The sequence below is a fragment of the Dendrobates tinctorius genome, unplaced genomic scaffold, assembly GCF_039654945.1.
Source record: "Dendrobates tinctorius isolate UK_male_01 unplaced genomic scaffold, ASM3965494v1 ptg000003l, whole genome shotgun sequence".
Taxonomy (NCBI): Eukaryota; Metazoa; Chordata; class Amphibia; order Anura; family Dendrobatidae; genus Dendrobates; species Dendrobates tinctorius.
In genome coordinates, this window is record NW_027361671.1 from 65631230 (window position 1) to 66784662 (window position 1153433).

General features: G+C 43.5%; 1 protein-coding gene and 1 pseudogene across 2 annotated transcripts; both read left to right on the top strand.

Annotated features, from left to right (window-relative positions):
* The first annotated feature begins 145777 nt into the window (after window positions 1-145777).
* PRR16 (proline rich 16) lies at window positions 145778-722440 on the top strand. 2 transcript variants are annotated; one of them, XM_073555133.1, is made up of 4 exons: window positions 145778-146346; window positions 490030-490892; window positions 492870-492957; window positions 721032-722440. In XM_073555133.1, exons 1-2 carry the CDS (start codon window positions 146203-146205, stop codon window positions 490768-490770), a joined length of 885 nt encoding a protein of 294 aa, XP_073411234.1. In that variant the 5' UTR covers window positions 145778-146202; the 3' UTR covers window positions 490771-490892; window positions 492870-492957; window positions 721032-722440. The 2 variants fall into 2 exon arrangements, with proteins under 2 accessions (XP_073411234.1, XP_073411300.1); XM_073555199.1 differs by lacking the exon at window positions 492870-492957.
* Window positions 416024-440206, top strand: LOC141092915 (uncharacterized; annotated as a pseudogene).
* Window positions 722441-1153433: the final 430993 nt, after the last annotated feature.

The window sequence follows — 1153433 nt, forward strand, 5'->3', positions numbered from 1 at the left end:
GCACCTAATTCCACCGAAGCCCTCGTTCTCCTGTAATAAACCAAAAATTAAAAAAACAGCAATATCCTTCACCTATCAGTTGTTCTGTCCCATGCTGTAATCCATGTCTACGACCATCCTGGCTGAGAACCACTGGTGACTGAACTGCTGTGAGCACAGCCTTAGTGACTAGCGGTGATGTCATTAAAGTTACCTCTGGTCACTGAGACTGCGTTCCCTGCCAGGTTGCTGTTGTGACCTCGATGAGATCCCTGCTAGCTCCATGAGAGTTTTGTCGTGCACATGACAGTGTCGCAAACACTGAATGTTCGGGCCCCCCCATTCAAATGAATGGGGTCCAGGTTCAGTTTCGGGTCTGGGTACTGTTCTGGTACCCGAACCCAAACTTTTTGTAACTGTTCGGCCGAAGCTGCTGTAACCAAACATCCAGGTGTCCGCTCATCTCTACTCACAAGATCATGGCTGAACTTTTTGTCCATGATTCCAAAATGTATGTTTGCTGAAAAGCCACCACTGTTCATCACCAAAAGAGCACTGCACTTATACACAATTATAAAGAGTTTAAAATATTTGCCAATTTTCCAATAAAATCTTCAGGCCTCTGCTTAAATGCTATAGATAAAGAGCAATTTCACTTTTTAGCACTGCTATGACCCTAAGCATACCACCCAATCAACAATAGAATGGCTTAGCTAAAATAAGTTTAATGTTTTGGAATCACCAGCCAGATCAAAAAATCCAATCTCTAGGTTGACCTGAAAAGGGCTGTACACAAGAGATTCCTTCACAGTCTGAAATTTTTGGGCATTTTGCGAAGAAGAATGGGAAAAGATTGCCATATTCTAGATGAACAATTATGATAGACTCCTACATAAAAAGAATGATGTAATAAATTGAAAGGATACTTCAATAAAATATTAATTTAAGGGTATGCACACATCTGCAATTGCATTACTTTTTGTTTTTTACCTTTCTTTTTATACACACTCACAATTTTTATATTTATATCTTTAATATAATTAGAAAACCATGTATCATTTCACAGTACTTTGTTTTGGTATGGTATATATAAAAAAAATCCCAATAAAATACATTTCAATTTGTGGGTGTATTGTGAAATAATATAGAACCATAGAATCATAGATTTGGAAGGGACCTCCTGGGCCATCTGATCCAACCCCTTGCTCAAAGCAGGATTCGCTAAATCATCCCAGACAGATGTCTGTCCAGCCTCTGTTTGAAGACTTCTATGGAAGGAGAACTCATCACCTCTTGTGGCAGCCTGTTCCACTCATTGATCACTCTAAATGTCAAAAAGTTTTTTCTAATATCTAATCTGTGTCTCTTCCCATTCAGTTTCATCCCATTGCTTCTAGTCTTTCCTTGTGCAAATGAGAATAAAGATGATCCTTCTACAATGTGACAGCCCTTGAGATTTGTAGACAGCTATTAAGTCTCCTCTCAGTCTTCTCTTCTGCAAGCTAAACATTCCAAAATCCTGCAACCTTTCTTCATAAGACAGGGTTTGCAGACCAGTCACCATTCTGGTCGCTCTTTTCTGAACTTGCCCCAGTTTTTTTATGTCTTTTTTCAAATGTGGTGCCCAAAACTGGACACAGTATACCAGATGAGGTCTGACCAAAGAGGAGTAGAGGGCAATAATGACTTCACGTGATCTAGACTGTATGCTTCTGTTAATACATCCTAGAATTACAGTTGCCTTTTTTGCTGCTGTATCACACTGTTGACTCATATTCAGTCTGTGATCTATTAGTATACCCAAGTCTTTTTCACATGTGCTGTTGCTTAGCCCTATTCCTCCCATACTGTATATGCTTTTTTCATTTTTATTGCCCAGATGTAGTACTTTGCATTTTTCCCTGTTAAAAACCATTTTGTTAGTTGCTGCCCACTGCTCCAGTGGAAAAGTTCATGGTTTATGAATAATTTCTTCTAAGAACTGTATATATTAACAAGTGCCACAATATCTTGTCCCCAACACATTTGTTTATCTGAAGACAAAGTAGGTAACCACATAGAGTTACATAAATCCACATAAGGGTAAGATCACACTAGGTGTTTTTTCAGCATTTTTTTCAGCAAAAAAACATGATCTTTGTCATGCAAAGAACAAAATCCTGATGACAAAAAAAACAAGCCATGTACATGAGATTTCTGAGATCTCATATACTTAGCCGGTACTGTAAAACATAGCTGAAAATTTACATAAAAAAGCATAAAATAGCTGCAAAAACGCCCAGTGTGAACTTAGTCTTAGGCTGGAGTCACACTAACCTGCGCAAAATACGGTCAGTATTTTACATGCGTAATACGGATGACAGACCCCTAAATAGTGCTCCGTATGTCATCCGTAATCAAGGTGTGGTCGCGTATTTTGCGCATGTAAGCATCCGTATGTAATCCGTATGGCATCCGTATGGTGAGATTTTCTCGCAGGCTTGCAAAATGGACATATAATGGAGCCCTATGACAGTTTTAATAAAGAAATGAAAGAATAGATATAGACACATAGAATGCATATATATATATATGTATTCTATGTGTCTATATCTATTCTTTCTTTCTTTATTAAACCTGTCAGTGTGAGTTTACTGTATAGCGCACTGAATTGCCAGCTTTGCTAAAAGACACCGGGTGCGTATTTCTCGCAGGTCACACGTGTGTTCCGTGTGTAATCCGTATTTTTTGCGCACCCATAGACTTGCATTGGCGTACTACGGGCGTAGTACGCTGACAATCGCAGCATGCTGCGAGTGGCACGGAGCGTAGGATACGGAGGAGAAATATACGCCTGGTGCGAGTGACCCCATAGAGAATCATTTGCCCGTGTCCAATGTGTGCTTTTAGCGCCTCTCACTCTCCCATATTCCTCGCCAGTGTGACCCCGGCCTAACAATTTCTATTCTGAGTGTGTCAAAGGGTATTATACTCGCCTGTTCTTCCGCCTCCAGCCCTTAAATGCTTGAAATTTCTATAGTTAGGATACACGTCACTCTATATAAAAATACAGTGCCAGGATAGGATACCAGTCCATATACTCAGTGAACAAAGAAGCCGGCACTCATCAAGATCCAGGAAAATTATATCATATTTATTAACAAAGCAATCTAAAATCAGTAACGTTTTGGTCAAAAGGATCTTCTTCAGACAGATTGCATATGATACTCTGCATGTAACAGCACTGTCGGGAAAAGGAATAAAATGTCCATAGGATTATGTGGAGGAAAAGCTCACGGGGTATGAACACTTTTTCTAGGTACTGTATATTTTAGTGACTCAAAATCTTGTCCCTAACACATTTGTTTATCTTAAGACTAAGTAGATAACTACACAGTTACGCAAATCCACACAAAGATTCCTATTCTGAGTCTGTCAAAGGTTATGAGTTTATACTTGCCTGCTCTTCCATCTCCAGCACTTGAAATTTGCTTTTAAACTACAAAGAATTCTCAACATTTTTTCTGTTAAATAGAGCAAGTATATTTTCATCTTAAAAAATGTATTTTATGTGAGAATGATATGTCATGTTATGTCATATCACTTGGAACCTCTGAGACCCTCTTGATCTTTAAAACAAAAGAACAGCTTGAATGAGGATGTGATGAGGTTCCCTGCAGAACTTGAGCCAGGCCCGTCTGTGCAGTGTAATCAGTGAAAAGACTGCAGTGCTTTCTAAGAAGGATTGTTGGGATGTAACTTAGTGATACATCATTGACTCTTAGTTAGAAGACATCTTTGATAGCTATGAATGATATTATCCAATAAATTTGTAATTATTTGATAACTTAATTTAGGCTATGTGCACACAGTGCGGATTCACCCGCGGATTTTTCTGCGCGGATTTTGCACAATCCGCAGGTAGATCCGCAGGTCAAAAGACCTGCAGTTTACCTGCGGATTAGCCTGCAGTTTTTCCCTGCAGTTTATTACCTCCACAATGGAGGAGATGGCAAACTGCAGCGGAATCCACAGAAAAGAATGACATGTCAATTCTTTCTGCGGATTTGAAACCGCAGGCAAAATCGCGCGGAAAAATCCGTACCGTCTGCACAGCGGTTTCAATTTTCCATAGGCTAGAATGGTACTATACATCACCTGCAGTTCTGCTGCGGATCCGCAAGGCCAAATCCGCTGCGGATCCGCAGCAGAATCCGCACCGTGTGCACATAGCCTAATTGTTATTACATTTTATTTGAGAATCCAAGCTAAGGCTGGTTTCACATTCGCGCTTTTTAAGCGCACGCACGGCCGGGGGTAGCTCCGCCCCCGAGCAGGCTCTCTGCCCGGCGTGCCCGCCCCTTCCTTGTAGCGCTGCCTCCTAGCGCACAGCGGCGCCTGCGATCGGCGCACCCTATCTTTAGCATAGGGTGCGCAGATCGTGCGCAGGCCGTGCGCTAGTTGCGCTTTGACCTGCGCTGCGCACTTTTGACGGTGCGCCGTGCGCGCCAAAATCAAACTTTTCGGATTTTGGCGCGCACGGCGCACCGTCAAAAGTGCGCAGCGCAGGTCAAAGCGCAACTAGCGCACGGCCTGCGCACGATCTGCGCACCCTATGCTAAAGATAGGGTGCGCCGATCGCAGGCGCCACTGTGCGCTAGGAGGCGGCACTACAAGGAAGGGGCGGGCACGCCGGGCAGAGAGCCGGCTCGGGGGCGGAGCTACCCCCGGCCGTGCGTGCGCTTAAAAAGAGCGAATGTGAAACCAGCCTTAGATAGACAGTGGGTATGGAAAGTATTCAGACCCCTTTAACCCCTTCACTACCAAGGGTGGTTTACACGTTAAATCCCGGGCCAATTTTTACAATTCTGACCACTGCTCCTTTATGAGGTAATAACTCTGAAACGCTTCCATGGGTCTCGGTGATTCTGACCTTGTTTTCTCGTGACATATTTTACTTCATGTTAGTGGTAAAATTTCATTCAAATAACTTGTGTTTGTGAAAGAAACAGAAATTTGGCGAAAATTTTGAAAATGTTGCAATTTTCCAACTTTGAATTTTTATGCCCTTAAATCACAGAGACACGGCACACAAAAAACTTAATAAGTAACATTTCCCACATGTTTACTTTACATCAGCACAATTTTGGAACCAAAATTATTTTTTGTTAGGAAGTTATAAGGGTTAAAAGTTGACCAGCGATTTCTCATTTTTGCAACACCATTTTATTTTTACGGACCACATCACATTTGAAGCCACTTTGAGGGGTCTATATGATAGAAAATACCCAAAAGTTACACCATTCTAAAAACTGCACCCCTCAAGGTGCTCAAAACCACACTCAAGAAATTTATTAACCCTTCAGGTGCTTCACAGGAATTTTTTGAATATTTAAAAAAAATGATCATTTAACTTTTTTTCACAAAAAAAAAACTTCAGGTTCAATTTTTTTTTATAAGGGTAACAGGAGAAATTGGACAGCAAAAGTTATTGTGCAATTTGTCCTGAGTACGCTGATACCTGATATGTGGGGGGGGAACCACTGTTTTGGTGCATGACAGAGCTCAGAAGGGAAGGAGCGCCGTTTGACTATTTCAATGCAAAATTGGCTGGAATTCAGATCGGACGCCATGTCACTTTTGGAGAGCCCCTGATGTACCAAAACAGTGGAACCCCCCCACAAATGACACCATTTTGGAAACTAGACCCCCCAAGGAACTTATCTAGATGTGTGGTGAGAACTTTTAACCCCCAAGGGCTTCACAGAAGTTTATAACGTACAGCCATACAATTAAAAAATCATATGTTTTCCACAAAAATGATTTTTTTTCACCCTCAATTCTTATTTTTCCAAGGGTAACAGGACCCTAAAAGTTATTGTGCAATTTGTTCTGAGTAAGCTGATACCCCATATGTAAGTGTAAACGACTATTTGGGCGCATGGCAAAGCTCGGAAGGGAAGCAGCGCCATTTGACATTTTTTGCTGGAATTGAGATTGGACACCATGTCGCGTTTGGAAAGCCCCTGATGTACCAAAACATTGGAAACCCCCCACAAATGACACCAATTTGGAAACTAGACCCCCCAAGGAACATATCTAGATGTGTGGTGAGCATTTTGAACCCCCCAGTGCTTCACAGAAGTTTATAATGCCCGGGCGTGAAAATAAAAAAATCGTATTTTTTCCACAAGCATGATCATTTAGTCCCGAATTTTTTTATTTTCCCAAGGGTACCAGGAGAAATTGGAACCCAAAAGTTGTTGTCCAATTTGTCCTGAGTACACCGATACCCCATATGTTGGAAAAAACTACTGTATGGGCACACGTCAGGGCTCGGAAGGGAAGTAGTGACGTTTTGGAATGCAGACTTTGATGGAATGGTCTGCGGGTGTCATGTTGCCTTTGGAGAGCCCCTAATGTACCTAAACAGTAGAATCCCCACACAAATAACACCATTTTGGAAACTAGACCCCCTGAGGAACTTATCTAAATGGGTGGTGAGCACTTTGAACCCCCAAGTGCTTCACAGAAGTTTATAACGCCCAGGCGTGAAAATAAAAAAATCAAATTTTTTTTCCACAAAAATAATATTTTTGCCCCCAATTTTTTATTTTCCTAAGGGTAAAAGGAGAAATTGAACCCCAAAAGTTGTTTTGCAATTTGTCCTGAGTAGGCTGATACCCCATATGTGGGGGTAGAACACTGTTTGGGCGCATGGCAGAGCTTGGGAGGGAAGGAGCACCATTTGACTTTTTCAACGCAGAATTGGCTGGAATTGAGATCAGACGCCATGTTGCATTTGGAGAGCACCTGATGTGCCCAAACAGTGGAAACCCCCCAATTCTAACTCCAACCCAAACCCCAACACACCCCTAACCCTAATCTCAGCCCTTACCCTAGCCCTAGCGGGAAAAAGGAAATTAATACATTTTTTTAATTTTATTATTTTTCCCTAACTAAGGGGATGATAACGGGGGGTTTGATTTACTATTTATGACGGTTTTTATATTTGGCAGAAGTCACACGCTAAAAGACGCTTTTTATTGTAAAAAATAGTTTTTGCATCATCACATTTTGAGAGCTATAATTTTTCCATTTTTTGACCAACAGAGTGATGTGAGGTCTTATTTTTTGCGGGACAAGTTGATGTTTTCATTGGTATCATTTTCGGGCACGTGACATCTTTTGATTGCTTTTTATTCCGATTTTTGGATGCAGAATGAACGAAAACCAGCGTTTCATGAATTTCTTTTGGGGGGTGCGCTTACACCGTTCTGCGTGTGGTAAAATTGATAAAGCGGTTTTATTCTTTGGGTCAGTATGGTTACAGCGATACCTCATTTGTCATTTTTTTATGTTTTGGCGCTTTTATACAATAAAAACAATTTTATAAAAAAAATAATTTTTGCATCGCTTTATTCTGTGAGCTATAACTTTTTTATTTTTTCGCTGATGTTGCTGTGTCGTGGCTCGTTTTTTGCGGGACAAGATGACATTTTCAGCGGTACCATGGATATTTATATGCGTCTTTTTGATCGCGCGTTATTGCACTTTTTGTTCGGCAGTATGATAATAAAGCATTATTTTTTGCTTCGTTTTTTATTTTTATTTTTTAAGGGGTTCGCTAAAGGGGTTAACTAATGGGATAGTTTTATAGGGCGGGTCGTTACGGATGCGGCGATAGTAAATATGTGTACTTTTATTGTTTTTTTTTTATTTTCAAAAATGAATTAGGGAATATTTTTTTTATTTATTTAGCGATTTTTTTTAAAATTATTTTTACACTTTTTCTTTTTACTTTATTACATTGTTCCAGGTGGGACATCACTGTCCTGTGACAGATCGCTGATCTGTCACATCACAGATTGCTGTGACAGAACAGCAATCTGTCACAGGCACTACACAGGCTTCCTCCTTGCCTGCGCTTTGCAGGCATGAGGAAGCCAGCTCCCTGCAGGCCCCCGAAGGTCCCCGCTGCCATATTGGATCTGGGGACCTGCAGAGAAGGAGACACCCGCAGCAGCGCTGCACACTGCGCTGCTGTGGGGGGTTAAAGGGAAGCACGCAGGGAGCCCCCTCCCTGCCGATGCTTCCCTTTAACCCCCGGTACACTGCGATCGTGTTTGATGGCGGTGTTCCAGGGGTTAACGTGTCGGGGGCCCTGACACATTGTGCCGGGTGTCAGCTGTGATAATCAGCTGACACAAGGCCGCGATCAGCGGCGCTCACCACATGAGCGCAACTGATCGCACTAGATGTACTATTCCGTCCTTGGGACTTAGGTCCCAGGTCACATGGATGGAATAGTATGTCCATTGTAGGAAAGGGGTTAAATGTTTCACTATTTGTTTCATTACAGCCATTTGGTAAATTCAAAAAAGTTCATTTTTTTCTCATTAATGTACACTCTGCACCCCATCTTGACTGAAAAAAAAGAACTGTAGAATTTTTTGCAGGATTTTAAACCCCCTGCTCAAGAAGGCCCACTTTTCAGTTTTTGAATTTCCACAATAATTTAAAATAAGCACTAAATTTCATTCAACTTCACAATTGTGAGCCACTTGTTGTTGATTCTTCACCAAAAATTTTCATTTGGTATCTCCATGTTTGATGCATGATATGTGGGAAAAGGTTGAAAAGTTCCAGGGAGGTGAATACTTTCGCAAGGCACTATATATATATATATATATATATATATATATATATATATAGTAGGGATTTGCTCTGGTAGGTAGTGGCAGGGCTGCAGTAAGTAGGCAACACACAGGCTTAAAGTTCAATTTCAGTGGTTTAATGTCACGTTGCAAACAGCCGGTTAACAGAAAGTAAGGAAAACATAAATATACTCCAGCTTGGAGAACCACTGGTCCCTGACTCACCCCTTGCACGGGACGGACTTAACTAAGCGGCTGCCAGGTCCTCGGCATCTGCCAGGTGCCATTCCCAGGGTTGTTGAGAGTCTTGCTGCTACAGTCCTGCAGCATGGGGATCCTTTATACGAGTTCAGGCTAAGTCCAGCCAAGTTCCTGTAACTTACAGACACACACTCACCATGTGCTAAATACCAACCTCCATTACATAGCCCATAATCCCTCCCACAAGTGTGGTAGACATCATATGGGCTGACCACGTGACCATGACACCATCGCAGGTCTTGTCTTTAGGAAAAATCCAACCAAACTTTAATCTGCTGGGAGAAATTTATCTCCCATCCAGTAAAACACCCTTTACTGTACCACTATATATATATATATACACACAATATATAAATATATAATATATATAGTGTTGCAGCAATCACTAAGCGGGTTAGGGAACAGCGATTTTCAAGTGCACAGCAGCAGATTCTTCATTTAAACAAGTCCAGTCCTGGTTTATTGTACAATCATAAACCACTGTAGGCAATGTAATACATCACAGACCTAACATACGGTCCATTCTCAACTGCAGTTTTGTCCACACAGTTCATTAACTGACCCTCGTCCATGCACACAGTTCCCCATGCTCTGGGTTACCTGCTTAACGGACTGGCTTCATATTGGTCCTGTCACTAGTCTAGACCTTCTGTAACTTCCTTGACTTTCAGGAGTTCCAGCTAGCTCCAGTCTCACACATGGCCATCTTCCCCCTTATGTGGTGCAACTAGGAAACATAAAAGACCTTTCGGACATCACAGGAACACACCCCTGGGAGGTATGTGGTTTACCAGTCCCACCCATCACTCTCTGGTAAGCCCTTAAATATAGCCCTTTACTCCCCAGCAACCTATCCTGGATTCAGATTGCAGCAGATCTCTGACTGTGCGATACATACCTGTTTCTCAGTATACCACTACTTGGTACATCACTCTATATCTATATATACATACAATATATATATATATATATATACTGTGAGCAAAGTCACTGGTGAGTTGCTGAAGGGGAGAAATGTTTTGCTGCGATTATTGGCTTCAGTGTTATAAAAACCCAGAAGTTGGGTTTTTGTGGACAGCCATAGAATGGGTGGGAGATTGTCCACCTTATCTCTACCCCTGGGTATGGTCTCGGGCTTAAATAGCTGGCCTCCAGAGACAGTCTTGTTTTATGAATGGGTCACTAAGGAGGATGGCAGGAACAGACTAAGTCACCAGAAAACCAGAGAGGTTGGTAACTAAGTGGATTTCAGACCCCTGATCCCATCCACAAAATTAGCAGTAGCCATGGAGCGTACCCACGATGCCCTAGACGCCTCAGCACAGCCGGAGAGCTAACTAAGCCTAAAAGCAAGAAAGGTGAAATCTAAACCGCCCTGAAGCAGACCCCAAAAGGAATAGATAGCCCCAAACATACAGTGGGGAAAAAAAGTATTTAGTCAGTCAGCAATAGTGCAAGTTCCACCACTTAAAAAGATGAGAGGCGTCTGTAATTTACATCATAGGTAGACCTCAACTATGGGAGACAAACTGAGAAAAAAAAATCCAGAAAATCACATTGTCTGTTTTTTTTTTTCATTTTATTTGCATATTATGGTGGAAAATAAGTATTTGGTCAGAAACAAGCAATCAAGATTTCTGGCTCTCACAGACCTGTAACTTCTTCTTTAAGAGTCTCCTCTTTCCTCCACTCATTACCTGTAGTAATGGCACCTGTTTAAACTTGTTATCAGTATAAAAAGACACCTGTGCACACCCTCAAACAGTCTGACTCCAAACTCCACTATGGTGAAGACCAAAGAGCTGTCAAAGGACACCAGAAACAAAATTGTAGCCCTGCACCAGGCTGGGAAGACTGAATCTGCAATAGCCAACCAGCTTGGAGTGAAGAAATCAACTATGGGAGCAATAATTAGAAAATGGAAGACATACAAGACCACTGATAATCTCCCTCGATCTGGTGCTCCACGCAAAATCCCACCCCGTGGGGTCAGAATGATCACAAGAACGGTGAGAAAAAATCCCAGAACCACGCGGGGGGACCTAGTGAATGAACTGCAGAGAGCTGGGACCAATGTAACAAGGCCTACCATAAGTAACACACTACGCCACCATGGACTCAGATCCTGCAGTGCCAGACGTGTCCCACTGCTTAAGCCTGTACATGTCCGGGCCCGTCTGAAGTTTGCTAGAGAGCATTTGCATGATCCAGAGGAGTTTTGGGAGAATGTCCTATGGTCTGATGAAACCAAACTGGAACTGTTTGGTAGAAACACAACTTGTTATGTTTGGAGGAAAAAGAATACTGAGTTGCATCCATCAAACACCATACCTACTGTAAAGCATGGTGGTGGAAACATCATGCTTTGGGGCTGTTTCTCTGCAAAGGGGCCAGGACGACTGATCCGGGTACATGAAAGAATGAATGGGGCCATGTATCGTGAGATTTTGAGTGCAAACCTCCTTCCATCAGCAAGGGCATTGAAGATGAAACGTGGCTGGGTCTTTCAACATGACAATGATCCAAAGCACACCGCCAGGGCAACGAAGGAGTGGCTTCGTAAGAAGCATTTCAAGGTCCTGGAGTGGCCTAGCCAGTCTCCAGATCTCAACCCTATAGAAAACCTTTGGAGGGAGTTGAAAGTCCGTGTTGCCAAGCGAAAAGCCAAAAACATCACTGCTCTAGAGGAGATCTGCATGGAGGAATGGGCCAACATACCAACAACAGTGTGTGGCAACCTTGTGAAGACTTACAGAAAACGTTTGACCTCTGTCATTGCCAACAAAGGATATATCACAAAGTATTGAGATGAAATTTTGTTTCTGACCAAATACTTATTTTCCACCATAATATGCAAATAAAATGAAAAAAAAACAGACAATGTGATTTTCTGGATTTTTTTTTCTCAGTTTGTCTCCCATAGTTGAGGTCTACCTATGATGTAAATTACAGACACCTCTCATCTTTTTAAGTGGTGGAACTTGCACTATTGCTGACTGACTAAATACTTTTTTTCCCCACTGTATATTGTCGGTGAGACTGAACAGACTGACACAGGCTGTAACATAAGGAGTTGTGGTCCAGCACAGCCCCCAGAGGAGCAAGCTGAACCCGCACAACAAGCAGAGAGAGACAAAACCAGATCAGATGCAAAGGATTAGCAAATGAACCACTTAGCTGACCAATACAGGATCAGGGCAGGAGACATCAGACTTCTGAATGCACAGGAAAGAAATCACCAGCAGGGATTGCAGGAAGTCTGCAGACTGAAATACTCCAATCAATAACCCCAGATCTCCAATAGTCATCATCATCATCAGGTGGCAGATCTCTGTCAATCTGGCCAGCTCCACTACCTCCAGTAACCACCGGAGGGAGCAGGGGGAGCTTCTGTTCAGAAGTCTGAGTCAGAGAATTCACAACAGTACCCCCCTTGAGGAGAGGTCACCAAACCCTCATCCCTGCCACCAGGCCGATCAGGATGGGCCCGATGAAAGGCATGAATCAATCTCTTGGCATGGATGTCAGTAGCAGAGACCCAAGAATTATCCTCCTGGCCATAACCTTTCCACTTGACCAAGTAGTGAAGTCTCCATCTAGCCAGACGAGAATCCAATATCTTCTCTACCTCATACTCCAAATTACCCTCAACCAGTACAGGGTCAGGGGCACCGCCATGGGAACCACTGGCTCCACAAACCTTTTCAACAAAGATTTAGGAAAAACGTTATGAATCTTAAACGTAACTGGAAGAGCCAAATGGAAAGAAACGGGGTTAAGGATTTCCAAATTCTTATAAGGTCCAATAAACCTTGGCTTGAATTTTGGAGATGCAACCTTCATGGGAATATTTTTTGAGGACAACCAAACCATATCACCCACTTTAAACCAGGGATCAATGGTCCTATGCCAGTTGGAAAACCGTTGGGCCTTTTCCTGATAGTGGGACAACTTATCCACTCCTTGTCCCAAATCTGCTGCATTCTCTCTACCACAGAATCCACACCTGGGCAAGCAAAAGCTTCCACCTGCCCCGAAGAAAATCGAGGATGAAACTCAAAGTTACAAAAGAAAGGAGACATCAAAGTGGTAGAACTAGCCCTATTGTTTAGTGCGAATTCGGCCAATGGCAAAAATGAGACCCAATCATCCTGATCAGCAGATATGAAACATCTCAAATAGGACTCCAAAGTCTGGTTTGTTCTCTCAGTCTGCCCATTGGTCTGAGGATGAAATGCAGAGGAGAAAGACAACTGAATTCCCAGTTTGGAAGAAAAAGCTCTCCAAAATCTGGAAACAAATTGGACTTCTCTGTCCGACACAATGTTCTCAGGAATCCCATGCAGACGAACCACTTGTTGTAAAAACACGGGCACCAGCTCAGAAGAAGATGGCAACTTTGGGAGTGGTACAAGATGGACCATCTTAGAAAATCTATCACAGATCACCCAAATAACATTAATTCTCTGAGAGACAGGGAGATCAGAGATAAAATCCATTGAGATATGGGTCCACGGCCTCCTGGGCACTGGCAGGGGCATCAACAAACCACTAGCACAAGAACAGGGCTTGGACCAAGAACAAGTCCCACAGGACTGCACAAAATTCCTGACATCACGAGATAAGGCAGGCCACCAAAAAGACCAACTCACTAAATCTCTGGTACCAAAGATACCTGGATGATCAGCCAACGCGGAGCAATGAATTTCAGACATTACTCTTTTCCTCCACTGGTCAGGGACATACAATTTTCCCATAGGGCATTGTTCAGGTTTATCCTCCTGAAATTCCTCCGGGGCACATCTCAAATCAGGAGAGATGGCGGAAAGAGTTACATCCTCATTTAGAATGGTAGTAGTCTCGGTCACATCAAGAGAATCCACAAAGAAACTCCTGGAAAGGGCATCCGCCTTAACATTCTTAGTGCCCGGAGGAAAGGAGACCACAAAATTAAAATGCGTGAAAAACAAGGCCCACCTAGCCTGTCTAGGATTCAAGTGTTTGGCTGATTCAAGATAAATCAAATTCTTGTGGTCGATGAGGACCACAACTTGATGTCTAGCTCCCTCCAAACAATGTCTCCACTTTTCAAATGCCCATTTCATGGCCAACAACTCCCTATTCCCCACGTCATAGCTACATTCAGATGGGGAAAATTTTCAAGAAAAGAAGCCACAGGGATTCATCTTAGAAGTTACCGGATCTCTTTGGGACAAAACGGCTCCTGCATCAATCTCAGAAGCATCTATCTCCACCTGAAATGGGAGTGAGACATCAGGTTGCCGTAGAATCGGAGCAGAAGTGAATCTCCGCTTAAGCGCCTTAAATGCCGAGACTGCCTCTGGAGACCAATTCACCACATCGGCGCCCTTTTTGGTCAAATCAGTCTGTGGTTTAACAATACCATAAAAATTACTTATAAATTTACGGTAGAAATTAGCAAAACCCAAAAACTTCTGGAGAGCCTTCAAAGAAGTGGGCTGAACCCAATCATAAATGGCCTGTACCTTGGCCGGGTCCATTTCAATAGCAGACGGGGACAAAATGAATCCCAAAAACGAAATCCTCTGTACACCAAAGAGACACTTTGATCCCTTAACATACAGAGTATTTTCCCTCAAAATCCGGAACACAGTCCGGACATGTTCCACATGAGAATCCCAATCACTGGAAAAGATCAAAATGTCATCCAGATAAATGATCAAAAACTTATCCACAAAGTCCCGGAAAATATGTTCATAAAAGATTGGAAGACGGAAGGGGCATCAGTGAGCCCAAAAGGCATCACCAGGTACTCAGATTGCAGGAAGTTTGCAGACTTAAATACTCCAATCAGTAACCCCAGATCTTCAATCGTCATCATCATCATCAGGTGGCAGATCTCTGTCAATCTGGCCAGCTCCACTACCTCTAGTAACCACCGGAGGGAGCAGGGGGAGCTTCAGCTCAGAAGTCTGAGCCAGGGAATTCACAACAGTCTTGGTTCAGTAGGGCTGGAGAGAGGATCTCCAGTGATTTATCCTGAGCAGGAAAGACTGAACCTTTCCTATCCATGTGTTGCACCAGAGCGGGCAGCTTCCAGCAAATGTGTGGAATGTGTTACACCATTTTGTTTTTTGTTTCCCTGTTTTGTCCGAAGATCTGTGTTTATTCTTCCCTTCTTGCTGGTTTGTACTGTCTGTCTAATAAACCACCATAGGATTTAAAGAGATAGTGTTCCTGTTTTTTACCTCCACGTACTGCTGAGTGATCTGAACTTCCACAAGTGGTGTTTTAAATGCGAGAACACAAGTATCAGCTGTGGAGAAACTGCATTTCCTGGGTAAAGGCAGACACCAACCTGGAGAAAAAGTTAGACAGTATGAGTGACCTGATTAAACATCTGGTGAATGCACAGTAGGGGCAACAGCTGGCACATCAGGAGATGAGTGAGCTGCTTATCAAGCAGATGCAACAGCAGCAGTATCAACAGCACCTAAAGCAACAGCAGCAATACCAGCAGGACCAGTTCAGATAACATATTGAGTTGATGGCCGAGGTGGTTCATGGGAGACCAAAAGACCATTCCACAAATCCAAGTGACGACACATACGTGCGGAAGGCGGTAAGATGAGCAATGCAGAAAATGACACCGGGTGATGATGTAGAGGCATTTTGACTGTGTTCAAGCTGGTTGCAGAGAGGTAGAAGCTGCCCTCAGAGCAGTGGGTGGAGATGCTGGTCCCTATCTGACTGGTGTACCCCAGAAGGCTTATTATGACATGTTCAAGATGTCTGGGAATTTTCTAAATTAAAAACAAAGATATTGGCACGCTCAGGGAATAGTATGTCTGTTGGAGCCCAAAGGGTTCATCACTGGGTTCATTATGGTGACTAACCTCCTTTCTCTCAGACCTACTACATCTGGTAAAGAAATGGTTGCAACCAGAGTCCTCCATTACAGCCCAGATGCTCCAGAAAATCGTCATGGACCAATTTATTCCCTCCCTCCCTAGGCTGAGGCAGATCTGGCTTGCCCAGGGAGACCCCTAGAATGCAGCTGACCTGGTAGGCCTTGTAGATTGGTACTAGGAGGTCTAGAGGTCCTTTAGGATGCTGGGGGTGGTGCATCTCCATACTGGGGTCCCTAGTGGGACCCAAAGTCTCAAAACAGGGGTAGTAGAGCCACCACTATGGAGAGTCCTAGATCCCAAGTGTTCGCTGAAAGGTTGAAAAAGGCTGTTGGTAAATACTTGCTCAGCTGGAGATGTCACAGCCCCTCAATGTCCTTTGTCCTCTGAGGGTATGGATTGCAGCCTAGGAAGGTGCTGCTTGTACTATGCTTATCCTGTTTGAAGTGTGGACTATCAGCCCAGAGAGGGGCCGCAGTCATGTCCCATGGCCATAAATGGGGTGCTGGTGTCAGGACTATTGGACTCAGGGATTTTGGTGACCTTAATAAGGACCACACTCCCCACCAGTTAATCCCAAGGAAACATGTGGGCACCCACTGTATCCATGGGGATGCCAAGGACTACCCTGTTGCCAGAATGTCTATAAAAACAGTGTGGCTGAGACCCATGAGGTTGGGGTGGTTAAGGACTTGCTACACCCGGTGATAATAGGGTGAGACTTAAGCCTGTTCTGGGACTTATGGCAGACGGCAGGGATACCAAGTTTCTCAGACAGTAGCTAGCTCAACCCTGATGAAACCCCATCACAGTCGGAGGTGGATGAGTTCCCTTTTTGTCGCCTGGCTGGTGAAAAGGATGGTACATTGACCAGTGACACCGAGATTCCTGAACTGGGAGTTTCTGGGGGAAATTTCGGGACTGTTCAAATGTGGGATCTTACCCAAAAAGGGGCATTTGAAAATGTCACTGTGATAAATGGGGTTGCCCAAGAGCCGACACCAGATTCCCTTACTTTGCAGTAAATGAAGAATTGCTTTATCGAGTCACGAAACAGCGAGGGGAAGTATTAGAGCAGCTGTTAGTCCCAGGACTCTATAGAAGTAGGGCACTAGACCTAGCCAATTCACATGTCTTGGGGGTTATCTAGGCATAGATAAAACCCATGAGCGTGTCCTTCAAATGTTCTATTGGCCTGGGTGTCATCGTAAGATTGTTATTTATTGTCTGTCTTGTCCTACATGTCAGTTAACTGCTCCTTATTCCCACTTCCGCAGTCCTCTAGTTCTGTTACCCATTATAGAGGTCCCATTTCTCCAGATTGCTATAGACCTTGTAGGACCCTTACTTAAGTTCGCCCGAGGCCACCAATGCATCTTGGTTTTCATGGACTATGCAATACGGTACCCGGAGGCAGTACCACTGAGGAACTCCTCAGGCAGGAGTACAGCCCAAGAGCTAGTCCATATTTTCTCCCGGATGGGCCTGCCCAGGAAAATTCTGATGGATCAAGGAACACCGTTCATGACCGTTAATGTTAATGTCACCGTTAATGACAGAGTTATGCAAGGCACTTCAGATTACTCAACTCAAGACATCTGTGTACCATCCACAGATGGACAGACTCGTGGATAGGTTCAACAAGACTTTGAAATCTATGCTGAAGAAGGTCGTGGAGATGGATAGCTGGGACTGGGGCTGCCTGTTAATGTACTTTCTCTTCTCCATTAGAGAAGACCCACAGGCCTCTATGGGGTTCTTGCCATTCGAGCTGCTATACGGACTGCACCCTCTGGGACATCTGGACATTGCAAAGGAGATCTGGGAAACAAAGGAAACAAAGGTTGTGGGCAAAAGTGTTATTCGTACATGTGGTTCAGATGCAGGACAGGATCATGAGGATGATGCTGATTGCTAGGGAAAGCCACCTTCAAGCACAAGAGGCCCATGCAAGGGACTACAATCTGTCGAGGAGATTGAGACAGTTTAGCTCTGGAGACCAGGTGTTTGTGTTGCTCCCCATGTTGGAAAGTAAAGTCCTGGCCAAGTTCCAAGGGCCATATGAAGTGGTTGAATAACTCAGTGATGTCAACTATAAGGTCCATTAGCCAGGGAGAAGAAAACCGTATCAAGTGTACCACATTAACCTGTTTAATCCGTGGCAAGACAAGGAACCGGTGGAAGCTACATGCCTGGGGAGCAGTCTGAAAGCCAGGATTGAGGATGTCACAGTGGCAGGGACACTATCTCTGGCCCAGAAACAACAGTACTGTGAGTTGCTCCAGCAGAACTGGGACCTGTTTACGGAGTTACCAGGATGTGCGCAGGTTGTAGAGTACAAAATCCTGACTTACCCGCATGTGAGAGTGATCCAAAAGCCATATCGGATTCACAAGGTTATCTCCAAGGAGGTGAGAAGAATGTTGAGCTTGGGTGTCATCGAGGAGTCAAAGAGTGGCTGGTCTAGCCCTATTGTCCTTGTGCTGAAGCCAGATGGACAGTGGTGCTTCCGTCATGACTACAGGAAGCTAAATGAGATGTCCAAGTTCAACGCTTATCCAAAGCTCTAAAGCTCTGGGTTGATGAGCTCATTGAGAGGCTAGGGCAAGCAAGATAAATTACCACCCTGGGCCTGATGAAAGGGTACTGATGACAAATTCCCCTGTCCCCATGTGAGAAGAAGACAGACTTCTCTACATTTGATGGGTGTTTTCAGTATACTCGGATGCTGCTCGGACTACAAGGAGCCCTAGCTACTTTCCAGAGGTCCATGGACTGGATCCTAGCTACTCACAAAATGTACGCCGCCACTATCTGGATGACATTGTGATCTTCAGCCTGGATTGGGGAAGTCAGCTACAGAAGATCAAGGCGGTACTGGATGCACTGAGGAAGACAGGGTTTACCATAAACCCAAAATAGTGTACCCTAGGGAAAGAAAAAGCAAAATACTTAGGCTATATCATTGTGAGGGGCGAAATAAAGCTGCAAATAGACAAGGTGGAGGCAATCCAAAAGTTGCCACAACCGGTCTCCAAAATGCAAGCGAGTGTTTTTGGGAATTGTGGGATAGTATCGGCGATTTATCCCGAATTTCACAATGTTAGTTGCCCCCCGATGGATCTTCTTAGGGGCACAAAGGCCATGGCCAAATGGTCCTCTGAAGCAAAGATGGTATTACTGGAGTTGAAGTTCACCCTGTGAAGACAACTGGTCTTGGTCACACTGGATTTCACTAAGGTGTCTGTTTTCCAGACGGACATCTCCGACGTCGGTTTGGGAGCTGTGTTGTTTTAGAAGATAAATGGGTACAAACATCCAGTCCTATACCTAAGTCTGAAATTCGCCTCCTGTGAAAAGATTTATGCCAGTGTAGTGAAAGAGAGCTTGGCCATTAAATGGGCAATTGACATCCTGAGATACTATCTGTTAGGCCATAAGTTCAGATCATGTACCCTTGAGATGAATGAGGGAAAGAAAGAGTAAGAATGCCCAGGTGACTAGATGGTTTTTAGCGCTCCAGGACTTTAACCCCTTAGTGATCTGAGTCTGTCTTTCCAAGGATGTCTTTTTAAGGATAACATCAGAAATATGCCAGAGGAATAACTCCCTGCTATAGATGCTTCATTGTTATTATTGCTATGCTTGACTATTGCTATCAATCTGACAATCGATCTGCTTCATCCTCAGTTATGTCTCCTGGCTGCAATACCATCATCACCCATCTTTCCTGAACCTCAATCACCCCTGCATCTGTCTGCTATCAATGGTATGCCTCCTGGCTGCAATACCGTCATCACCCATCTTTCCTGAACCCCAATCACCCCTGTATCTGTCTGCTATCAATGGTATGCCTCCTGGCTGCAATACCATCATCACCCATCTTTCCTGAACCCCAATCACCCCTGTATCTGTCTGCTATCAATGGTATGTCTCCTGGCTGCAATACCATCATCACCCATCTTTCCTGAACCCCAATCACCCCTGTATCTGTCTGCTATCAATGGTATGTCTCCTGGCTGCCTTCTCACCTTATTTCCTTGATGCTAACACACAATTGGCCATATCTGTCCATTTGAATCTATCTCCTTTTGCATTTTCTCTTCTGAGTTCTAATTAATCATCTCCTGTGTCTGTGTCCAGACTCCCTGCTGCTCCTCCCCTATGATTACACCTGGGTCTTTTCATGTGCTGTTAAGTTGCTATAAATTCAGAGTTACAGGTCTGTCTGGACCTCTGTCTGTCTTTTCAAGGATGTCTTTTGAAGGATAACATCAGAAATATGCCAGAAATGAGCCAGAAGTGACCAGAAGGTACGACTAACCGCTGTGTTTACTTGTACTAAATTTATTTCGCCTTCACAATAACTCTCACCATGCTGACATACACTCTAACAGTTTTGGCTCCATTGCTCCTCACTCTCCTTTGCTATCCGCAAACCCCAGCACCCACTACCCAAATAATAATCTCTCCTTCCCTCTTGCCTTCCCACCTGACCTCCTCTGCTGACCTGCTCCTCGACCTCAGAGCTCTCCTAATAAAATATAAAACAAGCCACCCTCCCTCTTTCTCCAACATGCTCTCCCTCTCTCTGCTTCTCCTCACTGCTGGCGACATATCTCCCAACCCTGGACCCCCACAGCCCATACCTCCCATTATTACCCCCTTCTATCATTCCCAACCCAACACAAACACCAGAAATCTTTCCCATCTCAAATCCGTGCCCTTTACAACCACCACCCTGCTTCCACTCTCTGGATCACTCTAGAATGCCCGCTCCGTCTGCAATAAACTCTATGTGATTCATGACCTCTTTAACCTCTTGTAATTTTTCCTTCCTTGGCCTCACCGAAACATGGCTGACACCCTCCAACACCACGTTCCCTGCTGCGCTATGTTACGGAGGCCTCCACTACACCCACACTCCTCCCCTGGCAACAGACATGGTGGAGGAGTGGGCCTTCTCCTTTCTTCCAACTGCACCTTCAATCCAATCCCACCTCTACCCTCCCTTATCCTCCCCTCTTTTGAAGTCCACTCTGTCCGCATCTACTCTCCCTCCAACCTCCAAGTGGCCGTCATATACCGACCTCCGGGCCCGACCACTGCCTTTTTTGACCAATTCTCCACCCGGCTCCTTCACTTTCTCTCTGCTGACATTCCCACCATCATCACGGGTGACTTCAACATCCCCATTGACTCCCACCAGTCAGCAGCCTTCAAACTCCTATCCCTTACTTCATCTTTTGGACTTACTCAGTGGTCCTCCTCAGCCACCCACACAGACGGACACACATTAGACCTGGTCTTCACCCATCTCTGCTCCCTATCTAACTTCACAACCTCCCCTCTCCCTCTGACCACCATCTACTCACTTTCTCATCCCTGCCCTCCTCTCCTGGCACCCATGTCCAGCAACATGCGCTCTCCCGCAGAAACCTTGCCCACCTAGACACCCACATGCTCTGACTCTATTCTACCACTGTCCTCCATATCTTCACTCCACAACACTGACACTGCCACTAGTTTCTACAATGCCACTCTTGCATCAGCCATCGACTCGGTCGCCCCTGTTATGCACAGCAGAGTGCTATGAATCAGTAGACAACCCTGGCACAATAACATAGCTAAAAAGCTTCGGCAAGCATCTAGAATTGTAGAGCGGTGCTGGAAGAAAACACATTTGCAAGACAACTTCACTGCACTCAAACAAGCAACACTTGCATTCAAATCTGCCCTCACCTCTGCTAAACGGCCTACTTTACATTCCTTGTATCTTCCTTATCCCACAACAGTTGTTCAATACTTTTAACTCCCTTCCTCCGCCCACCAGTGCCCCCTCTGACTTCCCTAATCTCTGCCGAGGACTTTGCCGCACACTTCAAAAACAAGATAGACCAAACACGGCAAGTCTTTATTGCTCAACCACCACAACTCCTTTGCACACCAGACCAATGCCCGAACCCCATATCCTCCCTATCTAAAATCACTGAAGGGGAGCTTGCTCATCTTCTCTCTAAAGCACACCTCACCACTTGTGTTCTTGACCCTATCCCATCCCACCTCCTCCCCAACATCACCACCATTCTTATCCCATCTCTAACCCACCTCTTCAACCTATCACTAACTTCTGGTACCTTCCCTTCTGCTTTCAAACATGCCACAATCACGCCTATCCTTAAAAAGCCAACCCTCGACCCAACAGCCACGTCCAGCTATCGCCCAATATCGCTGCTCCTATTCGCTTCTAAACTCCAGGAGCAGCATGTCCATGCTGAACTTTCCTCCCACCTCTCATCTAACTTGCTCTTTCACAATCTACAATCTGGTTTCCGTCCCCATCATTCCACTGAGACAGCCCTGACCAAAATTACTAAAGACCTACATACAGCCAAAGCTAACGGACAATACTCTATACTCCTCCTTCTAGACCTGTCCTCTGCTTACGACACAGTTGACAACTGCCTCCTACTACAGATCTTCTCCTCCTTTGGCATCCAAGACCTCGTCCTATCCTGGATCTCCTCATACCTTTCCAACAGCACATTCAGCGTCTCCCACTCCCACACTACCTCCTCATCCCACCCTCTGTTGGAGTCCCCCAAGGCTCTGTTCTATGACCTCTACTCTTCTCAATCTATAAACTTGGCCTGGGGCAACTCATAAAGTCCCATGGATTCCAGTACCACCTTTATGCCGATGATACTCAGATCTACCTCTCTGGCCCAGACATCACCTCTCTGCTGTCAAGAAACCCGGAGTGTCTATCAGCCATATCCTCCTTCTCTTCTCGCTTCCTCAAACTCAATGTGGACAAATCTGAACTGATCATCTTTCCACCATCTCACAGATATTCCTTACCCGACCTATCTATAACATTTGACGACATCGCGCTTTACCCCGTACCAGAGGTCCACTGCCTTGGAGTTACCCTTGACTCTGCTCTGTCATTCAAACCACACATCCAAGCTCTCTCCACCTCCTGTCACCTCCAGCTCAAAAATATTTCCAGAATCCATCCCTCAATCTACTAAAATGCTTGTGCATGCCCTCATAATCTCCCGCCTTGACTATTGCAACATCCTTTTCTGTGGCCTCCCTGCTAACACCCTCGCACCTCTCCAATACATCCTTAACTCTGCCGCCCAACTAATTCCTCTCTGTTCCTGCTACTCCTCCGCTTCTCCCCTCTGCAAATCTCTTCACTGGCTCCCATTCCCTCAGTGTACCCAATTCAAATTACTAATACTGACGTACAAGGCCATTTATAACCTGTCTCCTCCATATATTTCTGAACTAATCTCCTGATATCTTCCCTCACGTAACCTCTGGTCCTCTCAAGACCTACTTCTCTCCTCCACACTTATTTGCTCCTCTCCAAACCACCTCCAAGACTTCTCATGAATATCCCCCATCCTATGGAATTCTTTGCCCCAACACATCTGACTATCAACTACATTCGGATCCATGAGACGGAACCTGAAAACCCTTCTCTTCAGGAAAGCTTACAGCCTGCAATGATCCCCGCTGCCTCCCCACCACTAATGGAGCTACCGCCTCACCATCACTGGAGCTGCTGCAACCCCCCAACCTACTTTCTCCTTCCCACCATCCTGTAGAATGTAAGCCTGAAAGGGCAGGGTCCTCTCTCCCCACTATATCAGTCTGTGATTGTTAGTTTGTTTACTGTAAGTGATATATGTAATTTGTATGTAACCCCTTCTCATGTACAGCACCATGGAATGAATGGTGCTATATAAATAATAATAATAATAATAATAATAAATAATAATAGTGACAGAGCCAATTTGGTACTTATTGACCATGCCAATTTTTATAATTCTGACCACTGTCACTTTATGTGGTTATAACTCTGGAACGCTTTAACGAACCCCGCTGACTCTGAGAATGTTTTTCATGACATATTGTACTTAAGCAATTTTCAAACTTTGAATTTCTATGCCCTTAAATCAGAAGGATATGTCACACAAAATACTTAATAAAAAACATTTCCCACATGTCCACTTTACATCAGCACAATTTTGCAAACATTTATTTTATTAGGAAGTTATAAGGGCTAAAAATTGACCAGCGATATCTCATTTTTACAACAAAATTTACAAAAACATTCTAAGGACCACATCAAATTTGAAGTCACTTTGAGGGGTCTATATGATAAAAAATACCCCAAAGTGACACCATTTAAAAAACTGCACCCATCAAGGTGCTCAAAACCACTTACAGGAAGTTTATTAACCCTTTACATGCTTCACAGGAACTGAAGCAATGTGGAAGGAAAAAATTATCATTTAACTTTTTTCACAGACATTTTAGTTCAGAACCATTTTTTTTTATTTTCACAAGTGTTTAAAAGAGAAAATGAACTACAAAATTTGTTGTGCAATTTCTCCTGAGTATGCTGATGCCCCACATGTGGGGATAAACCACTGATTGGGCACATGGCAGAGCTTGAAAGGGAAGGAGTGCCATTTAACTTTTCATTGCAGAATTGGCTGCAATTGAGATCGAATGCCATGTCATGTTTGGAGAGCCTCTGATGTGCCTAAATAGTGGAACCCCCCATAAGTGACCCAGTTTTGGAAACTAGACCCCCAACGAACTTTTCTAGATGTGCTGTGAGCACTTTGAACCCCTAAGTGTTTCACAGAGGTTTATAAGGTAGAGCCTCGAAAGTAAAAAATATTTTTTTCCACAAAAATATTTTCACCCCCAAATTTTATTTTCCCAAGGGTAACAGGAAAAATTACATCCCAAAAGTTGTTGTGCAATTTGTCCTGAGTATGCTGATACCCCATATGTGTGGGTAAACCACTGTTTGGGCACACAGTAGAGCTTGGAAGGAAAGTTGCACCGTTGGAATTGGCTGGAATTGAGATCGGACACCATGTCGCGTTTGGAGAGCCCCTGATGTGCTTAAACAGTGACAAACCCCCCACAAGTGACCCAATTTTGGAAACTAGTCCCCCCAAGGAACTTATCTAGTTGTGCAGTGAGCACTTTAACCCCCTTAGTGCTTCACAGAAGTTTAGAATGTAGAGCCGTGAAAATAAAAAAGTCATATTTTTTTCCACAAAAATGATATTTTTGCCCCAAATATTTTATTTTCAAAAGGGTAATAGGAGAAAATAGACTCCAACCATTGTTGTCTAATTTGTCCTGAGTGTGCTGATATCTGATATGTGGGGGTGACCCACTGTTTGGGTGAATGGCAGAACTCGGAAAGGAAAGGAGCACCGTTTGACTTTTTAATCTCAAAATTGTGAGAGTGGATGCCATGTCTGTTTTGGAGATGTGCATAAACAGCAGAACCCCCCTCCCCCACAGCTGACCCCCATTTTAGAAAAAACACCCCTCAGATATTTTATCCATGGGTATATTGATCAATTTGAACCAACAAGTACGGCACAGAATTTGATAACATTAGGTTATTATATTGAAAAAATTCATTTTTTTCACAAAAATCTTGTTTTAGACCTGAAGTTCTCACTTTTGTCATAGATTACACCAAAAAGTGGACCCCACAATTGGTTACCCACCTTCTTATGAGCACGGTGATATCCCTTAGGTAGTCAAAAAGTTCTGTTTGGACAAATAGCAGGACTCGGACAGGAAGGGGCACAATGTGACAAATTTGGCTTTAGTTGAAATAGATTGTCATATTTGCAGAGCCTGTGTGGTTCAAGAGCAACAGAAATCCCCCATAAATGTCTTTTGTTATAAATTGTACCCTGTAATATGTTTATCTAGGGAGGTAGTAAGTAGTTTGACACCACCATTTTTTATGCAGTTGATGTAAAACAAGTTTGAAAATGTACAATTTGCATTTTTTTCATTGTCTCTTTTATGATTCTTTTTGTTATGTTCTGAGCAACACACCTCAAATTTAATTGCACTAGTTTTTATGTGCTCAGAAATATATCCAATATGGCACCAATGTGAATACTGGACACATGGCTTCGCCTATAATAATTGATGGCATACCATTTGGTCTTTAGGGTAAAATTGAAGTTCCAGGACCCATTCAAAGCTTACACAGCCATTGAGCAAACAAGAAAGTCGTTCCAGGAATTATTACTCACTGAGGGAAGCATGCTCCTAAAAACACATTGGCGGATTATAAAATTTGTTCTTGCTAACAAAACAGTTGTCCCACATTTGTGTATTTTGAAACAGGAAGAATAAACTGTACTGGAATGAATGGCAAAATCTAGAGAAAAATGCAGCCAACAATGTGGCAAAGCTGAGCTTGTTCCAAAGATGAAAGAACACCAGCAGGGCTAGAATGGCAGACACTTTCAAAATGGCAGACACTTTCCCACCAAGGTACGAACTGCTACAGTTAGGTCCATATCTATTTGGACAGAGACAACATTTTTCTAATTTTGGTTCTAGACATTACCACAATGAATTTTAAACAAAACAATTCAGATGCAGTTGAAGTTCAGACTTTCAGCTTTTATTTGAGGGTATCCACATTAAAATTGGATGAAGGGTTTAGGAGTTTCAGTTCCTTAACATGTGCCACACTGTTTTTAAAGGGACCAAAAGTAATTGGACAATTGACTCCAAGGCTATTTCATGGACAGGTGTGGGCAATCCCTTCGTTATGTCTCTCAATTAAGCAGATAAAAGGCCTGGAGTTGATTTGAGGTGTGGTACTTGCATTTGGAAGGTTTTGCTGTGAAGGAAACATGTGGTCAAAGGAGCTCTCCATGCAGGTGAAACAAGTCATCCTTAAGCTGCAAAAACAGAAAAAACCCATCCGAGAAATTGCTACAACATTAGGAGTGGCAAAATCTACAGTTTGGTACGTCCTGAGAAAGAAAGAAAGCACTGGTGAACTCATCAATGCAAAAAGACCTGGGTGCCCACGGAAGACAACAGTGGTGGATGATCGCAGAATAGTCTCCATGGTGAAGAGAAACCCCTTCACAACAGCCAACCAAGTGAACAACTGTCTCCAGGAGGTAGGCGTATCAATATCCATATCTACCATAAAGAGAAGACTGTATGAAAGTAAATACAGAGGGTTCACTGCACGGTGCAAGCCACTCATAAGCTTCAAGAATCAATAGGCTAGACTGGACTTTGCTAAAAAACATCTAAAAAAGCCAGCACAGTTCTGGAAGAACATTCTTTGGACATATGAAACCAAGATCAACCTCTACCAGAATGATGGAAAACGAAAAGTATGGTGAACGCGTGGTGCAGCTCATGATCCAAAGCATACCACATCATCTGTAAAACACGGCAGAGGCAGTGTGATGGCTTGGGCATGCATGGCTACCAGTGGCACTGGGTCACTAGTATTTATTGATGATGTGACACAGGACAGAAGCAGCCGAAATAATTCTGAGGTATTCAGAGCCATACTGTGTGCTCAGATCCAGGCAAATGCAGCCAAACTGATTGGTCATCATTTCATACTACAGATGGACAATGACCCAAAACATAAAGCCAAAGCAACCCAGGAGTTTATTAAAGCAAAGAAGTGGAATATTCTTGAATGGCCAAGTCAGTCACCTGATCTCAACCCAATTGAGCATGCATTTCACTTGTTAAAGACTAAACATCAGACAGAAAGGCCCACAAACAAACAGCATCTGAAAACCACCACAGTGAAGGCCTGGCAGAGCATCAAAAAGGAGGAAACACAGCGTCTGGTGATGTCCATGAGTTCAAGACTTCAGGCAGTCATTGCCAACAAAGGGTTTTCAACCAAGTACAAGAAATGAACATTTTATTTACAATTATTTAAACTGTCCAATTACTTTTGGTCCCTTTAAAAACAGGGTGGCACATGTTAAGGAGCTGAAACTCCTAAACCCTTCATCCAATTTTAATGTGGATACCCTCAAATGAAAGCTGAAAGTCTGGACTTCAACTGCATCTGAATTGTTTTGTTTAAAATTCATTGTGGTAATGTCTAGAACCAAAATTAGAAAAATGTTGTCTCTGTCCAAATATACATGGACCTAACTGTATATGGAGGTCAGAAATGTGGTTATTATTACTATTTGGGGCCAGAATAGGGTAAATTGTTATAGTATTGGGGCCAGAATAGGGGACATAATTACTATATTGGGGCCAAAAAGGGGGACAATATTACTGTATAGTGCTACAAGGGGGACTTATATGGGCCCACAATCGGGAAATAAATAATGTCCCCCATTGTGATCCCATACATTAACAATGTCCTCTTGTCAACTCATATTTCATTAATTTATGGGGTCCTAATTAATACAGTTCAAGTGTATCAAGGCATAAATGGTCTTTCTTGGGGACAAAAAGGTGTATATTACTACTACTATATGTGTGCTACTAGGAATGGGGCATTACTGCTGTTTTTGGTGCAAAGACAGACATTTTTGCTGTATGGGGGCAAAAAGAGGAATTTTACTAAAAAAGTTCACAAAAGGACACATGTAATATAATACTTTATGGGACCACAGAAATGAACATTTCTACTGTGAGGTAGTCCAAAAAGGGAACATCACTATTCATTTTCAGGGATACTGATTCTGAAACAAAAATGATGTATTGTTACTGTGTAGGTCACCAGGGTGGTACTATGTTACTTGATCTGATGCAGTGGGGGAAAAGTGGGGAGTCTATACTAGAAGTGATCAGCCATAGATGTCTGTATTACATTCTAAAGAGACAAGTATTAGCAGAAAGAAATCATACTGTAGCTGTCTATGCTGAATGAAGAAGAGTGAAAATAAATTGCTTTAACCCTTTCTCCACCCTCGCCATACTAGTACTGCTCTGCGGGAACTGCATTTCTGCCCATAACAGTACTAGTACGGCGGCAGGATCATTGCGGCCTCATGCTGAGCGTCACGATGATCGGGTGCGGGTGTCAGCTGTATGTGACAGCTGACACCTGCAGCAATGCTCACGATTTGTGTTAGCACTGATCGTGGGCATTTAACCCCTCTGATGCCGCTGTCAGTACTGACAGCAGCATAGAGAAGCATCGCGCAGGGAGGGGATGATCGCGTTGTTCCGGTGGTCTCCATGGAGACCCCCGGCTCAAAGATGGCTGACGGGTCCTTCCGGGTTCTGCAGGGAGGTGGCTTCTCAGCACCACTCAGAGCAGGACCTGAGAAGCCTCCTTCCCTGCCTGTCAGATCACTGATCTGATACTCAGCAATGGTAAGTAATTATATAGTATATTATACAGTAATGTCCCATAGTGGGACAATGTAATAAAGTAAAAAAAAAATCCCTAAATAAAGAAAAATAAATAAATAAATATTATACCAATAAATACATTCATTTATGTAAATTAAAAAAAACAATAAAAGTACATATATTTGGTATCGCCGCGTCCGTAACGACCCGCTCTATAAAACTGTCCCATTAGTTAACCCCTTCAGTGAAGGTAACGAGGTAAAAAACAATGCTTTATTATGATACCACCGAACAAAAAGTGCAATAACACGTGATCAAAAAGACAGATGTAAATAAAAATGGTAGCACTGAAAATGTCATCTTGTCCTGCAAAAATCAAGCCCCCATACAGCTCCATCAGCAGAAAAATAAAAAAGGTTTAGCTCTCAAAATGAAGGGATGCAAAATTAAAAAAAAAATTCTATAAAATAGTTTTATTGTGTAAAAGTGTCAAAACATAAAAAAGTTATATAAATGAGGTATCACTGTACTCACACTGACCCGAAGAATAAAGCTGCCTTACCAATTTTGCCACAAAGGTGTAAAAAAAAAAAAAACAAATTCCTGAATTGCTGGTTTTTGTTCATTCTGTCTCCCAAAAATCGTAATAGAAAGCGATCAAAAAATATCATGTGCCAGAAAATGGTATCAGTCAAATTGTCAGCTCGTCCCGCAAAAAACAAGCCCTCAGGTGACTCTGTCGGCCAAAATTTGAAAAAATTATAGCTCTCAAAATATGGTGATGCAAAAACTAGTCTTTGCAATGAAAAGCCCTGCCGTTCGCCGAAACAGTGGTTTTCCCCCCACATATGGGGTATCAGCGTACTCAGGAAAAATCGCAGAACAAATTGTATGAAGCAATTTTTCCTGTTACCCTTATGAAAATGCAAAATATGGAGCTGAAAAAGATTTGGGAAAAATGTGATTTTTTTTATTTCCACGGTTCTCTGCTATAAACTTCAGTGAAGCACCTGTGGGTTCAAGGTGCTCAATACTCATCTAGATTAGTTCCATAAGGGGTCTAGTTTCCAAAATGGTGTCATTTGTGGGGGGTTTCCACTGTTTCGGTGCATCAGGGGCTCTTCAAAAGCGACATGGTGTCCGCTAATTATTCCATCATATTTTACATTCAAAAAGTCAAATGGTGCTTCTTCCCTTCCGAGCCCTGCTGTGTGCCCAAACAGTAGATTTCCGCCACATATGGGGTATCGGCATGCTCAGGAGAAATTGCACAACAAAATGTATGGTCCACTTTCTCCTGTTACCCTTGCAAAAGTAAAAAAAAATTAGGACTAAATGAAAATTTTTGTGAAAGAAAAGCAAATGTTTATTTTTTCCTTCCACATTCCAAATATTCCTGTGAAGCACCTGAAGGGTTAATAAACTTCTTGAATGTGATTTTGAGCATCATGAGGAGTGCCGTTTTTAGAATGGTGTCCCTTTTGGGTATTTTCTGGCATGTACACCCCTCAAAGTCACTTCAAATATGATGTGGTCTCTAAAAAAAAATGGTTTAGTAAAATTTGTTAAAAAAAATGAGAAATTGCTGGTCAACTTTTATCCCTTATAACTTCTTAACAAAAAAAAAAATTTGGTTCCAAAATTGTGCTGATGTAAACTAGACATGTGGGAAATGTTATTTATTAACTATTTTGTGCAATATGACTCTCTGATTTAAGGGCATAAAAAGGTTGGAAAATTGCAAAATTTTCAAAATTTTAGCCAAATTTCCACCTTTTTCACAAATAAACGCAAGTCATATTGAAGAAATTTTACAGCTATCATAAAGTACACTATGTCACGAGAAAACATTCTCAGAATCAGTGGGATCTGTTGAAGCGTTCCAGAGTTATTACCTCATAATGGGACAGTGGTCAGAATTGTAAAAATTGGCAGGGTCAGAAAGGGAAAACAGGCTGGGTCGCGAAGGGGTTAATTTATGATGTCACTGAGTGTCCTTGGACTTATCTGTACTATATACACTATTACTATCTACTGTGCTCCTGTATATAACTATCGCTGGTATATTACTGATAGTTAGACACAGTATTAGTTTTAGTAGTGTGTTTTTTGCTAATGATCAGAGTTTGGTATTGCTATTATTAGCTTATGATATGGTGGCTATTTATGGTCTGGTCATAGTTTGACATTTTTTATCCCTTGCATGTGGTGTTATTGGTACATTATATTGATTAGTGGATTAGTATAGTGCAGGCATGCAGAGCAGTTTTTGGTCCAAGGGCCACATTGCTATAATAAGCCTATTACAAGAGCTGCAAAAAAAAATTAAAGGGGTACTGACATGATTATATCACCAGAATTACCATAAATACATTAATACATCACCAGAACCAAGTTTTGAGAATTTTTGGAGGAATTTGAGTTTCTGTTCAGTTTGTGTTCCAAAAAAATTAGTGTGAACACAATCTAAATTTTTGAAGCAGAATTTTTCCAAATTCTCCTCAGAATTTCAAATCTCTAAATTTTGAGGATTTTTAAGTTACTTTTAACATAGTCATATGTTAATACCTGATACTGATTGCTACATGTGTACAAGATGAGAGCCACCTTCAGCACATGAGTGCGTCTCCAGAACCACCATCAGTACATGAATGCAGCACCATAACCACCATCAGTACATGAATGCAGCATGAGAACCACCATCTGTACATGAATGTAGCACCATAACCACCATCAGTACATGAATGCAGCACCAAAACCACCATCAGTTCATGAATGCAGCATCATAACCACCATCTGTACATGAGTGTAGCACGAGAACTACTTTCAGTACTTGAATGCATTACCAGAAATAGTGTCAGTACATGAATGCAATGCCACAACCATCATTATTACATACTCCAAGCTTAGAAAAGCAAGCAATTGTAATGTCAGGTCAGCCCCATGTATAATTGTATGACTTGAACCTATAATTTCCAGTTTGTCTTTATCAATGGTAAGGAGATACTGGGAGTTGTTTTTACTAGCCATCATCAGACTGCGGACCATATAGGAACAACAGTACTGATGAGACATAGCATCACAAATAACCTGTTACATCCATGTGCCTTATAGGTGACATCTTCTCTGATTGGAGTTGCTTCTATGATGAGATTTCACACTGAGAGCTCATCTCTTCAGATCTCCCTCTTCTCTGTCTTCAGCAGCACATGGTGCCCCTAAAAAAGTGTCATTATTCTGTGCCTAAACTAAAAATATCTCTTATGCTGTGTCCCTGAATAAATAATTGCCCCTCACTGTTCTTCCTGCACAAAATATCTCCCCACATTGCCTTTTTCCATAATATCTCCTCACACTGACCCTCTATGCAATATCCCTCCACACTCTCCCTCTCCATAATGTCCGCCCCACACTGAGCCTCTCCAAAATATTCCCACAATATTGCCTCTCTCCTTAGTGTCCCCCACACACTCCTCCTCTCCACAGTATTCTCCTCACACACTCTATGCATAAAATCCCCCCAGCCCCTCTGCCCCTCACTTTATTATGGCCCCTTTCACATTCCCCACAACTCCTAATTGCTCCATAATGTCTCCCATTGTCCAATAATGTGCCCTCGCAGTAATACAATTCCTCCCATCCCCAGCCCCCTGATCTAAAATGAGAGCACATTTAATCTTCAGCTCCTCCATGGAGCCCTCCGCATCCTTGCCAACTCTACAACACCAAACACAGTAGTAGTGAGATGAGGTCAGCAACGTGTTGACCGCATCACACTGCTGCATGTGGGGTCTGGGACTGATGAGCCCTCCTCTGCCCCAATCCCAATGCTCAAGTGTTCAAATGTATTCACAACTAAAAGACGCAAATAGATTTCTATATGGAAAGACGAAAATAAGGCACCCAATGTCTCCTGGACAGTTCTATGGGATACAATAAATCTTTAAGCCAGCTGCATGTAGCCCACGGGCTGCATGTTGTGCATGCCTTGTATAGTGGATTGAGTTGTGTATGGAGATCACATCTCTCTGCTAGAAATAAGGAGAGCATTCTTTATTTTCATTAGGGATTAAATATTTGAAAGTTTAATCACTTCCTTTCTGTGACATACTATTACAAAGTGGGAGAGATGCACTGAAATGGTTTTTCTGATGAAAACAAGTTATCACTTGTCCATTGGATAGGTGATAACTATTGATTGGATAGGGACCCACGCCGATTGGCAGAATGGGGAAATTATATCTCCTTTGCATGGAGTGGCATGTTGGACTGCCAAACCATTGATTTCTTTTAGGTCTGTGCAATAAAACTATATACACGCCTTAACACTGAAATTGCAACATCTAGATTAAAAAGTCATGGAGTAATGGAAATTACAGGATCTATTATGATATGCATACAATGCAAAAATTGGAAACCTATTATATCAATTTATTAAACTGCTGGACAACCCATTAAATACAAAAATGGATGATTAGATAAATTATGAGTTAATGAAGCAAAAAAAAATTCTATAAAACTAAATTGACAATAGGCTGTGTGCCCACGTTGCTTTGTTTAAGCGTTTTTGATGCGTTTTTCGGGGTCAAACCACATTAGAAATGCTTAAAAGAAGCATCCCATTCATTTTAATACATTTTGGCCTTTTTGTGCCAATGGATGCGTTTTTTACTGCTAAGGAAACACTTAGCGGTAAAAAACGCAGCATGTTCATTAATTTCCGCTTAGGTCCACGTTTTTGGCTATTTCCTATAGTCCAAAAGACGCGCGGAAAAAATGCATAAAAACACGCAAAAACGCGCGGAAAAAAACACGCGTTTTCTGGGAAGGAGACCCGTTTCCTGAGCGTTTAAAAACGCTAACGTGGGCACATAGCCTTACACTTTTGAATATTTCCATATATTTAGTACAGTTGTGAAGGAGGGTGCTTAGGTGGAGCTGAACCAACAAATTCACTGCAGGTGCTGGCTGTATTGTACAGCTCACACCTGCTTCAAAGAGCAATCATCGGAGCTAGCTTTGATTACTGCTGTTTAACCGCTTAATTGCCACTGTCAGTCTGTGACAGCCACATTATGCCCTCATTCAATTGTCAATTTTCCACATATGTGAACTACTGTCATTAAAGCATAAGATCACAGCTGATTCTTTTTGTGAAGCAAAATGTTTACCTCAAAATGTTTACCTCAAAGAATTAGTTGCCGTCTCATGCTCTAAAGTCTGTATACTCTTTTGCATACTTCCCTGCCGAGGAGCTGTGGTTTGATCAGATTGTGTCCCTGCATGGTAAGACACAGCTATTACACAGTACACAGCAGGGACACATTTATAAGATTATCTCAGCACAGGAACATTTTTTTAAAACACATCCAAGTAGAACTTTTACATCCAAGTAGAAGTATTATTACAGATCTATTGATTATAATGTTGATTAAAATTTGCTTTGTTCATGGGAAAACCTCTTTCACTTGTGCAGACTGGGTCAGGGTTTCATTACAATACCTCTCGGCATCACCGTAACTTGATCTCTTTTTGTCAATAGTTTGCCAATAGAAATGAGCAAATCAATTTACAGAGAAAGAAATTTGAGTATAAACTTTTGAAATTCACTGCTCTATGCAAATTTCAACACTTTTTAATTAACAAAAAAATTCACAGTCCCCCACATATGTTATGAAGGTCTGATATGTGAAAAAAAAACACCTGCCACCCTATCTGCAATAGAAAAATCATCAAAACATATGCACATCAAATTGCTATCAATAAAAGCAACAGCACCTTGCAAAAAACAACTCAATCAGCAGAAAAATAAAAAAAAGTCAGTGGTCTCAGAAAATGGCAATGAATACCAATTGCTTTTACAATATACTGATTTATTTCTTAAAGATAAATCTAAAAAAAAAATCTAAAAAATCTCTGAACCATGTTTGTTATACTTAAAGAATCATGTTGCCAGGTTATTTACAGTCATGGCTGAAAGTGTTGGCACCCTTGAAATTGTTCTTCAAAATGAAGTATATCTCACAGAAAATTATCGCAATTACATGTTTTGCTATACACATGTTTATTTCCTGTATGTGAATTGGAACAACACAAAAAAACAAAGGAAAAATGGCAAATTAGACATAATTTCACACTAAACCCCCAAAATTGGCAGGACAAAATTGTTAGCACCTTTCCAAAATTGTGGGTAAAACAACTTTGTTTCAACCATGTGATGCTCGTTCAAACTCACCTGTGGCAAGTAACAGGTAGAGGCAATATGAAAAACACACCTGAAACCAGATAAAAAGGGGAGATGTTGACTCAATCTTTGCATTATGTGTCTCTGTGCTCCACACTAAGCAAGGAGAACAGAAAGACGAGAAGAGAAGTGTCTGAGGACTAGAGAACCAAAATTGTTGAAAAGTTTCAACAATCTTAAGGCTGCGAGTCCATTTCCGGAGATCTTGACGTTCCTTTGTCCACGGTGCCCAACATAATCAAGAAGTTTACAACCCATGGCACTGTAGCTAATCTCCCTGGATGTGGACGGCAGAGAATAATTGATAGTCCGGATGGTGGATAAGTAGCCTAAATGAAGTTCCAAAGAAATTCAAGATGTTCTGAAGGATCAGTGTGAGCGCGAACTATGCATCGACATTTGAATGAAATGATACGCTATGGCAGGAGACCCAGGAAGACTCCACTGTTGACACAGATGCAGTTTGCCAAAATGTAAATGAATATACAAAAATATTTCTGAGATAGCACCTTGAGGTCAGAAGAGACCATGATAGAGCTTTTTGGTAAAGCACATCATTCTACTGTATGCAGAAAATGAAATGAGGCCTACAAAGAAAAGAACACAGTACCTACAGTCAAATATGGTGAAGATTCAAAGATGTTTTTGGATTGTTCTGCTGCATCTGGCACTGGGCGCTTTGACTGTGTGCAAGACATCATGAGATCTGAAGATTACAAACAGATTTTGGGTCACAATGAAGTGCCCAGTGTCAGAATGTTGGGTTTGCATACTAGGTCATGGGTCTTCCAGCAGGACAATGACTCCAAATTTACTTCTAGAAGCACTGAGAAATGTATGAAAACAAAGTGCTGGAGAGTTATGAATTGGCCAGCAATGAGGCTGGATCTAAATCCCATTGAACACCTGTGGAGAGACCTTAAAATTGCTATAGGTAGAAGGCGTCTTTCAAATATGCAAGACCTTGATCAGTTTTCAAAAGAATGGTCCAAAATTCCAGTTGAGAGGTTGAGAAGCTTGTTGATGGTAATAATAAGCGATTGATTGCAGTTACATAGTAACATAGTAATTAAGGTTGAAGGAAGACTTTAAGTCCATCTAGTTCAATCCATATCCTATCCTATCCTTCCCTAACATGTTGATCCAGAGGAAGGCAAAAAAAACCCATGTGGCAAATAGGAAGCTTCACATTGGGGAAAAAAATTTCTTCCCGACTCCACAAACGGCAATCAGACTACCTCCCTGGATCAACACAATATCAAGGAAACTAGTGTATATAACCTGTAATATTATACTTTTCAAGAAAAGCATCCTGTCCCTTCTTAAATTTTAGTAGGGAATCACTCATTACAACATGCTATGGCAGAGAGTTCCATAGTCTCACTGCTCTTACAGTACAGAATCTGCGTCTGTGATTCTGCTTAAACCTTCTTTCCTCCAGACGTAGAGGATGCCCCCTTGTCTCCGTCACAGGTCTAAGAGTAAAAAGATCATTAGAAAGGTCTTTGTACTGTCCCCGCATATATTTATACATTGTAATAAGATCACCCCTAAGCCTTCGTTTTTTCAAACTAAATAACCCCAAATGTAATAACCTGTCTTGGTATTGCAGCCCCCCCAGTTCTCTAATAACCTTGGTCGCTCTTCTCAGCACCCGCTTCAGTTCAGCTTTGTCTTTCTTATACACCAGAGACCAGAACTTTACACAGTATTCTAAGTGTGGTCGCACTAGTGACTTATATAGAGGTAAAATTATGTTCTCCTCATGAGCATCTATGCCTCTTTTAATGCATCCCATTATTTTATTTGCCTTTGCAGCAGCTGCCTATCACTGGCCACTAAATGTGAGTTTGTAGTCCAGCCATACACCCAGGTCTTTTTCAGTGACAGTTTTGCCCAGTGTTTTACAATTAAGTGCATAATTATACATCTTGTTCGTTCTACCCAAGTGCATGACCTTACATTTATCCCCATTAAAGCTCATTTGCCATTTATCAGCCCGAGCTTCTAGTTTACATAAATCCTCCTGTAATATAAAATTGTCCTCCTCTGTATTGATTACCCTGCAGAGTTTAGTGTCATCTGCAAATATTGAAATTCTACTGTCTATGCCCCCTACAAGGTCATTAATAAATATGTTAAAAAGAAGCGGGCCCAATACTGACCCCTGTGGTACCCCACTGCTAACCATGACCCATTCCAAGTGTGCTCCATTAATAACCACCCTTTGTTTTGTATCCCTGACCCAGCTCCTAAGGCCTCTTTCACACTTCAGTTTTTTGCATCAGTTCAAATCAGCCAAAAAGTCAGAGAAGCGGATCCGTTCTCAACTGATGTGAACGGATGGCACAGGATCCGTTTTCAGACGGATCCTGAAAATGAGGAAATAAAGGAACTGCTGGCCGGGAAGGAGAGAGAGAGAGAGAGAGAGAGAGATCCGCCAGAGAAAAAAACGTTGCAAGCTCCGTTTTGAATTCTTTGAGGATGGTGACGGACAGCAACTTTTGGCGGATCCTCAAAAAAAACGGATGCAATGGACAGCAATCCATCACAATCCGCCATTAATGCAAGTCAATGGGGAAAAAAACGGATCCTCAAAAGAAAATTGAGGATCCGTTTTTTTCAAAACCTGGCGGATTGTGACTGATTGTAAAAAACGGAAGTGTGAAAGAGGCCTAACCCACTTACACATATTTTCCCCTATCACCCTTGTTCTCATTTTATGTATCAACCTTTTGTGTGGCACCGCATCAAAAGCTTTTGAAACGTCTATATACACCACGTCCACTGCATTTCCTTGGTCCAGTCCGGAACTTAACTCCTCATAAAAGCTTATCAGATTAGTCTGACAGTAACTGTCCCTCGTAAACCCATGTTGATATTGGGTCATGATGAGGTTATTCTTCTCCAGATACTCCAGCATAGTATTTCTTAGAAAAACCTTCAGGATTTTACCCACAGTTGAGGTTAAGCTCACTGGTCTATAATTTCCAAGTTCATTTAAGTCCCCTTTTTGAATATTGGCACCACATTTGCTACACGCCAGTCCTGTGGTACAGACCCTGTTATTATGGAATCTTTAAAAACTAAAAATAATGGTCTATCTATGACTGTACTTAATTCCTGCAGTACTCGGGGGTGTATCCCATCCGGGCCCGGAGATTTGTCAATTTTAGTGATTTTTAGATGCCGCCGTACTTCCTGCTGGGTTAAGCAGGTGACATTTAATGGAGAATTTTTATCACTGATCATGTTATCCGTCATGGGATTTTCTTGTGTAAATACTGTTGAAAAAAGTCATTTAGCATATTGGATTTTTCCTCATCCTCATCCACCATTTTACCCAGACTATTTTTAAGGGGTCCTACACTATCATTTCTTAGTTTCTTACTATTTATGTAGTTAAAGAATATTTTGGGATTATTTTTAATTTCTCTGGCAATGAGTCTCTTTGTCTCAATCTTTGCTGCCTTGATTTGCATTTTACAGAATTTACTTAATTTTCTGTATTTATTTAATGCCTCATCACTACCTACTTGCTTTAATTCTCTAAATGCTTTCCTTTTATCACTTATTGCTCCCCTTACAGCTCTATTTAGCCATAGTGGTTTCCTCCTATTTCTCGCATGTTTATTCCCATACGGTATATATTGTGCACAGGTCCTATTCAGGATGCTAATAAACGTCTCCCATGTTCTTTGTGTATTTTTATGTTTCAGGATATTGTCCCAGTTAATTGCACCAAAATCATCTCTCATCCGTTGGAAATTTGCCTTCCTGAAGTTTAGTGTCCTTGTAACCCCTCTACTACACATCTTTTTAAATGACACATGAAAACTTATTTTGTGATCACTATTACCCAAGTGACCCCCAACCCTTATATATGATATGTGGTCTGGCCTGTTGGTTAATATTAGGTCTATCAGTGCCCCCCCTCTTGTTGGGTCCTGAACCAGTTGTGAAAGGTAATTGTCTCTCATAGTTGTCAAAAACCTATTACCTTTGCTGGAATTGCAGGTTTCGGTTCCCCAATGCATTTCAGGGTAGTTGAAGTCCCCCATAATAATGACTTCTCCTTGAGTCACTGCTTCATCTATTTGCTTTACAAGGATATATTCTGTTGCTTCCATTATTTTTGGAAACTTATAACAAACACCTATCAGTAATTTACCTTTTTCCCCCTCCCCTTATCTCCACCCACATGGACTCTACATTTTCATTAGATTCACATATATTATCACGCAGGATGGGTTTTAAGGATGATTTTACATATAAACACACACCTCCCCCTCGCTTATTTGTATGGCCATTTCTAAACAGACTATAGACCTGTAAATTAACCGCCCAGTCACGGCTTTTGTCCAGCCATGTCTCAGATATCCCCACCATGGCATAATTATGTTCCAACAAGATTAATTCTAATTCATCGATTTTGTTGGCGAGGCTTCTGGCATTAGTATACATGCACTTTAGAGTTCTCTGTACCTCTATTCTTTCTTAAATAATTAACTGTTGTAACCCCACCCCCAATTTCATTCTTTGTGCCCAGGTCTCTATCTGCACTGTCTTCCCCTCCTATAAAATTAATATCCTCCCCCCCAGTCCCTAGTTTAAACACTCCTCCAACCTTCTAGCCATTTTCTCCCCCAGCACAGCTGCACTCTCTCCATTGAGGTTCAGCCCATCCCTAGCGCACAACCTGTAGCCAACTGAGAAGTCGGCCCAGCTCTCCAGGAACACCAAACCTGTTATGAATGGGTCGCCGAGGAGGAAATAAAAAACAACACAAGCCAAGTCTCAGAAAACCAAAGAGGTTGGTAACTATGCAGACTGCAGATCCCTGATCCTAACCACGCAACTAGCAGCAGTCATGGAGCGTTCCTACGGTGGTCCTAGACACCTCGTCACAACCGGAGAGCTAAATAAGCCTAAAGCAGGAAAAGAGGAAAACTAACTGCCCCAGAGCAGACCCCAAAGGAAAGACAGCCCCCCCACATGTATTGACGGTGAAACAAGATGAAAACACAAACAAAGGCAGGAAAATAGGCTGAGCAAACGATGGGGCCAAACTAACTAGAAAGGACAGAAAAAGAAAGACACTGTTTGCAATCTGCCAAAAACCCTACCAAAATGTCCATCACCACTGAGAGCAAAATTAACCCTGAAGTCACTAGACTTCTCCCACTATATCAGCACTCTGAAATATTCTGAGACAGAGCAAAAAGAGGCCAATCTAATAAGGGACGAAAAAAAGCAAATTGGCAAATACAGATAAATAAGAGTGGAAATTCAGCACAGCCCAGCTGGGCTGGCTGACCACACAAAAAATTGAATTGACCAACAAGAGCAAGTGTGAACATTAGCAAAAACAAACTTAACTTGAGAAGACTGGAACAGAGCTGAGTCCAAGACTTGCGAAACAGACTGAATTACCAGCACCAGGATAGGGCATCGGCTGTCTTATATCCAGTCTGATACTCCAGAGATCCAATCGTTATCTTCCTCACCAGGTGACAGATCACTACCAATTAAACCAACCTCACTACCTCCTGTCACCACCAGAGGGAGAATGGAAGGAGAACTCTCAACTGGTGGAGCAGAAAATGAGCTCATAACAGTAGCCCCCCCTTGAGGAGGGGTCACCGAACCCTTATCCATGCCACCAGGCCGATGGGGATGGGCCCGGTGAAAAGCACGAACCAATTTATTGGCATGAATATCAGAGGCAGAGACCCAAGAATTATCCTCCTGGCCATAACCCTTCCATTTGACCAAATACTGGAGTCTCCGTCTAGCCAAACGAGAATCCAATATTTTCTCTACCTCATATTCCATATTGCCTTTAACCAACACAGGGTCAGGAGGTGCCGCCACATGAACTACTGGCTCAACAAACCTCTTCAACAGTGATTTGTGAAATACGTTATGGATTTTGAACGCAACTGGAAGAGCCAATCGAAAAGAAACAGGGTTAAGAATCTCCAAAATCCTATAAGATCCAATAAATCTTGGCTTAAATTTTGGAGATGCAACCTTCATAGGAATATTCCTAGACAACAACCAAACCATATCACGCACCTTAAACTAAGGACCAATGGTCCTATGCTGGTTGGAAAAACGCTGGGCCTTTTCCTGAGAGAGTGACAATTTATCCACCACTTGGTCCCATATCTGCTGCATTCTCTCAACCACAGTGTCCACACCTGGGCAGGACGAAGATTCCACTTGCCCTGAAGAGAATCGAGGATGAAACCCAAAATTACAGAAAAAGGGTGACATCAAAGTGGCAGAACTAGCTCTATTGTTCAGCACAAATTCGGCCAAGGGCAAAAATGAGACCCAATCATCTTGATCAGCAGATATAAAACATCTTAAATAAGACTCCAGGGTCTGGTTTGTTCTCTCAGTCTGCCCATTGGTCTGGGGATGAAACGCGGAGGAGAAGGATAACTGAATTCCCAGATTGGAACAAAAGGCTTTCCAAAATCTGGAAACAAACTGGACCCCTCTATCGGACACAATGTTCTCAGGAATCCTGTGTAACCGAACCACCTGTTGTAAAAACAAGGGTACCAACTCAAAGGAAGATGGCAACTTTGGGAGTGGTACAAGATGGACCATCTTCGAAAATCTATCACAAATTACCCAGATAACAGTCATTCTCTGAGAGACAGGAAGATCAGAAATAAAATCCATTGAGATATGGGTCCATGGCCTCTTGGGTACCGGCAGGGGCATCAGCAACCCACTAGAACGAGAACAGGGTTTAGACTGAGAACAAGTCCCATAGGACTGTACAAAATTCCTGAAATCACGAGATAAGGCAGGCCACCAAAACGACCGACTCACCAAATCTCTGGTACCAAAAATACCTGGATGACCAGCCAATGCGGAGCAATGGACTTCAGACATCACTCTCTTTCTCCACTGGTCAGGAACATACAATCTTCCCATAGGGCAACGCTCAGGTTTATCCTCCTGAAATTCCTCCAGGGCGCGTCTCAAATTGGGTGAAATGGCAGAAAGAACTACCCCCTCACCTAGGATAGTAGTAGGCTCCGTCACATTTAGAGAATCAGCAAAGAAACTCCTAGAAAGGGAAACTGCCTTAACATTCTTAGTGCCCGGAAGAAAAGAGACCACAAAATTAAAACGCGTGAAAAACAAGGCCCATCTAGCCTGTCTAGGATTCAAGCGTTTGGCCGACTCCAGATAAGTCAGATTCTTGTGATCGGTGAGGACCACAAATTGATGTCTAGCTCCCTCCAACCAATGTCTCCACTCCTCAAATGCCCATTTCATGGCCAACAATTCCCGATTTCCCACGTCATAGTTGCGTTCAGATGGGGAGAACTTTCGAGAAAAGAAGGCACAGGGATTCATCTTAGAAGTCACAGGGTCTTTTTGGGTCAAAACAGCTCCTGCACCAATCTCAGAAGCGTCTACCTCCACTTGAAATGGAAGTGAGACAAAAGGTTGCTGTAAAACTGGAGCTGAAGTAAATCTCCACTTAAGCTCCTGAAATGCTGAGACAGCCTCAGGAGACCAATTCAGCACATCAGCGCCCTTCTTGATCAGATCAGTCAGCGGTTTGACAATACTAGAAAAATTACCTATAAATTTACAATAGAAATTAGCAAAACCCAAAAACTTCTGAAGAGCCTTCAAAGAAGTAGGCTGAACCCAATCATAAATGGCCTGTACGTTGGCTGGGTCCATTTCAATAGTCGATGGAGATAAGATAAATCCCAAAAATGAAATCCTCTGTACACCAAAGAGACATTTCGATCCCTTCACAAACAGGGAATTCTCCCTCAAAATCCGGAACACAGTCCGGACATGTTCCACATGGGAATCCCAATCACTAGAAAAGATCAAAATATCATCCAGATAGATGATCTTAAACTTATCCACAAAGTCTCAGAAAATATCATTCATAAAGGACTGGAAGACAGAAGGGGCATTAGAGAGCCCAAAAGGCATCACCAGGTACTCAAAATGTCCCTCCGGAGTATTAAACGGCGTCTTCCATTCATCCCCGTGCTTGATGCGAATAAGATTATACGCCCCCCTGAGGTCAAGCTTAGTAAACCAGCAGGCACTCTTAACTCTGGAGAATAAATCAGACATCAGAGGTAGCGGGTACTGGTATTTAACCATCATCTTGTTAAGGGAATGATAATCAATACACGGTCTTAATGAACCATCTTTCTTGGCCACAAAAAAAAACCCAGCACCTAAAGGTGATGAGGATGGTCTAATATGACCCTTCTCCAACGACACCTTAATATAGGATCGCATAGCATCATGTTCGGGTACAGATAAGTTGAAAAGCCGACCCTTGGGAAATTTACACCCAGGCATCAACTCAATTGCACAGTCATAACTCCTATGAGGTGGCAAAGACGCAGACTTACTCTCACTAAATACATCAGAGAAATGAGCCAGATAATCAGGAATATCATGAGACTAAGGAGAGGTGGAGAAAACAGGAGCGTCCCTAAGAACACACTGACAACCCCAACTCACCATAGACACAGATCTCCAATCCAAAACTGGGTTATGAGTTTGCAACCAGGGGAAACCCAGAACAATAGTATCATGTAAATTATGCAGCACCAAAAATGTACAATTTTCTTGGTGGTCTGGGGCAACTCGCATTATCACCTGGGTCCAAAACTGAGGTTTATTCTCCGCCAAAGGAGTAGCATCAATACCCCTCAAAGAAATAGGCGTCTGCAGAGGTGTCATGGACAAACCACAACGTTTAGCAAAGTCCAAATCCATCAGATTCAGAGCTGCTCCTGAATCCACAAAAGCCTTAGTGGAAAACATGGACAAGGAGCAGATCAGAGTAATTGCCATAAGGAACTTAGGTTGTACACTGCCCGCAGCAAATGTGTGTGCAAAATGTTTCTCTCGTTTAGGGCAGACAGAAATAGTATGAGAGGCGTCTCCACAGAAAAAACACAGCTTATTACGCCTTCTAAACTCCTGACGTTGCGCCCTAGACAAAACCCCATCACATTGCATAGGTTCTTACATTTGTTCAAAAGGTGGCAGCGCCTCCCATGTAGTTTTACGTTCACGTAAACGCCTATCAACTTGAATGGCTAATGACATAGAGCCATCCAGACCAGAGGGAACAGGAAATCCCACCATAACATCTTTTACAGTCTCCATGTAGTAAGGACCGCCCACTTTCAGAATTTTTGACAGTATAACTCTGCAGGATCCTGACCCTGGTTTAATGCCAACAGGGTTCTCTCAGCTTGATCAACGGCATTAGGTTCATCATACAACAACCCCAAGGCCTGAAAAAATGCATCCACATTAGTCAGAATAGGATTTTCAGGTGTCAGAGAAAATGCCCAATCCTGGGGATCGCCGTGCTGCAAGGAGATGACAATTTTAACCTGCTGCACAGAGCTCCCCGATGAGTTAGGCTTCAAGGCAAGAAATAATTTACAATTATTCTTAAAATTCAGAAATTTAGACCGATCCCCAAAAAACACATCAGGAGTAGGGATCTTAGGCTCAGCAGCATGTGACTGAATGAGGTAGGTGGAAATTCCCTGTACTTCAGCAGCAAGTTGCTCCACACGATCAGACAATTGCTTAATCTCCATTAGGAGAAAAAAAATCCTCCTACGGCCCCAGAAAAAAAAAGAGGAAAAAATAAATAAAAAAAGAAAAAAAAAATTCTGACACTTTTTTTTCCCTTTTTTTTAACAACTTTTTCCTGCTTTTGAATACCCTAGAATCTGCGGTATGGCTGGTGATTCTGTTAAGAACGGGTCACCGAGGAGGAAATAAAAAACAACACAAGCTAAGTCTCAGAAAACCAAAGAGGTTGGTAACTATGCAGACTGCAGACCCCTGATCCTAACCACACAACTAGCAGCAGTCGTGGAGCGTTCCTACGGTGGTCCTAGATGCCTCGTCACAACCGGAGAGCTAAATAAGCCTAAAGCAGGAAAAGAGGAAAACTAACTGCCCCAGAGCAGACCCCAAAGGAAAGACAGCCCCCCACATGTATTGACGGTGAAACAAGATGAAAACACATACAAAGGCAGGAAAATAGGCTGAGCAAACGATGGGGCCAAACTAACTAGAAAGGACAGGAAAGGAAAGACACTGTCTGCAATCTGCCAAAAACCGTACCAAAATGTCCATCACCACTGAGAGCAAAATTAACTCTGAAGTCACTAGACTTCTCCCACTATATCAGCACTCTGAAATATTCTGAGACAGAGCAAAAAGAGGCCAATCTAATAAGGGACAAAAAAAGGCAAATTGGCAAATACAGATAAATAAGAGCGGAAATTCAGCACAGCCCAGCTGGGCTGGCTGACCACACAAAAAACTGAATTGTCCAACAAGAGCAAGTGTGAACATTAGCAAAAACAAACTTAACTTGAGAAGACTGGAACAGAGCTGAGTCCAAGACCTGAGAAGCAGACTGAATCACCATCACCAGGATAGGGCGTCGGCTGTCTTCTATCCAGTCTGATACTCCAGAGATCCAATCGTTATCTTCCTCACCAGGTGGCAGATCACTACCAATTAAACCAACCTCACTACCTCCTGTCACCAACAGAGGGAGAACGGAAGGAGAACTCTCAACTGGTGGAGCAGAAAATGAGCTCATAACACAATCCCCACCTTCCTACACCAATTCCTGAGCCACATATTAACCTCCCAAATCTCCCATTGCCTGTTTGGCGTGGCACGTGGTACAGGAAGTATTTCCAAAAATACCACCTTGGAGGTCCTTGCTTTAAGCTTGCAGCCTAATTCCTTGAAATCATTTTTAACGACCTTCCACCTACCTTTAACTTTGTCATTTGTGCCAATGTGCACAATGGGTCTGACTCAGGCAGCACACCGTTCAATGACCCCTGTCTTTGTGACAGATTGCCCTATCTGTTCTCCTAATAATTGAGTCCCCCACTACCAGAACTTGTCTGGCCTGCACTGCTATCCTATTTCCCCCTTTACTGGAGCAAACACTCCTCCGGCTTTCAAAGGACATGCCTTACTGCAGTAGTGCTACCCCTGTACTGACACTCCCCTCATCTGCCAACTTAGCAAACTTATTGGGGTGTGCCAGGTCAGGACTAGCCTCCCTGGCGCTCTTTCCTCTATGGCGCCTTCTGACTGTCAACCAGCTTGCTGCTTCACTGTCCTGCAGCTCCAACCTAGTATCCCCCCATCTATCCCAATGAGCGTCTGCTCAGTGAGCAGAAGACTCCTTTCCATATTGTCTATGGATCTCAGTGTTGCTCGCTGCACATTTAGATCCAGTATCTGGGCTTCCAAATGCTCAATGTGCTCACATCTCACACAGCAGTATGCACCCCCGACAGGCTGTTCAAGGACTGCATACATGTGGCAAGACATACACTAGATGGCATTGGCAATAGTGGAGCACATTCCTAATGGGGATTGCACGAGACAGAAAAGATAAGTAAAAATAAATAAAAATAATAAAATATAACAGCAATTCAGTAATACCTCCCTTGGAAACTCCCTGAATCCAAAGTCACTGAATCACAAGTCACACACCTACCACCGTTCGCACTTACACTCCAGTCACGCTCAGCTCACTCACACTTGCTCAGGCAGAAGATTTAAAGAGTTTTGCTTTTTCTTCCCTACACAAGCAAACCACCCTGCTGCTCAATGCAGTTCCAAAAGTTATTCATTCCAAAGGGTGCCAACAATTTTATCCGGTCTATTTTTGGGGTTTTGTGTGAAATTGTGTCCAATTTCCCTATTTTCTCCTTTTTTTGTGTTGCTCTTATATGCACAAAGTAAATAAACACGTGTATAGCTAAACATGTGTAATTGCAATAATTATTTTTCTGGACCAATTTCAAGCTTGCCAACACTTTCTGCCATGACTGTATACTACACACTGATTGCCATGAAAACAAAACCCCCAAAACAATGGCAGTATTACATTTTAGTCACAATTTCACCACTCCTGAAATTTTATTTCTTGCTTTTTAGTACTGCTTTGGCTGGTAGGCAGCACCACATCTTTGTTGCGGGTGAGGCTTGACAGCATCATTTCTACGTTACTACTGTGACTTGTTGCTCTGGCCAGTCCAGTAGCTATGGTGTTATCCTTGATCATTTTGGTTTATTTAGATTGGATTTATATATGCTGTCATCATTGGGTGGGGTTGTTCTATATAAACCCCTTAGAGAGAGTTCCCACTGCCAGTCAATAGTTCTGCTATTCTGGTATATATCGCTTTGCTCCTGTGTTTTGTCCTGATTATTCATGTTCTTTGACCTTGGCTTGATATTTGACTTCCTAATTGTTTTATGACTCTTTTCCTTACGTGACCTCCTGTTTCTGACATGGCTATCTGACTATCCTTCTTGCCAGCTTGCACCACTGAACAACAGCTGTCTCTGTGGCCTAGTCTGGGGACCCCAGTGTAAGTCCAGATTTAAGGGGTTAAGGCCAGGGAAACACCTGGGTTCTTGGAAATTGAGTAACTTGTGTCAAGCCTGTTCATGGTAGCCATTTTGGAGCTCAAGGTGATTGCAAGTAGTGTATGCTTGAAAGTTTGTATTTTGAATGGGAGGAGACACAGATTAGATATTAGAAAAAACTTTTTGACAGTTAGAGTGATCAATGAGTGGAACAGGCTGCCACGGGAGGTGGTGAGTTGTCCTTCAATGGAAGCCTTCAAACAGAGGCTGGACAGACATCTGTCTGGATTGATTTAGCGAATCCTGCTTTGAGAAGGGGGTTGGACCAGATGGCCCAGGAGGTCCCTTCCAACTCTACGATTCTATGATTCTATGAAGCTAATTATTACATTTATACGTGGGAGAGGTTAGGCTAAAATTGTACAGAATTTTATAATTGTTGGTTTATTGTCACTGCTATGTAAAATGAACAACTAACAAGGAGAACAATAAGAAAAAAATAAAAATGAATTTCTTGTAAAGTGCATTTATTAGTTCAAATTGTCTTTACAGCATATTTATTACATTTCATGTTGAATTATCATATTGACAAGAACAGAAAGAGCAAACATTAAAGACAAATTCTACATTGATTGGATACATGACTCATGCAGGCAGGAATGTATTTAATATCATCAGCTTTGAACTTTATATTTTCGTGGATGGTTAGCTTTCTGGAGAGAGTCTTTGGCAAAGGATCTCCAATACTTGCCTAAAAAAATGCATAAAGGAGTTTTGCAATAATCCTATTAAACTACCGTATCTTGCAGATTATAAGACCTAATTTTTTTTTAATTTGTGCTTTAAAAGCCTATTTTATACATTTTTTGTAATGTTTGCTCCAATGGCAGGCTTTTTCTTTTTCAGATGCCTTCAGCTGATTCATCAATTGTAAATTTTTTAAAGTGATTTTATTCCAAATTAATTTGGAGTGCTTTTTGAGCTATTTTATGAAACATACGTTGAAAGTCACAAAAATGGAAAAGACAAACGACAGATAATTTTTAACTTTGCACAAAATTGATGAGCTGAATGCACCATTTAAAAAAAAAAAATTGGCATTAAAACAAAAAGAAAAGTGACAAAAATCACAAATTATAAATCAGGTCCATAGAGTATAGATACATAATGTATATTATCTATTTTATGAAACTATACAAGTAATTGCAACTTAAAAAATATTTTATAAATGTTCTGAAACTGAAAGTCTCTTAAATACAGTATATGAATCTTTTTCCTAAGTATTGTAGCCAAAAGCATGTGGTTTAGATGACTTCATCATAATGGCTTCCAGTAATATGGGAAAATGTTCCAACTTCACCATTTACTAAAGATCTTTATTGCAAACATATGTGAAGGCAAGTGTGCTTTTAAATTAAATTTCCGAGGATGCAGTGAACACATTGGATAAGTTCAGTCAATACAAATAGGATTACAGAACATTTTCTAAAACTTCCACTTGAAACATCAAAACAAATATTGTATTTATTAGAAGCTCAGCACGAAGCTATATTTTGTAAAGGAATCATGGATTTTGAGCCACTGAAAATTAGGCTAATTAAATAAAGTTCTGTTCAATACAATCTTTAATGTGAAGTTTGAATAGCAATATTAGTTTTGTGCATGCAGTAAAGTAGTTTTTTCTAAAAGCAATTTAAAATACAGTATAATATTCACTAAAGCTAGAAGATAAATGTAATAGGAGCTGTGGAGACGTGAAGGTCAATGTCTGCTCTCTTCCGCTGCCATGGCTGACTATACAAAGGCCACATGGATCATGGCGCATCCTACTGAGCGCCCGTACTCCTTTCCTGTGGGCAGAATATTACTCAGACAACACAGGGTGAGGGTAAAAAAGCATGGCAATTCTATATTAAACCAATGTAAGGGGATGAAGGATTATGTTCCCTAGCCTTTACCTCCCTAACAAGTCCTGATACTGTATGTTCTATTATGCTATTATAGAGCGGTACTGCTACATGTTTATATGTATTATCACCTACCAATAATGGTACTGCTACACGCTTAGTGTATTATCGTTTCTTGTAAATATGTATTGTGCATGTTCTTGTAAACTACGTTTTATTTGTATTAATGTTAGGGAAAGTGTAGCTCTCCTATGGACCACTAGATGGGGGGACATCTTAGTGCATACAGTTCCTAGGTTGAATGTAAAGTAAGCACATGGTTAATTGTAGGAGGGGCTGCTGCATGATAAGGTTGTACATAGTTTTAGTATAGGGTTGAGGGCTAGGGACGCCCGAACCATCTACATGGGCTATAGGCCCAGGACACCGTAGCGGTCACGCAGCTAGAAGTGAAGTGAACCTCAGCCATCCACAGCTACGGCAAAGGAAAATCAGCAGGCTAGAACAGTTTGAGAACACTTAGGATGTGGCATCTCCTTGTTTGGGCAGAAACCCTGGGAGTCGGGGCAAAACGGTAGAGGGACCCCATGGAAGCAGTGAGAGCATATAGTAAAGATATGGTGCAAAGGCAGAAGGCAGCACAGGAGGGCAGATGTCTCTTTCAGTGGTTTAATACTCCAGATATTAATGATTTTGAGTCTGGGGTGAAACAGACTGAGGGAAGCATACCCATAGTATAGCTGCACAGAGAATACGTTGAGGAACTGTCAGGGATGGTCCAATCCAGGCCGGGCATTGTGGCCATTAGAGTAGCGCAGGGAAAGAAAAGGAACATTGTTTGGTGAAGCCTGTTATAAAGTATGTGAAGTCTTTGGATGCGCTGTGTAAAGAAACCAGTAAAGATGTTATTGTTGAAGTTGAATTGGACTGTGTCTCAGTTTCTTTTGACCAATCTGGAGAGAATCTCCCACATGAGAAAAAGGAATTCGAAGGAGCCGGTCCTGAATGCACAGGTATGCTGATAAGTGATGAATATGTTTCTGTGAGGGGAGGCCAGGATACTAAAGCCCAGGTATCCTGGGCTATGACTATGGTACTGGCCAAACCTAACACCGCCAACAGACAATAACATATAGAACATCTCCATGGGCTCATTGATGGGCAGTGGATCAAATCTGTATTCCTCCAATTGGAACCATGATGCCTGGATGCTTTTCAATAAAGTCTCTCTGGGAACAGAGGCAGATCCCCTTTTATGGTTCACAACTGTCCTACAGGCCATCATCCACAGATCAGGGGGAAGGTGGGATGAGGTCAACTCTCATGGTTTTCAATCAATCCACATAGTTTATTCTTCGTTTGCAGGTCAGCTAGATGTATGGACTGATACATAGGATAATCAACATATTAGCAAACATAGGTTGTTCAATTACTTGTTCAATTACCCTGGGTCCCTGTCTTCCAAGTACAGCAAAATAATAAGTTGCAGCAAACATCAATTCAATCTAAAAGAAGTGTCAATGTTCAATCTCATACGAACAATAGCTGATGTCCCTGGGTCTACTGAAAAAATGCATCTGGATAATTAAGATTAAACATAGTGTCATCACAGGAGTTAATAAATAAATTCTCCTGTATACTATCTCAATTCATAAAAAAGTGATATTATGGTGTTAAACTGAAGATAAGTCTTTAAAAGTGAATAAAATAAATACAATAGCGAGGTATTCTCAAGTAAATTTATCCCCCATCCCAATCTAAATAGCAGAGGCTGAATGGAGCAGAAGTTGATCATGTGCACTGCCGCTCCATTCATTCTTAATGGGAGCTCTGGAGATTGCCAAGCATTTTGCTCGACTGATCTTCAGCTCTCCCATTACAATGAATGGAGTGGCAATAGGTATTATTGACCTCTGTTTTGCTCCATTCATTCTGGGCTCCTCAGATCCCTAGTTCTTGGGATTGCTGGAGGTCCCAGTGGTCAGACACCAATGATCAGAAAGTTATCCCCAATCTTAGGGGATTAATTTTTAACTTGAGAATGCCTCTTCAAACCTTTTAAGACTTTTGAATTATAGATACGTCCAAGGTCATCTCCTTGCATTGGATGCGGGCTCTGGCATTGAGCCCGCATTTTTCCCTGCACATAACTGCTGACCTGATCAGCTGTCATATGCCTCTAACAGCTGCGGGTAGTTCCACGACCCACTCACGGCTGTCCCTGACAGCAGCATTCATCTTGAGTGAACAGGAATTTTGTTATAAGACACGCCTTTTGGCATCCCTGTCATGTGATTGTAGGGTGCCAATTATTTCTAGTGCACATAGCAGCGCAGAAGCACTGCTAGCTTTAGTCCAGGCGATCAAATGATTGCATCTTCAAGTTTCACAAGGTACTATTGAAACAGGTAAAAAGTAAAAAAAAGTGTTTTAACCCCTTTTTGACATTAGACTTAATAATCCATCTATCTGCCTTGGGCTATTTGACCAGGGATGGATTATTACGTCATCGTGTAACCCCCGGAACTTTAACCCCCGAAATGCTGTGATCGAATGAGATCAGCCACTGACAGCCACTCTGCCTTTGTATCGGAGACCCCGCGGTGTGATGCGGGGTCCCGATCGTTGCCATGGTGACCCGATATCGACATGACAACATCCGGGCCACTAGACCTAGAAAACTTGCTGATCATGCCCAGTGCATGATGAGCAAGTTTGTCTGTTAGTGCAGAGCTGACAGTTTATACAGCATGGGGATGCTGCTGCATCTTCATGCTGCAGAAGAGATCAGCCTGCAAAAAATGATTGTCCCATAATGGGACAAAGTAAAAAAAAACTAGAAAAAAGTAAAAAAAATTATAAAATATTTTTAAAAAAAAAATCAAAAATAATAATGAAAAAATCAAAAGATATTGTATCTCTAAATAATCATTGGAATGAACAAAAATCTAAACCTTAAAAGTACACATATTAGGTATCGCCATATCCACAAGGCCCCACCCTTTAAAACTTTCTCACTAGTTAACCTCTTTAGTGAACACTAGAGTTGAGCGACTTTTGGTTTTTTAGGGTTGCGTTTCGTTTCGTGAAACCCGACTTTTCCAAAAGTCGGGTCGAGCAAGATCGTCCGATTATAGGGAAAAGTCGGGGTCGTACCGAAACACGAAACCCAATGTAAGTCAATGGGGAATAAAAGTCGGCAGTGAGAGGAGGACAGGAAACACACCAACAGTGCCCATTTGAATGCCAAAAGCATCAATTCTTCTTACTTAAGCTTGTCAACCTTAATTAACTTCATAATACAAGTTACGCACTGAAAAATGGGGGTTATTTGGCTACAGTTGTGGGGGGGAGGACTGGCTCCAGGTTTTCATGTGCCCTGGGCGAAAGAGCGCCCCTTTAACACATACCACAACTCATCATGCTCCGATACGCAGAGAAATAGCGGTATAGTACAATGAAAAATACTTCACTTTTTACATCTCATGACGAGGCCCATCTATTTCTCCATACAGAATCATTGGTCCCATATAATGTTTGAAACAGTATATGATGAGCTCCACATAATGCTACAGTATATGTTGGTCCCCATGGATGAAGCTCCACTATCTTATGGGCCCAAATAATGCTCCAAACATAATGGGCCCCATTTCTAATGCTCTAGTGTATAATGGGCCCTGTAAATGCTGCTGCAGTGTCTGATGTCCACCTTTGGAATGTTCCAGTGTATGGTGGGCCCCATCTATCATTCTCCAGAGTATAGTGCTCCCCAAAAATTGCTGTCCCAACATTGAAAACAATCAAATAAGTCTCCTCGCTAGGGAATCCCTGTACTTGTCTGGACTCCTCGTCGTCCCCATCTTCCATCTCACTGCACAGTATTTCAACTTTGCAAGTGCTGTGATCCTGAGCAAGCAGGGGGGCCCACTCGTTGGCGACGGCACTGGCACAGGGCCCCTGATAGTACGGTGGTGTGTCTGATGGCGGGTGGGCCGAACCTGCACTTTCATCTGCAGCTTCCTCTTTGTCACCGTGTAAGATGGAACTGTATATGGGAAGGGTAACCTGAGTTTCATCAGGGTCAGATTCAGGCCGTGTAGCGTGCGAGGGGAATGTAGTGGTCTGGGTCAATGTACCAGCAGATTCATCGAGCAGTGGCTGGGCATCAGTGCACTTGTGTCGCCCCCAGGAGTACGGTCGCCAGAGTGGCATTACCTTCTTCCTAGGGAGTGTGATGTCATGCTTGGGAGCAACGAACGATCTCTCTAGCAAGTTAACTGATTGGGCGGCGTTATTCCCACGAGTCATGACCCTCCAAACAGCGTTCATGAAGGCAAAGTGTTTGTTTTACGTGGGCAGTATGGTTGCAAAGCTGAACCTTAAAGGAATGTCCAGAAGGGCACCACCAGGAGTGGAGCCTACGGTTAAATTCGACTCCACCTGGGAAACCTCAACCATGCCAGCTACAGAACAGATGCACACATTGCAAGCTTAATTCCGCTAACGAACGAGACTCCGTCATGACCCGCGGTCCGAGTCCAGCTTACTAGAGGGACACGTGAGGCTCTGGCACATGAGATTGGCCAATAACTGGTGTGTCATGCCCTTACATGTCCGTGGCTGCATGTGCGCTACACTGAAAAGGCCAGCGTTTGTCGCTTACAGGTGCAGATAACCCGCTGAACAACGTTAGTGATGGGGATCACTGATTACAATTATTACCCGCGAACAATGATTTCCCAGTAAGTGCAGGTCAACCGCAGTTCCGGAATTAGGCCTAACCGTCATTCCTGAAAAAATGAAAATCTTACGTATGCAAACCACAGGTGCTTTAGCTTGCTTAACAGCTCGCCAGCCGTTCTCATGCCCAGTATGGATTACACGTGATTGCACAAAGGTGAGAAAGGGTACCGTATCCCCAGATAACATGTATGGATAGCGTACACATTCAAAATATATGTCTATACATCAGGAGGCAGGCTCAGACGGTGTTAGGCCCAGTATGGATTGCACGTGATTGCACAAAGGTTAGAAAGGGTACCGTATCCCCAGATAACATGTATGGATAGCGTACACATTCAAAATATATGTCTATACATCAGGAGGCAGGCTCAGACGGTGTTAGGCCCAGTATGGATTGCACGTGATTGCACAAAGGTTAGAAAGGGTACCGTATCCCCAGATAACATGTATGGATAGCGTACACATTCAAAATATATGTCTATACATCAGGAGGCAGGCTCAGACGGTGTTAGGCCCAGTATGGATTGCACGTGATTGCACAAAGGTGAGAAAGGCTACCGTATCCCCAGATAACATGTATGGATAGCGTACACATTCAAAATATATGTCTATACATCAGGAGGCAGGCTCAAACGGTGTCAGGCACAGTATGGATTTGACGGCCCAGACTACACAGCGGAGGAGCAGGGAGATGTAAACATTGCAAATGCTGGGGCCCTGCCCAAGCAAGGGGGGCCCACTCGTGGGCGTCGGTACTGGCACTGGGCCCCTCATAGTACGGCGGTGTGTCTGACGGCGGGTGTGCACCACCACCGTCAGAGACACTTGATTGCACTATGAGGGACCCTGTGCCAGTGCCCGCACCCAAGAGTCGGCCTACCCACCTGTCCAGGGCAACGGCACTTGCACGGTGTCGTGCGCTAGGTGGTGACCCCGGCCATGGGGGGGGAGGCAGCACAGTTAGGGAGTTTTAGAAAGTGGCATATGTTGATGTTGGACATTCAGCTGATCCAAAAGGTGAAATAGGTCAAGTCCCAGGAAGAGGTGGACCAAAGCAAGCCATTTTTCTGTCACCCTATGTGTCATCAGGGGAAGGTGGGACAAAATCCTTGGAAACCCATGCGTGGTTCATTTTAATGAAGGTTAGATCATCCACATTTTGGGTTGACAGACGGGTCCTTTTTTCTGTCAGGATTGATCCAGCTGCACTGAAGACTCTTTCCGATAGCACACTTGCAGCTGGGCAAGCGAGCTCCTGTAAGGCATATTGTGCCAATTCAGGCCAGGTGTCCAGTTTAGCGGCCCAATAGTCAAAGGGGAATGACCTGTGTGGGAGAACATCGATATGGGAGGAAAAGTAGTTTGTAACCATAGTTGACAACTGCTGTCTCCTGTCACTTTCCATCGATGCAGTATTACCAATTGTGTGAGCGGTACTTGAAAAATCAGTCCACAACATTGTCATGAAACCCCTGTCTCCAACGCCACTTCTGCTGTGTGCACCACAAACACCTCTGCCAAGCTGACCCTGGCCCGTACGGCTCGTGTGAGAACCATCACCGCTGCTGTGTGCTGGGAATGCCTCAAGCAACCGATTTACCAGAGTTGCTTGTTTATTAGCCAATATTAGGTCAAAGTTCTCCTGTGGCATGATGTTTTGTAATTTGCCTTTTTTTGGCTGGATCCATGATGCTGGCCAACCAGTAGTCATCATCGTTCATCATTTTGGCAATGCGGGGGTCCCTTTTTAGGATCTGCAAGTCATAATCTTACATGTGGGCCAATGTTCCCGGTGTCAATGATGCACTGCGAGTGCTGGTTGGAGGAGCACTTTCTGGCAAATCCACATCCCTCCAGTCACGCACAAACCCTGTACCAGACCTTGCCACGCCAACATTTTCACTTGCCCCACGAGATGCATCCTCCTCCCCTAAGTAATCATCCCCATCATCCTCCTCCTCCTCCTCTTCTACCTCCACCTCGTCCAGGAGAGGTCCCTGAGCAGACAATGGCTGAATGTCATCAAGGATTCCCTCCTCCTCTTCCTCCTTATCAACATTGGCTGCAGAAGCCTGCTCCTTAAGGTGCGTCAAAGTTTGCATGAGCAGACGCATAAGTGGGATGCTCATGCTTAGGATGGCGTCGTCTGCGCTTACCAGCCGTGTGCATTCCTCAAAACACTGAAGGACTTTACAGAGGTCTTTCAGCTTCGACCACTGCACACCTGTCAACTCCATGTCTGCTCTCAAAGTGCCTGGCCGTGTATCCTCCCACAAATGCATTATGGCCTGCCTCTGCTCGCACAGCCGCTCCACCATGTGCAGGGTGGAGTTCCACCTTGTTGCAATGTTGATAATGAGGCGGTGGTTGGGAAGGTGGAGCAATCGCTGCAGCTTCTGCATACGAACGGAGAGTACAGGCGACCGGCGGATGTGCGCGCACAGTCTTCGCACCTTCTGGAGCAGGGCTGTTAACTCCAGATAATTTTTGAGGAAGCACTGCACCACCAGGTTCAAGGTGTGAGCCAAGCAAGGTATGTGGCTGAGTTTTGAAAGGGCTATGGCTGCCACAAAATTATGGCCGTTATCACTAACTACCTTGCCTGCCTCAAGATGTACACTGCCCAGCCATGACTCAGTTTGTCGCTTCAAGTACTCGGCCAGCACCTCGACGGTGTGTCTGTTGCCCAAACACATCATCTGCAACACAGCCTGCTGACGCTTTCCACTAGCTGCTCAATAGGGGGACACCTCGTGTGCAACAGTGGCAGCTGCAGATGGAGTGCTCGTACGACTGCGCTCTGTGAACGAGCTTTCGCTTCTGGAGGAGGAGGAGGATGAGGAGGAGGGTCGAATGCCTACAGCCAACTGTTTCCTATACCGTGGGCTAGGCAGCACTGTCCCACCACCGCTGTCCCCTGTGGACCCTGCATCCACCACATTAACCTAGTGCGCAGTGATGGACATGTAACAGCCCTGGCCATGCCGACTGGACCATGCATCAGTTGTGAGGTTCACCTTTCCGCTCACTGACTGCTTGAGTGCATGGACAATGCGGTCTTTCACATGATGGTGGAGGGCTGGGATGGCTTTGCAAGAGAAGAAGTGGAGACTGGGTAGGTCATAGCGTGGTACTGCATAGGCCATGAGTTCGCGGAAAGCTGCGCTTTCCACCAACCGAAAGGGCATCATCTCAAACGAGATTAGTTTGGCAATGTGGGCGTTCAAACCCAGTGTACGCGGATGAGAGACTGAGTACTTTCTTGACCTACTCATAGTGTCTGGGAGGGTGAGCTGGACTTGAGAGCTGCATATGGTGGAAGTAGCGGTGGACAGGGCGGACTGAGAGAGGGTTGATGATGGTGATGGAGTTGGTGTTCTTTCTGATGGCCTAGAATCAGTCATTCGTTGATATAACAGTGGGATTCCCTGACTGCTGTGGCCTTGCAACGACACCTCAACATTTGCTGCTGTGCTAACCGGTGGGCTTACAGTGGGGGAAACAATGTAGCGTTGCTGACTACCTTCGTTGTGATTAGTTGCACATGTGGCACTTGAGGTTTGGTGTTGTGTCCACGCTTGCAAGTGCATGGTGTTTAAATGTCTAAGCATGCAACAGATATTCAAATTTTTCAGATTTTTCCCTCGGCTAAAGGTCTTTGCACACTTCTTACAGATAACCTTGGCCTGATCATGAGGATTTTGTTCAAAAAAGTGCCACACTGCACTCTTCCTACTTTGGCAGACATTTTGCGGCCTAGCACGCTGTGATCTTTTGACCCTCTGGACAAGCTGTCCAGCAACTCTTTTGATTTTTGGAACCTGTCTTTGGAGTGCTCCGGGCCTGCCAGATAACAGCTGTTGCGATGTCAATGTCTGCTGTGGATGCTCCTCATCTGAGCTATTGGAAGCAGCACCCTCTTCCCCCAATGGATGCCAATCTGGGTCAACAACTGGGTCATCCATCACCTCCTCTTCAATGTCATGTGCACCTTCCTCTGTGTCACCGTGTATGGTGGTATAGTGTGCGGGAAGGGGCACCTGAGTCTCATCAGGGTCAGAATCTGGCTCTGTACACTGCGAGGACAATGTAGTGCTCTGAGTGAATGTACCAGCAGAATCATCCATCAACGGCTGTGCATCAGTGCACTCCATGTCAGATTTATCTTGGCCTGGGTAATTCACCATTTGACTTGATAATCCAGGCATGGTATGTGAAAACAGCTCCATGGAGTAATCAGTAGTATGGCCTGCGTCATCCTTCAATCTTGGTTGGGGTGAAGGACACAAGGAAAGGTGTGGTTCATGAACATGAGCCTCCAATGACGACTCAGTGCTTTTACTTTTTACAACTGAAGAAGAGGAGGCGATAGAGCTGGAGGCTGAGTCAGCAATGTAAGACAAAACTTTTTCCTGATGCTCTGGCTTTAAAAGTGGTTTGCCAACTCCTAGAAAACTAAGCCTTCGAAGCCTTATGGAGCCAGACGATGACGCAGGCTCAACACCTCCTGCATTCGGTCCTATTTTGCTCTTGCCACTACCATCAGATCCACCACCAACACCATCATTACCAGCTGCCAACCCCCGCCCAATTCCACGGCCTCTTCCACCAGCCTTCCTCATTTTTGGCAGAAATGTAGACAAAATCCAACAAACTGTATAGTAATGTAAAACAAGGTACAAGGTGTCTATAGGACAGGGGAGATTTTGAATTTCTGCTCACACTAATGGACACTGGACACTTTTGGATTGCGTTAGGCTCACTGAATATCTGAGCGCTATGTCACAGGCTCGATGGCACAGCTGTGACCAAAGTGACTAGAGGATAAGTGAGATTTTGAATTTCTGCTCACACTAGTGGACACTGGACACTTTTGGATTGTGTGAGGCCCACTGAATATCTGAGCACTATGTCACAGGCTCGATGGCACAGCTGTGACCAAAGTGACTAGAGGATAAGTGAGATTTTGAATTTCTGCAGACACTTGTGGACACTGGACACTTTTGGATTGTGTGAGGCCCACTGAATATCTGAGCGCTATGTCACAGGCTCGATGGCACAGCTGTGACCAAAGTGACTAGAGGATAAGTGAGATTTTGAATTTCTGCAGACACTTGTGGACACTGGACACTTTTGGATTGTGTGAAGCCCACTGAATATCTGAGCGCTATGTCACAGGCTCGATGGCACAGCTGTGACCAAAGTGACTAGAGGATAAGTGAGATTTTGAATTTCTGCAGACACTTGTGGACACTGGACACTTTTGGATTGTGTGAGGCCCACTGAATATCTGAGCGCTATGTCACAGGCTCGATGGCACAGCTGTGACCAAAGTGACTAGAGGATAAGTGAGATTTTGAATTTCTGCAGACACTTGTGGACACTGGACACTTTTGGATTGTGTGAGGCCCACTGAATATCTGAGCGCTATGTCACAGGCTCGATGGCACAGATGTGACCAAAGTGACTAGAGGATAAGTGAGATTTTGAATTTCTGCTCACACTAGTGGACACTGGACACTTTTGGATTGTGTGAGGCCCACTGAATATCTGAGTGCTATGTCACAGGCTCGATGGCACAGCTGTGACCAAAGTGACTAGAGGATAAGTGAGATTTTGAATTTCTGCAGACACTTGTGGACACTGGACACTTTTGGATTGTGTGAGGCCCACTGAATATCACAGCGCTATGTCACAGGCAGAAATTGGCTAGTGTATCACAAACTACAAGGTGTATGTAGAATTGGGCAGAGTAGGAATCTCCCTAGAGTGCAGGTCTGTAAGAACGGAACATGTCCTCGACTTATTCTCACAGAGTGACACAGATAGCTTCACTGTGGCTGTGATAACAGCCGTTACACGGTACTGTGTGAGGAGCGTACAATGCTGTATGGTGTGAAAACATGCACGCTCAGTACCTCAGCAGGACAAAAAAAAAAAAATTGGGATTGCTTTTAAAAAAAGCAGTTTGCAGCTCAGTACCTCAGCAGGACAAAAAAAAAATTGGGATTGCTTTTAAAAAAGCAGTTTGCAGAGCAGTGGGTAAACAGCAATGCAGCTGTCAGGAAGCCTTAGAAGGCAGCCCAACAACCAACACCACTGATACACCACAATATAGCCTCCCCTTGCACTGCACACACAGTGACTGGTGTGTTGTACAGGCACAATCGCTAGCAGCAGAAGCAGTTTTTTTTTCTTCTTCCCTGCCTAACAGTCTCCCTACAGAATCAGCAGCAACCTCTCCCTATGCTAAGATCGGCAGAAGTAAGATGGCGGTCGGCGTGCACGCCCTTTTATACCCCCTGTGACGCCCACCAAAGCAGGCCAATCACTTGCATGCCCTTCTGAAAGATGGTGGTGACCCGTGCCTATGTCATCACGTTGCCCACAGTGTCCGTGGATCCTGATTGGCTGAAAAAGAGCGCAAAACAAACTTTTGAAACGCGACTTTGGCGCGTAAGTCGCCGACCTCGTGGCCGACCTCATCCTAGGGTCGGGTTTCGTTTCATGAAACCCGACTTTGCCAAAAGTCGGCGACTTTTGAAATTTTTCGACCCGTTTCGCTCAACTCTAGTGAACACCATAAAAAATAAAAAAACAAGGCAAAAACCAATGCTTTATCATCATACTGCAGAACAAAAAGTGAAATAAAACGCGATAAAAAAGACGGATTTAAATAAACATGGTACCGCTGAAAATGTCATCTTGTCTCGCAAAAAACAAGTCATCATTCAGCTCCATCAGCAGAAAAAGCTAAAAGTTATAGCTTTCAGAATAAAGCGATGCAAAAATAATTATTTTTTCTATAAAATAGTTTTTATTGTTTACAAGTACCAAAACATAATAAAGATATAAATGAGGTATCGCTGTAATCATATTGACCCCAAAAAAACTGCCTTATCAATTTTACCACACACGGAATGGCATAAACCCCCACAAAATAAATTCCTGAATTGCTGGTTTTTGTTCATTCTGCCTTCCAAAAAATCGGAATAGAAAGCGATCAAAAAATGTCATGTGCCCGAAAATGGTGCCAATAAAAATGTCAACACATCCTGCAAAAAACAAGATCTCACATGACTATGTGGGTCAAAATATGGAAAAATTAAAGCTCTTAAAATGTGATGATGCAAAAACTTTTTTGCAATAAAAAGCGTCTTTCAATGTGTGACAGCTGCCAAACATAAAAACCCGATAAGAATCTGGTATCGCTGTAATTGCACCGACCAGAAAACTAAAGTCACCTTATCACATATACTGCACGAGCGATGGCGTAAAAAATAAATAAAATCGATTCTTCATATGCTATTGATTTTTTTTATTCTGCCTCCCAAAGATCGCAGTAAGGCTTGACGCACATTTATCCTGTGCTGAGCGCTTACACCGCGGTTTCCATGTAAATCTCTGAAATACGTATATCAGACGGAACTCCCGGCAGAAGATTCCATATAATGAAGCAGATGGAGGCACTGTGGACGCCGTCTGACCTGTGATCCTGCAGTGTATGTCTTTTTAGGATTGCATAAAAGTGCCATCAGCCACAGTTTTGTGTACTTCTGAATAGGAGGACACGGCAGAACAGCGGCCAGACGGAGTCCAGAGTAACTCTGCTGCCTTATTAAAGTGAATGGATCCCTCAGAGGTTTTATCTGAATCACGTCACTCAGAGATTTAGTTGGAAACCCCAAAGTAAGTGCTCAGCATAGAGCGATGGATAAATGTGATCCCAAACGTTATGTAAAATGTTCCCAATAAAAGCTTCCACTCTATCTACAAAAAAAATCAAGCCCTCACTCAGGTTCGTCATCTGATAATGGAAATATAGGGGGCTTCCATCTTACTTTTAGCACAAAGGCTCTGGAATAGCAAAATGGCTCCTCACCCTCCAAAAGAAATCCAGCAAATTCTTCGCTCCCAAATCCAAATGCCTCCCTCCCTTCTGAGGCTCACAGTGTACCTAAACCACATATCGTGTCCACATTTCGCATTTCTGAAGTGATGAGAGCCTGCCTAACTTACGGGTGCATGCTTGCGGGTTGAGAATAACATACTGGTGACTGCAACATACTGGTCACTACAGCATACTTTTCTCTACAGCATACTGGTCACTACAACGGCAGTTTGCAATTTTCACTCTGAAACATTCATTGCTGCTTATTCCTGGAAGATACCCATGGAGTCAAAATTGTCACTACACCTGTAGATAAATTCCCCAAGGGGTATAGCTTCCCAAACAGGGTCACTTGAGGGGGGATTCTTCTCTTCTAGCAATTAGGGGCTCTGCATATGGAGTCTTCAAACTGTTCTAGGAATATCTGCTTTCCAGGAGTCAAATAGTGCTCCATTCCTCCTTAGTCTCTCCATATGGCTAAGTAGTACTGTACAGCCCCATATGGGGTATTGCCACATTCAGTAGAAATTGTGGGACAAATTTAGTTGCGATTTTTAACCACTTCTTGTGTGAAAATGTAAAATCTGGGTCTAAAACAAAATTTTGGTGGTATAAATGTAGTTACTTTGTCTTCACTGCCCAATGCTATAAAATTCTGTGACATGCCCATGGCGTCAATATGATCACTGCATCCCTAGATGAATTCAATGAGTGGTGTAGTTTTCAAAATGGGGTCACCTATGGGGAGTTCTGCTTTTCTGGCACCTCATGGGCAATTGCAGTGGGTCATGGCACCTGAAAACCATAACAGTAAAATCTGGCACTCTTTGCCTTCTAAGCTTTGCATTGTGCCTGAAAATTATTTCCCGATTACATGTAGGGTATTGGCGCACTCAGGAAAAAAATTAACTTCAGTTTATTGTAAAAAAAAATTCCCTTAGAAAAATTAAAAACTTGGGGTTAAAACAACATTTTAGTAATAAATATGTAATTTATTCTTTCTTCACTGCTCAGTGGTATAAAACTCTCTGAGGCATATGTGGTGTCAATATGATCATTGCACCCCTAGATTAATTCATTGGAGAGTGTAGTTTGCAAAATGAGTTCACATATAGGGGGTTGCTGTTGTTCTGGCGCTTCAGGATCTCTGCCAATGTGAGATTGCCCCCTCAATCCATTCCAGCAAAATCTGAACTTCAATATGACACTTCTTCCCTTCTAAGCTTTGCACTGTGCCTCAAAAGTAGTATTCTCCCACATATAGGGTATCAGCATACTAAGGAGAATTTGGGCAACAACTTTTATGGTGCAATTTCTTCTGCCATCCTTATGAAAATGCAAAACTTGGGACTAAAATAAAATATTTATAAGGAAAATGTGATTTTGTTATTTTCAGGGCTCAACTTTATAAACTTCTGTGAAGCACCTGGGGGGTTCAAGGGGCTCACCATTAATCAAAATACATTCTTTGAGGTGTCTAGCTTCCAAAATGGGATCACTTGTGGGGGCTTTCCACTGTTTAGGCACATCGGGCTCTCAAAATGGGACTTGACATCAGCTAATGATTCCAGGAAATTTTACATTCAAAAAGTCAAATCACGCTAGTTCCCTTCCGAGCCCTGATGTGCACCCAAACAGTAGCTTTGTCCTTCATATTGATATCAAATTTTAGGGACCAATTTTTATGTTACCCTTGTCAAAATAAAAAAATTTGGATCTAAAATATATTTTTTGCGAAAAAAGTTAAATGTTCATTTTTTTTCCACATTCCAAAAATTCCTGTAAAGCACCTGAAGGGCTAATAAACTACTTGAATGTGGTTTTGAGCACCTTGAGGGGTGCAGTTTTTAGAATGGTGTATCTTCTATGATATAGACTTCAAATGTGATTTGGACCCTAAAAAAAAAAGTTGGTTCCAAAATTGTGCTCATGTAAAGTTGACATGTGGGAAATGTTGTGTGAACATATAATCCCTATAAAAAACTATTTTATTTAATAATATTAAAAAACACCATTTTCCCAGTGAAAAATAGCAGCAAATGCCACAATTTAGACCAAAGACCTAAACTGAGATGCTGCCCAGCCCTAGATTAGGCCTATCTGATACCTTCCTATCTGTGGAGGTTGGGACCCTAAAGATCACAATTTTTTGGCGCCCCCACTCACCGAGGACTGTCCCTCGCTCCCCTACTGGTCCCTGTTATCACAGGTGTGAAAACAATATCCGATAGTGCAGAAATGAATCGTAAGAATGCCCTGGGTATAATGCAAACAATCTCAGAAAAAATAAACGCCAATAAAAACAGATTACCACATCATGATAATCAAAGGTTCGCAATGTATCTGCATTAAATTAGAGTAAAGGGGTTAAACAACATAAAAATTAAAAAAAAAAAAAACAAATGTTAAAATCACCCCCTTTTGCTCTATTCAAAATTAAGCGATTAAAAATATGCATATTTGGTATCACAGAGTTCAGAAATGTCCAAACTATCAAAATATAAAGTACCATATATACTCGTGCATAAGCCGAGTTTTTCAGCACATTTTTTTGCGCTGAAAACGCCCCCCTTTGCTTATACATGAGTCAATTGGAACAGAGGCAGGATCTGGCGGCTGTGGCTACAGCCTGTGCCGATGCTAAAGAGAAATGAATATTCATTTCCCTTATAGCAAGCACAGTGACAGCTGCAGCCGCCGGCTTCCAAAAGACATCCTACTAACCCTCCAGCATGCCCTGCATCTCGTTGGTCCTGGCCCCCTCGCAGCACCTCATTGGTGCCAGCTTCCAGCAGTTCTTCCTGTGCTGAGCGATCATTAAAGTAATGAATATGCACGCGTCTCCACTCCCATAGGCGTGGAGGGAATATTCATTGCCTTAATGAGCGGTGCCATGTGATCTCTCAGCAGGAAGAGCTGCTGAAGTTGGATGTTTGTTTGTTTTTTTGTAATAGGAAACATGCATATGAAAGATGTGTGTGCAGGTGGCTGATTTCATTCCTGCACCTCAATGCATATCTGCTGGATCAAACCAGGTACGCTGTGGATGTTTTACTAATGTGCTTATGTGTCTATGTCATTTATAGTATACGTTTACATGTGATGAAATGTTTATATACCTGTATTGTGTTAGGGACTAAGGTAGGGACAGTTAACAACATATTTAGGCCTAATGTTTAGCATAGTCTGACATTATGTGAAGTATAGTGCAGTGGGGCACTATAGAGGCAGGGATGTAGATTTAGGTGTAAGATAAGATAGTTAACTGGTTTTAGCCAGAGTAGCAATAGTTAAATGTTTAACCCAATAGGAAGCTAACAAATGGGAGGAGCTAGTTCTGAGGTAACTGTATTGTTCTGGAAAGTGCTGTGGAGAGTTGTGAGGTAAAGAGTGAAGTGAACAGAAGCAGTGCCAGAGGGGGAGACACAGTGAAGTGAAGGCTCCGGTTACAGAAAAGATGGAAACTGTCGACAAGAAACAAGTGTGACTGGGCAGTCTAAGGGAACAAATGGCGAGGCTTTGGGGCAACTCCCGAGATGTTTCCGAATGGAAGAGGAATGGGGAGCCCCTGGAAGAAGCCTGACTGTCATCTCAGTTAGCTGTGGTACTGGGTACCTGGGAACCAGATCTTGTGCCAGAAGACAGTATTAGGGAGAGTCTAGAGAAGGAAGTTTCTGTGTCATGTGATACTGGACAGTAACTGCTGTAAGTTTGAATGAATTAAGTTAAGTTTTGCAAAAGATGAACTGAGACTCTGACAATATTTGTGTGTGCATGAGAAGAAAAGGAACTCTGTCTTCTGAGGAGAACACTGGTCCTCAGGTGGGTGAAGCACCGCATACACACAGCACATTACAAAATGGACATTCTGATTTTACAGTAGCGAAGTGTCAGGGTGCGGAAGAGTTAAAGCCCCTCACCACGACTGACACTCTAGCCCCCGTTACACATACAATACAAGGAAGGGAGGGGGAAGCCACACATACCAAACAGCTACGGGGAAGCCACCATACCAGGACAGTGACAAGGAAACCACCATACCAGAACAGTGACAGAGGCAGCCACGCATACCTGGACAGGGATGAGGGGACAATGCATACCCGGCTTATACTCAAGTCAATAAGCTTACGCAGTTTTCTGTGGCAAAATGAGGTGCCTCGGCTTATACTCCGGTCGGCATATACTCGAGTATTTACGGTAAATTATTCCAATCGATAAATTATGTAGTGAGAGAAAAAAAACACCATTATTACATTTTTTTGTTGCCAATAAAATGCAATAATAGTTGATCAAAATGTTGCATCAAGCACCAAAATGGTATCAATAAATCAGCCAGCTTGGTGGCAAGAAATAAGCACCCACCTAGCCCCAGATTGCAAAAAATGGAGATGCTACAGGTATAGGTGTAGGAAAATGGCATCATCTTTTTTCTTATGTTATTGTGAGATAAGAAGTTTACCAGCTGTAATCCAAAGTAAAAATATACAAATATTTATTCCAAAAGAATTAGAAGCAACATTCCCAGGTATATCCAAGAATATACGAAACTACCTAAATATGGAAGGACCCAATGGCACATGAAGAGGTAGGACATAAGTGGTGGGGAATATCCACATTTAGGTACACCTTGACATGGTTGGATAATTTTTGTGGTCTTTAATAAAAAATACTAACTAAGTACCTTGTATTTTTAATTTTACAGTAATATTGTAGTTCATGTATTCATTAATTGCAGTGTGCTGACTGACCATCTACTATATAATCATCTAATTCTGTCTGTCTGTCTGTAACGGAAATCCCACGTCACTGATTGGTCGCGCCCGGCCGGCCGCAAATTGGCACGGCATTCGAATGACGCACGCCACTGCTACCGTCGGCAGATCTGTGGAGCTAGCCGCTGATCTCTCAATAGTTGCCAAGGGTGATCTCCTGCCGCACGGTGGTCAGCAGCGAGGCAGCCGGGAGATGACCGATGCAGTGCTCAAAGTGCGGATGGTAATCAGGGTCAGGAGGAGAGGAGACTCTCCTCCAGGCCTTGGGTACCATAAACCTGTAAAAAATAGAATTAAAATAAAAAATAGTGATATACACACCTTCCGACGACCCCCGGACTCTTTCCCTACTCTCACCACGCGCCCGGCATCTTCCGGTCCCAGTAATGCTTTCCGCGAAAAACCGCTGATGATGTCGTGCCCTTGCGAGAGTGACGTCATCTCCAGTCCTTTGAGCTAAGCATTAATGGGACCGGAAGATGCCAGGAGCGTGGAGAGGAGATTGGGGCCGTCGGAAGGTGAGTATATCTCTCTGTTTGTAACAGAAATCACGTGTGCAGAGCACTGTGCCCTCCCGATGCAATAGTCTGGTTTGGCACATATGATTTGACCCATATTTAGGAACACCTTGACATGGTTGAATGGTTGAATGCCTTTTGAGCTCTGATCAAAAATGCTAACTAAGTACCTTACCTTATTTCTAACATTTACAGGAATAATGGAGTTCATGCGATCATTAATTGCAGTGTATTAATGCATAGTCTATGTAGATGGAAGAATCAGACCTTTACAATCAAATTGATGCAAAGAAGACTGTCTTGAGGACCATAAGCTAGAAAAGACTTGTTTGTGCCAAGCTATACAAGGACTGGACCTTAGATCAATGCAAATCTGTACTGTGGTTTGATGAGTCAAAATTTGAGATTTCTGGTGCCACGCCTTTGTGAGAAGCTGATGAGATGAGCAGATGGTATTTACATGTTGTGATCCCCACTGTGAAGCTTGGAGGAGCAAGTGTAATATGTGGGGGTACTATTCTGATGACACTGTAAATAATTACATCCAAATTAATGGCACCCTTACCCAGCAAACCTTGAAAAAAGACCTAGTAGGGCCAAAATGTTCTTTAATCTGATGTCACTTAGTCTCTTCATTTATGCACAGTGTTGCATACTCAATTGAATGCTGTTTGTTATAATAATACAAGTCTACACTGCATTGGAGAGTACAGTGAATTTACTTTGAGACTATGTGGCAGGGGATGAACACCTTGGTCTACTAGCATCTTCTCAGATTCTTCTACATACTGTCATGGGGCAGAAAAAAATGACCAAGTATGGTATTAACAAGGCTACAGTTAGTTGTGTTCATACAGTGACTGACTCAGTGATCGGTAATAAATGGTTGCTTATCCAATTGGAAGAGTGTTTCAAGTGGGGCACCACAAAGCTCTATCCTGGCCACAGTGTTGTTTAACATTTTTATAAATGATCTCAATAAGGGAAATGATGGTAAACTATTCAAATTTGCAACAGCAAGTGTGAAAAAGAGTTGTGTATATGAATAGTTCACAGACTGCATAAGAGTCAACATTGTGATGCAGCAGCAAAAAGGCAAATACAATTCTGGGATGTATTAACAGAAGCATAGAATCTAGATCACTGGAAGTAATTATCCCTCTCTACTCCTCCTTGGTCAAGCCTCACCTGCAATATTGTGCCCAGTTCTGGGCACCACATTTAAAAAAAGACATTGAAAAACTGGAGGAGGTTCAGAGAACAGCAACCAGGATGGAGAGCGGTCTGCAAACTATGTCCTATGAGGAACGGTTAACCCCTTAACTATCAGAGGTATTTCTGCTTTTACATTTTCATTTTTCGCTCCCCAGAGCTATAAATTTAGTATTTTTTTATCAAAGTGGACATGTGAGGGCAATTTTTTGTGGTCCGAGTTGTACTTTTGAACAACACTGTTGGTTTTAAAATGTGCACTGGAAAACAGGAAAAATTTCCAAGTGCAGTGAAATTGCAAAAAAAGTGCAATCCCACAGTTGTTTTTTTTGTTTGTTTTTTTTACCATGTTCACTAAATGCTAGAACTGACCTACCATTATGATTCTCCAGGTCATTATGAGTTCATAGACACCAAACATATATAAGTTCTTTATTATTTAAGCGGTGAAATAATTCCAAAGTTTGTTAAAAAAAAAATTGCGCCATTTTCCAATGCCCGTAGCGTCTCCATTTTTCGTAATCTCCGATTGGGTGAGAGCTTATTTTTTGCGTGCCGAGCTGACGCAATTCTGGCATATTGACTTTTTTCTTGTTACGTATGATCAGATCACCTGTATGTACAGTAGCAGAAATGCTCACTTGCTATGAGTGCCGACCACTGGGCGGTGCTCATATCAATCAGGCTATGACAACCATAGAGGTCTGCTTTAGACCTCTGCTTGTCATGCCAACCCATCGGTGACCCACGATCACATGATCGGGTCACCAATGGGTGGGATTTCCTGTGCGCTTGCTAGAATCGCTAGTTAAATACAGCTCTCAGAAACTGACAGTGGTATTTAACAGGTTAACATCTGGGGGTGGATCGCGATTTCACCTGTGGCTGTTGCGGGAACATGTCAGCTGTACAGGTCAGTTGTCATGTGCCCAGAAAGATATGGGCTCAGCGCCCGCACCAAACAGGGGGAGTCCGACATCGGCATACTATTGTCTGAAAGGGGTTAAAGGATCTGGGAATGCTTAGCTTGCAAAAAAGAAGGCTAATAGGAAACTTATTAGCTGTTTACAAATATCTGAAGGGATGTGAGAGTGTAGAAGGATCATCCTTATTCTCATTTCCACATGGAAAGACGAGAAGCAATGGAATGAAATTCAAAGGGAGAAGATACATATTCAATATTAGAAAAAACTTTTTGACAGTGAGGGTGTCAATGAGTGGAACAGGCTGCCATGAGAGGTGGTGAGTTCTCCTTCAATGGAAGTCTTCAAACAGAGGCTGGACACACATTTGTCTGAGATGGTTTAGTGAATCTTGCATTGACCAGGAGGTTGGACACGTTGACCCTGGAGGTCCTTGCAACTCTAAGAATTCTATGATTCTATAATATTGAGTATGTAAACTCTATAATCTTTACAAATCTGTATAATTGCTGGTGTTTTTACTTTTTCTGTTGTGTCTACTCTACCATTAAATCATTACTTACAATGGTAACATATATCAGCTAATATGGCATGGGGATCCAAGCACTAGCATATCCATGAACATTGTATTTTATGAGATCAGCAACAGACTTCACTTATAAGCTTGATATATGGTAAAAATGTAATCATTTTTTATAAAGCAAATACAGTCCACTTTGATAAAATCAGTAACTACCCTTTTGCCTCCATGTTCTGATCATTCCCTCTAAAAAAATTACCATGCCTCTAATCAGTGTGCAGTGAGGGATCAAATTACATTTGCGGCCATAAAAACCTATGGAGATGGGAGTGGGGAAATCCTGGAGGAAAAGAAAAGCAGCAAAGCAAACTCCTGAAGCTTCTAGACCAGAGGAAATAACAGCTAAAACACAGATTCCAAGCAATTTAAATGCCAGGGACAGTAGAATCCTTTTGTACAGATACTATAGTTCCTTCTAAAAAAAGTCATCTGAAAGCACAGTTAGAATAGTAGGTGAATTTTAATAGATGCCAATAAAGGGCAAATAAAGCACATTCTAAATGTCATTTCTATATTGCCTCCCATACTGTACTGTATGTCCCTGCATTTGATGCGTGCTCCGGCTGAGCAAATGCAAGAAAGTAAAATCTCAAGTTGTTGAAAGGGTTAATAAATTAATGTTCTCTTTGAACAAGATATAGTAATGAAAGTACTGATGTGTAACACTGGGGTCTAGAATAATATGCAGATTAATAAAATTCATTACCACAAACCACAAATTGACCAATGACAACCATATTACCAGACATGCAGGTAATTGGGTGCTATATACAGTATATATATATATATATATATATATATATATATATATATATATATGCTACCGTTCCAAAGTTTAGGGTCACCCAGACAATTTTGTGTTTTCAATGAAAACATACTTTTTGACAAGGTTCGAAAAAGAGATTTTTATTTGAAATAATAATTTTCTCCTTCAAACTTTTCTTTCGTCAAAGAATGCTCCCTTTGCAGCAGTTGCAGCATTGCAGACCTTTGGCATTCTAGCTGCTAATTTGCTGAGGTAATCTGGAGAAATTTCACCACATGTTTCCAGAAGCCCCTCCCACAAGTTGGTTTGGCTTGATGGGCACTTTTTGCGTGCCATACGGTCAAGCTGCTCCCACAACAGCTCAATGGGGTTGAGATCTGGTGACTGTGCTGGCCACTCCATTACAGATAGAATACCAGCTGCTTGCTTCTTCCCTAAATAGTTCTTCAATAATTTGGAGGTGTGTTTTGCGTCATTGTCCTGTTGTAGGATAAATTGGTTCCAATCAAGCGTTGTCCACAGGGTATGGCATGGCATTGCAAAATGGAGTAATAGTCTTTCTCATTCAAAATCCCTTTTACCTTGTACAAATCTCCCACTTTACCAGCACCAAAGCAACCCCAGACCATCACATTACGTCCACCATGCTTGACAGATGTACTTTTCTTGTTGCTCAGTTGTGCAGCGGGGCCTCCCACTTCTCTTTCTACTCTGGTTAGAGCCTGTTTGTGCTCTCCTCTGAAGGGAGTAGTACACACCGTTGTAGGAAATGTTCAGTTTCTTGCCAATATCTCGCATGGAATAGCCTTCATTTCTAAGAACAACAATAGATTGTAGAGTTTCACATGAAAGTTTTTTTTCTGGCAATTTTGAGAGTTTAATGGAACCAACAAATGAAATGCTCCCGATTCTCAACTAGCTCAAAGGAAGGTAACATTTATAGGTTCTCTAATCAGCCAAACTGTTTCCAGCTGTGCTAACATACTGTACTTGCACAAGGGATTTCAAGGGTATTCCAACCATCCATTAGCCTTCTTACACAGCAAACACAAAGTACCATAAGAACACTGGAGTGATGGTTGCTGGAAATGGACCTCTATACACCTATGAAGATATTGCATTACAAACCAGACGTTTGCAACTAGAAGACTCATTTGCCACATTAACAATGTATAGAGTGTTTTTCTGAATCATTTAATGTTAGCTTTCAAAAATAAGGAAATTTCTAAGTGACCCTAAACTTTGGAACGGTAGTGTATATCATGAAATAAATGTCATTATCATTTGCTAAACTGCAGGAAAAAATATTGTAGGGATTCTACTCGCTTAGGTGCGACGGGAGACAACCAGGAGGCATGTTCCTTTTAAAAGTTCACAGGGATTATTGCTTCATAACCCATAAACCAGCACATAACATAAGGAATAGCCTTTAGCTCAGGCGAAAGCAAGTATAAGTGTCCATGATTTCAGGCTCAATCCTGGAGCCTCAGCAAACACAGGAGGTTTATCCGTCCTCACACACAGCCAATATACATTTGCCTCCCCGGGTCAGCAGCCTCAGCACGTGGTCTTCAGGAAGGTAGCACACCTTCCTCCACATAGGCCTGCCGGGACCTTCCACATGGCTCAATCAGATCCATGTTCTCTCTCTCATGTGACCTACTCTGGTTACCTTATATGGTCCGTAGCCACACCCACACATGGCTATGACCTCATCACAGGTACTACAAGCATTCATACACTCTATTAAGGCGTTCTAGACACCGCCCCTAGATGGGTTTGTAGGTAGCTCTCGCTGACACAGTGTAACAACAGCTCAGCAGTGCCTCTGCTGATCAACACACATATTCAAGCTTCCATCCCAAGGCCACCTACCTTGGGATACATAACGGTCATTCAGCATCCTATACCCATCACCACAATGGATATGCCTCTAGGCCTGTCCTGGGACACCCACACAGCGCCCCTAGCAGACATAGTGGTCACTACACCACAATATTTACAACATACATTTAGTTTTTTAGTTTAGCAAAAGAAAATAACATTTGTTTAATTACCCAAATCTTGGATTTTCAGTGTTTTTTTGAGGGTTTGCATTAGTTCATGTAAAAAACATGCCTACAACTCAGAAAATTTGATTTAATTTTCATTGTGACGCAATCAACAAATTGGATAAAATAAGTGAAAACTCCAATGTGCATAACTATTCATCACCCTAAAATAAGTACTTTCTGGCAATTACAGCTGAAAGTCTCTTTGGATAAGTCTCTTTGAGCTTTCCACATCTTGCAATTGGGATTTTTGCCCATTCCTCAAGGCAAAACTATTACAGCTTCTTCAAGTTAGATGGATTCCTCTGGTGAACAGCAATCTTCAAGTCTGACCACAGATTCTCAATTGGATTAAGGTCTGGTGTTATGAACTGGTCACCGTGGAGGATGGCAGGAATAGGCTAGGCCACCAGGAAACCAGGAAGGTTGGTAACTTAGCAGATTGCAGACTCCTAATCCTAACAACACAACTAGCAGCAGTCATGGGGCGTACCTACGATGCCCTAGACGCCTCGGCACAGCCGGAGAGCTAACTAAGCCTAAAGCAAGAAAGATGAAATCTAAACTGCCCCGGAGTAGACCCCCAGAGGAATAGATAGCCTTCAAACATATATTGTCGGTGAGACCAGATGAGACACAAATGCAGGCAGAAAATAGGCTGAGCAAATGATGGGGCCCGAACTGACTAGATAGGATAGGAAAGGAAAGACACTGTCTGCAATCATGCAAAAACCCTAAAAATCCAACACATCTGATGTACAAAAAACACTGAGGTCTCACGACTTCTCCCCCACTATATCAGCATTCTGGTATGAACTGGCAGCAAAGCAAAAGAGACTAATATAGCAGGGGACTGAACAAACTGACATAAGCTGTAACATGGAGCGGGGTCCAGCACACCCCAGCAGGGAGCACGCTGAACCCTTGTGGCAAAGCAGAAAGGGCAAAACCAGATCAGATGCAAAGGATTAGCAAATGAACAACTTAACTGAAAAATGCAGGATCAGGCAGGAGACATCAGACCTCAGAATGCACAGGAAGAAAACTAATCACCAGCAGGGAACAGAAGGAAGCCTGCTCACTTAAATATTCTAATCAGTGACCCCTGATTTCCAATGGCTGATGTTTAGTCCTATCCTCACAACTCTCCACTGCCCTCTAATGGTCAAACTACAATATTACACTCTTCCTCTTTATCTCCAGCTGTTTCCCATCTTTCACTATAACAGTCCACCTACCATGCACTACACCTTTGCCTTCCTACTGCAGACAAGTCCGCATGTCAGTCCACCTTCCCTACACTGGCATAAGCCAGATGTGAACATTGTGGCTCAGTGGTTAGCACTGCAGCCTTCCAGCACTGGGGTCCTGGGTTAAAATCCCACCAAGGACAACATCTGCAAGGAGTTTGTTTAATCTCCCCGTGTTTGCGTGGGTTTCCTCCGGGTTCTCCAGTTTCCTCCCACACTCCAAAGACATACTGATAGGGTATTTTGTGAGCCCCATCAGGGACAGTGATGATAATGTACTGTATGTAAATCGCTGAGGAATAAGATAGTGCTATATAAGCAAAGCATAATAAAAAATAAATAACATTGAAAAGAGTCGATACAGCATAGCTCTGTTCACTGTGTACTGACTGCTGCCAAGGACTTTAACTCAACTATCATTCAATTGAGAGCTGGACAACCCTAAAAGTCTTCACTGAAAAGTTTTATGCATAAGACCTTCTGCATTTTGTAGCCCATCTTTAGACTTGTACTATCCTTTCAATATTTTTTAACGTATATACTCAATCACGGTGTTTTTAAATAACAGGAAAGAAGGAAATCTTACTACAATTGTAAGTCTTTTTCTTTTTTATGCAATGTCATTGAGAAGTAACAAATCAATATCAAAACAAATTTTGCGCTTCAGTGGGCACGGAACTGTGCTGAAATGTTCCCATTGCTGCATGAAATCGTCAGCATGGCATAAATATTAATTTGAAACGATAATTAGATATCTGTTGGGCAACTGATAATCCCCAAATACTTCTGCCTCTCTGAAATGTCCAATGCACACCATGTTCTGCACAGATCCATGAAAAATTGTGACAAAATAATGACAATATACTTGGGCAAGGATGGATTGGATACTATACACATGTACGTACATTATGCTATCTCAACGGCACTTTCATTACCATTTTTATTAATCTTGGGCAAATTCTTAACCTTACTGGTTTGCTAATAATGCAGTTCCTCTGGAGTCCTGTATACTTTTTTGACCACCAAATAGCAAAAGGGACACAATCAACCAGAGATGAGCCTCAACTTTCTCAAAGCACCACTCCATACATTTTTTTTTAGTTTATAGCTGGATTAGTGCAACTGATGTAAGTTTCCTGACCCTAGTTTTATACTTACCAATCTCCATTTTCAGGTCCCATGCTGTAATCTTGTGACCCCAACTTCTGACTGACAGAAAGTCAGGTAACGGTCAAATGCGCTCAACGTAAGTCTATGAGAGCCTCTATCTGGCTTCATTCTGTCTCTCGTAGACTTACATTGAGTTGTGACTTCCAGTTCACCCAGAAAACACTGGAGAGATCTGGCAGGTCACAACTTGGCTAAGACTGACTAGTATGGTGCAGATTATAGATGAAGATGGTGGATGGTAAATTTAAGACTAGGTAAAGGGTATTTAAACTAGGTGCAACACTCCAGCTCTGCAAAAAAAATATATTGGAGTGGTGCTTTTAGTCCTAAATAGTAGCTGCACAGGTATTGTTATGGCATGCACAGTTACACCCACGAATATACAGTACATATATAGTGCTACCATTTTAGTCCAAACATCATTAATTAGTATGCTTAGGCTTATTTCCATGTATTGGTATTATTTATTTGTCCATAGACTAGAAGAGCATTGTGGCACACAACATAATCTGACTGCAAAGTGTGAATACAACCATAGGGTGTGTTTTGTTGGCGGGATCCTTTTATTAGCCATTACTGAGATAGGGTTGTTGCTTTGGAATAATAACCCATTCTGAATGCCAATGATATGCCTGATATTTACTCCTTCTATTTATCTTTAGTTAGGTCTGTACATAATGCAAATGATGAGAGTTAAAAATTGTATTATTAAATATACGTCAGTAATGAGTAATGCTTGTCGACAAAAAGACTCTGCGTTAAACCTTATAATTAAAAGATTTTGTGGGGGGAGGCTGAGTGAAAATAAAATACAGCTTTACTCATTTTTTTCTGTTTGATGTTTGAGCTGCTTTTCTTGTAAAAGGACTCGGAAAACAAAGCATCTAATGGAGAAATACTTAGCCAGGGCTTTCCTTTGCTTCTAAGTACCGGTAGTCCTTTACAAGAGACAAGGTGCTTCAGAGACAAGGCTGTGACAAGTTTTCTAACTTGTCTAAAACAGAATGCATTACTTAGCTTTTTTTAATCATATGTCCAAGTGGTAAGGTATCTCAATTAAACATAGTATTAAGTGACTTAAAAAATACATTATTATTGCCAAGTGGTAACAATTCAGAACTAATAGTGTATAACATACTGTATTTACAGCCTAAAAAAATACCAACTTGCATGCAGTTTTTGATTAACTAAATGAATATTCAAGACTTTATAATTGATGACCTTTTCTTGGGAACGGTGCTGCAAGCTGTTTCCCTTTCACTTCTATGGAGAAAGAGCTAGTAGTGCTATTGAGGAACCACCACACAATGTACAAGTTATGCCACTTCAGATGTCTCCCAGGTCCTTCGATAAGTGGTGTGTTATCAGTAACACATCTGCCTATATGATAGTAATAACTACTGGAAAACCCCTTTCAACTACTTTTTAAATTGAGGTGCCCCCAGTAATCAGTTGAATCCCATGGGTCCTAAAAGCAGTAAATTAATGTAATAATACTAAATCTAATATATTACAATTGAATGGCTAAACATGTAATTCAAGGAAGGGTTGGATCCAGTAGGACAATAGTTTGTTAGTTGCTCTTTACTCTGGCTCATAAAAGGGTTTCCAGATTATAACATCAATTTGCCTGAAAGGGCTTGTAAAGGCTAAAACTACAAGTCTGCAGTCACTTTATGAGACTGTAGACTTGTGAATCCTCACTGCGTTCTGCAAGAATTCTCTGCTGCCAGTGCTGGGATCCCTGGTCATGTAACCGCAAGTATGAGCTATGCATAATCCCAGCCATATTCCAACTATACTGTTTCTGGCCACGCTCAATACACTTGCGTTGAGCGAGGCCATGCTCATGTAGTCGGAGTGTGTTTGGGAGTATGCATTTCATACAGTGCACACAATGTGAGGATTCATAAGTATGCAGGCACATAGTGTAACTGTTCACTTATAGTTTTAGACGAGACAACCCTTTTAATAAGTGAGGTTTGGAGAACCAAACCACTGAACATTGTTGATGGTTCCAGCAGGGATGTTTATTGGAATGGTTTAATGGTTATAACAGACATTTTGTTCACATTGTGCTTTAGGATGGTGGTAGAGATTACCGAAATGGCTGTTTATCACTCAGGAACTCTGGCTAGCAGGCAAATACTGTAAGTTCAGGGCAATTAAGATAAATTTGGATGTATTCAGCATAAAAGTAGTATTGAAATTTAAAAGTTCATGAACTTCTTTTTCAATTTCATTGCATAAAACAAAGAAAGTATTAGACGTTGTAAAAATTTGATATTTTCCTTTGCTAAAATCCAGGAAAAAAATGCTCACTTAGGTTGGTAAAAGGAACTTAAAGTATATATTTTACATATTGTCCACATATTATGTATATACTTGGACATCCATATACATAAACATGTCAGTTATAGATGAGTTATAAATAACTCTGAGAAATGTTGGATTTATTTCAATTTGCAAATATAAATAATTTTGAAGTAACATTTCCCAAATGACGTTCAGTTTGATTTGGTGTTTACATGGTATAGTCCACATATGGTCCTGTCAGTGGGGATGCAAGCCCTGTTCTATGTCATAATTAGTTCCTTAATCCATCATTACAGTACAAGCGTTCAGGTGGCTCCACTGGCAGTGATCCAAATTCTGCAGTTTAAATTGAAGCATGTAATATCTTAGACGGAACATTACAGAATCCAATGTGAATTTCCCAACATTTGAAGTAAAAGTCACCTTCACAGATTAGATTAGCAACTAGATTTTCTAAATGTAGACTGACGCTGGATGCTGTGGCCAACAAGGACACCTTCTTTTATTTTTTTCATAGACAATGATGATATAAGAGGTTCATGCCTTTACTAGTAATTTGTGAGAAATATCATCAACACTTTTCACTTAGAAGGTTTGTCTAGTTAAAAGGCCTTTGTGTGCAACTCATCATTACCTGGGGAAATATTCTTGCCTACCCCAATGATAGCATTTTGTGGTTTATCGCTACATTGATAGTCTTCTGGAGTTCTCTAACCATTGTGAAATTATAGCTTTCTGTGACCCGTTCAAGTGCTTGAACAGCGCGAAACGGCCGTTGTCATCCTTTTCTGCACTTGATATGTCACTCCCCCGGCCTGACATGTAATTTATATGTCAATAAACCTGTGAAAATCTTCTCATCTCGAAGAGTGCAGCCTTTCTTCTATGTGAATTATAGCTTTCTGCCTGCCCTGACAGTCACAGGTTGGAGAAAATTGCCCTTCATAGACATAAATGAGCTTGGGCTGGTTGGAGTTCATCTTGGTTTCATATACCATAGGAACCCAATGGGCAGTGCTATTTTTACAATCCAAACTACAGAAAGCTTGAAAGAACTCTAATGGGCACCATTAGAACACAATGGGGTCCATTGTTAAGCAATTCAGTCTGACCTTTGGTGGATCTATCAAACAATCATGTCAGTTATTATAAATTACTGTCATGATACAGGTGTGAACCCAGCTTTATCCCTAGTCTTCTAAAACCATATTTGTGCTATGTAGGCATTTTAACTTATTCAACTGTATTGTACTATACTGTTATCACCAATAAAAAAAATGTGGCTACCTTAAGTATATGTAAATATTACAAAAGGCAACTAGAAATGGGAGAATCGGTCGCAGGACTCTCGGCCATTGGCATGTCAACATTCGATGATTTGTATGTGAAGATGGCTTTAAGGTGCAATGATACACTGCGCTGCTGTAGGTATAATTCAAGGAAATTTATTGGTGCCTACGCGTTTCAAGAAACTTAGGAACTCGCTATCTAAAGAGATCAAGTTAGCCAAACACGAGTATGCAAAGATTCTGGAGGAAAGGTTCTCATCAAAAGATACTAGATCTGCATGGAGAGGATTAAGAGAGGTCACCAATTATAAAAGCCACCCCACTATAGTGAACCCCAGCAGAAGTCTGGCAGCAGAGTTAAATGAATTCTACTGCAGATTTGAGGCAAGCTCTACACACAGTGGCTATTCATCTCTAAGCTCCTCAGTCTGTTCATATAAAGATCATTCATTGTGCAACACCCAAGTAGTGATCTCCGAGGCAGAGGTGATACGCATCCTGAAGGGACTTAAGGTCAAAAAGGCACCTGGCCCTGATGGTGTATCTCCAATGTGTCTGAAAGTATGTGCTACCCAGCTTGCCCCTATACTGACAAATATATACAATGTGTCACTGAAAGAGTGCGTTGTACCTCAGTGTTGGAAAAATTCCACAATTATCCCTGTCCCCAAGAAAGTGGGATCCTCTTGAACGACTATAGACCAGTAGCACTCACATCTGTAGCTATGAAAGTCTTCGAAAGAATTATGATGTCCCACCTGATAAAATTCACGCAGAAGCTATGGGACCCGCTTCAGTTTGCCTATAAGGAGAATCGTTCGGCAAACAACACTGTCAATCTGGCACTGAAGTACATTTTGGATCATACAGATGAACTGCACTCATATGTCCGGATTTTTTTCATGGACTGTAGCTCAGTGTTCAATACCATTGATCCAAATTTACTTCATAAGAAAATGGAAGCTCTTGGAGTACCTCTCAACTTATGCTTGTGGATTTATAACTTCCTGACAGCCAGGATACAGAGTGTAAAAGTTGGACCATTCACTTCGGACACCTTGGTCACAAACATCGGGGCACCTCAGGGGTGTGTTTTGTCCCCGTTACTGTTTTCTCTCTATACGAATGATTGCATCTCTTCAGCAGACTCAGTAAAAATCTTGAAATTTGCCGATGATATGACACTGATTGGTCTCATCAGGGGAAATGCTGAAGACTTGTATCGGAGTGAGGTGGAAAGAATATGTGACTGGTGTAAAGCCAATAATCTTGTACTCAACACTAAAAAAACTGCTGAGATGGTTGTGGATTTTAGGAAAGATCAACATGAGATACTTCCAATCTACATCCATGACAAAGTGGTTCTTAGGGTCACAGAGACCAAATTCCTTGGTGTTATCATCTCTCATGATCTTAAATGGGGGAAAAACGTGGATGCTGTTATAAGAAAAGCACAACAGAGAATGTTCTTCCTGCGTCTGCTGAAAAGATATGGTTTGTCTAAGAATCTGCTGATCTTATTCTTTAATGCTGTCATCAGATCTGTGATTTGTTCCTCTCTGATAGTCTGGTATGGGGGAGCCACTGCGCATGACAAACTCCGCTTACAAAGGACTTTCAGAACAGCAGAGAGAATTATAGGTTCCCCCTGCCTAAAATCCAGGATCTTTATGATAAGAGTATTCGATCCCACGCATTGAAAATTTCATCCAATCCCTCTCACCCGGGACACTCCTCATTCCAACTACTCCCTTCAGGACGTCGCTTCAGAGTCCCCAAATGCAGCACCAACCGCCATATGAACAGCTTCTATCCACTCTCTGTTCAACAATTAAATCGTCATGTGTAGACTATATACTGTATCTGTCTTGTTAGATGTTACTTGTTGTATCTGTTGTTATATATTATGTTGCCTCTTTGCCACAAAGAATTCCTTGTATAAATGTAATATGTACTTGGCGATAAAAAATTTGATTTGATTTGACTTTCCTGAGCTGTCCCAGCTCACTTCATCAGGGCATGATCTTGCCCTGATGAAGTGAGCTGGGACAGCTCATGAAACACGTAGGCACCAATAAATTTCCTTGAATTATACCTACAGCAGCGCAGTGTATCATTGCACCTTAAAGCCATCTTCACTTACAAGTCCTTGGACCCTGTGCAGACTGCAGCAGCTGTTTCATGCATTTGTAGGTGTTGTGACCGAAGTTTCACAAACCTATTAGGTGAGTCTCTCCTTGCCTCACATTACAATTGTGTTTTAAACCCTTTCTGACATCAGACGTACTATCCCGTCCATGGGACCCGGGCCCCTATGCCCATGGACGGGAAAGTACGTCTACTGCGATCAGCGGCGCCCACGTGGTGAGCACCGCTGATCGCGGCCAGGTGTCAGCTGATTATCACAGCTGACACCCGGCACAATGTGTCAGGGGCGGTCACGGACCGCCCCCGACACGTTAACCCCTTGCACACCGCGATCAAACATGATCGCGGTGTACCGGGGGTTAAAGGGAAGCATCGGCAGGGAGGGGGCTCCCTCCGTGCTTCCCTGAGCCCCCCACGGCAGCGCAATGTGCAGCACTGCTGCGAGGGGCTCCTTTTCTGCAGGCCCCCAAATCCAAGATGGCGACGGGGGCCTTCAGGGGCCTGCAGGAAGCTGGCTTCCTCAGTGCCTGCAAAGCGCAGGCATGAGGAAGCCTTCTGCACTGCCTGTGACAGATTGCTGATCTGTCACAGTGATCTGTGATGTGACAGATCAGCGATCTGTCACAGAACAGTTATGTCCCACCTGGGACTATTTAATAAAGTTAAAAAAAAATATAAAAAAGTGTTAAAATAAATTAAAAAAAATCGCCAAATAAATTAGAAAAAAAAATATTCCCCCAATAAATCCATTTTTTGGAAATAAAAAAAAAAAAGCAATAAAAGTACACATATTAGGTATCGCCGCATCTGTAACGACCCGCCCTATAAAACTGTCCCATTAGTTAACCCCTTTAGCGAACCCCATAAAAAATAAAAATAAAAAACAAAGCAAAAAATAATGATTTATTATCATACCGCCAAACAAAAAATGTAATAACGCGCGATCAAAAAGACGCATATAAATATCCATGGTACCGCTGAAAATGTCATCTTGTCCCGCAAAAAACGAGCTGCAACACAGCATCATCAGCGAAAAAATAAAAAAGTTATAGCTCGCACAATAAAGCGATGCAAAAATAATTATTTTTTATATAAAATAGTTTTCATTGCATAACCGACAAAACATAAAAAAAGACGTAAATGAGGTATCGCTGTAACCGTACTGACCCGAAGAATAAAACCGCTTTATCAATTTTACCGCACGCGGAACGGTGTAAACGCACCCCCCCAAAAGAAATTCATGAAACGCTGGTTTTTGTTCATTCTGCGTCCCAAAAATCGGAATAAAAAGTGATCAAAAAATGTCACGTGACCGAAAATGGTGCCAATAAAAACGTCAACTCGTCCCACAAAAAATAAGACCTCACATGACTCGGTGGGTCAAAATACGGAAAAATTATAGCTCTCAATATGTGGTGATGCAAAAACTATTTTTACAATAAAAAGCGTCTTTTAGCATGCGACAGCTGCCAAATATAAAAACCGCCATAAATAGTAAATCAAACCCCCTGTTATCACCCCCTTAGTTAGGGAAAAATAATAAAATAAAAAAAATGTATTTATTTCCATTTTTCCATTAGGGTTAGGGTTAGGGTTAGGGTAGGGTTAGGGCTAGGGTTAGGGCTAGGGTTAGGGTTAGGGTTAGGGCTGAGATTAGGGTTAGGGGTGTGTTGGGGTTCGGGTTGGAGTTAGAATTGGGGGTTTCCACTGTTTGGGCACATCAGGGGCTCTCCAAATGCCACATGGCATCTGATCTCAATTCCAGCCAATTCTGAGTTGAAAAAGTCAAATCGTGCTCCTTCCCTTCCAAGCTCTGCCATGCACCCAAACAGTGTTTTACCCCCACATGTAGGGTATCAGCCTACTCAGGACAAATTGCAAAACAATTTTTGGGGTCCAATTTCTCCTGTTACCCTTAGGAAAATAAAAAATTGGGGGCAAAAATATCATTTTTGTGGAAAAAAATGATTTTTTTATTTTCACGTCCGAGCGTTATAAACTTCTGTGAAGCACTTGGGGGTTGAAAGTGCTCACCACACATCTAGATAAGTTCCGTGGGGGGTCTAGTGTCCAAAATGGGGTCATTTGTGAGGAGTTTCAATAGTTTAGGTACATCAGGTGCTCTCCAAACGCACATGACACCCGCAGACCATTCCATCAAAGTCTGCATTCCAAAACGTCACTGCTTCCCTTCCGAGCCCCGATGTGTGTCCATACAGTAGTTTTCTCCCACATATGGGGTGTCAGCGTACTCATGACAAATTGGACAACAACTTTTGGGGTCCAATTTCTCCTGTTACCCTTGGGAAAATGAAAAAAATTGGGGACTAATTGATCATGTTTGTGGAAAAAATACGATTTTTTTATTTTCATTCCCGGGCATTATAAACTTCTGTGAAGCCTTTGGGGGTTCAAAGTGCTCACCTCACATCTAGATAAGTTCCTTAGGGGGTCTAGTTTTCAAAATGGGGTCATTTGTGGGGGGTTTCCACTGTTTAGGTACATTAGGGGCTCTCCAAAGGCAACATGACACCCGCAGACCATTCCATCAAAGTCTGCATTCCAAAACGTCACTACTTCCCTTTCGAGCCCCGACGTGTGCCCATACAGTAGTTTTCTCCCACATATGGGGTATCAGCATACATTGGACAACAACTTTTGGGGTCCAATTTCTCCTGGTACCCTTGGGAAAATAAAAAAAATGGTGACTAAAAGATCATGTTTGTGGAAAAAATACAAATTTTTTATTTTCACGCCCGGGCGTTATAAACTTCTGTGAAGCACTGGGGGGTTCAAAGTGCTCACCACACATCTAGATAAGTTCCTTGGGGGGTCTAGTTTCCAAAATGGTGTCATTTGTGGGGGGTTTCCACTGTTTAGGTACATCAGGGGTTTTCCAATCGCGACATGGTGTCCGATCTCAATTCGAGCCAAAAACGTCAAATGGCGCTGCTTCCCTTCCGAGCTCTGTCATGCGCCCAAATAGTGGTTTACCCCCACATGTGGGGTATCAGCGTACTCAGCACAAATTGCACAATAACTTTTAGGGTCCTGTTACCCTTGGAAAAATAAGAATTGAGGGTGAAAAGATCATTTTTGTGGAAAAAATATGATTTTTTAATTGTACTGCTTTATGTTATAAACTTCTGTAAAGCCCTTGGGGGTTCAAAGTTCTCACCACACATCTAGATAAGTTTCTTAGGGGGTCTAGTTTCCAAAATGGTGTCATTTGTGGGGGGTTTCTACTGTTTTGGTACATCAGGGGTTTTCCAATCGCGACATGGTGTCCGATCTCAATTCCAGCCAAAAACGTCAAATGGCGCTGCTTCCCTTCCGAGCTCTGCCATGCGCCCAAATAGTGGTTTACCCCCACATGTGGGGTATCAGCGTACTCAGGACAAATTGCACAATAACTTTTAGGATCCTGTTACCCTTGGGAAAATAAAAATTGGGGTGAAAAGATCATTTTTGTGGAAAAAATATGATTTTTTAATTGTACCGCTGTACGTTATAAACTTCTGTAAAGCCCTTGTGGGTTCAAAGTTCTCACCACATATCTAGATAAGTTCCTTGGGGGGTCTAGTTTCCAAAATGGGGTCACTTGTAGGGGGTTTCCACTGTTTAGGTACATCAGGGACTCTCCAAACGTGACATGGCGTCCGATCTGAATTCCAGCCAATTTTGCATTGAAAAAGTCAAACGGCGCTCCTTCCATTCTGAGCTCTGCCATGCGCCGAAACAGTCGTTCCCCCCACATATCAGGTATCAGCGTACTCAGGACAAATTGCACAATAACTTTTGCAGTCCAATTTCTCCTGTTACCCTTGGTAAAATAAAAAAATTGAACCTGAAGTATTTTTTTTGTGAAAAAAAGTTAAATGTTCATTTTTTTTTTAAATATTCAAAAAAATTCCTGTGGCGCACCTAAAGGGTTAATAAACTTCTTGAATGTGGTTTTGAGCACCTTAAGGGGTGCAGTTTTTAGAATGGTGTCACTTTTGGGTATTTTCTATCATATAGACCCCTCAAAGTGGCTTCAAATGTGATGTGGTCCTAAAAATAAAATGGTGTTGTAAAAATGAGAAATCGCTGGTCAACTTTTAACCCTTATAACTTCCTAACAAAAAAAAATTTTGGTTCCAAAATTGTGCTGATGTAAAGTAAACATGTGGAAAATGTTAGTTATCAAGTTTTTTGTGTGCCGTATCTTTGTGATTTAAGGGCATAAAAATTCAAAGTTGGAAAATTGCGAAATTTTCAAAATTTTCGCCAAATTTCCGTTTTTCTCACAAATAAACGCAAGTTATTTGAATGAAATTTTACCACTAACATGAAGTACAATATGTCACGAGAAGACAATGTCAGAATCACCGGGATCCATGGAAGCGTTCCAGAGTTATGACCTCATAAAGGTACAGTGGTCAGAATTGTAAAAATTGGCCCGGTCATGAACATGCAAACCACCCTTGGGGGTGAAGGGGTTAAAGGTTTCACACAGTGGATGCGCCCTGTTTTATTTCTTTTATTAACATTCGATGATTGGCTGACACAGACCAGCTAATTAACATTAGAGCTGGGAGTGCCTGGAGGTAAGAATATTTGCAGGGCTCCTGTCCAGTGATCACAGATTACTGACTAAGGATATGTGCTCATATTCAAGATTTGCAGCACAAAATTCAGTTGCAAATCTTGATGTGTTGGAAAGAAAAACACTGCGTAAAATATTCACTTTTTATATTTTTGCTGCGTTTTTTACATGCTTTTTGATTGCAGATTCCCCCCCAATCATTAGTATAGGTGAAATCCGCAACAAAAATGCTGAAAGAATTGATATTTTGCAAATTAAAATCTGCTGCAAATCTGCAAAGAAAAAAAATGCAACATTTACAAGAGACTTCAGGAATCTCATTCACTTTGCTGGTACTAGGAAATGCTTCAGACTTAGTGACAAAATTGCGTAGATTAAAACATATTAAAAACACAACAAAAGTCAAATGTTAAGTATTTCCACATATTAAGCATTTGCTGCAGACTTTGAGCATTGTGCAGATATGAAACTGCATCAAAGCTGAGAGAAAAAAAATGAACAACATACAGTATGCTTGAGACTCTAGGAATCTCATTCCCTTGGCTGATACTAGGAAATCCTTTAGTTTTTGTGACAAAACTACATGGAAAAAAATGCAACAAAAAATCAGCAAATACTTAACATGTCCACATACCCTTATGCCACGCTCACAAACGGAGTATTAGGTGAGTTCTTTATCTTAGGATTTATAAGCCAAAACCAGGAGTCTGTGAAAAATACAGAAGTGGTGACGTGTTTCTATTATGCTTTTCCTCTGATTGTTCCACTCCTGGTTTTGGTTTATAAATACTGATGTAAAAAACTCACCAAATAATGAAAGTGCAAGCATGGCCTAAAAGCAGCCAATTGAAATCCCAAAACATATAAGAGCTGATTCATTAAGATTGGCATTTCATATGCAAGTCTTAGTGATCGGCTCACTAGAGTATAATGTGTCACATTAATAAAGAGGAACAAGTCACTAGGCTAATTCTGCTCATGTTCTCCATGGCATGTACTTCTGTTGTGCCTCACAAAAATATGTAACTCCAGTTTAGAGTAGATTTTCTGGTGTAAAAGTGCTGGCAACTTTGCAGAATTTTATGAGTGGGGGGCGCAGTCATGCCCCAACCCACCCAGATCCTATCCAGGGCTGCCCATTTTTGCAGAGCTGCTTCAAATTAGCAATGCCAAAAGCTGCAAAGTCTTGTGATTTTTCAAATCATTTTACATTATTTTTCTTACCCAAAAGCTTTGATGAATCGACCACCTAGTTCTTTTATATTTTTCACTCACCCAAGCTCTCTGCTTTGTTTCAAGTAATACACAAAAACATTTGTCCTCAATGACATAGCTGCCAAATGTATTGATTCTTAATTTATATAGCAAAAATTAATGAGTAAAACATTTTAGCAAGTCACTAAAATTAAAGACTCCAATGACTTTCATTATTTGGCACTAAATTAATTTGTGACATTATTCTTAGTACTTAGTATTGACCGCATTTAATTAAATATTTTTGGAGAAAGGTCAAAGATCTAGCAATTTATTGTACAAGTCACTTGTGCTGTTAAAGTATTTAAAGAACTACTCAGTAGCTAATCTTTTTGAATAGCAGTGACGTTGTCACTTTTAAAATCATGACACATTATTATTACTAACAACAATACCAACTTATTTATATACCCTTAACCCCTTGAAAGGCTTTGCAGCTTAATGATGGCTTGTTTCACCTGCATGGAGAGCTCCTTTGACCGCTTGTTTCCTTCACAGCAAAACCTTCCAAATGCAAGCACCACACCTCAAATCAACTCCAGGCCTTTTATCTGCTTAATTGAGAATTAGGTAATGAAGGGATTGCCCACACCTGTCCATGAAATAGCCTTGGAGTCAATTGTCCAATTACTTTTGGTCCCTTTAAAAACAGGGTGGCACATGTTAAGGAGCTGAAACTCCTAAACCCTTCATCCAATTTTAATATGGATACCCTCAAATGAAAGCTGAAAGTCTGAACTTCAACTGCATCTGAATTGTTTTGTTTAAAATTCATTGTGGTAACGTCTAGAACCAAAATTAGAAAAATGTTCTCTCAGTCCAAATAAATATGGACCTAACTGTAGATATATAGATGCATGCATATACATCTATATATCTATATTGCAGGGGTTGTACTCACTGAGGTGCGGCAAGAGGAAAACAGGAGGCGCGTGTTCTTTAAAAAAAGTCCGTCCGGGATTTATTTACTTCATAAACCCCTAAGTAACAACAAAAGGTAAATGACCTTCAGAGCAGGCAAAACAACAGCAAAATGTCCTTAGCCAGATTCTGTTCCCTCAGGCCTGTGGACACACCGGCTTGACAATGTCCAGCACGCAGGCTTGGTCTAGAGCCCCACACACAGGAAAGTTTCTCCCTCTATGCACACAAACAACAGCCTCCATTATGTAGGCTGTAACCACACACACAGGTGTGGTATGTGGGTAGCCAGATTTTCCCACCTCTCATAGCTACCCACAACGAGGACACAGGTGCAATAAACAACATCATCTTAGTGCTTATGTGCACTAAAGAAAAATACTCTGGGTTACATCACAGGGAGCAGCCATCCCTGTGACATATACCTCCCATTGATTATGTGGTCATTAGCCTCCTTACATGCCTCCCCCTGCTGCCTAAAGCTGTGGGGCTTAGCACCTTCCCTTACCCGACCAGAGACCCTTCTTGGTCGCTTTTGGAAGTAAACCCATCTGTCAAAACCGGGACCTATCACTAAACCCTTTTGAAACAGTAGGTTCTCCATCTCTGTCCCCTCCCCTGATACGGTTGTCCCTTTGTCAGACCACCCACATACCCGGTGGTCAGTATGTGTCACGCACGGTGAGGGAAATACAAGTGTACCGTAAAGGGAAATGGGGACGAGGGCCCAGACACTCAGGAAGGGATTTGGAGACCCCTAGGCAAGATCTAATCTCTCCCTAGAACTCCTACCGAGTCCCTATATTGGTTCCTCACCAATCGCCGAGCCGGAACCTGAGGCACTGAATCTCCCTGGAGCCTAGTCCTGAATAGGGAATGGGAGGGAGATGCACCCTAGGCAGTCTCCGCTAAACTATATGGTAAGGTGAGACAATCAGGGGAACACTTAGCTGAATCGCCAGATACGGATACCAGAAGAGGGATTCCAGACACCAAACTGGAGCACTCTGAGAAGGTCCAACACTTTAGCAAGCAGAAGTGGAAATGAAGCTATTACCTGCACTGGGTCACAGCTGAGCCACTAACTAAATAGATTCAAACTTCTCAGGGCAGGAGGAGGTCGACGCTGGGTCCTAGAGGCAGATGGTTCAGGGAGCAGTCTGTATGGACAGGTGCTCAGACCTTCTGAGGCCTGACACAGGATGATAGCCTGTCACCTCCAAAGCGCTCGTGACAGCATGGTGTTGTGATTCCCTTGGTCCCATATCTTTTCTCTTGTCTGATCCTCTGTTAGCACGTCTGCTACAGGGTCTCCCACCTAGGTTACTCAGCACTGAGCTAACAGAGGAGTCACTACTTCTAACTCTTACATTCTTTAGGGAACCCTTTCATTTCTCCAGACCTTGAGTTGAAAGTGGCCGTCATCTTCTTTGCATTTCCTGCAGCTGTTTATTGACCTGCAGCCTGTTAAGTCTTAGCTGCTCTACCTCTCTTAAGTATGCAACGCGAAATTCCAGGAGTATTTGGATATTCTTCAGGCTCTCCATTGATCCGACAATGAAGAATGGAGCCATCCAACCTTCACCAGCTACCTGGGCTTCGTCATCAGTTGGAATCCTCACTCATGCCACACCAGATTTATCTACGATCTACTGAATTACTTGCCAAGTTGCCCAATGATTTTTCTCACCAGATTCCTGGGCACTTGAACAATATCCTCCACCAATTCCAACCGACCTTGGGCTTTCTTTGCATGCTCCAGATGTCGAGCAGCTTCCTCATTCCTAAACAAGATCCTCTGTTTCGTGTGAAGACAGTGTAGGTGCATGTCACTCAGGATAACCGCCCGCTTCACCGTGACTTCCCTAGTCAACAGGAACACTAACTGCTTTGATTCTTTCATCTAGTTCACACTACATTCTTCCACCACCTTTCTAAAGGCCTCATGCACAGGCTCACTGGCACAAGCTTCCCACACATCCTTGGGTACCTCTGTTAAGGGGAAAATATATGGCATATGAATATATACAAGAATCAAAACTGTACCACTATATAGATGCTTTGCTGAGTATTGGGATCATGTTGCTTTAAGAAACTTCAGATTTTCTGAGAATTGTTTTCTGTATTGTATAACCCACCTAGGCTTCATGCAATACTGGGTGGACTGGGTGGACTAGGGTGGATCGGGCTAGAAGACAATAATTATGTACATAATGATTATGTAGCGATATGGGAACATATGAGATCCCACGAGATCAATACTAATTTACTATTTGGGGTAAACAGTAATTTGGAAATGCACCCATGATGTAACACAATGATTTCTGTTATAAAAACTGTACACCTTGGATTAAAGATAGAGAAGAATCATATTGACATGATACACCTTGTCTTGTGTATTCTTTTCTCCGTGCACGTAAAATCTCTGCCAGATATCCAATTCGGCCCCAGACAATTAAGACGGGCCACACCCTAGTGTGGCAGAATCCATAGAAATTAACAGTTGGCACCCAACATGGGGCTCAGGACGATACCAGACGATCACAGCCGCAACAAAATCTCCCCCAGGACGGACGTCTTTCCAGCAGGACGAGGCTGCAGCTCGAGACCAGGTGAGAAAATATATCATCTTACCTACCCTTCTGTATTCACGTCCGGCTGGGAGGAGATAGTTGGCTGTCTTCTCTGAACCCTTAAACTGACCACGTTTGAAAGTCCTGAGCCTATGGACCCGGTCAGATATATAATTCCTTAATTGTCTGTGTGTATTGTCCGGTCTAACCAATTCGGAGGGTGTGTCTAGAATCTGTCTAGTATCTGTTAAAAAACTATTTCATACTGCACTAGGGCTACTAGAAACATAACAGAGCAGAGTACAAAGGGGTGTTTCCACTGGGTTATCACCTTGGTTCCGACCTTAGACGGTCGAAGAAGTTATATATATACACATATAGGTGCTCACGTTCGGCCATACGCCCACGGTATAAACTGGGCCCGGTGACGTGAATGACACGGCATATATATATTTTTAAGGAAAGAGGTGATTACTATTTTTCCCCCTCTGCTGAAATATCAACCACCTATCTAGAGGTGATTACCACTATTTACTACAAGTCCTAGCACCAAAAACCCACCCTGGTCACGATTTCCTTAATTGTCTGCCTTATCTGCTTTGCCTCTCTGCTTTGCTGTTTTGGTTGTTTGCATACGTGATTGTTTCCTCAGCCAGCCTGAAAAGGAAAAAATATAGATAGGGAGACGTACTGAGCAAATTCACTGTCACTCTGGTTCCGGTCCTGCTCTCGGCTTGACCGATGATCGCAGAAGTCTGAACTGTGTCTCTCCCAGTGGGCAAGTGGGAGTAGGGGCCTGATTACTCTGAGTGATTTTCCAACCTCTAAGTGGTTGGTGACTTCTTGCAGGTTTCCCACCGGACATCATCTGGCTAAGATGATGGTGTTTTAGCTGCAGCATAGGTTTATAGGTTTTATTCTAAACGGGTGGAAGGGTAATTTCAATTACCGTGTTGATGTGACTGAGTGATTGCTCTCTCCCTGAAAAGTATGGTTTGCCCAGGTGTAGATTTTTCACCTCTACAAATCAGGCTGGCGTATGGATAGGTAAATTGTGAATTGTTTTGGTATAAAGGATTCGCAGTATTTGATGTCAGTACCAGTTTTAAATTCATTGTCTTTTGTAGTGTGTATGATTTGCCGGCAGGAGGCGTACTAGCATGTGGTTAAAATTTTTGACTGCATTCTATGTGTGTATACATATATATATGTTGTGAAATTAGAGAATTGGATAAACTGGTTTTGTTCTGCATACTATAATTATAAGGTTAGTTGTTAAAATTTGTTCAGGTAGAAAGAGTGTAACAACCCTGCTGGCATCACTACATGGCCTCCCATCCCCCGCACACCAACTTACTTTCTGCTTCAAGCCATGCTGTGAATACTGTCTGTTGCCAGCCCTGTGCTCCATGTGCTATGCCTCGTGTTTTCCTGCTTGCTCTCCATGTTTCCTGACTGTGTGTATAGGGGGGTGGCGCCTGAACTCTCTGGTTCTTATGCAGTCAGGGTGCACCTGGGTAATCTGTCCCTGACCAATCACCTGGAGCCCTTGACTACTTAGTGTCGCCACTCCCACTGACCTTTGCCTGTGCAATGTCTAATCTCAGTTAGTATCTGGCTGCTGAGGAAGCCAGGCCCTGTTCTGTGTATATCCTTCTCTGGAGGTTTACCCCTAGTCTTGCTTTGTACCTTGTCTGCCTGCCAGGAGGCTGATTATCCTGGTCCTTGTGTCTTTGTCCCTGTCTCTCTGTCTGAACTCAGTCTTACCTTTGTCTATCAGTCTCCCTTTCTCCTTGTCTGTGGCTCCCTTCCTTGCTGTGTCTTTCCTTGTGTCCTCCCTGTCTGTGCATCTGCACTCTCGCAGCTCTATCTGTGCATCTGCACTCTAGCCGCTCTGTCTGCACTGCTCTTGCTGCCACTGCAGAACCTCTTGCTGCAGCTTCTCTCCACAGACCTTTTGGTTCAGCTTTGCTCCATTCCTGCTGCTGCTGCAGAACCCCTTGCTGCAGCTTCTCTCCACAGACCTTGTGGTTCTGCTTTGCTCCAGTCCCGCGGCCGCTGCAGAACCTCTTGCTGCAGCGTCTCTCCACAGACCTTGTGGTTCAGCTTTGCTCCACTCCTGCTGCCGCTGCAGAACCTCTATCTGCAGCTTCTCTCTCCACTCCTGCCTTCACCTGCACCTCCTGTGTGAACAGGTCCAAACCTGTTCCTTCTTATTTCACTCTTGCCTGCCTGCATCCATACCTGCACCTCCTGTGTGAACAGGTCCAAACCTGTTCCTTCTTATTTCACTCTTGCCTGCCTGCATCCATACCTGCACCTCCTGTGTGAACAGGTCCAAACCTGTTCCTTCTTATTTCACTCTTGCTTGCCTGCATCCATACCTGCACCTCCTTTGTGAACAGGTCCAGACCTGTTCCTTCATATTCCACACCTGCCTGCATCCATACCTGCACCTGCTGTGTGAACAGGTCCCTACTTGTTCCTTCTCAAGCCGTGCCTGCCTGTCCAGTGTCTCAAGCCGTGCCCGCCTGTCCAGTGTCTCAAGCCGTGCCCGCCTGTCCAGTGTCTCAAGCCGTGCCCGCCTGTCCAGTGTCTCAAGCCGTGCCCGTCTGTCCAGTGTCTCAAGCCGTGCCCGCCTGTCCAGTGTCTCAAGCCGTGCCCGCCTGTCCAGTGTCTCAAGCCGTGCCCGCCTGTCCAGTGTCTCAAGCCGTGCCCGCCTGTCCAGTGTCTCAAGCCGTGCCCGCCTGTCCTGTGTCTCAAGCCGTGCCTGTTTGCCCAGTGTCTCCAAGCCACGCCTGCTTGCCCTGTATCTGTCGTACCTTCTTGCCCAGGGTCTCAGTCTGCCTGTCAGTCACATCTGTCCAAGTGACTTGTCTCCAAGTGGGATCAGCTGCCACAGCCAGACACCACCCTGGAGTGGCACCCGACAGCTATCTGCCGCACAAGCCTGACCTCACCATCAGAGGCTCCAGTGAAGACCAAGGTAGCTGTCGTAGTCACGCCCCTTCCAGGGTAGTCTGGTCTGTGGCACAGTGGGGCCACAACCCCCGGCTCGCGCCACTCAGCCAAGGCGCGAGCGTGACAGTTTGCACAGGCCATGGTCCCCGCTGAGTCCTATGTCCTTCCGCTCACAGAGCGTCATGAACTCTCTCCCTGCCAGTGTGAGCCACCGGAAGAGTTTGTTCCGCCTTGTGTGGTTCCAATTGTGGAGACTTCTGAACCACTCATAGTCTCCAAGGCCATCTATGAGCAGCTCCTGGCCTACGAAGAGCACGACCCAGCAGATCCGCCTAGGTTCTATGGGGACCCCAAAGAGTGCCAAGGGTTCCTGAAAAAGTGCCTACACTACATCCTGCAGAATGCAGTTTGTTTCCCCTCTGACCGGGACAAGGTGGCATATATCATGTCCTACCTAGCTGGTGATGCCTTGAATTGGATCTGTCCCTTTTGGGAAGCAGGGGACCCTGTCGTCATGAGCCTGGGGGCCTTCCTGGTGGCCTTCCGTAAGGTTTTCGACATGCCTCGTCCAGCTGCCCTTGAGATGTCTTCCCCTTCAAGCTTCCAGATACAGACCAGACAAGAGGTACCTATGGGTGAATCCTCTCATCCGTCTGTGACCGTCCCTGACACTCCCGTTCCTCAGCCTGCTAAGGCGGCCTCCCGTGTAAGGTCCAAGAGGTCTAAGAAAAAGCGGCTGACAAGCTTACAGCCGCAATCTGGTCTCTTGAAGGAACATCCCGACGGTCTCTGTCCTGTGAAGCCAATGACTGTTTCTCTGCCTTCTGGGAGCTTTGGTGTGTATAAACCGCCAGCCATACGGAGTCAGTGTGTCGTCTCTGTGATACAGCTCCCGAAGCCGACGTGGGCGTTGTCTCGAGGTGGCCGAGCCCTGTTGGAAAACAGTCTAGTCCTGCAAGGACAACTACAGCTCCAGGTCGGAGCTTTATACATGAAGAAGTTCATCTTCCATCTACTGACTGGTATGCCCATGGGTCATTCTGAACCAGAGATCCTGATGCCCATTTATGTTTGGAGACCCAGCAAGGCACCACACTTGAAACAACCAAGGGACAAGAGGTGTCTGGTTCCCTTGCGTCGCATTCAGTCAGCAAGCTCGTCTTCTTCGCCTGGTTTGCTAGTCGCCAAGTCAAGGTGTGAGGATGCCTCTGAAGAGGGGGAGGCGGTCTCAGTCTCCTCACACATCCCCAGCGACTATACCAGTGTTCTGCTCCCAAGAGCACCCCTGCCTCTTGATTGTCTTCCCCAGGATAAAGGGCTGAAGATGGATCCAGAGTGTATGCCTCCAGCTCCCCTGTGGCCTAGGGGTGAAGGTCCCAAGACAGAGCTTCACTCATCCTCTAACCAGGAGGATGTGGTCCAGTTTTTTCAGGGTAACAGGCTGAAATGGCTCCCTGTATGTATGCCTCCAGCTTCCATTTGGCAGGTGGGTGAAGAGGTTGGAACAGTGACCTACATATCTCCGTTTCTCACCAACCGGAAGGAGGAGGTCCAATTTTTCTGGCATATTGGGCTGAAGTTGGACTCAGTGAAGGTGTCTTCTGTTTCTAGCTGGCCGGCTGATGTATGGGTCAAGTCTGAAGCTTCCAGGTCCCTGCCTTTTGCCAATTTGGAGGAAGAAGTCTTTGTACCCTCTGTGTTGGAAACTGACTCCCTTGGGCACCAAGAAACCGGGCAATCTGGGATTCCTGATGGCACACATACTCCACCCTACCTTAAAGATGTCGTGTCAGCCTGGACTGTGTGTGGTTCCATACTCCTTCTTCAGGTCATTCTGGCAGGCTTGAGGAAGAGGGGCCGTAAAGGGGGGGGTACTGTAACAACCCTGCTGGCATCACTACATGGCCTCCCATCCCCCGCACACCAACTTACTTTCTGCTTCAAGCCATGCTGTGAATACTGTCTGTTGCCAGCCCTGTGCTCCATGTGCTATGCCTCGTGTTTTCCTGCTTGCTCTCCATGTTTCCTGACTGTGTGTATAGGGGGGCGGCGCCTGAACTCTCTGGTTCTTATGCAGTCAGGGTGCACCTGGGTAATCTGTCCCTGACCAATCACCTGGAGCCCTTGACTACTTAGTGTCGCCACTCCCACTGACCTTTGCCTGTGCAATGTCTAATCTCAGTTAGTATCTCGCTGCTGAGGAAGCCAGGCCCTGTTCTGTGTATCTCCTTCTCTGGAGGTTTACCCCTAGTCTTGCTTTGTACCTTGACTGCCTGCCAGGAGGCTGATTATCCTGGTCCTTGTGTCTTTGTCCCTGTCTCTCTGTCTGAACTCAGTCTTACCTTTGTCTATCAGTCTCCCTTTCTCCTTGTCTGTGGCTCCCTTCCTTGCTGTGTCTTTCCTTGTGTCCTCCCTGTCTGTGCATCTGCACTCTCGCAGCTCTATCTGTGCATCTGCACTCTAGCCGCTCTGTCTGCACTGCTCTTGCTGCCACTGCAGAACCTCTTGCTGCAGCTTCTCTCCACAGACCTTGTGGTTCAGCTTTGCTCCATTCCTGCTGCTGCTGCAGAACCCCTTGCTGCAGCTTCTCTCCACAGACCTTGTGGTTCTGCTTTGCTGCAGTCCCGCGGCCGCTGCAGAACCTCTTGCTGCAGTGTCTCTCCACAGACCTTGTGGTTCAGCTTTGCTCCACTCCTGCTGCCGCTGCAGAACCTCTATCTGCAGCTTCTCTCTCCACTCCTGCCTTCACCTGCACCTCCTGTGTGAACAGGTCCAAACCTGTTCCTTCTTATTTCACTCTTGCCTGCCTGCATCCATACCTGCACCTCCTGTGTGAACAGGTCCAAACCTGTTCCTTCTTATTTCACTCTTGCCTGCCTGCATCCATACCTGCACCTCCTGTGTGAACAGGTCCAAACCTGTTCCTTCTTATTTCACTCTTGCTTGCCTGCATCCATACCTGCACCTCCTGTGTGAACAGGTCCAGACCTGTTCCTTCATATTCCACGCCTGCCTGCATCCATACCTGCACCTGCTGTGTGAACAGGTCCCTACTTGTTCCTTCTCAAGCCGTGCCCGCCTGTCCAGTGTCTCAAGCCGTGCCCACCTGTCCAGTGTCTCAAGCCGTGCCCGCCTGTCCAGTGTCTCAAGCCGTGCCCGCCTGTCCAGTGTCTCAAGCCGTGCCCGCCTGTCCAGTGTCTCAAGCCGTGCCCGCCTGTCCAGTGTCTCAAGCCGTGCCCGCCTGTCCAGTGTCTCAAGCCGTGCCCGCCTGTCCAGTGTCTCAAGCCGTGCCCGCCTGTGCTGTGTCTCAAGCCGTGCCTGTTTGCCCAGTGTCTCCAAGCCACTCCTGCTTGCCCTGTATCTGTCGTACCTTCTTGCCCGGTGTCTCAGTCTGCCTGTCAGTCACATCTGTCCAAGTGACTTGTCTCCAAGTGGGATCAGCTGCCACAGCCAGACACCACCCTGGAGTGGCACCCGACAGTTATCTGCCGCACAAGCCTGACCTCACCATCAGAGGCTCCAGTGAAGACCAAGGTAGCTGTCGTAGTCACGCCCCTTCCAGGGTAGTCTGGTCTGTGGCACAGTGGGGCCACAACCCCCGGCTCGCGCCACTCAGCCAAGGCGCGAGCGTGACAGTTTGCACAGGCCATGGTCCCCGCTGAGTCCTATGTCCTTCCGCTCACAGAGCGTCATGAACTCTCTCCCTGCCAGTGTGAGCCATCGGAAGAGTTTGTTCCGCCTTGTGTGGTTCCAATTGTGGAGACTTCTGAACCACTCATAGTCTCCAAGGCCATCTATGAGCAGCTCCTGGCCTACGAAGAGCACGACCCAGCAGATCCGCCTAGGTTCTATGGGGACCCCAAAGAGTGCCAAGGGTTCCTGAAAAAGTGCCTACACTACATCCTGCAGAATGCAGTTTGTTTCCCCTCTGACCGGGACAAGGTGGCATATATCATGTCCTACCTAGCTGGTGATGCCTTGAATTGGATCTGTCCCTTTTGGGAAGCAGGGGACCCTGTCGTCATGAGCCTGGGGGCCTTCCTGGTGGCCTTCCGTAAGGTTTTCGACATGCCTCGTCCAGCTGCCCTTGAGATGTCTTCCCCTTCAAGCTTCCAGATACAGACCAGACAAGAGGTACCTATGGGTGAATCCTCTCATCCGTCTGTGACCGTCCCTGACACTCCCGTTCCTCAGCCTGCTAAGGCGGCCTCCCGTGTAAGGTCCAAGAGGTCTAAGAAAAAGCGGCTGGCAAGCTTACAGCCGCAATCTGGTCTCTTGAAGGAACATCCCGACGGTCTCTGTCCTGTGAAGCCAATGACTGTTTCTCTGCCTTCTGGGAGCTTTGGTGTGTATAAACCGCCAGCCATACGGAGTCAGTGTGTCGTCTCTGTGATACAGCTCCCGAAGCCGACGTGGGCGTTGTCTCGAGGTGGCCGAGCCCTGTTGGAAAACAGTCTAGTCCTGCAAGGACAACTACAGCTCCAGGTCGGAGCTTTATACATGAAGAAGTTCATCTTCCATCTACTGACTGGTATGCCCATGGGTCATTCTGAACCAGAGATCCTGATGCCCATTTATGTTTGGAGACCCAGCAAGGCACCACACTTGAAACAACCAAGGGACAAGAGGTGTCTGGTTCCCTTGCGTCGCATTCAGTCAGCAAGCTCGTCTTCTTCGCCTGGTTTGCTAGTCGCCAAGTCAAGGTGTGAGGATGCCTCTGAAGAGGGGGAGGCGGTCTCAGTCTCCTCACACATCCCCAGCGACTATACCAGTGTTCTGCTCCCAAGAGCACCCCTGCCTCTTGATTGTCTTCCCCAGGATAAAGGGGTGAAGATGGATCCAGAGTGTATGCCTCCAGCTCCCCTGTGGCCTAGGGGTGAAGGTCCCAAGACAGAGCTTCACTCATCCTCTAACCAGGAGGATGTGGTCCAGTTTTTTCAGGGTAACAGGCTGAAATGGCTCCCTGTATGTATGCCTCCAGCTTCCATTTGGCAGGTGGGTGAAGAGGTTGGAACAGTGACCTACATATCTCCGTTTCTCACCAACCGGAAGGAGGAGGTCCAATTTTTCTGGCATATTGGGCTGAAGTTGGACTCAGTGAAGGTGTCTTCTGTTTCTAGCTGGCCGGCTGATGTATGGGTCAAGTCTGAAGCTTCCAGGTCCCTGCCTTTTGCCAATTTGGAGGAAGAAGTCTTTGTACCCTCTGTGTTGGAAACTGACTCCCTTGGGCACCAAGAAACCGGGCAATCTGGGATTCCTGATGGCACACATACTCCACCCTACCTTAAAGATGTCGTGTCAGCCTGGACTGTGTGTGGTTCCATACTCCTTCTTCAGGTCATTCTGGCAGGCTTGAGGAAGAGGGGCCGTAAAGGGGGGGGTACTGTAACAACCCTGCTGGCATCACTACATGGCCTCCCATCCCCCGCACACCAACTTACTTTCTGCTTCAAGTCATGCTGTGAATACTGTCTGTTGCCAGCCCTGTGCTCCATGCGCTATGCCTCGTGTTTTCCTGCTTGCTCTCCATGTTTCCTGACTGTGTGTATAGGGGGGCGGCGCCTGAACTCTCTGCTTCTTATGCAGTCAGGGTGCACCTGGGTAATCTGTCCCTGACCAATCACCTGGAGCCCTTGACTACTTAGTGTCGCCACTCCCACTGACCTTTGCCTGTGCAATGTCTAATCTCAGTTAGTATCTCGCTGCTGAGGAAGCCAGGCCCTGTTCTGTGTATCTCCTTCTCTGGAGGTTTACCCCTAGTCTTGCTTTGTACCTTGACTGCCTGCCAGGAGGCTGATTATCCTGGTCCTTGTGTCTTTGTCCCTGTCTCTCTGTCTGAACTCAGTCTTACCTTTGTCTATCAGTCTCCCTTTCTCCTTGTCTGTGGCTCCCTTCCTTGCTGTGTCTTTCCTTGTGTCCTCCCTGTCTGTGCATCTGCACTCTCGCAGCTCTATCTGTGCATCTGCACTCTAGCCGCTCTGTCTGCACTGCTCTTGCTGCCACTGCAGAACCTCTTGCTGCAGCTTCTCTCCACAGACCTTGTGGTTCAGCTTTGCTCCATTCCTGCTGCTGCTGCAGAACCCCTTGCTGCAGCTTCTCTCCACAGACCTTGTGGTTCTGCTTTGCTGCAGTCCCGCGGCCGCTGCAGAACCTCTTGCTGCAGTGTCTCTCCACAGACCTTGTGGTTCAGCTTTGCTCCACTCCTGCTGCCGCTGCAGAACCTCTATCTGCAGCTTCTCTCTCCACTCCTGCCTTCACCTGCACCTCCTGTGTGAACAGGTCCAAACCTGTTCCTTCTTATTTCACTCTTGCCTGCCTGCATCCATACCTGCACCTCCTGTGTGAACAGGTCCAAACCTGTTCCTTCTTATTTCACTCTTGCTTGCCTGCATCCATACCTGCACCTCCTGTGTGAACAGGTCCAGACCTGTTCCTTCATATTCCACGCCTGCCTGCATCCATACCTGCACCTGCTGTGTGAACAGGTCCCTACTTGTTCCTTCTCAAGCCGTGCCCGCCTGTCCAGTGTCTCAAGCCGTGCCCACCTGTCCAGTGTCTCAAGCCGTGCCCGCCTGTCCAGTGTCTCAAGCCGTGCCCGCCTGTCCAGTGTCTCAAGCCGTGCCCGCCTGTCCAGTGTCTCAAGCCGTGCCCGCCTGTCCAGTGTCTCAAGCCGTGCCCGCCTGTCCAGTGTCTCAAGCCGTGCCCGCCTGTCCAGTGTCTCAAGCCGTGCCCGCCTGTCCAGTGTCTCAAGCCGTGCCCGCCTGTCCAGTGTCTCAAGCCGTGCCCACCTGTCCTGTGTCTCAAGCCGTGCCTGTTTGCCCAGTGTCTCCAAGCCACTCCTGCTTGCCCTGTATCTGTCGTACCTTCTTGCCCGGTGTCTCAGTCTGCCTGTCAGTCACATCTGTCCAAGTGACTTGTCTCCAAGTGGGATCAGCTGCCACAGCCAGACACCACCCTGGAGTGGCACCCGACAGCTATCTGCCGCACAAGCCTGACCTCACCATCAGAGGCTCCAGTGAAGACCAAGGTAGCTGTCGTAGTCACGCCCCTTCCAGGGTAGTCTGGTCTGTGGCACAGTGGGGCCACAACCCCCGGCTCGCGCCACTCAGCCAAGGCGCGAGCGTGACAGTTTGCACAGGCCATGGTCCCCGCTGAGTCCTATGTCCTTCCGCTCACAGAGCGTCATGAACTCTCTCCCTGCCAGTGTGAGCCATCGGAAGAGTTTGTTCCGCCTTGTGTGGTTCCAATTGTGGAGACTTCTGAACCACTCATAGTCTCCAAGGCCATCTATGAGCAGCTCCTGGCCTACGAAGAGCACGACCCAGCAGATCCGCCTAGGTTCTATGGGGACCCCAAAGAGTGCCAAGGGTTCCTGAAAAAGTGCCTACACTACATCCTGCAGAATGCAGTTTGTTTCCCCTCTGACCGGGTCAAGGTGGCATATATCATGTCCTACCTAGCTGGTGATGCCTTGAATTGGATCTGTCCCCTTTGGGAAGCAGGGGACCCTGTCTTCATGAGCCTGGGGGCCTTCCTGGTGGCCTTCCGTAAGGTTTTTGACATGCCTCGTCCAGCTGCCCTTGAGATGTCTTCCCCTTCAAGCTTCCAGATACAGACCAGACAAGAGGTACCTATGGGTGAATCCTCTCATCCGTCTGTGACCGTCCCTGACACTCCTGTTCCTCAGCCTGCTATGGCGGCCTCCCGTGTAAGGTCCAAGAGGTCTAAGAAAAAGCGGCTGGCAAGCTTACAGCCGCAATCTGGTCTCTTGAAGGAACATCCCGACGGTCTCTGTCCTGTGAAGCCAATGACTGTTTCTCTGCCTTCTAGGAGCTTTGGTGTGTATAAACCACCAGCCATACGGAGTCAGTGTGTCGTCTCTGTGATACAGCTCCCGAAGCCGACGTGGGCGTTGTCTCGAGGTGGCCGAGCCCTGTTGGAAAACAGTCTAGTCCTGCAAGGACAACTACAGCTCCAGGTCGGAGCTTTATACATGAAGAAGTTCATCTTCCATCTACTGACTGGTATGCCCATGGGTCATTCTGAACCAGAGATCCTGATGCCTATTTATGTTTGGAGACCCAGCAAGGCACCACACTTGAAACAACCAAGGGACAAGAGGTGTCTGGTTCCCTTGCGTCGCATTCAGTCAGCAGGCTCGTCTTCTTCGCCTGGTTTGCTAGTCGCCAAGTCAAGGTGTGAGGATGCCTCTGAAGAGGGGGAGGCGGTCTCAGTCTCCTCATACATCCCCAGCGACTATACCAGTGTTCTGCTCCCAAGAGCACCCCTGCCTCTTGATTGTCTTCCCCAGGATAAAGGGCTGAAGATGGATCCAGAGTGTATGCCTCCAGCTCCCCTGTGGCCTAGGGGTGAAGGTCCCAAGACAGAGCTTCACTCATCCTCTAACCAGGAGGATGTGGTCCAGTTTTTTCAGGGTAACAGGCTGAAATGGCTCCCTGTATGTATGCCTCCAGCTTCCATTTGGCAGGTGGGTGAAGAGGTTGGAACAGTGACCTACATATCTCCGTTTCTCACCAACCGGAAGGAGGAGGTCCAATTTTTCTGGCATATCGGGCTGAAGTTGGACTCAGTGAAGGTGTCTTCTGTTTCTAGCTGGCCGGCTGATGTACGGGTCAAGTCTGAAGCTTCCAGGTCCCTGCCTTTTGCCAATTTGGAGGAAGAAGTCTTTGTACCCTCTGTGTTGGAAACTGACTCCCTTGGGCACCAAGAAACCGGGCAATCTGGGATTCCTGATGGCACACATACTCCACCCTACCTTAAAGATGTCGTGTCAGCCTGGACTGTGTGTGGTTCCATACTCCTTCTTCAGGTCATTCTGGCAGGCTTGAGGAAGAGGGGCCATAAAGGGGGGGGTACTGTAACAACCCTGCTGGCATCACTACATGGCCTCCCATCCCCCGCACACCAACTTACTTTCTGCTTCAAGTCATGCTGTGAATACTGTCTGTTGCCAGCCCTGTGCTCCATGTGCTATGCCTCATGTTTTCCTGCTTGCTCTCCATGTTTCCTGACTGTGTGTATAGGGGGGCGGCGCCTGAACTCTCTGCTTCTTATGCAGTCAGGGTGCACCTGGGTAATCTGTCCCTGACCAATCACCTGGAGCCCTTGACTACTTAGTGTCGCCACTCCCACTGACCTTTGCCTGTGCAATGTCTAATCTCAGTTAGTATCTCGCTGCTGAGGAAGCCAGGCCCTGTTCTGTGTATCTCCTTCTCTGGAGGTTTACCCCTAGTCTTGCTTTGTACCTTGTCTGCCTGCCAGGAGGCTGATTATCCTGGTCTTTGTGTCTTTGTCCCTGTCTCTCTGTCTGAACTCAGTCTTACCTTTGTCTATCAGTCTCCCTTTCTCCTTGTCTGTGGCTCCCTTCCTTGCTGTGTCTTTCCTTGTGTCCTCCCTGTCTGTGCATCTGCACTCTCGCAGCTCTATCTGTGCATCTGCACTCTAGCCGCTCTGTCTGCACTGCTCTTGCTGCCACTGCAGAACCTCTTGCTGCAGCTCCTCTCCACAGACCTTGTGGTTCAGCTTTGCTCCATTCCTGCTGCTGCTGCAGAACCCCTTGCTGCAGCTTCTCTCCACAGACCTTGTGGTTCTGCTTTGCTCCAGTCCCGCGGCCGCTGCAGAACCTCTTGCTGCAGCGTCTCTCCACAGACCTTGTGGTTCAGCTTTGCTCCACTCCTGCTGCCGCTGCAGAACCTCTATCTGCAGCTTCTCTCTCCACTCCTGCCTTCACCTGCACCTCCTGTGTGAACAGGTCCAAACCTGTTCCTTCTTATTTCACTCTTGCCTGCCTGCATCCATACCTGCACCTCCTGTGTGAACAGGTCCAAACCTGTTCCTTCTTATTTCACTCTTGCCTGCCTGCATCCATACCTGCACCTCCTGTGTGAACAGGTCCAAACCTGTTCCTTCTTATTTCACTCTTGCTTGCCTGCATCCATACCTGCACCTCCTGTGTGAACAGGTCCAGACCTGTTCCTTCATATTCCACGCCTGCCTGCATCCATACCTGCACCTGCTGTGTGAACAGGTCCCTACTTGTTCCTTCTCAAGCCGTGCCCGCCTGTCCAGTGTCTCAAGCCGTGCCCGCCTGTCCAGTGTCTCAAGCCGTGCCCGCCTGCCCAGTGTCTCAAGCCGTGCCCGCCTGTCCAGTGTCTCAAGCCGTGCCCGCCTGTCCAGTGTCTCAAGCCGTGCCCGCCTGTCCAGTGTCTCAAGCCGTGCCCGCCTGTCCAGTGTCTCAAGCCGTGCCCGCCTGTCCAGTGTCTCAAGCCGTGCCCGCCTGTCCAGTGTCTCAAGCCGTGCCCGCCTGTCCAGTGTCTCAAGCCGTGCCCGCCTGTCCTGTGTCTCAAGCCGTGCCTGTTTGCCCAGTGTCTCCAAGCCACGCCTGCTTGCCCTGTATCTGTCGTACCTTCTTGCCCGGTGTCTCAGTCTGCCTGTCAGTCACATCTGTCCAAGTGACTTGTCTCCAAGTGGGATCAGCTGCCACAGCCAGACACCACCCTGGAGTGGCACCCGACAGCTATCTGTCGCACAAGCCTGACCTCACCATCAGAGGCTCCAGTGAAGACCAAGGTAGCTGTCGTAGTCACGCCCCTTCCAGGGTAGTCTGGTCTGTGGCACAGTGGGGCCACAACCCCCGGCTCGCGCCACTCAGCCAAGGCGCGAGCGTGACAAAGAGAATTGCTTGAATGGTAATTGCTTTGATTTGTACAGGTATCTCTGTGAGATCCGAGGTCTATTGTCACTTTTTAGTTATTGTTTTACTAATGTCACTACATTTCTCTATGAGATGGTTTTCTTTGAAATGTTTTAAAGCAAAAGTTTTGAGGAAACAGAAAATGTAACAATTTATTTGGTATTTTTATTCTACGCAGTTTCTGGATACACAAGATTTGTGAAATACTCTGGTGTTAGTTGTTGGTTAATTCCCTATTTTACTGTGTACAAGATAGCTAGACATCACTATGTTCACTGAAGACCCCTTTACTCAGACATAAGGAGCACATACAGCTTTTACAGTCACATATCCCACTGTTCATAACCCCGTGAGAATTTGTTTCAAGACGCACACATACACATGTTTTCCAGATATACTCAGAATTCAGATGATAGAATGGGTGGGAGCAGTCAGTCAATATCTATAAGACAGATATGACCCATGGTGGAGTGAGAAAGAAAATGTACCTTAAGAAACCCTCCGATCACGAGGGGAGGAGCATTAGATAAGAAGGGATGGAAGAATGTGTTAATGAGTAGAGAGCAGCGTTCCAGCCTCAGGTATTATGAGGTATTACAGGACCCTGAAGCATTTTATAAGATGGCAGAGGAAGTTAGGAAAAAAAAGGCATGAGGAGAGGAATATAACAAGATTGCTGAATTTTATGCAAAACAAATATTTACACAGGAAGATGTGTCAGTTGCAATATCTGCCTTACATTCATTTATACTTCTATATACATTCCCGATGACTGGACATGTGCCAGCTGTCAAACGCAGAATGCAGAATATCGTGAGACTTGTTCTGACTGTCAGATGACCAACCCAAAGAACCGTACCTTCTTTCCAACTATTTATATAGACGGCAAGTCTTATGCTACATCCTGTCCAGTATCCATTATAGTTTTATTAATTAATGTAGTTTATGAAAAGAATAATGAAGAAAAAGATTAATATAACATGGAGGTATATAATTAAATGGAACAGGAGGAGACAGGAAATAAATAGCTCAGACTGATAATCTACAGTATTTATCGTTATATGGTGGGGGGGGACATAATCATCATCATCATCATCTTTTAAGCCTTAAAGCTCATACTTTTGTACAAAATGTACTCCACACAAGGACTCCTGGAAATACCAGGAGACAGATACCCTAGTAAGCAGTTTGCCAGACCCCCATTCTCCAGGATGTCATGCAGGGAAAAGGAGAACCTGTGGATAATTTCTTCCACCAATGTAACAAAAAGTTTCTGGATCTCAGATTTAAAATGCAAATTAGTTCCCAGTTGGAAGAAGCTTGACACCCACCAACATCGAGCTCCAGATTATAATAGGGTATTGGCATACTGAGTCCACAACCCATGAAAGTACGTATACTCTTACAGCCCCCCCCCACAAAAATACAATAGAGAAACAACATCTCTCACCCAGACAGAGGTTGAGGATACTCCGCTCAAATTCCTGGTGGGTCCCGATGCAATCAGAAGAGTAATCAGGGATATTGATCTACTTGCTGAAGAAGTATGCAATCTTTTCTTTTTTACAGGACACATCTGTAGATCATGTGGGCATTGAACTAATGGCACTGATCCCAGACTCAATATTGGCAGGCTGAAAATCCAGTTTGTAAAGGTGGGGCCAAAGCCAGTAGCTTTGCTGCCAAGGAAATTGCAATATTCACCCTCCATTTCATAATTTGTAATTATTTTTATCAAGTTATACATGATACATGACTTGTGTGCTGTCAATGAAGTTATAGTAGTGAACACATCTATGGTGCGAAACCCACACACTATGTTTTGTTTTTATCAATTCTATTTATTTTTCTATGGTTCACAGTGATTGACCTGGCCAATGCTTTCTTCAGTTTATTTCTACATGCTGCAAGCCAGTACCTGTTTGTTTTTACATATGGTGCCAGCAATATATTTGGACTATAATGCCTCAAGGGGCACAGTATAGCCTCTCTATGTTCACCTGAGCCATGATCATGGTCCTGGAGCCCAGGAAGAAGACACATTCCATTTTTATTTTTTACAATATATATATATATATGGATGACCTCTTCCCCTGACTGAAGACAGCCAAGCCAATACTGCTCTTCTACACATGCAACCTTTTTATAACTATTTTAAGGTTAACCAAAGAAGGCATCAATGGGTTTTATATGCTAAATTGCAATCACATTTTCACAGCTCTAAGGCTATACTGAACTGTTTTGTCTGTATGTCATGAAGAAGCCTGACCATGTAAATGGAGTCCTAACACAGCTTCACGGAGGAAGACAATGCCCTCCTGGCTTCTGCTCTCCAAGACTTGACCAAGTGGCTCGTGGAGTCCCAACCTGCATGAGAACCGTGTTTGCAACCCACCTGTGCTGGATAAAGCTTCTGATATTTTTATGGGTCACCAGTTGATGATCCTGGCCCAAAGCACCTGTCTGCAATGCCCTACTGCCCTACTCTGCTCCCGGATAACGTCACCATCTCCAGATGTGCTGTCCAGCTACTCTTCTACCTCTGCCAAAGGGGGGAGGAAGATGGAGGATGAAAACCACATCTCTGACACATTAGTGGAAGAGGTAGTCGACTCTGAAATGGCTGAACGCGATTGTCTTGCTGTCATGAGGCAAGAGAACACCTGGAAGATCCTGACCTGACGCTCTTTCTGTATAGACCAAGGTATGCAGACCAAGAAGGCAGTTTGCACACTGGTATAGCAGTAGCTACAGAAGATACATGCTGCGAGCAAAACCACTGCCTATATCCAAAAGGCAGGACTGCGGGCCTTGACAGAAGCATACGAGAGGTCCACTCAACAAGAAGCTATCAAGATCAATCTGGAGGGAAAGAGACTTCATCACGGCTAACGGAACGCCGGTCACACACCACAAAGCCATACAAGATTTAATGGAGTCCTTGTTGATGCCAGGAAGAGTTGCGGTGGTAAAAGTAAAAGTTCACACACTGGAGTCACTTCAAGGGAAGCAGTGGGCAACAGACTAGCTGAAGTAACAGCAAAAGAAGCAGCAGAAATACCGGTTGACACGGAAACAGAGGAAAAGGGATAACCCTGGAAAAAGATGTTCTGACACCCCAGAAACAAGTATCCAAGGAAGAAAAGAAGAAATGGACCTAAGATGAAGTTATACAGGATGAAATACACCTAAGGATGAACAAGGAAATTTTAAGGCCTCGAACAAAACTCTACATACTTGATGCTATACAGGAAACAGGGGAGTCATAGCATAAGAGTTTAGTCTTTCCCTTGGGTCACACACACGCACAAATACACACACATAATAGCAGGTCCAACAAAACTCAGCCTTATAAGATCCTACTTGTAAATATTCACAGTTTAGGATTATATTTTGTTCTTTATAATTGCCTATATGTAGACTAAGTTTAAAAACGTGACTAAAATGCATTTTCGAGTCTTTTCATCCATCCCAGATCCTGAGGACATAGGAGCCCACCAGATCCTGCCCGGTGACTGAGTCCTCATCACCAAGAGGTTCAACAGACGTACCCTTGAACCTAGAGATGACAGCCTGTTCCAAGTCCTGTCAACTATCGCAGCAGTCCATGGGTCCTCGCTTCCCACTGCAAGGAGATGCCGGCTCCAGAGTCCAGTAGCGGCTGCCACTCTTCATCCATCTGGCACTTATCCTTTTCCTAGCTCAAGGGGTAGTCAGTCACCAAGGGGTAGTCACTCATGAGAAGGGCATACTGACTTTCTGGTATAATGTCTCCACCCCAAGAGTAACATATCAATTTGACTACTGTCTCACAATAAGAATGTCCAGGCCCCATGGCAGTTTCATATCGGGTTAAATACACAATTCATCTGTGTCACCACTGCTGAAATAGGGGAAGGTTCAAAATGGGAGGATTAGTCACTTGTTGGGTGGCACACTGGTGAAAGTGACTGGAGACATCAACCAGCCCAGGCCCTACAGCGAAGGGACAAATGGGGAATAAGCCTATTAAGTCGCATGACCCTGTCCAAAGCCCATTTTAAGGGTCAGAGTGGCCTTCCAGATTCAATACTCCCTGTCACTGCCGCTCACTGCCCCAAGGAGGGATGCATAGTTCTGTACCTTACTATTGACAACCCTTCAAAGAATGAGCAAGGGTTATATGTACTAGGCTCAAGTACTAAATTTGGGAGGGAAAATGGTGACAAAAAAGGTAAATTTTGGCTAAGAAGCATAGATACCAGTGGGGGAACACAGGGAGCACCTGACAAATTCAAAGTCGAGAGCGAGACAATAGTTGTGTTTAAACCTACCATCCCCGTAAATAAGAATGCAAAGCGGATAAACTATTTATACAATAATCAACAACGGTTTATAAAATACACTGGGGATGCCATAAAGGCAATTATTGACCCATTAAGTTTACAATAGTTATTTTATGTCCTTTGATCATATTTTCCTTAATTCTATGCTGCATAGCTCCATGCCTTAAGAAAATGATGAAAACTATGGAAACCACAGTGATGACCATGCATGCCGATTTTGAAGATCCCCTATATGAAAGATACTCCTATGAACTCATGAGAATAATGCCATATCCACCTCCGGAATATGCCTGCCTGAAGCAAACCAACGAGGGAAAGTCCAGGATCTGACTTTCTCCTGTGCAAAGTCCGTTAGGAGGGGGTCCATCTACTAGAGATGGGTCGTCTCGTATATACGGTGAAGATTAGTTAGTTAGGTTCCAGCATTGTTGAGATAGGTAGGCCGGGAGGACAGATCGATAGGTTCGACGAGATTAGGATTTTGATTTTGCATATTTCCAAAGGAGGGACTGTTAAGGGGAAAATATATGGCATATGAATATATACAAGAATCAAAACTGTACAACTATATAGACGCTTTGCTGAGTATTGGGATCATGTTGCCTTAAGATACTTCAGATTTTCTGAGAATTGTTTTCTGTATTGTATAACCCACCTAGGCTTCATGCAATACTGGGTGGACTGGGTGGACTAGGGTGGATCGGGCTAGAAGACAATAATTATGTACATAATGATTATGTAGTGATATGGGAACATATGAGATCCCACGAGATCAATACTAATTTACTATTTGTGGTAAACAGTAATTTGGAAATGCACCCATGATGTAACACAATGATTTCTGTTATAAAAACTGTACACCTTGGATTAAAGATAGAGAAGAATCATATTGACATGATACACCTTGTCTTGTGTATTCTTTTCTCCGTGCACGTAAAATCTCTGCCAGAGATCCAATTCGGCCACAGACAATTAAGACGGGCCACACCCTAGTTTGGCAGAATCCATAGAAATTAACACCTCTACCAAGCAGTGGAAGAGCGAAGTCTCACCTTCTTGGATATAGTATTTGATCTTCTCATCCTGAGAGTCAGAGCGGTTTTTTAAGACGTCGACCTCCCTTGTGAGGCCGTCTGCGTGGCACTTCCTCTGCTGGATTTCTTCCTCCCTGGAGGCCACTTCTTTGGTTAGTCTCTCCAGAACACTCTCCTGGTGAGAGCGCAACAATTTCTTCTGTAGACCGGAGAGCTTGGTTTTCCGGCCGACCATGTATTTCTGGAGCTGGACGTAAGTCTTCTGCTTAGCTTCCTGCTCTATGTTGAGCTCTCAGAGAACTTTATCCCGCTCTGCTGCTAGGCAGCGACACTCAACCTCTCTCTGGAGAAGATCCTGCTGATGCTTCTCATGGGCCTCTCTGGTGCATGCATTCTTCTCCTCCAAGTGGGCAGACAGTTTCAGGAGGGCTTGTTCACTTTGTGTTCGCGCTTTTCTTATTGTAGTTAATTTTGATACCAAAGCCACAATTTCCTCAGATTTTTGTTCTTTCAGATGCTTTAATTTGGCCTGTAAATCTGCCACTTTTTGCTTCTCATGAGAAAACTCTTTGGCACGGTCCTGGAACTCTTGCACTTTGTTGCAGCAGGTCATTTCCAGCTGAGAAACTTGTTCTCTGTCCTCCTGTCCAGCAGAGCGTAGCTTCTCCTCGGTAGAGCGGATGGTATGAAACAGCTTCTGCTCCTGCACTTTGTTCTCTCTGAGCTGTGCCTTGGCTGCCGAGAACTCGGACTCCAGATGATACACCTGATTCAGTTGCGCAGTTGGTGGCTTCCATACTCGACACCTCTGTGCTGGGGTTTGTAAAGTGACCTCATTAAGAACAATAACCTTGTTTGCACATGACCCTGTCTTTTCTTCATCCCTCTTCTCAGTGGGTGTAGCCTGTCCTGCCTTTCTGCAGCTGCAGTGTCCCTGACAACAAAAGGAAGACTTTCCATTTGTACCCATGTTCACCTTACCGCACTCTTTTCTGCTTGCTTCACAGTCTGAATGGGAGTCACCACTACTCACCCTGTCACCCTGGATCAAGTCCCCACTTAGACAGGGGCAGGACCCTTTTCCTGGAGCCACCCCATTTCCAATGGTCACACAGTTGGTCACCTCTGCTAATTCCCAGAGTTGGTCAGTGCCACACTTTTTCCCAGACACCCCTAACTCTGGGACACTGAACTTAGGGGGTGCTACCTCCTCTTCTTTATGCAACACACCATCAAGAACTCCTACCGCCTGCTGCAGTGGTGCTCCCATAGGGTCATTCTGGCTTTCCTTTGAGCAATCAGACACTTCCCTGTCCTCCTACAAGTCACAAAACAATTCAAAATCCTGGCCTATTACAACAGGGTATGGCAAGTCCAGGACTACAGGGATGTCATGGTTAATAAAAATAGTTGGCATCAATGATTACCCTGGACACCGTATAATCCCTAGCGACCCCATGGATGCAGTGGACTTCCATCTTCCTTACGTGAATCAGATAGACAGGGAGTGTGGCACTCCCCAGGTCACCGGGCTCCAGAGTCCAAAAGTTCAGATACGCCCTCCCCATTGACTTCCACAGAACAGCTTTGTGACGTCTTGTCAGATGGATAACTGATACAGGATACCAGACACGCACTGTTCGAACACTGTCCCTGGCAACAGTTCCTCAGCACATTTGCCATGTCCTCTTTATGGGCCTCCACCCCTATTTGGGTCACCGCCCCTTTTGGGACTCCACCCCTTTTGGGTCACCGCCCCTTTGGGTCACTGCCCATTTTTGGGACTCCATCCCTTTTTGGGCAACCACCCCTTTTTGGGTCACCACCCCCTTTTGGTACTCCACACCCTTTTGGGCAACCATCCATCCTTGGGCTGCACCCCACAGCCCTCTCAGGCTCCTCACCACCTGTGCATGGCAGTCTATCTGCCCCAACAGTTCCTCACAGCAAGGCTCCTCACTGTTCCGCAAGGCTCTGCCCAGCTCCTCAAGGTTCTGCATGGCTCCACACAGCAAGGCTCCACACTGCTCTGCAAGGCTCTGCACAGCTCCACACCTCTCTGCACAGCTCCACTCTGCAGACTTTGTGGCCTCACGGAAATGCAGCATGCCGCCCGGAGTTTGTGGACCCAGCGATCCACAGCAAGTCACCAGCTGCAATCCTCCCAGGTACCTCCTGGACCGATGCCCACAGTCTAGCACCAATTGCAGCGGTTGTACTCACTCAGGTGTGGCAGGAAGAAAACAGGACGTGCGTGTTCTTTAAAAAAGTCCATCTGGCATTATTTACTTCATTAACCCCTAAGCTACAACAAAGGTAAACGACCTTCAGAGCAGGCAAAACAACACCAAAATGTCCTTAGCAGGGTTCTGCTCCATCTGGCCTGTGGACACACAGGCTGGGCAATGTCCAGCATGCAGTCTCAGTCTGGAGCCCCCACACAGGAAGGCTTCTCCCTCTCTGCACACAGACCATGTGCCAAACAACAGCCTCCATTATGTAGGCTGTAACCACACCCACTTGTGAGGTTTGTGGGTAGCCAGACCCACCCATGTCTCATAGCTACCCGCAATCCGGATCCAGGTGCTTTAAACGACATCTTAGTGCGAATGTGCACCAAGGAAAAATACTCCGGGTTACATCACAAGGAGCAGCAATCCCTGTGACACATACCTCCCATTGATTATGAGGACATTAGCCTCCTTACAATTTATTTATATACATTTTATGTATACAGTTGAAACCAGAAGTTTACATACACTATATAAAAAGACACATATGCATGTTTTTCTCAATTTCTCTCATGAAATCAGAATAAACCTTTCCCATTTTAGGTTAATCAGGATTACCATGATAATTAGTATTAGCCAAATGTCAGACTAATTAGAGAATGCTTTAAGGCATTTTTATTACATACTGCAAGTGAAAAGTTTACATACATTTCATTAGAATTTTGTACCATTGCCCTTAAACTGAATGACTTTGGTCAAATGTATGGGGTATCCTTCCACAAGTTTCTCATAACAGTTGATCAGAATTTGGGCCCCTTCCTTTTGACAAAACTGGTGTAACTGATCCAGCTTTGTAGGTCACCTTGCTCGCACCTGCTTTTTCTGCTTTGCCCATAAATTTTCAATATGATTGAGATCAGGGCTTTGTGATGGCCACTTCAAAACATTGACTTTGTTATCCTTAAGCCACTTTGTTACCATTTTGACAGTATGCTTTGGGTCATTGTCCATTTGGAAGACCCATTTCCACCCTAGTTTTAACGTCCTGGCTGATGTCTTGAGATGTTGCTTCAGTATTGCCACATAATCTTCTTTTCTCATGATGCCATCTATTCTGTGAAGTTCATTCAGTGAAAATTCACCGCACACTCTGTATTTTTGTGGTGATGCCAAAAAATAATATTTATTTACAATTCATGGGAACAGAGAAAAAAGAAATAGGTAATAATGCAGGAGACCAGACAAGGCGTGGGAGCACTGCCAGTAATGCGATTTGAAGCATAGTGCCATATTTCTCTCATCTTGGGGACTATACAGCTCACTTTGCACACTACCCTGACCACGGAAATAGCCCCATACAAGCTGTATCTATCTCCATGACTAAGGAATTACCAACGACATATTGAATAAAACCTGAAACAGGTCGAAACGCCACTCAAATATAGTCGATTTAGAATTTTCTCCTGTGCTATTACCTATTTCTATTTTTTCTGTTCCCATAAACTGTAAATAAATATTATTTTTTGCATCACCACAAAAATACAGAGTGTGCGGTGAATTTTCAATGAATGAACTAAGGGTCATTTGACCAGTTACACCAGGACCTCGCCATACGACAGAGTGCAGGCCAATACCTTTACTACTCATCTATTTTGTGAAGTGCACCAGTCAATCCTGCAGCAAAAAAAACCCACAACATGATGCTGCCACCCCCCGTGTTTCACAGTTGGGATAGTGTTCTTAGGCTTCCAAGTTTCTCCATTTTTCCTCAAAAGGTAACAATGGTTATTAAGCCCAAAATGTTCAATTTTAGTTTCATCAGACCACAGGACGTGTCTCCAAAAATTAAGGTATTTTTTCCTGTGTGCATTTGAAAACATTAATCTGGCTTTTTTATGTTCCATTTGGAGTAATGGATTCTTCCTGGCAGATTAGCCTTTCAGCCCATGTTGATACAGTACTCGTTTTAAGGTACTGTCACACTTAGCGATGTACCAGCGATCCCGACCAGCGATATGACGCGGTCAGGATCGCTGGTACATCGCTAAGTGGTCGCTAGTGAGCTGCCACACAGGCAGATCTCACCAGCGACATCGCAGGGGACGGGAGTTGCTACTTACCTGTCACACTATGCGATCCTGCGTCCTCCCGCCTGGCTCCACGCTCGTCGCTCGTCTCTCCACAGGAAGCCAAGCAGGAAGCTGACGACGAGAAACAGTCCAGGACGTTCTCGCGCGATCAGCGATAACCAACGGGGGAGCGGGTTGTAGGTAAGTACCACACACAGCGATATCGCTAGCAATATCGCTATAACGTCACAAGTTATAGCGATATTGCTAGCAATATCACTTAGTGTGACAGGCCCTTTACTGTGGATATGGACACAATCTTACCAGCTTACGCCATCATCTTCACAAGGTCTTCTCCTTTTGTCCTTGGGTTGATATGCACATGTCAGACCAAAGCATGTTCATCTGTGGGACACAGAATCCGCCTCCTTCCTGAGCGGTATGATGGCCGGACATTCCCATCTTGTTTGTACTTGCGTATAATTGTTTGTACAGATCAACGAGGCACCTTCAGGTATCTTGAAATTGTACGCAAGGATGAGCCAGACTTGTGCAAGTCCACAATTCTCTTCCTGATATCTTGGCTTATTTCTTTAGACCTTCCCATGATGCTACACAAAAAAGCAGTGTGTTTCAGGTGTGCATTAAAATACATCCACAGGTGTGTCTCTAATTAACTCAGATGTTGCCAAAAAAATGATCAGAAACTTCCAAACGCAAGACATTAAAGGGGTTGTCCGGGCTTTTCACATAATCTCAGTACATATCTGGGCTGCAGAATTATGACAATAAGTAATTTACTTTCTGTCACTAGTTTGCACGGTTTTCTAGATATTCTGAACAGAACGTCCAAGGGGGGGTGTGTTATGGCATTGAAATGATAACTAGTCATAACCTCCTACTCTACTCCAAACATGCCCTCTATAGCATCAACCCCACCCTCCATAGCTACAGGCCCTCCCCATCCACATGAAGAAGCCCTCATCACACAGTAACAAATCCTCCCCCTCTAGCAGCCTCTACTGAGATTTTGTGAAAAGCCTGGACAACCCCTTTAATATATGGGCAATCCAGAATTGTTTAAAGGCATAGTAATCTTAGTGAATGTAAACTTTTGGCTTTGCAGTAAATAATAAAAATGCCTTAAAACATTCTGTCTCTCTCATTATTCTGGCATTTGGCAAATATTAACAATTATGGTAATATTAATTGACCTAAAACGGGAAATTTGTATTCTGATTTCATGTCAGATATTGAGAAAAACATGCATACTGTATGTGTCTTTTTTATAGTGTATGTAAACTTCTGGTTTCAACTGTATATTAAAGTTGACCAGCTTATTTAACATTCGAATTCACAGAATATTATCCAAAAATTTGATTTGTGGAGAATATATTTTTGCCCCTCTTAATACTGGAAAACTTGTAATTGATAGTAAAATACTCGTGGGGGAGAGGAGAGAAAGAGAACTCGGCTGACCATAAGAGTTTACACTTTTCAAGACAGTTAGAGGGGATCATAAGAGATGACACATTGCAGTGATAGACTTATGCAGTAACTCTAGAGATGGAAAATAACTCTGCAGTACAAAACTGTGCTGTACTAGGAACCGCTTATTGGTGTTGGTCCAGGTACTGACCACCACCGTAATGTCATGTCTATACAATATTTTGGAGAGGCCTGCACGCCAATGCAAAATGACATTAGTCCCCTGTCTGATGCTTCACCAGTACGAGAAATGGTGCTGAGCAAGGTTTTTTTGGAGATCCCTTCTCTGTTTATGCTTTAAAGTGATTGAAAGCCTTCCAGGTATTAGTGTGCTTACAGATTACTAGAAATCACTCATTAGAAATGCCCAATGAACTCCTAACCATAGGAAGGGCAAATAAATTAATGCACTTTCTGCCTCTTACAGAATGGACTTCATGTACAATAAGATGGGTTCCCTTTTAATAGGTAGTCTCATCTGGACAACCTTTTCCATAAGTTTATATATAACAATCTAATTCCTGCAACTAACCTCTAGGACCACGTTTCCCATGACTGCGGGTCAAGTTAAGGTACCCAGCTGGGCCGAGAAGCTTCCTGTCCTAAATTAGTCTACTGCCTGATTACATGAATAATCTCTTGCTGTACTTGGAACCATATGTTACAATGCAGCATTTATAGGTATAGTCAGGGAAGCCAGGCTCAGAGCAGATTACACCAACACAAGTCACAGGCAGTGAAACAGAAAAAGGAATTCACAGCGCAAAATAAGAGAAAAATCATTATAATAAGCAAGATGCTAATAAGAGCACCTTGAAATAAGGCCCCATTAAATTGGACTAGTCATATTTTATTAATTTTACCCACTTATATTGCAGCATTAATTTCACAGCTCTTTACATACTGTACATTATCATCACATTGGGGCTCACAATCTAAATTCCTTGTCACAATGTCTTTGCAGTTTGGGAAGAAGCTGGAGTATCTGGAGGAAACCCACACAAACTTCTTGCATATGTACCCTGGGTTTATTTGCACACAGAACCCCAGCGCTGCAAAGCAACAGTGCTAACCACTGAGCTGCCATGCTGCCCATGTCATGTGCCCATGTACGCTATGCAACTCCTTCCATGATTGCTGCCTAGCACTGTCATTTGTGCATGTGAATATATCTATAGATAAAGGTACACGTACACAAACTGTAGATGTCTAATGCAATACTAGAATATGTTGCATGTAATCTATACATACACACAGAGCACAATAGCTGTCACATAGCTGTCTCAAAATAAGAATTTTACCTTTAATAAGTACCCTATCAAAACAATCATCCTATCATCTGATGTGCCTCTATGTGAAAAATATTTCTGACATTCTCCTGGATACTTATGTGCAACTGGGCTTGAATTAGTGTTGGAGTCTGATGTAAAAGCTCAGATTGCAGCAGCAAAAACATTTTTGTGACTTATTTAGAGCATTCTGCCACAATAGTTTTTTAGCTCTTATTTTTCTGTGAAATCAGCTAAATTTCAAATGGTTGCAAGTTGCAGGAGACTTCCATTGAAGTCTATGAGATTAAATTCAGTACAACAGTGTTAAAGGGGTTGATCAGCCTTAGGGTACAAGTCTGCAGTCATTCTATGTGACTGTAGATTTGTGAATCTTCACAGCTCGTGCAGTTTGGGAGTGCTGGCTCCGAGAGCGGTTTGTCATGTGACTGTAAGTATGCAAGTTGTATACTTTCTGCCACATTCTGACTAGATGTATGCAACTGTAAGGAGGTGAAGTACAAGAGCAGCTGGGGGGGCTGCCTCCTCTGCTCCATGCACAGAACCATTAGATAGGGGAGGGGCTGAGCACAGGGGGCCAGGAGAGGAGAGCAGAGAGCGGGATATCTGCCCGGGCTTTCTCTCAGTGCAGCCTGGGGAGTTGAAGGGGAAAGACACTGATAGAGACTGCAGAAGAGACAGAGCTCCCGGTCACAGAGAAAGTCCGTTGTATCGTGCATAGGGACAGCAGAACGTTAGTACGTGAGACTGTGTACTGTGGAGACAGTGGAGCTGCGCCCTGACCCCGTGGACAGACTGAGACATGCAGAGAAGCAGAGACCGTAGCCCGTGACTACGAACAGTTGGAGTCTGCAGTGACAGATAAGTTGTGTCCTGATCCCCATGTGAAGTCTGTGTCCAGAGCAAGGGCTGTTTGCTGCGATTAGAGACTTCCCTTAGAGAAACTGTGATAGTGGCAAGATGCTTCCTTGCAGACAGGCTGAATTCAGTATCTGAGCTGAGACCTGTATAGAGAGACTAAGCCATGGACAAGGGGCTGTGGTTCATGTGTTAATATAGAGCCGCTGATGCTGGAGAGAAAAAACCTCTGCCAAAGCAGGGAGAAGGACTTGGAGAAAAAGGGGCATATCGTCAGCCTCAGACCCTTTTGGCTCCTGCGTTAACCCCTCATACTCCAGCTGGACTTCATTAAGGACCCCAGAGACAGAGGACATCAAGCACCACGTGTGCCTCGGTGCCAACATTGGACAAGAGTGATCCCCTCCAATCAAGACCCCCGGGACTGATAAGTTTGTCTCATAAGAGAATACCCTTTCTACTGATTGAACCCCATATATGTATCTCTGCTGTTGTTATAATCTGTTATATCTCATTCTTAGAGTTGAGTGAAATGGGTAGGCCAAATTCAGAATCCGCCGACTTTGTCTAAAGTCGGGTTTCGACGATCGAAACCCGACCATAGCGTGAGGTCGGCCATGAGGTCGCTGACTTGAGCACCAAAGTCGCGCTACCCACAATGCTTCCAGCGCCTTTTCTCATCCAATCCTCAAGGACGCACACTGTGGGCAACACGATTACATAGGCAACAGCCCCCACCATGCTAGAGAAGGGCATTCAAGTGATTGGCTGGCTTTGTGTGGCGTCACAGTGCCTATAAAAGGCCGTGACCACCGACCGCCATCTTACTTCTGCCGATCTTACAATTATAATGACTCAAGGAACAGTGCAAATAAAAGAACTGTTATTTCAATAAATGCACACATGGAATGATGAAAGGACACATCAGATATTAAAAATTAAAAAAAAAACGAAAAGACCGAAGAAATGTCCAATAATAATATGTTTATTAAGTAGTATAAAAATATATTAATGCAATATTAGAAAAATAGGAGAAGGCTAATGCCATGGATTGGGCACTACCGGGGACAAGAAAGTTCTATACCATGTATAAAATATCATGTATATATATCACATACAGCAAGTGGTACAAAAGAATAAATAAAGTGCTTTGTGCAAAATAGCAAAATATATATATACTAGCTGAAGAGCCCGGCGCTGCCCGGGCATAGTAACTAACTGTGGTGAGCTATAGCAAATTATAATTATCCTCCATCCCATAGACCCATGCCCATATACCCATCATACATATCCACCATCCCATAGGCCTGTGCCCATATACCCATCATACATATTCTCCATCCCATAGGCCCATGCCCATATACCCATCACACATCCTCCATCCCATAGTCCCATGCCCATATACCCATCACACATCCTTCATCTCATAGTCCCATGTCAATATACCCATCATACATATCCTCCATCCCATAGTCCTGTGCCCATATACCCATCATACATATCTGCCATCCCATAGTCCCGTGCCCATATACCCATCATACATATCCTCGATCCCATAGTCCAGTGCCCGTATGCCCATCACACATCCTCCATCCCATAGTCCCGTGCCCATATACCCATCACACATCCTCCATCCCATAGTCCCGTGCCCATATACTCGTCATACATTTCCTCCATCCCATAGTCCAGTGCCCATATACCCATCACACATCCTCCATCCCATAGTCAACCATTATGACATCATAATGAGCGGCGGGGCTTGCAACCTATGATGACATCAGCGTCGCCATGGCAACCATTATGACATCATAATGAGGGGCGGGGCTTGATACGCACACACTGTTTCCCAAGTATGTAGATAGGGACATTATGACATCATAATGAGGGGCGGGGCTTGACGCGCACACACTTTTTCCCCAGTATGTAGATAGGGGCAAAATTGTTTGGTGAATTGGAACGCGCGGGGTTAAAATTTCACCTCACAACATAGCTTAGGACGCTCTCGGGGTCCAGACGTGTGACTGTGCCAAATTTTGTGGCACACACACATACATACATACATACATACATACACACTTTGAGCTTTATATATTAGATGTGAATACACAGCAAAAATTAAGACTAAATGAAGGACAAATGCATTATACCCAATACAGTAAAATTATACAAATGGAGAGTTATGCACAGACTAAATTCTATCAAAGTGAGCAAAAACATAAAAAACTGTACTAATGACAAAATTGTGCTAAACCTCATATACTAGAAAAATATAAATAAATTGCAAATGCTTAGTAACTAGTGCAGCAATGAATTTACACAATATGAAACAAAGAGCTGTGCAACCACTCTACTAAAACAAGTAATCATACCAAAGACAAGCGTGATATAAAAATAATAATAATAATGGTGGAAAAATAAAAATAAAGAGCGCTGTGCTATACCTCCATATTTGATAACTAGTGCAGCAAATAAAATTACTCAGTGAGAAATAAAGAGCTATGCAGCCGCTCTACTATAACAAAATGACCATCCAAATATGCCTAAGGCAGAAAACGGTGTAAAAATGATAAACGCTGTGCTGTACCTTAAGTGCTAATGAAGTCCCCGGGATGTGCCAAGCCCCGACGCGTGTTTTGGCATACCTTCGTACCCTGATAGCTTCATTGCTGTTTGCACACTGCTGTGCAGAGTGCTTTTTTAAAAGCAAAAATATTTGTATTCCTTTTTTCTGCACAGTTACCAATCGTTCATTTTTTCACACTTTTTTGTGCAGCAGCTCTGTTGGTGATTAGGCTGCCTTATAAGGCTCCCTGATAGCTGCATTGCTGTTTGCACACTGCTGTGCAGACTGCTTTTTTAAAAGTAAAAATCCTTTTATTCCTTTTTTTCTGCACAGTAGACACTGAGCGTAAATTATTTCACACACCGTATAGAGGTGTACTCTCCTCACACACTACCGTGTACTGGCTGGTATCACGGACAAATACATGCTATATGTGTGTGACTCCGTAAAAAAATACACGGAGATTAACATTTTTCCATGCAAACACCGTATAGAGGTGTCCAATTCTCAAACAGTATCGGATATCTGGTGTTCTTATTACGGTCACATCTACACAAAGTCAGGGTGTGTGTGTGACACTCCATAAATACATATACAGGCATTTCCATTGCTCTATACACCGTATTGAGCTCTCCGATTATCAAACAGTATGTGATATCTGGTGTTCTTATTACGGTCACATCTACACAGAGTCAGCGTGTGTGTGTGACACTCCATAAATACATATACGGACATTTCCATTTCTCTATACACTGTATTGAGCTGTCCGATTATCAAACAGTATCTGATATCTGGTGTTCTTATTATGGTCACATCTACACAGAGTCAGCGTGTGTGTGTGACATTCCGTAAATACATATACAGAGATTGACAGTTTCACCAACAACGTATACAGCTATACACCTCTGATACAGTGCCATATATCTGCTTGTTGGATTATGGTGAAATACATACTGGGTGAGCATCTGTGACTCATAAAATATATATGGAGATTTCACTTCTGACCTACACCTTACACAGCTGTACGCTACTCATACAGTACCATTTCTCTGCTGGTATTTTTGGTACATTTTCCCAAACATGAAGAAGTCTGGTGGAAGAGGTCGCGGACGTGGGCAGGGGGTGCAGCTGGTACTGATGGTGGTGGTGCGGGTGCATCGGCTGGTTCTGGCAAAAGCACAATAGCAGCTAACGCAGGAGGTGTTGAGCCTGCGTCATCATCTGGCACAAGAAGGCCTTTAAGGTTCACTTTTTGGGGAGTAGGTAAACCGCTTTTAAATCCGGAGTGTCAGGAACAGGTTTTGGCTTACATTGCCGAAACAGCCTCCAGCTCTATTGCATCCTCTTCTGAAGTTACAAAACCTGCAAGCACAGAGTCGTCATTGCAGGCCTCTGGTGAGGAACAACACCTTTCCTTGTGTCCTTCACCCACACCAAAAGTGAAGGATGCTGCAGCACACACTTCAGATTACTCCATGGAGCTCTTTTCACATATCATTCCTGGGTTATCAAGTCAAATCCTGAATTCCCCAGTCCAAGATCACATGGAGTGCACTAATGCATAGCCACTGCTAGATGAATCTGCTGGTACATTCACCCACAGCACTACATTGCCCGATTCAGACCCTGATGAAACTCTGGTGCCCCTTCTCGCGTACTATACCACCTTACACGGTGACACTGAGGAAGGTACAGAGGAAGGTGCAGATGACAGTGAAGATGAGGTCATGGATGACCCAGTTGTTGACCCGGATTGGCATCCATTGGGGGAAGAGGGTGCTGGTGACAATAGGCCAGAACAGGAGAAGGATCCGCAGCAGGCATCGTCATCGCAGCAGCGGTTATCCGGCAGGCCCGTAGCTATCAAAAAACTTGGCAAGAAAACTAAAAGAGTTGCAGGACAGCTTGGCCAGGTGGTCAAATTAGCACAGCGTGCAAGCCCTGAAAATTTGTACCATAGAAGGAAGAGTCCAGTGTGGCAATTTTTTTGAACAAAATCCTACTGATGACGCAAAGGTTATCTGTAAGAAGTGCCGAAGGACCTTTAGCAGAGGGAAAAATCTAAGAAATTTGAATACCAGTTGCATGCTTAGACATTTAACCAACATGCACTTGCAAGCGTGGGACTACAAAACCTCAGGTAGCACATGTGCACCTGCTCCGACTGAAGTTAGCCGGCAACACTCCATCGCATCCCTCACTGTAAGGCCAACGCTAAGCACACCACCATCAAGAACTGTTGAAGTGTCATCGCTAGGCCAAAGCAGTCAGGCAATCCCAATATTTTCACGAGGAAACACTGAATCTAGGCCTTTAACACCCTCACCATCACCAACCCCTTCTCAGTCCGTCATGTCCAATGCTAGTTCCCCCATATGCAGCTCTCAAGTACAGCTCACCCTACCAGACACTCTGAGTAGGACAAGAAAGCACTCATCCTCTCATCCGCGTACACTGGCTTTGAACGCCTACATTGCCAAACTGATCTCATTAGAGATGATGTCCTTCCGTTTGGTAGAAAGCGAAGCTTTCCGAGAGCTCATGGCCTACGATATCCCACTGTTAGGCGTCAGGTTTCTGTGTCTGCTCTGCAGGAATCCAGAGTCTCACATTCTGCGGTCTCCTGCTGTCTTTCTACTGCAGAAGAGATTACTTTGCAGCAGACCGCTCCAGAGACTAAGTCCCTCTGTGCTCCTACTGGGCATGCTCATGAGACGATCTCCCATTGGAGATCGGGAGTCATGTGCCCAGGTCCTGTTCCAGATCTCACTGGTCCATCTCGGAGATCTGGAACAGGACCTGCATGGCTATAAAAAGCGCACATGGCCGTTCCGCCATGCGCTAGTATAGACTATACTTGCTATGTGTGAATGGTGACGGATGCATGATTCTGGTGACTGACTCATTTGAAACCCCCTCCCTCTGATAATACGCATGTGGATAGGGAAATAGTTTAGTAGTCAGCGCCAGTCAGTGGCAAGCCTTAAGCCACTGTGCCCTCCGCACCGCTACGCTAGCGTCCGACATCGCGCTTGCTTTCTGCTTTGTCATCGAGCGGCAGTGTCCTACGCCACGCTGCAGTTGCAGCCCTCCTTGGCATCCGCAGAAGCGATGCCACACACACGGTAGGTCTAGAGGGACGCAGCTCCTCTGTCTTGGGTCCTGCTGCTGTGACCAGATACCGTGTGTGGATCTACCTGAAGCCTGTGTCACTATCAGGTTCAGTGTTTTGTATGGTTTTTGCTGCGGCACCTCTGTGTGTGAACAGAGGTCGCTCTGCGCACTCCGGGTGAAGTTTAACCCGTGCGCATCATACCGCCATATTGCTTGTCTGCCACCACTTAGCAGCAGTTATACCACCTACTGCACGGTGGACCCCGAGCGGCGAACACACTTTATTATTATTTTATTTTAGTGCGTTCCGCCGTTCCTAACACCCACGCTATGACCCACCCAGTCGTCACTTCTTTTCTCGAAAAGCCATCCCTGCCCTCCACTGCCATGTGAAAGACCGCATTGTCCATGCACTAAAGCAGTCAGTGAGTGGAAAGGTGCACCTCACAACAAATGCATGGACCAGTAGGCATGGCCAGGGCCCTTACGTGTCCATCACTGTGCACTAGGTTAATGTGGTGGATGCAGGCTCCACAGGGGACAGCGGCAGTGGAACAGTGCTGCCTAGCCCACAGTATAGGAAACAGTTGGCTGTAGGCGTTCGACCCTCCTCCTCCTCCAGAAGTGAAAGTTTGTCGACAGAGCGCAGTCACACGAGCACTCCATCCACATCTGTCAGTGTTGCACACAAGGTGTCCCACTTTCGAACAGCTAGTGCTAAGCGGCAGCAGGCTGTTTTAAAAATGATGTCTTTAGGTGACAGTAGACACACCGCAGAGGTACTGGCCGACTACTTGCATCGACAAACTGAGTCATGGCTGGGTAGTCTACATCTTGAGCCAGGCAAGGTAGTCAGTGATAATGGGTGGAATTTTGTGGCAGCGACAGCCCTTTCAAAACTCACACACATACCTTGCCTGTCTCACACCTTGAATCTGGTGGTGCAGTGCTTCCTAAATAATTATCCGGAGTTAACAGCCCTGCTCCATAAGGTGCGAAGACTGTGCTCGCACATCCGTCACTCAAACGTCCACTCCAGTCGTATGCAGAAGCTGCAGCGATCACTCAACCTCTCCAAGCACTGCCTAATCATAGACGTTGCTACTAGATGGAACTCCACAACGCACATGGTTGAGAGGCTGTGCGAACAGAGGCAGGCTGTAATGCATTTGTGGGAGGATACACAGGCAGACAGATTGAGGGCAGACATGGAATTGTCGGGTGTGCAGTGGTCAAAGCTGAAAGACCTCTGTAAAGTCCTTCAGTGTTTTGAGGAATGCACACGGCTGGTAAGCGCAGACGACGCCATCATAAGCATGAGCATACCACTTATGCATCTGCTCATGCAAACTTTGATGTACATTAAGAATCAGGCGTCTGCAGCTGAGGAGCAACAGGAGGAGGAGGAGGAGGGAAGCCATTGTCTGGTCAGGGAACTGGCGTGGATGAGGTGGAGGAAGAAGAGGAAGAAGAGGAGGAGGATGAGGGGATGATTATTTTGGGGAGGAGGATGCTTCTCCGGAGGCAAGAGAACATGTGGGCATGCCAAGGTCAGGTACAGGGTTTGTGCATGACTGGAGGGATGTGGATTTGCCAGAAAGTGCTCCTCCACCCACCACTGGCAGTGCAGCATTGACACCTGGAACACTGTCCCACATGTGTGAATATGCCTTGCGGATCCTAAAAAGGGACCCCCGCATTGCCAAAATGATGAGGTATGACGACTACTGGTTGGCCAGCATCCTCGATCCACGCTATAAAGGCAAATTACACAACATCATGCCACAGGAGAACTTCGAGCTAATATTGGCTAACAAACAAGCGACTCTGGTAAACAGGTTGTTTGAGGCTTTCCCAGCACACAGCAGCGGAGCTGGTTCTCCCACAATTCATAGTGGGCAAAATGGAAGAGGTGTTCGTGGTGCACACAGCCAAACTGGCGTTGGAGACAGGGGTTTCCTGACCATGTTGTGGTCTGATTTCTCAAGTCCTGTGCACACGACAGCTAATACAGAATCGATTGCAAGTGACAGGAGACAGCAGTTGTCAAGTATGGTTACGAACTACTTCTCCTCCCATATCGAGGTTCTCCCTCAAAACTGGACACATGGCCTGAATTGGCACAATATGCCTTACAGGAGCTTGCTTGCCCTGTTGGTAGTGTGCTATCTGAAAGAGTCTTCAGTGCTGCTGGATCAATCCTGACAGAAAAAAGTACCCATCTGTCTACCCAAAATGTTGATGATCTAACCTTCATTAAAATGAACCATGCATGGGTTTCAAAAGATTTTGTCCCACCCTCCCCTGATAACACATAGGTTGACAGAAAAAAGGCTCGCTTTTGTCCTCCTCTTCCTTTGACTTCTCCAATTCATCCATTTGCAGCAGCTGAAAGACCAGCCTACACATCAACATATGCCATTTTTTAAACCACCCTAAATGGGCTGCCCCCCACCCCAGGCCTGGGGTCAACACCTGTCACCCCTGGGCAAGTGCTGTTGCCCTGAACAGATGTGTGTGCCCACCCTTGCGCAACGGCACTGGCACAGGGCCTCTCATAGTACAATAAAGTGTCTCTGACAGTGGGGGGGCCCACTCGCCATCAGACACACTGGCGTACTATGAGGGGCCCTGTGCCAGTATCGGCGCCCACGAGTGGGTCCCCCCTGCTTGCTCAGGGACACAGCACTTGCAATACTTGCCTCTCCCTGCTCCACCGCTGTGTAGTCTGGCCAGTTAAATCCGTCACAGGGATGGCCACTTCAAATTTGATGTACTGATTGATGATGGTTAAGATGTAGTTATGTCCTGTCCTGCAGGCCTCTACCTTCAGATTACCAATGGCTAGCATTTGCAATGGACGTCAACTCCCAATCGGATGCAGTGGTGCTTTATGATCACCTTTCACATTTTTCATAGTCACAGACGTGTGACATTCCTGCCACCATTTTTCAATGTCTCCTCTCATGGCAATCCAATAGAATCCCCTACGGCCTGTGGCTTGTGTGTTTTGCACACCAAAGTGACCAGACAGATCATGATAGGCAGTGAGGACCTTGTCTACAGCTCTCCCTGTGATCACAATTTGAAGGAGACGAGTTACGGTGATGGGATCGACACTACTGCGATACAGCAACCCTTTCTTCACTAATTTGCATTTTAGCTGTATCCACAGTTAAAGTTATTGAGGGTCAGCATCGCCTCTGCGAGTTCTCCCGGGAGGTTTTCCAATGATTACTAATTCCAAAACATCTAAAATCACTCGACTTTACGTCTGTACTTTTATCCATCTACCTTCCTCTAGCGGAGAGTCTGGACTGGCTGACTGACACTGAAATATAAATGAAGATTTCAAAGTACTGGAGTACTTGTATACTGGTGTACGTTTCGAATACATTTCCCTTTTTTCTCATTTATATATTCGGGTGTAATCCATACTGAGCCAGTGAGAGTCTGTTTCTGACTCTGGAAATATATACTGAGATTTACAATGCCCCTACACTGTAAACAGCTGTATGCTTCTGATCCATTACCCTTTTACTGCTTTTCATATTGTGTAATCCATACTGACCCTGAGAGCATCTGTGTCTGCCTCCTGAAATAAATAGGGAGATTTACAATGTTTAAACAATACTATATGTACCTTGTATATGGTGATACAGTAACCTTTGTATACTTTTTATATTCTTGGCTAATGCATACTGGGACTGAGAGCGTCTGTGTCTGGCTCATGAAATGTCTACGGAGATTTATAATGTTTAAACTATACTATATATACCTTGTATCTGGTCATACTGTACCCTTTTTCAGCTTGTTACATTATTGTCAAATCCATACTGAGCGTGTGAGCATATGTGTCTGCCTCCTGAAATACATATGGAGATTTTTGTGTATTTTAAGTATACTATATATACCTTGTATCTGTTGACCCAGTACCCTTTGTGCCCAAAATTTATCATCCACCCACCACTCAAAGTGCATCATTAACACCTGGAACATTGGCACACATGTGTGATTATTTCTTGCAGATCTTCTTTTTATATTATGGTATGATCCATACTGAGCCTGTGAGAGGCTGTGTGTTACTCTTGAAATATATATGTAGATCGCCAAATGACAACAACACTGTATACAGCAGTACACTTGGGATGCATTCCCCTTTTACTGCTTTTTATATTGGTGTGTAATCCATACTGGTCCTCAGAGCATCTGTGTCTGCATCCTGAAATAAATACGGAGATCTTGAATGTTGAAACTTTAGTATATATACCTTGTATATGGTGATACTGTACCCTTTTTCCACTTTTTAGATTATTGTCGAATCCATACTGGCCATGACAGCATCTGTGTCTGCCTCCTCAAATATATACTTTGATTTATAGTGTTGAAACTATACAATATATCCCTGCTATCTGGTGTTAAAATGAAACGCCACGCAGGGTCGGAGGTTACTCTGTACCGGGCCTTTCAGGCTCTTTTAAGGGGGAAGTATGTCATGGTGGTGATTGGGACCCGGTCCGTGGCCCTGGGTGTCCAATAAAGAAGATGACAGTTCAGATGAGGGGGAAGATGGTATGATAATTAATTTGGAATAGGGGGATCGTGACGCCACCCGTCGTACTCGGCTAGGGTAGACGACGCTGCAATGCAGATCCTCTGGGCCGGTGTTAAAGCAGCCAAGATGATGAAGCTCTCCACGGGCAGAGCTGTATCCCAGGGCAGTTGAGATGGTGTTTGTGAGCCGTTGACGGTGATGGTGAGTGTAGCGTCTGTAGCAGGCGAGTTGTAAAAGACACCATGGACACACTTGGGTGCATTTTCTGAGTTTTTCCTCAAAAGTTTTGTGCACCAGGTGACCTGATAGATAATGTGTCATCCGACGGAGGGGTCCGGCAAACTCCAAGGTAGATCAGGAACACCTGTTCAAGACTCCTCCTTGTGTATCCTTTCTAGGCCGTGTCTCTGCGCTGATCTCTCCCTTCCTTCCTGCTGTGTGCCTTCGCAAACAGTGTCCCAAGCCGGCAGCCACGGATCACACCGGGCGACATGGGTCAGGCTCTGGGGTCCTTTATTCCAACTGCTGCCTTTTTGAGTATTGAATGTGACTGTGACTGAGGCACTTAAAGTTACCTCAGCCTTCGTCTTTCTAGCTGAGCCCTGTATTTCTCCACTACCTTCAGGAATCACCTTCCCCAACGAGGCTTGGTCCTTCCTTCTCCAGAAACGTGCTTCACAGGTGGCTTATTGCACTTTCCGTGCCCCAAGGAGCACTTCCTTCCAGTCTAGGAGCTTGGACAAGATTTTTCTCTCTTCTCTGACCCTCAGCCCTCTCGCAGCAATCTTGCTCTTTCTCTGTCCTGTCACCGACTGACAACTCTCTAGAAAGATCCATTTACCTCAGACTAGCTCCACCCATCAACTGTCAGCTTGTTCTCTCGGATTGGATGCCCACAATCACTCCACTACCTTAGCTCCTCCCACTGTACCAACCTTCCACACTAACCCCCAACACCCTTTCCTAGTCAGTCTGGGATGAGGCCATCCTCCCGTCGGGTACACCCAGAAAGCACTGACCAACTAGTGTGTGTGCTGAGTGCAGGGTTAGGAGTCCTGAGTGGTGATCCCTCCTTACCTGAGGGTGGGATACCACACCTTTGGATGAGGTGCAGTACCTCTGTGGCGACCGTACCCTCAGGGGCGCCATAGTACCCTATCTCAACTTTCTGTATTGTTGTCGGATCCATACTGGGCCGGAGAGCGTCTGGGTTTGCCTCCTGAAATGTATATGGAGATTCAGTATGTTTAAATTATACTATATATACCTTGTATCTAGTGATACTGTACCCTTTTGCAAATTTTTAGATTATTGTCTATTCCATACTCAGCCTGTGACCATCTGTGTCTGACTCATGAAATATATACAGAGATTTACAATTATCCCTACACTGTATAGAGCTGTCCGCTTCTGAAACAGTACCATAACTCTGCTGGTATTTTGAGTCCATTTTCATAAAAACTATTACATATGGTGGAAGAGGCTGCGGACGTGGGTGTGGGGGGGCATCTGGTTCTGATGGTGGTGGTGGTGCATCTGCTGGTAGTGTCAAAAGCACAATAGCAGCTAAGGCTGGAGTTGTTGAGCCTGCGTCATCAGCTGGCACAAGAAGGCCTTCAAGTCTCCCTTTTCTGGGAGTAGGTAAACTGCTTTTAAGCCAGAGCATCAGGAACTGGTTTTGCCTTACATTGCCGAAAAAGCCTCCTGCTCTATCGCCTCCTCTTCTGAAGTTTAAAAAAATGCAAGCACTGAGTCGTCAGTGCAGGCTTCTGGTCAGGAACCACTCTTTTCCTTGTCTCCTTCACCCCCACTAAAAGTGAACGATGCGGCAGCTCACACTTCAGATTACTCCATGGAGCTCTTTTCACAGGCCATGCCTGTGTTGTCAAGTGGAATTCTGAATTCCCCAGTCCAACATGAATCGGAGTTGGAGTGCACTGATGCACAGCCACTGCGAGATGATTCTGCTGGTACATTGACCCACAGCACTACATTCCCCTTGCACTCTATAGAGCCAGAATGTGACATTGATGAAACTCAGGTGCCCCTTCCCGCATACTATACCACTTTACACGGTGACACAGAGGAAGGTGCAGATGAAAGTGCCGGTTCCCTGAGCAGGTGGGGGGGTCCTACTCGTGGGCAACAGCAGTGGCACAGGGCCCCTCATACTACGCAAAAGTGTATCTGCCGGTGGGAGGGCCAATCGCCGTCAGATATACCGTCGTACTATGAGGGGCCCTGTGCCAGTGCCATCGCCCACGAGTGGGCCCCCCATGCTTGCTCAAGGCCACAGCACTTGCAATACTTACCTCTTCCTGCTCCACCGTCGTGTCATCTTCCGCCTTTCCTGACAGTGACATTCAGGTTACAGAGCACGATGACATCACATCTGTATGCCCTCTACCAAAACAGTGCAGAGAGCTTTAAAATTGCAATGCTGAGGAGTCCAGAGTAGAGCAGTGCCCAGCGAGGAAAGGTATTTAATTTTTTAAAATGTTGGGAGCATTTTTAGGGAGCAATATACACTGGAGGATGATATATGGGGCCCATTATGCACTGGAACATCATCCATTTGGCCCATCATATACTGGAGCATTCTAAATGGGGGACATCAGACACTGGAGCAGCATTTATGGTGCTCAATATGCACTGGATCCTTAGAAATGGGGCCCCTTATATATGGAGCATAATTTGGGCCCATAACACACTGGAGCATTGTCCATGGGGACCAACATATACTGGAGAATTCCAAATAGGGGACATCAGACACTGGAGCAGCATTTATGGGGCCCATTATACACTGGATCATTAGAAATGGGACCCATTATATATGGAGCATAATTTGGGTCATAACACACTGGAGCATCGTCCATGGGGACCAAAATATACTGGAGCATTCCAAATGGGGGACATCAGACACTGGAGCAGAATTTACGGGGCCCATTATACACTGGATCATTAGAAATGGGGCCCATTATATATGGAGCATAATTTGGGTCATAACACACTGGAAAATCGTCCATGGGGACCAACATATACTGAAGCATTCCAAATGGGGGACATCAGACACTGGAGCAGCATTTACAAGGCTCATTATACACTGGAGCATTAGAAATGGGGCCCATTATATATGGAGCATAATTTGGGCCCATAACACCCTGGAGCATCGTCCATGGGGACCAACAAATACTGGAGCATTCTAAATGGGGGACATCAGACACTGGAGCAGCAATTATGGGGCCCATTATACACTGGATCATTAGAAATGGGGCCCATTATATATGGAGCATAATTTGGGCCCATAACACACTGGAGCATTGTCCATGGGCATTCCAAATGGGGGACATCAGACACTGGAGCAGCATTTACGGGGCCCATTATACACTGGAGCATTAGAAATGGGGCCCATTATATATGGAGCATAATTTGGGCACATAACACACTGGAGCATCATTCATGGGGACCAACATATACTGGAGTATTCCAAATGGGGATATCAGACACTGGAGCAGCATTTACGGGGCCCATTATACACTGGAGCATTAGAAATGGGGCCCATTATATATTGACTCTATGGAGCATTATTTGGGCCTATAAGACAGTGGAGCATCATCCATGGGGACCAACATATACTGTAGCATTATGTGGAGCTCATCATATACTGTATGGAACATTATATGGGACCAATTATTCTGTGTGGAGAAATATATGGGGCTCATTATTCTGTATGGTGCACTAGGTGGTGGCCATAATACTGTATGGAGTAATATACGGTCCGTTTTTTTAGCTATTGTAGAATTTAAAATAGATAGCAGTCATGTCATGTAAGCAGAGTAGTATTTTTCATTGTACTATACCTATATTTCTGTGCCGTATCGGAGCATTATGAAGTGTGGTATGTGTTAAAAGAGCGCACTGACACTCTTTGGCCCAGGGCACACGAAAACTTGCCACCAGCCCAACCCCCCCCACAACTTGAGCCAAATAACCCCCAGTTTTCAATGCATAACTATTCTTATAAAGTAAATTAAGGTTGCCAAGCTTGAGTAATAAGAATTGATGCTGTTGGCATTGAAATGGGCACTGTAGGTGTGTTTACTGTCCTCCACTCCCTGCCGACTTTGCTTCCCCATTGACTTGCATTGGGTTTCGTGTTTCAGTCGGACCCCGACTTTTCCCTATAGTCGGCCGATTTCGTTCGACCCGACTTTTAAGAAAGTCGGGTTTCATGAAACCCGACTCGACCCGAAAAAAGGAAAAGTCGCTCATCTCTACTCATTCTCTGTTATACTGTATGTTTTACCAGTATTATCCTTTGTAAATAAACCTCCCCTTTTACTGTTGGTCTGCCTGTTCCATGCTGACAAATATCTCTCCTGCACTTTATCACATTTGGCGTAGTCGGCAGGATGTCACACGCAGGCACGGGATTCTGTCATGCATAGGACCCCTGGGAAAGAGATACCCTGGACAAAGTATTGCGGATACTTGAGGAGACGCATGGGGACCCCACTGACATAGGGAAGCTGCGCATGCGACTGTTTTGCCGGGTACAAAGAGAGGGGGAGACCGTGACTCAGTTTATGAACACCCTACAAGAGTTTCACACTGCTATTAAACAGAAGGACGGTGTAGGCATAGGGTCAATTGATGTTGTGCTGCGAGACCAGCTCGTGACGGGCTTGGGAGACGTGTTGATGAAGCAGGCCTTGCGAGAGTGTGTGAGGGAGAAACCAGACATGACTTTCTCTCAGGTTGGGAGTGAGGCGTGCACACGTGAGCAGGAGCAGGGAGTGTTAGCACCAGTGGGGAAGGTATGGAGCAGGGAGGTAGTTGCCCCTCAATGGGTGGAAGCCATGAAAGAAAAGATTAAGCGGATCCATGAGGAAATGGCCGAATATAAGAGGGCCCCTACTATAGAAACTTCCCCCCAACATGAGACTAGTGCTGCTCAGCGAAGAAGACCGTCTACATGCTGCAACTGTGGAGTACTCAGCTCAAATGAAGAAGAGATGGCATGGACCCAGGATTCCCAGCTGAAGATAAGAAGAATCTGGAAGGAGATTGAAAGTCTGGAAGAAGCCCTTTCTGCTGTCTTGGGGACCAGCGGCATGTCCCGAGGTAACGTGTGGAAGCACACAGAAAAAGGTAGAGGAGAAGGGCGGAGCATGAAGAAGACTTCAGCAATGGCTCCAGAGCGTGATCATGTGTCCAGGAGTGAGGAGAAACCACCGATGAGCGGCACTTCCCACCGAGGTCGGCGATACAGACCAAAGCGCCCACCAGATAGATGCAGCCGTGAGTGTTGGGCGTGCGGAAAAGTGGGACACCTGTTCAGAAATTGCTCGACCCGAGAACGGTGGTGGCAGAGATCCGCTCACCCCTCTGAGGTTCCTGCTAATTGGAGGGAGCGTCGCCCCTGGAATGAAAGGTATAGCGGGAGAAGGAGAGCCCCACGCAGAGCAAGACAGTGTTCTGGTGTCAGACGCCAAGAAGAGGTGGAGAGGATGTCGACTGTCCATGAACATATGTCTGTACTGTCCCGGCATGTGGAGGCGGGGTTGGAAGAACCCCAACCTGGGTCTGGAGGCCACGACGGTAAAGTTCGACCCATAGAGGAGGAAGAGGCTATTGCCCGAGTGGTCCATCGAGATGAGTTACTATCGGACCCGCCACAAGCTACCGGCCAAGGAGAAAAGGAGAAAAGAGCTTCTGAAATACCCATCCCTGCGGTTCCGGTCATTGAGGAGAAAGAGCCACTGGTGTCGTCCCTTGAGGTGGGGCCTGTGCCGTCTGCTGGCTCACAAGATTCCAACTGGGCAAGCAAGATAGAACAGTGGTGTAAAACAGGGAGTGTGGCTGAAAAGTCCTGGAAAGTGACGCCCGACATGGATGTTGAAGATTCCTGCTTGAATGACCCTGATTCCTCCGGTTCTAGTTTTGATGAAAGTACTCCTGTCAAAGAGGGGGGAGCTGTGGAGAAGAATTGCCAGGACTAAGTCCCCAAACTGAGAAGCCCAGGCAAGAAGTCCCTACATTTCCCGCTGATGGTGAAGTAAAGGGTGAAACATCTGTTAGCGGCAAAGCCAAGAAGAAGAAGAAAAGAAAGAAGACAGTAGAAGCATCTGAGGAATTGTCTTCTACGGCTGACGATGAAGTAGAGGAAGAACATCCAAACCTAACCGATGAGCAACTCCTAAATCAGTTAGTTCGGGAGTATTTGGCAGAAGAAAGACTGGAGCAGATGCGAGGTTTACAGGTATCTGTCTACCCGCTACAGAGCAATGAGAAGCACGAAGACCCCTCGCTCGTGGAATGGCGAGCTAAAAAGTAGGGGGAATGTAAGGAGGTGAAGTACAAGAGCAGCTGGGGGGACTGCCTCCTCTACTCCATGCACAGAACCATTGGATATTGGAGGGGCTGAGCACAGGGGGCCAGGAGTTGAGAGCAGAGAGCGGGAAATCTGCCCAGGTTTTCTCTAAATGCAGCCTGGGGAGCTGAAGGGGAAGGATGTTGATAGAGACTGCAGTAGAGACAGAGCTCCGGTCATAGAGAAAGTCCGGGGTATCGTGCATAGGGACAGCAGAACGTTAGTACGTGAGACTCTGTACTGTGGAGACAGTGGAGCTGCGCCCTGACCCCGTGGACAGACTGAGACCTGCAGAGAAGCAGAGACCATAGCCCATGACTACGAACAGTTGGAGTCTGCAGTGACAGATAAGTTTTGTCCTTATCCCCATGTGAAGTCTCTGTCCAGAGCAAGGGCTGTATGCTGTGATTAGAGACTTCCCTGTGAACCTCCTAAGAGAGATTGTGATAGTGGCAAGACGCTTCCTTGCAGACAGGCTGCATTCAGTAGCTGAACTGAGACCTGTATAGAGAGACTGAGTCACGGACAAGGGGCTGTGATTCATGTGTTAATGTAGAGCCCCTGATGCTGGTGAGAGAACACCTCTGCCAAAGCAGGGAGAAGGACTTGGAGAAAAAGGGGCATATCGTCAGCCTCAGACCCTTTTGGCTCCTGCGTTAACCCCTCATACTCCAGCTTGACTTCATTAAGGACCCCAGAGACAGAGGACATTAAGCACCGCTTGTGCCTCGGTGCCAACGTTGGACAAGAGTGATCTCCTCCAATCAAGACCCCCGGGTCTGATAAGTTTGTCTCATAGGAGAATACCTTTTCTACTGATTGAACCCTATATATGTCTCTCTGCTGTTGTTATAATCTGTTATATCTCATTCTCTGTTATACTGTATGTTTTACCAGTATTATCCCTTGTAAATAAACCTCCCCTTTTACTGTTGGTCTGCCTGTTCCGTGGTGACATATATCTCTCCTGCACCTTATTACACAACCTTGCTTAATACACTTACATTGAGCGAGACACCCATGTCTAATCGGCACGTGACCGCATGTATGAAAATCACATAATTGTGGTCACGTACCCACTGCTACCTGCTCAAGTACAGGAGAATCCTTACACTGTGTGTTATGATGATTCACAAGTCTGCAGTCACATAGCGTGACTGCAGACTTGTAAACTAAGGCTAGATGTGAGAGGCAAAAGGCAGTATTCGGGGGCATGGGACAATTGTTCTCCCATGCCCTGGCACCCCACAAGTAAATAGTGTCCTATCTGTCTTGTGGTTTGGGTGAATTGTACAACACTCATTTTTGCTTTGGATGTATCTGCTGGTTCCATGATCCTGGATCCAGATGCCACCACATATTGAACAATAGACTCCGTGTCCATTTGTAACAATCAAACTTTACTCTACAAGTTCAAATGTTCCATGGCAGTTACAGTACAGAATGTGTCCACTTTGTCAGTTTTTCCAGCCTGAGCTCTCCCTTCGCTTCCTAGCATTCTTGCCCAAACCCACAGCTCCCATGCTGTCTGGGTCACTTCTCTGTCTTCATTTCCCATCCGGCTCTCTATTCTGGGAGATGAAAAAAGCACCGTCTTCCATACTTAGTTCGGGCCATTGGCCCCGGATATCCTGGGAGGGATTGCTGAAAGTAGTGGCAGCTGTCCGCATGCTGCTCCCTAAAAGTCCTGTGCTTTGCTCACTGGCCTATTCTGCTTTTCATTGGTCCCTTCAGTTATCTCAACCTCTATCTCTGACTGACTCCTTAAAACCAGGAAGTATTTTTATTATACCTACTCCTACCCTTCCCAACTGGGAAATTCCCTAAAGCCTTAACTACAGTACTTCTGTACTGATCCTACCTTACTTCCTGTACTATAGTGCCCTCCACTGCACTATACCCAATCCTACCCTAATCTATGAACCCTATGCTATATCTCTGCTTATTTCCCAATTTCTCATCCTAATACTTTCCCTAGCCTTATCAAATAACACATATGTATACTGAACCTGAGTCACCACATACAGTATAAAACCATTATCAAAACATTTTAAAGAGTCATCCGCATTATAACTAAAGTGTACCTGTTTTATCAGGAAGGGATGCAGGGCATGAATCGACCCTGACATACCCTTACACGGACAACCCGTTTGAATATTTTGTGATGGTTGCATCACGATTTTGCTTTATAAGCAAATAGAAATGGATATGATTTTCCAGATATCAGGAGCATCACAACTGATGCATTTTGGGCCTCAGTTGCCATAGAACTGATCCTGCCGGTATATGTCTGTAATTCATGTCATATTTTCATTTTTAAGAAATAAAAGTTGGAATAGTTTTAATTATAAGCTTTGGCGCTTCTCTTCCTTTCAAATAATTTTATGCTCACAATATTGCCATGGGGCCAGACCAACACCTGGTGTTCTGACTAATCTATGAATATCTCATTTCTATGAATATTATGGTGCATGGTAAAAATCTGTTACACTATGGTGGAAAACTGAACGTGTCCTAAAAAGAAATATGTTTGCACTTAGTATGTAAAAAGTGCTCACAGGAAGGAAATCTTGACTGCTTTTTATTAAATTCTTGTAAATTGTTCCGGCACTGCTGGAGACAAAATATTTGTATCTATCCGGCAGGAAAGGGTTATCTTTATGTATTGACGGCAGTGGAACAGTAATTCAACAAGTAGATTGAGCTGAATCGTACAAGTTTACGGGAAAATGCTGAGCATCAAGGATGGATATACGAGTACACAAAGTAGAAATATGTTTTCTATCTATTGGAACCATGTCAGTGCATAGAAAATTATCTTCTGTATCAGATTATACTATCAAGCCGGTCAGCAAGCCGCTTTAGTGCCGAACATTTATTGGATTCAATCATTTATGACATGCAGTAATATTTCAGCTTTCTGGAAGAAGTCGTACGTTTGGATACTGCTGCTATTCACTCATTATTAGAATATTGTTTTAGGTACAGAGAAAAGATGTGTCACATAGTTCAATGTTTACATCATCTCCTCACGAAAATGAAGCCAGAGATTATTGGCGCCCCTCCTCCAGAAATTCACAGTGACGCCATTCGTCTTGGAGCGATTGAACGGCTCTCTTTTTCCTCTATGTATAGTTTATGACATGCACCATTTGTTCCAGGCTCATTTCTTCTAGATTTAGTCTCTGAGGATGTGCTCATTGTTCTGTTGCTCTTCTTTCTATCTTCCTGGCCTATTGGGACATGTTGCTAAAAATTTTATTTCAAGAATGATTGAATTTTTGTAAATAATGCATTCTCTCATTTATCACATTGAAAATGTGCCTATATTAGATGTCCCTGCTTGGGACCCCTTCTACTAGTCATTAAGACAATATGACTGATTAATGAAATATGTGGATCCATAGTTCTGAATCTGCTGTAAAGCGGAGGACACCTTTTTCCCTTTGCTGTGTATGCAATCACTTATGAGAGTGACAGGAGCAAACTATGAATCTTCCGTACGCTTCTGTATACATCAATTGCTCCCATTGGCCCAATAATATTGTTATTTATTAATCTTGCTCATATAGTGCCATCATATTCTACAACGCTTTACAGACGTTATCATCACTGTCCCCATTTAGACTCACAATCTAAATTCCCTATCAGTATATCTTTGGAGTGTGGGAGGAAAGAGGAGTACTAGCCCTGAGGAACCCACTCAAACACAGGAGAACATACAAACTCCTTGTAGATGTTATCCTGGTTGGGATTGAACCCAGAAATAGAAAAGCCAGCATCCCATCTTTCTTGAGAAAACTCCATGTTTGTTGAAACTTAATTCCATATGTGATATATGTGACACCTGATGCGTTTTGTTTTTTATTCAGCTATGGATAAGGAAGTTTACTTCAAAAACGCATCAAATGATTGATGGCTAGGGTTGAGCGAGTATACTCGTTAGGATTCGGTACTCGGCGAGTAATGAGGTACTCGTGGTACTTGAATCCTAGCGAGTAAATTTCATTACTCACCCCGCAATATTAGGATCTCCCGCCGGCATGTGTTAGCCAATCACAGTAAAGCCGCCGCCTTCTTTATTGTGGCATTACTGTGATTGGCTGGCTGCACAGCATCACTGTATCCCTGGAGCCCCTGGAGAGTTGTCGCATCAGCTGATGTGGCTGCTCTCCACAGGAGATCGACGTGGGACCCTCGTTATTAATGGGATTACGGCAGAAAGGTGAGTATAGGTTGCTTTATTATTTTAATTTTTTTATTGGTGATCAATGGCTTCGGGGAATTAGGTGTTTGCGGTGAGTGTGCACTCTATGTTATGTGTTGTATGTTATGTGTATGTACTGTATGTTATATGTTGTATGTTCTGTATGTCTTTTTTTTTTCCATTCACCACATTAGCCGGATGATGGGAATACCATTTTCCCATCCTTCACTAATGCTGTCACTGTAGCGGGCATAGCCGGATGGGACAAGTAGTCCCATCGGACGATGCCCGCACAGCGCCAGCACAGCCCACACAGACCTCGCAATGCACCGTCACAGCCCGCAAAGGCTCCACACAGCAGTGGCAGAGCCCAGCACAGCCCCGCACACACACACAGCCCCACAGACCCCCGCACACATTCTCCACGCACACATAGTCTCCGACCACACACATTCTCTGCCCATTACTCGCATTTCCCTTAGACTTACATTGGACTCGCTACTTGTTACGAGTACCCGAGTATTAGGAGCTACTCGTAACAAGTACAGCGAGTCTGAGTATTTCACAACTCGCTCATCCCTATTGATGGCCTGTGTCCAGTGGTTTTATCATGTATGGAATAAAGCTAAAATAAACATGGAGTTTTCTCAAGAAGGATGGGGTGCTAGCTTTTCTTTTACTGGGTTACATTTAGAAGCCAGCTCAAGCTGTTGAGCACCCTGGATGAACCCATTACAACTGCAAGGAGTTGTTAAATTTCTTATGTTGGACTCAACCCAGGACCCCAGTGCTGCTGTAAGGCGGCCAGGGTGGTAGTCGTGGCAACTGGCTGTAGTGTTCCCACTCCCTGGCGCCCCACAGATAAAATACAATGTCCCTTCTGCTGCATGTGAAGAGTACGTAGCAGTGCACAAACAGTTACTGTCAGGATCCTCTCAGGTTCTGTTACTCCGGCTCCACGTTTCCTAGTTCCATAAAACATCTCAGAGCCACAGTTCTTTTCCAACAGTGTAACTTTACTATTCAGCAAGGCATTCATCACACTGGCACCACAGGTTAAACACAGAGACATCTTATCATTCACTGCCATCCGGGAAGCCACTATCCTTTCCAGCAACACTGACCCCCTTCTCCCGGAAATCCCTGCCGTATCTTTGGAGAGTCCATGTCCCATCCGTGCCATCAGCATCACCAGCTCCCTGTCAGGCTCTTTTCCGGTTCCAATTGGGAAAGGTTACAGGAATGCCATCTCAGCTGCTCACACCCCAGTCATAGACCCTTGATCTTTCTTAGGGATGGTCCTGTTGAGCTGGTGCATGACTACACTACTCTCTGCCTGGGGCCCCTTACTGCCATAGGAGCGTTATCCCCACGGCCGGCTGTCTGCTTCATCTACTGCTCACATATTGCCCTGGGCAATCCTGCCCGAGCTTCTGCTGCCTATACATGAAGTCCCTCTCCTATATCCTTATGACTCTGCCCTGCTCTGCTCTAATTCCTCCCCACTGAATAAATCCTTGCTGCCTATACCTAACTAATACTCTTATCTATCCTACTCTATTCTCTATGATGCCCCCCTCTACTCTAATTCCCCTATGGTCCTATACTATTTCCTAATCTATCCCAAAGCCTATGCACAATACATGACAAATACACTTACAAATACATTTACATTACAGTATGCACACAATAGTAAAACATTAATGAAGTACGATGTGCCACATGTAATATGTGAAGAGTGTCCAGAGGAGTAGAGGCAAGTGAGGGTCCCTCGCCACCTCCTTACACTGCAAAGCAATAGTGCTAACCACTGAGCCACTGGGCTGCCCTTAGTAGTTTCACCTACTATGACGGGAAAAAATTGGGGGAAAAATATGCCCTAGTCCCAGCAAACTAGCATATCAAAAGAGAATGAAAAGTTTCTTTGGTCCTCATAGTTCCAAAGTTTTCTCATACCAGACACTTAATTAAAATTCAAGGTTTAGGGCTCTATATGATGTTGGTGGCAGTTTGGACACCTTAGGGAACCTGAAAAGACCACAGAAGTAGTCAGAGGACTTATTTATCTGCTCACCTGGATAAGAAGGAATCCATGTAAAGCAAGGGTGTTGGCAGCGGATTATTCACTATACTCTACAAGCGTGTGACAACGGAGCTTCTTTATTCAGGAACAATCAGGAAAAGTATATGATAAGCTTAATAGATCAGGAATAAATCATTTGTATGTCTCTATCTGTGCATCATCTACAACAGACTGCTTCTCTCATACACAGACACAGGAAAACGGGAAATACAGTCACATGCTCTCCCTGTGTGAGCCTCTGGGAGGTTCTTCTTTTGTTTTAACTTTATGAACAGCATACAAATCTAGCAACTAAACACTCAGGAATGGATTTGTTGCATCAAACATATTCCAACAAAGGGGTATAGTTCTATACATACATGTGCCAGTTTTGTGGCAATTTAATGTGTTATTATCTTTCAGTTAAAGAGGGAATGTGCATTTTTAAGGTGACTTCAGATTGAATGTAACTTGCCACTTAGGTCTGAGTGTCTCAGACAATGACTCAATATCCTCCTTCTCCAGCCTCTGTCCTGGACTCCAAAGGATGAGCAGGCAGGCAATGTGTAGGGAAGGTGACCTGACAGACGGACGGACCTGTCAGTATAGGGAAGGAAAGGTTTGCAAAGTTCAGATAGTTGTCAGTTACTACAGTGGGGAAACAGCTAGGAAAGTGTAGTGGACGTGCAGTACCTGGGTTGACCATTAGAGGGCAGGGAGGAGTGTGAGCAAAGGACTTGACATCAGCTTAGGGCTTAGGAAATCGTTGGTCATGGGGGGCGGAGTTACAGGGAACCAGGAAAGGTATAAATACTGAGGGAGGGTTCCAGAAAGTTCCAGTCCCCAGGGGGAGCTCAGGTGACAGGAGGACTACGACAGTCTGTGTGCTCTGAGGAGAACCGAACCAGGGGGACTGAGGAAAGAGAACATCAGGGGGGTGGTCCTGATAGGAAGAACCGCAGTGGAGACGAGACACTGGGTGTGGGACACCGTATTTGACACGACGCCTGATCAGTAAAATTGCTGTTGGTTTACGGGCCTAAGGTGGCCACAGTGACGGACCTGTCAGGAGCGTTAAACAGTGAAGAAGGGACGGTACGTGTATGTACGTCCCTAGTGTAACGTACGGTGTGTGAAGCGGCCCTGGAACTGGTGGGCCGTGAGGTGAAGAGAAGTGCGGTGTACTGCAGAGGCCGTCAGGTGGACGGCGAGTGGAATAAACTTGGACCTGTTGCACCCAGAACCTGCCTCCATCTTGTCTCTGTTTTGTCTCTGCGCGGTCTATCGAGGGACCACCCCCCAGTCCGGCCCACGAGCCTACACTTGGCGTAGTCGGCAGGATCAATGCCGAAAATACGTCATCTTCTGTGGCAGACCTGCCTCAAAGAATGGAAAAAGACTTGGATTACTCTGCTTGGATTACAATCACCTGTGGATTACAAATTACCTACCTGTGGAATACAACTGGGGAGTGCTGTGGCGGATCTGTGTGGCCAGCAGAGGATCCGGGATGGTACCATGTACTGTGCATTATGGCGGTATTTCTTCAGCATAGAGGAGAGGTCCGGGTGTTCGCAGTTGTTCAGAATGGACTGTGACCCCCTCCAACGTACCCCAAAGGGAAGCGGTATGTGCCCAGAGACCGACGCTTCCATATATTGGACCCTGACAGGTGGGTGGAGAGGCCTGTCGACGCCCCACCCACAGAGGGAGTGACACCGAAGAAAAGCTTGGGTGCGTCTGCTTGGCGCCATTCGATTGCTGCCCACCGGACGGTATGAGATGCTGCAGGTGTCGGGGCATCGGCCGCCTGGTGTGGCAATGGCGGCGGGAGACTGAGCTGCGCCAGAAGACGTCATCTTCAGATCCACTGGCAGGAAGCGGAGCCTGTGCGGAGCCAGAAGGAGCGGCCGCCATTGATACCGGCAGAGAACTTCCACGCGGAGTCCCTGAGCCTGGAGGCTAGGCCCGCGGGACAATGAGTTAAGGAGCGGAGACTGCGGGAAGAGCCGTGTGGTGATGTGACGGAGGCCGCGGCGCCGGGGAAGGTGAGAGTTCCCCCGGCCCTGCCGGCGGCTTCACAAGTGGCCCCCATCATTCTGCCGCGGCACACAGCCTCCAGCGTATTGGAAGGCCTGGCCACGGAGGGCCCTATGGTGTATGCGGAGCTGAGCGAGGCCCCTGCCCTCGTCCCTGAGTCATCCCGCCCAGAGTCATCAGCACGGAGCTCGGTTACAGAAGACGCGGCTGTGCTCCCCCGACCGGTAACAGCTTCATTACCAGAACCGGCCGCCACCCCAGCTCTGCTGGAGGTTTTGGATGCGGCCTACCCTGCGGCCGCGGCTATGCTGGCGCTAGAACCGGCTGCGGCCTGCTTGACAGGCCCTGTGACTCAGTCCTCCGGAAACACGGCTGCTCCCGTCCGCCACCCGGCCCCAGCGGCTGCTGGGCCACAGACATCATCAGCCACCTCTGCCCCACACGCTTTTTCAGCAAAGTCCCACCCACCAGACTCTAGAGCCTGCGCTGTACCCTCCGTTTGGGTTGCGGAGGTTATTAAGGGGAAGAAGGCACGGGAGCAAGTGATTTGGAAACAGCTGCATGAAAAGGGAGAGGCAGGTATGGCGGCTTAGAGATCGAAGGGGCGGCTGGTGTACACCAACGTTGACAGGGGGTACGGTTTCATCCGTGATAAGACTGGCCAGAAGGTGTATGTGAATGTGGCCTCCATACGGCATGGTCAGGCTCTGAAGGAAGGGGACTTAGTTTCCTATTATAAAGAATACTGCCCCCGCGGATATTATGCGGTGGCAGCACTGGCGGAGCCCGAAGAAGGCGAACCCCTGTAAAGAGGACTGTTGTGGACACTCCCTGCATCCCAGGAGCTCCACGGCGGTGGGGCCCCTTGCTACCAGCCATCAGGAGATTGTCTGGACTGTCAGGATTTCGTTGCACCGTTGTGCAGACCACGAGGGCAGTATTCCGTCAAAGTTACAGAAAATGTTTTTTTTAAGTTGCAGTTAGTTTGCCTGACATGGCAGGGATGCAGAAAAAAAAAAGGGGAAGTGTCAATGTCAAAGGAAGGGGGGAAGGAGAACATGTAATGTTGTATTGTTATATGTTGGTTTTAGAAGCAAAAGAAAATAAAAAAATAAATAAAAATGGGTACTTGTGCTATTATAAAGTTGTTTAATGTATAATATGCCAAAGTAAAATGCAACAGGTCCGGGTAAGGGAAGGTCTGAGGGACCAACGGGAAGTGTGAGATCTGAAGAGGGGTCTATGTGTGAAGAGGGTCTGGGAGACCATGACGTGTAATTGAAGGAAAGGTACAAGAGGTGAAAGAGGTGAAAAGACAGCCGTCCTAGGTCAGGTCCCCGACACCACAGACACCCCTGAAGGAGAGAGATGAACGCCGGCAATGATCTGGTAGGTGTGAGACCTCGATCATGGCGTACCAGACAGTGGAAGGTAACAGAAGGGGAGAGTAGGGGAAGGTACATGCCATAGAGAGAATATGGGTGTACCTAGCCCAGTGTGAAAGACGTTGTCATGTGGCATGCGCGCTGGTGAGTAGCAGTAGGCTACTCCGAGCATGGTGCTCCCAGTATGGTTCGGCCCCCGCAGGTAGTGGGTTTGGCCCAACAGCTGGTCCGACAACAGAGTGTAGGTGAAGCTTCAGAACGACGAAGGCAGGGAAGATGATTGTCGAGGATGACAATGGACAAAGGAAGGGGGAGTGTTGGGAAGGTGACCTGACGGATGGACGGACCTGTCAGTATAGAGAAGGAAAGGTTTGCACAGTTCAGATAGCTGTCAGTTACTACAGTGGGGAAACAGCTAGGGAAGTGTATTGGACGTGCAGTACCTGGGTTGACTATTAGAGGGCAGGGAGGAGTGTGAGCAAAGGACTTGACATCAGCTTAGGGCTTAGGAAACCGTTGGTCATGGGGGGCGGAGTTACAGGGAACCAGGAAAGGTATAAATACTGAGGGAGGGTTCCAGAAAGTTCCAGTCCCCAGGGGGAGCTCAGGTGACAGGAGGACTACGACAGTTTGTGTGCTCTGAGGAGAACCGAACCAGGGGGACTGAGGAGAGAGAACATCAGGGGGGTAGTCCTGACAGGAGGAACCGCAGTGGAGACGAGACACCGGGTGTGGGACACCGTATTTGACACGATGCCTGATCAGTAAAATTGCTGTTGGTTTACGGGCCTAAGGCAGCCACAGTGACTAACCTGTCAGGAGTGTCAAGCAGTGAAGAAGGGACGGTACATGTATGCACGTCCCTAGTGTAACGTACGGTGTGTGAAGCGGCCCTGGAAACGGTGGGCCGTGAGGTGAAGAGAAGTGAGTTGCACTGCAGAGGCCGTCAGGTGGATAGCGAGTGGAATAAACTTGGACCTGTTGCACCCAGAACCTGCCTCCATCTTGTCTCTGTTTTGTCTCTGCGCGGTCTATCGAGGGACCACCCCCAGTCCGGCCCACGACCCTACAAATGTGCACATGTCCACTCCTTAATTTGTCTCTGCCTTGTCTGCTATAATATATCATCAATGCCAATCCTACATTTAATCTAGTCATGATGATGTTAATGTTCTTACTGATGGCTGCATAGCAAAAGAGATGAATTTAATTCAAATTTATAGTAACAGGACCATGCCTGCATTGTCTCCATATCCAAAATCACTGAATCTGGTCACTTGGGACCAGTCTACCGCTGATAATACCAGATGTGTAGGGGATTTTCTGGCCTGGAGATAACCCCAGATGTCACATAGGAATAAAATCCATTTGGGTTGCAGATCCTCATTTTTGCTGCTTCAAGACCTCCTGTATCAGTAACTTCCACCTCACTTTCTCACCACTTCCAACAGAAAGCCAGACTATTGCAGTGTTCCAGTATTGATTTAATTTGAACCTGATGAATGAGGAGTCATAAATTTAGAAAGCCCTTGAGCAATGGTTATAAAATAAGAAGTCAGAAACAAGACGCAGCCACTCTTCAATTTCATTTACTCATCTATCCTGTTTTCTAAGGAATTAAAGCAGAGAATCTTTCCGATTTTTCTGACCCTTCATTCTCCATCGTCCCAGGGGTAATCTTATAAATGACATATTCACATCCTACTCCTTGTATCCTTACAGAATAAAAGCATAGTAGATTCTCCTACCTTACCTAATGAATTATCCCAGTTATTGCTGGATTGGACTGGAGACAACAATTTGCAGAATGACTCAAGATGTATGGGCTTTATAGACCTGGTATAAAACATGCGAAAATTATGCTTCTTTTTTCATACATTTTCTATGTTTTAATGCGCGGCATATAAATTATAATCTAAGCTTCATGTGTGTGACAGAGTAAAATATGCCAGCTATCAGTGGTCCCTTTGGTAATGCATGGCAATCACAGTGCTGCATTATAGGGAGAAATACGGTAATGCAGGAGAGTAGAAGAGAACAGATAGACTGTGTGTAGCAAGCAGCAAGTAGCAGGCAGTAGGCTGCTATGTATAGAGGAGCGAGCAACACCAGGGAAGAATGTGACTGCCACCAATTAAAAGTAAATGGATGTTTAGGCACCTCTGAAGTAAAGGAGTATAATGTCATCCGTGAACTTTGGGATCTTGCACTTTTTTCTCCCTTGATTTAGCGAAGCGCTGTGACGCAGGCACTGATCGACAATCGCCACTAGTCTGCAGCCCATTCCCCAAGCAGTTCTGTGGAGTTCATGGCATCGTGTATACAGGGAGAGGAAAAAGAGGAGAATGAGGGAGATCTGAGCAAGAAAATGCGGGGGAACAGCTACTCAGAGAGGGCTGGAGCCAGTCACCCTCTTCTGAAGCTCCCTTGAGCTGGACTGCAGCATGTCAGCAAAGTCTAAGGGGACATCCTCACCGACAGAGGGGCAAGCCTCCAAAGCCAAGGTGAAAGAACAGATCAAGATTATCGTGGATGATTTGGAATTAGTCTTGGGAGACTTGAAGGATGTAGCTAAGGAACTTAAAGAGGTAAGGACTGGGCTGGAAGCAAGGGGTAGTCCACCGCCCAGATGTGCTCTACAGAGACTGCCACAAACTCTAAGTTATCCATAAGCAGTATTCTACTGTCCAGCAGAGCAGTGGGAAGGTGTGTGCTGGGATCTCCAGTAATCACAGCTTGTTTTATGAATGGGAGAGTGTGGATTTTACAAAACTGTGGATTCCTAATGTTTGTAAATGGTAATATAGCTTAGGACTTATTCACTTAGGGCTTGTCAGTATATGGTCAGTATTTTGCATCAGTGTTCGTATGCCAAAACCAGACGTGACACTTAGGGCTTATTCACACATCAGTATTTGGTCAGTATTTTGCATCAGTGTTTGTATGCCAAAATCAGGAGCACTTAGGTCTTATTCACATGTCTGTATTTGGTCAGTATTTTACATCAGTGTTTGTATGCCAAAACCAGAAGTGACACTTAGGGCTTATTCACACATCAGTATTTGGTCAGTATTTTGCATCAGTGTTTGTATGCCAAAACCAGACGTGACACTTAGGGCTTATTCACACATCAGTATTTGGTCAGTATTTTACATCAGTGTTTGTATGCCAAAACCAGAAGTGACACTTAGGGCTTATTCACACATCAGTATTTGGTCAGTATTTTGCATCAGTGTTTGTATGCCAAAATCAGGAGCACTTAGGTCTTATTCACATGTCTGTATTTGGTCAGTATTTTACATCAGAGTTGTATGCCAAAACCAGAAGAGGAGCTTACATAGAAAAATTATACTTGAAAGATTGACACCTGTTCTATGTTTTGGAGAAACTGCTTAGACAAATGCTGTTGAGATACTAATTAAAAATACTGATGTGTGAATAAAGCCTTACGGTGAAGCACACTCTGCACCCGCAAGACTGAATGAACACATTCCCATATAGACTGTGCTTGTGTCGGTGAGATGGAAGGAGCAGGAATGCAGATCTCAATGAGCATTTCTTAGTTACACATCTGATTCCTGCCTCTGTGATTTTATGCACTGTTAATGGGATCCCATTTCAAAGGCTGCTCTGCAAACCATTTAGGCATCAGTGCAAGGACCAGCCAGAATATAAACTTGTGCTTTATGTTGATATGTGTGTATGAATGTGTGTGTGCAAGATGCATGTCTTGCTTTTTTTATGAAATTGGAGCATCCCCCTTAAGTGCCTTTAAGACTTTCTATGTCATTAATGGATTTCCAAGTCCTTTGAGCCATCAAAGAAGATGTAACCAGCTACTAAAATAGCTGCAAGGCAATTTTGGGACAATTTATAAGTGATCTGGATTTTATAACTCTTATTTAAGTTCAGTAAAGATAAAATTCCTTGAAAATGAAAAAAACCCGACAGGATAAAACAAATATACCAAGTCTTTACTGGCAACACGAATGTCATTTCTGTGTGTGTGCTAGCTCTTTAATGCTATTTAACCCAAGATTTTTGATCTATAGACAGGCTGATGAATATTTGATATTAGATGTAATTACATATGGTGTCTGCCTTATTATGGGCAGTCTGGGCTATTGTACCGGAATATAAATGTGTATAATGATAAGATTGCAAACATATGATGGAATGAACGATTCTGACGCTTAAAACAAATCACTAGAGCATTTTGCAGAGACGTTTTCTTTTCTGCTAGAGAATGAGTCAGCTCCTGAAATAATGTATAATAATATGAAGCATGAGGCTGGTATATTTATGGGTTTGGAAAAGTAATTATGTAAGTGTTAAAATAAATAATAGATCTCTTGTTAATATTAACATGTGTAAAAGTAAATCGTCATACATTCATGGGAAACGTTGGATTTAGCAATGGCAAGTGTCACATTCCTTGAGGTTTAAAAGGAGACATAATGTAACTCGGAGGATGTCTGCAGCAGATAAATGGAGCTGTACAACGCAGCTAAGGACTTTTTTTTTTCAAACAAATTCCCTAAATCATAATTTAGCAACACAACTGGTCGACAGATGGCTGGATTATGCATAGAAATTCTAGTCGAAAGACGATGCACTTTGATAATCCTTGGTTTGCCATTTATATAAGGCAGGCATTCATTTTCACTGAGTGTGTGAGTAGTTTCCAATGTGAATTGACTGCAACAGGTCTAGCAATGGTTACAGTGTTAGTCGAAGTAAATGAAAACAGAAAAAGGGGTGGCGTATACCTTATCTGCGTAGGATAGTTTGTTTTTTTTTAATATGTGCTGTCTATGACCATAGTAAGAAATTGAGAGGAGGGTACGGCCATGGGATCAAGCAAAGACAGCTCAAAGAGAACACCACTATCCAATGAAGTATGTGATGTTGCAGAGATTATAAACAAATATTTGTTTGAGATTCTTACAAATAATAAGCCCATTATTATCAAGACTTTAGGAAAACCTGCAATCTGTCAAGACTGCAGCTGTCAAGACTAATTTAAGTTGCCTATGATGTATCTATCTATCTATTTATCTGTTAAGTCCTTGACATATTAGGATTTTTTACAGCATGTGGTCATGCATTTATACATTTTATTTGTTTCTTTTTTGGACAGAAGCAATTAACCTCGACCATTGACCATGTACATTGTAATACAAAGCCATTACAGATGTGTAAACCGATCCTTCACCGTCAGGCTATCTGTTCTCGTCCAGCAACATTGATGGCTTGGGAATGTAAAACTATGAATCAGACACATTTACTTGGAATGAAATAGAATTAAATCTCTGTAGTTTGGCTGATTCACTGTGTAATCAAGCTGAAAGCAATCGCTGATTAAGATTTTTGTCCCACGTTCAAATGCCAATGGCAAATAATTCAATTAGAATGGATTTTCTTTTCTGTTTTTTTTTTTCTCTGTTTTTTTCCCCTTCTGCAGGGATATTCCTGTTTTAGAGATTTCATAGATATGTTCCAGTAAAGTCCATTTGGCTGGTGATTGCTGCATCACTTTCAAAGCAGATTACAAGTTAAGGATGAGTTTAACTGGGATGGAGATTGCAATCACTAATCTTTCCTTCATTTTGTTAGTTCTCTCAATATGAAGAACTGGAAATCTAGTTAAACACAAAACACTGACAGCTTGAACATGCCTGCAGGAGATATTAAAATTGAAACTTTGTGCTTTTATCTCTCTCAGTGGACAAATCACATTGTGGCAAGTATATCTTACACAAATGACATTAGTCACATTATATCATGTAACTTATAGAGCACAATTAGCAAAAGTGCATATCTACGGTATAAGTTAAAGAGGACTTGACACCAGGTCAAAGGGGTTCAGATATGGGTCTTATTTTATTTCCACTGCTCCCCTGAGTATTCTTTTATTTTAAATTCCTTATGCAGCTCTAGAGTTATGGGAATTTTTATTTAGTGGTTATTTTTATGGTCTTTACCAAGGGCGCGTGGCTCACAGAATTCCTTGCGGGTGTGCCATTAGGCCGCTCTGCATGATTACCCCGTGAGCAATGCCCCCTTGGAAAATACCATGAAGTTAGCAGTAGATAAAAGGCCCATATCTCTGGAACAAAGATGGCGGATTTTCAAAAAAGTAAATAAAGGACTATTCAACGGAGCAGAAGGCATAAAATAAGTGTAAACACTGTCCATTTTTGACCTGGTAACGGGTCCTCTATAAAGAATATATCATTAGGAAATAATAACCACCATTATCATGATGTGTACAATGATGGTATTTTTTTCAACCATACAAATTTAGCCAGAATTAAAACAAAAATATTCAGCTCACCACCCTATCGACCAGCAATCACAGCTATCAGTAACACAGTGCACAGTAGCAATTGGGAGAGTCAATCCCACCCAGAAGGTTCCAAGGTAGTAGGGGATACAGCACACGTGAGTAGGTAAAATCAATGTTTACTCCAAAATTGTTAAAAACAGCTTCATTAGTGTACATTACATAAAAAGAGGAGGCAAAAGGTCTATAAGATGGGAGTTATTACATATTTCAAACTTTTAAGCTCTCTAGTTTGTCTAAAAACCAGGGAGTTTAGAGGTTCGAAACATGTAATAACTCTCATGTTTTATAGACCTTTTGCCTAATCTTTTTGTGTTATATAAACTGATGAAGATGTTTTTAATAATTTTCGTATAAGAATTCATTTTCTCTACTCAAATATTTAACCAGTATAGCATCTACAATTGTATTTCGCCAAAATTAGTTTTGCCTCTATAAACAGAAATTGTATGTAACTGACATCTCAATAGAACCTGATGGATCAGAAAAATTATTTCAGTTACATAAGGTCAACTTTTTCTGCCACTACGCATGGAGGTCAGAAAAGCAGTTGTGTGATTTTGGGTGTTTTCCAAGAGAAAAATAAATGAATGGATTTTAATGCTGAAAATCCAGTCTGTGATGTATTACATTCAAAGCCAAGTTTCAGAATATCTTATGGGAAGATCATTATGGAAAGTGAATGAGAATAATGGAAATATTAATGTACAGGTAGAAGCAGTGCAAAGACTTAGTAGTACAAAGCCAGATCATAAAATAAAGCAGAAGATGATATGAACAAAGACTAAAAGGATAATAGATCAATAGGACGAGTCAGATTCACAATATTACTGCTAATATTCTACACCAGGACAAAGAAGACTTGTGAGAAGTTTCTTATTAGCATCAAGAATGATCAATGTTACCAAGAGACTGAGAGCATCAACCATACTTTGTGGATTCCCACTGTTCTGGGTGAAAAGGCTACTTTTATAAATTATGCAACAAAACTTGTGATAACTTGAAACAAAATTAAATCTTGAAGAGAACCTGTAATTTGCCACAGATATGTAATTGGTTTAACTGGTATAAATGCTTCTGTTTCCAATAATCTGATGGGGTTTTTTGTTCCAAAGCCCTTCTGTTCCTGAGATATGGTCTGTCTTTGATTTATGTAAATCTAATCTTGTTATTCAATTGGGCATGATCCTGAATAAAAAGCCCATAGAGAAGAATTGGGGACCACACTCATATCACTAGCAACACTTGCTTCATAATCAGAGGTATATCTCAGGAATGGAGAGGCACAAAAATGAAAAAGGGGGAACATTGGAATTTAGACTTTCAGTTGAAAAAGTTACATATTTATGGCAAGTGACTTGTTCTCATATAAAGAAATCAATACAAGATGTTATTAGGTCACTCTATTCAATTTAATCTGATATACTAAAATATATGATAAATACAGATGTGACTCACAGAAATGAGTCCAGTTGCCAAGTCAGTAATGTCTGGCCTGCCTGGTACAACATAATTGTTGTGCTGTTACATCTAATCAAATGAAGAAGAGCCACAGACAGTGGTGTAGTAAGAGTCCGATAGGCCCCAATGCAAAATTTGATCCTGGGTCCCCCCCCGCATATTGGTTAAATGCATGGGCCCTTGTAGCATTCTAAACCCTATAGAGACATGTGTGTTGCCCCCATTATGTAGTAATGTCTACCATCCTGTACTAATAATAATAATAAATAATCTTTATTTTTATATAGCGCTAACATATTCCGCAGCGCTTTACAGTTTGCACATATTTTCATCACTGTCCCTGAGAGCATACAAACTCCTTGCAGATGTTGTCCTTGGTGGGATTCGAACCCAGGACTCCAGCGCTGCAAGGCTAACCACTGAGCCACCGTGCTGCCCACAAATGTTCGCTATCCTGGGCCCCTTCCAAGTATATATCCTTCTGATCCTGGGACCTTTCCTAGTATTTATTTCCCCATTCTGGTATATATGTCCCCTATCTTAGGTTTGTTTCTGGTATATAAGCCCTCATCCTGTGCCCCTGGTATATATGTCCTCCATCCTGGTATATATGCCCCATCAAGGGTCTCTTGCTGATATATTTGTCCCCAATCCTGGAATATGTGACCACATCCTTGGTTCCTTCCTGGTATGTATGTCCCCATCCTTGGGTCCTTACTGGTATATATGTCTCACATCCTGAGATATATGCCCCCCATACCAGGTTCCTTCCTGGTATATATGCCCCCTCATTCTGGAATCCTTCCTGGTATATATGCTCTCCATTCTGGCTTCCTTCTTGAATATTTGACTGCCATCCTGGGATCCTTCCTTGTATATATGTTACCCATCCTGGGTTCCTTCTGGGTATATTTGTCCTCCATCCTGGTACATATGCCCGCCATCCTGGGCCCCTTCCTGTTATACAGTCATGGCCAAAATTTTTGGTACTCTTGAAATTGTTCCAGAAAGTGAAGCATTTCTCCCAGAAAATCATTGCAATTGCACATTTGTTATACACATGATTATTTCCTTTGTGTGTATTGGAACAATACAAAAAACTTCAAATTGGACATAATTTCATACAAAACAACAAAAATGGGCTGGACAAAATTGTTGCCACCTTTCCAATATTGTGGGTGACAACTTTGCTTCAAGCATGTGATGCACGTTCAAATACACCTGTGGCAAGTGACACCTTAAACCGGATAAAAAGGGGAGAAGTTGACTCAGTCTTTGCATTGTGTGGCTGTATGTGCCCCACTAAGGATGGAGAACAGAAAGAGGAGATGAGAACTGTCTGAGAACAAAAATTGTTGAACAATATTAACAATCTCAAGGTTACAATCCATCTCCAGGGAATTTGATTTTTCTTTGTCCATGGTGCTCAACATTATCAAGAAATTTATAACCCATTGCTCTGTAAGTAATCCTGGAGGTGGATGGCAGAAAAAAATTGATGAAAACATGCCATGCAGGATAGTCTGAATGGTAGATATGCAGCCCCAATCAAGTTCCAGAGAAATTCAAGCTGTCCTGCAGGCTCAGGGTCCATCAGTTTCAGCTCGAACTATTTGTAGATATTTGAATGAAATAAAACGCTATGGCAGAAGACTCAGGAGGACTCCACTACTGGCACAGAGACATAAAAAAGCTAGACTGCAGTTTGTCAAAATGTACATGAGTAAGCCAAAATCCTTCTGGGAAAGCCTCTCGGGGACCGATGAGACCAAGATAGATCTTTTTGGTAAATCACAACATTCTACTGTTTATCGAAAATGACATGAGGCCTACAAAACAAAGAACACAGTACCTACTATCAAATATGATGGAGGTTTAAGGATGTGTTGTGGTTGTTTTAATGCCTCTGGCACTGGGTGCCTTAACTATGTGCATGGCATCATGAAATCTGATAATTACCAAAGGATTTTGGGGTGTAAAGTAGTCCCAGTTTCAGAAGGCTGGGTTTGCATTTTAAGTCACGGGTCTTCCAGCAGGACAATTACCCCAAACATACTTCAAGAGGCACCCAGAAATGGATGGAGACAAAGAGCTGCAGAGTTCTGAAGTGACCAGCAATGAGTCTGGCTCTAAATCCCATTGAACATCTGTGAAGAGATCTTAAAATTGCTGTTGGGAGAAGGCACCCTTCAAATATGAGAGGCATGGAGAAGTTTGCAAAAGAAGAGAGGTTTAAAATTGCCGATGAAAGGTATAAGAAGCTTGTAAGTTTGTTGATGGTTATAGGAAGCAGTTGATTGCAGGTTATTTATTCCAAAGGGTGTGAAACCAAATACTAAATTGAGGGTGCCAACACATTTTTGCCAACCATCCTGTAATGTATGTTCCCCATCCTGGGTTCCTTTCTGTTATATAGGTCCCTGTTTTGCCACTGTTCTATAGTGCAAAAAATTCTACTTACCTCCCCTGCTCCCACGTTACACGTTGTCCTCTAATGTAGCATGTGCAAAATCCGGCAGCTGACATCATCGTGCCTGCTATGTGTGATGTATAACATCACTGCCATACCCCACCTGCTAACGTCAGCTGCCGGCCTCTGATTGGCCTGCACCGTAGCAGGTCTCTGCACCGGAATACATTTCAGCTGAATGTGCATCCAAGGACTCTGCTGGTGTCGATGGGCCCCTCTCCAACATGGGCTTGGTCACGGTTGCATCCTCTGCGATGCGATCCTTATGCCTCTGGCCACAGATGCCGGAAGGTATGAGACTGTTCTCAGGTGATCACTCTAGTAATAATCGAACATGAGCTTTTAACACATAAATGCAATACACTTTTAAGAAAATATGCAAATTAGGAAATTAGCCTAATTAAAAAGAGAGTTAATTCAGTTGTAGCAGACTGTGTTAATATATTGTTTGTTTTATAAACTCATCTTATCCCAGATATTTCATTCTTTGCCCATTTAGGGTCCCGTTACATTTAGCAATGCACCAGCAATCCCGACAACGATACGACCTGGTCAGGATCACTGGTGCGTCGCTAAATGGTCGCTAGTGAGCTGCCAAACAGGCAGATCTCTCCAGCGACGCAGCAGCGATATGACGATCCATCGAGGGTCACTGTTACCTGTCACACAGCAGCGATTCTGACAACTTCTGCCTGCATCCATGAGTTCTGCGTTGCCAATGACGTCGCTAGTCGGCGCCGAACACAGCGATGCATGCCGGTCAGCGGGACGCCAACGACGAAAAACAGCCCAGGACATTCTAGCACAATCAGCGATATCCAGCGGGGGAGCCGGTCGCAGATACGTGTCACACAAAGCAATATCGCCGGCGAGATCGCTGTTGCGTCACAAAATCGGTGACACTTTAGAAATCTCGCTAGTGATCTCGCTATGTGAGAAAGGCAATTTAGGCTTCTTAAATGTGCTTCACTTGGCTCAGATTCCCACAGAAGATTTTTAGGAAAGAGTGCATTGAGTGCAAAAAAAATGTGGTCATATTTCTTCTTATTGATGCTATGTGCATTGGTTTGAAGATTCACTACGTTGAATGAATTATCAGGTTTGGAGAATTAAAAGAAGATTTCAGATCTGAAGCTTCTAAGATAGTGAATTCATCTTTGGGCTGTAATCTAGCTTGTATTGCCAAATCAGTATAAGCAATGCAATGCATAGAAAAATTACTTTTTACAATAAAACAATACACAACTTTATAAAGGGTCATATACTTTTAACGTAAGACAAATAATTCACATTAATGTCTTCTTTACAAGCCATATGTCACATGCATTAAAAGAAAAAACTTCAAAAGAATTGTAGTGAAAGACATTTAGCCTGTCTGACAGGAGGCCTACTTAGAGAATCTGTTAGGTTATAATGGACAAGAAGATGCAGAGATTTGAGACCTATATTTCTTCTCTGAGAATTACTTCCAGCCATAATCTGCCATCCGTCTTTGTCACCTAAATATGCTAGTGCTAGACATACAGTAGGATGTACGCTGTTTTGTAAGGATTGTCCCTAGGAATGGACTATGTGAGAAAAGGAAATGCATGCTTTAGGCATCAATAAGTGTGAAATGCAGCACATATTCATTAAAAGAATTTCTAAAATAAATATTGTCTGTGAAAACCTGGCATCTTAAAGGCTTATTGTATACAGGGAGTTTGCATTTGATATCATTGCATAGTAAATAGGATAAATGAGTATATAAAAGGGTTGAAACTGGAGCATGCTACCTTTTAACAAAATTATTGACATAGGCCAAAGCAATCTATGTTAAAGCATTTCAATTTGTGTGTAATGCAACACATGAGAAAAATGTGCGAGAAATGTATGTGACATACTACAGCAGTGATGCTGCAGATAGTGAATGTGGCAGATATGCTCTGAGTCAAAAATGCCTGATGTAGGGTATAGTTCGATAGCATAATCAATAAAAAACAATCGGTGCTAAGCGTGGTACATATATAACAAAAGCAGCAAGTTCTAAGGACAAAACCACTCAATTTGTGCAGTGAAAAGTAAAATAAAGGAAAAAAAACTATAAAAACTTGCGCTAAAGTATGTACCTAAAAGTTAAACATTAACAAACCAAATTACATGGACCAGGGATAATGTCTGTGTGCAGGGCTTAAACAAAAGATAGATTACCTTTTTAGACAGGCATTAACTTAGAAGCACTGAAATTCCAGGGACGATGTTTTGCAGACAGATGATCCAGAAGTCCTTCTCATAAATGATCCAAAACAGGACGATTCCTTGTTGTCTTGAATCAAAGTGAACAGGATTCTTTTAGGAGACGTTGTCCCAGCCGGTGACTAACGTCTATCTGTAGCTCTACAACGGCCGCCTGTATGGAGTACAGACGCCGCGTTGGGGGAGCCTGCAAGGTGCAGAGATGCTGCAGGACCTTGTGTGATGTCACAGTCACGTGGTGGATCACGTGACAGGCTGTGGAGCGCTATGGAGCGCTCAGGAGGCCAAAATGATAATCCTACGCGTTTCAGAATCTCGGATTCCTTCCTCAGGAATAGCCCCATAGAGCACAGGTTCCTCTTATATATCCTGCAGCATTCTTGAAGAACTTTATACATTAAAAGCAAAAAGTTCAATTTCGCTATTCAGACCGTTCGGAATCAGAGTGTCCAGTTCAAATATCCATCGGCTCTCTTCTCTGGACATCTGATGTATAAAATTACCTTTCACCTTGTTTCTGGTATGGACAACCCTGATACTAATAACACACGCAGTATGGCTTCTAACGAAGAGAATGTTCAACCTTCAGATACAGCATTAGCTATATCCACACCAGCCCTCCCCACATCCACTCAGAACAGATTTTCACCATTGGATGATATGGAAAATCTTCCCTCTACTTGTAATAATAATCATGTTAATCAACCTTTAAGGGCAAGGACTTCTGGATCATCTGTCTGCAAAACATCGTCCCTGGGATTTCAGTGCTTCTATGTTAATGCCTGTCTGAAAAGGTAATCTATCTTTTGTTTAAGCCCTGCATAAAGACATTAACCCTGGTCCATGTAATTTGGTTTGTTAATGTTTAACTTTTAGGTACATACTTTAGCGCAAGTTTTTATAGTTGTTTTTTCCTATAGTTCGATAGCAGTTTATGTAAGTACTACTGATGGCAAAATCAAACATTCTTTTGTACTGTGTCCTTTAACCCCTTCACCCCCAAGGGTGGTTTGCACGTTCATGACCGGGCCAATTTTTACAATTCTGACCACTGTACCTTTATGAGGTCATAACTCTGGAACGCTTCTATGGATCCCGGTGATTCTGACATTGTTTTCTCGTGACATATTGTACTTCATGTTAGTGGTAAAACTTCATTCAAATAACTTGCTTTTATTTGTGAAAAAAACGGAAATTTGGCAAAAATTTTGAAAATTTCGCAATTTTCCAACTTTGAATTTTTATGCCCTTAAATCACAGAGATACGGCACACAAAAAACTTGATAACTAACATTTCCCACATGTTTACTTTACATAAGCACAATTTTGGAACCAAAATTTTTTTTTGTTAGGAAGTTATAAGGGTTAAAAGTTGACCAGCGATTTCTCATTTTTACAACACCATTTTATTTTTAGGACCACATCACATTTGAAGCCACTTTGAGGGGTCTATATGATAGAAAATACCCAAAAGTGACACCATTCTAAAAACTGCACCCCTTAAGGTGCTCAAAACCACATTCAAGAAGTTTATTAACCCTTTAGGTGCGTCACAGGAATTTTTTTGAATATTTAAAAAAAAATGAACATCTAACTTTTTTTCACAAAAAAAATACTTCAGGTTCAATTTTTTTTATTTTACCAAGGGTAACAGGAGAAATTGGACTGCAAAAGTTATTGTGCAATTTGTCCTGAGTACGCTGATACCTGATTTGTGGGGGGGAACGACTGTTTCGGCGCATGGCAGAGCTCAGAATGGAAGGAGCGCCGTTTGACTTTTTCAATGCAAAATTGGCTGGAATTCAGATCGGACACCATGTCACGTTTGGAGAGTCCCTGATATACCTAAACAGTGGAAACCCCCTACAAGTGACCCCATTTTGGAAACTAGACCCCCCAAGGAACTTATCTAGATATGTGGTGAGAACTTTGAACCCACAAGGGCTTTACAGAAGTTTATAACGTACAGCGGTACAATTAAAAAATCATATTTTTTCCACAAAAATGATCTTTTCACACCCAATTTTTATTTTCCCAAGGGTAACAGGACCCTAAAAGTTATTGTGCAATTTGTCCTGAGTATGCTGATACCCCACATGTGGGGGTAAACCACTATTTGGGCGCATGGCAGAGCTCGGAAGGGAAGCAGCGCCATTTGACGTTTTTGGCTGGAATTGAGATCAGACATCATGTCGCGATTGGAAAACCCCTGATGTACCAAAACAGTGGAAACCCCCCACAAATGACACCATTTTGGAATCTAGACCCCCTAAGGAACTTATCTAGATGTGTGGTGAGAACTTTGAACCCCCAAGGGCTTCACAGAAGTTTATAACATAAAGCCGTACAATTAAAAAATCATATTTTTTCCACAAAAATGATCTTTTCACCCTCAATTCTTATTTTTCCAAGGGTAACAGCACCGCAAAAGTTGTTGTCCAATTTGTCCTGAGTACGCTGACACCCCATATGTGGGAGAAAACTACTGTATGGACACACGTCGGGGCTCGGAAGGGAAGCAGTGCCATTTTGGAATGCAGACTTTGATGGAATGGTCTGTGGGTGTCATGTGCGTTTGGAGAGCCCCTGCTGTACCTAAACTATTAAAACTCCCAACAAGTGACCCCATTTTGGACACTAGACCCCCCACGGAACTTATCTAGATGTGTGGTGAGCACTTTGAACCCCCAAGTGCTTCACAGAAGTTTATAACGCTCGGACGTGAAAATAAAAAAATCATTTTTTTCCACAAAAATGATATTTTTGCCCCCAATTTTTTATTTTCCTAAGGGTAACAGGAGAAATTGGACCCCAAAAATTGTTTTGCAATTTGTCCTGAGTAGGCTGATACCCTACATGTGGGGGTAAAACACTGTTTGGGCGCATGGCAGAGCTTGGAAGGGAAGGAGCACCATATGACTTTTTCAACTCAGAATTGGCTGGAATTGAGATCAGACGCAATGTTGCATTTGGAGAGCCCCTGATGTGCCCAAACAGTGGAAACCCCCAATTCTAACTCCAACCCGAACCCCAACACACCCCTAACCCTAATCTCAGCCCTAACCCAAGCCCTAACCCTAGCCCTAACCCTAACCCTAACCCTAACCCTAACCCTAGCCCTAACCCTAGCCCTAACCCTAGCCCTAATGGAAAAATGGAAATAAATACATTTTTTTAATTTTATTATTTTTCCCTAACTAAGGGGGTGATAACGGGGGGTTTGATTTACTATTTATGGCGGTTTTTATTTTTGGCAGCTGTCGCACGCTAAAAGACGCTTTTTATTGTAAAAATAGTTTTTTGCATCACCACATATTGAGAGCTATAATTTTTCCGTATTTTGACCCACCGAGTCATGTGAGGTCTTATTTTTTGCGGGACGAGTTGACGTTTTTATTGGTACCATTTTCGGGCATGTGACATTTTTAATCGCTTTTTATTCTGATTTTTGGGACGCAGAATGAACAAAAACCAGCGTTTTATGAATTTCTTTTGGGGGAGTGCGTTTACACCGTTCCGCGTGCGGTAAAATTGATAAAGCGGTTTTATTCTTCGGGTTGGTACGGTTACAGCGATACCTCATTTAGGTCGTTTTTTATGTTTTGTCGGTTTTATGCAATGAAAACTATTTTATATAAAAAATAATTATTTTTGCATCGCTTTATTCTGCGAGCTATAACTTTTTTATTTTTTCACTGATGATGCTGTATTGCAGCTCGTTTTTTTGTGGGACAGGATGCCGTTTTCAGCGGTACCATGGATATTTATATGCGTCTTTTTGATCGCGCGTTATTACGCTTTTTGTTTGGCGGTATGATAATAAATCATTATTTTTTGCTTCGTTTTTTATTTTTATTTTTTAAGGGGTTCGCTAAAGGGGTTAACTAATGGGACAGTTTTATAGGGTGGGTCGTTACGGACGCGGTGATACCTAATATGTGTACTTTTATTGTTTTGGGGTTTTTTTATTTTCAAAAAATGAATTTATTGGGGTATTTTTTTTTTTTTTTTAACTAATTTATTTGGCGATTTTTTTAAAATTATTTTTACACTTTTTTTTATTTTTTTTTTACTTTATTACATAGTCCCAGGTGGGACATCACTGTCCTGTGACAGATCGCTGATCTGTCACATCACAGATCACTGTGACAGATCAGCAATCTGTCACAGGCAGTGCACAAGGCTTCCTCATGCCTGCGCTTTGCAGGCACTGAGGAAGCCAGCTTCCTCCAGGCCCCCGAAGGCCCCCGTCGCCATCTTGGATCCGGGGGCCTGGAGGAAAGGAGTCCCCCGCAGCAGCGCTGCACATTGCGCTGCTGTGGGGGGCTCAGGGAAGCACGGAGGGAGCCCCCTCCCTGCCGATGCTTCCCTTTAACTCCCGGTACACCGCGATCATGTTTGATCGCGGTGTGCAAGGGGTTAACGTGTCGGGGGCGGTCCGTGACCGCCCCTGACACATAGTGCCGGGTGTCAGCTGTGATAATCAGCTGACACCCGGCCGCGATCAGCGGCGCTCACCACGTGGGCGCCGCTGATCGCGCTAGACGTACTATCCCGTCCATGGGCATAGGGGCCCGGGTCCCATGGACGGGATAGTACGTCTGATGTCAGGAAGGGGTTAATTTAATGCGCTCTTTGCTGAAGCTGCAGATGACTTAGCTAGGTCAGAGGACAGTGTGGGCTAAACACCCTAAGTGCTTCCACATCCCCTGCATTCCTGAACATATAAGAAGAAATGCTTTCCCACTTGTAGAAGTCAGATTTGCAAAAATAATGTCAACAAGGAATTCGTTAATTAATTATACCAGTTTAGACAATCAGGTACCTTGTTGTAGCAGAGCTGAGTGTGCGGATAGGACTCAGAAAAAGAATAGTAAAATATCAGCCACCTGGGTGTAGAAGAGCCAAGTGGAAACTCCAGGAAAATACTAGCTACCAGAATACTCAGGTCATGCACAGCAGCATCAGCCAACCTTAAAGCGATCCTGTCAGCAGGATTTTTCTAAGTAAACTACATGCATTGTCATGTTGCTACTGTTACACTGATTAACACGATACCTGAGGTGAATAAATTAAATCCATCTTGTGTTTCTTGTGTAATCAGTATTAGAAGTGTTCAGTTAATGAAATGCTCTTGCTCTGAGGTGGGACTGTAAGCAGATTCTGTTCTTCCTGCAGTAGGCCAGAGAAACCAAGGAAAGACCTGCCAAGAGGATGTCCAGAAGCACAAACAATCTGTCTCTCTCTCTGTGTCTACGATAAGGAACATGTTTGTGCTCTGGGTCAGCCTATGGGTGTCTTTCCTTGGTTTATCTGCCCTAGAGCACCAGGATAACAGTCTGCCTATAGTCCCGCCACAAAGCACAAGCATCTCATTAACTAAAAAATTCTAACACTGATTACACAAGAACCACAAGACAGATTTCTTCACCCCATGTATCATGTTAATCAGTGTAAAAGTGGCAACATGACAATACATGTAGTTTACTTAGCAAAATCCTGTTGACATGTTTGCGTTAAGACTCTTGAAATTACTTGAAAGGCATGTGCTCAGTTATTATAGCAGCTTGATGCATACTAGCTTAGAAGAAGCCACCCATAAGGCAAAGAGGAAGCAAAGCCTGGTGCTGGTGCAAGGACACATGAATAATAGTAGAGGGGCTGGGAATTTTCATGCATTTTGTAAAGAAATACTTTGGGGTTTGTAAAAGTCAGACTCTTGCCAACAACATAGACAGACAGAGAAGGAGAAGTTTTGCAGCACAGAAAAAATTCCTGCACCACAGCTAGCTGGCAAATAGGGGTGAGTATTAATCCCTATTAAGGTTGCCACCTTAGTGCTTAGTGAGGGATCATATCAGAAGCTATTATTTATTGTATTTATGTAGTTATATGCAAAATGAGCTGTGGGTGGGGAAGAAGGACTCATGGTCTAGCTTTGAGTACTGGTGACATTTTTATCAGCTTTTTTTTACATGAATATAGTTAATAAAACCAACAGACATAATTTTTGCCCTATATTTTTTCACAAGGTTAACATAAGAGCTCTGAAGAAGATTTTTTTGGAAAATGTTAATTTTACATAATGGAACAGTCAAAATATTTTAACTAAAGAAGTGTGTGGTTTTCCAGATTCTTAAAATGTGATCCATTTACCATATTTCACTAATAAATGAAACCACTAGAGATGAGCGACTTTGCCTTTTTTAGGGTCGAGTCGGGTTTCATGAAACCTGACTTTCTCAAAAGTCGAGTCGAACGAAATCTGCCGACTATAGGGAAAAGTCGGGAAAAGTCGTGGAACATGAAACCCAATGCAAGTCAATGGGGAGAAAAGTCAGCAGTGAGTGCAGGACTGTAAACACACCTGGCATGAATTTTAACCCTAGAGGCAGCGAAATCTCTCTCTCTTCTCTCTCTCTCTTCTCTCTCTCTTCTCTCCCTCTCTCTCTCTCTCCCACTCCCACTCCAGCTACGCTACGCTTCTCTCATTGGCTGAAAAAAGTAACGTGCAAGCATTCGGCGAAACCTGACTTTGGCGCTTGGGTCGCCGACCGCATGGCCGACTTCACACTGTGGTCGGGTTTCGTTTCATGAAACCCGACTTTGGCGAAAGTCGGCAACTTTTGAATCTGACCGACCTGTTTCGCTCAACTCTAGAAACCACAATATGGTTAGAGGTCCCAGTGGAGGAATAAGAATATAATTATCTGTCTGTGAAATCATGTTGCATTCTACATTCCTCACAATGTCAGTTGTATTGTATAAATTATAAGCTGAAAATCTTAAAGAGCTTTGCTACTTTCATATTTTCAAAGCTGTTCAGTATCTGAGCCAAGGTGTCCTCAGAAGTCTTGCTGTCAATGAAGGAACACTATGAGAACTGGTTCTCAGCTCCAGACTGACACATCAACTGGCACTAAGCCAAAACAGGCATATTGGCTAAATATTTAGAGAAAAATACTTGTATGAATATGCATTAAACATTAAAGTGGACTAGCACGTTTTTAGGCAACCAGTAAAGAGCTAGAAAGTGTCTAGTCTATTACTGCATACCTATGAACTGGCCATCTGTGCATGTTTCACACCCCATTTTAAGCAAATAATTTTCTAATTGTCAATCATTCATATACCCCATTATAAATTTATGTAGTAGATAAATAACACATCATATCTCATTGGCTGAAAACAAAGTCATTATAGCATGAACACAAGAATCAGGCTGCCATAAAAATGTTGCCTTCGCTGTATAGAAATTAGTTGCTACGGTTTATTACGTTAATATGGTTTACTAAATATAGTATGGTTGAAAAATAGGCGTCCATCAAGTTTAACAGGAACATGGGGAATGATGTCAGGAAGTAAAAAAAATTGCAATGTCACAGCACAGCAAGATTATAGCGTGTCACAACCAGTGATGATCAGTGACGTAACTTGATGTTTGTGGGCCACAATGCAAAATCTCCAATAGGGCCCCCAACTATCACAGCTCTTCAATATTAATGGTCTTTTCATATGGGCCAAAGGGACCTTTTGGTCCTCTAGACTCTAGGCCCCCGAATGGAACCTCACACCTAATATAATTACTCTCCTGGTGCCGATTCTAACATTTCTGCTACTTGAGACTGAAATAAAAAAAAGGCATTCTGCTTGTCTGTTTCAATCATCCCCATAAACACACATTGGAGAGTCAGGGTGCAGGCTCTACCACTGCTTAATTGAAAATACTCTTCACTGGGATCTTGCTGTTTGGAGAGCGAGGGCTCAGGGACTCAATTCTAGAGACTGTTGGGTTCACTGGCAAACAGAAATTTATCACTTACCTTGCACATTGGTGATAGATTGTCACATCTCCAGCTAGACCTTGCTGTAGGTATGTCTGTTTCTGTCACCAGTGCAACAGCATTCACTCTGTAGACTGCAGTGGCATCATGAAGAGACGCTGTGGGTGGCACAGTCTCTGTCCAGCCAGAGATATTTGTATGGTTAGAACTTGTAGTGCATCCTAGTCTTGAGATATGAGGAGTTTCCTGGACCAAATTTTCAATGTTTTGTTCATCAAACTTTACTTTTGCACTGTAACACGGTGCTTCATCATGCTGGAAAAAGTATTGTTCGTTACCAAATTGCTCCTGGTTTGTTTAAAGGAAGATGTCTAAATACCAATCTATATTCATGCTAGTCTCCTTAGGCAAAATTGTAAGTGAGCCTACTCTCATGAATGAAAAGCAACCCCACACATAAATAGTCTCAGGATGCTTGATTGTTGGCATGACAAATTGTGACGCGAGTCACTATAGTAGATATTAGTCTCAGAAGTGAAGAGAGGGACTACAATACAGATAGTAAAAAAATATACTAGTTACAGATTAAGTAACGGGAGGTCAAACAATCCGAGGTCAGGTCCAGGAAATGGCGCAGTACAACAAGGGGAAGTCAGAGACGAAATCCAATACATGAGCCGAGGTCAGGAGAACCAGAAAGACAAGACAGTTTACAGGGAGCAAGTACAAGAGAAGTCAGGTCACAAGCAAATGGTCTAAGTCCAGGAAGAGAATTAAGTCAAGCTGGGTCCGGCAGAGAGCGCAGAAGGATCAATGTTACACAGACAACAGCAAGTGTACGATTGACACAGAGTGAAGGACCTGGAATACTTAAGTAGAAGACTAATCAAGGAAAGTGAACATAGATGATTGCAGCACAGACCCAGCACAACCAAAACAGACTGACAGCCCCTACGCAAAATAACATATCAGACAGTATATCAGAAAAAATAACTTTATCCCAGTCCATTGTCATCTAATCCCTGCACTGTCTGCAGGATGTCAGTCTGTAATTTATGCTTTTCTTGACTTTAGGCCAGCCTCCAAGATCTTTTGCCTTACTGTACATGCCGATGCACTGACACCTAGGTCTGCTCCCATTTCTGATTAAGCACTGTGCTGGTGTTTAACTGATCCAGTTTTCAGCAGGCCCCCAATTGTTATGTCAACCCATCGGTACCCCCGCCGATGGGATGTTAAAATAGCGCACCCTTGAGCTGCATGCTGTAAATGCAGCTAGTTGAGAATGACAGTAACATTCAACAGACTAATAGTTGTGGGCTGAGCGCTGCTTGATTTGCTGCTGTTAGGGCAGATGATGGCTAAATAACACAGCCATCAACTGTAGGGAAAGGAGTGGGCTTAGCTTCTGAACTTGCTCCACTCATCTGCTGCTGATAAATTCTGTATAAGCATGTCAATAAGGTATTTAAAGAATATTCCCATATCCTACATATATGACAAGTCTCTAGGATATGCAATAAATACATGATAGATGTGAATCCCACTGCTGAGACACAAAGATATCTCAAGTTTCTCAAGTACGGGACTCCGTTGCACTTTGCTGAAAGTGGAGAGATAGCGCCACTCAGCCACAGTTCACTCCATTGATGTTCCTAAAACTGACAAGCAAAAATGGTAATGGCATATAATGTATATAGGAGACTGAGGCAACAGATATAATTTGTATATCATTAGTATAATCTGATCTAGAATATACAGTTAATTAATTGGTGCCTGTTCACAAATAGATGTAAAAAAAAAGTACAGAAAACAGTCTAAACCAGTTGAAAATGTTGTGATTTGCTTGTCTCAGTTACAACACCTTATGGGTTGAAATTTTACTCCTTTCACTTGCATTAATATAGGATTTAACAACAGCATATAACGATCTTTTGCCACAAAAAATCGCAATGTAGCCACAATGTTCAATAAGTTTATTTCAATGGGCAGTAAATTTATTGCAAGGGATAAAAGTCACAATCACAGAGAATATGGTAACATTTTTAAAGGTTATTCCAATCTTCATAGATGAGTGTGTTGGACAGAGCTTCTAAACCCAAGCACTTTTTGCATTTTACTGTTTATTAAAATTTGTGGCCGATTTTTATGAAGATGGATATAACCCTTTAGGCAACAAAAAGAGGGGTTCTCCTTAAAATTATGTTTATTTAATGGTGCACTGCTACTGGAAGACTGACAGTTCTAAATGGCTTCCACAGGAACTCGTTGCTCGAAGGGGACCTCAAATTACAATAAAAGGTAACAAATAAGCAAGATAATTGAAGAATTTGAATCACCTCTCTTTCACCACATTTAAAGATCTTATGCAGCATATTTGGTATCGATCCATTTATTAAAGTCTTAGTTATCAAAATATAAAATTATTAACCCCATTGATAAAACTGCAACAAGAAGAAAATGAAAAGCCAGAATTGGGGGGGGGGGGTTTGCCACTATGATTCGGACAAAAATCGTAATGGAAAGCGGTATGGATGTGGTTTTATTTGTCAATGCATTTTGAGCAAATCATGCCTCTTCATCAGGACTACCCACAATAATCAAGTTTGACCTTTATCTGTTTGGTGGATCTGTGTTAGCCATCTTTAATTTACAAGCCAACAAAGGATTTTGACTTTCACAACCCCTCTGGTGAGTAAATCCCATTTTACACTATCTTGTGTAATCCGGATAAGACCCTACTGCGCTTATTGTCATTCCAGTTTTTATCTTCACACATTCTAATGAATAAGACAGGAATGCATTTTTCAGTCAACTATTGATGTAATATTATCTGCTCCACTCACCTCCCAATGTGAAAGTGAGAGGCACTCTTTAATCCTCATTATTTTGAATAGGAATGAGACACAATTCCAGACTTAGCTCATAGATAAGAGTGGCACTCTTTTTGGAAAGAAAACATGTTTTTTAATATTATGTGTCAGTTTTTTGAGTCTCTATTCTACTTAAAGGGAATCTGTCAGCAGGTTTTTGCTACTTAATCTGAGGACAGTGTGAAGTAGGGATTAAACAATGAATTCTACAATATGTCATTTATTCACTGTGCTACTGTTTACTTACACTGAAAGTTTTATCACAAAGATTTTCTCATTGCCAGTTCTGTTGTGCACACGACTGCTACTCTGACTCTGCCCCCTCCTGTGATTAGCAGCTAATTATCTATAGATAATATACATACAGAGCCTGGTGTGGTTGGAGTTAGCTTTTTCAACTCTGCTGCATTCTACATCTAAAAACTGATTGTGTCAGAACCGCTGCATCCTTTAATCTAAATGATGCATCATTGGATTCAGGGTCTCTTTGCCTACATCATGCTGCTCTCAGATGAGGTAGAAAAATCCCTTTATTTATTGTCACTATTCAATGTTGTTATTTAGTGTGTGATATATGTATACACTGCAATCTGTCTCCTTCCTTGGTGTTTCTTGCAGGTTAAGCCAAACCAAGTCTTAGAAGACATATAAGCTGTCAAATGTTAAGGGGATATGGAACTGAAGCGGAGGCACTGGTTGTGAAGTTCACTTTCGTTTTTTATTTTTAGAGTGGAACCTCGGGACCACGGTCCGGGGGGCTCCGAAGGGGGCATGATCAGTGAACCCCAGGTATCCATACTAAGTCCCTTGAACAGGACCAGAGTGGAATACCTGGGGGACACAGGTACTTCCTCCAGTTAGACCCCAGATACGTGGCAGCTGTCCCAGCGGGACAAACAGGTAACAGGTATAACAGATCTGATGGAGCTGACCAGCAGACACCGGGAATGAGTGGTGAAGCTGGCACTGGTGAGGAAGGTCAGGTTCTAGGTAGATGATAGGAAGCTAGCTCCAGTAACCTTGACATAGTCCTCGGGTTCGGATGGCAAGTGGTGGAATGGGATGGCGCTTGAATAGATGGATTCTGATGTCATCTGAGATAGTCACTAGTCACAGATACTCGGCGGAGACAAAGTGTCACGACATGACTGGCCCCATGTGGCGCGACCCGATGATCGGTCGGTCACAAAACCAACAAAGACAAACAAGGTGGCACCGGAGACACAATTACAACGGTGGGCCCTGCAAATAGGGAACGGGGAAAGGGACACCTCCTACACGCTCCTAAGGAAGTGTCCTGAACTCTCCTCACGTTCCCTATACAGGTTCTTTCAACCTGACACCGACCAGGATACCTCAGTCCCTCACTTGCCCTGCACCTATCCCTTACTAGAGAACAGGCGAGTGCGGACACTGGATCCCACCGCTGTACTAATACAACACAAGGGAAAATAACGAACAGGGAAAAACAAACAACTTAGCTTTCTCTGCTGCCAATGCTCTGAGGCAGCAGAGTAATGCACCCGAACTTAGCTTTCAGCAGAAACACCACTGCTCCAGATAGGCTGCAAAAAGCACTGCTCCAGATAGCTCCTCTCTTCTCAAAGGTTGGATTGCAAAGGACCTTCTATTACCAAAAGTCAGCTGGTGTACCAGGTGACCTTATATAGGAAGGCGGGAATGGTCTCCGCTAGCAGACTGAACATGTAATAACACCAGCGGCCACTGGGGGCAAAAACTGATATTAACCCCCGATGGCCTGAAAGGAAAAAAGTTTATATCAGAGAATCCAGAATCTGACAGATCCAAAAATGGATCGTGACTCAAACAGTGTGAGCAAGTGCAAAAGGATTGCTAACGCAGCACAGACAGATCAGGGACTGAACCGGATGTAGCAAGAGTAGATTCTCATTGCTCTGGCACTCTCCCAGAAATAGTAATCAGTGCGCTGCCATTTGATAATTGCTGTCCCTTTAAGAGATGAGAGGGAAGCGCGCTCGAGTCCTAAGCACTCTTCCTGAAGGCCTGCTGGCAGCATACCAGGAAGTGGGGAGGGAGAAGCCACAACTGGACGCATAGAGACAGACAGAGCACGAGGAACCAGACAGGGACCTTGCTGAGGTACAGGGGCAGCGTGGAGAGCAGGAGCAGGTGAGGGACCAGAACTGAGGGCAGCGCCAGAACCGGGTGCAGGGCCAGAACCGGGACCAGGTGTAACAGGATATCTAAGCAACCCTAGAAGATTCATTACCATTGATTTAGCATACTGTATTAGAAAAAAATGCAATATGACACAAACCTCAAGAATATGAACCCCAACTCTTTACATTTTTTAACAATTGCCAAAAGTCATACTTACCACTTTGTATGTTTACCTTCTTAGAAAAGTGTTACTTAACAATTTAAGTAACCTACATGTAGTTCTTACAGGGTCCATTACCCTACACTGTGTGCGGTTTTAGTTATGAGACTCCCAGACTGAAAGGAAGTTCTAAATTCTTCACAGACTTCACATAATCAATTCACACAATTCAAAATGCTCTCCTAATAGACGAGTTGGACAAAATTACGAGACTGTCATTGTTTGTTATCCTGTTAATGTATCAGAGATTTTAGAGATTGGTTCAAAAGGTCTGTGATTTAACGTTGTGTGGCCACTTCTGTATTTCATACTCAGCAGTACGCTGCTTGGAAATATTTATTGGTTATGCATCATTGTCTCGCTTATTTCCTCACGTCGCTGCTCCGGAGAATGCATTTGTTTGAAATGGAAATGAATGAGGTATGTGCACAGAAAATAAAATAAGAAGCTCAATGCTGATTTCATAGACCTTTTCTCAATTTAAAGGGGTGGTCAACTTCTACTTAACGGGAATCTGTCAGCAGGTTCTTGCTATATAACATGAGGTCAGCATGAGTTAGAGGTTCAAACACTGAAATAAAAGATGTGTCACTTATGAGGCTGTGTGCTGTTATTTACTTACAATAAAGCTTTTATTACTAGGAAATTATCATGGCCAGGTCTGATTCTTGCATGACTGCTAGTCCAACTTCGCCGCCTCCTCAGATAAGCAGCTCACTGTCAAGAGACTATGTAAATACATAGCACGGTGTGGATGGGATTAGTTTTCTCAACTCTGCTGCATCCTAAATCTAAAAACTCTGATTGTGTCAGAACTACTGCACCCAGTAAACTAAGTGACTCATTGTTGAAATCGGGGTCTCTTTGCCTACATCATGCTGCTCTCAGATGAGGTAGCAAAACCTAATGACATATTCCCTTTAATCAATTCATTGCTCCACATGGAATGAAAACAATGAGAATGTGTAATCCCAATGATTCTGGCTTCTAAAGGCATATGTTGAGTGTTATATCCAGGGTTTATTTTAGTGGGTGGCAAACTAAACAGCTGCTCAGTCTCCCATTTTACTTAGATCACCCAAATAAGCAAACCTTAGGAGGATATAGTCTCTAGCATCAACACTCGGCACTGCCGCCGGCACACGAGACTGGAGTGTGCGACTGCATGTATTTCTATGCAGCCGCACACTCCGGTCCCGAGTTCCGGCAGCAGTGTCGGGTATTGATGCAAGAGACTCGCGCTAGTTTCTCGCATTACACTTGCAAATGTGACCCCGGTCTAAAAATAAAAACCTGAAAATCACACAGTAGGATTATTAAATAATTAAATTGCAAACTCGGCAGTGTATCAAATACTTATTTGTCCCCAATCAGATATCAAAGAAATAATTTTCGGATTAACCGTGCGCTGCTAGACAAAACGACTCCTTTCCAGATAGTGTACTGTATACTTTTATTTTTCCAACGCGTTTCGAAGTTTCAAACTTCTTCCTCAGGGGATGATATATCTTCCCCTGAGGAAGAAGTTTGAAACTTTGAAACGCGTTGGGAAAGTAAAAGTATACAAGTACACTCTCTGGAAAGGAGTCGTTTTGTCTAGCAGCGCACGGTTAATCCGAAAATTATTTCTTTGATATCTGATGATTTATGGTCACGGCGTGGCCATTTGGATGTGCAGCAGCTTTGACCTCTATTCCTTTATGCCTCTAACTCTCCTGCCTTTGGTGAGTATAACAGCTTGAACTATATCTCTTTTACCTGGGTAAGACCCTATTGCGCTCTTTCTCTTTTAGTTTTAACCACCAATTTGTCCCCAATAACAGTAATTTTGACCAGGGGTGTAGAAACTTTTACATGCTGCTGTAACTATTAAAGGTGCAGGGTTTGCAACTGAATCCGGACCTTAGAGACTGGGAGGTCCAAAATGTTCCTCTGCCCTATAAGAAAAAAGACTACTACTATTAAAGACCGGTGATCGTTGGAGGTACTGTTGGAGATTTTGCATTGGGGCCCACAAGCATCACTAGATGTGTTGTTGCACTTTATAAACTAGCACAGCACAAAAAGTCATTTCTATACCAGCAAATATAACTTTCGTTATACTGATAAACTTTAAGACAGGACTATCAATAGTATAATGGATTCATTATTCCTGGAAATAATAAAATGCTCAGTATGAACCTTTACTGTAGCCCATACTAGAACGTCTTCTTTTATTTACTGCTTTTTCTTAATATTTTTTTTCTTTGTTTCACCAAAGTCAAAATCAGTCACTCAAGGGGCATCCTAAAGTATCTCAGAAGGCTTTTATCTACACGAAACCTCTGTGTTCTTCTGTTTGTAATTATTAAGGGCACTCACAAGGAAGATGAAATAGGACTAGCTTTCAACTGTAGTGCTTAGCAATAACATTTAACAGGATTTGCAACATCAGTTTCGAAGCCGTGAAATGTTTCTTATTGCTGCACCCACTGTAATAAGTAATGGTGTCGATTCCAAAGTGTAAGAGTTTGCCCTTTAGCTTAAACCATACATTTTATATGTAATGGGCATTTTTATATACTTCGTATCAAATTTATGTTCTATCCTTGCACATAGTAGATGTAGATGCTGGTAGAAAAAGCTTTTGGAATTAACCTCAGAGATACTTATCGCTAGGAAATACGGTAAAAGGATAAATGCATTTGGGGTTTAACATAACTTCGCATAAAGCTCAAGTCATTGCAAAGGAACATATATGTTAGGTTTGTAGCTTCCTCTGCAAAAACTGTAAATGCTGTGCTCTTTATTTGTGCCGCCTAATGATGACAATGGCACTTCTGTATTGCATGGTATGGTATTTTTCAGTCAACTATTAATTATAGCCCTGGTGTCAAGATAAACGGCATTGCTAGTATTGGATGTCAGCTTTTTTGTGTACTATAATATTAGAACGTTACATGAAGTCTATGGCAAGCATGATAGGTATTCATTCAGTATAATGAGTTGCACTGACTGATCCAGGGCTGCTATAAAGCTTGGCAAAATTTGAACAAAAAAAAATATTTGTTAGGTATAGCATAGATTGAGTATGTAATGATGGACTTATTTGTGCTCTGTGACAGACGACTGAGCTTAAAATTCATTAGTTAATAAGACCCCAGAGCATAATATACCGTAATATATACTGTAATAATGTGCATTAAAATAAAAAAAAATACTCACCTTACCGCTCATGTTTCAAACCCCTCCACTCCTCACTATCTCCCATCTGGTCTTTGTCACATCTTCCGATCCACGCTGCTCGCACTGAAATCCTCTAAAGTATTCCAAAGGTCACAACTTCATGACATCGCAACGTGTGCTATGATCTTGCTCGTGCATGCACAAAACTGCCGCAGGCCTCTTCGAAGCCTGAAGTTCCAGCTTACTGTTTTCAGCACATGCGGCGGGGATCAGATGACAAGGACCGGACAAGTAACACTGAAGAGCTGGAGAGGAGAGCAGTAAGGTGAGTATAAGAATTTTATTTTACCTTTTGATTGGCCCCCTTATTGGTGATTGTGGATTTTTGTAAAATTTGAGTAGAATTCAATTCTACTAAAATGTATGGGCTCATTTTAAGACCCGTAAAGAAGGTACAGACATGACTTTGATACAGAAATAATAACCCCTTCCCGACAATGGATATATCGGTACGTCCGATTTTGCATTGTGTTCCCGCAAATAAACGTACTGGTACATCTTGCCAATTGTGCAGGCACCATTCCTATTCCTTTGCCTGCTGGGGGCTTGTCTTAAGTGATAGCCGATCCCAGGGCTGTTTATCCCCCTTAATGTTGCGATTAATAGCGATCGCAGCATTTAGATGCTGAGGCTCCCTCTCCTGTCCTATCGGCACCCACGCATTGTCATCGCGAAGACCCAATCGTTATTATGACAAGCCGAGGGTAAAACATTCATGACCTTTGAGTTTGCCAGTTATGGAGGCCTGCAAAGACCATGTCAGGAGCATTGTCTAAAATGGTATCTGTCAGTGCAGCACTTACAGGCATAATGCATTGCAAAACTGATTCATTGAAATGAATTATACCAGTGGTCAGGGTAAAACAAGTTAAAGCCCCATAGAGGGACTAAATAAAAAAGTGAAATAAATGTTTATAAAAATATATATTTAAAAAAAAAATCACAAAATAACGAACAAAAAAAATGAAAAAATATTATACCAATAAATACGTATATTTATGTAAAAACAAATACTCTTCAAGGTCATATTCAAACATAGCATAAGTAATGCATTTTTTGTCAGCTATTTTTTTCTGTGGAAAATCTGCTGCGTTTACCTGTCCTAGCAAAGATATTGTTCATGGCAATTCGTGCCAGTTGAAATTTGCATATTTTGATGCATTTTGTCTCTATGGGGAACGTCAAGTAAAAAAAATAAAAAACACAGTAGAATTTTTAAGTGCAGTAGCTAAGTTTTTCTTTACAAAAAAATTAATCTGCCTCAAAGATACAACCATAGGAAATAAGACATCAAAATGATGCAACAAGACAACAATAATCACAGAAGCTTGTTATTGCGTATTTGGTGGATAAAAAGCAGCAGAAAAAATGCAGCATTTACCCTACACTTGAACATGGCCCAACTAACTGTCCCTCTAACACAAACTCCTTCCTGGTTAAAAACAAAAATTCAAAACTTCTGCATGAGATTCAACAGGTTTTGGATGCTTGAAACTTTGGAGACTTTGAAGCTTGATTTCAGATAGACTTTTACTGTCTCCACTTCTTCTACTCCTTGTTCTTCTGTATATCGTGTCTCACGATTAACAAAGCTGTCAGTTACCTGACCTAAACGTTCTTTGTGTTTTTCTTGTTTTCTAATGCTATAGATCTTAAAAAGAAGGCCAAGACCCCTCTTCAAGCATTGTATATGATATGTTGGGGTCTCCTTAAGACAGTATATCAATATGTGCTATATATTTCAGCTGCTTTGAAGTCATATTCTTTTCAACTACCAGAAAAAAATATTATTTACAGTAAGAGCTTTGCTAACATTTTTTATGTATAAGGCAACATTTGCCAGATTTATTTATAGGCACAGTTCCTGTGTTTATAGGCACCCATTCTGAAGGGTGTCTGCTAATAGGAGATTTATATGTACTGTACATACGTCTGTACTGAACTATGGGGATGATTCATCAAGACTGATTCTCTTGCTGGTCTTGATTAGATGGTGTTTTGGAGCAGATGCTACTGATTCATTAGGTCTCACAGCTCTTAAAGGTGTTGTCCCATGAACAAAGTACACTTTAATAAATGGATCTTGGAATAAAAATAACTTCTACAATTGAATGTGTTTAAAAATTGTTCCTGTGCTGAGATAATCTTATACATGTGCCCCTGCTGTGTACTGTGTAATGGCTGTGTCTGACCATGCAGGGACATGGTCTGATCATACCGCAGCTCCTGGGCAGGGGAGGAAGAAAAAGAGAGTATACAGACAAGATAGCAGGGGATTGCAGCTTCTGGTTTCCCTAAGGGAAAAAATTTCCCTGCCTGTTTAAAAATGTGCTTTACCTCACAGAAAGAATAAGTTGCGATCCCCCACTGTAAAGACTGTCTACTCTTTTGCTTCCTCCCTATCCAAGGGACTATGTTATATGGACCATGTTCCTGCACAATCAGACATATCCATTACACAGGGGAATATTTATGAGATTACCTCGGGACAAGAACATTTTGTTGAACACATCCAATTGTGGAACTTATTTTTATTCTAAGATATATTAATTAAAAAATTCCTCCTCCAAGATGGCGTAGCCGAGACTGCGCAGTAGCAGCTCTAGGCGCCATCTTGGAGGATGAAATTTTTGGGTTCTCTAGCAAGATGGTGCCGCTGGTGCATGCGCAGTAGCAGCTATCGGATCATCTCTATGTACTTTGATAGTTGCTACTGCGCAGGTGTGGCGGGTGCCATTTTCAAATGGATTTTTTTTTAAATATCAGGATAATCTCAATTATAATAATTATATGCACCTTACACATGCGATTATGCTGCAGCTCAGGTTCCACGGCTGGTGCCTGCCTGCACAAGGGTTTTTTTTTAGTATGCACAGTATATATTATATTCATTATGTTAACTAGGGGGCAGGTCAGTGAGGGATCAGTTACCTGTAAGCAGGATGCATTATGAATACCTTAGCAGAGCACCACATGAAGAACCCCTACATGCCGCCCAGGAATATGAGCATATCTTAACTCAAAACTGAAAATAAACAACTACAAGATGATACAATTTCATCAACCCAGGTATCATTTTAATCAGCATTATGGCATCAACCTGACACTGACTGTAGGTTACTGTGCACAATCCTGCTGACAGGTTCCCTTTAATGAATAAGGCGAGGTGCGAAATGGCTTGTGCTGCTATGTGCGCCTTGTCACAAATATTACTCCAGACCCATTTTGTCGGAGCTGGGGTGAGAATGGCATGAAGACACCAAAAGTTGCATGTTTTTGGCGCATGCTTGTAGTTGCACCAAATATTACGACTTTTCAAAGCTTTATTCAGCAGAAAGCTGTCAAACAGGCTTTGATGAATCGCACGCTTTGAGTCTTCATATTCCCTGTGCTGTGGCAGTGATAGGAGGTCCCCTTTTTATCCTCTCAGTAGCATTTGCCCTCACTTTGCACTCAACAGTTGGGTATGTAAACATAAATCCCAATATCTTCGTGCTAAAGCAAATCACTCATTCTAAAAATTAATCTGTGGAGAGATCATTTTAAATGTCTTAAGTAAGATATCATCAAAGCTGCCAAGTAATCCCAAATCATGTGAAAGATTTAGGTCAGACTGGTAGATTTCCAGAACTAAACTTGGAAACTTAAAATGAAATCCAGTTAAATATCATAGACAGCCTCCAGCTGAACATGAGTCTTAAGTTTGCCTGTTATTCTCTGACAATAAGGCCCATAAATGTATTTATCAGTGAGAAGAACATCAGTCAGTTGTAAATTCCCCGACATTGTCCAAACCGTCCAAACATTAAAATGCATAAATCCTAATTTTTTAATGTAGCTTCTTCTCAACTCCATTTACTGATCTCCTGGAAGAAACAAAAGGACAGTTAAGTAGAAATATTGCTTTTGTGTCTTGTTTTCTGTAAATGTAATGAGAGCGTTCGGATTTTTTGTGAGGAAATAACATGAATGCTGTAGTGTCAAAATTTACATGCACATCATTTCTTAAGAAAATTGGCATGCATAAATCACCGACCTGCACATTACGGCTTCCTTCAATTCCCGGCTACTATATTTAGAAGTAAATAAAGAGGAACCACTTTGCTGCTCTCAGAATGTGACATGTCATTTTGCTCTAAGTATCACCTGCCATTAACTGATAAAACAGGACACTCTGCTTGGTTATCCAGCCTGGTGCATAGCCTTACAATAAAAACAGTTATCTCCCTCTTTGCAGAAAGAAATGGAAGGAAAAACACACAAATTCAGGGATCAAAGCATCTGCACATATACAGGATACCACATAATATATCATATCTGAAAAATAGAGCAACAGTGACACTAAATATGTCTTTATTCACTGACCCACACTGACACCAGGCTCAGTCCCATTGGATTTTTGTAGCTTTTTGGTGGGAAGAATAAGCATAGTCTGCTGCACCAGCTATGTAGACTAAACTGGTAGCCAGACAGACCCAATAAGAGTCATTAGTATATAACAGGATTTATTGCTTCTATTCTCACGAGAATACGAGCAAATAGTTATGTTTATAAATACCGTATATACTCGAGTATAAGCCGACCCGAGTATAAGCTGAGACCCCTAATTTTGCCGCAAAAAACTGGGAAAACTTATTGACTCGAGTATAAGCCGAGGGTGGTGCTTCACAAGGGTTAATGGTAATCCAAAAAGATGATCCGCAGATAAATACCCCCATAAAATGCTGCACAAGGGTTAATGGTGGTCCAAAAAGATGCTCCATAGATAAATACCCCCCCAAAAATGTGGCACAAGGGTTAATGGTGGCCCAAGAAGATGCTCCATAGATAAATACCCCTCATAAAATGTGGCACAAGGGTTAATGGAGGCCCAAGAAGATGCTCCATAGATAAATACGGACCATATATTGCTGCTGCCACTGCTACAGCAGTTAAAAAAAAAATTACATACTCACCTCTCGTTACTGGTCGCCAGGTGCCGGTGTCCTGATCAGGCGGGGACACTGGCGCACTATGGAGGATAGGTGCTGTTGTCACCGCTGGCTCAGGCCCCCAGCACTGGCGATAATCACCTGTCCGCGTTCCACTGCTGTGCGTCGCTCTGTCTCCCGGGTCTCTGCAGTGATGTTCAGCAGAGGGTGCGCACTGAATATGTCATCGCACCCTCTGACCTGAACATCACAGTCAGAGGACATGGAGGATAGAGCAGCGTGCGGCGGTGGAACGGGGACAGGTGAATATTGCGCCGCTCCCCTTCCTCCCCGTCATACTCACCCCCTCCTGGCACACGGTCTCTGCAGCCCCTGCTTCATCCATGGTCTCGACGCACCTGCTCTTCCTGCGTTCAGCGGTCACGTGGTACCGCTCATTAAAGTCATGAATATGCGCATATCTCTGACACCCCCGCTCCCCCTCCCCCTCCAACCCCCGGTATATGACTCAAGTATAAGCTGAGAAGGGTACTTTCAGCCCCAAAAAATGGGCTGAAAATCTCAGCTTATACTCGAGTATATACAATATTCTATTTAAAGGGCTAGTCCAGCTTGAAACTCTAAAATCCTATTTAGGAATTCTGAATTGATACAGCGTTTCGGATTCCATCTCTACTCAAGATCCTCGAATCTATTTAACATGAACGACAGAAGCTCTAACCCTGGAAATCTGTGAGGCATTAGGGTATGTTCACACATTGAGTTTTTGCTGCTTTTTTATGCATGGAGGCTCCGTCGAAACGCGCTGTGGTTAAATCCCATCCCTGTGTCTGAGTCTCCTTCCAGCGCTCCTGTGACCGTCTTTCCTTTTACCATTGACTACGGTCCTGGCCTTCCCTTACAACAGTGCCCTCAGGCAAACTTATGATTGAACCCTCACCCTTGACTGAGAAGAAAGACCACTCATGAATGGTCTCTGGGTGCTATTGCTTTGGCATGACACAAAACTCATGGTAATGCTCACATTTTCCTTGGGCAGCTTTTTTTCAGATGTCACAAACAGTCTGAAGGGGTTTCATCAAAGAAAATTACACCCATTCATTGTAATTCAATCCTGACACTGATATTTTTTGTGGATAGAAGTGGTTTTGTTATTGTGATTCTTTATACCAGGCCAATCAACAAAAGTTTTTGCCTCACTATGCATGCAAATGCCCTTTTACCTGCCTGCTGCTGTTCTTGAGCAAGCTCAGCACTGGTGTTGAATGACCTCATAGCTTTATCTTCTATGTAGAAGGCCTTGGCACTTGATGGACTTTCTTGGGTGCACTGAAGCCTTCTTCACGGCTATTTAACCATGCTCTTTAAAGTTCTTGATGATCTGATAAATGGTAATTTTACAAACAACAAGCTCCTTTCCTGTAAAGCCCTTTTGATGCAAAGCCATGATGACTGCTCATTTTTCCTTTGAGTTCACCATAGTTAACAGAAAAATACATTAGTCACAAGCACTAGCCTCTTTTTAAAGTAAACAGCCAGCTCTTATAATTCAATCGGCATGATGTCAGTTGCTTTTTCCGTGTTAACAGTTTCTTTTGACCTAACAAGATCACTGAAATGATAACTATAGATAATTTTGTGACAAAGCTAAAATTTAATGGAAATTTTTTTTGGCTAAGTTAGTTTTCATACCAAAGAATAACTGCAATTTTTCTTTAATTAATCTGATCCCTTTTCATAGCAATTTGGAGTTAATTCGAACTGCAACTATAAAAACTGAGCAGCAAACTGTGAAAAGCAAACTTTTGTGTTAGTCTCAAACTTGTGTTCACCACTGTACTGTAGGGTAAGTGTACAGATGCAGTGTACACTTAAACAAAATGTGCTTACATTTAGTGTTATTTTTCAGATAGATTTTTATGCTTTTGATATTGGTAAAAAATTTTCTTTACAAAATTAAACTTTATCTACCATGACTTGGTGACTTTTTTTTACATGGATTTCTACTATAAAATTACACCTTAGTAGATTGACTATCTAAATTGTTGTCGAGCTATACACTATAATTGTAGAAAAAGAAAAGGACAGCAAATCCAAAAATCATACATTGATCCACCATGGCTAAGCAAAAATTAACAAAAATTAACATTAAGTTCTTAGTTTAAAATTCTAATCAGACAGTATGAAGCCCACTACCATATCATGGTGAAACTCTTAGTGGGTGACTGACCTAAAAGGTGTGGTGCAATGTGCCGACCACCGCCGAAGCAACAGTGCACCAGAGGGGGGGAGTGACCTGGTTCTGTACAGCGCCCATGCTGAAAGACAAAGCCCCCACAAATCCAGACACAGTGCCACAGCATCACTAGTTGCCACACATCACCAATACCAAGTGAAAGGAGCTGAAAAAACTCAATTTCCAAATGTTCTCCGACTGTGAGCTGAGAGCAAAAATGGGTGGAAGCCCTCTTCCAGTCTCCTCCTAAGTAAAAACAGCTGGGTCAAATGAGACTAGTGCTGGTCCAATTAAAACAAAAAAGAGGGGACTGCATACAGTATGCTTTAACTCTAGAGAAAACATCTATTGTGGCCATGCAAAAATTAATAAAAAATGAACATGTGGTTCTAAGTTTAACATTCTGATCGGACTGGGCCTGTAAAATGTATTCAATATTTGAATAAGCAATTAAATTTTCAATGTTTGCATATATATGGAGTATTAAAGCCTTGATTTTGAGCGTATGATAGATATTCCCCAAGAAGATCCATTCCATGCCTCTAAGGTTTCATTAAGATGTCTTGTTTTTGACAGACACAACACATACCCATTATTGTCTATGAACATTTTCACATTTTCATTTTGCAAACTGAAAGCAGCTATTTACTTTTAAACATTGCATAGTATAAAGTACAATGTTAAGATTAGCAGTTTATGGCCTCTTATGTTCCAAATTATTTAAAGACAGTAATGTGCAAAAACTAATATTAAGGGGGCTTTCCGGTCCAAATCAATAAGTCTGCAGTCACTCTCTATGACTGCAGACTAATGAATCCCGCACTGTGCTCTGCGGGGATTCATCAGTTTCTGAGCCAGGACTTAAGTTATACATACTCCTGGCCAGAGCCCATCCAATGGTCGCAGCCTCGCTCCATATGCTTGTATGGAGCGAGGCTCAACCCCAACAAGAGATGCAGCCATCCAGTGGGCGTGGCCGGCTAGAGGGCGCAGCCTTGCTTCATACAAGTGTATGGAAGTGAGGCTGCACCCACTGGCTGGGAGTATGAGTTACAGCGCCTTGCGAAAGTATTTGGCTCCCTGGAACTTTTCAACCTTTTCCCACATATCATGCTTCAAACATAAAGATACCAAATGTAAATTTTTGGTGAAGCATCAACAACAAGTGGAACACAATTGTGAAGTTGAACGAAATTTATTGGTTATTTTAAATTTTTGTGGAAATTCAAAAACTGAAAAGTGGGGCGTGCAATATTATTCGGCCCCTTTACTTTCAGTGCAGCAAACTCACTCCAGAAGTTCATTGTGGAACTTTGAATGATCCAATGTTGTCCTAAATGACTAATGATGATAAATGTAATCCACCTGTGTGTAATCAAGTCTACGTATAAATGCACCTGCTCTATGATAGTCTCAGGGTTCTGTTTGAAGCACAGAGAGCATCATGAAGACCAAGGAACACAACAGGCAGGTCCGTGATACTGTTGTGGGGAAGTTTAAAGCCGAATTTGGCTACAAAATGATTTCCAAAACTTTAAACATCCCATGAAGCGCTGTGCAAGTGATCATATTGAAATGGAAGGCGTATCATACCACTGCGAATATTCCAAGACCCAGCCGTCCTTCTAAACTTTCATCTCAAACAAGGAGAAGACTGATCAGAGATGCAGCCAAGAGGCCCATGATCACTCTGGATGAACTGCAGAGATCTACAGCTGAGGTGGGACAGTCTGTCCAGAGGACAACAATCAGTCGTACACTGCACAAATCTGGCCTTTATGGAAGAGTGGCAAGAAGAAAGCCATTTCTCAAAGATAGCCATAAAAAGTGTCATTTAAAGTTTAAAACAAGCCACCTGGGAGACACATCAAACGTGGAAGAAGGTGCTCTGGTCAGATGAAACCAAAATCGAACTTTTTGGCAACAATGCCAAACGATATGTTTGGTGTTAAGGCAACACAGCTCATCACCCTGAACACACCATCCCCACTGTCAAACATGGTAGTGGCAGCATCATGGTTTGGGCCTGCTTTTCTTCAGCAGGGACAGGAAAGATGGTTAAAATTGATGAGAAGATGGATGGAGCCAAATACAGGACCATTCATGAAGAAAACCTGTTGGAGTCTGCAAAAGATCTAAGACTGGTGTGACGAGCAACAGCTTACGCTGAGTCGTTTTTCTTCTTAGAGTGGACCCTCTGGGCCATGGCACAAACCCACCTAGGGCGAGCTGACCTAGTGAGAACCCACCCCCTGTACAGGGAGTGTAAGGGGCAAGCCCAAGGGGGCGAGCCACCACGGCAGCTGGACCAGACGGCCGGCTCAGGGGGACACTATTGAGTGTCTGGCAACAGGACGAACAGGTTCCGAAACATAAGCGAGGTCACAGAGTTTTTCCAGCAAACGTACTTACACACTTTAATCAGATACAAGGCAAAACAGAGAATCAGATGCAGGGCACAAACGGTGAGGCAAAAACAGAGCATCAGATGCAGGGCACAAATGGTGAAACACAGCAAGGTGCGTGCAAGGGCACGCCAAAAGTTCCAGACATAACACGTGCAGAAAACATACCGGAGTCCAGGGCAGGGTACATGATAGGGGTCACACCAGGGTTCCTAGGAGGGATGCATGCCTGACACGCTAGAGTCCAAGACAAGGTGCGTGCTCGGAGACATGCCAGAGTCCAAGGCTGAGTGCATGCAAGAAGAAACGCCAGGGTCCAAGGCGGGTACGAAGGCATCGGACTCCGGACGACTGGCAAGGACTGACAGGATCAAGGCTTCAGGATGTAGGCATCTGGTTCCGGACCTCTGACAGCAGTTGGCAGGCTTCGGGAATCCGGCAGACAAACAAGGATACGAGGCAGGGTGCGTGCTAGAAGACATGCTAGGGTCAGGTAAAAGGATGGAGGCCTGCGTGTGCAGAGGGCACGCCAGGGACAGGTACAAGGACAGAGGCCTGTGCGTGCAGAGGGCACGCCAGGGACAGGTACAAGGACGAGGCCTGCACGTGCAGAGGGCACGCCAGGGAGAGGTACAAGGACAGAGGCCTGCGCATGCAGAGGGGCAAGACAGGGACAGGTACAAGGACGGAGGCCTGCACGTGTAGAGGGACACGCCTGGGACAGGGTTCGAGAACAGGGTTAGGGCCTGTGCGTGCAAGAGGGCACGACAGAGTACATGGCAAGACCTGCTCGTACTTTACAGAAGCACAGGGAGGTATGCCAAGAGGCAGGTGAGGACCTGCACGTGCTATAGAGAGCACGTAGAGCACAGTGCAGAAACAGCGTGAAGTGCAAGGAAGCACAGAGAGCACGGCTGGGGCACTGGCTAGCTGATCGGTCTGCAGCACTGACAGGCAGGCAAGACTCCAGCGAACCCGGCTGGGGCATAGCAGGCGACACAGCTGTCACTGACCGACGAGCACGGCTGAGGCACAAGCAGGCGGGCACGGCTAGGGCGGGCACGGCTGAGGCACAAGCAGGAGGCTAGGAAGGCCAGGCACATGCAAAGGGCACACGAAGCAACAAAGCAAATCAAGACAAGAAATAAGGCAGAGCTAGGCAGGTACGGAACACGGAAGGCAGAGCCTTGGGACTAGCCAGGAAGCGAGACATAGAACTAGCAGCGGAGAGTAGGCCGAAGCCCAGAGCCGGGCCAAGGCAGAGCCTTGGGACTAGACATAGAAATGTGCAAGAGAGCACAAAAGGTAAGAGAGGAGGAATGGTGCGTGTGCCAGGAGGCACTACAGAGCACCATAGGAAGAGAGCAAGGCAGAACAAGCAAAGACCGAGAACATAGGAAGGAACACAAGGCAGAGCATAGCGAAGGCAAGACATGGCAGAAACAGGCAAGGCAGAGAACAACGGAAGTACTACAAGGCAAAGCAAGGCAAGGACAAACATGACACGAGAGACAATACAAGACATCGCACGGGACAAGAGACGGAGTATGAGCACAGAGCGTGTGCAGAGACGCACGACAGGGCAGAGTGCAAGGGCACAGAATAGAGGGAGCGACCCAGCAGACCAAGCAGCCATGCAGGGAAGCAACACAATACTCAGGCCCTGACCACAGGGAGGGGCGGTCTGATATAGCACAATAGCACCAGTACTTCCGGGTCAAGACCATAGAGGGACTTTGGGTTCAGATGCTCCAGGATCATAGGAAAGGTCACATGATCAGGGGCTTGCAGGAATACAGCGGATGGCAGAACCAGAGCAGGGCTGGAACATAAGAAAGGACACATGATCAGCGGTTTCCAGGAATACAGCGGATTGCAGAGTCAGACAGAGACGGATGGTTACCCAGCAACAGCGTGCAGCCATGAGGTAAGGCGCACGTGCACACTGCTCCAGGCAACTTGCGGCATAACAAACATGGCGGACATGGCGGACATGACACAGACATGGCGGACATGACAACTGGGACAGAGATTTGTCTTCCAACGAGACAATGATCCCAAACATAAAGCAAAATCTACAATGGAATGGTTCACAAATAAACGTATCCAGGTGTTAGAATGGCCAAGTCAAAGTCCAGACCTGAATCCTATCAAGAATTTGTGGAAAGAGCTGAAAACTGCTGTTCACAAACAATCTCCATCAAACCTCTCTGAGTTTGAGCTGTTTGACAAGGAAGAATGGGCAAGAATTTGAGTATCTCGATGTACAAAACCGATAGAGACATACCCCAAGTGACTTGCAGCTGTAGTCGCAGCAAAAGGTGGCGCAACAAAGTATTAAGTTAAAAGGGCCGAATAATATTCAGAAGAAAAAGGAGCATTCCAGGTAATAAATTTCTTGCTTTATTGAAGAATTAAAGCATAATACAGCGGCTTTCTCCTCGTAAGTAGATGGATGTGCAGTGAGGCACTGAGTCACCAGCTACGTGTTTCGATCCTACATGGATCTTTATCACAGCTGTTATCTTCTGTCTACTATCAACTATCGTTGGGTCCAGACGAGGTTTCGTGCTTTGGCTGTGGTTGGTGAGCTGGCTAGGGCTTTTTAGCCCATTTTTTTTCTATTTGTGCCAAATAATATTGCTTGCCGCACTTTTCAGTTTTTGAATTTCCACAATAATTTAAAATAACCAATAAATTTCGTTCAACTTCACAATTGTGTTCCACTTGTTGTTGATTCTTCACCAAAAATTTACATTTGGTATCTTTATGTTTGAAGCATGATATGTGGGAAAAGGTTGAAAAGTTCCAGGGAGCCAAATACTTTCGCAAGGCACTGTAACTCATACATACCCTCTGGTCCCAGCTCAGAAACCAGTGAATCCCAGCAGCATGCAGTGCCTGCCACTGAGTGACTGCAGACTTATTGATTTGGACCAGACAACCCCTTTAAAGCCTATATGTGAATATCAGAGTGTTCACAAAACCACTCACACAGGTAAAAAGTACAAATCAATTTAATTAGACATGATAAAGTATTGATACATGTTAGGAAAGATGAAAACCTACCTAGGTGTCAGATTCATATAGATATAGAAATCCAAGAAAGGTAAATCCCATGTCTATCAACAATGCATATAATCAGGGATCAAATCCAAAATCTTAATCTCGAGTGTATTGCTGCTTACCCATGGAATAATGGGAAGACCAACACAGCCATCCTCAAAAACTAAAGTGTTAATACCTAAAATTATAGATAATAACTGATTCAGTCTAAAGTTCTTTTTAGAGATAGATGGCTTTTTCATTTATCAGATCCCCTTGACTACTTGTCTTCAGTTTGACTGCTGAGACATTGACATATTGGATGTATGCTGCTGCTAATGATTTCTCCTGTATTCTCATGTCAATCATGTGTTTCTAAACTTAGTGACATTTTGTTTCTGACATATAGGCTGAAAAGTCTGGCCTCATCAGACAAAAAAATCAGTACCTTTTAACCTTTGTTTTCTGAAACTACCCTCAGAAAAAAATCTTGATAATTACCTCTTATTTGATGTCTTCTTAGCTTGAAATAAATAACATCAACATCTTTAAAAAGTCAGGGAATCAAAACACTGGAGTTATGTCATCTATTTATGTCCATATCCTTGTGGCACTGTACAGAGGCTACCATTACAGAAGAGTCGATCTGCTGAAATTTAATTTTGTGAGATTTGCTCAAAATAGGCTTGAAAACTTGATTCGCCTGGAATATATTTTGTGCACACCAGTCGTCTAACAATAGTCAGATGGGCCTTGATGCAAAATTTGGACCTGAGACCCCCTTGCATGTTAGTTAGATGTATGGGCCCTTGTAATGTACTAAATCCTTTAAAGGTGTATGTGTTCACCCCCTTCTTTACCTAGTAATGGTCCCCTTCCAGGTAAAAATGCTCCCCATCCTTGGTCCCAGCCAGGTATAAATGTCCACCATCCTGGTATATATGTCCCCCATCCTGGTATATATGTACCCCATCCTGGACCCCTTTCTGGTGAATGTGTCCTCCATCCTGGACCCGTTCCTGGTATATATGTTTCCCATTCTGGTATATCTTTATCACTTCCTAGAATATATGTCCCCCATTCTAGTATATATGTTCCTTGCCCCCTTCCTGGTATGCATATTCCCCATTCTGGACCTCTTCCTGGTATGTATGTCTCCATGTTGGTATACATGTCCCCATTCCTAATATACGGATCCCACTTCCTGGCATATATCTTCCCCATTCTGAGCTCCTTCCTGGTAAATATGTCCCCATTTTTGTTATATATGTCCTCTATCTTGGGCCTTTTACTGGTATTTATGTTCCCCATTCTGCCTCTGCATAAAAAATCAAAACATTTTTCTCACCTTCCTCCAATCCCACAACATGCGGAGTTCTCTTCTGTAGCCGGCACAGATGCTGGCAGCTGACATTGGCTTGTCTGCTATGGCGATGCATGACAGCACTGCCATGCGACACCAATGCCTGGCACACCAACATCAGCTGCCTATTTATGATTGGCTGGCATCTTGTATAGCAGCTTAGGGTGACAGAAGGTCCTAGTGTTGTAATACACTTCAGCTGGATGTGTGTCTTAGGAACACATCTTTGCTCAGCCTTCCACATACCGCTACTGCTATCACCTGTCCTCCGACTGGTTCTTCTGTCTTCTATGTTTTATCTCATTCTGCTCCCTGGCTTCTGGCATCATTGTTCTTCGCTAAGCTTCTCACCATCACATGAGGCACAGCACACATCAATGACATTAATTACATATGCCGACTGTGTGCAAAGCACCACACATCATTGTCATGCATCGTGCCCAATGTGATGGCATGGGTCTAGTGCAAAAATAGCAATGCTGCAGGTCTGGAAAAAGAAGAAGGTAAAAGATGGAATACAGAAGAACTGATTGGAGGAACTGCAGCAGTAGAAGAGGTATGGGGAGAGCTGAAGTGAGGTAAGTATAAGATTTTTTAACTTCTTTCAAATCCAGCAAAATGGTGGCCCAATGGCTAGTATTTTGCTGAAGTTTGGGGAAGTCAAATTGCAAGAAATTTGAATACTGGAAAATCCAATTTTTCAAATAATTTGTGACAAATTTGATTTGTTTTGAATTGATTTCCTCATCTCTAGTTACTACCCTGTCCACATTATAGCTCACAATAAAATTTCACAATCCAAATAAACATATACAGGCTAATGCCAGTTTTGGATTAAGTCATTTAACCATGTCTCTGCAGTATGGGAAAAAAACACAACGTGAGCATGTATACTTCATGCAGATGCTATTCTTGGTCCCACTGAAACCCAGATGTTAAAGAGATGGAAGGTAACAGTGCCAATCAGTGAGCCACCATGTTGTCTGAATAAATCTCTGCTATTATATTATTCATATGTCAAAGGCTTGATGAAAGATCTGAGCACAAAATGAAACATATATCCCACTGTGTTGAAAAGCATTAGCAATGTAATAAAAAAGATGAATTTATTTCTTTATTAATAATGAAGACACTTGAAATTGTGTTAAAGTATCTTTGCCTAATTTGCTGGCTAGCTGTAAGTTTTATTGTCTTTCTCTCTTTTTCAATCTCATGTATAAGAAATAAAGAAGACAATGCAATGAAAAATGTAGACAAAAACTCATAAGAGTCAACCAGATGTTAGCCTAGAAGGGTTGTCCCCCCCAAAAAAAACACTTTATCCAGTGTTGATGATTAATGTATGACCATGTTGGTGATTAATGTATGATCAATACTGGGTCCATTAACTTGAATCCATAGCAATTATGAGAACAAGAGACTATTTACAATAAAACCTATACATAAAATCATATAATATTAGAGTTGGAAGGGACCTCAAGGGTCATCGTGTCCAACCCCCTGCTCAAAGCAGGATTCACTAAACCAGCCTGTTCCACTCATTGATCACCCTCACATGCTATATAATTCCTTAGCCCCCTTTTTTACATTATAGACAGACAGAGTGATCACATAAGGATCACACAGCAAGAGCATCGTGAATTAGCATTTCTAGGAACACTTTTTTTGTGATAATCTAGCTGTCTAGACCTACCACAGATCATTAGATAAACAAGGGTTTTTGTGTAAATCGTAGAAACATGCACTGAACAATACATTGCAGATCATTCAATGCACATCTGAAGTGTGGTCTGTCTATGTAATCAGGCAAGTAAAAGACTATCGATCGATAAATATTTACTGATTAACTGTCGCTTAACACAGCAAAATTGTGTGGTTTGGATGCACTCATAGTTTTGCCAATCAATAATATTAAGTAGCCAATATTATTGTCACGGGTTACCGCAACGGAGCAGAGCCTTAACACTGCAGCGTCTGGTTGCTCCTAGTCCGGCACCGAGCAGAAGCACTTCTCTGGCTTATTAAACATGTTTATTTCTTCTAGCAGAACAGGGGTTAATCGGCCTTGTTGGAAGTCCCTGTGCTCAGCTGTGCTCAGTTAGCCACTCCTTTTCATTATAAAATCTAGGCTCTATTACTAATCCTTGTCAGAGTTAGCTTTTGCTGCCTGACTAAAGGAGGGAGAGAAGTTGATAGGAGACGGAGTCCTGAAGGAGTTATATGCAACTGTTGTTTGGTTTGTATGCTGGGTAATTCCGTATTCTTTCCTATTTTGGTTTCTTCCCCTTTCTTCACACCCTGGTGGATTCCTCTGTAGTATGTGAGTGAATATTTTGTGTGTGTGTAGTTTTCAGTTACACCTTGTCTTTGTTGCCCTGTTTGTCGGGTTGGTGTACTGCGGTGCACAGTAGCACCCCTTTTACCTGGGTGGGGGGAAGAGAAAAGACAGAGGGCTAACTTAGGCGATAAGGAACGTGCGGAGGCCCCGGTGTCTTCAATATCTGAAGTATCCTGGGGAACAGTGTGAGCTAGGGCTCCCCCTAGTATTAAAGCCAGAGAAGGAGCCCTTTGTCCTGGGTCACCTGACAGCTGTGTCGTGACAATTATCTTTTCAAATCCTAAGTATAAATTTTGTGGCACTGTACAATTTAGCACCGAAGAAGGTAAATAAAATAAATACGGCAGGAGTAGCATGTACCATCACACAGTGATGACATTTTCTCTGGAATCACATATTGTACACGTTGCTATGGTACTAAAAGAAAAAGTAGATCAGGGCTGATAAGAATAGCATGGTGTTTTATGTCTACTCATAAATTATGTGATATATCATCTATGCATTCATAAACAAAAGTAACTTCTTTATGTCTCCCTGCTGACAAATACATTTTATACTGAACTTGAAAACAAGCTAATGTATAAATACAGTACCCAGTAGATAGACAAAGTGTCTGAAAAAGACACTGATAATTGAGTTTACTGGTAAATATGCACAACCGGCTCCCATATACAGTTTACTGCCAAATTAAGAAAAATTAAACTGAAGTCAAGAATAATTTGGTCTTTTGCACATTATGAACATGAATCTTTAAAGGTCAACAGATGCCAAACTATATAATCCTGATTTTTAAAAATGCCAGCATGTACAAAGCTCTCTAAAGATGTAGAGATTAGCTGTCCCTCGCAATTTCAGTAAGAGCTGTTGTGATCTCTATTGCACATTGTGGAGTTTAAATGGAACATGTCATTAGATTCATGCTGCCTGAACAACAGGTAGCAAAAATCAGAGCCAGTTAGCAATTACACAGTATGTTTTACACTGAAACGTTGTGGTAATTCAGAGAAATCAGAGTTTCAAAAGCCGGCAAGGAACTTTATGAAGAGACCAAATAAGTCTAATGATATCCCCGGCTGAATTATCCCTGTCCTTCTTCAGTTGTTTTACAGATTTCTACCTAATAGTTTCTATGAATTTCCACAGCTTTTCACAGTAGAACATACATGGCTGCAGTGGTGCAGCAGGGTCTGATTCATGTGGCATGTGGATCAGGTATATACATTTAACTCCTTTCTACCTAGCTCTGCTAATATATACATATATAAAACAACTTCCTTCTCAACCCCCAATGGGGGGTGGTCTTTTTTTCCTTACTCATTCTTGGGTCCTCTACCGGAGGCCTGTGAGTTTGAGGGTTCTGCGCAGGATCTTAGCTGTTCCCAGCATTGCTCTTTTCTGGACAGAGAGTTCAGATGTCGCTCCTGGGATCTGTTGAAGCCATTTTCCCAACTTGGGAGTCACTGCTCCAAGTGCTCTTATCACCACTGGAATCACTATTGCCTTCACCTTCCGCAGCTTCTCCAGTTCTTCTTTGAGGCCCTGTTATTTCTCTAGCTACAATACATTCACTGCCTTTTGGGAACATTTTTTTCAGCTGTGATGTTCATCTTCTTGGTGTGGATGTGTAAAATTTCTAAGGTGTCATCAATACCATCATTGTCCATATGTTGTAAAGAGGAAATCAGGTTTTTCAAAGGGTCGTGGTTATTTACGTTTTGTGGCATTCCTTTAACAGTGTTGGTTATACTCGGACAATTAATTTAAGACTGTGACATTTGTATATTTTTGTTAACATGTATGGGTGAAGATGAAGAATCTTATTGCATGAGTGTGTTTATAGTTACTGATGCTGCACTCCTCTTTAAACTTAATTTTTCACGAGAATACATCAGTTTGCTTCGTTTTCATCCAACACTGATCTGCTTTCTCTAATTCAGCATCTCACGAGCATGTTGCACTTTACCCTTTATACAGACACGTGCATCTCTGGCAACATATTTTGGACGGGCATTTTTTAGTCCGAGTCTCAGATGCGCATCTGGTACACTGTTCTTATGACAGGCATGAAACCGATTATGGTAATTTATACTGGATAAACGACAAATCATTGTTGGCTGTAACATGGATCTCATACCTCCCATAGCCACTGCTGTTAATCATCATGTACTTTCCCACTCCTGTCATCACCATGCCCCTTTTGCAGATCACTTCACCTAACCATTCGTCCGCCATATTTTTACTAAAAACCTGCACCTTCACAGCAGCAACTGTGTATGAAACCACATTACAGTTTTGCACGGTGTTTATGATGCCTCACATCTAAAAAAAGGAAACACTATGTTGATATCTACCCCCAGGGGCAAATGTTTGCCAGCCCATACACTTTATGGGTATTCCAAGTCTAGGAGACACGCTCCTTTACATTTGGCATAGTTTTTAATCAGGCTTTCCTCCACGTCTCATCATCTGCCACTACTAGATCACCAGCGTTAACGTGTTCCATGTTGCTACAGCCAGGGTCGACTTCAGAACAAGGGTGGGTGTTTTTGCTGTGCATAAACTACTTGTTGTGAAAACGGTTGAGGTGTACCCCACAGGCGAAAATGTTTGACAGCCAGCACACTTAGTGTATAGGCATTCCAACTCCTTCCAACCTGCTCCTTTTTAATGGGTCATTTTGGGTTAAGAGGCCCTCCTACATGTTTCTTCCAAGGGGGAATTGGGGTTATTGAGGTGCATATGACTTCGTAGCAGGACAGGCCTTGCAGTCCATGTATAACAAAATAGTTTGGGATTACAAAATGAATAATGTGAAGTGGATTTAACGGTGGACATCCAGTACTTGACTTGAAAAGCTTATTGGGGTGCATGTAACTTTGGGGAAGGCCAGGCCTTGCATTCAATGCAACAATTTTTCAGGAAGCACTCCTGTACCTCTCATGAAAGGGGTATTGTGGTGCGTCGTAATTCTTGACAGCCAATCCTCTCACTGCATAGGCAATAACAGTTTAGGAGACCCACTGATTAATAATGGCCCTTTAGATTAAGGCTGCCTGATGCCCCTGTAAAAATAGGCTCTGTGATTTTAAGAGTCCCTCCTTCCTAAATTAAAAAAGATGTGTCTGCTTATGTTTCACACACCACATGGCCAGCTAGGGTTGTTAAATGTTACAATAACATTTCTCAGTGAATGCATTTGTATTGGTTGAAAGCAATGTTAAATTTAAAAAAATGCTTCAAAAATGCTGTGTCTGAACATAGCCCAAGTGGGGGAGGAAAATTTTGGTCTGGGGTTAATTATTTTGTGTTATATGCAATTCATTAACCTGGAAAGGATGTACCTTAACATATTTACCAGCAAAATCCGTTTTGGTTTCGTTTTGGCATGTTTTTTGGTGCACGGATAAAAATGGCATGAAACTCTGAAAAAATTGTTTAAAGCTGAGAACTGGGAGTCAGGAATGCTTCCAGGGGCGATCCCCATGATGTCCCCATTTGAGCAGTGTTTCCATCATTTTCAGACTTTTTAGACCTCTAAGCGATCAGCGGTGCTCCCGGAGGGGGGGCGCTGCTGATTGCGGCTGGGTGTCAGCTGATTATCACAGCTTCACAGCTGACACCCAGCACTATGTGTCAGGGGCGGTCACGGACTGCTCCCAACATGTTAACCCCTGGCGCACTGCGATCTAACATGATCGCAGTGTACCGGGGGATTAGGGAAGAATCACGCAGGGAGGGGGCTCCCTGCGTGCTTCCCTGAGACCCCCAGACCAGCACTATGTACTGCGCTGCTCCGAGGGTCTCTTTCCCTGCAGGCCCCCGGATCCAATATGGCTGCGGGGGCGTTCAGGGGCCTGCAGGGAGGCGACTTCCTCAGTACCTGCAGAGAGCAGGGCTGAGAAAGCCTGCAGCAGCGCCTGTCAGGTCGCTGATCTGACAGAGTGCTGTGCAAACTGTCAGATCAGCGATCTGACACATTACAGTAATGTCCCCCCGGGGCAATAAAATAAAGTAAAAAAAAAATACTTGCAAAACTAATTTATAGAAAATCCCTAAAAAAATTTAAAAAAATATATATTCCCTAATAAATTCACTTTTTGGAAATAAAAACAATAAAAGTGCACATATTTAGTATCGCCGCGTCTGTAACGACCCGCCCTATAAAAGTGTCCCACTAGTTAACCCTCTTAGTGAACCCCGTAAAGAATAAAAATAAAAAACAAAGCAAAAAACAATGCTTAATAATCATACCGCCAAACAAAAAGTGCAATAACGCACGATAAAAAAAAGGATATAAATAACCATGGTACCACTGAAGACATCATCTTGTCCCCCAAAATTCGAGCCATACAGCATCATCAGCAAAAAAAATAAAAGAGTTATAGCTCGCAGAATAAAGCGATGCAAAAAGCTGTGACCTGGGAGTCAGGAATGTTTCCAAGGGCGATCCCCATGATGTCCCCATTTGAGCAGTGTTTCCATCATTTTCAGAATTTTTAGACCTTTGACCCCTTTCTGACATCAGACGTACTATCCCGTCCACGGTACTCTTGCCCGTATGACCGGGGACGGGATAGTATGCCTAAGCGATCAGCGGTGCTCCCGGAGGGAGCGACTTCCTCAGTACCTGCAGAGAGCAGTTTACGCTGAGTAAAAAAAAGCCCAGTGGGCATGAGATTTCTATAAATCCCAACCACTTTGTTGGAAATGTAAGACGCTGCGTTTGTAAAGCAGAAAAAATATGCAGCATCAAACTTACTAAAAACTCATCATGGGCACTTAGCCTTATGCCTCATTCACTCGTCAGTGTTTTGTCAATATTTTACATCAATGTTTCAATGCCAAAATCCATGGTGATCAACTGGTCATCGGAGGTCTTAATTTTGAAAAAGAGACCAACTCTTTTAAAAGAAACCACTTTTAAAGCTGCCATGAAATTTACATATAGTTTGATATTTAATACTCAAATATTCATTCCATACATCTGATTGTGGTTATAGTTGTCTGTGGATGGAAATAGGCAACGTGTGACTACTGTATATCAGAGTTGGCATTAAGATTCAGAGATTATTAGATTTTTTTTTCTTAGGTCAAAACACTGAAGTTTTCTATGCCAGGTGTCATCTCACATTATTTGCAATAGCTTATATACTTGTCATAATTGTAATTTATCAATGAGAGTCTGTCTTACAATAATTAAATGACTCATTAATACTCATCTGCAAGTTATCATGCACTAAAGGGGAGGGTAAGTCATTTTATGAGCATACAGTGCCTTGTGAAAGTATTTGGCCCCCTGGAACTTTTCATCCTTTTCCCACATATCATGCCGAATAATATTGCACGCCCACTTTTCAGTTTTTGACTTTCCACAAAATTTTAAAATAACCAATAAATTTCGTTCAACTTCACAATTGTGTCCCACTTGTTGTTGATTCTTCACCAAAAATGTACATGTTGTATCTTTATGTTTGAAGCATGATATGTGGGAAAAGGTTGAAAAGTTCCAGTGGGCGGAATACTTTTGCAAAGCACTGTAATTGCATTGGAAAATGTGTGCAATAGTTAAATTCCATGGTTTAGTATTTTTTAGCTTACTACAATTAAAATAATAAAATGATCCTTTGTTTCAAATAGATTCAAACAGTATAAATGTTTCCAACTTCACCTAAACAATCCAAATACGGCTTCCTGAGAAGTCTCTGGAATCTAGCATTAAATATGTATCTCATAGAAAAATATTAAAGGACTCATTACACCAACCCTGATTATCTTTTCTTTCAATGCCTGTGATTTTTTTTTTCTATTTTAGATCTGATGACATGAATAGAGAACATAAGATAATGAATTTTATCAATTTTATTATTTGCATAATTTTGCAAAAGATCAATGAACACAATTGTAGACTGGTGACATATACGAGTAAGACGAGCTGAGTGAACAAAGAAATTACCATTGTCTTTTGTATAATACGTAAAATTACTGCAGGAGCAATAAAACATAAAAAGAGAAATGTATCTCAATCCCTGAGTGCACAGTTGTGCTAACTGGAAATATCAGTTAAAGCGAATGATTAGGATAGTGATGAGCGAACATGCGCTGATAAGGTGTCATCCAAGCATGATCAGGTGGTAACCAAGTGTCATCGACTTCCTCGTATAATATGTTCGAGTCCCCGTGTCTGCATATCTAGGCTGTTCGACAGCCGCAACACATTCAGGAATTGCCTAACAAACAGGCAATCCATGCATGTGTTGCGGCTTTTGAACCAGTGGGGCCTTTATGGCAGAGTGGCCCGAAGGAAGCCTCTCCTCAGTGCTAGACATATGAAAGCCCGCACAGAGTTTGCTAAAAAAACACATGAAGGACTCCAAGACTATGATAAATCAGATTCTCTAGTCTGATGAGACAAAGATAGAACTCTTTGGTGATAATTCTGAGCAGTATGTGTGGAGAAAACCAGGCACTGCTGATCACCTGCCCAATACAATCCCAACAGTGAAACATGGTGGTGGCAGCATCATGCTATGGGGGTGTCTTTCAATTGCAGGGACAGGATGACTGGTTGCAATTGAAGGAAACATCAATATGGCCAAGTACAGAGATATTCTGGAAGAAAACCTCTTCCAGAGTGCTCTAGACCTCAGACTTGGCTGAAGGTTCACCTTCCAACAAGACAATGACCTAAAACACACAGCTAAAATAACAAAGGAGTGGCTTCAGAACAACTCTGTGACCATTCTTGACTGGCCCAGCCAGAGCCCTGACTTGAACCCAATTGAGCATCTCTGGAGAGACCTGAAAATGGCTGTCCACCAACGTTCACCATCCAACCTGATGGAACTGGAGAGGATCTGCAAGGAAGAATGGCAGAGGATCCCCAAATCCAGGTGTGAAAACTTGTTGCATCATTCCCAAGAAGACTCATGGCTGTACTAGTTCAAAAGGATGCCTCTACCCAATACTGAGCAAAGGGTCTGAATACTTATGACCGTGTGATATTTCGGTCTTTTTTTACACATTTTCAAAAATTTCTACATTTCTGTTTTTTTTCAGTAAAGATGGGGTGCAAAGTGTACACTAATGAGGAAAAAAATGAACTTTTTTGAATTTACTAAATGGCTGCAATAAAACAAAGAATGAAAAATTTAAAGGGGTCTGAATACTTTCCATACCCACAGTAAATTTAGAACAGTACCACATTTATTCATGTGAATAGTACATCTATGACCTAAGTTCATAAAATCCTTAACAAGTGTATAACTTTCTATGTTTCAAGCAAGGTTTCTTTCCAGAGTTAGTTTTCATCCAGACATCCATATTGCATGTACCTGTTCTATCCATGTTTTTCACAGATACAACATGTACACGTCCACAAATAGTTCAGTGATGGAAAACCTTTTAGAGACAGAGTACCCAAACGGCAACCCAAAACCCACTTATTTATCACAAAGTGCCAACGCAGTAATTTAACCTGAGGCAGACATCACAGAAGTTTTGTAAAATACATATACACGCACACACGCATGCATGCACATTCACACACGTTACCTGCCCTCTGCAAAATACACACACTGCCCCTCTGCAAAATACATACACACACTGCCCCTCAGTGGGGTGGTTGACCTGACAGAGACACTCAGATCAAGAAAGAGGGTGCCATATTGAGAGTGACCATTAGAGGGCAGTGGGGAGCTTGTAAAGGGTAGTTATATAACTGCCATGAGAGAGGTTATGTAACTGCCAGAGATCGAGGTCACTCTCATTGGTCAGAGGTGACTGTCAGGTGACAGTGGGCGGGGCTACCTAGGCTATGAGTATAAAGACTGAGGTAAGCTTCTAGAAGCTTTAGTCAGCCAGGGCAGCTCACAAGAAAGGAGGGTCTGCTGTTAAGAGAGAGGCAGCAGAGAGCCCTCAGAGAGAGCCTGACAGTGAAGACGGTCATGGGGGGTGACCCAATAGACGGTGGCAGCAGACAATGACACCCTGAGGGTGAGGACAACGGTGTACTCTGGGCGGCGAAGCGCTGTGGTGAAGGTGCCTAGGGCAGCCACAGCAAAGAGAACCACAGGGGACACCACGCCGGTGACACACAGAGCAAGTAGAGGTACCCGGGTCTGTGTGAGAAGCAATTCCCAAAAGTCCTGTCATGGTCTGTGGAGGTTGTTAAAGGAGTTGGTGAATAAAATACAGACCTGTTGAATACGCTTTCCTGTCTCAGTCTCCAGTCTGTCTGCGTCAAGAGGTGGGTCACCCCCCAGCATGTTGGATCAACACCACCTAAGCACAGCACACCTTCCCCGCCTATCAGTATCAGCAGCAGCACCACCACCTAATTTTCCTGGGCCCTGTCGCCCTCGCTCGCCACCTTTACAGCTCTGCAAAATACATACACACACTGCCCCCTGAAAAATACACACACACTTCCCTCTGAAAAATACACACACACACTGCCCCTCTGCAAAATACACACATGCACACACTGTCCCACTGCAAAATACACACACATACACACACACTGTCCCTCTGCAAAATACACACACATACACACACGGTCCCGCTGCAACATACACACACACTACCCCTCTGGAAAATATATATACACACTCACTGCCCCTCTGCAAAATACACACTCACTTCCTCTTTGCAGAATACACACACCACTCACACACAACACACACTGCCCCTCTGGAAAATACACACACACTACACACGCACACTGCTCCGTGTAGATTACACACACACACAAACACTGCCCCTTTGCAAAATACACTCAATGCCCTTCTGCAAATACACACACACACACACACTGCCTGTCTGCAGAATGCACACAAACACACACACACTGCCCTTCTGTAGATTACACACACTACCCCTCTGCTAAATACACACACACTGCCCTTCTGCAAAATACACACAAATACACATACACTGTGCTTCTGCAAAATACAGAAACACTGCACACAAGCACTCTGGAGAATACACACACCACACACGTGCATATACACACTACAACTCTGCAAAAATAAACACACTGCACCTCTGCAAAATACACACACACTTTCTCTCTGCAAAATACACGCACACTCACAAAAACTGCTCCTCTGCAAAATAAACACACACTGCCTCTTCACAATATATATACATACATACACCCTGTCCCACTGAATAAATCAGCCCCCCAACCCCACACACTGCCTCTGTCAAAACTGCCCCCTTTCACAATGATACATTTAATGTTCAGCTCCTTCTGGAGCTCTTACCAGTGACCATGCTGTCTCTGCTCCTCTGCGGCGCCGGTGCAGGCAACAGTATGATGAGGTCAGTAGCTTCATGATGTCATCACACTGCTGCACACCGGACCCGGGGATGACAGGCACTCCTCTGCCCCAATCTCAGCACAGCACTGTTCAAATTTCCTTGTGTCTTTGAACATTTGAGTAAGAGAATGGAGAGGTGTGTGTACGGTGCCGGGCCTAACATGCCTGCCCACAGAGAGGGCTCTGTGTGCCATCTCTGACACGCGTGCCATAGGTTCAACATCACTGTTATAGTCTTTGGAGCTTTTCACATGTCTGTGTTTTTGACTGACTCTATGACCATGCAAAACTCACGGAGACATGTCCATTTTTTTCTAGTATCACTAATAAAAAGTGCCTAATACAAGTCTAGGAGTTTGTGAAAAACACAGCACATGAATGCCATCCATGTCCCATCCATGCCAGGTGAAGCTGGAGGGGGAGAAATTTTAACATATTAAAATATTCTTTTAATGACTGATTTCAGTCTCCAGCCTCCAGAAGACAGCTTATTTGGTTTCCTAGGAGCAAACAGCTTCTGCTATCTCTCTTCACACAGCAATCAGATGATTCCTGGGTCTGGAGGAGGAAGTACTGTCAGTACTTATAATCCTTTATATACAGTGCTGGGCTTTAAACAATCTGGAAAGCAGAGATGAGCCATCTGTGCCTTAATTGTGGGGGTCTGGGTGTGTCTGAAAGCTGGATTTCTGCTCCTGCAGCAGTACTATTGCATACAAGAAGCTTACTCAGCATGGTTGTTTTGAAACTTCATTGTAGAGCTAACTTTAGACTGACCAGACATTTAAAGTCCATGGACGGATCGTAAGTAGTTAACAACTTTATTTGTTAGAGACTGAAGCCAAAAGTTTTAAATTAGTTGGTCATATTTTCTTCATTTTATTGGATGTGTTTGGATACATGATTTTATGGCACTTACTAATGTACCATATAAGTACTACAGGTTGTCCTCTTGTAGTCATTAGTGTAGCCTTCTGCAATGGCAGCACAGGTCTTTTGCCTCATAGATTGTAAGCTTGCGAGCAGGGCCCTCATTCCTCTTGGTATTTGTTATGATCTATGTGATTATTGTTATGCTGTAATGTCTATCGTCTGTACAAGTCCCCTCTGAAATGTAAAGTGCTGCGGAATATGTCGGCGCTATAGAAATAAAATGTATTATTTATTATTATTACTTGTTCTCAAAATGGCAGCTAATGGAGTAGCATGTGACTAAACGTGTCTATCAGTCTTCCCTAGCTGAAAAACATTCCACATGGGAAAGCTGTTTTTCAATTAGGGGAGGATGACGGCCAGCTCTTTAAGACTATATTCTGCTGATATCAACAAAATACCTACTCTGAGCTTTTATATTTACCACAAGGCATTTAATAAACTTAAGCATTAACACTTAATGTATTCTTTTAGAAAAAAGGGCATACTAGTTACAAGAAAACTGTTTTAGTGAGCGAGTTAGAACCTTGGTCAAACAATCAATAAAGACAGTTTATAGAATCAATAAAGACCGTAGTCTAGAGTGCTCTTGGTTTCCCATGTTAGGTTTGGTGGGTGCTGGTAATGAATGGGTGATATTCAATTTACTTGTGCTAACAGTAGAGATTAAAAATGCCTACATATTAAAAAGCCCAACTGATACCAGATTCTATTTAACATTCTAGATGTCTAAAAAATACATAGTCAACAAATCTTTCATGTCACTAATTAATAACCAGAGTGTTTCCACATTACGTGAACTTTTGGTCTGCCTCTAGATTGAAAAATTGCTCTATGTGAGAAGAATGAAGTGCTATACTGTATGAAAGATAGATACTTCTGTTTTACATTCAGCTCTTCCAGAGCTGGCATTTTTTGTCAGAGGAGAAACATCCTGAGATTAGTCGTGCCTATATTTTAAAATGTAAAAAGTCAGGTATTGATCAAAAATGGTTAGCTGTCATCCCCATGGCTTTTAAGATCTGCATGGTTTCACTAGCACTCCATCACTATAAAGGGGCAGGGTGGCAAGCGGGTTATAAGCTTTCTTTTAATGTGCCATGAAGCTGTCTGACTTTATTTGGGAAAGATTCATCTTCTTCATAAATAAAGGATAAGCTCGGTGGTAAGTTTCTAAGCATAAAATCATAGTTCATGCGGCTGAGTAAACTTGAGAAAATGCATATAATGTATACAAGATATTTATCGTATACAACATAATTCATGGTTCCCAAAATGTCATCAGTCAACATATTATTGTTTTTTTTTTGTTTAATTTCTTTTGATTTTCAAAAAAACCCAATATGTTGTATAATGAAAACATCAGTTCAAACTCAGAATAATCTCTAATCCTTGAATACAATTTATTAATCTAAATAGGTTTGGAATAGCAAATTGAGAAAAATAAAACATGACTTTTACTTTACAAATGTAAAAACTACTATAGTAGTATAAAACACCTTTGTCTCTCATGAATATAGATTTAAATGAATATACCGCCACAATGGTGGTCATTTAAAATAAAACGATGAAGGACCAGTTCCAAACGTGCGTCAGGGCATATGCAGCACTTAGAGACAGGAGTTTGGGGCATACAGGATTATGATACCTAACCTTAGGGCCTGTTAGGACTAATCACTCCCAACTCTATTCCCTTTGACCTGAGGAGGATCATGTCTGGGACTTGTTTGGGATGAGTAGGAATTTCCTATCTACCATGTGCATCTGATCTTTTGGTGAGATATTTCGAATTTTATTTCCTCAGTAGAAAACAGTTTGACATTTTACTAAATATCTTATATGCATTATATGTGACCACTGTCATCATTTTTTAGACATATGTATGTATTAAAAAAAATTCTTGCAGGTCTATATTGTGATTACAGATACATTGTCCACCAGTGGTTTGGGTTCCTGGAGAACTGGGCTGACTTCTCAGTTGGCTACAGGTTTTACGCTAGGGATGGGCTGCACCTCAATGAGGAGGGTGCAGCTGTGCTGGGGGATAAAATGGCTAGAAGGTTGGAGGAGTGATTAAACTAGGGACTGGGGGGAGGGTATTGCTTTTATAGGAGGGGAAGATAGAGACCTGGGCACAAATAATGAAATTGGGGGTGGGGGTGGCATGGGGGTGGGGTTAGAACAGATAATAATTTAAGAATGAATAGAGGTACAGAAAGATACATAAAGTGCATGTATACTAATTCCAGAAGCCTCACCAACAAAATGGGGGAATTAGAATTAATTTTGCTGGAACATAATGGGGATATCTGAGACATGGTTGGACGAGAGCCATGACTGGGTGGTTAATTTACAGGGCTATAGTCTGTTCAGAAATGACCGAATAAATAAGCGAGGGGGAGGTGTGTGTTTATATGTAAAATCGTCCTTAAAACCCATCCTGTGTGATAATATATTTGAATCTAATGAAAATGTAGAGTCCCTGTGGGTGGAGATAAGGGGAGGGGGAAAAAATAATAAATTACTGATAGGGGTTTGTTATAAGTCTCCAAAAATAATGGAAGCAACAGAGAATATCCTCATAAAGCAAATAGATGAAGCTGTGACTCAAGGAGAAATTATTATGGGGGACTTCAACTACCCTGAAATACATTGAGGAACCGAAACCTGCAGTTACGGCAAAGGTAATAGGTTTTTGAAAACTATGAGAGACAATTACCTTACACAACTGGTTCAGGACCCAAGAAGAGGGGGGGCACTGCTAGACCTAATATTAACCAACAGGCCAGACCGCATATCAAATGTAAGGGTTGAGGGTCACTTGGGTAATAGTGATCACAAAATAATAAGTTTTCATGTATCATTTAATAAGATGTATAGTAGAGGGGTTACAAGGACACTAAACTTCAGGAAAGCAAATTTCCAATGGATGAGAGGTGATTTGGTGCAATTAACTGGGACGATACCCTAAGACATAAAAATACACAAAGAAAATGGGAGACATTTATTAGCATCCTGAATAGGACCTGTGCACAATATATACCATATGGGAATAAACATGCTAGAAATAGGAGGAAACCACTATGGCTAAATAGAGCTGTAAGGGGCGCAATAAGTGACAAAAATAAAGCATTTAGAGAACTAAAGCAAGTAGGTAGTAATGAGGCATTAAATAAATACAGAAAATTAAATAAATTCTGTAAAAAGCAAATCAAGGCAGCAAAGACTGAGGCAGAAAGACTCATTACCAGAGAAAGTAAAAATAATCCCAAAATATTCTTTAACTATATAAATAGTAAGAAACTAAAAAATGATAGTGTTGGCCCCCTTAAAAATAGTCTGGGTGAAATGGTGGATGAGGATGAGGAAAAAGCCAATATGTGAAATGACTTTTTTCAACAGTATTTACACAAGAAAATCCCATGACGGATAACATGATCAGTGATAAAAATTCTCCCTCAATGCGCGTTTCGCCTTTCTTCATCAGGAGGCGCCTCCTGATGAAGAAAGGTGAAACGCGCGTTGAGGCGGCGGGTGAAGGTCAGAGTGTCTCCCACATGTAAGATCTTTATGTCTATTATTTTTACTATATTTGGTAGTATCTGCTAAGGAAAACAGACATGATCTTAGATTTATTAGCTCTCTGCATCTACCTGTTTACCCATGCACTGTCACTTTACTGGATGAAATACTTGGTCAAATAGGGTGTAGCTGGGTCCAATTATTATACATTAGGCATATTTACTAGTGCATTGATATAGCGGTTTTCTTGTACTGGCACCTAATAATTGTATAAATATATTGCATATTTATTTATTTATTATTGGTATTTTTGCAAATTTCTAGCAATTTACGATATAGTTTTTTTTCTGAGCACTGGCACCTTATATAAATATATTTATTTTTGTATTTTCATATTAATGATAATTTTGCTACTTCATTTGCACTTTATGTGATTTAATCCTGGACTTGAGCTTAATTATTTTTATACCCTGTTACATGTAGATTTTGGAGGCCTGTTATATTGTATTGTTGCTGCATTCTTTTCCTTCTTACCTGCTTGGTTAGCGTTACTCTGGCTATATATGTACAGTATATTTGAGTATTTAATAAAATGATTGACTAAAATAACTCTGGACCTTATCTTTCAATTTTATTGATTAAGGAGGTTTTTGTGTACTTTATGTTATTGGGACTCACGTAATTCTGAAGTTGCCCCTGAACTCAACAGTATAACTGTATGCGGTAAGCTCCAAAACTCCATCTAGTGGTGACAGCATTTTTTAATATGTTTATACAGGGGATTTTAAGCCCCATATCAGTAAAATGGAGCTATATCTCCTATAAAATCATAAGAAGAAAGTAATCAACACATAAATTTGGAAGTAAAAATGACATCGTATTGTTGTTGCTTTCCAAAACTTATTTTTTTATATATATATTATAAAAATATAATTATGAAAGTAACTGTACCTCCATTCACTTGTGATATTTTCTCTTTCATTTGAATAGACTTTTTGGTGTTATATAAATAAAACCATAATAAAAAAAAGTTCAGCAAATGTTTTCCTCTTCTTCGCAGTGTTGAAAAAAAACATTCTTTTTCATAACATATAGTATATGCAGGTCTAGGGCACGGCATGATTCCAGCTAGCTCGCAGAAAGAGATTTTTAAATTGGTGAATGTTAGAGGCCCAGAGAATATAAAAAATCTGTCTAACTTTTTATTAAAAAAATGATTTAGTGCTATTTATGTGAAAGTAGTAAACTCCTTTAATTCTGGCTTCTAAAGTTGGTATTATTGAAACTCCAATAGTTTCAGATATTAACAATGTCCTCGGAGACTTGTTGGTTTGCTGATTATTTATTGATTACTATCTACTATTAGGATAGTATTCATTTCAGTAAAAATGTGCATTTACTTCAGCTTGTGCTGCAAAAAGACAGACAAAAAAATGTGGTTTATGTTTTCACGTATTCTAGATTAGAAAATATGAAATAAACTGATTTATAAGTGTAAAGCATATTCCGAAAAAATGTGGCAAAATCACAATGTTTCTATTAACTTCCTAAATGGGTGTCTTTAGTTTAATGATTTCTGGATCTAATAAATACATACATGATAGAAAATTAAATAAGAAGAATTAATAAAATCGTGTCCTCTTTGTAGAATATTGTGGCAGTTAAGTTAAGTGTTTTAAGGGGGAAAACATAACAATGTAAATTTCAAGACCCATAAATAAGTAGCACTGGAAATAAAAGATTTACCCCAAATTCATAAATATCGGTTGGATAGGTGACAATTTACTAATCACTGTTGGTCTGACCGATCGATCCCCTCACTGATTATGAGAAAGTGGCTCTGCAGAACTCCTTCTGATTGCGATGCAGGTCAAGCTGCTTGCCAATACTTTAGTAATAGTCTACAGAACTGCTGGGTACAGAGGAACAGACCCGTTGAGTTGGCAACCCAGTTGATTTCTGTGATTTCTGCTGGTATGACTAACTATCAAATGTGTGTGCAGTGAGGTTCGAGAAGGTGAATTTCAATACATCTGATCCTATGTTTCCAATGAAATAGGAAGAGATGCTTGGCAGCAGCTTACTCCTTTCTCGCCATTCAAAACATGCCTGTTTAGCTGAATCAAATGTGCATGTCTACTGTGAGTTGGTTAGGGAATAGCTGGCCAGATTGCAAGAGTATAACTTTAACCATACACTAAGATACATAGCTATATTGTCTTGTTAGCACTTTTCATTTTTGTATATCGACCCTTGTTTTTTACCTTGTAACATCAAAGGGGTGGTCCGAAGTCAAAATAAATTTCATTGCAAAGCCCTATCAATTTAGTGCCATAAACAAAACTATTTTCTAGTATAATTGCATTAAATATTCCCTTCTCTATTCTAGCTAGACTAACGACTATTCTATTTTTTTCTTTACTTCCTGTGTGATAACACTTTGAGTATCCCAGTACATGCAGGGACTCTCAAACACAGTGTCTTCATGGGGCAGGAAGATGATGTGGAGGGCTGGGAGACAGTTCAGGAGGGCCCAGGGATGATGGGGGTATCGGGAGGAGGCGCTAGGGTGACCACATTTCTCTCTTCTCTGATATGTTAGATCATATCAGAGAAGCAAGAAATTAATTGTAAAATGGACTTTTTGTTTTTTTGTGATCACCATTATTCAGTGAATAACAGCAGTAATGTGACAGGGGACCGTAAAAACTGGCCCTTATCAAGTTGTCCGGTGTCTCAGCTACCTCCAGTAGCTCAGACACTGGAGATTTTCCGACACTGGAGGGCACTATACCCTTATTACTCAGCACCATTGAAAGGCATTGCTGAGGAATAAGTACCCTTAACTGCCATCATTAAAAGGTGTATCGATGGTTGTTAAGGGGTTAAACAAGAGTCACTCATGAAGCTTCATTGATGAAGCCTCTGCCCCTGATAACACTTTGGAAGAATAGGGAATTTTTATTGCAAGTATATTGGTAAATAGTTTAGATTATGGCACTAAATAGATAGGGATTATCAATGACATTTACTTTAACTTTGGACCACTCCTTTAATGTTGTGTAATACATACAACACCAGAAAATATGTAAATTATATTGTTAATGTTCTGTTGAGTATGAAAAAGTTGAGAAGCCATATGAAAAGGTGACTGAGTTTTTTGCAAAAGGAAAATTCCCATCTTAAACAATATTGAGTCTCTATAATAAAAATGTTATTCAAATCATTATCTATTCAGTCCAAAACAGACTTACTATTCTAAAAGCGGACATGTGATCTTGTGTTAAAAATGTCAGAAAAGAGGAATGCATTAAAGGGAATCTGTCACCTACTTTTAGCCCTTTCAGCTGCCGGCACCGCCATCAGGGGATTATCTACAGCATTCTGTAATGCTGTAGATAAGCCCCAGATGTAAACTGAAAGATTAGAAAAACAAGTTAGATTATACTCACCAGGGGGCGCGGTCAGGTGCGGTGGGTGTTGCGGTCCGGCGCCTCCTATCTTCTAACGATGACGTCCTCCTTCTTACTTCTGTTGTGGCTCCTGCGCAGGTGTCCTTTATCTGCACTGTTGAGAGCAGAGTAAAGTACTGCAGTGCGCAGGTGCCGAGAAAGGTCAGAGAGGTCCGGCGCCTGCGCATTGCAGTACTTTATTCTGCCTTCAACAGGGCAGATAAAGTACGCCTGTACCAGAGCTGCGGCAGAAGTAAGAAGGAGGACGGCATCGCTAGAAGATGGGAGGTGCCGGACCGGACCGCGACACACATCGGACCGGACCAGACGCCCGGGTGAGTATAATCTAACTTGTTTTTCTTATCTCTCAGGTTACATCGGGGACTTATCTACAGCATTACAGAATGCTGTAGATAATCCCAAGATGGCAGTGTCGGCAGCAGATAGGGCTAAAAATAGGTGACAGACTCGCTTTAAGACAAATACTTTGTTCTGTTGTATAATGATGCCCAATGTAAAATAACTATATAAATGTAATATTCTTTTATAACATAGCTCATAAGTAAAAAGAAAAATTTCCTCCAAATCTTGCTGCTTGTTAACAAATATTTGTCAAACAGAATTGTATCATAATTACCATATATAAAGTTTCATCCATATAAAGGAAATATTTTGACATCAGTTTAAACAATAGAATGAAGAAAGATCATATTTGCATACATCATGCATTATGTAATATGAGTAACTGATGCAATTAAAACACTTTAAATACATTACTGCTTTGCATTTGCTTGAAGCAGCTTGTGTATGACAGTAAATCTATTCTGTGGCTTGAGTTATCATTCAAATTCCTTGCATACACAGTAACCTAAAGTCTACAAATCTGAGTGAGATTTTGGCAGGCTTTACCATTGCTGGGGAGTCACATGAGTAGTAACTTCCACATGACAAATTTGAGCAATGAAATTGATTTGCACATGTGCCACCCTTGGCAAAGGATGACGCATGTGTGACATTTTAGCCAGAGGAGGCAGGTCACTAAAAACGCAGTACTCTGTAAGACAGGACTGAGGTGCCAGCGAATATCCAGACTGTCTGGAAAAGATTGCAGTGTCCAGCCCAGCTGCACTTGCGCCTCATTAGCATATAACTTCAATATGTGATAATAAAGAATGGGAATACAAATGTTTTTTTCAAAAACCAGTGTCAATTAAATTTGCATTAAAGTATCTTGATAGGCATGCTTTTACTGGTCCTCTGAACTGAGCTTACAGTATAAAAGTGCATGATTTAATTATATTTAGTGATTATATGTTACTTACCTGACTTGGCTCAGCCACCTGTTCTTGATTCCTTCCCATAGGGCAAGTTCACTTTGTGCAAGTCCATGCATAGTTACTGCTTTGACCCGGCAACTACCTGTGACATAATCATGATCAAGGAATTTTATGTGCTGTCTGAGTATTCAGTAAACTTTGCATTCAGTTCCATGTGTACTTCTGAAATTTATCTAACCATCCTTTTATCTCAGTTGTCTGATCATTTTTGCACCAAACCCATGTTTGGTTATTATGAGAGTTGAGCGAAACAGGTCGGCCAGATTCATAAGTCGCTGACTTATGCCAAAGTCGGGTTTCGCAGACCGAAACCTGACCATAGCGTGAAGTCGGCCATGCGGTCGGCAAAACGAGCGCCAAAGTCGGATTTCTTAGAATGCCAGGTGCCTTTTTTTCAGGAAATGAGCAAGGACGTACACTGTGGGCAACGAGATGACATGTGAAGCATCCACCACCATGGTAGAGAAGGACATTGCAGTGATTGGCTTGCTTTGGGGGCATCATAGTGTCTATAAAAGCCCTGACTGCTGACTTCCATTTTACTTCTGCCGATCTTAACAGTAAGGAGAGGTTGCTGTTTATCAGTAGGGAGAGAGTTAAGGGGGTTTTACACTAAGCGATATCGCTAGCAATATCGCTAAAACGTCACCGGTTTTGTGACGTTATAGCGATATTGCTAGCGATATCGCTATGTGTGATACTTACCTCCGACCGGCTCCCCCGCTGTCCATCGCTGATCGCGCGAGATTGGGCGGCTCCATTTCTCGTCGGGCGCTTCCTGCTGAGACTTCCTGCTGTGACGACGAGCGACGCGTGGAGGCGGGCGGGAGGACGCCAGGATCGCTGTGTGTGAAAGGTGAGTATCGTGTGCTGCGTCGCTGCTGCATCGCTGTGAGATCTGCCTGTGTGACAGCTCACTAGCGATCATTTAGCGATGCACCAGCGATCCTGACCGGGTCGGATCGCTGGTCGGATCGCTGGTGTATCGCTAAATGTAAAAGGGCCTTTAGGGCTGTAAAGATATAAGAAGTTCTTATGTGCTTGTGCTGATAGCAATTGTGTTGTACAGTTAGTGTGCAGTGACAGGGGAGGATTTTCTTGTGTGCAGCAGCGCTGGTTATTAGGCTGCCTGATAGCTGTATTGCTGTGTGTACACTGCTGTGCAGACTGCTTTTTACACAGCACTAATACTTTTACTCTTTTTTTCTGCACAGTTACCGACCGTTCATTTTTTCCCACATCGTATAGAGCTGTACGCTGCTCACACACTACCGTGTACAGGCTGGTATCATGGACAATTGCATGTTGACTATCTGTATGTGTCTCTGGAAATATATACGGAGATTTAAATTTTCCCCTACACCGTATACAGCTGTATGCTCCTCATACAGTACCGTATATCTACTGTTTGTATTACGGTCAAATACAGACTAAGTGAGCGTCTGTGTGTGACTCCGGAAATATATACGGAGATTTAAATTTTCACCTACTCTGTATACAGCTGTATGCTCCTCATACAGTACCGTATATCTGCTGGTATTTTTGGTACATTTTCCCAAACATGAGGAAGTATGGTGGAAGAGGCCGTGGATGTGGGTGGGGGGGCCAGCTGGTACTTACATTGGTGGTGGTGCATCTGCTGGTAGTGCCAAAAGCACAATAGCACCTAAGGCAGGAGGTGTTGAGCCTGCATCATCATCTAGCTCCAGAAGGCCTGTAAGGCTCCCTTTTCTGGGAGTAGGTAAACCGCTTTTAAAGCCGGAGCATCAGGAACAGGTTTTGACTTATGTTGCCGAAACAGCCTACAGCTCTATCGCCTCCTCTACTGAAGTTTCAAAAACTGCAAGCACTGAGTCGTCAGTGCAGGCTCCTGGTCAGGAACAACACCTTTCCTTGTGTCCTTCACCCCCATCAAAAGTCAAGGATGTGGCAGGCCACACTTCAGATTACTCCCTGGAGCTCTTTTCACATACCATGCCTAAGTTATCAAGTGAAATCCTGAATTCCCCAATACAAGATGAATATGACATGGAGTGCACTGATGCACAGCCAGTGCTATATGATTCTGCTGGTACATTCACCCAGAGCACTGCATTGCCATCGCAGTCTACTGAGCCAGATTCTGATCCTGAAGAAACTCAGGTGCCCCTTCCCGCATACTATACCATCTTACACAGTGACACAGAGGAAGGTGCAGATGAAATTGAAGAGGTGATGGATGACCCAGTTGTTGACCCGGATTGGCATCCTTTGGGGGAAGAGGGTGCCGCTGGCAATAGCTCAGAAAAGGAGGAGGATCCGCAGCAGGCATCGTCATTGCAGCTGCGGTTATCTGGCAGGCCCATAGCAGTCCAAAAACGTGTTAAAAAAACAAAGAGTTGCAGAACAGCTTGTCCAGATGGTCAAATTAGTACAGCGTGCAAGCCCTGAAAATTTATACCATAGTAGGAAGAGTGCAGTATGGCACTTTTTTGACCAAAATCCTATTGATGAGGCAAAGGTTATCTGTAAGAAGTGCAGAAGGACCTTTAGCCGAGGGAGAAATCTCTGAAATTTGAATACCAGTTGCATGCTTAGGCATGTAAACACCATGCACTTGCAAGCGTTGATGGACTACAAAACCTCAGGTAGCACATGTGCACCTGCTCCGACTGAGGGTAGCCAGCAACGCTACGTCGCTTCCCCCACTGTAAGCCCACCGGTTAGCACACCACCAGCAAGAAATGTTGCCAAAGCAGTCAGGGAATCACAATGTTTTCCCAACGAAAGACTGCCTCTAGGCCATCACCACCACACCGTCACCATCACCAACCCCTCTCAGTCCGCCATGTCCACCACTTGTTCCACCATATGCAGCTCTCAAGTCCAGCTCACCCTAGCAGAGACTCTGAGTAGGACAAGAAAGTACTCATCCTCTCATCCGTGTACACTGGCTTTGAACGCCTACATTGCCAAACTGATCTCATTAGAGATGATGCCCTTCCATTTGGTTGAAAGCGCAGTGTTCCAAGAGCTCATGGCCTATGCTGTCCTACGCTATGACCTACCCAGTCGGCACTTATTTTCTAGAAAAGCCATCCCTGCCCTCCACCTGCATGTGAAAGACCGCATTGTCCATGCACTCAAACAATCAGTGAGTGGAATGGTGCACCTCACAACAGATGCATGGGCCAGCAGGCATGGCCAGGGCTGTTCGTGTCCATCACTGTGCACTGGGTGAATGTGGTGGATGCAGGGTCCACAGGGGACAGCGGCAGTGGGACAGTGCTGCCTAGCCCACTTTATAGGCAACAGTTGGCTGTAGGCATTCGACCCTCTGCCTCCTCCTCCTCCAGAAGCAAAAGCTCATCGACAGAGCACAGTCGCACGAGAACTCCATCCGCAGCTGCCAGTGTTGCACACGAGGTGTCCCATTGTCGAACAGCTAGTGGTAAGCGTCAGCAGGCTGTTTTAAAGATTATGTCTTTGGGTGACAACAGACACATCGTGGAGGTACTGGCCGACTACTTGCAGCGAGAAACTGAGTCATGGCTGGGCAATCTACATCTTGAGCCAGGCAAGGTAGTCAGTGATAATGGACATAATTTTGTGGCGGCCATTGCCCTGGCAAAACTCAGACACATACCTTGCCTGGCTCACACGTTGAACCTGGTGGTGCAGTGCTTCATAAATAATTTTCCGGAGTTACCAGCCCTGCTCCATAAGGTGTGAAGACTGTGCTCGCACATCCGTCACTTGCCCGTAGACTCCAGTCGTATGCAGAGGCTGCAGCGATCGCTCCACCTCCCCAAGCACCGCCTAATCATAGACGTTGCAACAAGGTGGGACTCCACCCTGCATATGGTTGAGAGTCTGTGCGAACAGAGGCAGGCTGTAATGCATTTGTGGGAGGATACACGGGCAGGTAATTTGAGGGCAGACACCGAGTTGTCAGGTCTGCAATGGTCAAAGCTGAAAGACCTCTGTAAAGTCCTTCTGTGTTGAGGAATGCACATGGCTGGTAAGCGCAGACAATGCCATCATAAGCATGAGCATACCATTTATGCGTCTACTCATGCAAACTTTGATGCACATTAAGGATCAGGCATCTGAAGTGGAGGAGGAGGAGGGAAGCCTTTATGACAGTCAGGCATTGTCTGCTCAGGGAACTGTCCTGGATGAGGTGGAGGAAGAAGAGGAAGAGGAGGAGGAGGATGAAGAGGGGGATGATTTTGGGGAGGAAGATGCTTCTCAGGGGGCAAGAGAAAATGTTGGCTTGCCAAATTCAGGTACAGCGTTTGTGCGTGACTGGAGGGATGTGGATTTGGCAGAAAGTGCTCCTCCACCCACCACTGGCAGTGCATCATAGACACCTGGAACATTGGTCCACATGTGTGATTATCTCTTGCGGATCCTAAAATGGGACCCCCGTATTACCAAAATTATGAAGGATGACGACTACTGGTTGGCCAGCATCCTCGATCCACGCTATAAAGGCAGATTACAGAACATCATTCCACAGGAGAACCTAGAACTAATATTGTCAAACAAACAAGCAACTCTGGTCATTCGTTTGTTAGAGGCATTCGCAGCACACACAGCGGTGCAGGTTCTACCATGAGCCTTAATGGGCAACATGGAAGAGGTGTTCATGGTGCACACAGCCGAAGTGGCGTTGGAGACAGGGGTTTCATGACCATGTTGTGGACTGATTTCTCAAGTAGCGCTCACACGACTGGTAATACTGAATCGATTGCAACAGACAGGAGACAGCAGTTGTCAACTATGGTTCAAAATTACCTCTCCTCCCCTATCGATGTTCTCCCTCACAGTTCATTCCCTTTTGACTACTGGGCCTGTAAACTGGACACCTGGCAGAATTGGCACAATATGCCTTACACGAACTTGCTTGCCCTGTTGTTAGTGTGCTATCAGAAAGAGTCTTCAGTGCTGCTGGATCAATCCTGACAGAAAGAAGGACCCGGCTGTCGACCCAAAATGTAGGTGACTTCACTTTCACTAAAATGAACCATGCCTGGGTTTCAAAGGATTTTGTACCACCTTCCCCTGATGACACACAGGTTGCCAGAAAAATGGCTCGCTTTGTCCTCTTCTTCCTCCAACTTCACCAATTCCTCCATTTGCAGCTACTGAACGTCCAGCCTACACCTCAAGTCAATGTATGCCAGTTTTTCCACCTCCCTAACTGGGCTGTACCCCCCCCCACAACTTTAGCCAAATAACCCCCAGTTTTAAATGCATTACTATTATTATAAAGTAAATTAATGACAAGCTTAAGTAATAAGAATTGATGTCATTGCCATTGAAATGGGCACTTTAGGTGTGTTTACTGTCCTCCACTCACTGCCGACTTTTATTCCCCATTGACTTGCATTGGGGTCGGGTTTCGGTCGGAACTCCGACTTTTGCCGATAGTCAGCCGATTTCGTTTGACTCGACTTTTGGAAAAGTCGGGTGGTCTGAAACCCGACTCGACCTTCCCGGAGGCAAAGTCGCTCATCTCTAGTTATTATATATCTACATTTACTTCATGGCTTAGACCTGCACTTAACCATTCATCTGCTGTAAGCATAACAAACTTTTTTTCTACAATATTGTTGCTGTTAACACTATAACATTGCTGAAATACTGTCTACTCATCACTATAATCAAATATTAAATTTCTTATCATTACTGCCTACCTTTGGTTAATCATTTATCTGCTGTACACATAAAAACTCTTCTTTACTATACTGGTACTGTTTATACTACAACAGTGTGTGATATTTCTGCAAGCAAGTATCCAGTTCATCGATCACTTTTGACTAGGCTTAAACATTTGTTTGCTGATTGCCTGCAATTGACCATCTGTCTGCTGAAATATTCATCTCTGTCATTAACATTTGTTTGCTACAAGTCTTGGACTGAATATGTACAGTTCCTGTGTATATCTACACTTCTGTCTCTGTGTCTTCTGAAGTTTCATGCTCTGCTTGTGTGCTTGCCATCATGCATACCCAGATGTTCTGGTCCAAGCTGATCTAGTTGCTATCCAACAGGAGTTGCTTGCTGTGCCATCCTCTTTGGCATATGTTGTTCTCTCTGTCATTTGGCTTATGGGATCCATCCTGTGATCCCAGACCTAACCAAGCTATTAACGTAAATTCAAAGTAAAGGGGCTGAATGGATACACAGTATAATATTGATGTACTATTCATAGGGTGGGTAATTATTATCACATTGGTCGGGTCTGACAATTAACAACTCAACTGGTTAGCTGTTATTAGCTCCATAGAGGGGCCGATGTAAATCAACAGATCTGAAAAGCACAGCCCTGTTTAATGCGTAACAGCTGCTACTAGGTATTGTAGATAAGCTCCTGATTTGGGAGAATAGTTGGTGATAAGCACTTCTAGGCAACAGCTACTATATCTTAAAATGGTTTTGTACCTTTTAGCTCCAATCAATATTTACATCCTACCTACCCTGGAGTTAATAACTGATCACTGTCAGGATGCCATGTGTCAGATCTCCAACCTATCTGGTATTAATGACCTATTCTACAGATAGGTTTTTAATATAACCCCTTAAAGTAATAAATCAGCAGAATTTTACTTTATTTCGTAAATAATTTATATTTTAATACAATGTTCTTGTAAAACAACCAAATTATTTTTTTCTTTCACATGAGGAAATTATATAAACATAAATGGAGTTATGGAAACTATGAAAATTAAGTTAATTTAAAAAATTAGGTAAATTATGATAGTTATTTGCTTAGTATTAAAAAAAGGTCTCAGGCCTTGCCTTGATATGCTATCTGCTAACGTACCAGTCACACAATCCTAAGACTAGCCCTTCCTATACCATACTTTATATTATTAGAAACCAGATAATGACCATTTTTTTTGTTTATCTGTTATATATTCTCAGATTTTATGCAGGAGAAAAGGGAGAAAAGGGTGTTCATCCAGCAGCTGCTAAATCAGCTGTCATTATTAAGAGCGTTTTTGCTCAAAGCGCGTAGACCAGACGTCCGAATGCCTACTGTCATGATTTTAATTTTTCTCAATTTTTTATGTTTATGCTAATAAATGTGAAGTTTTAGATTTTTTGTTCTGATATAGCGGCTAGTGACTGAACACCCTTTTCTCCTACATAGTCAACCCAGGAACCGGCCTAGTGCTATCAATGCACCTCTCCATATCTGGCATTCCTCATTCACTGGTGAAATGATGATTTTTACTTTTTTCCCTTCCTTACATTATTTTGATTGTCTCAGATTTTATGTAGATTTTTTTGACATTTGATATTTAACGTGTCCCATATTTGAATGAACAAATTAATCTGGCTGTAACTCAGAGTTAATTTTAATCAAGTCTGTATTCAGATCTTCACCATTATATTAGAGCAGTTTAATTACATGCTGCGATATATTTTCATGCAATTTCAGTTATTGTTAGGGAACATACTTTGATGGTCACTTAAAAGAGATACGTAAGATGAAGCATAGAGTAGCGTCAACGTGCCGTGTCTTCACCACACTAAAGAGATAAAGACCAAGCAAATCCAGTTCACTTTTACAATTTTAAATTTTCCTATTTATAAAAAAAATACATTTTCTATCACACAAATTCTGGGCAGTAGCAAAGGAATCAGTGTATTCTACGGCACGCCGCAGCCTCATTGTGATGAAATTATTGTTGGCCAGAGGTCATGAATGCCTGCTGATATCAGCTTCTAACATGTCTATATGACTATTTTTTCAGTTCTCTGTTAAAGTCCAAAAATAAACACTTTGCAGTAAATTACTTTGCACGGACATTGTTGTGCAGTGAGATAAATGCTTTTCCGAGAATTCTTTTGTTATGGACCCTATATCCTTTCAAAAAAGATTTCAAACTGCAGATATATTTTCAAATTATTTAAAATCCAATGCACTAAAATATCAATTCTAAAACAAAAAAGTGGAAAGTCTCTTACATTTTTTTACTTTAAATTAAATTGAAGGTTGGAGCCCCATCATCTCATCTAAAAGCTATATAACCTGGCCTTAAGATTATCCAAAAAGTCCAGAACCATTAGTAGTTTACATATCTGGAGCTTGTTACTCATTTTCTTGACCATATATTTTTCCCTGTATTTCATACATTGTAAACTTGATTGTCCTAATTTTGTAGCATTAACTGTACAGTAAAATTGTTCTGGAATCCTGATTTTTGAGGTCAGAACGATTACAGTGATACCAAGCTTATATGTTTTTAAATATATTTTAGACGTTAAAACATTGAAATGATTTGTGGTTATTTAATGTTGTCAGTTGGCTAGGAAAACATAGTTTTACTTCTGTAATGCAGAATACCAAATCTGGAAAACAAAAGGTGGAAGATGAAAAAATGAAGGACAATCTACATGTTGTCCTATTGTGTGGTCACAGTGTTAACTCAACACCAATGCAAAGCAGAATGTGACGCCGATGTTAAACACAAAATATAGAGAAAAATAAGTTAGATTTATGCAGTTGAGTACATCTGATGAAATTCTTTGAAGAGTGTGCCTGTTTTATACTGAATGTCAGACTCTGACCTTGGTTATCTATTATAACACTGGTTACAAAGAGGGCCCAGGATTAGCATTCCAAGAGAAAATACATAATGTAACACTAGTAGATAAACAAGCCTTTAAAATATTGCTAATATCACTGTTTTCACTGTGACTTGTTTTTCTACTGTTGTTTTATCCTTCCTAAAAATTATGTTTCGAAGGTAAATCATGTCACAATAAGCAGTTCCATTGCAAGTTGTGACTGTTCTTACAATCATATCTCAAGGATCATTGGTTGTTTTCTGACTAACCATTAGATTGGAAGATTTTCTATACAAAGCTCTCTCCCTCAGCAGCCCAGCTCTCACCTGCATCCCGCTCCCTCTCTCAGCAGCCCAGCTCTCCACCCGCATCCCGCTCTCTCCCTTAACAGCCCTGCTCTCCACCTGCCATCATGTTCTCTCTTTCTGCAGCCCCACACTCCACCCATCGTCCCACTCACTTCCTCTGCAACCCCACTCTCCAGATGCCAGTGGGCAGGGCTATGTGAAGTGGGCATGGCATGATACATACACACACATACACACATACACTCAGCTTTATATATAGATGAAATACATTAAAACAAAAAGATGCCTCATATGAGGGGTACCATTATAGCCAAGAAATAATGTTCTTGCATGCCAACAATTGGGAATGGTCCAATAAAGGAAAAAAAGCATATGTCTGAAATGGGTATATATGTGTTTGCACCATAAGGGATGACCTACTCCATATAAAATCTGAAGTACAAGCAGTAAATAAAAAGTAATAAACTAGAAATACCTTTTTTGAAGGTAATGAAACTTTGCATATAAAGTATCTATCACTGTGTCCCTCTACCTCAATGAGCATGTCGTCCAGCTTCTTCCAGGGATGTCATGTGACATGTAAGTCATTACCCAGCATGCAGTTCCATTGCCAGTAGTGACTGTTGTTACTTTCATATCTCAAGAATCATTGTGACTAATCATTAGTTTGTGATATTTCTACCCTGGTCTTGTGGACATTTTTTTGATTAATCATTAGTTTGGCAGATTTACGCTCCAAAGCTTTTACATTTACTGTATGTAGCAAAAAGTGCTCATCTTAAGTTTTGAAATTCATGTGCTCAGAGGTTGTATGGCAGTGCTCAGAACCTCGTGGTCTTTAATAGCATGTCACAGAGACTTTATTATCATGAAAAAATGTCATTCTGTAATACTTGTCAGGCGGTGAATATAATATGTGTCTCTATGAGTCCAGCTAGTGGTTATAGGGTGAATTGCAACCTGTTAAAGGTGTAATAGCAAGTCACATTTCAGGGGTATTCCAGGATAAACTTTAATTTGAGCAAAAGCTTGCATAAGTTTAAGTTACCACTTTCAAAGACGCATGAGTGACAAAAGTTATTGCAAACAGATTTTTTTTTACTGAAGATGCTGAATGGGACAGGGTGTAGTTGATAGCAGTCACAGAGATTCACAATCACAACTTCTGTCGCAGCCAGAGGCAATAGCTTATTGGTCTCTTTTGGAAGCACAAGGCTTTATAATGTAACTTCTGTTACACAAAGTGTTACACTTGGTAGCACATCTTCCTCTAGCTTTAACCCTACGATGCATAACATGGGCCTTTTAGGCCCATTATCTTACTTTTTTGTTATTTTCTGCAGGATTGCTTAACTTAGAATTTTGAAACTCTAGGTATTCATCAGGTTTGTAGTTTTTGGTAATTTCCAGTTGTTTATATAGTTTTATAAGATTTTTTTTAATAAAAAATGCTTTTTTGTAAAACCACATATTTCCTTGAAATGGGCGTTTTAAGCCCCGTATTATGTTTATCATATACTCATCAGTTTTTGTGTCATTCTTTTGTCGGTAATTTTTTTTTAGATTGCAGTTGAGGTAGTTTTGTGTACAAACAAAACAAGGAAAAATATCTCACAAGATTAACTTTATGCTTATTCGACTAACACTTCTGGCAGGGTGTCAAAAATCTTATGATGTACCTATCAGAGAATTATTACTGGACCCCCATTGTGATCCATACTACAAAGCAATAATATCAGTGGATAGATATGAGGAAATTTAGAGAAGCCTTCGATTTGATGATAAGCGAACTCATCCTTCGAGGTTGGAAACAAATAAACTAGCACCTATTAGTTACATTTGGAAAATATTTGTCAGGAATTGTATCATACTCTACCGTCCCAGTGATAATGTAAGGGAGGACGAGCAAATTGTAGCCTTCAGAGGACATTGAAAGTTCACTCAATAAATGTATAGTAATCCAGCCAAGTATGGACTGAAAATTTTCAGGATGTGTGATTCTGCCAATTATTGGTTTCAGGAACAATTCAACAATGGTGTCTTTCAAAGACAAGAAGGGAAAATCAGTTAAATCAGTTGATTTGCACGTGGGGCCCAAGTTATGTGAAAGCATAGATTTCTACTATCATGCATCGTAGGGTACAGAAATGTAATGTGTGTTAGGAGTTGGGATCCTCCCACTGCACAGGATAGATCTCAAGCCTTATCTGCCTCTGTGGTGCCGCATTCAGCTCCGGACGCTCAGATTGCTGCTCAGCACAGACGTCAGTCCCAGCGTCTTGCTGAGGCTCGTAGTACACGCTTGGTTGCTGCTTGTTCTTCAGCTAACTCTATGGGAGCCAGTGATATGCAGGTGCAGTCCTGCACTCTGGAGTCTAAGTCCAGAGATCATGTTACTAAGCATGTCCATGATGCCTTCCTATTGGAGGTCGGACATCAGCTGTTCTGGTCATGTGGCAGCTCCGGATTGGTCCACGGACAAGGTCCTGTCTAACTGGACATGAGCCTAATGTATAAAAAGCTTTCAGAGGTGCATGCCGGTGCGCTAGTTTCATTTGTGTTGTGGTGTGTGTGTGGAGTCTATACCACTCTGTCTGCATGTGCTATTCGTCCGTTTAGTCTGGGACTGAACTGGTTAGGCAGGCAGCTAGTGTCAGTGGGAGCAATTAGGAGCTTGGCTTGCATCTCAAGTTTGCATAGCATGTCCAACCCATAGTTAGGGCTCCATACTCAGCGCCTTTTTCTTGACCTTGTGCTTCAGACACGGTCCTGTTTCAGAGTGGGGTCAGTCCGCATGCTTTGTCCTGTGACGGATAACAGGACTTAGTACTTGGTACTCATTTGTGCTGTTCCTCTCTGTGGAGTAACAGAGCTTGTAACTTTGTTTACACTGGCATTAACTCTGTGTGTACAAGCATTCGCTCGCTGTGTGCACTGCCATTGTTCACACTAGCAGCAGTTTAACATCTCAGTACGGTGGACCCCGGGTTGCGATTGCACATTATAATTTATTTATTTTTTTTATAATTCTTTGTTTAAAGACTCGAAATCCAGGCTAACATAATAATTGAAACCAGACATGTAGACGAATACAAGCAATACAACTTAACTCCCGACCAAGACAATCGTCCACGAGTCCTTAACATCCGGGGACCAGGTAATAGAGGTCAATTCGGGGGGTCTTTCATTTTTTAACTTTTAACAAACAGTATAGGAAAGAAAAGACAGAGCAGAGGAAGAAGAAGGAGAGCAGTTGAAGTAAAAAAAAGAGAGTGGGGGGAAAAGTAACGGAGCCAAGAGAGGCAAAAAAAAGAGGAGGGAAGGAAAAAACAAGGGGGTAAGGGAAGGAGTACCCACCCGACCAAGTCCACCACTCAGCCTGATATTTTCAGTTAACCTCAGGGGGTTTGCCTCGGGCGTTATATCACAATACTCATTAGAGCTTCGTAAATCCATCCATACAAGCCAAGTAGTCCAAAACTTTGGGTATGATTCATGTATGGATGAGGTGAGGTCCTCCATATACATAATTTCATTGACTTTTGCGATCCACTGAGTTACGGTTGGAGGAGTGGGACTCTTCCATTTCTGCAGGATGCAAGCCCTCGCAGCCATGATCAAAAATTTCAACAAAGAGGATTTATAGATCCGGAGAGGAATTTCATTATGTTGGAGTAGTATCAGAGCCGGAGTCAACTTTTCAGAACAGCCCGTAACCCAACAAATAATTTCCCACACCCCTGTCCAAAATGACTGCAAAATGTCACATTGCCAGAAAATATAAAAAATCGTGCCCTCTGCCCTTCCTCACCTCCAGCAGTTGGGGTCAATTTCCAGAAATATAGTGTGCAACCTTGAGGGCACTCTGTACTATCTGGACAAAATCTTATAGCCAGCCTCCTGGAACCTAGAGCTAATCGAGGCACATTGTACAAGGGTAAAAATTCGAGTTCCCTGATCTTCCGTAAAAGAAATATTTAAATATCTCTCCCACTTGGCAAGGAAAGAAGGGGGCGACCGGCTCCGGTGGTCCATCAACATAGAGTAGGTTTTAGCTAAGGTGTGTCTGATTGGGCCCGGGCTATTACATAAGAGCTCAAATTGGGTTTTGGATCATCTAAATGAACTTTTAGGGGGAAAGCTGCTGAAAAAGTGGGTAAGTTGCAATCACCTCCAACTGCCCAGGGGTATTGGATCTGTTTTGGCGGTAAGGTCACTCAGAGAAGGCCAGGAGGCTCTCTCTCCCCAGTTTTCTACTCTATCCATCCCCGAATCTATCCACAGGCAAAAAATGGAGTCCGAGTGGCTTGGGACAAATTTAGAATGACTCAACACCGGAGTGAGAGGAAAAGCCTCTGGGAGTAAATGTAAACAGAATAGTTCTGCATTGCAGTATTTTAAAGTGGATCCAATAGTCGGATGGAATTTGATTTGCTCTGGGGATGAAATGGGACCCATGGGAGGGTCTTCAATGGGGTCGGGCAAAAACTTTGCTCTATTTGAGCCCATGCCTTATGGTGACTGTGGAGGAAAAACCTGTTCCTCCCACGTCACCAATGTGATGTAACTACACAGGCACAGCTCTCCGGCACCCTCTTTGTCTCTCAGGTCAGTAAGGGAACTGCACCTAGAGCAAATGGCCGCCGGGGAGGAGGTCCTGTTACCCGCTGGGTATTCTAAGATTCGTAATCAGAGTAAAAGCATCAGCCCAAGATTAATTTTATGGTTTAATTGCCTTAAGGGCGCACTAGATAATTACAGAAATATACCGTAAGCTAGTAAGCTATACAATGGAATTACAGCAGATTTTCAGTCAGAGTAAAATATAACAATAAGGGTACAAGACTTAGAGATATTAAACTGGATGTCAATTTACCCGATTGTAGGTTGCATGTGGGTGCCAGGAGCTCTGCAGTCCACAGGTACAAGAATCTTATTTGCCAGACAGACCCCAAAGCGCAGGCTGCTGCTCCCCTTGGCAGATCTGTCCCCACTTCCTTCTTAGATCATCATCGTCTGGTTCTTCTGTGAGAGAGTGAGTGTCTCTGCCATGTGCTGCTAGTTCATAAGCATGCTGGGTTCCTCCCCCTGTGTCAGAGGGTGGGCTAATAATCTACACCATTTAGCTCCCTGCAGAACTTATTCCCAATATCTAAGAAAAGTGGTAACTTTCTACAGCATGATCGGATCAGGACACAAGAGGTACCAGTGAATGCGGTTTGTTTTGCCTGTCGTGTGGAGAGCCAACATGGCCCCATTGGATCGCTGTGGAGGGCCAATCTCTATATCTCAGGTCCCAGAGCCCTCACCAACTCAGGAGTCGCACTGCCAGATGTGTGATTTCCTCAGGGTCACGCGGATATTTTTTATGAGTCTATAACTCGAAAGGTGTGCTCATAATCCATGATCCTAGGATGGAGTCGAAGAGGCTGGGAGAGACAATGGATGTGTATTTCTGTGTCCAGCTGACAGGTATATTCTAATTGAAGCCCCCAGGCACCTTCCTGCCCCATGCTGGCGTGGCTCCTATTCAAGCTTTGAAGTTCTGCTTTGGCTTTATCTCATTATCATACTAAAAGACCTTGCTATTCAACATTGGAGCACTAAATCCTGTTTTCTTCAATATGCTTACAGGCCCTGGGGTGTAGGAGCAGTTAGCTGCCTGTAATTCTGTAATTCTTGTGAACTCAGACCAAAATGGACAGGCCAAGCTCAGACATAAGGTGAGCATTAGGCCCCATATCCAAGATGGCGAATGCTCCTTCTTCACAGTGACCATTTCTGCACCAGTCTATCATTCAAGCTAGGTGGCCTGCCAAGTGATACATTTTAAGGTTTGGAAACCCCACTCCTCCCAACCTCTTAGCTCTGCAGAGAACCTCCCTCTTTAGTCTAGCAGATTTTTTCCCCATATAAACGAGACTTGAATGGACCCTAATTTTCTAAAAAAGTTAGCAGTGATATTGACGGGGAGAGCCTGTAGAATATACAGGACCCTCGGTAATATGTTCATCTTAAAAATTTGGCATCTGCCAAACCAGGTGAAGGATTTCTTGGACCACCTATCACAGTCTGCTTGAATAGATGTTAAAAGGCTAGGGAAGTTCCATCGATATAGAGAATTGATGTCTGCAGATAGTCTTACTCTTAAATATTTCAGGTTTTGGGTAGCCCATTTGAAACTGAAGGACTTCTGTAAAGATCTTACAAGTTCCGGGGAAGAATTAATGTTAAGCGCTTTGGATTTTTAAAAATTAATCTTGAAATTAGACAATTGGGCATATGTTCTGAATTCATTCTTTAGATTAGACAGGGAGATCTTAGGTGAAGAAAAGAAGGTCATCAGCGTATGCTGCTACTTTATAAGTGTTTTGAAGTACATGAATACCCGAGATATTGGGGTTGGCTCTAACATGTCTAAGAAAGGGTTCAAGAGTGAGGATGAAAATGAGGGGGGACAGAGGGCATCCCTGTCGCGTGCCATTATAAATATAAAATGGATCTCAAAGTGCATCGTTCACCCGGACCCTGGCGGAAGGGACTGAATATAGAGACAGGATCCACTGGAGCATCCTTGTTCCCAGACCCAGGTGAATGAGGGTCTCTTCCATGAAAACCCAATTGACCCTATCAAATGCCTTCTCGGCATCAGTGCATAAGAGGATTGATGGCACATTCCGGGATTTAGCATGATGAATTAAGTTAATAGACTTAATAGTATTATCTCTGGCCTCTTGGCCTGGCATAAATCCAGCTTGGTCCAGGTGAACGATTCCCGAGAGAAGGGAAGCAAGTTTAGATACAAGGATCTTGGCAAAGAGTTTTACATGAACATTTAACAGGGAAATGGGGCGGAAGCTAGCACACTGGGTCGGGTCTTTCCTTTCTTTATGTATCACCGCAATATGGGCTCTCAGAGAATCTGGATACGGGGGGTTATTTTTAGACATTGAATTAAAGGAGGCTAACATTCCCGGGATTAGTAAATCTCTGAATTTTTTGTAGTAAAGGGCCGGAAAGCCGTCGGGACCTGGTGCCTTACCCATTTTAGAGGCAGAAATAGATGAGCGCACTTCTTGTTCTGTTATGGGTTCCTTCAGCATCAAGATGTCACTGGAGATCAGCCTTGGTAAATCTGCCTTGGTAATATATTCCTTTACACAGGAACAAAAACTGAGCGAGGCGGTGGCAGGATTTTTATTATCTGAGTTGTAAAGGGACGCATAAAATGTCTGAAAGGCTTTTGCAATGTCATGGGAGGATTGGACACGTTATAGCATGGGCAGTGGAGAATATTTCTGGAATGTAAGACCTAGCTCTCTGCTGTCTTAATGCTTTTGTGAGGGATTTGCTAAATTTGTTCCCATGTTCGTAGTAGTGTCGCCTACAATTGGCTAGAATTTCCCTTGGCTTTTTTATTAAGAAGATTACGCAAATCGTCTTGCACCTTAATGAGTGCAATTTTTGCAGCTTCTCTGGGGAAGTTTTATGGCTTGTTTCCAGTATTTTTAATTGGGTCAGAAGGGCATCAAGATCGGCCTCCCTCTCCCTCTTCCGCCTCACCCCATGTTTTATCAATACTCCTCTGATCATGCATTTATGAGCCTCCCAAACAGTGTTTGGAGAAGCATCAGCAGATTTGTTTAGTTCAAAAAATTCTCTCAAGGTCTGGAAAATCTCCTGAGTAACCACAGGATCATCCAGGAGAGAGGAGTTTAGTCTCCACTGCCATTGACGGGAGGCCGAGGAGGGCAGGGCAAGCACGATAGAACAGAGCACATGGTCCGAGAAGGTAATGGAGTCTATGTTAGTCTCCTGTATCTTAGAGATATCTTTGTGGTGTACAAAGAAATAGTCTAGTCCAGAATAAGAGTCATGGACTGATGAGTAAAAAGAGAAGTCCCTTTCCGATGGGTGTAGTAGTCTCCAAGTGTCGATAAGAAGGTGATCATGTAATGTCCTTCTAAGTCTACGTAGTGCTGCTATGGAATGAGAAGAAGCTCCAGAAGATGTGTCTACAGATGAGTCAAGTGCGATATTGAGGTCGCCCCCAGGACCAGAGTACCCTCCGAGAACTCAGCAATAGAATCCTGGAGACCCGCCAGTGCAGAGACCTGTCCAACATTAGCTAAATACACAGAGGCAAGAGTAAAGATGTTGGAAGCTATTTTCCCCTTTACCAACATCATTCTACCCATGTTATCCATGCGAGAATCTATAAACTCCCATGGATATGGGATTTTCTCAAAAAATTTGTCAGAATGGCTCTCTTGCCTAAATTATGCAATCCCTTTATATTAAGTGAGCCACACTTTACCTCCATTGGGATGGCATGAGGCATAGTGAAAGCAGGCTGTGTGTCCCTGTGTGTGTATGGGGGGAATGGACAGGTGGAAGAGGGATGAAGGTAAGAAGGGAATAGATAGGGGGAAAAGAAAAATATAAAAATAGGGAAAGAAAGTAGAAAGTAGTTAATGCGAAACGCTAAAAAGAAGAATGGAGGAAAATTCCTCCACCAGTAGTACTGGTGAGCTCTCCACACCCCGAGCAAGATGAGGCCAAAGAACCACCTAGCAAATCCAAATTGGACTTGCAAGTGCTTTGGGGAACACAGAAAACCGTGAGGCAGTGCCCCGACAGACAAAGGACATACAAGAACCCAACCCAATTCCAATTTGGGTAATATAACCTCAGGTTTCTTCCAAATCACAGAGTATACAATTCTATCAGTCAGAACAGGTGGGAGGAGGGAGGGGGGGACCAAGATAAGTTTACACATGGATATATTAAACTCAGGCATTTTAGATGAAAAAAAGCATATAAGCCACAGCTCCATGGGACAGGATCCCAATAATTCCGTCCAAGTCTACCTCATCAGACAGGAGGGAGGAAACCTCATAATAGCCATACATTTGCAGCAGAGTGTCAGATAGGAGCCTCAGAGGGAGTGGAGCTCGTCGTGAAATCAGCCTTCTCCTTTTCCTGCACATGGGAAGATTATCTGCCCCTATTCCTCCTCTCCCTCTGAGGTAGCGGCTGAGGACACTCAACTTGTAGCCAATTTGGTACAGGGAATGGTGATATGTCCAAACATTTGAACAAATCCTTGAGCTCGTCCGGGTGTTTAAGGGTGAGGACAGAGCCCTCTCTCCGTACGATTACATGGAATGGGTGGCCCCACCGGTAAGTGGCTCCAGACTCCTTGACCTTTTGCAGTAGTGGCCGAAGCAGACGTCTCATAAACAAGGTGCAAGCTGAAATATCTGGAAACAAACGGATCTCCACTCCCTCCAGGGAGACCTGCCCAGATGTCCAAGCTTTACGTATGATACTCTCCTTCTCTGAGAAGAAGTGCATTCTGCACAGAACATCTCTGGGGTTCGTGCTGGAAGGTGGTCTCTGACGTGTGACTCTATGGATTCTTTCAAACACAAAAGGAGTCTCTGGCGCTCTTTGCGTAATTTGGTTAAAGATGGCCGTGACTTTTTGAGATAAGGTATCCATGGTGACGCTATCAGGTATACCTTTGAGGTGCACGTTAATGCGTCGACCACGATTCTCCTGGTCATCCAGCAACAGCATCATGTCCTGCATATGAGCCTGTGATGATGAGAGGTCCTGCTCCAGAGAAAACAGCCTCTCAGATAGTGACATCGTAGGCTCCTCAACTGAGGCCATGCGAGCGGATACTGTGTCCATATAATTTCTAAGGGCTGAAACTGCCCTCTCCTGTGAAGCTTCTATCCTAGCTATGAGGGAGTCTATGTCTGCTTTAGTAGGAAGGGCTTTGATCAGCTCCTGCAGGCTGTGGAAGTCAGACTGGGAGATCGCATGGATGGGGCTGCAGTGCACTGTGGCATTGCCTTCTGCCTCGGTCTCTCCCTGCCAATCTCCACCAGCTTTATCTCCCTGGTCTGCTGCATTCTTGGTGTGCACTGAATCTGGGCTTCGGTGGGGGGTTGAGTCACCCTCCCCAGGTAAGACCCGAGCACTCCTTCACTGACTCCCCACAGACTTCTCCTCTGACATACCTCGTGGTCTCACAGTGCTGGACGCCATTGCTGAGGCTGTTGCTGGCTTCCCCTTCGGCATACTGCTCTATAACATGCGGGTCAGGGCTGTTTCTTTGTGGTGGGAAGCGACCAGAGTGTTGCTGGAACCAATTCCCCTTCTTCTGGAAGCACGCATGGACCCTGTGGGTGAGTTAAAGTGAAGTATATTCTCCCTGTCCGAGGAACACTAGGAAGCAGGTTTTTCACTCTATCACAGCTAAGCCACGCCCCCATTATAATTTATTTTAATTTAGTACAATCCGTCAGCCCTAACAATGTGTCCCTTTAAATTGGATGCAATTTTTTCCACATCCATCCAATTACGAAGTGAAATTGTATCATGCTGCATTTTTTTCACAGACAGATTCTGTCATTACAAAAACTAGGTAATCTGCACTGTCCGATTGAATAATATGGGTCCGAGTGCTAGCCGATAAAAAATCGGATAACACTCATCTGATTTATATGGTTGCATGAGCGAGCCCTAATAAGAATATATGCATGAGCAGTAAATTCTTTTGATGTGTTTGATCTCATTTATAGATTAAAGTAATAATAATTTATTTTCAACATTAACTGTAATTTGCTACAAATATAAAATTATGTGACAATGATTTGCTTACATTATTTTTTCATTTCATAGATCAACTACAGTAAAAAAAATTAGTGAAGAAAGGAGACATTCAGCTTAAAATGTACATAGTAAACACAGCATGTCACTAGAAATATTCATTTTATCAGTCACACAGGTAATACTTATGCGCAGAGAAGTCCCTTTGGGGCTGTGTTACCCTTTGTTCATCTGTCTTCTATGTTCTGTTCTGCTAAAAGTCTGTCAACAGTTTTCCTCTTCCGTGTTCAGATATGAGGTAGTACATTTTGACATTTGTAAATGAAGATAATTGATTTCCTCTGGCTGGAGGAAAATATAACAATGATTTGCTTATTTCCTTTTACAGTTTAAAAAGAATGTATTGTCAGGAAATGACCTATAGCTTTCATTTTAGTTGTGTTTTTGTTATAAACTCGTGTCAGCACTTGTATTTAAAAATCTGAAATCCTGCAGTTTTTACATTGACCACTGGGCCCTTAATAAAATTAAACAAGTGATGGTAGCTTACCGATCTGGATGACAGAGTCTGTGCCCAGCATGAAGTCCAGTATCCAGCAAGTCATTCAGAAAACACCCAGCTTTATTTAAATTGTACTAAAATATACATGGAGCCCATATATAGTACACATACTCTCACCAACATCAATAAAGATGATAGAATATTTTGGAATTTGATTTAATCAGTGTCGACAACTTCTTACAAAAAATGTGATTTGCGGAAAATCAATTTGCCATGAATCTCAAGTGTTGCTAAGTTTATACTTGCCCATAAAAGAAGTGTGATATTCCGAGTCCATGACTGTATTGAACCCCTATATAAATCTACTTTCACACTTGCGTTTTTTTGCGCTGCCCTGCGTGCGCAGAGCAAACGCGCATAAAAAACGCATCATGCGTTTTTTATGCGTTTTCTTTCGCATGGTTTTTGCCAAAAAAACACATGCGCTTTTTTTGCGCTGACGTGCGCATGACCATGCACACGTCAGCGCTCCCATAGACTTTAATGGGCTTTTGGGTGAATTTCGTGCGCATTGCGTGCGCATGCGTTTTTTTGAGACAAGCCAGACGTACAAAAAATGCAACAGGATGCATTTTGTGTGCCCGGGCGCACAATCCAAAAAACGCATGCGCATACAAATGCGTACAAAAGCATGACAATGCGCACCCATGTTAAGTATAGGAAAAAAAACCGCATGCGCATTTATGCGCAAAAACGCAGCACAAAAAAACACAAGTGTGATAGTAGCCTAACTCTTTAATTCATGCACAGGATTTGAAAGAGCAAAGTGCTTACAAACTATTTGGCTAGAGGAAAGTAGATGGTAGCTGGAGGTAACCAGCATCCCATTTATCACACTACACAGACTTTTTAGGTTACTTAAATTGTAAAAAGTGTCAAAAATGTATTCATTTTTTGGGGAAAATGCTTGCCTTGCTGGTTTATAGACATAAACGGTGCAAACAGAAGTAGCCAGGCGGCAAAAATGAAGCTGTTTGTGTAGTATGAAGCATCGTGATGACTATTGGTTAGCGACAATTTTAGACACTGGCTATGACATGAATTAATTTTGGGGGGAAAATTCAGAAAAGCTGACAAACTTGACTTTTCAAACCACCTGCTTACCTCTAATGAATACATTTAGAATCAGGAAATAAAAACTTAAAAAATATGTTCCGGTCTGGATTTGGTTTTAGCAAGAAAAATGTGATAAATTTCAAAGCATGAAATATAAAAAATCATTTCTGCAATATATTCACTGCTGTAATATCTTGATCACACTATTATAAAATTCTTTTACGGAGAATAGTATGGAGCATAGATCAATTGGAATATTAGTCTAAAGCACATTTTCAGAACTCCAATTCTTGATCCACCATTAAATAGATATTGGATTCTGACATATTTATGAGGATGGAGGCAGTGTAGCCTGATGGGTGAATAGTAAAAATGATAACTAGATGCACATTTTGTCACATTCACATAATATATATCTTGACATGAACAACATTTGCTGGTAATGCAGCTGTGAATGTTCAAAACAAAGATGCAAACTTTGATTTCACGTTCATCGTGGCCTTGACTGTCGTATGGATTTAATTATTATTACTGGAATGTTGGTAAGTGGTAGTATCTCTGTGCAGTAGACAGGCCAAAGACAAGAAATCAACTCATTCAGCTTTTAATTGCAGTCTATTAAAGCACAGTAAATTAAAGCTGAAGACAAATTGGGATCTTTAATGACTGGATGTAGACTTCTTGTGAAAGTTAAAAGCTGAATTCACTTTTCTTAAAATTAAAAACACTTTGGAAAACAACTTGATGTTGATATTTTTTATGCAAGTTTAATATATTGCCCTTGGAATCATCCATTAATGATCCAAGCCTTAGAGAAGACTCATCTATTTGTTTCTGTTCGTTTAGGTACAGTAGATTATACACCTAACAACATAAAGTCAAATTATGATAATATGGCTGTTAATAATCAGGATGTCTTAAAAGTGCGATCTTTAGGTAAACTCTAGAGTCTAAAGGCCCTGTTACATGCAATGATATTGTGAACGATATCGTTGCAGCGATGTCGAAACAACATCGTTGCGTGTGACACGTAGCAACGATCACCGATCAGTTGGCTGATCGTTAATCATTGCCTAATGGTCTGGGCCATAAGTCTATCATTGGTCCCCTGCTGGGCAGCGCACAACGCTGCGTGTGACAGCGAGAGACCAACGATCAGCAAGCTCCCAGCGCCATACAGCAGACGCTGGGAGCTGGTATCCACGGAAACAGCGGGTAACTAAGTGCCACGCAGCGCTTAGCTACCCGCTGTTTACCCTGGATACCAGTGTGCTCGCTGGTCCTGATCACTGGTGAGCCTGCATGTGTGACAGCTCGCCAGCGATCAGCTAACTATGTCCCAGCGATCCCATCCACGTCGGATCGTTGGTGGGATTGCTGGGACTTTGAAGCGTGTAAAGGGGCCTTTAAGAGAGTCTGAAACAGTTTTAATCTTTGAAAGCTATTGACAGAACAATGTAGACAGCTGAAAAATAAACATTAATTTACAATAATTAGGGTAATGTTTTTGTGCAGATATTATGACAGAGAAATCTAAGTTTTAATACCTACAGCTGTGCAATCATGAGTTCCCAGGATGGGCAGTAGTGTTTAATGAACACTTCTTAGCCCCTCAGATCCGAGTTTTAGTGCTCAATTAGGCATCTAGATCGAAATGCAACTACTGCCAGCCACCTTGCAAGGTAGAGAAGGGGCAGGTAATAATAATAATAATAATCTTTATTTTTATATAGCGCAGCGCTTTACAGTTTGCACACATCATCATCGCTGTCCCCAATGGGGCTCACAATCTATATTCCCTATCTGTATGTCTTTGGTACTCGCCATTGTCTTGCTAGCTGCGGTTTCCAAAGGTTGACCCATGCCTTTTAGACATTTATGGTATGTCCTGTGGGTAGAGCAAGAATATTTGTTAATCCTGAAGATGGAATGCTTTCATATTTTCCATTGATTATATAAATTATATGACTAGCGTAGCATCTATATGACTTCTATTATATTTCATAAGTGCAGCAGGGAATACCAGAGCTGTAGATAATCACATTGATATTTAAATGTCCTGACAAAATATTTAATGAGCTTCCCTTTTCTATGGCCTGACATATGGTTTAATAGTCTGTTTCATAAAAAAAGACATGCCCATTCAGTGAGCAATATGCACAGCATGGAAGCATGAAGAACGAGAGCTTATACATCAGAGTGCCAAGTGAACATTCTTTTTTGATTTCTGTAGAATACATTCTCTCGCATTGTGTATATAAACTCTGAATATATTTAAATTCATAGCAACAAATGGCGTATATAACAGAATGCATGAAACTGGAGACAAGCCTGGAAAACAAATCACAGGGTCACAATGACCTAAACTACACCAGCATGAAAGAAATAAAGCAAAGTTAGATATTCAGAAATCACAGGTTTACAATATTTACTTGACATTTACTTTGCATATTTTAGTTGTTGCTATGCTTTTCTTATTTAAGGAGGCTCTAACGCTGTTGGTAATGTGTTATGTTCCATGTAGCTAAGCAGGAAGGATTATCTCTCTACTATAATAAGTATTTATTGTCCCTGGGGGTTCTGTTTGTGGCATGAGTTTGTTTGGTTTCATGGAAAAAGCTTCTATGGGCAGAGACGTCATACTCTGAAGTAATTCAAAATATACCTTGAAGCTGTACGGATGAGCGCATCCTTCATGTGTATGTAATCAAATAATGCTGCAGGTAATGGTTCTTGAGACCTCCACCTGGGGTACCTTTACTGTATAGGAAGGAAAATAAAAGCTGAATGCTATATTTACAGCCAGAGCTGCCATCAAGAATTTCCGGGTGCCATACTGACAATATTTTCGGCCCCTCTTGAGACTCCGTCCAGGCTCCACCCCAGCTCCCCCTCCACCCCTTGAACCTTCCATAATCCTACCACCCACTCTTGGAAAAAAAACTCAATTTCTGCACCACGTCGTCACCAATCACACATTAACAGTTCCCATTGAACACCAGATCACATACAGTTGTGGCCAAAAGTATTGACACCCCTGCAATTTTGTCAGATAATACTCAGTTTCTTCCTGAAAATGATTGCAAACACAAATTCTTTGGTATTATTATCTTCAATTAATTTGTCTTAAATGAAAAAACACAAAAGAGAATGAAGCAAAAAGCAAAACATTGATCATTTCACACAAAACTCCAAAAATGGGCCAGACAAAAGTATTGGCACCCTCAGCCTAATACTTGGTTGCACAACCTTTAGCAAAAATAACTGCGACCAACCGCTTCCGGTAACCATCAATGAGTTTCTTAGAATGCTCTGATGGAATTTTAGAACATTCTTCTTTGGCAAACTGCTCCAGGTCCCTGATATTTGAAGGGTGCCTTCTCCAAACTGCCATTTTTAGATCTCTCCACAGGTGTTCTATGGGATTCAGGTCTGGACTCATTGCTGGCCTCCTTAGAAGTCTCCAGTGCTTTCTCTCAAACCATTTTCTAGTGCTTTTTGAAGTGTGTTTTGGGTCATTGTCCTGCTGGAAGACCCATGACCTCTGAGGGAGACCCAGCTTTCTCACACTGGGCCCTACATTATCCTGCAAAATTTGTTGGTAGTCTTCAGACTTCATAATGCCATGCACACGGTCAAGCAGTCCAGTGCCAGAGGCAGCAAAGCAACCCCAAAACATCAGGGAACCTCCGCCAAGTTTGACTGTAGGTACCGTGTTTTTTTCTTTGAATGCCTCTTTTTTCTCCTGTAAACTCTATGTTGATGCCTTTGCCCAAAAAGCTCTACTTTTGTCTCATCTGACCAGAGAACATTCTTCCAAAATGTTTTAGGCATTTTCAGGTAAGTTTTGGCAAACTCCAGCCTGGCTTTTTTATGTCTCAGGGTAAGAAGTGGGGTCTTCCTGGGTCTCCTACCATACAGTCCCTTTTCATTCAGACACCGACGGATAGTACGGGTTGACACTGTTGTACCCTTGGACTACAGGGCAGTTTAAACTTGTTTGGATGTTAGTCGAGGTTCTTTACCCAACATCCACTCAATCTTGAGTTGAAATCTCTTGTCAATTTTTCTTTTCCGTCCACATCTAGGGAGGTTAGCCACAGTGCCATGGCCTTTAAACTTCTTGATGACACTGCGCGCGGTAGACACAGGAACATTCAGGTCTTTGGAGATGGACTTGTAGCCTTGAGATTGCTCATGCTTCATCACAATTTGGTTTCTCAGATCCTCAGACAGTTCTTTGGTCTTCTTTCTTTTCTCCATGCTCAATGTGGTACACACAAGGACACAGGACAGAGGATGAGTCAACTTTAATCCATGTCAACTGGCTGCAAGTGTGAATTAGTTATTGCCAACACCTGTTAGGTGCCACAGGTAAGTTACAGGTGCTGTTAATTACACAGATTAGAGAAGCATCACGTGATTTTTCGAACAGTGCCAATACTTTTGTCCACCCTCTTTTTTATGTTTCATGTGGAATTATATCCAATTTGGCTTTAGGACAATTATTTTTGTGTTTTTTCTTTTAAGACAAATTAAATGAAAATAATAATACCAAAGAATTTGTGTTTGCAATCATTTTCAGGAAGAAACTGAGTATTATCTGACAGATTTGCAGGGGTGTCAATACTTTTGGCCACAACTGTATATAGCCAGTAGCTTTTGTTTTGGCCAAAACATTTTTTAAGCTGCTACTCGACAAGGTAAATCCTTTTGGCCAGGCCCTACTCTAACTTATTAAAAATTTGTTAAAAAATTTGTTAAAAAACCCAATACTTTTTTTTAGTTAGTTTTTATTTATTTTTCTTTAAGGTAATGTGCTGGATACATTTTTTAAAATGACCAATAATACCACATACAAGATACAAATACCGCCACATCATGATCGGACCACATATTATCATCACAGAGTGAATGAATAACGCCACATACAAGGGACAGCTACCATCATCCCATGACCAGACCACATATTGCCACCACATAGTGACCGAATAATATCACATACAAGGAACAAATACCACCACACCATGACCAGGCCACATATTACCACCACATAGAGACAGACTAATACCACATACAGGGGACAAATACTGCCACACCATAACCAGACCACATCTCACCACTATATAGCAACTGAATAATAATACCACATACAAGGAACAAATACCTCACCATGACCAGACTACATATTCCTACAACATGGCTTGAATACTACAATGCTAATCATTGATAAAAACACAATACTATTATTATCATAAGTGCCATAATACACAGGAGCTCTGTGCATAGTATAGAGTGTATACATTGTGTGTCATTGTACAGGTAATACAATTATTCACAGAAGCTCTGCATATAATGTCGCTGTATATGTAACACATTGACCTACCAGTGATGTCTCTAGTTGCTTTGCTTTGTCATGCAGCACAGACCTCCATCTCTTCTTCCAGCCAGGACTCATCTGCAGAAAATAGCAGTTATTTAGAAGCACATTACCCAATTTTTCCCCAACTTTTACACTATGCTAGATGAAGAAAAAAGTGATAGTGTTGCCCTGCACAGTAACAGGACCCCCTACTGAAAACAGTATCCTTAAAAATAAAATACATCACAGCAGTAATAATATCCCTTAATTAGCCCCTATAGTAATAATGCCCTACATCCTGGCACCTTTCTGTAACATCATCCCCCATGTGTCCCAGTCCTTGCCCAATGTGTCTCCATCCTGCTTCCATATGTCATCCCATCATGGTCCCATGTGCCTCCATCCTGGCTCCCCACATGTCTCCATCAAGCCCCCCACATATTTTTCTCATCCTTACAACCACATGTCTCCATGATGCCCCATATATGTCCCCCCATCCTGGCCCCATATGTCTCCATACTGCAGCAATAAATGTTCGCCCATCCTTGCCCCACATGTCTCCATCATGCCCCCATATTTATATCCTCTCATCCTGGCCCCCACATGTCTCCATCCTGCCCAACACATATGTCATCTCATCCTGGCACCAAATGTCTCCATCATACCACCCCCATATGTGCTCTGATCCTGGCCCTACATGTCTCCATCATCCTCGCATATGTCCTCTTATCCTGGCCCCACATGTCTCCTTCCTGTCCCCCATATATGTCCCCTCATCCTGGCCCCACATGTCTTCATCATGCCCCAATATATATCCTCTCATCCTGGCCCCACGTGTCTCCACCATGCCCCCATATATGTACTCTCATCCAGGCCCCAAATGTTTCCATCATGCAGCCATATAAGTCCTTTCATACTGTCCCCACATGTCTTCATCATGCCCCCCTAATGTCTTCTCATCCTGCACCCCTCCCCCATATTGGGAATTTCATTACCAAAAAAAAAGTTTCTCCTTACCCGGGTGTGACACTCTCTTCATAAACCATTTTAGGTGAGGTCTCACCGGTGCATGACAGTGAGGTCATATGCAGGCGACATGCACGCTGACATCAGCTGCTGTCCTCTAAATGGCTGGCCTCTCCTATTGCTCTGCAGAAAGCGAGGCTTGCATGGCAATAGAGGTCAAATGAATGTGTGTCCGAGGATGCATGTTAAGTTAGTGATCGAGTGCCCGACTCCTGCCCAAAATGAAAAAACAAATCCAGAATCTTGATTTGACAAGATTTATTTTGCAAATTATGGTGGAAAATAAGTTTTTGGTCACCTAAAAACATGCAAGATTTCTGGTTCTCACAGACCTGTAACTTCTTCTTTAAGAGGCTCCTCTGTCCTCCACTCCTTACCTGTAGTAATTGCACCTGTTTGAGCTGTATTTGAACTTTCATTTGGTGTCCACACCAGATTATTTTTTTTTAGGGCGGGGGGGAATTTTGTACATCTTATAAATTTAATTTCTGCTTTCTTCACATAGTTTTTTTCCTACCATGAAATGACCCCTCCCCCATACACACATGTTTTGTAATATATACACCTCCAAATATGTGATGTGGATTCTGCACATACATCCACAATCCATTACCTCTGAACTCCCCCTTCAAAGGGTATTCTGATCCTGTTCATTTATGCCATGCTCACAAATGGATAGTATATGCAGATCTTCCCAATGGAAATCACATAAGTCTGGAGATTGAGGCACTGTTGCTTCTCATGCAGAAATTATATACATTTCTATAGATATTAATATTATAGATATTAATGTGAATTCTGCCATCTCTTGGCTGATATTGGCACTTGCAATGGCCCTATTGGTGGGATCTGCATCTAGTATACATTTCTCTCAAATCTTATGGAAATGACACCAAGCTAACCACAGTATCCTCTTTATTAAAGAGAACCTCCCAGGTCCCTCGTGCCACCAGAATCACCAGCAGTTGTGTCTACCTATCTAAGTGCCCTGCCTAACAATCCCTTTATTACATTGGACACAAGAAAGATCTTTAGAAAAAGTCTTTCTTTTTTTTTCAGTCCAATATAACTAAAGTTAAAGACCTTATAGTAACCAATAAGCTTTTTACTGTGCAAGTTTAAATATGGAATCTATGATCTGATTGGCTGCTATGGGAAATTCTGCTTTCTGTCTGCAATGATAATTATTCGCATGTAACTTACACTTCCAAAATACTGCATTAGTTTCTGTTGCAGGAATATTTCAGCTTACAGATTACAATGGTCCTCATTTGTTCAATCTGCCATCTTGGTGTAGAGGTAATGTCTTTAAACCCTTGATTATATTATGGTTACAAGTAGGCTTACAGCACATCTCTTGGCTTGATTCCATTCTGGTTTCAACCTTTATTTCCACTGGCCTAAGAGAATATATTAATCAGACATCTTTCACTGATATGCTTTCTACCATTAGAAAAAAAACAACCAGAGAATGTATAAAGAGCTTGATCTTCAGTTTCTTATTGGAGCGATCCATCATATTGAGCCATACCACATAGTGAAGGGAATTTATTAAAAATAGATAGTATCTCACAGACCCTTGGCTCTTTACAGCCACAGTTCTTGTGTAATCATCATATGACCAGAAAATTAATCTTCAAGAAGGTTTCTATAATGTAACCACAGGAGAGATAATTCATGTCTTTTGTACTTTGCAGAATCTTCATAGACTTATGGTAGTAAACCCAGTGGTAGTTTTAACCTTTTTCCAACATCATTAGTTATGAACGAAATTGGCAAAATTGGGCAGTTTTCTCGAATTTCGACAGGAAATGTGATTTTCAATGAATGTATTCAGTGCAAATTGAATGTGTCACAATATGTTCCGATGTCTCTCCAGACCTTATAGCATAATGAACGTTGGGTTAAAAAATGAAAAATATAATGCTCATCTCTTCACTCACCTGTCCCGCATCTTGTCTTTCACACATGCTCCACACATTGTCACAAAGTACGTGATGTGGTGACTAGGACTCAGACAACACCATCATGATGGCACTAAGTGCATTCTGACATCAAAGGCATTACTGATCGCTAGAAGACTCTGTACTGAGTGAAGATGAATGAAGAAGACGGCATATGTGCTATTGAGGTGTGATGTGATGTCACTGTGCATTGTGACATCAGAGGCCTTACTTATCCCTGTAATCCTCTGTGCTGATTGAAGAAGAAAGAAGGGGATGACATTTGTCATTAAGGTATGATGTCACTACATGCATTATAGCATTAGAGCTCTTACTTATCGCTGGAAGCATTTGTGCCAAATGATAACCCCTTCACTCCAAAACCTGTTTTCACCCTTCTGACCAGGCCAATTTTTACAATTCTGACCACTGTCACTTTATGAGGTCATAACTCTGGAACGCTTCAGTGGATCCCACTGTTTCTGAGATTGTTTTCTCGTGACATATTATACTTCATAGTAGTGGTAAAATTTATTTGATGTGACTTGCATTTATTTGTGAAAAAAATTGGAATTTTGGAGAAAATGTTGAAAATGTTGCAATTTTCAAACTTTTCATTTTTATGCCCTTAAATCAGACTTTACTCTACATCTGCACAATTTTTAAAACATATTTTTTATTAGGAAGTTATAAGGGTTAAAAGTTGACCAGCGATTTCTCATTTTTACAACAAAATTTGCTAAAACATTTTTTTGTCAGACCCACATCACATTTGAAATGACTTTGAAGGTCCTATATAACAGAAAATACCCAAAAGTGACACCATTCTAAAAACTACACCTCTCAAGGTACTCAAAACCATATTCAAGAAGTGTACCCTTCAGGTGCTTCACAGGAATTAATGGAATGTGGAAACAATAAACATTTACTTTTCTTTCACAAAAATTTTCCCTTAGACCTATTTTTTTTGCTTTTTCAAGGGTAACAGAAGATTAAGGACCAAACAATTTGTTGTGCAATTTCTCCTGAGGAGAGGATTCTGATACCCCAAATGTGGGGGAAAACCATGGCAGAGTTCGGAAGGGGAGGAGCAACGTTTGACTTTTTGTATACAAAAACGGCTAGAATCCAGAGCAGATGCCATGTCATGTTTGGAGAGCCCCTGATATACCTAAACAGTGGAAAACCACAAGTCACTCCATTCTGGAAACTAGACCGATAAGGGAAGTTATCTAGATGTGTATTGAGCACTTTGAATCAACAGGCGCTTCACAAGAGCTTTTACCGTAGAGCCGTGGAATAATTAGCAGACACCATGTCGCGTTTGGAGAACCACTGATGTGCCTAAACAGTGGAAACCAACCACAAAATCAACAGGATGTGAAGAATTGGCTTTATTTATTTATACACCGTTCCTCGTGTGATTAGGCAATTTTATTCTTCGGGTCAGTGCATTTACCGTGATACCAGATGCTTTTTATTGTGAAAGCTAAACAGTGCCTAAACAGTGGAAACCCACCGAAAGTGACACAGTTTTGGAAGCTAGACCACTTTGGGAATTTATCTAGATGTGTATTGAGCACCTTGAAAAACCCAGGTGCTTCACAGAAATTTATAACTTTATGCCGTGAAAATGAAAAAATTCTAATTTATCCCTCAAAAATCTTTTTTAGCACCAAATTTTGTATTTTCACAAGGATAACAGGAGAAAATGGACCCTAAAATTTTTGTGCAATTTCTCCTGAGTTTAACGATACCCCATATGTGTTCGAAAACTACTTTTTAGGCACAATGCAAGTCTCAGAAGGGAAGAAATGCCATATTACAATGCAGATTTTGCTGCAATTGTTTGAGGGTGCAATTTTAAATTGGAAGAGCCCCTGAGGTGCCAGAACAGCAGAACCCTCCATCAGTGGCCCCATTTTACAAACTAAATCACTCAATGAATTCATCTAGGAGTGCAATGATTATATTGACACCACAGGTGTGTCACAAACTTTTATACCATTGGGCAGTGAAGAAAAAATAATTTACATTTTTACCACCAAGATTGTGTGTTAGCCTCAAGTTTTCCATTTTCATACTGGGAAATGGGTAAAAATTGCACCAAAATTTGTCCCACAATTTCTGCTGAATGTTGAAACACCCCATATGTGGATGTACGGTACTGCTTAGCCATACGGAGAGACTTTGGAGGGACGGAGCACAGATTTTCCTAGAACAGTTTGCAGATTCCATATAAAAAGCCCCTAAGTGCTAGAAAAGCAGAATCCTCCCTCAAGTGACCCTGTTTTGGAAATTATAATCCTTTGGGAATTTATCTACAGACGTAGAAATGATTTTGACTCCATGGGTGTTATCCAGAAACAAGCATCAGAGGATGTTGCTGTGAGAAAATTGCAAACTGCCATTGCAGTGGCACTACGCTATAGTGACCAGTTTATTATGCCCTGCTCATGCTTCTGGAAACATGCACAGATAAATTTGGCAGGCTCTCATTACTACAGACATGCCAAACATGTGGGCACAAAATGTGGTTTAGGCACACTGGGGCTCAGAAGGGAGGGGGGCATTTGGATTTGGGAGCAGAAAATTTGCTGAATTTCTTTTGGAGGGTGAGGAGCCATTTAGCTTTTCCAGAGCCTTTGTGCTATCAGTAACGTGGAAACCCCCTTTATTTCTGTTACCAGATGATGGTCCTGAGGGCTTGCTTTTTTGTGGATTGAATTGAAGCTTTTATTAGGAACATTTTACATAACATTTATGATCACATTTATCCAGCGCTCTACGCTGAGCACTTACATTGGAGTTTCCATCTAAATCTCCGAGTGACTTGACAGATGAAAACCCTGATGGAACCATTCACATTAATGAGGAAGCAGAGTTATTGTGGACTGCGTCTGGCCTCTGTTCAACGTTGTCTTTTACAAAAGTGCACAAAACTGTGACTGACGGCACTTTTATGCAATTCTAAGAAAACAGATACTGTCGGATCTCAGGTCCTTTGGCGTCCACTGTGCCTTGAGCTGCCTCATTATAGGGAATCTTCTGCCGGGGGTTCTGTCTGAATCACGCATTTTCAAAGATTTAAATGTCTGCCGAGCCTTGCTGCGATCTTTGGGAGGCAGAATGAAAAAATCAACAGGATGGGATGAATTGGTTTTATTTATTTTTTACACCGTTCCTCATGTGTCGTAAGTGATTAGGCAATTTTATTCTTCGGGTCAGTGCATTTACAGCGATACCAGATGCTTTTTATTGCAAAAACTAAACAGTGACATTATTTTGGAAACTAGACCACTTTGGGAATTTATCTAGATGTGTATTGAGCACCTTGAAAAACCCAGGTGCTTTACAGAAGTTTATAATTTTATTCCGTGAAAATAAAAAAAATCTAATTTATCCATCAAAAATCTTTTTTAGCACCAAATTTTGTATTTTCACAAAGGTAAAAGGAGAAAATGGAACCCAAAATTTGTTGAGCAATTTCTCCTGAGTTTACCAATACCCCATGTGTGTTCGAAAACTACTATCGACTCCGGGAAAATGCGCAGATGGAGATATTGGCAACCAAGATTTCGGAAGACGAGATCTGGGTGTGAGATCTCCATCTGCGCATGAGCAACCTCCGGTGGCCATTTTCCCGCAGTTCACAGCAATGTAAATCATGGAAGTGGGGGGGTTCTGAACTTTCACAAAATATCGGCAGTGTTGCAGCTTCAAACACCCCTTCATCCCTGCCTAGGGTCCACAGCATTGCCCCACTCCTGCCTCCGCCATCAGCGAACCTGGGATCCTGCTTCACCGCAGCCACAACCCCTGGTAAGCAATAAAATGCATGGATTATAAGAAGCACCACCATTCTATTAAAAAAAATTATTTTCTTATTTTTCTCCCTAAAATTTGTGTGCATCTTATAATTCCATGTGTCTTATAATCCTCAAAATATGGTTTTACATTTATTAAAATGCAATTTAATTATTGAAAAATCATACAATTTGATTTTCTGGTTTTATCATCACTGTCCCCGATAGGGCTCGCAATCTAAATTGTCTTTGGAATGTGGGAGGAAACCGGAGTACCCGGATGAAATCCACGCAAACACAGGGAGAACGTACAAACTCCTTGCAGATGTTGTCCTTGGTGGGATTTGAACCCAGGACCCCAGCGTATTACTGATATATTCACTGACAATTCATCTGTTCTATTCCTTCAGAATACAGATGCATCTGTAGTTGGATACTTATGATTTTAGACAATGGCAGAATTTTCCAAACCTTTGCTCTGTACACTAACAAAGTGGATTTGAAACCATGCCATCAAGATATGATTGAAGTGTGAAAACGTATTTTTACTTCAAGGGGATTACAAAAATATTGCATTCAGTGTTTAGGAATAAGGGTACATACCCATATGTGAGAAAAAAATGTTTCGATATCAGGACTGAAAAAACGGACAAGTGTTCTGCAAGTGTCATGCGTATTCAATGCGATTTTTCTCACATTGCATCTGTGTGACATCCGTATGACATTCGTATGCAGTACATTTTTTTTTCTGCAACTTTTTTCTCAGTCTGATTTGAGCTGAAAAAAAAATTGCAGATGAGATGTAACTCAATGAATAACATTGGTCAGAGTGCAATTCGATTTTTTATCAGATTGCTCTCATCCATTTTTCTCGCAAATGGGTATGAGCCCTAAGACTGTGGTCACACTATCAGTATTCAGTCAGTATTTTACATCAGTGTTTGTATGCCAAAACCAGGTGAGGAACAATCAGACGAAAAGTGTAATAGAAACACAATTCTGCATTTTTCTCCCATTGTTGGTTTTGGCTTAAAAATACTGCTGTGAAATACTGACCAAATACTGATTATATGACCATAGCCTTAGGTCTCCTTCACATGTGTTGGTGATTCCTGTACAAGAAAAAACAATACTGGTGAGATCCGTGGTCCTTGTCTGTGTGTGCGTATTTGACATCTGTGTGCAGTCCCTGTGCTGTCCATGTGCCCGTGTATACTTTCCATGTGTCTGTGTGTTACATCCATGTGCCATCCTTGTATCCATGTGACAGACACCGGAAGTAGGGAAGAAGTGGTGCAGTTCATGCTTATCCCCGGACACCAACTGGCTGCTAAAGGCAGCTCGCATCATTGTCTTCTGCTCGCACTGAACTCAGAGCGACCAGGAGACAATGATGGGCATTGTAATCAGTAGCTCATGTGTAAAATGAATGATTAAATTTAAAAAATGCTGTGGGCTCCCTCACAATTTTCATAACCAGCAGAGGGAAAGCCCACAGCTGGGGGCTGATGTTAGTAACCTGGAACAAGGGACAATACCCCATAAGGTTCCCAGGCTATTAATAATAGCTCACAGATGTTTGCTTAGCCTTTCCTGGTGATTTTAAGGGGCACCCCAGAAAAGAAATGATGCAGTTTATTCTGCCGCTCACAATGAAGTGTGGGAATGCAGCTACAATGACCAGCAGGGAATTCTATGATGTCACCACTTGTCACTGAAGCTGCGCTCTCAGAACCTCATTGTATTATGCTTTTGAGTTGGACTAATGCATTTTGGCACTGTCCAGGTTGTAAAGCAGTTATCACTGAGATGGTTTACTGTACTGCTTGTTCTCAGGCACTGATACTTTTCATGTCATGCTGATGATACACGGAAGTCATCTGTGTGTCAACAGTGTGCACATGTGCAGCATACATTTTGTCCATGCTGCACAAACAAAAGTGACATGTCTGCAGTTTTTTCACACGGACACATGGTTCATGTGAAAAAGCTGACATGTGCACAATACCATTGAATACAAAAAATGGGCCACATACAGACATACAAAACGGACTTGTGAAGGAGGCCTTAGAGACACTTTTATTAGTGACCACCTCAATTTTCTATTTTCACTGCTAAAAAGTGATTGACAACTGACTAATAAGACATTTTCTAGTCTGAAGGCTTTTCATAATTTCATGATAAATTATTGAGATAAAGTAGATGGTGTCGATTTTAACAGTAAATATGTAGTCCAAAGAGGTATAAATAAAAGTGATTTTATTAGGCGGAAACACAAAATAAGCATGATAGTAGAAACAATTTAGTAGGTTACTGAAATTAAGGAATGCAATGGGCGAGCGCAGTAACAGTAAAAAAAAAACTGTTACAATGCAAAAAGCAACTGTAGTGGATAATTGCAGATTTTTTTCCTTAGAAAAATCCCCTTCACAGCATTTAGTCAAATCAATAATACAATTGGGAGGATATTCTGATTCTTGAATACGTTTGCTTTGGCGAATTTTCCCAAACAATTTGATTTGCGGTGAACAAAACCACAGTGATTCACAATCTGAAAGCCTCTGATTGTCTGGAAGATACGTGTATAAAATGTTGAGTTCTCCTAGGACTGTACTAAGCCCATTTTGAGCTTTTGAACACAGCCATAGTAATGTCCAAGTGATCTCAACTTATGTGGCTAGTTGAAACCGGGTGGTAACCAACAGTATTCTGGTGGCAAGTAAGTGTCTAATATTGGACTATTTCAACAAGACCAAAGACCATATGCAAAAACACATATTTTTTGCACTTTGTGATGTAGAGTTGTGTTTAAGTTTCTTGATTATGAAAATTTTTATTATGTCTTAAAATAAATATGGCTTGCCTGTTTCACAATCCAGTGAGCAGACTTCGTGACACACAAGCCTTGGTTTTCATTTTCTAGCAATATTAGGGTACTAAATTGCCTTCTTGTTTGCAGTGTGTGAAGAATAAAAGAAATGCTGATACTGAGGTGATTTACAGCAATAATATCACAGACCAATCAATTCACTTTCACCCTAACTATGCAGGTACTGCGTAATTGTCAATGTGCTTCAGCCCTAAAGTAGAACACCAAAATCAGATTAGGTCTTTACCTATCACTCTGCAAAAGAAGACAGTAATTCCTTAAAAGGTCAATTAAATATTCCTTGTATTAAAGCTGTAAATCTTAAATGTAATCCTAGTAGTAGTGAACAGCAAGGCATTCAAAATTTCAGAAGATCCGTAGGAGGTGCACAAGTAGGGTGTCCAGTCCGTAATACAAATAACAATAATGAACTTGGCACTCAAATGCGTGAAAAAATTGATTTCAATACCGTAGTTCTGGACCCAACTGTCTATTTGGTGATGTGGTGTAAAAGGAGCCAAATATCTTTTACCCATATATCTTACCCTAGTAAAAATAATAGGATAGGGCACGATCAATGTATTAAATGTCATTAGCATTCATTCTATTAGTGCACTGATACTGAAGTAACCCAAAACAAAGAAAGTTCTTGATGGTTTCAAAGACTTGCACACTCATGTATATTAACGGTAATGAGTCCAGTAATCAGAACAAATCATTTCTACAAATAGTTCCTTAGCTAGTGGGAAGAGTTTTAAAGGCATTTTTAGAACTGATGTACAGGAATTTCTCCTGATGACAAAGAGAGTTTCTGTGCCCAAGTTTCTCCCAGGCACTATAGCACTTTCATGCATAAAACCCTGAGGGAAGCACAGCAGCTGCATGCTGCCAATTAAAATTCAGTAGCAAACCCTAATTGCAGCTGCTTCAGGCTACCAGTTTAGGTGGAAATACTTGGAAAATGCTATTTAAAAAATTTTAATTTTTATTTTTAGCTTATTTTTGCAAATGAACATTGCAAGCATACACTTGTTATAACAATCCTAAGCGCCTAGTACTAGAATTTGATCAGTAAATTATAACATTTCATTTTTTGGCGTACAATACTTAAATAGATAGGCCCTTCAATGATTAGACATAAGCACATTGAACAAATATGGTGTAAGCATGTTCTGAAATATTTCACAATGTAAGGGATTTATTCAACATCAGTTTTTGGTCGGTATTTTTAATTATGATATTGTGTATAAATTGTTAATACAATATAGTTAAAATACCTGAATTGTTGACAACCCTTCCCTTTTTTCCTTATTTATGGCTCAAGTTTCTATGAGAACTAATAATTATTTGACGTTTCTGGATGAGTAGAGAAATTACAGTCTCTTTATGGAAAAAAAATCACACTAATTGTTAATAATTAGTATAGAGTGCAGAAGAGTGAAATATATTAAAATATCGCATTATATTTAATATATTGTAATATTTTTCAACCTCCAGGCTAACACGGTACAAAAAAGAGTGAGATATAATTGCGAGGTGTTATCAAAGACAATGTCTAAATGCCCCGTCTCACATACCGATTTTGTGACGCAATAGCGACCTAGCCAGCGATCTTGCTACGCGTGACCAGGTCCCCGCTGCGATGTTGCTGATCGTGTTCGAATGTCCTGAGCCATTTTTTGATCACTGGTGTCCCGCTGGCCAGCGCGCATCGCTGTGTTTGACACCAACGAGTGACCTCGTTAGCGATGCAGAAATCATGGATGCAGGCGGAAGTCGTCAGAATCGCTGCTGTGTGACAAGGTCCCAACGACCGCCGAGGTCGTTATACAGATCGCTGAATTGTTGCTGCATCATTGGGTAAGTCTGCTTGTTTGATGGCCATGTAGCAATCATGTAGCGACGCACCAGCGATCCTTACCAGGTCGTATCGTTGTCGGAATCGCTGGTGCGTAGTTTAGTGTAACGGTACCATTACACATGTGGCAGCGATAACCCTAAGATCTGCCACGCTTCGTATCATTATCCATAGTGATATTATCAAATCGTATTACACATATTTTTTTAGTTCCTGCTACAGCTGTGGGCATTTGATTTTACCTTCAATAATAAGATTTACAACTGTAAAAGAGAAACATAAAATGGCCATCTTTAGCTTAAGTAATGGAGAAAACAATAGGTTGATTCTGGACTGCTGTAGGAAGAAGAATGATGATGACTGTCGTTGTCCTCATGAAGATGCTTATGCTTTGAAATGAGTTGAAGAATAAACCACCTACTATTTAGATTGGCATCCATCATTCTTCTTCCTACGGCGCAGAATCAACTAATTTTTTTCCATTACCTATGCTCTATCTCCTCGCGGTTCTGCAACAGCCTCATGCATTTTCAATGGTTGAGTGTACACAACTCAAACCAGGTGAGCGCAACTGTACCATCTCCTCCATATCTGTTTTCCCAGATAAGACCCTATTTGCGCTTTGTCTTCTTCCAGTCTCTCTCTCTCTTGGATTTTTATTTTTACAGTTTCCATGGGGGGGGGGCAGTCATGAAGAGGAAAAACATATCCCTTTTATATTGTCTGTAAGAGACAGTGCTGCATTATGTGTGTGAGCTTTTTTTCAGACAAAAGGATCTGAGTCAGTCCATGGAGAAATTCATAAATTATGAGAATCTACAGGGATGGGTGACATGCATCCTACTCCCCCAGACACCAGATAGTACTCAGTTAGTTGAAAAATAAGTAGTGACAAACAGAAAACGGGAAGTGTCTGTCTATTGTGCCTAAAAACAAGATTCTGTAGTGTGCTTTTTTTGGACGATACAATGTACTTAGCCGGCTTAGTATATTTACTTTGAAAAGCCACAGAGGAAAACATACATAGCTGAAATCATACAGTCATGTGTTAATTCATGCTGCTCGTAGTTAGAGCAGTATTAGGCCGGGGTCACACTAGAGAGGAATACGGATGAGTGAGAGGCGTTAAATGCACGCATTACACACGGACCAATGATTCTCTATGGGTTTGCTCCCAACAGCCGTATATTTCTCATCCGTATTCTACGGTCCATGCCAATCGCAGCATAATGCTATTGTCAGTGTACTACGCCTGTAGTATGCCAATGGAAGTCTATGGGTGCGCAAAAAATACGGATTACACACGGACCATATGTGTGACTTGCGAGAAATACGCAGGTCTTTTGGCAGGTGACAGGAAATGGGCCAATCTATCATCAGGAAGCTTAGACATGCAAATGAGCTCAAAAAGCGCTCCAGACATCCAGGAAGTACGCCTCCACGGAGTACAGCATCATGGCACCCTACCATAATCTCAATGTGGAGTTGCTAATTGTTCTTGTGCATGATCGCCCGGAATTATGGGACCAACGGGATGCACATTATGCCGACCGGGCAAGAAAGGAGTCTGCGTGGAGGCGCATATGTCGCAAAATGTTCCCTGATTTTGGTGATCGGCCACGTGAGGAGCAGCAGCACATAAGTATGTGCACATAAATTATGTATGTCAAATTACCTGCCATCCCAAAAAAATGTTATAAGTAGGCCCCCCCACATCCTGTGCTTCTGATATTGGGCTCTTGTGTCTCGTAAATTATTCTTGGACACACTGTTTGACCCTGAGAGAATGTTACCCTGTCCCCAAGCTCCTCAAAATGGCTAGCAAAAACAGTTTAAAGAGTTGCTAATTGCCACATGAGCTACTGTGACCCTGTGCATCTGGCCTGGTTGCAGCAATGCTATATGCCACCCTGGGTAGAACTCACAACCTAGTAGGCCACATGACTTTGATACTAGTTCAAAAACTTGTTTTAGGCAAGTTGTAAGTTTTGATTCTTTTATGTCACATTGCAGTTGAAGATGTGATGAGACGCTGGCGCAGCATCCGTGACCAGTATCACCATGAGCGCCAACAGCGGGCAAGAAGTGGCTCAGGGGCCCACACAAAGCGGAAATATGTTTATTTCGACCGCCTCTCGTTCCTCGCTCCAATTATGGATCTCAGACCATAAGTATAACAAAAACACCACATGACACAAATGCTTTATAGGGCCCGATCAAAAATGTCCTTTTTCTCCATTTTATATTTAATCACAGAACTCACTCTAATATCACTGAAAGGGAGACAGGGTCTGAATCAGAGGCCATCGATCCTGTAGGTGGAGGGGTACAGCTGTCTCGACCATCTTGTGAGCTTCCAAGGAGCCAGGCCCAAGTCACTTCTCCGGCTCGACCTGATCCTGCCCTAGAACCTGGGCCGCCACCACAAACACCACCACCAGGAACAGTGCCACAACAAGGACCGTCAGCTGCATCACCACCCAACATCCATGATGAACAGGGCAACAGCAGCAGCCCAACTGTTTGCCTAGATGGCTCCCCCCAGCCTGCTGTGCCATCCAGGCAACATAGATGAAGGCGCCATATCTCTGCCACTGATACCACGACCAATGTGGATACAGGGGCCCAAAATTCCTGTAACAGAGTTGCCACTGATGATGGGGAGGAGGAGTACTCACGCAGCCTTGCCCATTATCTACGTTCCCTTCCCCGTGAGGTGCGGCTACGTGTGTGAGGATCCATTCAGAAACTAATTGACGCAAGCACACCCCCCAATACCCCTTATGAGCTGTTTGAGTTTCTGGAGAGGTGGCAGCTGTCACCCAGGAATCTCATGCGTCTTAACCCACACCCCCAAGTGCTTGCTCAATCAGGGTCTGGGGATCCTCCTACACATGGGCCTACACCTCACCCCCTCCCCCCCTTCCCAACATTGGCAACATCATTTCCAAATGTCAGGGTATAACCCAGCACACCAATATGGCCACTTGTTCCCAGCCAATGTTGGACGCTGGTTCCAATCTGGTTGGGGACGACATGGCCATTTTGGTGGTTTAGACTCACAGCCCTACCAGCCTCAACAGGAGAGTCGCCACCAATATAGTACCCAGTATCCACCTCCAGCCCATGAGCCGGCCCACTACCTCCATCATGGGCAAGAGTATGCCCCCACACAGGCCGAGGGCCAAGGTGGCCACACTAGCCATCAGGCAACACAGGCTGGGCTGCCGCCTTCTCCACCCCCTACATACTACAATTTATTACTTTGTGTGTGTTTTTGTGGTTAAATGCTGTATTTTAACATTCGAAAAATTTGTGTTCTAAGGCCAATTCTGGCCATTTTGCTAAATAACATAAGGCTTCACAAGGCCTTTAAAAAAAGGATACATAAAAAGTTTGCACTTTCAATTGTTGTCTTTATCAATGATGCACTTACATCATGACATGCTGCCATATGCTTACACATTGATTTCTAAACAGAGAAAAGACATAAGAGGTTGTAATATATATATAGTTTCCCAAAGGCCAAAAAGAAACATTTACAACATAGACACAGCATGCTCTGGCCAAGAAGTTTCCCCCTCAGGTGACATAAAGTAATTTGTGAAAATATCAGGCACTTTGAGCCCAGAGAGCGTTCTACGTTGAGGGTTGATAGGTGGTCTCGCCCTACGTACATTGTCTGACCCACGCACAACACCAGCAGAGGAGGAACAATCATGTATCCTGGTGAAGTTATGGGCAACGCCAAATGCTTTAATTACTTCATTTACATTTTGTTCACTCAGCTGAATGGCAGACTGGAGGACTCACCATTTTGGACAATGAATGCCTAAGGAACACTCCACCAGTAGCCGAGCATGTGATAGGCGCAAGTTACAAATTCTGTGCCGTGGTCCAAGTTGCGCCGGGGATATGGCCTCATGACATTGCACGTTAACTGAAAAGCCTCATCTGCCACAAGGACATAAGGGACTGATTCTTGAGTGGATCCTGGTAGCTGGCGTGGTGGTGGTAGATCCAACTGGTTGTTGCTTCGCTGACCCATAATGGAAGTATTGAAGACTCTAGAGTCTCCCGTCCTTCCATAGGCCCCAATGTCAACAATTATAAAATTGTATTGAGAGTCGGCCAGAGCCAACAATACAACAGAAAAGTATTGTTTATAATTGAAGAATTGGGAGCCAGAGTTCGGCGGCTTACACACCCGGATATGTTTGCCATCAAGGGCCCCAATACAATTAGGAAACTGGCATTCCTCCTCAAAGTCCCTTGATATCCTCAACCAGTCTTCCATCCTGGGCTCGGGCATGACGAGTTGATGGAGTCTTGACCAGATTTCACTACATGTCGACCTGACTATGCCAGAAATGGTAGATCTTCCAATGAGGAACTCATGGTGGAGGGCGGCATAAGACAGGCCAGTGGACAGGAAGCTGAAGAACAACAGAAATGGAACATTTTAGAATGCACAAATTAAACGGTGACAGGACAATTGTGTACAAGATAATTGTGTACGGACTATTGTGTACAGACAATTGTGTACAGGCCAATTGTATACAATGACAATTGTGTACAAGGCAATTGTGTACAAGGCGATTGCCCTGTACACAATTGTCCTTGTACACAATTGTCCTTGGACACAATTGGCCTGTACACAATTTTCTGTACACAATTGTCCGTACACAATTATCTTGTACACAATTGTCATGGAACCAAATTAAACAAATGCCAGGTACATACATACCAAACTTGTTAGTAATTCAGATCTACTAACACACATATATTTTGTCGCACAATGACTAAGTGATATTCAGTACATATTACACATAACATTCTGGTGTGTAAGCGTAAACGTATCTGGAATAAGATGAGGGCATTAAACTTAGTCCAAGAAGCCAAAAATACATACTTTGGGCAACACATCATGAACATAGAGAATGTGGTTGTGTAGTACATACTGTAATGGTAGTAGAAGTCGCTCCTCAGCAGATATAGCTTTGCGCATCCTTGTGTCCTGAAAGGTTATCCCAGGGCGCACGGTCTCCAAGAGTAGATCAAATGTTGCAAGGCTCATGCGACAGTATTGGTAGAATTTTTCAGGATGCTCCCGCAGAGAAGAATAGAGGCAGTGAAAATGACCTCTTGTGAGTCGTTGCCTCAAAAGTGGATGGACCCACATGTGTCTCCTCCTCCGCGGATCCACTATCCGTGGGTATGGTTGTTCAAAGTGGCGTGACAAAAGCCAGTTGAAGAGAACCTGCTCAGTTGTGTCGAAAGTCAGACTGTCTGCCATGTTGCACATACAACAGCAACACACCTAGTCAAGGCAAGGTCACAAATGGACAGAATGGAGGCAGCCACCTGTTCCTGAGCCAATAAATAGGGTGCAGGCTGATTTAAATAGTTAGCAGGCCTCAAAACCGTTAAATGTCCATTTTGCAAGCCTGCGAGAAAATCTCGCCATACGGATGCGATACGGATTACATACGGATTACATACGGATGCTGAAATGCACAAAATACGCAACCACACCTTGCTTACGGATGACATACGGAGCACTATTTAGGGGTCATTCATCCATATTACGCATGAAAAAAACGGACCGTATTTTGTGTCGGTTAATGTGACCCCGGCCTTAGTCTAATATCAGGCTCCCTTTTAAGGAATTTTCCACTTTTAGGTTTCTACCCTTTCTTGGCCAGCACTTTTCTTAAGATAACAAAGTCAGATGGTACTCACTCTTCTCCATTTTAGTGCCAGCTCTCCGTCACATTTTCTGTGTATTTGCTACAGAGGTGACTTCATGACTAATGTTGTCAGCATGAACCCTTCAAGCTCAGTGATTGGCTGCAGTGATGTTTGTGTGCTTCGGTTGTGACATTCCAACTCCAATCAATACGCAGAGAGGAGAGAAGCAGTGAAAAATTGGCGCTGGCCCCAGGGAGCTTCAGTGGATTATGATTTTATTATTTTGAGACAGCGCTGACCATAGTTTCTGAACCATAACCCATCAATAGATTTCCGCTTCCAGTGTTTCACCCATTTATTTAATCTATGGCGTTTGTGGCCAATAAATACATGAGATCACTACTTTATGTAAGCAACTGAAGTCAATATGTGGTTAACCACATCCAATTACTAGAGGCATTGTATTATCTAAATGTGTATAAGAGAACATCTAGGCAAACGTGACTAATGCTGAAGAATCTGTAATGTTCTCGCATGACCAAAAAAAGTCCTGTGAAAACAGAATCCAAGATTGGTGTTGTTTTTTGTAATTATGACAGTAACTCTATATCATTAGAAAATCATCTTTGACACAAAACAATCACTTTCTTACAACATTGATGAAAAAGTACACGTCATCCTGCCTTAGGTGGCATTTTCTATACCATTGTCTTAATGAGTATTAGTCAAATGGTCTAAAGGTTCAGACCTTGCCACAAAGCCTCATATAGCAACTTGTGAAATATTGATAACACTGCTAGATTTTCTTTGAATCAAAGTGATATTTTCGACAGAGGCGATGATCTTTGATGTTGCCTACTGCTGTGTCAGTCACTGAGAAGTAGCCTCATCGACAAATGTGCCAATTAAAGGAGTCATATGATATTGATTACCTCTCCTTTATTGATGACCTACCAATTGGATAAATCATCAGTATCAGAGAGTTAGCGGGTCCATCATCTGGTACCCCTGCTGATCGTCTAATAGTAGCTGATGGCAGCAGGATGTGAACATTGAACAGAGTTGCACTGTGCAGCTCCATTCAATGTGTAGGGGTCAGGTGTCAGGTCATCAATATCAGATTGGTGGGGGGTTATCACAAAGATAGGTCATCAATATTATAGGACCAGGAAAACTTTTATTAACTAATAATGTAGAGCATGTGGTTTTAATAATCTTTCAAATATACGTTATAAATGAAATCCAGTAGAAACCCCAGACGAACGGCCGCTAGACATGCAGCCACAGGGACTTGAACATATTATTTGAGCACACCGAGGACTCTCGGTTAGCACCCGAGCATGCTCGGAGAACACCTTGTCCGAGCACATTCGCTCATCACTATCTGTTACTATGCATCCCGTTGGAATGGAGAATAATTAACCCATAAATGTTCTCTGGCTGATCTCCAACTGAACTTCTGACTATTCTGAAGCAGCCATTTTAATGCACCTAAAGATTTCACCCTCCTAGCTATTCTCACTGAGGAATTTAACTATCTGTTTACTGAGAACAATATAATAAGTGCTGACTCACATTGCCATAATACAGATTCCTAATAAAAATAGTGTAAAATGCAGGTATTATAAACAACAATATGCAAAATTATAATAAAACCCAACAATAGAACAGACACAAAGGACAATCATAGTCAGTGACATGGTATAGGGGGACATCTTCTAGAAGGTTTTTGAAAAGTTTTCTTTCAGATTTAGTTTATAAGATATATTTGAAAAAATGATTACAATCACTTGCTCTACATTATAGTTACATAAAAATTAAACCAACAATTGCATTTTACGTATTCGGCTGACATCTCTGACAACTGCCGCTCTTTCTTGACATAAGCAGTTGGTGACTTACCTGCATATCTGTGAACAGGGTGAGGCTGTGGTTACACTTTTTAGGACTAAGTTATTTTAGGTTCCCATCAAGTATGGTGAAAAAATGTGGAACAATTATGTGAAACACTGTAAATAACCAAGCATCAAAACCAAATGCGTTTTTGATACCTTTTTCTTGGATGGACAAATGTAACTATTGTTGGTACCCATTTGATGGAACGGGGAAGTAGTAAACGTTGATTTGGCTTTATTTTTTAAATAAATCTGTTGCCAGGTTTTTTGCCACCTAATCTGAGATCAGAATAATGTAGAGACAGAGACCCTGATTCCAGCGATTAATTACTATCTAGGACGCTTGCTGTAGCTTTGACGAAATCATTGTTTTATCTACAGGATATTATCGCTAGTTATTGATTAAACTTGCTCCCATGGTGACCTCCATATTCATAATCTCTGTAAAACCCTGCACTAACCACTTAATGGGAGGTTTCTGCCTAGGCACAGTGTACACAGAAAGCTGTCAATCAGTGATGTGTTCTGAGTTTTGCACAGCTCAGCATTCAGAGAAATGGTAGATTTGCAGCAGATAAAAGTGATGTTGTCAAAACTGCAGCAAGCAGTCCAGTAAGTGATACATCGCTGGAATCGGAGTGCCTGCCTTTACATCATTCTCCTTTCAGATGGGTTAGCAAAATCCTAGTGATAGATTCCGTTTAAGACTAATCCAAAAATAAGCAAACAGTATGTAGAGAAAGTCATATTGTGGATTTGTTCTTAGTCACAGTCGCACCACTATACCTTTGTTATAAGCATGGCATTAACTATTTAATGAGAGGAACAATGTTGTCCAATAAAGTGATTAAGTGAATGTTCTGCTTGGAAATACGTGATTTGATATTGTCAGGATTCTCTTTGAAGTGATTTATTTATCCTGTCTCAGTAAAGCTGGCATGGGCTCAACTTGTCCTCGGTGGAATCCGCATATGCATCCTACCAAGGGCACCAAGATAAATGTGCCTTGGATGTGTGCGACACATTGTTCTATGTGAAAACACGAATAAACATGATGTTTTCCAAAATGTATTAGATTAAGGAGCTTATCCGTTATCATCTTACTCTCAAAGCACTACACAGAAAATCACCGTATGTAACTTTCCTTTGTGCTAAACTGCAGTGTGGGATTTATGATGCGTCAAGGGAATGATCCACAGTTTCCAGTTACCCTTATTATTATGATACTGCTACATGCAAGGCTTTGGCAGTGACAAGATTTACCCTTTCACTATTATACTGTGCTTTATTTTATCATTCTACAGTTTCCAGGTCAGAATATGCGGGCTTTTTAAAGGGCACTTGCCACTAACCTGTCAATTAAAAGGGGCTGAATGAAGAATTCGACAATAAGAATATATGGAGGCTGGCCTCCCACAGCCAAGAATGCCCAGAAGGTTCACGTGACATTTCCTGCTTTTTATAGATTTTTGAGAGGTCTTTCACTGTGACACAGCCTCTTTAGATGTTTATCATACTAAAAGAGAAAATAGCCATAAAACATCACAAAAACATAAACTGTGTAATCATCGAATCTAAATATCTCTATATGCCGTAAGCAGCCAATGAATAAATAATATAAAAACTACTGATGAAAAACAGATAGAAATACAATGTTAGATCTGCTCCAATATTATTCAAAGAAAATACATTAGAATTGGAAAATCAAATATCTATCGGCAACGCTGAAGACTTTTCTTTACCCTGGGGCAAACATTAGGCCATTGCCCAAGCCATGTTTCTAAATGCCAGTGCCTAGCGAGAACAGACTGCTGGCTTATCTCAACACCCTCCAGTTATGCCTCTGATCAAGTGCATGGTAGTGTTTGGGACAATCAACTTTCTGCTTGTCTTATTAACGAGAGATTCCCTAGGGGTGAATGATAAAAAATTGTGTACAAGAAAAATATAATTACTTCCAATAGCAAACTGATGGATTTCCACTAGTACTGTACTGCTAACAGAAGCAGAACACATGACCTTTATGGGGCCTGTCACCATTGTTCCGAACAGCACCCTCCTCCAGAGTCTCAATTTCAACACCATCTGCATTCTCATGTTGAATACAGTGCAGGAATATAGAGCTGTGGGCTCCATGCTCCTTCATTAAGCTTGTGCATCTGAATCTCGATACAGCAGGTGCAATGACAACACTAGATCTTGTCTGCTGTGCAGAGCATCAGTCCATGGTACATCAGAGGAAATGAGCTAGGTGAGTAGTTTCTCTTATGTATTTTGTCAGTTAATACTTCTGGGGAGCTTCATAGTTTTCTGTGGGGGGAGTGATATAGGAGCATCATATTTTGAGGGGTGCTGTAGTGACATCATAATGGGTATTGAGTAACAATGGGCGAACCAAAACAGTAATGTTTGGCATCCGTACTGAACACCTATCATTCGGGCATGGACATCGAACACGGACTTCACCAGGAAGTCTGTGTTACTGTTCAGGTTCGGTTGCCCGAACACCGGGTGTTTGTCATGTGCATGACAGCGCGGCAAACACCGCTTCTGATTGGTGGGCAAATCATTGAGTAACAAGCTGCTGAGTCTTGGTGATTGTGGGGGGAGGTCATCCAGAATCTCAGGTACCATTTTCATCCATTCAAAAAGTTTTTTTAGAGGTGTAACTGTGTTATGGAAGTGGTTTCACATCCACTTCAGCATTTGTGGACTGTGGATCTTCCATGAGCTTCATTGACTCTATCTAGTCTGGTGTCCAAGATAAAGTTAGGGAAAGTTAGGCTAGAGACTCCCATAAATATCCTTGCCATTGATAAGACACCATTGGCTTAAAATGTTATTAAGTTTGTCTCTGAGGAGTTCCTCTTCAAGGTGTGTTCCTTGTACCAGGAACAAATTTCATGTTATGTTATGAATAATCTTCCTGCGGGACTGGTGTTGGGGTTCCTCTGGTTACAGAAGCATAATCCTGTTATAGATCCTGGGGATCTTGTGATATTGTTAACTGGGGTCCTAATTGTTCCATTGGTTGTCTTTCTTCTGTTTTTGTGTCTGCCATTAGTCCAGAGGGTATACCGGAATTCCTAAAGGATTTTGGGGACATGTTCTCTGAAAAAGAGGCTGAGGTCTTGCGACCACATCGTCCTTATGATTGTACCATTAATCTTATTCCCGGTTCTAAATTTCCCAAAGCCCATTTGTTCAATCTTTCTGGCATGGAACGTACCTCTATGAAAAACGATATCTCTGATAGTCTGCCCAAAGGTCACATCCGTCCTTCTGTCTCTTCTGTAGCCGCTAGATTCTTTTTCGTCAAGAAAAAAAATGGTGGTTTACGCCCGTGCCTCGATTTCCGGGAACTAAATAAAATTACGGTGAGAAATACCTACCCTCTCCCACTCATTCCTGATCTCTATAACCAATTGTCAGGGGCTAAGTGGTTTTCCAAACTTGATCTCAGAGGAGCATATAACCTTATCCGCATTCGGGAAGGGGATGAGTGGAAAATGGCATTTCTCACCTCCGAGGTCTCTTTGAAAAGTTGGTCATACCCTTCGGTCTCACAAACGTGCCCATGGTATTTCAGAACTTCATGAATGAAGTTTTTTCTGATTTTATCAGGCGCTTTATGGTTGATGATATCCTTGTTTTCTCGCCTGACAAGGAAGGGAAGGGAAATTCTCTGTTTGCTAAATCCAAGAAATGTTTGTTTTGTTTCCAGGAGCTTTCCTTTCTGGGGATCATCTTTTCTGCCAATGGGTTTCGGATGGATCCCAGAAAGATTCAGGCCATTGCTGATTGGATGCAACCCAGAGATCTCAAGGGCCTGCAGCATTTTCTGGGTTTTGCCAATTATTATTGAAAATTCATCAAGGGGGTTTCTCAGGTGGTCAAGCCACTCACTCGCAAGGGGGCTGATCTCAAAGTCTGGTCACCCTTGGCGGCTGAAGCATTTACTACATTAAAGGAGTGTTTAATATCTTCTCCTGCATTGATTTAACCTGATCCATCAGAACCGTTCATCATAGAGGTGGATGCATCGGAGGTGGGAGTGCGGGCAGTGTTGTCTCAGGGACCCATTACTTTGACCAATTTAAGACCATGTGACTTTTTCTCCAGGAAGTTTTCTGCTGCAGAGTGGAACTATGATGTTGGTAACCAGAAATTAGTTATTGGCCATAAAATTTTCTTTTGAAGAATGGAGGCATTTTTTTTCATCGGATCACGGTGATTGCGGACCACAAGAACTTGTCTTACATTGAATCTGCCAAGCAGTTAACTCCTAGACAGGCTAGGTGGTCTCTTTCTTTTTCAAGTTTTCATTTTTCTATCACTTTTCAGCCTGGTTCCAAGAATGTCAAGGCGGATGCCTTATCTCACAGTATTGATCCAATAGCAACCCAAGAACCTGCTTCCTCCATTCTTCAGCACGGGGTGGTTGTTGCTGGGGTATCCTCTGAATTAGAGCATGAAATTCGGAAGGCTCAGTCTCTTGCTCCACCATATTTGCCTGATAATGAGCTCTTTGTCCCGGTTCATTGAGGGTTCTCCGGGAGTTCTATGATTCTGCTCTCAGTGGGCACCTGGGGATCTCAGTCATCCAAAAAGTCATTGCTAGGCTGTTTTGGTGGTCCTCCATAACCTCTATTGTCTCTAGGTTTCTGTCTGTTTGTGATACCTGTGCCAGTGCTAAGAGCTCCCAGAACTGGCCGGCCGGGGAATTGGTGCCATTGCCAATTCTAGATAGACATTGGACTCAGTGTTGGGGCAGTGTGGGGACATCTTTCTGTGTTGGGGGCTCTGTGCAAGCGTCATACTTCGTGGAGTCATCATACTGTGCTTTAGTGCACATGGAAACAAGACATTTGTAAGAGATTATATTGCATGGGTGCCATGAAAAAGTATCTCAGAGGGTGAGAATAGTAAGAAGCTTCAGTAGGGGCACTATATCTGTGTTTGTGCTACAATACTTGTCCCTCCCTCTCCATGTCTTGAAAAGTTTGGAGGTTTGCTGTTTTGTAGCTACTACTATGCTTACTCCGACAATTGTTTTTTAGTGTAGCACAACTTGGACTGTTACTATGTGTCCTCATGATTTTTATCTACATCCTTGGTTCCTAGATTTATTTTTTTAACCTGAGTGAGAAAAGTAGAAGTTTGTTTTAGCTTTTTAGCTACAACAGAACTGTTTTCTTAATTTTATAAATCTTCCCATTTAAATCTTAGCAAAATATTTATATACTTACTAGACTATTATAGATTTTCCCTCATGAACAAAATAATCCTCTTATGAGTTGATTCAGTTAATGAAAATTTGCAAGTAAGAATGTTAGACTTTGCACTGAAATAAATAACTGTGTCTCGAGAAACTTACAATTTCATACTTCAAGAGATTAAAATACACTTTGAAGCCTGGATATCCACTGTAGTTCATTTCAAATGTAAAGCAAGTAGTAACCGATGAAGACTGAGCTGCGGGCAGAAGACTGCAGAGATGGGACAGGATCTAAGCGAAAGGTTATGTACAATTTCTCATCCATTTAGTTTCATTGTGACAATACATCAAAACTGTAAGTAAATACAAGTAAATGGAAGCCTTCATCAAGATGTTTCTATCATTAGATTAATACAGCTGCTATGCAAATCTATGTGTTTGTGTGCCCACAGACAACAAGAAAAACTAATGTTGTAGTCATTAGTAATGAGCATACATGCTTGGATAATGTCTTATTTGAGCATGCTCTTGTGTAATCCAAGCATCTGGGAGTGCTCGTATATTATGATTGAGTCCCCACAGTTGCATAATTTTGCAGTGGACCAATAATTTACTATGATAACTGGGGGCCAGAAGAAGACCTCTGTTACCATCATGTTGGTATCCCTCTGAAGCTCAGCTATAGGCTGAACTTCAAAGGAGACCATGATTTATACTATATGCAGTAAAACTGTGGCATCACAAACTAAAGTCCCCCAAGGTCAGTGGGCACGTCAAAATGATGCATCCGCATACATCCACATGTCCTGCATACCCAATGTTAAACATAGGTATGCAGGATGCATGCAGTAGTAGGTGGACCTAAGCGGATGAAGTGTGGAAGTGGGTGGAGCTTCAGGGAAGAAGTATGCAGCCATCCGCAGAGCCCGGGTACAGTAATGTGAACTTAGCCTAAGCACATTATATTTTTAAAACTTGTGACAGACATGTAGAGATCGCAAAGGAGGTGTTTGAGAGCTCTCATAGTGTGCACTGCCTTTTTTTATAACAGCTACAGTGATGGCAGGAGTAGAATTTGCACAGTGCTCTCACTATAACCGAGATGAACCAGTAGAAACCAATCGCTCATTTAATAACACAATGCACTGACAGACTTTTCTTCTTTTTTAAAAAATTATCCTACTGTCCAAAAATTATCCTTTATAGTCATTTGTGATCATGCAGTAAATTCTGTCCATAAAGCTGAGGCAAACTGATGGTGTCACTGTTATAGCTAAAATTATCCTGCTTTGACTAAGATGAGTGATGTGCCATATATTCCGTAATGCACTCTGCTTTCTTCCCACCAACACACTTGCCGGATACAAAGAATTCCAATTCTTACCTGCATTTGGAATTAATAGTGACCAGACAGCTGGTGCTAGTGGTGGAAATGCTTCTGCTACTACTTTTTCATCCATTGACATTCCAAAACTTTTTCTATTACTTTCACCATACATTTTGCACAACACTATAATTAACTTTTTACAATGTTTTCAATACCAATTATTTAACCCTTGCTAAAAAAGATATTATAAGAAATACTAGGTAGGTAGATAGATACATGTGCAAAAAGAAAAATATGCAGCAGGCTGCAGTTTAGATGTGATGTGTATGGTTCTCCAGTTAGACTAGTAAAACAGATGTGCAAAAACTAAAATGCACAGTTAGGCTGCTTTTACACTTGCCGCTTTTTTTGCGGCCCATTATTGCGGCCTGTTTTTGCGGGCCATATCGCCGCAATTTTTGTGGTCTGCCGCAATAATGGACCGCAAAAAAGTTTGCGGAGTGCCATTTTTCATTTTTCCAGTACTATGTAAACAGTATTGGAAAAAAAACGGCGCTACACAAAACCGGAATTGACGGTGCACCGCAAAAACAAGCTTCCGTTTGTTTTTGCGGCTCCATTGGTTACAATGGGGGCCGTGTCCATATGCCGTATAAAAGATTGAGCAAGCTCGATCTTTTATCATGGCCGCAAAAATGGTCCTCACGGCCATACGGCACACGGCGCACCGTGAAATTTTTGCTGGACGATTTTGCGGCCCCATAGAAATCTATTGGGGCTTTAAAATCGGCCCGCAAAAACACAGTAAGTGTAAAACCAGCCTTAAATGATAGCATTGATTTTTTTTCTCAAAAATAAGAAATGCTAGCGAGGTACACGACCAAAAGGCCATCACCTGCAACACAGCGTTGTATTATTTTGACGTCTACAGAAGTTTAATTTGACTAGTACAACCGATTTGCAAAAAAATTGTTTGCAACATGCACACTTTGTGAAGTAGACAGTTGCAGTTAGATGTGTGAATTTTGGGGAATGTTGAATTTTGTCTTTGAAAAAAAAAACAACTACCGTATATACTCGAGTATAAGCCGACCCGAGTATAAGCCGACCCCCCTAATTTTGCCACAAAAAACTGGGAAAACTTATTGACTCGAGTATAAGCCTAGGGTGGGAAATGCTCCATAGATTATTCCCCCATATACTGCCCCCATTAGAAGCTCCATATTGTTCCCCCATATACTGCCCCTATTAGAAGCTCCATATTGTTCCCCCATATGCTGCCCCCATTAGAAGCTCCATATTGTTCCCCCATATACTGCCCCCATTAGAAGCTCCATATTGTTCCCCCATATGCTGCCCCCATTAGAAGCTCCATATTGTTCCCCCCATATACTGCCCCCATTAGAAGCTCCATATTGTTCCCCCATATACTGCCCCCATTAGAAGCTCCATATTGTTCCCCCATATACTGCCCCCATTAGAAGCTCCATATTGTTCCCCCATATACTGCCCCCATTAGAAGCTCCTTAAGATTATTTCCCCATGTGCTGCCCCCATTAGAAGCTCCTTAAGATTATTTCCTCATGTGCTGCCGCTGCTGCAGCATGTAAAAATAAAAAAAATGACATACTCACCTCTCCGTCGCTGGGTGTCAGATACTCACCTGTCCAGCGTCCATGGCTGCTCACCGCTATCTGCTACGTCATCAGTCAGTGACGTTCAGACTGCAGGGGGCGCGGCGTGCACTAACCACGTCACCGCACCCTTTGCTGTCTGAAGTCACTGACCGATGACAGACACAGACAGCAGCAAGCAGCCATGGACGCAGGACAGGTGAGTATCGCTATACTTACCCGTCCTGACGCTGTGTCTTGAGCCCCCAGCTTCTCCCCGTGCTCTCTCTTCCTGCCTTCAGCAGTCACGTGGTGCCGCTCATTAAAACTCATGATATGCGCATATTCATGAGTTTTAATGAGCGGCACCACGTGACCGCTGAAGGCAGGAAGAGAGAGCACGGGGAGAAGCTGGGGGCTCAAGACACAGCGTCAGGACGGGTAAGTATGACCTAACACCCCCGCCCCCCCTCCCCCTCTGACCCCCGGTGTATATGACTCGAATATAAGCCGAGAGGGGGACTTTCAGCCCAAAAAAACGGGCTGAAAATCTCGGCTTATATTCGAGTATATACGGTATTTCACCTATTTACAAAAAACGATTGCAGATGAAATACAAAACCCAGTATAACAGCTTGTGAAGCAAGCACACCATCTCTGACTGACACTGATGTTGCATTTTCTTTCATTCGGCGAGCACATCAAAATGCCGCACGCGAACGCATCTGCATATAACGCATGTCCCTGCGTACCCAATGTTAAAGATAGGTATGCAGGAAGCATGTAAATGTAGGCAGAGCCATGCGGAAGTGGGTGGAACTTTAAGGAAAGAAGTCCACAGCACCAAGCTATGAACTCAAACGTTAATGTGAACTTAGCCTAAAATGGCTGCTTCATTCTTTGCTTAGACTTTTATACAGGCTAAGATAGTTCTTCCCGATTGGCTTTGTTACACCATGTGATGTGATAGCTCCAAAGCATTATAGGGAAGCCACACATTCATGGTCATTTCAGTCTTTTGTCACTGATGCAATTTCCAGCAAAGTGTAAAATGGTGGAGAAAGAGAAACCTATCACAAACTAAAATGTTTCTATACTAATGCACAAAGCATGGGCAACAAACAAGGAGAATTGGAACTACTAACACAGGAAAAGAAATATGATGTCATTGGAATCACTGAAACTTGGTGGGACAATACACATGATTGGAATACAAGACTAGAAGGATACAACTTATTTACAAGAAACAGACTTGATAAACGAGGAGGGGGTGTCGCATTGTATGTTAGAAACGCATATATCTGCATAGAGATTGAAGCTTCAGAGACTGGGAGTTCTGTGGAAACTGTTTGGGTAAGAATACAAGGACAGAACAATGGAAAGGACACCATTGTAGGCATTTACTACAAGCCGCCTGTGCAAGCTGAAGATATGGATGAACTCTTTATGCATCAAATGGCCAAGTTCTCCAAAAAATATGACATAGTTGTCATGGGAGATTTCAACTATCCAGACATTTGTTGGGAATCTCTCTCAGGCAAAACTAACAGGTCAAGGAAATTCTTATCCTCTCTTGCTGACAACTTTATCTTCCAAAAGGTAGGGGAGAAAACAAGGGGAACTGCTACCTTGGATCTAATCCTTATAAACAGGGAGGAAATGGTTGAGGAGGTAAAAGTGGCTGGGACCCTAGGAGGTAGCGACCATGCTATTTTAGAATTTTGGATAACTAGAGGCGGAAGACCTGTGAAGACTCAGACGTCAAGGTTAGATTTCAGAAAGGCAGATTTTAAGGGATTCAGAAAGAGAATTGGAGGGATCCAATGGCTGGATATCGTTAAAGACAAAAATGTCCAGGAAGGATGGGAAATCTTGAAAAATGAAATTCTCAAAGCACAGTTGTTAACAATTCCGAAAAGAGGGAAGAATAGGAAGCATTTAAGGAAACCAGGATGGATGAACACAGAACTTAAGCACATGCTAAAAAGGAAGAAAAAAATGTTTATAAAATGGAAAGAGGGAGGCATATCTAAAGAAGAATATAATGCTGTCTGCAGAACCTGCAGGGCACAAATCAGATTAGCTAAAGCTGAAAATGAATTGAGGCTTGCAAGAGATGTCAAAAGCAATAATAAAGGATTTTGGGGATATGTCAAAAGTAAAAGAAAAGTCAAAGATGCTATAGGATTTTTACAGGATGAAAATGATGAAATGGTAAGACAGGATGCTGAGAAGGCTAAACTTTTAAATTCCTATTTTGCATCTGTTTTCTCTCAGAAAGGAAATGTAACATCAACTGTTATTCACTGTCCTATTAAGGGAATAGAAGAATCCAGGATGTCTATAAACAGAAAGATAGTGAGGAAACACTTAGCTAACCTAAATTAATTCAAGTCTCCAGGTCCAGATGAATTACACTCCAGAGTACTGAAGGAGATAGCAGAAGAAATTGTTGAACCTCTCTCCATAATCTTTGAAAATTCTTGGAGAACAGGAGAAGTCCCAGAAGACTGGAGAAGAGCAAATGTTGTTCCTATCTTCAAAAAGGGGAAGAAGGTGGACCCAGGCAACTATAGGCCGGTGAGTCTGACTTCTATACCAGGAAAGATCTTTGAACAAATTATTAAACATGTATGTAAGTACCTAGATAAGAATGAAGTGATTAAACAGTCAGCATGGGTTTGTAACTAATAAGTCATGTCAGACTAACTTAATTTCCTTCTATGACGGTATCACTGATTGGGTGGATCAAGGAAATGCTGTGGATATAGTATATCTTGACTTCAGCAAAGCATTTGACAAAGTCTCTCATACAATCCTTATTGAAAAAATGACTAAGTATGGAATGGACAAGGCAACTGTTATGGATTCATAACTGGCTTAGTGATCGGACCCAAAGAGTGGTCGTAAATGGCTGCACATCCAGTTGGAAGAATGTCTCAAGTGGGGTACCACAGGGCTCTGTCCTGGGCCCTGTATTGTTCAACATCTTTATCAACGATTTAGATGAAGGAATTGAGGGTAAACTGATTAAATTTGCTGATGACACAAAGCTAGGAGGGATAGCTAATACTAGAGAAGAGAGAGGATTCAAAAAGATTTAAATAAACTGGAGAAGTGGGCAGCATCTAACAGAATGGTTTTTAACAGGGAGAAATGCAAAGTACTACATCTGGGCAATAAAAAAATGAAAAAAGCATAAACAGAATGGGAGGAATAGGGCTAAGTGACAGCACATGTGAAAAAGACTTGGGTATACTAATAGATCACAGACTGAATATGAGTCAACAGTGTGATGCAGCAGCAAAAAAGGCAAATGCAATTCTAGGATGTATTAACAGAAGCATACAGTCTAGATCACGTGAAGTCATTATTTCCCTCTACTCCTCTTTGGTCAGACCTCATTTGGAATATTGTGTCCAGTTTTGGGCACCACATTTTAAAAAAGACATCAACAAACTGGAGCAAGTTCAGAAAAGAGCGACCAGAATGGTGACCGGTCTGCAAACCCTGTCTTATGAGGAAAGGTTGCAGGATTTGGGAATGTTTAGTTTGCAAAAGAGAAGACTGAGAGGAGACTTAATAGCTGTCTAAAATATCTAAAGGGCTGTCACATTGTAGAAGGATCAACTTTATTCTCATTTGCACAAGGAAAGACTAGAAGCAATGGGATGAAACTGAATAGGAGGAGACACAGATTAGATATTAGAAAAAACTTTTTGACCGTTAGAGTGATCAATGAGTGGAACAAGCTGCCACGAGAAGTGGTGAGTTCTCCTTCAATGGAAGTCTTCAAACAGAGGCTGGACAGACATCTGACTGGGATGATTTAGCGAATCCTGCTTTGAGCAGGGGGTTGGACCAGATGGCCCAGGAGGTCCCTTCCAACTCTACGATTCTATGATTCTATGATTCTATGTGATAGCTCCAAAGCATTATAGGGAAGCCACACAGTCATGGTCATTTCAGTCTTTTGTCACTGATGCAATTTCCAGCAAAGTGTAAAATGGTGGCAGGCATTTTTATGGCGATTTGCACAAATCAAATAATCAAATAGCAAGTTCTAATTCAATGGGACCAGCAAATTTGATAAAATTTGATTCCAATTCAATTTGTTTCAAAGCAATTCTATAATCTCTACATAGCAGCGTTAGAGAAAATCCCCAAACTCCATTTGTATATAATACAGGTCTGAATTAGATTGGCATTGGCCAACGTATTAGTTTGTCTCCAGAGAGAATTATGAAGATGCCAGATTTATTGCATTATTTCTGTATGTTTGCACAGTTTATGATTTTTTTTACAACAATATTGCATTTCTAAAATAATTTTAAGCTCATAATAAAAATATCAACTCTTCTGTCCATCCAGGGAAAATATTAATAAAAATGAACATCAAAATAGAGAATTTACAAGTGAGGATAGAAGTGGTCTAAAGTGTGAGATCTGGATAGTATACTGCTAATGTAAACAATGGTATCTTGGAGCCAACAGCTGCGCCTCCATAGCAATGCCTATTGATGAAGTAATGATGATGCTACCAGGTGCCATAGCAACTCAATGCATAAGAAAATGTGTGCACATCAGAATACCAAGAACTGAATTTTAACAATCTTGTGTCTAGGAACACAGCAGAACAGCCTCCAGAAATTTCAAATCTCTGTCACCAGCATTCAGAATCAAAAAGTAATTACAGTTTTCCATACACTGCAGTAGCCCTTACCCTGAAATTCAGCCCTAATATCCATGCACATGTGCATTATTGAAATATTGTTTTATCTCTCTATATGGTTCTATATAATTTTTATATATATAAGGATGCTTTATTTTAAATAGCCCATGTTGTGGTAAACCTGTAGTGCAGTGGATGTTTTTAAAAACATTTAAATTGGCATCAAAACTCAATAGACGGCTACATGCAATAGGTAGAAGTACATTTATGGTTAAACAACAGTTAAATGAACAAACAAGGATTTTTTTTCTGGGTGTCTGTATTTTATTTCCAATTTGACTATAGGGTTAGTAATAAGGGCATCTTATTGACACCTCTCCATTACTAACCTCGAGGCTTGATGTCACAAAGGTGACATCAACCCCCCAACTATTACCCCACTTTCCACCACTACAAGGCAAGTGGGAAGAGCAAAGCTAAGTGCCAGAATTGGCGCATCTTAGAGATGCACCTTTTCTGGAGTGGCTAAGAGCTGATGTTTTTAGCCAGAGGAGGGCCAGTATCCATGGCCCCTTCCTACACTGTTAATATCAGCGCACAGCTGTCTGCATAGCCTTTGCCTTTTCCGGCTATTAATTATAGGGGACCTACGTCATTTTTTTAGGGTCCCACATTTTAATAGCCAGTAAAGGCTAAGTATACAGTTGTGAGCTGATATTAATAGTCTGGGAAGCTCCATGGGTATTAAGCCCCTTCCCAGGCTATAAACATTGGCCCCCAGCCATCAGCTTACCCTCTGCTGATATATATATATATATATATATATATATATATATATACTGTATATATACTAGCTGAAGAGTCTGGCGTTGCCTGGGCATAGTAACCAACTGTGGTTAGTTATAACAAATTATAATGATTAAATTGCACATAAAAACATTTCACATCATATATTCAACACTACAGATTTGCAACACAAATTAACTAAACGATTACTCAAGTATTGATAGTATTTTATTTTCAACTAATTCAAGAGCCTTTTGATAAACAACATGCGCATCTGTGTATCTAATCCTATCCTGTGTGATAATGTCTGCTGAGCTGTGTACCTAATCCTCTCCTGTGTGATACTTTCTGCTGAGCTGTGTATCTAATCCTATCGTGTGTTACTGACTGCTCAGCCGTGTATCTAATCCTATCCTGTGTGATACTGACTGCTGAGCACTGTATCCAATCCTATCCTGTGTGATACCGTCTGCTGAGCCGTGTATCTAACCCTATCGTGTGTGATACTGACTGCTGAGCCGTTTATCTAATCCTATCCTGTGTGATACTGACTGCTGAGCTGTGTATCTAATCCTATCCTGTGTGATACTGTCTGCAGAGCCGTGTATCTAATACTATTCTGTGTGATACTGTCTGCTGAGCCATGTGTCTAATCCTCTTCTGTGTGATGCTGACTGCTGAGCTGTGTATCTAATCCTATCCTGTTTGATACTGACTGCTGAGCTGTGTATCTAATCCTATCCTGTGTGATACTGACTGCTAAGCAGTGTATCTAATCCTATCCTGTGTGATACCGTCTGCTGAGCCATGTATCTAACCCTATCCTGTGTGATACTGACTGCTGAGCCATGTTCCTAATTCTATCATGTGTGTTACTGACTGCTCAGCCGTGTATCTAATCCTGTCCTGTGTGATACTGACTGCTGAGCCATGTATCTAATCCTATCCTGTGTGATACTGACTGCTGAGCCGTGTATCTAATCCTATTCTGTGTGATACTGTCTGCTGAGCTTTGTATCTAATACTATTCTGTGTGATACTGTGTGCTGAGCTGTGTATCTAATCCTATCCTGTGTGATACTGTCTGCTGAGCCGTGTATCTATTCCTATCCTGTGTCATACTGACTGCTGAGCTGTGTATCTAATCCTATCCTGTGTGATACTGACTGCTGAGCCATGTGTCTAATCCTCTCCTGTGTGATACTGACTGCTGAGCTGTGTATCTAATCCTATCCTGTGTGATACTGGGCTCCCCCTGCAGTCTGTGTCTGAGTGTGGTCTGTGTTGGCACGGTAATGAATTGTGTTATTTCCAGCTTTACAGAAGGACGATAACACCATAGAAATAATAGGCAAAATTGTTTGGTGAATTGAAACACGCGGGGTTAAAATTTCACCTCACAACATAGCCTATGACGCTCTCAGGGTCCAGACGTGTGACTGTGCAAAATTTTGTGGCAGTAGCTGCGACGGTGCAGATGCCAATACCGAACATACACACATACATACACACACACATTGAACTTTATATATTAGATATATATATAGATATATATACACTATATGTATATATATATATATATATATATATATATATGTGGGTGTGTCACTGACATCTATATAAATACAGGAGGAAAAAAAAGTATTAGGCAGCCACCAATTGTGCAAGTTCTCCCACTTAAAAAGAAGAAAGAGGCCTGTAATTGACATCATAAGTATACCACAACTATGAGAGTCAAAATGAGAAAGAAAATCCAGAAAATCACCTTGCCTGATTTGGCAATATTTATTTTTCAAATTATGGTGGAAAATAAGTTTTTGGTCATTAGCAAAAGTTCATCTCAAAATTTTGTTACATATCCTTTGTTGACAATGACAGAGGTCAAATCTTTTCTGTAAGTCTTCACAAGGTTGGCACACACTGTTGGTGATATGTGACCCATTCCTCCATGTAGATCTGCTCTAGAGCAGTGATATTTTGGGCCTGTCACTGAGCAACACGGACTTTCAAATCCCTCCAAAGGTTTTCTATGGGGTTAAGATCTGGAGACTGGCTAGGCCACTCCAGAACCTTCATATGCTTCTTACGAAGCCACTCCTTTGCTGCCCTGGCGGTGTGCTTGTGATCATTATCATGCTGAAAGACCCATCCACATTTCATCTTCAATGCCCTTGCTGATGGAAGGAGGTTTGCACTCAAAATATCACAATACATGGCCCCATTAATTCTTTCATGTACACGGATCAGTCGTCCTTGTTCCTTTGCAGAGAAGCAAACCCAAAGCATGATGTTGCCACCCCATGCTTCACAGTAGGTATGGTGTTCTTTGGATGCAACTCAGCATTCTGTCTCCTCCAAACACGCCGAGCTTTGTTTCTACCAAACAGTTCTACTTTGATTTCATCAGACCATATGACATTCTCCCAACACTCCTCTGGATAATCCAAATGCTCTCTAGAAAACTTCAGTCGGGTCCGGACATGTACTGGCTAGGGATGGGCGAATCTACTCGTTAGGACTCGTTACTCTGCGAGTAGTAGGGGACTCGCAGGAGTCGGTACTCTGCGAGTTTCCAAGCGATTACTCGCACAGTAACGAGTCCAATGCAAATGAATGGCAATCCTAGTTTTTGCAGAGTTTCTTAGCGATTTTGTGTCAGCAGCTGGACCCAAAATCGCTAAGAAACTAGGATTGCTTGTATTAAACTGTGAAAAACTAGCCAGGAGGGGATTTTTTTTTTTTCTCTCTCTCTCTCTCTCTCTCTCTCTCTCTCTCTCCCCAGCACAGGAATTGCTGCAAAACTCGCATCCCCATTCTCCTCCTCCCCAGCACAGGAATCGCTGCAAAACTCGCATCCCCATTCATTAACATTGGACTCGCTAGACTTGCAACGAATAGCGAGTTTCCAAGTCGGACTCGTTACAGCCTAGCGATTCCGAATATTTCAGGATTCGCCCATCCCTAGTACTGGCTTAAGCAGGGGGACACGTCTGGCACTGCAGGCTCTGAGTCTCTGGCGGCGTAGTGTGTTACTGATGGTAGCCTTTGTTACGGTGGTCCCAGCTCTATGCAGGTCATTCACTGGGTCAACTCGTGTGGTTCTGAGGTTTTTACTCACCGTTCTTGTGATCATTTTGACCCCGCGGGGTGAGATCTTGCGTGGAGCCCCAGATTGAGGGAGATTATCATTGGTCTTGTATGTCTTTCATTTTCTTATTGCTCCCACAGTTGATTTCATCACACCAACCTGCTTGCCTATTGCAGATTCAGTCTTCCCAGCCTGGTGCAGGGCTACAATTTTTTTTCTGGTGCCCTTTGACAGCTCTTTGGTCTTCACCATAGTGGAGTTTGGAGTGTGACTGTTTGAGGTTGTGGACAGGAGTCTTTTATACTGACAAGTTCAAACAGGTGCCATTACTACAGGTAATGAGTGGAGGGCAGAGGAGCCTCTTAAAGAAGAAGTTACAGGTCTGTGAGAGCCAGAAATCTTGCAAGTTTTTAGGTGACCAAATACTTATTTCCCAACATAATTTGCAAAATAATTCTTACCAAATCAGTAGTGTTGAGCATTCCGATACTGCAAATATCGGGTATCGGCCGATATTCGCTGTATCGGAATTCCGATACCGAGTACCGATATATTTTCAATATCGGAATCGGAAGTTCCCATAATGCAATGAGCCACTGTTGTGGCTCTGATTGGCTGCCGAAATGACGTCATCATGATGCGCGGTCTGTGCGCATCATGATGTGCCATCAGTTCGGGCCTTCCGGGGGGTCTGTGCCAACTGCCCGGGGGTCTGTACTGGCCTGCTGGGGGTCTGTGCCGGCCTGCCGGTGGTCTGTGCCGACTGTCCGGGGGTCTGTGCGGACTGCCGGGGGTCTGTACCGGCCTTCCGGGGGTCTGCGCCGGCCTGCCGGTGGTCTGTGCCGACTGTCCGGGGGTGTGTGCAGGCTGCGGGGGTCTGTGCAGGCATCGTCCGATGGGACTAGAAGTCCACAGACCACCTCCAAAGACCTGCAGCATCATTTTGCTGCAGATGGTGTCACTGTGCATCAGTCAACAATACAGCGCACTTTGCACAAGGAGAAGCTGTTTGGGAGAGTGATGCGAAAGAAGCACTTTCTGCAAGCACGCCACAAACAGAGTCGCCTGAGGTATGCAAAAGCACATTTGGACAAGCCAGTTACATTTTGGAAGAAGGTCCTGTGAACTGATGAAACAAAGATTGAGTTGTTTGGTCATACAAAAAGGCGTTATGCATGCGCTGTATTGTTGACCGATGCACAGTGACACCATCTGCAGCAAGATGATGCTGCAGGTCTATGGAGGTGGTCTGTGGATTGTCCTTGACTGTTCTCACCATTCTTCTTCTCTGCCTTTCTGATATTTTTCTTGGCCTGCCACTTCTGGGCTTAACAAGAACTGTACCTGTGTTCTTCCATTTCCTTACTATGCTCCTCACAGTGGAAACTGACAGGTTAAATCTCTGAGACAACTTTTTGTATCCTTCCCCTGAAAAGCTATGTTGAATAATCTTTGTTTTCAGATCATTTGAGAGTTGTTTTGAGGAGCCCATGATGCCACTCTTCATAGGAGAATCAAATAGGAGAACTACTTGCAAGTGGCCACTTTAAATACCTTTTCTCATGATTTGATACACCTGGCTATGAAGTTCAAAGCTCAATGAGGTTACAAAACCAATTTAGTGCTTCAGGAAGTCAGTAAAAAGTAGTTAGGAGTGTTGAAATCAAGAAAATGATAAGGGTGCCCATACTTTTGCACTGGTCAAATTTTGTTTAAATGCAGATTGCACATTTTCTGTTAGTACAATAAACCTCATTTGAATCCAGAAATATAACTGAGTCCATCAGTTATTAGATATATAAAACTGAAATAGCTGTTGCAAAAACCAAAATTGTTATAAAGAAAAAAGGTTAACATTAATAGGGGTGCCCAAACTTTTACATATGACTGTATATACTACATGCAATATACTACATATATACTACATGCATGCAACATACATACATACTACATATATACTGCATGCATACTACATATATACCACATGCATGCAACATACATATATACAACATATATACTACATGCATGCAACATGCATACTACATATATACTACATGCATGCAACATACATACATACTACATATATACTACATATATACTACATTCATACTACATATATACCACATGCATGCAACATACATATATACAACATACACTCACTGGCCACTTTATTAGGTACACCTGTCCAACTGTGTGTTAAGACTTAATTTCTAATCAGCCAATCACATGGCGGCAACTCAGTGCATTTAGGCATGTAGACATGGTCAAGACAATCTCCTGCAGTTCAAACCGAGCATCAGTATGGGGAAGAAAGGTGATTTGAGTGCCTTTGAACGTGGCATGATTGTTGGTGCCAGAAGGGCTGGTCTGAGTATTTCAGAAACTGCTGATCTACTGGGATTTTCACGCACAACCATCTCTAGGGTTTACAGAGAATGGTCCGAAAAAGAAAAAAAATCCAGTGAGCGGCAGTTCTGTGGCCGGAAATGCCTTGTTGATGCCAGAGGTCAGAGGAGAATGGGCAGACTGGTTCGAGCTGATAGAAAGGCAACAGTGACTCAAATTGAAACCCGTTACAACCAAGGTAGGCAGAAGAGCATCTCTGAACGCACAGTGCGTCGAACTTTGAGGCAGATGGGCTACAGCAGCAGAAGACCACACTGGGTACCACTCCTCTCAGCTAAGAACAGGAAACTGAGGCTACAATTTGCACAAGCTCATCGAAATTGGACAGTAGAAGATTGGAAAAACGTTGCCTGGTCTGATGAGTCTCGATTTCTGCTGCGACATTCGGATGGTAGGGTCAGAATTTGGCGTAAACAACATGAAAGCATGGATCCATCCTGCCTTGTATCAACGGTTCAGGCTGGTGGTGGTGGTGTCATGGTGTGGGGAATTTTTTCTTGGCACTCTTTGGGCCCCTTGGTACCAATTGAGCATCGTTGCAACGCCACAGCCTACCTGAGTATTGTTGCTGACCATGTCCATCCCTTTATGACCACAATGTACCCAACATCTGATGGCTACTTTCAGCAGGATAATGCGCCATGTCATAAAGCTCGAATCATCTCAGATTGGTTTCTTGAACATGACAATGAGTTCACTGTACTCAAATGGCCTCCTCAGTCACCAGATCTCAATCCAATAGAGCATCTTTGGGATGTGGTGGAACGGGAGATTCGCATCAGGGATGTGCAGCCGACAAATCTGCGCCAACTGTGTGATGCCATCATGTCAATATGGTCCAAAATCTCTGAGGAATGCTTCCAGCACCTTGTTGAATCTCTGCCACGAAGAATTGAGGCAGTTCTGAAGGCAAAAGGGGGTCCAACCCGTTACTAGCATGGTGTACCTAATAAAGTGGCCAGTGAGTGTATATACTACATACATGCATACTACACATATACCACATATATTCTACATGCATGCAACATACATATATACTACATGCAACATACATACTGCATACATACTACATATATACCACATGCATGCAACATACATACATACTACATATATACCACATGCATGCAACATGCATACTACATATATACTACATGCATGCAACATACATACATGCTACATATATACCACATGCATGCAACATGCATACTACATATATACTACATATATACTACATGCATGCAACATACATATATACTACATACAATACATTCATACAATACATACATATAGACATACAGTACATATAACATAGAGTACATACTCACCATCACTTGTCACTTTGTTCCCCGAAGCCATTGTCATCTGTGGAATATATATTAAAATAACAAGCCACCAATATACTTACCCCTGATCCGCAGAAGTCCACGAGTGTCCCACGACGATCTTGAGTGGAGAACAGCAGCATCAGCTGATGTTTCCGTTCTCTACGGGCTCCAGGAATCCAATGACGGGAGGTAGGTATCCTTCCGCACTGTATTCCTCCGCCACTGTGAAAAAAAAGTCCCTAGTCTCACTTTATGGCATTGCTGTGTGAAAAATTTCCCGGATGATGGGACTACTACTGTCCCATCATTGGCTAATGTGTCAATCACCATCATGGTAGCAGGCATCGCCCGATGGGACTTGTAGTCCCATCGGACGACACCTGCACAGACCCCCGCAGCCTGCACAGACCCCCGGACAGTCGGCACAGACCACCGGCAGGCCAGCACAGCCCCCCGGCAGGCCGGTACAAACCCCCGGCAGTCCGCACAGACCCCCGGACAGTCGGCACAGACCACTGGCAGGCCGGCACCGCCCCCCAGCAGGCCGGTACAGACCCCCGGCAGTCCGCACAGACCCCCGGACAGTCGGCACAGACCACCGGCAGGCTGGCACAGACCCCCGGAAGGCCCTACACACCCCCGAGAGGCTGTACAAGGACAGAAAAGGGTTTTTCTTATTCCGATACCGGAAGTCCCATAGACTTGAATGGGACATCCGGTATCGGAATCGGCGATACCCGATATTTTTTTCGTATCGGGCCGATACCATCCGATATTTTATGGTATCGGATGTTATCGCTCAACACTACAAATCAGACAAGGTGAATTTCTGAATTTGTTTTCTCATTTTGACTCTCATAGTTGTGGTCTACCTATGATCAATTACAGGCCTTTTTCATATTTTTAAGTGGTAGAACTTGCACAATTGGTAGCTGACTAAATACTTTTTTCCCACTGTATATACAGTATGTATTCTATGTGTATATATCTATTCTATCTACTCTATTCTAACCTGTCATTGTGATTTTACTGTATGCGCACATGAATTGCTGGCTTTTCTAAGGACACCGACACTTAAAAATCTGACAGCACTCCCATGTTCCGAGTGTTGTGTGATTTTTTTTTTCTTTCATCCATTGACTTGCATTGGCGAGTCTCATCCAAGATACGCTGCAAATCGCAGCAAGCTGCGATTTTTTTCTCAGTCCGATTTCAGCTGATAAAAAAATTGCAGATGAGATGAAACTCATTAAATAACAATGTCAAAGAGTCAATCTGATTTTTTATAGGATTGCACTCATCCGTTTATCTCGCAAATGAGTATGTACCCTTAGGAAGGAAGGTCAGGTTAGTGTCAGACCATGCCCTGCTGAAGTGGATAATAATATAATAATAATCTTTATATAGCACCAACATATTCCGCAGCGCTTTACTGTTTAACAGTTTCAAACACAGTCATAAGTAACAAAGTTAACAATACAATAATTAAAGCAAAAGACGACCACCCTGCTCATGAGAGCTTACAATCTACAAAGAGGTGGGGGAGATACAAATTACAGGTGTGTATTTACAATGATGGTCCAGCCATCCTGAAGGAGTGGGGGATAGATAGAGATAGTGAATTGGCTACGCGCAGACACTTACACATAAAATGATTTGATTAGGGAACGTGCTAGACCACTCTGAACAAATGTGTTTTGAGGGAACGCTTAAAACTGTGCAAGTTGTGGATGGTCCTAATTTCTTGGGGTAGAGCATTCCAGAGGATTGGTGCAGTGCGGGAGAAGTCTTGGAGTCGGGAGTGGGAGGTAAGGATTAATGCAAAGGTTAGATGAAAGTTGTTTGCAGAGTGCAGTGATCGGCTAGGCCAATAGACAGAAATGAGGGAGGAGATGTAATGGGGTGCCGCACTGTGGAAAGCTTTGTGAGTAAGAACAAGTATTTTGACTTGGACCCTGTAATGAATGGTCAACGACTGGCAAAGAGCGGACATATCTGATTAGCCAGATGGACAACTGTTGTGAACTCCCTTGCTTGGATTTCTGAACTGAAGCTCCCTCTGCTCCCTCTGGTGGTTACTGAGAGTAGTGGAGCTGGCCAGGTGGATGGAGGTTCTCCACCTGACAATGATAATTGGGAATCTTGGATTGCTGGCTGGGAGCATATAATGAAGCTGGCTGCTCTTGAAGGTTGCTGGTGATTTTTTCCTCTATGTGCATTTGGAGCTCTTTTGTCCCCTGCCTGATCTGCATGTTCAGCTAAGTGATTCTTTTACTAATCCTTTGCATCTAATCTGGTTGAGTCTTTTTTTTGCTTTGCTGCTAGGGTTCAGCGTGCTCCCTGCTGAGAGTAGCGCTGGGCCCTACTTCATATGTTGCAGCTTGTTCAGTCCCCTGTTATGTTAGTATCTTTTTGCTTGCTGCCAGTTTATACCAGAGTACTCATCTAGCGGGGGTGAGATCGTGTGATCTCAGGTTTTTTTGTATATCAGAAGTGTTGGACTTTTTCAGGGTTTTGTGCGTGATTGCAGACAGTATCTTTTTCTGTCCTGTCCTGTCTAGACAGCTTGGGCCCCACCGTTTGCTCAGTCTGTTCACTGCCTGTGTTTGTGTCTCATCTTGTCTCACTGACAATATATGTTTGGGGACTGTCTATTCCTTTGGGAATATGCTCCGGGGCAGTTTAGAATTCATCTTTCTGTCTTTAGGCTTAGTTAGTCCTCCGGCTGTGACGATGGCATCATTGGAGCGGTCCACGGCTACTGCTAGTTGTGCAGATAGGATCAGGGGTCTGCAATCCATTTAGTTACCAATCTCTCTGGTCTTCTGGTGGCTTAGCCTGTTCCTGCCATCCTCCTCAGTGACCAATTCATAACAGATGACCCTGGCTGCTGCATTAAGGATTGATTGGAGAGGGGAAAGTCGAGTAAGGGGGAGGCCAATTAATAGAGCATTGCAGTAGTCCAGTGAGGGTTTTTGTTGTTTCTGTGGTGAGAAAAAGGGCGGATTCTATAGATGTTCTTTAGGTGTCAGCGGCAAGAGCGGGCACTTGATTGCATATGGGAGGTGAAGGAGAGACAGCGCACCTGCTGCTGGAGTGTTATTATGGTGTCACCCACGGAAAGGGAAATGTCAGATTTAGGGTGGTTAGTAGACGGCAGGAGCACAAGTTCAGTTTTGGAGAGGTTGAGATTCAGATAGAGGGCGAACATGATGTTGGAGACAGCGAACAGAAAGTGACTGGCATTCTGTAGTACAGCGGGTGTAAGGTCAGGGGATGATGTGTATAGTTGTGTGTCATCAGCATAAAGATGGTACTGAAAGCCAAATCTGCTGATGGCCTGTCCAATTGGGGCCATGTAGAGAGAGAAGAGAAGGGGGCCAAGGACTGAGCCCTGAGGTACCCCAAAAGTAGAGGAAGAGGAGATGAAGTAGAGCCAACAAAACACTGAAGGAGTGGTCAGAAAGATAGGAAGAGATCCAGGAGAGGGCAGTGTTCTTAATGCCTAGTGACTGGAGCCTAGATAGTAGGAGACAGTGGTCAACAGTGTCGAAAGCTGCAGGAAGGTCGAGAAGAATGAGCAGAGATTGGTCACTGTTACATTTTGCTGTCACAAGGTCATTGGTCACTTTGAGGAGTGCAGGGTCTAGGAGTGAATGAGCGGAGAGATAACAGGTAGGGCGAGAGTAGACAAGGTGCTCCAAGAGTTTAGAGATGAAAGGGAGATTGGAGATTGGTCTGTAGTTATTTGAGCAGGATGGGTTGAGAGCAGGTTTCTTTAATAATGGAGTTATGATATAGTGTTTGAAGGAGGAGGGGAAAATGCTAGAGCAGAGGGAGAGATTAAAGATTGTAGTTAGGTGAGTAGTGACGACTGGAGAGAGAGACTGGAGGAGATGTGAGGGAATGGGGTCAGTAGTGCATGTAGTTGGATGAGAAGAGAGAGGAGCCTGGAGACTTCTTCTTCAATGATGGGATAAAATGTGGAGAGTGAGCCAGGGAAAATGCAGGGAGGGATGGCAATCACAGCACCTGGTGGCTGGGAGATGATTTCCTGATGGATATTATCTATTTTCTCTATAAAGTGGGGGCCAGATCATCAGCACAAATGTCTGTGATAGAGGCATGTGATTTCAGCCTAAGGAGGGAGTGAAAGGTGTTAAAAAGTTTCATGGGGTTGTTGGATAGTGAGGAGATCATGGTGGTTTAATAAGTCTGTTTGGCAAAGTGAAAGGCAGAGTTATAGGTTCTTAACATAAATATGAAGTGGATGAAGTCTTCTGGTGTGCGAGTTTTCCTCCATAAGGGTTCAGCACTCCTAGAGCATCACTGGAGAAATAGAGTTTGTGATGTGAGCCAGGGCTTTTTTAATCTATGCTTGGAGGTTCTGAAGGTGAGAGGCACTACTTGGTCAAGGGTGCTTCTGAGAGTATCATTGTAGTGGTTTACAGCCAGATCAGGACAGGAAAAAGAGGAGATTGGGGACAGTGATGAGTCTAAGGAGTCTGTAAGTGTATGAGGGTTAATAGTTTGGAGATTTCTGAATGTGTGGTAGGTAGGAGTGTGCTGGGGTGGGCAAGGATTTGTGAGCGCGAAGGCAAGAATGTTGTGGTCTGGGAGGGGAAGTGGTGAGTTCTCTATGTAGGAGATTGAACAGAGCCGGACAAAGACCAGGTCAAGGGTGTTACCGTTTTTGTTTGTCTCAGAGGTTGAGTGCTTATAGAAAGAACACCGTGAGCACAACACAAGATGGTGCTAAGGTTAGGTTCCCAAACCGTTAAAGCAACAAATATGAACCTAGCACTCAACTTAAAGGTATTTGTAAGGCGGTTTATTGTAGTACACGAGAAAAGACGTTTCGGTCAATGTGACCTTCTTCAGTTACGTGTGGTATATAGATTGTGTAGAGCTTATAGGCATCTATCAGAAAGGACGATGGTGCTTTAGGCATTGAGGAGAATGATCTCTCTAAGGAAATGAGCTTGTCAGTATATAGGAGAGGGGCAAACGTGCCTCCAGATGCGGTGTCTGCCGGCCATCCCTGTGGACACCGCATCTGGAGGCACGTTTGCCCCTCTCCTATATACTTACAAGCTCATTTCCTTAGAGAGATCATTGACCGAAACGTCTTTTTTCGTGTACTACAATAAACCGCCTTACAAATACCTTTAAGTTGAGTGCTAGGTTCATATTTGTTGCTTTAGAGGTTGAGTGCTGTGAGAGGCCTAGAGAAGTGGTTAGTGATAGAAGCTGGGATGCAGATATGAAAGTGGGGCTGTTAGTGGAGATGTTGAAGTCTCCCAGAATAAGGGTTGGTAGTTCTGAGGACATGAAGTGCAGCAGCCATGCTGAGAAATTGTCAACGAACTGGATGGGAGAGCCTGGGGGCCAACATATGGCCGCTACTCTGAGGGAGAGGAGGCATAAAAGCCTGATGGCGTGGACCTCAAAAGAAGGGAATGAGAGTGATGGAACTGGGGAGATGACTTGGAAAGTGCATTGTGGGGACAGGAGTATGCCGACTGCACCACCAAGTTTGTTTGTGGGTCTCGGGGAATGGGAGAATTGTAAGCCACCAAGGGAAACGGCAGCAGGGCAGACAGTGTCAGAATCCTGAATTCAGGTTTCAGTGAGAGAAAACAGATTAAGAGAGTTGTTCAGAAAGTAATTGTGCAGGAAAGGAAGTTTGTTGCATACAGACCATGGATTCCAGAGGGCAAAATTAAAAGAAAGAGGTGAGGGAGTGCAAATAATATTAATAAGGTTAGTAAGCTGTTGATGTGAGGTAGGGTAGGGGTTGAAGTTGGGGGTTGGTGGACTGGGGTTGGAGGAGATGTCCTCTGAGATCAGTAGAAGTAGGAAGATAAAGAGCAAGTAGTTATTGGAATTGTAAGAAGTTTTTTTGTGCAATGTGTTTGGGCAAGATGGTCTGAGGGTTTTCAGGAAGGTGATAACTGCATGGGAGCTGTACATGGGAGATGGAAGTATAGAGGGGCTGATGTGTATGAGTCGTGATGGAGGGGGGATAGGGTGGTGAATGTGGTTGGTAAGAGAATACAGGAGGATATAAATAAAGCACATGGCTAAAATACAGAGCAAAGTGGGGGTTACCTGTCTCCAGCCCTGACTAACTGCCATGGATTAACTGCTTTTTCTAGATGCTTTGCTGCAGGGATGCTATTCTGAGGGGATGCGTACATGCACCCACACTGCATGCACCGCTTAGAATGCTTCTAAATTTATAGGCCACACTACAGGGTCAGGAGAGAGGGATATTGGTAGCTGGTTTGGGATGAATTAGCAGCAGCTGCTCTACACATCCTGGTGTGGATAGATGATCAAAGACATTAGTCTTGGCTTCATTTCTATGCTACAACACCTTTCCCAAGATAATACTGAATCTACAGTGACTCCCCAACCATGGATATACAGCAGTGAATACTGAGTAAAATGCAACAGATGAATTATAGCAAATATTCAGTAAGCAGAGTAAGTGTATGCTGGAGAAGAAGGCGAACAGTACCCAAGTGACCAGGTGGTTCCAAGAACTTCAGGATTTTAACTTCCATGTTGAGCATAGCCCAGAGACTCTATATCACAGTTCTGACACTTTGTCGAGTGTCCATTGTTTGATGTCGGAACGTGTCAAGCCCCCTGGCTTTGCGCAGAGGGGGAGTATGTAAGTTGGCCATTGGACAGGTCTTAAAGGGTAGATATTTGTCATTGTGGTCAGTAGACTCAGTGATGAAAACCTGAAAATCAAGCTCCAGAACATGAGAGAGTTAATAGGGTGTGTCCAGAGCCAGCAGTCAAAGAGATGGGTTGGACTGGCAGTTCACAAATCCCCACCTGGGGCCTGATACAAAGTTCAGCTGTGTCATTAGTGTCAGTGTGTACAAGGTGAAAAGACTTTGCTTGTGTGGCTCAGTCTCTGCCATTTAAACGGTTGAGCCCATGCCATATATGGACTGTTTATTTTCCATTTTGGTTCTGTTATGCTTGTTGTTCCCGGGAGAGGCTGTTTTATTTTGTTCAGCTGGATGGTTTATGAACATGTATTAAACGGCACGTTTGCTTTGAACCAACTACCTGTATGCACCAGTGTCTGCCTGAGAGCTGATCCCTTATAAGCCTTACAGATGAGCTTTTTCTTACTTTTTCTTTACTCAGTATATCATTAGTTGTGCAAAAAGAGATTAAGAGCTTTACAAAATATGTATTTCCAAATACTCTGTCATAAAATGTCTGTTTTAAATTGTATATGTCTGTGTGTGAAGAAAGCATTGTTTGTCTGAGTATTAGAGATGAGAGAATTGATTCAACGTAAATTTTATTTGTGTTGAATTTACAGGAATTTGCTGAACCCTCCAAGTTCAAATAGTTTCTAGCTTGCTTCTCACACATTGTCTAAAATATCCACTGCAGATTTACACATTGCAGAAGATTGGATCAACCAGAGAAGGATCAATATGACCTAAGGCTTGACTGAACAAGCTTCCTTATATTGCCTTGAAGCTACTACATCACATTATATAGTGCAGCCTATCAGGGGCACGTATGATTGCCTGTACAAATGCGTAAGCAAAGAATGCAGCAGCAATTTTCCAGTGCACCTGGATTGCCATAGAAATCGGGGTAGAAAATAATGAAAAAAAAAATACTGGAGAAGCTTTACAGATAGTGAACAGATAGTGTTATTCACAGCACAACAGTAACAGAAAAGAATATTAGTGAGTGAAAACAGGTGGCAGGTTATCATTCATTTCCCCATAGCTATATAAACTAAGGTCTATTTTACATTATTAAAACTACAGTATAATTAAGTTAAAGAGCTTGAAAGACATTTGATATAGTCCTAGGAGACATCATAATTTCATAAAAGTCTTTTCACAGCAACTGGATATTTTGCAGTACTTTCAATTTGCTGTAAATCAATTGGCTACAAATCAAATTTCTGTCAATATCTGCTAAATTAAAATTTCTAAAGATTTGCTCATCTGTGCAGATTATTACATTAAAAACTCAAACTTGACTGGCTGTTCAGATGATGATGGTGTGTCATGGGTCATTGATCATTACATTTATTAAATGCTGCTCCTTGTACTTTACCAAAAATACACATAGGAATTATAGATATGTGACGTGTAGAATATGCTTTTTCAGTTTGTAAAAACTTGTAAAAGCATGTGAACTGTTAGTCCCAAATTTTTCTATTCCACCATTCTGCAGAATGAAGCATGATAAGTTGGGATTGTTCTGATAAATTATGAATCCTTGACAAAGCTGGTAGACCTCGTCTAATGTAATTATGTCAAAAAAATCAGCAGGTCTACAATCATGAATAATTTTGATATTGCTGTAGCCTGGGGGCCAACAGCTGAAGATGCCTTTTGTTTGTCTGTATTTAGAGGATAGCAAGGTTCTATTTTATGTTTTCACATTGAATTCAAGATTTCTTCATGAATTTTGGTGCTAGACAAATCCATGCTTTTATAAGCTCTTATGGTGAATCAACTTAATCTTAATCATTAATAGAATATGTTCATACGATTCAGATTTGTTGCAGAGATCAATACAGCTAAACTGTCTTATTCATCTGAATGATTTCAAGAAATCCATATGGATTCCACTAAACAACCCCATTTAATTTTTAGAAGATGTCCTTATGTATTATTTTTGCATAATATATCTTGAGATTTGATCTTCCATGAGTAAGGTACATGTGAAATGTATGTTGTGCTGCTTTTCTTGTTTTTTATTTTCTTTTGTCCATTGCTTTTTAAGCTTGCTGGCGATTTGCTGTGTACTTTGGGCATTGCTAAACTCCCTATTCCTTTCTGAGTTTTACTAAAAACATAGCCAGCAGTGTAACCAGAGACCGATGGGCCATGGTGCAAAATTTGGACTTGGACCCCCTCACGCATGTTGGTCAGTTGTACAGGCCCTTGTAGCGCTCTAAATTCTATAAGGGCATATGAGTTGCCTTCCCCATTATGTAGAAATGTCTCCCATCCTAGGCTCCTTCGTTGTATATAAGTTCTCCATCCTGGTACATATATTCCCCATCCTGGGCTCCATCCTTGTATATACAGCTCTGGCAAAAATTTAGAGACCACTGCACAGTTTTACAAAAATCAGCTTTTCTACATGTCTGACAGTCATTCCATTCCTATGTCAGTTGAATTCCAATTGAACCTCATTCTACTTAATGTGCTTCTGATTAGGTGATCACCTGAACCAAATCTTATTTAATGAAGGAAAGTATAGCAAACCCTGCTTCGGTACTCACAATGCTCTTGCAATAGGACAAGCTGGATGGCAAAACAAGTGCTAGTAATATCCCAAAAGTAATAGGAATGAAAAAATAACTTTTAACCATGCCAAAGGAGTTGAAAAGAAAGGTCTTGAGTGAGGAAAATAAGGGCTCAATTCTGGCTTTACTTGCAGAGGATACAGTGACCGTCAAGTTGCCTCCATCCTTAAAATTTCTACGATGGCAGTCCATTACAAAAAAGTCAAGCAGCAGACATTGGGGACAACAAAGCTACAGACCGGTAATGGGCAAACACGACTCTCAACTGACAAGGATGACTATAATCTTATTCGAATGTCACTCAGCAACTGCAGGATGACATCAAGTGACCTGCAAAATGAATGGTAAATGGCAGCTAGGGTGAAGTGCACGGCAAGAATAGTTCGTATCAGGCTCCAAGAGGCAGGGCTCAAGTCATGTAAAGCTAGAAAAAAGCCTTTCATCAATGAGAAGCAAAGGAATGCCAGGCTGAAGTTTGTGAAAGACCATAAGTATTGGACCAAAGAGAGTAAGGTAATCTTCTTTGATGAGTCTAATTTTCAGCTTTGCCCAACACCTGGTCATCTAATGATTAGACAGAGACCTGGAGAGGCATACAAGCCACAATGTCTTGCAACCACTGTGAAATTTGGTGGAGGATAAGTGATGATCTGGGGAAGCTTCAGAAAGACTGCAATTGGACAGGTTAATCTTTGCGAAGGACGTATGAATCAAGCCGCATACAAGGTTATCCTGGAAAAACAGTTAATTTCTTCAGCTCAGGCAATGTTCCCCAACTCTGAGGACTGGTTTTTCCAGCAGGACAATGCGCCATGCCACACAGCTAGGTCAATCAATGTGTGGATGAAGGACCACCACATCAAATCTCTGTCATGGCCAGCCCAATCTCCAGACCTGAACCCCATTGAAAACCTCTGGAATGTAATCAAGAGGAAGATGGATAGTCATAAGCCTTCAAACAAAGAAGAACTGCGTAAATTTTTATACCAGGAGTGGTATATGGTCACCAAAAAGCAGTGTGAAAGACTGGTGGAAAGCATGCTAAGACACATGAAAGCTGTGTTTAAAAATCATGGTTATTCCACAAAATATTGATTTCTGAACTCTTTCTGAGTCAAATCATTAGTATTGTTGCTTTTATATGGTTATGAACTTGTTTTCTTAGCATAATGTGAGGTCTGCAAACACTGCATTTTTTGCTATTTTGACCATTTCTCATTTTCTGAAAGTAAATACAAAATTTTGTGCTTGGAAATTCAAAAACATGTTGTCAGTAGTTTATAGAATAAAAGAGCAATTTACATTTTGCTCAAAAATACACTTATAAAGAGAAAAATCAGACAAAATGAAAATTTAGCAGTGGTCTCTTAATTTTTGCCAGAGCTGTATATAGAATCATAGAATCATAGAATCATAGAGTTGGAAAGGACCTCCTGGGCCATCTGGTCCAACCCCCTGCTCAAAGCAGGATTCGCTAAATCATCCCAGACAGATGTCTGTCTAGCCTCTTTTTGAAGTCTTCTATTGAAGGAGAACTCACCTCCTCTCGTGGCAGTCTGTTCCACTCATTGATCACTCTAACTGTCAAAATGTTTTTTATAATATCTAATCTGTGTCTCTTCCCATTTGTCACGGTCCTGTCAGCACCAGCGTGCAGCCACCGCTGAGCAGGGACTCACCCACACTGCAGGGGGGCCCGGGGTCAGATACGGCCAGGAAGCTCAGGCAAAGCAGTGAAGAACCAACCGTCATGTGACTGCAAGGGGCGGGGCTTAGTGTCCTGCTGCCAGAGATTGGCAGGACACAACTACAGGAATGCTCAGGTCAGACAAATGGGGGTCATACACAGAGATAGCAGTAAAGTACCAGGGATGAGACAGAACGCATAGTTGGGGCCAGGCAGCGGTCAAAGCCAAACAGACATAGAAGGTACAAAGCAGAATCCAACAAGCAGTATCCAGAGAACAGACCGAGTTGAAACCAAAGTATCAGGCAAACAAGAACACAGCACAAACACACTCAGGAGTCAACACACTCTGCCAAGGGTGAAAGTATAACTGACGGGGATTGGAGCTTCCTGAGGCTATAAAAAGCTTTCCCAGAACCAAGGAGAGGCCACAATAAACAATAATAAGCCCCAGGTGTGCAGGTAAGAGCCTGCACTGAGATCATAACTTTTAACCCCAGAAGTGCAGGTCCACCAGCACTGGTTCCAGACATTAACCCCAAGCGTTCGGGTCCAACCCGCACAGGAATCACGACAGAACCCCCTCTCAACGGGGGCCTCTGGACCCCCAGACTTGCCCAGGTACCTAGCATGGAAAGTCTGAACCAGGCAATCTGCATCCATCAACTGGGTCGGCACCCAGGACCTGTCCTCCGGCCCATACCCCTTCCCAATGAACCAGGTACTGTACTGACCACCGTGCCAACCTGGAATCTACGATATGATCAATCTCATATTCCACATGTCCCTCAACCAAAACTGGAGGAGCAGCGGACTCAGACTCTCCCCGGACTGCTTCAAAAGGTTTCAGTAGAGATCTATGGAAGATGTTAAGGATCTTGAAAGAGGGTGAAAGGCACAGCCTGTACGCCACTGGATTGAGTTTTCCCACAATCTTGTGCGGGCCAATGAATTTGGGGCCCAACTTGGCTGAAGGAATCTTCAACTTAATGTTTTGCGTGGAGAGTCAAACTTTCTCTCCAACCTGAAATGTGGGACCAGGTGTTCGCTTCCTGTCTGCAAAAAACTTATATCTGCCTTGAGACCTAGATATATTCCACTGGAAATCCACCCACATATTTTTTAATCGCTGAACAGAAACCTCAGGGCTGGGACACCCCGAATCCAGACAAGGAAACTCACCAAAATGAGGACTGAACCCATAGTTGATCAAGAAAGGAGACATACCTGTGGATTGACTCACCCGACTATTGAAGGCAAATTCAGCCAACGGCAGTACATCACACCAGTCATTCTGTCTAGCAGAAGTCAGACATCTGAGGATCTGTTCCAGATACTGATTAGTGCGTTCCTTCTGACCATTGCTCTCAGGATGGTATGCAGACGAAAAGGACAGAGACATCCCTAATTTTTTGCAGAAAGCACGCCAAAACTTAGCCACAATCTGCACACCACGATCAGACACCACATTCAGGGGTACCCCATGCAACCGGACCACATGCTGCACAAACAATCTGGATAAAGTCTCAACTGAAGGTAGTGCGGACAGGGGTACAAAATGAGCCTGCTTTGAAAATCTGTCCACCACTACCCATACCACCATATTACCCCTGGATGAAGGAAGATTGTTAACAAACTCCATGGACAGGTGGGTCCATGGTCTTTCGGGAACTGCCAAGGGCATCAGCTCCCCCGCCGACTGGCTATGAGAGATTTTAGAATGAGCGCAGACCCCACAACCAGAAATGAATTTTTTTATGTCAGAACCAAGGGTAGGCCACCAAAAGATCCTAGCCACCGCCAGACGCATGGCTGATATACCAGGGTAAGCACTCAGCTTGGATTCATGGAACTCCTGCAAGAGTTTAAGGCGAAGTTGCTCTGGGACAAAAAACTTGCCCCCTGGCTTGACCGCAGGAGCCAGCGACTGGGCCCCCTCAATCTCCCGTTCCAATTCAGACGAGATCCTTGCTAACACAACCCCAAGGTGAAGAATGGAGGACGGTTGCTCAGTGGATGTCACAGGATGAAAACTGCGAGATAAGGCATCAGCCTTGACATTCTTTGACCCTGGACGAAATGTAATAGTAAACTGGAAGCGGAAAAAAAAGCGACCAACGGGCCTGTCTGGGCGTTAGTCTTTTAGCAGACTCAATGTATGACAAATTTTTGTGATCGGTGATCACAGTAACCAGGTGACTGGCCCCCTCCAAAAAGTGCCTCCATTCTTCAAATGCCAATTTAACCACAAGAAGCTCTCTATTGCCTACATCATAATTTCTTTCAGCAGCAGAGAACTTCCTGGAAAAGAAAGCACATGGACTGAGGTTGGTTAGAGTGGCAGGACCTTGGGACAACACTGCCCCCACCCCCACCTCGGAGACGTCCACTTCCACAACAAATGGTTTGGACAGATCTGGCTGTACTAACACAGGAGAAGACATAAAGCATTTTTTCAGAGTCGCAAAGACCTCTTTTGCGAGAGAAGACCAATTTCTCACATCCGCACCTTTGCATGTTAGATCTGTGAGTGGTTTGACCACCTGCGAAAACCCCCGAATAAATTTGCGGTAATAATTGGCGAACCCCAAGAAGCGCTGAAGACCCTTAAGATCTCGGGGTTGCACCCAATCCGCAACGGCCTGCACCTTCTTGGGGTCCATGCGAAAACCCTCACAGGACCCAATTAATCCCAAAAAAGACAATTCCTGAACAAAAAACACACATTTCTCCAATTTGGCAAACAGATGATTTCCCCTCAGTCTTTGGAGAATGGTTCGTACATGTTTCAGATGAGAATGACTGGACGAGGAGTATATCAAAATATCATCTAAATAGATAACAACAAAATGACCAATGAGATCCGAGAATACTACATTGATGAGATTCTGAAATATGGCGGGGGCATTGGTAAGACCAAACGGCATGACTAAATTTTCAAACAGTCCCTCAGATGTGAGGAAAGCTGTTTTCCAATCATCCCCCTCACGGACCCTTATCAAATTATATACCCCCCGAAGATCCAGTTTAAAGAACCATTTTGCCCCGATAGTTGGTTACACAAATCGTGAATCAATGGAAGGAGGTATGTATTCCGTACAGTAATCTTATTAAGCTCGCGAAAATCGAGACAGGGACGTAAACCGCCATCTTTTTTCTTTACAAAAAAAAACCTGCCACCACAGGTGAGACTGAGGGACGTATGTGTCCCTTGCGAAGACTCTCAGCAATGTAATCCTTCATAGCTAAGCGCTCAGGGCCAGAGAAATTAAACAGACGGGCTTTAGGCAATTTAGCCCCCGGGACTAGCTCGATAGCGCAGTCAAAGGGTCTATGTGGTGGCAATGTCTCGGCCTCGCTTTCAGAGAATACATCTTCGAAGTCTTTCAGGTACTCCGGAAACCTTCCAGCTTGACAGATGACACAGACACAGATTTAACAGGTTCATCCAGCAGTGCAGATTTATCACATAACTTAAAATCATTGAACCCCCATTGAACAATCTCCCCCACTTTCCACTTAATAACTGGGTTATGGCGTAGTAACAAGGGCATGCCCAACACCATCCCTGCTGGTAGATTGTCTAGAACCAAACAACTTAAGTTTTACACATGAGTAGCGCCCACTCTGAGCAAAAATAAATCAGACATAAAGAGAATTCCCTCATTAGTGAGGGGGAGGAGTCAATGGCCACCACCTTGATCGGAACCTTGAGCCTAGCTGTCCCTATCTTGCAGCGTGTGACCAATTGGGAGTCAATAAGATTGATGGATGATCCGCAGTCCACGAAGGCTGTAGAGGAAAAAAACAACCATCCACTAACAGTTCCACATGAAGCAAAACCTTAAAAAACGAGGAAAAGGGTACCTGAGGGTCTGAGCAGTCTCCCCGCTGACTACCCAGACCTAGTCGTATCCCGCCGACCGGGTTGAGGATGGGCAATCAGGACACTCCCTTTTCCAATGTCCCATTTTACCGCAGAAGAAGCATAACTGCTTTTCCCTCTGATGTTTTCTCTCCTTATCCTTCAGGGAGAGAGCGCCTACGTCCATGAGCTCAGAGACAGTCTCATCCCAAGAGACCTCTGTGGCCCAGTGGTGGAATTCAGTACAAAACCACTCAGCTGAGTGTTTCCCATGACAGACACTCATCACCATATCCTCTGCCAATCGTACTCGGTCCGACTCATCATATATGTGCCCGAGAGCTTCAAAAAATGCATTCACTGACACTCTTTCAGGGGCAGTGGGAGGAAGGGAACAAGCCCAAGCTTGTGGGGACCCTCTTAATAAGGACATAATGACCCCTACCTTCTGGCTTTCGTCCCCAGAGGAAAGTGGTCTCAAACTAAAAAAAATTTGTAACCCTCCATGAAGATCCTGAAATCCTTTTTGTTCCCAGAAAAGAAGTCAGGCAGTTTAAAAGGTGATTCCGGGGACACCAGAAAAACCTCACTTGCCCCAGCCCCCAGAGACCCAGCAGCTAAAGCCCCCCGCACTGTCTCAGAAACCTGCTGCTGAGAGCGAGCAAGAGCTTGCTGCTCCAGAGATAAACCCTGAAACATCTCATTCAGATTTTTCATCTGTTCAGCCAGAGACTGTATGGGATCTATAATTTTCTGCACAAAAAAACCCCAAAAACATAATGGTCAGTTATAATGTCACGGTCCTGTCAGCGCTGGCGTGCAGCCACCGCTGAGCTGGGACTCACCCACACTGCAGGGGGGCCCAGGGTAAGCTACGGCCGGGAAGCTCAGGCAAACAGGACTTGGAGATGCTGATGTTAGCTAGCAGTGAATGACCTACGGTCATGTGACTGCAAGGGGCGGGGCTTAGCGTCCTGCTGCCAGAGATCGGCAGGATACAACTACAGGAATGCTCAGGTCAGACACAGAGATAGCAGTAAAGTACCAGGGATGAGACAGAATGGATAGTCGGGGCCAGGCAGCGGTCAAAGCCAAACAGACATAGAAGGTACCAAGCAGAATCCAACAAGCAGTATCCAGAGAACAGACTGAGTCGAAACCATCAGGCAAACAAGAACACAGCTCAAACACACTCAGGGGTCAACACACTCTGCCAAGGGTAAAAGCATAACTGAGGGGGATTGGAGCTTCCTGAGGCTATAAAAAGCTTTCCCAGAACCAAGGAGTGGCCACAATAATAAGCCCCAGATGTGCAGGTAAGAGCCTGCACTGAGATCATAACATTTAACCCCAGAAGTGCAGGTCCACCAGCACTGGTTCCAGACATTAACCCCAAGCTTGGGGGTCCAACCCGCACTGGGATCATGACACCATTCAATTTCATCCCATTGCTCCTAGTCTTTCCTTGTGCAAATGAGAATCGAGATGATCCTTCTACAATGTGACAGCCCTTGAGATATTTGTAGACAGCTATTAAGTCTCCTCAGTCTTCTCTTTTGCATGCTAAACATTCCCAAATCCTGCAACCTTAACCTCATAAGACAGGATTTGCAGACCGGTCACCATTCTGGTCGCTCTTTTCTGAACTTGGTCCAGTTTGTTGATGTCTTTTTTAAAATGTGATGCCCAAAACTGGACACAGTATTCCAGATGAGGTCTGACCAAAAAGGATTAGAGGGCAATAATGACTTCACGTGATCTTGACTGTATGCTTCTGTTAATACATCCTAGAATTGCATTTGCCTTTTTTGCTACTGCATCACACTGTTGACTCATATTCAGTCTGTGATCTATTAGTATACCCAAGTCTTTTTCACATAAGTTGTTGCTTAGCCCTATTCCTCCCATTCTGTATATGCTTTTTTCATTTTTATTGCCCAGATGTAATATTTTGCATTTCTCCCTGTTAAAAACCATTCTGTTAGCTGCCGCCCACTGCTCCAGTTTATTTATATCATTTTGAATTCTCTCTCTCTTCTCTACTATTAGCTATCCCTCCTAGCTTTGTGTCATTAGCAAATTTAATTAGTGTACCCTCAATTCTAAATCGTTGATAAAGATGTTGAACAATACAGAGCCCAGGACAGAGCCCTGTGGTACCCCACTTGAGACATTCTTCCAACTGGATAAGCAGCCATTTATGACCACTCTTTGGGTCCAATCACTAAGCCAGTTATGAATCCACCTAACAGTTGCCTTGTCCATTCCATACTTAGTCATTTTTTCAATAAGGATTGTGTGAGATACTTTGTCAAATGCTTTGCTGAAGTCAAGATATAGTATATCTACAGCATTTCCCTGATCCACCCAATCAGTGATTCTGTCATAGAAGGAAATTAAGTTAGTCTGACATGACTAATTAGTTACAAACCCATGCTGACTGTTTAATCACTTCATTCTTATCTAGGTACTTACATACATGTTGTTTAATAATTTGTTCAAAGATCTTTCCTGGTATAGAAGTCAGACTCGCCAGCCTATAGTTGCCTGGGTCCACCTTCTTCCCCTTTTTGAAGATAGGAACAACATTTGCTCTTCTCCAGTCTTCTGGGACTTCTCCTGTTCTCCAAGAATTTTCAAAGATTATGGAGAGGGGTTCAAAAATTTCTTCTGCTATCTCCTTCAGTACTCTGGGGTGTAATTCATCTGGACCTGGAGAATTGAATTCATTTAGGTTAGCTAAGTGTTTCCTCACTATCTTTCTGTTTATAGATATCCTGGATTCTTCTATTCCCTTAATAGGACAGTGAAGAACAGTTGATGTTACATTTCTTTTCTGAGAGAAAACAGATGCAAAATAGGAATTTAATAGTTTGGCCTTCTCAACATCCTGGCTTACTATTTCATCATTTTCATCCTGTAAAAATCCTATAGTATCTTTGACTTTTCTTTTACTTTTGACATATCACCAAAATCCTGTATTACTGCTTTTGACATCTCTTGCAAGCCTCAATTCATTGTTAGCTTTACTAATCTGATTTGTGCCCTGCAGGTTCTGCAGACAGCATTATATTCTTCTTTAGATATGCCTCCCTCTTTCCATTTTATAAACATTTCTTTCTTCCTTTTTAGCATATGCTTAAGTTCTGTGTTTATCCATCCTGGTTTCCTTAAAAGCTTCCTATTCTTCCCTCTTTTCGGAATTGTTAACGATTGTGCTTTGAGAATTTCATTTTTCAAGATTTCCCATCCTTCCTGTACATTTTTGCCTTTAAGGATATCCAGCCATTGGATCCCTCCAATTCTCTTTCTGAGTCCCTTAAAATCTGCCTTTCTGAAATCTAACCTTGACGTCTGAGTCTTCACAAGTCTTCCTCCTCTAGTTTGCAAAACACAAGCAGCGGAGACACCATCACGTGTTTCTCAACGCAAGCAATGACTAGCCAGGTCTTTCCCCGGGAAGGAACAACCACGGGAAGGGCAGTCTCCAATGAAGGAAACCACCTATGCCAAAACATGGTATCCATCCACAGACAGCTGTTTCGGGGTATTGCCCCTCATCAGTGTGGAGTAGGAAACTAGTAGGAGCAATGCCTAGTAAAAGACTGTGAAAAATGAGGATGATTGAACTCATGGAGATCAACATCCAACACTGCGGAGACACCATCACATGTTTCTCAACGCAGTGATTCTAGAGCAATGCCCCCATCCCTTATGGGAAATATGCAAAAACATGCAAAACACAAGCCACAGAGACACCATCACGTGTTTCTCAATGCAAGCAATGACTAGCCAGGTCTTTCCCCGGGAAGGAACAACCACGGGAAGGGCAGTCTCCAATGAAGGAAATCATACCCCGAAACAGCTGTCTGTGGATGGATACCATGTTTTGGCATAGGTGGTTTCCTTCATTGGAGATTAGTGTCCTTTTGATATACATGTCCCTTATCTTGGGCCTTATCCTCGTATATATACCCCCATCCTGGTGTACATATCCCTCATCCTGGGTCCCATCATGATATATATCCATATCCTGGTATATATGTCCCATATCCTTGACCTCATCCTAGTATATATATCCCCATTCCCGTATATATGTTCTCCATCCTGTTTATATATATATTCGAAGTCCTGGTATATATGTTCCTCATCCCAGTCCTAAACTGGTGTGTGTGTATTTATATATATATATATATATATATTGTGAGGTGCCAAGGGGAGAGGTACTAGAAAACAGGTATATTTCTCCCCGTTTCATTTCATATGTCTCCCTGTACTGATGATGAAGCCAGTTTATTTCACTGTAATCCAGTCCTGGTTTCCTTAGTGATCAGCATGGAAAGGACTGGTAGTTCCCCCTCCACTAATTCAATCCAGGTTTTGGTTTCCTGACTGGTCCAGCTGATATAATCAGGAGGAGCTGGGATCTCTCAGTCTAATCTCGCCTGCTGAGCTGGGAGCTAGCACAGTAAGATTACATGGATTTGTTTGCTGTTATATAGGTTTATTTTGTAGTTAGCCTGCTATTGTTAGTTAGTGGCCAGACGGCCTTAGATGTTTTATTTCATGTTTGGCATGTGTAACATTGAATAACAAGTGTGCACAATAAATATGCCGTGTCCATATTCATGTGGAACCTGTTAGTCTGCTGAAGTGACTTCATAGCCACACGCTTGTGCCAAAGCAAAGATCCCAGTTGAGCTATCTATTCCCACAAATGGTGTTTCGAAAATGGGCACTTGTGGCTGCTGGGCTGTGACTGCAGAGAAAACGCTGTGTATGTCCTGGCTGAAAGCTTCTGCGCTTTTGAAGAGCCAAGAGTCCAGTAATATGGAGGAACTAGTGAAGCAGTTATTGCAAGCAAATGTGCAACAACAGCAGACTAATGCTTGCTTCCAGAAGGCTCTGGAGCAGCAACACCAGATGCAACAAGAGCAGTTGGAGGCAATAAAACAGGCCTTGGTTCGGCAACCCCGAGATGAGGGAGACCGTGCACAAAGCGCTGCTAGCGTGCAGAAAGCCGTACAGAAGACTTTGCTTAAAATGACCGCAGATGATGATGTGGAAGCATACCTCACCGTGTTCGAACGTATTGCAGAACGTGAGCACTTACCGCTGGACAGATGGGCTGAGGTAGTTGCTCCATTTCTAAGCGGAGATCCACAAAAGGCCTATTACGATCTGAGTGGAGCGGATGCTATGGACTATATCAAACTCAAAGGCGAAATCCTGGCAAGGCTGGGAGTAAACACGTATGTACGTGCACAGAGGGTGCATTTATGGAATTTTGTGGAGCATCAGCCAGCCCGCTCACAAATGCATGATCTCATCCATCTAGTAAAAAAATGGCTGCAACCAGAGGCTTTGAGGTCCGCACAGATGGTGGAGCGTGTTGTTCTAGACAAGTACCTGCGGTCCTTACCCGCTAAGATCCAGAGGTGGGTTGGACAGGGTGACCCAATTACCGCTGACCAGTTGGTGAATATGGTCGAACGCTACAATGCTTCTGAAAGCCTACTCCAAGGGACGTTAGCACCCCACTGGCTCCCCAAGAAATCGCTGGAGAGTCCTGCGAAACCTACTTCATCTTCAAAGGAAGAGAACGTCACAATGAAGGGTAGCAGACCTACAAAGGACTATGGAGGTGGTACGGGCTCACATCAAGCCAGCAGACCTCGTCTGAGATCTCCATCGAGGAGACAAGGGCCTATACAATGTTGGCGATGTCGCGGGCTTGGCCATGTAGCAGCTAACTGCCCAATGACTACAGAGACAATGGACTGTAACGCTATGAGGCATCTTTCGTTATATGTGCAGTCAGTCTGTGTGGCGGAGACCCTCACGGGAAATGAACAACACGTATGCCACGTCGAGGTTGACGGTTATAGTGTGAATGCCGTCTTGGATTCCGGCAGTCAAGTAACTTTGGTACATGCCAGTTTGGTGGACTCTAGCGCCCTAACGAACTTAACCATGGGCATTAGTTGCATCCATGGGGATACTAAGAACTACCCCACTGCCTGGGTTACTCTTGCCACGCCAGTAGGGACCAAAAGACATCAGGCGGCAGTCATAAAGTCTATGGGACACAGTGTAAACCTGGGGAGAGACTTTCCCTTATTTTGGGACTTGTGGAACTTCAAAAGTGGCATGAACCCTCTAGTTGAAGCTGGTACTCCGGAGCTAGCCCCTGAACCATTGCAGCAAGACGACGGAGAACCCATCTCAGAGGAAGTACTAGAATCTGCGGACTCTCCTCTGGCTGTGTATGCAGGTGAGGCAGACCAACTAGAGGATGTTTTAGAAATGCCTGATCTTGATGTGGCCAGTGGTAAATTCGGGACCGCTCAGCACCAGGATCCTACTCTAGCAAGGGCGTGGGAAAATGTAAAGGTCTCCGAGGGAAGACCATTGTACCCAGGGGCTCAAAACGAGTTCCCACACATGGCGGTGCAGCAGGATATGCTGTATCACATAGACAAGGTGCGAGGAGTGGTGGTAGAACAACTAGTGGTACCTAAGTCCTTTCGCCAGGTAGATTTGGAGTTGGCACATAAACATCCCTTGGGAGGACACCTGGTGGTAGAAAAGACAAAACACCGTATTCTGCAACGTTTCTTTTGGCCGGGTCTAGTGGGAGACGTGACCCAGTACTGTCGGTCATGTCCTACGTGTCAATTGACCGTGCCTATGTCACATTTTAGAAGCCCCTTAGTGCCCTTACCAATAATAGAGGTGCCCTTCGAGAGGATAGCAATGGATATAGTCGGTCCGTTAGTTAAATCTGCCAGGGGTCATCAGTACATTTTGGTAGTATTGGATTATGCCACGCGTTATCCCGAAGCAGTGCCCTTGCGGAATGCCAATGCAAAATTAATTTCAAAGGAGCTGGTTAATATGTTTTCCCACACCGGCATTCCGAAAGAGATACTTACGGATCAAGGGACCCCATTTATGTCTCGTATACTTAAGGATTTATGTAAACTACTAAAAATCTCCCATTTGCGTACCTCAGTATATCACCCTCAGACTGACGGTTTGGTGGAGCGCTTTAACAAAACCCTAAAGGGAATGTTGAAAAGGGTGGTGGATAAGGACGGGAGAGATTGGGATGCCCTACTACCATACCTCCTGTTCGCTATACGTGAGGTACCCCAATCCTCCACAGGCTTTTCACCTTTTGAGTTGGTTTATGCGCGGTGTCCTAGAGGCCTGTTAGATATTGCCAAGGAGATTTGGGAACAAGAGGTGACTCCTTATCGCAGTGTAATTGAACACATAACACTTATGCAGGACCGAATTGCAGCAGTTATGCCAATAGTTAAAAAGTGTTTAGAGCGCGCACAACATGCCCAAAGCACGGCATACAACCGAGCGGCTAAAACACGAGTCTTTCAACCCGGAGACAGGGTGTTGGTATTGGTACCTACCGTAGAAAATAAATTTCTTGCGAAATGGCAGGGACCATACGAAGTGCTGGAACGAATAGGTGAAGTAAATTATAAGATACACCAACCAGACAAGAGAAAGCCCGAACAAATATTCCACATAAACTTGCTTAAGGCCTGGAGGGACAGGGAGAGTCTGGTGGCAGGAGCTGCCCTTGAGGATGGGCCTCGAGGGGCACCACCTTCTAAGGTAAAGGACCCCCAGGTAGCTCCGCCAGAAGTAGGTATTGCAGACACGCTATCTGAAAGCCAAAAGCGAGAGACCAGGGAATTCATACAGAGGAACGCAGATGTTTTCTCGGAACTTCCTGGTCAGACTCACCTAATTAAACATGACATTGTTATTGATCCACAGGCGCGGGTACGGCTAAAACCATATCGAATTCCGGAGGCTCGGAGACAAGCCATTGCCCAGGAAGTGAAGAAGATGTTAGAGCTCGGGGTCATTGAGGAGTCCCGGAGTGATTGGGCTAGCCCTATCGTACTGGTGCCCAAACCCGATGGGACTATCCGATTTTGTAACGATTTTCGGAAAGTAAATGAAGTATCGAAATTCGATGCCTACCCAATGCCATGAGTCGATGAACTGATAGAGAGACTGGGTTCGGCCAGGTACATATCCACTATTGACTTAACAAAAGGTTATTGGCAGATTCCCCTCACGGAATCAGCCAAAGAGAAAACTGCCTTTGTTACGCACCAGGGATTATTCCAGTACCGCGATATGCCATTTGGGTTGCATGGTGCCGCAGCCACCTTCCAACGTCTCATGGATATTGTCCTAAAACCCCATGGCCAGTATGCGTCCGCATACTTAGACGACATCATTATCTTTAGCGATGACTAGGACATGCATTTGTCAAACGTACAAGCCGTCTTAGACTCCCTAAAAACAGCTGGGTTGACTGCCAATCCCAAGAAATGTACGTTGGGATTGGAAGAGGCTCGCTATCTGTGATATAGCATAGGGAGAGGCGTCGTGAAGCCTCAAGCCAATAAAGTGGATGCTATTCAAAATTGGCCACGACCGGTAACCAAAAAACAGGTTGGAGCTCTTTTAGGGATCGTTGGTTATTATAGGCGGTTCATCAAACATTTTGCGACCATCGCAGCTCCTCTCACAGATCTTACTAAGGGGTCGAAATCTGTCACAATAAAGTGGAATGCAGAAGCAGAGGAGGCCTTTCAGCGATTGAAAACAGTCCTCTATGACCAACCAGTGTTGGTTGCACCAAACTTTAAACGGGAGTTTATTGTCCAAACGGACGCCTCTGGGGTGGGCCTCGGCGCGGTTTTGTCTCAAGAAGTAAATGGCGAGGAACACCCAGTGGCCTATCTAAGCAGAAAGCTTACGAGAGCAGAAAAGAACCACAGTGTAGTTGAGCGGGAAGCCCTGGCTGTGAAATGGGCCCTGTGCACCTTGCGCTATTATTTACTAGGTCGCCAGTTTAGGCTAGTGACGGACCATTCGCCCCTAACGTGGATGTCCCGGGCAAAAGAAGGCAATGCGCGGGTGACACGCTGGTTCTTAGCATTACAAGGCTTTAAATTTTCCGTTGAGCACAGGGCGGGCACAGGGCACAGAAATGCAGATGCATTGTCTAGAACGCACTGCTTGGTGACTCGTCGTGTCCGACCCCACGGGCTCGAACAGAGGAGGGGGGTGTGTGAGGTGCCAAGGGGAGAGGTACTAGAAAACAGGTATATTTCTCCCCGTTTCATTTCATATGTCTCCCTGTACTGATGATGAAGCCAGTTTATTTCACTGTAATCCAGTCCTGGTTTCCTTAGTGATCAGCATGGAAAGGACTGGTAGTTCCCCCTCCACTAATTCAATCCAGGTTTTGGTTTCCTGACTGGTCCAGCTGATATAATCAGGAGGAGCTGGGATCTCTCAGTCTAATCTCGCCTGCTGAGCTGGGAGCTGACACAGTAAGATTACATGGACTTTTTTGCTGTTATATAGGTTTATTTTGTAGTTAGCCTGCTATTGTTAGTTAGTGGCCAGACGGCCTTAGATGTTTTATTTCATGTTTGGCATGTGTAACATTGAATAACAAGTGTTCACAATAAATATGCCGTGTCCATATTCATGTGGAACCTGTTAGTCTGCTGAAGTGACTTCATAGCCACACGCTTGTGCCAAAGCAAAGATTCCAGCTGAGCTATCTATTCCCACAAAATATATATATATATATATATACTGTATATACACATATATATGTGTGCATGTGTGTATACCATCCTGGTATATGTGAATTTAAAATCTCTCTCTCTCATTATTCTGGCATTATTTTAATAATTATGGTAATCCTAACTGACCTAAAGCAGGAAAGGTTTATTCTGATTTCGAGTCAGAGATTGAGAAAAACATGCATATTTGTCTTTTTATATAGTGTATGTAAACTTCTAGTTTCAACTGTATTTCTAGACATGTCCTGTCTATGTTTACCATAGTGCACACATGGAGCGCAAAGGCACCCATTAAAGACAAGATGTAAATGACCATTTTCTACATGGCTAATGGTCTGCATGGAAAAACCCACAGCATATACAAATCTCGTCAGATTTGCAAACCAGACAAGTGAATGTAAATGTCAGGCTACTCCTGTACTCGCCTGATATGTAGGCAAGCACACAACGCGGCACATGAAGCCAGTCACATCGGCAATCTGGAAAAAGTGACCATCTCAATTTTTAGTACAGGCACCTGAACGCAGTCTTACTGTGCATAGAATGATCTGTCTAATCATCATCAGTAACTGTGATGACAGTTTCTTTTTCCCCTTTGAAGATGTGTGGTATAGTCCATGCAGGTTCATCATACAACAAGTTCTGTTAAACATTTGAGAAAATATAAGGGCATATAGTTCCTAGGAGGTCACTATAAGATCACATAACTCAACTGAAAAGAAGCTGAATTATTTATTTTGAGAGTATTGTAATGGAATGAATTAAAAAGAAAAACACATTGCTACATTAAGTTTAAACTGGTCTTTGTATTTAAAAGAGTTGCATATAGCAAGCACAAAAAGTGTAGCAACCAGGGTTCTGCACCGTTTATATGATAGAAATCTGTAAAAAATATTGTCTGGCCAGTCTTAAGTTCTGTAGGAATTACATCCAATCCATGAAATTATAGTTCAGAAGTGGCTATTAGATTTTTTTTTTCTATTTCTGACAACAGAATAAATTCAATTCAATTCCTTAGTGGTAAATGTTTCCTTGCATTTTCCACAGTTCAGATCTTCTATTTCACACTTCATTATTCATCATTATAATCATTTAGTGAAGCAAGTCACAATATTTTATATAAACCTAGAAGAGGTATTGTTTCTCATATAGCACTCTGTTTAAAGGACCAGTTGGGATAAAAAGTAATCTGAATCAACAATACATACGTATTGCTAGTTATGACTGAGCTTGGTAAGCTGTATACTGCACATATAAAGACACATTAGTAATTAAGTGAGCTGCTGCTTGCCATGTGATACCTCATTTATTCAGCAGAAAAAAACATTGTTATTGGTGTTATTTTTATTTTAACCCCTAGCGACCAAGCCAATTTTGACCCTAATGACCAAGCCAAATTTTACAATTCAGTGTCAATTTATGTATAACTCTGGAACTTTTCAATATATTCAACTGATTCTGAGAATGTTTTTTCATGACATATTGTACTTCTTAATAGTCATAACTTTTCTTCAAAATAAGTTGCGTTTATTTATGAAAAACACAAAAATTTGGTAATAATTTAGAAAATTTAGCAATTTTCAAAGTTTTAATTTTTCTGCCCTTAAATCAGAAAGTTATGTCACACAAAATAGTTCATAAATAACATTTCCTACATGTCTACTTTACATCAGCAATTTTGGAAACATGATTTTTTTGTTAGGAAATTAGAAAGGTTAAAAGTTGACCAGTAATTTCTCATTTTTCCAATAAAATTTACAAAACCATTTTTTTAAGGACCACATGACCTTTGAAGTGACTTTGAGGGACATATATGACAAAAAATATCCAAAAGTGACACCATTCTAAAATCTTCACCCCTCAAGGTGTTCAAAACCACATTCAAGAAGCTTATTAACTCGTCAGTTGCTTCATGAGAACTGAAACAATGCACAAGAAAAAAATGAACATTCAACTTTTTTCACAAAAAATGAACTTTAGATGCAAACTTTTTTATTTTCACAAGAGAAACATGAGAAAATGGACCACAAAATTTGTTGTGCAATTTTTCCTGAGTATGCTGATACCCCATATATAAGGGAAACCCACTGTTTAGGCGCACGACATGGCTCAGAAGGGAAGGAGCACCCTTTGACTTTTTGAATGCAAAATTGACTGGAATTTAGAGCGGACGCTATGTCATGTTTGCAGCGCTCCTAATGTGCCCAAAGAGTGGAAACTCCCCACAAGTAACCCCACTTTGGAAACCACACCCATCAAAGATTTTATCAAGGGGTGTAGTCAGCATTTTGAACTCACAAGTACGACAAAGAATTTGACAACATTAGGTTGTCATATTGAATATGTTGCCATTATTGTTGAATGCAAGTACTCGCTATTCGTGTTGCATCGGGTGCTAGGTATGGGCCAAATATCACTAGTGCTCAAGTGACATGCTAGAGTCTCTGCCTTGTGTGTTTCCCAACTGTTATACATAAAAAAAAAATGTGGGGATCCGCGATACTCTGTGCATACCTGAGCACCCGATGCAAACTCGAGCAGTGATCACTTGCGTTGAACACTAGCCATTATATCATCATCATTTTTTTACTATTGAAAAACCCCCAATTCAAACTCCAACCCCAACACAACCCTAACCCTGACACAATCCTTGCCCTAACTCCAACCCTAACAGTAACACAACCCTTACTCTAACTCCAACCCTATCCCTAACACAATCCTTACCACAACCTTAAGCTTTACCCCAACCCTAACCTCAACTACAACCCCAACCCTAACCCCATCTCTAACTCCAACCCTAACCCCAACACTAACTGCAAAGCATGGAAAAAAGTTAAAAACTTTTATTTTATAATTTTTTTCTAAATAAGTCGGTGACAAAGGGGAATTTGATTTAATATTTTCTTTATTTTAATCACTGTGATAGTCCATCACATTGATCAAAAGGAACCAATAGGAAAAATTCCCTATTGTTGCCAGGTACCCGCCAGCCGATCTCGGCGGGCGGTCTGTGCATGCGCCTGTCATTTTTTCCAGGAAGATGACTCGGAGGGCTAGGGACGGAGCAGGAAAATCCAGGGATGGTGTAGGTACTGGCAAGGCTCGTGGGACCCCATTTCTCTTTTCTTTTATATACTAGGTCATATCAGAGTGGAGAGAAATCAATTCTAAATCAAACTTTTTTGTGATTTCCTTATTTCTTAGCGCTGTTGATAAGTGGTGCTGAGGAATAAATACCCTTAACTGCCACTATTAAAAGGCATATCGGCAGTTGTTAAGGGGTTAAACTGACCATAGACATTAGATGAAATATTGTATATAAAACACTTAAAGGGATTGTCCACTACTAGAAGAGAGAGAGACCATTCTGTGTGCATGCTCAGGTGGGAGCTGTTTGCTCTAAAGAGGAAAGAAATATAAAAAAAGTATCACAACTTTAGTTTCTCTTTAAAATATTAATAAACCTCAGCAAGAACATGTCCAATTGATTAACTACATGACCCAATGTTAACTGAGATTTTCTGATGGCCTTTAAATGTTTGTAGTGCTTTTTCTAACACAGCTACTTATTTTACTTACCTAGCGCCAATAATTCCACAGCGCTTTACAGGCATTATCATGACTGTCTCCAATGGAGTTTACAATATATTTATAGCTATGTCTTTGGAGGGTGGGAGGAAACCTCCACAACCATAGGGAGAACATATAAACTACATGTAGATATTGTGCTTTGTGGGATTTGACCCCACTGATCCACCATCCTATGAAAAAAAGTTACAAAACACAAAATGTGTAGGCCAAAAACCACACAAACTGTAACTTAGACCCTTTTTTAAAGTGAAGATCGGTAATGAATAAATACAAATTGGAAGTTTTAAATTGATTGCTATATTTTTATTTTATATTAAATCATCTTTTTATTAGTTTTTAAAAAAGAGTAAGACAATACAAATAAATAAAATACAACACATATTTTGGCATAACGTGCCGTTAGATAAAACATTCATCTGATACTAAGTGTCCCCACCAAATATGGGAGTTTAGTACACCAATATGCTTTATAATAAAAAAAATGCCGGAGATCATTTACTTGATTCAGTCTTAATATCATGAGTGGTCAGTTCCGCCGACAGAAGTTTTCCGGTATCTCCGTCCGCGTTAGCATAAAATGCCAGATCTATTTCTGCCTCTAATGAAGCAGGATGTTTTCAATTCAAGTGTCCCATACATTTTCACATACATTGTATACACTGGTAGTGACTGACATGTATTGTTATTTTCCAAAAAGCATATTTAGCAAACAACCTAGAAGGAAGTAAAAGAGAGAAGATATAGAAACAATGAAAGGTATTTTAGATAACTATCTAGGAGAAGGATGGATGGAAAGGGGAGGGGGGTTGGTGGGTCTCACTAATAACCTGATTAATCTCCAAAGGCATAGTAAGAAGTTGTATTGATGGAATGGTATTTAGTTGTGATTATTTGTTTTAAGAGTAAACAATTGTCTACTGTCTACTTAAGGCCCCATCACACACAGCGATCTCGCTAGCGAGATCGCTGATTTTGTGACGCTACAGCGATCTCGCCGGCGAGATCGCTGTGTGTGACCGGGATTAGCGACCGGCCCCCCTGCCAGTTATCGCTGATCGTGCAGCATCGGCCTGGGCCATTTTTCGATCGCTGGTCTCCCGCTGGCCAGCGTGCATCATGCGTGTGGCAGTGAGAGACCAGCGATCAGCGATGCTGGTTTCTAATGTAAACATAGGGTATCCAGGAGCCGTGGCTCCTGGATACCCACTGTTTACCTTGGAAACCGGCGTACATGCTGGTTTCCAAGGTAAACAGCGGGTATCCAGGAGTCATGCAGCTCTTAGATAGCAGATGTTTACCTTGGAAACCAGCATGTACACCGGTTTCCAAGGTAATCAGCGGGTATCCAGGAGCCGCGGCTCCTGGATACCCTATGTTTACATTAGAAACCAGCATAGCTGATCGCTGGTCTCTCGCTGCCACACTCAGATTCTACTGAATTTGCCATGTGAGAGTGGGCGTAAGCAGCCACCTCTTCAGTGTAATAGAGCTGATCAACCTTATGTACTCACTCCGAAATGTGCGGGCAGCTCTGAGTGCGCCACTTTGGGGGTAGTAAGATTTTGGCTGCAGCCAATAGAAATAATAGCAAGGTTTTTTGCTTGATTTGTGGTGTGCTGCTAGACAAGATAAGTAAAATAAGGCCCAATTCTGGGGTTCAGAAAGTGAGCATATCTTAGTGGTGATTTTCAAAACACTCCTCCAGAATGACCTTATCTTCTCACACAATCACCATGTATGTAGGAAAGTCCCAGTGGCCAACCCACATCACCAGCATGATGGGGGAATGTTGGGAAACCAGATGTGCATTTTATCCGGTGTAGTGTACCACCTTGTGATAATTTTGTGAGTTTTCCTGAACTGTGAAGCATTTGGATGGGCCAAATGAACTTTTATAGATGTATTCCTTTTCAGAGTCCCTCAGTTTGAGTCCCAAGTCCTTCTCCCACAATGATATATAGGCCAGCCTTAAAGTTATCTAATTGGTTAAAATTGCTTAGTACATCTTAGTCAGAACGCATTTGGGTTGCTTGAATTGTGCCAGTAGTGTTTTGAAAACAGCTAGTTCCCTGGTTAGAATGCCAGCCTGCAAATAGGAGTCTATAGCATTTTTAAGTCTAGAAAAATGAACAAAAGTGATCGGATGGTCAGTTAGAGTGACCTGCATTTCCGAGAGTGAGGGCAGCGCACAATATGTAAATAGCATTTCAACTCTAGTTCTGATCACATGAAGAACGTTCGTTGACCATGTTCTGGTCTGGTCTAGGTAGAGCCTCTGCAGGTACATGACTCTAGCTAAAAGAGAAGAGAGGGGCATTAATAAATTAGAATGTTTAGTCCAAGCATGTAGAATGTGCTTGGTAATTGCATTCATTATTTTTAGTTTACGCATGAACTCCTTGGGTGCATGGAGTGCCACATTGATCAGTATGGGAATTGAGTCATCTGCTATTTTTGTCCATAGCTTATCTTTAGGGTCTCTTTCCCAATCAACAATCATAGACAGTATGGCAGTTGTGTGGTATTTTAGTGGGTCTGGTACTCCCATTCCTCCTTTTATTCTACGTAGTGAGAGAGTATTAAAGATAAGTCTGGGTTTCAATCCTTTCCAAATATATTTCCCAAATATAGAGTGTGTTTTGTGGAAGAATGCAGCAGGGAGTTTTATGGGGAGCATCTGTGAGATATAACTAAATCTGGGTAATATAAAGCTTTAAAGCAAATTTTTGCTCCCCATTCAAGAGACAAATGGTGCGCCCCATGACTTAATTGTTTCTATTGTGGAATTCAAGAGGGGAAGGAAATTGAGTGTGAACAGTGAGTGCCATTGATGACTTAGTTTTATTCCCAGATATGTGATATACCGTGAAGCCCACCTGATTGGGAATTTAGTTTTAATTTCCTGCAAAGTCGAGTTATGGATATTCAGACTCATTGCTTCTGATTTTGTCTAGATTAATCTTAAAATTTCACATTTCTTTAAATTTTTCAAACAATCCCAGTGCTGCTGGGAATTCTTTATTAGGGTTAGTTAGCAACAACAAAAGTCGTCTGCGAAGGCTGCCGCAACATGCGACTTCCCCACTATCTGAATACCTTGTATGTCTGGGTGTTGAATTATGTATGAATTAAGGTTTCCATAGGTAGAATAAATAGTGATGGGGACAGCGGGCAACCCTGCCGAGTACAATTCCTAATCTCGAAAGGTGTGTATAGGTCTCCATTTATTTTCACTCTCGCAGCTGGGCATTTGTACATTTGAAAAATAGCATCTATTATTACTGAGGGGAAGCCAAATTCCCTGAGAGCTTCTCGCATATAGGTCCAGTCTACCATGTTGAATGCTTTCTCTGCGTCTATTCCCAGTAAAATCAACGGTCTGTGATGAATTGCTGCATACCGCATCAGATGAAATGCTCTTATTGAATTGTCCCTACCCTCCCTGCCTTCAACAAAGTCCGTTTGTTCTGGCGAGATAAGCATATTCATGCGTGTACGCAATCTTTTGGCAATCATATTTTCAAAGAGCTTTAAATCATTGTTTAACAGCGAGATTGGCCTATAGCTGCTGCACAACTCTGGATCCTTGCCCTCTTTGTGGATTAGTGAAATGTGGGCTTTGAGAGCTTGCTTTGGGAATGTCGCTCCTGTCAGTACTTTATTAAAAAGTCTCAAAAGATGAGGACTTAGAATCCCTTGAAAAGCCTTATAGTAGGAGGCAGGAAGACCATCTGGTCCAGGGCTTTTACCTACTGGGCATCTTGACAGGGAAGGCTGGAGCTCCTGTACAGTGAAGGGGATGTTGAGACTGAGCTGTTGCTTCTCTGAGAGTTTTGGGAGATTGAGTGTGCGTAAAAATTTGAGTATATCTGTACATCTTTTTGCTAGCTGCTCCCCATTCTCGTGTGTGCATAAATTGTATAGGGAGGAGAAAAAGTTTTGAAAGGCTTCTGCGATACTATCTGGGTCCCTGAGTTTGGGAATGTATGGACCTTTTAAGGTATATATAAGCGATCGTGCCTTCCCTTTTGTAATTAGATAACCATGAATTTTGATACTTTGTCTCCATGCGCAAACAACCGGTGCTTCCAATTCATGAAAATTTTTGCTGAGCCCTTGTTCAGGATATCTCTCAAAGTTTGTCTCTTCTGCATCAGTAGAGACAGGGTGCTTTGTATGTGAGTTTGTTTATGAGTTTTTTCTAGAGCCTGGATCTCATCATATAGGGAGTCAATAGTGACTTGTTTTGATTTTTTAAGATATGAGGCGATTGAAATAATGTCTCCTCTTACTATGGCCTTGTACGCCTCCCAAACTATAGGAAATGCTATCTGGTCTTGAGTAGTGTTGAGCGACTTTTGGTTTTTTAGGGTCGAGTTTCGTTTCATGAAACCCGACTTTTCCAAAAGTCGGGTCGAGCAAAATCGGCCGACTATAGGGAAAATTCGGGGTCGTCCCGAAACACGAAACCCAATGTAAGTCAATGGAGAATTAAAGTCGGCAGTGAGAGGAGGACAGGAAACACACCAACAGTGCCCATTTGAATGCCAAAAGCATAAATTCTTGTTACTGAAGCTTGTCAACCTTAATTAACTTCATAATACTAGTTACGCACTGAAAAATGGGGGTTATTTGGCTACAGTTGTGGGGGGGGAGGGCTGGCTCCAGGTTTTCGTGGGCCCAGGGCCAAAGAGCGCCCCTTTAACACATACCACAACTCATGATGCTCCGATACGGCAGATAAATAGCAGTATAGTACAATGAAAAATACTTCACTTCTTACATCTCATGACTGATATCCATTTTAAATTCTCCAATACCTCCAAAAACGGACAGTATATAACTCCATACAGTATTATGGCCAGCGCTTAGTGCGCTATACAGAGTAATGAGGCCCATATATTTCTCCATACAGAATCATTATTCCCATATAATGTTTCAAACCGTATATGATGAGCTCCACATAATGCTACAGTATATGTTGGTCCCAATGGATGAAGCTCCACTATCTTATGGGCCCAAATAATGCTCCATATATAATGGGCCCCATTTCTACTGCTCTAGTGAATAATGGGCCCTGTAAATGCTGCTCCAGTGTCTGATGTCCACCTTTGGAATGCTCCAGTGTATGGTGGGCCCCATATATCATTCACCAGAGTATAGTGCTCCCCAAAAATTGCTGTCCCAACATTAAAAACAATTACATAAGTCTCCTTGCTAGGGAATCCCTGCACTACTCTGAACTCCTTGTCGTCCCCATCTTCCATCTCACTGCACTTGGCTGTTTAGGCCCTCCCACCGGCAGAGACACTTTTGCGTACTATGCAGTGCCCTGTGCCAGTGCCATCGCCCATGAGTATGCCCCCCACCTGCTCAAGGAACCTGAACTTTCATCTGCACCTTCCTCTTTGTCACCGTGTGAGGTGGTATAGTATGCGGGAAGGGGAACCTGAGTTTCCTCTGGGTCAGATTCTGGCTGTGTAGAGTGCGAGGGGAATGTAGTGGTCTGGGTCAATGTACCAGCAGCATCATCCAGCAGTGGTTGGGCCTCAGTGCACTTTTGGCGTCCCCAAGAGTACGGTCGCCACTGTGGCATTGCCTTCCTCCTAGGGAGTGTGTTGTCAAGCTTGGGAGCAACGAAGGATCTCTCTAGCAGTGAAACCAACACACAACACATTTCCCACTCCAGGCCAGCAGGGAGACCTCTGAACCTGACTGCTGAGGAGCTGCTCTCTGTGGTCGGGAGGAGGTAAGTTAGGGCACTCTGTGCAGGGAAGGGGAAGTGTGTGGACGTGAGAAGGGGAGCTGGAGGATGAGCAGAGTTAAGGCTCACTCCTAGCTGGAGCGCATGGTCCGGATTCCGGTCTCCAAGTTTGTAGGGACACTGACGTTCCTGCAGCAGAAACCGGGGGAAGTAGCAGCTATAAATGCTCTGTACCCAACTAAGGCTCGGAGGCCCCAGCATTGACATGTGCGAGGCAGAAGGAAAAGGCTACAGCTGTCTGCCATATAAGTAAAGTCTGAGGAGCATCTGTTAGACAGGAGGCGTTCCAGTGAACCACGGTCCTGTGAGTGCTTCCCCCACAAGCGCTAGAAAGGAGACATTCAGGAAGGTACATGTTGGTGGAGTGTTGGAAGGGAGCTTTACATTCTGATCCCGGAGGTTGGCAGAGGTCCTGACCCAGAGGACACAGCACGGAGGCAGGCATCTGTGTAACCTGCAGACTGTGAGTAAAGCTTTGGAACTGCACGCTCTGGTGTCATACAGTTATTCCAGCACCGCTACATCTGGGTACCAGCACCTACACCGCCTGTGCCTTTCCCGCATCACTACATCTACACTTCCCTGGGACTCCAGCTCCACCTGTGGGGAGCTTCACCATCTTTGCTGCACAACACCATCAGTCCCAGAGGATCTGCATGCAGTGTCGGCCTAACATCTATGTTGCCGAACACCACAGGTGGCGTCAAACTATCTATATAAACTCTTTACCATTATACCATTACATGGGCACCCAGGGCCACCGTCCAGGTCACCGCTGCTGTGACACATCCCACTGACACCGGCCCGGTACCGAGTACCCCACAGCCCTGGGAGGGCGACCCATATGCCGACTGCTGATCGGGCAGAGTTATTCCCACGAACCTCCAACAGCGTCCCTGAAGGCAAAGTTTTTGGTTTCTGGGGGCAGTATGATTGCAAAGCTGAACCTTAAAGGAATGTCCAAAAGGGCACCACCAGGAGTGGAGCCTGTGGCTTAATTGGACTGCACCCGGGAAACCTCTACCATACAAGCTACAGAAAAGATGGACAGATTGCAAGCTTTGTCGATTCTGTGTGTGGTGTGGTATGTCCGTTTGTAGTTGTGCTAGCGATTTCTCAGCTTTATTCTGTTAACGACCGAGACTCCGGCATGGCCCCGCGGTACACGTCAAGCTTACTAGAGGGATACGCGAGGCTGTGGCACGTGAGATCGAGCAATAACAGGTCTAGCATTCCAGTACATGTCCGGGGCTGCATGCACGCTACACTGAAAGGACCAGCTTTTGTCGCTTACAGGTGCAGATAACCTGCTGAACTCCGTTAGTGATGTGGATCTGGGATTCAGATTATTCCCCGCGAACGATGATTTCCCAGTAAGTTCAGGTCAACCGCAATTCCGGAGTTAGGCCTAACCGTCATTCCTGAAAAAATTACGTGTCCAAACCACAGGTGCTGTAGCTTGCTTAACAGCTCGGCAGCTGTTCTCAGGCCCAGTATGGATTCAACAACATTGTAGAAAGTTGATAAAGGGTACAGTTTCACCGGATAACACGTATATATGTAGCCTAGTTTACACACTAAAAATATATGTCTATAGATCAGGAGGCAGACTTAGATGTTCTCAGGCCCAGTATGGATTTGACCAGATTGTACAAAGTTGAGAAAGGGTACTTTATCACTGGATAGCAGGTATATATAGCATAGTTTAAACATGTAAAATCTCCGTGTTCTCAGTATGGATTACACAGCAATCTAAAAAGTGGAAAAAAGGAAATGCATTTGAGGCGTACACAACTATATACTATTGGTGTTATTTTTAAATCTTCATATATATTTCTGTCTCAGTAATACAGTCCAGCCTCTCCGCAATAGGAAATGAGATGCATACAATTAGTGACATAAAGGCTATTGATTGCAGAAATCTAGGAATTATTATTCATGTGAAAAACTTCCGTCACAATTCTCATAGGCGATGCTGACCCTCAATTAATTTGTGTGTTGAGACAGTGAAAACATTTTTTTGTGAATAAAGTCTTGCTGTATCGCACTTCCGTTGATTCCACCACTGTTACTCATCTCAATCCAATTTTTATCACAGGGAGCGATGTAAACATGGTGCTCACTGGCTATCATGATTTGTCACGTAACTTTGGAGTGCAATAGACAGAAGCCACAGTCCGTAGGCGATTCTATTTGATTGGCATGAGAGGGCACATTTTGAAATGTGCGCCGGAATGTCACACGTTTGTGAGTAGGAAAACTGTGAAAGCTGATGATAAACCACCACTGCATGTAATTGTGAGTCGACGTCCATAAGAAATGGAAGCCACTGATCATCTGGAGCTAGAGCCCGGCCAGCAGGACAGGGCATAGCTACATCTTAACCATCATCTTTCAGTTCAATCAATTTGTAGTGGCAGTCCCAGTGAAGGATTTGACAGCTCAGACTACACAGTGGAGGAGCAGGGAGAGGTAAACATTGCAAATGCTGGGGCCCTGCCCAAGCAAGGGGGGCACACTCATGGGCGTCGGTACTGGCACTGGGCCCCTCATAGTACGGCGGTGTGTCTGATGGCGGGTGTGCACCACCACTGTCAGAGACACTTGATTGCACTATGAGGGACCCTATGCCAGTGCCCGCACCCAAGAGTCGGCCTACCCACCTGTCCAGGGCAACGGCAATCGCACGGTTTTGTGCGCTAGGTGGTGACCCCGGCCATGGGGGGGGCCGCCCACTTAGGGAGGTTTACAAAGTGGCATATGTAGATGTGGGTCATTCAGCTGCTGCAAAAGGCGAAGTAGGTCAAGTTCGCTGAATAGGAGGAGGACCAAAGCAAGCCATTTTTCTGGCAACCTATGTGTCATCAAGGGAAGGTGGGACAAAATCCTTGGAAACCCATGCATGGTTCATTTTAATGAAGGTTAGATCATCCACATTTTGGGTTGACAGACGGGTCCTTTTTTCTGTCAGGATTGATCCAGCTGCACTGAAGACTCTTTCCGATAGCACACTTGCAGCTGGGCAAGCGAGCTCCTGTAAGGCATATTGTGCCAATTCAGGCCAGGTGTCCAGTTTAGCGGCCCAATAGTCAAAGGGGAATGACCTGTGTGGGAGAACATCGATATGGGAGGAAAAGTAGTTGTTAACCATAGTTGACAACTGCTGTCTCCTGTCACTTTCCATCGATGCAGTATTACCAGTTGTGTGAGCGATCCGTGAAAAATCAGTCCACAACATTGTCATGAAACCCCTGTCTCCAACACCACTTCTGCTGTGTGCACCACGAACACCTCTGCCAAGCTGCCCCCGGCCCGTACGGCTCGTGTGAGAACCATCACCGCTGCTGTGTGCTGGGAATGCTTCAACCAACCGGCTAACCAGAGTTGCTTGTTTAGTAGCCAATATAAGGTCAAGGTTCTCTCGTGGCATGATATTTTGTAATTTGCCTTTATAGCGTGGATCCAGGATGCTGGCCAACCAGTAGTCGTCATCGTTCATCATTTTGGCAATGCGTGGGTCCCTTTTTAGGATGTGCAAGGCATAATCTGACATGTGGGCCAATGTTCCCGGTGTCAATGATGCACTGCGAGTGCTGGGTGGAGGAGCACTTTCTGGCAAATCCACATCCCTCCAGTCACGCACAAACCCTGTACCAGACCTTGCCACGCCAACATTTTCACTTGCCCCACGAGATGCATCCTCCTCCCCTAAGTAATCATCCCCATCATCATCCTCCTCCTCCTCTCCTTCCTCCACCTTGTCCAGGAGAGGTCCCTGAGCAGACAATGGCTGAATGTCATCAAGGATTCCCTCCACCTCTTCCTCCTCGTCAACATTGGCTGCAGACGCCTGCTCCTTAAGGTGCGTCAAAGTTTGCATGAGCAGACGCATAAGTGTTATGCTCATGCTTAGGATGGCGTCGTCTGCGCTTACCAGCCGTGTGCATTCCTCAAAACACTGAAGGACTTTACAGAGGTCTTTCAGCTTCGACCACTGCACACCTGTCAACTCCATGTCTGCTCTCAAAGTGCCTGGCCGTGTATCTTCCCACAAATGCATTATGGCCTGCTTCTGCTCGCACAGCCGCTCAACCATGTGCAGGGTGGAGTTACATCTTGTTGCAATGTCGATAATGAGGTGGTGGTTGGGAAGGTGGAGCAATCGCTGCAGCTTCTGCATACGAATGTAGTGTACAGGCGACCGGCGGATGTGCGCGCACAGTCTTCGCACCTTCTGGAGCAGGGCTGTTAACTCCGGATAATTATTGAGGAAGCACTGCACCACCAGGTTCAAGGTGTGAGCCAAGCAAGGTATGTGGCTGAGTTTTGAAAGGGCTATGGCTGCCACAAAATTAATGCCGTTATCACTAACTACCTTGCCTGCCTCAAGATCTACACTGCCCAGCCATGACTCAGCTTGTCGCTGAAAGTACTCGGCCAGCACCTCGGCGGTGTGTCTGTCGCCCAAACACATCATCTGCAACACAGCCTGCTGACGCTTTCCACTAGCTGCTCGATAGGGGGACACCTCATGTGCAACAGTGGCAGCTGCAGATGGAGTGCTCGTACGACTGCGCTCTGTGGACGAGCTTTCGCTTCTGGAGGAGGAGGAGGAGGGTCGAATGGCTACAGCCAACTGTTTCATATACCGTGGGCTAGGCAGCACTGTCCCACCACCGCTGTCCCCTGTGGACCCTGCATCCATCACATTAACCCAGTGCGCAGTGATGGACACGTAACGGCCCTGGCCATGCCGACTGGACCATGCATCTTTTGTGAGGTGCACCTTTCCACTCACTGACTGCTTGAGTGCATGGACAATGCGGTCTTTCACATGATGGTGGAGGGCTGGGATGGCTTTGCGAGAGAAGAAGTGGCGACTGGATAGGTCATAGCATGGTACTGCATAGGCCATGAGTTCGCGGAAAGCTGCACTTTCCACCAACCGATAGGGCATCATCTCTAACGAGATTAGTTTGGCAATGTGGGCGTTCAAACCCAGTGTACGCGGATGAGAGACTGAGTACTTTCTTGACCTACTCATAGTGTCTGGGAGGGTGAGCTGGACTTGAGAGCTGCATATGGTGGAAGTAGCGGTGGACAGGGCGGACTGAGAGAGGGTTGATGATGGTGATGGAGTTGGTGTTCTTTCTGATGGCCTAGATTCAGTCTTTCATTGATATAACAGTGGGATTCCCTGACTGCTGTGGCCTTGCAACGACACCTCAACATTTGCTGCTGTGCTAACCGGTGGGCTTACAGTGGGGGAAACAATGTAGCGTTGCTGACTACCTTCTTTGTGATCAGATGCACATGTGGTACTTGAGGTTTGGTGTTGTGTCCACGCTTGCAAGTGCATGCTGGTTAAATGTCTAAGCATGCAACTGGTATTCAAATTTTTCAGATTTTTCCCTCGGCTAAAGGTCTTTGCGCACTTCTTACAGATAACCTTGGCCTGATCATGAGGATTTTGTTCAAAAAATTGCCACACTGCACTCTTCCTACTTTGGCAGACATTTTGCGGCCTAGCACGCTGTGATATTTTGACCCTCTGGACAAGCTGTCCAGCAAATCTTTTGATTTTTGGAACCTGTCTTTGGAGTGCTCTGGGCCTGCCAGATAACAGCTGTTGCGATGTCGATGTCTGCTGTGGATGCTCCTCCTCCTCATCTGAGCTATTGGAAACAGCACCCTCTTCCCCCAATGGATGCCAATCTGGGTCAACAACTGGGTCATCCATCACCTCCTCTTCAATGACATGTGCACCTTCCTCTGTGTCACCGTGTATGGTGGTATAGTGTGCGGGAAGGGGCACCTGAGTCTCATCAGGGTCATAATCTGGCTCTGTACACTGCGAGGACAATGTAGTGCTCTGAGTGAATGTACCAGCAGAATCATCTATGAGTGGCTGTGCATCAGTGCACTCCATGTCAGATTCATCTTGGCCTGGGTAATTCACCATTTCACTTGATAATCCAGGCATGGTATGTGAAAACAGCTCCATGGAGTAATCAGTAGTATGGCCTGCGTCATCCTTCAATCTTGGTTGGGGTGAAGGACACAAGGAAAGGTGTGGTTCATGAACATGAGCCTCCAATGACGACTCAGTGCTTTTATTTTTTACAACTTCAGAAGAGGAGGCGATAGAGCTGGAGGCTGAGTCAACAATGTAAGACAAAACTTTTTCCTGAAGCTCTGGCTTTAAAAGCGGTTTGCCAACTCCTAGAAAACTAAGCCTTCGAGGCCTTGTGGAGCCAGACGATGACGCAGGCTCAACACCTCCTGCATTCGGTCCTATTTTGCTTTTGCCACTACCATCAGATCCACCACCAACACCATCATTACCAGCTGCCAACCCCCGTCCAATTCCACGGCCTCTTCCACCAGCCTTCCTCATTTTTGGTAGAAATGTAGACAAAATCCAACAAACTATATAGTAATGTAAAACAAGGTACAAGGTGTCTATAGGACAGGGGAGATTTTGAATTTCTGCACACACTTGTGGACACTGGACACTTTTGGATTGTGTGAGGCCCACTGAATATCACAGCGCTATGTCACAGGCTCGATGTCGCAGGTGTGAAAAATGTCACTAGAGGATAACGGAGATTTTGAATTTCTGCACACACTTGTGGACACTGGACACTTTTGGATTGTGTGAGGCCCACTGAATATCACAGCGCTATGTCACAGGCTCGATGTCGCAGGTGTGAAAAATGTCACTAGAGGATAACGGAGATTTTGAATTTCTGCACACACTTGTGGACACTGGACACTTTTGGATTGTGTGAGGCCCACTGAATATCACAGCGCTATGTCACAGGCTCGATGTCGCAGGTGTGAAAAATGTCACTAGAGGATAACGGAGATTTTGAATTTCTGCACACACTTGTGGACACTGGACACTTTTGGATTGTGTGAGGCCCACTGAATATCACAGCGCTATGTCACAGGCTCGATGTCGCAGGTGTGAAAAATGTCACTAGAGGATAACGGAGATTTTGAATTTCTGCACACACTTGTGGACACTGGACACTTTTGGATTGTGTGAGGCCCACTGAATATCACAGCGCTATGTCACAGGCTTAATGTCGCAGGTGTGAAAAATGTGACTAGAGGATAATGGAGATTTTGAATTTCAGCACACACTTGTGGACACTGGACACTTTTGGATTGTGTGAGGTCCAGTGAATATCACAGCGCTATGTCACAGGCTCGATGTCGCAGGTGTGAAAAATGTCACTAGAGGATAACGGAGATTTTGAATTTCTGCACACATTTGTGGACACTGGACACTTTTGGATTGTGTGAGGCCCACTGAATATCACAGCGCTATGTCACAGGCTCGATGTCGCAGGTGTGAAAAATGTCACTAGAGGATAACGGAGATTTTGAATTTCTGCACACACTTGTGGACACTGGACACTTTTGGATTGTGTGAGGCCCACTGAATATCACAGCGCTATTTCACAGGCTCGATGTCGCAGGTGTGAAAAATGTCACTAGAGGATAACGGAGATTTTGAATTTCTGCACACACTTGTGGACACTGGACACTTTTGGATTGTGTGAGGCCCACTGAATATCACAGCGCTATGTCACAGGCTCGATGTCGCAGGTGTGAAAAATGTCACTAGAGGATAACGGAGATTTTGAATTTCTGCACACACTTGTGGACACTGGACACTTTTGGATTGTGTGAAGCCCACTGAATATCACAGCGCTATGTCACAGGCTTAATGTCGCAGGTGTGAAAAATGTGACTAGAGGATAACGGAGATTTTGAATTTCAGCACACACTTGTGGACACTGGACACTTTTGGATTGTGTGAGGCCCACTGAATATCACAGCGCTATGTCACAGGCAGAAATTGGCTAGTGTATGACAAACTACAAGGTGTATATAGAATTGGGCAGAATAGGAATCTCCCTAGAGTGTAGGTCTGTAAGAACGGAACAAGTCCTTGACTTATCCTTACAGAGCGACACACAGATAGCTTCACTGTGGCCATGATAACAGCCATTACACGGTACTGAGAGAGGAGCGTGCACGTACACGGCTGTCCGGTGTACGTAAAATTGTCAAGCTCCGTGTTTTTTAAGTATACGGACTGACACACACTGTCTCTCTATAGTTTTGAATGTGATCAAACAGCAAATATATTTATCTGTTTGAAAACTAGACAAAACTAGAAGGTGCAGGTCTGTAAGAACGGAACATGTCCTCGACTTATCCTTGCAGAGCGACACACAGATAGCTTCACTGTGGCCGTGATAACAGCCGTTACACGGTACTGAGAGAGGAGCGTGCACGTACACGGCTGTCCGGTGTACGTAAAATTGTCAAGCTCCGTGTTTTTTAAGTATACGGACTGACACACGCTGTCTCTCTATAGTTTTGAATGTGATCAAACAGCAAATATATTTAACTGTTTGAAAGCTAGACAAAACTCGAAGTTGCAGGTCTGTAAGAACGGAACATGTCCTCGACTTATCCTTACAGATTGACACACAGATAGCTTCACTGTGGCTGTGAAAACAGCCATTACACGGTACTGTGTGAGGAGTGTGCACCGCTGTATGGTGTGAAAAAATGCACGCTCAGTACCTCACCAGGACAAAAAAAAAAAATTGGGATTGCTTTTAAAAAAGCAGTTTGCAGAGCAGTGGGTAAACAGCAATGCAGCCGTCAGGAAGCCTTAGAAGGCAGCCTAACAACCAACACCGCTGATCCAGCAAAATATAGCCTCCACTTGCACTGCACACACGGTGACTGGTGTGTTGTACAGGCAAAATCGCTAGCAGCAGAAGCAGTTTTTGGTGTCTTCTTCCCTGCCTAACGCTCTCCCTACAAAATCATCAGCAGCAGCAGCTCTCCCTATTCTGAGATCAGCATGAGTAACATGGCGGTTGGCGTGCACACCCTTTTATACCCCCTGTGACGCCCACCAAAGCAAGCCAATCACTTGCATGCCCTTCTGAAAGATGGTGGTGACCCCTGCCTATGTCATCACGTTGCCCACAGTGTCCGTGGATCCTGATTGGCTGAAAAAGAGCGCAAAACAAACTTTTGAAACGCGACTTTGGCGCTTAAGTCGCCGAACTCATGGCCGACCTCATCCTAGGGTCGGGTTTCGTTTCATGAAACCCGACTTTGCCAAAAGTCTGCGACTTTTGAAATTTTTCAACCAGTTTTGCTCAACTCTAGTCTTGAGTGTTGAGTTCAAAATATGAGGTTAGTGTTTTGGCTATCCTGTCTCTAGCGGACTGATCAGACAGAAGGCATTTGTTTAGTCTCCACTCACTATTTTTGAGCCTATGTCCTATAACTGTTAATTGTATTATAAGTATGGAGTGATCTGAGTGGACACAAGGTGCTATTTGTGCATTTTTCAGTTCTGGGAGCATCAGAAAGGGGATGAAGAAATAATCTATGCTGCTGTACGATGAATGACATTGTGAATAATGGGTAAAATCTTTTGTGTCAGGGTACAGGTGTCTCTAAGTGTCTACTAATTGCATTGAGTGTAGATTTGAAGAAATGCGATTTAGCGATTTTTTTTGGATAGATTTGATTTCCTCGAGGAGATGTCTACAGCTGTTTAACTCTTCTCCCAGAACTAAAATCCCTTCTATAAATTGTTTAACTTCTTGCAATACTTTGGAGAACCAAATATCCTGTTTTGTATTGGGAGCATAGATATTTCCTATTGTAGTTAGTTTATCGGCGAGTTTCCCTTTGACAAAGATGTACCGATCTTCAATGTCCCTCAGTACAACTTAAAATTGAAAAGGAGTGTGCTTAGAAATTACTACGGCTGTTCCCGTGTTTGAGACTTTTAAATGAGGCTCCATGGACTTTATTTGCATATTCGTATTTCTCAGGGAGCATTGCACCTAGGATTTCACTGTGATTGAGCGCCTTTGCCGGCTGCTGCAGTGTTTTCTTTGACTGGTCTCCCTGAGGTCAGTGATTGTTTCGTGATGTTAGAAATTACTATCGCAACTCCTCTTGACTTCCTGGAAGATTAATAAGAGTGAAACCAGCTCTTATAAAAATGTTTCTCTAAATTCGGGGCTTTCTCGTGTATGAAATGTGTCTCCTGAAACAAAATAATGTTCATCCCTAACCTTTTAACATGTGCAAGGACTTGTGACCTTTTAGCCGGGGAGTTCAGTCCTCTCACGTTATAAGATGCTATAGATGTTGCTTGTACCTTACCAACCATAGTGAGTTACAATAGGTAAGGTAAGAAAGTCCTCTATGTAACTCAACATCCCCATCAAGAGGTCACTAGAAGAGGGAAGGGAAAGGATAAAGGTTAAAGGAAGAAAGAAGAACAAGAATATTCTACCCATAGTTTGGGCTTGGCGCCCTGTTCCAAATATTATATCCTTCTCTGATGAGGATTATTCTCAACTAAGAAAACTTATTTATCTTAATGATATGTTAACAAACTATTCAACCTGCAAGTCAACTTTCACAAAGCAATTCTTTGATAACTTTCTGTAATGAAAAAGGAGGCGAGAGAGAAAAAAACATTATACTCATCAAGTACTCTTGTCATTTCAGGCGTTTTCAGGCATATGAGGTCTTGACAACCCCTTCTTATTTCTCTAACTCTTGGGTGCATCAACTTTGTTCCACTAGTCTTGCGCTGTGAGTCGTGGTAATTGCAGATTGGTGAATGCTGACCTCAGATCTGGAACTGGATTCAGCTCAATCTCAAATTGCTCACAGATCTTGGTAATATCTGCTGAGGTCTGGGCTGTAAATCACTTGCTGTTTGCCGTAATGAGTATTCCAAATGGGAAGAGCCATCGGTGCAGGAATCTCCTCTCCCTAAAGATATCTCTAAACGGTTTCAGCATACGTCTCTTAGTTAAAGTTGATCGAGCCAGATCTTGAAAAATGTAGACTATGGAGCTCTTGTACTCCAATGTCTCTATTTTTCTAGCTTTCTTGTAATTTTTTTCTTTGATGCGAAAGTCAAGAATTCTACATATTATATCTCTTGGGAGTTCCGTTGGTTTTGGTTTCAGAGCTCAGTGAGCTCTGTCTAGAACTAACAGTGGTCTATCTTCAGGATCTAATAGCAAAAAGAACAGCTCCATTAGGATCACTGTAGTGTCCTCTAGGCCAGTGGTCTCGGGTATGCCTCTGATCATAAGGTTGTTCCGTCTGTTTCTGTTTTAAATATCTTCAAGCGCTGTCTATATTATATTGATTTGATCCTCATGGTGTTGCAGGCCTGCCGATAGTTCTTTTTTGGAAGCAGCTAGATTAGCCTGTGCCCCCTCCAGCTCCTCCACTCTATGGCCTATATGTTGTACATCCTGGTTGATTTTTATGTCTAAAGGTGGTCATACACATTAGATAAAAGTTTGTAATAGTCATTTCAGTTGGTTTTAACCATCAAAGTTCTTTATTGCAACCATAAATATTAGATTACAATGACTGACCAATAACCTTATAGAAAATGAAAAGATTTTTCATGGAACCATTGTTCACGTATAGCCAAAAATTTTGAAACATGTCCATCTTCCATTAAGATGATGACCATTGTTAAATTATCCTGAACAAACATTCTTTGAGATTGAAATGATCCACTTTTATCTACTTTAGTCTTATGTACAGTGACATGTAAAAGTTTGGGCAGTCACCCCTGGTCAAAATTACTGAACTGTGAACAGTTAAGCAAGTTGACGATTAAATGATCTCCAAAAGACCTAACGTTAAAGATGAAACATTTGCACTGTAGTTTATGCAAAAATAATATTTATTGTCATTTTTTCCATTTTAAAAAGTACAAAAAGGAAAATGGACTGATGCAAACATTTGGGCACACTTGGAGAGTTGTGTGTAACTTTGACCCAGGTTTCAGACCTTAATTAACCTTTTAGGGAACTTATGGCTTGTTCACTTTCATCGTTAGTAAGAGCAAGGTGGTGTAAATTTCCCAGTTTTATAAAAACTCAGCCTTCTCTAACCTTGAGCCAAAAAATAGCAGCAATGGGTTCTTCTAAGCAGCTACCTAGCACTCTTAAAATGAAAATGGTGGAGGTTCACTAAGCAGGAGAATGCTATAAGAAGATAGCCAAGCATTTTTTAAGTTGCCCATTCCTCAGTTTGAAATTTAATCAAGAAATGGCAGTAAACAGGAACAGTGGAGGTCAAGATAAGGCCTGGAAGACAAGACTAAATTTCAGTGACAGCTGCTCGTAGGATTGCTAAAGAGGCAGACCAGAACCCACGCTTGACTGCAAAAGGACTTAAGAAAGATTTAGCAGACACTGGAGTTGTGGTGCATTGTTCTCCAGTTCAGAGACACCTGGACAAATATGGGTTTCATGCTAGAGTCATCTGAAGAAAACCTCTCTTGCATCATCACCGTAAAATTCAGCAACAGAAGTATGCGAAAGAACATCTAAACAAGACTGATGCATTTTGAAAACAAGTCCTGTGGACCGATGAGATTAAAATGGTACTCTTTGGCCACAATGATCAAAGGTGTATGTGAAGAAAAAAAGGTATATAATTTCAGGAAAAGAACATCTCGCCAATCATCGTAGCTATATAAGCCTCAAAAAAACGTGTTCAATATTTTAGGTAATATATTGCTCACCTATAGACTATTACCTAGTCTGGAGTCCATTTCGTTGATATATAACACTCAAAAAACTTGTTCAAAATTCATCAGTATTATACTACTCATTTATAGACTATTCTGTGGTCTGGAGTACATTTTGTTGGTATTGAAGGGAATTGCTTGCACCAAAAATTTTGGGGCGCTTCATAGCAAAATTGGTCAATACATTTGCACATGCCAATTTTCAGTTATTTGATCCCATAAATTTATTATATGGCTATGTTTTTCTCACTTAATTTCACCAACTTAGACTATTTAGTAATTTTCTTTTCCTTATTTTGTGATTTCTTTCTTTAATATTTTAAAAACATTTTACACTTTTCTCTTTTTTTAGTTAGTCCCTCAATAGGCCTTTAACTTTTTCTATGATCACTGGTATAATGCATTGCAGTGCATTACAGCTTTCAGTGTTATTCTGACAAAATGCCTTTTAGACAGTTACAGCTGTCAGTGTTATTCTGACAAAATGTCTTTTAGACAGTGCTTCTGGCATGGTCTAACAGGTCACCGTAGCTCAAACACAGGACTAGCCAGATCTTCCTGCAGGGAAGGACCCAACCAAGGTGTGGCTCCTTTCGGAAACCACCATTACCACCATTTTAAGTGGCCCTTTAAGTCAATATCCAGCTCTTTACGAGTTTACAGATATGACAAGATAAATACCAAGGCCAGGTATCCATCCACAGACAGCTGTTTCTTTTTTTTTTTTCTTTTTTTTAAAGCATTCAGGTTAGTTATAAACAACTCAATAGAAGCTCATCAACTTAAACGTCGTTGTTTCAACTCTCATCGTCATGGTTCATATTTATTTTAGTATAACAAACCAAGGGTATACTCAAAAGACATCCTGAACATCAATAAACATCACTAAAATTCACTGATATTTGATCAGGTGCTGCCATTTTTTAAATTTCTAGACACCCTCTGCATCAGAACCACCACCGCCTTCGCTGTCTAATTTATAAATCAAGTATAATCTAGAAAGGATCAGCCCGACACACTTATTCACAGATACTTGCTTCTCTTTGAAAATTCCTAAATTCCTCACATCCCACAAACTCTGCATCACACAAGTCATAATTAACCATAGGATTCTATTTTTCACACGACCACATGCACTAATTTCAAACATCGCAACTCGCCAGTCAATAAAACTCGCACGCGCTAACTCCTTACACAACCCACCAACACACTTCCACACACTGCACGCGTAATCACAGTCCCACATAGTATGCCAGACAGTCTCACATCCACCACATCCTTCCGTTGGGCACACATCAGTTCTGGTCAGACCTCGTTTCTTCTGAACCTGTCACTCAGTTAAAATATTGTGCAAGGACATCCATACAATATCCTTTTGTCTATTAGACATCCCGTGCATTCCCAAACTCTTCCATGCAGCCAAAACATCATTCCCTCTCAACCCCACAATATTACATTCCACATCATTCTTATGTATTATTTTCATCACATTCTTAGCCATTCCAAAATCATTCATCGGTACACTCAGCAAATCATGCTTCCTCACAAACTTCTCAATCACCTCATACCAGACCGGACACTTGAAAGCAACAGGCACTCTAGCATCCCTCTTTCTCTAACATAAGCCATATAACATCCAACCAGCAGAATAACTTGCCATATATGCTGCCTTATTTCCTTTATTCAGCAAAATAACAACAGTTTTGATATACTGAAGCCCCAGAAAAATCTCAATGTTTGGAAAGGCCATGCCACCATGGTGACACGCCTTGAAAAGACTCTCTCTCTTAAGTTTCTCTATTTTACTGCGCCAGAAAAAAGTAAAAACTAACTTTTCCACTCTTTATTTTCCTACATGATGGTGGAAAAACTGTTGCAATAAAAAGCCAAATCGGAAGAATTACCGCTTTTATGACCAAAATCTTACTACTCAAGGTCAAGTCTCTCAGTCACCAAAAATTTAACTTACGCTCTATGCGCAATCCACACTCCTCCCAGCTCTCCTTACCTTCCAAGTTCTTATTAAATAATACTCCCAGCACTTTGATAGCACCCTCCTCACACTTTACCCCCTCCATTTTAACCCTGTCATCCCCAAAACATTTAAAACTACATTTATTCCAATTCACTCTAAAGCCAGATGCACCACAGAAAAACTCCAGAAGCAACTTAACCCTACTCATAGATGCAACACTTTCACTCACAGCCACAACATCATCCATATATCCAAAAACTTTCACATGCTTCCCACCTCTCCCAGGTACCAACAAACCTCGCATCATTTTATCACATCTCACCAAGCACAACAGAGGTTCAATCACACATACAAACAAGACAGGGGACATGGGACACCCCTGCCTTACACCAGACTTAATATTCACTTTCTCACTCAACCACCCATTAACAAGAAACTCACTTGACACACAATCATACAAAGTAATAATAATAATAATAATAATTTTTATTTTTATAGCACCGACATATTCCGCAGCACTTTACATTTCAGAGGGGATTTGTACAGACAATAGACATTACAGCATAACAATAATCACATACAGTAGATTATAACAAATACCAAGAGGAATGCGGGCCCTGCTCGCAAGCTTACAGTCTATGAGGAAAGAGGTAGACACGAAAGGTGGGTGGTAACAGTTGCCCTGATTGTATGGACCAGCCATAATGTTAGGTGTGTGACAGTACGGACACAGAGGGCTAATGGATGCATAAAGCATGTGGGAGAATGATGCGGGGAACCTGGTTATGGTAAAACTTTTGGCTCTGCCACACAGGGATAGATTAGGTTAATGTGTTGAGGCGGTAGGCCAGTCTGAATAAATGCGTTTTCAGGACACGCTTAAAATTGTGGGGACATTATCCCATTCACAAACTTTTGAGGAAATCCCATTCTCTCCAGAACTTTAAACAAAAACACTTGCGAGACCCTATCAAGCGCTTTCTCAAAATCAATTGACAGAACCATACACTTCCGTTTCCTTCCCATGCAGTCTCCAATCAAATCCCTTAATAACAATAAGTTATCACTCATACTTCTTCCAGGCACAGCACACACTTGATCCTCATCCACAATACTACCAATCACCTCACGCATACGATTCACCAACAATTTGCTATAGATTTTGTAATCAGCGTTCAGCAATGTTATAGGTCTCCAATTCTTTAAACACTTTCTCTCACCTTTCTTATGCAAAAGCACAACCACCCCCTCTTTCATTGACTCACACAACTTACCACTCTCCCACACATACTTACATATCTCAGTCAAATCAGCACCCAGAAAATCCCACGCCACACACACAAACCATTCCTATCCAGGATTTTATCCATATCAACCTTTCTCCCATTCATTTTCTTAAAAAATAACCTTGTGAACTTTTCATCTTTCTCAAGATGTTCTATTTTGGTGCAATAGATGATTTGTTTCCCTTTTTCATCCATAACACTCTTTATTTCACTCTTTGTCTCAGCCAGCAGATCAGACACATCCATGCCACTTTCTCCACACTTCCTTAACCACTCTAAGCGCCTGTTTAAATCATTACATCTACTCCGATAAATAGCAGCTTTTTTATAGCCCCACTTTTTGAAGAATTTTTTGCAACACACCTTAACCCAGTCCCACCATTCCAGTACACACACAAAATCCCTCTTACATACTCTCCACTCTTTATACTTTATTTTTAATTCATTCATCACATCCTCATCTTCTAACAATCTTACATTCAGCTTCCAAACCCCACCCCCATACTCACGGTCATCAATCGCACTAAACACACCTCTCAAACACTCATGATCAGAAAAAGGTACAGCATTTTGCTCAAAATTCATACACAACATATTTTAAGAAAACAACATTTTATCTATCCTGGATGCAATACCACCCCTATCAGCATGGTACGTTGGTGGTGGTGGGATGCCAAATTTCAGAGCAGCAGCATCTAGAAGGGAAAAATCAGAAATAAGATTGGATAACTTTTTACCAGTTATGTCACAATTCCCTTCTGTGGTGCAATTAAAGTCTCCAACTAAAACTGTAGGCATTTTGCCTGTTAGAAACAAACTTAATTTTTCCAAAAGAGCCAGACACTCCTTTTTCCTGTCGTGTCCTGATGGACAGTACACATTAATAATTCTAGCCCGCCACCCCCTATAGCTAACATGTGCAATTATACATCTACCCACCTCTACCACCGTGTAGCTATCTAAACTAATCTCCCTGTTACCCAATAATATCCCTACACCATCATTCCTATTAACACATGAGCCAGACCATACATGCTGTCCGTAAGGCCAGTCCTTATCGCTTGGAGCGTCCACAATCCCACATTCCTGAAGACAAAAGATGTGAGCATTCATCTGTTTAATATAATCTAGAACGATTGCCCTCCTGAATTTGGATCTAATTTGCCTGACATTCAGGGACGCAATGCCCCAACCAGCTTGGGGAGCCATAACATGACTGTGTTATTTACATGACGACAAACACGCCACTTCCTCTTCAGCCGTTTTCGTCTTCCATCTGGAACTGGAACTCCTCGAATTTGTTTACCTCTGTGGGAATGCCTAAAAAAGCATTGGTGTCAGGAGAGAAGTCATTCTGAGGGTAACTACGTTCACTCACCGGACTTAAACCAACTTCACTGGGGTCTGCCCAATCCGTTCTAGGCTTCTTACAGGAAAATCCGGGCTCCTCATCCTCAGAGGACCTCGCAAGAGTGAAGTCACCTTGATCTCCACAACTGGCCAACGCCTCCTCAGTAGCAAACCAAGCTAAACTGGGGGTATTGCCAAGAGTACCCTCTAACTTCCCCTCCCCACAGACATCAGACTGATGAGGGAGCTCACATTCAACATCAGTAACTTCCAAAACTGCCACCTCTGGGCTGGGAGACTCCATTTGGGGCAGGGCCTCCTCATTTGCATCCATGATTTCAGGTTCCTCAATAAGATCCGGGTCTGAAACCTGTGGAATGTCAACAACAGCATCAGGGGGTGCAGCTGCCCCACCTGAGACCTCAGCATAAGACCTAGGACTGATCCTGGCCTTACAGTCCCGATACTTATGGTCCTCCTCACCACAAGCATTACACATAACAGGATTTGTGCAGTCTTTTGCCATATGGCCAGAAGCATTGCAATTCCTGAAAGTTGTCATCTCGTTACAACTATCCTGGGTATGCCCGAAATTTTTATACCTCCTCCAATACATCGGGGCATCTCAAAATAACAAAAAAACACTATTTTTCCCAACTGAAAAATGCATGCCTCCCGGCCCTTGGGGATCCATCCCTAATCTCACAAAAAATTTGTTCCTCCCGGTCCAGAGCCCTTCTCCATTCAGGACCCTGTGGGAGTACTGAACATAAATGCAATGTCTTTTCAAAAATAAAGCAATGTCCTCCAGGGAAACAAAAGGGTTGTGCATGAAAACTGCAAGTGGGATATCTCCCTTAGAGTACAGCACAGTAAAGGTAAGACCTTCCAGCAAAGGATTTACCACTCCATTTTTCAGGGCAGTAAACAAATTCTGGCAAGCCGCCATAGAAGATAGCACCAGTACATACCTGCCTTCTCTCCTAAACTCCTGCAGGCATATTATATCGGACTTCCGAATCTTCAGGATGTCATAAGACACCATGTTGACAAAATATCCCAGGGAAAAATGCAACTTCTTATCTTCAGCGATGTCAATCCTGAATCCATTTTTGACCCGGCTTTCACCGGTTCCAGAGAATTGAAGTCGGACTCCCATCGTCCACAACTCTAAGGATCTCCTCCCTGAAATCTCCTGCCTATCTCCCAAAAGCAGCGACTGGCTTAAGCCACCGAAGTAGCGATGCCGGAAGGCCAAGAGACAACACTCAAGGTATTCAGGAAACTTTGCCCCTCATCAGTGCGGAGTAGGATTCTGGCTAGGTGGGAGCAATGCCTAGTATACCAACATCAAGAAACAATCACTGACCTCAGGGAGACCAGTCAAAGAAAACATTGCGGCAGCCGGCAAAGGTGCTCAATCACAGTGAAATCCTAGGTGCAATGCTCCCTGGGAAATACGAATATGCAAATAAAGTCAGTGGAGCCTCATTTAAGAGTCTCAAACACGGGACTAGCCAGATCTTCCTCCAGGGAAAGACCCAGGGAGCATTGCACCTAGGATTTCACTGATTGAGCGCCTTTGCTGGCTGCCGCAGTGTTTTCTTTGACTGATCTCCCTGAGGTCAGTGATTGTGTCGTGATGTAGGTCACCGTAGCTGGCAGAAAAGGAGGTCATTATTTGACCTCTAGCTACTATAAAAACCATTGGGCCCCCATGATCATGTAGAGAGTGTATTGATCAGGTAGGAGAGAGAGCCCCGTCCATCTCCTAACCTTCTAAACGTTACAATCACTATTTATTGCCGTATTTAGAGGGTTAAACAGCCGTTTGTAGTGCAGGAACCACCTATGGTGATGATAGTTGGCACTCAGCTATCAATTAAGCCGAACTCTTGGCAACGATTGGGCGGGCAAAGCTCCTGTACTCGAATGCAAATTCAGCAAGATGGCAGCCAGCTGTGGTCACCATCTTGAGTAGCAGTTGAAAGTTGGCAAAAGATTATAAGTTATAATGAAAAAAATGTATTCACCTCACTGCTCATATATCTGGCCACCCCAGCTCCTACATGCCCGCTGTCCAGTCTTCCACCCCTATGTTGCGTCATATCTCTGGCCCCGTATTCACTCCAGGGTGGGGCTTCTTGCTGTGAGCAGGCCCCGGAGTTGTTACTTTGGGGTCTACTTGCAGCCTGAAGTCCACATCTAGAGTAAACACTAGAGATGCAATGCAATGGAGTTGCAAAGGACTAGACAGCGAGCATGGAGCAGTGGGAGGAGCTGGAGATCATAGAATCATAGAATGGTAGAGTTGGAAGGGACCTCCTTGGTCATTTGGTCCAACCCCCTGCTCAAAGTAGGATTCACTAAATCATCCCAGAGAGATGTCTGTCCAACCTCTGTTTGAAGACTTCCATTGAAGGAGAAATCATCACCTCTCATGGCAGCCTGTTCCACTCATTGATCACCCTAACTGTGAAAAAGTGTTTTCTAATGTCTAATCTTTAGTTTCATCCTATTGATTCTAGTCTGTCCGTGTGCAAATGAGAATAAAGATGATCCTTCTACAATGTGACAGCCCTTTAGATATTTGTAGACAGCTATTAAGTCTCCTCTAAGTCTTCGTTTTTGCAAGCAAAACATTCCCAAATCCTGTAACCATTCCTCATAGAACATGCTTTGCAGACTGGTCACCATTCTGGTCGCTCTTCTCTGAACGTGCTCCAGTTTGTTGATGTCGTTTTTAAAATGTGGTGCCCAAAGCTGGACACAGTATTCCAGATGAATGCTGACCAAAGAGGAGTAGAGGGAGATAATGACTTCACATGATCTAGACTGTATGCTTCTATTAATACATCCCAGAATTGTATTTGCCTTTTTTGCTGCTGCATCACACTATTGACTCATGTTTAGTTTATGATCTATTAGTATACCCAAGTCTTTTTCATATGTGCTGTTGCTTAGCCATAGTCCTCCCATTCTCTATATGCTTTTTTTTCATTTTTATTGCCTAGATGTAGTACTTTGCATTTTTCCCTGTTAAAAACAATTAGTTGCTGCCCACTGCTCCAGTTTATTTATATCTTTTTGAATCCTCTCTCCTCTCTCTTCTTTAGTATTAGCTATCCCTCCTAACTTTGTGTCATCAGCAAATTTAATCAGTGTACCCTCAATTCCTTCATCATTTATCATTGATAAAGATGTTGAACAATACAGGGCCCAGAAGAGAGTCCTGTGGTACCCCACTTGAGAGATTCTTCCAACTGGATGTTCAGCAATTTACGACCACCCTTTGGGTCCAATCACTATGCCAGTTATGAATCCACCTAACAGTTGCCTTGTCCATTCCATACTTAGTCATTTTTTCAATAAGGATGGTGTGAGATATTTTTAAAATGCTTTGCTGAAATCAAGATATACTATATCTACAGCATTTCCCTGATCCACCCATGCTGACTCTGCTTAATCACTTCATTCTTATCTAGGTACTTACATACATGTTGTTTAATAATTTGCTCAAAGATCTTTCCTGGTATAGAAGTCAAACTCACCAGCCTAAAGTTGCCTGGGTCCACCTTCTTCCCTTTTTTGAAGATAGGAACAACATTTGGTCTTCTCCAGTCTTCTGGGACTTCTCCTGTTCTCCAAGAATTTTCAAAGATTATGGAGAGGGGTTCAAAAATTTCTTCTGCTATCTCCTTCAGTACTCTGGGGTGTAATTCATCTGGACCTGGAGACTTGAATTCATTTAGGTTAGCTAAGTGTTTCCTCACTATCTTTCTGTTTATAGATATCCTGGATTCTTCTATTCCCTTAATAGGACAGTGAAGAGCAGTTGATGTTACATTTCCTTTCTGAGAGAAAACAGATGCAAAATAGGAAATTAATAGTTTGGCCTTCTCAACATCCTGGCTTAATATTTCATCATTTTAATACTGTAAAAATCCTATAGTATCTTTGACTTTTCTTTTACTTTTGACACATCCCCAAAATCCTTTATTACTGCTTTTGATATCTATTGCAAGCCTCAATTCATTGTCAGCTTTAGTTAATCTGATTTGTGCCCTGCAGGTTCTGTAGACAGAGATATACTAAATCTACAGTATTTCTCTGATCCACCCAGTCAGTGATTCTGTCATAGAAGGAAATTAAGTTAGTCTGACATGACTTAGTTACAAACCAGCTAACTCTGGTTAATCACTTCATTCTTATCCAGGTACATACATACCTGTTGTTTAAGAATTTGTTCAAAGATCTTTCCTGGTATAGGTCAGACTCACCATCCTATAGTTCCCTGGGTCCACCTTCTTCTCTTTTTTGAAGATAAGAACAACATTTGCTCCTATCCAGTCTTCTGGGACTTCTGATCTCCAAGAATTTTCAAAGATTATGGAAAGTGGTTCAAAAATTTCTTCTGCTATCTTCTTCAGTACTCTGGGGTGTAATTCATCTGGACCAGGTGACTTGAATTAATTTATGTTAGTTAGGTATTCCCTCACTATCTTTCTGTTTATAGATAGCCTGGATCAGTTGATGTTACATTTCCTTTCTGAGAGAAAACAGACGCAAAATAGGCATTTAAATGTTCGGCCTTCTCAACATCCTTTCTAACCATTTCATCATTTTCATCTTGTAAAAATCATATAACATCTTTGACTTTTCTTTTACTTTTGACATATCACCAAAATCCTTTTTTATTGCTTTTGACATCTCTTGCAAGCCTCAATTCATTGTCAGCTTTTGATAACCTGATACTTCCCCTGCAGGTTCTGCAGACAGCATTGTATTCTTCTTTAGATCTTTAGATATGCCTCCCTCTTTTCATTTGATAAACATTTCTTTCTTCCTTTTTAGCACTTGTTTAAATTCTGTGTTCATCCATCCTGGTTTCCTTAAATGCTTCCTATTGTTCCTTCTTTTCGGAATTGTTATCAATTGTGCTTTGAGAATCTCATTTTTCAAAATTTCCCATTCTTCCTGGACATTTTTGTCCTTAAGAATATCCAGCCATTGGATCCCTCCAATTATCTTGGGTGTAGATGTGAGTATTGAAATGAGTATAAGAATTTTTTTTAATTTTTTTTACATCCTACCCCAGAGGGAGAGAGATCAGTTGAATAAAGAATTTTTTGCCTGACCCTTTCATCTCTAAAATACCATTGTTTATTCATGACAGTGTTCTTAGTCAAAATTGTGACTAAAACCACTCCTTTGAGTGAAGAACAGTCTCACACATGAATGGTCTGAGGATGATTTACAGAACTCATTTAAGCACTCATCTTTTCATTTCTAGACAATTATTTTCCCTGTCCTCTGCAGTCCAATCCTTAGCCCACGTTTACACATTTAGTAATTGGTCAGTACTTTACATCAGTATTTGTAAGCCAAAACCAGGAGTGGTTGAGAAATGCAGGAGTGGTGACGTGTTTCTATCATACTTTTTCTCAGATTTTTCCACCACTCCTGGTTTTGGCTTCCAAATACTGATGTAAAATACTGGCCAAATATTGAACATGTGAATGTGGCCTAATACTGACATTCTGCAGGAAATAAAGGGTTTGGACTGGAGATGACTAGGGTGCAGTTATTTTTTTCTGATGAAGCCTCCTTTAGACTGTATGAAACATCTGAAAGATTGATGGAATGGAAAAGAAAAGAAAATAAAAGGTGAGTTTTACCATGGTGCTGTCATACCAACAGTAAAGCATCTTGTGACCCTTCATGTTTAGGATTGTTTTTCATCCATGGAAATAGTCTTACTCAACATTTGGCATAAGAACACATAAAGAATTGTATCTAAGCATTCTCCAAGCAATTTGGTAATGAACCACGCTTTTTCCAATATGATGTAGCAGCAGGATATCACAAGGAAAGTGTGATAACTAAGTGGCCTCGTGAACAAAACATTAACATTTGGAGTCCAAGGAACTTCTCAGATCTCAGTCTTACTGAGTAAAGGGCCTGTCACACTAAGCGATATCACTAGCAATATCGCTATAACGTCACTGGTTTTGTGACGTAGCAGCGATATTACTAGCAATTTATGCCATGTCTGATACTTACGTCCGACCGGCTCCCCCGCTGATTATCGCTTATCGCGCAAGAATGTCCTGGACCGTTTCTCGTTGTCAGCTTCCTGCTGGGCTTCCTGTGGCACCGACGAGCGACGCGTGGACGCGAGCGGGAGGACGTCTTCATTGCCTTGTCAGACAGGTAAGTAACGACCCCCGACTGCTGCTATGTCACTGGTGAGATCTGCCTGTGTGGCAGCTCATTAGCCACCACTTAGCGATGCACCAGCGATCCTGACCGCGTCATGTCGCTGGTCAGGATCGCTGGTGCATCACTAAGTGTGACAGTACCTTAACTGTGGTCAAACCTCAAAAGCAGGTGGACAAATAAAAATAGAAAATGAGTGATTAAATCCAAGCACGCATTAAGCAAGTTGTCATCAGGTCCAGAAGATGATATGCTGCATGACAGGGTGGTTTGCAGAAGTTTTAAAAAATAAGCGTTAACATTCTTAATATTGAGTATTTGCTTTATCTTAATGTATTTTTCCATAGAAGTTTGGAAACTTATGAAATGCTTATAATTGTACTTTAGTAACCATATAAATAGCAGACTAAAATATCTAAAAACAATGAAGCCACAAATTATGTGAAAACCAAAATTTATGTAAACTCTCAAAACTTTTGGCCATCATAGCAGGTGTCTATATATTTTAGGCTGACCTGAGAAGGCAAGCTAATCATATGAGTGAGAGGTTTTTACAAAAATAACCTAGTTTCATTTACTATTCTTCAGTTATTTAGCTATAGGTATATATTGTATCAAGAAGTAATCATTTAGATTATTTGTAGGGACTATAAAGATAAAGGTCTTTTAAGTGGTAAATAATTCAGTTTCAACCTAACAATGTGCTTAAGTAGAGAATTAATACAGCTCACTTACTGTATCCTAAAGCTTCCCTGTGGCTCAGTGCACACAAATTTAAGAGATCATCTAGGAGTCAAATTAGCTTTACCAAACAATACATCTTATTATGTTGTTTTTTTTAAGTGGTCTTAATTATGCCTTCGAGGTCTAATCTCCTTAATGGAATAAGTGTAACATTTGCAATTTCTTGCGCTTAGTGATAAACACAGAAGTATTTGAATAGTTATTCCCACACATATTCTATGAAGAATACTATGAAATAGTCCATGTAATTTGTTTTCTCCTATATTCGAAATATGAACTTGCAATCAAATATAGCAGCTAATTATTTTATTTTCAGATATTGTTTGAAAATATATATATTGTAATAGTTTATCTTAAAATGCACCTATAGTGTGTAATTAGTCATTCTCTGACTTTGAGGAGCTCCCGCAATCAACAGAACAAAATGTCTGAAGCAGGGCTGCTTCTGCAATGAGTCAAGATGAGCATCTTGCCACAGACCATGGTCTGAGATATCTCTTAGGGTACCGTTACACCTAGCGATGCACCAGCGATCCCGACTAGCGATATGATGCGGTCAGGATCGCTGGTGCATCGCTAAGTGGTCGCTAGTGAGCTGCCACACAGGCAGATCTCACCAGCGACATCGCAGGGGACGGGGATCGCTACTTACCTGTCAGACGTGGCGATCCTGCTTCCTCCCGCCCGGCTCCATGCGTCGCTCGTCGGTGCCACAGGAAGCGCCGCAGGAAGTGGTCGACGAGGAACGGTCCAGGAGCTTCTCACGCAATCAGCGATAACCAGTGGGGGAGCTGGTCGGAGGTAAGTATCACATGCAGCGATATCGCTAGCAATATCGCTGCAACGTCACAAAATCGGTGACTTTACAGCGATATTGCTTGCGATATCGCAGTGTGTAACGGGGGCTTTAGGAGGTGAAATAGATCTCCAGAGATGACTACTGAAAAACTCAGTGTCTGTAATGATGCAAAGTGAGTCACAGATTATGTGGAGTGGGCACAGGAACAGAGCTTGCTCCACACAAGGTATATACTGGCTGTATTACACTCCCAAAATCTGTCTCTAATAGTATTGTCTAAAGCTAATTTCATATGTCGTAGTCACTGGTGCACACATACCGGCTCCTAACAACTGCTGCAATTTGATCCCATCACAGGGTTCCAATGGGCTGCCAAAACAGCCAGAAGCCTGATGAATGCCTCCATCACTGAAATTTTGGTTCTCCTGTGAGCTCCTTCATGGCTGACGTTCATAGGGGACAAGTGTGTGGTTGCATAGAAATATATGCAGCCTCACACTCTGGTCCGAGTGCCGGTGGCAGTGCTGGGTATTGATGCGAAAGACTCGCAGGATTTTCTAACATTGCACATGCAATTGTAACCCCGGTCTAAAGAGATAAAAAAAATTGCAGGTGCAAATCCTCTAAATGGACTGAAAAGGGCAAAAGAAATATAAAACATTTTTATAAATACACTGCTCAAAAAAATAAAGAGAACACTTAAACAACACAATATAACTCCAAGTGAATCAAACGTCTGTAAAATCAAACTGTCCACTTAGGAAGCAACACTGATTGGCAATCAATTTCACATGCTGTTGTGCAAATGGAATAGACAACAGATGGAAATTATTGGCAATTATCAATACAACTTCAATAAAGGAGTGGTTCTGCAGTTGAGGACCACAGGCCACATCTCAGTACCAATGCTTTCTGGTTGATGTTTCGGTCACATTTGAATGTTGGTTGTGCTTTCACACTCGTGGTAGCATGAGACAGACTCTACAACCCACACAAGTGGCTTAGGTAGTGCAGCTCATCCAGGATGGCATATCAATGCAAGCTGTGGCAAGAAGGTTTTCTGTGTCTGTCAGCATAGTGTCCAGAGGCTGGAGGCGCTAGCAGGAGACAGGCCAGTACACCAGGAGATGTGGAGGGGGCCATAGGAAGGCAACAACCTAGCAGCAGGACCGCTACTTCAGCCTTTGTGCATGGAAGAACAGGAGGAGCACTGCCTGAGCCCTGCAAAATGATCTCCCGCAGGCCACAAATGTGCATGTGTCTGCACAAACGGTTAGAAACCAACTCCATGAGGATGGTCTGAGGGCTTGACGTCCACAGATGGGGGTTGTGCGCACAGCCCAACAGCGTGCAGGATGCATGGCATTTGCCACAGAACACCAGGATTGGCAAATTCACCACTGGTGCCCTGTGGTCTTCACAGATGAAATCAGGTTCACACTGAGCACATGTGACAGACGTGACAGAGTCTGGAGATGATGTGGAGAGCGATCTGCTGCCTGCAACATCCTTCAGCATGACCAGTTTGGTAGTGGGTCATTAATGGTGTGGGGTGACATTTCTTTGGAGGGCCATACAGCCCTCCATGTGCTCGCCAGAGGTAGCCTGACTGCCATTAGGTACCGAGATGAGATCCTCAGACCACTTGTGAGACCATATGCTGGTGCAGTTGGCCCTGGGTTCCTCCTAATGCAGGACAATGACAGACCTCATGTGGCTAGAGAGTGTCAGCAGTTCCTGCAAGATGAAGGCATTGAAGCTATGGACTGGCCCACCGGTTCCCCAGACCTGAATCCGATTAAGCACATCTGGGACATCATGCCTCGCTCCTTCCAACAATGTCACATTGCACCACAGACTGTCCAGGAGTTGGCGGATGCTTTAGTCCAGGTCTGGGAGGAGATCCCTCAGGAGACCATCCGCCGCCTCATCAGGAGCATGCCCAGACATTGTACAGTAGGGAGGTCATACAGGCAGGTGGAGGCCACACACAATACTGAGCATCTTTTCCTTGTCATGAGGCATTTCCACTGAAGTTGGATCAGCCTGTAATTTGATTTTCCACTTTGATTTTGAGTATTGGGAATAGTCTCTAAGTAATGGATAGTGGTATGAACATCAGTAGAGAAGATTCTATACATAAAGCATGATGTCATTACATACAGTATGCGAAAATGCAAGTCACATTATGTCATATGGTAGACCCACAAAATTCATTCATTTTTTCCATGCTTTTAAAATTGTTAAAATTTGTGAAACAGAATGAAAAACAACTTAAATTAAATAGAGAAAACAGCAGACATGAAGTGTAATGAAGAATAAAGACATTGGTTTATCTTATATTTGACAAGATTACAGTATTTACTCCTAGAATTGCAAGACTGTACGCTCCCCTCTAATGCTCTGTACATCCATCATCATGAGCCTTACTGTTCTTATGGCAGCTGATTCTGCTCTGTGTATGATAGTGCAGGCACAAACTGTAAAATAGACTGTGTTTGTCTATAGAGAATCCAAAGCAAAATCATTCAACTTAACTGCTACAATGAAGTGTTTTTCCAGGCATTTCATGCAGGATTTTTAAATCTCAAGTTTTATAACTTGTTGAAGTACCAGTTTCAGCTGCGTAATTTTTGTGATTCAGGACACACAATTCTTGTATTGCCTGTGCAATGTGCGAACACCACTAAAAATATGTTTCCTAACCTATTCCAGGGATTTCTATTTCTGTTTATACAGATACAAAACTAGAAGTGGGAGTTGGTCAAGCAGAGCTTTTGTCCTGGGCGGAGTAAATAGGATCCTGCCATGATCTAATTAAGCAGTCTTATGTGTCTTCCAGGCAGCATTTTGCAACCCTTGTGGGAGTGGAGTTCGCAAAGCATGTAAAATGTCTACCCCCTACCAACCTCATTCAAGCAGTGGGGAGCTGGCTGTTAAACAACATGACATTTACAGTGAGAATCACGACCAGGAGAGATCTTTTCAGGGTAGAATAGGCAGGTGGGTAGCACCTACTTGGAGAGCAGTAATTAGCTCTAGAGTAAAAAAGAGTGGGTGAAAAGCAAAAGTTTCCACCACCAGATGCAGGAAACCGTATATGTGTATGTATATCCAGTTATATGTATAAATATATATATATACAGTGGGGCAAAAAAGTATTTAGTCAGTCAGCAATAGTGCAAGTTCCACCACTTAAAAAGATGAGAGGCGTCTGTAATTTACATCATAGGTAGACCTCAACTATGGGAGACAAACTGAGAAAAAAAAATCCAGAAAATCACATTGTCTGTTTTTTTTCATTTTATTTGCATATTATGGTGGAAAATAAGTATTTGGTCAGAAGCAAAATTTCATCTCAATACTTTGTGATATATCCTTTGTTGGCAATGACAGAGGTCAAACGTTTTCTGTAAGTCTTCACAAGGTTGCCACACACTGTTGTTGGTATGTTGGCCCATTCCTCCATGCAGATCTTCTCTAGAGCAGTGATGTTTTTGGCTTTTCGCTTGGCAACACGGACTTTCAACTCCCTCCAAAGGTTTTCTATAGGGTTGAGATCTGGAGACTGGCTAGGCCACTCCAGGACCTTGAAATGCTTCTTACGAAGCCACTCCTTCGTTGCCCTGGCGGTGTGCTTTGGATCATTGTCATGTTGAAAGACCCAGCCACGTTTCATCTTCAATGCCCTTGCTGATGGAAGGAGGTTTGCACTCAAAATCTCACGATACATGGCCCCATTCATTCTTTCATGTACCCGGATCATTCGTCCTGGCCCCTTTGCAGAGAAACAGCCCCAAAGCATGATGTTTCCACCACCATGCTTTACAGTAGGTATGGTGTTTGATGGATGCAACTCAGTATTCTTTTTCCTCCAAACACGACAAGTTGTGTTTCTACCAAACAGTTCCAGTTTGGTTTCATCAGACCATAGGACATTCTCCCAAAACTCCTCTGGATCATCCAAATGCTCTCTAGCAAACTTCAGACGGGCCCGGACATGTACAGGCTTAAGCAGTGGGACACGTCTGGCACTGCAGGATCTGAGTCCATGGTGGCGTAGTGTGTTACTTATGGTAGGCCTTGTTACATTGGTCCCAGCTCTCTGCAGTTCATTCACTAGGTCCCCCCGCGTGTTTCTGGGATTTTTGCTCACCGTTCTTGTGATCATTCTGACCCCACGGGGTGGGATTTTGCGTGGAGCACCAGATCGAGGGAGATTATCAGTGGTCTTGTATGTCTTCCATTTTCTAATTATTGCTCCCACAGTTGATTTATTCACTCCAAGCTGGTTGGCTATTGCAGATTCAGTCTTCCCAGCCTGGTGCAGGGCTACAATTTTGTTTCTGGTGTCCTTTGACAGCTCTTTGGTCTTCACCATAGTGGAGTTTGGAGTCAGACTGTTTGAGGGTGTCCACAGGTGTCTTTTTATACTGATAACAAGTTTAAACAGGTGCCATTACTACAGGTAATGAGTGGAGGAAAGAGGAGACTCTTAAAGAAGAAGTTACAGGTCTGTGAGAGCCAGAAATCTTGATTGCTTGTTTCTGACCAAATACTTATTTTCCACCATAATATGCAAATAAAATGAAAAAAAAAACAGACAATGTGATTTTCTGGATTTTTTTTTCTCAGTTTGTCTCCCATAGTTGAGGTCTACATATGATGTAAATTACAGACGCCTCTCATCTTTTTAAGTGGTGGAACTTGCACTATTGCTGACTGACTAAATACTTTTTTGCCCCACTGTGTATATATATATATATACACGTATTTATATACTACTCAAAAAAATGAAGGGAACACTTAAACAACAGAATATAACTCCAAGTAAATCAAACTTCTGTGAAGTCAAACTGTCCACTTAGGAAACAACACTGATTGACAATCAATTTCACATGCTGTTGTGCAAATGGAATAGACAACAGATGGAAATTATTGGCAATTATCAAGACACCCTCAAAAAGTAGTGGTTCTTCAGGTGGGGACCACAGACCACATATCAGTACCAATGCTTTCTGGCTTATGCTTTGGTCACTTTTGAATGTTGGTTGTGCTTTCACACTCGTGGTAGCATGAAATGGACTCTAAAACCCACACAAGTGGCTCAGGTAGTGCAGCTCATCCAGGATGGCACATCAATGCGAGCTGTAGCAAGAAAGATTGCTGTGTCTGTCAGCGTAGTGTCCAGAGGCTGGAGGTGCTACCAGGAAACAGGTCAGTACACCAGGAGATGTGGAGGGGGCCGTAGAAGGGTAACAAACCAGCAGCAGGACTGCTACCTCAGCCTTTGGGCAAGGAGGAACAGGAGGATCACTGCCAGAGCCCTGCAAAATGACCTCCAGCAGGCCACAAATGTGAATGTGTCTGTACAAACGGTTAGAAACTGACTCCATGAGAATAGTCTAAGTGCCCGATGTCCACAGATGGGCGTTATACTGACAGCCCAACACTGTGCGGCCCTCCAAAGAAATGCCACCAGACACCATTACTGACCCACTGCCAAACCGGTCATGCTGAAGGATGTTGAGTGAGCTGTGCGGCGTGCGGCATCCATGGGTAAGGCATTTAAAATACTGTGACCATCTGTGCTGTTAATATGGGGTCACTATGGCTACTATGCTATGAAGACTAATTTTTCGTGGGGCCTCATAGTTTCACTGCACTGGTGTCCAGTTTCTTTGGATATGTAGGTTGCATGATACAAAATTACTGCTAGCACTGTCACCTTAATATAAATTGTAATGTGATTAATAAGTTTCCCATTGGTTTGCTGTGGGCTGCTGCACTTTTTTTGCTGCACCTTAAAACCCTGTACAAATCACACTATAATGATATGATATTGTCTTTATGTTGTCTTGGTATCTCTTATATGAGATTAATAAAGCCTTTTCTGATTTTACAATTCAAAAGGATGTTGAAGGCAGCAGATCGCGGTGTCTCCAGACTCTGTCACATCTGTCACATGTGCTCAGTGTGATCCTGCTTTCATCTGTGAAAAGCACAGGGCACCAGTGGCAAATTTGCCAATTCTGGTGTTCTGTGCCAAATGCCAAGCGTTCTGCACCGCAAATTTTTCAGCTTGTCTGATTTTTCTCTTCATAGGTATATTTTTCAGTAAAATGTAAATTGCTCTTTTTTTCTATAAATTACTGACATGTCTTCGAATTTCCAAGCACTAAATTTTGTATTTATTTTCAGAAAATGAGAAATGTTCAAAATAACAATAAAATGCAGTGCTTGCAGACCTCAAATAATGCTAAGAAACAAGTTCATAATCATTTAGAAACAACTAATGGTTTAACTCAGGAAGAGTTCAGAAATCAATATTTTGTGGAATAACCATGATTTTTCATCACAGCTTTCATGCGTCTTGGCATGCTTTTCAATGGTCTTTCACACTGCTTTTGTGTAACCTTATGCCCCTCCTGGTACAAAAATGTAAACAGGTCTTCTTTGTTTGATGGCTTGTGACTATCCATCTTCCTCTTGTTTATATTCCAGAGGTTTTCAATGGGGCTCAGGTCTGGAGATTGGGCTGGCCATGGCAGGGATTTGATGTGGTGGTCCTTCATCCACACATTGATTGGCCTAGCTGTGTGTCATGGCATATTGTTCTGCTGGTAAAACCAGTCATCAGAGTTGGGGAACATTGCCTGAGCAGAAGGAAGCAACTGTTTTTCCAGGATAACCTTGTATGCGACTTGATTGATACGTCCTTCACAAAGATTAACTTGCCCAATTCCAGCCTTGCTGAAGCATCCCCAGATCATCACCGATCCTTCATCAAATTTCACAGTGGGTGCAAGACACTGTGGCTTGTATGCTTCTCCAGGTCTCCGTCTAACCATTAGATGACCAGGTGTTGGGCAAAGCTGAAAATTAGACTCATCAGAGAAGATTACCTTATTCCATTCCTCTATGGTCCAATCCTTATGGTCTTTGGCAAAATTCAGCCTGGCTCTCCTTTGCTTCTCATTGATGAAAGGCTTTTTTCTAGCTTTACATGACTAAAGCCTTGCCTCTAGGAGCCTGTTATGAACTGTTTTTGCCATGCACTTCACCCCAGCTGCCATTTGCCATTCCTTTTGTAGGTCACTTGATGTCATCCTGTGGTTGCTGTGTGACATTCGAATAAGATGACAGTCATTTTCGTCCACTGCCAGTCTTTAGCTTTGTTGTCCCCAATGTCTGCTGCTTGACCTTATTGTAATGGACTGTTGTTTTGGAAATTATAAGGATGGAGGCAACATGATGCTCACTGAATCCCTCTGTTAGTAAAGCCAGAATTGAGCCCTTCTTTTCCTCACTCAAGACTTTACTTTTCAATTCCTTTGGCATGGTTAAAAGTTATTTTTTCATTCCTATTATTTTTGGGAATATACTAGCACTTGATTTGCCATCCAGCTAGTCCTATTGCAAGAAGATTGTGAACACCACAGCAGGGTTTTTTTATACTTTCCTTCGTTAAATATGATTTGGTTCAGGTGATCACCTAATCAGAAGCACATTAAGTAGAATGATGTATCCTTTGGTTGGAATTCAACTGACACTGGAATGGAATGGCTGTCAGACATGTAGAGAAGCTGATTTTTATAAAAATGTGCAGTGGTCTCTTAATTTTTGACAGAGCTGTATATATACTAACAGAGCCAGGAATCACAACTGCTCCTGGCCACAGAACCCAACCCTTTAACCTCATGCTGTAAACTAACACTGGGTTAAAGCCCAGGACCAAGTGACATGAATTTAATATTTTGAAAAGGTTGTTTCCTTTTTTCATCATCTGTATATCATTAACATGTTTATAGATCCGATGATTTTCATAATTTCATAACTTTTCCTTGTTGTTGTTGCAGTTTCAATATGTTGAGGAGTGTAAATATACAGTTGTGGCCAAAAGTTTTAAGACTAACTCAAATATTCGTTTTCACAAGTTAGCTGTTTCTGTGTCTTTAGATCTTCCAGTCAGATGTTTCTTGGGTTACTGAAATATAATTATCAGCATTTCATAAGTTTTATTAACAAATACATCAAGTTTATACAAAGACTCAATATTCACATTGTTGACCCTTAATTTTCAAGACTTATTCCTATTTGCATTGACATGTTGGACATCAGCTTCAGGTTCCAAATCTTGACTGATGGCAACCCGTTCATGTCTAATAAGTACTTGGAGTTTTTCCCAATTTCTGCGGTTTTGGTTCTCCACCCACTTTTTGAGGATTTACCACATGTTCTCAGTAGGATTGCGATCTAGGAAATTTCCTGGCCATATGGACCCAAATTTTCAACGTTTTATTCACTGAGCAACTTAATTATCACTTTTTCTTTGTGACATGATGCTTCATCATGCTGGAAAAAGACTGGTTCATCACCACTTCATTCCCGAGTCGCTGCGAGAAGTTGCTCTTGGAGAAAGTTTAGATACCATAATCTATTTATCAAAACTGTGAGTGAGCCCACTTCCTTTGGATGAAAATCAACCCCACACATGAATGGTCTCAGAATTATTTACTGTTGGCATGACACAAGACTTATGGTAGCACTCACCTTTTCATTACTAGGCAATTATTCTTCCAGATGCCCCAAACGAATGGAGCTTTATCAGGGAAAATAACTGTACTAAACATATACATGTATACATATAAATTGTATATTCTTCATTTATTTTTGAGAAGACCATCCAGGATTTTGACCAGATGCCCATTGGCTCACCCCTTCACTCCTTTGACAGAACCATTCCTCTTGCCCATTAGTAACCAGACCTAAATGGTCCTTATTGCCTGGCCAATTTTGCTTTTTGTCTATTCCTCTTCTGTTTTCAGCAGCCATAATTATTTAATTTTTTTCATCAAGGTGGCTCTAAGAGGATGGGTTTAAATGCAGAACAAACTGTTTTTCTTTTAGCACTGTTATTGTGCTATATATAGTTTTTTTGCAACACAAATATAGAAAATAGCTTTTTTGGCTTAGTATTTTTTACTGTTAATGTTTCACACCAAATAACCAATTGTGTAAATACACAATCTACAGCAGTGAAAAATTATATAATATCTGCATAAAGCAAGGCCTCATACAGCCCCATCAGGGAAAAGATAAAAAAAAGTTATGGCAATTAAATGTGGAGAGGCAAAAATGAAACAACAAAGATGGGGCATTTTTCAGGTCTACATATTAGAGGGTTTGTATTGGGCAAGTACCATATTTTTCAGATTATAAGACACACTTTTGTTCCCCCAAATTTTTGGGGAAAGTGGGGGGTGCGTCTTATAATCCGAATCTGTGTGCTGTGCTATAGAGGAGAGGGGCAGCTCTGGCATGGTGTCAGGGGGCTGGGGTGTTCTGGCTGCGGGCTGCAGAGACAGCGGGTGGTCACGTGCTCATGCTCATTAGGCTCAATAAATATTCACTGCACCCGCTGTCCATCACCTCAGTGCTGAAGCTGCGCCGAGTTGGTAGACAGGGGAGCAGCGCATATTGCATGTGCCTTCACTCTCCCCCCCACCCCATCACTATATTCACCTTCCGATGATGGCTCCCTGCTCCCAGCTCCCCCGTGGCTCTTCCTGTGTCTGTGCCGACATCCTCAGCAGACCGCATTCATCCAACACTATTGCCATTTCCCCTCTGTGAGGGCACACGGCAGGAGCTGCTCATTCAGGCACTTCATCGTATCTTCAGGTCCTTCTGTCAGGTGACCACTAGGACCTGTGGTCACGTGACTCCCAGTGTGCACTGCAGTCACGTGAAGGAAGGTCCAGAAGCTATGATGAAGTGCCTGAATGAGCAGCTCCTGCCACGTGCCCTCACAGAGGGGAAATGGCAATAATGATGGATGAATGCGTTCTAGTGATGATGTCGGCACAGACACAGGAAGACCCATGGGGGAGCTGGGAGCACAGATCCATCATCGGAAGGTGAGTTAAGTGTTTGCTATTTTATCATGTGTTTGCCAGCAGGGGGGAATATAGTGACGGGGGCCCGTGTGAATGCCAGCAGGGGGGAATATAGGGACGGGGGCCATGTGCATGACAGCAGGGGGGAATATAGGGATGGCGGGTCCATGTGCATGCCAGCAGGGGGGCATATATAGAGAGGGGGGCCATGTGCGTGCCAGTAGGGGGGCATATATATAGAGAGAGGGGCCATGTGAGTGCCAGCAGAGGCCATATAGTGACCGAGGGGCCATATCCAGGATGGAATGGGGGACAATGTGCCAATGTACCAGCACAAGGGGGCCATGTGCCAGGATGGGGGTTATATAGATACAAGGATGAGTGACATATATATGATTTGAAAGACGGACACTGGCATTATAAGACACACCTCCATTTAACATAAAAAAAATTTCTCTTTTTCTTCACCAAATTTGGGGGTGTGTCTTATTATCAGGTGCGTCTTATAAAGCGAAAAATATGGTACTTTTTTATACAAGCTTAAATACCATGGATTTTTAAAGTAAGAAAACCAGTCCCTTTGTGAGGTTCTGAGCCATGTTTCTGTTCTGCCTGACTTTGCCCTTAATTTTGCCCTTATCAAAGATGGAGTGAGCAGCTTCACAAGGGGCCATCTTGTTCCTGTTTGACTTTTCCTGTTTCCTGCCTGCTGTGTACTTAAGGGACTCTGCACATTATACCTGTGCTTGTGTATCTGGATCTTCAACTGCTGCCAAGCTTGGAGAACTTGCATTGTGCCTGCTTCTTCTAAACCTCGGGATTCCCCGTTTGTTACTTACCTGCCATCCTGCCTGACCACCTCTCCTGTCCGGATCTGCTCTGCTTCTGTCATCTCTGTGGCCTGCTCTCCGCTTGGAGCCCGGTCCAGTCTCAGGACCTTAGGACTGTGTGCGCCTGGACCTCAGACTCTCGCCAGTTGGTTCGTACAGACTTTACCTGTTGCCAGAACTTATATCTACGTACCGTGCAATACTGAAGCTTGATTACTATAATACCCTGAACTACATCTGCATAGTACTGAGACCTGTTGCTACAATACAATACTGAACCTTTGAACATATACTGTGTTTGTCTTCTGTGACCCATGCCACTGAGTTCCATAGAACCTATAGTACTAATTTGACACCCTTAAGGTCTAAAAGATCTACTGTATTTTGTAACTTATGCAGTTTGTATTGTGAAATATGCTCTCATGCCACACTTTTAATAGGCAATATATTTTATGATCATATTGATAATGTTATATCAGTCCAGGTGTGCCTAGTAGCATTGGGACAACCTGTCCTAGAAAGCACTTTTCACTGCAAATGTCGGTAATTATCTCAAAAGATTTTCATCTGTGATACAGATTAGGATAGGTGTTAAACCAATACTAAATGTTCTATGTTTAAAATACTTGTTTTCAGAAGCAAAAATTCTGGGTTGGAAAGTCTAATATTTGCAAGAATGAGCACAAATTCTGCAGATCTGAGCCTTGAGCAGTTCTGTCCATATATTTGTTGCTGAGGCTTTTCCAGTCTATTTGTTATATTTAGAAATGACAATGTGATCAAACTCAGAATGAAATGACAATTGTCACATATAACGGCAGAAAAAAACGCCAAGCTTCCTGCCATTTTTTATTAATCTGGACATTTGACTTGCAGATTGATTCTGCCTGATTTCATTGGCTTTTTTGCATTGTAACATTCACAGTGCAGATATTTCTGACACATCACACATGAAAACGCGATACTTTTGAAAGGAGTAACACGCTCACAGGCACTCGTAGAAGAGCTCCACTGTGGCACTGAGCCAGGGATTGCTTCATGTCATTTCGCTCTAGGTGGTTTGCATGACTGCATTCTAGCATTAAACCTGTCCTGCAGAGATCAATTCATCTGAAAACTACAGGCTTGTGACAAACATACATTTATATCATTTACCCCAGATGCAGTTGCTATTAGGATTTTTTTTTGCCAGCCCCAACCACTTTGCACCATTCATATACATAGTGGATGTATTCGATAGAATGATTAACGGTAGCCGTCTTCGGTTAAGAATTATGTAAAAGTAAAACATTAATTTACCTATTGTCAGCACTGTCTTTTTACTGTACATTGCATGTTATGAATTTTTAATCAACAGAAATGAGAAATGTTTATATATATATATATATATATACATATATATATATATAATATATATTGTAGAGATCCACCACATGAGTGGACGGGGATTTACTCACTTGGCCGGTCTTTGAGGCACAGACTGGGAGACTCAGGGTTAAACAGTTCATTCGGTTTATTTAAACTGTAGCATAAACCACTTTTCATGAACTTAATAGCACATAGCTTTCCAGTACAATGTCCGTTAAACATTCAGTTTACAGCATACACAGTCTCTTTACTGACCCCGGTCAGCATTACTCACGGTTTACCCCTCACGAGTTATTAAGGAAGCGGTCACACTGAGATCACCTTTCCAGACAGTGCCTTGCTCACTAGGCCGTCTACGGTTCCAGACCCACAGACAGGCAAAAGCTCCCCTACGTAGAGCGTTCACAGACTCTACCAGGTCCGGGCCTTTCCATTTGCTCCCCAGGAAGTTCAGTCCCAGACACTTCCAACAGACACAGGCCTTCCAGGACCTTGCACTCTGACCACTCAGGATCAAAACACACAACCCATGTGATCAGACCTCAGTCACATTATATTTCCCAAGCCACCCACATATGTGGGCGGTGTATGTGTGGCTAGCCTATCCCACCCAACTCTCTGACTAGCCCTATAAGCCACTCTTATAGGTAAATAACTCGTGGACTACAAGTCCCAGCATAACAATGCTATGTTGGCTTATAGCACAGAGAACATCTGCTACACATGCTGGACATTTACAACCATGCCGGTCACTGTTTCACCATCAAGGAAATGCCTACATGCATATTCTGAGTCGCATATGCAGTGCCCCCTAGCTTTAGTAGAGGTTACTACACTACAATATATACTGTAAGTGGAGAAAATAATTCTGAAATTTGAAAAAAAAAGTTTTTGCTTTTGTCGCCATTTTTTTACGACACCCTCATTTTTCATGATTAGGGGCTAGGCGATGGCTTATTTTTTGCACGCTGAGCTGATGTTTTGTTGATAAAATTTTGGGGTAGGTATGATGTTGTAATCACCTGTTATTGCATTTTATGGCAATGTTGTGGCAACTAAAGAAAACTTATTGCTGGAGTTTTGTTTTGTTCTCCCGTTACACCGTTTATGGATTGGATTAATTTACTTAACATTTTGATAGATCAGATACTTCTGAATGCAGCAATACCAAATATATGTATTTTTCCATTGTTTTATTTTTAGTGGGGATTAAAGAAGGGTGATTTGAACATTTGTGTTTTTTTATATTTGTAATATTTTTTAAATCTTTTTTTTCACTGTATTCAATAGTCCTCTTAGGAGATTTCAATCAGCGATCGTCCGATCACTTGTAATATGCATAGCACAGATTCATCCCTACTATGAATGTCATAAAATCATGATCTCCTTCACAGTAGTATTGTAATGACAGGCATGGGGTGTTCTGCAGACCCCTGGCAGCCATGACAATGCATCGGCGCCCCATGATCATGTGACAGAGTCACCGATGGGAAGGACTTATGATGCACTTCCAGCTGGCTCATTAATATGTCACTGTCAGTGATTAACCATCTCATTTATCTTGTTAACAGTCATGGGTGGATCTCGGAACCACCAGTACCCATTAGAGGCATTTGGTGGCTGATTAAATCAACCATCAAGTGCAGGGAAAGATGTGGACTTAGAGCTGGAGCCCACATCAAAGGCAGGGACATGGACGATGATATAAATATACATACTCAGTCGAGAAGGGGTTAGTAAGTCATTTATTTTTTTTAAAGGGGTTGTCAACTACAAGGTCTGAAAGTTTGCCCCAAAACACCTATACTCAGCTCTGGTGTCTGTGCCGTTCCAGCGATGAGTCCTGCACCCAATCAATGCTGGCATCACTGTCTCTGCTTTCAGATATATAATCAACATGAAATGAGAGCTGCAGCTGGCTGCTAACTTCCACTTGAGACAATGGGCAAGACATAGAAATTAAGCTCTCTGTATTCTTTTCACTTATGATATGATTCTCGGATGCAAGAGAATCAGATCACACTAAGATCCAACAGAGTTTGAGCTGATTGTTAGTAGCATAATCGAACTGATTCTCTCACATGAGAGAATCTATTGCCATCTGACCGCAGCCAGACTGACCAAATTTCCTGAGGCCTTGTTAGCACCAGAGACACCGAAGAGTGAAGATGAAAATGGAAGAAAAGTCTGTGGCGGGAAGGCGGAGTTGAGGAAGCCAGGGGAAAGACTTTGAGGGTTGCACCATGACTGATTTCAGGATTGAGGGGAGCATAATGTTTTGTTCTGTTTGGTTAATTTTTAGCTCTTCTCAGTCCTGATAAAAATCAAGCAATATGGCAGTTGAATCAAAGAAAATTTGGGGTTTATGAGAATTGCTGAATTTTTGGGAAATTTCAAACTGAATCCAATTTACTTTAACACCTCCCGACCTTTGACGCCTACATAGGCATCATGAAAATTTGTGCCTTTCCAAACTATGACGCCTATGTAGGCGTCATGGCAGAAACCGCGTTCCTGAGGGTCGGGTGACCAGGGTCACTAAAAGGTCACCTGACCCACAGATAAAGAAGGACTTGTACGTCACCCTAGGGGGTGGCTTTGCCCCCCCGTGGCTATGATCACTCTGATTGGCTGTTTCACTTTCGACAGCCAATCAGATCAATTGTAAAATTTCACCAATAAAACTTGGTGAAATAATACAATCCAGCCATGGTCGATGCTGCAATATCATCGGCCATAGCTGGAGACTACGATCTGCCCCTGCCACCAACTGACAGGGGAGATCTGCCCCACCACGACTGACGATGGTGATCTGCCGCTGCCGTCAATATTTGCTCCCCTACCCTCTTCTGCCCTCTGCTCCCTCCGCTGTCCGATTCCACCCCCCAGTACCTCCCGAGTCCCAGTGTCCCTCCCGGTGTCCCTCCATCTTCGGGCCTTCTCCCATGGGTGCCGCCATCTTCCAAAATGGTGGGTGCATGCGCAGTGCGCACGTCGAGATCTGCTGGTTGGCACCCGGCAGATTTATTCATTTGGATCACTGTGATAGATCCTATCACAGTAATCAAAATAAAAAAAAAAATAATAAATAAACCCCCTTTATCACCCACATAGGTAGGGAAAGATTATGAAATAAAGAAAATATATTTATTTTTATTTTTCCATTAGGGTTAGAATTAGGGTTATGGATAGGTTTGGAATTAGGGTTGGGGTTGGAATTAGGGTTAGGGATGGAATTAGGGTTGGGATTAGGGTTAAGATTAGGGTTAGGGTGTGTTGGGGTTAGGGTTGGGATTAGGGTTAGGGGTGTGATGGTGTTAGGGGTGTGTTGGGGTTAGGGTTGTGGTTAGGGTTAGGGGTGTGTTGGGGTTAGGGTTGGAGTTAGAATTGAGGTGTTTCCACTGTTTAGGCACATGAGGGAGTCTCCAAATGCGACATGGTGCCACCATTGATTCCAGCCAATTTTGCATTCAAAAAGTCAAAAGGTGCCCCCACCCTTCCGAACCCCAACATGTGCCCAAACAGTGGTTCCTCCCACATATGGGGCATCAGCGTGCTCAGGAAAAATTGTACAACTTTGGGGGTCTAATTTCTCTTGTTACCCTTGTGAAAATAAAAGATTGCAGGCTAAAAAATCATTTTTTGAGGAAAAAAATTATTTTTTATTTTCACGACTCTGCATTATAAACTTCTGTGAAGCTCTTGGGGGTTCAAAGTGCTCACCACACATCTAGATAAGTTCCTTGGGGTGTCTGGTTTAAAAAATGGAGTCATTTGTGGGGGAGCTCCAAAGTTTAGGCACACAGGGGCTATCCAAACACGACATGGTGTCCACTTGTGGGGGGTTTTACTGTTTAGGCACATCAGGGGCTCTGCAAATGTAACATGATGCCCGCAGACCATTCCATCAAACTGGGCATTTAAAAACGTGACTACTTCCCTTCTGAGCCCCGACGTGTGCCCACACAGTGATTCCGCCCCACATATGGGGTACCAACGAACTCAGGACAAACTGAACAACAACTTTTGAGGTCCAATTTATCCTGTTACCCTTGTGAAAATAAAAGATTGTGGGCTAAAAAATAATTTTTCAGGAACAAAATGATTATTTATTTTCACGGCTCTGAGTTATAAATTTCTGTGAAGCACCTTGGGGTTCAAAGTGCTCACTGTGCATCTAGATAAGTTCCTTGGGGGTCTAGTTTCCAAAATGGGGTCAATGGTGGGGGAGCTCCAATGTTTAGGCACCAAGGGGCTCTCCAAACGTGACATGGTATCCGCTAACGATTGGAGCTAATTTTCCAAGCAAAAAGTCAAATGGCGCTCCTTCCCTTCCGAGCCCTGCCGTGTGCCCAAACAGTGGTTAATGGCCACCTATAAGGTATCGGTGTACTCAGGAGAAATTTCCAAACAAATTTCTTGATCCATTTTATACTGTTGCCCATGTGAAAATGAAAAAATTGAGGCTCAAAGAAAATTTTTGTGAAAAAAAAGTACTTTTTCATTTTTACGGATCAATTTGTGAAGCACCTGGGGGTTCAAAGTGCTCACTATGCATCTAGATAAGTTCCTTGGGGGTCTAGTTTCCAAAATGGGGTCACTTGTTGGGGAGCTCCAAAGTTTAACGATTGGAGCTAATTTTCCATTCAAAAAGTCAAATGGCCCACCTTCCCTTCCAAACCCTGCCGAGCGCCCAAACAGTGATTTCCTTCCCCCCACATATGGGGTTTCAGCGTACTCATGACAAATTGGACAACAACTTTTGGGGTCCACTTTCTCGTTTAACCCTTGGGAAAATAAAAAAAATTGTTGCTAAAAGTTCATTTTTGTGACTAAAAAGTTAAATGTTCAATTTTTCCTTCCATGTTGCTTCTGCTGCTGTGAAACACCTGAAGGGTTAATAAACTTCTTGAGTGTGGTATTGATCAGATTGACGGGTGCAGTCTTTAGAATGGTGTCACTTTTTTGTATTTTCAGCCATATAGACCCCACAAACTGACTTCAAATTTGAGGGGGTACCTAAAAAAATGGTTTTGTAAATATTGTTGTAAAAATGAGAAATCGCTGGTCAACTTTTAACCCTTATAACTTCCTACCAAAAAAAAATTTTGTTTCCAATATTGTGCTGATGTAAAGTAGGCATGTGGAAAATGTTATTTATTAACTATTTTGTGTCACATATCTCTCTGGTTTAACAGAATAAAAATTCAAAATTGGAAAATTGGAACATTTTTTAAAGTTTTCGACAAATTTCTGATTTTTTTCACAAATAAACGCATAAATTATTTACCTAAATTTACCACTAACATGAAGCCCAATATGTCACGAAAAAACATTCTCAGAAACGCTAGGATCCGTTGAAGCGTCCCTGAGTTATTACCTCATAAAGGGACACTGGTCAGAATTGCAAAAAATGGCCTGGTCATTAAGGTCAAAATATGCTGGGTCATGAAGGGGTTAAATCAATTTGAACCTCTCTAGTTCCTCATTTTGGACCACACGTTTAAGGTCAACCTTTAATTTTACACTTATTCAGCTTGTGATATTCTGAGGTGAGCTACAACTAAATACTCTTCCAAATGCTGCTACAGAAACCACTTGACTTTATTTGGAGGAAGGATCCAGTTCAATGGAAAGAATTTTAAGTCTCCATTTTTCTATGTGTATATTTAGTTTTATGTTGCTCACTTTATAATGATTACTGTACTGTATTTTTCTTCTATTACAATATCTGCATAAAATACATCTCTCAAGCTCTCAAGTGAATAGACTTGTCACACAACTTGTTTTTGTGCATTCTGCTATTTCACTTACAACAATATATTGTCAAAATTTAACACATTTTTAATTTTTTCAAATTTTAAGCGTGTTCCTTTTTGCATGCAAATGAGCTTAATGAAATGATAGTACAGTTTTTTCTCTATCTTTCACTGAGCAGATGTTTATAAAACCTCTTTAATAATGTATTCATGATGTTCATTATGAGTCCAGGATGATAAGGCTTTGGTAATGGTTTGTAAAATGGACATAATTAAAATTGTAGATAAGGCAATCAAGTCAGGGACCTTATCTGTTTCAAATGCAAATGACACCATGTGATTATCTACATGTTATTACAAGTGGACCTCAGTTTTATCTTAGCTGTGGATTATTCAATATAATCCAGTATGCTGTTTTGTGTATTTTTATCAGCAATATACTATAGCAATTTTCTATGCATACTGTACTGTGTGTGTGTGTATATACTTGTATATACCATATTTTTTGTATTATCAGACGCTCCGGAATATAAGACGCACCCCCAATTTTGAGGAGAAAAATAGGAAAACATTTTTTTAAATAAATTAGGGTTGCTTCTTATCATCCATGCTTCTTATTGCTTACTGGGGGTGGTGGCTGCGGTGAAGGGGAGTCCTAGGGTCACTGCTGGAGGAGGCAGGAGTAGGGTGACGCTGCAGGCCACAGGCTGGAATGAGGGGGTGTTCTGAGGTGCGGTGTGCCACTGCGGGTGTCTGGTGCTGCTGCAGGTGTCCGGCAATGCTACAGGGATGTCCAGCGGTGCTGTTCAGTGCTGCTGCGGGTGTCTCCAGTGCTGCTGCAAGTGCACGGTGGTGCTACAGGGGTGACCGCCACAGCAGGGGTGTTGGGCGGTGCTGCCCAGTGCCGAAATCTCATCTCCCGAGATCTTGGTGCCGAGATCTCAATCTGTGCATGCGTCGCCCCTGGCGGCCATTTTCCTAGAGTCCATCGCACAGGAAACCATGGAACTGGCCTTTCACAAAATGTCGGCAGAGCCCCGGCAGCACCGGAGACACCGCTGCAGCAATGGGCAGCACTGCCCGACTCCCCTGCAGCGCTGGCCACCCTCATTGCACCGCCGAGCACTCATAGCACCGCCGGACAACCTCTCATCCCAGCCTGCAGCCTGCAGCAACAGTGCCGGTAAAGTATATACGCATTATGAGACGCACCCCCATTTTCCCCCAATATTTGGGGGAAAGAAAGTGCATCTTATAATCCAAAAAATGCGTTACATATTCACAGTGATGTGCAAAAATGTTATTCAAGTGGGAAAAAATTCTTCAAATTAATAATGCTAATAGTGTTCATTAGAGATGAGGCAAATTTTCCCCAAATATTTGATTTGGGGAAAATGTGCAATTCTCAATAGTCGAAAGTTTGCAATTACACATTACCCATACACATGTGTGAGAGGAGAGAGAGAACCTTGCTGCTCACAAGAGCTTACACTTTATAGGAAAGAGAGAGAGAACCTCGATGGCCATGAAAGCTTACACTCTACAGGTAAAGAGGAAAAAGACGTTGCTGATTACACTGTTCTACATATTTTCAAAATCCATTTCTCAATTATTTTGACCTCCTGAAATCAAATCTGAAAATAACAATTTTTAGCTGGCTCTTCTTTTCCTTTTACTGCTACATATAGTTAATGCATAAACATTTCAGAACTTTAAAGCAATTATTATATTTGCAAATACAAGATGTGAAATATTTTGTTACTCAATTTTTCTGATATTTATTTAGCGAAAACTTAGCAACAATTCAAACAGCTAAAACATGATTAAACACAATTGCAAATTATAAACAAAGAAATTGCACTACAATTTTTTTTTTTGCTTGCCTCCTGCACTCCTGCATCAATTACCATATTTTTAGGACAATAAGACTCACCAGACTGTAAGATGCACCCAGGTTTTAGAGGTGGAAAATAGGGAAAAAAATATTTGAGGCAAAAAATGTGATAAAATATTTAATAACATAAATAACATATGTGGTGTTATTGTATATAATAGTTTGTCATTATGTTGGAAGCTATGGGTAGAAGATGATGCTGCGGCACCAGTGTGACATGTAGAGAGAGAAGAGAAGAGGGCTAAGGACTGAGCCCTGAGGTACCCCAACAGTGAGAGGAAGAGGAGATGAAGTGGAGCCAGCGAACAAAACACTGAAGCAGTGGTCAGCAAGATAGGAAGAGAACCAGGAGTGCAGTGTCCTTAATGCCTAGTGACTGGAGCCTAGAGAGTAGAAGATGGTTGTCAACAGTGTTGAAAGCTGCAGAAAGGTCAAGGAGAATGAGCAGAGAGTAGTCACCACTACATTTTGCTGTCAGAAGGTCATTGATCACTTTGAGTGCAGTTTCTGTCGAATGTAGGGGGCAGAAACTGTACTGTGATGTGTCTAGGAGGGAGTGAGTGGAAAGGTAACCGGTAAGGCGGGAGTAAACCAGTCGCTCCAAGAGTTTAGAGATGAAGGGGAGATTGGAGACTGGTCTGTAGTTGTTTGTGCAGGATGGGTCGAGAGCGAGTTTTTTTTAATAATGGAGTAATGATAGAGTGTTTGAAGGAGGAGGGTAAAATGCTCGAGGAGAGGGAGAGATTAAAGATTGTAGTTAGGTGAGTTGTGACGAGTGGGGAGAGAGACTGGAGGAGATGTGAGGGAATTGGGTCAGTAGTGCATGTAGTCGGATGAGAAGAAGAGAGGAGCCTGAAAACTTCTTCTTCTGTGATGGAATCAAATGTGGAGAGTGAGCCAGGGGAGATACAGGGAGGGATGGGAGTCATTGCACTTGGTGGCTGGGAGCGGATTTCCTGATGGATATTATCTATTTTCTCTATAAAGTGGGAGGCCAGGTCATCAGCACAAATGTCTGTGATAGGGGCCCGTCCTTTCGACCTGAGGAGTGAGTGAAAGGTATCAAAAAGTTTCTTGGGGTTGTTGGATAGTGAGGAGATCAGGGTGGGTGAAGTAGGTCTGCTTTGCAAGGTGAAGGGCAGAATTAAAGGTTCGTAACATGAATTTGAAGTGTATGAAGTCTTCTGATGTGCGAGTTTTCCTCCATAAGCGTTCAGCACTCCTAGAGCATTGCTGGAGAAGTCGAGTTTGTGATGTGAGCCCGGGCTGTTTTTCTCTGTGTTTGGAGGTTTTGCGGGTGAGGGATGCTACTTGGTCAAGGGTGCTTCAAAGAGTGCCGTTGTAGTGATGTACAGCCAGATCAGGACAGGAAAAAGAGGAGATTGGGGACAATGATGAGTGTAGGGAGTCTGCAAGTGTTTGAGGGTTAATGGCTTGTAGATTTCTGAATGTGTGGTTGGTAGAAGTGTGCTGGGGTGGGCGAGGATTTGTGATTGTGAAGGACAAAATGTTGTGGTCAGAGAGGGGAAGTGGTGAGTTATCTAGGTGGGAGATTAAACAGAGCCGGACAAAGATCAGGTCATGGGTGTTACCGTCTTTGTGTGTTTCAGAGGTTGAGAGCTGTGAGAGGCAGAGAGAAGTGGTTAGTAATAGAACTGGGATGCAGCTGTGAAAGTGGGGTTCATAATGGGGATGTTGAAGTCTCCCATAATAAGGGTTGGGAGTTCTGAGGACATGAAGTGCCGCAGCCAGGCTGAGAAGTGGTCAAGGAATTGGGTGGGAGAGCCTGGGGGCCGGTATATGACTGCTACTCTGAGAGAGAGGGGATGGAAGAGCCTGATGGTGTGGACCTCAAAAGAAGGGAATGAGAGTGATGGATCTGGGGGATGACCTGGAAAGTGCATTGTGGGGTCAGGAGTATGCCGACTCCACCACCAAGTCTGTTTGTGGGTCTCGGGGAATGGTAGAATTGTAAGCCACCATGGGAGATGGCAGCAGGGGAGACAGTGTCAGAATCCTGAATCCAGGTTTCAGTGAGGGCCAACAGATTAAGAGAGTTGTTCAGAAACTAGTAGTGCAGGAAAGGAAGCTTTTTACATACAGACCATGGATTCCAGAGGGCACAATTAAAAGAAGGAGATGAGGGAGTGCAAGTAATGTTAAAAAGATTAGTAAGGTTTTGATATGAGGTAGCGTATGGGTTGAAGGATGGAGGACCAGGGTTGGCGGAGATGTCCCCCAAAATCAGTAGGAGTAGGAAGATATAGAGTAAGTAGCTATTGGAATTGTAATTATTTTTCTTGTGCAATGTGTTTGGGCAAGATGGTCTGAGGGTTTTCAGGAAGGTGAGAAGTACATGGGAGCTGTACATGGGAGAGGAAAGTATAGAGGGGCAGATATGTATGAGTCGTGATGGAGGGGGGATGGGGTGGTGAATGTGGATGGCAGGGGACACAGGAGGATAGAAATAATGGACATAGATAATAAGGAGTACAAAGTGTGGGTTACCTGACTCCTGCCCTGACTAACTGCCATGGAATAACTGCTTGTTCTTGATGCTTAGCTAATGGGATGCTTTGCTGAGCGGATGCGCATGCAAGCAGCCCACACTGCGTGCACCCCTTAGAATCCAGCTAAACATATAGGCCAAGCTACAGGATCAGGACAAAGGGATTGTGGGAGCTAGTTTGGGATAATTTGGCAGCTGGAGCCAGCACACCAGGGGGTGGTTAGATGATCAAAGACATTGGGCTTGGCTACATCTACAGTGGGGAAAAAAAGTATTTAGTCAGTCAGCAATAGTGCAAGTTCCACCACTTAAAAAGATGAGAGGCGTCTGTAATTTACATCATAGGTAGACCTCAAATATGGGAGACAAACTGAGAAAAAAAAATCCAGAAAATCACATTGTCTGTTTTTTTTTCATTTTATTTGCATATTATGGTGGAAAATAAGTATTTGGTCAGAAACAAGCAATCAAGATTTCTGGCTCTCACAGACCTGTAACTTCTTCTTTAAGAGTCTCCTCTTTCCTCCACTCATTACCTGTAGTAATGGCACCTGTTTAAACTTGTTATCAGTATAAAAAGACACCTGTGCACACCCTCAAACAGTCTGACTCCAAACTCCACTATGGTGAAGACCAAAGAGCTGTCAAAGGACACCAGAAACAAAATTGTAGCCCTGCACCAGGCTGGGAAGACTGAATCTGCAATAGCCAACCAGCTTGGAGTGAAGAAATCAACTGTGGGAGCAATAATTAGAAAATGGAAGACATACAAGACCACTGATAATCTCCCTCGATCTGGTGCTCCACGCAAAATCCCACCCCGTGGGGTCAGAATGATCACAAGAACGGTGAGCAAAAATCCCAGAACCACGCGGGGGGACCTAGTGAATGAACTGCAGAGAGCTGGGACCAATGTTACAAGGCCTACCATAAGTAACACACTACGCCACCATGGACTCAGATCCTGCAGTGCCAGACGTGTCCCACTGCTTAAGCCTGTACATGTCCGGGCCCGTCTGAAGTTTGCTAGAGAGCATTTGGATGATCCAGAGGAGTTTGGGGAGAATGTCCTATGGTCTGATGAAACCAAACTGGAACTGTTTGGTAGAAACACAACTTGTCGTGTTTGGAGGAAAAAGAATACTGAGTTGCATCCATCAAACACCATACCTACTGTAAAGCATGGTGGTAGAAACATCATGCTTTGGGGCTGTTTCTCTGCAAAGGGGCCAGGACGACTGATCCGGGTACATGAAAGAATGAATGGGGCCATGTATCGTGAGATTTTGAGTGCAAACCTCCTTCCATCAGCAAGGGCATTGAAGATGAAACGTGGCTGGGTCTTTCAACATGACAATGATCCAAAGCACACCGCCAGGGCAACGAAGGAGTGGCTTCGTAAGAAGCATTTCAAGGTCCTGGAGTGGCCTAGCCAGTCTCCAGATCTCAACCCTATAGAAAACCTTTGGAGGGAGTTGAAAGTCCGTGTTGCCAAGCGAAAAGCCAAAAACATCACTGCTCTAGAGGAGATCTGCATGGAGGAATGGGCCAACATACCAACAACAGTGTGTGACAACCTTGTGAAGACTTACAGAAAACGTTTGACCTCTGTCATTGCCAACAAAGGATATATCACAAAGTATTGAGATGAAATTTTGTTTCTGACCAAATACTTATTTTCCACCATAATATGCAAATAAGATGAAAAAAAAAACAGACAATGTGATTTTCTGGATTTTTTTTTCTCAGTTTGTCTCCCATAGTTGAGGTCTACCTATGATGTAAATTACAGACGCCTCTCATCTTTTTAAGTGGTCGAACTTGCACTATTGCTGACTGACTAAATACTTTTTTTTTTCCCCACTGTATATGCTATAGCACCTTCCACCAGAAGTATTTGAAAAGATCTTTACCACACTTGTGGAATAAAGATATCTGAACATTGCAGGCTATAAGATTCCACTGCTGTAGCCTGGAACCATAGAGCTCAGCCTTATTCTTGGTCAGATCCAAATCTCTAACAAGATTGTTAAGATCACTTTGTGTTATAAGGTGTGTTTCAGTTGAGGTTGTTGACAGAAAGTCTGGATTGTGAGAGGAAGGTGCTTCATGACAACAAACGCCCTCTTTTTCCTCAATTGACTTGACGTAAAATGTTTCAGATGCTTTTGGAACAGGCAGTTCTTCGGTATGTGGTACTGGGCGTATTGCAGATGGAATATTTGGATACTGTAAGGCTATGTGCATGGGTGCGGAGTTGCCTCGGAAATTTCCATGGCAAATCCGCAACTCCCTGCTGCGGGAAATATGCTTGCGGAATTCCTGCAAAAAAATAGTGTTTTGCAAGCGTAATTAGAATGCTAGCATTTTCCAAGTGATCTGTAGCGTCGCTTGGAAAACTGATTGACAGGTTGGTCACACTCGTCAAACATAGTGTTTGACTAGTGTAACCAACTTTTTACTCTGAGGCTGCCTATGCGGTATCAATAGTAAAAAGATACAATGTTAAAAATAATAAAAAAATAAAAAATCATGATATTCTCACCTTCCGGTGACCCCAGATGATGTAGCATCTCGCGAGACTGCTATGTCGTCACTGGTCATTGTCGCAAGGCATCATGGGGAACGGGAGTTGCCGCGAACATCGCTGAGGCCTGGGAACGCTGCGGGGGACGCCGGAATGTGAGAATATCACGATTTTTTATTTTATTTCTTTTTTTTACAGGGATTTGGTACCCAGAGACTAGAGGAGAGTCTCCTCCAGAGCCTGGGTACCATCCACACATTTTCCTCTTACTTTGCACATGGTGGGCATAGCCATATGCAGAAAGTAAGTGAATCAATGCATTCCTATGTGTGCGAAATCGCGGGAATTCCGCACAAAGAATGAGCATGCTGCGTATTTTTCTGTGATGTGATTCCGCTGCGAAAAAATACGCAGCATTAGCACAGCATGTGACGAATGCCATTGACTTCAATGGGTTGCTTTTTGTATGCGTTTTTGTATGCGTTTTTGCAGCGTTTTCGCGGCGAAAAAACACGGCAAAAGCACATAAAATCTGCAACGTGTGCATATAGCCTAAAGTCTACTACAGTAATTCCTTGAAACACATTCCCTAATGGGAGTACCATGCAGAAATAGCTATTGGTAGTACAATTGCTGGTCTCTCTCCAGATCATTTGGATTGCAGAATGCATAGATTGCCTCTTCCCATACAACCACTGGGGAAGATGCTAAACGCATCTACTGCAGCATATGTGTGGAGGCTTTCCTTATCATGGTAAGGCAGTTTCAATGTTGTAACGGAAAAGTGATTTCTATGCATATGTAGTAAAAATTTTCCGCTTTGTTAATGCAAAATCATGGCATATTTGAAAAAAAAAATGTAGAAACCTTACACAGAGAGCATTTATAAAAGTGCCAGCTTGTGAAGAAACGTCAGACACCACAAGTATTATAACATAACGGTGCCCTTTATTTTTCTACGCATTTCAAAGTATAACCCGCTTCTTCTTCAGGAAATTAAAAACTATATGATATGTTTTTTTATTTCCTGAAGAAGTAGGTTACACTTTGAAACGTGTAAGAAACCATTATTTCTGGCTCCCTAAGTTTCTTCACAAGCTGGCAGCGCGGATATGGACTGCAAACTTTCCATATTTTATTAGTGCTGAATTGATTGGTTACCCTAAGATGACAGAATACTGAAGATTCAATATATTAAATAGATGATGTAATAGACTAGCTCCTAACAATGCAATAATGATAATGAAATGGTAAAGACACAATTTTTATTTATGCCGACATGAAAGATGTCTTAAGTAATTAGAACCTCCTCTAGATCTTGAAAATTAGAGCCAATCACCAAATTTAAGCATCATGTTCGTTTTCAACAAAACAAAATTAGTTAAGTTCAACTGTTTTTGTCTCTGAATCAGTTCGGCTGTAGAACAGTGTTATAACTAACACACTACTGATGGGACATAGAGGATCTTGTTTATTATAAGAGTTTATACTCTACAAGAGATAAGGAGAGAGTAACCTGCTGACCATAAGAGCTCATACGGTACAGCAGACATAGACTTACCCAGTAACTCTGGAGACAGCAAAATGACTCTGCTGTGCAAACCCTGCTTCCAGGGAGCCGCTGATCTGTGATGACCCAGGTAATGACCCCCCTATACAAGGTATGATAATCCATAAATGTCATAAGATGTGATAGTTGCAGGGCTTTATGGGGAGGGCCATGCAGCCACACAAGAATGTTGATGGATAAGTTTTTTTTTTTGTGAACCGCGAATTGAATCTGAAAATGTTCGAATCGAACCATGTACCGTATATACTCGAATATAAGTCGAGATTTTCAGCCCAAAAAATTGAGCTGAAAGTCCCCCTCTCATCTTATATTCGAGTCATATACAAAGGGGGTCGGAGGGGAAGGGGGGGCAGGGGTGTCAGGTCATACTTACCCGTCCTGACGCTGTGTCTTGAGCCCCCAGCTTCTCCCCGTGCTCTCTCTTCCTGCCTTCAGCGGTCACGTGGTGCCGCTCATTAAAACTCATGAATATGCGCAGGAAGAGAGAGTGTGGAGAAGCTGGGGGCTCAAGACACAGCGTCAGGACGGGTAAGTATAGCGATACTCACCTGTCCTGTGTCCATCGCTGCAGTCTGAACGTCACTGACTGATGACGTGGCAGATAGCGGTGAGCAGCCATGGATGCAGGACAGGTGAGAATCTGACACCCAGCGACGGAGAGGTGAGTATGTCATTTATTTTATTTTTACATGCAGCAGCAGCATGGGGGCAGCATATGGGGGAACAATCTATGGAGCTTCTTCTGAGGACACCATATGGGGGAATAATCTATGGAGCATTTCCCACCCTAGACTTATACTCGAGTCAATAAGTTTTCCCAGGTTTTTGAGGCAAAATTAGGGGGGTCGACTTATACTCGGATCGACTTATACTCGAGTATATACGGTATTTCAGGAAATCCTCTGTAGATCGATTCTCTCTTCTCTAGTGAAAATAGTTTATTATAATCAATTAACAAAATGCAAAATGAATGAACAAAAGAACAATTTAATTCAAATCAATATTTGATGTCACCACCAATTGCCTTCAAATCAGCAACAAAGCAACAATTCGTATAGGTAAATTTGCACACAGTTTTTGAAGGAACTCAGCTGGAAGCTTGTTTCAAACATCTTGGAGAATTAACCACTTATCTTTTGTGGATGTACTTTTGTGGATGTAGGCTTTCACAAATGTTTCCGTCTTCTTCATGTAATCCCGGAAAGACTCAATAATGTTAACAGTAAGGCTCTGTGAGGTCCATATCTTTTCTAGGACTCATTGGTCTTTACACTGAAGACAGTTCTTAATGACATTAACTGTATGTTTGTGGTCGTTGTACTGCTACAGAATAAATTTGAAGCCAATCAGACACATCCCTGCTGGTATTGCATGATGGATATATATCTGTCTCTGCTTCTGAATATTCGAGCCACCTAGAAATGGGCAATGTTGAGAATATCTGCTCATACCTGGCAGCAACAATTAGGACCCAGGAACATCCATTTACTGTCCAGAGAAGTCTGACTAGAACTGGTCTTCGTTGAAGAATTGTGGGTGAAACCATACCTCCAACATGGAATCAAGGCCAAGTGAGTCAATTATGTTTGAAAGCATAGGAACTGGGGTACAGAAAAATAGCAGGTGCTGCGGATTGATGAGTCACTAATTTAAATATTTGGCAGGAACAGATTGGCAGATTGTTTCCTGAAGATTCTGCACTTAACACTGAAGCATGATGGAGGTTCCTTGCAAAGTTTGGGCAGCATTTAAGCAAGTAAAGCTGGGAATTTGGTCAAGATTAACCCCTTTACTCCCAAAGGTCGTTTGCATGTTAAAATCCCTGGCCAATTTTTAGAATTCTGACCACTGTCTCTTTATGAGGTAATAACTCTGGAACACTTCCATGGATCCCAGTGATTCTGACACTGTTTTCTTGTGACATATTGTACTTCATGTTAGTGATAAAATTTCATTCATATATCTTGCGTTTATTTGTGAAAAAAACAGAAATTTGGCGAAAATTTTGCAACTTTGAATTTTTATGCTCTTAAATCACAGAGATACGGCACACAAAAAACTTAATAAGTAACATTTCCCACATGTTTTCTTTACATAAGCACAATTTGGGAACCAAAATTTTCTTTGTTAGGAAGTTATAAGGGTTAAAAGTTGACCAGCGATTTCTCATTTTTACAACAACATTTTATTTTTAGGGACCACATCACATTTGAAGTCACTTTGAGAGGTCTATATGATAGAAGATACCCAAAAGTGACACCATTCTAAAAACTGCACCCCTCAAGGTGCTCAAAACCAGATTCAAGAGGTTTATTAACCCTTCAGGTGCTTCACAGGAATTTTTTGAATGTTTAAAAAAAAAATGAACATTTAACTTTTTTTCACAAAAAAATTTTTTCCGGTTCAATTTTTTTATTTTACCAAGAGTAACAGGAGAAATTGGACTGGAAAAGTTATTGTGCAATTTATCCTGAGTACGCCAATACCTGAAACGTGGGGGGAACCACTGTTTGGGCGTATGGCAGAGCTCGGAAGGGAAGGAGCACCGTTTGACTTTTTCACTGCAAAATTGGCTGGAATTCAGATCGGATGCCATGTCAAATTTGGAGATCTCCTGATGTGCTTAAACAGTGGAAACCCCCCACAAGTGACCCTATTTTGGAAACTAGACCCCCCAAGGAACTTATCTAGATATGTGGTGAGCACTTTGAACCCCCAAGGGCTTCACAGAAGTTTATAATATACAGCCATACAATTAAAAAATCATATTTTTTCCACAAAAATGATCTTTTCACCTCCAATTTATTTTCCCAAGGGTAACAGGACCCCAAAAGTTATTGTGCAAATTGTCCTGAGTACGCTGATACCCCATATGTGGGGGTAAACCACTATTTGGGTGCATGGTAGAGCTCAGAAGGGAAGCAGCGCCATTTGACTTTTTTGGCTGGAATTGAGATCGGACACCATGTCGCGCTTGGAAAGCCCCTGATGTGCCAAAACAGTGGAAACCCCCCAATTCTAACTCCAACCCTAACCCCAACACGCCCCTAACCCTAACCCTAGCCCTAACCCTAATGGAAAAATGGAAATAAATACATTTTTTTTATTTTATTATTTTTCCCTAACTAAGGGGGTGATAACGGCGGGTTTGATTTACTATTTATAGCGAATTTTTATGTTTGGCAGCTGTCATACTCTAAAAGACTCTTTTTATTGTAAAAATAGTTTATGCATCACTACATTTTGAGAGCTATAATTTTTCCATATTTTAACCCCCCCCCGAATCATGTGAGGTCTTATTTTTTGCGGGACGAGTTGACATTTTTATTGGTACTATTTTCGGGCATGTGACTTTTTTGATCGCTTTTTATTCCAATTTTTGGGACGCAGAATGAACAAAAACCAGCGTTTCATGAATTTCTTTTGGGGGGTGCCTTTACACCGTTCAGCGTGCAGTAAAATTGATAAAGCAGTTTTATTCTTCGGGTCAGTACGGTTACAGCAATACCTCATTTATTTTTTTTTTATGTTTTGGCGCTTTTATGCAATGAAAACAATTTTATATAAAAAATAATTATTTTTGCATCGCTTTATTCTGCGAGCTATAACTTTTTAATTTTTTCGCTGATGATGCTGTGTGGCAGCTCGTTTTTTGCCGGACAAGATGACATTTTCAACGGTACCATGGATACTTACTGTATATCCATCTTTTTGATCACGCGTTATTGCACTTTTTGTTCGGCGGTATGATGATAAAGCATTATTTTTTGCTTTGTTTTTTATTGTTATTTTTTAAGGGATTCAATAAAGGGGTTAGTGGGACAGTTTTATAGGGCGGGCCGTTACAGACGTGGCGATACCAAATATGTGTACTTTTATTGTTTTTTTTTTCAAAATGAGTTTAATAGGGAATATTTTTTTTTATTTATTTAGCGATTTTTTTCTAAATTATTTTTACACTTTTTTTTTTAACTTTATTACATTGTCCCAGGGGGACATAACTCATGTGACAGATCGCTGTTCTGTCACATCACAGATCGCTGTGACAGATCAGCGATCTGACACAGGCGCTATACAGGCTTCCTCATGCCTGCGCTCTGCAGGCAGCAAGGAAGCCGACTCCCTGCAGGCCCCCCAAAGGTCCCCGCCGCCATATTGGATCTGGGGACCTGCAGAGAAGGAGGCCCCCGGAGCAGCGCAGCACATCGCGCTGCTCCGGGGGTCTCAGGGAAGCACGGAGGGAGCCCCCTCCCTGCGCACTTCTCTCCTATGCTGCCGGTACACTACGTTCATGTTTGATCGCAGTGTGCCGGGGGTTAATGTGGCGGGGCGGTCTGTGACACCCAGCTGACACCCGGCCGTTATCAGCGGTGCTCCCCCCATGAGCGCCGCTGATCGCGCTAGACGTATTATTCCGTCCTTGGGACTTAGGTCCCAGGTCACATGGACGGAATAGTACGTCTAATGTAGGTAAGGGGTAAATGGTGCCCTCAAGACTGAGAAATACAAGCAAACACTTATCCATCATACAATACCATCGGGCAGGTGTTTGATTGGCTTTAAATGTATTTATTTAAATTTATGTTGAAGCAGGGAAATGACCCCAAATATGCAGCCAATATTAATAAGAACTATCTTCAGTGTAAAGAAGTCCAAAGAGTCATGGAAGTGATGATTTGGCCCCGTACGAGCTTTGATCTCAGTATCATCAAGTCTGTCTGTGATTACATGAAGAGACAGAAGGACTTGCACAACCCTACTTCCACAAAAGATCTGTGATTGGTTCTCCATGATGTTTGGAACAGCCTTCCTGCTGAGTTCTTTCAAAAACTATGTGCCAGTGTACCTAGAAGAATTGAGGCTTTGATTCTGTTTTAATGGCAAAGGGCAGTCACACCAATTATTGATTGGAAATAGATTTCTGTTTAATGAACTATTCAAACTCATTCTATTTTTGAATGCATTCTTGCTCTTCAGCATTTTTCCACATCTGCCAAAGACTGTTGCATTGCACAGCACCAGGATATTATCTATAATATAACGCTGTAAGCGTCACTCTGTCCGAAACCTTTATAGACTGCACAAGCACAACGCGCCTGCACAGTCTGGCTCCAGACAGAATGAGGCAGCCAGCGGTGAGGAGTGTGTATGGTGCTGAGATGGCGGTACCATACACAATGCATACCGCCATCTCCGACGGCATACTTACATACTTACCTGACCGGGAGGAACGTTGCCGCAGCGTTTCTCTTCGGCCGGAGACCGGGGCGGGAGTGCGGCCAGAATCGCGCATGCGCATAGCGCAATCCGGCACCATTTTACTGAAGACACACTTGCAGTGTGTCTTCAGCAATATGGCGCTGGACAGCGCTATGGGCATGCGCGTACTCCGGCATGAGACTCCTCCCCCAGCCTCCAACAGAACGTGGTGACAGCGCTGGAGCACAGGAAAGAAGGGTAAGTATAAATGGTTTTTTTTTGTATGTGTGTAGTTTTAATAGGAGTGAGGGGACCATGCATACCAGGATAGGGGAGGTGAGAGGACCATGCATATCAGGATTGGGGGATGAGGGGTACTATGCATACCAGGATTGGGGGATGAGGGGTACCATGCATACCAGGATAGGGGGTCATACATACCAGGATAGGGATGAGGGAGTACCATGCATACCAGGATAGGGGAGGTGAAAGGACCATGCTTACCAGGATTGGGGGATGAGGGGTACCATGCATACCAGGATTGGGGGATGACAAGACCATGCATACCAGGATTGGGAGATGAGAGGACCATGCATACCAGGATTTGGGGATGAGGGAGTACCATGCATACCAGGATTGGGGGATGAAGGGTACCATGCATACCAGGATAGGGGGTTGAGGGGACCATACATACCAGGATTGGGGGTCATACATACCAGGATAGGGATGAGGGAGTACCCTGCATACCAGGATAGGGGGTCATACATACCAGGATAGGGATGAGGGAGTACCCTGCATACCAGGATTGGGGGATGAGGGGTACCATGCATACCAGGCTTAGGGGATGAGGGGTACCATGCATACCAGGATAGGGGGTGAGAGGACCATGCATACCAGGATTGGGGGATGAGGGGTATCATGCATATCAGGATTGGGCGATGAAGGGTACCATGCATACCAGGATAGGGGGTGAGGGGACCATACATACCAGGATAGGGATGTGGGAGTACCATGCATACCAGGATTGGGGGATAAGGTGTACCTTGCATACTAGGACAGGGGGTGAGGGAACCATGCATACCAGGATAGGGATGAGGGAGTACCATGCATACCAGGATTGGGGGGTGAGAGGACCATGTATACCAGGATAGGGGGGTGAGAGGACCATGCATACCAGGATAGGGAGGGGTGAGAGGACCATGCATACCAGGATAGGGGGGGTGAGAGGACAGAGGACCATGCATACCAGGATAGGGGGGTGAGAGGACCATGCATACCAGGATTGGGGGGTGAGGGGGCCATGCATACCAGGATAGGGGGGATGAGGGGACTATGCATACCATGAAAGGGGGGTGAGGGGACCATGCATACCACGAAAAGGGGGGTGAGGGGACCATGCATACCATGATGAAGAATGGGGTGCCATGCATGCCAGGATTAGGGGGTGAGGGGACCATGCATACCAGGATGAAGAATGGGGTGCCATGCATACCAGGATTGGGGGGTGTGAGTGGACCATGCATATCAGGATTGGGGGATGAGGGGTACCATGCATACCAGGATTGGGGGATGAGGGGTACCATGCATACCAGGATAGGGGGTGAGGGGACCATACATACCAGGATAGGGATGAGGGAGTACCATGCATACCAGGATTGAGGGATGAGGGGTACCATGCATACCAGGATAGGGGGTGAGGGGACCATGCATACCAGGATAGGGATGAGGGAGTACCATGCATACCAGTATTGGGGGGTGACAGGACCATGCATACCAGGATTGCGGGATGAGGGGTACCATGCATACCAGGATTGGGGGATGAGAGGACTATGCATACCAGGATAGGGGGTGAGGGAGCCATGCATACCAGGATAGGGGGTGAGGGGGCCATGCATACCAGGATTGGGGGAGAGGGGGCCATGCATACCAGGATTGGGGGTGAGGGGGCCATGCATACCAGGATGGGGAGGAGGGGACCATACATACCAGGGTAAGGATGAGGGAGTACCATGCACACCAGGATTGAGGGTTGAGGGGACCATGCATACCAGGATGAAGAATGGGGTGCCATGCATACCAGGATTGGGGGGGTGAGGGTACCATGCATACCAGGATAGGACTGAGGGGTGCCATGCGTACCAGGATAGGAGGGTGGCAGCACATACCAGGATGGGAGACCATATACCAATTAAAATGCTCGCCACCCGGGCGAAGAACGGGTTCATAGCTAGTAGTCTTATATTGTCAGGGAAAACCTTGCAGTCATTGAACTCAGCCTTGATGTGTAAACCATCCTAAGTCTGAGTATTTATTGTACCTTAGCCTTCAGATTTGCCCTAGTCTGAAAAATAAACCTTCTTGAAAATGTTTTGTAAAGGCTTTACATGGAAAAAAAATGTCATCAGTTTATTTTAACACTTGTTATTGTGCTATAAAGCTGAGATAAATATACAATAGATCCCACAGCAATACTTCTCATTGTCATTTACACATCACAATTTTTTTCTTAATTTACTTTCACATTAAGCTACTTGTATTGGTGGATAAATAATAATAATAGCTTTTTACGCTTTTATTCACCTTATCTTCCCTAGCCATCCACTGTCATAATATTGAATAGGCTAAATCAATGAGTCGAGGGGATTGAAATAAGAAGCTTGCCCTACTCCTAAAATAAGAAAATCCATGGGTATATAAAATGTTTTGTCAGGAATAGTGTTGAGCGATACCGTCCGATACTTAAAAGTATCGGATCGGATGGTATCGGCCGATCTAAAAAAAATATCGGGTATCGACGATTCCGATACCGGAAGTCCCATTCAAGTCTATGGGACTTTCGGTATCGGAATAAGAAAAACCCTATTTTTGCCTTGTACAGCCTCTCTGGGGTCTGTACGGGCCTTTCGGGGGGCTGTGCCAGCCTGCCGAGGGGTCTGTGCAGGCTCCGGTGGTCTGTGCCGGCCTGCCCGGGGGGCTGTGCCGGCCTGCCGGGGGGTCTGTGCAGGCTCCGGTGGTCTGTGCCGGCCTGCCGGGGGGCTGTGCCGGCCTGCCGGGGGGTCTGTGCAGGCTCCGGTGGTCTGTGCCGGCCTGCCGGGGGGCTGTGCCAGCCTGCCGGTGGTCTGTGCAGGCTCCGGTGGTCTGTGCCGGCCTGCCGGGGGCTGTGCCGGCCTGCCGATGGTCTGTGCAGGCTCCGGGGGGCTGTGCCGGCCTGCCGGGGGGCTGTGTCGGCCTGCCGGTGGTCTGTGCAGGCTCCGGTAGTCTGTGCAGGCATCGTCCGATGGGACTACAAGTCCCATCGGGCGATGCCTGCTACCATGACAGTGATTGACACATTAGCCAATGATGGGACAGTAGTAGTCCCATCATCCGGCTAATGTGTTGAATGTAAAAAAAAAAAAAAAAAAAATTTACATGCTACATACATGCTACATACATGCTACATACATACAACATGCATACTACATATATACTACATGTAACATACATACTACATGCATGCTACATACTACATACATGCTACATACATACTACATACATTAAACATATATACTACATGCATGCAACATGCATACTATATATACTATATATACTACATGTAACATACATACTACATATATACTACATGCATACTACTTACATACTACATACATGCTACATACATACTACATACATAATACATATATACTACATGCATGCAACATACATACTACATATATTCCACATGCATGCAACATGCATACTACATATATACTGCATATATACTACATGCATGCAACATACATATATGCTACATACAATACATACATATAGACATACAGTACATATAACATAGAGTACATACTCACCGTCACTTGTCACTTTGATCCCCGAAGCCATTGTCGCCTGAGGAATAAATATCAAAATAAAAAAACACCAATATACTTACCCCGATCTGCAGAAGTCCACGAGGGTCCCACGTCCATCTTGCGTGGAGAACAGCAGCATCAGCTGATGCTACCGTTCTCTACCAGCTCCAGGAATACAATGACGGAAGGTAGGTATCCTTCCGCACTGTATTCCTCCACCACTTAAAAAAAAAAAAGTCCCTAGTCTCACTTTATGCCATTGCTGCGTGGGAAATTCCCACGCAGCAATGGAATAAAGTGAGACTAGGGACTTTTTTTTTACAGTGGTGGAGGAATACAGTGCGGAAGGATACCTACCTTCCGTCATTGTATTCCTGGAGCTGGTAGAGAACGGTAGCATCAGCTGATGCTGCTGTTCTCCACGCAAGATGGACGTGGTACCCTCGTGGACTTCTGCGGATCGGGGTAAGTATATTGGTGTTTTTTTATTTTGATATTTATTCCTCAGGCGACAATGGCTTCGGGGATCAAAGTGACAAGTGATGGTGAGTATGTACTCTATGTTATATGTACTGTATGTCTATATGTATGTATTGTATGTAGTATATATGTATGTTGCATGCATGTAGTATATATGCAGTATATATGTAGTATGCATGTTGCATGCATGTGGTATATATGTAGTATGTATGTTGCATGCATGTAGTGTATGTATGTAGTATGTAAGTAGTATGTATGTAGCATGTATGTAGTATGTATGTAGTATGCATGTAGTATGTTGCATGTATGTAGCATGTAGTGTGTATGTTGCATGTATGTAGCATGTAGTATATATGTAGTATGTATGTTACATGTAGTATATATAGTATATATGTAGTATGCATGTTGCATGCATGTAGTATATATGTTGTATGTATGTTGCATGCATGTAGTATATATGTATTATGTATGTAGTATGTATGTAGCATGTATGTAGTATGTATGTTACATGTAGTATATATGTAGTATGCATGTTGTATGTATGTAGCATGTATGTAGCATGTAATTTTTTTTTTTTTTTTTTTTTACATTCAACACATTAGCCGGATGATGGGACTACTACTGTCCCATCATTGGCTAATGTGTCAATCACTGTCATGGTAGCAGGCATCGCCCGATGGGACTTGTAGTCCCATCGGACGATGCCTGCACAGACCCCTGGAGCCTGCACAGACCACCGGCAAGCCGGCACAGCCCCCTGGCAGGCCGGCACAGACCACCGGAGCCTGCACAGACCACCGGCAGGCCGGCACAGCCCCCCGGCAGGCCGGCACAGACCACCGGAGCCTGCACAGACCACCGGCAGGCCGGTACAGACCCCCGGACAGTCGGCACAGCCCCCCCGAAGGCCCGAACTGACGGCGCATCATGATGCGCACAGACAGCGTATCATGATGACGTCATTTCGGCAGCCAATCAGAGCCACTAAAGTGGCTCATTGCATTTTGGACTTCCGATTCCGGTATCCGATACGAAAAAAGTATCGGTACTCGGTATCGGAATTCCGATACGGCAAATATCGGCGAATACCCGATACTTGCGGTATCGGAAAGCTCAACACTAGTCAGGAACCCTTTTTCTCTAATCCCAGACAACCCCTGGACAATTGATTTTAGTGTCTTAATATTAAGGAATTCGATGAATGTAAGCTCTACAGAACATGTCATCTTTGCACATTAAAATACTGTATGTAGAAAATGTAGCTTATCTGATAACTTGAAAAGTGACAACTTCTTTAAAAGCGAGCAGTTTTCAGTAGACTTTGTAACTTCCCTTGGAAGGTCATACAAAGGACATCATAAAATATGAAAAAATCTGCGTAAAATGGCCAACATAAAAAGTATTTGGGATTTGTTGGCTGATTTTAAACATGAAGGTTTAAATTAGAATAAAGATGTAAATTGTTAAAGTGTACTGTCTTTTAATAAATATCACTAGAATTTTACCTTATTTTTGGATTATAAGATGCTTCGGATTATAAGAAGCACCCCAATTTTTAAGGCGAAAAATAGGTATTTTTTTTTCAAAATAAATGGTGGTGCTTTTATAATCCATGCATCTTATTGTTTACCAGGGGTGGTGGCTGTGGTGAAGCGTGGTCTCAGGGTCGTTGCTGGAGGAGTCAGGAGTGGGGTGATGCTACAGGCTGCAGGCTGGGATGAGGGGGTGTTTGATGAGCAGTTCGCCGCTGCAGGTGTCCAGTGCTGCGGATATCCCCAGTGCTGCTGCCCGGATCTCCGGCGGTGCTGCTGGGGCCCTCGGTGCTGCAGGAGGCCCTGCCAACATTTCGTGAAAGGCCATAGTCCCCCACAATTCGGTGGTTTCCTATACTGTGGACTCCGGGAAAATGGCCTCTAGGGGCGGCGCATGCACAGATAGAAATCTCAGCATCAAGATCTCGGAAGAAGAGATTTTTTGGTAAAATAAAAAAATTTGGCCTGAAGTAATTTTTTTAGTTAAAAAAAAGTTAAATGTTCATTTTTTTAAACATTCAAAATATTCCTGTGAAGAACCTGAAGGGTTAATTAACTTCTTGAATGTGGTTTTGAGTACCATCAGGGGTGCATTTTTTAGAATGGTGTAACTTTTGGGAATTTTCTATCATATAGACCCCTCAAAGTGACTTCAAACGTGATGTGGTCCCTAAAAAAAATGGTGTTGTAAAAATGAGAACTCGCTGGTCAACTTTTAAACCTTATAACTTCTTAACAAAAAAAATTTAGTTCCAAAATTGTGCTGATGTAAAGTAGACATGTGGGAAATGTTAGTTATTTAGTTTTTTGTGTGCCATATCTCTGTCATTTAAGGTCATAAGGTCATAAAAATTCATAGTTGGAAAATTGCGAAATTTTCAAAATTTTTGCCAAATTTCCATTTTTTTCACAAATAAACGCAAGTTATATGAACAAAATTTTACCACTAACATGAAGTACAATATGTCATGAGAAAACAGTGTCAGAATCACCAGGATCCATGGAAGCGTTCCAGAGTTATTACCTCATAAAGGGACAGTGGTCAGAATTCTAAAAATTGGCCTGGGCATTAACATGCAAACCACCCTTGGGAGTAAAGGGGTTAAAGTGACTTAAAATGTGATGCGGTCCTGAAAAAAATTGGTTTTGTAAATTTTGTTGGAAAAATGAAAAATTGCTGATTAACTTTTAACCCTTCTAACTTCCTGACAAAAAAAATATGTTTATAAAATGATATAAAGATATATGTGGTAAATGTTATTTATTATCTTCTTTGTATAGTATAATTATCTGGATTAAGGACATAAAATTTAGAGTTTGAAATTTTCACATTTTCTTGTATAATGTTCAATACTTTCATAAATAAACACAATTCATATTGACCTAAATTTACCACTAACATGAGGATCAATGTGTCGCTAAAAACCGATCTCAAAATCACTGGGATATGTTGAAACGTTCTAGAGTTATTATCTCATGAAGTAACACTGGTCAGAATTGTAAACTTTGGCCTCGTCAGGAAGGTAAAAATAGGCTTATGGGTGAAGGAGTTAAAGAAAATCTTCTTGTAGATTTTTAAATTTAACTAAGTATGTCCTTCAATGAACAAATCGAAGATAAGCAAATCAAGACAGCAAAGACTGAGACAGAGAGCCTCATTGCCAGAGAAAGTAAAAATAATCCCAAAATATTCTTTAACTACATAAATAGTAAGAAGCTAAAAAATGATAGTGTTGGCCCCCTTAAAAATAGTCTGGGTGAAATGGTGGATGAGGATGAGGAAAAAACCAATATGCTAAATGACTTTTTTCAACAGTATTTACATAAGAAAATTCCATGACGGATAGCATGATCAGGGATAAAAATTCTCCAATAAATGTCACCTGCTTAACCCAACAGGAAGTACGGCGGCGTCTAAAAATCACTAAAATTGACAAATCCCCGGGCCCGGATGGGATACACCCCCGAGTACTGCAGGAATTAAGCACAGTCATAGATAGACCATTATTTTTAATATTTAAAGATTCCATAATAACTGGGTCTGTACCACAGGACTGGCGTATAGCAAATGTGGTGCCAATATTCAAAAAGGGGACAAAAACTGAACTTGGAAATTATAGGCCAGTAAGTTTAACCTCAACTGTGGATAAAATCCTGGAGGGTTTTCTAAGAGATACTATACTGGAGTATCTGGAGAAGAATAACCTCATGACCCAATATCAACATGGGTTTACAAGGGACTCTTCCTGTCAGACTAATCTGATAAGCTTTTATGAAGAGGTAAGTTCAGGACTGGACCAGGGAATGCAGTGGACGTGGTGTACATGGACTTTTCAAAAGCTTTTGATACGGTGCCACACAAAAGGTTGATACATAAAATGAGAACAATGGGAATAGGGGAAAATATGTGTAGGTGGGTTAAGAGCTGGCTCAGGGATAGGAAGCAAAGGGTGGTTATTAATGGAGCACACTCAGACTGGGTCACGGTTAGAAGTGTGTTACCACAGGGGTCAGTTTTGGACTCGCTTCTTTTTAACATATTTATTAATGACTTTGTAGGGGGCATGGAGAGTAGAATTTCAATATTTGCAGATGACACTAATCTCTGCAGGGTAATCAATACAGAGGAGGACAATTTTATATTACAGGAGGATTTATGTAAACTAGAAGCTCGGGCTGATAAATGGCAAATGAGCTTTTATGGGGATAAATATAAGGTCATGCACTTGGGTAGAACGAACAAGATGTATATTTATGTGCTTAACTGTAAAACACTGGGCAAAACTGTCACTGAAAAAGACCTGAGTGTATGGGTGGACGACAAACTCACATTTAGTGGCCAGTGTCAGCTGCTGCAAAGGCAAATAAAATAATGGGATGCATTAAAAGAGGCATAGATGCTCATGAGGGGAACATAATTTTCCCTCTATATAAGTCACTAGTGCGACCACACTTACAATACTGTGTACATTTCTAGTCTCCGGTGAATAAGAAAGACATAGCTGAACTGGAGCGGGTGCAGAGAAGAGCAACCAAGGTTATTAGGGAACTAGGGGGTCTGCAATACCAAGACAGGTTATTACACTTGGGGTTATTTAGTTTGGAAAATCGAAGGCTTAGGGGTGATCTTATTATATGTTAGGCGTCGGATTTCTGTCGCTGCACAGCGAGAATCCCAAGCCTTACTTCCAGCGGCCTCCCATTCCTCTTCAGCCACAGAGGAGGATGCTCAGCAAACTCGTCGGTCCAGCGCTCTGCCCAGACCAGCTCCGTGGGTTTGCTTGCTGCTGCTACCTCTGGCGCAGCTATGACAATACATGCTGCTCAGCAGTGAGATTCTCCAGGGACTGAGTCCCCATGTTGGGCCACTGAGCATGCCCGTGGAGTGATCTCCCATTGGAGATCGAAGGTCACGTGCTCAGGTCCTGCTACTGTTCGGATTGGCCCATCCGAGAAGCCAGGAAGGTCCCGGACACTTGCGGCTATAAAAGGTTCGCATGGCCGCTCGGCCATTCGCTTGGATAAGACTGTATTTACAGACTATGTGGAGAGAGTGATGTATGCGCGCATGAATGTCTCTGGTGAATGACTCATTAAGAAACCCCTACCCTTGGTACGCATTTGTTGTGCAGCCTAGCCTGCTAGCACACAGGCTTAGGCGTAGGTAGGACAGAGGTTGAGTCAGGCATCAGTCCTCACCAGGGACTCAGCACGCCTCAGTGCACGTGCTACATAGCCAGCGTCTACAGCGGCGTTCACAGCAGCGATGCCGCGCATTCAGTGGGCCTAGAAGGACTCTAACCCCGTGTCCTTGGGGTAGAGTTCTGTGGCCGTACACTGTGCACTCTTTTGGCCAGGCTCTGTGAGCTTAACAGGCTCCGGCATCTACGTTCAGCAGTTGTGCGGCTCTGTGCATTACCAGAGTTCACCCCTGTTCACATTTGCTGACATAAACCACGTGTGACTGGTTTCACACAGCTTAATTCTTCCGCCATTACTTAGCAGCAGTGTACCACCTCTGCACGGTGGACCCCAGGTTGTGAACGCACCTACTATTATTTTATAATTTGGTGCGTTCCACCAGCCCTAACAGTATAAATACATGCGGGGACAATACAAAGACCTTTCTAACGATCTTTTTCTCTTAGACCTGTGACGGGGACAAGGGGGCATCCTCTACATCTGGAGGAAAGAAGGTTTAAGCATACGCACAGATGCGGATTCGTTACTGTAAGAGCAGTGAGACTATGGAACTCTCTGCCATATGATGCTGTAATGAGTGATTCCCTAATAACATTTAAGAAGGGACTGGATGCCTTTCTTAAAAAGTATAATATTACAGGGTATATACACTAGTTTCCTTAATATTGTGTTGATCCAGGGAGCTAGTCTGATTGCCGTATGTGGAGTCGGGAAGGAATATTTTTCCCCAATGTGAAGCTTACTGTTTGCCACATGGGTTTTTTTTGCCTTCCTCTGGATCAACATGTTAGGGCAAGTTAGGATAGAATATGGGTTGAACTAGATGGACTTAAAGTCTTCTTTCAACCTTAATAACTATGCTACTATGTAAAGCAGAGGACCAGATGGTGGGCAGCCCTCTTCACACCATGCCATCTGGTTTTCAGGGCCTATTCCTTATGCTGTTATATCTCCAGCCAGTTCACAATATGCAGATTCTGGCCACAATCAAGCATAATAGTTCACTGCATGTTGCATTTCTGTGATGTCACGAAGTGCAATGCAAAGTGACCTCCAAGACCTTGTCTAAGCTGGAATTGTGGGCTAGAGTGAACAGGCTGGAAGATGCGGCACATGACTTTGGAAATAAGAGGCAGAACTGAGGATCAAACAGCAGGCAATGAGCAGTGGAGGTTCCAGACAGGGAACAGTGAGATGAGTATAACATTTTTGTTATTTTTTATGCTTTAAGGTCTTGAGAAACCTTAAAGTATACTAAGTGACATTCAATTTGCAAAGAATAACTTTCCTAGGAAATTCTGAACAATTTGTTGAATTCGGACTTTGTCATTCTTTTATATTGATTCCCTCGCTCAAGATAGATCACTAATTTAAACACAAGCAAAATGACCCACTCTGTTGTGAACTCTCTTAATCTGACTTTTGAGGCAAGGCTACCTCTGGTGGATACTGCTGGTAGTGGAGCTGGTCAACATGATGTTAACCCAACAGCTGCAGAAGATAATTGGAAGAGTGGGGGTAGTGACTGGGACTACATAAGCGAGCAGACTTCTCTCAGTGGCTGCCGGTGATACTCCTTTCTTTGCTTATTCAGGATTTCTGTCTCTTGCCTGATCCTGCATTTTTCAGCTAAGTGTCATTTGCTAAACTCTTTGCATCTGATTTTGCCTTGCTGTCAGGGGTCAGCTTGCTCCCCCAGGGGCTGCTGGCTCCTGCCTTGTATTTTTGTATCTTGTGTTCGTTTGCTCAGTCCCCTGCTGTATTAGCCTGTTGCTAGCCGTCAGTTCACACCTGAGTGCTGATATAGTGGGGGTGAGGTTTGTGCAAACCTTAGTATTTTTGTACAACAGTCATGTTGGAATTGTTAGGGTTTTTGCGTGATTGCAGACAGTGCCTTTTCTGTCCTGTCCTATCTAGTTAGTGTGGGCCCCATCATTTGCTCAGTCTATTTTCTGTCTGTGTTTGTGCTTCATCTTGTCTCACCAATAATATATGTTTGGGGGCTGTCTATTTCTTTGGGGATCTGCTCCGGGGCAGTTTATATTTCATCTTTCTGTCTTTAGGCTTAGTTAGTCCTCCGGCTGTGATGAAGCATCTAGGGCAACGTAGGAACGCTCCACGGCTACTGCTAGTTGTGTTGTTAAGATCAGTGGTCTGCAATCCGCTGAGCGACCAACCTCTCTGGTGTTCTGGTGGCATAGTCTATTGCACTCTCCTCCTCAGTGACCCATTGATAACACCACTCATTACCATGCCTGTGACCCGATTTGCTTATTTATTTATATATATATATATATATATGCAATCTATTGATGGCTAAAACATGTACATAGGCTTAAGAAGTAATCTGAGTTTAGCCACCAAGATCTACACTTGGAGGAAGGTAAGTGGTCCTTCGTAGGGCTAGCCAGGGGCAGTGGTACGAACCTTGGCTCTGTATCTTTGGGAGACAGATTGAAAGCCTATTAGTGTGGAAAGTAGAATGATAGAAGGTAAGAAACACTTTTGAAGCGCAAATCAATTATTTTGATTTATTGACTCTATATATCAACTTTATGTGGGTATTTTAAATTTTTTAATAGGGTTTTAGTACTGTGTTAGTTAAAAGTAAATTTTAAGAATGCTAACACCTATTGAGTAGTTTGGCCAGTAGTGTCTGGACATTATACTTGTGACTCAATGAGTAGCTTCTCACAAAAGTATGCAATAAAGAAAGCGCTGTCTTCACAGCATACTTTTGTGAGCGCTGTCTTTACTTCATACTTTTGCGATTAACACCAAGTAAATTCCTCAGTCACCTACGGACTGTGTTGCAAGGGTGTTCTATAAGGAGACTGATGGTATTTATTGAATGAGGAGTTTCTGTCACCTTCATCTGTGAATACCAAAAGTCATAAGATTGTTTTATTTTGTCATCAAAGTAGATGTGTGAAGAATGAAGATTTCTGGTTAGCCTTTATATTGGCTAAAAGCTGACATAATAAAGGCTTGAGTAGGTTTCCTGGCCACCAGATGTATGGTTTTGGCAAAAAAAGAATATTATTTTGGATTATAGCAACATTTTGGTTCTGAAAAATCCATTAATCATCTTGACTTGTAAGGGAACATTCAAGCTGTGTAATTTAACATCTCAGTTGGACTATAGTTTGTTAAACTGAAGATATATATGAGGACAATTAATTAGAACCCTAGAAAAAGGACAGGCAGACAAATTAGTAGACTGATGACTCCACAGGTGTAGTTCAGTCATTCGCGCTAATTGGCATTCTCACTGTCATCACAAAGCTGTGAAAAATTTTCTGTCTTGCTGCCTATGACTCAGTGTCTGCACCCAATATGACTTTGCAAAGTCTATCTGTGCTATGAATTAACAATGATGTAATTGCGACTAAAGACGAAAAAGAGACCTTTCACTCCAAGCATTTGTGTCTTCAGACAGAATTGTCAAGAGTCTGTGGAGCATCTTGATGAATAACACTCTCCTTAGTAATTTAAATAATCTACTTAGTAATTGAAAGATTACTGTAATGAAAGAAAATCCAACAATCATCTGTATATAGTCCAGGAATGGACATTGGTGATATTTCAAGTGAGTGAAAGAAAGTCACCACATCAGAAGTTCTAAAATATAAGTCAGTTACGCATTTCAAGTATTTAAACATATGTCCATTTTTATCTCTGGACAATATATAAAAGTGAACTACAAGCAAAGTGTTTTCTAACTTCCAGATACGTTGACCAATCCAATTTAGTTCCCAAGATTTTTTTTGGCTGTTCAGGCCAGAGGATGGTAAGGTATGTGATAAGGATGCACATGCGTCACTAGAAGTGGTAGATTACACTATTCCGGTCTTGTGTCTTGTTTGTCAGTTCACATTTTCACCTATGTCCTACATCCTGGGTGCCTCTTCCACTTCCTAAGCCCTGTAATGTAGTGACTAGGCTCATACCATGATATTGCAGGAGCCTAGTAAGTGTCAGAAACTCTCAAGATGCCGGGCAGAGGATTGCTGGTGCCTTGCTCCAGCTGCCATGGAGGACCAAACAGGGCAGTGGAACAGGGTAGTTTGAAATCTTTTTGTTGATATTTAATGTAGTTACTGCTTATCGACTCATGACTCATTTATCCATGAGTGACTCATTTAATGCATTTGTACGTGCGTACTGTTTGTCCATGGATAAGAAGTAATGAAAAATTCACACTATGCAGCTATTCAGGAGAACTTTGCAACTATGTATTTGAATAATGGACAAATATAATTTAAAATCTTCATGGTCCATTATGCTCTTCCAAAAATCTTTGCTGTGATATTTTAATAAGTAGCATTGAAAGAAATATAAAATCAGTTTTGTAACCTCTGTCACAATAAATACTTTAGCTGAGTTTCTTGATACCGTAGAATTTTGTGAATGCCTTAAAAACAGCAACAGTGATGTTAGCAATCTTTACAGTAGGGATAAAGTATTTATAGGCTTTTCACTGGAAAGTCACATTTTTTTCAGATCTCCCCCCCCCTCAAAAAAAATATTAAAAAATAGCAAACCATCGACTTCAAGAAATTATAAATCACATTTAATGGTTTCATATAGTTTTCTCCATAGGTTACATCTCCAGGAAGATTATAAAGTGTCACATATACTTTTATGTATACAGTTTGAGGGTATATTTCTTTCTGTTTCTGTTTATTTCATCTGTACGTTGGTAATCCAGTAATTTCCATGTTTTCTTGTCATCTATTCTAGACACTGGATTTACACTGCACTAGTATAAGCTCTGGGATGATTAAAACAACAGCAGAAGAATACAACAGTACAATCCTGATTGACATTTTATAAGTGGGGTGTATTGAATCATTCCAATTTAGCTGGAGACTTAGATCGCAGCAAATCCATCATACTGAGTGAATAAGTACAGTAGTTCCTGGAGGTATTAGGGCTGCTGAATGTCATGTCTTTATGTTCACTACAAAGCAATTAAATCATAATAAATTGTAATTAAAACAGACAAAGCCTCTGGGAGCCACCACAGTTAGGAAAGGTAACAGTTTACTGCCTGCATTGCATCACTGCAGCAACATACTATTTATTACAATTATAGACACATTTCTTTATGCACATCACTGTGGAGAACACATTAACCACATCCATTCTCCTTCACACAGTGTCAGTGAGTTGAGCAATAAATGCAAACATTGAAACTACTGAAATTGCATTCTGATTGCTTTCATGAAATAGCTGTAAGTGATGCAGATTTGTATTACAAAGCATTACAAAAATGTAACACCAGAAAAAAAATGCAAAATTCAAAATGCTCATTCGGTGAATACTGAATTTGCTGCTAAATGCCAAATGTGTCCACTGACTCCTAATTAGCAGATGTCCTGCATGCTGCCATAGTGTTTTTGTTCTAAGTTCATCGTATCAATATACAGTACTAAGCAAGAACTTTAGGCAGGTGCAAAAATGCTGCAAGGTGTTAGTCATTTATTTTTATTGAAATGTGCAAAAAAAAAATCTAAGTCAAATCAATATTTGGCACGACCACCCTTTGCTTTCAAAATATCATTAATTCCTCTATGTACACTTGCAACAAGTTTTTTGTAGGAACTGAGCTTTGAAAGTTGTTCCAAATATCTTGGAGTACTTACCACAGATCTTATGTGAATGTTGGCTTGTTCAAATCCTTCTGTCTCCCCATATAATTCCACATAGACTCAATGTGGGTGCTATATCATCACTTCCAGGACTCCTTTTTTACACTGAAGATAGTTCTTAATAACATTGGCTGTATTCTTGTGGTTATTTTCCTGTTTCCTGTTTCATTTTTTCTTTGTTGTAATACTCAAATGTTAGGCTACTTTCACTCTTGTGTTTTTTGCGCTGCGTTTTTGCGCATACATGCGTATGCGTTTTTTTCCTATACTTAACATGAGTGCGCATTGTCATGCGTTTGTATGCTCATGCGTTTTTTTGTAGTGTGCGCCCGGGCGCACAAAATGCATCCTGTTGCATTTTTTGTGCGTCTGACCTGTCTCAAAAAAACGCATGTACACGCAATGCGCACGAAATTCACCCAAAACCCATTAAAGTCTATGGGAGTGCTGACGTGCGCATGGTCATGCGCACTTCAGCGCAAAAAAAGCATGTGTTTTTTTGCAAAAACCATGCGCAAAAAACAAGAAAGCGCATTAAAAAATCCATGATGCGTTTTTATGCGCGTTTGCACTGCACACACAGCACAAAAAACGCAAGTGTGAAAGTAGCCTTAGACCTGTACACACCACTCAAATACAGAGGCCTCTTACAGGTACTCGATTTGGGTTTGAAATTGCCAAGATTTTCTTGCCCCATTCAATTTACATGGGGTACAAATATTTTTTTTAACTATTACGTATTTTAATAGTTCAATTTATCAATCGTACACCCGAAAAGCAGCCACCCGCCTTTGATGTATTTTTATTTCCAGGCGTGAACCTACAATTACATACTTTGCAATGTATGTAGTATTTTGAGTTACATTACATTATTGATAAGGCCAGTATAATTAAAAACAACAAAACTTTTAGTTTTTATTAAAAATAATCTCTGGAGGCGGAGTCTCATGCAGATCAGTGTCCGGCCCATAGATCTTGAAAGCGTATTTACATTTAAGAAAAATGTGGATGTCTCTGGAACAAGATATCAGACAGCAAATATCAAGGTATCATTTTATTAGCTTCATATGACCTGCATACCCGTATAGAAGGCTTAAGAGGGTTAATCCTATTGACTGGTTACTTTTACTTTTTTTCACACTGCTTATGCAGTTTGGCCTAGTTTTTGTTAAATATATAATGACACAGTGTAATTTTTCATGCGCTGATCATCTGAGGTTATAATTACTTCATTTTATGACCTTCTATGGAACAGATATTTTTTTATTATGGTCCGATTCATAAAGCCATAAAATTTAAAGAGGGTGCTGCTTTTACTTTGTTATCATTTCTCTCATGGCTGTAAATTAATATATGATCCTGAAGGATTTGCTTGAGACTCCTCATCCAATTGAAATCTCTTTAAAACTGCAAAGTTCTTTTCTGTCAAAAAGATCAAGTAGGAAGTTGTTGCATGCACCATCTTTTTTCTTCACAGTTCAGCTCGGTTCTGACAGACTTGTGAAGTGACCATTTGGAGTTACTCAGATGAAGGACTTATGACATATAAATAATGTAATGCTTTGAACGATGAACTGTGAAACAACATAAAACAACTTGTTAGCATGTGTCGGCTTGTAGTGGGATTATTTCCGAAAATCCACAGAGCGTTATATATTGTTTAATAAAAAAATACGAAAAACTGGTAAAAAATCAGTAGCAACATTACTCACATACATTCTGTCAGCTGTTCTATATCTTGTTAACATGCTGCATATTTGGTAAGTTATCAAGATGTAGGGTACACTTATTATTTATTTATTATCTATTACCAATTCTTTTTATACAGTAGCACCAACATTTTCCATGGGGCATTACAGAAATCATCACATTCATATCTATCCCTGCCAAAGGTGGATCCTACAATCTGCTTTTCTCTACTTTAAATGCATAATGGGTTTACAAGAAATTAGAAATAAGCAGATCTTTAAAAAATTCAAATTTGCCAAATTGCGCAAAATTTTCTTGGGAAATTCAATTTGCAGTGCAGTTATTTTCCCGAAAGTTGCATGTCACATAGTATGCTCTCAGGTCTCTCCAGACCCCATTGCACAATAAAAGTAACATCAGAAAAGCAACACAAAAAAAGTATACTCACCTCACCGCTCACCTGTCCAGCCCCTCCACACCTCATCATCACCTGTCCAGTCTTCGTAACATCTTTTGATCCACATGTAGAGTCGTGGGCCGGGCTGGGGGGTGGTCCCTCTGTATACCGTGCAGTGACGTACAGACAAGATAGAGGTAAGTTTCGGGTGCAACAGGTCCAAGTTTATTATCCATCGTCCGACTGACGGCCCTCACAGCACACCGCAATATCTTTCTCATGGCCCTCCATGTCCAGGGCCACTTCACACACCGTACTTTACACCAGGGACGTATTTATACGTACCATCCCTTTTTCACTCTGTGACGATCCTGTCAGCTCAGTCACTGTGGCCGCCTAAGGCCCGTACACCATCAGCACTTTACTGGTCAGTTTCGTCGTTCCAAATACGGTATCCTACACCCAGAGCCTCGTCTATACTGTGGTTCTTCCTGTCAGGACCACCCCCCTGACTTCTTTTTACCTCAGTCCCCCTGGTTAGGTTTTCCTCCCAGTGCACAAACTATCACAGTCTTCCTGTCACTTGAGCTCCCCCTGGGGACTGGAACTTTCTGGAACCCTCCTGTCAAATTTATATCATTCCCGGTTCCCTGCAACTCCGCCCCCCATGACCAATGGTTTCCTAAGCCCTAAGCTGATGTCAAGTCCTTTGCTCACACTCCTCCCTGCCCTCTAATGGTCAACCCAAGGTACTGCACGTCCACTACACTTTCTCAGCTGTTTCCCCACTGTAGTAACTGACACCTGTCTAAACTGTGCAAACCTTCCTTTCTCTATTCTGACAAGTCTGTCCGTCCATCAGGTCACCTTCCCTACACACACATCTAAATACCCACTGTTCTGTCCTCTTCTTTCTGCTGTCATATCTTTGACCTTTTTACACAAGGCTTTGACTTTTGGTTGCACCAAACCTCAGTGGGCACTAAGCATCTCTCATCCATGACGTCATGTTGTGAAGTGCTTAGTGACTTCTAGCGCCTGGTTGCAGTCAGAAGCTCCAGCCTAGAGTGAACAGGCCAGGAGATGTGGCGCGCGACAGGGGGAAGAAGAGGCTACTATGATGACTGGATGGCAGGCAGCGAGCAGTAGAAGGCATTCTTAAAAATACAGATGTTTTTGTTTATTTGAGCAGAATTCAATTCCAATCATATAAATTTTTTTATATCTATTAGGAATCCATTTCACCTCTTAGTATATTCTTGAAGTGTAAAAGGATCCCGAAATATCCAGGAGAAAACATATTTTCTATGAATATGTTCTTTGGATTTAAATACAGGTTTGTACTACTGCAAGACAACATTGCTAAAGCTATTCCTTGAGCCTCTGTGAATGATTGCAGGAACAGACTATACTGTACATAGTTTGCTTGTAGTAATAATAATAATCTTTATTTATATAGCGCCAACATATTCTGCAGCGCTTTACAGTTTAACAGTTTCAAAACACAAGTGATAAGTAACAACGTTAACAATACAATAATTAAAGCAAAATAAGACGAAATAAGATGACCCTGCTTGTGAGAGCTTACAATCTACAATGAGGTGAGGGAGATACAAAGTACAGGTGTGTATTTACATTGATGTATTTACAATGAAGGTCCAGCCATCTTGAGGGAGTGAAGGATGGATGGAGATAGTGAATGGGCTACACACGCACACTTGTACATAGAATGACTTTGATTAGTGAACGTGATAAGAGACTCTGAACAAATGTGTTTTGAGGGAGCGCCTAAAACTATGAAAATTGCGGTTAGTCCTAATTTCTTGGGGTAGAGCATTCCAGAGGATAGGAGCAGCACGGGAAAAGTCTTGGAGTCGGGAGTGGGAGGTACGGATTAGTGCAGAGGTTAGTCGAAAGTCGTTTGCAGAGCGCAGCGATCGGCTAGGCCGATAGACAGAAATGAGGGAGGAGATGTATGGGGTGCAGCACCGTGGAGAGCTTTGTGGGTGAGAACAAGTACTTTGAATTTGATCCTATAATGAATAGGCAGCCAGTGTAATGACTGACGAAGAGCGGAAACGTCCGAGTACCGATTAGCCAGATGGACGACCCTGGCTGCTGCATTAAGTGTGGACTGGAGAGGGGATAGTCGAGTGACGGGGAGGCCAATTAATAGAGCGTTGCAGTAATTCAGGCGTTGCAGTAATCCAATGCTACAGTGAGGGTTTTTGTTGTTTCCATGTAGTATTTAACCATGGAGACACATGAGCCTGCGTAGGAGCTGTAGGCACAAAACAGTTAAATATATTACAAAAACTATTTTAAGATGAGAACTAATCTATAATTACTTCTATAAACAATATATTGAGGGTAAGGCATGCCAGATACTTTATATAAAAATGGTGATATTTAGCTACAAAATCTAGCTTAATCACCATTTAGCTACTAAAGAATATTAATTGTAGTAATTATACTTGTAAAAGTCTATATTTGTGATTGCTGGCTTGATCTGTAAATTAATAGGTTTAAATATCAAGAGTATTTAATGCATCCTTTTATCTCTATGAAAGCAATTTCAAAGTGACAGCGATGATCTTCCATGCATTCATTCTTTGGAAAAAGAAAGCTTTCTTTGTGTCAGCTAAAGTAATATTATAGTGAAATTCCTTAATATTTCTTCCTTTAGTCACCAAAAATGGATTTTTTATGTGCAGTCCCTCTTATACCTCTGGTTTTGTCTGAACTCATTTATATTATTATTATTATTATATTAGTTTTTCATCATAAATAGCAATGCATTATTTTTTGTTTCTCTTGAAACAGGCTAGTAGAAATGTTATTGCAGATTTCTTTATCCTTCCTTTTTTGGTTAGCAGATATACCATTTTTTCAGACCATAAAACACACCCCAAATTTTCAGAAGGAAAACAGGGAAAAAAATATAATGTGTCAAATGGGGGTCCATCATACAGTCCAAATTCAGATTACCGGGGGGGGAATAGCACAGGTGGAAGAAAGGTCTCAGGGGTTGTTCGGTGGTCAAGGCTGGTGCAGTGGCCTCTGGGAATCCCATCCCAGGCTGGTACAGCAGTTGTGCGTTGTGGTGCAGGGGGCTCCCCTGGCATTTTGCGACAGGTTCAGTGGTGGTTGTGCTCTGTGGTGCGGCAGAGTTCCGACTTCATTTTGCAACAGGTGCGGCAGTGGTGGTCCTCTGTGGGGCAGCGGAGGTGGTGGTGCTCTGTGGTGCTCCTCTGTGGGGCAGCAGCGGTGGTGCTCCTTTGTGGGGCGGTGGTGGTGTTGGTGCTCTGTGGGGCGGTGGGGCTCCGCTGGAATTTTATGAAAGCCCAGAGGCCCCCACAGATCCAGTGCTGCAATGCGGTAGCCTCTGGGAAAAGGCCACTGGGGGCGGCACATGCTCAGATTCAGATATTGACTGGATTTGTGGGGGCCTCGGGGCTTTCACGAAATGCCGACGGAGCTCTGCTGCCCCACAGAGCACCACCACTGCCACCCCCCACAGAGGAGCACCACCACCGCTGCCCCACAGAGGAGCAACACCACCGCACCAGCCTGGGAATGGAGGCTGCATCGCCCTGCAGCATCAGACCAGGGCCGCTGCCACAGTATTTGTAAGTATATTCCAACTATAAGATGCACCCCTATTTTCCCCAAAAATCTTTTGGGGAAAAGTGTGCCATATAGTCCAAAAAATACGGTAATAATAGCAACAAGGCAATGAGGAATAATGTTTATCAATTTATTACATCAACTAGAATGTAAAAAAACAACTCATTATTAAAATAGTTAAACACAGCACAGAGTGAAGAATCAAAAAGAGAGAATTAAGGGGAGACATATAGAAAAAGGACTTAGATGAACCTCATGGAGGCATAAATATGAATAACTCAGGTGTAAATATGGGTAAACAAGTAAAGCCAAAATAAATAGAGATGAAATAATAGGAAATATAAGTTAGAACAGATCTTTGTGAAAAAGTCGATCAAAGCACCAAATATGTTATCCACAAATTGCAGAGCTGTATGGTCTGGGCCACGAAGACAATATTAATGCTACAATATACCTCCAACAGGTGGCACTAGAGTTCAAGTCCACTTACTCTCTAAAGAGACTATTTGCATATATAATTTCCAAGAGGAGCATGAAAGGTGTTAAGTCTCTTCATAGTGGCATGTCAGACCTGGCATGTCACTTTTAAAATGAAGAAAACATACCCCTTAGGTCCAAGTCTTAGCCTCTCACACACCCAAATCAGATCTCATACTTTGCACTGATGTGGAGCAATACTCCAAAACACAGTGTTTGCAAATTGAGAGTCTGATTTGGCTTTCATCCTAAGTCATATTGCAAGGCTTGTAAAAGGGTCGATATTGACTGGTAGGATCACTGCTTCCAATAGGTCTCACTCAAGTTCAAGTTGTTTTAATAGATCGCGGCCAGGTGTCAGCTGATTATCACAACTGACACCTGGCACAATGTGTCAGGGGCGGTCATTGACCGCCCCGACACGTTAAGCCCTTGCACACCACGATCAAACACGATCGCGGTGTACCGGGGGTTAAAGGGAAGCATCAGCAGGGAGGGGGCTCCCTCCGTGCTTCCCTGAGCCCCCCACACCAGCGCAATGTGCAGCGCTGCTGCGGGGGTCTCCTTCCCTGCAGGTCCCCGAATCCAAGATGGCGACGGGGACCTTCGGGGGGCCTGCAGGGAGCTGGCTTCCTCAGTGCCTGCAAAGCACAGGCATGAGGAAGTCTTCTTCAATGCCTGTGACAGATCCCTGATCTGTCACAGTGATTTGTGATGTGACAGATCAGCGATGTCCCCCCTGGAACAACCTAATAAAGTTAAAAAAAGTGTAAAAATAATTTTTTTTAAAAAAAGTAATAAATAAAAGTACACATATTTGGTATCGCCACATCCGTAACGATCTGCCCTATAAAACTGTCCCATTAGTTAACCCCTTAAAAAATAAAAATAAAAAGCAAACAAAGAATAATGTTTTATTATCATACTGCTGAACAGAAAGTGCAATAACGCGCGATCAAAAAGATGCATGTACATATCGATGATAGCGCTGAAAACGTCATCTTGTCCCGCAAAAAATGGGCTGTCACACAGCATCATCAGAGAAAAAATAAAAAAGTTATAGCTCGCAGAATAAAGCAATGCAAAAATAATTATTTTTATATAAAATAGCTTTTATTGCATAAAAGCGCCAAAACATAAAAAAAGACATAAACGAGGTATTGCTGTAACCATACTAACCCGAAGAATAAAACCGCTTTATCAATTTTACCGCATGTGGAACGGTCTAAACGCACCATTTCAAAAGAAATTCATGAAACGCTGGTTTTTGTTCATTCTGTATCCCAAAAATTGGAATAAAAAGCGATCAAAATATGTCACGTGCCCGAACATGATACCAATAAAAGCGTCAACTCGTCCCGCAAAAAATAAGACCTCAAATAACTCAGTGGGTCAAAATATGGAAAAATAGCTCTCAATATGTGCTGATGCAAAAACTATTTTTACAATAAAAAGCGTCTTTTAGCATGTGGCAGGTGCCAAATATAAAAACTGCCATAAATAGTAAATCAAACCCCCCGTTATCACCTCCTTAGTTAGGGAAAAAAAAATAAAATTAAAGAAAGTATTTATTTCCATTTTCCCATTAGGGTTAGGGTTAGGGCTAGGGTTAAGGCTAGGGCTATGGTTAGGGCTAGGGCTAGGGTTAGGGCTAGGGTTAAGGCTAGGGGTGTGTTGGGGTTAGGGTTGGAGTTAGAATTGGGGGGTTTCCACTGTTTGGGCACATCAGGTGCTGTCCAAACGCAACATGGCGTCTGATCTCAATTCCAGCCAATTCTGCGTTGAATAAGTCAAATGGTGCTCCTTCCCTTCCAAGCTCTGCCATGCGCCCAAACAGTGTTTTACCCCCACATATGGGGTATCAACCTACTCAGGAAAAATTGCAAAACAACTTTTGGGGTCCTATTTCTCCTGTTGCCCTTAGGAAAATAAAACATTGGGGGCAAAAATATGATTTTTATGGAAAAAAAATATGATTTTTTATTTTCACGCCTGGGCGTTATAAACTTCTGTGAAGCACTTAGGGGTTCAAAGTGCTCACCGCTAGTGTTGAGCGATACCATCCAATATCGTGAAATATCGGATCGGATTGGATCGGACCGATTCCCAAAAAGTATCGGATATCGCCAATTCCGATACCGGAAACCAATGCAAGTCAATGGGACAGAAATATCGGAATTAAAATAAACCCTTTCTTTCCTTGTAGGTTAATTCTACATGAAGAAAAACACCTAATAATAATGTAGAATGTATTGGGGGAGGTGGAAGAGACATTAAAGGCATAGAGGTTTAGCCCAATCAAATGGAATAGCAGGAATAATTTTTTTTTTAAAGACGTTCGGAGTTACAAAGATATTGACTATGTTAACCTTTTTTATATTTTGTCAGATATGTATGTTTCACTACTTCCATGCTCTTCACCTTCTTTTTTACTTCTCCCACACTTTCTCCTTCATGATCCTCAGCAGTAGCATCTTTTTCATCAACTTCTTCTTCACCTTATTCATCTTCTTCTTCACCTTCTTCCTATTATTCTTTTTTTTTACATCCTTCATATTCTTCTTATTCAACTATTATTCTTCTTCATATTCTACTTCTTCATCTTCCTATTCTTCTTCTTCATCATATTCTTATTTGTGACAGGCATTCCTGTAGTTGTTATCTATAAAAGTTTGAAGATTACACCTTCCGTTCTGCCTGTCACAAAAGATTTACAATAGAATTTGTCCTCGTTCAGTTTGGCCTGCAGCAGCAGGCATTTTCCAGGGGCACCATGAGGAGGAACGGACTCACCCCCATACAATGCTTAGTCTTCTTCTGCTTATAATTTAGATAATATCTTTTGCTCTGATTTTTAGTCTTATGCTTAATGATCTTCTGCTTTTTGTTCTTCTGCTTTTTGTTCTTCTGCTTCTTGGTCTTCTGCTTCTTGGTCTTCTGTCTCTTGTTGTTCTGTATCTTGGTGGTTGTCTTCATGTTCTTTGTCCTCTTGGTCATCTTCTTCAAGGTCATCTTTTTGGTCTTCTTCGGGGAGGTCTTCCGGTTCGTCGTCTTCAGGGTCATTGTTTTCGTGTTCGTCGTCTTCTTCGGGGTGGTCTTCAGGGTCGTCGTCTACTGGGTCGTCGTCAGGGAGATCCGGAGTGATAACCAAAAACCATTTCCAAAAGCTTGAATTTGGAAATGTAGAAGAAGGTACAAGAAGGCTGAGGAACTGCCGAGAACCAGCTGACGGTACTGGAACCCGGATGGGTAGCAGAAGGAACAAGAGCCAATGGCATTACCGAAGACCAGCTGCTGGTACTGGAACCCGGTTACTAAGCAGGAGGTACCTGTGCTAGAAAGCACTACCATGGACCAGCAGAGGTTGCTGGAACTCGGATACCGAGAAGGAGGCACCTAAGCCAAAGGCACTGCCGAGAGCCAGCTGACGGTGCTGGAACCCGGATGGGAAGCTGCAAGAGCCAATGGAACTAGCGAGGACCAGCTGACGGTGCTGGAACCTGGGGGGCCAGCAGAAGGAACAAGAGGCACCTAAGCCAAAGGCACTGCCGAGAGCCAGCTGACGGTACTGGAACCCGGATGGGTAGCAGAAGCTGCAAGAGCCAATGGAACTAGCGAGGACCAGCTGATGGTGCTGGAACCTGGTTACTAAGCAGGAGGTACCTGTGCTAGAAAGCACTACCAAGGACCAGCAGACGTTGCTGGAACTCGGATACCGAGAAGGGGGCACCTAAGCCAAAGGCACTGCCGAGAACCAGCTGACGGTGCTGGAACCCGGATGGGTAGCAGAAGCTGCAAGAGCCAATGGAACTAGCGAGGACCAGCTGATGGTGCTGGAACCTGGTTACTAAGCAGGAGGTACCTGTGCTAGAAAGCACTACCAAGGACCAGCAGACGTTGCTGGAACTCGGATACCGAGAAGGGGGCACCTAAGCCAAAGGCACTGCCGAGAACCAGCTGACGGTGCTGGAACCCGGATGGGTACCAGAAGCTGCAAGAGCCAATGGAACTAGCGAGGACCAGCTGATGGTGCTGGAACCTGGAGGGGCAGCAGAAGGAACAAGAGCCAATGGCACTACCGAGGACCAGCTGACGGTGCTGGAACCTGGTTACTAAGCAGGAGGTACCTGTGCTAGAAAGCACTACCAAGGACCAGCAGACGTTGCTGGAACTCGGATACCGAGTAAGGAGGCACCTAAGCCAAAGGCACTGCCGAGAACCAGCTGACAGTACTGGAACCCGGATGGGTAGCAGAAAGTACCGATGAAAAATAAAGTTGCAAGGCCGCGAGCCCGCCGCAGTTACCGAAACCCACAGTCCTACAGGGGGTGCTTGTCCTATTGGCACTATGGAACCAGCCTTTGTTGCCAGATCCCGCAGCCCACATAGGAAGCCCATAAACTGCAGGCACCATGGACTTGACTAACCCGACCGCAACACGACAGGACAACATATTGGTGGCAAAGTGACGTTGACACTACCGGGAAACAGCAGGCGTGCTGGAACAAGGCTGGGCAGGAGGGAGTACCCGTGCCAAAGACACTGCCGAGAACCAGCTGACGGTGCTGGAACCCAGAGGGGCAGCAGAAGGAAGAAGAGCCAATGGCACTACCAAGGACCAGCAGATGTTGCTGGAGCTCAGATACCGAGAGGGAGGCACCTAAGCCAAAGGCACTGCCGAGAACCAGCTGATGGTGCTGGAACCCGGATGGGTAGCAGAAGCTGCAAGAGCCAATGGAACAAGCGAGGACCAGCTGACGATGCTGGAACCTGAAGGGGCAGCAGAAGGAACAAGAGCCAATGGCACTACCGAGGACCAGCTGACGGTGCTGGAATTCGGTTACTAAGCAGGAGGTACCTGTGCTAGAAAGCACTACCAAGGACCAGCAGACGTTGCTGGAACTCGGATACCGAGAAGAAGGCACCTAAGCCAAAGGCACTGCCGAGAACCAGCTGACGGTGCTGGAACCCGGATGGGTAGCAGAAGGTACCCATGAAAAACAAAGTTGCAAGGCCGCGAGCCGGCCGCTGTTACCGAAACCCACAGTCCTACAGGGGGTGCTTGTCCTATTGGCACTACGGAACCAGCCTTTGTTGCCAGATCCCGCAGCCCACATAGGAAGCCCATAAACTGCAGGCATCATAGACTCGGCTAACCCGACCGCAACACGACAGGACAACGTATTGGTGGCAAAGTGACATTGACACTACCCGGAAACAGTAGGCGTGCTGGAACCAGACTGGGCAGGAGGGAGTACCTGTGCCAAAGACAATGCCGGGAAACAGCTGGTGGTGCTGGAACCCAGGGAAAATACTACAGAGTGGAGACAGAGGCCTAATCGGAGCTAGTTTAAAATCTGTAATTGTGTGAGTGTGGATAGAGCAGGAGAAATTGCCGGTCACACAGCTGGGGATCAGATGACATTTCTGAACCCCAATAACACTGGAGCATATGTTGACTGTGCAGACTGCACTTCAGCGCAGCAACTGGTGATGTTGGAGCCCAGGGTTAATCAGGGTGTATGCTGAGGCCTAATTTCAACAAGTTTAATATCGGTTGTAGACTACTACTGATTTTAAACGTGCTCCAATTAGGCTTCTGGCTTCACTCTGTCTCTAGTATTTACCCTGGCCTCCAACACCGCCAGTTGCTGCTCAGAAGTGCCGTCTGCACAATCAACAGTTGTTCCTGTGCTACTGGGGTTCAGTAACGTCAGCTGATCCTCTGATGTGTGTCTGGCAATGTCTCCTGCTCTGTCCATATTCCCACTGGAATGGCACTTCTGAGCAGCAACTGGCAATGCTGGAGGCCAGGGTAAATACTATAGACAGAGTGGAGCCAGAGGCCTAATTGGAGGACGTTTGAAATCAGTAGTAGTGTGAATGTGGAGGCAGCAGTAGACATTGCCGGACACACAGCAGGGGAGCAGATGGCGTTACTGAACCCCACTAACCCTGGAGCATCTGTTTTTCTCTGTGCAGACGGCACTTCTGAGCAGCAACTGGCAATGTTGGAGCCCAGGGTCAATCATGGAGTAGGCTGAGACCTACTTGGAGCAAGTGTAAAATCTGATGTAGTTTGAATGTGGAGGGAGCAGGAGATATTGCCGGACACACAGCAGGGGAGCAGCTGGCATTACTGAACCCCACTAACACTGGAGCATGTGTTTTTCTCTGTGCAGATGGCACTTCTGGGCAGCAACTGGCAGTGTTGGAGCCCAGGGTCAATCATGGAGTAGGCTGAGGCCTACTTGGAGAAAGTGTAAAATCTCATGTAGTTTGAATGTGGAGGGAGCAGGAAACTTTGCTGGACACACAGCAGGGGAGCAGCTGGCGTTACTGAACCCCACTAACACAGGAGCTAGTGTTTTTCTCTGTGCAGACGGCACTTCTGAGCAGCAACTGGCAGTGTTGGAGCCCAGGGTCAATCATGGAGTAGGCTGAGGCCTACTTGGTGCAAGTGTAAAATCTGATGTAGTTTGAATGTGGAGGGAGCAGGAGATATTGCAAGACACACAGCAGGGGAGCAGCTGACGTTACTGAACCCCACTAACACTGGAGCATGTGTTTTTCTCTGTGCGGACGGCACTTCTGAGCAACAACTGGCGGTGTTGGAGCCCAGTTTCAATCAGGGTTTAGGCTTAGGCCTAATTGGTGCAAGTTTTATATCTGATGTAGTTTGAATGTGGAGGCAGCATGAGACTTTGCCAGACACACAGCAGGGGAGCAGCTGGCGTTACTGAACCCCACTAACACAGGAGCTAGTGTTTTTCTCTGTGCAGATGGCACTTCTGAGCAACAACTGGCGGTGTTGGAGCCCAGGGTCATTCATGGAGTAGGCTGAGGCCTACTTGGAGCAAGTGTAAAATCTGATGTAGTTTGAATGTGGAGGGAGCAGAGATATTGCCGGACACACAGCAGAGGAGCAGCTGACGTTACTGAACCCCACTAACACTGGAGCATGTGTTTTTCTCTGTGCAGACGGCACATCTGAGCAGCAACTGGCGGTGTTGGAGCCCAGGTTCAATCAGGGTTTAGGCTGAGGCCTAATTGGAGCAAGTTTTATATCTGATGTAGTTTGAATGTGGAGGCAGTAGGAGACTTTGCCGGACACACAGCAGGGGAGCAGCCGGCATTACTGAACCCCACTAACACAGGAGCTAGTGTTTTTCTCTGTGCAGACGGCACTTCTGAGCAACAACAGGTGGTGTTGGAGCCCAGGGATTACAGTTCAGGTGGTAGAAACATGAACACAACAGGAGACCTGGATACTGTTGCCAACCAATTATTTATTCTGGAAGAGGACTGGCAAATTCTGGCGAGATCCAGGCCTTGTTCATTTTCAGAAAAGTAAGCCGGTCAACGTTATCGGAGGATAGTCGCGTGCGACGGTCTGTTAGTACACCACCTGCGGCACTAAAGACGCGTTCCGATAATACACTAGCAGCAGGGCAAGCCAGCACCTCCAATGCATACTGGCTAAGCTCTGGCCATGTATCCAGCTTAGAGACCCAAAGCTTGAAGGGGAAGAGCCGTCTTGGAGTACACTGAGAAGGCAAGACATGTAGTCTGTCACCATCTGACGGAAACGTTGCCTCCTCCTGACTGGAGCCGTCTGTGATGGTGTAGACATTTGAGGCGGGCACACAAAACTTTGCCACATTTGGACCATACTGGTCTTGCCTTGTGCAGCACGTGTCTTTGTAACTCCACCACGTGCTTGGTCCACACGTTTCCACATATTTGTAGGATTCAGATTGCTGACACTTTTCCCTCTTTTGACTTTCTGATTACACAGCTTGCATTTGACAAAGCAAATGTCATCTGCAACTGTGTCAAAAAAGGACCATGCACTGCAAGTCCTGGGAGCGCCCATTTTGGGTTTTGGAAGAGGAATGCTCCTAACGGGTGCCGAAGTGGAGGCTACAGGCAACCAAGTCTGCCTCCTCCCTCTCCCTCCTGTTTTGGCCGTTCGGGGAATCTCTTCCTCAGAGCTGCTCCAACCACCTCCCTGTTCCTCACGCCATGATGGGTCAAGGACCTCATCATCTACACTCCCCTCTTCAAACACCTGCTTCTCCTGGGTAGTCTCGCCAGCACAGTACGCACCAGAAAGTGGCACCTGAGTCCACTGGCCCACCCGCCTCTTCAGATTCAGAGGGACAAAGCAGTTGCACATCACTGCATACTTCCTCTTCTTCACATTCTAGAATGCTGCTTGGCTGACCCCCTGTTTCCAAGCCAAGAGATTCAGAGAACAGAAGTAGAGATGGCTCCTGTCCAGGGCTCTCTGACTGCCCGGGCAATTTGGCAGGTGGTGAAGAGACAGATAGTTGCCCTTCAGTGCTCTGGCCCTGAGAGGATGTGGAAGTAATTGAAGTCGATGAGTTAGCTGCCATCCATCCGACAACGGCTTCAATTTGTTCGTCCCGCAGCAGTGGGGTACGGCGAGGTCCTACAAAGCTGTGCATAAAGGACTGTTGCCTGGTAAAACTGGGGGATGGGGGATGCTGAGTCACTGGTGCCCACAGCAGGCACAGAATCCCCACGTCCTCTCCCTGCTGAAACTCCACGCCCACGACCATGTCAATGTGCCTTACTCCCTGCCTTCTTCATCTTGGTAGACTGATAAAGATAGGCAGAAAAGTACAAAGAGGGGGCTTAGTGTGCTTATTCCTGAACAGCTGCTAACAGGTATAAGAAACACTAATTTTATAAAGTGTGTGGACTACACTTTAATATGAGCTAATGTGGCCTACACAACTGTCAAGTGGAGTATTTGGTGAACTTTATTTACGTGGTTTTTTTTCAAAAAAACAAAAAGGATGTGACCAAAGATGTGAAAGCGATAGTATCACAAACTTTTTGGAGCTATTACAATGCAGGAAGGTAACCTACAATGCAATAGACGAGGCTCCAAAAAATAGGCTAATACTAATCTGGCTGTGGCTGCAGGGCAAAAGCCAGAAAAAAGGCTCCTCTATCTACTCCTACATAGTGTTTGCAACCAACCAATGTAGAAGGATACGGATGGAAGCACACTAATAGGAGAAAAAAATCAGGAAAAATGAGCTGCAATAAAACAAAAAAAGGACTATGTATGAGGCAGTGATGCACGCTGAGTGGACTACAACCAGAGGTGGCTGCAGCACACACTACAATGTGAGCTGCACTCACACACAGAGACCTCACAGACAGCCGTGAACAGTGCAGAGAACTGGGCACTAGCACTGAAAGGGCCCGCTGTCTACTCCTATAGTGTTTGCAACCAATGTAGATTGATACAGATGGATGCACACTAATAGGTGCATTAATGAAAAATGAGCAGCAATAAAACAAAAATAAATATGTATGAGGCAGTGACGCACGCTGAGCGGCCTACAACCAGAGGTGGCTTCAGGACACACTACAGCGTGAGCTGCACTCACACAGACCTTGCAGACAGCTGTGAACAGCGCTGCAAGGCAAAAGAAAGCTACAGTGATTGATAATGTAGACTGGGTAAAGCACAATATTATATAGCAAATCGCTATCTCTAACTGTCCCTCAGAGCAGCCTGTCCCTAACTGAATTCACAGCAGAGTGACCCATAAATGGCGGCGGCTTTTATAGTGCATCATGACATCATTTCAGCAGCCAATCACAGCCATGCCATTAGTTAACATGCCTACATGCCTAACAGGATGTGCCCACACATCTTAGGATTCCTCTTTGGCTGAATCAAATCAAACTGGCTCATATCATTATGGGAACTTCCAATTCCGGTATTCGATATGCAAAAAGTATCGGAACTCAGTATCAGAATTCCGATACCGCGAATATCGGCCAATACCCAATATTTGCAGTATCGGAATGCTCAACACTACTCACCACACATCTAGATAAGTTCCGTGGGGGGTCTAGTTTCCAAAATGGGGTCACTTGTGGGGAGTTTCAATAGTTTAGGCACATCAGAGGCTCTCCAAAGGCAACATGACACCCGCAGACCATTCCATCAAAGTCTGCATTCCAAAACGTCATTACTTCCCTTCCGAGCCCCGACGTGTGCCCATACAGTAGTTTTCTCCCACATATGGGGTATCGGTGTACTCAGGACAAATTCAACAACAACTTTTGGGGTCCATTTTCTCCTGGTACCCTTGGGAAAATAAAAAAATTGGGGACTAAATGATCATGTTTGTGGAAAAAATACGATTTTTTTATTTTCACGCCCGGGCATGATAAACTTCTGTGAAGCCCTTGGGGGTTCAAAGTGCTCACCACACATCTAGATAAGTTCCTTAGGGGGTCTAGTTTCCAAAATGTTGTCATTTGTGGGGGGTTTCCACTGTATAGCTACATCAGGGGCTCTCCAAAGGCAACATGACACGCAGACCATTCCATCAACGTCTGCATTCCAAAACGTCACTACTTCCCTTCCGAGCCCCGACGTGTGCCCATACAGTAGTTTTCTCCCACATATGGGGTATCGGTGTACTCAGGACAAATTGGACAACACCTTTTGGGTAGGGATGGGCGAATCTACTCGTTAGGACTCGTTACTCTGCGAGTAGTAGTGGACTCGCAGGAGTCGGTACTCTGCGAGTTTCCAAGCGATTACTCGCACAGTAACGAGCCCAATGCAAATGAATGGCAATCCTAGTTTTTTAGAGTTTCTTAGCGATTTTGTGTCAGCAGCTGGACACAAAATCGCTAAGAAACTAGGATTGCTTGTATTAAACTGTGAAAAACACTAGCTAGGAGTTCGTTCTCTCTCTCTCTCTCTCTCTCTCTCTCTCCAGCACAGGACTCGCTGGCAAACTCGCATCCCCATTCTCCTCCTCCCCTGCACAGGAATCGCAAAACAGAGAGAACTCTAGCTAGTTTTCACAGTTTAATAACATGCAATCCTAGTTTCTTAGCGATTTTGTGTCCAGCTGCTGACACAAAATCGATAAGAACTCTGCATCCCCATTCTCCTCCTCCCCAGCACAGGAATCGCTGCAAAACTCGCATCCCCATTCATTAACATTGGACTCGCTAGACTCGCAACAAGTAGCGAATTTCCAAGTCGGACTCGTTACAGCCTAGCGATTCCGAATATTTCAGGATTCGCCCATCCCTACTTTTGGGGTCCAATTTCTCCTGGTACCCTTGGGAAAATAAAAAATTGGGGACTAAATGATCATGTTTGTGGAAAAAATACGATTTTTTTATTTTCACGCCCGGGCGTTATAAATTTCTGTGAAGCACTGGGGGATTCAAAGTGCTCACCACACATCTAGATAAGTTCCTTAGGGGGTCTAGTTTCAAAAATGGGGTCACTTGTGGGGGATTCCACTGTTTAGGTACATCAGGGGCTTTCCAAACGCGACATGGTGTCCGATCTCAATTCCAGCCAAAAACGTCAAATGGCGCTGCTTCCCTTCCGAGCTCTGCCATGCGCCCAAATAGTCGTTTACACCCACATATGGGGTATCAGCATACTCGGGACAAATTGCACAATAACTTTTAGGGTCCTGTTACCCTTGGAAAAGTAAGAATTGAGGGTGAAAAGATCATTTTTTGTGGAAAAAATATGATTTTTTAATTGTACGGCCGTACGTTATAAACTTCTGTGAAGCCCTTAGGGTTCAAAGTTCTCACCACACATCTAGATAAGTTCCTTGGGGGGTCTAGTTTCCAAATGGTGTCATTTGTGGGGGGTTTCCACTGTTTTGGTACATCAGGGGCTTTCCAAACGCGACATGGTGTTCGATCTGAAGTCCAGCCAAAAAAGTCAAATAGCGCTGCTTCCCTTCTGAGCTCTGCCATGTGCCCAAATAGTCATTTACATCCACATATGGGGTATCAGCGTACTCAAGACAAATTGCACAATAACTTTTAGGGTCCTGTTACCCTTGGGAAAATAAAAATTGGGGGTGAAAAGATCATTTTTGTGGAAAAGATATGATTTTTTAATTGTACTGCTGAACGTTATACACTTCTGTGAAGCCCTTGTGGGTTCAAAGTTCTCACCACATATCTAGATAACTTCCTTGGGGGGTCTAGTTTCCAAAATGGGGTCACTTGTGGGGGGTTTCCACTGTTTAGGTGCATCAGGGGCTTTCCAAACACGACATGGTGTCCGATCTCAATTCCAGCCAAAAAAGTCAAATGGCGCTGCTTCCCTTCCGAGCTCTGCCATGTGCCCAAATAGTCATTTACACCGACATATGGGGGTATCAGCGTACTCAAGAAAAATTGCACAATAACTTTTGGGGTCCTGTTACCCTTGGGAAATAAAAATTGGGGGTGAAAAGATCATTTTTGTGGAAAAATATGATTTTTTAATTGTACCGCTGTACATAGCAGGTATCAGCGTACTCAGGACAAATTGCAGAATAACTTTTCCAGTCCAATTTCTCCTGTTACACTTGGTAAAATAAAAAAAATTGAACCTGAATTATTTTTTTTAATATTCAAAAAATTCGTGTGAAGCACCTGAAGGGTTAATAAACTTCTTGAATGTGGTTTTGAGCACCTTAAGGGGTGCAGTTTTTAGAATGGTGTCGCTTTTGGGTATTTTCTATCATATAGACCCCTCAAAGTGACTTCAAATGTGATGTGGTCCGTAAAAATAAAATGGTATTGCAAAAATGAGAAATCGCTGTTCAACTTTTAACCCTTATAACTTCCTAACAAAAAAAAATTTTGTTTCCAAAATTGTGCTGATGTAAAGTAAACATGTGGGAAATGTTACTTATTAAGTTTTTTCTGTGCTGTATCTCTGTGATTTAAGGTCATAAAAATTCAAAGTTGAAAAATTGCGACATTTTTGCCAAATTTCTGTTTTTTTTCGCAAATAAACGCAAGTTATATGAATGAAATTTTACCACTGTCATGAAGTACAATATGTCATGAGAAAACAGGGTCAGAATCACCAGGATCCATGGAAGCGTTTCAGCGTTATTACCTCATAAAGGGACAGTGGTTAGAATTGTTAAAATTGGCCCGGGCATTAAAGTGCAAACCACCCTTGGGGGTTAAGGGGTTAAAATTACTTTATTATTTATTTTATTTATATGTTATATTTTATACTTTTTTTTCATTTTTACTTTATTTTTCAGAGATTAACAGCAGTTGCAGACCCATGTTGGCTATGTTACACATGTTATCTCCAGAGTATAAAGCAAGCTCAGCTGGCTGGCTTCATACATTCCTTAAAGAGAATCTAACAGCAAGTTTTTGACACATAATCTGAGAGCAGCAAAATGTAGAGACAGACACCCTAATTCCAACAATGTGTCATTTACTAGGCTGCTTGCTGTTGTCTTGAAAAAAAAAATTACTGTTTTAACAACAGGATATTATCCTTAGAGGACTAGTAAACGTGCTTCTATGTAGCCCTCAATATTCATGAACTCTGTATAAACTTGACCCGTTCACTGATTAGCAGCTTTCTGTCTACGAACAGTATACACAGAAATCTGCCAATCAGTGGTGTGGGCAGGGTTATACAGTGTTCAGCATCTAGAGAACTGGTAGATCTACAGCAGAAAAAAGTAGTTTTATAAAAATGACAAGCAAGTAGCTCTATAAGTGACACATCACTGCAATCAGGATCTTTTCCCTTGCGTTATGCTGCTCTCAGATGACTTAGCAGAAATCTGCTGACAGATTCCCTTTAACAACCAATGACAAAAATTTACATGAAAGTTCATTAAGGGGTTAAAAGAGAAATTTCTGGAATTTTGTCAATTTTTAGGCTAATTTCACACTTGCTTTTTTTTGCAGCGCGTTTTTAGTGAAAAAAAATGCATAGAAAAAACGCATTCAAATGCATACAAACTGCGTTTTTTTCAAGCATTTTTATGCTCATGCAGGAAAAAAACGCAGCGTTTTTATGCGTTTGTATGCGTTTTTAGTGAGTTTGCGTTTTTTTACAGATTTTTGGACAACCCCCAAAAAAGAAAAAAAAAAACATTCAACAACACACAAGACCAATGGGACGTCAATGTCGGTGTGGTATGTTAATATATAGACCCTGTCTACAGTATTCTTACGATTTGCTTGATTCTTCTCGTGTCACCATGGATCTGCGCTGGAAGAGTTTTCACTTCAACTTGGATTTGGACATCGCGATGGCTAGGGCATATGCAGTTGCTTGCCATGAACAAAGGAAGAGAGAGAGGCAGCGAAGACGGCAGCGGCGGCGTATGTGGATACATCCGATTGTTGAACTCCGGGAGAGCCGTGGGGCATACCACACCCTCTACAGTGAGCTACAGGCAAACCCAGAGAAATTTACAGATTATATCTGGATGTCCCAAGAAAGCTTTAGGGATTTGCTTGCTCGTGTCCAACAATCCATCCGGAGACAGGACACACAGCTCCGTCGTTCGATTCCTCCTGAGGAACGGCTACTGGTGACATTACGGTACGTAATATTTAAAAACCAAGGGGTGCGGTCTGATGGGGTTTTTTTGCATTTAGTATTCAAAACCTTGGGTAATTAGTTTTCGTGAATGTACTAATATTTTATTCTATAGTTTTTTACATAAATATTAATTTTACTTCTTTCTCTGTTCACAGATTCCTGGCGATTGGAGAAACCCTATCTTCACTACACTTCCAGTACCGTATTTGAATCTCTACCTTGTCTGGAATTGTTGCGGACACCTGCCGGGCTCTCTGGAATGTTCTTTGTCCAGAATTTATGCCCCTGCCCACCGCTGAAAAGTGGATGGAAATTGCTGACAAATTCTGGACAGTATGCAACTTCCCCAACTGTTTGGGAGCTGTTGATGGTAAACACATACGGATCATCAAACCCAAAAGAACAGGATCTGAGTACTATAATTACAAAAAGTACTTTTCAATAGTACTCATGGCCATTGCGGATGCCGTATGTATGTTTGTAGCAGTGGATATTGGAGCATTTGGCCGTGGTAATGACTCACAGGCTTTTAAAAACTCAGACATGGGCTGGAGGTTGTATGGCAACCAATTTAATTTCCCTATGCCACGGCCTCTTCCTCACACCGAAGCTCCGCCACTGCCCTTTGTAATGGTTGGGGATGAGGCTTTTCAAATGTGCGCAAACTTACTGAAACCCTACTCCAGCTGGGACTTGGACCACACCAAAAAAATATTTAATTACAGGCTGACCAGGGCCAGAAGAACTGTCGAGTGTGCTTTTTGGGATTCTTGTCTCCAGATGGCGAATTCTCGGCACGGCCATTAATCTTAAACTTGAAACAGTCGATGAGGTGGTGAAGGCCTGTGTGGTTCTACATAATTTTGGAATGGCTAAAGAGCACCCGACCTTTGAACTGGATGATGATGCTTCTAACCCATTGCCTGAATTCACTCAGCACACTCTCAGGTCATCCGTTGAAGTTGGCCAAATGAGGGACCAATTTGCAGCCTACTTTATTTCTGATGTAGGACGGGTGCACTGGCAAGATGAAATGTTGTAAGAATGTTTTCATTTGTTTATGGTAATGAAAAACCTTATTTGATACCATTACTGAGTGCACTATATTTTTTAAACTCCAATTAAATAAAAAACTTCCCATGTATACCTGTGAATTTTTTGATGTTCTCACACCTGGGCAGGTAAATACACATATGAGTTAAAATGCAGCATTGCTAGTCTGCGTGAAATATATTGGAACATAAGCAAAGCTGCATGTTAAATCTGATGTGTATTAACCAGGCCATGATTGATAACTATAACCAGGCCATGATTGATAAATAGTTATGATTATGACTTTTGAGCGACGTTGATAGGATCGGGTTTCAGGAAACCAAATTTTTTCAAAAGAAAATTGTCCAACTAGTGTAAAAAAAAGTATGTGATTCGTTCAAAACCCAACCCCAATGCAAGTCAATGGGGAATAAAAGTCAGCATTGAGTGGATGAATGTAATCAGCTCAATTCCAACTTTTATTTAACATTAACTAAAATTGTGGTAGTGTTTAGAAAGAAACTTATTTTTTTAGAAAGAAACTTATTTTTTTATACAAGTTTCACCAGTTTGTTTTTCAGGAAACCAGATCCTAGTCGGTAAAACTCGAGTTATTATACTAGGCCTTGGTATTTATTATACTAGGCCTTGTTATTTCACATATGACTATACTAGGCCTTGGTTTTTAACATATTACGTGTATTTACCCATCAGTGTGTGTGAGCGGCGCCAAAAACATTAATCAAACTTTGTAATGGTGAACCACAAATGTAAATTTATTTTTAACCACAAAAATGAAAAAAAAATTTATTTTTTTCGGCGTTTGGGGGCAGATGGTTGCAATTTGGGGGTGTGCAGGGAAGATGCAACACTTGCAGTTGAAGACGGTGTTTGAGGGGAAGGGGCGACAAAACTTGTGGGGGAAGGTAGTCCAGTTAAGGGAATTAAACTAGGAACACTTGGAGGAGAGGAAATAGGTTCAGGTACATTTGTTCTAAGTGCATGTCGCCGTAGACTTGTCTGCCTGGACCTACTTGGGCCCAATGCCCGCCTTGATTGATTTCGCCTTGAACTTGGGGCAAATATTGAATGGAGGTCCCCCGTCTGCTGCTGTGGCTGCTGCTGCTGCTGAGGTGGCTGCTGCTGCTGCTGCTGTGGCTGCTGCTGCGGTGGCTGTTGCTGCTGTGGCTGCTGCTGCTGCTGTGGCTGCTGCTGCGGTGGCTGTTGCTGCTGTGGCTGCTGCTGATGCTCTTGGTTGGCAGTGCTCGTCCTTGCAGGAGGACTGGTGGCAGCAGTGATGGTCCAGGTTTGCGGAGTGGTGGTGGCAGGGCTACTACATGTTGTTGTAGTGGCAGGGCTGTTCCACGTTTGCCTAGTGGTGGCTGAGCTCCACGCATGCATGGGGGTGGCGGTGGTGCTGCAGACAGGAGCAGCGCTTGCCATGGTGGTGTTGGTGAAGTGACCAGCTGCACTCAGACTTGTGCTGGTGTAACGGTGGGTGTCCTGGCTTTGAATAGAGGTGTCCGTGCAGTGGTATGCAGCACAAGTCGGTAGTGAGGTGAAGCGAGTCAATGGTGGCACTGGTGGAAATGATACCACTGACTGCTGACCATACCGATTATGCTGCATACCCTGCAAGAAAGCATTGTTGCAGGCCTGCAGCACATTCAGCTGTTGCTCAGGACTAAGGTGTTCCGCCATGCCCTTTTCAATCTTACTAAAAAAAATGGTGCGCTGGTCTGTTGAGGTCGGCCTCCAGACGGTCAAGGCGCTGTTCGACGGAATTGAAGCGGTGTTCAAAGTGGTTAAAACCACGTTCCATGAGTGCAAAACCGCTTTCAACTCTGTCGGACAGCGACTTGAGGCTGGCATTAAAAGCCTCGCTTAAGTGCATAAACTCAGGCAAGACATTCCTGTCCAAGGCCCTCTGCCGCTGGCGGGTAGTGCCCGCATAACCAGTGGCAGAGACCTGGGACAGGGGAACACCTGATGGCCCAGCTTCCTGGTCACCAGCTGTGTGTGTGGCTGACCTGCAAGGTGCTTCCTGGCTGTCGGATGGCTGGGACAGATCAGAGGACGTCCGAGGAAGGACCGCTCCAGGGCCAGGTTGCAGGGTGATGCTCCAGGTGCTGTGGAAGAAAGGAAAATCATTACTACCATGCCTTTACAAGAAGCATCAGCTGTGGATTAGAAAAACACAGATTAATAAAAATAAAAGCCCAAAATTTATAATACTTACGATCTTGTGGGAAGGACCGGTCTTAGGAACTGCAACGCATGATAGTGATGGTATCTAGTTCTGGTCCTTGACGCAGGTCCACTGCGAACCTGGCCCTCAGCACGAACATCACTGTTGAAGCAGTCCTTGATCGAACGCCAACGTGTTCGGACTTTGTCCACTGTTGGGAAAAAAAAAACAGTGCCATCAAGGACAACAGTAACTGCGGCACAATACAGCAATACAATGCTCAAAGCAGTCACTGTAGAGCCCGATGACACTGTTGGGTTTCCTGCTAGAATATATCTAGCAGGAAACCCAACAGTGACATCAAGGACAACAGTCACTGCGGCACAATACAGCAATACAATACTCAAAGCAGTCACTGTAGAGCCCGATGACACTGTTGGGTTTCCTGCTAGAATATATCTGGCACGAAACCCAACAGTGCCATAAAGGACAACAGTCTCTGCGGCACAATAAAGCAATACAATACTCAAAGCAATCACTGTAGAGCCCGATGACACTGTTGGGTTTCCTGCTAGAATATATCTAGCACCAAACCCAACAGTGCCATCAAGGACAACAGTCACTGCGGCACAATACAGCAATACAATACTCAAAGCAGTCACTGTAGAGCCCGATGACACTGTTGGGTTTCCTGCTAGAATATATCTAGCGCGAAACCCAACAGTGACATCAAGGACAACAGTCACTGCGGCACAATACAGAGCAGGGAAATACTTACTAAACGCCTTTTTGGAGGATGCAGTGGCGCTGTCCCAGCCATCCATCAACGCTGCGGCCACCTCATTCCATAGCCGCCGGGTCACCACATTGTCCTTGTACAGCCGGTCACGGCTGTCCCACAACGGGGCACGCTCCTGGACCAGGCTGATGAGCTGCTCATTATCCAGGTAGACGTCTTCATCACGTTGTGGAACCTAGACAAAACACATTCATTAGAATAATCAAATTTAAATTGAATAAAAAGTTACAAAAAAAAATACAGAAAAGATGAAAAATAGAAGCTAAAAAATAAAGAACATTACAAATCATTTCATACATACATTCCGTATCACCACCGGGACTTGGCTTCGCTGCTCCTGCTCTTCGCCCTCAGTAGTCCCGTCCGCAGAAGATGATGATGTCTTAAAAAAAATAAAAAAAACGTAAGAGATTTGGAGTAGCAGCAGATATACTTACCAGATGCACAAAAATAATCACCTCACGGTCTGCTTGCGCCAATTCCTGCCGCAATGGGGAATATTCTGATTCCGAAGACATACTGCATGTAAAAATAATAAAAATCATTAGTACATACACAATTTAAAAGGACAGGCATACGATCATAATACTCACATTCTTGATGCTGATAGAAGATGGGTTCGTTGCTGAATGTCTGCTCTCCAATCTGTCACTGTAGTAGTGGTACAGTGTTGGCAGACACCTCCTTTATATAGACTTTTTTTTTACTTTAGAATTTTATAACTTGTCTAAATAGTGGACACGAAAAAAAAAATGCAGCGCTAAAAAAACGCATACATGCGCATGCCAGTGCACACGTATGAACATCCATAGGCCATAATGGCCTTTTTTAGCGCAAAACGTGCGCATACGTGCGCATGTGCTTTTTTGAAGTGGTTGGGCGGACCAAAAAATGCAACATGTAGCGTCTGGAAAATAAAATCGCACACCACAAAAAACGCAGCGCACGAAAAACGCATACGTGCGCATGCTAATGCGCACGAATGCGCCCCCATGTTAAATATAGGGGAAAAAAGCGCATGCGCACGTATGCGTTTTTTTCCAGCGCAAAACACTCATTTTCTGATAATTGTCTACTGTAAATGGGCTGTCAATAATCCGCCAAAGAAACAAAATACTGGCTCAATGAAATGATTTTTACTTTTGCTTAAAAATCATTTTTCCTGGCAGCACATAGTCCTATGTACTGTAAACAGGACATGACTAGAAAAATGGCAGTCTGTTCTGTTTGCACAATCTATTACCAGTCATTCTGTGCACAGAGAAAGGGTGGTTGATCTCCCTAAATACGCTACTAAATTACTGTCATTCTTCTAAGGGGCCCGTCACACATAGCGATCTCGCTAGCGATCTCGCTGTGTGTGGCACGCATCAGCAACCCCTCACTGGGTATCGCTGATCGTGCAGGAATGTCCTGGGCCATTTTTTGATTGATGGTCTCCCGCTGGCCAGCACGCATCGCTGTGTGTGGCAGCGGAAGACCAACGATCAGCGAGCTCCCAGCACTGTAAGCAGATGCTGGGAGCTGGTATCCAAGGTAAATATTGGGTAACTAAGCGTGTGCGGTGCTTAGTTACCAGCTGTGTACCTTGGATACCAGCGTGCTCGCGCTGGGAGCTGGTATCCAAGGTAAACAGCGGGTAACTAAGTGCTGCACGCTTAGTGACCCGCTATTTACCTTGAATACCAGCATCCTCGCTGGTCCTGATCGCTGGTGTGTCTGCCTGTTTGGCAGCTCACCAGAGATCATGTAGTGATGCACCAGCGATCCTGACCAGGTCATATTGTTGTCGGGATCGCTGGTGCATCGTTTGGTGTGACGGAACCCTTACTTGCAACCAATTGGCGGTCATTCAGCGGCAAGTGAAAACCCATTACAAATCTAGCAATAATAATACATTTACACCATTTAACACAGTAGTAATGAATGATATGGCGAGAAGTTTCCAATCTGTGCCAGTTTACAACAAAGCTTGTCAAGTCTTTTCTAATGTTTTCAGATACCTTTCATAGATTGGAGGCGATAATGATAATAAACCCTATTTTAGAAAAAAAATGAATTCAGATTTATTTTCCTTGACTACCAGTAAAAGATAATTCTTCAAATGCCAGAAATTCCTACGGCGCCTATATTTTATTGATCACTGTTCCCTTAGCAGGTTGCATTCATCAAGAAATTGAAAATCAATTTTAACAAATGTTGAAGGATAACTTTAAAATGTGCTACATGGAGGAGCCTTTTTACTTTGGATTTTATTGGACTTGCTTCCATTACAAAGAAAAACAAAAGGCGGCAATTGTGCTGCCTACTAATATTTACGAACTGCGTTGTCAATCTTTTTTATACACCTCATCTATAAAGTAATGGAGTAAAGAAGACCTATCAGGAATAAGGAGGCACTAAGATGCAAGGGATGGAATATATTTCATTAAATGCTATGTTTGCAGTTGCCAAAGTATTTTGAGATTCATCAACCATGTAATCAAAGAGTAAAAAGCGTATTGAATAGAATAGCTTTCATCCCTCCTTTTTTAAATAATAATGTGATCTGCTATATCATTTTTCTCACTTAGGAGACCTATCTGAACAAGCTTTATTAAAGTCTTGTCATTTAGTGTTCATCAACAATGTGAAAATATTTTTTATTTGTCTTTTTCTTTGCTGATATGATCATTTGATATTTTTTGACCTGACAGCATCTCCCTTTTCAGATTTTTTGTCAGCTTCCATGGTGTCCTGGAAAACTAAATTTCTATTGCCACTTACATTTCCCAACATATGCACAAATATCTGCCCCTATTTAATCCAGATGTTATGTAGATGTTGTTCCACTTAGTGACTTAAAGGGAACCTGTTGTCACATTTTTCCATATGGAAGTATTGTTATGGCTATTAGGTACTTATCCCCCAATAAAAATTGAACTTTTTTTGTAGAGATCGGAGGTACCCTTCATAAGAAATCTAGCATTGAGGTCAGAGGCATATCTAAGCTTTCTGGCACCCGGGGCAAGAATTTGGTTCGGCGCCCCCCCCCCCAAATACATATGCGACTTGCACAGTTAGTCATGTACCCACGAGCTGCTCTCCCTAATGCTCTCAACGTTCAGTAAAAAACTGAAAGCAGGAAGAGAAGCTCATTGTCACAAGACCATAACTATGAAAATCGCATATGAGTGAAGTGTCCGTGTGATGACTACTGGAACCTGCAGAGCTGAGTCCTGACATTGCAGCTTCTGAATTCTCACAACTAATGCACTACACACTTTTAGGATTCTCCATTGCCAATGTAGTCATGTCAGCACAAGTATGTGATTAATATACTTCTGGCCACATTCCGACTAGACGTGCCCGGCCTCGCTCTGTTCATTTTCATTGAGTGAGGCCACACGTGTCTAGTCAGCATGTGACTGTATGTATGTAAATTACTGGCACGAGAGAATCCTGACAGCGTTCAGTGAGCACTGTGAGAATTCAGAAGTCTGCAGTCACATAGAATGACTGCAGACTCAACACAAACCTGGACAACCCCTATAATGCTCCTAACATAAATAAAAACATGAGAATTAGTCAGTGTCACAAATAACATTTACACCCAGGTACCTTATAGATGACGTCGTCTCTGCAGTCGTTCTCCTTTTCTTCTTCTTGTCCAGACCCCATGATGAGTTTTCTCATCCACAGCTGTCTCTGCAGACTTCCATCTTCTCCGGTCTTCTGCAGCAAATCTCCACACGATCCCTTTAAAGATAGAAGTGTCATTATAATGCTCCCAAATAAAAATATCTGCAATATACTGTGGCCTCACACTATTCCCCTCCTTCCTCATACTGTCTCCTCATATATTTACCCCCTCACTCTCTATACTGTCTGCTCACACATATCCCCGACTCCCCATACTGTGTCCACATACATTCACCCGTTCGCACCCCTTACTGTCTGCACCCATCCCCCATACTGTTTCCTCATACTCTTCATTTTGTGTCCTCAAATCTCCCCACACACATTAAATACCATCCCCACTCCAAATCCCCCATCCCTAATCCCCCACACACATTAAGTACCCCCCCATCCCCACTCAATAACCCCTCATCCCTACTCCCAAATCCCCCCACACATTATGTACCCCCACTCCAAATCTCCCCACACATTATGTACCCCCACTCCAAATCTCCCCACACATTATGTACCCCCACTCCAAATCCCCCCACACATTAACCCCCATCCCCACTCATTAACCCCATCCCCACTCATTAACCCCTCCACACATTAACCCCCATCTCCACTCATTAATCCCCCATCTCCACTCATTAACCCCCCCACTCATTAACCCCCATCCAACCCCCATCTCCACTCATTAACCCCCACACTCATTAACCCCATCTCCACTCATTAACCCCCAATCATTAACCCCCATCCCCACATTAACCCCCATCTCCACTCATTAACCCCCCCACATTAACCCCATCTCCACTCATTAACCCCCATCCCCACATTAATCCCATCTCCACTCATTAACCCCCCCACTCATTAACCCCCATACATTAAACTCCATCCCCATACATTAACCCCCATCCCCACATTAACCTCCATCTCCACCCATTAACCCCCCACTCATTAACCCCCATCCCCACATTAACCCCCTTCCCCACATTAAGCCCCATATCCACTCATTAACCCCCATCCCCACATTAACCCCCTTCCCCACATTAAGCCCCATATCCACTCATTAACCCCCATCCCCACATTAACCCCCATCTCCACTCATGAACACCCCCCCATCTCCCATCTTCGGTGGTTCTTCATCTTCAGAATGGAGCACACTTACCACCAGCGTTCGCTCTGGGTGCCGGGAGTGACGTCAGCAGCGTGATCACATGACATGATCACGCTGCTGACGTCGCTCTGACCCGGCGGTCAGAGCTTCAATTGTACTGGCGTCTGTATAGACGCAGTACAATTGCTGCCTGGGAGTCGGCGCGGCCTCCTTGTCTGCGTCGGCTGTCAGCTTGACAGCCGACACAGAGAACCGCCAACTTCCAGGACTGGTAGCGGCAGAACGCAGCCGCCAGGGGAGAGACACTGCCGACCGCTGCATTAGGCGGCCGGGCGGCCCGACTGTGCCCCCCTGCTGCCTGCGCCCGGGGCAACTGCCCCGGCTGCCCCCCCTGGATACGCCTCTGATTGAGGTCATAAGCAATAAAGCTTTGAGGTGCACTGCTAGTGTGTCAACAAAAAGCAGACCACGTGCATTGACACATCACCAATTGCATCTATGCTAGATTTCTTATGACTGGTACATCAGATCACTACATTTTTTTTGAGGGGGGAATGGGGATGCACCTCTATGGCCATTTCACTACTTCATTTGTAAAAACAGGTTCCCTTACAAATCATTCAGGTCAACCATGAAAACACTTCAGGGAGGTTATCATAATCACCATCATCAGGAGTGCAGTCTCAAGCTTTTGGCCTGAAACTTCAAGTGAAAAAACCTTCAGCATAGAAGTAAGATATTTCAATATTTTTTTATTGTTCATTAAATCACATTTTATAATTTTTTTCTGCTATTTTTCCTATAAAACAAATAGAAACTTTAACTTTACCTGGACTGCCAAGAGCATTTAATGTCTCAGCATAAGGGAATATCTATTAGACTTTGAACTTAACTTAAATAGTAAATTGCTTCTGTCACCTTAGTATATTCTGAAGGTCAAATTTTGGTGACAAATGATGGCAGGAGTTTGCATTTGCTTTCAGTTAAATACCAATTTGAATGCAGTTGGGAGGCAAAGTCATTTTCTTTTCTCATATACAGTCATATGTAAAAGTTTGGGCACCCCTATTAATGTTAACCTTTTTTCTTTATAACAATTTTGGTTTTTGCAACAGGTATTTCAGTTTCATATATCTAATAACTGATGGACTCAGTTATATTTCTGGATTCAAATGAGGTTTATTGTACTAACAGAAAATGTGCAATCTGCATTTAAACAAAATTTGACCGGTGCAAAAGTATGGGCACCCTTATCATTTTCTTGATTTGAACACTCCTAACTACTTTTTACTGACTTCCTGAAGCACTAAATTGGTTTTGTAACCTCAATGAGCTTTGAACTTCATAGCCAGGTGTATCAAATCATGAGAAAAGGTATTTAAAGTGGCCACTTGCAAGTAGTTCTCCCATTTGATTCTCCTATGAAGAGTGGCATCATGGGCTCCTCAAATCAACTCTCAAATGATCTGAAAACAAAGATTATTCAACATAGCTTTTCAGGGGAAGGATACAAAAAGTTGTCTCAGAGATTTAACCTGTCAGTTTCCACTGTGAGGAACATAGTAAGGAAATGGAAGAACACAGGTACAGTTCTTGTGAAGCCCAGAAGTGGCAGGCCAAGAAAAATATCAGAAAGGCAGAGAAGAAGAATGGTGAGAACAGTCAAGGACTATCCACAGACCACCTCCAAAGACCTGCAGCATCAGCTTGCCGCAGATGGTGTCACTGTGCATCGGTCAACAATACAGCGCACTTTGCACAAGGAGAAGCTGTATGGGAGAGTGATGAGAAAGAAGCCGTTTCTGCAAGCACGCCACAAACAGAGTCGCCTGAGGTATGAAAAAGCACATTGGGACAAGCCAGTTACATTTTGGAAGAAGGTCCTGTGGACTGATGAAACAAAAATTGAGTTGTTTGGTCATACAAAAAGGCGTTATGCATGCGCTGTATTGTTAACCGATGCACAGTGACACCATCTGCAGCAAGATGATGCTGCAGGTCTTTGGAGGTGGTCTGTGGATTGTCCTTGACTGTTCTCACCGTTCTTCTTCTCTGCCTTTCTGATATTTTTCTTGGCCTGCCACTTCTGGGCTTAACAAGAACTGTACCTGTGTTCTTCCATTTCCTTACTATGTTCCTCACAGTGGAAACTGACAGGTTAAATCTCTGAGAATACTTTTTGTATCCTTCCCCTGAAAAGCTATGTTGAATAATCTTTGTTTTCAGATCATTTGAGAGTTGTTTTGAGGAGCCCATGATGCCACTCTTCATAGGAGAATCAAATAGGAGAACTACTTGCAAGTGGCCACTTTAAATACCTTTTCTCATGATTTGATACACCTGGCTATGAAGTTCAAAGCTCAATGAGGTTACAAAACCAATTTAGTGCTTCAGGAAGTCAGTAAAAAGTAGTTAGGAGTGTTCAAATCAAGAAAATGATAAGGGTGCCCATACTTTTGCACCGGTCAAATTTTGTTTAAATGCAGATTGCACATTTTCTGTTAGTACAATAAACCTCATTTGAATCCAGAAATATAACTGAGTCCATCAGTTATTAGATATATAAAACTGAAATAGCTGTTGCAAAAACCAAAATTGTTATAAAGAAAAAAGGTTAACATTAATAGGGGTGCCCAAACTTTTACATATGACTGTAACACTCAAAAAACAGTAGCTGATAATTTGGCGCAATTAGGATGCGTGCAATTAAATAATTCAAAGCATATAGTCAATATTTCTAGAGAAAAATAAGAAACATTTTTAATAGCCCTATTTTGAAACCACGACCCTCTCTACTCCATTGATCAATCTTCTCTTCAACACCTCATTCCCTCTCCCATCTTTCCCATGTGTATGATTGTACTCTGGGATTCCATCGTTTGATGGATCATTCCAGAATTATTTACATGAAACCTTCTGAAAGTGTTTCTATTTGGAAGATTTATGAAGACTTTGATGGCATTAAGGAAATGTTCCAACTTTTCCAATAGTCTCATTTTTCTTTAAGCCTCCTGAACATTCCAGTAAAGATGGCAAATATGTCTAATAATAAAAGATTACAGAGATCACCATTAGCTGGCCTCAAACCTTAAGTTCCAGGATACAGTATATCTGAAGTAGTTCATATTAGAGCTCACCAGCTCTTTATACTTTTGCTTCACGACTTGTATCTTCACTTGGAATTCACTTGTAATTAGCCTGATGAAGGGGCCTTCTGAGCCCTGAAAGCTTGCTTGCAAATATAATTTCTCTGGTTAGCCAATAAAGGTATCACACCCTGAATACTTTTCTCATTTTTTGGGGGGGACATAAGTATTTACATCTATTTTTCTGGCTAACACCGTACAACAATATTATTTTGTACTGTACATTGTATCTTCACAAAAGAAGACTTTCAAATGATTATAGATTTCAGTTACTTTTACTATACTTGGTTAGCAGAAAAAGTACTGTATCTGGTGATTTTTTTTAAAATATGTCTCATGAAATGCAGCAGAACGTTACCACTCAAAGAATAACAGAGCATTTACATTAAAATTAAGAATTACAGCACATGTTAATGAAAAATATTTTTTCCTAAGAAAATCTTAGCTCTGCCAGCAATAAGCATGCCATTGTGCATATTTTGATGATAACAGTAATTCGATTTTGCCATTGGCTGGCATTTTCTGTTGCTTCTTTTTCTTGATTTTAGGTGATTGCGGTGGTTTCTTATTACACTTTAGTGGGTTCTTTCAAACTCATCATAAGTTCAAGCACCACTTTTATTCTTCATTGTGCTACGGTATAATGACCAGACCTATTTTATTGACATAACTACCTGCTTATAAATATTTTGCATTTACTGTAAATTTAAAAAAAACTAAATTTTGGTAATATTATGCTAGACAAAACAAAGGTCATATGAATAAAAATTGTCAATAAAAAGTCAATATGCAACCTAGCATTTCTTGTCGAAGATGATATTATGCTGTCTGATTTATCAGAATTACATGTCAGGCTGCCAAGAAAACTAAACACAACACCAAAAGCATTTTCACTGTAGATGAATTTTATCTCCTTGAAATATAATGCTTGTGCTGTCAAATCTGATAAAACCATATGAAATAGAAAAACAGCATTTATTTTCTAACTTTTTTTCTATCATAGTAACTGTTGTGTGTGTAGTTCTGTAAGTAAGATTATTCAGTTCAATGCAAAACTTTAAACAACTAACCGATAGGTCATCTAAATGTAGTAATACATATTTCAGAAGGGCAAGATTTCACAGATACAGTATATGCAAATAACCCTTAGGCTATGTGCCCACGATGCGATTTTTAAGCGTTTTTGCCGTGATAATCGGCGCGAAAACGTAGCGAAAATATTTAAAAATCGTGTACAGAACGCCCCCATGCATTCCTATGGCATTCCGCACATGCTGTGCTAATGCTGCGCTTTTTTCCGCGGTGGAAACGCATCGCGGAAAAAATTGCAGCATGCTCATTCTTTTGTGCGGAATCGCAAAGAATTGCCACAATTCCGCACCCATAGGAATGCATGAGAATCGCTTACTTCCCGCATGTGGTTATGCCCACCATGCGGGAAGTTAAGCGTCTCATGTGCGGTTGGTAACTATGGTGTGGAGGAGAGGAGACTGTCCTCCAGGCCCTGGGTACCATACCCCTGTAAAAAAAAGAATAAAAAATAAAAAATCGGGGTATATTTACCTTCCGACGTCCCGCGCTGCATTCCCGGCCTTAGCGTTCCCAGTAATGCCTTGCGGCAAGGTACTGTGATGACGTAGTGTCACGTGACTCTAGCGGCCTCGCGATATCGCTATAGTAACGCGAGACCAACGTCATCACAGGTCTCGCAAGGCATTACTGGGAACGCTGTGGCCCGGGATGGCAGCGCCGGACGTCGGAAGGTAAATATACCCCGATTTTTAATTTTTTTATCATTTTTAACATTTTATCTTTTACTATTGATGCCGCATAGGCGGCCTCAATAGTAAAATCTGCTCACACTTGTCAAACACTATGTTTGATGAGTGTGACCAACCTGTCAATCACTTTCCAAGCGATGCTTCAAATCGCTTGGAAAGTGCTTGAGAAAATCGCGGCAAAATCGCGAACAGAATCGCGGTAAAATCGCCGTGAAATCGCAAGAAAAAAATGCACGATTTCTGGGAAGGAGTCCGGTTTTTAGTGTGCGTTTTAAAACGCTACGTGGGCCCATAGCCTTAATTTAAAAAGACCTGGAAATGTACAGTTTATGATTGATTTATGACTTTGAGGGCACAAGCTGACCTTCTGGGAAAGTAGGAGAAAAAGGTAAACGCTAACCTCTAAAGACATTATATTCCAATTATTTCTTGGGTGTACTTTACTCTGAAAGTGATGTAGACTTATCAGATCCAAGCTTACATGCCACCAGTCAGCATCACAAGTACTTCCAGGACCACTACAGAAATAAGCACTGGATATGTATTTTGCATTATTTCTCAACCTGTCAACCTCACTTTAACTTACAGATATAGTGTTGGTGGTAAAACAATAAAATTGGCATGGAATGATCATATTACCATGCTGCTTGCTAAAAGTGCCCATTTTGAAAACTCGTTCTCAAAAATATTAGAATCCTTGCCATTTTGAAGAAATTAGACCTAGACCCCACAGTATACCTTCGTATTAAATCATAACTATAGACACAAATATAAGGATCACACATCTAAATATTATACATTGATTTCTTGAGACTAAGCAAACTAAATGAGGTTCTTAGGCTGGTTTCACACTTGCGTTTTTTGCGCTGTTATTTAGCGCTAAAAAACGCATGCGTTTTCCCCTATATTTTGCATGGGATGCGCTTATGTGCGCATACCCATGCATTTGTATGCGTTTTTTTGTGTGCATGCGTTTTTTGTAGTGTGCGCTTGGGCGCACAAAATGCAACTTGTTGCATTTTTTGTGCGTCCGACTTGCCCCAAAAAAACACATGTGCACGCAATGCGCACGAAATTCACCCAAAACCCATTAAAGTCTATGGGAGTGCTGACGTGCGCATGGTCATGCGCACGTCAGCGCAAAAAAGCATGTGTTTTTTTACAGCAAGACACCCATTGTAAGTCTATGGGTGCGCATACATGCGCATTGGCATGCGCATGTATGCGTTTTTTGTGCATGCGTTTTTTTGTTGTACATTGGTTAGACAATTGTTATGGTAAGGGTTAGGGTGAGTTAGGGTTAGTAGAGTCAGGGTTTAGGGTTAGGGTTAGGTTAAGGGTTAGGGGTTAGGGTTAGGGTTGGGGTTAGGGTTAGGGTTTGGGTTAGGGGTTAGGGGTTAGGGTTAAGGGTTAGGGTTAGGTTAAGGGTTAGGGTTAAGGGGTAGGGTTAGGGGTTAGTAGGGTTAGGGTTAGGGTTAGGTTAAGGGTTAGGGGTTAGGGTTATTTAGGGTTTAGGGTTAGGGTTAGGAGTTAGGGTTAGTAGAGTCAGGGTTTAGGGTTAGGGTTAGTACTACTAACCCTAACTAACCCTAACCCCTAACCCTAACCCTAATAATATCTTTTTGGTGAGGACAGTGTTGAAAAAAATGCAGACGCACTAAAAACGCAATAAAAACGCATGCAAACGCATAAAAATGCTGCGTTTTTTTCCTGCATGCGCATAAAAATGCTTGAAAAAAACCGCAGCGTTTGTATGTGTTTGTATGCGTTGACTCCATGCTTTTTTTTTGCGCAAAAAACACGCAGCAAAAAAACGCAAGTGTCAAAGTAGCCTTAGTTAATATTTCTGATCAGAATCTCTACACCCCCTGCCACTTACAGTGAACCGCTCAGTGGATCCCTAATCTGACCACTGCCACCATGATACCACACCAGTAGAGTGAATGGAACTCCATAGCACCTACTGTCATGATTCATTTTTGGTATTGTGGTACCTCTGGTTCTGCTATAATTTAAGTGGGGCTTTTTCCCTTTTTGAGCCATCAAGGGTTAATGGCAGTTTCCTCACTCACAGTTGTTTTGTTGCTGGTCAGCTGATTTGGGTAGTGACCACTCCCTCCTTCCTTTAAATACTTACATGACTCATCAGTTGACTCTTGGTAATAGAGTTATTTTATGAAGACCAGTCTAGGAGTTTGGAGCTCTCTTGTGACAGTGGTTTATGTGCTACTTCTCTGGTGTTTGGTTTCCTAATTCTGTGTCCTCTGCTGTATGGAGCTTGACAGCGGAGGCTGGAGCTAAGTTTCTTGTTAGCTTTTCTTTTTCTGTCTCATGTTTGTCACTACCCCCTGTGCTTACACTATCTGCAATGGGGAGGCTAGCATCCTTGCAGGCCAGTACACTAGCCAGGATATAGTGAGGTGACAGCTAAGGATTAGACACGTGACGGTGGTGGGGAAAGGACCCGCATAGGGCATTAAGGGAGCTTAGGGATAGGCACAGGTTGCGGTTGGGAGGTTCCTTATCCCTCGCTCCCTTCTGCTAGGGCCTTCCTCTCCCTTTTTCCATCCCGTTGTTGTTGTTGTTTTTTTTGTCGTTCACTGGACTTACCCGTGCCAGTTGTGACATTATTACCAATCCGCATTTATGGTCAAGCTGAGGCTTTTGCTTTCCTGATCCAAATCCTCATGGATGAGGTTGTCGAGTTGCGGTCTCAGGTGGTGCAGCAGCTTCAGCAGGTGTCGGGGGTCTTGGTCTCAGCTCATGTCCAGGCTAAACTAAAACCCAAAATATCTCTCCGTGCCAGGTTCTCTGGAGGTAGAAATACATTTTTAGTCTAAAAGGAAGCCTGTAAGTTGTATTTCAGGCTTCACCCTCGTTCTTCATGGAGTGAGGAACAGCGTGTGGGGATTGTAGTCTCCCTTCTTAAGGGTGAATCTTGGGCCTTCTTTCCGCTGACCGATTCACCATCTTTGCGATTGGTGGTCGAGTTTTTTGTGACATGTGCGCTGGTGTATGGGAATCCTGATGGCTTCTTCCTGCTGGAATCTCAACTCCATAAGATCAAGCAGGGGGGCCAGGGGGCTGAGAAGTACTGCTCAGAGTTTCAGAGATGGGCCACTGACACGAGTTGTAATTACTTTGCTGTTAGATGTCATTTCTGTCAGGGTCTGTCAGCTAGGCTACAGGATACTCTGGTGCAGTATGCTATTCCTGGGACATTGGAGGCAACCATAGCTCTTGCTATCCAGGAGGATAGATGCCTCAGGGAGAGACATACACTGAATCTACCCCCTGTTGTTCATTCTAGGGAGGAGGACACACTGGTGCATGCAAACGAACTCCGTAAGATTTAGCAGGGCAGCCAGCGGGTTGAGGAGTACTGCTCAGAGTTTCGGACATGGGCCACTGGCACGAGTTGTAATGACCTAGCTGTTAGTAGTCATTTCTGTCAGGGTCTGTCAGCTAGGCTACAGGATACTCTGTTGCAGTATGCTACTCCTGGGTCATTGGAGGCCACCATGACCCTTGCTATCCGGGAGGATAGACGCCTCAGGGAGAGACATACACTGAATCTACTCCCTGTTGTTCATTCTAGGGAGGAGGACCCACTGGTGCATACGAATGAACCCATGCAGGTGTGAGTAGCCTCCTCTCAAGGTAGGTTGCCTGTGGTTTGCTGTGGCACAAGGGAATGTTTTTTCTGTGATCTTACTGATCATTTCATCAATGTCTGCCCAGCTCGTGCCAAAGTTTATACTCCATCAGAAAAGCCACGTTCCCCTGGTCGTGTGGAGAGAGACAACCAGGGTGTGTACATTTCCTCCACCTTTATGTCTCAGTTTACAAATATGGCTGAAGCGGTGGTTTGTGGAGAGACTGAGATGGTACCGGTTCTTGTGTATAGTGGAGCTGGAGTCAATTTGGTGGAGTCTTGCTTTTGTTCAGACCCACAGTCAGATCGGTAGGATACTGGCGAGACCCATTTCCAATCATGCGATTGACTATGCCACTCTCAGCCAGATGAGTTTGACCCAAGTCATAGACAGTATGAATCTGCATATAGGGACTCTTCATGAAGAGTCCCTGACGTGCTACATCTTGGAGGGTATGCCAACTCACATCGTCTTAGGCCTTCCCTGGCTGAAGAGACACGATCCGGTCATAGATTGGTGGTCCGGGGGAAGTAGTAAGTTGGGACCAGTCTTATAAAGACTGTTGCCTGGAAGCTACGGCTTCTGCCATCTTTCTTGAATCTACACCTTCAAGAACTTTTTCCACAGGTTGTCGTTCTGGAGATTTGTTGTGCCTCTGGAGCCTACATTACTTCCATCACCATCAGGCTGCATTTGCTGTGAACCTGAGAATCAGGTGACTGCAGAGGTGAATCCTAGTGTGTTGAGCCGTCCTCACCATTCATCATTTCCCGTGAGGTCCAGTGTTAAGGGTCCCAAGGGACTATCTTGTCTATCTTGCTCTCATTTTTTGCTTGAGAACATGTGGAAGGTGAATGTTTTAGATCTATGCACTGGGTTGTAGTGCTGTGTGGAGGGCATTGTTGCTGTGATGCTGTGTCTGTGGGGTGATGTGACCTAGAGGGCTTTGCCTTGCAGCATGGGTGTAATTGGGCACCTAGGTTGCTCCATCAGGTAGTACAATATGGCTATGCTTCGCCTGACATGTTGGCGACCCGTTAAGAGGTTTGTCAAGATGTTGCAGTAGACTTCATACATTCAAATCATAATCTTAACTAAGAATCTTAGCCACAATAGATCAATGTATAAGATTTAGATTTGTGGTCCATGTCTTTTTTTATACAACTATAACATATTTTAGTAATGACTTTCCAAGGAATGGTCAGTGACTACATTTTCTTCATTTGCTGTCAACAGGAATCTTCCACGCTTACACCAAAAGTGTTTTACAATAGCTAGGGAGACAAATCTCCAAACTAAATGTTACTTTATTTCTTCTTTTCAAGATTAGGCTGTGCTGTATTTTTATGGGTTCATAAAGAAGCAGCTTTAATTGAAAGAAAAAACAGTAGATAAGGGTTAATTTTGTATGTTTGCTTGGGTTTCCTCCAAGTTCTCCAGCTTCCTCCCACACTCCAAAGATATCCTGATAGGGAACTTAGATTGTGAGTACCATTGTGGACAGTGATGATGATGTATGTAAAGCACTGCAGAATATGAGAGTACCATAGAAGTAAGCATAGTAAATAAATAATAATAAATAATCTTCCCTCTGACTTATGCCGTTCACATTTACCAAACCTTGCTGCTGTGTTTGATGATTTGTCCATTTGACATCATGGACAACATTAGTACAACTTTATAAATTGTTCCATGTAAATATAAATTAATTTTGTGTGTGACATTGGAGAGATAATGTAGAGGTATTACATAGTAGCAAATTATTTTCTTTGAAATACTTTCAGTACCTATGATTTATGCTGGAAACTGCAACACTATCTTTAATTGATTTTTTTTAGCATTTTTGTTCTAAATATTCTCAATGATTTTTTTTTACTTTGGCATAGTTGCTACGCAAATTTCTGCACAATATACATTTATGAAAATGGTTATTTTGGGCTAAATTGAGCAAACAATTAGAGAGAAAAAGTATACTGTTGGGTTGGGCAGATGTTATATAGTTATCAAATAGGAATCCAGCAGATGTAAGTGTACACAAGGGATCCTTTTTATAGCCATAGAAGAAAAAGACATATGCTTATACATTGTAGGATTCACACCATGGGATCTTCACACACAGATGAGCACAAAAATAGTGAAGAAAGAGCACATTAGTGGCTTTGACTCTGAGATAATATTCTACAGTAAATGATTACACCTTGTCCAACAGTATACCTACTGTAAATTTGGAATGGGGATTTCACTAAAAATTGTAATTAAAATTAAAATCAGTAATATTATAGTTATATAATAACAATTAAATAGAAAAGTAGGGTTGCTTTACACTCACTAATCCATGGCTGTAAAAGCCTGCAGATTAGCCTCATAGAAGATGATGAGTGGCTGCTTAATAGACAGCCAGGCTGCACTTCTGATCGCATCTCGGTTCTATTCTTCTTTTTGGCACTTCTGATCACCAATAGATAACATGTCTGGTTTAAAAATAATTTCAATTCCAAATAGAGACAAATTTGTGTTCCAAAATTGTGCCTCTTCCCATATGAGCCCTGTCATTTGTTCAAATAGAACTTTTTGACTAAATGTTGGATATCACCACTCTCCTAAAAAAGTGGGAAACAAATTGTGAGGTCCACTTTTGGGTGTTACCACCTGTAAAAGTGAGAAATTATGGGCTATGATGAAACATTTTTGTAAAAAAAATGAAGATTTTCAATATGACAACCTAATGTTATCAAATTCTGTGTTGTACCTGTAAATTCAAAATGCTCACATTACCCCTGGATGAAATCCTTTAGGGGTGTAGTTTCCAAAAGAGGGCCAATTGTAGGGGTTTCTACTGTTTAGGCACCTGCAAAAGTGACATGACGTGTGCTATCTCATACAGTCAAATTTGTTTTCAGAAATTCAAAGGATGCTCTTTCCCTACTGAGCTCTGCCGTCTGTCCAAATAGAGGTCTCTGACCACATGCCGGGTATCAGCATGCTCAATGAAACTGGTAACAAATTTGAGGTCCATTTTGTTGTGCTTTACAGTGTAAAAGGGAATAAATTGGGGCTAAAGGAACATTTTAGAAATAAAATTGAAATGTATTATTTTGCATTCCACTTTGCATTAATTCCTGTGTACTATCTGAAGGGTTAACAAAAGTTCCTGACAGCAATTTCGAAGTATCTAAGGGATGCAGTTTTTAAAACGGTATCTCTATTGGGGAGTTTCCAATATAGAGGCCCAATAAAGCCCATTTAAATCTGAATAGGTCCCAAAAGAAACAGGTTTTAAAAAATGGTTAAAAAATTTAGAAGTTGCTGCTAAACTTTAAACCCCTCTAACATCCTAACAAAATAAAATGACATTTAAAAAAAGATGCATATGTAAAGCAGACATACGGGCAATGATATTTATTAATTATTTTGTACAGAATGACTAATTGATCTAAGGCTGGCTTCACACTGGCATTGTGTAGCACTGCAGATGGCAGCCTACTTCCTTCTTTCTTACTCCGTTAAGCCCTGCCCAACAAGTTGCATTTTGTTGTGGTCGGCGGATGCAGGCAGATGCGTCAGCATACATCCCCATGGCCTGTGTACCCAATGTTAAAGATAGGTATGCAGAATGTGGGCAGACGCAGGCAGAGCTGAAGAAGAGGTGTGGCAGTGGGCGTGGCTTAACGGAAGCAGAAAGAAGGTAGTAGGATGCCATCCGCAGTCCTGCTGAATGCTAGTGTGAAGCCAGCCTAAGAATATAAAAATTAAATTAAAAAAATTGCGATATTTTTACAAATAAACACAAAACATATCAACCTACATTTTCACTAACATAAATTATAATGTGTCACGAAAAAAACAGTCTCAGAATCCAGAGTTATTATCACATAAAGTAACACTGGTCAGATTTCTAAAATTTTGCCTGATCATTAAGGTCAAAATTAGCTCAGTCATTAAGGGGTTAAAAAAATTATACAAAATCGTATTTGGAAGACTGCAGGTGGCTTTCTGTGGGCTTAGACTTTTGCATATCTATAGAACTGAACACATTTAGTGGGTGCGATGAGCCAGAAATAAAACACCATATCAAATACAATTCTATTAGTTGGCCTGTAAATTAGTAGTTTTCACATAATTACTGCTTATTGTGACACTGTGAGCATGCAGTAAAAAGGAAGACAAAAAAAGGTTCAACTGGATTGTAATTTGCATTCTGTTTTTCAGTTGAAGAATTGCAACCAATGCAAATGTTTACACTGATTCTCGGGGATTCAGTTATTTAAGCATTTGGGGGAATTGAAGTTCACAAAAGTAATTATTATAAAATATTCTTATTCATGCTTTGTTAGTTTGTACATTTGATTATCTTATGGATAAATTCTCCTTCCATTCAGACTAATGCTTTCATAGTTTTTCTTATGCTGCTCACATTTTCAAAAATACACCCAACACTGAATTGGAATATTACAGCTGCATTTATCATTGGCAAAAAAAAATAATTTTTTAAACATAAATGTATTTTAGAATCAAACTGAACAGCTTGATTTGGGGGAAAAAAATCTAATTTGTTAACCTGCATTGGGCTTTCAAATTAACACTGTTTCAGTAAGAGTTAAAATAGAATCTGCTAACATTCCTAAATTCTATTCCTCCTTCCTTTTTTCTGTTCCTTCCCTGCTTTTATGTTTTTTTTTAGCAATGGAATTAGGAATCTGAAATGAGAGGATAAAAATTGAAACAGACTTTTTTTATAGTATGAGTGAAGATGGTAGAGTCAAGTTGCTAAATCTGAGATTCATTGGTATTTAGAATGTTTAATATTTTTGCGAATTAATGGAGGAAACAGATTTTAAATGTTTACTCTTTATTAAGGATGAGAGAACCTATTACTTGTGGGACAATTGCTAATTTGAATAACAAAATTGTACTTGAGTCCCCATTAGAGTAAAGTCGAATAAAACTGATGTTTTCTGTGTCACCGACTGTGTATGCTAGCTTTATGACTCTTCCTTAGCAAACAACTTTGAAGGTAAAAAAGATCAGACATGCCAAATTTCAATGAATGAAGTTCCATCACCCATCTTCTGTTTAAAAACCGTTTTATCCTTCTTTACCTAATATTACATTCCAGTGTAATAAAAAGATAATCACAAACATTCCAAATTTTAATAGAAATAGCTAAATTAGACTGCCATTTTGAACCTTTCATTTTAAACATTTAAAATTGATCTGCAGAGGATTGAGTGTGAGTTGAAATTGTCATGATCCAGGCCGCAGTTTGTTTCTTATTATTCTCTCCCCGGTCTGGTCATACAGGGGTCAACCTTCTCTGCCTCGTTTTGGGTTCTGTGTGGCTATTTCAGTCTGCTGTGGTCTGCACACCAACATCAATGATAGTTCATGCTCACAGGCTAGAGCAGCTGACCCCTTGATACCATGTTTTGTCCTCTGCCCGTTTACTCTCTCCTGTGCTTCCCTTTCCTGCCACCCCGCTTGCTTTTGTGTTTTCTCCCTGTGCTTGGACCTCTAGGTATGTGATCTGGCTTGTCTTCTGACCTGTTTAACTGTCTCACGTCTCGGTTATCTCTGCTCCTGTCTGGCTCTGACTTCTGGCTTGTATTTTACCATGTGTATTGCTGTGACCACTGGTACTTCTTTTCCTAACTGTTTCTGACACGGCTCGTCTGACCACTCTTTCACTCAGTGCTGCTACGCTGTGTGTGCAACCTCTCTTCCCTCACCAGCAACCCCTGGTGTAGGTTGCGCTGTACTGCACTGCAGCAGCATTACAGAAATTCCTGAAATTTATGGTTTCACATAAATTAGAATTTTCAGATTTAGTTAAAAAAATACCAGGTACCATTTCCCACATTGCTAAAGCATCAGAAAGCGAGCTGTCATTTTGTATTGCTATGCAGGCCTACCCAAAATGTTGTTCATCTATGATATCTAGCTGATTATCATACCTTCTACAGTGGTGTTCTGTACCTGGGCCATCACAGATCAGCAATTCCCAGTGGAGCATAATTTATATGGCAGAATTGTTTTCCATGTCCAAAGTGACTGGGTAAGTCTTTCCATCATGTAGAGTGTAAGCTTTTATGGTCAGAAGGGTTCTCTCTCTCTTCTCTCCCTCATATGTATTTTCCAAACAATTACAAGCTTTTCATTTTGAGATTAACTCAAAGTTATTAGCCACAGATCAAATTTTTTGGGAAACTTTGGTGAAGTCGGCAAATTTGAAATCCAAAAGATTTGCTCATCCCTAGAACTTTTTTTACGCCCTAAGAACATTTTAAAATCCTATGTTTGAAACTGGTAAGATAATATAGCTAGATTTTTTGTGAATCAGGATGTTTGCAATTATTTTTTATTACACTGGATTATATTACTATGTAATAATGGTCAAACATTATCTTATACAAAAAATGAGATCTGGAACTTCACATTTTATTGTTTAAATTTGGTTTGCTGCACCTACCATCAGACTGGAAAATGGTCCCTTGCACCATCTCTAAAATTCAGCCTATAATGAACCATCTTAAAGATTCATATTCCTAATAAGGTGAGCAGAAAGAAACTCCTTTTTTCATTTTTTTGTGTGTTGAATTTCAATATCCTGTCCTTGATTCCCAGAATAATAAGCTCATTGAAGTTCTACATTATGATGGATTTACAGTACCTGGAATTTCTACACTGCAGTTCCCCATACAACACACCTCATATTTTGTATGCCACACTTTGTTCCTAATCTACAATGTACAAGACCTGGACCTTTTCTTCAGCTGTCATTCAGCTGACATCATAATGAATGATTTACCTTTGGGCTTCACTGCCAAAGACATTTATTTCATCTGATGGGATAGAATTTTCTGTGCTTGGCTTGGTCTCTTGTGTTCATGAGTTCAGCAAGAGTTATTTTTCCTTTGTACAACAGAATTTAATCTGTGTTGCATAGAAAGTAATGATATAATAAACTTTAATAATAATGATGGTAAAATACATAGTAAGGCTGGTTTCACATTAGTGTTTATTTTGCCAGCGCATGGTGCGCGTCCATGCACATGCGTCATGAGTACCTATGTTTAACATGAGGGCGCATGGTCTTGCGTTTGCACGCGTTCATATGCGTTTTCATGTGCTTGTGTTTTTTCAAGGTGTGCGCGTAGGCGGGCCAAACGCAACCTGTTGCATTTTTGGGTCTGCTGAAAGGCGTCAAAAAAACGCATGCACACACTTGTGCACAGAATGTGACAAAATAACGCATTACAGTCTACGGGAATGCAGGTGTGCGCATGGACATGCGTTCGTCTGCATTTTAGTGTGCATGCGTTTTGGGAGTAAAAATGGGTAGACACTGGTTTTAACCCCTAGAGAACGAATACGCAAAAAAAACGCAAACACATGCAAAAACGCATGATGCATTTTTTGCATGCGTTTCTATTGCGCAAGATGCACTGCGCCAAAAAACGCTAATGTGAAAGTAGCCTTAAACTTTCTAATGGCAGCTTTATGACTTCCGATATTTGCTTGGTTTTGTAATGATGAGACACAAGCTGAAAACCCCTTAAATTGTAACATTTATTTTAAATCAGTGACTCTGTACTAACAACTTGCTAGGAAGGCAGCACAAAGTGCACAGGATACAACAGATGTTATGCAGTGATCTACCATCCCTTGAAAATATGTGCATTCTGCGCAAGAATATTGAGGCAGCTGCAAGTGATTGATCTATTTCTATACCTCATGTAGACTATGATACTACATAATGAAGAGTATATGTGAATGCGGTGCCATTATGTGGGCATTATAACCTGCTTCCATAGGTTATCTTCGTAGAATAATATAGCAGCATAAAACGCCCCCTGACCTTTCTCTGTACCACTTGCAGACTATAAGAGAGATTGTCCATGCACATACACTACAATATGCAATACTGATTTGTAGGCTGCATCTTATTTGGCCCATGTTGTTCAGCATGGCTGGACTGCTCATCTCGCAAATCCCAGACAGGCTAGTGTGGCACTGGGCTACTTGGGTCTCATTATGTTCCTCCAGACATAGAAGCTCTTAAAAAACTGAGGCAATGTAGAGAGCACTCTGGAAGGCCACAGACGGCTGTGGACAGACAGAGGTTGTGGTCATGCAGGAAATTTCAGGCATGACGTGATGACATCACTTTTTAATGCTGTCTGCTCTGGGCTGTATAATGCCGAGGAGAAGGAAGGGGACAGCATTACTTGTCGCTGTAAAATTTGAGTTTTAGATTTTTTTTATTTTTCTTGCCAGGTCACTGAGGTGTCACCACTGCTACATAAAAGCACAGATAGTGGCACCATTACAATATGGAGCACAGAGGGTAGGCACTGTTTTGGGGGAATAAGGTTGCCACATTTACTGTATGAATGAAGACAGAAAATATCCAGCATTCGCAACATGGAAGCTTGAAAATTTCAATAGTGAAAACACGAAAACCGAAGACTTCTGTTTCCTGGGTTCCCTCCCCCCTTTTTACCCAATGTTTTTTCCAATGTTTATTTCTTTCCTGTTTTAATGTTACAATAAAAGTCATGTTTTAAATTTTCAACCTTCCATGTTGTGGATGCTGGATTTTTTTCTGTCTTCATTGTAATTGTTACCCAGAAGCTGGTCTAGAGTCTCTCTGTGTACAGCATTCCATTGAGGCAGTCTACATTTGGTGAGCTGATACACAATTGTTCTCCCCAACCCCTTTTTTGTAATTTTTTCTTTCTTCTACAATTACTGTATTTAATCATAGAGGGGACACTATTAATACAACCGCAATACAAAGAAAAATATTTGGTGATGTTGTGTCACATGTAAAGAAAACAAGAATGCAATGATCTCTTGTAGCCAAATTTTATTCACATCAATTTCTTTAAAGGGAATCTGTCAGTAGGCTATACCCTATTAAACTGTCTATATGGGAATGTAGGTGGTCAAAGGAAGCTGAATTAAATGATACCTTAATACCTGCAATTTGATGTCTTATCCTGTAAAGTTCACGCTTTTTTTTTTTGGGGAAATGACCTCTTCCAGGCTATGGGGAGGAGGTTTCCTGGAGGATAATTCTGCCTCCAGATACAGTTTTAAATAAAAGGGGGAGTTACCAGTGTGAGGCAAGTAACTAGAACAGGAGAAATGAACTTTGTCGTCTTGCAAACACATTTTTTGCAGCTACTGAGCTCTGCTGTATTGCAACAATATTGCAACCATGTCTTCCTGTGAGATGGAAGCTGAAGCTGCGAGAACCCTGCAGATGTGTTAGATATAATCACACACAGCTCTGCAGTGAGATCAGGAGAGCAGAGAGCGGCCATTCCACATCACACTGGATAAGCCCCTTTCTATTTAATGTACACTCTGGAGGCACATTTATCAGTCAGTGTCCTCCCCATAGCCTGGGTGGGGACAAAAGTCTCTGCCAGCTGATGACGTTCTGTTTGAGTATCGCAGCATGCACTGGGGATGCTCAAATGAAGAGCCATCAAATCGTAAATAGGTAGAAAAAAAATAAAGCAGTCAGAAACAAGAGGGAAGGATATGGACTTTTTAATTAAACCATATTAGAAAAACTATTGTATTATTAAAATAAACAGAGAGAAATTTAGGATGAAAGTTATAATTAGTTGAATTGCGCAAATTTAATTGTAGCATTTGTTTTAAGTATTAATTGCAGTATCCATTGCTACATAGTTACAGCACAAAGATTCTCTACCTGTTTCTTATGAGTACTGTGCTTATCAGCATCAAGTATACAGTTGTCAGTTGTTTCTTTGCTAGCAAGAGTCAGCTCAGCATGAGTTAGTATAAAAGGCACTCTGAGCTATCAAACAGAAACACTTCTAACAAGAGATCGCTGAATGTCTATTTTAGATTCGTTGAGTTTAGTCTTCAGATAGGAATGAGAGGTAAATGGACAGATGCTCAGAACTACAATACACTGTAAACTATACATGTAGAAAATATGACATGTAAAGGGGTGGAAGTTAAAAGTAGCTTTTAGATCTTTGATTATAAAAAAGCTTGTAAAAATAGACTTTCCAATTTACAGTACAGTATATGGGATTTTTGGTGCAGTTGCACTGTGATTTCGAAAAGCATTTGTACTTGTCTTAAAATTGATTCAAATTAAAAAGCTAAGCCATTAAATATTAATATATTAAAAATATTAATCAGTATGTATGTAAGTAATTGGATAAGAATATTGTAATTAACGAGAGCCAGCATGAATTTTTAGCAAACAAATCATACCAGACTAATGTAATTTTCTGCTATGATGGAATCACTGACTCGGTGGATCAGGGAAATGCTGTAGATATAGTACATCTTGATTTCAGCAAAACATTTGATAAAGTATCTTATACTATACTTATTAAAAAAGGATCAAGTATGGGATTGACAAGGCTACAGTTAGGTGGATTCATAACTGGCTCAGTGATCGTACTCAAAGAATGTAAATAAATGGTTGCACATCCATTTGGAATAATGCTTCAAGTGTGGTACCACAAGTCTATCAGCCATCTTAGAAGTTCATACATGCCTCCTGCAGTCGAATTTAAGCTTAGTTATGGAGTCAGAATAATACTAATGGATCAAAGACTGCACATGAGTCAACAGTGTGATGCAGCAGAAAAAAGGCAAACACAGTTCTGGGATTAATTAAGGGAAGCATAGAAACTAGATCATATGAAGGAATTATCCCCCTATACTCTCCCTTGGTCAGACTTCATCTGGAATACTGTGTCCAGTTCTGGGCACCAAATTTTAAAAATGACATAGAAAAATTGTTCAAGAAAAGCTACCGGGATAGTGAGCACATTGCAAACTATGTCCTATGAGGAATGGTTAAAACATCTGGAATTGTTCAGCTTGCAAAAAAAGACTAAGAGGAGACTTAACAGTTGTCTACAAATATCTGAAGGGATGTCACAGTGTAGAGGGATCATCCTAATTCTTATTTCCTCTTGGAAACATGAGAAGCAATAGAATAAAACTGAAAGGGAGAAGATATAGATTAGGTATTAGGAAAAACTTTGTCAGTAAGGGTGATCAATGAGTGAAACATGCCGCCATGAAAGGTGGTAATTGCTCCTTGAATGAAAGTCTTCAAGCAGAAGCTGGGCAGAGATGCTTTAGTGAATCCTGCATTAAACAGGGAGTTGGACATGGCCAGCTCTAACATTCTATGATTATATGATTCTCTGATAAAGCTCTGTATGTAAACCTAGCATAAAGTCTGTTTTATAAATTTCATTTCTGCTTTGTAGCTTACGCCAACGCACTGAAAGCAGATAGAAGTTCCAAGACTAGACATTTTTAATCTATTTGCCATTGCTCAATATATAAGTACTAACACGGTGATGGAATTATATATCTATTGATCTCTAATCTATTTCTGCTATATATTTGTCCTGTAGACATGGGAAAACTGTTTTCAATTTGCACATTTATAGCAGAAACAAATAGAATTGGTAAACAACAGAATTTACTCAAAATGCAGGTATAGCAAAGCAATTGGTCATTTTACAAAATACTATAAAATATGATAAACATATATGTAGCTTTCTATATAAAAAAAATCAGGCATCTATATTTCCAGGGTCATTCACACATCATTCAACTGTAATTTAGGACAGAGTATTCATCAGTTTCTGGTATTTCAGTTTTGTGCATGTAGCTGCAAACATATTTTGGGGAAAAGAATCTGTCAGGGGTCTTATATGATTTAAAAGTTAGAAGGTTAGTGTCTTTTAATTTTGCTTGTTGTGTCATTAAAGGTCATTTGTGTTTATTCCAAATGAAAAGAAGTCTTTCTAACTTAAAACATAGGAAATCTGTAAAGCCTTACCTTGTATTTAAAGGGAAGGTGCCGTGTTTTTTCATAATTTAATGTAAAAAAGAAAATAGTATAAAAAAATATTGTCCCCTAAGCTTGATTCAGTGGGGTGCATGTTTTTTTTTTTTTTCTGTAGTAATGCAGCCACTGGGGGCTGCCATCTTACCTTTCTGGCTGCTGAACGACACTTTCCATGCTCATTTACGGCAGTCCCTGGGCATACGACACAAGAGTCGGCTCCCGACCCCTATGTGTATCATTGCAGCAGCATCAGCTGTGAACTGGCACGCCTCTGTGGGCAGCTCAATTCACAGCTGTAGGTGTGGCCAGGCGCCATTTTATTAGAGCCCAGTGCTTTCCTTTTAGCTCCATTTACACTTTAGCCCTGGATGCTGTACTCTTCCAGCATAACAGGGCTTGGATGTTCACTCTGCACATACCAGCTGCAGGAGAGGATACAGGACGAGCTCCTGGAGACCGAGCTGCTCTTTCCAAAACACCCGAACAGCTGCAGCCTCTGCTCTTGCAAAACATAGGAGGAGCTGCTCCCTGCTCTTTCAAAACACTTGGCCAACTTCTGGACATCTAATCCTATCCTGTGTGATACTGACTGCTGAGCCCTGTATCTAATCCTCTCCTGTATGATACTGACTGCTGAACCATGTATCTAATCCAATCCTGTGTGATACTGACTGCTGAGCCGTGTATCTAATCCAATCCTATGTGATACTGTCTGCTGAGCTGTGTATCTAATCCTCTCCTGTGTGATACAGTCTGCTGAGCCATGTATCTAATCCTCTCCTGTGTGATACTGACTGCTGAGCCATGTATCTAATCCTATCATCTGTGATACAGTCTGCTGATCCGTGTATCTAATCCTATCCTGTTTGATACAGTCTGCTAATCTGTGTATCTAATCCTCTCCTGTGTGATACTGTCTGCTGAGCCATGTATCTAATCCTATCCTGTGTGATACTGACTGCGGAGCCGTGTATCTAATCCTATCCTGTGTGATACTGTGTGCTGAGCTGTGTATCTAATCCTCTCCTGTGTGATACTGTCTGCTGAGCCGTGTATCTAATCCTCTCCTGTGTGATATTGACTGCTGAGCCGTGTATCTAATCCTCTCCTGTGTGATACAGTCTGCTGATCCGTGTATCTATTCCTATCCTGTGTGATACTGACTGCGGAGCCGTGTATCTAATCCTATCCTGTGTGATACTGTGTGCTGAGCTGTGTATCTAATCCTATCCTGTGTGATACTGACTGCTGAGCCGTGTACCTAATCCAATCCTGTGTGATACTGACTGCTCAGCCATAAAACGAATATATTCAGCTCACCTTTTTTACTTGTCACGTTGGAGGCAGTTCTTTGATGAAGCTGCTAGGAAATGTCACAAGCTGACATAAATGCAAAGATCCAAATATTCCAGCACACCTTCTTACTTAAAAATAGAATCTTTATTGAGAAATCTTCATTAAAAATCCAAAAGCAGGATACAGGTTAAAAAACCATGGTAAAGACAGGCATTTACGCATTTCAACTCAACAGAGTCTTACTCTGCTGATCCGTGTATCTATTCCTATCCTGTGTGATACTGACTGCGGAGCTGTGTATCTAATCCTATCCTGTGTGATACTGACTGCTGAGCTGTGTATCTAATCCTATCCTGTGTGATACTGACTGCTCAGCCATGTATCTAATCCTATCCTGTGTGATACTGTGTGCTGAGCTGTGTATCTAATCCTATCCTGTGTGATACTGTCTGCTGAGCCGTGTATCTAATCCTCTCCTGTGTGATACTGTCTGCTGAGCTGTGTATCTAATCCTATCCTGTGTGATACTGTCTGGTGAGCCATGTATCTAATCCTATCCCGTGTGATATGGACTGCTGAGTCGTGTATCTAATCCTATCCCTTGTGATACTGCTCTAGTGAAATACTCTGTGCTGCTGTCACCCTGCTGGTTTTATGTGTGATCTACATGGTGTGTTTTTAATGGTGGTATTGTGTATGATCTATATGGCGGCATTGTGTGAAGTATATGGCGGTATTATGTGAGAACCCTATGGCAGTATTATCTGCTAAAAGGGGACCCTGTTATGATTGGGTCACCAAGGAGGAAAGCAAGGCCAAGCTAATCCACAGAAAACCAGAGAGGTTGGTTACTAAGCAGATTGCAGACCCCTGATCCTAACCACACAACTAGCAATAGCCATGGAGCATGCCTACGATGATCCTAGATGCCTCAACACAGCCGGAGAACTAAATAAGCCTAAAGCAAGAAAGGGGAAATCTAAACTGCCCCAGAGCAGGCCCCAAAGGAATAGATAGCCCCCAAACATATATTGTCTGTGAGACAAGATGAAAACACAAACGCAGGTAGGAAAATAGACTGAGCAAACGATGGGGCCCACACTAACTAGACAGGACAGGAAAGGAAAGACTCTGTCTGCAATCACGCAAAAAAACCTGCAAAAAATGCCCAACACGTCTGATAGAAAAATGCTGAATTCTGGTATATTCTGAAAGCAGAGCAATAAGAGGCCAATCTAATAAGGGACAAAAACAAACTGGCACAAGCAGTAGCATAAGGATGGAAATTCAGCACAGCCCCAGCCGGAGCTGGCTGACCACACAAAACTGAAATAGACAAAACCAGATCAAATGTGAACAAGAGCAAAAGAACACTTAGCTGAGCATGCAGAGACTGAGCTGGAAAGCAAGACCTCAGGAGGCAGGAAAAAAATCACCAGCAGGGATAGAGGGAGTCGGCTGTCTTAAATCCAGTCAGAAGCTCCAGATCTCCAGTCATCCTCATTATCAGGTGGTAGGTCTCTGTTAATTAGATCAGCTCCATTACCTCCAGTAACCACCAGAGGGAGCCCGGAAAGAGAACTCACGACCCCTCTGTCAATATAACCAGCTCCACTACCTTCACTAGTAACCAGAGGTAGGCCAGAAAGCGAATTCACAACAGGACCCGTTCTAGGGTGGTTCTGGCTGAGCACCTGCACATGGGTCAGGGGTAATAGTTAGGTGCAGTCAGTGGAGGGCTGGTGAGTCAGCTGAAGAGAGGGGTCTCATTTTTATCGTTACTATATGGCTACATTTCCCTCATCCTGCTTCCCAGCGTCACCCCGGACTGCGCCTGTCGCCTCGCTTTCACACATCGCCAGGACAGGATCTGAGGAGGGGAATGGGGTCTTTGCATGCAAAGTCTGGATCAGAACAGGCCATCAATCAGCAGAAATGATTCCTGGATTTCTGTGGTGCTGTCACCCTGCTCCTCCCCCATACGTCTCCCTCTGTGCCCCCCATAGACCAGCATACTGCTCTCCTGTAATACTCTGTGCTTCTGTCACCCTGCTCCTCCCCCATATATCTCCCTCTGTGACCCCCCATAGATCAGCACACTGCTCTCCTGAAATACTCTGTGCTGTTGTCACCCTGCTCCCAGAATCCTTGCTGCCTGCCATCCTTGGTGACCGAAGACCCCATTCCTCTCCTCAGATTCTGTCCTGGTGATGTGTGAAAGCGAGGCGACAGGGGCCTGATATATGGTGGAAGGAGCAGGGTGACAGCCGCACAGAGTATTTCAGGAGAGCAGTGTGCTGGTTTATGGGGAGCACCCTGTTCGGTGCCAGGGATTGTACATAGAGCACTGTGTTTTATACACATGGATGGACCGTCTTCTTGTCTGCTCCACAGAAATCCAGGAAACATTTCTGCTGATTGATGACCTGTTCTGATCCAAACTTTGCATGCAAAGACAGTCAGTAACTTTGCAGGCCCCATCAAAATGGCTGTTCATTGTGTTCCTAAATGTCATCCTCGCTTTTCCCTTAGAAAACACCCAGAAGGGGAGGAGAGGAGTGACATCACACCCATGTCAGCAGATTCCGCCCATAATTACTGCAGGGCAGTAATAAGAGCTAGTTGTACACTAGGTTTTTGCGTTAAATTTCAGTAGCTGCTCCCCCTAGTGTTAACAAGTGGAAATGCCAAACTTTTTAAAATTATTTTTCATATTTTACAAAATTAAAAACAAATGATAATATTTTTTAAGAAAATGTAAACATTAATTCTTTACATTTTTTTCAATTGCTGAAAAAAATTTTTTTGGATGGCATCTTCCCTTTAAGAGCAGTACCGTTTTTTTTCGGATTATAAGATGCACCGGACCATAAGCCGCACCTAGGTTTTAGAAAATAAAATAACCTATTGTCTAAATCATGTTTTTGTGTTACATTCATTATGTAAATATTTTTGGATTTTTTTATATATATCATAATCTTTATTAAAGAATAAAATTAGTAATCTTGCAATTTTCGCACTGGACACTAAAGCTATTTTAGCTATTTTAGACTCATACTTCTTGTCCTCTCAAGGAGAATTTACAGTATAATAATAATAAACTTTATTTTTTCGTTTCCTTATCATGAGAGGCAGGATTACAATGACTAATAACACTTCTACACTTAGCTGATAACACTAATCACAAGACTTGGTGGCCAGTGTGAAATTTACAAAATCTATTTTTTTATTGTTTAATAAAGATTGTGATATAGAAACAAAAATGTCAAAAAATTAAAAAAAACATTTAATACAAAAATCTAATTAAACAGTACAATATGTCATTTTCTGATCACACTTCCCCTTTAACCCTTTAACGACATTGAACGTATAGATACGTCCAAGGTTGCCACCCCCTGTGTGCTGCAGGTTCCGGCGACCCCCGTGGTTGTCATTTCCGGGTAGCTATAATCGTCGCCCAGTGGCCTGCGCTGATAGCAAGTGAGCATTTCTGCTACACAGAGCAGGGCTGAAGCCCTCCTGTGTGTTGCAAAAGAGATCAGAAGATCACAGCATCTAGTTTCCCATGGAGACTATTGAAACCAGTAAAAGTGAACATTTTTTGAAAAAAAATAGGAAAAAATAGAAAAGTTTAAATCACCCCCATGCGAAATTAAACAGTAAAAAAATTAAAAAATACACATATTTGGTATCACCACATTAAAAATCATCTGATCTATCAATATATAAAAATAATTAAACTGATCGGTAAATGGTGTAAAAAATCAAGCCGCCAGAATTGCGGTTTTTAGTATCGCAAAATTGCATTAAAATGCAATAATGGGCGATGAAAAGATCATATCTACATAAAAATTGTATCCATAAAAAACGTTAGCTCGGCACGCAAAAAATAAACCCTCACCCTTCCACAGATCATGAAAAATGGGTCTCGAAACATGGCAACTTTTTTTTTTTTTTGCAAATATTGGATTTTCTTTCACCACCTAAATAAAAAAGTACATATACCTGTTTGGTATCTGCAAACTCGTAATGACCTGGAAAACGATATTGGCAGGTAAGTTTTAGCATTTAATGAACATAGTAAAAAAGAAAAAACAATAGTGGGATTGCACTTTTTTTAAATGACACCGCACTTTATTTTTTTTTTCCTTTTTTCCAGTGCACTTCATCATAAAAGTAACAAAGTTTTTCAAAAGTACCACACGTCCCTCAAAATACAAGCCCTCACACTGGCATATTGATGGAAATATAACAAAGTTATGGCTCTGGGAAGAATCGTAGCAAAAAACGGAAACTCAAAAACGTAAAAACCCAAGGTTGTGAAGGGGTTAACCTTTTGCTAAACATGCCATCAGTTAATCCAGCTTTGTGTTCAGAAAGTAATCATAGTACATTTCCAGATCATATATTTGAAGGTAACTTAGCAATGAAGTCTCTAAGACTACTATCAGATTATTGGAATTCTTTCTTTTAAACCATGTGGCATATTATATTATATAGTAAACGGCATTATACTTATTCATATTTAGCAGATTCAAACCACCATGTTCATATAGCGCTCTTATCATATTTCTGGCCAATGTAGAGGCCTGAGTTTGTGCAGTAAAGTGCTAAAAGCTTGCCCAAAGTTTCAAATTGGATCTTGGTGCTGAAATGTATAATGTATTTTGCAAAAATGTCATATTTGGTGCAAGGGTAGTTTTCCCATGCTTATGTTTGATTTGATCCCAAAATCTATGCAAGGCTTTTCTTTTATGGTGTAAAATTTGTGGGTATGTTTGTCAGTTGTTCGCACTGCTGCTGTCTTCACCTTCTATTGCTGCCATTCCTATCTGTTTCCAGCTGTTTGTGACCTGCCAGATTGCTTCTGACTTTGAGCCAATCAGAAGTTGCAGTCACAATATGGTACTGTGGGACTGGAGTGTCCCCAAGAGAAGAAGATGGCAGTGGCTAAGTATAAGACTACCATCAGGGACCTTAAATTAGAAGCACCGCTTCAGCACTGAAAAAAAACCCGGAAACGCTGACGTGATAGTATATATCATTATTAATTAGGCTGTCTTACTTGGACATCCACCTACTACCGGCTAGTCATCACCTAATTGACTTTCAGCTTAACATGTAACACAAATTTATCTACCAAAGGCAAAAATATTTCAACACAAGGCTCCAGATCAGAATAAACAAAGAGCTGTCTTCTAATCAACTACCTTATACAGATTAAGCCATTTTGGGAAAAAAGTAAATGGTATGTTTGGGGAAACACTAATATTCTGATACTGATCTGTAAAAGCCACATTGAAAACTGGGGAAAGTCATAGTATTACAGTATAGCATAGCACTATTCCCCAAGCAGAGTTACTGTATATAACGTTGTCTCTGTTTCATTAATTTGGAGCCCAGATATTGTTCATCTCTATCTGACAAAATTGATTTTATTTAAATAGATTGGAGCAAGTCTTTAATTGGGAATAGAGTTAAGCCCCCGTTACACACAGCGATATTGCTAGCGATATCGCTAGATGTGATACTTACCTCCGACCGGCTCCCCCGCTGGTTATCGCTGGTCGCGCGAGAAGGTCCTGGACCATTTCTCGTCATCAGCTTCCTGCGGCGCTTCCTGCTGTGATGACGAGTGACGCGTGGACGCGGGCGGGAGGACATCAGGATCGCCACGTCTGACAAGTAAGAAGCGACCCCCGACCCCAGCGATGTCGCTGGTGAGATCTGCCTGTGTGGCAGCTCACTAGCGACCACTTAGCGATGCACCAGCGATCCATATCGTTGTCGGGATCGCTGGTGCATCGCTATGTGTAATGGTACCCTTACTCATGAAAGTTGACAAATCATTTGAGGGGACTATCACTGCTATCTGTATTGCTAGATTCCAGCGATGTGTGATATATTGAACTGCTTGGTGCAGTTTTGATAGAATCCCTGTGTTCCGTTCTCAGTTGTTAGGATGCTGAGTTTTGTATTACCCAGACCACTACACTGATCTGCAGCTTCATGTGTACACTGTACATTGTCAGCAAGCTGCCAATAGGTGGTGGGTCAGGGTTATACAGATTAGCTGAACTGTCTTCTTGTACACAACCAAGTGCAGCAGTGATAATCTCCTAATGATTAACCCCTTAGTGACTGAGCCAATTTTGACCTTCAATGACCAAGACAATTTTTACAATTCTGACCACTGTCACTTTATTAAGTTATGCTTCAACATATCCCACTGATTCTGAGATTGTTTTTTCATGACATATTGTACCTCATGTTAGTGTTAACATTTCTTCGACAACGTATGCGTTTATTTATGAGAAAAACAGAAATTTGGGAAAACTTTTGAAAATTTTGCAGTTATCAAATTTTAATTTTTGTGCCCTTAAATTAGAGAGTCATGTCACAAAATAATTGATACATAACATTTCTCACATGTCTACTTTAGATCTGCACAATTCTGAAAACATTATTTTTTTGTTAGAAAGTTATAAGAGTTAAAAGTTGACCAGCCATTTCTTACTTTTCCAACAAAATTTACAAAACCATTTTAATAAGTGCAGTTTGACACATCAGTGGCTCCGGTATGTGTAGTGACAGTTTTCTCACGTACTGGAGACACTGACACATGTAGACCCATTCTTATGAATGGGTCTAAGCACATATCAGCGTATTTTCACGGACTGTGTGTCCGTGTGCAAAATCCACTGACATTTCCATTTTTGTGCAACAGCACAGATCACAAGGACCCACACAAGCCAATGGGTCCATGTAAACACGTACCGCACATGGATGGCGTCCATTTGTCATCCGTGTGCGTTTTTAGAAGTCATAGGGTTAACATTGAAACAATTTTTTTCAATACACGGACACGGACACAAGGACAGCATACGGACAGCACACAGATCACACACAGATGGTACACACGGACATACGGATAGCACACGGATGCCACACGAATGTCACAAATTTACACATGGACACACTGACATGGATACCTCCGGTACCATTTTTTCCGGTACCGGAAATATCAGGACATGTGAAACCAGCCTAAGGACCACATCACATTTGAAGTGACTTTAAGGGGTTAATATGACAGAAAATACTCAAGGTGCTCAAAACCACATTCAAGAAGTTTATTAAACCTTTAGTTGCTTCAAGAAAACTAAAGCAATATGGAAGGAAAAAATTAACATTTACCTTTTTTCACAAAAAAAATTACTTTGGTCCCAAACCTTTTATATTTTCACAAGGGTATCAGGAGAAAATGGACCACAAAATTTGTTGCTGTTCTCCTGAGCACACCGATACCCCATATGTGGGTGAAATCCACTGTTTGGACGCATGGCAGGGCTCAGAAAGGAGGGAGCACCGTTTGACTTTCTGAATGCAAAATTGGCTGAAATTGATGGTGGGCAACATGTCAAGTTTGGAGAGTCCCTGATGTGCCTAAACAATTCTAACTCCAACCTTACACTGCCCTATAAGCAACCCTAAAACCCTAAACCACCCCTAACCCTAACACCAACACAACCCTAACCCCGGCTGCAACCTGAACCCCAACCCTAACCCTAACTGCAAAGAATGGAAAAGATTAAACATTTTTGATTATATTATTTTTATCTAACTGGGGGTGACAAAGGAGGATTTGATTTACTCATTTTTTTTTTAATTTTGATCACTTGATAAACGTTTTTCCAATAAATCTTTTGACATCATAGATGGTGTACTGTGGATTGGAGTCGGCGAGCTCCAGGCCTTCATACCCGACATACATGTCATCTTCAGTGAAGGACATGATGCTCGGTATACTCAGATGTCCGCTGCTATCAGCGATGACTTTCACTTCTCCTGTGCCAGGATGAAAGACGCCAACCGAGCAGTACGTCGTTCCAAGATCTATGCCAGAGATTCCAGCTCTGATCTGTCAGGGGTACAGCCAATCAGGTTCCATCTCTCAGCTGTACAGCCACATTCCAGCTGTCATCTCTCAGGTGTACAACCAATCAGATTTCAACTCTCATCTCTCAGCGCTGGAACGACATACTGCTCAGTTGACGTCTTTCATGCTGGCACAGGAGAAGTGAAAGTCATCGCTGATAGCATCGGACATCTGAGTATACTGAGCATCATGTCCTTCATTGAAGATGACATGTACGCCGGGTACGAAGGCCTGGAGCTCACTGATTCCAATCCACAGTACACCATCTACGATGCCAAAAGATTTATTGGAAAAACTTTTACCCATGAGGAGTTGGAAAGAGAAAGTGACAGGTATCCGTTCAAGGTTCTGTTAGGCGTCAGGTTTCTGCATCTGCTCTGCAGGAATCCAGAGCCTCACATGCTGTGGTCTCCTGCTGTCTATCTACCGCAGAGGAGATTACTTTGCAGCAGATAGCTCCAGAGACTAAGTCCCTCTGTTCTTCTACTAGGCATGCTCACAAGACGTTCTCCCATTGGAGATCGGGAGTCATGTGCCCAGGTCCTGCTCCAGATCTCATTGGTCCATCTCGGAGATCTGGAAGCTTTCGGAAGGTCCCGGCTATAAAAAGCGCGCATGACCGTTCAGCCATGCGCTAGTATAGACACTAGATGCTAACTGTGTGTATGATGATGGATGTATGGACTTGCAAATGACTCATTATGATTCCCCTCCCTCTGATATTACGTATGTGGACAGGGAATTAGTGTTAGAGTGAGCACCAGTCAGTGGCACGTTACAGGCCACGGTCTCCATCTTCACAGTGCTAGCGTCCGACGGTGCGCCTGTCCGGGCATTGTCATATTGCAGCTAGTTTAGTCGCCGCGCTGCAGTCAGCAGCAGTTGGAGCGTTCGCGGTAGCAATGCCGCACGCACGGTAGGTCTTGACATACTTTGACCCAGAGTCTAGGGCCTAGTCCTGTGACCGATTACCATGTGTGCACACCGCCGAGTCCTGTGAGGTCAACAGGCTCGGTAATCATGTCTATGTTTAAAGCATCTCTGTGATTCAACAGAGTACGCTCCGTGCACAACGGGTGACGTTCAACCCGCATGCGTTATACCGCCATAGAGCGCGGCTGCCATGAGCTAGCAGCGGTGTAACACCTACTGCACGTTGGACCCCGGGCGGTGAGCGCACTTATTATTTATTTATTTAGTGCGTTCCGCCGTCCCTAACAGGTTCTCTACAAGAATGGGGAAGCTGTATATTCAATTAAAATTAATGAGACTATTAAAATGACCCCGGAGTACATTGGCTCTCAACTGCTTCTAAAGCTAAAGAAGATGGCAGAGGAGTATCTTGGTCTTCCAGTCTCGAAAGCCGTCATCTCAGTGTTGGCAGAGTTCGATGAAAGACAGCGCAACTACACTGTTAAGGCGGCTAATCTCCCAGTTCTAGATATTTTGAGGATCATCAATGAGCCCACAGCAGCTGCCATGGCCTACAGACTACACCAGGCTGATGTGTTCAATGTCCTAGTGGTGGATTTGGGAGGCGGAACACTGGATGTTTCCCTGCTGAACAAGCAAGGAGGGATGTTCCTAATGAGATCCATGGTGGGTAACAATAAGCTCAGCGGACAGGACTTCAATCAGATGCTTCTAAAGTATTTATATGACAGTATTTATGCCACACATGGGTCACTGCCTCCACTGAAATAAGAAATCCACTGGCTCTGGCAGTCCGTGGAGGCCGTCAAGTTGAACCTCACCTTGTACAAATCCTCCTGGGTCCATATGCCATTGACATTGCCCACAAGGCAACTAAGTAAGACTAATAAGTGACCTGAAATCAAGTATTCCTGAAATCATGCTCTTTACCTCTACATTATGCTGTTCTCAAATTAAATAGCTAATACCTTTCAGTAATACTCATCTTTAGAAATTTTTTTTGTAATTGGCTATACCTCCAGTCAACCATGTGTCGCCCAAGATAAACTGATGCATGTTAAAAATATTGTAACCTGAATTAACCTTTGTTTGTAAAATGGTATAGAATTTCCAACATTTTTCTGGTCCATATTGAAGAGACCTGACAAAAGAACTATGTCATCTCTCCTTTTTCTTTCAGTCCCGTACTTGAGTAAAACTATTCTACTATTTGAACAGAAGTAAAGCGTTTGATTTTTGCGACATCTGGGCACTGCTATGACTCATGTACCTTTGAAGAGGAACACTGAATAGTACACTAAAGAATAATCATCCCAGACTTGGCATAAAATGAAAGAACACAATGTTTTGATATGTCACTCTAAAGTACAGTACTTTACAGACTCATCCCAGTATTGTGGCTTGAATAGATTGCTAATGTTTGTTTCCATCTCCAGGGTTAGAAGCTGTGAAAAGCTAAATTAATATCTGAAAGCTTGGAAGCTAGCTAAGAAATCCTTGAGACTAAATTGGGAATCAAGGTTGATAGAATATGTTACTATCAGAACATGTAGTATGCTGATCAAATGTAACGGACTGAAAATAAATTTCCATCATTAACGCTGTCGGCATAGTTGATAATTTTACACAGCTTTTTATTCCTCTAACTTAAATCTTAAGTAAAAAACATTAATTATAAAAAGTAGTTTTTTTTAATTTTTATGTATAAAAGAACTTCCTGATCACAGCACAGCTGCTGTCTATTAAATTGAAAAGTTAACTCTACAAAAACAAATGGTATTCTCTCAATGCTTTCTTAAACAGGACCTTTAACCAACTGTTTCATGCTGAACTGGACACACAATGTAATAGTGCTTGCAGAATGGAATAATATGTTTTTTTTATTTTGCCTCTCTGTTGCAGAGGTATTAGCAATCACAGTAATTGGTACCTGGTTAATTAACCGTTGTTAAGTCCAAATGGTTGTTATCAGCTATATTTCACTGTGGGCATGTACTTCTCTAAAATGCTCATTACTTGACCCTTAGTCTGTTTCAGTAGGCTTCACAATCATAAGGAAGATTGCTGATTTGACAGATGTCCAGAAGGCAGTCATTGACATTGTTATGTGTCGAGTTCCTGCCACTGCACAGGGGAATCTCAAGCCATGTCCTCTGTGGTCTCCCATTTTTCTTCAGCCACAGAGGTTCCTACTCAGCAGAGACATCAGTCCCAGCATTTTGCTCAGGCTAATGCTATGCATCTGGTTGCTGCTGCTGCTGCTGCCCCAGGTTCAGCTATAGCATCCAGCATTAGTCAGCGGCGAGCAGACACTCTTGGGACTAAGTCCTGCTTTTTCCCATCTGAGCATGCCCGTGAGACGACTGCTCATTGGTGGTTGGAGGTCACATGCTCAAGTACTCAAGCAGCTCGGATTGGGCTATCAGCAAGGTCCTGGAAGGCTGCGGCTATAAAAGGATCGCACAGCCATGTCCTTGGGGCAGAGTCTTGCGACCTTACGCTAGTGCTGATTCAGCTGGGCCTTGTGACAGTCAACAGGGTGCGGTATCTGTGTTCTGTGATTCCGTGGCTCTGTGAAGCAACAGAGCTTGTTGCTACTACACACTGGGTGGTGTTTAACCCATGTGTGTCCAGTGCAATACCGCCATTTTGTGTCCACCATTACCGAGCAGCAGTTAACATCTCTGCACGGTGGCCCTAGGGCTGCGAATGCACCTTGCTACCATCTTATTATTATTTAGTGCGTTCCGCCAGCCCTTAACAGATATACTCCACAAAGAGGGTAAGCCACAAAAGGGCATTGCTAAAGAAGCTGACTGTTCACAGAGCACTGTATCCAATCATATTAATTGAAGTTGACTGGAAGGAAAAAGTGTGGTAGAAAATGGTGCACATGCAACTGGGATAACCACAGCCTTTAACCCCTTAGCGACAGAGCCAGTTTGCAGCTTAATGACCAGGCCAATTTTTACAATTCTGACCACTGTCCCTTTATGAGGTTATAACTCTGGAACGCTTTAATGGATCCCACTGATTCTAAGACTGTTTTTTCGAGACATATTGTACTTCATGTTAGTGGTAAAATTTCTTCGATAAGTCTTGTGTTTATTTATGAAAAAAATGGAAATATGGCGAAAATTTTAAAAATTTTGCAATTTTAAAACTTTAAATTTTTATGCCCTCAAATCAGAGAGATGTGTCACACAAATTTCTTAATAAATAACATTTCCCACATGTCTACTTTACATCAGCACAATTTTGGAAGCAACATTTTTTTTGTTAGGAAGTTATAAGGGTTAAAATTTGACCAGCGATTTCTCATTTTTACAACAAAATTTACAAAACCATTTTTTTTAGGGACCACATCATATTTAAAGTCATTTTGAGGGGTGTACATGACAGAAAATACCCAAAAGTGGCACCATTCTAAACATTAGACCCCTCAAGGTGCTCAAAACCACATTCAAGAAGTTTATTAACCCTTTAAGTGCTTCACAGGAACTAAAGCAATGTGGAAGGAAAAAATTAACATTTAACTTTTTTTTGCAAAAAATTTACTTCAGAACCAATTTTTTTTATTTTCACAAGTGTTAAAAGAGAAAATCAACCACAAAATTTGTTGTACAATTTCTCCTGAATACGCCGATACCCTATATGTGGGGGTAAACCACTTTTTCAGCACACGGCAGAGCTCGCAAGGGATGGAGCGCCGTTTGACTTTTTCAACGCAGAATTGGCTGGAATTGAGATCGGATGCCATGTTGCGTTCGGAGAGCCCTTAATGCGCCTAAACAGTGGAAAACTACAACAAGTGACCCCATTTTGGAAACTAGACCCATTAAGGAACTTATCTAGATGTGTGGTGAGCACTTTGAACCCCAAAGGGCATCACAGAAGTTTATAACGTAGAGCTGTGAAAATAAGAAATCTATTTTTTTCCACAAAAATGATCTTTTTGCCCCCAAAATTTTATTTTTTACAAGGGTAACAGGAGAAATCATACCCACACAGTTATTATGCGATTCGTCCTGAGTACGCCGATACCCCATACGTGGGGGGGAATCACTGTTTGGGCGCATGGGAGAGCTCGGAAGGGAAGGAGTGCCATTTTGGAATGCAGACTTTGATGGAATGGTCTGCGGGCATCATGTTGCGCTTGCAGAGCCCCTGATGGGCCTAAACAGTGGAAACCCCCCACAAGTGACCCCATTTTGGAAATTAGACCCCCTAAGGAACTTATCTAGATGTGTGGTGAGCACTTTGAACCCCCAAGCGCTTCACAAAAGTTTATAAGCGCAGAGCCGTGAAAATAAAAAGTCTTTTTCTATTTCCACAAAAGTGATTTTTTAGACCCCAATTTTTAGACCCCCAAAGTTGGCAAATAGTGGAAACCCCTCAATTCTTGCTCCAACCCTAACCCCAACACACCCCTAACCCTAATCCCAACCCTAACCCTAATCCCAACCCTAATCCCTAATCCTAATTCTAACCCTAATTCTAGTTCGCCCTAACCCTAATTCTAACCCTAGTCGTGACCCGAGCCCTAACCCTAGCCCTAACCCTAGCCCAACCCTAGCCCTAGCACAACCCTAACCCTAACCCTAGCCCTAACCCTAGCCCAACCCTAACCTAACCCTAGCCCAACCCTAACCTAACCCTAGCCCAACCCTAACCCTAGCCTAACCCTAACCCTAGCCCTAGCCCTAACCCTAGCCCTAACCCTACCCTAACCCTAACCCTAACCCTAGCCCTAACCCTACCCTAACCCTAACCCTAACGGAAAACTGAAAAAAAAATATTTTCTTTATTTCATTATATTGGCCTATATAAGGGAGTGATAAACGGGGGGGTTATGTACTATTTTTTTTATTTTGATCACTATGACATAGTGATCAAAATAATGAATGGAATCTGCCAGCCGGAGCCGGAAGATTCCCGGCGGGCGCACTGTGCATGCGCCCGCCATTTTCAAGATGGCGGCACCCATCGGAGGATGCCGGCGGGACGTGGGACCACCAGGAGGGGACGGAGGGCCACGGAGAGGTACCGGGGGGGATCGGGGACCCTATTTCTCTCTCGTCTGATGTGCGATCACATCAGAGGAGAGAGAAATTAAATGTAAAATCGCGGCTTTTTTTTTTTGCGGTCGCCATTATAGGGTTAATAACGGCGATCACAAAAGCGGGGGTCGGTAAAAACCGACCGATTCATGTTCTCTGGGGTCTCGGCTACCCCTGGCAGCTGAGACCCCGGAGAAAATCCGACACTGGGGGGCGCTATTCACTTAAATCACAGCGCCGTGAATTAACGGCGCTGTGGTTTTAGTACCCTTAATTACTGCCGTTAAAAGGCGTATCAGCGGTCGTTAAGGGGTTTAAGGATTGTTAAGAAAAGGCCATTCCAAAATTTGGAGGAGATTCACAAGGAGTGGATTACTGCTGTAGTCATTGCTTCAAGAGCCACCACACACTTATATCCAGTATACATATAGTTATTTGATGTGGAAGACACAACACTAAAATGTGTATGAAAATGTGTATAAAAGTCAAAAAAATCAGTAAAGCAGTATATTTCAAATATATCTTATATCAAGTGCACATCAAGTGTATACAATAAGTGTATCCAAAGTGCATATAAGAAAATTATATACATGGAACAATCAATGAATATCTAACAAAGTAAAGTGCAAGAGCAAAAAGACACCAACAGGTGTCAGTGTGTCCACATTACAAACTGCAGGACCAAGGAGAAAGCGTATCTGTGAAGAATAATGAATGTATATCACCAATATTATATAGTAACTTACACAGTAATATGCTCCTGGTCTCCTGGATGGACGCCCTCTCCAACATGCGTTTCAGCATGCTGCCTTCATCAGGGGTGGCACCAATAGGAGAGTATAAATGAAAAAGAGCCAATCAAATAAAAGGTGTGATACAAACGTCCAATGAAAATAAAGGGGGTGTGTAACTAAGCATCATGACGTTATCCAGATAGATGTGAGCTAAGCACCCCACTGCGCATGCCCGGAAATGAGCTGTGCAAGAAAAAAGTCTAAGCATCTGCTTGTAACTAGGGTCAATTGCGCATGGACAGAAGGAGTTTCATTACACGAAAATCATGTGATGCAGCATCATGAGCCCGGTACAAAGCGTCCGTGACTACGGAGGCGGGGAGACTCACTTGCTGAGAGTGTTGTGTGACGGAAAGTGGAGGGGAAACCGCGTCAGACGCGTCAAGTATCCAGGAAACAGGCACAAGCTGTCACCAGGGTACATAAAGATGCGGCCATACATGGAGACCCCAGCACAGCACTGCCACACGCACGTGCCACACTCAGCAGGTGAAAGCATTACTGCATATAAGAATAAAATAATCATACTAAAAATCAAACAAATAATGACCTATATACAAAAATTACAAAATACGATATACAAAAAATATTATTATAATATCATATTACATGACCCATATTAGTGTACAAATCTAAGAAAATTATTATGTGCAAGAAAAACATGACAAATGAAAAATTAAGCAGACACATCTGTCAATTTCTTTCTTCATAGTGTCTTAAATTTTCCAGAATGTTAATGAAGAGAAGGCAGGTAAATAGTCCCACCAATATCCAAACGCTCCCATAAGGTGCAAAATGAAGACAAAATAAAAAGGTAAATATACCTGAAAAAATTGGCACATTACAAGTAAAATATATATGTATCTTTATTCATTTTTATTAAATACCAATATGTAAAATACAAATAATCTCTATATATAAATATCAATGTGTGTGAGTATCACCAACCAATCACGAAACATCTTTCATTTCACCAGAGCTGTTCAAAAGAAGCTAAGCTGTGATTGGTTGCTATGACCAACAATTTTCCTTGCAACCAATCACTAAGCATCTCTCATTTCACCAGAGCTGGTTAAAAATAGCTGAGCTGTGATTGGCTGTTATGCACAAGTTTTCCCACTTGACAACACCTCAGCAGACACTGACATGGTGGGAGAAATCTAGCATCCCCAGGAACATAAGCTCCCAGCCATCGTCTGTCCCCCAGAAAGGAGCAGTGAGTACAAGACAGAAATGAATCCCCCCCTCCCGTGTGGTATCATTAAGTGACACACATGAATGTAGGAAAGTGCACATATTAAATGTCATGTGGATTTAATATTTTCTCATAGACACTTTTATTATTGATGTGTTACTGTGCTCTGATACTGTGAGTTTTTTTAAAGTGCTACTTTCCCCATAATTCACCTGAATATACCCATATAACACATAATGTTTTTCCCATAGCAACCCATTAAATATGATACTATACTGCATACAGATGCTGTACATCCATGAGCAACTCAGCCGGACAAATTACAAGTTGACAGTGCATGAAAATGTGTGTGAAGGTTTCTCTACTGTACTAATGTATAAGGTTTGTGCCTGTCCATTGGTGAAAAGCATGACTGTGATATTTATGGTGGCAGATAAGTGAGAATATCAGCCTGATCAGTAGAAAACCTGGGATCTTAGTGAACCATGTTTCTGTGCAATTTCACTATTCTACTTTTATTGACTTTGACGGGATGATGTGGGATATTAGGGGTAGTAGTCCGGTATCTCTGGCTGATGGGATGATGTGGGATATTAGAGGTAGTAGTCTGGTATCTCTGGCTGACGGGATGATGTGGGATATTATAGTGAATGTGGCTATGCGGAGTGGGCGGGGCTATACACTCAGCTTTATATATAGATATAATCATTATAATTTGTTATAACTAACCGTAGTTAGTTACTATGCCCGGGCAGCGCCGGGCTCTTCAGCTACTAATAGATAAAAATAAATAAAAATTAATTAAAAATACCTCCTAAAGGCAGAAACATGATAAAATATAGCAGACAAGAAATCATGTTGTGGTCAGAGAAATTGGACAAAACTATTATTCTCATTGAGACCCAGTGGATGGACCATGTTCAAAGTCCAAATCCACTTTGTTTCACATTGCGCAAGTTTGCGACTAATTTTCACACCCCTAATATTAGTGGTTATCAAATCTATACCACATACTTTCAATTGGGTCCTATCACAATTGTGGTGGAGTTTAAAATGTTTTGGAACGATCTTCAAAGTATTAATGCTATTCTCACTTTCTGCTGCTCATATTCCCACAGCGTGCTCACATATCCATATTTTTAATTGTCTAGTAATTAGATCTATATATATTTTATTGCAAGGGCATGTCACAAAATACACAACTGCTTTAGAAGTGCAGGAAATGTGATGTCTAATCATATATGTGCGAGTGCCCTCATGATTGAAAAAAGTATTCACCCTTTCCACATTCCACACAAGGCCACAGGCAACACAATTGCCACATGGGAAACATCCTTTATCCGCAGCGGGAAATTTGTCCAAAAGGGTCGTTTTTGGAGCTGTCATATGGTGACTTTTTACCAGGTAATCCCGTAAATTGTTGGCACGGTGAAACGTTATTTGTAGTTTGTCAGGCAGCGTGGGGTCTGCACACAAAATAGGCCAAGCTTTACTGAGACATTTTCTGATCAATTCTGCCTGGGCATTATACAGTATTTAGTGAAAAACCGCACCTTGTTAGTCTCTTCAGATGTTCCACTGGAGTATAATAAGTTATTACGTGACGAATGTTTCGCTCTCTGGTACGCCGGTTTAACCATGCGACAGCTATACCCACAATCATAACATCTGGACTTAAAATCCAGTACTTGGTTTTCAAAGTCTTCATCTGAGGAACAAATTCTCCTGAGCCGGAGAAACTGGCCAATAGGAACTGGTTTGACAACAGAATGAGGGTGGGCAGACGTGGCATGTAGCAATGCATTAACGGAAGTTGGTTTGCGAAAAATATCAGTCTGTAACATGTCATTATTATCTTGTCTGATTTTGAAATCAAGGAAATCAATAACATTGGGATGAGTAGGATAGGTCAAATGGATATTCTTATTATTGTCATTAAGTCCACTAATGATCGAAACCAGTTCATCAGATGTCCCCTGCTAGATAAAAACATTAGCTCATCCCTACTGCCTACACAAGTTGCCCAAACATAACGAGGCAGGAACACAGCAGGACACACCCTACAACACATCAAGTTTCTTAGTGTGTGAGATGTAATGATACAGCTCTGATCTCCTGGTGTGACCTCCTACATGATTAGAAAATGCTGGGAGATGAGATCACAGATGATTCACACCTTTCAGATAAGGTCCCTGTGGTATAAGGGGCAGCACAGCTGAGTTTAGCTGTGTAACATTACAAACCCTCCTCTCAGCTTTGTTACTTTAATAGCAATGTCTGCTCTTTTCACCACAAGGAATTTTTCAGTTGAGACACGTTTCTTCAGCCTGTCCTGACACGTGATCAGGAAGGGCTGCAGTTTGAATTATACCAGGTACACCATTTTGTCTCATTCTCAGAGAACCCCTTTAAAGACAATATGTAACACTATTGCATTTTGATTTATGCTGCAAATAAAACTAAGAGTTGGTCCTGTTTTTCTGTTTTCCATTGACCCTCTTGAAATTCATATAAATTAACTATTTTCCGAATTACATTGGAGTTTGCCATTGAAATATTGATACTTGGTTATGTGGTCTAAACTAAGGATTTAGCCTCCTGCTTCAGTGGACTGACTCCAGGGAAATGGGTAATCACAATCATATGAATGATATCACTGTTTGTAGAGTTTCAGAAATGTAATCTCCAGTGATTGACTGATCATCAGCCCTGATCATCTGATTGTCGGACCCGATCAAATTTATTTTACTATAGAAATAGTAAGCATATAATTATATTCTACATATTTCAGTTTTGGTTAAGAGATTGTTTTGAAGTAATGGTATTTCTAAGAACTGATCTGATTTTTCCTTGACCCAGTAGCACATATATATGATCACAGGTCCAATTTCATTATTGGTGGAGAAAAGCATCATCATCTCTACCAAATAAAGAGTGTCCCAAAACCTGAATTATTGATACCTACCAGTGCTAAAAGTAGAGAATGTCTACAAATATTGTGAAAAGGCAGGTTTAACTCTTTAATTAATGACCCGATTACATAGAGAATCATTTCTAAAAGGCAAGTGCACAAATACCTTCTTTGATTTTACTTTATTGAATTGCTAGAGGTAATATAACATAGCCACATCCTTTTTACTTCCAAGTGTGTGAATGTGAAATTTTTACTTTGCTAAATTTAGAAATGAACAGATTTCTGGAGGTTCAGTTTACCATGTTATTCATTCTGCCCACTAACAAATTTGATATGCAGTCGAACATTTGTCTTAACAGATAAAGCATATTTCGTTATTTGGAAGCTGTGACAGTGACACACTGATTTGTTGTAATTCGCTACAGAAAACAGAAAAAAAAGGATGTTATAAAAATATATATCGTATATAAATTAATTTTTGATTATGTAGACAGAACCCCTATACCTAAAAACCTTTCTGCTATAAAAGGGATGTCACCTATTTTGGATTACTCTTAAGACTCGCTCACAATGGCGTATAACACAGCTGAGTGCTATCCAATTTTTTATTGGATAGCACTCAGCCCAATGGGGCAATTCTATTCTATGGGGCAATGCAGATTATTCTATGGGGCAATGCAGATTATTTTCTCATTATGATTCTCCATGAGTAAACAATCTCAGCATTCTGCAGGTGCCTCCAATAATTATAATCGAATCAGGCACACCAAAGCAAGAGTGGGTGTAAAACATCAGACTGCACTCGGATGGCATCTGAGTGCAGACCAACACTCGGGGACTCAGACAATGGAGAAGATGGAGAAATAAAATTCTCCATTTTCTCAGCACCTGTGATAGGATTATCTCATGTGAGAGAATCGCATCACAGTAAGATGACACTCAGCTCAAATTCTGATAGAGTTTGAGTCGAATGTCATTAGCATAATCAGCCCAGTTCTCTTGCATGAAAGAATCGACAGCCATGTAATCTTAGCCTTAATAAGGTTCTAGGTTAGGTACATTGTCACAAATGGTGCATCCTAATTCAATGATATACATTGGTAAGGACATGTGAGTTTTGCCTTTTACACTCACATCTCATTTGCTCAATTCATTTAAGGAGTATGATGGGGAAAGCTCCAAGATTCACAACTACAGTGTATATGTAAGTGATTTTGTCCAAATGTTAGATGGTCATCCATAACTTTGAAATAAATAAAAATGTGGTCAAAAACTGTGTGTGTTTATTTCAATAAAATAATTTTTAATTAATGACTGTGTGTTTTTTTAAACCCTTCACTATTCTAGGGTTAATAATGGATAGGTATCTTATTGACACCTCTCTATTATTAATCCGGCTTAATGTCACCTTTCAATAGCAAGGTGACATTAACCCATTCTTATTAACACATTAGCCACCACTACAGGGCAATGGGAATAGATGCGCCTTTTCTGGGATGTCTGGGGGCAGATTTTGTAGCTGGGGGGGCAAAAACAATGGTCCATCTCAAGGCTATTAATATCTGCCCTCACTCACTGGATTTCCCTCTCTGGTTGAGAAATTACCGCGGGAGCCCACGCATTTTTTTTTCAACGAAATAACCCCTTAATTTAACACCTAGATGTCCCAAATTTTACACACATACCCTAAATTAATTATTAGTCAAAGACATATAAAAAATAAATGAAATGAAATGGTTTACTGTACTGTATGTAAACCATTTGTCATTTCATGTCGGGTTTTGGAATGATTTTACAGAAGCCGGCAATTGATTTAGCGGCTATTTTGCTATGTAGAACGCTATAAAGGATCCAGACAGACTCTTGCATCTTTCATCCAGCCACTAACGTTTCTGGATTGTGAGTCATGGGGAAAGCAAAAGAATTGGCAACAAATGTACAGGAAAAGGTAGCTGAACTGTATAAAACAGGAAAGGGATACAAAAAGATATCCAAGGAATTGATAATGCCAGTTAGCAGCATTCAAACCGTAATTAACAAATGGAAAATCAGGGGCTCGATAAAACCAAGACCATGTTCTGGTAGACCAACAAAAATTTCATCCACAACTGCCAGGAAAATTGTTTGGGATGCAAAGGAATACCCACAAATAACATCAGCTGAAATACTGGACTCTCTGAAAACTAGCAATGTTGCTGTTTCAAGATGCACAATAAGGACATACTTGAAGAAAAATGGGCTGCATAGTCGAGTCACCAGAAGAAAGTCATTACTGTGCAAATGCTTCAAAGTATCCTGCCTACAATACACAAAACAGCACAGACAATCCTCAAAATTTCTGGAACAAGGTAATTTGGAGTGAAGAGACCAAAATTGAACTTTTTGGCCACAACCATAAATGTTACATTTGGAGAGAGGTCAAAAGGCCTATGATGAAAGGAACAACATTCCTAATGTAAAGCACAGAGGTGGATCGCTGATGTTTTGGGGATGTGTGAGCTGCAAAGGCACAGGAAACAGTCAAATCTGAAGGAAATGTGAATGCAGCACATTATCAGCAAATACTGAAGGCAAATTTGCAATCAGCTGGGAAGCTGCGCATGGGACATACTTGAACGTTCTAACATGACAACGATCCAAAACAGAAGGCCAAGTCGACCTGTCATTGGCTGCAGCAAAGCAAAGTGAAGGTTCTGGAGTGACCATCTCAGTCTCCGGACCTCAATATCATTGAGCCACTCTGGGGAAATTTCTAGCACATATTTAATGCTAGACAGCCCAGGAATTTACAGGTACTGGAGGCTTTTTGCCAAGAAGAGTGGGCAGCTTTACCATCTGATAAAATAAAGAACCTCATCCACAACTGCCACAAATGACTTCAAGCTGTCATTGATGCTAGAGAGGGCAATACATGGTATTAAGAAATGGGGTATGTGAACGTTTGATCAGGGTCATTTGGATGTTTTGTTTTGTCATTATGATTTAAAAAGAGAAAACACAATAGCTTGACAATAAATGGCTTCACCCAACCACTAACTGTCACGTGGACCCGTCCTGTGTGACACGACCTGCAGGCCGGTAACTGAAACAACAAAGTCACGGCACGTGAAACTGTCTTGTGTGACATGACCCGCAGGCCGGTAACTAAAACAACAAGACACGGGGAAGGGGAAACAGTTACAACGGTTACCTCCTGCACTCCCCTGAGTCAGTGTCCCTCACACTCCTAATGTTCCCTAGGCCGGTTCCCTAGCACACCCTACACCTATCCCTTGCTAGGGAGATGGGTGATGCAGACACTGGCCCCACCGCTGTACTAATACACACCAGGGAAAAATACAAACAGGGAAACACCACTTAGCTTTGCTCTGTTGCTCTTGCTCCCAGCAACAGAGTCCACCACCAGAATGCAGCTTTCCTCCTGAATAGCTGCCACCAAGCTCTGTCAGAGCTGCAAGGAAATCCCCTCAGTGATTCCTTCCACCCAGGACTCTGACTGTGCTGCAAGGAACTCTCTCTAGCTCCTTCCTCCACCAAGGATGGTTGAAATGAACACTATCACCAACAGTGATTGCAACACCTGACACTCTTTTATAGCAGAGCAAGAGCAATCACACCTGCTTTATAATCATGTGCAGTAATGCTCACCACCACCGGGGGCAAACTAGAACAAAAGACACCACTGTGTAATAATCCTAATGGCCACCGGGGGCAAACCAAACTTAAGCACAAAGTTTAAGGAAAAAAAAAGGTTACATGTGCTTTTATAAGTCATGATCCAGCATGGATCATGACACTAACCATGAGCAGAGTAGGAAAAAGTTGTGGTGTTATCTGAAATATTGTCTGAAAATGCTAAGAAAGCAAAAATTCTGCTGGGGCATGTAAACTTTTGAGTACAACTCTATGTGTGTGTCACTGACATCTACAGTTGTGGCCAAAAGTATTGACACCCCTGCAATTTTGTCAGATAATACTCAGTTTCTTCCTGAAAATGATTGCAATCACAAATTCTTTGGTATTATTATCTTCATTTAATTTGTCTTAAATGAAAAAACACAAAAGAGAATGAAGCAAAAAGCAAAACATTGATCATTTCACACAAAACTCCAAAAATGGGCCAGACAAAAGTATTGGCACCCTCAGACTAATACTTGGTTGCACAACCTTTAGCCAAAATAACTGCGACCAACCGCTTCCGGTAACCATCAGTGAGTTTCTTGCAATGCTCTGCTGGAATTTCAGACCATTCTTCTTTGGCAAACTGCTCCAGGTCCCTGATATTAGAAGGGTACCTTCTCCAAACTGCCATTTTTAGATCTCTCCACAGGTGTTCTATGGGATTCAGGTCTGGACTCATTGCTGGCCACCTTAGAAGTCTCCAGTGCATTCTCTCAAACCATTTTCTAGTGCTTTTTGAAGTGTGTTTTGGGTCATTGTCCTGCTGGAAGACCCATGACCTCTGAGGGAGACCCAGCTTTCTCACACTGGGCCCTACATTATGCTGCAAAATTTGTTGGTAGTCTTCAGACTTCATAATGCTAAGCACACGGTCAAGCAGTCCAGTGCCAGAGGCAGCAAAGCAACCCCAAAACATCAGGGAACCTCCGCCATGTTTGACTGTAGGGACCGTGTTTTTTTCTTTGAATGCCTCTTTTTTTTCTCCTGTAAACTCTATGTTGATGCCTTTGCCCAAAAAGCTCTACTTTTGTCTCATCTGACCAGAGAACATTCTTCCAAAATGTTTTAGGCTTTTTCAGGTAAGTTTTGGCAAACTCCAGCCTGGCTTTTTTATGTCTCGGGGTAAGAAGTGGGGTCTTCCTGGGTCTCCTACCATACAGTCCCTTTTCATTCAGACGCCGATGGATAGTACGGGTTGACACTGTTGTACCCTCGGACTGCAGGGCAGCTTGAACTTGTTTGGATGTTAGTCGAGGTTCTTTATCCAACATCCGCACAATCTTGCGTTGAAATCTCTTGTCAATTTTTCTTTTTCGTCCACATCTAGGGAGGTTAGCCACAGTGCCATGGGCTTTAAACTTCTTGATGACACTGCGCACAGTAGACACAGGAACATTCAGGTCTTTGGAGATGGACTTGTAGCCTTGAGATTGCTCATGCTTCCTCACAATTTGGTTTCTCAAGTCCTCAAACAGTTCTTTGGTCTTCTTTCTTTTCTCCGTGCTCAATGTGGTACACACAAGGACACAGGACAGAGGTTGAGTCAACTTTAATCCATGTCAACTGGCTGCAAGTGTGATTTAGTTATTGCCAACACCTGTTTGGTGCCACAGGTAAGTTACAGGTGCTGTTAATTACACAAATTAGAGAAGCATCACATGATTTTTCGAACAGTGCCAATACTTTTGTCCACCCTCTTTTTTATGTTTGGTGTGGAATTATATCCAATTTGGCTTTAGGACAATTCTTTTTGTGTTTTTTCATTTAGGACAAATTAAATGAAGATAATAATAACAAAGAATTTGTGCTTGCAATAATTTTCAGGAAGAAACTGAGTATTATCTGACAAAATTGCAGTGGTGTCAATACTTTTGGCCACAACTGTATACATCTATGTATTCTACAGTATGTGTATATATCTATTCTCCATTCTATTCTAAGCTGTCAGTGTGATTTTACTATTTGTGGCATATGAATTGCTGGCTTTTCAAAGGACATCGGTGCGCAAAAATCAGACAGTATTTGCATAGTCTGAGTGCTGTGTGATTTTTTTTCTTCTCACACCCATAGGTTTGCATTGGCGAGTCTCGGCTAAGTCTTGGTGACAATCACAGCATGCTACAATTTTACACGCACACTGAATACGGCTGAGAAAATAAATGCTCATGTGAGCTGCCCCATAGTGTCGGAGAAGGGATTTCTATGTCTCGTCGGGTATAGCTCAGGAGGAGCTTTTGCCTAGGTACCTAGGATTGGGAGAAATAAAACGAGAGACACAGGTTCTTGTCTATCAAATAAATCTCCTTTATTGGGAGGGTCAGGGTAGATCTTTTATAGCTCATCAGAAGAGGTAATGAACAAATATGGACAATTCCGTAACATTGTGTAACAATTGGCAAAATGAAGGAGAGTTTACACAATAATTGGCACAAAAGATAAGTTATATAACGATATGTCAACTATATCCTGGGATATGGGATAAGTTTAATTAGATGTGGCGGGAGCATGGAGGGGGTTTTGGCATTTCCTTTAGGTCAATTTAACAATTCGTGGAACCATATCCTGTTAGTGCTTTTTGGCCAAGAAGATACTTGGCCTCGGCATATTTAGACATTATTCAAATATAGATGAGGGGAATTTGGAGTTGACCACTGGCAGAAGCATCTAACCACGTAGACAGATGATAACAATTAAAATGGTGTCATGGGTTACGAAGTCTTGTTTTTCTGATATTTTTCTAGGCTTTAGAGAACTAAGATTAGCCATTTCTTTGACAATAGGCTAACACAGGGCTGAGTGCTATGCAATGTTTTCTCGCATAGCACTCGGCCGTATTCTACCATAGTGTTTCGCTGACCTTCATCAGCCGCTCCTGCGCTGTAAATAAATAAATTAAAAAACCTGCCTGGGTTCTTGTGTAATTTTGATAACTAGTCAGGCATAATAGCCCTCAGCTGTCAGCTTCAGAAAGGCTGGTTATCAAGAATAGAGGTTTCCCACTCACCACGTCGTATTTTCTAATTATTTAAATAAATAATTAAAAAAAGGGCATGAGTTTCCCCCCATTTTTGACAACCAACCTTGCTAAAGCAGACAGCTGAGGGCTAGCATTCTCAGGCTGGTAAGGGGCCATGGATATAGCCTGTGGCAATGGCAAGTGGGGTTCATAGTTGTGGGGTTGATGTCACCTTTGTATTGTCAGGTGACATCAAGCCCATGGATTACTAATGGAGAGGTGTCTTTAAGACACCTGTCCATTATTAATCCTATAGTTATATTGTAAATAAAGACAAAGCTAGAATAAAGTCTTTTATTAGAAAGGTCTAAACACAGATTTCCTTTTTTATTTAAAAATAACAAACACAGTTATACTCACCTATTTCCACCAAAGCCCTCATTCTGTAATAAAACTAAAATAAAAAAGCAACAATATCCCTCAACTATTGGTCATTCTGTCCCATGCTGTAATCCATGTCTGAGGGATTAAGGGTATGTTTCCATGGTCAGGATTCCTTCAGTATTTGCTGCGGATTGAATGCTGTGTACAGCTGCAGCATCCAATCCGCAGTGTCCAGATGTTACAACATAGTGGAGCGGATTTTATGAAATCCCGTATTCGCTATGCGTGCATGACCGCATCCGGCGGCCCTGTGTAACCGGACATGCGGCGCGTCTTTATAGACCATAGCATGTCTATTTATCTTGCAGAGACGCTCCATCTCCAAAAGATAAATTACCCAGTCTATGAATAGGATGCGGTATCACCTCACGTACAAAAGGGGCAGCACTTTGGGCGGAGCCAGGTTTATGCTGCGTCCAAAGGGTTGCATATCCGGACTGTGGACAAATACCCTAATAATTTTCAACCTGGACGGTGCCAAGATGCGACCATCCAGGCTGAGAACCACTGGTGACTCAGCTGCTGCGAGCGCAGCATCAGTGACTGGCATTGATGTCATCAATGTTATCTCCGGTCACTGAGGCTGCATTCCCAGCAGAGCTGAATAGCTGTGACCTTGGTGAGTTATTGATTTATCTCACTATTAGTGGCAACAGGTGTCAGCTGATGAGAGCTATAGTCCCATCAGCTGACACCAGTGACCAGAGGTAAACTTTTTACCTCCTATGACAGCGGAGCACTCAAGCTGTCTTTTGACAGCATGCAAACTACGGCTCTCTGATTGGCAGGGATGTGTTGTGAATTCACTTTCTGGCCTATCTCTGGTTACTGGTGAAGGTAGTGGAGATGGCTGTATTGACAGAGGGGTCGCGAGTTCTCTTTCCGGGCTCCCTCTGGTGGTTACAGGAGGTAATGGAGCTGATCTAATTAACAGAGGCCTGCCACCTGACAATGAGGAGGATGATTGGACATTGGGAGTTTCTGACTGGATTTAAGACAGCCGACTCCCTCTATCCCTGCTGGTGATTTTTTCCTGCCTCTTGAAATCTTAGTTTCCAGCTCAGTCCCTGCATGCTCAAGCTAAGTGTTCTTTTGCTATTCTCATTTGAGTTGGTTTTGTCTATTTCAGTTTTGTGTGGTCAGCCAGCCCCGGCTGGGGCTGTGCTGAATTTCCATCCTTATGTTACTGTTTGTGCCAGTTTGTTTTTGTCCCTTATTAGATTGGCCTCTCTTTGCTCTGCTTTCAGAATATACCAGAGTGCTGCTATAGTGGGCGAAGTATAGTGACTTCAGTATTTTTTCTATCCGACGTGTTGGGCATTTTTTGCAGGGTTTTTTGCGTGATTGCAGACAGTGTTTTTCCTTTCCTGTCCTGTCTAGTTAGTTTGGGTCCCATCGTTTGCTCAGCCTATTTTCCTACCTGCGTTTGTGTTTTCATCTTGTCTCACCGACAATATATGTTTGGGGGCTATCTATTCCTTTGGGGTCTGCTCTGGGGCAGTTTAGATTTCCCCTTTCTTGCTTTAGGCTTATTTAGTTCTCCGGCTGCGTCGAGGCGTCTAGAATCATCGCAGGTAAGCTGGTTCCCACCAGCTTTTTTTCTGTGTATGTTCAGATATATTTGGCGATTAAAGCGATTATTAAATCGGCAAATATTGCAAATTCAGCGATTTTGAGCTGAACTGAATATTGAAATATTCGCTCATCTGTAGTGACTAACAACTTTATCAGTTGTATCAGCTGTGTCGTATATTGTATTGAATATAACATCTGTAATACGAAATATTTTGGCTGTGTCATTAGGAAGTTGAAAAAAAGAATAGCAGACCATCTTAATAAAATCAACCAAAGAAATAGAACTTATTCAGGTAAGCACTTTATAGAAATTCATTAGAGCAATACAGACAGCTTGACATTTTTTGTATAAAAAGTCCAAACAGAACAGAGAAATGGCAAAAAAAAAGCAAAGCCTTTTGGATTCTAAACTTGAAAGCCAAGCACAATTCTTTTCTTCTCATTGGTTGTTGTGTTTTACATGATTGTGGGAACTTTTTTAAAATTATTTTTTCCCATAACACCCTGCAATTCTCTAATGATTGAAGACAATCACAATGGCAGCAACGGGTTATACATTTTTATTGACTTGAATTATGGGGCATTTTGAAAGTTTTCTAGATAAAGAATTTGCATTTCAGAAGATGGCTAGTGCAGGTATCCATTTATCTTTCCCTTCTTCTTTGGAGTTGCATGCCTAGCAATGTAAGTTGATCTGGACTTTATTCACTTGGTGACCTCCAGTTTTTGCATAAGCACACTCTTTGTAATCAATCTTCTTGAGTTCCCAAATGAATATTTCAATTAACAAAAAGGAGCGATTATTTTATTCTATTCAATAGAAAGCATAGTTGTATTTATTTAACATTATTGTATGCTTTGTGTTAAATAACTTCCTATGGTATCATACAATAGTTTATTTAAACTTAAAAGTAAAGCATATTTCACACAGCTTTATGATCTGCAATATTGCTTGGCCTGCCAAATTAAAATGAAATATTATGCAGTGCCTGTACTAGAACAGTGACACACAATAGCAAAATCACCATAAAAAATGGAGTAATGCTTGCATGCAATTATCAAGCAACAACTTTCAAATGATAAATCTATCAGCCATGTGAATAGTGCGCCATTCTTTTTTCTCCGAAAGAAGGGCCATTTCAGAAGACATTAGTTTTCAATATACCGTTTTCTTAAGCTAGAATGGACAAGATGTAAATATAATGAATATGAACATTATTTATGCAACATGCTTGTAACCAATACCATTAGTTGAACAACTGCATATGTGATTTACACAGTGGGATGTATCTACTGGTAAAACATAGCTAATAATCAAATGTAAATGTAGTTTTTGAAAGGAAAACATTTTAAATGCTGTTTTGCATGAACTGTGAAATTTCATTCATTTGCTACCAGTTTCTCATCTAAAAATTTGTCTTAAGTATAGGATTGCCTAGCTAGCTGTTTCAATATTCACTGAGTTCTTTAGAATTCACAGTATCTTATCTGGTTTTGCATTAAATGTATATTCTCTTGAGTGGCTCCCATCTCGCTAGTATCCTTACTTTCTTGTTGCTTTGGATAGGGTACTTTTCCTATAGGGATAGTTCTGGTCTGTTTTCTTCTGCTACTGAAGTGTGTAATAATATTTGCAGATACAGATAACCGTTACTTTTAACAAGTACATGGCTCAGGAAAGTGAGACCAGTGATTTTGAGAACTGCTCTGGAAATTGGCAATGCTGAAGATCAGGAATTGTGATTATGCAAAACTAATAAGTGCAGATTTGTCAGGAGCTGAGAGAGAGGGGGAGGAGATGATCATCAGTTACATGATTAGAAATCAATGGTCATTAGAGAGCTGATAGGCACCCTAGGAGGTAACTTGTCTTCTGGATTGTAACTACTGCATATTAAGGCCCCGTCACACATAGCGAGATCGCTAGTGAGATTGCTGATTTTGTGACGCAACAGCAATCTCACTAGAGATCTCGCTGTGTGTGACATGCATCAGCGACCAGCCCCCCGCCAGATATCGCTGATCGTGAACGAATGTCCTGGGCCGTTTTTTGATCGTTAGTCTCCCGCTGGCCAGCACGCATCGCTGCGTGCGGCAGTGGGAGAGCAACGATCAGCGAGCTCCCAGCGCTGTAAGCAGACGCTGAGAGCTGGTATCCAAGGTAAATATCGGATAACTATGTGCGTGCCGTCACTTAGTTACCCGCTGTGTACCTTAGATACCTGCGTGCTCGTGCAGGGAGCTGGTAGCCAAGGTACACAGCGGGTAACTAAGTGATGCGCACGCTTAGTTACCCGCTGTGTACCTTAGATACCAGCTCCCAGCGCCAGCACGCAGGTATCTAAGGTAAACAGTGGGTAACTAAGCGACGCACTCGTTTAGTTACCTGATATTTACCTTGGATACCAGCGTCCTCGCTGGTCTTGATCGCTGGTGTGTCTGCCTGTTTGGCAACTCACCAGTGATCAATTAGCGATGCACCAGCGATCCTGACAAGGTCGTATCGTTGTTGGGATCGCTGGTGCATCGTTTAGTGTGAAAGTCAAACAGTTTTTATCTAAATCTCTAGGTCTCACCCTGGGAATAATTCACTTTGGTGTGATTTTAACAAACAAAATTTCACAACATTGTTTACTGTTTGCTCAATCATCACAAAACTAACAATTATTTGTAATAAATGTCTTGCAGCAAAGAAAATGTATAATTTTACAGTAGTTTCACGGTTTAAGTTTTTTAATCGAAACACACCTAATATGGTTCAGAACAGTCATGACGATGCTTATTCACACACTGGAAAATAAACTGTTTATGGTCTTCTTGTGTGCTCAGTGACAAATTGAATATACTCATGAGTGCAATGGAGCATTTGGTGGTATCATTCACTGTTATGAATGAGTCACCGTAGGAGGCAAAAACAGAAATACTAGCTAAGTCCAGAAAACCAGAGAAGTTGGCAGCTATCGGATTACAGACCCCTGAGCCTATCAACAACAACTAGCAGTAGCCGTGGGGGGTTCCTACGGTGCCCTAGACCCCTCGATCACAGCCAGAGAACTACATAGCCTAAAGACAGAAAGGGAAATCTAAACTGCCCCAGAGCAGACCCCAAAGCAATAGGCAGCCCCCAACATATAATGACGGTGAAGCAAGATGAAAAAACGCTCACACAGATAGAGAGAGGCTGAGCAAACGATGGGACCCAAGCTAACTACATAGGACAGGATAGAAAAGCTGCTGTCTGTAATCCGCCAAAACCCTATCAAAACAAGAGCCAACAGCTGATAGGGAAAAAAGCCCTGAAGACGCTAGGCTTCAAAAAGACTATATCAGCACTCAGGTATCTTCTGAAGACAGAGCAAAAAGGAATTCAGCTCACTTCAGCAGGGAATGGCAGAAATCCAGAAAAACAAGGAAAAACAAAACCAAAACACAAATGCAAAAAACAGAGCAGAAAACTTAACTTTTGAGGAGCAGGAATCAGACTGGTCTCCTAGAATCCCTCAGAGAGGTCACCAGCAAGGCAGAAGGGCGTTGTCTGCCTTATATCTAGTCAGCAACTCCCGTCACCCAGTCATCATCATCCTGCCCAGATGCTTGGTAATCAGCCTCACTACCTTCCTTCACCAGAAGAGGGAGTTCATCAGACCTCAATGGTGAAGGGGAAAATGAACTCACAACAATTCACCATTTTCAATCTGGTGACTATTGGGAATAAATTGAAGTAACTTGCATTAGTGTGCCACAGACAAGGATTTTGATGAAGAAAATCTTGGTTTATTTCCAGTGTAATGAACAGTTTTTTTGTGTTAGATGACATGAAGTGATGAAGCTTCTTGTGTGACACAAGGTCTTCGGCAAGCTGCACGCGAGTTGAGCTGACATTGTTGTCTTCCTGCTGTAGAGCCAGTACCATCTCAACCATTTCTGCAGTTAGGACCTCACTGTCAAAAAAAGCCAGGCCCACCATAATTTCCCTGAGATAATAATAATCTTTATTTTTATATAGCGCTAACATATTCCGCAGCGCTTTACAGTTTGCACACATTATCACCTTAAACACACATAAAGATACTTTTTTTTGGGTGGGAGCAGAATAAAGGAACATTTATGCCTGGTGCAGGGCCTGAGAGCGCAGAGCAGGACACACTCGTTAGCCCTGTACCAGGCAGGGCTATCACAGAGATATCACAGGTGTCTGTTGAAATTTTTTATGACTGCCTCAGCAACAGGAGCATTGATTCCTTTGTATGCTATGAGTTCTTGCAGTAATGTCAAGTCATTTCAAGTAAATGTGGCTGATATTTGAAAGAGGTACCAAGCCTTCAAGTATAAGCCATCAGTAAAAGTGCAATCTTGACAGAGATTTTTTTAACTCCATCAAAGTTAAACAAAATTGATGAAACATGAAGCTCTTCATATTGTGTATCACTTGGGCAATTCATTAGGCCCGATAGTAGGCACCTAGAGTATTGATGTGTACATCTGGGTTTGCCGGTGAACCAAGGAACAGGAGTGCCAGTGTTAGCAATTACTTCTAATCATCTCTTGGATGGCATTGTGCAAGCTGGTTGGTGCAAAATTCAACTAGACACTACCTAAGTGGACCTAGCTTAGTTGAAACTATGTCATCTTCCATTCCATGGCATAAACTTCCCTTTATCCAAGAGCTGCCAATTCCTTCAGAGCCTTAAATGCAGCCTTAGGTTGTCCTGCTCCTGTGCTGTTAGGTACATCTGTGAGCAACTTCTCAGTTCCTCCTCCTGACACTAGTACTGCCAGCCACTGATCAGTTTCATTGCAGGTCTGGCTTGCAAACATTTTCCTGTCCCAGTGTACAGTCAGTGGACCACTGATATCAAAGGAAGCTTTGCTGTAATCTCTCAATTCTGGCGATGAGCCTGTCTAATAAATTCCTTATTCAACGTGAGACTGTCTGAAGCAGCAGCAAGCAGGTAGGTCACTTTTCTATCACTGGCATTAGATCTGTCCAAAGCTGCAGCAACTTCCGTATTCACAATGCTGACAGCGCTTACCAACTCTTCTTGGGACTAAAATACCCTTCACCCGCATCACTATCATTGTCGGAAGTGCCGTTTTCGCTGCAACTGCTACTAATACTGCAAAGTTCAACTGATGCTATTGACTGCATTTCCTTTTTTCTTCATTTAACAGCCGGTAATCTTCTCATACATCTTCTTTCTTTGACTTTGGCCAGCTTTCTGTCTAATGGTCCCATGCTTCCACAAAGACCTTTTTCTCTTTGAGCAAGCAAATAACAGTCTTCCTGAAGTTTTATAAGTCTCATGGCATCAGCATGAGCGACATCAAATAAATCATCAAATTTATTAACAAATTCCTTCTCCTTTCTCCATGGATTCCTATGTTTTGGTTTGCCGGTTGGTATTCTTCTTGAGACTCTTCCATTGACCAAGCAGACTCTTCACCTTACCGATCATGTGATATTATTGCCTTGTCAGGACTCTCGCTTTTTCCCAGAACCAAAGTACTTTAATTGCTGTGACAGTAGCAGTGGTACATGTTGTTATTCACTGTTCGATTCTGTACAGTGCAGAAAATATAATCTGGCCCACTCCTGCCTATTCTATGGCAGCTGTCCCTTCAATTAACCACATTACTCTAAAGGGGGTTTTACACATAGCGATATCGCTAGCAATATTGCTAAAACGTCACTGATTTTGTGACGTTATAGCGATATTGCTAGCGATATCGCTACATGTGATACTTACCTCCGACCGGCTCCCCCGCTGTCCATCGCTGATCGCGCGAGATCGGGCGGCTCCATTTCTCGTCTGCTTCCTGCTGGGCTTCCTGCTGTGTGAGATGAGCGACACTGGAGGCGGGCGGGAGGACGTCTGGATCGCTGTGTGTGAAAGGTGAGTATCATGTGCTGCGTCGCTGCTGCATCGCTGTGAGATCTTCCTGTGTGGCAGCTCACTATCGATCATTTAGCGATGCACCAGCGATGCTGACCGGGTCATATCACTGGTCGGATCGCTGGTGCATCGCTAAATGTAAAAGGCCCTTAACACTTCAATCTGAAGATGCCATTTTCACTGACAACAGTGATTAAACCTGTGGGAGGCCTAAATAGCAAACATAAAACCACATTTCATTACAATACGATAAGATGCTGCTAGGGATTAGCAATTTTTTTTGTATTAGGCTGTGCACCTTCTCCTGCGCCGTTAGAAACCTATGCTAATGACTGAGGAATGGACTATAGCCACAAAGGTTGTTGATTCACTGCCCTGCATTCAGCCTTTCCACAAACTTTATTGTCCAGAATGGAAGCCTGGACAGTGAATGTAGCGCAAATCTGCTGAATGCCGCCAAAGCCAAAAACACAGGAATTCTCTCATCTCTAGTTGCTGAAAACCACACCAATATCACTTATCAGCACTTGCAAATTGCTATTATAAGTTAAAGTAAGTGAATTTGAGGCAAAAATTGAATTAGATAGTAAAAGACACATAAGAGTGGTGCAGGCTGCTGTGCAAATATTTAGAGATTAGATTTACCTAAAACAATGAATAATACTGAATGTTGTCTGTAATCTGGCAAGTTTACTTTGAAACAGAAAATATGAACTAATGTTAATAATATTAAATATTATTTTCAAATTACAAATATATAAATATGTAAATTGGAGAGAGTTTTAAGGAGCAGTGGGGCCCATATTGTTGCTCTATATTACAACTATCCAAATCATATTTTAGCGGCTATTAAGTGTTCAAGGGCTGATATTGAGCCAACTTTTAAACACAATCAAAAGAAACAATTTTGGATATTACAGCTCCTGGGAAACAAGCTGTACAATATGTGAGATAAAAGCTTTCACAGCATGAGAATAAACGCAGATAGAAAAAGAAAATCCACCACCAACTTGATTATTGTCAACTGTCTAACTAGCTGAAGCAATTTAATAGATTGAACTGTTTAAGCTTTTGTCATGTTTTCATTTTGCACATTGTCATATATTAGTGAGTTTAGTGAGATCCATGGAGTCAGAAAAGTAACACACTTTGTCAATAACAGACAAAACTGTCAATGTGTATGAATCAGTATTGACATTCTTTCAGTTTTAGCATATTCTAATTTATCAGACTTAGGAACTGGAAAATACAATATTTTGTCATAAATTAATAAGAATGTTCTTTTTGTTGGCCAGTTTACTATGTGAAATATTAAAAAAAATTGTCTGTTCTGCTTACCTGACGCTACGTATCGCCAAACTCCATACCAAAACTGTTAAACCTTCATGGCAGGTGAGATATGACTTTTTTAGCCAAACATCTTTTTGGTACAAAAAGCAAAGATTTCAGAATGCCACATTCATTGGTTGGTGAACTTCTGTCTCTTGGTGGTTAGGTGACCCTTGAACCCAGTCCCACCACATGTGCAGTTTTTAAAGTAGGACTGGCCATTTATGTAGTAGTGGCTTTTGGCTTATACAGTTCATCATATCTCTTACTACAAGTCTTCCTCTATGAATTGATCACTTCCATCTGCTGGCATGTTTAGCCTGCTTGATTGATTTCTGCATTAGAAGAAATAATCACAAAATTGATGAAAAAATGGAAATTTATTGACCAACTGTAGCAGCTCAAAATTTCTTGCCAACGATGTACATTATAACTGTAGGAAACGATAATGATAAGTAGGCCCTACTTTTAGAACTCTGTGGCTGTGTCAGTGAAATTTCCCTCACCAAGTTATATATTATCAAGTTATAGACTTAGGTCAGTGAATAAAAAGAGTGTCTAGACTCCATAAATATTAGAAATATGGGAAGTCTGTTACAGTATTAAGCAAATAATAAGGAAAATGTCAGATGCTGATATATAAAGAAATGTTTAATTTTCTTCATCATTTAATATAAAACAAGAGATGTCAGAACTTTACACTAGGATCTTAGAAAATTGCATGTATTAGTAATATGGAGCCGGTCTTCATAGAACTGCAAGGCTACGTGTCGCACTCATATGTCAGCAAATAAAAAGGTCAGACATTTCCATTCACTGAAGCTCTAAAATCAAATTATTATGCAGATTTTACATTTTATCTCAGATAAACAGACCAATTTCTTGACAAAATCGTACAATCATTCAAAAAAAAGAGAAGAGAGAGCAGGAGAAAAAAGGAAGGAAGGAAGGAAGGAAAGAAGGAAGGAGAGAAAGGCATCATTATTATGAGCCATTAGTTAATGATGTATCCATATATATCTCTACAATGACATCTATAAACTACTTATTATCTAACAGAAACCTGATAATTTGCTAGCTCTGTTGTAGTAAATAGACATGAATGATTATACCATTTAAAGGCAATGATAATTTATGTTGGTCCTAAAAGTCATGTTTATTGCATCCATGACCTTGAGATGAAATCAGTGAACCTAACCCATATATTATGTCAGCGCTAAACACCATGATTATACCAGCAATGTGTATATACTGTTTAACCACATTGCTTTTGTGATGCTAATTCCTGTGATCCCAGACTGTTCCTCCTAAATTGTTCACTCTTGTTTTCTGATGACATACAATTTCTCGGTCACTGTCTCCACAGCTAAGCAATTATTATAATGTTCATGATAATTGTGCTACAATGACATTAACCCTGCTGTTATGTTCGGTCAAAGGTGACCGATTTTGAACTTTAATATTTTTTAAAATATTCAAGATGCGGTTCTGAAACTTGCGGTTGGTTGACTTTTCCTCATTTGAGGGGTTCTTACTATGGGTACTTTTTTTTCTTTGTTTACTTTTTGCTCCACAAATTTTTATACACTTGTACTGTTCAGTCAAAAATGACCGATAGCCTTGTATAGTGATCTCCAGCCATTTTATGAGTAAAATAAAGGAGCTATAATCTCACTTTGGACTAAATATTACATCTACTACTATTTATCAATTTATTTAGGTCCTTTTGGTCCATGCAGATTTACACATACATACGTTTTCTCCTTACAATACTGCTGATGGATTACCTTCCAGTATAGTTATGTGCCAAATATTTTTACCCTGCTGTTCATGTAAAATAGTTCAATTCAGTTCTCAACATTTCACATTGTAAATCATAGAATCATAGAATCGCAGAGTTGGAAGGGACCTCCTGGGCCATCTGGTCCAACCCCCTGATCAAAGCAGGATTCGCTAAATCATCCCAGACAGATATCTGTCCAGCCTCTGTTTGAAGACTTCTATTGAAGGAGAACTCATCACCTCCCGTGGCAGCCTGTTCCACTCATTGATCACTCTGTCAAAACGTTTTTTCTGATATCTAATCTGTGTCTCCTTCCATTCAGTTTCATCCCATTGCTTCTAGTCTTTCCTTGTGCAAATGAGAATAAAGATGATCCTTCTGTAATGTGACAGCCCTTGAGATATTTGTAGACAGCTATTAAGTCTCCTCTCAGTCTTCTCTTTTACAGGCTAAACATTCCCAAATCCTGCAACCTTTCCTCATAAGATAGGGTTTGCAGACCAGTCACCATTCTGGTCGCTCTTTTCTGAACTTGCTCCAGTTTGTTGATGTCTTTTTTAAAATGTGGCGCCCAAAACTGGACACTGTATTCCAGATGAGATCTGACCAAAGAGGAGTAGAGGGCAATAATGACTTCACGTGATCTAGACTGAATGCTTCTGTTAATGCATCCTAGAATTGCATTTGCCTTTTTTGCTGCATCACATTGTTGACTCATATTCAGTCTGTGATCTATTAGTATACCCAAGTCTTTTTCACATGTGCTGTTGCTTAGCCCTATTCCTCCCTTTCTGTATATGCTTTTTTCATTTTTATTGCCCAGATGTAGTACTTTGCATTTTTCCCTGTTAAAAACCATTCTGTTAGTTGCTGCCCACTGCTCCAGTTTATTTATATCTTTTTGAATCTTCTCTCTCTTCTCTAGTATAGCTATCCCTCCTAGCTTTGTGTCATCAGCTAATTTAATCAGTTTACCCTCAATTCCTTCATCTAAATCGTTGATAAAGATGTTGAACAATACAGGGCCCAGGACAGAGCCCTGTGGTACGCCACTTGAGACATTCTTCCAACTGGATGTGCAGCCATTTATGACCACTCTTTGGGTCCGATCACTAAGCCAGTTATGAATCCACCTAACAGTTGCCTTGTCCATTCTATACTTAGTCATTTTTTCAATAAGGATTGTGTGAGATACTTTGTCAAATGCTTTGCTGAAGTCAAGATATTCCTATATCTACAGCATTTCGCTGATCCACCCAATCAGTGATTCTATCATAGAAGGAAATTAAGTTAGTCTGACATGACTTATTAGTTACAAACCCATGCTGACTCTGTTTAATCACTTCATTCTTATCCATGTACTGACATACATGTTGTTTAATAATTTGTTCAAAGATCTTTCCTGGTATAGAAGTCAGACTCACCAGCCTATAGTTGCTTGGGTCCACCTTCTTCCCCTTTTTGAAGATAGGAACAACATTTGCTCTTCTCCAGTCTTCTGGGACTTCTCCTGTTCCCCATGATTTTCAAAGATTATGGAGAGGAGTTCAAAAATTTCTTCTGCTATCTCCTTCAGTACTCTGGGGTGTAATTCATCTGGACCTGGAGACTTGAATTCATTTAGGTTAGCTAAGTGTTTCCTCACTATATTTCTGTTTATAGTTATCCTGGATTCTTCTATTCCCTTAATAGGACAGTGAAGAATAGTTGTGTCATGATCCAAGGTGGATCTGACAAGTTGATGTTACATTTCCTTTCTGAGAGAAAACAGATGCAAAATAGGAATTTAAAAGTTCGGCCTTCGCAACATCCTGTCTTACCATTTCATCATTTTCATCCTGTAAAAATCCTATAGCATCTTTGACTTTTCTTTTACTTTTGACATATCCTCAAAATCCTTTACTATTGCTTTTGACATCTCTTGCAAGCCTCAATTCATTGTCAGTCTTAGATAATCTGATTCATGCCCTGCAGGTTCTTCAGACAGCATTATATTTTTCTTTAGATATGCCTCCCTCTTTCCATTTTATAAAGATTTCTTTCTTCCTTTTTAGCATGTGCTTAAGTTCTGTGTTCATCCATCCTGGTTTCCTTAAATGCTTCCTATTCTTCCCTCTTTTCGGAATTGTTAACGATTGTGCTTTGAGAACTTCATTTTTCAAGATTTCCCATCCTTCCTGGACATTTTTGTCCTTAAGGATATCCAGCCATTGGATCCCTCCAATTCTCTTACTGAATCCCTTAAAATCTGCCTTTCTGAAATCTAACTTTGACGTCTGAGTCTTCACAGGTCTTCCTCCTCTAGTTATCCAAAATTCTAAAATAGCATGGTTGCCACCTCCTAGGGTCCCAGCCACTTTTACCTCCTCAACCATTTCCTCCCTGTTTATAAGGATTAGATCCAAGGTAGCAGATCCCCTTGTTTTCCCCCCTACCTTTTGGAAGATAAATTTGTCAGCAAGTGAGGATAAGAATTTCCTTGACCTGTTAGTTAAGCCTGAGAGAGATTCCCAACAAATGTCTGGATAGTTGAAATCTCCCATGACAACTATGTCATATTTTTTGGAGAACTCGGCTGCTTCGAGTGGCGGAAGGCACTAAATAAAAAATAAACGAAGTGCCTTCGCCACTCAGGGTCCACCGTGTGGCAGGTGATATAACCGCTGCTAGAGAGGCAGAGCACTAAGGCGGTAATGTGCACGGGGTTAACTGCACCCTAAGTGCACTGAAGCGAGCTCTGTTATGCTCACAGAGCTGCAGACAAAAGAATAAACAAATACGCTAAGTCTGTTCGGGGACACAGACTAACAGCGAAACTGTCATGGTATTAAGAGTCACAGAAGTAGCCTTAGGCAGCAGGACTACTCCTTCTAGACCTACCGTAAAATAAGACAGGAGGCGTCACAACTGCAGACACGGGAGAACTGCAATCGCAGCGCGGTGTGAACAGAGCCACAGAGGAGACACCGCAATCTCGCTGGCGCGATGCAGGACGCTAGCTGCTGAGAACGTATAGCTGGAGCGCGCTGGCGCTAGCGCTGCTACTGGCGGCTGCCCAATCACTCACACAATCATAATATCAGAGGGAAGGGGTTTCATAAGAAGTCAGTCACCAGTCCAAGCATCCATCACCATACATACAGCAGCAGTATGAAAAATACTAGCGCATGGCATAGCGGCCATGCGCACTTTTTATAGCGTACGGGACCTGCCGGAAGTCTCCAGAGCCCTGAGCTAATCCTAATGGAATCAGGAGCAGGACCTGAGCACCTGACTCCTGAACTCCAATGGGAGCTCGTTCCAGGAGCATGCTCAGAAGCTGGCTGAAAGGACTTAGCCTCTGGAGACAAATGTGAGGATCTGGATCTCTGCATAAGTATGGCAGGACACAGATTCCTAACATTGGCCATTTGATGCATAAAGAGTTAATCCATATCTTCAGCTTGCACAGGCAGCCTGTAGTAAATACCTACAATGGTGTCCTTTCCATTGTTCTATCCTTGTATTCTTACCCAAACAGTTTCGACAGAACTCCCAGTCTCTGAAGCTTCAATCTCTGTGCAGATATACGCGTTTCTAACATACAGTGCAACACCTCCTCCTCGTTTATCAAGTCTGTTTCTTGCAAATAAGTTGTATCCTTCTAGCCTTGCATTCCAATCAAGTGTATTGTCCCACCAAGTTTCAGTGATTCCAATGACGTCATATTTCTTTTCCTGCTTTAGTAGTTCCAATTCTCCTTGTTTGTTGCCCATGCTTTGTGCATTAGTATAGAAATATTTTAGTTTGTGATTGGTTTCTCTTTCTCCGATATTTTTATTATTTAGATTCTTTTGTCTTTGTTCTTCCTTTCCACTTCTAATAGCAGAGCTCTCAATAGCATTTGTCAGGTGTATGGCTTTTTCTGGTCTTTTGCTTCCCTTCCCGCATTGTTTTAGTTTAAAGCTCTCCTGATGAGTGTAGCAAGGCGACTTCCAAATACATGTTTTCCAGTCTTTGTAAGGTGCACCCCATCTCTAGCAAGTAGTCCATTGTATAGGTAATCACTCCGTGATCCAGAAATCCAAATCCTTGCTGACGGCACCATCGATGTAGCCAGTTGTTCACCTGCAGAATCTTATTCCACCACCTTGTTCCATGGCCATCCACTGGGAGGATGGAAGAGAAGACCACCTGCGCTCCCAGTTCTTTCACTTTCATACCTAAAGGCCCTTTTACATTTAGCGATGCACCAGCGATCCGACCAGCGATCCAACCCGGTCAGGATCTCTGGTGCATCACTAAATGATCGCTAGTGAGCTTTCACACAGAAAGATCTCACAGCGATGCAGCAGCGACACAGCGCACGATACTCACCTTTCACACACAGCGATCCTGACGTCTTCCCGCAGGAAGCCCCAGCAGGAAGCTGACGACGAGAAATGGAGCCGCGCGATGAGCGATGGACAGCGGGGGAGCCGGTCGGAGGTAAGTATCACACATAGCTATAACGTCACAAAATCGGTGTAAAACCCCCTTAAGTTTTCAAAGTCTCTGCAGATGGTTTCCAGGTTGTTTCTTGCTGTGTCATTTGTCCCCACATGTATTAGCCTATTCTCTCTTATTGCTTGTGTTCCCTGATCTAATTTCTGTGAAATGCTGACCTGAAAGATTGCTAATAAATTCTGTCTGAAAAGTGTGTTTGCTTTACTCTGAGCTGTTATCCTAAAGGATGGGGGCTGATTTATTTTATCTTATCAGTAGACAATTGCCAAAGTAGTCTATCCAGTTTCATTTTCAGTCCAGATGGAGAAAGCAGAGAGGACATATACAGGCAACAGAGGATCATCGTTAAATATGCAATATACATAAATATTCCAATAAAGCCATATTAAATGTTTTGGCACAAAAAAATTAAAAAGTAAGCTTTTCTTTCCATTTTTCATTTGTTTATAAACAATCAGGTTCACATACAATATAATACTGCAAAAATTATTCAATTAAAACACTTAAATTAGCTAAAAATCAAGACTTTATTAGGTCCGGTCAAAAATGACCGGAACATAACAAGTGTATAGTGGTAACGAACAGAATAGCAGGGTTAGTGACCTACCTTTCAAATGGAAGTATTTTAACTTATATAGAATCTTTAGAATTTTGCTACAAGAATAAAATCACCGCTGACCGGGTCTCTAGTGCGTGGCCTGGGATATAACATCCAGCGTTTCAACTTCTTGGACTCCTGCATGTGCTAAATGGGAGAAAGTGGGTCACTTCTAGGGGCAGAATTTGTATTACTCATACACACTGATGTCCACAATGGGGACACAATGGAGCAGTAAGCTCCTTGATTAGAGTTACTTTGGTAATTTTTTTACACGCTCTAGATCTGCTAGATATACTTTTAGGTCAGCCGTGTCATGATTTAGAAGGCAATACTTTTTATTTTTAACAGTTTAGGGATTACATTTTCAATCTGTGGTGTGTGTACCCCAGATGGAACATGGCATGTCTCTAAGGCTATGTGCACACGTTGCAGATTCACCTGCGTTTTTTTCCACGTGGATCCGCAGGTAAAACCGCAGGTAAAGTGACCTGTGGTTTTCCTGCGGATTAGCCTGCGGTTTTGCCCTGCGGTTTCACACCTCTACTATGTTAAAGGTGTGAAACCGCTGCGGAATCCTCCCAAACAATTGACATGCTGTAGTTTGTAAACCGCAGCAAAACCGCGTGGAATAAACCCCATCATGAGCACAGCGGATTTGAAAGTCCATAGGGTAACATGGTACTGTACCATGTCTGCGGAACTGCTGCGTTTACGCAGGGCCAAAACCGCTGCAGAAACGCAGCAGAATCTGCAACGTGTGCACATAGCCTCAGGGGTACTCACATTGTGCTCATGCTAGACTTTTAATAGGAATTGTAAAGATACTAGATGGAGGCCCGAGAAGCATCGGGAGGGCGGTAATGTCACGATGGGAGCAGGCTTTGCAGCGTTGAGAATCTCTCCCCCTATGTGCTCACCCACCTATCCACTCTCTCTTTCCCCATGTGCTGACTTCTCCCATCTGTGCTCTCTTCTTTGACCTATCTACCCCATGCGCAGTAAATCAGACCGCCACCATCTTTGTGCAGACAGATAGCGGCGTTCACATTAAAACTGTGCATGCGCTCCTCCTGTACAAAGATAGCATCGGTCAGTGAATCATTCAGCTGATCCCAGCAGTGGCATGTTCACGATGGTGTTCCATTGGTGGTACCACACAAGAGACTGCGTATGGCGTATACAGTGTGTGTGTGTGTGGTGCGTATACATTGCATGTTTGTGTGTGTGGTGCATATGGCAAATACAGTGTGTGTGTGCGTGGTAGACAGTGTTCTGTTGGTGGTACTGCGCAAGAGGCTGGTACTATCAGCAGTTTCCATATGGAGACACCCATCACTTGGGTGTCCCAATATGGTGGTCAGTGAGCTTCCGCCGCTTGCAATTCTGGGATTCGGAGACATCTGGATGGAACAGAATGTGATGACATTACAAGGTAATTATGTAATACTAGATGGAGGCCCGATGCTATCGCATCGGGAAGGCGGTAATGTCATGACGGGGCAGGCTTTGCAGCATTGAGAATCTCTCCCCATGTGCTCACCCACCTATCCACGCTCTCTTTCCCTATGTGCTGACTTCTCCCATCTATGCTCTCTTCTTTGACCTGTCTACCCCATGTGCTATCCCCCTTGTCTGCTGTCTCTCTCCTTCCTGTACTGTGTTCTAAATGCTAAAGATAGGGTGCGCCGATCGCAGGCACCGCTGTCCGCTAGGAGGTGGCGCTACAAGCAAGGGGCGGGCACGCCGGGCAGAGAGCCGGCTCGGGGGCGGAGCTACCCCCAGCCGTGCGTGCACTTAAAAAGCGCTAATGTGAAACCAGCCTAAGTGTGTGAGAGTGTGAGTGTGTGAGAATGTGAGTGTGTGAGTGTGTGTGTGTTTGGTTTGTGTGTGTGTGGTGCGATGGTGTTCAGCTGGTGGTACCACGCGATAGGTTGGTACCATCAGCAGTTTCCATATTGAGACACCCATCACTTCGGTGTCCCAATATGGTGGTCAGTGAACTTCCTCTGCTTGGAATTCTGGGATACGGTGACATCTGGACAGAACAGGAAATGAAAACATTACAAGGCAATTATATAAATAGAAGATGGTAATTACCAGCAAAGGTCACATAAACTGGTAGGTTGTGAGTGGTAGTTTCATCAGTATTTTGCACCTATGTTACTTGCTGCGTCCTGTGGGGTCTGCTGTGTCCTTTGTGTGATTTAGTTTCTGTGACTTAGGCTGGTAAATACCATTACCTTTTTGCTATGTTTAGAATTGCATTTTTCAGGGAATTTTTTTAAAGTTACTTTATCTCTTTGGATATACATTTTATTTTAATAGCCATTTCAATGTAAGATCAGGTCAATGCCATGGGGATACTTGCATGTATTTTGTCTAGGGTGATTTAGGGGGCCTGACATTGAGAATACACAGGCATTGTGAAGTAAAAGGATTAAAAGGAATACGTCAGCAGGTTTATGTAATCTGAGGACAGCATGAGGGAGCAGCTGAAACACAGACTACATTAATGTGTCACTTATTAGGCTGTGTGTTGTTGCTTCCATAAATGAAGCCTATATCAGCAGGATATTATCACAGTCACAGTCCGGACTACATTAGATGAGCCCTAGTCCAACCACACCCCCTCCTCTGATTAGCAGCTTATTATTAACAGACAAGTTCACAGAAGGCTGTGGTGTGGCGGGGTGAGCTTTCTGATGCAAAACCTAAAAACTATGATTCTGTCACAATTGCTGTACCCAATAAACTAAATGTTAAATATTTGGAATCAGGGTCTTTTCTTACATTATACAACTTTTAGCATAACCCTGGCTTTAGATTCCCTTTAAGACGAGGTACAGTTCAAGGTGACTATGAGAATAATTAAGTGATATTTATTCTACTGTACTCCAGACTATACTGCATTGCAATAGGGGTTAACCAGTGTCATACCATGGGTTGCCAGTTCTCAGGCAAGGCATGTGATTTGTGCCACACAAACCGGTCGTATAATATAACTACATGCATCTCTTCCACCAGTCTCATTTTGAACCCTTCATCCCCAAGCACAAGTATTTTATTTTAAGAAAATTTTATTGTACTTCTAGTTTGCCATTTGACCCTCTATTTCTCCAGTTTTCTGCAGAAACCCAAGACAAAATAAAGAGAAAAATAAGTCATGCATTTTTCATCTATTTTATTTGCTTTCATTATACTAAGAGTTTTGTTATTCAAAATTGAGACAGCAACTGACATAACAAAGCATGCTGCTTTATTCATTTAGCAAATCAGGCAGGCTGTCACGAACCCATGTAATGTTCCAAAATGAAGTGGTGTTGCTGGCACCATGGAGCGTATTGGAGATTCCCTAGTGCTGGTCTTCCTGAATTATTGGGTAGTGGGGCAAAAGGGCCAAAATCTTGTGCCCCCATAGAAATTGGCACAACATTTTGGCAGGAAAGTGTATCTTTAATTTAATTTTATTGAGAGTGAGCTGAGTGCAAAGTGATTTATAGAACATGCACTGAGCTCAATAATAAATCTGCATGCATCCAAATCTAGCTATTGCAGAAGAAAGGATTTTATCATTTATTCAATAGCTACTGAATGCATCTGCAGAGTTTTCCAAGGACAAGGAAATACTCTATTTCTTAATAAAATTTCCTGTAGCAATATCTGAAATTTATGTTTTAGCTGGAATTATGATTTTACCTAATTAAAAATATTTTTTTTACTCACCAGTTCATGACAGGGATAGTTACCCTCTACCTGTATACGGACATTTTGGGGTTTTATCATACTTTTATTTTTAATAGCTCTATAATTTTTTTTTGTTCAGATATTCAAATAGTTTTTTCCGCTGTTATTCCTGATACATGGGGCTTAATTTTTTTACTATTTTTATACTATTTTTATATTCATGTCTTTCTGATTACGGATGAGAAATAGGAACTATGTTTTTTTTGCTTTTTTATTTTTTATTTATGACTGTAAAGGACTCCTAAAAACATCTTACATTGTGCTCCCCTTTCCATAGAAATTATTTTTATATATTAGACATATTTTTTCAATTTAAACAAAGTAAGTTTTACTTTTGCTATTTCTATTTATTTATTTAATATGCAATGTCCCCATAAGATCTTAAAAGACCTTTGAAGGGGGCAGCAAGTGGATTGGAAAATATGAATACTTTTTTTATGAATTCCCTTGTAACAAGAGACGGCATATTAGCTTCAGCTACATGGGAATTTTATCCATCTTTCAGAGCTGTCTGGATTTTATAGGACTTGGCCACTTCTGCTCTCTCTCTGTACCCAGTGATCACATATTCACAGAGTTTGGAAATGAAAGCAGGGTGAGTGCTTCCTATTATGTTTACACAGATTTAGTTCAGCCCTGTGTATACAGAGATGAAGAAAGGAAACTTGGTAATAAACCAAGTTTATATTCTTTGTAGTAATATTATGACTTCAAAACTAGGCTGCGAGAGGAGGGCTCTATTATTATTATTATTATTATTTATTGTTATAGCGCCATTTATTCCATGGCGCTTTACATGTAAGAAGGGGTATACATAAAATCAAGTACAATAATGTTAAACAATACAATTCATAACTGGTACAGGAGGACCCTGCCCGCGAAGGCTCACAATCTACAAGGGATGGGTGAAAATACAGTGGGCGAGGGTAGAGCTGGTCATGCATCAGTTTGGTCGATCGGTGGTTACTGCAAGTTATAGGCTTGTCGGAAGAGGTGGGTCTTCAGGCTCTTTTTGAAGGTTTCGCTGGTAGGTGAGAGTCTGATATGTTGTGGTAGAGAGTTCCAGAGTAGGGGTGATGCGCGAGAGAAATCTTGTATGCGATTGTGGGAAGAGGAGATAAGAGGGGAGTAGAGAAGGAGATCTTGTGAGGATCGAAGGTTGCGTGCAGGAAAGTATCGGGAGACAAGGTCACAGATGTATGGAGGAGACAGGTTGTGGATGGCTTTGTATGTCATGGTTAGGGTTTTGTACTGGAGTCTCTGGGCAATGGGGAGCCAGTGAAAGGATTGACAGAGGAGAGAAGCTGGGGAATAGCGGGGGGACAGGTGGATTAGTCGGGCAGTAGAGTTTAGAATAGATTGGAGGGGTGCGAGAGTGTTCGAGGGGAGGCCACAGAGCAGGAGGTTGCAGTAGTCAAGGCGAGAGATTATGAGGGCATGGACTAGGGTTTTTGCAGATTTTTGGTTGAGGAATGAACGGATTCATGAAATATTTTTGAGTTGAAGTCGGCAGGAAGTGGAAAGGGCTTGGATATTTGGTTTGAAGGAGAGATCAGCGTCAAGGATTACCCCGAGGCAGCGAGCTTGTGGGACTGTGGAGAGTGGGCAGCCATTTACTGTAATGGATAGGTTTGTTGGGGGGTCACGTGAGATGTGGGAAAGATGATGAATTCTGTTTTGTCCATGTTAAGTTTCAGAAATCTAGCAGAGAAGAATGAAATAGTGGACAGACATTGAGGGATTCTGGTTAGTAGGGAGGTGATATCTGGTCCAGAGATGTAGATCTGTGTGTCATCAGCATAGAGATGATACTGAAATCCATGAGATTCTATGAGCTGTCCCAGGCCAAAGGTGTAAATGGAGAAGAGCAGGGGTCCTAGGACTGAACCTTGTGGGACTCCGACAGATAGGGGGCGAGGTGAGGAGGTGGTGTGTGAGTGGGAGACACTGAATATCCGGTCTGTTAGGTATGATGAGATCCAGGATAGGGCCAAGTCTGTGCTGCCAAGGGATGAGAGGGTCTGTAATAATAGGGAATGGTCCACTGTTTCAAAGGCAGCCGACAGGTCCAGGAGGAGGAGGACAGAGTAGTGTCGCTTGCTCTTGGCGGTTAAGAGGTCATTGGTGGCCTTAGTAAGGGCAGTTTCAGTGGAGTGGTGTGACCAGAAGCCAGATTGTAAGCGGTCGAAGAGGGAGCAAGAAGAGAGATGGGAGGACAGTTCAAGGTAGACGTGTTGCTCCAGTAGCTTGGAGGCATAGGGGAGAAGTGATATAGGACGATAGCTAGATACAGAGGATGGGTCAAGAGAGGGCTTTTTGAGGATAGGTGTGATGGAGGCATGTTTAAAGCTTGAGGGGAAAACACCAGTTGTTAGGGATGGGTTAGAGTTGGGATGAAGACTGTGGTGAGGTTTGGGATGAAGTGGGAAGGGATCGGGTCAAGTACACAAGTGGTGAGATGTGATCTTGAGAGTAGAGTGGAGAGTCGATCTTCTGTAATGGTGGAGAAGTTGGTTTTGGAGGTGGAGGGCTGGGAAGTTGGGAGGAGGGGCTCTGGGGGTTGTTGACCAAAACTGTCTCTGATGTTATCAATCTTCTGCTTGAAAAATGAGGCAAAGTCTTCAGCTGAGATGAGTGGGGAGGGAGGAGGTGCTGGGGGACGGAGGAGAGAATTGAAGGTGTTGAATAACTGTTTAGGGTTGTGAGACAGGGAGGATATGAGAGATGAGAAGTAGGTTTGTTTAGCTGTGGCGAGTGTGGTCTTGAAAGTAGTGAGGGACTGTTTGAATGTGATGAAGTGCTCGTTGGAGTGGGATCTTTTCCATCTGCACTCAGCAGCCCTGGAAGCTCGCCTCAGTTCTTTGGTCAGGCTGGTGTGCCAGGGCTGTCTGTTGATTTTGCGAGCTTTGGTATGTGTAAGTGGGGCAGCAGATTCCAAAGCTACAGCTATTGTGGTGTTATATAGAGCAACAGCGTCATCCGCATTGTGTAAGGAACTTATATCTGTGAGTGGGAGGAGGGATTCAGAGAATGAGTGTAGGTCAAGGTGTTTAAGATTTCTGCGAGGGTGTGAAAGTTTGTGGGGTGGGGATTGTAGACATGGAGTGGAGAGGGAAGAGAGTGTGAGAAGGTTGTGGTCACAGAGGAAGAGGTGATTTAAAGAGGTTAGATAGGGAGCAGAGGCGGGTGAAGATGAGGTCCAGTGTGTGGCCATCTTTGTGGGTGGCTGTAGAAGACCATTGAGTGAGGCCGAAGGAGGAAGTGAGAGATAGAAGTTTAGTGGAAGCTGAGAGGGAAGTGTCAATGGGGATGATGAAGTCGCCCATGATGATAGTAGGGATGTCTGTGGAAAGGAAATAAAGTAGCCAGGTGGTGAAGTGGTCAAAGAAGGTGGTGGCTGGCCCTGGGGGGCGGTAGATCACAGCCAGTTGGAGGTTGGAGGAGGAGTAGATGCGCACAGAGTGCACCTCAAAGGAAGGGAGGGTAACAGAGGGTGGCAGTGGGATTGGGGTGAAGGAGCAGGTATCTGACAGGAGAAAACCAACTCCTCCTCCATGTTTGCTGCTGGGGCGGGGGGTGTGAGAAAGGTGGAAGCCACCATATGAAAGTGCAGCAGGAGAGGCTGTGTCAGAAGGGGTGAGCCAGGTTTCGGTGATGGCGAGGAAGGAAAGTGTGGTAGTAACAAAAAGATCATGGATGTAGGAAAACTTGTTGCAGACAGAGCGAGCGTTCCACAGAGCTCCTGTTAGTGGGACTGGGGAAGCGGGGGCTGCGTGAATGGGTATAAGGTTGGAGTGGTTACGGAAGGTTGTGATAGAGCGTGGATGGGAGGTAGAAATGACTGTGGGAATGTGGTGAGGAGGACCAGGATTTGGAGAGATATCACCAGCCGTGAGAAGGAGCAGAGAAAGTGTTAGCAGGTGGGAGCAGGAGAGGGCATGAGGGGGCTGTCTGTGCTTGGAGACAGAGGATTGTATGTTAAGGAACAGTTTTGAGGAGGAGGTGAGGTGGATGGGGAGGATTGAAGAAGAGATGAACAGTTCCTTACTAGGAGTAGGGATTAGGGGAATTAGCAGAAAGTGAAGGATTATTGGGGTGAAAGTGAAAACAAACAGAAACATTGTTTACAGTGACTGTGTACAGTTACCTTCAGTTCCCTTCTGGTTCACTTCTGGTTTTAATTCTAAAATTTATCTTCACACTTCTAGAACACACTTATAGGAATCACACTGCAGACTGAAGTCTATGCAGACTTGAGCTATGCAATATATGTACAACTAAGTGCAGTCAGGTGTGAAGCAGAGAGGAGTGGTCTCTGCTCATCTTGGTCACACAATTAAGAGTGGACCAGATGCATATGATCAAGCCAGAGTAAACAAGGTCATAAATAACTCTGGGGTAAGCTGGGGTTAGCTGAAAGGCATACCATGTGAATGCTAGGTGCAGAGGCAAGTCTATGTGCAAAGCTGGGTGATGGACTATGTGCACTTCATAGACAGACAGCAGGAGAGCAGGAGAGCTGGGTGGATGAACATACCATCTGAATGCTAGGTGCAGAGGCAAGTCTATGTGCAAAGCTGGGTGATGGACTATGTGCAATTCATAGACAGACAGCAGGAGAGCTGGGTGATGAACATACCATGTGAATGCTAGGTGCAGAGGCAAGTCTATGTGCAAAGCTGGGTGATGGACTATGTGCACTTCATAGACAGACAGCAGGAGAGCTGGGTGGATGAACATATCATGTGAATGCTAGGTGCAGAGGCAAGTCTATGTGCAAAGCTGGGTGATGGACTATGTGCACTTTATAGACAGACAGCAGGAGAGCAGGAGAGCTGGGTGGATGAACATACCATGTGAATGCTAGGTGCAGAGGCAAGTCTATGTGCAAAGCTGGGTGATGGACTATGTGCACTTCATAGACAGACAGCAGGAGAGCTGGGTGGATGAACATACCTGTCTAGAAACTATGTTTATATGGATGTATCTATGTACCAGTACTCACATGAAAATATTTCTTCAGATAGCCTAACTCTACTGCAGGAGGTACATTCCAGAAGGATTATTTTCAGTCTGAATTCTTATAGTTGGGCCCAATTACAGTTGGAAAATATGAATATACTGATATAGGGATACAAAATACTGTATGAGCTTGTTAAGATGGCTGATATACTCAGCATGAGGAAGAAGGGAGTGGTTACTGAGGAAGGCAGACAGGGAGAGTGGGATGAAAAATTCCCAAAAGGCAAACCTTATTACATAGCAACCCAACAGCAACAACACAATACAATGCTGTATGATTTCCAAGCTGTGAGACATTACAGGGAAGTCTGGCTGAGTCTGACAACAGATTCCCTCCAACACAGTGTCACGATCTTGTGCACTGATATTTTAGAAAATCAGTGCAGGATTAATAGATGATTTTCCAGATGTTTAACCCCTCTCTGCCATCTGACGTACTATCCCATCCATTTAACCTGTGCCTTACTTCCCATGGATGGTATAGTACATCACATCGATCGGTCACACACATGGGTGGTCTGCGGCCGATCATGGCCGGGTGTCAGCTGATTCTCACAGCTGACACCCGGCAGTAAGTGCCAAGAGCAGCCACAGACCGCTCCCGGCACTTTAAGCCCCTAAGTGCTGCAATCGATCAAGATCGCAGCATTCCGGAGCCGGCACAGGGGCTGACAGCCCCTCTGCCTTTGGATCGGAGACCCCGTGGCATGACGCGGGGTCCCGATCGCTGCCATGGAGACCCGATGTTGTCATGACAACATCCGGGTTTCCAGAGCTGAGAGACTTCCTGTCATGCACAGTGATGATCAGGAAGTCTCTCAGGACACTGTAAAATACATGCAGCGCTGAAAGCTTCTATAGCATGCAGATCTGCATGCTATAGAAGCGATTAGCCTGCACAAAATGATTGTCCCATAGTGAGACAAAGTGTAAAACATAGAATGAAATATAAAAAAGTAAAATAATTGTAAAAATATTTTTACAAAATAGTAAAAAAATAATTTAAAAATCAATATTTATTCTATCAATAAATAAATATTGTAATGAAAAACAATCTAAACAATAAAAGTACATATTTGGTATCCCTGCGTCCGTAGTGACCCGCCCTATAAATCTGTCCCACTAGTTAACCCCTTTAGTGAACACCATAAAAAACCAAGGCAAAAAACAATGCTTTATCATCATACCACAGAACAAAAAGTGTAATAACGCGATCAAAAAGACAGATATAAATAAACATGGTACCGCTGAAAACATCATGTTGTCCTGCAAAAAACAAGCTGCCATACAGCTCCAGCAATGGAAAAATAAAAAAGTTATAGCTCTCAGAATACAGGGATGCAAAAATAATTATTTTTTATATAAAATAGTTTTTATTGTATAAAAGCGCCAAAACATAAAAAATATAAATGAGGTATTGCTATAATCATACTAACCTGAAGAATCAAACCGATTTATCAATTTTACCACACGCCGAACGGTATAAATGCCCCCTAAAAGAAATTCATGAATTGCTGTTTTTTTGTTCATTCTGCCTCCCAAAAATCAGAATAGAAAGCGATCAAAAAATGTCATGTGCCCGAAAATGGTACCAATAAACACATCAAATCGTCCCTCAAAAAACAAGACCTCACGTGACTCTGTGGGCCAAAATATGGAAAAATTATAACTCTCCAAATATGGTGACACAAAAACTATTTTTTGCAATAAAAAGTGTCTTTTAGTATGTGACACATAAAAAACTGCTATAACGCCTCTTTCACATGTCGTGATATTTCCGATACTGGAGATTTCAGTGTCTGTGTGTAATACTTGCGGCACATGTGTGTCATGCATGTGCCACATCAGTACCATGAGAACGGGTGCCAGTTAAGAAGCCTTAGTGTAAGCGATGTTCCCTGGCGCTGGGTGTTGAATGTGGCTCTCATCATTCTCTCCTGCTCTGGCGGTGATCGGCACAAGCAGGGGAGAATCATTCTCCCCTGTATATGACGATCGCCGACAGAGCAGGGGAGGAGGATGAGAGTCGTTTTCAGCACTCGGGGCCGGGGAACAGCGCTTACTGTAACTCTTCTTCCCCATCGCCAATGTGTGTCACATGGATGACATCCATGTGTGCTGTGCGTATGCACGTGTGTTGGATGTTTTGTGACCCACGCTGACATTATTAAACGGACATGTCAGCATGTTTTGCTCATAGACACACGGTCCATGGAAACACACTGACATGTAGACAGACCAATTCACTTGAATAGACAAATAGTGCACTGTTCCTCACAAGTCTGCGCATGGCTGCCCAATGGTATAAAATTCTGCGACACACCCATGGTGTCAATATGATCACTGTACCCCTAGATGAATTCATTGTGCTGTAGATTGTAAGCTCTCACGAGCAGGGTTGTTTTATTTTATTTTATTTTATTTTGCTTTAGTCATTATATTATTGTTAATGTTGTTATTTATGACTGTTGTGCTTGAAACTGTTTAACTGTAAAGCGCTGCGGAATATGTTGGCGCTATATAAATAAAAAGATTATTATTATTATTGAGAGGTGTAATTTATTAAATGGGGTCACTTATGGGGAGTTCTGTTTTGGCATCTCATGGGCTCTCCCAGTTGGTCATGGAACCTGAAAACCATAACAGTAAAATCTGGCGCTCCTTCCTTTCTGAGCTCTGCCATGTGCCCAAACAGTGGTTTACCCCCACATATGGGGTATCAGTGTACTCAGAACAAATTGCACAATAACTGTTGGGTCCAATTTCTTCTGTTACCCTTGGAAAAATAAAAAATTGGGGACTTAAAGCTTATGTTTGTGGAAAAAAATCTGATTTATTTTATTTTCATGTCAGGGTGTTTTAAACTTTGGTGAAACACCTGGGGGTTCAAAGTTCTCACCACACATCTAGATAAGTTCCTTGGGGGGGTCTAGTTTCCAAAATGGGGTCACTTGTGGGGGTCTCCACTGTTTAGGCACATTAGGGGCTCTCCAAATGCGACATGGCATCCAATCTCAATTCCAGCAAATTTTGTGTTGAAAAGTCAAATGGCGCTCCATCCCTTCCACCCAAACAATGGTTTACCCCCCACATATTGGGTATCAGCATACTCAGGACAAATTGCACAAACACTTCTGGGGTCCTGTTACCCTTGGGAAAATAAAAATTGGGAGTGAAAAGATCAATTTGATGAAAAAATATTATTTTTTAATTTTACAGCTCTACGTTATAAACTTCTGTGAATCCCTTGGGGGGTTCAAAGTGCTCACCACACATCTAGATAAGTTCCTTTGGGGTCTAGTTTCCAAAATAGTGTCACTTGTGGGGGTTTCTACTGTTTAGGCACATCAGGGGCTCTCCAAACGCAACTTGACTTCTGATCTCAATTCCAGCCAATTTTGCATTGGCGCTCCTTCCCTTCCAAACTCTGCCATGCGCCCAAACAGTGGTTTACCCCCACATATGGGGTATTGGCGTACTCAGGACAAATTGCGCAATAACTTTTGGGGTCCTGCTACTCTTGGGAAAATAAAAAATTTGTATCTGAAGTAATTTTTTTGTGAAAAAAAGTTAAATGTTCATTTTTTTAAACATTCCAAAAGTTCCTGTGAAGCACCAGAAGGGTTAATAAACTTTTTGAATGTGGTTTTGAGCACCTTGAGGGGTGCAGTTTTTAGAATGGTATCACTCTTGGGTATTTTCTATTACATAGACCCCTCAAAGTGACTTCAAATGTGATGGGGTCCCTAAAAAAAATGGTGTTATAAAAATGAGAAATCGCTGTTTAACTTTTAACCCTTATAACTTCCTAACAAAAAAAATTTGGTTCCAAAATTGTGCTGATGTAAAGTAGACATGTGAGAAATATTACTTATTAAGTATTTTGTGTGACATATCTAGGTGATTTAAGGGCATGAAAATTCAAAGTTGTAAAATTGCGATATTTTCAAAATGTTCGCCAAATTTCCATTTTTTTCACAAGTGAACGCAAGTCAAAGAAATTTTACCACTATAATGAAGTACAATATGTCATGAGAAAATAGTGTCAGAATCACCAGGATCCATGGAAACGTTCCAGATTTATTACCTCATAAAGGGACAGTGGTCAGAATTGTAAAAATTGGCCAGGGCATTAACATGCAAACCACCCTTGGGGTAAAGGGGTTAAAGTCTATGGGTAATCCTGAAGTAGAAAACAATTTTTTTCAGATATAGGCAAAAAAATTGTTGACATGTGTCTTAAATTCTAAAACAAATACTAGTTGACTTTTTTGTCTATATAGGACCTTGGCAATTAAATGGATTTTCAAAGCATTTAGCACAGTACATGAATTAGCGATACATTTGTGCCAAAAAATACATGAATCTTTGCTTTATCTATGGACGTTCCTACCATCATACAGCAACAGTGTGGGATCTGTTTATAAATAGAAGGATTCTTCATCTTATTAATGATTCCTAATTACCATGACAGATAGAAGCTGTATTTGAATACTGACAGCATTTCATTTTCTCATGATTGTTTCTTAATTTTATAAGTGCAAACGAGCAGTCCCGTGTGCCTCATTACATTTTCTCTGCACAGTACATTCTCTTATTTTGAATACATTCAATCTTAACTAAGAGGCAAAATATAACTTTCAAATGTGCAGTATATCAGAGGAGTTATCTGCAGCAATTACCAGTGATTTTTTTTACTGCCTTACATTAACATATCCAGAGGAAGATAGATAGATAGATAGATAGATACTACACACATAATAGAAGTGAATTTTTAAATTTACTTAACATATTGATATTTTAAAAGTTTTGTCCCGGCTGTTGAGTAGTCATCAATCAATAATGTCTTAAGGTACTGTCACACTAAGCGATATCTCTAGCAATATCGCTATAACTTGTGACATCATAGCGATATTGCTAGCGATATCGCTGTGTCTGATACTTACCTCCGACCACTCCCCTTGCTAGTTATCGCTGATTGCGCGAGAATGTCCTGGACCGTTTCTCGTCGTCAGCTTCCTGCTGGGCTTCCTGTGGAGAGACGAGCGACGAGCGTGGAGTCGGGCGGGAGGAAGTCAGGATCGCCTAGTGTGACAGGTAAGTAGCGACCCCCGACCCCAGCGATGTCGCTGGTGAGATCTGCCTGTGTGGCAGCTCACTAGCGACCACTTAGCGATGTACCAGCGATCCTGACCGCGTCATATCGCTGGTCGGGATCGCTGGTACATCGCTAAGTGTGACAGTACCTTTAGATCTTCGTGCAATATTTTCAATGCCCTTAGATCTCCTAAATTCTTCCATATATCTCTTTTTATCTACCCTTGCTGACAACTTTAGCAGGCTATTTCTTCATCCTAAAAGGAAAGAGATTAAATGGTTGGGATATGCAAAATAAGAATAATTACAAAGAAATCAATATATTTTCAGACACTGTGATACAGCTTTATGCTTCTATTTTGTTATATAGGTCAGTATTGCTACGTATGGATTAATAGTTAACGATTGACAAAATGCATTATGACATCTAACATAAATACTAACATACATGGTGCTTCCATACACAATATGTATAAAAGTTATTTGTTAAAAAGGTAACAAAAATTAAGTTGACAGAGCAGTTATTTAAAAAGAGTTATCACATTGACTGCACATCTTGTAGACCCATAACAAATGCACAACTAGTTGATGCAAATTTACTAAGCAAAAGGTGCCAACTAAGAAATGGTATAAGGACGAAAAAACAGTCTAGCATGTATCACATAGTGGGGAACATATATCAATCCTGTCTAGTTTTTAGACAATCTAATAATCTGACAATTTAATCAAAGTAGCTCATCATATTTGATAAATTTGGTGAATCTTGCACTATTCAGTCTAAAGCTACATTAAAAATGAAAGATCATCAAGAACACGCATTCCTAGTAATGCTCATTCATGATAATCCTGTAGTGTAAACAGACTGCCAATCATCACGTAAAATGTGTGAAATAATCCTTTGTTCAGCACAAAAGATCATCATTTTTGGCAGTGCATCATCTGTTTAAACAGGACTCATGCTGCTAACAATAATGGCAACCTACGTGCACTGAGCAATTTATTAGAGACCCTTCCATGTGCATCGGGACTGCCCGTGTAAACAGGCAATTAAATAACTCCAGATCAGCAAACAACTTGTTGATCATATAGAAATCCGTGCATTCTAAGCAAAGTTCCAGTCTTCACAGGTGATTTGAAATACAAGGAAATTTATTTTGAATAAAATTTACAGTCAAAGATAATTAATGAGAGATAGATTAAAGAAAAGATAAAAAAGAAAATCATGAATGGAGACCATAGAGGAAGAAGTCTGACTTGCCACCCTAAGCCCAAAGTGTGCAGTATTTGACTGTAAATTCTGGCACACAGCCATGAGATTTTTGCAAATGCCCAAAGCAATGATGTATATTATGAAGAGTCAATTTCTGTGTAAACAATTTCCAGAATTTCAAGGATAATTTTATGACCAAAATTTCAGTGAAATGTTCTTATGATAAGCAGCATTTCTCCATCAGTGACATACTGGAAGTCTCTGTGTTAAGTCACAACATTCTGCATAGATGAACAGAGAGATATGTATTGCAGTATGATATATACTAATAAGAACATAATTGAATTAACATGAATTAAGCAAATTGATTTTGGAAACATATAGACTATGACAGCTATGTATTGATCTTTTTTTAATCACTGATCAACAGTGGTTTAGTGCTTATAGTCATTAAGCGTAAATGTACCTTAAGTTTGTACCAGTTATTCAATTTCTGATCAACTATTCCCTTTTCACCTATATCACACCTGCTGGGCGAGACAGAAAAAGTATCTAAATGACAAAATAAACATGAAGGAAGACATGTAAAGCCCCCGTCACACTAAGCGAGATCGCTAGCGAGATCGCTGCTGAGTCACAAGTTTTGTGACGCAACAGCGACCTCAGCAGCGATCTCGCTGTGTGTGACACCTGTCAGCGACAGGCCCCCCCGCCGGTAATAGCTGATCATGCAGGAATGTCCTGGGCCTTTTTTTGATCGTTGGTCTCCTGCTGGCCAGCACGTGTGGCAGCGGGAAACCATCGATCAGCGAGCTCCCAGCGCTGTAAGCAGATGCTGGGTGCTGGTATCCAAGGTAAACAGCGGGTAACTAAGTGTGCACATCGCTTAGCTACCAGCTGCGTACCCTGGATACCAGCGTGCTCGCGCTGGGAGCTGGTATCCAGGGTACACAGCGGGTAACTAAGAGACGTGCACGCTTAGTTACCCGCATCCTCACTGGTCCTGATCTCTGGTGAGTCTGCCTGTTTGACAGCTCACCAGCGATCATGTAGTGACACATCAGCGATCCTGACCAGGTCATATCGCTGTCAGGATCGCTGGTGCAACGCTATGTGTAACGGGACCTTAAGACAGAATTTCAATGTATTTAGGTTTGTAAAAGCACACAAAATTGCTCAGTACCGTTCAAAAAGAAGACAACTGAGGGAGTAGTTGTGCTCACCTGCTGGTGATACAACACTTGTTTAAGCATGAATATCCACTGCTTCTGCCCTGTGGATGGAGAAGATATCTTCCATATGTGTATTTACTGAAATGGAGAACATCACGTTAGGCGGACTTCACAATGAGAAAAGAGGAGCCTTGGAGCTCAAGAAAAGGTTTTTATTTGCACTAGCACATTTCAGTGCCTTCATCAAAGTAAAAAAAAGACAAAGGTTTGTTTTTTTGATTTTGCGAAGGGAATTGGTCCAGTGCCAAAATACATTGGTGCCTTATCTGAAGCTCCAATGCTCCTCATTTCTGGCAGTGCAGCCCACCTAATGTGATTCACTCAAATCTGGTAAATTGTGGCTACTTTGCAAAGAAATCATCATATTATATAGCATTTTGAATGTGCAATTGTTCATTTTACTCTTCTATCCAGCTAATTCTTTTTTTTCCATAAAGTCTATGACATCATATGATTAAAAACTATCTGAATACTTTTAAGCTCTATGTAGAATAAGGAGGTACATTTTCTCTGCATGACTCATAAGTCACTTCAAAAGTCCCTGGCAGGAGGGGGAGGAGTGTAACAGCTGGGTCAGGAGTTGAAGAGGTTGATAGGGCAGGGACAAAAGACTTCCTGTCTCTACATAGAGCAGAAAAAACAAAAGAATCACCTGGGTAGAAAGGCAAAATAAGCAATTGTAATTACACAGTGCAATATAATATGACAACCTCAATATATTAAGAGTATAAAAACATGATGGGAGGAGTACATATTTAGCATCTTTACCATTGTCAATTAGGCTTGTCTCCCATAGACTTACTAAAGTCTACTTTCCCATATTAAGGCATAAATTAAATATGTTACAATTACTGAACAATGTACAAAAATCCACTGATAGCCTGCGTTTTAGAGACATTGTGTAATATCTGTTGAATTATACCTGCCTTTACCATAATTCCTAGGCATTGTGACATATTGCTCACAAGATGAATGGCCACTTATATACCTTTAAAGTGAACTTGTCAGCAGGATTGTGCACAGTAACCTACAGACAGTGTCAGATTGGCACCATTATACTGATTAAAATGTTACCTGGGTTGATGAAATCCATCTTGCGGTTATTTAATCTTTATTTTCTGTTTTAAGTTAATGATATGTTCGTGCTCCAGGGCGGCCTGTGGGGGGTCTTCTTGTGGTGCTCTGCTTAGCTATTCATCTGTTTGACTTCCCCCTATTTTACATAATGAATAATATATATATTGATTAAAAAAATATTCTCAATCAAGATGGTGCCGCCGGTGCCTGTGCAGTAGCATCCATCGGATCGCAGAAAGCTGCCACTGCACAGTCTCGACCGACGCCATTTTGAGACCTTTTTTTTAAAGAATTTATTTATACAAGCAAATTAAAGAATTAACTGCACATTATACATGCGATCATGCTACAGTGTAGGTGATGGCGCCTGCCTGCTGAAGGTGATTTTTTTTATCTATATATATTATTCATTTAGGTAAAATAAGGGGAAGGACACTGAGGGATCAGTGACCTGTGGAAAGCCAAACAGATGAATATGTAAGCAGAGCACCACGTGAAGAAGCACGAGCATATCATTAACTCAAAACTGAAAATAAATATTAAACAACAACCACAAGATGGATTTTATCAACCAAGGTTTCATTTTAATCAGTATAACAGCACCGACCTGACTATCTGTAGGTTACTCAGCACAATATTGCTGACAGGTTCCCTTTAACATGAACTATACAATGTATAACCTATTCATTATGTACCACATTTTGAAAGGTTTGATGAACCTTGTGTTAACATTCAATCATCTGTGATTAATATTCTTTCAGAGCAAACATTGGCAAAATATGAAATATCAAAATGCAGTAGTTCAGCTATTCATGTAAATGCCCATTTACAAGCATGTTTCTACATTAATAAACAAAAATCTATATTTTTGAAACTGATATGAAATACCAATTGTTATTTATATCTATTTCAGGTGGTTGACCAAATTGACACTTTAACTTCAGACCTGCAACTGGAAGATGAGATGACAGACAGCTCAAAAACTGATACTTTGAACAGCAGTTCGAGCAGTACAACAGCTTCCAGTTTAGAAAAGGTTAAAGTTCGAGCCAATGCACCCTTAATAAGTCCACCTGCACATCCATCAGCCATCCTGACAGTACTCAGGAAGCCCAATCCACCACCACCTCCTCCGCGGTTAACACCCGTGAAGTTTGAAGAAACACAAAGGTTAATTAACTCAGCCAACAGTGGAAAAAATAATGGAGTGTTGCTTCGAAATGGTGGTTTGCCTGGGGAACCTGTCAAACTTCCTAATGGTGACAGATGTACAATTCATAACATCAAAATGGATAATACGACTGGACAGCTGATGACACACAAACCTGAAAAAGATCAGTCTTCAACAAGAGAGCGCGTACGCTTTAGTGAAAACGTCTTATATCATGGTTATTGTCCAGACTGTGATGTTCGATCAGAAATGAACAATAGAGATGTACATCACCATGGAGAGTCTATCCATTTGGCAGGGAAATTTCCTCATCACTGTCCTTTAGCACCTTCACAAATGTCAACTTTTCCTGTTGAAAATGGTGGCCTAGGAATTGTCAACAGTGGTTGTCACCCTCCTTTAAAACCTGGAAATCAGCCTCCTCCAACCACACCAAAACCTCAAAAAACTATATTGAGGAAATCAACCACTACAACTGTGTGATATGATTTTTACATTTAGATTTTTGTTATAATAAGTGATAAATATTTGATAATGAGCACTTTAAAGCAATAAATGACCAGATACAACCCTTCCGTCTCCAGAAGTATAAAATCAATCACTTGGTAAGTGTAATTTAATACATATTGATAATGAAATCTGTCTTGCAGGTTAAGATAAGAGATTTATGAATATTGTTCTGAGATTGCTACACAAATACAATTTTATATCATTGGTACTTTATATAAACAGATATAACCAAATGCTTCAGATAAATACAATTTTGCTCACCATATAGAATAAACGTATTCAGCATTAAGTTCGGTCTTTAAAATAGCCATGACAGCATATCCTTAACTAATCAGAATATTACATTTTCTTAATTTTAAACAACCACTAAGCATGAAAGATAATTTGTTTCACACAGATCAAAGAAAAAATAAGATTCACAAAGAAATAAGTAAAAGGTGTCATTTCTAGCTTAACATAGTATGTATCTTATGACATAAGGAAATAATGGAATAGCATACCATTTCTATTCATTAAAGGGACCATTCATGGTGATAAGCCTTTTCTAAGTACTTGTTTAGTACATACATACAGAGAGCTGCTTGAAAAACTAGCAAGAGAAGCTGAAAAAAATGTTTCTTGCTTTGGCATTAGTTGCTTATCCATCACTTTTCAAATAATCAGCTATTCATACCAAATGTATAGCAAGCCCCAACCCCTGATCAACTGATTCGTCCATCAGCTGAAGTTTAAGAAGTGGTTTTAAATTAAATCAGTCAGCAGGATTTTCACAGCTCAAACTATGTATATTCCCAAGTAGCTTTTTCAAAGCCAAGTCTACCAATAACTTTACATGGCCAGTCCATTCCTTCCTCCATTACTGAGAAATCAGTGCTTGAATTGATATGTAGATGGTTAGGATAATAATAATATAATAATAAATTTTATTTCTATAGCGCCGACATATTCCGCAGCACTTTACATTTCAGAGGGGACTTGTACAGACAATAGACATTACGGCATAACAATAATCACATAGATCATAACAGATACCAAGAGGAATGAGGGCCCTGCTCGCAAGCTTACAATCTATGACGAAAAAGGGGAGACACGAAAGGTGGGTGGTAGCAATTGCCCTGATTGTTTGGACCAGCCATAATGTTAAGTGTGTAACAGTACGGACACAGAGGGCTAATGGATGCATAAAGCATGTGGGAACATGATACGGGGAACCTGGTTACGGTAAAACTTTTGACTGTGCCACACAGGGATAGTTAGGTTAATGTGTTGAGGCGGCAGAACAGTCTGAATAAATGAGTTTTCAGGGTACACTTAAAATTGTAGGGATTGGAGACTACTCGTATTGACCTGGGAAGTGCATTCCAAAGAAATGGCGCAGCACGTGTATAGTCTTGGAGACAGGAGTAGGAGGTTCTGATTATCAAGGATGCTAACCTCAGGTCATCAGCAGAATGGAGGGCACGGGTAGGGTGGTAGACTGAAACAAGGGAGGAGATGTAGGGTGGTGCTGAGCCATGGAGTGCTTTGTGGGTGAGGGCAATAAGTTTGTACTGGATTCTGGAGTGAATGGGTAGCCAGTGTAAGGACTGGCACAAGGTAGAGGCATCGGTGGATAGATCTGAAGCCTCCGTCACTCCATTTCTATTCTCCACTATACTTGACTGACAGTCTCCAAGCTGTATAACCTCAATCAAATGAGTCATCAGTGAAGCGGGAAGAGGCAGCGCTGGGAGGGAAAAAGAGCTGGAGTGACAGAGGCTTCAGCTCTACCATAGCCACTTGTATATCAATTCAATTGCTGATTTATCAGTATTGGAGAAAAGGATGGGCCATATGAAGGGTTGTTGGACTTTGTGAGGTGAAATCCTGCTGACAGGCTCCTTTTAAAGACTGCTATCTAGATACATTCATATTACATTTTATCTCATAATTCTTCTGCCCTTACCATAGTGACTGGTGCTAATACTACAACACGTTTCCATTTATTGTTAGGTTTACTGGTTCTTTAAATATTACTGTTTATCTGTAATATACCCAAAGGACTTGCTTTTCATTTGCTTGTTACCTTTTAGAGAGCATATTGAACCGGAACCTACCTAAATGGATCCAGGAGAGTACAATATATGGCTACATGGACTTTATACTGAATACGACTGTATGGTGAGCAAAAATGTTACTTTCAATCCATTCTTATAATTCATTGAATTATTGGGTTATAGCTTCTCTTTTCATGTATTCATTTATGCAACTGTGTCTGCCAAGAGATTACTGGAATTTGGCAGGTATGCTATTCACTATACAGTACAAGATGGGAGAAACTACTTATTCGGTATAACAGACTGTAATGCCTTTTAGTAGAAGCTTTAACGCTTATAGCTCTACACAATTTAATTAAACCCGTTCCTAGACTAGAAAGGTCTTCTTTACCCCAGCTAAGAAATATCCCATATTTTGTTATAAATTACCAATATTCTATTAAAAGGGTTGTCAACTACTTGGACAATCCATTCTGAATACATTCATACTGTCCAATCAAGACACAGCCATGTATAGAGAGAAGTTCTTTGGTATATGGCAGAACGAAAGTTTACATCATTATTCCCATGAGGGAGACATAAGTTTTGAATGCAGGGGTGCAGAAAAAAAGAAAACATGTTTCAGAATCAGTGGAGCGGCAACATTTGGAGAAGGAACTCTCTTTAAATGGAAAAATCCAGTGTAAGGTATTTAAATAGCAGAGAGAATTACCAACTTGCATTTTCTGTCTGGGTGTTGCTTATCCCCCTTGTTTTTGCTGTTTACAGCCCCAATGAGAAGATATTATATTATAGTTAAGGTAAAAAATATTAGAAATTATGACTTTCATTTATATTCAAAGCATTAGATGTCGCCTAATAAGCTTGCAACACGAGATTGCCTTAAAGGGAACCTGTCACCCCCCCTGGGCATTTTTAAGTTAAATAGCCACCTTCAGCAGCACTAAGGCTGCATTCTTTGAAAGTGGCTCTTCTTTTTCTGACCCCTAGTAATGCTGAAATATCGAGTTTTATAAATAGCTCCTCATACCTGTAATGTGTCCCATAGGTATGGTGTGTCTCCCCTGTATCAGCAGCCTACCATCCGTACATCATGCCTGTCCTGTGTGTGGGCACCGCCCACCATCCGTCAATCATGCCCCTGTGCGTCGCTGCCTCCTCCTGTTTTGTATTCTGGCACCTGCGCTGTGACAAGAGTTCTCGGGCATGCGCAGTGCGTGCTGCCCGAGAGCCGACATCAGGCTATTGCACCTGCGTGTTGTGGAGGCCCCAGATCCCGCCTCGCAGTGGGTTATGATGTATTCACACTGCGGGGCTGGGGCCTCCACAACACGCAGGCGCAAGGCGCAGTAGTCTGATGTCGGTTCTCGGGCAGCGTGCACTGCGCATGCCTGAGAACTCTTGTCACTGTGCAGGCACCGAAATACAAAACAATAGGATGCAGCGACGCACAGGGTCATGATTGACGGATGGTGGGTGGCACCCAGACACAGGACAGGCATGATTGATGGATGGTGGGCGGTGCCCAGACACAAGACAAGGGGCATGATGGACGGCTGGTAGGCGGTTGATACAGGGCGACACACCATACCTATGGGACACATTACAGGTATGAGGACCTATTTATAAAAGTTAATATTTCAGCGTTACTAGGGGTCAGAAACAGGAGAGCCACTTTCACAGAATGCAGCCTTAGTACTGCTGAAGGTGGCTCTTTAACTGAAAAACGCCCTGGGGGGTGACAGGTTCCCTTTAAGCATCTCTTTATTTTATAAAAACTCCACAGCATGAATAAGTTGTGACTTCTCTCTCTTCATCCAATACTCATACATGGTGTAAATATTTTTATTTTATTTACATTTCTGTGATTCCTATATAGATATTATCATTTTAAGTCTTTGATCATTCGGGTCTATTGTGCAGAGAGACATGCAGAATGATTAGAAACTTTTTTAAACTCGGAGAAAGCATTTTCCTAGAATGGAGGGACAATTGCTGTCAGGCGCTATTTCAGACAGAAAACACCCCTTTTGTGTCTGCAGAGGAAATACTTCTATTGGCAACACAAGGAGAGACAATAAAGTGAGAATGTGGAATAGAGGAAGAAATGGGTTTTATAAAAGAGGTCAGGTAAAATACACAGCTATGTTTCATGATAGAAAATATAAGACGGAGAAGGCTGCACTTTACTTCTAGTTTTATTATGTATAGCTGAATATCTCTATGTAAGCAGCTCATACTGTGGGAAAAATTAAATCAGTGGAAAAATGTAGCAGCTGCCTACAGTAGCCAATCAGATTTGATCATTTATTCTTTTTAAGTCATTTCGAATCAAAGCATCATATTCAATAATTGCAGTAGGAAGGTGTTTTATTTTTTTCTTTCCAGCAGTTTTCATAAATTCCCACCTTCGCCCTTATCCCCAGTTTAGAAAATCAGATTGTGAGGTGATCGATTTTTCCCCTAGGCTCGTGAGTTTCAAACTCATACTTGTCTATCAGCATTGGGAAAAATAGCCTTTATACTTGAGTGTAAATGCTATTTTACCAAGTATGGCCGCTCCTATGGGGCCATGATGCCAAGAAGCTCCATTCTACTTACAGATGAGGTGCAATCCCTGCGGCTGATGAACTGTGAGAGAAAAAAAGTAAGAAAAAAAGGAATGCAGATTACTGGGAAACCAAAGTAAGGAAAATAAGATATTAACCCCTTCATGACATATGACGTATATTTACGTTATATGTCGTGTCTCTTTGACGTCGGGTCACACACTAAGCCCACATCTTTCACAGCACATGGTGACTGATTTAATACCAAAATGAGCAGTTGTAAGTACACAGCGCTATATAATGTGATGAGTGCAATATATTAAGAGGATAAAAACTTTGATTGGAGTGCTTCTTTCATTGTTGGGTTTTTAATAAAGCTTCCCCTCTGCCCTCCAACTTGATCAATTGAGTTTTCTCATGGCATATCCCATATCACTTTACTGTGGACAGAGCAATTCAGTTCAGGGACAGTATGAAATATTATAAGTTATAAAATACAACAAAAAATACAATACAAACTAAACACAGTGAAATTAAATAAATCTTTTATTCTTTCTGCACTTCTCACGGAAACAATAGCGTTAGAACAGAAAGTCCTTGGAAACAACAGATTATGTATTGATATTATTAACAACTTTTTTGATAACTTGATTGTCAAAGCTGATGTGTTATCCTGGACAACCTCGTCTAGAATTGTAGATGCTTGATGATGTGCCATCTAGATCCTTGTTTTTCAGATTTGTGGCATTATTGGGTTGTGTACTTTTACTAGGCACAGCACAGTGTATGATCACATCCTACTCCTTAATGCTACTTTAATGGAATGGTTGCTGTTAAAATATTTGATCCAGAATATTGCAGTAGAAGCTAAAATCACACTGTGAGGAATCGCTTTTTACAATTTTACAATTTATATCTTCTTATATCGCAATTCACAGCCATATAATATAACTTTAAGCAAAGGCATATATTGTGATATTAAAATTATATGGTCATTCAAAGTGCACAAGTTGGTTGCTGAGGTTTAACCACTTCATGACTTGTGACGTATAGGTACATCATAGGTTATGTCCCTCATTTTGTGCGGGCTCCAGCGCTGAACCCTCATCTTTTCCACTACTTAACAGCTGATTTGATCAACTGGTTCAATCAGATGTCATGACCTCCCCTTTAACCCTCTCGCACCCTTCCAATTTATTCTAAACTCTGCTGCCAACTGTATCCTCACCCATCCCTGGTAGATTGTGAGCCCAGGGTCCTCTCTCCTCCTGTACCAGTCGTGACTTGTATTGTTTAAGATTACTTTACTCGGTTTTATTATGTATATCCCTTTTCACATGTATAGCACCATGGAATAAATGGCACTATAATAATAATAATAATGTGCACCTAAAAGCCTCAAGTGGAATCGCAATCCACTTACAACTGTTGATATGTTAAATGCCGCTGTCAATCTCGTGCCAACTGGATACATGTCACAAACCTGCAAATCGGTGCCCCTGTCACATGATCCCAGGGCAACGATGGCTTGGCATGACAACCGGGGGTTTGCAGAAGACTCTTGTGCTTGTCATCCTATGAACTCTTGCTCGTGGCTGGCTTTCATAGGAGATGATTATTTTTGCTACACATAGCAAGGCTAAAGCATTCCTATATATATAGCACAGGTGATAGGATGATTGCAGCCTCAAGTCTCCTAAGGGGTCTATTGAAGCAAGTAAAGAGTTGAATTTAAAAAAATATTAAAAAAATAAAAAAAAATAAAAGTTCAAATCACTCATCTTTTCCCCCTTTCAAAATAAAACAATAAAAATACACGTATTTGGTACCGCTGCCTTCAGAAATGTCTGATTTATTAAAATGCAAAATGGACATCTGTGAGTACAACCTTTTCTTAGTTAATTTAAGACTAGTTCAAAATTCAACCTAATTTATAAATGATCTAATTTGATTCATAATTGAGCTTGAATAGTCATTCAAGAGAAGAAATATAAGAGTTGCAAGCCATGTCATTAGATGAAGTCAATGACAGATTTGATCTGCAGTGTGATATGTACTGTGGTACGTAAGGGCTGAAGAAGCCAAATTGGTCTTAAAGTTTTAATGAAATATTACAGTATTGCAGAAAAAATAACCCCAAAACAGCCATATCCTTTAAGTCCAAAGTTCTGTTCTCAGGTGTAAAATAAAGAAATGTGTATATAAGAATTAAGGAGCATAAAGGCCTCGTCACACTAAGCGACTCACCAGCGATCCCGACACCGATATGAAGGTGTCAGGATCGCTGGTAAGTCGCTATGTGATCGCTGGTGAGCTGTCACACAGACAGCTTCACCAGCGATCAGCACAGCGATGCCGAGCGCCCGGCATCGCTGGCCATCCCTGTAAAAAATAGAATCAAAATAAAAAATATAGTTATTCTCACCTTCCGACGTCCTGTTTAGCCATCCCGCCTCTCTCCACGCTCCGGTCCCAGTGATCCTTTGCACGAATGACAGCGAGATGTCACGTTCTCGCGGGATAACAAAGTCTCGCGGTCATTCATGCAAAGGATCACTGGGACCGGAGCGTGGAGAGAGGCCGGAAGACTGCGCGGGACATCGGAAGGTGAGAATAACTATATTTTTTATTTTTTTTTATTATTTTTTTACACCTGATCGCTGGTCTCCCACTGTCACACACAGCGATGCGTGCTGGCCAGCGGGAGACCAGCGACCAAAGAAATGTCCAGAGATTTCTTCCAGCGATCAGCGATACCGGCAGGGGGGCCGCTCGCTGATCGCTGTCACACATAGCGATCTCGCTGGTGAGATCGCTGTTACGTCACAAAAGTTGTGACTCAGCAGCGATCTCGCTACCGAGATTGCTTAGTGAGACGGGGCCTTAAGGCTAAACCAATTGTCATCAATATGCCTCTCTCTGCTGGAACCTGTGTTAAATCTGAGATTAGAAGATCGCAGTAACTAGTTGAGCACAGGTCATCTTTAAATCTACATGTCCATTCATTAATTAACAGGTTTCTTGTGACATGGAAAGGGTTTAGAGTTCCTTGTTGTCTGTTGGCTGTGCTGCTTACTGGAACCACACCCTTCCATTATATAAACCTGTGCCTGGCTTCCCTCTATGCGAGCAATAGAGACTTCATTCTGTTTCTGGCTTCATTCGAGAAAGTGGTCTGGAGGTCACTCTTAGTCAGTTTGAGATTATTGCATGTAGTTTGTGGTGAATATGTCTATTTACCATATGGCATTTTTTTAATTTGCTTTTCTGCTTCTTCACAGTGCACCCATTTCCCCTTCATATCTTATCAGGTGTGTTTGCCATTTGATTGTCTCTTGGTTTTCCCCTGTTTGTCCAGCCTGTGTTTACCCTATCACTCCTGCCCCTTTCCTGCCTAGGGGGATGGTAGGAGAAGCTTTGGATGTTGTAGGAGCACAGAGAGGTATGAGACACAGGCATCTCCACCTTCAGGGGTAGCCCTAGGGTGAGGAATAGTTAGGACTCCCCTAGATTAAGGGACAGTATAAGATCCCTCTTCCACGGTTTTCCTACTGTCACAGCATGACACCGATAATACAATAGAGAACTGTGTGTTATAAATGGAAGTTAAAGAATGGATCAGAAAAATATTCATCATGTGATGCTTCTACAGGGTAATGACAGCACCATTCTGGTCACATGCAGAGATGGGCAAAAAGATCTACATAGGACCGACTTTCAGTTTGATCCTCCATGGTACCTTGACTAGGGCAGTGTTCACTTTGTGTCAGCAATCCTCTGCTCAGCATCCTGGACTCCTCTGCTGCTTACTAGGCTCCCACAACATCATGATATTGCAGCCACTTAGTAAGCAGAAGAGGTTCCCAAGATGCCCTGATCTGGTGGCCAAGGAGAATGAAACAGGGTGTCAGACCAGGGTAGTTTGAAGCTCTCTGCACAGTTTTACTCTCCTGTCTTTTTTTTTTTTTTAAAGGATTAGATGGGAGTAAGTGTTCAATTTTTGGCATAATGCTATCAATATTCTATGTACACGGCTGATTATTTATGAGTTAAAAAATGCAGTAAGCCATAAGAGGTTAGTTATGAAGAGTAAAAGTCACAAGCCTTATGAACTAATCTGCACATTCAATTTAACATTGTATCCAAAGTCCTGGCCTGAATATTGTCATTAATATTTTATTCTACATGAAGAGGAAAGCAAAATTATCAGTAATGCAGGCTACAGCCACACAAGCAAGTTCCCTGTAGTTCTTAAGTAACTGAGTTATTGTGTTTTAACCAGATCTGCAAATCTTCTTGGACACTTGTTTTAATATAATGTACACTTGTGCAAGAATTAAGACGACATAAAATGCTTTCTTTCATGAGTTACAGAACACATAAATGCAAAGGAATAATTTATAAGGAGTAACATCTTTCAAAGACGCATGCATCAGCATGCAAAGTGATGTCTATTGTAAATTACAAGGCATGAAACACTTTGTACTTTATTTAATCTGAAAATAAGTATGCTGCAGAGGTAAAACTGCATCAAATTTTATGAAGCAATTCACATTATGCAGCAGCACACAAGGCCATTAAACTCCAGGATACATTACAATCTTATGTGTAAGTGCATATTTTTGTTTAGTTCTGCCTATATAATTATTCATAAGCTGAAGACTATTGTATAGATTGACTGCCACCATGTAACTGCTACTGCACTTTCTGTAGTAATGTTTTTTTATACAGGATAGTAGTGGCAGGCTGTATTTTATAGCTATTTATACTATATTTTGTTATTGAGTCATGACAAAGCTTTGTGCTATACAAGTACTCTCCAATGTAAACCACTGTAGCATCATAAGTCCTGCATAAAGTAAATCTAACCTACCATCATAAATGTATATCTCAAATTCATAGAATAAGTCATGAAATATAAGTTACAAACCAAGTTTAAATTGCTGGGTATGCTTAAAGCGAACCTGTCAGCGGTTTTGGCCGATATAAGATGCGACTACTGCCTTTCAGGTATTATCTACAGCATTGTATAATGCTGTAGATAAGCCCCAGATCCGACCTGAAAGATAAGAAAAATAAGTTTTTTTATACTCAGCCGGGGGGCAGTCCGGTCCTATGGGTGTCACAGGTCCTTGTCCGGTGCCTCCCATCTTCTAATGATCGTTGCCCTGCTGCTTGCTTCACAGGCTCCATGGCGTCACACTCCTGTGCAGATGTACTTATCTGCCCTGTTGAGGGCAGAGAAAAGTACTGCAGTACGCAGGCGCCTGTAAAGATCAGAGAAGTACAGCACCTGCTCACTGCAGTACTTTGCTCTGCCCTCAAAAAGGAAGATACGTACGCCTGCGCAGGAGCGCGATGCTGGGGAGCCATGAAGCAAGCAGGAGGGCGGCATCGCAAGAAGATGGAAGGTGGCGGACCTGGAACGGCGACACCCCTCGGAACAGACCACCCCCAGGTGAGTATTTTAAAACTTATTTTTCTTATCTTTCAGTTTGGATCGGGGTCTTATCTACAGCATTGTAGAATACTGTAGATAAGCCCTGAAAGGCAGTGACTCCATAAGAAGAAATCTTACCCCTTAGACTCCAGTCAATCATCTCACCCAGCCAAATCAGTTCTCATATTTTGTACTGATGAGGGGCAATAACCCAAAACACTGAATCTAAAAATTGAGGTCATTATTTGGATTTTATCCTAAGTTATATTTCAAGGCTCGTTAAAGGGTCAATAATTACTTGTAGGATTGCTACTTCCAATAAGTGGCACTAGAGTTCAAGTGCTCTTCCTCTCTGAAGAGACAATTTGTGTTGGAGCCAGCATGGTGTCCACTATTGGCAACAAAAAGTTGCAGCTGACCAATGTCAATAGAAACATTTCATTTTTTTTGTGCCTATACATATGAATTAACTGTCAGCTGAGCAGCTATCTCTGCCAATGGCTCCATATGGTACAGTTCATTATCAGGGTAAAGGAGAAAGCAAGTTCCAGACATTTCTGTTAGTTCCTTATCTTGCTGGAGAACAGAAGGATTTGACGTTTGAATTCAAACTATTGGATCCTTATCTTCTCTTGCATTGTATGTTTATGATAAATCCCTTCCTGCAATAATATCTCACATACTGGGCCCCTTCCAGGTACAATGTCCTGCATCCTTGGCATTTCCCTGGTATAATGTCCCCATCCTTGAACCCTTCCAGTAATAATGTCCTCCATCCTGATATATTTTCTCCATCCTGAGTCTCTTCCTGATATGTTTCCCTTTCCTACTATATTTTCCTGCATCCTGGGCCTCTTCCCGGTATATTGTCTCCCTTTCCTGGTATAATGACTTGATGCACCCTCTGTGATTGAGATCATTACGAACCTGTTGGCAAGAAATCCAGGGCATAAAGCAATTGACAAGTCACATGTCTCTGATGATAGAAACATCACTGTTTAGAACTAGAGTTGAGCGATACCAGCCGATACTTGAAAATATCGGATCGGAATGGATCGGCCGATCTTTTAAAAAAGTATCGGTATCGCCGATTCCGATACCGGGAACCAATGCAAGTCAATGGGGCCAAAATATCGGAATTAAAAAAAACCCTTTCTTTCCTTGTAGGTTAATTCTACATGAAGAAAAACAACTAAGAATAATGTAGAATGTATTGTGGGAGGTGGAGGAGACATTAAAGCCATAGAGGTTTAGCCCAATCAAATGGAATAGCAGGAATTAAACTTTTTTTTTAAAGATGTTAGGAGTTACAAAGATATTGACTATGTTAGCCTCATTTATATTTTGCCAGACATGTATGTCTTCTTCTTCTACTTCCTTTTTTTACATTCTTCTTCTTCTTCTTCTACTTCCTTTTTTTACATTCTTCTTCTTCTTCTTCTACTTCCTTTTTTTACATTCTTCTTCTTCTTCTTCTACTTCCTTTTTTTACATTCTTCTTCTTATTCCTTTTTTTACATTCTTCTTCTTCTTCTTCTACTTCCTTTTTTTACATTCTTCTTCTTCTTCTTCTACTTCCTTTTTTTACATTCTTCTTCTTGTTCTTCTACGTCCTTTTTTTACATTCTTCTTCTTCTTCTTCTACTTCCTTTTTTTACATTCTTCTTCTTCTTCTTCTACTTCCTTTTTTTACATTCTTCTTCTTATTCCTTTTTTTACATTCTTCTTCTTCTTCTTCTACTTCCTTTTTTTACATTCTTCTTCTTCTTCTTCTTCTTCCTTTTCTTACATTCTTCATATTCTTCTTATTCAACAATTATTATTCTACATATTCAGCTTCTTCATCTTCTTCCTATTCTTCTTCATCATATTCTTGTTTGTGTCAGGCATTCCTGTAGTTGTTATCTAGAAAAGTTAGAAGTTTACACCTTCCGTTCTGCCTGTCACAAAAGATTTACAACAGGATTTGTCCGCGTTCAGTTTGGCCTGCAGAAGCAGGCCTTTTCCAGGGGCACCACGAGGAGGAACGGACTCACCCCCATACACTGCTTAGTCTTCTTCTGCTTATAAATAAGATAATATCATTTGCTCAGAGTATTAGTCTTATGCTTAATGTTCTTCTGCTTTGTTTTTTTTATGCTTCTTTGTCTTCTCTCTCTTGTTGTTCTGCATCTTGGTGGTTGTCTTCCTGTTCTTTGTCCTCTTGAACCAGCTGACGGTACTGGCACCCGGAGGGGCAGCAGAAGGAACAAGAGCCAATGGCACTACCGAGGACCAGCTGACGGTGCTGGAACCCGGTTACTAAGCAGGAGGTACCTGTGCTACAAAGCACTACCAAGGACCAGCAGACGTTGCCAGAACTCGGATACCGAGATGGAGGCACCTAGGCCAAAGGCTCTGACGAGAACCAGCTGACGGTGCTGGAACCCGGAGGGGTAGCATAAGCTGCAAGAGCAAATGGAAATAGCGAGGACCAGCTGACAGTGCTGGCACCCGGAGGGGCAGCAGAAGGAATAAGAGCCAATGGCACAACCGAGGACCAGCTGACGGTGCTGGAACCCGGTTACTAAGCAGGAGGTACCTGTGCTACAAAGCACTACCAAGGACCAGCAGACGTTGCCGGAACTCGGATACCGAGATGGAGGCACCTAGGCCAAAGGCTCTGACGAGAACCAGCTGACGGTGCTGGAACCCGGAGGGGTAGCATAAGCTGCAAGAGCAAATGGAAATAGCGAGGACCAGCTGACAGTGCTGGCACCCGGAGGGGCAGCAGAAGGAATAAGAGCCAATGGCACAACCGAGGACCAGCTGACGGTGCTGGAACCCGGTTACTAAGCAGGAGGTACCTGTGCTACAAAGCACTACCAAGGACCAGCAGACGTTGCCGGAACTCGGATACCGAGATGGAGGCACCTAGGCCAAAGGCTCTGATGAGAACCAGCTGACAGTGCTGGAACCCGGAGGGGTATCAGAAGTTACCCCTGAAAAGCAAAGTTGGCATGCCGCAAGCTGGCCGCAGTTACCGAATCACACAGTCCTACAGGGGGTGCTTGTCCTACTGGCACTATGGAACAAACCTTTCTTACCAGAACCCGCAGTCCACATAGGAAGCACCTAAACTGCTGGCACCCTAGCCTCGGCTAACCCAACCGCAACACGACATGGCAACTTGGGGTGGCAAACTGACATTGACACTTCCCGGAAACAGCAGGCAGGGCTGGAACCAAGCTGGGCAGGAGGGAGTACCCGTGCCAAAGTCAGTTATGAGCAGCAACTGGCGATGTTGGAGCCCAGGACAAGCACTTAGCAGGCTGAGGCCTGATGTGCTGTCAATTGGGAGGCAGCAGGACAGATTGCCATCAAAACAGCAGGGGAACAGCTGACGTTACTGAACCCCACAAACACAGGAGCTAGTGTTTTACTCTGTGAAGACGGCACTTCCGAGCAACAACTGGCTGTGTTGAAGCCCAGGGACAAGCACGGAGCAGGCTTAGGCTGCATTGAAGAAATTTTAAGATCGGTTGTAGACTACTAATTTGAACCAAGCTCCACTTAGGCCTGTGGCTTCACTGATTTTCGTATTTCCCCTGTCCTCCAACCCCGCCAGTTACAGCTCCGAAGTGGCGTCTGCACAATCCACACTTGTTCCTGTGTTACAGGTGTTCAGTCCGGTCAGTTAATCCCCTGATGTGTGTTCGGCAATGTCGCCTGCTCTGTCCACATTCCGATAATGGGAATGTGGACAGAGCAGGCGACATTGCCGGACACACATCAGGGGATTAACTGACCGGACTGAACACCTGTAACACAGGAACAAGTGTGGATTGTGCAGACGCCACTTCGGAGCTGTAACTGGCGGGGTTGGAGGACAGGGGAAATACGAGAGACAGTGGAGCCACAGGCCTAATTGGAGCACGGTTAAAAATCAGTAGTGGTACGACTGTGTAGGCAGCAGGAGACTTTGCCATCCACACAGCAGGGGATCAGCTGACATTACTGAACCCCACTGAGACACGGGAGCAAGTGTCTCTTTCCGTGTGGACGGCACTTCCGAACTACAACTGGCTGTGTTGAAGCCCAGGAAATAGGAGGGTGTAGGCAGAGGCCTACTGTATTTTGAAAGAGGTGACAGCAGGAGAGACTGCCATCCACAAAGCAGGGGATCAGCTGACGTTACTGAACCCCACTGAGACACGGGAGCAAGTGTCTCTTTCCGTGTGGACGGCACTTCCGAACTACAACTGGCTGTGTTGAAGCCCAGGAAATAGGAGGGTGTAGGCAGAGGCCTACTGTATTTTGAATGAGGTGACAGCAGGAGAGACTGCCATCCACACAGCAGGGGATCAGCTGACGTTACTGAACCCCACTGAGACACGGGAGCAAGTATCTCTTTCCGTGTGGACGGCACTTCCGAACTACAACTGGCTGTGTTGAAGCCCAGGAAATAGGAGGGTGTAGGCAGAGGCCTACTGTATTTTGAATGAGGTGACAGCAGGAGAGACTGCCATCCACACAGCAGGGGATCAGCTGACGTTACTGAACCCCACTGAGACACGGGAGCAAGTATCTCTTTCCGTGTGGACGGCACTTCCAAACTACAACTGGCTGTGTTGAAGCCCAGGAAATAGGAGGGTGTAGGCAGAGGCCTACTGTATTTTGAATGAGGTGACAGCAGGAGAGACTGCCATCCACACAGCAGGGGATCAGCTGACATTACTGAACCCCACTGAGACACGGGAGCAAGTATCTCTTTCCGTGTGGATGGCACTTCCGAACTACAACTGGCTGTGTTGAAGCCCAGGAAATAGGAGGGTGTAGGCAGAGGCCTACTGTATTTTGAATGAGGTGACAGCAGGAGAGACTGCCATCCACACAGCAGGGGATCAGCTGACGTTACTGAACCCCACTGAGACACGGGAGCAAGTATCTCTTTCCGTGTGGACGGCACTTCCGAACTACAACTGGCTGTGTTGAAGCCCAGGAAATAGGAGGGTGTAGGCAGAGGCCTACTGAATTTTGAATGAGGTGACAGCAGGAGAGACTGCCATCCACACAGCAGGGGATCAGCTGACATTACTGAACCCCACTGAGACACGGGAGCAAGTATCTCTTTCCGTGTGGACGGCACTTCCGAACTACAACTGGCTGTGTTGAAGCCCAGGAAATAGGAGGGTGTAGGCAGAGGCCTACTGTATTTTGAATGAGTTTACAGCAGGAGAGACTGCCATCCACACAGCAGGGGATCAGCTGACGTTACTGAACCCCACTGAGACACGGGAGCAAGTGTCTCTTTCCGTGTGGACGGCACTTCCGAACTACAACTGGCTGTGTTGAAGCCCAGGAAATAGGAGGGTGTAGGCAGAGGCCTACTGTATTTTGAATGAGTTTACAGCAGGAGAGACTGCCATCCACACAGCAGGGGATCAGCTGACGTTACTGAACCCCACTGAGAAACGGGAGCAAGTATCTCTTTCCGTGTGGACGGCACTTCCGAACTACAACTGGCTGTGTTGAAGCCCAGGAAATAGGAGGGTGTAGGCAGAGGCCTACTGTCTTTGTAATGCGGAGACAGCAGGAGAGACTGCCATCTCCACAGCAGGGGAACAGCTGGCAGTGCTGAACCCCACTAACACTTGAACGAATGTGTTTGGCTCTGTGGAGACGACACTTCTGAACACCAACTGATGTTGTTGGAGCCCAGGATTAGGCGAGGAGCAGGCTGGGGCCTACTGGATTTTGGCAGGTGAATGCAGCAGGAGACTTGCCATCTCCACAGCAGGGGAACAGCTGACAGTGCTGAACCCCACTAACACTTGAACGAATGTGTTTGGCTCTGTGGAGACGACACTTCTGAACACCAACTGACGTTGTTGGAGCCCAGGATTAGGCGAGGAGCAGGCTGGGGCCTACTGGATTTTGGCAGGTGAATGCAGCAGGAGACTTGCCATCTCCACAGCAGGGGAACAGCTGGCAGTGCTGAACCCCACTAACACTTGAACGAATGTGTTTGGCTCTGTGGAGACGACACTTCTGAACACCAACTGACGTTGTTGGAGCCCAGGATTAGGCGAGGAGCAGGCTGGGGCCTACTGGATTTTGGCAGGTGAATGCAGCAGGAGACTTGCCATCTCCACAGCAGGGGAACAGCTGGCAGTGCTGAACCCCACTAACACTTGAACGAATGTGTTTGGCTCTGTGGAGACGACACTTCTGAACACCAACTGACGTTGTTGGAGCCCAGGATTAGGCGAGGAGCAGGCTGGGGCCTACTGGATTTTGGCAGGTGAATGCAGCAGGAGACTTGCCATCTCCACAGCAGGGGAACAGCTGGCAGTGCTGAACCCCACTAACACTTGAACGAATGTGTTTGGCTCTGTGGAGACGACACTTCTGAACACCAACTGACGTTGTTGGAGCCCAGGATTAGGCGAGGAGCAGGCTGGGGCCTACTGGATTTTGGCAGGTGAATGCAGCAGGAGACTTGCCATCTCCACAGCAGGGGAACAGCTGGCAGTGCTGAACCCCACTAACACTTGAACGAATGTGTTTGGCTCTGTGGAGACGACACTTCTGAACACCAACTGACGTTGTTGGAGCTCAGGATTAGGCGAGGAGCAGGCTGGGGCCTACTGGATTTTGGCAGGTGAATGCAGCAGGAGACTTGCCATCTCCACAGCAGGGGAACAGCTGACAGTGCTGAACCCCACTAACACTTGAACGAATGTGTTTGGCTCTGTGGAGACGACACTTCTGAACACCAACTGACACTGTTGGAGCCCAGGATTACGCATGCCGCATGCAGAGGCCAATGGGCATCGGTTTTTATGGAGGTTGTGGACTACTACTGATTCTAACCATGCTCCACTTAGGCCTCTGGCTCCACTGTCTCTACTATTTACCCTGGCCTCCAACCCCGCCAGCTACATCTCTGAAGTGGCGTCAGCACAATCTACACTTGTTCCTGTGTTACTGGTGCTCAGTCCCATCAGTTGATCCCCTGATGTTTGTCCGGCAAGTTCGCCAGCTCTGTCCTCATTCCCACTACTGGTTATGGGAATGTGGACAGAGCAGGAGACCTTGCCGGACACACATCAGGGGATAAACTGATGGGACTGAGCCACAGGAACACAGGAACAAGTGTAGATTGTGCTGACGCCACTTCAGAGATGTAGATGGCGGGGTTGGAGGTCAGGGGAAATAGTAGAGACAGTGGAGCCAGAGACCTAAGTTGGGCACGGTTAAAAATCAGTAGTGGTTTGAATGTTGATGGAGCTGGTGACTCTGCCGTCCACACAGCAGGGGATCAGCTGGCATTACTGAACCCCAGTAACACAGGAGCTAGTGTGTTTCTCTGTGCAGACGACACATCTGAGCGACAACTGGCTGTGTTGAAGCACAGGGATTATAGTTCAGGTGGTAGAAAAATGAACACACCAGCAGACCTGGATACAGTTGCCAACCACTAATTTAGTCTGTAAGAGGAATGGCAAAGTCTTTGGAGATCCAGGCCTTGTTCATTTTCAGAAAAGTCAGCCGGTCAACATTATCGGAAGATAGTCGCGTGCGACGGTCTGTTAGTACACCACCTGCGGCACTAAAGACACGTTCCGATAATACACTGGCAGCAGGGCAAGCCAGCACCTCCAATGCATACTGGCTAAGCTCTGGCCATGTATCCAGCTTAGAGACCCAAAACTTGAAGGGGGAAGAGCCATCTGGGAGTACAGCGACAGGGCAAGACATGTAGTCTGACACCATCTGACGGAAGCGTTGCCTCCTGCTGACTCGAGGCGTCGCTGATGGTGTAGACAATTGTGGTGGACACACAAAACTTTGCCACATTTGGGCCATAGTGGTCTTGCCTTGTGCTGCGGCACTGCCTCTGCTCCCTCTTTGTGCAGAGTTTCCTCCACTGCCTCGACGCACAGAGCTGCTTTGTAAAGCACTAGCAACAATGCTGTCGGGTGGAATGGAAAACATTATGGACTGCACCAGTGACTCTTCGTACTCCCGCATTTTACGCTCCCGGTTCAACGTTGGTATGAGCCTTTGTATGCTGTCCCGGTAGCGAGGATCTAGGAGGGTGTACACCCAATAATCAGCCGAGACGAGAATGTGGGCGATGCGGCGGTCGTTTCTCAGGCACTGCAGCATGAAATCAACCATGTGCTGCAGACTCCCAACTGCCAAAGAACCGCTGTCCCCTGTTTGAGGCGTGACCTCGACCTGCTCTGCATCACCCCACCCTCGCTGTACATACTGAGTAGAGGTTTGTGTACCTCCCTCCTCTGGAGAGATGTCTTCCTCCTCCATCGACTCCTCCTCATCCTCCTCACAAAGTGTCCCCTGCCTAGGCCTTTGTGAGGAAACACGTAGCGCAGACTGTCCAGAAGCAGATGGCATTTGGGACTCCTCATCCTCCACCTCTTCTGAAACCTCATCCCTTAGTGCTTGCAGTGTTTGTTGAAGCAGGCAGATAAGGGGGACAGTCATGCTGACTAGTGCATCGTCTGCACTCGCCATCCGCGTGGATTCATCGAAGGCACGCAAAACGAGGCAGATGTCCTTCATAGAGGCCCACTCAATGGTGCTGAAGTGTGAACGGCGCACAGTGCGACTTGTTTGCGCCTGATGCAGCTGGTACTCCATGACTGCTGCCTGCTGCTCACACAACCGCTCCAACATATGTAACGTTGAATTCCACCGGGTGGGTAGGTCACATATGATGCGATGTTCCGGAAGGCCAAATCGTCGCTGCAGAGCAGCGAGGCGCGATCTTGCCGTGCTGGAACGTCGCAAGTGAGCGCACTCTATGCGGACCTTGTGCAACAGTGCATCAAGATCCGGATAGTCCCTCAGAAAGCTCTGCACGACCAAGTTAAGAACATGTGCCAGACATGGGATGTGTGTGAGGTTGCCTAGGCCAAGAGCTGCCACCAGATTTCGGCCATTGTCACACACTACCAAGCCCGGCTGGAGATTCGCTGGCCCAAACCACACATCGCTCTCCAGCTTGATAGCATTCCAGAGCTCCTGCGCTGTGTGGCTTCGATTCCCCAAAGAAATTAATTTGAGTACAGCCTGTTGACGTTTGGCCACGGCTGTGCTCATATCGGTCGTAACAGGCTCCTGCTCTGCTGTTTCTGAGGAACTTGAGTAGGAGGAGGAGTCTATGTGTACAGACTGGAGTCCTGCAATCCGTGGCGTTGGAAGAACACGTACAGCGCCACTCTCCAGATCCGTACCCGGCTCCACAACATTGACCCAGTGGGCAGTGAGGGAAAGGTATCGTCCCTGTCCATGGTTACTGGTCCACGCATCGGTGGTCAGGTGGACCTTGCTACTAACGGCGTTTAGTAGCGCATGTTTTATTTTGCCCTCAACATGTTTCTGCAGGGCAGGGACGGCTCGCCTGCTGAAATAAAAGCGGCTGGGCACGTTGTATTGGGGGACTGCCAATGCCATTAAGTCCCGGAAGGTGTCAGTGTCCACCAGCCTGAATGACAGCATTTCAACTGCCAGAAGTTTGGCAATGCCAGCATTCAGAGACTGTGCTCGGGGATGGTTTGCCGAGTAAGGGCGCCTTTTATCCCATGCCTGTGCTACCGATGGCTGTGATGGATGGGAACGTGCTGTTATGGGTGGAATCTGACAGGGTCTCCGGACAACAGTGGCAGAGGTTCTTCCTTGGCGATCCTGTGAGGAAGCCGAACCAGCAGTGTGTGAGCTGGAGGAAGAGGGCCCAACACGAACTGAAGAGGTGGTAGGTGGTGCTGTACGTTGGCCTACGTCTTCAGGGTGTCTCTGCAACTCCAACTCGTGCTTGGTGCGCACATGTTTCCACATATTTGTGGTATTGAGGTTGCTGACATTTCTCCCTCTTTTGACTCTCTGATGACACAGCTTGCATTTGACAAAGCAAATGTCATCTGCAACTGTGTCAAAAAAGGACCACGCACTGCAACTCTTGTGAGCGCCCGGTTTGCCTTTGGAAGGAGGAATGCTCCTAACGGGTGCCGAAGTGGAGGGTACAGGCAACCAAGTCTTCCCCCTCCCTCTGCCTCCTGTTTTGGCCGGTAGGGGAATCTCTTCCTCCGAGCTGCTCCCACCACCTTCCTGTTGCTCACGCCATGATGGGTCAAGGACCTCATCATCTTCCCTCCCCTCTTCAAACAGCTGCTTCTCCGGGGTTGTCTCGCCAGCACCGTACGCACCAGAAAGTGGCAACTGAGTCTCGTCATCATCTGATGCGTACTGAGGTGTGCTGACCATAGGCACTGGCCCACTCGCCTCTTCAGATTCAGAGGGACAAAGAAGTTGCGCATCACTGCATACTCCCTCTTCTTCACATTCAGGAATGCTGCTTGGCTGGCCCCCTCTTTCCAAGCCAACAGATTCCGAGAACAGAAGTAGAGACTGTGATGGCTCCTGTCCATGTCTCTCTGACTGCCTGGGCACTTTGGCAGGTGGTGAAGAGACAGATGGTTGCTCTTCGGTGCTCTGACCCTGAGAGGATGCGGAAGTAATTGAAGTCGATGCGTTAGCTGCCATCCATCCGACAACGGCTTCAATTTGTTCCTCCCGCAGCAGTGGGGTACGTTGAGGTCCTACAAAGCTGCGCATAAAGGACTGTTGCCTGCTAAAACTGGGGGATGCTGATCCACTGGTGCCCGCAGCAGGCCCAGAATCCCCACGTCCTCTACCTGTAGAATCCCCACGTCCTCTCCCTGCAGAATCCCCACGTCCTCTCCCTGCTGAAACTCCACGCCCACGCCCACGCCCCCGCGCCTTACTCCCTGCCTTCTTCATCTTGCAAGACTGCTTAAGATAGGCAAAAAAGTACAAAGGGGGGCCTTAGTGTGCTTATTCCTGAACAGCTGGTTACAGGTACAAGAAACACTAATTTTATGAAGTGTGTGTGTGTGGACTAGACTTTAATAGGAGCTGATGTGGCCTACACAAGTTCAAAATGTAGTGTTTGGTGAACTTTTTATGTGGTTTCTTTGTTTGAAACAAACTCAAAGTATGAGAACAAAGAATTGAAACTGATAGTATCACCAACTTTTTGGAGCTATTACAATGCAGGCAGGTAACCTACAATGCAAAAGATGAGGCTCCAAAAAAATTGGGTAATACTAATCTGGCTGCGCCGGCAGGGCACAAGCCAGAAAAAAAGGCTCCTCTATCTACTCCTATATAGTGTTTGCAACCAACCAATGTTGATGGATACGGATGGATGCACACTAATAGGAGAAGAAAAAATGAGCTGCACTCAGAGACAAATATGTGTGAGGCAGTGACGCACGTTGAGCGTCCTACAACCAGACGTAGCTGCAGGACACTCTACTCAGCGTGAGCTGCACTCACACACAGTCAGAGACCTCTCAGACAGCCGTCAACAGTGCAGCTAAGTGGGCACTGGCACTGACAGGCTGCAGAAAGGCTCCGCTGTGTACTCCTATATAGTGTTTGCAACCACCGTAGATGGAGACGGATGGATGCACACTAATAGAAGAAAAAATGAGCTGCACTCAAATAAAAATATGTGTGAGGCAGTGACGCACGCTGAGCGTCCTACAGCCAGACGTAGCTGCAGGACACACTACTCAGCGTGAGCTGCACTCACACACAGTCAGAGACCTCTCAGACAGCCGTGAACAGTGCAGCAAAGTGGACACTAGCACTGAAAGGCTGCAGAAAGGCTCCGCTGTCTACTACTAGTGTTTGCAACCAACGTATATGGATACGGATGGAAGCACACTAGATTGAAATTATTTAAAAAATGCAGCTCAAAAAATAAAAGATGTATGAGGCAGCAGTGATCACACTGGGTGGCCTACAGCCTGACGTGGCTGCAGGACCCACTCCACAGCGTGAGCTGCACTCACACAGCCCTTGCAGACAGCTGTGAACACTGCTGCTAGGGCAAAGAAGGCTACAGTGGTGGTTTATGTAGCCTGGGTAAAGCACTAGATGTTTGGTGGAATCGCTATTTCTAACTGTCCCTCACAGTCTTCTACAGCAGCCTGTCCCTAACTGAATTCACAGCAGAGTGACCAGAAATGGCGGCTGCGGTGGCTTTTATAGTGCATCATGACATCATTTCGGCAGCCAATCACAGCCATGCCAATAGTTAACATGCCTACATGCCTAACAGGATGTGCCCACACTTCGGAGGATTCCCATTGGCTTAATCAAAGCAAGCAGGCTCATAGCATGATGGGAACTTCCTATTCCGATTCCGATCCCGGAATCCGATATGAAAAAAGTATCGGAATTAAGTATCGGAATTCCGATACCGCTAATATCGGCCGATACCCGATACTTGCGGTATCGGAATGCTCAACACTATTTAGAACCCATTCTGAAAGAAAGCATCTAACATTGAAATTGAACACTTATCCTATTCTTAATGTCTAGGACCCCAGAATTTTTCTGCACAAAGTTGATGTATATCCAGCTATCTGTTCTAACCTTTACGTTGTTCATCGGGTTGATTTTATGCTCTTGGTATCTGCTAAAAATATAGGTAAGAAGATCAGTCGGCAAATATGAACTGCTAGATCAAAACCACTTAAATTGATGTCCTACAGGATGCCATGACATGGGAATTAGATATCAGCCAGTCAGGAAATTAAATAAAAATACCTGGTAACATTTGTATTTTGTGCTTTTACCATTCTCTCAAGTCTACCCATTAGCTTTTCCAAAGGATTAACAGTCAATGAAGCCGAACTGGAAAGTTCAGGGTTCGAAATGAAAACCTAGCGTCCAGTACAGAACCGCGAACATGGACTTCATACTGTATGTCCGGTTTCATGTTCAGGGTCACCAGTCTAATAAAGATTGTTGAAAGGCTGAAGTGCAGCTAATAAACAAGCCTTTAAGGCCCCGTTAAACATAACGATGTCCCAGCGATCCCACCAACGATCCGACATGGACATCGTTAGGCTGGGACATCGTTAGGCTGATCGCTGGTGAGCTGTCACACAGACAGCCCCTCCAGTGATCAGGACCAGCTAGCAAGCTGGTTTCTAATGTAAACATCGGGTATCCAGGAGCTGCGGCTCTTGGAAACCTGCTGTTTACCTTGGAAACCGGCGTACACGCTGGTTTCCAAGGTAAACATCGGGTATCTAAGAGCCGTGCGGCTACTGGATACCCGCTGTTTACCTTGGAAACCAGTGTGTATGCCGGTTTCCAAGGTAAACAGCGGGTATCCAAGAGCCGCGGATCCTGGATACCCAATGCTTACATTAGAATCCAGCATTGAGCGTCACTGATCGCTGGTCTCTCGCTGCCACATGCAGCGATGCGTGCTGGCCAGCGGGAGACCAGAGATCAAAAAATGGCCCAGGCAAATCGAGTACGATCAGCGATACCCAGCAGGGGGGCCGGTCGCTGATCCCCGTCACACACAGCAATCTCGCTGGCGATATAGAATCATAGAATCATAGAATCGTAGAGTTGGAAGGGACCTCCTGGGCCATCTGGTCCAACCCCCTGCTCAAAGCAGGATTTGCTAAATCATCCCAGTCAGATGTCTGTCCTGCCTCTGTTTGAAGACTTCCATTGAAGGCGAACTCACCACTTCTCGTGGCAGCTTGTTCCACTCATTGATCACTCTAACTGTCAAAAAGTTTTTTCTAATATTTAATCTGTGTCTCCTCCCATTCAGTTTCATCCCATTGCTTCTAGTCTTTCCTTGTGCAAATGAGAATAAAGTTGATCCTTCTACAATGTGACAGCCCTTTAGATATTTGTAGACAGCTATTAAGTCTCCTCTCAGTCTTCTCTTTTGCAAACTAAAAATTCCCAAATCCTGCAACCTTTCCTCATAAGACAGGGTTTGCAGACCGGTCACCATTCTGGTCGCTCTTTTCTGAACTTGCTCCAGTTTGTTGATGTCTTTTTTAAAATGTGGTGCCCAAAACTGGACACAATATTCCAGATGAGGTCTGACCAAAGAGGAGTAGAGGGAAATAATGACTTCACGTGATCTAGACTGTATGCTTCTGTTAATACATCCTAGAATTGCATTTGCCTTTTTTGCTGCTGCATCACACTGTTGACTCATATTCAGTCTGTGATCTATTAGTATACCCAAGTCTTTTTCACATGTGCTGTCACTTAGCCCTATTCCTCCCATTCTATATATGCTTTTTTCATTTTTATTGCCCAGATGTAGTACTTTGCATTTCTCCCTCTTAAAAACCATTCTGTTAGTTGCTGCCCACTTCTCCAGTTTATTTAAATCTTTTTGAATCCTCTCTCTCTCTTCTCTAGTATTAGCTATCCCTCCTAGCTTTGTGTCATCAGCAAATTTAATCAGTTTACCCTCAATTCCTTCATCTAAATCGTTGATAAAGATGTTGAACAATACAGGGCCCAGGACAGAGCCCTGTGGTACCCCACTTGAGACATTCTTCCAACTGGATGTGCAGCCACATATCACTGTGGCGTCACAAAATCAGCGATATTGCTAGCGAGATCACTGTGTGTGATGGGGCCTTTAGACTGTGGCTACTTCCAGAGTCATCACAGCCATGCCAATTATAGGCATGGTTGTGATTGGCCGAAGCAGCACATGACCAGGCCTGTATAAAGGTTGGGTCACAAGTGCTGCAGCCATTATTCTCTAATTGGTTGTAGGGATAAGATGCAGCTAGCGTGAGGGACAGCCAGCGACTGCACACGCTGCAAAAAAACCACTGTGCGTACTCAGCAACTCATATCTCTTGTAGTACTGTATTGGTACTGTGCTAAAATCCGCTATGTGAACTTTTCACCCCCCTGCCTGTGGGAGTACTGTCCTTTAAGCTTCTGTGTGTACTCTGCACCCCCCCACTTGTGGGCGTAAGAGGGTGAACTGTGATATCATCAGGAATGGTTTATACTCAGTATGCCATCCCAGGGGGTCCCATAATATCACCTCATCCAATTTACACCTGTTTTCTTAGTACCTGATTTGACCTTTTGAACAGGTAAATTTATTGCGTATCCCAGTGTAACACATTCAAAAAGGGAACCTTGGGATTGGCATATTGAATTCAGATCTGGCTGAGTAAGTGTACTGAATAACGGGATTTCAGTCTGTTTCTTTCAAATACTAAATCTCATTCCTACTGTTATTTTAGTAAAGACAATATTGAGATTTCTGCTTCAGTCTTGGTTTTTGACCCACTGGATCTTATTCGGACCTTTGGTCTTTACATAGGAGTACTCTTCTTTATACTGCTGTGTGTACCCTGAACCCCCTGCCTATGGGAGTACTGTCCTTTAAACCATTGTCTGCACTCTGCACCCCCCTGCCTGTAGAAGTACTGTCTTTTAATCCTCTGCCCTTTAAGTCACTGTGAGTACTCTGCACCTCCCTGCATGTGGGAGTACTGTCCTTTATGACACTGTGTGTATAATGCAGCCCCTCACATGTGGGAGTACGCTAACTTTAAACTGCTGTGTGTTTTCAAGTAGTAAGGCTGGTTTCACACTAGCGTTTTTTAGCGCTGCGCTTTGTGCGCGTCCATGCGCATGCGTCCTGCACCCCTATCTTTAACATGGGGGTGCATGGTCTAGCGTATGCACGCGTTCGTGTGCGTTTTCATTGCCATTTGTTTTTTAGTAGTGTGCACCTAGGCGCGCTGGACGCAACCTGTTGCATTTTTGGTCAGTCCGACCTGTCTCAAAAAAACGCATGTGCACGCTTGCGCACAGAATGCGCAAAAAAATCACATTACAGTCTATGGGAACGCAGGCGTGTGCATGGACATGCGCACACCTGCGTTTAAAATCGCATGTGTTTTAAGAGTTAACATGGCTAGAAACTGGTTAAAACGCATGCGCCTAAAAAAAGCAAACGCACACAAAACGCATGATGCGTTTTTTGCATGCGATTCTATTATGCATGAAGCGCAGTGCTAAAAAACGCTAATGTGAAACTAGCCTTTGAGAAATAAAAAAATGTCATTAGCCACCATTAGTAGGCCAAATAAATAATTTTCAGGACTGCTGTGTGTTTTATAGCAGTTTGAACATAAATATATCGCATTAGCCAGCTTCTTGCCATTTCTAGGCCCAAAAATATTTTTTATTGATAGAGTGGGTTTTTTATTAGTCTGGGATATAAATAATTGGCGTTAGCCATTTAGTTGCCATTTCTAGGCCTTAAAAGTAATTTCGATGGACTCGTGTGCCTTTTCCAATAGTCTGAAAAATAAATAATCGGCATATATTAGGGTTGGCAGACCGCACTAAATAAAATGAATAATAAAGCGCAATCGCAACCCGGCGTCCACCATGCAGAGATGTAAAACTGCTGCTGGTGTGAGCAATGATGAACTAAAGTCAGCGAGCGAACTCCTTAATAGGACTGCGTCAAGTCCACGCAGTATGAAAAGAACACACAATACTCAGCTCTGTGCCAATCGCACACGTGGGCCAAAACAGATGCTGAGACACAAGAAAAATACAAAAACTGACGCTAGCTACAAACCCTGTTGACTTCACAGGGAAGCACAGCTGTATGGTTGGAACTTGCCCTGTACGTCCACTGTGCTAACCGCGCACATGTAGGAAACAGATGCTAAGCCAAGCGGGTACAAAAAGCCCTAACTGGCTATAACCCAGGAGGTGACTAAACACACACATGTGCATACAGCATGGTAGCGTATCCACTCACACACACCAACCATAAATGATACTATTGCACCAGTATGTGCCTCTGAGAGCCTTTTATACATAAGGCTCATGTCCAGTCAGATAGGACCTTGCCCATGGACCAATCCGGAGCTGCCATCACACCAGAGCAGCTGACATCCTACCACCAATAGGAAGACACCACATCATGGACATGCTCTGTACGGTGATCTCTGGACTTAGACTACAGGATGTAATGCAGTGCGTGCAATACACTAGTTACCATAGACTTGACTGGAGAGCCAGCAGTAATCAAACGTGTGGCACGGGCTTGAGCAAGATGCTGGGACTGATGTCCATGCTGTGCAGCAGTCCCAGTGGCCGAGGCTGAATGGGAAACCACAGCATCCGACAAAACCCGGGATCCATCCCGCGCCGCAGACAGATCCCGGTGCCTAACAGCATCAGCCATCTCATTGCAATTAGGAGGCCATATAAATAATTTTTTCAGGGCTGCTGTGCATTTTATAGCAGTTTGCAAATCAATATATCGCATCAGCCATCTCCATGCCATTTCTCGACCCCCAAAATATTTTTTCTGGACTAGTTTTTGTTTTTTATCATTCTGGGAAATAAATTATTGGCATCAGCCGTCTAGTTGCCATTTCTAGGCGCAAAAAATAATTTCTCTTGACTGTTGTGTCTTTTTATTAGACTGGAAAATAAATAATTGGCATAAGCCATCTAGCTGTCATTTCTAGGCAAAAGAGATCATTTTTTGGGACTGCTGTGCTTTTTCTAGTACTGTTGCAAATAAATAAATCTACTCTTCAGCCATCTCTTTGCAAGTAGTGTTTATAAAATCAACTTCCAAAAATGAAGAGAGCATAAAATAAGGGACGTGGATGTGGTCGTGGTGGTGGTGTTGTAGTTGGTGATGTTGGTGGTGGTGTAGCTGATGCAGAGAGAGGACATGTTAGTTCTATACCTGCTACGTGACTAAATACAACACCTTCCTCTGGTGTAAGCAGGCAACAGTATGTTATTCATCCTTTCATAGGCCCAAAATACCACTCCATGAATGGTGAGGCCACAAGATGTTGAAAAGATGTTTGATTGGATGGTTGAGAGTGGCTCCAGTTCATTCGCATTATCTTCCACCCAGTCCAATGCAGAAAGTGCACAGTTGGCACCTGAGGACAATGACCATCCAGCTTCCACCTCACCCCCTTGCAAATCAGCAAGGCAGTCTTAGCCCAAGTCACACAACATTCACTTCTGGATTTTGATGACTCCGCTGGCTTGGGTTTCATAGCCCATCCACCTGCCCTTGCTCCAGCAGTGGAAGAGACTGAGTGAACTGATGCCCAACAAATTGGTAGGTTACAGGATGAGTATGTGGGAGCGCTAGAGAACATGGTCAATAGACCGCCACAGCACATGTCCGATGATGACGAAACTCAGTTGCCAACTGCAGTGACTTTATGCAGTGTGCAGACAGGCAAGGAGGCAGGGTTGAGGAGTCGGTGGAAGATGATGAGAGGGGATGATGAAATACTAGACTCAACATGGAGAGAAGTCCATCCTAGTGACGTGTGCAAGTTGGAGGAAGAGGAGGTGGCCATGCTGCCACAGCAGCACCGCAAAAGAGGGAGCAGGGGGCAAAGATACAGTAGACAGCCCCTACAAAGCACCTTGACTGCTCTATTGCTGGACATTTATGTGTCCAGGTTGACTCCTCCTCTTACTTTTCTTCCTTCATTCCCCCTCGTTTGGTCACAGGATGACCTGCACCACAAGCTTGAGCCCAAACAGGGGGAAACAACAGCAGGCTGCCCTTAAAGTTCTCTGATTGGGGTACAGATCCCACAATGTGCAGGAGCTGTGTACTGGGATCAAAGCAGATGAGTGGTTGGTGCCGGTAGACCTCAAGCCCGACCCAGTTGGTGTACGATAACTGGTGAAATCTCATAGCAGCTCCGGACCTAGCTGGTTTGTCGCACATCCCTTGCCTATCTCATGTGCAATTCTTCGTGGTACAGAGCTTCATGAAAACTATCCACACGTCAGAGCTGCTGAAAGTGCAGTCAGTGTTTGCGCACTTTTGTCGTTCTTACGCTGTCTGCTCCGCAGTGTCCCAGTCACCGGCTGATAAGCGACGAACCAACAAGGTGGAACTCTACCTTGCATATGCTGGAGAAACTGTGTGAGCAGCAGGTAATAGTGGAGTTTCAACTGCAGCATGCATGGCTTAGTTGCCCTGCAGAACAATGCAACTTCATCATCAATGACTGGGCTTCCATAAGGGACACGTGTGTCTTGTGCTGCTTCGAATATTCCACCAATATAGCTAGTGCTGACAATACCATCATCATAATTACTATAACATGACATGCCTGCTGGAAAAAACAATTCAGGCCATGATGGATGAGGTGGTGGCACAAGATAAAAAGGAGCAGGAGGAGGAGCAGAGCCAGTTCATACCGTTATCAGGCCTGTCATCCACACATGACTCAAAGGGTGTGTTAATGTCTCAAAATCGGCCAGGCACCTAACTGTACAGCCAGGGGACAGTTTGGAAGGGTGATGATAATGAGGGGGGAGGAGGAATAACCATGTTCAGAGCAGGGTAACAGTCAAATCAGCTCGCAGGCATTACTGGAGCATGGTTGGGGGGATACTGAGTACCTCGGTAGGTTGGGTTAGCATGGCAAATTATTATGAGCATGCCACAACAACCAGCACCACCAGCACTTACAGATTGGTCTGCCCCATTTAGCTTCTGGGTCTCCAAATTGGACACATGACATTAGCTTGCCCTTCATGTCTTGATTATACTGGCCTGCTCTGCGGCAAGTGTACTGTTGGAACGTGTATTTAGTATGGCAAGGGTTGTCATCACAGATAGGCGAATCCACTTGCGCACATCCAACGTTGGAAGCTAATATTCTTTAAAATGAACCAGGTGTGGATCCCACAGGACATGTCCATACCTTTGCATGACTAGACAACTTTATCAGCCACAACCAGCCAGTCTTTAACTCTTTTTGCCATTCGTTTCATTTGAGGGCCTCCTCCCCAAATAAAAAAAAACAAAACTTTGTTGGCTGCTTCCTGCTCCGCCTCTTCCACCAACACTTCCACATCCATCTCCTCCTCCAGTTGGACCTCCGCCCCCCTGCCTGTAGCTTATTATTTTATTTTGGGTACATTCTATGTTCACTCCCCTCCCCAAAAGCTGTTGGATTACTTCTCCCTTGCCTCTAGATAGCAGTTCTATATAGCTATATTTAGCATTGTAAATTTAGGATGTTTTAAGTGACTTACATTTAAAAAATAAAAATAAATGAATTATCTGTGTAAACATATTTTGTTACTCTTAGGCAACCATGTCTATGATGGTACTGTGTCAAAAGCCGCTGTGTATTCTTTAACCCATATTTCTGAGATTACTTTCTCAAAAGCCACTGTGTGTATTCTTTAACCCATATCTGTGAGAGTAATGTGTCTTTAAGATGCTGTGTGTACTCTGCAACCCTGCCTGTGGAGGTAATGTGGGCCATAATCTAAGCATGAAATTTGTTATCAGCTTCTGTGGCATAAATGTGGAAACATGCTCGGTAAGTGAAATTTGTTATTAGCTTCTGGGGAATAAATGTGGAAATATGCTTTGTGTGTAAAATTTTTAAGTGGACTATATTATATCAAAGCACTTCAAAGATTCAGCAAAACTATGTCAGCAAATGCTTCAGGAAATAAAAACTCCTACAAAAACTTCCCAAAGAGGGAACATTTAATGAAGTGATTTCCACTTGGAAAACTTGTTATTTTTGAGAGACATAAAAAATCCATGTGCAAATGCTCTAATGCTGAAATTACCAAGCACCCCTCTTTAATGATAGTCGCACTTACAGTATTTTTTTACCAACTCATACTTCCACCATTATTATTCTGGGCCTATGAATAAATTACCGAGAACTAGAGTTGAGCGAAACGGGTCGAAAAAATTCAAAAGTCACCGACTTTTGGCAAAGTCGGGTTTCATGAAACGAAACCCGACCCTAGGATGAGGTCGGCCACGAGGTCGGCGACTTACGCGCCAAAGTCGCGTTTCAAAAGTTTGTTTTGCGCTCTTTTTCAGCCAATCAGGATCCACGGACACTGTGGGCAACGTGATGACATAGGCACGGGTCACCACCATCTTTCAGAAGGGCATGCAAGTGATTGGCTTGCTTTGGTGGGCGTCACAGGGGGTATAAAAGGGCGTGCACGCCGACCGCCATCTTACTTCTGCCGATCTTAGTATAGGGAGAGGTTGCTGCTGATTCTGTAGGGAGAGCGTTAGGCAGGGAAGAAGACAAAAAAACTGCTTCTGCTGCTAGCGATTTGGCCTGCACAACACACAAGTCACTGTGTGTGCAGTGCAAGGGGAGGCTATATTGTGGTGTATCAGTGGTGTTGGTTGTTGGGCTGCCTTTTAAGGCTTCCTGACACGCTGGCATTGCTGTTTACCCACTGCTCCGCAAACTGCTTTTTTAAAAGCAATCCAATCTCCCTTATCCTCTCGTGACTTTGGTCACAGGCAGCTGTGCCATCGAGCGTGTCACATAGCGCTCAGATATCAGTGGGCCTCACACCATCCACAAGTGTCCAGTGTCCAAAAGTGTACGCAGAGATTCAAAATCTCCATTATCCTCTCGTCACTTTGGTCACAGGCAGCTGTGCCATCGAGCGTGTCACATAGCGCTCAGATATCAGTGGGCCTCACACCATCCACAAGTGTCCAGTGTCCAAAAGTGTACGCAGAGATTCAAAATCTCCATTATCCTCTCGTCACTTTGGTCACAGGCAGCTGTGCCATCGAGCGTGTCACATAGCGCTCAGATATCAGTGGGCCTCACACCATCCACAAGTGTCCAGTGTCCAAAAGTGTACGCAGAGATTCAAAATCTCCATTATCCTCTCATCACTTTGGTCACAGGCAGCTGTGCCATCGAGCGTGTCACATAGCGCTCAGATATCAGTGGGCCTCACACCATCAACAAGTGTCCAGTGTCCAAAAGTGTACGCAGAGATTCAAAATCTCCATTATCCTCTCGTCACTTTGGTCACAGGCAGCTGTGCCATCGAGCGTGTCACATAGCGCTCAGATATCAGTGGGCCTCACACAATCCACAAGTGTCCAGTGTCCAAAAGTGTACGCAGAGATTCAAAATCTCCATTATCCTCTCGTCACTTTGCTCACAGGCAGCTGTGCCATCGAGCGTGTCACATAGCGCTCAGATATCAGTGGGCCTCACACAATCCACAAGTGTCCAGTGTCCAAAAGTGTACGCAGAGATTCAAAATCTCCATTATCCTCTCGTCACTTTGGTCACAGGCAGCTGTGCCATCGAGCGTGTCACATAGCGCTCAGATATCAGTGGGCCTCACACAATCCACAAGTGTCCACTGTCCACAAGTGTGTGCAGAAATTCTAAAACTCCCCTGTCCTATAGACACCTTGTACCTTGTTTTACATTACTATTTAGTTTGTTGGATTTTGTCTACATTTCTACCAAAAATGAGGAAGGCTGGTGGAAGAGGCCGTGGAATTGGGCGGGGGTTGGCAGCTGGTAATGATGGTGTTGGTGGTGGATCTGATGGTAGTGGCAAGAGCAAAATAGGACCGAATGCAGGAGGTGCTGACCCTGCGTCATCGTCTGGCTACATAAGGCCTCGAACGCTTAGTTTTCTAGGAGTTGGCAAACCGCTTTTAAAGGCAGAGCATCAGGAAAAAGTTTTGTTTTACATTGCTGACTCAGCCTCCAGCTCTATCGCCTCCTCTTCTTCAGTTGTAAAAATTAAAAGCACTGAGTCGTCATTGGAGGCTCATGTTCATGAACCACACCTTTCCTTGTGTCCTTCACCCCAACCAAGATTGAAGGATGACGCAGGCCATACTACTGATTACTCCATGGAGCTGTTTTCACATACCATGCCTGGATTATCAAGTGAAATGGTGAATTACCCAGGCCAAGATGAATCTGACATGGAGTGCACTGATGCACAGCCGCTGATGGATGATTCTGCTGGTACATTCACTCAGAGCACTACATTGTCCTCGCAGTGTACAGAGCCAGATTCTGACCCTGATGAGACTCAGGTGCCCCTTCCCGCACACTATACCACCATACACGGTGACACAGAGGAAGGTGCACATGACATAGAAGAGGAGGTGATGGATGACCCAGTTGTTGACCCAGATTGGCATCCATTGGGGGAAGAGGGTGCTGCTTCCAATTGCTCAGATGAGGAGCATCCACAGCAGACATCGACATCGCAACAGCTGTTATCTGGCAGGCCCGGAGCACTCCAAAGGCAGGTTCCAAACATCAAAAGAGTTGCTGGACAGCTTGTCCAGAGGGTCAAAAGATCACAGCGTGCTAGGCCGCAAAATGTCTGCCAAAGTAGGAAGAGTGCAGTGTGGTACTTTTTTGAACAAAATCCTCATGATCAGGCCAAGGTTATCTGTAAGAAGTGCGCAAAGACCTTTAGCCGAGGGAAAAATCTGAAAAATTTGAATACCAGTTGCATGCTTAGACATTTAACCAGCATGCACTTGCAAGCGTGGACACAACACCAAACCTCAAGTGCCACATGTGCAACTGATCACAACGAAGGTAGTCAGCAACGCTACATTGTTTCCCCCACTGTAAGCCCACCGGTTAGCACAGCAGCAAATGTTGAGGTGTCGTTGCAAGGCCACAGCAGTCAGGGAATCCCACTGTTATATCAACGAAAGACTGATTCTAGGCCATCAGAAAGAACACCAACTCCATCACCATCATCAACCCTCTCTCAGTCCGCCCTGTCCACCGCTACTTCCACCATATGCAGCTCTCAAGTCCAGCTCACCCTCCCAGACACTATGAGTAGGTCAAGAAAGTACTCAGTCTCTCATCCACGTACACTGGGTTTGAACGCCCACATTGCCAAACTAATCTCGTTTGAGATGATGTCCTTTCGGTTGGTGGAAAGCACAGCTTTCCGCGAACTCATGGCCTATGCAGTACCACGCTATGACCTACCCAGTCGCCACTTCTTCTCTCACAAAGCCATCCCAGCCCTCCACCATCATGTGAAAGACCGCATTGTCCATGCACTCAAGCAGTCAGTGAGCGGAAAGGTGCACCTCACAACTGATGCATGGTCCAGTCGGCATGGCCAGGGCCGTTACATGTCCATCACTGCGCACTGGGTTAATGTGGTGGATGCAGGGTCCACAGGGGACATCGGTGGTGGGACAGTGCTGCCTAGCCCACGGTATAGGAAACAGTTGGCTGTAGGCGTTCGACCCTCCTCCTCCTCCTCCTCCTCCAGAAGCGAAAGCTCGTCCACAGAGCGCAGTCGTACGAGCACTCCATCTGCAGCTGCCACTGTTGCACACGATGTGTCCCCCTATCGAGCAGCTAGTGGAAAGCGTCAGCAGGCTGTGTTGCAGATGATGTGTTTGGGCGACAGACACACCGCCGAGGTGCTGGCCGAGTACTTGAAGCGACAAACTGAGTCATGGCTGGGCAGTGTACATCTTGAGGCAGGCAAGGTAGTTAGTGATAACGGCCGTAATTTTGTGGCAGCCATAGCCCTTTCAAAACTCAGCCACATACCTTGCTTGGCTCACACCTTGAACCTGGTGGTGCAGTGCTTCCTCAAAAATTATCCGGAGTTAACAGCCCTGCTCCAGAAGGTGCGAAGACTGTGCGCGCACATCCGCCGGTCGCCTGTACACTCCGTTTGTATGCAGAAGCTGCAGCGATTGCTCCACCTTCCCAACCACTGCCTCATTATCGACATTGCAACAAGGTGGAACTCCACCCTGCACATGGTGGAGCGGCTGTGTGAGCAGAGGCAGGCCATAATGCATTTGTGGGAGGATACACGGCCAGGCACTTTGAGAGCAGACATGGAGTTGACAGGCGTGCAGTGGTCGAAGCTGAAAGACCTTTGTAAAGTCCTTCAGTGTTTTGAGGAATGCACACGGCTGGTAAGCGCAGACGATGCCATCCTAAGCATGAGCATCCCACTTATGCGTCTGCTCATGCAAACTTTGACGCACCTTAAGGAGCAGGCGTCTGCAGCCAATGTTGATGAGGAGGAAGAGGAGGAGGGAATCCTTGATGACATTCAGCCATTGTCTGCTCAGGGACCTCTCCTGGACGAGGTGGAGGAAGAAGAGGAGGAGGAGGAGGAGGATGATGGGGATGATTACTTTGGGGAGGAGGATGCATCTCGTGGGGCAAGTGAAAATGTTGGCGTGGCAAGGTCTGGTACAGGGTTTGTGCGTGACTTGAGGGATGTGGATTTGCCAGAAAGTGCTCCTCCACCCAGCACTCGCAGTGCATCATTGACACCGGGAACATTGGCCCACATGTCAGATTATGCCTTGCGGATCCTAAAAAGGGACCCCCGCATTGCCAAAATGATGAACGATGACGACTACTGGTTGGCCAGCATCCTGGATCCACGCTATAAAGGCAAATTACAAAACATCATGCCACAGGAGAACCTTGACCTAATATTGGCTAATAAACAAGCAACTCTGGTAAATCGGTTGCTTGAGGCATTCCCAGCACACAGCAGCGGTGATGGTTCTCACACGAGCCGTACGGGCCGGGGGCAGCTTGGCAGAGGTGTTCGTGGTGCACACAGCAGAAGTGGTGTTGGAGACAGGGGTTTCATGACAATGTTGTGGACTGATTTTTCAAATACCGCTCACACAACTGGTAATACTGCATCGATGGAAAGTGACAGGAGACAGCAGTTGTCAACTATGGTTACAAACTACTTTTCCTCCCATATCGATGTTCTCCCACACAGGTCATTCCCCTTTGACTATTGGGCCGCTAAACTGGACACCTGGCCTGAATTGGCCCAATATGCCTTACAGGAGCTCGCTTGCCCAGCTGCAAGTGTGCTATCGGAAAGAGTCTTCAGTGCAGCTGGATCAATCCTGACAGAAAAAAGGACCCGTCTGTCAACCCAAAATGTGGATGATCTAACCTTCATTAAAATGAACCACGCATGGGTTTCCAAGGATTTTGTCCCACCTTCCCCTGATGACACATAGGGTGACAGAAAAATGGCTTGCTTTGGTCCACCTCTTCCTGGTACTTCACCTATTTCGCCTTTTGCATCAGCTGAATGTCCAACATCAACATATGCCACTTTCTAAAACTCCATAACTGTGCTGCCTCCCCCCCCATGGCCGGGGTCACCACCTACCGCACGACACCGTGCGAGTGCCGTTGCCCTGGACAGGTGGGTAGGCTGACTCTTGGGCGCGGGCACTGGCACAGGGTCCCTCATAGTGCAATCAAGTGTCTCTGACGGTGGTGGTGCACACCCGCCGTCAGACATACCGCTGTACTATGAGGGGCCCAGTGCCAGTACCGACGCCCACGAGTGGGCCCCCCTTGCTTGGCCAGGGCCCCATTATTTGCAATCTTTACCTCTCCCTGCTCCTCCGCTGTGTAATCTGGGCCGTCAAATCCATACTGTGCTTGACACCGTCTGAGCCTGCCTCCTGAGACATATATTTTGAATGTGTATGCTATCCATACATGTTATCCAGGGATACAGTACCCTTTCTAACCTTTGTGCAATGACGTGCAATCCATACTGGGCCTAACACCGTCTGAGCCTGCCTCATGCTGTATAGACATATATTTTGAATGTGTACGCTATCCATACATGTTATCCGGGGATACGGTACCCCTTCTAACCTTTGTGCAATGACGTGCAATACATACTGGGCCTAACACCGTCTGAGCCTGCCTCATGCTGTATAGACATATATTTTGAATGTGTACGCTATCCATACATGTTATCCGGGGATACAGTACCCTTTCTAACCTTTGTGCAATGACGTGCAATCCATACTGGGCCTAACACCGTCTGAGCCTGCCTCATGCTGTATAGACATATATTTTGAATGTGTACGCTATCCATACATGTTATCCGGGGATACGGTACCCTTTCTAACCTTTGTGCAATGACATGCAATCCATACTGGGCCTAACACCGTCTGAGCCTGCCTCATGCTGTATAGACATATATTTTGAATGTGTACGCTATCCATACATGTTATCCAGGGATACGGTACCCCTTCTAACCTTTGTGCAATGACGTGCAATCCATACTGGGCCTAACACCGTCTGAGCCTGCCTCATGCTGTATAGACATATATTTTGAATGTGTACGCTATCCATACATGTTATCCGGGGATACGGTACCCTTTCTAACCTTTGTGCAATGACGTGCAATCCATACTGGGCCTAACACCGTCTGAGCCTGCCTCATGCTGTATAGACATATATTTTGAATGTGTACGCTATCCATACATGTTATCCGGGGATACGGTACCCTTTCTAACCTTTGTGCAATGACGTGCAATCCATACTGGGCCTAACACCGTCTGAGCCTGCCTCATGCTGTATATACATATATTTTGAATGTGTACGCTATCCACACATGTTATCCGGGGATACGGTACCCCTTCTAACCTTTGTGCAATGACGTGCAATCCATACTGGGCCTAACACCGTCTGAGCCTGCCTCATGCTGTATAGACATATATTTTGAATGTGTACGCTATCCATACATGTCATCCGGGGATACGGTACCCTTTCTAACCTTTGTGCAATGACGTGCAATCCATACTGGGCCTAACACCGTCTGAGCCTGCCTCATGCTGTATAGACATATATTTTGAATGTGTACGCTATCCATACATGTTATCCGGGGATACGGTACCCCTTCTAACCTTTGTGCAATGACGTGCAATCCATACTGGGCCTAACACCATCTGAGCCTGCCTCCTGATGTATAGACATATATTTTGAATGTGTACGCTATCCATACATGTTATCCGGGGATACGGTACCCTTTCTAACCTTTGTGCAATGACGTGCAATCCATACTGGGCCTAACACCGTCTGAGCCTGCCTCATGCTGTATAGACATATATTTTGAATGTGTACGCTATCCATACATGTTATCCGGGGATACGGTACCCTTTCTAACCTTTGTGCAATGACGTGCAATCCATACTGGGCCTAACACCGTCTGAGCCTGCCTCATGCTGTATAGACATATATTTTGAATGTTTACGCTATCCATACATGTTATCCGGGGATACGGTACCCCTTCTAACCTTTGTGCAATGGCGTGCAATCCATACTGGGCCTAACACCGTCTGAGCCTGCCTCATGCTGTATAGACATATATTTTGAATGTGTACGCTATCCATACATGTTATCCGGGGATACGGTACCCTTTCTAACCTTTGTGCAATGACGTGCAATCCATACTGGGCCTAACACCGTCTGAGCCTGCCTCATGCTGTATAGACATATATTTTGAATGTGTACGCTATCCATACATGTTATCCGGGGATACGGTACCCCTTCTAACCTTTGTGCAATGACGTGCAATCCATACTGGGCCTAACACCGTCTGAGCCTGCCTCATGCTGTATAGACATATATTTTGAATGTGTACGCTATCCATACATGTTATCCGGGGATACGGTACCCTTTCTAACCTTTGTGCAATGACGTGCAATCCATACTGGGCCTAACACCGTCTGAGCCTGCCTCATGCTGTATAGACATATATTTTGAATGTGTACGCTATCCATACATGTTATCCGGGGATACGGTACCCCTTCTAACCTTTGTGCAATGACGTGCAATCCATACTGGGCCTAACACCGTCTGAGCCTGCCTCATGCTGTATAGACATATATTTTGAATGTGTACGCTATCCATACATGTTTTCCGGGGATACGGTACCCCTTCTAACCTTTGTGCAATGACTCTGCAATCCATACTGGGCCTAACACCGTCTGAGCCTGCCTCCTGATGTATAGACATATATTTTGAATGTGTACGCTATCCATACATGTTATCCGGGGATACTGTACCCTTTCTAACCTTTGTGCAATGACGTGCAATCCATACTGGGCCTAACACCGTCTGAGCCTGCCTCATGCTGTATAGACATATATTTTGAATGTGTACGCTATCCATACATGTTATCCGGGGATACGGTACCCCTTCTAACCTTTGTGCAATGACGTGCAATCCATACTGGGCCTAACACCGTCTGAGCCTGCCTCATGCTGTATAGACATATATTTTGAATGTGTACGCTATCCATACATGTTATCCGGGGATACGGTACCCTTTCTAACCTTTGTGCAATGACGTGCAATCCATACTGGGCCTAACACCGTCTGAGCCTGCCTCCTGATGTATAGACATATATTTTGAATGTGTACGCTATCCATACATGTTATCCGGGGATACGGTACCCCTTCTAACCTTTGTGCAATGACGTGCAATCCATACTGGGCCTAACACCGTCTGAGCCTGCCTCCTGATGTATAGACATATATTTTGAATGTGTACGCTATCCATACATGTTATCCGGGGATACGGTACCCTTTCTAACCTTTGTGCAATGACGTGCAATCCATACTGGGCCTAACACCGTCTGAGCCTGCCTCATGCTGTATAGACATATATTTTGAATGTGTACGCTATCCATACATGTTATCCGGGGATACGGTACCCTTTCTAACCTTTGTGCAATGACGTGCAATCCATACTGGGCCTAACACCGTCTGAGCCTGCCTCATGCTGTATAGACATATATTTTGAATGTGTACGCTATCCATACATGTTATCCGGGGATACGGTACCCTTTCTAACCTTTGTGCAATGACGTGCAATCCATACTGGGCCTAACACCGTCTGAGCCTGCCTCATGCTGGATAGACATATATTTTGAATGTGTACGCTATCCATACATGTTTTCCGGGGATACGGTACCCCTTCTAACCTTTGTGCAATGACGTGCAATCCATACTGGGCCTAACACCGTCTGAGCCTGCCTCATGCTGTATAGACATATATTTTGAATGTGTACGCTATCCATACATGTTATCCAGGGATATGGTACCCTTTCTAACCTTTGTGCAATCACGTGCAATCCATACTGGGCGTGAGAACGGCTGGCGAGCTGTTAAGCAAGCTACAGCACCTGTCCAGACAAGTACAGGGATTCCCTAGCGAGGAGACTTATTTGATTGTTTTCAATGTTGGGACAGCAATTTTTGGGGAGCACTATACTCTGGAGAATGATAGATGGGGCCCACCATACACTGGAACATTCCAAAGGTGGACATCAGACACTGGAGCAGCATTTACAGGGCCCATTATACACTAGAGCATTAGAAATGGGGCCCATTATGTTTGGAGCATTATTTGGGCCCATAAGACAGTGGAGCTTCATCCATGGGGACCAACATATACTGTAGGATTATGTGGAGCTCATCATATACTGTTTCAAACATTATATGGGACCAATGATTTTGTATGGAGAAATAGATGGGCCTCGTCATGAGATGTAAAAAGTGAGGTATTTTTCATTGTACTATACCACTATTTCTCTGTCGTATCGGAGCATGATGAGTTGTGGTATGTGTTAAAGGGGCGCTCTTTCGCCCAGGGCACATGAAAACCTGCAGCCAGCCCTCCCCCCCCCACAAATTTAGCCAAATAACCCCCATTTTTCAGTGCGTAACTTGTATTATGAAGTTAATTAAGGTTGACAAGCTTAAGAAAGAAGAATTGATGCTTTTGGCATTCAAATGGGCACTGTAGGTGTGTTTCCTGTCCTCCTCTCACTGCCGACTTTTATTCCCCATTGACTTACATTGGGTTTCGTGTTTCGGTACGACCCCGACTTTTCCCTATAATCGGACGATCTTGCTCGACCCGACTTTTGGAAAAGTCGGGTTTCACGAAACGAAATGCGACCCTAAAAAACCAAAAGTCGCTCAACTCTACCGAGAACATTTCTCTCACTTTTGCTTTATCTTTAAAACCCTATTTCTTCATTACAGGCTTCTTAAAATTTTTACTAGGTATGTTCTCTGTAATGTAATGTACCATCACCGTTTCAGTAAATCAAGTACTGGTCGGAGCTGTCTTTGCATCTTCATATTCACAGTCAATGTACGTCATAAGTTCTTACGTATATCTGTATGCAGCTAAAAAGAACAGAAGTTATCTTTTTCCTTGCAGCGCTGGACTACAGAGAAAACATCTCAGCAGACTGACATAGCGCATTCAGCTGGGAACACAGCAAAGCCTTAAATATAGTATTTGGAAGGAAATGAAATTTGGGAACACTTTTTCTTTTTTTTGTGGGAATCATTCATACCTCTCCACATTATGCACCAGCCTTTTCTCATTCTACTGTCCTGATGTGATTGCAGATCTTGGAGATAATACCTCTCCACCTCAGGAAGTAGAGATGTAAAATTCTCCTTGTAGCATGGGTCTAGCAGAGTGAATAACCAATACACTTTTTTGGCCAAGATGAATATATCACGAGGGTCATAGGAATAGCAGCAGTAAAAAGTCGGCCAAACTGTATGTGCTTCCTACAGCCAACACTTCCCTGTCTCCACCATGATAACTACTCTCCATCTCCTTCATCTCTTCCTCCTCATTCCCTTCCTCCTGCCTTTACTATCTCCCTGTCTCATGTCTTTCTGTATCACTACCTGGTCTGCATGTAAAGCTTCAGTTTTAATCATGAGCAGCGACTGTTAAAGTAGACAGAAAAGTGGGATCGTTGGGCTGATTATGGCGTCATTGCCACTTACTATCTTTTTGGAGTCCTCAAAGTCTTGGAGAACCACACAAATGTCCGATATCCATACCCAATCTTCAGTTGTTATGTGCGGAGGCTGCCCTGAATATTGGGTGTGCTGTTGCTGGTATTTAACAACTACAATCTGCTGCTCACAAATCCTTGCCAGCATGTGCAGTGTGGAGTTCCAGCAGGTAGGGACGTTGCACACAAGTCAGTGAGCTGGCACTTTTCTGGTCTGTTATTCCTTTCAATAACTGCAAAGATGTGCAGTTGGTCTTCTAGACAGAACTCACGGTGCCCTCAGACAGGGAATAGCAATTCACAGGCAGGCACTGAGCACATGGTGCTCAGTGTGTGCTGGATGACAGGCTGTATGGATGCATCATATATCCATGCAGATTGCAATCTAGATGTAGCAGAGCTAAACCTATCATGGGACAAATGGATTTGCAGCATCTCTGCAGAAAGGTGAGGAATATTGTTATTTTTTTTACCTCTTTTGCAGATAACGAGGGCATCGGGGGAATAGGCAAGGTCATAAATATGGTTTAATTAAGATTATTAAAGGAGTCTGTGTCTTTCTTTCAATTAAATGACTTTTTTCTGGGTGTCTGTGTTTTCTTACAATGTGCCTATGGGGTTAGTAATGGGGGCATCTTATTGATGCCTCTCTATTTCTAACCTCCTGGCATGATGTCACCTGAGAAGACAAAGATGACATCAACCCACCCAACTATCACCCCACTTTCCACTGCTATAGGGCAAGTGGGAAGAGTGAGGCTAAGTGCCAGAATAGGCACATCTTAGGCTAATTTCACACTTGCTTTTTTTTGCAGTGCGTTTTTCCCGCAAAAAAACGCATTGAAAAAACGCATACAAACGCATACAAATGCTGCGTTTTTTTCAAGCATTTTTATGAGCATGCATGAAAAAAATGCAGCGTTTTTATGCGTTTGTATGCATTTTTAGTGCGTTTTTACCGCGTTTGCGTTTTTTTCCAACATTAGGTGGCCCCTCACACTAACCCAAACCATGACTTTACTAACCCTAACCCTAACCCTAACCCTGACCCTAACCCTAACCCTAACCTTGACCCTAACCCTAACCCTAACCCTGACCCTAACCCTAACCCTAACCCTAACCCTGACCCTAACCTAACCCTTAACCAAACCATACTAACCCTAACCCTAACCCTAACCCTTAACCAAACCATACTAACCCTAACCCTAACCCTGACTCTAAACCCTAGCTAACCCTAACCCTAGCCCTAAACCCCCTTAACTAACCCTAACTCTAACCCAAACCCCTAAATTCCATTGTCCAACTAATGGTAAAAAAAAAACGCATGCGCAAAAAAAGCATACATAAGCATGCCAATGCGCACATATGCGCACCCATAGACTTATAATGGGTGTCTTGCTGTAAAAAAACACATTGCGCACGCATGCGTTTTTTTGAGGCAAGTCGGACGCCCAAAAAATGCAACAGGATGCATTTTGTGCGCCCGAGCGCATACCGCAAAAAAACGCATGCGCGGAAAAACGCATACAAACGCATGTGTATGCACACATAAGCGCATCCCATGCAAAGTATAGGAAAAAAAAACGCATGCGTTTTTTAGCGCTAAAATCCCGCGAAAAAAACGCAAGTGTGAAACCAGCCCTAGAGATGCGCCTTTTCTGGGGTGGCTGAGATCTGATTTTTTTAGCCTGGGTGGGGTAGTTTCCATGGCCCCTTCCTAAGCTATTAATATCAGGCCATAGCTGCCTGCATAGCCTTTACCGGTTATTAATTATAGGGGGAACCCACATCATTTTTTGGGGGTACCCCATTTTAATAGCCAGTAAAGGCTAATTATACAGCTGTGAGCTGATATTAATAGCCTGGGAAACTATGAATATTACTCCCTTCCCAGGTTATAAACATCGGCCCCCAGCCGTCGGCGTTCCCTCTTCTGGTTATTAAAATTGCAAGGGAGCCCACGCTATTTTTTCCGAAAAATAATCTTTTCTTAATTAAATACATATACCTATTCTATTCGTATTTACTGTATGTAATTCATCTCTTCTATCCTGTCAGCTCCTGCAGTGATTTTACAGTAGACGGCAGATGAATTGCCGGCTTTTCTTCTATCTATCTATCTATCTATCTATCTATCTATCTATCTATCTAATGTAATACACACCTATATTTATTTGTGTGTGTGTGTCACTGACATCTATATATCTATTCTATGTGTATATATCTATTCTATCTATTCTATTCTAACCTGTCAGTGTGATTTTACTGTATGCGGCACATGAATTGCCTGCTTTTCAAAGGACAACAGTGGGCAAAAATTGGACAGCACTCGCATGGTCTGAGTGCTGTGCAATTTTTTTCTCGCACCCATAGGTTTGCATTGGCGAGTCTCGGTGACAATTGCAGCATGCTGCGATTTTACATACACGCTGAATACCTGTCACGCGGGGCTTAGGTCGGCTAAGGCTGAAATACCCGGGGCCCCTGTGGTGTCTCTTTAACTAGGGGAAACCCTGTCTGACCCTCAACCCAGGGTTTTTGCTGATGGTGCAAATGTCTGAGCCTCCAACCTTTCCTTATCTCCTGCTAAGCCCTAAGCTTAACCCTCCACCCTCCACCCAGTGAGGAGACAAACCACCAAAGCCCAACACAGTAATGACAGACGGGGAGAACTTAAACTGCACCGCGCCGCATACACACAGGACTATACAGTAATGTGAACAGGGCAAAGCAAAACACAAATATAGGAAGGTGAAAAGGTAACAATGGATCATAAGACACCAGATATGAATTTCTCTCTCTCCAACAACTCCACTCCAGACCGGAACCACTTGGTATGAAACACAAGCTATAATCGGCGACGCCCATAGGCCAGCATGACTATTTAAAGACCGTGGGCGTGACCAAACATCCAACCTGATCTCCAGCAAGATTAACCCCCAATAGCCTGAGACAATCAAGCCGGCGCCACTGAGGCTATAGTGGACGGAGGTGAAACTACCTCTGCCTGCCGGACGCTGTGGTGTGAATAGCGTCCGACATGACAATACCCCCGAGAAAATAAACTGTGATGTGAGTTGCCCTATAGATTAACACTGGGCCAAGTGCTATGCAATGTTTTCTCACATAGCACTTGCCTGTATTCTATGGTAGTGTGACGCCGGCCTTATACTCAGATTGGTATCCTTCATCTTTTCCACATGGCAAAGCAGATTTAACATATTGGTTTCTTTATTACCTGCACTTTCATCTTCTCATGGGTCTGCAGCAGCCTAAACGTTATCAGTGGTTGTGAGCACACAACCAGAGCAGGTGAGCACCATTAGACAATTCTTTTGACATTTTTACCCAGACAAGACCCTATTTGCACTTTGCATCTTTCCAGTCTTTCTTTTGTTTAGTTTAGTGTACACACAGGTCTGGATAACTGCTCTCTCCCTCCAATCACAACTTTCCCTGAGCTGTGCAATGGCATCAGTGTGCTGAGCATGGTGGAGCCTGTCCTATTTTAACCTTTGAAAAGCCATTCACAGTAATCATAGAATCATAGAGTGTTAGAGTTGGAGGGGACCTCAAGGGTCATCGTGTGCAACCACCTGCTCAATGCAGTGCAGGATTAACTATACTATCTCAGACAGATGTCTGTCCAGTCTCTATTTGAAGACTTCCACTGAAGAAGAACTCATAATCTCTCATGGCAAACTGTTCCACTCATTGATCTCCCTCACTGTTGAAAAGTTTCTCTAATATCTAATCTGTATATTCTTCCTTTCAGTTTAATTTCATTGCTTCTCGTGTTTCCATGTGCAAGTGAGAATAAAGATGATCCCTCCACACTGTGACATACCTTCAGATATTTGCAGACAGCTCTTACGTCTACTCTTACACTTTTTTTGCAAGCTAAACATTCCCAGGTCCTTTAACCGTTCCAAGCACATCCGAGCATCCAGATACTTATGATATCTCAGCATCACCGAGCATGTTCAATCATCCCTATTAAACACCTATTCTATAAAGTGCACTTTAAAATAAATATGCTACAGTTTTAATAGGTTTTAACATTGTAAAATAATAGATTAGCAGAGTCTTCCTTTTTCCTATGCTACAGAAGTAATGACACACACCATGCTGTACAAAGTAGTCCTATAACTGACTTTAAAGGCAAGTGCAGATTCTCAGTCCGATTGTGAACCGACAAAACATCAGTTCCCACTCGAACCATTGTTAGTCTAGGGGGGCCGTGCCGTCTTATTATTCCTTCAGACAGTCTGTCAAAGGAAAAAAACGCTACATGTCCGGGTTTGATCCAATATTTGGATTGTCTTCCACCATGCAAGTCAGTGAGTCAGTAGAAATCATTGGACATCTCTCAGTTAGCCATTCAAAGGTATCAACCACTGAGGACTCTCAATTCTATATATTCTTCTATCTACTGGCTAACACGGTACAAAGATATACATCTTTCCTGTATGGACATCTCTCAGAAGACATCTGAGTGTAGTCAGATTTACACTCAATGACACAATGTAAAAGATGGAGAGAAATGGATCATACTATGCTCACACTCTGATAAAACTCTGATCAGAGTTTGATCATTGTTATTTGTATAATAGGCCCGATTCTCTCGGATGAGAGAATCTATGGCCATCTGCACCTGCCCTAAAGCTCCAGAAAGTCACTGGTTTGCCCTGCACTATGGCACATTTAGAAACCACTTTTTCAGTGCGCTGTAGCACAACCTCTATTAAAGTGGTTTTCTGAAATTTTGTCTTCAGGAGTGCATCGCACCACTGCCTACCAACTTTCTACTTGCCAAGAAATGGTGCACTTCTGATGATTGACAGTTGTAAACAATGGTTACTAACTTGACTTTTTATTTTTCCTGGACAGCTTATCATAAAAACAAGGACAGACAGTATTTTTTAAGGACACATTGAAAAATGTAATAAATCATTGTGATTACAGGTGATAGATATCTACAGCCACAATTCTGGTATGAAGACATAGGCTGTATTCACTGTAAATTGAAAAAAAAATTATCATAATTACAGTCAAAATTATGTGTTAAAATGTCTTCAGGCTCAAAAAAATCATGAATGCCTTATTTTAAAAAAAAACTTTAAAGTGACTTATTTTAATGACTGTCCTGGAATTTCTGACAGTTGGCAACCCTGGCAGTCTCCAATGCTGCAATCAAAGGAACTGCCTTTGCCACATTGGAGGAGTGTAAAGGCACTGAAGATGATCAAACCAGCGGCACAGCCAGCTTCGGTACAGTGCTTGCAGGATGTATAGCTAAGAGCAGGCAAGTGCTGTACTATTGCTTAAGGGACCAGCCATCTTTGATAGACTGCAGATGAGGTTGGTAACCTAAGCAATTAGCAGTTAATGAGAATTAACCCCTTTCCTACAATGGACATACTATTCTGTCCATGTGACCTGGGACCTAAGTCCCAAGGACGGAATAGTACGTCTAGTGCGATCAGCTGCGCTCACGTGGTGAGCGCCGCTGATCGCGGCCGGGTGTCAGCTGATTATCACAGCTGACACCCGGCACAATGTGTCAGGGGTGGTCACGGACCACCCCCGACACGTTAACCCCTTGCACACCGCGATCAAGCACGATCGCGTTGTATCGGGGGTTAAAGGGAAGCATCGGCAGGGAGGGGGCTCCCTCCGTGCTTCCCTGAGCCCCCCACAGCAGCGCAATGTGCAGCGCTGCTGCGGGGGGCTCCATCCCTGCAGGTCCCCAAATCCAAGATGGCGACAGGGACCTTCGGGGGCCTGCAGGTAGCTGACATCCTCAGTACCTGCAAGTCGCAGGCATGAGGAAGTCTGCGTCTATGCCTGTGACAGATCGCTGATCTGTCACAGTGATCTGCGGTGTGACAGATCAGCGATCTGTCACAGGACAGTGATGTCCCCCCTGCGACAACCTAATAAAGTAAAAAAAAAGTGTAAAAATAATTTTAAAAAAATCGCGAAATAAATAAAAAAAAAATATTCCCTAATAAATTCATTTTTTGGAAGCAAACAAAAAAAAACAATAAAACTGCACATATTTGGTATCGCCGCATCCGTAACGACCTGCCCTATAAAACAGTCAAATTAGTTAACCCCTTTAGCAAACCCCTTAAAAAATAAAAATAAAAAGCGAAGCAAAAAATAATGATTTATTATCATACTGCCGAACAAAAAGTGCAACAACGCACGATCAAAAAGACGCATATAAATATCCATGGCACCACTGAAAATGTCATCTTGTCCAGCAAAAAACGAGCCACCACACAGCATCATCAGCGAAAAAATAAAAAAGTTATAGCTCGCCGAATAAAGCTATGCAAAAATAATTATTTTTTATATAAAATTGTTTTCATTGCATAAAAGCGTTAAATATAAAAAAACGGCATAAATGAGGTATCGCTGTAACCGTACTGACCCGAAGAATAAAACCACTTTATCAATTTTACCGCACACAGAACGGTGTAAGTGCACCCCACAAAAGAAATTCATGAAACGCTGGTTTTTGTTCATTCTGCATCCCAAAAATCGGAATAAAAAGCGATCAAAAGATGTCATGTGCCCGAAAATGACACCAATAAAAACATCAACTTGTCCCACAAAAAATAAGCCCTCACATGACTCGGTGGGTCAAAATATGGAAAAATTATAGCTCTCAATATGTGGTGATGCAAAAACTAATTTTACAATAAAAAGCGTCTTTTAGCGTGTGACAGCTGCCAAATATAAAAACCGCCATAAATAGTAAATCAAACCCCCCGTTATCACCCCCTTAGTTAGGGAAAAGTAATAAAATTAAAAAAATGTATTTATTTCCATTTTCCCATTAGGGTTAGGGTTAGGGCTAGGGTTAGGGCTAGGGTTAGGGTTAGGGTTAGGGCTAGGGCTAGGGTTAGGGCTAGGGTTAGGGCTGAGATTAGGGTTAGGGGTGTGTTGGGGTTAGGGTTGGAGTTAGAATTGGGGGTTTTCCACTGTTTGGGTACATCAGGTGCTCTCCAAATGCAACATGGCATCTGATCTCAATTCCAGCTAATTCTGCGTTGAAAAAGTCAAATGGTGCTCCTTCCCATCCAAGCTCTGCCATGCGCCCAAACAGTGTTTTATCCCCACATATGGGGTACCAGCCTACTCAGGACAAATTGCAAAACAACTTTTGGGGTCCAATTTCTCCTGTTGCCCTTAGGAAAATAAAAAATTGGGGGCAAAAATATCATTTTTGTGGAAAAAAATATGATTTTTTTAGTTTCACGCCCGGGCGTTATAAACTTCTGTGAAGCACTTGGGGGTTTAAAGTGCTCACCACACATCTAGATAAGTTCCATGGGGGGTCTAGTTTCCAAAATGGGGTCACTTGTGGGGAGTTCGAATAGTTTAGGCATATCAGAGGCTCTCCAAACGCACATGACACCCGCAGACCATTCCATCAAAGTCTGTATTCCAAAACGTCACTCCTTCCCTTCCGAGCCCCGACGTGTGCCCATACAGTAGTTTTCTCCCACATATGAGGTATCATCGTACTCAGGACAAATTGGACAACAACTTTTGGGGTCCCATTTCTCCTGGTACCCTTGGGAAAATAAAAAAATTGGGGACTAAATGATCATGTTTGTGGAAAAAATGCGATTTTTTTATTTTCACGCCAGGGCATTATAAACTTCTGTGAAGCACTGGGGGGGTTCAAAGTGCTCACCGCACATCTAGATAAGTTCCTTGGGGGGTCTAGAGTCCAAAATGGTGTCATTTGTGGGGGGTTTCCGCTGTTTTGGTACATCAGGGGATTTCCAAACGCGACATGGTGTACGATCTCAATTCCAGCCAAAAACATCAAATGGCGCTGCTTCCCTTCCGAGCTCTGCCTTGCGCCCAAATACTCGTTTACACCCACATATGAGGTATCAGCATACTCAGGACAAATTGCACAATAACTTTTAGGGTCCTCTCACCCTTGGAAAAATAAGAATTGAGGGTGAAAAGATAATTTTTGTGGAAAAAATATGATTTTTTAATTGTACGACTGTACGTTATAAACTTCTGTGAAGCCCTTGGGGGTTCAAAGTTCTCACCACACATCTAGATAAGTTCCTTGGGGGGTTTAGTTTCCAAATGGGGTCACATGTGGGGGGTTTCCACTGTTTAGGTACATCAGGGGCTCTCCAAATGTGATATGGCGTCCGATCTGAATTCCAGACAATTTTGCATTGAAAAAGTCAGATGGCGCTCCTTCCCTTCTGAGCTCTGCATTGCACCGAAACAGTGGTTCCCCCCCACATATCAAGTATCAGCGTACTCAGGACAAATTGCACAATAACTTTTGCAGTCCAATTTCTCCTGTTACCCTTGGTAAAATAAAAAAAATTGAACCTGAAGTATTTTTTTTATGAAAAAAAGTTAAATGTTCATTTTTTTTAAATATTCAAAATATTCATGTGAAGCACCTGAAGGGTTAATAAACTTCTTGAATGTGGTTTTGAGCACCTTAAGGGGTGCAGTTTTTAGAATGGTGTCACTTTTGGGTATTTTCTATCATATAAACCCCTCAAAGTGGCTTCAAATGTGATGTGGTCCATAAAAATAAAATGGTGTTGCAAAAATGAGAAATCGCTGGTCAACTTTTAACCCTTATAACTAACAAAAAAAAATTTTGCTTCCAAAATTGTGCTGATGTAAAGTAAGCATGTGGGAAATTTTACTTATTAAGTTTTTTGTGTGCCGTATTTCTGTGATTTAAAAGCATAAAAATTCAAAGTTGGAAAATTGCAACATTTTTGAAATTTTCGCCAAATTTCTGTTTTTTTCACAAATAAACACAAGTTATTTGAATGAAATTTTACCACTAACATGAAGTACAATATGTCACAAGAAAACAATGTCAGAATCACCGAGATCCATGGAATCGTTTCAGAGCTATTATCTCATAAAGGGGCAGTGGTCAGAATTGTAAAAATTGGCCCTGGAGTTAACGTGCAAACCACCCTTGGTAGTGAAGGGGTTACAAATCCCTCTGTTCTTGAAAACATAAAGTTTTTTAATCACAAATAATCTGCAATATTGCTTGTCTTTAAAAGCACTTTACAGTTGTACCCATTTAATATGAGATTATCCCTTTATTTAATTAGCCAATAAAGTTAAATAGATCCGTCACCAGATTTCATAATATAAACTGCATACATTATTCATAGGGTCAGATTCCAAGAGAGCACGTTGCAAAAAGGCGTAGTCAGATCACTGTCCAAAGTCTGAATACAAGGGCAAAAGGGCTAGGCAAACGGATGGTCTGTCATCCCCTCATGTCTACTACAAACCCATTCAACTCAGTCTAATGGTCTTAGTAGCCACTGTGTCTGGTACAGGATTGCCAACTGGACTTTTTACTTTTTTTGGACATCAAAAAATCACGGACAGACAATATTTTTTATGGACACATTTGAAAACCATAGTAAATCAATATGATTGTAAATGATACATCCGTATAAGATCCTTTAGCTTAAAAAAAATCACAGACACCTTGAATTTTTTTTAAAGACAGGGCAAAAATGGCCTTAACTTTTTAGAATGTTCTGTAATTTCTGGATGGCTAGCAACCCTGGGCTGGTAATGCTGTTTACTACCGCTTTTTCCTATTAAAGTAAATGGGACTGAGCTGCAATAACAGGTACTGCCTTTACAAAAAGTATGGCTTGAAAGCATGCAAGGGGATAAAGTTCTTGCAAGATTCCTATGACCATTTTAAACTTTTGAATTATTATACTTAGGCTATGTGCAGACATTGCAGATTTCCCTGCAGAATTTTCTGCACGGAATCTGCATCTCTTGGCAGAATCTGCAGGTCAAAATCTGCGCTTTTTTGCGGATTTTGTGCGGATTTACTGCGGATTCTTTGCGGATTGGCATACGTTTTTACCCTTGCAGATTTCTATAATGGAATGGGTGCATGAATGCATGCAGATCTGCGAAAAGAATTGACATGCTACTTAAAATAAACCACTGCGGGTTCCATACGGAATTTGTCTCAGCATGTGCACAGCATTTTTTTTCTGTTGATTTACATTGTACTATAAATCACTTGCGGATCTGCAGGAACTCCATGCGGAAAATCCGCTGCGGATCCGCAGCAAATCTACAACGTGAATTCAGCAGCAATAGAGGGCACCACTGCGCAGGATCACCTGTTACATTCTAAAAAGCCATTAAACTAGGCAAAGAGAAAGAGGCATGTACATATCAGGGATCACCAGAAAATTGTATACAATAGACCTTTATTATGGCACCAAAACACACAATGAAAGCATTAAAAACAATTAAAACTGCAAAGATGCAATCATGAGAACACACTGAGCAAAGCTCCAAAAAAGCGACTATAAGTCCAAAGTAAAATCAATGATTTTTATTAAGACAAATCCAGAAAGAAGTGGGGGGAAGTGGACAATAACATGCGGAAACCGCACACCGCAAGGATAACAGAGGGCTGCTGTACAATCAGAACCTATACAATATCAAAAAATACATGCATAAATTTGCTGAATTATCACAAAGTGCATATAGTGCATGGCAATGTATGGCAAATAAGAGTGCACCACCAAAAAAATTTCTTATTCAAGCTCCATCCATTAAGTAAGTAAATAAATACACAGGTCCTTGTCAGATACCAGGTAATGATACACCAACAGATATATAACGCCTAAAAGGCAAAATAGCAAGAGAAGCAAGAATTACCTGATGAAATGACGGGCAAAGGTTCCAGTAGTCAGCAACCCACTCCAACGACCGTTTCGGAGGGTTACTCCTTCATCAGGGGTCGCCAGAAGACTGACAAGCAAGATGGAAGAACTAGAAGCAGAAATATCTACTGGTAACTATGACATAGTGGGAAAAACCGAGACATGGTTAGATGAAAGCTATGACTGGGCATTTAACTTACAGGGTTACAGTCTGTTTAGAAAGGATCGTAAAAATCGGAGTGGAGGAGGGGGTTTGTCTTTATGTAAAGTCTTGTCTAAAGTCCACTTTAAGGGAAGATATTAGCGAAGGGAATGAGGATGTCGAGTCCATATAGGTCGAAATACATGGAGGGAAAAATAGTAACAAAATTCTCTTTGGGGTCTGTTACAAACCCCCAAATATAACAGAAATCATGGAAAGTTTACTACTAAGGCAGATAGATGAAGCTGCAACCCATAATAAGGTCCCTGTTATGGGGGACTTTAACTACACGGATATTAACTGGGAAACAGAGACCTGCAAAACCCATAAAGGCAACAGGTTTCTGCTAATAGCCAAGAATAATTATATTTCACAATTGGTGCAGAATCCAACCAGAGGAGCAGCACTTTTAGACCTAATACTATCTAACAGACCTGACAGAATAACAAATCTGCAGGTTTTTGGGCATCTAGGAAATAGCGACCACAATATTGTACAGTTTCATTTGTCTTTCATTAGGGGGACATGTCAGGGAGTCACAAAAACACTGAACTTAAGGAAGGCAAAGTTTGACCAGCTTAGAGATGCCCTTAATCTGAATACAGATTAAGAATACAGAAAATAAATGGGAAATGTTTAAGAACATCCTTAATAGGCACTGTAAGCGGTTTATACCTTGTGGGAATAAAAGGACAAGAAATAGTAAAAACCCAATGTGGCTAAACAAAAAAGTAAGAGGGGCAATTAACAGTAAAAAGAAAGCATTTACACTACTAAAGCAGGATGGCACCATTGAAGCTCTAAAAAACTATAAGGAGAAAAATTCTTTATCTAAAAAAATAATTAAAGCTGCCAAAAAGGAAACAGAGAAGCACATTGCTAAGGAGAGTAAAACTAATCCCAAGCTGTTCTTCAACTATATCAATAGTAAAAGAATCAAAAGTGAAAGTGTAGGCCCATTAAAAAATTGTGAGGAAAGTATGGTTGTAGATGATGAGGAAAAAGCTAATATATTAAACACCTTCTCCACGGTATTCACGGTGGAAAATGAAAGAGGTGCAAAACCGGCTAAATAAGATTAAAATAGATAAATCTCCAGGTCCGGATGGCATACACCCACGAGTACTAAGAGAACTAAGTAATGTAATAGACAAACCATTATTTCTTATATTTAGAGACTCTATAGCGACGGGGTCTGTTCCAAAACAGTTACATAGCAAATATGGTACCAATATTCAAAAGGGGCTCTAAAAGTGAACCTGGAAATTATAGGCCAGTAAGTCTAACCTCTATTGTTGGTAAAATATTTAAAGTGTTTCTGAGGGATGTTATTCTGGATTATCTCAATGAGAATAACTGTTTAATGCCATATCATCATGGGTTTATGAGGAATCGCTCCTGTCAAACCAATCTAATCAGTTTTTATGAAGAGGTAAGCTATAGACTGGACCAAGGTGAGTCATTGGATGTGGTATATCTTGATTTTTCCAAAGCGTTTGATACCGTGCCACACAAGAGGTTGGTACACAAAATGAGAATGCTGGGTCTGGGGGAAAATGTGTGTAAATGGGTAAGTAACTGGCTTAGTGATAGAAAGCAGAGGGTGGTTATAAATGGTATATTCTCTAACTGGGTCGCTGTGACCAGTGGGGTACCGCAGGGGTTGGTGTTGGGACCTATTCTCTTCAACATATTTATTAACGATCTGGTAGAAGGTTTGCACAGTAAAATATCGATATTTGCAGATGATACAAAACTATGTAAAGCAGTCAATACAAGAGAAGATAGTATTCTGCTACAGATGGATCTGGATAAGTTGGGAACTTGGGCCGAAAGGAGGCAGATGCTTTTTAACAATGATAAATGTAAGGTTACACACATGGGAAAAAGGAATCAATATCACCACTACACACTGAACGGTAAACCACTGGGTAAATCTGACATGGAGAAGGACTTGGGGATCCTAGTTAATGATAAACTTACCTGGAGCAGCCATTGCCAGGCAGAGGCTGCCAAGCCAAACAGGATCATGGGGTGCATTAAAAGAGGTCTGGATACACATGATGAGAGCATTATACTGCCTCTGTACAAATCTCTGGTTAGACCGCACATGGAGTACTGTGTACAGTTTTGGGCACCGGTGCTCAGGAAGGATATAATGGAACTAGAGCGGGTACGAAGGAGGGCAGCAAAATTAATAAAGGGGATGGGGGAACTACAATACCCAGAGAGATTAGTAAAATTAGGATTATTTAGTCTAGAAAAAAGACGACTGAGGGGCGATCTAATAACCATGTATAAGTATATAAGGGGACAATACAAATATCTCTCCAAGGATCTGTTTATACCAAGGAAGGTGACGGTCACAAGGGGGTATTCTCTGCATCTGGAGGAGAAAAGGTTTTTCCACCAACATAGAAGAGGATTCTTTACTGTTGGGGCAGTGAGAATCTGGAATTCCCTGCCTGAGGAGGTGGTGATGGCGAACTCAGTCGAAGGGTTCAAGGGAGGCCTGGATGTCTTCCTGGAGCGTAACAATATTGTATCTTACAGTTTTTGTTAGGTTCTTTAGAAGGACGTAGATCTGGGGATTTATTCTGACAGAATTTTATAGGCTGAACTGGATGGACTAATGTCTTTTTTCGACCTTACTAACTATGTTACTATATCTGTTGAACTATGGTTTATCATTACCTGTTATCTGACAAGGACCTGTGTATTTATTTACTTACTTAATGGATGGAGCTTGAATAAGAAATTTTTTTGGCGGTGCACTCTTATTTGCCATACATTGACATGCACTATATGCACTTTGTGATAATTCAGCAAATTTATGCATGTATTTTTTGATATTGTATAGGTTCTGATTGTACAGCAGCCCTCTGTTATCCATGCGGTGTGCGGTTTCCGCACGTTATTGTCCACTTCCCCCCACTTGTATCTGGATTTGTCTTAATAAAAATTATTGATTTAACTTTGGACTTATAGTCGCTTTTTTGGAGCTTTGCTCAGTGTGTTCTCTAGGCAGATTGCGATTGCCCTTATTGTCCATTTATTGGTCTCTGCTATTGAATTATTATGCTGATTTATTAAGGGCATTTTTATTCAAAGATGCAATCATATTGGAACCATAACCCATAAGGGTAGAACTCCTGCACAGACTCCACATAACAAATGCTTTGTACAAATATGCAATGACAAAATTGAGATGCTGCACAATAAACCACTATCTAAATGTGCTTAGATTGCATAGCCAAATTATATAAGTCCAAAACTGCAGAGACTGTGAAGAGGATGTAGCAATTATTTCTCTATTACTTGGATAGACAGAAAAAATCACCCCAAAATAGAGGGTAGAGAACCGCCACATACAACCTGTATCAAAAAGGCAAATGCCAGCATGGATGAGGATGGAGCAAAGCCGCTCATGCAGTGGGAATTAGAAGGCATGGGGTAAAGGCAGAGGCACAGAGGAGTCACCCGACGCATTACGCCAGTGATACTGGCTTCATCAAGAGCAGTGAACAAAGTGTGAGTGGGTGCGGTATAAATACCTTATTCAGATAATGGTAGATAGGGATCAGGTGGGAGCCAGGAGCGCATAGGGAAGTAGGCGTCTCCGTCGGTGCTCAAGCACCAGAACTAGGGAGGAATGTTTGCGCAGTCGCAGTGTGGCCAGGTGTAGTGCCAGAGACGGTGTACCAAGATGGCTGCCGAAATAGCTTACAGCGCATGCGCCAGTCAGTGCGCGCCCAGCGCAGTAACAGGGTCTGTTCTAATATGCTGGAAGCAATCCATCAGAGATGACTACAAGATGACACACTGCGCATGCGCCAATCAAAGTACACCCACCAAAGCAGCCATATGCACAAAGAGAATGAGCTGCCAAGTTTTTCATGAACATAGAGACCAATTCTAAAGACAAAGAAAACACACCATGACGGTGTAATTAAAAAAACATGTTTTTTTGTATACAGATAAAACCAAGTTCATCTGCATGTTTGAGGAGATAAATCTTTTTTATTTTATTTTTCATTTTTATTATTGTTTTACCCAGTCCTAATGCTTAATATGGAAGTAGTCTGAGGCTACAAAAAGAACTGATGTGTCTAACTAACTAAAGCCAATGGGTGAGACCCCGGGGAAGACCCCAAGAAAAATTATAAAAAAAAGGAAAAATAGAGAAAATGGAAAAAATAGCAAAATTAAAAAATATATAATAAACAAATATAAAATGAAAAATAAATGAAAAAAAAAAAAAAAGAAAAATGAGGAATAAGGGGGCCATAGGTGGAAAAAAAAAGTTTATTTAGTCTAAATACCTATAAGAAATAATAAAAAGTTAGTTTTGTAGCACAATGAGAATTACAAATTCACAATAGAGTAGGGAATGGGTAGTCCAAATAAGATAAACAATTGACTAAACATGCAAGTGGTCTATATGGTCCAGGCAGCCATAACAATAGTTGCAGCATATCAAATCTTTGAAGAAGAAACTCTCAGAAAAAAGGTAGTTAAGAAAGATTCAATACCTAGGATCCAAAAGACCCTGGCTCATTTAGCCGGATGTAAAAGCTTCCAAAATGACTTGGGAAAATATTGTCCAATAGATGACAATCAGCTAAAAGGTTGCCATATATAAAGAAAGTCCATCTGGTCAAAATATCAGATGAGTGGTTCCAATATGATGATCTTCCAGCCAAAATGGCTATGAGATGTTCCATGTCCAGATATATTTGTAGCTAGTTAGGCCTGGTATAAGACCTTCCAAAATTCCATGGGTATATGATGTCCGAACGGTTGAATCACATATCTTTGTATGCCGGGAACCAAAAGAGGGGTGGGAAAAGAGGGAGAGCGTAGTATCCTCTGTAACCATAAGTTGAGAGAAGATATATGGCTGTAAAAAGAACAATAAACAAGTACATATTAAGATATTTTAAATCCCCAAAAATGAGCAAGGAGAGAAGGATCAGAGTTGTTTATAGAAACCGGTGAAGAGTAGTTCTTCATTGAGCCCATTAGGGGTGAGACTGCCAAGGTTGTGGATCCACTTGGATTCACATCTAAGTAGTTTCAGGGCAATTTCACCCCCTCTGATGTTGGTTTGCACCTCTTCAAGGCCCATCACCTTCAGTCCTGTTATTCGTCCCTGATGAACGTCTAGAATGTGTGCTGCTACTGAAGAAATGCTTTTACCTTTTTCACTATCCCTCCTTGCTGTGGAGACATTGGAGAGATGTTGCTGTAGCCTCCTTCGAAATTCTGGAGTCGTCTGTTCTACATAAACTTTCGGACAGTTACAAATGAGAGCGTAGACCAAATTCTGTGTCTTACAATTAAAAAATGTCCTTCTATGTGTGATCTGAAAAGGGAAAATGGAAAGTAAAAGACCGTTCTGAGCGACCATGTGCTGGCAGACATTACAATCCCCACAGGGATAGGTGCCACGTAGCCATCCGCCGTTTAATCTGACCGTTGGACGTACATAGTGGCTATGAAATAGCCAATCTTTCAGATTACAAGCACGTCGTGCTATCAAGTTGGGGGAAGTAGAGATGTGCGGAGACAATTTAGGTTCGTTCAATAAAATTCCCCAGCTCTGGTCCAAAATTTTGCGAATGTCCTGCCACTGGTTATTAAAAGTGGTAACTATACCTATCGGTCTAGGAGACTCACATGGCTTTCTCTGCAACAAGTCTGAGCGTATACTTGTTCTTGCTCTTTGATATGAAGCGGAGATAACCTTTTTTGGATAAGCTCGACATCTGAAACGGTCCGTCAATGATCTTGCTTCTGACAAAAAGTCTGGTAGGTTACTACAGTTCCGTTTTAGTCGGAGAAATTGACCTGTAGGGATAATGTAAAAACTGTTGGTAGCTGTTGGCTTACGGTATAGGTTGGTGGAAATGTGTGAAGCTTCCAAGGTAAGCCTAAGATCCAGAAATTCAACCATAGTGCAGGAGATATTTGATGTTAGCCTGATGTTGAACGAGTTGCTGTTCAGCTCCATGATGAATTCCCTGCAGCTTTCTTCTGAGCCTGTCCAAAACAGTACAACATCATCAATATACCGTAGCCATTGAAAACAATGTAAGCTGAAATCCTTATGTTGATATACAACCAGCTCCTCCCACCACCCCAAAAAATAAGTTAGCATAAGAGGGAGCACATCGTGCTCCCATGGCGGTCCCCATGGTCTGTCTGTAAAATTTTTTGTCAAGAATGAAAAACAACAAGTCAAGAAGGAACCGGTCACGATCCCTATCACCCAAAGGCTTCTGTTCAAGATGGTATGCAACAGCCTCCAGACCAAGATCATGGCTAATACTTGTATACAGGGATTCAACGTCAAGTGTAACCAACAGAGTATGTGGTGGTACACAAAGATCACTAACTATTTGAATAAGATGCGTCGAGTCCCGTATATAAGATTTCAAAGTAGTAGCCAGAGGCTGTAAAAAGAAGTCAAGAAAGGTGCAAGGTTTTTCGAATAGCCCCCCTATACCGGAGACTATAGGCCCACCTGGTGGATTTACCAAGGATTTATGTACCTTTGGAAGAAGGTAGAAAATAGGTACTACCGGGTCATCAGTGGTCAAGAATTCAGCTTCCTTTTTGTTGATGGTACCATGTCGCATGGCTTGTCCAATTAGGCGATCTAGTCTCTCTTTAAATACCTCAGTGGGATCTGCTGGAAGATGAGTATAGCAAGAAGTAACTTGTAATTGACGCATTACTTCCTGCAGATAAAGGGAATTAGGCCACAGAACTATATTGCCCCCCTTGTCCGCTTCCCGTACCAAAAACTCTTTGTTGTTGTGTAAATCAAAGAGTGCTTTGTACTTAGCCTTACTCAGGTTCTGGTTTCTATTATCGTCCAGAGAGAGATTTTGAATGTCCCGGCATACATTTAGAAAGAAAATGTGAACCCCTGGAAAGAGGGAGAGTGAAGGTGTGGCTTGTGAAGGGAGGCAACCAGTGAATTTTCTTCTGGAGGAAGTAGTCTCGTTCTCATGAAGAAGGTCCATCAGATCCCTGAGTGCTTGCCTTTCGTCATTAGGAAGGTTATCAGCTGAGGAGGGATGATGATATAACAGTTTAAATGTAAGTTGGCGACAAAACAAATATACATCTTTCACAAGGGTAAATTTGTCCAAGGTATTCATGGGGGCAAAGGTTAACCCTCGTTCTAGAAAAACTTGGCAGCTCATTCTCTTTGTGCATATGGCTGCTTTGGTGGGTGCACTTTGATTGGCACATGCGCAGTGTGTCATCTTGTAGTCATCTCTGATGGATTGCTTCCAGCATATTAGAACAGACCCTGTTGCTGCGCTGGGCACGCGTTGACCGGCGCATGCGCTATAAGCTATTTTGGCAGCCATCTGGGTACACCATCTCTGGCACTACACCTGGCCACACTGCGACATTCCTCCCTACTTCCGGTGCTTGAGCACCGACGGAGACGCCTTCTTCCCTATGCGCTCCTGGCTCCCACCTGATCCCTATCTGCCGTTATCTGAATAAGGTATTTATACCGCACCCGCTCACACTTTGTTCACTGCTCCTGATGAAGCTAGTTTCACTGGTGTAAGGCTGGTTTCACATTTGCGTTTTTTTGCGCTGGAAAAAAACGCATACCTGCGCATGCGTTTTTCCCCTATATTTAACATGGGTGCGCATACCTGCGCGCTGGTAAGCGCACGTATGCGATTTTCATGCGCTGCGTTTTTTTTGGGGTGTGCGTTTGTATTTTCCAGACGCAGCATGTTGCATTTTTTGGCCCTGCAAAAAAGCGCATGCGCACGTATGCGCACGTTTTGCGCTAAAAATGGCCATTATAGCCTATGGATGTGCATACGTGCGCACTGGCATGCTCATGTATGCGTTTTTTTGCACATGCGTTTTTTTTTGTTAACCATGGAATTTAGGGGTTTGGGTTAGAGTTAGGGTTAGTTAAGGGGGTTTAGGGTTAGGGTCAGGGTCAGGGTTAGGGTTAGGGTTAGGGTCAGGGTTAGGGTTAAGTATGGTTTGGTTAAGGGTTAGGGTCAGGGTTAGGGTTAAGTATGGTTTGGTTAAGGGTTAGGGTCAGGGTTAGGGTTAGGGTCAGGGTTAGGGTTAGGGTTAAGGTCAGGGTTAGGGTTAGTTAGGGTTTGGGTTAGGGTTAAGTATGGTTTGGTTAAGGGTTAGGGTCAGGGTTAGGGTTAAGTATGGTTTGGTTAAGGGTTAGGGTCAGGGTTAGGGTTAGGGTCAGGGTTAGGGTTAGGGTTAGGGTCAGGGTTAGGGTTAGGGTTAAGGTCAGGGTTAGGGTTAGTTAGGGTTTGGGTTAGGGTTAAGTATGGTTTGGTTAAGGGTTAGGGTCAGGGTTAGGGTTAGGGTTAGGGTTAGGGTCAGGGTTAGGGTTAGGGTTAGGGTTAGTTAGGGTTTAGGGTTTGGGTTAGGGTTAAGTATGGTTTGGTTAAGGGTTAGGGTCAGGGTTAGGGTTAGGGTCAGGGTTAGGGTTAGGGTTAGGGTTAGGGTTAGGGTCAGGGTTAGGGTTAGTTAGGGTTTAGGGTTTGGGTTAGGGTTAAGTATGGTTTGGTTAAGGTTTAGGGTCAGGGTTAGGGTTAGGGTTAGGGTCAGGGTTAGGGTTAAGGGTTAGGGTCAGGGTTAGGGTTAGTAAAGTCATGGTTTGGGTTAGTGTGAGGGGCCACCTAATGTTGGAAAAAAACGCAAACGCGGTAAAAACGCACTAAAAACGCATACAAACGCATAAAAACGCTGCGTTTTTTTCATGCATGCTCATAAAAATGCTTGAAAAAAACGCAGCAGTTGTATGCTTTTGTATGCGTTTTTTCAATGCGTTTTTTTGCGGGAAAAACGCGCTGCAAAAAAAAGCAAGTGTGAAACTAGCCTTACGCGTCGGGTGACTCCTCTGTGCCTCTGCCTTTACCCCATGCCTTCTAATTCCCACTGCATGAGCGGCTTTGCTCCATCCTCATCCATGCTGGCATTTGCCTTTTTGATACAGGTTGTTTGTGGCGGTTCTCTAACCCCTATTTTGGGGTGATTTCTGTCTATCCAAGTAATAGAGAAATAATTGCTACATCCTCTTCACAGTCTCTGCAGTTTTGGGCTTATATAATTTGGCTATGCAATCTAAGTACATTTAGATAGTGGTTTATTGTGCACCATCTCAACTTTGTCACTGCATATTTGTACAAAGCATTTTTTATGTGGAGTCTGTGCAGGGGTTCTACCCTTATGGGTTATGGTTCAAATATGATTGCATCTTTGCAGTTTTAATTGTTTTTAATGCTTTCATTGTGTGTTTTGGTGCTATAAAAAAGGTCTATTGTATACAAATCTACAACGTGTGCACATAGCCTTGGGGTGCAAGGATTGAAGATCAGTGATCTATAGGTTATCTGTCGTTAGGGTGAAAGTCTGCGGTCACTCTGTGTGACTGCATACTTATGAATCTTCAAAGCGCTGACACTGTACACTGTGGGGACTCTCTGGTGCCGGTGCCAAAAATGGCGGGCATGTGAGCAGCAAGTATGCAGTTTGCATATATGCGGTCACATGCCGACTAGACATGTGCAGCCTCGCTCAGTGGAAGTGTATTCAGTGAGGCTGGAAACGTCTAGTCTTAATGTGGCCAGAAATATGCAAATCACGTACTTGCATTAACATGAGTGCCCACTCCTGGCACTGGTTCTGGAGAACCCTTACTGCATGCAGTGCAAGTGCTGTGATGATTCACAAGTCTGCAATCACATGACATGACAGTGACTGCAGACTTGTACCTCAAGGCAAGACAACCCCTTTAATGACTTGTCCTAAAGTTAGGCTATTCCTCCTAAAAAAGGATAGCATCTTTATATTGTTATATGCATTAAGCTTTGGTGCTCCATACAGCTTTTTAGGAAATATTTATTCTCAAATTCTTGCTGGCTGAAGCAAACTATCATAATTTGTGCTCCACAGTTATTTATCATCGCTCTCATTAACTGAAAGGTATGGTGAAATCTGAGCTATTATTTGAGAAGGGCTCCTTCCACAGGTTTAGCACTCTTGTTAATAATGAACCGTTCTGTATAACAGATTGCTGTAATTTATACAGATGGCAGCAGCAGTTGTTCTGTTTATTTGAGTTGCGGCATGTTTCTAAATTTCCATAAGTCTATAAATCAGATATTGTTGAACAACCTTGTCAAGGACATTCCCACTTATTGTTAATAGCATTCTGCTACATATGTCCTCAACAGTGGTTATTCTACCGTACTTTCAGCTTCTGCCACTTAAAAAGGTTAATTATATAACAACAGCGGAGAACATGGCAAACAGAGATTTACTTGTAGAGGAGATTCAGTTCTGCCTTCTTTCTAAAGCACAAACCAATGAAAGCTGAGCATTTGTAGGTGAAATATGACTAGTTATATCACATCCCCAAATTACACCCGGCCTATTGCAAAAAATGGAGACAAAATACTGTCCAATGCTGGGAAAAATGGTTAAAAAGTACCCTCTTTCTCACCCACATAGCAAAAAAATTCAAGTTGATTTATTTGCACATTGTGAATTTTTTATTTGTTTTGCTTTTTCATGGACTTATTGCAGGTTTTGAACACATTTCACCTTCTTTGTTGTTAAAGGTGAAATGCACTGCAAATCCCTGGTAAAATCCACATGTAAATCCGTGCTAATACATGCAGCAGATACACAGCAGATTTTTATAACAACGATCTGTTACTAGAGAGTTAAAGCAATATACAGTACTAATCAGGTCAGCAACTGTTTTTAATGGAACAGCAGCCTTGACATTCATAAGGTCGCAAAGATTTTTATGGCGATTTTGAAAACCATTTCAATAAGTGACATGTAATGTATTAACATTTTCCCCTCCTCTTGACTTTCTATTTTTTCTTACCAATATTCCCAAAGAATTGATGTTGAATGAGGCTAATCCTTATATGAGCTGGTAGCAGTTTTAACTGTAAATTTGTGTCAGAACCACATGCCATGGAATATGCTGCAAAAACACTTTGGATTTTTCCATAGTAAAGCTGCATGTTTTAAAGGGAATCTGTCACCATCTGAGAGCTATATAAACTATTAGGTCGGGATCACACATGCGAGAAACACGGCCGAGTCTCGCATGTTAATACCCGGCAATGCCGCCGGCACTTGGGAGCGGAGCGAGCGACTACATAGCAATACATGCAGCCACACGCTCCGCTCCCGAGTGCCGGCGGCATTGCCGGGTATTAACATGCGAGACTCGGCCGTGTTTCTCGCATGTGTGATCCCGACCTTACCATGGGTATACAGGTGATAGAATTGTAAAAATAGTCCTACCTGTGTGCCTCATAGCTGCTGTCTTGTTGCTTAAAAATAGACTTTTAATCGTTTATGTTAATTAGTTCTTCCAAGCTTCGGGGTATGCGGTATCTGGAAGAAAACTATGCCTCCAGAAAAGAAGATGGCTTCTACAAATGAATAATAATCCTAAACACTTGTCAAAATCCACAATAGATTATCTCAAGAGGTGCAAGCTGAAGGTTTTGTAATGGGAAGCTTTTGCAAACATCATTCAAAACTGTTTTTAATGTGAATTCTGCAGCAGAATCTGCTCCAAAATCTACATTAAAATATAGATACTGTGTGTAAAAGCATCCTACTTCATCAAGTGAGCAAATTTGGAACTTTTTGGGCAGAAACACTACAAGTAATGAGAAAAAAAAAAGGTTGAAGTCAGCTCACCTTTCTGCTATGTGCAACTTGTCTCACCATCAGCCAACGCCCTGCAGGGATCCAAGTGAGCTTAAGGAAACATGAGTACAAAAAATGGAAGGATCCAGTGATGTTGGGTGACAGTTAAGAACAAATGTTTATTGTCAAAATGACATTAAAATATTCTGAGGCACATAATGTCTGGCAACACTGCATGGAAACACAGGTCTACGCGTTTCGACGTAAGGTCTTTATCAAGATCTTGATATGTGTTTTTAACTGTCACCCGACATAGCTGGATCCTTCCATTTTTTGTACTTCAAGTAATGACACTGAAAAAATACTTGGGAAAATTATAGTTCTATGCATTCTATAGGAGTGTTTTTCACTTGAAAGCAATAGGAATTTTATTCAAAAGAATATGTTAGTCAGTTTTTGGTTCTCTTCCAAAATTCTCAAAAAAAATAATCTGTGCGTACATGCCACTAGAGTTGTTGATTTGTACTGTATTTGGGAGTGTATTCAGCTCTAATATTCACAGTAAATATTTCCAATAACTTTTAAATGAGACTCATTGGTTCCAAATAGAAACCTCATCAATAGTTCACATGGTGCTGTTTTTTTCATGTGGAAGTAGAAACAACATGTTAGTTGTTGAGGTGTGTTTGCTTGAAAATTTGCTGCATATTTGACAACTGAATACAATGATGCAGAAAAAAAATATTTCATACACAAAAACTGTGTGTCACGAGTGTGTCACGTCCTCCTGGGAGATCTGGGGTTAGGCTATCTTTACATACTGTGAATTGCAGGTCTTCCATTTATCCTGTGTGGATTTTTTCCTCATATTAAATGAACTTTATTTCCTTTGGCACTGAAGAGGTAAATGACTCTTTGTATGCTGGTTAGAGATGTGCAGCTGCTCCTGACCTGCTCCTCTTCTCTCTCTATAAAACCTGGCCAAACCTTCTCCTCACTACTTGTGACAGTTTTGTTTCCTACCTTGCTGGAGTTGGTGTACTGAAGTTGGAGTTTGCATTTGCTGCTGTAGATTGTCGTCTGCTGTTTTGGGGTGTATGCTTTCTCCATTATCCTATCCCCATTTGGTTTGTACCTTCCTATTCTGCCCTCTATTCCTCTCTACCCATTGTGAGTGATTTTGTATGTAACTTGCTTTTTTATTCCTGTTTGTCTTATGTGTTTATACACTATCCTGTCTGTCGTAGGTCTCCTTTGGGATGCTGAGGCGATAGGTTAGGACATTAACAGGATCACAGGATCACAGTAGAGTCGGAGACTCAGGCCTCTCTACCTTTTAGATTACCCCCGAAACAGGATAAGTTAGGGTCCCAGTTCCAGGGACTGTTTGATGCCCCTCCTTTCCTTACCAAAGACCATCACAGCCTGACACTGTGTGAAAAAAAGATGCCAAAAAATCCCCAAGAAAAAAAAATTCATACACAAAAACTGTGTATGTAAAAATAAGATGACAAAAAGTGCAGCGAAAAAATCTCTAAGACCTCTTTCATGCAGCAATTTTTTGTTCAGGATTTTCCAACAGTATATTTTTAAGCCAAATCCAGGAAAGGAATGAACCAAAGGAGAATATAGGACACACTTTTCCTAATATATTTTGACCTACTCCTGGTTTTGGCTTTAAAATACTGATCTAAAATATAATACTGCCTTCTGAACTTGGCCTTATTCCAACACAAAAGTATTCTGGAGACTAATCTGGGGTTTTCCAATTTCAAGAATAAGACATTTACCGTACTTTTCGGACAATAAGACGCACCGGACCATAAGATGCACCCCAAATTTTGGGGCAGAAAATAGCAAAAAAATATATTTTTATAAGATAGGGGTCCATCTTATCGTTTGAATTTAAAGTATTTTACCTGAGGGCCAGAGGTGGTAGAGCAGGGTCACAGGAGGCATGGTCACTTTCTCAGGAAGCCAGCGGTGGCAGAAATGGGGCAATGCTGTGGTCCGAGGGTATCCCAGCATTGCAACGCTGCTGGTCAGGTGTTGGCGTTGAGGCAGAGCAGAGTGCTTTGCATGGAGCAGGGTCCCTTCCTCAGGGTGAAGGCGGCAGAAATGTGCCGATGCTGTATCACGGTGTCCACAGTGAGTAGAGCCGAGTGCATCATTGGTTTCTCAGTGACCATTTTCCTGAAACCGAGGTCCCCCATGATCTCAATCTGAGCACGTGCGGCCTTCGGCATCCATTTTCCTGAAGCCGAGTGCCACCGAGTTCTCAATCTGCGCATGCATGGCCTCCAGTGGCCATTTTCCTGGATCCCACAGCCTCATGAAAATGAAGTACGAGAGGGCCAGCCGAGATCTCAATCGACGCACGTGCCACCTCCGGCTTCAGGAAGGTAGCTGCAGGGAAACCAATGATGCACTCCATACTGCTCACCACCGACACCGAGCTTCAACATCACCACACTTCTGCCACCGCCGCTTCCCTGAGGAAGGGACGCTACTACACCACTGCTGCAACTCCTCGGTAAGCCTGTGTCCAAACTATAAGATGCACCACCCATTTTCCTCCCAATTTTTTTTTGGGGGAAAAAGTGCATCTTATAGTCTCAAAAATATGGTAGTTCTTGGGCAAACATATTAAATTATTAACCCCTTAATCCCATATGATGTACTATCCCGTCCATGTGCCCTGGGACTTAATTCCCAGGGACGGGATAGTACGTCATAGCGATCAGCGGCGCCCACGTGGTGAGCGCCGCTGATCGTGGCCGGGTGTCAGCTGATTATCACAGCTGACACCTGGCACAATGTGTCAGGGGCAGTCACGGACCACCCCCGACATGTTAACCCCTTGCACCCTTGCACACCGAGATCAAACACGATCGCGGTGTACTGGGGGTTAAAGGGAAGCATCGGCAGGGAGTGGGCTCCCTCCTTCCTTCCCTGAGCCCCCCACGGCAGCGCAATGTGCAGCGCTGCTGCGGGGAGCTCCTTCCCTGCAGGCCCCCGAATCCAAGATGGCGACGGAGACCTTCGGGGGCCTGCAGGGAGCTAGCTTCCTCAGTGCCTGCAAAGCGCAGGTACGAGGAAGCCTGCTGCACTGCCTGTGATGTGACAGATCAGCGATCTGTCACAGGACAGTGATGTCCCACCTGGGACAATGTAATAAAGTTAAAAAAAAAAGTGTTAAAATAATTAAAAAAAAATTGCCAAATAAATTAGAAAAAAAAGAAATATTCCCACAATAAATTCATTTTTTGGAAATAAAAAAAACAAAACAATAAAAGTACAAATATTTGGTATGCTGCGTCCATAACGACCTGCTCTATAAAATTGTCCCATTAGTTAACCCCTTTAGCGGACCCCTTAAAAAATAAAAATAAAAAACGAAGCAAAAAATAATGATTTATTATCATACCGTCGAACAAAAAGTGCAATAATGCGCGATCAAAATGACGCATATAAATATCCATGGTACCGCTGAAAACGTCATCTTGTCCCACAAAAAAAAACCAGCTGCCATGCAGCATCATCAGCGAAAAAATAAAAAAGTTATAGCTTGCAGAATACAGCGATGCAAAAATAATTATTTTTTATATAAAATAGTTTTCATTGCATAAAACCGACAAAACATAAAAAACGACCTAAATGAGGTATCGCTGTAACTGTACTGACCCGAAGAATAAAAGGGGTTTATCAATTTTATCGCACACGGAATGGTGTAAACGCACCCCCCCAAAAGAAATTCATGAAACGCTGGTTTTTGTTCATTCTGCGTCCCAAAAATCGGAATAAAAAGCGATCAAAAAATGTCACGTGCCCAAAAATGGTAACAATAAAAGCATCAACTAGTCCTGCAAAAAATAAGACCTCACATGACTCGGTGGGTCAAAATACGGAAAAATTATAGCTCTCAATATGTGGTGATGCAAAAACTATTTTTACAATAAAAAGCGTCTTTTAGCGTGTGACAGCTGCCAAACATAAAAACCCGCCATAAATAGTAAATCAAACCCCCACGTTATCACCCCCTTAGTTAGGGAAAAATAATAAAATTAAAGGAAAATGTATTTATTTCTATTTTCCCATTAGGGTTAGGGTTAGGGCTAGGGCTGGGGTTAGGGCCAGGGCTAGGACTAGGGTTAGGGCTGAGATTAGGGTTAGGGGTGTGTTGGGGATTGGGTTGGAGTTAGAATTGGGGGTTTCCACTGTTTGGGCACATCAGGTGCTCTCCAAATGCAACATGACGTCTGATCTCAATTCCAGCCAATTCTGAGTTGAAAAAGTCAAATGGTGGTCCTTCCCTTCCAAGCTCTGCCATGCGCCCAAACAGTGTTTTACCCCCACATATGGGGTATCAGCCTGCTCAGGACATTGCAAAACAACTTTTGGGGTCCAATTTCTCCTGTTACCCTTAGGGAAAAAAAAAATTGAGGGCAAAAATATCATTTTTGTGGAAAAAAAAGGTTTTTTTATTTTCACGCCCGGGCGTTATAAACTTCTGTGAAGCACTTTGGGGTTCAAAGTGCTCACCACACATCTAGATAAGTTCCGTGGGGGGTCTAGTTTCCAAAATGGGGTCACTTGTGGGGAGTTTCAATAGTTTAGGTACATCAGGGGCTCTCCAAACACACATGACACCCGCAGACCATTCCATCAAAGTCTGCATGCCAAAACGTCACTACTTCCCTTCCGAGACCCGACGTGTGTCCATACAGTAGTTTTCTCCCACATATGGGGTATCAGCGTACTCAGGACAAATTGGACAACAACTTTTGTGGTCCAATTTCTCCTGTTACCCTTGGGAAAATAAAAAAATTGGGGACTAATTGATCATGTTTGTGGAAAAAATACGATTTTTTTATTTTCATGCCCGGGCATTATAAACTTCTGTGAAGCACGGGGGGTTCAAAGTGCTCAACACACACCTACATAAGATCCTTAGGGGGTCTAGTTTCCAAAATGGTGTCATGTGTGGGGGGTTTGCACTGTTTAGGTACATTGGGGGCTCTCCAAAGGCAACATGACTCCCACAGACCATTCCATCAAAGTCTGCACTCCAAAACATCACTACTTCCCTTCCGAGCCCCGACGTGTGCCTATACAGTAGTTATCTCCCACATATGGGGTCTCAGCGTACTCAGGACAAATTGGACAACAACTTTTGGGGTCCAATTTCTCCTGTTACCCTTGGGAACATAAAAAAATGGGGACTAAAAGATCATGTTTGTTGAAAAAATACGATTTTTTTATTTTCACGCCCGGTCATTATAAACTTCTGTGAAGCATTGGGGGGTTCAAAATGCTCACCACACAACTAGATAAGTTCCTTAGGGGGTCTAGTTTCCAAAATGGGGTCACTTGTGGGGGGGTTTCCACTGTTAAGGTACATCAGGGGCTCTACAAAAGCAACATGACACCCGCAGACCATTCCATCAAAGTCTGCATTCCAAAACGTCACTACTTCCCTTCCGAGACCCGACGTGTGCCCATACAGTAGTTTTCTCCCACATATGGGGTAACAGCGTACTCAGAACAAATTGGACAACAACTTTTGCGGTCCAATTTCTCCTGGTAACCTTGGGAAAATAAAAAAATTGGTGACTAAAAGATCATGTTTGTGGAAAAAATATGTTTTTTTTATTTTCACGCCCGGGCGTTATAAACTTCTTTGAAGCACTGGAGGGGTCAAAGTGCTCACCACACATCTAGATAAGTTCCATGGGGGGTCTAGTTTCCAAAATGGTGTCATTTGTTGGGGGTTTCCACTGTTTTGGTACATCAGGGGCTCTCCAAACGCGACATGGTGTCTGATCTCAATTCCAGCCAAAAACGTCAAATGGCGCTGCTTCCCTTCTGAGCTCTGCCATGCACCCAAATAGTGGTTTACCGCTACATGTGGGGCATCAGCGTACTCAGGACAAATTGCACAATAACTTTTAGGCTCCTGTTACCCTTGGAAAAATAAGAATTGAGGGTGAAAAGATCATTTTTGTGGAAAAAATATGATTTTTTTTAATTGTACGGCTGTATGTTATAAACTTCTGTGAAGCCCTTGGGGGTTTAAAGTTCTCACCACACATCTAGATAAGTTCCTTGGGGGGGTCTAGTTTCCAAAATGATGTCATTTGTGGGGGGTTTCCACTGTTTTGGTACATCAGGGGTTTTCCAATCGCGACATGGTGTCCGATCTCAATTCCAGCCAAAAACGTCAAATGGCGCTGCTTCCCTTCTGAGCTCTGCCATGCGCCCAAATAGTGGTTTACTCCTACATGTGGGGTATCAGTGTACTCAGGACAAATTGCACAATAACTTTTAGGGTCCTGTTACAATTGGAAAAATAAGAATTGAGGGTGAAAAGATCATTTTTGTGGAAAAAATATGATTTTTTTATTTGTACCGCTGTACGTTATAAACTTCTGTGAAGCCCTTGTGGGTTCAAAGTTCTCACCACATATCTAGATAAGTTCCTTGGGGGGTCTAGTTTCCAAAATGGGGTCACTTGTGGGGGTTATCCACTGTTTAGGTACATCAGGGGCTCTCCAAACTTGACATGGCGTCCGATCTAAATTCCAGCCAATTTTGCATTGAAAAAGTCAAACGGCGCTCCTTCCCTTCTGAGCTCAGCCATGCGCCGAAACAGTGGTTCCCCCCACATATCAGGTGTCAGCATACTCATGACAAATTGCAATAATAAATTTTGCAGTCCAATTTCTCCTGTTACCCTTGGTAAAATAAAAAAATTGAACCTAAAGTATTTTTTTGTGAAAAAAAGTTAAATGCTCATTTTATTTAAATATTCAAAAAATTCCTATGACGCACCTAAAGGGTTAATAAACTTCTTGAATGTGGTTTTGAGCACCTTAAGGGGTGCAGTTTTTAGAATGGTGTCACTTTTGGGTATTTTCTGTCATATAGACCCCTCAAAGTGGCTTCAAATGTGATGTGGTCCGTAAAAATAAAATGGTGTTGCAAAAATGAGAAATCGCTGGTCAATTTTTAACCCTTATAACTTCCTAACAAAAAAAAAAATTTGGTTCCAAAATTGTGCTGATGTAAAGTAAACATGTGGGAAATGTTACTTATCAAGTTTTTTTTGTGCTGTATCTCTGTAATTTAAGGGCATAAAAATTCAAAGTTGGAAAATTGCGAAATTTTCAAAATTTTTGCCAAATTTCCATTTTTTTCACAAATAAACGCTAGTTATTTAAATTAAATTTTACCACTAACATGAAGTACAATATGTCTCGAGAAAACTATGTCAAAATCACCAGGATCCATGGAAGCGTTTCAGAGTTATTACCTCATAAAGGGACAGTGGTCAGAATTGTAAAAATTGGTCCTGTCATGAACGTGCAAACCACCGTTGGGGCTTAAGGGGTTAATGCATATTCCAGTAAATAGCTCAGCCTAGCTCAAAACTGCTGGTACAATATGGACGCATTTGTTTAATTTTTACTTTGGCAGAAAAACTACCAATTAAATGAAATGTGCTAAAATAAATCACAGCTCACTTGTTTACTACAATATGTGATTCATTCAATATGTCAAATTTATTAGGACGTGAGATAAACATGCTGCCAAATTTGTTCCAGAAGTGATGCTTAATGTTTAGACCTGCTCTAGGGAAGTGAGAACAACCTGTCTAATGTAGACACTTGCTGAACTGCTATTGATACCAAGTAGCAACATTTCTTGATTTGACAAAGCCTTAGAATAAAATATAAAACAAAAAATGGCAACATCAAAATTTGAATTTTAATAACCTCTTTTTAAATGTACAGATGTGTTCTCTTATCTTTCTCATTCCAGTATTTGTCCACCCTTTAACCCCTTAACCCCCAAGGGTGGTTTGCACGTTCATGACCGGGCCAATTTTTACAATTCTGACCACTGTCCCTTTATGAGGTTATAACTCTGGAACGCTTCCATGGATCCTGGTGATTCTGACAATGTTTTCTCGTGACATATTGTACTTCATGCTACTGGTAAAATTTCATTCATATAACTTGCGTTTATTTGTGAAAAAAACAGAAATTTGGCGAAAATTTCGCAATTTCCCAACTTTTAATTTTTATGCCCTTAAATCACAGAGATACGGCACAAAAAAACTTATTAAGCAACATTTCCCACATGTTTACTTTACATCAGCACAATTTTGGAACCCAAATTTTTTTTTCTTAGGAAGTCATAAGGGTTAAAAGTTGACCAGCAATTTCTCATTTTTGCAACACCATTTTATTTTTACGGACCACATCACATTTGAAGCCACTTTGAGGGGTCTAGATGATAGAAAATATGCAAAATTGACACCATTCTAAAAACTGCACCCTTTAAAGTGCTCAAAACCACATTCAAGAAGTTTATTAACCCTTCAGGTGCCTCACAGGAATTTTTTGAATATATTTAAAAAAAATTAACATTTAACTTTTTTTCACAAAAAAAATACTTTAGGTTCAATTTTTTTTATTTTACCAAGGGTAACAGGAGAAGTTGGACTGCAAAAGTTATTGCGCAGTTTGTCCTGAGTACGCTGATACCTGATATGTGGGGGGACCACTGTTTCGGCGCATGGCAGAGCTCATAAGGGAAGGGGCGCCGTTTGACTTTTTCAATGCAAAATTGGCTAGAATTCAGATCGAACGTCATGTCACGTTTGGAGAGCCCCTGATGTACCTAAACAGTGGAAACCCCCACAAGTGACCCCATTTTGGAAACTAGACCCTGCAAGGAACTTATCTAGATATGTGGTGAGAACTTTGAACCAACAAGGGCTTCACAGAAGTTTATAACGTACAGCGGTACAATTAAAAAATCATATTTTTTCCACAAAAATGATCTTTTCACTCCCAATTTTTATTTTCCCAAGAGTAAAAGGACCCTAAAAGTTATTGTGCAATTTGTCCTGAGTGCGCTGATACCCCATATGTGGGTGTAAACGACTATTTGGGTGCATGGCAGAGCTCAGAAGGGAAGCAGCGCCATTTGACTTTTTTGGCTGGAATTGAGATCGGACACCATGTCGCGATTGGAAAACCCCTGATGTACCAAAACAGTGGAAACCCCCCACAAATGACACCATTTTGGAAACTAGACCCCCCATGGAACTTATCTAGATGTGTGGTGAGAACTTTGAACCCCCAAGGGCTTCACAGAAGTTTATAAGGTACAGCCGTACAATTAAAAAATCATATTTTTTCCACAAAAATGATCTTTTCACCCTCAATTCTTATTTTTCCAAGGGTAACAGGACCCTAAAAGTTATTGTGCAATTTGTCTTCAGTACACTGATACCCCATATGTGGGAGTAAACGACTATTTGGGCGCATGACAGAGCTCAGAAGGGAAGCAGCGCCATTTGACATTTTTGGCTTTAATTGAGATCGGACACCATGTTGTGTTTGGAAAGTCCCTGATGTACCAAAACAGTGAAAACCCCCCCACAAATTACACCATTTTGGAAACTAGACCCCCCATGGAACTTATCTAGATGTGTGGTGAGCACTTTGAACCCCCCAGTGCTTCACAGAAGTTTATAACGCCCGGGCTTGAAAATAAAAAAATCGTATTATTTCCACAAACATGATCTTTTAGTCACCAATTTTTTTATTTTCCCAAGGGTACCAGGAGAATTTGGACCGCAAAAGTTGTTGTCCAATTTGTCCTGAGTACGCTGATACCCCATATGAGGGAGAAAACTACTGTATGGGCACACGTCGGGTCTCGGAAGGGAAGTAGTGATGTTTTGGAATGCAGACTTTGATGGAATGGTCTGCGGGTGTCATGTTGCTTTTGGAGAGCCCTTGATGTACCTAAACAGTGGAGACTCCCCACAAGTCACCCCATTTTGGAAACTATACCCCCTAAGGAACTTATCTAGATGTGTGGTGAGCACTTTGAACCCTCAAGGGCTTCACAGAAGTTTATAATGCCCGAGCATGAAAATAAAAAAATCGTATTTTTTCCACAAACATGATCAATTAGTCCCCAATTTTTTTATTTTCCCAAGGGTAACAGGAGAAATTGGACCCCAAAAGTTGTTGTCCAATTTGTCCTGAGTACGCTGATACATCATATGTGGGAGAAAACTACTGTACGGGCACACGTCGGGGCTTGGAAGGGAAGTAGTGACTTTTTGGAATGCAGACTTTGATGGAATGGTCTGCGGGTTTCATGTGCGTTTGGAGAGCCCCTGATGTACCTAAACTATTGAAACTCCCCACAATTGACCCCATTTTGGAAACTAGACCCCCCGTGGAGCTTATCTAGATGTGTGTCGAGCACTTTCAACCCCCAAGTGCTTCACAGAAGTTTATAACGCTCGGGCGTGAAAATAAAAAAACATTTTTTCCACAAAAATGATATTTCTGCCCCCAATTTTTTATTTTCCTAAGAGTAACAGGAGAAATTGGACCCCAAAAGTTGTTTTGAAATTTGTCCTGAGTACGCTGATACCCTATATGTGCGGGTAAAACACTGTTTGGGCGCATGGCAGAGCTTGGAAGGGAAGGAGCACCATTTGACTTTTTCAACTCTGAATTGGCTGGAATTGAGATCAGACGCCATGTTGCATTTGGAGAGCACCTGATGTGTCCAAACAGTAGAAACCCCCCAATTCTAACTCCAACACAAACCCTAACACACCCCTAACCCTAATCTCAGCCCTAGCCCTAACCCTAGCCCTAGCCCTAACCCTATCCCTAGCCCTAACCCTAGCTCTAACCCTAGCCCTAGCCCTAACCCTAGCCCTAGCCCTAATCCTAACCCTAAACCTAATGGGAAAATGGAAATAAATACATTTTTTTATTTTATTTTATTATTTTTAGGGGGTGATAACGGGGGGTTTGATATACTATTTATGGCGGTTTTTATGTTTGGCAGCTGTCACACGCTAAAAGATGCTTTTTATTGTAAAAATAGTTTTTGCATCACCACATATTGAGAGCTATAATTTTTCCATATTTTGACCCACTGAGTCATGTGAGGTCTTATTTTTTGCAGGACGAGCTGACGCTTTTATTGGTATCATGTACGGGCATGTGATATCTTTTGATCGCTTTTTATTCCGATTTTTGTGACGCAGAATGAACAAAAACAAGCGTTTCATGAATTTCTTTTGGGGGTGCGTTTACACCGTTCCACGTGTGGTAAAATTGATAAAGCCCTTTTATTCTTTGGGTCATTACGGTTACAGCGATACCTCATTTAGGTCGCTTTTATGTTTTGTCGGTTTTATGCAATGAAAACTATTTTATATAAAAAATAATTATTTTTGCATCGCTTTATTCTGCGAGCTATAACTTTTTTATTTTTTCACTGATGATGCTGTATGGTGACTCGTTTTTTGCGGGACAAAATGACATTTTCAGCGATACCATGTATATTTATATGCGTCTTTTTGATTGCGCGTTATTGCACTTTTTGTTCAGCGGTATGATAATAAATCATTATTTTTTGCTTTGTTTTTTATTTTTATTTTTTAAGGGGTTAACTAATGGGACAGTTTTATAGGTCAGGTCGTTACGGATGCGGTGATACCAAATATGTGCACTTTTATAGTTTTTTTTTTCATTTCCAAAAAATGAATTTATTAGGGAATATTTTTTTTTAATTTATTTAGGGATTTTTTTAAAATTATTTTTACACTTTTTCTTTTTTTAACTTTATTACATTGTCCCAGGTGGGACATCACTGTCCTGTGACAGATCGCTGATCTGTCAGATCAGCGATCTGTCACAGGCACTGCACAATCCACATCTTAGATTCAGGGACCTGCAGAGATGGAGCCCCCCGCAGCAGCGCTGCACATTGCGCTGCTGTGGGGGGCTCAGGGAAGCACGGAGGGAGCTCCCTCCCTGCCGATGCTTCCCATTAACCCCTGGTACACCGCGATCGTGTTTGATCGCGGTGTGCAAGGGGTTATCGTGTCGGGGGCGATCTGTGACCGCTCCTGACACATTGTGCCGGGTTTCAGCTGTGATAATCAGCTGACACCCGGCCGCGATCAGCGGCGCTCACCACGTGGGCACCGCTGATTGCTGTGACGTACTATCCCGTCCTTGGGAATTAAGTCCCAGGGCACATGGACGGGTTTAGTACGTCACATGACAGAAAGGGGTTAATTTCCAATTTCTCACAATGTAAGTATGTCAATTTTTAATCGTACCGTGATAACAAAACTCGTCAAAGGATTTATTTCACAATTGTAATTTAGATCTTTGAGCAGTATCTGTACCAAAATCTGCTTAAAAAACTGTAAACAAATTCAAATTTGGAGCTTTTGGATGGGAAGTAACACTTCAACAAATGATATGTTGCTATTTTTCCATGCAAAAAAAGACTAGGAATAAAAAGCACATTGTATATATAGGGAAATTTGAACATGGTGTTTTTAAGAGGTGAAGAGCTGCTTTAGAAAAAAGTTGGCTATCTTTTCCTTAAACAGATATTGCTGATAGATTTTGCCATTGTTTTTAGGTTGGTTCTGTCACCAACATCTTAGGGCCCCATCACACATAGCGACTCACCAGAGATCCCAACAACGATATGAACTTGTCAGGATTGCTGGTGTGTCGCTACATGATCGCTGGTGAGCTGCCAAACTGGCAGCTTCACCAGCAATCAGGACAGCAACACGCGGGTAACAAGCGCTGCACGTCGCTTAGTTACCCACTGTGTACCTTAGTTACCAGCGCGCTGGTGCAGGGAGCTGGTAACCAAGGTACACATTGGGTTTCTAAGCGCCGCGTGGCGTTAGAAACCCGATGTTTACCTTGGTTACCAGCTCCAGCTCGCTGATCGCTGGTCTCCCGCCTGCCACACGCAGCGATGCGTGCTGGGCAGCGGGAGACCAGCAATCAAAAAAAAGCCCTGGCCATTCCAGGATGATCAGCGACACCCAGCAGGGGGGCCGCTCGCTGATATCTGTCACACACAGCGATCTCGCTGGTGAGATCGCTGTTGTGTCACAAACCTTGTGACTCAGCAGCGATCTAGCTAGCGAGATCGCTGTGTGTGATGGGGGCTTTAGTCTTTACTTTTAAGTACATAGAGTGTTTTATGGTAGTTCTATCACCAACATCTTATTCTTTATTTTTAAGTATATAGAGTGGATGGTTTCCAAAGGAAGCTGCACAAAGAATGAATATGTTCCTTCTGTTAACAGCTTCATGGTTTCTAAACCCGTTAAAAAAAAAGTTAATTTTTTTGCTGTGGGTTTACGTTGTTTTTTAGGCGACTTCCAGATAGAAATTGCTTGAAAAAGTCATTGTGCACTCATAACCCTAGGAGAGTTTTACATTTAATTTCAATACTAAGCTTAATCAAAGAGTATGTTAAGCATTTTTTGACAGATCCACTGAGTGGCCACGTGCGAACACTTCTAACAGAGGATTGCGAAATCATGTTTTTTTTTTTCCATAACTGAACATTTTCCACCACTTAATTTTGGATATGTCCAGAATGGTAAGGAGAAACATATCTGCAACTCAACATGTCCCAGTGTGGCCCAAAAGCCTATCTTTCAACAGTTTCACTTGCTTCTTAGCACTACCAAGTGTGTAGACAATATGAGCATCCCTTGAGCCAACGCAAGTTGATAAAGTCAAGTGTTTGAATCCAAGTATCTATCAAATTTTTTTTGAGAATTATTGGGGATGTTTTACATTGTCCATTTCATAACCTATATGGGAAAAAAATGAAAACTTTTAGTTTTCATTCTGGCCACATAGCCTTATATTAATCTGACATAAGCTTGATTTGTAGACATTGTTGTTTAATAGTTAGTTATCTCTTTATCATCATAGACATAATTACACTTATGGGTCACATGACCTCAGTCCCAATCACATGACTTTTCTTTCGACCACGACTCTGGTCATGCCCTCTAATGACACTTTGAACTTCAGGTGTTACTGGTATGCCCCAGTGTCTGTGCCCGAGCTGCTTCATGCACAACATGATGACCAGAGAGATTCACCAGGTACCAGCTAGTTCTTTAAGCTATTTGGCATTTAGACAGTTTAGAGAGCTAAATGTCACCACCAGAGAAGGCTAGTGCCAAAAAGCACTCTGGCAGGTACCACATTCACAAGAGGTAGGTATTTTACCTTTACCTTTGCTTTATTGACTGACATCCTATCCTTAACATATATACTCAGCCTTGTTTGCTGCTTTTACTCATATTCTAATCTAAGCAGTGTATTTAATTAGCACTTTTAGGCTGTATATCCTTTGGATTATGCATTGAGATGTACCACTGTTTTATAATTAACTTTCTAATCTCCCATGATGTGTGTCACCATTCCATTTAAGTGACTCACTTTTTTCTTTTCATAATTTCTATAGGTAATGTATTTTTTTTAATATTTATTTATAACTGTCTGCAAACAAGATAAGAATCAGTAACATAGCATATAAAGACAAAGAAGGACATAACAATATCCAGAAAGTGTAGCTTGAAAGACTCAAAGGAAGATGGGGTTATTCAGTTTAACAGTCAGTCCCAACCCCAACTACCCTCCTCTGCCCCACCCAGGCACGTCTGAAACCCTGCAGGTTTAATCAGGTAAGCCTAATAGGTGTGTTACCAGATATAAGCTCTCTCATATACCAGTCGGTGAATTGAAAGCAACCATGTAATGCTTGACGCACCGATAGTGGCTGCAGATCAATAAAGGAGGACCATGTGAGGAAAAAACGTTCCGTATGACTTTCTTTATAAGATAAGATAAGATAAGATAATCCTTTAATCGTCCCACCATGGGGAAATTCAGAGCATTACAGCAGCAAGGCAAGAACAAGTACAGATACAGATGCATAAAGGCATTACATTGACAGTAGGTAGGTACATATACGAAAAAAAATTGTAACCGGACTGTCACAACTTTGGATCTATCAGTTCTCTGTTTGGTTCGTTCTCCGTTTTAGACAGTGCTGGTTATACAGCCTAACTGCAGCAGGAAGGAAGGACTTTCGATAGCGCTCCCTCTCACATTTAGGATGAAGTAGCCGGTCACTGACAGTACTGCACATCTTTGTCACGGTCTCATGCATGGAATGGGAATCATTCTGCACCATGTAGCTCACCTTGGCCAGTATCCTCCTGTCGCCTACTTCCTGAACTGGGTCAAGGGGGCATCCCAGGACAGAGCTGGCCCTTCTAATCAGTTTGTCCAGCCTATTCCTGTCCCTGGTTGATATGCCACTACCCCAGCACGCCACACCAAAGAAGATGACTGATGCCACAACAGAGTTGAAGAAGGATGCAAGGAGTGCCCCTCTAACTCTGAAGGCTCTCAGCCTTCTGAGCAGAAAAAGCCTGCTTTGGCCCTTCCTGTACACTGCATCCAAGTGATGGGCCCAATCAAGCTTATTATTGGGGATCACACCAAGGTACTTATAGGTGTCGACTATCTCAATGTCATTTCCCTGAATGTTCACCACTACTGGTGGATTTTTGCCCTTGTGAAAGTCCACCACCAATTCCTTGGTCTTCCCGGAATTAATCCTAAGGTGGTTCCTCTGACACCACTCCACAAAAGCTTGGTTAGTATCTCTGTACTCTCTTTCATCTCCTCCTGTGATGAGGCCTACTATTGCAGAGTCATCAGAATACTCCTGCAAGTAGCAGCTAGATGAGTTGCACCTAAAATCCGCAGTGTACAGTGTGAAGAGAAAAGGGGCAAGAACTGTACCTTGAGGTGCCCCTGTATTGAAGATCACCGTGTCTGACACACTGTCCTGAACCTTTACAAACTGAGGTCGGTTCGTGAGGTAGTTAAGGATCCAGGTGGAGAGTTGGAGGTCCACACCAACAAGGCCCAGCTTGTCTCTCAGTAGACCAGGCTGTATGGTGTTAAAAGCACTAGAGAAATCGAAGAACATTATTCTCACAGTGTTCCCAGGTTTCTCCAGGTGAGAGAGAGTCCTATCTAGAAGGTGGATAATGGCATCATCCACACCAATGCCCGGCCTGTAGGCAAACTGGAGAGGGTCCATATCCAAGCTCACTAGAGGACGGAGACGTGTGAGAACCAATCTCTCTAATACCTTCATCAGGTGTGATGTCAATGCTACAGGTCTATAGTCATTAAGGTCTTTCGGATAAGGTTTCTTCGGAACTGGTACCACACACGATAATTTCCACAGTTGTGGTACTATACCCATTCTCAGGCTCATATTGAACAATTATGAAGTATGGACTCAATCCAATCCATTTTAAACAAATATGTTACATTCGAAGAAATTAGATTTAGTGAAGGGGTTGCGTCCTGTGCCCACAAATGAAGAATACTCTTGCGGGTAGCCACCGCCCAAATCGTTAAAACATGTCGTTGCTGAGCAGAGAGTCCGAGTAGTTGATCCTGTGGGAGAATATTAAATAACGCCCATTCCGGAGATATTGTAAAACAAATGTTGAAGATGTTAGTGAGATGGCGAAGAAGCATATCCCAAACTTCCTGTATCCTCGGACAATAGCAGAGACAATGAAAGATGTCAGCTGGAGAGTGTATACATTTGGGACAAGAGGGATTAGCCGATAGAGACATCCTAGATTTGACCTCCAGGGAGATGTAAACCCTATGGAAAATCATAAGGGCCATAGTTGAGTAGCTGTCATATGGCAATAAAGAGTTTAAACGTAGAGTTGCTTTAAAAAGATCAGTCAGTCTATAATTAGATAGTTGTGATACCCATATGCCCAGGCCTGGCGAAGAATTGTATTATTTTTTAATAAAGATTTCATTATTATTTTTCTATAGTCTCTGTTTGTCCATATTTTCTATGTAAGGTTTAAGATTGCATTTATGTGTAGTTAATTCAGGTTTCATCATTCCTAATAGGTGATAATCACAGATTAGTTCTTCCTGCTCTCTGCCCAGTGACCTTTGTACAATTAATAGAGCATGCCTAGAAAACACGGTTTCCAATGATTTATGTGGCAGCTGTAAAATGTTTCTTTGAATGCTGTTAAAAAGAACCTGTCACCAGGTTTTCCCCATATGAAGTACAGCCACCACTACATTAAGGCCTTTTTCTATAGAATACTAGAATGTTGTAAAAAAATCCCCGATCCAGTCTGCAGATTCTAAAAAGACCTTTTATTATAATCACACAGGGCGCTATCTAGTCCAGTGGGCATCTCTGGTCTCGATCTAGCGCCTCTTCTCTTCCTTCAGTCACTGTCCTCTTTTTTTGCTTTGTGAGGATGATGTGTCCTACATCATCCACACAGTGCACACCAATCACGCTTCTGCACAAGCTCACTTACCATATTTTTCAGACTATAAGACGCACTTTTTTCCCAAAAAATTTTTGGGGAAAATCGGGGTGTGTCTTATAGTTGGAATATACTTACAAAATACTGTGGTGGTGGTCCCGGTCCGATGCTGCAGGGCGATGCAGTCTCCCTTCCCAGGCTGGTGAGGCAGTTGTGCTCTGTGGTGCTCTGTGGTGCAGTGGTGGTGCTCTGTGGTGCGGGGGGCTCTGCTGGCATTTTCTGAAAGCCCAGGGGCCCTCACAGATTCATTGCTGTGATGCCGTGGCCTCTGGGAAAATGGCCGCCGGGGTGGCGCATGTTCAGATTGAGATCCGGAGTGAAATGTCGTTGCTGAGATCTCAATCTGAGCATGCACCACCCCCAGTGGCCCTTTTCCCTGAGGCCACCGCATCGCAGCAGATTGAGATCTCAGCAACGAGATCTTGGGAGACGAGATCTTGGGATGACATATCAATGCCGAGATCTCAATCTGAGCATGCGCCCCCCCTGCTGCCATTCACAAAATGCTAGCAGAGCACCTCTGCACCACAGAGCACCACCACTGCACCTGTCACAATATGCTCGGGGAGCCCCGCCACACCACCGCCGAACCTGTCGCAAAATAACGGCAGATCCCCCGGGAACCCCAGAGCACCACCCCCAGAGCATCCCTATTTTCCTTCTGAAAATTTGGGGTGCGTCTTAAGGTCTGGTGCGTCTTATTTATAGTCCAAAAAATATGGTATTTCTGCCATGCTGAGGCACAGTACTGTAATGCGCATGTGCTGGTAGAGGCCAAAGAGCTTTGATGGCCCAAAAGTAAAGCTGTCACACGAGCACTAAAGTACTTTACTTTTCCCTCATCAGGGCAGTAAAGAAGGAGTTTGCGCAGGTGCGCAATTGGGCTGCACTGTGTGATTGACATAGGACGAGTCACCAACATTAAGCAGGGAATGATGACAGCAATTGAAAAAAGATCGTAGGCACTGGATCAAAACCATGGATCAGATTGCGCTGTCTGTGTGTATAATAAAAGGTCTTTTTGGAGATCTGCAGAGTGGATTATGGACTTTTTTTTTACATATTCTAGCATGCTATAAAAGAGGCCTTATTGGTGGTGGCCCTACTTTATATGGGAAAAACCTGGTGACAGGTTCTTTTTAACCGCAGCTTAGGAAAGATGGCTGCCCCGTAATCATATATAGAAAATATAAAAAAAATCTACCATCAGAAAATAAGAAAATGCTCACTATACATAAAGTACGTTATACAGTATAGTACATTCATAGGAAACATTTGTCACATTCTATAATTCATACTTTATTTGTTTTACCGTCTACTACATTTTCTTTTGGATAAGAGTATATATCTAGTATAGTATTCTCTGGTGGGATTGGGGTTCTAGGTCAGTGTTTGAAATCTGAATCCCTGATAATATTTAGCGTTTTGGAGTCTGGGGGGGCAGATGGACAAGTCAGTGGAGGAATCCTACACACCAGCGCAACAACCCTCACTGGGTTATCGTTCTTGTAATGCTCTTGATGCAGCATAGCAGATTTGCTAACAAAGGAGTACAGAACAGCTTTCCTATAAAGGACACATCTGTGTACCTAACCTTTTCCATTCTGTATAGTCGCCAGTCTCATGTTGTGGAAAAAATGTATTTGATGCTAATTAATTTTTCTCAGTTACCAAGCTCTCTTGAGGATAGAAAGTGCTTCTACAAGAAAAAGACAGCTAGAAAAAAAAGCAAATTTAATAACTTTCTGTTTTCTGATGACAAAAATTGCGATACACTTCATCAACTGAGTCGTAATTGTAGATTTCGCTCTTAAACAAATATCCTGTGGTCATAAAATATATAGATTTAGAGGCTCTTTGTCCTAATCAGATGCCGTACAAACATTGCCTCTATTTATTTCATGTATTAATCAGGTACTTTGGATCATATATAATATTATGCAATTGTATGTATTGCCAGTAAAACATTTTTTATGAGCCTGTAGGTGAAGAGTAAGAAAATATAATTTGCATTAGACACAATTGCAAAACATTGATTGAAGATCAGATCTACTCAGCATTCATGTGTAGGGTCTGACAGGTTCGCAGGATGCAGTGACGAGACACTAGACGAATTATGGTTTTCGAAATCACGTTTATATAACTCTAGCCGATGGGCTAGGCTGAACAAAACAAGGATAAAGAAACAACACCAACAGTCCACACAGGGACTCAACAAACTTAACCAAATATAGGTTCACTTAGCCTTCCAGGTACTGCGAGGTTCAGTAGCGTGGCCGCGTTGAGGTCGCTGAGGCGGCTGTCCTGAGGAAAGTGACGTCGGTGGGGGCAACAGGCCCTGAAGAAAATAATACCGTTGGGGCGCAACAAGCCCTGAAGAAAACGAGGACGTTGGGGCGCAAAAGGCCCTGAAGGAAACGGGGGCGTTGGGGCGCAACAGGCTCTGAAGGTAACGCTGCCGCTGGGGCGCATCAGGCCCTGAAGGAAAAGGGGACGTTGGGGCGCAACAGGCCCTGTAGGTAATGCTGCCGCTGGGGCGCAACAGGCCCTGAAGGAAACGCTGCCGCTGGGGCGCAACAGGCCCTGAAGAAAACGCTGCCGCTGGGGCGCAACAGGCCCTGAAGAAAACACTGCCGCTGGGGCGCAACAGGCCCTGAAGGAAATGGGGACGTTGGGGCGCAACAGGCCCTGTAGGTAACGCTGCCGCTGGGGCGCAACAGGCCCTGAAGTAAATGATGGAGGTGGCACGCGGTGATGACGCAGTTCCCCAGAAAGGCCTGTAGCCGTCCTTTACCAAGGAGTCTCTTCCTAAGCCAGGGTAGCGAGCCTTTTATCCTGCCTGTGACAATGTGGCGTATCTTGAGGCCGATGATGGCCGGGTCGGCGTGATGGGGGAAGGCTGGGGGGGAAGGGCCCAGGTCTCTGAGGCCTGGTTACCGGTACTCACAGCCACAACCGGAGGTATAGTTCCTCTCCCTTCAAGGCGGGGGTTAGCGGGGATAATTCTCTCAGAACGGGAGCGGGGAGCAGTCTCTGGGCACAGTCTCTCACGTCTCTCTTGTCGGTAAATCGATCGCTTTCTCCTCGCAGGCTCCTCTCGGTGCCCCTGCAAGTCACCCTGCATCTTGCATTCACTCCCTCTCTTCCCCAACTGCCACTTCAGCGCGTCCCCTGCTCCTTTTACCCTAGCCCCTCCCCCTGTTGCCCTGACAATCTCAGTCGCATGTCTCCCTTTGTAATTCCCCTGTTGTGCTTCCTTCAATAACTCTGATGGCGGTCCCCTTGGTTCCGGCCCAAACACTATATGGGGGTCCTCCTACCCACATTCCCCCACCCTGTAAGCTCGCCAGTCCTCGGGCGAGGGAGTTAGTCTATTAAGATTGGCCTGTAAAGGTGTCAATATTCGTTGCCATACGAACTGATCTTGTTCATACCGTTCGGGGGGTTTGCCGGCTGTTGACCGCTCGGAGCGTCTAAGTTCGACTGGGGTGGAATCTTCTGGGGTGGTGGACGTTGGTGGGCTGCATGGTTCTGGTGGGTTAATTGTGCCAACTGGCTCATTATTGTGTGGAGGGCCCTTGGGAACTGGAGGGAAATCCTCGTCTTCCGTGTCCCAGCATATGGACTCCGGTTCGGATGTCTTCGGGACAGGTTCCAGTTGCTTCGGGTCGGTGGAAATACACAGGCGCAACATATTACGATGCACTATGCGGGTGGGCAGTGTTTCCTCCTGCTCGGGACGTATTTCGTACACAGGTCCTTCTGGATGGATACGGCGTAGTACCCGATAAGGACTCTCCTCCCAACGTGACTCCAGTTTATTCTGGGGGCGTTGATCTAGTACAAGCACACGGTCCCCGCTTTGGAGATGGGGAGGGGAGGTTGTATTCTTCCCTGGGTGTTCCCAGTCTTGAAGTTTGGTATGTACAATTCGGTGAAGAGTTTGCAGCCTGTGGCGATGATTTCGGACCCAAGATGACACTCCGGTCCAGGGCCGAGGCTCTTCGGGGTCCAACTCTACCTCTGTGATCCCTTTACCCTCTCGTCCGAACAGCAGGAAATAAGGAGTATAGCCCGTAACTCGATGTACCCGATTATTACAAACCCATACTAATTCAGAAACATATTCAGGCCAACGAGCTTTCTTGTCACTTTCCAGAGTGCGCAGCATTTGAATCAATGTCCGATTAAATCGCTCACAAGCCCCATTCCCTTGCGGGTGATATGGTGTGGTCCGGGATTTATCAATCCCATAAAGATGATGTAGTTCCTCCATAACTTTCCCCAAAAAACATGCTCCCTGGTCGGAATGTATACGTTGAGGATAGCCGTACACTTGTATAAAGTTGCTGCAAATTGCGGAGGCGGCTGACTCCGCGGTCTGGTCTCGAGTAGGGGTGACCACAGCGAACTTGGTGAAATGATCCACCATGACGAGGCAGTGTTCGTATCCCTGGAATGTGGGCCCAATGTGCAGATAATCCACCGTCAGGAGCTCAAAGGGTGCTGAAGTCACAATCGTCTGTGTTGCGGCCCTCTGAGCAGGCGGTTTGGCCAATTCACATAAGCGGCAGGTACGGCAAACTTCTTCCACAACAGCCGACAAGCGTGGGTGATAAACTTTCTGTTGTAACCATTGCAAAGTCTTTTTGATTCCAAAGTGGGCCCCTTTTTCGTGAGCCTCTTGAGCCAGCTCGTGTAGTTGAGCTCCGGGTGTAACCACCTGCCAAACAGTCGTTGAGGTTGTTTGCAAAGGGATTTTACGGTACAGTAGTTCCTTTCGGATAATCAGCCTCTCCCATTGTCGCAGCATCAGCGACAGGTCTTGGGTCAAAGTTTGTCATTGAGTATCAGTGGGTAATTGACCAGCGGCGACCCATGTCCGGAGAAGTCCAACTTCTTCATCTTCTTGTTGCTGTTGTATCCACTTATCCCGAGATTGTTCCAGGATGCCCCTGTGGGCCTCTGGGGAAGATACTTTTGCATCCACATTGGTGAGCACGGCAGCGGTAAGAGCGAACGGTATTTCCTCTCCTAATTCTTCATCTCGATTCCGTCCGGGAGTTGTATGTCGAATCCTGGAGAGAGCATCTGCATGAACATTCTCGGCCCCTCTTTTGTAAATAATCTTGTAATTGTACTTCGCCATTCGGGCCACCCATCGCTGCTCCAAAGCCCCCAACTTGGCGTTTTCCAAATGAGCCAGTGGGTTGTTGTCAGTTCGCACTACCACCTCGGAGCCTGCTAGGTACTCTGCGAATCTCTCCGTCATAGCCCACACCACTGCGAGGAGCTCGAGCTTAAAAGAGCTGTAATTGTCAGGGTTACGCTCGGAGTCATGGAGTGAACGGCTTCCATAAGCGATCACCCTCTCCCGGCCATCCTGAACCTGTGACAACACAGCCCCTAGCCCGTGAAGACTCCCGTCAGTGTGCAGGATGAACGGCTGAGAGAAATCCGCATAAGCCAACACTGGGGCATCCGAGAGTGCAGCCTTAAGATCTCGGAAGCCCTCTTCCTGAGGGTGTTGCCACTGGATTTTTCACCCATTGGCCCCAGCAGGAGCCCCCTTCAGCAGGTCATGCAGGGCTCGAGCTCGACATGCAAAATTCTTTACGAAACGACGGTAATATCCAGCTAACCCCAGAAAAGCCCGCACGTCTTTTCACCGTCTCGGGGGTAGGCCATTCCTGGATAGCAGCAACCTTCTCCCAGGACGGCCTCACACCCTCTGCCGAAACGACATGACGCAGATACTCAATCTGAGAGCGAAATAGGTGGCATTTCTGAGGCTTCACCTTCAACCCGTACTTTTGCAGCCGGCTGAGTACCTGTCCCAACCGCTTCAGGTGGTCCTTGAAGGAGGCGGCATAGACAATGATGTCGTCCAGGTAGATCAACGTGGCCTCAAAATTGAGATCTCCTAGACATCGCTCCATCAATCGCTGAAAGGTCCCGGGGGCGTTGGCCAGCCCGAATGGCATACGATTAAACTCAAACAGTCCCATGGGCATTATGAACGCCGTCTTAGCTCTGTCCTCTTCTGACATGGGCACCTGCCAGTACCCACTGGCCAAGTCCAGGGTCGAAAAATATGTTGCTTTGCCCAATGCAGACAGAGATTCTTCTATGCGGGGCAGTGGGTATGAGTCTTTAATAGTGCAAGCATTCAATTTACGATAATCCACACAGAATCGTAGTGTACCATCTTTCTTCCGGACCAACACGATGGGGGCCGCCCAAGGGCTTTGACTTTCCCGTATCACCCCTTTTTGCAGCATCTGAGCCAGCAAAGCTTTCACCTCTTGATAGAGTTGTGGCGGGATCTGTCGATATCATTCTCGGATAGGGGCCGCTCCTGCTGTGGGGATCTCATGAGTGATGGCGGTGGTACACCCAAAGTCATCCTCATGGCTAGCAAATACTTCGTGGTACTGTCCCAGCAATGCTTTTACTTGTGAAAGTTGGACCGCAGTTAGTCCAGAAAGCTCAGCCCACATCTGCTACAAAATATTTCGGCCCTTCTCTTGTGTCGAGACTTCATGGGCCTGTAAGGTTCGTATTGTTACCTCCCAAGGATCCTCGGGGTGTACTCGTAATTGAACCACAGGAGCGGGCAGCACTTCTTCTAAAGGCTTTACTAGTTTGGCCAGTACAGTCCGGGCTTTCAGAATGGTATCTCGGTCTTCAAGGTTAACGCAGCGGACCAGGACGGTTCCTTTTCGCACCGTAGCGAGGGAACGAGCCACCAGTATGCCAGGAGGTAAGTGCTCTGAGTAACACGGCTCCACCTGCACCTCTACACCCTCCAAAGGTATCGGGGCCCGAATTGGCAGGGCCACCACTGTCTGTCCAGGAGGCAGCACAAGCAGGGGTGCCGCTGACGCGATGACCTTACCCAGAGCCTCACCCTCCTGGCAGTCCCGATGCACCCGCGCACCTCGCACCAGCTGCTAGAATACCTGTCCCTGAGCTGTGTGAGAACCCCACTGCTTCAGTGTCCTTTGTGTGGGATCATTAAGCAACAGGTTACCAAACTCTTTTAAAATATTCATGCCTAGGGTGACGGGGTGTCGTTGATCAGCTTCTCCTTGAGTCAGCACCACCCCTCTGCGGCCGAGGGGTTTACCGCACAACGTCATCTGCACCCACACTACCCCGGCAACCGGGACCGGCAGTTGGTTAGCAGCTTCTAGTCTAATCATGGGTCCCCACTGAGGCCTTGCTGCCTCTGGAAAGTTTCGTTGAAAGTACGCTGCGGGCATAGTGGTTACTTGTGACCCCGTGTCCACCAGACACGGGACGGCCCGGCCCTCTACTTCTGCCCAAACTACCGGACACTTTGCTATCAAATCTTCGGGACTTCTACCACCCCTAGTTGTGGTTTTCGGCTCCGAGCGGCGTTCCCCCAGCCCGGAGCCCTTTAGTTTAATGGCCGCCGGGGTGGGTATCTCCCACGCCGCGGACACTCTCGGGCGAAGTGGCCTGGTTCTCCACACTCATAACACCGGGCCGGTATAGGTTGACCACCCCGCGGAGAACGTGACCCCCAGGGACCGGGATTAACACTGGGTCGTCCAGTCTCTGGTTCGGTTCTTCTCTTTACTTCAGCCAACTCGCTCTTAATATTTTTCAATTCTCGCTTCATCTCCTCCACCCACTGGGGTTCCTCAACTGTGTTCGAGGAGGCCTCCACACCTCGGACCTTCCCCACGGGGACCGCCATCCCCTGCTCTTGCTCCCGAACCCGTGCCTGACTTCCCACTTCTGAAAAATCTATTTGGGGATTCATTCTGATCTGTTCCCGTAATGCCTGTTTTATCAGTGGATCTCGCAGTCCAGTCACCAGTAGGTCACGTAGGGTAATGTCAACAGGTCCTACCCCTACCCCGTCTTTTCTTTCAATAGCCGTATGCAATTCTTGGAGCACATTCATATACTGAGTAATCGTCTCCCCCTCTGCCTGCATCTGACTAAACAGATGGGTCCTTAACTCTCCCACATCAGTGGGATCTCCGTGGGTCTGTTCCACTATCTGCAACACTTTTTCAAAAGTGTTGCGGTGCCCCGGAGGTTTCAACATCACTGACCTCCGCACCTCCCCATCTAGGGCCATGAGTGCCACTTCAGCTTCCAGGTCAGGGGTCATTGGGTGCAAAAGAGCCCCCGCATTCGTTCTGTCCAGCTCCATAGCATAGTATTGGAGCCGGAAAATCTAGGCAGGTTGTTCAGCATGGCCCCCAATGAAATGCTAGTACGGGGGCCCTCATTATTTACAGATTCTACAGCTTCCCCCTGACCTGCGCCACCACGTCTATGCTTGGAGACTGCATCCTGCCGACTACGCCAAGTGTAGGGTCTGACAGGTTCGCAGGATGCAGTGACGAGACACTAGATGAATGGTGGTTTTCGAAATCACGTTTATATAACTCTAGCCGATGGGCTAGGCTGAACAAAACAAGGATAAAGAAACAACACCAACAGTCCACGCAGGGACTCAACAAACTTAACCAAATATAGGTTCACTTAGCCTTCCAGGGACTGTGAGGTTCAGTAGCGTGGCCGCGTTGAGGTCGCTGAGGCAGCTGTCCTGAGGAAAGTGACGTCGGTGGGGGCAACAGGCCCTGAAGAAAATAATACCGTTGGGGCGCAACAAGCCCTGAAGAAAACGAGGACGTTGGGGCGCAACAGGCCCTGAAGGAAACGGGGGCGTTGGGGCGCAACAGGCCCTGAAGGTAACGCTGCCGCTGGGTGCAACAGGCCCTGAAGGAAACACTGCCGCTGGGGCGCAACAGGCCCTGAAGGAAACGGGGACGTTGGGGCGCAACAGGCCCTGTAGGTAACGCTGCCGCTGGGGCGCAACAGGCCCTGAAGGTAACATTGCCGCTGGGGCGCAACAGGCCCTGAAGAAAACACTGCCGCTGGGGTGCAACAGGCCCTGAAGGAAACGGGGACGTTGGGGCGCAACAGGCCCTGTAGGTAACGCTGCCGCTGGGGCGCAACAGGCCCTGAAGTAAATGATGGAGGTGGCACGCGGTGATGACGCAGTTCCCCAGAAAGGCCTGTAGCCATCCTTTACCAAGGAGTCTCTTCCTAAGCCAGGGTAGCGAGCCTTTTATCCCGCCTGTGACAATGTGGCGTATCTTGAGGCCGATGATGGCTGGGCCGGCGTGATGGGGGAAGGCTGGGGGGAAGGGCCCAGGTCTCTGAGGCCTGGTTACCGGTACTCACGGCCACAACCTGAGGTATAGTTCCTCTCCCTTCAAGGCGAGGGTTAGCGGGGATAATTCTCTCAGAACGGGAGCGGGGAGCAGTCTCTGGGCACAGTCTCTCATGTCTCTCTTGTCGGTAAATCGATCGCTTTCTCCATGCAGGCTCCTCTCGGTGCCCCTGCAAGTCACCCTGCGTCTTGCCTTCACTCCCTCACTTCCCAAACTGCCACTTCAGCGCGTCCCCTGCTCCTTTTACCCTAGCCCCTCCCCCTGTTGCCCTGACAACCTCAGTCGCATGTCTCCCTTTGTAATTCCCCTGTTGTGCTTCCTTCAATAACTCTGATGGCGGTCCCCTTGGTTCCGGCCCAAACACTATATGGGGGTCCTCCTCCCCACACATGTATAAATATCGCTGTCATTTGCCGATAGCCATGTTTCCCATTTCTCACTGCACATTATGAGCATGCACAACGAAAACCTTGATGTTTCAGAGACAACACAGGAAGAGGTACAGGAGAAAGCAGTGAAGGTAAGTCTGGTGTCATGGTTGGCCACATGGTTGGAAAGTGCTGGCTTTACAGGAAAGAGAATGTAGACTGTTAATCTACTAAGATGACAGGCAGCTTTGACAGCACCAAGAAGTAGATGCAAAAGGCTTGTGGCTTCTACAGGCAAAGGTCAGACGTGTGCAAGGCAGGAAGACCGCCAAGACTCCTCTATGAAAGAAAGTTGAAGGGATGGAGAAAGGAAAGAAGAAAACTGCAAACTTTGCTTCTTATGACATGTTTCTTCATGTTTTGTAAGGCTATGAGAATTAAGAAGTTTTTGAAAAAATTACCAGATTATGGGATAACTTCTATAAGTGCTCACAAAATTGAATAGACTTTATACAATTTTATCCAATCCTCATATGAGAGCAGGATTAGGTTTGCAGCTGCCGGGATACTAATATCTTGTAAATTAAAGTGGATGCCCACAAATCAGACAACCTCTTCTCAATTACTATATTCAGCCATTTAAACTAAAAACAGCCTATACTCAGCTCCAGTGCCGCCACCTTTCCAGCCATGTTATATCACGTGAGCCCCACAGCCAATGAGCGCCCGTTAATAGGTCACTTCACTTTCACTTCCATTGGACATAACCGGCTTGACAGAATTCAGAACTGCAGCTGTTCTCTCATTCCTTCTGGATTTAATTTTCATCAGAAATAAATGAAAGTGAAGTGACCCATTAATGGCCACTGATTGGATGCAGACACTGCAACATTACGGAGATCCGGCACAGACATCGCTGAATGGCGCTAGCATCAGAGGTCAGTACAGACTGTTTATAGTTTACATTGCTGAGTGTAGTAATTGAAAAATAATTGTCTATGTAGTGTACAACCTATTTAAGCAATTAAAATAGAAATGATTTTAGAACGTTTTAGAACTTTTATCCTACACAGATGTGTCGCAATACAGAGGTTGTGATTTTGCAGATCAGGCAACAGTCAATGTGCATGGAAGTAATTAAAGCAACACTCATTGTTTAGTGTGACTGTAACAGCCTCTGCAATGCTCCAATGACCAGATGAGAACAGCTACATATACATACTGTATTTTTCAGACTATAAGACACACACAAAAAATTGAAGCAAAAAATGTGGTCATGACACGCTTATGGGGGGGTGGGCCGCTGCTGAAACTTCTATAGGGGTAATATCACGTATCCTGGTATATACGCACATGGTCAAAATTGTTGGTACCCCTCGTTTAATGACAGAAAGCTCACAATGGTCACTGAAATAACTTGAATCTGACAAAAGTAATAATAAATAAAAAATCTATGAAAATGAATAAATGAAAGTCAGACATTGCTTTTCAACCATGCTTCCATGGATTTTTTTTTTAAAAAAACTCATGACATAGGCCTGTACAGAAATGATGGTACCCTTAACTAAATATTTTGTTACAGAACCTTTTGAGGCAATCACTGCAATCAAACGATTCCTGTAACTGTCAATGAGACTTCTGCACCTCTTGACAGGTATTTTGGCCACTCCTCCAGATCAAACTGCTCCAGTTGTCTCGTATTTGAAGGTTGCCTTTTCCAGACGGCATGTTTCAACTCTTTCCAAAGATGCTCAATAGATTCAGGTCAGGGCTCATAGAAAGCCACTTCAGAATAGTCCAATGATTTGGGCCAAAATACCTGTCGAGAGGTGCAGAAGTCTCATTGACAGTTATTGGAATCATTTGATTGCAGTGATTGCCTCAAAAGGTTGTGCAACAAAATATTAGGTTAAGGGTACCATCATTTCTGTTCAGACCTATTTCATGAGTTTTATTTTTTTTTACTTCTGTGGAAGCATGGCTGAAAAGCAATGTTTGAATTTCATTTTTTCATTTTCATAGATTTTTGATTTATTATTACTTTTGTTAGATTCAAGTTATTTATGTGACCACTGTGGGTTTTTCTGTCATTAAACGAGGGGTACCAGCAATTTTGACCTTGTATGTATATGCCCCCCAACCTGATATATATATGTCCTCATCCAGGTATACATGCCTCCCCTTCCTGGCATACACGGCCCTCATCCTGGCATATATGGCCACCATCCCTATCATGGTACACATGGCCCCCATTCACCATCCTGGTATACACGGCCCCTTCATCCCCATCCTGGTATACAATGCTCACTGTCACGCTGCACACATAAAAAAATAAACAATTCTACTTACCATTGCTCTCCTCCCTTGCAATGACATTCAGTTCTGATGCCAACAGCTGATTTCAGTGTGTAACAGCACATGATGTCACTGCCATATATATATAGTGTTAGGAGTCAGGTTCCTGTGTCTGCTCTGCAGGAATCCAGACCCTTACATTCTGCGGTCTCTTGCTCTTTATCTACCGCAGAGCAGAGGAGATTGCCTTGCAGCAAATCTCTCCAGGGGCTAAAGCCCTCTGTCCTCCTACTGAGCATGCTCATGAGATGGTTTCCCATTGGAGATTTGGAGTCATGTGCTCAGGGCCTTCTCCAGATCTCATTGGTCCATCTCGGACATCTGGAAGCTTTCGGAAGGTCCCGGCTGCTATAAAAAGCACGCATGGCCATTCCGCCATGCGCTAGTATAGACTATACTGCTATGTGTGAATGGTGATGGATGTATGATTCTGGTGACTGACCTATTATGAAACCCCTTCCCTCTGATATTACGCATGTGGTTAGGGAATTAGTTCAGTAGTCTGCGCCAGTCTGTGGCAAGCCTTAGGCCACTGTGCACACCGCACCTCTGCGCTAGCGTCCGACATAGCGCCTGCTTTGTAGCTGTGTCATCCAGCGACAGTGTCCTGCACCGTGCTGCAGTTGCAGCCCTTCTTGGCGTTCGCAGTAGCAATGCCGCACACACAGTAGGTCTAGACGGACGCAGCCTCTCTGTCTTAGTTCCTGCTCCTGTGACCTTATACCATGTGTGCATTTACCTGAGGCCTGTGACTCTAACAGGCTCAGCCTTTTTGTATGTTTTTGTTGTGGCGCCTCTGTGTGTGAACAGAGCCTGCTCTGCGCACTTCGGGTGAAGTTGAACCCATGCGCATTATATCGCCATATTGCTCGTCTGCCATTACTCAGCAGCGGTTATAACACCTACTGCACGGTGGACCCCGAGCGGCGAATGCACTTTATTATTATTTTTATTTAGTGCGTTCCGCTGTTCCTAACATTATACTAGCACCAGGGTCTGGCTAGTGATGGCAGATCAGCAGCAACTCCTTCAGTGCATTCACCAGCTAGAGGGCCGGTTGGCTATTCTTGAGAGTGTTATCGCAGCAGCAAAGTCTTCGGAGGATGCTGTACAGGTGATCGTAGAGGCAGTTTCTCGTATGTCCATGTCCTCCCACGCGCCGACAGTTACCCGCCTCCCGTTGCCCGATAAATTGTCTGGCGATGGCGCCTCCTGTAGGGGTTTCATCAGCCAGTGCTCTATCCAGCTGGAGTTACTGGCTACGTGATTCCCTACGGAGCGGGCCAAGGTGGGGTTTATTGTTTCCCTTCTGTCGGGCAAGGCGTTGGAGTGGGCTACGCCACTATGGGAGCGTAGTGACCCAGAGGTTCGGACCGCTGCTCAGTTTTTAACAGCTATTAAGCAGGTCTTCCTGGTACCACGGGTCATGCACGACACCTCTCTAGAGCTACTGGCTTTGACTCAGGGATCCTTCTCAGTTAGTCAGTATGCCGTTCGTTTTCGGACACTGGCTTCCGAGCTGGAGTGGTCTGACAAAGCCCTCATCCCTGTGTTTTGGAGAAGTTTAGCTGAGCATGTTAAGGATGCTCTTTCTACCAGAGAGGTTCCTGCAAGTCTGGAGGAGCTGATTGCCATTGCCACCCGTATTGATCTCTGTTTTTCGGAGCGTGGGCTGGAGCGTGCTCAATCCAGACGGAAGGTTACTCCGGCTCCCAATCTCTTTGAACCTCTGGAATCACCCGAGCCAGAGTGTTCACTCCCAGAGCCCATGGAGGTGTCTCGCACCAGTCTCGAGGCGCGTCCGACATTGCACTGCGTTCCAAATTATTATGCAAATTGGATTTAAGTGTCATAAAGATGTAATTTTTTGTTTTTCAAATAAATTCATAGATGGTATTGTGTATCAGGGCTCTTTGGATCACTGAAATCAATCTCAAATTCCTGTGATAATTAGTTTACCAGGTGAGCCCAATTAAAGGAAAACTACTTAAGAATGATGTTCCACATTATTAAGCAGGGCACAGGTTTCAAGGAATTTAGGAAAGAAAAAGGATCTCTCTGCTGCTGAAAAGCATCCAATAGTGCAATGCCTTGGTCAAGAGATGAAAACATTAGATATTTCCCAAAAATTTAAACGTGACCATCGTACTGTTAAGAGATTTGTGGTTGATTCTGAGCACAGACATGTTTGTGCTGATAAAGGCAGAATGAGGAAAGGTTTCTGCCAGGCAAGTTCATCGGATTAAGAGAGCAGCTACTTAAAAGCCATTACAAACCAGCAAACAGATATTTAAAACTGCTGGTGCCTCTGGAGTCCCTCGAACCTCATGGTGTAGGATCCTTCAAAGGCTTGCTGTGGTGCATAAACTTACTATTCGGCCACCCCTAAAAAGTGTTCACAAGCAGAAATTGTAGCAGTGGGCCCAGACATACATGAAGACTATTTTTCATACAGTCTTGTTTACTGATGAGTGTCGAGCAACCCTGGATGGTCCAGATGGATGGTTGGTAGATGGCCACTATGTCCCAACAAGGCTGCGACTTCAGCAAAGAGGAGGAGGAGCCATGTTTTGGGCCGGAATCATGGGGAAACAGCGGTAGGGCTCTTTAAGGTTCCTGAAGGTGTGAAAATGACCTCTGCAAAGTACTGTATATAGAGTTTCTTACTGACAGCTGTCTTCCATGGTATAAAAAGCAGAAATGTGCCTTCAGGAGCAAAATCCTCTTCATGCATGACAATGCCCCATCTCATGCTGCAAAGAATACCTCTGAGTCATTGACTGCTATAGGCATAAAAGGAGATAAACTCATGGTGTGGCCACCATCTTCCCCTGACCTCAACCCTGTAGAGAACCTTTGGAGTATCATCAAGCAAAAGATCTATGAGGGAGGCAGTTCACATCAAAACAGCAACTCTGGGAGGCTATTCCGACTTCATGCAAAGAAATCCAAGCAGAAACTCTCCAAAAACTCCCAAGTTCAATGGATGCAAGCATTGTGAAGGTGATGTCACAGAAGGGTTCCTATGATAGCATGTAACTTGGCCTGTTAGGATGTTTTGGAGTTAAATAGCTTTTTTCTTCAGTGAATGTGACCTCCTAATGCTGCAAATTCCACAAATGAACATTTTCAGTTCTTTAAAACAGATCAAATGTTTAGAAATTCTACTGTGCCTAATAATTTGGAACAGTGCAATTTGAGTTTTTATTCATTTTGGAGATTATACTGTTATCATTGGGAGGTTTCTTCAATAAAATTTGATGTATACTCTAACGGGTGATGACTTTTATTAGACTGACTGTCATTTGTACCGACTATTTAGGAAAATCATAGAAAAATATCATTTGCATAATAATTTGGAACACAGTGTAAGTTCCATTTGCGGCTGCCACTGTCAGCACTCTGTTCACCAGGATAATGGGGCCCCGCAATGACCAAACTCTGTGCCGCCGGGCAAGACCTTTGTCCCCCCTCGCCTTCGGCCGAAGGTCCTCGAGTGGGCACACGCATCCAGGGTGGGTGGTCATTGTGGTTACATGCAGACCAAAAAACTCCTGGCAGGGTCTTATTGGTGGCCGCACAGGGCTCGGGACATTAAGAAATATATTCAGGCATGCGCCTCGTGTGCTCGGGTAAGCTTCCTTAAACTGAGAGTGGAGACGTTCGCCGACACACCGCGGCGTCCCACTTCAACTTATGCTCCGGGCAGTTTTGCCACTCCCGTTGTCTCCCACGTGTCCCATCTTAAACCTGGCGATCTTGCCGCCTCTGATACCGTCCACGTGTCCCGGTTTTCCGTGTCACCTACCGGGACATCAGACTTGCCTTTGGACGAGTCTGAGGCCTATGCCTCTGATGGGCACAGGGTGGTGGATTGGAAGGCTCAGAGAGGAGGGGGCCCTAGGAGGGGGGGTAATGTTAGTAGTCAGGTTCCGGCGTCTGCTCTGCAGGAATCCAGACCCTTACATTCTGCGGTCTCTTGCTCTTTATCTACTGCAGAGGAGATTGCCTTGCAGCAAATCTCTCCAGGGGCTAAGTCCCTCTGTCCTCCTACTGAGCATGCTCATGAGACGGTTTCCCATTGGAGATCGGGAGTCATGTGCTCAGGTCCTGCTCCAGATCTCATTGGTCCATCTCGGAGATCTGGAAGCTTCTGGAAGGTCCTGGCTGCTATAAAAAGCACACATTGCCATTCTGCCATGCTCTAGTATAGACTGTACTGCTATGTGTGAATGGTGACGGATGTATGATTCTGGTGACCAACTTATTATGAAACCCCTTCCCTCTGATATTACGCATGTGGTTAGGGAATTAGTTCAGTAGTCTGTGCCAGTCTGTGGCAAGCCTTAGGCCACTGTGCACACCACACCTCTGCGCTAGCTTCCGACATAGCGCCTGCTTTGTAGCTATGCCGTCAAGCGGCAGTGTCCTTTGCCGCGCTGCAGTTGCAGCCCTTCTTGGCATTCACAGTAGCGACGCCGCACAGATGGTAGGTCTAGACGGATGCAGCCTCCCTGTCTTAGTTCCTGCTCCTGTGACCTTATACTGTGTGTGAATTTACCTGAGGCCTGTGACTCTAACAGGCTCAGCCTTTTTGTATGTTTTTGTTGGGGCGCCTCTGTGTGTGAACAGAGCCCGCTCTGCGCACTTTGGGTGAAGTTGAACCCGTGCGCATTATATCGCCATATTGCTCGTCTGCCATTACTCAGCAGCGGTTGTAACACCTACTGCACGGTGGACCCCATGCGGCGAACGCACTTTATTATTATTTTTATTTAGTGCGCTCAGCCGTTCCTAACATATAGGACATCCGGACGCACCCCCCACTTTCCTTCAAAAATTTTCCCCCCACTTTTACCCAGCCAGGTATGATTTAACCCCTTTATGACTTATGACTTATAAGTACATCATAGATCGCCTCCACCTTTTCCGGCACATGACAGCTGATTTCATCAGCTGACATGTGCCTCTAACAGCCACAGGTGGAATAGCAATCAACCCATGGCTGTCAACATTTTAACTCACACAAATTGGATGCACGTCATTGGCTCCATCCATTGGCACCCCTGTCATGTTACCACAGGGCGTCGTTGGGTTGGCATGACAACCAGGGGTCTGCATTGATGATCTGGTATGAGCTCCACCCCATGGCGAGCACTCAAAGCAGATGAGCATTTTTTCTATTGTAGAACAAGCGATCAGAAGATCACAGCTTCAAGTCTCCTAAAAATGCTATTGAAGCATGCAAAAAGTAAAAAAGAATTAAAACATTTTTTTAAAAAAATTAATAATTATAAAAGTTAAAATCACCCCCCTTTTGCCCCATCCAAAGCAAAGTAACTAAAAAAAAATATATATATACATATTTGGTATTGCCTTGTTCAGAAACACCCAATCTATCCAAATATAAAAATAATTATTTTTTGGGTGTCTGGTGCTGCTGTGGTGTCCGTGCTGCTGCGGGTGTCTGGTGTTGCTGCCCAGTGCTGCTGTGGGTGCCTCTGGTGCTGAAGGTGCTTGGTGGTGCTACGGATGTGTCCGACAGTGCTGCCGGGTGCTGCTGCGGGTGTCTTTGGTGCTGTCGGGCTCTGCCGACATTTTGTGAAAAGCATGAGCCCCGGCAGTTCCATGGTTTCCTGTGCGGTGGACTCTGGGAAAATGGCCACCAGGGGGAGGCATATGCGCAGATGGAATCTTGGCACTAAGATCTCCCGAGATCTTGGTGCTGAGTAGTGATGAGCGAGTTTACTCATTGCTCGGGTTTTCCCGAGCATGATCTCTGAGCATTTTGGCATGCTCAGAGATTTAGTTTTTGTCGACGCAGCTGCATAATTTGTGGTTGCTAGACAGGCTGACTACTTGTGGGGGTTTGCCTGTATGTTAGATATTCCACACATGTATTGAGGCTGTATTCAGGCTGGCTAGCAGCCGCAAATCATGCAGCTGTGTCAACAAACACTAAATCTCCAAGCAAGCCAAAATACCCGGAGACCACCCGAGCATGCTCGGGGAAACACGAGCAACGAGTATACTTGCTCATCACTAGTGCTGAGATCTCCATCTGTGCATGCGCCGCCCCCAGCAGCCATTTTCCCGGAGTCTGCCGCACAAAAAGCCATGGAACTACCAGGGCTCTGGCCTTTCACAAAATGTCGGCAGAGCCCAGGCAGCAATGGAGACACCTGCATCAGAACCAAGCAGCACCGCCGGACACCCCTGCACCACCGAACACCCCCGTAGCACCCCATCATCCCAGCCTGCAACCTGCAGCAATGGTACCATTAAGGCATATATGCATTATAAGATGCACCCCCATTTTCCCTCCAAATATAGGGGAAAAAAGTGCATCTTATAATCCAAAAAATAAGGTAATCTGAACGGTAAACAGCATAATGAGAAAAAAAATCCAATAAAATGCAAAAGCAGGTGATTAAAATATTGTATCTATCCCAAAATGATGTTAATTAAAACATCAGCTTGGTGCATAAAAAAAAGCGTACTTTTTTTTTTTACAAACTTTTGATTTTTTTTACCACCTAAATAAAAAAAGAACCTAGACATGTTTGGTACAGTATCTGCGAACTTGTAATGACCTACAGAATCACAAAGGCTAGTCAGTTTTAGCATTTTGTGAACATGGTAAAAAAAAATACAGCATCAATGCATCAATTCTTCTAGGTACATTTATACAGTTTTTGATGGAACTCAGCGGGGAGGTTGTCCTAAACCAGCATTTTTCATGTAATTCTGGACAGATATATAAATATAAACATATAAATGTGAAGCTATACTTACAAACAGGAACACCCCTCCAATTACTTGCTTTTGGCTATGATTTTGATACATTTAACACCATTTACGCCATTTTGGGAGTGTTCCAGCAAAGTGAGAACTGTAGTCCAGTTTTGCAAAGGAAACATGCATGCTTTGACACAGAATAACAAACAAGCTGGGGGGAGGTGGGCACATCTTCAAGCCTTTACCTTTTGAACTAAGGAGGTTTCACTTTTTTAAATTAAATTTAATGGCAACTTGTCACCTCTGCAGTTATAGCAGTAATTTGCAAATTTTGAATCACATTTACCGTATATACTCGAGTATTAGAATTAAACAAGAGGAGGCAATACCCTTAATAATTTGTATATAAGTAACCAATATATATAAAATAATATAAAGTAATTAGTATACCACTCCTTGCGAAATTGGATGGCAGACCATCCGGGTAATAAATTAGGAAGCAAAAACTACTGGATTTGAGGTACTGAAAAGCCCTGCAGGGTTATGTAAAAAATACTACTGAATAAAATATAAAGTTAAAACATGTATTTTATTGCAACATAACACAAAATTACACATGCATAATAACAAGCAGAGAAACACCGCTGAAAAAATGAATAAATGAGGCACCAAAAAAATATCAAGATATAGAAACCAAAATTGGTAGATATAAGGTGACCCAAGGTTTGTAATAAAAGGTTAAATTAATAAAACCAGGTAGGAGAGTTCCACAGTACACATATCAAAAAATATAATGGCAATATACCAATATACAAGTGATTTACCTGGTAGCCAAAATAATGTGGTGTGCCTGCAAAACACGCCCCGACGCGTGTTTCAGAATAAAAGTGTGAAGTGTGAACGGGCGGGATGTCTGGCAGCACGTCCACGCAGGCGTGATAGCCAGGCCATGAAGTGATGGGAGAGAATGAGCAGCGTTAACTGCGCATGCCCTAGAAAATATATTACAGCGCAGGTGCCAGCATTTGAATTGAACACAGAGGAGACGGAGCAAAGACATAAGAAGGAAATGAATGATGGATGCAAGGCGTCGGTGTCAGAGGGGAAAAGACCTGCCCCCAGTCAAAATTCTGGTATGTCTTACTAGTTTTAAAAATGCTTATTTCGGCGGTGGAAGGGACGCTAAATAGACAGAATGCAGCATTAGTGCTGCACAAGGTGGCTGTTTTACTTAAAAACGCCTGGGGGGGTGACAGGTTCCCTATAATTAAGCCATTTAATATAAACCTTGGGTCACCTAATATCTAGCAATTTTGGTTTCTATATCTTGATTTTTTTTTGGGTGCCTCATTTATTCAATTTTTCATTTTTTCAGCGTTTTTTCTCTGCTTGTTATTATGCACATGTAATTTTTAATTTTTTATGTGTTATGTTCCAATAAAATGCATGTATTAACTTTATATTTTATTCAGTAGTATTTTTTACATAACCCTGCCGGGCTTTTCAGTCCCCCAAATACAGTGGTTTTTCCTTCCTAATTTATACTCGAGTATAAGCCGACCTGAGTATAAATTGAGGCACCTAATTTTGCCATGGAAAACTGGGTAAGCTTATTGACTTGAGTATAAGCCAGGTATGCGTTATCCCCTCATCCCTGTCCAGTTATGCTTGGCTTCCCCTGTCCTGTTCTCGTATGCATGGCTCCCCCCATTGCTGTCCTGGTATGCGTGGCTCCCCGTTCTGTCCTTGTATGCATGCTTCCTATTACAAAAAAATCCTACTCACCCTCCAGCATGCCCTCTCAGCATTTCGTTGGTGCCAGCTTCCTGCAGTCTTCCTGTGCCGAGCGATCACATGGTACCGTTCATTAAGGATTAAGGCAATGAATATGCGCTCCACGCCTATGGGAGCATATTCATTATCTTAATGAATGATGTCACATGAACTCTCAGCACAGGAAGAGCTACAGGAAGCCGGCACCAACGAGATGCTGCGATGGCGCCAGCACCAATGAGATGCTGCGAGGGCACGTTGGAGGGTGAGTAGGATGTTTTCTGGAAGCCAGCAGCTGCGACTGCAGCTGTCACTGTGTGCACTGTAAGAGAAATGAAAATTCATTTTTCTTTATCAGCGGCACAGACTTTAGCCACAGCCGCCGGCTCCTGCCTCTGTCATCTGCTGCTTCACCGCTCCCCCTCCTCTGATGGCTTTCTGGGACAATGACTCGTGCTATCAGCACAAAAAAATGCGCTGAAAAACTCGGCTTATACACAAGTATATACGGTATGTTTGTTGTGCTCATTCCAACTTGGAATCGCTCTGCAGTGAGCTCAGAATTAACCTGTTCTAAGCTATGGTGGGGAAGAATTCTTCTTTGCCTTGAGTGTTGCTGCCTGCTTATAATTGGTCATACAGATGTGCATATCCCTAGTGCTTTAGTGAAAAAGACTTGGATTAAACAAAAATTAACTTATTAGCTACCAAATTCTTTGATTGCTAATATCTCTGCAACAAAGAGGCAAAATTTAAAAATAAACAAGTACGTTTTATTCTGTTCCGCATCCACTATTACATCATATTTCCAGTTCAACATGAAGAATTTGGTGAAAGGTTCTCATTAAAGGGACTCTGTCAGCACAAAATGAATGTTCAAACACAGTACAGGCCCTCGGTGCATGATCGAGTGGCTAAACATTTAAGCACACCTTCCAAACTGCTTGTTTTACATCTATCTCTGCCCTTTTCTGGCTTTATGAAAACATAGCTGGCAATCAAAGAAAAAAGGTGGGGTTTGAGATAGAGGGAAATCAAGCAGGTGGGAAGGTGCACTTAAATCTTTGGCCATGCCAAGAGAGCACCGAGCGCTTGTACTTCATTTGGACACATTCCGCACTGACACACTATATATATATATCCTACCGTGTAAAAGCGTTAGGCAAGTGTAAAAAATAAAAGTGTTAACAGTTTATTTCTATCAATTACCACAATGCAGAGTGAATGAACAATAGAGAAATGTAAATCAAATCAAATACAACCAAAGATCTGTTATTAGTTCTTCAAGATGTTTGGGACAACCTCCCTGCTAAGTTTCTTCAAAAAGTTGTGTAGGTATATCTAGAGGAATTGATGGTGTTTTGATTCAGATTTCTCTTTTAGTAATTCACATTGTTTTCTCATAAACATTTTTATGTATGAACACTTCTATTTTTAAGGCATTCTTAATGTTTTTCCACATCTACCTAAAACCTTTGAGCCTTACAAGTTTCTGACTAATAAAAATAAACAAGTAAAACTACTCTTCTTACCAGTTCCTCTGATGTACTGCTCTGGTCTCTGCACTGGGTGGACTGAGGATCCATGCAGCAGGTGCAATCTAGTGATGTCATCGCACATGCTGCGATGAGACTCAGACTGAATGGTGGCACATGGAGAAGATGGCTCCCTGCTCCACCATTCTACTCAATGGAATCTGCATTCTGAGGATCTGCACTCTGCATTCAGTCGTATCTGCAATCTGCAATGTCACTTTTTGATTACCAATTAGCTGAAGCAGATGTCAATCACTCAGATCTAATCTGGGACCGTGTTATAGACACTGCTCCATAATTAATGAGTAATACAATGAAAGTGCCCTTTAGACCCCAGCACTCAAGTATACCCAGATGCTCAGATGCAGGGCTGAACTGCTGCACTGGAGCTGTAAAGTTATCTTTGGTAACTTGCGCCCCCATATCTAAAGCTTAATAGTTCACTAAGATTATAAGAGTTCTACCCCTTTTCCTAACCCAGCCTATATTTAACCTGTGAGGAGATTTATACTACCAAACTATGCCTACAGTGGGGATGGAAAGTATTTAGACCCCTTTAAATTTTTCACTCTTTGATTCATTGCAGCCATTTGGTATATTCAAAAAAGTTCAATACTGAATACTTACGACCATGTAATATTTCAGTTTTTCATTTTTAATAAATTTGCAAAAATGTCTACATTTCTGGTTTTTTTCCGTCAAGATGGGGTGCACAATGTACATTAATGAGAAAAAAAGGAACGTTTTTGAATTTACCAAATGGCTGCAATGAAAAAAAGAGTGAAAAATTTAAAGCGGTCTGAATACTTTCCGTACCCACTGTAAAACAGGCTCCCTCAATAGGAACAGTATGACCTTGGAACTCCTTGCCGCAGTCATGATTTTTCTTGCTCAGTTTGGCATTATTGACATGTCTGCCCCCCATTGTAACGAGGACCTGTCCTGTAGCACGATGCCAGTGGTTGGGGCACTTTAAATCTCCTGACATATTCCCATAAAGCTATAATTTTATTCTGTAGTCAGGAAGTTATAGTAAGGCTTAGTTAGGTAATTATGTTTATTTCTTTCCATATTGCCAATACTATGCAAACCATCTCTAATAGACCAAATTATCATTGTATTGTACGAATAAAAGTACGGTAAATTCAATTTGTTTAATTTGCAACCTTTTATAGATGTAGCATATTTTCTGTGGCCAAACACAGCTTATTTTGAAAATGCACAATGGAAAAAAAATCATTAGCCAGGCTGAAGCAAGTCCAATATTTTAAGTATCTTATAAAGTATCTTTATGGGAAAGTAGATTAAGAATGAAAATACATCAATAATTCAACGTTACAATAGAATATTCTGTTCTCTTTGGCACTATTTGTGCCTTTTTTGCAATTTTCAACATCTATATTTTAATATCATTATCTGAATTTCCGTACAGTTTTAAAACTGCGTGTGTATAGTAGTTGCATTAAAGTACAGAATAACATAAGAATACGTAAAATCTAATTTCAGATTGAAGGTGCTTTAGCCCAGCAGCCAAAATAATTCTGCAGCTGACCCTCCATCTATGTAGAAAGAATAAAAACTCACATTAATTCCATCATAACCTTTACCATTATCATTATTTACAAATAAAATGACATAAATAAGTTCAAAAAAGTAATATTTGAATAAACCCATAAGTAAGAAACCCAAGCAGCACCTAATGATGTTGTCATCTACTAGAACATTGGAGGTCATGATTGTTTAAGCCTATGGCCAATTCTGGTCCTCTAGGATGACCCTGGTTGAAATAATAATTTGATAGATCATTAAAATAAATATTGAAGAGAAATGCAAAAAGACAGAATTGAGGGGGTTGTCACAGTTTATGGGACCCACACTGACAGAATGGCCTGCAGGTCATATCTCCGAATTATGCTGTCAAGTTCTTTAAGACACACCTTATCTTTAAAATATTAAACAATGCTTGTTTAGACAACTCTAGTCCTGACCATTTTCACTACCATACTCAGAGTTGGGTTGAAGATGCCTAACTTCTTTAAAAAAACACAGTAGCGAAGTTGCTGAATTTCGAATCAATTTTTTTCCTTTTTTTTCATGCAGTAATTAGTGTTAAATTATATTTTAGAGACCACCAAAAATGAATTTAGCAAAAAAGTGTTTGAAATCATAAGTACCAATAAAGAAAAAAAAACTTCAAAACAATACTTTATTAGATACTAATAAAAACATACACTCTCAGTAGTGATGAGCAAATGTGCTCGCCATTACTCATTACTCGGCCGAGTATCACGGTACTCGGTGTACTCGGAGAGCACTGAGCATTTCCGGGATTAATCGGCGGGAACTCGGGTCTCCACCCAGCTTTGTTGGCAAACATTAAAGACCCAATCACGATGTAGTGATTGTCTGCCAGGCAATGAAACACCGCAGCCATCTTTGTTGTGGTCGTGTAGTGATTGGCCGGCCACACAGCATCATCAGGGGTATAAGAGATCGGATGCCACCCTGCTCGGCGTATTCAGCTCCAGATTGAGATAGTGTAGGGAGAGCTGCTGCAGAGATAGAGTCAGAATTGAGGATTTATTAGTTAGTGTGGGGTCTACCATCCTAAATTACTCAAATCCAGCTAAACCAACAGTCCTTCTAAGGACTAATTCGGAGTATATAGGTTCCAGTATTAGGTAGGCAGGGTAGTGTATGTCGCTCTATACACATCAGTGCAAGACCTGCAGGCACTGTATGTGTGTATATAGATCATTGCATACATCAAGAGGGTCCATTCCCTTCCTGTGTTCTGGTGCTGCTGCTGCTACCTGTAAGATATATTGGCCATATATAGCTATCCCCAGGTATAATTGGAATACAGGCCACAAATAAAAATAGAAAATACAAGTGCCAATATAATATTGATGTGCAAAAAGCAAAATAGGATATCATATAAAGTCCAAATACATCTGTGCAGCAGGCAATAAATATATGGCCACAAATAAAGTGCAAGTGCAAAAAAATGGTGAAGTGAATTTGAACAAAAATGGTAAATATATATAAAAGAAACGCTAGAGGCAAGAAAAGTATGGAAAAATGTTTAACAGTGCTGCTGTAGTCGCAGGGATGTGCCAGCCCCGGTGCGCATTTCGGCGTACCTTCGTCAGGGTATATATATACAGTGTATATATATATATATATATATATATATATATATATATATATATATTTGACTGGAATACAAACAATATCAATAAGTTGTACTGGCATGCATTTTACAAGGTGTATTGTATTATTATATTAATATATGATAACGGTGAAATAGATATTTTTAAGTGGAACAAAACTGTTTGGCTGGTATCTTATAGTGAAAGGTGGTGACTTGGATATATTCTCAATATTGATGATGGATATTGTGTGTACACCACCATTTGGTGAGGCACTTTGGTATGAACTTCCAAATCTCATTTTAAACCTAGTAATTAAGTGTTTCTCCTTGATTCAAAAGCATTAGGACTGTTGTCTCAACATCAATGGTTAATTGCAAAGTGCATCTAGAAATAAAAAAAATGAAAGGAGAAAAAAGTGCTCCCCACGTTGCTTGGTATTCAATGTCAGTGGATCTGTGTCCAGTGGATGTCGATGGTGACCGCAGCATACAATGAAGAAATGGAGGAACTATATCTGCATATTCTATCAGGGGTCTGACGAAGCATTTGCAAAATGCGCATTGGGTCCTTCGTGGATGAGTTAAGTGACTAGTAATATTGTCCATATGATTACTAAATTCATACCATAAGAAACCCAGGATACATGCTACTTATTTATACTTTAAATGCTACATTCATGTATCTATACCAGTTATTATTATTATTATTAAATTACTTATATTGAATTGTTTACTCAGCTCGTGCAGTATATTCTCATTACATTACATTATATCTTGAGGACACTCCAGTCACTCACCCACCAATGTACAGTGCCTTGCGAAAGTATTCGGCCCCCTTGAACTTTTCAACCTTTTCCCACATATCATGCTTCAAACATAAAGATACCAAATGTACATTTTTGGTGAAGAATCAACAACAAGTGGGACACAATTGTGAAGTTGAATGAAATTTATTGGTTATTTTAAATTTTTGTGGAAATTCAAAAACTGAAAAGTGGGGCATGCAATATTATTTGGCTCCTTTAACTTAATACTTTGTTGCGCCACCTATTGCTGCTATTACAGCTGCAAGTCGCTTGGGGTATGTCTCTATCAGTTTTGTACATCGAGAGACTGAAATTCTTGCCCATTCTTCCTTGGCAAACAGCTCGAGCTCAGTGAGGTTTGATGGAGATCGTTTGTGAACAGCAGTTTTCAGCACTTTCCACAGATTCTCGATTGGATTCAGATCTGGACTTTGACTTGACCATTCTAACACCTGGATACGTTTATTTGTGAACCATTCCATTGTAGATTTTGCTTTATGTTTGGGATCATTGTCTTGTTGGAAGACAAATCTCCGTCCCAGTCTCAGGTCTTTTGCAGACTCCAACAGGTTTTCTTCACGAATGGTCCTGTATTTGGCTCCATCCATCTTCCCATCAATTTTAACCATCTTCCCTGTCCCTGCTGAAGAAATGCAGACCCAAAGCATGATGCTGCCACCACCATGTTTGAGAGTGGGGATGGTGTGTTCAGGATGATGAACTGTGTTGCCTTTACGCCAAACATATCTCGCTTGGCATTGTTGCCAAAAAGTTCGATTTTGGTTTCATCTGACCAGAGCACCTTCTTCCACATGTTTGGTGTGTCTTCCAGGTGGCTTGTTGCAAACTTCAAGCAACACCTTTTATGGATATTTTTGAGAAATGCCTTTCTTCTTGCCACTCTTCCATAAAGGCCAGATTTGTGCAGAGTACAACTGATTGTTGTCCTATAGACAGACTGTCCCACCTCAGCTGTAGATCTCTGCAGTTCATCCAGAGTGATCATGTGCCTCTTGGCTGCATCTCTGATTAGTCTTCTCCTTGTTTGAGATGAAAGTTTAGAGGGACGGCCGGGTCTTGGTAGATTTGCAGTGGTATGATACTCTTTCCATTTCAATATGAGCACTTGCACAGTGCTCCTTGGGATGTTTAAAGTTTTGGAAATCATTTTGTATCCAAATCTGGCTTTAAACTTCTCCACAACAGTATCACGGACCTGCCTGTTTTCCTTGGTCTTCATTATGCTCTCTGTTCTTCATACAGAAGCCTGAGACTATCACAGAGCAGGTGCATTTATACAGAGACTTGATTACACACAGGTGGATTATATTTATCATCATTAGTCATTTAGGACAACATTGGATCATTCAGAGATCCACAATAAACTTCAGGAGTGAGTTTGCTGCACTGAATGTAAAGGGGCCGAATAATATTGCACACCTCACTTTTCAGTTTTTAATTTCCACAAAAATTTATAATAACCAATAAATTTTGTTCAACTTCACAATTGTGTTCCACTTGTTGACTCTTCACCAAAAATTTATATTTGGTATCTTTATATATCTGTATATGTTTTTTGTGTCTGTATTTTGAATTTTAATGATTTTATGGCTTATATTTAATAAAGTTTAAAACTTTTCTACTGGCTTGGTAGTTCTTCTGTGGAGTTAAAAATGAATGAAGATCTGGCTTCTAACACCATTAGGCTATGTGCACACGCTGCGGATTCACCCACGGATTTGTATTTGCGGATCCTGTGGTTTTACCTGCAGATTGGCCTGCGGTTTTCCCCTGCGATTTGCCACCTGGACATTGGAATAGGTGGCAAACCGCAGCGGAATCCGCAGAAAGAATTGACATGTCAATTCTTTCTGCGGATTCAAAACCACAGCTTTTCCACAGTTGAAATTCTGCAGCATGTGCACAGCAGAATGTAAATCACATAGACTTACATTGTACTGTACACTGTCTGCAGAACTGCTGCGGATCTGCAGCGGCCAAATCCACAGTGGATCCGCAGCAGAATCCGCAGCGTGTGCACATAGTCTTAGAGTTCACAGACATTTGTGACACCTGACTTTGCAGGGCACCATACAATGATTGCAGCAAATATAATATAGGATGTACAACCAGTTAATTAAAGAAATGCAATCACATGATTGTCGTTTGATATCCAGGGGCTAGGGGCTTCTTCCTTATCCCTAAAGCTAGGGGTGCCTACCTATCCCTGCTCCCCATATTACTTCTAATGGTAAAGATTCTGTGGACATGTACCTTTCTAAGCTCCAGAATCAGCCCTTTCTGTCCCCTTCCTCAGCCAGGGTAGTGGGTAGTAGTTGTATATAAGAATTCACAAACCAGACTAACAAGTTAAGATGTACAGGGATAAAGGAAAATAGCAGTAATACAAATATGCACTCACAAACAACAGAGTGGAAGACCAGGAAGTAAAAAGAAGGAGCAACCAAATTGAATGAGCATATGCACACAGACAAATCACCAAGCAACAGTCTTTAGATCAACACACCAAACACCTCCTCAAGAAACGCCTCCTCAACAAACACCTCCAACTCCATAGTATAAAACTAACACTGGCAATTCTGATTGCAAGATGATAGTATAAATAGCACAGGGGAGTGGCCAAGACTGAAAAGCTGAGATCATCAAAGCTGGAAAGACTCTCAATTTTACAGAATTAACCTCTGCACTACTAGCAGAAACCTGCACAGTTTAATATGATGGTGAAGGGCTTCTAATCAGTGCAGGAGTATGTGAAATCAGACACTGCAGTCTTCTGGCCCCTCTCTGTCATTGTAAATGGGTGACAAATGCATTGCTGAACATATTTCTAAGACTGGCAGTCGTAACAGCTCACATAATTCTCCAATTTATCCAGTTTTACTTTTATGGGATAGAAAAGGTGGGATTTTCCAAAAGAGGGTGAGGCTGACCGAAACTATTTTTGCTATAAGAGACATTCTGGAAACTGATACAGTATGACAGTAGAGCACCGAAAGGTATGAATCTTAAAAAACTTCTTCCAATACATATACTAGTCGATAATTTATGCTAATACCCTCTTTTGTAGATGATTATTTTTTCAATAGAGCACAGTAAGCACTGATCTTAAGGTGGCTGGAATCCTGGAGCATCAGATAACACAAAGTTTGGATCAATGGAGGAACCATGCTGCCAGCTCCAACTGTCAATCCACAGGAGAGCACTGCTTCTGGCAAAAAGGAAGCAAAGAGGCTGCTTAGCAGTGCGCTCATGAAGGTGACAAAGGACAATAACTCTTTAAGATGAACCAATGTACAACAAATATTTTGGTTTTCCAATGGTGAAAAATTAAACAAACATTTAAAGCTAAACAACATCTAATGATTGCCTGATGTCAGTTCACGGGTAGCATGCACTGCGCATGCCCGAGAACTGTTTTTACAGAGCAGGCGCCGGCATAGGAGACAGAAGGAGGCGAGGAACAGAAACAGAGCAAGGGCATGATGGACGGCTATTGGAGGCGGGGCACAGACGCTACAGAGACAAGATTGACGGCGGGGAGGCGGCTGCTTCAGGGGGAGACTCCATACCTATGGGACTCAATACAGGTATGGGGACCTATTTATAAAAGTTAATATTTCGGCATTACTGGGGGTCAGAAACGGAAGAGCCACCTTCACAGAATGCAGCCTCAGTGCTGCTGAAGGTGGCTCTTTTAGTTAAAAATGCCCAGGGGGGTGACAGGTTCCCTTTAATTATTTTATTTTTGCAATGTCTATATCTCTATAATAGATTAACAATAACATCTTGATTTTATCTGCAATTCGAAGTAGCACCTTTTTTCCTTGAACTCAAAGTTTTTTTGCTACCTCATCTGACAGAAACATGATGTACCGTATTTTTCGGACTAATGTATAAGATTCACCGGACCATAAGACACACCCCAAATTTTCAGAAGGAAAATAGGGAAAAAAATAATAATGTGTCAAATGGGGGTCCGTCTTACAGTCTGAATTCAGCTTACCAGGGAAGGGATCCGGCACAGGTGGAGGAGTGGTGACAGGGGTCGTTCGGTGGTCCAGGCTGGTGCAGTGGCAGCGGCTCTGTGCTGGGGCACTGTGCTGGGGCAGGTGGGCTGTGCTGGGGCAGGAGGTGGGCTGTGCTGGGGCACTGTGCTAGGGCAGGAGGTGGGCTGTGCTGGGGCACTGTGCTGTGCTGGGGCAGGAGGTGGGCTGTGCTGGGGTGCTGTGCTGGGGCAGGTCGGTTGTGCTGGGGTGCTGTGCTGGGGCAGGTGGGCTGTGTTGGGGCAGGTGGGCTGTGCTGGGGCACTGTGCTCCGGTGCAGGGGTGGTGGCTCAGGTACAGGAGCAGCGCCTCCGCTGGCATTTCCTCAAAGCCCGGAGGCCCCCTCACATCCGTTGCTGCCATGTTGCGGTGGCCTCCGGGAACATGGACGCCGGGAAGATGGCTCCCGGTCCGGGGACGGTGCATGCTCAGGTTCAGATCTCGTCCCAAGATCTCGGGGCGAGATTTGAATCTCATCTCCCAAGATCTCGGGACAAGATCTGAACCTGAGCATGCTCCGTCCCCGGACCGGGGGCCTCCTGGCTTTGAGGAAATGCCAGCGGAGCCCCCCACGGAGCACAGAGAGCCGCTGCCCCTGCACCGGAGCACAGACCGCCGCCACCACCACACCACAGAGCCGCGCCGCACCCGCACCAGCCACAGGAGTGAGTATATTGCGACCATAAGATGCACCCCCCACTTTTCCCCAAAATTTTTTTGGGAAAAAGTGCGCCTTATGGTCCGAAAAATACGGTAGGCAAAGAGACCCTGAATCAAACGAACTGTAACTTAGTTTGCTTGGTGCAGTGGTTTTGACACAATTAGAGCTTTCAGACTTAGCAATGCAGCAAAGTTAAGAAAACTTCCCCCCACTCACACCAGGCTCTTTATGTATATAATCTATAGAGGGTGAGCTGCTTATAACAGGAAAGGGTGTGGTCAGACTAGCAAGCAGTGGCTGCACTAGCTCCTGTAGTCCTGGCAATGATAATCACCAGGTTATACAACATTCAGTGTAAGTAAATAACAGCACACAGCTTGACATGTGACACATCATTGAAATCTGTGTTATAACCCCTAACTCATGCTGTCCTCAGATTACATAGCAAAATTCTGGTGACAGATTCCCTTTAAAGGTTCACCAGCCATTGTAGCACCTTTAAATAATACAAATAGAATATATTTTGCTCACTAGGCTGATGCTGTCATTTATGCAGAAATAATGGCTACTAATACTGATATTAATATGGAACACTCAAGTCTCTAATTCACCTATGGCTTTGTATAAACTACAGTATTTTTTTCTTGCACATATTAGTTGCAGGTCTGTGCTTCAATAAGGTTTGTTTCATGCTGTAGCAATCATATATTTTCTATTATGCCATGACCTTTTCTGGATACTTGATGCATTTTCTTTACTTTATTACATTACCTGTGCGTGTATTTTATGCTTCCAGTATTAAAGTTGAATATAACACACAGCCATTATCATAATCATAAAGTTAGTTTGGAAAACACACAGATAAATTATATTTTACAAGGCATCCTACAGGCTATGCAGCCATTAGCTAGTTTCAAGGAAAATTATGACCTTGCAGTCTAAGCCTTTCTAAATATAAAAAATGTAATTAAAATTATTGGATGTCATGACAACTGTAAGTGCAATATACTTTTTTATACATAAAGTAATATTAAAGCTTATTAATTTGTCTCATTTTCAAATGCCACCGAAAATGAAAAATTTACACAGAAAACTCACTAAAGGAAATCTACCACAAGGTTTTTGCTGTGTAGTCTCAGAGCACCATAGCATAGGGACAGAGACGCTGATTCCAGCTATTTGTCACACTCTAGGCTGTGTTTTGCTGTTTCAATACTCCCTATTTTTTTATCTGCGTGGGATTATCACTACAGAACAACTGGTCTCATGCATCCTAGTACAACTATACCCCCAGCATTGATTAGCAGTTCTTTATCACTATACAATATACACAGCAAGCTGTGGTATTATGCAATGCTCAATAACCTAGCTCAGCTAGATCTGCAGGAGATAACATTTTCATACTATCCTAACTGCTGCACGCAATAAACTAAGTAATACATAGCTGGAATTAGGGTCTCTATTTCTACCTCATGCTGCTCTTAGATTACATATCAAAGACCTGCTGACAGATTTTCTTTAATGCTATATTTTTAACATGTAGGCAGCATTCTGTATATTATATTGTTTCATAAATACAGTAAATAATGAATGTCGTATCATCACATTAAATAACACTTGTTAGTTAAAAGACTTATTGTTTATTCCCAGCTCATAAAATGGTGTCATATTGCTGTTATTGTACCACTTTACGAATGGTAATGGTATGACCTCTGGGCTCTCTACCAATACTGAGATTAAAGGGGCTGCAACCTTATCACAAAACAGTAAAGGAGCCCCTTTTGTGCTCAGGATCGGATCTGTGGAGATCCCACATCTGGGACACATAATCACTTTATGGCAAAGGGGTGTGACTTTCTCTTTTTAAAGTAAAGCACACATGACAGGAACACGTGTGAAAACTAATAGCTATTGTGTTATTAGTATGTTCTAATCTTTATGCGATCTCTTGAACCTTGTCCCATTTTTCATTTGTATTTAGACTAAATAAACCTTATAGTAATTTTAGAACAAGAAAAAGTTAAACATTTAATATTTAAACTATGGCTTTGCTTTATTCTTTAATTGAAATCACCATTTTCCATTGAAATAGAAAAGAGTGATATGCATGTATTAGTGTATCGGCATAGTAGATACTTTGTGATCACTATGGCACTATTACAATAAAATAAAGCTTGCCACTCAGCTTGATGTTAGGTGAGAAGATTTAAAGCAGTCCAGGAAAAGTACAATCGCACAGACGTTTCGGTCATATGGCAACCTTCCTCAGTGTATCAACTGCTTGGGGAGAAGAGAAAATGGAGTAACATAATAACAACTGCCAAAGTCCCATTGGTGGATATTTACTAACTCGGTCTCGGATAAAATGCAGTGATAGCTGTTGGTATGGCACTATATAGATCTGGGATCCGCCGGATATCTATGGCCAATCAGTGGTGTCCAGTAGCGATGCGTATCCTCAAGCACCAAGTTTTCCACCGTATGTCGGGATGGCCAGCTTCCTGACACTGGGCACTACATTGCGACTCAAAATCCTTTGGTAATCTTCAGATTTAATAATGCCTTGCACACAGTCAAGGCACCCAGTGCAAGAGGCAGCAAAACAACCCAAAATATCTTTAAACCTCGACCGTATTTCCATTTTCGGTAAACAGGAGAATGATATGCTTTACCACAAAGCTCTATCTTAGTCTCATCTGTCCATAAGACGCTTTCCCAGAAGGATTTTGGCTCATAGCGTTCCATTTCATTCAAATGTCGACATGCAATGAAACACTAACACTTTCAGCTGACACTGATGCACCCTAAGTCTACAGGACAGCTTGAATTTTTTTGGAACTTGATTGTAGATGCTTATCCACCATCTTGACTATCCTGCATTGCAAACTTTAATCAACTTTTCTCTGCTGTCCACGTCCAGGCAGTTTAGCTACAGTGTCATGGATTGTAAACTTCTTGATTATATTGTGCACCAAGATCAAAGGAACATTAACATCTCTGGAGATGGACTTTGAACCTTGAGATTGTTGATAGTGTTGAACAATTTTGGTTCTCAACTCCTCAGACAGTTCTCTTCTCTTTAAGTTCTCATGCCTAGCGTGGCAAACAACGCAAAAATTGAGTCAACGTCTCCCTTTTTATCTGGCTTCACGTGTGATTTCCATATTACCTACACCTGTTACTTGCCACAAGTGAGTTTGAACCAGCCTTATAGGCTTGAAACAAATTTGTTTACCCCCCCCAGTTTTGGAACAGTGCCAACAATTTTGTTTGGCCCATTTTGTGTTAAATTATGTCCAATTTGCATATTTCTTCTCTGTTTTTTGTACCCACAAAGAAAATAAACCTGTGCGTAACAAAACGTGTAATTGCAATGGTTCTCTAAAATACTTCATTTTCTGAAACAATTTCAAGGGGTTTAACACTTTTGGTCATGATTGTATATAATATGCCTGGATTATTTTCATAGGATCTTTCAGTAGCAAAACATAAAGCAATAGACTTAATACTGCAGCCAAAGAATTTCCTTAGAGTTCTAAAAGAGCAGCCTTCAAATGTAACAGATAATGTATCAGGTTTTTTCTCAATTATAAATTGAAAATATTAGGTCAAGTGGAATTTTTCTTTCAGCTTTCATCAATAATTATTTACCACAGGTATAAGGAAAGTAATATCCCCAACTCTTACTGGCAAGTGTTCTCATTAAAGAAGTTGTGCAGTAATAGAAAACAGGGATGCTTTCCTCTAAAAACTTTGCCACAACTGTCTGCTGGTTGTGTGAGATATTTCAAATCAATCCTATTTACTTCAATGACCTTGAACTGCAAAACCACACACAACCCATGAACAGATATGGTGTTGTTCTTAGAAGAAAGCCCATACGTTGTCTAAACATGTGAAAGCTTTTTAAGGTAATAGTGTGGAAACAATCATAATTCACATTAGCGTGCACATTCTAATTGAGGAATCGTTGGAGTCAAAATGTGAAGATTCTTGTGATCGTGATTTCTGTCCTACAATGTTTTCTATAGCCCCCGTTACACATAGCGATATCGCTAGCAATATCGCTGTAACGTCACCGATTTTGTGACGTTATAGCGATATTGTTATGTCTGATACTTACCTCCAACAGCTCCCCCGCTGGTTATCGCTGGTCGCGCGAGAACGTCCTGGACCGTTTCTTGTCATCAGCTTCCTGCTGGGCTTCCTGTGGCACCGACGAGCGACGCGTGGACGCGGGCGGGAGGACGTCAGGATCGCCGCGTCTGACAGGTAAGTATCGATCCCCGACCCCTGTGATGTCGCTGGTGAGATCTTCCTGTGTGGCAGCTCACTAGCGACCACTTAGCGATGCACTAGCGATCCTGACCACGTCATATCGTTGTCGGGATCGCTGGTGCATCACTAAATGTAACGGTACCCTATGAGTATGCTGATTGATAGGAGATTAAGAGCCTTGACATTTGACAACTGGTTTTTCCTAAACTAAAGAATTGAAAAATACACATGCGCTTCAGAAAGTACAACATTATAAATAGAAAAATAATTTTTTTAACCTGCAATGTAATCTGAGTGAACACATACCAAATGATCGGATCCCAATTTTTGACTATTTTTTCATGAATTATTTTTTATATTTCTGGTTTTGTACACTAAGCCTAGCTGACATTTATGCCTTTCAGACACACAACCTTTGATATGTGCTTTCCCATTAAAAAGCAGTGATGCTGGCATGACAACTATAATTTAAAAGTAAGAAAAACAACATAAGGGATAATTATAAACTGTAATATACTTTGTAGTATATGATATTAGTATATAATACAGATATATTATACTGGACTATTAATATATACAAGCTGAAGACAATCATATGTTATGATCAAGATCAAATCCTCTTGTGGGAATACAGTACCCTAGCCTGACACTGTTTGTGTTGTTATGCTTCTGTTCTTATTTTTTATTTGGTTTATTGTTGTATTCATCAAATGTTTGTCAGATAATAAGAGATCAGCATGATGTAAGGACAGAAGCCATGATTTCAGCTATATTTCACTTACTGGGCTACATGCTGTAGTTTTGAGACAATCATTATTTTCTCTGCTGCAGTTCCAGCAGTTCTCTGAATTCTGAGCCCTATATAACCCCGCCTGTTATGAATGAGTCACCGAGGAAGAAAAAACAAAAATCAAGCTAAGCCCAGAAAACCGGAGAGGTTGGTATCTAGCGGATTGCAGACCCCTGATCCTATACACACAACTAGCAGTAGCCGTGGAGCGTGCCTATGGTGGTCCTAGACACCTCGTCACGGCCGGAGAACTAAATAAGCCTAAAGAAAGAAAGGGAAAATCTAAACTGCCCCCAAGCAGACCCCAAAGCAATAGACAGCCCCCAACATGTATTGTCGGTGAAACAAAATGAAAACACAAACACAGATAGAAAGATAGACTGAGCAAACGATGGGGCCCTCGCTAACTAGAAAGGACAGGAAAGAAAAGCTGCTGTCTGCAATCACGCAAAAAAACCCTGCCAAAAAGAATGTCCAACACGTCTGATAGAAAAAGGCCCTGAGGTCGCTAGACTTCAAAATCACTATATCAGCACTAAGGTATATTCTGAAGACAGAGCAAAAGAGATCAACTGATCAGAGACAAAATGGGGATACAGCCCAGTCCCAGCCAGGGCTGGCTGAACACAAAAACTAAGTAAACCAGACAAAAACTCATATGAACAATAGCAGAGAAAACTTAGCTTTAGGAAGGCAGGAATCAAACTGGAAACCAGGAGCCACAGTCAGGAAAAATCACCAGCAAGAAACTAGGGAGTCGGCTGCCTTAAATCCAATCAGAAACTCCTGAAGTCCAATCGCAGTCCTCTTCCTCAGGTGGCCGGTCTCTGCCATTTAGATCAGCTTCATTACCTCCCTTCACCAACAGAGGGAGTCCAGATAGAGAACTCACTACTCCTCTGTCAGCACAGCCAGCTCCATAACCCTCACCAGAAGCCAGAGGCAAACCAGAAAAGGAGCTCACAACACCCGCCCTCACCGCTGATTGGCAGCTTTCTGTGTACACTGTGCAAAAGCAGAAAGCTGCCAATCAGTGGTGGGGGTGTGATTACACAGCGGGAGGACTACATTGCACGAGACAACTAGTCCTCTAGTGATAAAATCCTGCTGAAAAAACACTTTATTGAAGCCACAGGTAACCTAGTCAGTGACACATCACTGGAATCAGTGTGTCTGTCTATACATCTTGCTACTCTCAGAATAAATGTCAAAAACCTGCTGACAGATTCTCTTTAAGAATTGTTTTTTGAGCCAAATAACATATACAGTATGGAATTTAGTGGTATTTTCAAGTTTATTTAATTTTTTCCAAAACTCTTTGCTGGTAGTTGGCAATTCACTGTTACTATTTAGCTCATGTTTATGCAGCAATGACATGCAAACACTACTTTTCAGCCATGTTTTTTAAAAATGTCTCATCTGGAGGCTCAGTGAGCTCACTGATTATGTATCAAAGTGCTGTCAGTCTTCTGATAGTGAGGCAGCTCAACACAACAATAGCACATAGTGAAGTAGAGACGGAGGTGTGTGTGGGGTGTTTTTTGGGTTTCAGGTTATCTTTATAACATTAACTAAACTTGTAAAAACTTTATGCCTGTAACATTTAATTATGAGATTCAATGTTTGTTACAAATCTCATGTAATAGTCTCAGATTACTTTTGATTTGTTTTATTTAGTATTTCCTAACTTTTTGTGCTATAGACAGCAACTGATTTTGATGAAAATTTAGTACAAAGGTTCTTTAACAATTTCCCACCCTGTGATGTTATAGTAAAATATAGTAAGTAGGTCATACCGACGAACCTCGGTACTATTATGTCATGATGGCGGTATCATCAGTACCGGGATCCGACTTTAGCTAACAGTTAACATTGTGCTGTATTCTCTGAGAATAAAGATCCTTCCTGGTCAAATTAACAATTGAAATGGTTCTGATCTTCAACAGAATCACATGAATCCAGCTTCCCAGCTTTCTCCTCACTGACATGGCTATGCGCTTCTGACTGATCATTGCCCCATTGGCCCGAGCTTTCCTATCTCCTATGCTTACATATGATGAAGCTTTACCTCTGCCATATCACGCAGCGGTACTGAAGTTGACTGGAAACGGGAGGTAATAGTGCGCTCCAGTGAGCCCGGCCAGTTTCAGTGCAGTGCTTACAAGCTCTATTGGAAAAAGCTTGCAAGCACTGCACATGCCATTTGTATAAAAGTAATCTAGTTATATTTTTAATATCACTAAAATAACACTCCTTCCAGAAAACAGGTAATGCTTCATTCAGTATAAAAAATATATAATAATGCAAAAAAAAAATCCACACCATTTAGAAGATCAATTTAGAATTTGAAAGTGGGTTGTATTATATGTATTCTTTTACAGTACTGATTATTTGATTACAGAAACATTATGCTCTCACTAATGGTAATAAGTATTGGGGCTCATTAAAGAAGCCTCATGGCAATGCACGAAAGCCATACAACTTAGCAAACAGCTGTTTGGCCTCTGAGCAGTCATACAGGTTTTGCTTGGAACATTTTTTCCTAGGAAGCATTCTTCAATACATTCTATACAAATCCAACTAGAAAATCTCTGCACAGCTCTATAACAGACACAGGCCCCAAGTACTTCTATGGGCAGCATTATTATGTCTCATTGTAAAACAAAGATGTAATACATCTCCGTGCATTATCTTTTAGAAGGGATGTTGTTGATCTAATGCATAATTGCTTTACAGCCCTTTGTTCCTCATTTGCACTTTTACTTACTTGATCAACATGGTCATCCAATGTCCCATTTGCAATAGAGAAATAGTAATGTATCCTCCGTGTTCATATATATATAACATAGCATTCACAGTCTTGATCTGCACTACCTAAGCACTATATATTAGTCATCGTCTCAGAACTGACTAAGTACTGTCAAGATAAAGATAACTTTTCTTAATAACCTTCCTCTTCTTTTGGGTTTCTCATACAATACTTGGCAGCTTGACAGAAGCTATTCATATTCGGATATCATAGTAATCTAGACTCCATCCTACCCAGGGTTCAGCCTATGAGATCCCAAAAGAGCAATACCCACTAACACTTTGGTTGAAGTAATGAAATTATTCAAGCCACTGTAGTCAGGGAAATGCCCAGCTGGCTTAGCATTAACAATTCAACAGACTTTTTTTTTTGCTTCTTGGGGATATACTGCCTATCTGATTCTGGAATAAAAAATGATAAAGACTATATTTTATTAAAGGGAATCTGTCAGCAGGTTTTTGGTGTTATTGTAATCTGAGGGCAGCATGAGGTAGGGGCTGAGACACTGTTTTCAGTTATATGTCACTTACTAGTTTGTGTGCTGTAGTTTCAATACTATGAGCGTTTTATCAGCAGGAGATTATCGCTGCTATACTAGCTGTCCACATGCCTCCTGGTCCAGCCATGCCACGAGCACTGATTAGCAGCTTATTGTCACTATGTACTTAAGGCCCCTTTACATTTAGCGATGCACCAGTGATCCCGACCATGATACGACCCGGTCAGGATCGCTGGTGCATCGCTAAATGGTCACTAGTGGGCTGCAACACAGGCAGATCTCACAGCGATGCAGCAGCGATACAGCGGTCATTACTTTCCTTTCAGACGAGGCGATCCTGACGTCCTCCCGCCCGCGTCCACGCGTCCACGCGTCACTCGACGGCGCCAGCAGGAAGCGCCCAACGAGAAATGGAGCTGCGCGATCAGCGATGGACAGCGGGGGAGCCGGTCGGAGGTAAGTATCACACATAGCGATATCGCTGCTGCGTCACCAAATCGGTGATACTTTAGAGATATTGCTGGCAATATCGCTATGTGTAAAACCCCCTTTAGAGAGCTGCTAATCAGTGGTGTGTGCAGGGTGAGCTGTAGAGCACCGCTACATGTCCAGCAGAGAAAACTCTTATTACATCACAACTGCTGCAATCATGATGGCCAGTCCAGCACTGGATCACTTGGCTCTGCTCACCAAAAGGAACCAGCCGCTTTGGTTCCTAAATGGAGCTATTAAATATGCATTCTCCCAAGGTGAGCACGCATTTACAATAAACTCGTTGCAGCTGATATCCCACCCACTATCACCCGAAATAACGTCTACCTGCAGCTAGCCAATGAAATCACCAGGTGAGCAGGGTTTTAGGGTGGGCGGGGTTTCAGATACCCCAGATAACCCAGTGAGAGCCATATAGAGAAGGGAGAGCTGCAAATGATCCATCAATGTGGTGCACACAGTAAAGTAAGTGACACATTATTGTCTGCACTATATCTTCTTATGTGGATTTATATGCAACCAACATGTATTTATTTTTTATTTAAAGAATATTTGTATTAACATATTTCACAGCACAAAACACATAACATATATAAAGAAAGGAAACAGATTAATAAATGGTTGATTTAACTAAGGAGAAACTGTTCTATACATAACCTTTATGATACAAGTCAATGAAGTAATATAAATTATTGTACAATAGGTTAATGAACAGCAAAGTAAGCTTCAACAGCCTCATCAAATGAGCGCCAGTAACAATTGCCCATATTTCCCCCTCTCTCCCATCAAGGAGAATTATAGTGATTGTAGAGGAAATAGTAGTAGAGAGTATAGAAACAGAGGAGCTCATCCTCAAGGTGTGCGGCTTTGTGTCTCCATGTCGCAGACACAACTTGCAGTGGAAAACTAAGGAAACATTATCGGAGGACCTCCCATCAACAACCTTTGTTGAAACCATGTGGATGGTCCAAAACTATCTTGCAAGCATTTACGAATGTGTTGAGGTAAAAGTTCTATAAGACTCTCCCAAATGTCAAAGAAAATTTGAACTCTTTGTTCCTTTTGGAGAGTCACATTCACCCAGTATATCTTCATCAAAAAGCAAGTTTTCCAAAAGCACATGTAGCAGGATGCAGCCGGCCTCCACTAATAAAGGCAAGGAGCAGCACAGGTGCAATCCACTGATAAAACAACCACCCCACACCTACCAGACCATGGAGGGGTTGGCTGCCTAGTAGAAAAAATGCACATAGATAAAGGCTTGCTTTGGACACCAGTCACACAGGCAAGTGTGATGCAGAGTGTCTGGCTTGCAACCTATTAGTGATGCCCATAGTATTATCAGGCAGGATGCTCCAGCACTATAATATGCAAAACACAGTGACAGACACCTGCTACATGTGCATTTGTTCATCAGACAGGGTTTTGGGGAAGGCCATATCTTGTGGTACAAGTTTTCCAAAAGCAGTTTGTATGGAAGGGGTTGGGACTAACCCATGTGTGAAGAATTGTTTTGGCTCCTGCTGCTGCTGCTACTATCTGTAAAAGTTTCTTTTCACCAAGATTGCCGCAATATTTTTCAGCATCCAGATATTGGAAAATGGCCTATATAAGACTAAAAGGAGGGAAAGTAGTTAGGTGATTAATTACAAAAGCATAGATTTTTTTCAGAAAGACAGTATTTTGGAGCAAGACCACATGCAGTGGTACAGGTCTGCCATGGGGGCATTACACATGAAATAATTAGATGTAGAGAAATACCCATCCTATGTCCTCTAATATGGGAAATACAGTATAGGCTTGATGACAGCGATTGAGAAGCATTTTATATATCGTGGGGAAGGAAGAAGCTTATGGCTATAATCAATCGCTGTCAGTATGGTTGGTGTAGTGAGTTCTGGTATATATTTTGACCATTTGTTAGCGATGTTGAGTGTGCAGCATAGTCTATTGGTTTATTAAGGAGCCTATATTGCCTTGATATTTGGCTTTGTGAGGGTTGAGATTGAGAATAAGAGTATCCTTAAATGTGGGCTCAGCTCTTTGTCGGCAAGGTGGGGCAGAATAGTTGATATATATATCTCTTAGCTTGTAGGTAAGAGAAGAAGCCAATAGAGATTTTTTGGAATTTAGAATTAAACTGTGCAATATTTAGTATATGTCGATGTGAATGATCTATTAAATAATCATTAGATCTAAATCCCATTTTAAACCAAAGATAGGAAGTATGATGAGACTGTCCATGTTTAAAGTTAGGGTTTTGAATTAGGGGGAGTTGAATGGAATAGTTAGGGTGTATTGACAACAATTGCTTGGTCTTCTGCCATGCTCTCCATGTTGTTATTAATAAAAGATTAATTCGGCAGTTGACAGGCAGTTGTGAAAATGGCAGGTGACAAACGGTTGATCAATAGAATAATCTGTGAATTAGATGTAATATGTAGCCAGTCTCCAATCACTGACAAATTACATACATAGTTTTATGTTGAGGAAATTTATGCCACCACTTAGCCTAGGTTGAGATAACATATGAAAAGGGATTTGCGGACACCCACGCCTGCCTGGATAAAGGATAGATACAAGCTGATTTGTTTTAGTTCTTTTTGCTTTAGTTGTATGGGAAGGGATTGGAGTAGGTAAAGCAATTTCGGAAATTCTAACATTTTAAGTAAATTTGCTTTACTTAAATATGAAAGGGTATAGTGGTGCCAAATCATTAGGGTGGATTCTAGGGAGAGAATGTAGGAATTAATATTAGCTGAATATAACTATAGGTGAGATCTAGTGATTGTGACTTTGAAGTAGGTAAGAGAGTTCGAATTGAGCACGTCGGACACGACTTGAGTAGCAAGCATAATGGAAGTGATTGTCAAATTTGAACATTTTTTCAGAGGTTCTCATTCTCTCTCTCTTTCTCACTCGGCCATCACTAGTCAGGAGGTAGTCCCAAAACAACGCTCTGAAAGTGTGGCATGCAGGAATAGCTAAGTCACAGTGTCAATACACAGCAAGACTGAAGAAGGATATGATTGATCCAGAGCATATACAGTGGCTGCTATGAGCTTTTGTATATTATTAGCTGAGTGTCTACGTTTAGTGATGCCTTGTTGACCTGGATTCAAGAGATGTGGTAAGTAGCTTTGAAGCAGAGTCACAAGAATGTTTGCCAGAAATGTATAATCTTGATTTAAGAGCGTAATGGGGTGGTAACATTGAGCAGAGTGTGATCTTTACTTGGTTTTGGGAGTAATACTTGGGATATCGATCATTTTGTTGATTATCAAGATACACTGAGTTAAGGAGACTGTTAAGTATAGGTACAATATCAGGTAGCAGAAGATTATAATATTCGTAGGAAAAGCCATCTGGGCGATGATTTATTGTTTGATGCAGAAGATACTGCCAGTTTCACTTCTGTTATGAGAACATCAAGATCATTTGCTTGGTCAGTAAATAGATGAGGTAGAGTTATGGTAGTAAGAAATTAATTAAAGGATTCTAGATCAGTAGGAGTATCTCTATAAAGGTCCTCAAAATAATATAATAGTGCTTTGCTATTTGTTTCTACTTTGGTATGTAGTTTAGCGTGTATGGATCTTGCAAGGCAAGTATAGGTTTGAGTATCGAATAAGGGCAAGTCAGTCTGTCTAGTGTGCCTGGTCTTTTGCCCCAATGATGATATTTGTTTTGGCTCTGTTTGCTATGCTAGTGGGCTTGACCATGTATGGTTTTCATTAACTGCTTTGGTTTGTGGACAATCTGTATTGTCTGTAGAGAAGGATATATTATATAAGCATGTTGGGCTTTGAGTAAGGCATTATTAAGTTTATGGAATTGTTCTTAAAATTTGCATTTTTTCAGCACTGTATAATTAATTATTTATCCCCCTCAGAACAGTTTTTGAGGTGGCCCATAGTAGAGGGGTGTCATTTACATGGAATATACTATCACCAATGAAAGTATTCTAATGTATTATAAGGTAGGAGCTAAATTCATCATACTTGCCAGGGTAAGAAGGGACTCTCCAATAGGTAGATTGTAATTGATGTGGAAGTGAGTGAAGAGAAAGAAAGATTGGGGTATGGTCCAAAATTACGATGCTGCATATTTCTGTGTTGATTCCTCAAAGGCACTTTGCAAGATAAAGAGATAATCTATTCTTGAAAAAAGAATCATGTGCTGCAGAGTACAATATGTATTCTCTAGTAGAGTTATGTGGGAGTTTCCAGGGTTCACAGAGGGATAATGCATACAACATCTGGGAGAGTTGTTAAGTTGTTAATAGGGATTGAGTACCATAATTTGATCTGTCCTTTTGTAGAACAATTACAGAGTTTAAATCACTCCCTAGAACTATGTTTCTCTGTTGTAGAATGGCTAGAAGATTAAGGTGAAGGCTAGGACATGGGCACACATACCACATGTGCAGCCTGTGCGGGTGCACCAGGGCCTGGAGGTGGAGGGGGCCCCTGCAGGGTGGCTAATAATAAGGGCAATCTGGCTTATATCACTTATTATTTCTAACACAGTTCCTTAGTATATAGTGTGCTCACTTATTATGTCTAGCACAGTCCCTTAGTATATACATTAGTTTACACACTTACTATGTCTAACACAGACCCTCTTAGTATATAGCGTACGTACTTATTACGAATAACACAGTCCCTTAGCATATAGTATACGTACTTATTATGTATAACACAGTCCCTTAGTATATAGTGTACTCACTAATTCTGTATAACACCATGCTTAGTTACATAGTTTCCTCTTTTATTATGTATAACACTATCTCCTATTATGTACCATCCTCTCTAGTTATATATGGTACCGTTCCTTATTATATAAGTTCCTCTGCTGTTATGTGCAGTGCTGTCTCTTACAAAGTGTAATATTGTTATTTTTGTTATTCACAGCACCCTCTTTTTTTAAATATAAAATGACTGCTGATGGAAGAGCCGGTGACCAGACGACCAGTCCATCAGCTCCTCCATTAGAAAATAAGCTTTCCCACGATTCATCAGCCGTCATTGCATTATACCGCTAGCAAGATAGGACTGTATGTGATAAAAAACAGCGCTCTATATAATCCAATATGTAAGGGACGGTACAATATATAACAAGAGAGGGCACTGTATAATAAGGGACGGTAAAATGCATAAAGGAGACTATGCAATATAAATACATGTACTGTATGTGTGTGGCTATATATATATATATATATATATATATATATATATACACATATATGTGTATATATATATATATATATATATATACACATAATACTGCATATGTAGCTTGGTCGCCATAAAAGGAAGGGGGCCCAGACATCTCTTGCACAGGGGCCCCAAGCTGTCAGTGTCCGCCCCTGGGTTAGGATCAAGTTGATTGGGGGAATCTACATTTAGTAACATGTAATTGTGGTCAGCAGTGTCCACAGATAACATAATAAATCTGCCATGAGGATAAACCAATTTGTGCAGAATTGTGTATGGACGAAACCTATGAAATAGGATAGCTACCCCTCTAGTTTTTGAAGAATAATTTGCTGAATAGCAGGTGTCCAACCAAGTGTCTTTCAGTGTGGAATTCTTACCTTTCACCAAGTTTGTCTTTTGTGGGAAGATGTCAGAAGTCATATGTTGTAAATGGTTCAAGACCTTTCTACATGTGACAGGGGTATTCAGGCCTGCTGTGTTCCACGATGTAAACTTAAGATCAGTGAAGGTTGTATAATGTGGTGATGTATTGGTGTTTGATATACTTATATTTGGCAAAGGATTTAATCTGCAAAGGGTAATATGTTTGGTCAGGATTCTTTGTCCCAGCAAGAAATCTGGGCTTTGTTTAAAGTGTGCAAAGAACAGTCACATACCACTCGACAACTTATGATAAGGAAGAATGAGTATAATTAAATGAATTAAGAAAACATCACATGTGAACAGATAATGAAAAAACAATAATGATGATTAATTTTATCAGGCCATGTAGTCCTTAACAGTGTAGGCAAAGTAATTAAATCAGTTATGCGCTCCCATTCTTCATCTGGCAACCGAAACATCTATCAGATCATCAAAGATGTGGGTGCGGCAGTTGTCTTGGACTTTTAGTTTGCCTGGATATAACAGCTGGGATCTAACAGAGCTGTCATGAAGGTATCGACATATAGGTGAGAAGCCTTTACGTCTTTGAGTGGCCAGAAAAAGAAAAGACTTGAAAGATGAGTATACGATTGTTTTTAACTGATATTGAGCTAATCCGACATTATTCTCTCAAGATTTGCTCTTTAATGGACCAGTTTAGGAATCTAGTGATGACCAGATGTTAGCGACCTCCTCCTTATTCCCTAGGAGGATCTATGTGATTTAGGATTCTAGTAATGACTAGATGTCAATGACCTCTCCCTTGTTCCCAAGGAGGAACTATGTGATGGACTTTCTCAACCTTCAGTGAGTCCGGAGTGATAGAAAGTTGCAAAGTATGTATTATTAGATCAGTAGTGAGAAAGGTTGTTAGATTATCTCCAAAAATATTTTCTAAGACACCTGTGAATTAAAGATTATTCCACCTTTATTTATTTTTTAGGTCTTCCAACTTGTAATAGAGAAAAATTTCTTCTGTTTGACTATTGGTGGATGCTTGAGCCAAAGAGGTGATGGTAGTTTGGCAATCATTTACCCTGTTCTCCAGTTCAGCAATTTTTTTGTATTTGTTGTAATCTGGGATAGAGACAAATTTAAAGATGCATGGAGGACATTTAATCTCTTATCAAAGAGCAGTGTAAGAAGTCACAATACTTCCTGAGCGACAGCAAGCTGTTTGTAGGTTTTTTTGTTGCAGGTGAAACTGAACAAGTCTGTCGTGATGACATATTTGGTGGGGTATTGTCTTCACCAGTTAAATATTCAGGCAAAGTCTCTGGATTTTCTGATGATGTTGTCATCAAAGACTTTAGCAGTAGTTGTTTACCGTTATTATTTTTGCCATTTTTAATTTTTTGATAGGGTATATCTGGTTGACATTTGCAATACAAATTGAGGTGAATATTGTTGCTTTGACAAGTATTTTTCCATTCCTATTGATAAACAGGGCTCAATGACTGTTAGGGGGTTGTTGAAAAGAACAAAATGTAAGGATAGCAATTTCACATATTAATGAATCATAAGATATGAATTAACATGCGTCATTAACAACTCAGACAAATAGCATGTTAGCAACAGCAGTAATTAAAAAAAAGTGAAAGATCTCTCTCCTATTCTCCTGCTCATTTACTCTACTCTTGATTTGTCAGGTGAGAAGAGGTAGCTGAAGTTATGTAAGTTCGGGAAATGACGTTGCCTGTACGGTCATTGGGCTGTAGTTTTGTGCTATAAATGTATATTGTTCAAATCACAAACAATAATGTTCAAACTAGGGTGTCAAATTCTTATCTTGCACAAAGAAAAAATAAAATTCTATTTCAGAATCAGTTACTTGTTGGCACTGCAGAAAGCTAAGGTGTCAGTATTTGTATATTAGCTGTAATCTATAGTTCGAGAATGTGAGTTGTAAATAAACCAAATAAACCACTAAATGATGGTGTTGCACAACAAATACAGCAATGTTGCTATGTAACTAGGGAGTTTTCTGCTTTGAGACAAGTTATAAGCAGTTTATGGCCAATTTAGGTTGTTAATGAAACTTCACTTTTTCTTCAGCCTTGGGACAACCTAGATAGATTGGCAGTAGATTGCTTAATATGTAAATCAAGGACACTGAAGATGTTGGAAACTGTCTACCTTGTCTTGAAGCATGTACGATGTGAAAATCTAAGGTTGTAGGTTGTAATAATCCTCTAGGCAGGTTAACGATGCAACTATTTTTCATTCCTTATGTCCATGGTTTTACAACAACTTAGTGTAGATGTCCAAAATATATTGCCTCCATTCCACAAGATCCCCTCCCTGGGACTGGTAATCCCACTGTCCACATACCAGGCAATACTCACTGTCTTTCAACTTTTGGTGGCCCATAGACTTCGTATCTCCAGTCATTATAGTCTGCAGTCACAGTCCATGCTCCACCAGATGACAGATAACACGCCGAAGCCCATGTATCCAGCAGCAACAGTCCTAAAGAAATCTCCCCCTATTCAGATAATCGATCCTTCAACCATAGCAAGGGGAACCAGCCCATCTGACAACCGATCTCCAAACTCCGTAGACCATCCATCCATGGGCATCAGGACCTCAGCCATCAATCTTCACACCTCAACATCTCTCTGCCAACCCATGGCTTATTGTCCTTGATGTCTGTCTACCACCCTGTGGCAAATTATCCTCTCTCCCTGGGATCAACCCCCTGAATGGGCAGAAGTGTCCACACCCTTCCCCCTAAAGCTTACTGTGCATTGAACCCATCATCTGAGACTGCATGTGAGACCCTCTGTCATAATGGCTCTGCTGGGTCTACTATCCCCATCCACACAATGGGACTGGTGACTGGAAGAACAATGAAATTATTGCTTTCCTTGATTACTAATCTGCTATCCCAGCCAGCCAGCACACACTGACAGGAGCTGCTCCTGCTGCTTCTAGCACTGAGATCCTGTGATAAAGTTCACCCGATGAACCCCGATGACATCCTTTATGGCACTGCTCGCTGGTTGAGAAGATTCTCAAGCAGCAATGCCATAAGGGAACCCACCAGGGTTCATCTATAGACCGGTGAACTTTCTCATGAGAGCTCACTGCTGACACTGATAGTGATTACACTCCCGTCAGTATGTTGTGGCCGATGGAGATAGGGATGTGACCGCTATCCAAATCATCCAGATCTTCGTGGGACAATATGAATTATCTTCACATTGGACAGATGAGGGGTATGGTTGCTTATTATTTTTCTTTTTTTACAGGGGGCATGGGCATAGGTGGATTAGGAGTGAGGTGAGCATTTTTGTTGTTTATTTTCTGTTTTGTACAGGGGACAAGGGCTTCAATGGAATAGGTATAGGATGATTATAACTTTTTTATTTTTAAATAAATATGTAAAGCAGGGTGTTGATTTCTATTTTAAATAAAGGATTTTATGCATGCTGTTTATTTCCAAACTTACTATTGGGTTAATAATGTGGGTGTCTCATAGATGCCTCTGTAATACTAACCCCTGGGCTTGTTGCTACCTGACAATACAAAGAAGACATCAACCTCACAAATATTACCCCACTTGCCACCAACACAGGGCAAGTGGGAAGAGTGAGGCTAAGTGCCAGATTTGGTGCATCTTATTGATTCACCATTTCTTGGGCGGCTGAGAGCTGATGTTCTTAGCCTGGGAAGAAGGCCAATTTCCCTGGCCCCTTCCCTGGCTATTAATATCAGTCCACAGCTCTCTGTTTAGTCTTTGTTGGTTTCAAATTATCAGGCACCCTATATCATAAAACAACCCCATAAAATAACCAGTAAAAGCTAAAAAACAGATGTGAGCTGATATTAATAGCCTGGGAACTTTTAGAGATATTGCCTTTCCTCCCAGAATATTAACTTCAATATCAATATTAACTTAACTCCTTCTGCTGCTTATGAAAATTACGGGGGACCCCCCAAGCATTTTTTTTCAATTTTTTGAGTACTAATGTTGGTCTGATGAACACTCGGGAGTACTGCACTCAGCACTTCAGTATTCATCAATCCTGCACTGGAGCTATCATGAGAACTGGTGGCATGAACTCCAGTAACCTTCAGAATACCAGAGTTCAGAGCAAACGGGTTTCCCAGCAGCTGCAAGGCCCAGAAACACCATGGAAAATGTTAAAGTTGGTGGAGTTTCCAGCTGCTGGAACATCTGTAGGCTGTATACTAATGTTACATTGGGTGTGTGTTTTACTGTACTTGTTAATAAATAAAAAAAGAAAAAATCAACACCATGTTTTACACATTTATTTAAAAATAAAAAAAGTTATAATCATCCTACACCTATACCATTGAAGTACTTGTCCCCTGTAAAAAAAAGAAATAATAAACAACAAAAATACTTACCCTACACATAATCCACCGAAGCCAATGTCCCTTGAAAGAAAAATAAAATAATTAACAACCAAATACCTCATCCTCATGGGTTCAGATACCATTCTGACACCCAAACTGAAATTTTTTCAGATGTTCGGCTGATCCTGCCAGTCCTGAACATTCATGGGTTCTCCCATCACTTGTTAACAATCTATCTTTGGCAGAAAAAAATTGCAACTGAGGGGTTTATTATATGCACAGGTCTACTAATCATTTGCCAGTAAAGTGGTTATCAGTAAGACTGCAAAAGATGTCTATAAAACTGCCAATTTGGCTAAATGTTCTTTTTGAAACTAATGGGTTCCTTTATCATATTTTTTAAATATATTTTTCTTCTTTATGTGTTGAACTCCTAAGAATTCCTTTCATGCACGATTGCAAAATAAAAAATTTGATTTTACATGTACAAAATGTACATTTTGTTCTTCATGAGCTTGTTGCTCCTTTCATGATGACTAAAAGTTTAACGTTACTAGCCCACCCACCCTTTCATCATATAACATTTAGGCCTAATTATATATATTAATACAGGACTGTAAAAAAAGAGGTTAAGGGGTTTTTAATCTTGAAAAAGATCATTAACATATAAATACATCCTATGTATTTTAGTATTTCAAATATGTAACCTGCATCTACTACTTTACACTCATCTCTCCATTCCAAGTTCCCTAGTATTTTGTCATAAAACTATCCTCATACCTTTTTATAGAGGCATCAATCAATGCAGTGAACATAATACTTTGAATGATGAGATAGTTTGAGTCGGGGGGTAGGTAACTGCAATCACATAATACCTTGTTCAGTCACCTGCTCTGAAGGCTTTTCAACACAAAGTATGGGGAAGCAATGTTCTTGATGTCAAGACATCAAAAAACTACAGAAATTGTAATACATTCAGGGAAGACTAAAATCTATGGAAGTAGCTGAAATTTTTAATGAGAGGACAATAGGCTCTTTATATTTTGCACTGTCCTTTTCCAAACATTTTTTTCAAGTTGGACAATCCCTCTAATAGTATTTTTTTTTAAATTTATAATTCATATGTCATGAGATTTGAAGGGCCCTCTAGTTTTAATTGAAAGCAGACAATATTTTATCAATTAACTTTATGTCTATCCAGAGTGTCTATAATGGAAAATGTAAGGTATAATATTTACACATTATTTAGCAGTGAGGGTTTTTTTTAATCATTTTAGATAAAAAAAAAAAGAAAATGGAATTTATGGTAGACATTGACTCCAATAGTTTTGTGATTGGTGTCTTCCTATGTTTCAATATAACATAAACCAAAAAGATTTGCTTCCAACATTGATTATTTTCTCTTGACACAAGTAAACTAATTGATTTTTTTCCATGTATCTATAAAGTGTTCATTAAAAGCATTTATAATAATTATAATAATTATGCTATCATTATGGAACAATTTGCATGTCAAAGTATATCAGCAGATTTCATCAAAAATCCATTGGAGTAAATTCATTATATAGACTATTATTAATCATATGTGCAATAATCTGCAGATTCAAAAATGGGAACATCTCACATATTTCTCTCAATAGAAATTAATGAACTGTAATTAAAAGTAACTGTTTATAAATACATACTTATTTTTTTTTAACACTAATGTGCCAAAAAGTAAATAAAGGACATACAAACTCCAAGATATATGAACCACTAGAAATGGAAGGAATGAAAACCTCCAATACACTGAGTATAATCCAAAAATAAATATTTATTAAATAAAAAATTAAATCACACAATAAAAACAGTTCGCTGATTTCCAAAATACAGGGACCGAGGTTAAAGATTATATAGAGTATTCATAAAAATTTAGGCCGCATTTGAATTAGATAACACCAAAAATTGCAATTTAAAAATACAAAAAAAAGTGCAAAGTACAATAATAAATGTGTCACATTTAATTGCCATCTATGTCATTATACAGATCCAAAAAGAGGTGTCTGGAGCCTTAATATTAAAGTCTACTACATAGACCCGGTAAATAGAGTAAAAATAGTACACTTACTGGATTTAATTTAGTAGATAACCTCGGCATCCTCGTCGCCCCAACGCACGTTTCGTTGATCTTCCTTAGGCAATTAAATGATTTGAGAGATAACCCATTTCTCTTGTTGGATTCAATCTTGCACTTATTGTGCCACATTACTACTTGGTTGATAAATCACACTTACCATCCATTGCACTGTGCACTTTACTTGCTTGAATAATAGCGATTGCACTATCATATATATTTCTTTCACATTTAATTTAAATTGGTCAGTGTGACACATTTATTATTGTACTTTGCACATTTTTTGTATTTTTAGAAAGCAATTTTTGGTGTTATCTAATTCAAATGTGGCCTACATTTTTATGAAAACTCTATATAATCATTAACCTTCGTCCCTGTATTTTGGACATCTGTGAACTGTTTTTATTGTGTGATTTAATTTTTTATTTAATAAATATTTATTTTTGGATTATACTCAGTGTATTGGAGGTTTTCGTTCCTTTCATTTCTAATGGTTCATACTTACTTTTTTTATTTATTTATTTTACTCATTTACACACATGGTAAAAATTGTTGGTACCCCTCATTTAATGACAGAAAAAAAAACAATGGTGACAGAAAATAAGAAAATAAATCAGAGGGTGAATTTCAGAAAAAAAACAAAAAGATTTGAACTCTGCTTATGTCAGTGATGTTTGTGGCCCCGTCAGGGATTTATGTGAATTCTATTTTAGGGGGATTCAGGCAGAGCCCCCAGATGCACTGCAGAAGCGCAGTGTGAACAGGGCTTAATATACTATTGTGTGGAATAGTGCAGTCAAATATACTACCACGCTGTCCCAATGCAGCAGCCAGACACGGACAATGGCCAGACACGGACACCGGCCAGAAGACACTTTTTTTTAAATAAATCTGTAGCTGTCGTCTTTCAGTGCTTCTGCAGTGTTTTTTTTCCTATTCAAATGAACGGGATGCAAAAATGCAAGTGAAAAGGCTGCGAAAACGCAGAATATTTCCTGCCAACACTGTAGAACAAACTGCAGCAAAGGTGGGTGTGAATAGTGTCTACGGGGGTTTTCTGATAATGTAAAAATAATTAGCATGAAATGATAAATACCTTGTGGCTCCAGCACTGATGCTCCGGGAATCTCTTCCAATCTTAGCATTGGACTGCAGGGGTCTTCTGGCTCCGGGAGTCTCTGCCAGTCTTAGCACTAGGCTGCAGAGGTCTTGTTTCTCCGGGAGTCTCCGACAGTCTTAGCACTGGGCTGCGGACATCTTACATCATAGCTGTAAAGTGTATAATGACCATCAGGGACCCTGAACCATCGATCACGGAGCCAGAGGGGATTTAGCAGAGTACTTTGTGGGACATGTAAGACTTTTTTATCGCTTTTTATTCTGCTGTTTGTGATGTAGGATGTAGAAAAAGACGGCAATTCTGCTGGTTTCTATTATGTGACTATACGATCCCCTTCACATATCTGGGTATCATGTTTTTCATGGATGCCACGTATCCCCTATTTAACCTATGGTGCTGCACTCATGTCCACGTTTTCTCAGCAACATAGATGACAAGGGCAAATACAAGTCTATGGGTCCATGTAAACATGCCGTACGTGTGCCGTACGTGTGCTGTCCGTGTTTAACATGGAAAGTATGTGAGAGGCTTTGTAATTTCATTTCCAGTATCCATACTGTACATGGCACATGGACGGCACACTGATTGAAAACACTGGTGACATCGATAACGGTGTAACACGTACATGTTTTATATGTACATGTGAAGGGGTCTAACATTGTTGCTGGTGAAATATTTCATAATTGGGGGCCCCACATTCAGTTTTGCCCATGGCCCCATTTTGTCCAAAACCGACCCTGTTATAAGGCAGCTACCGTTTACATAGTTGGTGATGAGAGGTATGTATCACAGAGATAGTTGTCATCTGTGATGTAATCCTGGAGTAGTGCTCTATTGCACATAGCACTAAGAGAATTGTTTGCTGCATCTGGACCAGGGTTTATGGGCATCCTTAGAGGTGGGCGGGTCTGGCTACTCACATACCTCACTTATGGATGTGATTAACATGTTAAAATGGAGTCCGTTGCTTGGCACATGGTTGTGTGTGGAGAGAGAAGGCCACCTGTGCAGTATATCCAGTCCAAACAGGGGTGCTGGGCGCTATCTAGCCTGTGAGACCAGGACTGGCTCTCAAGAGACTTTATAAAAGGAACTGTTTACTTTGTTTTGCCTGCACTGAAGGTTGTTTATTTTTCCTTTTCTTGCGACATGGTTTATGAGGCAGCAATAAACCACCATGGACATATAAATGAAAGTGCTTCCTTTTCTTGTCTCCCGATGCACGCAAGTGAGTAACATCTGTACAATTGGTGTTAGAAGTGCGAACAGCATTTTCAGCAAATACATCTGACTGCTATAAGAGGTACTGGATATCCTGGGTGAAAGTGACCATAAGCCTGCAAGTAATACCAGACAAAATGGAGAACGTGAATAAACATCTGGCACAAGCACAGCAGCAGCACCAGAAACAGCTGGTGCAACATGGACAAGTAAGCTGCTATACAGCAGCTTCATTAAAAGCAGCAGTATCTCCAGCTCCAGCAGCAGTGGCAACAGCTCCAACACCAAATTCAGTGGACAATTTTTCCATCCCTAAGGTGGTGAGGAGAGCTTTGCAGAAAATTACCTTGAATGATGAAATACAGGCCTTTTTGATCATTTTTGAAAGGGTCATTGAGAGGGAGACGGCCAGAGCAATGGGCAGAGGTGCTGGTGCCATACTTTATGGGGAAGCCTCAGATGGACTACTATTACTTGGCATTGCAAGATGCAAAGGAATATGGCAAGTTAAAAACTGAAATTTTGGTGAGTTTGGGGGTGATGACTGCCAGGGTGCAGTGGGTCCACCTCTAGGCATATCACCGTGAAAGACCCCTTCACTCCCAAATGTTTGACCTCGTCCAAAAATAGTTGCAGCCAAATTCCTCTACAGGTGATAGATTGGCTTATGCATTCCCATCTGAGGCCAATACAGATTTGCGTTGCCCAGGGTGATCGCCAGAATGCCGATGAACTGGTCGGACTGGTCGAGAGGTATCAGGGGGATGAGGGATCCTTGGGAAAGCAGCCCACTCTATACTGGGGTCCCAACAGAGGTCCAAGGGATGTAATGCTGAAGGTACTTGCTGGCAATATCATGTGCTGGAAATATCATGGCACAGGCCATATAGCTGCCCATTGCCCCCTGACCACTGAGCAAATAGACTGTGTTGTGAGTTCATTTTCCCCTTCGTCACTGAGGTCTGGTGAACTCCCTATTCTGGTGAAGGGAAGTAATGAGCCTGATTATCAGGCACCTGAGAATGATAAGGATGACTGGCTGAGTGGAGTCATGGACTGGATATAAGGCTGCCGACGCTCTTCTGCCCTGCGGGTGATTTCTCTGTGGACTTCTAGGACACCAGCCTGATTCCTGCTCCTCTAAGCTAAGTTTTTCTGCTTTGCCTTTTTGCATTAGTGTTTTGTTTTTGTTTTCCTTGCTTTTCTGGATTCTGTCATTCCCTGCTGGGGTGAGCTGAATCTCCTTTTGCCTGTAGCTCTGTCTTCAGAATATTCCTGAGTACTGACATAGCTTTTTTGAAGCCTAGCGTCTTCAGGGCCTTTTTCACTGTCAGTCTGTTGGCTCTTATTTTCATAGGGTTTTTCACGGATTGCAGACAGCAGCCTTCCTGTCCTTTTCTATCTAGCTAGATTGGGCCCCGTCTTTGCTCAGTCTATCTTTCTGCCTGTGTTAGTGTTTTCATCTTGCTTCACCGTCATTATATGTTGGGGGCTGCCTATTGCTTTGGGGTCTGCTCTGGGGCAGTTTAGTTTTCCCCTTTGTTTCTTTAGGCCTAGTTATTTCTCCGGCTGTGATCGAGGGGTCTAGGGCATCGTAGGAACCCCCCACGGCTACTGCTAGTTGTGTTGATAGGTTCAGGGGTCTGCAATCTGATAGCTGCCAACTTCTCTGGTTTTCTGGACTTAGCTAGCATTTCTGTTTTTGCCTCCTACGGTGACTCATTCATAACAGAATCACCCGCCATACTGCAGATCCTAGGGTACTCAATAGCAGGAAAGAATTGTGTTTAAAAAAAAAAAAAAAAAAGGTGTGTGTATATTCTTTCCTCTATATCTCTGAGGCCGTAGGGGGAATTTTTTTTTCTCTCAATGGAGATAAAGCAATTGTCTGATCGTGTGGTGCAGCTCGCTGCGGAAGTGTGGGGAATTTCCGCCTACCTTGCTCGTTCGCATGCTATTGAACCAAAGATCCCTACACCTGATGTATTTTTTGGGGATTGATCTAAATTTTTGAGTTTCAAAAATAATTGTAAATTATTTTTTGCCCTGAAGCCTAACTCGTCAGGGAGCTCCATGCAGCAGGTTAAAATTGTCATCTCTTTGCTGCGTGGCGATCCCCAGGATTGGGCATTTTCTTTGAAACCATATGATCCTATTCTGACTAATGTGAACGCATTCTTTCAAGCTTTGGGGTTGTTGTATGACGAACCTAATGCTATTGTTCAGGCTGAAAAGACCCTGTTGGCATTGAACCAGGGTCGAGATTCTGCAGAGTTGTGCTGACAAAAGTTCCGAAAGTGGGCGGTCCTTACTACCTGGAATGATAATGCCTTGGCTGCTCTTCTTCGGAAGGGTTTGTCAGAAGCCGTAAAAGATACTATGGTGGGATTTCCTGTTCCCTCTGGTCTGGACGATACTATGTCATTAGCCATTCAGGTTGATCGGCGTTTACGTGAACGCAGGATTGCACGAGAGGTGTTGCCACCGGTTGAACAGACGTCTGAACCTATGCAATGTGATAGAGTTTTGTCTAAGGCGCAACGTCAGGAGTTCAGAAGGCGTAATAAGCTGTGTTTTTTCTGTGGAGATGCCTTGCATATTATTTCTGTTTGTCCTAAACGAGAGAAACGCTTTGCACACACGTTTTCTGTTGGTGGTGTTCAACCTAAGTTTCTTCTGGCAATTACTCTGATCTGCTCCCTGTCCACATTTTCCGCCAAGGCTTTTGTGGATTCGGGAGCAGCGCTAAACCTAATGGACTTGGATTTTGCTAAACGTTGTGGATTTCCGATGACACCTCTGCAGACGCCTATCCCTTTGAGGGGGATTGATGCTACTCCTTTGGCTAAAAATAAACCTCAGTTTTGGACCCAGGTGGTCATGCGGGTCGCCCCAGACCATCAAGAAAATTGCAGATTTTTGGTGTTGCATGGTCTGCATGATGCCATTGTTCTGGGGTTTCCCTGGATGCAAATTCATAATCCAGTTTTGGATTGGAAATCTGTGTCTGTGGTGAGTTGGGGTTGTCGGTGTACCTTTAGTGAGGCTCCGGTTTTTTCCACCTCTCCTCAGTCGCATGATGTTCCTGACTATTTGGCGGACTTTTATGATGTATTTAGTGAGAATGAGTCTGCGTCCTTGCCTCCTCATAGGAGTTATGACTGTGCAATTGAACTAAGCCCGGGGTGTAAATTTCTCAAGGGTCGGCTCTTCAATTTATCTGTACCCGAGCATGAGGCTATTATGTCCTATATTAAGGAGGTGTTGGAGAAGGGTCATATTAGACCATCCTCTTCACCCTTAGGTGCCGGTTTTTTTTTTGTGGCCAAAAAGGATGGTTCTTTAAGGCCTTGTATTGATTATCGTGCCCTCAATAAAATTACTATTAAATATCAGTATCCGTTACCCCTGATTTCAGATCTATTCTCTAGAGTTAGAGGTGCTTGCTGGTTTACCAAGCTTGACCTCAGGGGGGCGTATAATCTTATCCGCATTAAGCAGGGGGATGAATGGAAGATGGCGTTTAATACTCCGGAAGGACATTTTGAGTACCTGGTGATGCCTTTTGGGCTCACTAATGCCCCTTCTGTCTTCCAGTGCTTCATGAACGATATTTTCCGAGACTTTATCGATACATTTTTGATTATCTATCTGGATGATATTTTGATCTTCTCCAAGGATTGCGATTCTCATGTGGAACATATTCGGACTGTGTTCCGGATCTTGAGGGAGAATTCCCTGTATGTCAAAGGATCGAAATGCCTTTTTGGAGTACAGAGGATTTCATTTTTGGGATTTATTTTGTCTCCGTCAACTATTGAAATGGACCCGGCCAAGGTACAGGCCATTTATGATTGGGTTCAGCCCACTTCTTTGAAGGCCCTCCAGAAGTTTTTGCGTTTTGCTAATTTTTATCGGAAATTTATAGCAAAATTTTCTAGTATTGCCAAGCCATTGACTGATCTGACTAAGAAGGGTGCTGATATGTTGAATTGGTCTCCGGAGGCTGTTGCTTCCTTTCAGGAGCTGAAGCGAAGATTTACCTCCGCCCCGGTTTTGCGGCAACCTGATGTCTCACTCCCGTTCCAGGTAGAGGTGGATGCTTCTGAGATTGGTGCAGGAGCTGTTTTGTCCCAAAAGGATCCTGTAACAGCTAAAATGAATCCCTGTGCTTTCTTTTCCCGAAAGTTCTCTCCATCTGAACGTAACTATGATGTGGGGAATCGGGAACTGTTGGCCATGAAATGGGCATTTGAGGAGTGGAGACATTGGTTGGAGGGAGCTAAACATCAAGTTGTGGTCCTCACTGACCACAAGAATTTGATTTACCTAGAGTCGGCTAAACGCTTGAACCCTAGACAGGCTAGGTGGGCCTTGTTTTTTACACGTTTTGATTTTGTGGTCTCTTTTCTTCCTGGAACTAAGAATGTCAAGGCAGATGCCCTCTCTAGGAGTTTCTTTGCTGATTCTCCTGTTGTGACCAAGCCTGCTACCATCTTAGGCGAAGGGGTAGTTCTTTCTGCCATCTCGCCCGATTTGAGACTTGCTCTGCAAGAGTTCCAGGAGGACAAACCTGAGCGTTGTCCCAGTGGAAAGTTGTATGTTCCTGACCAGTGGAAGAAGAGAGTGATGTCTGAAGTTCATTGCTCTGCATTGGCTGGTCATCCAGGTATTTTTGGTACTAGAGATCTGGTGAGTCGCTCTTTTTGGTGGCCCACCTTGTCTCATGATGTCAGGAATTTTGTGCAGTCCTGTGGGACTTGCTCCCAGTCTAAATCTTGTTCTCGCTCTAGTGGGTTGTTGATGCCTTTGCCTGTCCCCAGGAGGCCATGGACCCATATTTCAATGGATTTCATCTCTGATATGCCGGTGTCTCAAAAAATGACTGTTATTTGGGTGATTTGTGATAGGTTCTCTAAGATGGTTCATCTTGTACCTCCCTAAGTTGCCATCTTCCTCTGAGTTGGTGCCCCTGTTTTTGTAACAGGTGGTTCGCTTACACGGGATTCCTGAGAACATTGTATCTGACAGAGGAGTTCAGTTTGTGTCTAGATTTTGGAGGACTTTCTGTTCCAAGCTGGGAATTCAGTTGTCCTTCTCCTCTGCTTTTCACCCTCAGACCAATGGGCAGACAGAGAGAACAAACCAGACCTTGGAGTCGTATTTGAGATGTTTTATTTCCGCTGATCAGGATGATTGGGTTTCATTTTTGCCCTTGGCCAAATTTGTTTTAAATAATAGAGCTAGTTCTGCCACTTTGATGTCACCTTTTTTTTGTAACTTTGGGTTTTATCCTCGATTTTCTTCAGGGCAGGTGGAGCCTTCTGCCTGCCCAGGTGTTGACACTGTGGTGGAGAGAATGCACCAGATCTGGGACCAAGTGGTGGATAAGTTATCTCTCTCCCAGGAAAAGGCCCAGCGGTTTTCCAATCGACATAGGACCATTGGTCCCCAGTTTAAGATTGGTGATATGGTGTGGTTATCATCAAAAAATATTGCTATGAAGGTGGCTTCTCCTAAGTTTAAGCCTAGATTTATTGGACCTTACAAGATTTTGGAGATTATTAATCCGGTCTCTTTCCGTTTGGCTCTTCCTGTCACATTTAAAATCCATAATGTGTTCCATAAGTCCTTGTTGAAGAGGTTTGTTGAACCAGTTGTTCCTGGGGTGGCACCTCCGGACCCTGTATTGGTTGAAGGTAACATGGAATATGAGGTAGAGAAAATACTGGATTCCCGTCTGGCTAGACGGAGACTCCAGTATTTGGTTAAGTGGAAGGGTTATGGTCAGGAGGATAATTCCTGGGTCTCTGCCTCTGATATTCATGCCAAAAGATTGGTGCGTGCCTTTCATCGGGCTCACCCTGATCGCCCTGGTGGCGTGGTTGAGGGTTCGGTGACCCCTCCTCAAGGGGGAGGTACTGTTGTGAGTTCATTTTCCCCTTCGTCACTGGGGTCTGGTGAACTCCCTATTCTGGTGAAGGGAGGTAATGAGCCTGATTATCAGGCACCTGAGCCTGATGAGGATGACTGGCTGAGTGGAGTCACGGACTGGATATAAGGCTGCCGACGCCCTTCTGCCCTGCGGGTGATTTCTCTGTGGACTACTAGGACACCAGTCTGATTCCTGCTCCTCTAAGCTAAGTTTTTCTGCTTTGCCTGTTTGCATTAGTGTTTTGTTTTTGTTTTCCTTGCTTTTCTGGATTCTGCCATTCCCTGCTGGGGTGAGCTGAATCTCCTTTTGCCTGTAGCTCTGTCTTCAGAATATTCCTGAGTACTGACATAGCTTTTTTGAAGCCTAGCGTCTTCAGGGCCTTTTTCACTGTCAGTCTGTTGGCTCTTATTTTCATAGGTTTTTTTCACGGATTGCAGACAGCAACCTTCCTGTCCTTTTCTATCTAGCTAGATTGGGCCCCGTCTTTGCTTAGTCTATCTTTCTGCCTGTGTTAGTGTTTTCATCTTGCTTCACCGTCATTATATGTTGGGGGCTGCCTATTGCTTTGGGGTCTGTTCTGGGGCAGTTTAGTTTTCCCCTTTCTTTCTTTAGGCCTAGTTACTTCTCCGGCTGTGATCGAGGGGTCTAGGGCATCGTAGGAACCCCCCACGGCTACTGCTAGTTGTGTTGATAAGTTCAGGGGTCTGCAATCCGATAGCTGCCAACTTCTCTGGTTTTCTGGACTTAGCTAGCATTTCTGTTTTTGCCTCCTACGGTGACTCATTCATAACAAGACTGTAACCTGGGACACTGCTGTTCTTACTATGCATATCTGTCATGGAGTGACTGACCAGTGCGACACCACCCAACGATTGGTTGGTCACCAAACAGCAAACAAACAAGGGAACACCAGGGACAAAATTACAATGGTGGGCCCTGTGATATGGAACAGGGAAATGGACACCTCCTGCTCTTTCTGGAGGATGTGTTCTGCTCTTGCTAGCATCCCTATACAGGTTCTTTCAACCTGTCGCTGAGCAGGATACCTTAGCCCTCACTTGCCCTGCACGTATCCCTAAGTAGGGAATTGGCAAGTGAGGACACTGGTCCCACCGCTGCACTAATATAACACAAGACAAGGATAGAAAGGCAGCAAAAGGAACAGGGTAGCAAAAATACAACACAGATTTCTGCTGTATAGCAACAAACAGCAGGATCATGACACCAAATACACCATAAACAGCTGAGGCACCACTGCTCCCAGCAAGCTCCTTTCTCCAGTTCGGTCACTGTATCATGAACTCTAACACCGACAGTAAGCTGATGCATCAGGTGACCTTTTAAAGGTTGGTGGGAGTGGTCACCACCTGCATCAGCAAATTCAGCAGCAATGTAATTACACCAGCGGCCACCGGGGGGAAACCAGACATTAACCCCCGATGGCCAGAAGGAAAAAAGTTTATATGTGAGAATCCAGATCTGCCACAGATACAAAAATGGATGGTGACAATATCCAGCATGCAGTGTGAACTGTCCACCCAGTGAGGGGTTACAACCTTTTCCCCTAAAGGTAAATGGTTGGCAAGTAACTGGACTGCTGGACTCAAGAAATTTTGTGACCCTCCTGATGGCCATGCTTCCTCTCCAGCTGATCCCTGGGAAGAATGTTGGCATCTGCTGCATTCATATTAATGTTAAAGTCTATTTAGTGGCCAGAGTGGACATTGAAATGACCCACAAGTTCAGCGGCGTCCAGGACTTTTTGCACCCCATTATCATAGGCTAGGACTTTGGTCTGTTTTGGGACCTGTGGGGGAACGGGATAGAGCTTGGTTGTTCAGGTAAGAAATAGGTCAGCCCTAATAAAGTGTCACCACACAAAGTCTGATGGGTTTCCCTTTTGTGTCTTTGTGGGGGATGAGGGGGAAGTGTTCTCTGAGGCCGACATTCCTGAGCTAGGGGTGACCGGCGCAAATTTTGGATCTGCCCATCACAGGATCTAACGCTAAGGGAAGCATTCAACAATGTTACAGTCATAAATGGTATAGCACAGGAACCGGGGGCTGACACCAAATTTCCCTATTTTTTATTAAGTGGGGAGTTATTGTACTGGGTTACAAAAGTGAGGGAAGAGATAGTGGCACAGTTATTGGTACCAGGACATATAGACGAAGGATGTTGTGCATGGCCCATTTACATGTCTTGGGTGGCCCATAAACATTTCTTGGGTGGCCATCTTAGGGTTAGAAAAAACCCAAAAATGAATCATGCAGAGGTTCTATTGGCCCAGATGTTACCATGAAATTTTAAAGTATGGAAAGTCCTGTCCCACGTGCCAGCTAACCACCCCCACCTCTCACTTTCAAAGTCCCTTCATGCCATTACTCATCATAGAAGTGCCATTTGAGAGAATTACCATGGCCTTGGCTGGTCCCCTGGTGAAATCAGCTCGTGAGTATCTATAGGTATTGGTCATCCTGAACTATGCTACGCGAGGCCCTGAAGCAGTTTCCTCGAGGGTCTTCTTAATGAAAAGTGTCAATTGGTCCATGTTTTTTCTCGGACAGGATTACCATGGGAGATCCTGACTGATAAAGGAGCAACCTATATGAGTAAGGCGATGAAATGGCCTCAGATCAATGACAGCACAATCTGTCTAGCCGCCGCACGCTACTCCCATTCCTGTCGGATCTCTAAGTGAGACGCGGGTAATGAGACTCAGGGACTGGCATGCTAATTTAAATCCACACTTGGTCTCCCGACACAAGACATGTGAATTTCCCAGGAGATTAGTGTGAACGAACAGCGCGCTTCTCCCCTTATAGTATACACTTACCAAACGGTGGCACAAATACCTATCTGCTCTAGCTTGCAGCAATGAGCGGGCTGAGCTGCAATGCCAAAGATCCCCGCAGCTAACACAGAAAGGTGGATAGGGTATCACCTACATTTGTACTAATATAGCAACAGTTCCACAGTGCTCTAAGTATTAATCCATTGGTAATTCATCAATTATTAATAACTATTAACACAGGGAGTACATACAAACTCCTTGCTCCCTTAATTTTAACATCAGTGGCTGGGATACCATTTATGTCATTATTCTAAGACTGAATCACTAGGGAACTAGTGGATCATAGTGGTGCTTTTAAAATAATAACTTAAATTTCATTTAAAGCTTACCATTTTAATTTATGATTTATAATAAAGGATAATTTTTATTCACAATTCCCTTCTCTTTTTTCCCCCCTTTCCCTCCAAAGAAATGTCTCCCAGTTCCCACACCATTACTGACCCACTGCCAAACCATCATGCTGGAGGATATTGTATGCAGCAGAATGTTCTCCATGTCATCTCCAGACTCTGTCACATCTGTCACATGTGCTCACTGTGAACTTGCTCTCATTCATGAAGAGCACTGGACACCATTGTCGAATCTGCCAATCTTGCTGTTGTTTGACAAATGCCAATCCCCCTAACAGTGTTGGGCAGTAAGCATAATACCCACTTGTGGATATTGGGCCCTCATGCAACCCTCATGGAGTCTTTTTCTTACAGTTTGAGCAGACATGGATGTTAGTGGCCTGCTGGCGGTTATTTTGCAGGGCTCTGGGACTGCTCCTACTGTTCCTTCTTGCACAGAGGATGAGGTAGCGGTTCTGCTGCTGGGTTGTTGCCCTCCTACGGCCTCCTCAATGTCTTCTGGTGTACTGGCCTGTCTCCTGGTATCTGCTCCATGCTCTGGACACTGTGCTGAAAGACTCAGCTACCCTTCTTGCCACAGCTCGAATTGATGTGCCATCCTGGATGAGATGCACTACCTTGGCAACTTCTGTGGGTTGAGACTCCGCCTCATGCTACTGTACAGTACCTCTAGAGGTAAAAGCAATAACAAAATGCAAACGTGATCAAAAGAACAGACAAATATGATGAGAACAGAGAAATGGTCTGTGGTCACTCCCTGCGGAAGCACACCTTTACTGGAGTTGCCTTGCAAATTGACTATCATTTCTACCTGATGTCTGTTTTATTTGCACAACAGCATTATAAATGGATTCGTAATCGGTGTTGCTGCATAACTGGAAAGATTGATTCACAAAAGTGTGATTGACTTGGAGTTACATTGTGTGGTTTAAGTGTTCCCTTTATTTTTTGAGCAGCGTATATATGCACATATTATAGATTGTAAGCTTGCGAGCAGGGCCCTCACTCCTCTTGGTATCTGTTTTGATCTACGTGTTTATTGGTATGCTGTAATGTCTATTGTCTGTAGAAGTCCCCTCTATAATGTAAAGTGCTGCGGAATATGTTGGCGCTATAGAAATAAAATTATTATTATTATATACACCTTTTTTGTATTTAATAGCAGATGGATTGATTAACAATTGTCAAAGACTAGGCAATTTTTAACCTCAGACTTTGACATCTTTGTTCTAATGAGAAAGAGAAGTGTCAGAATCACTACTAGGATCATTACACAAATTTATACAATTAGCTCTCACTTGAAAGATGAATTATGTTGGCAATCTGCTTTTGTTAGAAAAAACTACATATTACCAAAAAATCCTTGGAAAAGCTAAATAATAATTAACATGCTGACTTTAATATATTTTTTATATTATTCTTTTATTGTTAAATTAATTAATTAATTAATAAAGTGAAGTAGATGTTAAGTATAGAGGAGCTTAAGATATATATATATATATATATATATATATATATATAGTGGTGTAATGACCACTGTGTCCACTAGGGGGCGCTGTGTGGATGTCCCAGGAGAACAGATGAGTGGCAGAATCCTGAAGGATAGTTATGTATCTCAAAGTGAGTGGCTTTGAGATGGAGACATGTGTATGTGTGATCAGCAATATCATTGCTGATAAGGGAGTATAAGGGAGTATAAGGAAGTATAAGGGAGAAGTCTTCAGGTAACTAGAGAGATTGGCGGGTTCTGGTTACCTACAAATCCACCCAGGGGTGTGTCTGATAACGCCTATAGTAAAAGGCTATGTGAGTATGTGAAGGACCTGTTATGAGGTCATAGCCATGTGACCCGGTGGGCGTGGCTACAGACCATATATGGTGGCCAGGGTAGGTCACCTGGAGTGAATGCTGGGACCTAATTGGTCCAGTTTGGAAGGTCGCGTGAGGAGAAGGATCTCCTGGCTAACAGCCTGTGGAGCGGCTGTGTGAGCATTGGCGATGTGTGCCTGAGAGCTCCCTGGAGGGAACTAATGTATGCGATGGTGAAGTCACATAAGGAACCCTAACGGGTGAGATAATGATGAGGCTGAATAGCCTATATAATGGACGCTATGCTGATATGAACTTTGTGGTGCTTCCTTTGGTTTATGCTGAATAATAAACCTCACGGACTGACATGGTTTTATGGAAAACCCGTACTGGATGTGATTTATTGGCTGCCAAGCGAGTGTTCCCCAACCTTGAATGACAGCGCTACCTCACTATATATATATAAATATATACATATATATATACTGTATATATACACAGTGTATATATATAGATACATATATATATATATATATATATATACAGAGAGAGACAGAGAGAGAGAGAGCGCTCTGGCAAAAATTAAGAGACCACTGCAAAATTTTCAGCTTGTCTGATTTTTCTCTTTATAGCTATATTTTTGAGTAAAATGTAAATTGCTCTTTTATTCTATAAACTACTGAGAACATGTCTTTAAATTTCCAAGCGCTAGATTTTGCATTTATTTTCAGAAAATGAGAAAGGGTTAAAATAACAAAAAATGCAGTGCTTGCACACCTCAAATAATGCTAAGAAAACAAGTTCAAAATCATTTAGAAGCAACAATACTAATGTTTTAAATCAGGAAGAGTTCAGAAATTAATATTTTGTAGACTAACCAAGATTTTTAATCACAGCTTTCATGCATCTTGGCATGCTTTCCACCAGTCTTTCACACTGCTTTTGGGTGACCTTATACCTCTCCTGGTACAAAAATTTAAGCAGTTCTTTGTTTGATGGCTTGTGAGTATCCATCTTCCTCTTCATTACATTTCAGAGGTTTTCATTGGGTTTCAGGTCTGGAGATTGGGCTGGCCATGACAGGGATTTGATGTGGTCATCCTTCATCCACACATTGATTGACCTAGCTGTGTGGCATGGCGCATTGTCCTGCTGGAAAAACCAGTGCTCAGAGTTGGGGAACATTGCCTGAGCAGAAGGAATCAACTGTTTTTCCAGGATAACCTTGCATGAGGCTTGATTCTTATGTCCTTCGCAAAGATTAAACTGCCCAATTCCAGCCTTGCTGAAGCATCCCCAGATCATCCTGATCCTCCACCAAATTTCACAGTGGGTGCAAGACAATGTAGCTTGTACACCTCTCCATGTCTCTGTCTAACCATTAGATGAACAGTTGTTGGGCAAACCTGAAAATTAGACTCATCAGAGAAGATTACCTTACTCCAGTCCTCTATGGTCCAATCCTTATGGTCTTTGGCAATATCAGCCTGGCTCTCCTTTGCTCCTCATTGATGAAAGGATTTTTTCTAGCTTTACAAGACTTGAGCCCTGCCTCAAGGAACCTGCTACGAACTGTTCTTGCTGTGCACTTCACCCTACCTGCCATTTGCCATTCCTTTTGTAGGTCATTTGATGTCATCCTGCAGTTGCTGAGTGATATTCGAATAAGATGACGGTCATCCCGATCAGTGGAGAGTCGTTTTTGCCCTCTGCCGGTCTGTAGCTTTGTTGTCCCCAATGTCTGCTGCTTGACCTTGTTGCAATGGACTGCTGTCTTAGAAATTTTAAGGATGGAGGCACTTTTTCCACCTTTAATATTACATATACTCTGTACAATTCAATTGAAAAACAAATGAACTAAAATAAAGCTGTTGCATAAATATGCATACCCTTAGGCAAAGTTCACACTGGGCATTTTTGCTGCCTTTTTATGTTTTTTATGCTAATTTTCAGCTGCCTTTGACAGTAGCAGCTATGTCTATAAGATTTCAGACCTCTCATGCACATAGTTTGGCTTTTTTTGGACATGGAGAATGCCACTTTTTTCAGCGTTATTCATCCAATGAATTGAATGGAAAAAACGCATGAAAGAAATGCACCAAAACCGCCACAAAAAATGCAGCGTTTTTGCACCAGCTTCTTTCCTTCCAAGCACTGTTTTTTTGCTGCAGAAAAAAGCGCAGTCAAAATGTCCAGTGTAAATTTAGCCTTAAAGTAATATTTTGTTGAAATACCTTTGTATTTTTTACAGTATTCCATCTTTTACAGATGGGGGCTATTATTTATTTACTTATTTATTTATTTTACTCACTTACATAGCACCATTAATTCCACAGCGCTTTACAGACATTATTGCATGCCGCATCTAAAAGGGGCATGTCAGAATGGCACATCTAGAATGTTTGCCCACATCTACTTACAGTAATACTACATATCTTTTAGACTGAATATCTCTTTACAGCCCTCTTTAGGTAAACCCATAGATTTCCAATTGGATTCACGTCTGGGCTCCAGCTGGGCCATTCCAAAACTTTGATCTTCTGATGAAGCCATTCCTTTATCAATTTGGAAGTATGCTTAAAGGGGTTTTCACATAATCTCAGTGCATATCTGGGCTGCAGAATGCTGACAATAAGTAATTTACCTTCTGTGGCCAGTTTTCAGCGTTTGCGAGATATTATCTCTTGCTTGTAAGGATGTGTGCACACGCTGCGGATTCTGCTGCGGTTCCGCAGCGGATTCGGCCGCTGCGGGTCCGCAGCAGTTTTTGCTGCAGTATACAGTACCATTATTCCCTATGGGAATAAAAAACTGCAGTGCAGATGGTGCGGATTTTTCCACGCGTTTTTTCTGCGGTTTTAAAACCGCAGAAAGAATTGACATGTCAATTCTTTCTGCGGATTCCGCTGCGGTTTGCCATCTCCCCCATTGTGGAGATGAAAAACCGCAGGGCAAAACCGCAGAGCAATCCGCAGGTAAAACCGCAGGTCTTTTGACCTGAAGATTTACCTGCGGATTTTACAAAATCTGCGCCGCCAAATCTGCACCCCATTCCGCAGCGTGTGCACGTAGCCTAAGATAAACGTCCAGAGGGGGTGTGTTCTGGCATTGAAATGAGAACTGGTCTTTCCTCCTCAATAGTTTCACTTTCCATAGATCACTGTTCAGCGTGTGTCTGGGGGAGGAGCAGCTGCTCTCTGCACTGAGGCTGCTAGAGGGGGAGGATTTGTTACTGTGTGAGGAGCGCTAGGCTTGTTCATGTGGTCGGGGAGGGCCTGTTGCTATGGAGGGTGGGGTTGTTGCTATAGAGGGCAGGTTTTTAGTAGAGTAGAAGGAAACGACCAGTTCTCATTTCAATGCCAGAACACACCCCCCTTGGACGTTTTTCTTACAAGCAAGAGATGATATCTTGGAAACCATGCAAACTTGCCACAGAAGGTAAATTACTTATTGTCAGCATTCTGCAGCCCAGATATGCACTGAGATTATGTGAAAAGCCCGGACAACCCCTTTAAAGAGTTATTTCCATCTGCACTTTTATAGATGTCTTCTGCAGTCTTATATCCACTTTACTGGCAAGTGATAAGTAGACCTGTGCATATAATAAACCCCTCAGTTGCAAATGTTTTCTGCCAATGATAGACTGGTGACTAGTTATTGATTTCCTTTAGAGAGAAAATAATTCCCCTCTTTACTCCTAGAGAAGGGCAAGATTTCCTCTCCTCCATCTCAGGCAATTAAGGACGTTTAATATGATGCAAACAGGGCTTACCTAACCCACATATTCAATTTTCTTAATTATATATATAATTGGTTGCTCATTGTTGATAATTCATTATGACGTTAGTCTATCATTCTGTAATTGTTACGTATAACTAATGTCATTTACACCAGGGTTCCCCAACTCCAGTCCTCAAGGCCCACCAACAGATCATGTCTTCAGGATTTCCTTTGTATTGCACTGGTGAAGCAATTATCACCTAAGCAATACTAAGGAAATCCTGAAAACATGATCTGTTGGTGGGCCTTGAGGACTGGAGTTGGGGAACCCTGATTTACACTATTTACACTATGAACACTAAGATTTTAGTCTTTCAGTTCAGAGTCTTGTAATAGAGTATGTGACATCTCTTTCTTGACAGAGGGAAAAATGTGGGACTTATAAAACACAAACTTTTTTTTCCCCCAAGGTAGGAGAGTTCTCATGAAATAGTGAGTTCCTCCAAGAAAACTCTTTTCTTAAACACAGAGTGCAGAACAGTATCCTGTTCTATTTGTTTACCTGTGCTGTTTTGTGGTTTGCTTTCTCAGTAGTTATAAGTAAGTTTTTTTTTTATATAGTGTATACATTTTTCAGCTCTCTAATTGTGAATCTTGTTATTGTTATTATGGACACTGATTAAACATGAATGTTAAAATCATACAACGTTAGGGGTTTAAATAGTCCTAGAAAGAGGTTTGCCTTTTGGTTTTGGAGGGAGGTTAACAACTACCAAGCCCAACAAATTTTACAATCCATTTTATCCTGTTGCCCATGTGAAAATGAAAAAATTGAGGCTGAAAGAAAATTTTTGTGAAAAAAATGTACTTTTTCATTTTTACAGATCAATTTGTGAAGCACCTGGGGGTTCAAAGTTCTCACTATAAATATAGATAAGTTCCTTGGGGGGTCTAGTTTCCAAAATGGGGTCACTTGTGGGGGAGCTCCAATGTTTAGGCACACAGGGGCTCTCCATACGTGACATGGTGTCCGCTAATGATTGGAGCTAATTTTCCCTTCAAAAAGTCAAATGGCGCTCCTTCCCTTCTGAGCACTGCCGTGCGCCCAAATAGTGGTGTATGACCAAATATGAGGTATCAGTGTACTCGAGAAATTTCCCAACAAATTTTAGGATCCATTTTATCCTGAGCCCATGTGAAAATGAAAAAATTGAGGCTAAAAGAACATTTTTGCTGGAAAAAATAAAAAATGTCTATTGTTTCCTTCCACGTTGCTATAGTTCCATTGAAGCACCTGAAGGGTTAATAATCTTCTTGAATGTAGTTTTGAGTAGCTTGAGGGGTGCAGTTTTTGGAATGGGGTCACTTTTGGGTGTTTTCTGTCATGTAGACCCCTCAAAGGGACTTCAAATGTGAGGTGGTCACTAAAAAAATGGTTTTGAAAAATTTTGCTGGAAAAATGAGAAATCGCTGGTCAATTTTTAACCCTTATAACTTACTAACAAAATTTTTTTTCCTCAAAATTGTGATGATGTAAAGTAAACATGTGGAAAATGTTATTGTCACATAACTCTCTGGTTTAAAAGAATACAAATTCAAAATTTGAAAATTGCAAAATTTTCAAAATTTTTGCCAAATTTCCGATTTTTCACAAATAAACGCAAAAATTATCAACCTAAATTTGCCACTAATATGAAGCCCAACATGTTACAAAAAAACATTCTCAGAATCGCTAGGATCCTCCATTGAAGCAATCCTGAGTTATTACCTCATAAAGGGACACTGGTCAGAATTTCTAAAAAAAAGGCCAGGTTATTAAGATCAAAATAGGCTGGGTCATGAAGGGGTTAAGATGCAACAAAAATTATTATTATTCCTGGCCACTGATACCTGGGGCTATTTATATATGGTCAATATATGTAATAGGCAAAAGCAGCAGCAGACAGTAATGGAATGGACCCTCTTGATGTATGCAATGAAGTATGCCACATACAATGCCTGACTAGCAGTGATAGCTAGATACCCACATACAGTGCCTGCATGCCTTGCACTGATATGTATATAATACACACATACACTGCCTGCCTACCTAGCACTGTAATCTATATACCCCGTAATTAGTCTGTAGAAGGACTGTTGATTTAGCTGGATTTGTGTATTCAATTATGGTATACCCACAGTAACTGTATACCCCACCTATTCTGTCCCTATCGCTGCAGCAACTCTCCTAACACTCGTGATTTCAAAGCTGACTGGGACGAGCGGGGCAGTGTCAAGTCTGATATAGACCTGATGACGCTGTATGGCCAGCCAATCACTGCAATGCCACAACCAACATGGCTGTGGCATTAAAGTGTGTGGCAGACAATCCCTGCATGTTGATTGGTGCTCTAAAGAGTGCCAAAAATGCAGGGCGGGGACCTGAATTCTCACCGAACAATCCCAGAAATGCTCGGCGTTCACCGATCACCCAGTGGACAGCGATGCTCGGGCGAGTACCAAGCATTACAGAGTATGCTCGCTCATCACTACTCCTTATGAATAACATATTATAATGATGACATAGGTAGCCAAAGGATGAGCCTGTGCGCCCCCTCCTGTTCTTCAATTTACAATCTATCAATTATTGATGCTGGTACTCAGTGTGTTTACATTCATATGTTGCCTTTTTAGGCTTTTTTTTTGTACTTTGCTCCTGCCATGTATATTGATTTGCATTACTATATTATTTTAGGCAGGTGTTTCTCTTAGCTGCTGTATTGAGTCTAATCATATAATCATAGAATCGTAGAGTTGGAAGGGACCTCCTGGGCCATCTGGTCCAACTCCCTGCTCAAAGCAGGATTCGCTAAATCATCCCAGACAGATGTCTGTCCAGTCTCTGTTTGAAGACTTCTATTGAAGGAGAACTCACCACCTCCCGTGGCAACCTGTTCCACTCATTGATCACTCTCTGTCAAAAAGATTTTTCTACTATCTAAGGCTGGTTTCACATTTGCGTTTTTTAGCGCTGGAAAAAAACGCACACCTGCGCATGCGTTTTTTCCCCTATATTTAACATGGGTGCGCATACCTGCGCACTGGTCAGCGCATGTATGCGATTTTCATGCGCTGCGTTTTTTTGGGGTGTGCGATTGGATTTTCCAGACGCAGCATGTTGCATTTTTTGGCCCTGCAAAAAAGCGCATGCGCACATATGCGCACGTTTTGCGCTAAAAATGGCCATTATAGCCTATGGATGCGCATATGTGCGCACTGGCATGCTCATGTATGCGTTTTTTTGCATATGCGTTTTTTTTTTAAACCATGGAATTTAGGGGTTTGGGTTAGAGTTAGGGTTTGGAAGTCGCCTTGCTACACTTGTAAGGAGAGCTTTAAACTAGAACAACATGGGAAGGGAAGCAAAAGACCAGAAAAAGCCATACACCTGACAAATGCTATTGAGAACTCTGCTATTAGAAGTGGAAAGGAAGAACAAAGACGAAAGAATCTAATTAATAAAAATATTGGAGAAAGAGAAACCAATCACAAACTAAAATGTTTCTATACTAATGCACAAAGCATGGGCAACAAACAAGGAGAATTGGAACTACTAACACAGGAAAAGAAATATGATGTCATTGGAATCACTGAAACTTGGTGGGACAATACACATGATTGGAATACAAGACTAGAAGGATACAACTTATTTGCAAGAAACAGACTTGATAAACGAGGAGGGGGTGTCGCATTGTATGTTAGAAACGCGTATATCTGCACAGAGATTGAAGCTTCAGAGACTGGGAGTTCTGTGGAAACTGTTTGGGTAAGAATACAAGGACAGAACAATGGAAAGGACACCATTGTAGGCATTTACTACAGGCCGCCTGTGCAAGCTGAAGCTATGGATGAACTCTTTATGCATCAAATGGCCAAGTTCTCCAAAAAATATGACATAGTTGTCATGGGAGATTTCAACTATCCAGACATTTGTTGGGAATCTCTCTCAGGCAAAACTAACAGGTCAAGGAAATTTTTATCCTCTCTTGCTGACAACTTTATCTTCCAAAAGGTAAGGGAGAAAACAAGGGGAACTGCTACCTTGGATCTAATCCTTATAAACAGGGAGGAAATGGTTGAGGAGGTAAAAGTGGCTGGGACCCTAGGAGGTAGCGACCATGCTATTTTAGAATTTTGGATAACTAGAGGCGGAAGACCTGTGAAGACTCAGACGTCAAGGTTAGATTTCAGAAAGGCAGATTTTAAGGGATTCAGAAAGAGAATTGGAGGGATCCAATGGCTGGATATCCTTAAAGACAAAAATGTCCAGGAAGGATGGGAAATCTTGAAAAATGAAATTCTCAAAGCACAGTTGTTAACAATTCCGAAAAGAGGGAAGAATAGGAAGCAGTTAAGGAAACCAGGATGGATGAACACAGAACTTAAGCACATGCTAAAAAGGAAGAAAAAAATGTTTATAAAATGGAAAGAGGGAGGCATATCTAAAGAAGAATATAATGCTGTCTGCAGAACCTGCAGGGCACAAATCAGATTAACTAAAGCTGAAAATGAATTGAGGCTTGCAAGAGATGTCAAAAGCAATAATAAAGGATTTTGGGGATATGTCAAAAGTAAAAGAAAAGTCAAAGATGCTATAGGATTTTTACAGGATGAAAATGATGAAATGGTAAGACAGGATGTTGAGAAGGCTGAACTTTTAAATTCCTATTTTGCATCTGTTTTCTCTCAGAAAGGAAATGTAACATCAACTGTTATTCACTGTCCTATTAAGGGAATAGAAGAATCCAGGATATCTATAAACAGAAAGATAGTGAGGAAACACTTAGCTAGCCTAAATGAATTCAAGTCTCCAGGTCCAGATGAATTACACCCCAGAGTGCTGAAGGAGATAGCAGAAGAAATTTTTGAACCCCTCTCTATAATCTTTGAAAATTCTTGGAGAACAGGAGAAGTGCCAGAAGACTGGAGAAGAGCAAATGTTGTTCCTATCTTCAAAAAGGGGAAGAAGGTGGACCCAGGTAACTATAGGCCAGTGAGTCTGACTTCTATACCAGGAAAGATCTTTGAACAAATTATTAAACAACATGTATGTCAATACCTGGATAAGAATGAAGTGATTAAACAGAGTCAGCATGGGTTTGTAACTAATAAGTCATGTCAGACTAACTTAATTTCCTTCTATGACGGTATCACTGATTGGGTGGATCAAGGAAATGCTGTAGATATAGTATATCTTGACTTCAGCAAAGCATTTGACAAAGTCTCTCATACAATCCTTATTGAAAAAATGATTAAGTATGGAATGGACAAGGCAACTGTTAGGTGGATTCATAACTGGCTTAGTGATCGGACCCAAAGAGTGGTCGTAAATGGCTGCACATCCAGTTGGAAGAATGTCTCAAGTGGGGTACCACAGGGCTCTGTCCTGGGCCCTGTATTGTTCAACATCTTTATCAACGATTTAGATGAAGGAATTGAGGGTAAACTGATTAAATTTGCTGATGACACAAAGCTAGGAGGGATAGCTAATACTAGAGAAGAGAGAGAGAGGATTCAAAAAGATTTAAATAAACTGGAGAAGTGGGCAGCAACTAACAGAATGGTTTTTAACAGGGAGAAATGCAAAGTACTACATCTGGGCAATAAAAATGGAAAAAGCATATATAGAATGGGAGGAATAGGGCTAAGTGACAGCACATGTGAAAAAGACTTGGGTATACTAATAGATCACAGACTGAATATGAGTCAACAGTGTGATGCAGCAGCAAAAAAGGCAAATGCAATTCTAGGATGTATTAACAGAAGCATACAGTCTAGATCACGTGAAGTCATTATTTCCCTCTACTCCTCTTTGGTCAGACCTCATCTGGAATATTGTGTCCAGTTTTGGGCACCACATTTTAAAAAAGACATCAACAAACTGGAGCAAGTTCAGAAAAGAGCGACCAGAATGGTGACCGGTCTGCAAACCCTGTCTTATGAGGAAAGGTTGCAGGATTTGGGAATGTTTAGTTTGCAAAAGAGAAGACTGAGAGGAGACTTAATAGCTGTCTACAAATATCTAAAGGGCTGTCACATTGTAGAAGGATCAACTTTATTCTCATTTGCACAAGGAAAGACTAGAAGCAATGGGATGAAACTGAATGGGAGGAGACACAGATTAGATATTAGAAAAAACTTTTTGACAGTTAGAGTGATCAATGAGTGGAACAGGCTGCCACGAGAAGTGGTGAGTTCTCCTTCAATGGAAGTCTTCAAACAGAGGCTGGACAGACATCTGACTGGGATGATTTAGCGAATCCTGCTTTGAGCAGGGGGTTGGACCAGATGGCCCAGGAGGTCCCTTCCAACTCTACGATTCTATTCTATTCTATGATTTGTTAAGGGGGTTTAGGGTTAGGGTTATGGTCAGGGTCAGGGTCAGGGTTAGGGTTAGGGTTAGGGTCAGGGTTAGGGTTAAGTATGGTTTTGTTAAGGATTAGGGTCATGGTTAGGGTCAGGATTAGGGTTAAGTATGGTTTTGTTAAGGGTTAGGGTCAGGGTTAGGGTCAGGATTAGGGTTAAGTATGGTTTTGTTAAGGATTAGGGTCAGGGTTAGGGTCAGGATTAGGGTTAAGTATGGTTTTGTTAAGGGTTAGGGTCAGGGTTAGGGTTAGGGTTAGGGTTAGGGTCAGGGTTAGGGTCAGGATTAGGGTTAGGGTTAGGGTTAGGGTCAGGGTTAGGGTTAAGTATGGTTTTGTTAAGGGTTAGGGTCAGGGTTAGGGTTAGGGTCAGGGTTAGGGTTAGGGTTAGGGTTAGGGTTAGGGTCAGGGTTAGGGTTAGGGTTAGGGTCAGGGTTAGGGTTAGGGTTAGGGTTAGTTAGGGTTTAGGGTTTGGGTTAGGGTTAAGTATGATTTGGTTAAGGGTTAGGGTCAGGGTTAGGGTTAGGGTTAGGGTCAGGGTTAGGGTTAGTAAAGTCATGGTTTGGGTAGTGTGAGGGGCCACCTAAAAATGTTGGAAAAAAACGCAAACGCGGTAAAAACGCGCTAAAAACGCATACAAATGCATAAAAACGCTGCGTTTTTTTCATGCATGCTCATAAAAATGCTTGAAAAAAACGCAGCAGTTGTATGCTTATGTATGCGTTTTTTCAATGCGTTTTTTTGCGGGAAAAACGCGCTGCAAAAAAAAGCAAGTGTGAAACTAGCCTAATCTGTGTCTCCTCCCATCCAGTTTCATCCCATTGCTTCTAGTCTTTCCTTGTGCAAATGAGAATAAAGTTGATCCTTCTACAATGTGACAGCCCTTGAGATATTTGTAGACAGCTATTAAGTCTCCTCTCAGTCTTCTCTTCTGCAAGCTAAACATTCCCAAATCCTGCAACCTTTCCTCAAAAGACAGAGTTTGCAGACCGGTCACCATTCTGGTCGCTCTTTTCTGAACTTGCTCCAGTATGTTGATGTCTTTTTTAAAATGTGGCACCCAAAACTGGACACAGTATTCCAGATGAGGTCTGACCAAAGAGGAGTAGAGGGCAATTATGACTTCACGTGATCTAGACTGTATGCTTCTGCTAATACATCCTAGAATTGCATTTGCCTTCTTTGCTGCTGCATCACACTGTTGACTCATTCAGTCTCTGATCTATTAGTATACCCAAGTCTGTTTCACATGTGCTGTTGCTTAGCCCTATTCCTCCCATTCTGTATATGCTTTTTTCATTTTTATTGCCCAGATGTAGTACTTTTTATTCTTCCCTGTTAAAAACCATTCTGTTAGTTGCTGCCCACTGCTCCAGTTTATTTATATCTTTTGGAATCCACTCTCTCTTCTCTAGTATTAGCTATCCCTCCTAGCTTTGTGCCATCAGCAAATTTAATCAATTTACCCTCAATTCCTTCATCTAAATTGTTGATAAAGATGTTGAACAATACAGGGCCCAGGACATTCAGAGATCCACAATGAACTTCAATGAATGAGTTTGCTGCACTGAAAGTAAAGGGGCCGAGTAATACTGCACGCCCCACTTTTCAGTTTTTGAATTTCCACAAAAATGTAAAATAACCAATAAAATTCGTTTAACTTCACAATTGTGCCCCACTTGTTGATTCTTCACCAAAAAATTACATTTGGTATCTTTATGTTTGAAGCAACATATGTGGGAAAAGGCTGAAAAGTTCCAGGGAGCCAAATACTTTCGCTATGCACTGTATATAGGCAGTTGTGGGTCCCCACATATGGTACATAGGGGAGCTGTTGGGCCATCAAATCTGTATAGAGAAGCTGTTTGGGCAATCATACAGCATATATTGGATCTGTAAGGACATCATACTGCCTATAGAGGAGCTGTTGGCATCACACTGCATATAAAGGAATGTTTTGTCAGTTAAAGGCCACAGGCTAAAACATGCTACCTTGGGTAAGGCAAAGTAAATCAAAATGGTCTCACCAACTTGGTATTGCAGGAACTTGTCACTCTAGCATAAACTGTCCACCATTTAAAGGTCTTTCTCTAGCTCCAAGACAACACATTCTGCTAAGCTAACCCAGCTTCCTGTTATCATAGAATCATAGAGTCTTTGAATGGTAGAGTTGGAAGGGACCTCCTGGGCCATCAGGTATAATCCACCTGCTCAAAGCAGGATTCTCTAAATCATCCCAGACAGATGTCTGTCCCGCCTCTGTTTGAAGACTTCTATTGGAGGAGAACGCACCACCTCTCATGGCAGCCTGTTCCACTCATTGATCACCCTAAGAATTAAAGTACGTTATGGCTAATTTTTCTATTTCCTTTTTATACATACAGTAGGTACGGAAAGTGTTCAGATCCCTTTAAAAGTTTCACTCTTTGTTTCAATGCAGCCATTTGGTAAATTCAAAAAAGTTCATTTCATTTTTTTTCTCATTAATGTACACTCTGCACCCCATCATGACTGAAAAAAAAGAAATGTAGAAAGTTTTGCAAATTTATTAAAAAAGAAAAACTGAAATATCACATGATCATAAGTATTCAAACCCTTTGCTCAGACACTCATATTTAAGTCACATGTGGTCCATTTCCTTGTGATCCTCCTTAAGATGGTTCTACTTCTTCATTGGAGTCCAGCTGTATTTAATTAAACTGATAGGACTTGATTTGTAAAGGCACACACCTGTCTATATAAGACCTCACAGCTCACTGTGCATGTCAGACCAAATGAGAATCATGAGGTCAAATGAACTAGCCAAGGAGCTCAGAGACAGAATTGTGGCAAGGCACAGGTCTGACCAAGGCTACAAATGAATTTCTGCAGTACTCAAGGTTCCTAAGAGCACAGTGGCCTCCATAATCCTTAGATGGAAGAAGTTTGGAACCACCAGAAGTCTTCCAATACCTGGCCGTCCAGCCAAACTGAGCAATCATGGGAGAAGAGCCTTGGTGATAGAGGTAAAGAAGAATCCCAAGATCACTGTGGTTGAGCTCCACAGATGCAGTAGAGAGATGGGAGAAAATTCCACAAAGTCAACTATCTCTACATCCCTCCACCAGTTGGGCCTTTATGGCAGAGTGGCCCAATGGAAGCCTCTCCTTATTGCAAGACATGAAAGCTAAAAAACACATGAAGGAGACCCAGACTATGAGAAACCTTCTCACATTCTCTTCCCTCTCCACTCCATGTCTACAATCCCCACCCCACAAACTTTCACACCCTCGCAGAAATCTTAAACACCTTGACCTACACTGATTCTCTGAATCCCTCCTCCCTCTCACAGATATAAGTTCCTTACACAATGCGGATGACGCTGCTGCTCTATATAACACCACAATAGCTGTAGCTTTGGAATCTGCTGCCCAACTTACACATACCAAAGCTCGCAAAATCAACAGACAGCCCTGGCACACCAGCCTGACCAAAGAACTGAGGCGAGCTTCCAGGGCTGCTGAGCGCAGATGGAAAAGATCCCACTCCAACGAGCACTTCATCGCATTCAAACAGTCTCTCACTACTTTCAAGACCACACTCGCCACAGCTAAACAAACCTACTTCTCATCGCTCATATCCGCCCTGTCTCACAACCCTAAACAGCTATTCAACACCTTCAATTCTCTCCTCCGTCTCCCAGCACCTCCTCCCTCCCCACTCATCTCAGCTGAAGACTTTGCCTCATTTTGCAAGCAGAAGATTGATAACATCAGAGACAGTTTTGGTCAACAACCCTCAGAGCCCCTTCTCCCGTCTTCCCAGCCCTCCACCTCCAAAACCAACTTCTCCACCATTACAGAAGATCGACTCTCCACTCTACTCTCAAGATCACATCTCACCACTTGTGCACTTGACCCGATCCCTTCCCACTTCATCCCAAACCTCACCACAGTCTTCATCCCAACCCTAACCCATCTCTTCAACCTATCACTAACAACTGGTGTTTTCCCCTCAAGCTTTAAACATGCCTCAATCACACCTATCCTCAAAAAGCCCTCTCTTGACTCATCCTCTGTATCTAGCTATCGCCCTATATCACTTCTCCCCTATGCCTCCAAGCTACTGGAACAACACATCTACCTTGAACTGTCCTCCCATCTCTCTTCTTGCTCCCTCTTCGACCGCTTACAATCTGGCTTCCAGTCACAGCACTCCACCGAAACTGCCCTTACTAAGGTCACCAATGACCTCTTAACCGCCAAGAGAAAGCGACACTACTCTGTCCTCCTCCTCCTGGACCTGTCGGCTGCCTTTGACACAGTGGACCATTCCCTACTATTACAGACCCTCTCATGCCTTGGCATCACAGACTTGGCCTTGTCCTGGATCTCATCATACCTAACAGACCGGACATTCAGCGTCTCCCACTCACACGCCACCTCCTCACCTCACCCCCTATCTGTCGGAGTCCCACAAGGTTCAGTCCTAGGATCCCTGCTCTTCTCCATTCACACCTTTGGCCTGGGACAGCTTATAGAATCTCATGGCTTTCAGTATCATCTCTATGCTGATGACACACAGATCTACATCTCTGGACCAGATATCACCTCCCTGCTAACCAGAATCCCTCAATGTCTGTCCACTATTTCATCCTTCTTCTCTACCAGATTTCTGAAACTTAACATGGACAAAACAGAATTCATCATCTTTCCCCCATCTCACGTGACCACCCCAACGAACCTATCCATTACAGTAAATGGCTGCCCACTCTCCCCAGTCCCACAAGCTCGCTGCCTCGGGGTAATCCTTGATGCTGATCTCTCCTTCAAACCACATATCCAAGCCCTTTCCACTTCCTGCCGACTTCAACTCAAAAATATTTCACGAATCCGTTCATTCCGCAACCAAGAATCTGCAAAAACCCTAGTCCATGCCCTCATTATCTCTCGCCTTGACTACTGCAACCTCCTGCTCAGTGGCCTCCCCTCGAACACTCTCGCACCCCTCCAATCTATTCTAAACTCCGCTACCCGACTAATACACCTGTCCCCCCGCTATTCCCCAGCTTCTCCCCTCTGTCAATCCCTTCACTGGCTCCCCATTGCCCAGAGACTCCAGTACAAAACCCTAACCATGACATACAAAGCCATCCACAACCTGTCTCCTCCATACATCTGTGACCTTGTCTCCCGGTACTTCCCTGCACGCAACCTCCGATCCTCACAAAATCTCCTTCTCTACTCCCCTCTTATCTCCTCTTCCCACAATCGCATACAAGATTTCTCTCGTGCATCACCCCTACTCTGGAACTCTCTACCACAACATATCAGACTCTCACCTACCATCGCAGCCTTCAAAAAGAGCCTGAAGACCCACCTCTTCCGACAAGCCTATAACCTGCAGTAACCACCGATCGACCAAACCGCTGCATGACCAGCTCTACCCTCGCCTACTGCATTTTCACCCATCCCTTGTAGATTGTGAGCCTTCACGGGCAGGGTCCTCTCTCCTCCTGTACCAGTTATGACTTGTATTGTTCAACATTATTGTACTTGTTTTTATGTATACCCCTCCCTACATGTAAAGCGCCATGGAATAAATGGTGCTATAACAATAAATAATAATAATAATAATAATAATAATAATAATAATAATAAATAAGATTGTCTGGTCTGATGAGACGAATATAGAACTTTTTGGTGATAATTCTAAGTGGTATGTGTGGAGAAAACAAGGCACTGCTCATCACCTGCCCAATACAATCTCAACAGTGAAACATGGTGGTGTCAGCATCATACTATGGGGGTGCTTCTCAGCTGCAGGGACAGGGCATCTGGTTGCAATTAAAGGAAACATGAATGCGGCGTGGCCAAGTACAGAGATATCCTGGATGAAAACCTCTTCCAGAGTGCTCTGGACCTCAGACTTGGCCGAAGGTTTACCTTTCAACAAGACAATGACCTTAAGCACACAGCTAAAATAACAAAGTCATGGCTTCAAAACAACTGTGACCATACTTGACTGGCCCAGCCAGAGCCCTGACCTAAACCCAATCTCTGGAGAGACCTGAAAATGGCTGTCCACCAACGTTCACCATCCAACCTGACGGAACTGGAGAGGAACTGCAAGGAAGAAAGGCAGAGAATCCTGAAATCCAGGTATGAAAAAGTTGGCATATCATTTCCAAGATGACTCATGGCTGTACTAGCTCAAAAGGGTGCTTCTACTCAATACTGAGCAAAGGGTCTGAATACTTACACCATGTGATATTTCAGTTTTTCTTTTTTAATAAATTTGCAAATATTTCTACGTTTCTGTTTTTTTCAGTCAAGATGTGGTGCAGAGTGTGCATTAATGAGAAAATCAATGAACTTTTTAAATTTACCATATGGCTGCAATGAAACAGAGTGAAAAATTTAAAGGGGTCTGAATACTTTCCGTACCCACTGTATTTATATAACATATGTAACAGTGTAACTGTACATTCTCTAGAAGTGTCATCATTTTATTTTCTCTATGCAAAGGTTCACCCAGCATTATTCATAGGAATAAACAGCAATTTAGCATATTAACCCACTTAGCTGGAAGCATTTTGTGTATTAAACTGTTTAGTTTTGGACTGTATCCCATTCAAACAAGACTGTTCAAATAAAAACTTGATGACAGCTCAAAAATTTGATTTGCAAATTATAAAATCACACTAGCAGACTCAATTTCAAAAGAATATTTCACAACTTGAGTGATACAAAATGTTTATAGTTCCTCTTAAGTATGAGTGGATTTGCACACATTTTAGTGGGTAGTGCTTTATATCTTAATTTGAAAACCACTTTGCAAATTGCTCCCTTATATTGATATCAGTGCAGTTTCAATAGATAAAAAAAATTTAACTGTGGTGCGCACTATCGTGTCACTGGGTGTCACCTTAGATAAAAATCCATTAGATAGGTGACTGGAATAGATTACTTTATGCAAATTGCAGTGCTCATGACTGAAAGCACAGTAAGCTAAACTCAGGTCTTGTTTATTTTACCCCAGTGTATAATAATGGACATTAAATTTGTGGAAAATAACTTTTCCGCATATTTAATCTTTTGTTAAAAATCTCAATAACAGGCATATTAAATTTTGCCTAATCCTCTCATTTCTGATGGGAAACTTAGACATTATTCAAAAATGATCCATACTTCCCATCTTGGTTGGGAAGATAATTTTTTTATTAGACTGGAGACACACTAGCGGTTTTAAAATCGGTCATATTTGATGCAGGAGAGTCAGACGAATCTAATGCAAATATCATACGCTTTTTCTGGGAGTACAATCCGATTTTTCACACCTAGCATCCGATTTACATCAGAATGCAGTGCAATTGCTATCTGATAGCGATTTTAAAATGAGCATTCACATACAGCAATTTTCTGTCATTTACACTTCGTTTTCAAACGAAATATTCTTCAAAACACATACAGATATATAGATATATAGATAACGTGTATATTTATATATACACTGCTCAAAAAATAAAGGGAAACTTATAACTCTAAGTAAATCAAACTTCTGTGAAATCAAACTGTCCACTTAGGAAACAACACTGATTGACAGTCAATTTCACATGCTGTTGTGCAAATGGAATAGATAACCCCCATCTGTGGACATCGGGCACTCAGACCATCCTCATGGAATCGGTTTCTAAGCGTTTGTGCAGACACATGCACATTTGTGGCCAGCTGGGGGTCATTTTGCAGGGCTCTGGCAGTGCTCCTCCTGTTCCTCCTTGCACAAAGGCTGAGGTAGCAGTCCTGCTGCTGGGTTGTTGCCCTCCTACGGCCCCCTCCACATCTCCTGGTGTACTGGCCTGTCTTCTGGTAGCATTTCCAGCCTCTTGACACTACGCTGACAGACACAGTAAACCTTCTTGCCACAGTTCGCATTGATGTGCCATCCTGGATGAGCTGCACTACCTGAGCCACTTGTGTGGGTTGTAGAGTCCATATCATGCTACCACGAGTATGAAAGCACAACCAACATTGAAAAGTGACAAAACCTCAGCCAGATAGCATTGGTACTGAGATGTGATCTGTGGTCCCCACCTGCAGAACCACTCCTTTATTGAGGGTGTCCTGATAATTGCCAATAATTTCCATCTGTTGTCTATTCCATTTGCACAACAGCATGTGAAATTGATTGTCAATCAGTGTTGCTTCCTAAGTGGACAGTTTGATTTCACAGAAGTTTGATCTACTTGGAGTTATATTCTGTTTTTTACGTGTTCCCCTTATTTTTTTGAGCAGTGTATGTACATACATATACTAGATAGATTAAAAGCCGGCAAATGATCTGCCGCATACAGTATAATCACAGAGCGACAGGTTAGAATTGAATAGATAGAATACATATATACACATAGAATACATATATACAGTATATATAGATGTCAGTGACACACATGTATTTATATTGCATAGAGAGATTGCTTCTGTAAAATCACTGCAGGAGCCAACAGTATAGGAGAGATGGATTATATACAGTAAATCCATATAGAATAGGTAGATATATAGATTTCAGTAACAAATACAATTAGTATAGTGTGTGTGCAAAATACTGGACATGTAATTAATAAAAGATTATTTTAATGAAAAAAATGGCGTGGGGTCCCCCTATAATTAATAGCCAGCAATGGCTATGCAGACAGCTGAAGGCATATGCTAATAGCCTGGGAAGGGGCCATGGATGCTGCCTCTCCCCTCCAGCTAAAAACATCAGCTCTCATCCTTTCCAGAAAAGGCACATCTCTACGATGCGCCAATTCTGGCACATAGCCTTTGCTCTTCCTACTGCCCTGTAGCGGTGGCATAGGAAGTAATAGTTGGGGGTTGATGCATTGGGACATTTTCCCATGGTACAGAGGTCATCGCAGTTCAGGCTATGAGGGAGCGCAGACTCAGTGATGTCACCGCTAGTCATCACTGAGTTTGCACTGGCAGCATCTCCTCATTCACCAGTGTTTTTCAGCCAGGACAGTTGCATCTTAGCACTGCCCAGGTTGAAAAATGTATATCCCCCAGATATGGATTACAGCTTGGGACACAACGACGGACAGGTATGGAATTTTGTTGGTTTGTTATAGTTTTTTTAGTTTTTTTATTACAGGAGAATGAGGGCATCCCATAGATTAGCTGTATAATAAAGATGGGATACTGTGTTTAGTGTTTTATTTTATTGAAATACTTTATTCTGGCTGTGTTTTTTATTTAACCTATAACAACTATAGGATTAGTAATGGATAGGTGTCTTATTGACACCCCTCTATTACTAAGCCATGGGCTTAATGTGACCTTACAATACAAAGGTGACATCATCCCCACAACTATTACCCCACTTGCCACTGCTACAGGGCAAGTGGGAAAAGAGAGGCTAGGTGACAGAATTGGCGCATCTTAGAGATGCGTCATTTCTGGAGCGGCTGTGAGCTGGTATTTTTAGCCAGAGGGCGGCCAATATCCATAGTCTCTTCCTAGGCTATGAATATCAGTCCTCAGCTGTCTGCATAGCCTTTTCTGGATATTAATTTAAGGGGGACCCCACATCATTTTTTGGGTGGTCCCCCTATTTTAATAGCCAGTAAAGGCTAAGTATACAGCTGTGAGCAGATATTAATAGCCTGGGAAGATCCATGGGTATTACTCGCTTCCCAGGCTATAAACATCTGCTCCCAGTCACTAGCTTTCCCTCTCTGGTTTGGAAAATTGTGCGGGAGCCAATGCCATTTTTTCAAAAAAATAATGTTTTATTCATTCAATACATTAACATTAAGCTGCACACATACTATACCAATTGTATTTGTCATACACGTCTATATATCTACATATTCTGTATGTATTTACTGTATGTAAACCATCTATTCTCGGATTGAATTTTTCCGATTTTATCACAAGTGGGCATGAGCCATTAGTCCTGAAGCCCAGACAAGTAGTAGACACTTGCTTTCCCAAATGTGAGAGACATTAGATTTTTTGCCACTTCCTCTCCCTTTACCCTTTTTTATTCTTTGTTTCTTTTCTTTCAATCTCCATTTTTCCAGTTTCTATCCTCATGTTATTCTATAATTTACCTTTAACTTAAATCTCTAGAGTTGTAGAGGGTTTGTTCTTTCCGCATTCTGTTTGGTTAACATTTGGAGAATGTGCATATATCATATTATTCAGTCTGTTGAGGATTATTTAGTAATTAATACATTCATCCTAAATATACTTATAGAAAGTCCCAATATCTCTCACTCTTTTCTTGTTTTGTAGGCTCTTGTTCTTTTTACAGTATACTTGGTGTGTGCCATGTTTGCACCTATTTTATATGTAACCACTTGAGATTCAGTTTCTCAAATTCTTTGTCAAAACTCATTAAAAACAGATTTATTCTTCCTGAATATAGTCATTTACAATGTAAGCAGAAGACATGATTTGCATAATTACTGTGATAGACTGCATCTATATTTTACTACAAACATAACTATTTTTTTATAGCTTGTAAATTTAGAATACTTCAGTGCTATTCATATTAGGATTCTTAATTTGGTGAATTATTTTCCAAATAAAGAACAGTTTCATTTACTGCAGTACATACCTTCCCAAATAACTGAATCTTGGTCTAAAAAGTGGTATTTCCTATGGTTACCATTTTGTGTCTTCTAAGACATGGAAATGAAAAAGTGGAGGTTGTATACAAGCTGAAGACTGAAAAGTATGAATTTGCCAAGATCAAGCCCATGCAGGTGGCATGACAGCCCTGGAAAGGACAGGTCACAGCTCCAGTGTTAGGATTGGTGGAATGCACCAAATAAGAAATAATAATAAGGTGTGTTCGCAACCCAGGGTCCAGCGTGCGGTGATGGAGAAACCACAGCTAGCACAATGCCGGAGCAAGGCTGTGAGAAAAACACATTAAGCACTCTGAGTTAAATGTCACTCAGTGGGCACAGAGCACAAAGTACCAAGCTCTGTTACACCACAGAGCGGTACTATGAAGCAACGCACAAAGGGATATACCCTGTTAGACTGCACAGGCGTATAGAAAAGAAAATACTAAGTTCCACCATTACTCCCCAGCAACATGCCCGCTGTCTTGAACTCATACTTGATTCCGAGATTTCATTCACCCCCCCACACCCGATCACTGGCTCGCTCTTGTTATCTGCACCTCAAAAACATTTCTAGAGTTCGACCCTTTCTTACTGTTGACTCTGCAAAAACTCTTAATGTTTCTCTTATTCATTCTAGTCTGGACTATTGTAACTCTTTGCTAATCGGTCTCCCTTTTACCAAACTCTCTCTCCTCACCAATCATTATACCGATGCCTCTACCTTGTGCCAGTCCTAACACTGGTTACCCATCCAATCCAGAATTCAGCATAAACTTATTACCCTCACCCACAAAGCACACCATGGCTCAGCACCATCTTACATCTCCTCCCTCGTCTCAGCCTACCATCCTACCCGTGCCCTCTGTTCTGCTAATGACCTGAGGTTAACATCCTCAATAATCAGAACCTCCCACTCCCATCTCCAAGACTTTTCACATGCTGCACCAATTCTTTGGAATGCACTACCCAGGTTAATACGATTAAATCCCTAATACCCACAGTTTTAAGCGTGCCCTAAAAATACATTTGTTAAGACTGGCCTATCACCTCATCGCATTAACCTAAATATACCTGGGTGGCTCATTCAAAATTTTTTACCATAACCAGGTTCCTCGCATCATGTTCTCACATGCTTTATACATTTAATAGCCCTCTGTGTCTGTACTGTTACATATTTAGACTGTTAATTGGTTCATGCAGCATTACATGAACACCTGATTGTTACACTATGGCTGGTCCGAACAATAAAAGCAATTGTTACCATCCACCTTTCGTGTCTCCCCTTTTTCCTTATAGATTGTAAGCTTGCGAGTAGGGCCCTCATTCCTCTTGGTATCTGTTTTGATCTATGTGTTAATTGCTATGCTGTAATGTATATTGTCTGTAGAAGTTCCCTCTATAATGTAAACTGCTGCGGAATATGTTGGCGCTATAAAAATAAAATTATTATTATTATTACTAATTAGGTTGAGCCTGCTCTGACACATGGTTGTGCTTTCTGCACACAAAACTGAGTACGCCCGGTGCAGATGCTAAGTTCATGTGGGAGTTCCCACCCTACACTGCCTGTCTAGACAAACACTCTCAGTGCTATTAGCAGCACATATGCACACAGGGTGGTAAAGTAGCCACCAACTCACCAAACACACATAATACTAGCACACAGGCATGTACTCCAGAGGACCTTTTATACATACAGCTCAAGTCCAGACAGACAGGGCCTTGCCTGTGGACCAATCAGAAGCTGCCACATAACCAGAGCAGATGATGTCCGAATACCAATGAGAAGGCGCCACATCCTGGACATACTCAATAGGATGAAATCTGGACTTAGGCTCCAGAGTACAATGCTGCATGTGTAAACCAGTAGTCACCATAGGCTTAGCTGGAGAGCCAGCAGTAAATACACATGCAGCAGGAACCTGGGCAAGGCGCTGGAGCTGGAGGCTGTGCTGAGCAGTCATTCCAGCGTCTGAGCCTGAAGCCTGAATAGGAGACAACAGGACCAGACAATGCCTGTGATCTATCCCATGCAGCGGAAACATCCTGGCACCTAACATCCTGTTTTCTCAATTTCCATCATAGTGTCAGATTCGAACTGCTTGGTCCCATCACAGCTAATGATTCTGTGGACCCACCCTCTAAATATGTAAAATCTATACATGTCCACTTGATGGCATCATTATCTAAGCAGTTATCATTACACGCATAAGCTCTAAATGAGACTTTACAAAATGTCCCGGGCCCGCTGGACCCAGAGCATACTACCTTTGACAGTGTTATTCTAGCTAAGTCTCACCAAGTGTTTGGAAAAGTGGTAAGGTCAGCTAAAAAATAAAAATGTTGATTATATTTCTTTGCTTTCAGGAAATTATAAATTACCTCCATATTTCATAATATAATGCAAAACCATTCATCATTAGAATGGTAGGATAAAGGAAGACTGGAAGCAGCAAAAACCTTAAACAATTACAGTGATCTCATTAAAAAAGGCATCTTGTAGGAAAAAAAGGAGTTATTAAAAACAGTGCAGCAGGCAACAAGAATAAAATTGGACGTTCAGGAGGAGTTGAAGGCTGAGCCAACAATGCTGAGCACGACTCAGCGATGCTAAGAACGAGAGTGGGTTGTGACAAATTTGTCAGTAGTATAATAATAATGTAAAATAAATGGTTATTGCTATTAATTTGCTTAATTGTTTGATTACTGTGAAATAAAAGTATAAAAAAAATTCACAGAGAACCTGTTGACTACTCTTGCATATTTTAGTTTATGCTTAATTTCCTTGTGAAAAAATAAGTAAAAAAATATTTATACAAATATATACATATTTATATAAATTTGTTTAGTTATTTTTTTCATGCCCCCACTCCTTCCCCAGCCCTCACACTCCTGTCCCACCTCACCATTTTTGCAGGGCTGGGATTAACTGGAGTGAAAACAACAAAAGTTGCAACATTTTGCCACAAATACGAATTGTGCCTAAATTTTCACAATTCTTGCAAACTTCCAATCGATAAGGAAATCGTGGGGAGTCGGGACACAATTGTCATGTATGGTCCAGCCATCATTATAATAAATTGGTGTCACAGGTGTGTCACTCTTACATGGGAGATCTTGGGGTAGAAGATCACTGCTTATTGTGCCTTTCATTTAGCTTGTGTATTTGGATCCCATATTAAATAATTGTGGTTTTCTTTGGTGCTGAAGAGGTTAATGATATTTTCTTTGCTGGTTAGAAACATGCAGCTCCATTTCAGATGCTTCTGACCTGGTCATTAACTCTTCCTATAAAACCTGTCTAGACCCTCTCTGTCCTGCCAGTGAAAGCTCTGCTTCCTTGCTCTTAGAAAAAAGAGAGCCAAATGATCAAATAGGCAAATTATATTCTAAAATTGAAATTTATTTAATTTTTATATCAAAAACACACAAGTGAATGGAGGTAGAGCAGAAAAGAGCATAAGTACTTATATCCAAAGGATGTAAGGTGCATGCAGAAGGTCTTAACAAATTAGCAGTCATACTAATAAGTAGCCACACAGTATTGCGAAGACAGACCAATTGTCCCTGAAGGATGACGGTATTTAAACAATCTAGGGTAAAACAAAGTATGCCATGTACTACTATATAATACTGTAGCCAAAAAAGGGGCATCAAGATAACATAATCAAATATAATCAATCATTCTTACCCAGTTAAGTAAAACAGGGACACCACAGCAGCCACGCCTACCCCAACGCGTTGCCTTCGTCAGGGGGCGTGCCAAAGTGAATTGTGCCAGTATGAGGGAGGAAGTGAGATATATTGCATAGCTCACTGCATACATCCAGGGCCAGGAAGTGAGGTAAGGACCATAATACACTGCGGTATCCAGAATTTGTCAAACCGCAACTCCATTATTGCACGAGATCTCCGCAAAGAATTACAGACGCATAAAAATAGTCCAAAGATGTTTGCTTCTGAATATGATCATACAGGATGCAAAGATCAGATAGCCAAGTTGATATTTGCCCACAACACATATATTTATATATATATATATATATATATATATATACCGTATATACTCGTGTATAAGTCGAGATTTTCAGCCCATTTTTTTGGGCTGAAAGTCCCCCTCTCGGCTTATACATGAGTCATATACCGGGGGGGATCAGCAGGGGAGGGGGAGCGGGGGTGTCAGAGATCATACTCACCCTCTGCAGCCCCCTGCTTGTTCCATGTTGTTGGCGCTGCTCTTCCTTCCTGCTTCAACTGTCAAGTGTAACCTCTCATTAAATATGCGCATATTTAATCAGCGGTACCACATGACCGCTGAAGCAGGAAGGAAGAGCAGCGCCGACAACTTGGAACAAGCAGGGGCTGCGCTGCAGAGACAAGCGCCAGGACTGGGTGAGTATGAACAGGGGGAGGCATAATCACCTGTCCCTGTGCTCTGCTGTCTTGTGTCCTCTGCAGTGACATTCAGGTCAGAGTGCGCGATTGTGCCCTCTGCCTGCACAGTCACTGCAGAGCCGGCAACGCTGATGAGCAGGGGGTAGCGATGGAAGTGAGTATACAGTTTTGGTTTTTTTTGGTAACGGAGGCAGCGGCTGCAGCAGCAATATAATGGGGCCACACACTGTGCAGCAAAGCTGGGGCCACACACTGTGCAGCATAACTGGGGCCATTCACTGTGCAGCAAATCTGGGGCCACTCACTGTGCAGCATAACTGGGGCCACTCACTGTGCAGCATTATCTGGGGCCACTCACTGTGCAACATTATCTAGGGCCACATACTGTGCAGCATTATTTGGGGTCACTCACTGTGCAGCATTATCTGGGGCCACTCACCATGCACCCTCGGCTTATACGCGAGTCAATAAGTTTTCCCAGTTTTTGTGACAAAATTGGGGGGTCGGCTTATACATGATTATATACGGTATATGACACGCGAAACCAACAAAATATATACAAAAAATTAAAAGCAAAAAGCGACAAAGTTCTGCACATATGATGTAAACTTAAGGTCCTGGAGAAAAAAGGTGTACGAGTGTTCATTTGGGGGAACTGGTGTTCCGTGGGAGCAGGGTTGTTAAAGTGTGGGGTTGATACAGAAGGGAGTTAGTTGGAAGGAAGCATCTACAATACCGCAGTCATGTCTGTATACTCTCATTTGCTTAGTACCCTGCCCAGTAGCTGTGGTATGATCAGATCATGTTTCAGCATGGTCAGACACAACCATTACACATACACCACAGGGGCACATTTATAAGATTATCTCAGCAAAGGAACGCTTTATTTAACACATCCATTTGTGGAACTTATTTTTATTGCAAGGTTTGGTGATTAAAATATAGTTAGTTTGTTGGAAAACCCCTTTAAGTGCATTAATCTCTAACCTGCTTTCCCTATAATTCCCCACACATAATTTCTGTATCTCACAAGTTTCCCAACATCATGTCCTACATATCTCCAGCGTATCTGCCATAATTTGCAGCAAAGTACTTTAAAACATTAGTCACTTTCTTGCTATCCATACTTTCGAAAGCAACTTAAAACTTCACCTCTTGAAAATAAATGTACAACTTGCCATAGCCCACCACACAACAAGGTAAACAGATTTTCCTCTCCTTTGTAGAAATCTATGCTGGCATGGTTTTCTTTCTTTATTTACTAGTCAGTCAATTATTTAGCTCAAGTTTATTGTACATTTGTTTTTAAACATTTTTTACCTTTTGTATTTAAGTCTGTATTTAATTTGTGCAGTATCCTATAATTTAACAGCCCTATGAAATAGTAAATATGATTACATTTTATATAGTGTATATTGGTAGGGTTCTCCATAGTACAGATAGTATTTTATTATTCCAATGACATGTTGGCTTTTTAAAGTTTCTAAAGTAAGAATTCTTTCCATTTACATAAATAATCTATTTTGTAGGAAAATGTGTCCAATCTTTTTTTTTCCCTATGTGTAGCTTCTATTGGGTGAAGGAGGTTATTTGGTCTCATTTGTAAATGTTCCTCAAAGCATCAGAACAGCACTGATTCCTGTCACACATTTAGCATTACATAAAAGAAATACACCAAGAACAACCCATTATAACTATGGAAAAAGGAACTGATTGATGTCTTTAGGTATGAATATCCCATAATGATGCACAGAAGGATGCACATCTTCTAAAAAGAGAGTAAGGAAAACCAAGTATCTGAAGAATGCACCCATGTTGTAAATTTTGATTACATTTATGACACACATTCATTTAGGATAAATTCTGTGAAATTACCTTCATTTGATATTAGGGGGTCACATTAGTGTTGTTTTGGCACAAAGATGTAGATAACCCAAATAAGGTATTGTTTTGTATGATGCCTTACAATAATAGCTATGCAGTTACGCCATTGACATTATAGTCATTGTTTTTCTTGTATGTTAAGTTCACAAATTATAACACCATCAAGCTGACATACAGCAGGAGCAGAATATGCACAAATAAACCATTGTAATACCTAGAAAATTGGCCAGCAAAGAAGGAAAAATAAATTAACCAATTCTGCTGCTTGAATACCGTAACTTTGTAGTGCAAATGAGTGGACTGAAGCAAATCAAATTCAAGTTAAATTTGGGGAAATTTGCTGGACACGGCGAATTTGAACAATTTGATTTGTGCAAATCACCAAAAATGTCCGCTGCCATTTTATACAGTGCAGACAATTTTAGCAACAGCAAGTTGAGATTTCCCTTTATGGATTAGAGTTATCATCTCTCAAGATATAGCACAGCCAGTCAAAAAGGGATTATCACGGCCTGCATAAAAGCAGAGGCAGGAAATGTAGCAGCCATCTGGGGGTGAATCTGGATAATTAGAGGAGTCATAGCTCACAGATTAGAAGTAGATATAGGGAGAGAAAGCAATAAATATTATAGATTGTGTGTGATAACATAGCTGTGAAGATCAGTTGCCATCCGTTTACTCATAGCCATATGCTATAAGTTGAGGTCACTTTGATGTTATTAAGAGCTTATAACGAGTTGGATACAGTCCAAGGAGACCTCGGAGTGTGATACATGCCTTTTCAAGGCAATTGAAATAAAAATTTCAAAGCTGAAGAATTGAAATTTCAAAAGATTTGCTAATTTGTCATGAATAGAATTAAAATCTATAGCATTTCTAATGTAAAATGTAATACCACTTCTTAAAGTGACCTGCACAAGCCGAGCAACAGTATGTTCACAGAGGCTGCAGAAGCACAAGTAATTCCTGTGTCTCCATACCAAAAACTCATAGAATCTCCATATGCAGCTATATGGCACTCTATATGGCACCGTACTTTCAACTTTTTCTAGCTCTGTAGTTTGGCATTCCAGTGGCCACTAATTTTTCTGTCTAACTCAAAAGGAATGTGACAGATGATATGCTTTCTTATAAGTTGAGGTCATATGGAGACACACAAAGGCCCCACAGAAGCTTTATTAGACTACGCTTCCCCAATGAGATTTTGGCAAATTTTTGATGTTGCAGATTTTCAGTACCATTTCTGCATCTATTAATTTAATTATGTTACATGCATTTTTCATTGTGTTTTTTTAATCTGTTTTTGATGTGTTTTTGCCTCTTGCTAGTTTGTCATATTTTAAATAAAGCTTGCTTTTTTTCCATAATTTCTCATATTTGGTTTTGACAAAACTTTATTGATATAGTCATATGCAGATTAGATGCGGTTTTTTATTCGTCTCTGCTGCGAAAAAAATGTACTAAAAACGCATGTGCGTTTTTTACCTGGAGATTTTCTGAATCTAATGCAAGACTGTTGGGAAAATTTACACATAAAACTTAATGCATGCACAAGAGAAAGTAACATGTTGCGGATTTGAAACACACAGCACATGAGATTTATATACATCCTATCCATTTTGCTGGAATTGTAAAAAGATTCTACGTTTCTGATTCTGAGAAAATACGCAGCTTCAAATACTCACCAGAATCTCATCAGATGCACTTAGTATTTTGGCTCCATACTACCAAGAACTTGAATGAAGCTGTAATGCCCTTAAAGGGAACCTGTCACCCCCTCCAGGCGATTTAAAAGAGCCACCTTGTGCATCACTAATGCTGCATTCTGTCAAGGTGGCTCTTTTATTTAGGGTACCTTCCACGGCAGAAATAATCTTTTTTAAAATTGGTCTGACATACCTGATATTTGACAGGGGGGCAGGTCTTTCCCCATCTGACCGAGACGCCTAACATCCGTCACTCATGTCTTCCTGCATTGTTTGCCCCGCCTCCTCATTTTTCTTTTCAAATCCTGGCACCTGCGCTGTAGTATGTATTCTGGGGCATGCGCAGTGACTGCTGCCCATCCTCACTCATGACTTCCTGGATAGGGGAGGAAGCAAAATAGTGTCCAGACAAGACAGAAGGGGATCACAGCTGAATCTTTCTTTGAGGTAAATTGTTGTTTAAAAAACATCCAGGGAAATGTTTTACCTCACAAAAAGAATCAGCTGTGATCCACTGCTGTAATATCTGTTTAATACTTTTTCTCCCCTGCCTAGGAGCTGTGATATGATCATATCATGTCCCTGCATGGTCAGACACAGCCATTACACAGTACACAGGGCCTTTACAAGATGGCGGCAGAGCCTCCGCAGCACCGAACACCCACAGCGGTGCGCTTGCACCGCACATCCGGACACCACCTCATTCCAGCCTGTGGCCTGGAGCAACGCTCCACTCTTCTTTCTTCCAGTGGTGACCCAGTTACATGGTTTCCTATGTGGTGGACTGGACTCCGGAAAATGGCTGGTGGCGGCGCATGTGCAGATGGAGATCTCGGCACCAAGATCTCATCTCCAGAGATCTTGGTGCTGAGATCTCCATCTGCTCATGCACCACCCCTGGCTGGCAGCCATTTTCCCGGAGTCCAGTCCATTGCATAGGAAACCATGTAACTGCGGGGGCTCTGGGCTTCCACAAGATCTCAGCAGAGCCCCCACAGCACCAAACACCCACAAAACCAAACACCCGCAGCACCGCACATCCGAACACTCCCTCATCCCAGCCTGCGGCCGGAAAGATATATCTGCATTATAAGACGCGCCCCCATTTTCCTCCAAATTTGGGAGAAAAAAGTGTCTCTTATAATCCATAACATATGGTGCATATACTGTATTTATTTACTTTACATAGAAAGACAGATAGTGTTAAGTCAAGGTCATGGTTTTCCACTGATGTCCATAAAATACATCAAATTTTCATCTTCATTTTCATCCAGGTGCTGCAGTTTTATTACTGTGGCCGGGCAGCTTCACAAGACTATTAACCTAAAGATTAAGCTCAGATAGGCAGGTTAAGAGCATTATTAAACACGACAGCTTCCCTTTAAACTTAATCTCTACGCATCTCGCTTAATTGACAGCTCCTTAGGGTCCCTCCTTCCTGCTGCTGAAACCACACACGACTCAGTACAAGTTGCAGTTAAACATGGTTGAATGTACTTGAACTCTCTCACTTATTGGCTGGATTGTTTTTAAGTAAGTACACTAGCCTCATCAGATGCAAGATATCTCTGTAAAAGGAATCTGTCAGTTTTTTAGTCACCTAATCTCAGAACAGTATAATGTGAGGGCAGTGACTTTGATTCCAACGAAGTGTCACTTACTGGGTTGCTTGCTGTAGTTTTGATAAAATCACTGATTTGTCAGAAGGAGATAATCACTAGTGGTCAATCAGTGGTGTTGATAGGGTTATAGGGAGTACAACATTGGTCGATCTGGTTGATCTGCAGCAAAGAAAACAGTGATTTAATAAAATTAATGGCAAGGAGCCCAGTAAGTGATACATCGACTGGAATCAGGGTTTCTGCCCCTACATCATGGATCTCTCAGATGGATGAACAAAAACTGTTGACAGGTTCCCTTTCATAGTATATGCAATTTGTAATGTGAAATCTGGTGTAAGATCCAATTTAACTTGACAGATATATTTTAAATTGCCGAAAAAGCCATTTGAAAATGGTTAGCCAAGCAGAACTTCATGACCTAAGAAAAAAGATTTCTTACAAGACAAAGTATAGGTTCTTCTATATGTCATCTGCACAAACACATCTATGTATGCATAGGAAAGTTCATCCAAGGGTTTCAAGACAAATGTATACAAATTGCCTGTCACTCAGAAAATGTCTTGTATTCTTGCTTACTCTTCATTTCTTTTGTTTTTGCATTTTGACACTTGATTTATGTAGGGAAAACATAGAAATGCATGCTCTCGCCACCGTCATGCCTGTAGGACTACAAACCAAGTGTAACCTAGACAAAACATTATTCCTTGGAAAGAGCAGACACACCGTAATTCCTTTGAGCAAAGTTAGCTTCTTACACAGGTGCACGCACAGTAGAGGTAGATGACGCTACACTGCATTGCTTGAGGCATTCTTTCAACCTCTCCTGCTTCATCTTATATTATTCTTAAGTGTTACTGTAAACAAAGCTCACCCTGCTTTATATTATATACTTTACCTAAAATTATCCAAATAGTTATAAATATATGTATCCCTTGCATTGTTGTATGGAATAGATAATCTACTAGCTCACTAATATAAAAATAATCAAAACTATAGTCTACGTTTAGCTAGTTCAAGAGCAAGCCATTTACCAAAAAGGCACAAGTTTTTTCATACATGGGAATTTAAGGTCTGTAACTTTGTTTTCTCATTTGGATATTCAAATACATTTTGCATCCTTTTTGTGATAAGTGGGGAGTAATTTTCATGTTATTTTCACACATTTATTTTATTTTTTTACGATTTTGGGGTATATCAGTAGGAAAATATAGGAATCGTGTATGTTTTTCGCACTTAAAAAAACTTGTATTCACAAAGGACCAATGAAATACATTTTAAATTTAGCTCCACTTTCCATAAAAATAATTTGTATGCACCAGACATGTTTATTTTTTCCTGATTTTTATTTATTTAATTATTTTTTTCATTTATTTCATATAGTGTGTACCCCATAAGGTTAGAAAATACCTTTTGGGGCACTTCAACACTATATTTTACATGATTTTACCTGTTAATGGAGCTGGAATATTATCCCCAGTTACAGGAGAACAGTAGCCTCCTGGCTGCATAGACCAAGCAGGGTCCAGATGAGAACTGTCTTTTCCTATTGGTTATGTAAACAGCACTTGTGTCTTGGATCAGTTTGGTGATTCAAACCAGGGACCTCTTGCTTCGTGGTCAGTCTTCTGACTGATGAGCTATTGCTCTTTTACTTCCCTGTCCGTATACTGATTGTTCCTATTGTCTTTAGCCTCCTTTCTTGGTTTGCTCCTTTCCAGATATTTTCCATTTCCCCATTTTGGTTTGTCTGAGCACATTTTGGTTGGGGCTTTATATATTATCCTTCACTGCACTTCCTGGCTGTCTATACTTCAATGTTGATTTGTGCTGTGTTCTAGCCCATTAGAGAACATATTTACCTGCTAGACTTACACTGCTTTATTATTGCTATCTGTCAGTTTGTCTACCTTCCCAGCAGCTTTTCCTTTTACCACTGTTAGGTTTCTGGGAGATTATTCTAGTTTATTGTATTCTTTTATTCTCCTTACCATTCTCTCCTCTTTTATGAGCGTGCTTATATTTCTCACCCTTAGTCTTTGTGTCCACCTGCACACCTTCCTTTCGAAACCCTTGTTGACAGCGTGTTGTAGCCTCCCCTCTGGTTCCTCAGGAGGCACAAGAAACCCCTTGGCAACTGGTTGTGTAGTCTGTACATGACCAGTTGGGTGCCGGTGCGACTTCTCTCTGTGGTAAATCTTCTTTACTCCCTTTACCTGTGTGTTAGTGAGGTATGTGCATAACAACTTATTTAGTGTTGTGTATGCAGTAATGGGAAAGAAAGACAAAGTGATAAATTATCTCTGTCATTTCTATGGAGAGTCAAGCTGTGTCTTGTAGCCATCTCCCCACTCCCACAGCTTCACAATTATGTGCAGCTGTTCTACTGTACTATGCAGTGAAATTTAGAACTTCACTGCAGAGTAGAATATGGATGCCCCAGATGTTTAGCATTTATGGCAGGAAAGGGGTAGGACATGAGTAGTCAATTAATTCAATAGTAGTTAAGAATATAAAATTAAATTTGAAAACTTGATATGCCTATTTATTAATAGCGTCACTTTTAAAGAAAAAAATTGTTGTACATGATTGTACAATATAGAGTGAAAAATTCTGGCTTAGAAAATCTATATAATAATCAAAGAATAAGGTCAGCACTACTCCCAGAAATAGGAAAAACACATGATGAGATGGCCTGTGGTTTCTCAAACTTTTCTAGTATCTGTACTTTGATAGAAAAAAAACATATTTTGCTGGAAAATAAATCTTTACCCTGCTGGTCATCCAAATTTAGGAGGTTAGCGTCTTGTGAGCACTGTCAGTTTCAATAGTACAACAGTAGTTGTACTATAAGCCTGGATCAGAGTGTCCATTCTGTCAGTATTAGTATATTTATGAGTTGAGCAGGTTTTTTTTGCCAACGATGTACAAGCAATATCAGAACAGACAAACAGTGGCTGTGCTACAATGTAGAGGTCTACCAGTGTAGGTGGCCTGGTGTTTAGGAGGCCTTGTTTAGTGGCTGGGCAGTCAGGTATGTTTGAGGATTTAAACTACCTTCTTAGTGTTGGTGTAGCAGAACTCCCTTAAATTGCCTGCGATGATTCAGGAGAAATAGGTAAGATGGCTACTGAATGGGTGAAGCTACGTAAATTTGTGTTCCATGATATCAAGTGAGAGGATTACACCAGATAATGAATAAGCTTAATGGGGATACATGGGTGGCTCTGGCAATATTTATTGTGTAGGAATAATGGAAGATACTTGTACTTTAGGCCAACTATAGCAATTAGAGGAAGGATAGCAGCTGTCTTGCCCAGTTGCTTTCAATCCCATGAGCAAAGGATGTTTGAAGACAAGCCATTTTGTTTGCTCAAGAGTGGAAAACTTGCACTATCATGATTGCTACTGTTGTAGGCAGTTTATCTACTTTCTGGTGAAGGTTTTTAGGATGCTATGTGTCGACTACCATGATTAAAGGTGAGAAGTTTATTTGGGAACTGCTGGGCTTCAAGAGATATTGCTGTGTTGCAGATTGCATATTATGCAAAGTGAGCAGTATCTGAAGCAGTAGCAGTGGCTGAAGCAGTAGCCAACAAGGTAAAAGATTCTCAGGTGTGGTGTATACTGCTCTTTTAGAGGTTGTAAACCGAATCAAAGAAAAACCCAAATTTTGGTCAAAAAATGTATATAAAAATTAAATAAGATATATGAATAATAAAAAAGTCATAAAACAGATATACGATTAAAATACCTTTATTGAGTAATAGTAATATGAATACATATAAAAAAGATGTGTGCTCAAAAGAATTTTATATATACACCTATATAGGTTAATAAAGCACGGCGTTCCCCATTAATAAATAACTATATTTTATCCCTCTATACATTGGCTCCTTAAAAAGTGACATAAAATATATGGAGACCATATAGGCTCAAACAAGTGTCTGTGCATAGAACCATGTGGTGATGCAAAACAATCAACAAGGAGAGAAACCAATGTGATGGTATAAAGTGCAAAAAATGCAAATTCCAAAAATAAAAGAGTGAGTGTAGGGGAAAGGAGGGAAGAATAGAGGGTATATACCTTGGAGGAACGCTGCTGGATGAGCTACACACGCCCGACGTACGTTTCGGAATGAATCCTTCGTCAGGGGGTGGAGTGTGTAATCACAGATCTCCCTAAATACTCCTGTGCAAATAACATGTGGGAGGATTAAACCTATCACGGCGCGTGCGCCGCCATGTTGGCCGGAAATGGATCCGCCCTCCCGTCACATGACCGGTAACCTAGTAACAGGATGCCAGACACTGACGTAGGAATAGGGAAGCCGGAACTCAGGCTGCGCGTGCGCACAGGCCATCCACTCACATGGTATAAGCACGCCTCCAAATGTGGAAGGGTGACTGGATTAAGCGGCGCATGCGTAGCCAGTAAAACAAGAGGTACCCGACCATGTCCGAGAAGCCCAAAAGGGGAATCCGATGCATGTGTCGAGAAACACCGAGTCCCTGGCCACGCACGCGCACATCCAGTTCCCAAACACATAAGCTAAAAAATATATATGAAAACAAAATAGAAAAAATAATAATAAACATAGACTCCGGAAAAGAAATTTCTTTACAAAAGAGTATATATATATGTGTACTTTCAAATTCCCACCCTTTACCTGCTACCAAAAATTCACAAGAACCAAAATATCCCTCCGGGTAGACCCATTATTTCAGGGTGTGGGAACTTTATGGAGAATGTTAATAAATTTATAGACTCAAAGTTACAACCATTAGTAGAAACATTACCCTCGTTTACTAAAGATACAAATGAGTTTTTAAAAAAAGTTGATGGATTATATATTGGTGTGGACACACTATTTGTGACATGTGACGTTGAATCACTCTATACGAACATACCTCACTCTGATGGCATTAATGCAACCAAATTTTATTTGCAATCCTCAACCATGTCTCCATCTATGAGTCAATTTGTAGAGCAACTTTTATCCTTTGCACTGTCTCACAATTTTTTTCTTTTTAAAGGGTCCTTCTACCTGCAGCTCCAGGGCACTGCGATGGGTGCATCTTACGCACCGGCTTATGCAAATCTTTTCCTGGGGCTGTGGGAGAGGGACCTTTTCCTGTCGGATCGTTTGTCATCAATGCACCGCGTTCTCTTTTGGACGCGGTACATTGATGACATATTTTTGATCTGGCAGGGATCCGTTGAAGCACTCAAAGAGTTTATTTTAAATTTAAATGATAATACTATGAACATACATCTCACTTATCAATCTGATAAAGATGTGATTGACTTTCTGGATGTAAAAGTAAAAAGAGATATGGAGAATTGCATACAGACTGACTTATTTCGGAAAAGTACCTCAGTAAATTCTTTCCTTCATGCTACTTCAGCGCATCCCCCAGCTTTGGTGAAATCTATTCCCATTGGACAGTTCCTGCGATTACGTAGGATCTGCTCAAATGAGGAAGACTTTTTAAAACAAGCGGATGATCTTAAATTTAGATTTTTTGATTGTGGCTACAGCCACAGATCTGTGAAAAGGGCATTCAATAGAGCAAAAAATGTATCAAGACATCAGGCTCTATACTCCTCGAGACCATCAATATCTGATAGGAAAATAAGATATATTACCCAATATCACGGTCAGACGAATATGATGATAAAAATGTTGGAAAAAGCTTGGCCCATATTACATACTGATCCAATTTTATCTCACTATATTGGATCTAAACCAAGCATAACCTATAGGAGACCAGTAAATTTGGGGGATAAATTAGTTAAAAGCCACTATGTTCCAGAACCCATCCAGTCAATGTCCTTTTTGGATTCCAAACCAGCGTGGGGTTGTAAACCTTGTGGTAAATGTGTGGCTTGTTCAAATATTGATCAAGCCCAGACATTTTCTAGTTCGGATGGCTTAAGTATGTATAAAATCACTCATACAATAACTTGTACAACCAAAGCAGTTGTCTACTATGCCACCTGCCCCTGTTCCCTAATCTATGTTGGATTAACAACCCGTCAACTAAAGGTAAGGGTTCGGGAACATGTTTTGGGAATTTTAGCGGCAAAGGAAATTGAGGATATAAATATATTGAAAACTATACCGAAACATTTTAAACTTTTCCACAACTGCAACGCCAACGAATTGAGGATAATTGGCATTGATATGGTAAAACCAAACATTAGAGGTGGTAGAATAAGTGCCCCTTTAGCATGGTTGGAAGCTAAGTGGATTTGGAGCCTCAAAACAGTCTCACCTTTAGGTCTTAACGAAAATCTTAGCTTTGCACCTTTTCTGTAAACTGTAATATATTATTATTCTTATTATATACAGTGGGGAAAAAAAGTATTTAGTCAGTCAGCAATAGTGCAAGTTCCACCACTTAAAAAGATGAGAGGCGTCTGTAATTTACATCATAGGTAGACCTCAACTATGGGAGACAAACTGAGAAAAAAAAATCCAGAAAATCACATTGTCTGTTTTTTTTTCATTTTATTTGCATATTATGGTGGAAAATAAGTATTTGGTCAGAAACAAGCAATCAAGATTTCTGGCTCTCACAGACCTGTAACTTCTTCTTTAAGAGTCTCCTCTTTCCTCCACTCATTACCTGTAGTAATGGCACCTGTTTAAACTTGTTATCAGTATAAAAAGACACCTGTGCACACCCTCAAACAGTCTGACTCCAAACTCCACTATGGAGAAGACCAAAGAGCTGTCAAAGGACACCAGAAACAAAATTGTAGCCCTGCACCAGGCTGGGAAGACTGAATCTGCAATAGCCAACCAGCTTGGAGTGAAGAAATCAACTGTGGGAGCAATAATTAGAAAATGGAAGACATACAAGACCACTGATAATCTCCTTCGATCTGGTGCTCCACGCAAAATCCCACCCCGTGGGGTCAGAATGATCACAAGAACGGTGAGCAAAAATCCCAGAACCACGCGGGGGGACCTAGTGAATGAACTGCAGAGAGCTGGGACCAATGTAACAAGGCCTACCATAAGTAACACACTACGCCACCATGGACTCAGATCCTGCAGTGCCAGACGTGTCCCACTGCTTAAGCCTGTACATGTCCGGGCCCGTCTGAAGTTTGCTAGAGAGCATTTGGATGATCCAGAGGAGTTTTGGGAGAATGTCCTATGGTCTGATGAAACCAAACTGGAACTGTTTGGTAGAAACACAACTTGTCGTGTTTGGAGGAAAAAGAATACTGAGTTGCATCCATCAAACACCATACCTACTGTAAAGCATGGTGGTGGAAACATCATGCTTTGGGGCTGTTTCTCTGCAAAGGGGCCAGGACGACTGATCCGGGTACATGAAAGAATGAATGGGGCCATGTATCGTGAGATTTTGAGTGCAAACCTCCTTCCATCAGCAAGGGCATTGAAGATGAAACGTGGCTGGGTCTTTCAACATGACAATGATCCAAAGCACACCGCCAGGGCAATGAAGGAGTGGCTTCGTAAGAAGCATTTCAAGGTCCTGGAGTGGCCTAGCCAGTCTCCAGATCTCAACCCCATAGAAAACCTTTGGAGGGAGTTGAAAGTCCGTGTTGCCAAGCGAAAAGCCAAAAACATCACTGCTCTAGAGGACATCTGCATGGAGGAATGGGCCAACATACCAACAACAGTGTGTGGCAACCTTGTGAAGACTTACAGAAAACGTTTGACCTCTGTCATTGCCAACAAAGGATATATCACAAAGTATTGAGATGAAATTTTGTTTCTGACCAAATACTTATTTTCCACCATAATATGCAAATAAAATGAAAAAAAAACAGACAATGTGATTTTCTGGATTTTTTTTTCTCAGTTTGTCTCCCATAGTTGAGGTCTACCTATGATGTAAATTACAGACGCCTCTCATCTTTTTAAGTGGTGGAACTTGCACTATTGCTGACTGACTAAATACTTTTTTTCCCCACTGTATTTATATATTTTTATTTTTTATTTTCTATTTTTGTTATTTTTTAATATTGTGGACCCCCTTGTCTCCCCCCTCTCCCCCCCTTTTTATCCCTCCTTTCTTTTATGTCTTATTAATATTTTATATTTCTTTTGTTAAGGAACTATGTTTCTTCCCTTCTTATGGTTTGAGTGATGAAAGACGATCCGGAATTATTTGATGCATGAAGAAATACATATCTGTGACTGTCCATCGTGTTTAGTACAAATCCATGGAAGAAGATTTATTTATTTATTTATTCAATTAATTATTCATTCATTATGTATTCAATATATTAATATTTAATTTTTTTTTTTTTTTTTTTTCCTTCTTCCTTTTCCTTGTTTTTGTACTCTTAAATGGTAATCCATTCCCGACACCTTTAATGTATGTACTATACATCATTATATAATATGTGATAACATTATTTTTATACATGCTGTCATTCTATTATTATTTGTATATGGATTTCTATACGGTATTCTTCGATTGAAGTAGTCCAGATGCATATGGATATATTTCTATTATGTGGTTTTTATATATTGATTGCTATGCGTTTTTGAAAGTACACATATATATATACTCTTTTGTAAAGAAATTTCTTTTCCGGAGTCTATGTTTATTATTATTTTTTCTATTTTGTTTTCATATATATTTTTTAGCTTATGTGTTTGGGAACTGGATGTGCGCGTGCGTGGCCAGGGACTCGGTGTTTCTCGACACATGCATCGGATTCCCCTTTTGGGCTTCTCGGACATGGTCGGGTACCTCTTGTTTTACTGGCTACGCATGCGCCGCTTAATCCAGTCACCCTTCCACATTTGGAGGCGTGCTTATGTAGGGTTCGAGCAGGCTCACAGGATGCAGTGACGAGACACGAGACTGAACGTAGGGTGAAATAAACTTTTATAAGTTTAAAGCCGCAAGGGCTAAACTGCTTCAATCAAATAAAGAAGAAACACCTATTTGTCCACGCAGGGACTCGTAAAACAACATTCAAACAGAAAGGGTCCTTATTTTTCTATAGTGCACTTAGCCTTCTGGGCGTCGCTCGAGTTCACGACCACTCAGGGGTTGCAGATGTAGCTGTCTTGCAATCCACGATTTCCCGGAAGGACTCGTGCTCGTCCGGCCCTGAAGATACCGGAACGGTGGGGCGCAGCAGGCCCTGAAGGAACCAGAACGATGGGGCGCAGCAGGCCCTGAAGAGACTGGAATGATGGGGCGCAACAGGCCCTGAAGAAATGGAGTCGGTGGGGCACAACGGGCCCTGAAGAAGCTGGAACGGTGGGGCACAACAGGCCCTGGAGAAACTGGAACGGTGTGGCGCAACAGGCCCTGAAGAAATGGGGTCGGTGGGGCACAACGGGCCCTGACGAGACTGTTCGGGGGGGTAAATCTCCCAGGCGTCCATTTAGAGGCGCTCGTTCCCCAGCCAGGTCATGACGCAGTTCCAAAAACATAAACGTTAACAAACTCTGCTCAGTGTCCCCTCAGTAACCGGGACGGGGCTCTGCGGCCGCCTATAGCGAGGTGGCGTCCCCTGAGGTCGGTGATGACGGGGCCGTAGCTGTGGGAGAAGACAGGGGGGCAGTGTCCTGACCACTGTACCGGATTTCTGTCTCGTCGCAGCGGTCACCTGAGATCCTGGTCCTGTCACACCACGGAGGGAATCAGCGGCCGTCACTTTATCTGAATGTTTGCGGGGAGGGACTCCCGGGGAGAGTCTCTTACGCGTCAACCTTTGCTCAGTCTCAAATTTCCCTTTTTCAGACTCCTGCCTGTCTCTCTTTTCCACACCGTCAGTTGCCACAGTCCTCTCTCTGCTGCACGGCTTCCTCTCTCCTGTCAGGCTCTCTGCCAACTGCCACCTCAGCGCGTCCCCTGCTCCTTTTACCCTCGCCCCGCCCCCTGTTGCCCTGACAACTTCAGTCGCATGTCTCCCTTTGTAATCCCCCTGATGTGGTTTCTTCAACAACCCTGATGGCGGTCCCCCTGGTTCCAGCCCAATCACTGTATGGGGGTCCTCCTCCCCACACTTATACCATGTGAGTGGATGGCCTGTGCGCACGCGCAGCCTGAGTTCCGGCTTCCCTATTCCTACGTCAGTGTCTGGCATCCTGTTACTAGGTTACCGGTCATGTGACGGGAGGGCGGATCCATTTCCGGCCAACATGGCGGCGCGCGCGCCGTGATAGGTTTAATCCTCCCACATGTTATTTGCGCAGGAGTATTTAGGGAGATCTGTGATTACACACTCCACCCCCTGACGAAGGATTCATTCCGAAACATACGTCGGGCGTGTGTAGCTCATCCAGCAGCGTTCCTCCAAGGTATATACCCTCTATTCTTCCCTCATTTCCCCTACACTCACTCTTTTATTTTTGGAATTTGCATTTTTTGCACTTTATACCATCACATTGGTTTCTCTCCTTGTTGATTGTTTTGCATCACCACATGGTTCTATGCACAGACACTTGTTTGAGCCTATATGGTCTCCATATATTTTATGTCACTTTTTAAGGAGCCAATGTATAGAGGGATAAAATATAGTTATTTATTAATGGGGAACGCCGTGCTTTATTAACCTATATAGGTGTATATATAAAATTCTTTTGAGCACACATCTTTTTTATATGTATTCGTATTACTATTACTCAATAAAGGTATTTTAATCGTATATCTGTTTTATGACTTTTTTATTATTCATATATCTTATTTAATTTTTATATACATTTTTTGACCAAAATTTGGGTTTTTCTTTGATTCGGTTTACAAATCTCTTCTCGAATGGTCTACCATTCTTCCAGTGGCACACACTTATACACGTTGAAAAAGGTATACTAATAGAATTATAACTATTTTATTATTATTGTTATACATATAAAATTAATTTTTTTTTTTTTTTTCTTTCACGTGTTTTTTGTGGTATTGCCTTAAAATCAGGTTAATTTGAGTTATCTTTTAGAGGTTGGTTGCTGAACAGTTTGGTGATGATTTATGGATTATTGGACAAAGGTGCCAATCGGCCTCTTTATGTTAGGGCACCGTTACATTTAGCAATGCACCAGCGATCCAGACCTCTATATGACCCTGTCAGGATCGCTGGTGCATCGCTAAATGGTCGCTAGTAAGCTGCCAAACAGGCAGATCTCTATAGCGATGCAGCAGCGATCGGCGGTCGTACTCACCTGTCAGATGCAGCGAGGGTGACCGTCTTCCGCTTGCATCCATGGCTCACTCATCGGTGCCAGCAGGAAGCCCAGCAGGAAGCCGCCGACGAGAAATGGCCCAGGATGTTCTCACGCGATCAGCGATAACCAGCGGGGGAGCCGGTCGGAGGTAAATATCACATGTAGCGATATCGCTAGTGATATCGCTGCTGTGTCACAAAATTGGTGACGCTTTAGCGATATTGCTAGCGATATCGCTATGTGTAAAGGGGGCTTAAGACTCAGTTTAGAGCAAGGGTCATCCTTTGAGGCAAAAGTGAAAGGGAAGATAAAACAGAAGGTTCAACAGCAGGCCAAACAGTAGAGGGGATGGAGAAGGAGTGACCAAGCGGCTAAAAGGTCACAGTTATTCTCAAAGTCGAGTTCAAGGCTGGAAATTGTATGTTGAAAAATTCCCTAATATCTCATTGAAGAACCTCCAAGCTTGACACTGAAGTATGATCGTGTATAGGTTAGTGTGTCATATGAAGCAGTTTACATCACAAAAGCACTGTAATGGGTGTTATGGATCATCACTGTAGAAAGAGCACAGAAAGATGTAATGGGCAGAATCCTACACATGCTTTGTACAAAGCGTTAACAGGAAAGTTTATGGTGCAGAGGTTCCCACTTACAGGAATCATTGCAGCTGCTTCCTATTTGAAAAATAAAAAGAAAGTACAATACAAAAAAAAAAAAACAAAATTGCTGTTTCTCTCAATTTCTCTGACCTTATTGACCTCCACACAGTAAGATTTTCTTCTTGGGATGTGAATTCTTACATTTGTATACCTGAACTACTTTTCAACATATAACTATGCAATCCACTATATTTCAGGAATATATAGATATATCTACTTGTCACTTACATTGTTAACTCACACTGTTTCACAAAAACAATTAAATCAATTATGCTAGGCTGGACATGACATCGTTCACCACTATCAAACGTATTGACAAATGTTTGAGCAGAAAAGCTAAGCCATATGAGACAAACTGATTCACGACTGCATGTGTGAGCATACCACCTTTTTAATTATTTTAGATGCACAGTCCTCAAATCAAGGACTTGAGTAGCATTTCTGGTGCAAAACATACTGGCATTTTGGCAAAATTTGACAGGCAGCATAGCCAGAAATGCATCCTGCCCTGGCTCCTTCTCCCCAACTCCACTCTTTTTCAAACTGACATGAAAACAAAAGTTGTTAAGTTTTTAGCAAAACGTCAAACTGTGCAAAAAAAGTACACAACTTTTCAAAGCTATATATCTAAGAATTGCAAAGATCTATAATTATCAGCTGATATATACTGTATTACATCTGCAAGGGTACATGATAATGATAAACAGTACATCTGGTACACACACATATTGAACCAGGAGGTGTCCGATATTGACAACCAGGGTCAATTCACAGGGAGCCCTAAAAGGAAGAAGGGCCACTTATACCTCCAAGGTTTACAATATACTCAAACCCAGCCTTTACTGGTGGATCAAACTCGCAATTACTGGTGGAATGGCAAACTGTCCAGTGGTCTATGGCTTGAAGACAACCACCGGTCAAGAAATAACATTTAGAAAAACAAGTGCTTGTATCATTTTTTTCTAAGGGGTTATCAATTCTGTAGAATTACATACAAAGATCTTAAATGTTTGTTTGTTGGCATGAGAGATAGATGGGATGAAAATGCAATTGTTTACATTAAAGGGGATCTGTCTCCAGGTTTTTGGAATGTAATCTGAGAGCTGCATGATGTAGAAGCTGAAACCCTGATTCCAGCGATTTGTTTCTTGCTGGTCTGCATGCTATCATTTTCATACAATCACTGTTTTCTCATCTGCATATCCCGCAGTGCTCTGAATTCTGAGCTCGGTATAACCCCACTCCCACCATTATTAGAATCTTTCTGAATCATAGAATCATAGAATCATAGAGTTGGAAGGGACCTCCTGGGCCATCTGGTCCAACCCCCTGCTCAAAGCAGGATTCGCTAAATCATCTCAGTCAGATGTCTGTCCAGCCTCTGTTTGATAGAATCATAGAATCGTAGAGTTGTAAGGGACCTCCTGGGCCATCTGGTTACACTGTACATTGTCAGAAAGCTGCCAATCAGTGGTGGGGAAGTGGTTACCCAGAGCAGTTGACTAGGAGGTAAGAGACACCTAGTCATGTAGTGATACTCTATTGCTGATAAACACTGATTTTATTAAAACAGCAAAATACAGCCTAGAATACTGCTGCGCTTGAATTACATAACAAAACCTACTGACATAGTCCCCTTTAAAAATTTTATAGGGAATTTTTTTAGTTAGATTTCTGCTTAATGATTGTAAAAGAAATTGGATGTCAATGTACAGTATGATACCAATAATGTCTTTGCCTGAGGCTCAGGGATATTATTTAATTTGCAAACTGTGATCATAGTATAGTCTTGACCTTTTTCTTGAACTTTGAAACTGCTACTAGGTCTAGGTCCTAAAATGCCTACAGCTACAACTTGTTACCTTATATTAATTATCAGTATATATTAAATATTGCATGAATGTACAACTTGTATTCTATTTTTACAAGTAACGATCGTTGATACCATGTTTCCTTACATCAATAGCAGAACAAAAAAAAATATATTAAAAGCAGAATTAAATAAGATATGTGGATAGGAAAAATAGTCTTAGAAAGGATCATGTCTCTTGTAAAGACAATAGTTTTGGGGGACTAAAGATGTCTTTTAGTTAAAGAAACTCTACACCCACCCTCATGAACATCTATGGAAGTATTGTACAATCATTATTAAAATTGTTGCTGATTTCATTCAGGATTTTATGTTTTAACCATTTCAAGTAAAAACTGATTGGTTTTATTAATATCGATAAGTGTTGGACACAATTTTTACTAAACCAATAAAGCAGGCTTATAAGTGGTGGATTTCATGTACATTTTTCAAACTAGGTTTATTTTTGCATTACATGTGTAAGGGGTTGGAATGATACTATTGCATGGCGCTTCCTCCTTTATTGTTCTTAATGTTTTTTATAATAACTTGGTGGTACTGCTGTATTATCACCCAGAATTAATGGTATTGCCACACGGATATGTGTTACTATGTGTTGTTAATATGTTGTGTTTCATTGTAATATGCTATGGTTTTAGGTAGGGAAAGTGTAGTGCACCCTTTGGACACTAGAGGGGGGCACTTTAGTATATAGAGCTCTTAGTAGGATAAGGTTAAGTGTAGGAGGGGCTGCCGGGAGTTAAGGCTAGGTTAGAAGGAAGTTATTTTAGACGGGGCCAGGGTGCCCGAAGTGTCCACATGGGCTATAGGCCCAGGATGGCTCTGTAGCCACGCAACATTAAGCATCGACAGTCCCAGTTATCCATGGCCATTGGACATCAATACAGTGAGTCAAAACAGTAGAGAGAAGATGTGGCGACTCATAGCCTGGGCGGATGCTCTTAGGGCAGGAGTCGGACAGAGTGAGGAACAGAAGGATGCTGTAGCTTCACAGGGAGCAGCACAGATGGGTTGGGTGCTTTTCCAGAGGCAACTAAACCAGTTGGTGGATGATGTCAAGTCTGGGGCGAAACAGGTAGAAGGAATTGTCATCATGGCAAGGTTAGGCCAGGAAGAAGCTGGGAAGCATTCTAAGACTGTCCGGTCCAAGTATATGCCATATAGAAGCATCAGCAAAGTAGGGAAAGCTGAGGAAGCAAGTAAAGACGAATGTGTTATCTATGATGTGCCAACTGTGAATATATTGTGTGAAGTTGTCAGTAAAGAAACCATTCAAGTTACCATGGACTGTGTCTCAGTTACTGGGAGTCACCTTGGAGAGGGACCATTACTGCTTGGGAAGTGCCCAGGGGGACCCGAACCTGGAGACGTAGGTGCGCCATACAGTGAATTGTATTTTTCTGTGAGGGAAGGCCTGAACACTGATGCTTTAGTGTCTCTGGACGTGAATATAGTCCTGGACGACCCTTGCACAAGGACAGATAATTACAAACCCCATTCTGATGTATGGAATGGTCACGAAATTCTTCAACATATTTACCATGTGTGAATATACCTTTTCCAGCTTGCTCACAGGGTCATATTTTCAGTCAGTGTGATGTCCATATGTTCTAAGGATAGCAAACTGATCCTATAATAACTAGTGCGCCTGTGGACACCAACAATTTTTCACATGGACTGTTGGTTTCTGTGGAAAATATTGCAGTATGCCCCTGTCTGGTCCACTTTATGAACCAGACAAATGTACAGGGTAGGCTATTATATGGATACACTTAAATAAAATAGGAATGGTTGGTGATATCAACTTCCTGTTTGTGGCACATTAGTATATGGGAGGGGGGAACTTTTTAAGATGGGTGGTGACCATAGTGGCCATTTTGAAGTCAACCATTTTGGATCCAGCTTTATCTTTAACTTCTGCGGTGCTGCTATCAGTGTGTCAAGAGTGGGAGAAGAGGGTTGCATTAACAATCCAACACAATAGGCAGCATTTTGAACACATTATATACGTGGTCATAAAAGTGTAAATAACTCATGAAAGAATAAAGTTATGTTAAAACCAAGCACACATTGTTTTTCTTGTGAAATTCTCAATAAATTTGATGTGTCACATGACCCTCTTCCCTTTGGAAAAAATAAAGTTGGTGCCAAAATGGCCGACTTCAAAATGGCGCCATGGTCACCACCCATCTTGAAAAGTTTCCCCCTCCAATACTAATGTGCCAAAAACAGGAAGTTAATATCACCAACCTTTTCCCATTTAAGGACATAAGATACAAAGGCTCTTGGTTATTTCTTGAGTCTTCCTTAAGGCAATGCACATGGCGGTAACAGTCTTACAAAAGGCAGGTGGTTTGAATTAAATAAAATTGTTGGCAGTAGAAAGGGCTATTAATTGCAAAACTTTATTGTAACACTTTACTTGTACTTGTGCAAGTTGCTGGTAATCCCCTCAGCAGCACTACCTTCACTCTGACATAGTCTGCGTCTCTAACAATGCAGCTCAACACACAATCAGTCACCAGTTCAGCGCAGCAGCTCGTCTAGCACATTGTATACGTTTGCAGCATACTGACAAAGTAACTACATAACACTCAGACAATATTCTCTGGTCAACTCTGATGTGACAATCCCCCTCCCACTCGGGCATTAGCAGTCAAAATCTCTGGTGAGGCATTCCTTAGAGTCAGAAATAAACCTATGTGCACCCACTATTGCAAATCCTCACCCTTTTATGAGCAAATTTTTTCTGAAAATTGAAAGGTCTCCTCCATCTAGAGCAAACTACAATGACAGCCAGCTCAAGCTGGAGCTCTTTATATGTTCTCTAGCTTATTTGACTTGTTTGGCGTATGGGAAGAAGCAAGAAAATGGTGGAAACCGTCAATCTCCATGCAAATGTTGTACTTTGGGGGATTTCAGCTCAAGTTCCAAACAGTGCAAAGTAGAAAGGGCTACCACTGTGTCAACCACTGAGCAGCTCTCCTGCATGTCTACATGCACAGCATCTGATCATTAACAGAGCATGCCCTCTGCAACTTCCCAGAGGTTTGAGCACTCCTACTAGAGCTGATCTATGTTGACTCCTTACTCAGCCATGTCAATAGCAAACTGAGGCAGTTTACCTACTCGCAGCAAACTGTAGCACTTTTATGGTACAGTATTGCGAGCAGACTTTGCAACCAATAAATGGTAACTCACTGAAAAATTCAGCACATAATTGTGGGGTTAAAGTGTCGACAGTCCTCAATATCTGTAAAAGGCTGGCAGAACCATTTTCAACCATCTTACACAGAAATCCTAAGAATAATTTTGCATCAGTCTGCAGTTTAGTAAAGTTTATATTTGTCCATTTGCATTGCAGAATGTTTCCTTTAATATCAATCCTGCTCATATTTCTCTGTCCAGCATCCTAAAAAAATTTGGATTAAAGAAATTTTCAGATGATACATATCATTAAATAAAACCATAATATTACTGACATCATGACACCCCTAAAAGCCTTCATTTATAGAGATCCGAGCTATGCTTTGAGCTAAAATCCTTCCAATGAGCTATGCTTTGAGCTAAAATCCTTCCAATGAGCACTAAAGTTCATTCGGAAATACATTTTTCAAAAATGTCCTTTTTAAATAAGATATTAAGCTAAAAAGCTAAAAGAATTTGGCTGTTTGGCTGAGAAGGCAGGAAAATGATTTACTGTAATCTACTGTATCCTGAAGAAGAAGGAAAAAACAGTAAAGAAGATTATACAGAAACATAGTTAATCCTATTACCTTATAATAAAAAATGGACCCTTTCCAGAAAAAATACTTTAGCAGCCACATGAGTGGTTAAACATGAGACTGTGTATTTCTGCACTAGTATCTTTTAAAAGGAATAGAAAAGGATGTGGGAATTCTTCAGACATAGCAACATTATCACCCTAAAGACCTTTTCTCACTTTCATGCTTGGGTGGCAGTAAATGTTTTACTGCAGGAAATAAGAAAAGAGCTATGATTGAAAATGCACAGTCAAAAAGCAATTAAATGGCAAAGAAAACATAGCAAAATAATGCATGCGACTAGCTATTCTCGATATTTAAATTTAGACATGCCCGCTACAACCACAAATGCCACTTAAAAATACCGAATGCCTCTAGGTACAAATATGTAATATTCATTCATTAACATTTTTCAGACTATATTTTAAATCACTCCTTATGATGGTCAGGAATGAACATTCTCAATGGCAGTGGTGTTCTTTCTTTATTGACATTTTGTAGTTTTTCATACTACATGATCTGTTTGCGGTATTATGAAGCATTTATTATATAGTATTACAGCATTATTGGATAGTATTAAACTAATAATTGAAACTTTTTTTCTGTAAGATCCATATTGTTGTTCTGAGTGACAGCATTCTCAACTGCTTCTCCAGAAAACGCCACTTTTACCTATTTATTCTGGCAGAGAGGATAAGATTATTATGGTTTAGTGGTCACTTGGAGGATTAACACAAATTATAAAAGTATCAGTAATACAGTTTATAGGTAATACATGTTATTCCCTTGAAACCCTCTGAATTAATATACTTTAACCCCATCATGACCAAGCCTATTTTGACCTTAATGACCTGGTCATTTTTTGCAATTCTGACCAGTGTCGCTTTATGAGGTAGCAACTCTGGAAAGCTTAAACAGATCCTAGCGATTCTGAGAATGTTTTTTCGTGACATATTGGGCTTCATGTTAGTAGTAAACTTAGGTCGATAATTTTTGCGTTTATTTGTGAAAAAATCAGAAATTTGCCGAAAATTATGACAATTTCGCAATTTTCAAATTTAGAATTTTTTTTTCTGTTAACCCAGAGAGTTATGTGACACAAAATAGTTACTAAATAACATTTCCCACATGTCTACTTTACATCAGCACAATTTTGGTAAAAACATTTTTTTTTGTTAGGAAGTTATAAGGGTTAAAAGTTGACCAGTGATTTTTCATTTTTACAACAAAATTTACAAAACCTTTTTTTTAAGGACCACCTCACATTTGAAGTCACCTTAAGGGGTCTATATGGCAGAAAATACCCAAAAATGACACCATTCTAAAAACCGCACCCATCAAGCTACTCAAAACTGCTTTCAAGAAGATTATTAACCATTCAGGTGCTTCACAGGAGCAAAAGCAACGTGGAAAAAAAAATGGACATTTTAATTTTTCCAATAAACATTTTATTTTAGCATCAATTTTTTCATTTTCACATGGGCAACAGGATAAAATGGATCCTAAAATTTGTTGGGCAATTTCTCCTGAGTACCCCGATACCTCATATGTGGTCATAAACCACTGTTTGGGTGCACGGCAGAGCTCAGAAGGGAAGGAGCGCCATTTGACTTTTTGAATGGAAAATATGCAGGAATATTTAGCAGTTGCCATGTCACATCTGGAGAGCCCCTGTGTGCCTAAACATTAGAGCTCCCCCACAAGTGACCACATTTTGGAAACTAGACCCCCCAAGGAACTTATGTAGATGCATAGTGATCACTTTGAACCCACAGGTGCTTCACAAATTGATCCGTGAAAAAAAAAGTACTTTTTTTCACAAAAATTTTCTTTTAGCCTCAGTTTTTTCATTTTCACATGGGCAACAGGATAAAATTGATCCTAAAATTTGTTGGGCAATTTCTCCTGAATACACCGATACCTCATATGTGGTCATCAACCACTGTTTGGGCGCAAGGGTCCAGAAGAGAAGAGTGCTATTTGACTTTTTGAATGGAAAATTAGCTCCAATCATTATCGGACACCATGTCGCATTTGGAGAGCCCCTGTGTGCCTAAACAGTGAAAACCCCCCACAAGAGATACCATTTTGGAAACTAGACCCCTTATGGAACTTATCTAGATGTGTAGTGAGCACTTTGAACCTCCAAGTGCTTCACGAAAGTTTATAACGCAGAGCAGTGAAAATAAAAAATCATTTTTTTCCTCAAAAATGATTTTTTAGCACATTATTTTTTATTTTCACATGGCTAACAGTAGAAATTGGACCCCAAAAGTTGTTGTCCAGTTTGTCCTGAGTACGCTGGTACCCCATATGTAGGGGGGACCACTGTTTGGGCACACGGCAGGGCTCAGAAGGGAAGGGGCGCCATTTGACTTTTTGAAATGAAAATTAGCTCTAATCGCTAGCGGACATCATGTCGTGTTTGGAGAACCCCTGTGTGCCTAAACTCTGGAACTCCCCCACAAATGACCTCATTTTGGAAATTAGACCCCCTATGGAACTTATCTAGATGCATAGTGAGCATTTTGAACCCCCAGGTGCTGCACAGAAGTTTATAACGCAGAGCCATGAAAATAAAAAATATTTTTTCTTCAAAAAATTATTTTTTAGTGCGCAATTTTTTATTTTCACAAGGGTAGCAGGAGAAACTGGACCCCAAAAGTTGTTGTCCAGATTGTCCTGAGTACGCTGGTACCCCATGTGTGTGCGGGACCACTGTTTGGGCGCACGTCGGCGCTCGGAAGGGAAGTAGAATCATAGAATCAGAATCGTAGAGTTGGAAGGGACCTCCTGGGCCATCTGGTCCAACCCCCTGCTCAAAGCAGGATTCGCTAAATCATCCCAGATAGATGTCTGTCCACCCTCTGTTTGAAGACTTCCATTGAAGTAGAACTCACCACTTCTCATGGCAGCCTGTTCCACTCATTGATCACTCTAACTGTCAAAAAGTTTTTCTAATATCTAATCTGTGTCTCCTCCCATTCAGTTTCATCCCATTGCTTCTAGTCTTTCCTTGTGCAAATGAGAAAAAAGATGATCCTTCTGCAATGTGACAGCCCTTGAGATATTTGTAGACAGCTATTAAGTCTCCTCTCAGTCTTCTCTTTTGCAAGCTAAAAATTCCCAAATAATGCAACCTCTCCTCATAAGACAGGGCTTGCAGACCGGTCACCATCCCGGTCGCTCTTTTCTGAACTTGCTCCAGTTTGTTGATTTTTTTTTTTAAATGTGGCGCCCAAAACTAGACACAGTATTCCAGATGAGGTCTTGACCAAAGAGGAGTAGAGGGCAATAATGACTTCACGTGATCTAGACTGTATGCTTCTGTTAATACATCCTAGAATTGCATTTGCCTTTTTTGCTGCTGCATCACACTGTTGACTCATATTCAGTCTGTGATCTATTAGTATACCCAAGTCTTTTTCACATGTGCTGTTGCTTAGCCCTATTCCTCCCATTCTGTATATGCTTTTTTCATTTTTATTGACCAGATGTAGTACTTTGCATTTTTCCCTGTTAAAAACCATTCTGTTAGTTGCTGCCCACTGCTCCAGTTTATGTACATCTTTTTGAATCCTCTCTCTCTTCTCTAGTATTAGCTATCCCTCCTAGCTTTGTGTCATCAGCAAATTTAATCAGTTTACCCTCAATTCCGTCATCTAAATCGTTGATAAAGATGTTGAACAATACAGGGCCCAAGACAGAGCCCTGTGGTACCCCACTTGAGACATTCTTCCAACTGGATGTTCAGCCATTTATGACCACTCTTTGGGTCCGATCACTAAGCCAATTATGAATCCACCTAACAGTTGCCTTGTCCATTCCATACCTAGTCATTTTTTCAATAAGGATTGTGTGAGATACTTTGTCAAATGCTGTGCTGAAGTCAAGATATACTATATCTACAGCATTTCCCTGATCCACCCAATCAGTCATTCTGTCATAGATGGAAATTAAGTTAGTCTGACATGACTTATTAGTTACAAACCCATGCTGACTCTGTTTGATCACTTCATTCTTATCCAGGTACTGACATACATGTTGTTTAATAATTTGTTCAAAGATCTTTCCTGGTATAGAAGTCAGACTCACTGGCCTATAGTTGCCTGGGTCCACCTTCTTCCCCTTTTTGAAGAAAGGAACAACATTTGCTCTTCTCCAGTCTTCTGGGACTTGTGTTCTCCAAGAATTTTCAAAGATTATGGAGAGGGGTTCAAAAATTTCTACTGCTATCTCCTTCAGTACTCTGGGGTGTAATTCATCTGGACCTGGAGACTTGAATTCATTTAGGTTAGCTAAGTGTTTCCTCACTATCTTTCTATTTATAGATATCCTGGATTCTTCTATTCCCTTAATAGGACAGTGAAGAACAGTTGATGTTACATTTCCTTTCTGAGAGAAAACAGATGCAAAAAAGGAATTTAAAAGTTCGGCCTTCTCAACATCCTGTCTTACCATTTCATCATTTTCATCCTGTAAAAAAATCCTATAGCATCTTTGACTTTTCTTTTACTTTTGACATACTGTATCCCCAAAATCCTTTATTATAGCTTTTGACATCTCTTGCAAGCCTCAATTCATTGTCAGCTTTAGATAATCTGATTTGTGCCCTGCAGGTTCTTCAGACAGCATGACATTCTTCTTTAGATATGCCTCCCTCTTTCCATTTTATAAACATTTCTTTCTTCCTTTTTAGCATGTGCTTAAGTTCTGTGTTCATCCATCCTGGTTTCCTTAAATGCTTCCTATTCTTCCCTCTTTTTGGAATTGTTAACAATTGTGCTTTGAGAATTTAATTTTTCAAGATTTCCCATCCTTCCTGGACATTTTTGTCTTTAAGGATATCCAGCCATTGGATCCTTCCAATTCTCTTTCTGAATCCCTTAAAGTCTGCCTTTCTGAAATTTAACCTTGACATCTGAGTCTTCAAAGGTCTTCCTCCTCTAGTTATCCAAAGTAGTGACATTTTGAAATGCTGACTTTGATGAAATGGTCTGCGGGTGTCATGTTACATTTGCAGAGCCCCTGATGTACCTAAACTGTGGAAACACCCCACAAGTGACCCATTTTGGAAACTAGACCCCCAAGGAACTTATATAGATGTGTGGTTAGCACCTTGAACCCCCAAGTGCTTCACAGAAGTTTATAATGCAGAGCCGTGAAAATAAAAAATCATTTTTTTTCCTAAAAAAAATATTTTTAGCCCGCAATTTTTTTTCACTAGGGTAACAGGATAAATTGAACCCAAAAAGTTGTTGTCCAGTTTGTCCTGAGTACGCTGGTACCCCATATGTGGGGGGACCACTGTTTGGGCACACGTCAGGGCTCAGAAGGGAAGTAGTGACATTATAAAATGCTGACTTTGATAGAATGGTCTGCGGGCGTCATGTTACATTTGCAGAGCCCCTGATGTACCTAAACTGTGGAAACCCCCCACAAGTGACCCCATTTAGGAAACTAGACCCCCCAAGGAACTTACCTAGATGTGTGGTGAGCACTTTGAACCTCCAAGTGCTTCACAGAAGTTTACAAAGCAAAGCCGTGAAAATAAAAAATCATTTTTTTCCTAAAAAAATGATTTTTAGCCTGCAATTTTATTTTCACAAGGGTAACAGGATAAATTGAACCCCAAAAGTTGTTGTCCAGTTTGTCCTGAGTACGCTGGTACCCCATATGTGTGGGGGGAACCAACGTTTGGGCACACGTCAAGGCTCAGAATGGAAGTAGTGATGTTTTGAAATACAGACTTTGATAAAATGGTCTGCAGTCGTCATTATATTTGCAGAGCCCCTGATGAGCCTAAACAGTAGAAACCCCCCACAAGTGACCCCACTTTGGAAACTAGACCATCCAAGGAACTTATCTAGATGTCTGGTGAGCACTTTGAACAACCAAGTGCTTCACAGAAGTTTATAACGCAGAGACGTGAAAATAGAAAATAAGTTTTTCTCCACAAAAATAATTTTTTAGCCCCAAATTTTTTAATTTTCCCAAGAGTTACAGGAGAAATTAGACCCCCAAAGTTGTTGTGCAATTTTTCCTGAGTACGCTGATACCCCATATGTTGGGGTAAACACGTCGGGGCTTGGAAGGGAGGGAGCACCGTTTGACTTTTTGAACGCAAAATTGGCTGGAATCAATGGTGGCACCATGTCACGTTTGGCAACCCCCTGATGTGCCTAAACAGTGGAAATCCCTCATTTCTAACTCATCCCTAACCCCAACACACCCCTAACCACAACCCTAACCCCAACACATCCCTAACCCTAATCCCAACCCTAACCATAACCCTAACCCAACACACCCCTAACTCTAATCTTAACCCTAATTCCAACTCTATCCCTAATTCTAACCCTAACCCCAACACATCCCTAACCCTAATCTTAACCCTATTTCCAACCCTAACCCTAATTCCAACCCTAAACATAATTCTAACCCTAACCCTAATTCCAACCCTAACTCTAATTCCACTCTAACCCTAACCCTAATTCCAACCCTAACTCTAACCCTAATGGAAAAATAAAAATAAAAATATTTTCTTTATTTTATTAGTTGTGCCTACCTATTGGGGTGATAAACAGGGGGTTTATTTACTTTTTATTTCATTTTAATCACTGAGAGAGTTTATCACAGTGATCAAAATGAATGACTGGAATCTGCAGGCACAGATTCGAGCGGACGCACTGCGCATGCGCCTGCCATTTTCCAAGATGGCGGCACCCATCTGCCATGACCGCGGGACAGCGAGAGTGACAGTGACACTCGGAAGGTACTGGGGGGTGGGAGGGGGGGCGATCGGAAGTCGGGGGAGCGGAGGGAAGGCGGGGTAGCAGATGAGGACAGCGGCAGCAGATCGCCGCTGTCATTCAGTGGCGGGGGGCAGATTGCCGATAGGGGGGTCGGATCAGTGTCTCCAGCCATGTCCAATGCTACTGCAGCATCGACCATGGCTAGATTGTAATATTTCATCAATTTTCATTGATGAAATATTACTATCGCTCTGATTGGCTGTTTCACTTTTAACAGCCAATCAGAACGACCATAGCCATGTGGGGGGAAGCCACCCCCCTGTGGTGAAGTACAAAGCCCCCTGTGTGTGCGGGTCAGGTGACCTTTCAGTGACCCCAGTCACCCAACCCGCAGGAGGGCAATTAATTCATGGCGCTACTAAGGCGTCACTGGTCATAATGGCACAGGTTTTCATGATGCCTATGTGGCATAATTGGTCAGGAAGGGGTTAAAACACTGAGGCAAGATAGTCATATATACCAAATGTACTTTTTCTATTATTAACTTCTTAAGAACCAGGCAATTCATTTTGTGCATTTGTTTTTTCTTCCTCTTATTCCAAGAGCCATAACTTTTTAGCTTTTCCATTGATATAGACATGGAAGGGCTTTTTTTTGCAGGATACGTTTTACTTTTGAATAACACCATCTATTTTACCATGTCATGGACTTGAAAGCAGGGAAAAATTCCAAGTGTGCCAAAATAAAAAAAAAAACAATTCCACAAGTGTATTTTGGCTTTTTTATTGACAGCGTCTATTTTACTGTAAAAATGAACTGACATTAGCATTCTCTAAGGCAGTACAATTATGGAGATACCAAACATGCATAGTTGTTATATTTAAGAGGTGAGAAAAAATTATGTAATTATGTAATTTGTAAAAAAAAATTTGCTTGTGACGTCACGTCATTTTCCAAGAGCTGTATCTTTTTGATTTTTCTTTATATGGAACTGTGTGAGGGTTTGTTTCTTGTGCCCTGAACCGATGTTCTTATTGGTATCATATTGTGGTAGGTACAATGTTTTGATCGCCTATTACATTGTTGTTTGTTGTTGCGGCAACCAAAGAAATGCAATTCTGGTGTTTTGCTTTTTTAATCATTGCACTGTTTACTGATCATATTAATTAATTTTCTATTTTATAGATCAAACTTTTGCAAATGCAGAGATACTAAATATATGTATTTTTTATTTCTTCATTTTAACCCCTTAACAACCCCTGATACGCCTTTTAACGGCGGCAGTTAAGGTTACTTATTCCTCGGCTCCACTTTTTAACGGTGCTGAGTAATAAGGTTACAGCGTCCCCAGCATTGGAAAATCTTTCAGGGTCTCGGCTACACTGGGTAGCTGAGACCTTGGGTAGCTGAGACCTCGGAGAACATATTCGGGCCACTTTTTAGTGACCCCAGTGTTGCGATCACCGTTATTCACGGAATAGTGGTGACCACCAAAAAAATATAAAGTCAGATGTCCCATTTATTTCTCTCTCCTGTGATATGATCTGGCACATCAGAGGAGAAAGAAATGGCTAGGGTTAGGGATGGGGCTAGAGTTGGGGTTAGGGTTGTGTTGGGGTTAGGGTTGTGGCGTTGAGGTTATGGTTAGGGTAGGGATTAGGAGTGTGTTTAGGTTAAGGCAAATATAGACAAGAGCAATAAACATGAGCAAAACAAGGCACACACAAGTACAGAAGGAGAGAGGACCCTGCCCATGAGGGCTCACAGTCTACAGTGGATGGGTGAGGATGCACTGTTTAAGCATCAAAGAGAAAAAAAAGGGTAGTCAGCTTACCCGAGTCTCTGTAGATTGTATCCAGACCAACTCCTCGCACAGATCCTGGCAGAGCAACCAGAAAGTGCAGAAAAAGGAGAAAAAATCCAGCATAGAGTGGAATGATAAAAAATTCTTTATTAGCTAGTTACTTAAAAAAGGAAAAGCAATTTCCATAGGTTTATGCAGGCAGATACAGCTCCATGTAGGACAGATCAACGTGAGAATCTGATAAAGGTGGCACTGTTGTTCTTATGAATGCTGGACTTTACTAAAAATTAAACCTTTCAGATCTTGAAAATAAAAATGTCTACAAAGAAATCCCGTCTAATACTACTATGGAGTATAATCAGAAAATGTATAACATCATTCAAAAGGGTCTTCACATGAAAGTTTTCAATAAAAAAATTGCTGATTATCTCTACAATGAATATCCAGTTACGTCATTAAATCATGCCTTTCCTAAGATGCATAAAGGACTGTTCCCACCCTCCATGAGACCAATAGTATCTGGAATTAGTTCAATAGGGGAACACCTGGGAGCATGGGTCAACTTTCATCTTCAGCCCCTGGTTCAAAAGACTCCATGCTTTATTAGAGATGCCAAATATCTAACAACGATCTTTGATACATTTTTTTGGAAAGAAAATTATACCTGGCTTTTATGTGCTGTTGTTAGCTTATACCCTTCAATCCCACATTCTGTGGTGCTCGAATGTCTTTCATATTATTTAGACAAATATAGTTTGTATAATGTAGAGACAAAAGATTTTCTCATCATGGCAGCTGATTTTTTGCTTAACATCAACTATTTTACTTTTGACAATAGGTTTTTTTTGCAAAAAAAGTGGTGTGAGTATGGGGGCTAAATTTTCCCCCTCCCTGGCAAATTTAATGATGTCCCACTGGGAAGAATTATTTCTATACAATGAAGATAATATATTTAGCCGTAAAATCGTGTGGTATGGTCACTATATCGACGACCTCCTGTTTGTTGGGGGAGGTACTCAAGATGAAGCCATTTATTTAATTAATCACTTCAACATCAATGAATTTAATTTGAAATTTACTCATCACTTTCTTGAAAATAAAATTCATTTTTTGGATTTGACATTATGTGGTAATAAAATTGACCATCCTATAACTATTTCCCTTTTCATGAAACCAACTGCATGTAACTCCATTTTAACTGCCAAATCATGCCATCCCCCACACGTTATCTATAATTTACCTTACGGTGAATTTATTAGATTAAAATGTAACTGTTCAAATGCAGATATTTATGTAGAGGAAGTGTCAAAAATGCACAAAAAACTACTACAACGTGGTTATTCTAATTATAACCTGTATAAAGCCATAAAAAAGCCTCACAGCATGATGGAAAGGATCTTTTGACCCATAAAATTCCTAAAACAATAGTGTTTCAAAAGGTTCAGTTATTTTTACCACACAATATAGTCCTCAATTCACCAGAATTGTATCCATTGTTCCATTGTTAAAAAATATCTTCCCATGTTAAATTTGGATAACTAGTGTTGAGCATTCCGATACTGCAATATCGGGTATCGGCCGATATTCGCGGTATCGGCCGATATTCGCGGTATCGGAGTTCCGATACTGAGTTCCGATACTTTTAGAATATCGAATACCGGAATTGGAAGTTCCCATAATGCAATGAGCCAGTTTGATTTTATTCAGCCAATGAGGAATCCTAAGAAGTGTGGGCACATCCTGTTATGCATGTTAGGCATGTTAACTAATGGCATGGCTGTGATTGGCTGCTGAAATGATGTCATGATGCACTATAAAAGTGGCCGCCACCATTTTGGGTTCACTCTGCTGTGAATTTACTTAGGGACAGGACGCTGCTGTTCTGACTCTGAGGGACAGTTTGAGCTAGCGATTTGCCTTATTGTGCTTTACCCAGGCTACTTTAGCAACCGCTGTGTGAGAAGCTTTCTTTTGCCTTGCAGCGCTGTTCACGGCTGTCTGCGAGGTCTCTGTGTGTGAGTGCAGCTCACGCTGTAGTGTGTTCTGCAGCCACCTCCGGTTGTAGTCTGCTCAGCGTGCGTCACTGCCTCATACATTGTCTTTTTTTGCATTAGTGCAGCTCATTTTTCCTGATTTCTCCTATTAGTGTGGTTCCATCCGTATCCAGCTAGATTGCTTGAAAGTACTATATAGGAGTAGATACAGGAGCTTTTCTGCAGCCTTGCAGCGCTGTTCATGGCTTTCTGTGAGGTCTCTGTGTGTGAGTGCAGCTCACGCTGTAGTGTGTTCTGCAGCCAGCTCCGGTTGTAGTCAGCTCAGCGTGCATCCCTGCCTCATACATTGTCCTTTTTTGCATTAGTGCAGCTCATTTTTCCTGATTTCTCCTATTAGTGTGGTTCCATCCGTATCCAGCTAGAATATTTGCAAACACTATATAGGAGTAGATAGAGGAGCCTTTCTGCTGGCTTGTGCCCTGCAGCCCCAGCCAGATTAGTATTAGCCTATTTTTTGGAGCCTCATCTATTGCATTGTAGGTTACCTTCCTGCATTGTAATAGCTACAAAAAGTTTGTGATACTATCGCTTTTACATCTTTGGGCACATCCAGTGTCTTTTTGTGAAGAAAAAAAAAAGTTAATAAAGTTCACCAAACACTCCACTTTACAGTTGTGTAGGCCACATTAGCTCATATTAAAGTCTAGTCCACACTTTATAAAATTTGTGTTTCTTATACCTGTTAGCAGCTGTTCAGGAATAAGCACAGTAAGCCCTTAGTACGTTTCTGCCTATCTTTATCAGTCTACCAAGATGAAGAAGGCAGAGAGTAAGGCACGTGGTCGTGGGCATGGAGTTTCTGCAGGGAGAGGACGTGGGGATTCTGTGCCTGCACCAGTGACTCAGCATCTTCCAGTTTTACCAGGGAACAGTCCTTTATGCACAGCTTTGTAGGAGCTCGCCGTACCCCACTGCTGCGGGACGAACAAATTGAAGCCGTTGTCGGATGGATGGCAGCTAATGCATCGACTTCAATTAGTTCCAGATTCTCTCAGGTCCAGAGCACTGAAGAGCACTCATCTGTCACTTCACCACCTGCCAAATTGCCCAGGCAGTCAGAGAGCCCTGGACAGGGGCCATCTCTACTTCTGTTCTCTGAATCTGTTGGCTTGGAAAGAGGGGGCCAGCCAAGCAGCATTCGAGAATTTGAAGAAGAGGTAGTATGCAGTGATGCACAACAGCTTTGTCTCTCTGAATCTGAAGAGGCAGGTGGGCCAGTGCCTATGGTCAGCACACCTCAGTACGCATCTGATGATGAGACTCAGGTGCCACTTTCTGGTGCGTACTGTGCTGTCGAGACTACCCAGGAGAAGCAGTGTAGATGATGAGGTCCTTGACCCATCATGGCGTGAGGTACAGGAAGGTGATGGGAGCAGCTCTGAGGAAGAGATTCCTCGAACGGCCAAAAAAGGAGGGAGAGGGAGGGAGCAGACTCGGTTGCCTGTAGCCTCCACTTCGACACCCATTAGGAGTATGCCTCTTCCAAAACCCAAAACGGGGGCTCCCAAGACTTGCAGTGCCGGGTCCTTTTTTGACACAGTTGCAGATGACATTTGCTTTGTCAAATGCAAGCTGTGTAATCAGAAAGTGAAAAGAGGGAAGTGTCAGCAACCTCAATACCACAAATATGTGGAAACATGTGGTGAAGTTACAAAGACACACTGAAGACCTAGGCCAACCTACAGCACCACCTACCACCTCTTCAACTCGTGTTGTAGCCTCTTCCTCCAGCTCACACACAGCTGGTTGGGCTTCCTGACAGGATCGCCATGGAAGAACCTCTGGCACTGTTGTACAGAGACACAGTGTCATTCTACCCACAGCACCACGTTCCCTGTCATCCTCACACTCCCAGGCAAGTCTACAGCCTTCGGTAGCACAGGCATGGGAGAAAAGGCGCCCATACTCGGCAAACCACCCCCGAGCACAGGCTCTGAATGCTGGCATTGCAAACCTACAGTCCCTTAAAATGCTCTCATTGAGGCTGGTGGAGACTGACACCTTCCGTAACTTCATGGCATTGGCAGTCCTACAATACAACGTGCCCAGCCGCTTTTATTTCAGCAGGCAAGCCATCCCTGCCCTGCAAAAGCATGTAGAGGGAAAAATTAAACATGCGCTACTAAACGCCGTCAGTAGCAAGGTCCACCTGACCACCGATGCGTGGACCAGTAACCATGGACAGGGACGATATCTTTCCCTCACTGCCCATTGGGTAAATGTTGTGGAGCCGGGTACAGATCTTGAGAGTGGTGCTATACGTGTTCTGCCAACTCCAAGGATTGCAGGAATGCAGTCTGTACACATTGGCTCCTCCTCATACTCCAGTTCCTCTGAATCAGCGCTGCAGGAGCCGTCACAGTCTACCTCCACATGGACCCATGAACGCTTACCTGTTACGACCGATATGAGCACAGCCGTGGCCAAACGTCAACAGGCCGTATTGAAATTAATTTCTTTGGGGAATCGAAGCCACACAGCGCAGGAGCTCTGGAATGCCATCAAGCAGGAGAGCGACGTGTGGTTTGTGCCAGCGAATCTCTAGCCAGGCATGGCAGTGTGTGACAATGGCCGAAATCTGGTGGCAGCTCTGGGCCTAGGTAACCTCACTCACATCCCATGTCTGGCACATGTGCTTAACTTGGTCATGCAGAGTTTTTTGAGGGACTATCCGGATCTTGATGCACAAGGTCCGCATAGAGTGCGCTGACTTGCAGCGTTCCAGCATGGCAAGATCACGCATTGCAGCTCTGCAGCGCCGATTCCGCCTTCCGGAACATCGCATTATATGTGACCTACCCACCAGGTGGAATTCAACGTTACATATGTTGGAGAGGTTGTATGAGCAGCAGGCAGCAGTAATGGAGTACAAGCTGCATCTAGCGCAAACAAGTCGCACTGCGCACCGTTCAAACTTCACCACCACTGAGTGGGCCTCTATGAAGGACATCTGCCACATTTTGCGTGCCTTCTATGATTCCACACGGATGGCGAGTGCAGATGATGCACTAGTCAGCATGACTATCCCCCTTATCTGCCTGCTTGAAAAAACACTGCAAGCACTAAGGGAAGAGGTTGTGGAAGAGGTGGAGGATGAGGAGTCACAAATGCCATCTGCTTCTGGACAGTCTGCGCTACGTGGTTCCTCACAAAGGCCTAGGCAGGGGACATTTTGTGAGGAGGATGAGGGGGAGTCAATGGAGGAGGAAGACATCCGTCCAGGGAGAGAGGGACACAATGCTCTAGTATTCAGTATGTAGAGCGAGGGTGGGGTGATGCAGAGCAGGCAGAGATGACGCCTCAAGCAGGTGACAGCATTTCTTGGCCAGTTGGCAGTCTGCAGCACATGGTTGATTTCATGCTGCAGTGCCTGAGAAACGACCGCCGCATCGCCCACCTTCTCAACACGGCTGATTATTGGGTGTACACCCTCCTAGATTCTCGCTACTGGGACAACTTACAAAGCCTCATAACACCGTTGAACTGGGAGCGTAAAATGCGGGAGTACCAAGACACACTGGTGCATTCCATCATGTTCTCCATTCCACCCGAGAGCAGTGCTACTAGTGCTTTACAAAGCAGCTCAGTGCATCGAGGCAGAGGAGGAAGCTCTGCACAAAGAGGGAGAAGAAGCAGCGCCTCAGCACAAGGCAAGACCAGTATGGCCCAAATGTGGCAAAGTTTTGTGTCCCCGCCACAAATGTCTACACCATCACAGACTGCTCCAGTCAGCAGGAGGCAACGTTTCCGTCAGATGGTGACAGACTACATGTCTTGCCCTCTCAGTGTTCTCCCACATGGCTTTTCCCCCTTCAAGTTTTGGGTCTCTAAGCTGGATACATGGCCAGAGCTTAGCCAGTATGCATTGGAGGTGCTGGCTTGCCCTGCTGCTAGTGTATTATCAGAACGCGTCTTTAGTGCCGCAGGTGGTGTACTAACAGACCATCGCATGCGACTATCCTCCGATAACATTGACCGGCTTACTTTTCTGAAAATGAGCAAGGCCTGGATCTCACAGGAATTTGCCAGTCCTCTTCCAGATTAAATAATTGGTTGGCAACAGTATCCAGGTCTCCTGTTGTGTTCATGTTTCTACCACCTGTTTCTCCTGTAATCCCTGGGCTCCAACACCGCCAGTTGCTGCTCAGAAGTGCCGTCTGCACAGTCAACACTTGCTCCTGTGTTATTGGGGTTCAGTAACGTCAGCTGATCCCCTGCTGTGTGTCTGGCAATTTCGCCTGCTCTGTCCACACTCACACTACTACAGATTTTAAACTTGCTCCAATTACGCCTCTGCCTCCACTCTGTTTCTAGTATTTACCCTGGGCTCCAACACTGCCAGTTGCTGCTCAGAAGTGTCTTTGGCACGGGTACTCCCTCCTGCCCAGCCTGGTTCCAGCACGCCAGCTGTTTCCGGGTAGTCAACATCACTTTGCCTCCAATACGTTGTCCTGTTGTGTTGCGGTCGGGTTAGCCGAGTCTATGGTGCCTGCAGTTTAGGTGCTTCCTATGTGGGCTGTGGGATCTGGCAATGAAGACTGGTTCAGTAGTGCCAATAGGAGAAGCTCCCCCTGTAGGACTGTGGGTTTCGGTAACTCCGGCCGGCTCGCGGCCTTGCAACTTTTTTTTCATGTGTACCTTCTGTTGCCTATCTGAGGTCCAGCACCATTAGCTGGTTCTTTGGAAGTCAATCTTGAATATGTCCCCCTGGGTTCCAGTAACATCAGCTGGTTCCAAGCAGAGCCTTTGGCTTAGGTGCCTCCTTCTCGGTATCCGAGTTCCACCAACGTCTGCTGGTCCTTGGTAGCGCTTTCTGGCACAGGTACCTCCTGCTTAGTAACCGGGTTCCAGTACCAGCAGCTGGTCCTCGGTAGTTCCATTGGTTCTTGTACCTTCGGCTACCCAGCCAGGTTCCAGTACCATCAGCTGGTTCTCAGCAGTTCCTCAGCCTTATTGTACCTTCTGCTACATTTCCAAGTTCAAGCTTTTTGAAATGGTTTTTGGTAATCACGCTGGATCTCCCTGACGACGACCCTAAAGACGACGACTCTGAAGACCACCCCGAAGAAGATGACGACCCCGAAGACGACGACCCTGAAGACCAAGAAGATGACACTGAAGAAGATGACCAAGAGGACAAAGAACAAGAAGACAACCACCAAGATACAGAAGAAGAAGAGACAGAAGACCAAGAAGCAGAAGAACAAGAATCTGCAGAACAAAAAGCAGTAGAGCATTAAGCATAAGACTAAAAATCAGAGCAAAAGATATTGTCTAAATTATAAGCAGAAGAAGACTAAGCAGTGTATGGGGGTGAGTCCGCTCCTCCTCGTGGTGCCTCTGGAAAATAACTGCTGCTGTAGGCAAAACTGAACGCGGACAAATTCTGTTGTAAATCTTTTGTGACAGACAGAACGGAAGGTGTAATCTTCAAACTGTTATAGATAACAACTACAGGAATGCCTGTCACAAATAAGAATATGATGAAGAAGAAGAATATGAAGAAGATGAAGAAGTAGAATATGAAGAAGAACAATAGTTGAATAAGAAGAATGTGAAGAATGTAAAAAAAAGAATAATAGGAAGAAGGTGAAGAAGAAGAAGATGAATAAGGTTAAGAAGAAGTTGATGAAAAAGATGCTGCTGCTGAGGATGATGAAGGAGAAAGTGTGGGAGAAGTAAAAAAGAAGGTGAAGAGCATGGAAGTAGTGAAACATAAATATCTGACAAAATATAAAAAGCTTAACATAGTCAATATCTTTGTAACTCCGAACGTCTTAATAAAAAAATTAATTCCTGCTATTCCATTTGATTGGGCTAAACCTCTCTGCCTTTAATGTCTCCTCCACCTCCCCCAATACATTCTACATTATTCTTAGTTGTCTTCCTTCATGTAGAATTAACCTACAAGATAAGTAATAAGTTATTTTCATTCCGATATTTGTGTCCCATTGACTTGCATTGGTTTCCGGTATCGGAATCGGCTATATCCGATATTTTTGGGGTATCGGTCCGATCCAATCCGATCCGATATTTCCCGATATCAATATACATTTTTCAGCCAAGAACTTTGGGTAACCTTTTATTGTCGAATTTTTTTCCTGCAAACCAATTAATATTGGTAATACCTATAATTGGTTAAATACAAAAGGTTTTTCTCAATGTGGAGCAAACAAGTGTAAAGCATGTTTATATGCTGCGAAAATGCAGGCATTTTCATCCACTCAAAATGCAAAAATATACTCTATAAGAAATTATATAAACTGCAATACATCTAATGTTGTCTATATGATTCAATGCACTAAGTGCAATCTACAATATATCGGGTGCACTACTTGTCCCCTCAAAATACGTATTAGACGGCATCTTTCTGATGCGGTTAATCCCAAAACCACATCATCCTCTGCAGTATTCAGACATTTTTCACATATCCATAAGGGTAATCTTGAATTTTCAAGTTTAACCCCTTCACGACCCATGACGCCTACATAGGCATCATGAAAAGTCGTGCCCAAACGACCTATGATGCCTACGTAGGCATCATGCTATAAATAGCCCCCCTGCGGGTTGGGTGACCGGGGTCACTGAAAGGTCACCCGACCTGCACACAGAAGACACTCTACGGTTAATCCCAGGGGGCGTAGCTGAGCCCCACATGCCTATGATCGCTTTGATTGGCTGTTAAAAGTGAAACAGCCAATCAGAGCGATTTGTAATATTTCACCAATGAAGTTTGGTGAAATATTACAATCCAGCCATGGCCGATGCTGCAATAGCATCGGCCATGGCTGGACACCGACACCCGACCCCCCTACACCGACTGGCGGGGCCAATCGGCCCCCGCCACCGATGGACGGCGGCGATCGGTCACCGCCATCATCTGCTCCCACTCCCCTTCCTATTGCTCCCTCCCACCTTCCGATCCCCCCGGGACCTCCGATGGTGCTCCCGGTGTCCTGCCGCAGCTCCCGGCGTCCCACCGTCCGGATCATGGGCGCCGCCATCTTGGAAAATGGCGGGCGCATGCGCAGTGCGCCTGCCATTGTCCAAGATGGCGGCGCCATGAATTTGCCGGCTGCCCGTTCATTTTTCGTTTTGATCACTGTGATACACTCTCACAGTGATCAAAATGAAAAAAAAAGTAAATACACCCCCTTTTATCATCCCCATAGCCAGGCGCAAATAATAAAATAAAAAAAATATTTTTTTTCCATTTAGGGTTCGAACTAGGGTTAGGGTTGGAATTAGGGTTAGGGTTGGAATTAGGGTTATAGATAGGGTTAGGGTTAGAAATAGGGTTAGGGCTAGAATTAGGGATAGGGTTGGGGTTAGGGTTGGAATTAGGATTAGGGTTGGAATTAGGGTTAGGGTTGGAATTAGAGTTAGGGTTAAAATTAGGGTTAGGGGTGGAATTAGGGTTAGGGTTGGGATTAGGGTTAGGGCTGGAATTAGGGTTAGGGCTGGAATTAGGGTTAGGCTTGTAGTTAGGGTTAGAGTTGGAATTAGGGTTAGGGGTGTGTTGGCATTAGGGTTATTATTAGGGTTGGATTAGGGTTAGAGGTGTGTTGGGGTTAGAGTTGGAGTTAGAATTGAGGGGTTTCCACTGTTTAGGCACATAACGGGGTCTCCGAACGCGACATGGCGCCACGATTTATTCCAGCCAATTTTGAGTTCAAAATGTCAAACAGCACTCTCTCCATTCCGAGCCCCAACGTGCTCCCAAACAGTGGTTTACCCCCACATATGGAGTATCAGCGTACTCAGGAAAAATTGCACAACAACTTTGGGGGTCTAATTTCTCCTGTTACCCTTGGGAAAATAAAAAATTGGGGGCTAAAAAAATGATTTTTTATTTTCACGGCTCTGAGTTATAAACTTCGGTGAAGCACTTGGGGGTTCAAAGTACTCATCACACATCTAGATAAGTTCCTTGGGGGGTCTAGTTTCCAAAATGGGGTCACTTGTGTGGGGTTTCCACTGTTTAGGCACATCAGGGGCTCTGCAAGCGTAACATGATGCCCGCAGACCATTCCATCAAGTCGGTATTTCAAAACGTCACTAGTTCCCTTCCGAGCCCCGACGTGTGCCCAAACAGTGGTTCCCCCCCACATATTGGGTACCAGCGTACTCAGGACAAACTGGACAGCAACTTTTGTGGTCAAATTTCTCCTGTTACTATTGTGAAAATTATAAATATAGCAGGCTAAAAAATCATTTTTTGAGGAAAAAAAATATTTTTATTTTCACAGCTCTGCGTTATACACTTCTGTAAAGCACCTGGGGGTTCAAAGTGCTCACTATGCATCTAGATAACTTCCTTAGGGGGTCTAGTTTCCAAAATGAGGTGATTTGTGGGGGAGCTCCAAAGTGTAGGCAGACAGGGCCTCTCCAAACACGACATGGTGTCCGCTAACGATTGGAGCTAATTTTCCATTCAAAAAGTCAAATGGCGCTCCTTCCCTTCTGAGCCCTGCCGTGCGCACAAACAGTGGTTCCCCCCCACATATGGGGTGCCAGCGTACTCAGGACAAACTGAGCAGCAACTTTAGGGGTCCAATTTATCCTGTTACCCTTGTGAAAATAAAAAATAGCGGGCTAAAAAGTCATTTTTGAGGAAAAAAAATGATTTTTAATTTTCATGGCTCTGCGTTTATAAACTTCTGTGAAGCACTTGGGGGTTCAAAGTGCTCACTACACATCTAGATAAGCTCCTTGGGGGGGTCTAGTTTCCAAGATGGGGTAACTTGTGGGGGATTTCTACTGTTTAGGCACATCAGGGGCTCTGTAAACGCAACATGATGCCCGCAGAACATCCCATCAGTCTGCATTCCAAAATTGCTCTCCTTCCCTTCTGAGCTCTCCCATGCGCCCAAACAGTGGTTCCCCCTCACATATGGAGTATCTGTGTACTCAGAACAAATTACACAACAACTTTTGTGGTCCAATTTCTCCTGTTACCCTTGTGAAAATAAAAAATGGCGGGCTAAAAAATCATTTTTGAGGAAAAAAAATTGTTTTTTTATTTTCACTGCTCTGCGTCATAAACTTATGTGAAGCACTTGGGGGTTCAAAGTGCTCAACACACATCTAGATAAGTTCCTTGGGTGGTCTAGTTTCCAAAATGGGGTCACTTGTGGGGGAGCTCCAATGTTTAGGTACACAGGGGCTCTCCAAACACGACATGGTGTCCACTAATGATTGGAGCTAATTTTCCATTCGAAAAGTTAAATGGTGCTCCTTCCCTTCGGAACCCTGCCGTGTGCGCAAACAGTGGTTTATGACCACATATGAGGTATTGGTGTACTCAGGAGAAATTGCCCAACAAATTTTAGGATCCATTTTATCCTGTTGCTCATGTGAAAATGAAAAAATTGATGCTAAAAGAAAATTTTTGTTGGAAAAATTAAAATGTTCATTTTTTCCTTCCACATTGCTTTAGTTGCTGTGAAGCACCTGAAGGGTAAATAATCTTATTGAATGTAGTTTTGAGTAGCTTGAGGGGTGCAGTTTTTAAAATGGTGTCACTTTTGGGTATTTTCTGCCATATAGACCCCTCAAAGTGAGTTCAAATGTGAGGTGGTCCCTAGAAAAAATGGTTTTGTAAATTTTGTTGTAAAAATGAGAACTCGCTGGTCAACGAACCCTTATAAATTCCCAACCAAAAAAAATTTTGTTTCCAAAATTGTGCTGATGTAAAGTAGACATGTGGAAAATGTTATTTATTAACTATTTTGTGTCACATAACTCTCTGGTTTAATGGAATAAAAATTAAAAATGTGAAAATTGCGAAATTTTCAAAATTTCGCCAAATTTCCGTTTTTTCCACAAATAAATGCAAACATTATCGGCCTAAGTTTACCACTAACATGAAGCCCAATATGTGACGATAAAACAATCTCAGAATAGCTAGGATCCGTTGAAGCGTTCCTGAGTTATTACCTCATAAAGGGACACTGGTCAATATTGCCAAAAATGGCCAGGTCATTAAGGTCAAAATAGGCTGGGTCATGAAGGGGTTAATGGTATTGAGAAAGTTTTCAAACCGCAACGAGGAGGTAATTAAAAACGGAAATTATTGAATAGGGAATCCTTTTGGATTTTTACTCTGAATACCCGCACCCCCTTGGTTTAAACGCTTGATGTGATTTGATCAAGCAGTACTGAAATTTGCATTTGTAAAAACCTTTCATGTCTGTCTTATCTTTTTTGTCAAAATCAATTTGTCAACAATTCTCTGTATGCATTATTCTTTTTATATTTTGTATATACTTGTCAGTTTTTTCTCACTTGTTTTTATTAAGGTTCATATATGTGTTTAACAATTTAATTATTGTCAGGTGGTGTACTCTATAGGGAAGCATGCTATTTTAAGACCTGTGTTCTGACATTGAGTCAGGTCTTGACAAAGACACATTGAAACGCATTGACCTGTCCTACATGGAGCTGTATGTGCCTGCATAACCTATGGAAATTGTTTTTCCTTTTTTAAATAACTAGTTAATAAAGAATTTATTATCATTCCACTCTACGCTGGATTTTTTTTCTCCTTTTTTCCAGTGTTTAGGTACATCAGGGGGTCTCCAAACATGACATGGCACCCGCTATTGATTCCAGCCATTTTGCATTTGAAAAGTCAAACGGTGCTCCCTCCCTTCTGAGCCCTTCCATGCACACAAACAGTGGCTTTCCCCCACATACGGTGTATTGATGTACTCAGGAGAAATTGCACAACAAATTTTGTGGTCCAGTTTCTCCTGATACCCTTGTGAAAATAAAAAAAAGTTTGGTACCAAAGTAAATTTTTTGTGAAAAAAATAAAATTTTCTCTGATTAAAGGGCTTGAAAATTAAAATGTTGAAAATTGCAAAATTTTCAATTTTTTTGCCAAATTTCCATTTTTTTCATAAATAAACGCAAGTCATATAGAAGAAATTTTACCACTAACATGAATTACAATATGTCGTGAAAAAAACAAACTCAGAATCAGTTGCATCCGTTGAAGTGTTCCAGAGCTATAATCTCATAAATTGACAGTGGTCAGCATTGTAAAAATTGGCTTGGTCATTAAGTACCAAATTGGCTCTGTCACTAAGAATGTTTTTAGATTTTTTTCATTTTTTGTAAACTTTGGTTTATTTTTCACTGTACTTGTTAGTCCACTTAGGGGACTTAAACCTGTGATCATCTGAGTTTTTTGTGCTGTATACAGTAATGCACAGCATTTCTGTACATAGCAAAAATCATGGTGTCCTAGCTGGCTTTCTCAGGAGTACTCTCATGAGAGGCACAGATTGACAGCAGCATTTGACATGTAAACAGCTGCAAGTAGAGCTCCGCTCCACTTATGGCTGCTAGAGGCAGATGATGACTGATTAAATCAACCATCATCTACTGTCAAAGATGCAGGCTTGGCTTGTGAGCTCACATCCGAGTCAGGAAGATGACATATGATGCACAATGTATGTCGTTAAAGTGTTAAGTGTAAATTTTTAGCAACACTATTCCTCTCAACCTTTGTTCACACAGAATAATTTGATTTGGTTCCAAAACTGAATAATTAACAAAGTTTGGAGAAGTATAATTATTTAGTCACATGCTATTTTTGCACTTTTTTGCTATGATTTATTGCATATACTGTAATTTTAAAGAAATTATGCAAAAAGAATGTTAGGAAAATTGGGAAATTTATGAATATTGGGTGCTTCAGTCTTGAAACAAAAGCCAAAAACGAGTAAGGTGCACCAATTTTATAGAGCGGATTACTGTTCTTAATAAAGTTGGCACATCTCTGGGCTGTCCATGAACTTCCAGTGAGCTGGCCTAGATATTACCTACAATTTCCATCAGTATAGGAAATTTGTAGTGTGGCTTTGGCCACAGCTCATGTCAGAGAAGTGGCAGGCTGACACAAAATGGACACAAAGCAATATTTTTTATTGAAAATTTTGATAGATTTGTCATGGTGGTAATAAAGCTGTAGTTTTAATGAACGTGGAACAAAGTGTAATTTTTTATGCCTGAATATTGGTGTAGAGGAAAAGATCCATTCTTTCCCTCTTGACACTTAAAGTGTTCACCCCAGAACCCCAACATTCAATCTGACTATCCCTGGCTAAGCCATGAGTAATCATACTCCAAGCTTTCCTTTATGTTCCAGTTATTTCTGTTTCCCCACTGTGTGATCACTATCATTTTTTTCCAAATGGGTCACTGCAGTGGCATAGGGAGGGTTGCGGAAAATCTAATTCATACCTGTCTTACCTAATGCCCTGCTCCTGCTGTTCTGCTTAATGCTTCAACTGAGAAATTTCAGCATTAAATGGTTAATAAAGCAGTTGTCTGTATTTTCCATTAACAACATTAATTTTTTTTTTAATTGTTCCTTTTTTGTTATCTTAAAAATAAAGTTTAGTAGAATACTTCTAGCAAAATATTAATTTCAAGATTAAGCAACAATGACTTTTCTATACCTTCAATTTTTAGAGATTTAAGATAATCCATATTTAATGCGCTTTCTAAATTTCTCATGGAATTACAAGTCTGTGCAAGTAATTATCAGATGTTCGTACTACAAGGAATTCATGCATTTGATGTAATAATGTTCTAACTTATTGCTATAGCGATTACCTTAAAAATATACATGTCACAGGAATATTTACAGATTATTTTCATATGTCCCTCTAATGAAAACACCACAGACAAAATTTGTACAGATGATAGAAATACTCTTCCATAGTGTGGACCAAAAGCACGAGTCAACCTCTATGCTGACATAATGGTCACTGTCACCTCTTTACGGAAAAAATCTAATTAGAACATTCTATTGATTCCTGGAAATCGATGTTGCCTAGTGATGTAGAGCATGGTGAGGGCTGAGGTTTTCTCTGGACTTGCTTTGTGTTACTTAAGGATGAGAATAGACATTTTTTTTTGCTCCCTACCTAGAGACATCTTTTATCCCTTTTGCATAACTGCACTTCTGCTTAGGCCATTACTATACTGGCAGAAATCCTGTTGCCAACTACTGCACTTGATACTATTAACAACTCAACCTCTAACTCTGACATGCATAAAGAAAATAAATTTCCCCTGTTTTCATCCTTTGCTAAAGGAAATTGAAATGTATTAGGTTCTTTTGCTGAGGTCATATCAAATATTTGAGCCTTTAAGTGACACATTATTCCATTGTACAGGAGGCTACTGATCATGAGCTGGCAGGCCTGGATTGCATGGGGTCATTTGTCCCGGTGGCCAGTCCCTCGGTAGATGTTCAGGGCCTCCTAACACATTGGTAAAAAAAAGAGAGAAAATACTTCTGAAAAGAGAAAAAACAGTCAGTGTTCCTCCATTCAGAACATTTTCCTGTAGAGCAGATTTCGCCTCTAAACGTTTACAAAGCCTCTCCTGTGCTGTGCCCATGGCTTCTTAAGCCAATCCCTGCACATTACATAAGATCGAAAGTTAATTAGGGACAGATATACAACGTCTATAAAAGCTGATCTATTAAAGGTGGCATTGTCTGTTTGGATGCATAGTTTAGTTACTACAAGAAGAGTGATAACATTGCTATAATATTGATTACCCAGTCTAATCACTAACCAGAAACAAGCAGAGCAAATATTCTAATAATGGGCAACACAGAGAAAAGCAATTATAGAAAAACATAATCTAACTAAGCTAAGAACACACAAGCAATCCCACTGGTTGTATCTTTTCTTGAGCACATTAGGTAAATACCCACAGTAAATGGAGAAAAAGTAAGTGAACCTCTGCAAGAGCCCATTGGCAAAAAAATGTTTTACTTAGGAGATGAGGCTGGAAGTGTGTATTTCATACGTCGGTTTCCCATTAAATAAAGGAACACAAAGCTTGGTAACTGGTAAAAGTAATTAGTTATTGTGAACAAAGACTTGAGACAAATAGCTTTCCAAAGGACTACAGCTGGAAAAAATCTACAAAAACATTGCTAAAGATCTAGATGTACATCAATCCAAGGTTAGACAAATTGTCTACAAATGGTAGAAAATTCAACACTGTAGCTATTCTCTTTAGGAATGGTTATCTTTTTAAGATCAATTCAAAAGCACTATGCTCAAACCTGAAAGATGACAAAACCTCCAAGGAGAGTAGCAAAAGACCTATTGAAAACATTGCCAGGACACCACAATGGAAGCTGCCACTGTTCAAAAAAAAAATTGCAACCCATCTAAAGTTTGTACTAGACCACCTGGATATTCTAAAATGTTTCTCCAAAAATGTTGGGTGAAAAGATGTAAATGTATTGCATCTTGCTTGGAGGAATATGGCATCCAACTGTCCTGGCTCCAGTGTAGGCATTTCCATCCTTTCCCAAGAACCAGTCTCAGCTCCTTCAGTGTTAGTCTGCAAAGGGGTAACCGTGGTAACCCAGGAAACACCTTTGATGTCATCATCCAATACCTTTTAAGGCAAGGTCAAGTGTTTGTGCACCTCCTGAGTATTCATGTAGAGATGTACACTGCTGGCATATTATTTCCTGAAGTCAAGACACAATTTTTACTTCACTTTGCTTAAAGGGAAGGTGCCAGCCAAAAAATTTTTTTCAGCAATTGAAAAAATGTGAAGAATTAATGTTTACATTTTCTTAAAAAATATTATCATTTGTTTTTAATTTTGTAAAATATGAAAAATAATTTTAAAAAGTTTGGCATTTCCACTTGTTAACACTAGGGGAAGCAGCTACTGAAATTTGGCACAAAAACCTAGTGTACAACTAGCTCACATTACTGCCCTGCAGTAATTATGGGCGGAATTTGCTGACATGGGTGTGGTGTCACTCCTCTCCTCCCCTTCTGCGTGTTTGCTAAGGGAAAATAGAGGATGACATTTAGGAACACAGTGAGCAGCCATTTTGATGGGGCCTGCAAAGTTACTGACTGTCTTTGCATGCAAAGTCTGGATCAGAACAGGCCATCAATCAGCAGAAATGTTTCCTGGATTTCTGTGAAGCATCCATGTGTATAAAACACAGCGCTCTATGTACAATCCCTGGCACCGAACAGGGTCCCCCCATAGAGCAGCAAATTGCTCTCCTGAAATACTCTGTGCTGCTGTCACCCTGCTCCTTCCACTATATATCTCCCTCTGTGCCCCCTATAGACCAGCACACTGCTCTCCTGAAATACTCTGTGCTGCTGTCACCCTGCTCCTTCCACGATATATATATATATATAATATATATATTAGATACATGGCTCAGCAGTCAGTATCACACAGGATAGGATTAGATACACGGCTAAGCAGACAGTATCACACAGGAGAGGATTAGATACACGGCTCAGCAGACAGTATCACACAGGATAGGATTAGATACACGGCTCAGCACACAGTATCACACAGGAGAGGATTAGATCCACGGCTCAGCAGTCAGTATCACACAGGAGAAGATTAGATGTCCAGCAGATTGCCAAGTGTTTTGAAACAGAAGGAAGCAGCTCCTCCTATGTTTTGCAAGAGCAGGGGCTGCAGCTGGTCGGGTGTTTTGGAAAGAGCAGCTCGGTCTCCAGGAGCTCGTCCTGTATCCTCTCCTGCAGCTGGTATGTGAAGAGTGAACATCCAAGCCCTGTTATGCTGGAACAGTACAGCATCCAGGGCTTGCAATAGAGTGTAAATGGAGCTAAAAGGAAAGCACTGGGCTCTAATAAAATAGCACCTGGCCACACCAACAGCTGTGAATTGAGCTGCCCACAGGGGCGTGCCCAGTTCACTCCGGATGCTGCTGCAATGATAGAGATAGAGTCGGGAGCCGACTGTTATGTCTTATGCCCAGGGACTGCAGTAAATGAGCATGGAAAGTGTCGTTCAGCAGCCAGAAAGGTAAGATGGCAGCCCCCAGTGGCTGCATTAATACAGTAAAAAAAAAAAAAAAAAAAAACACACCACTGAGTCAAGCTTAGGGGACAATATCTTTTTATACTATTTTCTTTTTTACATTAAATTATGAAAAAACACGGCACCTTCCCTTTAAGCTTGATGTCTGTTTATCTATTTAACTACTCCAGAATGGTATCTAGCAACTAGTCAGCACACACTTCCACAATGAAATTAGAATAACAAGAAGGAAAAGTCATGGAATTATGGAAATCACCCAATTGATTTAAACAAGTGAATGATATCCAAATGATGAAAAAATGGACAGAAAAAAAAATCTTTTGATTTATTCAGTATTGAGTATGAGAGTATGTATACACACCTAGACTTGGCATATATCAGTAAGGTTATTACTGTCTGCTAAGGGGATATTCTGCCATACTGAATGCTCTTGGGTACAAAAACCTTTGAAAACATTGCAAACCTTTGCAATTGCCAACCAATGATGTCCCAAATTGCTGACGAATGATGTCTGGAAATGCTGCCAGCTATGTTTGCTTGTTTAGACCATGCCACCTGCTCACAGTAACATGAAAAATATGTGGCCTGACATTGTTGTGCTGAGAAATGGCTCATGGCACAATTTGGAGAAATGGTCATAAAACTGGCTCCACGATGGATCCATTTTGAACTGCAGGAGGAATAGGGCATGACATGCCAAGCCTAGGACATCAACCAGAGTTTACACAAACCATCAGGAGGCATTTCATGACTTTGGGTAACAAGCTAGATGTCCAGCTGCAAATATGCCATTGTTTAACTATAACATTTTAGAAGATTAAAATGGTGCAGAGCAAGATGGCAATTGAGTCTAGAATGGACATTTATTCTCTTCAGTGTCCATGGGCACTTGCACTTTATTTTACTTGGATTTTTGTTGTATTTATTAATTTAAATCATGCAGTTCCCAGGTCTATACAAATAATACAAACTTTATATAATTTAAGTCCATTGCTATTTATATCCACATGTACCCAACTCTTTTTTCCTGTTCCTGTGTCTGCGTTTTTTTGCTCCTGCTCTTGTTTATTAAACATTTTATACATATATTTTAATCTTGTTTCAATAAAAAATATGTTTTTTAGCCCAGTATTGAAAAGCTTGTTTCATCTAAGTGCTTGTTCAATGTTTTTCCCTTTTCTGTGGGCACATATTTTGGGATTTGGGTTCTTTTTGGTGCTATATTTATTTATAGATATCATGAATAAAACTGCAAATAAAATAGCGCAGAAAGTGTTTTTTTGCACTTATATTAGTATGCAATTATATTTTTAATAATTTGGACAGTATTTAGTAGAGATGAGAGGATAGTATTCTCCTATGAGGTGCTCTTCTCTATATAATAAACCCTACAACAACGCATGCCTGTTAACTGACCCTGTTCGGATCTAGTGCATGCTATTAAAAGTTTTCAACCATTATATATATAAATAAATAAATATATATACATATATATAAGCACCTCATATTAGAATACTTAGAGGAAGAGCTGGTACATAAGCACCATGCATAAGTCTGCTGCCTGAATGAACCAAGGTGGTATTGGCAGCGCCAATCACAATGAAACTGCTGATCCTGTATAATTGGCTTGAGTGACTGCACATGCCCTAAGAGATTTACATTTGCTGTTAATAATATAATATCAGAGAATAATTGCAAATGCCTCAAGAGATTTCACTAATCAATTGTACTATACTATCAGAGAGGTGTATGAGTGATTAGAGCAATCTAAGCCCTGACATTGTACCCGCCGCCATAAAAGCTGCAAATGATTTATGATCTATTTCATTACAGATTGATCGTCTGGTGTTATGTGTTTTTAAAGAGTGTGTTATTTCCGTTATCTACTACTATACTAATTAAAAGTTACGTTTTAATTTAGGGCCTTTATATAAGGGATCTTTACTTGCCTTTGGCACTTAAGGTACTGTCACACTTAGTGATGTACCAGCGATCCCAACCAGCGATATGACGCGGTCAGGATCGCTGGTGCATCGCTAAGTGGTTGCTAGTGAACTGACACACAGGCAGATCTCACTAGCGACATCGCTGGGGACGGGGGTCGCTACTTACCTGTCACACCAGGCGATCCTGCGTCCTCCCGCCCGGCTCCACGCGTCGCTCGTCGTCACAGCAGGAAGCGCCACAGGAAGCTGACGACGAGAAACAGTCCTGAACGTTCTTGCGCGATCAGCGATAACCAGTGGGGGAGCCGGTCGCTGGTAAGTATCAGACACAGAGATATCGCTAGCAATATCGCTATAACTTCACAAGTTATAGCGATATTGCTAGCGATATCTCTTAGTGTGACATGCCCTTTAGTGTGAATTTGATAACCCTAAGCTGACCTTTGATGGTTTTTCTAGTGTTTTATATTCCACAATGTGCTCTGCTTCCTCACCACTAATACGGTTGCGAAAGGCAAATGAGGCCATTTGTGAAGTGCATTTGGTAGTAATATTGCCCTGACAGCGGCTGTCAGTGGTGGTGGGCTGCTTCTCTTGCTGTTAGAAGCTACCACATTTTTTGCCGTAGTATGTTTTTATTTCTTTTCCACTACCTTCTCCATAGCCATTGTAACTTTTTCTTTTACCACACATTTTGTACAACACTATAATTAACTTTTGACAATGATTTCAACACGTATATTCAACGCCTGACAAAAAAGGACGTAACTAGAAATGCTAGGTAGGAACATACAGAAAGCAAAATGTGGCAAAAAAGCCTCATCGCTGTGACATGTATGGTTGTTAAACTCGACTAGTATAACAGGTGTGCAAAAATGCCTTCCCAAAATTACATAATAATTAATACTAGGTCAGTACAGGTACACATTCAAAATGTCAGTACCTGCAAGATAATGCTGCAGTGATGTGGATGTAAAATTTGACTAGATGTGCAAAAAGTTGTTTATAGAGTGCACTTTGTGAGATAGACAGTTGCAGTGAAATGTCTGGATTTTGGAATTTTTTTTAGTAAAAAAAAAAAAACAAAACATTTATTCGCCAATTCACAAAAAGAATTGCACAAGAAATGCTAAAACTCATTACAGTCACATTGTGAATAGCAAGCACACTGTCTCTGATTGACACTGAGTTACAGTGCCTTGTGAAAGTATTCGGCTCCCTGGAACTTTTCATCCTTTTCCCACATATTATGCTTCAAACATGAAGATACCAAATGTAAATTTTTGGTGAAAAATCAACAACATGTGGGACACAATTGTGAAGTTGAATGAAATTTATTGTTTTTTTTTAATTTTTGTGGAAAGTCAAAAACTGAAAAGTGGGGCGTGCAATATTATTTGGCCCCTTTACTTTCAGTGCAGCAAACACACTCATTGAAGTTCATTGTGGATCTCGGACTGATCCAATGTTATCCTAAATGACTAATGATGAAAAATATAATCCACCTGTGTGTTATCAAGTCTCCGTATAAATGCTCCTGCTCTGCGATAGTCTCAGGGTTCTGTTTGAAGCTCAGAGAGCATCATGAAGACCAAGGAACAAAACAGGCAGGTCCGTGATACTGTTGTGGTGAGGCTTAAAGCCGGATTTGGAAATAAAATTATTTCCAAAACTTTAAACACCCCAAGGAGCACTGTGCAAGAGATCATATTGAAATGGAAGGAGTATCTTACCACTGCAAATCTACCAAGAACCGGCCGTCCCTCTAAACTTTCATCTCAAACAAGGAGAAGACTGATCAGAGATGCAGCCAAGAGGCCCATGATCACTCTGGATGAACAGCAGAGATCTATAGCTGAGGTGGAACAGTCTGTCCATAGGACAACAATCAGTCGTACACTGCACAAATCTGGCCTTTATGGAAGAGTGGCAAGAAGAAAGCCATTTCTCAAAGATATCCATAAAAAGTGTTGTTTAAAGTTTGCAACAAGCCACCTGGAAGACACACCAAACATGTGGAAGAAGGTGCTCTGGTCAGATGAAACCAAAATCCAATTTTTTGGCAGCAATACCAAATGATATGTTTGGTGTAAAGGCAACACAGCTCATCACCCTGAACACACCATACCCACTGTCAAATATGGTGGTGGCAGCATAATGGTTTGGGCCTGCTTTTCTTCAGCAGGAACAGGAAAGATGGTTAAAATTGATGGGAAGATGGTTAAAATTGATGGGAAGATGGATGGAGCCAAATACAGGACTATTTGTGAAGAAAACCTGTTGGAGTCTGCAATAGACCTGAGACTGGGACGGAGATTTGTCTTCCAACAAGACAATGATCCCAACCATAAAGCAAAATGTACATTGGAATGGTTCACAAATAAACGTGTCCAGGTGTTAGAATGGCCAAGTCAAATTCCAGACCTGAATCCAATTGAGAATCTGTGGAAAGAGCTGAAAACTGCTGTTCACAAGCAATCTCCATCAATTCTCACTGAGCTCGAGCTGTTTGCCAAGGAAGAATGGGCAAGAATTTCAGTCTCTCGATGTACAAAACTGATAGAGACATACCCCAAGCGACTTGCAACTGTAAACGCAGCAAAAGGTGGCGCAACAAAGTACTAAGTTAAAGGGATCGAATAATATTGCACGCCCCACTTTTCAGTTTTTGAATTTCCACAAAAAATTTAAAATAATCAATAAATTTCATTCAACTTTACAATTGTGTTCCATTTGTTGTTGATTCTTCAACAAAAATTTACACTTGGTATTTTAATGTTTGAAGCATGATATGTGGGAAAAGGTTGAAAAGTTCCAGAGGGCCGAATACTTTCGCAAGGCACTGTATGTTTTTATTTCTGCAAAAATTATTGTCCTGGCTTGCTGCTGTTTGTAGTGCATTAGGAATTAAAAAAAAGTGTAATTGTAATTCAAATGCAGCAGGGAAATTGCCAGTTGCACCAAATCATTGATCAATCACACTTAATCTGGGACTCCTCCTCTCTCATATCATCATCATTCTAATGATCGCTTTACATCTAGGTCTGTAACAATGTTAAGAAGGCTTTTTATTGTCACAGATTAGGGCTCTTTACTGTGACAGCAGTGAGAACTATCTGCCATAACATTTAATGGTCAATTCATTAAATAAGTTCCAGAAGCACCTGAGTGTCTTTCTTGAAAATATAATATTACAGATTATGGGTACTAGATTTCAGCAGATGGAACATTGGTCCAATAATTTTTTCTGAGACTGGTAATTGCCTAAGCCCTATTCACCCAGCTGAGATGAAAACAGCACCAATCGGGTATTAATAATGCACCTAGAAAAAACTTATGGTGGTTCCAAATAAATAAAATCTTATGTATTTAATTAGGATTTTTCTAGTTCTAGAGTGACTGAATATTTAGAACAAGAATAACATCTGTTAGACTAACTAAAATCTGACCCACAGTTAATCCTAAAGAATGTTTTATGTTTGACAAGCATTTCGCTACAGTAATTTGATAACTGTGGATGTTTAAATAACTTTAGACCTTTGTCATCTTTAGATGTGGTATAGACACTTGCAGTGGAAGAGATATCTTAAATCCAATTATTTTCAGAACACAGTTGTCACATTAGCTGAAAGTGTGCTTAAGACAAATGCAGAGTCAACACTATAATTGTCTAATGTCTGCCTCTATAAATAAATGCACAGTATGTAGTATCATGCCTTGTGCAGTCTTTTTTATTTGATAGACTGGAAATGAATAAAAACTTGAAAACGTACTAATTTATTCCATTCACATATCAAGGCTAGATGTTCATGGTACTGTAGTGGCCATTAAACGACCACTAGTCGGCTTCATTAAGCTGCTTGGTAGTCATTTTATGGTCTGTTTACCCAGAATGACGAATGCTCTATACATGCAGAATGATCACACTGGTGTACAGTGATTTTGGTGCTAACAATGTCTGAAACGTTTTATATTAAGTTTATGGTGTTGATTAAGGGTACCGTTACATTTAGCGATGCACCAGCGATTCCGACCACGATACGACCCGGTCAGGATCGCTGGTGCATCGCTAAATGGTCGCTAGTGAGCTGTCAAACAGGCAGATCTCGCCAGCGACATAGCAGCGGTCGGCGGTCGTTACTTACCTGTCAGACACGGCGATGAAGATGTCCTCCCGACCGCGTCCACGCGTCACTCGTTGGCGCCAGCAGGAAACCCAGCAGGAACTGGCCGACGAAAAACGATCCAGGACGTTCTCGCACGATCAGCGATAACCAGCGGGGGAGCCGTTGGAGGTAAGTATCACACATAGCGATATCGCTAGCAATATCGCTGCTGCGTCACAAAATCAGTGACGCTTTAGCGATATCGCTAGCAATCTCGCTGTGTGTAACAGGGGCTTAAGAATATTACTTCAGTTTTGCCAGATTGGCTCTAGTTTCTGAGATATTTGATAGTTAATTAATTACAGTAGAATTCTGGCTTCAAAAAGTCACTTTCATAGAACTCTATGCCTACAAATTGAAACTCGAAATAATTACATGGGATATTTCATTACCTAAGGCCTCTTTCACACTTCAGTTTTTTACAATCAGTCACAATCCGCCAGGTTTTGAAAAAAAACGGATCCTCAATTTTCTTTTGAGGATCCGTTTTTTTTCCCCATTGACTTCCATTAATGGCGGATTGTGACGGATTGCCGTCCGTTGCATCCTTTTTTTTTGTGGATCCGCCAAAAGTTGCTGTCCGTCACCATCCTCAAAGATTTCAAATCGGAGCTTGCAACGTTTTTTTCTCTGGCGGATCCTCCAGACACTAATTCAACCTCAACCCGAAATTCTTTCTGGGTGCCGGACAAAAAAAAAATTCTCTCACTCTCTCTCTCTCTCTCTCTCTCTCTCTCTCTCTCCTTTTCCAGGCTGCGATTCCTTTAAAATTCTTCATTTGTCGGATCCGTCAAAAAAACGGACAGGTGGCATCCGTTGTCATCAGTACTAAAACGGATCCGCCATCCGTCCTTTTGGCGGATTATGACTGATGCAAAAAACTGAAGTGTGAAAGAGGCCTAAAACACTGTTAAACAGTGAAAAGACAGACCAAAAGCTATTGCATTTATCACACACAAGTCTCATTGGGTGAATACATTATTTTAATGAATGAATGAATTATCTCAAAACCTGGAAACAATTCCGCAAAAGAAATGAGAATTTTTAATTCAGCACCTTAAAAATACCCCTATTGCAAGATGCACATGCAGTATCATATTATCAGTATTTCATCGCCTGTTTACTCAGGACAATGTGCTGCCAATAACAATGATTTCAAGATTTACTTAAAAGTCATCACACACGAATGTAGGGTCGGTGGGCCGAGCTGGGGGGTGGTCCCTCTCTTACCGTGCAGAGATGTAACAGAGACACGATGGAGGCAGATGTCGGGTACAACAGGTCCAAGTTTTATTCTCTTCGCCGTCCACCTGACGGCCTCCGCAGTACACCGCACTTCAATACACTTTACCTCACTTGACTTCTCTTCACTTATCAGTTCTCCGTTTCCAGAGCCATTTCCCGCACACCGTACTTTACACCGGGGACGTACATATAAGTACCGGTCCCTCTTCACTCTTTGACGCTCCTGTCAGATCCGTCACTGTGGCCACCTTAGGCCCGTAAACCAACAGTACTTTTACGGAACAGTCGTCTCCCTCTTTCAATACGATATGCTTTACATCGGTGCCTCGTCTATACTGCGAACAGTCGTCTCCCTCTTTCAATACGATATGCTTTACCTCGGTGCCTCGTCTATACTGCGGTATTTTCCAGTCAGGACCACCCCCCTGACATTCTCTCTCCTCAGTCCCCCAGGTTTGGTTTTCCTCAAAGTGCACAAATTGTCGCAGTCCTCCTGTCACTCGAGCTCCCCCTGGGGACTGGAACCTTCTGGAACCCTCCCTCAGTATTTATACCATTCCCGATTCCCTGTAACTCCGCCCCCCCATGACCAATGGTTTCCTAAGCCCTAAGCTGATGTCAAGTTCTTTGCTCACACTACTCCCTGCCCTCTAATGGTCAACCCAAGGTACTGCACGTCCACTACACTTTTTCAGCTGTTTCCCCACTGTAGTAACTGACGCCTGTCTAAACTGTGCAAACCTTCCTTTCTCTATTCTGACAAGTCCGTCCATCCGTCAGGTCACCTTCCCTACATGATTTTGCTCATTCATTTAGCAATTGCCAGCTTGTTTAGACAGGCCGATAATTGCCAACAAGCGTTCCTATAAAGGCATATTCTATGATTATCAGCAACTTAAATGGATATTAAGTAAGCAGTTGTCCCTTTATATTGATTTAGAAAATCTGATTATAATGTCAGAGTTGATAAGAGATGAAACAACAAGATCCAGTAATTGTTGACATTGTAAAATTTCTTTTTCATGGAGATAAAAGTTCTCAATTTTAGACCCTGGGTAAATAATTGGATATCAGAGCATAACAAATAATGATTAGACCATAATGACTGCCATACTATATAGTTCATACATAGCACAAATAATTAAAAGGACATTTTAAAGTTTCAGCACTCGGCTAAGTGGAAAACAGAAGTGGAAAATTTCCATATGAAAATGGGCATCCTGCAGATTTTCAAATTCCATGGATTGTAACTTCAGAATTCTTCAGTGTATGAGAGTGATATCTGCAGTGAATCTTCATAAAAACTAACTTACATTCTGTCATGTGTGATTATACCCTTGGGTAGAAGGACAGGTCCACATTTGCCCGATTTTTCAGGATCACATCAACCATGGATTTTGCTACAGATTTCATCTCTGTTATGTTGTACGGATGAAAACTCCACAGCTTGCAGGCGAGATTTTAAAAATCTAATTTACTTGCTAGTTACTGTATTCTACTATGAATTTTCATGAAAATTCATAGGAGAGGAAGAGAAGTGGCACTCACCAATTTTAATGTCACAAGTTTGCCGTCAGAGACATCGATTGACTGAGCAACAGTTGTACATTCTGCTACCGACTCACACCTTTTGAGAGCCAAAAAGAATCTTGTCCTCAAGCAAAACAGCTGTTGCTCATTTCACTGATGTCTCTGATTGCAATCCTATGACGTTACTGTTGGTGAGTGCTGCTTCTCTTGCTTCTATGAATTTTCATGATCTTTTGCAAATATCAAGCTGAGCACCACAGGACATGGCTATTAATCTGGAGATTTTTTTTTTATCCCATTTTTTCCTTGCAACTGAGTGTGGTGGCAGTAACAGGATTTCATTCTTTGGCCCTTCTAACAAATTTTTCCTTCTCAACTCTGCAGATTATATCCCCTGTAATTCTTTACCATGTGTACTTACTCTTACTTTCCAGTTATTAGTGCCAAATATGATCAACATCATGTTCAGAAATCATTTTATCCTCTGGATGCAAACGATTAAAGTTCCTGTTAAATTACTGCGAAAGATCGGAAAAACTAAAGAATTGAAAAAAGATTTTGGAAAATTCCATAACTTTCCAGTATACAAAGAATGACCTTTGAGTTAGCCTTACCCACTGTGTAAAAGTTTGCTGTGTATTTTGCTTATAGCATATCATATGCATTATTATTGTTTCTTTTATTACTATCATCTTTTGGCTTTTATGTAACTCTTTGAAGCAACTCAGTATGTTGCATTTACGTTTCATGTGACACCGATTGATGATGGGATGGTTTATTATAAAAATGCTGAATGTCATCTTCATATTTTACCCAGCATTTTTCTCTATTTCAGGTCCTAGAAGCAAGAAGAACACCTAAAAACAGCAGCTCCTCCACAGGTTTCTTAGATTTACATTTTTCATTGTGACGCCTGCAGGCTGAAACAATGGATATACATGTCAAGAGACTCTTCTTTAGCACAGCACAATGAATGGAGATTTCCTCAATAAAAACTGTTTGCTTTTTTTTTTTTACCTGTTGCCCTAAATAAATCATTTACAGCCTGTACTAATGTTCACCAAGGAAAGAAATGTAAAACTAAGTGAACTGCTGCTGCACCTTCTTCTGAGAACACGAAATGGAAGGGTAACTGAAAATCTAGAAGATCCGGTGTCACTGAATCCCAACATTTCTAGACAAAAGCAAACAGTATTATTGATAGGTTCCACAAAGATCCGGATGCTTTTAACTACAGTGGAAGAAATTCTCTCTCCTGTTTTTTTTTTATAAAGCCATAGATGAAAACACAGTTGACTATGGGACAGAGATATATCTCTTTCTCCGAATTAACAGCTGTATTTCAACAGTTGTGGATTGAATTCAATGCACGTCATAAATCTGCACTGTCAGTTCCATTCAGGGTAATGATATGTACCATCATTTGCACAGATGGACAGAGCATCTAAAGACAATATCATAGTACATATTTGTGGGGCTTGCAAGATAAATGGAAATGTTTTCTTTTCACGGAGTCATCACTTTTCTAACCCCCAAATATTGGTTTTCTTGCCTTCACGTAGCAGTCACAAACCTGTCCCAGGATTGATCATTGAGATGTGATACTGCCAAATTAGCCTTTGAACCAATCGTTCTTGTTCACCCAGTATACGTTCTGAAGTTTTGATCTTTGTCTCATTTTATGTTCTATGGTTTTTGAATTTACTTTTTGAAATATTTTATAAAATTTGCCAAGGATAAATATTTTTTTTACATAAATACCAGCATCTGGAGGAACTCCATGACATCTCATGAGAGAGGATATCAAACATTTACAATTTTTTGTTTTTCTTTCAATTACATTTAGATGAAAAAAAAATCAGTTTATTCTGTAGCCGTCATTTATTTACCGTAGCTTATTTTATAACGTCAGGAAGCATAGATTATTTTATAATGTAGCGGGAAAATATATTGCCATGTCAGGTCATTGCATTTCAGGCTAAAAGCTTTAATATAAATAGTATGTATCATATTGTAAAATTATTATGTAAACTTATATAGTATATTTCTAAATGCATAAATGTATAAATTAAAAAAAAATAATAATATTTTTCACTAAACAGATTCAGTAAAAATATTTTGATATTCAGTAAATGATGGTTTTAAGAGTGAAGGCATAGGTGAAAACTATTGTATGAGTGTTTGAAAATGTTTTTAGTTAAATCCAATATATCTAATATTTTCCAAATAAAAATACATTTGGAATATTGGGGATTATTTTTTGTGTGGAATGCTTCTGCTAACACTGAAAGTTTATACATTTACCTGAGAGAAGCCCAAAACTTCAAAATAATAAAAAAATAATAAAAATACAGTTATACAACTTTTGTGCTTCAGACACCACGTTTGCACTTTGCAGACCATGACTCTGTTAATTCACATCTATTTCTCATCTTCAGAGCTATATTATGTATATTATACCATGATGTTTAATGAAAACCTCTTAGGATATGCACCTCAGTTTTCTAATCTAAAATTAAAACTACTGTGCTCTGATTAGTTGCCTAGTTCATCTTCAGGCTACTGACTCAATTCATTGCAAAGAACACAGTAAGTATTACTTTAGCCCTTTACTTCCTTCCTTCTGTTGTCAGTTGAAGCAGTGAAAAGATTATGTGAACAAGATAGACATATACTCAAATTATAATGATCTATCTATGTATCTATTTTACATATACAGGGTCTAAGCGGTAATGTTTCTCCATATGGAGAGAGACAAACCAAGCCTGGCAAATCAGAGTGAGGAGACTTGTAAGCCATGCATGCTCCTCTGGGAATTAAATATGCAAATTATCTCTTCAGAGAGGAAGAGGACTAGAACTCTAGCACCACCTATTGGAAGCAATGATTCTAAAAGTCATTGTTTAATGAGCCCTGCATTATGACTTAGGATAAAAGCCAAACCAGAATAACAATTTGCAGAGACAGTGTTTTGGGGTGTTACCTCTCATCAGTGCAAAATATGAGATCTGATTTGGCTAGGTGAGAGGCTCTGAACTGGGATCTAAGGGGTAACATTTGTTCTTGTGAAGACTGACAAGCCAAGCCTGTCATGTCAGGGTGAGTAGACTTCTAAGCCATTCATGCTGTTCTTGGAAATAAATATACCCCTTAGGACACAGTCCATAACTTCTCAACTAGCCAAATCAGATCTCATACTTTGCGCTCATGAGGGGTAACACCCTGAAATGCTGTCTCTGCAAAAAGAGATGCTGGCTTGCAAGTGCTATTGCAAGACTAGTTAAAGAGTTGATATTGACTTTTAGGGTCTCTGATTATAATAGGTCGCACTAGTGTTTTAGTCTTCTTCCTCTTTGAAGAGACAATTTGCATATTACATAAAATGGGGAAATACAGAATGTCTGTCTGTAAGTAAAGATAACTTGATGGTTGTTATCATAGCTACATTGGTATGATTCATGCATACATGCATACTACATATGTGTGCTAATAGATATAAGGGAAGGAATGATAAGTGGCAAATGTAATCTGATGAATTACACCCCAGGTACTGAAGGAGATAGCAGAATAAATTTTTGAACCACTCTCTATAATCTGAAAATTCTTGGAGAACAGAAGTCCCAGAAGACTGGAGAAGAGCAAATGATGTTCCTATCTTCAAAAAGGGGGAGAAGGTGGACCCAGGGAACTAGAGGCTGGTGAGTCTGACTTCTATACCAGGAAAGATCTTTGAACAAATTATTAAACAACATGTATGTACCTGGATACGAATGAAGTGATTAACCAGAGTCAGCATGGGTTTGTAACTAATAAGTCATGTCAGACTAACTTAATTTCCTTCTATGACAGAATCACTGGGTGGATCAGGGAAATGCTGTAGATATAGTAAATCTTGACTTCAGCAAAGCATTTGACAAAGTATCTCACACCATCCACACCATCCTTATTGAACAAATGACCAAGTATAGAATGGACAAGGCAATTGTTAGGTGGATTAATAACTGGCTTAGGCTGGTTTCACATTTGCGTTTTTTAGCGCTGGAAAAAAACGCACACCTGCGCATGCGTTTTTTCCCCTATATTTAACATGGGTGCGCATACCTGCGCGCTGGTAAGCGCATGTATGCGATTTTCATGCGCTGCGTTTTTTTGGGGTGTGCGTTGGGATTTTCCAGACGCAGCATGTTGCATTTTTTGGCCCTGCAAAAAAGCGCATGCGCACATATGCGCACGTTTTGCGCTAAAAATGGCCATTATAGCCTATGGATGCGCATATGTGCGCACTGGCATGCTCATGTATGCGTTTTTTTGCATATGCGTTTTTTTTTTTAAACCATGGAATTTAGGGGTTTGGGTTAGAGTTAGGGTTAGTTAAGGGGGTTTAGGGTTAGGGTTATGGTCAGGGTCAGGGTTAGGGTTGGGGTTTGGGTCAGGGTTAGGGTTAAGTATGGTTTTGTTAAGGATTAGGGTCATGGTTAGGGTCAGGATTAGGGTTAAGTATGGTTTTGTTAAGGGTTAGGGTCAGGGTTAGGGTTAGGGTTAGGGTTAGGGTCAGGGTTAGGGTTAGGGTTAGGGTTAGGGTCAGGGTTAGGGTCAGGATTAGGGTTAAGTATGGTTTTGTTAAGGATTAGGGTCAGGGTTAGGGTCAGGATTAGGGTTAAGTATGGTTTTGTTAAGGGTTAGGGTCAGGGTTAGGGTTAGGGTTAGGGTTAGGGTCAGGATTAGGGTTAAGTATGGTTTTGTTAAGGATTAGGGTCAGGGTTAGGGTCAGGATTAGGGTTAAGTATGGTTTTGTTAAGGGTTAGGGTTAGGGTTAGGGTTAGGGTTAGGGTCAGGGTTAGGGTCAGGATTAGGGTTAAGTATGGTTTGGTTAAGGGTTAGGGTCAGGGTTAGGGTTAGGGTTAGGGTTAGGGTCAGGGTTAGGGTTAAGTATGGTTTTGTTAAGGGTTAGGGTCAGGGTTAGGGTTAGGGTTAGGGTTAGGGTCAGGGTTAGGGTCAGGATTAGGGTTAAGTATGGTTTGGTTAAGGGTTAGGGTCAGGGTTAGGGTTAGGGTTAGGGTTAGGGTCAGGGTTAGGGTTAAGTATGGTTTTGTTAAGGGTTAGGGTCAGGGTTAGGGTTAGGGTTAGGGTCAGGGTTAGGGTTAGGGTTAGGGTTAGGGTCAGGGTTAGGGTTAGGGTTAGGGTTAGTTAGGGTTTAGGGTTTGGGTTAGGGTTAAGTATGATTTGGTTAAGGGTTAGGGTCAGGGTTAGGGTTAGGGTTAGGGTCAGGGTTAGGGTTAGGGTCAGGGTTAGGGTTAGTAAAGTCATGGTTTGGGTAGTGTGAGGGGCCACCTAAAAATGTTGGAAAAAAACGCAAACGCGGTAAAAACGCGCTAAAAACGCATACAAATGCATAAAAACGCTGCGTTTTTTTCATGCATGCTCATAAAAATGCTTGAAAAAAACGCAGCAGTTGTATGCTTATGTATGCGTTTTTTCAATGCGTTTTTTTGCGGGAAAAACGCGCTGCAAAAAAAAGCAAGTGTGAAACTAGCCTTAGTGATCAGAAACAAAGTCAGAAATGGCTGCACATCCAGTTGGAAGAATGTCTCAAATGGGGTACCACATGGCTCTGTTCTAGGCCCTGTATTGTTCAAGATCTTTAACAATGATTTAGATGAATCAATTAAGGGTACATTGATTAAATTGGCTGATGACACAAAGTTAGGAGGGATAGTTAATACTAGAGAAGAGAGAGGATTCAAAAACATATAAATAAACTGGAGCAGTTGGCAGCAACTAACAGAATGGTTTTTAACAGGTGTCGTGTAGTGACCACTGTGTCCACTAGGGGGCGCTGTGTGGGTGTTCCAGGACGGGCATACAGGCATATCCATTGTGGTAATGGGAGTAGGATGATGACCGTTATGTATCCCAAGGTGGGTGGCCTTGGGATGAAGGCTTAATTATGTGTTGATCAGCAGAGGTACTGCTGAGTAGGGCGTGGCCTGGCTGAGCTTGAGACAAGACATGTCTACCAGGTGCTCCTGCTAAAGCTAAAGGATTATAAAGAGGGAAGTAACCCCTTGGCTATAAATTGAACACCAATAGTGTCCAGAACCCATCCTGCTCCTCCAGAAGCATAAAATTGTACAAGAAAGAAAAGCTGGCCAAGTCCCAGGTGCCAGTGAAAAGAGGACAGACGCCATCTTCATACAATGAGCTGCTGTAGAGGAAAGACATCCAGCATCACAGAGGTACCGTTTGAGGAGACTGTTGGACACTTTCCCTCCCCACCCCATCCCTGTTGAGTTCCCCCTCACTAGTTGTCTGAGAGGTCCGGGCACCAGAGACTCTGCAGCCTTACTCTGTCCCCTCGCACCCCTCCCCCGCCTCCTCACATGTGCTGACAGCCGCTGGCCGGCAGCACTCATTACATACCTCTGCTGGGGAGCGTGGTGAATTCCTCTCCTGCTCCTGACTTCCCTGGCTGCAGGCCTGCCTGTCACCGGGATCTGAAGCTACCCGAGCGAGACCCGGGGACGTTGGTGACATTCTGGACTCTTTTTCCTGCCCCTGGCTGGCGCCATATTGCAGGGAGAGGCAACGCTGGGAGCACAGCACAAACAGGCTCTGTGAGATAAAATTGCACCCAGAGTTGTGGCTGAGGAGGGGGGGAGCCGGGAGGGAGGGGAAGGAGGGAGAGAAAATATACAATAAAAATATAATCCACTGAAGACATCAAAAAACAGGGTCTGGGTCTGAAGGAGGGGAGAGGAGGAGAAGAAGGAAAGAGAGGAGGGGAGAGAAACAGGAGATGCCATAAAGGCGAAGGAGACTGGGGAAGAAAGGGGACATTATATGTCCTGAAGAGTTAACTCTCGGGGTTTTTTTTTCCTCTGAGTGTTTTTTTTCTCAGACTAGAGGTCCCAGAGTAGCAGAAATAAAGATTCAGGACACTCTCTTTAGAATCAGACTCATTGCTGAGATAATAGTGACACCAAGTGGTCTGTTATGATTGAGTCACCGTAGGAGGCAAAAACAGAAATGCTAGCTAAGTCCAGAAAACCAGAGAAGTTGGCAACGATCAGATTGCAGACCCCTGAACCTATCAACACAGCTAGCAGTAGCCGTGGGGGTTTCCTACGATGACCTAGACCCCTCGATCACAGCCGGAGAGATACATAGGCCTAAAGAAGGAAAGGGGAAATCTAACTGCCCCAGAGCAGACCCCAAAGCAATAGGCAGCCCCCCACATATAATGACGGTGAAGCAAGATGAAAACACTTACACAGACAGAAAGACAGACTGAGCAAAGACGGGGCCCAAAAACTACCTAGATAGGAACGGATAGGAAGGCTGCTGTCTGCAATCTGCCAAAACCCTATCAGAGACAAAAGCCAACAAGCTGATATAAAAATGGCCCTGAAGCAACTAAGCTTCAAAAACTAAATCAGCACTCAGGTACTTTCTGAAGACAGAGCTAACGGAACACTGCACACTCCAGCAGGGAGTGGCAGAATCCAAAAAGCAAGAAAAACAAAAACAAATCTTAAATGCAAAAAGGCAAAACAGAAAACTTAGCTTTAGGAAAGCAGGAATCAGACTGGTGTCCAAGAGTCCACAGAGAAATCACCCGCAGGGCAGAAAGGGCGTAGGCTGCCTTAAATCCAGTCAGTGACTCCACTCAGCCAATCGTCTTCATTAGTCCCAGGTGCCTGATAATCAGGCTCACTACCTTCCTTCACTAGAATAGGGAGTTCACCAGGCCTCAGTGACGGAGGGGAAAATGAACTCACAACAGTGGTCACTTTGAAGATCAGCATCCATCTATCTCAAAATAAAGGATGAACCTAACTACTTGCGCATCCCTTAACCCTAGAACGCATACCTGGGGCCTTGCAGGCCTGCTAGGTTAATTGTTTTCTATTTTCTGCAAGATAACTTTAGTTAGAATTCTGAAACTCTAGGTATTCCTCAGGTATATAGTTGTTAGTAATTTCCAGTTGTTCATATATTTTTATGTTACAGGCATTTCGATATAACAACAGTTTTTTGGGAATACCCCATATTCCCATACCTGGGGCCTTTTAAGCCTGTACTAGGTTTACATCTGATCCTCAATCTTTTTGTCTTTACTGTTGTTGGGGAAGACTTTGTCTTTATGACTCAGTCTTTATGATTCTGCTGTTGCTGTGAAGAGTGTAGATTCTGCCTGACTACATGGTCATGTGATCTTGGGAAGGAGGCTCTCTCACAAAGTCATGCGTCTCCGACATCATCACAGGTCCTGAACACACAAGACCAGGAGGACAGACAACATCCTTTTCATTGTGTGCTACTTGCTGAAGAGACTTTGGAGGAAGGAGTCAGCTTTCTTGTTTCTGGAAAAAGAAACTTTCTGAGATACAAAAATCCAGAGGCTTCTACTGCACCTGCTGAAAATGAGAGGAGGGGGGCTGCACTTTACCCTTAGTACACACACCATCAAAGAGTGTACAACCCTGATTGTAATCCTTATTTATTTTTTTCATTTTAGTTTGCTAACATCTAAGGTTACAAATGGCACAGTCTATATCCAGGGGTTTGACTGACCAAGAAATAGAAGCAATCATTTTTGCTTCAGAAACAACTTACACTTGTTGGCACTATGAAGCCAAACCGCCGAGAAGTTCCTCCAATCATGAAGCACAATCCACAGCGAACACTTTATGAGAGTGTCTTTGGTTTCTGGAATCAAGCGACAATGGTGTCTTATAAAGGAAAGAAAGAAAAATCTGTGATATTTCTGATTACCATGCCTCATGATGGAAGTATGGACACCAATGACAGGAAGCAGAAACCAGAAATCATCCTGCATTATAATAAAACTAAAGGAGGTGTGGACAAGATGGACGAAATCATTGGAGAGTATTCGTGCAAGAGGCAGACAAAACATTGGCCTGTAGTCATTTTTTCTAATATGCTTGATGTGTCAGCCCTCAATACCTATGTACCTATATTGTTTATAGTGAAACTCATCCAGAATTCCATGCCAACAGGAAGGACAAGAGACATCTGTTCTTGATGGAACTTTGCTATGAACTTTTAATATCTGCCATGATGGAGCGAAGCAACACAAAATGCTTGCCAAGGCAAACTACGGAAGTTATGATCCGATGTGGTATACATTTTCAGGAACATCCAGAGCCAAGAGAAAAAAAAAGAAAGCGTCATATTTGTTCAGCAAAGAAGGAAAGGAGATCTGAGCTTTTCTGTACTACTTGTGGACAAAATGTCTGCAAGGAACATTCTTCCGAACAGATTACGTGAAAATTGTTGGGGTCATCAGTTAAGTTGAAAAGGAAAGTTTGAAAAGAAATATTCCTGCACCATGTTTACTACAACTTTTATATAAAAAACATTTAGACAAAAAAAATCGTTATTATAAAGAATTACATAGAATGCATATATTGTGCGTTTTAAGCCCGTGTACTTACTTTTTGTTGTTTTTGCACATAATTATTATGTTTTGAAATATTCACATCTTAGGCTGCGTTCCCCCTGGCGCTGGGATCCGCCAGGAGGGGATACGTAATGGATCAGACCTCCTGGTAACTCCAGTTAAGGCAGCCGGAATGCTGGGACCCCAGCGCTAGTGGGAATGCATCCTTACTTTGCAATTCTCAAATAAACTTTGAAAAATATTTTTATTTGAGTTATTCCATGTTATTTGCACACAGGCCTAAAAGGCCCCAGGTATGTGGAAGTGTAGATTTCTATGGTTATGCGTTCTAGGGTTAAAAAGGTGACTACCTTCATGAAAATTTATATGGGGGGAATGTGAATGGCGCTAAAATAGCTACTCGATATTGCTGAATTTCAACGTCTAAAGATGGTCAAGATTGGTAGATCCACATCAGTTTCTTCTGGATCTAAAGTTTCACTAACTCAAGTAGATATGAATAAATTCCTTAACAAAAAAACAAACTAAATCCACTGCGACTAAATCCAAGCCTCTAGTGCCCATGGATCAGCACTCTCAAGGCGACTCTGAATCAGATATAGTAAGCGATATGGAGGACAATGGTAGCATGGGAGGACAACCTGTCTCTAGATCCTTCATAAAGAGGATACTTACTAAATCTCTTGAACCGTTGGTCAAAGACTTATCTGTCATTAAGCAAGAAATCTCACAAATAGGCCACAGGGTGGATACGCTCGAGCATCCCAATTCTACCATAATCCAGCAAACCAATGAGGTTATAGCTTGTTCACAGAGCCAAGGAGAACATATGAACCAAATATATTCTATCCTTGAGGATCATGAGAAGGAGAGAAAGAAGGAATAACTTGCGGATAAAGGGCATCCCTGAATCAGTAGCGGCTGAAGCGCTGTCCGCAACCTTGATTGAAATATTTTCTAAACTTCTGTCTCAAGACGACCCCTCACAATTTGAGATAGTAAGGGCACATAGGTCGTTAAAACCAAGACCCAAAATGAGAGACCCTCCCCGGGATGTCATTTGCCGTTTTTTGGATTATCGTACTAAGGATTTAATAATAAGACGTTCAAGGGAAGCAGAAAATATAACATTTGAGGATTCCCCAATCTTGATCTTTCAGGACCTAGCAGCATCGACATTAAATAAGAGACGTCTTCTAAAACCCTTTAATGAGGCTTTGCGCCATAATCAATACCAATACCGCTGGTTGTACCCATTTGGCATCGCAATAGCTTCCAAGGACAAATGCATCCAGGCCGGGAACTCGGCGGAAATCCAAGAGGCGTGCAAAGAGCTGGGGATAGTTCTGGAAAAGTATACGGATATAGAGCTATACCATCCAGTTCCTTCTCTGCACCCTCTGTCCCGGCCTGAGCCTTGGAATCTGGTCCAATCAGCAAAGTCCACTCGAAACCGGCGTAAAGCAGCAAAGCCAAAATCTATTTATCTGGATGAAGAAAACTGACGAGCTGATGGCCTCAGACAAGGACATGTCCATGACATGGGAACTGCCTGTCGGATAAGGCTGATCAGCAACGATAGAGTCATCTGGAGGCTGCTTAGTTTGACTTTATTGTATACCTGTGCTTTCTTTTTCTGTCCTAATTTTCGTTTCAGGTAGAAAGGTCAAACTGCGGCATCAATCGATATCTATGGCTGATTTCATGGACCTCATGTGTGAGTAGAGCACTACTCAGAACAGTTTATTGTTGCTTCCTTTCTCGGGGTGCCTGCTCGATCCACTTTGATACAAGGGGTGCCTGAAAACTTCGAGGCCCACCCATGAAATCTTTTTTGCATGGTCTTGTTTTGTAATGCAATATGTTATTTAGTTAGTTGAATGGTCTCATGAGCAATCTGGATTTAATTTGATTTGTGAACTTTGCCAACTTCTCCATTTCCATATTTCAGCCTTGCGACCCAACTTTAAAATGCTGTAACGGAAACAAAAAAAATCAAAATAAATCCAAATTGCTCATGAGACCATTCAACTAACTAAATAACATATTGCATTGCAAAACAAGACCATGCAAAAAAGATTTCATGGGTGGGCCTCGAAGTTTTTAGGCGCCCCTCGTATATCTTGACTGTGAGTGAGGGGGCAGGCATTGCTCCAAGAGATGGGAAAGAGATGTATATACATGAGGCCTGTGACACTGGCATCATCATAATCACTTCCCCCCCTTTTGAAATGTTAATTGTCTCAAATCAACATGGTTTATGTTACTGTTATTTGCACTGGCATTGACCAGTGCACTACCCCAGTTAAAGTAAACTTAATACCACTCTACTCCAATTACCCCTTGCTTTTGCCCACATCCTCCCCTGGTTGGTCCTGTGAGGTCACACTGCAGAACAAAGGTCCACACACTCAATTCAATTTATATGGAAGCTAATCAAAGTACACTAAAATTAGCAAGCTTTAACACGCATGGCTTAAATTCACCTATCCCAAGAGCACAGACACTGAATTGGTTGAAAAAAGAAAATTTTAATATTCTTCTTTTACAAGAAACGCACTTTCAAATTGAGAAACTTCCCTCTTTTGATAATTCATATTACAACAAGTGGTACCACGCCACTTCCCCCCAGAAGAGTTCTAGAGGGGTGTCAATTGCATTTGACAAGAATACGAGGGGCGCCTGAAAACTTCGATGCCCACCCATGAAATCTTTTTTGCATGGTCTTGTTTTGCAATGCAATATGTTATTTAGTTATTTGAATGGTCTCATGAGCAATCTGAATTTATTTTGATTTTTTTTGTTTCCGTTACAGCATTATAAATTTGGGTCATAAGGCTGAAATATGGAAATGGAGAAATTGGCAAAGTTCACACCTCGGCTGTTGCAATGGCTGCAATGGCTGCAATTCCACCTTCCACCAAGGTGCTTTTTCATCTGTGGGAATAGGTGATAGTCCGAGGGAGCCAAATCAGGGGAATAGGGTGGGTGCTGAAGCAGTTGGAAACCACAGGAGTGAATTGCAGCAGCCGATGTGTGAACTTTGCCAACTTCTCCATTTCCATATTTTAGCCTTGCAACCCAACTTTAAAATGCTGTAACGGAAACAAAAAAATTCAAAATAAATCCAGATGGCTCATGAGTCCATTCAACTAACTAAATAACATATTGCATTGCAAAACAAGACCATGCAAAAAAGATTTCATGGGTGGGCCTCGAAGTTTTTAGGCGCCCCTCGTACCTCTAGACCCAATCTTGGACTCGTCCACAAAAAAATGTCAGATTTCATACCAAAATATTATCAGGATAAAGAAATCCCTGCATAGTGTTTCATTAATAGATGTGTGGCGACATATGCACCCTAATGACCTTGACTACACTTTTTTCTCCCATCCCCATAATTCCTACCACAGATTCGATTATATTTTCCTACCAAGATCTTTGTTGCCGAACCTATTTAAAGCAGAAATTCTTCCGTCAGTACACTCTGACCACTCGATAGTTGCAGTATGGTTTTCAACTTCAAAACCCCATTCCGGGTATCGCTCATGAAGGCTAAATGATTCAATTCTAACCTCAGACACTAACAAACAACGAATCAGAAACATTCTAACAGACTATTTTAAGAATAATGTTTCTCCAGAGGTGAGCTTTCCAATGATATGGGAGGCTCACAAAGCAGTGGTCAGAGGGGAACTAATTTCTATAGCTCCTCATCTCAACAAACAGCGCAAAAAGGCAATACAAGATCTTTATGAAGAGATAGCTAATTTAGAAAATCAACATAAAAGAACCTTACTGCGTCAGAATCTGGAGGCACTGACAGCCAAGCGCTTACAGCTAAAGGATCTGCTAAATAAGCAGTCCGCAAAGCAGTACATTAGTTGGAGAAATCGTATGCATGTACATGGCGATAAGGCCTCCAGACTTATGATGTCATTAATCAAAGTTAGACAAGCTAAGACTTTTATTGACTCCCTGAAAACCTCCAGTGGCAGTAAAACATCTGACACTGGCCAAATTTCACAGGAATTCTTAAAGTATTATTCAAGCCTTTACAATTTGAAACCTGATGAATCTGACGCGGACAGGTTACGAAAACAAGCAGAAATCCAGTCCTTTTTAGCTAGCCTTAATCTCTCCAACCTTACATCAGAAGAACAAAAATTCCTCACTAGGCCCTTCACTCGGGGAGAGGTCCGATCCACTCTTTCGAACAGTCCCTCAGGGAAGGCCCCCGGCCCCGATGGATTTCCTGCTATCTATTCTAAAACCTTTTCTGAGGCCCTAGAACCTCACTTGCTTAATCTTTGTAATGAAATACTTCAAGGTAACTCCTTCCCTCCCCAATCCCTGGAAGCTCATATTTCTCTAATCTACAGGGAAGGCAAGGACCCAGAACTTTGTAGTAACTACAGACCCATTTCCTTACTGAATGTGGATCTAAAAATCTATGCTAGTATGCTCGCGAGGCGCATTGCGGAGTATTTACCTAAACTGATCTCCCCAGATCAGACCGGCTTCATTAGAGGTAGAGAGGGCAAGGAAAATGCATGGAGAGTTCTACATTTGATGCAATATTCTGATTTCCATAAGATACCCTTGGTGCTACTAGGCACAGAAGCGGAAAAAGCATTCGACAGCTTGGATTGGACCTTTTTGCAGGAAACGCTCCTTAGCTTTAATTTTCCCCCTCTGCTGGTAGCGGGAATATTGCAAATGTATTCTCACCCCACAGCAAGAATTAAACTTAATAACTCCCTTACCAACTCATTTGAGATTCATAATGGAACAAGGCAGGGATGCTCTCTCTCGCCGTTATTATTCATAATGGTGATGGAGCCGCTTATCAAAGCTATAAATTTTTGCAAAGACATAGAGGGGGTGTCCATACGGGGTTTAACGCATAAAACCATGGCCTTTGCTGACGATTTATTAGTCACTATCACTTGTCCCCACAGAGGCATACCAGCCCTTATGCGGATTCTGGAGAGATACGGCTCTCTGTCTAATTTCAAAATTAACCCATCTAAATCCGAAGCACTGAGCATACATATACCTGCTAGCACTATAAATGATTTTAAGTCACAATTCCCCTTCCACTTGCCGGGCAATTATATAAAGTTTCTAGGTATTAAAATTAGTCCGTCCTTTAAAGACTTATTCAATTTAAATTATAAATCGCTTCTTAGTTTAGTTGCAGACGAGACTAAAAGATGGAGGGCCCCGTACTTATCTTGTATGGGCAGAAAAAACCTGATCAAGAGCATCCTCATGCCTAAATTAATCTATCTATTTCAGATGCTGCCTATAGATTTGCCCAGGTCGTTCCTAGCCCAGATCAATTGTTCTATCTTTAAGTATATTTGGAATAAACATAGGCCGAGACTTAACTCACATACACTCTCATTGCCCAGAGGGAAAGGTGGCATGGGATCCCCTAATATCCGCACTTACTATTTGGCTGCTGTCCTATCAATATTGAAGAGCAGATGGCTCTGACTCAATTGCGCTCTGTTATCCTATCTCCTGCAGCGACACCTAAAATTATCTTCCCCAATCTCCTTACTAGGGCGGCGATTAAATTTTGGAAGTCAGTGGCATTTTATTTAGCGCCGACCCCCTCGCCGCTTGCTAAAGTTTCGGATGTCATGGCAGCGGGATTGGTGAAACCTACATCAACAAATAAATCACCTCTATTGGATCAGTTATATAAAGAGGGGACTATTATACCCTTTCAAGATATGAAAGCACTACCCACAATGTCTAATTATACCTTCTTACATTATTAATCTCTAAGGAAGTCGCTACACCAAGCCATGATAAATGGCGACATTACATGACCTTTAACCACTTTTGAAACACTGTGCTCCCAAACAAAAACCCCGAAAAAAGTGCTCTCCGCCCTCTACAATATGTTGCTTGTACAGCAAGTTTCTCAAAAAAGAGCCTTTTTGCGGAGATGGGAAGGAGAGTTAGGTCACTCTTTTTCTGACTCCCAAACTAACCTAATATATACATTTTCATATGGCCCACTGTGTGAGAGCTCAAGAAAATAGCTATAAAATATTGACTCACTGGTATACAACACCCCTAATGTTGCACAAATGGCTTCCCACCTTGTCGGACTTGTGTTGGAGATGCGAGAAGGACAGAGGGTCATATCTACATATCTGGTGGTCCTGTCACACCATACAAAAATTTTGGAACACGGTATCCCAGGTTTTGAATGAGGTAGTACGTACCCATATAAAATTCACACCGGAACATGTTTTCCTCAATCTTCCAATTGTTCCAAATAATAAAGCCATATCTAAACTGGCCTCCTTCATACTTACAGCCGGCAAGCTCCTCCTACCTACATTTTGGCATACGTCTGATATTCCAAGCTTGAGCCAGTTATTAGCTAAAATTGACCAACTGTATCATTCTGAAGAATTGGTAGCACTTTCTACACATAGCTTTTCTGCCTTCTCGCATGTCTGGACTCCTTGGGTGTCGTACAGGAAATCAGAAAAATTCATTTCTATCATTACGCCTGACCCTACATCTTGAATCTTAGACTTGAGCAGCGTGTCTACGGACCTCCCACCAACCTCCCCCGCCCCTCGACTCCCTACCCTCCCCCCTATCTGTTCTATTGGCACACTCCTGTGTTTTTTTTAACCCCTTTCTTTAGGCCCTGATTTGGTTCTTACTAAGTCAATTGTTTCATCAGAAGGTTTATTATTGAACATTGGGGCACCTGTTCTGTTCCAAATGTATGTTTATGTGTTAATAACAAGTAAGAATTGATTGTTATTCATGGTAACGATGTTCTGACGGTGAAGTGGGTGTTTACATCCCTGTAGATTGGGTCAATCTTCAGCTTTTTCATTACCATTCTTGAGACCAGCACGGTCCCCTGAACACTGTATTGTTTACTTGTGCTGTATTACGCCTGCATTGTTGGATTTACTGCATTGCTGTCATGTTACCAATAATTTTCAATAAATAAAACATTGAAAACAAAAACAGAGGTACTGCTGAGTAGAGTTGAGCGAAACGGGTCAGTCAAATTCATAAGTCGCCGACTTTTGCTAAAGTCGGGTTTCGCCGATCGAAACCCGACCATAGCGTGAGGTCAGCCATGAGGTCGCCGACCCGTGCACCAAAGTCGCATTTCCCATGATGCTTCCAGCGCCTTTGCTCAGCCAATCATCAAGGACGCACACTGTGGGCAACGTAATGACATCGGCAGCGGCCACCACCATCTTAGAGAAGGGCATTTGTGTGATTGTCTTGCTTTGTGTGGCATCACAGTGGCTATAAAAGCCCTGACCGCCAACCGCCATTTTACTTCTGCTGATCTTGGCATAGGGAGAGGTTGCTGCCGCTGATTCTCAATAGGGAGAGCGTTAGGCAACAAAGAAAAAAAAACCTGAGCTTCTTCTGATAGCGATTTCAACTGTACAGTTAGTGTGCAGTGACAGGGGAGGATTTTTGTGTGTGCAGCAGCGCTGGTGGTTATTAGGCTGCCTTATAAGGCTACCTGATAGCTGCATTGCTGTGTGCACACTGCTGTGCAAGACTGCTTTTTAAAAGCAAAAAAACTTTTATTCTGATTTTCTGCACAGTTACAGAGCGTTCATTTTTTCACACGCCGTATAGAGGTGTATGCTCCTCACACACTACCATGTACCGGCTGGTATCACGGACATATACATGCTATCTGTGTTTGACTCCATAAAAAACAGACGGAGATTTAAAATTTTCCATACATACACCATATACAGTTGTCCGCTTCTCAAACTGTATCGTATATCTGCCGTTTGTATTGTGGTCAAATCTATAGAGACAGCGCGTGTGTGAGTCCGCAAATACATAGACGGACATTTCCATTTTCCCGTACACCGCATAGAGCAGTCTGCTTCTCTAACAGTATCATATATCTGCTGTTGACTCCATCAAAAAATAGACGGAGATGTAAAATTTTCCATACATACATCGTATAGAGCTGTCTGCTTATCAAACAGTATCGTATATCTGGTGTTTGTCTTACAGTCAAATCTATACAGAGACAGCGTGTGTGTGTGACTCCGTAAAAAAATAGACGGAGATTTAAAAATTTCCATACATACACTGTATAGAGCTGTAAGCTCCTAACACACTACCGTGTACCGGCTGGTATCACGGACAAATACATGCTATCTGTGTGTGACTCCGTAAAAAGATAGACGGAGATTTTCATTTTTCCATACATACACCGTATAGAGCTGTCCGCTTCTGATACAGTACCATATATCTGCTGTTTAGATTACGGTAAAATCCATACTGAGACAGCGTCTGTGTGTGACTACGGAAAAAAATAGAGGGAGATTTTCATTTTTCCATACATACACCATATAGAGCTGAAAGCTCCTCACACACTACCGTGTAGCGGCTGGTATCACAGACAAGTACATGCTATCTGTGTTTGACTCCGTAAAAAAACAGACGGAGATTTAAAATTTTCCATACATACACCATATACAGTTGTCCGCTTCTCAAACTGTATCGTATATCTGCTGTTTGGATCACGGTCCAATCTATACAGCGTCAGCGCGTGTGTGAGTCCGCAAATACATAGACGGACATTTCCATTTTTCCATACACCGTATAGAGCAGTCTGCTTCTCTAACAGTATCATATATCTGTTGTTGACTCCGTCAAAAAATAGACGGAGATGTAAAATTTTCCATACATACATCGTTTAGCGCTGTCTGCTTATCAAACAGTATCATATATCTGTTGTTGACTCCGTCAAAAAATAGACGGAGATGTAAAATTTTCCATACATACATCGTTTAGCGCTGTCTGCTTATCAAACAGTATCATATATCTGGTGTTTGTCTTACGGTCAAATCTATACAGAGACAGTGTGTGTTGTGACTCCGTAAAAAAAGATGGAGATTTAAAATTTTCCATACATACACCGTATAGAGCTGTACGCTCCTCACACACACTAACTTGTACCAGCTGGTATCATGGACAAATACATGCTATCTTGGTGTGACTCCATAAAAAAATAGATGGAGATTTTCATTTTTCCATACATACACCGTATAGAGCTGTCCGCTTCTGATACAGTAATGTATATCTGCTGTTTGGACTACGGTCAAATACATACTGGGAGAGCATCTGTGACTAAGGAAATATATATTGTGAGGTAGCGCTGTCATCTAAGTGGGGATCACTCGCTTGGCAGCCACACAATCAGATCCCGCTCGGATTTTTATAAGCCATAACAGTCCGTGAGGTTTATTCACCATCATAAACCACAGCAGCAGTATACAACAGCGCAGCGTCCATTATATAGCTTCACATGACAGCATAGCGTCCATTATACAGGCTATTTAGCCCCAGGGTTATCTCACACACGTCAGGGTTCCAACATGGCTGTTTCTCCAGGCTGCAGACATCCACTCCCTCCTCAGGGACTCTCAGACACTGGCCGCCATTACACACACAGCCGCTCCACAGGCTGTTAGTGAGGAGATCATTTTCCTCACGGGACCTTCCAAACTGGACCAACCTGGTCCCAGCATTCACTCTTGTGACCTAACCTGGCTACGTTATATGGTCCGTAGCCACGCCCTCTGGGTCACATGGCTATGACCTCATCACAGGTCCTTCACCTACTCACATAGCCTTTTACTATAGGTGTTATCAGACACACCCCTGGGTGGGTTTGTGGGCAGCTAGAACCCGCCCAACTCTCCAGCTGCCTGAAGGCTTCTCCCTAACACATAGGCACGAAAGATCAGCTCTGCTGATCAGCACATAACCAAGCCTTCATCTCAAAGCCACCCACTTTGAGACACACCACGGCCACTCCGTATTCTGCCACGCATCCTCTCTCTTGGGACATCCACACAGCGCCCCCTAGTGGACACAGTGGTCATTACACCACAATATGGAGATTTAAATTTTTACCTACAACTTATACCGCTGTACGCTACTCATACAGTACCATATATCTGCTGGTATTTCTGTTACATTTTCACAAACATGAGGAAGTATGGTGGAACAGGCCACGAACGTGGGTGGAGGGGTAGCTGGTATTGATGGTGTGGTGGTGCATCTGCTGGTTATGCCAAAAGCACAATAGCAGCTAAGGCAGGAGGTGTTGAGCCTGCGTCATCGTCTGGCACAAGAAGGCCTGTAAGGTTCCCGTTTCTGGGAGTAGGAAAACCGCTTTTAAAGCCGGAGCATCAGGAACAGGTTTTGGCTTACCTTGCTGAAACACCCACCAGCTCTATTGCCTCCTCTTCTTAGCTTTCAAAACCTGCAAGCACTGAGTCGTCAGTGCAGGGTTCTGGTCAGAAAAAACGCCTTTCCTTGTGTCCTTCACCCCCACCAAAAGTGAAGGATGCGGCAGCCCACACTTCAGATTACTCCATGGAGCTCTTTTCACATACCATTCCTGGGTTATCCAGTCAAATCCTGAATTCCCCAGTCCAAGATGAATCTGACATGGAGTGCACTGATGCACAGCCATTGCTAGATGATTCTGCTGGTACATTGACCCACAGCACTACATTGCCCTCGCAGTCTACTGAGCCAGAATCTGACCCTGATGAAACTCAGGTGCCCCTTCCCGCACACTATACCACCTTACACAGTGACACAGAGGAAGGTAAAGAGGAAGATGCAGATGACTTTGAAGAGGAGGTGATGGATGACTCAGTTCTTAACCCGGATTGGCATCCATTGGGGAGGAGGGTGGCGCTGGCAATATTTCAGATAAGGAGAAGGATCTGCAGCAGGCATTGACATCATAGCAGTGGTTGTCTGCCAGGCCTGTAGCTGTCCAAAAATGTGGAACAAAAACTAAAAGAGTTGCAGGACAGTTTGGCCAGACGGTCAACTTAGCACAGCGTGCAAGGCCAGAAAATGTATACCATAGTAGGAAGAGTGCAGTGTGGCACTTCTTTGTCCAAAATCCTACTGATGAGGCAAAGGTTACCTGTAAGAAGTGCGGAAGGACCTTTAGCTGAGGTAAACAACTCAGAAATTTGAATACCAGTTGCATGCTTAGACATTTAATCAACATGCACTTGCAAGCATGGACGGACTACAAAACCTCAGGTAGCACATGTGCACCTGCTCCGACTGAAGGTAGCCAGTCCAAGATGAATCGGACATGGAGTGCACTGATGCACAACCACTGCTAGATGATTCTGCTGGTACATTGACCCACAGCACTACATTGCCCTCGCAGTCTACTGAGCCAGAATCTGACCCTGATGAAACTCTGGTGCCCCTTCCCGCATACTATACCACCTTATACGGTGACACAGAGGAAGGTGCAGATGAAATTGAAGAGAAGGTGATGGATGACCCAGTTGTTGACCCTGATTGGCACCCATTGGGGGAAGAGGGTGCCACTGGCAATAGCTCAGATGAGAAGGATCGACATCGCAGCAGCAGTTATCTGGCAGGCCCGTAGCTGTTCAAAAATGTGGAACAAAAACCAAAAGAGGTGCAGGTGACGGTCATGAAAACCGTGTGGTATGCTGACCCGGGTTAGAGAAAGAGACTGTGGATAAATTGTGGGATACCTCTGAGGAGAAGAGGCATCCGGGAACCTGTGTGGCCATCACCAGCAGGTAACAGACATGAGTCTGTGATGTACTGACTGGGGTCAGTGAGAAAGACTGTGGACCTAGAGAGGCCGGTGTGTTGGGAAACCCTGGGAGGAGGGTCGGATCCCTGAATAGCACCCGGTGAGACCACGTGTGTTTTTGTGTTTTTTTTTTTCTTTCTCCCTCTCAAGTCAGCTTGCGGTGGCTCAATGGCGTCACAAAAGTGACAAGCGGCTTGCTGTAGCTTGGCGGGGTTACGAAGATGACAAGCAGCTGGCTGTAGCTCGGCGGGGTTACAAAGCTTGCTGTGGATCGGTGGGTCCACGAATACAGCGCAGCTGGAGCTGCATTGACCCCAGCAGCTGTTTGTGAGCAGCAGCCGGAGGTGCCTGTGACTTGTGGCTGCAGCAGGAGCTGTGGCACTGCCAGCAGAAGCTGGTGTGGTGTAGTAAGAATTTATCAGAGTGTTCAAGCTCTTAAAGGACCAGTACCAGCCTGAAAGAGAAACTGTACTGTGTGTACTCTGGCCTAAGAAGGCCTGTAGAGGGAACATGGGGAAATTCCGAAAGGCGGCGGTGACCCAAACGGGGGTGGTGGCCCAAAAAGGGGTGGAGTCCCAAAAGGGGATAGTGGAACAAAAAGGCGTGGAGTCCCGGGGAATGGGGGTGGAGCATCCTGATGTAAAAGGGGTGGTACAGATGAACTGTTGCTAGGAGCAAATGTCCAATGTCTGTCCTATCTGCCTGGTGAACTACCAACCAGCACGATGTTATGGGGGTGTGGCCTCCAGATAAATAATGAAGATATAGTTGGTCTGGTCGACCCTGGGAGCCTGGTGACTTTAGTGAGGGTTGCTCCTGAGATACCCGGCAAAAAGGGGTCACTTGCAACCACGGGAGCACTAAGAATTGTCCAGTCGCCAGGGTAGTCTTTGAGACAGACTGGGACATTGCGGGACAGGATGTCGCAATAGTCCCGAATTTGTCCTGTCCAGTGGTTATAGGCCGTGACTCTAGATTGTTCTCTGGCTTGTGGGAGAGGGGAGTTCCTCTACAGCAAGGGGATAGAGACCTTTCTACTGTTGGGCTAGCAGACATTGAGACGGTGATGCCTTCTAATGTGGACAGGTCAGATGTAGAAGTGACCGGAAGAAGGGGTGCGTCTGCCCAACTGACAGACCTGATGTCTCGTGACAGGACTGATGTTGACCTGATTGATAAGACAACTGGAGTAGACACACGGTTAGATGGTAACTGGAGGGTACACTCGGCTCATGGGGGTGACTCAGACTCTGGGGGTGACTGTGGCTCTAAGACAGAAAGGGAGCACAGAATAGATGAGCTGGAGAAGGAGGTCTCTGAGCTCAAAGGTCACCTATCAACGTGGCAAAGTCTGAACAACACCGTAATGGTAGATGTGAAAGTGCTCAAAGAAACTGTAAGAGGTCTTCTGTGGGAGAAGAAGTTGGATGAAGACTTACAGCGGCCGGGCCCGAGTGATGACAAGACGGGACTGCCAGTACCCATCTTGGCAAGGGGTCTCGAAGAGATAAAATCTCCTGAAGATTTGGAGTAAAAAGTTGACTAAGATACTCCCCCAGTCGGGAAAACTGTAGTGAGGGAAGTGTCCGTGGTAAGCCCAGAGCCTTCTGTCCAGGAAGAGAGCAAGACCACGACCTTCAAGTCTGTGATTGACATACCTGAAGACATGCAAGAAGCCTGTACCGGTGAAGGTGTGCATGAGGCTTTCAAAAAGACGGTCCAAGCATGTAGTGTGAACTTGGCACCAGAGACAAAACAGCTGGTGGTACTATCAACCAGGGAAGACACTGCAAAGCGGGTAGCTGTCCTAACAGATATGCATCTGCAATGTCTCCACGCCAAACGGATGTTCAGGTGGAATAATCGGAAAGCTGCTCGATGCCTTGAGCTGGCAAGAGAAGCTAAGGATCGGCTGGGTTTGGGGGAAGATGTAATTCTGGTACCCAAATACCTGATCGGGAGAGTCGTTGGAAGGCTCAGGAATGTGATGCAAGACCTTGTAAATATCTCTGGTGTGGCAAGGGTGAGGATCCCTCCTGATGGTGAAGTCCAGGAATCCGGTGAAGAGGGCATGATTCCCATCATTGTGGTTGGCTCCATGAAAAGCCTGAGGAACTTCCAGATGCTCCTGGAGTATCGAGTGACATACCGGCAGGAGATGGAGCAGTTGAGACTGGACTGACTGCAGATTGATAAAGAGGTGCGGAACATCAGGTGGAGGCCGCTTTCAACCAAAGATGTAAGGACCTGAAGGGTCCCTCCAAATAGTGACAAGGCAGGGGGCCGAAGACTGTTAGCAGGGCAAGAACATCAAAAATCTGCAAGGGGCAGTTCTTCTGGCGGTACGAAATTGAGAGACCATAGCTCCTGTGACATACTAAATGGGTCAGACTCAGGTCAGACAGTTGACGCGTCTGTAAGTGGGACTTCTGACTGTACCCACTGGGAAAACGGGCCAGTGAGAGAAAGGTCGGGGGTCGGACCGCACTGCAGAAATATGGAGACTAAATAGTGTCTGGTCACGCAAACGGACTGTGACTGGAAAGCCAAAGCTCAAGGCCGATGTACTAACCGCTGGGGGTGGGGGAGGTCTAACGTAGATATGATGCCGTATGACAGACAAAACAGACAGAGACGGTCCTCTCGACTTGTAGGGCAAGGTGACATGGGTGCCCGGTCTCGGGATCCCTGGGTGATATCGTGTGTTCAACCCCACAAGTTTAAACAGAGGGGGGAGGTATGTGGTGTAGTGACCACTGTGTCCGCTAAGGGGCGCTGTGTGGGTGTCCCAGGATGGGCGTACAGGCATATCCATTGAGGTAATGGGAGTAGGATGCTAAATGACCGTTATGTATCCCAAGGTGGGTGGTGTTATGAATGGGTCACCGAGGAGGAAAAAAGCAAAACACGCTAAGTCTCAGAAAACCAGAGAGGTTGGTAACTATGCAGACTGCAGAGCCCTGATCTTAACACACAACTAGAAGCAGTCGTGGAGTGTTCCTACGGTGGTCCTGGACGCCTCATCACAACCGGAGAGCTAAATAAGCCTAAAGTAAGAAAAGAGGAAAACTAACTCCCCAGAGCAGACCCCAAAGGAAAGACAGCCCCCCCATGCATTGACGGTGAAGCAAGATGAAAACACAAACAAAGGCAGAAAAATAGGCTGAGCAAACGATGGGGCCAAACTAACTTGAAAGGACAGGAAAGGAAAGATACTGTCAGCAATCTGCCAGAAAACCCTACCAAAAATAATGTCCAACGCTTCTGATAACAAAATTAACCCTGAAGTCACTAGACTTCTCCCACTATATCAGCACTCTGGAATATTCTGAGACAGAGCAAAAAGAGGCCAATCTAATAAAGAACAAAAAGGCAAATTGGCAAATACAGATAAATAAGAGTGGAAATTCAGCACAGCCCAGCCGGGCTGGCTGACCACACAAAAACTGAGTTGACCAACAAGAGCAAGTGTGAGCATTAGCAAAAAACAAACTTAACTTGAGATGACTGGAGCAGAGCTGAAGTCCAAGACCTGAGAAACAGACTGAATCACCAGCAACAGGATAGGGCGTTGGCTGTCTTATATCCAGTCTGATACTCCGGAGATCCAATCACTATCCTCCTCGTCAGGTGGCAGACCATTACCAATTAAACTAACCTCACTACCTCCTGTCACTACCAGAGGGAGAACGGAAGGAGAACTCCCAGCTGGTGGAGCAGAAAATGAGCTCATAACAGGGTGGCCTTGGGATGAAGGCTTGATTATGTGTTGATCAGCAGAGGTACTGCTGAGGTTTCTGGTACAATGTGTCAGGGAAGCCGTCAGATGGCTGGTGAGATGGCTGGGACCAGTCACCTACAAACCACCCAGGGACATGTGTCTAAACACCCATAGTAAAGCCTATGTGTGTATGAGTGTAGGACCTGCGATGAGGTCATAGCCATGTGATCTGGTGGGCGTGGCTACGGACCATACAAGGTGACTAGAGTAGGTCACATGGGAGGGAGTGCCTGGATGTGATTGGAGAACGTGTGGAAGGTTCCGGAAGGCCGACGTGCTAGGGGGTCTGCTGCCCTCCTGAACAGCACATGCTGAGGCCACGGACCTGGTGAGGCCTGTGTATATTGGCCTGTTTGTGTGGGACAGTCCCCAGGAAGGAATGGACGTCCTGAATGAGAAAGCAACTAAGAAGGTAACCCGGACAGGGTGAACTAACTGTGTTTTAGGCGAGAGCCTGCATATCGGACATAGCACAACCTGTGTCACCACAGGTTTAACAGAGTGGAGCTCTGTCATGAACATTATGCTGCTTGATATAAGCCTGTTGTTATTTATGGTTTATGCCGATTAATAAACTGCATGGACTGTTGATGTTATATGAAAAACCCGTGCCGGACCTGGTTATTTGGCTGCCCAGCGAGTATCCCCAACCTGAGTAACAAGCGCTACCTTACACAGGGAAAAGTGCAGTACTACATCAAGCTGACAGCCGGCACAGAGAAACTTCAGTGCACCAGTTCCCAGGGATCAATTGTACTGACATTTCACAGACGCAAGTACTGTACAGACCACCAGGTCACAAAGATGCCAGCAGCGTGATCATGTCATGTGATGACGCTGCTGATGTCACTCGCCGGCACTGCAGAGATGCAGGATGGGTGTAATTTGATGTAAAAATTGTAGTAATTGAGTCAAAAAAACAACAATATCAACATCCCCTAGTGATAGGGGATGTTGATATTGTTGTTTTTTTGACTCAATTACTACAATTTTTACATCAAATTACACACTGATCTCTATAGGTTATTTGTACCACTTTCATATTACATTTAACTGCTTAGCCATTTTCTTAGGTATATGGGGGATGTCTTTTTGGCTTTATTAGGAGTCTAGTGTACAATTTGTCATGTGTTATGACTTTTAATTGTTTTTATGTTGGTGCTGTCTATGGTTGTCTAATAAAATTTATTATACTGTTTTGGTGATCCCTGCTTGTTTTTGGTCAGTAGCTTTTCTACTTCTATATAGCATTTGTCTTTGTATTCCTTCTGGAGGTGAATAAGTCTATTTCTGGGGTATCCCGGTGCTGAGTCAGCTGATAAAAGACTTCTTTGTTTAGAGACCATTCCAAGGGTTGAACCTTTTACCTGCTTAGAAAGTCAGCTATCTGATATTTTGAGCCTCTCAAATGCACTGCTGTGATTGACTATACCGTGCTTTCCATCCAGGAAAATATTGTTTCTGATAATTCCTGTAAGTAATGGTGCCTCGGACCTCCCTGATATAGGAGAAAGGATACTGTAGTTGAATTGTCCAAAAAGATTCTGACATGTTGATTTTTAGCTCTTCTTGGCATCTTTACAGACTGCTCTTATCTCCCTGTGGTTCCAGGAGTTGTTGCGCACTGATGTGAACTATGTTCCTTGGACGTAATGTCCTACAATGTGGGCTTTTCAACCTCTGAGGTTTGTATCCGTAGTGATGCTTACGCATGGCGACACTTTCCAGGGTCTTTCTTTCCCGAGATTTGCTATTCTGGTCCACCTTGACAGAGACTGTTTTACCTCTCCAGATATTAACATTCTGTTGTCCAAAGAGGTCTCTTTGCTGTCCCAGGCTGAAAAGACCTCCAGCTGTTGGATTCTTGAACGGAAATGACTCCATCGGATGCTGGGAATACATGAGGTCATTAAACCTAGAATTCTCATGGTTTTCCTGATGGAGATGTGTAATGACATGGCCGAACGCTCCCTGCTATCCACCCCCACATGGTGTCCGCAACCGAAGGAATTATGACACACACCAGTCTCGGGGATAACAGTTGCTTTTACTTCAGCAGGAACGGGAATTATAACTTGAACAAATAAGGAACAGTCTCTTATGGGTAGTCCACGGTAGTTACAGGTCGCACTTAGATGCTGAGATGTGATTGGGGTCTGGAGCTTTAAGAGCACTGGTCAGTTTCTTTTGTTTTTTACAGGAGGTAGACGCAGCAATTAGAGGTTACAGACCTGTACTTGGGGTTAGCTCCACAGTGTGTCATGGCACTTGCACAAGTACTTATAGGTGAATGTAGAAACTGTGGTGAATCCAGTCAGAAAGACTTTGGATGTGTTGAATCCAGTCAGAAAGACTTTAGATGTTATGAATCCAGTCAGAAAGACTTTAGATGTGGTGAATCCAGTCAGAAAGACTTCAGAATGATGTCTGTACAGGTAAGAGCGGGAATTCAGGCTCCTAGGCCTGCAGGAGATCTTGTAGTGAAAACAGCCTCCACGTGTGTTCTGCTCTCCCTGAAGATCTCCCTCAGATTACAGAACATTCTAGACTTGCCTGGAAAACAGCTCCTCCTATTGACCATGTGACTAGGAGCTGGCCAATAGGACAGCAAATTCACATTTGCGATCCTTGCAAAATAATAATTATGAGTCATTGTACACTTTCACCATTAGATGGTGCCAGAACACAGAAAGTGAGAAATGCTTTGCATCTAAAATAGAGGTGACTAGAAATGGAGAATAACAGCTCACAAATAATGTAGAGGGCCAGATAGAGAGTGAGCTGTAGTGTACAGAAGCTACTCACAATTCAGGATTACTTAAAGGGACGGACACACTCTGGGCTAGGTCACTACAGATGTACTTTGGCCTTTACATAGCCTGTATCTCCTTTTTGATTGTCCGTTGTTTGTGCAGTGGAAGGAATGCATGCTACTGTTCAGAATCTAGCAGTACACCCAGAAATGCTTTCTTTCTGGCCTGTGACTTGATTTTTTCTAGGTTTATTAACCACCCCAGCTTCTCCAGGACTGACAAGGTTGTTGCTAAATATTCCTCCATCTGCTCTGGCGATTCTGCTACTAGGCTACTAGCACCAGGACGTCCAAGTATGGGACAATGAGGATGTTGTTCTCGTAGGAAGGCCATCATTTCCACCATGAGCTTTGTAAAGATTCAGGGCGCATAGGAAAGACCGAATGCCAGACACCAGAACTGGAAATGTTGCACCTTCCTCTGGTTCTTTATCGCAAACCTGAAGTAATTTTGGTGTGAGGTATGGATAAGTACATGGTAATAGGCACTCTTTAGATCCAGCGTGCTTATTATGGAGTCCTTCCTTATCAGGGGTATTACTGATCTGAGTGACTCCATTTTGAACTGCCAAGTACAGAGATATCCTGGATGAAAACCTCTTCCAGAGCGCTCTGGACCTCAGACTTGGCCAAAGGTTCACCGTCCAACAAGATAGTGACCCTAAACACACAGTTAAAATAGCAAAGGAATGGCTTCAGAACAACTCTGTGACCATTCTTGACTGGCCGAGCCAGAGCCCTGACCTAGTGTTGAGCATTCCGATACCGCAAGTATCGGGTATCGGCCGATACTTGCTGTATCGGAATTCCGATACCGACTTCCGATATTTTTTCAATATCGGAATTCGGCATCGGAATCGGAAGTTCAGTTGATTGACAGCCTGACGTCATCATGATGCGCGGTGTGTGCGCATCATGATGCGCCGTCATTTCGGGCCTTCCGGGGGTCTCTGCCGGCCTGCCGGGGGGCTGTGCCGGCCTGCCGGGGGGCTGTGTGGACTGCCCGGGGGGCTGTGTGGACTGCCCGGGGTCTGTACCGGCCTGCCGGAGGGCTGTGCCGGCCTGCCGGTGGTCTGTGCACCCTGTGGGGGTCTGTACCGGCCTGCCGGGGGGCTGTGCCGGCCTGCCGGTGGTCTGTGCACCCTGTGGGGGTCTGTACCGGCCTGCCGGGGGGCTGTGCCGGCCTGCCGGGGGGCTGTGCTGATGTCCGGGGGTCTGTGCAAGCATCGTCCGATGGGACTACAAGTCCCATCTGGCGATGCCTGCTACCATGACAGTGATTGACACATTAGCCAATGATGGGACAGTAGTAGTCCCATCATCCGGCTAATGTGTTAAATGTTAAAAAAAAAAAATACTACATACATACTACATGCATGCTACATACATACTACATGCTACATGCATACTACATATATACTACATACATACTACATACATGCTACATACATGCTACATACATACTGCATGCTACATACATACTACATACATACTACATACATACTACATGCATGCTACATGCATGCTACATACATACATGCATGCTACATACATACTACATGCATGCTACATACATACTACATGCTACATACATACCACATACATACTACATACATACTACATACTACATATATACTACATGCATGCTACATACATACTACATGCTACATACATACCACATACATGCTACATACATACTACATATATACTACATACATACTACATGCATACTACATACATACTACATGCATGCTACATACATACTACATGCATGCTACATACATACTACATGCTACATACATACCACATACATACTACATACATACTACATACTACATATATACTACATGCATGCTACATACATACTACATGCTACATACATACTACATGCTACATACATACCACATACATGCTACATACATACTACATACATACTACATACATACTACATACATACTACATACATACTACATGCATACTACATACATACTACATGCATGCTACATACATACTACATGCTACATACATACCACATACATACTACATACATACTACATACATACTACATGCTACATACATACTACATATATACTACATGCATGCTACATACATACTACATGCTACATACATACCACATACATACTACATACATGCTACATACATACTACATATATACTACATGCATGCTACATATATACTACATATATACTACATGCATGCTACATATATACTGCATGCTACATGCATGCTACATACATACTACATACATACTACATGCTACATACATACCACATATATACTACATACATACAATACATTCATACAATACATACATAGACATACAGTACATATAACATAGAGTAACATACTTACCAATACTTGTCACATTGTTCCCCGAAGCCATTGTCTTTTCCGGAATAAATATTAACATAACAAACCACAAAAATACTCACCCACGATCCGAAGCAGTCCACGAGTGTGTCCCACGACGATCTTGGGTAGAGAACTGCAGCATCAGCTGATGCTGCCGTTCTCTACGGGCTGCAGGAATCCAATGACGGAAGGTAGGTATCCTTCCGCACTGTATTCCTCCGCCACTTAAAAAAAAAAAAGTCCCTAGTCTCACTTTATGCCATTGCTGTGTGGGAAATTCCCACACAGCAATGGCATAAAGTGAGACTAGGGACTTTTTTTTTTTAAGTGGCGGAGGAATACAGTGCGGAAGGATACCTACCTTCCGTCATTGGATTCCTGCAGCCCGTAGAGAACGGCAGCATCATCTGATGCTGCAGTTCTCTACCCAAGATCGTCGTGGGACACACTCGTGGACTGCTTCGGATCGTGGGTGAGTATTTTTGTGGTTTGTTATGTTAATATTTATTCTGGAAAAGACAATGGCTTCGGGGAACAATGTGACAAGTATTGGTAAGTATGTTACTCTATGTTATATGTACTGTATGTCTATGTATGTATTGTATGAATGTATTGTATGTATGTAGTATATATGTGGTATGTATGTAGCATGTAGTATGTATGTAGTATGTATGTAGCATGCATGTAGCATGCAGTATGTATGTAGCATGCATGTAGTATATATGTAGTATGTATGTAGCATGCATGTAGTATATACACTCACTGGCCACTTTATTAGGTACACCATGCTAGTAACGGGTTGGACCCCCTTTTGCCTTCAGAACTGCCTCAATTCTTCGTGGCAGAGATTCAACAAGGTGCTGGAAGCATTCCTCAGAGATTTTGGACCATATTGACATGATGGCATCACACAGTTGGCGCAGATTTGTCGGCTGCACATCCCTGATGCGAATCTCCCGTTCCACCACATCCCAAAGATGCTCTATTGGATTGAGATCTGGTGACTGAGGAGGCCATTTGAGTACAGTGAACTCATTGTCATGTTCAAGAAACCAATCTGAGATGATTCGAGCTTTATGACATGGCGCATTATCCTGCTGAAAGTAGCCATCAGATGTTGGGTACATTGTGGTCATAAAGGGATGGACATGGTCAGCAACAATACTCAGGTAGGCTGTGGCGTTGCAACGATGCTCAATTGGTACCAAGGGGCCCAAAGAGTGCCAAGAAAAAATTCCCCACACCATGACACCACCACCACCAGCCTGAACCGTTGATACAAGGCAGGATGGATCCATGCTTTCATGTTGTTTACGCCAAATTCTGACCCTACCATCCGAATGTCGCAGCAGAAATCGAGACTCATCAGACCAGGCAACGTTTTTCCAATCTTCTACTGTCCAATTTCGATGAGCTTGTGCAAATTGTAGCCTCAGTTTCCTGTTCTTAGCTGAGAGGAGTGGTACCCGGTGTGGTCTTCTGCTGCTGTAGCCCATCTGCCTCAAAGTTCGACGCACTGTGCGTTCAGAGATGCTCTTCTGCCTACCTTGGTTGTAACGGGTGGCAATTTGAGTCACTGTTGCCTTTCTATCAGCTCGAACCAGTCTGCCCATTCTCCTCTGACCTCTGGCATCAACAAGGCATTTCCGGCCACAGAACTGCCGCTCACTGGATTTTTTTTCTTTTTCGGACCATTCTCTGTAAACCCTAGAGATGGTTGTGCGTGAAAATCCCAGTAGATCAGCAGTTTCTGAAATACTCAGACCAGCCCTTCTGGCACCAACAATCATGCCACGTTCAAAGGCACTCAAATCACCTTTCTTCCCCATACTGATGCTCGGTTTGAACTGCAGGAGATTGTCTTGACCATGTCTACATGCCTAAATGCACTGAGTTGCCGCCATGTGATTGGCTGATTAGAAATTAAGTCTTAACACACAGTTGGACAGGTGTACCTAATAAAGTGGCCAGTGAGTGTATGTATGAATGTATGTAGCATGTAGTATGTATGTAGTATGTATGTGGTATGTATGTAGCATGTAGTATGTATGTAGTATGTATGTAGCATGCATGTAGTATGTATGTAGTATGTATGTAGTATATATGTAGTATGTATGTAGCATGTAGTATGTATGTAGCATGCATGTAGTATATATGTAGTATATATGTAGCATGTAGCATGTATGTAGTATGTATGTGGTATGTATGTAGCATGTAGTATATATGTAGTATGTATGTAGCATGTAGTATGTATGTAGTATGTATGTAGTATATATGTAGTATGTATGTAGCATGTAGTATGTATGTAGCATGCATGTAGTATATATGTAGTATATATGTAGCATGTAGCATGTATGTAGTATGTATGTGGTATGTATGTAGCATGTAGTATGTATGTAGCATGCATGTAGTATATACGTAGTATGTATGTAGCATGTAGTATGTATGTAGCATGCATGTAGTATATATGTAGTATGTATGTAGCATGTAGTATGTATGTAGCATGCATGTAGTATATATGTAGTATGTAGCATGTAGTATGTATGTAGCATGCATGTAGCATGTACTATGTATGTAGCATGCATGTAGTATATATGTGTTATGTATGTAGCATGTAGCATGCATGTAGCATGCATGTAGTATGTATGTAGTATGTATGTAGTATATATGTGGTATGTATGTAGCATGTAGTATGTATGTAGCATGTAGTATGTATGTAGCATGCAGTATGTATGTAGCATGCATGTAGTATATATGTAGTATGTATGTAGTATATATGTAGTATGTATGTTGCATGTAGTATTTATGTAGTATGAATGTAGCATGTATGTAGCATGTATGTAGTATGTAGTATGAATGTAGCATGTATGTAGTATGCATGTTGTATGTATGTAGCATGTAATTTTTTTTTTTTTTTTTTTTTACATTCAACACATTAGCCGGATGATAGGACTATTACTGTCCCATCATTGGCTAATGTGTCAATCACTGTCATGGTAGCAGGCATCGTCCGATGGGACTTGTAGTCCCATCGGACGATGCCTGCACAGACCCCCGAAGCCTGCACAGACCACCGGCAGGCCGGCACAGCCCCCCGGCAGGCCGGCACAGCCCCCCGGAGCCTGCACAGACCACCGGCAGGCCGGCACAGCCCCCCGGCAGGCCGGCACAGCCCCCCGGAGCCTGCACAGCCCCCCGGCAGGCCGGCACAGCCCCCCGGCAGGCCGGCACAGCCCACCGGAGCCTGCACAGACCACCGGCAGGCTGGCACAGCCCCCCGGCAGGCCGGCACAGACCACCGGAGCCTGCACAGACCCCCTGGCAGGCCGGCACAGCCCCCCGAAAGGCCCGTACAGACCCCAGAGAGGCGGTACAAGGGCAGGAAAGGGTTTTTCTTATTCCGATACCGGAAGTCCCATAGACTTGAATGGGACTTCCGGTATCGGAATCGGCGATACCGATACTTTTTTTAAAGATCGGCCGATACCATCCGATACGATACTTTGAAGTATCGGACGGTATCGCTCAACTCTACCCTGACCTAAACCCAATGGAGCATCTGTGGAGAGACCTGAAAATGGCTGTCCACCAACGTTCACCATCCAACCTGATGGAACTGGATAAGATTTGCAAGGAAGAATTGCGGAGGATCCCCAAATCCAGGTGTGAAAGACTTGTTGCATCATTACCAAGAAGACTCAGGCCGTATTAGCTCAAAAGGTTGCTTCTACTCAATACTGAGCAAAGGGTCTGAATACTTATGACTATATGATATTTCATTTTTTCTTTCTTAGTAAATTTGCAAAAATTTCTACATTTCTGTTTTTTTTTTCACTTAACCCCATCACGACCTATGACGCCTACGTAGGCGTCATGAAAAGCAGTGCTCAAACGACCTATGTCGCCTACGTAGGCGTCATGCTATAAATAGCCCCCCTGCGGGTCGGGTGACCGGGGTCACTGAAAGGTCACCCGACCCGCACACAAAGGACCCTTCAGAGTTAACACCTGGGGGTGTGGCTTAGCCCCCACGTGCCTACGATCGCTCTGATTGGCTGTTAAAAGTGAAACTGCCAATCAGAGCGATTGTAATATTTCACCAATGAAAATTGGTGAAATATTACAATCCAGCCATGGCCGATGCTGAAATAGCATCGGCCATGGCTGGACACCGAGACCCGACCCCCCCCACACCGACTGACGGCACCGATCGGCTGCCGCCACCTTCTGACGGCACCGATCGGCAGCCGCCGTCATGATCTGCCCCCCCGCCTTCTCTCCGCCCCCCCAGCCCTCCGATCATCCCCTCTCACCCTCCGATCACCCCCTCACCCTCCTTTGTGCCTCCGATCTCCCGCTATCCGTCCCGGTGTCCTGCCGTCCAGCGTCATGGGCGCCGCCATCTTGCAAGATGGCGGGCGCATGCGCAGTGCGCCGATTCGAATCTGCAACGCTGCAGATTCATTCATTTATTTTGATCACTATGATAAACTTTCATAGTGATCAAAATAAATAAAAAGTAAATCACCGCCCCCTTTATCACCCCCATAGGTAGGGACAAATAATAAAATATATATTTTTTTTTTTTCCATTAGGGTTAGGTCCAGGGCTAGGGTTAGGTCTAGGGTTAGGGCTAGGGTTAGGGTTAGGGTTAGGGTTGGACTAAGGGTTAGGGTTGGACTAGGGGTTAGGGTTGGACTAGGGGTTAGGGTTGGACTAGGGGTTAGGGTTGGACTAAGGGTTAGGGTTGGACTAAGGGTTAGGGTTGGACTAAGGGTTAGGGTTGAATTTAGGGTTAGGGTTGAATTTAGGGTTAGGGTTGGAATTGGGATTAGGGTTGGGGTTGGGATTACGGTTAGGCTTGTGGTTAGGGTTAGAGTTGGGATTTCGTTAGGGGTGTGTTGGGATTAGGGTTGTGGTTAGGGTTTTGATTAGGGTTGGGATTAGGGTTAGGGGTGTGTTGGCGTTAGGGTTGGAGATACAATTGAGGGGTTTCCACTGTTTAGGCACATCAGGGGCTCTCCAAACGCGACATGGAGCCACCATTTATTCCAGCCAATTTTGCGTTCAAAAAGTCAAACGGTGCTCCCTCCATTTCGAGCCCCGACGTGTGCCCAAACAGTGGTGTACCCCCACTTATGGGGTATCAAGGTACTCAGGAAAAATTGCACAACAACTTTAGGGGTCTAATTTCTCCTGTTACCCTTGGGAAAATAAAAAAATGGGGGCTAAAATAATTATTTTTGTGGAAAAAAAAGATTTTTTATTTTCACGGTTCTGCGTTATAAACTTCTGTGAAGCACTTGGGGGTTCAACGTGCTCACCACACATCTAGATAAGTTCCTTGGGGGGTCTAGTTTCCAAAATGGGGTCACTTGTGGGGGGTTTCCACTGTTTAGGTACATCAGGGGCTCTGCAAACGTAACATGACGCCCACAGACCATTCCATCAAGTCGGCATTTCAAAACGTCACTACTTCCCTTCCGAGCCCCAACGTGTCCCCGAACAGTGGTCCCCCCCCCATATATGGGGTACCAGCGTACTCAGGACAAACTGGACAACAACTTTTGGGGTCCAATTTATCCTGTTACCCTTGTGAAAATAAAAAATAGTGGGCTAAAAATCACTTTTTGAGGAAAAAAAAATATTTTTTTATTTTCACAGCTCTGCGTTATAAACTTCTGTGAAGCACTTGGGGGTTCAAAGTGCTGACCTCACATCTAGATTAGTTCCTTAGGTGATATAGTTTCCAAAATGGGGTCACTTGTGGGGGGTTTCCACTGTTTAGGTACATCAGGGGCTATGCAAATGTAGCATGACGCCCACAGACCATTCCATCAAGTCTTCATTTCAAAGCGTCACTACTTCCCTTCCGAGCCCCAACGTGTGCCCAAACAGTGGTCCCCCCCCACTTATGGGGTACCAGCGTACTCAGGACACACTGGACAACAACTTTTGGGGTCCAATTTATCCTGTTACCCTTGTGAAAATAAAAATTAGTGGACTAAAAATAATTTTTTGAGGAAAAAAAAATATTTTTTTATTTTCACGGCTCTGCGTTATAAACTTCTGTGAAGCACTTGGGGGTTCAACGTGCTCACCACACATCTATATTAGTTTCTTGGGTGATCTAGTTTCCAAAATGGGGTCATTTGTGGGGGGTTTCCACTGTTTAGGTACATCAGGGGCTCTGCAAACATAACATGACGCCCACAGACCATTCCATCAAGTCGGCATTTCAAAACGTCACTACTTCCCTTCTGAGCCCCAACGTGTGCCCAAACAGTGGTCCCCCCACATATGTGGTACCAGCGTACTCAGGACAAGCTGGACAACAACTTTTGGGGTCCAATTTATCCTGTTACCTTTGTGAAAATAAAAAATAGCAGGCTAAAAATTTATTTTTTGAGGGAAAAAAAATATTTTTATTTTAACGGCTCTGCGTTATAAACTTCTGTGTAGCACCTGGGGGTTCAAAGTGCTCACTATTAGTGTTGAGCATTCCGATACCGCAAGTATCGGGTATCGGCCGATACTTGCTGTATCGGAATTCCGATACCGACTTCCGATATTTTTTCAATATCGGAATTCGGCATCGGAATCGGAAGTTCAGTTGATTGACGGCCTGACGTCATCATGATGCGCGGTGTGTGCGCATCATGATGCGCCGTCATTTCGGGCCTTCCGGGGGTCTCTGCCGGCCTGCCGGGGGGCTGTGCCGGCCTGCCGGGGGGCTGTGCCAGCCTGCCGGGGGGCTGTGTGGACTGCCCGGGGTCTGTACCGGCCTGCCGGGGGGCTGTGCCGGCCTGCCGGTGGTCTGTGCACCCTGTGGGGGTCTGTACCGGCCTGCCGGGGGGCTGTGCCGGCCTGCCGGGGGGCTGTGCTGATGTCCGGGGGTCTGTGCAAGCATCGTCCGATGGGACTACAAGTCCCATCGGGCGATGCCTGCTACCATGACAGTGATTGACACATTAGCCAATGATGGGACAGTAGTAGTCCCATCATCCGGCTAATGTGTTAAATGTTAAAAAAAAAAAAAAAATACTACATACATGCTACATACATACTACATGCTACATACATTCTACATACATGCTACATGCATGCTACATACATACTACATGCTACATACATACTACATACATGCTACATACATACTGCATGCTACATACATACTACATACATACTACATACATACTACATACATACTACATGCATGCTACATACATACTACATATATACTACATGCATGCTACATACATACTACATGCTACATACATACTACATATATACTACATACATGCTACATACATACTGCATGCTACATACATACTACATACATACTACATACATACTACATGCATGCTACATACATACTACATGCATGCTACATACATACTACATGCATGCTACATACATACTACATGCATGCTACATACATACTACATGCTACATACATACCACATACATACTACATACATACTACATACTACATATATACTACATGCATGCTACATACATACTACATGCTACATACATACCACATACATACTACATACATACTACATGCTACATACATACTACATATATACTACATGCATGCTACATACATACTACATGCTACATACATACCACATACATACTACATACATACTACATGCTACATACATACTACATATATACTACATGCATGCTACATACATACTACATGCTACATACATACCACATACATACTACATACATACTACATGCTACATACATACTACATATATACTACATGCATGCTACATACATACTACATGCTACATACATACCACATACATACTACATACATACTACATGCTACACACATACTACATATATACTACATGCATGCTACATACATACTACATGCTACATACATACCACATATATACTACATACATGCTACATATATACTACATGCATGCTACATACATACTACATATATACTACATGCATGCTACATACATACTACATGCTACATGCATGCTACATACATACTACATACATACTACATGCTACATACATACCACATATATACTACATACATACAATACATTCATACAATACATACATAGACATACAGTACATATAACATAGAGTAACATACTTACCAATACTTGTCACATTGTTCCCCGAAGCCATTGTCTTTTCCGGGATAAATATTAACATAACAAACCACAAAAATACTCACCCACGATCCGAAGCAGTCCACGAGTGTGTCCCACGACGATCTTGGGTAGAGAACTGCAGCATCAGATGATGCTGCCGTTCTCTACGGGCTGCAGGAATCCAATGACGGAAGGTAGGTATCCTTCCGCACTGTATTCCTCCGCCACTTAAAAAAAAAAAAGTCCCTAGTCTCACTTTATGCCATTGCTGCGTGGGAATTTCCCACACAGCAATGGCATAAAGTGAGACTAGGGACTTTTTTTTTTTTTAAGTGGCGGAGGAATACAGTGCGGAAGGATACCTACCTTCCGTCATTGGATTCCTGCAGCCCATAGAGAACGGCAGCAACAGCTGATGCTGCAGTTCTCTACCCAAGATCGTCGTGGGACACACTCGTGGACTGCTTCGGATCGTGGGTGAGTATTTTTGTGGTTTGTTATGTTAATATTTATCCCGGAAAAGACAATGGCTTCGGGGAACAATGTGACAAGTATTGGTAAGTATGTTACTCTATGTTATATGTACTGTATGTCTATGTATGTATTGTATGAATGTATTGTATGTATGTAGTATATATGTGGTATGTATGTAGCATGTAGTATGTATGTAGTATGTATGTAGCATGTAGTATGTAGCATGCATGTAGTATATATGTAGTATGTATGTAGCATGTAGTATGTATGTAGCATGCATGTAGTATATATGTAGTATGTATGTAGCATGTAGTATGTATGTAGCATGCATGTAGTATGTATGTAGCATGCATGTAGTATGTATATGGTATGTATGTAGCATGTAGTATGTATGTAGCATGCATGTAGTATATATGTGTTATGTATGTGGTATGTATGTAGCATGCATGTAGTATGTATGTAGTATGTATGTAGTATATATGTAGTATGTATGTAGCATGTAGTATGTATGTAGTATGTATGTAGCATGCATGTAGCATGCAGTATGTATGTAGCATGCATGTAGTATATATGTAGTATGTATGTAGCATGTAGTATGTAGCATGCATGTAGTATATATGTAGTATGTAGCATGTAGTATGTATGTAGCATGCATGTAGTATATATGTGTTATGTATGTAGCATGTAGCATGCATGTAGCATGCATGTAGTATATATGTAGTATATATGTGGTATGTATGTAGCATGCAGTATGTATGTAGCATGCATGTAGTATGTATATGGTATGTATGTAGCATGTAGTATGTATGTAGCATGCATGTAGTATATATGTGTTATGTATGTGGTATGTATGTAGCATGCATGTAGTATGTATGTAGTATGTATGTAGTATATATGTAGTATGTATGTAGCATGTAGTATGTATGTAGTATGTATGTAGCATGCATGTAGCATATATGTAGTATGTATGTAGCATGTAGTATGTAGCATGCATGTAGTATATATGTAGTATGTAGCATGTAGTATGTATGTAGCATGCATGTAGTATATATGTGTTATGTATGTAGCATGTAGCATGCATGTAGCATGCATGTAGTATATATGTAGTATATATGTGGTATGTATGTAGCATGCAGTATGTATGTAGCATGCATGTAGTATATATGTAGTATGTATGTTGCATGTAGTATTTATGTAGTATGAATGTAGCATGTATGTAGTATGTAGTATGAATGTAGCATGTATGTAGTATGCATGTTGTATGTATGTAGCATGTAATTTTTTTTTTTTATTTTTTTTTTTTACATTTAACACATTAGCCGGATGATGGGACTACTACTGTCCCATCATTGGCTAATGTGTCAATCACTGTCATGGTAGCAGGCATCGCCCGATGGGACTTGTAGTCCCATCGGACGATGCCTGCACAGACCCCCGGAGCCTGCACAGACCACCGGCAGGCCGGCACAGCCCCCCGGCAGGCCGGCACAGCCCCCCGGAGCCTGCACAGCCCCCCGGCAGGCCGGCACAGCCACCCGGCAGGCCGGCACAGCCCCCCGGAGCCTGCACAGACCACCGGCAGGCCGGCACAGACCACCGGAGCCTGCACAGACCCCCTGGCAGGCCGGCACAGCCCCCCGAAAGGCCCGTACAGACCCCAGAGAGGCTGTACAAGGGCAGGAAAGGGTTTTTCTTATTCCGATACCGGAAGTCCCATAGACTTGAATGGGACTTCCGGTATCGGAATCGGCGATACCGATACTTTTTTTAAAGATCGGCCGATACCATCCGATACGATACTTTGAAGTATCGGACGGTATCGCTCAACTCTACTCACTATGCATCTAGATAAGTTCCTTAGGGGGTCTAGTTTCCAAAATGGGGTCATTTGTGGGGGAGCTCCAAAGTTTACGCACACAGGGGCTCTGCAAACACAACATGGTGTCCGCTAACGATTGGAGCTAATTTTCCATTCAAAAAGTCAAATGACGCTCCTTCCCTTCTGAGTCATGCCGTACGCTCAAACAGTGGTTTTCCCCCACATATGGGGTACCAGTGTACTCAGGACAAACTGGACAACAACTTTTGGGGTCCAATTTATCCTGTTACCCTTGGGAAAATAAAAAATAGCGGGCTAAAAAATCATTTTTGAGGAAAAAAAATTATTTTTTTATTTTCACTGCTCTGCGTTATAAACTTCTGTGAAGCACTTAGGGGTTCAAAGTGCTCACCACACATCTAGATAAGTTCCTTCGGGGGTCTAGTTTCCAAAATGGGGTCACTTGTGGGGGAGCTCCAATGTTTAGGCACACAGGGGCTCTCCAAATGCGACATGGTGTCCGCTAACGATTGGAGCTAATTTTCCAATCAAAAAGTCACATGGCGCTCCTTCCCTTCCGGGCCTTGCGGTGCGCCCAAACAGTGGTTTATGACCACATATGAGATATTGATGTACTCAGGAGAAATTGCCCAACAAATTTTAGGATCCATTTTATCCTGTTGCCCATGTGAAAATGAAAAAACTGAGGGCAAATAACATTTTTGTGAAAAAAAAAAGTACTTTTTTTTTTTACAGATCAATTTGTGAAGCACCTGGGGGTTCAAAGTGCATACTATGCATCTAGATAAGTTCTTTGGAGGGTCTAGTTTCCAAAATGGGCTCACTTGTGGGGGAGCTCCAATGTTTAGGCACACAGGTACTCTTAAAACAAGACATGGCAACCGCTAAACATTCAAGCATATTTTACATTCAAAAAGTAAAATGGCGCTCCTTGCCTTCTGAGCCCTGCCGTGCGCCCAAACAGTGGTTTATGACCACATATGAGGTATCAGTGTACTCAGGAGAAATTGCCCAACAAATTTTAGGATACATTTTATCCTGTTACCCATGTGAAAATGAAAAAACTGATGCTAAAATAAAATTTTGGTTGGAAAAATTAAAATGTCCATTTTTTCATTCCATGTTGCTTTAGTTCCTGTGAAGCACCTGAAGGGTTAATAATCTTCTTGAATATAGTTTTGAGTAGCTTGAGGGGTGCAGTTTTTAGAATGGTGACACTTTTGGGTATTTTCTGCCATATAGACCCCTCAAAGTGACTTCAAATATGATGTGGCCCCTAAAAAAAATGGTTTTGTAAATTTTGTTGTAAAAATGAGAAATTGCTGGTCAACTTTTAACCCTTATAACTTCCTAACGAAAAAAAATGTTGTTTCCAAAATTGTGCTGATGTAAAGTAGACATGTGGGAAATGTTATTTATTAACTATTTTGTGTCACATAACTCTCTGGTTTAACAGAATAAAAATTCAAAATTTGAAAATTGCAAAATTTTCAAAATTTTTGCCAAATTTCCATTTTTTTCACAAATAAACGCAAAAATTATTGACCTAAATATACCACTATCATGAAGCCCAATATGTCACGAAAAAACAATCTCGGAATCGCTAGGATGCGTTGAAGCGTTCCTGAGTTATTACCTCATAAAGGGACATTGGTCAGAATTGCAAAAAATGGCCAGGTCATTAAGGTCAAAATAGGCTGGGTCATGAAGGGGTTAAGAAGGGGTGCAACATGTACATTAATGAGAATTTACCAAATGGCTGCAATAAATCAAAGAGTGAAAAATGTAAAGGGGTCTGAATACTTTCTGTACCCATTGTATGTGATTATTAACTGGAAAGACCCTGTTTCTATGGGTTCTCAGGCCCCCAAACATTTCATCCTGGACCAACAGTGGTTCAGTGGGTTCTTCAGTCTTCGTGATACCCCTAATGGCTTGCAGAAGCAAGTCGGTGATTTCAGAGGAAGACAAATATCTTTTCCGCTCTTCCAGAAGCTCTACTGAGGAACCCTCACCTTCTCCAGAGTCCAGATACCTCTCCTTCCTCTGAACTGGGGTCCATGTCCCATCTGGGTCTCTTAGAATGGGTGGATTGGAACAGAATTAGGGCAGAAACTGTAGTCTGTACCTCCTCCCTAATAATATGCATTGCATATGGGACATCTGTTAGCCTTCCTTTTGGCCCCTGAGGTGGACCATCTAGGCATTTCTTTGTCCTGAAAGACAGTATATAAAGAAGGGCCCTGTAGCTATTGGATCTAGTGCCTAGCTAAGAGTCCCTTACTACGCCTTACTCACATGATTCAAGGATGGTTCTAAGGACTGGACGTCAGAACGGCTAGCACTCTCCATACTAAGTCAGATGTGCTGTCCACTGTCCCTCCTTTAAGTAGTTAGCCTTACCCGGCTTCAGGTCATCTGATTCATCATCCTTCTGAGGCCAGCTGCTGTTAAATTCCGGTGCTGCAGGTATCTGGCTGAACACTGCGCGCTCCACCTGGAATGCATGGCGGTCCTAGTAGAAATGCCAGTATCCAGTGCCATGTTTCCGGCCTGGTCCTGGTGCTGTGCAAATACGCCCCCGGAAGCCATGTTACTGGGCGCCCACTGAGTTGTACCCGGGAGCCCACTGCTTGACCATACTCAGATGCCCAGAGAGAACATTGGTGCAGCTATTACGTATGCTTTAATCTTCACACCTCTGTGCTCCGCTTCTGTGTCTGTCCCTGATAGGGACAGGAAAAACACTGAAGGGTGGTGGTGGGGCGGGGCTATTTAATCTCTTCTGTGTTCCTGTTGCTATCAAGGATACGAAAGATTACCTCTTTGCAGTGCTGCCAGGAGGGACGTCCAGTAAAAAGTTAAATTAGTTATTCAAGCCTCAAACCTCACAAAACTAAAGGCAAAAAAATTGTAGAATAATGGACATACTGTACATAGTGAGCCTACATGCTGACTGTACCCAATGCACGTTTCACTAGGCGCTATGCCATAAGAATTTCCTTGCCTTTATAATTATGTCATTATTTCATTCATTTTTTAATCATGTTTAAATAAAAATGTTGCCAATTTAAATGCTTTTGGTTTATACCATTTCTTGTTATGATGAGTCACCGAAGGAGGAAAAGAACAAAATACTAGCTAAGTCCAGAAAAAACCAGAGAGGTTGGCAGCTATCGGATTGCAGACCCCTGAACCTATCCACAACAACTAGCAGTAGCCGGGGGGGTTCCTACGGTGCCCTAGACCCCTCGATCACAGCCGGAGAACTACATAGCCTAAAGACAGAAAGAGGAAAAACTAAACTGCCCCATAGCAGACCCCAAAGCAATAGGCAGCCCCCAACATATAATGACGGTGAAGCAAGATGAAAACACTAACACAGATAGAAAGATAGGTTGAGCAAATGATGGGGCCCAAGCTAACTAAATAGGACAGGATAGGAAAGCTGCTCTCTGCCATCCGCAAAAACCCTATCCAAAATGTGCCAACCGACTGATAGGAAAAACAGGCCCTGAAGTCGCTAGGCTTCAAAAGACTATATCAGCACTCAGGTATATTCTGAAGACAGAGCAAAAGATCAACAGATCAGAGACAAAAATGGAATTCAGCTCACCCCCGGCCGGGGATGGCAGAACTCCCAAAAAACAAGGCAAAACAAAATCAAAACTGAAGTGTACAAAGCAGAGCAGAAAAACTTAGCTTTGAGACGCAGGAATCAGACTGGTCTCCAAGAATCCAGCAGGATCACCAGCAAGGCAGAAGGGCGTCGGCTGCCTTATATCCAGTCCTTAATTCCAGCCACCCAGTCATCATCTAGCTGTCCAGGTGTTTGGTAATCAGCCTCACTACCTTCCTTCACCAGAGGAGGGAGTTCATCAGACCTCAATGGTGAAGGGAAAAATGAACTCACAACAGTATCTCCCCCTTGAGGAGGGGTCACCGAACCCTCATCCATGCCACCAGGGCGATCCGGGTGAGCCCGATGAAAGGCACGCACCAATCTTTCGGCATGAATACCAGAGGCAGAGACCCAGGAATTATCCTCCTTACCATAACCCTTCCACTTAACCAAATACTGGAGTCTCCGTCCAGCCAGACGGGAATCCAGTATCTTCTCTACCTCATATTCCATGTTACCTTCAACCAATACAGGGTCAGGAGGTGCCACCACAGGAACTACTGGTTCAACAAACCTCTTCAACAAGGACTTATGAAACACATTATGAATTTTAAATGTGACAGGAAGAGCCAACCGAAAAGAGACCGGATTAATAATCTCCCAAATCTTGTAAGGTCCAATAAATCTAGGCTTAAACCTAGGAGAAGCCACCTTCATAGCGATATTTTTTGATGACAACCAAACCATATCACCCACCTTAAACTGGGGACCAACGGTCCTACGCCGGTTGGAAAACCGCTGGGCCTTTTCCTGGGAGAGAGACAACTTATCCACTACTTGGTCCCAGATCTGGTGCATTCTCTCCACCACAGTGTCAACACCTGGACAGGCAGAAGGCTCCACCTGCCCTGAAGAAAATCGAGGGTGAAAACCAAAGTTACAAAAAAAAGGTGACATCAAAGTGGCAGAACTAGCTCTATTATTTAAAGCAAATTCGGCCAAGGGCAAAAATGAAACCCAATCATCCTGATCGGCAGAAATAAAACATCTCAAATACGACTCCAAAGTCTGGTTTGTTCTCTCTGTCTGCCCATTGGTCTGAGGGTGAAACGCAGAGGAGAAGGACAACTGAATTCCCAGCTTGGAACAGAAAGTCCTCCAAAATCTAGACACAAACTGAACTCCACTGTCACATATAATGTTCTCAGGAATGCCGTGCAAGCGAACCACCTGTTGCAAAAACAAGGGCACCAACTCAGAGGAAGATGGCAACTTAGGGAGTGGTACAAGATGGACCATCTTAGAGAATCTATCACAAATCACCCAAATAACAGTCATTCTCTGAGAGACAGGCATATCAGAGATAAAATCCATTGAAATATGGGTCCATGGCCTCCTGGGCACCGGCAAAGGCATCAACAAGCCACTAGAGCGAGAACAAGGTTTAGACCGGGAGCAAGTCCCACAGGACTGCACAAAATTCCTGACATCATGAGACAAGGCGGGCCACCAAAAAAACCGACTCACCAGATCTCTAGTACCAAAAATACCTGGATGACCAGCCAATGCAGAGCAATGAACTTCAGACATCACTCTCTTCCTCCACTGGTCAGGAACATACAATTTTCCACTGAGACAACGCTCAGGTTTGTCCTCCTAAAACTCTTCCAGAGCACGTCTCAAATCGGGAGATATGGCAGAATGAACTACCCCCTAGCCTAAGATGGTAGCAGGCTTAGTCACAACAGGGGAATCAGCAAGGAAACTCCTAGAGAGGGCGTCTGCCTTGACATTCTTAGTGCCCGGAAGAAAAGAGACCACAAAATCAAAACGTGTGAAAAACAAGGCCCACCTAGCCTGTCTAGGATTCAAGCGCTTGGCCGACTCCAGGTAAATCAAATTCTTGTGGTCAGTAAGGACCACGACTTGCTGTTTGGCTCCCTCCAACCAATGTCTCCACTCCTCAAATGCCCATTTCATGGCCAAGAGTTCCCGATTCCCCTCATCATAGTTACGTTCGGATGGGGAGAACTTTCGGTAAAAGAAAGCACATGGATTCATTTTAGATGTCACAGGATCTTTTTGGGACAACACCGCTCCTGCACCAATCTCAGAAGCGTCCACCTCCACCTGAAACGGGAGTGAGACATCAGGTTGCCGCAAAACCAGAGCAGAAGTGAATCTTCGCTTCAGCTCCTGAAAGGAAGAAACAGCCTCCGGAGACCAATTCAGCACATCAGCACCCTTCCTAGTCAAAACAGTCAATGGCATGGCAATACCAGAAAAATTAGCTATAAATTTCCGATAAAAATTAGCAAAACCCAAAAACTTCTGGAGGGCCTTCAAAGAAGTGGGCTGAACCCAATCATAAATGGCCTGTACCTTAGCCGGGTCCATTTCAATAGTTGACGGAGACAAAATAAATCCCAAAAATGAAACCATCTGTACCCCAAAAAGACATTTCGATCCCTTGACATACAGGGAATTCTCCCTCAAATCCGGAACACAGTCCGAACATGTTCCACATGAGAGTCCCAATTCTTGGAGAAGATCATAATATCATCCAGATAGATAATCAAAAATTTATCCACAAAGTCTCAGAATATATCGTTAATGAAGCACTGGAAGACAGAAGGGGCATTAGTGAGCCCAAAAGGCATCACCAGGTACTCAAAATGTCCCTCCGGAGTATTAAACGCCATCTTCCATTCATCCCCATGCTTAATGCGAATAAGCTTATACGCCCCCCTGAGGTCAAGCTTGGTAAACCAGCAAGCACCTTTAACTCTGGAGAATAGATCAGAAATCAGGGATAACGGATACTGATATTTAACAGTAATTTTGTTGAGGGCACGATAGTCAATACAAGGCCTTAATGAACCATCCTTTTTAGCCACGAAAAAAAACCCAGCACCTAAGGGTGAAGAGGATGGTCTAATATGACCCTTCTCCAATGACTCCTTAATATAGGATCGCATAGCCTCGTGCTTGGGTACAGATAAATTGAAAAGCTGACCCTTGGGGAATTTACACCCCGGGTTCAGCTCAATTGCACAGTCATAACTCCTATGAGGAGGCAAAGACGCAGACTCATTCTCACTAAATACATCATAAAAGTCAGCCAAATAGTCAGGAGCATCATGCGACTGGGGAGAGGTGGAGAAAACAGGAGCATCACTAAGGGCACACCGACAACCCCAACTCACCACAGACAAAGATTTCCAATCCAGAACTGGATTATGGATTTGCAACCAGGGAAACCCCAGAACAATGGTATCATGCAAATTATGCAACACCAAAAATCTGCAATTTTCTTGATGGTCTGGGGCAACCCGCATTACCACCTTGGTCCAAAACTGAGGTTTATTCTTCGCCAAAAGAGTAGCATCAATACCCCTCAAAGGGATAGGCGTCTGCAGAGGTGTCATAGGAAATCCACAACGTTTAGCAAAATCCAAGTTCATCAGGTTCAGAGCTGCTCCCGAATACACAAAAGCCTTGGCGGAAAATGTGGACAGGGAGCAGATCAGAGTAATTGCCAGAAGAAACTTAGGTTGAACACCACCCACAGAAAACGTGTGTGCACAACGTTTCTCTCGTTTAGGGCAGACAGAAATAATATGCGAGGCATCTCCACAAAAAAAACACAGATTATTACGCCTTCTGAACTCCTGACGTTGCGCCCTAGACAAAACTTTATCACATTGCATAGGTTCAGACATTTGTTCAACATGTGGCAACATCTCTCGTGGTTTTGCATTCACGTAAACGCCGATCCACCTGAATGGCTAATGACATAGAATCGTCAAGACCAGAGGGAACAGGAAATCCCACCGTAGTATCTTTTACAGTTTCTGACAAACCCTTCCGAAAGAGGGCTGCCAAGGCACCATCATTCCAGGTAGTAAGGACCGCCCACTTTCGGAATTTTTGGCGGTACAACTCTGCCGAATCCCGACCCTGGCTTAATGCCAACAGGGTCTTTTCAGCATGATCAATAGCATTAGGTTCATCATACAACAACCCCAAGGCTTGAAAAAATGCGCTCACATTATTCAGAATAGGATCATCAGGTTTCAAAGAAAACGCCCAATCCTGGGGATCGCCGTGCAGCAAAGAGATGACAATTTTAACCTGCTGCGCGGAGTTAGGCTTCAAGGCAAAAAATAATTTACAATTATTCTTGAAATTCAAGAATTTAGACCGATCCCCAAAAAACACATCAGGAGTAGGAATCTTTGGTTCAGCAGCATGTGAAAGAGCAAGATAGGTGGAAATTCCCCGCACTTCAGCAGCGAGCTGCTCCACACGATCAGACAATTGCTTCATCTCCATTGAGAGAAAAATTCCCCCTACGGCCTCAGAGATATAGAGGAAAAAATATGCACAAAAAAAAAATTCTGACACACTTTTTTTTTTTTCTTTTTTTTTTACAATTCTCTCCTGCTATTGAGTACCCTAGGATCTGCGGTATGGCTGGTGATTCTATTATGATGAGTCACCGAAGGAGGAAAAGAACAAAATACTAGCTAAGTCTAGAAAAAAACAGAGAGGTTGGCAGCTATCGGATTGCATACCCCTGATCCTATCCACAACAACTAGCAGTAGCCATGGGGGGTTCCTACGGTGCCCTAGACCCCTCGATCACAGCCAGAGAACTACATAGCCTAAAGACAGAAAGGGGAAAAACTAAACTGCCCCAGAGCAGACCCCAAAGCAATAGGCAGCCCCCAACATATAATGACGGTGAAGCAAGATGAAAACACTAACACAGATAGAAAGATAGGTTGAGCAAATGATGGGGCCCAAGCTAACTAAATAGGACAGGATAGGAAAGCTGCTGTCTGCCATCCACAAAAACCCTATCCAAAATGTGCCAACCGACTGATAGGAAAAACAGGCCCTGAAGTCGCTAGGCTTCAAAAGACTATATCAGCACTCAGGTATATTCTGAAGACAGAGCAAAAGATCAACAGATCAGAGACAAAAATGGAATTCAGCTCACCCCCGGCCGGGGATGGCAGAACTCCCAAAAAACAAGGCAAAACAAAAACAAAACTGAAGTGTACAAAGCAGAGCAGAAAAACTTAGCTTTGAGACGCAGGAATCAGACTGGTCTCCAAGAATCCAGCAGGATCACCAGCAAGGCAGAAGGGCGTCGGCTGCCTTATATCCAGTCCTCAATTCCAGCCACCCAGTCATGATCTAGCTGTCCAGGTGTTTGGTAATCAGCCTCACTACCTTCCTTCACCAGAGGAGGGAGTTCATCAGACCTCAATGGTGAAGGGAAAAATGAACTCACAACACTTTCTAGTACATGTGTCCAATTTTCCCCTTAAGATGTATTGCCAATATCTTTACCATTTTCTATTGTTTAGGTCCATATAAAAGTAGAATAAAAAGTAATAAATAGACATTGATGAAGCCTGATAACTACAGTAACTAAAAGAGCACATATTAATAATTTGTGAAAACTCTTTGGTTTCATATATAATCGAGCAAAAGCGGTACACTAAGAACTGGATTATAACTGTACCAAGGATCATCCCTTGTGTGGAAAAAAACAAACAAAATCCTTTGAGCTTTTGTACACACATTGAAACAGATATGCAAGTTTTATATTTTTATGAGCTTGTGCTTGGCTTTTCTGTCCGCCAAACCACAGCAGGTATACCTTTTTTCTGTGTGTTTAGTTTCTGTTCTCATTGCTTCAGTCTTTTTAAGATAACATGTGGCTTCATTTACTCATTTGTCTGCTCTATCACCTTTCGGGTGAGGCTTTAGATACTTTCTCCCTGCTGGTATTTCCTGCTGGTGATAGTCTCATTTGAATGTCCATCCATACTGCTGTAGTTTAAGCCAGTCAGTAAAAGACCAGCTAAGGTTTACACATGTGGTCAAAATTGTTGGTACCTCTCATTTAATGACAGAAAAACCCACAATGGTCATAGAAATAACTTGAATCTGACAAAAGTAATAATAACTAAAAAATCTATGATAATGAACAAATGAAAATCAGACATTGCTTTTCAACCATGCTTCCACAGAATTAAAAAAAATAAAACTAATGAAATAGGCCTGGACAGAAATGATGGTACCCTTAACTTAATATTTTGTTGCACAACCTTTTGAGGCAATCACTGCAATCAAACGATTCCTGTAGCTGTCAATGAGACTTCTGCACCTCTTGACAGGTATTTAGGCCCACTCCTCAAGACCAAACTGCTGCTGTTCGCTTGTGTTTGAAGGTTGCCTTTTCCAGACGGCATGTTTCAGCTTTTTACAAAGATGATCAATAGGATTTAGGTCAGGGCTCATAGGAGGCCACTTCAGAATAGTCCAATGTTTTTCTTTTAGCCATTCTTGAATGTTTCTAGCTGTGTGTTTTAGGTCATTATCCTGTTGCAAGACCTATGACCTGTGACTGACAGCAAGCTTTCTGACACTGGGCAGCACATTTCTCTCTAGAATCCCTTGATAGTCTTGAGATTTCATTGTACCCTGCACAGATTCTAGACACCCTGTGCCAAATGCAGCAAAGTAGACCCAGAACATAGCGGAGCCTCCTCCATGTTTCACAGTAGGGAGAGTGTTCTTTTCTTGAAATGCTTCATTTTTCCGTCTGTGAACATAGAACTGATGTGCCTTGCCAAAAAGTTTCATTTTTGCCTCATTTGTCCATAGGACTTTTTCCTAGAAGCTTTGTGGCTTGTCAACATGTAGTTTGGCAAATTCCAGTCTGGCTTTTTTATAATTTTTTTTTTCAATAATGTTGTCCTCCTTGGTTGTCTCCCATGATGTCCACTTTGGCTCATACAATGATGGATGGTGCGATTTGACACTGATGTTCCTTGAGCTTGAAGTTCACCTTTAATCTGTTTAGAAGTTTTTCTGGGCTCTTTTGTTACCATTCGTATTATCCGTCTCTTTGATTTTTAATCAATTTTCCTCCTACTGCCACGTCAAGGGAGATTGGCTACAGTCCCATTGATCTTAAATTTCTGAATAATATGTGCAACTGTAGTCACTGGAACATCAAGCTGCTTGGAGATGGTCTTGTAACTTTTACCTTTAACATGTTTGTCTATAATTTTCTTTCCTTTGCTTTCTCTGGTCCATGTTGAGTGTGATACACACCATGTCACCAAACAGCACACTGAGTATCTGTAGCCCTCTATACAGGTCTACTCACTGATTCCAAGATTGTAGACAAATGTGAAACTAATTAGAGGACACACCGTAATTTATCATGTCCTTTTTGTCACATGTCAGACATTATCTTCAGGGGTACCATCACTTCTGTCCAGGCCTATTTCATGAGTTTTATTTAAAAAAAAAATGCTGTGGAAGCATGTTTGAAAAGCAATGTCTGACTTTCATTTGTTCATTATTGTAGATTTTTTTAGCTATTACTTTTGTCAGATTCAAGTTATTTCTTTGACCATTGTGTGTTTTTCTGTCATTAAACAAGGGGTACCAACATTTTTGATCACGTGTGTATCTCTCTGCTGTGTATGTTTTTAACCTGCACCTGTCATCTGTTTATTTTAGTAAGTAGGCGGCATATTCTCTAACACTACATACTTAATTCTTTATTTTGTATTTTGTAGTTTGTTTTAGTCACTCTGGGACCTCTTTCTTTTCAGCACACTTTCTCTTCTGTAATTAACTTGCACTCTGTTCTGGATCTTTAGGAGGAACGTGAAGTGATCTACGGCCTTTCAGACTGCATAGGTCTGAGTTGCCATTGTCTAGTCAGTGGTTAGGGCTTTCTCAGCTCACACAAGAACCACTAGGGATGGCAGGGTCAGGATCTCTTGTCTGTACAGGAACTGGCAGGGTCAGTTGCAGTTTTTAGTGTGTTAACTATTTTCCCGAGTGAATTGCTACACTATCATAACACACATCTGCAGAATGGAGTAAATTACCATGCAGCTAAAAAATAAATTGGAATTAAAAAGTGCATTAACAAGTGACAATAAGTAAACTTTTATTATAATTAAATGGTGAAGCAGAAGCTGTATTTATGCAGTGAATATACAGAATTCAGTGAAACACCTCCAAAAGAACTCTTTGAAAATACCATATTTTGTCTAGACATGTTACTTGCCATGTCTGCAAGAATGACAGGGAGGCTCCAGGAAAAGTCTTCCAGATGTAAACAGTGTTGCAGGTTGCAAAACTCAGATTAGTCTCCAATAGCAATAGGGAGGAGGAGAGTCTGGGACCGCAGGTAAGATATTATTTTATAAAATAAGTACATAATGTTTGCATGCTATGATTTTAAGAATTAGGGCATAAGGTACAAACATTTGGTCTTTAAAAGGTCAGTTAATTAGGTAAATGCAACCTCACCTGAACAGCAGCACATGACACTGTCATTATTTACTTATCAAAAACTACAGATGTAGCCATCCTTATCATTACAAATAGTGGATCAAAAGTTTTATGTAATCCATTTATCCCCGATGCATGACAGACATAGAACATCATGAGTGGGTGTCAGTTCCTCCATCATGATGTACTATGTCTGTCATTGATTAACCCCTTAACGACCGCCGATACCCCTTTTAACGGTTGCAGTTAAGGGTACTTATGCCTCAGTGCTGCTTTTTTATGGCACTGAGAAATAAGTGTATAGCACCCCCCAAGGTCGGAATTTCTCCAGTTTCTCGGTTACCGGAGGTAGCTGAGATCCCAGAGAACATGATTCGGGTGTGTTTTTACCAACCCTAGTGTTACGCTCGCCGTTAACGGAATAGCGTCTTCTTCCTGTATGAAAATGGTGGGTGCGTGCGCAGTGCGGCCACCAAGATCTGCCGAACGGCACCCGGCAACAATAGGAAATTTTTACTATTGGTTCATTTTGATCATTGTGACAGACTCTATCGCAGTGAACAAAATAAAAAATAGTAAAGCAAACTCCCCTTTATCACCCCCTTAGTTAGGTAAAAATAATAAAATAAAATAAATGTATTTATTAACATTTTTCCATTAGGGTTAAAGTTGGGCTAAAGTTAGGGTTGGGATTAGTGTTAGTGTTGGGATTAGGGTTACGGTTGTGTTGGGGTTAGGGTTGTGGTTAAGGTTATGTTTAGGGTTGGGATTAGGATTAGGGGTTTGTTAGGGTTGGAATTAGAATTGGGGAGTTCCACTGTTTACGTACACCAGGGGGTCTCCAAGTACAACATGGCGCCTCCATTGATTCCAGCCAATTTATGTTCAAAATGTAAAATGGTGGTCGCTCCCTTCTAAACCCTGCCATGCACCCAAGCAGTGGCACAACAAATTTTGTTGTACATTTTCTCCTGATACCCTTGTGAAAATAAAAAAGTGGTTTAAAAGTAAATTTTTTTGTCAAAAAGGTAAAATGTACATGTACTCCTTCCACATTGCTGTAGTTCTCATGAAGCACCTGAAGGATTAATAAACATTTTGAATGAGGTTTTGCGCACATAACTTGAGGGGTGCAGTTTTTAGAATAGTGTCACTTTTGGGTATTTTCTGTTATATATTGACCCCTCAAACACATTTCAAATGTGTGGTGGTAAGTAAAAAAAATGGTTTTGTAAATTTTGTGGAAAAATGAGAAGTTGATTGGTCAACTTTTAACCCATATAAAGTCCTAACAAAAAAATTATGTTTCCAAAATTGTGCAGATGTAAAGTCGACATGTGGGAAATGTTATTTATTAACTATTTTGTGTGACATCACTCTCTGATTTAAGGGTATAAAAATTAAAATTTGAAAATTGCAAAGTTTTCAAAATTTTTGCCAAATTTCTGTTTTTTTTCATAAATAACGCAAGTTATATCAAATAAATTTTACCACTACCATGGAGTACAATATGTCACAAAAAAACAGTCGTGGAAGCATTCTAGAGCTATAACCTCATAAAGTGACAGTTGTCAGAATTGTAAAAATTGTCTTGGTCATTATGTACCAAGTTGGCTCTGTCACTAAGGGGTTAAATTTGTTACTGTGTGTAAACAGTGACAATTCCATGCCCACAGCTGTCACTGACAGCTGAACAGCACGGGAAGATGTGTGGGGACCCATTTCATTGGTCCCCGCACTCAGATCGCTGTGATCGGTAAATCTGACTGACTAATTGCAGCATGATCATGCAGTAGGTGTGGAAATATCAGCACCTCACGCATGATCAGCACAGGAGCTCGGCACAACTAACAGCTCAGCTCCTGCAGTAACAGCCAGGAACGGTGCCAGCACTGCCCTTGGTTGATCAATCCTCCAAATGTTGTGATCAACAGCGATTGAGATATTTGGTAGGTTGTGAGAGGTAAATTGCTCCCTCTATCACCCTCATAGGCTCCACCATGACGAAATCACAGGAAGACAATAAATTTCATGGCACACAGAGGTCAAATAATGACCCAAAACACAGCTAAAAACACCCAAGAATGGCTAAGAGGAAAACACTGGTCTTCTACGAGCCCTGACCTAAATCCTATTGAGCATCTTTGGAAAGAGCTGAAACATGCCGTCTGGACAAGGCAACCTTCAAACACCATACAACTGGAGCAGTTTGATCTTGAGGAGTGGCCAAAATACCTGTCGAGAGGTGCAGAAGTCTCAAAGACAGTTACAAGAATCGTGTGATTGCAGTGATTGCCTCAAAAGGTTGTGCAAAAAAATATTAACATTATTTTCATGAGTTTTTTTTAAATTCTATGGAAGCATGGTTGAAAATCAATGTCTGACTTTCATTTGTTCATTTTCATAGATTTTTTAATTTATTATTACTCTTGTCAGATTCAAGTTATTTCTGTGACCATTGTGGATTTTTCTGCCATTAAACAAGGGGTACCAACAATTTTGACCACATGTTTATCAGTACAGAAAGAAGGCATAGTGTATGGCTCCTTTATTTCAGAACAGAAAAACTAAAACTATTAGTTCTGCAATATATTTGCAAAGTCTACCTGCACTTGCATCTGCACTTTTTGTCACGCTCTTTTGGTCTTATAAAACTGACAGCGACAATTATTTTGAGGTAGCTACATGCATGGTATTTCTTTTATATAGACTATACACTTTTAGCTCTCAATTGAATTTTCATATTAATCATAGAATCATAGAATCATAGAATCGTAGAGTTGGAAGGGACCTCCAGGGCCATCTGGTCCAACCCCCTGCTCAAAGCAGGATTCGCTAAATCATCCCAGTCAGATGTCTGTTCAGCCTCTGTTTTAAGACTTCCATTGAAGGAGAACTCACCACTTCTCGTGGCAGCTTGTTCCACTCATTGATCACTCTAACTGTCAAAAAGTTATTTCTAATATCTAAACAGTCTCCTCCCATTCAGTTTCATCCCATTGCTTCTAGTCTTTCCTTGTGCAAATGAGAATAAAGTTGATCCTTCTACAATGTGACAGCCCTTTAGATATTTGTAGACAGCTATTAAGTCTCCTCTCAGTCTTCTCTTTTGCAAACTAAACAATCCCAAATCCTGCAACCTTTCCTCATAAGACAGGGTTTGCAGACCGGTCACCATTCTGGTTGCTCTTTTCTGAACTTGCTCCAGTTTGTTGATGTCTTTTTTAAAATGTGGTGCCCAAAACTGGACACAATATTCCAGATGAGGTCTGACCAAAGAGGAGTAGAGGGAAATAATGACTTCACTTGATCTAGACTGTATGCTTCTGTTAATACATTCTAGAATTGCATTTGCTTTTTTTGCTGCTGCATCACACTATTGACTCATATTCAGTCTGTGATCTATTAGTATACCCAAGTCTTTTTCACATGTGCTGTTGCTTAGCCCTATTCCTCCCATTCTGTATATGCTTTTTTCATTTTTATTGCCCAGATGTAGTACTTTGCATTTTTCCCTGTTAAAAACCATTCTGTTAGTTGCTGCCCACTTCTCCAGTTTATTTATATCTTTTTGAATCCTCTCTCTCTCTTTTCTAGTATTAGCTATCCCTCCTAGCTTTGTGTCATCAGCAAATTTAATCAGTTTACCCTCAATTCCTTCATCTAAATCGTTGATAAAGATGTTGAACAATACAGGGCCCAGGACAGAGCCCTGTGGTACCCCACTTGCGACATTCTTCCAACTGGATGTGCAGCCATTTACGACCACTCTTTGGGTCCGATCACTAAGCCAGTTATGAATCCACCTAACAGTTGCCTTGTCCATTCCATACTTAGTCATTTTTTCAATAAGGATTGTATGAGATACTTTGTCAAATGCTTTGCTGAAGTCAAGATATACTATATCTACAGCATTTCCTTGATCCACCCAATCAGTGATTCCGTCATAGAAGGAAATTAAGTTAGTCTGACATGACTTATTAGTTACAAACCCATGCTGACTCTGTTTAATCACTTCATTCTTATCCAGGTACTGACATACATGTTGTTTAATAACTTGTTCAAAGATCTTTCCTTGTATAGAAGTCAGACTCACCGGCCTATGGTTGCCTGGGTCCACCTTCTTCCCCTTTTTGAAGATAGGAACAACATTTACTCTTCTCCAGTCTTCTGTGACTTCTCCTGTTCTCCAAGAATTTTCAAAGATTATGGAGAGGGGTTCAAAAATTTATTCTGCTATCTCCTTCAGTACTCTGGGGTGTAATTCATCTGGACCTGGAGACTTGAATTAATTTAGGTTAGCTAAGTGTTTCCTCACTATCTTTCTGTTTATAGATATCCTGGATTCTTCTATTCCCTTAATAGGACAGTGAAGAACAGTTGATGTTACATTTCCTTTCTGAGAGAAAACAGATGCAAAATAGGAATTTAAAAGTTCGGCCTTCTCAACATCCTGTCTTACCATTTCATCATTTTCATCCTGTAAAAATCCTATAGCATATTTGACTTTTCTTTTACTTTTGACATATCCCCAAAATCCTTTATTATTGCTTTTGACATCTCTTGCAAGCCTCAATTCATTGTCAGCTTTAGATAATCTGATTTGTGCCCTGCAGGTTCTGCAGACAGCATTATATTCTTCTTTAGATATGCCTCCCTCTTTCTATTTTATAAACATTTTTTTCTTCCTTTTTAGCATGTGCTTAAGTTCTGTGTTCATCCATCCTGGCTTCCTTAAATGCTTCCTATTCTTCCCTCTTTTCGGAATTGTTAACAATTGTGCTTTGAGAATTTCATTTTTCAAGATTTCCCATCCTTCCTGGACATTTTTGTCTTTAAGGATATCCAGCCATTGGATCCCTCCAATTCTCTTTCTGAATCCCTTAAAATCTGCCTTTCTGAAATCTAACCTTGACGTCTGAGTCTTCACATGTCTTTCTCCTCTAGTTATCCAAAATTCTAAAATAGCATGGTCGCTACCTCCTAGGGTCCCAGCCACTTTTACCTCCTCAACCATTTCCTCCCTGTTTATAAGGATTAGATCCAAGGTAGCAGTTCCCCTTGTTTTCTCCCCTACCTTTTGAAAGATAAAGTTGTCAGCTAGAGAGGATAATAATTTCCTTGACCTGTTAGTTTTGCCTGAGAGAGATTCCCAACAAATGTCTGGATAGTTGAAATCTCCCATGACAACTATGTCATATTTTTTGGAGAACTCGGCCATTTGATGCATAAAGAGTTCATCCATTATTATTAATTTTCTTTCCTCTTGACATCCATCTGTTACCATCTGGGTGTGCAACCATTGTTTTTATATATTATCAGTAGTGATGGGCGAGCACTAAAATGCTCGGGTGCTCGTTGCTCGGGTCAAGCAAATTGGAATACTTGGGTACTCAGACAGAACAACGAGCCCAATGTAAGTCTATGGGAGACCCAAGCATTTTTACTGCGATCCCCCGAGGCTCCTTTTAAGGTATAAAAACATCTGAAAATGATGGAAACACTGCTCAAATGACATGGAGACATCATGGGGATCGCCCCTGGAATAATTTCTGACTCCTAGTTCACAGCTTTAAATAATGTCAGAGTTTCATGCCATTTTTACCAGTGCACCAAAAAACATACCAAAACTTAACCAAAACAGATTTTGCTGGGAAATATGTAAAGGTACATCCTTTCCAAGTTAATAACTTGAATATAAGGCAAAATAATTAACCCCAAAATGTTCCTCCCCCACTTGGGCTATGTTCAGATGCAGCGTTTTTGAAGTATTTTTCAACTTTAACATTGCTTTCGACCAATACAAATGCATTTACTTGGAAATAACATTGTAACATTTAATAACCCTAGCTGGCCATGTGGTGTGTGACACATAAGCAGACACATCTTGTTTCATTTATGAAGGAGGGGCTCTTAAAGTCACAGAGCCTATTTTTACCGGGGCATCAGGTGGCATTAATCTTCTTAAAGGGCCATTATTAAACAGTGGGTCTCCTAAACTGTTATTGCCTATGCAGTGAGTGGATGGGCTGCCAAGAATTATGGCGCACCACAATACCCCTTTCACGAGAAGTACAGGAGGGCTTCCAGAAAAATTGTTGCATTGAATAAAAGGCCTAGCTTGCCCCAAAGTTATATGCACCCCAATAAGCTTTTCAAGCCACGTACTGGATGGCCACTGGAAAATCCGCTTCACATTATTCATTTTGTACCCCCATTCTGTTTTTTTATGCATTGACAGCAAAGGCTGCCCTGCTTCCAAGTCATCTGCACCCCAATATGCCTTTGAACCCAGGTACTGGATGGGCACAGGAAAATCCACTTCACATTATTAATTTTGTACTCCCATTCTGTTTTCTTATGCATTGACTGCAAGACCTGCCCTGCTACCAAATCATATGTACCCTAATATCCCCTATCCCCCCTTGGAAGAAACATGTAGCAGGGCCTCTTAACAAAAAATATCCCATTAAAAAGGAGCAGATCTCCTAGACTTGTAATGCCATACAAGTTTATTGGGCTGACAAATATTTTCCCCTGTGAGGTATATCTCAACATTTTCAATAACAAGTATTTAACGCCCAGCAAAAAACCCCACCTTGTTAAGATTTCAACACTGGCTCTAGCAGCATGGAACACATTAAAGCTAGTGATCTAGCGGCGGCGGATGATGAGACGTGGAGGAAAGCCTGATTAAAAACTATGCCCAAATTAAAGGAGCAGGTTTTGTATACTTGGAATGCCCATACATAGGGATGAGCGAGTAGTGAAATACTCAGTCTCGCTGTACTCGTTGCGAGTAGCTCCTAATACTCGGGTACTTGTAACGAATAGCGAGTCCAATGTAAGTGTCATGCCCGTCATGTCTGTTATGCTGCATGACCCCTGGAGCAGTGTGCATGTGCACCTCACTGTTATGCCTGTCGGGACTGTTATGCTGCATGACCCCTAGAACAGTGTGCACGCGCACCTCATCTCATGGCTGCCTGCCATTGCGCACTCGTGCTCTACCTCATGGCTATACGCCATTGCTTGTGCGCACATGTGCTTCATCTCATGGTTTTGTGCCATCGCTAGCGTGCACACGTATCAGAACCATGGCTGCATGCCTTTGCTGTGCGCATGTGTGCTTTACCTCATGGCTGCATGCCGTTGCTGTGTGTGCGCCCGTCAGCTCTGCCTGCTGCAGTCATCTCCATGGTTCTGGAGGACTGACTCCAGCACTCCTCTCTATGGTCCAGGAGGACCTGATCCAGCAATCCTCTCTGTATTTCTGGAGAACTCGACCATGTGATCCTCTCTGTGGTCCAGGAGGACCTGATCCAACAATCCTCTCTGTATTTCTGGAGAACTCAACCATGTGATCCTCTCTATGGTCCAGGAGGACCTGACCCAGCGATCCGCTCTATGGTTCTGGAGGGTCTGACCCGGAAGTTCCCCCCATGGCCCTGACTCGGAAGTCCAGGTGCTAATGCTCTATATGCCCTATGGTCAGGGCCTGAGTGTCGTGTTGCTTCCCTGCTAGGCTGTTTGGTCTGCTCGGTTGCTCCCTGTATTCTGTGCCCCTGCACTCTGCCCTGTTGTGCTTCTTCGCACACGCTCTGTGCTTGTACTTCGTCTGGTGTCCTTTGTATGTCCTTTTCCTGTACTTCGTCTGGTGTCTTGTCTTCATCTGGTGTCCTGTACCTGGTCCTGTATCTAGCCTTGTGTGCTTTCTCTGTACTCTGTCTTATTGTGATCCATTAGCAAAAGCTCTGCTCTTTCCTACACTCTGTCCTATCATGCTCTCTTGCACAAGCCTTTTCTGTACTATGCCTCGCCGTGCTGTCTGTGTGCACCTTGGCCATGTACTCTGTCTTGAGCTCTAGCTTTTCATTCCGACCTTCCATGCTCCTTTAGCACAAGTCTTTGCCATATACCCGGCTCTGTGCTCTGGCATATGGTCCGCTTCTCTTTCTTGTACCCAGCTCTGTGCTTCAGCCTAGGCTCTGCTCCTTTTTCTGTACTTTGCCTTGCCTTGTTTCTTTGCGTGCCCTTTGCACGCGCCTGGCCTTCCCTCGCCCACTTGTTTGTGCCTCAGCCGTATCCGCCTTAGTCGTGCCCGCCTGCTTGTGCCTCAGCTGTGCTGTCGGCCAGTGACTTAGCTGTGTCCCCAGCCATGCTCTCTGTGCTTCCTTGCACTCATGCTGTCCCTGCACTGTGCATTGTGTGCCTTCTTGGCACGTGCAGGCCTTAGCCTGCTCCTTGGCATACCTCCCCGTGCTTCTCTAAAGCACGCGCAGGCCCTGCCATGAACCCTGGCATGTCTCTTAGCACGCACAGGCCCTAGCCTGAAACCTGGCATGTCTCTTAGCATGCACAGGCCCTAGCCTGAACCCTGGCATGCCTCCTAGCTCTCACAGGACCCAGTCTGTACCCTGGCATGCCCTCTAGTATGCACAGACCCTAGCCTGAACCCTGGCGTGCCTCCTAGAACGTGCCCTGCCTTGCACCCTGCCTTGGACCCTGGTGTGCCCCCTAGCACGCACCCTGTCTTGAACTCTGCCCTGGACCCTGGTTTGTCTTATAGCACACATCCTGCCTGGAACCCTGCCTTGGACCTTGGCGTATCTCCTGAACACGCACCATGTCTTGAACTCTGGCATGCCTCCTTGCCTGAACCTTTGGCTTGCCTGCCAGATGCCCGGAGCCTGCCGATCACTGCCAAAGGTATGTAGACTGATGACTGTGCCCTAATGTCTGGAGCTGATGTCCACAGCCTGATGTCTGGAGCCTGTCTATCATTGCCAGATGTCTGGAGTCCGATGCGATCTAGCCCTTGCAGGAACCCTGGTGTGCCACCTAGAACATATCATGCCTTGGACCTTGGCATGCCCATGCACTCACCTTGCTATGTTTCACTTTGTCCTTGTAACTATGTATTGTTCCTTATTAAACTCTGAAACCACGCTTTACTGAAGAAACCCTGTGACCACGCTTTGTTATGTCTTGTACCCTGCATGTTCCCTGTTGCCAGACACTCGCACTTGTGTCTTCCTTGAGCCGGCTGTCTGGTTCTAGCAGTCGTGGTGACTCACCCCCTTGGTCTTGCCCCTGACACTCCCTGTATAGGGGGTGGTTCCTCACCAGGTTGGCTCACCCTAGGTGGGTGGGTGCCACGACCCAGAGGGTCCACTCTAGAAATCAACTCAGCAGAAGCTGACTCTGTCACAGTAAGTCTATGGGAAATGCGAGCAATTGGCTGTGTATGTGCGGGGCTGTGCTGGCCTGTGCGGGACTGTGCTAGACTGTGCAGGACTGTTCTGGGCTGTGCGGGGATAGGCTGGGCTGTGCGGGGACTGGCTGGGCTGTGCAGGGACTGTGCCAGGCTGTGCGGGCACTGTGCCGGGCGGTGCGGGGACTGTGCGGGGACTGTGCTGGGCTGTGCAGGACTGTGTGGGGCTGTGCTGGACTGTGCTAGGCTGTGCGGGTACAGTGCCGGGCTGTGCGGGGACAGTGTGGTGACTGTGCCGGGCTGTGCGGGGACTGTGCGGTGACTGTGCTGGGCTGTGAGGGACTGTGCTGGGTTGTACGGGGACTGTGCCGGACTGTGCGGGACTGTGCCGGGTGGTGCGGAGACTGACCGGCCTGTGTGGGGACTGTTCCGGGCTGTGCTCGACTGTGCGAGGACTGGCCGAGCTGTGTGGGGACTGTGCTGGGCTGTGCAAGGACTGTGCGGGACTGTGCTGGGGTGTGCGGGGACTGGACAGGCTGTGCTGGGACTGTGCGGGGCCTGTGCTGGACTGTGCTGGGCTGTGCGGGGACTGTGCGGGCTGTGCCAAATATTGCGAGACGAGTAGTGAAATTTACTCGCCAGGATTCGAGTACCGCGAGTACCGCATTACTCGCCGAGTACCGAATCCTAACGAGTACACTCGTTCATCCCTACCCATAAACTTTGTGTATGGGCTGTCAAACATTTTCCCCTGTGGGGTACACCTCAATCTTTTTCAGGACAAGTATTTTACGCACAGCATAACCACCCACCCTTGTTAATAATCCGACACTGGTGTAGCTGCACGGAACGCGTAAACCCATTTTGATCTAGTAGCGGTGAATGATGAGACTGAGGAAGGCCTGATTAAAAAATAGGCCCAATTTTTAGGAGCGGGTCTCCTAGACTTGGAATGCCCATACACTTAGTGTATGGGCTGGCAAATATTTCCCCTGTGGAGTGTACATATTTTTTGCATTTTCGTGACAGGCATTATAACACCTTTGCCAAAACATAGTGGCCGGAGCATGACTGAATACGTTCACCCTGGTGTTCAAGTGGTTGTGGACAGTGAGGATGAGGAGAAGGGGGAGGAGGACACCAAATAGCCAAAATCAGGAAGCGTATACCCATGTTTGGTTTTGAAGAGGTTCATGGGAATACACCTCCCAAAAAAACACTACATTGGAGTTTATGCTTCACTGTCCTCATTTGGTGGTGTCAAGTAGTCAGGCCCAATCCATCCCTTGTTCATTTTTATAAGAGTCAGCCTGTCTGCATCTTCCGTTGAAAGGCGAATGCGCTTATCTGTGATAATGCCACCAGCAACACTAAAAACCCGCTCTGACAAAACGCTAGTGGCATGGCAGGCCAGGACCTCCAAGGCGTAGAGAGCCAGCTCATGCCATGTATCCATCTTGGATACCCAATAATTAAAAGGCACAGAGGAATCACGGAGGACATTGGTACGGTCAGCATGGTACTCCCTCAGCATCTTAGAAAACATTGCATCCTTGTGAGATTACCCCACGCCTCTGTGCCAGTGCGATGGGACGGTCTTAGAAAACTGTCCCAGAACTTTGTCAGTGTTCCCCTGCCACTGCTGGAGTGGACTTGTGTCTCTCTTGCCTGTTCTCCTTGGTTGGCCAACGAACTGTTATCTCTGCCACCAGCATTTTGAGATGGGAACTTTTTTAATAATTCTGCAACAATGGTCCTATGGTACTGCACCATTTTGGTACACCTGTCTGCCTCTGGAACAAGAGATTGAAAGTTACCCTTGTAGAATCGGTCTAAAAGTGTCTCTAGCCAGTAATGACTGGTACCCAATATTTTGACAATATGAGGGTCCTGGCAAAGGCAGCGCAACATAAAGTCAGCCATGCATGCCAGAATGGTAACAGGCAAGTCTTCCATGTCCTGACCAAGAGGACGACTGACCAAGGTGTCCTCCTCCTCCTCTTCTTCCCTGTCCTCAGGCCATCCACGCTGAACAGACGGTATGACAGTTGTGGTTGCAGTCCCATCAATAGCGCATGAAAGTAGCTCCTGTTCTTCCTCCTCCTCCTCTTCCTCACCATTTTTATAAAAATGAACAAGGGATTGTTTGGGCCTGACTTCTCGACACCACCAAATGATGACAGTGAAGCATAAACTCCAATGTAGTGTTTTTTTGGAGGTGCATTCCCCTGCACATCTTCACAACCAAACATGGGTATATGCTTCCTGATTTTGGCTATTTGGTGTCCTCCTCCTCCTCATCCTCACCGTCCACCACCACTTGAACACCAGAGTGAACCTATTCAGTCATGCTCTGGCCACTCTATGCTTTGGCAAGGGTGTTATGATGCCCATCATCATAATACAAAAAAAATGTACACTCCACAGGGGAAATGTTTGTGTATGGGCATTCCAAGTCTATGAGGCATGCTCCTAGAAATTGAGCCTATTTTTTAATCAGGCCTTCCTCTACGTCTCATCATCTGGCGCCACTGGATGTTGGGCGTCAAGTTCCCACCGCTGCACATGGAGAATCTCGGGCCATGTCCTCTGCGGTCTCCCATTCTTCTTCAGTCGTGGAGGTTCCTGCTCAGCAGAGACATCAGTCCCAGTGTCGTGCTCAGGCTAATGCTATGCATCTGGCTGCTGCTGCCGCACCAGGTTCAGCTAAAGCATCCAGCATTAGTCAGTGGCGAGCAGACGCGCCTGGGTCTAAGCTCTGCTTTTCTCGATCTGAACATGCCCATGAGACGACAGAGGTCACATGCTTAGGTCCTTAAGCAGCTCAGATTGGGCCATCAGCAAGGTCCTGGAAGGCTGTGGTTATAAAAGGATCGCATAGCCACGCAGCCATGTGATAGTATATGTGGAGTGAGAGTTCTATGCACGTATGAATGTCTCTGGTGAATGACTCATTATGAAACCCCTACCCTTGGTATGCATGTGTTGTTCAGCCTTGCCAGTTAGTGCCTAGGCTGTTAGCGCAGGTAGGAGGCAGTCAGGGACTAGCTTCAGCGCCAAGTAGTGGCTTTGCTTGTATGCCACTGTGCACTTGGTCTGCACTCCAAAGTAGCAAGCATCTATTATTGACATTCGCAGGTGCGACACCATGCACTTAGTGGGTCTAGAGAGGCTCTTACCCCATGTCATTGGGGCAGACTCTTCAGACTGTATACTAGCGCTGACTCAGCTGTGCCTTGTGACAGTCAACGGGGTACGGCATCTGTGTTCTGAGGTTCCGTGGCTCTGTGAAGCAACAGAGCCCATTGCTACTGCACACTGGGTGGCGTTTAACCCACGTGTGTTCAGTGCAATACCGCCATTTTGTGTCCGCCATTACCGAGCAGCAGTTAACATCTCTGCAAGGTGGACCCCGGACTGCGAACGCATCTTATTACCATTTTATTATTATTTGGTGGGTTCCGCCAGCCCATAACACTAGATCACCATTGTTAACGTGTGCCGTGCTGCTACAGCCAGTGTCGAATTCCAAACAATGGTGGGTGTTTTTGCTGGGCATAAAAGAATTGTTCTGAAAAACGTTGAGGTGTATCTCACAGGGGAAATGTTTGACAGCCCATACACTAAATGTATGGGTATTCCAAGTCTATGAGACCCGCTCCTAGAAATTGGGCCTATTTTGTAATCAGGCCTTCCTCCACGTCTCATCATCCGCCACCACTAAATCACCAGCGTTAATGTGTGCCTTGCTGATACAGCCAGTGTCGAATTCCAAGCAAGGGTGGGTGTTTTTGCTGGGCGTAAAAGAATTATTATGGATAAGGTTGAGGTGTACCCCAGAGGGGAAAATGTCTGACAGTCAACACACTTAGTGTATGGGTATTCCAAGTATCGGAGACACATTCCCTTAAATTTGGCCTATTTCTTAAACAGGCATTCCTCCGCATCTCATCATCGGCCGCCATTAGATCAACAGTGTTAAGGTGTGCCATGCTGCTACAGCCAGTGTCGAATTCTGAAAAAGGGTGAGTGTTTTTGCTGGGCATAAATGAATTGTTATGGAAAAGGTTGAGGTGTACTCCACAGGGAAAAATGTTTGACAGCCCATATACTTGGTGTATAGGCATTCCAAGTCTAGGAGACACGCTCCTTTAAATTGGGCATAGTTTTTAATCAGGCCTTCCTCCATGTCTCATCATCCATCGACACTAAATCAAAAGGGTTTACATGTTTCGTGCAGCTTCAGCCAGGCTCGAATTACTAACAAGGGTGGGTGGTTATGCTGTGCGTAAAATACTTGTTCTGAAAAAGATTGAGGTGTACCCCATAGGGGGAATGTTTGACAGCCTATACACTAAGTGTATGGGCATTCCAAGTCTATGAGACCCGCTCCTAGAAATTGGGCCTATTTTTTAATCAGGCCCTCTGCCAAGTCTCATCATCCACCGCCATTAGTTCAAAAGGGTTGACGTGTTCCATGCAGCTACAGCCAGTGTCGAATTATTAACAAGAGTGGGTGGTTATGCTGTGTGTAAAATACTTGTTCTGAAAAAGGTTGAGGTGTACACCATAGGGGAAATGTTTGACAGCCCATATACTAAGTGTATGGGCATTCCAAGTCTATGAGACACGCTCCTAGAAATTGGGTCTATTTTTTAATCAGGCCTTTCTCCAAGTCTCATCATCCACCACCACTAGATCAACAGGTTTAACGTGTTCCATGCTGCTTCAGCCAGTGTTGGATTCCGAACAAGGGTGTGTGGTTTTTGCTGGTCGTAAAATACATGTTCTGAAAAATGTTGATGTGTAGCCCACAGGGGAAAATGTTTAACAGCCAACACACTTAGTGTATGGGCATTACAAGTCTAGGAGTCTGCTCTTTTTTAATGGAACATTTTTGGTTAAGAGGCCCTAATCCATGTCTCTTCCAAGGGGGGATTGGGATTATTGCGGTGCATATGACTTGGTAGCAGGGCAGGCGTTGCAGTCAATGTATAAGAAAACAGAATGGGAGTACAAAATTAATAATGTGAAGTGGATTTTCCTGGGCCCATCCAGTACCTGGGTTCAAAGGCATATTGGGATGAATATGACTTGGCAGCAGGGCAGGCCTTGCAGTCAATGCATAAGAAAAGACTTTTGGGATTACGAAATTAATAATGTTAAGTGGATTTTCCGGTGGCCATCCAGTACGTGGCTTGAAAAGCTTATTGGGGTGCATGTAACTTTGGGGCAACCCAGGTCTTGCATTCAGTACAACATTTTTTTGGGAAGCCCTTCTGGACCTCTCGTGAAAGGGGTATTGGGGTGCGTCGTAATTCTTGGCAACCCATCCACTCACTGCATAGGCAATAACAGTTTAGGAGACCCACTGTTTAATGATGCCCCTGTAAAAATAGGCTCTGTGACTTTAAGGCTGTGTGCCCACATTGTGTTTTTTATGTGTTTCCGCCTCGTTTTTGCGGCCACAGAAATGCTTAAAAAACACTAATAAAATGCACCCCCATGCAATCCTATGGGATTCCGCAGTTGCTGTGCCCATGCTGAGGATTTTACCACTGCAGAATCGCATAGCGGTAAAATCCGCAGCATGTTCATTATTTCTGCGAATCGCGGAGATTCCACCACCATATGATTGCATTGAAACGCTCACATTACGCATGTGGCTATGCCAACCATGCGTAAAGTGAGCATTTCATTTGCAGATGGTACCCAGGATCTGGAGGAGAGGAGACTCTCCTCCATTCCCAGGGTACCATATCGCTGTAAAAAGTAGAATTAAAATAAAAAATAGTGATATACTCAACTTCTGATGGCCCCCCGAGTCCTTCCCGCCTCTTAGCCACGTTGCCGACATCTTCCGTTCCCAGGGATGCATTGCGTGAATGACCTCTGATGATGCAGTGGTCTCGCGAGACCGCTACATCATCAGAGGTCATTGTCGCAATGCATCCCTGGGAACAGAAGTTGCCGGCAGCGTCGCTGAGGGACGGGAGGAATACGGGGGCCACCAGAAGGTGAGTATATCCCTATTTTTTTTATTATTATTATTAACATCCTATATTTTACTATTGATGCTGCATAGGCAGCATCAATAGTAAAAAGTTCGTCACACTTGTCAAGCACTATGCTTGAAAAGTGTGACCAACCTGTCAATCACTTTTCCAAGCGATGCTTTAAATCGATTGGAAAGCGCAAGCATTCTGCAAGCTAAAAATGCTTGCAAAATGCTTGTGTTTTGTGGGAAAACACAGGCGAATTCTGCATGCGTTTTACCCGCGGCAGGGAGTTGCGGAAATGCTGCGGATATTTCCGCAGCATTTCTGCAACGTGGGCACATAGCCTAAGAGTCCCTCCTTCATAAATTAAACAAGAAGGGTCTGCTTATGTGTCACACACCACATGGCCAGCTAGGGTAGTTAAATGTTACAATGACATTTCCCAGTGAATGCATTTGCATTGGTTGAAAGCAATGTTAAAGTTGAAAAACACTTAAAAACGTGCATCTGAACATAGCCCAAGTGGTGGAGGAACATTTTGGTCTGGGGTTATTTATTTTCCCTTATATACAAGCCATTAACCTGGAAAGGATGTACCTTAACATATTTTCCAGCAAAATCCGTTTTGGTGTGGTTTTGGTATGTTTTTTGGTGCAGCGGTAAAAATGGCATGAAACTCTGATAACATTGGTTAAAGCTGTGAACTAGGAGTCAGAAATGCTTCCAGGGGTGATCCCCATAATGTCCCCGTGTTATTTGAGCAGTGCTTCCATCATTTTCAGATGTTTTTAGACCTTAAAAGAACCCCCGAGGGGGAAATCGCAGTAAAAATGCTCGGGTCTCCCATCAACTTACATTGGGCTCGTTGTTCTGTCCAAGTAACGGAGTATTCCAATTTGCTCGACCCGAGCAATGAACACCTGAGCATTTTAGTGCTCGCTCATCACTAGTCTACATGATAGATAATACCCAAAAGTGACACCTTTCTAAAAACTGCTCCCCTCAAGGTGTTCAAAACCACATTCAAGAAGTTTATTAACCTTTCAGGTGCTTCACAGGAATTTTTGGAATGTTTAAAAAAATGAACATTTAACTTTTTAGCACAAAAAAATTTACTTCAGATTCAATTTTTTTATTTTCCCAAAAGTAACAGGAGAAATTGGACCCCAAGAATTGTTGTGCAATTTGTCCTGAGTATGCTGATGTCATATATATGCAGGTAAACCACTGTTTGGGTGCATGGCAGAGCTTGGAAGAGAAGGAGCGCTTCACTGCTTCACTGAAGTTTATAATGCAGAGCTGTGAAAATAAAAAAAACATATTTTTTCCCCAAATTTATTTTTCGCCCCTATTTTTTATTTTCCCAAGGGTAAGATGAGAAATTGGACCATAAAAGTTGTGCAATTTGTGCTGAGTACGCTTATACCCCATATGTGGGGGTAAACCAATGTTTAGGTTCATGGCAGAGCTCAGAAGGGAAGGAGCTTTGCCTGACTTTTTCAATGCAATATTGGCTGGAATTGAGATCAGACATCTTACGTTTGGAGAGCCCCTGAAGTGAATAAACAGTGGAACCCCCCCACAAGTGACACCATTTTGGAAACTAGACCCCCCCAAGGAGCTTATATAGATGTGTGTTGAGCAGTTTGAACCCCCAAGTGCTTCACAAAAGTTTAGAACATAGAGCTGTGAAAATAAAAAATCTTATTTTTTCCACAAAAATTATCTTTTCACCACAATTTTTATTTTCCCAATGGTAACAGGAGAAATTGGACCCCAAAAGTTGTTGTGCAATTTCTCTTGAGTACACTGATATCCAATATATAGGGGAATACTACTTTTAAGGCACAGTGCAAAGCTCAGAAGCGAAGAGGCCCCATATTGGAGTTCAGATTTTGCTGGAATGATTTGAGGATGTCATGTAACATTGGCAGAACCCCTGAGGTGCCAGAACAACAGAAACCCCCTATATGTAAACTCATTTTACAAACTACACTCCCCAATGAATTCATTTAGGGGTGCAGTGATCATATTAACACCACATGTGCCTCACAGAATTTTATACCACTGAGCGATGAAGAAAGAAAGTGATGAAGAAAGAATACATTACATTTTTACCACTAAAATGTTGTTTAAGCCCCAAGTTTTTAATTTTTCTAAGGGCTAATAGGAATTTTTTTTTACAGCAAACTGAGGTCCATTTTTTCCTGAGTGCGCCAATACCGTACATGTAATCTGGAAATATTTTTCAGGCACAGGGCAAAGCTCAGAAGGCAAGGAACACCAGATTTTACTGTTATGGTTTGCAGGTGCCATGACCCACTGGGAGAGCCAATGAGGTGCCAGAACAGCAGAACCCCCATAAGTGACCCCATTTTATGAAATATACCGCTCTATGAATTCATCTAGGGGTGCAGTGATCATATTGACACCATGGGTGTGACACAAAATATTATACCATTGGGCAGTGAACACAAAATAACTACAATTTTATCACCAAAATTTTGTTTTAGCCAAAGATTTTACATTTTCACACAAGAAGTGGGTAAACGGAGCACTATTTGCCTATTCAAGTTAGTGGGTCTGTGCACATGCCAGTGTGTTTCCATGGACCGCGTGTCCATGGGCAAAACTTGATGACATGTCCATTTTTAATGTCTGCACGGGCCGCATAATGTCCCGCATACGTGCACATGCATAACACACATTGTAATGGCAGCGGTCGTGCCCGCCGCCGTTCCCCCAGCACCGGGTCCCCCCACGGCTGCTACTTACCTGGCCCGTCGCGTGCCGCCGCCTCCTCCTCTCTTCAGCTCACGCGCGCCTCCCCCTCGTCCTGCTCACGCGCACCTCGCCTCCCTGGTCTCCCGACGGCTGCTGGCTCGCACATGCACACTAGGTCGCGGGTTGCTTAACCCTGCAGTGGGCGGCGACAGATTAGCAGTCAGCCAATTGCCCGCCAGCAGGGGATATGTCAGGCGTCTCCCATAAGGGGAGGACGCCTGATTATTGTGTGCCTACCTGCTCTAATTTGGCCACTTATAACTTGTCTATAGGTCTTCCTTGTCTCGTGCACTTCCTAGTCTCAGTCTTGCCATCCCTGCCACTGATGTTGTCCTGTCTCCCTGCCCATCCTCTGTCCTGTCTGTCCAGGTGCCACTGCCTACGTTCCTCGGTACCCTGTCTCTGTTCCGTCCTCCGGTGTCTGCTCAGTTCCCTGTCCTGTACTCCTGCCACTGTCTGTCTGCCGTCCATGCTTTCTCCTCTCTCCTCCTGCACGGAGTCCCGTCCCTTTGTAAACCTCTGAAGCCTGTAATCATTCCAGTCCCTCGAGCCGCCCCTCTAGGTTCCAGCTGTCACGGTGTCTGACCCCCGTGGACCTGCCCCTAACGGTCCCTGAATAGGGGTCGGCTTCACCTGGTGCGCTCGTCCGGGGGCCTCAGTTCCGCGACCCAGAGGGTCCACTCTCGGACGCAGCCCATACCCCTGAAACGTCACAGTATAATCAGGCCATGGACCCGGCTGGAGCCGCTGCCGCTACGCAAAAGGAGTTACTTTTTTGATGGGAAAATCAGACCCGCATTATGTCCTTTATGAAGTCCATGGACACCCGGCTTTTCGCCCTTCAAACTGCCGACCCAGGGCATGCTCCCATATTAGCAGGTCTCCAGCAGGAGCTAGCGCAGCAGCACGATGCCCAGTCCCACATCTTAAACTACATGGCGTCCGTCGATGACCGCCTACTGCCCTTACAGTCCTCGGCGGCTGCCTCAGTCCAACCCCGGGATCCAGCATCTCACCCCCCACCTCGCCTGGTAAAACCCCCCAGGTATAGCGGGGATCCTAAGCTATGCCGGGGCTTCCTGAACCAGTGCAGACTGCACTTTGAGCTGTTACCCCAGCAATACCCCTCTGACCGTGCCAAGGTGGCGTTTATCGTGTCCCACCTTGAGGGAGAGGCTTTGGCCTGGGTGAATCCTTTGTGGGAGAGGGATGATCCTGTGGTCTCTAGTATCCAAAATTTTCTTGACACGTTCCGCAAGGTGTTTGATGAGCCTGGGCGGTTGGCTTCTACTACTGAGGCTCTGTTTAACCTACGTCAGGGTTCGCTCACCGTGGGACAGTATGCCATCCGCTTCCGGACACTGTCTTCGGAACTTGGGTGAAATAATGAGGCCCTGGTGGGAGCCTTCTGGAGGGGCCTTTCTGGCAAAATAAAGGATGAGCTTGCTGGTCGGGATACCCCCACCACTCTAGAGGACCTCATATTCCTGGCTACCCGTATTGATCTCCGCTTCCTACAACGTTCTCGCGAAGCAGCCAGGGAGAAGAGACCCTTTAGGCTCTATCAAGCCCCTATTCCGCGTTCCTCAGCACCCTCTACCAGTTCTGCCCCTGAGCCCATGCAGGTTGACCGTCTAAGATTGTCAGAGCAACGGCGCAGGGAGAGGATGACAGAGGGCCTTTGTCTGTATTGCGGCGGAGCCAATCATTTTCTGCGGACCTGTCCTGTGAGACCGGGAAACGCCTCCACCTAGGCCAGGTAAAAGAGGCCTCCCTAGGTGACCCTAATTCCTCTCTGCCCCTTACCATTTCTGCTTTGATTATGCTAGGTCGGGAGCGTAGATTTGTGGAGGCGCATGTGGACTCGGGTGCGGCTGGTAATTTCATTCGGCTAGAGGTGGTGGACAAGTTCCAGATTCCGGTGGTTACCTTGGAAAACCCACGTGCGATTTCCTCTGTAGATGGCAGACCTCTTCCAGAACTAATCACCATGGTTACTGCTGAAGTGGAATTCCAATCAGGAGAAGATGGCTTTCTATGTCCTCCCCAACTTGTCTCACGCCGTTCTCCTTGGCTTACCCTGGCTCAGGTTGCATGAACCGGTTCAGGACTGGCGCTCTGGGGAGATTCTGCGCTGGGGCCATACTTGCCAGGAGAGCTGTCTGTTATTGGTGGTCCGTCCTCACCCGCCTCAGGAGCCAGTCGACCTTTCAGGACTCCCGGCTCCGTATCACGCGTATGCCGACGTCTTCAGTAAGAAGGAAGCAGATTCCTTGCCGCCACACCGGTTTTTTGACTGTCCCATCGAGTTGATTCCAGGAGCCATCCCCCCTAGGGGGAGAACGTACCCCCTGTCTCCACCAGAAACCTCGGCCATGACAGAGTACATTCAGGAAAATTTGGCCAAGGGTTTCATCCGAAAATCTTCTTCTCCTCCTGGCGCGGGCTTTTTCTTTGTCCGGAAGAAAGACGGATCCCTCAGGCCATGCATTGATTATTGAGGGCTGAACAATATCACTGTTAAAAATCAGTATCCTCTTCCGCTGATCCCAGAGCTCTTCGACCGGCTGAGGGGGGCCCGGCTCTTTACCAAACTGGATCTGCGAGGAGCCTATAATTTGATCCGAATCCATGCTGGGAACTAGTGGAAAACGGCTTTCAGTACTCGCGATGGCCATTATGAATATTTGGTCATGCCGTTTGGACTCTGCAATGCCCCGGCAGTCTTCCAGGAATTCGTCAACGAGGTTTTTCGTGATTTACTGTACTCCTGGGTTGTGGTGTACCTAGATGATATTCTCATCTTCTGACCCCGATCTATCCTCGCATTGAAGAAGTGTTCGCCTGGTCTTGCAACGTCTTCGGGAGAATCATCTCTATGCGAAATTGGAGAAATGCTTGTTTGAGCAAATCTCGTTGCCTTTCCTGGGCTACATTATCACTGATACCGGTCTGGAGATGGATCCCGAGAAGCTCTCTGCCATCCTCAAATGGCCTCGTCCTGTCGGTGTGAAAGCCATTCAACGCTTCCTGGGATTTGAAAATTATTATAGACAGTTTATTCCCCACTTTTCCTCTGTGACCAAGCCCATAACGGCCCTGACCCGTAAAGGAACTAAATCGAACTCCTGGCCCCCTGAGGCAGAAGACGCCTTCCTTGCTTTGAAACGCTCCTTTGCGTCTGCACCAGTCTTGCATCGCCCTGTAGCCAGCAGGCCCTTCATCCTAGAGGTGGATGCCTCCTCCACCGGGGCAGGGGCTGTACTTTCCCAGCGGGCATCATCCGGACGTCTGGTTCCCTGTGGTTTTTTTTCCAAATCCTTTTCCTCTGCCGAGTGTAACTACTCAATCGGAGATCGGGAGTTGCTCGCTATAAAGATGGCACTGGAGGAATGGCGATATCTGCTCGAGGGGGCGGTTCATCCCTTTATTATTTTCACTGACCACAAAAACTTAGCCTATCTTCAGTCTGCTCAAAGACTCAACGCCAGGCAAGCTAGATGGTCGCTGTACTTTTCCCGCTTCCATTTCCAGCTCCATTTTCAACCCGGGAATAGGAACACCAAGGCGGATGCCCTCTCTAGGTCTCAGCAATCACCAGAATTGGAGGAGGATCCATCATATGTCATTGAGCCTACGAAAATCATCACCATGGCTCCCGTGAGCCTCTCTAACCTTCCGCCCGGCAGAACTTTCGTTCCACAGAGCAGAAGACTGGAGGTGCTACATTGGGGGCACTCGTCTAAGATTGGAGGACACGTCAGGATCAAAAAGACCAGCTTGCTTCTCTCCCGCTACTATTGGTGGCCCTCTCTTCGACAGGACGTGAAAGATTTTGTAGCATCCTGTACTACTTGTGCGCAGAACAAGGTGCCTAGGAATCTGCCCGCTTGTCTTCTTCACCCGCTACCTGTTCCAGAGGCGCCTTGGCGGCAGATTTCGTGACAGATCTGCCTTCCTCTGCTGGGTGTACTACTATCCTTGTGGTAGTAGATCGCTTCTCCAAGATGGCCCATTTCATCCCATTACCCGGCTTGCCTTCGGCTCCTAAGTTGGCCGAGATCTTCGTCCATCAGATCTTCAAGCTGCATGGACTCCCTCAACGGATCGTATCCGATCAAGGTGTGCAGTTTACCTGCAGCAGCAGGAGTAGGCTGATGGGAGTAATAGTCACATCAGCTGCCGCCTGCTGTCTCTTTTATCACTTAAATGTAACTCTCATCATTCTCCCCTGATCGTGCCAATCACCAGCAGAGCAGGGGAGAATGATGAGAGCCATGTTCAGCACCCGGCGCTGGGGAACAGCGCTTATTGTAAAATTTCTTCCCTGGTGCCCGGCAATGTGGTACTGATGTGGCACACGCATGCCACACGTATTACACACACGGACACTGACATCTCCGTTTCTGAAAATATCAGGACATGTGAAAGAGGCCTTATAGCGGGTTTTATATTTGGCTGCTGTCACACATTAAAAGACGCTTTTTATTGCAAAAAATAGTTTTTGAATCCCGATATTTTGAGAGCTATAATTTTTCCAGATTTTGGCCCACAGAGTCATGTGAGGTCTTGTTTTTTGTGGGACGAGTTGACGTTTTTATTGGCACCTTTTTCGGGCACATGACATATTTTGATCGCTTTTTATTCTGAATTTTTGGGAGGCAGAATGAACAAAAAACAGCAATTCACGAAGGTTGAATAAAGCCTTTCTCTAAATTTTCATCTAGGTATTCCTTTAGTACTTTTAATTCTGGCTCAGAAAGGTTGTAAATTTGCCCAAATGGAATGGACGCTCCAGGAAGCAATTCAATGGGACAGTCATAAGGACAAAGAGGAGGCAGTTGATCGGCTTTCTTCTTACTGCAGACCTCACTGAACTGTTGGTACTGAGGTGGTAGTTTATCAAAATTCTCATGAAAAATCTCAGAAATTTGCATTTGTTTGGAAACAGATACATTACCTTGGCAATTGTTCTTACAGTACTCAGAGGGAAAGATAATGGTCCTCGATGCCCAGCTGATAAATGGGTTATGGATTGAAAACCTGGGATTCCAGGAATAACTGGAAATTTTAGAAATGAAATAATATGAAAACTAACCGTTTCATGATGATTTGGTTCAATATAGATTTCTAGTTCAATTGTCTCATGATTAACAGGTCCAGACGATAAAGGTGATCCATCCACCGTTTCCATATCAGTTGGCATGGACTTAGACCTTGCAATATAATTATCAAGTGTAAATTGTAAGTCCATGAAATTCCGTCCTTCTCCAGAGTCTAACATGGAAGAGAATTGTTTGCCTCCTAATTATGACCTGTATGGGAACGACAAAATGAAATGATGGTGACTGCTCTTTGCTTTTATCCTGCATTACAGATGAGATGGTCTGCATAACCGAATCTGGCCATTCAAAAAGGTCTAAATCGCTTTCAGTCTTGGCATTTGTGAAAGCTATGGTCCTTTTTTTAGGATAGTTGATGGCAAAATGTCCACTGCCCCCACAATAGAGACATAGATTCTCTGTACGCCACCTCTCTTTCTCTACTGCAGAAAGAGGTCCACGGATTACACAAATTTGCATAGGTTCAGGAATACTTTACATTTCCTGTTGGTTTTTTAATGCTGATTGAGTAAAGGAGTAGTTAGGGGTGTTTCCAAATACTTCCAGTCTTTCCTTTATTCATTCCATGAGTCTCTTATCAATTCAGATGCATAGTTGAATAAAGTTCTCTAAATTATCAGAGTTCTCAACCCTTGCAATTCATCTTTTAATAGCTCTGATAATCTTTGGCAAAATTGACTCCTTTGGGCAGCTAAATTACATGTGGTGTCTGCCACCCAGCGGCGGAATTCAAAGGTATATTCAGCTACAGAGCGCCACCCTTGACGTAGGTTGTGCCATTTGGTTTCAGCTGTAGGAGGTCAGCGTTCTTCCCCACATAAGGTAAGGCCCATGCAAGAGCCTCATCAGTTAGGAAATTGATGATAAGCAGAACCCTTATCCTGTCATTGGTAAATGGAGAAGGTTGCATCTGGAAATAGATACGGTATTGATTTATTGAGTTTGGAATCCACAGTAATGATAACGATCCCCACTGAACTTTGCGAGCAGCGGCATTTTGATTCCGGGCTAGAGTTGGACAATTCCAGAAGTTGCCTCTGTACCTCAATGAATTCCATTGCTGACTCAACACCTGTGTTTACAACTTAGAAAATTTTTCTTGGTATGTGGTAACAAAATGCTGAAGTTCAGCAACATGCTGCCTCCATTTTGTGCGCTTCGTTATTCTGTTATGGACTGACCTGGTTTCGAGTTGTGATATTGCAACTACTAGGGGCAACAACCACAGTAAGCATTATCAGCGATAGAAAAGGAGTCAGTACACAGGAACAGCAATGTAGTTTGAAGGAATAAGCGGGAATCGCAGTCAATGAAGCCAAAGGTCGTAATCAGGAGTAGCAGTATTGTTTGACAGAATAGGCAGGAATTGTAATCAAGGAAGCCAGAGGTTGTTATCAGGAGTAGCAGTGTCAATTGAAGAAGCAGATGGTGATGGAAGCTTGACTAGAGGCTGGTAGCTCAGTAATCACGCAAGGAAGAAAAGCAAAGGCCAGGCTTAAATAGGGTGCGCAATCAGGATGAACCAATCAGAAACTCAGGGTGGAGACCATCAGCAACAACATAGGTACAAGTATTTGGATTAGCACAGAACTTTCCAGCAAGCTAAATAGCTCAGAGGGAAGAGCTGTCCAGTGCAAAGAAGCTGCTTGGTTTGAATCCTGACATTAACTCTGGTAATGCATTAGTGTAGGCAAATATGAGTTCTTAACTGGCGAGATTCCCATTTCCCTTCAATATCTCTATTAGATAGTTGCTGTTGTGAACTCCCTTGCTCGGATTTCTGAGCTGAAGGTCCCTCTACTATCTCTGGTGGTTACTGAGCGTAGTGGAGCTTGCCAGGTGGATGGAGGTTCTCCACCTGACGATGATAATTGGGAATCTGGGATTGCTGGCTGGGAGCATATAAAGGAGCTGGTTGCTCTTAAAGGTTGCTTGTGATTTTTTCCTCTGTGTGCATTTGGAGCTCTTTTGTCCCTTGCCTGATCTGCATGTTCAGCTAAGTGATTATTTTTGCTAATCCTTTGCATCTAATCTGGTTGTGTCTTTTTTGCTTTTCTGCAGGGTTCAGTGTGCTCCCTGCTGGGGGCAGAGCTGGGCCCTGCTTCATATGTTGCAGCTTGTTCAGTTCCCTGTTATGTTAGTATCTTTTTGCTTGCTGCCAGTTTATACCAGAGTGCTGATGTAGCGGGGGTGAGATCGTGTGATCTCAGGTTTTTTTTGTATATTAGAAGTGTTGGACTTTTTCAGGGTTTTGTGCGTGATTGCAGACAGTATCTTTTTATGTCCTTTCCTGTCTAGACAGCTTGGGCCCCATCGTTTGCTCAGTCTGTTCTCTGCCTGTGTTTGTGTCTCATCTTGTCTCACCAACAATATATGTTTGGGGGCTGTCTATTCCTTTGTGGATCTGCTCCGGGGCAGCTTAGATTTCATCTTTCTGTCTTTAGTTAGTCCTCTAGCTGTGATGAAGTGTCTAGGGCATCGTAGGAATGCTCCATGGCTACTGCTAGTTGTGCGGATAGGATCAGGGGTCTGCAATCCACTTAGTTACCAACCTCTCTGGTCTTCTGGTTGCTTAGCCTGTTCCTGCCATTCTCCTCAGTGACCCATTCATAACAGGTTGTAGTTCAACTTTTGTTACGTCTTTAGAACAATTTTGCCACAGTATTATGACTGATTTGTAAACTTTTTCTGATCTTGTAGCTTTAACCTTTCTTATATATAGAAATGATTTTCTTTCTCATGTCTTGTGACATTTCTTTTTCATGTGGTGCCATTGCTGACTGTTTTCTGTGTTAAATAACACCCTTTTTTAGTTAACTGTCTGCTGGACACCTGTTTAATGAATAATTAGAATTACCTGTGGTTGAATTCTAGTTAATTAGACTTTTGTAGTCTTCAGCTTTGCTCCTAAGACATTTTTGTAACAGTCTTGAATTAGTTTATTAGAAAAATTACATTTTTATATCAAATAGATATAGATAGACATAATTAATATCTTGTTTGTTGCTTGCTGATATAGATTTGAGTGAAATTGTCTACTTTTTATTTTGCCTTTTGAACATGACAAGGGCAATGTGCCAAACTAACTGCCTAAAGGGATCTAAATTTTAATAGTTTTGTGATAACAGAGAATTTTCTATTACCAGGGACTCTAGTGAAGTTCCTTTAGAGATGCCAGATGCCTTAATGAGATTGATTTATCAAATATTGTGAGCCTTTTCATTTTAATTCCCCTGTTAGTTTTCTGCTACTATTATACTAAATTTAGTTTTACAGCTACCGCTCAATCTATTGCATAATTCATAAAATAGAGGAGGAAAATAAATATAGTGATTAGACTTGCTAAAAGTGATAATTCGAAACTTGAAAGAAAAAAATTGTTTATATATATTTAATTTTTTGTAACAAGTGAAATAAACTGTATGAAGAGCAAAGAAAATCACTATTTAACATCACAATGAACATTGCTTAGGAATGTTAGCAAATAATGCAAGATGCATACACGCTCATTTCTCATGCCTGTATATCTGATTACTATGAAAGCCAAGACAAGTAATAAGCAGGCTTGGCATATACCTAAGGTACAAGCACAGTGGATATATTAAGTACAGATGAATGAACGTGTTCAGAAAACGTTTGCTAATCTCAAATTCAGCACGAATAGAGTTGAGCGACTTTTGGTTTGTTAGGGTCGAGTTTCGTTTCGTGAAACCCGACTTTTCCAAAAGTCGGGTCGAGCAAGATCGTCCGATTATAGGGAAAAGTCGGGGTCGTCCCGAAACACGAAACCCAATGTAAGTCAATGGGGAATAAAAGTCGGCAGTGAGAGGAAGACAGGAAACACACCTACAGTGCCCATTTGAATGCCAATTCTTCTTACTTAATTCTTACTTAATTCTTCTTACTTAAGCTTGTCAACCTTAATTAACTTCATAATACAAGTTACGCACTGAAAAATGGGGGTTATTTGGCTAAAGTTGTGGGGGGGTAGGGCTGGCTCCAGGTTTTCATGTGCCCTGGGCGAAAGAGCGCCCCTTTAACACATACCACAACTCATCATGCTGCGATACGGCAGAGAAATAGCGGTATAGTACAATGAAAAATACTTCACTTTTTACATCTCATGACGAGGCCCATCTATTTCTCCATACAGAATCATTGGTCCCATATAATGTTTGAAACAGTATATGATGAGCTCCACATAATGCTACAGTATATGTTGGTCCCCATGGATGAAGCTCCACTGTCTTATGGGCCCAAATAATGCTCCAAACATAATGGGCCCCATTTCTAATGCTCTAGTGTATAATGGGCCCTGTAAATGCTGCTCCAGTGTCTGATGTCCACCTTTGGAATGTTCCAGTGTATGGTGGGCCCCATCTATCATTCTCCAGAGTATAGGGCTCCCCAAAAATTGCTGTCCCAACATTGAAAACAATCAAATAAGTCTTCTCGCTAGGGAATCCCTGTACTAGTCTGGACTCCTCTAATATAATGAAACTAGGAAACAAAAGAGCGCAATAGGGTCTTATCTGGTGATAAATGGAATAGATATGAAAAAAGTCTACTCACCCTTTCCAGGAAAGGTATAAGCATATAGACTCGCCGTCAGCTTGCTGCACGCCCGAAGGTCCACTGCGTAACCTCCAATGCAAATCCTTAAGGATATAAAGTTATTCTCGGGCTTGCTGTGCGCTGCTTGACCGGAATGAAATCACCACAATGTGAGAAATTTGACCATTTGATTCCCTACGCATTTCAAAGTGTGAACCACTTCTTCTTCAGGGGTTGACATAAGGGGAACTGATACAGCGGCTTCTGGCTAAATACATGCAATATTTGAACTTTGGCGCCAAGAACACGAGTCAGAGTTCAGAGGTTAAAATTGCGCAGGAGCAAAGTTAAAATCATTATAATCATTTTAATCATTTTTCTTCTAATGTTTGCAGGGGATATCTTAAAAGAGATTTATAGAAGAAAAAGGAAAGGAGATGAGGAAGAATGAAATTCTCCCAAAAAGACATGAGAATGATTTAAAACGAACCCGTCAAGAAAGGGGAAAAAATAGGGGAGATGAAGGTCCAGAGCCAGAAACACTGGACTAGAGAAGAAACACGCTTGGGAAAGGGGGATTTATACCATGTTTCTAAAATTATCTAAACATATTGCTAAAATGGAAAAAAATAAAAAAATGTATATATATTAAATTGTCTTTTTTATAAAATCGTATATAAAAAAATGGTATATAAAAAATATATATAAAATATGAAAGTTTCAATAAGCGCGAGGTGAAGGAAAAAATGCGGCAAAGCCGCTTGTGCATATCGGAAAGGAAAGAACCCATCCATCAGGAGGGAAAAAGAGGACTCAAGTCCAGAGTGGAAACCGCTGAGCTAGAATGAAACACGTCTGGGGGAAGTGAAAAAATTGTACATAATAATTATTCGATTAAAATACACTTTATTGAATAATTGAGAATTAAAAAAGTGATATAAAAAGGATGTATTAAAATATATAAGAAGAGGAATTGTCTCTGCTGGGGAGTGTAACTCCTGAGAATATCGCTTGGAAATGGTAAAAGGGATAAATGATGGGAGGCTCTGGGAATAGACGCGCAGTCAGGAAAAACTCATTTGTAAGGAATGTTGTTAAAGATGTGAGGGAAGGTTTGCCTGTGAGGAATGTGGTTCTTAAAAATGATTGTGGAAGAAAGCACGGGAAGGTTTAGCACGGGGAACAGGGAAAAGGTCCGTAGTTCAGTATTCTGAAGTCTCTTCGTGGGAGCAGGATCGCTGCCCACGAGAGAAAAAGTTTTTTGAAGGGAAATAGAGATAAGTGTAGTGGATGGCGGCCGTGGTGGGTTAATCTGGAATTAGAGAGTATGGCTCGCTGGGGGACAAAAGGTCAGTCGGTAGGGCACCAGGAGTAGACAGAAAGAATCTGATTTATCTCCGTGACACTTCTACAAAAGAGCAGAACATAAATTGGTGGAGAATATACCGGAGTTGGTATGAAAACAGAAATTACATAGTATATTACAACTCAACACATATTAATCCCCCTTAATGAAATAGAAGCACTCTATTGTCTTATAAAGAATATGTAAAGAGAAAGGAAATTATATGAAAAATTATATAAAAAGACATATTATCAGAATGACTTTGAAGGGATTATTGTAGAAAAAATACATTATTAAAAATACAATTACAAATTAATGGAATTATAAAAAGACTTCCGTGATTTCATTGAGACCGTTAGGTTTCAGTGTATTTAGTCTATAAATCCAGAAGATCTCTTTGCGGTTTAGTTGTCCTATTCTATCAGGATGATCGATAGGTATACGTTCAATGGGTGTTAGTTTGAATCCATTCTGATTATTATTGTGTTTCAGGGCAAAGTGTCTGGATAACCAGTGTTGTAGGAAACCTATTTTAATGTTATGCCTGTGAGAATTAACCCTTCGATGTAGGGGTTGCGTGGTTCTCCCTACATATTGTTTCTTACAATCACATTCTATCACATATATCACAAATTCTGTGGAACAATTGAGAAAACTTTTTACAGAGAAACATTCATTAGTAGAAGTTGATGTGAAAGTATTTATGTTGTGAGAGATGGATTTACAGCACAGGCAATTTCTTTTGCCACATTTATAAATTCCCATTGTGGGATTTTGTGGAGAAAACGGAGTTTCTGTTTTGAGGCGACTAGGGGCCACTATATTTTTAATTGTGGGTGCTCTTCGGAAAGTAATCCCAGGATTTTTTGGAAGGATTTTAAATAAAACCGGATCATTTAATAATACATGCCAATTCCGTGTCAAGATCTCTCTGATTTTCAGATTCTCAGCACAGTACTGTGTGATAAAATTACTTGTAAAGTTCTTGTTATCCGTTTTGACAATCTTGGATCCATTGATTAGGGAGTTTTGAGAGAGATTTTTACATTTCTTATAAGCTTCTTGGACCAAATCCGCAGGATATTTCTTATCTAAAAAACGATTTCTTAAAATTTCTGCCTGGTTTTCAAAGTCCCTCACATCAGTACAGTTTTTTCTGATTCTTTTATACTGAATATCTGGTATGTTTCTCAACCACTTACCAAAGTGCCCACTGTTAAAAGGTATGTAACTATTTTTATCCACATCTTTAAAATGAGTTTTGGTTAAAATATTGTTGTTTTGGATAAAAATGGTTAAATCTAAAAAATTGATAGTAGAAGGATCATATGTTGAGGAGAAGGACAGGCCCCAGTGATTCTTATTTATGTCCTTAATGAATTGATCAATGTCATTGTTTGAGTTGTCCCATATGAGGAACAAATCATCAATGAATCTTTTGTAGATAATGATATTATGCTGTAATGGGGAATTAAAAATGTAAAAGTCCTCAAATACACCCATAAAGATGTTTGCATATGTAGGTGCGACCTGGGACCCCATTGCAGTCCCAAGTCGCTGGTGATACAAATTCCCATCAAAAGTGAAATAGTTGTTTTTTAGAATAAATTCCATACCCTTCAATAGGAACCTCTTTTGGGTCGTGGACAGTCTTTTGTCATTTACTAAAACCTTGTAAAAACAGGCTAGTCCCAAATCGTGTGAGATATTTGAATATAGGGAGGATACATCCAAAGTTACAAGAACATATTGAGATTTCCATTTGATAGACTGCAGGATTTGAATGAGATGTGTAGAGTCTCTGATGAAGCTTTTGAGTGTAGGCACATATGTTACCATAATTCGGTCGATATAATGAGATAAATTACTAGTGATTGAACCAATGCTGGAAATAATGGGTCTGCCTGGAGGGTTATCTGGATTTTTGTGGATTTTCGGTAAATGATAAAAGAACGGAATGCGGGGGTTAGATACACAAAGGAATTTTAGTTCATCTTTGTCGAAAATGTTGTTATTTTTTCCTTCAGAGATCAATTTATCAATTAATGTTAAAAAAAAAAAAAAAAAAAAAAAAATCTGATCAAAAATTTTTTTTTTAAATTTTATCTGATAAAAAATATTATGTTAAAACCACATTTAATATAATACCAACTGTTAAAGAAAACTATGATAAATTGATCTCTGAAGGAAAAAATAACAACATTTTCGACAAAGATGAACTAAAATTCCTTTGTGTATCTAACCCCCGCATTCCGTTCTTTTATCATTTACCGAAAATCCACAAAAATCCAGATAACCCTCCAGGCAGACCCATTATTTCCAGACACGTGAGGCTCTGGCACATGAGATTGGCCAATAACTGGTGTGTCATACCCTTACATGTCCGTGGCTGCATGTGCGCTACACTGAAAAGGCCAGCGTTTGTCGCTTACAGGTGCAGATAACCCCCTGAACAACGTTAGTGATGGGGATCTGTGATTACAATTATTACCCGCGAACGATAATTTCCCAGTAAGTGCAGGTCAACCGCAGTTCCGGAATTAGGCCTAACCGTCATTCCTGAAAAAATTAAAAACTTACGTGTGCAAACCACAGGTGCTGTAGCTTGCTTAACAGCTCGCCAGCCGTTCTCACGCCCAGTATGGATTACACGTGATTGCACAAAGGTGAGAAAGGGTACCGTATCCCCAGATAACATGTATGGATAGCGTACACATTCAAAATATATGTCTATACATCAGGAGGCAGGCTCAGACGGTGTTAGGCCCAGTATGGATTGCACGTGATTGCACAAAGGTTAGAAAGGGTACCGTATCCCCAGATAACATGTATGGATAGCATAGTGTACACATTCAAAATATATGTCTATACATCAGGAGGCAGGCTCAGACGGTGTTAGGCCCAGTATGGATTGCACGTGACTGCACAAAGGTTAGAAAGGGTACCGTATCCCCGGATAACATGTATGGATAGCGTACACATTCAAAATATATGTCTATACATCAGGAGGCAGGCTCAGACGGTGTTAGGCCCAGTATGGATTGCACGTGATTGCACAAAGGTTAGAAAGGGTACCGTATCCCCAGATAACATGTATGGATAGCATAGTGTACACATTCAAAATATATGTCTATACATCAGGAGGCAGGCTCAGACGGTGTTAGGCCCAGTATGGATTGCACGTGATTGCACAAAGGTTAGAAAGGGTACCGTATCCCCAGATAACATGTATGGATAGCGTACACATTCAAAATATATGTCTATACATCAGGAGGCAGGCTAAGACGGTGTTAGGCCCTGTATGGATTGCACGTGATTGCACAAAGGTTAGAAAGGGTAACGTATCCCCAGATAACATGTATGGATAGCGTACACATTCAAAATATATGTCTATACATCAGGAGGCAGGCTCAGACGGTGTCAGGCACAGTATGGATTTGACGGCCCAGATTTCACAGCGGAGGAGCAGGGAGAGGTAAAGATTGCAAATGCTGGGGCCCTGTCCATGCAAGGGGGGCCCACTCGTGGGCGTCGGTACTGCCACTGGGCCCCTCATAGTACAGCGGTGTGTCTGACGGCGGGTGTGCACCACCACCGTCAGAGACACTTGATTGCACTATGAGGGACCCTGTGCCAGTGCCCGCGCCCAAGAGTCGGCCTACTCACCTGTCCAGGGCAACGGCACTCGCACGGTGTCGTGCGCTAGGTGGTGACCCCGGCCATGGGGGGGAGGCAGCATAGTTAGGGAGTTTTAGAAAGTGGCATATGTTGATGTTGGACATTCAGCTGATGCAAAAGGCGAAATAGGTGAAGTCCCAGGAAGAGGTGGACCAAAGCAAGCCATTTTTCTGTCACCCTATGTGTCATCAGGGGAAGGTGGGACAAAATCCTTGGAAACCCATGCATGGTTCATTTTAATGAAGGTTAGATCATCCACATTTTGGGTTGACAGACGGGTCCTTTTTTCTGTCAGGATTGATCCAGCTGCACTGAAGACTCTTTCCGATAGCACACTTGCAGCTGGGCAAGCGAGCTCCTGTAAGGCATATTGGGCCAATTCAGGCCAGGTGTCCAGTTTAGCGGCCCAATAGTCAAAGGGGAATGACCTGTGTGGGAGAACATCGATATGGGAGGAAAAGTAGTTTGTAACCATAGTTGACAACTGCTGTCTCCTGTCACTTTCCATCGATGCAGTATTACCAGTTGTGTGAGCGGTATTTGAAAAATCAGTCCACAACATTGTCATGAAACCCCTGTCTCCAACGCCACTTCTGCTGTGTGCACCACGAACACCTCTGCCAAGCTGCCCCCGGCCCGTACGGCTCGTGTGAGAACCATCACCGCTGCTGTGTGCTGGGAATGCCTCAAGCAACCGATTTACCAGAGTTGCTTGTTTATTAGCCAATATTAGGTCAAGGTTCTCCTGTGGCATGATGTTTTGTAATTTGCCTTTATAGCGTGGATCCAGGATGCTGGTCAACCAGTAGTCGTCATCGTTCATCATTTTGGCAATGCGGGGGTCCCTTTTTAGGATCTGCAAGGCATAATCTGACATGTGGGCCAATCTTCCCGGTGTCAATGATGCACTGCGAGTGCTGGTTGGAGGAGCACTTTCTGGCAAATCCACATCCCTCCAGTCACGCACAAACCCTGTACCAGACCTTGCCACGCCAACATTTTCACTTGCCCCACGAGATGCATCCTCCTCCCCTAAGTAATCATCCCCATCATCATCCTCCTCCTCCTCTTCTTCCTCCACCTCGTCCAGGAGAGGTCCCTGAGCAGACAATGGCTGAATGTCATCAAGGATTCCCTCCTCCTCTTCCTCCTCATCAACATTGGCTGCAGACGCCTGCTTCTTAAGGTGCGTCAAAGTTTGCATGAGCAGACGCATAAGTGGGATGCTCATGCTTAGGATGGCGTCATCTGCACTTACCAGCCGTGTGCATTCCTCAAAACACTGAAGGACTTTACAGAGGTCTTTCAGCTTCGACCACTGCACACCTGTCAATTCCATGTCTGCTCTCAAAGTGCCTGTCCGTGTATCCTCCCACAAATGCATTATGGCCTGCCTCTGCTCGCACAGCCGCTCCACCATGTGCAGGGTGGAGTTCCACCTTGTTGCAATGTTGATAATGAGGCGGTGGTTGGGAAGGTGGAGCAATCGCTGCAGCTTCTGCATACGAACGGAGTGTACAGGCGACCGGCAGATGTGCGCGCACAGTCTTCGCACCTTCTGGAGCAGGGCTGTTAACTCCGGATAATTTTTGAGGAAGCACTGCACCACCAGGTTCAAGGTGTGAGCCAAGCAAGGTATGTGGCTGAGTTTTGAAAGGGCTATGGCTGCCACAAAATTACGGCCGTTATCACTAACTACCTTGCCTGCCTTAAGATGTACACTGCCCAGCCATGACTCAGTTTGTCGCTTCAAGTACTCGGCCAGCACCTCGGCGGTGTGTCTGTTGCCCAAACACATCATCTGCAACACAGCCTGCTGACGCTTTCCCCTAGCTGCTCGATAGTGGGACACATCGTGTGCAACAGTGGCAGCTGCAGATGGAGTGCTCGTACGACTGCGCTCTGTGGACGAGCTTTCGCTTCTGGAGGAGGAGGAGGAGGGTCGAACGCCTACAGCCAACTGTTTCCTATACCGTGGGCTAGGCAGCACTGTCCCACCACCGCTGTCCCCTGTGGACCCTGCATCCACCACATTAACCCAGTGCGCAGTGATGGACACGTAACGGCCCTGGCCATGCCGACTGGACCATGCATCAGTTGTGAGGTGCACCTTTCCGCTCACTGACTGCTTGAGTGCATGGACAATGCGGTCTTTCACATGATGGTGGAGGGCTGGGATGGCTTTGCGAGAGAAGAAGTGGCGACTGGGTAGGTCATAGCGTGGTACTGCATAGGCCATGAGTTCGCGGAAAGCTGCGCTTTCCACCAACCGAAAGGGCATCATCTCAAACGAGATTAGTTTGGCAATGTGGGCGTTCAAACCCAGTATACGTGGATGAGAGACTGAGTACTTTCTTGACCTACTCATAGTGTCTGGGAGGGTGAGCTGGACTTGAGAGCTGCATATGGTGGAAGTAGCGGTGGACAGGGCGGACTGAGAGAGGGTTGATGATGGTGATGGAGTTGTTGTTCTTTCTGATGGCCTAGAATCAGTCTTTCGTTGATATAACAGTGGGATTCCCTGACTGCTGTGGCCTTGCAACGACACCTCAACATTTGCTGCTGTGCTAACCGGTGGGCTTACAGTGGGGGAAACAATGTAGCGTTGCTGACTACTTTCGTTGTGATCAGTTGCACATGTGGCACTTGAGGTTTGGTGTTGTGTCCACGCTTGCAAGTGCATGCTGGTTAAATGTCTAAGCATGCAACTGGTATTCAAATTTTTCAGATTTTTCCCTCGGCTAAAGGTCATTGCGCACTTCTTACAGATAACCTTGGCCTGATCATGAGGATTTTGTTCAAAAAAGTGCCACACTGCACTCTTCCTACTTTGGCAGACATTTTGTGGCCTAGCACGCTGTGATCTTTTGACCCTCTGGACAAGCTGTCCAGCAACTATTTTGATGTTTGGAACCTGTCTTTGGAGTGCTCCGGGCCTGCCAGATAACAGGTGTTGCGATGTCGATGTCTGCTGTGGATGCTCCTCATCTGAGCTATTGGAAGCAGCACCCTCTTCCCCCAATGGATGCCAATCTGGGTCAACAACTGGGTCATCCATCACCTCCTCTTCTATGTCATGTGCACCTTCCTCTGTGTCACCGTGTATGGTGGTATAGTGTGCGGGAAGGGGCACCTGAGTCTCATCAGGGTCAGAATCTGGCTCTGTACACTGCGAGGACAATGTAGTGCTCTGAGTGAATGTACCAGCAGAATCATCCATCAGTGGCTGTGCATCAGTGCACTCCATGTCAGATTCATCTTGGCCTGGGTAATTCACCATTTCACTTGATAATCCAGGCATGGTATGTGAAAACAGCTCCATGGAGTAATCAGTACTATGGCCTGCGTCATACTTCAATCTTGGTTGGGGTGAAGGACACAAGGAAAGGTGTGGTTCATGAACATGAGCCTCCAATGACGACTCAGTGCTTTTACTTTTTACAACTGAAGAAGAGGAGGCGATAGATCTGGAGGCTGAGTCAGCAATGTAAGACAAAACTTTTTCCTGATGCTCTGGCTTTAAAAGCGGTTTGCCAACTCCTAGAAAACTAAGCGTTCGAGGCCTTATGTAGCCAGATGATGACGCAGGCTCAACACCTCCTGCATTCGGTCCTATTTTGCTCTTGCCACTACCATCAGATCCACCACCAACACCATCATTACCAGCTGCCAACCCCCGCCCAATTCCACGGCCTCTTCCACCAGCCTTCCTCATTTTTGGTAGAAATGTAGACAAAATCCAACAAACTATATAGTAATGTAAAACAAGGTACAAGGTGTCTATAGGACAGGGGAGATTTTTAATTTCTGCACACACTTGTGGACACTGGACACTTATGGATTGTGTGAGGCCCACTGAGTATCTGAGCGCTCTGTCACAGGCTCGATGGCAGAGCTGTGACCAAAGTGACTAGAGGATAAGGGAGATTTTTAATTTCTGCACACACTTGTGGACACTGGACACTTATGGATTGTGTGAGGCCCACTGAGTATCTGAGCGCTCTGTCACAGGCTCGATGGCAGAGCTGTGACCAAAGTGACTAGAGGATAAGGGAGATTTTTAATTTCTGCACACACTTGTGGACACTGGACACTTATGGATTGTGTGAGGCCCACTGAGTATCTGAGCGCTCTGTCACAGGCTCGATGGCAGAGCTGTGACCAAAGTGACTAGAGGATAAGGGAGATTTTTAATTTCTGCACACACTTGTGGACACTGGACACTTATGGATTGTGTGAGGCCAACTGAGTATCTGAGCGCTCTGTCACAGGCTCGATGGCAGAGCTGTGACCAAAGTGACTAGAGGATAAGGGAGATTTTTAATTTCTGCACACACTTGTGGACACTGGACACTTATGGATTTTGTGAGGCCCACTGAGTATCTGAGCGCTCTGTCACAGGCTCGATGGCAGAGCTGTGACCAAAGTGACTAGAGGATAAGGGAGATTTTTAATTTCTGCACACACTTGTGGACACTGGACACTTATGGATTGTGTGAGGCCCACTGAGTATCTGAGCGCTCTGTCACAGGCTCGATGGCAGAGCTGTGACCAAAGTGACTAGAGGATAAGGGAGATTTTTAATTTCTGCACACACTTGTGGACACTGGACACTTATGGATTGTGTGAGGCCCACTGAGTATCTGAGCGCTCTGTCACAGGCTCGATGGCAGAGCTGTGACCAAAGTGACTAGAGGATAAGGGAGATTTTTAATTTCTGCACACACTTGTGGACACTGGACACTTATGGATTTTGTGAGGCCCACTGAGTATCTGAGCGCTCTGTCACAGGCTCGATGGCAGAGCTGTGACCAAAGTGACTAGAGGATAAGGGAGATTTTTAATTTCTGCACACACTTGTGGACACTGGACAGTCAGAATAGAATCATAGAATCATAGAATCGTAGAGTTGGAAGGGACCTCCTGGGCCATCTGGTCCAACCCCCTGCTCAAAGCAGGATTCGCTAAATCATCCCAGTCAGAATAGAATCATAGAATCGTAGAGTTGGAAGGGACCTCCTGGGCCATCTTATGGATTGTGTGAGGCCCACTGAGTATCTGAGCGCTCTGTCACAGGCTCTATGGCAGAGCTGTGACCAAAGTGACTAGAGGATAAGGGAGATTTTTAATTTCTGCACATACTTGTGGACACTGGACACTTATGGATTTTGTGAGGCCCACTGAGTATCTGAGCGCTCTGTCACAGGCTCGATGGCAGAGCTGTGACCAAAGTGACTAGAGGATAAGGGAGATTTTTAATTTCTGCACACACTTGTGGACACTGGACACTTATGGATTTTGTGAGGCCCACTGAGTATCTGAGCGCTCTGTCACAGGCTCGATGGCAGAGCTGTGACCAAAGTGACTAGAGGATAAGGGAGATTTTTAATTTGTGCACACACTTGTGGACACTAGACACTTATGGATTGTGTGAGGCCCACTGAGTATCTGAGCACTCTGTCACAGGCTCGATGGCAGAGCTGTGACCAAAGTGACTAGAGGATAAGGGAGATTTTTAATTTCTGCACACACTTGTGGACACTGGACACTTATGGATTTTGTGAGGCCCACTGAGTATCTGAGCGCTCTGTCACAGGCTCGATGGCAGAGCTGTGACCAAAGTGACTAGAGGATAAGGGAGATTTTTAATTTCTGCACACACTTGTGGACACTGGACACTTATGGATTTTGTGAGGCCCACTGAGTATCTGAGCGCTCTGTCACAGGCTCGATGGCAGAGCTGTGACCAAAGTGACTAGAGGATAAGGGAGATTTTTAATTTGTGCACACACTTGTGGACACTGGACACTTATGGATTGTGTGAGGCCCACTGAGTATCTGAGCACTCTGTCACAGGCTCGATGGCAGAGCTGTGACCAAAGTGACTAGAGGATAAGGGAGATTTTTAATTTCTGCACACACTTGTGGACACTGGACACTTATGGATTGTGTGAGGCCCACTGAGTATCTGAGCGCTCTGTCACAGGCTCGATGGCAGAGCTGTGACCAAAGTGACTAGAGGATAAGGGAGATTTTTAATTTCTGCACACACTTGTGGACACTGGACACTTATGGATTTTGTGAGGCCCACTGAGTATCTGAGCGCTCTGTCACAGGCTCGATGGCAGAGCTGTGACCAAAGTGACTAGAGGATAAGGGAGATTTTTAATTTCTGCACACACTTGTGGACACTGGACTCTTATGGATTTTGTGAGGCCCACTGAGTATCTGAGCGCTCTGTCACAGGCTCGATGGCAGAGCTGTGACCAAAGTGACTAGAGGATAAGGGAGATTTTTAATTTCTGCACACACTTGTGGACACTGGACAGTCAGAATAGAATCATAGAATCATAGAATCGTAGAGTTGGAAGGGACCTCCTGGGCCATCTGGTCCAACCCCCTGCTCAAAGCAGGATTCGCTAAATCATCCCAGTCAGAATAGAATCATAGAATCGTAGAGTTGGAAGGGACCTCCTGGGCCATCTTATGGATTGTGTGAGGCCCACTGAGTATCTGAGCGCTCTGTCACAGGCTCGATGGCAGAGCTGTGACCAAAGTGACTAGAGGATAAGGGAGATTTTTAATTTCTGCACATACTTGTGGACACTGGACACTTATGGATTTTGTGAGGCCCACTGAGTATCTGAGCGCTCTGTCACAGGCTCGATGGCAGAGCTGTGACCAAAGTGACTAGAGGATAAGGGAGATTTTTAATTTCTGCACACACTTGTGGACACTGGACACTTATGGATTTTGTGAGGCCCACTGAGTATCTGAGCGCTCTGTCACAGGCTCGATGGCAGAGCTGTGACCAAAGTGACTAGAGGATAAGGGAGATTTTTAATTTGTGCACACACTTGTGGACACTGGACACTTATGGATTGTGTGAGGCCCACTGAGTATCTGAGCGCTCTGTCACAGGCTCGATGGCAGAGCTGTGACCAAAGTGACTAGAGGATAAGGGAGATTTTTAATTTCTGCACACACTTGTGGACACTGGACACTTATGGATTTTGTGAGGCCCACTGAGTATCTGAGCGCTCTGTCACAGGCTCGATGGCAGAGCTGTGACCAAAGTGACTAGAGGATAAGGGAGATTTTTAATTTCTGCACACACTTGTGGACACTGGACACTTATGGATTTTGTGAGGCCCACTGAATATCTGAGCACTCTGTCACAGGCTCGATGGCAGAGCTGTGACCAAAGTGACTAGAGGATAAGGGAGATTTTTAATTTGTGCACACACTTGTGGACACTGGACACTTATGGATTGTGTGAGGCCCACTGAGTATCTGAGCACTCTGTCACAGGCTCGATGGCAGAGCTGTGACCAAAGTGACTAGAGGATAAGGGAGATTTTTAATTTCTGCACACACTTGTGGACGCTGGACACTTATGGATTGTGTGAGGCCCACTGAGTATCTGAGTGCTATGTCACAGGCAGAAATTGGCTAGTGTATCACAAACTACAAGGTGTATGTAGAATTGGGCAGAATTGGAATCTCCCTAGAGTGCAGGTCTGTAAGATCGGAACATGTACTCGACTTATTCTCAGAGTGACTCACTGATAGCTTCACTGTGGCTGTGTTAACAGCCGTTACACGGTACTTTGTGAGGAGCGTACGCCTCTGTATGGTGTGAAAAAATGCACGCTCAGTACCTCAGCAGGACAAAAAAAAAAAAATTGTGATTGCTTTTAAAAAGCAGTTTGCGGAGCAGTGGGTAAACAGCAATGCAGGAATGTCAGGAAGCCTTAGAAGGCAGCCCAACAACCAACACCACTGATACACCACTATATAGCCTCCCCTTGCACTGCACAGTGACTGGTGTGTTGTACAGGCAAAATCGCTAGCAGCAGCAGAAGCAGTTTTTGGTGTCTTCTTCCCTGCCTAACGCTCTCCCTACAAAATCATCATCAGCAGCAGCTCTCCCTATTCTGAGCTCAGCATGAGTAACATGGCGGTCGGAGTGCACGCCCTTTTATACCCCCTGTGACGCCCCCCAAAGCAAGCCAATCACTTGCATGCCCTTCTGAAAGATGGTGGTGACCCGTGCCTATGTCATCACGTTGCCCACAGTGTCCGTGGATCCTGATTGGCTGAAAAAGAGCGCAAAACAAACTTTTGAAACACGACTTTGGCGCGTAAGTCGCCGACCTCGTGGCTGACCTCATCCTAGGGTCGGGTTTCGTTTCATGAAACCCGACTTTGCCAAAAGTCGGCGACTTTTGAATTTTTTCGACCCGTTTCGCTCAACTCTAAGCACGAACATAGCACATTCGGATTCATGTTCGCTTTCACAAGCATTTTTACTCAAAGTCGGTAAAAGTCGGCTAGGATAGTACTGCTGTATGATAAGCGGGTAGGATGAGTTGATTTGTTTGATGAGGAAAGGGAGTGTGGAGAGGTTAAAGGGAATCTGTCACCCCTTTTTTGAGATATCATATAATGATATCATTCAATTGTGTGTCACATAAGGATTCTCTTAGTACTTTTGCTTCCCCCTGACCCCGCACCTTTCATGCAAAAATACCACTTTTATATCGGTTCAGATGTATGTAAACTGCTGCAGTCCCGGTCCGATGGGTGGGGCTTATTCACCTGCTTAGAATCCTTATGTGACACACAATTGAATGATATCATTATATGATATCTCAAAAAAGGGTGACAGATTCCCTTTAAAGGAGGGTTAGAAGAGATTGCATGAGCGGCGCACGTTTTTTTACCCTTAACTTTATTTTTGTTGATTTCGGCAGCCAATCATGGTGCAGAAACCATCCACAATGTCTTGACACAAGGTCTTCTGTGATTGGTTGCCGAAGTCACATGTCCCTGGCCATACAAAAAGCAGACTTCTTATTTTGCTGACCTCATTTGCTCAGTGTCACAGTGAAGAGAGGTCGCTCCAGCGCTAGTGCTGAAAGTGAACTCGTCAGTAAAACAGATAGGATCCTATCCAGTTTGAAATCAATCTTCCAGCATCTAATAGATTTTGCAAAAACTGTGTGGCAGTCTCCAGAAGCCCCATTTGCTACTCCAAATCGTTAGTGCTAAAACTGTGCTTCAGAGACAAATCAAAAGGCCAGATTTCCACTTAAAAATTGTTAGTCCTAATATACAGTTGTGGCCAAAAGTATTGACACCCCTGCAATTCTGTCAGATAATACTCAGTTTCTTCCTGAAAATGACTGCAAACACAAATTCTTTGGTATTATTATCTTCATTTAATTTGTCTTAAATGAAAAAACACAAAAGAGAATGAAGCAAAAAGCAAAACATTGATCAAAACATCAGGGAACCTCCGCCATATTTGAGTGTAGGGACCATGTTCTTTTCTTTGAATGCCTCTTTTTTCTCCTGTAAACTCTATGTTGATGCCTTTGCCCAAAAAAGCTCTACTTTTGTCTCATCTGACCGGAGAACATTCTTCCAAAACGTTTTAGGCTTTTTCAGGTAAGTTTTGGCAAACTCCAGCCTGGCTTTTTTATGTCTCGTGGTAAGAAGTGGGGTCTTCCTGGGTCTCCTACCATACAGTCCCTTTTCATTCAGATGCCGACGGATAGTACGGGTTGACACTGTTGTACCCTCGGACTGCAGGGCAGCTTGAACTTGTTTGGATGTTAGTCAAAGTTCTTTATCCAACATCCGCACAATCTTGCATTGAAATCTCTTGTCAATTTTTCTTTTCCGTCCACATCTAGGGAGGTTAGCCACAGTGCCATGGGCTTTAAACTTCTTGATGACACTGCGCACAGTAGACACAGGAACATTCAGGTCTTTGGAGATGAACTTGTAGCCTTGAGATTGCTCATGCTTCCTCACAATTTGGTTTCTCAAGTCCTCAGACAGTTCTTTGGTCTTCTTTCTTTTCTCCATGCTCAATGTGGTACACACAAGGACACAGGACAGAGGTTGAGTCAACTTTAATCCATGTCAACTGGCTGCAAGTGTGATTTAGTTATTGCCAACACCTGTTAGGTGCCACAGGTAAGTTACAGGTGCTGTTAATTACACAAATTAGAGAAGCATCACATGATTTTTTGAACAGTGCCAATACTTTTGTCCACCCTCTTTTTTATGTTTGGTATGGAATTTGGCTTTAGGACAATTCTTTTTGTGTTTTTTCATTTAAGACAAATTAAATGAAGATAATAATACCAAAGAATTTGTATTTGCAATCATTTTCAGGAAGAAACTGAGTATTATCTGACAGAATTGCAGGGGTGTCAATACTTTTGGCCACAACTGGAGTGGTGCAGCCATGAGGCCCAAATAGCTACTCCAAACCATTTGTGCTAAAATTGTGTTTCAGTTGCAAACCAGAAGGCCAGATTTCCACTTAAGATCGTTAGGACTAATATTGGCTTGCAGTATGGAGGGACAATTAGCTACTCCAAATCGTTTGTGCTAAAACTGTGTTTCAGTGTCAAATGAGAAGTCCAGATTTCCACTTAAAAATCATTAGGCATAACAGTGTTGTTCAAGCAAACTATCTAAGAAAATAATTAGTGATTGTTCATTTAGTGACAGGTGACTGACAGCTGTGGGCCTGAGGTTATGAAACAGCAGGGTATAAGAGGGGAAGGCTACTTACAACATGAGTGGAAAAAAGGGAGGTCGTGGAGGAAGGGGGAATAGGCTTGGTGTTTGATGTGTACATGGGTTAAATGTTAATGTGAATGAAAGCTCAACTGAACAAGCTTCATCTCACCATATCCAAAAACCAATGACAACATCTGTTACTGGGCAGCCTACTCAATTCCCTTTCTTTGGCAGCCACACAGCAGTACACCTTGTAGTTGAGACTCAGAAAGCGCATGTGCTCCAGTGGATGGCAAGCGCTGCATCAAGTGGCCTCTCCTCCTCTTCTTCCACCTTTACATCACAAACAGTACAATCCTCACGGCACTCCAATCACCCTTGTTTCCCCGTGTCAAAACTTTCCAAACGCCCAACTGACTGTCTGTGGAGGACCTCAGATGGGCCATTCTAAAGAGCTGTTCACACATTGTACTCAATGGGCATCAGAGATTTTCTCTGAAAATCACAGAATCCAGAGGAGGAAAGCATCTATACCTATGCTAAAAAAAATTTTCACATTGGATTTGGAGTCGGACGAAGTAAGGTCCAAGCAGAATTCAGACTCTCATCACTAGATGTTAATCATCAAGGGTGGAGGTTATCCTGATGAGACTCAGATACCAAAGGCTCACGCGGACTGTGCTGTTGGGAAAGGGAAGGAAGAGGATGGAGGGTGACTCTCAGGGTGAGGAGTGTGAGAACAGAGAGGATGATGATGAAGTTGTAGTTCCCATTTGGTGTCAACTCAGAGGTATGCATGTGAGTAGCTCAGCAGAGGAGGTAGAGGAGGAAGAAGATGAGAAGGTTACTTTGCAGCTTCCCACACAAACATGAAGCGATGCAGCCACGACAAGCACTTGATCCTGAGACCTAACTCTGGCTGTAGCCAGCACCGGTCGACAGTGTGCAATTTGCATGGGCATCAAGGGTTGCTTAGCTTGGGCATTTTTTTATGATAATGAAAAGTAATCAGCATTCCAGTCCTTATTATGGTGCACGTGGAGAGAATGATTCAACCAAGAAAAGAGGAAATCCTGACACTCACATGTGTTGATTTAATTTGCTTTATTCAACATGACAGCAAAATGTTTCATCCAGAGCCTTTGTCACGTTTTGCTGTGATGTGGAATAAAGCAAATTAAATCAACAAATGTGAGTGCCAGGATTTCCTCTTTTCTTGGATGGGCATTTTATTTAGACCGCAAAGGATGATCCAACAAATGTGATCTGTCAAATTTGAAAATCAAACTCTGTAGAGGCAAAAGTTGCAATAACTTGACAACTACATTACATGAGCGATCACCATGCCTTATGTCAGAAACACCGCACTAACCTTGCTCACTGAGCCAGTGCGCGTGTCCTGAGTAAAGTGAAACAGTGCTCAAAGATACCTGTGGAGCGGGCAGCAACCGAGTAGATGCATACTTCAGAGCCGCAGGACCTGAAGCACGTGACTGCTAGAGGCGTGGCCTAAACTCCACAGAGCTAGGAGCTGCAAGAGAATTCCTAGCAGAGTAACTGCGAGACAAAGTTACCAAGGGACATAGACAGGGAGAATAGTCAGGACGTAGCCAATGAGTCACACACAGAGATAGCTGTAAGGTACCAAAGGGGCGAGCAGAGAGTAGTCAGGTCACAGGCTATGAGTCGTACACAGATATAGCTACAAGGTACCAAAGGGGCGAGCAGAGAGTAGTCAGGCCACAGGCAATGAGTCATACACAGATAATAATGCAGTACAAAATCAACAGGCAAACTCACAACGGGAAACAGAGCCTGATCAGAACCATATAAACAAGCTATAGCAACACACAGGCAAACGGGGGTCAGCACACTAGGCCAAAGGCAAAAGTATAACTGGCAGGGATTGAAGCTTCCCAGGGGTTTAAGAAGCTCTCCCAGAACCAGAAAGAGGCCACAATCATTAACTCCAAGTGTGCAGGTAAAAACCTGCACAGAGCTCCAGACATTAACCCCTGGTGTGCAGCTCAAAAACCTGTACTGGGATCATGACAGTACCCCCCTCTCAACGGGGGGCCTCTGGACCCCCAGGCTTCCCCGGGTACTTGGCATGGAAAGCCCGAACCAGGCGATCTGCATGTACCGAGCGAGCAGGGACCCATGAGCGCTCTTCTGGTCCATATCCCTTCCAGTGAACCAGGTACTGCAAAGAGCGGCGCACCAGCCAAGCGTCCACAATATGTCCAACCTCATACTCCAATTGACCCTCCACCAGCACTGGAGGAACAACAGTCTCGGAGTTCTCTTTGACAGATCCTGCGGGTTTCAACAGAGACTTATGGAACACATTAGATATTTTTAAGGAGGCGGGGAGACGCAACCTATATGCCACAGGGTTGACTATCTCCATAATCTCGTACGGACCAATGAACTTTGGTCCCAACTTAACTGATGGTACCTATAAGTTGATGTTACGTGTGGAGAGCCAAACCTTCTCTCCCACCTGAAACATGTCTCCCGAGGCTCTCTTTTTGTCCGCAGAATATTTGTATCTCCCCTGGGCCCGAGAGATATTACGCTGGACTTCAGCCCAGAGGTTTTTTAACCATTGAACGGACCCCTCTGCTCCTGGACAACCGGAATCCACCCGAGAAAACTTCCCAAAATGTGGATTAAAGCCATAGTTAATCAGGAATGGGGACATGTTGGTGGACTGACTCACCCGGTTGTTAAAAGCGAATTCAGCCAACGATAACGCATCACACCAATCCTCCTGTCTGGCGGAGGTCAGACACCTGAGAATTTGTTCCAGGGATTGATTGGTGCGTTCTGTCTGACCATTGCTCTCTGGGTGATATGCCGACGAGAAGGAGAGTGAGATGCCCAATTTCATACAGAACTCCCTCCAAAATTTGGCCACAAACTGCACACCTCTGTCAGACACAACATTCAGGGGTACCCCATGCAATCGGACCACATGCTACACAAACAACCTTGACAATGTTTCTGCTGAAGGTAATGCTGCCAAGGGAATGAAATGGGCCTGTTTAGAAAACCTATCCACCACCACCCAGATCACGGTATTGCCCCTGAAAGGCGGAAGGCCGGTAATAAAATCCATGGAAAGATGAGTCCATGGCCTATCAGGAACCGGTAAAGGTATGAGTTCCCCAGCCGGTCGGTTATGCGAGCTTTTGGAACAGGCACACATGCCACAAGCAGAAACAAATTCCTTGACATCGGACCTTAATGAAAGCCACCAAAAACCCCTGGCTACTGCCTCTCTAGTGGCCGTGATACCTGGATGAGCACTCAGCCTAGAATCATGAAACTCCTGCAGAAGTCTAGGCCGCAATGAATCTGGAACAAACAGTTTATCGCCTGGCCTGGTTGCCGGAGCTAGGGCCTGAGCCCTTAGGATTTCTTGTTCCAACTCAGTTGAGACCCCCACCACCACCACCCCTGGGGGAAGAATGGAGGACGGCGGCTCAGGGGGAGACACTGGATCAAAACTTCTGGACAGGGCATCCGCTTTGACATTTTTGGACCCCGGTCGAAAAGTAATTGAGAACTGAAATCGTGAAAAAAAAAAGTGACCAACGGGCCTGTCTAGGAGTAAGCCTCTTAGCAGATTCAAGGTATGCCAAATTTTTGTGATCCGTGACAACGGTGATAGGGTGAGCCGCCCCTTCCAAAAAGTGCCTCCATTCCTCAAACGCCTGCTTGACCGCAAGAAGTTCTCTATTGCCTACATCATAGTTTTTCTCAGCTGAAGAGAACTTCTTGGAGAAGAAGGCACAGGGTTTGAGATTGGTAAGGGTGGCCGGACCCTGGGACAGCACAGCCCCCACCCCCACTTCAGAAGCATCCACCTCCACAATGAATGGTTTGGACGGGTCAGGTTGTACCAACACCGGGGCAGACATGAAACATTTCTTAATCGCTGAGAAGGATTCCTTAGCGAGTACAGACCAATTTTTTACATCAGCTCCCTTCTGGGTAAGATCCGTGAGTGGTTTAACCACTTGTGAGAAACCTTTAATGAATCTCCGGTAATAGTTCGCAAATCCTAAGAAGCGCTGGAGCCTCTTGAGATCTCGAGGCTGAACCCAGTCAGCGATCGCCAGCACCTTCTTAGGATCCATACGAAACCCCTCACAGGACACAATCAACCCCAAAAAAGACAGCTCCTGTACAAAAAACAAACATTTTTCCAATTTAGCGAACAATTGGTTCTCCCTGAGTCTCTGGAGAACTGTCTTTAGATGTTGCAAGTGAGATTGACTGTCCGGGGAATACACCAAAATATCATCCAAATAAATAATAACAAAACGGCCTATCAGATCAGAAAACACAACATTGATGAAATTTTGGAAAATAGCGGGTGCATTAGTTAACCCAAATGGCATTACCAGGTTCTCAAAGAGTCCTTCTGATGTGAGGAATGCCGTTTTCCACTCGTCCCCTTCCCGAACCCTTATCAGATTGTAGGCCTCCCGCAGATCTAACTTGGAGAACCATCGGGCCCCAGCTAACTGGTTACATAAGTCCGGGATGAAGGGAAGCGGGCAAGAGTTCCTAACCGTTATCTTGTTCAGTTCCCGAACGTCGAGGCACGGCCGCAAACCATCATCTTTTTTCTTCACAAAGAAGAACCCTGCTGCCACAGGTGACACAGAAGGCCTGATATGCCCTTTGCGGAGGCTCTCAGCTATGTACTCCTTCATGGCTTGGCGCTCAGGCCCAGACAAATTGAACAATCGAGCCTTAGGTAACTTTGCTCCGGGAACTAAATCAATGGCACAATCATAGGGTCTATGTGGTGGCAGCGCCTCAGCCTCACTTTCGGAAAAAACGTCTTCGAAATCCTTCAGGTACTCCGGAATACCTTCCAGATCGACAGACGACAGAGACACGGATTTAACAGCGTTAACAAGATGTCCCCGGTTACCACATTTATTATTGCATCCCCATTGAGTGATTTCCCCTGTAACCCAATCAATGGTAGGATTATGGCATTGAAGCCAAGGCATCCCCAGTACCAGTCCTGCAGGCAAGTTATCTAGCACCAGACAACTTAGTTTCTCCACATGAGTGGAACCCACTTTTAGAGAAAAAAGTTCAGACCTGCAACAGATACCGTCTTGGGTAAGAGGAGATGAGTCAATTGCCACAAGTTTAACAGGATCGTGAAGCCTGACTGTCCCTATCTTATTAAGAGTCATAACCTTGGTATCAATCAGGTTCACAGCAGAACCGCACTCAGTAAAAGCAGTAGTCTGAACAGGACCATAACCAAGTTCCAGTTCCACCTGCAGCACCATTTTTGCACGAGGAAAATTGTACCTGAAGGTCTGGGTAGCCTCCTCGACTACTACCCAGACCTAGTCGTTTCCCGCCATCTTGGAGGATGACGGACAGGAGGGGCAGTCCTTCTTCCAATGTCCAGATTTCCCACAATAGAAGCACAACTACGTTTCACAGCGGCGTCTTCTTTCCTTTCCCTCACAGGTGACAGTGCTCACCTCCATAGCCATAGGAAGAGTCCGGGTCTCATCTCCACTGAAGAATAAGGGCGTTTTCCGTTGCATAATGCCTATAGCCCGCAGTCTGCGATCCATGCAAACCGCTTGGATCATGGCATCTTCCAGGGAGTCAGGCGGAGGATGAAGTGCCAAAGCATCCTTCAGACGTTCACACAGGCCTCTGTGGAACATCCCCCGAAGGGCGGCATCACTCCAGGAAATCTCCGCTGCCCAGCGTCTGAATTCAGTACAGAACCATTCGATCAAGTGCTCCCCCTGACAGACACTCATCACTTTGTCCTCAGCCAACCGCACTCTATCAGGCTCATCATAAATAAGCCCTAAGGCTTCAAAAAACACATCCACAGACATTCTCTCAGGGGCAGAAGAGGAAAGCGAGAATGCCCAGGCTTGTGGGGACCCCCAAGCAGGGACATCACCACCCCTACCCTCTGTTTCTCATCCCCAGAGGAGCGGGGTCTCAAAGAAAAAAAAGCTTACAGCCCTCCTTAAATTCCCTGAAATCATCCTTGTTACCAGAAAATATATCTGGCAATTTGACCGGGGATTCAGGTAGGACTAAAATGACATCTCTATTCCCCACCTGCTGGAAGCCTGCGGAAAGTACCCCCTGAACTGAGTCCTCCACCCGCTGTTGGGACTGGGCCAGAGCTTGGTGTTCCAAACTAAGCTTCTGCAGTGACTGAGTCAAGCATTTCACCTGCTCAGATAAAGCACACATTGGGTCCATGCTGCAGAAGTGAGGAGAGAAAAAAAAAATTGTAGGCCAGTTATAATGTCAGAAACACCGCACTAACCTTGCTCACTGAGCCAGTGCGCGTGTTCTGAGTAAAGCGAAACAGTGCTCAAAGATACCTGTGGAGTGGGCAGCAACCGAGTAGATGCGTACTTCAGAGCCGCAGGACCTGAAGCACGTGACTGCTAGAGGCGTGGCCTAAACTCCACAGAGCTAGGAGCTGCAAGAGAATTCCTAGCAGAGTAACTGCGAGACAAAGTTACCAAGGGGCATAGACAGAGAGAATAGTCAGGACGTAGCCAATGAGTCACATACAGAGATAGCTGCAAGGTACCAAAGGGGCGAGCAGAGAGTAGTCAGGTCACAGGCAATGAGTCGTACACAGATATAGCTACAAGGTACCAAAGGGGCGAGCAGAGAGTAGTCAGGTCACAGGCAATGAGTCATACACAGATAATAACGCAGTAGAAAATCAAAAGGCAAACTCACAATGGGAAAGAGAGCCGGATCAGAACCATATAAACAAGCTATAGCAACACACAGGCACACGGGGGTCAGCACACTAGGCCAAGGGCAAAAGTATAACTGGCAGGGATTGAAGCTTCCCAGGGGTTTAAGAAGCTCTCCCAGAACCAGAAAGAGGCCACAATCATTAACCCCAAGTGTGCAGGTAAAAACATGCACAGAGTTCCAGACATTAACCCCCGGTGTGCAGCTCAAAAACCTGCACTGGGATCATGACACCTTAGTGTGGGAATATCACTGCGCTAAAATGCGAACTAGTGAGCCTCGCCAACCAGCTGTTGCATCAACCCCATATGCTGCTTCATCCTCCTCCATCACCATTTCAAGTCTTCACACACATCTCCAGCCGCAGAAACTACAATCGTTTGCGCATCACAGCCGGGGTGAATCAGAGCCGGTCAGCTGTTATGGAAGCAGACATGACTGATGCTTTTGTGTCACCTAGCACAACACACCTTTCTCAATCCACCAAAAGATCTTCGCTTGCACTTCATTTAAAGTCAATCGGTTTGTCCTGTTCTCCGTACTCCACCCTCTTTCAGCACTGCAGCCAGCCCTCAGTCTCGCTGTTGTGGTCACGTAAAATAATTTTTCCTCCTACACATGGCAAAGCTAAGCACTTGAACTCCATCTCTAATCTGTTGGCCATGGAAATGCTGTCTTTTAGCTTGGTGGATACAGATGATTTCCAAAAGTTGATCGCAGTCCCCCCGTACCAGTTGCCCAGTCGCTATTACTTCTCTAAGAAAGCTGTGCCTACGCTACATCAACATGTCACCACTGACACCTGAATGAGCAAACATGTGCAGGGGCATTAGATCTTGCTTACTGGTCATTTGGTGAATCTGGTGGCTGTGCTGCTCCACAAGTCTTGGAATCCCTGAAGCTTGTGGGACAAACCTTTGCATCTAACAGTTTCTCCACTGCTTCTGCTTCCTGTGCCTGTGCCCTCAACCTGTTCCTTAATCATACATGTGTTCCAACAGTGCAGATAGAATCTCCCCACCTCCTTACTTCACAGCCATGGCTCACTGCAATCAGGCAGCGTTTGAATTAATATGCCTTGGACATTGCAGTCATTCAGCTCAAGAGTTGTGGACAGGTATCCAGGCTGCGTTAGAGAAATGGCTGTCTCTATTAAAACTGGAGCCAGGGAAGGCTGTGTGCAATAATGGTGCAAACTTGGTGGTGGCCTTTCGCCATGGCAACCTCACACATGTGCCTTGCATGGGTCACATCTAGAGATGAGTGAATATTTCAATGCCCGGTTCGGCTCACGATTGTCGAATTTGCTATATTCGCCAATTTAATCATCGATTAAATTGCTGAATATAGTCAAACATATACAGCACAAAAGCCAGAGTAGCGCTTCTGATCGGAGGTGAAATCATCCCCCCGGTCAGAGAGCCACGGTTCCCACACTGTCAGAAGACAGCGTGAGCACCCAGCTGTGATCTGATTTATGAAATTTACCTCCAGTCACTAGTGTCAGCTGATGGGACTACAGCTCCCATCATCTGACACCTGCGGCCACTAATAACATTGAGAGCAGGAGTGGTGGATGGGAGTGTTCATAAGTTACTCCTGAGCTGCAAATAAATAATTACAAAAAATGTGTGGGTTTCCCTGTATTTTTGATAACCAGCCAGGCAAAACTCGCAGGCAGCTGGGGGCTGCAACCCTCAGCTGTCAGATTCAGCAAGGTTGTTTACCAAGAATAGAGATGTTCACACACCGTATTTTTTATTATTTAAATAAATAATTAAAGAAAACAGCGTGAGGCCCCCCATTTTTAACAACCAGCCTTGCTAAAATAGACATCTGGGGGCTGGTATTCTCAGGCTGGTAAATTACAAATTACATTTGTGTTGAATGTAATTTAAGCTACCCTATGTTGGTTACACCACACGCAGCTTAAAAATCAGAATCTCTGAACACATAACGGATGTTATTTCTTCCTCTAGCTCTAATCGCACGGTATCAGAGATGTCCAAGCACCTTATCAATCATCATCAGAAATGCACGGACACTTTGAAAGTCATGGGTATTGAGAAACTGGTCAGACCATGCAGAGGAGGTGATATTAAAAGAATGCTCATGACCAAAGAAACCTTCTGCATTTTCTGTTTGGGAACTTGCTATCCTGCAGGATTAAATGCCCACAAGGAGTTGATGTTTCATTATTGAGATGAATTGCACTATTAGTTATATCTGCATTTCATACTTGTTATTTGACAGAATTAATTTGTACCTTTTCCCTTTTTTTCCTTTTTTTTGATGTTGTGGGGGGTTTTCTGTTTGCCTCCTGTTGCTAGTGATTTTACAGATTCATGTGTTTGTGATTTTTTAATTAATTACGCACAAGATCATGTGACTACAATTATTTTTTTCATTGGTCAGTCTTTGTATAAATTCTTTGAGGGTCTCCATTGCATGTAGCTTTGAGAAAGGACACTTGAGTAGTCACTAGTGTTGAGCATTCCGATACCGCAAGTATCGGGTATCGGCCGATATTCGCTGTATCGGAATTCCGATACTTAGTTCCGATACTTTTTTCATATAGAATACCAAGGGGCATAGACAGAGAGAATAGTCAGGACGTAGCCAATGAGTCACATACAGAGATAGCTGCAAGGTACCAAAGGGGCGAGCAGAGAGTAGTCAGGTCACAGGCAATGAGTCGTACACAGATATAGCTACAAGGTACCAAAGGGGCGAGCAGAGAGTAGTCAGGTCACAGGCAATGAGTCATACACAGATAATAACGCAGTAGAAAATCAAAAGGCAAACTCACAATGGGAAAGAGAGCCGGATCAGAACCATATAAACAAGCTATAGCAACACACAGGCACACGGGGGTCAGCACACTAGGCCAAGGGCAAAAGTATAACTGGCAGGGATTGAAGCTTCCCAGGGGTTTAAGAAGCTCTCCCAGAACCAGAAAGAGGCCACAATCATTAACCCCAAGTGTGCAGGTAAAAACATGCACAGAGTTCCAGACATTAACCCCCGGTGTGCAGCTCAAAAACCTGCACTGGGATCATGACACCTTAGTGTGGGAATATCACTGCGCTAAAATGCGAACTAGTGAGCCTCGCCAACCAGCTGTTGCATCAACCCCATATGCTGCTTCATCCTCCTCCATCACCATTTCAAGTCTTCACACACATCTCCAGCCGCAGAAACTACAATCGTTTGCGCATCACAGCCGGGGTGAATCAGAGCCGGTCAGCTGTTATGGAAGCAGACATGACTGATGCTTTTGTGTCACCTAGCACAACACACCTTTCTCAATCCACCAAAAGATCTTCGCTTGCACTTCATTTAAAGTCAATCGGTTTGTCCTGTTCTCCGTACTCCACCCTCTTTCAGCACTGCAGCCAGCCCTCAGTCTCGCTGTTGTGGTCACGTAAAATAATTTTTCCTCCTACACATGGCAAAGCTAAGCACTTGAACTCCATCTCTAATCTGTTGGCCATGGAAATGCTGTCTTTTAGCTTGGTGGATACAGATGATTTCCAAAAGTTGATCGCAGTCCCCCCGTACCAGTTGCCCAGTCGCTATTACTTCTCTAAGAAAGCTGTGCCTACGCTACATCAACATGTCACCACTGACACCTGAATGAGCAAACATGTGCAGGGGCATTAGATCTTGCTTACTGGTCATTTGGTGAATCTGGTGGCTGTGCTGCTCCACAAGTCTTGGAATCCCTGAAGCTTGTGGGACAAACCTTTGCATCTAACAGTTTCTCCACTGCTTCTGCTTCCTGTGCCTGTGCCCTCAACCTGTTCCTTAATCATACATGTGTTCCAACAGTGCAGATAGAATCTCCCCACCTCCTTACTTCACAGCCATGGCTCACTGCAATCAGGCAGCGTTTGAATTAATATGCCTTGGACATTGCAGTCATTCAGCTCAAGAGTTGTGGACAGGTATCCAGGCTGCGTTAGAGAAATGGCTGTCTCTATTAAAACTGGAGCCAGGGAAGGCTGTGTGCAATAATGGTGCAAACTTGGTGGTGGCCTTTCGCCATGGCAACCTCACACATGTGCCTTGCATGGGTCACATCTAGAGATGAGTGAATATTTCAATGCCCGGTTCGGCTCACGATTGTCGAATTTGCTATATTCGCCAATTTAATCATCGATTAAATTGCTGAATATAGTCAAACATATACAGCACAAAAGCCAGAGTAGCGCTTCTGATCGGAGGTGAAATCATCCCCCCGGTCAGAGAGCCACGGTTCCCACACTGTCAGAAGACAGCGTGAGCACCCAGCTGTGATCTGATTTATGAAATTTACCTCCAGTCACTAGTGTCAGCTGATGGGACTACAGCTCCCATCATCTGACACCTGCGGCCACTAATAACATTGAGAGCAGGAGTGGTGGATGGGAGTGTTCATAAGTTACTCCTGAGCTGCAAATAAATAATTACAAAAAATGTGTGGGTTTCCCTGTATTTTTGATAACCAGCCAGGCAAAACTCGCAGGCAGCTGGGGGCTGCAACCCTCAGCTGTCAGATTCAGCAAGGTTGTTTACCAAGAAAAGAGATGTTCACACACCGTATTTTTTATTATTTAAATAAATAATTAAAGAAAACAGCGTGAGGCCCCCCATTTTTAACAACCAGCCTTGCTAAAATAGACATCTGGGGGCTGGTATTCTCAGGCTGGTAAATTACAAATTACATTTGTGTTGAATGTAATTTAAGCTACCCTATGTTGGTTACACCACACGCAGCTTAAAAATCAGAATCTCTGAACACATAACGGATGTTATTTCTTCCTCTAGCTCTAATCGCACGGTATCAGAGATGTCCAAGCACCTTATCAATCATCATCAGAAATGCACGGACACTTTGAAAGTCATGGGTATTGAGAAACTGGTCAGACCATGCAGAGGAGGTGATATTAAAAGAATGCTCATGACCAAAGAAACCTTCTGCATTTTCTGTTTGGGAACTTGCTATCCTGCAGGATTAAATGCCCACAAGGAGTTGATGTTTCATTATTGAGATGAATTGCACTATTAGTTATATCTGCATTTCATACTTGTTATTTGACAGAATTAATTTGTACCTTTTCCCTTTTTTTCCTTTTTTTTGATGTTGTGGGGGGTTTTCTGTTTGCCTCCTGTTGCTAGTGATTTTACAGATTCATGTGTTTGTGATTTTTTAATTAATTACGCACAAGATCATGTGACTACAATTATTTTTTTCATTGGTCAGTCTTTGTATAAATTCTTTGAGGGTCTCCATTGCATGTAGCTTTGAGAAAGGACACTTGAGTAGTCACTAGTGTTGAGCATTCCGATACCGCAAGTATCGGGTATCGGCCGATATTCGCTGTATCGGAATTCCGATACTTAGTTCCGATACTTTTTTCATATCGAATACTGGAATCGGAAGTTCCCAAAATGCTAGGAGCCCGCACGATTTGATTCAGCCAATGGGGATCCTCAGAAGTGTGGGCACATCCTGTTAGGCATGTAGGCATGTTAACTACTGGCATGGCTGTGATTGGCTGCTGAAATGATGTCATGATGCACTATAAAAACCGCTGCAGCCGCCATTTCTGGTCACTCTGCTGTGAATTCAGTTAGGGACAGGCTGCTGTTGAAGACTGTGAGGGACAGTTAGAAATAGCGATCATCTAAAATATCTATTGCTCTACCCAGGCTACATAATCCACCACTGTAGCATTTTTGTAGCCCAGCAGCGCTGTTTTAATAGCTGTCTGCAAGGGCTGTGTGAGTGCATACCCACGCTGTGTAGTGTGTCCTGCAGGCACATCTGCTTGTAGGCCGCCCAGCATGTGTCTCTGCCTCATACACATTTTTCTTTTATTGCTGCTTTTTTTTTCTCCCCTATAGTCTGCTTCCATACGTATCCATATACGTTGGTTGCAAACACTAAAGGAGTGGACAGAGAAGCCTTTCAGCAGCCTTTCAGTGCTATAGCCCATTTCTCTGCACTGTTTTTGGCTGTCTGATAGGTCTCTCTGTGTGTGAGTGCAGCTCATGTTGCAGTGTGTTCTACAGCCACCGCTAGCTGTAGTCCGCTCAGCGTGCGTCACTGCCTCATACATAGTCCTTTTTTTGCAGCTAATTTATCCAGATTTTTGTTCCTATATTAGTGTGCTTCCATCCGCATCCATTGTCATTGGTTGGTTGCAAACACTATATAGGATTAGATAGAGGAGCCTTTTTGCTGGCTTGTGCCCTTCAGGGCCAGCCAGACTAGTATCACCCTATTTTTTGGAGCCTCATCAATTGCATTGTAGGTTAGCTTCCTGCATTGTAATCGCTCCAAAAAGTTTGTGATACTATAGCTTTCAAACTTTGGTCACATCCTTTTCTTCCCCCCCCCAAAAAAAAGGAGTTGTGTAGGCCACATTAGATCATATTAAAGTGTAGTACACACACTCTTAGCCAAATTAGTGTTTCTTATACTGGTTAGCAGGTGTTCAAGAATAAGAACACTAAGCCACCCCTTTCTTACTTTTCTGCCTATCTTTATCAGTCTACCAAGATGAAGAAGGTAGGGAGTAAGGCACGTGGTCGTGGCTGTGGAGTTTCAGCAGGGAGAGGACAGGGGGATTCAGCAGGGAGAGGACGTGGGGATTCGGTGTCTGCTGCGGCCACCAGTGACCCGGCATCCCCCACTTTTACCAGGCAACAGTCCTTCATGCGCAGCTTTGTAGGACCTCGCCGTACCCCACTGCTGTGTGATGAACAAATTGAAGCCGATGTCGGATGGATGGCAGCTAACGCATCCACTTCAATGACTTCCGCATCCTCCCAAGGCCAGAGCACTGAAGAGCAACCATCTGTCTCTTCACCACCTGCCAAATTGCCCAGGCAGTCTGAGAGTCCTGGACAGGAGCCATCTCAATCTTTACTTCTGTTCTCAGAATCTGTTGGCTTGGAAAGAGGTGGCCAGCCAAGCAGCATTCTAGAGCGTGAAGAAGAGGGAGTATGCAGTGATGCGCAACTGCTTTGTCCCTCTGAATCTGAAGAGGCGGGTGGGCCAGTGCCTATTGTCAGCACACCTCAGTGCTCATCTGATGATGATGAGACTCAGTTGCCAATTTCTGGTGCGTATGGTGCTGGCGAGACAACCCAGGACCAGCCGGTGCTTGAAGAGGGGAGTGGAAATGATGAGGTTCTTGACCCATCATGGCGTCAGCCACAGGAAGGTGGTGGGAGCAGCTCTGTGGAAGAGATTCCCCGAACAGCCAAAAGAGGAGGGAGAGGGCGGGGGCAGACTTGGTTGCCTGTAGCCTCCACTTTGGCACCCGTGAGGAGCAATCCTCTTCCAAAACACAAAACGGGCGCTCCCAGGACTTGCAGTGCTTGGTCTTTTTTTGACACAGTTGCAGATGACATTTGCTTTGTCAAATGCAAGCTGTGTCATCAGAAAGTGAAACGAGGGAAAAATGTGAGCAACCTCAATACCACAAATATGTGGAAACATGTGCGCACCAAGCACGAGGTGGAGTTACACAGACACACTGAAGATGTAGGCCAACAGTCAGCAGCACCTACCACCTCTTCAGCCTCTTCCTCCAGCTCACACACAACTGGTTCGGCTTCCTCACTGGAACGCCATGGAAGAACCACTGCCACTGTTGTCCAGAGACCCAGTAAAATTCCACCCACTGAACCACGTTCGCAGTCATCAGCACACTCCCAGGCCACTCACCAGCAATCGGTAGCACAGGCATGGGAGAAAAAGCGGCCATACTCGGCAAACCATCCCCGAGCACTGGCTCTGAATGCCGGCATTGCCAAACTACTGGCCCTTGAGATGCTGTCATTCAGGCTGGTGGAGACTGACACCTTCCGGAACTTGATGTCATTGGCAGTTCCACAATACAATGTGCCCAGCCGCTTTTATTTCAGCAGGCAAGCCATCCCTGCCCTGCAAAAGCATGTGGAGGGAAAATTAAAAATGCGCTACTAAACGCCGTCAGTAGCAAGGTCCACCTGACCACACCGATGCGTGGACCAGTAGCCATGGACAGGGACGATACCTTTCCCTCACTGCCCATTGGGTCAATGTTGTGGAGCCGGGTACAGATCTGGGGAGTGGCTCTGTACGTATTCTGCCAACTCCAAGGATTGCAGGAATGCAGTCTGTACATATTGAGTCCTCCTCCTACTCTAGTTCCTCGGAATCAGCACTGCATGAGCCTGTTAGGCCAGATATGAGCACAGGTGTGGCCAAACGTCAACAGGCCGTCCTTAAATTAATTTCTTTGGGGAATCGGAGCCACACAGCACAGGAGCTCTGGAATGCCATCAAGCAGGAGAGCGATGTGTGGTTTGTGCCAGCGAATCTCCAGCCAGGTTTGGTAGTGAGTGACAATGGCCGAAATCTAGTGGCAGCTCTGGGCCTAGGCAACCTCACTCACATCCCATGTCTGGCACACGTGCTTAATTTGGTCGTGCAGAGCTTTCTGAGGGACTATCCGGATCTTGATGCACTGCTGCACAAGGTTCGCCTAGAGTGTGCTCACTTGCGGTGTTCCAGCATGGCAAGATCGCGCATTGCATCTCTGCAACGCCGATTCCGCCTGCCAGAACATCGCATCATATGTGACCTCCCCACCAGGTGGAATTCAACGTTACATATGTTGGAGCGGTTGTGTGAGCAGCAGGCAGCAGTAATGGAGTACCAGCTGCATCAGGCGCAAACAAGTCGCACTGTGCGCCGGACACACTTCACCACCACTGAGTGGGCCACTATGAGGGACATCTGCCAAGTTTTGCGTGCCTTCGATGACTCCACGCGGATGGCCAATGCAGATGATGCACTAATCAGCATGACTGTCCCCGACATCTGTCTGCTTCAAAAAACCTTACAAGCACTAAGTGAGGAGGTTTTTGAAGAGGTCGAGGATGAGGAGTCAGAAATGCCATCTGCTTCTGGCAAGTCTGCGCAACGTGCTTCTACACAAAGGCCCAGGCAGGGGACACTTAGTGAGGAGGATGACGAGGAGTCAATGGAGGAGGAGGAACACATCTCTCCAGAGGAGGGAGTTACACAAGGCTCTATTAGTTAGTGTGTACAGCGAGGGTGGGGTGATGCTGAGCAGGCAGAGATGCTGCCTCAAGCTGGGGACAGCGTTTCCGGTCCAGTTGGCAGTCTGCAGCACATGGTTGATTTCATGCTGCAGTGCTTGTTAAATGACCGCCGCATCGCCAATATTCTCCACACGGCTGATTATTGGGTGTACACCCTCCTAGATCCTCGCTACCGGGACAACTTACAAAGCCTCATACCACAGTTGAACCGGGAGCGAAAAATGCAGGAGTACCAAGAAACACTTGTGCAGGCCATCATGTTCTCCATTCCCCCCACAAGTGTTGCTGGTAGTGCTTTTCAAAGCAGCCATGTGGGTAGAGGCAGTGGAGGAAGCTCTGCACAAAGAGGTAGCAGAGGCAGTGCCGCAGGACAAGGCAAGGCCAGTATGGCCCAAATGTCGAAAAGTTTTGTGGGACCGCCACAAACGGCTTCACCATCACAGACGGCTCCAGTCAGCAGGAGGCAACGTTTCCGTCAGATGGTGACAGACTACTTGTCTTGCCCTGTTAGTGTACTCCCAGACGGCTCTTCTCCGTTCAAGTATTGGGTCTCTAAGCTGGATACATGGCCAGAGCTTAGCCAGTATGCATTGGAGGTGCTGGCTTGCCCTGCTGCCAGTGTATTATCGGAACGTGTCTTTAGTGCTGCAGGTGGTGTGGTAACAGACCGTCGCACGCGACTATCCGCCGATAATGTTGACCGGCTTACTTTTCTGAAAATGAACAAGGCCTGGATCTCACCTGAATTTGCCAGTCCTCTTCCAGAATAAATAATTGGCTGGCAACAGGATCCAGGTCTCCTGTTGTGTTCATGTTTCTATGACCTGAACTTTATTTCCTGGGCTACAGCAACACCCGTTGTTGCTCAGAAGTGCTGTCCGCACAGACAAAACACTCGCTCATGTGTAAGTGGGGTTCGTTAACGTCAGCTGGTCCCCTGCTGTGTGTATGGCAAAGTGTCCTGCTCCTCCACAGTCAAACAACCTCAGATTTACACCTGGCTCCAAGTAGGCCTCGGCCTACTACCTGATTTTCCCTGGGCTCCGACACCGCCAGTTTGTGCTCAGAAGTGCTGTCCGCACAGACAAAACACTCGCTCATGTGTAAGTGGGGTTCGGTAACGTCAGCTGATCCCCTGCTGTGTGTACGGCAAACTCTCCTGCTGCCTACAACTTCTGACTACCTCTGATTTAATATGTTCTCTGATTTGCCCTCTGTCTCCACTCTGTTTTGAGTATTTCCTCCGGCCTACAACACCGCCTGTTTCTGCTCTCAAGTGCCGTCTGCACAATCCACACTTGTTCCTGTGTTACCTGGGTCCTGTAACATCTGCTCATCTCCAGAGGTGAGCATGGCAATGTCTCCTGCTTTGTCTACATTCCCACTACTTGTAGTGGAAATGTGGACAGAGCAGGAGACATTGCCTGACTCACCTCTAGGGAGAAGCTGCTGTTACAGAACCCCAGTAACACAGGAACAAGTGTGGGTTGTGCAGACGGCATTTCAGAGCAGCAACTGGCGTGGTGGGAAGCCAGAGGAAATACTCAAAACAGAGTGAAGACAGAGGCCTATTTGGAGTACGTTGACAGTTAGTAGTAGTCTAGAAACAATCGCAAACTGCCACCAAGTAGGCCTCGGCCTACTACCTGATTTTCCCTGGGCTCCGACACCGCCAGTTGTTGCTCAGAAGTGCTGTCCGCACAGACAAAACACTCGCTCATGTGTAAGTGGGGTTGGGTAACGTCAGCTGGTCCCCTGCTGTGTGTATGGCGAAGTGTCCTGCTCCCTCCACAGTCAAACAACCTCAGATTTACACCTGGCTCCAAGTAGGCCTCGGCCTACTACCTGATTTTCCCTGGGCTCCGACACCGCCAGTTGGTGCTCAGAAGTGCTGTCCGCACAGACAAAACACTCGCTCATGTGTAAGTGGGGTTCGGTAACGTCAGCTGATCCCCTGCTGTGTGTACGGCAAACTCTCCTGCTGCCTACAACTTCTGACTACCTCTGATTTAATATGTTCTCTGATTTGCCCTCTGTCTCCACTCTGTTTTGAGTATTTCCTCCGGCCTACAACACCGCCTGTTTCTGCTCTCAAGTGTCATCTGCACAATCCACACTTGTTCCTGTGTTACCTGGGTCCTGTAACATCTGCTCATCTCCAGAGGTGAGCATGGCAATGTCTCCTGCTTTGTCTACATTCCCACTACTTGTAGTGGAAATGTGGACAGATCAGGAGACATTGCCTGACTCACCTCTAGGGAGAAGCTGCTGTTACAGAACCCCAGTAACACAGGAACAAGTGTGGGTTGTGCAGACGGCATTTCAGAGCAGCAACTGGCGTGGTTGGAAGCCAGAGGAAATACTTGAAACAGAGTGAAGACAGAGGCCTAATTGGAGTACGTTGACAGTTAGTAGTAGTCTAGAAACAATCGCAAACTGCCACCAAGTAGGCCTCGGCCTACTACCTGATTTTACCTGGGCTCCGACACTGCCAGTTGGTGCTCAGAAGTGCTGTCCGCACAGACAAAACATTCACTCATGTGTAAGTGGGGTTCGGAAACGTCAGCTGATCCCCTGCTGTGTGTACGGCAAACTCTCCTGCTGCCTCCAAATTCAAACAACGTCTTATCTTAAACTGCCTCCAAGTAGGCCTCAGCCTACAAAATGACTATCCCTGGGCTCCAACATCGTCAGTTGTTGTTCGGAAGTGCTGTCCACACAGAAAAAAACACTCGTTCATGTGAAAGTGGGGTTCGGTAACGTCAGCTGATCCCCTGCTGTGTGGAGGGCAAAGTGCTGCTGCCTCCAAATTGTAACTACTTCAGATTTAAACATTCTCTGATTTGGCCTCTGTCTCCACTCTGTCTCTGGTATTTCCCCTGACCTCCAACACCGCCAGTTCCTGCTCACAGTTGCCGTCCACGCATTCCACACGTGTTCCTGTGTTCCTGGTGTTCTGTTACGTGAGCAGATCCCCAATGTGTGTCCGGCACTGTCTCCTGCGCTGTCCACCTTCCCACTACAAGTGGTGGGAATGTGAACAGAGCAGGAGACATTGGCAGACACACATCAGGGGATCAGCTGACATTACAGAACCCCAGTAACCCAGGAACACGTGTGTATTGGGCAGACGGCTGCTGTACGCATAAACTGGCGGTGTTGGTGGTCACGTGAAATCCTGGAAACAGAGTGGAGACAGATGCCTAATTGGAGCACGTTGACAGTCTGTTGTAGCCTACAAACAATCTAAAACTGCCACCAAGTAGGCCTCGGCCTGCACCCTGATTGTCCCTGGGCTCCAACAACGCCAGTTGGTGCTCGGAAGTGCTGTCCACACAGAAAAACACACTCGTTCATGTGAAAGTGGGGTTCGGTAACGTCAGCTGATCCCCTGCTGTGTGGAGGGCAAACTGCTGCCGCCTCCAAATTCAAACAACGTCTTATCTTAAACTGCCTCCAAGTAGGCCTCAGCCTACAAAATGACTATCCCTGGGCTCCAACATCGTCAGTTGTTGCTCAGAAGTGCTGTCCACACAGAAAAAAAACACTCGTTCATGTGAAAGTGGGGGTCAGTAACGTCAGCTGATCCCCTGCTGTGTGGAGGGCAAAGTGCTGCTGCCTCCAAATTGTAACTATTTCAGATTTAAACATTCTCTGATTTGGCCTCTGTCTCCACTCTGTCTCTAGTATTTCCCCTGACCTCCAACACCGCCAGTTCCTGCTCACAGTTGCCGTCCACGCATTCCACACGTGTTCCTGTGTTCCTGGTGTTCTGTTATGTGAGCAGATCCCCCAATGTGTATCCGGCACTGTCTCCTGCGCTGTCCATCTTCCCACTACAAGTGGTGGGAATGTGGACAGAGCAGGAGACATTGGCAGACACACATCAGGGGATCAGCTGACATTACAGAACCCCAGTAACCCAGGAACACGTGTGTATTGGGCAGATGGCTGCTGTACGCATAAACTGGCGGTGTTGATGGTCACGTGAAATCCTGGAAACAGAGTGGAGACAGATGCCTAATTGGAGTACGTTGACAGTCTGTTGTAGCCTACAAACAATCTAAAACTGCCACCAAGTAGGCCTCGGCTTGCACCATGATTGTACCTGGGCTCCAACAATGCCAGTTGGTGCTCGGAAGTGCTGTCCACACAGAAAAACACACTTGTTCATGTGAAAGTGGGGGTCAGTAACATCGGCTGATCCCCTGTTGTGTGGAGGGCAAAGTGTCTTGCTCCCTCCCAAGTCAAAATACCTCAGCTTTACACCTGGCTCCTAGTAGGCCTCGGCCTGCACCCTGATTGTCCCTGTGCTCCAACAACGCTAGTTGGTGCTCGGAAGTGCTGTCCACACAGAAAAACACACTTGTTCATGCGAAAGTGGGGGTCAGTAACGACAGCTGATCCCCTGCTGTGTGGAGGGCAAAGTGTCCTGCTCTCTCCAAACTCAAAATACCTCAGCTTTACACCTGGCTCCTAGTAGGCCTCGGCCTGCACCCTGATTGTCCCTGGGCTCCAATAACGCTAGTTGGTGCTCGGAAGTGCTGTCCACACAGAAAAAAACACTCGTTCATGTGAAAGTGGGGTTCGGTAACGTCAGCTGATCCCCTGCTCTGTGGAGGGCAAAGTGCTGCTGCCTCCAAATTGTAACTACTTCAGATTTAAACATTCTCTGATTTGGCCTCTGTCTCCACTCTGTCTCTGGTATTTCCCCTGACCTCCAACACCGCCAGTTCCTGCTCACAGTTGCCGTCCACGCATTCCACACGTGTTCCTGTGTTCCTGGTGTTCTGTTACGTGAGCAGATCCCCCAATGTGTGTCCGGCACTGTCTCCTGCGCTGTCCACCTTCCCACTACAAGCGGTGGGAATGTGGACAGAGCAGGAGACATTGGCAGACACACATCAGGGGATCAGCTGACATTACAGAACCCCAGTAACCCAGGAACACGTGTGTATTGGGCAGACGGCTGCTGTACGCATAAACTGGCGGTGTTGGTGGTCACGTGAAATCCTGGAAACAGAGTGGAGACAGATGCCTAATTGGAGCACGTTGACAGTCTGTTGTAGCCTACAAACAATCTAAAACTGCCACCAAGTAGGCCTCGGCCTGCACCATGATTGTCCCTGGGCTCCAACAATGCCAGTTGGTGCTCGGAAGTGCTGTCCACACAGAAAAACACACTCGTTCATGTGAAAGCGGGGTTCGGTAACGTCAGCTGATCCCCTGCTGTGTGGAGGGCAAACTGCTGCCGCCTCCAAATTCAAACAACGTCTTATCTTAAACTGCCTCCAAGTTGGCCTCAGCCTACAAAATGACTATCCCTGGGCTCCAACATCGTCAGTTGTTGCTCGGAAGTGCTGTCCACACAGAAAAAAAACACTCGTTCATGTGAAAGTGGGGGTCAGTAACGTCAGCTGATCTCCTGCTGTGTGGAGGGCAAAGTGCTGCTGCCTCCAAATTGTAACTATTTCAGATTTAAACATTCTCTGATTTGGCCTCTGTCTCCACTCTGTCTCTAGTATTTCCCCTGACCTCCAACACCGCCAGTTCCTGCTCACAGTTGCCGTCCACGCATTCCACACGTGTTCCTGTGTTCCTGGTGTTCTGTTACGTGAGCAGATCCCCCAATGTGTATCCGGCACTGTCTCCTGCGCTGTCCACCTTCCCACTACAAGTGGTGGGAATGTGGACAGAGCAGGAGACATTGGCAGACACACATCAGGGGATCAGCTGACATTACAGAACCCCAGTAACCCAGGAACACGTGTGTATTGGGCAGACGGCTGCTGTACGCATAAACTGGCGGTGTTGGTGGTCACGTGAAATCCTGGAAACAGAGTGGAGACAGATGCCTAATTGGAGTACGTTGACAGTCTGTTGTAGCCTACAAACAATCTAAAACTGCCACCAAGTAGGCCTCGGCCTGCACCATGATTGTACCTGGGCTCCAACAATGCCAGTTGGTGCTCGGAAGTGCTGTCCACACAGAAAAACACACTTGTTCATGTGAAAGTGGGGGTCAGTAACATCGGCTGATCCCCTGTTGTGTGGAGGGCAAAGTGTCCTGCTCCCTCCCAAGTCAAAATACCTCAGCTTTACACCTGGCACCTAGTAGGCCTCGGCCTGCACCCTGATTGTCCCCGTGCTCCAACAACGCTAGTTGGTGCTCGGAAGTGCTGTCCACACAGAAAAAAACACTCGTTCATGTGAAAGTGGGGTTCGGTAACATCAGCTGATCCCCTGCTGTGTGGAGGGCAAACTGCTACTGCCTCCAAATTGTAACTACTTAAGATTTAAACATTCTCTGATTTGGCCTCTGTCTCCACTCTGTCTCTAGTATTTCCCCTGACCTCCAACACCACCAGTTCCTGCTCACAGTTGCCGTCCACGCATTCCACACGTGTTCCTGTGTTCCTGGTGTTCTGTTACGTGAGCAGATCCCCCAATGTGTATCCGGCACTGTCTCCTGCGCTGTCCACCTTCCCACTGCAAGCGGTGGGAATGTGGACAGAGCAGGAGACATTGGCAGACACACATCAGGGGATCAGCTGACATTACAGAACCCCAGTAACCCAGGAACACGTGTGTATTGGGCAGACGGCTGCTGTACGCATAAACTGGTGGTGTTGGTGGTCACGTGAAATCCTGGAAACAGAGTGGAGACAGATGCCTAATTGGAGCACGTTGACAGTCTGTTGTAGCCTACAAACAATCTAAAACTGCCACCAAGTAGGCCTCGGCCTGCACCCTGATTGTCCCTGGGCTCCAACAACGCCAGTTGGTGCTCGGAAGTGCTGTCCACACAGAAAAACACACTCGTTCATGTGAAAGTGGGGTTCAGTAACGTCAGCTGATCCCCTGCTGTGTGGAGGGCAAACTGCTGCCGCCTCCAAATTCAAACAACGTCTTATCTTAAACTGCCTCCAAGTAGGCCTCAGCCTACAAAATGACTATCCCTGGGCTCCAACATCGTCAGTTGTTGCTCAGAAGTGCTGTCCACACAGAAAAAAAACACTCGTTCATGTGAAAGTGGGGGTCAGTAACGTCAGCTGATCCCCTGCTGTGTGGAGGGCAAAGTGCTGCTGCCTCCAAATTGTAACTATTTCAGATTTAAACATTCTCTGATTTGGCCTCTGTCTCCACTCTGTCTCTAGTATTTCCCCTGACCTCCAACACCGCCAGTTCCTGCTCACAGGACTCGGCCTACACCATGATTGTCCCTGGGCTTCAACAACGCCAGTTGTTGCTCGGCAGTGTCTTTGGCACGGGTACTCCCTGTTGCCCAGCCTGGTTCCAGCACGCCAGCTGTTTCCAGTAGTGTCAAGGTCACTATGCCAACAATCCGTTGTCCTGTCGTCTTGCGGCCGGGTTAGCCGACTCTACGGTGCCTGCAGTTTAGGTGACTCCTATGTGGGCTGCGGGAACTGGCACTGAAGGCTGGATCCGTAGTGCCAATGGGACATGGACCCCCTGTAGGACTGTGGGTTTCGGTAACTGCGGCCGGCTTGCGGCCTGGCTACTTTGCTTTGGATGGGTTCCTTCTGCTACCCACCCGGGTTCCAGCACTGTCAGCTGGTTCTCGCCAGAGCCTTTGGCCTAGGTGCCTCCATCTCGGTATCTGAAGTCCAGCACCATCAGCTGGTCCTTGGTAGTGCTTTTTAGCACAGGTACCTTCTGCTTAGTAACCGTGGTCCAGCACCGTCAGCTGTTCCTCGGTAGTGCCATTGGCTCTTGTAGCTTTTTCTACCCATCTGGGTTCCAGCACCGTCAGCTGGTTCTCGGCAGTGTCTTTGGCACGGGTACTCCCTGTTGCCCAGCCTGTTTTCAGCACGCCTGCTGTTTCCGGGTAGTGTCAAGGTCACTATGCCACCAATCCGTTGTCCCTTCTGCTACCCACCCGTGTTCCAGGACTGTCAGCTGGTTCTCGCCAGAGCCTTTGGCCTAGGTGCCTCCATCTCGGTATCCGAAGTCCAGCACCGTCAGCTGGTCCTTGGTAGTGCTTTTTAGCACAGGTACCTTCTGCTTGGTAACCGTGGTCCAGCACCGTCAGTTGGTCCTCGGTAGTGCGATTGGCTCTTGTTCCTTCTGCTACCCATCCGGGTTCCAGCACTGTCTGCTGGTTCTCGCCAGAGCCTTTGGCCTAGGTGCCTCCATCTCGGTATCCGAGGTCCAGCACCGTCAGCTGGTCCTTGGTAGTGCTTTTTAGCACAGGTACCTTCTGCTTAGTAACCGTGGTCCAGCACCGTCAGTTGGTCCTCGGTAGTGCCATTGGCTCTTGTTCCTTCTGCTACCCACCCGGGTTCCAGCACTGTCTGCTGGTTCTCGCCAGAGCCTTTGGCCTAGGTGCCTCATCTCAGTATCCGAGGTCCAGCACTGTCAGCTGGTCCTTGGTAGTGCTTTTTAGCACAGGTACCTTCTGCTTAGTAACCGTGGTCCAGCACCGTCAGTTGGTCCTCGGTAGTGCCATTGGCTCTTGTTCCTTCTGCTACCCATCCGGGTGCCAGCAATGTCTGCTGGTTCTCGCCAGAGCCTTTGGCCTAGGTGCCTCCATCTCGGTATCCGAGGTCCAGCAACGTCAGCTAGTCCTTGGTAGTGGTTTCTAGCACAGGTACCTCCTGCATAGTAACCGGGGTCCAGCACCGTCAGCTGTTCCTCAGTAGTGCCATTGGCTATCGTTCCTTCTGCTGCCACTACGGGTTCCAGTACTGTCAGCTGGTTCTCACCAGTTTCTCAGCCTTCTTGTACCTTCTGCTACATTTCCAAGATCAAGCTTTTTGAAATTGTCTTTGGTAATCCTTATTGATCTCCATGACGACGACCCTGATGACGACGACCCTGAAGACCACACCAAAGAAGACCAGAAATATGACCCTAAATAATAAGACCAAGAGGACAAAGAACATGAAGACAACCACCAAGATACAGAACAAAAGACAGAAGAACAAGAAGCAAAAGCAGAAGAACAGAAAGCAGAAGAACATTAAGCATAAGACTAAAAATCAGCATAGAAGAAATCAAAATTATAAGCAGAAGAAGACTAAGCAGTAAATGGGGGTGAGTCCGTTCCTCCTCGTGGTGCCCCTGGAAAATGCCTGCTGCTGCAGGCCAAACTGAACGCGGACAAATCCTGTTGTAAATCTTTAGTGACAGGCAGAACGTAAGGTGTAATCTTTTAACTTTTATAGATAAGTACTACAGGAATGCTTGTCACCATAAGAAAATGAAGAAAAGAAGAATAGGAAGAAGATGAAGAAATAGCATATGAAAATTAATAATAGCTGAATAAGAAGAATATGAAGAATGGAAAAAAAAAATTAATGGGAAGAAGATGAAGAAGAAGAAGATGAATAAGGTGAAGAAAAAGTTGATGAAAAAAATGCTACTGCTGCGGATCATGAAGGAGAAAGTGTGGGAGAAGTACAAAAGAAGGTGAAGAGCATGGAAGTTGTGAAACATACATATCTGACAAAATATAAAAAAGGTTAACATAGTCAATATCTTTTTAACTCCGAATGTCTTGAAAAAATAAATTGGAATTAATGCTATGCCATGTGATTTGAATAAACCACTATGCCTTTAATGTCTCCTCCACCTCCCACAATACATGCTACATGATTCTTATTTGTTTTCAATTATGTAGAATTAGCCAACAAGGAAATAAAGGGCTTTTTTAAATTCCGATACCGGAAGTCCCATTGACTTGAATGGGACTTCCGGTATCGGAATCGGCGATACCTGATATTTTTTTCGTATCGGGCGATACCATCCGATACGATATTTTTGGGTATCGAACGGTATCGCTCAACACTAGTAGTCACACATGATGGGTGCATTATTAGCTACCATCATTTATTTTTAATTTTTGATAAAGTTTGGACTTTTTAAAAAAGCAGGAACAATTTTTTTTTCTCCTGATACCTAATATATGGGTGATGGCTGATTGCTTCTGTGCCATTATAAAAGGTTCTACTGTGGGTTGATTGATGAGTCAACAACCTGTGTCACTTTCGTTACATTTTTCTACCAATAGTACTGTATGAAACTGATGTTTGCGTCATCTGATTGTGGCTGGAATAAAAAAAAAATTGGAGGTGTTGCATGAGGTTTTAGGTCTCCCGCTAAGAATGCTTACACTGCTCCCTTAACCATCAAGTAGTCATTGAAACTTCAATTCCAAGCTGTAAATGCTGGCTCAGATCCTGTCTCATGCATGGCCCAGGCCTGACTGCTGCGCCATTCTAAAATTTCTACTGAGAGTCAATTGATGCCACTTTTCATGGTGTCTGCCCCTAATTTAACTTTTTGGGCAGCTGTTCGCCACCCTTGATGGTGTTGTCTATGGTTTTGATTTTGCCTCTGATTGAATTCAATGAGGTTTAGATATGTTCAAAGAACTGTTCGGCGAACATCGGTCCATTCAGCGAATCCGAACCAAACCTTGGAATGTTTGCTCATCTCAAATAGTAAGGAGGTAAAAGAAACATGTCAATAATGGAATCTAGCTTAAAGAGAACCTGTCATTAGATTCAGGGTGCCCCATCCACAGGCATCATGAATCATAGCCTGGCTATGTGATTGCAGCCAGGTATGTTTTACGCTTAAACTGTATTATTTCCCTGAAAACATATTTTGACCAACTGACAAAAGACTATAGAGCAGTGTTTCTCAACTCCAGTCCTCAAGACCCACCAACAGGTCTTGTTTTCAGGATTACCTTAGTATTGCACAGGTGATGCTGTTAATGCTTGAACAGGTGAGCAGGTGATGAAATTATCACCTGTGCAATACTAAGGAAAACCTGAAAACTTGACCTGTTAGTCGGTCTTGAGGCCTGGAGTTGAGAAACACTGCTATAGGGAGAGAACTGAATAGTTCAATTTTGTCCACTGCTGACTTCTCCCTGCCCACTCTAATTGATTGACAGGTTTCTCCTCTGTGTGTCTTATTGCTAGCAAAGCAATTCCAAATCACAAACCTAAACAAACATCGCAGTCAAACATTTAGTAATACCCACAATACTGGATTAATATTCTTATCAGCATATAGTACTGTAGTTTTCGCGAAGAAAATTAGCTACACTAGGTGGTGAAAATATTCTGGAGTTCTGGAGTTCTATTGGTAAAGATGTAATTGAAACAATCTCTATTGACATAGGAATATGCAATACATTATTATTTTATGAAGGAATGTACAGTAGATGAATTACATAATATTGTGTAAAAATTAGTTAATTTACTTTTTTGAGTTTAGCAATGAGCCTTTTATAATTAATTTCTTTAATTACTAGCAGAAGTGTGCAATGTTGGCTACATTAATTGGCATTTCCTCAGCCATGAGACATTAATAGTGAATTATCTGAATTCTTCAACCTACAAGTGACAACACCAACTTAATATAATAGATTCATTAGTACAATTAGTCCTTATGACCATCATCCTGTTTTGAGTAATTACTCTTATTATAAAAAAGTTTGTGTGTGGCAAGTTGCAGTGTAAGACGTTCAGCTATAAGATATGGTTAAGCGGGAGTCACACATAGCAATCTCGCTAGCGAGATCGCTGCTGAGTCACAACTTTTGTGACACAACAGCGATCTCACCAGCGAGATCACTGTGTGTGACAGCGATCAGCGACCGCCCCCCCTGCCGGTATCGCTGATCGCTGCAAGAAACCTCTGGACATATTTTTCGTTGCTGGTCTCCTGCTGGCCAGCACGCATCGCTGCGTGTGACAGGCGGGAGACCAGCGATCAGCTGTAAAAAATAATAAAAAAAATAAAAAATATTGTTATTCTCACCTTCCGACATCCCGCGCAGCCATCCCACCTCTCTCCACGCTCCTGGTCCCAGTGATCCTTTGCACGAATGACCACGAGACGTCGCGCTGCCGCGAGACCTTGACATTCTCGCGGTCAGTCTCGCAAAGGATTACTGGGACTGGAGCGTGGAGAGAGGCAGGAAGGCTGCACGGGACATCGGAAAGTGAGAATAACAATATTTTTTATTTAAATTCTATTTTTTTACAGGGATATGGCATCAGCGCTAATGAACACAGCGATGCCGGGCGTTTGGCATCGCTGTGCTGATCGCTGGTGAAACTGTCTGTTTGACAGCTCACCAGCGATCACATAGCGACTTACCAGCGATCCTGACACGTTGATATCGTTGTTGGGATCGCTGGTAAGTCACTATGTGTGACTCCAGCTTTAGAGAGGTATTATGGTTTAGTATTGTGTAATGAATCGTTATTTCACTATCTGATATATCTTCTGCATCAGTTTCTTACTATTTTCAAGTTATCCACTTGTAGTCATTCAGCAGTAACATTCATTACCTCCTGGGGATAAAAACCTGTCCAGGTATAATGAAGGTTCCTATTGAATGACTGACAAAAGATCCTTAAAACCAAATGATACCAAAAGTAGATTTAAAAATTGTGTAGCTTTTTATTATTCAATGAATATCCTTCATTTAAGGACATGCAGCCCTGTAGATCGCTATTTTTAAAGTGGTAAGGCTATTTAAAGAAGCACCATCAAAGTTTTTATCCTCTTAGTATATTTCAGTCATCCTATTATTTAGCGCTGTGTATTTACAATTGCTCATTTTGCTCTTCTTCCCAGATAATTCTTCTCTTTTCCATTAGGTTTATGATATCACAAGATTAAAAACTGACAAGCTGAATTGTTTTAATCTGTATGTAGAAACTATAAGTCTCTTTTCCCAGCATCCAGAGTGTGACTGTTTGAGGTAGTGGACAGGTGTCTTTTATACTGATAACAAGTTCAAACAGATGCCATTACTACAGGTAATGAGTGGAGGACAGAGAAACCTCTTAACCCCTTTACCCCAAGGGTGGTTTGCATGTTAATGACCGGGCCAATTTTTACAATTCTGACCACTGTCCTTTTATGAGGTAATAACTCTGGAACGCTTCAACAGATCATGGCAATTCTGAAATTGGTTTCTCGTGACATATTGTACTTCACTTTAGTGGTAAAATTTCTTCAATATAACTTGGGTTTATTTATGAAAAAAAGGAAATATGGCGAAAATTTGGAAAATTTTGCCATTTTCAAACTTTGAATTTTTATGCCCTTAAAACAGAGAAATATGACACACAAAATAGTTACTAAATAACATTTTCCACATGTTTGCTTTTTATCAGCCCAATTTTAGAAACAATTTTTTTTTTTTGTTAAGAAGTTATAAGGGTTAAAAGTTGACCAGTGATTTCTAATTTTTACAACAAAATTTACAAAACCATTTTTCTTAGGGACCACCTCACATTTGTAGTCTCTTTTTTATGGGTCTATATGGCAGAAAATATCCCAAATTGACACCATTCTACAAACTGCAACCCTCAAGCTACTCAAAACTACATTCAAGAAGATTATTAACCTTTGAGGTGCTTCACAGAAGCAGAGCAACATGGAAGGAAAAAAATGAACATTTAACTTTTTAGTCACAAAGATTATCTTTTAGCAACAATTTTTTTATTTTCCCAAGGGTAACAGGAGAAATTGGACCACAAAAATTGTTGTCCAATTTGTCCTGAGTATGCTGATACCCCATAAATGGGGAGGGACCACTGTTTGGGCACATGGTAGGGCTCAGAAGGGAAGGAGCGCCGTTTGACTTTTTCAACCTAAAATTGACTGGAATTGAAATCGGATGCCATGTTGCATTTGCAGAGCCCCTGATGTGCCTAAATAGTGGAAACCCCCCACATGTGATCCCATTTTGGAAACTAGACCCCCTAAGGAACTTATCAAGTTGTTTGGTGAGCACTTTGAACCCCAAGGGCTTCACAGAAGTTTATAACGCCCAGGCGTGAAAATAAAAAATCATATTTTTTCCACAAAAATGATCTTTTCGTCCCCAATTTTTTATTTTGCCAAGAATAACAGGAGAAATTCGACCCCAAAAGTTGCTGTCCAATTTGTCCTGAGTACGCTGATACCCCATATGTGGGGGACCACTGTTTGGGCACACGGTGGGGCTCGGAAGGGAAGGAGGGCCGTTTGACTTTTTCAAACTAAAATTGGCTGGAATTGAGATGAGACGCCATGTCATGTTTGGCGAGCCCCTGATGTGCCTAAACAGTGGAAACCCCCACAAGTGACCCCATTTTGGAAACTAGACCCCTAAGGAACTTATCTAGATGTCTGGTGAGCACTTTGAACCCCCAGGTGATTCACTAAAGTTTATAATGCCCGGGCGTGAAAAATAAAAATTCCACAAAAATGATCTTTTAGTCCCCAATTTTTAATTTTCCCAAGGGAAACAGGAGAAATTGGACCCCAAAAGTTGTCCAATTTGTCCTGAGTACGCTGGTACCCAACATGTGGGAGAAAACTACTGTTTTTGCACACATCGGGGCTCAGATGGGAAGTAGTGACATTTTGAAATGCAGACTTTGATGGAATGGTCTGCTGGCGTCATGTTCCATGTGCAGAGCCCCTGATGTGCCTAAACAGTAGAAATACCCCAGAAGTGACCCCATTTTGGAAACTAGACCCCCTAAGGAATTTATCTAGATGTGTGGTGAGAAGTTTGAACCCCCAAGTGTTTCACTAAAGATTATAATGCCCGGGCGTGAAAATATAAAATCCTATTTTTTCCCACAAAAATGATCTTTTAGTTCTTAATTTTTATTTTCCCAAGGGTAACAGGAGAAATTGGACCCCAAAAGTTGTTCTCCAATTTGTCCTGAGTGCGCTGATACCCCACATGTGGAAGAAAACTACTGTTTGGGCACGCGTCGGGGCTTGAAACGGAAGTAGTGACGTTTTAGATTGCAGACTTTAATGGAATGGTCTGTGGGTGTCATGTTCCATTGGCAGAGCCCCTGATGTGCCTAATCAGTAAAAAAAAAACACATGAGACATCATTTTGGATACTGTCATGATCCATGCTGGATCATGACTGATAAAAAGCACAGGTAACCTTTTTTTTTACTTAAGCTGTGCTTAAGTGTGGTTTTTGCCCCCAGTAGCCATTAGGATTATTGCACTGTGGTGTCTTTTGTTCTAAGTTTGCCCCCCGGTGGTGGTGAGCATCATTGCACTCTGGTTTCTTTAGTTAAGTGCACATGATTATAATGCAGGTGTGATTGCTCTGGCTCTGCTATAAAAGAGTCACAGGTGTTGCAATCAGTGTTGGTGATAGTGTTCATTTCAACCATCCTTGGTGGAGGAAGGAGCTGGAGAGCATTCCTTGCAGCACTGTCTTAGCTCTGGTGTGGAAGGAGTCAGCGGGGATTTCCTTGTTGCTCTGACAGAGCTTGGTGGCAGCTATTCAGAAGGAGAGCTGCATGGTCGTGGACTCTGTTGCCAGGAGCAAGAGCAACAGAATAAAGCTAAGTGGTGTTTCCCTGTTTGTGTTTTTCCTTAGTGTGTATTAGTACAGCGGTGGGGCCAGTGCCTGCGCCACCCAGCTCCCTAGCAAGGGATAGGTGTAGGGTGTGCTAGGGCAACAGGTTCCTGATCGGCGCCCAGTGCGGAACCGGCATAGGGAACGTTAGGAGCGCTAGGGACACTGACTCAGGGGAGTGCAGGAAGTCTCCACGTCCCTTTTCCCTGTCGCAGGGCCCACCATTGTAACTGTTTTCCCTTTCCCTTGTCCTGTTGTTTTAGTTACCGGCCTGCGGGCCGTGTCACACAGGACAGATTCACGAGCCGCGTCTTGTTGTTTCAGTTACCGGCCTGCGGGTAGCGTCACACAGGACGGGTCATCGTGACAGATACTAGACCCCCAAAGAACAAATCTAGATGTGCCTCAACTAATCTAATGTTTCTGGTAAAGTAAATTAGTAGTGCATGGAGGTGTGGTACAATTTGAAGCAATCCTTCATACACAGGCAAGGTTTTACCAGTCAGATGTCGCATTGATAAATGGTGTCCTTGTGTATTACCCTTTTGTAACACACTCGGCACCTTTTTTGCGGCTTACCTTTTCTTCCGGTTGACGGGACCACGCCCAGAAAATTCTGACCTGGTACAATACGAGCACCTTCAGTTCCAGAAGTACTGAGGCCCGCTCCTTCCGGAGTGCCAAATATCAGGGCCTTAACCACTACCTCCTGGAACTGAAGGTACGACATATCAGTGTGGTGTGCAAATCGTAACAGCAGGAAAGCATTGCCATTTGGACGATGTGCACTGCCAACTTTTTGTACCACACCTTGGCCTTCCTCAAAGCATTGTACGGTTGGAGGAGTGGATCAGAGAGATCAATGCACCCCATGTTTTTATTGTACCCCAGTACACAGGTCGGTTTGCTGACCTGTGTAGAGGTACCCCATGCATTGCAGAGGGCGCTGCCATCACCGTACATGGTGGTCAAGAGAAGGGCATCCCTCTTGTTCTTGTACTTGACCACCAGCAGGTGGTCGCCATATTGGGCTTTGCTCTCACCTTTTCTGAGCATCTGCCCATGTAGTGTTTTTGGGAGGCCTGTCTGATTTTTGCGGACAGTACCGCAGGCTGCAGTACCTCGCACAGAGAGGGATTTTTAGAGTGGGACGCAGGTATAAAAGTTATCAGTATAGAGGTGATAACCTTAATCGAGCAGTGGGTGTACCAAATCCCACACAATTTTCCCACTCACTCCCAGGAAAGGGGGACACTCAAGGGGTTCAATCCTGGCGTCCTTCCCTTCGTAAATTTTAAATCTGTGGGTGTACCCTGAGATACTCTCACAAAGTTTGTAGAGTTTGATTCCATACCTGGCCCTCGTACTGGGCAGGTACTGACGGAATTTTAGCCTTTCCTTAAAATGAACCAAGGACTTATCCACGCAGATGTCCCTTTGGGGCGCGTACACTTCAGCGAACTTTTTGTGTGACCGGCCAAACTTTGAACAGATGGTCAAAGTTGGGGTCATCTCGTACGGGACACTGTGCATTATCAGTATAATGCAGGAATTTGTGGATGGCCTCAAAATGCATCTGGGCCATGACCATTCAAAACACTGGAGTGTTATATAAAATATCAACACTCCAATATTGCCGAAGTTCTGGCTTCTTCAGGATCCCCATATGAAGGACCAGGCCCCAAAACTGCATAATTTCAACTGTGTCTACAGGAGACCAGTTAGAAAATGATGAACACGGGTTTTGTTCCAAAAATTGACGAGCGTACAAATTAGTTTGCTCCGCCATGAGGTTAACAAAATCCTTGGAGAAAAAGACTTTGAAAAACTCTATTTCTGTGAGGCCGGTGGTGTCAAACTTGATTCCTAATTCTGCCACCAAAATCAGGAATCAGTGACTTGTAATTTTCGGGGGGGGAAAGGTCCATATGGGGTGCACTGGTTCAGCTGCGGGAATGGTGGGCACTGCGTCATCTTCTGTCCTGGGGCATCTGCGTGGCAGCTCCGCAGGACCTGAGGAGGAAGATGAGGAGGGGGAAGAGGAAGAGTATGAGGATGAAGAATCCAAAAAGTACAGAAATGTAGGATCCTCTCCCTCGCTTTCAGTGTCAGAGGCAAGGAAAAAATATGCCTCCTTCACTGAATAGCGCTGAATTTGATGAGGGGGACATTTTTTGTGTGAATATGGTGCTTTGTGTGTACTTTATTGATAACTGTATGTGTATGTGTGGGGGGATAGTGATTGGTGTAAACTATTCTGAAAAGAAAAATCTGGGAGAAAAAAATGCCTGTGGAAAAAAAAGTCTAAAACAGCAGGCGCTAGCTCTGATATGTAAACTGCGTTTCACTTATCAAGATTCGTCGGCTGCTGGATGTGCGCACGGGGGTGGCAAAAATAAAAATGTCTAAAACAGCCGGCACGAGCTCTGACAAGTGAACTGTTTCACTTATCAAAGTTTGGCGGCAGCTGTATGTGCACACGGGGGTGGAGCAAGAGGTGAGTGAAAAAAAAAGGAAGACGGCAGGCACACACTCTGGTAAGTGAACTGCGTCACTTATCAAAGTTTTGCGGCTGCGGGATGTGTGTACTCTTTCAGTATGTATCTGTTTATCCACAATCATCCTGTTTATCTATCATAACAGCATATATGGGGTTCCAATTTATCATGCCCACATAAGACACTCTAGGCATAGCTGCTCATTTAGTATCTATAGCAGCCACCTAGTGGCCGGCAGCCATATTAGGGTGTCAGAATTAACTTCTATATGAAAGCATTTCAGGTATAGACTTCCATATAGGATTTAGAGTAGCCACCTTGTGGCCATTCATTATATCAACATGTCTGAAGTTGGAATTCTCACTTTGCTTGCCCCTTTTTTTATTTTTATGCAATGCGGATCATTGGAGTCACACCTCCCTGCTAGTTCTCTGGGGGATCCTCTCATTTATTGCGATACTGTTGCTATTACCACTACTTTTTCAGTATTTATCTGTTTATCCACAATCATCCTGTTTATGTATCATGTTAGCATATATGGGGTCCCAATTTATCATGTCTACATAAGGCACTCCAGGCATAGCTTTTTCATGCAGGATCTACGGTAGCCACTTAGTGGCTGATTGCCATATTAGGGTGTCAGAATTGGTACTTTGCCTTGTTAGGTATTTGTTAGGTTTCCTCCCTCCTAGGCCTTTGGGGGACCACCGTAAGACTGAAATAATGTTGTCATTATTTTTCAGTATTTATCTGTTTATTCATAAGTGCTCTCTCCATTGTGTTCCTTTACCATGCTAATACATGTGGGGATTCCATTTACTCTGTATAGGATCTATATGTGATTGACCGGTGTGGGTTCAGGGGGACTATAACATCTTATGGGGGCTTTGTGTCCTGCTTTTAATTGTTTTTAACCATTTGTTGGTGTGTGTGGTTTTTTCTATGACAATCTAAATAAAGAATCTTTTGATACTATTTGTATATTTTTGTGATCCCTGGTGTATAGTATGTCTCTTTTTCTTGTTCACACATATGTGTTTACGGAGTTGGCGCAAAGGGGGCTGAGAAAAAAAGCGAGCATGAGTGTTGATCGGTGAACTGCGTCACCAATCAACGCTTGGCGGCTGCGCAAAGGAGGATGGAGGGGGTAAAAAGAGGGGAAAGGGAGATTGGTGTGGATGAAAAGAGATCGGGCAGGGATCAGTTAAGGTTGTAGTCAGGCGGTGCAAAGGGGGGGGTGAAAAAAAAATGGAAAATGTGCGCAAAGAGGGGTGGAGGGGGTGAAAAAGGGGTAAAAAGAGGGGGAGATGGGAGGATTGGAGGGGATGAAGAGGTATATTGGGCAGGGATCAGGGATCAGGTAACACTTACAATTGTAGGGTTTCTTTTTTCTTTCTTCTTTTTTCTGTCTTCTTTCTTCAGCAGGGATTGTGGTGCTACAGGCTGCTGTAGCACCACATTACCCAGCACAGGAGCTCTTACTGTGTATGACCTCTCTGCAGGAATCCTCATCTAGAGTGAGGACCCCTGCAGAGAAGTCAGACAGGTCACTGGCAGGTCAGAGACAGGTCACAGAGCGGTCACACCGCTGCTGTGACCTGTCATTGGTGGGATCAAATGATTACATCAATCCTACCAATCACTGCAGGCCCTGGTGACCATGGCAACTGCCTAGGATCGGAGCTCACAGCTCTGATTTTTAGGCAGGTCACCGGCAGGTCACAAAGCAGTCACAGCGTGACCGGAGCTGTGCCCTGTGATTCGCGCAATCGACGATGAGATCGATCGCGCCAACCAGCTCCTGCAGACCCTGCTGGGCCTGTCCCAGACTCTGGCCTAGAATCGGTGCTATTACAGCGCCAATCCGGGGGCTTTTTGCCAGTGCCTGGTGTTGACAGGCACAGGCCTAGGATCGAGTACATCTGTAATTCTTCCTGCAATATTAAATTGTCCTCTTCTGAACTGATTACCCTGTGAAGTTTAGTGTCATCTGCAAATAATGAAATTCTACTCTGTATGCCCCATACAAGGTCATTAATAAATATGTTAAAAAGAAGCGGACCCAACACCAACCCCTACGGTACCTCACTGCTAACCGTGACCCAGTCCGAGTGTGCTCAGTTTATCACCACCCTTTGTTTCCTATCCCTGAGCCAGCTCTTAACCCATTTACACATATTTTCCCCCTATCCCCATTGTTCTCATTTTATGTATCAACCTTTCGTGTGGCATTGTATAAAAAGCTTTTGAAAAGTCCATATACACCACGTCCACTGCGTTTCCTTGGTCCAGTCCGGAACTTTCCTCTTCATAGAAGCTTATCAGATTAGTGTGACAGGAATGGTCACTCGTAAACCCATGTTGATATTGGGTCATGAGGTTATTCTTCTTCAGATACTCCAGTATAGCCTCTCTTAGAATATCCTCCAGGATTTTACCCAGAGTAGAGGTTAAGCTCACATGGCCTATAATTTCCAAGTTTTTATCCCCTTTTTGAATATTGGCACCACATTTGCTGTACGACAGTGCAGTGATACACACCCTGTTTTCATGGAATCTTTAAAGATGAAAAATAATGGTCTATGAATTACTGTACTTCATTCCTGCAGTACTCGGGGGTGTACCCCATCCAGACCCAGGGAATTGTCATCTTTAGTAACATAGTAACATAGTTTTGAAGGCTGAAGGAAGACCTTATGTCCATCTAGTTCAGCCTATTTTTAGTGCAGCTGTTCTGCATTGTTGATCCTGGGGAAGGCAAAAAACCCACAGAGTAGAAGCCAATTTTCTCCATAGGGAAAAAAATTCCTTCCCCTAAGCAGGGTCAACCATCTACCTATAATATTCTGTTATTCGTAACCTTCTATACTGTTACTCACAAGAAAAGCATCCATTCCTTTCATAAATTCATTCAGTGAGTTGGCCATCACCACTTCCTCAGGAAGAGAATTCCAGAGCCTTACTGCTCTTACCGTGAAGAACTCTCTTCTATGCTGGTGCAGAAATTGTCTTTCCTCCAAACGAAGAGAATGCCCCCTTGTTCTTGTCACAGTCCTTACATATAATACGTATATATTAAGTCTCCCCTAAGCCTTCTCTTTTCTAGAGTAAATAGACCTAATTTTGATAACCTTTCTGGGTATTGTAGTGAACCAACTCCATTTATCATTTTAGTAGCCCGCCTTTGAACCCTTTCAAGTTCAGTAATGTCTTTCTTGAGCACCGGCGTCCAAAATTGCACACAATATTCCAAGTGTGGTCTGACGAGTGATTTGTACAGAGGGAGAATTATGTTTTCATCTCGTGTCCCCAGACCTCTTCTAATGCATCCCATGACCCTATTTGCTTTGGTAGCAGCTGCCTGACACTGGGCACTCCAATTTAGCTTCTTATTGACTAAGATGCCTTTATCTTTTTCCATGTCTGATTTCCCCAGCAGATTCCCATTTAGTAAGTAATTATAGCATCTGTTTCTCCTTCCCATGCGCATAACCTTACACTTATCTGTGTTAAACCTCATTTGCCATTTTTCAGCCCAATTCTCCAATTTACTCAAATCTGTCTGTAATTGCAAACTGTTTTCCTGTGTGTTAACTACCTTACATAGTTTTGTATCATCTGCAAATACTGATATTTTATGGTGTAAGCCATCCACTAGATCATTAATAAATATATTAAATAATAGGGGGCCCAATACAGAACCCTGTGGAGCCCCACTAGTAACCCTGGCCCAATCTGAGTATGCACCATTAATAACCACTCTTTGTTTTCTAATCACTAAGCCAGCTACCTACCCATCTACACACATTTTCCCCTAGCCCAAGCTTTCTCATCTTACTTACCAATCTTTTATGTGGGACAGTGTCAAATGCTTTAGAGAAGTTGAGATAAATGACATCCAATGATTCTCCTTGGTCCATTTGAGAGCTTACATCCTCATAGAAGCTGATCAGGTTAGTTTGACAGGAGCGATCCTTCATAAATCCATGTTGATATGGAGTTAAACATTTATTAACATTGAGATATTCCATAATGGTATCCCTTAGAAACACTTCAAAAATTTTACCCACAACAGATGTTAAGCTTACCGGCCTATAGTTTCCAGGTTCCCTTTTACACCCCTTTTTGAATATTGGTACAACATTTGCTTGCCGCCAATCAAAAGGAACAGACCCTGTTTCTATAGTCTTTAAATATAAGGAATAGAAGCCTATCTATCACATTACTTAACTCCCTTAATACCAGAGGGTGAATGCCATCAGGGCCTGGTGATTTGTCAATTTTAATCTTACTAAGGCGGTTCTGCACTTCTTACTGGGTTAGGCAGGTAATACTTAATGGGGAGTTTACATTATCACTCTGCATTTCCCTTGGCAAATCCTTTTCCTGTGTGAACACTATTGAGAAAAAAGTATTTATAACATTTGCTTTTCCCACATCGCTCTCTAAGATTTCACCCTCATTGTTCTTTAAAGGGTCGACACCATCAATTTTAATCATTTTACTGTTTATATAATTAAAGAATAGTTTGGGGTTTGTTTTACTTTCCTTAGCAATGAGTCTCTCAGTTTCCACTTTTGCTAAATGTATTTGTTTTTTACACATTTTATTTTTTTCTCTATAACTTTTTAATGCTTCTTCAGTGACTTCTTGTTTTAGCTTCCTAAATGTCTTGTTCTTGTTATTTATTGCCTTTTTACATCCTTATTTAGCCACATTGTTGTTCTGGATTGGATTTGTTTCTCTCTTGCCTGTACTCCTTGGTTGTCCAATGAACTATGACCTCTGCCACCAGTGTTTTCAGATGGGAATTTTTTTTAATAATTCTACAACAAGGGCCTTCTGGTACTGCAACATTTTAGTACACCTGTCTGCCTCTGGAAGAAGAGATTGAAAGTTCTCCTTGCAGTGTTGTTCTAGAAGTGTCACCAACTAGTAATGACTGTCAGCCAAAATTTTGCGAGGATCAAGGGAAAGGCAACGCAGCATAAAATCAGCCATGCATGGCAGACTGCTAACAGGCAAGACTTCCGTGTCCTCACGAAGAGGACAATGGACCATGCTCTCCTCCTCCTTCTCCCTGTCCTCAGACCATCCACGCTGAACAGACAGTATGACAGTTTTGCTTGAAGCACTGTCTATAGCGCATGAAAGTAGCTCTTGTTCTTCCTCCTCCTCCTCTTCCTCATTATCAACCAATCAACATTGGGATGACATGAGGCTGGGCTGTGTGCAATCATCCTGTATGCTTCTTTGCTCCATCTCATCGTGCCCAGCCTGCAATGCCACCTCTTTGTTTGTGAGCAGAGAGCGTTTCAGAAGACAGAGAAGTGGGATGGTGACACTAGTTATGAAGTCATCACCGCTCACCATCTTGGTGGACTCCTCAAAGTTTTGTAGGATGGTACATATGTCTGACATCCATGTCAACTCCTGAGATCTTTTGTGTGGAGTCTGAACTGGCCTTGTTGATGCTGGTAGTCAACAACTGCCCTCTTCTGCTCACAAATCCTTTCCAACATGTGCATGAGCCGGAATCTGCAAGCGCTGCTGAAGCACGGCAAGGGTGGCAGAAGCTGGGGCTGACTTCTAAAATGGGCACACAGGTGACATACTTTTACAAGCAGATACAGCAGCTCTGGGTAGCTTTAGAGAAACCGTTGAAGAATGAGGTTAAGCACATGGGCTGGGCATAGTATGTGTGTGAGCTTGCCTTGCCTCAGAGCCACCACCAGGTTCCGGCCATTGTCACACATGACCATGCCTAGCTGTAGGTTCAGTGGTATCAGCCACACATCTGCCTGCTCTTTCAGAGCTGTCCACAACTCTTCTGCATTATAGCCCATAGAGAAAACAAAATTACACATACAAGAACCAGAACATAAATAGATATATATTTTATTGATTGAAAATCATTAAAAGAAAGCCATCACATTATACATAAGCCATATTAGATAGTGAAAAATACCAATAGTGGAACCACAGGTCAGAGGCAAATAAACCTTAACCTATTAAACAAGGTAGACTCAAAATCACAATGCCGTAGGCTACAGCCATGCTTCCAGTAACACCAAGTGGTTGTGGATCACCCGTCAGGGCAGTGGGGATACTCGGTACCGGGCCGCTTCTTAAAGGGGCAGTGTCACGGCAGCGGTGACCCAGTCCATGGCCCTGGGCATCCAATAAAATGGGAATATTTACAAGGGATGATAAAGTTTACAATGAAGTTTGTGATAAAGTGTTCATGAGGCCACCTGTGGTTTCCGGTCTCTGGCGCTCAAGCCTGGGGGTGAGCTCAGCTATAGCTCCTGTTCTCAGCTCTTTTCCACATGTCCTGTCTCAACCCTCGTTCAGGCTCTAACTCTCACTAACTTCATCCTCCTTACCATAGACAGCTTAGAGCTCCCCCTGCTGGCCTGGAGCAGGAACTGTGTTGTATGCTGGAACTACCTGATAAAGGAATTCCTTCTTTGCTTCCAGGCATGACATCACTCCCCCCTGGAGGGAGGCAAGGTCATTGTGGCAACTGAACTCCTGGGGTGCCACAGTTGTAAATTAATAGGAAGGTGAAGGAGCAAAAACAAATTAAACCATATAATAATTACCTCGGACCCGCGATGTCATGACCGCTACTCGCGTTTCGGCAATTGTGCCTTCTTCCGGATTTGTTCATAGCTTTATACCTTTATTTGCCTTACATATAATGTGATGGCTTTCTTTGAATGATTTTCCATCAATAAAATATATATCTTTTTATGTTCTGGTTCTTGTATGTGCAATTTTGTTTTCTCTATGGGTTATATTTATTCTTTGCGCTAAACTATTTATGTGAAATCCCCTGCATGGGCACAGGTGTTTACGGCAGTTCACACTGTGCATTGTTGTCTTTATTGGTTTATGTATTTGTGGCCTACAAATTGTGGCATTTCAGGACTGCATTCCACTGTATTTGCTGTCTGTTACCCTAGTTCTCTACACTATTTTCAGTAAAAATACAAGCCATATATTAAACAGAGTGGTATCTTGGTAAAGATACTTCTGTTTCAAGTTGCTATGGCTGCTTCATGAGTGTCTAAAACGCTCCAACTACTACCACCATCATCATCTTCTGCCTAGAGGCAGTCATTGTGTAAATAGAAAGTCTGTGGAGCAGAGGGTGAACGCTTGGGCAGTGTTGTACTCTGTCTCTGGATTATAAAGGTGATATCTTCTAGATTAAATCATGACTGGAAGAGCCAGAGCAAGAGTACATGGAAAAGCATGGGGCCTGGACTCGTAACTACTGAAGCCTAGTGTTCCTGGGCCGGATTCTGACAAGCCATCACCTGCTAATACTGAACTGGTTAGACGAAGACGTCAAAAAGGAGCCCCTGCATTTTCTATAACAGAGGCTAGAGATTTTGGCTGCATTTCAAGAGGTGTCAATTGGAGAGGGTAGTGGTCGTAGATGTGACTTCTACATCACCACCCGAGCTGCCACCTCTCCACCACTCGAGGTACGCACCCCCGACCTTCTGTCTCTTCCCCATTATCCTGTAGAATGTAAGTCTGCAAGCACAAAGACATCTCCCCTTGGTACCAGTCTGTCATTGTAAATTTGCTCACTGTAAACGATATCTATTACTTTGTATGTAACACCTCCCCATGTACAGCACCATGGAATTAATTGCACGATATAAATAAATAATAATAATAATACTATATGGGTGTTTCCACTAGACAATCCATCCAACATGTTATTGAATCAAAATCTTGTTTTTATGACAACTCTGTTCAGCTGTGCACAAACTATTTCAAATTGGTAAAGTGCTGCGGAATATGTCAGCGCTATAGAAATAAAATTTATTTTTATTATTTTTATTATTGGTAGCTAGACCCCAGTGGGTCTTGGCACAGTGTCATGTTGACGACAGTCCACAGATGTTATCTAGCTCTCTAATCTCATCTCTACTTTAACAGCATGCTGAATTAATAGGAAAAGCATGTGGTATTGATGGAGCTGTTGTTTTCTTGCCAAAGAAACTCAATAAGATCAATGAGGTGGTTAGCCACACACGGAATGGAGAAATAGTAAAGATAACAACTAGTTTCACATTTGAGTTAACACACTTCACCAACTTGCTTTCTCTTTTACAACATTATATTCCGAAGCCTTGAAGAAAAAGATGAATATATTGTGAAGCAAATAGGTATGAATAATTATCACCCAAATTAAGTTACCCAAGTCAGAACATACACAACCTATCAGTGGGGAAATAATTTTCCACCAAAATTTTGAAGTATGAGACTAGTATCATCTTGTGGATTGATATGAGCCACAAAGTCCTTCAAAGTGAAACTGTTCTGGATGTAATGTACAATTTTCTCTTGAAAATTGGAAGAACATGCCTTCTATGATGCTTGTATTAAAGAACTGATTTGCCAGATATGTATGGAGTCAGGATGACCGGGCTGCGGGTACCTGTGCTGCGCTGGGTCCAGAACTGTCAATGCTGCATCTGTTGTTTCCCGGGGGAAGGAATAGGGGAACAGACAGGCCCCATTACCCAGGAAGAGGGGGCATGTTTAGACAGGGAACCTGGCAGGAAGCTGAGGGCAAAAAATGCAAAACACAAGTGAGTCCCCAGCTGTGAGCGTGTGAGCAGCAAGGGGGGCAGTACAGTACGCACCTGAAGTGCCGACGCTGTGGCGAACTGCAGCAGACAGACAGACCCGGTGACCTAGAGGCAGGGGGCCAGCTTAAGAGAAAGCAGGCACAATAGCAGAGATTTTTGGCATGGACAAGCAGCACATAGGAGGCTGAGCAGCATGCTCCGTCAGAGCACTGGCACTGCAAAGGACTGTTCCTGTTGGCTCCCTCCATTAAAAGTGGTACTGCCATTTAGCGTGGCGCCATATGCCCAATGACCACCATACAGCGAGTCACCGTGCGCTCCTTGACCATAAGTACAGCACACGTGCGCAGTAGAGAGAGCCAGTTTATGCCACGTGTTCAGCGTGGATAACTAATTATTATAATTCACAGAGGAATGACAGAGGACGTTGGTACGGTAAGCATTTTCCCAAACTTTGCACTCCTTCTGAGAGTCCCCGTGCCTCAGGAACCAATTTAGTAAGAGGGAAACTTTGTCCAAGAGAACATTTTTGCCTTTTTTGAACATTTTTTGCAGCTGTGATCTTCATCTTCTTGGTGTGGATGTGGTAAATTTCAAAGTCAGCATCAATACCATCATTGTCCATATCTTGTAAAGAGGAAATCTGGTGTTTCCAAGGGTCATGATTTTGTACATTTAGTGGCATTCCTTTAACAGTGTTCGCTACACAAGGACAAATAATTTCATATGTATATGTGTATGGGTGAAGATGAAAAAGCTTGTGGCATGGGTGTGTTTATAGTTACGGACGGTGTACTCCTCTTTCAACTTAGTTTTTCATGAGCATGCATCAGTTTGTTTGGTTTTCCTCCAACACTGATCTGCTTTCTCTAATTCAGCATCCAGTACCTGGGTTCAAAGGCTTATTGGGGTGCCTATGACTTGATAGGAGGCCAGGTCTTGCAGTCAATACATAAGAAAAGAGTATGAAATGAATAATGCATAATGGATTTTCCTGTGCCCATCCAGTACATGGGTTCAAAGGTTTTTTGGGGTGCATATGACTTGATAGCAGGCCAGGCCTTGCAGTCAATGGATAAGAAAAGAGTATGGGAGTACGAAATGAATAATGTGAAGTGGATTTTCCTGTGCCCATCCAGTAACGGGGTTCAAAGGCTTATTGGGGTGCATATGACTTGATAGCAGGCCAGACCTTGCAATCAATGCATAAGAAAAGAGTATGGGAGCACAAAATTAATAATGTGAGTGTGTGAGTCTGAGTGTGAGTGTGAGTGTGTGTGTGAGTGTCAGTGTGAATGTGAGTGTGTGAGTGTATGGGTATGTGAGTGTGAACGTGAGTGTGTGAGTGTGTCAGAGTGTCTGAGTGTTTGTGTGGTGCCTACGGCGTATAGAGTGTGTGTGGTGTGACGGTGAAGAATATGAGGTGGTGATGACTTGTGTTGAGTGCCGGTACTAGTCCTTAGGATATGAGATTCTCTTGAGGGTGTGTGCACACGCTGCGGATCCGCAGTGGATTTGGCCCTGCGGATCCGCAGCAGTTTCTGCTGCATTGTACAGTACCTTTATTTTCTATGCAAAATGAAAACCGCAATGCAGATGCTGCAGAATTTTCCGCGCGGATTTGCTGTGGTTCCAAACCCACAGAAAGAATTGACATGTCAATTCTTTCTGTGGATTCTGCTGCAGTTTGCCATCTCCTCCATTGTACAGTAGAGATGATAAACCGCAGGGCAAACCCACAGGCTAATCCGCAGATAAACCGCAGGTCTTCTGACCTGCGGATCTACCTGCGGATTTTACTAAATCCGCGCGGAAAAATACTCAGAGCATTCCGCAGCGTGTGCACATACCCTTAGAGTTGTTTATTTTAAAAATTAATGTGTAATTAGACAGGTAAATTACTCCATCAAACATTTATAGACTGGCTTTGCCATTATTCAGCCTTTTACAACTTATCTATTCAAACACATATAAAAATGCATAGCATGGCCATTTCTAGATTCCTTTATGAAACATGTTCAAAATGAGCCAGGTGGCTACAAAATGAGCTATCATTATTCAAGGAATACAAAGATGTATTTTACATAATATTTATGTGCGAGGATAAGCTGTACAGAGTAGAGGACTTAATATGCCAGATGCAAAAATATTTAATGAGAGATTTACGTGAAATAGTGCTTTCAACCTAACTAAATCCTCATTCTAGACAAGATTTGTCTTTAAAACAAATTATTAGACTTTTAAACTGCAAATCCTTGAAACACAAAAGCTCTATTGACCTCAAGAGTCATAAATTCATCCTGCAACACTGCAACTTTTCTAAGATTAGAGATTTTTTGTCCATAAAGTTAGAGTTAGAAGAGCCTAAAAGCATTCTTGTCATTTCAGGTGACTCTTGACGAGATCTGATTTTAGACCTGTGTGATTCCTGCAGCTCCGTTTCCTCCAGGAGAAAATGGCAGCGGAGCGATGCTGCAGGGATCAGTCCTCTGCCTCCTGTCCGGCACTTTCTTCTTCTTCCTGACGCAGGCGCACGTGGCTTGATGACGTTAGCACCTATGTCAGAGAGAAAGCTGCCGAAGATGACGACGCTGCTGGGGAATGGACGGAGAGGTTTTTCAGCTCAGATTTTGCTAAATCCGCAGGTAAAATGACCTATGTTTTACCTGCGGATTTAGTGCAGATTTCCTGCGGATTTTCAGCAGATTTTGTGCTGATTTCGCCTGCGTTTTTACACCTACGGATTCCTATAATGGAAGAGGTGTAAAAACGCTGCGGACTCCGCACAAAAAATTGACATGCTGCGGAAAATAAACTGCTGCAAATCTGCGCAGAATTTTCCACAGCATGTGCACAGCGGATTTGGTTTTCCATAGGTTTACATGGTACTGTACACCATATGGAAAACTGCTTCGGATCCACAGGGCCAAATCAGTTGCGGATCTGGAGCCAAATCCGCAACGTGTGCACATACCCTAACTGTACATTTACCTGTGTAGTGCAGCAGGGTTGAAGCAGTGTGATAGACAGGCAGTGACCATAATAAAGTTCGAAAAACAAAACTCTCTTTAACAAGACAGTTCATATATGTCCCATTGCTGAGGGCAACTGCACCACCATATCAAGCTGCAGGGTGTCAAGAGTTTGCTTTGCTTGGCCTTGTGTTTCCTCACACAGATGGAGCCTCTTGCAGAGCCGGGTTTTCCTGAACAATTCCTTGGCCACATAACCTGACCTGATTCAGGCTTACTTTTATGCTGCCTTGTGCTTCACAGGCGTCCTGCTATGATCACAAAGAACTCCAGTGGATCTAATACTCTTCTAAGCACATCCTGGGGACACATAGATACCCTTGCAAATAACACCAGTTGCTGCCTCACATACCGCCCCTCTGTTCAAACTTGTGGGGTTGAACATTTGTCACCATAGAGGGGGCCCATGGCAGGGAATCAGCATTTACCTGTGACTTCCCCGCCCAAAGTTCCATGGAAAAATTAAAATTTTGAAAAGACAGGAGCCAACTGGTGACCAGCAAGCATTTCTGTCCTTAGTGTTCCTCATCCAGACCAATGGTGAATGATCTGTTACCAAGCTAAACAGTATACCGAGCAAATAATAATGTAGCGACTCCAAAGCCCACTTAATGACCAGGCACTCCTTCTCCACTACGCTATAGTTTTTCTCGGCCGGGGTGAGTTTCCTACTTAGGTAGGTGACCGGATGATCCTCTCCGTCCACCTCCTGCGACAAGACTGCTCCAAGGCCCACGTTAGGGGCATCTGTCTGTACAATGAATGGTTTCTGAAAGTTGGGGCTAATGAGGATGGGCTGTCCGCACTGTGCCACCTTCATGGATTGGTACAACTCTGCTGCCTGGGGGTTCTACGGAATCATGCCCGACTTCCTTCCGTTGAGGAGATCAGTCGGGGAGTTATTCTCCCTGGAAAATTGGGTATAAACCACTGATAATACCCAATGATTCCAAGAAACACTCTCATCTACTTGGTAGTAACAGGTCGGAGCCTTTTCTGAATGGCCTCAATTTTATTTATTTGGAGTTTAATCACCCCACGGCCAATCACATACCACAAATAACAGGCTTCCTCAAGCACTATCACACATTTCTTGGGATTCACCATCAAGTCCACGGCTCTGAGCAAATCTACCACTTGGACCTGGGACAAGTGGGTCTGCCACTCTGAACTAAAGATGATGTCATCTAAGTATGCTGACACATACTTCCGATGGGGTTACAGCACTATATCCATCAGCCTTTGGAACGTGGCAGGGGCCCCATGTAGTCTGAAGGTCTGGACGACATAGTGGTAAAGACCCTCTGACGTTATGAAGGTGGTCTTTTCCTTGGCTGACTCCGTAAGAGACACCTGTCAGTTACCATTGGTCAGATCGAGCATGGTAAAATACTGGGCCTGACCCAGTCATTCGATCAGCTTGTCCACCCCAGGCATTAAGTACAGGTCGAACTTCAACACCTCATTTAGCTTACAGAAGTCGTTACAGAATCGTAACTATCCATCTGGCTTTGAGAATAACACAATTGGGCTAGCTCAGTCTCTCCGGGATTCCTCAATTATGCCCAGTTGGAGCATTTGTTTCACCTCACTTGCGATGGCTTGTCTCTGGGTCTCGGGCATGTGGTATGGTTTCATTCGCACCCTTACGTGAGGTTCGGTGACAATGTCATGCTGGATGACAGAGGTATGTTAGGGTAATCCTGAGAATACATCCTTATTCTCCTGTACCAATTTCCGCACCTCTCATCCTTTTGGAAGTGCATTGAGCAGCAAGGTGGTGTGCTGGTGAAAGGGGAAAAAAAAAAAAGCTCTTTTAAATCTTCTGCCTGAGCGAGTGTGAACGAGCTGAGTGTGACCTGAGCGTAAGTGCGAACTGTGGTAAGTGTGTGACTTGAGATTCAGTGAAGAGGTATTTGGAAAACCTATAACAAATACCTGTGTGAGTTGCTGAATTGTAGGTTGCTGAGTGCTTTCTACCTGTTCAATTTTTGGGGGGCTTGGGGGCTTGTTTAACCTATTTTTTCTCTCTACAGGGTTAATCTCTTATTTTACTATCTGTGTTTTTAAGGGTTAACTATATTGCATTTAAATCTTGAGGTGTAACTATATTCACAAGGGGTTAATTAAGGATGGGAGTTCATACAGTAATTAAGGGTTTATAAGGGGCAGCTGGTTGGGGCTCAACTCCTTTTGGAAGTGCATTGAGCAGCAAGGTGGTGTGCTGGTGAAAGGGGGAAAAAAAAAAAAAGCTCTTTTAAATCTTCTGCCTGAGCGAGTGTGTGTAAGTGCGAACTGTGGTAAGTGTGTGACTTGAGATTCAGTGACTTTGGATTCAGGGAGTTTCCAAGGGAGGTCTTACTGAATTGCTGTTATATTATATTAATACTTTTTTTTTTTTTAATTTATTTTTGCTTATCTTACTGTCTGGTGCAATCCCCATTAGGATGTGCTCCACTATTGCCAATGCCATCCAGTGCACGTCTTGCCGCATGTATGAAATCCTTGAACAGCCGGTCGAGGGTGCATACTGCTCTGCGAGATGTGAGCATGTTGTGCATTTGGAAGCCCAGATACTGGATCTAAATGTGCAGCTGGCAACACTGAGATCCATAGACAATATGGAAAGGAGTCTTCTGCTCACTGAGCAGACTCTCAATGGGATAGATGAGGGGGGGGATGCTAGGTTGGAGCTGCAGGACAATGAAGCAGCTAGCTGGGTGACAGTTAGAAGGTGGGGTAGAGGGAAGAGCACCAGGGAGGCTAGTCCTGATTTGACACACCCCAATAAGTTTGCTAAGTTGGCAGATGAGGGGAGTGTTAGTGCAGGAGTAGCACTGCTGCAGCAATTCATGTCCTCTGAAAGCCGGAGGAGTGTCTGCTCCAGTAAGGGGGGAAATAGGAGAGCAGGGCAGGTCAGACAGGTTCTGGTAGTGGGAGACTCAATTATTAGGGGAACAGATAGGGCAATCTGTCACAAAGACAGGGATCGTCGAACGGTGTGCTGCCTACCTGGCGCTCGAGTCCGACACATCGCTGATCGGGTTGACAGTTACTGGGAGGGGCTGGTGAGGATCCAGCAGTCATAGTGCACATTGGCACAAATGACAAAGTTAGAGGTAGGTGGAAGGTCCTTAAAGATGATTTCAGGGAATTAGGCTGTAAGCTTAAAGCAAGGACCTCCAAGGTGGTATTTTCGGAAATACTTCCTGTACCATGTGCCACGCCAGAGAGGTAATGGGAGATTAGGGAGGTTAATAAGTGGCTCAGGAATTGGTGTAGGAAGGAGGGGTTTTGGTTCCTGCAGAACTGGGCCGACTTCTCAGTTGGCTACAGGTTCTACGCTAGGGACGGGCTGCACCTCAATGGGGAGGGTGCAGCTGTGCTGGGGGAGAAAATGGCTAGAAGGTTGGAGGAGTGTTTAAACTAGGGAGGGGGGAGGGTATTCCTTTTATAGGAGGGGAAGACAGTGCAGATAGAGACCTGGGCACGAATAATAATGACATTGGGGATGGGGGTGGCATGGGGGGTGGGGTTAGAACAGTTAATAATTTAAGAAAGAATAGAGGTACAGAGAGATACATAAAGTGCATGTATACTAATGCCAGAAGCCTCGCTAACAAAATGGAGGAATTGGAGTTAATGTTGTTGGAACATAATTATGACATGGTGGGGATATCTGAGACATGGCTGGTAGAGAGCCACGACTGGGCGATTAATTTGCAGGGCTATAGTCTGTTCAGAAATGACCGAACAAATAAGCGAAGGGGAGGTGTGTGTTTATATGTAAAATCATCCTTAAAACCCATCCTTCGTGATAATATATATGAATCTAATGAAAATGTAGAGTCCCTGTGGGTAGAGATAAGGGGAGGGGGGAAAAATAATAAATTACTGATAGGGGTTTGTTATAAGTCTCCAAAAATAATGGAAGCAACAGAGAATATCCTCATAAATCAAATAGATGAAGCAGCGACTGAAGGAGAAGTCATTATTATGGGGGACTTCAACTACCCTGAAATACATTGGGGAACCGAAACCTGCAGTTCCAGCAAAGGTAATAGGTTTTTGACTACTATGAGAGACAATTACCTTTCACAACTGGTTCAGGACCCAACAAGAGGGGGGGCACTGCTAGACCTAATATTAACCAACAGGCCAGACCGCATATCAAATGTAAGGGTTGAGGGTCACTTGGGTAATAGTTATCACTAGAGTTGAGCGAAACGGGTCGAAAAAATTCAAAAGTCGCCGACTTTTGGCAAAGTCGGGTTTCATGAAACGAAACCCGACCCTAGGATGAGATCGGCCATGAGGTCGGCGACTTACGCGCCAAAGTCGCGTTTCAAAAGTTTGTTTTGCGCTCTTTTTCAGCCAATCAGGATCCACGGACACTGTGGGCAACGTGATGACATAGGCACGGGTCACCACCATCTTTCAGAAGGGCATGCAAGTGATTGGCTTGCTTTGGTGGGCGTCACAGGGGGTATAAAAGGGCGTGCACGCCGACCACCATCTTACTTCTGCCGATCTTAGCATAGGGAGAGGTTGCTGCTGATTCTGTAGGGAGAGCGTTAGGCAGGGAAGAAGACCAAAAAACTGCTTCTGCTGCTAGCGATTTGGCCTGCACAACACACCAGTCACTGTGTGTGCAGTGCAAGGGGAGGCTATATAGTGGTGTATCAGTGGTGTTGGTTGTTGGGCTGCCTTCTAAGGCTTCCTGACAGGCTGGCATTGCTGTTTACCCACTGCTCCGCAAACTGCTTTTTTAAAAGCAATCCAATCTCACTTATCCTCTAGTCACTTTGGTCACAGCTGTGCCATCGAGCCTGTCACATAGCGCTCAGATATTCATTGGGCCTCACACAATCCAAAAGTGTCCAGTGTCCAAAAGTGTGTGCAGAGATTCAAACTCTCACTTATCCTCTAGTCACTTAGGTCATAGCTGTGCCATCGAGCCTGTCACATAGCGCTCAGATATTCATTGGGCCTCACACAATCCAAAAGTGTCCAGTGTCCAAAAGTGTGTGCAGAGATTCAAACTCTCACTTATCCTCTAGTCATTTAGGTCACAGCTGTGCCATCGAGCCTGTCACATAGCGCTCAGATATTCATTGGGCCTCACACAATCCAAAAGTGTCCAGTGTCCAAAAGTGTGTGCAGAGATTCAAACTCTCACTTATCCTCTAGTCACTTAGGTCACAGCTGTGCCATCGAGCCTGTCACATAGCGCTCAGATATTCATTGGGCCTCACACAATCCAAAAGTGTCCAGTGTCCAAAAGTGTGTGCAGAGATTCAAACTCTCACTTATCCTCTAGTCACTTAGGTCACAGCTGTGCCATCGAGCCTGTCACATAGCGCTCAGATATTCATTGGGCCTCACACAATCCAAAAGTGTCCAGTGTCCAAAAGTGTGTGCAGAGATTCAAACTCTCACTTATCCTCTAGTCATTTAGGTCACAGCTGTGCCATCGAGCCTGTCACATAGCGCTCAGATATTCATTGGGCCTCACACAATCCAAAAGTGTCCAGTGTCCAAAAGTGTGTGCAGAGATTCAAACTCTCACTTATCCTCTAGTCACTTAGGTCACAGCTGTGCCATCGAGCCTGTCACATAGCGCTCAGATATTCATTGGGCCTCACACAATCCAAAAGTGTCCAGTGTCCAAAAGTGTGTGCAGAGATTCAAACTCTCACTTATCCTCTAGTCACTTAGGTCACAGCTGTGCCATCGAGCCTGTCACATAGCGCTCAGATATTCATTGGGCCTCACACAATCCAAAAGTGTCCAGTGTCCAAAAGTGTGTGCAGAGATTCAAACTCTCACTTATCCTCTAGTCACTTAGGTCACAGCTGTGCCATCGAGCCTGTCACATAGCGCTCAGATATTCATTGGGCCTCACACAATCCAAAAGTGTCCAGTGTCCAAAAGTGTGTGCAGAGATTCAAACTCTCACTTATCCTCTAGTCACTTAGGTCACAGCTGTGCCATCGAGTCTGTCACATAGCGCTCAGATATTCATTGGGCCTCACACAATCCAAAAGTGTCCAGTGTCCAAAAGTGTGTGCAGAGATTCAAACTCTCACTTATCCTCTAGTCACTTAGGTCACAGCTGTGCCATCGAGCCTGTCACATAGCGCTCAGATATCAGTGGGCCTCACACAATCCAAAAGTGTCCAGTGTCCAAAAGTGTGTGCAGAGATTCAAAATCTCACTTATTCTCTAGTCACTTAGGTCACAGCTGTGCCATCGAGCCTGTCACATAGCGCTCAGATATCAGTGGGCCTCACACAATCCAAAAGTGTCCAGTGTCCAAAAGTGTGTGCAGAAATTCAAAATCTCCCCTGTCCTATAGACACCTTATACCTTGTTTTACATACTATATAGTTTGTTGGATTTTGTCTACATTTCTACCAAAAATGAGGAAGGCTGGTGGAAGAGGCCGTGGAATTGGGCGGGGGTTGGCAGCTGGTAATGATGGTGTTGGTGGTGGATCTGATGGTAGTGGCAAGAGCAAAATAGGACCGAATGCAGGAGGTGTTGAGCCTGCGTCATCGTCTGGCTACATAAGGCCTCGAACGCTTAGTTTTCTAGGAGTTGGCAAACCGCTTTTAAAGCCAGAGCATCAGGAAAAAGTTTTGTCTTACATTGCTGACTCAGCCTCCAGCTCTATCGCCTCCTCTTCTTCAGTTGTAAAAAGTAAAAGCACTGAGTCGTCATTGGAGGCTCATGTTCATGAACCACACCTTTCCTTGTGTCCTTCACCCCAACCAAGATTGAAGGATGACGCAGGCCATACTACTGATTACTCCATGGAGCTGTTTTCACATACCATGCCTGGATTATCAAGTGAAATGGTGAATTACCCAGGCCAAGATGAATCTGACATGGAGTGCACTGATGCACAGCCGCTGATGGATGATTCTGCTGGTACATTCACTCAGAGCACTACATTGTCCTCGCAGTGTACAGAGCCAGATTCTGACCCTGATGAGACTCAGGTGCCCCTTCCCGCACACTATACCACCATACACGGTGACACAGAGGAAGGTGCACATGACATAGAAGACGAGGTGTGGATGACCCAGTTGTTGACCCAGATTGGCATCCATTGGGGGAAGAGGGTGCTGCTTCCAATAGCTCAGATGAGGAGCATCCACAGCAGACATCGACATCGCAACAGCTGTTATCTGGCAGGCCTGGAGCACTCCAAAGACAGGATCCAAGCATCAAAAGAGTTGCTGGACAGCTTGTCCAGAGGGTCAAAAGATCACAGCGTGCTAGGCCGCAAAATGTCTGCCAAAGTAGGAAGAGTACAGTGTGGCACTTTTTTGAACAAAATCCTCATGATCAGGCCAAGGTTATCTGTAAGAAGTGCGCAAAGACCTTTAGCCGAGGGAAAAATCTGAAAAATTTGAATACCAGTTGCATGCTTAGACATTTAACCAGCATGCACTTGCAAGCGTGGACACAACACCAAACCTCAAGTGCCACATGTGCAACTGATCACAACAAAGGTAGTCATCAATGCTACATTGTTTCCCCCACTGTAAGCCCACCGGTTAGCACAGCAGCAAATGTTGAGGTGTCGTTGCAAGGCCACAGCAGTCGGGGAATCCCACTGTTATATCAATGAAAGACTGATTCTAGGCCATCAGAAAGAACACCAACTCCATCACCATCATCAACCCTCTCTCAGTCCGCCCTGTCCACCGCTACTTCCACCATATGCAGCTCTCAAGTCCAGCTCACCCTCCCAGACACTATGAGTAGGTCAAGAAAGTACTCAGTCTCTCATCCGCGTACACTGGGTTTGAACGCCCACATTGCCAAACTAATCTCGTTTGAGATGATGCCCTTTCGGTTGGTGGAAAGCACAGCTTTCCGCGAACTCATGGCCTATGCATTACCACGCTATGACCTACCCAGTCACCACTTCTTCTCTCGCAAAGCCATCCCAGCCCTCCACCATCATGTGAAAGACCGCATTGTCCATGCACTCAAGCAGTCAGTGAGCGGAAAGGTGCACCTCACAACTGATGCATGGTCCAGTCGGCATGGCCAGGGCCGTTACGTGTCCATCACTGCGCACTTGGTTAATGTGGTGGATGCAGGGTCCACAGGGGACAGCGGTGGTGGGACAGTGCTGCCTAGCCCACGGTATAGGAAACAGTTGGCTGTAGGCGTTCCCCCCTCCTCCTCCTCCTCCTCCTCCTCCTCCAGAAGCGAAAGCTCGTCCACAGAGCGCAGTCGTACGAGCACTCCATCTGCAGCTGCCACTGTTGCACACGATGTGTCCCCCTATCGAGCAGCTAGTGGAAAGCGTCAGCAGGCTGTGTTGCAGATGATGTGTTTGGGCGACAGACATACCGCAGAGGTGCTGGCCGAGTACTTGAAGCGACAAACTGAGTCATGGCTGGGCAGTGTACATCTTGAGGCAGGCAAGGTAGTTAGTGATAACGGCCGTAATTTTGTGGCAGCCATAGCCCTTTCAAAACTCAGCCACATACCTTGCTTGGCTCACACCTTGAACCTGGTGGTGCAGTGCTTCCTCAAAAATTATCCGGAGTTAACAGCCCTGCTCCAGAAGGTGCAAAGACTGTGCGCGCACATCCGCCGGTCGCCTGTACACTCCGTTCGTATGCAGAAGCTGCAGCGATTGCTCCACCTTCCCAACCACCGCCTCATTATCGACATTGCAACAAGGTGGAACTCCACCCTGCACATGGTGGAGCGGCTGTGCGAGCAGAGGCAGGCCATAATGCATTTGTGGGAGGATACACGGCCAGGCACTTTGAGAGCAGGCATGGAGTTGACAGGTGTGCAGTGGTCGAAGCTGAAAGACCTCTGTAAAGTCCTTCAGTGTTTTGAGGAATGCACACGGCTGGTAAGCGCAGACGACGCCATCCTAAGCATGAGCATCCCACTTATGCGTCTGCTCATGCAAACTTTGACGCACCTTAAGGAGCAGGCGTCTGCAGCCAATGTTGAGGAGGAGGGAATCCTTGATGACATTCAGCCATTGTCTGCTCAGGGACCTCTCCTGGACAAGGTGGAGGAAGAAGAGGAGGAGGAGGATGATGGGGATGATTACTTAGGGGAGGAGGATGCATCTCGTGGGGCAAGTGAAAATGTTGGCATGGCAAGGTCTGGTACAGGGTTTGTGCGTGACTGGAGGGATGTGGATTTGCCAGAGAGTGCTCCTCCAACCAGCACTCGCAGTGCATCATTGACACCGGGAACATTGGCCCACATGTCAGATTATGCCTTGCGGATCCTATAAAGGGACCCCCGCATTGCCAAAATGATGAACGATGACGACTACTGGTTGGCCAGCATCCTGGATCCACGCTATAAAGGCAAATTACAAAACATCATGCCACAGGAGAACCTTGACCTAATATTGGCTAATAAACAAGCAACTCTGGTAAATCGGTTGCTTGAGGCATTCCCAGCACACAGCAGCGGTGATGGTTCTCACACGAGCCGTACGGGCCGGGGGCAGCTTGGCAGAGGTGTTCATGGTGCACACAGCAGAAGTGGCGTTGGAGACAGGGGTTTCATGACAATGTTGTGGACTGATTTTTCAAATACCGCTCACACAACTGGTAATACTGCATCGATGGAAAGTGACAGGAGACAGCAGTTGTCAACCATGGTTACAAACTACTTTTCCTCCCATATCGATGTTCTCCCACACAGGTCATTCCCCTTTGACTATTGGGCCGCTAAATTGGACACCTGGCCTGAATTGGCACAATATGCCTTACAGGAGCTCGCTTGCCCAGCTGCAAGTGTGCTATCGGAAAGAGTCTTCAGTGCAGCTGGATCAATCCTGACAGAAAAAAGGACCCGTCTGTCAACCCAAAATGTGGATGATCTAACCTTCATTAAAATGAACCATGCATGGGTTTCCAAGGATTTTGTCCCACCTTCCCCTGATGACACATAGGGTGACAGAAAAATGGCTTGCTTTGGTCCACCTCTTCCTGGGACTTGACCTATTTCGCCTTTTGCATCAGCTGAATGTCCAACATCAACATATGCCACTTTCTAAAACTCCCTAACTGTGCTGCCTCCCCCCCATGGCCGGGGTCACCGCCTACCGCACGACACCGTGCGAGTGCCGTTGCCCTGGACAGGTGGGTAGGCCGACTCTTGGGCGCGGGCACTGGCACAGGGTCCCTCATAGTGCAATCAAGTGTCTCTGACGGTGGTGGTGCACACCCGCCGTCAGACACACCACTGTACTATGAGGGGCCCAGTGCCAGTATCGACGCCCACGAGTGGGCCCCCCTTGCTTGGGCAGGGCCCCAGCATTTGCAATCTTTACTTCTCCCTGCTCCTCCGCTGTGTAATCTGGGCCGTCAAATCCATACTGTGCCTGACACCGTCTGAGCCTGCCTCCTGAGACATATATTTTGAATGTGTACGCTATCCATACATATTATCCGGGGATACGGTACCCTTTCTAACCTTTGTGCAATCACGTGCAATCCATACTGGGCCTGACACCGTCTGAGCCTGCCTCCTGAGACATATATTTTGAATGTGTACGCTATCCATACATGTTATCCGGGGATACGGTACCCTTTCTAACCTTTGTGCAATCACGTGCAATCCATACTGGGCCTGACACCGTCTGAGCCTGCCTCCTGAGACATATATTTTGAATGTGTACGCTATCCATACATGTTATCCGGGGATACGGTACCCTTTCTAACCTTTGTGCAATCACGTGCAATCCATACTGGGCCTAACACCGTCTGAGCCTGCCTCCTGAGACATATATTTTGAATGTGTACGCTATCCATACATGTTATCCGGGGATACGGTACCCTTTCTAACCTTTGTGCAATCACGTGCAATCCATACTGGGCCTGACACCGTCTGAGCCTGCCTCCTGAGACATATATTTTGAATGTGTACGCTATCCATACATGTTATCCGGGGATACGGTACCCTTTCTAACCTTTGTGCAATCACGTGCAATCCATACTGGGCCTAACACCGTCTGAGCCTGCCTCCTGAGACATATATTTTGAATGTGTACGCTATCCATACATGTTATCCGGGGATACGGTACCCTTTCTAACCTTTGTGCAATCACGTGCAATCCATACTGGGCCTGACACCGTCTGAGCCTGCCTCCTGAGACATATATTTTGAATGTGTATGCTATCCATACATGTTATCCGGGGATACGGTACCCTTTCTAACCTTTGTGCAATCACGTGCAATCCATACTGGGCCTAACACCGTCTGAGCCTGCCTCCTGAGACATATATTTTGAATGTGTACGCTATCCATACATGTTATCCGGGGATACGGTACCCTTTCTAACCTTTGTGCAATCACGTGCAATCCATACTGGGCCTGACACCGTCTGAGCCTGCCTCCTGAGACATATATTTTGAATGTGTACGCTATCCATACATGTTATCCGGGGATACGGTACCCTTTCTAACCTTTGTGCAATCACGTGCAATCCATACTGGGCCTAACACCGTCTGAGCCTGCCACCTGAGACATATATTTTGAATGTGTACGCTATCCATACATGTTATCCGGGGATACGGTACCCTTTCTAACCTTTGTGCAATCACGTGCAATCCATACTGGGCCTAACACCGTCTGAGCCTGCCTCCTGAGACATATATTTTGAATGTGTACGCTATCCATACATGTTATCCGGGGATACGGTACCCTTTCTAACCTTTGTGCAATCACGTGCAATCCATACTGGGCCTGACACCGTCTGAGCCTGCCTCCTGAGACATATATTTTGAATGTGTACGCTATCCATACATGTTATCTGGGGATACGGTACCCTTTCTAACCTTTGTGCAATCACGTGTAATCCATACTGGGCGTGAGAACGGCTGGCAAGCTACAGCACCTGTGGTTTGCACACGTAAGTTTTTCATTTTTTCAGGAATGACGGTTAGGCCTAATTCCGGAACTGCAGTTGACCTGCACTTACTGGGAAATCATTGTTCGCGGGTAATAATTGTAATCACTCAGTGATCCCCATCACTAACGTTGTTCAGCGGGTTATCTGCACCTGTAAGCGACAAACGCTGGCCTTTTCAGTGTAGCGCACATGCAGCCACGGACATGTAAGGGCATGACACACCAGTTATTGGCCAATCTCATGTTCCAGAGCCTCACGTGTCCCTCTAGTAAGCCGGACTCGGACCGCGGGGCATGACGGAGTCTCGTTCGTTAACGGAATTAAGCTTGCAATGTGTGCATCTGTTCTGTAGCTGGCATGGTTGAGGTTTCCCAGGTGGAGTCAAATTTAACCATAGGCTCCACTCCTGGTGGTGCCCTTCTGGACATTCCTTTAAGGTTCAGCTTTGCAACCATACTGCCCACGTAAAACAAACACTTTGCCTTCATGAACGCTGTTTGGAGGGTCATGACTCGTGGGAATAACGCCGCCCAATCAGTTAACCTGCTAGAGAGATCCTTCGTTGCTCCCAAGCATGACATCACACTCCCTAGGAGGAAGGTAATGCCACTGTGGCGACCGTACTCCTGGGGGCGACACAAGTGCACTGATGCCCAGCGACTGCTCGATGAATCTGCTGGTACATTGACCCAGACCACTACATTCCCCTCTCACGCTACACGGCCTGAATCTGACCCTGATGAAACTCAGGTTACCTTTCCCATATACAGTTCCATCTTACACGGTGACAAAGAGGAAGCTGCAGATGAAAGTGCAGGTTCGGCCCACCCGCCATCAGACACACCACCGTACTATCAGGGGCCCTGTGCCAGTGCCGTCGCCAACGAGTGGGCCCCCCTGCTTGCTCAGGATCACAGCACTTGCAAGGTTGAAATACTGTGCAGTGAAATGGAAGATGGGGACGATGAGGAGTCCAGACTAGTCCAGGGATTCCCAAGCGAGGAGACTTATTTGATTGTTGGGACAGCAATTTTTGGGGAGCACTATACTCTGGAGAATGATAGATGGGTCCCACCATACACTGGAACATTCCAAAGGTGGACATCAGACACTGGAGCAGCATTTACAGGGCCCATTATACACTAGAGCATTAGAAATGGGGCCCATTATGTTTGGAGCATTATTTGGGCCCATAAGACAGTGGAGCTTCATCCATGGGGACCAACATATACTGTAGCATTATGTGGAGCTCATCATATACTGTTTCAAACATTATATGGGACCAATGATTCTGTATGGAGAAATAGATGGGCCTCGTCATGAGATATAAAAAGTGAAGTATTTTTCATTGTACTATACCGCTATTTCTCTGCCGTATCGGAGCATGATCATTGATGAGTTGTGGTATGTGTTAAAGGGGCGCTCTTTCGCCCAGGGCACATGAAAACCTGCAGCCAGCCCTCCCCCCCCACAACTTTAGCCAAATAACCCCCATTTTTCAGTGCGTAACTTGTATTATGAAGTTAATTAAGGTTGACAAGCTTAAGTAAGAAGAATTGATGCTTTTGGCATTCAAATGGGCACTGTAGGTGTGTTTCCTGTCCTCCTCTCACTGCCGACTTTTATTCCTCATTGACTTACATTGGGTTTCGTGTTTCGGGACGACCCCGACTTTTCCCTATAATCGGACGATCTTGCTCGACCCGACTTTTGGAAAAGTCGGGTTTCACGAAACGAAACGCGACCCTAAAAAAACAAAAGTCGCTCAACTCTAGTTATCACAAAATAATAAGTTTTCATGTATCCTTTAATAAGATGTGTAGTAGAGGGGTTACAAGGACACTAAACTTCAGGAAGGCAAATTTCCAAAGGATGAGAGATGATCTTGGTGCAATTAACTGGGACGATATCCTGAGACATAAAAATACACAAAGAAAATGGGAGACGTTTATCAGTATCCTGAATAGGACTTGTGCACAATATATACCATATGGGAATAAACATGCTAGAAATAGGAGGAAACCACTATGGCTAAATAGAGCTGTAAGGGGCGCAATAAGAGATAAAAATATAGCATTTAGAGAATTAAAGCAAGTAGGTAGTGATGAGGCATTAACTAAATAGAGAAGATTAAATAAATTCTGTAAAAAGCAAATCAAGACAGCAAAAATTGAGACAGAGAGACTCATTGCCAGAGAAAGTAAAAATAATCCCAAAATATTCTTTAACTACATAAATAGTAAGAAGCTAAAAAATGATAGTGTTGGCCCCCTTAAAAATAGTCTGGGTGAAATGGTGGATGAGGATGAGGAAAAAGCCAATATGCTAAATGACTTTTTTTCAACAGTATTTACACAAGAAAATCCCATGACGGATAACATGATCAGGGATAAAAATTCTCCATTAAATGTCACCTGCTTAACCCAGCAGGAAGTACGGCGGCGTCTAAAAATCACTAAAATTGACAAATCCCCGGGCCCGGATGGGATACACCCCCGAGTACTGCAGGAATTAAGCACAGTCATAGAAAGACCATTATTTTTAATCTTTAAAGATTCCATAATAACAGGATCTGTACCACAGGACTGGCGTATAGCAAATGTGGTGCCAATATTCAAAAAGGGGACTAAAACTGAACTTGGAAATTATAGGCCAGTAAGTTTAACCTCAACTGTGGGTAAAATCCTGAAGGGTTTTCTAAGAGATACTATACTGGAGTATCTGGAGAAGAATCACCTTATGACCCAATATCAACATGTGTTTGCAAGGGACCGTTCCTGTCAGACTAATCTGATAAGCTTTTATGAAGAGGTAAGTTCCGGACTGGACCAAGAGAATGCAGTGGACGTGGTGTACATAGACTTTTCAAAAGCTTTTGATACGGTGCCACACAAAAGGTTGATACATAAAATGAGAACAATGGGGATAGGGGAAAATATGTGTAGGTGGGTTAAGAGCTGGCTCAGGGATAGGAAACAAAGGGTGGTTATTAATGGAGCACACTCGGACTGGGTCACGGTTAGCAGTGGGGTACCACAGGGGTCAGTTTTGGGCCCGCTTCTTTTTAACATATTTATTAATGACCTTGTAGGGGGCATAGAGAGTAGAATTTCAATATTTGCAGATGACACTAAACTCTGCAGGGTAATCAATACAGAGGAGGACAATTTTATATTACAGGAGGATTTATGTAAACTCGAAGCTTGGGCTGATAAATGGCAAATGAGCTTTAATGGGGATAAATGTAAGGTCATGCACTTGGGTAGAACGAACAAGATGTGTAATTATGTGCTGAATTGTAAAACACTGGGCCAAACAGTCACTGAAAAAGACCTGAGTTTATGGGTGGACGACAAACTCACATTTAGCGGCCAGTGTCAGGCAGCTGCTGCAAAGGCAGATAAAATAATGGGATGCATTAGAAGAGGCATAGATGCTCATGAGGAGAACATAATTTTACCTCTATATAAGTCACTAGTGCGACCACACTTAGAATACTGTGTACAGTTCTGGTCTCCGGTGTATAAGAAAGACATAGCTGAACTGGAGCGGGTGCAGAGAAGAGTGACCAAGGTTATTAGGGAACTAGGGGGTCTGCAATACCAAGACAGGTTATTACACTTGGGGTTATTTAGTTTGGAGAATCGAAGGCTTAGGGGTGATCTTATTACAATGTATAAATATATGCGGGGACAATGCCAAGACCTTTCTAATGATCTTTTTACTCTTAGACCTGTGACGGGGACAGGGGGGCATCCTCTACGTCTGGAGGAAAGAAGGTTTAAGCATACTCACAGACGCGGATTCTTTACTGTAAGAGCAGTGAGACTATGGAACTCTCTGCCATATGATGTTGTAATGAGTGATTCCCTACTAAAATTTAAGAAGGGACTGGATGCCTTTCTTGAAAAGTATAATATTACACGGTATATACACTAGTTTCCTTAATATTGCGTTGATCCAGGGAGCTAGTCTGATTGCCGTATGTGGAGTTGGGAAGGAATTTTTTTCCCCAATGTGAAGCTTACTGTTTGCCACATGGTTTTTTTTTGCCTTCCTCTGGATCAACATGTTAGGGCAAGTTAGGATAGGATATGGGTTGAACTAGATGGACTTAAAGTCTCCCTTCAACCTTAATAACTATGTTACTATGTTACTATGTTACTATGTTGTTTCGAGAGAATTTCTCCTATTATCACCTTCAGCCTCCATCTGGACCAACATTGGAGGGTCTCTAGATGCCACATCGGGAGTAACTTCCGTAAGCATACACTCCCGGTCCTTCCACGCTTTCAACAAATTTACGTGATATAACTGTTCAGGTTTCCTTTTCCCAGGCTGGTAAACTCGATAGTTTACTTCCCCACTTTTTCCCGAACTTCAAACAGCCCTGGCCACTTGGCCATAAGCTTGCATTCAGTGTTGGGCACCAAAACCAACACCCGATCTCCTGCTTTAAAGGAGCTGGCTGTGGCCTTTTTGTTATATACGCGGCCTTGCGCTGTCTGAACACCCATCAATCACTCTTTTACAATAGGCCTGACCGCAGCAATTTGGTCCTGCATATTGGCCACGTGTTCAACTACACTTTTATAAGAAGTAGGTTCCTGCTCCCAAGTCTCTTTGGATACGTTCAGCAGACCCCTAGGATGTCTGCAATACAGTAGCTCAAAGGGTGAATATCCCGTGGAAGCCTGCGGTACCTCACAGATGGCAAACATCAAGTAGGGCAACAAAATATCCCAATCCCTTCCATCCTTGGAGACTACCTTCTTCAAAATGGATTTAAGGGTTTTATTGAAGCGCTCGACTAATCGGTCAGGCTGAGGGTGGTACAACAATGTGCGCAATTATTTTATTTTTAGAAGCTTGCACAGTTCCTTTGTCACCTAACACAAAAAAAGAGTCTCCTGATCAGTGAGGATCTCCTTTGGTAGCCCAAGGCGACAGAACATGGCAAGCAACTCCCGAGGGATAAGCTTAGCCGAGGTGTGCCACAGCGGGAGAGCATCTGGGAATTGGGTGGCATAGTCTACAACTACTAGTATGTGTGGGTGGCCCTACCAGATCCATCGCAATCCGCTCAAAAGGTACCTCTATAATGGGCAGAGGCACCAATAGACTCTCGCAGTGGGTGAGGTTAGTTGGCACTCCAGACATGTATCACAGTACCTCTTGACCTCTGCGTAGACACCAGGCGAAAAAAGCTGCATTATGCACTCCTGTGTATTTTTGGCTCCCAATTGCCCTCACAGCATGATATGGGCACCATTAGTTGTTCTACTACCTCATCCTCATCCTGGATTTTATCAACCCTGTACAATAAATCCTGGTTGATCGCCATCCATGGGAACACCATCTCTGCACCCGGTTGCTGAGCAACCCCATTTTCCTTGATTACTCTTTCCCAGGTCCGAGTCAGAGTTGGATCCTGGAGCTGAGCTGTCCCGAACTTACCAGGGGACACTTCCAACTCGGGGATTGGTGGGGTCTCTTCAACCTCTCCTGCCAATACCGCTAAGTAAAACCTATCAGGGTTACACTCTGTCCCTTGGTTGGCAACCTCTACGGCAGGAATCCCTGACTCAGGATCTTCCGGTTCTGTGCCCAGAATACCATTTACCATGGTAGGGTTAACCCTGGTCTCCCACAAGGACCAGAACAGGGGTAAGTCTCTTCCCAATACAGTCCCATATGGAAGAGTCTTTACCACTCCCAACACATGTTTTCTCTCCACGCGGGGTGGAAAACGTAACCTCCGCGGTCGGGTACTCCCGGAGCTCCCCATGTATGCACACCACCCCCACCTTCTGTCCATTGGGATTGTCCCCAGCAACCAGTGACCCATGTACCAGAGTCACCAAGCTCCTCAAGTCCAAGAGAGCATCCGTCTGGTACCCATTAACGAGTACCTTGCACAGCTGTGGTCCAGTAGTGGTGGTACAGACTGGCTGTGCATACATAGATACCCAGCAAGTATACCTGCAGTCAATGGGTTTTGCTGTCAGGGGGCAGTTGGCAACCACATGTCCAGGCGCTTGGCATCACCAACACCTAATAACTGCAACACGAGGGGACCTTGGGGCCAATTTAGAGGACAGGGGTCTGTGCTATGAATGGGTCACCGAGGAGGAAAAAAAAAAAAGCTAAGTCCCAGAAAAACCAGAGAGGTTGGTAACTATGAAGATTGCAGGACCCCTGATCCTAACCACACAACTAGCAGCAGCCGTGGAGCGTTCCTACGATGATCCTAGACGCCTCGTCACTGCCGGAGGACTAAATAAGCCTAAAGCAAGAAAGGGGAAAACTAACTGCCCCAGAGCAGACCCCAAAGGAAAGACAGCCCCCACACATGTATTGACGGTGAAACAAGATGAAAACACAAACATAGGCAGGAAAATAGGCTGAGCAAACGATGGGGCACAAACTAACTAGAAAGGACAGGAAAGGAAACACACTGTCTGCAATCTGCTAAAAACCCTACAAAAATAATGTCCAACACTTCTGATAACAAAATTAACCCTGAAGTCACTAGAGTTCTCCCACTATATCAGCACTCTGAAATATTCTGAGACAGAGCAAAAATAGGCCAATCTAATAGGGGACAAAAAGCAAATTGGCAAATACAGATAAATAAGAGTGAAAATTCAGCACAGCCCCAGCTGGGGCTGGCTGACCAAACAAAAAACTGAATAGACCAACAAAATCAAGTGTGAACATTAGCAGAAAAACTTAGCTTGAAATGACTGGAACAGAGCTGAAAACCAAGAGCTGAAAAGTCAGAAGGAATCACCAGCACCAGAATAGGGCGTCGGCTGACTTAAATCCCGTCTGAAATACCTGAGGTCCAATCGTCATCCTCATTATCGGGTGGCAGATCTCTACTGATTAAATCAGCCTCACTACCTCCTGTTACCACCAGAGGGGGCCAGGAAGGAGAACTCACAACTGGTAGACCAGAAAATGAACTCACAACAGGTCTGTTGTCACTCTCCTTCCAAGATATCCCCTCAGTACAGGCACGATCCGTATTGGCCCCGGTGGATGGTCATGGACTTTTCCCTGGCTCCTGAGCTGGCGGGGCCTTACGGGAAAGCTGAAGTGGAGCCGTGTCCCTTATAAAGTTCTGAGTGGCTGTAAACCGCTCAATCAGTCCTACCACCTGGTCCAGAGTGCCCAGGTCCCCTTGCCCCACCCAACGCTGTATGGCTGCTGGCAGGGTCCTCAACAGCAAGTTGACTACCACCCTCTCTACCATCTGTAACGAAGTTAAGGTCTCAGGCTGGATCCATTTTTTAACAAGTTGCAGCAAGTCATAGGCCTGAGGGCGAGACTCGGAAAAGGACCACTGGAACACCCATTGGGTGCGCATATATGTATTAAACCCCAGTTTAGCAAGGACCTCACCTTTCAGCTTCCAGTAGTCCAGGGCATCGTCCCAACTGAAGTCCAGGTAGGCCTTCTGGGCATCTCCCATCAGAAAGGGGGCCACCACTTCAGCCCATTGGGTCACTGGCAACTTCTCACGCTCAACAGTGCATTCAAAGACAGTAAGGAAGGCCTTCAGGTTGTCCTCAGGCGCCATCTTCCTCAGCGCTGACAGGACTTTGTATCAGGCATCCGACTGGAACGTTGTTGCTGGGGAGGGTGCCTCTCGAATACCCACTATGTGTTGCAAGATCAGCTCATTTGTCTTTTGTTGCTGCTGTTACAATAACTGTAATTGCTGCTGCTTCTGCTGCCATTTCTCCTCTTGCTTCCACTAAAACTGCAGCACCTCCCACTGATGCTCCTGCCACAGCTGCAGCACCTCTTGCTGCTGCGTTGCTGAGAGAGGACCAGCTGCTTCAGAAGCTCCTCCATTTTGTCAGCCGACTTGAGCTGTAGCGTTGCAGGCTTAATCATTGACATACAGCACGCTTTGGGGTATGCCTCAGTTCACACTGCCCGCATTCTTTTCGCCATATGTAGTGCAGCAGGGTTGGTGCAGTGTGATAGACAGACAGTGACCACAGTAAAGTTCCAAAAACAAAAGTCTCTTTAACACTCAGAGTACTCACAACGTAGAAACACCAAAAGGAAATCCTCCGGATTGCAGCCGGGAAACAAGACAGGTTATATATGTCCCATTGCTGAGGGCAACTGCACCACCGTATCAAGCTGTGGGCTGCCAGGAGTTTGCTCTGCTTGGCCTTGTGTTTCCTCACACAGACGGAGCCTTTTGCAGAGCTGACTGTTCCACAGGTTGCAATCTCCAAACTGACACACACCCTTCCTGCAGGTTTTTCTTTCTAAACTCCAATCTGTGGCCATGGGCCACTTGCAAGATCCGGCATAAAGGAAACGGACCAGCATCACTACCTTCCTGCATTCCGTTTAAAAAATAAAAGCCCATACCGGGTTTTCCTGAACAATTCCTTGGCCATATAACCTGGTTCACGCTTACTTTTATTCTGCCTTGTGCTTCACAGGCATCCTGCTGTGGCCACAAGGCACTCCAGCGGATCTAATACTCTTCTGAGCGCATCCTGGTGGACACATAGCAACCCTCACAAATAACACCAGTAGCTGCCTCACACCTGTTAAAAATGAATATGATTGAAATATTGTAATCATAGAATCATAGAATCATAGAATCATAGAGTTGGAAGGGACCTCCTGGGCCATCTGGTCCAACCCCCTGCTCAAAGCAGGATTCGCTAAATCATCCCAGTCAGATGTCTGTCCAGCCTCTGTTTGAAGACTTCCATTGAAGGAGAACTCACCACTTCTCGTGGCAGCCTGTTCCACTCATTGATCACTCTAACTGTCAAAAAGTTTTTTCTAATATCTAATCTGTGTCTCTTCCCATTCAGTTTCATCCCATTGCTTCTAGTCTTTCCTTGTGCAAATGAGAATAAAGTTGATCCTTCTACAATGTGACAGCCCATTAGATATTTGTAGACAGCTATTAAGTCTCCTCTCAGTCTTCTCTTTTGCAAACTAAACATTCCCAAATCCTGCAACCTTTCCTCATAAGACAGGGTTTGCAGACCGGTCACCATTCTGGTCGCTCTTTTCTGAACTTGCTCCAGTTTGTTGATGTCTTTTTTAAAATGTGGTGCCCAAAACTGGACACAATATTCCAGATGAGGTCTGACCAAAGAGGAGTAGAGGGAAATAATGACTTCACGTGATCTAGACTGTATGCTTCTGTTAATACATCCTAGAATTGCATTTGCCTTTTTTGCTGCTGCATCACACTGTTGACTCATATTCAGTCTGTGATCTATTAGTATACCCAAGTCTTTTTCACATGTGCTGTCACTTAGCCCTATTCCTCCCATTCTATATATGCTTTTTTCATTTTTATTGCCCAGATGTAGTACTTTGCATTTCTCCCTGTTAAAAACCATTCTGTTAGTTGCTGCCCACTTCTCCAGTTTATTTAAATCTTTTTGAATCCTCTCTCTCTCCTCTCTAGTATTAGCTATCCCTCCTAGCTTTGTGTCATCAGCAAATTTAATCAGTTTACCCTCAATTCCTTCATCTAAATCGTTGATAAAGATGTTGAACAATACAGGGCCCAGGACAGAGCCCTGTGGTACCCCACTTGAGACATTCTTCCAACTGGATGTGCAGCCATTTACGACCACTCTTTGGGTCCGATCACTAAGCCAGTTATGAATCCACCTAACAGTTGCCTTGTCCATTCCATACTTAGTCATTTTTTCAATAAGGATTGTATGAGAGACTTTGTCAAATGCTTTGCTGAAGTCAAGATATACTATATCTACAGCATTTCCTTGATCCACCCAATCAGTGATACCGTCATAGAAGGAAATTAAGTTAGTCTGACATGACTTATCAGTTACAAACCCATGCTGACTCTGTTTAATCACTTCATTCTTATCCAGGTATTGACATACATGTTGTTTAATAATTTGTTCAAAGATCTTTCCTGGTATAGAAGTCAGACTCACCGGCCTATAGTTGCCTGGGTCCACCTTCTTCCCCTTTTTGAAGATAGGAACAACATTTGCTCTTCTCCAGTCTTCTGGCACTTCTCCTGTTCTCCAAGAATTTTCAAAGATTATGGAGAGGGGTTCAAAAATTTCTTCTGCTATCTCCTTCAGTACTCTGGGGTGTAATTCATCTGGACCTGGAGACTTGAATTCATTTAGGTTAGCTAAGTGTTTCCTCACTATCTTTCTGTTTATAGATATCCTGGATTCTTCTATTCCCTTAATAGGACAGTGAATAACAGTTGATGTTGCATTTCCTTTCTGAGAGAAAACAGATGCAAAATATGAATTTAAAAGTTCAGCCTTCTCAACATCCTGTCTTACCATTTCATCATTTTCATCCTGTAAAAATCCTATAGCATCTTTGACTTTTCTTTTACTTTTGACATATCCCCAAAATCCTTTATTATTGCTTTTGACATCTCTTGCAAGCCTCAGTTCATTTTCAGCTTTAGATAATCTGATTTGTGCCCTGCAGGTTCTGCAGACAGCATTATATTCTTCTTTAGATATGCCTCCCTCTATCCATTTTATAAACATTTTTTTCTTCCTTTTTAGCATGTGCTTAAGTTCTGTGTTCATCCATCCTGGTTTCCTTAAATGCTTCCTATTCTTCCCTCTTTTCGGAATTGTTAACAACTGTGCATTGAGAATTTCATTTTTCAAGATTTCCCATCCTTCCTGGACATTTTTGTCTTTAAGGATATCCAGCCATTGGATCCCTCCAATTCTCTTTCTGAATCCCTTAAAATCTGCCTTTCTGAAATCTAACCTTGACGTCTGAGTCTTCACAGGTCTTCCACCTCTAGTTATCCAAAATTCTAAAATAGCATGGTCGCTACCTCCTAGGGTCCCAGCCACTTTTACCTCCTCAACCATTTCCTCCCTGTTTATAAGGATTAGATCCAAGGTAGCAGTTCCCCTTGTTTTCTCCCTTACCTTTTGGAAGATAAAGTTGTCAGCAACAGAGGATAAGAATTTCCTTGACCTGTTAGTTTTGCCTGAGAGAGATTCCCAACAAATGTCTGGATAGTTGAAATCTCCCATGACAACCATGTCATATTTTTTGGAGAACTTGACCATCTGATGCATAAAGAGTTCATCTATATCTTCGGCTTGCACAGGCGGCCTGTAGTAAATGCCTACAATGGTGTCCTTTCCATTGTTCTGTCCTTGTATTCTTACCCAAACAGTTTCCACAGAACTCCCAGTCTCTGAAGCTTCAATCTCTGTGGAGATATACGCGTTTCGAACATACAATGCGACACCCCCTCCTCGTTTATCAAGTCTGTTTCTTGCAAATAAGTTGTATCCTTCTAGTCTTGTATTCCAATCATGTGTATTGTCCCACCAAGTTTCAGTGATTCCAATGACATCATATTTCTTTTCCTGTGTTAGTAGTTCCAATTCTCCTTGTTTGTTGCCCATGCTTTGTGCATTAGTATAGAAACATTTTAGTTTGTGATTGGTTTCTCTTTCCAATATTTTTATTAATTAGATTCTTTCGTCTTTGTTCTTCCTTTCCACTTCTAATAGCAGAGTTCTCAATAGCATTTGTCAGGTGTATGGCTTTTTCTGGTCTTTTGCTTCCCTTCCCATATTGTTCTAGTTTAAAGCTCTCCTTACAAGTGTAGCAAGGCGACTTCCAAATACATGCTTTCCAGTCTTCGTAAGGTGCACCCCATCTCTAGCAAGTAGTCCATCGTATAAGTAGTTCACTCCGTGATCCAGAAATCCAAATTGTTGCTGACGGCACCATCGACGTAGCCAGTTGTTCACCTGCAGAATCTTATTCCACCTCCTTGTTCCATCGCCATCCACTGGGAGGATGGAAGAGAAGACCACCTGCGCTCCCAGTTCTTTCACTTTCTTGCCTAAGTCTTCAAAGTCTCTGCAGATGGTTTCCAGGTCGTTTCTTGCGGTGTCATTTGTCCCCACATGTAGTAGCAGGAATGGGTAGTCATCTGTAGGTCTGAAGAGTCCTGATATCCTGTCAGACACATCTTTAATTTTTGCACCTGGAAGACAGCACATTTCTCTTGTAGTTATATCCGGTCTGCAGATAGCGGCCTCTGTTCCTCTCAGCAGGGAATCCCCCATGACCACCACTCTCCGTTTCTTCTTCACAACATTTTTCTTTCTCCATCCAGGAGGACTCTGAGGGCGTACAAGGTTGCTGTTTGTTGGCAGAGTCTTATCCTGATGTATTTCTTCATCGTTTTCCTGCGTGAGAGCCTGGTACTGGTTTCTGAGCAGTATGGGTGCTGCCTGCCTCCTGATCCTCCTGCTTCTCTGGGTCACATGTCTCCATTCCTCTGTTTCTTCAGGTGCACTTCGAATTTCTTCTCTTTCTGTAACATGAAGAGATAATTCTGCTCTGTCCAAGAACTCTTCACCTTCCTTAATGATCTTCAACGTAGCTAACCTCTCTTCGAGATTTTGCAACTTTTCCTCCAACAGGGACACAAGCTTGCATTTGTGGCATGTGAAGTTTGGCTTTTCCACTGGTAAATCTGTGAACATGTAGCAAGAAATGCAGCTCACCAAATGGCTCCTGGCCTCTTCCATCTTGAGATTTCTTAAAAACAATGAAAGATGAGCCAAATTTCGCGCGCCGATAGGCGCACGGTTTTTCCGATTTCCTCTTTTCAGCTGCAACGGCCAAAACCCAGTGATCGTTGAGCTCGCGGAGACTCTTCACTTATCCCAGAAGGCACTGGGAATATGCAAATGATCTCCTCAAGACTCTTCCCCTGGTTTTCCGATTTCCTCTTTTCAGTTGCAACGGCCAAAACCCAGTGATCGTTGAGCTCGCGGAGACTCTTCACTTATCCCAGAAGGCACTGGGAATATGCAAATGATCTCCTCAAGACTCTTCCCCTGGTTTTCCGATTTCCTCTTTTCAGCTGCAACGGCCAAAACCCAGTGATCGTTGAGCTCGCGGAGACTCTTCACTTATCCCAGAAGGCACTGGGAATATGCAAATGATCTTCTCAAGACTCTTCCCCTGGTTTTCCGATTTCCTCTTTTCAGCTGCAACGGCCAAAACCCAGTGATCGTTGAGCTCGCGGAGACTCTTCACTTATCCCAGAAGGCACTGGGAATATGCAAATGATCTCCTCAAGACTCTTCCCCTGGTTTTCCGATTTCCTCTTTTCAGCTGCAACGGCCAAAACCCAGTGATCGTTGAGCTCGCGGAGACTCTTCACTTATCCCAGAAGGCACTGGGAATATGCAAATGATCTCCTCAAGACTCTTCCCCTGGTTTTCCGATTTCCTCTTTTCAGCTGCAACGGCCAAAACCCAGTGATCGTTGAGCTCGCGGAGACTCTTCACTTATCCCAGAAGGCACTGGGAATATGCAAATGATCTCCTCAAGACTCTTCCCCTGGTTTTCCGATTTCCTCTTTTCAGCTGCAACGGCCAAAACCCAGTGATCGTTGAGCTCGCGGAGACTCTTCACTTATCCCAGAAGGCACTGGGAATATGCAAATGATCTCCTCAAGACTCTTCCCCTGGTTTTCCGATTTCCTCTTTTCAGCTGCAACGGCCAAAACCCAGTGATCGTTGAGCTCGCGGAGACTCTTCACTTATCCCAGAAGGCACTGGGAATATGCAAATGATCTCCTCAAGACTCTTCCCCTGGTTTTCCGATTTCCTCTTTTCAGCTGCAACGGCCAAAACCCAGTGATCGTTGAGCTCGCGGAGACTCTTCACTTATCCCAGAAGGCACTGGGAATATGCAAATGATCTCCTCAAGACTCTTCCCCTGATTTTCCGATTTCCTCTTTTCAGCTGCAACGGCCAAAACCCAGTGATCGTTGAGCTCGCGGAGACTCTTCACTTATCCCAGAAGGCACTGGGAATATGCAAATGATCTCCTCAAGACTCTTCCCCTGGTTTTCCGATTTCCTCTTTTCAGCTGCAACGGCCAAAACCCAGTGATCGTTGAGCTCGCGGAGACTCTTCACTTATCCCAGAAGGCACTGGGAATATGCAAATGATCTCCTCAATATATCTTTATAAACAAAAAGTTTACTTTCTGAGAACTTGTAAATTATTTACTACTCTCTTTTCAATATTTATTTGATTTAATTTGGATCATAGTCATTCATTTCATATTTGTCATTCTATTAGGAACATGAACAGATAGATCAAGTCTATCTGTTAAAATGGAGATAGAATAATATAAGACTTATTTATTTCTCTCAAAGTATGGTAAGTTTACACAAAGAATGCTACTGGAAATAAATACTACTAATTTAAAAACCAAGCACAGGTGGACATCTGGCATTACAATTGATGCAAGTACAGTAGATACAAACCTAAATAGTATTCATGACAGGACAGATGTATGTATGAAAGGGGAATTTTCATTTTTGATTTTTACATGTTTTAAGAAAAAAACTGCTTAGTAATTATTACAATTTGAGATACTAAGATTTAGGAGAATGAGTGCACAGAGTAAAGCATTATAATATTATATTAAAAATAGCATCTTGCTGTAAAATATTGTGTTTTGTATAAATATATATATATATTTTTTTTAATTTGATCTTAAAAGCACATTCTTGAACGTTTATGTAATCTGATCACAGCATTTTTTGGTTGGTGTGAGCTTGTAGTCTTGATGCATAACAGAGCTTGTTTTAATGTAAAACCCAGTTTTAATTCATCAGAATTCCCAGAAAGATCAAAGTGATTTTCAAAATGCTACCAAATCTGTGGACATGTTATCAGGTGTAGCTGTAAACCAAGTTACAGCAGAACAGCAGTATAAATGAACCCATGCAGCGTGCCATAGATGTGGCATTCCAGATAACTCCAGTCTTCCTTTACGCCTTGCTTGGCAGCAGTTACAGATCTGCTAATATTATCAGTGGCTTAAAGCAACATCTGGAAGCAAGAAAACATCTGTAAATAGCACAAACGTTTTTCTATGAAAGTAAATGGAATAGTAGCAAATTGTATACTGTGCTTGTATAAGTAGCTGCATATAGGTCCCCTTTTTAAAAAAATATACAATTTTAGGTACCGTAATTATGGTATTCTGTTAATTATGAGAATTGCATCTGTTTCACATTTCACAAACCAAATGGTATGCTCCTATCCGAGGCATCCCAAGCTCTGCTTCATTCTCTTATGGCCGATGCTCTCTAACATGCTCCATATCAGGTTTTGCAAGTTGCTCATCATGGCTCCATGATGTTGTCTCTCTAGGCCTACTTAAAGCCCACTAAAACCTGTTTCACACATCCGTTTGTGTCCATCAGTCAAAATCCGCTGTTTTGCAAAAAAACGGATCCGCCATTTTTTCCCATTGAGTTGCATTACCGGCGGATCTTGACGGATGGCCATCTGTTGGATCCGTTTTTTTGCGGATCCGCCAAAATTTTGACGTCCGCCGACACGCCCGAATGGACCATGCAACGTTTTTTCGGGTGGCAGGATCCGCACTTCTCACTGCGCATGCCCAAAACACTTCACTCAGCCGGAAATTCAACCCTAAACTCTGTTCTGGCTGCTGAAAAATTCTCTCTCTCTCTCTCTCCTTCCCTAGGTTAAAATAATGGTCCGGTGACAAACGTTGTGGTCAGTACAGGAACGGATCCGTTATCCGCCATTTTGGCGGACTTTGACTGACCAAAAAGACTGATGTGTGAAACAGGCCTAAGATACACACCTGTGACTTAGGTTTAAGACTAAGTCTATGTTCAACTGTCACCCAGCCTATCCAAAGTAAAAATGAAAACACACAAAAAACTTGGTTGAATTATAAGGGATTTTTTAAATGCATGCAAAACTTGTACCCATGTTAACAAAACAACCACCTTTACTTCTAGCATTACAGTACAAGTTAACATGATCAAAAGCTTTATCAATTGCAACACAGAAGGACCCATATACTTGGTAGAATGTATCGTAGGCAACCTGCTATATGTGGGTTGAACAATTGAATATTTGAAATAACACTTTAGAAGACATTTATGTGACGCAGTACAATATCGCATAACATCTCTGCGGTTTCAAGGCAATGTAAATACTCACATGGAGGTAATAACAACTCAATCAGAGTCACGGGGATAGAAAAGGTATTCAGGCCAACCAGGGAAGGAGATTTGAGAAGAAAAATCTTAAACTGTGAGTCATACTGGATCTTTAATCCCTTTTTGCCATATGATGTACTATTCCGTCCATGTGACCAAGAACTTTATTCCTATGGACGGAATAGTACATCATGCGCTATCAGCCACGCTCAAAGAGGCTGATCGTGGCCAAGTGTCAGCTGAGTGTGGTCACAGACCGCTCCTGGCACTTTAATGTTTGATCGCAGTGTTGCGGTGGCATAGAGAAGCATCGCGCAGGGAGAGCGCTCCCTGCGTGCTTCCCTGAGACCCACAGAACAACATGATTTGATTGTGCTGTTCCGAGGGCCTCCTCCCTGCAGGCCCCTGGATCCAAGATGGCCACGGGGTCCTTCTTGGTCCTGCAGGGAGGTGAGAGCAGGCACCGGCAAGCCTCCTGCACTACCTGTCAGATCGCTGATCTGACACAGTGCTGTGCAAAGTGTCAGATCAGTGATCTGACACTATATAGTGATGTCCCACCCTGGACAAAGTAAAAAAGTTTTTAAAAAATGTGTAAAAATATTTTTAAAAAATTCCTAAAGAAAAAAAATAAATATTGTTCCAAAAAAAACATTTTTTATGTAAATAAAAAAACAATAAAAGTACACATATTTAGTATCGCCGCGTCTGTAACAACCAGCTCTATAAAATTGTTCCATTTGTTAACCCCTTTAGTGAACCCCTTAAAAAAGGCAAAAAAATGCTTTATCATCATACCGCCAAACAAAAAGTGGAATAACACGCAATCAAAAAGACGGATATAAATAAACATGGTACCACTGAAAACATCATCTTGTCCCGCAAAAAACGAGTCACCATACAGCATCATCAGGGAAAGAATAAAAAAGTTATAGATCACAGAATAAGACTAGTTTCACACTAGCATATGGAGGAGCTGCGGAGAGATGCGGGCTTCCTCCGTAAAACTCCACCCATGGCCGCACCTCCTCCAGTCAGCTCCGCCTCCGTCGGCATGCGGCCTGCTTACCCTATCATTAGCATTAGGTACGCAGGCCATGCCAATATAGGTGGAGCTGACCGGAGGAGGTGCGGCCATGGGTGGAGTTTCAAGAAGGAAGCCCTCATCACTCCGCAGCCCCTCCATATGCTAGTGTGAAGCTAGCCTAAAGCAATGCAAAAATAATTAATTTTTACATAAAATTGTTTTTATTGCATAAAAGCGCCAAAAAAAATATATAAATGAGGTATCGCTGTACTCGTACTAACCAAAAGAATAAAACTGCTTTATCAATTTTACCACACATAGACCCCCAAAAGAAATTTATGAATTGCTGCTTTTTGTTCATTCTGCCTCCCAAAAATCGTAATAAAAAGCGATCAAAGAGTGTCATGTGTCCAAAAATGGTACCAATAAAAACGTCAGAAAAAAAGCAACAAAGATCAGCTCACCTTCTCTCCAGTCCCACCGCGTGGATCATGCAGTGGTGAAAGTAGTATGAAGGTGAAGCAGAAATACAGCGTGGGTGATATCCATAAGAAATAACTTTTATTCCATTTTCATTAAAAGCACATAAGTCCAAAATCCATCTTTATATATAATTATCTGTAAGTGTTGTTCTGTTTCTGTTGTCTGCAGGATCAGAGGGTGTAACTCAATGGACCTAGTCCTTTATAGCAGCCCTCTTTTATTTTATTTTTATCACAATGATTAAGGCGGTACGACTATATTTTGCAATACTAAGCATCTTTTAGCATGTGACAGCTGCCAAATATAAAAACCCGCTATAAATAGTAAATCATACCCCCATTTATCAGCCCCTTATTTAGGTAAAAATAATAAAATAAAAAAATGTATTTATTTCCATTTTCCCATTATAACCCTAATGGGAAAATGGAAATAAATACATTTTTTTATTTTATTATTTTTACCTAAATAAGGGGCTGCTAAGGGGCTGATAAGGGGCTAAATAAGGGGCTAAAGTTAGGGTTAGGGGTGGGGCTAAAGTTAGGGATAGGGATGGGGTTAAAGTTAGGGTTAGGGTTGGGGCTAAAGTTAGGGTTGGGACTAAAGTTTGGGTTAAGGTTGGGATTAGGGTTAGGGGTGTGTTAGGTTTGTGGTTAGGGTTATGGTTAGGGATGGGATTAAGGTTAGGGGTGTGTTGGGGTTAGGGTTGGAGTTAGAATTGTGGGGTTTCCACTGTTTAGGCACATTAGGGGCTCTCCAAACACAACATGGTGTCTGATCTCAATTCCAGCCAATTCTGAGTTAAAAAAGTCAAACGGTGCTCCTTCCCTTTCGAGTTCTGCCATGAGCCAAAACAGTGGTTTACCCCCACATATGCAGTATCAGCATACTCAGGACAAATTGCACAATAACTATTGGGGTCCAATTTCTTCTGTTACCCTTGGAAAAATAAAAAATTGTGGGCAAAAATATCATTTTTGTGAAAAAAATATGATTTTTTAGTTTTATGGCTCTACGTTATAAACTTCTGTGAAGCACTTGGGGGTTCAAAGTTCTCACCACACATCTAGACAAGTTTCTTAGGGGGTCTAATTTCTAAAATGGGGTTACTTGTGGGGGGTTTTCACTGTTCAAGCACATCAGGGGCTCTCCCAACCCGACATGGCGTCCGATCTCAACTCCAGCCAATTTTGCATTGAAAAAGTCAAACGGCGCTCCTTCCCTTCCCGATCTCTGCCATGCTCCCAAACAATGGTTTACCCCCCATATGGGGTATTAGTATATTCAGGACAAATTGCACAATAACTTTTTGGGTCTTATTACCCTTGCAAAAATAAAAATTGGGGGTGAAAAGATAATTTTTGTGGAAAATATATAATTTTTTAATTTTACAGCTGTACGTTAGAAACTTCTGTGAACCGCTTTGGGGTCCAAAGTTCTCACCACACATCTAGATAAGTTCCTTGGGGGTATAATTTCCAAAATGGGGTCACTTGTGGGGGGTTTCCACTGTTTAGGTGCATCGGGGGCTCTCCAAACGTGACATGGCGTCCAAACTCCATTCCAGCCAAATTTTGCATGGAAAAGTCAAACGGCGCTTCTTCCCTTCCAAGATCTGCCATGCGTCCAAACAGGGGTAAACCACATATGGGGTATCAGCGTACTCAGGACAAATTGCACAATAACTTTTTGGGTCCAATTTCTCCTGTTACCCTTGGGAAAATGAAAAAAATGGACCTGAAGTAATTTTTTTGTGAAAAAAAGTTAAATGTTCAATTTTTTTAAACATTTGAAAATTTCCTGTGAAGCACCTGAAGGGTAAATAAACTTATTGAATGTGGTTTTGAGCACCTTGAGGGGTGTAGTTTTTAGAATGGTGTCACTTTTGGGTATTTTCTGTCATGTAGACCCCTCAAAGTGATTTCAAATGTGATGTGGTCCCTAAAAAAAATGGTGTTGTAAAAATGAGAAATCGCTGGTTAACTTTAAACCCTTATAACTTCCTAACAAAAAAAAATTTTGGTTCCAAAATTGTGCTGATGTAAAGTAAACATGTGGGAACTGTTACTTATTAAGTTTTTTGTGTGACATATCTTTGTGGTTTAAGGGCATGAAAATTCAAAGTTGGAAAACTGCAAAATTTTCAAAATATCAAGAAATTTTACCACTATCATGAAGGACAATATGCCATGAGAAAACAATGTCAGAATCACCAGGATCCATGGAAGCGTTCCAGAGCTATTACCTCATAAAGGGACAGTGATCAGAATTGTAGAAATTGGCCCCGTCATTAATGTGCAAACCACCCTTGAGGGTAAAGGGGTTAATATCGCAAGTTCTCAATACCAGACAGGACCTGATACTTCAGTATAACTAACTTTTTCTGTATATCTTCAATGATTTCTTCATGTGTTTTATTGTTTTTAATTTGTTTTGTGTGTCTGCCAATTGTTTATATGTGCGTAACCATAAGGATTAGATCCTCCTTTCCTTCTAATTAGCAGGTAATGACACACCTGTCTAGCTACAGCTTTGCATTTAAACCACATGGACCACCACCAACATAGACCATGATTAAGACCTCACAGTAGAAACGCATTAGTCATCAATTCCTCCTATTCTCTTTGTATGCTCTCAACATGTTCCTTTTAATGCATTAACAATAAACGTGAAGTTTTCCCTCACGCTGGAGAACTTTTTCCATATCTTCTCTTGTATGTGCCCAGGAATGGAGTGGCTCCGTGCATGGAACTTGTGCAAGTGACTTGAAATGGTGAAATAACTCTCCCACATCCCTCTACATGCAATCTCAGGCAAGGGTGTGCTGATTTGTCAGTGTTATGAGTGAAAATCAAGCCTCCAATCAAGGCAGGGGCATGCTGGGTTATTTCCAGGTGTCTCCCATTCTGGGTGATTATCTGGCTACTTAGCTGGCTGTCAGTCTTTGAATATTGCCAGTCATAGCTTCAGCCCGGTGGTGTGTGTGCCTTGTCTCCAAGTGTTAGGCCGGGGTCACACCGGCGAGGAATATGGCTGAGTGAGAGGCGCTAAAAGCACGCATTAGACACGGACCAATGATTCTCTATGGGGTCCCTCGCACCAGCCGTATATTTCTCATCCGTATTCTACGGTCCGTGCCAATTGCAGCATGCTGCGATTGTCAGTGTACTACGGCCGTAGTACGCCAATGCAAGTCTATGGGTGCGCAAAAAATACGGATTACACATGGACCACACATGTGACTTGCGAGAAATACGCACCAGGTGTCTTTAGCAAAGCCGGCAATTCAGTGCGCTATACAGTAAACTCACACTGACAGTTTTAATAAAGAAACGAAAGAATAGATATATACACATAGAATACATATATATATATATATATATATATATATACATTCTATGTGTCTATATCTATTCTTTGGTTTCTGTTTAGAAACCCTGTCATAGGGCTCCATTATATGTCCATTTTGCAAGCCTGCAAGAAAATCTCGCCATACGGATGCCATACGGATTACATACGGATGCTTACATGCGCAAAATACGTGACCACACCTTGATTACAGATGACATACGGAGCACTGTTTCGGGGCCATTCATCCGTATTACGCATGTAAAATACTGACCGTATTTTGCGTCGGTTAGTGTGACCCCGGCCTTATGCTTCTGATCTCTTGTTACCCGTCCTTGCCGATGACCATCCGCTTGCCTAGCCCCTTTGTCTTGATCCATTACCTTACTGAAGTTCTGACCTCAGACTGTGATCTGACTACTCCTTTGTCTTACCCATCTTCTTATGACGAGCCCTCTTGTTATCTATCCTTGGACCTCCAAATTACTGTGTCTTATAGCTTGTCCATTTATGACTCAGCATCACATATTGTATGCCTTTTTAACAGATAATCATACCACAGAAAAAGTTAATAAATAACATTTACCATGTGTCTAATTTACATCAGCTTCATTTTTAAATGCTATAAATTATGTTAGGATATTACAAGACTTAAGGGTATGTGCACACGTTGCGGATTCCATTGCGGATTGCAGAATCCGCAGGTAAAATGACTTGTGTTTTACCTGCGGATTCCCTGTGAGTTTTCTGCAGATTTTTTGCAGATTTTGTGCAGATTTTGCCTGCGTTTTTACACCTGCGGATTCCTATAATGGAATAGGTGTAAAAACGCTGCAGATTCCGCACAAAGAATTGACATGCTGCGGCAAATAAACCGCTGCGTCTCTGTGGTGAATTTTCCGCAGCATGTGCACAGCGTTTTTTGCTTTCCATATGTTTACATGGTACTGTACACCACATGGAAAACTGCTGCAGATCTGCAGGGCCAAATCCGCAACGTGTGCACATACTGTTAGGGCTAGCGGAACGCACCAAGTACTAAAGGATGATATCAAGGTGCATTTGCAGCCCTGGGTCCACCGTGCAGAGATGTTACCTGCTGCTTGGCAATGGTGGATGCTATATGGCAAATTAATAACTGGACACAGGCGGGTTAGCGTTACCCGATGTGTACAGAGGCGGATTCTGTTACTGCACAGAACTGCGGAATATAAATGTCGGAGCCTGTTAACGCTCACAGAGCTTGGCAAAATGAGCGCTAGTGTAAAGTCTCACGTCTCTGCCCCTAGGACCTAGGACACAGGGTTAGAGTGCCTCTAGACCACTAGCGCTCGGCGCCACAACTGCGGAGCCAGCAGGAGAGTACACTAAAGATATAGCACGCAAGTGTGCACAGTACCACTCTGGCAGATGCCACTAACCACCCTGACATGGGCTAGGAAAGCGCACAACTTGCGCATGGCGCCGTGCTGGCGGCTGCTGCTACTTGACGCGGTATGATGGTGCCTTGTACTGAGTGGCATAATCTGATGCTAAGTATGTGCTGATAACTGGGAGCACGGTGGCGCATAAGCAATGCCACTAGTAGGCACACACTCTAACTCCAGTCCCCTATACACAAGCACAACCAGAGGGAAGGGATCTTAATGAGTCATTCGCCAAAACACATGCATCCGTCAGCACACACAAACGAGTACAAAATACTGTCTATACTAGCGCATGGCTGAGCGGCCATGCAAACCTTTTGTAGCAGCGTCCTTCCAGGACCTTCCCCGTGGACCAATTGGGAAGCAACAGGACCTCAGCATGTGACTCCTGACCTCCAATGAGAGGTCAACCCACGGGCATGCTCAGTAGCCCAAAAGAAGGACTTAGTCCCAGGAGCTACTCGCTGCTGGCTAGTGCAGGTTGCTATAGCTGACCCCAGGATTGCAGTAGCAACCAAATCGGCAGCAGTAGCAGCCTCCTTTGCAGTCGGGACTGAATGGGAGACTGCAGAAGGTAAGGCTCGGGATTCCTCCTGTGCAGAGACAGGAACCTAACACAACCCTAAAAGTTTAGCAGCAATTTTCATTTTCGCAACAAACTTTACAAAACCTATTTTGTCAGACATATTCAAATTTGAAGTGGCTTACATGTCAGAAAACGCACAAGAGTGATGAAATTTAAAAACTACACCACTAGAAGTATTCAAGACCACACTCAGTAATTTTGTTAACCCTTGGGATGCTTGACAGGAATTAATGCAAAATGGAATGAAAATATTAAAAAATTACTTTCGTTCAACTAAAATATTCTTTTTGCCTCAAATTTGTCATTTTCAGAAGCTGTAATTAGGGAAAATACACAGGAAAATATGTTAAGTAATTTTTACTGAACACACCGATATCTAAAATGTGGTTGGAAGCTACTGATTGGACTCACACCAGGACTCTGAAGGGAAAGTACAATTTTGGATAGAATTGATTGTGGATGTAATGTTGCATTTATAGTGCCGAAACAGCATAAATTCCCAACAAATTACCCCATTTTGGAAACTGCACCCCTTAAGGAACTCAACAAGGAGTGTGGTGACCTTTTTGGACCCACAGATGCTACATAGAAATTTGTGACATTTGAGCATTAAAATGAAAAATAAATATTTTCTTTTAACACTAAAATGAGGCTTTAATTTGAAAAGCTCTAAAGTAACCCTATTTCGGAAACTACACTTAACTATGGGTGTGGTGAGCATTTTGAACACACAGGTGCTTCAAAATATTTTTTAATGCTGGATCCTTGAAACAAAAAGTTATGTTTTTTCCCTTACAATTTTATTTTAGCCCCCACTTTCTTATTTTGAAAAGGGGTAAAAGGAAGAAATGGCCCCATAAGTGTATACAGCAATTTCTCAAAAATGCGGCAATACCCAATATGTGGTCAGAAACTACTGTTTGTGTATAAAGCGGGGCGCACAAGGGAATAGTCTTCATTTTGATTTCAGGGCACATATTTGGAATTAATAACTTGTGAGCGCCACTTGCATAAACCCCCTCCAGGTTCCTAGACAGCAGAAAGACTCCAAAGTTACACCATATTAAAAATTACACCCCTCATGGAAATCATATAGGGGTGTAGTGAGCATTTTTGCCTTTTGCCACAAATGTTTTGCCAATTTCTTTCAAATTGGCTGTGTGAAAGTGAAAAATTACATTTTTTACCATAAGTAGATTTACTTCAAAATGTTTCATCTTTACCATAGCTAATAAGAGAAAAAGTATCCTACAAAATATTGCTCTACTTTTCCCAAGTACAGCAATACCCTAAGTATGATCATACACTACTGTTGGGGCATAGAGTTTCCTGGAGTACCTTGTGGGCACCATTACCAGAGCTCCTAAAGTGCCAAAACTGCAAAAAATCCCCTAAAACTGACCCAATTTTGTCAATTTCACTCAGGGAACTCATCTACAGGTGAAGTGACTATTTTGGCCTCTCTGTCAGTTTTCCAAAATGTGTGCTCAGTTGCTTTTCAGAGTGAAAATTGAAAATATGCCTATTAAGTGCTCAATACATAGAGCCGTGCTTGAGCTTCTGGAGATATGCACTCCATAAATTGTTAATCAGGTTGTACACGACTTCTGGTATTGAGGTAGGCAATCAATTGGTAATGGTGAGGGTCCAACATAACCATGGATCAGTTCAAAACTGCTCCATCCAAACTGAGTGATATAAGATCTAAATCCAGCAGCCTCGTACATTGCTTAGTCAACATTCTTCTATTTTTACCATTGATATATGACAGATGTGATTATGGGCTCATTTTTGTGGGATAAGTTTAAGCTTTTATATCTGTTCCACTTGGCCATTTAGGAACATATTAACATTTTAAATCACTTTTTCTTCCTATTTTGAGTAAACATATTGCACAAAGAAGCACCAATACAGGAACTGTCTTCAATTTTTTTTATTCCTTTTTATGCTTTTTACAATGCAGAAAAACTGATAAGATGACTTTATTATTCAGGTCAGTGTGATTACAGCTATGCCAAGGTTTTAGATTTAGGATTTGCTATTCCTACATACTAAACATTTTTATACATTTTTTTCCTATTACCTTATTCTGAGAGCTTTAACCTTTGTATTTTACCGCTGAAGGCTGTAATAAGGGCTTGTTTTTTTGCAAGATAAGTAGACATTTTTATATGTACCATTTTGGACAACATAACCGTTTTGTTCACTTTTTTTTCCATTTTTGGGTGGCAGAGTGAACAAAAATCAGCAATTCATTAATTGTTTATTTGTTCACGCAATTTACTATGTGGGAAAAGTGAAAAAAAAAAACGTTATTCTTTAGGGTCAGTATGATCATAGTGATATCACTTTTTAAATATTTTTTATGTTTTCTAATTTTTACACATTTAAAACTATTTTTTACAAACAGTAATTTGATTTTAATAATTCTAACTTTTCTTTTTCCGACAGAGTCATATCAGGGCTTGTTTTTTGTGGACGAGAATGATGTTTTCAGCAAAACGGTTTTAAATGTAAGCAACTTTTTAATTACTGTTAAATCCATATTTTTAAGTTACAGATTGTGGAGAGTTTGTTTTATGGTGTTCACTATATGGGACACAGTACATAAAAGGGAAGTTTTATAGATTGGGTTGATACATGTCAGACGATACCTATTATGTGTTCTTTTTATGTTTACTTGAGTTTTTACAGAAAAAAACAGTGTTCTGCTGGTGCACGGGCTGGTCTAAAAAATGTGTTAAATGACCCACAGAAATTGTTTATGCCACTTACAGTGCTGCCGCTGCTAAAGTTTTTGTGGTGATGCTTTGACATTGCCTTTGCTGGAAATCTAGAACTGCGATGCACACTGTGTGCCTCACTGCTGTCTTGGGAAAAGCTACTCTCAAGATTGTCTACAAGCGTGTTTAGATACTCCAGCATGCGTGCAATTCCATTCCAGGGAGGGAGCACCTGGCAAAATTTACTCTTGTGCCACGGATCTAACAGAGTGGCAATCCTGTAGTCAGAAATATTTCTAATCCTAAGAATATGAGCATCGTGTTGAAGGTAGTGCAGCAAGAAGGCGCTCATATGTTGAGCGCTTCCATGAGGTCCAAGTCCATGGTGTGTTGGTGGTGGGGTAACACTCAAGCTTGCTTCCTCCATCCTCTCCTGCCAACCATGGACAGCAGATAGGGAATCATTATACTCTTCATTTCCTGACTATTGCGCGCCCATCATCTCTTCCTCCTCCATTGGTTCCTCTGCTTCTGCACCTCCACTAATAGTTTATCTCATACCATGAGCCCCTCTCAATCGCTATAATCCACTTTCCCATGGCACCCACCTATGCGATGACAGTCCGGAACTTAGCGATATTGTTATCCCTTCTGAATTTTCCTCTGTTTCCACCACTTCCTCTGGGGCCACCACCTTCTCTGGCAGATTGTTCAAAGTGTGCTGCAGCATGTAGATGACAGGAATAGTGATGCTGATGATGGCACTGCCAGCTCTAATTAGTATCTATTTCAAAGCTGTGCAGAAGGGTGCAGAGATCCTTCATTTGTGCCCATTTTGCAAGCTTGAATTGCACCACGTCCGTACTGGGTTGGCCCAGGCTATGCAAAAGTGCATCGCACGGTGCTGCTGCCAAAGTGGAATTCCATTCTGTCGACACATCGAAAATCAAACGGTTAACTAGTAGACGGAAAGACTTATGTGTTGATGCAAGTTGATGACCTGCGGGGTGCAATTGGTGGAAGTGAACACACAGCTACTGTGCTTTCTGCAGCATGGCATCCAGGCCAGGACAGTGATGGAAAAATTGCTGTACCACCCGTTTGAGTACGAGAGCCATGCAAGGCATGTGTGAGAGGTTGCCCCAGCATAGGGCTGCCACCAGATTTAGTGGAGACAGCCATTGCTCTAACTCAACCTGAATAGCTGTACACAATTCTTGAGCTCTGTGACTGTGATCTACAAGGCATATTACCCCCAATGGTGGTTTGCATGTTAATGACCAGAATAAAAGACTGGAGTCTGAACTGAGAAAGTAAGTATTATTATGCATTATTTGCAGTTTATTTTTTACTTTTTTATTTTAGGATATTTGTGTTTTTTGCTTTTTGTTTTCTCATGTTAATGACCAGACCAATTTTTACAATTCTGACCACTGTCCCTTTATGAGGTAATAACTGGAACTCTTCCATGGATCCCAGTGATTCTGACACTCTCGAGACGTATTGTACTTCATGATAGTGGTAAAATTTCTTTGATATGACTTGCATTTATTTGTGAAAAAAATGGAAATTTGGCGAAAACTTTGAAAATTTAGCAATTTTCCAAATTTGAATTTTCATGCCCTTAAAAAAGAGAAATATGTCACACAAAATAATTAATAAATAACATTTCCCACATGTCTACTTTACATCAGCACAATTTTGGAACCAAAATTTTTTTGTTAGGAAGTTATAAGGGTTAAAAGTTGACCAGCGATTTCTCATTTTTACAACACCATTTGTTTTTTAGGGACCACATCACATTTGATGTCACCTTGAGGGGTCTATATGATAGAAAATACACAAAAGTGACACCATTCTAAAAACTACACCCCTGAAGGTGCTCAAAACCACATTTAAGAAGTTTATTAACCATTCAGGTGCTTCACAGGAATTTTTGGAATTATTTGGAATTTTGGAATGATTAAAAAAATGAACATTTAACTGTTTTTCACCAAAAATTTATTTCAGATCTAATTTGTTTTATTTTACCAAGGGTAAAAGGGGAAATTGGACCCTGAAAGTTGTTACCCAATTTGTCCTGAGTACGCTGATGCCCCATATATGTAGGTAAACCACTGTTTGGGCGTACAGCAGAGCTCAGAAGGGAAGGAGCGCCGTTTGACTTTTCAATGCCAAGTTGGCTGGAATTGAGATCGGATACCATGCCTAAATAGTGGCACAAGTGACACCATTTTGGAAAGTAAGCCCCCTAAGGGACTTATCTAGATGTGTGGTGAGCACTTTGAACCCCCAAGTGCTTCGCAGAAGTTTATAATATAGAGCCGTAACAATAAAAAATCTTATTTTTTTCACAAAAATGATATTTTTGCCCCCAATTTTTTATTTTCCCAAGGGTAACAGGATAAAGTGGACCCAAAAAGTTGTTGTGCAATTTGTCCTGAGTATGCTGATACTGCATATGTGGGGGTAAACCACTTTTTGGGCGCATGGCAGAGCTTGGAAGGGAAGGCGTACCGTTTGACTTTTTCAACCCACAATTGGCTGGAATTGAGATCAGATGCATGTTGCATTTGGAGAGCCCCTGATGTGCCTAAACAGTGGAAACCCCCCAATTTTAACTCCAATCCTAGCCCCAACACACCCTTAACCCTAATCCCAACTCTTACCATAACCGTAATCACAAACCTAACCCTAACACACCCCTAACCTTAATCCCAACCTTAACCCTAATCCCAACCCTAACCCTAACTTTAGCCCTAACCCTAACTGTAGCCCCAACCCTAGCCCTATGATAATGAAAAGTAGTCGGCACTCCAGTCGTTATCGTGGTGCACATGGAGGGAAAGATTCATCCAAGAAAAGAGGAAATCCCGTTGCTCACTTTGTCAATTGACAAAGGCTCTGGATGAGCTGAAATGTTTTGCTGTGATGTGGAATAAAGCAAATTAAATCAACACATGTGAGTGCCGGGATTTCCTTTTTTCTTGGACCAACCCTAACCCTATCTTTTAGCCCTAACTCTAACTTTAGTCCCAACCCTAACCCTAACTTTATCCCCAAACCTAACCCTAACTATAGCCCCAACCCTAACCCTATCAATAACTCTAACCCTAATGGGAAAATGGAAATAAATATGTTTTTTTGTTTTACTATTTTTCCTGTTGTGAGTTCATTTTCCCCTTCGTCACTGAGGTCTGGTGAACTCCCTATTCTGGTAAAGGAAGGTAATGAGCCTGATTATCATGTACCTGAGCCTAATGAGGATGACTGGCTGAGTGGAGTCACGGACTGGATATAAGGCTGCCGACGCCCTTCTGCCCTGCGGGTGATTTCTCTGTGGACTTCTAGGACACCAGTCTGATTCCTGCTCCTCTAAAGCTAAGTTTTCTGCTTTGCCTGTTAGCATTTGTGTTTTGTTTTTGTTTTCCTTGCTTTTCTGGATTCTGCCATTCCCTGCTGGGGTGAGCTGAATCTTCTTTTGCCGGTTGCTCTGTCCTCAGAATATTCCTGAGTACTGACATAGCTTTTTTGAAGCCTAGCGTCTTCAGGGCCTTTTTCACTGTCAGTCTGTTGGCTCTATTTTTCATAGGGTTTTGCACGGATTGCAGACAGCAGCCTTCCTGTCCTTTCTTATCTAGTTAGCTTGGGCCCCGCCTTTGCTCAGCCTATCTTTCTGTCTGTGTTAGTGTTTTCATCTTGCTTCACCGTCATTATATGTTGGGGGCTGCCTATTGCTTTGGGGTCTGCTCTGGGGCAGTTTAGATTTCCCCTTTCTTTCTTTAGGCCTATTTAATCCTCTGGCTGTGATCGAGGGGTCTAGGGCATCGTAGGAACCCCCCACGGCTACTGTTAGTTGTTGTGGATAGGATCGGGGGTCTGCAATCCGATAGCTGCCAACCTCTCTGGTTTTCTGGACTTAGCTAGCATTTCTGTTTTTGCCTCCTACGGTGACTCAATCATAACAGAATCACCCGCCATACCGCAGATCCTAGGGTACTCAATAGCAGGAAAGAATTGTGTTTAAAAAAAAAAAAGAAAAAAGAAAAAAAGAAGTGTGTGTATATTCTTTCCTCTATATCTCTGAGGCCGTAGGGGGAATTTTTTTTTTCTCTCAATGGAGATAAAGCAATTGTCTGATCGTGTGGAGCAGCTCGCTGCAGAAGTGCGGGGAATTTCCGCCTACCTTGCTCGTTCGCATGCTGTTGAACCAAAGATCCCTACACCTGATGTATTTTTTGGGGATCGATCTAAATTTTTGAGTTTCAAAAATAATTGTAAATTATTTTTTGCCTTGAAGCCTAACTCGTCAGGGAGCTCCGCGCAGCAGGTTAAAATTGTCATCTCTTTGCTGCGTGGCGATCCCCAGGATTGGGCGTTTGCTTTGAAACCAGATGATCCTATTCTGACTAATGTGAACGCATTCTTTCAAGCTTTGGGGTTGTTGTATGACGAACCTAATGCTATTGATCAGGCTGAAAAGACCCTGTTGGCATTGAACCAGGGTCGAGATTCTGCAGAGTTGTACTGTCAAAAGTTCCGAAAGTGGGCGGTCCTTACTACCTGGAATAATAATGCCTTGGCTGCTCTCTTTCGGAAGGGTTTGTCAGAAGCCGTAAAAGATACTATGGTGGGATTTCCAGTTCCCTCTGGTCTGGACGATTCTATGTCATTAGCCATTCAGGTTGATCGGCGTTTACGTGAACGCAGGATTGCACGAGAGGTGTTGCCACCGGTTGAACAGACGTCTGAACCTATGCAATGTGATAGAGTTTTGTCTAAGGCGCAACGTCAGGAGTTCAGAAGGCGTAATAAGTAGTGTTGAGCTTTCCGATACCGCAAGTATCGGGTATCGGCCGATATTTGCCGTATCGGAATTCCGATACCGAGTACCGATACTTTTTTCGTATCGGATACCGGAATCGGAAGTCCAAAATGCAATGAGCCACTTTTGTGGCTCTGATTGGCTGCCGAAATGACGTCATCATGATGCGCTGTCTGTGCGCACCATGATGCGCCGTCAGTTCGGGCCTTTGGGGGGGCTGTGCCGACTGTCCGGGGGTCTGTACCGGCCTGCCGGTGGTCTGTGCAGGCTCCGGTGGTCTGTGCCGGCCTGCCGGGGGGCTGTGCCGGCCTGCCGGTGGTCTGTGCAGGCTCCGGTGGTCTGTGCTGGCCTGCCGGGGGGCTGTGCAGGCTCCGGGGTCTGTGCTGGCCTGCCGGTGGTCTGTGCAGGCTCCGGTGGTCTGTGCCAGCCTGCCGGGGGGCTGTGCCGGCCTGCCGGTGGTCTGTGAAGGCTCCGGTGGTCTGTGCCGGCCTGCCGGGGGGCTGTGCCGGCCTACCGGTGGTCTGTGCAGGCTCCGGGGGTCTGTGGACTTGTAGTCCCATCGGACGATGCCTGCTACCATGACAGAGATTGACACATTAGCCAATGATGGGACAGTAGTAGTCCCATCATCCGGCTAATGTGTTGAATGTAAAAAAAAAAATGTACATGCTACATACATACAACATGCATACTACATATATACTACATGTAACATACATACTACATACATGCTACATACTACATGCATGCTACATACTACATACATGCTACATACATACTACATACATAATACATATATACTACATGCATGCAACATACATACAACATATACACTACATGCATGCAACATGCATACTATATATATACTATATATACTACATGTAACATACATACTACATATATACTACGTGCAACATGCATACTACATACATGCTACATACATGCTACATACATACTACATACATAATACATATATACTACATGCATGCAACATACATACAACATATATACTACATGCATGCAACATGCATACTATATATATACTATATATACTACATGTAACATACATACTACATATATACTACATGCAACATGCATACTACATACATGCTACATACATGCTACATACATACTACATACATAATACATATATACTACATGCATGCAACATACATACAACATATATACTACATGCATGCAACATGCATACTACATATATACTATATATACTACATGTAACATACATACTACATATATACTACATGCATACTACATACATACTAAATACATGCTACATACATACTACATACATACACTACATGCATGCAACATACATACTACATATATACCACATGCATGCAACATGCATACTACATATATACTGCATATATACTACATGCATGCAACATACATATATACTACATACAATACATATATATAGACATACAGTACATATAACATAGAGTACATACTCACCGTCACTTGTCACTTTGATCCCCGAAGCCATTGTCGCCTGAGGAATAAATATCAAAATAAAAAAACACCAATATACTTACCCCGATCCGCAGAAGTCCACGAGGGTCCCACGTCCATCTTGCATGGAGAACAGCAGCATCAGCTGATGCTACCGTTCTCTACCAGCTCCAGGAATACAGTCATATGTTAAAGTTTGGGCACCCCTAAATGTTAACCTTTTTTCTTTATAACAATTTTGTTTTTTGCAACAGCTATTTCAGTTTCATATATCTAATAACTGATGGACTCAATTATATTTCTGGATTCAAATGAAGTTTATTGTACTAACAGAAAATGTGCAATCTGCATTTAAACAAAATTTGACCGGTGCAAAAGTATGGGCACCCTTATCATTTTCTTGATTTGAACACTCCTAACTACTTTTTACTGACTTCCTGAAGCACTAAATTGGTTTTGTAACCTCATTGAGCTTTGAACTTCATAGTCAGGTGTATCAAATCATGAGAAAAGGTATTTAAGGTGGCCACTTGCAAGTAGTTCTCCTATTTGATTCTCCTATGAAGAGTGGCATCATGGGCTCCTCAAAACAACTCTCAAATGATCTGAAAACAAAGATTATTCAACATAGCTTTTCAGGGGAAGGATACAAAAAGTTGTCTCAGAGATTTAACCTGTCAGTTTCCACTGTGAGGAACATAGTAAGGAAATGGAAGAACACAGGTACAGTTCTTGCTAAGCCCAGAAGTGGCAGGCCAAGAAAAATATCAGAAAGGCAGAGAAGAATGGTGAGAACTGTCAAGGACAATCCACAGACCACCTCCAAAGACCTGCAGCATCATCTTGCTGCAGATGGTGTCACTGTGCATCGGTCAACAATACAGCGCACTTTGCACAAGGAGAAGCTGTATGGGAGAGTGATGCGAAAGAAGCCGTTTCTGCAAGCACGCCACAAACAGAGTCGCCTGAGGTATGCAAAAGCACATTTGGACAAGCCAGTTACATTTTGGAAGAAGGTCCTGTGGACTGATGAAACAAGGATTGAGTTGTTTGGTCATACAAAAAGGCGTTATTCATGGAGGCTAAAAGACACAGCATTCCAAGAAAAACACTTGCTACCCACAGTAAAATTTAGTGGAGGTATCATCATGCTTTGGGGCTGTGTGGCCAATGCCGGCACCGGGAATCTTGTTAAAGTTGAGGGTCGCATGGATTCAACTCAGTATCAGCAGATTCTTGACAATAATGTGCAAAAATCAGTGACGAAGTTGAAGTTACGCAGGGGATGGATATTTCAGCAAGACAATGATCCAAAACACCGCTCCAAATCTACTCAGGCATTCATGCAGAGGAACAATTACAATGTTCTGGAATGGCCATCCCAGTCCCCAGACCTGAATATCATTGAACATCTGTGGGATGATTTGAAGCGGGCTGTCCATGCTCGGCGACCATCAAACTTAACTGAACTGGAATTGTTTTGTAAATAGGAATGGTCACAAAAACCTTCATCCAGGATCCAGGAACTCATTAATAGCTACAGGAAGTGACAAGAGGCTGTTATTTTTGCAAAAGGAGGATCTACGAAATATTAATGTCACTTTTATGTTGAGGTGCCCATACTTTTGCACCGGTCAAATTTTGTTTAAATGCAGATTGCACATTTTCTGTTAGTACAATAAACCTCATTTGAATCCAGAAATATAACTGAGTCCATCAGTTATTAGATATATGAAACTGAAATAGCTGTTGCAAAAATCAAAATTGTTATAAAGAAAAAAGGTTAACATTAATAGGGGTGCCCAAACTTTAACATATGACTGTACAATGACGGAAGGTAGGTATCCTTCCGCACTGTATTCCTCCACCACTGTAAAAAAAAAGTCCCTAGTCTCACTTTATGCCATTGCTGCGTCCACGCAGCAATGGCATAAAGTGAGACTAGGGACTTTTTTTTTTTACCTTCCGTCATTTTTTTACCTTCCGTCATTGTATTCCTGGAGCTGGTAGAGAACGGTAGCATCAGCTGATGCTGCTGTTCTCCACGCAAGATGGACGTGGGACCCTCGTGGACTTCTGCGGATCAGGGTAAGTATATTGGTGTTTTTTTATTTTGATATTTATTCCTCAGGCGACAATGGCTTCGGGGATCAAAGTGACAAGTGACGGTGAGTATGTACTCTATGTTATATGTACTGTATTTCTATATGTATGTATTGTATGGAGTATATATGTATGTTGCATGCATGTAGTATATATGCAGTATATATATAGTATGCATGTTGCATGCATGTGGTATATATGTAGTATGTATGTTGCATGCATGTAGTGTATGTATGTAGTATGTATGTAGCATGTATGTAGTATGTATGTAGTATGCATGTAGTATATATGTAGTATGTATGTTACATGCAGTATATATAGTATATATAGTATGCATGTTGCATGCATGTAGTATATATGTTGTATGTATGTTGCATGCATGTAGTATATATGTATTATGTATGTAGTATGTATGTAGCATGTATGTAGTATGTAGCATGCATGTAGTATGTAGCATGTATGTAGTATGTATGTTACATGTAGTATATATGTAGTATGCATGTTGTATGTATGTAGCATGTATGTAGCATGTACATTTTTTTTTTTTTACATTCAACACATTAGCCGGATGATGGGACTACTACTGTCCCATCATTGGCTAATGTGTCAATCACTGTCATGGTAGCAGGCATCGCCCGATAGGACTTGTAGTCCCATCGGACGATGCCTGCACAGACTACCGGAGCCTGCACAGACCACCGGCAGGCCGGCACAGCCCCCCGGCAGGCCGGCACAGACCACCGGAGCCTGCACAGACCCCCCGCCAGGCCGGCACAGCCCCCCGGCAGGCCGGCACAGACCACCGGAGCCTGCACAGCCCCCCGGCAGGCCGGCACAGACCACCGGAGCCTGCACAGACCCCCCGGCAGGCCGGCACAGCCCCCCGAAAGGCTCGTACAGACCCCAGAGAGGCTGTACAAGGCAAAAATAGGGTTTTTCTTATTCCGATACCGGAAGTCCCATAGACTTAAATGGGACTTCCGGTATCGGAATCGGCGATACCCAATATTTTTTTTAGATCGGCCGATACCATCCCATCCGATACTTTTAAGTATCGGACGGTATCGCTCAACACTAGTAATAAGCTGTGTTTTTTCTGTGGAGATGCCTCGCATATTATTTCTGTTTGTCCTAAACGAGAGAAACGCTTTGCACACACGTTTTCTGTTGGTGGTGTTCAACCTAAGTTTCTTCTGGCAATTACTCTGATCTGCTCCCTGTCCACATTTTCCGCCAAGGCCTTTGTGGATTCGGGAGCAGCGCTAAACCTAATGGACTTGGATTTTGCTAAACGTTGTGGATTTCCGATGACACCTCTGCAGACGCCTATCCCTTTGAGGGGGATTGATGCTACTCCTTTGGCTAAAAATAAACCTCAGTTTTGGACCCAGGTGGTCATGCGGGTCGCCCCAGACCATCAAGAAAATTGCAGATTTTTGGTGTTGCATGGTCTGCATGATGCCGTTGTTCTGGGGTTTCCCTGGTTGCAAATTCATAATCCAGTTTTGGATTGGAAATCTGTGTCTGTGGTGAGTTGGGGTTGTCGGTGTGCCTTTAGTGAGGCTCGGGTTTTTTCCACCTCTCCTCAGTCGCATGATGTTCCTGACTATTTGGCGGACTTTTATGATGTATTTAGTGAGAATGAGTCTGCGTCCTTGCCTCCTCATAGGAGTTATGACTGTGCAATTGAACTAAGCCTGGGGTGTAAATTTCCCAAGGGTCGGCTCTTCAATTTATCTGTACCCGAGCACGAGGCTATGCGGTCCTATATTAAGGAGGCGTTGGAGAAGGGTCATATTAGACCATCCTCTTCACCCTTAGGTGCCGGGTTTTTTTTTTGTGGCCAAAAAGGATGGTTCTTTAAGGCCTTGTATTGATTATCGTGCCCTCAATAAAATTACTATTAAATATCAGTATCCGTTACCCCTGATTTCGGATCTATTCTCTAGAGTTAGAGGTGCTTGCTGGTTTACCAAGCTTGACCTCAGGGGGGCGTATAATCTTATCCGCATTAAGCAGGGGGATGAATGGAAGACGGCGTTTAATACTCCGGAGGGACATTTTGAGTACCTGGTGATGCCTTTTGTGCTCACTAATGCCCCTTCTGTCTTCCAGTGCTTCATGAACGATATTTTCCGAGACTTTGTCGATAAATTTTTGATTATCTATCTGGATGATATTTTGATCTTCTCCAAGGATTGGGATTCTCATGTGGAACATATTCGGACTGTGTTCCGGATCTTGAGGGAGAATTCCCTGTATGTCAAAGGATCGAAATGCCTTTTTGGAGTACAGAGGATTTCATTTTTGGGATTTATTTTGTCTCCGTCAACTATTGAAATGGACCCGGCCAAGGTACAGGCCATTTATGATTGGGTTCAGCCCACTTCTTTGAAGGCCCTCCAGAAGTTTTTGGGTTTTGCTAATTTTTATCGGAAATTTATAGCAAAATTTTCTAGTATTGCCTAGCCATTGACTGATCTGACTAAGAAGAGTGCTGATGTGTTGAATTGGTTTCCGGAGGCTGTTGCTTCCTTTCAGGAGCTGAAGCGAAGATTTACCTCCGCCCCGGTTTTGCGGCAACCTGATGTCTCACTCCCGTTCCAGGTAGAGGTGGATGCTTCTGAGATTTGTGCAGGAGCTGTTTTGTCCCAAAAGGATCCTGTAACATCTAAAATGAATCCCTGTGCTTTCTTTTCCCGAAAGTTCTCTCCATCTGAACGTAACTATGATGTGGGGAATCGGGAACTGTTGGCCATGAAATGGGCATTTGAGGAGTGGAGACATTGGTTGGAGGGAGCTAAACATCAAGTTGTGGTCCTCACTGACCACAAGAATTTGATTTACCTAGAGTCGGCTAAATGCTTGAACCCTAGACAGGCTAGGTGGGCCTTGTTTTTTACACGTTTTGATTTTGTGGTCTCTTCTCTTCCTGGAACTAAGAATGTCAAGGCAGATGCCCTCTCTAGGAGTTTCTTTGCTGATTCTCCTGTGGTGACCAAGCCTGCTACCATCTTAGGCGAAGGGGTAGTTCTTTCTGCCATCTCGCCCGATTTGAGACTTGCTCTGCAAGAGTTCCAGGAGGACAAACCTGAGCGTTGTCCCAGTGGAAAGTTGTATGTTCCTGACCAGTGGAAGAAGAGAGTGATGTCTGAAGTTCATTGCTCTGCATTGGCTGGTCATCCAGGTATTTTTGGTACTAGAGATCTGGTGAGTCGCTCTTTTTGGTGGCCCACCTTGTCTCATGATGTCAGGAATTTTGTGCAGTCCTGTGGGACTTGCTCCCGGTCTAAATCTTGTTCTCGCTCTAGTGGGTTGTTGATGCCTTTGCCGGTTCCCAGGAGGCCATGGACCCATATTTCAATGGATTTCATCTCTGATATGCCGGTCTCTCAAAGAATGACTGTTATTTGGGTGATTTATGATAGGTTCTCTAAGATGGTTCATCTTGTACCACTCCCTAAGTTGCCATCTTCCTCTGAGTTGGTGCCACTGTTTTTGCAACAGGTGGTTCGCTTACACGGGATTCCTGAGAACATTGTATCTGACAGAGGATTTCAGTTTGTGTCTAGATTTTGGAGGACTTTCTGTTCCAAGCTGGGAATTCAGTTGTCCTTCTCCTCTGCTTTTCACCCTCAGACCAATGGGCAGACAGAGAGAACAAACCAGACCTTGGAGTCGTATTTGAGATGTTTTATTTCCACTGATCAGGATGATTGGGTTTCATTTTTGCCCTTGGCCGAATTTGCTTTAAATAATAGAGCTAGTTCTGCCACTTTGATGTCACCTTTTTTTTGTAAATTTGGGTTTCATCCTCGATTTACTTCAGGGCAGGTGGAGCCTTCTGCCTGCCCAGGGGTTGACACTGTGGTGGAGAGAATGCACCAGATCTGGGACCAAGTGGTGGATAAGTTATCTCTCTCTCAGGAAAAGGCCCAGCGGTTTTCCAATCGACATAGGACCATTGGTCCCCAGTTTAAGATTGGTGATATGTTGTGGTTATCATCAAAAAATATTGCTATGAAGGTGGCTTCTCCTAAGTTTAAGCCTAGATTTATTGGACCTTACAAGATTTTGGAGATTATTAATCCGGTCTCTTTTCATTTGGCTCTTCCTGTCACATTTAAAATCCATAATGTGTTCCATAAGTCCTTGTTGAAGAGGTTTGTTGAACCAGTTGTTCCTGGGGTGGCACCTCCAGACCCTGTATTGGTTGAAGGTAACATGGAATATGAGGTAGAGAAAATACTGGATTCCCGTCTGGCTAGACGGAGACTCCAGTATTTGGTTAAGTGGAAGGGTTATGGTCAGGAGGATAATTCCTGGGTCTCTGCCTCTGATATTCATGCCAAAAGATTGGTGCGTGCCTTTCATCAGGCTCACCCTGATCGCCCTGGTGGCGTGGTTGAGGGTTCGGTGACCCCTCCTCAAGGGGGAGGTACTGTTGTGAGTTCATTTTACCCTTCGTCACTGAGGTCTGGTGAACTCCCTATTCATGTAAAGGAAGGTAATGAGCCTGATTATCAGGCACCTGAGCCTAATGAGGATGACTGGCTGAGTGGAGTCACGGACTGGATATAAGGCTGCCGACGCCCTTCTGCCCTGCGGGTGATTTCTCTGTGGACTTCTAGGACACCAATCTGATTCCTGCTCCTCTAAAGCTAAGTTTTCTGCTTTGCCTGTTAGCATTTGTGTTTTGTTTTTGTTTTCCTTGCTTTTCTGGATTCTGCCATTCCCTGCTGGGGTGAGCTGAATCTCCTTTTGCCAGTTGCTCTGTCCTCAGAATATTCCTGAGTACTGACATAGCTTTTTTGAAGCCTAGTGTCTTCAGGGCCTTTTTCACTGTCAGTCTGTTGGCTCTATTTTTCATAGGGTTTTGCACGGATTGCAGACAGCAGCCTTCCTGTCCTTTCCTATCTAGTTAGCTTGGGCCCCGCCTTTGCTCAGTCTATCTTTCTGTCTGTGTTAGTGTTTTCATCTTGCTTCACCGTCATTATATGTTGGGGGCTGCCTATTGCTTTGGGGTCTGCTCTGGGGCAGTTTAGATTTCCCCTTTCTTTCTTTAGGCCTATTTAATTCTCCGGCTGTGATCGAGGGGTCTAGGGCATCGTAGGAACCCCCCACGGCTACTGTTAGTTGTTGTGGATAGGATCAGGGGTCTGCAATCCGATAGCTGCCAACCGCTCTGGTTTTCTGGACTTAGCTAGCATTTCTGTTTTTGCCTCCTACGGTGACTCAATCATAACATTTTCCCTAACTAAGTGGGTGGTAAAGGGTGGTTTGATTTACTATTTATAGTGGGTTTTTATAGCGGGTTTTTATGTTTATATTTTTACCATTTTTGGGCACATGACATTTTTAGTTCGCTTTTTATTACAATTTTTGGGAGGCAGAATAACCAAACCCAGAAATTCATGAATTTCTATTGGGGGAGTGTTTATACTGTTCCGCATGTGGTAAAATTGATAAAGCAGTTTTACTCTTCGGGTCAGTGCGATGACAGAGATACCGCATTTATATATTTTATAGAAAAAAATAATTATTTTTGCATTGCTTTATTCTGAGAGCTATAACTTTTATTTTTCCGGTGATGGAGCTTTATGGCGGCTTGTTTTCAGCGGTACCAAGTTTATTTATATCTGTCTTTTTGATCGCATGTTATTCCACTTTTTGTTCAGCAGTATGATGATAAAACATTGTTTTTTTGCCTTGTTTTTTTAAATGGTGGTCACTAAAGGGGTTAACTAGTAGGACAGTTTTATAGGTTGCGTCATTTCGGATGCTGTGATACTAAATATGTGTACTTTTCTTGTTTAGATATTTGTTAATTCAAATATTGATTTAATGATGGAATAAATATTGATTTTTTTATTATTTTTTTAAATATTTTTACAATTATTTAAAAAAATTGTCCCACTATGGTTCACTCATTTTGTGCAGGCTGATCGCTTATATGGCATTCATATTCATTTCTTTTAAGTAGTGGCAAACATGACCACTAGCAGCAGCAGGAAGCCGGTGGCTGACACTGTGCGTTAGTAAAGAGCAATGAATGCACTCTGCGCACACAGTCCCGGCGAGTATTCCAGCAGCTCTGCTCTGCTTGTGAGCAGGATATGATTTCCCTGCCATGTGCTGCTTACAAGAATTAAGCATTTGCTGGCACCAGAGCAAGATACTGCGAGGGAGCGGAGGAAGGTAAGTGTAATGTTTTTTTTTATGTTTTCTGATGGGGCTATGCATACCAGGATGGGGCCATGCATACCAAGACTGGGGTTGGGTCCAATCATACCAAGATACTATTATTATCGAGAAATGAATATTCATTACCCTCCATGCCCATGGGCATGGAATATGCAGTGGATATTCATTTCTCTTTACCAGCGGAAACAGGAGTTAACTGCAGCCACCGACTGCAGCCTCCTGTGACCTGCTTCTCTGTCGATGCCGCTGCCCCACCTCGCCACCACAGCCAGAGCCAGTACATCCAGATGATAAGATGCTCCCTCCATTTTCCTCCACATTTTTGGAGGAAAAAAGTGCGTCTTATAGTCCAAAAAATACGGTAAATTATTTTTTTAAACCTTTTAAAAAGTTGCCTTATATACAAGTCATTACATAGGAAAATAATGTTTCTTAACATTTTTTTCCTATAAAGTCCAAGTTCTTTTCAATTTTGAATGTTTTATTGTCAGTAGAGTTGAGCGATACCGTCCGATACTTCAAAGTATCGGATCGGAATGGATCGGCCGATCTTAAAAAAAAGTATCGGTATCGCCGATTCCGATACCGGAAGTCCCATTCAAGTCTATGGGACTTCCGGTATCGGAATAAGAAAAACCCTGTTTTTGCCTTGTACAGCCTCTCTGGGGTCTGTACGGGCCTTTCGGGGGGCTGTGTCGGCCTGCCAGGGGGTCTGTGCAGGCTCCGGTGGGCTGTGCCGGCCTGCCGGGGGGCTGTGCCGGCCTGCCGGTGGTCTGTGCAGGCTCCGGGGGGCTGTGCCGGCCTGCTGGTGGTCTGTGCAGGCCCCGGGGGGCTGTGCCGGCCTGCCGGTGGTCTGTGCAGGCTCCAGGGGGCTGTGCCGGCCTGCCGGGGGGGCTGTGCAGGCTTCGGGGGTCTGTGCAGGCATCGTCCGATGGGACTACAAGTCCCATCGGGCGATGCCTGCTACCATGACAGTGATTGACACATTAGCCAATGATGGGACAGTAGTAGTCCCATCATCCGGCTAATGTGTTGAATGTAAAAAAAAAAAATTACATGCTACATACATACTACATATATACATACTACATACATACTACATACATACTACATATATACTACATGCTACATACATACAACATACATACTACATATATACTACATGCAACATGCATAGTACATACATGCTACATTCATACTACATACTACATACATGCTACATTCATACTACATACATGCAACATACATACAACATATATACTACATGCAACATACATACAACATATATACTACATGCATGCAACATGCATACTACATATATACTACATGTAACATACATACTACATATATACTACATGCATACTACATACATGCTACATACTGCATGCATGCTACATGCATGCTACATACATACTACATACATACTACATGCATGCTACATACATACTACATGCATGCTACATACATACTACATGCATGCTACATACATACTACATGCTACATACATACTACATATATACTACATGCATGCTACATACATACTACATGCTACATACATACTACATACATACTACATGCATGCTACATACATACTACATGCTACATATATACTACATACATACTACATGCATGCTACATACATACTACATGCATGCTACATACATACTACATGCATGCTACATACATACTACATATATACTACATGCATGCTACATACATACTACATGCATGCTACATACATACTACATGCTACATACATACTACATACATACTACATGCATGCTACATACATACTACATGCTACATATATACTACATACATACTACATGCAAGCTACATACATACTACATGCATGCTACATACATACTACATGCTACATACATACTACATACATACTACATACATACTACATGCATGCTACATACAATACATTCATACAATACATACATAGACATACAGTACATATAACATAGAGTAACATACTTACCAATACTTGTCACATTGTTCCCCGAAGCCATTGTCTTTTACGGAATAAATATTAACATAACAAACCACAAAAATACTCACCCATGATCCGAAGCAGTCCACGAGTGTGTCCCACGACGATCTTGGGTAGAGAACTGCAGCATCAGCTGATGCTGCCGTTCTCTACGGGCTGCAGGAATCCAATGACGGAAGGTAGGTATCCTTCCGCACTGTATTCCTCCGCCACTTAAAAAAAAAAAGTCCCTAGTCTCATGCAGCAATGGCATAAAGTGAGACTAGGGACTTTTTTTTTTTAAGTGGCGGAGGAATACAGTGCGGAAGGATACCTACCTTCCGTCATTGGATTCCTGCAGCCCGTAGAGAACGGCAGCATCAGCTGATGCTGCAGTTCTCTACCCAAGATCGTCGTGGGACACACTCGTGGACTGCTTCGGATCATGGGTGAGTATTTTTGTGGTTTGTTATGTTAATATTTATTCCGTAAAAGACAATGGCTTCGGGGAACAATGTGATAAGTATTGGTAAGTATGTTACTCTATGTTATATGTACTGTATGTCTATGTATGTATTGTATGTAGCATGCATGTAGTATGTATGTAGTATATATGTGGTATGTATGTAGCATGTAGTATGTATGTAGCATGCATGTAGTATGTATGTAGTATATATGTGGTATGTATGTAGCATGTAGTATGTATGTAGTATGTATGTAGCATGCATGTAGTATGTATGTAGTATGTATGTAGTATGTATGTAGCATGCAGTATGTATGTAGCATGCATGTAGTATATATGTAGTATGTATGTAGCATGTAGTATGTATGTAGCATGCATGTAGTATGTATGTAGTATGTATGTAGTATGTATGTGGTATGTATGTAGCATGTAGTATGTATGTAGCATGCATGTAGTATATATGTGTTATGTATGTAGCATGTAGTATGTATGTAGCATGCATGTAGTATGTATGTAGTATGTATGTAGTATGTATGTGGTATGTATGTAGCATGTAGCATGCATGTAGTATGTATGTAGTATATATGTGGTATGTATGTAGCATGTAGCATGCATGTAGTATGTAAGTAGTATATATGTAGTATGTATGTAGCATGCATGTAGTATATATGTAGTATGTATGTAGCATGTAGTATGTATGTAGCATGCATGTAGTATATATGTAGTATGTATGTAGCATGTAGTATGTATGTAGCATGCATGTAGTATATATGTAGTATGTATGTAGCATGTAGTATGTATGTAGCATGCATGTAGTATATATGTAGTATGTATGTAGCATGTAGTATGTATGTAGCATGCATGTAGTATATATGTAGTATGTATGTAGCATGTAGTATGTATGTAGCATGCATGTAGTATATATGTGGTATGTATGTAGCATGTAGTATGTATGTAGCATGCATGTAGTATATATGTGGTATGTATGTAGCATGTAGTATGTATGTAGCATGCATGTAGTATATATGTGGTATGTATGTAGCATGTAGTATGTATGTAGAATGCATGTAGTATGTATGTAGTATGTATGTGGTATGTATGTAGCATGTAGCATGCATGTAGTATGTATGTAGTATATATGTAGTATGTATGTAGCATGCATGTATTATATATGTAGTATGTATGTAGCATGTAGTATGTATGTAGCATGCATGTAGTATATATGTAGTATGTATGTAGCATGTAGTATGTATGTAGCATGCATGTAGTATATATGTAGTATGTATGTAGCATGTAGTATGTATGTAGCATGCATGTAGTATATATGTAGTATGTATGTAGCATGTAGTATGTATGTAGCATGCATGTAGTATATATGTGGTATGTATGTAGCATGTAGTATGTATGTAGCATGCATGTAGTATGTATGTAGTATATATATATATATTTTTTTTTTTAACATTTAACACATTAGCCGGATGATGGGACTACTACTGTCCCATCATTGGCTAATGTGTCAATCACTGTCATGGTAGCAGGCATCGCCAGATGGGACTTGTAGTCCCATCGGACGATGCTTGCACAGACCCCCGGACATCAGCACAGCCCCCCGGCAGGCCGGCACAGCCCCCCGGCAGGCCGGTACAGACCCCCACAGGGTGCACAGACCACCGGCAGGCCGGTACAGCCCCCCGGCAGGCCGGTACAGACCCCGGGCAGTCCACACAGCCCCCCCGGCAGGCCGGCAGAGACCCCCGGAAGGCCCGAAATGACGGCGCATCATGATGCGCACACACCGCGCATCATGATGACGTCATTTCGGCTGTCAATCAACTTTGAACTTCCGATTCCGATGCCGACTTCCGATATTGAAAAAATATCGGAAGTCGGTATCGGAATTCCGATACAGCAAGTATCGGCCGATGCCCGATACTTGCGGTATCGGAATGCTCAACACTAATTGTCAGTCTTTGAAGTAGAGTAAAAGTGTGACACCATTGTTTTCACCAGCGATCAGGAAGTTGCAGATGCTTCCAGTTGTCTTCCCCATGCTGTTATCCATCCATTTAGCACTTTCTCCATCCATATCACCATTTTCACTGCCGCTCAGACCTCTTTGCAGGGTCTGCCGGAAAAATGTTCAGATTTCTCATTGACTCCCATTATACCGATTACTCGAAATGAGCATCCTAGCATTAGAAATTGCGTGGTTCAAATGACAAGTATCCAGGTATGTTAGTACTTCCTCATCCCTAGTATTTTAGTATTATGTTAGAAAACTAAAAACCTAGATAAACAAAAGTCATTGTTATGGGTTCATCTGGTAGATTATCCAAGCTTCAAGTAAGACTAAACAATACAGCCTGAAGGTGATGGCACCGTAGGCAGAACTAGCCAATTGATATGTGTAAAAGTGAGGACCAGGACTGCAGGCAGACAAGTAAAGTTGGGTACACCAGAAGATACAAAGCTAGGAGTGAGTCATGCAGAAACTGAAGTGGCATAGTCAATTCACGACTTACAGCAGTGTTTGTAGTTTGAACAAGTGCAGAGTTTAGTTTGTTATGCTTACAGTGGATTAATTGTTATTAATAAAACAAATGAATACCTATTGACAGCAGGTATAAACAGGCAAACTTGCTGCTCAAGAAAATTGTCATAATCCAGGTCGGAGTTTGCCTGCTGCTTTTCGTTCCCCGGCCTGGTCATGTAAGGGTTAACTTTTTCTACCTGTTGGAGTGTATTATACTATATGGAGGATTATGAGGAGTGTATTATACTATATGGAGGACTATGGGAAGTGTATAATACTATATGGAGGACTGAGGAGTGTATTTTAATATATGGAGGACTATAGGGAGTGTAGTATACTATATGGAAGACTATGGGGAGTGTATTATACTATATGGAGGACTATGGGGCATATTATATTACATGGCGGACTATGGGGTGTGCATTTAACAATATGGAGGACTGTAGCGCACATTATAATATATGGAGGACTATGGGGTGTAATATACTAAACAAGCAAAATGCTGAATATTCATCGAGTGATTGGATTCTTTATGCCAGAACAAAAATCATTGTTCTCAGCACCACATCGCCAGTGTAAACTGTAGATGTGCTGCTGATAACATGATACTGTATGGGGATCTATTAGTGATCTATTAGTGATCTATTAGTGATTGTTCTGTCCCCATCATTATTCCTCAGTCGGTGGAAAGAGGCTGGGAAACAAGTGTTGAACCATTTCAGTATTGTCTATCACACATTTAGCGGCCTGAACTCAGCGTATGTAAATACAACCAAACTGCTTCTGTGTGATGTTTAATATGTTAGCATTTGGGGCCCCATTGTAAACTTTGCCTAGGGCCCCACTTTGCCTAAAACCAGACCTGCATACAGTGTGGGGGTCATCAAAATGTGGGGACTACTGTGGGGGCCATCATAAAGTGTGTTGGCTACTCAGGGGCCCATCATACAGTGTGGGAACCATTATACAGTGTGGTAGCTAAAGTGAAGGCCATTATACAGTTTGGGGACTACTGTGGGGATCCTCATAAAGTGTGGTGACTACTGAGGGGCCATCATACAGTGTGAGGGCTACTCTAGGGGCCATCATACAGTGTGAGAGCTACTTTAGGGGCCATTTTACAGTGTGGGAGCTAATGTGAATGTTATTATACAGTTTTGGGGCTAATGTGATGTCATCATACAGTAAGATAACTAATGTGGGGCCATCATACAGTATGGGGGCTAATTTGGGGTCCATCATACAGTATGGAATCTACTGTGCGGGCCAGCATACAGTATGGGGCGGATGTGGGGGGCATCATACATTGTGGGTGCCAATATGGGGCCACTATACAGTATGGGGACCAATATGGGGGCCATTATACGTTATACAATGTGGGAGCTAATGTGGGGTCCTTCATACAGTGTGGGGTCTTCAAAGTGTGGGGACTACTGTGGGGGCCATCATAAAGTGTGGTGGCTACTGAGTTTCCATCATACAATGTGGGGGATACTGTAGTGGCCATTATACAGTGAGGGAGCTACTTTATTTTACAGTGTGGGAGCTAATGTAAGTGCCATGATACAGTTTGGGGACTAAAGTGAGGGCCATTATACAGCATGAGGACTACCCTGGGGGTCATTATACTGTGTTTTGAGGGAGTAGTGAGAACATTATACAGTTGTGCTCAAAAGTTTGCTTACCCAGCCAGAATTTTTGCTTTCTAGGTCTTTCTTCAGAGAATATGAATGATAACATCAAAACTTTTTCTCCACTCATGGTTAATGGATGGGTGAAGTCATTTATTGTCCAACTACTGTGTTTTCTCTTTTTAAATCATAATGACAACCGAAAACATCCAAAAGACCCTGATCAAAAGTTTACATACCGCATTTCTTAATATTGTGTATTGCCCCCTCTAAGATCAATGACAGCTTGAAGTCTTTTGTGGTAGTTGTGAATGAGGTTCTTTATATTCTCAGATGATAAAGCTACCCATTCTTCTTGGCAAAAAGCCTCCAGTTCCTGTAAATTCCTGGGCTGTCTAGCATGAACTGCGTGCTTGAGATCTCCCCAGAGTAGCTCAATGATATTGAGGTCAGGAGACTGAGATGGCCACTACAGAACCTTCACTTTGTTCTTCTGTAGCCCATGACACGACCACCACATGTTTAATGTCTTCACATAGTGTGGAAAAATGACCTCTGCGGTCAGGTAATCCTGGAGTTCCCCATGTATACCTATCACCTCCACTTTCTGATCTTTGGGGTTTTCCCTGGCAATAAGGCATGCATGGACCAGAGTCACTAATCTCCCCGAGTGCAAGAGAGCCTCTGTTTGGTACCTGTTGATGAGCACCTGGCACATCTGGCACAGCTGGGGTTCACTGCCAATACCCGCAGTCCATGGATTCAGATATCAGGGGGCAGTTGGCAGCCACATGTCCAGGCCCTTGACACCACCAATACATAAGAGCTGCAGCACGACTATACTGTGGGGCCGCTTTAGGGGAAATGTGACCTTTGTCACCCTCACTTCGGGTTATGCCCTCATTACTGGCTCAGTCCTGGTTTGCCCCAACAGAGGTTTGTGGACTTGACAGCCGAAATGGAGCAGTGTCCTACACAAAGTCCTGAGTGGCTGTATACTGCTCAACCATTCCAACCAGCTGGTCCAGAGTGCCCGGGTCCCCTTGCCCTACCCAGCACTAGAGTTGAGCGACTTTTGCTTTTTTAGGGTCGCGTTTCGTTTCGTGAAACCCGACTTTTCCAAAAGTCGGGTCGAGCAAGATCGTCTGATTATAGGGAAAAGTCGGGGTCGTCCCGAAACACGAAACCCAATGTAAGTCAATGGGGAATAAAAGTCGGCAGTGAGAGGAGGATAGGAAACACACCTACAGTGGCCATTTGAATGCCAAAAGCATCAATTCTTCTTACTTAAGCTTGTCAACCTTAATTAACTTCATAATACAAGTTACGCACTGAAAAATGGGGGTTATTTGGCTAAATTTGTGGGGGGGGGGCTGGCTGCAGGTTTTCATGTGCCCTGGGCGAAAGAGCGCCCCTTTAACACATACCACAACTCATCATGCTCCGATACAGCAGAGAAATAGCGGTATAGTACAATGAAAAATACCTCACTTTTTACATCTCATGACGAGGCCCATCTATTTCTCCATACAAAATCATTGGTCCCATATAATGTTTGAAACAGTATATGATGAGCTCCACATAATGCTACAGTATATGTTGGTCCCCATGGATGAAGCTCCACTGTCTTATGGGCCCAAATAATGCTCCAAACATAATGGGCCCCATTTCTAATGCTCTAGTGTATAATGGGCCCTGTAAATACTGCTCCAGTGTCTGATGTCCACCTTTGGAATGTTCCAGTGTATGGTGGGCCCCATCTATCATTCTCCAGAGTATAGTGCTCCCCAAAAATTGCTGTCCCAACATAGAAAACAATCAAATAAGTCTCCTCGCTAGGGAATCCCTGTACTTGTCTGGACAGGTGCCGTAGCTTGCTTAACAGCTCGCCAGCCGTTCTCACGCCCAGTATGGATTGCACGTGATTGCACAAAGGTTAGAAAGGGTACCGTATCCCTGGATAACATGTATGGATAGCGTACACATTCAAAATATATGTCTATACAACATGAGGCAGGCTCAGACGGTGTTAGGCCCAGTATGGATTGCACGTCATTGCACAAAGGTTAGAAGGGGTACCGTATCCCCGGATAACATGTATGGATAGCGTACACATTCAAAATATATGTCTATACAGCATGAGGCAGGCTCAGACGGTGTTAGGCCCAGTATGGATTGCACGTCATTGCACAAAGGTTAGAAGGGGTACCGTATCCCCGGATAACATGTATGGATAGCGTACACATTCAAAATATATGTCTATACAGCATGAGGCAGGCTCAGACGGTGTTAGGCCCAGTATGGATTGCACGTCATTGCACAAAGGTTAGAAAGGGTACCGTATCCCCGGATAACATGTATGGATAGCGTACACATTCAAAATATATGTCTATACAGCATGAGGCAGGCTCAGACGGTGTTAGGCCCAGTATGGATTGCACGTCATTGCACAAAGGTTAGAAGGGGTACCGTATCCCCGGATAACATGTATGGATAGCGTACACATTCAAAATATATGTCTATACAGCATGAGGCAGGCTCAGACGGTGTTAGGCCCAGTATGGATTGCACGTCATTGCTCAAAGGTTAGAAAGGGTACCGTATCCCTGGATAACATGTATGGATAGCGTACACATTCAAAATATATGTCTATACAGCATGAGGCAGGCTCAGACGGTGTTAGGCCCAGTATGGATTGCACGTCATTGCACAAAGGTTAGAAAGGGTACCGTATCCCCGGATAACATGTATGGATAGCGTACACATTCAAAATATATGTCTATACAGCATGAGGCAGACTCAGACGGTGTTAGGCCCAGTATGGATTGCACGTCATTGCACAAAGGTTAGAAGGGGTACCGTATCCCCGGATAACATGTATGGAGAGCGTACACATTCAAAATATATGTCTATACAGCATGAGGCAGGCTCAGACGGTGTTAGGCCCAGTATGGATTGCACGTCATTGCACAAAGGTTAGAAGGGGTACCGTATCCCCGGATAACATGTATGGATAGCGTACACATTCAAAATATATGTCTATACAGCATGAGGCAGGCTCAGACGGTGTTAGGCCCAGTATGGATTGCACGTCATTGCACAAAGGTTAGAAGGGGTACCGTATCCCCGGATAACATGTATGGATAGCGTACACATTCAAAATATATGTCTATACAGCATGAGGCAGGCTCAGACGGTGTTAGGCCCAGTATGGATTGCACGTCATTTCACAAAGGTTAGAAGGGGTACCGTATCCCCGGATAACATGTATGGATAGCGTACACATTCAAAATATATGTCTATACAGCATGAGGCAGGCTCAGACGGTGTTAGGCCCAGTATGGATTGCACGTCATTGCACAAAGGTTAGAAGGGGTACCGTATCCCCGGATAACATGTATGGATAGCGTACACATTCAAAATATATGTCTATACAGCATGAGGCAGGCTCAGACGGTGTTAGGCCCAGTATGGATTGCACGTCATTGCACAAAGGTTAGAAGGGGTACCGTATCCCCGGATACCATGTATGGATAGCGTACACATTCAAAATATATGTCTATACAGCATGAGGCAGGCTCAGACGGTGTTAGGCCCAGTATGGATTGCACGTCATTGCACAAAGGTTAGAAAGGGTACCGTATCCCCGGATAACATGTATGGATAGCGTACACGTTCAAAATATATGTCTATACAGCATGAGGCAGGCTCAGACGGTGTTAGGCCCAGTATGGATTGCACGTCATTGCACAAAGGTTAGAAGGGGTACCGTATCCCCGGATAACATGTATGGATAGCGTACACATTCAAAATATATGTCTATACAGCATGAGGCAGGCTCAGACGGTGTTAGGCCCAGTATGGATTGCACGTCATTGCACAAAGGTTAGAAAGGGTACCGTATCCCCGGATAACATGTATGGATAGCGTACACATTCAAAATATATGTCTATACAGCATGAGGCAGGCTCAGACGGTGTTAGGCCCAGTATGGATTGCACGTCATTGCACAAAGGTTAGAAGGGGTACCGTATCCCCGGATAACATGTATGGATAGCGTACACATTCAAAATATATGTCTATACAGCATGAGGCAGACTCAGACGGTGTTAGGCCCAGTATGGATTGCACGTCATTGCACAAAGGTTAGAAGGGGTACCGTATCCCCGGATAACATGTATGGATAGCGTACACATTCAAAATATATGTCTATACAGCATGAGGCAGGCTCAGACGGTGTTAGGCCCAGTATGGATTGCACGTCATTGCACAAAGGTTAGAAGGGGTACCGTATCCCCGGATAACATGTATGGATAGCGTACACATTCAAAATATATGTCTATACAGCATGAGGCAGGCTCAGACGGTGTTAGGCCCAGTATGGATTGCACGTCATTGCACAAAGGTTAGAAGGGGTACCGTATCCCCGGATAACATGTATGGATAGCGTACACATTCAAAATATATGTCTATACAGCATGAGGCAGGCTCAGACGGTGTTAGGCCCAGTATGGATTGCACGTCATTTCACAAAGGTTAGAAGGGGTACCGTATCCCCGGATAACATGTATGGATAGCGTACACATTCAAAATATATGTCTATACAGCATGAGGCAGGCTCAGACGGTGTTAGGCCCAGTATGGATTGCACGTCATTGCACAAAGGTTAGAAGGGGTACCGTATCCCCGGATAACATGTATGGATAGCGTACACATTCAAAATATATGTCTATACAGCATGAGGCAGGCTCAGACGGTGTTAGGCCCAGTATGGATTGCACGTCATTGCACAAAGGTTAGAAGGGGTACCGTATCCCCGGATACCATGTATGGATAGCGTACACATTCAAAATATATGTCTATACAGCATGAGGCAGGCTCAGACGGTGTTAGGCCCAGTATGGATTGCACGTCATTGCACAAAGGTTAGAAAGGGTACCGTATCCCCGGATAACATGTATGGATAGCGTACACATTCAAAATATATGTCTATACAGCATGAGGCAGGCTCAGACGGTGTTAGGCCCAGTATGGATTGCACGTCATTGCACAAAGGTTAGAAAGGGTACCGTATCCCTGGATAACATGTATGGATAGCGTACACATTCAAAATATATGTCTATACAGCATGAGGCAGGCTCAGACGGTGTTAGGCCCAGTATGGATTGCACGTCATTGCACAAAGGTTAGAAAGGGTACCGTATCCCTGGATAACATGTATGGATAGCGTACACATTCAAAATATATGTCTATACAGCATGAGGCAGGCTCAGACGGTGTTAGGCCCAGTATGGATTGCACGTCATTGCACAAAGGTTAGAAAGGGTACCGTATCCCTGGATAACATGTATGGATAGCGTACACATTCAAAATATATGTCTATACAGCATGAGGCAGGCTCAGACGGTGTTAGGCCCAGTATGGATTGCACGTCATTGCACAAAGGTTAGAAGGGGTACCGTATCCCCGGATAACATGTATGGATAGCGTACACATTCAAAATATATGTCTATACAGCATGAGGCAGGCTCAGACGGTGTTAGGCCCAGTATGGATTGCACGTCATTGCACAAAGGTTAGAAGGGGTACCGTATCCCCGGATAACATGTATGGATAGCGTACACATTCAAAATATATGTCTATACAGCATGAGGCAGGCTCAGACGGTGTTAGGCCCAGTATGGATTGCACGTCATTGCACAAAGGTTAGAAGGGGTACCGTATCCCCGGATAACATGTATGGATAGCGTACACATTCAAAATATATGTCTATACAGCATGAGGCAGGCTCAGACGGTGTTAGGCCCAATATGGATTGCACGTCATTGCACAAAGGTTAGAAGGGGTACCGTATCCCCGGATAACATGTATGGATAGCGTACACATTCAAAATGTATGTCTATACAGCATGAGGCAGGCTCAGACGGTGTTAGGCCCAGTATGGATTGCACGTCATTGCACAAAGGTTAGAAAGGGTACCGTATCCCTGGATAACATGTATGGATAGCATACACATTCAAAATATATGTCTATACAGCATGAGGCAGGCTCAGACGGTGTTAGGCCCAGTATGGATTGCACGTCATTGCACAAAGGTTAGAAGGGGTACCGTATCCCCGGATAACATGTATGGATAGCGTACACATTCAAAATGTATGTCTATACAGCATGAGGCAGGCTCAGACGGTGTTAGGCCCAGTATGGATTGCACGTCATTGCACAAAGGTTAGAAAGGGTACCGTATCCCTGGATAACATATATGGATAGCGTACACATTCAAAATATATGTCTATACAGCATGAGGCAGGCTCAGATGGTGTTAGGCCCAGTATGGATTGCACGTCATTGCACAAAGGTTAGAAGGGGTACCGTATCCCCGGATAACATGTATGGATAGCGTACACATTCAAAATATATGTCTATACAGCATGAGGCAGGCTCAGACGGTGTTAGGCCCAGTATGGATTGCACGTCATTGCACAAAGGTTAGAAGGGGTACCGTATCCCCGGATAACATGTATGGATAGCGTACACATTCAAAATATATGTCTATACAGCATGAGGCAGGCTCAGACGGTGTTAGGCCCAGTATGGATTGCACGTCATTGCACAAAGGTTAGAAGGGGTACCGTATCCCCGGATAACATGTATGGATAGCGTACACATTCAAAATATATGTCTATACAGCATGAGGCAGGCTCAGACGGTGTTAGGCCCAATATGGATTGCACGTCATTGCACAAAGGTTAGAAGGGGTACCGTATCCCCGGATAGCATGTATGGATAGCGTACACATTCAAAATGTATGTCTATACAGCATGAGGCAGGCTCAGACGGTGTTAGGCCCAGTATGGATTGCACGTCATTGCACAAAGGTTAGAAAGGGTACCGTATCCCTGGATAACATGTATGGATAGCGTACACATTCAAAATATATGTCTATACAGCATGAGGCAGGCTCAGACGGTGTTAGGCCCAGTATGGATTGCACGTCATTGCACAAAGGTTAGAAGGGGTACCGTATCCCCGGATAACATGTATGGATAGCGTACACATTCAAAATATATGTCTATACAGCATGAGGCAGGCTCAGACGGTGTTAGGCCCAGTATGGATTGCACGTCATTGCACAAAGTTTAGAAGGGGTAACGTATCCCCGGATAACATGTATGGATAGCGTACACATTCAAAATATATGTCTATACATCAGGAGGCAGGCTCAGACAGTGTCAGGCACAGTATGGATTTGACGGCCCAGATTACACAGCGGAGGAGCAGGGAGAGGTAAAGATTGCAAATGCTGGGGCCCTGGCCAAGCAAGGGGGGCCCACTCGTGGGCGTCGGTACTGGCACTGGGCCCCTCATAGTACAGCGGTGTGTCTGACGGCGGGTGTGCACCACCACCGTCAGAGACACTTGATTGCACTATGAGGGACCCTGTGCCAGTGCCCGCGCCCAAGAGTCGGCCTACCCACCTGTCCAGGGCAACGGCACTCGCACGGTGTCGAGCGCTAGGTGGTGACCCCGGCCATGGGGGGGGAGGCAGCACAGTTAGGGAGTTTTAGAAAGTGGCATATGTTGATGTTGGACATTCAACTGATGCAAAAGGCGAAATAGGTGAAGTACCAGGAAGAGGTGGACCAAAGCAAGCCATTTTTCTGTCACCCTATGTGTCATCAGGGGAAGGTGGGACAAAATCCTTGGAAACCCATGCGTGGTTCATTTTAATGAAGGTTAGATCATCCACATTTTGGGTTGACAGACGGGTCCTTTTTTCTGTCAGGATTGATCCAGCTGCACTGAAGACTCTTTCCGATAGCACACTTGCAGCTGGGCAAGCGAGCTCCTGTAAGGCATATTGGGCCAATTCAGGCCAGGTGTCCAGTTTAGCGGCCCAATAGTCAAAGGGGAATGACCTGTGTGGGAGAACATCGATATGGGAGGAAAAGTAGTTTGTAACCATAGTTGACAACTGCTGTCTCCTGTCACTTTCCATCGATGCAGTATTACCAGTTGTGTGAGCGGTATTTGAAAAATCAGTCCACAACATTGTCATGAAACCCCTGTCTCCAACGCCACTTCTGCTGTGTGCACCACGAACACCTCTGCCAAGCTGCCCCCGGCCCGTACGGCTCGTGTGAGAACCATCACCGCTGCTGTGTGCTGGGAATGCCTCAAGCAACCGATTTACCAGAATTGCTTGTTTATTAGCCAATATTAGGTCAAGGTTCTCCTGTGGCATGATGTTTTGTAATTTGCCTTTATAGCGTGGATCCAGGATGCTGGTCAACCAGTAGTCGTCATCGTTCATCATTTTGGCAATGCGGGGGTCCCTTTTTAGGATCCGCAAGGCATAATCTGACATGTGGGCCAATGTTCCCGGTGTCAATGATGCACTGCGAGTGCTGGGTGGAGGAGCACTTTCTGGCAAATCCACATCCCTCCAGTCACGCACAAACCCTGTACCAGACCTTGCCACGCCAACATTTTCACTTGCCCCACGAGATGCATCCTCCTCCCCTAAGTAATCATCCCCATCATCCTCCTCCTCCTCCTCCTCTTCTTCCTCCACCTCGTCCAGGAGAGGTCCCTGAGCAGACAATGGCTGAATGTCATCAAGGATTCCCTCCTCCTCTTCCTCCTCATCAACATTGGCTGCAGACGCCTGCTCCTTAAGGTGCGTCAAAGTTTGCATGAGCAGACGCATAAGTGGGATGCTCATGCTTAGGATGGCGTCGTCTGCGCTTACCAGCCGTGTGTATTCCTCAAAACACTGAAGGACTTTACAAAGGTCTTTCAGCTTCGACCACTGCACGCCTGTCAACTCCATGTCTGCTCTCAAAGTGCCTGGCCGTGTATCCTCCCACAAATGCATTATGGCCTGCCTCTGCTCGCACAGCCGCTCCACCATGTGCAGGGTGGAGTTCCACCTTGTTGCAATGTCGATAATGAGGCGGTGGTTGGGAAGGTGGAGCAATCGCTGCAGCTTCTGCATACGAACGGAGTGTACAGGTGACTGGCGGATGTGCGCGCACAGTCTTCGCACCTTCTGGAGCAGGGCTGTTAACTCCGGATAATTTTTGAGGAAGCACTGCACCACCAGGTTCAAGGTGTGAGCCAAGCAAGGTATGTGGCTGAGTTTTGAAAGGGCTATGGCTGCCACAAAATTACGGCCGTTATCACTAACTACCTTGCCTGCCTCAAGATGTACACTGCCCAGCCATGACTCAGTTTGTCGCTTCAAGTACTCGGCCAGCACCTCGGCGGTGTGTCTGTCGCCCAAACACATCATCTGCAACACAGCCTGCTGACGCTTTCCACTAGCTGCTCGATAGGGGGACACATCGTGTGCAACAGTGGCAGCTGCAGATGGAGTGCTCGTACGACTGCGCTCTGTGGACGAGCTGTCGCTTCTGGAGGAGGAGGAGGAGGGTCGAACGCCTACAGCCAACTGTTTCCTAGACCGTGGGCTAGGCAGCACTGTCCCACCACCGCTGTCCCCTGTGGACCCTGCATCCACCACATTAACCCAGTGCGCAGTGATGGACACGTAACGGCCCTGGCCATGCCGACTGGACCATGCATCAGTTGTGAGGTGCACCTTTCCGCTCACTGACTGCTTGAGTGCATGGACAATGCGGTCTTTCACATGATGGTGGAGGGCTGGGATGGCTTTGCGAGAGAAGAAGTGGCGACTGGGTAGGTCATAGCGTGGTACTGCATAGGCCATGAGTTCGCGGAAAGCTGTGCTTTCCACCAACCGAAAGGGCATCATCTCAAACGAGATTAGTTTGGCAATGTGGGCGTTCAAACCCAGTGTACGCGGATGAGAGACTGAGTACTTTCTTGACCTACTCATAGTGTCTGGGAGGGTGAGCTGGACTTGAGAGCTGCATATGGTGGAAGTAGCGGTGGACAGGGCGGACTGAGAGAGGGTTGATGATGGTGATGGAGTTGGTGTTCTTTCTGATGGCCTAGAATCAGTCTTTCGTTGATATAACAGTGGGATTCCCTGACTGCTGTGGCCTTGCAACGACACCTCAACATTTGCTGCTGTGCTAACCGGTGGGCTTACAGTGGGGAAAACAATGTAGCGTTGCTGACTACCTTCGTTGTGATCAGTTGCACATGTGGCACTTGAGGTTTGGTGTTGTGTCCACGCTTGCAAGTGCATGCTGGTTAAATGTCTAAGCATGCAACTGGTATTCAAATTTTTCAGATTTTTCCCTCGGCTAAAGGTCTTTGCGCACTTCTTACAGATAACCTTGGCCTGATCATGAGGATTTTGTTCAAAAAACTGCCACACTGCACTCTTCCTACTTTGGCAGACATTTTGCGGCCTAGCACGCTGTGATCTTTTGACCCTCTGGACAAGCTGTCCAGCAACTCTTTTGATGTTTGGAACCTGTCTTTGGAGTGCTCCGGGCCTGCCAGATAACAGCTGTTGCGATGTCGATGTCTGCTGTGGATGCTCCTCATCTGAGCTATTGGAAGCAGCACCCTCTTCCCCCAATGGATGCCAATCTGGGTCAACAACTGGGTCATCCATCACCTCCTCTTCTATGTCATGTGCACCTTTCTCTGTGTCACCGTGTATGGTGGTATAGTGTGCGGGAAGGGGCACCTGAGTCTCATCAGGGTCAAAATCTGGCTCTGTACACTGCGAGGACAATGTAGTGCTCTGAGTGAATGTACCAGCAGAATCATCCATCAGCGGCTGTGCATCAGTGCACTCCATGTCAGATTCATCTTGGCCTGGGTAATTCACCATTTGACTTGATAATCCAGGCATGGTATGTGAAAACAGCTCCATGGAGTAATCAGTAGTATGGCCTGCATCATCCTTCAATCTTGGTTGGAGTGAAGGACACAAGGAAAGGTGTGGTTCATGAACATGAGCCTCCAATGACGACTCAGTGCTTTTACTTTTTACAACTGAAGAAGAGGAGGCGATAGAGCTGGAGGCTGAGTCAGCAATGTAAGACAAAACTTTTTCCTGATGCTCTGCCTTTAAAAGCGGTTTGCCAACTCCTAGAAAACTAAGCGTTCGAGGCCTTATGTAGACAGACGATGACGCAGGGTCAGCACCTCCTGCATTTGGTCCTATTTTGCTCTTGCCACTACCATCAGATCCACCACCAACACCATCATTACCAGCTGCCAACCCCCGCCCAATTCCACGGCCTCTTCCACCAGCCTTCCTCATTTTTGGTAGAAATGTAGACAAAATCCAACAAACTATATAGTAATGTAAAACAAGGTACAAGGTGTCTATAGGACAGGGGAGTTTTAGAATTTCTGCACACACTTGTGGACAGTGGACACTTGTGGATTGTGTGCGGCCCACTGATATCTGAGCGCTATGTGACACGCTCGATGGCACAGCTGCCTGTGACCAAAGTGACGAGAGGATAATGGAGATTTTGAATCTCTGCGTACACTTGTGGACAGTGGACACTTGTGGATTGTGTGCGGCCCACTGATATCTGAGCTCTATGTGACACGCTCGATGGCACAGCTGCCTGTGACCAAAGTGACGAGAGGATAATGGAGATTTTGAATCTCTGCGTACACTTGTGCACAGTGGACACTTGTGGATTGTGTGCAGCCCACTGATATCTGAGCGCTATGTGAAACGCTCGATGGCACAGCTGCCTGTGACCAAAGTGACGAGAGGATAATGGAGATTTTGAATCTCTGCGTACACTTGTGGACAGTGGACACTTGTGGATTGTGTGCGGCCCACTGATATCTGAGCGCTATGTGACACGCTCGATGGCACAGCTGCCTGTGACCAAAGTGACGAGAGGATAATGGAGATTTTGAATCTCTGCGTACACTTGTGGACAGTGGACACTTGTGGATTGTGTGCGGCCCACTGATATCTGAGCGCTATGTGACACGCTCGATGGCACAGCTGCCTGTGACCAAAGTGACGAGAGGATAATGGAGATTTTGAATCTCTGCGTACACTTTTGGACACTGGACACTTGTGGATTGTGTGCGGCCCACTGATATCTGAGCGCTATGTGACACGCTCGATGGCACAGCTGCCTGTGACCAAAGTGACGAGAGGATAATGGAGATTTTGAATCTCTGCGTACACTTTTGGACACTGGACACTTGTGGATTGTGTGCGGCCCACTGATATCTGAGCGCTATGTGACACGCTCGATGGCACAGCTGCCTGTGACCAAAGTGACGAGAGGATAATGGAGATTTTGAATCTCTGCGTACACTTGTGGACAGTGGACACTTGTGGATTGTGTGCGGCCCACTGATATCTGAGCGCTATGTGACACGCTCGATGGCACAGCTGCCTGTGACCAAAGTGACGAGAGGATAATGGAGATTTTGAATCTCTGCGTACACTTGTGGACAGTGGACACTTGTGGATTGTGTGCGGCCCACTGATATCTGAGCGCTATGTGACACGCTCGATGGCACAGCTGCCTGTGACCAAAGTGACGAGAGGATAATGGAGATTTTGAATCTCTGCGTACACTTTTGGACACTGGACACTTGTGGATTGTGTGCGGCCCACTGATATCTGAGCGCTATGTGACACGCTCGATGGCACAGCTGCCTGTGACCAAAGTGACGAGAGGATAATGGAGATTTTGAATCTCTGCGTACACTTTTGGACACTGGACACTTGTGGATTGTGTGCGGCCCACTGATATCTGAGCGCTATGTGACACGCTCGATGGCACAGCTGCCTGTGACCAAAGTGACGAGAGGATAATGGAGATTTTGAATCTCTGCGTACACTTTTGGACACTGGACACTTGTGGATTGTGTGCGGCCCACTGATATCTGAGCGCTATGTGACACGCTCGATGGCACAGCTGCCTGTGACCAAAGTGACGAGAGGATAATGGAGATTTTGAATCTCTGCGTACACTTGTGGACAGTGGACACTTGTGGATTGTGTGCGGCCCACTGATATCTGAGCGCTATGTGACACGCTCGATGGCACAGCTGCCTGTGACCAAAGTGACGAGAGGATAATGGAGATTTTGAATCTCTGCGTACACTTGTGGACAGTGGACACTTGTGGATTGTGTGCGGCCCACTGATATCTGAGCGCTATGTGACACGCTCGATGGCACAGCTGCCTATGACCAAAGTGACGAGAGGATAATGGAGATTTTGAATCTCTGCGTACACTTTTGGACACTGGACACTTGTGGATTGTGTGCGGCCCACTGATATCTGAGCGCTATGTGACACGCTCGATGGCACAGCTGCCTGTGACCAAAGTGACGAGAGGATAATGGAGATTTTGAATCTCTGCGTACACTTTTGGACACTGGACACTTGTGGATTGTGTGCGGCCCACTGATATCTGAGCGCTATGTGACACGCTCGATGGCACAGCTGCCTGTGACCAAAGTGACGAGAGGATAATGGAGATTTTGAATCTCTGCGTACACTTTTGGACACTGGACACTTGTGGATTGTGTGCGGCCCACTGATATCTGAGCGCTATGTGACACGCTCGATGGCACAGCTGCCTGTGACCAAAGTGACGAGAGGATAAGGGAGATTGGATTGCTTTTAAAAAAGCAGTTTGCGGAGCAGTGGGTAAACAGCAATGCCAGCGTGTCAGGAAGCCTTAGAAGGCAGCCCAACAACCAACACCACTGATACACCACAATATAGCCTCCCCTTGCACTGCACACACAGTGACTTGTGTGTTGTGCAGGCCAAATCGCTAGCAGCAGAAGCAGTTTTTTTGTCTTCTTCCCTGCCTAACGCTCTCCCTACAGAATCAGCAGCAACCTCTCCCTATACTAAGATCGGCAGAAGTAAGATGGCGGTCGGCGTGCACGCCCTTTTATACCCCCGTGACGCCCACCAAAGCAAGCCAGTCACTAGCATGCCCTTCTGAAAGATGGTGGTGACCCGTGCCTATGTCATCACGTTGCCCACAGTGTCCGTGGATCCTGATTGGCTGAAAAAGAGCGCAAAACAAACTTTTGAAACGCGACTTTGGCGCGTAAGTCGCCGACCTCGTGGCCGACCTCATCCTAGGGTCGGGTTTTGTTTCATGAAACCCGACTTTGCCAAAAGTCGGCGACTTTTGAATTTTTTCGACCCGTTTCGCTCAACTCTACCCAGCACTGTATGGCTGCTGGCAGAGCCCTCACCAGCCCGTCAACCACCAACCTCTCTACCATCTGGGCTGTGGTCAAGGTCTCAGGCTGAATCCATCCCTTTACCAGCTGCAACAAGTTATAGGCATGAGACCTAATGGGACGAGACTCTGAAAAGGACCATGAGCCCGCACATACATATTAACCCCAGTCGGGCAAGGATCACCTCTCAGCTTCATAAGCCTTCTGGGTTCTCCCGCTCTGCTGTGTGCTCAAACACCGTGAGGAACGCTTCCATACCATCCTCAGGACTCATCTTCCTCAGTGCTGCCTGGACTTTGTACCGGGCTTCATAACGGATCGGGGTCACTGTTGAGGGCATCTTTCCCAGATCCACTATCTGCTACAGGATCAGCTCACTAGTTTTCTGCTGCTGCTGATACAGGAGCTCCTGCTGCTACTGCTGCTGCAATTGCAGCAACTCTTGCTGCTGCTAAAACTGCAGCTGCTGCAGCTGCTCCTGTTGCTGCTGCTGAGAGAGGACCAACTGCTTCAAAAGCTCCTCCATTTTTCCAGCAGGCTTGAGCTGTAGCGTTGCAGGCTTGATCACTGACATGCAAATCTTAAATCTGCCTTGGACAAATAGCTTGCCGCAAGACCAACACTTACTTTTATTTTGCATTGCAATCAAAACTATGCCTGTGACTGCAATGCACTCCCATGGCCTCAATACGTCTCTGTATGCATCCTGGGAGGGGCATCGGTCACTACCTCACACTTTGTATAGAGGTTTTTTCAGTAGCTGTTTGATCGCCTGTATCTACAAATAGGCCATGCCACCATAGTTGTAATCAGTAGTGTTGAGCGACTTTTGTTTTTTTAGGTCGAGTTTCGTTTCATGAAACCCGACTTTTCCAAAAGTCGGGTCGAGCAAAATCGGCCGACTATAGGGAAAAGTCGGGGTCGTCCCGAAACACGAAACCCAATGTAAGTCAATGGAGAATTAAAGTCGGCAGTGAGAGGAGGACAGGAAACACACCAACAGTGCCCATTTGAATGCCAAAAGCATAAATTCTTGTTACTGAAGCTTGTCAACCTTAATTAACTTCATAATACTAGTTACGCACTGAAAAATGGGGGTTATTTGACTACAGTTGTGGGGGGGAGGGCTGGCTCCAGGTTTTTGTGGGCGCAGGGCCAAAGAGCGCCCCTTTAACACATACCACAACTCATGATGCTCCGATACGGCAGAGAAATAGCAGTATAGTACAATGAAAAATACTTCACTTCTTACATCTCATGACTGATATCCATTTTAAATTCTCCAATACCTCCAAAAACGGACAGTATATAACTCTATACAGTATTATGGCCAGCGCTTAGTGCGCTATACAGAGTAATGAGGCCCATATATTTCTCCATGGAATCATTATTCCCATATAACGTTTCAAACCGTATATGATGAGCTCCACATAATGCAACAGTATATTTTGGTCCCAATGGATGAAGCTCCACTGTCTTATGGGCCCAAATAATGCTCCATATATAATGGGCCCCATTTCTACTGCTCTAGTGTATAATGGGCCCTATAAATGCTGCTCCAGTGTCTGATGTCCACCTTTGGAATGCTCCAGTGTATGGTGGTCCCCATATATCATTCACCAGAGAAGAGTGCTCCCCAAAAATTGCTGTCCCAACATTGAAAACAATTACATAAGTCTCCTTGCTAGGGAATCCCTGCACTACTCTGAACTCCTTGTTGTCCCCATCTTCCATCTCACTGCACTTGGCTGTTTAGGCCCTCCCACCGGCAGAGACACTTTTGCATACTATGCGGTGCCCTGTGCCAGTGCCATCACCCATGAGTATGCCCGCCCACTTGCTCAAGGAACCTGCACTTTCATCTGCACCTTCCTCTTTGTCACCGTGTAAGGTGGTATAGTATGCGGGAAAGGGAACCTGAGTTTCCTCTGGGTCAGATTCTGGCTGTGTAGAGTGCGAGGGGAATGTAGCGGTCTGGGTCAATGTACCAGCAGCATCATCCAGCAGTGGCTGGGCCTCAGTGCACTTGTGGCGTCCCCAAGAGTACGGTCGCCACTGTGACATTGCCTTCCTCCTAGGGAGTGTGTTGTCAAGCTTGGGAGCAACGAAGGATCTCTCTAGCAGTGAAACCAACACACAACACATTTCCCACTCCAGGCCAGCAGGGAGACCTCTGAACCTGATTGCTGAGGAGCTGCTCTCTGTGGTCGGGAGGAGGTAAGTTAGGGCACTCTGTGCAGGGAAGCGGAAGTGTGTGGACGTGAGAAGGGGAGCTGGAGGGTGAGCAGAGTTAAGGCTCACTCCTAGCTGGAGCGCATGGTCCGGATTCCGATCTCCGAGTTTGTAGGGACACTGACGTTCCTGCAGCAGAAACCGGGGGAAGTAGCAGCTATAAATGCTCTGTACCCAGCTAAGGCTCGGAGGCCCCAGCATCGACGTGTGCGAGGCAGAAGGAAAAGGCTACAGCTGTCTGCCATACAAGTAAAGTCTGAGGAACATCTGTTAGACAGGAGGCGTTTCAGTGAACCACGGTCCTGAGAGTGCTTCCCCCACAAGCGCTAGAAAGGAGACGTTCAGGAAGGTACATGTTGGCGGAGTGTTGGAAGGGAGCTTTCCATTCTGGTCCCGGAGGTTGGCAGAGGTCCTGACCCGGTGGACACAGCATGGAGGCAGGCATCTATGTAACCTGCAGACTGTGAGTAAAGCTTTTGAACTGCACGCTCTGGTGTCCTACAGTTATTCCAGCACCGCTACATCTGGGTACCAGCACCTACACCGCCTGTGCCTTTCCCCATCACTACATCTACACTTCCCTGGGACTCCAGCTCCACCTGTGGGGAGCTTCACCATCTTTGCTGCACAACACCATCAGTCCCAGAGGATCTGCATGCAGCGTCGGCCTAACATCTATGTTGCCGAACACCACAGGTGGCGTCAAACTATATAAACTCTTTACCATTATACCACGCCATTTACATGGGTGCCCAGAGCCACCGTCCGGCTCACCGCTGCTGTGACACATCTCACTGACACCGGCCCAGTACCGAGTACCCCACAGCCCTGGGAGAGCGACCCATATGCCGACTGCTGATCGGGCGGCGTTATTCCCACGAACCTCCAAACAGCGTTCCTGAAGGCAAAGTTTTTGGTTTCTGGGGGCAGTATGATTGCAAAGCTGAACCTTAAAGGAATGTCCAAAAGGGCACCACCAGGAGTGGAGCCTGTGGCTTAATTGGACTGCACCCGGGAAACCACTACCATACAAGCTACAGAAAAAATGGACAGATTGCAAGCTTTGTCGATTCTGTGTGTGGTGTGGTATGTCCGTTTGTAGTTGTGCTAGCGATTTCTCAGCTTTATTCCGTTAACGACCGAGACTCCGGCATGGCTCCGCGGTACGCGTCAAGCTTACTATAGGGATACGCGAGGCTGTGGCACGTGAGATCGAGCAATAACAGGTCTAGCATTCCAGTACATGTCCGGGGCTGCATGCACGCTACACTGAAAGGACCAGCTTTTGTCGCTTACAGGTGCAGATAACCTGCTGAACTCCGTTAGTGATGGAGATCTGGGATTCAGATTATTCCCCGTGAACGATGATTTCCCAGTAAGTTCAGGTCAACCGCAATTCCGGAGTTAGGCCTAACCGTCATTCCTGAAAAAATTACGTGTCCAAACCACAGGTACTGTAGCTTGCTTAACAGCTCGGCAGCCGTTCTCAGGCCCAGTATGGATTCAACAACATTGTAGAAAGTTGATAAAGGGTACAGTTTCACCGGATAACACGTATATATGTAGCCTAGTTTATTAAAAAATATATGTCTATAGATCAGGAGGCAGACTCAGATGTTCTCAGGCCCAGTATGGATTTGACCAGATTGTACAAAGTTGAGAAAGGGTACTTTATCACTGGATAGCAGGTATATATAGCATAGTTTAAACATGTAAAATCTCCGTGTTCTCAGTATGGTTACACAGCAATCTAACAAGTGGAAAAAAGGAAATGCATTTGATGCGTACACAACTATATACTTTTGGTGTTATTTTTAAATCTTCATATATATTTCTGTCTCAGTAATACAGTCCAGCCTCTCCGCAATAGGAAATGAGATACATACAATTAGTGACATAAAGGCTATTGATTGCAGAAATCTAGGAATTATTATTCACGGGAAAAACTTCCGTCACAATTCTCATAGGCGATGCTGACCCTCAATTAATTTGTGTGTTGAGACAGTGAAAACATTTTTTTGTGAATAAAGTCTTGCTGTATCGCACTTCCGTTGATTCCATCACTGTTACTCATCTCAATCCAATTTTTATCACAGGGAGCGATGTAAACATGGTGCTCACTGGCTATCATGATCTGTCACGTAACTTTGGAGTGCAAAAGACAGAAGCCACAGGCCGTAGGCGATTCTATTTGATTGGCATGAGAGGGCACATTTTGAAATGTGCGCCGGAATGTCACACGTTTGTGAGTAGGAAAACTGTGAAAGCTGATGATAAACCACCACGGCATGTAATTGTGAGTCGACGTCCATAAGAAATGGAAGCCATTGATCATCTGGAGCTAGAGCCCGGCCAGCAGGACAGGGCATAGCTACATCTTAACCATCATCTTTCAGTTTAATCAATTTGTAGTGACAGTCCCAGTGAAGGATTTGACAGCCCAGACTACACAGCGGAGGAGCAGGGAGAGGTATACATTGCAAATGCTGGGGCCCTGCCCAAGCAAGGGGGCACACTCGTGGGCGTCGGTACTGGCACTGGGCCCCTCATAGTACGGCGGTGTGTCTGACGGCGGGTGTGCACCACCACTGTCAGAGACACTTGATTGCACTATGAGGGACCCTATGCCAGTGCCCGCGCCCAAGAGTCGGCCTACCCACCTGTCCAGGGCAATGGCACTCGCACGGTTTTGTGCACTAGGTGGTGACCCCGGCCATGGGGGGGCCGCCTACTTAGGGAGGTTTACAAAGTGGCATATGTAGATGTGGGTCATTCAGCTGCTGCAAAAGGTGAAATAGGTCAAGTTCGCGGAATAGGAGGAGGACCAAAGCAAGCCATTTTTCTGACAACCTATGTGTCATCAAGGGAAGGTGGGACAAAATCCTTGGAAGCCCATGCATGGTTCATTTTAATGAAGGTTAGATCATCCACATTTTGGGTTGACAGACGGGTCCTTTTTTCTGTCAGGATTGATCCAGCTGCACTGAAGACTCTTTCCGATAGCACACTTGCAGCTGGGCAAGCGAGCTCAAGTAACGCATATTGTGCCAATTCAGGCCAGGTGTCCAGTTTAGCGGCCCAATAGTCAAAGGGGAATGACCTGTGCGGGAGAACATCGATATGGGAGGAAAAGTAGTTGTTAACCATAGTTGACAACTGCTGTCTCCTGTCACTTTCCATCGATGCAGTATTACCAGTTGTGTGAGCGGTCCGTGAAAAATCAGTCCACAACATTGTCATGAAACCCCTGTCTCCAATGCCACTTCTGCTGTGTGCACCACGAACACCTCTGCCAAGCTGCCCCCGGCCCGTACGGCTCGTGTGAGAACCATCACCGCTGCTGTGTGCTGGGAATGCCTCAACCAACCGGTTAACCAGAGTTGCTTGTTTAGTAGCCAATATTAGGTCAAGGTTCTCGTGTGGCATGATGTTTTGTAATTTGCCTTTATAGCGTGGATCCAGGATGCTGGCCAACCAGTAGTCGTCATCGTTCATCATTTTGGCAATGCGGGGGTCCCTTTTTAGGATCTGCAAGGCATAATCTGACATGTGGGCCAATGTTCCCGGTGTCAATGATGCACTGCGAGTGCTGGGTGGAGGAGCACTTTCTGGCAAATCCACATCCCTCCAGTCATGCACAAACCCTGTACCAGACCTTGCCACGCCAACATTTTCACTTGCGCCACGAGATGCATCCTCCCCTAAGTAATCATCCCCATCATCATCCTCCTCCTCCTCTTCTTCCTCCACCTCGTCCAGGAGAGGTCCCTGAGCAGACAATGGCTGAATGTCATCAAGGATTCCCTCCACCTTTCCTCCTCGTCAACATTGGCTGCAGACGCCTGCTCCTTAAGGTGCGTCAAAGTTTGCATGAGCAGACGCATAAGTGGGATGCTCATGCTTAGGATGGCGTCGTCTGCGCTTACCAGCCGTGTGCATTCCTCAAAACACTGAAGGACTTTACAGAGGTCTTTCAGCTTCGACCACTGCACACCTGTCAACTCGATGTCTGCTCTCAAAGTGCCTGGCCGTGTATCCTCCCACAAATGCATTATGGCCTGCCTCTGCTCGCACAGCCGCTCAACCATGTGCAGGGTGGAGTTCCACCTTGTTGCAATATCAATAATGAGGCGGTGGTTGGGAAGGTGGAGCAATCGCTGCAGCTTCTGCATACGAATGGAGTGTACAGGCGACCGGCGGATGTGCGCGCACAGTCTTCGCACCTTCTGGAGCAGGGCTCTTAACTCCGGATAATTATTGAGGAAGCACTGCACCACCAGGTTCAAGGTGTGAGCCAAGCAAGGTATGTGGCTGAGTTTTGAAAGGGCTATGGCTGCCACAAAATTACAGCCGTTATCACTAACTACCTTGCCTGCCTCAAGATGTACACTGCCCAGCCATGACTCAGTTTGTCGCTGAAAGTACTCGGCCAGCACATTGGCGGTGTGTCTGTCGCCCAAACACATCATCTGCAACACAGCCTGCTGACGCTTTACACTAGCTGCTCAATAGGGGGACACCTCGTGTGCAACAGTGGCAGCTGCAGATGGAGTGCTCGTACGACTGCGCTCTGTGGACGAGCTTTCGCTTCTGGAGGAGGAGGAGGAGGGTCGAACGCCTACAGCCAACTGTTTACTATACCGTGGGCTAGGCTGCATTGTCCCACCACCGCTGTCCCCTGTGGACCCTGCATCCACCACATTAACCCAGTGCGCAGTGATGGACATGTAACGGCCCTGGCCATGCCGACTGGACCATGCATCTGTTGTGAGGTGCACCTTTCCACTCACTGACTGCTTGAGTGCATGGACAATGCGGTCTTTCACATGATGGTGGAGGGCTGGGATGGCTTTGCGAGAGAAGAAGTGGTGACTGGGTAGGTCATAGCGTGGTACTGCATAGGCCATGAGTTTGAGGAAAGCTGCGCTTTCCACCAACCGATAGGGCATCATCTCTAACGAGATTAGTTTGGCAATGTGGGTGTTCAAACCCAGTGTACGCGGATGAGAGACTGAGTACTTTCTTGACCTACTCATAGTGTCTGGGAGGGTGAGCTGGACTTGAGAGCTGCATATCGTGGAAGTAGCGGAGGACAGGGCGGACTGAGAGAGGGTTGATGATGGTGATGGAGTTGGTGTTCTTTCTGATGGTCTAGATTCAGTCTTTCGTTGATATAACAGTGGGATTCCCTGACTGCTGTGGTCTTGCAACGACACCTCAACATTTGCTGCTGTGCTAACCGGTGGGCTTACAGTGGGGGAAACAATGTAGCGTTGCTGACTGCCTTCTTTGTGATCAAGTTGCACATGTGGTACTTGAGGTTTGGTGTTGTGTCCACGCTTGCAAGTGCATGCTGGTTAAATGTCTAAGCATGCAACTGGTATTCAAATTTTTCAGATTTTTCCAACGGCTAAAGGTCTTTGCCCACTTCTTACAGATAACCTTGGCCTGATCATGAGGATTTTGTTCAAAAAAGTGGCACACTGCACTCTTCCTACTTTGGCAGACATTTTGCGGCCTAGCATGCTGTGATATTTTGACCCTCTGGACAAGCTGTCCAGCAACTCTTTTGATTTTTGGAACCTGTCTTTGGAGTGCTCCGGGCCTGCCAGATAACAGCTGTTGTGATGTCGATGTCTGCTGTGGATGCTCCTCCTCCTCATCTGAGCTATTGGAAGCAGCACCCTCTTCCCCCAATGGATGCCAATCTGGGTCAACAACTGGGTCATCCATCACCTCCTCCTCAATGTCATGTGCACTTTCCTCTGTGTCACCGTGTTTGGCGGTATAGTGTGCGGGAAGGGGCACCTGAGTCTCATCAGGGTCAGAATCTGGCTCTGTACACTGCGAGGACAATGTAGTGCTCTGAGTGAATGTACCAGCAGAATCATCTATCAGTGGCTGTGCATCAGTGCACTCCATGTCAGATTCATCTTGGCCTGGGTAATTCACCATTTGACTTGATAATCCAGGCATGGTATGTGAAAACAACTCCATGGAGTAATCAGTAGTATGGCCTACGTCATCCTTCAATCTTGGTTGGGGTGAAGGACACAAGGAAAGGTGTAGTTCATGAACATGAGCCTCCAATGACGACTCAGTGCTTTTATTTTTTACAACTTCAGAAGAGGAGGCGATAGAGCTGGAGGCTGAGTCAGCAATGTAAGACAAAACTTTTTCCTGAAGCTCTGGCTTTAAAAGCGGTTTGCCAACTCCTAGAAAACTAAGTCTTCGAGGCCTTGTGCAGCCAGACGATGACGCAGGCTCAACACCTCCTGCATTTGGTCCTATTTTGCTTTTGCCACTACCATCAGATCCACCACCAACACCATCATTACCAGCTACCAACCCCCGCCCAATTCCACGGCCTCTTCCACCAGCCTTCCTCATTTTTGGTAGAAATGTAGACAAAATCCAACAAACTATATAGTAATGTAAAACAAGGTGCAAGGTGTCTATAGGACAGGGGAGATTCTGAATTTCTGCACACACTTGTGGACACTGGACACTTTTGGATTGTGTGAGGCTCACTGAATATCACAGCACTATGTCACAGGCTCGATGTCGCAGGTGTGAAAAATGTCACTAAAGGATAACGGAGATTTTGAATTTCTGCACACACTTGTGGACACTGGACACTTTTGGATTGTGTGAGGCCCACTGAATACCACAGCGCTATGTCACAGGCTCGATGTCGCAGGTGTGAAAAATGTCACTAGAGGATAATGGAGATTTTGAATTTCTGCACACACTTGTGGACACTGGACACTTTTGGATTGTGTGAGGCCCACTGAATATCACAGGGCTATGTCACAGGCTCGATGTCGCAGGTGTGAAAAATGTCACTAGAGGATAATGGAGATTTTGAATTTCTGCACACACTTGTGGACACTGGACACTTTTGGATTGTGTGAGGCCCACTGAATATCACAGCGCTATGTCACAGGCTCGATGTCGCAGGTTTGAAAAATGTCACTAGAGGATAACGGAGATTTTGAATTTCTGCACACACTTGTGGACACTGGACACTTTTGGATTGTGTGAGGCCCACTGAATATCACAGCGCTATGTCACAGGCAGAAATTGGCTAGTGTATGACAAACTACAAGGTGTATATAGAATTGGGCAGAATAGGAATCTCCCTAGAGTGTAGGTCTGTAAGAATGGAACAAGTCCTCGACTTATCCTTACAGAACGACACACAGATAGCTTCACTGTGGCCGTGATAACAGCCGTTACACGGTACTGAGAGAGGAGCGTGCACGTACATGGCTGTCCGGTGTACGTAAAATTGTCAAGCTCCGTGTTTTTTAAGTATACGGACTGACACACGCTGTCTCTCTATAGTTTTGAATGTGATCAAGCAGCAAATATATTTAACTGTTTGAAAACTAGACAAAACTAGAAGGTGCAGGTCTGTAAGAACGTAACATGTCCTCGACTTATCCTTACAGAGCGACACACAGATAGCTTCACTGTGGCCGTGATAACAGCCGTTACACGGTACTGAGAGAGGAGCGTGCACGTACACGGCTGTCCGGTGTACATAAAATTGTCAAGCTGCATTTTTTTTAAGTATACGGACTGACACACGCTGTCTCTCTATAGTTTTGAATGTGATCAAACAGCAAATATATTTAACTGTTTGAAAGCTAGACAAAACTAGAAGGTGCAGGTCTGTAAGAACGGAACATGTCCTCGACTTATCCTTACAGAGTGACACACAGATAGCTTCACTGTGGCTGTGATAACAGCCGTTACACCGTACTGTGTGAAGAGTGTGCACCGCTGTATGGTGTGAAAAAATGCACGCTCAGTACCTCACCAGGACAAAAAAAAAATTGGGATTGCTTTTTAAAAAAGCAGTTTGCAGAGCAGTGGGTAAACAGCAATGCAGCCGTCAGGAAGCCTTAGAAGGCAGCCTAACAACCAACACCGCTGATCCAGCAAAATATAGCCTCCACTTGCACTGCACACACAGTGACTGGTGTGTTGTACAGGCAAAATCGCTAGCAGCAGAAGCATTTTTTGGTGTCTTCTGCCCTGCCTAACGCTCTCCCTACAAAATCAGCAGCAGCAGCAGCTCTCCCTATTCTGAGATCAGCATGAGTAACATGGCGGTCGGCGTGCACGCCCTTTTATACCCCCTGTGACTCCCACCAAAGCAAGCCAATCACTTGCATGCCCTTCTGAAAGATGGTGGTGACCCAAGCCTATGTCATCACGTTGCCCACAGTGTCTGTGGATCCTGATTGGCTGAAAAAGAGCGCAAAACAAACTTTTGAAATGCGACTTTGGCGCTTAAGTCGCCGACCTCGTGGCCGACCTCATCCTAGGGTCGGGTTTCGTTTTATGAAACCCGACTTTGCCAAAAGTCGGCGACTTTTGAAATTTTTTCGACCCGTTTCGCTCAACTCTAGTAATCAGGGTAACCTAGTTAGGGGCCTCCTCAGAAGTTTTGCCCCCCACCCCTCCCTGAGCTGAACCTCTATCTACGCCTCTGATTAGTACAGTATTGATGTGCAGGTAGCAATGTATCAAGGAAGGAGTGAGGAATTACAGCAAAGCTGTTGTAAGCTATCTATGCCTTATAAAAAACTACCCAAAAAGAACCAGCAGTCAAAAAATCCATAAAATTGCAATATTTATTGAATAATACTGAAAAATATGGACATACAGTTCATGGATAGGGAGGAAAAGCAGATGTGAAAGCACAGTGGTCATAGGGCCAGCCACACTGCAAGCACAACACCAGGAATAAATGGAGCATGTCTTGGGTATACTGGCTGCCGCAGCCTGTACTGATGATTCAAGTTTGAAGACTCTGCCCAGGCATTTCAAGGAATTCCACCAGTGCAATGCTACACTTCTTAGAGTAAGGGGTATCGATGCTCTTAACATCAATATAAGGGGTGGTAAATTGTCTAATCGCTTGGCTAGGTCAGAAACCAGATGGATCTGGACCCTAGGCACCATTCATCCACGAGGATTAAATGAAAATATTTCATATGCCCCATACTTGTAGTTTAACCTGGGTGGACACTAATATGAGCACTGTGGTTTTGCACTTTTGCATTTTATATTTTAATATTTATATTTTATATTTTTGTAGTGATTTGAACATGATTCGTTGTCTTCGGAAATTGTGGAAGGTGTCTGAAGGTCCTCTGGAATTACAAAGCTGCTTGACGGATTAAATCCATGATGACGTTTTTTGATACTTGTGTGTGTGTACTAGTTTTAATATACATATGGGGTATTATATACCTGCCTACCTAGTAGTGACAGGTTTTTGGTGCCATCTATATTGCAACATAGCCTATATGTATTTTGTATTTTATATTTGGCTAACTACATATTGTAACCTTTTGTGCCCTGTATTTATATTAGTTATTTATTATTTGTATATGTATTTGTGTGTATTTATGCATATTCTTTAATGTATGCATATAGTTATATGGGGGGTTCTTTTTGATGGTTCTCAGGTTCTTCGGCATGCTGTGATATTGTGATACATTTCTTATACTCTCTATATTATTGTGGCTATATTTATATATGGATACAATTTTTTACATAGTATATACTGAATATTGGGTGCCTATCTAATTGAGAGCCTTCTTTAGCTCCTATTTTGATAGATATTAGCATCCTATATGTAACCATATGCTATTGGCATAGGCAAGTGGAATATGCCAATATAGTTCCACATACAATATCATGTTTCTTTTCCTCATGCCACTTAATTGAGCATTGACCAACATCTAGTACCCTGACGTTATACCCCGTCTTTGTACACACAATGATTATTGCTTTGTGCACCGTTTTTTGTTTGCCCTATCCCCTGCCCTTTTTAAGCATGGCGGCTTTCGCTTGATGCCATCTGTGCGCATGCGCACTGTCCATCTGGCAGTCATCAGTGTTCCTTACTTGGTGTGCTGGATCACGTGGGCCCGCGTGTTTCTGGTTGCGCCGCAGCATGGACCCAGCTGATGCATGACGGGCAGTCTGCGCACATTGATGGCCTCCGGTGGGCGCGCTATATAAACCCAGCGGTTGCGCCCTTTTTCCACGCCCCCTGAGGAAGGAGCCTTTTGGCTCCGAAACACGTGTCGGGGACAGGACCGACCTCACTGCCTCCACTGCCTCCAGGTACATTATTGTAGCCATCAGCAATCCTTGTTGCGATGCTCTTTGAGCATCAGTTCTGTCATGACCTTGTGTCCTTATTTGTCAGGGTATTTTTCCAGCTTAATCAAGGGCAGTAGCACTTGCTACATGATGATGTTTTAAAACACTCCTTGCTACATTATTCATTTATGTGTCCCTGACTTACTACTAGTGTTTTGCAATCATTTTTTGCATAACATTTATTCCTGGTGTTGTGCTTGCAGTGTGGCTGGCCCTATGACCACTGTGCTTTTACATCTGCTGTTCCTCCCTATCCATGCACTGTATGTCCATATTTTTCAGTATTATTCAATAAATGTTGCTATTTTATGGATTTTTTGACTGCTGGTTCTTTTTGGGTAGTTTCTAGTAAATGTGCAGTTTTCCTATATTGTCCTGTTTTAATTATGTGGATCATGGTATACAATATATATTATTGATCATCATTTTATGGCCATTATAATCGTTGATTTTTTGGCCTCCACATATAATATGTCTATCACCTATTTATTCTATGCCTTAAAAAGCGCACCCATATTGTTTTTGTAAGGGAAAGCCTAATGGATGAGGAGAATGTAGTGAAATAATTCACACTATGGAGAAACGCAATAAACAGAGGTCACAGCACTGGCGAGTCCTGTTTTAGTGAACTGAACTTATAAATAGAGAATGTACTTAAAACAGTAAACTGAATAGTATGACTGCATTTAAATAAATGTATTCATAAAAGAGACAGCAATTTACAGAAGGACAGGACAATATTGATCAAGTAACCATGCTCCATTTAATCTCTGAACTGACAAGCTGTCAAAACATATTATACATGCTGGTTGTAATGATGTAATTGGTTACAGTGGCACACAATAAAAGACTCACATTTCTATTAATATCACAAAGACCTTGTTGTGCAAGTTATTGAACTTCATCTAAAGCAACTCAAAGTGCATAATCTTTTTTTCAATCATTTTAATTTTCATTTAGGGTATTATTTTTCCCCGTCAGTCAACTCAGGTCAATATCTTTTAAAGTATTTTATTAAAAATCTACTCTGTTTTTCAGTGATTAAATGTCAGCTTGTAAGAAAAAAAACATTTCAATAAAGCAGATGTGGGAAGTTTGAACATTGCTTAAAGAACATAAGCTCATCTATCATACAGATAATAATAATAATAATAATAATAATAATAATATTACATTTTATTTTTATAGCGCCGACATATTCCGCAGCACTTTACATTTCGGAGGGGATTTGTACAGACAATAGACATTACAGCATAACAATAATCACATAGATTATAACAAATACCAAGAGGAATGAGGGCCCTGCTCGCAAGCTTACAATCTATGAGGAAAAAAGGTAGACACGAAAGGTGGGTGGTAACAGTTGCCCTGATTGTATGGACCAGCCATAATGTTAAGTGTGTAACAGTACAGACACAGAGGATTAATGGATGCATAAAGCATATGGGAACATGATGCGGGGAACCTGGTTATGATAAAACTTTTGACTGTGCCACCCAGGGATAGATTAGGTTAATGTGTTGAGGCGATAGGCCAGTCTGAATAAATGCGTTTTCAGGGCACGCTTAAAATTGTGGGGATTGGGGACTAATTGTATTGACCTGGGAAGTGCATTCCAAAGAATTGGTGCAGCAAGTGTAAAGTCTTGGAGACGGGAGTGGGAGGTTCTGATTATTGAGGATGCTAACCTCAGGTCATCAGCAGAACGGAGGGCGCAGGTAGGGTGGTATACTGAAACAAGGGAGGAGATGTAGGGTGGTGCTGAGACATGGAGGGCTTTGTGGGTGAGGGTAATAAGTTTATACTGAATTCTGGAGTGGATGGGTAGCCAGTGTAATGACTGGCACAAGGTAGAGGCATCAGTGTAACGATTGGCGAGGAATATGATCCTGGCTGCAGCATTCAAGACAGATTGGAGAGGGGAGAGTTTGGTAAGAGGGAGACGGATTAGAAGAGAGTTACAATAGTCTAGACGAGAATGAATAAGAGAAGCAGGAAGAGTTTTTGTGGAATCAAAAGTAAGAAAAGGTCAAATTCTAGAAATGTTTTTGAGGTGCAGATAACAAGAGCGAGCCAGTGATCGGATGTGGGGGGCGAATGAAAGTTTGGAGTCAAGTATAACCCCAAGACAGCGGGCATGTTGCTGGGGAGTAATAGCGGAACCACACACAGAAATGGCAATATCGGGTATAGGTACATTAGTAGAGGGAGGAAACACAAGGAGTTCAGTCTTTGACAGGTTCAGTTACTATACTACATAATAGTAATAAAATAAATGTGACTATAGTATGCTACCATACTAAAATGATTTTTAATGTCTGCAATACTGTTACTAAAACTGATAATAATCAAAATCAAACATTTAAATAGTACTCATTCGGAATTTTGGTTTAAAATATTTAGTAGAGATTTTAAATGTACTATTACAAGATAATTGCTTGAGTGAAAAATATACAGTCCTGAATTGACACGCTATGACAGATGCAAGTGGAGAAATCAATGGAAAAAAATTAAATTCACATTTACGTCATCTTCTTAGCATCTCCTTCTCATTCCATTAGGGTTCACTGTTTCCTTTTGAAGTTTACAATTCATTGACTGAGCATGATGTTGATTTCCTTTGACTTGACATCTAATGATTTAAAAGCGAACTGGTTCATCCATATGTTTAAAAGTATAGTAGTATAAGTTGTAAATATTCATTTAACTCCAGATATTTAACCCTCAAAAGGAACTTTGCCAGTGCAAAACCATGTCTATTGAACAAAAGTAGAGTAATGGGAGAAATTGGACCTCTCAATTTGTTATGCAATTTCTCCTGAATGTGGCAGTACTCCATATGTCGTTGTTCAATACTGTTTGAACACACGGCAGGGATCGGATGTCAAGGAGCGATACTTGTCTTTTAGAATATAGATTTCATTAGAATAGAATATGGGCTCCATTACCCGAGTACCTGAGGTGCCAGAAGAGCAGAAACTCCCCCATGTGACACCATATTGGAAATTTCACTGCCTAAGGAGTTCATCTAGGGGTGTAGCAAGTAGTTTAAGCCCATAGGTGCCTCACATAATTTTAAAACATTGAGACATGGAAATATGACTGTAACAACCCTGCTGGCATCACTGCATGGCCTCCCATCCCTCGCACACCAACCTACTTTCTGCTTCAAGCCATGCTGTGAATTCTGTCTGTTGCCAGCTCTGTGCCTCTGCTCTCCATGTTTCCAGACTGTGTGTATAGGGGGGCGGCGCCTGAACTCTCTGGTTCTTATGCAGTCAGGGTGCACCTGTGTAATATGTCCCTTACCAATCACCTGGAGCCCTTGACTATTTAGTTTCGCCACTCCCACTGAATCATTGCCTGTGCAATGTCTAAACTCAGTTAGCTCTTTGCTGCTGAGCCAGCCAGGCCCTGTCCTATGTCTTGCCTTCTCTGAAGGCTCTTACTGCGTACTCTTGTGTCTTGGTACCTTGCCTAGCATTTCTCTGTCCGCCTGCCAGATGTGCTTCGACCAGTTGCTCCTGAAAAGTCTTCCCCTCTAAGCTTCCAGAGACAGACTAGACAAGAGGAACCTGTGGGTGAAACATCTCAACCACCTATGACCGTCCAGCCATCACCTGTTCCACAGTCGGCCGATGCGGCCTCCCGTGCAAGATCCAAGAGGTCTAAAAAGAAGAAGCAGGCCAAGTTGCAGCCAGAATCTGGCTTCTGCCCTGTGAAGCCTGTACTCCAGAACCCTGGGCCAGTAGAAGAGGCTGCCCCTGGCGAGAGTACTCCCTCTCCATTAAACTCTTTAACTGTTTCTCTGCCTTCAGGGAGCTTTGGTGTATTTAAGTCACCAGTCTTACAGAGTCAGTGTGTGGTCTCTGTCATACAGCTCCCGAAGCCGGCGTGGGCGTTGTCTCGAGGTGGCCGAGCCCTATTGGAGAACAGTCTAGTCCTGCAAGGACAACTACAGCTCCAGGTCGGAGCTTTGTATACGAAGAAGTTCGTCTTCCATTGGCTGTCTGGTATGCCCATGGGTCATTCTGAACCAGAGATCCTGATGCCCATTTATGTTTGGAGACCCAGCAAGGCACCACACTTGAAACAACCAAGTGACAAGAGGTGTCTGGTTCCCTTGCGTCACATTCAGTCAGCAAGGTCGTCTTCTTCGCCTGGTTTGCTAGTCGCCGAGTCAAGGTGTGAGGATGCCTCTGAAGAGGGGGAGGCGGTCTCAGTCTCCTCACACATCCCCAGCGACTATACCAGTGTTCTGCTCCCAAGAGCACCCCTGCCTCTTGATTGTCTTCCCCAGGATAAAGGGCTGAAGATGGATCCAGAGTGTATGCCTTCAGCTCCCCTGTGGCCTAGGGGTGAAGGTCCCAAGACAGAGCTTCACTCATCATCTAACCAGGAGGATGTGGTCCAGTTTTTTCAGGGTAACAGGCTGAAGTGGCTCCCTGTATGTATGCCTCCAGCTTCCATTTGGCAGGTGGGTGAAGAGGTTGGAACAGTGACCTACGTATCTCCGTTTCTCACCAACCGGGAGGAGGAGGTCCAATTTTTCTGGCATGTCGTGCTGAAGTTGGACTCAGTGAAGGTGTCTTCTGTTTCTAGCTGGCCGGCTGATGTAGGGGTCAAGCCTGAAGCTTCCAAGTCCCTGCCTTCTGCCAATCAGGAGGAAGAAGTCCTTGTACCCTCTGTGTTGGAAACTGTTGGGCACCAAGAAACTTGGCACTCGGTGATTCCAGATGGCACACGTATTCCACCCTACCTGAAGGATGTCGTGTCAACCTGGACTGTGTGTGGTCCCGTACTCCTTCTTCTGGTCATTCTGGCAGGCTTGAGGAAGAGGGGTCGTAAAGGGGGGGTACTGTAACAACCCTGCTGGCATCACTGCATGGCCTCCCATCCCCCGCACACCAACTTACTTTCTGCTTCAAGCCATGCTGTGAATTCTGTTGCCAGCTCTGTGCCTCTGCTCTCCATGTTTCCAGACTGTGTGTATAGGGGGGCGGCGCCTGAACTCTCTGGTTCTTATGCAGTCAGGGTGCACCTGTGTAATATGTCCCTTAACAATCACCTTGAGCCCTTGACTATTTAGTTTCGCCACTCCCACTGAATCATTGCCTGTGCAATGTCTAAACTCAGTTAGCTCCTTGCTGCTGAGCCAGCCAGGCCTTGTCCTATGTCTTGCCTTCTCTGAAGGCTCTTACTGCGTACGCTTGTGTCTTGGTACCTTGCCTAGCATTTCTCTGTCCGCCTGCCAGGAGGCAGAATATCCTGGCCCTTGAATCTTTGTCCCTGTGTCTCTGTCTGAACTCAGTCTTACCTCTGTCTGTCAGTCTCCTTGTCTGTGGTTCCTCCTCTGTTGTGTCTTTCCTTGTGTCCTCCCTGTCTGTGCATCTGCACCCTCGCAGCTTTATCTGTACATCTGCACCCTCGCAGCTTTATCTGTGCATCTGCACCCTCGCAGCTTTATCTGTGCATCTGCACCCTCACAGCTTTATCTGTGCATCTGCACCCTCGCAGCTTTATCTGTGCATCTGCACCCTCGCAGCTTTATCTGTACATCTGCACCCTCGCAGCTTTATCTGTGCATCTGTACCCTCGCAGCTTTATCTGTGCATCTGCACCCTCGCAGCTTTATCTGTGCATCTGCACTCTAGCCGCTCTGTCTGCACGGCTCCCTAGCCGCTCTGTCTGCATGGCTCCCTAGCCGCTCTGTCTGCACGGCTCCCTAGCCGCTCTGCCTGCTCCGCACTCCTGTGGCTCTGCCTGCTCCGCACTCCTGCGGCTCTGCCTACTCCGCACTCCTGCGGCTCTGCCTACCTGCACCTCCTGTGTGAACAGGTCCAAACCTGTTCCTTCATATTCCACTCCTTCCTGCCTATATCCATACCTGCACCTCCTGTGTGAACAGGTCCAGATCCTGTTCCAGCATACACCACTCCCTCCTGCCTACACCTGCTGTGTGAACAGGTCCCTACCTGCTCCTTCTCATACCACGCCAATCTGTCCTGTGTCTCCAAGCCGTGCCTGCCTGTTCTGTGTCTCCAAGCCGTGCCCGCCTGTCCTGTGTCTCCAAGCCGTGCCCGCCTGTCCTGTGTCTCCAAGCCGTGCCCGCCTGTCCTGTGTCTCCAAGCCGTGCCCGCCTGTCCTGTGTCTCCAAGCCGTGCCCGCCTGTCCTGTGTCTCCAAGCCGTGCCCGCCTGTCCTGTGTCTCCAAGCCGTGCCCACCTGCCCTGTGTCTCAGCCGTGCCTGTCGTGTCTACCTGCCTGCCTGTCTAGCCTCTGTCAAAGTGACAGGGTAGTCTGGTTTGTGGCACAGTGGGGCCACAACCCCCCGGTTCGCGCCATTCAGCCAAGGCGCGAGCATGGCAATGACATTTTAGTGGTAAAAATTTAATTTTTGTATTTTGCTAATTTGTCAGGTACACAAGGGTTTAAAGGTGAAACTAGTCCTAACAATTTATTGTGCAATTTCTCCCGAACGCAGTGCTGTCCCCATATGTTTTCAAAAATTACTGTTAGGCCACATGTCAGAGCTGAGAAGGAAGGGGCGCTAATTGGCTTTTGGAGCACAAATTTTGCTAGAATAGTTTGGGGGAAACATTTGCGGAGCTCCGAAGGTGCCAGAACAGCAGAAATACCCCAAAAGTGACCCCATCATAGAAATTGTACCTCTCAATGAATTTATATATGGCTGCAGTGACTATTTTATAACATCCACACCAAACTTTTTTTCTGGAGAATTGCAAGAATGCTTGTTTATTGCCCATACATTGTGCCCCCATACAGTGCAGAGCCCTCATATATTGTAAAGCCCCCATACATTGTGCCCAGCTTCTGCTTCTAGTGATATGCGCCCCATAAATTGTGCCTTCTCTCCACTACAATAATTCCAACATGTGGCCACATACTGTGGTTTAGGCATAGGCATATTTGCAGGGGCGGGAGCCATGTCGCTTTTCAAGAGTCTTTGCTCTACCAATATCATGGGAACCCCTTATAATTCCAATGACAGATGAAAGACATGAGTGCGAGCTGGTTTTGTGCAAAATAAATTAGGGGTTTTATTGACAACATTTTGTGGTACATATTTTTCGATCGCTTCCAGAATAAGGCTGGGATCACTTTCTTGTGTTCTACACTTATGTGACGTATCTGCACAGGGCAAGGGGATGTCGACTTCACTCACCTCGGGGGAGGGGAGAGAAGGGCCCAGCAGAGATCGGCTCTCTGGTGCCACCACTTGCCCCAGGTCAGTCAGGGAACTGACTGCACCGAGACAAATAGTCGCCGGAAAGGCTTCCCTTATATGTACGAGTTATTGAGGCGCTCCCAGTGATGGGGGATATACATCATCAGTCCAGGCTGGGGATGTATATAATAAACCTCCCAGCCATCACAGTACAGTATACTGCCACCAGTTCCTCATTCGAAATAAGCCCCGTCCAACAGCAGGCTTATATCAGGTCAGAATCCAACTCGGGTAGCGTATAATTGACCAACCAAGCATGCGGACGTGGGGATACTTGAATCAAGATAAAAGACCAGCGCAAGATTAATTTTATATTTAATCTCCGATAAGGTGCACTAAAATATACAGGCAAATGTTTACATAACAATATACAAGTATGCAGTCAAGAGTGTAGTATAAAGGTAGTGTATAGATAGGTTGCAATTACCATGCTATGTAGCATGTGACCACAGGGAGGCACCAATGGTTCACAGGTCCAAATCTTAGTTATATGGTTCCCTTGGCCATGTCAGGTAATGGACCTCCTGTCAGTAGAATAACTAAGTCCAAAATGATAAGCTGCCTTATATCCCCAAGGCTGCTCTCTCCCACACTGTGTGCCCACCCCTAGGCTGAGCTGCCTCCCTCCTCCCATGTCTGTGAATATGATTTTCTGCCCAGAATCGTGGATGGCCCTTAACTTTTGCCCGAAGCTTTGAATGGGTCGGTGGCGCCGCCACTAGGTTCCGCTGGATTTTATCTGTGCATGGAGACTAAATATGAATGCCAAATGTAATTCCTAGTAGCTATGCTTTATAACTCAAAAACGCAGAGTGCTACAGGTGGCTACCAGGTACGAGCATATGGGGGAAGGAATTCCGATTCCGATAATATGCTTGGCTAGTGTCAGAGATATTGCATTCTGTTATTATAGGCCATTTTCCTCTTGAAAAACACAATGAGTGTGCACCATCCAACTACTAGTATAGGTATAACACCACGGGGATCACCACATGCAAGTAAAGTGAACCATAAACAATTGCAAGAAAAGGACTATGCATATATGTAGGATCACCACGCAGAAAGCAACTTAATCAAAAAATATGTATATATAATTTTATTGTTTGCAAAAATGCATCAGAAAACAACACACAATTGGTTAAAAACATTTAAAAACAGTACAAAGGGACAAAAACGTCACCAAGATATCACAAACAAGGTGATAAATAGCATATAGCCCCTGGCTGCACAAGGTTATTGCACTCAAAAAATCATTGTCATGTCCTTATAGTCAAGCTGCTAATATTGTTCAATACATGCAGACAGAATACAGGGGCTGATCGACAAAAGAATAATATATACGTTGTGAAGTACACTGCGCTGCTCCGAACACTGGGGGTTCTCTATAATATATTGATTACAACAAAACATGCACTATAATCGCAGAGCCAGTAAACTCCTATCAAGAGTGTCCAGGCTACAAAAAATGAGAACTTCCAACCCCACAGAATGGCCTACCTGGAGTATTCATAGGTATCCTGAGCCAAGAGAGCTCATAGTGATGATAAATAACAAATAGCTCAGAACAAAGTGAATGATAAAATACTTCACCACAAGTCGATCAGTCAAAAAGAAGGGAAAGCAGCATAGAAGGGAGCGAAGGAAACCCAAGACATTGTGCAAAAAGAAACAGGAATTTGCGGGCTTGGTCACCGAGCTCGAAGAGGGAAACGAGGTACAACAACCGGAGACGATATTAGACGTAAACCCTCAGTTTAACAATGTGCCTGATGGAGGGGAGTTGTGTATTATCAACTTATCTACTTATAAATTATCGGAAGTAGAAACTAAACTTCTAACAAAAGGTCTGTCCTTTTCCCCTACAAACTGTCTCGATAAATTTGAGCTGACAAAGGACTTATATCTATTCTGTCGCCAACTAACTTTTAAAATGTTATATCAACAGCCGACACTTATTGACCAGCTTCAGGAGCAGGATAGACAAGTGCTCCGTGATCTTCTAGATTTACTGACAGAAAATGAGACTGAACCCACGAGGAGTAGATTCACTGGTAGATTACCCTCTCAGGCTACCCCTAATTTTTCTTTATTCCCAACGATCCAAATTTTTTTTGACAAAACGTGTCGAGACATTAAGAAACTCAAAATTGACAAACACCGTCAAAACAACCTAAGCAATGGTGGCCCTAAACACTTTAAAAAATAATGCTACCTTTGAAATAAAAGAAGCTGACAAGGGCGGCAACATCGTCTTGTGGCCTAAAAACATGTATTGCTCTGAAGCCCGACGACAGCTTGACAATGCCCAGTATTATCAACTATTACCCTCTGACCCCACTACCATTTTTAAGGGGCAATTAGATATGCTATTGTCAAGAGCTTATATGGGTGGTATCATTAACAAGAAAGAATTTGATTTTCTGACCACCGGCCACCCTGTAATACCAACGTTTTATTTGTTACCGAAGGTACATAAATCTACTACGGAGCCACCAGGCAGACCAATCGTCTCTGGGCTGGGGGGTTTATATGAGAAACCTTGTTTTTATTTGGATTTTTTCTTACAGCCTTTGGCCCAAAAGTTGGAGTCTTATGTCTGTGACTCATCACATCTTATATTGCTCCTGAAAGATTTGGAGATTCCAGATGGCGCCATCTTAGTCACCCTTGATGTAGAGGCACTTTACACCAACATTGGACATAATCTAGGTATGGAAGCGGTCTCTTATTTCCTAACTCGTCAAACCACGGGAGATAGAGGCCATGATGCCTTTCTTCTAGAACTGCTTAAATTTGTCCTAAAAAAAAACTATTTCGTTTTCGATAGGGCCTATTATAAGCAAGTATCTGGGACTACTATGGGAGCCAAATGCGCACCCTCCTACGCCATCCTCTTTTTGGGGTGGTGGGAGGAGACACATGTATACCAACAAGTTAGTTACTCCCAATATGTGATCAAGTGGCACCGATACATTGACAATATTGTCATCATCTGGGCTGGGACCCCTAATCAGCTGAATGATTTCATTACAGGACTAAATAAGAACTGTTGGAACATTAAGTTAACGTCTGCCTTTTCCCATAGTTCGGTTGATTTTCTGGACCTGAAATTAGGGATTTGTCAGAATCGCATAACTACTATGCTTTTTCGGAAAAAAACAGCAACAAATAATGTATTGCATTTTGACAGCTTTCACCCTGCACATCTAAGGACGGGAATTCCAAAGAGACAGTTCATTAGACTCAGTTGAAATTGCAGCCGTACTGAAGACTTCATTGAAGAATCGCGTCAACTCACCAGCAGGTTTCGTGAGAGAGGATACCCAAAGAGAATTATATCTGGGGCGATCGAGTTTTCCAGGAACAAGTCAAGGGAAGAATTCCTAACACCACGGGTAAGAGTAGCACGCAATCAGGTCAGTTTAATCACGAAATTCCACAATCAGTGGAATGATATATACAAAATCCTGGGAAACAACTGGGATATCTTACTAAGTGAACCAAAACTGCGACACTGTATTGGTGAACGATCCAGTTTGGTGGCCAGGAGGGCTAAAAACCTAAAAGACGTTTTGTCAAATAGCCATTTCAGGCACCCTGTCCCCAAAATTAGAACGGGTAATGACAATAGGGGTACCTTCCCATGTGGGGCCTGTTCGGTCTGTTCCTAGATTCTCTCTAATCGAGCTATATCTTTGCTTTGTCTGCCCACACAGCTACAGTCGAAGGCGTACTTCAATTGCCGATCTTGTAACCTGGTTTACACTCTGGTCTGTGGATGCAAGAAACTATACGTGGCGCAGATAATGCAGGAACTGCGACGGAGAACGCAGCAACATCTCTCGACCATTATGACGGCTATAACAGACAAGGGTAAGGGTAAACCCATTACCTCAGTGGCTGTCCACTTTCTTGATCATCATGGGGGCTCCCCAGACTCTTTGAGAGTCATGGGTCTTGAAGGGGTTCGTACCAACATTAGGGGAGGCAATGTTACAGATGAGCTTCTTCGGCGAGAAGCTAGGTGGACTTATTCTTTGGATTGTGTATCACCTTTGGGCCTCAACGAGGAGTTGCTATACACTTGCTTCTACAGAAGGACATAGCCACATGCTGTTACCCACTGTTAGTTCCGGTCTGTGGCACTTCCACTGGGCCTCATATCCACCTCTGGTCGCCCCCTCCCCATCTCTCTTCCTTCCCCCCCCCCTTTTTCTCCAACTTTTTGTGGTTGTTCACACAACCTTCCTGTTCTCATTGGTGTCTCTCTCTAGGTCCCCAGGGCTCAGCCTTCAGTCTATTCTCCTTGGATGGACCCCGCTCCTTCTCTTCATTGGATGAACATCTCTTTGGTGGCCAAATATTGGAACTTCTAATAATGCTGGCAACAGGATGGATGGACTTCGTCTGCCGGCTGATGTATATCTCTGTGATAAATGTTGTTTTAGGACTTTAGAATAATGCTTGAAATATGTCGGCATTGATCTCATGTGTTTAATCTTGGGTTAATTTTGTGGGATCATTTTTGTCACGGTTTGCACTTGCTGTCAACTAGTGGCCCTTTAATGGCCCTTTTGTATTGGGACAGCTCAGAGGTGTCCCAGACCCCTTTTTTTCAATCCTGTAGTCTTGCTGTTAATAAGGTCCGCATAACATCCTTTTTTTGTCATCCCCCTGTGCCTCGATCTCTCAGATCGACTCACAGGGGCTTGCCTATGTGTTGGTTTGCTCTCGAACCCCATCCTGCTGTGCTCTCTACACGTTCAGCAAACGTTTGTCCTTATATTTACCTGCACCTAACACTTCTGAGTACACCTTATATACCTGTGTACTATGCTATCTCTTTATCTATGTATGGTTTCTAGTATATTAAATCTAGTCTGTGGATTACGTGATACTCCAACTTTGTATGTTCACGTAGGTACTTTAGTTACCTTGGGCGGGACATTGTGTTTGGGTTGGGTTTTTTTGTGATTTATTTTTTGTGATATCATTTTTATATGTCGGTCGCTGTGATACATTTAAACTCTTAGGGTGGGCTTTTCTGAGTGACATTACGTTAAGTTTCATTGTCACCTCACTCTGCCTTCCCTGATCACACAGGCGCATTTGTGATCTGATACTGAGCAGGGCTTTTATGACTTTGAATGTTCGCACAGGCGCATTAGTTTTCCTGTTCGGGACACTATAGGTATGCCGGTCGTTGTGATACATACAAACTCTGAGGGTGGCCTCTTTTTGAGTGACATTATGTCACGTTTCATCGTCACTTTACTCTGCCTTCCCTGACCGCGCAGGCGCTTTTGTTATCTGACCCTGAGTAGGGCCTTTAAGACTTTGAATGTTTCCACAGGTGCATTAGTTTTCCTGTAAGGTACATTTTATGTAGGTGGCTTTGTCTACGGCGTGCTAACATCATCATCTTAAGCTGCATGGGCGCTCTGGGTCATGTATTTTTAAGTAAGTAAAATTTCTGTGGCATTATTATGTGCCCGCTATTATGATCCATGTGAGTTCAGAGGGTGGGTGTGTTTGAGTGATGCGCCTGCCATGTCTTATCACCGCTTCTCCCCACCCACTCACCACTTCCACCCATTATGTGCTTGCTATTATGATTCATGCGAGCTCAGAGGGTGGGCGTGTTTGAGTGATGCACTTATTATTTCTCATCGCCGCCCTCTCACTCTGATCGCGTATGTGTGCTTGATATTCAACCCTTAGCAGGGTTATTGTGAAACATCCCTGCGCTACTTCAATAGGCTAACTATCGCGAGATAGGTGTAAATCCCGCGCAGAACCGTTTCTGTGTTATGCGTCTGGTATTCCATTTGACACTGTCATGTTATTATTTTTTCTTGATTGCGCAGGCGCATCTGCTCCCTGACCTGGAACAGGGTTCACTTCCGGGGGGAGCTCTTAGCGTCAGCGCCATGTCTCCTAGTATCGGCACACCGCAAACCGCCAGCTGGTAACTATTGAATGATGATTATTTGAGCTTAAATAGCTGCATAGAACAGCATCAGTTACACTCACCTTGAGAAAGACACATTAGGTGTTGGAATGCATACCGCTCTGGTTGCTGGCACTTTTCTCAGACCATGGGGAGACTGTGACCTTCTTTTTGACTGATCGACTTGTGGTGAAGTATTTTATCATTCACTTTGTTCTGAGCTATTTGTTATTTATCATCACTATGAGCTCTCTTGGCTCAGGATACCTATGAATACTCCAGGTAGGTCATTCTGTGGGGTTGGAAGTTCTCATTTTTTGTAGCCTGGACACTCTTGATAGGAGTTTACTGGCTCTACGATTATAGTGCATGTTTTGTTGTAATCAATATATTATAGAGAACCCCCAGTGGTCAGAGCAGCGCAGTGTACTTCACTACGTATATATTATTCTTTTGTCGATCAGCCCCTGTATTCTGTCTGCATATATTGAACAATATTAGCAGTTTGACTATAAGGACATGACAATGATTTTTTGAGTGCAATAACCTTGTGCAGCCAGGGGCTATATGCTGTTAATCACCTTGTTTGTGATGTCTTGGTGACGTTTTTGTCCCTTTGTACTGTTTGTTTTTAACCAATTGTGTGTTGTTTTCTGATGCATTTTTGCAAACAATAAAATTATATATATACATATTTTTTGATTAAGTTGCTTTCTGCGTGGTGATCCTACATATATGCATAGTCTTTTTCTTGCAATTGTTTATAGGCCATTTTCCAGATTCAATACCCTGCTGTGACTTATAGTGCCATGCTGTCTCCATGTGCTTGAATCAGTATGCCTGTAGCTGCAGGAGAGTTCACACCCTGATGCGAATTGGTGGTTACCAAGCTTCAAAGGGTTCTTTCCTGGTTTTTAATTAAAGATTAACATTGCATGGTGCATGGCTTTTATGGCCTTGGAGAATGCATGCCAAGGGAGGGGGCTCAGTAGTCTTAAGCAAGTATTTTTGGTCCAAACTTATCTTGATGGGGAATTCAATCAGAAATCAAAATTATATCATTTTCCCATGTCTCACAACTTACATCTGGGTTTCAATGCAAATTCAACAAAAATGTGATTCAGACAAATCCCCCAATGGAACCACCCACCTTTATGAGCCAGATGGAGACACTTTGGAGTCCGTTTGGAGTTTGGTTTCCATCTTTTTAGGCATTCTCAGATCTGTGGTCACCACACTTGTGCACTAAAAAGACACCTAAAATGATGGGACACCACCATAACAGAGACCAGTCCAAACTGACTCCATCTACCTCATAAGTGAGCGCTCAGCAGAGAGCACAGGATAAATGTGAGCAGAGCCTTAGGCTGGTTTCACATTCGCGCTTTTTAAGCGCACGCACGGCCGGGGGTAGCTCCGCCCCCGAGCCGGCTCTCTGCCCGGCGTGCCCGCCCCTTCCTTGTAGCGCCGCCTCCTAGCGCACAGCGGCGCCTGCGATCGGCGCACCCTATCTTTAGCATAGGGTGTGCAGATCGTGCGCAGGCCGTGCGCTAGTTGCGCTTTGACCTGCGCTGCGCACTTTTGACGGTGCGCCGTGCGCGCCAAAATCAAACTTTTCGGATTTTGGCGCGCACGGCGCACCGTCAAAAGTGCGCAGCGCAGGTCAAAGCGCAACTAGCGCACGGCCTGCGCACGATCTGCGCACCCTATGCTAAAGATAGGGTGCGCCGATCGCAGGCGCCGCTGTGCGCTAGGAGGCGGCGCTACAAGGAAGGCGCGGGCACACCGGGCAGAGAGCCGGCTCGGGGGCGGAGCTACCCCGGCCGTGCGTGCGCTTAAAAAGCGCGAATGTGAAACCAGCCTTAGTCTGATTTTTGGAAGGTAGAATGAATAGACAGCAGTACATGAATAGCTAGTATTATTATTTTTGCGCAGTTCACTGTGCGGTATAAGTGATAAGGTGGATTTATTCTTCGGGTCTGTCCAATTAAAGCGATACTACATTTATATAGGTTTTTTTTAGGTTTTGCTGCCATCATATGGTAAAAAATGCTTTTTCATAGAAGTAACTTTTTTGGTGAACAAAGTTGTAGAATGTTTTTTTTTTGTGGGTCGAGTTGCAGATTGTTTTGCTACCATTTTGGGACACATACTATTTTTATCACTTTTTATTCAAATTTTTCAGCTTATGGCTGGATCTCACAGGCCACTATATTCTGGGGTCACCACATGACCTCAGTGTACCATTGTAACCATCGGGACTCACGATTCTCATTGCAGGGTCTGATGGTTAGCAAGGGGGTCTTGACAGTGTTATTTAAGGAGTTAATCAGCCCCGATCGGCTCCAAAACTCGCCGGGGATGATACCGCTGGAATTACAGGTGGCGCTATACCCTTATTTCTCAGTGGTAGTGATGGGTGTGTAGCATCGTTGCTTGGCTCTCTCCAAGTATGCTCTGGTGATCTCCGAGTATTTTGGCGTGCTCGTAGATTTAGGTTTCGTTGTCTCAACTGCATGATTTGTAGCTGCTAGACAAGCTGAATACATGTGACAATTACCTAACAAACAGTCATTCCATACATGTAATTAGCCTGTCTAGCAGTCACAAATCATGCAGCTGAGACACCGAAAATTAAATCTCTGAGCACGCCAAAATACTCGGAGACCACCCGTTCATGCTCAAGGAAACCCGAGCAATGAGTACACTCGCTCATCACTACTCAGTACCATTAAGGGGATAACGGTGGTCGTTAAGGGGATAAACACGTGATATTGTTTAATCGCATATCACTTCCAGAATATGAAGCAGTTTGGCAGCATTATTTCATGGCTCTTTGAAGCCAGGCAGATATTGAAGAACTAAACTGTGTGTAGTGTGATAACTGTGTGGGCACAGATAGTGGTGAAATGATCGCTCACTTAAAACTAAACAAAAGAAGGTGTAGACCAATCGGTTTCATCTGAAACATGCACGGACTATTACATGGGGAGAATGTTGCTTGAACCTGATTTTGACAGTGGCTCCCTTGTATAGTACCTTCCAAGAGATCTTCCCCATGCAGGATTCTTCTAACCACAATGAGGACGATGCAGGACTGAACATGACGGGAGGCCTACAAATCTTGACATGAACATGATCACGTCTACAGTAATCTAAAGCATCAGAGTAGTAGAAAATAACCTTTAAGTAAAAATATATATTTATTGTATAGTATATACTGAATTATATTTATAAATACATATGCATTAATCTACCATTAGAGGATATTAATACATTTTCCCGTCATGGTAAGCAAAGCATTGAGTATTATTTTATTTTACATGTTCAATTTATTTTACTCTGTAGTCGGAGAGAAGACCCCAGAGCTTTATAGGGAACAATCAATATGTGGAGAAAAACTTTGCTGCAAATCAAATTTCCTGGTAAAAATGCATAATTTGGTGACTGTATTTTGTTAGATTTGCTCATCTTTAACTTCAAGTGTAGTCTTGATGATGACTTTTCAAAGACCATTTCTTGTAAATGCTACTGTATGCATATATCAATTGTCTAAGTTAGGTGACAATTAAAAAGAAGAAACGCATGTATATTTTATCCTTCAAGACAATATCAACCAATAAACCAATAAGCAATTGCCAGTAAAGTAGCGTGTCCCAAGGAATTAAAGATAGAGAGGAAAAACGGCGCTCCCGTTGAGAAGTAGGTGCTCAGATAAGATCCCAATCCGTAATACTAAAGTAGTAAGAAAAATCTAGCACTGAGGTGAATTTGGTGAAAAAACATGAAACTTTTATTGAAGTGGTCTTAAAAGATACTGTGTATCATACGTGATGTTTCGGTCAATGGAGAATATGAGGAGCTGCCCACTGATTGAAGACTATTAAACCAATACAAGTAGAGCGGAATCCATAGCTCTAAGGGATGCAGACATTTCCTGGCATGGAGCATCGGTTACGTCAAGCTTATTGTTGTGTTTTATTAGTGATTTGCTTGCTGTGCTTTATTAGAGATTTGCTTGCTGTGTTTTATTAGAGATTTGTACAGTTTAAGGGCACTAATTTCACCTGTAAAATGTTCAGCTTCAGGAATCAATGTTTGTATTCAGTCACAGTAAGCAGAGCAAGATGTACTGTATAGGCTGGATCTTCTGTATACCCGAGGTCAGACAGGAGATTACTCTTTTTAGTGCCTCAGAGGTCTCAATGGAACCATTGTTTCAAATGAACCATTACATTGACTCTTGTTGTATGTTAATTTGTTAATGCATGCTGATTATGTATTGTATCAGCCCACCGCAGTTTACTTACTTACACAATTTAGGATAAATATACAGGTTATTTAAACAATCAAACAATGAAAGATCACCTTCCCCCACTTTCATCCAATCCTGTCGAAGAAAGTCCTGAGTGGGATCTGTGGATCTAGCTCCGTCTGCAAAGAAACTCTCTTCAGGAACAGCCAAGGAACATTGGCTCCATCTGGTGGAATACAGGTCCCCATCACTAAACCCATAAAGACGTTTGGAGAACCCCAGTTGGGACTGTACTATATGTTGTTGTCAGCTGGAGTTGGGTATAAGGGCCCATACTTATTTGTGAGAAAAATGGACGACTGCAATCCGAAAAAAAATTGGATTGCACTCTGACAATTGTTATTCAATGAGCTACAACTCATCTGCGATTTTTTTTCTCAGCTAAAATCGGACTGAGAAAAAAATTGCAGCATGCTGCAATTTGCAGCGTATCTCGGACAAGACTTGCCAATGCAAGTCAATGGATGTGAGAAAAAAATCGCACAGCACTCGGACCATGTGAGTGCTGTACGATTTTTTCACACAGGTGTCCTTAGAAAAGACGGCAATTCATGTGCGGTGTACAGTAAAATCACACTGACAGGTTAGAATAGAATAGATAGAATAGATATATACACATAGAATATATATATATATATATATATATATATACATAGATGTCAGTGACACAAAAATATATCTATATATGTATTTATATTGCATAGAGAGAAGGATAGAATAAAAGCCAGTAAAACATCTGCATTAAAAACATTAAATCCTTTAATTGAAATAAAGACACAGAAGACTCCTTTAATATTCTTAATTAAACCATATTTATGACCTCATCTAATTCCTGCAAAGCCCTCGATCTCCAGTAATAAAAGTAAAATAATAAACCAACAATATACCATACCTGTCCGTCATTGTGTCCCACGCAGTAATACATATCTGGGGGATATACGTTTTCAACCTGGACAGTGCCCAGATGTGACCGCCCCGACTGAAAACCACTGGTGAATGGGGAGGTGCTGGGAGCCGAGCTTCAGTGACTAGCTGTGATGTCAGCCTGAACTGCAGTGACCTCTGGACCGTGGGACAATACCAGTGGTGAGGTGACAGCAGTTCATGATTGGCTGCCGAAGTCACAAGTCCCTGACCATGAAAAAGTTACAAAATTCTCACGGTGATCTGCTGTGAAGTCACTGAGCTTCAACAGCGGTGACCTCATCACTGACTTTTTCCCACGGTGTTGAGGTCACTACAGTTCTGCCCGGCTGGGAATGTAGCCTCAGTGAAAGGAGGTAACCTCGATGATGTCACCGCTAGTCAATGAGGCTGCTCTCGCAGCAGCTCATTCACCAGTGGTACTCAGTCTGGATGGTCACATCTTAGCACCGTGCAGGTAGAAAACTATTTATCCCCCTAACATGGATTATGGCGTGGGACAGAACGAGAGATAGGTGAGGGATATTGTTGATTTTTATTTTTGCTTTCTTACAGGAGACGAAAGATTCAGTGGAATTAGCGAGTATAACTGTTTGTTAATTTTAAATAAAAATGGGAAATTGTGTTTTGCTTTTATTTATAATAAATGACTTTATTCTTGCTGTGTCTTTATTTACCATACAACTATAGGATTAGTAATGGAGAGATATCTTATATACACCTCTCCAATTCTAAGCCATGGGTTTGATGTCACCTGACAATACAAAGGTGACATCAACCCCACAAATATAAACCCCACTTGCCACCGCTACAGGGCAAGTGGGAAGAGCCAAGCAAATGACCTGAATTGGTGCATCTAATAGATGTGCCTTTTCTGGGCAGCTGTGGGCTGCTATTTTTATCTTGTGGAGGGCAATATCCATGACTTCTTACCAGCCTGAGAATACCAGCCCCCAGTTGTCTGCTTTAGCAAGGCTGGTTGCCAAAAATAAGGGGGACCCCATGCTGTATTTTTTAAATTATTTAAATAATTAAAAAATACAGCTTGGGGACCCCTCTATTCACTATAACCAGCCTTGCTGAAACTGACAGCTGAGGGTTGCAGCCTCCAGCTGTGAGTTTTGCCTGGCTGGCTATCAAAAATACAGGGTAACCCACGCTGTTTTTTTTTATTATTTATTTGCAGCGCAGGAACCAGCTTATGAATACACTCATCAGCTGCTCCTGCTGACAGCAGTGAGGCACATAGTGTATATCCCGGTTCTAAACGTACAACCCCAGGAACATCGAGGCGTCATCGCAAAAACATTAGCAACTGCAGCAGTAGTAATAGTGGCCTATGTAACATCTGTGAGTCATTTCACACAGTTTTTAGACCAGCCGGTGTACCAGCAGAACAGAGAAAGAGTCTGACACTTTGTGAACAACTGGAGAAGATCGAGCAGGAGTATTGTGAGCTCAATATCAATGCCATTGAGGGGTTATACCCTTTTGCAGCTTGGTCTTCAAAAATGGAAGAGTGGCCTGAGCTCGCTTGTCATGCTTTGGAGGTTTTGTCATGCCCGGCAGCCAGCATTCTCTCAGAACGTGTCTTCAGCGCTGCTGGTGGTGTCCCGACAGATAAGTGTATCTGACTATCCCCTGAAAATGTAGACCACCTAACTTTCATCAAAATTAAGAAGTCATGGACAGGGGCGTATCTAGGGGGGGCAGCTGGGGCAGTTGCCCCGGGCGCAGCCACCAGGGGACGCAGTCCGGGCCGCCTAATGCAGCGGTCCGCAGTGTCCTCCCTGGCGGCTGCGTTCTGCCGCCCCCCAGCCTGAGAGTCGGCGGTTCTCTGTGTCAGCTGTCAAGCTGACAGCTGGCGCAGAGAAGGTGCGCATGCCGGCTCCCAGGGAACAATTGTACTGGCGTCTGTACAGACGCCAGTACAATTGCAGCTCTGACCGCCGGGCCAGAGCGACGTCAGCAGCGTGACATGTCATGTGATCACACTGCTGACGTCACTTCCCGGCACCCAGAGTGAACGCTCAGCGCTGGTGGTAAGTGTGCTCCAATGTGGAGCTGAAGAAACCACCGAAGATGGGAGATGGGGTGGTATTAATGTGTGGGGATAGGGGTTAATGAGTGGGGATGAGGTTAATGTGTGTGGGGGTTAAAGAGTGGGGATGGGGTTAATGTGTAATGGGGTTAATGAGTGGGGATGGGGGTTAATGACTGGGGGTTAATGAGTGGGGATGGGGTTAATGAGTGAGGATGGGGGTTAATGAGTGAGGATGGGGGTTACTGTGTGGGGGGGTTAAAGAGTGGGGATGGGGGTTACTGTATGGGGGGTTAAATAGTGGGGATAGGGGTTACAGTGTGGGGGGTTAAAGAGTGGGGATGGGGGTTAATGTGTGGGGGTTAATGAGTGGGGATGGGGGTTAATGTGTGGGGTAGAGTTGAGCAAAACGGGTCGAAAAAATTCAAAAGTCGGCGACTTTCGCCAAAGTCGGGTTTCATGAAACGAAACCCGACCTCAGTGTGAGGTCGGCCACGAGGTCGGCGACTTTAGCGCCAAAGTCGCATTTCAAAGCATGCTTCAGCGCCCTTTTTCAGCCAATGAGGAAGAACGGACACTGTGGGCAACGTGATGACATAGGCAGCGGTCCCCACCATCTTTGAGAAGGGCATGCAAGTGATTGGCTTGCTTTGGGGGGCGTCACAGGGGGTATAAAAGGGCGTGCACGCCGATCGCCATCTTACTTCTGCTCAGTATAGGGAGAGATGCTGCTGCTGCAGATTCTGTAGGGAGAGCGTTAGGCAGGGAAGAAGAAAAAAAAACAGCTGCTGCTGCTAGCGATTTTGCCTGTACAACACACCAGTCACTGTGCAGTGCAAGGGGAGGCTATATTTTGGTGGATCAGCTCTGTTGGTTGTTAGGCTGCCTTATAAGGCTACCTGATAGCTGCATTGCTGGTTTCACACTGCTTTGCAAACTGCTTTTTTAAAAGCAATCCTTTTTTTTTGTCCTGGTGAGATACTGAGCGTGCATTTTTTCACACCATACAGCGGTGTACGCTGCTCTCTCAGTACCGTGTAACGGCTGTTATCATGGCCACAGTGAAGCTAAGGGTTGTGACTCTGTAAGGATAAGTCGAGGAGTTGTTCCGTTCTTACAGACCTCCACCTTATAGTTTTGTCTGTTTTTCAAACAGTCTAGTCTATTTGCTGTTTGATTACATTCAAAACTATAGAGAGACAGCGTGTGTCAGTCTGTATACTAAAAAAACACGGAGCTTGACAATTTAACATACACCGGACAGCGGTGTACGTGCACGCTGCTCTCTCAGTACCGTGTAACGGCTGTTATCACGGCCACAGTGAAGCTAAGGGTGTGACTCTGTAAGGATAAGTTGAGGAGTTGCTCCGTTCTTACAGACCTACACTCTAGGGAGATTCCAATCCTGCCCTGTCCTATATAACATTTTTCACACCTGCCAAATTCATCCTGTCATACAGCGGTGTGATATACACTGGGCCTGACACAATACATCAGTGTCCAGAAGTGTGTAAGGACATTCCATTTCTCCCGTCCTATATAACATTTTTCACACCTGCCAAATTCATCCTGTCATACAGTGGTGTGATATACACTGGGCCTGACACAATGCATCAGTGTCCAGAAGTGTGTAAGGACATTCCATTTCTCCCATCCTATATAACATTTTTCACACCTGCTAAATTCATCCTGTCATACAGCGGTGTGATATACACTGGCCTGACACAATACATCAGTGTCCAGAAGTGTGTAAGGACAATCCATTTCTGCCATCCTATGTCACATTTTTCACACCAGCCAAATTCAGCCTGTCATACAGCGGTGTGATATACACTGGCCTGACACAATACATCAGTGTTCAGAAGTGTGTAAGGACAATCCATTTCTGCCGTCCTATGTCACATTTTTCACACCAGCCAAATTCAGCCTGTCATACAGCGGTGTGATATACACTGGCCTGACACAATACATCAGTGTCCAGAAGTGTGTAAGGACATCCCATTTCTGCCGTCCTATGTCACATTTTTCACACCAGCCAAATTCAGCCTATCATACAGCGGTGTGATATACATTGGGCCTCACACAATACATCAGTGTCCAGAAGTGTGTAAGGACAATCCATTTCTGCCATCCTATGTCACATTTTTCACACCAGCCTTAATTCAGTCTGTCATTCAGCGGTGTGATATACATTGGGCCTCACACAATACATCAGTGTCCAGAAGTGTGTAAGGACATTCCATTTCTCCCGTCATATATCACATTTTACACACCAGCCAAATTCAGCCTGTCATACAGCGGTGTGATATACACTGGCCTGACACAATACATCAGTGTCCAGAAGTGTGTAAGGACAATCCATTTCTGCCATCCTATGTCACATTTTTCACACCAGCCAAATTCAGCCTGTCATACAGCGGTGTGATATACATTGGGCCTCACACAATACATCAGTGTCCAGAAGTGTGTAAGGACAATCCATTTCTGCCGTCCTATGTCACATTTTTCACACCAGCAAAATTCAGCCTGTCATACAGCGGTGTGACATACATTGGGCCTCACACAATACATCAGTGTCCAGAAGTGTGTAAGGACAATCCATTTCTGCCATCCTATGTCACATTTTTCACATCAGCCTAATTCAGTCTGTCATACAGCGGTGTGATATACATTGGGCCTCACACAATACATCAGTGTCCAGAAGTGTGTAAGGACATTCCATTTCTCCTGTCATATATCACATTTTACACACCAGCTAAATTCAGCCTGTCATACAGTGGTGTGCTATACACTAGCCTGACACAATACATCAGTGTCCAGAAGTGGTAGGAGAATTAAATTCTCCCCTGTCCTATATACACCTTGTACCTTGTTTTACAGTTCCATATCATTGGTGGAATTGTGGGTACATTTTTCCAAAAAATGAGGAAGTGTGGTGTAAGAGGCCGTGTTAGTGGGCGGGGGTTGCCAGCTGTTAATGATGGTGTTGGTGTTGGATCTGCTGGTAGTGGCAAAAGCAAAATAACACCTAATGCAGGAGGTGTTAAGCCTGCATCATCGTCTGGCTCCACAAGGCCGCGAATGCTCCCTTTTCTGGGAGTAGGTAAACCGCTTTTAAAGCCGGAGCTTCAGGAACAAGTTTTGGCCTACATTGCTGACTCGGCCTCCAGCTCTATCGCCTCCTCTTCTGAACTTGTAAAAAATAAAAGCACTGAGTCGTCTTTGGAGGCTCATGGTCATGAACCACACCTTTCTTTGTGTCCTTCACCCCAACCAAAATTGAAGGATGCGGCAGGCCACACAACAGATTACTCCATGGAGCTGTTTTCACATACCATGCCTGGGTTATCAAGTGAAATGGTGAACTACCCAGGCCAAGATGAATCTGACGTGGAGTGCACTGATGCACACCACTGATAGATGATTCTGCTGGTACATTCACTCAGAGTACGACATTGTCCTTGCAGTGTACTGAGCCAGATTCTGACCCTGATGAAACTTAGGTGCCCCTTCCCGCATACTATACCACCGTACACGGTGACACAGAGGAAGGTGCACATGACATTGAAGAGGAGGTGATGGATGACCCAGTTGTTGACCCAGATTGGCATCCATTGGGGGAAGAGGGTGCCGCTGCCAATAGCTCCGAAGAGGAGGAGGAGCATCCGCAGCAGGCATCGACATCGCAACAGCTGTTATCTGGCAGGCACGGAGCAGTCCAAAAACGGGTTACAAAAAGCCAAAAAGTTGCTGGACTGCTTGGCCAGACGGTCAAAATAGCACAGCGTGCAAGGACGCAAAATGTCTTCCATAGTAGGAAGAGTGCAGTGTGGCACTTTATTGAACAAAATCCTAATGATCAGGCCAAGGTTATCTGTAAGAAGTGCGCAAAGACCTTTAGCCAAGGGAAAAATCTAAAAAATTTTAATACCAGTTGCATGGTTAGACATTTAACCACCATGCACTTGCAGGCGTGGACGGAACACCAAACCTCAAGTACCATATGTGCAAATGCTCCCAAAGAAGGTAGTCAGCAATGCTACATTGTTTCCCTCACTGTAAGCCCACCGGTTAGCACAGCAGCAAATGTTGAGGTGTCGTTGCAAGGCCAAAGCTGTCAGGGAATCACAATGTTATATCAACGAAAGACTGAATCTAGGCCATCAGAAAGAACACCAACTCCATCACCATCATCAACCCTCTCTCAGTCCACCCTGTCCACCGCTAGTTCCACCATAGGCATCTCTTAAGTCCAGCTCACCCTGCCAGAGACTATGAGTAGGACAAGAAAGTACTCATCCTCTCATCCGCGTTCACTGGGTTTGAACGCCCACATTGCCAAACTAATCTCGTTAGAGATTATGCCCTATCGGTTGGTGGAAAGCGCAGCTTTCCTCTAACTCATGGCCTACGCAGTACCACGCTATGAACTAACCAGTCGCCACTTCTTTTCTCGCAAAGCCATCCCAGCCCTCCATCTTCATGTGAAGGACCGCATTGTCCATGCACTCAAGCAGTCAGTGAGCGGAAAGGTGCACCTCACAACTGATGCATGGTCCAGTAGGCATGGCCAGGGCCGTTACGTGTCCATCACTGCGCACTGGGTTAATGTGGTGGATGCAGGGTCCACAGGGGACAGCGGTGGTGGGACTGTGCTGCCTAGCCCACGGTCTAGGAAACAGTTGGCTGTAGGCGTTCGACCCTCCTCCTCTTACTCCTCTAGAAGCGAAAGCTCGTCCCCAGAGCTCAGTCGCAGCAGCACTCCATCCGCAGCTGCCAGTGTTGCACACGGGGTGTCCCCCTATCGATCAGCTAGTGGAAAGCGTCAGCAGGCTGTGTTGAAGATGCTGTGTTTGGGCGACAGACACACCGCGGAGTGTTGTGAGTTCATTTTCCCCTTCGTCACTGGGGTCTGGTGAACTCCCTATTCTGGTAAAGGAAGGTAATGAGCCTGATTATCAGGCACCTGAGTCTCATGAGGATGACTGGCTGAGTGGAGTCACGGACTGGATATAAGGCTGCCGACGCCCTTCTGCCCTGCGGGTGATTTTTCTGTGGACTTCTAGGACACCAGTCTGATTCCTGCTCCTCTAAAGCTAAGTTTTCTGTTTTGCCTGTTAGTTTTTTTGTTTTGTTTTTTGTTTTCCTTGCTTTTCAGTATTCTGCCATTCCCTGCTAGGGTGAGCTGAATCTCCTTTTGTCTGTAGCTCTGTCTTCAGAATATTCCTGAGTACTGACATAGCTTTTTTGAAGCCTAGCGTCTTCAGGGCCTTTTTCTCTGTCAGTCTGTTGGCTCTTATTTTCATAGGGTTTTTCACGGATTGCAGACAGCAGCCTTCCTGTCTTTTTCTATCTAGTTAGCTTGGGCCCCTCTTTGCTCAGTCTATCTTTCTGTCTGTGTTAGTATTTTCTTCTTGCTTCACCATCATTATATGTTGGAGGCTGCCTATTGCTTTGGGGTCTGCTCTGGGGCAGTTTAGATTTCCCCTTTCTTTCTTTAGGCCTATTTAATTCTCCAGCTGTGATCGAGGGGTCTAGGGCATCGTAAGAACCCCCCACGGCTACTGCTAGTTGTGTTGATAGGTTCAGGGGTCTGCGATCCGATAGCTGCCAAATTCTCTGATTTTCTGGACTTAGCTAGCATTTCTGTTTTTGCTTCCTATGGTGACTCAATTATAACAGAATCACCCGCCATACTGCAGATCCTAGGGTACTCAATAGCAGGAAAGAATTGTGTTTTAAAAAAAAAAAAGTGTGTGGATATTCTTTCCTCTATATCTCTGAGGCCGTAGGGGGAATTTTTTTTTTCTCTCAATGGAGATAAAGCAATTGTCTGATCGTGTGGAGCAGCTCGCTGCAGAAGTGTGGGGAATTTCCGCCTACCTTGCTCTTTCGCATGCTGTTGAACCAAAGATCCCCACACCTGATGTATTTTTTGGGGATCGATCTAAATTTTTGAGTTTCAAAAATAATTGTAAATTATTTTTTGCCTTGAAGCCTAACTCGTCAGGGAGCTCCACGCAGCAGGTTAAAATTGTCATCTCTTTGCTGCGTGGCGATCCTCAGGATTGGGCGTTTTCTTTGAAACCAGATGATCCTATTCTGACTAATGTGAATGCATTCTTTCAAGCTTTGGGGTTGTTGTATGACGAACCTAATGCTATTGATCAGGCTGAAAAGACCCTGTTGGCATTGAACCAGGGTCGAGATTCTGCAGAGTTGTGCTGTCAAAAGTTCCGAAAGTGGGCGGTCCTTACTACCTGGAATGATAATGCCTTGGCTGCTCTCTTTCGGAAGGGTTTGTCAGAAGCCGTAAAAGATACTATGGTGGGATTTCCTGTTCCCTCTGGTCTGGACGATACTATGTCATTAGCCATTCAGGTTGATCGGCGTTTACGTGAACGCAGGATTGCACGAGAGGTGTTGCCACCGGTTGAACAGACGTCTGAACCTATGCAATGTGATAGAGTTTTGTCTAAGGCGCAACGTCAGGAGTTCAGAAGGCGTAATAAGCTGTGTTTTTTCTGTGGAGATGCCTCGCATATTATTTCTGTTTGTCCTAAACGAGAGAAACGCTTTGCACACACGTTTTCTGTTGGTGGTGTTCAACCTAAGTTTCTTCTGGCAATTACTCTGATCTGCTCCCTGTCCACATTTTCCGCCAAGGCTTTTGTGGATTCGGGAGCAGCGCTAAACCTAATGGACTTGGATTTTGCTAAACGTTGTGGATTTCCGATGACACCTCTGCAGATGCCTATCCCTTTGAGGGGGATTGATGCTACTCCTTTGGCTAAAAATAAACCTCAATTTTGGACCCAGGTGGTCATGCGGGTCGCCCTAGACCATCAAGAAAATTGCAGATTTTTGGTATTGCATGGTCTGCATGATGCCGTTGTTCTGGGGTTTCCCTTGTTGCAAATTCATAATCCAGTTTTGGATTGGAAATCTGTGTCTGTGGTGAGTTGGAGTTGTCGGTGTGCCTTTAGTGAGGCTCCGGTTTTTTCCACCTCTCCATAGTCGCATGATGTTCCTGACTATTTGGCGGTCTTTTATGATGTATTTAGTGAGAATGAGTCTGCGTCCTTGCCTCCTCATAGGAGTTATGACTGTGCAATTGAACTAAGCCCGGGGTGTAAATTTCCTAAGGGTCGGCTCTTCAATTTATCTGTACCCGAGCACGAGGCTATGCGATCCTATATTAAGGAGGCGTTGGAGAAGGGTCATATTAGACCATCCTCTTCACCCTTAGGTGCCGGGTATTTTTTTGTGGCCAAAAAGGATGGTTCTTTAAGGCCTTGTATTGATTATCGTGCCCTCAATAAAATTACTATTAAATATCAGTATCCGTTACCCCTGATTTCGGATCTATTCTCTAGAGTTAGAGGTGCTTGCTGGTTTACCAAGCTTGACCTCAGGGGGGCGTATAATCTTATCCGCATTAAGGAGGGGGATGAATGGAAGACGGCGTTTAATACTCCGGAGGGACATTTTGAGTACCTGGTGATGCCTTTTGGGCTCACTAATGCCCCTTCTGTCTTCCAGTGCTTCATGAACGATATTTTCCGAGACTTTGTCGATAAATTTTTGATTATCTATCTGGATGATATTTTGATCTTCTCCAAGGATTGGGATTCTCATGTGGAACATATTCGGACTGTGTTCCGGATCTTGAGGGAGAATTCCCTGTATGTCAAAGGATCGAAATGCCTTTTTGGAGTACAGAGGATTTCATTTTTGGGATTTATTTTGTCTCCGTCAACTATTGAAATGGACCCGGCCAAGGTACAGGCCATTTATGATTGGATTCAGCCCACTTCTTTGAAGGCCCTCCAGAAGTTTTTGGGTTTTGCTAATTTTTATCGGAAATTTATAGCAAAATTTTCTAGTATTGCCAAGCCATTGACTGATCTGACTAAGAAGAGTGCTGATGTGTTGAATTGGTCTCCTGAGGCTGTTGCTTCCTTTCAGGAGCTGAAGCGAAGATTTACCTCCGCCCCGGTTTTGTGGCAACCTGATGTCTCACTCCCGTTCCAGGTAGAGGTGGATGCTTCTGAGATTGGTGCAGGAGCTGTTTTGTCCCAAAAGGATCCTGTAACATCTAAAATGAATCCCTGTGCTTTCTTTTCCCGAAAGTTCTCTCCATCTGAACGTAACTATGACGTGGGGAATCGGGAACTATTGGCCATGAAATGGGCATTTGAGGAGTGGAGACATTGGTTGGAGGGAGCTAAACATCAAGTTGTGGTCCTCACTGACCACAAGAATTTGATTTACCTAGAGTCGGCTAAACGCTTGAACCCTAGACAGGCTAGGTGGGCCTTGTTTTTTACACGTTTTGATTTTGTGGTCTCTTTTCTTCCTGGAACTAAGAATGTCAAGGCAGACACCCTCTCTAGGAGTTTCTTTGCTGATTCTCCTGTGGTGACCAAGCCTGCTACCATCTTAGGCGAAGGGGTAGTTCTTTCTGCCATCTAGCCCGATTTGAGACTTGCTCCGCAAGAGTTCCAGGAGGACAAACCTGAGCGTTGTCCCAGTGGAAAGTTGTATGTTCCTGACCAGTGGAAGAAGAGAGTGATGTCTGAAGTTCATTGCTCTGCATTGGCTGGTCATCCAGGTATTTTTGGTACTAGAGATCTGGTGAGTCGCTCTTTTTGGTGGCCCACCTTGTCTCATGATGTCAGGAATTTTGTGCAGTCCTGTGGGACTTGCTCCAGGTCTAAATCTTGTTCTCGCTCTAGTGGGTTGTTGATGCCTTTGCCGGTTCCCAGGAGGCCATGGACCCATATTTCAATGGATTTCATCTCTGATATGCCGGTCTCTCAAAGAATGACTGTTATTTGGGTGATTTGTGATAGGTTCTCTAAGATGGTTCATCTTGTACCACTCCCTAAGTTACCATCTTCCTCTGAGTTGGTGCCCCTGTTTTTGCAACAGGTGGTTCGCTTACACGGGATTCCTGAGAACATTGTATCTGACAGAGGAGTTCAGTTTGTGTCTAGATTTTGGAGGACTTTCTGTTCCAAGCTGGGAATTCAGTTGTCCTTCTCCTCTACTTTTCACCCTCAGACCAATGGGCAGACAGAGAGAACAAACCAGACCTTGGAGTCGTATTTGAGATGTTTTATTTCCGCTGATCAGGATGATGGGGTTTCATTTTTGCCCTTGGCCAAATTTGCTTTAAATAATAAAGCTAGTTCTGCCACTTTGATGTCACCTTTTTTTTTGTAACTTTGGGTTTCATCCTCGATTTTCTTCAGGGCAGGTGGAGCCTTCTGCCTGCCCAGGTGTTGACACTGTGGTGGAGAGAATGCACCAGATCTGGGACCAAGTGGTGGATAAGTTATCTCTCTCCCAGGAAAAGGCCCAGCGGTTTTCCAATCAACATAGGACCATTGGTCCCCAGTTTAAGATTGGTGATATGGTGTGGTTATCATCAAAAAATATTGCTATGAAGGTGGCTTCTCCTAAGTTTAAGCCTAGATTTATTGGACCTTACAAGATTTTGGAGATTATTAATCCGGTCTCTTTTCGTTTGGCTCTTCCTGTCACATTTAAAATCCATAATGTGTTCCATAAGTCCTTGTTGAAGAGGTTTGTTGAACCAGTTGTTCCTGGGGTGGCACCTCCAGACCCTGTATTGGTTGAAGGTAACATGGAATATGAGGTAGAGAAAATACTGGATTCCCGTCTGGCTAGATGGAGACTCCAGTATTTGGTTAAGTGGAAGGGTTATGGTCAGTAGGATAATTCCTGGGTCTCTGCCTCTGATATTCATGCCAAAAGATTGGTGCGTGCATTTCATCGGGCTCACCCTGATCGCTCTGGTGGCGTGGTTGAGGGTTCGGTGACCCCTCCTCATGGGGGAGGTACTGTTGTGAGTTCATTTTCCCCTTCATCACTGGGGTCTGGTGAACTCCCTATTCTGGTAAAGGAAGGTAATGAGCCTGATTATCAGGCACCTGAGTCTAATGAGGATGACTGGCTGAGTGGAGTCACGGACTGGATATAAGGCTGTCAACGCCCTTCTGCCCTGCGGGTGATTTCTCTGTGGACTTCTAGGACACCAGTCTGATTCCTGCTCCTCTAAAGCTAAGTTTTCTGTTTTGCCTGTTAGCTTTTTTGTTTTGTTTTTTTATTTTCCTTGCTTTTCAGTATTCTGCCATTCCTTGCTGGGGTGAGCTGAATCTCCTTTTGTCTGTAGCTCTGTCTTCAGTATATTCCTGAGTACTGCTATAGCTTTTTTGAAGCCTAGCGTCTTCAGAGCCTTTTTCTCTGTCAGTCTGTTGGCTCTTATTTTCATAGGGTTTTTCACGGATTGCAAACAGCAGCCTTCCTGTCCTTTTCTATCTAGTTAGCTTGGGCCCCTCTTTGCTCAGTCTATCTTTCTGTCTGTGTTAGTATTTTCTTCTTGCTTCACCGTCATTATATGTTGGGGGCTGCCTATTGCTTTGGGGTCTGCTCTGGGGCAGTTTAGATTTCCCCTTTCTTTCTTTAGGCCTATTTAATTCTCCGGCTGTGATCGAGGGGTCTAGGGCATCGTAGGAACCCCCCACGGCTACTGCTAGTTGTGTTGATAGGTTCAGGGGTCTGCGATCCGATAGCTGCCAACTTCTCTGGTTTTCTGGACTTAGTTAGCATTTCTGTTTTTTCCTCCTACGGTGACTCAATCATAACAGCGGAGGTACTGGCCGACTACTTTCAGCAACAAACTGAGTCATGGCTACATCTTGAGGCAGGCAAGGTAGTCAGCGATAACGGCTGTAATTTTGTGGCTGCCATAGCCCTTTCAAAACTCAGACACATACCTTGCTTGGCTCACACCTTGAACCTGGTGATGCAGTGCTTCCTCAATAATTATCCAGAGTTAACAGGCCTGCTCCAGAAGGTTCGAAAACTGTGCTCGCACATCCGCCGGTCGCCCGTACACTCCAGTCGTATGCAAAAGCTGAAGCGATTGCTACACCTTCCCAAGCACCGGCTAATTATCGACGCTGCAACAAGGTGGAACTCCACCCTGCACATGGTTGAGCGGCTGTGCGAACAGAGGCAGGCCGTAATGCATTTGTGGGAGGATACCCGGACAGGCACTTTGAGGGCATACATGGAGTTGACAGGTGTGCAGTGGTCAAAGCTGAAAGACCTCTGTAAAGTCCTTCAGTGTTTTGAGGAATGAACACTGCTGGTAAGCGCAGACAACGCCATCATAAGCATGAGCATCCCACTTATGCGTCTGCTCATGCAAACTTTGACGCACATTAAGGAGCAGGCGTCTGGAAATCCTTGATGACAGTCAGCCATTGTCTGCTCCGGGACCTCTCCTGGACGAGGTGGAGGAAGAAGAGGAAGAGGAGGAGGAGGGTGATGATGGGGATGATTATTTAGGGGAGGACGATGCTTCTCGTGTGTCCAGAGAAAATGTTGGCATGGCAAGGTCTGGTACAGGGTTTGTGCGTGACTGGACGGATGTGGATTTGCCAGAAAGTGCTCCTCCACCAAGCAGTCGCACTGCATCTTTTGACACCAGGAACATTGGCCCACATGTCAGATTATGCCTTGCAGATCCTAAAAAGGGACCCCCGCATTGCCAAAATGATGAACGATGATGACTACTGGTTGGCCAGCATCCTGAATCCACGCTATAAAGGCAAATTCCAAAACATCATGCCACAGGAGAACCTTGACCTAATATTGGCTAACAAACAAGCAACTCTGGTAAATCGGTTGGTTGAGGCATTCCCAGCACACAGCAGCGGTGATGGTTCTCACACAAGCCGTAGGGGCCAGGGGCAGCTTGGAAGAGGTGTTCGTGGTGCACACATCAGAAGTGGCGTTGGAGACAGGGGTTTCATGACAATGTTGTGGACTGATTTTTCAAGTCCCGCTCACACGACTGGTAATACTGCATCGATGGAAAGTGACAGGAGACAGCACTTGTCAACTATGGTTACAAACTACTTTTCCTCCCATATCGATGTTCTCCCTCACAGGTCATTCCCCTTTGACTATTGGGCCGCTAAACTGGACACCTGGCCTGAATTGGCACAATATGCCTTACAGGAGCTCGCTTGCCCAGCTGCAAGTGTGCTATCGGAAAGAGTCTTCAGTGCTGCTGGATCGATCCTGACAGAAAAAAGGACTCATCTGTCAACCCAAAATGTGGATGATCTAACCTTCATTAAAATGAACCATGCATGGGTTTCCAAGGATTTTGTCCCACCTTCCCCTGATGACACATAGGTTGCCAGAAAAATGGCTTGCTTTGGTCCTCCTCTTCCTGGGACTTGAACAATTTCGCCTTTTGCATCAGCTGAATGTCCAACATCAACATATGCCCCTTTCTAAAACTCCCTAACTGTGCTGCCTCCCCCCCCCATGGCCGGGGTCACCACCTAGCGCACAAAACCGTGCGAGTGCCGTTGCCCTGGACAGGTGGGTAGGCCGACTCTTGAGCGCGGGCACTGGCACAGGGTCCCTCATAGTGCAATCAAGTGTCTCTGACGGTGGTGGTGCACACCCGCCGTCAGACACACCGCCGTACTATGAGGGGCCCAGTGCCGGTACCAACGCCCACGAGTGTGCCCCCCTTGCTGGGGCAGGGCCCCAGCATTTGCAATCTTTACCTCTCCCTGCTCCTTCGCTGTGTAGTCTGGGCCGTCAAATCCATACTGGGCCTGACACCGTCTGAGCCTGCCTCCTGATCTATAGACATATATTTTGAATGTGTACACTATGCTATCCATACATGTTATCCGGTGATACGGTAACCTTTCTCACCTTTGTGCAATCACGTGTAATCCATACTGGGCCTGACACTGTCTGAGCCTGCCTCCTGATCTATAGATATATATTTTGAATGTGTACACTATGCTATCCATACATGTTATCCGGTGATACGGTACCCTTTCTCACCTTTGTGCAATCACGTGTAATCCATACTGGGCCTGACACTGTGTGAGCCTGCCTCCTGATCTATAGACATATATTTTGAATGTGTACACTATGCTATCCATACATGTTATCTGGTGATACGGTACCCTTTCTCACCTTTGTGCAATCACGTGTAATCCATACTGGGTCTGACACCGTCTGAGCCTGCCTCCTGATCTATAGACATATATTTTGAATGTGTACACTATGCTATCCATACATGTTATCCGGTGATACGGTACCCTTTCTCACCTTTGTGCAATCACGTGTAATCCATACTGGGCCTGACACTGTCTGAGCCTGCCTCCTGATCTATAGATATATATTTTGAATGTGTACACTATGCTATCCATACATGTTATCCGGTGATACGGTACCCTTTCTCACCTTTGTGCAATCACGTGTAATCCATACTGGGCCTGACACTGTGTGAGCCTGCCTCCTGATCTATAGACATATATTTTGAATGTGTACACTATGCTATCCATACATGTTATCTGGTGATACGGTACCCTTTCTCACCTTTGTGCAATCACGTGTAATCCATACTGGGGCTGACACCGTCTGAGCCTGCCTCCTGATCTATAGACATATATTTTGAATGTGTACACTATGCTATCCATACATGTTATCCGGTGATACGGTACCCTTTCTCACCTTTGTGCAATCACGTGTAATCCATACTGGGCCTGACACTGTCTGAGCCTGCCTCGTGATCTATAGGCATATATTTTGAATGTGTACACTATGCTATCTATACATGTTATCTGGTGATATGGTACCCTTTCTCACCTTCGTGCAATCATGTGTAATCCATACTGTTTCTGAGAACGGCTGGCGAGCTGTTAAGCAAGCTACAGCACCTGTGGTTTGCACATGTAAGTTTTTCATTTTTTCAGGAATGACGGTTAGGCCTAATTCAATCAATCAATCAAATTTATTATCGCCAAGTACATATTACATATATACAAGGAATTCTTTGTGGCAAAGAGGCAACATAATATATAACAACACATACAACAAGTAACATCTAACAAGACAGATACAGTATATAGTCTACACATGACGATTTAATTTTTGAACAGAGAGTGGATAGAAGCTGTTCATATGGCGGTTGGTGCTGCATTTGGGGACTCTGAAGCGATGTCCTGAAGGGAGTAGTTGGAATGAGGAGTGTCCCGGGTGAGAGGGATCGGATGAAATTTTCAATACGTGGGATCGAATACTCTTATCAAAAAGATCCTGGATTTTAGGCAGGGGGGAACCTATAATTCTCTCTGCTGTTCAGAAAGTCCTTTGTAAGCGGAGTTTGTCATGCGCAGTGGCTCCCCCATACCAGACTATCGGAGAGGAAAAAATCACAGATCTGATGACAGCATTAAAGAATAAGATCAGCAGATTCTTAGACAAACCATATCTTTTCAGCTGACGCAGGAAGAACATCCTCTGTTGTGCTTTTCTTATAACAGCATCCACGTTTTTCCCCCATTTAAGATCATGAGAGATGATAACACCAAGGAGTTTGGTCTCTGTGACCCTAAGAACCACTTCGTCATGGATGTAGATTGGAAGTATCTCATGTTGATCTTTCCTAAAATCCACAACCATCTCAGCAGTTTTTTTTAGTGTTGAGTACAAGATTATTGGCTTTACACCAGTCACATATTCTTTTCACCTCACTCCGATACAAGTCTTCAGCATTTCCCCTGATGAGACCAATCAGTGTCATATCATCGGCAAATTTCAAGATTTTTACTGAGTCTGCTGAAGAGATGCAATCATTCATATAGAGAGAAAACAGTAACGGGGACAAAACACACCCCTGAGGTCCCCCGATGTTTGTGACCAAGGTGTCCGAAGTGAATGGTCCAACTTTTACACTCTGTATCCTGGCTGTCAGGAAGTTATAAATCCACAAGCATAAGTTGAGAGGGACTCCAAGAGCTACCATTTTCTTATGAAGTAAATTCGGATCAATGGTATTGAACGCTGAGCTAAAGTCCATGAAAAGAATCCGGACATATGAGTGCAGTTCATCTGTATGATCCAAAATGTACTTCAGTGCCAGATTGACAGTGTCGTTTGCCGAACGATTCTCCTTATAGGCAAACTGAAGCAGGTCCCATAGCTTCTGCGTGAATTTTATTAGGTGGGACATCATAATTCTTTCGAAGACTTTCATAGCTACAGATGTGAGTGCTACTGGTCTATAGTCGTTCAACTCAGAGGATCCCACTTTCTTGGGGACAGGGATAATTGTGGAATTTTTCCAACACTGAGGTACAACGCACTTCAGTGACACATTGTGTATATTTGTCAGTATAGGGGCAAGCTGGGTAGCACATACTTTTAGACACATTGGAGATACACCATCAGGGCCAGGTGCCTTTTTGACCTTAAGTCCCTTCAGGATGCGTATCACCTCTGCCTCGGAGATAACTACTTGGGTGTTGCACAATGAATGATCTTTATATGAACAGACTGAGGAGCTTAGAGATGAATAGCCACTGTGTGTAGAGCTTGCCTCAAATCTGCTGTAGAATTCATTTAACTCTGCTGCCAGACTTCTGCTGGGGTTCACTATAGTGGTGTGGCTTTTATAATTGGTGACCTCTCTTAATCCTCTCCATGCAGATCTAGTATCTTTTGATGAGAACCTTTCCTCCAGAATCTTTGCATACTCGTGTTTGGCTATCTTGATCTCTTTAGATAGCGAGTTTCTAAGTTTCTTGAATTCAGTAATATCGCCTGCTTTATAAGCCTCCTCTTTTCTCTTACGGATCAACCTGACTTTATTTGTAAACCACGGCTTGTTGTTTCCCCGAAAGTGGACAGATTTGGATGGAATAAACGTGTCTTCACAAAAACGGATATATGAGGACACTGCATCAACCCATTCATCCAGACCCGAGCATGTTTCCTGGAATACCTCCCAGTCCGTGCATTCAAAGCATGCTTGTAGTTGCAATTTTGCCTCCTCAGACCATGTCTTCTTTGTATAAACTGTAGGTTTGGATGTTTTCAACCTTTGCCTGTAGGCTGGAATTAAATGAATTAGACAATGATCTGAAAAGCCCACTGCTGCTCTCCTCACTGCCCTGTAGGCCCCTTTTATGACTGTATAGCAGTGATCAAGCGCATTGTTCTCTCTCGTGAAGCAGTTTATATGTTGAGTAAATTTGGGGAGATCCAGGTTGAGTTTTCCTTTGTTAAAGTCCCCCATTATGATCACAAATGCTTCTGGAGATCCTTTCTCCCATTCTGATATTTTGCAAGCTAATTCACCAATTGCAGCTTTAACAGATGCTTGAGGGGGAATATATACTGCAACCAGAACCATAGATGAAAACTCTCTTGGAGAGTAAAATGGTCTACAATTGAGTGCAAGGTACTCTAGATCTGGAGAGCAACCTTTTCCCAGTATGTTAACATCACAGCACCAGCTAGTGCTGATGTAGAGACATACCCCACCCCCCTTTGTTTATCTGAAGCTACACAATCACGGTCAGCTCTGTAGATAACAAAACCAGGTAGATCCAGACTACAATCAGGGATGGTCTCATTCAACCAGGTCTCAGTAAAACAAAGAGCAGCTGAATTTGCCATATCAGATCTCATGTTACAAAGTAAGCTCAGATCCTCCATTTTGTTAGATAAGGAACGGACATTAGCCAAGTGGAGTGAAGGAAGAGCTGTTCTGAACCCTCTCCTCCGAAGGCGTGCCACGATGCCTCCTCTCCTACCTCTCTTGCAGTACACCTCCACAGGTTTCACAGAAGTAATGGATTTTATGTACTCAATTGTTGAATTAGCAATCATGCTCCAAGAAGGGGAGTCCATGAGAAATTGCGGATGATTCCAGAATAATAAATCGTCCCTTGAAATCATAAGAGTAGGTTTACAGAGTGCAGTGGCCATGATTACACCCAGCTTGTAGCTATAAAGACTGAACAGTCACAGCTTAGCACAGTTAAATGTACAACTTTCCATAAAGGGTGCTCCCAGCACTGCTGGGGGGGAGGGCATGGATGCAACAAGACAGGGACATCAGGGGACACGCCAACAGTCAGTCCAAACCTGCCCAGCTTACCCCTTCAGCTCCACCTGGACCACAAGATCTCCAGATCATCTCCAGCACCGCACACTCCACCAGCTTTCCTATCCCGGGATCATCTGCATGCTGGAAATGGGTACAAGTTGTAGGAAAGTTGGCAGGCAGCAAGCAGCTTCACTCTCTCCCAGCTGAAACCAGGCATGGAGCTCCACGAGGACAGAAAGACACCAGTCCCAGCTGGTCGCAGTCTCCACACTACTCCCAGCTCTGCCGAATCCTGTAGCTACGCAATGGTGAGTGAACCAAAGGGAGAATTAACAATTAAACGGGGAAAAAACAAAAAAATTCCAGAACTGCGGTTGACCTGCACTTACTGGGAAATCATCGTTCGCGGGTAATAATTGTAATGCCAGATCCCCATCACTAACGGTGTTCAGCAGGTTATCTGCACCTGTAAGCGACAAACGCTCGCCCTTTCAGTGTAGCGCACATGCAGCCACGGACATGTAAGGGCATGACACACCAGTTATTGGCCAATCTCATGAGCCAGAGCCTCGCGTGTCCCTCTAGTAAGCCGGACTCGGACCGCGGGGCATGACGGAGTCTCGTTTGTTAACGGAATTAAGCTTGCAATGTGTGCATCTTTTTTGTTGCTGGATGGTTGAGGTTGCCCATGTTGAGTCAAATTATGGCACAGGCTCCACTCCTGTTGGTGCCCTTCTGGACATTCCTTTAAGGTTCAGCTTTGCAACCATACTGCCCACTTAAAACAAACACTTTGCCTTCATGAACGCTGTTTGGAGGGTCGTGACTCGTGGGAATAACGCCGCCCAATCAGTTAACCTGCTAGAGAGATCCTTCGTTGCTCCCAAGCATGACATCACACTCCCTAGGAGGAAGGTAATGCCACTGTGGCGACCATACTCCTGGGGGCAACACAAGTGCACTGATGCCCAGCCACTAATCGATGAATCTGCTGGTACAATGACCCAGACCACTACATTCCCCTCGCACTCTACACGGCCTGAATCTGACCCTGATGAAACTCAGGTTACCCTTCCCGGTTTTAGGAAGTTTCGCCCCCAGCAGTTCGCCCCCAGCAGTTCGCCCCCAGAAGTTCGCCCCAGGTACACTTCGCCCCCGAATATTTCGCCCCCAGCATTTCGCCCCCAGGTTGTTTCGCCCCCGCACATTTCGCCCCCGCACTTTTTGCCCCCAGCAGTTCGCCCCCGGATGTTTTGCCCCCGGATGTTTCGCCCCCAGCAGTTCGCCCCCGGATGTTTCGCCCCCGGATGTTTCGCCCCCAGATGTTTCGCCCCCAGCAGTTCGCCCCCGGATATTTCGCCCCCGGATGTTTCGCCCCCAGCAGTTCGCCCCCAGCAGTTTGTACCCGGATGTTTCGCCCCCAGCAGTTTGCCCCCGGATCTTTCGCCCCCAGCAGTTCGCCCCCAGATGTTTCGCCCCCAGCAGTTCGCCCCCGGATGTTTCGCCCCCAGCAGTTCGCCCCCAGCAGTTCGCCCCCGGATGTTTCGCCCCCAGCAGTTCGCCCCCGGATGTTTCACCCACGGATGTTTCTCCCCCAGCAGTTCGCCCCCGGATGTTTCGCCCCCAGCAGTTCGCCCCGGATGTTTCATCCCCAGCAGTTCGCCCCCAGATGTTTTGCCCCCAGCAGTTCGCCCCCGGATATTTCGTCCCCAGCAGTTCGCCCACAGCAGTTCGCCCCCGGATGTTTCGCCCCCTGCTTTTTGCCCCCAGATGTTTCGGCCCCAAATTAGGCAGGGAATTTTGGCCTTGTGTTTTAGCCCTAAGACCGCTTTCACAGTAGCCACTTTCCCAAGTGCTAAGCACTGGAAAATCGCTAAGAAGATTGCCAATTTTGAATATACTACATGGTGGCCCGATTCTAATGTATCGGGTATTCTAGAAGGCACAGCCACGTGGTATGTTGCACAGGTTATGTAGTATATTGGACAGTCCATGTAGTACATTGTACAGGCCACGTAGTATATAGGACAGCCGACATAGTATTTTGGACAGCGCACGTAGTAAATTGCACAGTCCACGTAGTAAATTGCACAGCGCACATAGTAAATTACACAGCGTACATAGTATATTGGCCAGCCAACGTAGTATATTGCACTGGTCACGTAGTATATTGCACTGTCCACGTAGTCTAGGAATGTGGGCACTATATTCGTGTTTAAAAAAAAATAATAAAGATATACTCACCTCAGCCACGGGCCCTGAAGTCCTCGCGCCTCTCTGCAGTGCTGGCGGTGGGTTCCGGTCTGAGCGTAGGACCTGCGATGATGTCGCGGTCACATGACCGTGACATCATCGCAGGTCCTGGATGGTGTGCATTGGAGAGAGGCGTGGAGGACAGCGCGACGTTGGAGGGGGTGAGAATAACTTTTTTTTTATCATTATTATTTTTAACATTACATCTTTTCACTATTGATGCTGCATAGGCACCATCAATAGCGAAAAGTTGGTCACACTGGGTTATTAGCAGCGTTAACGGAGTGCGGTACACCGCGATCCATTAACGCTGGCATTAACCCTGTGTGAGCGGTCAGCGGTGAGTGCAGGGCAGTGAAGCAGCGGCCATTTTTATGGCAGACTGTGACCGTCGCTGATTGGTCGTAGGCGTTTTGCCACGACCAATCAGCGACTTGGATTTACATGACAGACAGACGCCGCGACCAATGAATATACGAATAAAACGTTACAGACAGAAAGACGAAAGTGACCCTTAGACAATTATATAGTAGATAAGTCAATGGCTAGAAAAGCGAGGTGTTGTTTCGGCCAGCTCTTTTTATTTTATTACAGGAGCTATTTTTGAGCACTTAGCGTTCATCAATAGCCTGTATCTTATGGGTCATTACCGAGAGCGCTCACAAAAGCGCTCTGAAAAATGCCAGTAAAGCACGTGCTTTGGAGTTCTAAAACAGTGGCAGCATAAGGGTGCTTTCAAACTTCCGCTACATATGCACTACAGGCCGCCCGTTCGCTTCTGTAATGACGCATTCCGCTAACCTGCAGCGGAACAAAAAGAAGAAAATGCTCTTCTTTTTGTTCTGACACTGATAGCGGAATGCGGCATTACGAAAGCAAACGGGCGTCTGCAGATCGCGGAACCCAGCCGTTCACTTCTATGGGCAATGCAAGTGGAATGCCAGCATTCAGCCAGCATTGCCCTGGGGTCAGCTGGATGTCAGATCCAGAGCGGATCGACCTCTGGCGGCCACAAACACAAGTGTGAAACCACTCTAAAATTACAGTGTGCAAGAGGCCTAAAATCTAAACAATTTTGAACTTTTACCTGACCCAGCACTGACCTGCTTTGTTGCAAGTTTTGTTGCAGATGTAACAAGTAGCATGGTCACATGTCCTGCAAGTTACATTAGACTAGCTTTTATTCCATCTGTACATCAGAATATAGCAGTGTCTGAAATCTCCACAGAGAGAAGTGTACTGCCACAAAAAATCAGTCAGCTTCCACAGCAATTCACTTTCTACAACTATGAATTCAGTTCTGTCCAAACGTGGAAGGAGCAAGTTGGTCCATGAGAATCACATTTACTTATTTTCCAAACGAACCGCTGACGATGTTCATTCCATCTGGGTATGTGAAAAACGGTCAACTTGCAAGGGACGTGTTTGGACCAATGAATGAATCTGGCGAAGTTGTGAAAGTAGTCAATCTTCACAATCACGCAGCACAAGCTGCAAGACCTGAAGCAATCCGACTTGGCAATGAGGCACTCACCAGGGCAAGGACAACACAGGAGACACCACAACAGATTCTCACAGACGTCGTTTCAGGAGCCCATTCTAATGTTGCAGCACTTCTCCCAAGGAAAGCATCACTGAAGAGGACATTACGATTAGCAAGGCAACTTGGCAATATCCCAAGGTTACCTCAAACCCTTGATCAACTTGTTATCCCTCTCGAGTTCCAGGAGATCAGTATTGATGGTGTCCAGCAGCAGTTCCTTCTGCATGACTCTGGTAAGCTAGTTAACCATTTAACATTGTATTAAAACAATTCCATTATGCATAATTATTGCAAAGTTTATTTTGCACAAATGTGAAAAATGCTACACTATAAGGTGCTGATATAAAATACTATGTGATTTTTGCCTTCAAGGGAAACTTTGAGGGTAATATAATGTAGTGAGGCCTACTGATTCCAACTAGTGTTGGCCAATCACTGGAAAGATAGGATCAGATCGGGCTGATCATACCGAAAGATTGGAATTAATTCAGATCCAATCTCCAGAGCTAGATGTAGAGATATATATATATATACACTCACTGGCCACTTTATTAGGTACACCATGCTAGTAACGGGTTGGACCCCCTTTTGCCTTCAGAACTGCCTCAATTCTTCGTGGCAGAGATTCAACAAGGTGCTGGAAGCATTCCTCAGAGATTTTGGACCATATTGACATGATGGCATCACACAGTTGGCGCAGATTTGTCGGCTGCACATCCCTGATGCGAATCTCCCGTTCCACCACATCCCAAAGATGCTCTATTGGATTGAGATCTGGTGACTGAGGAGGCCATTTGAGTACAGTGAACTCATTGTCATGTTCAAGAAACCAATCTGAGATGATTTGAGCTTTATGACATGGCGCATTATCCTGCTGAAAGTAGCCATCAGATGCCTGTTCTTAGCTGAGAGGAGTGGTACCCAGTGTGGTCTTCTGCTGCTGTAGCCCATCTGCCTCAAAGTTCGACGCACTGTGCGTTCAGAGATGCTCTTCTGCCTACCTTGGTTGTAACGGGTGGCAATTTGAGTCACTGTTGCCTTTCTATCAGCTCGAACCAGTATGCCCATTCTCCTCTGACCTCTGGCATCAACAAGGCATTTCCGGCCACAGAACTGCCGCTCACTGGATTTTTTTTCTTTTTCGGACCATTCTCTGTAAACCCTAGAGATGGTTGTGCGTGAAAATCCCAGTAGATCAGCAGTTTCTGAAATACTCAGACCAGCCCTTCTGGCACCAACAATCTTGCCACGTTCAAAGGCACTCAAATCACCTTTCTTCCCCATACTGATGCTCGGTTTGAACTGCAGGAGATTGTCTTGACCATGTCTACATGCCTAAATGCACTGAGTTGCTGCCATGTGATTGGCTGATTAGAAATTAAGTCTTAACACACAGTTGGACACGTGTACCTAATAAAGTGGCCAGTGAGTGTATATATATGCACACTGTACGCCCGAACAGTGTGTGTATGTATATATATGCATATATGTGGGTGGGTGATGGTGGTCTGGCACTTTTGGAACTTTGAAATGCAATAAAGGATTTGTATAGGACTTCAGGAGCGCGGAGGTCTTTCTTCATGGATGCATGTTAAGTACGGGCGGAAGCCAACCCCTGCTCTAGCAGCACACTGAGTCCTCAGCAACAATCTCAGTTGAGCCACTCTTCTTCCAGCTTTCTTGCATATATAATGGCCTCAAGCTGCGCTGTTAAAAAATAAACAAACCCAGTTATTCAACTCTCTCTCCGGTGTCCAGCGCTGTCTCCGGCGGTGCAGGGAATTCCGAAATCCCAATGCTATGCATTCTGGGTTGTGCATCACCACCTCTGCACATGTGCCGGGCTGTTCTGTGACGTGATGTGGTGCTTTCCCAGGACCGTCTAGTGAGCGGTCCTGGGATCACTCTCCACTGTAGTTATAGTACGGCAGGCACAGAGGCGGCGATGCGCCGCCTGGATTTCGGGATTCCCTGCACTGCTGGGCTAGGAGCCGGAGCCAGTACTGGACACTGGAGAAAGAGGGAGTAACTGGGTTTGTTTATTTTTTAACAGCGCAGCCTGGAGCCATTTACTAAAGCTAAATATGCACACACGCTGTACACCTGTATAGTGTGTGTGTGTGTGTGTGTGTGTGTGTGTGTGTATATATATATATATGCGCACACTGTTCGGGAGTGTATGCCCGGACAGTGTTTTCAGATTACGGAGGATTCCGATTTCTAATTCAGATCATCATCATGATCTGGCTACAAATCGGATCGTAATTTAAAATAAGGATCAGCCTGAAAATCGTAATAAATTACGATCTTCAGTGATCGGACCAGCCAACACTAATTCCAAATATGCAGCATTGTACTGGCCATACCTGTCCTGGATGCTGCCCTGGAGTTCAGCCTCGCCTGTCTGCGGCATGCACGGACTGAACTGCCATCGCCGGCTGATTCCTCGGCTCTCGTAGTTCAGTCCTGCAGATCCGTGGACAGGTCGGGCTGAACTCCGGAGCTCAGGTGAGATACGCCATGATTTGCAGATGCGTTTTGCCTGCTGCTTCCAAGCACTTTTTAAGCACTTTGCAAGCGCTTTGGCAAAACGCTTCTGAAAATAGGGGACGTGGCAAGCTCTGCTATGGGCGTGGCCATGCCCTGCTATGGCCTAAACCGAGCGTATTTGGCGTGGTTTGCAGGCATTTTTCGGGAGGTTTCCCTCTTGCCCATTCCCATTCCTTCCGGGATCCGCCGGAAAATAGCTTTGAAGCTATTTTCCGGTGGGGCGTTTTCCGGCCCCGGCCGGAATCCGCCCGTAACCCGCACCATAGACATGAAAGGGCGGGTTTCAGGCAGGAAACACAGCACGGAATACGCCTGTAAATCCAGCTTGTCTGGATAAAGCCTGAGGCCTCGTGCCCACTGACGGAAGGGGATTGTGGAGCGGCATCTCCGCAGCGGCTGTAATTGCGGTAGCAATTGGAGATCCCACTGGAATCTATTTGTGCCTGCAATTGTGGCCACTATTGTGGTACCCTAATTCTGTATCAAAATCTTCACTTAACTCTATGGATTTAGGTGCAGGTTTTAGTGCAGGATTTCAGCCCCTTGTCTGAATGGCTGGAATTTTGTTTGTATAATGGCAGCATACATTGACATGCTGCACTGCATGTTTTTTTTTGTAAACAAAATTTTTTCATCAGCATGTGGATGGGATTTACACATTAATGCTGCATATGACCCCAGCCTAATGGACCATTCAGTTATGCCTTAGGCCAAAAGCACACTGGTGATTTTACTGGCGTTTTTTGCGTCCTGCACAATCCTCTCAATGAGACAGCATAGGCAGCGTGGATGTCACGAACGTCCGCGCTGCCCACCCGACGACTAGCGCGCCCATCCGCCTGAATGGAATGCCCCATTCAGGCGGGCGGACCGCCCAGTCGTTCATTCAGACGTCCAGCCGCATGCCGCATCTGGATGCGGCTGTCAACTAGACGGCCCGTTCAGCATAGTGGCGATCGGCCGTGCTGAACGGCCGTCTAGTTGAAGGGTCTAAAGGTACCCTAAAAATGTGACCTATTTCAAGTTTGGAAGTAATTTTAATTTTAAACAAAAATATATAATTTTCCACTGGGACAATATATGTTGTAAAAAACTATTGGTTGGCCCCTTCACACTAGATTTTGCTTCAGTTTTTTTATTATGAAATCAGAAAATCTGGAGCAAAATGTGAGTATTTAATGTGAGATATGAACAGAGGCTTCTGATTAGGATATTTTTTTTGTGAATTTATCCCAAAACTCTGTCTGCTGCTTGTTACACTTTTCCTGTTATTTCCTCTACTAATACTTTCATTTTAAATTAGGAAATGGACACAGCCGTATGTTGATATTTGGAACAAGAGACAATCTCCATCTACTGGCACAAAGTAAAGAGTGGTTTGCTGATGGCATGTTTTTCACTACACCAGCCTTGTTTAAGCAACTTTACACAATCCATGTAGTCCACAGCGGCCTTGTTGTTCCTGTAGTGTTCACCTTGCTGACAGACAAGAGCCATTCTACATACCAGAGGTTGCTGCAAGAGCTGAAGAACTTGCAGCCTGGACTGCAGCCAGACAACCTGATGTTGGATTTTGAACTAGCTGCAATACAGGCATTTGAAAGTGAATTCCCCAACCTTGTGAAGACTGGTTGCTTTTTCCACCTATCACAGTCGGCTTGGCGTAAAGTTCAAAATGATGGACTCAAGATGCAATACCAAGGTGACCATGAATTTGCCCGTTGGATACGCATGATACCTGCCCTGGCCTTTCTACCACCACAGAATGTTGTGCAATCATTTGAAGAATTGGTGGAAGATCCTGACTTTCCACAAGAAGCTATACCCATTGCCAGCTATTATGAAGATACGTATATTGGTTGAATGACTCGCAGAGGACGTCAAGCACCTTTGTTTCCAGTTCAATTCTGGAATGTGTATGAACCAACATTGAATGATCAACAGCGAACAAATAATTTTGTCGAAGGATGGCACCGTAGCTTTCGAGAAACATGTGGTACTCTTTTCCAAAATATATACCGGTTCATTAACTGTCTGAAACATCAGCAAGAGCTCCATAGTTTTGAAATTATTCAGATAATAGCAGGAAATCCCATCGCTGCAAGAAACAAAAAGTATGCTGCAATTTCAGCAAGGGTTAAACGTATCGTGCAAGATTTCGATAATAGAAGCTTGATGGATTATCTGAGAGGCATTGCCTACAGCTTTGATTTTTAGTTCATGGTCACATATTGTATGTTTTGAGAGCAGTGTTTTTAGCTGTAAAATAATTCAAGCATTATAACCTGCAATTTTTATTTTCTCTTTTTCTCTACTCCTTCCCCTCTATACCTTTTTATGTTTCTTGTTAAAACAGTTTTGATATATACAGTTAAAGCATAACTCTGCAAAAAACATGTTATGTTATATTACCTGTGCCCATGATATTCATTTCCAAAGGAGACCTTCCAGCAGCTTCACTTCTGTGTGAAAAGTCTCATCCAAGTTAAAGCTCCATGTGCTGCAGGATTTCAGTGGTTGCTAAGGAGGTTGTTTCTCCTTAGTAGCAGTACTTGTGGATGGATTCTAGAGGGCGTGGCTGCACAGGAGCATGCAGCTAACAATATATTCCCTATGATGTATAAAGGGCTGCTGGTTTACAGCCCTCTGCAAAGCCCCCCCTATGTGTTCCGTCCTGTAACGGCTTTACACAGGCAGGGGGGAGCCCTCCTCTTGTCCAGGACAGAGCACATGAGCGGAGGGTGAAGGGGAGCTTTGCAGAGGGCTGTGAACAAGCAGCCCTGAATGTATCATAGGGAGCCAGGATCCGTTCTGCTCCCAAGGGGGCACGACCTCCTTAGTAACCAATGAAATCCTACTATTTTCCTGTCTGTTTGTAAAATTACTCATCTAGAAAACAAAGTTTGAGAATAAAAAAAACTAATTTGATCAGAATTGTATATCTTAGACTCATATGGTGTATTATTAGTGATAAGCAAACCTGCCAATGTTCAGTTCAGGCAGGTCTTTCCTGGATGCGAAAGATCCAGGAGCAAATTGCTAGAGGCAAAACATCCAGGGATGAACTGCTGGGGGCGAACTGACAGGGGGCGAAACATCCGGGGGTGAAACATCCGGGGGCGAACTGCTGGGGGCGAAACATCCGGGGGCGAAACAACCGGGGGTGAACTGCTGGGGGCGAAACATCCAGGGGCGAAACATCCGGGTGCGAACTGCTGGGGGCGAAACATCCGGGGACGAACTGCTGGGGGCAAACTGCTGGGGGCAAAACATCCGGGGGCGAAACATCCGGGGGCGAACTGCTGGGGGCAAAACATCCGGGGGCGAAACATCCGGGGGCGGACTGCTGGGGGCAAACTGCTGGGGGTGAAACATCCGGGGGTGAAACATCTGGGGGCGAACTGCTGGGGGCGAACTTCTGGGGGCGAAACATGCGGGGGCGAACTGCTGGGGGCGAAACATCCGGGGCAAACTGCTGAGGGCGAAACATCCGGGGGCAAACTGTTGGGAGCGAAATATCCGGGGGTGAACTGCTGGGGGCGAAACATCCAGGGGCGAAACATCCGGGGGTGACCTGCTGGGGGCGAACTGCTGGGGGCGAAACATGCGGGGGCGAACTGCTGGGGGCGAACTGCTGGGGGCGAAACATCCGGGGGCGAACTGCTGGGGGCGAAACATGCGGGGCGAACTGCTGGGGGCAAACTGCTGGGGGCGAAACATCTGGGGCGAACTGCTGGGGGCAAACTGCTGGGGGCGAAACATCCGGGGGCGAACTGCTGGGGGCGAAACATCCGGGGGCGAAACATCCGGGGGCGAACTGCTGGGGGCGAAACATCCGGGGGCGAAACATCCGGGGGCGAAACATCCGCGGGCGAACTGCTGGGGGCGAAACATCCGGGGGCGAAACATCCGGGGGCGAACTGCTGGGGGCGAAACATCCGGAGGCGAAACATCCGGGGGCGAAACATCCGGGGGCGAACTGCTGGGGGCGAAACATCCGGGGACGTAACATCCGGGGGCGAAACATCCGGGGCCGAAACATCCGGGGGCGAACTGCTGGGGGCGAAACATCCGGGGGCGAAACATCCGGGGGCGAACTGCTGGGGGCGAAATGTGCGGGGGCGAAATGTGCGGGGGCGAAACAACCTGGGGGCGAAATGCTGGGGGCGAAATGTTCGGGGGCGAAGTGTACCTGGGGGCGAACTGCTGGGGGCGAACTGCTGGGGGCGAAATGCTGGGGGCGAACTGCTGGGGGCGAAACTTCCAACTCCCACCCTGGTTTCCTTCCCATATACTGTTCCATCTTACACGGTGACAAAGAGGAAGCTGCAGATGAAAGTGCAGGTTCGGCCCACCCGCCGTCAGACACACCACCGTAATATCAGGGGCCCTGTGCCAGTGCTGTCGCCAACGAGTGGGCCCCCCCTGTTTGCTCAGGATCACAGCACTTGCAAGGTTGAAATACTGTGCTGTGAGATGGAAGATGGGGACGACGAGGAGTCGAGACTAGTACAGGGATTCCCTAGCGAGGAGACTTATTTCATTGTTTTCAATGCTGGGACAGCAATTTTTGGGGAGCACTATACTCTGGAGAATGATTTATGGGGCCCACCATACACTGGAACATTCCAAAGGTCGACATCAGACACTGGAGCAGCATTTACAGGGCCCATTATACACTAGAGCATTAGAAATGGGGCCCATTATGTATGGAGCATTATTTGGGCCCATAAGACAGTGGAGCTTCATCCATGGGGACCAACATATACTGTAGCATTATGTGGAGCTCATCATATACTGTTTCAAACATTATATGGGACCAATGATTCTGTATGGAGAAATAGATGGGCCTCGTCATGAGATGTAAAAAGTGAAGTATTTTTCTTTGTAGTATACCACTATTTCTCTGCCGTATCGGAGCAGCATGAGTTGTGGTATGTGTTAATGGGGCGCTATTTCGCCCAGGACACTTGAAAACCTGGAGCCAGCCCTACCCCCCCACAACTTTAGCCAAATAACCCCCATTTTTCAGTGCGTAACTAGTATTATGAAGTAAATAAATGGTGACAAGCTTCAGTAATAAGAATTTATGCTTTTGGCATTCAAATGGCCACTGTAAGTGTGTTTCCTGTCCTCCTCTCACTGCCGACTTTTCTTCCCCATTGACTTACATTGGGTTTCGTGTTTCAGTCGGACCCCCGACTTTTCCCTATAGTCGGCCGATTTCGTTCGACCCGACTTTTGCGAAAGTCGGGTTTCACAAAACCCAACTCGACCCTAAAAAAGGCAAAGTCGCTCATCTCTAGTGTGGGGGGTTGATGAGTGGGGTTGGGGGGGTTAATGAGTGGGGATGGGGGTTAATGTGTGGCAGGTTAATGAGTGGGGATGGGGGTTAATGAGTGGGGATTGGGGTTATTGAGTGGGGGGTTAATGAGTGGGGATGGAATTAATGTGTGAGGGGTTAATGAGTGGGGATGGAATTATTGTGTGGGGGGTTAGCGAGTGGGGATGGGGGTTAATGTGTGGGGGGATTTGGAGTGGGGGGTACATAATGTGTTGGGGGATTTGGGAGTAGGGACGGGGGGTTAATGAGTGGGGATGGAATTAATGAGTGGGGATGGGGGTTATTGTTTGGGGGGTTAATGAGTGGGGATGGAGTTAATGTGTGGGGAATTTGGAGTCGGGGGAACATAATGTGTGGGAGGATTTGGAAGTGGGGATGGGGGTTATTTAATATGTGGGGGATTTGGAGTGGGGATGGGGGTTAATGTGTGGGGGATTTGGAGTGGGGGTACATAATGTGTGTGGGGGATTTGGAGTGGAGATGGGGGGTTATTTAATGTGTGTGAGGGATTTGGAGTGTGGATGGGGGATTACTTAATGTGTGAGGGATTTGGAGTGTGGATGGGGGGGTATTTAATGTGTCTGAGGGATTTGGAGTGTGGATGGGGGGTTATTTAATGTGTGTGAGGGATTTGGAGTGGGGATGGGGGGATTTAATGTGTGTGGGGAGATTTGAGGACACAGAGTATGTATGAGGAAACAGTATGGGGCTTGGGTGCAGACAGTATGGGGAGCAAACGGGTTAATGTATGTGGACACAGTATGGGGAGTCAGGGGTATGTGTGAGCAGACAGTATAGAGAGTGAAGGGGTAAATATATGATGAGACAGTTTGGTGAACAGAGGGATGTTAGAGGAGAGAGGGGAATAGTGTGAGGCGACAGTATATTGCAGACATTTTTATTCAGGAGCATTATAATGACACTTCTATCTTTAAGGGCATCGTGTGGAGATTTTCTGCAGAAGACCAGAGAAGATAGAAGTCTGCAGAGGCCGCTGTGGATGAGAAAACTCATCATGGGGTCTGGACAAGAAGAAAAGGAGATCGACTCCAGAGACGTCATCTATAAGGTACTTGGATGTAAATGTTATTTGTGCTACTGACTAATTCTCATGTTTTTATTTGTTAGGAAAATTAAAGGGGTTGTCCAGGCTTGTGCTGAGTCTGCAGTCATTCTATGTGACTGCAGACTTCTGAATTCTCACAGTGTTCACTGAACGCTGTCAGGATTCTCTCGTGCCGGTAATTTACATACATGCGGTCACATGCTGACTAGACATGTGTGGACTCACTCAATGAAAATGAACGGAGCGAGGCAGGGCACGTCTAGTCGGAATATGGCCAGAACTATACAAATCACATACTTGTGCTGACATGACTGTACATCGGCAAGGGATAATCCTAAAAGGGTGCAGTGCACTAGTTGTGAGAATTCAGAAGCCTGCAATGTCAGGATTCAGCTCTGAAGGTTCCAGTAGTCATGACACGGACACTTCACTCATATGCGATTTTCATACTTGACAACGAGCTTCTCTTCCTGCTTTCAGTTTTTTACTGAACATTGAGAGCATTAGGGAGAGCAGCTTGTGGGTACATGGCTAAGTGTGCAAGTCGCATATGTACTTGGTGTGGGGGGGGAATGCCGAACCAAATTCTTGCCCCGGGTGCCAGGAAGCCTAGATACGCCTCTGGTCATGGATCTCCAATGACTTTTGCACCCCAGTTGCAGATTGGGCAGACTAGGTGATGGTGACATTTTTAGTGTCATGTATTGATCTTGCTTTATTGCAGTCTGTTCCATCTTTGTGGTGTCTTCTGTGTCTGCTGTTGCTACTGCTGCTGACGTTACAGACAATTTTTTGAAATGTGGAAACTCTAAATTGGGTCTCTTTCTGATTGGTTGTGTGTAGTAGAAGGTGTTGTCAGAGGCCTATCATACTGTTTCTACTTTGTGGAAATTGATGCCACTTTAGTGGTGTATGACAATACTTTTTTGAAACGTGGAGATTCCAAGTTGGGTCTCCATCTGGTGGGTTGCCTGTAGTAGAAGGTGTGTCAGAGGTCTATTACACGGTTTCTACTCTGTGGAACTTGATGCCACTTTAGTGGTGTGTGACAATAATTTTTTGAAACATGGAATTCCAAGTTGGGTCTCCATCTGGTGGGTTGCCTGTAGTAGAAGGTGTGTCAGAGGACAATTACATGGTTTCTACTCTGTGGAACTTGACGCCACTTTAGTGGTGTGTGATAATATTTTTTTGAAATGTGGAGACTACAAGTTGGGTCTCCATCTGGTGTTTTGCCTGTGTAAGTAGGGCTCTCAGACAAGCAGGACTGCACTCACTTTCAATCAACTACCTGTGTTACTTTCCGTTCCATTAGCCATCACATTTTAATTGAAACTTCAATTCAAATCTGTAAATGCTGTCCCAGCCACTGATACTTCGTGCATGGTCCATGGCTGACTACTTCTGCGCCATTGTAAAATTTTCTACTGTGGGTAAATTCATCAGTAAATAACCTGTGTAACTTTACTTACATTTTTCTACAAATATTACTGTATGAAACTGATTTTTGTGCCATCTGAGTGTGACTGAAATAAAAATAAAAACAAAAAATTTGAAGTTGTTGCATGAGGTGTCAGGTCTCCCAGCTAAGAAGGCTTACATCGCTCCCTTAACACTAGAACTACTGATGGAGTCATTTTGACTCCTTTCGTTTTTTATTTCTCTTCTGTGACTACATTTTTCAGAATTCCGGCTTCAAACTCGGTGACTTTTCCTCAAATATGATGTGAAAAAAGATTTTGTGAGAATAAATAATTTTGGTGAAAAATTTGCGCGTTTTTTTCAAAATTTACCAAGAACTACTGAAAGGAGTCATTTTGACTCCCTACTATATTTTGAGGTCCTTTTGTCACTAAATGTTGCTATAAAGTTTTGTGCATAATTTTTTCACTCTGTCTTATTTACCCTGATGTTCATATAGATGTAGTTCAATTTACATGTCAACTTTTCACATTTTCCTTGTGTTTTACCTGCTTGTATTACTGTGTAATACTGAACAAAATAGCTTGTTTACTCTAGGCTCTTATCTTATCAGATTTGATGAGAAATCTACTCGATCGGAGAGACTGCAAACGGACAAGTTTGCTCTATTTTCTACTGTGTGGGACAGGTTTATTGAAAATTGTATTGCGTGTTACAAACCTGGCCCATACATAACGGTGGATGAGCAACTTTTCCCAAGCAAAACTAGGTGTCCATTCACGCAGTACATGCCTTCCAAACCAGATAAATATGGCCACAAATATTGGCTAGCTGTTGATAAGGAGAGCAAATATCTGGCAAATGGCTTCCCTTATCTAGGCAAAAGATGACACACGCCGTGCTGAGGACCGTTTAGCTGACCATGTGGTAATGAAGTTATTGGACCCGTTTTTGAAAAAAGGTCGCAATATTACAACCGATAATTATTTTACTTCAGTAAAATTAGCTAAACAGCTAAAAAGCAAAGGAACAACCATCGTGGGAACATTGAACAAGATAAGGCGAGAAGTGCCTAAAGAAATAAAATCCATGAAAGAGGAATTGTACAACACTAAAGTGTTTAGAAATGAAGACAATTTTACACTTACAGTATATCAAGGAAAGCCCAACAAAAATGTTGTCATTTTGAGTTCCGTCCATCCAGATGTTGTTGTTGCGTCTGATTCCGCTAAAAAAACTCCAGAAACGGTAAAGTTTTACAATGAAACAAAATATGGAGTAGATGTAGTGGATCAGATGGCACGAAAATATACCACACGAACATGCACAAGGAGATGGCCTGTTCATGCATTTGAAAATGCCTTAGACTTTGCGGGTATAAATGCATGGATAATATTCAAGGAGATTACCCACCAAAAAATGTCACGCAAGGCATTTTTGCAAACGCTTGTGAGAGAGTTGAGTGGTCCTTATGTCACAGATAGGGAAAAGGGTTCCACGTCCCAAGTTTCTACATGCTCAGAAGTGATGGTTCAAACAGAATTTTGCCAGATCAAAGAAAAGTGCAAGAAAAATAGATCTGTCGGCAATTGTAAGACTTGTGGTAAGTCTTTGTGTGGGCAATGTACTGCCATAAATCAAAGGCAATGCCTAAAATGCGAAACACCAAATGTTTAGAAGGTGAATTCTGCGCCATATTTTCATTTTTATGCTCCTCCACCTACATTTTCTCTGCTTTTTGTTCTTCAGTTGTTGTTTATATGTGTGCACTTGAATAAAAAAAAATGTTTGAAAAACGTCTATTATAATTATTGTTATTTTCTGTAGAAAAATAAGAAAAGCAGAAAAAAAACAATCAAAAGCATTACTATTGGATCTCACAATAATAATACATTACAAAAAATATAATTATTAATAAATAACCACAAATGAAACTCTAAAAATAAACGAAAACAAGCAAGGAGTCAAAATGACTCCTTTCAGTAGTTCTAGGCGGGGTCACGAGTCCAGTAGTCCTAGTGTTAACCACCAGGTCCTCACTGAAACTTCAATTTCAAGCTGTAAATGCTGAGCCAGACCCTGATACCTCAAGCATTGCCATGACCGACTGCTGCTATGCCATTTGCAAATTTCTACTGTGGGTCAGTTGATGCCACTTTTCATGGTGTCTGCACCTAATTTTAGTAGTTTGGAAAGCTTTTTGTCAGCCCTTAAGGTGTTGAGTATACATTTGGCTTGGCCTCCCATTGAATCTAATGGCGATTGGGTATGTTAGTCTAAATGTTTGGGGAATCGAACTGAACCGAATCTTGAAAGGTTCACTCATCTCTATTCAACACCTCTTGTTTCATGCTGTTCCATTCATTGTTCACCCTCACTGTCAAAGAGTTTTTTCTAATATCTATCTGTATCTTCTCCTTTTCAGTATATCTTCACCTTTACAGTATTTTCTCCCTTTCAGTGAAAACCGCAGCTCGATGACCAGCGGTAATGATCTTACCACCAATTAGAGTCGCAGATATTTCTTGCGCTGTCTCACAGATGACTGTTGTGAGTTCATTTTCCCCTTCACCATTGAGGTCTGATGAACTCCCTCTTCTGGTGAAGGAAGGTAGTGAGGCTGATTACAAAGCACCTGAGCAGAATGATGATGACTGGAATTGCTGACTGGATATAAGGCAGCCGACGCCCTTCTGCCTTGCGGGTGATTTCTCTGAGGGATTCTAGGAGCTCCTCAAAAGCTAAGTTTTCTTCTCTGCTTTTTGCATTTGTGTTTTGGTTTTGTTTTGCCTTGTTTTTCTGGATTTCTGCCTTCCCCTGCTGGGTGAGCTGAATTCCTTTTTGCTCTGTCTTCAGAAAATACCTGAGTACTGATATAGTCTTTTTGAAGCCTAGCGTCTTCAGGGCTTTTTTCCCTATCAGTCTGTTGGCTCTTTTTTTGAGAGGGTTTTGGCGGATTGCAGACAGCAGCTTTTCTATTCTGTCCTATTTAGTTAGCTTGGGCCCCATCATTTGCTCAGCCTATCTTTCTATCTGTGTGAGTGTTTTTTCATCTTGCTTCATCGTCATTATATGTTGGGGGCTGCCTATTGCTTTGGGGTCTGCTCTGGGGCAGTTTAGATTTCCCTTTCTGTCTTTAGGCTATGTAGCTCTCCGGCTGTGATCGAGGGGTCTAGGGCACCGTAGGAACCCCCCACGGCTACTGCTAGTTGTTGTTGTTAGGTTCAGGGGTCTGCAATCCGATAGCTGCCAACTTCTCTGGTTTTCTGGACTTAGCTAGTATTTCTGTTTTTGCCTCCTACGGTGACTCATTCATAACAGATGACAGCTTGGGAAACAGCTGATTTTCAGGGTGCCGAACTCAAACTGTAACACAGACTTCCTCAAGAAGTCCGTGTTCACAGTCCATACACAAATACTAGGTGTTCTGTATGGAACTTGAACCTTCAGGTTCGCCCATCTCTAGTGCATAGCATTATGGAATTCCTTATAATTGCCTTGTGCTAGGAGCAGACTGTCATGTCCAGGCTCCAGTGCACTGTTAGAAAGGTTACTTAGCGATGCCTTTAGGTTTGTTAGAAACCCAAGCAGACCTGGTTATAATCTGCAAGCATAGAAAACCTTATATTTGTCAAAATGAACCAGCCATGAATCATGGCCAACTTTCACTCACCTATGGCTGATGCCAATGATTAGATTTGCCTCAATGAATGCCCATTACCTTTTACACTGTTCTACTGCCACTAGTGCAGATGGCCTACATACTGTACAGCCGGGCATCTACTCCCCATCCATCATGTCATCTACACTGTATTGCTGCTGCTGGGGTTGCTGGTACTGGACCTACAATGCCAGACATCTCCTTAGCAGCCCAGACATTTTTATATACCATATGAAAATTTACGCTGCCACTGTGTAAGGTGGCCAGGGTGGTAGTCGTGGCCACTGGCGTTATGGTTCCCATACCCTGATGCCTCACAGATGAAACAAGTCCTCTCTGTGGTGTGTGTGACAAAGCACTTACAGTCACTGACAGATTCTTCTCAGTTGCTGTCACTCCGGCTGAATAAAATATCTCAGAGTCACAAGTCTTCTCAAACAACACAACCTTGGACAACAGTATTTTCAGCTCTTAGGGCCCCGTCACACTTAAAGATGCACCAGCGATCCCAACGATACGACCTTGTCAGGATCACTGGTGCATCACTACGTGATCGCTAGTGAGCTGCCAAACAGGCAGCTTCACCAGCGATTAGCACCAGCGAGGATGCTGGTCTCTAAGGTAAATATCGGGTTACTAAGCGGCGCGTATCACTTAGTTACCCAATGTGTACCTTAGAAACCTGCGCGCTCGCGCTGGGAGCTGCCAGCACGCAGGTTTCTAAGGTACACATCGGGTAACTAAGTGACGCACGCCGCTTAGTAACCCGATATTTACCTTAGAGACCAGCTCCCATCACCTGCTTAGAGCGCTGGGAGCCTCGCTGATCATTGGCTCCCGCTGCCACATGCAGCGATGCATGCTGGCCAGCGGGAGAACAACGATGAAAAAATGGCGCAGACCGATCGAGCACGATCAGCGATACCCGGCAGGGGGGTCGGTCGCTGATTGCCGTCACACACAGCAATCTCGCTGGCAAGATCGCTGTGGCGTCACAAAATCAGCGGCAGCACTTTTCACACAGAGTTTCACATCCTGCACTTTCCCTGTCATTCGGACAGACCTTGTTCTTTTACCAGTAGCTTCTCCTACCCGTCAATCCCAGCCGTATCTTTGTGGACAATCCATGCCCTGCCTGTTCCTTCCTGTCACCAGCTCTTTATCAGCCCCCTCGTCTGGATCCAATGGGAAGAGGTGCCAGGAATGTCACTGGTTATGTGACGCAGCAGCGCTATCGCTAGAGATAACGCTATGTGTGATACTTACCTCCGACTGGCTCCCCCGCTGATTATCGCTGATCGCGCGAGAACATCCTGGGCCGTTTCTCATCGGCCACTTCCTGCTGGGCTTCCTGCTGTGGTGACGAGCGACGTGTGGAAGTGGGCGGGAGGACATCAGGATCATCTGACAGGTAAGTAGCGACCCCCGACCGCTGCTATGTCGCTGGTGAGATCTGCCTGTTTGGCAGCTCACTAGTGACCACTTAGCGATGCACCAGCGATCCTGACCGATTCATATGGTGGTCGGGATCGCTGGTGCATCGCAAAGTGTAATGGAACCCTTAAACAGTGCCTTCCCACCAATCCCGTAATGAAAACAAAGCCAGGCCTAGATGGGTTGAAACAAGTTGGTCACAGTTTAATAATTACCTAAGCAGAGAAAGGCAATTAGATTTTATAATGGGTGGCTCATGGTTGAGATCCTGTCCGCAATCGACAGGTGATTTGGCCAACGAGCGGTCATGAACCTTTGCCCTCCTCTACTTAATCTGCTGTGACTTAGTATTGTTAACAAGGATTAGTTACTGTACATATAATTTTTTTTTTTTACATATAAAATACACATATACATATCTCTGCCACAGTAAAAATGGCAATTTACACCGCATTGAAATATATAAGGGAGGGCGGGTGGGACAAAAGCTTCCAAGTGACCGCCGGAGGGAAAAGGAAGTTACTGACCTGGGCACCTGGATTTAACCCCTGTAGGTGTGGCCGTAGATACCTTCCCCTTTAAGGACCATTGGACGGCAGGGCATCCCAATTAGTACATCACCAAGGGAAGTGGTGTGAGGGGGGGAACTGGGCACTGACAGTATTTTATTAGCCTTGGACAATATGAGCTCCACAGTCAGAGGCACATTAATTATGCAATACCGTGCCTGCCAGACTGTGGAGACTGTGTGTCTTAAACAGTGCCCCCCCTTCCCCCCAATTCCATAATGAAAACACAGCCAGACCTAGATGGATTTAAACAGGTCGGTCACAGTTTATTAATTACCTAAGCAGAGAAAGGCAATTACATTTCGTAACGGGTGGCTCATTGCTGAGATCCTGTCCGCAATCGACAGGCGATTTGGCCAACGAGCGGTCACAAACCTTTGCCCTCCTCTACTTAATCTACCATGTAGGATCCTGTGTATGACCTACACAGGACTCTGACCCCCCATCAACATCAGGGCCTGTTCAACTCCGTCCCGCAAGCTGGACAAAAAATAAGGTCGATGTCCGTAAGATGAACTCTGTCCGGTCTTAATAGTGCTGTGTTGTCTCCTTCCAGCTGGTGGTGACAAACCACAATACCAAACTTTCCCCTCACGAATTTTGCCATCCATGTGTTAAACTTTTTTCTTACTCGCTCTATGGCTTTTTCATCTCTTGCACCCTGCCAGACAGCTCGTGGTAACATTTGTGACCACACCAATAACATATTCGTGAATAAATAGGTAAAACGTTCGATGTCCGTTGTCATCCGTTTGTAAAGATCAGCAACTTTACGCTTGCCAAGATCATTTCCCCCAATGTGTAACACTATTATCACCGGGCATTTTGCCCTCCTGGAGATGTCTACTATTTCTTGGAACACCTGTTACCATTTGAGGCCTCTTATCCCTCTCCAGTTGACTTCTAGACCAAGGAAGCCAAGACTTTTTCCTCCAGGCCATAGCTCAGCCCTCTTTGCTGCCCAATAGGCATATGAATGTCCAAAACCCAAACTTCTACTCCTGTAAGAGTTAAAATGTGTTACTTCAGCAAATCAGGTCTTATGTATCTAGTCAAGCATGCGGATTTCCATCGACCCATTCTCTGCACCTCGGCCTACGATACTCCTGCCCTAGCTGCTTCGGTGGCTTCCCCGATTCGGAAGGAAATCTGCTTTCATGTCTTATTACTGCATATCTTTTGACTATTTTAAGTGGGCATACTGGACCATCTGCTGACTTAACCAGCACCCACATACCCCTCCTGGTTGGATCACACTTGGATTTTCGCACTTGGATGCGCAAAGCGTCGCTGCATATGAATATGTCCTGGTTAATTAAACCTTCCGACCTGCTTTTTGATCGAAGTAACAACACGCTAATGCGCACTGCACTGAAAAAAGTAATAGCAAAAGCTGCTGATATGAGGGTCGCCTCATATTGCAATTTGCATACCGATGGGGATATTGAAATAATGTCATTCAATATTCTCAATGAAATGAGGCGATGACATTCTTGACTCGGTTGAAGCCTTTTCCACTCTTTAATGGCTTGCTTGATGAAAAAGAGCTTTGCTACATTGGCCCACCCTATTAGTTGAAAGAAAAAGCCTAATCCTGATAATTTTCGTTGCACTGACGTACCCGACGCCCCTCCTTTCCTCTGCCGAACCAAAAATTCTGTCGTCACTACGTCTCTTGCTCGGTTGCACTTGTCTACTGGCCTACCCTGAATTAATGAGCACCACTCTTCCCAAGTCTTACCATAAACCTGCCAGGTAGCCGGTGAAACAGAAGCGCGGATTAGAAGCATCAGTGATTGGCCACTGTGTCCCATAGGGATGGCAGACACTGAATGCTCGAAGGTTGCGCATTGGGAAGCTGGATTCTGAAGGCCTGCCAATTGGAAGATAAAAGTGAGTTAATGAGATTATCGGCTACCTCCACCACTACTGTGGCTCGACACCAGATATTGTTTTCCAAACATAGCAGCGCTAACCAGCATAACAGAGCGCGTATGAGCAAGGATGTAGCTGACATATAGTTCAAGCTCTTAGCGGTTGTCATATTTTTTTTTAAATCGAATGTTCGTGTTTCTCACCTGTTTGGCCCATATCTTAACAGATGCAACTATTGAGAAAATTTCCAACAGGACTGGATCGTGCCCCCAGCTTGATATGATCCATAGCTCCTGCCAGTTCCTTTTGCACCATTGGTCTTTGTAGATTTCTGCAAAACCATGTTTTTTACTCCACCCTACTGCGAGCCCTATGTCTTTGCTTGACGTTTCTTTAGCCATGACACATGTATAGCCGTTGTATGATTGCAGGAAAGTTTTCCACACTACCAAGTCTGCTTTTAACGAGCGAGTAAGCCTAATTCTATGGCCGGGCAGGGAAATGCCCTTTGTTGCCAACGATAATTGGCGAGAGAATGCTCTGCCGACCGGCATTACGCAGCTGGCGAATGTCAGTAGACCCAGTAAGGCCTGCATTTGCTAAAGAGTGACTTTTTAACTTTACAGAAACCTTCCAGCATCTGAAGCGTCTTCTGTATTTTCTCTGCAGGTAATCGAAAAACCATTGCATTGGTGTCTATTTCGATGCCCAAGAAAGGCAATACATTACATGGTCCAACTGTTTTTTCAGGTGATAGCGGTATCCCGAAATGACATGATATAAATTTAAATTTTGCTAGCAGGAATGAGCAGAGTTTAGAATTTTTTGAACAGACAAACAAAAAATCTTAGAGGTAGTGAATCAGAGAATTGCTGCCTGTTTCATAATGGACTACCCAATCTAGGAACGTACTGAATAACTTGAAATAGTGACATGAAATGGAACATCCCATCGGCAGGCACATATCAAAATAATAGTGCTGGTCCACCGTGCAACCTAATAGATGGAAACATTCGGGATGCCCGTGTAAAAGGGGAATGCCGATTCTATGTCTGATTTATCTGGCAGAGTGACTAATTCTACAGCCTTGTCGAAATACACATATGTGACAGAAGCTTCCTCTGGGGGGTTAGCCTCGCTAACCAATTCACCCTTTGGGTATGACAGATGATGGATTAGATGATATTTACCGGATTCTATTTTTGGAATAATGCCTAGAGGTAATATTTTAATATTCTTGAATGGCAGTGACTGAAAGGGGCCCGTCATTCTACGTAGCTCAACTTCCTTTTCTACTTTTTTATTGAGAATTTTGGGGAAATCTCGGGCTGATTTTAGGTTACTGGCCAGTGTTGGTGTTCTAGTAAGCTTGAAGGGGATAAAGAAACCGTCCGTAAAGCTGACGTGTAGTTGCTGGGCCGCTTCCTTATTGGGGTAGAGGTCTAGCCAGGGACCCATCATGGTTACGCTCACCGTGGTTTTGCCTTGTAGGCGCTCTGTTTGCTTGATGAGTACAAAAGCTTCCAAGTGACTGCCGGAAGGAAAAGGACACTACCGACCTGGATTTAACCCCTGTAGGTGTGGCTGTAGATACCTTCCCCTTTAAGGACCATTGGACGGCAGGGGATCCCAATTAATACATCACCGCGGGGAAGAACTAGGCACTGACTGTATTTTATTAGCTTTGGACAATGAGCTCCTCAGTCAGAGGCACATGTTAAGCATCAAGTTTCCTCCATTGCACAGGGGAATCTTAAGCTATGTCCTTTGTGGTCTCCCATTCCTCTGCAGCCACAGAGATTCCTGCTCAGCAAACACGTCGGTCCAGGCATCCTGCCCAGGCTGATGCTACGTGTCTGGTTGCTTCTTTTGGCTCTGCTATAACTTCATCCTTGAGTCAACAGCAAGTAGACACTTCTGGGACTAAGTCCTGTCTTTTGGGTACTGAGCATGCCCGTGGGACGACCTCTCATTGGAGGCCGGAGGTCACATGCGCAGGTCCTGTTCCTGCTCGGATTGGTCCACTACTGGGAAGGTCCCTGAAGGACGCCGCTATAAAAGAACCGCATGGCCGCTCGGCCATGCACTAGTATAGACAGTTATGGATAGTGTTGTGTGTGATAATGGATGCTTGTGAACCGCTGAATGACTCATTAAGAAACCCCTTCCCTTTGATACGTATGGTTTAGGGTCTTGAGTCAACGCCAAGCGGTGACACTGCATAGCGCCGCAGTGCTCCCAGCACCTATTACACGCTCAGCCAGAGAGTGTCCTCTGCACGAGACACCTCTGTACCGCATACGCCGCAGTGTCCGTCTCAGCGGTGCCGTGTGCAGTTATTGCGCTTTTCAGCGCTAAGCTTGAGCTGGTTATTGGCATCTGACTGGGCGGCGCTGTACACATGCAGTGCGGTAACAGCACTGTCGGCTTCGCCCTCTGTTTGCTAAAAGGGCACAGCGTTTCTCTAGGGTTAATCCCTGGTGGCGCAGTAGCGGTTCCTTTAGCCGTAGCCTGTGAGGTAACAGGCTTTGGTGTCTCTTTCTGCGGCTCTGTGCTGTAACAGAGTTCGCTCCTGTGCACACCGGGTCTGCGGTCACTCCGCCGGTGTTTAGTTGGCGTCCGCCATTCCTGAGCAGCAGTTTGTCATCTCTGCAAGGTGGACTCCGGGTTGCGATCGCACTTTATTATATTTTATATTTAGTGCGACCTGCAACCCTAACAGCACATTCCTTATTCAGTACCATGCCTGCCATTATATGCTGTGCAGTTGCTGCCATTGTCACAAGATATCTACACACATCTCTTTTATTTGACTAGTATGTTATATATCTGTAGTGCTATTGAGAAGCATATACAAACATTAAACTGCTCCCAAAATAGAAATATTTTTTTCACAACTTACAGACAAGAATTGCGTCTTTACTTTAAAAACAGCTAGCCTGTTTCAGCTCCCTTATTAAATACAAAAATTAATAAAAAGCCATAGTAATTGCTTAGGCCTTTTCAGCAAACCTATTGTGACTTCCAAATAAAGAATATTTTTGAACTCCTAGTTGAGCCATTGTTTTCAAAACAACAAACAAATGAAGGGATTATTTTTGGATGGCTTGAGGAAAAGCTATAGCTTTTTCATGTAGCTAAGAACAAAGCTATTGATATTCCCCCAACAGGAATCATTTTTGCACCCCCAATGGCGAAAATGTTTCTTTTATTTGGACCAGGTGTGTATAAACACCAACAAGGCAGGTGTCTGTCAGCAAAAAGGGATAATTTTTGGATAATTTTTATCATTTAGGTAGCCTAAAAGGTCTGCAGTGTGCTGTTAAATAGGCTAATAGTTACTAGTGGTTTCCATCCATTTTGCCCTAGCCATAAATGCTGAACTCACTTGGACATTTCAAAGGCTATGTTTGCAGTAAGCAGCTTAAATGGAATTTAATGCAGTCCTAAGACACCTAAGAGATAAACACATCTAAAGGGGGCTTCACACATAGCGATATCGCTAGCAATATCGCTAAAGTGTCACCAATTTTGTGACGCAGCAGCGATATTGCTAGCGCTGGCTATCGCTGATCATGCGAGAACGTCCTGGACCATTTCTCATCGGCTGCTTCCTGCTGGGCTTCCTGCTGGTGCCGACGAGCGACGCGTGGACGCGGGCGGGAGAACGTCTTCATCGCCACGTCTGACAGGTAAGTAACGACCGCCGACTGCTGCTGCATTGCTAGTGAGATCTGCCTGTTTGGCAGCTCACTAGCGACCATTTTTAGCGATGCACCAGCGATCCTGACCCGGTCGTATCGTGGTCCGGATCGCTGGTGCATCGCTAAATGTGATGGGACCCTTACTGGCATTTAGAGACTTTGCAGCATTGGGATATGCAACAAATTGATTCACTGCAAATCAAATTTTCATGAAAAGATCTTTGAGGCTGACAAATTCAAATTTCAAAAGATTTGATGATCTCTGCTGTAAACTTATTCAGTAGCATTTTAGAATGTGTGCAGAATTATTAGGCAAATAGTATTTTTGATGACTAATTTCATTATTGAACATCTATACTGTTGTTAGTCAATCCAAAAAAGTGAGGTTTTGTCTTCCTTACGAGAATATCTATTTGTGCATAATTATTGGGCAACTACTATTGTGTAGAATTATTATGCAACTCAATGAAAAGCATGCATTTATCCATCTCAATTGTTTATTTTCATTTGTTAAAGTGAGAATAATAATTAAACAACTCAAAATATGACAAAAATATACATTTAAAAAAATATATATTACTGATCAATAAAGCTACCCTTCCTGTCAATAACAGTCATAACCCTTTTGTAAATTCAGTTTGTCAGTTTCTTAATCTGTTGAAGATTTTGGACAGCACCAACCACAGCCTTCCAGACACTGATCAGAGAAGGGGTACTCTTTTCCTTCAATGTAACTCTCCCATTTAAAGGGAATCTGTCACCCTTTTTTGCCCTATCAGCATCTGGCATTGACATCAGAGGCTTATCTACAGCATTATGTAATGCTGTAGATAAGACCCTGATGTAACCTGAAAGATAAGGAAAACACGTTTGATTATACTCACCGGAGGGGCGGTCCAGTCCAATGGGTGTCGCGGTCCGGTCCGGCGCAGGAGCTACTACAGAAAGGAAAGAAGAGGATGGCATCGTATGAAGATGGGAGGAGCCGGACTGGACCGCGACACCCATCAGACCGGACCGACCCCTATGGTGAGTATAATCTAACGTGTTTTTCTTATCTTTCAGGTTATATCGGGGGTGTTAGGAACGGCGGAACGCACTAAATAAAAATAAATAATAAAGTGCATTCGCCGCTCGGGGTCTACCGTGCAGTAGGTGTTACACTGCTGCTAAGTAGTGACAGTATATATACAGCACTAGGATATCCACTTCCCAAATTGTATAACCAGCCAATGGATAGAATATTTAAAATATACCTTTTATTAGTTTATATAAAATAAAGTGCAAGGTGCTCAAGTTACGTTAAACACAACAAAGAAGAACGCATAAATGAAAAAAGCTAGTATTGCCCATCGTTACTAGGTACCCCAATTTATCAAGCATATTCATTGGGTACTTGAAATCAATCAAAAACAGCCGACCTCTTCTAAAGACATAAAGTACATAGTTCTCAAAATAGTCTCTAGGCTTATCATATCATAGCATTGGCCGTCTTTTATTGGAAACCGGTGTCATGCCATCAATATGTTCCCAAATATGGCATACCCGTTTCCCTCTCCTCATCAGGAGTACTATATATTACAGGGTACAATACTGCTATACAGCATAAAACAGAACCACATAGCCTCAGTTATCGCATTTGCTGTGGGTTCTATGGCACATATATAGTATATCAGATAGAAATGTATCATGTGTCCTAATAAAGATATAATCCCGCATACCCTTCATCTATATCAGTAACAAATCTGAATCCACCAGGTATGCATAAATATCTTAGATAGACCGTCTCTTATATAGTGAGACCAATATCTGGACACCAAAGTATTAAATAAAACACGGAACAATCTCACCCAATTAAGGCTAGTTTCACACTTGCTTTTTTTTGCAGCGCGTTTTTCCCACAAAAAAACGCATTAAAAAAACGCATACAAATGCATACAAATGCTGCGTTTTTTTCCAGCATTTTTATGCGCATGCAGGAAAAAAACGCAGCGTTTTTGCGCGTTTGTATGCGTTTTTTGTGCGTTTGCGTTTTTTTACAGATTTTGGAAAAACCCCACAAAAATGAAAAAACAACCATTCAACAACACACAAGACCAATGGGACTTCATTGTGGGTGTGGTATGTTAATATATAGACCCTGTCTACAGTATTCTTCACATTTGCTTGATTCTTCTCGTGACCATGGATCTGCGCTGGAAGAGTTTTGACTTCAACTTGGATTTGGACATCGCGATGGCTCAGGCGTATGCAGTTGCTTGCCATGAACAAAGGAAGAGAGAGAGGCAGCGAAGACGGCGGCGTATGTGGATACATCCGATTGTTGAACTCCGGGAGAGCCGTGGGGCATACCACACCCTCTACAGCGAGCTACAGGCAAACCCGGAGAAATTTACAGATTATATCAGGATGTCCCACGAAAGTTTCATGGATTTGCTTGCTCGTGTCCAACAATCCATCCGGAGACAGGACACACAGCTCCGTCGTGCGATTCCTCCTGAGGAACGGCTACTGGTGACATTACGGTATGTTTTAAAAACCAAGGGGTGCGGTCTGATGTTTTTTTTTTAAATTTAGTATTCAAAACCTTGGGTAATTAGTTATCGTGAATGTACTAATATTTTATTTTAAAGTTTTTTAAAATAATATACATAAATATTAATTTTACTTCTTTGTCTGTTCACAGATTCCTGGCGACTGGAGAAACCCTATCTTCACTACACTTCCAGTACCGTATTGGAATCTCTACCTTGTCTGGAATTGTTGCTGACACCTGCCGGGCTCTCTGGAATGTTCTTTGCCCAGAATTTATGCCCCTGCCCACCGCTGAAAAGTGGATGGAAATTGCTGACAAATTCTGGACAGTATGCAATTTTCCCAACTGTTTGGGAGCTGTTGATGGTAAACACATACGGATCATCAAACCCCAAAGAACGGGATCTGAGTACTATAATTACAAAAAGTACTTTTCAATAGTACTCATTGCGATTGCGGATGCCGGATGTATGTTTGTAGCAGTGGACATTGGAGCATTTGGCCGTGGTAATGACTCACAGGCTTTTAAAAACTCAGACATGGGCCGGAGGTTGTATGGCAACCAATTTAATTTCCCTATGCCACGGCCTCTTCCTCACACCGAAGCTCCGCCACTGCCCTTTGTAATGGTTGGCGATGAGGCTTTTCAAATGTGCGGAAACTTACTGAAACCCTACTCCAGCCGGGACTTGGACCACACCAAAAAAATATTTAATTACAGGCTGACCAGGGCCAGAAGAACTGTCGAGTGTGCTTTTGGGATTCTTGTTTCCAGATGGCGAATTCTGGGCACGGCCATTAATCTTAAACTTGAAACAGTCGATGAGGTGGTGAAGGCCTGTGTGGTTCTACATAACTTTGTGATGGCTAAAGAGCACCCGACCTTTGAACTGGACGATGATGCTCCTAACCCATTGCCTGAATTCACTCAGCACACTCTCAGGTCATCCGTTGAAGTTGGCCAAATGAGGGACCAATTTGCGGCCTACTTTATTTCTGATGTAGGATGGGTGCACTGGCAAGATGAAATGGTGTAATGTTTTTGTTTGTTTATGGTAATAAAAAACCTTATTTGATACCATTACTGAGTGCACTATATTTTTTAAACTCCAATTTAATAAAAAACTTCCCATGTATAACTTAATTTTTTGATGTTCACACACCTGGGCAGGTAAATACACATATGAGTTAAAATGCAGCATTGCTAGTCTGCGTGAAATATATTGGAACGAGCAAAGCTGCAGGCCATGAATCAGGAAACCATTCTTTTTCAAGAGAAAATTGTGCAACTAGTTGAAAACAAAGTATGTGATTTTCTCAAAACACAACCCTCAAAACCCAACCCCAATGAAAGTCCATGGGGAATACAAGTCAGCATTGAGTGGATGAATGTAATCTGCTCCATTCCAACTTACAAGTTATTACACTAGGCCTTGGAATGACTATACTAGGCCGTGGTATTTCAAATATGAGTATAGTATGCCTTGGGCCTACTAGTATAGTCATATGTGAAATACCACGGCCTAGTATAGTCATAACAAGGCATACTCAATTTTTGCCAACTAGGATCTTGTTTCACGAAAAACAAACGGGTGAAACTTGAAACCAACAGTTTGCTTTTCATGAAACCAGATTCTAGTTGGTAAAAATAGAGTTATTACACTAGGCCTTGTAATGACTACACTAGGCCATGGTATTTCAAATATGAGTATAGTAGGCCTTGGGGCTAGTAGTATAGTAATATGTGAAATACCACGGCCTAGTATAGTCATACCAAGGCCTACTGTAATAACTCGATTTTTAACAACTAGCATCTTGTTTCACAAAAAACAAACTGGTGAAACTAGAAAGAAACTTATTTTTAAGACAAGTTTCAACAGTTTGTTTTTCATGAAACCAGATTCTAGTTGGTAAAACTAGAGTTATTACACTAGGCCTTGGAATGACTATACTAGGCCGTGGTATTTCAAATATGAGTATAGTAGGCCTTGGGCCTACTAGTATAGTCATATGTGAAATACCACGGCCTAGTATAGTCATACCAAGGCCTACTGTAATAACTCGATTTTTAACAACTAGCATCTTGTTTCACAAAAAACAAACTGGTGAAGCTAGAAAGAAACTTATTTTTAAGACAAGTTTCAACAGTTTGTTTTTCATGAAACCAGATCCAAGTTGGTAAAACTCGAGTTATTACACTAGGCCTTGGTATGACTATACTAGTCCGTGTTATTTCACATATGACTATACTAGGCCTTGGGTTGGTTTTTAACATGTATTTACCCATCAGTGTGTGTGAGCGGCGCAAACAACATTAATGAAACTTAGTAATGGTGAACCACAAATGTAAATTTATTTTTTATCACAAAAATAAACCAAAAAATTATTTTTTTCGGCGTTTGGGGGCAGATAGTTTCAATTTGAGGGTGTGCAGGGAATATGCAACACTTGCTGTTGAAGACGGTGTTTGAGGGGAAGGGGCAACAAAACTTGTGGGGGAAGGTAGTCCAGTTAAGGGAATTAAACTAGGAACACTTGGAGGAGAGGAAATCTGTTCAGGTACATTAGTTGTAATGGCATGTCGCCGTAGGCTTGTGTGCCTGGACCGACTTTGGCCCAATGCCCGCCTTGAAAGATTTCGCCTTGAACTAGGGGCAAATATTGAGTGTAGGTCCCCCGTCTGCAGGTGTGGCTGCTGCTGCTGCTGAGGTGGCGGCTGCTGCTGCTGAGGTGGCGGCTGCTGCTGAGGTGGCGGCTGCTGCTGAGGTGGCGGCTGCTGCTGAGGTGGCTGCTGCTGCTGAGGTGGTTGCTGCTGCTGAGGTGGTTGCTGCTGCTGCTGAGGTGGCTGCTGCTGAGGTGGCTGCTGCTGCTGAGGTGGCTGCTGCTGCTGCTCTTCGTTGTCAGTGCTCGTCCTTGCAGGAGGACTGGTGGCGGCAGTGATGGTCCAGGTTTGCAGAGTGGTGGTGGCAGGGCTACTACATGTTGTTGTAGCGGCAGGGCTGTTCCATGTTTGCCTAGTGGTGGCTGAGCTCCACGCATGCATGGGAGTGGCGGTGGTGCTCCAGACAGGAGCAGCGCTTGCCATGGTGGTGTCGGTGAAGTGACCAGCTGCACTCAGACTTGTGGTGGTGTAACGGTGGGTGTCCTGGCTTTGAATAGAGGTGTCCGTGCAGTGGTATGCAGCACAAGTCGGTAGTGAGGTGAAGCGAGTCAATGGTGGCACAGGTGGAAAGGACACCACTGACTGCTGACCGTACCGATTATGCTGCATAGCCTGCAAGAAAGCATTGTTGCAGGCCTGCAGCACATTCAGCTGTTGATCAGGACTAAGGTGTTCCGCCATGCCCTTTTCAATCTTACTAAAAAAATGGTGTGCTGGTCTGTTGAGGTCGGCCTCCAGACGGTCAAGGCGCTGTTCTACAGAATTGAAGCGGTGTTCAAAGTGGTTAAAACCACGTTCCATGAGTGCAAAACCGCTTTCAACTCTGTCGGACAGTGACTTGAGGCTGGAATTAAATGTCTCGCTCAAATGCATAAACTCGGGCAAGACATTCCTGTCCAAGGCCCTCTGCCGCTGGCGGGTAGTGCCCGCATAACCAGTGGCAGAGACCTGGGACAGGGGAACACCTGATGGCCCAGCTTCCTAGTCACCAGCTGTGTGTGTGGTTGACCTGCAAGGTGCTTCCTGGCTGTCGGATGGCTGGGACGGGTCAGAGGACGTCCGAGGAAGGACCGCTCCAGGGCCAGGTTGCAGGGTGCTGCTCCAGGTGCTGTTGAAGAAAGGAAAATCATTACTACCATGCCTTTACAAGAAGCATCAGCTGTGGATTAGAAAAACACAGATTAATAAAAATAAAAACCCAAAATTTATAATACTTACGATCTCGTGGCAAGGACCGGTCTTAGGAACTGCAACGCGTGATAGTGACGGTATCTAGTTCTGGTCCTTGACGCAGATCCACTGCGAACCTGGCCCTCAGCATGAACATCACTGTTGAAGCGGTCCTTGATCAAACGCCAACGTGTTCGGACTTTGTCCACTGTTGATAAAAAAAAACAGTGCCGTCAAGGACAACAGTCACTGCGGCACAATGTAGCAATACAATACTCAAAGCAGTCACTGTAGACCCCGATTACACTGTTGGGTTTCCTGCTAGAATATGCCTAGCACGAAACCCAACAGTGCCGTCAAGGACAACAGTCACTGCGGCACAATGTAGCAATACAATACTTAAAGCAGTCACTGTAGACCCCGATGACACTGTTGGGTTTCCTGCTAGAATACACCTAGCACGAAACCCAACAGTGCCGTCAAGGCCAACAGACACTGCGGCACAAAGTAGCAATACAATACTCAAAGCAGTCACTGTAGACCCCGATTACACTGTTGGTTTTCCTGCTAGAATACACCTAGCACGAAACCCAACAGTGCCGTCAAGGACAACAGTCACTGCGGCACAATGTAGCAATACAATACTCAAAGCAGTCACTGTAGACCCCGATGACACTGTTGGGTTTCCTGCTAGAATACACCTAGCACGAAACCCAACAGTGCCGTCAAGGACAACAGTCACTGCGGCACAATGTAGCAATACAATACTCAAAGCAGTCACTGTAGACCCCGATTACACTGTTGGGTTTCCTGCTAGAATATGCCTAGCACGAAACCCAACAGTGCCGTCAAGGACAACAGTCACTGCGGCACAATGTAGCAATACAATACTCAAAGCAGTCACTGTAGACCCCGATTACACTGTTGGGTTTCCTGCTAGAATACGCCTAGCACGAAACCCAATAGTGCCGTCAAGGACAACAGTCACTGCGGCACAATGTAGCAATACAATACTCAAAGCAGTCACTGTAGACCCCGATTACACTGTTGGGTTTCCTGCTAGAATATGCCTAGCACGAAACCCAACAGTGCCGTCAAGGACAACAGTCACTGCGGCACAATACAGAGCAGGGAAATACTCACTAAACGCCTTTTTGGAGGATGCTGTGGCGCTGTCCCAGCCATCCATCAACGCTGCGGCCACCTCATTCCAGCTGTGTGTGTGGTTGACCTGCAAGGTGCTTCCTGGCTGTCGGATGGCTGGGACGGGTCAGAGGACGTCCGAGGAAGGACCGCTCCAGGGCCAGGTTGCAGGGTGCTGCTCCAGGTGCTGTTGAAGAAAGGAAAATCATTACTACCATGCCTTTACAAGAAGCATCAGCTGTGGATTAGAAAAACACAGATTAATAAAAATAAAAACCCAAAATTTATACTTACGATCTCGTGGCAAGGACCGGTCTTAGGAACTGCAACACGTGATAGTGACGGTATCTAGTTCTGGTCCTTGACGCAGATCCACTGCGAACCTGGCCCTCAGCACGAACATCACTGTTGAAGCGGTCCTTGATCGAACGCCAACGTGTTCGGACTTTGTCCACTGTTGATAAAAAAAAAACAGTGCCGTCAAGGACAACAGTCACTGCGGCACAATGTAGCAATACAATACTCAAAGCAGTCACTGTAGACCCCGATTACACTGTTGGGTTTCCTGCTAGAATATGCCTAGCACGAAACCCAACAGTGCCGTCAAGGACAACAGTCACTGCGGCACAATGTAGCAATACAATACTCAAAGCAGTCACTGTAGACCCCGATGACACTGTTGGGTTTCCTGCTAGAATACACCTAGCACGAAACCCAACAGTGCCGTCAAGGCCAACAGTCACTGCGGCACAATGTAGCAATACAATACTCAAAGCAGTCACTGTAGACCCCGATTACACTGTTGGTTTTCCTGCTAGAATACACCTAGCACGAAACCCAACAGTGCCGTCAAGGACAACAGTCACTGCGGCACAATGTAGCAATACAATACTCAAAGCAGTCACTGTAGACCCCGATGACACTGTTGGGTTTCCTGCTAGAATACACCTAGCACGAAACCCAACAGTGCCGTCAAGGACAACAGTCACTGCGGCACAATGTAGCAATACAATACTCAAAGCAGTCACTGTAGACCCCGATTACACTGTTGGGTTTCCTGCTAGAATATGCCTAGCACGAAACCCAACAGTGCCGTCAAGGACAACAGTCACTGCGGCACAATGTAGCAATACAATACTCAAAGCAGTCACTGTAGACCCCGATGACACTGTTGGGTTTCCTGCTAGAATACACCTAGCACGAAACCCAACAGTGCCGTCAAGGCCAACAGTCACTGCGGCACAATGTAGCAATACAATACTCAAAGCAGTCACTGTAGACCCCGATTACACTGTTGGTTTTCCTGCTAGAATACACCTAGCACGAAACCCAACAGTGCCGTCAAGGACAACAGTCACTGCGGCACAATGTAGCAATACAATACTCAAAGCAGTCACTGTAGACCCCGATGACACTGTTGGGTTTCCTGCTAGAATACACCTAGCACGAAACCCAACAGTGCCGTCAAGGACAAAAGTCACTGCGGCACAATGTAGCAATACAATACTCAAAGCAGTCACTGTAGACCCCGATTACACTGTTGGGTTTCCTGCTAGAATATGCCTAGCATGAAACCCAACAGTGCCGTCAAGGACAACAGTCACTGCGGCACAATGTAGCAATACAATACTCAAAGCAGTCACTGTAGACCCCGATGACACTGTTGGGTTTCCTGCTAGAATACACCTAGCACGAAACCCAACAGTGCCGTCAAGGACAACAGTCACTGCGGCACAATGTAGCAATACAATACTCAAAGCAGTCACTGTAGACCCCGATTACACTGTTGGGTTTCCTGCTAGAATACGCCTAGCACGAAACCCAACAGTGCCGTCAAGGACAACAGTCACTGCGGCACAATGTAGCAATACAATACTCAAAGCAGTCACTGTAGACCCCGATTACACTGTTGGGTTTCCTGCTAGAATACGCCTAGCACGAAACCCAACAGTGCCGTCAAGGACAACAGTCACTGCGGCACAATGTAGCAATACAATACTCAAAGCAGTCACTGTAGACCCCGATTACACTGTTGGGTTTCCTGCTAGAATATGCCTAGCACGAAACCCAACAGTGCCGTCAAGGACAACAGTCACTGCGGCACAATACAGAGCAGGGAAATACTCACTAAACGCCTTTTTGGAGGATGCTGTGGCGCTGTCCCAGCCATCCATCAACGCTGCGGCCACCTCATTCCATAGCCGCCGGGTCACCACAATGTCCTTGTGCAGCCGGTCACGGCTGTCCCACAACGGCGAACGCTCCTGGACCAGGCTGATGAGCTGCTCATTATCCAGGTAGACGTCTTCATCCCGTTGTGGAACCTAGACAAAACACATTCATTAGAATAATCAAATTTAAATTGAATAAAAAGTTACAAAAAAAGAAACATAAAAAAGAGTAAAAATAGAAGATAAAAAATAAAGAACATTACAAATCATTTGATACTTACATTCCGTATCACCACCGGGACTTGGCTTCGCTGCTCCTGCTCTTCGCCCTCACTAGTCCCGTCCGCAGAAGATGATGATGACGATGTCTTAAAAAAGTTGAAAAAAACGTAAGAGATTTGGAGAAGCAGCAGATATACTTACCAGATGCACGAAAATAATCACCTTACGGTCTGCTTGCGCCAATTCCTGCCGCGATGGGGAATACTCTGATTCTGAAGACATACTGCATGTAAAAATAATAAAAATCATTAGTACATACATAATTTAAAAGGACAGGCATATAATGTAATATACTCACATTCTTCGCTGATATAATGGGTTCTTGGTTGACTGTCTGCTCTTCAATCTGTCAGTGTAGTAGTGGTAGAGTTTTGGCAGGCACCTCCTTTATATAGACTTTTTTTTTTTTACTTTAGAAGATTATAACTAGGACAACAAGTGGACACTACCAAAAAAACGCAGCGCTAAAAAAACGCATACCTGCGCATGCCAGTGCGCACGTATGCGCATCCATAGGCTATAATGGCCATTTTTAGCGCAAAACGTGCGCATACGTGCGCATGCGCTTTTTTCCAGGGCCAAAAAATGCAACATGCTGCGTCTGGAAAATACCAACGCACACCCCAAAAAAACGCAGCGCATGAAAATCGCATACATGCGCTTACCAGTGCGCAGGTATGCGCACCCATGTTAAATATAGGGGAAAAAACGCATGCGCACGTATGCGTTTTTTTCCAGCGCAAAAAAACGCAAATGTGAAACCAGCCTAATAGGGGCATTCTCTGATTGATTGCCATCTCCGTGACTAGTGAGCGCGATACCCCTTTCTCCCGACACGTTTCGTCCAATCTCATCAGGGGAGTCAAGTGGGGTTCATCTGAATGGTGTATCACGCATGGCCGTTCTATACTTCATCCGACATTATGTGTACATACACTCATGCATGCCTCCTTTTAAATGTTGGCGCCATGGCGTCTCGGGAAGCCGACACTTCCGGTCCCTGATCCACCTCACATCCTGTGTTCAGGTCGCGCGCATCATCAGTGTGCTCGCTCAACAGAGCGCGTCAGACGCTGAGAGCGCGTCTACCACCAACTGGGCATGCGCACATAGCGCTGCCCGCTCCAAAGGGAGAATGATATATATACATTATATTATATTATAATGGCGCTATTTAATTGCGGCATCAGACAGCCCCTGTTGCACTACATATGCGCCTATCATTACCATCCATACAACAGCAAAATATCATCTCATGCTAATTGTGGGAGCCCCTTTAGAGTTTTAATTCTTGGAGATATTACCATATTTTGGAGTATCCCCTACTTCAATCATGTGCAGGAATTCATATATAAGGGATTAGTTCCATGTTTAATCAGGGGTTTTAGTTAGTACAGCTGCAGAATCAACAGACCCCTTCAGAGATATATCAGTTCTAGAAAAATAGGCAGTTATGAAAATTATTGCTATGACAGTACCGACTCACTTTGACCAGATGGGCCTTATTACCACCGAAAAGTGAAAGGGGGTGCCACTACATTCTCCCTATAACAGTTCCTAGACTACCTCTCCCTACCTACCGCGGAGATTGACACTCTAAGACCTGCGCAGATGGCGTCCCCACTCAACGTCGGCTGTCCCTCACTGCTGACCCTATTAATCCCTTTGCTAGATGAAAGATACAAAGGATAGTTGATCATTAAGGCCCTTTGGATATGTAGTTTGTAACCAGAAGATCCATTTTGTTTCCTTTTGGAGGATCATCTGGTCCCAATTGCCCCCACGTATGGGTGGTTTTATTTTGTCAATACCCATAAATGTAATAGCCTTGGAGTTACCCTGATGGTATCCATTTATGTGGTTGGCAATAGACGTGTCCCTTTTATTGCTGATGTCACGCATGTGTTCTCCTACCCTCCTCCGAAACTCTCTCTTGGTCTTTCCTACGTATTCCAGACCGCATTCACATGTTGCCTTATACACCACCCCTGTGCTTTGGCAATTGATAAACTGTCTAATAGAGTACACTTTACCAGTGTTACTGCTTTTAAAGGTTTTACCAGGGGATATAGAAACACATGCTTTGCATTTCCCACATCTATGGCATCCCAGTGGAGGTGACCCCAACCATGTCTGGTTACACGGATTCTGAAAATGACTGTGGACCAATCTATCCCTCAGTGATCTACCTCGACGAAAGGTGACCTGAGGGGTAGGGCCCACTGTATCCCTGACATCCACGTCCATACACAACACTGTCCAGTGTCGTTCTAAGATTTTACGTATCTCTTTAGCCCCACTAGAAAACTTCGTTATAAACCTAGAGATATTATCCTCCCGTTTCGGAGGTGCATGGCTCAATAGATCTCTTCTGTTTTTTGTCAGAGAGTTTTTGTAGGCTTCAGTTAACACATTCTTAGGATAGCCTCTATCCAAAAACCTTTGCTTTAAATCATCAGCCTGTTCCTTATAATTGGCTGTATTTGAGCAATTCCGACGAATTCTAAGATATTGTCCCTTCGGAATGCCTCTCTTCAGGGAGTTGGGATGCCCACTTTCCCATCTCAAGAGGGAATTTGTAGCCGTAGGTTTACGGTAGTTTTTTGTCATAAGCTCACCATTCTCATTCTTTTGGACTAGGATGTCTAGGAATGTCAGACTGCATTTATTAACCTCATAGGTGAAATGCAAACCTATCTCATTGTTATTCAGTCCCCCAACGAACTGACCAAAGTCAACCTCTGTACCTTTCCATATGACGAACACGTCGTCTATGTAGCGTACCCACATCACTATCTTCTCGCTGAATTCAGTGAATGTATCATTGAATACTATATTCTCCTCCCACCAGTCCAGGAGCAAATTTGCATACGTAGGGGCACAGGGGCTCCCCCATTTCTAGAACTGATATATCTCTGAAGGGGTCTGTTGATTCTGCAGCTGTACTAACTAAAACCCCTGATTAAACATGGAACTAATCCCTTATATATGAATTCCTACACATGATTGAAGTAGGGGATACTCCAAAATATGGTAATATCTCCAAGAATTAAAACTCTAAAGGGGCTCCCACAATTAGCATGAGATGATATTTTGCTGTTGTATGGATGGTAATGATAGGCGCATATGTAGTGCAACAGGGGCTGTCTGATGCCGCAATTAAATAGCGCCATTATAATATAATATAATGTATATATATCATTCTCCCTTTGGAGCGGGCAGCGCTATGTGCGCATGCCCAGTTGGTGGTAGACGCGCTCTCAGCGTCTGACGCGCTCTGTTGAGCGAGCACACTGATGATGCGCGCGACCTGAACACAGGATGTGAGGTGGATCAGGGACCGGAAGTGTCGGCTTCCCGAGACGCCACGGCGCCAACATTTAAAAGGAGGCATGCATGAGTGTATGTACACATAATGTCGGATGAAGTATAGAACGGCCATGCGTGATACACCATTCAGATGAACCCCACTTGACTCCCCTGATGAGATTGGACGAAACGCGTCGGGAGAAAGGGGTATCGCGCTCACTAGTCACGGAGATGGCAATCAATCAGAGAATGCCCCTGTTAATTGGGTGAGATTGTTCCGTGTTTTATTTAATACTTTGGTGTCCAGATATTGGTCTCACTATATAAGAGACGGTCTATCTAAGATATTTATGCATACCTGGTGGATTCAGATTTGTTACTGATATAGATGAAGGGTATGCGGGATTATATCTTTATTAGGACACATGATACATTTCTATCTGATATACTATATATGTGCCATAGAACCCGCAGCAAATGCGATAACTGAGGCTATGTGGTTCTGTTTTATGCTGTATAGCAGTATTGTACCCTGTAATATATAGTACTCCTGATGAGGAGAGGGAAACGGGTATGCCATATTTGGGAACATATTGATGGCATGACACCGGTTTCCAATAAAAGACGGCCAATGCTATGATATGATAAGCCTAGAGACTATTTTGAGAACTATGTACTTTATGTCTTTAGAAGAGGTCGGCGGTTTTTGATTGATTTCAAGTACCCAATGAATATGCTTGATAAATTGGGATACCTAGTAACGATGGGCAATACTAGCTTTTTTCATTTATGCGTTCTTCTTTGTTGTGTTTAACGTAACTTGAGCACCTTGCACTTTATTTTATATAAACTAATAAAAGGTATATTTTAAATATTCTATCCATTGGCTGGTTATACATAAGTAGTGACAGATGAGCAATAAGGCGGAAATGCGCACGCGGGTTGAACGTCACCCAAGTGCGCTAAGCAATCTCTGTTTGCTCACAGAGATGTCAGGAGAGGTAAACACAAAAGGCTGAGCCTGATAGTGTCACAGGTCTCAGGAAAATGCACACACGGTATCTGGTCACAGGAGCAGGACCCAAGGCAGAGGAGCTGCGTCCGTCTAAACCTACCGTGCGTGCGGCATGGCTACTGCGGACGCTAAAGAGGGCTGCAACTGCAGCGCGGCATAGGACACTGCCGCTAGTAGACAAAGCAAGGAAGCAGGCGCAATGTCGGATGCTAGCACTGTGGATGATGCTGTAGTGGCTTGAGGATTGCCATGTGCTGGCGCTGACTCTAATCTAAGTCCCTGTACACATTCGGAAAATCAGAGGGAGGGGATCTTAATGAGTCATTCGCAGGTTCATACATCCATCATCATTCACACAGTAGCAACTAGAGACTATACTAGCGCATGGCCGAATGGTCATGCTCGCTTTTTATAGCCGGGACCTTCCGGAAGCTTCCAGATCTCCGAGATGGACCAATGAGATCTGGGGTAGGACCTGGGCAAATGACTCCCGATCTGCAATGGGAGATCGTTTTGTGAGCATGCCCAGTAGGAGAACAGAGGAACTTAGTCCCTGGAGCGATCTGCTGCAAAGTAATCTCCTCTGCGGTAGATAGACAGCAGGAGACCACAGAATGTGAGGCTCTGGATTCCTGCATAGCCGATGCAGAAACCTGACACCTAACATTACCCCCCTCCTATGGCCCCCTCCCCTCTGAGCCTTCCAATCCACCACCTTGTTCCCATCAGAGGCATAGGCCTCAGACTCGTCCGAGGGCAAGTCTGATGTCCCGGCAGGTGACAAGGAAAATCGGGACACGTGGAAGGTATCAGAGGTGGCAAGATCGCCAGGTTTAAGAAGGGACACGTGGGAGACAATGGGAGTGGAAAAATCACCAGGAGCAGAAGTTGAAGTGGGACGCCGCAGTGTGTCGGCAGGCGTCATCACTCTCTGTTTAAGGAAGCTATTCCGAGCACAAGAGGCTCATGCCCGAATATACTTTTTAGTGTCCCGAGCCCTGTGCGGCCACCAATAAGACCCTGCCAGGAGTCTTGTGGTCTGCATGTAGCCACAGTGGCCACCCGCCCTGGACGTGTGTGCCTGCGCGAGAACCTTCGGCCAAAGGCGAGGGGGGACAACGGTCTTACCCGGCGGCACCGAGTTTGGCCATTGCGGGGCCCCGTTATCCTGGGGAATAGAGTGCTGACAGTGGTAACCGCGAGTGGAGCTTAGTGCCGGACGCGCCTCGAGACTGGAGCGCGACACCTCCATGGGCTCTGGGAGTGAACACTCTGGCTCGAGTAATTCCGGAGGTTCAAAAAGGTTGGGAGCCAAAGTAACCTTCCGTCTGGTCTGAGCACGCTCCAACCCGCGCTCCGAAAAACAGAGATCAATGCGGGTGGCAATTGCAATCAGCTCCTCCAGACTTACAGGCACCTCTCTGGTAGACAGAGCATCCTTAACATGCTCCGCTAAACCTCTCCAAAACACAGGGATGAGGTCTTTATCAGACCACTCCAGCTCGGAAGCCAGTGTCCAAAAACGAACGGCATACTGGCTAACCGAGAGAGATCCCTGAGTTAATGCAAGTAGCTGAAGAGAGGTATTGTGCGTGACCCGTGGTCCCAGGAAGACATGCTTGATAGATGTTAGGAACTGAGCAGCGGTCCAAACCTCTGGGTCACCACACTCCCATAGTGGTGTGGCCCACTCCAACACCCTGCCCAACAGTAGAGAAACAATAAATCCCACCTTAGTACGTTCCGTAGGGAATGGCGCAGCCAGTAACTCCAGCTGGATAGAGCACTGGCTCACGAAACCCCTACAGGAGGCGCAATCGCCAGAAAATGTATCGGCAATGGGAGGCGGGAAACTCGGCGCAGGGGAGGACGTGGACATACGTGAAACCGCCTCTGCGATTCCATGTACAGCAGCCTCAGTAGACTTCGCAGCTGAGATAGCACTCTTAAGAGTAGCCAACCGGCCCTCTAGCTGCCGAATGTACTGTAGGAGTTGCTGCTGATCTGCCATTACTAGCCACACCCTGGCGCTACTATAATGTTAGGAAAGGCGGAACGCACTAAATAAAAATAAATAATAAAGTGTGTTTGCCGCTTGGGTCCACCGTGCAGTAGGTGTTACACTGCTGCTAAGTAGTGACAGATGAGCAATAAGGCGGAAATGCGCACGTGTGTTGAGCGTCACCCAAGTGCTGCTAAGCAATCTCTGTTTGCTCACAGAGATGTCAGCAGAGGTAAACACAAAAGGCTGAGCCTGTTAGTGTCACAGGTCTCAGGAAAATGCACACACAGTATCTGGTCACAGGAGCAGGACCCAAGACAGAGGAGCTGCGTCCGCCTAGACCTACCGTGCATGTGGCGTCGCTACTGCGGACGCTGAAGAGAGCTGCAACTGCAGCACGGCATAGGACACTGCCGCTAGTCGACAAAGCAAGGAAGCAGGCGCAATGTCGGATGCTAGCACTGTGGATGATGCTGTAGTGGCTTGAGGATTGCCACGCGCTGGCACTGACTCTAATCTAAGTCCCTGTACACATTCGTAATATCAGAGGGAGGGGATCTAAATGAGTCATTCGAAGTGTCATACATCCATCATCATTCACACAGTAGCAACTAGAGACTATACTAGGGCATGACCGAATGGTTATGCGCGCTTTTTATAGCTGGGACCTTCCGGAAGCTTCCAGATCTCCGAGATGGACCAATCAGATCTGGAGCAGGACCTGGGCACATGACTCCCGATCTGCAATGGGAGATCGTTTTGTGAGCATGCCCAGTAGGAGAACAGAGGAACTTAGTCTCTGGAGCGATCTGCTGCAAAGTAATCTCCTCTGAGGTAGATAGACAGCAGGAGACCGCAGAATGTAAGGCTCTGGATTCCTACAAAGCCGATGCAGAAACCTGATGCCTAACAGGGGGCTTATCTACAGCATTACAGAATGCTGTAGATAAGCCCCTGATGTCAATGCCAGCAGCTGATAGGGCAAAAAAAGAGTGACAGATTCCCTTTATGAAGGGCCCACAAGTTCTCAATAGGGTCTAGGTGAGGTGAGGTAGGGCCATGTCATTATTCTTTCATTTTTCAGACCTTTACTGCCTAGCCAAGTTGTGGAATAATTCGATGCTTGTAGTGGAGCATTGATCTGCACAAAAATCATGCTTTTTCTTGACAAAATCAGACTTTGACAAGGCATACCTGTTCATTGGAAACCATTCTAGTTGACATCCTAAAGAAGCTGCTTGAGAGAATAAGGATGTGTAAAACTTTCATCAGAATAATAAGGTAGCACTTTGAGAAATATAACATTAAACACACTTTCTGGTTTGCTTCACAAGTGTTTCTTTACTCTTACATTCCTTTATAGTTTTGCTTCCTTAAGTCTGAATGTACAATTTGCACATTCGAATAAGAACAAAGAAACGATTGAATAAAAAACGAAAAAACTTTTTGAGAGTGAAGGTGATTAATGTGTGGAATAGGTAGCCTTGAGAGGTGGTGTGTTCTCCTTCAATGGAAGTCTTCAAACAGAGGCTGGACAGATATCTGTCTGAGATGGTTTAGTGAATCGCAGGATTCACTAAACCATCTCAGACAGATATCTGTCCAGCCTCTGCAGGGAGTTGAACATAAAGACCGTTGAGGTCCCTTCCAACTCAAACATTCTATGATTCTAAGATCATTTGTGTCCAAACTTTTGACCTGTACTTATTAACTACTGTAGTCAAGAAATTGATATTTCAATAGCAAACAAACTGACCACTAATTTCAGTTTCATACCAATTCTGAAAAGAAAAAATTCAATATGAATTCTTATACTCTTTCCATGGACAGAGCCTCGACATCTTGTCTGCACCATTTCTCATTAATTCATATTGTATGTAAATCAGACAGATATTTAGAAGCTAAGATGATCTGTACTGTCTAAAAACGATCTCTTAGGCAATAGTTAAATCAATGTGAATAAGTCTGAAAATCTCAATGAAATGTACCTTGGCTCAAAGTACTATTCTTATATGATTCCAAGTATTCCTGCTTTTATTGTAGCTGCCTTCTGGAATTTATCATGTCTTCCCCTAATGATGCAGCCTGTAATACTTCCCATTACAAATTCTATCCACATTTAAGCATAATTGTTATTCTTTGTAAGACTTGGGGTGAGAGTTAATTCTAGCCATGAAAACTCAGATGATCTGGGTGAAGACCTCAGTAGAGTGTGATTATAATGGGATGTATTGATATAAGTAATCTCAGATGTACAACGTACAATGAATATAAATGAGCTATGGGATGCTCCACTTTTTAAAAGCAAGGAATGATCAGTCCTGTGCAGCATTTTAAGCATGCTTAAATGGATACAACATAGAACAGCTTCTGTTCAAAGTCCATTAAACAACCTTCTCTACAAGGTCAATTATTTTTCATGATGAGGAGTTATTGCTTTAGATGCCAGTTCTCTCTGCTTCCCTTACATCAGTTAGAAATATAACTTCATGAACTAAAATGGTGCTCTAATATTTTGTGATAATGTTATATAATTAACAGTAGATTACATGGATTTAACTTATAAAATAGACAGACACTTACAATATTAACAACTCCACTTAAAAGATAATCCAAATAAATATGATGCTATAAAACACAAACGAACTTATAAAATATATCCACAGCTATGAATATGATGCCTCTAATAAGACGGATGCTAAAAGCCATTTTCCAATTATAGATTTCTGGCCTCTAATGGCCAATGTTGCGTAAAATAATTGACTCGCCCCCAGAGGCCGTGGGGTACTCGTCCCGGGCCCGTTGATTACAATGGGAGATGTCACAGTGGCAGTGACACGGTCCGTGGCCTCAGGCGGTCAATGTAAAAGGGGTAGAGTGATGGGGATAAAGTTGTTGAGATGATTCGTGATGCCACCTGTGGTTTCTGGTCAGTTTGACCAGCGCTGCAGGGTTGCTTCTCTGGGACAGATGGTGTGATGCAGCAATGATGTTGAAGCTCCCCACAGGTGGAACTGTAGTCCCAGGGCAGTGTAGATGAGGTTGGCAAGTGGGAGATGGTGTAAAGAAGTAGATGTAGCAGAGCCGGGTGTAAGGCGCAAGAATAAGTGGAGGACACAAGGGCATGTAGTTCCAAGGCTTTTACTCACAGTCTGGTGCGCACAGATGCCCGCTTCGGTGCCGTGCCCTCCAGGTCAGGGGCTCAGCCAACTCCCAGGCAAGGTAAAGTACACCTTTCCAGCACTCCTCCAACATGTGCCTTCTCTGAACGTCTCCACTCTAGCGTCTAATCTGAAGTACTTGTAGTTGGGTATTAAACTCAAGTTCCTACTTCTTGATGTTACTTAGAACTCTACTTGTACGGCAGACAGCTGTAGCCTGCTTCGGGGACTCCTTGCTATCATGTCCCGGCTCACCCACATTGCTGTTGTGCCCCCAAGTCTTAGATGAGAATAAAGTGGTGATGACTTCTATTCCTCCGGTTTCTGCTGCAGGAACATCAGTATCCAAACAACCTCAGGGACTGGACCCCAGCCATGCGCTTCAAACTTGAGGAAGGGCTCTGCTCTGACCCTAGTCCTTAGTTCTCTTCTCCTTACATTCCGTACTAACTATCTTCCCTCTGAAGAATCAGGCTTTCTATGGCTCTTTCCTTTGCCAGCAGCTCCAGGTCACAGGAGCCTGCTGCAGCACTTCCTTCACTTCATCCCTCTCAGGGGATCTTCTCTCATAGACTGACCTTTTCCTAATCTTCTCCCGCTCTCTTGTGCAGTCTAAGCTCCACCCATCTCCCAGCACTCTACCTGTTCCAAGCAGGGAGCCACAAAGGTTGCTCTGCTACACTACTGGTGTGCATGTGGGATGTGAGTGTTGTAGTGTGGTCAGGTGTCTCCACCTTACCTGGATAGTGGGGTACCACACCTCAGGAGGAGGTGCAGTACCTCTGTGGTGACTGAACCCTCAGGGGCGCCACATAATCAAATCACATGTTTTTCACCCCCAGTTCAGTGCTGTCTCTCTGTCATTGATACAGTCTCTGTTTACTGGTTGTAGTTGTGATGTCACAAATACAGTGCACCTCGCCGCTGCGGACAATCAACGAGCTCAGCAGTTTATGTTGTTTACATAGGGTTCAAGTGTTAAATTAGTATGCAGGATTTTTTTACATTTCCATCTGAAAGAGAACCTGTCAGCAGGATTTAGCACTATAAACTAAAGGCATGGCCATAATAACGCTGTGATGCCGATTAATCTGATACCTGATGAACTGCTGGTTGGCTGATGAATACTCACCTTGTGAAGTTTTCTTAAAATTACATCTTATCGGTTTCTGTGTGTTTCAGGGTGGGACTTAGTGGCAGAGTCTTCTTCTGGTTCTCCACCCCCCACCAGCCTCCTCTGCCTCTTGTACATGTCACTGATTATTCCTGTTTAAAATTCCTGCCTCCTATTTAAAATTGCACTCCACCGTCATTATTGTGTAGGTGGAGCTGACACAGTGTGAGTCAGCGTCCTGTCTGCAGGACTTCAATAGTCGAAATCTTGATCTGCGCATGCGCCAAATCTAGCGCCTTTTTTTGAAGTCCTGCACACAGGACATCGGCTCACACTGAGTACACACTGGCCACACTATGATGGTGGCAGGGTGGAACTTTCAAAAGGAAGCTGTTCACTGAATAATCAGTGACCTGTACAAGAAACAGAGGAGGCTAGTGGGGGGACGGAGAACCAGAAGAAGACGGTGCCCTCAGATCCAAACCCTGAATCACTACAGACATCATTTTATGAAAACTTCACAAGGTGGATATTCATCGGCCACTGAGCAGATGCCTTTACATTTTAGCTTGATCAGCATCACAGTGCCATTATGGCCATCCAGCCATGGGAAACTATATGACTGTAATGTCCAGCTCAAGGAAAATGGAGGACACACCTTTATTTAAATAGAGCTCAAATAATGTGAAACAAAAACCTAAAGAGATGAATTGAAATATAAGTGGATGTGCATGCAGCAAGTAGGAGCATGTTCACACTGGCCAATAACAGACAAAACCCAAGATAAAAAAATGAACAAATACCCTGCAATAAATAAATAAATAAATAAATAAATAGCAATAGTGCCCGAAAATAATATAGGGTACTTAATTAACATACTCTGGGACTGAGACCCGGCTAATGGACACCCAGTGATGGGGAACTATATGACTAATGTCCAGTTCAAGGAAAAGGGAGGACACACTATTATTTGAATCAAAGGTTTAACACATATTCTGGCTTGCTTTGCACGTGTATTTGTTTCCAGATGTGTTCCTTCATGGTTTTGCTGCCTTTAGTCTGAATCTGCAATGTGCAGAAAAAAAAATAAAAAAAGGAAAGCCATTACATAAATAGATGTGTCCAAATTGTATGATGGTATAATGCATGGCTATTATTCAGAGCCAACACCTAAAATAATTCGATAACTTTCAATTTAACTGTATATCGATATAATGCAAAGCTACTATTTCAGAGCTAATGCCTAAAATAATCCCATATCTGACAATTTTACCCCCTTTACAGTTTTAACATAATTATTTTCAAATTCCATATGTTTTAATTGTTAGCTAATACAATCAGCATACATTTTATCAGTCTATTTATATAACTTCTCAACCACAGTGTCTGCAAATGACACAAGCTACATTTGGCAAGAAACTTAGACCATCTGTTTTAGAACTACAGAAAGAGGCATAAGTATTATAAAATCACATTACTTAAGGAAATATTTTATGTGAACTTGTTGCTGTAACTATGGAATTCTAGTGATTAAGAAATAAAAAGGGAGCTAAGTAAATTCATTCATTTTTTTGTGGGGAATGGGAACTTATTAATTAAAGGGAACGTAGCAGCTGACACATGCTGTCCAATCCATGTACCGCATGTAATAGATGTTGGCTGCATGATTTTAGCCATATGTGTTTAACTCTGAAACATAGCTTCTAACATAGCCCTCTAAACATACACAAAGAGAGACCTGTCAGTCACTGATAGCAAGCAGGAGAAGCCACCATGGACCCGCCTTTCTGATTAGTCTCCAGTGCGATTCTTGTCTCTGTTGGTTATTAAGCTTTGTTTTTTTTCTAAAATGCTGCAGCATTTGAAAGTCAAAGATACACGGCTGAAATTTTCTACATATATATAATGCTGAGCAAATGGGATTAGATTTAACCCCTTCCCAACATGTGTCGTACATGTACTGCTCTGCAGGAGCTGCGTTCCCTAAAACAGCAGTACATGTACAGCGGCATGATCACGTGGCTTCACACTGAGCGGCGATCGCATGCAGATGAGAGCTCTGTATGAGAACTGACACCCCGCAGCAATGCCCACGACTGGTACTACCACTGATCACGGGCATTTAACCTCTCTGATATCACTGTCAGTAGTGAAGAATCCCTGCACGCTTCAATCAGGACAAAGCAATGCGATCGCATTTTCCTGATGGTCTGCATGGAGACCCCTTGCCGAGCAGGACCTGAGATGCTTCTGTGCCTGCCTGTCGGACACTGCTCCGGTGTTCTACATTACAGATACATTGCAGAACATCAGATCAGCGATCTGACACTATAGGTCGGAGTAAGACTAGCGTAGGGTATCTGTTGCAAGAGTGATATGCTAATGAACCTCAGCTCCTGCTCTCCTGCGAGCAGGAGCCGAGTGTCATGAGTCTGTGCTCCGAGCCTCTCGCACAGAGAGGATCGGAGCACAGCTGCGGATTAGGCGGAGAAATGAATTTCTCCATCTCCTCCATTGCCAGGGTCAGTGTATATCGCACATCTCTGGAATGATATCCGAGTTATGTGCGTTGTCTCACTCGCAGCTATAGGCTTATATGATAGGAGCTGCCCCATAGATGAATACTGGTCCGAGTGCTATGCGATGTTTTACTGCATATCACTCATCCGTATTCATCACTAGTGTGACTCTGGCCATACAGTGATGTCCCAGGATGGGAAATTGTAAAAAAGTTAAAAAAATTAAAAGTGTAGAAATAATTTTTTAAAAATCAAAAAAACTATTTTTTCCCAATAAATGCATTTATTTATGTCAATAAAAAAATAAACAGTAAAAGTACACATATTTGGTATTGCTGCATCCATAACGACCCGCTCTATAAAACTGTCCCAACAGTTAACACCTTTAGTGAACGCCGTAAAAAAAAAACGAGACAAAAAACAATGCTTTATTGTCATACCGCCAAACAAAATTGCAATAAAACACGATCAAAAAATGAATGTAAATAAAAATGGTACAGTTGAAAACGTTGCTTTGTCTCTCAAAAACAAGCCATCATACAGCTCCATCAGCAGAAAAATAAAAGAGTTATAGCTCTCAGAATAAAGCGATGCAAAAATAAATATTTTTTCTATAAAATAGTTTTTATTGTATAAAAGCGCCAAAACATTAAAAAAAACTTTATAAATTTGGTATCACTGTAATTGTACTGACCTGAAGAATAAAGCTGCCTTACATATTTTACTACACGTGGAACGGTATTAAAAAAAAAAGCAAAAAAACCCAAAAAAGGTAATTCCTGAATTGCTGGTTTTTGTTCATTCTGTTTCCCAAAAATTGGAATAAAAAGTGATCAAAAAAGTCATGTGCCCAAAAATGGTACCATTAAAAATGTCAGCTTGTCCCACAAAAAACAAGACATAGTACAACTAGTATGACTCCATCGACTGTAATATGGAAAAATTATAGCTCTCAAAATATGGTGATGCAAAAACTAGTTTTCACAATCAAAGCGTCTTTTAGTGTGTGACAGCTGCCAAACATAAAAACCCAATATAAATCTGGTATTGCAGTAATTGCACCGTCCCAAATAATAAAGTCGCCTAATCACTTATACTGCACGAGGAACGGTGTAAAAAATAAAGCCAATTCTTCACGTGCTGTTTATTTTTTCATTCTGCCTCCCAAAGAGGCAGAGAGGCCATTTATCCTGTGCTCTGCACTAAGCACTTACACCGGGGTTTCCGTGTAAATCTCTGAAACACATAATTCAGACAGAACCACCGGCAGAAGATTCCCTATAATGAGGCAGATAGAGGCACTGTGGATGCTATAGGACCTGTGATCCGATAGTTTCTGTCTTTTTAGGATTGCATAAAAGTGCTGTTGGCTACAGTTTTGTGCACTTCTGAAAAGAAGGACACCACTGAACAGAGGCCAGACGGAGTCCAGAGTAATCCTGCTACCTCATTATAGTGAATGGATCCGTTAGGGGTTTCATCTGTCACATCACTGAGATTTAGATGGAAACCCCCGATGTAAGTGCTCAGCGTAGAGCGCCGAATAAATGTCATCATAAATGTTATGTAAAGTGTTCTCAATAAAAGCTCCATCTCAATCCACAAAAAAAGGAAGTCCTCACTCAGGTCCATCACCTCTTAATGGAAATATGGGGGGCTTCCACGTTACTGGTAGCACAAAGGCTTTGGAAAAGTGAAATGGCTACTCGCACCCTAAAACATATTCTGCAAATTCTCAGCTTCCAAATTCAATGCTCCCCCTCCCTTCTGAGCCCCAGTGTGCCTAAACCACATTTAGCACCCACTTGTTTGGCATTTCTGTAGTGAGGAGAGCCCACCAAATTTAAAGGTGAGTGCTTTCAGAAGAATGGGCTGGGCATAACTTACTGGTCACTACAACGTCTATCTGCCCTTTTCACTCAGCAACATCCACTGCTGGTTGTTTCTGGAAAAAACCCATGGAGTCAAAATCGTCACTACATCAATAGATAAATTCCCAAAGAGTTATAATTTCCAAAATGGGGTTACTTGAGTGGGGTTATGCTTTTTTAGCACTTAAGGGCTCTTTATATGGAATCTGCAAACTATTATGGGAAAATCTGCCTTCCAGGAGGCAAATAGCTCTCCGTCCCTCCCCAGTCTCTCTGTATGACCAAGTAGTACTGTACAGCCACATATGGGGTATTGCCACATTCAGTACAAATTGTGTGACAAATTTTGGTGCCATTTTTACCCATTTCCCAGTATGAAAATGTAAACTTGGGGCTAACATACAATCTTGGTGGTAAAAATGTAAATTATTTTATCTTCACTGCTCAATGGTATAAAAGTCTGTGACACACCTGTGGTGTCAATATAATCTGCACCTCCAGATGAATTCATTGAGAGGTTTAATTTGTAAAATGGGGTCACTTATGGGGGTTCTGCTGTGTTGGCACCTCAGGGGCTCTGCTAAGGTAACATGACTCCCTCAAACAAGTTCCTCAAAATCTGCACTGTAATATGGCGTTTCTTCCCTTCTGAGCTTTGCACTGTGCCTCAAAAGTAGTAGACATATGGGATATCGATGAATTCAGGAGAAATTGCACAACAAATTTTGGGGTCCATTTTCTCCTGTTACCCTTGTGAAAATACAAAGCTAAAAATATTTTTGTGGGGAAAATGTGATTTTTTTTTGTTTTCACAGCTTAAGGTTATGAAGCACCTGGGGGTTCAAGATGCTCAATACATATGTAAGTAAGTTCCCTAAGGGGTTTAGTTTCCAAAATAGTGTCACTTGTAGCTGTTTTCCACTGTTTAGGCATATCAGGGGATCTCCAAACGTGACATGGCATCAGCTAATTATTCCAGTAAATTTTACATTCAAAAAGGCAAATGGTGTTCCTTCTATTTCAAGCCCTGCCATGCACACAAACAGTTGTTTTCCTCCACATATTGGGTATCTGCGCACTCAGGAGATATTGCACAACAAATTGTATAGAGCAATTTATCCTGTTACCCTTTTGAAAATGCAAAATTTGTAGCTAAAAAAGATTTATCTGGGAAAAATGTGATTTTTTTTTATTTTCACGGCTTAAAGTGATAAACTTCTGTGAAGCACCTGGGGGTTCAAGATGCTCAATACACATGGTGCTCCTTCCCATCCGAGCCCTGCCATGCACCCAAACAGTAGATTTCCCCCACATATGGGGTATTGGCATGCTTATGAGAAATTGCACAACAAATTGTATGGTCCATTTCCTCCTGTTACCCTTGCGAAAGTACAAAAATTAGGTCTAAAGGAAAATTTTTGTGAAAGAAAGGTAAATGTTTATATTTTCCTTCCACATTCCAAAAAATTCCTGTCCGGCACCTGAAGGGTTAATAAACTTCATGAGTGTCGTTTTGAGTACCTTGAGGGGTGCCGTTTTTAGAATGGTGTCACTTTTGGGTATTTTCTGTCATGGATATGCAGTTAATATATCAATCAGTACTTCATGATGAGAGCAAGGTGTCTTGAAAAAATAAAATTGTGTCCACATGTTCATAAACTATTTATCAGAAAATTTCAGTCATAAATTAAAAATGGGAAAGCAACACACGCTGTGTTTATATATAGCAACAGCATTTTGTAAAACCTGTGTGTAATCTGTTGCAATATAATTTCAACAATTTACCCAAGGTATTGCATAGAGCCACATGAAACATTTTTTCTGGGTACAAAACTCATGCTCCAGCTAAGTTCCATCCGTGGCAGAATATTTTTTCAAGCAACTGATTAATTGGGGGTAGCAGGTATGTGACTCTGATCTGAAACTGATCAGCTATCTTTAGAATAAGTAGTCAATATATATGTAATCAGTGTCGGACTGGGGTACCAAGGGCCCACCAGTAACATTGACTTTGGGGGCACACTTTTCACATGCATACAAATATTACACTACCCTTGTTCACAAATTTACCTATATCTCTATATAATAAGAAACTAATTAGTTTGGTTAATGAATGATTGATGAGATGCTGCTTTTTTTTCTGTACAGAGTGAATCAAATGAAATATACAAAGTACTGCCCATAAAATGGGGTTGGTGGCCCAGATCTGCTCAGGGGCCCACCGGGGGATTCCCCTGTTACCCTATGGGCCAGTCCGAGCATGTGTGTAATAAATATCCTGCTTTAATGGAATGGAGACATTTCCCATCAATAGCACAATTTTGTAGGTTCACTCCAAATATGTATTTTATCATAGTACTAGCTGCTGTAACTGTTCAACATAGTTTTTACAGTATCAACAAATCACATGTACATGGGCATTTAAAGGGATTATTTTTTACATTTTTACATTGTGTGCAAGATCAAAATCTTGTTTTGTCATTTCATGCATTAGAAATCAATATTTTGTGCACTTGGCAGGTGAAAACTGCCCTCACAATTTGTTAGCTATAAACACATCACTTTTGATTCATCATTGCTAGATGATTGTATTGCTTGCAGCAATATCTGTTATTAAATCAGGCTGAAATGTACCTTCATATAACCAGTGAAGGGCACTGTACTAAAAAAGATTTGCACTTCCTATCCTTTGTTATTGCACCTATGATAAAGAACTTGGGGAATGATAGCATTCTCAAAAAAAGATCCAAGCAAACTAAAACAATATTACTTTCTGACCCAGAAAAGCCTGAAGCATGGCTCAAGGCAATGTGGCAATCAGACACACATATTTACAAAGCTATCCTTGAAGACCTTAAAGCCTGTCTTATTACAACTTATTTCACAACAAAGGCCGTGACGACCGTTTTGGGAGTAAGGTGCTTTTATGTCTAAGAAATAAACAATATCAAAGAAAAACCAGATAAGTATCTACAGCTTCAGTTCCAGTGAAACACCATAAAGAATACCTAAACAAGGGAGAAAGAAGAAAAATGACAAAGTAGAAAACTTAGTGGAAGTCTGATAGGCTTGTTGTGTCTTTTCTAGAAAAATACAGTTTTGTTGTACATACCGTTTATTGAGCACATTAAATAAACATCCCAGTCAGGGATGGACTGGGACTAAAATCAGCCCTGGCATTTGAAAGCACATAGGCCCATGTGGGCTTTGTCCTTTACCCAGATTTGGGTCTCTATTACTTATATTACCCTGTCTGCAGGAAATCAAGGTTTACTAGAATACCTATATTTCCAATCAATAATACCGCTATATAAGATTTAATAATACTACTGCAATAATAATATTGCAATATAACAGACAATACCACCAGACCATAACCAAATATTAAAAGCATATCCATAGTGATAATACCATCATACTAGAAAAATATTCAGAATTGAGAGTCCTCAGTGGTTGATACCTTTTAATGACTAACTGAAAAGATGGTAACAAATTGCAAGCTTTCGAGACTACTCAGGTCTCTTCATCAGAAACAGACTAATAAAAAACATGAAGAATCACATATTTATGTACAACCCAGCATAGAAATAATGCAATAGATAAGACAAGTGATGTGAAGCAGAACTATCATTATGGGAGAGTGAAAGACAGTTTTGGCCATAAATATTGGAACAGTTCATAGTGTGAATGTTTTATTTTCCTTTGATTGGGGTCTGATTCTGTGTTGTGATGCCCCCACAAGGTCTTAAGAGTAGATTCCTTAACTGATGAAAAAAGACATAAATTCATGCAACACATTCATTCCTGCTCTGAGTGTGTCCAAGGTTGTCATGAGTTTTGTACTCCCAGAACCTTCTGTCTCTCTGAGATTTGAAATTACCTTTCAAAACAAGTAGTTCCATGTCTATGGTGCTGTGATCAGGCATGCAAAAATGTTTTGCCACAGGTAGATACAAGTAGATCCATTCTTTCTTCTCTTTTTGTGTGGTGATGAGAATTCATCCTTGTTCTCAGTTTTTGACCGGTCTCCCCCACATACAGACCCCCAGTTGGACATTTCAGTACAAATAATTAAATACACCACATTAGATGTGATGCAGCTGAAAGTACCTGGGATCTAGTAGTCCTGATGTGAATAGGGGATCTTTATCTTGTCCGTGGTCATTATAAATAGACAGGTTTTACATTTTTTCTGGTTGCAAGGAAAGGTTCATGCAGCTGTTGGAAAGGACAGGGAGCTTCTGAGAAAGATGCTTCTTAGATTTGGGGGCTGCCTAACACACAGTAGTAGGGGGGTCTGGAAAAATGGGTTGTAATTGGGCATCTTTTGTAGTAAAGGTTGTAATTTCCGTGCAGCTCCACTTATCACTTCCAGATTTGGATTGTAGGTGACTACTAAATGCACCCGATTTTTTTTTCTTTAGCTTTGTAATATAGCAGGTAATTCAACAACATTCTAGTGGCTCTTGTAATTTGATTACAAGAATTGTTCTAATTGGATGACAATTGTTCTTGGATGGTAGCCCTGATTCAAAAAGGTCTTTCTCAGGCAACCAAGGTGTTCAGCTCTATACATGGGGTTGGAACATATACAATTGTATCTGATGGCTTGACTGTAAACAATAGAGTTTTTTATGTGTTTTGGATGGAAACTGTCCCATTAAAGATATGTTGGACAGTCAATTGGCTTCTGATACAGGGATGTCTCTATTCCATGGTTGGTGTCCAAAAAGTTAATTTCAGTGCTGGAGTAGTTGAGTGTTAAGTTGATGGTGGGATGAAATTGATTAATCTGTTCATGGAACATCTTTAGCTGTGGCTCAGACTCTATCCAGATGATTAAAATGTCATCAATTTAGCGGTATTAGGCCAGAAGCCTGATGGGACATGAGGACAAAAAGTCGCTTTCAAGCTTGGCCATGAAAAGATTTGCATATTGTGGAGCCATTTTACTTCCCATAGCTGTGCCAGTCTCCTATAGATATATCTTGTTGTCAAATTCAAAGTAATTGTGGGTATTACCAGCATATCCATACTGACAATACCATCAAACTAATCATTAACCAAATTGACTGCACTAGGATTGCTATCATCACCATACAGTGACCATATATTGGTAATATCAATTTTACACCAGTGTTCTACAGACCATAAATGTGCTTACTGTGTATGAATACTGTACAAGTTCTCAAATATATTCTTGATGTTTGTAGTCATTCATTCTCTGTTTTCTTTTACAATCAGTCTAGACCATCATGACCGCTTCTTCCATCCATAACTCGTTTGGGCAAAATGTAACACAGTGACATCATTGGCTTACTGTTTTACCAAGACCATCCTCATATTCCCCAACCTCAGCTGGAAAGCAGTAATCAGACACGTACGGAAAAGCCTTGATCAGAGGTGTTGTACACAACAGGAAAAGAAGGAAGAAATGATCTGCGTGAAGACTTGAATAAAATTCCACTTTATTTATAACATAGTAAAACGTCAAAATTCATGGTAGAAAATCATGTGGGTAGGGTCCCAAGTACAAACAGTAACCAATGCGTTTCGACCCATGTGGGTCTTAATCATGGAATGTTTGGTGCTGACACATGGGAGACATATATACCAGAACACAATTTGGATAACAAGTGTGCAAATTAAACAACATCCAATCCTGAATCAGACTATTAAATACACAAGACACAAAGTGATATAAAAGAAAAAGATAAACAGACAATTGGAATATATTATGAAAAGACAGGAAAAAATTATAAAAAACAAGGAAAAAATTTTTTTTGAAAAAAACATAAACTAGACCACCAGAAAAATCATTCAATCATATTGTAAAATTAGATCTTGCCGTTTATTTAAACCTGGCGGAGTTCTAGCTTGGAGTTTGAAAATCCAGAAGGATTCCTGGTTTAAAACCTTGTGTTTGTAATCTCCTCCCCTAGAGGGTCTGAAAACTTTTTTTATACCCATTGTTTTAAGAGAATTAGTACTGCCTGAATGAAAAAGTTTGCAATGATTAGACACTGCCGATATATTACGTGTACTGGAACCGGAGGCTTCAGACAAATGTTTTCTGAACCTGTTTTTAAAAGGTCCAATAGTACAACCAACATACTGCAATTTACATGTGGTACATTCAACCAAATAAATTAGACCTTCCGTATTACAATTCATGTGAGAATTGATAGGGTAGGAGATACCAGCCACAATAGATGTAAATTTAGTACTTTTTTGTACATAACCACAAGTTTTGCAAGGATGATGGCCTCACATATAAAATCCTTTATGGGATAACCATGTTTTATTACATCTGGTATTTTGACTGCAGAAAAGACTGGGTGAAAGTATATCTCCTAATGAAGGAGCCTTTTTTGTTACAAAACAAGTGCGTTTTCTCAAGTATACCAAATTTTTCACTTTGTAAGACGCACTTTTTTTCTCCCAAATTTGGGGGGGAAATAGGGGTGCGTATTACAATGCGAATATACCTTTTTTTGTGCTGCCGCTGCGGGTGTCCAGTGCTTGCCGCCTTGCTGTGTCCCCCGGGTGCTGCCGCCGCCGTGCTGTGTCCCCCGAGATTTCAGTGCCGAGATCTCCATCTGCGCTTGCTCAGCGGCCATTTTCCCGGAAGCAGTCCACCGCACAGGGCATTGCAAGCAGGGATGGAACGGCAGAGCCCCCCACACCGCACGGGACAGAGCGCAGCGGAAAGCACCGGGGGACAAAGCACGGCGGCAGCACCCAGGGGACACAGCGCAGCGGAGGCAGCACCAGCACCTGGCAGCACCGGGGGCTAGAGCGGGCGGCAGCACCCAGCAGCACCAGGTTCCGAGCATGGCGGCAGCACCGGGGGACAGAGAGGGTGACAGCATCGGGGGACAGAGCGGGCAACAGCACCAGGGGACTGAGCGGGCGACAGCACCAGGGGACAAAGCGGGCAGCAGCACTGGGGGACGGAGCGCTGTGGCAGCACCAGGGGACAGAGAGGGAGTCAGCACCAGGGAACAGAGCGGTAAGCAATAAGATGCCTGGATTATAAAAAGCACCACCATTTTATTAAAAAAAAGGTTTTTCCTATTTTTCTTCTCAAAATTTGGGGTGCGTCTTACAATCCGGAGCGTCTTATAAAGCAAATAGAAGAAGAATAGGGATGTATTTTTTGACAATACTAGTGATAGAAGCAAATTGCGGACTAATTTCAGTAATGAAATTAATATTAGGGAAGCTGTGGCTATCAGCAGAGTCTCTACCGCTTTTATTACTGTAAGTTGTATTCTGATTTTTGTTTTTATTTGGAAGTTTTTTCAAGTTGCGGGATTCTGAAATTAAAGCATTTCTATCAATGTTAGCAACAATTTTTCGTGCTCGGGACAAAGTTCAGCTAGGATATCCTCTAGTATGAAGTCTATGGATTGTATTATCAGCTTCATTTTCATATGTTACCTCAGAGGTACAATTCCTCTTAAGCCTGATCAATTCACCTGTAGGTATTTTATTAATAACATGTCTAGGGTGTGAAGAATGAGTTCCAAGGTGGAATTGGTATCAGTGGGCTTCTTATATGGAGAAATAACCACAGAATTGGTAACAGTATCCACTGACAATTTAATGTCCAAATAGTTGATGGATACATTGGAAAAATTATAAGTAAAAGAAAAATTAAACTAATTGTCATTGATGTAATTAATAAAATCACAAATTTCTTCTATAGTACCGGAACAGATCAAAAGTAGGTTGTCTATGTAACGACCAAAAAATTTAATGTTCTGTATGAAAGGATTACGGTCATTAAAAATATACTTTTCCTCCCATGCAGCGACTGTGATATTTGCAAGGGAAGGTGAACATTTACCTCCCATGCTCACACCTTGTTTCTACAAAAAAAAGGAATTGTCAAATGAAAAATAATTGTGAGATAAAAGAAAAAAAACTGCATCGATGATAAATGATTGAATTTCCACTTTGTAGTTACTGTATTTACTCAGAAAATATGTAAGACTAGAAATAATGATACCGTGAGGGATTGAGGGATATAAACCTAAAGTATCACAGGTTATCCAAGAATATGAAGAACACCACTGAAAACCATCTAGAGATGAAATAACCGCTCTAGTGTAAATTTATAACTAAAGGCTGTAAGTAGTGATCTACCCATTCTCCTAGGTGTTCTGAGAGGGATCGTATACCGGAAATGATAGCTCTAAAAGGAGGGGGAAAATGCCTTTATGTAATTTAGGCAATGCATGGTAAATAGGGATGACTGGGTTTTTAACAAAAATATAATCCGCAATTTTTTGTGAATTAGCTCCCGTGGCAAGACCGTCTTCCAAAATTTTACTGAGTTCACTGTTGTATAATTCTGTAGGATTACTAGTTTTGATATACGTGGATGAGTCATTCAAAATGTTTAAATTTTCAGTATGATACAATCCCTAATTTAAAATGACAACTCCCCTTTATCAGATTGTTTTACTAATAAATCTTTGTTATCTCTAAGACTTTTCAAGGCTTCTCTCTCCTGCAAAGTAAGATTATCTTTATTGTTAAATATTTGCTTATCCAATTGAATCAAATCTCTTTCTATTATTTCCTGATGAAGGCAATGTGCCGAAACGCGGGTTGGGGAGTGCGTCTATCCTGGAGACGAGGCAACTCTTTATTTTACATTGTAAATTATTATTAAACCTTAGCGCTATACCTTTTTAACTTTTAGTACTTTTGTCTGCCCTGGTCTTTGAGCAATATGCCATTATACTGACACCTAGTGGTGTCCTTTGAATATTGTCTTGGCTTTTCCTTGTTATACCTTCATACTGACACCTACTGGTGTCCTTTAGCACTTGCACTTTATTATATTATTTTTATTTTGTTATGGTGCATATATTGTATATTCTGATTGATTTTTATACTCATGCCGGTAATTGTCTTTGTGCACATCATGTCATATTGCACAACAGTGTGATTGCATTATTTTTAAGCACTTTATTACCTTGGTATACCATTTTTCTGGCTAGCATTGCCCCTTTCTCTGCATATACGCATTTTTAACCATGCATTGTTGTTTTCTTCAGTATTAATTCACCTATTCTATTTAATACATTTTATATTATATTGTGGGACTTATGGTCGATGTGTTTTCTTGTGTGGTGCTATTGGTATTTTTCCGACTGTCATGTGTTTTTTAATAATTGGTCACTTAGTCAGCAAGCATATATATTGATGTACGTGATTATTTTTATTTACGACTATACATAATTGCAACGCTGATTATTTGTTCTCTCTTTGATGTTCTGTTATGTATTAATTCCTTGAAGCTATCTAGAACTGGAGGTCTAGACTGTATAGGATAGAAGTAAGGATTACACATATTAAAACTATTATTAAGAGTACTATCCTTAGTTAATGATAACGATTGTAAATCCCTGAACACATTATAACCAAAAAGTTCCTAGGAGAAAAAATTACCAAAAGCTAAATGTCTATCCTGAAAATTATGTGCATCATTAGCACAATGTACAGGGACAGAAGAGTCATCAGATTGATTGAAATGACATTTGAGGGTCAAGTTGCGAACAAATTTGTTCACGTCTAATAAGGTTTGAAAAACATTGAACTTTTTAACCGGACAAAAACCTAGCCCTCTGCTGAGCAGGGAGACCTATGTCTCTGACAAAATGTAGCTGGATAAATTCCAGACAGGGCATGTTGTTAACTTCTCTTGTTTCTGAGTAATTTATTTGATTTATGCTCCCCCCCCTCTTCTGTACTGTTTTTTGAAGTAGCAAAGTCCTGATGCGATCTATCACGTTGAATTCCCTTGCGTGAGTTAGCTCCTAGGGAGATATCAGAAAAATCCTCAGGAAAATTCTAATTTGAGCTAGAGAAACCAGCAGATTCCTGAGAGATGGTAAAGCTGACCCTCCGTCCCTTAGGATTTTTAGCAGAAAAGTGAGACTGAGAAAATCTATTGCTCCTGCTCCAGGAACCGAAATTTTTCCAAGTATATACTGTACTTGATTTGTAATAATGTTTTTTCTGTTCTTCCTCAAAGTAAAAATGTTCCCTTGAGCCTCCTTATAATCATAATTCCCCTTGACCCTTATAATAATAATTACCTTGCACCTCCTTATAATAATACAAACACCATTGTCCTTTATAATAATAATAATGTATTTTGTGCTCTCCCTATAGTGTTAATATTTCCCCAGTGTGCCTCCTTACAATAACCCCGCCCTTAAGCCTCATTACAACAATGACCCTGAGCAGGGGCATAGAAATCACAGGACTCCATAGCAAAAGTCACCACACATAGGCGTAGTCACAGAAGGGCAACTTTTTTAGACATGGAGAGGCATATGTTTTGTAGCACTAAAACGGTTATTTTGTCCCTAAAAAAGCATCTTAGTGTTCTAACCCAATGTGATACCCATTCCATGGCCGTCACAGAGTGTGATGCTCCCCATAAATCTCCATACAGAAGGATGTTACTACAGCCCCAATTCAGTATGATGATTCCCTTCAGCCTATATAGTATAATGGTCACCTCACACAGCATGATGGTCCCCCAGAGCCCCAAAACAGTAAGATGGTCCCCCATACAGTATGATGGTCACCCACAGCCTTAATAACATATGATAGTCTACCACAGCCTTCTACCATTTGATGGTCCCACTAGGCAGTATGATGGTCCATCACAGCCTTAATAGAATATGATGGTCCCCCACAGACCAAATATAGTTTGATAGTTCCTCACAGCCCTCCATTTAGTATGGAGGTCCACCCTCAGCCTCAAAACATTACTACAGTCCCCCAAAAAGCACCAATGCAGTATTATGGTCCCCTCTCAGCCCAATACACTATGAAACAATATTATGGGCACCACAGCCCATTCTTCTCAAGAAAGAATGCTGAGCATGTACCATCTTCTTTTTTTGTCAATGATTGTTTCAGCACTTATCTGAGAAAATAAGCATCATGTTACCATGTCAGCGATGACTTGGAAGAGCATGCACTGGCTAGCACAGCTGGCAGGGCATCCTTTCACCACACTCAGAGGTGTGTGTAGGTTTTCCAGCACCAGGGGCAAAAATTCAATTTGGTGCCACCTCCCATCTCAAGCACATATTTGATTTGCACATTTATTCATGTACTGAGTAGAGTTTAGCGAAACAGGTCGGTCAGATTCAAAAGTCACAGTGGCTATAAAAGCCCTGACCACCGACCGCCATTTTACTTCTGCCATAGGGAGAGGTTGCTGCTGCTGTTTCTCAATAGGGAGAGTGTTAGGCAGGAAAGAAAAAAGATAGGCAGGAAAGAAAAAGAATCTGTGCTTCTGCTGATAGCAATTGTGCTGTACAGTTAGTGTGCAGTGTCAGGGGAGGATATTTTTGTGTGCAGCAGCGCTGGTTATTAGGCTGCCTGATAGCTGCATTGCTGTGTGCACACTGCTGTGCAGACTGCTTTTTACACAGCACTCCTACTTTTATTCTTTTTTCTGCACAGTTACCGAGCGTTCATTTTTTCCCACACTGTATAGAGCTGTATGCTCCTCACACACTACCATGTACCTGCTGGTATCATGGACAAATACATGCTGACTATCTGTGTGTGACTCCAGAAATAAATATACGGAGATTTAAATTTTCCCCTACACCATATTCAGCTGTCCGCTTCTGACACAGTACCGTAAATCTGCTGTTTGGATTACGGTCAAATCCATACTGAGACAGCGTCTGTGTGTGACTAAGGGAATATATAAAATGAGATTTAAATTTTCCCCTACACTTTATACAGCTGTACGTTTCTGATACAGTATCATATATCTGCTGTTTGGATTACGGTCAAATATATACTGGGAGAGCGTCTGTGTGTGACAACGGAAATAAATACCGAGATTTAAATTTTCCCCTACACTTTATACAGCTGTACGTTTCTGATACAGTACCGTATATCTGCTGTTTGGATTACGGTCACATAAATACTGGGAGAGCATCTGTGTGTGACTAAGGGAATATATAAAAGGAGATTTAAATTTTCCCCTACACTTTATACAGCTGTACGTTTCTGATACAGTACCGTACATCTGCTGTTTGGATTACGGTCAAATACATACTGGGAGAGCATCTGTGTGTGACTAAGGGAATATATAAAAGGAGATTTAAATTTTCCCCTACACTTTATACAGCTGTACGTTTCTGATTCAGTACCGTATATCTGCTGTTTGGATAACGGTCAAATAAATACTGGGAGAGCATCTGTGTGTGACTACGGAAATAAATACCGAGATTTAAATTTTCCCCTACACTGTATACAGTTGTACGCTCCTCATACAGTACCATATATCTGCTGGTATTTTTGGTACATTTTCCCAAACATGAGGAAGTTTGGTGGAAGAGGCAGCGAACGTGGGCGGGGGGCAGCTGGTACTGATGGTGGTGGTTGTGCATCTGCTGGTTATGCCAAAAGCACAATAGCAGCTAAGGCAGGAGGTGTTGATCCTGCTTTATCGTCTGGCTCAAGAAGGCCTGGAAGGTTCCCTTTTCTGGGAGTAGGAAAACCACTTTTGAAGCCGGAGCATCAGGAACAGGTTTTGGCTTACATTGCCGAATCAGCCTCCAGCTCTATTGCCTCCTCTTCTGAAGTGTCCAAAAATGCAAGCACCGAGTTGTCAGTGCAGAATTCTTGTCAGGAACAACACCTTTCCTTGTGTCTTTCACCCCCACCAAAAGTGAAGGATGTGGCAGGCCACACTTCTGATTACTCCATGGAGCTCTTTTCACACACCATGCCTTGGTTACCAAGTCATATCCTGAATTCCCCAGTCCAAGATGAATCTGACATGGAGTGCACTGATGCACAGCCACTGCTAGATGATTCTGCTGGTACATTGACCCAGAGCACTACATTACCCTCGCAGTCTACTGAGCCAGAATCTGACCCTGATGAAACTCAGGTGCCTCTTCCCACATACCATACCACCTTACATGGTGACACAGAGGAAAGTGCAGCTGAAATTGAAGAGGAGGTGATTGAAGAGTGCAGTGTGGCACTTTTCTGACCAAAATCCTATTCATGAGGCAAAGGTTATCTGTAAGAAGTGCAGAAGGACCTTTAACCGAGGGAAAAATCTCCTAATTTTGAATACCAGTTGCATGCTTAGACATTTAATTACCATGCACTTGCAAGCGTGGACGGACCACAAAACCTCAGGTAGCACATGTGCACCTTCTCTGACTGAAGGTAGCCAGCAACGCTCCATCACTTCCCTCACTGTAAGCCGACCGGTAAGCACACCACCAGCAAATAATGTTGAGGTGTCGTCGCAAGGCCAAAGCAGTCAGGGAATCAATGTTTTTGCAATGAAAGACTGAATCTAGGCCATCACCACCAGCACCACCATCACCATCGCCAACCCCCTCTCAGTCCATCAGGTCCACCACTAGTTCCCCCATATGCAGCTCTCAAGTCCAGCTCACCATAGCAGACACTCTGAGTAGGACAAGAAAGTACTCATCCACTCATCCGCGTACACTGGCTTTGAATGCCTACATTGCCAAACTGATCTCATTAGAGATGATGCCATTCCGTTTGGTTGAAAGCGCAACGTTCCGAGAGCTCATGGCCTACACTGTCCCACGCTATGACCTACCCAGTCGGCACTTCTTTTCTAGAAAATCCATCCCTGCCCTCCACCTGCATGTGAAAGACCGCATTGTCCATGCACTCAAACAATCAGTGAGTGGAAAGGTGCACTTCACAACAGATCCATGGGCCAGTAGGCATGGCCAGGGCCGTTACGTGTCCATCACTGCGCACTGGGTTAATGTGGTGGATGCAGGCTCCACAGGGGACAGCAGCGGTGGAACAGTGCTGCCTAGCCCACTGTATAGGAAACAGTTGACTGTAGGCGTTCGACCCTCCTCCTCCAGAAGTGAAAGCTCGTCGATAGAGTGCAGTCGCACGAGCACTCCATCCGCAGCTGCCAGTGTTGCACACGAGGTGTCCCATTATCGAACAGCTAGTGGTAAGCGTCAGCAGGCTGTTTTAAAGATGATGTCTTTGGGTGACAACAGACACACCGCGGAGGTACTAGCCAAGTACTTGCAGCGAGAAACTGAGTCATGGCTGGGCAGTCTACATCTTAGCCAGGCAAGGTAGTCAGTGATAACGGATGTAATTTTTTGTCGGCCATAGCCCTTGCAAAACTCAGACACATACCTTGCCTGGCTCACACCTTGAACCTGGTGGTGCAGTGCTTCCTAAATAATTATCCAGAGTTAACAGCCCTGCTCCATAAGGTGCGAAGACTGCGCTAACACATCCGTAGCTCACCCGTAGACTCCAGTCATATGCAGAGGCTGCAGCGATTGCTCAACCTCCCCAAGCACTGCCTACTCATAGACGTTGCAACAAGGTGGAACTCCACCATGCACATGGTTGAGAGGCTGTGCAAACAGAGGCAGGCTATAATGCATTTGTGGGAGGATACACGGGCAGGCAGTTTGAGGGCAGACATGGAGTTGTCGGGTGTGCAGTGGTCAAAGCTGAAAGACTTCTGTAAAGTCCTTCAGTGTTTTGAGGAATGCACATGGCTGGTAAGCGCAGACGACGCCATCATAAGCATGAGCATCCCACCTATGCGTCTGCTCAGGCAAACTTTGATGCACATTAAGGATCATGCGTCTGCAGTGGAGGAGGAAGAGGAGGAGGAGGAGGAGGGAAGCTTTGATTACAGTCAGCCATTGTCTGGTCAGGGAACTGTCCTGGATGAGGTGGAGGAAGAAGAGGAAGAGGAGGAGGAGGATGAGGGGGATGATTATTTTGTGGAAGAGGATGCTTCTCGGGGGGGCAAGAGAAATTGTTAGCTTGCCAAGGTCAGGTACAGGGTTTGTGCATGACTGGAGGGATGTGGATTTGCCAGAAAGTGCTCCTTCACCCACCACAGTCAGTTCATCATTGACACCTGGAACATTGTCCCACATGTGTGATTATCTCTTGCAGATCCTAAAAAGGGATGGCCAGCATCCTCGATCCACGATATAAAGGCAAATTACAGAACATCATCCCACAGGAGAACCTAGAGCTAATATTGGCGAGCAAAAAAACAACTCTGGTAAACTGTTTGCTAGAGGCATTCCCAGCACACAGCAGCGGAGCAGGTTCTACCACGAGCTGTATGGGGCCAAATGGAAGAGATGTTTGTGGTGCACACAGCTGAACTGGCGTTGGAGACAGGGGTTTCATGACCATGTTGTGGACTGATTTCTCGAGGACCGCTCACATGACTGATAATACTGAATCAATTGCAACAGACAGGAGACAGCAGTTGTCAACTATGGTTCAAAATTACCTCTCCTCCCCTATCGATGTTTTCCCTCACAGTTCATTTCCCTTTGACTACTGGGCCTGTAAACAGGACACCTGGCCTGAATTGGCACAATATGCCTTACAGGAGCTCGCTTGCCCTGCTGGTAGTGTGCTATTAGAAAGAGTCTTCAGTGCTGCTGGAGCAATCCTGACAGAAAGAAGGACCCTGCTGTTCACTCAAACTGTTGATGATCTCACCTTCATTAAAATGAACCATGCATGGGTTTCAAAGGATTTTGTCCCACCTTCCCCTGATGACACATAGGTTGCCAGCAAAATGGCTCGCTTTGTCCTCCTCTTCCTCCGACTTCTCCAATTCCTCCATTTGCAGCTGCTGAACGTCCAGCCTACACCTCAACATATTCCAGTTATTCCACCTCCCTACCTGGCCTGTCCCCCCCATGGCCAGCGTCTGCACTTGGTGCACCCGGGCAAGTGCCGGGGCCCTAAGCAGGTGGGGGGCCCACTCATGTGCGACGTCACTGGCACAGGGCCCCTCACAGTAGGCCGATGTCTCAGACGGTGCGGGGGTCCCACTCGCCATTACAGACACCGTCGTACTATGAGGGGCCCTGTGCCAGAGCCCCCACACCTGTGCCCCCCCTGCTTGCTCAGGGCACCAGCACTTGCAATACTTACCTCTTCCTGCTCCACCGCTGTGACCTCTTCTGCGTTTCCTGACATTCAGGTCAGAGAGCACGATGACATCACATCTGTACGCCTTCTGCCTGAACAGTCCAAGTGCACAGAGCTGGAAGATGGCGATGCTGAGGAATCTAGAGCAGAGCAGTGCCCAGCGAGTAGAGGTATTTCATTTTTTGTAATGTTTGGAGCAATATATGGGGAGCATTATACACTGAAGAATTATATATGGTGCCCATCATACACTTGAGCATCATAGATAGGGCCCATTATACACTGGAGCATCGTATGGGGCCCATTACATATGGAGCACTATATGGGCCCATCATACACTGGAGCATTGTAAATGGGGCCCACATACACTGGAGCATCATCCATGGTGCCCATCATACACTGGAGCATCATATACGGGGCCCATTATACACTTGAGCATTATAAATGGGGCCTTTTATATATGGAGCATAATACACTGTTTGCATAATTATTATTAGGCAAGTTGTATCTGAGACGAGGATTCATTTTATTATTGAACAACAACCGAAAAGACTCATAAATTTCAAAGCTTCATATTTTTGGAAGTTGGAGTGGGTTTTTTTCGATTTGGCTATCTTAGGAGGATATCTGTTTGTGCAGGTAACAATTACTGTGCATAATTATTAGGCAACTTAATAAAAACCAAATATATACCCGTCTCACTTGTTTGTTTTCACCAGGTAAACCAATATAACAACACAAAATTTAGAAATAAACATTTCTGACATTCAAAACCAAAAAAAAGGGGACCAACATAGCCAGCCTTCTTTACGATGAGACTCAAAAGCCTTCCATCCATAGATTCTGTCAGTTGCTTGATCTGTTTACGATCAACATTGCATCCAGCAGCCACGACAGCCTCCCTGACACTGTTCCTAGAGGTGTAATGTTATCACTCCCTGTAGATCTCACATTTTATGAGGGACCACAGGTTTGCTATGAGGTTCAGATCAGGTGAACAAGGGGGCCATGTCATTATTTTTTCTTCTTTTAGACCTTTACTGGGCAGCCACGCTGTGGAGTATTTGGATGCTTGTGATGGAGCATTGTCCTGCATGAAAATCATGTTTATTTTGAACGATACCAACTTCTTCCTGTACCACTGCTTGAAGAAGGTGTGTTCCAGAAACTGCCAGTAGGTCTGGGAGTTGAGCTTCACTCCATCCTCAACCCGAAAAGGTCCCACAAGTTCATCTTTGATGATACCAGCCCATACCAGTACCCCACCTCCACCTTGCTGGCATCTGAGTCAGAGTCGAGCTCTCTGGCCTTTTCTGATCCATCCTCGGGCCCATCCATCTGGCCCATCAAGAGTCACTCTCATTTCATCAGTCCACCTTACAAAAATCTGTCTTAACATATCTCTCGGCCCATTTTAAACGTTTTATCTTAGGTTTCTTGTTCAAAGGTGGTCGTTTTCCAGCCTTCCTTACCTTGGCCATGTCCCTGAGTATGGCACATCTTGTGCTTTTTGATACTCCAGTAACATTGCAGCTCTGAAATATGGCAAAACTAGCGTCAAATGGCATCTTGGCAGCTTCACACTTGATTTTCCTCAATTCATGGACAGTTATTTTGAGCCTTTTTTTATCAACACGCTTTTTGCGACCGTTAGCTATTTGCCATGAAACGCTTGATTGTTCAGTGATCACGCTTCAAAAGTTTGGCAATTTCAAGACTGCTGCATCCCTCTGCAAGACATCGCACAATTTTTGACTTTTCAGAGTCCGTCAAACCTCTCTTCTGACCCATTTTGCCAAAGGAGAGGAAGTTACCTAATAATTAAGCACACCTTATATAGGGTGTTTATGTCATTAGACCACAAGTCTCCTCATTACAGAGATGCAAATCACCTGATTTACATAATTGGCAGTTGGCTTTCAAGCCTATACAGCTTGGAGTAGGACAACATGTATAAAAAGGATGATGTGATCAAAATACTCATTTGCCTTATAATTGTGCACACAGTGTATAGGCCCATCATACACTGGAGCATCATATGGGGCCCATTATATATGGAGCATTATATAGGCCTACCATACAATGGAGCATCATCCATGGGGCCCATCATATACTGGAGCATCATATGGGGTTCATTATATATGGGGCATCATATAGGGTATGGAGCATTATATGGAGCACATATGAGGCCTATTATGTATGGAGCATTATTTGGAGCCCATTCTGTATGGAGCAATATATGGGGCCCATCATATACTGTATGGAGCTTTATATGCGACTCATTATACTGTATGGAGCAATATGTGAGGCTCATTCTACTCTATGGGGACCGTCCTATACTGTATGGCACATTATATGGGGACCATCATATACTGTAGCATTATGTGGAGCTCATCATATACTGTATGGAACATTATATGGGACCAATTATTCTGTATGGAGCAATATATGGGGCTCATTATTCTGTATGGCGCACTATGTGGTGGCCATAATACTTTATGGAGGAATATACTGTCCGGTTTTTGAGCTATTGTAGAATTTAAAATAGATATCAGTCATGTAATGTAAGAAGTGAAGTATTTGTCATTCCACTATACCAATATTTCTCTGCCGCATCGGAGCATCATGAATTGTGGTATGTGTTAAAGGGGCCCACTGACACTCTTTCACCCAGGGCACACGAAAACCTGGAGCCAGCCCTACCCCCCCCACAATTTTAGCCAAATAACCCCCAGTTTTCAATGCGTAACTATTATTATAAACTAAATTAAGGTTGACAAGCTTAAGTAATAAGAATTGATGCCTTTGGCATTGAAATGGACACTGTTGGAGTGTTTACTGTCCTCCATTCCCTGCCAACTTTGCTTCCCCATTGACTTGCATTGAGTTTCGTGTTTCAGTCGGACCTACGACTTTTCAAGACAGTCGGCCGATTTCGTTCGACTTGACTTTTGAGAATGTCGGGTTTCATGAAACTCGACTCGACCCTAAAAAAGGCAAAGTCGCTCATTCCTAGTACTGAGTAACTGCTCTTCCTACTGTAATTCTCTCAATGTTCAGTGAAAAACTAAGAGAAGCAGGAAGCAAAGCTCGTTGTCACATGACCATAAGTATGAAAATCGCATAAGAGTGAAGTTGCCATGTGATGACTGATGGAACAAGCAGGAAGAGCTGAATCCTGTGAGTATATGTAACACTGTTAGGATTGGCATGCTGCAGTGCTTTATTTTATAATTAAAGGGCTTGTCCAATTTTGAGATGAAAGTCTTCAGTCATTCTAGGTGACTGCAGGCTTCTGAATTTTCACAGCGCACACATTACACACTCTTAGGATTCTCCATTACCGGTGGCAAGAGTGGATGGTCATGTGAGCACAAGTATGTGATTTGTATATTTCTAACCACATTCCAACTAGACATGTCTCAGCCTCAATTCACTTTCATTCTCAATGAGTGAGGCCACGCGTTTCTAGTTGGCAGATGATCTTATGTATGCAAATCACCGGCACCAGAGAATCCTGATAGAACGCCGTGTGCACTGTTAGAGTTCAGAAGTCTGCAGTCACAAAGAATGACTTCAAACTTATCACAAAGTTGCACAACCCCTTTAATGCTCCTAACTATTGTTGGGCATTACGATAATGCAAATATCGGGTATCGGCCGATATTCGCGGTATCGGAATTCCGATATTGAGTTCCGATACTTTTTGCATATCGAATACCGGAATTGGAAGCTCCCATAATGCTATGAGCCAGTTTGATTTGATTCAGGCCAATGAGGAATCCTAAGAAGTGTGGGCACATCCTGTTAGGCATGTAGGCATGTTAACTAATGGCATGGCTGTGATTGGCTGCTGAAATGATGTCATGATGCACTATAAAAGCCGCCGCGACCATTTTGGGTTCACTCTGCTGTGAATTCAGTTAGGGACAGGACGCTGCTGTTCAGACTCTGAGGGACAGTTAGAGATAGCGATTTTCTATATAGTGCTTTACCCAGGCTACTGTAGTGAACTCATTTTCTGGTCTACCAGTTGTGAGTTCTCCTTCCGGGCTCCCTCTGGTGGTAACAGGAGGTAGTGAGGTTGATTTAATTAGTAGAGATCTGCCACCTGATGATGAGGATAACAATTGGATCTCTGGAATCTCAGACTGTATTTAAGACAGCCGATGCCCTATTCTGGTGCTGGTGATTCCTTCTGGCTTTTCAGGTCTTGGTTTTCAGCTCTGTTCCAGTCATCTCAAGCTAAGTGTTTCTGCTAATGTTCACACTTGATTTTGTTGGTCTATTCAGTTTTTTGTGTGGTCAGCCAGCCCCGACTGGGGCTGTGCTGAATTTCCACTCTTATTTATCTGTATTTGCCAATTTGCTTTTTGTCCCTTATTAGATTGGCCTCTTTTTTGCTCTGTCTCAGAATATTTCAGAGTGCTGATATAGTGGGAGAAGTCTAGTGACTTCAGGGTTAATTTTGTTATCAGAAGTGTTGGACATTATTTTTGTAGGGTTTTTGGGCAGATTGCAGACAGTGTCTTTCCTTTCCTGTCCTTTCTAGTTAGTTTGGGCCCGATCATTTGCTCAGCCTATTTTCCTGCCTGTGTTTGTGTTTTCATCTTGTTTCACCGTCAATACATGTGTGGGGGCTGTCTATTCCTTTGGGGTCTGCTCTGGGGAAGTTAGTTTTCCCCTTTTCTTGCTTTAGGCTTATTTAGTCCTCCGGCCTTGATGAGGTATCTAGGATCATCGTAGGTACGCTCCACAGCTGCTAGTTGTGTGGTAGGATTAGGGATCTGCAATCTGCATAGATACCAACCTCTCTGGTTTTCTGTGACTTAGCTTGTTTTGCTTTTTCCTCCTCGGTGACCCATTCATAACAGTGCTGGCTTGCCCTTCTGCTAGTGTATTATCGGAAAGCGTCTTTAGTGCCGCAGGTGGTGTACTAACAGACCGTCGCATGCGACTATCCTCCGATAACGTTGACCGGCTTACTTTTCTGAAAATGAACAAGGCCTGGATCTCGCCGGAATTTGCCAGTCCTCTTTCAGATTAAATAACTCGTTGGCAACAGTATCCAGGTCTTCTGTTGTGTTCATGTTTCTACCACCTGAACTGTAATCTCTGGGCTCCAACACCACCAGTTGCTGCTCAGAAGTGTCATCTGCACAGAAAAACACTAGCTCCTGTGTTAGTGGCGTTCAGTAACGCCAGCTGCTCCCCTGCTGCGTGTCCGGCAATGTCTCCTGCTCCCTCCACATTCACACAACATCAGATATTAAACTTGCTCCAATTAGGCCTCAGCCTACACCCTGATTGACCCTGGGCTCCAACACCGCCAGTTGCTGCTCAGAAGTGCTGTCTGCACAGAGAAAAACACTAGCTCCTGTGTTAGTGGGGTTCAGTAACACCAGCTGCTCCCCTGCTGTGTGTCCGGCAATGTCTCCTGCTCCCTCCACATTCACACAACATCAGATATTAAACTTGCTCCAATTAGGCCCCCTTTCTCTTCATACTGTGTCCACACCCATTCCCACTCACCATACTGTGTCTTCACCCATGCCCCCTAATTCTGTTTCCTAATACATGCCACCATTTTACCCCCTCTTCATACTGTGTCCTCAAATTTCCCCTTCTCCCCCTCCCCATATTGAGTTCACACCCATCCCTGCCTCGTTCCCTAAATTGTCCTCAAATCTTATTTCTTCTCTCCTCCACACTGTGTCATTAAATATTATTTCTCCTTGCCCCTGTGTCTCAAATCTTATTTATTCCCCCCAAATTGAGTTCTCAAATTCTATTTCTTCTGCCCCCCACCTCTTTGGTGTCTTCAGCTCCACTGGAGCACTTACCACCATTGACAGCTGGCTCAGAGAGGCCGAATCCCAGTCCAGTTGGTGGCAAAATCCTGTTGCCAGGGAGACACCTTAAACTGCTGCATCAGATGGCCCAACGGCTTCCCCTGCCAGCTGCGCCAAGAGCAGATACCCCTCCTGCACCTCAATTAGATAAGCCCCTAACCACACCGATCTGATCAAAGCATTTCACCCTTTTAAACAGTGCATTCTATACAAATTGCAAGAAAGAGACTTAATAAACTGGGAGGAGGTGCATTGTATGTTAAAAAAAACTTATATCTCCACAGAGATTGAAGCTTCAGAGACTGGGAGTTCTGTGGAAACTGGGTAAGAATACAAGGAGAGAACACCATTGCAAGGCCATCTGGTCAAGCTGAAGGTATGGATGAACTCTTTATGCATCAGATGGCTAAGTTCACAAAAAATATAATGAAGTAATTATGGGAGATTTCAACTATCCAGACATTTGTTAGGAATTTCTCTTAGGCAAAAGTAACAAGTCCAGCAAATTCTTACCCTCTCTTGCTGACAACTTTATCTTCCAAAAGATAAAAGAGAAAACAAGGGGATCTGCTGCATTGCATCTAATCCTTATAAACAGGGAGGAAATGGTTGAGAAGGCAAGGGTGGCTGGGACCCTAGGAAGCAGCAATTATGCTATCATAGAATTTTGGATTCCTAGAGGAAAAAGACCTGTGAAGACTCAAACTTTGAGGTTGGATTTCAGTAAGGCAGATTTTAAGGGTCTCAGAAAGAGGATAGGAGGGATCCAATGGCTGGATGTACATAAGGACAGAAATGTCCAGGAAGGATGAGACATTTTTAAAAATGGGATTCTGGATTCTCAAAGCACAATCATTAACAATCCCTAAAAGAAGGAAGAATAGGAAGCATATAATGAAACCAGGATGGATGAATACAGAACTTAAACACATGCTAAAATGGAAGAAATAAATGTTTATTAAATGGAAAGAGGGAGGCATATCTAAAAAGTAATATAATGCTGTCTGCAGAACCTGCAGGACACACATCAGATTATCTAAAGCTGATAATGAATTAAGGCTTGAAGAAACATCAAAAGCAATAAGAAAGGATTTTGGAGGTACATCAAAAGTGAAAGAAAAGTAAAAGATGCTGTAGGATTTTTACAGGATGCAAATGGTGAAGTGGTAAAAAATAATGTTTAAAAGACTGAACTTTTAAATTCCTATTTTGCATTTGTTTTCTCTCAGAAAGTAAATGTAACATCATCTGATCTTCACTGTACTATTGAAGGAATAGAAGAATTCACACTATATATAAACAGAAAGGTAGCCAGGGAATACTTAGCTACCATAATTAAATTCAAGTCTCCAGGTCCAGATGAATTACATCCTAGGGTACTGAAGGAGATAGCAGAGGAAATTATTGAAATTATTGAACAACTCCCCATAATGTTTGAAAATTCTTGGAGAACAGAAGAAGTCCGAGAACACTGGAGAAAAGAAAATACTGTCCCTATCTTCAAAAAGGGGAAGAAGATGGACCCAGCAAACTATAGGCCCGTGAGCCTGACTACTATACCAGGAAAGATTTTTAGACAACATGTATGCAAGTACCTGGATGAGAATTAAGCGAATAATCAGAGCCAGCATGGATTGGTAACTAATAAGTCATGTCTGACTAACTTAATATCCTTCTATGACAGAATTACTGACTGGGTGGATCAGTGAAACGCAGTAGATACAGTATATCTTGACTTTAGCAAGGCATTTGGCAAAGTATCTCACACCATTCTTATTGAAAAAATTACCAAGTATGAAATGGACAAGGCAACTGTTAGGTGGATTCATAACTAGCTTAGTGATCGGACCCAAAAAGTGGTCATAAACAGCTACACATCTAGTTGGAAGAATGTCTTAAGTGGGATACCACAGAGCTCTATCCTGGGCCCTGTGTTGTTCAACATCTTTATCAATGATTTAGATGAAGCAATTAAGGGTAAACTGATTAAATTTACTGATGACACAAAGCTAGGAGGGATAGCTAATACTAGAGAAGAGAGAGTATTCAAAAAGATCTAAACAAACTGAAACTGTGTGGAGCAACTAACAAAATGATTTTTAACAGGGATAAATAGAAAGCCCTACATCTGAGCAAGAAAAATGAAAAAACTTACACAGAATGGGAGGAATAGGGCTAAGCAACAGCAAATGTGAAAAAGACTTGGATATACTAATAGATCACAGACTGCACATGAGTCAACAGTGTGATGCAGCAGCAAAAAAGGCAACAGAATTGTGGGTTGCATTAACAGAAGCATTCTATTAGGCGTCAGACAGCGGGAAATCCCGAGCCTTGCATCCAGCGGTCTCCCATTCCTCTCCAGCCACAGAGGAGGTTGCTCAGCAGACTCATCGGTCCAGGCGCTCTGCCCAGACCAGCTCTGTGGGTTTGCTTGCTGCTGCCACCTCTGACACATCTATGGCAATACATGCTGCTCAGCAGCGAGATTCTCCAGGGACTAAGTCCCCATGTCAGGCCACTGAGCATGCCCGTGGAGTGACCTCCCATTGGAGATCGAAGGTCACGTGCTCAGGTCCTGCTCGTGTTCGGATTGGCCCATCCGAGAAGCCAGGAAGGTCCCGGATGCTCGCGGCTATAAAAGGTTCTCATGGCCGGTCGGCCAAGCGCTAGGATAGACTGTTTTTACAGTCTATGTGGAGTGAGTGATGTATGCACGTATGAATGTCTCTGGTGAATGACTCATTAAGAAACCCATACCCTTGGTACGCATGTGTTGTGCAGCCTAGCCTGCTAGCGTCCAGGCTTAAGTGTAGGTAGGACAGAGGTTGAGTCAGGCATCAGTCTTCACCAGGGACTCGGCACGCCTCAGTGCACGTGCTCCACTTCATAGCCAGCATCTATAGCGGCACTCGCGGCAGCGACACCGCACGCTCAGTGGGCCTAGAGGGACTCTAACCCCGTGTCCTTGGGGTAGAGTTCTGTGGCCGTGCACTGTGCGCTCTTTTGGCCAGGCTCTGTGAGCTAAACAGGCTCCGGCATCTACGTTCAGCGGTTGTGCATTAACAGAGTTCGCACCTGTTCACATTGGGTGACGTAACCCACGTGTGACTGTTTTTACGCCGCTCTATTCTTCCGCCATTACTTAGCAGCAGTGTACCACCTCTGCACGGTGGACCCCGGGCTGCAAACACACCTACTATTATTTTATAATTTGGTGCGTTCCCTTAGCCCTAACACATACAATCTAGATCACATGAAGTAATTATCCCCCTCTACTTCTCTTTCGTCATACCTCATCTAGAATACTGTGTCAAGTATTGGGCATCACATTTGAAAGAAAGACATGAACCAATGGAGAAAGATCAGAGAAGAGCGACCAGAATTGTGACTGATCTGCAAACAATGCCGTTTGAGGAATGGTTAGAGGATTTGGGAATCTTTAGCTTGCAAAAGAGATGACTGAAAGGAGACTTAATAGCTGTGTACAGATATCTCAAGGGCTGTCAAACTTTAGTGGGATCAGCTTTATTCTTACTTTTCACTCTTGCTTCTCCCTCTTTGGAGAGGTGAAGTTTGCTTTTGTTTTTGGCGCCTTTTATAAATAGAAATGTTTATAATGTTACCCACTACATATGACTTCTGCTGGCTTGAAAAGGGGACCTAAATCCCTGAAACGTGCTTTTTATTTTGTAAGTTAATTGTGTTAATTTCTTTTATCCTTCTTTTATATCATATTTTAAGCACATTTAGAATAAACCTATTTATTTTGCACATTAATCTTCCATGGATTAATTTGCACTCTTCTACCTTTTTCCTTTTTTTTGGCTTTTCTGATCCTTTCAATTTTGCCTGCACTGTATATTTTGAGTAACCATATCCCATGCTGTTGATGTAGATCCCTTAAAACTCAAAAATATTTCCCGGATCCGCGCATTCCTCAACCATGAAACCACAAAAACACTAGTGCACGCCCTTATCATCTCCCGCATCGACTACTGCATCCTCCTACTCTCTGGCCTCCCCTCCAGCACTCTGGCACCACTCCAGTCCATCCTACACTCTGCTACCCGACTAAATCCACCTCTCTCCTCGCTATTCCCCAGCCTCCCCCCTATGCGGGGCCCTTCACTGGCTTCCTATTGTCCAGAGGCTCCAGTTCAAAACCCTAACCATGACATACAAAGCCATCCACAACCTGTCTCCTCCATGCATCTGTGACATGGTCTCCCGGTACCTACCCACACGCAACCTTCGATCCTCTCAAGATCACCTTTTCTACTCCCCCCTCATCTCTTCTTCCCACAAAAGCATACAAGACTTCTCCTGTGCTTCCCCCATATCTGGAACTCTCTGCCGCAACACATCAGACTCTCACCAACATCGGAAACCATCAAGAAGAACCTGAAGACCCACCTGTTCCGACAAGCCTATAGCCTGCAATGATCCTCGGTCTACTGAACCACCGCACAACCAGCTCTACCCTCTCCTAGTGTATCCTCACCCATCCCTGTAGACTGTGATCCCTCGCGGGCAGGGTCCTCTCTCCTTCTGTACTTGTGTGTCCCTTGTCTTGCACATGTTTATTGTACTTGTCTATATTTCCCCTTTTCCCATGTAAAGCGCCATGGAATAAATGGCGCTATATAAATGTATAATAATAATAATAATAATAATAATAATAATAATAATAATAATAATGTAGTCACTCTATATAGTACTTTTTTTCCTATTGTCTTCTTCTACTACTTATTCGGAGTATTATTGATGAACTGAAACACATTTGCAGTTAGGTATGCCCCTCAATTCCTCCTTAATATTGGGCAAATTCTATCTGTAGCTGCAGGATACTTCTTTTGGGAGCACTTGCTACTACCATTAATAGTTACAATATGTTCATTTTCAAAGTAAAGCATGACACCCAGCTCTACCCTCACCTGCGGTATCCTCACCCATTACCTGTAGACTGTGAGCCCTCGTAGGCAGGGTCCTCTCTCATCCTGTACCAGTCAGTTACTCATTTTCTTCAAGATTATTGCACTTGTTTTTTATTTTGAACACTCATTTTTCATATGTAAAGCTCCATGGAAAGAATGGCTCTATAATAACAAATAATAATAACGACACTGGGGAATTATGCTTTGCCCAAACATTAGTTGCAATTATAATCAAAAATTATAGTTAACCAAATTGATGCAAGAGCCTGGTACAGCAGAAAGTCGGTGTGGTCTGTGGTTGCCAGACCAAAGCCCTGCGGACATCCCCGGTGCAGTGCATCACAGTGCAATGATGATGTCACGGCAGGCCATATAATCTAAAGAGTAGCCAGGGATGCTGGGAGATTCAAGGAGGTTCTAGGCCGGTGGCTCTGTTTTGACAACCGTCTAGAAATTACAGGTTAGTCTGTAAAAGGGTATTTTTTTTGTCCGGACTGTAAAAATAATGTTATGCAGCCATGTTTTTTTGAGCTGAAGAAACTTACAGATTATTTTGACCGGAATTATCATAATTTTACAGTTTACAGTGAATGCAGCTGATTTCTACCTACCAGAATAATGGGCTGTAGATGTGTATCACTGATAATCTTAATGATTTATTATGGGTTTCCAAATTGTACATAAAAAATATTTTCTGTCCCTGATTTTTAGATAAGCTGTCCAGAAAAAAAGTCAACCCTGGCTGTGGACTACCAAAACGACTGCTGGAAAAGGTTGCTATGATTTTTTGTGCTCGACTACTATTGAAAGATATTGACCATAGCACAAAAGCGTCACTTATTGCTAGTCAAGTATTCTAGATGTATTAATGGCATTATAAGATCTAAAGTTAAAAGTCTTCATATTTTTTGTAATTGTGGGCTCATTTTTATGTATAATACAATTACTGTAACTACTGTCTGCTCATAATACACAGTCATATTTTACTGCAATCATTAGCAAATTAAGACACTAAAATGATGTAATTTGCTGTAAATTAATACATGGGTCTGGCTATTATATCTCAATTTGGCCAAGTCATTTCTTAGATAGATTAATATGTTAGACTCCCAAATTCTGCATTTCTTTAATCATTTGGCACCAAATTGTGCTTATTGAGGTTGAAAAAAAACTTTGCTGATGTATAAATTATTTTTCAAGTGCAGAATGCAGATGCTATTACTTTCTAAGTCATACTGAATAAACTACAGTTTATAGTAAAATGTACAAACTTTTGAAAAGTTCGAGAAGTGCACCAGTCAACTGAGGGGATGTTAATGTAAAGGTTATGTTTATAAGATTATAATGAAAAATGACAGTGAAATTGCCTGATGTATCCCCTTTAAGGACTTAAAACTGTCAATGATGTCATAACTAATGAAAACACTGATGCCCCAAAATGGACCATGAAACATCACAAGCATCCTACCCTGTAAACTAAGTGCCATGGCAGCTATACTGGTGAACAGTGGTTATCCATATATGAAAAGTCAAGATAAGACCCTCTAAACAAACACAACCACCTCAACCACATACTGCTTTATATTTATATAGTAGAAATAGGCCCGATGCTATTGCATTGGGAGCGCGGTGAAATGAACATCCGCCGGCGGGCGGCTCAGCCAATGAGTGGTGCCACGCGGTTTTGGTGGGGGATCTGAATCCCCCACCCCGCCGGCTGAGCCAATGAGCGGTGCCGTGTGGGATTTGAATGCATGCATGGCCCTCTCACCCCCTATCCTGGCATGTATGGTCCTTTCACCCCCCTATCCTGGTATGCATGGTCCTCTCACCCCCCTAATCCTGGTATGCATGGTCCCCTCACCCCCCCTTTCCTGGTATGCATGGCCCTCTCACTCCCCTATCCTGGTATGCATGGACCTCTCACCCCCCTTTCCTGGTATGCATTGCCCTCTCACCCACGCCTTATCCTGGGATGCATAGTCCTCTGACCCCCTATCCTGGTATGCATGGTCCCCTCACCCCCTCTTTCCTGGTATGCATGGCCCTCTCACCCCACTATCCTGGTATGCATGGTCCTCTCACCCCCCTATCCTGGTATGCATGGTCCTCTATCCCCCTTTCCTGGTATGCATGGTCTTCTCACCCCCTTTCCTGGTATGCATGGCCCTTTCACCCCCCTATCCTGGTATGCATGGTCCCCTCACCCCCCCCTTTCCTGGTATGCATGGCCCTCTCACCCCCCTATCCTGGTTAGCATGTTCCTCTCACCCTTCTATCCTGGTATGCATGGTCCTCTTACCCCCCTATCCTGGTATTCATGGTCCCCTCATCCCCCCTTTCCTGGGATGCATGGCCCTCTCACCCCCCTTTCTTGGTGTGCATGGTCCTCTCACCCCCTTTCCTGGTATGCATGGCCCTCTCACCCCCCTATCCTGGTATATATGGTCCTATCACCCCCTAATCCTGGTATGCATGGTATGGTCCTATCACCCCCCAATCCTGATATGCATGGTCCCCCCTCATCCCTATCCTGGTATACATGGTCCCCTCACCCTCCAATCCTGGTATGCATGGTCCTCTCACCCCCCATCTTGGTATGCATGGTCCCCTCACCCCCTATCCTTTTATACATGGTCCTCTCACCCCCAATTCTGGTATGTATGGTCCTCTCACCCCCCTATCCTGGTATGCATGGTCCCCTCACCCCCTATCCTGGTATACATGGTCCCCTCACCCCCCAATCCTGGTATGCATGGTCCTCTCACCCCCCTATCCTGGTATACATGGTCCCCTCACCCCCTATCCTGGTATACATGGTCCTCTCACCCCCAATCCTGATATGCATGGTCCTCTCACCCCCCAATCCTGATATGCATGGTCCCCTCACCCCCTATCCTGGTATGCATGCTACCTCTCACCCCCCCTATCCTGATATGTAGGGTCCTCTCACCCCAATTAAACTACACACATACAAAAAAAACATTTATACTCACCTTTCTTCCCTGTGCTCCAGCGCTGTCCCGTTCTGCCGGAGGCCTGGGGAGGAGCACCAAAGTATGCGCATGCCCATACAGTATTGTCCGGCGCCATATTGCTGAAGGCACACTGCAATGTGTCTTCAGTAAAATGGCGCCAGATAGCGCTATGCACATGCGAGAATCCGACACCGCCTTCCGTCTTCAGTGAGAAGAGAAGCGCCGCGGCAACACTCCTCCCAGTCAGGTAAGTATGTCAGTAAGTAATCCCCCCGCCCCGCCGGCTGAGCCAATGAGGGTGCGGCACGGGATTTGAATCCCCCGCCAAGCTTCAGTCGGCGGGCGGCTCAGCCAATGAGCGGAGCCCCACGGCTTTGGCGGGGGATTTGAATCCCATGCCACTCATTGGCTGAGGCCAGGGGCGCGGCTTGGCGGGGGATTCAAATCCCACGCGGCAACGCTCATTGGCTCAGCGGGCAGGGGATATGAATCCCGGCAGCCATATCGGAATACAGTACAGTGGCATAACTACAAAGTTGTGGGCCCCGGGGTGAACTTTCAAATGGGGCCCCCATGCCAAAATACATGCACATCTCCGCTCTGTACACCTCGTGCACACGTAGCTCGGCTCCGTCTACATTGCTCACACGTGGGTCCGCTCCATCCACTTCATACGCACGCTGCTCTGCTCCGTCCACCTCGTATGCATGTGGCTTCGCTCCATCCTCCTTATATGCACACAGCTCCGCTCCATCCACCTCGTACCCACTTGGCTCTGCTCCGTCCACCTCGTACACACGCGGCTCCGCTCGGTCCACCATGTACACACGCGGCTCCTCTCCGTCCACTTCTTACACACATGGCTCTGCTCCATACACACGCGGCTCTGCTCCGTACACCTCATACACACGCGGCTCCGCTCTGTACACTTCGTACACACGCGGCTTCTCTACGTACACCGCGTACACACGCGGCTCCGCTTTATACACACATGGCTCCTCTCACCTTGTACACACGTGGCAGCACTCCATACACTTCATACACACATGGCTCCACTCCATACACCTTGTACACACATGGCTCCACTCCGTACACCTCGTACACACACGGCTTCGCTCCGCAAACCTCGTACACACATGGCTCCGCTCCGTACACCTCGTACACACGTGGCGCCGCTCCGTAGACCTCATACACACACGGTTCCGATCCGTTCACCTCATACACACGCGACTTCTCTCCATACACAGCGTACACACGCGCCTCCGCTTCATGCACACATGGCTCCGCTCACCTCGTACATACACGGCTGCGCTCCATACACTTCGCACACACATGGCTCTCCTCCGTACACCTCATACACACACAGCTCTGCTTCGTACACCTCGTACACACACGGCTCCACTCCATCCACCTCGTACACACGAGGCTCCTCTCCGTTTACCTCGTACACACCCGGTTCCGCTCCGTACACTTCGCACACAAATGCGACTTCTCTCCATCCACCTCATACACACGCAGCTCCGTTCCGTACACTTTGTATACATGCGGCTTCTCTTCGTACACCGTGTACACACGTGGCTCTGCTTCATACACACATGGCTCCGCTCACCTCGTACACACACGGCTGCGCTCCATACACTTCGTACTCACATGGTTCCGATCTGTACACCTCGTACACACACGGCTCCACTCCGTACACCTCGTATGCACACGGCTCCACTCCGTACACCTCGTACACACACGGCTCCGCTCCGTACACCTCGTACACACATGGCTCTGCTCCATACACCTTGTACACACACGGCTCCGCTTCGTACACCTCATACACACGTGGCTGCGCTCCATACACTTTGTACACATGCAGCTTCGCTCCGTACCGTACACCTTGTACACACGGCTCTGCTACATCCACCCTGTAAACCACTCCTGACTAGAGTTGAGCGACTTTTGGTTTTTTAGGGTCGCGTTTTGTTTCGTGAAACCCGACTTTTCCAAAAGTCGGGTCGAGCAAGATCGTCCGATTATAGGGAAAAGTCGGGGTCGTCCCGAAACACGAAACCCAATGTAAGTCAATGGGGAATAAAAGTCGGCAGTGAGAGGAGGACAGGAAACACACCAACAGTGCCCATTTGAATGCCAAAAGCATCAATTCTTCTTACTTAAGGTTGTCAACCTTAATTAACTTCATAATACAAGTTACGCACTGAAAAATGGTGGTTATTTGGCTACAGACTGTGGGGGGGGGAGGGCTGGCTCCAGGTTTTCATGTGCCCTGGGCGAAAGAGCGCCCCTTTAACACATACCACAACTCATCATGCTCCGATACGGTAGATAAATAGCGGTATAGTACAATGAAAAATACCTCATTTTTTACATCTCATGACGAGGCCCATCTATTTCTCCATACAGAATCATTGGTCCCATATAATGTTTGAAACAGTATATGATGAGCTCCACATAATGCTACAGTATATGTTGGTCCCCATGGATGAAGCTCTACTGTCTTATGGGCCCAAATAATGCTCCAAACATAATGGGCCCCATTTCTAATGCTCTAGTGTATAATGGGCCCTGTAAATGCTGCTCCAGTGTCTGATGTCCACCTTTGGAATGTTCCAGTGTATGGTGGGCCCCATCTATCATTCTCAGACGGTGTTAGGCCCAGTATGGATTGCACGTGATTGCACAAAGGTTAGAAAGGGTACCGTATCCCCAGATAAGATGTATCGATAGCGTACACATTCAAAATATATGTCTCAGGAGGCAGGCTCAGACGGTGTTAGGCCCAGTATGGATTGCACGTGATTGCACAAAGGTTAGAAAGGGTACCGTATCCCCGGATAACATGTATGGATAGCGTACACATTCAAAATATATGTCTCAGGAGGCAGGCTCAGACGGTGTTAGGCCCAGTATGGATTGCACGTGATTGCACAAAGGTTAGAAAGGGTACCGTATCCCCGGATAACATGTATGGATAGCGTACACATTCAAAATATATGTCTCAGGAGGCAGGCTCAGACGGTGTTAGGCCCAGTATGGATTGCACGTGATTGCACAAAGGTTAGAAAGGGTACCGTATCCCCGGATAACATGTATGGATAGCGTACACATTCAAAATATATGTCTCAGGAGGCAGGCTCAGACGGTGTCAGGCACAGTATGGATTTGATGGCCCAGATTACACAGCAGACGAGCAGGGAGAGGTAAAGATTGCAAATGCTGGGGCCCTGCCCAAGCAAGGGGGGCCCACTCGTGGGCGTCGGTACTGGCAATGGGCCCCTCATAGTACAGCGGTGTGTCTGACGGCGGGTGTGCACCACCACCGTCAGAGACACTTGATTGCACTATGAGGGACCCTGTGCCAGTGCCCGCGCCCAAGAGTCGGCCTACCCACCTGTCCAGGGCAACGGCACTTGCACGGTGTCGTGCGCTAGGTGGTGACCCTGGCCATGGGGGGGAGGCAGCACAGTTAGGGAGTTTTAGAAAGTGGCATATGTTGATGTTGGACATTCAGCTGATGCAAAAGGTGAAATAGGTGAAGTCCCAGGAAGAGGTGGACCAAAGCAAGCCATTTTTCTGTCATCCTATGTGTCATCAGGGGAAGGTGGGACAAAATCCTTGGAAACCCATGCGTGGTTCATTTTAAAGAAGGTTAGATCATCCACATTTTGGGTTGACAGACGGGTCCTTTTTTCTGTCAGGATTGATCCAGCTGCACTGAAGACTCTTTCCGATAGCACACTTGCAGCTGGGCAAGCGAGCTCCTGTAAGGCATATTGGGCCAATTCAGGCCAGGTGTCCAGTTTAGTGGCCCAATAGTCAAAGGGGAATGACCTGTGTGGGAGAACATCGATATGGGAGGAAAAGTAGTTTGTAACCATAGTTGACAACTGCTGTCTCCTGTCACTTTCCATCGATGCAGTATTACCAGTTGTGTGAGCGGTATTTGAAAAATCAGTCCACAACATTGTCATGAAACCCCTGTCTCCAATGCCACTTCTGCTGTGTGCACCACGAACACCTCTGCCAAGCTGCCCCCAGCCCGTACGGCTCGTGTGAGAACCATCACCGCTGCTGTGTGCTGGGAATGCCTCAAGCAACCGATTTACCAGAGTTGCTTGTTTATTAGCCAATATTAGGTCAAGGTTCTCCTGTGGCATGATGTTTTGTAATTTGCCTTTATAGCGTGGATCCAGGATGCTGGCCAACCAGTAGTCGTCATCGTTCATCATATTGGCAATGCGGGGGTCCCTTTTTAGGATCCGCAAGGCATAATCTGACATGTGGGCCAATGTTCCCGGTGTCAATGATGCACTGCGAGTGCTGGGTGGAGGAGCACTTTCTGGCAAATCCACATCCCTCCAGTCATGCACAAACCCTGTACCAGACCTTGCCACGCCAACATTTTCACTTGCCCCACGAGATGCATCCTCCTCCCCTAAGTAATCATCCTCATCATCATCCTCCTCCTCCTCTTCTTCCTCCACCTCGTCCAGGAGAGGTCCCTGAGCAGACAATGGCTGAATGTCATCAAGGATTCCCTCCTCCTCTTCCTCCTCATCAACATTGGCTGCAGACGCCTGCTCCTTAAGGTGCGTCAAAGTTTGCATGAGCAGACGCATAAGTGGGATGCTCATGCTTAGGATGGCATCGTCTGCGCTTACCAGCCATGTGCATTCCTCAAAACACTGAAGGACTTTACAGAGGTCTTTCAGCTTCGACCACTGCACACCTGTCAACTCCATGTCTGCGCTCAAAGTGCCTGGCCGTGTATCCTCCCACAAATGCATTATGGCCTGCCTCTGCTCGCACAGCCGCTCCACCATGTGCAGGGTGGAGTTCCACCTTGTTGCAATGTCGATAATGAGGCAGTGGTTGGGAAGGTGGAGCAATCGCTGCAGCTTCTGCATACGAACGGAGTGTACAGGCGACCGGCGGATGTGCGCGCACAGTCTTCGCACCTTCTGGAGCAGGGCTGTTAACTCCGGATAATTTTTGAGGAAGCACTGCACCACCAGGTTCAAGGTGTGAGCCAAGCAAGGTATGTGGCTGAGTTTTGAAAGGGCTATGGCTGCCACAAAATTACGGCCGTTATCACTAACTACCTTGCCTGCCTCAAGATGTACACTGCCCAGCCATGACTCAGTTTGTCGCTTCAAGTACTCGGCCAGAACCTCGGCGGTGTGTCTGTCGCCCAAACACATCATCTGCAACACAGCCTGCTGACGCTTTCCACTAGCTGCTCAATAGGGGGACACATCGTGTGCAACAGTGGCAGCTGCAGATGGAGTGCTCGTACGACTGCGCTCTGTGGACGAGCTTTCGCATCTGGAGGAGGAGGAGGAGGAGGAGGAGGAGGGTCGAACGCCTACAGCCAACTGTTTCCTATACCGTGGGCTAGGCAGCACTGTCCCACCACCGCTGTCCCCTGTGGACCCTGCATCCACCACATTAACCCAGTGCGCAGTGATGGACACGTAACGGCCCTGGCCATGCCGACTGGACCATGCATCAGTTGTGAGGTGCACCTTTCCGCTCACTGACTGCTTGAGTGCATGGACAATGCGGTCTTTCACATGATGGTGGAGGGCTGGGATGGCTTTGCGAGAGAAGAAGTGGCGACTGGGTAGGTCATAGCGTGGTACTGCATAGGCCATGAGTTCGCGGAAAGCTGTGCTTTCCACCAACCGAAAGGGCATCATCTCAAACGAGATTAGTTTGGCAATGTGGGCGTTCAAACCCAGTGTACGCGGATGAGAGACTGAGTACTTTCTTGACCTACTCATAGTGTCTGGGAGGGTGAGCTGGACTTGAGAGCTGCATATGGTGGAAGTAGCGGTGGACAGGGCGGACTGAGAGAGGGTTGATGATGGTGATGGAGTTGGTGTTCTTTCTGATGGCCTAGAATCAGTCTTTCGTTGATATAACAGTGGGATTCCCTGACTGCTGTGGCCTTGCAACGACACCTCAACATTTGCTGCTGTGCTAACCGGTGGGCTTACAGTGGGGGAAACAATGTAGCGTTGCTGACTACCTTCGTTGTGATCAGTTGCACATGTGGCACTTGAGGTTTGGTGTTGTGTCCACGCTTGCAAGTGCATGCTGGTTAAATGTCTAAGCATGCAACTGGTATTCAAATTTTTCAGATTTTTCCCTCGGCTAAAGGTCTTTGCGCACTTCTTACAGATAACCTTGGCCTGATCATGAGGATTTTGTTCAAAAAAGTGCCACACTGCACTCTTCCTACTTTGGCAGACATTTTGCGGCCTAGCACGCTGTGATCTTTTGACCCTCTGGACAAGCTGTCCAGCAACTCTTTTGATGTTTGGAACCTGTCTTTGGAGTGCTCCGGGCCTGCCAGATAACAGCTGTTGCGATGTCGATGTCTGCTGTGGATGCTCCTCATCTGAGCTATTGGAAGCAGCACCCTCTTCCCCCAATGGATGCCAATCTGGGTCAACAACTGGGTCATCCATCACCTCCTCTTCTATGTCATGTGCACCTTCCTCTGTGTCACCGTGTATGGTGGTATAGTGTGCGGGAAGGGGCACCTGAGTCTCATCAGGGTCAGAATCTGGCTCTGTACACTACGAGGACAATGTAGTGCTCTGAGTGAATGTACCAGCAGAATCATCCATCAGCGGCTGTGCATCAGTGCACTCCATGTCAGATTCATCTTGGCCTGGGTAATTCACCATTTCACTTGATAATCCAGGCATGGTATGTGAAAACAGCTCCATGGAGTAATCAGTAGTATGGCCTGCGTCATCCTTCAATCTTGGTTGGGGTGAAGGACACAAGGAAAGGTGTGGTTCATGAACATGAGCCTCCAATGACGACTCAGTGCTTTTACTTTTTACAACTGAAGAAGAGGAGGCGATAGAGCTGGAGGCTGAGTCAGCAATGTAAGACAAAACTTTTTCCTGATGCTCTGCCTTTAAAAGCGGTTTGCCAACTCCTAGAAAACTAAGCGTTCGAGGCCTTATGTAGCCAGACGATGACGCAGGCTCAACACCTCCTGCATTCGGTACTATTTTGCTCTTGCCACTACCATCAGATCCACCACCAACACCATCATTACCAGCTGCCAACCCCCGCCCAATTCCACGGCCTCTTCCACCAGCCTTCCTCATTTTTGGTAGAAATGTAGACAAAATCCAACAAACTATATAGTAATGTAAAACAAGGTACAAGGTGTCTATAGGACAGGGGAGATTTTGAATTTCTGCAGACACTTGTGGACAGTTTTGGATTGTGTGAGGCCCACTGATATCTGAGCGCTATGTGACAGGCTCGATGGCACAGCTGTGACAAAAGTGACGAGAGGATAAGGGAGATTTTGAATTTCTGCAGACACTTGTGGACAGTTTTGGATTGTGTGAGGCCCACTGATATCTGAGCGCTATGTGACAGGCTCGATGGCACAGCTGTGACAAAAGTGACGAGAGGATAAGGGAGATTTTGAATTTCTGCAGACACTTGTGGACAGTTTTGGATTGTGTGAGGCCCACTGATATCTGAGCGCTATGTGACAGGCTCGATGGCACAGCTGTGACAAAAGTGACGAGAGGATAAGGGAGATTTTGACTTTCTGCAGACACTTGTGGACAGTTTTGGATTGTGTGAGGCCCACTGATATCTGAGCGCTATGTCACAGGCTCGATGGCACAGCTGTGACAAAAGTGACTAGAGGATAAGGGAGATTTTGAATTTCTGCAGACACTTGTGGAAATTTTTGGATTGTGTGAGGCCCACTGATATCTGAGCGCTATGTGACAGGCTCGATGGCACAGCTGTGACAAAAGTGGCGAGAGGATAAGGGAGATTTTGAATTTCTGCAGACACTTGTGGACAGTTTTGGATTGTGTGAGGCCCACTGATATCTGAGCACTATGTCACAGGCTCGATGGCACAGCTGTGACAAAAGTGACGAGAGGATAAGGGAGATTTTGAATTTCTGCAGACACTTGTGGACAGTTTTGGATTGTGTGAGGCCCACTGATATCTGAGCGCTATGTGACAGGCTCGATGGCACAGCTGTGACAAAAGTGACGAGAGGATAAGGGAGATTTTGAATTTCTGCAGACACTTGTGGACAGTTTTGGATTGTGTGAGGCCCACTGATATCTGAGCGCTATGTGACAGGCTCGATGGCACAGCTGTGACAAAAGTGACGAGAGGATAAGGGAGATTTTGAATTTCTGCAGACACTTCGTGGATAGTTTTGGATTGTGTGATGCCCACTGATATCTGAGCGCTATGTCACAGGCTCGATGGCACAGCTGTGACAAAAGTGACGAGAGGATAAGGGAGATTTTGAATTTCTGCAGACACTTGTGGACAGTTTTGGATTGTGTGAGGCCCACTGATATCTGAGCGCTATGTCACAGGCTCGATGGCACAGCTGTGACAAAAGTGATGAGAGGATAAGGGAGATTTTGAATTTCTGCAGATACTTGTGGACAGTTTTGGATTGTGTGAGGCCCACTGATATCTGAGCGCTATGTCACAGGCTCGATGGCACAGCTGTGACAAAAGTGACGAGAGGATAAGGGAGATTTTGAATTTCTGCAGACACTTGTGGACAGTTTTGGATTGTGTGAGGCCCACTGATATCTGAGCGCTATGTGACAGGCTCGATGGCACAGCTGTGACAAAAGTGACGAGAGGATAAGGGAGATTTTGAATTTCTGCAGACACTTGTGGACAGTTTTGGATTGTGTGAGGCCCACTGATATCTGAGCGCTATGTCACAGGCTCGATGGCACAGCTGTGACAAAAGGGACTAGAGGATAAGGGAGATTTTGAATTTCTGCAGACACTTGTGGAAATTTTTGGATTGTGTGAGGCCCACTGATATCTGAGCGCTATGTGACAGGCTCGATGGCACAGCTGTGACAAAAGTGACGAGAGGATAAGGGAGATTTTGAATTTCTGCAGACACTTGTGGACAGTTTTGGATTGTGTGAGGCCCACTGATATCTGAGCACTATGTCACAGGCTCGATGGCACAGCTGTGACAAAAGTGATGAGAGGATAAGGGAGATTTTGAATTTCTGCAGACACTTGTGGACAGTTTTGGATTGTGTGAGGCCCACTGATATCTGAGCGCTATGTGACAGGCTCGATGGCACAGCTGTGACAAAAGTGACGAGAGGATAAGGGAGATTTTGAATTTCTGCAGACACTTGTGGACAGTTTTGGATTGTGTGAGGCCCACTGATATCTGAGCGCTATGTGACAGGCTCGATGGCACAGCTGTGACAAAAGTGACGAGAGGATAAGGGAGATTTTGAATTTCTGCAGACACTTTGTGGATAGTTTTGGATTGTGTGAGGCCCACTGATATCTGAGCGCTATGTCACAGGCTCGATGGCACAGCTGTGACAAAAGTGACGAGAGGATAAGGGAGATTTTGAATTTCTGCAGACACTTGTGGACAGTTTTGGATTGTGTGAGGCCCACTGATATCTGAGCGCTATGTCACAGGCTCGATGGCACAGCTGTGACAAAAGTGATGCGAGGATAAGGGAGATTTTGAATTTCTGCAGACACTTGTGGACAGTTTTGGATTGTGTGAGGCCCACTGATATCTGAGCGCTATGTCACAGGCTCGATGGCACAGCTGTGACAAAAGTGACGAGAGGATAAGGGAGATTTTGAATTTCTGCAGACACTTGTGGACAGTTTTGGATTGTGTGAGGCCCACTGATATCTGAGCGCTATGTCACAGGCTCGATGGCACAGCTGTGACAAAAGTGACGAGAGGATAAGGGAGATTTTGAATTTCTGCAGACACTTGTGGACAGTTTTGGATTGTGTGAGGCCCACTGATATCTGAGCGCTATGTCACAGGCTCGATGGCACAGCTGTGACAAAAGGGACTAGAGGATAAGGGAGATTGGATTGCTTTTAAAAAAGCAGTTTGCGGAGCAGTGGGTAAACAGCAAAGCCAGCCTGTCAGGAAGCCTTAAAAGGCAGCCCAACAACCAACACCACTGATACACCACAATATAGCCTCCCCTTGCACTGCACACACAGTGACTGGTGTGTTGTGCAGGCCAAATTGCTAGCAGCAGAAGCAGTTTTTTTTTCTTCTCAGGACAAAAAAAAAAATTGGGATTGCTTTTAAAAAAGCAGTTTGCGGAGCAGTGGGTAAACAGCAATGCAGGAATGTCAGGAAGCCTTAGAAGGCAGCCCAACAACCAACACCACTGATACACCACTATATAGCCTCCCCTTGCACTGCACACACAGTGACTGGTGTGTTGTGCAGGCCAAATCGCTAGCAGCAGAAGCAGTTTTTTTGTCTTCTTCTCTGCCTAACGCTCTCCCTACAGAATCAGCAGCAACCTCTCCCTATACTGAGATCGGCAGAAGTAAGATGGCGGTCGGCGTGCACGCCCTTTTATACCCCCTGTGACTCCCACCAAAGCAAGCCAATCACTTGCATGCCCTTCTGAAAGATGGTGGTGACCCCTGCCTATGTCATCACGTTGCCCACAGTGTCCGTGGATCCTGATTGGCTGAAAAAGAGCGCAAAACAAACTTTTGAAACGCGACTTTGGCGCGTAAGTCGCCGACCTCGTGGCCGACCTCATCCTAGGGTCGGGTTTCGTTTCATGAAACCCGACTTTGCCAAAAGTCGGCGACTTTTGAAATTTTTCGACCCGCTTCGCTCAACTCTACTCCTGACCCCACACATAAACTTCCCCTCATCCAGCACCATGACAACCAGCACATCAAAGTCCTGCACATACTGAGGCCCCGATCAGGTGACCCCTGACTCCTACCCTCCTGTGACCTCATCACAGGTCCTGTGCACACAGAGCAGCCATCGCGTCAGGCCAATTGCAGCCTCGCAACCATAGAGCTGCACAGCCAATGAGCGGCTGAAGCTCCACGATCGGGCCCCTACGACGCTGTGACCATGGTAGATAGCCCCTGCTTGGGTGTTCCAATATGGTGGTCGGCTCTGTCACAGCTTCCGGCCGTGGTGGATTATGGAAAAGCGACACAATCACCTGAAGTGGTGACATAGCCGATTGGCAATTATATAGTAGATATACAGTATATATATATATATTTGCATATACATATATATATACATACATATATATATATGTATATATATACTGCTCAGAAAATAAAGGGAACACTATTCCAGCTGCAAATTTCTATTCATTACATAGTGCAGTGCATTGAGAACAATCAATATATATAAAATTGAATGTGTGTATGTATGTGTGTATCACCAACCAATCACAAAGCATCTTTCATTTCACCAGAGCTGTTTAAAAGAAGCTGAGCTGTGATTGGTTGCTATGAGCAACAGTTTTCCCACTTGACAACACCTCAGCAGACACTGACATGGTGGGAGAAATCTAGCATCCCTGGGAACATAACTCCCAGCCATTGTCTGCCCCCCAGAAAGGAGCAGAGAGCCCATGACAGAAATGAATCACCCCCTCCCATGCCCATATACCCATCACACATCCTCCATCCCATAGGCACATCTTCCTGTTGTGAATTCTTTCTCTGGCTTCCCTCTGGTGATTACTGAAGGTAGTGGAGCTGGTCAGATTGACAGAGGGGTTGCGAGTTCTCTTTCTGGACTCCCTCTGGTGGTTACTGGAGGTAGTGGCGCTGATCTGATTGACAGAGGCTTGCCACCTGATAATGAGGAAGACGATTGGAGATCTGGGGTTTCTGATTGGGATTTAAGACAGCTGACTCCCTCTATCCCTGCTGGTGATTTTTTTCCTGTTCCTTCTGAGGTCTGATGACTCCTGCTCTTTCCCTGCATGTTCAGCTAAGTGGTTCATTTGGTATTCCGTTTGCATTTGATCTGGTTTTGTTTATCTCTGCTTTGTGCGGGTCAGCCAGCTCCGGCTGGGGCTGTGCTGAATCACCGCCCATATGTTACTGCATGTGCCAGTTTGTTTTGTCCCCTGTTATTTTGGTCTCTTTTTGCTGTGCTTTCAGAATATACCAGAGTGCTGATATAGTGGGGGCGAAGTCGTGCGACTTCAGTGTTTTTATGCATCAGACGTGTTGGACTTTTTGCAGGGTTTTTTGCGAGGATGCAGACAGAGTCTTTACTTGCCTGTCCTGTCTAGTCAGTGTGGGCCCCATCGTTTGCTCAGTCTATTTTTCTGCCTGCGTTTGTGTTTTCATCTTGTCTCACTGACAATATATGTTTGGGGGCTATCTATTCCTTTGGGGTCTCCTCCGGGGCAGTTTAGATTTCCCCTTTTTTGCTTTAGGCTTAGTTAGCTCTCCGGCTGTGCTGACAAAGATAAGAAAAACACGTTATATTATACTTACTGGAGTGGGCGGTCCGGTCCGGTGGGCGTTGCGGTCCAGTCCGATGCCTCCTTTCTTCATGCGATGATGTCCTCTTCTCCCATCCTGTAATGGCTTCGGCGCAAGCGCACTGCTTTGCCCTGTTGAGGGCAGAGCAGAGTCCTGCAGTGCGCAGGCGTCGGGAGAGATCCGGCGCCTGCCCACTGCAGAATTCTGCTCTGCCCTCAACAGGGCAGAGCAGTGCGCTTGCGCCGCAGCCATTACAGGATGGGAGAAGAGGACATCATCGCATCGTCTTGAAAAAGGGAGGCGTCGGACCGGACCGCAACGCCCACTGGTCTGGACCGCCCACCCCGGTGAGTATAATATAACGTGTTTTTCTTATCTTTCAGGTTACATCGGAGGCTTATCTACAGCATACCAGAATGGTGTAGATAAGTCCCCGATGTCTATGCCGGCAGCTGCAAGCCGAAAAAAAGGGTGACAGATTCCCTTTAAAGGGATCCCCGGTGTGTAAGTGAGGTCAAATCCACTCTGCGTTTTGGTACTGACCCCAGGCCTCTCTTAAAGGGATCTCTGGTATGGAAGTTAGGGTATTTTAGGAACGGCGGAACGCACTAAATAAAAATAATAGTGCGTTCGCCGCTCAGGGTCCACCGTGCAGTAGGTGTTACATCCGCTGCTGAGTAATGGCAGACGAGCAATATGGCGATATATAATGTGCACGGGTTCAACTTCACCTGAAGTGCGCAGAGCGGGCTCTGTTCACACACATAGGAGCCGCAACAAAAACATACAAAAAGGCTGAGCCAGTTAGATTCACAGGCCTCAGGTAAATGCACACATGATTTAAGATCACAGGAGCAGGAACTAAGACAGAGGGGCTGCATCCATCTAGACCTACTGTGCGTGCGGCATTGCTACGGTGAACGCCAAGAAGGGCTGCAACTGCAGCGTGGCGCAGGACACTGCCGCTGGATGACACAGCTACAAAGCAGGCGCTATGTCGGATGCTAGCGCAGAGGTGCGGTGTGCACAGTGGCCTAAGGCTTGCCACAGACTGGCGCAGACTACTGAACTAATTCTCTAACCACATGCGTAATATCAGAGGGAAGGGGTTTCATAATAAGTCAGTCACCAGAATCATACATCCATCACCATTCACACATAGCGGTATAGTCTATACTAGCGCATGGCGGAACGGCCATGCGCGCTTTTTATAGCAGCCGGGACCTTCCAGAAGCTTCCAGATCTCCGAGATAGACCAATGAGATCTGGAGCAGGACCTGAGCACATGACTCCCGATCTCCAATGGGAAACCGTCTCATGAGCATGCTCAGTAGGAGGACAGAGGGACTTAGCCCCTGGAGAGATTTGCTGCAAGGCAATCTCTTCTGCAAGAGATAAAGAGCAAAAGACCACTGATTGTAAGGGTCTGGATTCCTGCAGAGCAGATGCAGGAACCTGACTTCTAACATTACCCCCCTCCTAGGGCCCCCTCCTCTCTGAGCCTTCCAATCCACCACCCTGTGCCCATCAGAGGCATAGGCCTCAGACTCTTCTGAAGGCAAGTCTGATATCCCGGGTGACACGGAAAACCGGGACACATGCAAGGTATCAGAGGCGGCAAGATCGCCAGGTTTAAGAAGGGACACGTGAGAGACAACGGGAGCGCCAAAACCACCCAGAGCATAAGTTGAAGTGGGACGCCGCGGTGTGTCGGCGAACGTCTCCACTCTCTGTTTAAGGAAGCTTATCCGAGCACACGAGGCGCATGCCTGAATATATTTCTTAATGTCCTGAGCCCTGTGCGGCCACCAATACGACCCTGCCAGGAGTTTTGTAGTCTGCATGTAGCCACAGTGACCACCCGCCCTGGACGCGTGTGCCCACGCGAGGACCTTCGGCCGAAGGCGCAGGGGGACAAAGGTCTTGCCCGGTGGCACAGAGTTTGGCCGTTGCAGGGACCCATTATCCTGGTGAACTGAGTGCTGACAGTGGCAGCCGCAAGTGGAACGTAGTGTTGGACGCGCCTCGAGACTGGCGCGAGACACCTCCATGGGCTCTGGGAGTGAACACGCTGGCTCGGGTGATTCCAGAAGTCCAAAGAGGTTGGGAGCCGGAGTAACCTTCCGTCTGGATTGAGCACGCTCCAGCCCGCGCTCCGAAAAATGGAGATCAATACGGGTGGCAATGGCAATCAGCTCCTCCAGACTTGCAGGAACCTCTCTGGTAGAAAGAGCATCCTTAACATGCTCAGCTAAACCTCTCCAAAACACAGGGATGAGGGCTTTGTCAGACCACTCCAGCTCGGAAGCCAGTGTCCGAAAACGAATGGCATACTGACTAACCGAGAGGGATCCCTGAGTCAAAGCCAGTAGCTGTAGAGAGGTGTCGTGCGTGACCCATGGTCCCAGGAAGACCTGCTTAATAGCTGTTAAAAACTGAGCAGTGGTCCGAACCTCTGGGTCACCACGCTCCCAAAGTGGCGAAGCCCACTCCAACGCCTTGCCCGACAGAAGGGAAACAATAAACTCCACCTTGGCCCGCTCCGTAGGGAATCGCGCAGTCAGTAACTCCAGCTTGATAGAGCACTGGCTGACGAAACCCCTACAGGAGACGCCATCGCCAGAAAATTTATCGGGCAACGGGAGGCGGGAAACTGTCAGCGCGTGGGAGGACGTGGACATACGAGAAACCGCCTCTGCGATCGCCTGTACAGCAGCCTCCGAAGACTTCGCCCCTGCGATAACACTCTCAAGAGTAGCCAACCGGCCTTCTAGCTGGCGAATGCACTGAAGGAGTTGCTGCTGATCTGCCATCACTAGCCAGACCCTGGCTCTAGTATAATGTTAGGAACGGCGGAACGCACTAAATAAAAATAATAATAAAGTGCGTTTGCCGCTCGGGGTCCACCGTGCAGTAGGTGTTACAACTGCTGCTGAGTAATGGCAGACGAGCAATATGGCGATATAATGCACACGGGTTCAACTTCACCCGAAGTGTGCAGAGCGGGATCTGTTCACACACAGAGGCGCCGCAGCAAAAACATACAAAAAGGCTGAGCCTGTTAGAGTCACAGGCCTCAGGTAAATGCACACACGGTATAAGGTCACAGGAGCAGGAACTAAGACAGAGGGGCTGCGTCTGTCTAGACCTACTGTGTGTGCGACGTTGCTACGGCGAATGCCAAGAAGGGCTGCAACTGCAGCGTGGCGCAGGACACTGCCGCTGGACAACACAGCTACAAAGCAGGCGCTATGTCGGACGCTAGCGCAGAGGTGCGGTGTGTACAGTGGCCTAAGGCTTGCCACAGACTGGCGCAGACTACTGAACTAATTCTCTAACCACAAGCGTAATATCAGAGGGAAGGGGTTTCATAATAAGTCAGTCACCAGAATCATACATCCGTCACCATTCACACATAACAGTATAGTCTATACTAGCGCATGGCGGAACGGCCATGCGCGCTTTTTATAGCAGCTGTGACCTTCCGGAAGCTTCCAGATCTCCAAGATGAACCAATGAGATCTGGAGCAGGACCTGAGCACATAACTCCCGATCTCCAATGGGAAATCGTCTCATGAGCATGCTCAGTAGGAGGACAGAGGGACTTAGCCCCTGGAGAGATTTGCTGCAAGGCACTCTCCTTTGCGGTAGATTAAGAGCAAAAGACTGCAGAATGTAAGGGTCTGGATTCCTGCAGAGCAGACGCAGGAACCTGACTCCTAACAGGGTAAATCCCTCAGCGCTCTGATTCTCAACCCAGGCTTCTACTAAAGGGATCATTGGTATGGAAGTCAGGGCAAATCCACTCAGCGTTCTGGTTCTGATGCCAGTCCTCTCTTAAATGGATCCCCGATATGGAAGTTAGGAACGTTCCACTCAGCGCTCTGGTTCTCACCCCAGGCTGATGGGATGATGTGGGATATTAGGGGTAGTAGTCCGGTGGCACTGGCTGAAGGGACGATGTGGGATATTAGTGGTAGTAGTCCGGTGGCTCTGGCTGACGGGATGATGTGGGATATTAGGGGTAGTAGTCCGTTGGCTCTGGCTGATGGGATGATGTGGGATATTAGGGGTAGTAGTCCGTTGGCTCTGGCTGACGGGATGATGTGGGATATTAGGGGTAGTATTCCGGTAGCTCTGACTGACGGGATGATGTGGGATATTAGGGGTAGTAGTCCAGTGGCTCGGGCTGACAGGATGATGTGGGATATTAGTCCAGTAGCTCTGGCTGATGGGATGATGTGGAATATTATAGTGAATGTGGCTATGCGGAGTGGGCAGGGTTATACACTCAGCTTTATATATATAGATATAATCATTATAATTTTTTATAACTAACCGTAGTTAGTTACTATGCCCGGGCAGCGCCGGGCTCTTCAGTTAGTAAAACATAAAAACAAAGATTACTGAAAGTCAGCACAGTCAATCAAAAAGCTTTACTGTGTGGGCACTTCCAGCTCAATCACAGCCATGTGAAGTATTGGCATTGCTGTGATTAGCAAGAGCACACTTTGTAAAAAAAGAAAAACAAAAACTTGCGGTCCCCTCTATTTTTGCTAACAAGTGCAGGCAAAACAGAAAGCTGCGGGCCACAGCTGCAAGCTGTGATTTATCTCTGTTGGTTATTAAAAATAGAGTCGTCCCAAAGCAGTTTTGTTTAATTATTTAAATACATAATTTAAAAAGTCATAACCAGCCAAGCTAAGGCACACAGCTGGGATTGGTATTCTCAGACTGGAAAGGGGCCATGGATATTGGCCCTGCTCAGCCTAAAAATAGAAGTACACAGCCCCCCCAGAAAAGGTACATCTAGTAGATGCGTCAATTATGGCGCTTTGCACAGCTTTTCCCACTAGTCCTGGTGCGGTGGCAAGTGGGGTAATATAATTGGGGTCTATGTCAGCTTTGTAGTGTCAGCTGACATCAAGCCCAGGTTTCAGTAATGAAGAGGCATCTATCAAACGCCCCTATTACTAACCTCGCAAGTTTAAGTTATAAACACACACAGAAAAAGTCCTTTATTTGAAATGAACACTCCCCATCCTTTTTTACCCATTTATTAATGTAAAGATGAATATAAAAAAGCAGTATTACTCACCTGTCCACCAATAATCCTTATGTCCCCTGACGTGCTCCAACTCAGCTGCATCTGGATGCAATTGCATAATCCCACCACTCAGCCCAGGACAAACTGAGCAGAGCATGAGAACGTGGTTGCAAGAATATGCAGACAGCTGTGGGATGATATTAATAGCTTAGGAAGGAGCCAGGTATATTGCCCCCCTGCTCAGACTAAGAACATTAGCCCTCAACCACCCCAGAAATGGAGCATTCATAATATGCTTAGCCTCTCTCTTTCCACATTGATATGTATGTGGTAATTCCTAAGGAAGAAGTCATATATAAACTTTGAAACATGTTCAATAAAGCCACCATTCCTTTTTTCAATAAGTCCAAACTTCTATTTGTTCAGCAGCGCGGATGATATCCACAAAATTCCTTTGTTTGGTTCCTAATATGGTCAATGCCTGACCTGTGGATCTGCGACAGCTGATGTTTATATGCCTCGTCAAAGGGGCACCAGGTGAGCAGTTTTCTGAATAACAGATTCTGAATCTATCAGATAATAACATATTTGCGCTTCTTTTCTCCTACAGTTCCCTCGATTAAGAAAAAATGTAGAAAAGTTTATAGTGTATGAATATTTTTTCATGGCTTTGTATATTCATCGAGTTTATCCCACAATATTTTTACAATATAGCATATGCTGGTGCTTCCAATGGCTCCAGGTTACACGTAGTTTACAGTTTTATTTTAAGTCAGTACTTGGGCCCTGATTCATTAAAGCATTTATGCCAGAAAACTGGCATAAAACGCTTTGAAAAGTCACAACACTTTTGCACAAAGCAGAGTTGCATAAAATGTTGTGACTTTTAGTGTCTTTACAACAGCTTTGGGCAACACCACTAAAGTGGTCGGAACTACGAAATAGCTGAGACAGGATGGGACGTGTTTAAAACTGTCAATCAAATTTATCAATAGTGTCTGCGTTTCATTTCTTGGCTGGAGTAACATTTCTGAAGAGGTCTAAAGAATCATAGAATCACAGAATCGTAGAGTTGGAAGGGACCTCTTGGGCCATCTGGTCCAACCCCCTGCTCAAAGCAGGATTCACTAAATCATCCCAGACAGATGTCTGTCCAGCCTCTGTTTGAAGACTTCTATTGAAAGAGAACTCACCACCTCCCGTGGCAGCCTGTTCCACTCATTAATCACTCTAACTGTCAAAAAGTTTTTTCTAATATCTAATCTGTGTCTCCTCCCATTCAGGTTCATCATTGCTTCTAGTTGAGATATTTGTAAGCAGTTATTAAGTCTCCTCTCAGTCTTCTCTTCTGCAAGCTAAACATTCCCAATTCCTGCAACCTTTCCTCATAAGACAGGGTTTGCAGACCGGTCACCATTCTGGTAGCTCTTTTCTGAACTTGCTCCAGTTTGTTGATGTCTTTTTAAAATGTGGCGCCCAAAACTGGACACAATATTCCAGATGAGGTCTGACCAAAGAGGAGTAGAGGGAAATAATGCCTTCACATGATCTAGACTGTATGCTTCTGTTAATGCATCTTAGAATTGCATTTGCCTTTTTTGCTGCTGCATCACACTGTTGACTCATATTCAGTCAGTGATCTACTAGTATACCCAAGTATTTTTTACACGTGCTGTTGCTTAGCCCTATTCCTCTCATTCTGTATATGTTTTTTTCATTTTTATTACCCAGATGTAGTACTTTGCATTTTTCCCTGTTAAAAAACATTCTATTAGTTGCTGCCCACTGCTCCAGTTTATTTATATCTCTTTGAATCCTCTCTCTCTCTTCTCTGATATATCACTGATAAGATGCACCACTGCTAAGACACATATCTTATTCATACTTGCTCCTTAAATAATCAGGGTATTGTCGTTTGACAAATCATTTGTAGTCTCCGTGTAGTTCTGTCATTCTCCACATGCAAGATCTTACTGTGTCCAGCTCACTGGATGAACAATTCACCAAAGCTGCTGGTCCGTGGTATGTGCAGATTGTGTAAGGGATTCAAGTCGAGGTTGCAAGAGCAGGTTGCAAGCTGCTATGACTGCAGACAATACAAACAAGAGTATACAGAAGCGCTCTGTATGTGCCAAGATGTATGCAAATGATGAATATATGACATTTAGATTGCATTTCCGCTATATAAAATATTGTCAAAGAAATGGTTAATCCATATTTGTTCATTTCCTCTCCTGACGGGCTATAAGATCTCGTCCCATTACCACCATTAAAACAGGAGATTTACTTGATAAACAAGCTACCTGTGTCTCTCGTTTTATTTCTCCCAATCCTAGGTACCTAGGCTAAAGCACCACCTGAGCTCTACCTGAGGAGACATAGAAATCCCTTCTCTGACATATATTGATAAAATTAAAGCACTTAGTGCACAATTTAGCCTATTCATGTGAGCCACCAGCCAAGACAAGAGAAAACAAGGGCGGGGGTGCAGACATAGGGCTTCACCTGGTATAGATCAATTAAAATATAAAAGTACTCTGGAGTACTCACCCTTTATGGGTTGTGTTCAGACACAACCACTCTCAACGTTTGTTGTAGTCATATAGCTGCTGCAGAGCTCGTGCAGGTGGACAGCGTCCACTAGGTATCATAAGTTGAGGATCCCAGAAAAGCACTTCTGAGCATCCGCGCTGCTTTTGTGATAAGAATTCTTCAGAAATCCATATAAACCCCACCTCTTCTTCAGGTTACAGTACTGAGTCGACAACTCTGTACTGTAACCTGAAGAAGAGGTGCAGTTTGTCACCTCAAAACGCGTAGTTTCTGTAGTACATATAATAAAGAACTTGAAAGATTTATATGGATTTCTGAAGAATTCTTATCACTAAAGCAGCGCGGATGCTCAGAAGTGCTTTTCTTGGATCCTCAACTTATGATGACCAGCCAAGACAAGGCATATCTCTCTTTGATGGGTCCCAATAATATTTATCAAACAAGTTTCACCAGGACTAAAATACTAGGGCTGGTAGGATCTAGCACTAATTAAAAACAGCCTTTGGGTTATGGAAGGAGTGCTCAATGAAATACACAGTTGGACTGAAACATGCATTGAGCAAGTGGGTGCGCAGCACCTTGTTGCTCCATGGCATTCACCATGCAGTCATTGTTGTATTCTGGTACCTGGCTGAAGAGTCAAAAAAAGTCCTCAGGACCAGGGAAGAAAAATCAAAGTGTAAACATATATTCCCTTAAAAGCATGAAACTTTAATATATAATTGAGGTAATAAACACCCCCCAGTGCAATCAATCAATACACATAAATAATGTTATAACAATAACCTATAACATCCCTATGCTTTTCTGCTAACCCTTCCTGACAGATACGGTTATTTGGCGCCCCCACTCTGCGACAGCTGTCCAAGACTAGCCCTGATAGACCCTGTTACACTACAGATGGAAAACCAAAAAGCAATTAAAAGAGATGAAAAGATAGTATTCATTTTTATAAATTTAGCAGGTTATTGTATGCAAACATGGAACCTCTTGTATACCAGATATATGACAATAGTCTTGTCTTTTATAGGGATGATCACCTAGGGACTAGAATTGCAGATTTAATTAGCCTCATGCAACATCAGATAGGGCCATAACATTTAAACAATCTGCAACTAAACAGACAAGCATATACAAGAGGTCAAAAAGGAACAAAAATCACAGCATGGTTCAAACAAGGAACATCAAAGATTTGTCCATAATGGTTCCCACAAAAGCAGTAAAACAATATTAATTGCCAAGAAAAAACACAGCTGGGGCTTAGCACAAACTTAGCTTCCAGCCTCGACGAGTTTCCCCGTCCACACGGTTCATCAGGAGGCACAATAAGGAACCAGCTAACTCATGGATGTGAGGTGTCCAGATAGAGAGGCAGACCTGTCCATTGCCATGTAGGACTAGTTTATATACCCTAAAATTGAGTCCGGATGTAGGATCGTGTGCCGACCGGGGGGGTGGTCCCTACTGCACACACTCCATATTCCCGATGCAGCCCCTGATCCCTTCCCATTGAGAGAAAAGACTGGAGTCAGAAGCATGTAGAAGTTCAATCAGGTCCTCTTTATTAGGTGTCTTCTCCGACATCCACAGCAAACAACAGCTTCTGCACACTGGCCTGGGTACCTGTCACCACGTCTCTTCTTTCCTTTTCCCCGATGCAACAGCCCTTTAGGTTCTTTTACTGCGCCTGCTTAAGTCACCGGCCACAGCATTTCCCCTGGTCAAGCCCGTCCACCTGCTGTGTCACCTTCTGCCTCTTCAGTGTCCAGCCGCCCAGTGCCCCAGGCATCCTCTGTCTGCAGCTGTCCTGTCAGGGCCACTGACTGACCCTGACCCTGGGAATTTCCCTCCTTTTATTCCCTTTTTTGGAATTACCCTTCTCAGTCCCAGTTACTCCGCCCACCATGACTTTGCTTTTTCCTAGCTTCAGCTGCTGTTAGACCCTTTTCTCTCCATCCTGTGGCTCCCTCTAGTGGCCAAACTCTGTACTCCACTGTCTCTAGCTGATTCCATCTTCTTTCCCCACACATGTATACAAGTTACAGTAAAGTATTGTACACAGGAACTGATGCATCTGGGTGGCCGGGGTCTCGTGGTGTCACCAGCCTCCTCTGGTTTGATGAACTCGGTGCTGCCAGCCTTCGCCTGCAGGAAGGGTCCTGCCATTCCTCCGCTGCTCCCAGTCCCACCATTTGGAGTGCGCTGCTGTTCTTCATCCCGCCATCCAGCAGGACCTGCCTCCAGGCACGATGGTTCCGCAGGGAGCGTCAGCGTCAGTTCTACCAGTGGCTGCCTCAGGCGGGCATGCCTCCACTTCCAGCTCCGCAGGTCCAGCTGTCGGCAGCTCCAGCTCGGTCTGGGGTTCTTCTTCCCGGGTAAGTGCCCGGTACACCGGCAGTGACTGCCAGGCGCAGGTAACCCGACGGGCCTTGATCTCCTGCCGCCATCTCCACACCATACATCCAAGGTCACAGCAGCTGCATCGTCGCATCGTGCCCGATGTCCCGGAGCTCAATGGCGCTAGGTATCCGCACCCAGCCTGTTCAACAGTGTCACTCCCGTTCCAGGGTGGGGCCTCTGTCGGCTCCTCCACCCATTTTCCAGCATTCAGAGGGAAAGGGCACTTGTCACTTGATGTACACCGCTCCCCCCAGGGTCGGGCCCGGCTTATTTGACCCAGGTAGTCCAATTTGGCGCCAAACTCCTCCATCCCGGCGGCCGTTATCTTGTTGTTTTGCAAAAGTCACTGTTGTTGCCTTTTCTGATCTAATCTGGGTGTTTTTGTCACAGTCCAAATTTTCAATTTACTCCAGCAAAATCTTCATCCCGCTCAGCTCGGGTCCTTTGAAAGTTCCGGCATGGTCCCACCGCCTGTGTTGGGCAGTGATGATCCTGCCGACTACGCCACTTGTAGGATCGTGTACCGACCGAGGGATTGGTCCCTACAGCACACACTCCATACTCCCGATGCAGCCCCTGGTCCCTTCTCATTGAGCGAAAAGACTGGAGTCAGAAGAACGTAGAAGTTCAATCAGGTCTTCTTATTAGGTGTCTTCTCCAACATCCACAGCAAACGACAGCTCCTGCACACTGGCCTGGGTACCTTTCACCACGTCTCCCCCTTCCTTTTCCCAGACGCATCGGCCCTTTAGGTTTTTTCACTGCGCCTTCCTAAGTCACTGGCCACAGCACTTCCCCTGGTCCAGCCCGTCCACCTGCTGTGTCACCTTCTGCCTCTTCAGTGTCCAGCCATCCAGTACCCCAAGCATCCTCTGTCTCCAGCTGTCCTGTCAGGGCCACCCCCCAAGTGACTGACCCTGACCCTGGGAATTTCCCTCTTTTTATTTCCTTTTTTTGGAATTACCCTTCTCAGTCCCAGTTACTCCACCCACCATGACTTTGCTTTTTCCTAGCTTCATCTGCTGTTAGACCCTTTCCTCTCCGTCCTGTGTCTCTCTCTAGTGGCCAACCTCTGTACTCCACTGTCTCTAGCTGATTCTATCTTCTTTCCCCACACATGTATACAAGTTACAGTAAAGTATTGTACACCGCACATATATATTTGCCTTTTTACAATCAGAGAGGTCCACGTATCAGTCCATTCCCCTACACAGGGACCAATCACGTCCACCCATAACAGAAACACCCACATTTCCCAAGACGCACCCAGTCTTTGATGCAGTCTCCTTAAAAAATTCTGCTAGGTATACCCACAAATCAAACACTATTTCCAATAGTGTGATTAAAGAGGGGGATAACTTAGTGTATTAAAAAAAGGAGACAAAAATGAATCAGATACCTGGAGTCACGCCGAGCATTCCAGCATGGAGCGCAAACAATTTCCTGTGATGCATTCCTGGACATGCGAAGATGAACGTCACAGCACTATCCATTGGATCAATCACAGCCATACATTCCAGTGTGGAACGCGGGCACTTCCTTGCGTGCTGGAAGATGGCTCGATTCTGGACATGCGCAGTACAGAGATATCACAAGAGGTCGGACTTCACGTTGAATGTAACTCAATATCTAGATGCGTTCCAGGGTAGAACGCAAACATTCACATTGCGCTTGTGTGGCCATGCGCAAGTCAAAGTAATCAACCCGAACACACAAAAATAGAGAGACCGAACATAACAAAAGCTAATACTGTGGGTTGATACTACAAAATAACTTTGATCTCAATATTGATTTTAATATAAAATGCATTATCACAAAACATTATCAAAAAATAGCATAACAGGTTTAAAGGGGAACAATGTAGTTAATGTCAGCGTGTTATATTGAACATCCATATCCGTGTCATACACATGATATAGGAAATAGCCGATATATAAGATTAATTAACCATAATTGGTACTTAATGTAACATTAAGATTAAGGAATGGGATCTAACAGAGGATCCCCCATCAAACCTCGAAGCAGAGGAAGTAAGACAGTCCCAACAGCAAGATGTCAAAATAGGACATAAAAAGAACAGCTGTTCTATAGAAAGCAAGCATATGTAAGGGATTCATTTAATCCCCTTGGTGATACCAGTGATATCACCTCAACCAACAGCGGAACTGCTGCAACCCACCAACCTACTGTCTCCTTCCCCACCATCCTGTAGCATGTAAGTCCGAAAGGGCAGGGTCCTCTCTCCACTCTGTATCAGTCTGTCATTGTTAGTTTGTTTACTGTAAGTGATATCTGTATTTTGTATGTAACCCCTTCTCATGTACAGCACCATGGAATCAATGGTGCTATATAAATAAATAATAATAATAATAATACCGATTGCATTCTAAAAATTCATTCCGCCTCGCGATTTAGAATAGCCTTATCAAAGTTTCCTCCCCTTAACTTAGGTTTCACTAATTCAATCATAGAGAAGGAAATCTCCTCAAAATGTCCTTCATGTTTTTCTTTTACATGACGGGCAATGGGAGTGTCCCTTTTGTTTCTAATGTTGCCCAAGTACTCAACAACCCTGGTTCTCGGTTCCCTACTAGTTTTTCCAATGTAGTCCAGGGGGCATGTACAAGTAGCTTTATAGACAACCCTCATGCATCTACAATTACCAAAGTCTCTGATGTAGAATTCTTTACCGTTGGCTGCACTAGAGAACCGTTTATATTGTGACATATAGCGACATCTTGAGCAGTTTCCACATTTGAAGAAGCCTATCGGTTCACGCTCTAACCATGTTCCAGTTTTTTGGGGTTTCTGGTAGAGACTATGCACTAGCCTATCCCTAATTGATCTGCCCCTCCTATATGTAATACTTGGTTTTGGTGAAATAAAGTTTTTTAAGTAAGGATCTGCCAGCAACACACCCCAAATGTTTTTTCATGATCTGGTACACCCTCTCAGCTTGATTGTTAAAAGTACCAATCATCCTTACCACATTGGGATCATCCCTAGGGGTGTTTTTTTCCCTAAGGAGTGCAGATCTATTTCTACCAAGGGCATCATTATATGATTTTACCGGAACATCAGTTGGATATCCTCTTTCGCTGAACCTATGATGAAGATCCTTTGCCTGCTTCTTAAAACTGTCAATATCCGAGCAATTTCTCCTGATGAGAAGAATCTGCCCTTTCGGTCTCCCCCCGTTTGAGGAGTGTCAGATGATGACTTTTCCACAGTAGAAAACTGTTTGTCGCAGTTGGTTTTCGATAAGTGCCGGTATTTACCCCTCCCTCATGATTTTTTGTGATGGTAAGATCCAAGAATGTGATGCTGTGTTCTTGGCATTCAGATATAAACTTCATGCCTATATTGTTGACCTTGATCTCCTTAATAAAACAGTTAAACTCCACATCTGGGCCAGACCACAGAATCAAAATATCATCAACATATTGAGCTGTAGTTGGTCTATTACTAATCTCAAAAGAAAAAGCACTAGAATGCCTCCATGTAATGACAGGCAAAATATCTTCATCATAGGTTCATGGAAAGAGGATATCCAACTGATGTTTTGGTAAAATCATATAATGATGCCCTTGGTAGAAATCGATCTGCGCTTCTTAGGAAAAAAAAACACCCCTAGGGATGCTCCTGATGTGTTAAGGATGATTGGTACTTTTGATAATCAAGCTGAGAGGGTGTACCAAATTAAAAAAAAAGATTGGGGTGTGTTGCTGGCAGATCCTTACTTAAAAAACTTTATTTCACTAAAACCAAGTATTACATATAGGAGGGGAAGATCCATTGGGGATAGGCTAGTGCATAGTCTCTACCAGAAGCAACAAAAAACTGGAACATGGTTAGACCATAACCCAATAGGCTTCTTCAAATGTGGAAACTGCTCAAGATGTCGCTATATGTCACAATGGAAACGGTTCTCTAGTGCAGCCAGTGGTAAAGAATTCTACATCAGAGACTTTGGTAATTGTAGATTCATGGGGGTGGTCTATAAAGCTATGTGTATGTGCCCCCTGGACTATATTGGAAAAACTAGTAGGGAACTGAGAACTAGGGTTGGTGAGCACTTGGGCAACATTAGAAACAATAGGGACACTCCCATTGCCCGTCATGTGAATGAAAAACATGAAGGACATTTGGAAGAGATTTCCTTCTCTATGATTGAATTAGTGAAAGCTAAGTTAAGGGGAGGAAACTTTGACAAGGCTATTCTAAAACGCGAGGCAGAATGGATTTTTAGAATGCAGTCGGTATCACCACGGGGATTAAATGAATCCCTTACATATTCTTGCTTTCTATAGAACAGCTGTTTTTTTAAGTCCTATTTTGACATCTTGTTGTTGGGACTGTCATACTTCCTCTGCTCCAAGGTTTGATGGGGATCCTCTGTTAGATCCCATTCCTTAATCTTATTATTACATTAAGTACCAATTATGGTTGATTAGTCTTATATATCGTCTATTTCCTATATCACTTGTATGACTGCGCATCTCGCAGCGCGCAAGGAAGTTCCTGCGTTCCACACTGAAACGCATGGCTGTGATTGATCCGATGGATAGTGCTGTGATGTTCATCTGCGCATTTCCAGGAATGCGTCACAGGCAATTGTTTGCGCTCCATGCTGGAATGCTCAGCGTGACTACAGGTATCTGATTCATTTTTGTCTCATTTTCTTAATACACTAAGTTATCCCCTCTTTAATCACACTATTGGAAATAGAGTTTGATTTGTGGGTATACCTATTAGAATTTTTTAAGGAGACTGCATCAAAGATCAGGTGCGTTTTGGGAAATTTGGGTGTTTCTTTTATGGGTGGACATGATGGGTCCCTGGACCCCATTTTAGGGTATATAAACTAGTCCTATATGGCAATGGACAGGTCTGCCTCTCTATCTGGACACCTCACATCCATGAATTAGCTGGTTCCTTATTGTGCCTCCTGATGAACCATGTGAATGGGGAAACGCGTCAAGGCTGGAAGCTAAGTTTGGGCTAACCCCCAGCTGTGTTTTTTCTTGGCAATTAATATCGCTTGCTGCTTTCAGTGGGAACCATTATGGACAAATCTTTGATGTTCCTTGTTTGAACCATGTTGTGATTTTTGTTATTTTTTGACCTCTCGTTTATGCTTGTTTGTTTAGTTGCAGATTGTTTAAAAGTTATGGCCCTATCTGATGTTGCATGAGGCTAATTAAATCTGCAATTCTAGTCTTTGGGTGATCATCCCTAAAAATGACAGACTATTGTCTTATATCTGGTATACAAGAGGTTCCATGTTTGCATACAATAACCTGTTAAGTTTATAATAATAAGTACTATCTTTTCATCTCTTTTAATTGCTTTTTGTTTTCCCACCTTTAGTGTATCAGGATCTATAAGGGCTAGTCAGGGACAGCCATCGCAGAGTGGGGGCACCAAATAACAGTATCTTTTAGGGTGTCAACCTCCACTGTCAGGAAGGGTTAGCAGAAAAGTATAGGGATGTTATAGGTTATTGTTATAACATTATTTATGTGTATTGATTGATCCCATTGGGGGGGTGTTTTTTACCTCAATTATATATTAAAGTTTCATGCTTTTATATGTTTGCAACTGGCTGCTAAGGAATTAAGAGACCAGTTGAGCCTGAAAGAAGATAGATCACTGCAACTTTGAAAAAACTGTGATATGGTCCACAGTGAGAACGTCAAAGAGACAATGAAGACTAAGGAGTAAAACAAGGTATAAATTGAAATGTGCTTGTGGCTAGAGTAGTAAATCTATGCCTATACATACTCTGTCTATTGCAAGGAGTCATGTACAGACTGGTATTTTGTAACCTCCCCCAGATTGGGGTCTGTATTACTCATTTTACCCTGTCTGCAGCTCCAGCTATAGTGAAATGCAATAAAGGCTATATAAACAAGTGAGAAAGGAGAAAATGACAAAGTAGAAAACTTCATGGAAGTCTGATGGGTTTTATGCTCTTTTCTAAAAAAATACAGTTTTGTTGTTGTACATATTGTTTATTGAGCACTTTTAATAAACATCCCAGTCAGGGATGGTCTGGGACTAAAATTCAACCATGGCATTTGAAAGCACATAGGCCCATGCGGACTTTGCCCCTTACCTAGATTGAGGTCTCTATTACTAATATTACTCTGTCTGCAGGAAATCAAGGTTTACTATAAGACCTATATTTTCATCAAAACTGCTATAAGACATAATAATACTACTGCAATAATAATAATGCTGCAATATAACAGACAATACCACCAGACCATAACCAAATATTACCAGCATATCCATAGTGATAATACCATCATACTAATCATTAACCAAATTGACTGTACTAGGATTGATATTACCACCATACAGTGACCATATGTTGTTAATATCAGTATTAAACCAGTGCTCTACAGACCATATATGTGTGTATTGTATGTCTATACTGCACAAATTTTCAATAATGATGTTCTTTATGATTATAGTCAGTCATTTTCCCTCTTCTTTTCCAATCAGTCTAGACAGCCATGACCCCTTCTTCCATCCATAGCCTGTCTCTAAAATGTAAAAGAGAGACATCTTTGTCTTACTGTTTTACCAAGACCCTCCTCATGTTCCTCAACCTCTACACAAGCCATATGACATTTGCCCTAGACAGTAATAGAGGCCTTCCATGATTCAGTGACATCATCATGCTGACTGATGTTCCCGGCCTCCAGCTGGCCTGATAGAAAAAGTGACGTGGCAGGGCTTTAAAACAGTAGCGGAGTCCTGAGAACGCTGATACTGTTAACACTGTTGCAATTGATGTGGCTCACAGCTAGAGTGGCCCATCTGGCATTTGCCAGATTTGCCTGATGGCCAGTCCAGCCCTGCCAGGACTAATAGTGTAACAGAAGTCTAAAACTGCATGGGAAAGAGTAGCAGATCAAGGTCTTGGTGATTGATATCAACTGAAAATATTTTGAGTGTAAAAAATAATCTAAACAATCTGTTGCAGACTGTTAAGAATTTCAACACATTCGAGTGGAGAGAGTGGATGGTTTGGTATGATTGGGAGACAGGGATCGATGTAGATGGAGAAATTTGTGTACAAGGTTATAGAATATGTTGGTGATATATAGCAACATTTAAAAGGATATGAAAATGTATTATATTAATTAGTAAGCATGTCACATACACAATATCGCTCTCTATAATGCATTAAATAGAAACAAATCAATGTTATCTAACCAAAATTTATTTGATAAGACGTAATAATACAGCTAATGCTTCAATAAATACTTCCAAGCAATATTTTCAATTATGGCAATGTTCTTTTCTGCAGTATGTGCTTATTTTTAGATGTGCTATCAGAATGGCCGTTCTATTGAAATGACGCACAAGAGCAAATGCATTTTATTTTCTGCACTTATTTCACACAATTTCGTTTTGATCAGTTTGATTTTTTTTAATTTACTCATATATGCGTGAAGAGATAATTTAATGCTTTTTTGCCCCCATTTCTAGCGGGGTCTGTTGATTTAATCTTATTCATCTGGTTAAAGTAAACACAATTATATCAATTGCATTGCTTTTCTGTAACTCTGATAAATATACTGTATATCTGCATGAATTATCAGCTTCTCTAGATTATGTACACAATATTCAGCGCACTCATTAAATGAACTCAATGCAAAATTCAAAACCCCAAATAATGACTACAAAAAGAGGAATGGAAAGGTGTTTCAAGTCTTGAAAATATCAAATAATTGAATATATGATTTAATCATTACTTACTTTAGTATATCAATGAATGTACAGGAAAGGCACAATAGCCCATTATTATTGACTTATCAAAGTGTACATTTGCAAAGAAAATTATTCAAACTTTGTTGTGTAAATTTTGTTAATAAATCTATTTTACATTTTTTGCTGTTAACTATAGATTAAAACAAGAGCAATTTAACACTAGAACTACTGATGGAGTCATTTTGACTCCTTTCGTTTTTTATTTCTCTTCTGTGACTACATTTTTCAGAATTCCGGCTTGAAACTTGGTGACTTTTCCTCAAATATGATGTGAAAAAAGATTTTGTGAGAATAAATAATTTTGGTGAAAAATTTGCGCGTTTTTTTCAAAATTTACTAAGAACTACTGAAGGGAGTCATTTTGACTCCCTACTATATTTTGAGGTCCTTTTGTCACTAAATGTTGCTATAAAGTTTTGTGCATAATTTTTTCACTCTGTCTTATTTACCCTGATGTTCATATAGATGTAGTTCAATTTACATGTCAACTTTTCACATTTTCCTTGTGTTTTACCTGCTTGTATTACTGTGTAATGCTGAACAAAATAGCTTGTTTACTCTAGGCTCTTATCTTATGCTAATGAAGGGTGGTGTTTTTCTAAGGTCCTAGCAGGAGACAGTATTCTGGATAGTAACTTTACTTTCAGTTCAGCTGAAGAGACAAAGAGAACAGACGCAGACATAGGAGCTCTGAAGACTCATACAGGTATGAATTGTTATGAAATAGTTTAGCTGTCTGTCAACTGATTCAGCCCACCTACTTTTGAAGGTGGCAGAACAGTTATTATTTCTTTTAGTTTTCATTTCATTTCTATTTTTCAGCAGGGAACTATATAGAATTATGGAATTTGTGAGGAATATGGAGAGAAGACTTTGATAAAGCCTCAGGATATTCTGGCTACTTTGCAATCCATACCGGAGGATGAATCCGAATCCGAATTGCAGGAACATGTATTTGATTCTGACAGTGATGAAGATTTCATTCCTCAGAACATATCAAGTGAATCTGAAGACTCAGAAGGAACAAATCCAGAAGGTAAGTAGTTATGTGTATTTATTTGTTCTTCCACACACTGAGTCAGGGCCTGTGCACACTAGCAGAATTCTGGCTGAATAGCCATCTGGATATTCTTGCCGCAATACAGGCCGTACCTGCCCACTCATGCCTGAAGCTCCACTCCGAACCCTGGGCTGGAGCCGCTGTCAGGGACAGAGCAGCGCTTGCTTACGCGCGAGCACAGCTCCGTCCCAGACAGCGGCTCCAGCCCGGGATTCGGAGCGGAGCTTCAGGTATGAAACTCCGCTCTGTACCTGTACCAAAAAATGTCACGCAAGGCATTTTTGCAAACGCTTGTGAGAGAGTTGAGTGGTCCTTATGTCACAGATAGGGAAAAGGGTTCCACGTCCCAAGTTTCTACATGCTCAGAAGTGATGGTTCAAACGAAATTTTGCCAGATCAAAGAAAAGTGCAAGAAAAATAGATCTGTCGGCAATTGTAAGACTTGTGGTAAGTCTTTGTGTGGGCAATGTACTGCCATAAATCAAAGGCAATGCCTAAAATGCGAAACACCAAATGTTTAGAAGGTGAATTCTGCGCCATATTTTCATTTTTATGCTCCTCCACCTACATTTTCTCTGCTTTTTGTTCTTCAGTTGTTGTTTATATGTGTGCACTTGAATAAAAAAAATGTTTGAAAAACGTCTATTATAATTATTGTTATTTTCTGTAGAAAAATAAGAAAAGCAGAAAAAAAACAATCAAAAGCATTACTGTTGGATCTCACAATAATAATACATTACAAAAAATATAATTATTAATAAATAACCACAAATGAAACTCTAAAAATAAACGAAAACAAGCAAGGAGTCAAAATGACTCCTTTCAGTAGTTCTAGGCGGGGTCACGAGTCCAGTAGTCCTAGTGTTAACTCGCTTCCCACCTGAGATGTATATATACACCCCTGTCACCTGGGCCTTATTGACCTGGGATTATGGATATGTTCCGACGATTTTTGTGTACACAGGCTGTGCAGGCGCGATCGCTGCCGGGTGTCAGCTGATTCTGACATCTAATACCCGACACTCACTGCCAAGAGTGGTCCTGCTAACCCCCTAAGTGTTCACACACAGCGCTTTTTTTCATGCCGATTTACCAAAAAATCCGCTCAAAAAATGCTTAAGGCCATGTGCAGACGTTGCATATTTTTGGTCTTATTTTTCTGCACAAAAACTGCATCTTCTGGCAGAAATCGCATGGTGGATTGTTTGCAGTTTTATTGCGGTTTTGATGCGGTTTTTTGAATGCGGTTTTCTTGCATTTTTCAAACACTTTACCATGCAGTTTCTATGCTGATTTCATGCATTTTTTGCGCGGTTTGGCTTGCGTTTTTCTACCTGATTTGTCTGCCTTTTTTGAAAGCAAAATAAAGAGAAGAAACTTCAAAATAGAAAAAAAAAAGATGTAATTTCCTAGTCCAACCTCTTTCTCCATTTTGTAATCTGCACACTTTCGTAATCATGACTGCTAGCATTGAAAATGATCGGAGTGAACAACGAAGCACACAGCATGGCGAAGAACATGGTGAAACTAATGTATGGCTACGCAGGCCACAACGCCACCAAGCTTTGGGAGTATTGCTTGATTATCTGAATCAGCAAAGACTCCAGGTAGGCAACACTATGTGTAAAAATATTGTTTTTGAGTCCTCATCACACATAGTGAGATGGCTAGCCACATCGCTGAAACATCACAGCTGTTGTGACGCAACAGCGACCTCGCCAGCAATCTTGCTACATGTGACGGATATGGGCGACCGTCCCCCTGCTGGATATTGTTGATTGAGCTTCAATGTCCTGTCCATTTTTTGATCGCTGGTGTCCCGCTGGCCTCATGCATTGCTATGTTTGCTGCCAATGAGCGACTGTGATGTTGACGCAGAATTCAGGGACGCAGGCGGGAGTCATCTGAATAGCTGCTGTGTGACAAGATCCCAATGACCGCTGAGGTTGTTATGGCTTGCCGTATAGTTGAAATTGAATTGATCTGCCTGTTGAGTGACCATGTAGCGACGTACCAACCATCTTTAGGTCACATTGTTTTCGTCAGCGCTGGAGCGTCGTAGACTCTCACGGGACCTTAACCCAAATTTTTTTATCTTACTTGCAGGCCAGAAAAAGAACAAGAAGAATGTGGGTACACCCCATTGTGGCAGAACGTACAGGAAAGGGTCACTTTCGTGTGCTATACCACGATTTGAGAAGGTAAGTTACCCATATGTGATGAGATTTTGTTATGAAAAACTTTGGTCAGTAAAATAAATCTGCATCTGATGTAACTTAATTTTTTTTTTTACAGATAACTGATGTGAAGACCAAGACAATTGCGACAAATTAGATTTTCTTTATCCCAAAAACAATGTTATATACCCCTTATGATATGTTTCCACAAATAATAATCAAAAAATGTGAAAATATTAATTTATTATCAAACCAATAAAGACTTTATGACCAACATAGTCTTTTTTTTTGTTTAAAATATATAATCTTTCAACAACAAAGAAAAGGTGCAACAAACACGAGTGTTGTCCGAATATGGCATCACAAACCGGTGACAGCAGGTCTGGTGTCAGCAACGCAGAACTTGTGAAGGTAATGGAGGACTTTATCATCCACTACCTGCCTTATGTCCTAAACTAGTTTAGCAAGATGTAATCTGGGTTGTAGCTCATGTGTTCCGAGTTAACATCTCCATAGTACGAATAGCTCATGGGAGGACGCTGATATCGTTGGTCATCACGCTGTTGTGGTGGTGGTGGTGGCATTGGTGGTTGTGGAGGCGGCAATAGTGGTGGTGGACGCCTTGCACAAACACTTTGTGTGGCCCCCATTACAATATCAGCTAATGGTGCGTTAGGGGAAGGGTCTTCGAATTCTGACAATATTGCATTTACTATTGTCATCAACTTAGTCTGCCTTTCCGCTGACAGTAACCGAGCTTTGCTGGCTATGCTGGCACCAAAGAAATCCAAGTGATCTTCCCTGGAAGATTTATTGATGAGCTCTGTGGTGTCATTAACCCTTTTTGTAGTCTCATCCATTTTTTTTTTGGTTTTGGCTTTGCTTTTTTTGGCCAGTGGCTTGGTTACTGTCAACGGATTGGCAGCTGTTTGACTGTTTGGGGCAGGAGTAATTTGGGTCTCTGAACAAGATGCCGTCCCTGAACATGACGCAGCTGACGCTACACCTGAAGTACATGGAGACTCAGGTCCACACAATGAAGACCCATCCATTGAATCAGTGGATCCTGCGGGCTCTTGGCTGGCATCTTCATCAGGAGGCGAAATGTTTCCATCAGTGCTGTGATAAAAAAAGATAACATAGTTTTCAGTGATAATTAAAATTTTAGTCATCATAACAACATTCAAATTATATCTAAATATTCACCTCCTCAAAGTCCTGCTGGTTAGCAAGAAACACATATCTTGATAGAGGCTGAATTTGATTTTGGCAGGTGAAGACCCACTGGTGCCAATCTTGGCTTGGATTTTTTGAAACCGATCTCTCACCGATCTCCAGCGTTGCTTCACATCATGAGCTAAAATTTAAAGAAAAAACACATTATGATCCATGCAATACGTTTAAAAATGAAGAGTTGTTCTGTATAAACAACATACCAAAAATTACTTACTAATTTTCTGCTGCAGGGCACCGGTGTACCCATCAAATTCAGGATACAGCTGACGGCAGATTCTGGACCAACACATATCCCGTGTATATTTGTCTTTGTAGGCCTCATCGGCCGGGTCCCAGATAGCTGGCATGTCACTTATCTGTAATGGATAAGAATATGTTATTTATATCTTCATATTTAGTTTGTTAGCATACACAAAATGACATACACACACACACTCACGTACACACACTTCCCTCACGATGTGATAGCATCGGGCACACCTATCCGTCAACTCCTGGACAGTCTGAGTTGCAACGTAACATTGGTGGATGGAGCAAGGCATGATGTCCCAGGGTGTCAATTGGATTATGGGGAATGGACGGTCCAGGCCATGGCTTTACTGCCTTCATCTATCAGGAACTGCTGACACACTCCAGCCACATGAGGTCTGGCATTGTGGAACCTAGGGCCAACTGCATCGGGAGGGCTGTGTGGCCCGACCAAGAAAATTCACCCCACACCATTACTGACCCAGTGCCAAACATGTCATGCTTTATGATGCTGCAGGCAACAGATCACTCTGTATGTTGTCTCCACACTCTGTCATGTATGTCACATGTGCAGAGTGTGAGCATGGTACCTGCACCATCCTTCAGCATGACCGTTTTAGCAGAGGGTTATTAATAATGGTGTGGGGTGGTTTTTATTTTGAGGGCCATGAGTAGTAGTGAACTGATACACGTGCATGGAGGCCACACACAATACTAAGGCGAATTTGAAATTGATTCCACATTCATTTGTGGTGTTTATCCAAATACAGGCCTCCATTGGTTTCCAAATTTGCATCCATCGCGATGGATGTTTTTTTTTCAAAACAGCTGGGGGGTGATATTCGTAGCCTGGGAAGATTATCCCCTTCCCAGGATACCAAAAATCAGGCCGCAATTACTTGATTTACCCTTCTGCACTTGAACCAAATGGCGTGGGCTCACGCCATTTTGTTCAAGTCCAGAACGGCAAATCCAGTAACTGGGGCCAGATTTTTGGTTTTCTTGGAAGGGGATAATCTTCCCAGACTTTGAATATCACCCCCCAGCTGTTAGCTGAGCCTTTGATGGCTAATAGATTATGTGACCCCCCACCCAAAAAAATGACGTGGGGTCCCCATATATTTTGTTATTCATCAAAGGCTCTGCTGACAGCGGCGGGTTGATATTTATAGCCTGGGAAGATTAACCTCTTCCCAGGCTACAAAAAATCAATACGTAGTTGCTGTTTGTCCCTGTCTGGACTTGAAAAAAAAACGGCGTGGGCTCACGCCCAATTTTCAAGTCCAGGGAGGAAAAGCAAGCAAGTGTGTGCTGATTTTTTGTAGCCTGGGAAGAGGTTCATCTTCCCAGGCTATGGATATCAACCCGCCGCTGTCAGCAGAGCCTTTGATGGCTATTACAATAGGGGACCCCCCCCAAAAAAATGACGTGGGGTCCCCCTATATTTTTTAGCCAGAAAGGCTATGCCGACAGCTGCGGGCTGATATTCATAGCCGAGGAAGGGGCCATGGATATCGGCCCCCCCGGCTACAAATATCAGCACGCATCCACCCCAGAAATGGCACATCTATCAGATGCGCCAATTCTGGCACTTAGCCCCTCTCTTCCCACATCCCGCACCATGGCGGCGAGATGTGGGGTAATAAAGGGTTACTGTCACCTTTGATTGACAGGTGACATTAAGCCAGGTTAATAATGGAGAGGCATCAAGAAGACGCCGATCCATTATTAATCCTATAGTGAAATATTAAAAAAAAAACACAGAAAATTTTTTTAATGTTCTTAATTTAACCATACTTACCAAAAAAAAACCATAACCTGTAAATAAAATAAAATACCACAAAAATACTACCTGTCCGACGCAATCCATTTAAAATCGAGTGTCCCACATCGATCTCTAGTGGAGAACAGTCACATCAGGAGATGTGACTGCTCTCCACGGGTTAAAAAGTCACACTGACAGGAGAAAGTTCCTGCAGTGTGACTGCGCAGGCGTGAAAGTTAACCGCAGTTCAATGAACTCCGAGACTCTCACTTTACGGCAATTACGACAGGTCAATTACTGTAAAGTGAGCTCCCGGACCGTAAAGTGAGGTCCCGGAGTTCATTGAACCGCGGGAAACCACCGAAGAACACTGCAGGAGCAATTTAACTCTTGCAGTGCATCACCGGAGGACATCGTGGGACAGAACCTTTTTTTTGTTTAATTTTTTTAACATTTTAATGCAAGACCAGTGAGGGAAGGCTTCGGGTGGGCGAAAGTCCTATGTGGTGAGTATGTACATGTTGTGTGTTGTATGTACTGTTTGTATGTCATGTGTTTTTTTCTAACCCATTGTGGTCATTCGCCTGACGATGGGAAAACTCTCCCATCATATTTGGATGGGAGAGCTGTCCCATCCGACGAATGACCACAATCTGTCAATACAGACACACAGACTGACGCACAGACTGACACACACACACACAGACTAACACACACAGACTAACTTACCAACTCAACCATATGCCTCACATCCATCCCCATACGACAGTACGACTCCATTTTATTGACAGCACATACACTTCCTCCTTCCTGTCACCTCATTTCCCTTTCCTGCTGTTTTTGGTAGCAAATCAGCAGCAAAACCGCAGATCTTTATTTGATCAGCGGTTTTGCTGCAAAATTGAAAGATAGAATGGGAGTCTATGGGTGCAGAACCGCAGCGGTACCGCAGAAAAGAAATGACATGCTGCGGAAAATAAACCGCTACGTTTCTGTGCGTTTTTTTCCGCAGCATGTGCACAGCAAGTCTGCGGATCCCATAGACTACCATTGTAGGTGCACTACACTGCGGATTTTAGGCTATTCCGCGCGGTACAAACCGCGGCGGAACCGCAATTAAATCCACAACGTCTGCACATGGCCTAAAAGAAGCTGTTCATTCATTTTAATGCATTTTGCACTTTTTGTGCATATTGACACATTTTTTAATGCAAAAAAAACGCTTCGCGGTAAAAACCGCAGCATGCTCATTAATTTGGCAGTAAATTCCGCATTACTGGCTATTTTCTATGTGTCTGGGGACGTGTGGAAAAAATTGCGGCAAAAACGCGTAAAAATCGAGGCAAAAACACACGGAAAAAAACGCGCGTTTTCTGGGAAGGAGTCCTGTTTTTACATGTGCACATAGCCTAAGGCTATGTGTACACGTACCGGAACTCTCGAGGAAATTACCGCGAGAATTCCGGAATTCCATTCCGTGGGAAAATCGCATTTTAAATTCCAACGATTTTCCCGCGGAAAAAATAGCATTTTGCAAGCGTATTTAGCTTGCAAAATGCTAGCGTTTTCCAAGCGATCTGTAGCATCGCTTGGAGAACTGATTGACAGGTTGGTCACACTCGTCAAACATAGTGTTTGACAAGTGTGACCAACTTTTTACTACTGAGGCCGCCTATGCAGCATCAGTAGTAAATGATAAAATGTAAAAAAAATTAAAAAATATTGTTATTCTTACCTTCCGACGTCCCGCGCAGCCGTTCCCAGTAATCCTTTGCGAAAATGCCCACGATGACGTACGTTCTCGTGGGCATTTTCGCAAAGGATTACTGGGAACGAGAGCGTGGAGAGAAGCGGGAAGGCTGCGCGGGACGCCGGAAGGTAAGAATAACAATATTTTTTATTTTAAATTCTATTTTTTACAGGGATATGGTACCCAAAGCCCGGAGGACAGTCTCCTCTCCTCCGGACCGTGGGTACCATCCACAAATGTTCTGCTTACTTTCCGCATGGTGTGCACAGCCACATGTGGGAAGTAAGCGGAACAATGCATTCCTATGGGTGCGGGATCGCCGCGATTCCGCAAAATTAATGAGCATGCTGCGGTTTTTACCGTGAAGCGATTCCGCCGCGGTAAAAACCACATCATTAGCACAGCATTGCGGAATTCCATAGGAATGCATGGGATGCTTATTTTTCTCGTTTTCGCGGCAAAATCGCGCGGTTAAAACCTCTGCGGAAACGCTAAAAAAATGCCACGTGTGTTGCGATTGAACTCTATCACAGCATGTCTGGAGCAGGCAAGAGGAATACAGCCCCTCTATCTTTGGACTGTAGACCCCAACAACATCATCACGTGATCCCAATCATTGCCATGGTGACCCAATGCCGTCATGGCGACACCTGGGTCACTAGAGCTAGCAAAGTTGCTAGATCAAGCTCAGAACATGATCAGCAACTTTGTCTGTCAGTGCAGCACTGACAGTATGCATAGCATAGGGATGCTGCAGCCTCCACATGCTATACAAGCGATCAGCTTGCAAAAAATGAAAGTCTCATAGCGAGACAAAGTAAAAAAGTTTTTTAAAAATTGTAAAAATATAAACAATAAATGACAAAAATCAAAATATATTGCACCCATAAATAAATATTTTTATGAAAAAAAATATAAACAATAAAAGTACACCTATTTGGTATTGCTTCATCCAGAATGACCTGATCTATGAAACCATCCCTCTACTTAACCTCTTTAGTGAACACTATAAAAAAGACAAGGCAAAAAACAATGCTTTATCATCATACTGCTGAAGAAAAATGTTGTGAATTCTCTTACTTCTGAGTCGGGGCTCCCTCTGGTGGCTACTGTGGGTAGTGAAGCTGGCCGGATTGACAGAGGTCTGCCACCTGACGATGATGATTGGAAATCTGGGGTTACTGATTGGGAGTATTTAAGTGAGCAGGCTTCCCTCAATTGTGGCTGGTGATTAGTTCTTCCTGTGCAACTTGAGTGTCAGAATTTTTTTATATAATTTTTCCTCTTTTTCGCTGAGGCCGTAGGAGGATTTTCTCTCTAATGGAGACTAAGCAATTGTCCGATCAAGTAGAGCAGCTCGCTGCTAAAGTGCCAGGAATTTCTGCCTATCTCGCTCAATCATCTGCTGTAGAACCAAAGATCCCTACTCCTGATGTGTTTTCTGGGGATCGGTCTAAATTTTTGAATTTTAAGAATAATTGTAAACTATTTTTTGCTTTGAAATCTAGCTCATCGGGGAGCTCTGTGCAGCAGGTTAAAATTGTCATCTCCCTGCTGTGCGGCGATCCCCAAGATTGGGTTTTTTCTTTGACACATAGAGAACCTATTCTGGCTAATGTGGATGCGTTTTTTCAAGCCCTGGGGTTGTTGTATGATGAACCTAATGCTATTGATAAAGCTGAGTAAAGCTTATTGGCATTGAACCAGGGTCAGGATTCTGCAGAGTTATATTGTCAAAAATTCTGAAAGTGGGCGGTCCTTACTAAATGAAATGATGATGCCCTAGCAGCTCTCTTTCAGAAGGGTCTGGCAGAAACCGTAAAGGATCTTATGGTGGGATTTCCTGTCCCATCTGGTCTTGACGACTCTATGTCATTGGCCATTCAAATTGATCAACGTTTACGTGAACGTAAAACTACACGAGAGGCGGTGCCACCTTTCGAACAAACTTCTGAACCCATGCAATGTGATAGGGTTTTGTCTAGAACGCAACGTCAAGAGTTTAGAAGGCGTAATAAGTTGTGGATTTTGTGGGGACACCTCTCATACTATTTCTGTCTGCCCTAAACGAGAAAAGCGTTTTGCTCACGCATTTGCGGTGGGCAGTGTACAGCCTAATTCCTTTTGATGGTTACATTGATCTGTCTACATTTTCCGCTAAGGCTTTTGATGATTCAGGAGCAGCTTTGAATCTGATGGATTTTGACTTTGCCAAACGTTGTGGTTTTCCCATGGTACCCCTGTGGACTCCTATCCCCTTTGAAGGGTATTGATGCTACTCCTTTGGCGGAGAATAAACCCTAGTTTTGGACCTAGGTGATAATGCGGGTTGCCCCGGACCACCAAGAGAATTGTAAATTTTTGGTGTTGCACAATTTGCATGATTTTATTGTGCTGGGTTTTCCTTGGCTGCAAACCCATAATCCTATTTTGGATTGGAAATCTGTTTCTGTGGTGAATTGGGGTTGTCAATGTGTTCTTAATGACACTCCTGTTTTCTCCCCCTCTGCCCAGTCTCATGATATTCCTGACTGTTTGGCTGATTTTTCTGATGCATTTAGTGAGAGTAAGTCTGCGTCTTTGCCTCCTCATAGGAGTTATGACTGTGCAAATGAGTTAATGCCCAGTTGTAAATTTCCCAAGGTTTGGCTTTTCAACTTATCAGTACCTAACATGATACTATGCGATCTTATATCAAGGACTCATTGGAGAAGGGTCATATCAGACCATCCTCTTCACCTTTAGGTGCTGGGATTTTTTGGGGGGCCAAGAAAGATGGCTCATTAAGGCCATGTATTGACTATCGCTCCCTTAACAAAATCACTGTTAAATATCAGTACCCATTACCCCTGATTTATGATTTATTTTCCAGAGTTAAAAGTGCTTGTTGGTTTACCAAACTTGACCTCAGGGGGCGTATAATCTTATTCGCATCAAGCACGGGGATGAATGGAAGATGGCGTTTAATACCCCGGAGGGACATTTTGAGTACCTGGTGATGCCTTTTGGGCTCTCTAATGCCCCTTCCGTCTTCCAATCTTTTATTAATGATATTTTCCGGGACTTTGTGGATAAGTTTTTGATCATTTATCTGGATGATATTTTGATCTTTTCCAGTGATTGGGATTCTCATGTGGAACATGTCTGGACTGTGTTCCGGATTTTGAGGGAAAATACTCTGTATGTTAAGGGATCAAAATGTCTCTTTGGTGTACAGAGGATTTCGTTGGGATTCATTTTGTCCCCGTCTGCTATTGAAATGGACCCGGCCCAGGTACAAGCCATTTATGATTGGGTTCAGCCCACTTCTCTGAAGGCTCTCCAGAAGTTATTGGGTTTTACTATTTTCTACCGTAAATTTATAAGTAATTTTTCTGGTATTGTTAAACCACTGACGGATTTGACCAAAAAGGGCGCTGATGTGGTGAATTGGTCTCCAGAGGCAGTCTCGGCATTTCAGGGGCTTAAGTGGAGATTCACTTCTGCATGCGGTTCTACGGCAACCTGATGTTTCACTCCCATTTCGCGTGAAGATAGATGCTTCTGAGATTGGTGCAGGAGCCGTTTTGTCCCAAAGAGATCTGGTAACCTCTAAGATGAATCCCTGTGCCTTCTTTTCTCGAAAATTTTCCCCATCTGAACATTACTATGACTTGGGGAATCAGGAATTGTTGGCCATGAAGTAGGCATTTGAAGAGTGGAGACATTGGTTGGAGGGAGCTAGACATCAAGTTGTGGTCCTCACCAACCACAAGAATTTGATTTACCTTGAATCAGCCAAGCGCTTGAATCCTAGACAGGCTAGGTGGGCCTTGTTTTTCACGCGTTTTAATTTTGTGGTCTCCTTTCTTCCGGGCACTAAGAATGTTAAGGGGGACGCCCTTTCTAGGAGGTTTTTTGTGGATTCTCTTGATGTGACCGAGCCTACTACCATTCTAAATGAGGGTGTAGTTCTTTCCGCCATCTCTCCCGATTTGAGATGTGCCCTGGAGGAAATTCAGGAAGACAAACCTGAACGATGCCCTATGGGAAAATTGTATGTCCCTGACCAGTGGAGGAGAAGAGTAATGTCTGAAATTCATTGCTCCGCGTTAGCTGGTCATCCAGGTTTTTTTGGTACCAGAGATTTGGTGAGTTGGTCTTTTTGGTGGAATTTTGTGCAGTCCTGTGGGACTTGTTCTCGGTCCAAGCCCTGTTCTCGTTCAAGTGGTTTGTTGATGCCCCTGCCGGTGTCCAGGAGGCCATGGACCCATATCTCAATGGATTTTATTTCTGATCTCCCTGTCTCTCAGAGAATGACTGTTATCTGGGTGATCTGTGTTAGATTTTCTAAGATTGTCCATCTTGTGCCACTCCCAAAGTTGCCATCTTCTTCTGAGTTGGTGCCCTTGTTTTTACAACAGGTGGTTTGTTTGCACGGAATTCCTGAGAACATTGTGTCGGACAGAGGAGTCCAGTTTGTTTCCAGATTTTGGAGAGCTTTTTGTTCCAAACTGCGAATTCAGTTATCTTTCTCCTCCGTATTTCATCCTCAGACCAGTGGGCAGACTGAGAGAACAAACCAGACTTTGGAATCCTATTTGAGATGTTTCATATCTGCTGATCAAGATGACTAGGTCTCATTTTTGCCCTTGGCTGAATTTGCGCTAAACAATAGGGCTAGTTCTGCCATTTTGATGTCTCCTTTTTTCTGTAACTTTGGGCTTCATCCTCGATTTTTCTTCGGGGCAAGTGGAAGCTTCGGCCTGCCCAAGTGTGAATTCTGTGGTAGAGAGAATGCAGCAGATTTGGGACCAAGTAGTGGATAAGTTGTCCCACTCTCAGGAAAAGGCCCAATGGTTTTCCAACCGGCATAGGACCATTGGTCCCCGGTTTAAAGTGGGTGATATGGTTTGGTTGTCTTCAAAAAATATTCCTATGAAGGTTGCGTCTCCAAAATTCAAACCAAGGTTCATTGGACCTTATAAGGTTTTGGAAATCCTTAACCCCGTTTCTTTCCGTTTGGCTCTTCCAGTTATGTTTAAGATAACGTTTTTCATAAATCTTTGTTGAAAAGGTTTGTGGAGCCAGTAGTTCCCATGGTGGCGCCCCCTGACCCTGTATTGGTTAAGGGTAATTTGGAGTATGAGGTAGAGAAGATATTGGATTCTCGTCTGACTAGACGGAGACTCCAGTACTTGGTCAAGTGGAAAGGTTATGGCCAGAAGGATAATTCTTGGGTCTCTGCTTCTGACATTCATGCCGAGAGATTGGTTCGTGCTTTTCACCGGGCCCATCCTAATCGGCCTGGTGGCATGGATGAGGGTTCGGTGACTCCTCCTCAAGGGGGGGTACTGTTGTTAATTCTCTTACTTCTGAGTCGGGGCTCCATTTGTTGGTTACTGTGGGTAGTGGAGCTGGCTGGATTGACAGAGGACTGCCACCTGACGATGATGATTGGAAATCTGGGGTTACTGATTGGAAGTATTTAAGTGGGCAGGCTTCCCTCAATTGTTGCTGGTGATTAGTTCTTCCTGTGCAACTTGAGGTCTGCTGTCTCCTGCCTGATCCTGCATTTTTCAGCTAAGTTGTTCATTTGCTAATCCTTTGCTTCTGATCTAGTTTTGCCTCTTCCTGCTTTGCTGTGCGGGTTCAGCGTGCTCCCTGCTGGGACTGTGCTGGACCCCGCTCCATATGTTACAGTTTGTGTCAGTTTGTTCAGTCCCCTGTTATATTAGTCTCTTTTGCTTTGCTGCCAGTTTACATCAGAATGCTGATATAGTGGGGGAGAGGTCGTGAGACCTCAGTGTTTTTGTACATCAGATGTGTTCGATTTTTTAGGGTTTTTGCGTGATTGCAGACAGTGTCTTTCCTTTCCTATCCTATCTACACAGTTTGGGCCCCATCATTTGCTCAGTCTATTTTCTGACTGTGTTTGTCCCTCCTCTGGTCTCACCGACAATATATGTTTGGGGGCTATCTAGTTCTTTGGGGTTCTACTCTGGGGCAGTTTAGAATTCACCTTTCTTGCTTTAGGCCTAGTTAGTTCTCCGGCTGTGTCGAGGCATCTAGGGCATCGTAGGTACGCTCCACGGCTACTGTTAGTTGTGTTGTTAGGATTAGGGGTCTTAAATTCGCTAAGTGACCAACCTTTCTGGTTTCCTGGTGGCCTAGCCTATTCCTGCCATCCTCCTCGGTGACCTGTTCATAACACAAAAAGTGTAATAAAATGAGATCAAAAAGATGAATATGGGGGACGTGTCCAGATTCTGGCCTGAACCAACACCCAGCTACAGATCTCCCACTAGGCTCTTAATTATACCAGCTTGCGGTACCTGCACTGGCATTTTTTCCTGCTTCTCCAGTGGGCCCCAGGAGAGTGAAGACTCCTGTGCAGTCAGGAGTGGTATCGGCCGTCTCTGCGACAACTCTGGACACTTTCCTCCAGCAGGAGCAGAGTAGTGTGTCGGCCCAGGGACCATCTTGCAGTCAGGGGAAGGCGGCCAGATGGCTTGTGGAGGACACAGTTCCCGGTGGTCTGGGTGAGGGGGACCTGCAGCCTTCTCCTGATGAATCTGATCCTGTAAGGGATAAGGAAGATGAAAACAAGGGAGGCGTCCCAAGGCAGTAGCAGGTTTATGGTGGGATGGAGACACAAATCTCCCCTGCAAAGTGAGACGCCCAATATGGTGGTATGCCACAAGATGAAGCAGGAGGATATCTCTCCCCCCTCCCTCTGCAAAATCATCCCTCAGAGTCTTTACTCTCCCCCCGAAATAAAAAGGCCCCAATGGGTAGGATCAGAATGAAGGGGGAGAGGAGGGAAATGTTTTTCCAAAAGTGCCCTCCTAAGCTATTATTTAAAACTACGCATGAAAGGGACTGGATTGATTATATGGGGAAGACCTCTGAGGAGGATGAGGGCCATTTGGGTGAACACCCTCCATCACTGTGGATGAAGTTTCTCTCCCGATTTAATTCAAAAGATGACTTTAAATCTCTAATAGAGGAGGTCAAGGGCACATGCAAATCAGACATAACCTATGTGCGACAAGACTTGAAGCCTTTGTCCAGTCGGATTGATTCTTTGGAGGGGGAGCACGACTAGGGCATTGTAGGTACGCTCCACGGCTACTGTTAGTTGTGTTGTTAGGATTAGGGGTCTTAAATTCGCTAAGTGACCAACCTTTCTGGTTTCCTGGTGGCCTAGCCTATTCCTGCCATCCTCCTTGGTGACCTGTTCATAACACAAAAAGTGTAATAAAATGAGATAAAAAGATGAATATGGGGGACGTGTCCAGATTCTGGCCTGAAGCAACACCCAGCTACAGATCTCCCACTAGGCTCTTAATTATACCAGCTTGCGGTACCTGCACTGGCATTTTTTCCTGCTTCTCCAGTGGGCCCCAGGAGAGTGAAGACTCCTGTGCAGTCAGGAGTGGTATCGGCCGTCTCTGCGACAACTCTGGACACTTTCCTCCGGTAGGAGCAGAGTAGTGTGTCGGCCCAGGGACCATCTTGCAGTCAGGGGAAGGCGGCCAGATGGCCAGTGGTTAGCTAATTAACATAAGGCTTGAGCTTCAATGCTATTGGCTATTTGAGTACATGAACATATATGTAAGTTCCTAAACAAAAAGGCTTATTTAGCAATATATGCTTAGCTATGCCTTTCCTGCTATTCAACAAAATGGACACATCAGTTTGAACATCTGCTCATACTTCCTCTTCTCATGTCTAGCAAACATATCACAAGACAATCCTGGTTTGAGCTAGCTAGCTCACGAGGTCACTGGGCCATTCTGAGCAATTGATTATAGAGTTCATGTTAGCTGTGATTATATATATGTATATATCAGTATATAGCAATGTGCAGGCAAGTGAGATCTATATGAAATACATATATATTTCCATCACAATCCCCCCATAGATATCACTTGCCCTAATCCTGCTCCTGTCCCAAAGCACTGCAACTCTTTTATGCTGCCAGTGGGCTGACGCATGCCTGGTGCAAATACCCCCCCTCCGTACAAACTTTCGCAAATGGGCGGTCAGGAGATCTGTCCCTAACGGGGGTTCATTGTATTGTAAGCAAAGTCTCTTAGTTAGCTGTCTATGTAGTCAGTGATGTGCATTCTCTATCAGGTAGGTAATTTATTTAGTCAGGTAGGGCATCCACAGCATTATTCCGGCTCAGGTGTATCTTGTGGTATGAGAGCTTTCTTGCAATGTGATGCGTGGAACCAAGTGGGGGTCTTCCCTCCAGGTTGGTTTAGTCAGCAGCACTTGGAGAAGGGCCATCAAATCTGGGATCGAGTGCTCTCCTTACAAACTTTTTTCACCAACACTCAGTCTCCTGGCTTCACGGCGTGCATACCAGGTACCGAATCTGGATCTGGCAATGAAGAAAAAACTCGAGAATGGACATTAGCAAGATTCTTGGTAAATTCAATTACACAAGCAGACAAAGTATCATATTGCATAGTTAACTGCTGAGGGAAGAATACCCCTAACCTGGGATTAGACCCAAATAAAATTTCATATTGGTGACAGCTTTTTCTGGGCCTATGGGAGTGTCTAATGCCATGGTTTGTTTGTTTCTTGGGCAATTTTTTTTAACATGCTGCTCTTAAGTGTCCCACTTAGTCTATGTTGCGGGATGGAGGGAAATGTGTAGGCCTAAGTCTGACCCTACTGCTGACCAGATCTCTTGTGTCAGGTTTGCAGTGAATGCAGGTCCCTGATCACTCGCTATTGCTTCTGGAACCCCATATCTGCACACTATTTCTGAGAGTAGCTACTTTGCAGTAGTCTTCGCCAACTGGTTCCTTACTGGAAAAGCTTCTGGCCAGATGATGTGGGGGAACTTTTTTCCACTCGTTCAATGTTGCATTTGTCGAAGGTCAGACAGCTGCTGGAAAGTTTGGCTGTTAAGGTGGGAGTCCAATCAGATCATTCATCTGTGTCTTCAATCTGTGCAGGGGCCCATGTGCCCATTGAACCACCATAGGGTACATACTTTGAGGTAAACAGGTTTTGGTGTCCAGTGCTTTGAGGTAGACAGGGTTTGCTTTGAGGTAGACAGGGTCTTGGAGTCCAGTGCTTTTGCCCTTCTTCCTTCATATGCTGGCCCTACAGCATCCAGCTTTCCTTCTCCTCCTTTGGAGTCTGGTCCTGTAACTTCTTGAACAGATCCGAGGATGTCATTTTGTCAGGTTTTCTTGTCTTCAGTCGTCATGTAGTGGCCGTCTGGCTCTACGATGTCTCCCACTTTTCCATATTGTCTTCCTCTGGCTGCTTCTTTGGCTGCCACGTCTGCCATGTTGTTGTCCCGTGCCTCTACTGTGTTCAGTTTTCCGTGTGCCTTGACTTTTAACACTGCCACCATTTTTAGAATTTGGAGAGCGTCCAGCAGGTCGCTGATGGCTCCATGATGCTTCACGGTTGTCCCACTTGCTGTAATGAAGTCTCTTGCAGCCCAGATGGGTCCAAAGTCATGTGCTATGCTATGCGAGTACCTGGAATCAGTATAGACATTTGTAGTTTTGTCCTTCGCAATTTGGCATGCCTTCATCAGCGCTATCAGTTCCGCTTCTTGGGCTGACAAGCTAGGCGACAAACTTCTGGACCATAGGATTTCTTGATTGCTGGTCACTGCACATCCCGTGTGGAACCTTCCTTCATCATCTGCAAATCTGGAGACATCTACGGTATCCTGCAGATTTTGTTCTGAAGAGTCCGTATCCGCATGCCCCCTTGGGAGCGGTAGTAGAGTGGCAGTGGAAGATGTATCCGCACCCCCCCTTGGGAGTGGGAGTAGAGTGGCGGTGGAAGACATATCCGCATCCCCCTTGGGAGTGGAAGTAGAGTGGCGGTGGAAGAGATGTTTTGGTGGAGAGAGGATCTCTAGTGGTTGTCTAAGAATGATGTCAGCAGCCTTGTCCAGGAGGGCGGGCGTGCGCTGCAAATACTGTTTTGATGCAAGAGGAGCCCCCCTTGCAACTGGATCCAGGCGGGCTGAGAAGTAGCCTAGAGGCCTCTGTTTTTCCTCCGTCGGTCTGTTTCAGGACGCCAGTAGCATGACCTTCTTTTTCCATATGGTAAAGATGGAATGGCTTCTCAGGGAGGCCTAGAGCTGGCGCAGAGACTATGGAGTCATTCAGTTTCCTGTACGAGATGAAGGCTGTAAACAACAGGAGATACGGAGTTGCATTGATGCAAATGTACAGAGGCGCGTTTCGTCCTCTTCCTCAGGGGGCGTGTGTCCACACACGCCTCCTGTGTCCTCACGCCCCCTGAGGAAGAGGACGAAATGCACATCGGGGTATAAGGACACGCGGCTTATTTTACTCATGTACGTTATTAATGTGAGACCATGTTTGATTGCGGGTTATGCAATTTAGGGTTTTGCATATGCTTTTTTAAGCAGTGTTAGCATTCTATGAATTTAGTTTGGCTATTTCCTATCATTGCGTAATAAGACAATATATCCTGCTGTCTTTATAATATTGGAGATAGAGAGCGAGTAGGTGCTTAATTGCAGTTAGTTCTTACGGGAGCCTAATTTATTTGGCTTTTTGCTATGAGAATATTCAGGCTATATGCTAATAATTCATAGTTAGGCTATTTACCCCATGGTATACTAATAATTGAGCATATTTATTATTATCATAATGCACTAGTGGGTCTCTCTTTCCTTATAAGTAGTCCTTAATTTTGTATCTATATAGCCGATTACGTGTCCTATCACAGAGGTTTCTTCAGTTGTTTGTTTTAATATGTTTTCAATAAAATATATGTTTTATCATGAATTTGTATAGTGCTATTTCTGTTCCTGGATAATTCACACTATCAGTGGGACAGACAGGTTGTAGAGATGTGGATGAGGCTACATTTGCGTTTTTTTGCTGCGCGTTTTTTGCGCACACAAACGCATGAAAAAAAACGCATCATGCGTTTGTGTGCGTTTTTTGCGGGTTTTGGTGCATTTTTTTTAAAAAAACGCATGCTTTTTTTGTGCATACGTGCGCATTACAATGCGCACGTATGCGCACCCATTACAATGCGCACGTATGCGCACCCATAGACTTTAATGGGTGTTTTGCTGTAAAAAAACACATTTTTGGGGACAAGTCGGATGCACAAAAATTGCAACAGGATGCAATTTGTGCGCCCGAGTGCACACTGCAAAAAAACGCATGCGCATACAAACGCGTACATGCTCATATGTATGCGCACATATGCGCACCCATGTTAAAGTATAGGGGAAAAATGCATGCTTTTTTTGCGCTAAAAAGCAGCGCAAAAAAGTGCAAGTGTGACACCAGCCTGACTTCTGCATGCTCTGCAATCCAGTTGAAGAGGATGGAGGACAATGCTTTGGTGAGCTGTGAAAGGTTGTTCTGAGCCCTCTTGGACATCACTGTCCATGTGTTCTGCACCCCCCTGGTGCGTGAAGGTAAACAGGAATTGGTCGTCCAGGTGAAGGGGGAGCATTGAAGGACGCATTGGACAGATCCATCACCGTGAGCACTGTTGCTGTGGCTGGCACGCTGGACAGCAGAGTGTGCAGATTTGGCACAATTGGGGTTTCAAACATGGTTGCTTCGTTCACAGCCCTCAGGTCATGCACCATTCTGAGCCTGGCTGGCTCCTTTCACAGTCATCCACTTGATCGAGAAAAGCTGGGACTGCATGATGATTCCTATGGACGAGGCGGCCCAGTTTGGCCTTGCTCTTCACAAAGCCGTGAGGGACTCCCATCTTCTGGCACAGAGCCGGCAGGAAAACAAGCCATTTACTGGGATCCCCTTCATCAGAGATGACGTCCAGTTGAGCTTTCTTGCTCTCCACCAAGGCGGTCATTGTGTTAACACCTGCTTTGATCCCCGGAGGTCTCTTTGCTGGGACGTCTTCATTACCAGCCAGCAGTCATTCCTTTCTCCCAGCTTGGTCTCAGGTCAGCATTTGTGTACCAGTTTGAAGAGCTGAGTGGCTGTCTTCTGGTCCAGGGCCTGGATAAACATCAGGGAGCACCTACAGAATCTTGTCCAAGATGAACCTCTGGTGCTGGAGCCGGAAGCAGCGCAGCCATTTCACCTGGCCCATGCCAAATTTCTTAGGCCGTTTCTTGAACAGCGGTTCCACTTAGACCTCTGGGTGAAGGACAGGGGATGCTGGGCCTTATGTGGGTACAGGGTTCCAGACTTGAGTTACACCCGCACTGGTGCAAGTTGGAGTCTTCCTTGGACCATAGGCTTTCGGGTACTATGTCCACCACCTCCGTGGGTAGGCTTGCACTGTTTGTTCGAGGCTCTTGTAGGACCACCAGCATGATTGATTCTTCTTGGGTCAGGGGTGGAGAAAATGTCATGGTCACATTTTCCTGGAACACTTTGGTCACATGCAGCTTCTCTGCGGTAGGTCTGCTCTCAGTAGGTTGAGTGGGCAGGTCTCCACCATAAACTGGAAAAGAATGGAGTGTCCTGGCTGTGTTTACACGCTCAGGTGCTTGTAAGCTGGGAATGTCTGTCTTGACCATCAATCCCCACACAAGACACAGAGTGTTCTGATAGGCAGGTGGGGTCGGGAAATTCCACATGTCTCATCACACTTCTGACTGCACCAGTGTCCACAAGGAAAGATCTGACTACCCCCGTCCACCTTCAGGGTGATTTGAGGTATTGGGTCCGCTGATGAGGTTTCACATGTCAGGGGCGTGATGTCTTATGGACCTGGCTTGCTTCTGTCCTATGGACAGGAGTCTTCACTGTGTCCTGTGTTTCTTTCTTCACCTATTCCTCTGGGCAATGTCCTGGGTTGCCGGGGTGCTCTGCACTGGTTCCGGAAATGGCCACAGTTGCCACAGTTGTAACACATGATGTGTCTCCTGTCTCTGCAGGGTGGTTGCTCTTCCACATCGGTGGCCACCATAAGAGGGGGCTGTCTTCCGCACTCCTGGGTGGGACTCAATCCTTCTGGCTACTGTGAGCAGGGTATCTACTGCTATTGACCTGTACTCAGGCCTGGCCACTATCAGCAGTTTCTTGATTGGTTCTCTTAGTCCATGCACAAAAGCCTGTGCAAACATTTGTCTGTGTATCTGATCATGAATATTGAAGCCTAAATCTTGGAATACTTGCATCACTCTACCATGAAACTTGTCTACAGACTATGTCTTGCCTTGTCTCATGTCATGTGGGCTGAGGGATTGCCCTGCCTGTCTGGCTTTGGCCCACTCTCTGAGCTCCTCAATTAGCTTTGATCCTGACTCCCAGGAGTGCACATCTAATTCTGCTGGAAGCTTGAAGTGTTCCTTCATGATTGGCCAGAATGCTTCACTTGCTTTTATTTCCATTATGGCCCAGAGATCAATCCAGGTTGCAGCATATGTTTGCATGGTATATAGCCCAGCATAGTATATAGCCCAGCACCACATGGTATATAGCCCGGCATAGTATATAGCCCAGCATGCTATAGCCCAGCATGCTATATATAGCCCAGCACGGCATATAGCTGCCCCCCCAATGGCCCCCTAATCCAGTACTATCACTGATATATTAAAAAAAGAAACCACACTCTACACCTTCTACTCTTGCCCGCGCTGCTCTGCCTGGCACACAGTGAGTGCGCTGTGTCAGTGGCAGAGCGGGGAATGATGGGAGAGTGAGCATCAGTTGACGCTGTCTCCTCCATCATTGCTTTGAACTGTACCGGCAGTCACCGGTATAGTTCAAAGTTCAATGCAGCGGCGGGGGGAGTCGACGCTGGGGGCAGGCGGGCCCCCATGCCTCACAGGGACCCCATAGCAGCTGTGTGACGTGCCGCTAGCTGGGGGTCCCTAGGGGAGCGGGGGCCCTAGGCAGATGCCTAGCCTGCCTGCCCCTAATGCCAGCCCTGGTTACATGTTAACATAGGAACTCTTCTTTGATATCACCTTCACAATTCTTGCATCCATTGAACTTGTGCGTTTTTGGAGAGTCTGCTTGTATTTCTTTGCATGAAGTCAGAATAGCCTCCCAGAGCTGCTGTTTTGATGTGAACTGCCTCCCACCCTCATAGATCTTTTGCTTGATGATACTCCAAAGGTAGAGTTGAGTGAAACAGGTCGGTCAGATTCAAAAATCGCCAACTTTCACCAAAGCGTGAGGTCGGCCATGAGGTCACCGATCAGCGCGCCAAAGTCGCGTTTCAAATAATTCTTTCAGCGCCTTTTCTCACCCAATGATGGAGGACGCACACTGTGGGCAACGCAATGACATGCGCAGCGGCGGGCACCATGTTAGAGAAGGGCAATAAAATGATTGGCTGGCTTTGTGTAGCGTCACAGGGGGTATAAAAGGCTGTGAACGCCGACAGCCATCTTACTTCTGCCGATCTTACAATAGGGAGAGGTGCTGCTGCTGATTCTGAACAAGGAGAGCGTTAGGCAGGGAAGAAGAAAAAAAAACTGCTTCTGCTGATAGCGCTTTTCACTGTACAGTTAGTGTGCAGTGAAAGGGGAGGATTTTTGTTGTGTGCAGCAGCGCTGGTGGTGATTAGGCTGCCTTTTAAGGCTATCTGCTAGCTGCATTGCTGTGTGCACACTGCAGTTCAAACTGCTTTTTTCAAAGCACTCCAAATTTTATTATTTTGTCCTGGTGAGTTACTGAGCGTTCATTTTTTCACACACCGTCTAGCGGTGTACGCTCCTAACACACTACCGTGTACCGGCTGGTATCACGGACAAATAGAAGCTATCTGGGTGTGACTCTGGAAGAAAAAGCCGAGGAGTTAGTCCATTTTTCCACACCTACACCTTAGAGTCGTGTCCATTTTTCAAACAGTTTCGTATATCTGCTGTTTGATTACAGTCAAAACTAGACAGAGACAGCGTGTGTCAGTCCGTATACAAATACACAGAGCTTGACAATTTTACATACACACACCGTACAGCTGTGTACGCTCCTCACACACTACCATGTACCGCCTTCTAGCACAGACAAATAGAAGCTACCTATGTGTGACTCTGGAAAAAAAAACTAGGAGTTTGTCGGTTTTTCCTGTCTGTTTTTCAAACAGTTCCGTATATCTGCTTGTTGGATTATGGTCCAATACATACTGTGAGAGCGTCTGTGACTAACATATTATATACGTTGATTTATTTTGTTTAATAAACCTTACACAGCTGGACGCTCCTCATACAGTACCATCTCTCTGCTGGTATTTTTGGTACATTTTCCCAAACATGAGGAGGTATGGTGGAAGAGTCCGCGAACGTGGGGGGGGGCGCAGCTGGTACTGATGGTGGTGGTGCATCGACTGGTTCTGGCAAAAGCACAATAGCAGCTAAGGCAGGAGGTGTTGAGCCTGCATCATACTCTGGGCCAAGAAGAAGCCGGAGCATTAGGACAGGTTTTGGCGTACATTGCCGAAACAGCCACCAGCTCTATTGCCTCCTCTTCTGAATGGTCGAAAACTTCAAGCAGGGAGTCGTCAGTGCAGGGTTCTGGTCATAAAAAAACCCTTTCCTTGTGTCCTTCCCCCCCACCAAAAGTTACGGATGCGGCAGCCCACACTTCAGATTACTCTATGGAGCTCTTTTCACATACCATGCCTGGGTTATACAGTCAAATCCAGAATTCCCCAGTCCAAGATGAATCTTACATGGAGTGCACTGATGCAGAGCCACTGCTAGATGATTCTGCTGGTACATTGACCCACAACACTACATTGCCCTCGCAGTCTGTTGAGCCAGAATCTGACCCTGATGAAACCCAGGTGCCCCTTCCCGCATACCATACCACCTTGCACGTTGACACAGAGGAAGGTAAAGAGGAAGGTGCAGATGACTTTGAAGAGGAGGTGATAGATGACCCAGTTCTGGACCCAGATTGGCATCCATTGGGGGAGGAGGGTGGCGCTGGCAATAGTTCAGATAACGAGAAGGATCCGCAGCAGCCATTGACATCACCGCAGCGGTTAGCTAGCAGGCCCGTAGCTGTCCTAAAACGTGGAACAAAAACTAAAAGAGTTGCAGGACAGCTTGACCAGATGGTCAACTTAGCACAGCGTGCAAGGCCAGAAAATGTTTACCATAGTAGGAAGAGTGCCATGTGGCACTTCTTTGTCCAAAATCCTACTGACGAAGCAAAGGTTACCTGTAAGAAGTGCGGAAGGACCTTTAGCCGAGGTAAACAACTCAGAAATTTGAATACCAGTTGCATGCTTAGACATTTAATCAACATGCACTTGCAAGCATGGACGGACTACAAAACCTCAGGTAGCAAATGTGCACCTGCTCCGATTGAAGGTAGCCAACAACGCTCCGTCGCTACCCCCACTGTAAGACCACCGCCACCATTAAGCACAACACCAGCACTAAATGTGGAGGTGTCGTCGCAAGGCCAAAGCACTCAGGGAAACACAATGGTTTTGCAACACAACACTGAATCTAGGCCATCACCACCAATACCATCACCAACCCCCTCTCACTCCATCCGGCCCACCGCTACTTCCCCCATATGCAGCTCTCCAGTCCAGCTCACCCTACCAGACACTCTGAGTAGAACAATAAAGTACTCATCCTCTCATCCGCGTACACTGTATTTGAACGCCTACATTGCCAAACTAATCTCATTAGACATGATGCCCTACCGTTTGGTTGAAAGCAAAGCTTTCCGTGACCTCATGGACTATGCTGTCCCACGCTATGACCTACCCAGTCATCACTTCTTTTCTCGAAAAACCATCCCTGCCCTCCACGGCATGTGAAAGACCGCATTGTCCATGCACTAAAACAGTCAGTAAGTGGAAAGGTGCACCTCACAATGGATGCATGGACCAATAGGCATGGCCAGGGCCATTACGTGTCCATCACTGCGCACTGGGTTAATGTGGTGGATGCAAGCTCCACTGGGGACAGCGGTGGTGGAACAGTGCTGCCTAGCCCACGGTATAGGAAACAGTTGGCTGTAGGCTTTTGCTCCTCCTCCTCGTCTATCAGTGAAAGCTTGTCCACAGAGCGCAGTCGCACGAGCACTACATCCGCAGCTGGCAGTGTTGCACACAAGGTGTCCCACTATCGAATAGCTAGTGGTAAGCGTCAGCAGGCTGTGTTAAAGATGATGTCTTTGGGGGACAACAGGCACACCGCGGAGGTGCTGGCCGACTACTTGCAGCGACAAACAGAGTCATGGCTGGGCAGTCTACATCTTGAGGCTGGCAAGGTAGTCAGTGATAACGGCCGTAATTTTGTGGCAGCCATAGCCCGTGCAAAACTCACACACATACCTTGCCTGGCTCACACTTTGAACCTGGTGGTGCAGTGATTCCTTAATAATTATCCAGAGTTAACATCCCTGCTCCATAAGGTGCGAAGACTGTGCTCGCACATCTGTCGCTCGGCCGTACACTCCAGTCGTATGCGGAAGCTGCAGCGATTGCTCCACCTCCCCAAGCACCGCCTAATCATAGACGTTGCAACAAGGTGGAACTCCACCCTGCACATGGTTGAGAGGCTGTGCGAACAGAGGCAGGCTGTAATGCATTTGTGGGAGGATACACGGGCAGGCAGTTTGAGGGAAGACATGGAATTGTCGGTTGTGCTGTGGTCAAAGCTGAAAGACCTCTGTAAAGTCCTTCAGTGTTTTGAGGAATGCACACGGCTGTTAAGTGCAGACGACGCCATCATAAGCATGAGCATCCCACTTATGCGTCTGCTCATGCAAAGTTTGACGCACATTAAGGATCAGGCATCTGCAGCGGAGGAGGAGGGAAGCCTTGATGACAGTCAGCCATTGTCTGGTCAGGGAACTGTCCTGGATGAGGTGGAGGAAGAAGACGAGGAGGATGAGGATGAGGTGGATGATTATTTTGAGCAGGAGGATGTTTCTCAGGGGGCAAGAGAAAATGTTGGCATTCCAAGGTCAGGGGAAGTGTTTGTGCGTGACTGTTGGGATGTGGATTTGCCAGAAACTGCTCCTCCACCCAACACGGGCAGTGCATCATTGACACCTGGAGCATTGGCCCACATGTGCGATTATGCCTTGCGGATCCTAAAAAGGGACCCCCGCATTGCCAAAATGATGAGGGATGACGACTACTGACTGGCCAGCATCCTCGATCCATGCTACAAAGGCAAATTACACAACATCATGCCACAGGAGAACCTAGAGATAATATTGGCAAACAAACAAGCAACTCTGGTAAACCATTTGTTTGAGGCTTTCCCAGCACACAGCAGCGGTGCTGGTTCTCCCACGAGCCATAGTGGGCACAATGGAAGAGGTGTTCGTGGTGCACACAGCAGAAGTGACGTCGGAGACAGGGGTTTAATGACCATGTTGTGGAATGATTTCTCAAGTACCGCTCACACGACTGCTAATACTGGATCGATTAAAAGTGACACGAGACAGCAGTTGTCAACTATGGTTGCAAACTACTTTTCCTCCCATATCGATGTTCTCCCTCACAGGTCATTCCCCTTTGACTATTGGGCCTCTAAACTGGACGCCTGGCCTGAATTGGCACAATATGCCTTACAGGAGCTCGCTTGCCCTGCTGCTAGTGTGTTATTTGAAAGAGTCTTCAGTGCTGCTGGATCAATCCTGACAGAAAAAAGGACCCGTCTGTTGACCTAAAATGTTGATGATCTAACCTTCATTAAAATGAACCATGCATGGGTTTCAAAGGATTTTGTACCACCTTCCCCTGATGACACATAGGTTACCAGAAAAGTGCCTCGGTTTTTCCCTCCTCTTCCTCGGACTTGCCCAATTACGCCCTTTGCAGCTGCTGAATGTCCAGCCAACACATCTACATATGCCAATTTTTAAACCTCCATAACTGGGCTGCCCACCCCTCCCCCAACGGCTGGGGTCAAGACCTGGCGCACCCGGGCAAGTGCCGTTGCTATGAACAGGTGGATGGGCCCACTGATGGCCGACGGCAATGGCACTGGGCCCCTCATAGTACAATACAGTGTCTCAGATGGTGGGAGGGCCCACTCGCCGTCAGACACACCAGCATACTATGAGGGGCCCTTTGCCAGTACCATCGACCACGATTGTGCCCCCTCTGCTTGGTCATGGCCACAGCACTTGAAAGTTGCAATACTTACCTCTCCCTACTCCACCGCTGTGTAGTCTGGGCAGTTAAATCCTTTGCAGGGATGGCCACTAGAAATTTGGTGTATTGATCAATGATGGTTAAGATGTAGCTATGGCCTGTCCTGCTGGCCTCTACCTTCAGATGATCAATGGCTACCATTTGAAATGGACATCAACTTACAAGCGGATGCAGTGGTGGTTTATGATCACCTTTCACAGTTGTGATAGTCACAGACGTGTGACATTCCTGCCACCATTTTTCAATGTATCCTCTCATGACAATCCAATAGAATCGCCTGCGGCCTGTGGCTTCTGTCTTTTGCACTCCAAAATGATCAGACACATCATGATAGGCAGTGAGGACCATGGGTACATCTCTCCCTGTGATCACAATTTGATGGAGACGAGTATTGGTGATGTGATCCACGCTACTGCGATAAAGCAATCCTTTCTTCACAAAGAAACTTTTTCGCTTTCTCCACAGTCACAGTAATTGAGGGTCTGCATCACCTCTGCAACATCTATCGGGAGGTTTTCCCGCAATGAGTAATTCCAAAATTTCTGCTAACACTCGACTTTGCGTCTATACTTGTATCCATGTAGTTTCCAGTAGCGGAGATTCTTGACTGGCTTACTGAGATTGAAATATATACTAACATTTAAAAGTACCACAACACTGTATACTGATGTACGCTATGAATACCTTTCCCTTTTTCTACTTTTTTAATTGTGGTGTAATACATAGGGAGCCTGTGAGTGTCTGTGTCTGACTCTGGAAGTATAGTCAGAAATTTAACCCTAGACAGGACACACCTGGTATGTGCTGATACAGTACCTTGTTTCAAAAATTTGCATTAAGGTATCATCTGTAGGATAACCAACTGTGGGGGGGGACCCTCTTCTTGCCGCAGACAAACATGAGACTGAGACAGAGTTTGCATTGAACAGGTCCCATCCTTCTGTCGACAACAGCAATTCACCACAGCCGTTTCACATTTCTCTGTACACAGGCCCCAGTACTTTCACTTTCTTAGTAACTATAATTGTGGCATCCTCTGTGGCTCTTCCACTGTGGCTGGCCTAGGCCCAGCCACCACAGCGCTGCACCAGTCTGAGCACATGTTCGTATGATAGCCCCAGGCCGTCTTCATCTGTGGCTACCGTCCTCTGGGCCACCCCCCCGTGACCGCCTCAACTGTCAGTCCTCTCTGGAGCCTTTCCACTGTCTCTATTTCCTCAACAGAACTTCCTCTTTACTGTGCTCCCTTCGCTGACTGACTCTTCCAGATTCTTATCTCAGCCTTTTACACTTCCAGTTCTGTTAACTCTGCCCACCATCACCTAACAGTTTCTCTGACCAATGGCAGTTATTCAGTCCCACTCCTACACTCTCCACTGCCCTCCAATGGGCAAGCTAAAACACTGCACCCTTTCTCTTTATCTTAGCGGTTTCACACCTACACTGCGCTACACCTCTGCTTCTCACTACAGGCTGGTTTATCTGTCAGTCCACCTTCCCTACATCATCCATAGTGAGTGAGCGTGTGTGGGTTACGCCTTCTATATATATGGTGAATCGGAGAAACAAATTTTTATACTATACTCGATACAGCTTGTATCTTGTTATACAGTACCTTTGTTCTACATTTAGCATTACGGTCAAATCCATACTGTGTAAGCATCTGAGAGTGACTACGGGACTATTTATCTGGAGATTTCAATTGTACCCTAAAAAATATATACTTGCTATCATGTTATCCAGGAACTTTTTTACAACATTTTTTATTATGGTCAAAACCAAACTGAGTGAGCGGCTGAGGGTGACCACGGAAATATATACCGATATTTTCAATTTGGCCAACACTGTATACAGCAGAACGCTTCTGATACAGTAACCTTTTTAGCTATTTAGATTCTGGTGTAATCCATAATGAGCCTGTAAACGTCTGTCTGTTACTCCGGCAATATATTTGGAACTTTAAGATTACCCCAACACTATATACAGCTGTACGCTTGTGTTACATAACCCATTTACAGCTTTTCATATTCTTGTGTAATCCATACTGGGCCTGAGAGCGTTTGTGTCTGCCTCCTGAAATGCATACGGAGAATCAGAATGTTTACACTATACTATATACCTTGTATCTGGTGATACTGTTCCTCTTTTTCAACTTGTTATTTTATTGGGTAATCCATACTGAGCCTGTGAGCATCTGTGTATGCCTCATGAAATATATATGGAGATTTACTGTTATCCATATACTGTATAGAGCTGTACGCTTCTGATACAGTACCATATATCAGCTGGTATTTTGGGTCCATTTTAAAAAACATGAGGAAGTATGGTGGAAGAGGACGCAGATGTGGGCGTGAAGGGCCACCGGGTACTGGTGGTGGTGGTGGTGCATCTGCTGGTAGAGCCAAAAACACAATAGCAGCTAAAGCAAGGTGGTGTTGAGCCAGCGTCATGGTGTAGCTCTGGAAGGCCTGTAAGGCTCCCTTTTCTGGGAGTAGGTAGACTGCTTTTAAAGCCAGAGTATCAGGAACTGTTTGTGGCTTATATTGCTGAAACAGCCTCCAGCTCTATCTCCTCCTCTTCTGAAGTTCTAAAAACTGCAAGCACTTAGTCGTAACTGCAGGCTTCTGGTGAGGAGCAACCCCATTCCTTGTGTCCTTCACCCACACCAAAAGTGAAAGATGTGGAAGTACACACCTTAGATTACTCCATGGAGCTCTTTTCACATACCATGCCTGGGTTAATTAAAAATAGGGCCCATCATGTACTGGAGCAATGTAAATGGGGCAGATCAGACACTGGAGCAGCATCTGAGGGGCACATTATACACTAGAGCATAACAAATGTGGCCCATTATATATGGAGCATTATTAGAGCCCATCATACACTGGAGCATCATCCATGAGGCCCATCATGTACTGGAGCAATGTAAATGGGGCAGATCAGACACTGGAGCAGCATCTAAGGGGCACATTATACACTGGAGCATTACAAATGGGGCCCATTATATATGGAGCATTATGTGGAGCTCATCGTATACTGTATGGAACATTGGTATGGAGAAATATATGGGGCTCATGATTCTGTAAGGCGCACAATGTGGTGGCCATAACACTGTATGGAGTAATATACTGTCCTGTTTTTAAGCTATTGTACAATTTAAAATAGATCAGTCATGTCATGTAAGCAGTGAAGTATGTGTCATTGTACTATACCTATATTTCTGTGGCGTATCGGAGCATCATGAGTTGTGGTATGTGTTAAAGGGTCGCACTGACACTCTTTGGCCCAGGGCACACGAAAACCTGGAGCCAGCCCAACCCCCCCACAACTTTAGCCAAATATCCCCCAGTTTTCAATGCGTAACTATTCTTAGGCAGTAAATTAAGGTTGACAAGCTTCAGTTATAAAAATTGATGTTTTTGGCATTGAAATGGGCACTGTAGGTGTGTTTACTGTCTTCCACTCCCTGCCGACTTTGCTTCCCCATTGACTTGCACTGGGTTTCGTGTTTCAGTCGGTCTCCGACTTTTCCCTATAGTCGGCCGATTTCGTTCGATCCGACTTTTGCAAAAGTCGGGTTTCATGAAACCCGACTCGACCCGAAAAAAGGCTAAGTCGCTCATCTCTATCCAAAGGTTCTCTATAGGGTTGAGGTCAGGGGAAGATGGTGGCCACACCATGAGTTTATCTCCTTTTATGCCCATAGCAGCCAATAACTCAGAGGTATTCTTTGCAGCAGGAGATGGTGCATTGTCATGCATGAAGATGATTTTGCTTCTGAAGGCACATTTCTGCTTTTTATACCATGGAAGAAAGTTGTCTGTCAGAAACTCTATATACTTTGCAGAGGTCATTTTCACACCTTCAGGAACCTTAAAGGGCCCTACTAGCTGTTTCCCCATGATTCCGGCCCAAAACATGTCTCCTCCACCTCCTTGCTGACGTCGCAGCCTTGTTGGGACATGGTGGCCATCCAACAACCATCCACTACTCCATCCATCTGGACCATCCAGGGTTGCTCGACACTCATCAGTAAACAAGACTGTTTGAAAATTAGTCTTCAGGTATGTCTGGGCCCACTGCAACTGTTTCTGTTTGTGAGCACTGTTTAGGGGTGGCTGAATAGTAGGTTTATGAACCACAGCAAGCCTTTGAAGGATCCTACACCTTGAGGTTCAAGGGACTCCAGAAGCACCAGCAGCTTCAAATATCTGTTTGCTTGTTTGTAAAGGCTTTTTAGCAGCTGCTCTCTTAATCCGATGAACTTGCCTGGCAGAAACCTTCCTCATTCTGCCTTTATCAGCACAAACACGTCTGTGCTGAGAATCAGCCACAAATCTCTTAACAGTACGATGATTACGCTTAAGTTTTTGGGAAATATCTAATATTTTCATCCCTTGACCAAGGCATTGCACTATTTGATGCTTTTTGGCAGCATAGAAATCCTTTTTCTTTCCCATATTACTTGAAAACTGTGGCCTGCTTAATAGTGTGGAATAAAGTTGAGCAAAACGGGTCGAAAAAATTCAAAAGTCGACGACTTTTGCCAAAGTCGGGTTTCATGAGACGAAACCCAACCTTAGCGTAAGGTCGGCCACGAGGTCGGCGACATTAGCGCCAAAGTTGAATTTCAAAAGATGCTTTAGTGCCCTTTTTCAGCCAATCAGGAAGAACGGACACTGTGGGCAACGTGATGACATAGGCAGCGGTCACCACCATCTTGGAGAAGGGCATGCAAGTGATTGGCTTGCTTTGTGGGGCGTCACAGGGGGTATAAAAGGGCGTGCACGCCGACCGCCATGTTACTCATGCTGATCTCAGAATAGGGAGAGCTGCTGCTGCTGATTCTGTAGGGAGAGCGTTAGGAAGGCAAAAAGAAAAAAAAACTGCTTCTGCTTATAGTGTTTTTCACTGTAGTTACTGTGCAGTGAAAGGTGAAGATTTTTACTTTTGTGCAGCAGCGCTAGTGGTGATTAGCCTGCCTTTTAAGGCTAGCTGCATTGCTGTGTGCACACTAGTGTTCAAACTGCTTTTTTAAAAGCAATCCAAATTTTATTGTTTTGTCCTGGTGAGGTACTGAGCTTTCATTTTTTCACACACCATACAGTGGTGTACGCTCCTCATACAGTACCGTGTAACGGCTGTTATCACGGCCAAATTGAAGCTATCTAAGTGTGTGACTCTGTAAGGAAAAGCCGAGGAGTTTGTACGTTCCTACAGACCTACACCTTATAGTTTTGTCCGTTTTTCAAACAGTTTAGTATATCTGCTGTTTGATTACATTCCAAACTAGAGAGAGACAGTGTGTGTCAGTCCGTATCCAAAAACACGGAGCTTGACAATTTTACATACACCGTACAGTGGTGTACGTGTACGCTCCTCTCACAGTACCATGTAACAGCTGTTATCACGGCCAAATTGAAGCTATCTAAGTGTGTGACTCTAAGGAAAAGCCGAGGAGTTTGTCCGCTCTTACAGACCTACACTCTAGGGAGATTCCAATTCTGCCCAATTCTATATACACCTTGTAGTTTGTCATACACTAGGCAATTTCTGCCTGTCACATTGCGGTGTAATATACACAGGGCCTCACAGAATCCAATTGTGTTTTGAAGTCTAGAGAGATTTCAATCCTCCCCAGTCCTCTATACACCTTTCTTACACCATCCAGAATCTGCCTGTCACATTGTGCGGTGTAATATAAACAGGGCCTGACAGAATCCAACTGTGTCCTGAAGTCTAGAGAGATTCAAATTCTTCCCAGTCCTCTATACACCTTTTTTACACCATCCAGAATCTGCCTGTCACATTGCGCGGTGTAATATACACAGGGCCTGACAGAATCCAACTGTGTCCTGAAGTCTAGAGAGATTCAAATTCTCCCCAGTCTATACACCTTTCTTACACCATCCAGAATCTGCCTGTCACATTGCGCGGTGTAATATAAACAGGGCCTGACAGAATCCAACTGTGTCCTGAAGTCTAGAGAGATTCAAATTCTCCCCAGTCCTCTATACACCTTTCTTACACCATCCAGAATCTGCCTGTCACATTGCGGTGTAATATAAACAGGGCCTGACAGAATCCAACTGTGTCCTGAAGTCTAGAGAGATTCCAATTCTCCCCACTACTATATGCACCTTGTACCTTGTTTTACAGTACCATATAGTTGGTGGTTTTTTGGGTACATTTTCCCCAAAAATGAGGAAGTGTGGTGGAAGAGTCCGTGGAAGTGGGCGGGGGTTGGCAGCTGGTAATGATGGTGTTGGTGTTGGTGGTGGATCTGCTGGTAGTGGCAAAATCAAAATAGCACCTAATGCAGGAGGTGTTGAGCCTGCGTCATCGTCTGGCTCCACAAGGCCTCGAAGGCTCCCTTTTCTGGGAGTAGGTAAACCTCTTTAAAAGCCGGAGCTTCAAGAACAAGTTTTGGCTTACATTGCTGACTCAGCCTCCAGCTCTGCCTCCTCTTCTGAAGTTTTAAAAAATAAAAGCACTGAGTCGTCATTGGAGGCTCATGGTCATGAACCACACCTTTCCTTGTGTCCTTCACCCCAACCAAAATTGAAGGATGCGGCAGGCCATACTACAGATTACTCCATGGAGCTGTTTTCACATACCATGCCTGGGTTATCAAGTGAAATGGTGAATTACCCAGGCCAAGATGAATCTGACATGGAGTGCACTGATGCACAGCCACTGATAGATGATTCTGCTGGTACATTCACTCAGAGCACTACATTGTCCTCGCAGTGTACTGAGGCCGAATCTGACCCTGATGAAACTCAGGTGCCCCTTCCCGCATACTATACCACCATACACGGTGACACAGAGGAAGGTGCACATGACATTGAAGAGGAGGTGATGGATGACCCAGTTGTTGACCCAGATTGGCATCCAATGGGGGAAGAGGGTGCCACTGCCAATAGCTCAGAAGAGGAGGAGGAGCATCCGCAGCGGGCATCGACATCACAACAGCTGTTATCTGGCAGGCCCGGAGCAGTCCAAAAACAGGTTACAAAAACCAAAAGAGTTCCAGTACAGCTTGGCCAGACGGTCAAAATGTCTTCCATAGTAGGAAGAGTGCAGTGTGGCACTTTTTTTAACAAAATCCTAATGATCAGGCAAAGGTTATCTGTAAGAAGTGTGCAAAGACCTTTAGCCGAGGGAAAAATCTGAGAAATTTGAATACCAGTGGCATGCTAAGACATTTAACCACCATGCACTTGCAAGCGTGGACGGACTACCAAACCTCACGTACCACATGTGCAACTGCTCCCAAAGAAGGTAGTCAGCAACACTACATTGTTTCCCCCACTGTAAGCCCACCACCAGCAGCAAATGTTGAGTTGTCGTCCCAAGGGCAAATCAGTCAGGGAATCACACTGTTATTGCAACGAAAGACTGAATCTAGGCCATCAGAAAGAACACCAACTCCATCACCATCATCAACCCTCTCTCAGTCCGCCATGTCCACCGCTAGTTCGACCATATGCAGCTCTCAAGTCCAGATCACACTACCAGAGACTATGAATAGGACAAGAAAGTACTCATCCTCTCATCCACGTACACTGGGTTTGAACACCCACATTGCCAAACTAATCTCGTTAGAGATGATGCCCTATCGGTTGGTTGAAAGCGCAGCTTTCCGCGAACTCATGGCCTACGCAGTACCACGCTATGACCCACCCAGTCGCCACTTCTTTTCTCGCAAAGCAATCCCAGCCCTCCACCTTCATGTGAAAGACCGCATTGTACATGCACTCAAGCAATCAGTGAGTGGAAAGGTGCACCTCACAACTGATGCATGGTCCAGTAGGCATTGCCAGGGCCATTACGTGTCCATCACTGCGCACTGGGTTAATGTGGTGGATGCAGGGTCCACAGGGGACAGCCGTGGTGGGACAGTTCTGCCTAGCCCACGGTATAGGAAACAGTTGGCCGTAGGCGTTCGACCCTCCTCCTCCTCCAGAAGCGAAAGCTCGTCCACAGAACAGAGTCGCAAGAGCACTCCATCCGCAGCTGCCAGTGTTGCACACGAGGTGTCCCCCTATCGATCAGCTAGTGGAAAGCGTCAGCAGGCTGTGTTAAAGATGATGTGTTTGGGCGACAGACACACCGCGGAGATACTGGCCGACTACTTTCAGTGACAAACTGAGTCATGGCTGGGCAGTGTACATCTTGAGGCAGGCAAGGTAGTTAGTGATAACGGCCGTAATTTTGTGGCAGCCATAACCCTTTCAAAACTCAGACACATACCCTGCTTGGCTCACACCTTGAACCTGGTGGTGCAGTGCTTCCTCAATAATTATCTGGAGTTAACAGGCCTGCTCCAGTAGGTCCGAAGACTGTGCTCGCACATCCGCCGGTCGCCGGTACACTCCAGTCGTATGCAGAAGCTGCAGCGATTGCTCCACCTTCCCAAGCACCGCCTAATTATCGAAGTTGCAACAAGGTGGAACTCCACCCCGCCCGCACATGGTTGAGAGGCTGTGTGAACAGAGGCAGGCCGTAATGCATTTGTGGGAGGATACATGGGCAGGCACTTTGAGGGCAGACATGGAGTTGACAGGTGTGCAGTGGTCGAAGCTGAAAGACCTCTGTAAAGTCCTTCAGTGTTTTGAGGAATACACAGGGCTGGTAAGCGCAGACAACGCCATCATAAGCATGAGCATCCCACTTATGCGTCTGCTCATGCAAACTTTGACGCACATTAAGGAGCAGGCATCTGCAGCCGAGGATGATGAGGAAGAGGAGGAGGGAAGCCTTGATGACAGTCAGCCATTGTCTGCTCCAGGAACTCTCCTGGACGAGGTGGAGGAAGAAGAGGAAGAGGAGGAGGAGGATGATGATGGGGATGATTATTTAGGGGAGGAGGATGCTTCTTGTTGGCAAGAGAAAATGTTGGCGTGGCAAGGTCTGGTACAGGGTTTGTGCGTGACTGGAGGGATGTGGATTTACCAGAAAGTGCTCCTCCACCCAGCACTCGCAGTGCATCATTGACACCGGGAACATTGGCCCACATGTCAGATTATGCCTTGCGGATCCTAAAAAGGGACCCCCGCATTGCCAAAATGATGAATGATGACGACTACTGGTTGGCCAGCATCCTGGATCCACGCTATAAAGGCAAATTCCAAAACATCATGCCACAGGAGAACCTTGGCCTAATATTGGCTAACAAACAAGCAACTCTGGTAAACCGGTTGGTTAAGGCATTACCAGCACACAGCAGCGGTGATGGTTCTCACACGAGCCATAGGGGCCGGGGGCAACTTGGAAGAGGTGTTGGTGGTGCACACATCAGAAGTGGAATTGGAGACAGGGGTTTCATGACCATGTTGTGGACTGATTTTTCAAGTCCTGCTCACGCGACTGGTAATACTGCATCGATTGAAAGTGACAGGAGACAGCACTTGTCAACTATGGTTACAAACTACTTCTCGCCCCATATTGATGTTCTCCCTCACAGGTCATTCCCATTTGACTATTGGGCCGCTAAACTGGACACCTGGCCTGAATTGGCACAATATGCCTTACAGGAGCTCGCTTGCCCAGTTGCAAGTGTGCTATTGGAAAGAGTCTTCAGTGCTGCTGGATCAATCCTGACAGAAAAAAGGACCCGTCTCTTGACCCAAAATGTGGATGATCTAACCTTCATTAAAATGAACCATGCGTGGGTTTCCAAGGATTTTGTCACACCTTACCCTGATGACACATAGGTTGCCAGAAAAATGGTTTTCTTTGGTCCTCCTCTTCCTGGGACTTGACCAATTTTGCCTTTAGCAGCAGGTGAATGTCCAACATCAACATATGCCATTTTGTAAATCTCCCTAACTGGGCTGCCTCCTGCCCCCATGGCCGGGGTCACCACCTAGCGCACGCAACCGTGTGAGTGCCGTTGCTCTGGACAGGTGGGTGGGCTGACTCTTGGGCACGGGCACTGGCACAGGGTCCCTCATAGTGCAATCAAGTGTCTCTGACAGTGGGGGTGCACACCCGCCGTCAGACACACCGCCGTACTATGAGGGGCCCAGTGCCAGTACCGACGCCCACGAGTGGGCCCCCCTTGCTTGGGCAGGGCCCCAGCATTTGCAATGTTTACCTCTCCCTGCTCCTCCGCTGTTTAGTCTGGGCTGTCGAATCCTTCACTGGGACTGCCACTACAAATTTGGTGAACTGATAGAAGATGATGGTTAAGATGTAGCTATGCCCTGTCCCGCTGGCCAGGCTCTAGCTTCAGATGATCAATGGCTTCCATTTTTTATGGATGTCGACTCACAATGAGATGCAGTGGTGGTTTCTCATCAGCTTTCACAGTTTTCCTACCAACAAATGTGTGACATTCCAGGGCACATTTTTAAATGTGCCCTCTCATGCCAATCCAATTGAACCACCTACGGCCTGTGGCTTCTGTGTTTTGCACTCCAAAGTTACGTGACAGATCATGATAGGCAATGAGCACCATGTTTACATCTCTCTCTGTGATCAAAATTGGATGGATATGAGTAACGGCGATGGGATCAATGGTACTGCGATACAGCAACACTTTCTTCACAAAGAAAGGTTTTTGCTGTCTCCACACACTAATTAATTGAGGGTTAGCATCGCCTCTGAGAATTGTGATGGAAGTTTTTCCCGTGAATAGTAATTCCTAGATTTCTGCAATCACTAGACTATATGTCAGTAATTGTATGTATCTCATTTCCTATTGCGGAGAGTCTGGACTGTCTTACTGAGACAGAAATATATATGAAGATTAAAAATACCACCAAAAGTGTATACTGGTGTACGCTTCAAATACATTTCCTTTTTTCGACTTTTTAGATTGTTGTCTAATCCATACTGAGAACACAGAGATTTTAAATGTTTAAACTATGCTATATATACCTGCTATCCAGTGATAATGTACCCTTTCTCAACTTTGTACAATCTGGTCAAATCCATACTGGACCTGAGAACGTCTGAGTCTGCCTCCTGATCTATAGACATATATTTTTAATGTGTAAACTATGCTATACATACCTGTTACCCAGTGATACGGTAACCTTTCTCACCTTTGTCCAATCACGTCTAATCCATACTGGGCTTGAGACCGTCTGAGCCTGCCTCCTGATATATAGACATAGGTTTTTAATGTGTAAACTATGCTACATACTGTATGTACGTGTTATCCGGTGAAACTGTACCCTTTATCTACTTTCTAGAATCTTGTTGAATCCATACTGGGCCTGAGAACGGCTGCAAGCTACAGCACCTGTGGTTTGGACACGTAATTTTTTGCATTTTTTCAGGAATGCCGGTTAGGCCTAAGTCAGGAATTGCGGTTGACCTGCACTTACTGGGAAATCATTGTTCGTGGGGAATAATTGGAATCACATATCCCCATCACTAACGGTGTTCAGCGGGTTATCTGCACCTGTAAGCGACAAAAGCTGGTCCTTTCAGTGTAGCACGCATGCAGCCCCGGACATGTAAGGCCATGATAGACCTGTTATTGCTTGATCTCGTGTGCCAGAGCCTCACGTATCCCTCTAGTAAGCTTGACGTGTACCGCGGGGGCATGCCGGAGTCTCGTTCGTTAACGGAATAAAGCTGACAAATCGCTAGCACAACTACAAACGGACATACCACACCACACACAGAATCGACAAAACTTTCAATGTGTGCATCTTTTCTTGAGGTGGCATGGATGTGGTTTCCCGGGTAGAGTCCAATTAAGCCACTCCTGGTGGTGCCCTTTTGGACATTCCTTTAAGGTTCAGCTTTGCAATCATACTGCCCCCGGAAAGCAAACACTTTGCCTTCATGGACGCTGTTTGGAGGTTCGTGGGAATAACGCCGCCCGATCGCCAGTTGGCATAATTTATTGGTAAGAAGTCCGACGGTATATGATCGTGTTCGATTTCAGAATTTTTTTTTTTGGTTTGTATTTTACATTTTTATTCCAGCCTTTCTTGACTTCATAAGGGCATGACAAGCCTATATCTGTGTCTCCTCCACCTTCTCCTTTTACTCCTCCACCTCTTTTCTAAGTGTAGTTGCCCTTTTCCATATGTTAATTTTTGTCTTCTGAACATTTTTTCGGCTTTGGGACACCTTTTAAGGTGTTTTGTAATTGTTTTCTATGTGTTTGTATGTGTTTGTGTTTACCTGCCATTGTTTTCAATGTGGTTCGACGAACATTCGACGAACATTCGACGAACTTGCCTCCTGTGCGACGAACCAAAACACTAGCGGGGTGGCTCAACACTACTCCTGATATATAGACGTACATTGATAATGTTTAAACTGTGCTATATATACCTGCTATCTGATGATACTGTACACTTTGTCTACTTTTTATATTCTTGTCTAATCCATACTGAGCCTGTAAGCGTCTCTGTGTGACTGATGGAATATATATGGAGATTGACAATTATCCTTTGACTGAATAGAGCTGTACGCTTCTGATACAGTGCCATATATCTGATGTTATTTTGTGTCTATTTTGTGCTAAATTTTGAAGTTTGGTGGAAGAGGCCGCGGACGTGGGCGTGGGGGGGCCAGCTGGTGCTGATGGTGGTGGTGCATCTGCTGGTAGTGGCAAAAGCACAATAGCAGCTAAGGCAGGAGGTGTTGAGCCTGCGTCATGGTCTGGCTCTGGAAGGCCTGGAAGGCTACTTTTTCTGGGAGAAGGTTTACCGCTTTTAAAGCCAGAGCATGAGGAACTGGTTTTGGCTTACATTGCCTAAACAGACTCCAGCAAATATGCCCTCCTCTTCTGAAGTTTCAAAAAATGCAAGCACTGAGTCATCAAGTGCTGGCTGCTGGTCAGAAAGAACCCCTTTCCTTGTGTCCTGCACCTCCACCCAAAGTGAATGATGCAGCAGGCCACATTTCACATTAGTCCATGTAGCTCTTTCTATCATACCATGCCTGGGTTATCAAGTCAAATCATGAATTCCCCAGTCCAAGATGAATCTGACATGGAGTGTGGGTGGCCAGCCAGGGCAGTGGGGTTAATCAGTACCGGGCCGGTGTCTCCCTGGGATGTGTCACGGTGGTGGTGACCCGTTCCATGGCCCTAGGCGTCCATGCAAAGGGGTGAATTACGTTTATAGGTGAATGATACGTGATACCACCTGTGGCTTATGATTAGATTGACCAGCGCTGCAGTGTCGCTTCTCTGGGACAGATGTTGTGGTGCAGCCGTAGTCGCAGGGCAGATGAAAGAGTTGGTAGATGGTGTGCAGTGCAGGATGTAGCAGAGCCATGTGCCAGGCGCAGGAGAAAGATGACAGACACAGTCGTGCAGTTCCTTTACCTGTACTTGGTAAGTCCCGTCCAGGACCCAGAGTACAGATGGAGAAGGAGTTGGTCAGCCTGGAAGCCAATTTGGAATTCTCTCTCTGTAGATAGGTAGTGTGGCCTCCGTTCTAGCTCTTATCTGAGGTACTCGCAGTGCTGAGTTCAATGAAGTTCCCCCTGTTGACTCTCTTTTGGAACTTTCTCATATGGCAGGCAGCCATAGCCTTTTCCTTCTGGCTCCCACACATCGCTGCTGGGGCCTCCGAGCCTTAGTTGGGTACAGAGCATTTACAACTGCTACTTCCTCCGGTTTCGGCTGCAGGAACGTCAGTGTCCCTACAAACTTGGAGACCAGAATCCGGACCATGTGCTCCAGCTAGGAGTGAGCCTTAACTCTGCTCATCCTCCAGCTCCCCTTCTCACATCCACACACTTCCCCTTCCCTTCACAGACTGCACTAACTTACCTCCTCCCGACCACAGAGAGCAGCTCCTCAGCAGTCAGGTTCAGAGGTCTCGGTGCTGGCCTGGAGCGGGAAATATGTTGTGTTTTGGTGTAACTGCTAGAGAGATCCTTCGTTGCTCCCAAGCATGACATCACACTCCCTAGGAGGAAGGTAATGCCACTGTCGTGACCGTAATCCTGGGGGCGCCACAAGTGCACTGATGCCCAGCCACTGCTAGATGATTCTGCTGGTACATTGACCCAGACCACTACATTCCCCTCGTACTCTACACAGCCAGAATCTGACCCTGATGAAACTCAGGTTACCCTTCCCATATACTGTACCACCTTACACGGTGACAAAGAGAAAGGTGCAGATGAAAGTGCAGGTTCGGCCCACCCGCCGTCAGACACACCGCCGTACTATGAGGGGCCCTGTGCGAGTGCCGTCGCCAACGAGTGGGCCCCCCGCTTGCTCAGGATCACAGCACTTGCAAAGTTGAAATACTTACCTCTCCCTGCTCCGCCGCCATGACGTCTTCCGCGTTTCCTGACAGTAATATTCTGATCAGAGAGCGCAATGACATCACGTCTGTACGCCCAGACTAGTACAGGGATTCCCTAGCGAGGAGACTTATTTGAGGAGAGTTATTTAATTGTTTTCAATGTTGGGACAGCAATTTTTGGGGAGCACTATACTCTGGAGAATGATATATGGGGCCCACCATACACTGGAGCATTCCAAAGGTGGACATCAGATACTGGAGCAGCATTTACAGGGCCCATTATACACTAGAGCATTAGAAATGGGGCCCATTATATACAGAGCATTATTTGGGCCCATAAGACAGTGCAGCTTCATCCATGGGGACCAACATATACTGTACCATTATGTGGAGCCCATCATATACTGTTTCAAACATTATATGGGACCAATGATTCTGTATGGAGAAATATATGTGCCTCATTGCTCTGTATAGCGCACTATGCGGTGGCCATAATACTGTATGGGGTAATGTACTGTCCGTTTTTGGAGCTATTGGAGAATTTAAAATGGATATCAGTCATGAGATGTAAAAAGTGAAGTATCTTTCATTGTACTTTACCGCTATTTCTCTGCCGTATCGGAGCATCATGAGTTGTGCTATGTGTTAAAGGGGCGCTCTTTGGCCCAGGGCACATGAAAACCTGGAGCCAGCCCTACACTCCCACAAATTTAGCCAAATAACCCCCATTTTTCAGTGCGTAACTAGTATTATGAAGTAAATTAAGGTTGAAATGCTTCAGTAATAAGAATTTATGTTTTTGGCATTCAAAAGGGCACTGTAGGTGTGTTTCCTGTCCTCCACTCCCTGCTGACTTTGCTTCCCCGTTGACTTGCATTGGGTTTCGTGTTTCAGTCGTCCTTCGACTTTTCACAAAAATCGGCCGATTTCGTTCGACCCGACTTTTGCGAAAGTCGGGTTTCATGAAACCCGACTCGACCCGAAAAAAAGGCAAAGTCGTTCATCTTTAGTGTGGAACATCCAGTTTTTCTTTTATTGGGCTCACATGGCAAACTAATTATCACAGGTATCTGAGATTGATTTCAGTGATCCAAAGAACCCTGAGACACAATACCATCAATGGGTTTCATTAAAAAAACAAAAAACAAAACGCTATGACACTTAAAACCAATTTGCATAATAATTTGGATGGGTTCTACTGTTCTCCCACCTCTGGGGTATAGATGAGCGAATACTTCAGTGTTCGGTTTCGGATTACGATTGCTGAATTTGCAGTATTTGACGATAAGTTCATCGAATATTCGCCTAACACAGCCGAACGCCATTGGAGTCAATGGGAGGCAAAAACGAATGCATACACAACACCATTGAATGGGCCCAAAAGCTGCAAAAAAATATCAAATGAGGGCCAGACACCAGGAAAATGGCCTCAATTCACCCACAGTACAAATTTTAGAATGGCACAGCAGGTATCAGGGTCTGGGACAGCATTTACAGCTTTTAATTGAACTTCAAATTAAGATGAGGTGGGTGATGGATTGGTGAAGGCCTGCTGTGCTGGAAGCCCTGATACCACATGCAACAACTCAACCTACTTTGATGCTCAGCCACACTCAGGTGGCACAACTATCTGTTTCGTACACTACTATTCTCAGGAAATTGTAAGGATACTAACACGGGTAGTTGACTCAAAGGGAATGGAAGTCTACCAGTCTCGGAGGCCTATAGTTACAGGCAACACACATGAAGGAGACACAACCATGAGTCTACACATTTACAAAAATTAGTGGCAGACACCAACAAAGTGGCTTCAATTTCACCACAGTAGAAATAGTGTAATAGGGACCAACACCTCTTCCACTAGAGCCAACCCAGCAGATTTAGAGACCTAATCAGGAGTGTTCAAATTTCTAACAATTAGCGGCAGACACTCCAAAAGTGGTTTCAATTTCACCACAGTAGAAATAGTATAATAGGGACTGACACATCTTCCACTACAACCAACCCAGCAGATGGACACCCAACCAGGAGTGTTCATATTTCAAAAAATTAGTGGCAGACACCACCAAAGTGGCATCAATTTCACCACAGTAGAAATAGTATAATAGAGACTGACACATTTTCCACTACAGTCAACCCAGGAGATGGAGAAACCCAATCAGAAGTGTTCACATTTGAAACAATTATTGGCAGACACCACCAAAGTGGCTTCAATTTCATCATAGTACAAATAGTTTAATAGGGACCGACACATCTTCCACTAAAGCCAACCCAGCAGATCGACACCCAACCAGGAGTGTTCATATTTCCAAAAGTTAGTGGCAGAAGCAACCAAAGTGGTATCAATTTTACCACAGTAGAAACAGTATAACAGGGACCAACATGTCTACCACTGCAGCTAACCCAGTAGATGGAGACCAACCATGACTGCTCACATTTCCACAAATTTATGTTAACATCTACAGTAGTAACAGCAGGCACAGAAGCCACACTAAAGATATCACCGAATGAAATTACACAAGATCAATGCAGCACACTAAAAGCTTCAACATCTATAAGGATACAGCAGAAATATGTCAGAAAAGAGCCAGAAGTGAACAGAAGGTACGACTAACCACCACCTCTGTATTGATGCAAGTTGAGGACCTGTGAGGTAAAAACAACTGAAGTGAGCACACAGCTTTGATGCTTTCTGCAGCAGCTCACCCAGGCCCGGATAGTGGTGGAGAAAACACTGTACCACCAGGTTGGGGATGTGAATCATGCAAGACACATGTAGGTAGGTGAGCCGACTGGGGGTGGTCCTCTTTCCGCCGCAAACAGACTGAGACAGAGACTGATGTGCGTACAACAGGTCCTCTTTATTGGCCGTCCCTTTGATGACCACAGCACCACACAGCAGCTGCACGACAAACTCTGCACACAGGCCCGGGTACCTTTCACTTGCTTCCTTTTCCTGTTTGTCGTCCCTCACGGCTCTTTCACTGTGGCTGCCCTAGGCCTACCACCACAGCGCTTCACCCGTCCGAGTCCATCTGTTTGTGGTACCCCAGGCTGTCTCTGTTCTGTGGCTCCTCCTGTCAGGGCTACCCCCCTGACTGTCTTCTTCCTTAGTCCCTGCTGGAGCTTGAATCATAGAATCATAGAATCGTAGAGTTGGAAGGGACCTCCTGGGCTATCTGGTCCAACCCCCTGCTCAAAGCAGGATTTGCTAAATCATTCCAGACAGATGTCTGTTCAGCCTCTGTTTGAAGACTTCCATTGAAGGAGAACTCACCACTTCTCGTGGCAGCCTGTTCCACTCTTTGATCACTCTAACTTGTTCTCTGTCCATCTCCTCCTTCTGTCTCTTCTTCCTCTAAGCTCCTCTCCCTGGACTGGCTTGCTTCTGGAACTCTCTGCAACTATTTATTCCCCTCCCTGAGAATTCCCCCTCTAGAGCTCCAGTAACCCCGCCCCCATGACTCTTCGGTTTTGTAGCCTTAAGCTGCTGTTAAGCCCTGTCCTCACTGCTACCTGCTCCCATCTTGTAGCCAAACTGCAGTACTACATCTTCTTCTGTTTCTGCTGTCCTTGGTCTCCCCCTAGTGGCCAAACTCAGTACTCCATCATCCCTCACTATCTCCAGCTGTCTCCCACCTTCATATACAGCAGTCCATGCCCAGTACATTGTACATTAACCCTCCTGCTGCAGACAGGTCCATAGGTCAGTCCACTTCCCCTACATGCCTCCTTCCTTTGACCATTGTCATCCTCGACAATCTTGTCACCTTCATTTTACGTTCTGAAGCTTACCCACCTTCTTTTTGTGAGACCAGTTGTTGAGCAGGGCCTGCGATACGCGGGGAGCAGAACCAAACCGGGAGCAATCATGCTCCGAGTAGCTTACGGCTACTAGTCAGCGCATATGCCACTCTGACAATTCCTTCCTGTTGGGATAGTACCATCCGGATTCCTCTATGAGTGCTTACTTCCCACTTTTCTCCCATTCTGTGACATTTTGCAATTTGGAGCGCAATGACTGAGGCTCTAACCTTCCAGGTCATCGTCAGCTTCTCCCTTTTGTTTTGGGGTGTTCGCGGTACTCAGGGTCTGACCTAAGGACTGATGTATGTTTCAATTCCACACACTTTATTGTTCCTCCAGTTTAAATCAGTCATGGTCAGCATTTTCTCTTCTACCTAGTACCCGGGACCTATTGAACATTCCATTTTTTTATGCAGAAATCATTTCAAAATAACTATACATAATTTTAACCATACTATGTTTAATACTATCATTTTTAAATTGTTTCTTTCAATACTTTTAAATAAAACATAACATTGGCGCTCCCCCTTCCTTTGAGGAAAGTACCCCTCCATGCATCCCCACTGTATCAGGAGAAAAAAACATTTTACTTAACGTGGACGTAGAACTGTCCCTAAGCTGTACAACAGCGCACAGCAGTCCCGGTAGTCCTCTTTTGCTAAGGGGTGCTCCGGGCCATCTCCTGACGGCAGATGACTAGAAGAAGAGGGGATGGGAGGAAAAACAGCAGACAAGAACATGCAGCAGAAGGACAAACTAATCAAGGATACTAGATGTGGTAAAGAGGACCCAAGACAGGGTACTCAGAAGGAAGCTAAGAAAAAGGAAGCAAAACTTCTTTCCTGCATGCTCACCAGCGCAAGAAGCCTGACCAATAAGATTGAAGATCTGGAGTTGGTAATGTATGAGGAAAAATACGACATAGTGGGAATAACTGAGACATGGTTAGATGACAGCTATGACTGGGCGGCTAACTTGCAAGGATATGATTTGTTTAGGAGGGGTCGTAAAAAAAGGAAAGGGGGTGGAGTCTGTCTATATATCTCGTATAAAGTCCACTTTAAAGCCCACACTAAGAAAGGATATACAAGAGGGAAATGAAGAGGTGGAGTCTCTATGGGTGGAGCTACAAGGAGGGAAAAGTAATAAAATCCTCATAGGGGTTTGTTATAAGCCACCAAATATAACAGAAACCACTGAAAATGTATTATTGAAACAAATAGACAAAGCAGCAAATCACAATGAGGTGATTATTATGGGGGACTTCAACTACCCCGACATAGACTGGGAAACTGAAACCTGCGTGTCTCAGAAAGGAAACCAATTTCTGTCAGTGACCAAGGATAATTATCTGTCACAACTTGCGCAGGGCCGAACTAGAGGGACAGCCCTTCTGGACTTAATTTTAAGCAACAGGCCAGATAGAATAACAGAAGAATGAGTCGATGGGCACCTAGGGAACAGTGACCACAATATAATACAATTCCACTTGTCCTTCAGTAAGGTGCCCTGGAAGAGGGTTACAAAAACGCTGAATTTCAGGAAAGCAAAGTATGATCATCTTAGAGCAGACCTTCGCCGAATTGATTGGGACAATGTCCTCAAAAATAGGAGCACAGAAAACAAATGGAAAATATTTAAATCAGTTTTACACACCCACTGCGAGCTAGCCATACCGTACAGAAATAAAAGGGCTAGGAACAGGAGAACACCAATGTGGCTAAATAAGGATGTAAAAAGGGCAATAAATAACAAGAACAAGGTATTTAAGAAGCTAAAACAAGAAGGCAATGAAGAAGCATTAAAAAGTTATAGGGAAAAAAATAAAATGTGTAAAAAACAAATACATTTAGCAAAAGTGGAAACTGAGAGACTCATTGCTAAGGAAAGCAAAACAAACCCCAAACTATTCTTTAATTATATAAACAGTAAAATGATTAAAATTGATGGTGTCGGCCCTTTAAAGAACAATGAGGGTGAAATCATAGAGAGCGATGTGGGAAAAGCAAATGTTTTAAATACTTTTTTCTCAACAGTGTTCACTGTTCACACAGGAAAAGGATTTGCCAGGGGAAATGCAGAGTGATAATGTAAACTCCCCATTAAGTATTACCTGCCTAACCCAGGAAGAAGTGCAGAACCGCCTTAGTAAGATTAAAATTGACAAATCACCAGGCCCTGATGGCATTTACCCTCGGGTATTAAGGGAGTTAAGTAATGTGATAGACTCTATTCCTTATATTTAAAGACTCTAAAGAAACAGGGTCTGTTCCTTTTGATTGGCAGCAAGCAAATGTGGTACCAATATTCAAAAAGGGATGTAAAAGGGAACCTGGAAACTATAGGCCGGTAAGCTTAACATCTGTTGTGGGTAAAATTTTTGAAGGGTTTCTAAGGGATACCATTATGGAATATCTGATTGTTAATAAATGTTTAACTCCATATCAACATGGATTTATGAAGGATCGCTCCTGTCAAACTAACCTGATCAGCTTTTATGAGGATGTAAGCTCTCAAATGGACCAAGGAGAATCATTGAATGTCATTTATCTCGACTTCTCTAAAGCATTTGACACTGTCCCACATAAAAGATTCGCAAGTAAGATGAGAAAGCTTGGGCTAGGGGAAAATGTGTGTAGATGGGTAGGTAGCTGGCTTAGTGATAGAAAACAAAGAGTGGTTATTAATGGTGCATACTCAGATTGGGCCAGGGTTACTAGTGGGGTACCACAGGGTTCTGTATTGGGCCCCCTACTATTTAGTATATTTATTAATGATCTAGTGGATGGCTTACACAGTAAAATATCAGTATTTGCAGATGATACAAAACTATGTAAGGTAGTTAACACAAAGGAGGACAGTTTGCAACTACAGACAGATTTGAGTAAATTGGAGAATTGGGCTGAAAAATGGCAAATGAGGTTTACCACAGATAAGTGTAAGGTTATGCACATGGGAAGGAGAAACATGCTACAATTACTTACTAAATGGGAAACTGCTGGGGAAATCAGACATGGAAAAAGACTTAGTCATCTTAGTCAATAAGAAGCTAAGTTGGAGTGCCCAGTGTCAGGCAGCTGCCACCAAAGCAAATAGGGTCATGGGATGCATTAGAAGAGGTCTGGGGACACGAGATGAAAACATAATTCTCCCTCTGTACAAATCACTCGTCAGACCACACTTGGAGTATTGTGTGCAATTTTGGACGCCGGTGCTCAAGAAAGACATTACTGAACTTGAAAGGGTTCAAAGGCAGGCTACTAAAATGATAAATGGAGTTGGTTCACTACAATACCCAGAAAGGTTATCAAAATTAGGTCTATTTACTTTAGAAAAGAGAAGACTTAGGGGAGACCTAATATATATGTACAAGTATATCAGAGGGCAATACAATGATCTCTCCAATGAACTATTTGTACCAAGGACTGTGACAAGAACAAGGGGGCATTCTCTTCGTTTGGAGGAAAGACAATTTCTGCACCAGCATAGAAGAGGGTTCTTCACAGTAAGAGCAGTGAGGCTCTGGAATTCTCTTCCTGAGGAAGTGGTGATGGCCAACTCACTGAATGAATTTAAGAAAGGAATGGATGCTTTTCTTGTGAGTAACAGTATAGAAGGTTACGAATAACATAATATTATAGGTAGATGGTTGACCCAGCTAAGGGGAAGGAATTTTTTTCCCTATGGAGAAAATTGGCTTCTACTCTGTGGGTTTTTTGCCTTCCCCAGGAACAACAATGCAGAACAGCTGCACTAAAAATAGGCTGAACTAGATGGACATAAGGTCTTCCTTCAGCCTTCAAAACTATGTTACTATGTTATTATGATGTTCCGCCAATCAGCAGGGAACTCCATGGCCGTTAAGTCCCGGGATGCTTTAACTTTCCTGGGCCCCGAGTGTCTCTGATGCCCGAGACCCAGGAGTCCTCTTCTCCTTTATGGGGGCTCATATCCCTCGGGGTAAGCGATGACCGCCACTGCATAGTAGCCACGGAGGCAGTACTCCTTGTAGTGGGAGACCAGGTCTCCCTCCCTCAGATCCCGCCCGTGCTTGATGGAAGCCACGTTGAGGTATACTTTGTGCCGGTTGCAGCGTCCCGGATAAATCCATAGCCCTTTACGGTGTTGGTATGCACGAGCCGCCCAAACGACCGGGTGTAGTCATGGCTGCTTCCCCCTTCTCATGCAGCAGCGCCCAAACCTCCTGCTCTTTGGCCTTTATCTGTTCAATGACTTCCGCAACCCGGGGCAGAGGGCCCAGTGTAGGCCGCGGAGCCCAGCGAGTGGGCCGCGGCCAGGGTCGGAAGTGGGGCAGGGGCGCAGCAGGGTAGGCCACGGCCGACACCAAGAGTGGAGCTGGAGTGGCCGTGGAGTAGGCAGCAGCTGAGGCCGAAGATGGGTCAGCGGCGGCCGCGGCTGTCAGTGAGTAGGCTGAGGAGGCTGGCGGCCCGGCCACCGCTGCGGACTGGAGCGGGACCGTGGCGGCGACAGGCCGAGATGGGTAGGCCACTGCCGGGGTGTGGAGCGCGGCAGGAGTCGCCGCGGGTCAGTTCTGCACCGGCGATATGATACATAGCGCCGCTGGATGGGGCGGCTCGGGGTTGCTGGCAGGGGCGTTGGTTGGCGCTCTCAGGGTCATGGAGTCATCCAGAGCCGAGGTCGCTGGAGGGCAGGAGGCCGAGCGGGGAGGCTGGTGGCCGATATCAGGGCCCCGGGGCCTGGCTCGTGCACGAGGCAGGGGGCCAGAACTGCCTGTGGTGCCGCCGGCTGGGCCGGGGGAACACTCATCTTCCCCGGTGCCGCCGCTCCCGACAGGCCATCCCGCAACTCCTCCAGCAGCCGATGGTCTTCACCCCGCCGTCCGGCAGGGCCAGCCTCCAGGCCCGATGGTTCTGCGGGGGAACTCCGAGGTGGTCGGCCTCTCCACCCATCTTCCAGGGTCCAGCAAGAGGGGGCAGCTGTCTCCAGATGTTCACCGCTCCCCCAGGGGCGGGTTCGACATAGTCCCAGATTGTCCAATGTAGCTGCATACTCCTGTGATTCTTTCTGGTGCTGGTATGCCACAGCCATCCTGTCAAGTCCTTTTCTGCTCTGGAACCGCCTGATGAAAGCCAACAATTCTGAACACAGTCCAATTTTGTAATCCACAGGGGAATTCTTCAACCCGGTCAGCTTGGGGTCCTTTGAATCTTTGGTGCAGGCTTACCGCTGAAGATGGTGTATTGGCGGTGATTATCCTGCCGACTATGCCAAATGTAGGTAGGTGAGCTGACTGGGGGATGGTCTTCTTTCCGTCACGAACAGACTGAGACAGAGACTGATGTGCATCCAACAGGTTCTCTTTATTGGCCGCAGCACCACACAGCAGCTGCACAAAAAACTCTGCACACAGGCCTGGGTACCTTTCACTTGCTTCCTTTTCCTGTTTGTCGTCCCTCGTGGCTTTTTCACTGTGGCTGCCCTAGGCCTACCACCACAGCGCTTCACCCGTCCGAGTCCATCCATTTGTGGTACCCAAGGCTGTCTCTGTTCTGTGGCACCTCCTGTAAGGGCCACCCCTCCTGACTGTCTTCCTCCTCAGTCCCTGCTGAAGCTTGTTCTCTGTCCGTCTCCTCCTTCCGTCTCTTCTTCCTCTAAGCTCCTCTCCCTAGACTGGCTTGCTTCTGGAACTCTCTGCAACTATTTATTCCCCTCCCCGGGAATTCCCCCTCTAGAGCTCCAGTAACCCCGCCCCCATGACTCTGCGGATTCGTAGCCTTAAGCTGCTGTTAAGCCCTGTCTTCACTGCTCCCTGCTCCCATCTTGTGGCCAAACTGCAGTACTACACCTTCTTCTGTTTCTGCTGTCCTTGGTCTCCCACTAGTGGCCAAACCCAGTACTCCACCATCCCTCACTATCTCCAGCTGTCTCCCACCTTCATTACAGCAGTCCATGTCCAGCACATTGTACATTAACCCTCCTGCTGCAGACAGGTCCATAGGTCAGTCCACTTCCCCTACACATGTGTGTGAGCTTTCCTCAGCATAGGGCTGCCACCAGGGTCGCGCTGCTATCAGACATGGCCTTCCCTGGATGCAGGTTCAGCGAAGACAGCCATTGCTCAAACTCGGCCTGGAGAGCTGTCCACAACTCTTCAACTGTATGACTGCGATCTCCAAGGCATATCTATTTTAACAATGTCTGAGTGAGGTGAGCTCTTTGTGCGCAGTATGGAGATGGTGGCTATTCACTCTGTACTGTTGGAACAACTGTCTCATTAAGGCAGAAGTTGAGGGCACAGATGGAGGTCCAAGAGGAAGTGGAGAAGGTAGAAGCAGTGGAGGAAATGTGAAATATAGAGGTTTGTCCTGCAAGCCTTTGGAGATTCCAAGATTTGTGGAGCAGCACCTTGACCGCCTGCCCACACAGCCACCAGTCACCCAGTGCCCAGTCAGCGAGATGTAACTCCCTTGGCCATGTTTACTGATCCAAGTGTCTGTGGTGCAATGTACTCTGGCAGATTTAGTCAAGGAATGGGTGATGTTGTCTGCAACATGCTGGTGTAACGCAGGCGTGGCTTTTTAGAGATGTAATGGCGACTGAGCAACTGGTACTGGGGGACTGCAACAGCCATCAGCTTTCAGAAACAGTTTGTATCAAGCAGGCAGAAAAGCAGCATTTCCGTGGCCATCAGATGGTGGAGTTCAAACTTTTAGCTCTGTCATGTGTAGGAGGAAATAATCTCTTTTACGTGGACCACAATTGCGGGACTGTGAGCTGGCTGCAGTACTAAGAGAGGGTGGAGTACTATGAAGTGGACAAACTGCTGGACCATGAGGGAGATGAAGGCGGAGATGTTACGGTGGATTGATAATTTTGTGGTGTGCTCGTTCTATGAAATTGGTCAAAAACAGCAGGCATGTCCGCTTCCGTTACAGCTGACAATGGTCTCTCAGTCAGCGTGACTGGAGCGGGAAAAGAACCCAAGGTTCTGCGATCGGAGACCTGCGTCACAATACTTGTTACAGTAACAGAGGAAGAGGAACAAGCAGCAGATGCTATTGAAGGGGAGGCTGATGGTTCTTGAGGTCCTCTGGCCTGCATTTTAGCACAATGGGATTACCACAGTAATGCATGTTGATTGCGCATCCACTGTGTTATCACATTCCACGCCCTGAGAGTCACCCTCCTCTACCTGCCCTGACAGCACAGTACAGTCCGCGTGAGCCTCAGATATCTGAGTTTCATCAGGATCACCTATCCCACAGTGGGGTTAATGTCTGGTGATGAGGGTCAGGATGCTGCTTGGACCCTACTTCGCCCTGTCCCGGATCCAAGCAAAAAAAATTGGGGGCATCAGTGCAGATGATTTCCTCCTCTTGACTCATGGTATAGAACGTGTGAACAGCTCTGAAGACTCACCCATCTGTGGTTCCCTACAGTCAGTTGGGCAGTTGGAGAGTTGTAACATGGGGCAAAACAAGGGTAATTGGGGAGCCACCTCTGTGGACTGTACTGGATGTGATATTGAGGTGAAGGAAAGGAGGAGAGGCCACTAGAAGCGGCGCTTGCCATCCACTTGAGCACATGTTCTTTCTGGGCCTCATCAACAAAATGTACCGCAGTGCTTCTACCAAAGAAAGGTAGTAGAGTAGCCCATCCAGTAACAGAAGTTGTCAGTTGTCTTTCTATAGGATGTGACTTTGTTGGGTTACTAGTGCTTTCACAAACATTAACACCTACCCTACATACACCCTGAACACCAAACCTAATTCCCCTTCCACCATGACCTCACTTTTTCATAGTCATGTTGCTCAGATAGTGTGGTAGGAGCTCAGTATTAGCAACCAAAAATTACATTTTTTTACTCTGCATCAGCTCTGCACACAGCTGAATTTCAGCGGCACTAAATGACAAGATGAAATATGGCGTGCTGAATCGCATTAGTCACAGAAGAAAGAATTGTTTGAGTGTGGATGAGGCCTGTATAACATACACTAGATGCTCCAAACAATTTCAAAATGAGATCTCCCCTACTGTATGATGTAAGTAACAGAAGAAAGAATTGTTTGAGTGTGGATGAGGCCTGTATGACAAAGATATGCTCCAAACAATTTCAAAATGAGATCTCCCCTACTGTAGAATGTTAGTAACAGAAGAATTTTTTTGTGTGTGGATGTGGTCTGTATAACATAAATTATATGTTTCAAACAATTTCAAAGTGAGATTTACCATACTGTATGACATTGATAACAGAAGAATTATTTTTACTGTTGATGAGGCCTGTAAAACAGAAACTAGATGCTCCAAACAATTTCAAGTTAGATCTAACCTACTGTATGTTAGTAACAGAATATTTTTTGAGTGTGGATGAGGCCTGTATAACCTAGACTTGATGCTCCAAACAATTTCAAAGTGAGATCAACCCTACTGTATGATGTTAGTAACAGAATATTTTTTTGAGTGTGGATGAGGCCTGTATAACATAGACTAGATGCTCCATACAATTTTAAAGTTAGATCTAACCTACTGTATGATGTTAGTAACAGAATATGTTTGTGTGGATGAGGCCTGTATAACATTGACTAGATGCACCAAACAATTTCAAAGTGATATCTACCCTACTGTATGATGTTAGTAACAGAATTTTTTTTTTTGCAGTGGATGAGTCCTGTATAACATAAACTAGTTGCTTCAAACAATTTCAAAGTGAAATTTACCCTACTGTATGACATTAGAAACAGCATATTTTTCGTTGTTGGGTGGATGAGGTCTGTTTAACATAGACTAGATGCTCCAAACAATTTCAAACTGAGATCTCCCCTACTGTAGAACATTAGTAACCAAATATTTTTTTTCGTATGGATGAGGCATGCATAACATAGACTAAATGCTCCAAACAATTTCAAACTGAGATCTACCCTACTGTATGATGTTAGAAACAGAAAAAAAATTGTGTGGATGAGGCCTGTATAACATAGACTAGATGCTCCAAACAATTTCAAATTGAGATCTCCCCTATCGTAGAATGTTAGTAACCGATGAAATTTTTTTAGTTGTGGATGAGGCCTATATAACATTGACTAGATTCTCCAAACAATTTCAACCAGAGATCTCCCCTACTGTATGGCTTTAGTAATAATAATAATAGTAATAATCTTTATTTATATAGCGCCAACATATTCCACAGCGTTTTACAGTTTAACAGTTCCAAACATAAGTCATAAGTAACAACATTAACAATACAATAATTAAAGCAAAATAAGATGACTCTGCTCGTGAGAGCTTACAATCTACAATGGGGTGGGGGAGATACAAAGCACAGGTGTGTATTTACAATGATGTATTTACAATGATGGTCCAGCCATCTTGAGGGAGTGAGGGATGGATGGAGATAGTGAATGGGCTACAGATGCACACTTACACATAGAATGACTGTGATTAGTGAACGTGATAGGCCGCTCTGAACAAATGTGTTTTGAGGGAGCACCTGAAATTATGCAAATTGTGGATAGTCCTAATTTCTTGGGGTAGAACATTCCAGAGGATTGGCACAGCGCTGGAGAAGTCTTGGAGTCGGGAGTGGGAGGTACGGATTAGTGCAGAGGTTAGTCGCTTTGTGTGTGAGAACAAGCACTTTGAATTGGATCCTATAATGAATGGGCAGCCAATGTAAGGACTGGCGAAGAGCGAATGTGTCCTACTACCGATTAGCCAGATGGACGATCCTGGCCACTGCATTAAGTATGCACTGGAGAGGGGATAGTCGAGTAACAGGGAGGCCAATTAATAGAGCGTTGCAGTAATCCAGGCGGGAGTGGATCAATGCTACAGTGAGGGTTTTTTAGTGTGGATGAGGCCTGTTTAACCTAGAAAATATGCTCCAAACAATTTCAAACTCAGATCCAGCTTGCTGTATCACGTTAGTAAAAGAAAATATCTATCTTTTTATGTGCAACAGCTCTGCACATACAACTGTTTCACAGCCACTAAATTACATGGTGGGATATGGCAGGCTGTATCATGCTTAGCAGCGAAACATTTTTTTTATGTGCATGAGCTCTGCAGACAGCTTAATTTCACCTCCACTAAATTACAACGTGGAATATGGCGGGCTGTATCACGTTTAGCAACAGAAATTTTTTTTTTTAATCTGCATGAGCTATGCAGACAGTTGAATTTCACTGACACTAAATGACAAGGTGATACATGATACTGAATCATGCTAGAAACTGCCCAAAATTGTTTGTTTACTATGCAACAGCATTAACCCCTTAGTGACAGAGCCAGTTTGCAGCTTAATGACCAGGCCAATTTTTACAATTCTGACCACTGTCACTTTATGAGGTTATAACTCTGGAACGCTTTAATGGATCCAGCTGATTCTGAGATTTTTTTATGACATATTGTGCTTCATGATAGTGGTAAAATTTCTTCGATATGTCTTGTGTTTATTTATGAAAAAAACAGAAATATGGCGAAAATTTTGCAATTTTAAAACTTTAAATTTTTATGCCCTTAAATCAGAGAGATGTATCACACAAATTTCTTAATAAATAACATTTCCCACATGTCTACTTTACATCAGCACAATTTTGGAAACAAAATTTTTTTTGTTAGGAAGTTATAAGGGTTAAAAGTTGACTAGTGATTTCTCATTTTCACAACAAAATTTACAAAACCATTTTTTGAGGGGTGTACATGACAGAAAATACCCAAAAGTGACACCATTCTAAAAACTAGACCCCTCAAGGTGCTCAAAACCACATTCAAGAAGTTTATTTACGTGCTTCACAGGAGCTAAAGCAATGTGGAAGGAAAAAATTAACATTTAACTTTTTTTTGCAAAAAATTTACTTCAGAACCAATTTTTTTTTTATTTTTACAAGTGTTAAAAGAGAAAATGAACCACAAAATTTGTTGTGCAATTTCTCCTGAATACGCTCATACCCAAAATGTGGGGGTGAACCACTTTTTCAGCGCACGGCAGAGCTCACAAGGGAAGGAGCGCTGTTTGACTTTTTCAACGCAGAATTGGCTGGAATTGAGATCCGATGCCATATTGCGTTCGGAGAGCCCCTGATGTTCCTAAACAGTGGAAACCCCCAACAAGTGACCCCATTTTGGAAACTAGACCCATTAAGGAACTTTTCTAGATGTGTGGAGAGCACTTTGAACCTTCAAGTGCTTCACAGAAGTTTATAACGTAGAGCTGTGAAAATAAAAAATCATTTTTTTCCACAAAAATGATCTTTTCACCCCCAAATTTTTATTTTTACAAGGGTAACAGGAGAAATCATACCCCCACAGTTGTTATGCGATTTGTCTTGAGTATGCTGATACCCCATATGTGGGGGTAAACCACTGTTTAGGCACACGGCAGAGCTCAGAAGGGAAGGAGTACCTTTTGACTTTTTCAGTGCAGAATTGGCTGGAATTGAGATTGGACGCCATGTCGCTTTTGGAGAGCCCCTGGTGTGCCTAAACAGTGAAAAAAACCCACAAGTGACACTATTTTGGAAAATAGACCCCTTAAGGAACTTATCTAGGTGTGTGGTGAGCACTTTGAACCCCCAAGTGCTTCACAGAAGTTTATAACGCAGGGCAGTGAAAATAAAATAATCACTTTTTTTCTCAAAAATGATAATTTAGCCTGCTATGTTTTATTTTCTCAACGGTAACAGGAGAAATTGGACCACAAAAGTTGTTGTGCAAGTTGTCCTGAGTACGATGATACCCCATATGTGGGGGGAACCACTGTTTGGGCACATGGGAGAGCTCGGAAGGGAAGGAGCGCCATTTTGGAATGCAGACTTTGATGGAATGGTCTGCGGGCGTCATGTTGCATTTGCAGAGCCACTGATGTGCCTAAACAGTATAAACCCCCCACAAGTGACCCCATTTTGGTAACTAGACCCCTGAAGGAGCTTATTTAGATATGTGGTGAGCACTTTGAACCCCCAAGTGCTTCACAGAAGTTTATAACGCAGAGCCGTGAAAATAAAAGTCTTTTTGTTTTCCACAAAAGTGATTTTTTTAGCCCCCAATTTTTTTATTTTCCCAAAGGTAACAGGAGAAATTAGACCCCCAAAGTTGGTAAATAGTGGAAACCCCACAATTCTTGCTCCAGCCCTAATCCCAACACACCCCTAACCCTAATCCTAACCCTAATCCCTAATCCTAATTCTAACCCTAATCCTAATTCGCCCTAACCCTAATTCTAACCCTAACCCTAATTCCAACCCTAACCCTAATTCCAACCCTAACCCTAATTCTAGCCCTAACCCTAGCCCTAACCCTAATTCCAACCCTAAACCTAATTCCAACCCTAACCCTAATTCCAACCCTAACCCTAGCCCTAACCCTAACCCTAGCCCTAACCCTAACCCTAATGGAAAAATGAAAAAAAATATTTTCTTTATTTCATTATGTTTGCCTAACTAAGGGGGTGATAAACGGGGGGTTATTTACTATTTTTTTATTTTGATCACTATGATAGTTTCTCATAGTGATCAAAATGAATGAATGGAATCTGCCGGCCGGCAGATTCGCAGCGGGCGCACTGCACATGCGCCTGCCATTTTCTTCCAGATCCAAGATGGCGGCCCCCACTGGAGGACGCCGGCGGGACAGAGGACCACCTGGAGGGAATCCAGGACCACCGGGAGGTACAGGGGGGGATCGGGGACCCTATTTCTCTCTCCTCTGATGTGCGATCACATCAGAGGAAAGAGAAATTCAATGCAAAATCGCGGCTTTTTTTGAGATCACCGTTATAGGGTTAAAAGCGGTGATCGCAAAAGCGGGGTCGGTAAAAACCGACCCGATTCATGTTCTCTGGGGTGTCGGCTACCCCTGGCAGCTGAGACCTTGGAAAAAATCTGACACTGGGAGGCGCTATTTACTTACTCCACAGCGCCATGAATTAACGGCGCTGTGGTTTAAGTACCCTTAATTACCACCGTTAAAAGGCATATCGGCGGTCGTTAAGGGGGTTAAAAATGCAGAACAATTTCACAGCCACAAAATTGCAGCATGGGATATGGCGGGCTGCATCACGTTTATCAACAGAAGCATTTTTTTTAATGTGCATGAGCTCTGTAGACAGCTTTCACTGCCACAAAATAACAATGTGGGATAGGGTGGGCTGTATGTGTGAGCTATGCAGACAGTTGAATTTCAATGCCACTAAATAACAAGGTGAAATATGGCATGCTGAATACTAGTTGCAACTGCCAACAAAAATTATTTTTTCCTGGCCAACAGCTCAAATCACAGAACAATGTCACCACACCACTTAATGACAAGGTGACATATGCCTTGCTGTATCACATTTAGCAACTGAAAATATAAGATTTAGAAAGAAAGGTCTACTTGTGCATGGAGCACAATAGAAGCAGTGCACAAAACACTTCTATGAAATGTGCCCTGTCTTTGTCTGTGGAGCTCACTACTGTCACAACAAAAATCTACTGGAAGGTCAATTTCACAGCCACACAGGACACTAGCTATCTAAACGATCTCACTTAGAATCAACCACCTCGCTAACCAGCTAAAATCTATCAGCGGCCAGTCCAAGCATCAGGTGAAGCCTCTGTGTGCTGTTGCATTGTCAAAATAGTTCTAAAACAAGATGTCCACTCTTTATATGGTGAGGGACACTGTTGTGAGTTCATTTTCCCCTTCACTACTGAGGCCCGAGGAACTCCCTCTTCTGGTAAAGAAAGGTAGTGAGCCTGATTATCAAACACCTGAGCCTAATGATGATGACTGG

Bases quoted from the DNA above. Each gene is read 5' to 3' on its own strand.
- PRR16 (XM_073555133.1), top strand. From the start codon at position 146,203: ATGTCAGCAAAGTCTAAGGGGACATCCTCACCGACAGAGGGGCAAGCC. The intron at 146,347-490,029 runs GTAAGGACTGGG...TATCTATTTCAG, and splicing joins TAGCTAAGGAACTTAAAGAG to GTGGTTGACCAAATTGACAC.